Source organism: Podarcis melisellensis (assembly GCF_964234715.1).
Source record: "Podarcis melisellensis genome assembly, chromosome: 6".
Lineage (NCBI taxonomy): Eukaryota > Metazoa > Chordata > Lepidosauria > Squamata > Lacertidae > Podarcis > Podarcis melisellensis.
In genome coordinates, this window is record NC_138538.1 from 37761319 (window position 1) to 38913545 (window position 1152227).

The 1152227-nt window shown below is 42.0% G+C and overlaps 17 protein-coding genes and 8 long non-coding RNA genes across 108 annotated transcripts; 10 read left to right on the top strand and 15 right to left on the bottom strand.

The window, feature by feature from the left end:
* The first annotated feature begins 20125 nt into the window (after positions 1-20125).
* Positions 20126-109583, top strand: LOC309372690. The gene is made up of 4 exons (XR_014169619.1): positions 20126-20195; positions 21173-21286; positions 23301-23381; positions 109497-109583. It is a non-coding gene; the product is annotated as an uncharacterized lncRNA (long non-coding RNA).
* A 15587-nt stretch (positions 109584-125170) lies between these two features.
* On the top strand, positions 125171-517420 carry PLXNA2 (plexin A2). Of its 2 annotated transcripts, none has more exons than XM_081916268.1 (32): positions 125171-125757; positions 168530-169806; positions 172715-172897; positions 282003-282137; positions 350858-350958; positions 361055-361178; positions 362452-362605; positions 364267-364363; positions 367791-367905; positions 386293-386493; positions 391057-391153; positions 396832-397031; positions 414171-414322; positions 421800-421917; positions 432524-432660; positions 437670-437837; positions 441878-441971; positions 451643-451882; positions 452527-452670; positions 455441-455675; positions 462617-462759; positions 465398-465666; positions 478858-478924; positions 482299-482445; positions 484019-484178; positions 484374-484477; positions 497274-497373; positions 500574-500785; positions 501689-501858; positions 509623-509835; positions 510433-510583; positions 513063-517420. In XM_081916268.1, the coding sequence occupies exons 2-32, from the start codon at positions 168619-168621 to the stop codon at positions 513156-513158; spliced, it is 5715 nt and encodes a 1904-aa protein (XP_081772394.1). In that variant the 5' UTR covers positions 125171-125757; positions 168530-168618; the 3' UTR covers positions 513159-517420. The 2 variants fall into 2 exon arrangements, with proteins under 2 accessions (XP_081772394.1, XP_081772395.1); XM_081916269.1 differs by having other exon boundaries at positions 125172-125757; positions 500595-500785.
* Positions 234025-246657, bottom strand: LOC309372698. 2 transcript variants are annotated; one of them, XR_014169628.1, is made up of 3 exons: positions 246580-246657; positions 235555-235639; positions 234025-234165 (listed from the first exon to the last, which is right to left on the bottom strand). It is a non-coding gene; the product is annotated as an uncharacterized lncRNA (long non-coding RNA). The 2 variants fall into 2 exon arrangements; XR_014169629.1 differs by lacking the exon at positions 246580-246657 and adding an exon at positions 237694-237790.
* Positions 517421-526892: 9472 nt separating the features above from the next.
* LOC309372688 lies at positions 526893-577133 on the top strand. 2 transcript variants are annotated; one of them, XR_014169616.1, is made up of 3 exons: positions 526893-527049; positions 534750-534909; positions 576776-577133. It is a non-coding gene; the product is annotated as an uncharacterized lncRNA (long non-coding RNA). The 2 variants fall into 2 exon arrangements; XR_014169617.1 differs by lacking the exon at positions 576776-577133 and adding an exon at positions 537246-537298 and having other exon boundaries at positions 526929-527049.
* Positions 577134-580092: 2959 nt separating this feature from the next.
* Positions 580093-693139, bottom strand: LOC309372669 (uncharacterized protein; the record flags this gene model as incomplete). 6 transcript variants are annotated; one of them, XR_014169580.1, is made up of 5 exons in its annotated part: positions 580093-580791; positions 582922-583059; positions 588459-588591; positions 615056-615122; positions 693040-693139. XR_014169580.1 is itself a non-coding variant. In XM_081916492.1 (5 exons), the coding sequence occupies 4 exons, from the start codon at positions 619732-619734 to the stop codon at positions 580699-580701; spliced, it is 357 nt and encodes a 118-aa protein (XP_081772618.1). In that variant the 3' UTR covers positions 580093-580698. The 6 variants fall into 6 exon arrangements, 2 of the variants coding, with proteins under 2 accessions (XP_081772618.1, XP_081772617.1); XM_081916492.1 differs by lacking the exon at positions 582922-583059 and adding an exon at positions 619671-619796 and having other exon boundaries at positions 693040-693096; XM_081916491.1 differs by lacking the exon at positions 582922-583059.
* Positions 609466-649385, top strand: CD34 (CD34 molecule). The gene is made up of 8 exons (XM_081916442.1): positions 609466-609644; positions 628008-628154; positions 629442-629686; positions 630415-630495; positions 640872-641007; positions 643156-643208; positions 646367-646531; positions 647277-649385. Exons 1-8 carry the CDS (start codon positions 609569-609571, stop codon positions 647466-647468), a joined length of 1095 nt encoding a protein of 364 aa, XP_081772568.1. The 5' UTR covers positions 609466-609568; the 3' UTR covers positions 647469-649385.
* LOC309372677 lies at positions 691040-721289 on the top strand. 2 transcript variants are annotated; one of them, XR_014169597.1, is made up of 5 exons: positions 691040-692506; positions 694625-694845; positions 701507-701646; positions 715447-719098; positions 720206-721289. It is a non-coding gene; the product is annotated as an uncharacterized lncRNA (long non-coding RNA). The 2 variants fall into 2 exon arrangements; XR_014169598.1 differs by lacking the exon at positions 691040-692506 and adding an exon at positions 693115-693794.
* Positions 706269-711540, bottom strand: LOC309372697. The gene is made up of 2 exons (XR_014169627.1): positions 710028-711540; positions 706269-709644 (listed from the first exon to the last, which is right to left on the bottom strand). It is a non-coding gene; the product is annotated as an uncharacterized lncRNA (long non-coding RNA).
* On the bottom strand, positions 713559-731705 carry LOC309372676. 7 transcript variants are annotated; one of them, XR_014169590.1, is made up of 5 exons: positions 731525-731705; positions 730354-730432; positions 723345-723510; positions 721289-721373; positions 713559-717743 (listed from the first exon to the last, which is right to left on the bottom strand). It is a non-coding gene; the product is annotated as an uncharacterized lncRNA (long non-coding RNA). The 7 variants fall into 7 exon arrangements; XR_014169591.1 differs by lacking the exon at positions 730354-730432 and having other exon boundaries at positions 713559-715340; positions 717510-717743; positions 731525-731700; XR_014169592.1 differs by lacking the exon at positions 730354-730432 and adding an exon at positions 718941-718992 and having other exon boundaries at positions 731525-731697.
* A 4259-nt stretch (positions 731706-735964) lies between these two features.
* Positions 735965-757735, bottom strand: LOC309372642 (zona pellucida sperm-binding protein 3 receptor-like). Of its 2 annotated transcripts, XM_081916443.1 has the most exons (8): positions 756708-757735; positions 753692-753886; positions 751504-751686; positions 750898-751089; positions 744909-745100; positions 742572-742598; positions 740223-740289; positions 735965-736794 (listed from the first exon to the last, which is right to left on the bottom strand). In XM_081916443.1, the coding sequence occupies exons 1-7, from the start codon at positions 756946-756948 to the stop codon at positions 740225-740227; spliced, it is 1095 nt and encodes a 364-aa protein (XP_081772569.1). In that variant the 5' UTR covers positions 756949-757735; the 3' UTR covers positions 735965-736794; positions 740223-740224. The 2 variants fall into 2 exon arrangements, with proteins under 2 accessions (XP_081772569.1, XP_081772570.1); XM_081916444.1 differs by lacking the exon at positions 742572-742598.
* Positions 757736-758435: 700 nt separating this feature from the next.
* LOC309372635 (membrane cofactor protein-like) lies at positions 758436-805976 on the bottom strand. 19 transcript variants are annotated; one of them, XM_081916419.1, is made up of 10 exons: positions 782891-783059; positions 780011-780193; positions 776917-777099; positions 769852-770043; positions 768144-768335; positions 766098-766124; positions 764922-764988; positions 763817-764108; positions 763595-763657; positions 758468-758486 (listed from the first exon to the last, which is right to left on the bottom strand). In XM_081916419.1, the coding sequence occupies exons 1-9, from the start codon at positions 782973-782975 to the stop codon at positions 763643-763645; spliced, it is 1236 nt and encodes a 411-aa protein (XP_081772545.1). In that variant the 5' UTR covers positions 782976-783059; the 3' UTR covers positions 758468-758486; positions 763595-763642. The 19 variants fall into 19 exon arrangements, 17 of the variants coding, with proteins under 17 accessions (XP_081772550.1, XP_081772545.1, XP_081772546.1 ...); XM_081916420.1 differs by lacking the exon at positions 758468-758486 and adding an exon at positions 758841-758988; XM_081916418.1 differs by lacking the exon at positions 758468-758486 and adding an exon at positions 761832-762458.
* On the bottom strand, positions 785731-807137 carry LOC309372646 (zona pellucida sperm-binding protein 3 receptor-like). The gene is made up of 8 exons (XM_081916448.1): positions 806169-807137; positions 803245-803418; positions 800582-800761; positions 797799-797990; positions 796132-796323; positions 788004-788030; positions 787017-787080; positions 785731-786106 (listed from the first exon to the last, which is right to left on the bottom strand). The coding sequence occupies exons 1-8, from the start codon at positions 806251-806253 to the stop codon at positions 786076-786078; spliced, it is 945 nt and encodes a 314-aa protein (XP_081772574.1). The 5' UTR covers positions 806254-807137; the 3' UTR covers positions 785731-786075.
* A 3553-nt stretch (positions 807138-810690) lies between these two features.
* LOC309372617 (membrane cofactor protein-like) lies at positions 810691-852627 on the bottom strand. Of its 10 annotated transcripts, none has more exons than XM_081916361.1 (14): positions 852268-852622; positions 848941-849120; positions 845313-845504; positions 843780-843882; positions 843092-843177; positions 839882-840073; positions 837907-838092; positions 835174-835396; positions 831333-831520; positions 820873-820899; positions 819661-819724; positions 817777-817972; positions 815815-815920; positions 810691-810841 (listed from the first exon to the last, which is right to left on the bottom strand). In XM_081916361.1, the coding sequence occupies exons 1-12, from the start codon at positions 852398-852400 to the stop codon at positions 817777-817779; spliced, it is 1770 nt and encodes a 589-aa protein (XP_081772487.1). In that variant the 5' UTR covers positions 852401-852622; the 3' UTR covers positions 810691-810841; positions 815815-815920. The 10 variants fall into 10 exon arrangements, with proteins under 10 accessions (XP_081772487.1, XP_081772485.1, XP_081772488.1 ...); XM_081916359.1 differs by having other exon boundaries at positions 815815-816350; XM_081916362.1 differs by having other exon boundaries at positions 815815-816350; positions 831333-831524; positions 835205-835396; positions 852268-852621.
* Positions 852628-855195: 2568 nt separating this feature from the next.
* On the bottom strand, positions 855196-864253 carry LOC309372655 (complement receptor type 2-like). 3 transcript variants are annotated; one of them, XM_081916470.1, is made up of 7 exons: positions 864053-864253; positions 862014-862196; positions 860123-860299; positions 859380-859409; positions 857616-857697; positions 856694-856788; positions 855196-855490 (listed from the first exon to the last, which is right to left on the bottom strand). In XM_081916470.1, exons 1-6 carry the CDS (start codon positions 864156-864158, stop codon positions 856731-856733), a joined length of 636 nt encoding a protein of 211 aa, XP_081772596.1. In that variant the 5' UTR covers positions 864159-864253; the 3' UTR covers positions 855196-855490; positions 856694-856730. The 3 variants fall into 3 exon arrangements, with proteins under 3 accessions (XP_081772596.1, XP_081772595.1, XP_081772597.1); XM_081916469.1 differs by having other exon boundaries at positions 860123-860302; XM_081916471.1 differs by lacking the exons at positions 855196-855490; positions 856694-856788; positions 857616-857697 and adding an exon at positions 858430-858986 and having other exon boundaries at positions 860123-860302.
* A 192-nt stretch (positions 864254-864445) lies between these two features.
* Positions 864446-904434, bottom strand: LOC309372178 (complement receptor type 1-like; the record flags this gene model as incomplete). The annotated part of the gene is made up of 42 exons (XM_081915479.1): positions 904023-904434; positions 902552-903972; positions 896752-896934; positions 896450-896549; positions 894621-894709; positions 892333-892524; positions 891874-892056; positions 889992-890171; positions 888833-889012; positions 886857-887051; positions 886609-886708; positions 885665-885750; positions 882228-882413; positions 880180-880362; positions 878980-879162; positions 877965-878144; positions 876504-876686; positions 875865-876044; positions 874774-874956; positions 874031-874213; positions 873737-873919; positions 873369-873554; positions 872691-872897; positions 872338-872520; positions 871803-871985; positions 871509-871691; positions 871141-871326; positions 870463-870669; positions 870110-870292; positions 869575-869757; positions 869281-869463; positions 868913-869098; positions 868235-868441; positions 867882-868064; positions 867347-867529; positions 867053-867235; positions 866685-866870; positions 866007-866213; positions 865654-865836; positions 865119-865301; positions 864825-865007; positions 864446-864642 (listed from the first exon to the last, which is right to left on the bottom strand). The coding sequence occupies exons 2-42, from the start codon at positions 902622-902624 to the stop codon at positions 864446-864448; spliced, it is 7170 nt and encodes a 2389-aa protein (XP_081771605.1). The 5' UTR covers positions 902625-903972; positions 904023-904434.
* A 2436-nt stretch (positions 904435-906870) lies between these two features.
* On the bottom strand, positions 906871-966392 carry LOC309372097 (membrane cofactor protein-like). Of its 10 annotated transcripts, XM_081915338.1 has the most exons (19): positions 965976-966187; positions 959510-959698; positions 958109-958297; positions 955218-955317; positions 953870-953955; positions 953421-953462; positions 953181-953225; positions 936082-936270; positions 924258-924354; positions 923044-923129; positions 920946-921143; positions 918485-918667; positions 918335-918385; positions 915715-915780; positions 915033-915068; positions 914724-914768; positions 911546-911575; positions 910353-910428; positions 906871-907253 (listed from the first exon to the last, which is right to left on the bottom strand). In XM_081915338.1, exons 1-19 carry the CDS (start codon positions 966040-966042, stop codon positions 907166-907168), a joined length of 1863 nt encoding a protein of 620 aa, XP_081771464.1. In that variant the 5' UTR covers positions 966043-966187; the 3' UTR covers positions 906871-907165. The 10 variants fall into 10 exon arrangements, with proteins under 10 accessions (XP_081771464.1, XP_081771468.1, XP_081771467.1 ...); XM_081915342.1 differs by lacking the exon at positions 910353-910428 and having other exon boundaries at positions 965976-966392; XM_081915341.1 differs by lacking the exon at positions 953421-953462 and having other exon boundaries at positions 965976-966186.
* Positions 966393-973503: 7111 nt separating this feature from the next.
* LOC309372100 (membrane cofactor protein-like) lies at positions 973504-997402 on the bottom strand. 4 transcript variants are annotated; one of them, XM_081915361.1, is made up of 12 exons: positions 997080-997385; positions 996071-996291; positions 994976-995072; positions 993283-993368; positions 992622-992819; positions 990613-990795; positions 987027-987083; positions 977607-977645; positions 977287-977328; positions 976569-976598; positions 975588-975663; positions 973504-974331 (listed from the first exon to the last, which is right to left on the bottom strand). In XM_081915361.1, the coding sequence occupies exons 3-12, from the start codon at positions 995014-995016 to the stop codon at positions 974223-974225; spliced, it is 861 nt and encodes a 286-aa protein (XP_081771487.1). In that variant the 5' UTR covers positions 995017-995072; positions 996071-996291; positions 997080-997385; the 3' UTR covers positions 973504-974222. The 4 variants fall into 4 exon arrangements, with proteins under 4 accessions (XP_081771487.1, XP_081771485.1, XP_081771484.1 ...); XM_081915359.1 differs by lacking the exon at positions 996071-996291 and having other exon boundaries at positions 987027-987080; positions 997080-997402; XM_081915358.1 differs by lacking the exon at positions 996071-996291 and having other exon boundaries at positions 997080-997397.
* A 406-nt stretch (positions 997403-997808) lies between these two features.
* LOC309372103 lies at positions 997809-1001319 on the top strand. The gene is made up of 2 exons (XR_014169407.1): positions 997809-998449; positions 1000508-1001319. It is a non-coding gene; the product is annotated as an uncharacterized lncRNA (long non-coding RNA).
* A 64-nt stretch (positions 1001320-1001383) lies between these two features.
* On the bottom strand, positions 1001384-1014848 carry LOC309372102 (uncharacterized protein). 2 transcript variants are annotated; one of them, XM_081915363.1, is made up of 7 exons: positions 1014404-1014845; positions 1010714-1010779; positions 1009784-1009843; positions 1008600-1008638; positions 1005000-1005026; positions 1004048-1004123; positions 1001384-1001999 (listed from the first exon to the last, which is right to left on the bottom strand). In XM_081915363.1, exons 1-7 carry the CDS (start codon positions 1014495-1014497, stop codon positions 1001924-1001926), a joined length of 438 nt encoding a protein of 145 aa, XP_081771489.1. In that variant the 5' UTR covers positions 1014498-1014845; the 3' UTR covers positions 1001384-1001923. The 2 variants fall into 2 exon arrangements, with proteins under 2 accessions (XP_081771489.1, XP_081771490.1); XM_081915364.1 differs by lacking the exon at positions 1004048-1004123 and having other exon boundaries at positions 1014404-1014848.
* Positions 1014849-1016607: 1759 nt separating this feature from the next.
* On the bottom strand, positions 1016608-1034610 carry LOC309372099 (C4b-binding protein alpha chain-like). 11 transcript variants are annotated; one of them, XM_081915353.1, is made up of 12 exons: positions 1034200-1034610; positions 1032679-1032867; positions 1031099-1031195; positions 1029535-1029620; positions 1027498-1027695; positions 1024670-1024852; positions 1023864-1023929; positions 1022824-1022967; positions 1021830-1021868; positions 1020344-1020373; positions 1019124-1019199; positions 1016608-1017639 (listed from the first exon to the last, which is right to left on the bottom strand). In XM_081915353.1, exons 1-12 carry the CDS (start codon positions 1034285-1034287, stop codon positions 1017531-1017533), a joined length of 1305 nt encoding a protein of 434 aa, XP_081771479.1. In that variant the 5' UTR covers positions 1034288-1034610; the 3' UTR covers positions 1016608-1017530. The 11 variants fall into 11 exon arrangements, 9 of the variants coding, with proteins under 9 accessions (XP_081771479.1, XP_081771478.1, XP_081771475.1 ...); XM_081915352.1 differs by lacking the exon at positions 1034200-1034610 and adding an exon at positions 1033635-1034161 and having other exon boundaries at positions 1021830-1021862; XM_081915349.1 differs by lacking the exon at positions 1034200-1034610 and adding an exon at positions 1033635-1034161.
* Positions 1034611-1035890: 1280 nt separating this feature from the next.
* Positions 1035891-1074703, bottom strand: PFKFB2 (6-phosphofructo-2-kinase/fructose-2,6-biphosphatase 2). Of its 9 annotated transcripts, none has more exons than XM_081916386.1 (17): positions 1074213-1074703; positions 1073305-1073449; positions 1069790-1069915; positions 1069020-1069116; positions 1068273-1068339; positions 1065843-1065917; positions 1065181-1065237; positions 1063217-1063341; positions 1062016-1062223; positions 1060435-1060581; positions 1059763-1059867; positions 1058110-1058239; positions 1057350-1057412; positions 1056357-1056427; positions 1052612-1052803; positions 1050898-1050920; positions 1035891-1041531 (listed from the first exon to the last, which is right to left on the bottom strand). In XM_081916386.1, the coding sequence occupies exons 2-17, from the start codon at positions 1073402-1073404 to the stop codon at positions 1041516-1041518; spliced, it is 1602 nt and encodes a 533-aa protein (XP_081772512.1). In that variant the 5' UTR covers positions 1073405-1073449; positions 1074213-1074703; the 3' UTR covers positions 1035891-1041515. The 9 variants fall into 9 exon arrangements, with proteins under 9 accessions (XP_081772512.1, XP_081772514.1, XP_081772516.1 ...); XM_081916383.1 differs by lacking the exon at positions 1035891-1041531 and adding an exon at positions 1043236-1048846; XM_081916384.1 differs by lacking the exons at positions 1035891-1041531; positions 1074213-1074703 and adding exons at positions 1043236-1048846; positions 1074009-1074206.
* Positions 1072547-1073875, top strand: LOC309372703. The gene is made up of 3 exons (XR_014169634.1): positions 1072547-1072612; positions 1073061-1073097; positions 1073791-1073875. It is a non-coding gene; the product is annotated as an uncharacterized lncRNA (long non-coding RNA).
* Positions 1074704-1074803: 100 nt separating the features above from the next.
* Positions 1074804-1081683, top strand: YOD1 (YOD1 deubiquitinase). Its single transcript, XM_081916450.1, has 2 exons — positions 1074804-1075235; positions 1077183-1081683. The coding sequence occupies exons 1-2, from the start codon at positions 1075028-1075030 to the stop codon at positions 1077887-1077889; spliced, it is 915 nt and encodes a 304-aa protein (XP_081772576.1). The 5' UTR covers positions 1074804-1075027; the 3' UTR covers positions 1077890-1081683.
* An 11809-nt stretch (positions 1081684-1093492) lies between these two features.
* Positions 1093493-1110600, top strand: LOC309372619 (specifically androgen-regulated gene protein). Of its 6 annotated transcripts, none has more exons than XR_014169573.1 (5): positions 1104483-1104614; positions 1104753-1104909; positions 1107455-1107629; positions 1108305-1110005; positions 1110036-1110600. XR_014169573.1 is itself a non-coding variant. In XM_081916376.1 (4 exons), the coding sequence occupies exons 2-4, from the start codon at positions 1104796-1104798 to the stop codon at positions 1109717-1109719; spliced, it is 1704 nt and encodes a 567-aa protein (XP_081772502.1). In that variant the 5' UTR covers positions 1093493-1093546; positions 1104753-1104795; the 3' UTR covers positions 1109720-1110600. The 6 variants fall into 6 exon arrangements, 4 of the variants coding, with proteins under 4 accessions (XP_081772502.1, XP_081772500.1, XP_081772501.1 ...); XR_014169574.1 differs by having other exon boundaries at positions 1108305-1110001; XM_081916376.1 differs by lacking the exon at positions 1104483-1104614 and adding an exon at positions 1093493-1093546 and having other exon boundaries at positions 1108305-1110600.
* Positions 1110601-1130101: 19501 nt separating this feature from the next.
* Positions 1130102-1148040, top strand: LOC309372637 (polymeric immunoglobulin receptor-like). 3 transcript variants are annotated; one of them, XM_081916436.1, is made up of 10 exons: positions 1130102-1130247; positions 1130674-1130742; positions 1132437-1132560; positions 1134973-1135314; positions 1136339-1136668; positions 1138451-1138603; positions 1139787-1139898; positions 1141926-1142044; positions 1143530-1143664; positions 1147394-1148040. In XM_081916436.1, exons 3-10 carry the CDS (start codon positions 1132521-1132523, stop codon positions 1147468-1147470), a joined length of 1308 nt encoding a protein of 435 aa, XP_081772562.1. In that variant the 5' UTR covers positions 1130102-1130247; positions 1130674-1130742; positions 1132437-1132520; the 3' UTR covers positions 1147471-1148040. The 3 variants fall into 3 exon arrangements, with proteins under 3 accessions (XP_081772562.1, XP_081772564.1, XP_081772563.1); XM_081916438.1 differs by lacking the exon at positions 1138451-1138603; XM_081916437.1 differs by lacking the exon at positions 1130102-1130247 and having other exon boundaries at positions 1130617-1130742.
* The last annotated feature ends 4187 nt before the right edge of the window (positions 1148041-1152227 follow it).

Genomic DNA, 1152227 nt, shown 5'->3' on the forward strand with positions numbered 1-1152227 from the left:
AAGATATTAGAAATGGTATCTCATGAATTCCACAAAATTATGCCTTATCACTACTGTAATTTATATCAGGCAGAAAACATTTATTTGAGCTCTAAATCCATGACAGTTTGCATACTTTTCGCTATAACATCAAGTTGGTGAAATATAGGTTTCTAAAAACAATGCTAGCAGGCGGGGGTGGGTGGGTCCCATTTACCACTTGAGGCAAAACAGGAAGTGCTGCCCTGTCCTGCCACTGCCGCCACCACCCCACCACTACTACCACCAGTGCTATCATAACTGAGACCACTGAGACCGCGTTCACCACCCACACTGCCATGTCCACTGTCTGCCTCTTTATTTATCTGGGTAAAGAGGATACCTTTAGTTCCTAAAGACATGCAATGATGGCACCAGGTGAGCCTTGTGCTGACAAGATGGAAGCAGGGGGGAAGCAGTGTTCTTGCACTTCTCCATCCCATTCCCAAATATAAATTAACAGGAAAACACATTTATTTGTAATGTCAATGGGAATGTTGTTTTGTCTTTGTGGGGGAAGGAGAAAAGTCTGCTTGAAGATGAGTCATCTCTGCATGCAAGGAAGGCAACTGTTTTGGGGGTGGGAAGCCCTTTATGGATTTTCCTGTCCCTAGCCTGGTCTTCTAAGTTTAGAATCTGAATCGAGATATCTTGTTTTTAATAATAGTAAGCACAATTAATTACAAGTAATTTAGCAAATGTCTTCATGGCCACAAATGCATTAAACGGAACAGATTAAATGTGATTCTGGGAAATTATACATTTTAACTCCATCTTTGATGAGTATGTAATACATAAACTCCCACAGCACCACGCAGTATTTTGAATTGGGGGTCTTTTGAACAGGGAATTGCCATGCAGAGTTGCACTGTAACTGAGCTGGTTTATGAAGCCAAAAGGAATGAAGCACAGAAACATGTATTAAAGGGGGGGGGGGGGAGAGACTCAATTATTTGATGAAATTAAATGTATGACTGTCAAGTAAGAAAAAGCAGAAGTCAGCCATTCTCTGTCTTTAATAAATGGAGGCACATAATGGAACAGTGTTGGTGAGTTCGGAAAGAGCATTGCTTTGTACACACACACAAAGGGGGAGCATAAAATACACTGGCATCTAATTCAGCTAACATCAATCTACTCAACTGAATGTATTCCATTTCCCTGTTGGAAGAATGTTTCATTGCTGAAATGTCTGTTCCTATTGTTATTTTAGTCATAAATTCCTTAAAGTTTATTGAAATGTGATTGTTCTCAAATCAATTAGACAATTTGGCTAGCTGCTGTTGAATCAATACACAAAGCAAGCAAGGTACCCACAAAATGGTGGCAAGGGGCCTATTGCTGAGTAGACGGGCAAGACCTACCACTTCTCTCCTACTCCCAATGACTTTTGACACACCCTCCTTTTCTTTGGCCCCTGCTTCTTTCAGTCCTCTGCCCCTCCCTTTCTCAACCTTGGGTTCCCAGGTATTGCTGGACTACAACTCCCATCATCCAGTAAAGAATGATGGGAGTGGTAGTCCACCAACATCTGGGAGCCCAAGGTTGGAAAAGGCTGGGCTAGAGAATGCACTGGGACCCAGAGATTCAAAGCCACCTGCACATTCTTCCCTATCTGCCTTACTCTCATGGAAGCTCATGAGTTTTGTCTGGACTGCGAAGGGGAGAGCAACACCAGTTGTGACTTATTGACACCTTCTTTTTCTTTTGCGCTTGTGTTTTGCTTTGTTGCTACTATAGACAAAGGGGGGAAGGTTCTTGCTGTGGATGCTTGTGGACAATGACTCAGGCGTTAGAGCCTGGATTGGCAGGAGAACAGGGGTGAAAGGTGTTAAGTTGCACAAAAATCACACAGCCAGAATCTATTGGCCAAGAGTGACCTCCTCCTTTGTGTAAGAGACCAAAGGCAAGTGAATGGGTTGTCATGAGTGAAAAATGGGGTAGGAATAGTTGCTAAAACCATTGTTGGTTAATCTGTTTGAATGTCCCATTATTATTATTTTTCTAGGCATTTGGTTAAATGGAAAAATTTAGTTTTTATCTTCATTGTGATTTTGTTTGTTTTCCTTAAAGAATCGTTAATTTGCTGTTTATTGGACCTGCTGATATGATTTTGTAATTTTTGTATGCTGCTTTTCTCTATCTCTCTATCGCTCCCTCCCTCCCTCTCTCTTCATCTTTATTACTTTGCTCCCTGCCTCTGGGCCTGAAAATATGCAGTGGAGAGTTGGCAATAAATACTGTAAATAAATAAATAAATAAATAAATAAATAAATAAATAAGCACCAGTGTGATGGCTTGTGAATGCTCTTCGCAAGAAATGCCTCTGCTCCCTCAGAGATACATATATACAGTCTTTATTTTACATATGTACAAGCAGAGCATTACAATCATGCATCTGAATCCTCCCGCTCAGATTCTGGGAGTGACTTATGCCAGCCTTTTCTCCAACAGAAAAGGCGGGGAAGTTTTATGTGATACCTCTGCCCCCTCCTCTTTAACACTCTCCTTTCTTTGGCAGACGGAATAGGCATTGTTTCACTGTCTGTGCCAGAACTTCCTGTGTGGTGTTGAGGCTCTGGTTCAACATCTGTGAGCCATTCTGCCTCCTGGCTTTCCCCTCTTTCCTCAGTTGCCACTTCCTGCCCCCCTTCCTCTGCCTGTCTCTGCTCCTCCTCTTCATTCTCTGGCAATACCATGACAACCAGTGATGTCCCCTCAGTCATAAGTGATTAAGTGGACATTTACTGGAAAGCTGAATGGTACCTCAGAAAGGAGAAGAAGAAAAACCCAGCTTATCATATATAGCAGCACTAATAGCAAAGTGAAAATGATGCCTAAGAAGCCAAAACAGCACTATCCAGGCTCAAGAGGGTGTTGTCTATATGCATGGGGTAACTCCAAAGTTTGCAGAAGTATAAAAACATCTACAAAAAAACCTTTTTTCAAAACCTACCAAAGAAACTTGGCCAACAATGAAAACTAACGAGCTGGATCTGTAAATAAACTTTTTCACTGAATCATCTGTGATTCATAGGGGGGAATAAAACTTTCCAAATGGTGCTACGAGAGAGAGAGAGAGAGAGAGAGAGAGAGAGAGAGAGAGAGAGAGAGAGAGAGAGAGAGAGAGTTTACATCAGCCCCACAGGATAGAATGAATGGGCTGAATTTCTTTGATTTGTTTGATTCACTAAGAGGATATAAAAGAGAAGAAGCAAACACCTGGCCAGATTATCTCTGGCCAAGATACTAATGGAAAGAAAAATATCAGAACAGATGAAAATTAGGTTGTTTCTCGCTCAGGGAAGTTGGCAGAGGAGATCAAAGTGCTTCTGTCAATGGTGTCTGGCCTTTCATTAGTGGCAAAAGAATGCTCTGATTAATGGGTATGGGGCAAGGCTGCCATTGGCCTTGATGAACTGGGATACACTCAACAGAATTCAGAGAGGGGAATCAAACTCCAAAGAGTTTTCAGCAATCACAGCCAAGATGCTGACAAAACCTGTAACTTATCATTGTCTGAGTTCAGTCTCAAAGGGGGAAAAATGTCAGAGTCATTTCCAGATTACTCACAAAGAATCAATAACCAAACAGGAAGACCCTGATCCAACTGCATGCCCAAGGAGCCTTCTTCAAAAGGGAGAGATTGGACTGATCAGGTGTTCAGCTAGAGAGCGGTCTGAAATTCAGGCATTCCTTACTCCCACCCAGACAGATTTCTGAAAAGGAATCCATACACAATCCTAGCAGTTTCATCAGAAACAGGAACCCTTCTAGCAGCAGCATTTGTGCATGTCTTTCCTCTTTCAGCTTGGAATGCCTACTGGAAACCCACTTCTGTGGGTGGATGGTCCTTTGGTAAACAAGGGAATGTGCCATCAATCTGATGTATACTTTCACTTTCTCCACAGACAACAGGTGTGATGCTTATCTTATTCAACAAAAATCACGGATAACAGATTTTTATTAATTTATTTATGCTGTACTTTGCAGATCTGTACCCAAAGCGGCTAGCAAAACAAAACAAAAGTGCACAAAGCAAGGAACTAATAACAACAAAAGCTGTCATCATCATGTAAGTGAGTAACAAGGATCCCAGTGCCCATGGGTAACCTTTGTTGGCCTGTCAGAGTCCCAGGCACAGGAAGAGAAGCTGAACTAGAATACAGATACTTAGAAAGGTATGTGACACACTGGTTCCCTAAAAAGCCGAGAGAAAGGTTTTTAAACATTTCTACTGCCAAAGGATTCAGGATATATCTGCAAACATTAACTCGTATCATTCTACCATGAGACAGCTTGAGATTGGAAAATGTGCTGGTCGCTGATTCGAAACTGACCAGATGGAGCAATAACTTGAGTGGGTGGATTAGCAATTCATGGGACTCATCATCTATGTTTGGGGGATGAAAATTATTGTAGCAGCTGTTATTAATAATGAGATATTTTTGTGCTGCATATGGCACTTCTCTTACTTTTATGACACCTGACACATAGTACATGTGTTGGTCAACAAAACATTATTGAAGGAGTCATTCATCATTTGCACTGTGTGCAAAATTCCAATTAACATTGAGCACAACTTGAAATTGTAAAATATATTCCTCCGTGAGCAATCAAGGGTGCCAAGTTGCAGAAGATCACCTTTGAAGCATTTCTGATAGAGGAGGAGATGGAAGCAAACAGGATATTCTATAAACTCAGAGTTGCAGTGAAAATAGGAACAAAGGACTCTCGGAATTTTTCAATTATTGCTTAATTTCATGAATTCAAAATGAGTCAACCTTTTTTGGCAGGGGGTCAGTAGCTAATGATGATGATAATGATATGCAAGATCACACTCTTGTATATGATTCATGTTAATTAATTGGGACCACTTCTTGGCCTCACACAATTGCTAACCCAGAATCCAATTTTCCACTTCTATATTTTTGTTATCATATTTTATATACCTAGATTGTAAGAGCATCAGTTATTGGACCATTGTGATAATTAAATTGCCCCTAAGGTACAATTAAGGTTAGCAAGATGCCCACCATATGGTATACTGTAAATGTCTATGAAAATGTTGTCCTAAAGGTGACTATAATTGAATAGTCTCTGTCTTCTCTATTTGAGCTTCCATCAGGCTTTGCCCTACCTTCCTCTCATTTAGACCCTGCTTCCTCCTCTCATCAGTCTCCTGGTTTCCTTGCCCCAGAAGCTGAGTACAGCATCACACTCTTCACATGTGATTCCTAAAGGTAAAGGTAAAGGGACCCCTGACCGTTAGGTCCAGTCGCGAACGACTCTGGGATTCCTAGCAACTGGCATTCAGAGGCATCATGCCTCCAACAATGGAGGTAGAATATAGCCATCATGGCTAGTATCCTCCATGAATGCCACAGATAGTGCCAGAGGAGCAACTTGCTTTGAAAAACTGAGATTGTACTCTGAGATTGTACTCTGTCTCCAGTCTACCCTTACTCAAAGAATGTAGACTTTTAGAAAGCTAAATGCCTGGTCTGGAGATGGACACTTCTTCTGTATTCTTTGACACACACACCCCGGAATGTTCCCTACACCATTGAGCAGGTGTGAGAGTGCAAGAGGCTCTTGTTTCCTCAGGCTCAGTGGAAGGTTCATGTGAGGTTCCTAACTCTGGTTCAACACTTGGGTGAGCTCTGGCCGGATGGGCTCAGGCTCAGTGTCAGAAGCCTGGTCCTGAGAATGTAGAGAACATAGGAGAACATAGGAGGCTGCCCTTTATCAAGACATGCCACTGGTTCATCAGACATGGTCCATCAGCCTCAGTATCGTCTACACTGACTGACTCCAAGCTTGAGGCTGGGACCATAACCCTGGCTCCTTCTTATTCCTCTGCCACCACAGATCCTCTGGATCCTTCATGCTTTCTTGCCATCTTCCTTTTCCTACTCAGCTAATGCTGAACCAGGGGCTTTGTCAACCTGTAAATATGTGCTGGGGGTGGAGGGAGACGATTGCTCCAGTGGCTGTAACTGTCACAAATGCCAGCCGTGTTGTACCTTTTTATTTATTTATTTATATAATACATCACCTCCTGGCACATAAAAAGAGGAAGAAATGGAGGCAGTGAGAGATTTTACTTTCTTGGGCTCCATGACAACTGCAGGTGGTGACAGCAGTCATAAAATTAAAAGACACCTGCTTTTGGGGAGAAAAGTGATGACAAACCTAGACAGCATCTTACAAAGCAGACAGATCACCTTGCCAACAAAGGTCCATATAGTTAAAGCTATGGTTTTCCCAGTAGTGATGTATGGAAATGAGAGCTGGACCATAAAGAAGGCTGATCGCTAAAGAATTGATGCTTTTGAATTATGGTGCTGGAGGAGACTCTTGAGAGTCCCATGGACTGCAAGAAGATCAAACCGATCCATTCTTACGGAAATCAGCCCTGAGTGCTCACTGAAAGGACAGATCCTGAAGCTGAGGCTCCAATACTTTGGCCACCTCATGAGAAGAGAAGACTCCCTGGAAAAGACCCTAATGTTGGGAAAGATTGAGGGCACAAGGAGAAGGGGACGACAGAGGATGAGATGGTTTGAAAGTGTCCTCGAAGCTACCAGCATGAATTTGACCAAACTGCGGGAGGCAGTGGAAGACAGGAGTGCCTGGCATGCTCTGATCCATAGAGTCACAAAGTGTCGGACACGACTAAACAACAACAACAATCCAAGGTAAGTGTGGTTCCTGTTGGCAAACAACTAATGCGAAATAGGTTTTTAGGCTCTGAGCTTCATCTTCTCAGATGCAACTGTTGAAACACCACTATGATCAAAGCTGTGTGCCTGGCATACTCTGGTCCATGGGGTCACAAAGAGTCGGACACGACTAAATGAGAGCAACATAATACATTGTTCCTAGCAGGAAGAAGTATGTGGTGACTAAGCTTGTTAGCTCCTCCCTTTCAAATTTCAGACCTCTGCACACTCATATTGGCAAAAGTGCATAGATGCACGAACAAATTGGGTTTCGTGTAGGCAACTGGAAGGTCAAGTGCTCTCAGGTACCTGAGAATACTCAGGACAACCCAAGCACACCTGACACCCCTGTTCTAAAGTTACATGGAAGTAGACTGATATGAAGTGTCACTGGCATTTATAAGCATTAGCAGTTCAGGATTATTTTCAGGCAGGTGCTTGTCAGATTAAAATGTTTCTTGGGGATGGTGGCTTATTTCCTTTCTCAAATCAAATAGACTCTGCTGCCATCAGGGAGCAGAAGGGGAATCAATAGATTCTCTTTCTTTCCTCTCCATTCCCTTTAGAAAAAGGTCTCTGTATTTGCACAGTGATAAAGTGCATTTTGCACATTTTTCCCCCTGCAAGGTTCAGTCTTTGAATCTCTAACTAAAGAATATCAGGTAAACAGGCCCGGAGGTTTATAGATGATTGATTGATTGATTGATTGATTGATTGCATTTATATTCCACCTTTCCTTCAAGTAGCTTAAGGTGATGTTGTACATCGTTTTTCCTTTTGCCACCACCCCCATTTTATTTTCACAACTATTCCGTGAGGCATTTTAGACATAAAGTGTGACTGCCCTAAAGTCACCTAGTAAGCTCAGTGGTGATTTGAACCCTGGTTTTCTAGGTCCTAGTCTAACACTCTATCCACTACATCACTACCATATCTTGGAATACAGTTCTGGACTTGGTGGACCAATGGTCTGAGTCAGTCAAATGACGCTTCCTTGTGTAAATAGGGTCTCAGATTATTCTACCGTTATCATGCAGTGGACAGAAAATATGGGAGAGCAATGGCCAAAGCAGGACTTGAAGTTCCATGTGGAAATCTGAAAGGAAGTGCACTTCATTTAGGCTTCAGGTTCTAATTTATGACCAGTCCTAAGACATCCAATGTTGGCTGAGATATATGTGCTGCCAAGTGCTATGAACTGAGCTAGTTTTATTTTCCTGCGGGTTCGTGATATACAATGGCATTAGTAGATAAAATGCCCCTGATGATTCTAATAGTTCATGGGTGCTATACTGTTAACAAAAAGGACACTCCAGTGAAGTACTTCTGAATAAACTTCTCTGCTATAACCATCAAGAGCTGTTCCATCGAAAATGGTCATAAAATGGTATTAGATGCTCGCAGGCATTTTAGGCACGAAATGGGCATTTATGTTTCATTTGCCACTGGCATGCTTTTTATAGCAGCACTCCTTAGGCTGCTTTGATGTCTGGATGTGTGAGTTTTTCTTTGCACACACAGATGCATCTGAATTATTATAGCACAGCTACAAGGCAAGGACTCTTGAACATCCGGTTCTTTAAACAGCTCCTGGGAATTGCCTGCATCTAACAAAGGAATCCAGCAAGATTACCTCCTGTTTAGATAATATTCTGCTAATTGTGCTGTTTTATTTTCATTGTCATTTCTATTATCCCATGTCTGGTTCCCTGTCAAGCAAAGCATTTGGCTGTGTTTTATTTTACTACTTTGGCTATAAGGCTGCAAGATTGCTGACTCTTTTATTCCTAAAGATGGTCATTTTCCAGAGCAAGATTGCCAGCTTCATCCTATCACAATGCTGCAACGGGAAGAGAAGCTGGCCTTGCTGAAGTCCCTTTTCTAAGCCCTTGTCTAATATCTTGGGGCTGGGGATTTACAGCTTAGAGGTTCAGTCCCCAACACCTCCATATGAAGGCTCTTGGAAAGCAGCTGAGAAAATCTCCACCTGAAATTCTAGACAGCCTCTGCCAAACAAAGCAGTCAGTGTCAAGCCTGACTATAGATGGCCTCATTACTATAAGAGAACTTCATACAGGGTGGACTTGTGGCTGGATTGCCAGGCTGCAAACTCGAGAATGCTCCTATTTCTTTAGAAGCAGAGTGACAAGATGCAAAGGATGGCAAGACCACAGCACCTGGAATTGTGGTGATGAAGAGGGAATTTCAGCAGGTGTCATGCAAGCTACACCTTCTTCTGCAAAGCCTTTAAAAGGCCTTACGCCTTTTCCATCTGACCACCCTATGCAATGTTGGTATCCCCTGCCATATTTCGTGGCACCCACATAGATCCCTGTGTAGGACTTCTGCAAAGAATGCATGCAGCCCTTTGGGGACAAGGGTTCAATATCCACCCTGTACAAGGGAATTTCGTACATCAGCAAAGGCTCTGACTAGATGCCCTTTGGAAATTCCTTTCAGACATCAGCCAACATCCCCTCTGATTTCTTGAACACAGAGTGTGCCCACAGGAATGGAAGTGACTAAAATAAGGTGCTTTGATCAGATACTTTGGGGTCCTCATCTAGGAAGAGTGCACATCCTGTCTTAATCCACCTTCTCTGTCAATCTCCCCTGTGCCTGGAGAGAGCAAGAGGAAAGGCAAATTACAGACTATTCTGGGTCTGGGTCTTAGCTTGGTGGACCATCAAACATACATGAGCCTATGACAGCTGACTGACCTTGCTGGATGTTTATATTCGTCTAAATCCCAGCGAAAAATTGGTCTCCTGGGAACCTGGTGTTGCTTTGCATAGGCATTATATAAAACCTGATGCAATTGCTCAGCCCCTCTGTGCCTTGAGTACCTTTTAAACAAAATTTAGGGTCATTAAAGATGGTATTTCTCCTATTGGGATGCAAATATACAATAGCTGAAGGAGGGGTACAGAGATCATACACATAAGTGCCTAGGCAGCTTGAAACTTAAGGCTTGGTGCTTCTGATCACCAGTAGAGGGGGATAAAACAGCAGCAGCTGAACCTGGCTTTGTTTCTTTCTTCCTACATCTGGAGAGAGGAAGAGATCAAAATCCTCTTCCCCTGTTTGTTTTGGTTTTTTAAAAAGATTCTGGCCTTTGTTTTGTTGCCATATATAGTAAAAGACCTTCTCTCTCTCTCCTGGACATTCTCACTGCCTGTGGGCAGTGAGGAAATACAGTGAAAGGAAAAAGGAAAGTGTTGGAAGAATTAGCAATGAAATGAATGGGATTTTATGACCGCAGGGAGGGGGGGAAGCGTTACTGGTTAGCCATGCTCCTTTTCCAGAATCCTTCCAAGTAAATATGGAACTCGAGCACTGATGTTAATGGAAGACATTCCACATTTAATCCTGCATTTCATCTAACCACAAGGTTGCGTGACTTCTCATTTATATGAACAGATGAAGTAAACTCTGTTATGTATGTATTCCTTATAAGTATATTTTGTAATGCGTTCGTATGGTTCTAACCTCAATGTATACACGATTTTACGGTTTTGTCCATAAAAATGTCCACACTAGCTCCATTAAGCCTAGTGTAAAAATAACCAACAAATGTCAATGTAGCTGTAGCAGCTTTATTCTCTCTCTCCCTCTCTGTGTGTGTTATCTCCCCCCACCCCTCTTTCCAGGAAGAGCTGATGAAAACCAATATGTTATTCTAGGCTCTTTTAAGGATAGTCCCCACTTTAATACATTTATGTGAATCCACATTGCTTTTGGAGAACAGGCATTGGTATCTTTAGACAAGACTGGGATACCCTTGGTTTTTATAAACACTGCTATGCTGTTTTAGGGACGCGGGTGGCGCTGTGGGTTAAACCACAGAGCCTAGGACTTGCCGATCAGAAGGTCGACGGTTCGAATCCCCACGACGGGGTGAGCTCCCGTTGCTCGGTCCCTGCTCCTGCCAACCTAGCAGTTCGAAAGCACGTCAAAGTGCAAGTAGATAAATAGGTACCGCTCCGGTGGGAAAGTAAACAGCGTCTCCCTGCGCTGCTCTGGTTTGCCAGAAGCGGCTTAGTCATGCTGGCCACATGACCCAGAAGCTGTACGCCGGCTCCCTCGGCCAATAAAGCGAGATGAGCGCCGCAACCCCAGAGTCGGCCACAACTGGACCTAATGGTCAGGGGTCCCTTTACCTTTTTATGCTGTTTTCCTCAAGGCTCCCTCCCCCAATAAACGACTGCTCCCTCCTTTTGGCATTCATCTCCACCTACCATTAGAATTAAATCACTAACAACAAACTGCTGAGCTCACAACCATCATATATTACTATCACTTCTCTTCAGCTAGTTTGATAATACTGGTTAACTAGCTGGAAACCAGTAGAATCTCCACAGGGATGCAATGGTTATTTTTTCAGTCACAATTTGAGCTGATGTTTTAGTTCTCCTGAAACATGCACAAAGAAGCAAATTTCCAACACGAATTAACTCTGTTTAGAAAATGAAACAGTTGCTGCTGCATCCAATTTTTGCATAAGTACCTAAGTACACATCACAGCAAGATCACCTGCACTCTGAAAAAAGTGTGAAAAATCATACTAAACTTGCCGTCAATGCAACATTCACAGATGTTAGTTTAACAGAGCAGCTCTTTCCGACAGAGGAATTCAGAAGTTTGGCCGTGAATATGGCACAAACAACAGATGTTGCTGTAATGGACAATATTTTGCAGCTCAACATATTTTGTGCTAAGCATTCTTATGCTACAGTGAAATAGATTCGAAAGTAACTTTGCCCTAAACTCCACCTGTGAAGCCTTTGAGTAAGGATAGTTTATAAGGAACTCAAGTGCATGACAAAGAAGAAGGAGTTTAGTGGATTCATTGCTAAGGTATGTCTTTGTCAAGGCTTTGCCAGGCCTCAGATATACTAATCTGAGACACATGATGCTACTGAGCTGGCCCAGATCTGATCCCCTACCAGCAGAATTGCAGGCAGTGTGGGTGGCAGAGTTCACTAAGAGACAGAGAGATCATCAAAACCCTGCAAACCTTGTATTTATAAAAAATCATTAATTTATCTAAGGTGCTTATTTTGACTTGCTTGTATCTGAAGTTGCACTGAGTTTCTATTTTTTATTACTGCTGCTGCTGAACTCTTTTTAATTCCACAATAGTTAGCTGATCTCTGCTTTTAATATATATATATACTGTATATAATTTTTGTTGTATGGCTTTATAGTCTTAACTGTTGTAAACTCCTCTGATTCTGTTTCTATGAATAGCAATATATAAATATTTTATAAATGACTTTGTTTATATGAGTACTGTGCTCTACAATGATTGCCTCCAGACTCTCAGTATTTTGCAGGATGGATTGAGCCACAGACTTTCTGTACATTAGCATAGCTGAACACTACAAGGCCCGGTCAAGAACAAATAAATTTCTACTTGACACTGAAAAGAAAACAGAAACAAGACAGTGCAACTTCTCTAAAGAAGGCATTTCAAAGCTAAGGTGCCACAACTGAAAAGGCCTTGTCGCTAGTCAGTACTCATCCCATTTCACAAGGTGGAGGAATCCAAACCTGAGCCTAATCTTAATCCCTGGGCTTTATATGTAAAAATCTGAACTTTAAATTGTGTTCTGAAATGAACTAGAAGCCACTGTTTATCTTTCTGTGTTGCATCTTATATCCTGCTATGGCACTAATTCAAGAAAAAAGGAAGGTTAGACATGCTTTTGGGGTAATACACATCAACACCACAATGGTATTTGGGGGGAAACAGGAAATGTTTTGTGGGATTCCATAACAGAAGTCTTGTCAATAAAAAATGGTTGTTTATCTCTATTTGCCAGTGGCCAAGCTTGGATGGAAATATTTAGGAAAGATGGAGCCAAAGCTGGAATCGATTTGAAGTATGGAGAAAAGTATTCATGTGAAGTCAGTAATAGCATTTTGACATTTATCAAGAGTGACTGATAGAATTTAGCAAGTCCAGTCTTCAAAAACGGAGTGGAGAAGGGGCATGAAAGCAATTCAGATATATAGAATGAGTTGTACTAAACAAGTTCAAGGTTGAGCTTATTAATATTTCAGGAGGAAAGCATTGGGCATTGGAAGGAGGGAATCTAAGGAAAATTGTGGGACTTGCACCAACAAAATGTTTTTAAAAGACTCTGGCTGCAATCAATGCTGAATACCTGAATTCAATGGGACATACTTGTGGGCAGGGGGCAGGGGAGATAAATTAAATTCAGTTCACATTTAAAGGCAAACACCTAATTCACACTTTATGAAAGAAGACAGAGAAACGTAGCCTTCCTTTGCAACGTGTACATTTCTGAATTTTGAAATGCAGTTCTGCAACTCAGTAATGTTTACAAAAAATATATATAGATGAAACCGTGAAAACAATATAGAAAATACATTGTATTATGGGAAACTGCTTTGCAAAGATGTGTGTTTTAAGCAAAACTGCATAGAAAATGTGTATGTCAGGAGATTATTTGCTGGAGGATGAATTTTCATGAGGAGGTGATAGATATAGATAGATATAGATATAGATATAGATATAAAAATGCAAACTGATGCAGAAATATTGAGAACTGAATTTATGACTGGAAAAATTAGAAACTCAGAGAAATCAAAATTGACATATTTGCCCATCCCCTAAGTAAAGGTAAAGTAAATGAGGATAGAATCAAACTGCATGGCTACAATCCTTGGCACAGTTGCATACATTTTATTCCATTCGGTAGGATTTATGAGTGAGTAAAATAGATAGACTCACATTACACATAATTGTCTAGAAGCAGACACAATTAACCAAGAAAGTTTACTGATTCTAAATTTGTTTTTCAGTTATAAAATGAAATACTAGTATTCTCGTCTCTCAAAAACTCAAAGAAATTTGTAAGGATTCTACCATGATGTAGGCATCATTATTGTTCAGCACCAGCATATTGTAAATAGAACTAAATCAGGTCAGTTGTGTCCGTGAAAGAGCCTTGGCTCAAGCTGGGCCCTGCCAAATGAAATACAGGATTTGGTTGAGGTCCTCAAAGCTTCACATCTATTTCTTTCAGTGGCATTTCTTCACAAAGTCACAAGCTCTGATTTGTTGTTTTTTTTAAAGGGACTGTGTAAGCACTTAGGTTTCTAGAATTTAGCAATAAGCTTTTTAAAAGTCTTGCCTAATTACAACCTACCCAAAATTCTGGTGCACAATATTTAAAGCTGGAACTTATTGCTTTATATCCACCTTTAACTTAAAATGATAGTCTAGGTTACTGGACAAAAAGTCTAAATTGTAAAATGCAGCCTGCTGAGTTAATTTTTTCCAGTTTATAAAGCATAGTTTTTATATTGAATGTAATGAGATGGTTACATTATGGAAAGCATTTACTTATTAAAACTGAACTGCAGTAGATGTGGGAATATTTTTGGTTGTTTTTGAAAAGTATGCCGACATCCCAATGAATAGTTGCAAGTTATCATTGAGTGGTGCTATTTTCTTCCTTTCAGCAGGGTTGCCCAATCTTCCAAGTACAGTAGGTTAAGTGATTTCTCAACCTTCTACTTAGTACAATAAACTTTGTCAGATGTTGTTATTATTATTATTTGCTCTGAGCACTACCCAGAGTGTAACAATTTGCATAAAATTCCCCTCTGACTTGGTGAGAATTTTAAATAGGATAGAAACAAAGCAGAGTTTTAAAAAGGGAATCTGGCAAGGTGGCTTTTATTTAATTTAGGTAGAACAGCATGTAATAATAGATGTTTAAAATGTCAGTAAAATTCAGCAGGAAATTGTTATTTGCATTGACAGTGTAAACCAAGTGCAATGACGGTCAATTGCCCCCACCACTTCCATCCTTGTACTGCAGCTGAAGGTTTTAGAGATGGATCAAACTGTTTTGATTCAGAACCTGGTAACATTTTTACTCAGAGGTACAGATTTCACTTTTCAACAAGGTTAAAGGAATATCCAACAAAAGCACATTATCTGCAGCACGTTATGGATTATCACAGTTAGGCTGTAGCAAATTGATGCAAATGTCTGAGAAACCTATGGGGGGAAAATAACATAATGCACTCATGCTGCTTTTGAAATCATACAAACAGCAAAACAATCCTGCCCAGCAGATATTCTAAAAGGTAAACCACATAGAAAACATCAAAATATTGTAACCCCCCTAGGGGATTAATAGATGTCACTATAGTCCTTTGGAAGAGCAGAGTGGCGATGAGAACTCAGTATAGATACTTCTGTTCAGGATGCCCTCTCAGACCCAATTCATTGGGGGGGGGGAAGAAGAGTGAATCTCGTGGTTCCAATTCAAATAAGCCAGAACTACCAGATTTCTTCTGGATTGGTTTCCCTTGCTGACATGGATCAATGACACAATCCATTGTGACAATGAAGGCTTCCCACCCAATAAAAAAACAATACCCGCCTCAGAGGCCTGATTTGTGCCAGGACCATGACAAGGGAAAAGGTTTAAACTTTCCTTTCCCATCCCCTGTGATCCAATATTGGTCAACAACACACACAGCAGCTGATATAGATAGAGGGGACATACACACAAGAGAGAGAGAGAGTCAAAGTTTCACCCTACTATCCAGTTGTCTCCTTACTGTCTCCCACACTGTCAAAGTGCATTATTACCTATGACGCTGAAGCAAAGGGCAATATGAAGCCTTTAACCAGAACTAATGCTGCTGCCACTTTTGTCCTCGCAGCCTATTGGCTTCATTATATGCTGGCTGAGGAAGCATAGGCACCACCGGTCCCACCCATCATCACCCAACTCCACCTCTGATCCAGGTGTATTTACTTTCAACTGGAGAAGGGGTGTAGCAGCACAACAAATCCACTTGTTACTAGTCCTTGACACATGGTACTACCAGTCATAAAGAACCTTTGATAAGATAATGTATATGTGATGCATAATGACCATGAAGCCAATACAAGCTTAGGGAAGAAGAACAATAATACTGAAGAATAGTTGCCAATCTCCCTTGCTCATTTTGAAAAAGCCACTATAGCATACTGCCCTCTCTTTAAAGCAGAATAACAAATGAAAAGGCTCCTAACTACATTGAGTGTGATGGACTCCCAAGTGTTCAGGTATAGGGGTGGATGGGTGTTTTAATGGTTCTTTTCCCATTACTCACTGACAAGGACACCATGCCATGTGAGCAAGGGCTGAGGAGAAGACATGTGCTTTATACTTGAACTGAGGAAAGGCTTCCATTAGAATGCTGTTAACATGCAGGCCCTGTCCTGTTTTGACTGATAGCTCCACACAAGAGCAGCTGCTTTTGACTTTATGTACAGTAGACAATGGATGAAATGCCGCCTGCAGTGTTCAGCTGCTACTCTTGAACAAAGAATAAGCCATAGTTGCCCCTGAAATAATGGCAGTTGGTAAAGCACAATGGGTCTAGGTAGGCACTACAAAGTGAAGGCTCTTGTTTTTATTGTGTTTTATGTACACTGCCATGTTATATCGTATGAAGTGGTGGTGTATTTTTAAAATAAGACTTTAATTTCTAAAACGATTTCACTCCAGATAGCAAAGACAATTTACATCCAACACCAATGTGCTATACCTTTTTAAATTTCCAGTTCTATTTTTTCCTGCCCTTCCTCCTGAAGCAAGGAAGGAATAAAACATATCCAATAAAACAAACTAATAAAATACTAATTCAAGGTGCTAAAAACTGGCATTTACAGTTTGGGCAAATAGATAAGCACCCCCTAGTTAGAACTTGCTTCATCTCCAGCGAGGTCATTCCGTAATATAGGTGCCACCACAGTGAAGACTCTTTTCCATACCATCATAAGGCAAACCTCTGTAGGCTGTGTATTGTGGTTAACAGAGGCTCCTCTGCATATCTTAGTGCCCTGGCAGAGTTATATGGGCATTAACTTACATATCTTGGTCCCCTTTTCTTTATGGCTTTATAAACAAACAAAATAACCTTAAGATTGGCTTGGTAGTACATTGGCAGCCAGTGCAGTTTTTTAGCATAGTTGTTATGTGTGTTGTAGGAAGCCCCAGTAAGCAACTGAGTCATTGCATTCTGCACAAACTGCAGCTTCCAGACGTACTTTAAAGTCAGTCTCACAAAGAGCACATTGCAATGGTACATGCAGTGTTTTGATTTTTTTCAGGGGGTACTCAAGGGTACACAGTACTGGCACCTCTTTCTGTTGTTGTTAAAAAGTGTGGCACTTACTATAACAACTTCATGGTGAGTACCAGCACCTAGGGTGGGGGGGAATAGTGAGTACATGTTACCAGTGTATGGATCACAGTGGCCAACCTATCCCGGAATGGTCATTACTGGAGCACCAGCCAGAAATGGTAAGTGGCAACATCGACAACCAATTTTTACCTATCAGGCCAGAGTCAGGGACATGGAATATGAAGCTTCCCCCACTGAAAAGCAACCAAGGTGAAGCCACCTCCCACAATGCCTCTGCTTTAAAGGTGAATGAGGCAGTAACCAAGACAGAAAGACTCTGTTTGCATTGCACAGGAGCTAGTGAATGCAGTGCCTATGTGGGCGCAGGGTGATGACATCATGAGGATATGAAGAGCATTGCTAGGCATTTAATAGCCATATGCAGACACAGTGCTGACAACTTGCTGCCAGTTGGGTTGCCAGCATATGCCTCTTTCCACTAAGGGCATGTTATCCCTCTCCCTTGAACAGTACTCAGTGGTGGTAACTGAAGACTACTGCCCACTCCATGGCTCAGCATCCTTACTCTAAAGTTAAAGACAAAACATTTCACTAGGTTGACAGTCCAGCAGCAATACTTGCACAAGGTCATATAGTGAATCCCAAACGCTTGCCTCCCAAGTTCACTAGACCTTTATAGTTTGCATCACTTCTTAGCTTACATCTCTTTACATTCAGGACATGCAGACACTCTCATTCTTCCGTGAGTTTTCATCTTTTAAAATGAAGCCTTCTTCAGCCACTGTTATGCAGCAATGGGCTGTAATAAGCTCAGGCAGTGGGGGAGGCAGAGCTCCCACACTATCCAAAGGAAACTAGAAGGCCAATTGCTTAGGAATGAGAAAACGAATTAGTTACATGGTAGTTGGGAGAAATTTGCTGGTGGGCTTTAATTGGGGTTAAGGTTGGCACACAGGTCAATTGAATGGTCAAATGTTGTCAATCGACTGGCTTATTGAACACCTATTATTTGACTACAGTGACATATTGTTGAATATCCCACAAAGCCACAGTGCTGACTAGGTGGCCTGCTACCTAATTCATCACACCTGACTTTTCAAAATGACATATTACATATTAAATAAATAAATAAATAAATAAATATGTAGGCTGAACTTAATGTTCCAGGATAAACGCCAATGCGGGGGACTTGTCTAGTGAATCATTCACATGTATAGAAACACTTGCCAAATATTGCTAAAAGATATAATAAAAACTCATTATAATTTTTAAAAAGTTACTTCCAATGTTGTACAATAAGTTAGCTAATTTGTTGCTGTAATTAACGTAAATATCAAACACGATGATTAAATTGTCTTTTTAATTGTCCTGCTTTGAATCCTGCCACCCCCGCCATGCACCTGCTGTTTATCAAAATGTAAGGAGAACACTGGCTCACCACAGAATCATCTATTTTTGGCTGAATGTGAGGATATTCAACAAATGAAGGAGTGAACAGGAACCTGAGAGTGATCCATTGCCCTGTGTGGAACCTTTGTGTGAACAAGCTGTACACTTAGGTTTCCCCCCTAAGTTCTGTTTCCTGCATATATTTTTTTCAGGGTAGAGAACACATGTACAGTGCCAATGCATTTACAGCTTACATACAGCTTGTATGAAAGTAGACCATAAACAGAACAGCAATACATGCTTAAGAGATCAGGGCTTGAAGAGCTGGCCCTACCATTAGACAGAATGATGCACCTGCCTGACACAGCTGATACTGGGTGTCATGAAATGGCTACAAATTACTAAACCATTTAGGCTGCAGTCCTGTGTCTGGGATATAATCTAACTCAGTGTTCTGCAGAAAAAATATGTAAGAGATTGCACTGTTAACATTTCCCCCCGACATGGAGTGGGGAGCACCTCAGGCAGCAAAATGTTTTGGCCTTTGTCAGAGGTAGAAACAACAGGCTCAGTTCTGTGTGTATCACCACCACCACCCTATGTCTAGTTGACCAGTGTATATGTCCTCAAAGTTTAGTATGATACCTACCATTCCAAACAATGTTGTGGCTGCCTCATGTTAGGGACTAGCTTTAATTAGGAGAATTTACTGTGAAGTTACTGGGTGGTAGCGAGCTAAGTCAACTCAGAGCAGATCCTTTGAAGACCCTTTAAGTATGACTAATATTGGATATCTCCCACAGTATTGTTACGTTACTATGTGTATGGCAGGGTAATTAAAATTTAAAAGCACATAATTGTTAAAATATAACATAATTTGAGGGAGGGGGACGTCCATGTATTCTATTTTCAAAAGAGTAGTTGTAAGCATCCACTTGTTTTATTAAATTCTGTAGCTATCACAATTATTCCTCTGTGGGCTGACAGCTGGGCAACTTGAAGTTTCAGCTTGATTTGAAATGGCTGAGACATAGATTCCAAGGCAAAAGAACCCCAGCTGCGTAATGGACATGCTGACAGAGCCTTTAACTAGGATGTTGTTCTCCACCTTAGCAAGCAGCAATTAGGTCAGGAAGGAGAGCTGTATTTCATGTGATTAGAACCTGTTTGCATTTCTCCTGGTTAGAAAACACACACACACACAGAGAGAGAGAGAGAGAGAGAGAGAGAGAGAGAGAGAGAGAGAGAGAGAGAGAGAGTGTACAGGGCACATGGGAGTTTAAATGTCTATTCTATGTTGGGGGGGTTTCAATTCTGTGAGAAAACAATCTTGTGAGAATGAAGTTTTGCCGTTTTTGGAAATGTATATGAGGTGTGCGTGTGGATACTAGAAGAGTGGTGGTGGTGACTTGTAGCGCTAGCAGTACACTTAGAAAAATCACAGGTATTTATTAAAGTTTTCAGGCACAAGAGTGGGGGAGGGGCAGGCAAACCTGAGGGTTGCATTCTCTTCAGAGCAACCCTTGGGATGGGGTGTGGGGGTTACATGCTTGTGCTGTTTCGGGTCAGAGGCAAAAAATGGCAGAGCAACTGTAATTTTGCCCTTGTATAGTAGGCAAGTTTCTACACATGCCCCACACCTCTTTGTCCTTCATCCAGGCAAGCAAGAAGCATTATTCTTCTTCCAGGACACATTACAGCCTTGTGAAAGCATTCAGGACCAGTCAGGGTGTAGCTGAGGAGCAAGCATGACCGGGGGGGGGGGGGGGTGTACTGGGTGCCAGACATGGGGCATCTGTGAAGACTATAGAATGCAGACCAGAGATTATTTGTGAAATGAAAGAGCAGTCACAAAAAAGCCATCAACCAACTTGAAAGGTAAGCTAAGACCAACACAAAGCCCTGCATCTGACATGTGATAATTTCTCTTAATTTTTCTCTCCTCTTTAATAATTTTTGATTTCAGATTATTTTCTTATTAATTGATAGGGAATGGTTTGCGGGGGAAATGTGGAATTTTTTTATCTTATTTTTTGCACACTACAAGGTTTGCTGCTCAGCCCTCATCAGAACACCAGGAAAGGTGAGGTGAAACACAGCTACAGTAGCAGTGCTGGGTTGAAGGCAGCTGCCAAACATGCCATTGATGATGCCAGGCCTGGTTATTCAGGGTTTTTTTGCGGGGGGGGGGGGAGGGAGAAAACTGATTGGAATATGATAGGGAAATGAAGTAGTTGCAGAAATAGCACAGGCTCCATTTTGACTTTTACTGTTACTGATTCAAACTTGAATTATGCAAAAAATCCAAAACCATCCTGCTTTAAAACTGTGTTGTTTTAAACAAACAAATGTTTAAAGTAAGAGGTCAGCATACTTCTCCACAAAAATTCAATATAGATCTCCACAGCTGCCCACTAAACACCACAAGATAAATAAGGAATTGGATTGTGCCACTTAGGCCTTTGTTTATTTTTCAAACACTAATGCACAAAAGAACACTAAATGTGGGCCCCTTGAGGTCTTGGACCCATAGGCCTTACTTTCTGAGGTAAACATTATTCTTGAGTGTATCGAGGTACATGGCAAAAGATTACACAAGCAACAAATAGGGTGAAAACAGCCATTGTGTGCCAGCATTTGCTTGCATTCTGGTCAAAGGAGTACCACAACACGAACCTTTATTCCTGCTCTAAGCAACAGTCAAAAGTTAACAGCCATTCCTGAATTAGATGTCTCTTTGGGTTGAGAGGAATTGCTTCCTGCAGCAGAAATATGAGTATTACTTCTAAGCACTTGGGTTGTGCAGTACTTTATAAAGCCACATCTTCTTCCTTATATGGTTTGACTCACAACAGGCTCGTCTGACTTACTCCACAGAAAATTGAAAGAGGCATCGGTGGCCATACACATCTGAACAAGGGACTGAGTTCATTATTATTTTATTCCACCTTTCCTCCAACAAGCTCAAGGTGATTTAATGTGTGTTCTATGGCATTTAATTTACTTCCTGTTGTAGTAGGGAGAATTTTGCTACCCACCCTGTACCTCTCAGGTATGGCACAGTTCCCCCTAGCTTAAACAAATAATTAAGAAACGTGAATAAGAACCTGACAGGACTAGCCAGACTGTTAGGCCAAGTAAGGTGGTCACCTCAGGCAGCCAACGTTGTAGCGCTTTTTTGGTAAAATCGCAAATTCCCATTTTTGAACTATTTTTATGGGCTACCATAAACTAACACACCCAGGCCACTAAGCCAGCCTGCTGACATCTCCTGAATATACATGTGGGCAGAAGGGCCACTAGTGGTATCCCTGCTTGCAGAAAGCCCAGGATTCCTTGGATCCCAGACTGCTCTCACACCTGAGGCTGGCCTGCATTGGGCTCAATCTGCCTGCCCCCCCCCATCCATTATGAACGTCTGGGCTGCCAATGTGGGTGGGTCTGGCACACCCTTGAGTGCCAGCAGCAGTACAGTGTTAGGATTGCTCTTGCTGGAGATGCCTGTCTATTCTGGGGGTGAGTAAACTGTAGATGCATGCAGATCAGCATAGCTTATCAAAGAACACCCCCCTCAGTCCATGGTGGTGCTTGTTTTAAAAAAGCAACAACCATCAATTCTGTTGTTTATGAATAGGAAAAAAGGAAAGGGAAACATTCATTTTTATTTGCCTCAAAAAAAAGGAGGTGGTAAGAGGCGCAATAGAGAAAACTGTGGATGAAAAAAGGAATCTTGCGCAGTTACGTGAGATACACTAGCGAGTAGCTTTATATGTCTTTATATTGTTATTTCTAATATTAGTTTGCTGTTTCTCCATGAAAGCTGATTTATTTGAAATGTTATTACTTGAGAAACACCCTAATCTTTTTGTAATAATTCATATACTGGAGATTACAGTTTTGGAAGGCAGCCCAGCTCTGGCTCCAATCCTATTTATGGATTAAAGGATTTGAACAGCCTTGCAAGCTAGATCTCCAATAGCAAGGATAATGTAAACCTGGTTCCATATAAAATGCTTTTCCTCTGCTATCGTAACCCCATTAAAGGCAGATTGTTGGAGAGCGCTGGACAAGAGGCCTTTTTCATTACAACAGAAAAGGGATATCTTCAGCCTGCAAAGAGCAGGGTTTTTCAGAGCCCTTATTAGGATCCCTCTCAGCCTTCTTTTGTGGTTAACCATGGACCTGGAAGGCCATCAAGACAACTAATTACAGAAGCTTTGTGGCAAATTCTGAAAAATCTTTTGTGTGTCTTACCCCCATTAAAAACAAAACAAAATGCCAATTGTTCCTTTGGGGAATCCCTAATAAGGAAAAATACCTCCTCAAACTGCATTTATTTTGAGCACTTGCCAGGAGATTGCAAAGGTGCAATATATTGTTGAAGATTTAGATGCTTCTAGTTAACTTCTGCACCAGGATTGTTTTCTCCTAAGATCAGTTCAAGATGCTGGTTTTATAATATGAAACCAGGTCAGTGGTAGCGCATCTGCTTTGCATTCAGAAGGTCCCAGGTTCAATCCTTGGCATCTACAAGCCGGTTTGGGAAAAATTTCCTGCCTGGAACTCTGGAAATCTCCTGCCAGTCAGTGCAGACATACTGAGCTATATTGACCAGTAGTCTGACTCAGTATAAGGCAGCTTCCTATGTTCATATGAATCGTGTTTCTGATGCCAAGTGCAACTTTTGAGAGCCAGTGTGCTGTACTGGTTAGAGTACTGGAGAAGGACCAGGGAAACCAGGGTTCAAATCCTCATTCATCCATGAAGTATACTGAGTAACCTTGAGTCAGTCACTATTTCTCAGCATAACTTACTTCACAGGACTGTTGTGAGGCAGAAATGGGGGAGAGGTGTTCATATCACCTTGATCTCCTTGGAGAAAAAGGGGGGTATAAATGCAACAAATGTAATGGTAAAAGCTTTGGTCCTGCATATGTTGGAGCCCATCTCCTTGACTCTTTTGCTGTCTTCCATTATAATTAGGCCAAGAAAATCTTCATAATGATGATTTCATCTTCGTGTCAAGCCTGCATAATGAGATTACCCAGGAAGGTCCTGTTGCAGGTAATTGAGGGATTCTCTTTCTCTGAATACTCACCAAGTGCAATTGTTTTCTGGAAAATCTGTATTTTCTTGTTTGGGTTGAGGCTGAGTCATGTGTGAACAGAGGACAAAATAAAACCAAGTTGCCATACTGTTACAGTTATGGAGGCTATACCAGCAAATTGATATGTTATACGAAATGCCACCTTCCCCGCTGCTCAAATGGGGCACTGTGCCTTTTACATTTCAAGAATGCAGTAGGTAGAAGCAAAAAGACAGTACGTACAATATTCTCTGGCACTGTGATACAGTGATAGAGAATGCTGCATCTGTAAAATTTCTGCCTGCTGTGAAGGCACAGAGTTTCTGCCAGGAAAAAAGATGCTAGAATGACCGAGACTGATGCTATACATTTCAAACATTTGACCATCTGTTGATGACATCCAGTTTGGTTTCTTGTTATGGCAGAATAGTGTGCCTGTGTGAGTGCAATCATGTGAGCGATAAACATGCATGTGTTCTCAAACACAAATGTTCCTTTGTCCCCCTATCCTGAGTGGCTACATGCACAAGGATTAATGTTTCCATCGAATAAATTAATGTTGGCGATCGTTCTTAGAAATCTCTTCAGCTAATAAAAAAAAATAATTGGCAGTAGGTGAGTGCATGGAGAGGGGGAAGGAATTAAGAACTGCAGCATCTGCTTTTGGTCCTGAACTTCATGTATTAATGTGCAAGCTCCATACAGACAATCAGATGACTGTGCAGGCATCAAGACTCTGGGAGAACAGAGACAATCCCTGTCCCTCCCCATTCACGAGCTCACTAACTATCCCAGTGTTGTGCTACACCTGTTAACCACATGTATAGTGGGAGGAGGGAGCAAGACCATGCCAACTGGCCCTGCTTCTGATATCACATTCCCTGCTGGACACTAGCACTGTGATATCTCTGTTTCAGAGAACATATGTAAAGAACCTATGTGCATATAGGTGCACATGTCACATTTCTTTTTATAATATTCCATAAAATGTGTGGATGTTGGCAGGTAGGACCAGCAAGTGTGGTCTCATTTTCTCCTCTGCACAGCGTAAAGATACGGAAGGGGCACCAACTGAATAGGATTGAAAGGCAACAGCAACTCTAGCAATTTGTTGGCCCATAAAATGTGTCCAGGATTAGAAGGGTCTAAGGTACATATGCTCCTCGCAACAAATACAAGGCTGTGGGATAGACTTTGACAGAGGGAATGCTTTATTCAGGCAAAACTAGAAAAGAAATTACAGAAAGTCAAGAATAATTATGGGTCCTCCAGCAGCCAAGAAATGTTGGCATATTTTATTAAGCTCCCATATGGTGTAAAAATCTGTCTGTAAATAGAAGGTTGTGGGTTACTGTTTAAATAAAGAGGAGGGATGCTAAGACACGAGTTAAAGTTTTAAATTTCAGCTTTGTAATTTCAGCTTCTGCAAGTAGGCTACAATCTATACCTCTGTAGAGAGGATATGACAGGGCCCTGTTATTTGAATTGTGATCATTCAAACATTATGATGGAAAGAATCACTGACTAGGTTCCAAAACACCATGTATTTTGCATGCAGAAGCTTTTCCGTTCTCTGCTGCAGTGGCAGATCCTGCACTTTTTCCAACCAAGCCCCTAAAAGGTTGGGGGCACCATGGGGCAAAAGTCGCTTTCACTGGACAGCACAAATAAGCTTACCACCATTACTCAGTATCTGCACTGAAACACTTTGGATTCCACCCGTCTTTGCTACCTATGTAATTCTGATCAGGCTGTCATGATGATGAGTTCATAGACTGATTTAAAGTATCCTGAATGGGCCATTCAGTGAAGAATATACTGCCCAGAGGCTTGTGGTTGGAGCCCGTCTCTTGATTGGAGCCTATCCTCCCATGCTGTTTTTAAAAGATATATTATACAGAAGAACATATGAGATATACAGTGATAAATGAGTTTGCCTCCATTGCCAGAACTGGACATAGACTACCACTTTGTGCCAAATGGTCTCTTGCAAATGTGAGAGAGCTTGCTCTGCCGTTAATACATCACCATGACTTACAAGCAGAAAATTCTTCATTTTATTCCTCCTTTGTATTTCAAATGCACCCAAACACTACGGCAGACAAAATGATTCTGTTAATGCTCCCTAAATGCGTCTGTAATCATTCATGCCGTCTTTTGATGCAGCCATGTTCTGGCTGACAGCCCAAATGTTTAATGGAGTCTCAGATGGAGCTTTGATGGGCATTTGCATGACTTAGGATGTTTCTGAATGTAAACAGAACCAGCATGGTATCCCTACTTGCACATGCACATGACCCCAGGAAAGAAATCCTAATTTCACTTCTTCTCTGAGTAAGGGGGCTCTTAAACTTAGGCAGGGGGTGGGCTCTTAAACTTAGCCAGATGGATTCTGTTTCCAAGCATTTTTTCTGTCTGTCTATCCAGGGGGAAGGTGGGTGGAAGCAACCTTTCCAAGACTTAGTGAACACTTACACACACGGCAGGGGGTTCTCTAATCACCGCGCTGTGCAATACAGCAAAAGGCAATTGATCTAGCTTGCAATTAGATGCTTTTCAAAATATCTTGTATGCTTATTAGAATGACGATGAAGGACAAAAAGGGTGAAAGTTATTCCTGTGCAAAAGACAAAACTGATGCTCTATTGATCTTTCCAGTTCACCATGCAAAACTTCATTCTGGGTGTTCCTTGTTCATGCCAGCAAGTCAAACAAATGTTGTGTTTGTTCAGTTTGGAAGAACATGGGTTCCATTTACCTCAGCAATGTATAGTTCCCCAATGAGTGCTGAGAAAAAAAATTCATTCCCACCCTGTCTCCAAAATCAGATTTATTTTAATATGTTTTGAATATTTAGATCCTACCCTTCAACAGGGTATCTGATAGTGTCCTGTTTGAAATACAAAATGCAGCATGCCAATAATATAACATAGAAAATACAAGATAAAAATATAGCTGGTAAAAATGCAGCTGCTGCCTAAAACTCCACCTTGCAGTTAAAAATGCTTTAAGCTGAACAAACAAATAAATGAAGAGGCCTGAGAAAATCTGGAGCAGCTTTTGGGGTGGTGCAGGGCACACATTGAGCAGAGGAGAAGGGGGGGGCGTTCCTGTCGCGCCAGGGAAAGTTGTTCTACAGAACATCATGGAAGAATGGATGGGATGTCACAAGGGGAGTTCAATGTAATGTCTATAGAAAAATGTGTAAAAAAATGAAAATTCAGTAAATCAAATAATTAAGAAAGGGGGGAGTTGTTCTAGTTGTGCAATTATTTAGTTATTGCCCCTTAAATTTGGCTGAGTAGCATACTGGCAGCCAGTGCAGGTCTTTCAGCAGAAGTGTTATATGCAATCTGTGGCCCATGCCAGACAACAATCGCGCTGCTGCATTCTGCACTAGCTGCCCATTGACCAAGATGCTGACTATATATAACAAACAAAGGGATACAGTGTATAGCAAGCAGAGAAGAGCCTTCTGTATAAGAATGAAGAGGGCACAAGTGCAGCAGTCCTGTGTGTGAGAGGAGGGATGTAATAATGGCACATATGTGCCCACTCTTATCTGTGAAATGTTGAAGGGATATGTAACCTGAAAGAATCACACTATATTTTCACTGGCTTCTTTTTGTCCCCAAATTAAAATTCCTCTATTTAATTAAGCTGCAACAGAATTACACACTACATGTGGTTCTGTGGCGCTTTCCCCATCCCCACTCGCTCTGGGAGGCTGAAACCTTAAGCAGAGGACAGGATAGGGGATCTCCAGAAAGGGAGAAAGTGTGCTGCACAATCCACTTCAGGAAATGACTATAGCTGAGTGCTAGAGCACATGCTTTGAATTATTTTATTTTATTTTACTTATTCATTTAGTACATTTATGAGATGCCTCATAAAATCAATTCTCTAGGCATTGTACAAATAAAAGGAGAACAAAAACAATAAAATCACAATAAACCTAAGTGAATGTCATCAGAAAACCCAAAAACCAAATGTAAAACTAAAACAGCTACCAAAAACATAAATAATAAATTCACCAATGGATACCACAGGGACTTAAAAGGCCTGGTAAAACATAAAAGTCTTAACCTGGTGTTGCAAAGACAGCAATGTGGGCACCATACAGGCCTCCCAAAAAAGAGCATTTCATAGCCAGGGGGCCACCACTGAAAAGGCCCTTTTCTCTCATGAAAGCAAACTGGCCATGTTAGACTTGGTATAAGAAAGTTGCCTGTATTCCTCTACCCTTTCCTTGCCAGCCACTTAAAACTCATCCACTCAAAATCATAGCTCAGCTAATTTCCTATCCATGGGCAAGAGATGAAAATATGGATTATTAATCTTTTCCTATGTATGAAGAAAAGCTGCCTCAAGGTGGTATGATGTTGAGTAGACCTTGTCCGGTAGGAAAATTATTAAGTAGCTTTTCTGCCAGCCCTACCTCACCCACTCTGTCTCTCCTCCTCTTCTTCCTTCTAGCACATTACCACATGACTAGCCTCTCCTTTGCCCCTAATTGGAGACAATTTTTTTGGAATTAAATAATTCTCATCTTCAAAAACAGCATTATATGTTCAGTATCAATGGCAATCCTATTGCGTATATTCTGTTTCCGATATCTATGACCACAGAATCATCTGTAATGGATTCAGAAATAGATCAGAATACCAAATTTGTATTAATGTTAATGGACTATTTTTCAAATTAGTTTTATATCATACAAACCCTATTATTGTGGGCTGTTCACCCGTTCTTGCCCGGCACTACATAGCTGTAACAATGAAACATGATGCCTTGGACAAAGCTCATACAAAGGGAGGCTTTCAATTGAGAAACGTTTGATCTGTGCATGCCATTCTTGCAACAACCCCCCACTAAACTCCAATCTCTAAAATGAATACATTTGGTGGAATCATTTGCTTGAATTTGCAGGGAACCTGAGGGTCGAACTGGACAGGAAAGATCCATCCACGTGTATTGTAGGGCTTCCCCCATGTATAAAGCAAGATGGGTGGGGTGAGGATGAAAAAGGCTTCACAAGTGAGCCTTCCCAGAATAATTGTTCCATGTTCTGTTGCTTCAAGTATTTTGCTGCAGAGCTTTGCTTCCTTTTGGTATCTCAGCTGGGTTAAGAATAATAGGTGATAGGCAGCTAACCTGTCCTGTTTCCCAAGGATTTCCACTTATGCAATGGGATTTCCTCCCTCTCCTCCACCCCACTGTGCCTTCCCAGCATCCTCCCCAAATCTGCTCCAGTGCACTGATCCCAGAACAGGTTTAAGTAGTCCTATTGTGCAAGCAGAAATCCTTCCACTGATATGAGGATTACGTAGTAATACTTTGGATACAGCCCTGGTTGCCTGGAGCAATGAAGCAAAAGTAGGAGTAGTCTCTCCCTTTGCCTGTGGGTCAATTTTCATGTTAAAATAAAGCCCTCTCCTTGCTTTATACAGAAGGTACATGAGCAATAAACATGGCTGTATTGCCACATTGACTTTGGTCCTGAAATAATAACCATTGATAGTGGTAAACTATATCACTGTTTCCTCAAAAGCCACCTAATGTCTCATTAGGACCAAATGAACTGTGTATTGCAGCCTCAAGTGGCTAATTGAGCCCTTTAAATGTCAAGAAAGGAAAATACCAACTTATAAAGATCTATCCAATCTTTTTGCTTATGTGGCTTAAAATAATGCATGACAAAACCAAAGCAGATACCATTACAAACTGTCCTGCACAAGTTGCTCTCCTCTAAACTCAATTCACACGTTCAGAAGCTTTCCCCCTTGTGCTTTATGGTACAGTGGTACCTCGGGATGCAAACAGGATCCGTTCCGGAGCCCTGTTCGCATCCTGAACGCAACGTAAGCTGCGATGGCACATCTGCGCGTGTGCGGGTCGTGTTTTGCCGCTTCCGTGCATGCGCACATCATTTTGAGCATCTGTGCATGCGCGAGCGGCGAAACCCAGAAGTAACGTGCTCTGTTACTTCTGGGTTGCCACGGAGAGCAACTCGAACGCACTCAACCCAAAGCACATTCAACCCGAGCTATGGCTGTATTTAATCTAGGATAGGGGTCTCTAGCATGGCAACAACCATTACCTCCTATGGTGCTTGTGAAAGGTCTCATTAAATATCCCCTTAAAAATCTACAATGACCATCTTCTGGTATTCCTGTCTGCATAGGGGAGGAGCCAGGGGTGACTCTATTGTGAGACAAAATGAGGTAATTGCCTTGGGTGGTGGGGGTGGCATATTTGCATGCCCAGACACCCTCCTCCCACTTCCTTGCAGCACCAGCCCAAGCAGTTATCCAAGTGCCAGCAATCCAAATGGTATATGACTCCCTTGAGCCTTCTACTCTCTGCCACTGCCATAGCCTCTGTTTTCTCACCTCCCATCCCTTGTTTGTTGCTTTGCTGATGAGTGCTGACCACATCTTGAACTCCAGCTCTTGCTCTGAGGAGAGGCTGAAGGTATTCCAGGGGAAGGCATTCTGGGCAAAGTGGCCTACGAGATTGCCTGCCCTACCATATCTAAAAATTCTCTTTTGAATTTAATAATAATAATAATAATAATAATAATAATAATAATAATAATAATAATAAATTTTATTTATATCCCGCCCTCCCCAGCCGAAGCCGGGCTCAGGGTGGCTAACAACAGTACAAAAGTACAACACAAACAACACTCTAAAATCATTCATTATAAAATTAATTCAAATCCAGCCACTGGCAACCATTGGGCCAGAGCTCCGTGAAGATTGCCGAGGGAGGGAGTCAGGCTGTGCCCTGGCCAAAGGCCTGGTCGAACAGCTCTGTCTTGCAGGCCCTGTGGAAAGATGTCAAGTCCCGCAGGGCCCTAGTTTCTTGTGACAGAGTGTCCCACCAGATCGGAGCCACAGCCGAAAAAGCCCTGGCTCTAGTTGAGGCCAGCCTAACCTCTCTGTGGCCTGGGACCTTCAAGATATTTTTATTTGAAGACCGTAAGTTTTCTGTGGGACATACCAGGAGAGGCGGTCCCGTAGGTACGAGGGTCCTAAGCCGTATAGGGCTTTGAAGGTTAAAACCAGCACCTTAAACCTGATCCTGTACTCCACCGGGAGCCAGTGCAGCTTGTATAGCACCGGGTGAATGTGATCTCGCAGGGAAGACCCCATAAGGAGTCTCGCTGCAGCATTCTGCACCTGCTGGAGTTTCTGGGTCAGTCTCAAGGGCAGCCCCACGTAGAGCGAGTTACAATAATCCAGTCTGGAGGTGACCGTCACATGGATCACAGTGGTCAGGTCGGGGCGAGAGAGGTAAGGAGCCAACTGCTTAGCTTGGCGGAGATGGGAAAATGCCGCCTTTGTTATAGCTGCAATCTGCGCCTCCATGGAAAGGGAGGTGTCGAAGATTACACCCAAACTCTTAACGGATGGTCTGGCACTAATTGCGCCCCCACAAGACATGGGAGTTGCCCCCCAATCCCATATCATCCCGTCCCAGCCACAGGACCTCTGTCTTCAAAGGATTTAGCTTCAACCGGCTCCCACATAGCCATCCAGCCACAGCTTCCAAACATCTGGTCAGTGTGTCTGGGGCCGAGTCAGGATGGCCATCCATCAACAGATAGAGTTGGGTGTCATCAGCATACTGATGGCAACCCAGCCCAAAACTCCAGACAAGCTGGGTGAGGGGGCGCATAAAGATGTTGAAAAGCATCGGGGAGAGTATCGCACCCTGAGGTACTCCACACACCAAGGAGTGGCGCAATGACAATCCCCCCCCAAGGGCCACCCTCTGTCCCCGACCAGAGAGAAATGAGCGCAGCCATTGAAGGACTGTGCCCTGGATCCCCACGTCAGCAAGGCAGTGGTCCAGGAGTTCGTGATCGACCATGTTGAAAGCTGCTGACAGATCTAGAAGAATCAGCAGGCCTGACCCGCCTCGATCCAGCTGTCTACGAAGATCATCTGTTAGGGCAACCAGAGCCGTCTCGGTCCCATGACCAGCGCGGAAGCCAGACTGGAATGGATCTAGAGCCGATGTTTCATCCAGAAACCCACCAAGCTGTTCAGCAACCGCTTTCTCAATCACTTTACCCAGGAACGGAAGATTTGAAACCGGGCGGTAATTGGACAGATCTAAAGGATCTAATGATGTTTTCTTTAAGAGCGGGCGCACCACTGCCTCCTTCAGTTCCCCTGGGAATGTCCCTGTGCCAAGGGACAAATTGATGATATCCCCCAGGGGGGCCCGCACCTCATCTGGACACACTCTAATCAGCCAAGACAGGCACGGGTCGAGAGGACAGGTGATGGGCTTTCCAGCTCGGAGGAGTCTGTCCACATCGGCTGGGGCTATCCGGTCGAAGTGGTCCAATACTGGACCTGAGGACAGTCGAGGGGCCTCCAGTTCCTTTATTGTATCCAAATTGGCAGGGATACAACAAATATTTAAAGCTACTAAAGTAACTTTAAACTTAGGATTGGGTTGCAAAGTGTATTTAAAAGCATCATGGATCACATTTAGTGGCAAACTGCAGGGAACTGCTAGATCCAAAAGTTGTGACCTTCAATCATTGTTGCCTAAGTGTACTTAAACTGTTCTGGGACCTTGTGGTGGGTAAGAAACATCCTCATCATCATATTGTGTATTCTTTAAAGAAAATTCAATGGTTATATATTTTGTAAGTATAGTGGATAGGCCTGTGGTAATTTCGCTAGTGGAGGTGTGGAATCAGTCCACTTTCAGCAGCTTATTTTGCCTGGTTTTTTAAAGTACAAAACAAAACAGAAAGTTGGTATGTTCTGTCTCTTGAATAAGTGTGGAGAGTAGTGTTCTACAGAGATTCTGTCTTGGCAGATTGGAAATCATAAAGTCATTCTTTGCAGTGTCTACAGAGGAATCACAGGCCGATCTTGATAAATAAAATGTGACATTCATAACACACCAAAAGAAAAGAAAGATAAAGGATAAGAGCCTTAACATCATTGCTTTAAAAAGCATGGTGATAAATAAGGGATATTATAATTCAGAGTCACTTGTTGGGGAGGGGGATATAATATTGTCTGAGAAGAAAGATGGATCATCCAAGTTGTTTGCCTGACAGTAAAATAATGGCTATTGGATGAGATGTTCAGTAGCATAGCAGAAAATCAGTGTTAAAAGAGAAGACAACATCCAGATAGGCACAGTACTGTACAGTTAGTATCCTGTTCGTGTATTGAAAAGAAGTGGGTGCACAAAGAAGGAGGAGATAAATGGGCAGAATGATATGCTGAGCCTGGGTACAAATGTGTTTTCCCCTTCACCTCCAAGATAGGCATGCAGTGTAGAAGGTTATGGGTTGTGGTATGCCTGTGTAAAGTTTTTTTAAAAATACATTTATGTATACATATCACATGTGTTAATTCCTCTTTTTAAAAAATGATTTTTTTACAAGCAGCTGTAAAACTGATGTAGACCTGGTTTGTGTGTGTTCATTCCTTGGTTCCAAATGATGACATGGACACTAACCAATAGGTGTCACCAACAGCCATACACTCTATTGTTGAGTTATGCCACTCTTCAGCTCTCATTTGAGAAGATGGATTGGATCTCCCCAGGTTCAGCCTGAAGAATAACAGAAACCAGCAAAACTGGTTTTAGCAGAAACCGTCATGCAATGTGGGGCGGGGGGGGGGACTATTGTGTTGAGGATAACGAGGGCACTGGCACACAGATTTCTACATTATTTAGAATCATAGAACCATAGAGCTGGAGGGACCTTGCAGTTCACATAATCCAACCCCCCTGCTCAGTGCAGGGTCTGCATTTCAAGTTGCAACCACAACATCCCTGACAGGTGGACATAAATCCTAGGGAAAACGTAATGAAGTGGCAAGACTGCATAGGAGATAATGGCAATTCCCCCCAACCCCAACCCCCAAATACTACAAAACATTATTTCATCTCCCCAGATTTCATATCCAAGGAGCAGTCCATGGCAGGATTTATTGGTCCAACGACATGTGTATAGTTTGATGACAATATCAAACAACACTTGCCTTACTCTTCTATAGAGGAAAAATGCTTATATTTGACATCTACTTGTAATGGCTTGCAGTTTGCACTCATTTCAGAGACTGGAGAGCTGGGTGGGTGTGAAGGTCAGAAGGTGGTGCTACAAGAACAGAGGAGTCCATCTGGCAGTGAGAGTGGGACAATGTGATGTGTGAAGCTGCTCAATGATTTGATTGGCAGGGAGGGCTGTGGCTCCACCTGGTCCGGCTGTCTAGCAGCAAAGCCATCCCAGGAATGCCATTGCCTCTTCCATTCTGAGCACTGGGAGTCACGGAAATTTCTCTCTGTAAAGCTTCTGTGAAACTGCTAATGGCTGTAGACAAAGCCAGCTTCTGACGACTTGGACTTCACTTACCAGTTGGTCCCTTTCATTATCAAACAAAAACCCGCTCAACCATCAAAGTTATGCCAGCTGGGCAGTAGGGATTGTGGGGGAAGGGGGGGGAGAGAAAGCTTCTTCCAACAAACTCTAAACAAATCCCTTTATTGGGGTGGGGGTGGGATTCTCAGCTGCCCACACAGTTGGCCCAACAAAAAATCAGTTTCTCACCAGCCTGAGGATAGCTACTGCATGTGTTGGTAATACCTCTTTATAGTAAAGGGAAGAAAGCTGAAACTACTACAGTACAGTAGTTATTTGGTCTAGGATAGTCAATATTTCAGCATGCTGCCATTAGCAGTTTTGCAAGCATTTTAACACACATCCAAACAGCAGAAACAGGGTTGTTACTATTAAAAAATGAAGACTATATTAAATATAGGCCTTTTGCCCTTTATACGTTCTTAGGTTTTCCAGTCCTATCTAGTCCTACCACATGCCCATAGGAAGCCCATAACAGGATATGAAGGTGACTAAGGACTTCCTTTAGTTATCAGGTTGGATACTGTGAGAACATGATTTTGGTTCTGATCCAGCCTGGTCTTATTATGTTGTTATGAGGGCATAGCTCCCTCCTGTTCTTTTATCCATAGCAACTGGTATTCACAAGCATCCTGACACTGATCCTACAGCTAACATAAAGTCATCACTATTAGCCATTGATAGCAATATTGTTCATTAATGTTTCTAATTCTGTTTAAAAAGCCATCTGACCTAGTGGCTATCATCACATCTTGTGGCAGGAATTCCACAAGTTAACTATGCATTATGTGAAGGAGTGATTGCTTTTTCCTGTCCTGAGCCTCCCACAATTCAGCTTCAAATGATGAATTGTTCTAGAGCTACGGTATATTATTATTTCATTGTGAATTTAAATGGTTTTTAACTGGCCTGAGTGGTATACGGGCACCAGAAGGGTCTGCAGATTGCAGATCATGGGGGAGATGGTTTGGAGAATGGAAGGAATGAGAAACCCCTCAACCATCTCAAAAGTAAGATACGTGCAACCCCACCCATGAGAATTTCATCAGCATTTTCTTTTCCCTTTGATAATTTCAAATGCAATTTCTTTTTTCACTTATTGATTGGGAATGGTCAAAATAATGTGGGAGAAATTTTCAACACAGCAGTACTTCCAATTTGATGTCTCAAATTGACAATGACATTCTGGAAACATCAAGTACAAGCATGTTCTAAGTCTGATGGTTCATATAATAGCTATTGCTGACTCCAAGAATAGCTAAAATGATGTGATATTTTGCAGTGTGATCAAGAAGACACTGACAGCGTGGCCTTCTTGTCATCTCTAAATTGGACAGTAGTGAAAACTGTGCCTCTGGGTATCCTACTGAGTTCAGGGGTGGGAACCAAAGACAGAAACAATGTCCTTTTGCAGAGTCACCCCCACCCCACAAATAATAGAGTTATAGAATCAAAGCGTTGGAAGAGCCTATTTAGTCCAACTGTGCCAATACAGGAAATCAACTGTCTTAGTTCAGTGGTAGAGCATCTACTTTGCATGTGGAAGGTCCCAGGTTCAATCTCCAAGAACTCCAGGTAGGACTGAGAGAGAATCCTGTCTGAAATTCTGGAGAGACCCTGCCAGTCAGTGTAGAAGATGACACTGAGCTAGATGGACCAATGGTCTGACTAAGTTTAAGATGGTTTCCTATGTTTCTATCCAACTTCTTCTTAAAAACCTTTAATTAAGGTGGGGTCACCACCATGTGAAGGAATCTGTTCCACTACTGAGCAGCTCATGCCATCAGGAAGACCATCCTGATGCTTAGTCTAACTGGTTTTTCATGTCATTCAGGCTCAACCCTCTGGAGCAACAGGAAATAAATTTGCTCCATCATATTTGTGGCAACCCTTCAGATATAACCTCTTAAACACCATCTTCACCCCCACGAACTTCAGTTTTTCCTCATTGGATTAGGGATCTGTGGACTCAATTCTGAAATTCAACTGTGATTCACTTGGGTTGCCCCCTCATATCAGAACATGCATGGAGAAGCTAGAAGAAAAGTAGGCTAGCTTAGAGCCCATCTTCATGCTGATCATAGAAAGAGTAGGAAGAGGATGAATGTGCTCTGCTGTTCTCAGTACATATCAGAACAGCTAGATCAGGCCAATGGCCCATCTAGTCCAACATCTCACAGTGGCAAACCAGATGTCTGTGGGAAACCCACAAACAAGAGCCCTGCGCAAGAGCATTTTCTCCTCCTGCAGTTTCCAGCAACTGGTGGAGGCAGAGCATAGCCATCATGACTAGTAAGCCGTTGATAGCTTTAACCACTATGAATTTGTCTAATGCTCTTTTAAAGTCATTCAAGTTGGTGGCCACTTCTGCCTTCTGTGGGACCAAGTTCCATAGTTTAACTATGCTCTGTGTGATAAGGTACTTTTTATCAGGGTAGGGAACACTTTTCCAGGGCCACTTTCCTCCATGGACAATATTTTATGCTGCTTCTAATGTTTTCATATTGCTGCACACCACCCTGATATTTCATGAGCTGGTGTTAAATAAATACTTTTATGAGTAGATAGATATAGATAGAACAGACAAACAGACTTTGCAGGGACTGCATGCCAGTGGTGGGTCAGGTAATGAATGTGGCTCTCATCTTAGTACAGCAGACCGCAGTCCAGCCACCCAAAAGTCATCTAAAAGTTATTTTCTCCAACCAGGCATGCTAGAGATGCTATTACAGTTCATTGACACATTCCAATTAGGCAAAAAAGCAAAACAAAACTGGATGAAGAGGATAAAACAGGTCCACATATGGGTGTGGCCTGGGGAGTGAGGGTGTGACTTGGGGTAGAGACATGCCATGGGGAGAGTCCTGAGGGCCAGAGAGATAGAGTTAGAGGGCCTAATTTGGCCCTTAGGTCTGAGGTTCTTGAGTGACACCAATGCTATTTTTCTAGAAAAAGAGGTGCCAGAACTCACCATGAATGCCTCCCTTGTTCTCTTATAATTGCAATGGCACCCACATGAGAGGTGTTGGAACTGAGTTCTGGCAAGTTCTGGCTGAGAAAAAGCACTGAGCGACACCATCAGTTACATCACAGTTTTTAAAGGAAAACATCAGAGACTCAGCACCTGCCACTTGCATTGCACAGCAGGATTTGCAGCAGGAGTGTGGAAGAGTTTATGAATGGATTTGCTGCCTAATGCATTCTCACATGAAATGACAATCTAAAAAAAACACCAAAGCTTTTAAAATCCCACAGTGCAATCCAGTCTTCAGTTGGCTGGGGGACTTACAACAAATTCAAACACCTGTGTAGCAGAGGAATGCACCTGCTTACTTCATTGCCGCTGATAAGTCTGAAGGTTAGGACACTGTTTCCATTAAAATAAATAGGGTTGTTGTTGTTTTTAACCATGAAAGGATTTTAGTTCTGTTGGAACAACAGAACTGGATTTGTACATTTTCTGTATGAGTATTCAGCAAAGCAAGGCCACTCAAATGTTATATTATATAAATCCACTTAATGACAGGCTGCAATCCTAATTACATTTACCGAGGAGTGTTCCATTGAATTCAGGGTGGCTGATTTCTGAGTAGACGTATATAAGATTGCACTGCATTACTCTGCATTACTCTGATCTGTCCTCTGGGAAAGGAGATGATGATGATTATGCCTTATTACCTGCTCTTCACCATCTAACTCCCCAGGTTACAACAATTAAAACACACCATCAATATTAAAGCACAATATTACACAATATTTTAAACAATATAAAATAACTGTGTAATGTATAACACTGGATAACAACTGGATAATGAATATGTAGGAGGGCAGCATCTTGACAATAGGCTTCAGTCTCATCCCTGCTTCTTCATCCTGATGTATGCATGTACTTCTGAAGAGAGTCTTGAGCATCAGATGATTTTTCATGCAGCCTTCCCCAACCTAGTAACCTCCATGTGTGTTGATACTACAAAACGCCAAGAATCTACAACTGTTAAGGGACACATTATTCAGGCAACATAGGTATGAAATGGCATCATATGTTGTGAGTAGTTCCAGCTGCATCACTGCCTTAGAGTTAGATGGCAGATGGGTGAACCTAAGTCTCAGATATGTCTGTTCACTGGAATAGACACATGGAGTCTATGATACTGAAGTTATAGAATCATAGAACTGTAGAGTTGAAAGGGACTCCTAGGGTCGTCTAATCCAGTGTTTCCCAACCTTGTGCCTCCAGCTGTTTTTGGACTACAATTCCCATCATCCCTTGCCACTGGTCTTGCTAGTCAGGGATGATGGGAGCTGTAGTTCAAAAACAGCTGGAGGCACAAGGTTGGGAAACACTGGTCTAATCCAAACCCCTGCAATGCAAGAATCACAGCTACATAACCCCTGACAGATGGTCATCCAACCTCTGTTTAAAAACTTCCAATGAAGGAGAGACGATCAGTTTTTGTGGTAATGCATTCCATAGTCCAACAACTCTTACCACCAGAAAGTTGTTCCTATGTTTAATTGGAATCTCCTTTCTTTTAACACATTGGTTTGGGTTCTACCTCTGGAGCAGCAGAAAACAAGCTTGCCCAATCTTCCATGTGACAGCCCTTTACAAATTTGGAGACGGCTATCATTTCACTTCAAGTCTTCTTTTCTCCAGGCTAAGCATATTTAACTCCCTCATCTGTTCCACATTACAAGTGCCCAGCTGACAACAAATGTCATCTACCTCCCAGGTTTCTTCTTATAATGGCAGAATACAAGTCAGATAACTCAGCCTTAGCTAAGTCCCCAGAGGGAAACAAGGGGCCCATTGCCTCCATCCCCAGGATGAACCATAATTTCCATCTTTCCCAGATTTTTTAAGAGAGGGAGAAGGTTCCTCGCATTTGTAGAACATGAGATAGGAAAAGTGTACAGCCACTATTCTTAGCTTTTTTTGGTGAGAAACTAGCCTGTTCTTTCTCTGTGTTTTTACTTTGCCACCCCTGCTGGAAGAAATCCTGCAGACACCCATGCCTATAAGAAGAGCTCTGCCGGCATCCAGCATCCAGCAGTCCAGCATCCCATCACCCAAAGTGGCCAATCAAATATCTCTGCAGCCCAGTAAGGCTGGTTGGGTTGAGAAATGCTAACTTGCCCAAGGCTTATATAAGATGAAAAAACTATAAAGGTGCTGGATTTTTAACAGTGAAGTGCAACACTCTAACCAATATATATCACATTTGCTATTATATTATATTATATTATATTATATTATATTATATTATATTATATTATTAATTTATTTATTTAAAAAAACTGTTGTGAAATGTGCAAAAAAAGTGTTTATGTTGCTCCGATGCTTCAAGTAAGAGCAGTAAGACTAATGTGTATCCACTAAAACAGTAAAGAACTTTGTACCTTTAGGAAAAAATATGTCTTCTCTGCTTCATATATTTTTAATTTCAAATTAATTGAAAGAACATTTATCAAGGCCTTAGTAGGAAGGAAATTAAATATTTTATATTAATGGAAGTATTCCTATGATACAAAGTTTGGAAAGCTTTAAATAATAATTTCTGTTTAATAAATAATAAAACTACACTGGTCATTTAGGTGTACAATTAAATCCTCATTAAAAAGGTATACATTTATCATATTCTAGCAATAAATTAAATAGACAATTCTCCACTATAATTTTATGAAAGCTAAACAAATCTGTATTTAATGGCTGGAAGATGTGTAATCAGCATAATTGTCTTCTTAGCTCTAAGTGCAGTCTTTATTGGTTTCATGTAATTTAGAAGTATGACCTTTATTATGTCTTCCAAACTCAGCAAAACCTTCCTGTTTGTTTTTTAGCTGCAGGCATTTCTTTCCATTGCATTAATAAAATATTGAGTCCCAGGGATGGTTGTACACAAGAGAGCAGTCACAGTATATGGCAGCAAGAATTCCCCCCCCCCCCAGATGTCTCTCAGATACTTAGGTCCCTGCCATACCCTAACCCTCCACATACTGTATTCAGTATTGTATCATGGGATTCAATAAGTGGTATTCCAAGGTAAATATACTTATTTATTTGTTCCTTTTGTACTCAACTCTTCTCAAACAGGCATCATGTTTGGCTTACATAACAACCCTGTGAGGTAGGTTAAGCTGAAAGACTGATTTGCCCTAAGCTACTCTGCAAGCTTAATAGTTGCAGACCAAAGCACATGAGTCAATGGCAGGTCAGGATCCAATTTTAGGAGCAAAAGAGGTTCATTGTGTGGATATTAAAATTAGACTCAAAGAAAAGTGACATCAAGGGAAAAAGTGATACAGGGAACGAAATGAAATTACTGACAAGGTGAAGGGATGGCTCTTAAAATTATATTTTCCCATTTGTTGCTTGAGGCAGATCCACATTTAAAAAGACAAAACTACTGCCACATTTAGTTTGGGCGTGAGCGGCAACCTGGGGTTCCCACAGCCATCCCCAGCGATCTAGCTCCTATCCCACATTGCCTTAAGCTTACAAAACTGAAAACACATATGGCTGTGAGATCTAACCTTATATGCTTGAGTTAAGATCTACATTCCAAGTAGGATATGTCTTCTTCAGTGTTGGACAGCCCCATCAAAATGGTGTCAAATAGAACAAGGTGTCTGGCTATGTCAAGAGGCAGAAAGATTAGAAGAGGGTATAACTTCATAAGAGTGGAGAAACAGACTCACATGAGAAATTGTTCATCTGAATGGAAATGTGGAGAAAATGGCTAAATGTTTATCTCCCCCTGTAGGCCACATTTGGTGCCACAATGTCAGATGACGTATTTTTGCCTTCATGGTTTGAAATCAAACTATGTGGGCAAAGTCAATGTGCTGATTGTCAGGCCTATGCAACTTGCTCCACACTTGAAATCATATATGACATTAGGTGTAGGGCAGTTGGGTATGGGCTTCTCCAAAATGGCGTCGTAGGACAAATACAGAAGCCAATGGGCCAGAGTTTCCCCACTGCTTGACTAGAAAGAAATTATTTTCCCCACTCTCTCACAACACCAGAACCAATTGAACTTATTGATAGTGGTTTCAGAACTAACCAACCATCAAAATTCTCACATGGAACAAAATATCTTACAGAATTCATTGCTTTGTTATGAGGTGGCTTTTTAAAAAGTCATTGGGTTAAAAACTCTAGTCATTAGATCAAAAATGCAACCTCTACTTCACAGATCTTCTGGGAACTTGCCTTTGATTGCCATGTGACGGGGACAATCAACAGGGTATGGTTGTCATTGTCATGGCCTGCAGCTGAGAAGTGTCTGCCTAGCCACAATTACAAGACAATGTTGCACTAGATGTGGAATGATGAATCTGTGGCCCTCCAGATGTTGTTGGACTACAACTCCCATCAGCCCTGACCATTGACTATGCTGTCTTGGATTGAGGAATCCCAACATCTGGAGGGCCGCAAGTACTACACCTCTTCACCAGAGGGACCTGTGGTCTTACCCAGTGTACCAATTCTTACAATACATTAAATGTCAATGCAGATAGCTCCTTATACATCTCAAAATATGCCAATTCACCTACTCATTCCTTTGTAACATTTAATTATAAGAAGGATACCACCTGCAAACAGTTTATGACAGATAATATAACATAACATTCTTCTCCTTGTGTTTGACTATTATTCAACAAGAATGTCAGCAAGCTCTAGTTTTATTTTTGGTTCACCCATTCTGAAACTGTGATATTATCAATCCATGGAGTCACAGAGTCCCATAGTACGTAACAGATAAATCTTTGTGGAGGAAAAACATGTCAGCTATCAAATAGACTACATTTCCCAATATACCTTTCAACTTACATACATGCTCATTTTCCACTGCATTGAATGGCTGCCGCTCCAGTCAAGACCTGGGATTCAGCTACATTAGTCAAGAAACAGTGTTTTGAATGGGTTATAAACATGCAACACCAGGTGGCACCAGAGAGCAAAAGAAATTCTAAGCAATTTTCCTTAGTGTTTGTTTTTCTTTTGTTATAACAATTTGATTTCAGACTCACAGGGTTTTTTTCCCTGTATATAGATCCACCCCTGGTTTTCTGCAGTCAAGAATATTGTGTGAGACATACAGCATGGAGGAAGCACAAAAATATAAGGGAGTGTGGTGGGGTCAGTCTTGCCATTTTCTGGTTCCCAAAACAATTTGAATGTCCCCAACACTACCCTGGCACAGCTAGGAACCTTTAGAGGAAAGCTCCCAGTGGCATCAATGGCAACATTTCCCCTTAGGCTCTGAGCCACATGGGAGAGAGGCTTCATTCTGGTCAGCTGTGTGTTGCATATCTAATTTTGCCCTGCTGCTTAGATAGATGCATTTCACTTCATAATGCAACATACTTTCCAACCAGCCACGTCCAATCTCTAAATGTATTGATTCTGCTATCATTTCACTTGGTCGTCCCCCCTCCACACACCTTTTTCATTTGTCACTGATCTCTCTGTAAGAACACATTCAACTTCAGTAGCAGATTCTTTTTTATTCTGTGCAAATGTGATTTGTAACTGAATGGGTAACTGAAAATCCTTTTGGCACAGCATCATAAAACAATAGAGCATGTGTTGCTAATACCATTTCCCTCTTACAAAGAAAACTTCTTCAAGCCAGCCAATTGCTGAAATGTCAAGAATTTGATCCAAAAGCCTCTTGGGGGCCAAGAGCACTCCTCCACGGGGTGCAACACACACGTTGCAACCTGGCATTTAAGCAGCTGCTCCTATAGATCATGTTCTTAAATATTCACTAGCATTTGTCAAAGAACCTGAGAAGTATGTTTCAGTCTTGTAAAACAGACTATAGAAAAATACCTCTCTCCTTAGTGCATTCACAAAACATAATGAATTTAGGAAAAAGAGAACCGCGATGCATAGTATTCTTTATCTGAAAAATCAGTTCCAACTTCCCACAGTTTTCAAAAAAAAGCATGGGTAGTTCTAGGAGGAAGGATAGTTAAAGGATAGATCAGTGGCCATCTTGAGACTAAAATGTTTGGATGGTAAATATAATTTGAAACTAGATAAATTGCCAAGCCCAAATAGCTGTAAGGCACAAAATAAAATGAGACCAGTTGAAGTATAAGGGCAGAGGGCTGTCTCACGAGTGGCACCTGACCTGTGGAATGCCCTTCCATCAGATGTCAAGGAAATAAATCGAAAAGATGACTTTTAGAAGACATCTGAAGGCAGTCCTGTTTAGGGAAGTTCTTAATTTTGATGTTTTATTTTATTTTTAACATTTTGTTGGAAGCCACCCAGAGTGGTTGGGGAAACCCAACTAGATGGGAGGGGGTATAAATAAATAAATAAATAATAATAATAATAATAATAATAATAATAATAAATAATAATAATAATAATAATAAATGTGGTTTCCCGGCTGTGCTGCCCACCTGGCTAAGAGGGTATGGCATCCCTGCCCTTTCCCCACCCCATACCACTACTAACAACGGCTCCACTGCTGCTGGGGAGCAGAGCAGCAGCAGAAGCCCACTTCATCTGCCGCCATTGAATGAGATCGTACAGGAATGACCACCAGATGATCCTGGTGAAAGACAAAATGCAGTCTCCTGAAGACAGGAGCTGCATCCTCGTGCCCCGATGACTTGCCACATATTTGTCTTCCATTATGCTCAAAATGACAAATAATCTCAGCCTACCACAGACAGTAGGGATGTATACAACTCCAGTGTCTGTATACTATATTCATAATGTTTGACCTCAAAAGGCAGGTGTTTTTCCCATGCTGCTTTCCTTTCCTAGAAAAACAGCTTTTAATGTAATGTATTAAATAGGTGATCACAGATTCACTTTTGCAAGATTATGTTTGTATTAAATCCAGGTTTCATTTAAAACCAGGTAATTTAAATTTACCACAATTATTATGTATATTTTTAAGCGGGTTGATTTTTTTTTAAAAAAAGAATCCAATCTGAATTCCCTCCCCCTATCACTTATCTATTCTGCCTTTCCTCATTATAGATAAAGGAAGAGATTTCAAACAGCTCTAAAATGGTCAAAAGCACCAGTGCATGTTTACTTAGAAAATCCCACTGGATCCCATGATACTTATTCCCAAGAAAGCATACATGGACTTGGAGCTTTAAGCCCAAAGTAACATGTATATGTGATTGAGCTATGCAAGTGTGCGTCTCCTTGAGTTCTAAGGCTCCTTTACTTAGTCCACACTGTCTTGCTTTCGAGGCTGACACTATCAAGGTAGCATTTTGCAATATATTGAAGAAATCCGAAATAGTGTTTAAACAAATCCTTTGTCTACATTATCTTTTCATCTAAGATGTTTGCAGTGCTTTGAATGAACTAAAGCAGGAGCTGGTTTTACATGAAAGCAACCAGCACACTTTTTTATCAGCTATGTTATATATGAGTCTAATTTATACACTGCTATTGCTGGAAAGTAAAGAATCCTCTTAAAAGAAAAAGGCAAATAAAGGGCTGCAATGGCAAATTATGGAAGCTGGAATCACACAAAGACCAAAAGTAAAAAACAAAGGGAGGGAAATCACAAGATTGTGTATGTTTCTTTATACTCCTCAAGTAGGATTATTGTTGGTTTTATGGAAAGTTCATCCTGAAGGCACATGGCAGTTGCATTAGTTTAGCAAGATTGAGCTGTTTAAAATTTCAGGGTTGTCCGCCAAAAAAATAATAATAGGAAGTTGTATGGAGAGGAATGTGCTGACAGCAGTAATGTTTCGGTAATAATTCATGTGTTGTAGATGATGCTCTGGAAAGCAGCCCAGCTGGCTAATGCAGATTGGTGATGCTCTCCTGCTGATGGCTATACAATTGATTGGCATTTCTGCTCCATCATGAAATCAGCTTGCAAATTAAATGGAGATAGTTTGGAAAGGGGGGAGCGAGAACAGAAGAAGGGTCTCACTGCCTGAATGTGTTGCGTTGGATGAGGTTCAGAGGGTTGGGTTCTTCTCAAAAGAAAAAAGCTGGGTTTGTCAGCTCAGTTTGATTTCAACTAGTGCTCAGTCATCCAGCAAAAGAAGCACCCTTGCCTTCTGCCTGATTCAGTCCCTCCTTCCTTTCCTCTCTTCCTCTCTCAATAATACACTGCTGATATTATATAGATATGCACCTGCTGGTGTTCATGAAGTCCTATGCTCATCTGACTTTTCAGACAGCGCTCAAGTAGGTACTGAAGCATGGAGGTGAAGGCTAAAGATAACACATCATCTTGAAACTTGTCTTAGGACAAGAGCACTTGACTATGGCCAAGTATATTGAATATGTGGATCTCCCTCAAGTTCTCATGCAGTGGTTCACAGCACCACTCAGGCGACTCTCCCACTATGACAGACTCTTCCTTCTTGCCATTTCCCATTTGTAGCAGCATGAAGAAAACAGTCCTATTTGTGTGGTGGGCACCACAGAGATAGATTGCCCAAACACAAAGGATTGACACATGGTGACAGTTGTCATGTCAAACAATTTAAAGCAGCTTTCATGTGGCAGCCACAACAGATGCATTGTATGGCAGCTGGAAGACATGCACTTTTTGTTTAGGCTATCATGGGACAGCAAGAAAATATGGAGAGGGTGGTACCTTGAAACATTTTTTAAAAAAAGTTATTCACCATGAAATCATCAGACTCTTGGCCCAACCTTCTTCTCAGAGTAGTTTGTGGATAGTACGGGACAACATGTGTGTCACTTTGATCGGCTTGGAAGATGGATGAGATATAGAACATAATGTACGGTAAATAAGACTTCCTTATTAAAGATCTGGGCACATTTGCAGATGCATCCATTACTGGATGCTATGAGTATGAAACAGTTAAGTCGAGTGTAAATTATACAAGTTCAGCAGAGGTGAGACTCTTCCTTGGTGTGCGGTAAAAATATCACATGTTCACACTTTTTTCAGTACCCAGAAATACAACAAAGTAATGTTGCTTCCCACAATTCACTAGAATGAAAGTGTATCCAGCTGTAGCTCAGATATCATCGCTTTTATATAAAATACAGCAGGACATTTACCAACATTCTACCAAGCATTACTGTAAATAATTAAAACAGAACACTTAATCAAAATTACTAAATGCATTTGCTGCTGTAACATACTTGCTATAAAAAGAAACTTGTTTTCTATCTCTGTCTTGCACAGTAATATCTTCATTTATTTAGACTGCAATCTTACATGCATATACAGTACAGTGGTACCTTGGGTTAAGAACTTAATTCGTTCTGGAGGTCTATTCTTAACCTGAAACTGTTCTTAACCTGAAGACCACTTTAGCTAATGGGGCCTCCTGCTGCTGCCGCGCCGCTACTGCACGATTTCTGTTCTCATCCTGAAGCAAAGTTCTTAACCCGAGGTACTATTTCTGGGCTAGCAGAGTCTGTAACCTGAAGCGTCTGTAACTTGAGGTACCACTGGAAATAAGCTCCATTGTATTCAATGCGGCTTGCTTCAAAGTTGAGTATAGGATTGTACTGCTTTTACTGTACTTACATTAACATTAACTTTATCTTAAAGGTTCAAAGCACGTAAGGTTTAAAATTTATATTATGCTTATCTCAAATGCCTCAAAGCAGTTAAAGTGATCTCCAACTGAGTATGATGAAATGAAAAAGACTCACAAGCTCCCAGCTGCTGGGCACAAATAAATGTAGCTTGAGGTCCACTTAAAATGGATTCCGCATCCCTTTGGTTAAGATCTTAAAGCAAAAAGTGGGGGCAAAGGTAGTTTGTCTGCCCTATCCAAACCCTATCCAAAAGATCCATAGAATTGCTGTGTCCATTTTTCTCTTATAATCACAAAGTAGCTGAAAGAGTGTTGAAGAACTGATAAGATTTCCAGCTTTTTAGTGTGTGATTAAAGAAAATGCAGGTTCTAACCCACATGATAAGCACTAAGTGAAAAAGCAATGCTCATGAATTCTGTTTTAATGAACACTAAGTAGAAGAACATAATCTCATGTATGTGTCATTATACTACTTCTATATAATGTGATTAGCAAAACTCCAGGGAAGGAGGGATCCATAGCTGTGTAGTTTTAGCTGCCAAAACTGCAAAAGGGCCAGTTATTACTAGATTTTTTTATTTTTTGATTCCTTATTTACAAAACACACATGATCTCATAAGTAGGTTGTGGGGTGGGTGGAAGCTGCAATGCTATTTTCACAGCAGACAGGGCATTGTTGCCTCCTGTGAGGAAGAGGGTGAAGGCATCAAGGAGGTCAGCATGGAGGTCACTGGTGTACACATTTCCTCCAGAATGTATCCCAAAGAAGTTTATCAATCCATCCATCTTTCCTGGGAACGCTGTGAATTGAAGCTATGTGAGGGGAATAGGGGTCTCCTGACAACTCTCAGCAGCCTTAAACTACAGTTCCCAGGATTCTTTGGGGAAAAGCTATACTGTTTACAGTGATATAATATTGCTTAAAATGTATAGTACAGATGGGGTCCATTGGTATTTTGGAGAATGGGGAATTCCCAGCAACCTTGCACTAAACAACTATCTGACTTTTAGAAGACATCTGAAGGCAGCCCTGCAGAGGGAAGTTTTTAATGTTTGATGTTTTAGTGTTATTTTATAATCGTTGGAAGCTGCACAGAGTGGTTGGGGCAATCCAGTCAGATGGACGGAATAATAATAATAATAATAATAAGCTGGTCATTTAGTGGTTTGAATACGGAACAGTGATAAGAAATATCCAGGTACTGTATTCAATTGTTAGCCAAACCAAGAGAAGTTTCAATTAGGTATAATTCTTTAAAAAATAGCCTGATACAAATATATGAGTGAAGAAGAGTTTGGATTTGATATCCTGCTTTATCACTACCCTAAGGAGTCTCAAAGTGGCTAACCATCTCCTTTCCCTTCCTCCCCCACAACAAACACTCTGTGAGGTGAGTGAGGCTGAGAGATTTCAGAGAAGTGTGACTAGCCCAAGGTCACCCAGCGGCAGCATGTGGAGGAGCAGGGAATCAAACCCAGTTCACCTGATTACAAGTCTACCACTCTTAACCACTACACAACACTGGCTCAGTGTGAATGGATGTGTCTGTGCAATATTAAAACAAAAAAACAAGCAATATATTTAAGACAAGTGAGTGAGTCTTTTATAGAAAGCATTATACAGTAATGCTAGGATGAAAAATAAATGTGCTAAATAATTCAGAAAAACCTCTCCATGTTAAGAGTATATATTTACTATTTGCTATTGCAGATAACACTGAAACAGTACATTTTAATTATATTAATGCAAATAGAAAATAAAAGTATAACACATATTCAATGAGATAAAGTAAATAAAATGGGAAGGTGCTGTGTTATACATAACAAGTGGATTGTTAATATGCACATAAATTATCCCACATTTGATATCATACCTAAATTAGCAATAAATGTGCAACAGCAAAATATAAATCCCAATAAAGACTACATACCATGCCAGTCTTAAAAATATCATATTACTCCAAGCAAGACATATATGTACAATTTTTGTATAAAATATAGCTGTTGTTGAATTATAACAAAATAAAGCACCTTACGCTAATTAAATCTAAACAATTTATCTTATACTTCTAACCTCCTAATTCCACTTATATTTTCCCAGTGCATCAAAAGAGAGGAACCAATACATGATGCTAAGGGAGCCATATTTCTCTTCCTTCCTCTGACCCTAACCCTAACACTAACCATGAACCATATCTTTTCATAGGATATGCTACCCACTCAGTCTGTATATTCTCTGCCCAAAGGTGATTAGGCTGGGCAGTGTGAGGACCTTGCAATGGTATTATTTGGTCAGTCTATTCGGGACTAGGGAGGAATATTTCTTGCAAACAAATTGGCTGGCCTGATGGTTTTTTTCTATCTCATAGCAAATGTCACAACTTTGGGCAGATAAGGTATTGAGTTGGGTCTTTAGTTGATCAGGTACCCCATTAAAGAGGGGTCAGGAAGGGATGTCTTTGTCCGGGAGTCCACACAACAGGAGGGCAATAAGCACCTTTCCCAGTTGTGACCCTGGCAGGATCATGCCACCTGGTGCATGTCAGGGGATGACCCCCCCCCCACACACACACAGTTAGGGTGAACCTCATCCTATTTATCAACCAACAGACAGGCTGCTTTATAACAGACACATATCAAATGCCTTGGCCAAAACCTACTTGTTGTGGCCTATTTCAACCCAGTACCAATGCCCTGCATCTTATTTCTGTGGTTGGCCCCTCACCAGGCTGTGGGCATCATGTGCCTCAGTATGCAAGCACATCAGAACTAATGCCCACAAAGACCAGCTACAACCTGACCTCCATATAAGATTTATGCAAAAAAAATGGATGAATGCTCAGTAAAATGGTTGTCTGGAGGAGCCCTCTGTTCTGCCTATAGGCAGAAAGGCAGGAAATAAAGAAAATAAATTAATAAACAACAAAACACAGGATGCATTATTTCCACCAGGGACTGGCTAGAAAATAGTTTTCCTAGGTTGTGAGTGTTTTGGTTGGTTGTATTCATGGAATTAGAAAATGTTCAGGATTTCAGAATTTACCAGAAAAAAATACTTCCCTGCTGTCCTCTTTGAACTGAAATAGGGAAGAAATGCACTTGATATTTTTTTTCATCTCTCTCATCACATTGGAACATTTCTAAAGAAGAATAAAGCAGTTCTGCTACACCAGCCACTACTTCGTGCTTCTCTTCTGCATTAGTAATTTAATCTGGCATTCAATTTATGCATCTACAGACATCTGTAACAAAACCCAAGGTTTCTTCCTACACAGCTTCTTTTGTTGTTATAATAATCTGCTTATTGAATTTTCTTCAATAGTCATAAAATAGAAAGGTCTTGGTAAGAAAACAGGCTATGCTACGTTAGCACAATTCACTTGATATTTAGAAAGAATATTGTTGGGTTGCACAATGTACCTTCATGTCTAACTTGCCTAGAAACAGGTGGGAGCAAGAACTCAACTTGTCTGTGCAGAGTCTTTAGCAATAAATGAATGTTCAGGAAGCCACCATGCAATAAAACAACTGAATGTGGCATATAGACAAAGCAAGAGAGAATGAGGGGAAGAGGGTGTGTGTGTGTGTGTGTGTGTGTATTCATTTTTTGGAATACTTTATATTCATACACACACACACACACACACACACACATCTGTATATATTCCAGTAAAAAGGGCATTGGACAAAATCCACACCTCAGCTCAGGTCAAGGAGCACATAACCACCAGCTCCTGAAAGGACCATCAACAGAGAACAGTCCTACCACGACCTTTCCTAGGGCTATTTAACACATGTGTGTCCTGAGGGAAAGCAGAAGAGGAAAAGTCCAGCCCTGGGAGCTAGTACCATCAGTTCCTAAAATCAGCATGAGAATATTTTGTTGTTTAGGTTAATATTTAAAATACAAAGAAATGTTTGAAATATAAATGCACAGTATCTAAGTATCTGGAATACCACCTCCTTTTCTACAGATCCTTTCAGGTGTTGAGATCAGCAGAGGAGGCCTTCTTGGTAGTTCTGGCATCCTCAGAATTGGCCGGGGAGAGGGCATTCTCTGTGGTAGCCCCTAAGCTGTGGAATTCCCTCCCCACAAAGGGGCATCTGGCACCTTCATTGTACAGTGGTACCTCGGGTTACATACGCTTCAGGTTTCATACGCTTCAGGTTACAGACTCCGCTAACCCAGAAATAGTGCTTCAGGTTAAGAACTTTGCTTCAGGATGAGAACAGAAATCGTGCTCCGGCGGTGCAGCAGCAGCAGGAGGCCCCATTAGCTAAAGTGGTGCTTCAGGTTAAGAACATTTTCAGGTTAAGAACGGACCTCTGGAACGAAATAAGTACTTAACCTGAGGTACCACTCTATAGCCTTCATTATATGCTGAAGATGCTGGATATAAACAGAAACCCTGTGCAATGACTTCTGTTTGTACGATGGGGATTTCTGCCCTTTTCTTCCTCCTGTGCACCCCTCAAAATTGGCTTTTTTTTCTGCAGCTAGTTAAGATGGCCCCTCCCCACCCAACCTACATGATCCTGAAACTGGATTATCCCAGAGAAAAACCTCAGCAGAATTGACAGGCATTTGCAAATACTCTCTCTATATTTTTCAAAATGCTTTTGGCTTGAGATCTATGAATTATTAGTGCATTGAGATTTTGCACACTTATACTACATGGTTTGGGATTATGTTCAACTCTGTTGATGAGTGAGGATCAAGTATCACAGAATACTGTAAGGGAGAAATGCTTTGAAGACTTTTGAATTACTTCTTTCACCATTAATTCCATGACATACTGTTAGGGACTTTTTCAGACAGGTCTGCTTCCATAAGAGATGGCAAGGAATCTTAAGAGATCAGTTTGTGGTACAAGGAAATAGCATGGAGGTAGAAAGGAAATGGCTATAAAGGGGGAGTTATCACAACTGAGAAAACTCGCATGAAGCACACACACACACACACACACACACACACACACACACACACCAAAAAGTCTTCAGGTTCTACCTAGATACATAAAATAATTTTCCAATCTTTGGACAGCAGAGATGGAGTTCTTTTTTAAAAAAGCATTTTGCACATGCTCATGGACACTTTAACCATTCAACTTACTAGTCTTATCAACACAAGGATTTTTACTTGTACAATGAGACTTTCACCTTTTCCTCCTTCCATGCATATCCTGCACCCTCCTCAGATTCTATGGGAGATTCCATGCGTACCCTGCGCCGCCCTCGGATATGTTCTAGAGGCTTGAGAGAATCCACAGATTCCAAAGGGAAGATCATTCCATTGCACAAACAGAAATCCTTACACTGACAGAAAATTAATGGGGTGGTATGTTCGATATAACTAATATTCTTTTTAAAAGACTTCTTTCACCTTGGAAAGGAATTCTGCATATGTTCAATGGCACTCAGCTGTAAGTGCCAATTTGCTGGAAACAAAATATGAGAGTGTTGCTCAAGATCAGAATTGCTCAGGCATAAGCCCGTTGCATTTGCTATGGAGAGATTTGGCTTCCATGAGATCTGGTGTGATCCAGACAGGAAGCTGCCTTTTACTGAATCAGACCCTTTGTCTATCTAGTTCAGTGTTGGTTACACTGACTGGCAGAGGCTCCCAGAGTTTCAATCAGGAACATTTCCTACCCTTACCCTGGGATTGAATCTGGGACTTTTGCATGTTCTCTGCCACTGAGTTTCAACTTACTTCCCCAAGAATCTTACTTCAAAAGGGCTTCGAGCTGTTTTACAAATACTGTAAACACATAACATCTGTAAGGCTACAACAAATGTTACCAACCTGCACATACCAGCATGTTACTAGGAATGCAAGTGTGACACGACAAGCTATTTTCCAGAAGAAAACTGTTACTCTGTGCATAAGGGAAAGTGTCGGTCTAAAGATAGATGCCGCGCTGTCTGGAAACAATTGTGCAGATCAGCATCCTTACTTTTTAGTACATGCATGCACAATATTCTAATTCTGTTAGCAAAAAAATAAACATAACATTACGACCACCAATTCCTTCTCCCTTTGAGACTTCTCAAGTGAAGAAAAGTCGAGTATCAGATTCTAGTCTCAGATAAATGAATCCTGTTGTTCCATGTGGCTTCACTATATTGTGTGCTGGGAAGGAGCATAGTGGTCCCTAGACAAGGAAGTTTTTAAAAGGCAGCTGGTTTTTGAAATGTTTTACAGGCTGCAGCTGCCTTTGTAATTGCTTACAGAACAAAATAAGCACCAAAGCAAACAGACACACACACACACACACACACACAGAAAAAAAATCCAAAACTGGTTTCTCTTCCAAGAAACTGAATACAAGATCAACAAGCTGTGAGAGCCAAGGAGTCTAATTCCCTTCCATTCATTGCAGCCCATTATCATACTGACCCATTTGACGGTGATGCTTGTAATGAGTAATAACTTCTGAATCGAAGAGGGTGACTGTCAGTTTGAGGGAAGCCTGACGGGAAATAGCGCTGAAGCATTACTGTCAACAGGTCTAATTGAGTCTTGATAATTTCCCCATCTAAAGATATTAGCTAGGGCTACTTTGCCATGTGGTTTTGCAAACCTCTCAGCTGAAGAGCGGAAATATTAGTATGTGAGCTGCTTTGGGAGGCATTAATTGTCTGAAAAGTGGGATAAAATATAGTAAATAAATAGAAACAGTAGATCCACTGCTTTGAAAGGGTGTCTGCTGTTTCTTAGTAAAGCAAAAAGTACAAAGATGACAGAGGTTTCCAGCCTTTTCCCATCCAAAGAAAGCCTAATGTGGAACCCCTAGACTTCCAACTGTGCAGAGATTTGTTAAGCATCTAACAATATTATTGAAACAGACTGCTCCACTTAGATCTACTAGTAGACATGTGTCATGCCAGACAAGGCGTTATGGTGACTGAGGCAGAAAATCCAAATAGCACAAACTGGAGATTCCTCTGACAACAGCTTCACTGAACTGAGCAGGGTAAGGACACTAATATGAGAACACTACTGAGTTCTTGCACTGCTCTGCTCCTGTTGTTTTCAATGCTGGATTTATGTGGGAGAGATTCTTCATGGACTCTGATCAATGTATCAGATCTGTGTGATACCCTGGTGATGGCCACACCTATCCCAAGAGACCTGCCTCACCTTACCTCAAGTAACTTATGTTGCCTATGGGTTCCTTTCTTTATTAAGATGTGTCAAGGGAAGGTTCAAATTCTCAGCTGAAGCTATTTTTCTCAGTATCATTTCTTATTCCAGTCCCAGATTTCTGCTGCTCATCCTCAGTAAAATTAGATTAACCTGGTGTGTGAATGTTCAACTGTACAACAGATACAGCGAATTCCTGGGGAAAGTGAAAGCTCAGGGTTTGTCTCACCATGAAACATCTCACTGAAGAGGCTTTTAAAAAAATATTCATCCAATAAAGGAATAGAAAAAAAAACATTAGATGATTATTTTCTTCCCACTCTAAATTGAATCAAACACTCAAAAAAGATTACACTTCTTTGCCAACCAGACTAAATATCCTTAGCGTACATGTGAAATTCGAATCATTTTAAATTCTATATGGAGTTGTTGTTTTACTCAGGCCTGTTAAACCATGCAACACTTCAGAGTGACTTGCTTATGATCTTTTAATATTTTGGTCTCTCCAATGTGTTGTTATTATAATTATTATTTATTCATTTAATGAATTGCTTCTTGTGCAGTATCTTGAAATGATTTCACAATAAAATCACACACACACACACACAATTGCATATATAAAACCAGTAGTTTTTGCTTTTTTAATCATTTCAGTCCAATATAGATACCTACTGGGAAAAAGTCTCCAATTAAAAGGCTTGTTGAAAAAGAAAAGACAACAGAGGCAGCAGCTCTCAGGCTCCTCCTCTGTCTATCACATACCAGGGTTGTTGGGATCAACTCCTATCATCCTTCACCATTAGCTACATTGGGAATGGGGGATAGAAGCTGGAGTCCAGCAACTACATTGTCTGTCCCTGGAGTTTATAATATAGAGCTTCAGTACTTTTTAACTGGACCTCTAATATGGGGCTACTAGAGTCAGGGTTCATAGTTGGCACAGGTATACAATATAATAAACACCTATATGGCACTTTCAGTGCTAAAAAACATCTCATACATTTTATTCTCAGTTCACCTTGCAACACCCTTCTAAGGTAGTCCAATATATTGGTGATGTGGAGGTTGAGTTTGAAAAATTGTCTTGCCAGAGAATGGCAACAGTGATGTAAAATGGGAAATTCCAGCTGATAACTCATACACTTAACAGGTACCGTAAGTGTCACCAGATCCCACCTCTGTATATTAACTCACATCACACTGAAATCAAGAATAGAACATCCTAATTTTGCCAAATTATGTTGCTTCCTTTTTACAGTGCAAGCCTAACCATGACTACTCAGGAGTAAGTCTCCCTGTATTCAGTGGGCCTACTCAAAGCAAGTGGGGTTAGGATTGCTGCCCTAGCCTTACAACTTTCATAGGATCAGTCACAAGTAGCCCATACTGACAAAGTCTGAGAAGTTGTTTGCCCAGTTAGCTGGCACATCCCACTTATACTGACATCACATTTAAGTAATCACGCTGCAGCCATTTGATCTTTCGCATCCCTGAGTGTTTATTCCTAGCTATCATTCTTCACAGTAATACAGTCCATGTTAACCTATTTGGCAACTCTGTATGATTCAGCTATTTGTCCTGATAAATACACCCACATACATAACCTCCCCTGTAACAAGTGCCAGCAGTGAAAGCATCGATTTTATGCTTTTTTGCTTTGCTACCTAGAATGCTTTCTGCAGAAAGAAGACTCCCAACCCAGAAGGTCATGTTTGAAACAAGGATGACGGTAGAGACTAGCACACCAGGAGAATGGCCGTGAACTCCCACCAAAAAAAAGCTGCCATTTACAAAAGCTTATACCAGTCCTGCTTTATCTATTTAACCTTTTCCTCTTTCAAAACGCAGTTGTTATTTTAGACAGGCTAAATTGATTTCACCACGCATTTCGCCATGACATTTGCTTCTTTTATTTTGGTGTGTGGGACTGAGTTCTCACCGTGTTTCCAGCGCTTTGACCTCTGTGCTTTTAAGCTTTTTCACCTTGAAAGAGGGAAGCTCTTCCACACTTAACCAATTAAATATACATACCACAGTGTTCTCAAAAAGATCAGTAAAAGTGTGTACACCGTGAAGGGAAAGCATTTTAGGATGAATTATTGATCAGAATTTCAATTAAAACAACAACAACTGTCACTGTGTCCTGTTGGGCCAGAGAATTGTACCATCATGTAGCATTCATAGGGTTAAAGAGGATGGTGTCTCTGGCAACTTCCACATTTAAAGCATTATGAAGCATTTAAAGCATCTTGGGAACTGTAGTTTGTTGTTTGGTGCCGAGAGTTGTTAGGAGTCATACACCCCATTCCCCTCATAGAGCTACAATTATCAGAGTCCCTCTTCCCAAGAAACAATGGGATTCGGAGCTCTGCGAGGGGAATAGGAGTCTCCTAACAAGTCTCAGCAAATTATACTTCTCTGGGGAAACCATGATTGTTTAGAGCAGAATTTTAGTTCTTTTGATGTACAGTGTGAATGTGGCCTCTGCCTCAAGGTCTGTTCATTAGCTGGGCAGTAGTGGTTCATTCACTAACCTCCTTAAGATGTATGGTGGTGAGGAACAGGAGCAATAGCTTACTCATCAGCTGTCTGCCTGGATAGCAAGTAGATGGTAGCAATGGTTGGGAAAAGGATCAGTGGCAGTAGTTACTGATTGAGGAGCTAGGTTCAGTGAGGCAGGGACCAAGGAACTCACAGAGGGTGTTTTGCTGAAGGGTCCTCCAAACACTGCAAGGCCTTGAATTCTTCTCAGAGAGATGGGGGGGGGGAGAGAGAGAGAGACTCTTAACTGGCCGATGCAGCAGCAGCCGTGGTTTGGGGGACCACAGGAATATATGATTGCTCCTTCCCTTTCTGGCACATTGGTAACATGTCAGGAAGAAAAAGTAGCAGAGGAAATGTAGAAGAGGATTGGAAGAAGGCATGGACCTGAAGAATCCATAGCCTTCCTAGTCCCCCAGCATTTCCCAAGTCATGCTGAGACTGCAGCAGTTTTGGTTTTGGAGCTGGTGTTCTCATCATCCCTGACCAAAGTCCAAGCTGTCTAGTGCTGATGGGAGTAGCAGTCCAGCAATACCTGGAGAGCACCATGCTGGTTACCTTTGATGCGCCCTTCTATTCTGCTGGAAGAAGCCTGCCAGGGCACTGGATATGGTGGTTCAATAATCCTCAATTCTCCCTCCACTATTTAGGATTGCAACCTGAATCTCCAGAAGCTAGCACTATGTCCAGACTAAAAGCCTTCACATTACAATGCACATTTGCAAATTCTGACTGCAAAATATGTTGGGGGCAAATGACAATTCATTATCTGGGTAGAGAACAGGAAGACAAACTGAACAGCATTTTGAACATGGATTAGCAGCAGAGAAGACTATAACATCTCCATTAGCAGTACTGTTGTTTTTCTTTAGATGAGTCATATTCATTTGCAATACAGAGATTCAATGTCCCTTACCTCCATACATCCTTTTTGGCTTTGTGGACCATTAAATAAAATTAATAATTAACCATGTTGTCAAGGACTTAGATTAATTTCTGCAGTAATGGCCAGGTTGAAAACTTTCCTGATCAAGCTGAACTGGAGTAGGTTTCAGCTGAAGTCCCTGAACTGAAAAGATAATAGATTAATCTAACTCATTACATGAGTGAGAAATGTATTCTCTCGCTCACTTCCTCTTTCACCACTTTATGATAAAGTATCTTGTTATCGGCTAGAAATGTGAGTTACAAAAATAGTGATGCATGATACACCACTGAATGTCTGCTTGAGATTAACGGGGAAGGCAAATGGCTTCCATAATTATAGTTTGTCAAGATGACCATGATCGGCCTCTTTACTCATAAATTTGGTCTGATCAAATGGAGATTCTAGTCATATATTTGCATCTGTGCATATAAAACTAATGCCTTCCCCAGAACGTTTTTCTTGCACACTTGTTGGCTGTGACCTTGTAATAGGGCATATCCAGTCAAGATCATTAATATCTAGCAAGTTTCACTGATCTGTGCTGCAACATTCTTAACAAAGGCAGGTGCCAGCCAGTACTGCCCCATTGCCAAACCCTAACACTGTGTGGTCTGGTAGCTGCTCACCCAATATGTTGTGCTGTGCACCAGCTCCTACCCCCCCCCCCCGATGATAGAGCAGTTGCACCATTCTGCAATGTATACAAAACACAGAGCATGCTGTGGGGTGGGAGAAGCATCTAGGAGGGCCAGAGAAGAAGGTGGGGAGAAGGTGGGATTTCTGGTCAGCTGGGCTAAAAGTTCCTTCCTCTTCAAGGCCAAAGAAAGACAGGAGGGAAAGGGCAGCAGGGGCAGAATGGCACCTTGCACCAGAGTTTTGAAAGCAACCTGCCTAGGGCAGCACTGTTGGCTGCCTGTAGTCTGAGGTTTGTACTCATGAGCCAAAAAAAAAATCGCAAAACTTAACAACAGCCAGCAACAGGGATCTGAGAAAGCATGCTTAATTCCCTTATATAAAATAAGCACATCATTAAAAGTACACCATTTTATTTGAACATACTGCATAAACATCTCACATTTTTCCCAATTGTCAAAAGTAGTTGAACTGAAATATTTGAGGGGGGGGGGGGAATCAATAAATCTCACTTAATCTTGTTTAATTTGTGCAATCACAGGAATATTGATTTTGTTTTTTACCTACAAATATATCAGTTTGAATAAAACATGATTGAGCTTCAGTTTTGATGTAACTTGCAGCCAGTCTGGATAAATTTTAACTTCATTTTTGGTTTGTTTTATGTCTACTTTTTGTTTTAATTTACTCCTCTCCTCTTTACAAATAAATGGAGCCTGTATGTGTTTGAGAGAGGTGATTATATTATAACCTCCCATGGATAGGTATTTGGAAAACAATACAACTTTGAAACTGCCAGATTTAACTAATGTTATAACCATTCATTTATGTTACTAATAAATTCAAGAAAAAATGGACTTTTATAAGTAGAATATGTTGTGTGGAAAAATATAGCAGCAGAAATCTTTTCTACCCCACATCATCCGTGAGAAGGATTCTGAAGTACAGAAGCTTGTGGGATGTAAAAATGGGATGCTTTTAATGTTGGGCATAGGCAGAATTAAAGGTAAAGGCACCCGTGACCATTAAGTCCAGTCGTGGATGACTCTGGGGTTGCGGCGCTCATCTCGCTTTACTGGCCGAGGGAGCCGGTGTTTGTCTGCAGACAGCTTTCGGATCATGTGGCCAGCATGACTAAGCTGCTTCTGGAGAACCAGAGCAGCGCACAGAAACGCCATTTACCTTCCCGCCAGAGTGGTACCCATTTATCTACTTGCACTTTATGTGCTTTCGAACTGCTAGGTGGGCAGGAGCGGGGACTGAACAATGGGAGCTCACCCTGTCGCGGGGATTCGAACCGCCAACCTTCCGATCGGCAAGCCCTAGGCTCAGTTGTTTAGACCACAGTGCAGCCCGCATCCCATAGGCAGAATTAGCAAGGGCTAAAGGGAGGAACTTGGCCGAATACAGAAGTTTATCTCTGCACCTGCTCACTGACAGGGCAGCCCTGCCATTAGGCAAAGGGCAGCAACTGCCTCAGTTAGCTAATGCTGGGAAAGGAATGGCAACAGTGTTGGAGGACAGAACTGTGTGTGCCATGTGACCTGCCCTGAGCCGACTCTGCTAGCTGGTCTCCTTAGGTACAGTGGAGGACACTGTTCCATAACTGGTGCTGAAGTTTGATTTACCTGTTTTTAGGTGGTTGCTTTTACTGGGTTTTTTGAAGTTCTAATTGTATTTTAGTATTGACATTTTCTCCACCCTGGGCTCCTTTGGAGTTTGTGAGATGTTCCCATTAAGAAATGCTATCATTTAAGCTATAGCTGAAAGATTGGCTCACCCCTTACATGCTTATAAAATCAAATGATCATCTCACTTGGAACATCATCTCACCTCTTATATATGCAATCAGTCTTGGTGCTTTTTAGGTGAGCACCTCCTGCAGACACCATCTTATCAGGAGGTTTGTTCTACACAATGTAGGAATCAGGCTTTTGGTGTTGTGGAACCTGCCCTTTTGAAGTTCCTCCCCTTTGAATATATCTGTTATCCTCTCAGAACCTACAGCAAGCAGTTTAAGCTGAGATCTTTCCCAGATTGCATCAGTACTGGAAATATTTTAAAAACATTTAAGATATATTTTTATTGTTTTATCTCTTGTTGTTTGCTGCCCAGGGTTCTTCTGTGATAAATAAATAAGTTCCTTCCCTTCAAATTGCATTGAGAGCTTCTTCTCACCAAGAGCCCACTGAGGTCAAGTCAGCAGATCAAAGCTCAATGAGCAAAATAAAAAATATGCAAATTAGGTAACTTTCAGATAACTTTTGAAGCACCAAAATGAGCAATCCAAAGGGAAAATATATTGAAATCAAACAGAGAAGACTCGGAGTGCAAGAAAATTAAATGTATTTTTTGTGATGGCACTTACATTTTTTTACATTAAAAATAAATAATATTGTTTAATAAAACATTTAAAATGAGATTTTTAGGATATCCCATTGGTAGTTGACATCAGTAGAAATTCCTTGCTGGTCATCAGATGGACCAGAATTGCCAGATTCATAATATCAAAAAAAGAAGATGCAGTTTATGTAAATATTCAGGATTTTATCTATATTCATTTACCTTGGAGCAATAATTACAGGATTTTCCAGGCATATAGTCAACTGGTTTCCTTTTGAAATCCTATTTTTATTAGAAATATATAAAAATGCATAGAAGCATCCTGTGGTAGATATATAATATTTCTACATCAGTGCTCAAATTTTTTCAGCACACCACCACACAGGAGGCATGGTTATGTTGTTTTACTCATGCCCAGTTGGCTTCACAGCCTGTGTTTTGCCACTTGTGCTCTCGCTGTCTGGCCTGTTTCATTGTGCTTAGTGGACTGGTGTAACAAGGTGCAGAACAGATTTCACAATACCAGAGATGATGCTCAGGGACAACCACCTCAACAAGTGTGATAAGCACTTCAACCTGTTCACCAGTTCTATCTACTGGAAACCCCCTCATGGCATTCAGGATTCCATTACTCTCCAGGGACAGACCATCTTAATCTGCCCACCACAGATCCTGCAGGGGAGGATTAGAACTATAAATCCAAACTTCTGCCACGAAGTGACCTGACTGTGACAACGACGTAACATCCACCCCCACTTCCATCTCCAGATCACCCCTTCCTCAATCTGGAGCAAACACTAAATCAGATACCGACTATTATGTAAAGATAGTTTCTTAATTGCTAACATAAGCCTGGTAGCATATATAGATTTTCTGCAGATATTTAAAGGTTGAAACACAAGGTACCTGCTGATTCTGCATTGGAAGAGCATTTCACAGGACTGAGCCAATCACACTAAAGCAGGCATGGCCAAACTTGGCCCTCCAGCTGTTTTGGGACTACTACAACTCCCATCATCCCTAGCTAACAGGACCAGTGGTCAGGGATGATGGGAATTGTAGTCCCAAAACAGCTGGAGGGCTAAATTTGGCCATGCCTGTATACAAAAGGCTCTGTTTTGTGTTGATGTCAGATGAGCCTCACCTACTCAGGAAACTACCAACGGCACTCCTGCAAATTATTACAGTGATCAAGTTAGGATATAAGGGTTTATCCTGAACCTGGGTTGTTCAGGGTCTTGTAAATTATTGCAATACCTTGAACCTGGCTCAGTAGTTCATTGGCAGCCTGTGCTTATGCTTTAACAGTGGTGTCACACTTGATCTTAGCCAATTGATGTAAACCTCCAGAATGTATTTTGTATAGTTAAGTTTTTACCCCTATCTTCAGTACATTTTATTTTATTTTATTGCTATGGCTAGTGGCAGATGCAAATAAAGATTCTTCTGTTTCTGAAATGGTGCCACATGTTGTCAGCCAGATGTCCCCTTCAGTCAGTGTATATAATACTGACCTAGATGGACCAATGGTTCGAGGGCTGCCTGTCATGAAACAGTACTCAGGCTTTCTTCCACCTTAGATACTTTTCTTCTATCTACCATGACAGGATAAGGCATGATGCCTTTGTGGGAAACTTCAGTCAAATATAACAAGCATGTTTATGGACCAGTTAATGCATGGAGAGATTGAGACCACAGAACTGCAGAGTTTGTAAATACAGTAGTACCTCGGGTTAAGTAGTTAATTTGTTCCGGAGGTCCGTTCTTAACCTGAAACTATTCTTAACCTGAAGCACCACTTTAGCTAATGGGGCCTCCTGCTGCCGCCGTGCCGCCAGAGCACGATTTCTGTTCTTATCCTGAAGCAAAGTTCTTAACCTGAAGCACTATTTCTGGATTAGCAGAGTATGTTACCTGAAGCGTATGTAACCCGAGGTACCACTGTAAAGCATTTAAACTTACTAAATAGAAGAGTAGAGGAGGGCAGCACTGTAAGTGGCTAGAACAAGTTATTTATAGCCTATAGGGTAAAGGTAAAGAGACCCCTGACCATTAGGTCCAGTCATGACTGACTCTGGGGTTGCGGCACTCATCTCGCTTTATTGGCCGAGGGAGCCAGCGTACAGCTTCCAGGTCATGTGGCCAGCATGACAAAGCCGCTTCTGGCGAACCAGAGCAGAGCATGGAAATGCCGTTTACCTTCCCGCCAGAGCGGTACCTATTTATCTACTTGCACTTTGACGTGCTTTCAAACTGCTAGGTTGGCAGGAGCAGGGACTGAGCAACGGGAGCTCACCCCGTCGCGGGGATTCGAACCTTCTGATCGGCAAGTCCTAGGCTCTGTGGTTTAACCTACAGCGCCACCCGCGTCCCTTATTTATAGCCTATAGAACAAGTCTAATAGCCTTTTATTCCCACGCTTCACCATGCTGCATGATTCTGTTATTTTAATACTCTGCTGGGGGCTCTCTCTTCCAGGAGAGCGTGTTTAGACCCACGCTTTGGATCCAGGGATCCAGTCAAGTCTCTTACTAATTACCCCACATGGGTGATCTACGGTATATCTATCCCACCCCAATCCACCCTCCACAGCCATTGTCCTCTGGTGCTTGAAAAAATAGCACTGCAGAAGTCAATGAGCAAATGACTGCCATTTTGTAAAACAGCATGAGGAACAGACTCCTTTATATGCCATCTTCAAGACTTACCAAGATTGTGGAGCTGCAGATATCAATATGGCATGCCTTGCTCTTTCCAAACATGCCATTGACACTTGTCAAGCCGTGCAAAAGTCGGGGTGTATGTGTTCTGTTTAAGGTTCCAACCCAAATTTCAGGAGAATTCAAAAGAGAACTCAGTTGCCATGAAAGTCAAACACAGCAATGAGCTTCAATCTGCACAGAAAGGAGTGCAGATGGACTGCTGGGATGGCAGGCCCAAAACTCCCCTCCTGCCTGCTCCTCTCAATCAAGCTGGTCCCTAAATCTGTGACTTTAACCAGACTTCATGCCCAGGAGCTCAGTCTGGGTGTGGCGAATAGCCAAATAGGCAAGCCAAGAATAGCATGCCTGTTTATATAAGCCATTCCAATGGGCCAGAGTAACTAGCATCTGTCCCAGCATTAAGAATTTGACAGTTATCCTCTTGTCTGAGCCAAATAGCCTCTGGAGCATGTTGTTTTTAAACATCTAATTCTAATTTCTTTTCTCTTTCATTTCATTTATCATCTATGTAGCTGCTGTAATGTTGAAAGTGCTTTACAATCTGTGTCTTCCCCTCTCATGAAAGTACTTTGAGGGGGTGTCTAGGCCAGTGCTTGTGGCATATTTCATTTTATTTCGCTTTTGGCCTTAGTTATATTGGCATTCAACTTTGTGCAATCCCCATTAGGAAGCTCTTCCTTCTCCTAGAATTTCTATAGAGTTTGGTTTTTATTTTTATTTAACAAATGCCAAAATGCAGGCATAAATCTAAACAATCTGATACAGCTTGAATAGTAACTGAATAGATATGTGCTGTTGAAGGAAAAGAATGAACAGCTGTGGTATATCAAAAGAACCACACCTTAGACAACATGCAAACTGAAACACAGCTATAATTTGAAATTCACACTGTTCTGAAATTTTGCAATGCAGTTCTAGCCAAGTAATGTTTACAAAAAATGCATACACTGTGATAAATTGTACATAAACTGCAAACAATAGTGAATTTAACCAACAAAAATGTATCATATATGGGGAAACTGGTTTGCAAAAATGTGTGTATTAGGTAAAACAGCATACAGATATATGTACATTTGCAGAAATTTGCACTAACACTAATGTTTAATTTTTACAAGAACGTTGTGGGTTTTTTTAAGCAGACTGGTGTGGAAATGTGGAAAAATGGGGAAATGAAATAAATAAAAAACGACAGATTCACCGGTCCCTACCTACAGAATATACAAATGCACACACTCAGAGCAGCAGAGCATGGCATAACACCCAGTTTAGGGCTCATTCACATTTCTGCTTGTCCTGTGCCTGGAAACAGTGTTAGAAACTAAGATATGAAAGCTAGGAGCCAAATGGCACCTTAAACTTAGGTTATGGGTACCGCAACAGAGTGTCTAGGCGCGCTTTATTATAACAATACAAAGCTGAACAAGAACTGCTTTTAAAATCTTATGTTCATTTTCCGCATGGTCTAGTCCTCATCTGAAGACTCCAAAAAACAAAGTCATACTTCCCCTTCCCACCCACCCCTAATATTCTTCTGAAGGTCCCTTCCCCAGTCTTCAGAGAGTGCCTGGAAGTGAGGAAGCAATGACAGTTTTAATCTGAAATCTTAGCTGCAGTACTGTGCCCAGAGCTCAGAAACTGCTCGCATTAATGAAATTCTCTGTTGCAAAACATGCCTAGCACAATGGGAGTTTCCAACACTGCATAGAAAGCATGGGTCCACATGGTTTTCCACTTTGCGGCTCTACCCACACTTCCTAAGCATGAGGGGTTTTCCCTTTGCCCCACTTCTTTCCCAGGGAAAACCTGCTCTTTAGCTCTAAATCAGAACAATTGGCAATCCATTGAAAACCAAAATTGCCATTTGCTCCGATTGCTCACTAAACAGTGGTTTTCCCTAGGAGAAAAGAGCAGGACAAGGAGAAGTGTGGATAAGCCCTTAGTCAGCTGGTGGTCACAGAATGTGACTTCCTTTCTGCTAATATGTCACAAACAATATTATGTTCCATCAGTTACCCTGGCATCTTGGCATCCTGGCAGTCTTATTCTGAAAAATGTCCCAGAGCTAGAATACACCACTGCATGTACAGCATGATAGTATGCATGTTTACTCACAAGCTTACTCCCAAGAAAGTGAGACTAGAATTGCAGTCTTATTTTTTTTAAATCCACTTTTCTCTGCACTATGTACACCATCCTCAACCAGCACTAGAATGACCATCTAAAGACTCCTGAAACAGACCTGATTTAGTACTAGTTCCTCTATAGTTGCTCCTTTTTTGTTGCACAGAAATAATAATATCTACCTTAAAGGCCACTTCCAATCAACCTTTTGTTTCCCACTTGTAAACATCCGTCTGGAGATTTCCCTGCCCTAAATGCAAACATATTTGCAGAACAATCATATCAGGTTTTGCCCATGCAGATCCTGCAAAACAGATATCTCCGTAGCCTGTGTTGGCATCAGGCTGAAATAGAGACTATGGTGACCAACACCCCAGCTGCAAAAATTGACTCTAGAATTGGATATACATAAATATGTGAAATCAATCCTGTTATCAAAAGAAAACTTAGCCAGATTTTGAATACTACTTGTGTTTACTTAGCTTCCACAGTGGTGACTCTAACAAGGAGCCTTTTCAAAACTTACATGAGATTAGCTCACGTTTAAAACTTACAAAATCATGCATGTGGTCCTAGGTGGAGGAATTTAGCCACTACAAGTTGCTGAAGTCACAGGCACTCTCCTATGTTGTGTATGGGTTAGAAAGTTGGGAGAAGGACCAGGGAGATCCAGGTTCAAATCCCACGCAGTCATGAATCTCACCTTGGGACAATTACTAGTTTTCATCCTAATGTACCTCAAACACTTGTTTGAGTTTATTTAAGGAAAGGTGGGGAAACAATTTTTTAAAATGCAAGCAATCACCTTCTACAGCAGTCACAATGGGCAGGCTAATGGGGCGATCACACTTTCCACAGCACCGAAATATCACAGTTTGCTTTTGTAAAAAACTAATGTAATATGCCCTCAACTGAAATACTACCTTCAGAAAAGTGTCTGTCAGGATCTTTACAACTTTGCGGGGGGGGGGCAGGGTGGAATCATGTGAGAAAGTCCATAATAAAAAAGTTCCCTAGGGAACCTCGGGGGCTTGCTGCACTTTGATGCTCATTAATGAGCTGCCAGTTTTTGTACAGAGGCCAGGACTTGCATGTACAGAGATGACACTGAACAGCTAGAGGAGGCGGCAGGGTCCTGTCCACCCTCAACACCACAGCACAATCAAACTCTGACATGATCTGCACAGTGCTTGAAAGAAGCAGCCACTCATCAGCTCGTGTGTCAGAAATCAAAAAGAATTAGCGTTAGAACAATGGCATTTACCGGTGCTGTTGTCACTGGTGCAGCAATGCCCAAGATATTATCAGGAAGAGGAAAGGAGCTTTGCATTTAACTTAATCTCAGAGATTCTCTGCAACAGTTCAACTGATTGTTCAGTGCAACTTTCAAACCTTTCCTAGAATGCATATCAAGTTGATTCCCCACGTCTTCTGAGCCTGCAACCCATTCATCAGTGTTTTCTCATCAGTGCCAGTGCTACCATGTCCAGCTTATCCAAATGAGAAGCTAAACAAATCCTCAGAAACACATTCAGGGTAGGAATACCTGGGCTACTACAGAGGCAAACCAAATGCATATTTTTAAATTGAAGCCTCTTATTTTGGCAAGGCTGGAATGTAGCCCACTCCAGAATGGTAGGAGTTACATCCATTTCTCCATCCACTTTTCTCTTTGACCCAAACCATTACTAGTTCCCCACAACAGGAATGTGGCCCTCATGCTGAACAAAGATACCCACCTCAGAATCAAAGCCAGCAGGCAGAGGAAGATTCCCTGGCTCAGGATTGTTTTCATCTGGCCTTAAACACTCACAAAATGCTTCTATGCATAGGCGCCAACTCTGTGGAGCTGAGGTCACTTCAGCTGCCCCCCCCAAATATGTGGAGATGGGGCTGAGCACCCACAACCTTGAGGGGCCGAACCTCACTGTGGCAGCAGCAGGCCCCTATGGGCCTCCCCACATCAATGGAGAACCTCGTGGCCTCCTCCCATAGCATGTGATGTCACACATGTGTGACCCCACACGTACGTAATGAGCAACCCCCCCTCCCAATATCGGACGGCACTTGGCCCCTCTGGTCCTATACATCAGCTTATCTTACGGCTGAGTAATGTGGGGGTCATTTAAATTGGTGACCATGTGACTGTCACATGATGCTCCACTAAGCCAGCATCCCACAAAAATGCATCACAAATGGAAAGCGATCAAAGCTTTGATATATGTATTTAATATATTAAGCAGTATAGAAATTATGTAATCTATCAAAGCTTTGATGACTTTCCATTTGTGGTACAAAAAAAATGAAGCAACAACATTCAACTTAAACAAAATATTACAAAAATGCACAGCTACGTATAAAAATGCTACATTAATACAAAGTTTTACACACACACACACACACACACACACACACATATAATTTTCAATTCATTTTCCTTCTGACATACCTTCCCTCCCAGCCTCTGGATTCTCACCCAGGGTTCAAACAAACTCTCAGCTTACCCACAAAAGACTCACCCTGAGAAGAGTTCCTGGGAACAGTGGACATCTCGCTAGTCTCTTACTCTAGACTTACTGTACTTTTTATGGGCAGGCTCAAGGTCGACGGTAGTTCCTCAGGCTGCCCACAGCTGTGTCCCGTTCAGCTGCACTCTCCGCACCCAGTTCCAGGTGCAACAGGTTTGTTGAGTTTCCTAGGGACAATTCCATTTTAAGTATATCCCTCCACAAAAGTGGTTTTTAAATAAAGACTCCTATTTTCTCTCTCTGCAGGACTAATAGCACCAGGAGTGAAAGGGATATAGATTAGGAAGTTGTCACAGGAGGGTTAACCCCTTCAGATGCCAAAGTCCCAAACACCACTTCTCTAATCAGATTCGGACCCTACACACTGCAGCTCATTTTAAGTAAAGTATATCATGGTGGGAACAACCTGGACTCTGCTTCCATGTATAATTGCTGCTATGGAACCATTTCTTTTAATGACCTATGCATTGTTCTAAAGAATTTTTTTTCATCCAGTAATGGGACATTTTTTAGATTTTCTTAAGCCCTAAACAGCATCTGAATGTCATTTAATGAAAGCTTATTAGGAAGTGCTACAGACTGAGCATTTTGGATCCTATTAGCCCAGTGGAAAATATGAAAGAAAAACAATATGCATTTCTTGTGTGGGCCTCACCTGCTAAATCTTTTATTTGATGCTGTAGCATGCCTTGTGTATGGGATATCATATGTTTTATGAGCATTCTGACCAGATTCTCACATCTTTGACATGAAAAGACTAGAGAAATGAGCAGTTTTCAACTTGCAACATGATCTCTCCCTGATGATACGCACCACACTGAGGTCCTTCTAATAATTTTTACACTTTTCAAAGGTTTGACATTTCCCACACAAAGTCTCTGGAGGTGAGGGATGCTTAAAAAGGAAACAGGAAAAAAAGTTCAACACTGAAAGTCAGGAAAGAACTCTCCATCAAATTCGTATTTTCTCCACTTGGATCTGTAAAACCAAATTATATCAAAGAACAGAGGTCAGCATCAAGACACCTTAATAAAAGGCACACTTTCAAAAGCTTTCAGTATGCAGCAGATATAAGACTGGATTTTCCAAACAAGATTACTTGTACTATGAATTTTCACTGTCTAGCTCCAGAGGACCACTTCTGCAAATCTTATTTCAGGTTACAGTGGCATTAAACTGTGGCATAAATTTGAAATCTGTTAGTGAATTTTATAAACTGAACACATTTTCAGTTATGAATTTATGTTGCAAATTCAACATTTGCAGTGCATCTGCCCCTCAGTAACAAGTAATATATGTTATCAGAATATCTGGTATTTCACACAATAGAGAGATGCAGGGCAAACCTAAGCTTATTTACTCAAAAGTAAGTCAGATTGAGCTCAGTGGGGCTTAACGCTTAGTATGTGTGCTTAACTTTATAGTCTTGCAATACAACCCTATACACATACCTGGCAGTCTATTTGAACTCAATGGAGTTGAATAGACAAGTGTAGGATTGCACTAATTGCGTCCAGGTTTCATAAACCACCAGTCTGGGCTAAAAACAATTTCATTGGGGATGTGTATACACTTTTTGTATTCCCTCACTGTACATTTTAAGAATGATATGTGATTTTTGCAAAATGAAACATTATTGCATGGCACATACATATTAGTGAGGGCTGGACCTTTTAGTTGATAAATTGGTTCAATTAATTGATTAAAAACATTATGATTTTGATTAAAGAGCTGTCCATAATTAATTTATATCGCTCAGGAGGGACTGTGTCTTCTAAGATTATGTCTGCTGAGACATACATCATCTAAAACAAGCCTATGCTTGCTCTCCTTTTAAAAAAAAAACACACCATAAATTGTATAGCATTTTTTCATAACAAAAAGCATATTTAACAGAAAACTCAAGTATAAGTCATTGTGTTCATGTTGCATGCACCTATTCCTTTTTAGGATTTTGTAGTGCTAGCGTCATGGTGAAAAAAAAACCTCCAGAACTATGTAACCCACTCTATCAATTGCATAAGCTTAAAAGGGGGACCAAATTTGCCATATTATGGGAATCTAGCAAGTGCCATTTCCAGTGTTTGGCTATTTTCATACAAACTCCCTGTCAGCATCATAAATAAGAAACTCTTGTGAAGGATTTTTATCTGCAGATCAGATATAGAAAAAAGTTGAGTGATTGGGTGCATCTCAATCAAGTTCTTCATTATATCTGTGACCAGTATCCAATATGTCTGAACTGAGGGACACTTGTACCATCAGTTTCCACATCCCCTCCACTCCACAGATGATAAGATGTTATAGGTATACACGTGTGCAATGTACAATGTGCACTGGTTCACTGAGGTCAAGTGACAGCAATGTACAAAAGGTCAGCACAGATTTCTATATCCCTGCTTATGGAATTCACTTGGCTCACTTGGTTCACGTTCCATCGCATCTCTCCTGTGGGATCTCAGTACCACTTTCAGATCTGTTTTCATATAATTCAGGTTGTATGCCCTCTTCCTTAAAAAAAAACTATTAGCATATGCAAATTTGTGCAAACGTACTTGATTGATTAAGTCTCAGTATTAATCAAGTATTAGCATCCGGAGCAGGCTCAGTTGTTCTCATATCAACATTTTTACTTATGCAGCACCCTTCAACACCTTCCACTGAATTTGCAGAGGTCATGGGCAAGGTCATCCAATGGATACACTTTCAGAATGAGTGAATGGTGCTTCACTAGTCAGTGTACATGTTAGCATTTTTATTGCAGAGTCTCTACAAGGAACGAAGCATGTCGATGCAAGCTACTTCAGGAGCCAGCATTTCCCTTCCCCATCTGCTTTTCCGTGGTGTGCCCATATTTGCACAACTGTCACTTCTATCTCCCCTGCATGTTTTCTCCATCTTCAAGCTTGTTCCTGTCATGTTTTGGGGGCTCTAAAAGTGGGCAGAGAGACATTTCATTCACTTCAAAGAGCGAATGACAATTTCCTCTGTTTCGAAGGAATTGCTTTTCTGCTAATGATCAGACAAAAAGACAAATGGCACTACTTTGCAACTTTATGGTTTGCAAGACAACTTCATCCTAGATTTGTTCATATTCTCCTACACGTGTGCTTTGGATATGAACATGATCATTTCTACAATCACTTATACATATGCATGTACACGCACATTCACCCATACAATGATCATGGACCAATATCCGCACATCTGGTATAGGCTGTAAATAACAGCAATCCAAATCACCCTTATGCCAGGCTGTCAGGGGAGGGGGCCAGATTGGGCAACACCTCCATTCAGCACTGTTGGCTGAGCCCTCCTGCTGACACGTGCATGCCTCCATTGTCACCAACTTCCCCCTTCCACTAGCTGAACATGCAGGTAGAATGCTGTCAGGTTCTTTGTGGCCAGATGCACCTCTAAAGGGGCCATCATTCCAGATTCGGGGCCCTACCATGGAAAAGGCCCTTCTTTGTGTCTCCACACCTGACTCCTGATGTTAAACAAGGCTTGAGCAGTTCAGTTGTAAACCTGATTCCATGCTCTTCTCCCCAGGTATGATGAAAATCTTTGCAGACTTGCTATTTGTTATCCATAGCAATGAATATGTGGGATTTATAACAGGAGTGAAATATCATGCCTATTAATGGTTCTTCAGTGCCATCAAATTCCTAACATTGATATATTACAATTTAACCTTCTTTATTATGCTTTGGCTGTCTTTACCTTTGTTTAAAGTTCTCCTGCTAGGATTACTCACATTTTCTGCTTCATAGAAGCTACCAAACCTTTCCTCAGTTATCTCCATAGGCTATCCTTGACCTTTCACATCCAGAAAAAATTCTTGTCTTTACATTCAAGTCTTTCTGTGATCCTGCCCGGTCCTGTCCTTTTGGTTTTTGTTTCTCACTAAATCCATGTCTGAGACATTTGCTCTTGCCAACCCCCATCATCATTTGTGAAACCTCCTCCTCACTTGCTAAGAGAACATTTAGCTGCACGATACATGGATCTGTCTCCTCCTTCCTGCTCCACTTGTTCTATTTCCATATAACTGTTTCTTGCCTTAGATTTATATACAACTACATATAAACACTTGGAACATAGGAAGCTGCCTTATACAAAGTTAAGCCATTGGTCCATCTAGTTCAGCTTTGACACTAGGGGTGGGGACCCTCTGGTCCAGGGGCCATATGTGGTCCTTCAGAACTCTCTTTCTGGTTTTTGTGACTGTCCTCAAGCAACACACACCGTCTAACATGCTGCATCCCTCACCAGCCCAACTTTGAACCCTCCCCAAGTGTTTTTACATCATCACATTCAGACCTTTGCCACAGAACATGAAGCCTTCCAAAAGTTTTAGGACAAAGGTGTGCAGCTTCTGAAGTTTGGGGAAAATGGGAACTCCCTCTCATTCACAATGGAAAATAAAGGGAGATTTCACCCATGTTAATTTCTAGGTATGCTTTAAAGGTAAGGTGTAGATCTTTTCTGTGATACTGGTTCTGTCTCTGAACATAGGGAAAGGAGACCTCCCTGAGTCTGCAGCTTAATTTGGTCTGCTGTTGTTTGCATTTTTAATATGTAACAACACACAAATCCCTGCATAGGATCAGCCTGCAAGGCTACATAAAGTCCTAAGCATAATGACTTGGAAGTAAGCCTCCTTGAAATCAATGAGTAAACAAAGTTAGCATTGGGCTGAAAGCTAGCTACTGAGCTCTGAGCTTGTTCCACTAATGAGATTGGCTGTTGTCCTCTCTCTACGAAAATAATCATCCGGTTGCTTTCTCAGTCCTCTGCAAGCAGTTTGCATTCATTTAAGACAAGGAACTTGCCAAACCTTGAAACATGAGCAATAAAAGGGAAGGGTGAGGCACAAATTCCCTTGATAATCAATTTGCAGAAATTGAAAGCAGAGAATTAACTGCCATTTCCAAACCCAGACGTCTCTTCTTGTTTACAATCACCCACCTCTATAGACCTTAAGGTTTCCTTTTCTTTAACTGCCAGCCAGTCAGTGTCCCTCAGTCTCACTTACTATAAAGTAAAAGGGCTCTGAGATCTTTTGGAGAGACCCTAGTTTTGCTGCCAATATCCTTTTATTTAGAATATTGCAGTCTAAGGAATAGAGGAGCACAGGTCCTTTCCAAACTATAACTGGATTAAAGTGCTGTGGCACAACAAGACTATTTGTAAAAAAAAAAAAATGGACATTTTGCCGTAAGGAAAGTGATGGGGAAATGTAGTAGAAAGTGTACCATAAAACTCAATCAATAAGAAGTTTTATAACTTCTGTGCAAACAGATAAGGGTGAATACTCAAGAAACAGTAGGTATTGTATAACCTCCGTATGAGCTTTGCGCAAACAAATCAAGATTGATGCTAAACAGGCCTGCCCCACAAATATAGACTGCCCCCAATACAGCAACCCCTTCTCAGATATTCTAGACACTTTCCCAAGAAAGAAGCGTCAGCTCTTGCCTCCGTTTGTTAATGTAACTTGGCTACAAACATCTTTTTAATAACAGCCCCATTAACCTCTTTCTTGTCATGCAACTTGGAATGCTTTCAGCGCCACAAGTAGAATAAAGAAATCTGACACTCATTCTTTAAGCAATTAGACTTTGTAAGATCAACAGTGTGCATTTCATTAAGGAAATGGATCCATCAGCCTTGGGAGTGTCAGATGAATATTTCTTCATAGTGGAAAATGCACATGTTTACAAACTGAGCCACTTGAAATAGTTTTACAAACAGCTGTTTAACTGTGTTAGCAAAATTACTAGCTGCATTCCTTATTCATTTTTTTAATGTAGCATTTAGTGTAAGTTGATATTTTTCCCCAATTAACTTTCACAAAAGAGAAGCAAGTTACTTCTACCCATAAAGGATGCACTCAGGTCTCTCTCAGGGATCCTATCCCAAACGCTACCACAGAGGTGAGTAAGAAAGAAAGCTTTATTCAAGGCTCGCAACAGTATAGGTATAGATATGGTATAGATACAGATCACCTCAGACACAATGAGTTTGAAACGAGACATCATGGGTCCAAGGCCAGACAAAAGCTGTGAAGATGTCTCAAGAAATGGTCATGCCCCTCCTGCCAGCTTTTAAAGATGAGAAGTGGTGTGTTCATGAGTGAGACCCCCTCTCTCTCTAAGAGACATTTGCACTTGGAGACATACTCTTACTTAATGGACGTTCGACCGAGGAGGTGGCATAAAGTTGTTGTTGACGGGATACAGCTCTGCCCCTCTGACTGTCCATTCCACCGTGATGGGATGGAGGTCAGCCCCTCCAGCTGTCCAGCCTCCCCTCTTGGATGGTCAACACCCTAACCCATTGCCAGGGAGTCTATCTATTCCATGGATGGGGCAGTACAGAGAACCACTGAAACTGCTTCCCCTTCCCCCAACCTCTAAAGGTGAAATAGTTGGGGGCATCCTTTATTTTGGGTTGCTTCCCACAGAAAGCATCCTCAACATCTTCCTCCTCTGCTTCCTCATCTGACAGCAACTGCCATGACAGCCCCAAGCCAACTCAGATCATGGGGCTCACTCCAGTCTCAGATAAAAGAATATAAACTTCAGGCACTGTTTGGTCCTCACCCTGGGGTAGATATGTTAAATAGTGGGTAGACATAGCAGATGACGCAGTGATTTCTCCAAAGCAGCTATTTATCTGTAAGCTGGAACAGAACTGAACTGCAAACAGCTCAGCCGGCCTGCTTTTATAGGCAGCTGGCTGTCAACATTGTAGCAACAACAACCCAGGGTTCCCGCCTAAAGTAACTGACATGAACCTGAGTGAAAACTATATACACGATACGCCTGGTGGCCAGGGTGAGAACTTCAATACATTACAAGATATATATTGCATTTTGTCACTTAAATGGTGCTTTGAACAAAGTACTCAAACACTATCCTTATGGAGGGCAACATTTGATTCTTGGAACTACAACGTTGCACTGATAGCTTTAGATACTCATGGGTTCATAACCCCATCTTCTCATCCTTCCATTGAAACACAATGGTTCATATTTCTCCTATGATGCCCAGCCTTTGGAAACTTTCCCCCTCCTCGCTCTCACCCCAGGTAGGACAGTGCAGTCTTTGGCATCTTTTAAAGATTCATTTGTTCAATCAAGCTGACTTTGCTGACTTTTAATACCAGGCTTTTAGTGCTGATCATTTTTATTGATTTGTTTTCTGCGGTGGATTGTTGTTCTTGTAATTTTGTATTTTAATGAATTGTAATTCTGGATCTTAATGTGTTGTCTTGATACCATTGGTACACCATCTAGAGATTGTGATGATGAATGACAGTACATAAATATTTGTAGTAGTAGTAATAATAATAATAATAATAATAATAATAATAATAATAATAATAATATATGTAGCATGAAATTAACTTCCAGATTGGCTGTGACTCAAATCTGTGGTATAGTGCTGTTCCTAGAACTTCTAGAGAATTTGCTTACTGCCACAGAATTGATTTGGAAAGTCCAGCAGCCACACTGGAGGTTTTTGGTTAAATAAGTGCATTTGAAATTCCTGTGTTTCAAATGCTTAGGGCAACCTATGTCCACATATTACCTTCTAGATCTTGCTGAACTACAATTCCCCTCAGCCCTGACTATTGACCATGCTTGCTGTGACTGATGGGAGTTTACCTCAAAACATCAGGAGGGCACCAGGTTGCTGAAGACTAATTTAAAGCATCTTCTTTCCTGTTGGTCCATTCACAACAGATTGTACAAACTTAACATGCAATGGACACAGTTGTGTGACATCTTGCACTCCTGTTTCAAGTTGTAACATCTGAAGATTGCACATGCATCCCATGTGCATGATTCTTACCCTGAAACAGTAACATATATGCATGACAGGAATCATTTCAAGGGATTTTTTTGGTGTTCATCACATTTAGACAATTTGCATCAAAGGTGGGGAAATGGGAATGGTCCAGATTGGGACAGATGAGCACATAGTCCAATGGCTAAATATTGTTTAGTTTACACAGGTGTAGGCCTTCATTCTCAACCTGCTTCCCAAGTGTAGATGGTTCATTTTTCTTGAGGATGATGATTGGCAATGACATCTTTCACATTAACATGATAAGTATCATGAATGCAGAAGCCAGAGCTTCTCAACCTACTGTAGCTGAAAAACTCGTTTGTAAATGTACCTGACCTACTGGGACCAGAAAAACAATCACAGTGCTGTAGAAGGCAGTTGAATTTGCAATATATTCACAGCATCCAGGGGAAGAGAGGAATTGGTGGAGAAAGGACAGGCATTCATGGCCCTTCCAGACTGTTGCTATTTCGGGGTGGGATTCAATCATATACTAGCAAATTCAAGTAGGACAATTAAGGCTGTTTTAGAACTCTTGCACAGACTTTTATGACCAGAGAAGTGATGGGAAAATGCAGTGGAAAGCCTGTGACAATGCCTGATGCAATGTCATCTAGCCTTCCTGCAAACAAATCAGGATGAATGTTCAGAAAATCGGCTGTCTGGATCTGACTTTAGTGTACAGAATTTATCTGGGGAATTATTTCATCACAGAGGAGCTATGTGCTTCAGGATCCTGGGCTGAAAGTTACTACAGCAGACTTGAGCGCTGCTGATACAGCTCTCTCCAAAGATTTCTCCATCCTCCCTTTGGTTCAACTGGTTTTTCTCTAGCCGACTGACTCATTTTTCTCTTTGGCTAGACACCATGTGGAAAGTTCCCTGGGTTATTTCCACTTGACTACACAACAGCAGCTGGCAATAATGACAAAACTGCAGCAAGTTAGTTGTGGAAGGGCAGTTTTAATCTGTTCATTGCCCTCTTGATGAGCTCAGCCATTTGGTGTTTTGGGACATGTCCTTTAGGCTAAGAAGCATATTCCAAAAAAAATCACTTTTCCCCATCCCTCAATGAATTTCTGTTTCTCCTGATTACTGACTAGATCCTACAAGAACTGAACATTTATGCAGTTATAGAATTAGGAAGGGGTAGAAAGTTCAAAACAACTTTGCAGGATACTGTTCCTGTGGTAAACTGAAATATTTCATTGTTCTTAAAAAAAAAAAAATTCACCACGCTCAGTTGTACTGTGAATGGAGCTCCCTTCCCCCGAAAGTTTTACTTCATTCATAATTAAAAATCAGTCTATATTTCAATTTTGTACCTGTATGATCAGCATTCATCCAAACGCTGTTGCTCATTGCTGGTGCATGCTCTGAAGTTGATGCTCTAATGGAAACTGTCTTTTATTTGCTGAACTTGACATTACACTTTAATATGGAAATATATTTACAGAATAATGTCTTGTCTTCTGGGCAATCAGCCGGCTTGAGGGTGTCGCATACTATATTTCACCAGGGATTTTGAGGGCAGCAAGGTGGAGTATGGATCAATTCTGCCTCATACTCATTGCTGATTTCTGCCTCTAGGAAGGTTCCTTGGATTTTATAGGGAAGATTCTTGTGTATTTCATGGCTGCATGAAATTGTTTGTGCAAAGAGCAGGAAGAAAGATGCTTAAATCCTTCTAGATCACCCATAGTATGAAGATTTGGTATAGGAAATGTGCTATCTTGCCAAATCCCTGCACTACAGTGTCTAGGCAGCATTGTAATAATGTGCAAAACAATGTAAGCCAACTCTTGAGGAAAGTGACCTTAAATTATTATTATTATTGACTGATATACTGACACTGTCATAACAGATACACATGTTTACATGAATACAGACAGAAGGATACAGATAACTCTCTTATGAGGATTTCTCTTTCACTTTGCACTCTTGTTCCTTCTCACTCAGCTGTTGCACCCCCTCCTTCTCATCCCCCATTATACTGTTGTGATGTCTCCTCTCAGACAGAAGTAATTATCAAATTGATGAATTTTATGTGTTTTTGTTAATCTGTGTATTTTAATTTTTTTTTAAAGTACACGACTTTTGGCTGCACGATATCTATGAATAAAGACAGGTAATTGTGTGATATTTTTAGAATAGATGGAAAATGTCAGAAAACACTCTTGCCTAGATTTCTGCAAGCATTTAGTGAATATTTAACCTTAAAATTTGAACAGAACAATTCCATTAAATAGGATGGAACTACATGGAAGCTTTCCATAGTGCCTTGCATAGAACATACTGAAGTGTCCATTCAAATGGAACTGAATAGCCCAGAAGGAAATAATCACTTTCTCTAATCCCTTTGTTCTTCTTTTTTCCACTCCCTGCCTCTCACTTATATCATAAATAGTGAAATTGCTTTAAAAATGTTCAGGATGTTTTATGACCTGGTCACTAGTGGTGCTTACACTGATGTGTTAAGTTGTACCTTGGATACTGTTGCTAGGTGGAAATGAAGCAGATAGCAATATGTCACCATGTTCCTTTGGCAGCACAATGACAGAGCATGTGTGGGAGAAACCAACTGTCTTGCTCTCACTGTGTGTGGGTTGCAAAAACAAAAACTTTACACAAACTCTTCTTTTCCATTTTAATCTTTCACAGCTTTGCAAGTGCCACCTCCTCCAATTTTTTCCTGTTGAGTTGTTGTTGTTGTTGTTGTTGAGTTCCCCTAGACTTCATTTTTGGAGATGGAGAAAAATACTATGGAATACGAACAGTGCTTCAGCCTGGGCACGGATGAACTGCACTGTCTTTATAAGAATGCTTTAATCCATGGAGAGAATTTGCAGTTCTCAAACCTTCCATAAATTATGCTATGGGAATAGGCAGCAGAGTTCTTCCAAAGGAGGGGAGCTCAGTGGTAAAGCAGCTACTCTGCATGCAGAAAACCCCCAGGTTTGATTCCAAGTAGATCCAGATAGGACTAGAGAAGACTCCTACCTGAAACCCCAGAAAGCCACTGTACTCAGTGTAAGCAGTACTAAATGAACCAGCGGTAAGGTTTCTATGAACATGTGAAGGATTAGTTAAATGGGTGCGAAGTGTGACTAAGGGACAGCTTGCCAAAGGCTTAAACAAGTATGATATACTTTATGGATTCACGTTGTAATATTTGAGAAAGTAAGTTGTACTTACAGAGTACAACTACACAGGATGTACTCTAATATGATCTAATGTTTAACACAGAGTAGACAACTGGAGAAGAATACTGGTTGCTAGAAGGCACAAGATAGGAGAGTACTGTTAAGCTTAGACCCTGCTGGTGGGCTTTCAGAGGCACCTGGTTGGCCACTGTGAGAACAGGGTGTTGGACAAGATAGGTGACTGGCCTGCTGCAGCAGGTTCTTGCTTTGTTCTTATGAAGGTGCAAATGAAGACAGGGATAAACAGATCCCTTTCAAGATGGTATCTTTACTGAGCACAGCACTGTCTAGTTCCCTGTTATGAAAGTTATTATTCATGACAAGGGTACAGTTTCTTGGGATGTCATATATTCCATTTCCTATGCAGCTGACATTCAGTACACAGTACATACAACACCAGATACTCAGAAAAAAATCATAAGAACAAAGTACAGTGGTACCTCGGGTTAAAGACCCTCAGGTTACAGATGCTTCAGGTTACAGACTCCGCTAACTCAGAAATAGTATCGCACAGTGGCGGTGTGGCAGCAGCAGGAGGCCCCATTAGCTAAAGTGGTGCTTCAGGTTAAGAACAGTTTCAGGTTAAGAACGGACCTCTGGAACAAATTAAGTACTTAACCCGAGGTACTACTGTATGGGATTTCAAGGGCAGCTGACAACATTTAAGCCCAGTTTGTGACACATAGACACACACAGCTTCCTTTCTTGATACTATGTTGTGCAACTCAGTCCATTTCAGGGCTTCTTTTCCTTGGTCCCCAACCCTGCTGCTATCCAGCTTCCAGATATGTTGGAAGGAAACAAATCTAGCAAATAGTCTGGGTCTGAAAGAGAAAACAGGGAACAAATAGGGAGATTCTGATCCAGGGATGGGAACCTGTGGCCCTTCTGATGTTGTTGGACTTCAAGTCCCATTATTCTTCACCGTTGGCAGTGCTGTCTGGGGATTATGGGAGTGGTAATCCAACAACATCCAGAAACCCACAGGTTCCCAATATTAACAACCCACCAAACAAGAGTGGCCAAATACAGGTCTTTCAGGACCCTGGACAGGTCATGAGGACAACTTCCAGCACCTGCTTTGTTTAAACTGAATTCTTACACTCTCAGATCACTCTCAGACTTTGCCCTGAACAGAAAGAAGACAATCCTTAAATGGAGAGTCCTTTGACCCACCATCACCACCACCCACCTCCCCATACCCTCTGCTGACCATGCATTAGGAAGAACATATTTAAAGGGCAGAATTTTCTGCACACATAGACTGTCCCTATGATTGAGAACCATGGTTGCACAAGGAATGCCTGAATATGGAGCAAACACCCAAATAAAGTTGTGAATTCTCAACATTTTACTAGGTGATGTCTGAAAACACTCCTCTTACGTGTTCATTTATCTAAGTTGTAATGGGGCATTAAAAAAAAATTAAAGTTGTAGTGACTGCCAGGTTTCTCAAGATGATAATAATAGCTGCTATAGTTGTTATTTAAAAACATGTATTCTTCTTTATGCCTCTCATAGGGAATAAAAAAGTTTTTTAAAAAAACTATGAGGCCAAACAAGACACGTTAATTAAATTCTAAGCAGTATACTCTCATAGAAACATGGTACAGTGACTTTATCATATGAGGAAGAGACACTCATCTCATGCTGAGATTTTAGTGACAGCACTGGGAAATCTACAGATTGAGACAGAAAACTCCTAGCATTTCATATATATATAGTGTTCTACAAAAATCCCAGCAATTAAAGACACAGATGGCACTTTCCCCAAAAGGTTCAAGAGAACATTGTTCAATTAAAACAAAATCTGGTATGTAGAAAGCATACATTAATCCATCTCCTGATAATATTGAATGTATATATTTTTAAAAAGAATTGCAGCAAATGTCTCTCTCTCTCATTGATCATATAGCTCTGCTAGTATCACCCTTGAAATGGCCTGAATCTGAAACTTTGATAGACAATTTGAAATCAGGAAAAGCTCCAGGGCTAAATGGATTTTCATCCGAGTGGTACAAAGTACTGAAAAATAAATTTGGATCTTGCTACTTAAAGTTAAGAGCAAAGCTGAAAAAAGTAATCAATTGCTTGATTCTATGCAGGAGGCACATATTTCTATTTGGTTTTAAAAGGATAAAAATCCTATAAACTGCTCAGGCTATAGACATATCTCTGTTGATAGTAAGATTCATGAGGCTGCTGTCTGAATACTTTTTGTGATTATCACTATGGGGTTGTGTGATGGGCAGGTCCCAGCCACCCTCTGGGTCCTGTGCCTTCTGGGGAAGAGAGACTGGCCACAGAACACTGTGTCCCTCTGCTGTTTCCCCTCAGCTGTGTCCCCCATTTGAGGTACTTGTTGCCACCAGATAAGAGATTGTTTGCCAGGTTGTTCCTTAAGCCTCCTTAGGTAGCTGCAGGTTAGGGCATTGAGGCGTGAGAGTGCTTACGTTAAGCTAAGACCATACTGTTTTATGAAACAATAAATTAGTTTACAGAGATGGAAATAAAATGGAATGTAAGACATGCAACTACTAGAAAGAATGAAAAATGAAATGCCCCAAAATATTTCCTTTGGAGCAAAACAAACCAAAATTGGGCAAACATAATCCTCTATCCTTGGTCTATACAGACCCTAACTTACCTAACTTCCTTACCTGCAAGTAAATCCTTTGTACCTTGAAGTCCTCCTCACCATCTTCAAAATTTCGGTTGTCACTCTTGTTGAAATTATTGATCTAATAATTTCCAGAATGACAACTGGTAGTATAGATTCCCCCTGTCAATTATAGACCCCTCCTTTGGGTTTCAGGAAATCTGATGCTTTTAAATCTCCCACCTTCAAATGAGAGATGTGCAGTTCTGTATATCAGCAATGTACACGCCTTTGTCTTGATGTTTAGAGCCTCAGGGCACTTGCAATGACTTTCAAGTTATCTCTATATTCCCCCTACAGGTTGTGACAAGACATGCAAGCAAGACAAACATTCCCATATAATACACAGTTCAGGGTAGTAATGTCCCATACATCTGCAGTTTGTCTGAAAGTAATGCTGAATCATGGCATGCAATTGGGGAAAAATGAGAACGGCCAAAATAATTGGTAGATGTTACTTTAATGGGAGCTAATGATTAAGAAATAGCCTCTCCCAATTAAAATGCTTCAGAGGTATCTCCAGCTATCAGAACTTGAAGATGACACACCCATCGCTCAAGCTAACTGGAGATGGATGATGTAAACTCTGTTGATTGGCATCTGTTTGTCTTGGGAGACAATGGAGGAGTGTGCCTTTGGGGGTGAAGTCAAAACTGTTGGAAGGTTACAGCGCATTCTGTGGCTGTAGAAACCAATACAGGAGAGACATGTTTTGTTGCAGCTGGGGCAGATGAAGACATCCAGTTGTGCTGCTGCAGATGCACCATGGTATTTCTTCCCTCTGCAGTCATTTCTCCTCTGAACTCTGCTAGGCATGCATAATCTGTCTCCAAGCACAGTGGTTTTCTGCAAGGGATTCCAACACAGCAGAGTTAATGTTGCCAGCCTTTGTGTCAAATTTGCAGACAACTTTGTAACACAGTGTTCGGCTGTGAATGGGCCTAGTGCCAGAAGCCAGCTCCCCATAGAGCATGTCCTTGGGGATTTGGCCATTATCCATTATGCAGACATGACCAAACCAGTGTAGATGTCGCTGAGACAGGAATGTGAACATGCTGGGAATATGATCTTGGAGAGCATATATTTGTTTGAGACTGTCCTGCCATGTGATAGAAACACTGCATATATAAAGGAAATACCATTTTGGGTCAGAGAAACACAGAAGGAAGAGAGAGCTGTAATTTAAAGGCATAGCACCTGAAGATTGCACATCTTTCTCTCTGGGGATATGGTGGGAAGTAGCATTAAGGCTGTTTGGTAGGTCTTTGGAATGGAGAAGAATTTTGTTCTTTCCACATTTTTAAGCGAACCAACCTAATCTGCACCTTCTGGATTAATGCACAGACCAGAATGTAATTCTCCTTTGGATTTTGCGCTTCTCTGAGTTTTGCAATACAGTTCTCAGCTCAGAAAACACACCAAAATTTATTCAAAATGTATATTTTAGGAGAAAATACATTTAGAAATTCCTACATTGAGGAAAAGAAATAAACAATGAAGTACATATTTTGTGTTTACACACACACACACACACACACACACACACCTAAATATAAAATGTCATACAGATTTTTAAAAAGAAAATAACAAAAATTAATGCAGAAACAGGATGAAACTGGCATAACCATGTATACATTCAAAACTGACAGCGACTAGAAATAGCATGCTGCTTGCCTTCTATTTATTTTTAAATAAATCAAATATTACAAAAGTACCACAAGTCTCCAGTACTCCCACCTCCAAAAAAAACTTCAGAGCTCTGGAACATGCACACACCCAGGAAAGCAGACAGCCTTTTTTTAAGGGGGGGGGGTTATCAGAAGACTGGGTTGTAGTCAGGGTTCTGTCATCTCGGGAATTTAGCTGGGATACTGTCTACAGCTGAAATACAGAGAATACCTGCTTTTAGCTATATGTTCAGAAGACATGGGAAGGTTTTATATAGTGCCTTGGCAAAATATGTTTTCTCAGGGCAAATTGTTAAACCAGCAATTGTATTATGTAAAAACATATTGGATAGCTTAAGTGACTGTATTGAGAGCAGCTAGAGTTCAGTGGAATAGATCCAGGAGTCTTGGCTATTACACATTCATAAAGAAAAGTTGCAATTAAATCTATTACATCTACTTCAATAGATTTATATCCACAACTCATTCAAGAAAGTACTATTTTGTAAGTATGGCAAGTTCTAATTAATTTTTGAAATTGGATTAGTAACACAAAATAATTTTTAGAACTGTGAGAGGTCACCAGCAACTTTAGTACACATTATATAATGGGTCACTGCTTGTGGGAAGATGTAGATCAGGCATAGGCAAACTCGGCCCTCCAAATGTTTTTGACCTACAACTCCCATCACCCCTGACCACTGGTCCTGTTAGCTAGGGATGATGGGGGTTGTAGGCCAAAAACATCTGGTGGGCCGAGTTTGCCTGTGCCTGATGTAGATATTAACATGATCCTATTTTATGTTTCTCATTTCTTATTCTAGATTATTTTCCTAATGCTCAATAGTAACTATGGTTACTATTGATAGCTGTTCTGGTAGCCGAAGGTAGAAAATCTTTCTACTTTCCTTATGTGGATCAATAACCTAAAGACCTACTAGATTCGGTCAATTAAGCAAAAGTTGCTTGCAACAGAGAAAATTATCCAAAGAAGTTTGATCTAATTTGGAAACCATTTTCAGAGCTTTATAGAGATTGAAATATCTGAATGGCTTTGGAGGCATCAGATACCTGTGACTTTACTCTCCATTACTTTATTTAAATACGTTCACATCTAAAAATGGAGAAAGACAAACTATTGCAGGATGCTTTTAATAGGGCAAAACTAAGACTGCAATCTTATTTACACTTCCCTGGGAGTAAGTTCCACTGAACTCACCGGAACTTACTTCTGGGTAGATTGTTCTGTAAGTTATTTATGGTTTGTGGGTGTGTGGGTGTAATGAAGCAACAGAATACTCATTAAAAGCCTGTGTGGCCATATCTGTCTGCCAGAGGCAAATTGTAAATGTGGTGTAAGTTGTCCAGTGGCTGTTGTTGTTTTTATACCCTATCCATCTGACTAGGCTTTCCCAGCCACTCTGGGCAGGTTCCAACAGAATATAAAAACACAGTGAGACATCAAACATTAAAAACGTCCCTATACAGGGCTGCCTTCAGATGTCTTCTGAAAGTTGTATAGTTGTTAATCTGTTTGACGTCTGATGGGAGGGCATTCCACAGGGAGGGTGCCACCACCAAGAAAGCCCTCTGCCTGGTTCCCTGTAACTTCACTTCCCGCAGTGAGGGAACTGCCAGAAGGTCCTCAGAGCCGGACCTCAGTGCCTGGGTTGAATGATGTTGGTGGAGACGCTCCTTCAGGTATACTGGGCCGAGACTCAAGTTTGAGAACCTCCAGGTGTCACAGGAATACAATGCCCATCATCACTGTTGCTGGACTGCAACTACCATCATCCCTGAATACATGTTTGAGTACAACAACATCTGGAGGGCTGAGGGTTCTCTACCTCTGTACTAAGCAGCAGATAACTCAGACGCAAGGAGCAATTTGCTGTGCTGTAGAATGTCACTGTTCAGAATTGCACACTATTCAGATACCAGCATCTTTACAGCCAAGTATTTTGATGCTTTGAGAAAATTCTGGCCACTGTTCTTTTACAAATCTGAAACATAGTTAATCAGGAGTAAAGGAATATGGTCCTGGGCTTCAGTTTTAACACATAGACCCCTATCTACTATAGCATCAGATGGTCAGGTGGGGAGAGAGATTTCTGAATGTGCAAGCTTACTCTCCAGGGTGCTTCAGCTGATGAGAAGTCTGTAAAGAAAATCAACTTTGGAAATCATTGAGAGAGAGAAATCCTATTTCCCCCCTGTGCTGCCTGCCAGGTGATTGATCTGGACCATTTGGAGCATCAGATCATAGCATTCTGTAATATAATTTTGCTTATGTGATCTGTCTTTGTATGTGATCGATATGATAAATACTATTTAAAATATATATATTGCAAGGCAAAGTGTGTTATTTCTCACTAAAGCAGGCAGCCAAAGGGGCATGCTTTGCCCCCGTGCTATGTGTCTCATGAAGCAGAAAAGCAATTCAGTCAGACTAAAGGGCTACAGACAAAGTGGTATATTCTTGGCAATAAATGCAAATGATTTGAATTCATTTCCCTGCTAAGAGAGAGAGAGAAATTAAAGCTAAAGATATTGCAGATCAAGGATTTCAACTTTAAGCTGGCACAAAATTATCATAAAAGAAAACAAGTGACTAAAGAGGGGGGGAGAGGGGGAGATGCCTCTGAAATAATCTGTGCTAATGAACAGACCCCTGCTCTGGGTTTGAAGTACCTCTCTGCTCTGCAGCTCCCCTCCCCCCACCCCCCACCATGCACAATAGCATCAGGCCTTTGCTGCAATCAGTCGGCTAAGAACAGCTTGTAAATATTTGGATGCTCATTGGCCCATGAGGATAAATCGTCCTCCCTTAACATCAAAGAGTTCCTTTGCTAGTGCCTTTGTTAGGTAACAAATGGTTGCAGTTTCTGAAGCACATTCAGATTTCTTTTAATGAGTTGTGACATTTTTCTTAGCCTTTTTTCCCCCAGAAGGAAAGTGAAGTGGTCCATGCTTGATTATTAATCATGATGAAACAAAGAATAATAATGCTGATTTCTTTCATTCTGCTTGCAAAGACCAGAAATAGACAGAAGTTCGCCAGTGCAAAGATAAATGGATTCTCTTATATAACAATTACCGGAGTGTTCTTCTGTATACCAAGAAAGAACACAAGAGCCACTTTGCCACAGCATCCAAACACTTCATTTATCTACAGTGCAGTTGAGCAGAGTCACTACCCTTGTTGAACTGAAATGTTGCGCAACTGTTGTCACAATTACTTTGTTTTCCCTTTTTCCTGGTTGGATGTCACCCAGCAATGAGTACACTGGGATTTTTGAGGAGGTCCAGCCCCACTGTGAAGGAACTGTAGAGCACTCGACAGAGTTTTGACCATGCTCAAAATTGGAATCCATAATTGAGCTGTGTCCTTCAAATTTCAGCTGTTCAGTTGTGGCATCCTTGGGTAGTCATGCGTGGTAATGGAGTGTACCAAAGGGACAGTGCAAGCCAGGATCAAAGAAGGTGAATTGGGGGTGGGAAATGAACCGGGGATCCTGTTGAAGGCATATAGCCCATTTCCCCAGTTCAGGAAAGCTTTGAACTAGAGTCTGGCACTCTTAAAGCAGTGATTTCAGCAATGGAACAGCTTAGATTATTCTGAGAAGCACATGCCAGTTAATATCTGTTGGTGCCTGCTTGCCCCCCCCCAAACCTGGCCCCTTCCATTGCCCCCTCACTCTGAGCAGTGAAGCCTCAGTGGGGTGCCATGGCCCTGCTGAGCGTGGAAGACCGTGGGACAACCAGAGGGCATCAAATTGGAACAAGAAGTGGACCGTCCTTTTGTGCACTGGAGCACCATTCCTACCAAGCACTTCCAGTCCAGCCTGCCCAGATTGCGTATTCCAAAACTGGAAGATACTATCAATAGATATTTAGCTGCTTAGAAGCCACTATTGAATGAAGAAGAGGACAGAAATAGTGAAAAAACTTGCTAGAAAGCTTGAAACAGTAGAAGGGAAGTTCATACATCCTGCTCTTCTGGAACATGATTAAATGAATAAACATGCAAGTTATTTATCAGGCCAAGGATTTGATCACCACTGACTTGAATTACCCTGAATTACCTTGTCCAGCGCAGAGGTTGATGTATTCCTGATCAAGCCTACAAGAATGATCAAGCCTACAAGAACATAAACCATATTATAGTAGTACATTAGGCAGCAGTTATTCATGGTGGGTTTGAACGAGTGGTGCTAGATGGTTTTGGAGTTGGATACAATGTGATGATGGGATGGGAAGTACAGTGGTACCTCAGGTTAAGAACTTAATTCGTTCTGGAGGTCTGTTCTTAACTTGAAACTGTTCTTAACCTGAAGCACCACTTTAGCTAATGAGGCCTCACGCTGCTGCTGCACGATTTCTGTTCTCATCCTGAAGCAAAGTTCTTAACCCGAGGTACTATTTCTGGGTTAGTGGGGTCTGTAACCTGAAGCGTCTGTAACCTGAAGCGTATGTAACCCAAGATACCACTGTAATATAACTAGCTCTTTAGAAAAAGACTTAGAAGAATTTATAAAATGCCTTGAGTATACCTTAAATGATATCTCTGACATCTTAGAATGATGAAATCTTAAATTAATAGTATCAGACTTCCCATTATTTTGAGCTAGCAAAATAATGACACAAAATAAACATTTTAATATTGTGTGGACTACCAGGAAATGCAACAGTTAGAAAAGGAACTTTTATTGGACCATAGCTGTCAACTTTCCCCTTTTTTAAAGGGAAATTCTCTTATTCAAAATAGGATTCCTTGCAAGAAAAGGGAAAAGTTGACAGCTATGTCTTGGACACTGTAGAAAGTCCAACAATTCAGACAGCTATGTCTTGGACACTGTAGAAAGCCCAACAATTCAGACAAAAAGTTAAAGCACTTCTTGGTGAATGACAATATACTAATACTCTATTTTTTTGTTACTGTAGATTATTGCTGTATATATATTCCTGTATATTATTGCTATTATTGATTGTATAATATATAAAATCAACAATAATATAATATTTTTCCTAGTTTTTTATCTCTTCTATTTCTGTGGCTGTGTGTGTGTAGGCCAAGAACTGGAGATTGAGCTTCAACCCACTAAGCTACGACTCCCACAAAGTAAGGGAAACTTAAATTAAGGGGGAATTAATGGAGGTTAGCTTACACCAATACACTGCACTTGCTTTTCTTCTTATGAAGCAATTTTAGCCACAACATAGCATTATTTATACACCTTGGAATTTGAGGAGCTGGTAACCCAAGAATTTCCTGCGCTAAAACTGTTCAGAGATTTGAAAGTATTGGCAGGCAACTCTTTGGTTTCCCCTGTTGCCAGTCCAAATTTGTTCTTCCCGGTCCAGATAACATCAAAAGGCATGCAACAACAACAACAGAAAATCTCCAAATATTTGTAATTAAAAGCAGTCCTCTCTCTTCATCGGGGCCAGTGTTGCTAGCTCATTGGGTGCCAGAGCCAGCTAATATTTGCCAAGGAAAATATTCTTGCTAAAACCTTATTCCTTATCTAAATACTGAGATGGTCTGGAAATGGAACTTGGCAGAAACCCACAAATTTTACTCATAGGATTTAATCATGTGTGCAGGGGGGGGAGGTAAATGCCCAACTTTGATCCAGTTGGTTTTTTATAAAAAAAATATATGATTGAAATAGGTGGGTAGGCTGCTTAGCAAAATGCCCTACAGGTCACACAGCTTGTGGAGCACGTAGAATGTTGCACAGTGCCAGTCACTGTAACACAGTAAACACACTTTTCTCTTCCTTTTTTTTTAAAGCTGTGTGCTCTTTTACCAATCTGTACACTGGGCACCAAATTACTGACAGGTGACTCTACCTAATTCATGTTTCCTTGTCCAACTTTTCTGAATTTCCACTACAGTTCTCCAACTGAGCAATGTGGGCAAAAATCAACATATTAGTAAAGAAATAGCATAAAACTGCATTATTTTAGGTAAAATTGCTTGCAAAAATATGTATTTGGGGGCTAATAAATTTTTGCAAGGGTTTCTTTAAATAAAATAAAATAAACTGTAACCTCATGTGGATAGGTGAAGAACTGAACTTCAAATTGGAAAAACGAGAGGAACTGAAACTGACAGATTCACCTATCCCTACCGACAGGTTTGATTAGTGTTTATTATATCAAGCATCACTTTGCACCAAGAATTGCCCCACTGTCATGAAGATCATGATCATTACAGAATGGAAAGAGCAAGGCAGCAGTGATCAGCTATGGCCTGGAAAGCCTGAAGCTAAAAATCTCAGCTATAGCCCTGAGCGGCCATAACTGAGGCTGTGGGAAAATACATACTCAGCCAGAGGCCTTTTGAAACTTTTTAATGCTGCCAGTCATCTGACTGTAAATGGAAGAGGTGCAATAAAAACTTTCAGTACTGTCTAATATTTCACACTCAGTCTAAACATTTCAACCAGCAAAGATAAAAGATCTACATATTTCTTTTAATTAATGTAACTGACTTTGCTGCCATGTGAGTTTCTCACAGCATTTAATGCAATTATTGCACAAGCTTTTAATGTAAGAATAATTCTCTTTCTATGGGGGAAAGTATATGTGGTTTGTTTTAGCTCAGACAAGCTAATTTTGTTGGAGCAAAGACAAAATTAATGGGTTTCAGCCAGTGGTGGCTTTGCACTAGTGGAAATCATTCTGCTCATACACAGCAGGTCACACAGTTTTTGCCAATCCTTAGTATTGCACGCATGCATGCGCACACACACACACACACACACAATATCTGCTTCTGAGACTCTGAAGGAATATAGGATATGGTCAAATGGGGTGTAAGAGTGTCAGGGGGTTGCTCGAGAGCAATCAGGCAAATGCCTCCCTGGTCTGTTGTAAAGCCTTGTTATTGGTGCCAAAAAAAACCCTTCACCATGCAGAGCGCCACTATTCCGTGGCTCGCTCATTCACTGGCAGAATCTGAGAGTGGGCGGTCCTTAAACCTTCCCCAGCAGAGTAGTTTCTTGATGCCCAGTCTGCACTTCCTCTCTCTGAGCGGAAGCCTACTGCGCAAGGAGGGCATGGGTAACGGAGGACCTCTCTCCTCGCCTCTTTGCTCAGGCAAGGTGTCCTGGCACCGCCTCGCCTCCTCCGACCCCTGACATGGTAAATAACCAGTGCAGATAAGCACAAAGTCATTTGTTTTCAGTAGTTTCTATGACAGAGATTGCAGTTGCACACCCTGTTTTCTAATATAGCTAAACAGAAAGCTGCAGAACGTGGTCAGTCAGTTTCCTTAGATGACATCAAGTCTAAAGACGGTTGATTATCCCCAGATAGCATCACCAAAATGATTTGTTAAGTGTTCTCTAAACTTTAGAGAATTGATTTATTTATGAAAATGTTTGGCTAAAAGAATTGTGTTGTGTCTGTTTTTTTGCTTGGAAACATTTGAAAGCCAAGACATTTATTGTGATTTGTTTTTGTTACCAAATGCCAAAATGTTTGACTCTTCAGAAACAAGTATATTAGGTCTTAGGGCAGAAGAGGAGACTGTAAATTACACGGCAAACAGCAGTCCCATTCCTTCTGCAATATGACACTATGTGACATGATGGCATCTGTTTCCAGAGGAATAACTAATGTGTATCTGAAGAAGTGTGCATGCACACGAAAGCTCATACCAAGAACTAATGAAGTATTAGTCTTTTGCAACAAAAACTAAACAAGACGCTTGTGACATTTAAAAAGATTTGCTTGTAGGCTATTGTTCTCCTTAGTCTTTTCTTACTTACCTAATTTTTGTATAAGTGATATAGCTCATTGGGGAGAGATGGATAGATCTTGGTTATCTTCTTGTAGATATTTTGTCTGTTTGCTACCTTGGCTGTTTTTTATGGAAAGGCAATGTATAAATGTACAAATAAATAAACATGAATAAATAGAAGGAAAGGTGTTTCAGTCAGATTCTTAGAGTGATGTCAAGTTTAAAGTCTTTTGACCATCTTAGGTGATCAAGTAGAGCAGGGCAACCATATCTTGCCCTCCAGGTCTTTTGGACTGCAACTCCAACTATCCCTTACCATTAAGCATGGTGGCTAGGGCAGATGGGAGATGTAGTCCACAGCATCTGTAGGGCACCATGTTGGCTATTCCTAAAGTATTCCACATGTGGTGTGGCTGTGGGCTTGTGGACAGACATATAGATTTCCAGCTGTGGATAACACCTCATGCATTTAATGAAGTGAATTCCAACTTAAGAAAATCTTTGCTACCATTTAATTATTAACCTTTAGAATCTCACAAGACTCTCTCCTTTTCATAACATCATCACACTCCATGTTTCTCTGTACCTTCTCCACCAGGCAACTAGAAAGGTCAGGGACAGCCCAAGTCCATTGTGCTGTTATAGGCATGGTTACTGGTGGGTTGCTGCTGAACCCCTCCTTCACCTCCAGTCTTGGAGCTGACCCTGTTAGCAGAAGTAGCTGCTGTCCTCTTTCATGAGTACTGTCTATTTCACAGCTGGAGTGGAATATTAATGTGAACAATTATTTGTACATATGACCCCACTCTAAGAATGTATGACTCCAAATAAACACCATCTCTGTTCAGGAGCTGATTCAGAGTCTTTTGAAACAAAAGGGATAGAAGCTGCAAATTCACCACTTCTACCTCAAGGTCTGCAGTGGCAATGAGCAAAGAGGAAGCATTACTTTTGGAAAGAGCATTTTGAATCAGAAAGGAAGACCAAGAAGAGAAATGCTCAGATCCCTGCTTTTAAAATGCCCTTTTATTTCATTATAATTTTTCTTGGTGCTTTGCAAGGTAAAAAAAGTGAAAAGACCAGCTGTATGGCCAGAGCTCCATAGGGACCATTTCCCCCGCACAACATTGCTATTACTTTTTTCCTCTAGACCCCCAGAAAGAGCGATGTTTAATTGGTGTCCTGGTGAAATAAAATATTTCAAATGGCTGAGTTTTCCATCCTTTGCTGCAGAACTAATCCCCCCAATATCCAGGGGCCCCTCACTGAGTATTCAACTAAAGAAAGGAATCGGCAGTGAGCTCTCCCTAATACATCTGGCCACAATGCTCAAACTCCCTAGGTACCTTTATCGTACAATAACCCAATACATCAATTAAACCCAACAGACCTTTCTTCAATAATCACCACCTCGCACAATAAATCTCTTTCAGTGATCATTTCTTTTCTACTCACAGCAGCCCTTTTGCATATGGGATGTCTTAGTGGACGTCTCTCTCCCTTTTTTAATGTTAGCTTGGTGGCAGGGGTAAAGTGAGAAATAATAATTCAATCGCATAAGCTGGAATGTGGTATCTGTTTTTGATGTTTTTTGCTTCAGCTGCCCACTACCACATATGCACACCAAATCAAAGGGCAGCTCTTAGAAAGCAGGTGCCTAGTAGAAATGATGGTTTCAGGTTATATTATAATTTGAAATAATGTGCTTTCCAGCAGAAATCCATACCCTTAAGCTTCTGGACACAACCAACCTGCACATTTTCCTAATATTCTGCTGTGTCCTTATGCAGCTCCTGTTCATTTAAATCAGAAAGAAAACTCAGGTGGATTGTGCCTTTTATTAGAATTTGTGCAGCAAAAGTTAAAAACAGAGAGATTCTCCTTCAGGTTTTTAAAGAATGTATTTATGGCTATTAAATATCCACACAATAGGCTGTAGAATGTTAAGCCAACCGGAGATATACCTAGTATTTGAGAACTGAATTTTTCTTTTCTTTTTTAAATATTTTTTAATCTTAACAACAAAATCTAACAATATGCCAAAACACAAAAGAAACAATTCCAAATCTTACAGATTAAGACACAAAACTAAGAATGAAAGAAAATAAAAAGAGACAAAGAAAAGAGACAAAGAAGAAAGACAAAGAAGAAAGAAGAAAAACAGACATTTTGCCAACACCATATTCATCATTTCATAACCAAAGTTGATAAAACAAAGACTTCCACCGATCTCACAACACTTCATTTCAGTCTCGTTATATCTTTCTGTATTTCCTTATTATCTCAATTTGTGTGTGTGTATCAATATTCCTTCCTCTTTCTATTCACGAGAAGTGAATTTTTCTGGAGAATGAGTCTTGCTACCTTAGTTTTATTTTCATTCGCGCCCCATGCTTCTCTCTTCCCCCACATTTTCTCTCTAGTCAACATCATTCCCTTCCCACTGTCTGCCAAGAAATACCTTTTACTAGAGGGGTGAGCAATGCCTTCTGGCTGGCAGGACATATCTCCCTACCCCAATGGTCAAATTTGACAGGTGAGCAGGGTCTCCATCTTGTCCATCACCTGATGTCAGGTGGCAGAGTGCTTTGAAGCCCGAAATGTTGATACTTCAAAGCACAGCATGGGACTGTTTGAAAGCCAGTTTGAAAACACACAGAAAACACCCTGCCACCCCAGAGGTTTAAACAGCAGCAAAGTTCAGAAAACCAAGATAAATGATACCACTCAGTGTAGACAATACTGAGCTAGATGGATCTTTTTTATATGTTTGGATGTAGGATCAGTGGTGGGCCAAAGCTTACTGTGGGGTTCACACCCCAAATTCCTTATTTGTTATGGGCATCATGCTTTCATGAGCACTGTGAAAACATGAAAATTATGAATGAAGAAAACAGTTGCCTGGTCATTAAGATATATTATATTACGGGGTATTCCAAAGCTTACTTCGGAGTTTGGCACTAGGCCTGTTAGCAGACCAGCTCTGTGTTACAAAGAGGTCTGCAAGAGTGACATGAAAGCTGGCAACATTAACCCCACAGTGTGGGAATCCCTTGTGAATGACCACCATGCTTGGAGACAGACAGACAAGTTGTGTATCCACAGCAGTGACCACAGAAGGAATGACCACTTGGAGGAGCACAGAGAGAAGAAACTCTGTAGTGCACCTGTAGTAACAAAACCAGATACCTTCACCTCCCCAACATGCAGTAAAACGTGTCTCTCCTGTATTGGTCTCTACAGCCACAGCAGGTACTGTTACTCTTCAGTGGATTGACTTTATCCCCAAAGGTATACTCTTCCATTGTCTCTGAAGACAGACGGATGCCAACAACTTTGGGGTTTAGGGACCTACTATATGCTTTAGTTCTATTTTAAGTTTTCTGATTGAGCTGCATTTTCAACTTTCAAATAAAAGATTGAGAACTTCTAACCAGCTTCAACACCATAAAAGGGGAACATGATCATTGCAAGCAATGGAACTGTATGCACTACAAGAGCTTTTATCCCTGCCCCTTCAGAATAAAGCTGTCTGAAACTCCTGACTGAGAGCTCCTAGCTCAGGCATAGGCAAACTCAGCCCTGCAGATGTTTTGGGACTACAACTCCCATCATCCCTAGCTAACAGGACCAGTGGTCAGGGATGATGGAAGTTGTAGTCCCAAAACATCTGGAGGGCCAAGTTTGCCTATGCATGTACTAGCTGATATATCTTCACAGCTTTGTGGGGAGAAAGTATGCAACCATTTATCTCTTGTTCTTGAGTTTGCTTCAAAATCTCTCTTTTGGCCATCCTTCCCCAACCTGGTGCCCTCCAGATGTTTGGGACTTTAGCTCCCATCAGCATGCTAACTGGGGATGATGGGGTAGCAGTCCAAAAGATCTGGAGTATTCCAGCTTGGGAAAGCTATTTAGAACTTAGGAGCTGGGTTTTATGAAGATGCTGCGTTGCACAGAGATCTTTTTCATGAAGTGTTCAAAATATCTCCGCATATAGGCGTCTAAGAACAGTAGCTAAGTGAGCCATGACAAAGCCTGAACACTGCTTCCTTATAGGAAAAAGCATATTCAATATGCTGTCACGTATGAATTATGGACAAGGGTCTTTTCCCCCTTTTCCTTTTTTTTTTTTTGTATGTTTGCATGCATTGAGAAAACGCAGATGTCCCTGCCTAATATGCTCCAATAAGGGTTATAAGAGCTATAGTGCTTTTAAAGGAGGGACATCCATTATTCTCAATGAAGCTGTCACTTTCTGAAATAAGGGGTGTTGCTTTAAAATAAAGGACATCTGGCAACTCTGACACTAGCACCCCAGCCCACGCACACATACATATTCTGACAGCTGTACAAGTTCAAAGCCGAATGCCTGATCTGACTATTAGAAGATGATGAAGCCTTAAAAGAACTAGAATAGCTCTGCTTGTCTGTTTCTCCTCAAGGACTATGTGGAAACGTCTTAGTTAGTTAATCAATAATTGACTTAATAGCCCATAATGGCTCATTCTGATCAGATACAGTCCATTGGACAAATGTTCAGCAAATTACAGTCCTTTATATTCTCCAGTCATGTACGGCTGTACAACTTTCATTCAGTTGCTTTATTTTAGACAAGATTCCATAGAGAAGCCCGAAAAATTAAGATTTATGCATATGTGCATTGTCTAGACCTGACATATCTCAAGAATCACCCTTCTTTTATATATACCCACTCAAGCCCTGAGATCAGTTTCAGAATCCCTGCTTTGTCAGAGATTCAACCGCCAGGTTAAAAGCAGAGGCCCTTTTCAGTGATGGTCCCAAAGTCTGAAATGGCCTCACTACTGAGAGGGTTTGGCAGAGCGCCAATGAATGGGTACAAGGAGGAAGGCCTTTTAAGTGATAGCACCAAAGGTTTGGAATGATTTTCCTAGTGAGCTTCATTGATCCTTGAAATTTCACCATTTTAATGCATAATACTTGCTTATTAAAGATTGTTTTAGTTCGCTTTGTCAATTTTATAAGTATGGTTTTGATGTTTGCATTGGGCTGTGCAATTAAATTCAACTCACAGAAGACCAATTTAAATGAACCTGTTGGTAATGCCCATTAATTTCAATTGGTCTACTCTAGGTATGATTAATGTTGGAAACAATCTATTGTTCTAAGCAGTTCTTGTTTTATAGTTTGTGTGCATTTTATAGAAAAGATGGGTACAAAAAAAGAATAAATATGCCCAAATTAGCAGAGAGGAAGAAGCAAAACAGTATTGCAGCTACCTGGAATAGACTTCTGGTGGTATTTTATTTTATTTTTTAAGCATCTAGCAATTTCACAGCAGCAACATCTCAAAGGGAGTGACTGGTTGCTGGGGAAAAACAGGAAAGTCTTTTGCTGATAATGAAGGTGTGTGCTTTTTCCTGGGTTTGTTACCTGGCCCAGTAGAACTGGGTGGTTGTTTTGCAGCCTGCGCAGTATTTGTTTTAGCCTAACTTCCACGATAAGCAATGTACAAATATAATGTGTGTATATTTACATTAAAATACAGGGCTTGTTAAAACTACAGAGTTGTTAACAGGCCCTAAGAAGTGTCTACATATGAAACACACAGAGGGACTTCACTCATTCACCTGCCAAACAGCAGTAGGGGTAGAAGGAACTGTTGCTCACCATAAACATGTGGCAGACTACAAGACTTTGACTGTAGCTATGAAACAGCAAATGGCTTTCTCCATCACTTCTCACTCCATGAGGAGGTGGTAGTACCAGAATTCCTATTTCATCTCACTCACCAGAAAATTATTTTATTTCCTATGATGTGGGGAGGGATCCCAGCTGGTGGTTTCACTCAATCCTGTTTGCTAGCACATGGTATTATTGATCCACATTCCAGCACATATAGCACATCCTTGCTACAGTCAGTAATCACAACGCTGACTTCAGACTGGGCATGGTCTTCTTCACTGTCACTACTGCCTATTCACTTTCCCTTCCCCTCCAGGCTCAGTTTATGCAATGGTACAGAGGGATTGCAGAAAGGAAATGGAGGCTGTTGTTCCATCTGCTTATTGTTGCAGCAGTTTGGGTGCTCAGGAAGACTTGATCAACAAGCGGTATGGCCAGAAAGCTCCAGTGCTTGGCTGTGGGGTCCCTTTTTGGTGGAAGGAGTGGAGACAGAGAGAGACATTTGGCAGGTTCCCAACAAGTCTGATCCCTGATGTCAGCCCCAGATGTTCTACTTCCACTGTCAGAGGCCGCATCCCTGTGAATGCCAGTTCCTGAGAATCATAGTGGACAGAGTGCTGTTGTGCCCATGTCTTGCTTGTAGGCGTCCCACAGGCATCTGGTTGGCCACTGTGAGAATAGGATGCTGGACTAGATGGGCCATTGACATCACCCAACATGTTCTTCTTATGTCCATAACAATAATCACAGTCGACCTAGAAAAGACACAAATATTTTGAATGAGCTACTGGTGTAAAACTCTCAATATTCTATGGAGAAATGAGACTCTAGAGTCTAGGTCAAAGCTAAAATGCATTATGAAGCTTTTGTGCCACTGTGACTTGCATGATGTGTAGTGCAGACTGCCCATCTAGCAGCACCTTAGCAGAGAAAACATGTCAAAGCACAATAAAGTATTCACTCACGCTATGTGTGTATGTATTTATGTGAGCATATGCATTTAAATTACTACCTTCCTTCCCAAACAGGGATTTCCACAAGGAAACAGAGTAGATGCAAAGCCCTGACCTGCCTTTAAGAACAGCAAATGGCAATGGGGAAATATAGGGCACTGTAGTGTTGGCATTGTCCTCTCAGGATTGTTTGCAAGGCCCAGGAGTGTAACTAGCAAGGATGCAGAAGGGTATTAATGAAAAGAGTTATGAGGGCCTGTGACACATAATGGTCACATTACTAGACTATTTTCCAGGCTGGGAATGAAGTGGACGTCTGTGTAACTGCAGTGAAACCTGGCATGCAGCTTCCTTGCTGTGTTAAGTTCAGTACCTAGCCAAGCTGGAAGCTGCACTGATTGGACTTACTGGCATTAACAATATGATGATGGTCAATGAGTATTACTGAACTAAAGCAGCAATAATGATCCTGATCATGATGACGATCATGAGGCTTAATGTGCTTCAGGCATCAACAAATAGTGGTTGTCAACTGGCTCTTGGAGGCTTGTTACTAGGAATGGCTGATGGAGGAGAAATGTAGCTACGAACTCCAGCATCAAGAAGAGAAGCTTGGCAAGGGAGAAGAGAGAGGCATGGATGAATCAGTAGCCCCAGTCCATTGGGATCTGGCAGCCTGGAGCTCCGAGGGGATGGGGCATGACTTTGGAAATGGACAAGATCTGTCTTTGGTCTTTGGGTCTGTATGGAAAGTGGGAAAGATAGTATTTAAATTTATTAGAATAACTGCATAATACATAAATCTTGTTCAGACCACAATCAATCATGAATGCATGGATGAAGTGGGGTTATACCCACTGTCCCTGCCCACTGGCATCCATGGGTTTGGTGGAAAGGCTGAACACAGCGACACTCATATCGCTTTATTGGCCGAAGGAGCCGGCGTACAGCTTCCGGGTCATGTGGCCAGCATGACTAAGCCACTTCTGGCGAACCAGAGCAGCGCACAGAAATGCAGTTTACCTTCCCCCCAGAGTGGTACCTATTTATCTACTTGAACTTTGACGTTCTTTCGAACTGCTAGGTTGGCAGGAGCAGGGACCGAGCAACGGGAGCTCACCCCGTCGTGGGGATTCAAACCACTGACGTTCTAAGCAGCAAGCCCTAGGCTCTGAGGTTTAACCCACAGCACCACCCGCGTCCCCATGGAGTTCATAGCCATGGATAAAAGGCAGAATCCTGCTTCCCCCTTCTGCACATTTGGTGAATATGTGAACGTGGAAGGGGGTACAAGGTGCTGCTGTTCTGTGACAAAATGGTAACAAAATGCAATAAATAATTTGTTTCACTTATAGCTCAAATCTTAGCATCTAAGACCGAAGCCAGCTCAATACATATTGGCACCTTCTCCCCCATTCACATATAGATTAGCAGACTGGTGATGGGATGGTGTCCTCCATTGCATTGCACCTAAGACATCAGGCCAGGCCAGGTGGCATACATTGGCCTGTCCTCCCACAGAAGAGAGTAGTCGGGGGCTTTGGTGGAGCAACCAAGTGGCTGCCTCCATTGATATTCCCTCTGCAGCAAAGTGTGACAGTTGCCTTAACTTGCCCAAAGCTAGCCCTGTCCAACACCCCAGAGCTGATATGCTCTTCCTCAATATTATTATTATTTTTACTACTATATCACTCTTTATCTGAGGATCACAGGGAAGTTTAAAATACAAAAACACAAAAATGCATAATGTTGTAACAAACAAAAGCAATACCCCACCTGGTTTTATCCATCCCAAAACTCAAGATTTGGCAGGCTAGAAATCTTTTCATATGTGATTTCACATTCATAGCTGGTATCCTTTTTGCCCCCCTCAGGTGACATTGATCTTTGAACTCTGATAAAGAGAGAACCTGAAAAGAGAGAGAGAGATCTGCCTTAGCATGATGATGTATAGGAGATCTGACCATTTGTCCTGTAATATGACTGCATATTCTCTTTTGTATAATGTTTTAGTTTTCTCTGACATGTATCTTTAATACCTTTCTGCACAATGGAAACCCATGCATTAAAAGATACAAACAAATGTCTTGGTATGAGTTACTGGCACAGCAAGGAGAACATGCCAAATGAAAATGTTCCATCTGCTAAACCGTTACCTCACTTTTAACTGTGGAGAACAAATAATGCAAATTAGAGTTCACATTTGCAAAAAAATATCTGGCATAACATTCATCCTATTCTTTCAGTGTCTCAGAAAACACTATTTAGGATATTGCAGAATTCTAGGGTAATTCTATCCTTTTCCAATGTATCCCGCCTTAGTCCTTTGGAGCCATTCTTAAGTAGCTTATGAAAGCAGGTTCAAAACAGCATATTATCTGAGCCTTCAATTTTTGGTATCTGAGCAGAAACTGTTGGCAATTGTGTTTTTGACAGTAACAAGACATCCTGTAACTCAAGAGTCTCAGGCATTCTGTTCTTCTGTCACTGAACTGAATGAAAACATATTTAAATGGGGGTGGGTGGGATCCCTGTTAATTTTTTCCTTCATTCAAATGGCAGGGTGCGGGGGAAGAGAAGAAAATCTCACATTTGCCAGGATCTTAGAGGGGAATGACAACAAACTGGTGAGGCAAAGAAAGATCATCTTCCATCTTCCAAGGATTAATCTAGAAAGAGCAAAATGAATGTGAAATAGCTCAATGCCATTTTTGCAAAAGAAGGGGCAGAAGAATTATAAAGTAAAGGCTCCCCTCGATTTTTTTCTCTGTTTTGCATGCACAGATTTTCCTGTTTGATGTTTCCATTCACCATTGAAGGTAATAACTGAGTAGAACTAATAATTTTGATATAATTGCCTGTGATTCTCCTATAGCAGTGATTAAGGTTAAATTATTATTCGCTCCCTTGAATGTTGCTTCAAAGTGACGCAATGCTTGTCAGCACAGTTTCCCATTGTAGGCTTGCCTGGTACACCAAGGAAGCTATAGATGGTGCTGTTTTCTTTTCCTGTGATTTCCAGCGAAGCATTCAAGAAATCCTAACCAGGCACCCAGCTGGTTTCTTGGACAATATCCAAAATGGCTTTGTGTAAGAGAGAAGGGTCACTTGATTCACTGGAAAATATAAAAAAGAAAGGGAAATATTAAATGTTTTCCCTTGTGAAGTACAGTACAAACATTTGCCTTATTGCCTAACTATTGTGGTGATAATGGTGACACCACTGAACTCTGTCACAGCCTAGATGTGCATGCAGGTTGTGATGTGCATGCAGGTTACGAAGTAGAAAAATGTTCAAAGTGAGAGGTGATCCAGAGAGTTGTGAGCTTTGATTTTGACATGTTCTTCTCCTCCTTCTCCTTCTCCTTCTCCTTCTCCTTCTCCTTCTCCTTCTCCTTCTCCTTCTCCTTCTCCTTCTCCTTCTTCTTCTCCTTCTTCTTCTTTGGCCATCACTTGTAGCTGAGTAAGATTGTCTTCCATGAAAATGGTCTTAACAGTGAGTCTTGTAAGTGACTGTGGAGGCCAACTTTGAATCCACCCATCCTTCCACAGTGGGGACATAGGTTTCTGGGAGGGAGTTGATCACAATGAGGGTTTTCCAAACATGCCTTCCTCTTAGCTTGTTTTGTGCTTCTTCAAAGTCCATGACACCTTTGGTAAAGGCTGTTCTCCAGCTGGAGCACTCTCAAGCCAGTGTTTCCCAGTTATCAGTGCTTATACTACATTTTTTCAGATTTGCTTTGAGAGCGTCTTTAAACCTCTTTTGTTGTCCAACGGTATTTTGCTTTCCATTCTTGAGCTGGGAGTAGAGTAGTTGCTTTGGGAGACAATAATAAGGCATCCAAACAACATGACCAGTTCAATGAAGTTGATGTTGAAGATCATGCACAAAGTTCCCACATTGCTGGCTGTCGCATCTCAGCAACTGTCAAGCTCCAGACAGTGAAACAGTGTTCCAAAAAATGACAGGGGCTGAGCTCTGGAACAGCAAATATAATCAGAGGGAGTACTTACCACTCAACATTCTCGATTTGAGTGGGACATCCTGGAATTACAGAAACCATCATGACCTCAGAGTGGTTCCTGGAATGTCCATTTTTTGCTCCAGCGCTCTGGCAAGTCACCTGGATGATGCCAGACCAAAAGACACTCAGTTTTTGGGTCTCACACAAGTCACCTAACTTCAGCAAGGACTCGGGACCAAAAATGAGCATCCTGATTTTGATCAGCGGGATGTTGGTGGGTATAGGAATAGGTGCACTACAAGAGATGCTTATAAGAGTTCGTGGAGAGAGACAACAATGATGCAATTTATGCTCTGCTCAGTGGCCACCATCTCCTCTGCCACCATGTTGGCCAAGATGCAGCTGAAAAAACTGGAGCAGCTGCTGGCGGGTAAACTGCAGTGTAGCAAGAGCACCCTGCTGGGCTTCTGGTCAACCTCTACACCAAGTGTAGCCACAAGTCGCCACTCCAGAGGGACAGGCTCATATTGGACTTCCTTAAATGGAATAGACCTCCTGATTATTGAGAGTGATGTAGGCAAGTTCCTCATCAGTGGCACCTGGGCAGGCTACCCAGAGTAATCATCTGCCATCGCCCACTACCCAAGGACCCCAGTCATCTGGCTGAGCTGCCTTAAGAACAGGCATTGTGTGTATTTTATATACACATGTATCAGCATGGTCAAGCAGTCAGAAATTCTCAGATATTTACCTACACATAAAAATGTGTGCACATAGAGGCATAGTTACACAGGGAGAAGTATTGGAACTAAGGAGACACCCATGCTTAATAAAAATCAGATACAAACACAGATGGGCATGATGTCTGTAAGGGATTCTCACACAGCTTTTCTCCTGATTCAGCTCACAAAATGAGCTCAATGACAAAGAGAGGAATGGGTGCACTGGCAAACAGAGCCATAGCTAGGTGATCTTGCGCCCCTGGCAGAACCTCCAGATTGCGCCCCCTAGCCATGGACAAATTAGCTGTTCTTTCCACCTCTCCTCCAACACCCCCCATTCAATTCACCCTCTATTTAAAACCATATCTTATGAAACAATAATTGATATTTATATTTATGGACATATTTTTAGCCAATTTTGCAGGGGGGGCATCGCCTGTGCTTCTGGTGGGGGCCTACCTACAGCCCTGCTGGCAAATCAGAATGTCCAGCTGCTAAGACTTCATTGTTTAATTTACACAGACACACACACACACACACACACACCACTTTTGAGATCATGAAAGCTTCTTAGAAGATCTCTGGAGATTGCCAATTCACATATGACACTATCATCTTATCACGCTCTTTCATAAGCTGAAAGAAGTGGGGGAGAGATGTAATTGGATATAGCAGGTGAATTGACTCATACGTTTGCCATAGTTTAATTAGCTTGTGAATGGCCACCATGGCTTGCAGGACTTCTCTCCAATCTTCAATGTCCTTTTTATGTCATGGAATTAATCTGGGAACATTATTGTCTAGAGCACGAATAATTTTTTTGGTTATACTCTTAATATGTCATGCTATCATCAGAACTTTTAATGCGACTCACTGGCCAGATAGAGTTTCCTTTATTCTGCAGTTTGATCACTTCACCTTGCACTCCTGTGGCTAGATTGCTTTATCATGTACAGACCATGGAGTTGGGAGTCAGAGGAGAAGGAGAGGTGGTTCTTTCCCATTCTGGCCTGTGTGCTTGTGAACTCTTTCTTTGATCAACAATGCCGCTTAAGAACACAGAGAATATGCATCTTGTTTAGCCATCTGCCTCTCCAGGCCTTCAGATCCTTCTGATGTACAATTTCCTCTTCTTAAAAAAAACACACAAAACCCCCCACAAAACCTGTGATAACATGATTTATCGCTCCCACCCTGCCACCTTGTGCTATCCTAGCTATGTACAGGCAAGCTTTTGACAGAGCAAAACGTATTTGCATTTACACCTGAGGCTGCTTCACAAAGGATGCCCACCCCAAAATATGGATATACATTTTTATAGAGAGAAAATGTGTGTTTGTTCTTACTTGTGAAGTGCAACTTGAACATTTGCTTTGCTTTACCTCAATAAGTTATGTATTTTGGCTTCCCAATCTGTTTCCCTTTGTGTGAAAATAAATCTCTATACCAGGGATAGCCAATGGGGTGCCCTACAGAGGCTACTTGGAGCCGATGGGAGTTGGATTCCAAAGGGCCACAGGATTCCCATCCCTGCCCTAGGAGAACCTTGCTTTCTTGGCCATTGCCATACATAGCAGACTAGAAATCTTGTGAGAAATTATATTCTGGGACATTTCCAATGAACACCTGGGCATAATGACACTAGAGGAAATGAAGTGGTTGGTAAAGCTTCAGGAAAGGACCTGCTGTGATTCCACTCCACAGCTTCTCTTCTATGCCCAGAGTTAAGCTGTGGCAGGAGCATTAGCAGCAGCAGATGGTGCTGTGGTGGTGTTCACCTGACCTCCCAACAGCAAAGTCACTGCAGCTTACCAAAGAGACGAAGGGGTGAATGGGGGGACCTTGGCACAGTGTAAACGCACCAGCAGAGTCAAACTGGCACTTCTGCTAGTGCATTTGCACCACACCAACCTCCCCACTTCCACAACACTCCCCCTCTCCCTCTCAGTAAACAGCAGCAGCTCAGTTATCAGGAGGTCAGGTGGACACTGTTATCCCACCACATTGTCCACTACTCAGTATTAGTCAAAAATATGGCATCTGTCCCTTTGAATCTTGCAATTCTTATCACAAAGATCACAGGGAAAATTATATGTCCAGATGCCCAAGTGTTCCTTTTTAACATTTGCTTTTACAAGCAGAACCAACGTGTAAGGTTGCCTCATACCCTGCAGCATTTTCCCTCTTATTTGCTCCTTACTGTTCTTGTGAGTTGCATTTATTTTTTTTACGGAGCCAGTAGAGCCTTGGACACATAATTACAATGGTTCCATTTCAGGATGATGGAACTGGATTCACCTGCTTTTTATTTGTTTGAATCGACTGGACGGCTTGACAAAATTTGAGCATTGAAACAAGAGAGATCTGTTTGAGGATGTACTTCCCTGGTTCTTTTCAGTAAATGCTTTTACCGATTCTGTGTATACCACAATACAGATGTAACCCCAAACCTCCAAACTACTTGGTGATAAAGCGGTATCCACGTGTGTGAGAGAAAGAGAACTGGGAATATAAGGAAAGACAACAGGTGCAAAGTTTAGATCTTACAGACACAATTTGGAGATTGCATTAAATTGCTCCATATAGCTGGCAACAGTGCACCATGCGAATTACGCAATTTGTCTGTGCTGCTGCCATTTTTTAAAAAGCTGTCTATGGGGTGTAGAGAAAATAGCTTTGGGCCATTAGGCTTGTTTGACCCCAGATGTCACTGCAAAGTGTTCAGATCTGGGATTTTGACTATCTCATGCATATGTATTTGACTGGATATGCAACAGAGATACTTCTTTTTCTGTCACTGGTGATGGGATGAGGAGGGGGATTGCAACCCAGGATCAGGCCTCTCAATAAACAAATGTTTAACCTTATTCTCTCCTGAGATGAGAAATCGCCTCAGGCAAGCTAACAATCGCCCCTTCCAGTACACAGCAGGCAGAGGAGTGTGTGAAAGAGAGCCAAAAGTATTTTGCTTTTCTTCCTCACTCATTTGCGTCCTGTTTTATTTATTTTAAACATTTGCATCCTGCCTTTCCACTATTGAGCCCTCAAGGTGGCTCACACAACATCAAAAGCTATGTTAGAAGAAACCAAAAGCTCTCCTGGAGATTTCAAAAATCCAATCAATATCAGCTAAAATAAAAAAGCACTCTATAACACCCTCCCACACCTCCTTCCCACCAAACAGCTGATCGGCACAATTGCTCATACTTGACAGAGCTATACACAGAGAGACCTGCATGCACATTTGTATCAGAACTGCAGAAGCCTAACCACTCTCCCTCTTTATTTCCCAACCCTACGTGCATGAACAACAAGCAATAAATATTGGCACCGAATGAGTGCCAATTTGTACCGAAAAGTGTTTTGAGTACTAATGCTTTCTCTGGGGGTGGGTGATGGTCACCTCAAATTATATAAGTCTTCTCTGTTTGGGGTAAATGCATGTTCATGTTCAGATTGAAGACGAGTGCCAAATAGCCTTGAAACCTGATTAGGCAAGCTGCAGTATTCATTGCTTTGCATATAAGCAATCCCGGTTTAATATTGCAGCCCACCCGAGCTGTTTTCTTCCTGCCTGCATTCTAGCCCATAACATCCAGCAGGCTGTGAAATAGGCTGCCAAGCTGCCTTCTCAGAAGCCCAGGCTAGATCAACCACATTTCTGTGAGTCCAGGGAAGAGGTGGGAGGAACCATTTGCAATCAATATATAACAGACAGGATGTAGGATGCAGACAGTCATGCAAAAAGGGAAATATTGGAGATGCTCTAACTATCTTACTGCAGAAGGAAAGCATGCATTAGTGTTATATAGATATAGATCGTACTTAACTATAGAAGGTTTTTCAGTGGAGGTCTAGAATAGAGTACTTGTCAGTATAAGATGGAGATGTTCTTTCGCTGCAGGGAGCATTTTGGAGACACCTTTATCCTGCTTGGCTCAGAGCTCTTTTTCTTGGGTTCTGGTTTTGGTAGGGCCAGATTTAGGTTTGATGAGGCCTTAAGCTACTGAAGGTAATGGGGCCCTTTATATGTCCAGCTGTCCTTTGTCAACAACAAATTGTCACTGTTTTTTGTGTTGAATATATGCTATATGGTATCTAATAGGTATCTAAAGCCATTTACACATAACAAAATATGTATTTTATCAAAGTAATTGTTGAAAAACTTTCCTTTATTTTGGGGGGGGGCCAGGAGAATGGGGCCCTAAGCTATAGCTTGTTTAGCTTATACATAAATCTGACACTGGGTTTTGGTCCTTCAGACCTTCTTAGTTTTGCTGCACCTCAAACGTGCTCCTCATAAATGGTCCTCAGTCCAGTTTTGGTTTATAGGTGATGGGAATAAAACTGCCTGAGGCCCTTTGGCTATTCTAAACAACACCTCATTGTGTTACAGTGTGTTTGGAATGGCAGGCTGTGTGCCTTAGTGTTCATGTGCATACATTTACATGCAAGTGTAATGCCTTATTGTTCACATGTGTGCCTTTTGCTTTCCACACACATGCCTCAGAACCATGTAAAAATTTCATTAGCGCTTAAAATGAAAAAGGTTAAAAGCAACATCAGATAAACGTATTTGCATACATGTGCAGTACCACCTGGTGGCTTCTGCTTCTGTCTAGGTCTTTACAGAACTCTTAGCTACAAGGGACAGGTGGGCACATGTGCCCTGTCTCTCATAACATGGAGCCAGAACATATGTCAGAGGATTTCTTCAGTTCTTTTGCATCTCTTTTGCATGGTCTTTGTTGATGACATTTCTATAGCCCTTGACTTTGGCCCTAAAAACATAGCAATGGAGACTTCATATCTACATGTTAAAGAATAGTTGGTCTGCATGGCTTTCCAAAGGAATCATAATTATTTCATGCTATTTCCCCACATTTTTAGCACCAAGAGAGAGCAGATATTTATACACTTCTTCTGCCGTTTTATGCACTTCCTGCTATTTCATTGAAGTCACTTCAATTTGCATCCTGAACATATAGGCAACAGAACAGCAAAGCAAACAGAGACAAACAAGACAAATATTAAACACAATTTAGACTTAATAGCACAGTTTTTACATTTAGGGTAATGTTTATGAGCTATACAACAAATACAGTGAAAGGATGGGAAATTTGTGCACCATTCAAATAAGCATGGGGGCTTTGTATAGCATAAAGGATTCAATTTGCAAATAAAAGGACTGCATTTGCATCTATATACTTAAGCTCTTCTGAGGAGCAAAATTAGAAAAAAGAGACTGGCTGTTTTACTTCATTTTTCACCCTCTTGTCTTCCAAGCAACCTTTCATGGCCAGGAAATGAGGCTGGAAATTAATGAATGGGATCCACGCAATAGCTGCTTAAAAGTTTAGCTTAACGTGTGGAAAGCTCAATGTTACCACGATCACCAAGCTACCACCAGTCCTGGGTGTGTTCAGAAGTGGTGGGGTGGGTAGTTTGCTAGCAAGATGACCAGATGCTCAAATGTTACAGATAACTGCCACACACACATACCAGTAGTAAGCTTTCAAGTGGCTAACAGGCAATTTGACCACCCTGCAATTGTGAGCCTTACAGGAAGAAGCGGAAACCTGCTCCTTTACAAAATGGGACAAGTATGAAGATGTTGATCATGGGTAGGCAAACTAAAGCCCAGGGGCCGGATCCGGCCCAATCGCCTTCTAAATCCAGCCCACAGACGGTCCGGGAATCAGCGTGTTTGTACATGAGTAAAATGTGTTCTTTTATTTAAAATGCATCTCTGAGTTATTTGTGGGGCATAGTAATTTGTTCATTTCTCCCCCCAAAAAAATAGTCCGGCCCCCCACAAGCTCTGAGGGACAGTGGACCGGCCCCCTGCTGAAAAGGTTTGCTGAACCCTGATGTTGATGATGGATCCAGGCTGTCTCTTCTGTTATAAGAAGAGACAGGGGCTTACTTGGGAGAGTGAGACTCTTAACACCAGTTTAGATCCCATTCAGTGTATGGATAGTGCTCATTTTTATTGCTGCAGGCATGCAACCTACCACTAGAGGGAGTCTAATGCACCTTTACAGCAGAACTCGCATCTTCCCCAAGACTGTGTCAAGAAAACTAGAGGCTCTGTGTTCATTGTCATGGCAAAAATAAAAGCAGCTTCTTTATTCATGTTTATGCTATGGCTTATTCCATATCCACCAAAATAACAGAATGGCTCTGAGTAGCGCAGAATCACCTGGGCAGGGCACTTCCCACGTAGTTAGCGGCAAGAGTTGACCTGAATGTCAAAACTGCAGCCGTTGGCACCTGCTCTCTGCTACAAGCATATTCAAGAATTGTGGGCTGTTAGGAGGAGGCCATCAAAGAGAGAACTGCCTATTGCGCTTTCCCTCGGGCTTGGCTGGCTAAAAACCTCAGCTGCTCCTGCACATATGGCTTGCCTTTTGTCATAATTTGTGTTCTTTGTGCTTTCCGAGATGAGAGATTTATTTACATCAGTCAAATCTCTCGAGTTCTGGGAGGCATTTTTTGTTTGCTTCCTCGGCTCGGCGATGCATCTGGAATCAGGTTCCTGCAAAGTTAGCTGGCCTTTGTTTAGTGCCGTATTAATATCACTTTTGACATTTGCAATGAGGCAGCACCGTCTACTCCCAATCACTTGAAATTACTATGATCATTACAAGGACAGACATTCACAAGTGCTCAGCTCTCCTCTGGCACTTAAGTGCCCCACAAGGTCACTGGCGGCTTCAGAAACCCTTCCTGTTGCACAGGGTCTCTCTGTCAATGCTGCTACGTTCCATTTGGTCTGGCTGGAAGGGATGCAGGTCGGCTCCATCAGCAGAGATTGCATGGGATTATTTCAGTCTGACCTGCTGCCTTGCCACCTACAGTAAGTGTGAATGCACCCTATAACTCTGCCTGGAAACAATAAGCAGGTTGCAAGTGTGGAGAATGTAGCACGCTGTCAGAGAGACATGCTGCTTACTCAGCAAGCTGCTGAATGCCCCACCAGCTTTAACTTCTTCAGGGCCTATACTAGTAACCCCTGTACAAGCACATTACATTAACCTAATCTCATTTAGAAAAGGCCACTCCACGGGGCACAGGCTGGCTCTAGAGTGGTCATCTGACCCACTTTGGAGGGGGAGGAGGCTTGCTGCATTTTCAAAATGTACGTCTGCTGTCTGAACCTGTTGTCTCTCACCTTACATTAAGACTTTAAGCTTAATGGAACAAAGCAATCTTTTTATTTTTATTGTCTTCTTTGGTTGTGATTTGGCTGTGATTTGACACGTAGAGGAAAAAACTCTGCCCCCCCAAAAAGAAAACCCAGATTTTGGAATGCAACTGTATAGAGTCCCAGGGTTTTAGATTAAAAGCAGGAGTGTGACATGAGTATGTAAGGAAAGCCCAAAGTGTTGACTCCACAAGGACAATTGCTTAAACCCCCTTAAAACGGCTTCTTCCCAGGACTGGGCTCCAGGACTTTGGGATTCCTTGGGCAATAGACCAATCCTTGGGCAAGATGTCAATCATTAATTTCCCTTAAGGGAAGCTCAGAGTGATCTGGGTGGGTTCCTCCATCGTTGTCCTCCCCCAGAGGAATCTGGGGAAACCGAGTCCTTCAATTTGCTCTGGGTGTCTGATGAAGCCAGAAGCAGGACCCAGCACTTGCCTGACCCTGTTGAACTCTAGTGCTGTCCATGTCTCATTCCATTAGCCTATATGCATGCATGCATGTGTACATAATTTGCCCTGCCTTCCTTCCTCCTCACAGACACTGTTTTCTATCCGGTGAAGATCTCCTTTGTTCCTTGCTGCCGCTGCACCTTATCTCATCCCACTCTTCCCTTTAGAAGAGTACAGAGCAAGTTGCATACAGGTAAGAGGACTTCATCACCAAATAACATCTATATAAGAAAGTATTGCCCTTATACATTTCTGAATAGAACATAAATTCATTTTCCACTTCAGGCGACTGACTAACATTTGCTGCTTTAGCTATCACCTGAAGGCCGGCTAACATTTGACATGATGTAGCCAGTGGCGTAGCGTGGGTTGTCAGCACCCGGGGCAAGGCAAGTAATTTGCGCCCCCTAACCTGTGGATTTGCGCCCCTAACCCTAACCCCCAGATGTTGCGCCCAGTGCGGCCGGCTCCCCCTGCACCCCCAACGCTACGCCACTGGATGTAGCCAGTGTACACCAGTGTTTACAGCACTGGAGTACCATATTGCTTAAGTTACAAACTCATTGGATAGCCGTAGGCAAGTCACTAATTCTGACAGACTGCATATGGGGATAATGATAGTGGCCTGACATATAGCCTTTGTTAGAATTACTGCAGTAATGTATAGCAGAGTTGGGGACCCTCAGGCTTGCAGATCAAGTGCAGCCCTCCTTCCAGGCCTCTCCACCTGGCCCTTGGGATTCTCCACAGACCACACAACCTCCCAAGCCACACTCCTTACCAGCTCTGCCTGAACTGTTTTTTGCCTGGTTGGAATATGTCCTTGAACTCTGATAATGTTTCTTGCTTGCCTAGGCAGATGATAGGGAAGGGTGTGGTTGTGAAGGAACTACAGTCATACCTCGGGTTACAAATGCTGCGGGTTGTGCGTTTTCAGGTTGCGGACCACACCAGACCAGGAAGTACCAGAATGGGTTACTTCCGGGTTTCGGTGCTTGCGCATGCGCAGAAGTGCAAAATGGCATCACGTGCATGTGCAGAAGTGCCAGATCGCATCACACGTGTGCACAGACATGGCACTTCAGACTGCGAACGCTGCAGGTTGCAAACATGCCTCCCGCACGGATCACGTTCACAACCCGAGGTATGACTGTACTGAAAAAAAAGTAAAATTTATATCCCTTGCTCCAGCCACTTCTGCCTCTGGCCCCGCCCACCACTGGCCTGTGGCTCCTGAGCAGCTTCACAGAATAGAATGTGGGCCTCAAACTTCAACATTATCCCCCCCCCCCAATATATAGGAAGGAAAGTTCTTAGCACATTCCAAATATGCTGTATAAATAGGTGGTGGTGGTGATGATAAAATAATATCATCAGGAGGGAGACTGCTTGAAGAAATAAATTCAATAAAATTGTGATGGGGAAATTCAAGTCTCCAAGCAGTCGTGGGATCAGTTATAGGCGTGCACCAAGTAGCCACAGTAGCATATTGGTATTCGAGGGAATGCCTTAAAAATCACTTTGCTTATCACTGCCAAACCTTTGATAATGATATCAGCACTGTCCTATCTGATTCACATTGCCTTTCTTCACAAGGGAGACATCTCCTTTAGTGCCTCATAGCTAGTCATGCTGAGGAATTTTCCACACTTGGCCTAGTTTTAGAAATATAGTGGAGTTCATGGTGGATGGGAAACCAATATTGCACTTAAGGCAGAGGGCATCTGTTCAGAGGCGATACCAAAAGCTCATGAAGGTTGAAATGGGAATGTAACTTGATGTAGGGTAGCGTGACTGGTTCCACCACACTGGGCACCAAGCCAGGGGATGCTGCTGGGCATTGCCAACCAAAACATAGTGAACTGAGCAGAACAGAAGGAAAGAGGAGGGAAGACACCGAATTTTGGGCTCACACAGGATGCCACTGAAATTTGAAAGACTGAAGTCCATCCCTGAACCTTCACACACTCTGAAAACTTGTGCATGGGTTGCAAAGCTTCACAAATGTGTACACAAACTGCATAAGAAAGCCTAAAAGGTGCTTTGACTGTCACTTGTGAAAATGTCCTGAATGGTGACTGTCTTGGCCCAGGGAAGCAGCAGATTCATAGACTTGAAAGGCCTACTATTGGCACTATTGGGCGTACAGACTGTCAGAATGTCTGCACAGCCTAACTCTCCTGTGAGTGGTGAGTCTTGGATGTCCAATGGAGAGGAGAAGGAAGACCTTTCCCAATTTCGTGGTACAGTCATACTTCGAGTTACAGACGCTTCAGGTTGCGTTTTTCTGGATTATGGACCGCCGAAACCCGGAAGTACCGGAACGGGTTACTTCTAGGTTTCGGCAGTTGCACATGCGCAGAAGCACTAAATCACACTTTGCGCATGTGCAGAAGTGCTGAATCGCAACCCGCGCATGTGCAGACGCACAGCTGCAGGTTGCGAACACTGCAAGTTGCAAACGTTCATCCTGCACAGATCATGTTCGCAACCTAAGCATCCACTGTATTGCAATGCTTCTGCACTACCACACTGAACAACTTCCAGAGGGGTAACTGTTAGTCTGTTGTAGCAAAAAGGTAAGAAATGGTGACAGTCTCAAGGTCACCAGTGGGCTTCATGGCTGAGTAGAGATTAGAACCTGGTCTCTCCCAGACACAGTACAACATTATTGCCTCTATAGTATGCTGGGTACATACACAGCTATAGAGGAAAATGTAAAAGTGAAACCAAGTGTATTTGCTGTATTTGCATTTCATAGTCATTTGACACCACTGTTAAGTGTGTACGTGTGTGGATAAAACTCAATCCTAGTCCGTGAAATCTTATGCCATAATAAATCTGATGATGTTTAAGGTGTCACTAGAGTGCTTAAACCGAACAGTCATACCTTTGTACGCCATACCTGATAGCACCACTTAAGAACCTTGAGAAATGCCTTGTTGGAGCAGGCCCAAAATTCATCCAGACTTATCCTCCATTGATAGACTTATCCTCCATTAATTTGTCTAATCTCTCTAAAAAGCCAACTAAACTAATGACTAGGACCGTGTTGTGGTAATGAATTCTGTAAGTTAATTATGTGTTGAGAGGGAAGAGATACTTCCTTTTGTTTGTGGTTAACCTATTGGAAATCAGTTTCGGTGGATGACCCTGTAGAAAAGGGATATACAAACTGGGAGAAAATTTGGCTAGGATTTTTTAAAAAAGAAAGAAAGAAAAGAAAATACAGTTGTGCTGCACAATGTCCTCACTGAAATGCAATTGGAAGGGAGGTCTTCTAATAATGAAGTGCCTCTTTTTTGTCAAAATTGTCTTTAACTTTTTCAAGGATAAGAGATTTTTTTTTAAGGTGAGTCACTTAAAAGGTTTTATTTTGGAGGGAGCAGAATGCAGCCTTTCCTCAAAATAAAAATGTCAAGGAATCATGTTTCATAGGAAATAAAGGAGGCAACCCTACACTCACATACAAGTGAGGGCTATTGAACTGAATGGGGCTTATTTCTGATGTATAGGATAGCAACTCAGCAAGGAGTATAGCTCACCAGATCATAAGTGGTTTTAGAACCATTAACTTGTAATCACCTGCTCAAATGCAGCTTACGTTGGTAGCAACTAAAAGTTTTTACTGTGGACTGATAATTTAGTGGTTGTGTGTGATAGCTTGAGGACATCATTTTAAAGCTTTATTGAAGCAAGTCCTGTCTTGACTGCATCTCATAACTGATCCATGCATCCCATGTTTTTCAACCAGGTTGGTTTTTTAAAAAGAAACATTTGAAAGTGCTGGCTGTAAGAGTGACAGATGAGTGGGTTCACCACATAGCCAAATCATTGTCATGCCTTGGGGAAATAGGGCAAGAGCCACAGAGATGTTGGGCTAAGCATACAAAGCACTTATTTGAGAGGTTGCATATGCTCCTGCTGGGTGTGTACATCTGCATGCGGCAGAGGCTTACTCCTTGATCCCATAGCTCAGCAATGGGGAACCTCCATCCCACTGACCTAATTAGGCCCACCAGACTAATTGGCCCATAAGATCGTTTTGGCCAAGGCATGTCCACCTGCCCCACAATTTACATTAGATGTGAGGCACTGATGTTTCCTGGGCTGAAAGGAGATTTCTAGGCACTGTTGATCAGTAGCTTGCAAAAATCCATGCACAGTGCTTTGCAACTAAGTAGCCCACACTACTGGTTTTCTGTTGTTGGCATGGGTAGGCTGCGAGAAAATGGTGCCTGTCTTCTCCAGGAACAACTTCCATTCTTCAGACTGCACACTTCAGTGCTCTGCCAGGAACATTTACAGCTGCTTCATATGGGGGTGGGGGACAAATGCAGTGTGGCCCACTGCAATGTTCCTTGCCACAAATGATGAGCTAAGCACTGGTGGCACTTCTCCCATGCTTATGCTGCCAATCTCAAGCAGTAGGAGATTGTAGAGTACTGTAGATGTTTTCTGTGGGGAAAGAGCTCCACATAAGGCAGCAACGGAGAATCGGTGGTCCTCCAGATGGCATTGGATGCCAATCAGCTCCAGCCAACATAGAGCTCTTTATGGTTTTGGATGGGGCCTGCCCGGATGGCAGACTGAGGCAGCTGCCTCAGGCAGCAGAATCCAAGGGGTGCCACCATGGGTGTCCCTGCCACCACCAGAGAAGCGGCTGCAGCAATGGTTTCCAGGTTCCACAGTGATATTGTGAGAGCCCCATGAAATCTCATGAGATCCTTGGGGAGTCCAGAAGTCGCTGCCACAGCCTCATGACCCTGGTAAATGAGGCACATCTCCATTTTGCATCATGAGCCAAAATGGGATGGCCTACCCCTGGTTTGGGACCAAAGTATCCTTTCTCCCATGCAAATGTCATCTTTCTGACACTGCTCTAGGTGCCACTGGCCTCAGAGGTGAAACAGGTGGTAACCTGAAAAAGGGCCTATCTCTTTTTGCTGTGGCACTGTTTACAGAACTCACTCCCCAAGGAGATTTGCTTGGCATCTTCTTTGCTGCCTTTAAGGCACCAGATAAAAACATCCTTGCTCTCCCAGACCTTTTAGGTGTTCTTTGACATTTTTTATTTTTATTTTAGGCTGCAATACCATTCACACCTACTTGTGAAGGAGTAAAGTCTCATTGAACTTGGTGGGCAGAGAAGTATACTGTTAAAACACTTTCTGCTTTCTCTCAACTCTGTTGTCTTAAGTCTTTTTTACAGTGTATTTCTTAGTTAGAACCCTCTAGGTGGGATTCATCCAACCGTTCCCATCAGCAAAAGCCCTGTGCTAGGACTTCCACCTGCCCTGGCATCATCTGATGAAGGATGGTTTAAAAAAGCACAAAACTTTACACTGTACTATTTTGCCACTGAGAAAATGCAATGTTTTCCCCAGCTTAAATATCATGTGGTACTGTTTGGAATATCAGCACCTACTGGACAGTACTTGTAACATCTCCTCAAGCATGTTCAGCTTTATGAAAGCATTAAAAATATTTGGTTTTTAAATTATTTAAAGGGTGAATATTACACACACACACACACACTGCTTAAGCATGTGGGGAGGGTTTGTGCTCATGTAGCCCATTTTAAATAAAAGCAGTGCTCCCCTGTCTTCTGACATGGAAAGGCCCTTTGAGTGACACAGTAGAACTATTCTGAGTAAAAAAAAAAAAGTGTGTCAACCAATACTAATGAAAGCTACTCTACCAATGTGTAGCATAGACCTGGGTGCAAGCAGCATTGGAGCAAGGAGACATTATTCTCTTGTTCTGGCATGGCGGCTGCTGTGACAGACCCTGTGCTGCAGCCTTTTTATAACTATAATAAATAACAGGACTGTTGGGATTCATACTGAATGTTTGCTGGACTTGCTCTAGTCTTTAAATCTCCCTCTAATTGAGCCCAAAGCTTCTGGCTAAGCAGATAATTTGTGATGACTCAATGCCAGGAATTTTGAGAGAGCCAGTGTGATGTAGTGGATAGAATGCTATGTTTGAACCAGAAGTACCCGAGTTTACTTCCCTGGTCACTCATAAAGCTGAGTCAATCCACCATCTCAGTCTATTCTACCTCACAAGGTTGTTGTGAGGATCAGCAGAATAACCCCCAGGGATGCTTCTCCGAGCTGCTTGGCAGAAGGCTGAGATAAAAATTATTATGATCATTAACAAAGCATACTTCACCATTCATTATTTTATTTCTAATTCAATTTCTAAACTGCCCTTCATCAATTATGATCCCAGAGCAATTTACAGCACAGGCATCAATTCATTGAAACAATGAATTCTTAACTAACAATTTTTAAACAGCTTAAAACAAACCATATGATCAGTACAGAGGACAACCCTCATCAATTTACTGCTGGACTTGTAAAAGAAATTTTCACCAAAGGCCTGGGTGAAGAGTAGGAAGAGAGGAGAAATTGGATTCAGTATGCACTTACAGTTGGATCTATCAAATTCACATTTTCCAAAACAGTATGTGAACTGAAAAAGTGTTCTTGAAAATTTGCAGTTATCCAGATTTTGTGATGCAGTCCTCCTAACAAGGGATGTGTACAAAAATGCATACCACATATTAGGGGAAAGACTGCATTAACAATGAAGATATTGGTGAAAATAACATACAAAAAAGCATATGGGGAAACTGCATGAAAAATGTGTTTATTAGGGGGAAATTTACACTAAAACGCTGATAGATTGTCTGGAGGATTTGCTGTTTAAAAAACTGCAAATTGCTGCAAAATGTGGATAACTGAATTTAAGACCAGGGAAAATGAGAAACCGAGAGAACTGAAATTGACAGAATATTCCATCCCTAATGTGGAGCTCCATCTTTAACTGGCACCAAAAATGTCAAGGGAAGCCTTACATTAAAGCAATCAGATGAGGGAGTTAGCAGTGTGGGATGTAAAACACAGGAGCAGTCAATGACAACATTCCTAGAGTGTACATGTTAGAACATGGGGAGGGATGTCTGTCCAGCAAGCAGGTAAACTTCCTGGGGACGGACTTCCTCCGCATGTGACCAGAGGTGGGTGTGGCCTCACCTGTGCAGGTAATGATAAAAGCACAGGGCAGGCAGCCATCTCTCTCTCTTGCCTCTTGCCTCTCTCTCTCTTGCCTCTCGCTGCCATCTTCCTTCCATGAGGAACATCTAAGGATGCTCTCTTGGCTCCCAGCCAAGAGAGGAGATAAGGACTATCTTGCTACAAGATAGATTCTAAATGTATTTTACCTTTTTAAGTCTGTGTGCCTTCTGGGATCATATTGTGAACAGAACGTGAGTAAACTCTTTTATACTTTTATACAGACTGTGTCGTGTCTTGTATTTTAAGAGGGATCAAAGGGGAAATTACCAGAGTAATTATTATAGAGGTTCTAGCGAACCTGTGCACACGTTACCGTTGCAAACTAAAAAGGGAATGTTTATAAACTCTGCTGATATTTTGGGAACTTGTTAGCACAAGTTGGATTAGGATATAATCTTACAATATATCCTCTCCTGCACCCCTGAACATTCCCACAAAGGGTTATGGGGCCCAGTATTGCATATTTCTGCGTATTTTTGAAGGATTGCTTTGGATTGTGATTTTGAGTTGAGTAGTATTTTTCTGAGTTAACTTCCTGGTAAGCACATGGTCCTTTGTTCCATTGTGCAGTGGGGATTAAGCAACCCCCCCCCTTCCCTCAGAGTTCACAGTGACCCAAGGCAGTGAAGAATTATTTTGAGATTTTTGAGATTTTGATTTTAAAATTTTGAGAAATTTTGAAATTTTGAAGAATTTTCAAATTTTTGGATTTTAAGATGGCTAGAGCAGCTTTTGATAGTGATGCAAAGCTAGGAATGCCTGTGCTGAATGAACACAATTTCATACACTGGAAGCAGCGCTTGATAGCATGTTTAGATTATAAGCACATTTTGGAAGCTTTAAAGCCTCAGCCTACAGGATCGTCTGAGGAGGATTTAGCCAAGATAAGTGCTTGGAAACGCATGAACAGCGAAGCTAGACACATAATTTTGAGTGGACTTCGCGATGAGCAGCTATCATTAATAAATAGTACAGATGATGCATCTCAAATCTTAAGAGATATTGAGCGCGTGTATGGAGAATCTAGCATAAACTGCTTCAGAAACTTGGTGTGTAAATTAACCAGATTGAGGATGAATTCAAAAGAGGAATTCACAGAGCACATCAACAAGTTTACTGAGATTATTCAAAGAATTGATTTGACTCCCAAAGCTTTTGATGAAGATACAAAGATGGCATTTTTGTTATCATCACTTGGACCACGCTTTAGCGCATTTGTAAGTTTGATGGATCATAGACAAGGTCTGACTTTTAAAGACTTGATTGGTTATTTAAAAGAAGAATGCAGAGATAGAGCTGAATCTCCAGTGAGAAATGCTAGAAGCAAAGACAGTAGTTATGCATCTAGGCAATTTACAAAGTCGAAAGAGATGCCTAAGAAAGTGATTTGTTTCAATTGTAACAAAGAAGGACACATTGCAAAGAATTGCAGGGCTCCTAAAGCAAAGAAACCCCACCCCTTTCAGCCAAAAGGAGAAAAGAAGGGGAAATGTGAATGCACATGGCTACTGCAAGAAAGGAATTTAACAGTCCAGAATCGTGAGAATAGACGTAATAAATGGATTTTAGATTCAGGTGCCAGTTCACATTTTTCATATAAAAAGGACTATTTTAATGAGATAAATGATGAAGAAGGATCTGAAATTGAGATTGCAGATGGCAACATTGTTAAAGCAAAAGGTGCAGGTTCCATGAGTCTGAAATGCAATATAAACAATGAATGCATTGAGAACACAATCTCTAGAGTTTTGTATGTTCCAGAGCTGAGCTGCAATTTAATTAGCGTGTCCACTTTGGACAAGAAAGGTTTCCAGATCACATTTGGAAATGGAGAATGTAAAGTGACTAGAAATGGCAAAGTGTTTGCTCAAGCAAAGCTAATCAATGGTGTATATGAGCTTGATCTTTCAGAGAATCAGTCTGCAAAAGTGGCACATTCCAGCCAGAAGGATGAAGCAGATCTGGACCTATGGCACAGAAGGCTTGGACATAGAGACACCAACGTCATTCTGGATCTACAGAAAAGAGGTCTTGTAAGAGGTTTGCAGGTAAAGCAGAGCAACAAAGCTCCAGCAAAATGCATAAGCTGTATTACTGAGAAGGCTGTAAAACCTTCATTTCCACGTTGTGCAGAACAAAGAGGCAACAAAGTGCTTGACATAGTGCACACTGACATATGTGGACCCATGAATGTTCCCTCACTGGGAAAGAATAGATATATTTTAATATTTCTGGATGATTTTTCAAGATTTTGTGTTGTATATTTCCTCAAAGAGAAGAGTGAGACAGTGGACAAGCTCCAGGAATACATTGCCATGGTCAAGAATAAATTCCAAAGAGCTCCAGCTGTGCTAATGAGTGACAATGGAGGTGAGTACTGCTCAAATGAAACGCAGGCTCTCCTGGCCAAGGAAGGAATTGCACACGTAACCACAATTCCTTACACACCACAGCAGAATGCCATAGCTGAGAGAAAGTTTAGGTCCATTATGGACATGACAAGGTGCATGCTAAAGGATGCATGTTTGCCACAGAAGCTGTGGGCCGAAGGAGTGTACACGTCGGTCTATTTGCAGAATAGACTGCCAACTAAAGGTGCAGAGCGCACACCATTTGAACTTTGGCATGGGAAAGCTCCCAATCTTTCGCACATACGTGTGTTTGGAAGTCCGTGTTACTTCCACGTGCCCAAAGAACACAGACACAAGCTTGACTCCAGGGCAAAAGCAGGTATCCTTGTGGGATATGCCTCTGGAGGCAAAGGATACAGAATTATGGACTTACAAACTGGTAAGACAAATGCATACCATGCGGTTTATTTTGATGAATATGGAAAAGTAGACACTAAGAACACTGTTGTGGATTCTTCAGATGAGTCAGAAAGGACTCAAGAGTTTGTATATTTCCCTTTTGAGACCCCACAAAGTAATAATCTGCCTTCGAGTGTTACAGCGCCCCCTACAGGCAACACACTAGAAGACGCAGAGGACCAGAACCCTGGCGGCACCAGAGACGAAGATGAGGACTCAGATGGGGACATGCCTGCGTTGGAGGAGGATGAGGAAGCTGATGCGGTTGCAGAACCAGAGGTCAGACGCTCGTCCAGAACCAACAAAGGTGTCCCACCATTACGGTTGTCCTACTTTGCAGGGTCGGCGTTTCCACAGGAACCTTCCACTTGGGAAGAGATACAGGAGATGCCAGCTGCAGAAGCCAGTCTCTGGAGGAAGGCCGCGCAGGAGGAGATGGATGCACTGCATCAGAACAAGACCTGGACACTCACTGAGCTGCCTCCCGGTAAGAAGGCCATTGGCAGTAAATGGGTTTTCAAGGTTAAGAAGGGGTCAGAAGGAGAAGTGCAGCGCTACAAAGCTAGACTTGTAGCACAGGGATTTTCACAGCGTTTTGGTGAAGACTATGATGAAGTTTTTGCACCAACCGTGAGGTACAGCAGTGTAAGAATGCTTTTAAGCATTGCAGCCTCCAAGAAAATGAGAGTGAAACACATAGACATTGCTACCGCTTTTCTACATGGGCAGATTTCAGAAGAAATTTATATGAAACAGCCCAAAGGTTTTGTGAAACCACATGAGGCGCATTTAGTGTGCAAACTCCAGAAAGGACTTTATGGACTTAAACAGGCTGCTAGAGCCTGGAACCAGAAGTTGCATAAAATGCTGACGCAACTTGGGTACAAGCAAGGCGACGCTGACAAGTGCTTGTACAGTAAGTCAAATAATGGACAATTCTCATATATTCTAGCATTTGTTGATGACCTGATTATTGCCACAGCAAGTGAGAAAGACTATACACAGATAGTAAAACACCTTAGCAAAGAGGTGGAGGTCAAGGAGCTAGGAGATGTCCAGTACTACCTCGGGATCCAGGTGGAAAGAGAAGAGGACGGTTCATTTCTTCTCAGCCAAAGACAGAAGATCCACGAGCTAATTGAGCACATGCAGATGCAAGACGCACATCCAGTTGCTACACCGATGGCTACTGACTTCCTGAAGAATCAGCAGGATTCGAAGCAGTTGCCAGACAACAATGACTACAGGTCGGCGATTGGTAAACTTTTGTATTTAGTTACCACATGTAGACCTGACTTAGCTAATGCTGTGGGGATTCTTAGCAGAAAAGTGAATTCTCCCACTGAGCATGATTGGGCAGGTGTAAAGAGGGTGGTGCGATATTTGAAGGGTACCATGAATTGTAAATTAAGGTTACCAGCCGTCAGAGACCCTAAGTTGGTTGGGTATACTGATGCGGATTGGGCTGGGGATAATGCTGATTATAAATCAACAAGTGGTCATGTTTTCATGTTTGGTGATGGACCTGTTGCATGGGGCAGTTATAAACAGAGCTGTGTAGCATTATCTTCCACAGAATCAGAATACGTTGCAGCAACAGAAGCCTGCAGAGAGATCGCCTGGCTTGATCAACTCATAAAGGACTTTGGGTTGGTGAGAAAAGGGCCTGTCAGCTTGCTGGAGGACAATCAAAGTTGCCTGAAGCTGACACAGAGTGAGAAGTTCCTGGCCAGAACAAAACACATTGGGGTTAAATACCACTACATACGCCAGATGATCCAGGATGGACTTGTGGAGCTATCCTACTGCAGCACCCAAGAGATGACTGCTGACATCCTGACGAAACCCCTACCAAGAGAGAGTTTCCAGAATCTACGTGTCAAGCTGGGACTCTGGGTGGTTGAATAAAGTTGTTTATATTTTGTGTATGTTGTATTGCCTGAGAAGGGGTATGTGGGATGTAAAACACAGGAGCAGTCAATGACAACATTCCTAGAGTGTACATGTTAGAACATGGGGAGGGATGTCTGTCCAGCAAGCAGGTAAACTTCCTGGGGACGGACTTCCTCCGCATGTGACCAGAGGTGGGTGTGGCCTCACCTGTGCAGGTAATGATAAAAGCACAGGGCAGGCAGCCATCTCTCTCTCTTGCCTCTTGCCTCTCTCTCTCTTGCCTCTCGCTGCCATCTTCCTTCCATGAGGAACATCTAAGGATGCTCTCTTGGCTCCCAGCCAAGAGAGGAGATAAGGACTATCTTGCTACAAGATAGATTCTAAATGTATTTTACCTTTTTAAGTCTGTGTGCCTTCTGGGATCATATTGTGAACAGAACGTGAGTAAACTCTTTTATACTTTTATACAGACTGTGTCGTGTCTTGTATTTTAAGAGGGATCAAAGGGGAAATTACCAGAGTAATTATTATAGAGGTTCTAGCGAACCTGTGCACACGTTACCGTTGCAAACTAAAAAGGGAATGTTTATAAACTCTGCTGATATTTTGGGAACTTGTTAGCACAAGTTGGATTAGGATATAATCTTACAATATATCCTCTCCTGCACCCCTGAACATTCCCACAAGCAGAGCATGGATTACAGAGTCTTGGTAGTCCAGGTCCCAAAGCAACCATAGCTGACATAGCTGGAAATAGCTACTTGGGTCTGCAGAAACATGCTGGATCCATGAGCCCCATCCACTGCAGGCTATCTACCGAATTCCTCAACACAAGAACCACCAACCCATAACCCCTCCATCTTGTTGAGTTTCAACTTTAGTTTATCATCCAGCCCCATGAACATAGCCATTATTGTATCAGAACTTAGTGTCAGCTTTAAGATTTGACACAAAAGCCAAAATGATGAAGGCGCTCCTCTTCAGCCCAAATCCTGGGACATACATATATATGGAACTATGTCAGACAAAGGCTGGAGACAAGGAAATAGAACCCACTTCATAGCTTGGCTTGGACAAGAAGAACACAGTAGGCAGGATCTGAACACCAAGGATATGATTCAGCCCCTTTGGGCAAACATTGTTCAGACAGCATGACATCTGGTACTGAATTCTTCTTCAGTAATAATAATAATAATAATAATAATAATAATAATAATAATATACAGCCCTATACCCGGAGGTCTCAGGGCAGTTCACAGAATGCATGAATGCATAGAAGAGGAAGCAGGATCTTAACTTCTGGCTCCTCCTCTCAGCCTTCATGTGATCTTATGCACAAAATCTACACAAGTGCAAGTGATATACACACAAAGCATCTCTCTGCACACTGTGTGCATGTGTCATTTGATTACGCTGTGTACAAAAGGACCACTGAATACATGGAGGTCCCTTCAGTAGAAGCGCCAGGCAGCAGATGCTGCGAAGTGGGGGACAGCAGTAAAGTCTTAAGAGAGGATGGAGCTTTGTATGCCACACAACTTGACCTGCATCCCCTAAGCCAGCCTACTATCCTCAGGTACACTGTCCTATCACCAGAGGCGAGGTAAGACACAGCTGCTAGCCTGTTGGCTTCTGTACATGGAAGGAGTGGGTAGCTACAGTGGTACCACAGCAATATGTGTAATTTGGGTGTGCTTTTCATTGGGGAAATGGTGCAAGACTGGGGGCTGACCTCTCTTGCACACTCTTTCACATGCACAGTCCTACACAGATTCAAGGCATTCCTGCAGCTGTTCTGTTCCAACCGATTGCTCACTCAGTGAAGGAAAAGATACAGCACAAATTTCCTAGGCAGGTACAGTGGTACCTCGGGTTAGAGGTGCTTCAGATTACAGATGCTTCAGGTTACAGACTCCGCTACCCCAGAAATAGTACCTCGGGTTAGGACTTTGCTTCAGGATAAGAACAGAAATCTCGCAGTGGCGGTGCGGTGGCAGCGGGAGGCCCCATTAGCTAAAGTGGTACCTCAGGTTAAAAACAGTTTCAGGTTAAGAACGGACCTCCAGAACGAATTAAGTTCTTAACCCAAGGTGCCACTGTAGTTCCAGTGATGATTTGCCTTGCGTATGTTACATTTGTTCCCATTTCCAACCAAAAAGATCACTGAAGAGTCATCTGCAATCAAAAGGTCTTTTGGGGTATACCAGCAGATTCCTCACTGCCCACTCCTAATTCCCATGTTCAGAAATTGTTAGTGAATATATTTAGATCCTGCCTTTCTTTTGAAAGAATAAGAATCCCCCCTTCCTAGATAATTACTTATTTACTTACTTAGATTATTTATAACCTGCCTGCTGTACAAGCCACTGGGCCCTTTAAGACAAAGTCAACTAAGATAAGAACAATACATAAAACTCCATAAAATAACACAGCCCTTAAAATATTCCATACAGCAACTCAACAATAATTCGCTACATTGCGATTTATTAATAGCAGCAGTAACAACTAATTGATTTGTCTCCTCCTCCAAACGTCCTCTGAAAATGGTGGGTCTTAACCATCCTAAAGCTATGAACTTTACAGTTAAGAAACGGGGCCTCAGGAGGGTGGCAGTTCTTGGTGGGAGAGGGGCCACCACTGAAAAGGCTTGCAGCACTTGTCATAGTACTAGACTAATCACTACCTACATTTTCTGTATAGAAAGATAGATATCTAGCAATATTTTGAAGGAAACGGACAAACGTCTGTAGTTAAAATATGTTAGCTTTCTTCTGCGGCACTCCTGTGCCCACTTTATTAGGGAGGAAGGCTTACTTCTGAGTAAGCATGCATCACCTTGCCGTGTTCATTTCTCTGCTTCCCCTGCCTAGAAATCTGGTGGGAAAATACTATTTCCCCGTGTTATATTGCACCTACCCGCCGCACCTTTGCACTCCCAGGTGTGTCTGTGTTTCCTGATTTCCGCACAGGAATTTCCTGAATTGATACACTTAGCTTGGCACTCGCCTATATGGAAACCCTGAACCCTACATTCCATAATCGCAAAACTTTCTCCCGAGAGACTTTCAGCATAATGTGCAACAGGCCCGAAGGAAGAGCTAGGACCACATTTTTTCCCCCATTTTATTTGAAGGCTGCGATCCTGCGGTCACTTACTTAGGAGCCTGCCTCCCGGGGGCACTTGCCGCAAACCTTTTGGTGGTATGGGGGGGGGGACAAGGAGAAGAGTGAAGGAGAGAGGGAGGTTCCCCCTCCCCTCCCTCCATCCCCAGGATGATGTCCCACCTGTGGCAACGCACCTGTGCGCCTGTTTTTACCTGGCCCAGGTCGCACGGCTCTGGGATTGAGTCCCCTGAGCCCACTTCCCCTTCTTCAGGCTGCCTTTCCGTCCCCTCTTTCGCCCGCCAGCCTCGGACGCAGGAGCCGGTGCCAGCCACCCCGATTCTTCCTCTGGAGCTCTGAATTCTGTTGCTTTTCCGCTGGAGTTTGGCTTTCTGCTCCCTCCCACCCACCCCCCCCCTGCCTCTCCACTCCCTTCCCTTAGGAGCCAGCGAGGACCCCCCACCCACCCCCTTGACAGGTAGCATCCTTGCTGTGGATGAATGCGGATCTATTCCAAAACGTATACCTGCTTCCACACACGCCCACCCCCCAAAAAAAATCATCCCCGTTCCTTCCCGATCCAGCCAAAATCTCCCCCCCCCCCTCCGACGGATTCCTTGATTTTGCTTTGCTCTGACGTTGCCGAGGAGAGAGGAAGAGGGAGAGAGAAGCGGGCGTGGGGGGAGTTCCAAAGACTGCAGCAAATTGGGGCAGGCCTGGGATCTGTGGGCGCTGGCTGGGGAAGGGTTAATCCCCGGTGCCTGTATGTTAATGAGCTCCATGGTAATGCAAGGAGGCCGGCTTTCGCGGGCAGGCTGCTGGTGATGGAGAGAGGAGGGAGGGAGGGAGGGAGAAGGAGCGCCGTGCCAGTCTAGCTCCTGTGGTACTGGCAGAAAGCGAGCGAGAGCGAAGCGCGCGGAGTGAGCGAGCGTGAGGGAGAGAGAGAGAGAGGGTGGGCGGGAGCGAGAGGGAAACGCCGAGCCACATCCATGAAGGAAATGACAGCGTGAGGCAGGCGAGGCAAGGCAGCCCTAGCCAGCCAGCCGCCGCCAAGGGGAAGCCTGCCGGGGCTCGCCGATGCCAGCCCGGAGTCCGAACGGATCCCTGAGGTGGCCAAGCCCCGCCAGCCAGACGAGCGGGAAGCAGCCTCGGGCACCGCATCTCGGGCACAACAAGCGGGCGAGGCGCGCGCCGGGCTGCTGCCGCGGAATGACTGACTGACTGACTGACTGACGCGCGGACTGAGTGCCGGAGGGGCGGCAGGCAGGCAGGCAGCGGCTCCGTCAGGCAGGAGGAGCAGCCGCCGCGCGACTTTCGGAATACAGATCCATGCCAGGCTCGCCGGGGGTTTCATGAAGCCGGGCTGTGTGTGGATTACCTCGCCGTAATTTCGAGGAGGGAGAGGGCGACGGGGAGCGCCCGGGGAGCGGCGAGGCGAAAGAGTCCTTCTGGAGCCTGGGTAAGTCCGCGAAGGCTGCCCACCGCGGAGCCCGCGCCTTGCCCGCCAGCACCTGGTTGCCGCCCCGCCCGCCCCGCTTTGGAGCGCAGCAGGGCAGTCTGCTTTCCTTATCGATTCTCGCCGGGTTTGTGTTCAATATGATGGTGATGGTTCACCAGCCACTTTCCCGCCGTCTCGGGGGGGGGTAGGGGGGAGGTGTCGCCTCTCTTGACAGCCGTTCCCGCTCCCCCTGGACTTCCGCGGGACTCGCTCCCAGGTTGGAAGGGGGGTGTTGCTGCATGTAGAGGATTGCAAGCCGTCCAGGCGCTTCTCCCTCGGCGGGAACGGCGGCTCGGGGGTTTGCAAGACAGGTGCGTCTCTGGAGCCCGCTCCCCTCGAGCCGTCGATGGCGGGAGGAGATCGCTCCCCAGATTTCTGGGGTCGCTGCTTCCAAACCGATCTCTTCGGGATTCTGCTGCTCCTTCCGGAAGCCCGCTCCCCGTTTGGCGGAGGCAAGTGCGCTGGAAGAAGCAAACAGGTTCACCCTCCCGAAGAAAAGTTCCCACCGAGAGAGACTTGGAAGTGGTTTCGATTTCCCTTTGGAAACGTCTCTCCCAGTGTCCCAGTAGCTTCTCAGGGGTGGGGGGTGACTTTGTATCCATGGTTCAAACCCTGCAGAGATGGTGATCCCCCCTCCCAACCTAAAGTTGCTTGCTTAATAGAATATCCCACCGCTGAAGCTTTTCTGTCTGTTACACTGGTTTGCATTCCTCCTTATAATGCGGGTACCAGCCTCTCTGGGACCCTCTTTTGCAATGTGGCTCGCTGCAAAACTTCGTGTTTCTAGAGACTGTGGGTTGTTAAGTGCTGCCACAATAACTCCCACTTAGATGATGAAGTCCACGGAACCACACTGAACAGAGGAGGAGTTTGCATGGTAAGGAAAGTGATAGGATCTGCTTTGGTTTGGGAATTCTGCAGGTGAGAAGGGAATAATAAGGGATACATCCAATTAGTAGACCATTGAAACCAATGGACTAAAGTTATGCCCAATCATTTCAACAGGTCTACTCTGAGTATGGTCAGCATTGAAACTTACCCTGTGAATGCCCCCCCTTGTGTTTACAAGCATTCTCCCAGGATTTGTATAACTTGTCAGTAAAATGGGTCACTTTAGCAGCTCTGACTGATTGTGGGTTATGAGCTCTCATTGACTGGGCTGCCTCATTGATGACATCGTTTCACCAAGTTAAGTCAATGACCTACTTTTTTCTATGGTCAGGAGACTGATATAACTATTCAGCAAAGACCAAATGCCATTCAAAGCCTGCAACGTCAATACCTCCAACACTTAATTTCCTTGGTATCCCCCATGGCCAGCTCCTCCCTGCCTCCATGAACCTGCAGACTTTTTATAACACAGTGTTTTGGTATCATTCTGTTAAAACTGAATGAAAACAACCAGTGTAGACTTTGGAAGTAATATACAGTTGAAAGTTCCGTGCAGTGTGGGTCTTGAAATGGAACATAATAGCAAAAAAGTGATTCCTTGCTCCGATGGACCCACTGCAAGAAGATGAAGGTAACCCCTATTTATTCGCCATTCCCTGAATCACTATTTCAGTGTATTTATTCGTTGAGTCACCCCATCCCAGAACAACTTAAAAGAGGTTTGTGCTGTGGAAAGAGGTAACAGATTCTGTTTCAGAATCTGAACAAATTCCAAAAATGTAATAGACACTTCCTTTCTCTCTTGACACCCCCCCATCCCTGATCTAACTCTGCCTGATACTTCTCTTTAACCCTGTAATCATCTGAACTCCTCAGCTGAAGAATATGAATTTCCTAGAATACAAAATTCAAACAAAGAAACAAATCCAGCAGTCCCAATCACTCTGATGGTAGAGAATAAATGTTTCCCTGCCTTTGGCTCTCTCTGTTTGGCAAAAATGGAAATGGCATTTGGAATGGGTTTTGTGGTGGAGACACAGGGACCACAGGGTTTTTCAAAGGTGTCTCCTGTAATCTGAAACCCCCTGTGCTGAAAGGAGCAATGAAGAACTTTCTGCTTGGTTGCAAGGTTTCTTGAAGGCTTCGAAAGTTTTTTTGCTACTTTCAGGCTATAGGCATCCCTCATGTTCCATTGCAGTGTTTTGGGACTTGCACTGAGAAAGTTGCAAACAACTCTAGGGAAGTCATTTGGATGCCAACATGCAAAACTCCACAAAGCCATGGTGCAAGTAATTTGCATGTTTAGCCAAAATACCCTGTAGTATTCTGGTGCACCAAGAAAAGTTATTCATGTGAGTGATTTCCCCCCCACACACACACACAACCCAGAACTTCATAAGTGCAGGTACACATGACTGTCTGTTTCTGCCCACTTTCACAACTGTTCCCAAAGAGAACTATCTCCTCAGTAGCGTCCAAAAGGCTGTCATCCTCCACTGGCAACAATAAAGTATTACTCAGTTGTTTCCACTCACACTTTAACTCTTGCCCTGGATCAATGTGTGCTAAAAGTTCACATCCTCTACTCTTTTTGCAAACACCATTTGGGCAGTCTACCTGCCCATCTAATTCTAAGCAACTGCACTGGTGGGGATGTGTCCTCCTGCTTTCTCTCTTCTGATATTTCCATTCAGTCCCTGGAACATTTTACTCCTTTGCCTGTCAGGCATCCATAAAAGAATAATGGCAGCAGCAGCAGTAGCAGCAGCAGCAGCAGCAATAATAATAATAATAATAATAATAATAATAATAATAATAATAATAATAGCTCCCCGCCTCTCACCCAACCTGAGCCAGTGGGTGCTCTTGAGACAGGCCCTTTCCCCCATTTCCAAACACTCTTGATTATTCAGCTAATCTTTATTTCATGGGCACGTTACAAGAAACACACAAACAGAGGGAGAGAGAGTAGAAGGCGGTGACATGTTTAAAATACACAAGAAAGGCGCTGGCAGGAATATAATCGTCCTTATTCTGCTGATATGAAATATTTATGGCTCTAAGTTGCGGCGAGGTTCTCTCCCCCTTCCCCCTTCCTCTTTGCAAACCTTTCAGCACCACCCCTCCCCTTTCTGCCTCGGTAAAAATCATATTTAAACAATTCAGCACGGGGCCCTTCATTCTTATGCTTTACCCCCTCACCCAGCTGTCTCTTCGTGTAGCTGTGCACAGCTGTCTACACGCGTAGCCGGGGGGTACAATGTACTTCTGTCCATCACTACAAATGGGAAAACCAGGAATTGCTAGCCAAGCTACTAACCAAATCATAAAGAGACCCACGCATTGTGTTACAGTCTGTTAACTAGAAATAATTCACAACCATCCATTTAGCCAGGCCTGGGAAGGAGGGGGAAGCCTACAAAAGAAGCCCCCCCCCACCCTCATTTCCCTCTCCTTCCTTCATCCAAGGTGCCTGTATTTGATAGCCAAAGCCTGCTTACCCCCTTGGGCATTCTGTTATTAATTCATTAGATCTGATCTTATTTTATTTTGTTTTATTTTGCTCCCTCCTGGTATTCTCCCTCCCCACCCCCCACCCCTCTCACAATTCAAACAGTGGTGAATGGACAAAACTCCCTCAAGGGAAACATTTTTTCACTTAGTTACAAAGATTTCATGGCTAATTAGAGTAAATGTGGTTTTAAGAGTGTTAATCTCTTAACCAGCTTGGCTGGCAGGCCAGGGCGCTTACAAAAGGAAGAGAAGGATGAATAGAGGAAGAGGGGGCTGCTTCTCAGGGTTCCACCATTATTGATGACAGTGTCCATCCTATCCAATAAGAGCCCTGTAGATGGTCAAGTTAGGCCCACCGCTCCTCTCAGTGAGGGATCCCTTCATAGAACTGGCCTCTGTCGTGATGTGGTTTGTATTCCCAGCCCTCCCCTACATGACCCCAAATTAGTGCCTGTGAAACTTAAAGCCGCAGAGGCTGAGGCAAAGGAAAGAAAGTTCTTTGTCCTTAGAAAAGAGATTTCTGGAAAGCTTAGATGATAATAACATCAGAGCAGAAAGAGGATCAAGGCAGTGTATTCTACTTGGCAGGTACAGGCTGCTGCCCAGCGTGTTTTATGGGCAAGTTCATCCAATGCAGCTAAAAAAATAAACTCTGTAAGATGTTTCCCCAAGCTCCACCAGCCCCAACTGGTCCATGGTTAGGGATGATGGGAACTGGAGTCTGGCAATGTCTGGAAGGGACCACAGGTTACACACCCCTGTGCTATATATAGCCTATGAATTGTGATGAGAGGGAGGGTGCTGACATATGAGCCAAAAACTTCTTCTCTGCCAAACATTTTGCGGGGAAGTTTTCTGAAACAGTTGAACCCTCCCCAGTCTCTTCGGTGGAGGTCCTTCACCCTCTTGTCTCCCAGAGATGGATCTGAGGACACATAGACAAATAAGGAAAGTTGTTTGTGTGCAGAATCATTCCGTCTCTGCCCAGCGTATCAGTTTTGCTCCAAGGTCAAATGTATGTTAATGATGGGGAGGTGAGGCAAGTGCTTCCAATTTTTCTTCTTTCTGACATCGTTTTCAGATCCAGAAGTGTTAAGGAGGGAAGGGGGGGGAGGAAAGAAGGAAGAAAAAGAAAAAAGAAATCTCCCTGTCAAACCACTATGGCATGAGCAGGAGTTAGTTGTGGGGTGGGATTTGTTTATTTATTTATTTATTTAAAATAAGGTTCCTTCTCTGAAGCAGATGGCTCCTGCCAGACCTGCAATCCATCTTCTCCTTGATACCATTTTGACATAAGACCCAACGCTGCACTAAATAAACTCCAGGGCGCTGCAAGCCAAGGACTTCTGAGCTTGGCAAAAAAAAAAAAAACCAGAGCCACTGATTAAGAATGCTCTGGATATTCTGTTGAGCTTCTTGTTTATTTAAATGCACCTGCCTTTTCCTTTTCTCTATGCTCAAGACATCCCAAAGTTTTCTCCAGTGACTTTCATCTTTTCGATTTTTACATGAATGGGTTGTGAAACCTGCAGTGCCACTTTTCCCCACTAGAGGGGGGCTCCTGCAGATAAAGGTTGATATAGTGGAAAGTAGCTTTTGTATAGAGCAGTGGGTGGGTGGTAGTGGTGCCGGGAGCGGGACATTCTGCTATGATCATGCCACTGTTCAGAATCTGCTAAAAACCACCCAGTCCTTTCCTTCTGTATATCATATGGTGAAGCAAGGCATGCCTGTGCAGTTGTGTGCTTAAAATGTGATATACATCTGGCCTGCTCTTTTCACGAAGTCCTAGCTGTGAATGGCAGTAGCAGTATGCGGGGGAGGAGCAAGAGCAGTTGAGTACTTGAAAAGCATTCCTGGTTATGAACCAGGTTGATGTTTTCTCCCCTCATTTTATCAGGGAGAGAGACCTGCTTTCAGAATCTTCTCAGCATGGTTCCCTCTTTCCATCGCCCCTGCTGTGGCTGGAATGTAGCTCTGAGAACAGCCACAGATGTTAGTAAAGCAGCATTAGGAGGACTCTCAGAAATATAAAAATGCAGCAACGCAGAAAACCGATGTCAATTGTGAGGTCTCTCTCTTGCGTTCCCTTTCTCTTTCTAATCCAATATACCTTGCACCATGTCCGCTCCGCTGCTTGCTGTTTTGCCTGAATTAGGTCCCATCCTTGTGCTTCATTGGCTGGGAGAATATAGTGCGGCCTGACTCTGTTGGCAAACGGGGATACTGCTGGCATCTCTGTGGGATGGTGCATGCCAGCAGAGGGGTTCTGGGAAAGCGTTGGCCTCCCTCATTCCAATCTGATCGAGCCCAGCTCGTGTTTCTGAGTTTAATCTACGCTTCTCTTTGGGCTGAAATTGAACTGGGGGGTGGAGGTGGCAGAAGGGGGGTGGCAGGTGGAGGCTGGAAATATGAAAAGAGAGATAAATGTATCGTGTTATGAAAGTTTAATCCTGCTTTGCTGTGGCTAAAATTACATTCAGGGCTGGAGATAAAAGGCATCGGAGTAACATTATAAAAAGGCCAGATCATCTTAAAAGGCAGAGCGATAGCGAGCCCAAGTCAGACAAGCCATCAATCCAATGCTCACACACAGAGGCAGTTCTCCAAGGGAGCGGAGAAGCAAATGAGGTGTGCTGCCGGTTCCCTCCTGCCTAATACTGCTGACTTGCTGCAGTGGGAAAAGAAAAGGCACTTGGCTCAGAATGTCCATATCTGAGAAACGGCTGACCGGCTGCCTGGTGTGTTGCTTGTCGGCCACTTTCTTCGTGGGCTGGAATGGGCTGGCTGGGGGAACCTTGAACAGCGGGATCTCAGGGACCCCAACAGTGCACTCTGGAGACGATTAGCCGCACTTGGAGGATCACAGAATGTTGAGGGGTCTGTGAAGTTTTGGCACATGCACGATGCTGCTCAATAAGGCACACTGGAGTGAATGTGAACTATGGTGGAAGTGAAACAGTAGAATGCTGTCAGCAGCTTGTGTGTTTCAATAGATGGGTTGCGTAGGGGACCTGAGTTCAAATGCTGCTCTCCTTAGATCCTGTGTATATTTCATATTATTAAATAGCAGTCCCTATTTGTTAGACATTTGGAAAAAGCAAAGGCCAAACCAGTTCTTTATCTTTCTTGAAGCACATGCATTCATCAGCCCTCTCTCCAACTGCCACCAATGATTTAATGTTGTTTGGGTGCTTCATGTGTTCAGTACCTCTGAAGTCCTCAGTGACTCCTTTACATGTGAACTTTCTGGGTTAAGGCCAGGAAAGAAAGCGAATTCAACCCAATATTCTTCATAATGTTGCAGAAATGGTTAATGACCAATGAGAATGAGAACTCTGGGAGAAGAGGAGCCAAATAGCAGTTTGTATAGGCCTTGCTGCATTACTTCTTTTTGTTGAGGTAGAGTGTCAGCCAAGAGAAGAGTTAATAGGCACACTCTTTTCCTGGAAAACAAAATTCAAAAATAAACACTTGAGATATAACTTATAACTGGTTCTCACCTCCATATTAGTTGGAGTTTCTGTTTATCGGTGGGGAAGGAGCAAGACTAGTCAAAACAATTTACTGCCTGAGGCAATGAAAAGACAGTGCTGCCCCTTTTCTCCCCAATTCCACAAGCTGAATGAATCCCATTGGACTGGAAGTTGAAGGGACTGGAGAAGACAGAAAGAAGCTTTAGGAATTGTCACCATTCAGCTCCCATAGTGGCCTCTCCCTCCACACACCCCAACTGCCACCACAGGAGCATCTTGCCCTGAGGAGAGGGGAGAAGAAGCAGTAACAGCTTTTTCTAAACAAACAAGTTGTCTTGTCCATTCTATTGTAACTTTATATCTACAGTGGAACCTCGGTTTTCTAACATAATCCATTCCAGAAGTCTGTTCGATTTCCAAAATGTTTGAAAACCAGGGATCAAAGGGCTGTCAGCAAGTTCAATGGGGAAAATTGAGAAACACGCCTTGGAAGCCGTTCAACTTCCAAGGCATGTTTGAAAATGGAAGCATTCACTTCTGGGTTTTTGGCAGCCAAGATGTTCGAAAACCGAGGTTTGACTGTGTGTGTGTGTGTACACACTTTGCTTGTAATCATCTTACAAGTGGACAGCAATTGTATGCAGCAATCCCCACCACATCCTTTGCCTGATTTTGGCTATCCATTTTTTCCTAATGGTAGCTCTGGGCTGGAAACCTGAAAAGAGAACAGATTATGATTGTTCTGTCTGCTGACAGACTTGTTTTTTTCTGACCTCACAGTGACCACCTGCCCCAAAGACTGAACTACAGTATAGGCGCTCACTCTATCACTGCGTCTAGGTATGGTTTCTCTTTCTAGTGTCTTCTGACCAGTATCTCTTAGTTCTTTCATGACACCTAACACTCTTTTTGCCCAATCCATAGGTATATAGAATTATCCACACTCCCCTCCTCTGGCAGAAAAGCCCACATACATTTGTTGTGTCCAGTTTTAGACTGTAGTTTTCCTCAGCCCACCCTGAGGTAGCATTTTCTGTGCATCTGCTCTTCTTGTCCTGATGCTGAGTTTCCAACAAGTCATTTCTGCCAGTTTTCCTAGCATTTGCACCACTGACTTGAACCCATAGACCCGTGTTTCTCAAACTTGGGTCCCTAGCTTTTGTTGGAATACAACTCCCATCAACCTGACAATTGATCCTACTAGCTAGGGATGATGAGAGTTGTAGTCCAACAACAGCTGGGGACCCAAATTTGAGCAACATAGCTATAGACAGAAAGTGTGAGGGAGAGCATCATTGTAGTAACAAGTGTGGTTTTCCCCTCACAAGCAGGCAGGCAAGCAGGCCTTCTTCTCCTTTGAAGTAAACTTCAAGAAAGTGAAAGGTGACATCTGGATAAATATTACGGTGACCTCTCACCTCCCATTCCTCCTCCAGCTTCGCCTTTCTTATCACTCCCTAATGAATCCATCAATGTGGCAGCAGGAGGGAGAACAGCTCCTCCAGGCCAAAGCAAATTTTATTCCCCCAGCACCAATTTCCTCAGGGGTGGGTAAAGGGAAGAAGTGTTCCAAATTTTGAGGAATACTTCAGTTATTTTGAAGCTAACATCCAAACAGGAAAGGAAAGTCTCCTTCCTAGTTGCCTGGAGTGACCGGGAGGCTGGGCGAGTGTGAGATAAACATTTATTTTATTTTTGCAACATCAAAGCACTACTGGAGTGAGGCAGTCTGTACTCCCCAAGCTTGTTGAAGGCAGCTGAGGTCTGAGGTTATCAAATACTCAAAGTTGGCTCTTGGGAAAATCACTGTAATTTTGTGATAGTGTTGTTTTCTCACCCCGTCTCTCTGCTCTTTGCAATAAATATTTGAAAGCTAGAGTAGATGGGGCTTTTAAAATATCAGCTATGTTCACATTGGGGTGCCTTGGTCCTGAGCTTCTGGGGGATTCCTGTGTCATTCACAGGTATGCAGGAGGGCTTTGTTCTTTGCAAGTTTTGATAAGAATTTACCTGATCTGCACCTGCTGGACTAATGCGCAGATTGGAATGCAATTTACCCTAAAGATTTTATATTTCTCCAAATTTTGAGATGCAGCTCTTGACTTAAAAAAATAATAATACCAAACTGTAGATTAAAATGCACATTTTGGGGGCAAATACATTTAGAAATGTGTACTTTAAGAGAAAATATGTTTAGAAATGTGTATTTTGTGAGAAAATATGCATTTATTGTTTTTGTATAGATTTAAAAAACACCCCTGACTAATGCAGAAATGGAATGAATTTATGAATGAACACATGTGAAAATGACTGTTCCAGCCACCATATTCATGGGGTAAAAATGCATCTAGTGATAGTGTAAGGCATAGTTCTTCCAACAGTGTAAGGCAATGCTCTTCAACTTTGTACCCCGTGATGTGTGGGCTAAATTGATTGGGGATGATGGGAGTTGAAGTCCAGCAACATTCGGCGACCCAAAGTTAAAGAATGGTGATGTAAAGGGCTTTGTGGTGTGGAATCAGGGCTGACGATAACGGGACTAAGATGAGACTATAAGAAAAAGAAACAAAGGATTCAGGCAAGACTATTGAATGTGTTAATACCTGCAGCAAGAGTTAAAATGGTCCACTCATGAAGGGCAGCAGGTGGGTGATTGGATAGAAAAGGTAGATTAGGATGGAGAACAAGTACTATGCAGGAGCAAGGCTGAAATGTGGGAGCTGATGGTGGGTCACAAGGGAGAGCAGATGAAGGAACCATCCAAAACAGAGAGAAAAACATGACAATGATAGTGGAAATATAGGGAGCTTTTATAGCAAGATCAGGGATTCACAAGGTCCTAGCTGAGACTTCCTTTACTGCTTGCACCCCTGAGCTGCTTCCACGAAATTTGCTTGGATCCTACTCCACGCTTACCCAGGCCCATTCCTCCTGTGATTGTGACTGTTCTATCCCTCATAAACCCTGACTTGGATATAAACAGGTTCTGTTATGATCACAGTAAAACCCTCAACAATCATGTAAAGTAGATATTATGATACCCCCTACAGATTGGTGGGTGCTGAGTCTACAAGAGAGAGTGCTTGCCTAAAACCACTGAGTACGTTCATAGCTGAGATGAGAGTTAAACCAATGGCTTCCCCACTCACACACTTAGCTGCAACATTGCACCAGTTCTTATCAGCTGCTGGGAAGCCAATTTTTATGTTTCTCCCTTAAAGCACCAAGCAGCATAAGGCAGCCAAACTCCCACTGCTCTTTACCAGTTTTCAGGAAGCTGAGAAAAACAGGAAACTTCTAGGGAGCAGTGCTTAGTCACAAACTGTTCTACATATGGAGGCTTTCAAGGAAGCTGACCACTGTTATGTACAGGCCTTAGCAAGACGCTGCTGACTCACCTTGGAAAAAATCATTCGGGTTATTTCCAGAGGTGATCTCTTTAGGAACAAATGCCTCTGGGAGAGGTTTGCATGCTTGCTTGAGACTCTCTATATTTCATTACTGGTCAGTTACCTTATTTGTAATCAGGGAATCCTATAAAATCCAGTAGAGGTTTGCCTTGCCTCTTCAGTAAGTAACACCTGAACTGATCTTCCTCTCCTACCTTTCTCCCTAAGTCCCCTTTCCTTATCTGCCTTTGTCTTTCTAAGCCTGATGGCAGCTCCCCCCTCTTTTTAAATTGGTATTAACTGCTTTGCGGGATATTGTTTGAAAAGTGAAATATAAACGTTGAAAATAAACTGGAAAATGGGGGTCCCTCTAAAGTTGGAAATCCTTCTTTCTCACCTAAAGTTGTTCAGTGCTATGTAAATGGATAGTCTGTGTGGCATTCAGGTGGGGGGAAGGGAGACACATTAAGAGAGTGAAGGAAAAGATCCATACCTGTCAATTCTACCACTTTCCAAATGAACCCAGAGCTTTGCCCATGGGAAGTGGAAACACATTCAGTAGATCTCATTGATCTTATCTGTTACGGTTAGATGAACTTGACCTGAAAGTGACATTGGGTCAATGAGATTTACCAAACAAAGTCTTCCGCTTCTCATAGGTCAGCCCTGTGGTTAACCAAAAGGCAGTCAGGTTAGCACCTCAACATTTATTCCTACCACTCTACTTTGATTTTTGCCCTAAAAGTGGAAGGCTCAGAAAGACATGGTCGCACAGGGTTTAGGCATGCAGCAACAGATTTACTATTTTGTTCCAAACCTCACCGTGCTAAGCATGGGATGTATCTACATCCAGAATAATTAGCCTCTGAAGCCCTGTGTGAGTGTCTCTGGGAATTAATGGCATCTGGTCCCCATAGCAGACTTCTTTAAAATGCTGTTGAATCCCAGAGCAGTAGCTACTATTCTCAGAGGAGAGTAAATTGAAGGGAAGTTTATTTAGCCAGCATCAGGAGCAAAAATACTGCCACCTCTATACAGTTCGTGAATGGAATGGACTGTAGCAGTTTAGAGGACCTAAGATTGCTATATATGTCCTTGAGTGGTGGTCTTTTGCATGTTCCCCAAGGACAGATGTATGGAAAGAAAGTCTGTCATTCAGCCTCAGTGTGATTATCACGAAGGTTGCAATCTTATGCACACTTAACTGTGAGTAAACCTCAATAAACACAGTGAGGATGTACTTCTGAGTAAACAGCATTGAATTATGATGAACAGCTCACACTCTTCAATCCATTCCTCCCTGCTCCTGTTCAGCTGTAATGTTTTCTTTTAACAGTGTGAACATCCCCATCTTTTCTTTAATGCATTTTAGTGCTGTTCAGATAACCTACCGCACTTAGACATAGAGTGCCGGAGAAATGCAGGGCATGTTTTAATGGCTCTAGTGCAGGTGTACCAGGTTGCTAATGAGACCTTAATGTCGGTGGCATCATCATTGCCATGGAGAGGCAAGGGGACAGCAGCCAAACCACGCTCCCTTTAACTGACATAAATGATCCATTAAATATTGCTGTGTTGTAGGCCTGCACAACTTGTGACCCACCAAGCCAAATGCCCTGTTTTTTGAAGTCTCAACTGAAAAGCAAAACCAGGAGATTTATCAAAGCCCATAGTGGACTGTAATGTGTAGACAGGGAGCTGAACTTGACTTAGTGCATCACACAGTGCTAATCACTGCAAAAGGGAAGAATGCCATGTTACCCTAGGATAACCCTCTTGTTACCCTCTTGAACCTTGAGTCCCCAGGTGTTGTTTAACTACAACTCCCATAATCCCTGGCCATTAGCTAAGCTGGTTGAAGATGATAGGATTTGTAGTGCAACAACAAGTTTGTATTCCAAGGACCCAAGAACACTGCTCCAGGAAGTCAGTGCCATAATTATATTTGTTTTGAGCCTTGCCCCTGATACAGCCTGGATCATATTTATGGCCTTCATGCAACACACAGGGTGAAGTGTCCAAATGGACAACATTGTGCTGTCCTAGACACATTCACCAGCACATTCCTCATCACACAAAAGTCCAGCTGCATCCCTGAGGATATCCTTCAAGGCAAACTTTTGGAAAGTGCTAAATGTGGTTTATGGTAATCACCACTAGAGGACTCACAATTATTCCATAAATCCCCCCACCCCAGTACTCACAACTTTCATCCTCATTACCAAATGTTTCAGTGGAAAGAGCCTGAGCTAGGGAATCTTGTACATACTTTGGCTGCACCTTTGATATCATTGCAATGGTAGACCTAATATTGCGGAAGGCCTTTTTTCCAGCCATTACCCTCGATCTAGAATCAACCTGGGAGCCTCTGGAAACATGAAGCTTGCAAAGTTCAGTGTGCTGCTACAATCTGCCTGGGCTGATAGATGCCAAGACTGGTCCATGTCAGCTTTAAAGCTGTGTAGCAATGGCAGAGAGCCTGCGAACCCAGTTAAAGAGCAAGCCTAGGAGTTCTTATTTGCTTGGTTGCTCTCTGTGTAATAATGTTCTGATAGAAGGGCTTGTGCAATGCAGCCTTTCAAAGCATAGAAATCACACGGCATGGGCAATTCTAGTGCATCAGTTCCACCAAATAAATTCTCTGACTTGGAGGTGGTCACACATTATGGCAGCCCAGGCTGCAAAGCACCAGAACAAATTTTTGGGAAGATGCAAAGACAGCTGCTGTTTAAGGACTCCAAAGCCTGTTTCAGTATTTGTTCAAAAATGGATAAATAAGTAGAATATGCCATAGGGATAGTGGACCAGTGTGAAGTTTCTTTCTTTTCTTTTTAAGTTTAGAAACCCCGATTGATTTTTATTTTATTTTTTGGCCTAAATTTTACCACTCTTCATCTAGTTTTCAAGAGGCAATAGTTGGTATTTTTGTCTTCCCAACACCCAGCCCACCTCTGAAAAGGAATCTAGGCTTTAGTTGGTTTTAAAAAGATTATAGTACTCTGGTTTTCAGATTTAAGGGGCCCTTATAATTGACATTTAGTAGCCACATCTTCAAAAAGCTCTGCCAAGTACTTTGGGAATTTTGTCTCCATTAGGAGAAATTGACCTGTGCAGCCCACAGAAGCTAGAAACCACCACATCTGTGTGCAGCAGAGAATAGACATAAAGGACTCCTAGGGATTGATTTGAGGGTGTATTATGCTGCTGTGTTGTTGAAGTTTAAGTGGGTCTTTGACTGGTTCTTGCCAGGGGTGGGAGGCTGCCTGCCTGTGTGAGCCACAACTGAGATTTCTGAAGGAAGAGCAGAATAAAAGTGCCATAAATTACAGCCCCATAAGAGATGTGGACATCAGTCGTTACACATTTGTTACACATTTTTGTTCCCTGCATTTTCTCAGCACTGAAAACCTAGTATTTTGTTACTAAGGAACATCAATTCTTCTATTGCACAGAATCACGTTGTGCAAGTGAGGTTGAGCTGGGCTGCAGAACATATATATAAGTGCTGAAGACAGCTTCTGCATAGTGACTATGACATCAGTAGTGATAAGCAGAAAACTCTCCTCTTCCCACCAGTTTTCAGAACTTTAATTGTTCAAGTCTTCCATAACTTTTCAATCATCCAGCGCTACCACTTTTTTTTAGAACTTGAGCCCAAACAACAGCAGATATTTTAATTTAAGCAAGGGCTAAGGTCTTGAATTGGTTTCGAAAGCCAGGGAACATGTAAGGTCATGATTAAAAATAAACAAACAAACGTGCACCCTACTTTTAGATGGACACATCTTAGGTGGGATGTGGAGTGCTTTGCTGTCAAAAACATGACCAGGTCCACACTTGTTTAGTTTCAGCAATGCTACACCATAAAGTGTTCTCAGGCTACTCATAGCTCCCACATAGCATCTAATAATAAAGGAAGTTATCTCTGGGCACATGCAGAGTGAACTTTCATCATCATTGAGTAACCATAGCTCAGGAATTAGAGCTTTCTCAGATCAGAATGTATAGCTTCTAGGCAGGTTTTTGTGCCAGACGTTTTCTCTGTAACAATTAACTACTGCATAGTAGAATGTTTTTGCATCGGCATTAATTTAGCCAGTAAATGACTGTATGTTTGAAAACAAACATCCTCTAACACATCTGACACTAGTTCCTTCCTCTGTTTGTTTAAATTTGTTTTTAATGATGAAAAATTGAAATGAGAAAACTCACAAAATACTGACTCATAGATGCGGTCATCCCCAAACGATTCCTTCTCAGTTCTGTGATAAGCACCAACTGTAGATAACAACATGCTAAATTGTCTCATTATTAAACTACCTTTCTTCTTGTGGATCAGTTTTTCCTATCTAAACTTTATTATGATGGTTATTATTTTTGTCTGTGCAACACTGGGGATTTTAGAACTCTTCAAAAATACTAAACGCCTGGGTAGGCTTGCATTAAAAATAGAATTCTCTAGATAAATATGCCAAACACTGACACAGGACCATCACTACTGTCGTTTGGGCTGTGGTAGTGGAGGCAGCACAGACACACACACACACACACACACACACACACACATTCTTCATGTACTGGCAAAGTTCAGCAAAATTACATAATGTGGACTGTTGGCTCTAAAAGCAAGTGAGTTTTGACTAAGCAACAGGATGGGAGAAGTGTTCTAGGCATTTTGGAATGAGGCAGGTTTTCCTGTGTTCCTGTGAAGAACAGTCCCATGAACAAATATGCAGGTTCAGAAAGATTTATCAGCATCCCAGGCTATCCTGGATTCAGTTTCTAGGGCTAGATGTAGGAAGGAAATGACTCAGTGGCTCTACAGGCCAAAGCGGCTTAGAAACTGACAAAAGACTGAAATGGAGCTAACATTCCCACACTTGCTTTCTTTGAGACAAATGTAGGAAATAGTGGTCCCACTTAGCAGATCCCAGACCATCCAATGTCAGAATCTGAACTGTGAGACAAGAACAATGTTTAACTTTAGCCTGTAGGACTAAATGGCAGCTCTGTCGTCTTCAGGCACAGGGAATAAAGTGTATGCTGTCCCTTTAATTACAATCCAACCTCTGGATTCTTTCCCCACTCTACCCCCATTTCCCTTTGACTAGGTAGGAGAAACCTTGTTGCAGGCCTGTATTTTGAGCCCTTTCAGAGAGCTGCTCCACCTGTGTGGGGCCTGAATTGGTAGACATTGCGCACCAGAAAACACGTGGGAGCTGTTCTCTGAGAATGTAAGGATGCACATCAAGAGGCACTGGCCCAGTTCAGATGTCATATTAAACTACAGTTTATTTAGAATGGAGCCCAAATTTAAGAAACACTGGCATGGTCCCCATCCATTTCTTGGTCACACTAAAATGTGACAAAGAGATCATGGAACCAAGGAAAGGCATTCAATATTTATTATCACCCCTTTTTTCCATAATGGCTCTCTGGACAACATGTGTGGGGTTGCATCCAGACATTGACAGATCTGGTCTTGCTTAGTTTCACAGGCTTGTTGCATCATGCACCTTTGGACCATATCCTGCTCCAGCAAAGGCCCTTACAGGGTTAACCATAAGTTAGGGCTTTCGTTTTCATTGCTTTGCATAAAATGTATTTTGAGTTATTTACTGGTATTCCACCTACAAAAATGCTGGTTGTAATATGAAAATCAGGAAGGTTTTGTATTTAATTGAGCAAGACTGTCAAATTTTGTCACAGTAGATCTCCCTAAGTCCCTCATGTGTAATTGCATTTCCTTTTTCTGTACTGGAACCAGAAACAGTCTATTGCTGCCAGGTAGAAATGAAGTGCTTGGCTTGTGTCAAGGGACAAACACCAGAGAAGAAGGATTGCAAAAATAAAAGGTCACAGACCCTTGCATTACACTGAGAGGGAGGAAAAGCTGGTCCCAGATCGGTATCCTGCCATTTGAATGCTGGAACAGCACTTGTTCATTTTTACATTGTGTGCACATTGCGGGGAATGCATTTTACTTGGTTCGCCACAGTGTCAGATACCATGGGGTGTGTGTCTGTTTTTTACTCACTATTGCAATTAAAAAGTTCCTTAAGATCTCATTCTATGAGCCACTGCACAGCAAAAGTGAACATACAAGGAGCTGCTGGCGTAACACCATGGGACAAGGTTGCCACGTTTCACAAAGTGAAAAACCAGTGATTTCTGCTCGGACAGCTGAATCGTGTCTATTTCCGGGAAATTCCTGACCTATGGCAACCCTGCCATAGGAGGAATTCAACATCACCCTCTTCTGGTGATTCCATCAGACTGCCAGGTGGAATGAGCACCCTCATCTCCTTTCATGTACTCTTCTGGGGGTTCTTGTGACTCTCCAGAGTGGATTTGAGGCAAACATGGGGTGTGTGGGAGAAGAGCAGAGGAAGCCTCATTGCATTAGCAGGAGCCCATGCACTGGCTTAGTGCACACCAGGTTAGTTGAACCCTGAGCCATGTCCTGTTTGCTTTGCACCAGTGTCACAAGCAAAGCCAAGTTCTTGCTGTGGCACACCAAGGGAAATATGTGGCTGAATTTAAGGAGGAATGGTGTTCTGGGAATAGTAGCATGCTCTTTAGACCTAAAGCTGAGCCTACACTGAGCTTGAACTTTTGACCTTGGTCAATATATATATTAAGTTTAGTCCAGGTATCTGGCTGAAGATGTAACTAGGCTTCTAACTTGGACAGCTATAAATAGATGAGACAAATTCATGGAGGATAAAGCTATCCTAGGGTAGTCATGATACCTGTACAATGTCAGTATGCCTCTGAATGCCAGTTGCTGGGAAAGATGTGCAAGAAAGCTTGTTGTGCTCATGTCCTGCTTGTGGGCTTCTCATAGGCACCTACTTGGCCACTGTGGGAACAGACTGCTTGACAAAATGGGCTTTTGGCCTGTTCCCACAGGGTTCTCATGTTCTTATGATACCCAGCATCACAGCAAGTTGTATTTATACTGCTATGGGGTTAGAGAGTAAAGCACAGTGTTAGGCAAGCATGGCAATGGCCATCTTTATATAGAACCTTCTACACCAAAGTCTTGCAAGATAAGTGAGATCTGGCAAGAGGGAAGAAAATGAGACTTCATTCCAGGCTGCCAATCCTCTCAGAGCTGAATGATGCTTAAGGGCCTCATTATATCATCACACTGGCTGGTCCTCCCTGTCTACATCCAGCCCATTTCTCATGGCAATCACTATCATGTGGAACTCTCATCAGCTGCATCCTCCACCCTGTTAGCATGGCTGGGGAAGAGAAAATGGTTTTGTGTTTTTTTTAATGACAGGAACATCCTTAGCAAAGAAGCAAGAGTCAGTGTTAAGAATAAGAGAAAACAAGACAGCTTGTTTCATCCAAACAGAGAGGTTATTAAAGAAGCTTGAATTAATCAGTGATCTGCCACTGCTCTGAAATGGAAAAGCAGGGCTGAGAACTGAGTGGGAAGAAAGTCACTTTCCCAGGTACACATTTACATTAAATTATTATTGAAGAGGTCATACTGTGCTCTGTTGTGGATGCAGATACTGTATGCTCATCAGCCCTCTGCTTCTTGGGAAACAGATGCATAGAAAACACTTCAGTCGGGGGTGTTGCTATTACCAATGATCTGAGTACAAGACACCCATATTGCCAAGCATGGAAGCATTCCCACCTGCCTCCACTTCAGCTCCCAGTAGAATGGGTGCAGATTCAAATCTCAAAGTGTTCAGAATAGCATGATTATGTCTGCCTGATGGATCATGTGACTCTACACAGTGCCTGGTAACAGATCCTTGGCATTTATCCTTCATCAGAGTATCCATCCCAATGCCAGACCTCGGAAATCAAGGCAAAGGACTATGCCTCATGCAGTGTATGGGCTCTATACCAGGGAAGGTGGCTCCAGAAGTTGTTGTCCCTTGCAAGGTCAGATGCTGGGGCTGCTGGTAGTCCAGGAAGATCTGGAGGTCCACATGTTCCCTTCCCTGTTGCTTACTTACCATGTCAATTAATTATCATATTATTACTGACCAAAAGGAAACTATGTAATTGAGTAACTTGTTCATAGTTTATTCACAGATGAGCAAGTACAAATCTTAAAAGGTATATAGGTTTCCGTTCCTGTGCTTGCAAGCATGTTTTCCATAGTATGTGTGTATATATAGATGATAGATAGATAGATAGATAGATAGATAGATAGATAGATAGATGATAGATAGTTTTTACAAGCTTATTTTGATGTGTGTACTGCCTGGACCAGTGTTGTCACATTTATTTCCCTTCTAAGCTAAGCTACTAATTCTTCTAATTGTTATTATTATACAAATCTATGTATTCAACACTCTGAACAGTTTGTACAAATTGCCTCCTTTTAAGTGGAAGATAACCCCACCCAGAGTCTCATCATACTTTTTTTGCATGTATGTAAATCAGTATAGAACTGACATGAATTGAGCAGTTATAAAATGCAGAAGGCATCATAGCTCAGTAGCAGAGCACAAGTTTCGCATGTGGGATGCCCAGGTTCAATCCCAGCATCCTCAGCTAAAAGGCCTTAAATAGCAGAGCTGTGAGTCTCAGCCTAAGATGCTGTCATTCAGAGTAGCATAAAAGGTAAAGGTACCCCTGCCCGTACAAGCCAGTCTTGCCAGACTCTAGGGTTGTGTGCTCATCTCACTGTAGAGGCCAGGAGCCAGCGCTGTCCGAAGACACTTCCGGGTCACGTGGCCAGCGTGACAAGCTGCATCTGGCGAGCCAGCGCAGCACACGGAAATGCCATTTACCTTCCCGCTAGGAAGCGGTCCCTATTTATCTACTTGCACCTGGGGGTGCTTTCAAACTGCTAGATTGGCAGGCGCTGGGACCGAGCAGTGGGAGCGCACCCCGCCGCGGGAATTCGAACCGTCGACCTGACGGTCAGCAAGTCCTAGGCGCTGAGGTTTTACCCACAGCGCCACCTGCATCCCTTCAGAGTAGCATACACTGGGCTAAATGGACAGTCAGCTTCATGGGAAGTATAGGAAGTTGCCTCAAACAGTGCCATACTATTTGTCTATCTAATCTGGTAGTTTAGTTAGTATAGTGCACCAATTCTTTTGGGTTTCAGGCAGAGTTCTTTCTTTCCACCATGTCCTTTCTTTCCACCATGTCCTCTTGAGAGACCAAGGATCGAACCTGGGACCTTCTGTATACAAAGCATTTGCTCTACATTCCCCCTCCCTATACTCAAACAGAGCACAGAGAGCAGAGTGACGTGACTTAGTTTAGCCACAAAGTCAGATCATGCATGTACCCAGAAGTATACAACGCCATATGATAGCTTCATCTGTTTATGGGAGATGTTTCCATTTTCTGTCTCTGATCTAGCACACCAATACGAACCCATCAAGATGAGATAAAAGCTACATAAATGGAAATTAACATTTCCTATTTTTAAAAAATCATGTTAGTACAAAATTACTAAATGGTTAGCATTGGCCCAAATAAAACTCAGGTCTAGCCATACTAATTGGTTTCTACACTGCTGCATACAAAGCCCTTCCAAATGGTTTTCAACATTACATTTTATTCACATATCACTAGAATAAACAAGAGGTCTGTTTAGCTGCTCTAGTTCATTGTAAGCATACTTATGAACCTCTGCTGTTTGAATGCATGTGATACTCTAGGATGGGGGAGGGTTTCTATTTTCTTCTTACCTTCCTTGTTGATATGTTGGGGTACTGTCTTTGTTTCTCTGAGAATAGTAAGAACCAGAATGTTGACAGCAAGGGTTTACATTCCTGTTGATTTTGCTTGGCGCTTACTGCTCACAAGCTCTGAAGATAATCCCACACCTGGAATAGAATTATTTATCCTGTAACTAGAGAGAATATTTCAGGGCTTGTGTATGTGCGGGCTTTTGCTGCTGCTTGTTCCTAATAATATCAATGCCGGCAGCAGAGTGAAATCTATAGCTGCACAGTCGGGGATTCGGAATTTCAGAACCTAATTTAAACAAATATACAATTTCCGGGTTTACTTATGTAACAGCACTGTGGCTTCTGTGAAGCCACCATGGGGAGCATTGAGGATTATGAACGCCACTCTCTTTTAAAGGGCTGGCACGGCCAAGGGCTTGTGTTGTTTTAATGGGGTGCCTGGGGAGTCATTTAATTTGGTGCTGGGTGGGTTTATCTGCTGCAAGGAATTTTTCCAGCATACAGACGGGGGGAAACAAAGATCCTCTTGCACTTGCTTCCGTGCTGTGCTTTGTGGCACGCAGGCAGCTAGTGTGCTGAACTTTGACACTGAAGTCTTAAATTCAATTCATTTGAAGTCAATTTTTGATACAGAGCTTCTCCATAACCTTGGACAAGGTTATTCTACCTCATGCGCCTGTTCCTTTCCTATGCACTTTTTCTACCTACCCCATCAGATCAGCCAAAGGGCTTCATGTCTGAAGCACTGAGGGTCTTCACAAAGGTGTTGCATTCATTGTGGATGCAGTACTGTTGTCATATGGGCTCTGCAATGTCTGTTACATTGTAAGTGACATTAGGATTGTGCTACATTCAGCAACAGTATGAACTGTCCCATTAGCACAAAGCAGCAGCCCATTATCCAGATTCTACCCCTTCGTTGGCCTAGAGAAACCTTGCAGCTGGTTTCAGCCCTATCAAGGAGTTGTATAAACCTAATGCACATGCCGTGTTACCAACACCAGTGAAGAGTCTGACATCAGTCATTCTGATCCACCAGCAAATATGACACACAACTCCAATAACGGGTGGGGAAGAAACCCACAACCTTAACAGGATATGAGATTTAAATTTCAAAAATTCGGTTTGTGGTGAAGCATGAAAATTCACTATATAAAAACTGTTTTGCCTAAGCCTATGCTTCAGTTGCAACCATTTTAACTCTCCTGCATTGCTTTGGTTTTAGTAAGGATGAGAAGTGGGGCCGAGTTACATTGAATTAGGTCAATGTTCCATCTAGCTGAGTAATGTTTAATATGACTGGCAGTGGCCTCCCATGGATAAAACAGAGGGTTGTGTTTCTCCCAGCCCAGATCTGTTATGCAGGATTCTGCTCTTTAAAATTAAAAGGAAGTTAAACCTGAGACATTTTCTTATCTGTTTATTTAAATGTTTTCAGGCATAACCCCAAAAGGTGGCTTACAGATAATCATAAAATATAGAATCAAACAAAATATGATTCAAAGTTAAGACAAAGCCCAACAGGTTTAAAAACAGGATCTTGAAATTTCAATTCATGGGCCAAAACTATCCAATCTAAATTTCATATAGTTCATGCCATCCAAAGGTGGAATGGAACACTGAAAAGATTTCAAGGTACCCTTTTAAACACAAATGTTGTTTTAATGGCCATTAACAGGCCAGTACTGCAGGTTACATCCATTAGATGCATTCATCTGTTACACAAGCACTGAGTACTGTTCCTCCCCAGTCTAGAGTTGGGAGTTGTCTCTAACTATTCAGAACAAGGGATTGCCATTTCACTCAGGAATAACTGTAGCAGAAACATGGGAGGTAGCATACAGGGAATAAAGAGGTGCTCCAGTGGATTAGTTTCAGTCAGAGCTCAGATCTAGAAACCTTGGACACAGAACCACTTTTAGTATGGGTTAAATTCCTCTTCCTAACACCATCCAGCCAATACACATATGGGAGAGACACAGATAAGAGAACAAGTCTTATTTTGATTGCAGTAATAACAAATGTGTGCTTGCCAAATTCAGGATATAGGTATTTTCTTGGATTTTATAGCTTACAGGGAAATGTAGCAAATTCACTCTTGCTCTCTCTCTCTGGGTTTGGTTCCACATGATCCTCACACATGAAGATTGTTGGCTTAGTGTTTCTGGAAACCAATTGGCTATCCAGCTGCACAGTATTTGCAAATAAGTGATTGAGAAAAAGAGAACATACCTGATTTTCCCAGCATGAATGTTCCACTCTTCTGAGATTTGTCCCAGCACAAGCTTGACTCCAAAATTATGTGATGCTCTTTCCAGGTGAGTCTGAATAGAGCTTATCTATTTATCCATCGAGGGCTGATAATTTTGAGATGAAAGCCATGCCTGGGAATCAAGGCTGAAATTTCAGTCTGGTTTCTCAGATGAAGCTCAAAGGATCTCAACGGGCATGAAGCAGCATATATAATTACTATTGGGCTAGAGTTCATGGAGCTGGTTGTGCCTTTCTTCAAATTATTGTTTACGTAAATTCCCCACTGTGCTAAATATTGTATATATCCAGATCACTAGACTGAGATTATAACCTTAAGTCCCAAGTCACACTAATGTGTTTGGATGGGAACCTGTGGCTCAGAAAGATACAGTAGTCATTCTGAGTCATGGAGCTCTTTCCAGCGATGAGTTCTGTGATTTAATGAAATCTGTGGTAGTGAGTCCTCTCACTTTCACGATAGGGCTCCTTGGTGCCAGATGGCACATCATCCCAGCCCTGGAAGAAAATAATGCCTATGTGTGTGGGTGCCTCTCTGTCCTAGACAATGCTCTTGGCAATTCCTTTTGGATAGCAGGAAGGGATGTAGCTCAGCAGATGCTCTGCAAACAGAAGGTCCCAAGTTCAATCCCCAGCATCTCCAGGCCAAGATAGGAGAAGACCCCTGACTGAAACCCTGGAAAGCTTCTGCCAATCAGTGCTGACAGTACTGGGTAATGGTTTGACTTATACCCAGTTGGGCTTTTGGTTCATCTGGCTCAATACTGGGTTTCAGGCAGATCCCACACGGGATCAGGTGGTGAAGATCTCTGGTGTAGCCCAAGGCACACATACCACTTCTTGTCTGCACCTCAAAGCATTTTCATTCTTTTCCATATCAAGGAAGCTGAATCACAGAGAAGGGAAGTAACTTACTCACAGAGTCATTTAGTTAGTCAGTGGCAAAACTGGAGATAGATTCCACCCCCCACCCTCCACTTTGGCTGAAAATCACTATTCTTCCAAGCCACTGTCTGCAGCTAAATGCTGTCATAACTTGCAATTTGCCCACAGTTATGCTTCCTCTTTTTCCCCAGACAATCTGACGTGTGTGAGGCAGAGATATGGGGTAGCGGGTGGGGGAGGAAAGAGAGAAGGCTCATCCGGTACACTTGTTGGATAAACAATATCTGAAACTGGGACAATAAGCGAGAATTAAGTCCATAATTCATGTGATTATGTTTGTTATCAGGGAAATGCCTTTTCACAGCTGGGTTTTATTCTTTCCCTCCAGCTCTCCTCCTCTTGAACCCCCCCTCCTCCCTCCAAATTTGGCAGGAAGCAATTATCGGAATACTGTACTTGGCCCTCCTAGCTATTTCTCAGATTTGTGAATACAATATTGCAGAAATATTATCCCTGTGCGTACATAAAGGGCAGGAGGAAGATGGGTGGGCCAACAGGTCCTGGACACTGACATGTTTTAGATGTGCAACATTTCCATTCCCACTACTGGTACTGTGTATACAACATACATTTAAAACATAGCACCTGGCACCCCCAAGGAATCATGGGGACTGTAGTTAAGGGTGCTGGGAATTATAACCCTGTAGACTGCAGTTCCCAGTATGGTGCGCACACAGCCACTGGATATGGTCATACCAGTAGTTTTATTGTCCACCCACAACACAGCTAGTTCTAATCCCCTTGAACTTTGGCAAGAAGGTAGGATTGTCCATTGCTGGCTCCAAAACTTGAGGAGCTTTGAACAAGATTCCCTTAGTGGGGAGGGGGTCTCCGTGACACCGTGTCCTCCTTGCCACTTTCACCACGGCCCCTTTTGCCCTCTTCTTGTGAGTCCAATCTGCAGCATTGCCCAGAAGGAGAAACCAAGACAAGTGAAGACTAACAGTCCTTCTTGCTCTTGATACTATTTGGACACTTAGAGAGGACAGTTGAGCAGGCAGCAATTTCAAGGAGGAGGAGCTGGGTAAGAGGGCACTGGGGTCAACAGTACATCTCCCCCCCCCCCCGGTAGGATATGTAGGTACCTAAGCAGGTACCGGGTGATGACAACCACTGGTGCCAACTGTGTATTTCCCTCACCCTTCTCTTTTTCCTATTAGTTTTACTTATATTTATTGCTCACATTCAATGCTAACTAAGGGAAACATTTAAGCATGCATACATTTCAATGAACAGTCATATGAAAAATCAGCAAACAGGGCCCAATCCAACCTAACAGAAGCACTTTGTTATATCATTAGTTTCAATTGGAGTAGTAAACAAGTCTTTGCTGAATGGTAATTGAAATCAGTGGGAACCCCTACATGGTTACATGGGACTGGATTATGCCCACTGTTTCTCTTTGTATGTGGATAAAGCATTAGCATAGCCTGGATGAACTGCACCCTTTCTCTCAAGCCTTATAAAAAGAGGCCGACAAGTAACAAGCAAGGCCGTGGGTATATTTCATTTGCCTTATGGCTTGGGAAGAAAGCTTCTACCTATCTTGGCTGCTGCAGCAGCCATGTCTGGATTCTATTATCATGGCTGCCTTAACAGATGGGAGCAAATGACCATGCCATACTGTGGCAGACAAGATGTATGTTCTCCTATGTATCCTAAGCTACACCTCCCTCTCCCCACCTCAATCGACTAGCAATAGCTTTATGTGCTCATTTCTCCCTCGTTCACTTGACTTACTCTGCATTTAGCTGTGTTAGGAATCACTTCTCAATTCTGTTCTGCTGGCTTTGCAGTGCAACTCACCTGGGACTAATTCATCTGCTCTGATTTCATTGGTTCTAGCCTACCAGCTGCTTTTGTAAAACCAAGTAGGGTTAAGTTGTGTGACATCCCCAAGGTCCAAAGTTTAGAGAGGTTGGCTTCAGATTTTTCTGTTTTTGTGGGTGGAATTTAATTGTATACCAGCAATTAAAGTTGATTTGGCACATTTGTGAAACAAACCAGCTTCACAATACACCCCGCCAAAAAGATGGCTTTCTGAAGTAAGACGAGTAATGGGAAAATGCCCTGGAAAGTGCAGGATAACAATTGCTTGATGCAATGTTATATAACTTCCCTGCAAACAAATCAGAATGAATGCTCTTTAAACAGGTTGTCTGCAAGTCTTTACTCTGCTTCCTATGCTGGCACCCCAGGGCGTTACTGGTAAAATATATTTGATAGTGATCTAGTTAATCCAGCTTTATCACTGGAACTAAATGTACTTCATACCATAAACTAGAGATTCTGCCACCACCTATAGCAGAGATTAAAACAATTAATGTGGGGAGCAGTTACTTTGGTTTAGAGATCTAGCTAGTAACTTTTCCAGCTTTCAGCCTCTAACTTGCCAACTCTCCCAAAGTGTTATCGGTGGTAGTAACTTGGTCAAAAAGACTACAGCATTAAATGTGGGTGAGATAATAAATACCATTGGATCATAGCACACAATTATACCTGCCCAAGAAGTTAGGTTGATTATACAGCATAAACACAGAAATTGCAGTCAAGGAAATAAATGTGTGTTTGGCAGAGCAATCAAAACCCGAGCTGGGAGGTAGTGAGCTATGACAAGGAGGCATAGCCACCACCCAGTCTGCAGGCCCCATTGCTATGCCAGCTCTCAGCTGGCAGAATAGTCTGGTGCCAGTTTTCATGTCCCTTCTGCCTTCTGCTGTGGGATTGTTATAGGTGCATTGCATATGGGAACCTGTAATTTAATACATGAAAATAATTGGGGAGGAATAGGGCGGAAAGGATGAGGTTGGAGTTTTTGGAGCAGGGCAGAGTTTATGTTTAGTTTCAGGTTTGAGTGAGTTCCTGGAACAAAGAAACTTCAAGCATTTGCCTCTGGCATTTTGGATTTCTTATAATGCAGCTCTCTAGCAAAGTTTAGCAGTTCTAGAGGCAGTGTCTTGTGCCCCAATGCAGAGCACAGGTCAAAGCAAATTCACACTTGTTCTAGCAGGACAATGCACATTTTGCTAATTTGCTTGTGTCTGGAAATACCAACCAAAGGTGCTACATGGTATCTGAAATCTTTGCATTGGAGGCAATGTAACCAGTGTGGGCATAGAGTTACATGCAATATTATGCACTGTATTCCTAACTTTGCATGATAGCCTGTTGGTCAACATCCAGCATCTAACGTTCCTTGGCTGTGCCTGTACCTTTAATCCCATTGTGTTATTTTATTTCTTGGCCTGCATTGCCCCTTCTATTATCCCTTTCCCCTTACATGCTGTTGCCTTTGGATCTTGCCCAATCCTAAATATATATACCTACCTTACACTGAGTCTACAAATTGCCAGTAGCTCTCCATGGTTTCACCAGCACTTGTTGCCTGACCCTTTCACTCAGGCTGGTCCAATGTACAGCCCAAGGCATGACTCAGGGCCTTTTGGCAACATCTGACACATGCACACACCTCACACTGCCTTCCCAAAGTCAGGTAAGCAAGGCGCTGGGTTTTGGGGAGGGAGGGCTCTGGGACCCTGCCTGAGTGTTGTGCCTGCTGGCTAAGGGAAAGCAGTGTGAGGGTTATGGGGTGTCATATTTTGACCTTGCACCCCACCCCCATGCAAGGCAATGTGTGGCCCACAGGTTCCATGTTCAAGTACTCTTTCAGCCCAATTGGTATGAAAAGTTGGATCACCAGACCAGACTTTAACTGAAGATGTCAGGGATTGAACCTAGACCTGCTACATGGAAAGCATATGCTCTACCATTGAGCTATAGCCCCTTCTGCCTATCTCCCTCGCCACCCATCAGCTAAGCCCTTTCTATCCATTTGAGCCACTAGCAAGCCAGAGTGCACAGGAACAGATAGTGTGGTTTGATAAATAGGGGGATGGGTTGAGGCTGGTTCAATAGGATTGCTCATAGATATAATTTTTTTTAGCCGAAGTCATTGAAGCTTGTAAGATCTGCCCTTTTGGTGACCCTTGTTACAATATATGGAATTCTAGGGAATTTGTGACAGGCTGGTGACATATAACTGTGGTCAGTAGGGTGAAACAGTGCCTCCCCCTGTTCTTTGCAAGCCCATAATGAATCTTGCTTTGACATTGCAAAGTTGGTGAGGCAGAAGTATCATCTGCACTCAGAGAAACCAACCCCACCACCTCTACCTTGATACAGATATGTGATCTATCTATCTTGAGACCCTCGATGTTACTTCTTCTCAACCTCCTGGCGGTTTGCTTTCCTTCGGTTTACTTTTTACATTGATATTACCACATGTTTCCTTCCCTGCTGACATTTTCCAAAATCTTGGCTTTTAACTAAGGCAAGACTGCAGAGCTTCCAGGGAAAACGTAAGAGCTCCTCTATGCATTAATTAACTTCAGTAACAAAACAGCAGGTGGCGCTGTGGTAACAGCGGGTTGGGACGCGGGTGGCGCTGTGGGTAAAACCTCAGCGCCTAGGACTTGGTCGGCGGTTCGAATCCCCGTGGCGGGGTGAGCTCCCGTCGTTCAGTCCCAGCTCCTGCCCACCTAAGCAGTTCGAAAGCACCCTTAAGTGCAAGTAGATAAATAGGTACCGCTTTATAGCGGGAAGGTAAACGGTGTTTCCGTGTGCTGCGCTGGTTCAGGCTCGCGAGAGCAGCTTCATCACGCTGGCCACGTGACCCGGAAGTGTCTTCGGACAGCGCTGGCCCCCGGCCTCTTAAGCGAGATGGGCGCACAACCCCAGAGTCGGTCACGACTGGCCCGTATGGGCAGGGGTACCTTTACCTTTAACAAAACAGCAAGCCCCTTTGGGTGGCAATTACTTCTGGCCAGACATGGATAGGACTACACTGTAGATTTCTAGGCATTCCAGCTGAAATTCCAAGTTTAGATTAGAACAACAATGCAAGGAAACTTGTTTCTTCATATATGCGAATGTAAAATAGCTTGGAGTTCTTGAGACTTTTATGTCATTTTCAGGAAGCTTGAACACCAGCAATCCCTTTAGGGGCAATATTTGGCTGCAGGTCCTGTTTGTAGATTTGAGGTGCCATTTTCAATCAATGCAAATATGAAAATACCCTTTTTAAAACAGGTTTTATTTTCAACATGGATAAGATGGTGGGGACTTTGAATGTGATAGCGATTGGGGGACTTTTGGAATAAGAATGGCTATATGTAGGCTTTGGGAAATGACCCTATGTCTTAAATTCTCCTTTTGGATTTGCTCCTGAACAAACTCGCTGAGGGTTGCCCTGCACATGTGCTTTCTCTCTCTGATGAATCCTTACACATTTGTTTTCCAAGCATAGGTGATATGTGAAGGACAATCTAAAAAGCACCCAATTATCAAATATGATGGGATTAGCCTTAGAATGCCAGTTCTCAATTAGGTCATCGTCACACTGTGTCTGTGTTGATCACGGTTTATAACATGGGAGGCAAATCTGCGGCCAGCCCTCCAGATGTTTGGACTCCCAGCTGCCATCAGCCCCAGTCATCATGGCCAAGAACATCTGGAGAGCTACAGGTTCCTCCCATCTGAGTCACAACAGGTTCCATACTGCTGCCTTACAAACTTCAAATTCACCTTCATGATTCCTTATTTTGCTGCTGTGTTTTGAAAATTTTAACTCAAAGTGAAGTGATGGCTGCTATGACAAAGTCACCATAACGTCATTATTGGGTCCCTGTGATTGATTGTTTTAAACAGGTCATGTTTGTGTGATGAATGGAAAGCCCATCACTCCTAACTCAACCCAAATTCTCAAGGGTATAATGAGCTGTGACTAAAAAAGGGGGCGGGGGCAATTAAGCCTGCTTGTAAATGGTTTAGAACATGTAGAACAATTCAGTGTCATACAGTCATAAGGTTTGGAAATGTGCTCAAAGGTCATCTGATCCAACCTTTTGCTAATGTAGGAAAAAGGCTACAAAGGCTTTCCTGATAGATGGCCTTACAGCCTCGGCTTAAAAATATTTAATGAAGGAAAGTCCACCAGCTTCCTAGCATTCTGTTCCACTGCCAAACAGTTTATACCATACCACCTGGACCTTATATGGAGCACCAGTTTGGAGAAGGCTGATATAAGAGGTTCAGGGGTTGGAGTCACAAGGGGACTAGGAAGAAACCCAGCAGTAGAAGCTTCCAAAGGAATAAAAGGGATTTACCGATAAATTACACCCTAGAAAGTGAAATGTATCCTATTTTCCCAAAGAAAGCAAACTCTAGTTTAATGAAGCGTGCACAGCTAAAGCACATCTAAATGTTTCTCTTGTTCCCGTTGTTATTTTTGCAGGAGATTTTCTAATTGTCTGCATACAAGACTGATGGTAGTCCATAGCATCTGTCCACTACTAACAGCAAAAATGAGAGAAAAGACTAATCATGCCTCCTGCCATCACATGGAGATTAAATGACACTTCTACAACTCCCTCCCCCCCTTTCAAACACCCGCTCCCGCTTTTCCTTCAATGAGAATCACAGGCATTTGAATAATAATACTATGGTCTCCATTAAGATGACAGTGGCGAAAAAATCAGCTCAAACCCTGTGATTATGCCTTCAATCTAATAATTATTTAAATACCAGATAACGCCTTTCAGACTAATTGAGGCCTTTCAGCTGCCTGCATTCGATTGCACTGCTGCATTTACTCCCTCTCAACTTCCTTTACCAAATGGGTCCAAATTGCTTTTAAAATTGCATTTATAGGCTACATAAATTACGCTGCTCTCTTCTTCCCCCATAAGCCACCCCACAGAGTGGACAGGCAGTATAAATGATTTGAGTTAACTTGCTTGTCTTATCCTTGTTTACACAATAAGACAAACTGAGAGTGAGGGCATGTTAGGGTGCTGTAGTGTAGGAAATATGCAGTGGGCTAAGACATGTGGAAGCTGAATTCAAGCTTAGGAGGAAGATACAGTAATCTAATCCTGCACATGGCTGTTCAGTAGTACCTCCCATTGAGTTTCAGTGGGGCTTATTTCAGGATAAGTAGGTGTAGGGGTGCAGATCAAGAACAAAAACTCTTCTGGATCTAAAGCTTTTATGCACCTACTGCCTTTGTATCAGAATATGGAAATAGCTATTTGCTTTTATGATGGAATATCTATTTATTTGTTTTTGGCAACCTTGCATATTTATAGTTAAAGAAAGATGAGGTATAAATTTTGCTAATACAGTATATCAGTAAGTGAAAATTAAAGAGAATAGGTTTGTTTCCCAAAAAAAGAATTTGGGGGATCCTCTATGATCAAATGGGCACAAGATGTGGGTCATAATATTGATTTGAATCTGTGGGAACGAGTGTGGAAAATAAACTTCAAATTCACTGCTGGTTTTGAAGGAGAACTCCTTAAAAATGATCTGCAGGCGGTACTTGACACCAAGCAAGCTAGCCAAAAAGTCTAGATCCAAAAGTGACTTATGTTGGAAGTGCAAACAAACAACCAGCACATTTTACCATTCATGGTGGTCTTGTAGAATAATAAAAGAATTTTGGGAGATGGTGTATAATGAACTTAAAACATTTAGAAGAACATTTTCCCCAAACCCAGAAGCTTTCCTTCTAGGAATAATGACAACGGAAGACTCGTTGCAGCTTTCCCTAATCTGGTTCCTCCCAGATGCTTGGACTACAAATCTCACCATTCCTGAACATTGATCAATGATAGGAGTTAAGAGTCCAACAGCATCTAGAGGGCCACAGCCTCTCCATCCCTGGAATACAGTCATATTTTTTTAGTACACCCTAGAAGAGCAGAGTAAGAGCAAATGTCCTACCATGTATTTTTCCTATAGTGTCTACGTGTCTGTCTGTCTGTCTGTCTGTCTCTCTGTCTCTCTCTCTCTCTCTCTCTCTCTCACTCACACACACACACACACACACACACTCCTTGGTATCTGCTTTCACACTGTGCTGTCATTTTGCCATTTTATCAGAGAACAAAGCTACTTAGATACTTTGGTTCTCTGTTCCAGTCAGTGGTGTTTATTACAGGTTATCATGCTCCTTTTGTACACTTGAAAAGCAGTTAGCAGCCTCAAGTGTCTTCCTTAGAGCAGGAGCACCTGAGCCACTTGATTTTGCCCTTTGGAAATGATCTTACTCCTGTAAGAAGGAGGGAGAGTTTTATTTTGTAAAACTTCACTTGGGAAATTAATGAGAGGAAATATGTGAGTGAGGTTGAGCTGAAAGGTGAGCTGGTAACCTTGCGTTCCAGTCCCATTCTGTTTCCACTCTTTAATTCATGTTCGCCTCACGGTAACTCTCCAGCTCCACTACTGCAATCTTCCTCCTCATAATAGGAGCTGTTATTTGCCTTTCATTAACACTGAGACAGATACAATGGCTGCAAATGAAAAGGCCTCCAAGAAGAGAAGGAGTCATCACTTAACTGAACTGGCTGCCTGTTATAATTGCCCTTTCCCTCACCTCCCCCCTCCTCCATCGTGTCACTGTACCCCAGGAGCACCTTAGTTACTTTTGAAAAACACTTGTATCTTCAGCTTCCCTGTTTGGAAGAAATGTTAGCAAACTTAAAGTGAAACTGTTCTATGGTGCTTGCCTATCCACCCTGATCAGCTCCTGATTTTGATGTGGCTTGCTTGCAGCATCTTAAATTATTTTTAAAATGGGAAACAAGAACAGAAAGACTGGACAGCTTGTACACTTTTTCTTTGACCCATTAGGGAACCCTTTTCTAAGATCCTAAGTGTTAGCAACTACACACACAGACACAGACACCCTTGGGTAGATGGCTAACATTGAATTAACCGTTCAGTTGCACACTGAATGACATTTGCTGCTGCTCTTCCAAGAATGTAAGGGAAGCTTGCTGAATCAAACCAGTGGCCCACCTAGCCCAGCATCCTGATCTCACCATGGCCATCCAGAGCCCTATGGGAAGCCCATAAACAGGACTTGAATACAACACCATTCTCCCCTCCTGTGATTTCCAGCAGCTGGTATTTAGAAGCATGCTATCTTTGACCGGGACGCGGGTGGCGATCAGAAGGTCGGCAGTTCAAATCCCTGTGACAGGGTGAGCTCCCGTTGCTCAGTCCCTGCTCCTGCCAACCTAGCAGTTCGAAAGCACGTCAAAGTGCAAGTAGATAAATAGGTACCGCTCCAGCGGGAAGGTAAACAGCGTTTCCATGCGTTGCTCTGGTTCGCCAGAAGCGGCTTAGTCATGCTGGCCACATGACCTGGAAGCTGTACGCCGGCTCCCTCGGCCAATAAAGCGAGATAAGCACTGCAACCCCAGAGTCGGTCACGACTGGACCTAATGGTCAGGGGTCCCTTTACCTATCTTTGACACTGGAAGTAGGACATGGCCAGCCAGCCAGCCATACCTTACCTTACCAGCCCTATTGCAATGATATTAACAATCCAGTAGAACTGGCTCAGCAAATTAGTACCTTAGCCAAACCACAGTGAACTACCTTCTATAATTTTGGACCTATAATCCTGATAGTAGTGCATCACCATAGGCTTCTCAGTAGAAGAAACAGAGCCCAGACTTTCTTTTTACGAAGAAAAGCGTGTTTTGTTAGAAGAATAGCAAAAGAAGCATCAATTTATGAGTTGGAGCAAATGGAGAAGGGGGCAGGTTGTAAGGGAGGGGAAGAAGATGAGCTGAAGTAGCAGAGAGAGAAACAGGGCTTGTTTCTTATCCTTAGTCCTCTGAGGAAAATGGAGGAAAAGGAGTTTTCAATGGTAGATTAAATTCAAAGAGTGGGAACATCAGATGTTCCCAAGCCACAGTGGGGTTTCTATTGGCCAGAAGTTTGGGGTAATAGGGCACAAAGGCAGGCACCCAACTGTGAGTTTCAAGAGTCAGTGAGACAGAGTGTCTGCCAGCAAGACTGCTCTCAAAGGCACACAAAATGCAGAGGCTCAAAGGCAGTTGTACTTTAAAGAAAACAAAAGACCAGGGTGTCAACTGAAAAGGGGCCAGAGATTCCAAGACAGTGATTCCAAGACTACTTTTTCAAAAGGAGGCTGTAGATGGGTGAACTCGTACTAGGCAGAAAAATCCAGCCGTGCATGGGACTCAGTGTTGTCAGAGAGTGGCAGAGTATTTCCCTAATCCCAAGCCTGATGCTTACTGCTGATCATGCACATGCATGATTTAGTGTTATGTCTGAATATGGTGATTGTTGCTTGCCAAGGCCACTCAATGAAATCATGCTTGAGCTGAAATTAGAGCAAGGGATGTCTAGTATATAACTTGTGTTCTTAACCACAGGTTGCTCCAACTGTTTGCATATTTATTCAGCAATTCCTCTTGTGTAAAATAAAATTCTACCCTCCTACACTGTTCACTTGCATTAAGCCTCAAAGGATTTCTTTGTCTACTGGGGTCTTAGTGTCAGACAGAGGTTCAACTTTAGTGGTTGCAGTAAGGTTTCAGCAATGGAAGAAAATCTGTAGGCTCTTTCATTGTCAGAGATATCTATAAAGGTGTTGAATGAACCTCTGCAGATTAATCTCAACATCACTAAACATTAACTTCATGAGCCCTTTACATCTGGCATCGTTTTATGACATACAGTATTTAATAAAAGAAGCAGAATTAATTCTAGTGCAGGAGAGAATCTCTTTGCTGGACTACACAGCTTATATATGTTTGTGAAAGCTGACAAGAACATCTGCTTAAAAAAATACAACTCAACAAAATGCAAAGGAATGATAATATGTATATTATTGTGAAACCTAGAGCTCAGATGCAGGTTCCTTAAGGTAGTGTTTTCAGATAGCATGCTAGAAGAATGTGATGTCTTTAGGAATTCTGCAAATTGTGGTATTTATATTTTCAGCAGCAGTTGAGTTGATCATACTCACTTGTGGATTTCAGCCTTGTAGGTTCAGAAAGTGGTATATCTGATTTAAAAGTGAGTAAACTGAAAGGGAAAAGGCTTGATTAAATTATATAGCCAAGCAATCCAGAAGAAGTTTCTGAAATCTACTAAATCTCTACAGAAACAGTATATGACAATATTACTCAGCTATCCATCTAGAACTTTAAAGTATTTAAAGCATTTCAAAAGGCAATTTTAGGCACACTTACCACAAAGGTGGGTCACTTATTATTCACATATTGAAGAGGAAAATGAGACTGAGTGAATGGTGGGTTGCCTGATTTAATTTGTGGGTGGTTTTTTTGAATCAACGATTTATTCATTCCCAGCACTACAACGTTACACCAGTTCTCTATTCTTCAAGTCTTGTTAGAAAGGACAGGAGAGACCAAGTGGAACAAGTGGGGGGGGGGAGTATTAATATTCCATTTCCATGCAAACATCTAATACTGTAGTACAGAGTTTGCCCTGGTCTGGTGTCAGCTGCCAAGGCCCATGCTGATGTCTGCACTAGACTTCCTGAACTGGGCAGCTGGGTTTGGGAAGCCACCATTTTAAATCTTTAAGGTCTTGTTGTCAGAGTGGGCAGCTCAGTTCCTCCATACACACTGCCCAGACTTGCACTCCAGGGAAGTCATTTTGATGCTGCTAACACAGCAGTTTGACTTCACCCCTGGAGGCATACTCCATTGTCTCTCAAGACAGATGGCTGCCAACAATCCCAAAGTGCATGACATAGCATCACTGCAAGGCGTTGTGGGAAATTTAAAATAATGGCCTCCCAGCCATCTGTCACTGCCGCCAGGTAAGCCTGCAGTAGGGGTGACACAAAAACTTTCCCAAGAACCTCCTTGTCCCTGGTTTTGCCCATGCGTCCAGAATCCCTATGGCTAGTTCTCACTGAGATGGCACGATATTCTTGCCTAGCTTTCTTCCTGAAATGTTATTTTTGTTTGTGCTTTAAGTCATATAGGCCTATACCTACAACCTGAAATTATACAACCCAAACAGGTTTATTTACCTCAGTGTGGACTAGGCCTCTGTGACAGCCGTTTGAAGAGTTGGACAAATCCGTGATACCATCCTTCCAACTTTATTTGTTCTCAGACTAATAGGAAACACACATCTTCACTACCACTTCCTTAAATGACCTAATTTACTTGCTGCTTCCCCAAAGTTGACTGTCTCTCCCTTACGCTGCTTCTTAACCTACTTTGCATCAGAACTGCTAAGTCATGAAAATCAGGTTATTACAGAAGGCAATTTTTATCTTGAAGCACTAAAACCTGTATTGTGGCTTCCTGTATTGTACCTTCAGTTCATCTCTGCTGTGTTTTTAGCCTGAGGGGCAGCTTAAAGCTACAGGTTTGAATGAGGCTTAGTTGGTTCTGCAGGGAGCAATCAGATTCCGGTTGGGTTGACTCACTCCATCTTTCTAAGGAGGCTAAATAAAGTAACTAGTGCTCTTCTAAAGGGGCCCATCTGTATCAGGCATTCTGTTGTGCTTAATATCTAAACTGAAGGGTCAAAAGGCTCAAATCCCACATTATTAAAAACCATAACTTACAGCTAGAACATATACAGTGTATTTCTTAGAAAGAAGGATAAAGCCTTTATGGCTTTTAATCTAGAAAACAAGGTAACTGAATGTAAAAGAGGGTTATCAGTGTAGAGACAATGAATATACACTCCCCCCTTCTTCTATATAACATTAGAATTTGGGAGCCCTTTGCCTGAATATGTGAGGACTTAAAACATAGGTGGGGTCTTCTCAAAGTCTTTTCACGTTTTAATGTCATATCAGTATGCCTAATTAATTTATGGGATTCACAGCTACAGTGATGTGATGGTCACTAACGTAAATTCTTTTTTTAAAAAAAAAAAAGAAATTAGACAACTCGTGGCAGATTGGCTTTCTCATAATACTAGAACCCAAGATCATTCAGTGAAGCTGATAACAAGTAATTCACACAGCACACAGGTAAACTACAGCATTTGTTTCCACAAGATGTACTGGAAGTAATGAAGGGATAAGTCTATCAATAGCTATTAGTAATAATAGTTATTTTCTCCAGTATCAGAGGCTTCTTAATATCAGTTGCTCGAGACAGAGCTATTGTCCTCATGTCCTCCTTATAGGCTTCCCAGAGGCATCTGGTTGGCCATTGTAGGAAACTGGATGCTGGGCTAGATAGGCCTTTGGCCTGATCCATCAAGGCTCATCTTATGTTCCTATGTAAGGACTATTGAGGATGACAGCTAAATGGAACATCCATATACAGCCCCAGTATACTAAGTACCAGATAATGGACACAAATGATAGGGATTGGTCATCATTTCCATGTCTTGATTTTGTGGTTCCAAAGATATCTGCTTGTCCCCTGTTGGATATAGAAAGCTGGATGAGCAGAGCTCTCTGGTGAGATTTAACTATGATTCCTGCATTTCAGGGGGTTAGACTAAATGACTATAGATCTATAAGTCTATGATTCTATGATTCTTAGAATAATGTTTCATTTTAGTGAATAGTTAGAGATTTTCTGCAAGAGGAGAATGGCCTGTTGTATTTTTGAACTGGCACCAAACTTCCTCTCCCTTTGTACCACCACATGCCTATTGACTGCCTCTCCCACCTTCAGAAAAGAAGAACCAGGGCTGCCTGAGTTACAGCAGCAAAAATTGTGCTCCTCCTTTGAAGTTTAAATGTTATTTTTGGCTCCTGAAACAGAAAAGCACATTTTATGGAACCCAACAGTTTGACATGCAGCAAAATATGACAGAATGGGATGTTCCTGTCCAGGGTTCCAGTGCAGCCAGGCATGCCCTCTATATTCTGTTCATTCCCCATGTCTACTGCATACCCTCCAACATTTCTCCAATGAAATTAGGGATGTCCCATTCCAGAATGATAATTTTACTATTTATACCCCACACCTCTTACTGGGTTGTCCAAGCCACTCTGGGCAGCTTCTAACATATATAAAAACATAATAAAACATTAAACATTTTTTTAAAAAAAAACCTTCCCTATACAGGGTTGCCTTCAGACAGCTTAGGGGTTGGATAACTCCATACCCTCCAACATTTCTCCATTGAAAATAGGGACATCCTAAGGAAAAGCGGGAAGGTAAACGGCGTTCCGTGTGCTGCGCTGGCTTGCCAGATGCAGCTTGTCACGCTGGCCATGTGACCCGGACGTTTCTGCGGACAGCGCTGGCTCCCGGCCTATAGAGTGAGATGAGCGCACAACCCTAGAGTCTGTCAAGACTGGCCCATACGGGCAGGGGAACCTTTACCTTTTTAAGGAAAAGCGGGACAGTCCGGGATCAAATCAGAAACTAGGATGGCTTCTCTAAATCAGGCACATCCCTGGAAAACTGGGATACTTGGAGGGTCTGCTACTGGTTTTCAATTTCTCTAGAGCAATCAGTAAGCATGTCAGGGCCACTGAGCACACTCAGTCGTAATTAGGCTGTTCTGGAGTTATTGTACCTTAGGATTCCCCTCCCCCTTCCATTTTATGTACTTCTGCAATCCTGGAGGTACCTCCAAACATAGCGATACCTTCCTGTTGTGTGTGGATTTAAATTCAAGAAAAACAGAGATATTTATATACTGTAACTGATGGCACTAAGAGAACTTTTAGTATGTATATGTATATATTCTTAGCAAGTATTTCCTCACCTGCAAAATACAATGCACATAGGATTTAGAATCTGAGGAGAGATAATTCTGGGTAATATACTAAAAAGGGGGGGGACAATGGGGGAGGAAAAAAAAGAAGTGCTTTGTTTGGATGAAATATTACATATATTGAGGACTCCTGGGTTTATGGTGCCAATAATTATAGAACAAAAGCTTCTCATTTCTTATGCTCTCTGTCCATGCAATTCAGTGTAGCCAGAACTTACTTTATCCCATTAAAAAAGGAGCCCTCAGATTGTATTGGAACTGGCACTTGGATAACAAGCTTTTTGGAGCAGTTTGGTTAAAGCGTTTTCACAGGATTAAGTTAAAAGAAGTTCTGGTTCTCACTTAGCAGAAATCATCCTGTAAATAGCATTGTGTAGCTGTATTCCAGTGTTTCAGGTAAGTAGGGAGTTCTTAGGTGAAAAGGGGATTATGAAGCATAAAGCATTTTGTCTCTCTCTTTTTTCATCCTCATGGTGTAGCTTGAGGAAGGAGGTGGTTATTTCAGAGAAGGAAAACACACAGAGACAGCTGGCTTGTAATAACTTCATATCCCGGAAGGGTGGATAAAAGGCTCTCTGATGTAAGCCTGCATCACATAACCAGTGCTTTTCTAAGGCAAGCCTCCTATTTCCTAAGGAAATCCCAACCTTATGACTCCTAATTCTACTTGACAGTTGCCTGTGTTTGAAAGGGAAGGAGAGGCAGGTGGGCAGCAGAAAGGATCTCTTAAAGGTCCTAATCCAGCCCTTTGCCAAACGGCTTGCTTATTTCAGTCCACACAGTGTTAGTTCTATTAACTCATACAACCATCTAGGCACATCATTGCTGATTGAAAAGTGTATTACTATTAGAAGAGTTTGGATTTGATATCCCGCCTTTCACTCCCTTTAAGGAGTCTCAAAATGGCTAACATTCTCCTTTCCCTTCCTCCCCCACAACAAACACTCTGTGAGGTGAGTGGGGCTGAGAGATTTCAAAGAAGTGTGACTGGCCCAAGGTCACCCAGCAGCTGCATGTGGAGGAGCGGAGACGCGAACCCGGTTCCCCAGATTATGAGACTACCGCTCTTAACCACTGCACCACACTGGCTCTACCGTATTACTACCGTATTATTATTTTCTTACCCACATATCACCATATGTTTCTGGGACAGGTTGCAACAATATAAAAATCTGATATTACTTATTTATTAATTAAATTTATGCCCTGCTTTCCCTCCCAAAGGATAATTTTAAAAATCAGTTACAAAGGCACCCTGTTAAAGAGGCCCATCTTCAGCATATGATGAAAGCTCTACAATGAAGGTAGCAGACATAGTGTATCCCCACCTGCAGCCTGTTTCAAACAAGCCAATGATTTGCAGCATCTGGATTTAAGCATTACTTGGCAAACACTGGCAAAAAGCTTGTTACCAGGCTGAAACCATCCTAAAAATGATTTGATGGGAGTAGATGTGTGGGCATGCAGCAGAGGCAGAAGGACTTGCATAGGCAGCATTTTCAAAGCAAGCGCCACTAGCAGAGCTCACAAAATACACAAAGCATACAAGAACAATGGAATAAATTACTTCAACATCTTTTCTTCCAAAGCACTGTGTTTGGGCAGCTCTGATGAAATCAGTCCCTCTGATTAGGAGCTAGACCTGTAGTCACAAAAGACCTCCTACACTCCCTATTCTGATGTTTCTTTGTATGGCAAGCTTGCAGAGAAATGCCCCCAGATTAGTATAAAGCTCCTCCCTTCAGTTTGGGCATTTTGAAGAGATTGTTCTTCAGCTCAGACAAGTGCTGAATCTGTCCTCCCCAAAATCCCCTACTTTGGGCTCACCCACACTTCCATTTGCTCTGCCGCTTTCTTGCAGGAAACCCCACTCTTTACCACTGAATCGGAACAAATGATGATTGGCTTTCCATAGATTGCCATTTGTTCCAATTCAGCAGTAAAGAGCATGTTTTCCAGGAAAAAGCTGCAGGGCAAATGCAAAACCATTCAGACCCATGCCTAGAAAGTGCAGGAAAACCAGAAAACCACTCAGACCCGTGCTTTCTAGGCACTGGACAAAGAGAAGTGTGGACGAACCCTTTGGGGATTTGTCCAAATCCAAAACACATCCCTATTAATGAAGAATCTTGATTCAGAGCAGGAGATGGCCAAAAGAAAGAGAGAAGGGAGGGCTCACCAAACATCATCTCCAGCCCTAGGTTGAATTTCCCTGTGGATCCACAATAGAAAAAAAGGTGCCACATCCTTGGTGCATATGCATCTTTAAATGCACATGCTCCAAAAGTCTGATTAGCCCCCCTTTCCAATATGCATCAATATGTGTGTTAAAAGATGAACGTATTACTTCCATCCATCACATATCTGCTGCACAAACACTGGCATAATACTGATGCTTCCAATCACAGCATATAGCATGGCTCCTCCTTTAGGTTACCTGAAATAGATGCTTTGAGCAGTGTGTACACCAAAATCCAAGGGCTTCAGTGTGGTAAGTGGATGTCCAAAACTACTTGAATGAGAGCCACAGCAATTGCAGACTTTGTGTAAACAGCACTTTGCCTTGTCTGAGTCCATTGAGTGCTTTTGTTGGAAAGGAGAATTGCAGCTGCTGAACTCGACCCCCTTGCAATGAATGTTCTTTCAGACAGGTACTATGCACAGCTGATGGGCAGCGTACAGATCAAAAAAGGGACAGAAGCCGGTATTGAAAAGAGCGTACAGCTGCTGCCTGCCAGAACCAATCAAAGGCTGCCCTGCTGTGATAACAAAGAGCAGGGGTTGAGCTGCTCCTAGTCAGGGTGAGTGTCAGCTAGCTGAAAAGAGAGGAGGTGGCAGAATTGGGAGATTCCACAAGGCTTCAGCGCAGTGTTCAATGCTACACAGGTTGTCACTGACAGAAACCCTAGGATCCTGTTTACAAGAGGAGCAAATAGCTTTCAAACAAAGCACTTCACTCATATCTGACTAGCGGCAGGAAAACCTTTCTTTTTACAGAGGCTCCTTCAGTATCTCTCAGAAGTTCATCCCCAACATTTGATTTAAGCTCCCTGACTTGCCTGGTTCAGTGTTATTCAGTCTTATGTTTCTGAAGCATTAAAGACAGAAAAAGCAAGTAAGAACAGGGGAGTATATTAAGGAGCTTAAGACACACACACACCAGTGGTGTCAGCTCAACTATTGGACTGGATTTGATTGATTATATTTCTATGCCGCTTTTCATTCAAATGAATCCCAAAGCGGCTTACAAACAATAAATAACAATAACGTGATTGGACATAATAGAACATCACAAATGCAGCATATATCATATGGAATAATTGAATGAAGCCCTGAAAGGGGTGCCCCAGTGATGCATAGTGACAAAATACTTTATCCTTGTTCTAGATGGACAATTCACCTGGCCTAGGGAGTGAATGCGATGGTCAGGGAATGTCAGATAGCAACAAGACACAGTCTGCAACTGCTTTCAGTTTAAGCACAGCAAAGGTGGGGCAGTAAAGTGGGAGAGAGGCAAAAAAAGAATGAGCATGGTAAGAGGGGAAAGGTTTTGGTTTTGTTGAGAGGCAACTTCAGTGCTTCTTTCCACATGGCCCATTTATGGGAAAGGAGTGGAATGTGAAAGGTCCCATATTCAGTTCCAAGCATCTCCAACTGAAAGACCCCAGACAGGATGGCAAGGAAAGATGCCCACCTGATAACCTGAAAAGCTAGTTCCAGGAAGAGTAGATGGTACCAAGCTGTGTCAACCAATGCTGCGTCTTGAAAGAAGCAGCTTCATTACATAATGTCTGTATGATTGTGCCTTTGTGGGAGAAGGCCAAAGAAAATATGTAGCAGTAGCCATGGGGAGAGTAAAGGTTACATGGTTATCTTCTAGGTAACTGCTTCAACTGAACCTAGTATCTAAATAAATATGGTGCTCAGATGCATGGCTTGTTCAATCCATGCTCTTACTAACTAGACATGTTCAACAGATGTGCAAACTTTGCACTTCTTCTTCTGCAGAAAATGACATGCCAAAAAATAATTTTGCACCAATCTCCTTGATCAACACAGTTCTCTCCTCACTTCTTGACAATGAACAGTCATGAAAATGCTCTGGTATCGCTTTCTAATAGCCCAAGGCTCTGTCTGCACTTTCCCCTGCTGCCCCTCCATGCAAGAGGAGAGACATGGCAACACATTGTACCTTACAAAGCAGATATTCCCCACGAACATCACTTTTCACCTCAGAGCAGACCCCAGTGGTATCTATGAAGTGAACCATCAGGCATTCACTAAGGTTATAAATGATAGCTCACACTGCAGTAAGTTGAATTTCAGTCTCCTGGGACTCTTTGTCTTCAGCCAGGGGTCAAAATTCCCAGCATGGTTGCATATTGGTGAGTGGCTGAGGCCACTTGATGCAGATTATGCAAGCAGGCATGGAGCCAGCCCTCTGTGGGCTTGCCAATTACAGAAGGTGCAGACACAGCCTAAGGCACCACAATGCCTGTGCATGTGAGGAATGTAGAAACAAACAGAAGGTGCTGCAGACATGTAAGCCATCTTTTCCTGATATTTCTTTCTCTTTAATTACATTGTAACCCTCATGGATTTCACAGAGAGGAAACCCTTCTTATTCACCTGTCAATTCAACACCTTGTCATAAGCCCCCCTCCCAGCCAAGGTTCTTAGATATGATGCCTGGGTAGGTGAACTGTCTGCAAAATACTTGTCTTTGGGCTGAGATTGATTATTCCCTCCTGCAGCTGAATGAACTCATGACTCAGAGCATATTATGAGCAGTTAAACTGCGTAACAATTAATGCACAGAGGCGGAACAGAGTGCTAAAGCCTGCAGTGTTTACCCAAATGGGAACACTGTTCATGGGTTTAGAGATGTCCTCTTTTGATCTCAAGGAGTTTTAGTGAGTGGGTAGAGGAGTGTTTAAATTCTTTCTACATGATATTTTAGGTCTAATCTCCCCCCCTCTGTTTTTTTCTTTTCTTTTTTCTGTAGAATCATGTGAGAAACACTGCTGTGGCAAGAGAGAGACACAGGGAGTTTTGAGGTTCGCACTCCCTTTCCTCCTCACTCTCCACCACAGGATGGAACAGAGAAAGATCTGGCCTCGGATATGGGACTCCGAAGACTCATTGGTGGCCTTGGTGTTTCTTTGCCTGGTTTTATTTTCATGGAATGCCACTAGCACTCCCGTCTATAATACCTTCCACTCTGAGAACCGTGATTGGACTTTCAACCATCTGACTGTCCATCAGGCCACTGGAGCAGTCTATGTGGGAGCCATCAACCGGGTTTACAAGCTGTCTGGAAACTTGACCATCTTGGTTGCTCACAAGACAGGACCAGAGGAGGACAACAAATCCTGCTACCCACCACTCATAGTGCAGCCCTGCACTGAGATCTTAACACTGACTAACAATGTGAACAAGCTGCTGATAATTGATTACACAGAAAATAGGCTATTGGCCTGTGGGAGCCTCTACCAAGGAGTCTGCAAGCTGCTGCGATTGGATGATCTCTTCATCCTGGTGGAACCATCTCACAAGAAGGAGCACTATCTTTCCAGTGTTAACAAAACTGGCACTATGTATGGAGTTATAGTTCGCTCTGAGGGTGAGGATGGGAAGCTTTTCATTGGTACAGCAGTAGATGGCAAGCAGGATTACTTCCCCACTCTCTCCAGCCGGAAGCTGCCACGTGACCCAGAGTCATCAGCTATGTTGGATTATGAACTTCACAGTGACTTTGTTTCATCACTCATAAAAATCCCTTCAGACACACTAGCCTTGGTCTCACATTTTGACATCTTTTATATCTATGGATTTTCCAGCGGCAACTTTGTCTATTTTCTGACTGTCCAGCCAGAGACTCCTGAGGGTGTCTCCATCAACTCAGCTAGCGATCTCTTCTACACATCTCGAATTGTGCGTCTCTGCAAGGATGACCCCAAGTTCCACTCCTATGTTTCTCTGCCATTTGGTTGTGTCAAAGGTGATGTGGAATATCGCCTCCTACAGGCAGCCTACCTTTCCAAGCCCGGGGAGGTGCTGGCCAGGTCCCTCAATATCACTGCCCAGGATGATGTCCTTTTTGCCATTTTCTCCAAGGGACAAAAGCAGTATCACCAGCCCCCTGATGACTCAGCTCTTTGCATCTTTCCCATCCGTGCTATCAATGCCCAAATTAAGGAGCGCTTACAGTCTTGCTACCAAGGGGAAGGCAACTTGGAACTCAACTGGCTGCTTGGGAAAGATGTTCAGTGTACCAAGGCGGTAAGAATGTTCACAGTATTTCACCTAGATTTCCTGCAGAAGAAGATATAGAAAATATTGTAGTGAGCAATATTGAGTAGCAATAGAAATTCTAGGGTGTAAAAACTGGTTTCTGATATCCTTCATAGGAACTTGGAGAACATCTCTTGAAAAATTGTTGTCTTCTAATTAATATAATAATAATAATAATAATAATAATAATAATAATAATAATAATAATAATAATAATAAAATTTTTATACCCCAGCCAAGGCCGGGCTCAGGGCGGCTAACAAGTAAAAATAATAACAAGTTGAATGAATACAACTTAAAAACAAGATTAAAATACAACATAATATATATATATAATGATTATTTTGGTTCAAGTAGGTTCAAATCATAGGTTTCCTCTACGATCCTTAGCAAGTTCTGTTTTCTCATACTCGTATGGAAAATAAGAACACCGGTAATGATGTATCAGCCTCAGCAGGCCATTGGGAGGGATAACTAGTTATGGAAAATCTTTTTAAAAAAACATTTGCCATTTATCAGCATTCATGCATAAAGCAGAGGTATTATCGAGTTATTTCTGCCATTGCTCCACTAGTATCAAACTGAGAAATAGAATCCATTCATTAATCACAATGGAAAGGCAAATTCTTTTATGGCCAAGAGTTGTTCTTCTGTTATAGTAATGGAGGGCAAGACTAAGATGCAGCTGATTTGGTAGATTCCATTTCTTCTTGAAATCTGGTCTGAAGCCAAACCTGAAAGTGCAGCAAAGAAGTACCCTTCCTCCCTGAGCAGGAAGGTTTCATGCAAACAAGCCTGAAAGATTAATGGCCAATTTCAGTTGCACATTTTGGTCTTCTTGGATATTGATTAATGTAGCTGGCCCACTTGGATAAGTGCAGAAGATCCAAGACAGAGAAAAATCCATTTATTCTGTAGCTTATTGTGGCAAATAAAAGAAACTGGGGTGTTAAGAGACATTCTATTTAATGTGTACATTCATGCAGCTAGTTGTGCCAGGGTAATTAAATCATTTTAAAGATAAGGTTCCTTAATTTCACTGCAGCTGGATAGCCACCCTGTTTGGTCACACTCATCATAGACAGAAGATGCTATGTAGCATTCACTTGTTATTCAGGATCTTCGTTTTCAAAAATGCTCAAAGTTTTTATAGAGGGGGTCTCTTAACATTTATTGCAGAGGTGAGGAACCTCAAACCTGGAGGGCAAGTTGCAGCCCTCCAAGCTGCTCTGTCTGGTCCTTAGGACCCTCCCCAGGCCATTGCTCTCACCACCACTGTTTTGAACCACCGCTTTAGCATTTTTGCCTGGCTGGAAAGTGTCCTTGAATTCTCATAATGCTTCTTGCTTGCCTGGATAGGGAATTGCTTGGCTGGATAGGGAGCCAGATGCAGCAGCTGCACTGTTCACTGACTGGTGGCTCCTCCTGGCACCACCACTGGTGGGAGGCTGTTTCGACTCTCCTTCCCCTCCATGGCAGGAGGAAGAAAAGGTGCCTCTGTGGTTTTTAGGCATGGGGAGCCCTGGCCCCAATCCCAAAAATGTAAGGGTTCCCAAAAGTGCTTGGCTTCCTGGAGCTGATTGCAGTTCACCAGGTACTTTGTGGGAAAGCTCTCTTAAAAGCAAACTGTTAATTCTTGTCATTAAAGCTGGATTGTGTGGAGATGACTGCATGAGAGAAGGAACCAAACACATAGAGAAAATCAGTTTCTTTTCTCCCTTCAGAGTAAAGAGACCTGTACTTTCTCTGGCTGTTTTTGATCCTATACTACTAACAGCCGAATCTTTTTCTTTCTTTTGACAAGTGGGGAAAATGATATAGCCAATTTCAGCCATCACCCCTCTGCCATGTCATTTGCAGAGGAAGAGCAGAATGAAGAGCTCTGTGTCTGAATGAGGAAAGTCCAGTGTACTAAGAATGGTACTAAATTCAATTCAGGGCTGATAAAATGGCTTAGGAGTTAGCTCTCTGCTTGGTTGGCTTCCTGGGTCTGCTGAACTGTGGAAGCAAAAATGCTAACAGATGATGGAATAGGGGAATGAGGATGGGGTGCATTTCAGGAAGCAATGCATCCTAAGGACTTTGAATGGCATTTTGCTTAGGTCTATGTACACTAGCAGCTAGTGAAAAGACAACAAAGCTTTGAGGGTCAGTTTAGAGCTAGGGTGGGGAACCTGTGGGGAACTTCCAGGTGTTGTTGGATTATATCTCCCATCAGCTCCTGTCAACATAGCCAATGTTCAGGGAACATGGGAGTTGTGGTCTTTCAACATCTCGAGAACCACAGTTTCTCACCCCTGTGCTTATGATGTTTCAAGGTGTGTGCAAGGCCTCCTCTTCTCAATGAAGGTAGGGAAATTATGAAACACAGAGGAATGTGAGTGATCAATCCTTTTCTTGGGGAAAAGCTATAGCTCAGAGGTAGAGCATCTGCATTGGTTTAGGGCTGGGGATATTCCCTCTCTGAAATTCTGGAGAGCTATGCCAGAGACTGTAGACAATGCTTAGCTAAACAGGCCAATGGTCTGACTCAGTATAAGGAATCTTTGTTCCTTAGGTCCAAAATCTGCAAAATGTAATTGAGACACCAATGGAAATGATATATGCAGTTGTATGCATATGCACATGTACACGAGTGCACTTCTGCAAAGGGTTTTGTAAAACATGTTCTGAGGATGCCACCATGAACTGAATCTTCCGGGCAAGTCTTATAAGAGATCTAAAAAGGATCTGGTCTCAGATTTTGCAATGCTGCCTTGGGCCCAGCTGAACAAAGATTTGTTATACGCTAGATGTTGTCAGGTGTTGCTTAGGGAGGCTTAGCCTTTTGAAGGTTGCTTTGTCTCCACTTTCTTGCCTGTCATCCACACTCACCAAAATGCCTTCTCCCTTTCAGCCAGTCCCAATAGATGACAACTTCTGTGGGTTGGACATTAACCAGCCACTGGGAGGTTCCATACCAGTAGAAGGGTTGACTCTTTACACATCCAGCCGCGATCGGATGACTTCTGTCACTTCATATGTCTACAATGGCTACAGTGTGGTGTTTGTGGGCACCAAGAGTGGCAAGCTGAAGAAAGTAAGTTTGTTCTTTTGGCTCTGGGGAGCCCAGACCATATCTCTTCTTTTCTCTGTCTTTTGCTGGAGAGTATAGCTGGCTTCCAATAGTTGTAGCGGCCAGTTTACTGATAAGTATAAATGTAATTTGAAAATAAAAAGGGTACACTTGAAACCATCAGACAGGTAAGTGTAATTTGTATTTGCTGTCAGTTATGCTCTAAAGTCAAAGCCCAGCCATTAAAAGCACTACAGAGATACAAAAGCCACTAGAAATGTAAAGACTCTCACACATGCACAGATACTTGTGGGGTTCTCGTTGCTTTACAAAGGGAAAAAAGTAGATTTTATCATTCGCCTGGGAAGGGAGGGGATGCAATTCAATATACCTGAGACTGCATGGTCTGCTTAATAACCACTTTCTCCCACAGTTCCATGTAGCTGTAAGAGGCACATCTGGATGTTTAGATGTTCAGTTCATAAGGATTGCCTTAGACAATATGCAAGGCATCCCAAATTTTTTGCACTTGTTTCTTGAAGAAATGTGTTCTTTCACATAGAAATGTGATTCTTTACTTAGGAAGCAAGAAACTGTCCAAAACTGTCTTCAGTTAGAGCGAGTGAAAGGGCATCCAGAGTGTCTGTTTAGTGATGGTAGGGCAGAGCAGTGAACATGGATTTTAACAGTAGTAGATGGTGCCCATCATTTACGTTCTCTTGCTGGCTTTTTTCTCACTGTCAACATAGACTTCTGGAATATAAATGTTCGTGGGATTGGATTCTGTTCTTCTCAAGTCACCCTGAAGGTTATTGTGATCAAAGATCTTAGTGGGACAGGATTCATGTGTCATGTTTGCTCAGTTCATTGTGGCAGCTCCTCCTCCCTGTACCTTCTCTAGTTGTCTCCTTGCTGACTGTATTCATTGAAGAGTGCTTATTGACCCATCACAGCACTGATAAGTGTCATGTCCTATCAAGCTGGTTCTACCTTCAGAAGTTGTCAGGAACACAGTGTCATGCTTCTCATCTCCCATAGCCTAAGCATGTGTGGTGCTTCAGACAGCAGTGGAAGGAATTGTATAATACTAAGGTGGGCTGTGCAGTGTGGCTGGCTGGCTGACTTCCTCAATGAGTGTGGTTGGATGTCCTGGAAGAAAAGGGGGATATTTGCTACAGTAGGAAGCTCCAGTAGTAAATGGAGGAGGGAAATAGTGCAAACCTGTGCATTGACATCAGTTAGCTGGCTTTTAAGTCTGAAAGAATTTGGCACAGTGTGCAAAACACCTGGTGTTTTAAGGTATTCAATATTAAAATCACACTTGGGTAGTTTCACAGTTATGCCACTACCAAGAATTAATGTGTTGCACTGTATTTGAGGTTCATGCATTTATTCATGGCCACAGATTTTCACTGAGAACTGATCTTTAATCTCTTTTGGAATACTATCTGTATGTTTACCAAAGCCTGGTGAGCAGGCACTCTTGATAGCACTCCTACTGTTTGCTAGTAAAAGTCCTGCTTGGACTGGACAATATCTCTTCTCTCTGGTGAGAAGGGAGTGGGTTAACTGGCAGTGGTAGCCTCTTGAGCAGCCCATAGCCTGAGGTAAGCTTTGCTTTTCTGAATGTAGTCTTGCCTCTCACCTTCCACCCTTCTTACTGACCTTTGTGTGATAGATTGACTTCATTAGATAACATTCCTTCCTGTTTGCATCACAGAGGAAAGGCTACTTGCCTGAGGCAAAGAAATATTCCAAATTCCTTTTGCCCTTAAAGAAAAGCCTTGTTTTGTGGAACTTAGGAGTCAGTGATTAAGTTGGACTTTCCATTCCATATATCCATGTCAAAGCTCATTGCTAAATTAGTGTCAGCAGTCTCCAAATACATTGATCCATTCCTTTCCATTGAATGATAACAAAGCTGGTGATTTTGACCTGTCCTGGGCAGGTACCAGTTTTCATTTTGAATGGACAGAAAGCAGCCTGGTACCTGTGCATAAAAATGCAACATAGTACAATATATCAGTGGGGCAACATTTTTATTATATTATATGAACAAAATAGCCCACCATTCTGCCGAAGAGCTCAGGGTGGCACGCATGATTCTCTCCCTTCCCCATTTTATTCTCACAGCAACCAGTAGGTTAGGCTGAGGTATGGCCACTGCTTCAAGCTCACCCAGCATGGCTTTATGGCTGGATGGGCATTTGAACTGTGGTCACCTAGGTTCTCATCCAAGGGTGGAATTTAACAAAGCATGCCAGACAAGTGGTACATGGGAGCAATCTCATACTGACAAATGATAAAATGATAAACTGGCCATTCAGGGCAGGGCAATCCCATGCACGTTTACTCCGAACCTGGGAGGCCACTGGATAACCTTGGGCTGGTCACCATTTCTCAGCCTAACTTACTTCATAGGATTGTTTATTGAGAGGATAAAACTGGGATAGAAGAACCATTTGCACCACCTTGAGCAACTTGGAGGAAAGGCAAGATAAAAATATATTAATTAATAAATAAGGAGTAAATTCTACCATGATCAATGGGTCTTGTTCCCATTTAATTATGTATTCATGTTTACTCATAAGTAAGTGTTAATTAGGCCGCAATCCTATGCACATTTATCTGTGAATAAGCCTCGTTGAAGACACTTCTCAGTATTCATGTGTAGTACCTAGCTGCTTGAAATCCAGGGCAGGAAATGGTTTATCACTCTATAATTGCTTCCTTTGCTTCCAGTACTGCACTTAGAACAGACTCCAATAGACTACTAGCAGCATTGTACTCTGTGAGCTATTGGCCTAACCCACTATATAAACGACCCCCCCCCCATTCATCTGTAGCTTTGAACCCCGCATTCCAGGATAACATATTGCAAAGATACCCTAGATGAGTAGACAGTGGGTGGTGAGTGTGTTGTACTGCATTAGTGGCTGGGGAAGGCCTAGCTTTAAAGGCACTTAAAGCAAGCAGCTTGTGCTTGCATGTTAGCTGTTTAATATACCAAGTAGAATTGTGTCCCATTAATTATGTAGGATTACTAAAGGAATGCTCTTTCCGGGTTGGTTTAATCCCCGATGGCATTTATGTAGTGGAGGCCTTTTAAACATCTACGATTCTGATGCAGAGTAGATCTATATATGGTGTTTGGCTTTACTGCAGTCAGAGAGTAGAAAAAAGAGAGGGAATGGGTTTTTGTGTTTATGCCTCCTGTGTTCCAGAGGTCTGCAAACATTTGCTGGGAATTTAGATTAAATCTCTGGTTAATTTATCCCAAACATATACTGAAACTAATCCTTCATGGCGTTTAAAAGATGATATTATTTGTAGTGCTGTTTAATACTATTATTATGTAACAGAAGTCTCCATCAGGCGTGCCTGATCTGAAGTTGCTTCGTTTTACTATTCCACTAAAATTGCCAGCCATCCAACAAGAGGGATTGGGTTGACAAAGAGTCATCACAGAGGATTAGTTAATGCGTCCTAGAACCTGGATATTCTTACTCCGTAATGGTTTTAGCTTTACTGGTGCATCGTGCTTTACATACCTTCCAGTTTTTGATACTGTGCAGTAGATAAGACAGCAGAACTTTCAACATTCTGTAGGGTGGGAAGTGGTGCACTAAGGGCATCCTTAGTCACATTCATACATAGTGGGCAATCTATCCCAGAGTGAGTGGACTCACCTCAGAGAAGTTGGGTCAGCTGCATTGGTTCATTGCAAACTTGCCAGCCTTGCTGGTACACTTACAGATAGACCTGCCTTACTCTTTTCTCCAACCAATCCATCACATGGATTCTCCAACCAATCCATCACATGGAAGCGAATTGAACATCCGAGTGTTAAGTGGGACAGCAGCAGCTCCGTTGTTGGGCTGAAAGTCTGTGTGCTTTTAGTAATGGCAGCTGGTGAGGCAAGGGTAGTAAGACAACAAAGCCAGTAAATACCACCAAGGGGGAGGATTCATAGTTCAGGAGCATGGTATGTGTTGTTCTTTAAGTGATCAGGTAGAAAGACCTTTCTGCCTGACACCTTGGAGAACTGTTGCCGGCCAGAGTGGGCAGTACTGGGCGAGCCAGGCAAACACTCTGACCTTGTAAAGGACAAGATTCCTCTATTCTGTGAAGTGGGCCCTGGTCACCTTGGTTGCTGCTTAGTGGTGGCTAATCTCCACTCCAGAACACCAGATACAACTACCATTTAGGTCAGGGGTCAGCAAACCTTTTCATCAGGGGGACGGTTCACCGTCCTTCAGACCTTGTGGGGAACCGGACTATATTTTGAAAAAAGAAGAAGAATGAATTCATTCCACTCGTATAAAAACATGCTGATTCCCAGACCATCCGCGGGCCGGATTGAAAAGGCAATTGGGCCAGATCCAGCCCCTGGGCCTTAGTTTGCCTACCCATGATTTAGGTTTTAGGTATTTCCTTCCTCTCTCTTTATGCAAGGGAGAATTTCAAATTTAATATATCAGTCACCATGATAGGAGCTTAAAAAAAGGTGAATTACCAGCCTGTAATGTTTCTACTTTGGATTATTACTTTGTTCATTGGGAGGGGGGGACACTCTCTGTATATCAATCTGATTTTACAGGGCAGTTGACAATCATGTAAAAAAAAAAGTTGAAAGGGGGGGGGGAGAGGCATCTCTTATCACCTTTCTAAATGAAATCACATACTCTGTTGTGGGTAATCCGTCTGAAAACTGTGGGCAGAGGGAGGTGCCCCAGGTAAGTTAGAAAACTAGATCTCAGGGCTATTGTGCTAGTTGATTTTATCTTTGTTATAGAAAAACTGGAAAGGTTATCATCTTGGACTAGGACTAGTCAACCAGCCTACCTTACCAGGTTGTTATAAGAAGAACCATGAAGACCACCTTGAGCTCCTTGGAGGAAAGGAAGGAGATAAATGTAATAAATTAAATAATTAATCAGATGAAGAGGGAGCTAGTTGGGAAGAATTGCAAAGGGCATCCTAGAAAAATCAGATAGTGTTGGTAAAGTTTGTTTTGGTTGAGCATATCTTATTACAACTTTGTGTTTTGTTGATATTAATGACCTTCATGTGTCTCTGATCTTAGGGTTGTGACCGCTTTATTCATTGCCCTTCATAAGACATTGGCTACTCTGCGGGCAGGGGGGAGGGGCATTTCCTCCAGGGTTGCTAGCAGCAATTTTGGAAACTCTAGAAGGCTTTCAGGAAATTGTGTTTACACAGGGGGGAAAAGACAGGCTGTTAACAATGGATGGGACACTAACCTGCTATTGAAAGCAATAACACTTTGCCATAGCATTCAGGGGATGGAATGCTCCCTACCTCAGTTTCCTGCCAGTAACACAATTGTCTGCCTGCCTTAAAGCATTGTGGAGGAGAAGTGCATTGTAAAATCTAAACACAATTTACAGGGTCACCACTTTGATTACCAGTCTGAGCCAATGGGGGTGAAAAGCCAGGAATCCTGATTGTATAGCAAGCCACCTCATAGCTATTACTCGAAGTCTCCAGATGAATGATTTCCCCTCCCTTTCTTTTTGCCCTGTGGGGATTTCCCTGCTAAAAAAAAGTCAGGATGCTGAATGTATCATTTTTCTAAATTTATCTGCATGTCCTCTGAGGATTCATTATTGGAAACATTGCATTCCTTTGCTGGTGTGCTATTTCCTATTAGCTAATTAGCCCATTCCTGTGAAACTCTTTGGACTAGTCTGTCTCTTTTTTCTCTGAGGATTTCAGTGTTGCAAGGACCCCAGTACTGCAGAGGAGCTGGAGAGATTCCTTATTTCTGGCTATATCACAAACATGCTGGGTCTCTATATTGCTTTTGCAAATACTGAGTGAATACTCTTAACCTCAAGTACAACATATTACAGCTTAACAGTCAGGAATATATGATTAGACTGTTAGACCGGGAGACCAGGGTTCAAATCCTCACTCACCCAAGAAGCTCACTGGGTAATATTGAGCCAATCACTGTCTTTCAGCTAACCTACCTCAAAGGGTTGTTGTGAGAATAAAATAAGGAGTGGGAAGAGCCATGCATACTTCATTTAGGTAAAGGTGGGACCTAAGGTGCGAAATTGTGTGTGTGTGTGTGTGTGTATACAGAGAGAGAGAGAGAGAGAGAGAGAGAGAGAGAGAGAGAGATTGACAACAGCACAGGCTGTGCATATTGTAACCAAATACTGTATGCATTTGAGTGTAATCCATAAATGTGCTGGTTATGGCAATCTTAGAATGTCCCAGGAGCAGATAATACTGTTACATAGCCTATAATCGATATAGTCTCTAGCTCCCCAGCTATGCTTAAGGTTGGGGACTGGAGAGGAGTGCTGCATCCATGCCAAGACTCCACAAATAAATTCATTTGCTGTTATCACTATGGGGAATCCTTACGCTGAGCATGGGTAACATAACCCCCTTGCCTCAGCTCAGAGCAACTGCCCAAGGTGATCATGATACGGATGAGCCCTCGTTCCCTTACACATCAGCTTGGCGTACAGAGAAGTGCAGGGCCTTGCCCCTGCAGTCATGCTGGGCTTTCGCAGCACCTGGAGCATTTCCCAAACTCAGTGTGCCATCACAGACAGGATGCTGGCCCTTCATTCAAGAAGAAGAGGCAGGATTGATGACAAATCACACATCTGGGCTCTGCGACAAAGCCAACCAAAATTTGTAAAGCCTTGATGAGTGCAATGGACCATTTTCTGGAAGGCATCTTATGGTAGCCAAAAAAAAAAAAAAGGCACAGAAATTCTTTGCTCATTTTCCCTCTGTGAATCATTCTGTGTGGTTGCAAACCTTTATTTCCAGCAGCTACTTTGCTGTGTAAAATCAAACTGAACATATTTATTAACTTCCTGGCATTGGAGCACCTCTTGCTTTTCCATAAAGCTAAGGAGAGCTCTGTTTAAGATTGAAAAGCTAGCAGTGGGTTATGGTCAACCCAGACTCCTTTTGCAAATTGAAATTCTGTCATGGTGATTCAAGCCTGACCGTTCTGGACACTTGGAAATACTTCATTTCTGCTGCAAATTGCAAATCTCTGTACACATACACTTAGAGACCTGCCATTGGGTGCTGTCCCCTCTTTGTCTACAAAGCCCCCTCTCCCTGCCCCCCCATTCCCCACACTACTTTATTCCAGCCAGTCACAGCTATAACTGACTTTTGGAAAGGAGGGGGGTTTGTCTGCTTTAAAAGAGCGAGAGCTTAATGCTGCTTCCCCTATAATGAGATTGGCTCGCTTCCCAGACTCCTGCTAGTGAGCTTGCTGTTTGTTTTGTTGTTTTATGAGCCCCAGAGGGCCCGGCGAGCTGGGCTTTTGGAAGCTGGGCAAGGCCAGTGTCGGCAGTTTATTTACAGTTTACAACCAGCCTATGGGGGAGCTTTATTTTTGTGACAAGTCTAGAGAATGCTGGACCCTCCAGGGACCAGGCCAAATTTTATCCATGTCAAATGCCAGGAGGATATTTGGCTATCCTGAAGCAAGGAATGAGGTGGACAAAAGCTAAGTATCTGGCAAGGGGATAGAGGTTTTGTTGTGATGTTTGGAACAGGACAATATGACACTATTGGTGTATTACTTTTTCAGGATCTGTACTATGGGCTGTAGTAGTTCTCTGGCATGTCTCCACATGCACACTTAAATAAGACAGTTTCAGCTGAATTTTACACATGGCATAAATGCAAAAGTGGCCAACTCTTAGGTTCAAAAGTGATGGGAAGCACTTATTTAAGTCCCAGGGGCTTTTTACTAAGATTTAGAACCCTTAAACCACTTATGCACTCTAGAAAATGGTACCCATGGTGAATTTAAAACAAAACAAATCCTTTGCAGCCTGATAGATTTGCATTAGTTTCTAAGCAGGTGAAACAATAATGGACTTCTGAGAAAATTCTGCCACTAGAAAACTTTGGCAATTTTGGACAAGTCAAAGAAGGCTTGGAGTTTTTTGCTCAGTGATTCAAAATCTGAGATTACTCTCTAGAGGAGAAAAAAATCGTGAGAAAGTTGTTTCAGTAGATAAGGGCAAAATAAATTAGGCTCCAGCAGAAATTTTTGTGATGTTGATTTAAAAGAAAGAAAGAAAGAAAGAAACACACGGGACATTTTATCTCTTAAAAAAAAAAATCTGTTTGTGTACCAGCCAGCTCGAAGCTTTCCTCTCTTTTTACTTCTTTCAACTCTGTACTAAGCTATTTCCTCTTGGTTTCCACCCTGCAAGTCCAACATTTCTCTGATGAAAATAGGGACATCCCATTCCATAACGATAATTTTACTATTTATAACCCGCACATCTTACTGGGTTGCCCCAGCTACTCTGAGCAGCTTCCAACATATATAAAAACACAGTAATTGCCTTCAGATAGCCTTCAGACAGCTCAGGGGTCAGATAACTTCTTACGCTGCAAAATCTATCCAATGCAAATAGGGACACCTTACCATATCCTCCAACATTTCTCCAAAGAAAATAGGGACAGCCTAAGGAAAAGTGGGACATTCCAGGATCAATTCAGAAACATTCTATGTCCTTTTAAAGGTGTTTGTGGAGGGGGAGGTGTTATTGGTTTGGTTTGGTTAGGTTTAGTTTAGTTTAGTTTTAGTTTTTATTATGTATCTTGTGTTATCATTTTGTATTTTTATGTTGTGAAATGCCCTGTGATTTTCAGATGAAGGGTAGTACACAATTTTTAATAATAATAATAACAATAATAATAATAATAATACATTGAAGGCACTTCTCATTGTAGCAGAAAATAAAAGCTGTCCGTTTAACCACCGCTTTTTGCAGCTTTTGCAGGGAGTCTAGATTGATAATGCACATTTAGTGCTGGTTTTTCCAAGAGCAGTAGCTGGATGCACAAAGGAAGCAGAGAAGTGCGGGGAAACAGCTTGGGGGGGTAGGTGGGGGGAATTATATGCACAAATTTACAGAAGGTATTCCATGGATAACAGAGACAGCCTGCAGAGATTTTCCATAGATATTGGATGAATCTTGGATGGAACAGTGTGTTGGGGGGGGGGAGCTTTGGGGAAATAAAGGGACAAGTTATTGTCCTGTTGTTAGACATGTAACAAGCCACTGTGGAGATCTTGCATGGTTCCTATTAATTCCATGTGAACAGTCTGTAGTGATCTTACAAACAGTCTTATAGCTGCACAGCTGCCATCTGATGAAGTTTTGTGAAGGAGAAAATATTTGATGCCAAAATCTGAATTCCAATGTGCTGGTTGCTTTAATGGCATGATGCCAAGATATATTCTTTTAAAAATAAGAAAATGTGTTGCTGCTTATGCATTTAGAGGTATAATGTCCCTCTGTCTGGAGAATAATGCTTTGCTTTACTAAAAGCACCGAATGCCTGAGTTGATTCTATCCCATCAGTAAAGGTCAGCTTTAAAAGTTGCACTTTTGCTAGCATGAGTCATGGGAACAAATATTTAAGGGACTGGGCACAATCTGAGCCTAACTAATTTAATCCTGCTGTATCTGGGTTTCAAATGACATTTAGTTAGCTCTAATGCTTTCTAACCATATCCTCTTGTTTGATATATCCTTGCCTAAAGTGCAATGTGATGGCCTTCATTAGAATAAAGAATCCTATTGTTGGAGTAGTATAGCATGTAGATATTCTTCTGGGAAATGCTTTCTTCTGGCTGCAGCTGAAGGTAATGAAGGGAAACCTGTACTTAAACTGATGCGCTCCTTGGTGCTCATCTGAGACTAGCAGCAAATGCATCTGGGTTACTAGGTCTTTTCCTTCCATCCCAACCTGTTAGAAAGAATTTATTGAATGAAAAGCGTATTACCGGTTTACAGGTGGTAGGTGAACTAATGCTCGTTTCAGCTTTGCAGATTATGTTTCAGTTAACCTTCCATTAAGACGTAGTTTTTACATCCATCCCAGCCTGAACCACCACCACACCGATCCACACATGTTTTGCATTCCTGACATTGGGGTCGTGTCCCCTGTCGTGTCACAGCAGGGCAGATGGAATGACTAGGGTAGATTGCCTGGTTCATGGGTGAAAAATCAATCTTGTCTTTCATGCCAAGAAGTGGTGTGTCATATTATAGCTAATAAATCAGTGAAGTGCCCTTCATCCAGCTTGTCAGTGGAGGACAGTGTTTGTGTGATTGAGAATAAATGAAGGCCAGAGTGCTGTCAGGCATGGAGAAGTGTGTGTATAATTTTGCCATCATGCCGTTTATACCTGCTACTATAAGAAAAATGAGTTTGCTAGGATAACTTAGAGCCACACACTGCAATAGCATGTGGTCAGGGGCCACAGAAACAACCTAGAAAGAAAAAACAAACCGAAGACTTAGCTTTGCCAATGGGTCCCCCCCCCTTCTTGTTAGCAAATAATTCATACCATGGCACAATTCTAGTTGTTTTTGTATCAGTAGGAATGGACAGGTATTGTGTATTAGATAAGTCTAAATGTTCTGTCAGTTATTCCATATGAACAGTCTTGTCCTCTTGATTCAAAAGGTCTTAAGCTTTCAGATTTTCAAATCCTTTGATTAAAAAATAACAGGTCAGATATGAACAAATTTATTAAGATGTAAGCTTTTGTGGACTACAGTCCATCAGATGCAAGTCCATGAAAGCAGTTGTCCATTTTAGAGGTGGTAGGTGAACTAATGTTGTTTCATTTACCTTGCATCTACAACACAGTAAAACTGTATTCTTTACGGGTAAGAACCAGAACTTTGCATTCTGCTCAAAGACAGACCAGGTGCCACTGGATCTTTTTAAAGAGCTGTGAGCTTTTATCCCAGCTGGAGTCATGAAGTTCATTGGGTGATCTTGGGTCAATCACTGCCTATCTGCCTAACCTACCTCTCAACATTGTGAAAATAAAATGTTTTGCCACCTTGAGCTTCTTGGAAGAAAGGTAGAATTAAAATGAATAATGAAACAAATAATTATGTGCATGCACACTGATGATTGTATAAATAATAGTTATAGTTATTATTATACTTAAGACATTTAACTGTTCACAGCATTTGATGCTGATTATATCAATGATCATTTCAACAGTATATTGCCACTTTTCACAGTCCTTCAAATTGCACATCGCAAATCTTGCATGCCAACCCTAGTTCTTCCCTAGTCACAGACAGAACAACATAATTTTGCTATAACCAATACGTTGCAAATGCTAAATCATGCAAAGCTGACTAATTTGCATGCTTCTTTTTTAAAAAAAACAAAAACAAAACAAATCTGGATTTATTTTTCATTCACAGTATTTAGAATCCAGTGAAATCCTAGACAGCCATAGTTCACTAAAATCGATTCAGTCAGGCTCTTTTCCAGACACTAGTAAATATTTTGTTTAACTGAGAAGTTACCTCATTCTTGGACATTGTCCCATGAAATATGCATTGTGGGCAGTGAAATAATCAATTATATGTTGTATGAAATATGGCCAGTTTGCCAAGAGAATTAGCAGAACTATGGTTTTTTTGTGTGTTGGTAAAATCGTGTATTTCTCCTGTGAGAAACTAGCAATTTGGTCAGCCACAGTATTGTTTATTTCCTATTGTAAATCTTTGTTTTCTTTCTCCTCCCCTTTTATTTTGCTTTATGTTGCATAGTTGTTGTCCTTTCACCCATTTGTGATAATAATCCTAGCAAGTCCTGCACGTGATTTATTTTTTATTTCATTTTTATTTCCGTTTCTCCATGGAGTTTCCTGGCTTAGTGGCAAATTTAAATCTGTTCATACTCTGACACTCTGTTACCACTGTACCACACTAGTGCCCTCTCTTATATAATGGGCTATGGATAGAGGTTTTCCCGTTTCTCTGTAAATTCACATATTATTTGGAGTCTTGGAATATTTCAACCACAAGGGGCTCAAGCCAAAGACTCATGAAGCCCTGGCTCAGCAGTTCTCAAACAAATATCTGGAGAGTGAGAAAGACCAAACAAATTCAGGACCTCTCCAAATGACCTGCTTTTTGAGCATTCATCCTGATTTACTAATACAGAGTTAGAGTGTTTCCAGGCTTTATTGGGCATGTATTATATGTTCATTCTCTTAAACAGCAGTGAGCATTCATCCCGACTTTATGCTCATTTGCTTGTTGGACACTTATACATCTTACTGGTAGTCATCCATCCATCCCACACATCTCACTGCATTTTCCTATCATTTTCCAAACCACAGAAATTCTTCTTTTTGAAAGTGGATTTGTTGTTCTAGGAAGATTTTGCACTTTAATCTACAGTACTTTCATTGCACAAACCTTATATTCCACTATGCACTTGAATCACTCCTGCAAAATCATGACAGTTTAAAATCCTCACCTGTTTCAAGTGCTACTGGTCGCTCCATTCTAGCTCCTCACCAGCATGTGTCCCAGCAGGTAGTACCTGGAACACCCTCCTTGAGGGGAAGAAGGCAAACTTTGTTCTCCCCATGTCCCAGGTTGATTGTTTTCCTCTACTAGCCACAGATTAGTACTGGACAGATTTGATCAGATAGGATTGCTATGAGGAACCCATGAATTCTCTTTCTCCACCTTCTTTGCAACACTAAGTGGCTGAACAAAGTTGTGCTGCAACTCTGGAAATGGAGGAAATAATGCTAAGAGTGCAATCCTAACCATAACTACCCAGACTAAGGAATTCAATGAGGCTTAGTCCCAGATAAGTGGTGTTAGGATTGCAAGTTTAAGACAATGGGGAGTTGAACAAAAGGGATTAGGTGTGTGAGTCATTGCTAAGAAAGAGAGACTCTGTTCCTCACTGGATAGGGAAGCTTTTTAAGCTCTTGTTTTTGATTACCTTTCCTTGTTGTTTGCTTGAGGTAATTCTTCCATACGTCCAGCCTTTAAAATGTGATTCTGTTGAGACATTTGTATTATTACAACTCCAAGATTCTGTGCAGTTAGCTTTATGTACCTATTGAATATTTCAATGCACTGTGCATAATGCTATCTATATTCATAAGCCAAGCAGGCAATGGACAATGGCTTTATACTCCACACAGTTAAATAATAGTAGTGAGGGATCACATTTGCCTGGCTCTCCTGACTGGCTAGCTTCAAATGTCATGACTTTCACTTGAATGTGTTGATTTTTTATGCAGCTTACCTGGGTGTGATTTATTCTGTTGTTGATGATTCTATTGGCCTGAGGGGAGATGAGAAAGTCTGGATGCTGGTCAGGAACCCAGGCAGCTGCTGTGGGAGACCTCCAGTCCTAGAGCAGGGATGTCCAGATCAAAGGTTTCATGGCCACTGGAATATAGAAATCTGCTAGAGGGTTCTACTTCCCACAGTAATCTTCAGGTTCAGCAACGAGGTGGGGGTGAACTGTGACAGGCCAGCATCCTTGTCCCCACTGATCACATGCTCTGTCACAAGCAAAATGCCCTGTGAGACATAACAGAGAGCTGACAGAGTGCTAGGCTTCAAACAGGAGGACTTTCCCTTTAGAAAGCTGCATTCCTCAATAATGCAGCAGGACCTGAGAGAAATAGGCAAGAAATATGGAGTACTCATCTTAACAAGTTGTGTGCTTCTAATCTAGGGAACTGTCCGAGGTACTGAAAGACCTCTCTCCCTCCCTCCATCCTTATTTCCTGGTTCTGATTCTCAGTCTTGATGAGATACAGAGTGAATAGACGTCAAGTCCCCCGTCCTTGTTATTTGTTCCAGATTGCTTTCTCCAAACATCATTTTAGGCTCACCCGCAGCAAGACTGAGCAGAATATTCCCCATAGTTGGGAATGGTTAAAGGAATTGGCGCTTTTGCTACACCAAAATATTTGTGCCCACCATCTAAAACTACAGAAATACAATCTAAGCCCTATAGTCACATTGATTGCAGCAGCTGAGATTTAAGCATGTGCTTAACTCTCCCATTGAAATCAATTGGAATGGAAAGTGCTTAACTTTGGCTGACATATGCTTTAAATCATTTTAAATATAGAATTACTGTTGAGGATTGTGAACTCTCCTATGGTACGGGCAAATCCAATAGCAGTTACCATGAAAAATGTGCAATAAACTGCCACATGAATGCCAATACATTTTACAGAATTTACTTGGAAAATATACATTGCCCATGGCTTGGGCTATTCTGCCCGGCGTTGTCTGTGCTAACTGTATTTTATACCAATCCTGTTCTGTTAGTTGGGGGGGGGAGAGAGGTTGAACTAGACAATCAGAAATCGCCAGCATGTGTTCCAAAATCACAAAATGGATTTAACAAGTGAACTGTGATTCTTTTTCAACTGATTTTCTGGTTTCTGGTATTCTTGAGGCTAGACACGATATAGGCCACATTTTCAAGTATTTCCTCATGATAATGTAAGCTGAAAATGAGTTTGTTTGTTTTTAACTCATTGACTCAAAAAATTATGGGCTTAATTCACATCCCATTGAATTTAATAGCAATGGTGTCATAGTTTTTAATGGAACTTGATTGTGCCCATTAAAACTTGGAACAGAAACATTTAAAAATAAAATAAATATAACAAGACTTATTCAAAAATGTTTGAGTTGGCAAAGGAATTCAAGCATAAAGATGAATCACTGTATTTTAATCGTAACACACAATAGTGATAACTAAAATAGAATGAGAAAGATGTGCAAAAAACGGATTAATTTAGCAAAATATGGAAAACAGAAACCTCCCAGTACTTTTAACACCTTTGCAGATAACCAAAAGCAGCACTATCCTTTAACCCCAATGATAGTTTTATATGCTGCACCCATATAAAAGATGGCCTTGCTGCAAAAGCAGTATCAGTGCTGCACATTTGTCATTTTTAAAAACCAATAGGATTATTGTACACTCTGCACTGGAGCACACAAGCTCAGAACCCTAGTAGGTAATGTAAGGGAAATGCATCCAGAAGACAAAATTGTATCGAGAAGTTAGTGATCTAACACGGAGCCCTTCCTGCCTCTGTTCCTCCCCCCTCCCTCACTCTTGTTAAGTTTTCTGATAGTGTGAGAACAGTCTTTAATGCCATGAGAATGTTGGGAGGAGGTGAAGCCCTACACACAGCTGCCTTAATCAGTTGTGGAGGATAATGCTGGGTACCTTCTTTGATGTTGGACATTGTTTTGAGAAAGTGAGGCATTGGGAGGGGGTTGGCTAATGGATGATCTGCACGTAGCCAGTCTAGGAAGCCACACAGGCTATCTATAAAATTGGACAGTTTGGGCAGAGTTTCTTTGAAGCTTGTGCACAGACTGATTGGTTGCAGGGCCGTTCAAACTGAGGCTACCTGGGGGAGTTGCTTTGCCACTTCTTGAGGGCTTCCAAGTGGCAGGTTGAAGTGCTTGCTTGGTATGTATACATTGCTTGCTGTTTTAGAATAAAATCTTTAATCTTCTCACTCACTTGTGTATTTTGTATTGCTTCTGAATCTCATTTTAAAAGAACCACCTTGCCTTTGGCAAGACAGGGAACCAGTGGGGAAGACTGGTTCACACAGCTTCACAGGACTGTTGCTTGGTGATGTTTGCCAGGACTCTTCTTAAAGTTTTTATAGCCTATGGGCACTTTAAAAAGCAATATATTTATTGAAAATCTAGGGAAATGTTCTTGTAGATATTTCAGTAATGTGATCTTTACCTAAACTGACTCTGGAATTTCCCATGTGCAAAGTAACTGAGGACCAGTAGCTGTTGGCATACGGATTCTGCTATGATTTTGTCAGTGGATAAGTGACCACCTTTTTACTGGTTGTGTAAGTTTTGATATCATGGATGTTTGAAAAGCATGGATTAAACTAGACAGCTTCTACTAGTTCTTCACTATTTCTGCTACTTTCTTCTCTTGCATGGTCATAACTGGACAACATAACTATAAATTTACTTAAAAGCTCATTCTGAAGTAGAACATGTTTTCTCAGGTTCCTTTTTGCTGCCCCTCTAAACTTGTGCCATGTTACACCTGTTCATGTATCTCACACAATTCTCCTGAATCAAGCACATTGTGTGATGAAACAAAGCTAGTGTTTCCACATCTTTTAGCTAGCAGCTCATTTTGCCAACGTGCAGGCATCCCATCACAATGAAAATTGATTAGCACTAATGTAATTAAAGGAATGGTTGCCAAGGTGTTCTTCATAATGTTTAAATTATCCTCCTTCCCGCCCCCCTGGTGCCTCTCCACATATTCACTCTGCTTTTGCTGAAGACAAATTTCCTTTTCTTCCATATGTTCTTATTGGAAGAGAGTTTTATTTTTGCCTGTGAAAGTTCACAATACGCACCAGATAGACAGCATTTGGAGCAAAGCCTACAGAAGTGCAAAGCGTGTTGAACATTTCCCTAGACCTTAGGAAATTGATTGCCAGATTGAATGAGTTCCATCCCTTCTTTTAAAAAAATTGTTACACATGCCTGCATGCAAAATGCACCTCTGATGGATGTGTTAGTGTAGAATTAGCTGTGTGTGTGTCTTTTAAAAATCTAAGAAGTGGAGACTGAGAAAGGATCAGTATGTAATTTTTTAAAAAGAGAGAAAATTTATGCTTTAGTCTAACACCATGTCTTCAATTATAGGCAATACTGAACATTTCATAGGCAAACATAAAACATTTGTTCTACACAGGTAAATAAAACTATTATCTCAAGCTCAGCTATCCTTAAAGGTTCTCATTAGAGAATGCCTTTTGAATCACTCATGGGGTCTTGCTTCCTTTAAATGATATAATTGTACTAATTGGGTGGGGGTGGCGGGGAGTAGCACAGCTACAGTATTTCTTTATTCCGAATATTATTCCTGAGGTTTAGAGGGAGGTTTGCAACATCAGCATGTTGCAAATATCAACATAACATTTCCCAACATAATACAAATGTAAAACATCATTTCTCCCTCTGCCTGCTTCTCCCAAGCCACATCAGCACTGTGGTTTTGATGTGGGACAGGTGTACATTGACTAAGCATCTAGATTGCTTATGACTTTATCTCATTATGATCCACTGCCTGTCCTGGCTCATCCACAGTGCGTGTGGCAGCAAATGCAAGACCACCACAGACTGTGTAACCTGTGCAATACTTTGAAACTGTAGAAAAAGGTGTCTGCTGTATCAAAGTACCTGCTTCCCGTATTTCCGGGTTAGTATGAAGTCAATAAGAAAGAAGGCAAACCTGTGGTCCTAAAGAAGTTGTTGTGACTACAACACCCATTATTCCTCACCCAACAACCTCTGAAAGGTCTAAGGATGCCCACTCCAGTTCTAGAGGGCATGTAACAAGGCACATATAATTTTATTTGCACTTCTTTTGTGAAGTTAGGGCGCAGCTGTTATGCTGCTATGCTCAAGAAAGATTTACAAAGAAATCATGGAGGAACAGAGAGAGAAGAAAGCAGTCTCTTCTCTATATCAGTTTCTACTACAAATGTTTAAGGTTTGATTGGTAAGCACGAGTTTCTGCTCTGTCTGTTTCTACCAACCAGCAAATCCATCACGGATTCAAGGATGAAAGCCTGGTGTTCAATTCAAGATCCATATTTTCTTTTTTTGTCAAAGGGTAATGAAAAACTCTCAGGCAAACCGTGCTGAAGTAAGACTGCTGAATTCCCATTGGGACTTGAAAAAGTAGAGGGTGGCCCTCACCCTTTGCATCATTCTTAGTAGTGACCGTGCCCACTTACATCATATTTGGAGATGAACTGTGTGTGTCTGGGTAGGTAAACTAAAAATTGTACAAGCCTGTTGTTTCAAAGTCCTTGCCCAGGGTAGCCAATGTGTGCCCTTTAGATGCTGGCCACACTTATTGGGGCTGCTGGGACTTGCATCCAATAGTACCTGGAAGATCTACCATGTTGGCTTCCTCTGATCTTATCTGTCAGTTCAGAGAGGCAGGCTTGTGCAGGTCCAAAGTGGAAGGTTTGGTTTTTAAAAATTATTCTTGACCTTGCCATCCTATTCTCATTGTTGGAGAAGTGGAGCATGATGAATTTGCAAAGATCCTGATAAAATGCTGCAGTGCTTCCCCACCAACAAACCTGATTATCAACTTAATGGTTTGTGTGTGCTTCTGTGTGTGTGTGTGTGTGTGTGTGTGTGCGTGTGCGTGTGCGTGCGCACACACACACACACACAGACTATGATAGTGACAGAGGTGTAAAAGCTGAGCACAATCCCTGCAAACATAAGACAGAAGTAGCTGTGGGCAGATCTCCGTTTCAAAGCTATTCTGGAACACAGCATGCCTCCCTAAATTGCTGTTTTGGTTTCTGATCAAGTGTGCTGTGGATTATTGTTATCGTTCCTGAATGCTGCCAGCTAGTGCTGCTCCAGCAGCATGTAGGAAAATATAAAACGCCATAGTCAAAGTTATTACGTGTATTGAGCATGCAAATTCATCATATAAGCCTCTGCCGGGTATTTATGGCCATATTAAATGGGCACAAGCTGGATGCAGCCAAACTTTATTTTATGGCAAGTCTATTGCAACTCTCATGATGCATAGTTCCTTACCCCCTTTTTGATGACTGCCCTTTGCATTTCTGGAAATAGATGCCTAGAAAGGCAGATGCCATCTTTCTCAGGCCTGAGTTAGGTAATAAGCCAAGAGTGATAAAACATGGTTTGTGATACAAACTATCCTAGAGGCAGGAAGATGTATGCATATAGACATTGTGCTATAGACATTACTGCTTCTATGTTAGAGAATCAATGGAACAGCATAAATATAGGATCTGCTGTCAAAAAAAGGATGCAGGAGATCCTCATCCTGGATTAATTACTGTCTTAATCTGGTACATCCTGGCTGGCCCAAACCCTGGAATGCCTATGCTGAAGCTTTTAAAACATAGCCATTGCTCTATGATTTTAGTACCAGTAGAGCTGCCTGCCAGCCATTAGGGTTGGTCAAATGCCAGGCTGGTACTTTGGCTTTTCTGCATAGCACCTTCCAGAGTACATTGTGGCCTTCATTGAGATTATGTGTTGCAATCTGCCCATAATTTTTCGTTGTTCCTACATTTTCTCCCTGCTAAGGAAATGTTCCAGACCCTTGAATTGTTGGATTGCTTCAGAATTATACTCCATAGTTCTATTATACACTAAAATTGGAAGCTCAAAAGACAGCTAGGTAGAATCTACACATATACAAAAATCCTTCTGAAAATGCTTTTTTAAAAGCGTTCTAAAAATACACTGAATTTTCCATAAGGCTCATCATCGCCGTCTAGTGTCACATTGTATATTGCACTTAAAACACACTTAAAACATTTTATTTGCAGCTGTATAGTGTGGTGTCTTTGTCCTCCTCTTCCTCCTCCTCTTCTTCTTAATTTCTAAGTGGTTTAAGTATTTTTAAAATTATGTGTAATTAAAATGCACAATATAATGTATATGATCTGCTATTTTAATTTTGGAGACTAAAAATGTTTTTTTTTTAAATATTGTGAATAATAAATTAATTGGTGATGATGTAAACTTACTCTTTTCTGTTCCTGGGGTCCAAACTATGCTTGGTTTAGACTATAAATAGGAGCCACCAGATCTGGGATGCGGTGGGGGAGCACAGGTGAAGTTTGTTTTTTTAACCCCTTGGGCACTTTTTCTTAATTGGGAGCACAGTGCTCTCTCCAGAGCTGCTATTTGTGTGGTGTGGAAAGCTATTGCCATGGCTGGCAAAATGAAGATGCTGATCATCCATTCTGCCTGCCTTTTTCCACTCTAGATAATAGCATGCTTTGTTCAGAGCCTGTCTTTAACTGTAACACCTCTCACAAATGGGGGCCTGACCCCATTTAAGGCCTCTAGATAGTGGTGTTCTATAAATAAATAATATCAGATGCAAAGTGTTCATGATAATAAATGAACGAGGCACTTTCTTACAAAATCCAGCAGGCCTAAAGTTAGACTTAAAAGCTCACTTAGCATTCAGCTGGTTAATCTTGTAGTCAATGAGCAAAGGGTGATTGAAGCCCACTAGTTTCATTCCATAAACATAGATGGTTTAAAGGGAAAAAACAGTCTGAATGAATAATTTGCTAAATGAGGAAGTAAGATTCTTCCAACATGCAGATCAGCAAACAAAATGCTGAGAAACAGCAGCCCAGAATAACAACACGAAATGACAGCAAGTTCAGAATAATTAGTGTATGAGTCAAATGTATCCTATGCAATTATCACAATGCCTGCTTCTTATCCCTGTTGCCATTCTAGTTCATTATTGTTATCATTAATTTAAGAAAAGAAGAAGAAAAAAGGTGGCATACATGGTCCTCCCTGTCCCCATTTTATCTTCACAACAACTCCATGAGGTAGGTTAGGCTGAGAGGCAGTGACTGGCTCAAGGTCATCCAGTGAGCTTTGTGGCTGAGTGGGGATTTGAACCCTGGTCTGCCAGGTCTTAGTCCAACACTCTAACCACTACACCACACTGGCTCGGTTATTTGTTCAGTTATGAGTGTTTGCATCAAAAAGGCACATGGATGAAAGTGGAGTGCGTTTAAAATATATGTAGACATCCTATTGCTTGAGAGAGACACTACCTTAATTATTGTATATTGGACTTCATTAACATGCTGCCTACAGGCTGAATAAGTCTGGCCCAACCCATAGCCGCTGACATGCCTTGGACCTGGTGTTTACCTCTAGGGGTGTTGTTGATCTGACACTAAGTAAAAGCAAAACGAAAGAAGTGTCATGGTCAGATCACCTCCTGATGCATCTGGACTTCTCTGCGACCCATCCCCTCTGCAGGGAGGTGGGACCAATTCAGATGGTCCGCCCCTGCCACTTAATGGATCCAAATGGTTTCCAGAGAGTGGTAGGGGATGCTTTATCCCATGTTGATGGCCTTTCAGCTGATTCCCTGGTGGCCCGCTGGAATGTGGAGTTAACCAGGGCTATTGACTGTTTGGCTCCGAAGCGCCCTCTCCGATTGCATGGAGCCCGGACAGCCCCGTGGTTTTCCACGGATCTGAGGGCAATGAAACAATCGTTGAGACGGCTGGAGCGGCGGTGGTGCATAACTCATTCCGAATCTGACCGGACACAGGTTAGAGCTCAACGTCAAGCCTACCAAGTGGCAATAGTGACGGCGAAGAATAATTTCTTCACTGCCTCTATTGCATCTGCAGAAAACAGCAGCAGGAGACTTTTTCAGGTGGTTCACAATTTAGCGGAACCACCTGCAACATTGGGGCCCAGTACGGGCCATATGTTCTCCTGCAATGATTTTGCAAAGTTTTTTGCAGATAAAATGGCTCAGATTTGGGAAGAAGTAGACTCCACCGTGGGAGCAGGGCTGGGGCGGGAGAGTGCTAGAGTTTTGTCTAGTCAAGTTGAGTGGGATCAATTCCAATCTGTTACCTCCGAGGATGTGGACAGGCTGCTTGGACGAGTGAAACCAACCACCTGTCTCCTGGATCCTTGCCCATCCTGGCTTATAAAAGCTAGCCGGGAAGGCCTGGGCGATGGGCTTCGTGGGGTGGTGAATGCTTCCCTCCGTGAGGGAGCCTTCCCATACCTGCTGAAAGAGGCAGTTATTAAACCGCTTCTTAAAAAAACCATCTTTAGATGCGGCCATGATGGCCAACTATCGCCCTGTCTCAAATCTTCCATTCTTGGGCAAGGTGATTGAGCGAGCGGTTGCTGAACAACTCCAGGCACGCCTGGAAGAAGCGGACCATTTGGATCCCTTCCAGTCGGGATTCAGGCCTCATCATGGGACTGAAACTGCCTTGGTCGCACTGGTTGATGATCTCCGGCGGGCTAGGGACAAAGGTGAGAGCTGTTTCCTAGTTCTGCTGGATCTCTCAGCGGCGTTTGATACCATCGACCATAACATCCTTCTGGACCGTCTTGAGGGGCTGGGAGCTGGGGGCACTGTCATACTGTGGTTCCGCTCCTTCCTCCGGGGCCGTGTTCAGAAAGTGGTGGGGGGGGATGAGTGTTCAGACCCCTGGGCTCTCACTTGTGGGGTGCCTCAGGGTTCTGTCCTCTCCCCCATGCTTTTCAACATTTACATGCAGCCGCTGGGAGAGATCATCAGGAGGTTTGGGCTGGGTGTTCATCAGTATGCGGATGATACCCAGCTCTACCTCTCTTTTAAATCAGAACCAGTGAAGGCGGTGAAGGTCCTGTGTGAGTGTCTGGAGGCGGTTGGAGGATGGATGGCGGCTAACAGATTGAGGTTGAATCCTGACAAGACAGAAGTACTGTTTTGGGGGGACAGGAGGCGGGCAGGTGTGGAGGATTCCCTGGTCCTGAATGGGGTAACTGTGCCCCTGAAGGACCAGGTGTGCAGCCTGGGAGTCATTTTGGACTCACAGCTGTCCATGGAGGCACAGGTCAAATCTGTGTCAAGGGAAGCTGTTTACCAGCTCCATCTAGTATGTAGGATGAGACCCTATCTGCCTGCGGACTGTCTCGCCAGAGTGGTGCATGCTCTGGTTATCTCCCGCTTGGACTACTGCAATGCACTCTACGTGGGGCTACCTTTGGGAACTACAACTAATCCAGAATGCGGCAGCTAGACTGGTGACTGGGGACGGCCGCCGAGACCATATAACACCGGTCTTGAAAGACCTACATTGGCTCCCTGTACGTTTCCAAGCACAATTCAAAGTGTTGGTGCTGACCTTTAAAGCCCTAAACGGCCTCGGTCCAGTATACCTGAAGGAGCGTCTCCACCCCCATCGTTCTGCCCGGACGCTGAGGTCCAGCGCCGAGGGCCTTCTGGCAGTTCCCTCATTGCGAGAAGCAAAGCTACAGGGAACCAGGCAGAGGGCCTTCTCGGTAGTGGTGCCCGCCCTGTGGAACGCCCTTCCAGCAGATGTCAAAGTGATAAACAACTACCTGACATTCAGAAGACATCTTAAGGCAGCCCTGTTTAGGGAAGTTTTTAACGTGTGATTTTACTGTATTTTTGGTTTTTATGGAAGCCGCCCAGAATGGCTGGGGAGGCCCAGCCAGATGGGCAGGGTATAAATAAAATAATAATAATAATAATAATAATAATAATAATAATAATAATAATAAATTTATGCCACCCTCAGCATACTATAAGGCATGTGCATGGTAACAACATAACATTTTGACTGGTTATAGTTAATAATTGTTCATCTTAGCATGGACTTGGTTCACCCAAACCTATCAGCTTATTGAAAACAGTTGTGTATGTTAACTTATGAGCTGATTTGCACCTTCGGTTCGAATAAGTGATAGTTTTGAGACTTAACTGGCTATAAAGAAGGATGTCTATCTTGATCCACTACCCTAGTAGAGGGTCCCATTCCTTTCCAGCTTGTAGACAGCTTTGCAGCACTCACCATCATGGCTATGGGGACAGGGAAGCATTATATCAGTGCAGAGGTCCTGATCAGCAGGCGTTTCTTTTGTTTAACAGACTGCTGGCTGGAATTCAGAGCCCCTGGGGAGAGCAATTCCCCATCATTGTCAACACTACTGTCCTAATTATGCTCATAAGAAATAAAGTGAGCACAAGGAGATTTACACTCTTTAAACTCTGTTCCTGTTATGTCTGAACAGGAGGGGACAGATGGAGTCTATTTCAACATGAAAAGACCAAAAGGCAGAAGGGAGGAGGGAAAATTCCTTTCCACCCCTACAGCTGATACCAAAGTGTGTTGGGTCTGCCCAGCTCATAGAAGACGGAAGGCTTTCTGCACCTTTTTAATTCTTGGAAAGCTGACATCCTAATCTTCCAATTGAACATCTCTGGGGAAGATCATGCCATTACCAGATGTAACTTCAGAGGAAGCAGCTGCTTGTCTATCCAAGAGAAATTTTGACACGACTTGTTCACATGTAGCATTATAGCTTGGGATATTCCTGGTGAATTTTGAATGCTCACAGAAGATGCACATAGTTACCCTGGCATTACAGACTCCTATCCTGTAATCACTTTGCCATGAACAGTTTTCTCCTCTTCTGTGACACTGTTTGACAGGTAAAGAGTGGGAAGCATCTGCAATACAATTATAAGGGGCTTGGAATCATGTATGATTTCTAAAGATGTCACATTTGCAGAAACCAGAGGGTACTACAATCTATTTGCATCCTGAAGTAGGAAAGAAAGCAATGTATAGGTTTGGAATACCTATCCTGTTCACGTTGTTTTCTAGCCTTCTGCCATGAATTTATCAAAATACAATCAGTCAGGTAGCTAAACTGGTGCAGTTAAATAATTGAAATCAGGGCCACTCAATAAACTTTTGGTCTGCATGCAGGTGCCCTTTATAGTGAACCACTTGAGACTGTAGAGCAGAGAGGAAAAGGACAGTATCATCTTCTCCAAACTCTAGAGTTGTTCCAGCCTTAAACAATCCATTGATTCTCCCTGATCTGGAATGACATATATATACTTTAAGGGCAAGCCTGGGTCTTTGCCTTGGCCAAAACAACTAGTCTTGACAGGCAATCTTCCTACCTTTGCCTTCAATCTACCTCCTTGCCACCTTACCCCTTAGTTTTGTGGCCTCAGCCAGTGAATTACTCTATTTGGGACTATTTATGGCTTTAAATTATGTCTAGTGGTCTCTGGGCTTCATTGGCCCCTTGCTCTACAGAATTTGCTTTGGCTGCTGTGGCATTAAGCGTATGATATGCAATTAAGATCTTCCTTCCTCCAAAAATCTATTTTAAAATCTTGGTTTTTAAATAAACTAGCCTGGCTTTTTATTTTATTTTACTGTAACAATAGTAAAGCAAAGCATGAACAAAACACAGCGGGAAATACCTCTGTTTTCATTAGAATGCAAAAAAAGGAATTCAGCAAGTGAGAAATAGTCTTCCGGATGGGTAGCTGCTTGAGTTCTCTTTTCTTTTCCACTCTCTTTATTTTAAATCATAACTGATAAAAGGCTCCCATTAATCCAAAGGGTAGGTTAAAAATAGAGAGCAGCTTTGATTTGGGCAGCTGATAAGGGCACAGAGGGGACCTGAAGGCGGGAGAGACCCGGATAAAATTGCATCTGTTAAGATCCCCGGACTGGATTAGGGCTTGCTTAGCTTTCCAAGGGGGTCCGGATTTGCAATGCGTGATGGGAATATAATTACCGTGAAAGCGGATAAAGCTTTTCTTTTACTTTTGCAAGATTTTTGTCACTGTCCCAGCAATAAAGGAATTAGCAGTTCTTTCTGCCACCAGATCTTTCATCTCTCTACTAACCCCACCTCTTCCCCCACCTTCAAATCAAGCCTGGCCATTCTTTGTAACAAGAAGTTTAGCTCAGCTTTAAGAAGCCATTCAGAATGGAAGAATTAAGCTGATGGATGCTGCTACTTGGGAATGAAGTGTGATAATGGATCAGAAGTTCTGTTCTTATCCCCTTTCCACGTCCTTGGAGCACTGGGGTTACCTTTCACATATGAGAGTTATCACAGATTTGGAGACTGCTGATACCAACAAGGATCTAAAGATCTAGCCACATTTGTTCCAAATTTCCCAAAATTCACCTAGTTGGCTAGGAGCCAATTTACAATTCGTCAGACGTATGTCCTTAGGAATATAGCTGTGTTTTGTGTGCCCATTTTTAAATGTACACTTTAGCATGCTGTCATCTTGTGTGGACCAACAGTGAAGCTAAGATGTCTTGGCAGATGCTTCACATGAACTAAGAATATAATATAGAAAGTGCCTGGAAATTCTTTCCAACCTGTGGTTGTTTCATCCATGCCAAGCATACTGGAGTTCCCCAACAGGCAAAACAATTGGATCAGATGCCTGAAATCTGCTTAGCTAAGCTTTTCGGATGTAGGGTTGGTTAAGAAGAAGTGGTCTTCCTCCTAGGCTCCAACTGATTCAAGTTTTCCTTTCAGTATTCGAAATCATTGCCTCCAACAGCAGAGTGTATAAGCTTGTTATTTTTTGCAGCACTTTATCTTTCCTTGACATGCTGTTTTCTTGAACACACTCATCATCATTGTGTGGGGAAAGTAGGGGTGTGAAACAGAGGTCCCTGGAACACTTTAGCAGTGATTTCTTTTATCATGGTTAGATATATTGGTGATAATATGATGGCAGAAATCAAAGTTTGTCTGTGTAGTTCGATTTCACAGTGTTATATGCAGTTGTGTATCTGTGGTGCGGGAAGCAGATTAGTGCCCCAAGGGTAAAAAAAAAAAAGGAGGGGGTCGTCACGGACTTCTAAGTAACCATGTTCAAGACAATAGTGCTGGCAGAGTTATAGATGAAGGATGAGCTCCAGGAGCTCCCATGGAAAGGTCAACAGCAAGCTTTAGCTAAAAGTGATGTGTTGCTTGCATCTTTCTGTGTTCCAATGTCAGGGGGGAAAGATGATGCTTTCCATTTACTCAGCTAGGAAAAGACCTGCCAAGTTTTCTTATTAAAGAGAGAGTAAGAAACAGCAAGCAGAGTATAGCCTTCAATCACTATTTCAACTTGCAGACAGGTAGGCCGTTGACAATCTATATGCTGACCTGGCATTCTGAGCTCTCCTCCTTGGAATACCAAGAGCTCAGGAGACTTGATATGAATTTTCATCCTAGCATCAGACAGCAGCTTTAGCTAAGCCTGAGGCTGGGATCCATGGCCCTTATGCTGAATATTCCACAGATCAGAACCCCGTACACAGACCCTCCAAGTGTCCCTATTTTCCAGGGACATCCCTAATTTAGGGATGCTGCCCCAGTTTCTGATTTGATCCCAGAATGTCCCACTTTTCTTTAGGATGTCCTCATTTTCATTGGAGAAATGTTGGAGGGTATGGAGTTATCCAACCCCTCAGCCGTCTGAAGGCAATCCTGTATAGGGAAGTTTTTTAAAAAATGTTATATATATGTTTTATATGTGTTGGAAGCTTCTCAGAGTGGCTGGGGTAAAAATAGTAAGATTGTCATTATGAAATGGGATATCCCTGTTTTCATTGGAGAAATGTTGGAGGGTATGTGTTCAGGCATCCTCCCTCCCTCTGTTAACAATGGCATAACAAAAGAGCAAAGTCACTCTATTTGGCTCCAACCCCACTGTTGTGTCTCCACCCTCAGTGCCCACAAGTTGCAGGAATGTCTGCAGTGAGGAAGTCAAATGCATATAGCTGCCTCCTATCCCATGATCTGGGCTCTGATCACACAGGAGGCAATGAAGGCTTCTAGATCATGTGCATCCAATATCCTTCCCCATTGTAGGCATTTCCCCCCACCATATGATTGCTAGGGAATGGGTGGAAGGGATGCAATGATCAAAACGAGGTGACATAACTGTTTTGTAGCATTCCACTTCACTGTGGAGCCACACAGCAAAGGCACAATTCATTGGATGCTTATAAATCATTTTGCCCTTAAGATGTTGTTTGCTCACTCCGAGGATGTATAGAGAAATCATGCAGGAGGTTTGTGGCAGAGAGAAAAGGGCACAGTTCCTTTAAGTCCCTAGTTGTGCATCTTCCCCTCTGGTTGAATTGCCCAGTGAGATGAGGTAGGGCATTGTATTTTTTAAACTGTGTTGCAGAAAGAGCAGGAAGAAGCTGCAACACAGCTAATAGGTTGATTTAGAGAGATGCAAGCAGTGGCTATTTATGAATCCCAGCAAGCAGGTGTAACTATAAAAACCCTTTGTCTCACATAGCAGCTGGGATCGTTAAGAAGCTGTGATCAGGGCTGCTGCAAAACAGGTTTCATGATATCTGTGTGTGTTATTTCTCTAGGAACATTAAAGAGCAGCTGACACATGCTAGAAAATGTTGATAAATAGTATTCTTTTCTTAAACTTTTCTGCCTCCACAGCACAAATGCGTTTTAAGTTGGGTTCGCATTCCTTTTCCTATTTATCTGAGATATTTGTGTAAATGGTGTAGAGAGATGGAAGCCCCAATCACAAGTTGGCCAAATCAGGAGGAGGAGAAAGGATTACAGGGAAAGGTCTAGTTACAGGGCAAGAGACTGTGAGAAATTCCATAAGAGGGAGAGGGAGGAAGAAGAGGGTAGTGTTTCATGAAGAAGAGGCTGTAAATCTTGCTGAAGAAAGGAGAGTGAACCCCTTACTGTTGATTCAGGGCCAAGTTGGTGGCTAATTTGGCCTTAAGGGGTTTGAATCTTCCTAGACCTTCAGATTATCCCAAGCAAATACTTTCTGGCTGCTTCTAGAGAGGTAGGAACATTTTTCAGCCCAAATTTCCTCTTGAGTAACCTTCTGGGGGCTACTTAGCAGTGGTTGGTGTGTGACAAAAGTGGCTGTGACCAGACACACACCTTTCTCCATCCTGGAAAGGAACAGGCATCATTCCAACCAGGTGAAGCAGAGTCAGTAAGGCCTGTGGCCTGGTGGGTGTATGTCTATGGCCCAGGGCTAATTACAGAGGCCTGGCTATTATAGCCCATTTTGCCCTCCCAGCTGGGTTCAGAGACCAGATCATCCTTGAGGCCATTTACAGGAGAGAGGCAAAGGAAGGGTCATTGGACCTGCAGCCAGAGGCGTAGCAAGGTCAGGTGGTACACGGTGTGGATTTTTTTGTCACCCCCCCCACACACACACACATCAACGATTTGGGGTAGGCTTAGGAGTCGTGGGTGGGTGGCATGCCGAATGTCACCCCCCTCAGCAATGACACCCGGGGTGGTCCGCACCTGCCACACACCCCTTCCTACACTTCTGCCTGCAGCTCTTGCAGCAGTCATGTTACCTTGGCAAACAAGGACTTGTTAACAAGGTTTTGCTGAAGATGTTTTCTCCAAAGACACAGTGTCTAGGAACATTTTAGCTTGTAGGGTCACTATTGTGGATTATTAACGAAAAATAAAATGTACTGCCATTTTGGCTGCACCTGGAAAGTTCACGCTACGGGGAAGATAGGAGGAGTGCATTCTCTAATACAAGGCACATTTTTATTACCATATTCATTTCTAGACCCCTCAGAATCAGTGAGATGTTCCTAAGTTGGAGAGGATTCAAGCAAGCAGTAAAAATGTTGAAAGGGCTGGAATTAGCTACTGAAGATGAAATATGGCTTGCTTAGCCAAGTGATGAGTAAGCAGGACTTGACAAGCATCTGCTGTGAACGTGTTTGAAATGTGCTACATCCAGACTTTCTGAGCTCACTGCAAGAAATACATGGAAAAGTTTGTGTCTTGTTACTTAGTTGATCCTACTAGATGGTCATCAAGATGCTTCAGACTTTAAAATATGGAAAGGCGTTTACCAACAAGCACACACATATTCTCTCTCTGTCTCTCTCTGTCTCTCTCTCTCTCTCTCTCTCTCTCTCTCTCTCTCTCTCTCTCTCTCTCTCTCTGCTACTCACAGACAAGAAAGGAATAATTTAATAAGATGTGAAGAAATGTAATAAACCAAGGTGGTTACTGTTACACTGCAATCAGTGTATGGAGTAGTCCATCACAGAATAATGTAACATCATATGGGAATTTATAAGATCAAGTTTGTGCTAGTCCTATTCCTAAATGAATAGGTTCAATGAGAAGGGGATTGGTGCACAGTCTGAGCTAGGGGACCCCCTCACCATGCTATGCAATCCATTCCTCATGGGACCTCAGAAGTAAGCCCAGTTGACTTCCATGAGATTTATTCCTAGGTAAGTGTGTAAAGGATTGCAGCCAGTTAAAATCTTTAATGTCTATGTAGCTTTCGGCAAGCCACTATTTGCTCAGCTTCAACACTCCCTGCCTCTCAATAATATTGACTTACCTTTTCAATTTGTTGTAAGGATTCCTGAGATAAATGTACGCAGTGCTAACAACAGAAAAGCAATATTATTATCTACTAATTTGCTGTGAAACTTGGGGCAGCTCTTTTATTGGTTTCTTGAAGCCAGAGTAGGTGTGGCAGCTGAGTAGGAGTATGAAGATCACAGGTCATTCCCTCATTGCTTGTTGTCAACCAAATGGCTACAGAAAAATCTCATTAGATGGAAAGCCTATGGAGCTGCCCCCCACCAACCTCCACAAAATACTGCAAATTTTCATGTGTTTATAACACCACACCACAGCAGGAGCTGTGATTTCCATAACAGGACTTCTCGGTGGTGACACCCCACTTACGTTACAATTAAGATGCATCATGCACCGATATTGTTTTCATTCCTCCATCTTGTGAAGATGCTCCGCTTTTTCTAGGCCGTTATAAGGCCTGGAAGGTGTGGTGTGTTGAGGCCTGGGAGTACTTCTACTTTGCTTCTGCTGTCATGTGAACACAGATGTTTAGTTCTAAGTATTATGTTGATAATGTGTGTGTGCACCGGGGTCTGGGACCCTCAGATGAGAGGTGGATTATAAATAACTGAAATGAAGACGTAAACAAAAGATAGCACAGACCAGGGAATCGTTTTTCAGCCCAAAGGCCACTTTCCTTCATACAAAAACTCCAGGGGCTGCATGCCAGTGGTAGGTGGAATGAGGAGCAAAAGTGGGTGGGAAAATGGATGTGACTCTTACCTGTGTACTATAAACTACATTCCAGCAAAAGCCAGAGATTTCTCACACACACATCCACCTGCCATGTATCACTTCAAGGCAACTGGGGGATTATCAGAGGTTAAGGAATATCCCAGCTAGGCAGATACATTCAAGGAAGGTGCAAGGCACAGCTAGCGAGGGGTATGGCCTGAGGAGATGGAGTCTGGCCAGAGGAGAGTCCCAAGGAGCTTGGAGGGCCTGAGGTTCCCCACCTCTGTTATAGACACAAGCTAAGTAGAAAAAGGGACTGTTTCTTTTTAGTGAATAGAGCAATGTGTGACCAAGCAGATGCAAATTCTCATTTCTTGCTGCCCTCTGGCATATGATGCTGAGAATTTTTTTATGAGTTGGGTTAGAGAGCTACCCCAGCTGTTGCTTCTTCCTTAACTGGATTCAGTGACTGCTGACCCCCCCCCCCCCAAAAAAAAAAAATATTGCTGCTCAGATGAACTGAGCCTCGCAGGGAATTTTAGCTGGGGCCAGGCCAGCCGAGCTGTTAGTCTATTAAACAGTGATAGATAAACAGCATGCTGGGTTTCTGCTCATTCCCTTGTGCTTGGGGTCAAAGCCGACTGGGGCTTTGATGGCGCCAGACACAGAGAGAGAAGGAGGAGAGCACCCGTGTGGCCCATGCAAAGCACAGAATTCTAATGTTCACCCTGCCTGTGGAGAAACTTAATAAATCTGACAGTTGTAGCTGTCATAAACATCAGCCGCAGAAGCAAGTTGTGGAAGGCAGAGGAAGATAGCTCGGCTTTCACTATGCACTAGTTGCTTTATGCCTATTTGAATGATCCTTCTGGGATGTTGATGCTACTGGGATGCTACTTAGCGGCTAGAGGGTGGGCAGTTTTAAAGCTCCCTCAAGTTCACTATCTTAAGAACTAAAATAACTCTGAAATACTAAAATAATGCTTAAGTAGCAATTATTTTAGTGGTCTTATGAGTGGTCACTGTACTTACTTTGCATACATTTAATCTTTATTTGAAGTATTTATTTATTTTAACAGTACACACACAGACCTGCCAATCCTGCCAACTCAATTTAATGTGAGTTGCATAGTTTCAATAGCAGCCATAGTGCTTGAATTATTTGAGGCGGGAGTCCCTCCGTATACTCCCACCTTAACCCCAGCTCTAGCCTGATCCTGTCCCCACTTTAGCATTTGTAAAATATCAACTTGAAAGAACCATTTTTAAAGTGTAAAGGATCTTCTGCCCACCCACCTCAATGTAATCCAAGCCCTGGTGGAGAGTCCTTGCATCTCTCTTGCCAGGTGGGATCTGTACTGTTCCCACAGACACTTGGAGCTGGGATTAAATTCTTCCCCTCTGACTCTACTACGTTTGTCCCGGGTGACCTCAAAATTTCAGAGATGACCTTTCCATGATAGGGGCATTGGGGTGGTGCGAGGTCAAGCTGAAGAGCTATTTGAAAACACCACCAGTATGGAACAAAGGGCTGAGTTTGCAAGCTAAACTACATGCGTGCTGTGGAACCAGTGGGCAATTCTCCAGCAGACAGTGTATACACACACACACACACACACACACACACACACACACTGGTACATTTAATGTCCTGAAATGTAAAACATACAGCTGAGTTCTTGCTTCAAATCAACACTACCCAAAGTTTCCACTTTCTTTCTACTGTGTTGTTGCTTCCATATAATTCCTAGCTTTCTTTGGCATATGCAAAGACGGAGATCTAAACCCCCAAGAAAAACACAGTGTTTTTTCTTCCTGTTTGCTATATTGCTGAATTTCACCTAACAATCCCCCCCCCCCCCGAACATACACAATGTTTTATATTATCACTTATTTCAAGATAGCAACTCCATAGGCTGCACAATCAATAGCTTTATCAAAGTTCAAGCAGGTTGGGGCATGAAAAAAAGAGCCCTGAAATAATCCGAATTTGCAACGGACTTGTCATTTCAGAGATAGGTGACCATGTAAGTGTTAATATCATCCCAAAGCAGCAAGCAGGCAAGGAAGAGAGAATAGCATGCACTCTCTGCTGGAAGCACATTTGCAGATGTTACCATTTATAGCGCAATCCTAATCATGTCTCCCCAGAAGTAAGAACTATTGAATTCAATTGAGCTCACTCCCAGGCAAGTAGGGCTAGGAGTGCAACCTTATCCAGTATGCAAGGGTCTTTTTGTGGCAGGGTGTTTGTGAGAAAGAGAAATGCATGTTGTGTACACGGGCTCCTTCACAGATTACAAGAAGCTGGCAGGAACGATGAAGACATACTGTGTACCTCTCTACATGGTATAGAAAAATGTGCTCTGCTGTTGCCGAATCTAACCTGAAACAGAGACTCTCACCCTGTTGACATCATCTCCCTGCCCCAGCCCTAACGGGAGAACAGTTTCACAGATGCCAGAAAGCTCATTGTTTATCTAGATATGTCACCAGAACCTTGGGTCAGAGAGGGGCCACAAATCTATCACTTTCCCTCCATGGGTCTGGATGAGTTCCTCTGCTGACAGCTCATGGGCAGAGCTATTCCCCCATCCTTCTTTCATCTCAACTCTCTCTCTACAGTCTTAATGGCTTTAACACGTGGGAGAGCTACTGCTAACAATGCTAATGCCTTCCACCCTGCAGAGAGAAACACCCGTCATGTGTTCCCTGAGTGATATGAGAGCATTGCTCTTGCTTCTTGCAGTATGTTTGCAATAGCTACGGTTAAAACATTGCTGCTGTTGACCAGTAGAACTTTGAGAAATCTGCTCTTAGCTTATTAACAGAGGGCACAATTCACCCAGAGCTCTCCAGCAAAAGTCCCATTTATACGAAAGGGAGCTACTTAACAGAATCACTGATGGTCATCTAATTCAACCCCCTGCAATGCAGGAAACTCAAGTATCCATGACAGTTGGCCATCCAATAGTGGTGGACTGTGGGCTTTCAGATTGCTGCAGCACCCCGTGCAACACCAGAATTCAGCGTGCGCGTGCGCGCACACACACACACGCCTCTCACCTTCCGTTCTAAGTCACTGTTGTGGCCCTTCCTGTGGCACCCTCTTGGCTCACCACCCAGTGTGGGCAAAACTACCACACTCTCCTAAATCCAACCTCTGCTTAAAAACCTCCAAGAAAGGAGAGTCTACCACCTGGAATAGCATTCAGTATAAGAATAGATTGCATTGCAGCAGGGAATTTCATGGTGGCAGCAGCTTTTGGAATTTGCCTCTTGTATTTATTCATACCCCAGCACACAGATGTCATGCTGCTTACATATGCTTTAAATTAATAATAATAATATGAAGGTTACCATAGTGCCTGAATATGTCACAATCTGTATTTATCCTTATAACACCCTTCTAAGGTTGGGCATATGTGTCCTTATCCATATTGGACAGATGGGGACACATTCAAAGTAATTCTTCATAGCAGGATTTATTTCAGTTAATGTCATGTAGCTGTGATTTACAGCATATTTATCTTTTTCATGTGCTCCTGATCTCATGCACATTTTCTTTTATTCTTTCTTTAGTATGTTTATATCCCACCTTTTTTCCATTGTAGGGCTCAAGGTGGTGTACAAGTGGTCTCCAATCCATACACCAACCTAACACAGACCTGTTTAGCTTCAGCAAGGTGACTGCATCATTTCCTCTTAGGGTCAGACCATGCCCTGATTTTGTTTTATTATCTGCACTGTTGAATAGTTCTGGAGTTAACTCAGCATCACTTGGTGTAAAGTAGGGGTGGGCAGAATGTAGATCAGACTCTACCGTTAGATAATTTTGCGTGTTGCTACACATGCAGAGAGACCTCTTACTGCCTTTAGTAGTAAAAAAACAAAAACAAGAAGTCTCCACACCTGCAGGAAAAGTTTGCTCATTTTATTGCCCTTCCACCTTTGAGAATTGCACAGTTCCCTATTCCCACAGGTAGGAGTAGATGTAGGGAAGCGCAACTGGTTCAGACGCATTGCGTGCAGAGCCTCAGAGGCGCTGCTGGGATGGTGCAATTATTATTTACAGTGGAGCACGAGAGGCAGAGTGGCACTGGATTTGGGCACTGCCCTGGGCACCGCTGAAATTTGAGACCCCAAGATCTGCCACTGCCACAGGCTGATTGTGAGCATGGCATAGGAAAACTGTAAATGAGCAAGAGAATCAAAATTCTGTGCAAATCCAGTTCAAAAGAAGCTTACCTATGTAGATTATCACCATTCGTAGTGCAGCAGACTACAAAATGCAGCAGGCTGCTATAATATCAGGGATGGGGGGTAGTGTTACAGTCCCTGGTTAATCTCTTATGCACAAAATCATGAGAAGTTATTTCTATGACCTAGATCCAAATTTGGGTCTGGACATACTTTGTAGTGCTGTAAAATGCATAGTGCAGCTTGTAATCACTCTTCACTCAATTCACTATGCTGTATTCCAGCTGCGCACAGTGCAGAAATCACAGGCATTAAATAAATATGCATAATAGGGGTAGGGTGCTAGTTTAGCTGTGCCTCTGTAGGTTACTTGAAGATGCACAATATCTGTGGGGAAAGGCATAGCTCTCCCAGTGCTGGCCATATCCTGCTTCCCAAGCTCAGTTCCTTCTTAAAAGCATGGAGATCAGATTTGATTTGAGCGGTTGTTCAATGTGTTGACATACTTTGACACAGCAAGCAGTAGGCTCCTCTTTGCAAACACCCATCCCTCAGTCATCTCAGGTGCAATCAGCTCATCTCAATTCTGGGAACCTTGCCCAGGGAGAGAGCAGCAGGACCCCAAGCACTCTGGGCCTCTGCAGATTTGAGTTGGCACCAAGCTGTCTGTGTATGTCTTTAGTACTGTGAAAACAAGTGTCTCTGTGCCATCCTGCTGCCACAAGAAGGCTTCTTTCTGACAGGTGCTATCCTGATTGAGGCGATGCTCCTGGAATGCACACTGTCGTGGGGAGCATTCAATTTCCTCCCTGACAGGTAGGCTCTTCCTTTAATAGAATCTTGCAGTATTCATTATACTGGCAAAGCAGGGTTTAGTATCGCACAAAGCTTCGCCTCCCCCTCTTCACCCCATGTACACAAAAGCCCTGTGTGAATAAGAATGCAGTAAATGTCTCCCTCTCCCAGATTTATTCCTTCATTAGTAATTTAAATAAATTCCACTGTATAGGAGAGACTTCTATAAAACTGCTGCATTTTCTTTCTCCCTGCAGAATAAATACTGGGGCTGCATCCCTGATAGCACACATCTCCTTGGGATTTTCTCCTGGCACAAAGTAACAAGGAGAAAAGGAGATGTGTTTTTGGAAACTAGGCAGGCTCTTCGGATTCAGTACAGAACAAGAGATCTGCATGTCTTCCTGGCTGCTGAAAAGGGAGAATTTTTGCACGTACACTATAGTGGTTCAGTAGTAGAAAAAGCCGCACCTGTTAAAATGCTCTCATCTATGCGTGCCTTATATAATTTGACAGTCCTGTTCTTTTGCCAACCTATACATACTGTTTCAAAGGATGCATTTCCTTTGCTGGGCACATTGCAGTTATCCCAGAATGGGTGGCAAATGGGAGCTGATGGCTAGGAGATACTTGGGAATCTCTGAGCCTGGCAGTGACTAGCCAAGAAAGATATCTTTGAGTGACAGCTTAGGGGGAACCTCAACTCAGTATACAGTTCTGGAAAAGGCAAATGTCGGAGATCATTAGGAAAGGGACTGAAGAGAAAACAGTGTCATAATGACACAACTGGAAAGCTGTGCACAGAGTTTAAACATACCATAGTGCTGGAAAGCATACCAAATAGAGCAACAGAAAAGACCAAAGGAATGGAGTAAATTTCATATGCAGGAAGACACTTTTTAGTTTAGAAAACATATATCTAAGGGGAGATGATAGAGGTTGCTTTTGAGGGATAAAAAGAAATGATGAGTGATGTAGAGAAAGTGGGCCTTCTTCTCCCTCTCTGGGCACCTAGTGAAACTGACTCAGTAGATTCTGGACATCAAAACAAGCAGCTCTTAATGAACTGCATGATGACTAAATGATGTAGTTTGCTGATTCAGGATACGGAGATAGCCACTGAAATGCATGACTTTAAAAGGGGAGTAAACAAATTAATGAGGGATGGACCTTTCAACATGCTTTCTAGGCACAGGCTGGCATTTTAAAGCTCCGTCTCCAGGCATTTTTGTTTTTGCCCTGCCAATTTCCCCAGGAAAACCTGCTCTTTAACACTGATGGGGAACAAACAGCAATCCAAGCTTTCCACAGATTGCCATTTGCTCTGGTTCAGCAGTAAAGAGTGGGGTTTTGTGGGGAAAGCACTAGGACAAAAAGAAGAGTGCCTAGCTTTAAAAAATATACCTCTTCCTCTACACTTCCTCTACCAGCCGGATTGGGCAAGCTTCCAATCTCCACGGAAGCTTCTCTGCCCACCTACATAGGGAGATCTCAACAAAAACAAGATTTTCCACCATCCATATCTTCCATCATCACAATATCATTTCTTTTATTTACAACATTTTGGTATATTGTATGCTTTAGGCCACCCCACATGAGCTTCTGGGTTGCAGTAAAGCCATCAGCAGCTAAAAGGCATGAGCAGTCAACGAACCAAACAGAACAGGAGTCAACAGGGAAACTAAAATGATTCAAAGCTGCCTTAAGCACTCTCTGGCTGGGGGAATCTGCTGATTTATTTATTTATTTATTCCAACTTGCATCATCTCTATAATTTATAGGTAATTGATTCCCCCCCCCTTCTCCTTTCTCCTTTCTCTATGTGACAATTATTATTAGCACTCAATGGAGCAGCTTGCATTGCACCCTAGGTGAAGAGATAGCAACCACCACCCAGCACCTATCCCTCAACATATGCTGCTATCTCTGTTTTCTCACTATGTGTACAAGTTACTGGTGGTGAATGGAATTTATACTTAACACCAGAGGCTAAGAGCTCTGCAGGTATACAAGAGCTTTGACTTGTTGAAAGTGATTACAGAGCTGATATGCATGACTCGGTATGGAAAACAGATATTTATTTTCTAAATATGTATTTAGATGTGATTGTAGAGAACAAGAAAATAGTCCTTTCTGAAATTTAAGAGTGAAACTGACAATCCAGTGTAGCACACTCATGCCCCTTATTATCTACTGCTGTCCATTTGTGCTATTGCTCCTCAATCCTGCTATATTATTGCATGCCACAAACTTATTCAGTATGTCGTCTTTCTTCCAAGAAGGTCGTCGTGTCAAATATTGCTGCCTCTCACACTTAAAATATTACACCCCTTACTATTTTTGGTGTAAGCTCTGTTTTAGCTGAAGAACCCTTCTACTCAAAGACTTTTATTTCCATTTAAATTACATTTCTTCTGTGTTGTAATGTGTACTTTCCAAACTGAGGTTCTGTAGTGATACTTGGACTGTCCACATGCTGCAGAGACTATGATGTGTACAAACAGTGTATGTGAGAGAGAGCCCTGCTTTTTGCAGAACTCTTTATCATGCAAACAGAGTCTACACCAGGAATGAGTAGCTGGATCCAGCAAGTCGGCCAGATCCTTATCTCACCCACTCCCAACCTGTGAGCCAAGTTTAACAAGTGGTTGGACCACACACATATCAGTCACCTGATGCCACATGACCCTATTTTTTCATAGTGCACTGCACAGCCCTTTGCAAGCCCTGGTGATGAGTTGCTCATTAATGCTTGCAAAGCTCTATGCACAATCCCGTGCATGTCCCAACAACCAGTTGATTGCTTGTTAGATCTCAGTTTCCTACTAAGCATAATGGCTAGCTTCTACCTCCACTGTTGGAGTTTGGCTTTGAATACTACCGGTAGTTGCTGAGAATCTCAGGTGAGGAAACTGTTGTTGTGTTCATTTTCTGCTTGCCGGCTTTGCAGAGGCATCTGGTTGGCCACTGTGAGAATGGGATGCTGGCACTTTGAGAATAGGATGCTGTACTAAATGGGCCATTGGTCTGATTCAGCAGGCTCTTATTATGTTCCTTTGTAATTTGGTGTTATCCATACAAGGGGTCCACAGCAGTAAAAAACCTCAATGGGTCCAAGCCCTCCACCATTTAACATTTTATAGAATACCATGTCTTTGTCATAGTATCACTCTAGAGCACTGGAGAACATTTTAAATGCTGGGTGGCTTCCAGCCAATTATCATGCAATGTAGAATTAAATTGTAGGAAAAAGGGGAGGGCAGGTAGGTCAAAGAAGAGCAGGCAACAACCCTTGGGCCTTGGCAGCTGTCTAAAGATACTGGGTGCTAATGCCAAGCCTGAAGAAAGCTATCATATCTCTCTTATGATTCATAAAGCTGCAGTGGTCTTAGTGCCACAGATATTTTCAAGAGTCAAGTGGGGAAAGGATTATTAAATGCTCAATGAATATCAGATAAGGAGTTATGATAATCCTGCTTGATTATAAAAAAAAACCTTTAGAAACTGGTCACAATGAGCTCCAATTAGATTCAGTGAGTTTTCAACTGAAGGATTCTTTTTCTTTTCGGCTTCATAGACCAGAGTTTTTAGTCCAGCTTGAGGGCTCTATATCCTGAAGCTTAGAACTAGAGTAAACAACTTCACAGGAGCCGGTAAGAGCCTTCTTCACAAGACCTGCCCCCTAGATCCATTGTGGAAACTTTTTCTTAGAACCACATAGGTTAAAAGTTTAAAAGCTTAAGGTTTCATTCATAATTCACGTATCAATAAGGCTTTGATTCCTCCCAAGGAAAAAGGAGCCTTTATCTGGAGTGCATGCTGATAAGGTTACTACCAAGCTGCAGTTCAGGACCTGTTTAGGGTTTCTTTGTAGGGTTGTCTTTTAAGAAGCAAAGGCAAATTGTGCGCAGCTCCTGGGGGCTGGTGAAAGGCTAGAGAAACTACTCTGTTTTGGGTCACTGGTTTGACCCTTGCCCAGGTCAGTAGCTGTCAAAAGTCATTACTGTCAGCTTGATGTTCACTGGGCTGTGAAGAATGAGCCCCTGGGTCTCAGTTGAGTCCCTAGTATGGGCAGATGTCCATGTGATGGTTTCCATTTTAGCTGACCAGGCAGCTACTCAACTGTTGCCCTCTAGAACTTCAGCCCAAGACCTGCATTCAGGGGATGGGGCTTGTAACAGATTCACGTTCTCTTTTGTGATAACATTGTCGGGATGTCACAACACTGGGAAGTATTAATTAATGCTATTAGATATACTCGTGGCATCTACCTGCATGCTTACTCTTTTTCAATTACTTGTGTAGCATGATAAGGAGGCATGACTGGGGAAAAGCAAAAAAGATGGCACAAATGCCATAATAACAATATGAATATGCAATAATAGAATAAGGACCATGGGTGAAAAGCAATCAAATTCTCCCTCTCTCCCCAGGTCAATACTATTTTATGGACTTCTACAACTGTGTTTCCTACCTTTCTATCCAATAATTCACAAAGTAACTTATGAGCAACTGGAAATAACACAAAACAAAAACAAAAGACAGCACATACACATGTTTACCAATGGCCTGTAGGCCTCTGGATGAAGGAAGGGGCTAGTGCTAGGCCAGCTGGCAGCTGGAGCAGAGTGTACTTTCTGGCAGGGAGGGGGAAAGCAAACTCCCAGAAGCTGTGCCTTCTGTGGATGACAGATGGGGCCAAGGTGCCGCTCTCCTGGGAAGCAGAGGGTGAAACCTACCAGAGGTCTTTGTTCACCTGGTTGGTGGTACTGTTAACTTTTCTCTCCTCCCCCAATGCAGTTTTGGTACCCAAAAGTAATGGGAGGACTACCAGATAGCATAACTGATAATGCCTGGAAGAGTGACCTAGAGCTCCAGATTAGTTCAAATATAGCTAGAGTACTACAGTAATGAAGCTGAGTTACTCATTCTGGCTGTGGAAACTTTACCCCGTGTCCTGGGGTTACTTGTGTGGATCACTGTGGTAAGATTTTCATTGTCCTGCAACACCTGTAGCTGTCAAAGCAGCTAGAGTCATGCGCCCTTACTGTGGCGGCTGTTTGGGTATCTAATGATAATGATGGCTCTAGGAGCACCCTCAGACTTTGCACCCCTTGTTTCAAATGCAATGCAACCCCATTCAGAATAGGCAAGCTTCCCAATTCTTAGATGCAGTAACTGCCTACCCATAGAACTCCTGTCTTGTCAGGATTCATCTTCAACTGGTTAGTCTTCATCCAGCCGACGACTACATCCATGCATTGCTTTGAGACCTGCATATGCTTCACCTGATTCAGTTGGTTCAGGAAAACAGAAATGAGCTTCACATTGTTGCCACTTGATTGGGACTAACAGGAGAGTGCATTGAAATATTTCTTTCCTCCATCTTTGAAACCGTTTGCTGTGTCTTTCTGCGAAGCAAATTGCCTGCCTCTCAATTTCCCACCCACCTGGAACTACTCCTGATCACATGATTCCAGTGCATGGGTTGCTGTGTCTTATGAATGAATGTTTTCTGGCAGTTTCTAGTCTGTGGCCCCAGCTGGAATGGTGAAGATTACAGCTGAACTGGCTTGGACTAGCAGATGCTGCTGTTAGTTGATCCCCTTGGCTTTACTTCATGACAGTGAACCTTCATGCCCATTCCTTCCATTTTTAAAGGGTCAGGCTGATACTGAAAGGATTAATCTAATCCTCCCTTTACCCACACCTTCTCATGCAGCTGGTCCATGCTGTTCAGCTGTTAGTGTTTTTATTGGCACGCATACACACACACACACACACTTAACCAAATGTTCTGAAGCTTGCAGTACCATGAAACCTCTCATTTGCCATAATAATTCTGTGATAATTCTTGCTGAATGTAGCCTTCAGAGAGACTGGTATAAGCATTTTCAGACACTGTGTGATGGGGATTTTTAGAGAAACCTGACTATCACTGTGTGTTTTGGAAGAATTGAACCGTAAGCAAGCAATGAAAAGAACAATGAAATTTGTTGAATGACACATAAGACTAAAATCCCAACTGCTTCCCGAAGATTCCACAGCGCACCTGGTAGGTTCTGTTGCCATCACACTTCCCCTCCCCTCCAGATTTGTAAACCTCATTATAGATTTCTCTGATGACTAAAGGAAACATAATCCTTTTCATAGAAGTTCTGTGTTCAACACTGGCCAACAAGGACTGTCAAAACAGCCACTTGGACATGTTTTTTAAAAAAAGATTTGTCATGACGTAATTTGAAAACTGTGTTGTGTGCTAAAAAATAAAGATATTTGAAGTTCCAACATATACTTGACAGAGTAAACCTACCTGCTAAAATGTCTATTATTATTATCAAGTCCCTGTAAGACATGGATCAAACTACCGGTATTTTGGACCCTTTGTGGGTCTATCCATAAGTCCGCTCCACTCATTTGCAATTAATCTACTTTTTATTTTTTAAAAATGCAAATCTGCTTCTAAACATATTTTAAAAGCATTTAAAAATGTATCTCAAAATGTATTTTGATAGGTTATCTGAGTGGATCACTGAAACAGATAACTATGTTCTGATCTGCACATTAATTCAGGAGGTGCAGATCAGATGAGTTTATATTAAAATTCACAGAGATCAAATTCCTCAAGAATCCTCATTGCCTGCGATTTTGGGTTCTGCATATGTGTGTGTATACAGTTCTCTTTCTCAGAGAAGATCTGTGCTTTTTGAGATGTTGCTTATGAGAGATCTAATTCAACTTTGCCTTGAGGATTCTCTGACATACCGAAAGGGAAATCATGACCTTTCCCCGCCCCCTGGACTTTACTGCACAAAGCACATAATGGGAAACATTTTGCCACCTTTTCCCAAGCCCGGTAGTTTTATTAGTAGAGCAGTTAATGCCATCCCTTCAATGAATACTTTAAACTTTGCATTGCAACAAGAATATGCTGTGTACTTAAGACTCTGTTCCAATTAATGTTGTGGATATGTCAATTATCTATTCTTGTGCAAAGAAAGAGGCCTCTGAAATTCACAAGTGATACTGGGACATTCCTTTTATGGCACCATTTGTTAGCCACAATGATGTTGTCTTTCCCACCCACTTTTCAAGGGCCTTAAGAGAAATTCTGACATGTAGGGCATTGCATAAGTCACATTTGAGCAAATCCACATATCCCCAGCAACATACTGTGCTATCCTATGAATGTTTAATCAGAACTAAGTCTGAAGATGCTGAAAACATAGGAAGCTGCCTTCTACCAGGTCAGACTATTTGTTCATCAAACCCAATATTGTCTACTCTAACTGCAGTGTCTCTCTAGTCTCAGGCAAAGGTCTTTCACATCACCTGCTAACAAACCTCTCTTTTTTTGCAAAATGGAATGTGTTTATCACAGCAGAAGCCTCTTATGTCTGTGGTAGGGCCCCTTACCTCCCTGCAGGCATAGAAAACGACAACTTTAAGACTTTTGGACAGCAACACATTTCTAAAGTAGACATATGGCTTGTGCCACATTTCTGCAATAAAACAACATGATCAGAACTGAGTAACACAGTGGCTGGAATTGGCAACTCCCATGCCTATAATTTAGTCTACATATGTGGGCACTGTGTTCTCCCATTTCCACTTTTCTCTGTCTCTATCTGACTTGCACAAAGAGCAAAAGAGGACAGTGAGTCTTTTGAGGGGTATTTGGAAGTAAGGTCCAGATGGCAATGGGCTTAAGGTTGCTCAAGAAGCACTGATTCCATAAGAAGAACATGGACCTAGAAACAGATAAACAGCAGGTGTGCATTTTGTAGGCTTTTGCTTCTCCAGATCTCATATTAAATGCTCTAGGCATCTCTGGAACACCACACAGCCAGAAAATTGTGCTGCTTGTTTCACTAATTCTTCTGTGGTCAGGTCTCCTAATTCTAATAATCTATACAGAACTTGGCAGGGCACAGTTTAATTTCATTTGCATGAGAAATAGCACATTGCAAAATTGGCTTCACACAAAAGGCTCATGCTGGGATTCTGATCTTTGCTATAGTTGTACCCAAGACTGCTATGCTGTCTTCTGGATGGGAATATAAAGGTTTGGGGATCCAATTTGAGGGTAGGAGGAAAAGGAATCAATAACGTTCCATTAATAGTCAGGAAACAAATACTGGCAAAGTCAAACAACCATCTTACATCAAGACATTATCAGATGCCAGTTTTTTCTCAACCACAACAGGCACTTTCTTTGCATGAAACAAAGACTTTATTCATGAAGACTGGCGTGCTAACTCATTTTACATAATTTGTCTACTGTATTACAGTTGGAATTACTGCATGAGAAACCAGAAAATATGGTTATGTAAATTGCCTTCAGTTAAACCAAAACAAAAGTCTTGTTGATCGATGCAGTGTTAACCTCCAAGTTATACTACTTTAATACAGTCTACATAGCTCTGCCTTTGATGACTATCTGGAAACTGCAGTTAGTTCAGAATGTGGTGACTGGGGCTGCAATCTTAACATCACTTACCTGGGTGTAAGCCGCAGCAAATTCAATAGGACTTACTTCTGTGTGGACATGGTTAGAATTATGTTGTAGATTACTAACTTTGACAGAACATTATGGTCATATTACACTAGTGCTATGCCAATTGCTGTCTCTCAGTCCCTTTTCAGGTCCAATTTAAAGTGACAGGGTTTTTTACCTTTAAGGCTTACAATTTAGGACTGGAATACTTGTAGGATCACCTTTCTTTGTATATGCCTGCTGTTATGTCTGAAGCAAGGGGAAAAGAGGGTCTTTTCAATTATGGTGCCCCAATTACGGAATGCTGTCTCCAGAGGACCACTGGGCACCTACCTACCTTGCTGTCCTTTCAGCACATGGCAAATATATTTATTAGTCTTAATTTAGTCTTAATTTTAAGCCTGCTGCCACATGTCTGGCATCTGGTCACCCTAGTGGGTGGGAATTCCCTAAATAGTATATGCAGGTAAAAACAGCTACCATAGATTTTATTGTTACCACTGGTAACCCATCCTAATCCGAGATTATTTCAAATATCAGATGGAGGAAAATTCACAGTCATTTGTGTGTTTTAGTCCCAAGCGGAGGTAGAGGAGAAATTCATTTGGCCTGCATTTTAAAGCGAACCAAACTTTAAGCAGGTGATGAGCACAAATATTTTTCATTAGTATGGTGTTTTGCTTTGTTCTGTTTCTTGTTTCTCTTGTTGGAAAATAGGAAGCTTCCTTATACAAAATCAGGTCATTGGTCCATCCACTTCAGTATTGTCTACCTTAACTGGCAGAAGCTTTCCCAAGGTTCCAGTCTCTACCAGTCCTACCTAGAGATGCCATGGATTGGATGTTCTGCATGCAAAGCACTGTTGAGTTTGAATGGTTTAGTGCTCTTCTTTGTTGCAGTATTGCATGTTGGTTTTAGAAGTTTGTAAGTCACCTTGCATTCTTTCTTTTAAATTGAAAGACGACCTACAGATGCATAATCAAATTGATTTTAGTCTTGCATTGTGTCTCCTAAGAGCCTACTTCTTCAGTGAATGCTGTGTGTTGTGGGTGACAGAGGTTTTATCATCCATCTTGAACTTCTTTCAGATTAGAATAAACACTGAAACACATCAGCTGCTCTCTGCTGTTTTCTAAACTAATCTGCCCACCTCATTGCCACATCTCTCAGGATACTAATAATTGCTCCAAGACACTTCAACTCTCATTAAAGTTCCTTTCCTGAATTTGACCAAGAAGCAAGACAGAGCTGTAAGTGGAATTTTGGAGGGTAGGGAGAGAGATATGGAAAACAGAATAGAGTGGGGGAGGAGGGTGGGAGGGAGAGAAAGAGAGAACCTCCATGTTATTAGGAGAAGGAAAATCATTTGACAATCAGCCTCTGGCAATCTGGTGGTGCTGTCTGAGAGAACAATTTACCTGTCAGCACCCATCAGAATGGGGGAAGCTAGGAAAAGAATGGCAGCTGTATGGAAGAAGGTGGGGAGGGGAGAGGTTTGTGAGGAGGTAGAAGAGGAAAAGGTGAATCACTGATGAGCACTGTACTGTATTCCCAAGAGGCTTTGGTATGTCTGGGAGGGAGACCTTCTGTGGTTGCTTACCAGTCTTTGCATGATTCACTAGCATTTTTCCTCTAGAGGCAGGTGATGTAAGTTTCAAATATGAAGATTCAAGTTATTCTGCACAGCAGTGGGAGTTCCCATTTTCATTGTGTTTGCTGCAGCCCAGTCCTGCGCCCGCCCCCCAAAGCTCATCTTGCATGAAGAAATAGAATATGAACCCTGTAGGGAAACTTTTGACATGCTTAGCTCAAACCTCACTCAATATTTCCCAACCTAGTGCCCTCCAGATGTTGTGAGCTACAACTCCCATCGTCCCTGACCATTGGGTATGATAGCTGTGGCTGATGGGAGTAGCAGTCCAAAACTTCTGGAAGGCACTGCCAGGTTAAGAAAGGTCAGGGCGGGTCAAGGTCACACACAAAGGATCTGTGATATGGCTGAACCTGGGTGCTTGTGCCCAAATTACTGGACTCCTACCTCCTTCTCTGCAGACTGTTTCTTCCCAGGTCTCTTGCTTCTTTGCTTTATCAGTTTCCCCTCTTTCTCAGACTGCAATCCATCCCTATCTTCCCTTTGCAGACTGCTGACGTGTAGCAAGTCTATCTAATAATCCATCTCCATGTTCCCTCCAGCACTTATGTGACTGGCTGACTGGAAACTGCCAGCATTAGGGGGGTTAATGCACCCAAAATAGCATACTGACTCTCTTTAGGGTGGAAAATTAAAACTGCCACAAATAAAGCCCAAGAAAGAAAGAGAGAAAGAGAGAAAGAGAGAAAGAGAGAAAGAGAGAGAGAAAGAGAGAGAGAGAGAGAGAGAGAGAAAGAAAGAAAGAAAGAAAGAAAGAAAGAAAGAAAGAAAGAAAGAAAGAAAGAAAGAAAGAAAGAAAGAAAGAAGCCTTCGTAAGTCAGTGGTGTGTCTCCTCTGAGTTATGGAGGCTTCCTCCTTTATAAAAGGCATGCCCTCCTCACAGGTGAGAAATTATAGCAACCCATAGATGCCAGCATTTATTCCACTTCTTTCCCACCCACCCCTCAGTGCAGACAACAGGTGTCTTATGATAATTGATGCCAGGCTTTTTTGGCACATCTAACTAAGGAGCAGACTGTACAAGGAATGCAAGTGATGTGACTTATTACTCCTTGGGCCCCAGAGAGGAGTTCCTGACTCCAACCCAATCAAATAACAAAGAAGAGAGGCAGTAAAAATCCATGAACAAGTCTAGGCTTGATTAACCACTTGGGCTAAAAATATCTCAGTGCCGCCTCCCACCCAATGTTCAAAACAGAACCAAATCCGGTGTCCCTGTAGCATTAGAAAGGGCAAGTGGTCGGTAATGTGCTAGGAGAATGACTTGCATCATTATGTTATGATTGTTCCCAAGTACTTTCTTATTTTCTGTATACTCTTCGCTGATATGTACTGCATTTATATCTAACGTTGGAGCTGCAATTTAAACATACGGAGCTGGCTTCCCTAAGAAATTGACAATGCCCTCATGTTTCAGAACATTCCCAGAACATAGGAACATACAACAAGCCTTGCTGGATCAGGCCAAAGGCCCATCTAGGGAAATCTGCAAGCAGGACATGAGCAAAACAGCACTCTTGTCAACCAGCAATTCCTGGCAACTGCCATTCAGAGGCATACTGCCATCAGTGGATGTAGAAAATAGCCATTATGGCTAATAGCCATTGGTACCCTTACTTTCCATGAGCCCTCTTTGCCCTGGTGGTACCTTTCCTGATCTCCTGTATACATTCCACCTGAGCTTCTAATATGGTGGGTTTAAACAACTCCCAAGCATTTATTTATTTTTTGGAGAGAATTGACCCATCATTTTACCATTGCCCTCATTTTGGGGAAATTTGCTCTTTTGAAATCAAATGTGACTGCGTTCAATTTTCTTTACGATTGTCCATTTACATATATATATAGTACTGGATAGCACCATGGTCACTGTTCCCAACCACTTTGACAACAGTTACATTTCAAACCCCGTCCTTACTAATAAACTCTATGAACTGCTATTAAATCCACAGAGAGGGTTTCATAATATGTATGCAGACAGCATGACAGGGTGCAATACAGGAGAGCGTTCATGTACCTTTAATAATTGTGGAATCCAGATTCCTCATGGGCCACGTGGTTGCCACCTCAGCAGAAATGTGGCTTCATGGTAAAGTCCGACTGGGTGATTATGATTGCTGGTGCAATGCAAATAGCAGCAAATGTATCCCACTGGAATTAATTACCACCATCTAAATAAACCACTGTAAATCACACTGCTGCATTCAAGCCATTTTTGGAACCCATCCATGGATGCCTGTGAGTTAGCAGAGACGAACATTTGACAGAAATGTGACTGCATCCGAACTCTTGATATGAAATCACAGATTTGGTAACTAAGCAGCTGCCATTTCAAGAGAATGCTGAGGCTCCATTCCATCTCAGCTGAGAGATTTGTGTCTGTTGTCACTGGAGCCTTCTTGTCTGGTGCTGCTTGTAAACTTTCCAAATGAATTACCCTGTGTAAGTCACACACTCCTCCTCCTCTGGACAGCCTGCACTCTGATCTGTCCTTGCCCAACCTTTGGGCACTGCAGTCCCTTTTTGCTATTTCTAAGGAGCATGTGAGTTGAGGCAAGGTGATGTCTGAGTAAATTGACCTTGACAGAAATCTATAACTACTGGTGCCCCAGAGGTACAAATGTCTGAAGACAGAAACAAACTGGTTGCATTCTGGAATCTATTTCCATCCTTGCATTTGCACAGTTTTAATAATATTTTTTTAAAATGTTATCGGAGTCATCTTTCTACATAATTATTCCACTACATAGATTCAAGAGTTCTAACAATGTGTCCAGCTGTATTTACTCCTGAATTGGTTCCCTGGTTCCCATTATCAATTGTGTGGGTGGACAGGGAACACCATGAAGCGTAGTCCCTGGCGGGTTGACTCTTAAGTGACTGAATGCATCTGAATGCATCCCTCTTCAAGTCAGACACTACAGACTTAAATTGGCTTCATGGTTGTTCCCTCTTTCTAGAGAATCATGGGGACTGTTCTGCGTTATGGGGAACGGGCTAGAAACCTCTTAGCATAAAATTCTCAACACCTCACCATTGGGTATTTGGAGAAAGCTATGGCAGCAGAAGTGATATAAAGCCAATATAAGTTTGTAGCATAGATAGGCTTAGAGGACAATCTATGACAGCACAATGCTTTTGAAGAAAGATATGGTATAACTTGCTTCATTCTGCCTAAATTTTTGCCATATTCTCTGAACTAGGAAGATTTGGGTTGAAGTTCCACCTTTCTTTAGGCAAGTTACTCCCTCTCCCCCTCAGACTAGCTTGTTAAAATGAGAATAATAGCTGGTTGTCTGCATGAGGATCTGTTAAAGTGTGGATCACTAAGAATATTGGCCCAATTCTTCCAGATTCCATTTTGAACTCCTTACTCCATCTTGAAGGACCTAAGCAGGTGGCTTATCCAGTAGCTTTTCCTCACAATATTTCCCATTTTCATTTAGCTATCTTTCACAACTATCAGTTCTCTTTCCAACAACAGTTGTATAGCACATGTTTGATAAGATCAAACATTCAAAAGCATTTGCTTTTATGGACACAAGCCCTTTTCATCAGCTAGATGAACTGAGATTTTTTTTTCCATCTATATAAAGGAGAAAAATGTACAGCATGGTGGGAGATTAATGGCAATGAGTAAAAAAAAATTACAGCCAGTGATAATTACAGTAATTATTACATTTATATCCCAGTCCCACCTTTCAAAGTGAAACATGTGGTTCTCCCCTTCATTTCTTCCTCACAACAACCGTGTGAGGTACCGGTATGTTAGGATGAGAGACAGTGACTGGCCCAAGGTCACCCAGTGAGCATCATCATTGAGTGGGGATTTGAACCCTGGTCTCCCAGGTCCTCGTTCAAGATAAGCACTACACTGCAGTGGCTTAATTAGAGTACAGTATGTTAAATGAGCACACCTTTAAGAGTAGCAGATTGGTGTTAATTTACTTAGGACTGGGGAAATGATTGTAATAACATTTGTAAGCGGGGCAGGAACCCAATCAGAAGAAACAGCCATCAGTAGTCCAAAGGTCTATGAAAGCTTGTTTCATAGTTCCTAGTCTTAAAGCTGCAACAAGACTCTTTGCTGTTTTTGCTGCAAGAGACTAACATGGTTACCTCTCTAGAAATTCATAAAGGAAAAGTAATAGTGGAAGGAATTGATTAATTGATCTCACGCATGAAGCATTTTTGTCCAAAATTTGATGGCATGGTCTATTATGGTTCAAGATAATCCTCAATCAAGTGAACAGGAACAAAAGAAGACACTTTGTACTGAATCAGACCATTGGTCCATATGCCTCCATATTGTCTGCCTTAACTGGAAGTGGTTCTCTAGTGTTTCAGTCAGGAAATGTTCCCAAACCTACCAAAAGATGTTGGAATATTCTGCATGCAAAGCAAATCCCTCCCCCAAAGTGGATCAGCAGTCCCTTGCTGAAATTTATTTGACTTGGTTGCATCTGTGGCAATAAGTTCCAGGATTCAGTGCCCAAGTTGACAACCACAGAACTCTGCTTCATGTCTTGCCACTCTCATGTGACTGGGGGATATGTAGATGTTGTGGTTTTGCCTTCCCAGCTGTTCCCCAGCTGTGCTGCAGCCTGAGGCAGATGGATATTCAACCAGAGTGTTCTTTTTTTCAGACAAGTTCTCTCTTTTCTTCTGGCTTTTGTTAAGGCTCAGCAGTGAGGAGAATTACAATCCACAAACATTCCATCTAATTTTAAACGGTGTAAATTATTTTTAAAAAATAAGCAATGAGTTATTTTAGGAACGGGTAGCATGTTAATTTAACCAGGATGGATGGTTTTGCCTTCCCCGACTTAACGGCTTTTGTATTGTGCTTGATTATTTTCCTTTTAAATTGATGGTCCTACCCTGGCTGCCCCATCACCCACATCTGCACAACTATTCTTTCCTATTTTGAACACAGACATAGACTGCCAGCACAGCTGTGCTTCTGGTGACTTATTTTCTCTCTTTGTAAACAGAATCACATAACTATCTCCCTTACATGTACAATATATGTGCTGTTATTGTTGCTCCCTTTTAGCTGACTAGGAAGCTGCTGCAGTTTAGCCAATGCAATAATTACTGGGGTTCTCTTATTGCTCATAATACTGAAAATTGACCATATGTGTAGTGGGAGGATGTGTCATGAAGGTGCAGCTGTAGCCCAAGGCATCCTTAACTCATCAGTCTATAAATAAACTCAGAAAGCTACAGCAGTTGCACAGAGTTTACAGATCCTTCTTCTGTTTTAGTGTATGGGTCATTGCTTACTTACATAGTACTATAGTGATCTACCCCCAATTGTACTCTTGCTGCATTTTGTGGAAAATATTCTGAATGTTGCTTGCTCTGAATTAAAAGCTAAGCAAATTTCCTCAGACGAAAATGCTGGTGAGGTCATAAATGTCTGTTTATAATTTCCCACTCTCTTTCCACATTTTGTTTTCATTCTCTTCAGTCTGTTCTATTTTTTTATTTTTCCATTTGTTGAAGTGGTAAGAAAGAGATGTAAAGCAGTAGGCAATCAGAGCTGCTTCAGAAGTTCCAGTTTGTTCTTCCCAAGATTGGTCCTGCAAGTAAATGATCCCTGTACAATGACACATGTCTTATGAAGGGGTAAGACACATGTGTATATGAGGATCAGATGTAGGGCACACTGACAATTATGGAATGGTTTAGCGCATATCCAGGTATGACTTGTGCATGGCTGTGGGTATAAAGCTTTGTCCCACTATTATTATCGTCACTTGCTACAGTGCTCTTGTTAGCAAGATCCTTTTAGAAAAGATCCATATAATTATGGAAAGTTTGCTGGCATGTCACATGTACCTCCTGGCTTATGTGCAATATGATGTGTTATAGGAATAATATAATAGCTCTTGGGTTTTTAACTTGATTGGGTTTCAGCTGCTGCAATGTGAATGGCCATCTTTGTGGCAGTTTCCAGCTGCTCTATCCATCCCGAGCTGTCCATCTCCTGCACCGTGGCATTATTCTATCCTTTATTATTACAGAGCAGTGGTTCAGCAATGGTTCCTGCATGTGGATGGCTAGATAGATAGATAGATCTCACCCTGATATTTTATGAGAGGGTGATATATAATTTTGGCTCATTGCTTGCACCTGATACTGTCACCAAAATGCTGTTGAGGTTGCTCATAGGACTGGTCCATAATCCTTAGGAGTGGGATGAGGTATTATTGAGCTGCTCTTGGCTGGAAAATGTCATTTGGGTAGTTTTGATGCCAGTTTGTGTTAAGTGACAAACATGGCCATTCAACCCCTATTCTCTATTGCTTTAATCTAGGTGGAAAAATAATTTAGTGCTTTGGAGAGCAGCAAGCCTACGTTTTGATTTCTTCATTGTAATACATCTAGCCTCCAAGGATTCTGTTGAGGACTGTCCAAAATAAATAGATTAAGATGAGGAGGGTAGACAAGGGACTCCGTGCTATACTATGTAATTCAGTGCTGATTGCACTGAGCAGGAGAAGACCCTCCCTTGGTGCCATGGTGCAGCTCATTCACTGATTATTCATATTCTATGTGAATTGTGCAGTTTGCATAGTGATTTATTCATTTTCTTCAAAGTATCAAAGATGGGATGCCAATTATTATTTATTTTCATTTACAATCTGCCTAAAAATATACCAATCCTAATGGGCCAATCATCTGGTCTAGTAGTGAGAAGCCAAGGTTCATGTGTTGAATTTAATTAGCTCCCAGGTGTTCAAAATGAAAAGCAATCCATACGTTTCTGCTAAGAAATGCAAAGGAGAATCCATGCTTGGCATATTACATTAAACTATATATGTGTACACTTCAGCATGGCAAAGAAAGTAAAATAGACAGTTTAGCTTTTCTAAACTGGGTATCCTAAATGTTTTGGAGACACATTAAGGGAATGCAATTTTTTAAAAAATAGGTGCTTTATGAAACTTAACAGGTAATTTATCATTTCCTTTGGGAGATGCTCAGTTCAGTGTCACAGTTATCAGGGCCTGACTGTATACAGAATTAGGTGCTGAATCGGTGGACTTACATATGCCTAATTCCACATTAGACTGCAGATTTTGCTTTATGTAATAAATTATTTATGTGTGGGTGTTTGGAGTAATGACTCTGTGCGGAGACATCTAGGACTATTTCCTAATGAGGTTTGGACTGGGCAGCTGACCTACTTCCTTAGCTGGGGGATCCAGAAGATGGTGTGCTCCTGGAGACTGGTAAAATATGACCCTCAAGACTGAACTATTTCAGTGTGCTCTATGAGTACTTCCTTTGAGGTTGGTCTGGAAGCTACAGGCAGCAGAAAATGCAGAGGCAATTGGATGGCGTCTTGTATGCCTCCTTCCAGCAGCTCCTGCAGCCAAGCTGATGCCATATTGCTTTGCTTTCCTTTGGACCATATCACTGAGGCCAAGAGTGGGGTCTTGTTCTTTGGGCAGCCCAGGACCTCCATACACACTGGCTAGGCTTGCACACTAGAGAGGTCACTTCGATGCTGCTAATGCAGTGGTTTGACTTCACCCCCAGAAGTGCACTCAGTTATCTCTCAAGATTGGTGGGTGCCAACAACAAACAGGCTACTAGGTACATGTTCCCCAGTTCTAAAAGTGTTTTTTTGGCTATCTATATGCTACCAGGCCAAGTTCAAGGTACTTCTGCTAACATGCCAAGCTCTATATAGCTCAGGACCTGTGTCTGATGAAACACATTCTCCCATAAGTACCTGTGCCCAGACATTGAATCCATCATTCTCTTGATGCTGCTGCATTTGCCCTGAATGAAACTCCTTTCCCTTCCCTTCCCTTCCCGATAAGACCTGTTGCAACCCCTATGAGGCTTTGCCGCCATTTAAAATTATATATTTTTGCTCAGGCTATTGGTTGATTTCCCCCCCCCCCTCCTCTGCCATTTGTCTTTCATATTTTTATTTTCAGTAGGTGCAGTGGTTTCTTTGAAGTGCCGTGGATTGCTTCAACCTTGCAGTGTGGTTTTAAGTTGTTCAGATTGTTGTTGTAAACTGCTTTGGTGGGAACATGACCTCAAAAGTGGTCTATAAACCTCATATAAAAGTATGACTAGCTCTACCACTTGAATGCTGCCTGGGGCATGATGAAGCACTGTATGGGAACTCAGGAAGTTACATTATGCTGAGTCAGATTATCTGGCTCAGTGTTGTATACATCTGCTTTCCATATGTTTTGGACCACAGCACCCATTAGCCCCAGCCAGTCCTGATGTGAGTTGTAGTCCAACACATCTTGAGAGTACCAGGTAGGCAAAGGCTGGCATACACAGTCTAGCAACAACTCTACAGGAGTTCAGACAGGGTTCTCCCTGTCCCCAACTTGGAGATGCCAGAGATTGAACCTGAGACTTTATGCATGCTATAGCCCTTTCCCTGAAGATTATTGGTGATAAATAGCAGTAGTAGCAGTGGCGTTTCTGTTCTATTACAAGCAATACATTCCCAGTATTTGGGGGTTGGTTTGCATGTGGATAATGGGTTTTATTTTAATGAAGTGATTGATATTTTTTTGTTAGCGTAATGCCATGTCAAAAATCCATCTGTGCCAGTACTTGGTCCAAAGGGCGGGATGGAGCTCTTGTGGAGTGAGCTATATAGACACACACCTAAGAAACAGGGGTATGTGTGAGAAGTGTACATATTGGAGAATCTCCTTGCATATTAAAGAAGGTGGCTGCAGTAGAAGATGCTAGGGGACCTGAGATTTTGCTATCCAAACCAATGTTTAAAAAGAAGAAGCCTGGAAGCATGTTTAAAATGCTATTGGGAGATTCTTAGGTTCACATCCTAATTAACAGAAGCAAATACAGAAATGGTGCTAAGCAAAGGCTACATGTATTAGCATTTAATTATATAACAAAACCCAAGTCTATTATAGTCACTCCTGGGAACAAAGATAGCAGGCAATGTAAGGTGGACTGGAGTTACATTTTTTAAATAAAAAAAATCTGTAATGAATTAATTTAAATATATGCTATATTGCCTGTCTCCATAGGGGACATCTGAAACTGTAGATGGACTACAGAGCTGAGTTATGGTCAGGTTAGTTAGTTGCCTGCTCCTTCCCTGACCTCTGTTCCACACCCAATGATAAATTTGTCACTATTTTCACATAGGGCCAGTAGCTGTGCTTCTCTAAGGATAGAATGAGTAGTTTTAAGAAACAGATTCAGTGGCACTTTTTCATCTTGTCAAGAGGAGCACATTGAGCTCTTTGGTGTGAATTGCATTCATTGTGATTAACCCTGCAGGTCCTTGTGTTAATATCAACACACGGATAGTTTTCATAGGGTTTAGATGGCTAGCAAATGACCTACAAGCTACAGTCCTAAACACACTAGGAAGCAAGCCCTATTGAACAGAGCTTGATTGATTGAGCAATCTATTTAATTAATTAATCATCCTTATCACCTGCCCTTCACTGATAGGTTACAAAAATATCGTAATTAAAACAAGTACAAATGATACTAAAATCAAAAATTGAAGCCACAAAACTAACCAATGTGTCATAATGATGGTAAGAATCTCTTTCCTCCTGCCTCTTCTAGATAGGAAGGGATTAAAAAAAAGTTGTGGATATGGTTAAGTGGGTGTAACAGGAGAAACAACTATTTTTGCTTAGAATGCTGATACCTGGATATGTGACTATGTAATTCCAATGATCTGGCGGGAATGTATTTTCATGCTCCTCTGAATAGATACATTCTTTAAAATGTGCATTATCAATTACTGATTGCTATTTTTGCCTCAAGCGAAACAGCATAAAGACAATCCTTCTTGGGGCATGACCTCTTTACACTAGAGAATGATTGTGGTGGCATTTCTGAAAGTATGAAATGTTAACTTTTGAGCATTCATAAATTATGCATTCTGGTGTAAAATTACGCAAGCGTGCTGGTGTGTATAAAGGGGGACTCATAAGTGTCCCTTTGCGAAAGGAACCTTTATTACCATAGCTTCCATTGTGAGTTGTGAGCTCTTTGAAACCAAACAAATATGGTGCTCTAAACCTGAATGGGTATAACCCAAGTCAACTTTGATCCTGAACCTCTGGGGAAGCATTCATACATTGTTTCCAAAACTGTACAGATCTGGTTCAGGGAGATGTGGTTATTGATCATTTCATTACATTACTGATCATACTGCATTGCACTTCTGTCCAACGAAGGTCTATATTGATCCATCAAACTGAATCGAAAAGCATATGCCCAGGAGAGCTCTGAAACATCACAGCATGGAACGTCCATACTTTTGGATCTCCTTTCCCCATCATCTACATGTGCTTACCTGTCTTGTGCGATATCTCTGCACTCTGAGACGGGTTTTGGCAGATAGACTTATCTAGGTGAGAATGCTCTGGGGCTTTATGATGTAGGATGTAGTTAAGGACCAGTTAGGTAGTACTTTGGCTTGAGGTTGTACAGTCTGATCACTTGAAACCTTCAAGCTCCATGCAGGTCTAAATGTGGAATTATCTTTGTGTTTTATTTACCCCCCAAAATTAGTAAACATAAAAAAATAATGGATTGGGGAAGAGATCCTTATATGAGCAGAATATTCCAAGTCTTGCTGACACACAGAGTCCATGGCATATGATTTTGCCAGCACAAGAGACTTACCATAATATGAGGCATGATACTAAGCTAAGATGACGGAGGGTCTGATCAAGCCTTGAATCTCCTATAATGTTCCTATGTCAATAAACCCTTGCAGAAACAAATGGTGCACTGAGCTAAATGCTCTTCTTCTCTTCTCTGGGCAATCAATATCCCTGAAGAACAGAATGCAATCCCTCGCTGTTTGAGAGATAATTGAAAAAGTCCAGGAATGTAAATAATTAACACTATTTGTAGGATATGGTGAGCTCTTTCCCTAGTGCCTTGTCAGAGTAAGTTTATACCATCTGATTGATCACAATTTTGATTGATGTCTTAGTAATTCTCAAAACCTCCCATTCAGGTGACAGTACATTGGCCATAGAGTGGTTGTCTGGACCCAACTGATGGCTTGCTTACAGAAAATCAACTCATGGCTCTGCTTTTGGGGCACTATATGTGTGAGGGACAGAGAGAGGGAGAAGTATTAAAATGGAAAGTGTTCTAATGATACAGATCTTCTAAAGGATATGTTGCTGCTTTTCCTGTTTTCTTGTACGACAACGCTACTGTGGTGCACAAAATTGCTGAATTATAGGACTGGAATGTCCTCAAAGTCATGCGCTTGACAGAGTGAGGGGAGTTGGGGATGTATAAGCAAGAGCATACCATAGATCATTTCAACAGCATGTCAGGATACAGCCCCAGGAGTATACACAAGCCCAAGCCCCAGACTGTTTACCTGTGTAGAATCTGCGCAGCCTTCACACACGCATAAGCAGAAACGTCCAGGGTGTGAAAGGTGACACAAAAATGCAAGTGGTTCTAAAACTGTGGCTCGAATGACAGGTTTGTTCTTTACAGCATTTCTCACTGAAATAACATCCTTTCCCCTTGGCACATAGCACATAGTTCTAGGAGCCAACTGACCACAGTCTTGAAGGTTATCTTTCTCTGGCATGTTGCTTTTGTAAAGAACAGGTGATCAAAAAAAGCGACCTAACATATTTACTGTGCTTAAGAGTAATTAAGTTCAATGGGACTTCAGATATTAGGGTTAAACTGTTAAATTAGACATATAATCCGTAATAGGGAAAGGCCACTGGTTTTAGGGTAGCCGTGTGTCTTGCTTTACAGAGGACAGCCCTCTATTTGAAGACATCCTCTTGATATCCAGTTTAAAGATAACTACAAGAAAGGAGTGTGGACTCTTGAAGTTGGCTGTCAGCAGTTAGCAACTGGACAGCAGATTGAGCAGACAATCAAGTTACTTCTAAGTGGCTACAAGCCTCTGTATACCAGTTGCTGAGAATCATTTGGGGAGAGTGCTTTCTGGTTGTGAGCTTCCTATAGGTGGCTGGTCTACATGGGGCTTTGTTCTGATCCAACAGACTTCCTCTGTTCTTATGAAGTGTCATTCCCAGAGGCATTTAGAAGGGCAGGGGACTGATGCTCACCAGCCAGGGTGGCACTGTGGTCTAAACCACTGAGCCTCTTGGACTTGCTGTTAGGAAGGTTGGCGGTTCGAATCCCTGCGACGGGGTGAGCTCTAGTTGCTCTGCCCCAGCTTCTGCCAACCTAGCAGTTCAAAAGCATGCCAGTGCAAGTAGATAAATAGGTACTGCTGCAGCAGGAAGGTAAACAGCATTTCCGTGCACTCTGGCACTTGTCACAGTGTACCGTTGCACCAGAAGCGGTTTAGTTATTCTGGCCGGAAAGCTGTCTGTGGACAAATGCCAGCTCCCTTGGCCTGAAAAGTGAGATGAGTGCCGCACCCCATAGTCACCTTTGTTTGAACTTAACCGTCCTTTACTTACCGTCCTTTACTTACTATTAAGTGTCATTCCCAGAGACATTTAGGAGGGTGGGGGACTGATGCTCACCAGCCAGTGGTGTCACATGGTGTGTTGCTGCCACTGATAAGATCTGCCTGAACTCTCTGTCATATACACACATCACTAAAATGAATTGTAGCATTATTCCCAAGGGCATTTGGGAGAGGTGAAAGGTGGCTACTATTTCATAATTTCTGGAAGACTGCCACTGTAATGGTGGTGGGGGGAAAAGAAGCTTAAGTTTTGCTTAAACCCCACCCCCACCCAACTCCCTCAAAATTTAAGCAGGCTTCCAAGCTGGCTGCTGCCAAAACAAAGGCTAAATTTTGCTTTGAAATGAAGATGGGAGTTTCCAGAATTTGGGGAGCTCAGATTCTCAGAATAAATAAGTGATTAAGATAAATGCAAAAGTTGGCACTTGCACATTTCCCCTAGCCTTCTATGCTCATTGATCCTTCAGATTTGGCCCCAGTAGGGAACAGGCACCTTAACCCCTGCATCAAAAGCTTTGTCAGCCTGAGAAAGAAGAAGATGATGATGCAGCAGCTATTGATAAAGAAAATGCCTAACCCACTGCAGTGCAATGAAAAGATTAAGTGTGGGGACTTGGCTGAGATCAATTGTAATGGCTTTGACCCTGCCATGTGTAAAGCATCTAGGGCAAATGCAGAGTGACAGGTTAGGGGTCACTGATTTGGAGCATCAAGGAATCAGAAGAGATAATAAGCAGACCCTCTCCCTTCCAGGTGAGTGCCTTGCAGGATCAGCCACAAAGCCAAATTTACCAAGGCAGAAAGACCCATGGCTGAGCTTAATGGGGCATGCCAGCTACTTGCGTCATCTGTTTTCAAATAAGGGCTCTGTGCTTCAGAATTGGGGGTGGGATAGGAAGGAGATTTTTTTTATTATTTAAATCACTGGAACTAGTTTATCTAGAACTTTCAGTCATTCTCAGATACAGTGATTTGGCGTTACTGGGTTGAGTTCTTATATGTTAGATGGGAGATGAATGAAACTGCAATCACTATGAAGTTGTATTCCTTTGAAATGTTTCGGGGCAAAAGGACAAGGCCTTATCTGTGCTGGAATAAGTGATCACGTAGCTACACTAATGCAAACTGATGAGGTGCAGGCCAAGGGTACATAAGAACTCCATGTATGACCTCGAACATTTAGACCTATTATTCAGCATAGGATTGCCTACATTTTTTCAGAGACTTAAATTGCCTTAGCAACCATCAGAAGACTGCACAGTATTTATCTTTCCGAGAGGCAGACTGCAATCAGATCCTTAAGGAATTAGAATTACCTGTGCAAGCTCATCAGGCATTTGAGGAGGGGATAGGCTGGCAGAATTGCAACAGAGGGCAGTCCACCCCTAGTATTTTGGTGCAGGTGAATGCTTTTTAATCTATCTCTGCTTGCATGGTGGCACTTTTTTGATATTTTATGCTAATTTCCCACCCATCCCCCACCAAGGGTACATAGGGTATGTTTATGGCATCAAGTGCTTTTCCAGCTCCATAGGATGACACTTTGAAGTCCCTTCCCAGCGTCTGCTCTGTGCAGCTTGTTTGCTTAAACAGCTGCCACTTATTGCCCTTGGGGTAGCAGCACATTATGGGCTAACTGATTTCGGTCCTTTAAATCTATAAAGAATAGGAAGTGCTATGTCAATATAAGTCAGTCTTGTATTATTAACAATAAACAGTGTAGTATGTACTGTGGTATATAGACTCATAAAAATAAAGTAGCTACACTCCATAAGGAAGAGGAATAACCGACTAGATATAACTATAAGGTGTCTACTTACATACTCATCTCACTAAGAAATATATTGATGGTTTTCTGCTGTCTGGTTAAAAATCATCTTCCGCGAGTAAGACTCTACTGGTGATATCATCATGTGAAAGACTCCCTGCGGGGGATATTTTGACAGAAAGTGTGATAAAGTATAATACTATGGATATCTCCCCCATTTGCTATTTATGAGGGATTCTGTTACCTAGAGGGATTAATCCTCTATCGTTTTACAGTACAATATAGATTTTCCCCACTGTTTCTCTGCATATATAATAAGCTAACATTCTTAAGCATTGCACACTATGTGACATGTTTTGTGGCAGGGGATTTTTTTTTCTTTCTGCAAACTAGCAGAGTATTTCCCTTCTCTGTCCTGTCCCAAATCATCACTAACCTGAAAACACAAATTTCAGCGTTTTTAAAAAAGGAGAATTGTTTCTATGTGGGTTCTTTTGGTTTTTTAAATCAGCATAGAAGCACAACTGTCGAGATAAAGAAAATGTGCAGCGGTTCCCTTTTCCTGTGTCAGAAATATGAATCTTGTCCTTCATACACTGCTTTCCCTGATCCAGTGATCATCCACAGACAAAAGATAGAACCATGAGAACAGCTGTTTTTTTAAAAAGGAAAAGAACCCTATAAACTTCACTAAAATCACCACCAACTAAATGCCTTACAGAAATGGAAGGTTTTTTTACACTAGAGTTTCTGTCATATGTTGGGCATTTATTTGATTACCATGCTTTATTCTCTGTTGGCTGCCCAGTGGACCTTCCTCTCCCTGTGCACCATCTAAATCTGTTCTGGGTTTCTCCTTGCTCCAGGGTTTCCTCTGGAGCAGATTTGGGGAGGGTGCAGGTGGCTCATGGAGAGAGTAGAGGCAGGAGTTCTGCCATGGAGGTGGGCAGTATCCAATGAAGTGCTTTCATCATTGCTGTTTATGGTATTCGCATGCCACCAATTTACAAAATGTTCTCTGGGTAGTTCACCAGAGGAAGGGAAGCATGAATAAGAAAAGAAAAAGTAGCAGGAAAAAAAGAACGTGTAGCAAAGGAATAACAGCAAAGTGGATACAGTGGTACCTCGGGTTATAGATGCTTCAGGTTGCAGACTCCGCTAACCCAGAAATAGTACCTCGGGTTAAGAACTTTGCTTCAGGATGAGAATAGAAACCGTGCAGCGATGGCAGTGGGAAGCCCCATTAGCTAAAGTGGTACCTCAGGTTAAAAACAGTTTCAGGTTAAGAACGGACCTCCAGAACAAATTAAGTTCTTAACCCGAGGTACCACTGTACTAAAAAGCACTAAAAAGCAAGGAGGCTGAGGTAAGAAAATGGGAGACCAAAGAGAAGAAGACTGCAGTAGTCAGAGTGAGAAATCACCAGGGCATGAACCATATATTTGCAAAGAAGATAGAGAAGAAGGTTTGTACTATATATTTGTACTGTTGTAAACAGAGGTGGAACATTATCTTCTTTCTTCCCAGCTCCTTTCAGATGTTTGCCTTTTAGAAGGTGGTTTTCACAAAATCTGCAAAATAGAATTAGGATATGAAATATTTGGAGTGCAAAATGAGTGGCTTTCCTTTTCCCATTTTACTGTATACAAGACAGGTAGCACCTTGTCCTTGTTAACGCCTTTGCTGGTCACTAATGTTCTTTTAGTATGAACTCAGAAAATATGGTTTGAATTAACACTAGTGAGTTTGACTCTTTTTTTCAAACCTACAATGAATAAATCTGGGCAAGCTGTAGCAGTACAACAGCCTTCCTTATGAGAATGTTGGCAAATTCTGTTTTCACCTGGGCCAGAAACACTCTTGAAACAGCTTTTCTTGGAGCTCCTTATGGCTTCTAACCCAACAGAGGCCAGGCCACACAGAAGGATGCTGTAACCGGTACAAGTCATATGTACAGGTGGACAATTATTTTTCCCCATTCCATTTTGTAATTCCTCCACTGGTTGGCTCTCCCCCACATTTCACTTGGCCTGTGTTTCCATTTTACATGGAAAAATCATGTAATTTCAGAGGTGACACATGCATAGCTTCCACTTGAACAGATTTCCATTTATTGTGTTTGTTTGTGAATCATTTTCTATGTGATTGTGTGCATTAGAACACCCAGCTACATATCCATATGTGATCATATACACAGTCTCATCCTTTTCGTGCAATCTTGACTTGCTAGTGTGGATCCTAACATGAATATAGATTTCTCCCCCACACCTCATTCTCTTAAAGGCACAAAGATGGTTTGTCCAGTTTGACAGTACTGTACTGATTCTAAGTTCTGCATCTAGAAACCTTCTCTAGTAAGAGGAGAAAGAGGCACTGTCCATTTCTTTCTTTCTAACCCAGTACCATTGAGACAGAACACCTACTAACAGTAGGTAAAAGCCACTATAACTGTAGCTGTGGCTTAATGGTATATAGTGATGTTTGTCTCTGAGCAAAAACTCCACACAAAGCAATGCAGAACTCTGCAGCTGTTCGCTTTCCATCCTCAGATTTGTCTAAGGCTCTCCTAAGAAAGGAAGGTGCTGTGGTCAGAGGTTCCATTTTTACCTCTGCTCTCAACTCTTTCAAAGTTCCCAAGGACCACCATGACCCCCCCAAGAGGCTGTTCTTACCCACCACAAGGATCACATTATACGAGACACGGGCATTTATTTGAGCATTCCTGCTCCTGGTGCCAGGACTAGCTAAAACCAGATTGTCTAGCATCTAGTATTTTTGAGATATTTTTACACTTAAAAGGTGTGCACAGATGTCTCAGTTCCTCCATCAGAAAAAAAAGATATGTTACTCAAGAAGATTTCAACTTCCAAATTAACGTAAGCCCGTTATTAGATCAATCAAAATGGCACAACATAGAGTGCATGCTTTTGAGTTCTCAAGTAGATTCAATTCTCACTCACCAGGGATTCCTCTTAAGGCCTAATTCAGCCGACTATGATGGGGGTCCTCAAAGTCTACTTTCTGCAAGTTGACAGACCTGTCGCTCTAATGTGTGAAAATAATTAAGCATTAGGAAAGAAAATTCAATCACAAGGGGAGACAATTTCATTTCTAGCCTCATCTTTCTGGATTGGTTTCCTGGCACTCTACTGGAAGCCTCAAACACATTTTCTTTATACCTTACGCCATTTATCACTTTAGATTTTCGGCAAATACCGGCAATCACAAATCAGCACATTTTTAATTTGCTGGCATGTTTCAGGCACATAATCATACTACATAATGAAGCAGCCTAGGCTAACACCTAAGACTTAACCAGGAATTCTTAAGATTCAAATAACTAAGGACTGGGGTGTTAGCTGAAAGAATGTCTTCTCCTACATGTGCCTACCTGAGCCTTGATATCTCTTCCCTGTTCTGGATTCCCCTGATAAATGAAGTGAGGCTTCTTTAGTAGTGGCACTCCAGCTATGGAATCATATTTCCAGAGGTGCACCTGGTGCCATCTGTGTGGTCTTTTCAGCACTAGGTGAACACCTTTCTATTCGCCAGTAGTGGGACATGTGGGATGGAGCCAGAAAGCCACTCTCCCGACATACATATCACTGCTGCTTACCTGGACAGGACTGGGGCGGGATGATAGCAAAGTCACACCACCATACATCTGAGCTGGCACAATCGTCTGGTTAACCACAGTGTTTTGATGATGGAACTACATGCCCCAGGCCCCACCCATCCAGGTAAGCAGCAGTCACACTGGTAGGACTACAATACCATGCGCACCACTGCCGCTATTCATCCAAGCCTTTTAAACAACTTAAGCTTCACATTCTGGACCTCTCAATTTTAAATTGTTATAAATTGTGCCTTAAAGTTTAAGTAATTTTAATAGTTTTATTGGTTTATACTGTATTTTAATGTTGCATTTATTATTTATTGCTTTGTAAGCTGCCATGAGAACCTCTGTTATAAGGTGAATATATAAATGTAGATGATCAAGATGAAGATAATGTCATTCCTAGTTTAAGATTGATATCAAGAGGTTCAGAGGGTGGCAACATGAGAACAGGCCTTCTCTGCAGTGGCTCCCCATCTATGGAATGCTCTCCCCAAGGTAGTTTGCCTGGTGCCTTCATTATATACCTTTAGGCACCAGGCAAACATGTTCCTTTTTAAACCAGGCCTTTGGTTGATCTTACTGACATCCAATGCCCTTTTAGAATGTGGCTCTTTTTTGGTTTTTTTATTAGGTTATTGCTTTTTGTTTGGTTTTACATGTTGTGGTCTTGTTTGTGAACCGCCCTGAGACCCCTGGGTATACGACAGTGTAAAAATTGAATAATAATAATAAATTACATTGAGAGCTGGAGAGTCGCAGTTAGCCAGATTTGACTCTGTTGGGCCAAGTGAGCCAAATACTCTGCGATATAAGATACAGTAAGTTCCTTTACATTTCTGGAGCTGCAGTACAATTTTGAACTACAGCTTCCATCACCCTGATCATTGGCCATGCTGGCTGGGGCTGATGAGATTTTGGAGTTCCAAATGTCTAGACTGTGTCAGGCCAGAGAAGAAGGTTCAACTACATGGGTGAAGTACGGTAGATGGTTATTAAAGAGGATTACACAAATTCACGGTAGATGGTTATTAAAGAGGATTACACAAATTCACGGGGCTATGTTCTATTTCTACTGATGGAGGCAGTATGCTTCTGAATTCCAGTTGCTGGAAACCACAAGAGAGTGCTGTCGTACTCAGGTCCTGCTTGCATATTTCCCATAGACATCTGGCTGGCCACTGTGAGAACAGGATGCTGGACTAGATGGGCCACTGGCCTGATCCAGCAGTTTTCAGCTTATGTTCTTAAGTCTTTCCTATTCAGCTAACTGCTTGCATACATGGCCTGGTTTGCCACACATAAATAGCTAACCATATGGAGAGGTAGGCTTGCAGATATAGTCCCTGGCACCAACTATGTATCTGGGGTAATGTTTGAATTGAACCTAATCAAAATGAATGTAGAGACCCTTGTGTAGAGTGTGTCACAGCACATGTCTCCATTTGAACTACAGCAGCATGAAGCACACAAAAGCCCTCACTTGTCCCCAGTTCCTTCAGTTACTGTCCCTTTGTTCTCCTCATACTTCCCTTGCGTAGTACATTTCCAGCAGGACCACTGACATTGGGTGGACTCTGGGCTGGAAGGCTACTAGAATTAGCTTTCACATTGTGTTTGTTCTGGAAAGATAAGAGGGAAAAGAGTGAGCGGGGAGGGAGGGAGGGAGGGGAGCAGTGCGGAAGTTATGCATGAATCCATACTGTGAAATTAATACCAAGAGATATGCTCTAGGCTAGCAATATTTCTACGGGATTTATTTTGGAAATGGAATATTTTTACCTCAGGCGATAGACCTGTCTCCCTCACCCCACTGGCTTCCAATCCCGGTGCTGAGGAAGCCAATGGATACATTTTCTGTCGGCTCTGTGGAACAACTCTAGCTTGCAATGTGATACTGAGGAGGAATTTTAATTTCATGCTGTGTACGGCAGGCGCATGCACCAGCAGCAGTTGTATAATTTCAGATATGAATAGATGTACAGTATTCATAAGATGAACGAATGTGTTGCCTGCCATGCAGCTTTCATTTCTTCCAGCCTCTTTGCCATGTGCACATCACCCTTGTTGTCCACTCGTCATTGCTCTTGCTAAAATCGAAAGTATGTCTTTGCCAGATGGACACGTACAGCAGCGAGAGGAGTGTGTCTCTTGGTTACACTACGAGCAAGTTCACGGCCCTTTTGTTGCTTTAATTTCTCTGAGAAGATCCAAACATGATGCTGTTTTGCTTGGAAGGTGATATTTTTAACCTCCTGCCTCTCTTGCTTAGCTTTACAAGCTTTAAACGAGAGCAGCGGTAAGACAGCAGAACCCATTAGTGCTGCTAGGATTACAGGGAGGTTGTTAAATAATTAGCTACTTTATTTTCTTAAGTGAATCACCCACTGGTGGAAATGGTTGGGCTGATGGCCCTGGAGATGTAGGATACTTATTTCCCTGCTTGACAAATCCGATGGTAAAAGCAATTCTGTTGGTGTTGTATAATCTATGTGCACAAGTTTAGGACAAGGGAGTTTCATTCTCTGCATCACTATAAAAGTGTTGCACACAAGAAGAGCCCTGGGTTGATGGCTGTTCTGGCTGAAATCTCAGCTGTAAAACAAATATGCCAAAGCCAAGAAAAGCTTTAAATGTCTTCTAACACCATCTCTGAGATGAACAACTTTGCCTGTTCTCATTCTAAACTGTTTGTAAACACAACCACGCATTTCACCATGTCCATCAAAATCAACAGACTTTGTTGCTTCACAGATGAATAAATCTTCAGCTGTATGGAAGTAGATCTTGCTAATTTGTCTATGTGGTTGGGAAAAGATGAATACCCAAAATCATATGCTGCAGTTGCCAGAGAAGTGAATACAGAGGCAGAAAGCCTAAGATTTGAGGGATTTATCAATAAAACTAGCAGAATTGGCTGGGATAGGTGGGTTTGTAAATGAGACTAGAAGCATTTGCAACAATACAAATGATCCTTGCTCCTTTTCTCATCTTATCTACTTGACAGCCACTGGCAATGCACTAAGTTGAAACCCAGCAGTGATAGAGCTAGCTATTTGCATTTCCTGCCAACCTGCTTGAAGGATGGAGGAACCCGGCAGAGTCACCAGATGGACCTTGCTTTGTAGAAATTAACAATCCTGATGGGTTTGTCAGGCCACCACATCCTCTCTTGACTCTTAATTCCCATCCTGTAATTCGTTTTCAATCCACCAGGTGGAGAATGACTATTGTCATTGTCTAAAAGCACTGTTGGTCTTGGTTTGAGGGCTATGTATCCACCTAAGAAAGAGATGCACAGCTGAAAGTGTAAGGTGGTTCATAGATAGGATGTTCTCCAATCATCAGCTGCAGGATGTGATTGATTTATTTAGGACAAGCATCACTCATGCTTGATTTAGAGGCTTTCTAGTCAGAAATAGGAATGTTGGAGGAATTCAATTTCTACACGTTCTTCTGCAAACTGCACCCACTAGATGAATGTGTGGATCGGAACGGAGTTGTCCTTTGCATTTCTCTAAGTTTTAAGATACAGTTTGCAACTCAAGAAACATTCTGAAATGCTTTGAAATGTATATTTTAGGATGAAATATGTTTAGAAATGCATGCATGGGATTGAGTGGGGAAATACAAATTCAAATATGAATTTACATACAAAATTCAAAATTGCAGATTGGTGCAGAAATGGGAGGGAACAAACCTATGAATGAACACATGTGATACTGGCATGGATTGAAAATAGACGGATCCAGCCATCCCTAGTCAGAACCAGAAATGCTATTTTTAGTGTAAGAAATGCACATTTCCAAGCTAAGCATGAATTTGGCAATGGCTTATCTCCTAATGCTATGTTAATCTTTGTCTTTTCTTAAATTAGTTATCCTGCAATGTTCCAACAGGAGATACAGCAGATTAAGATGACCACTCTATCCTTTGAAGGGTCTTTCAAAGGACAGCTTGTGGTAACCATGCTTTCTCCCAGTAGAAAATGGGGGATTAGCCTTACCCATTCACCCTTCTTACTTCTATGTCATATTCAGACCAGTTATACAACTGGCACAAAGCTGAACTCTCCCCCCACCCACCCAGTCCTTAGAATGTGCATGCCCTTCCTCTACACACAAGCCCCGCCTCATAATGATACCAGTTTTTCTGCTTTAAAATAAGGCACTGTGTCTTCCTCCAACTTAGCCTGCAGCACAAGCATTGTAGTTAACATTCTCAAACCTTTCCTTGACAACCGTGTGGGTCCTAAGCTTTTCTTATTCTACAAAAATGAAAGTTTAAATCCTCACAAATGTTATCACAAGGCAAAAATGGCTTCATGTGCAGCTGATGAGCTGTGCATTCTTGTAAACCTACATGCTTAATTTCTGGGTGATGAATGCATTTTAGCCTAACTGTTATCCGTGCACGCACACAAGCTATTTAGACTTAATGGCTATGGATTGATACAGCTGGGGAACTCATTAAAGAGTTCAGCAGCAAAGCAGACTCATAATTAATAAAATACAGACTTTCATTTGAAATCATTGCCCAGAGTAGCTTGCTAATAGCGGCAGAGCCGTCTGCTTGGTTCAGTCAAGCGCTCAGTTTGTCACCATCCCTTTGGAAACCCACACGGCCTTGAGTTGGTATTCTCCCCCTAGATGTTAATCTGAGGTGCACATCAAGTTCAACAAAATTCCCATCAGTGCCGCTTCATTGATTGAGGTGTTTTCTCTGGGGTTTTGTAGTGGTTGTGGTAATTTAAAAGAAAGGTAGCAACCCCTTGCTCCTCAGACACCTGGGATGAACTCAAAAGAACCTAAGCAGCCAGCAGTTTTGCCTTTCTGGAAGAAAAAAAGAAATTGGGCATAGACTGCAAGTTTACACTTGACCTTCTAGTTGTTCGTATTTGTGGGCCAAGAAAACCAAGTTCAACTTCCCCTCTGCATGAAGCTTCTTCATACATTTATGATGTAGAGTTTTGTATTGTGTGGCTCTGTAATGCATGAGACCACCTGCTTCCCCACAGTGAGTGAACTCAAAAGGTCCTGGCAGGTGTACCCTCTGCCGCCACTGCTACTAATACTACAAGTAGCCATGCAAGCAGTGTCCTTGGCAATAGAGATGCCCAATGTGATGCCCTCCAGAGGTTGCTGGGCTACAGCCCAGATCACCTCTCACCATTGGTCATGCTGGCTGGGGCTGATGGAAGTTGTAATCCAACAACATCTGAAAGATACTACACTGGCTACCTCTCCAGATATCAAATCTAGTGTGTCTTGCTTTAGTTTTCAGCACTAGTGCTTTATGGCAGGAGCTTCAGGAAAGCACTATTGAGTTTGAGAATTCAAATAGTATATATACTGCTTTCAGACAATAGTTGGTTAAAGCAGTGTCATTAGGTAACAGTAGACTGGCTCTCTTTTAATGGTCCTGTGAATTACCTTGCTTGCTTCAAAATATCATAGCTTCATCCTCGTTCTGCTGAGTCCCTGGACTTCTTCCCCAAAGTACTGCCCTGATGGCACTATTGGTAGTTGTGACATTGTCATCTAAAGTACACACTGGGTAAGCTAGGCTGAAATATAAACTAAGTGCTTGATTATTCCAACTGTACCTGTTGACGATTTTGAATCTTTCAATAATTTTTGTCACAATAAATGGTTCCTAGCAAAACACTGCAGTGGCTCATATTGTTTCTGCTGTTCCACAAACACAATAAAAATGGATTTTCTTTTCTAATTTGAAGTATAATGCACAGCTGTTTTTTAGTAGAATCAACATGATAAACACTCATAATGGCTTGTGCACACTATGGGATAGCAAAAGATTTGCTACCCCATGCTTTGTCTGCATTCAAAACCACAAGACACTGAACCCCACAACGTAATTTGTCTACAAGTCCTTTGTAGGCCTCAGTTCTTTCCCTTAGAGACTTCTGCAGTACACCAGAGGAGCTGGAATCCTGCAGTTTTGCTCACCAACCGCATTCTCAGAAGCTGAATGCAAACCACAACATGCCTAATGAAATGTGGCATTGCAGCAAAGCATTGTTGTTATGAATCTGTGTGGGCTTTTAAAAACAAAACATGGAGAAGCTAAAGGATAAGTCTTATGAAAAACAGCAATAACCAATCTGGATGTCCTGACAAGAAGTATTAATAGGGCCTTCAAACTGGAAAAGAGGTTGTCTGGGGTGGCACAGATTCCTTCAGTTAATATTGCAGGCCAACCCTATCAAAATTACAAATATGCTGAAGGGGAATGGCTTATGGGATGGATTTTTATTTTTTAAAAAACAAGCATAAAACTTCAGTAACTTGTATGGGGGAAATCAGATTAACATGTTGGTGCGCACCTAAACATAGTGCCACTCTTACTTCCATGCATTCACCAAACACACAGATGTCTAATGCTATGTATAACCATTGACCATGCTGGATGAGGTCAACAGGAGTGGGGAGTCCAAATCTGGAGCGTCACATGTTCCCCACCACTGATTTATTGGTGAGTGATGAATTAGCGGGGACAAAGTATTACTGGAAGTGCTAGTTAAGTGAGGCTAGGGTAGTGTGGGAATTTACTGATGGCAAAGGTCTATGTCAGGGTGATCCAACATGCAGCCCAACATGCGGTCCCTTTTTTGGCAGCCCTCAGCAACATTTGACACCCCCCCCCCCAGCTCTCACACTGCCTTACCAAAGCTTGAGGGCTCTGACAGGGTACTAGAGACCTTCCGCCTCCTTCCCAAAACTTAATTAACACTTTCCCAGCTTTGGGGAGGTGGTGGGAGGGCTCTTGGACTCTACCAGAGTCTTGTACCTCCTTTCCAAAGCCCAGCCTTTCCCCCCCACCCCCATACAACAATTTTTGGCCTTTCTTCCCACACCCACGCATGACAAGTCAGTATAGACAAAGATGGAAGGAGACACATACTGCAGAGTAGTTTAAGGGAGTGCTATTCCATGTATAAAGGAGCAACATGGCAGGAAATACAGAGATGTGAGTGGGAAAAGAAAGCAATGGATTCAGTAGCAAATGACCTTGTGTGCAATGCAGAGTAAAAGAAGGGAGCATAAGATAGGGCTAAAATTAATTTCCCAGTATCCAGCCACAGTCCTAGTGTGGGCAACAATTATGTTTTGCTTTTTCCAACAACTCTCCCCTTTGGGAAGTTTCTATAAATGTATTTCATTTGTGAATAAAACTTCTCCCATCTATTTTAGCTTCTGAGCTCCGTATGGATGACAGCAAAAAACTGGAGAAGGTGCAGTTCCATGATCCTCCAGTTCAAATTTCCTTGGAGCTACCATATCTCACTATTGATCATTTTTTAAATCAATCCATATAATAGTGATTTGCTTCGTTAATTTGATTTATTGCTATTAGATAGCACACAGAGAAAAAAGGTTAATAGCTAGTTAGCAAATAACTGATAAATGGCAGTGAACAGCTATGTCTTAAAATGGGCTTGCCAAACATGCACAACCCTATTTAGCTTGTGCATATAGCAAAGCCTGGTCTCCTGCCTACAATTCTTCTTTAGTGAAGAAGTCACACCTCTTCTCAAATCAACAGTTTACTAATCAGCTCCAGCAGAGAAAGAAATCCAGTAGCCATTTTCACCAGTGCTAGCAATCTTTTCCAGCTCCTCAGCTGGCAAACTTTAGAGGACTTGTGCTTGGCAGGAAACAGCAGGCAGTCAAAACCAATATGGGTGCCAAGCCCTTAAAAATGGGCTGTGACCATATAGCTTTGTCCCTCACTGACCATCAGAAAACCTGCAACTGACTGTAGCTCACTGGTGGGGCATCTGCCTTGCAAGCTGAAGGTTCCCAGGTTCAATCCCTGGCATCTCAGTGTAGACGCTGAACTAGATGGACCAATGGTCTGACTCGGTGTAAGGCAGCTTCATATATTCCTATCTAACCTGTTTTGCTCATTAGGAGACCAGAAGCCTGTTGGCAATAGTGAATATTAGGACAGTTAGGCTTGAACTAAAAAGGTTCTTGTACATTATTTTTTGACACAGCATTTTGCTTTGTTCCAGTTGTCCTCTTCTTCCTTTATTATTATTAATAAAAATAAACTTCACATAATTTGGCTGTTGGAGTCTTGGGTATGTTATTGTAATCTCCCATGTGCCAAGTTGCCGGGCACATACTACTTGAGTTGGGACTGAGCAGGCTGCAGGTGGGATAGGCAGCTGGATGCTGGTTCTGCGTTCCTGTTAAGTGCAGTGATGCATTTATGGGAGGGAAAACGGGAGGCAATTCTCCAGGGTGGTGAATTTGAGGAGGCAGCATTTGCCAGACCAGCAGAGGGCCTTGACTCTTATTTTTTTAAAAAAGTAAAAAAAAAAAGTTTGCATGTGCTCTAGGAGAAATGTGAGCCCCTCTCCCTCACAATTTCTGTGAAATGTGCTAATGTAGCTTGGTTGCTATAAATCACCCTAATGAATGAAGTCAGAGCTGTCGGCTAAGGGTGCAGGAGCCCTTTCCAGGGACCCCACACGTGTCTCCACCAGACAGAGCCAGCAACAGTTCCTTCCTTGGGGGCCCAGGACTTATTTCTCCCCACTACTCCCTGGCAGGTCAGACAGGATCTTTTCCTCTTCCCCTTTCTGGCAACAGGGGTGATGGTAGAAGAAACAGGTAAAAATGGAGCAGGATGAGATGGACTGTCTTGACTTGAGCAACATTGGGCAACAACAGGTTCTGTTGTTTATGGGGCAATTCTCTTCCTCCTCCTCCGTGCCTCTACCCACTGAAAGGGGATTCTGGTTTATGATTCAGAATCTGTAGGAATCCGTGTCCCACTTATACTCCTGCCCCACTGCTCTTGAAACTTCCCTATCACTTGCTGCCCATTCCTATACAAGTTTACTCAGCAGTAAGTCCCGCTGTATCCAATTAGGAATATTCTCAGGTAGTGCATACAGGATTGCAGTCTCAATGTTTGGGAGAGAAGGGGAGCTTCAGCAGTTAAGTTTCAGTAACCCTAACACACCTTGCTTCCCTGGGTAAGGGAGGGCAAAGTGGTGTCCCGAAGAGCATTGGGGTGGTGGTGGAGGTGCCTTTCTAGGAACGTGTGCCCCTGAGCTGCAGTAGCACTGTCTTCCTCATGTCTGAATGTGAGTTAATAGTGTTAAATACCGGTAGTTTCTCTTTGGAGCAAGTGGGTGGGGGTGCAGACACTATAAATACATCTCTGGATAAGTGCAAGAAGTGTAGGGTCTGCTGGTTCCCTGGAAGCGACTCTCACCTAGGGTGGGAGTTGCTCAGGGGCATATGGTGGCAACTTATGAGATCACTTTGAGAGACCAAGAAGTGTAGGGTCTGCTGGTTCCCTGGAAGCGACTCTCACCTAGGGTGGGAGTTGCTCAGGGGCATATGGTGGCAACTTATGAGATCACTTTGAGAGACCTTGACTGGCTGTTGTGAACAGAAGGGAGGCAGAGAGTAAAACCAGGATCTTTGCCACCACCCCTTCCCTTCTGTTACACTCTATAATATATAATTTAAGCAAGTCTAGTTGTGTTGCATATAGAATTTATATGATACAAATGTTTCTGGCTTAAACTGACTTGTCTCCCAACTGTGGCTGATATGGTTCCTCACTCACATTCTAGAGATAATTAGTTCAATAAAAATCATAGCCTTATCTATTCTCCTCACATGGTATCAACCCTATGAAAAAAAATGTAATTGACAGCTTTAAGTTAATGTAAATTAACTTAACGTAAATTAATGTAAATTAATGCATTAACTTAATGTAAATTGAGTTATTAGTATAAATCAGTTTCAAAGAGGCTTGTGGGTGTATTTTGCCATTTAAGAGGAATCATAGCTGGGGACAAGGCATAACTCGCTCAGTTGTAAAGCACGTTCTTTGCTTTCAGAATGCCCCAGGTTATATCTTTGGCATTTAAACTCCAAAGGCAGTGCTGGAGTTTTGTAAAAGTTTGCAAAGGATAGTCGGGTGTTTCTATTTTCTTCTTTTAATTGAAAAGGGAAAATTACAAACTAAACATCCCTCCTCCTTCTTCTCCCCCTTTTCCCCTACCTAAAAGGATAGCTCACATCTAAACAATAATAGTAAAATGCCCATAAGCACTGTGGAAAGAGGTCAAAAGTTGCTGAGGTCAATACAAAGGAAGATATTAACACAACCATATATTACACAATGTGACAAGTACAATTCATCTTGTAGGGTTTTTGTTCATGTGCTGGATAGAGAGGCATTTCTAATGCAAATACGAGAACTTGTGCTCCTTTCCCACTCCCCTCCTTTAAAATGCTTCCTTCAGATCCTAGCACAGAACTTCACTTGCTTTCTGATACAATGTCTATAATTAAGGGGGCTTATTGCCCTTGCTAACCTTTTAAAGAGAGAGAAACCCAGTAGACTCATCACCTTCCACCACCGGGTATATCTCAACAGATCAAGTGAATGCTTGTCCCTGGAATCCAGAGACAGTTCTCAGCAACTGCTAGCTATTTAATGTTTAAATAGTCACATGTCAAGATAGTTGTGTGGCAGCCGCTAACCTTATGGCTTTTGAAGTGTGATTTGAAAAGCAGCCACAATCTGTTGTTTTGTCGTCCCCAGGACTTGACTTTAGATACAGCTCCACTTGGCTCATAAATCAAGCACAAGTCAACTCCCGGTTGTGCGTTTGAGACATCTCCACCATCCTCTAGATGTTGTAAAAAAGGCTGTTGAAAAATTATTGAACTGATTTGATTGTGCTTGCTGCTTTATCACCTGCCAAGTGGCAGCACAATACGCGGGAGAGAGAAAGGTCATAGCCAGTTACCCAAGCTTTATCCACTCTACCTCAGCCTCCAGCCATCTGGCTAGTGGTCTGGCTTTCTCTGACTAATCTGCAGCCCCAGACCTTTATGATTCAGAGGCAACAAAGGGAATCTCCCACCACCGAGTACCACCACCACCGCCCCCGGCAAACTAGTAGAAAAGTTGTGGTCGTGGATGGAAGCCGCCTTCTACAAGCTTTACAACTGTGTCATTTTCTGCCAGACGTGTGAGATAAGGAGTGGGGAGGCAACTTTGCAAGGATGGCTCTGAGGCTGAGAGACCACAAACCAGCCAAGGGGCAGACTCATGTTACATTGGCATTCCATGGTGGTTTTGGGGGGCAGGAATGATTTCCCAGCAGCTGAATAAAAGGTGGAATAATGGCAAAGGAACAAAAAAAACAACCCTCAAAAACCTCACCCTTCTGAAACAACCCACCCTTGCAGCAACCACAATGTGTAAACTTGATATCCCAGCTGGAGTTCATTAGCAATTCAATTCCTCCATAGTGTGTTTAGCTTAGCATGGCACTTGTGGCTAGAGAAGAAAGAGGTGAAATTTATCAAGTTTTCGTTTGGGCTGTGGAGAGAATGACTCGCTTGTAAGCTTCCTCTACTGTCTGCTCCTGAAATACCCCAGTCTGCTGGGAAGCAGCTTGCTCTGGACCATTTTGCATTTGTTCTCTCCTTGCGTTTTCCCTTTTTCTTTTGGCAAGTGCAGGCAAAGGCAAAGTCTGTCCTCTATACATTCGTCAAATTACACTAAACTACGAAGGTTTACAATTCCAAGGAAATGTAAATGGTTGTGCATCAAAGGTGTCCTGTATCCTCAGACAGAGGGGGATCTCTTGGTGGCTACCTATACAGTTACAAAATCCCACTACCCTACTTGGAAACTCTTTGACTGAGTATCTTTCAGAAGTTATTTAAGAACCAGCTGCTTGGGCTGGCTTTTAGAAATTAGGAATAAGCCAGTTGGGGGGGGGCTTAATGTTTTATTGTATATTTAGGAGAGTTTATATGATTTTTTTTGTTGTTCTAGGAATAGGATCCTATCTTGTCATGTCATAAATTTCACTGAATACATTTCCAGCCTGAAAAAATCTGCAGTAAGATTTAATGAAAACCATGCAATTTGTTTGGATAGAGCTTTTAATGCCTTCTGTCGCTGTTTGGTATGAACCCAGCTGATTGAGGGCTCATCCACATTTCCACTTGTCCCATGCCTAAAATGCACAGGTCCAAGCAGTTTTCCACTTGCCCCTCTCCTTTTCCAGGGAAAATCTACTCTTTAGCTCTAAATCATAGCAAACATCAATCCATAGAAAACCCAAATTGCTGTTTGCTTCAATTGAGCACTAAAGAGCAGTTTTCTGGGTTGGAAAGCAGTGGGATAAGGGATAAGGGGAAGCATGGATAATCCCACACTTCCACATGTCCTATGCCTAGAAAGCATGAGTTTTCCACTTGTCCTGAGCTTTCTATGTGAATGTGCAATAAAGGCAGGGCTTTTTTTCAGCCAGAACTCAGTTCTGGCACCTCTTAGGTGGGCGCCATTGCCATTCTAAGTGAATGAGGAAGGTGTTCCATGGTGAGTTCTAGCACCTCTTTTTCTAAAAAAATGTTTAGTGTGTACACAACCTATGTTAACATTGTTCGTGTTTCAGGGAGCCTCCAGACGGGCAAATGGTTCGTTCAGCTAGCTAGTTTGCAACAGTATTCTTCTTCTTAGTTATTGGAGTTTGTATTTCCGGATTAAAATGGGGGAAGAACACGGGCTGGCATTTTGATGCAGCTAACATGTAGATGCTGTGAAATACTTGCATGCATGAGGAGCCCTGATCTCACCATTTATACGCATCTGGCAACATTTGCAGAAAAAAACTACAACCCCCCTTCCCTCCTGCCTCCATGGCTCTTTCTGCTCTCCCATCTAGGAACATAGGCAGCTGGGGCCTGGATATATTGTGTCACTCATGAAAAGTTCAAACTGTTCTGGCATTATAGACCAGGGGAGTTATGTACTTGGGACTGGTTGCCCTTAACCAGCCATGTTTTCAGATATATGACAGTTTATAACTTCATTCCACCCCCTGCCCCACCATCATTCTAGCATATACGAGGAGCCATTGTTAATGAGGTTTGATCCACTCTGTTGTATTTTTATACTGAGTTTTGATGTGCTGCTTTTTTGTTTCATGGTTTTTATATTGACTTTTGATTCTGTATGCTGTCCTTGCAGAGGGTTTTGTGTATATTCGCCCTTCTCTTTGTTGTCTTCTCCACTGTCTGTTTTCAATTGCAGACTCCTCTCTAAAGCAAAATGTACACTGATAGAATATTAGTAATGGTAAACATTAGCCAGTTGCATTAAATATGGACCTTGCTCTGACACTATCAGCTGATGCTGACAACAGCAGCAGGATAAACTAAACAGATGAACCCAGGCTCAGGCTACCCTTTTGTGTCTTGCAGGCATGCACAGCTTAGTTTTTGCCTGAAGCCTGCAGATCAGGGAAACTGACACACTCCAATGTTATCCAAGCTTCAACATCTTACACCTGGGACAGCTTGCCTTACAAGCTGATCTGTCCAAACTCCTCTGGGAAGGCATGTTTGAGTTTATTTCTGATGCATTGATGGCATGGGAGGAGTTGTTACATATTTGTTGTTGCAGGCTAATGCCCTATTATTGAAGTTCTGTCATCAAGCCAGAAAGCTCCAGTTGCAATCAATGCCTTGTTCCTGATGCCTCCCTTGTGTGGGAAAACTGAACTTTGAGGCAGGGGATTGGTTTACCTTGTTCAGTGCAATGATGGGTGTCAGCTGGTACATCACATAGGATTTCACTGTAAGAGGAACTTTTGTGTAAAAAAAAGGAGTGCATTCTTTTCCTATAACTGATTGTTACAGGGTTTAGTACAATGAATGTTTCTGGCTGCAGTTTCTGCAGACTTCAATATGGTAAGGAGGAAGTAAATGTTTGTCAATGAGAATTTTAGGCCCATAAGCTCACACATGTACCTATCAAAGCAAGAAGATTTATTTTCCTCTACTTGTATGATTAACCTAACAGCCTGCTTTTCAGAAGGGGTCATCCATCAGAATTAAGAGACAGTACTTTGAAAATGAATCTGGTTAGGGTCTTTTGTATTTGAAAGAATACACCACTGGGGTTAACTTGCACAAACTTAGAGCGACACAATTTGGCTGTTAATGAAAGGGATGGGGTTCCTACATCAGAAGAACCTTTATCTTTTGTAGGAAATCCAATATAGCCATGACTTGAAGATGGCCTACTGCACTATGGGGAATTGTGCTAAAGAGCTATGAAAAGTTTGTCTTGTGGGAAGACTTGGAAGCTAATTGAATGCCATAGGGTTAAGAAAATGCATTTCCCCCCAGGCACCCAAGGGATGAGCCATGAGGAGAGAACATTTATTTCCGTGTGCATTTTGCATGACTCACTTATTAACACCTTCATGTAATATTCCTTCTGGAAGATGGATACTCCAGTCCAAGAGACTCCAGTCCATTTTCTCCCAGGCTCATTTCAGATCTTCAGATTCAGACATCTGAAATGGGTCTCAAAAGAATAAAAATTGGTTGATCTTTTCCAGGATCTGAGCCCTTTGACAAGTCTGATGACTGCATCATTGGACACACAAAGGGACCCAGTGGCCACCTCATCTACTACACCCCTTCCAACCTGCATATTAGGTTCAATGTCCTTCTACTGCCCCAACAGTTTAATTGGTAGAGATGGTGGTCCACAGGAAGGTGCCTTCAGTCTTTTGGGTTATTATCTGCATTGACAGATGGTGGCTTTCCAGGGTTTCGGACAGGAGTTTCTCCCAGTCACACTTGGAGATGCTGATGATTGAACCTCAGACCTTTTCCCATTCAAAACAGATGCTCTGTCACTAAGCTATGGCCCTTTCCCTAACCAAGATCATGAAGCCTTGGATCAGGCTGTGAGCAGAGTTCTCTAGCTCCCATCCCATGTTCAACAAATAGTCACAAATAGTGTGAAATAGAAGAGGTAGAAGGGAAAGCCTGATCTTCAGGGCCAAGGGGCCAGGGGATCTACACTTGGACTGCTCAAAAAGACTGATCCTTAGCCTTTTTTTAAAAAAAATTGAATGTTTGGACATTCAGCAGATGTCATCTTCATTATAACATAGCTAAGGATCATATCTTTCTTTCTTTCTTTCTTTCTTTCTTTCTTCACTAAGGACCCATCTATCAAGGAGATCCTCAAACTTATATTTGTGGCATCTTCTAATCTACACAATGCAAAAAGAGTTGCTTAAGAATGTTGTGAATGGATAACCCTGCTCAGAACAGGGTTTGGCAAAATGACATAAAGTCCATGCCAGTTCAATAATTCTATGATTGTGTGAATTATGGATTCCCAAGAATCAATTATGGCAGATGGAGCTGATTATAGTATTTTGTTTTCTTCTGTCCCTGCAGAAGTTTGAATTAATGCATGTTTAAATAGAATGCTCCCAGATGCATTTTTTCTCTACCAGTTCCCCAAGTATATTGAGTGTTAAGCTGATGAAACAAATGGTTAGAAGCAGGGCCAGCTCTACCATTAGCTGGAGTGAGACGACTGCCTCAGGCAATAGATGCTGGGTTGAGGGTAATAGTGGCAATTCATCTTCATTACCCCCCCCCAGCCATTCCCCTTTGTTGGTGTGGCAGAACTGTGCCACATGACTGGTCATGTCCCCATAACTAGTTTATGGCCTTTTCCATGTTAAGAGGCTACAATCCCATTGCCAGTGTTAAAATAAGATACAACTGCCAGTTGAAAGGGCTTTTATACATGAAAGAGGGAAGGAGTGTCTCCCTGCCCTTAGGTATTCAAGAAATGTAACCAATTCAAGTACTACTCAGAATAAACTCACTGAAATTAATGAACATAACTAACACCAAATCTTAAAAGGTAAAGGTAAAGGGACCCCTGACCACTAGGTCCAGTCATGACCAACTCTGGGGTTGCGGCGCTCATCTCACTTTATTGGCCGAGGGAGCCGGCGTACAGCTTCCGGGTCATGTGGCCAGCATGACTAAGCCACTTCTGGTGAACCAAAGCAGGACACAGGTACCGCTCCGGCGGGAAGGTAAATGGCGTTTCCATTTATCTACTTGCACTTTGTGCTTTCGAACTGCTAGGTTGGCAGGAGCAGGGACTGAGAAATGGGAGCTCACCCCGTCGCTGGGATTCGAACCGCTGACCTTCTGATCAGCAAGTCCTAGGCTCTGTGGTTTAACCCACAGTGCCACCTGCGTCCCTTACATCAAATCTTAGCTGGATACAATTCCAAATGTTCTGGGTCTGGCCCTCTTTAGAAGACTCATAACTTTTTTTCTGAAGTAGCCAATGTGTATGTGATTTTGACCTTTAAAATGTGTCCCATCTACATCTTCATTTGCACCCTTTTCAACTTGGAAGAACACACAAGAATTTTTGAATGCCAATATGATGTTGTGATTGCATTTTCTCTTTTCTCAGCTGACACTCCCCCCCCCCCCAACCAAGCCTGCCTGTTTTAAAAACCAGGGTTCCAAAATTCACAGCTGGGCTTCCAATTAAAGTGGCTAAATTCTCCAAAGTGTGGAGCATCTGTCACTCCTACCATCTGAAATCAGTCAGAGCTGCCTCAGCTTTGAAGCTCTGGGAAGCCAGCCACTTTTATTCACAGGCCTAAATGTAGATTCTGGAGCCCAGCTTTAGGCAGACATGTTTGCAGGGTGGGGAGGGAATTGGCCTGAGAAAACTGATGTTGTTCTCTCCTGATGTGTGTGTGTGTTGGTTTGCAAAGTTAGAAGTGCAGATGGGGGGAAAGTTGCCCAAACTGGCAACTGCTACTACCGGTACTTGGTCTGCCAGTTTTCTTGCTACCCCAACAGGGATGCGGTAGCAGCCTTTTTGTCTGGATGAGACGAGCCATGCAGTATTTTGAGAGATGTCAGGCCTATTACACTCAGGAAATCATTTGGTGTTGTCTAGCAAAACAAATCTACAAGGATAGTAGGGAGGGGAGGGGAAGAGAATTGGTGGTGGGCTGTTTCTTTGTGAAAACCACTGAACCACACACTTGTATTTTCCTAGCCAAATAGACCTGAAAGACTATTAAAACAGTGTTTTTCTGCTTGACGTTGGCAATGAGGGAGCTAATTACGCTGGATTAGAGTTTTCTGTTTAATTACATGAAAAATGTAGTGCAGTTAATAGTCTAGAGGCTGTAAGGAGGCTAAAGGAACATCCTTGTGTTTATCCACTGGTGGGTCAGGTAAGATTATGAAATGTGAAGAATAGAATTTTTGCCTGTTTAAGAGTCATGTAAAAGAGAGGGTTTTTTTATAGCCCTCTTCTGAAGGCACACGAGGCTGGCAGCTTGCTGAAGCTAAGCAGGTCTGGGTCTGGCCAGTGCCTGGATGAGGGGCCGCCCTGAGAAACAAGCATACACCATCTTGAGTTCCATGGTGGAAGAAATGCAGGATATAAATGTAAGAAAGCAAATAAACAAACCTGATACTTGTTATTTAAGGGTGAGAGAAACTGCACCTTCAGCTATTGCTATTAATAGTACAGGAGCATTGCCCTCCTCTGCATCTGGTCATTTCAAAAAGATGTGAGGGGGGAGCCTTCTGCAGGATCAGAACCACAACTACTAAGGACAGGCAAAAAGAATGAAGGACACGTCTGGCTTGATATATACTATTATTATCATTTCATTATTATTTATTAAATTTCCATACCACCCTTCATCCAAAGATCCACAGGGTGGTTCACAAAATATGCTAGGGAAGTTCAAGAGAGAGAGGGAAAAGTTAGAAGAAACAACAGCTGAAGAGAGGGGTTCAGAAATGCCAGGTACAATGAATTTGATTTCTGGGACAGGTGATTTTTCAGTTGAGTCTTCGGCAATCTTTCCCAACTAGGTGCCCTCTAAATGTTTTGGACTACAACCCACATCAGCCCCAGGCAGTATAGCCAGAGTAGGCTTGCCTATGGCATATTTTAATATCCATACAATTTGGGATGGTCAGAATGGCATTTACCAAAGCAGGCATCTGCCTCCGTTTTCTCACAGAGAAGATCCTGCGGAGTTTTTACTGTTTCCTTCATGGAACTGTGAGGAACTCCCAAAAGCTTGCTGTAATTCCTAGTGCTGATGACTGCACCATCTAAAGCTTGGCACTCCGGGTCACTGCCCTGGAGGTCATGAGCAGAAAAGCCATCAGGTTTAATCATATTATCCTGCCTGAGCAGGCTTTGAACCTGACCTCCTGACACTGGACATCTGAAACCTGGACCACAGGAGCCCAACCTAATTGCTTTTCTCCTCTAGCCTCCTGTGTTAGTACTGCTTGCCTATTGTTATCCTGACCCAGTTCTGTCCTTTGGCTGCATTACTTACACTGGCTTCCTTCAAGGAAGAATATAAGGGATGCAAGCTGTATAAGCTCAGCCCAGCAGCTCCTGAGAACTGCATATTCAGAAAATCCTGCGCAGGATTCTCTCTAGCAATGTACTGCATCATTAGAACCAACTGCTCATTTTGTTTTCATGGATGAGAGAAGACTTGGCCCTGTTTCCACTTAAGGACAGTCTCAATGTGATGGTGAAGACAAGTAGAAGATGAGAGCTGTCCAGCCTCACCCCCAAGTGTGTTGTGCTCTTCTCTGCACAGAACTCTGTGCCCAGTTTCTTGTTAATTTGCTACAGTCGCATGATTCTCAACAAGGGAGACAGATTACCTTAAGAGGCACAAACAATTGTTTGGGAATTCAAAGATTCTAGCAGTTCTTAAGTTTGCCTCAGGATTCTAAGTGTTGAATCACTACCTCATCTCCTTCCTAACAATACACATGAAGCATCTGTGGTCTAAACAACTGAGCCTCTTGAGCTTGCCAATCAGAAGGTCCGCAGTTCGAATCTGCATGACAGTGGTGAGCTTCAATTGCTCTGTCCCGGCTTCCTGGCTTTCTGTTATTTTCCACTGAACTGCTTTATGTCATTCTCCAGGAGCAGGCATCTACTAGGCTAAAAATCCAGCCCAGCTGCTTATTGCCATTTTGCACTTTGGAACTTAATCTGGAACCCATAAGGCTTCCATCTGGGGATACACATCTCCTCTCCCTATGATCTAGGAACCTAGGACTCCATCCAGAGATGGGAGCAGTGGGCAGAGACGGCAGGCAGCTGGATTAGTTTCCTTAATTCACATATGTTGCCAAATCCTCTGCAATGCTGAATTGCAACACTCTTATGGGAATCTGTTTCTGCTTCCTTGGGGTCCCAGATCCTTCTGGATGAACAAACTTTCTGATAAGTTCTACCCTTCAATGAATATGCTTCAGAGACATATACTTGTGTGGCAGAAAGATGAAAGTGTCTGTACTTGTACAGAGGTACCTCGGGTTAATAACTTATTTCATTCTGGAGGTACGTACTTAACCTGAAACTGTTCTTTTTTTTTTTTTAATATAATTTTTATTAAGTTTATAATATACAAAATTCAAATTCCAAATACATGTTTCCATAAATCTAGTGGACTCCCCCCCTCTTCCGGACTCTGCATTCTCTGTAAAACCAAAACCTCAGCAATTTGTTGACTTATTTTAAACATAATAATATATCTTCCATTTTATCGTGATATCTGGTCTCTAGACATTTCAATCCGAACCCATTAGTTTTTAGTTTCAACACAATAAAATTATTTCATTACACCACTTCTGTCTTGTTGTGCCTTATTTACCAATTCAAAGATTTACCGATACTGAAGCTATAATTTCCTAGAGAGAAGCATTTTTTAACATTCATACAATTTATAATGCTTTTTCAAATAGTCCTTAAATTTTTCCCAAACTTCCTCCGTTTCTTCTTCTCCCGAGTCTCGAATTCTGCCAGTCATTTCAGCCAGTTCCATATAATCCATCAGCTGCGTCTGCCATTCTTCCAGTGTGGGTAGATTTTGTGTCTTCCAGTGCTTTGCCATCAAGATCCTTGCTGCTGTAGTAGCGTACATAAAAAAAGTTCTATCTTTCTTAGCCACCCTCTGGTCTACCATGCCCAGGAGGAAGGCCTCCGGTTTCTTGGGTAAGGTAAGTCTAAGCACCTTTTTTAGTTCATTATGTATCATCTCCCAGAAGGCCTTCACCTTCGGGCAGGTCCACCAGAGGTGTAGAAATGTCCCTTCCTCCTCTTTACATTTCCAACATTTATTATCAGACAGGTGATATATCTTTGCAAGCTTGACTGGGGTCATGTACCACCGGTATGTCATTTTCATAATATTTTCCTTCAAGGCACTACATGCCGTGAATTTCATTCCGGTGTTCCATAACCTTTCCCAGTCTTCAAACATAATGTTGTGCCCCAAGTCCTGCGCCCACTTTATCATGGAGGATTTAACAATCTCATCCTGTGTATTCCATTTAAGCAGCAAGTTGTACATTCTCGAAATTAACTTAGATTTTGGCTCAAGCAACTCTGTCTCTAGTTTCGATTTTTCCTCCTGGAAACCCACTTTTTTGTCCGCTTTAAAAACTTCCTGGATTTGAGCATAATGCAACCAATCTCGCACCTTGTTTTTTAACTTTTCCATACTCTGCAACCTCCATTTATCTCCAATTTTTTCAATTATTTCCCAATATTTAGGCCAGTGGGCCTCCATATTGAGTCTTTTACGTGCTTTGGCCTCCATCGGTGAGAGCCACCTCGGAGTTTTACTCTCCAATAAGTCTTTATATTTTGACCAGACCATAAAAATTGCCCTTCTGACAATATGGTTTTTAAACGATTTATGAACTTTAACCTTGTCGTACCACAAATATGCATGCCACCCAAAAGCATTATCAAATCCCTCCAGGTCGAGGACATCGGTGTTCTCCAACAAAATCCAATCCTTCAACCAGCAGAGGGCTGCAGATTCATAATATAACTTCAAGTCCGGCAGGGCAAACCCCCCTCTTTCTTTCGCATCTGTTAGTATTTTAAACTTTATTCGGGGCTTTTTGCCCTGCCAGACAAATTTAGACATATCCCTCTGCCATTTTCCAGAACATTCCACCTTATCCACGATCTGGAGGGCCTGAAACAAAAATAGCATTTTCGGCAATACATTCATCTTTATAGCAGCTATTCTACCCAACAAGGAAAGTTTCAGTCTTGACCATGTTTCCAAGTCTCTTTTGATCTCTGACCAACATTTCTCATAATTGTCCTTAAACAAATTCAAATTTTTGGAGGTCAGGTACACCCCTAAGTACTTTACTTTTTTAACCACATTTAGTTCTGTTTCTTTTCTGAACTCCTCTATTTCAGTAGTTGTCAAGTTTTTTGCTAAAACTTTAGTTTTTTGTTTATTCAACTTGAATCCCGCCACCCGACCAAAGTCAGAAATTAATTCTAACGCTCTTTTAGTACTAGAGGCTGGCTCCTGTAATGTTAATACCAAGTCATCTGCAAATGCTTTCAGTTTATATTGTTTCTCTCCGACCACAATTCCCTGTGCCAACCGATCATTTCTAATCATATTCAATAGCACCTCCAGGACTGAAATAAACAACAGAGGAGATAGAGGGCACCCCTGTCGTGTCCCTTTTTCAATTTTGAACTCCTCTGTCACCACGTTGTTTACTATCAATTTAGCTTTTTGTTCTGAATAAATTGCTTCTATTCCGTTTTCAAACCCCCGCCCTACTCCCATCCTTTCCAAATTTTTCTTCATAAACATCCAAGAAATGTTGTCAAAGGCTTTCTCCGCATCAATAAAGATCAACACCGCTCTTGTATTTGAGTTAATCTGTAAAAATTCCAAAATGTCAATGATGTTTCTTGTGTTATCAAATAAATGTCTGCCAGGGAGAAAGCCTGCTTGGTCCTTATGAATCACTTCATTTAATACTTTCTTAAACCTACTTGCCAAAATGTCAGCAAAAATTTTGTAATCCACATTTAGGAGTGAGATAGGACGGTAGTTTTTAAGTTGAGTTTTTTCAGTTTCTGATTTTGGTATCAACGTGATGAAAGCTTCTTTCCACGTTTCCGGTGCCTTCCTCCCCTCCATAATCTGGTTACAAACTTCCAACAATGGTTGTATCAATGAATCCTTCAATGCCTTGTAATATTTGGAAGTAAGTCCATCAGGTCCCGGAGACTTGCCCAGTTGGAGGTTCTGAATGGCGCATTCAATTTCTTGGATTGTAATATTACAGTTCAGGGTTGCTCTCATTTCCTGGGGTATTTTTTGTAATCCATTAGTTATGACAAATTGGTCCACCTCCGAGCCTTTTTGTGGCCTTTGTGAATAAAGTTCTTTGAAATATCTCTGGAAACACTTTCTAATTTCCTCGGGTTTCTGAACCATTCTCCCTTCAATCTCTAGATTTGTAACTGTGTTAAGCTTTTGTCTCTTTTTCAACTGCCAAGCCAACAACTTCCCGCACTTGTTAGCAGATTCAAAGGATCTTTGTTTCATTTGTTTAATTTTCCATTCCACCTCTTGATTTATCAGTTTCGAATATTGTGCCTGGAAAAACTTCACTTCTCTCAATACTTCCTTTGATTTAGGCCTGGATCTCAGTTTTTTCTCTCCTTCTCTTATTTTCTCCAAAATCTTCTCCTTCTTTTCATTCCAGAGCCTTTTTTTAATCGTGTTCTGCTGTATTAGAAACCCTCTCATAACTGCTTTACTTGCGTCCCAGATTGTTCTTTTTTCCACATTTGTCTTTAAGTTTATTTCAAAATAATCCTTTAAAACTTTTTGGGCCTTCTTAACAATCTCCTGATCTCTTAACAAAGCGTCATTCATTCTCCATCTGAAAGATCCGGTTGTATTTAATCTCAATTCCATTCTCAAAGCGTTGTGGTCGGAGCATAACCTGAAACTGTTCTTAACCTGACGTACCACTTTAGCTAATGGGGCCTCCCGCTGCCACTGCGCCGCTGCCGCATGATTTCTGTTCTCATCCTGAAGCAAAGTTCTTAACCCAAGGTACTATTTCTGGATTAACAGAGTCTGTAACCTGAAGCATCCGTAACCTGAAGCATCTGTAACCTGAGGTACCACTGTATATTAATATTGTAAACCAGAATGGATGCAATACATTTGAGCTTTCCAGACCCTCCTGCACTTTGCTCCTGAATATGTGTAGAAGCAACTTTCACCTCTTCTCTCCCTTCCTTTTGCATCAAATATAAGCTTTCCTGTTGCCAATTCTGAATCAATATCTCAATAGCTGCACTGCCTAAGTATACTAGTGGGACTTGTAACATGCAGCCTTCTTTCCCTGTGTAGGTTTTCTACTAATTGCCAATTGTTATATGCAAACTTCAAAAGATAGTTCCTTACCCACATGGGTTTGCGACATCATCTACTTCAAAGAGTTCATTTCTTTGATAAGGGAGGGATTTTCTGTGACTTGGGTTTCAGCTCATAGCCTGACTGACCAATTTCCAAAGAGGCATACTGCTGACAGCCTCCACCCAGCTGAGACACAGGCAGAAAACATTATTCGTTGGAAGAATGATCTAAGTAAATAATTATGTTTGGCTTTTTACACATAAGCTAAATGTATGCAATTAACAAAATGCTATTTTATGTGATTATAAACCAAAAAATGGCCAAATGTCTGAATTTGTTCTTTTTTTCAAGGTTCTTGCCAGCTACAACATCTCAGTCACAGCAAGTTTGAATCCCTTTATGTGTTGCTATAAAATATAGGGTAGGGGAGACACATGATCTTCTAGAAAACCATGTGCATGAAGACGGAAACCTGTGTATTCTGTGTATTCTCTCTGTGGATCCCACAGGGTACAAAGTAACTGGAAGTTTCCAGAGTTAGGCTTCAGTGTGAAAGCTGCTTGGCATAATATCATTTGCAAGATGATGGCATACATTCCAACTGGTACCTGTCCCAATAAATCACTCTCCCTGTTTGGCCCCTACTTTGCTTTGGGGAGATGCCTAATTAAAATGTTCTTTACGTTTCTAACTGCCTGTCCAGAGGATACATGTTGCAGCTTGTTTATAACAAGATTAAACATTCCAGAAAATGTTCTTAAGTGCTTAAGGAAAGCAATGAGCATTTTACCAACACAAAATCAGGTTCAGTTTGCCAAAGCATCCTGAGCTAACAAACAGATATCAAACAGGCAAGGCTTGGAGAGACTATTGCCTTCACCCCTGGAGAGCCATTGTCCATTCAAGCAGACTTCAACTAATAGCTGGCTCTTGTATAAGCCAGCTTCATATGTGAATGTTAAAAGTCACCCTGGCATGAAGCAACAAGCATATGGGACTGCCTAGAGCAGTGTTGAGACCTGTGGCAGATTTCATTATTTATCCAAAATGACTGCAGGTTCAAACAATTGAGTCCCACCAGTTCCCCTTGCCAGCCTCTGGGGCACAAATGCTTTCATCCATTGAACCTGTTATAAAGATTGGTACTCAGCTACTACTTCTACATCCCAGGTTTGTTCATGATGCTCAGTTTCACAGCACATCACTAATCCATGCAGTTACAAACTTGCTGGATTGCTATCTCTTTGCTCCTCTTCCAGTTCTGCTGCTGTGAATTATGTCATGGCTTGGCTTAGTGTGTCATCTGAACCCGAGCTTGTGGTAAACCAAGAAGATACTCTTTTTTACATACCATAGTTTGTCTGAAATGAGACAAACCACAAGCCCAGGTACAGCGTACATAGCTCACAGCAAGGAAGCAGCATTAGAACCAGAGAAGGAGTAAAACAGCCATGATCTCCTTGCTGCCAACCTGCATGTTCGTGTGTTTTTTTTCTAAGCCATGGTTTGGCTTAGTGGTAGTGAATCAACTCACTGACTCACACTTCTACTGCTACGACCTATCTCCAGTTGAGACCTGAGGTATGCCATGACACCTAAGCCAATGTATTTACAGGCCATTTTAAAAAAAAGGTATCCAGAATGGCATTTCTGACAACGAGCCTCAGTTACAATATGATAAATAACAAAGAGTCCTGAGGCACCTTAAAGACTAACACGTTTATGATAGCATAAGCTTTTGTGGACTGGAGATTTCTTCAGCAGTTGCATCTCAGAATGAAAGCTTTTGCTATAATACATTTATCAATGATTAAGATGCTAGAAGACTTTGTTGGGTTTGTTGCAGCAGACCAGCATGGCTACGCCTCTGGAAATTGAAAGGGGCAGGTCCAGTCTTTGCAAATTGTAGGCAAAAACACACACACATGCACACATACTTATTTTAAAAGATAGAACATATTCCTAACATGGAACAGCCAGTAATCTTCTGCACTGTAAATGGCAGGTTTCCATCAACAGCTAGTGTATTATTATTAGATTATTTTTATTAATACCCTGTCCATCTGGCTGGGTTTCCCCAGCCACTCTGGGCAACTTAGAGCATATCTAAAAACAAAATAGAAACATCAAGCATTAAAAACCTCTGAATACAGTCCCTTAGGGCTGCCTTCAGATGTCTTCTAAAAGTTGTGTAATTCTTTATCTTCTTGACATCTAAAGGGAGGGCGTTCCACAGGGAGGGTGCCACTACTGGAGGGGGAAGAGTAGGTGTGAAGACTTCCATCCTGCTACCACACCAAGAGATTTCCCAGGAAGTTATGGGTATTCAAGATTGGATAATTATCAATTAGGAAAAACTTCTGAGCAACTATTAATTATAATAATATTAGTAAGATTTCCAGCTATTACGTTTAATTTAGATCCTTAACCACAGGGAGTCTGGCTGCATCAGCAGTTTCCACTTGGATGCCTCTGCAACACTTTTACAAAAAAAACTCCAAACAAACAAGAAAACAAATTTAGCATTTCAAAGGAACCGTATAATGGCTTGCAGTCCAGCAGGAACCATTTAAAAATGCATTGTGTTCATAGGTTCACAACAATCATTCGATGGTATTTCATAGATCTCTGACGATATTATGGAATGTATTCATTCCAATGCTGTGCTAAGAACAGAAAGAGAAATCTTTATCCCATGAAAGTCAACAGTAAAGATACTATTGAGATCAGCCATAGTGCATGCTTGTGCATTGTAGTCTTGTATGCGGTTGCATCAAGATTCTCTTGCTGCAATTTACCAGTTATGATACAGGGGGAAACATAGCTCTCCAGAACAATCTCTGAACTTCTGAGCTAGCTTCATCTGGCATGGGAAGGATCCCCCAATTTACGTTTTTATCCTTGATGATAACTTGTCTTACAATTTCCTATGGAGATGAATTGCCCCGAGCAAATGATTCACACTTGAGCTATTGTCAAACAGTGCTGTGAATGGCTATTTATTCCATGTTTCCTGGTCATTCAACCAAACTCAGCTAGTATAGGCTGTGTGCTGTCCTGTCAGCTGTGAAACCTGTTACTGTGAAACAGTTATCTTCTGGGAGAAAAATCGGCACTGAAGGTCAGGGGATTAGTCATGTCGATGGGCATGGAGAGGCATGAATGGACAATACTAACAGGGCTTTCTGTAGAACTTCCTAGCAAAAAAAGGGAAAGCCAAACACCAATCTAGATGTGATAAAAGAGCTTTCTTGTGGTTCTGCTGTTATCAATAACAATACATTTCACCGAATCACTCCCATGCTTCTTTATAAAGGCAGGACTATCCCAAGAAACACTGCTGCCTGAAGCAAAAGACAGGTGGTGTCGCCCATCCTTTATATAGGACTTGTTCAAATTGGCAATCTTATTTCAACTTTAGTGATAGGACAGTGTCCTCCCCATAGCAGAAGTCTAGCTTAGGGGCTCATGTGGCCCACACAACTCTATCCTCCAACACATTTCTGCTGTTACACACTCCCCTCTCCCTCAGCATTTGCTGTCTGAGGCAGCTGTGTCCCTCTATGCATTGCTAATGGTACTGGCAACATAAGGATTGGTGTCAACAGGTTTTAAAAGTTCCTGCTTTAAAGGTACAAATTTCCCTGCTATTGGTCCTTCCACAGAAGCTAACACCAGTTGTAGAGAGTTATGCAAAACTGCAAGCAATATTCTATTACATTTTGGGGTTTTGCACAGCACTACTCAGAATTTGTCATTGGATATGTTATTCTGTGCATGCACTATGAGCCTTGAATGTCTGGGCTGCTTTTAGTTGTTACTGTACAATGGAAGGAAGAAGAGTGTTGCTCTTGCTGTTGTGCAAGGCAGCGTAAGGCTGCAATCCTGTACACACTTACGTTCAAAGTAATTGGCCCACAGTTAAGGCAAAGGGACTGAATTATGAGTTTGGCTCCACCTACTGTACTTTGTCTTAAAAGAAGGGAGGTCATGCCATTTCGATCAGTTGAATCTCTAGTGTCCAGACTCGTGGGGAAAATAAAATACCAGATCATGATAAAAGAAAAACCAACCTTGTCTGCCCAGCTCCCCAAATTTGATTCTAATGAATCTATCCCCAGAAGAATAGTACTTAATTAATTAGTAGCTCATTTGCATGGAGGTGGCACATTATTAAAGTTCCTCTCCTGCGAGCAGGGATATGACAAGGTGCAGGATGACAGCTTTTCAAATAAAAAACCTTTCAAACGAAATGATCTTCCTGAACTGCTGGTTTTGTTCTCAACAAGCATTCTCGGGCAGAAATAAATTAAAGATGCTATGGCAGCTGATTACTCTTGGTGTAGAGCACGTCCTTACCTTTCCCCTTTGTGTGTGTGACTCCTGCTGCAAGTCTTATCTGGAGGCACCTTTTTCAGGACTAGCTAGTCCAGCCCACCCAAATTGGTGGCCAGGAATACCACTCTCTGCTTACTCCTAACACCTTTTGAACATTTCATTGGCTCCAAAAATGGCAGGTAACCCTCCCAGTCACTCTTGTCCCCCAAACCCATGGGACCTTGGGTGGCCCTGGCTGCAGGAGCCTGCTTAAGGGCTACACCCAATATTGGGAAGGGTCCTCACCCCACAAGACCATATCGGGGCACTCAAGGAACAAAACCATTGGAGGGTTTTATCTCACCCAATTCAGCAGGAGCCAGCCGATTTTCCGGCAGGCACATGCAAGCCTCAAGCTTTTCCTGTGTGTCCTCACATACCTCCAATGCCTCCTGCTGCATCCTTTTCTGACACCCCCACGGGCACCTGTTCAGCAGGCATCAGCTGCTCTTCTTGCATGCTCTCACACACCTCAAATTCCTCCTGCTCCCCCATTTTCCACAGCTGACCCCAGGGACTAAAGAAATCAGCTAACGGTGGCTCCCCATTTGCCAGATACTGGTTCATTTTTATCAAACTGCTGGTTCTGCTGCTCCATCCATCACTGCTGCTATTGAGGATCTGCCCAAACCACTGGCTCTGCCATTGCTCCATTCTCCCAAGCTGCTCAATGAGAATTTGTCATGAACTGGCAGGATGACAGGGAGGAGAGAGAGGAGGAGGAGGAGGAGGATCCCGGCAATGAGTGTAGCTGGGACCGGGATACACCCGGGGATGGGGAAGGAAGTGCTCACAGGGTGGTGAAGGGTGGTGAGGGGACTGGGGTCAGTGCACTGGAACCAGAGCAGCAGGACCCATTAGCAGAGCCAGAGGGGCCCCTGTCTCCATGAACACGGTGGGTTCTGAGGCACAGGGAGCAGAGGGAGGGGTACTATAGGAGGCTGAGGCAGGCAAAGGCCCACAGCCCAGCTCCCTAGCTGGCTAGGTGGGGCTCACTAGTTCTGGGAGGAGGGGTGTGATTCCGCAGCTGGAGTAGGCTTGGAGCAGGTGTGGCTCACCTGCCTCATCAAGCCCAGATGCTGCAATCAGCATGCAAAGTACACAAAGCAAGCAGAGCCGAGGTCCTGGGCCTGCTCAACAGCCCCTGCTGGCTTGGCTTGGATTCTCCTGGACCTCCACAGGACTGTATTCTGACTGCTGGACTTCAGACTTGGGTTACTTAGATTGGCCCTAGACTCATTTCCTTTGGATTTTGGACTTTGCTTGTGTGGATCGACCCCTGGACTTTAAACTTTGGACTGCCTTGCTGCCAGGTAGGCCAGAGCTTCAGGACAGTGTTGTTTCCCACCCCCCTCCATTTTGACTCAGGCACACCTCACTCACAGGCCCTCCTTCTGGAAACATAGATCCGACTTATGACCCCATTCTCACATGTGACCCCAATCTCCAGGGCAGTGTAAGATCTCAGGGTTTCCTGGTGCTTACCCAGGGACTGTGTTTCCTTTTAGAAATGAGTCACAGCAGAAACTGTAGCGTCTTTATGATATATGGTTTATTTACACATATATACAACCTCAGTCTACTATGAAGTGATTCACAACATCGGCACCCAGAGATGGTATTGTTTCTCCCATAGCTACGGATTCAAACAGAAACCAGCTGTGACTCTGTCTTTCCTGCCTGCAGCTTTTCTTCAGCTTCTGGCTAGCATTGCATTCTTCCCCCTACTTCTCTAACCCTTGGCTTTATCTGTAGAGTGAAAGGGAACCCACCTCTTTGCCATCTCACATAGTTCCTTTGATCTTCTCTTGCTCTTAATGATTGCTCTGTTGCTCTTAATAATTCCCCTGGCTATCACCTCACACAGGAGGCTAGTCTGGTTTAATTAGCTTTTAACAGATGCTGATTCCAGAGCATTTACAAGTGTCTAGTACACAGCCTAATACACGGGGTCTAGCTGTCACCTCACACAGGAGACTAGCCTAACTTAGTTAGCTTTTGACACTCAACACCTTCATTAAATTATAGCACCTACTGGATCCAGGGCTTTAAGTTGTCTAGCACCCACAAACTCATAAAATAATAATAATAATTAAAAAAAATAATGGCATATATAAAAAACAAAGCATATATAAAAGCAGTCCATTTAAGTTAACAATAAAAGTATCATGAATTGAGGGTGAGGGTGAGCCCTTGCAGGGATAACGCAAGGCAAAGTATAAGATCCAGAGGGTGGGCCAGCATGTCAGATCTAAGCCTTGTTTGCCTGGATGGAGGAAAGGGAGGGGTGTCTGAGTGTGTGTAGAAACAAATGTAGTGTACAAAAGGTTGGTTCAGTCCATTTGTGCCTCTGGCTTTGCCCACCCCTGGCACGCGACCCTGGAAAGCTGCCTAGAGGAAAATGCAGCGCTCGGGCTGAAAACGGTTCCTTACCCCCTTCCTTATAAATTGCATTGGGCTACACATTTAATGGTGGCGAGGAATCCTCTTTCTTTCTGAAGTTCTTATTTCTGCCACAAGGCAGAAACCATGGGAATGGCACCAGTCAGTAAAGCATTCGTAAAATATTTAACGAGACAAATTCTTCCCTTTTTCGTTGCTTCAATTATGTAGAGCTTGAAGCGAATAGCTTGAATATTACATTTTGCTCCAGAAATATTGACTGAAAGGCAAAGTTAGTTCCACAGCTGGTTGTATATTTGCAGCTGTGAGAGGATACATTCATTGCTTCCTTTTGTGCTCAAAATCTCTCTGATGTGGACTTTACCTCTAACTTCCTTACTGAGCCTGCACTGCTTTTGCAGCCATGCACAGCAGCCTTATGACCTACCATGCATAAATTTTCCATTTCCACTGCAGTGCATGAGACAGATCTAGATTAATTTCTTGCTCTAGGATCAACTGTTTTGCATTGATATATTTATTTATTACAGTTGTGCCCTCTCCTCCACAGAGCTCAGAGAGGTATGTTATCCTATTTTATCCCTGTATTGATAGCATGGTGCAGGTTAGGCAGAGGCACTAAGCTTCATGGCAGAGTTGAAATTTAGCACTTTAATCACCGTGCCATATTATTACTATTATAATACTGACAGTGATAATACTTTATATGCCACTTAATTGCCAAGATGGCGCCTAAGCAGTTTACAAGTGTAAAGACAGTGACATAAAACACCTGTAATTAAAATAACAGAAAAACAATTTCATCAAACCATTCAACATCTACAATTACTGTAGAATGTACATTGCCACAATCCCATTAAAACAGCACAGCAGTTAAAACAGCAATGGAAACAGGAAGTTTAAGTTGAGATCAGGAGAAGGGTTGGGCTCATCCACACCTCCTCTTATCCCAGGGGTTGTCAACCTGGTCCCTACCGCCCACTAGTGGGCATTTCAGGATTCCAGGCGGGTGGTAGGGGGCTTTACAGAACAAGCTGAATCCTCCTTCCATCGAGCAACGGTGGGCAGTAAGGAAATTTTACCATCAAGGAAGATGCATTAGTGGGCGGTAGGTATAAAAAGGTTGACTACCCCTGACTTATCCCATGCTATATAGGCATGGGTCTGAATGGTTTTTTGTTTACCCCACCAACGATCAGAACAAATTTCAATCCACAGAAAACCCAATTGACATTTGTTCTGATTCAGAAGCAAACAGCGGGCTTCCCCAGAGGAAACCAGTGGGAGAAGCAGAAGTGTAGGCAAGCCCTTGACCACACAGGTATGTCTTCAAGCACCAGTGGAACGCCAGTAACAATGGGGCCTCACCTGTTTCAGCAGGAAGAGCATTCCACAACACTGGTGCCACCAGTGAAAAACCCAGCTCTGGTGTACCACAAGCTGGTAATCATTAGGCACATTAGTATTTTTCTTTTTCTTTTTTTTTGAAGAGAACCTTATTCATTATGAAAGGACACTATCTGGGATGCAGAGGTTGGTAGGGATAAGCATTCTGTTTTGCTTGTCTCTTCGAGTCCCTTTAGACAGCACTTTTGTAGGGACACTGATGTGCAGCATATGCACATCTGATCCCTCACACAGCTGTGACTACATTCCATACTGGGGCTCTGTGTACTGCGATCACAAGGCAGTTTACAATATAAAAACACAAAAATACATCTCATAGTAACAAAAAAAAACAAAAAAATAGATTAAAAGGCCATAGATTGTTTAATCCACCGCTTTTCAGCTAGGATACTTTCAAAGGAATTCACAATAAAAAAGTTATGTAAAACACACACAAAAGACCATAAAAGACTATTTTTAAAGTGCCAACTTTGTTTTGTTCCTATACTTGTGGGTTATTTCACTGACATGCCAAATTAAGAATATTGGAAGCTGTCCCACTGTGTTGGATATGTATTCATCTCATTTTGTAACTAGATTATTAACTCTGAAAAATTGCCAGCAATCTCAGCATCTTTACAGTAAGGAGAGAGAGAAAAAGGGAAAATCTAATCTAAAACCTCCTTACTCACTGAGGAGTCTAGAGCTGGTGATCAGTAGACCCTATGGTAATCCACTTGCATATGCAGTTCTGTTGATTTTGCAGCAGTCCTGGATTAAGAAATCTGCCCACTGAGCTTCAGCAATTCATAAGCAGCTCCACCACAGCAAACATGCAAACCCCATCCCTTTGGGGCAGCAAGCTGTTTGTTATGCAAAGTATTGTGTGCTCTGACAATTTCCTGTAACAAACGGTACATAATAATTTTCTCTAATGAACCGCAGAGTAACAGCCTAGCAGCATATGAAGCAAAATGTACATTTGTGTGTACAGGCACTTGCATGCATGTGTTTATTGGGTGGAATGAAAAGACATTTTTTGGATTGACTCAGTTTCAGTTTCCAGCTTCTGTTTAGTGAAAATGTTTTCATACCCAAAGTAAGGAGCACTGCATATGCTGGATCCGTCTCCAAGTTTTAGTCCCTTCCCAGAGCTGCAACTGTTCAGGCTCTCTGGTGCCAAAAGGGAACCATGGGCTCTTGCTAGAATAAAAGCTGTATGTGGCATCTGCCTGTCTGTGTGCCCATGTCTGGACTCAGGAGGGGTCACTTTGTCTCAATCTTTGCCCACACCAAAGTGCCCTTGAAAGGATTTGGCCAGAGCAATGGGAAGAGGCTTAAAGCAATCCATGCCCTTTCAGTTTTTATGGAACATGGTGCACTGATCTATTTTCCTAAGACAGAACAAAAGGAATGTTGTGTCCTTGTTTTACAAAAGGAGAGAAATGAGAGAATTATTGGACTGCCACCATTTTTGTGCCACAAATTCTCAGCACACAAAGTTTAGGATACTTAGAATTTCAAGTATTCAGTCATTGTGTTTCTTACACACACACACACACACACACACACACACACAACACACACACGTTCTATGCCAACAGGTTTCTTGTGTCTGAAAATGCACACATGTAATCATGGTTCTGCCAGTAACATATAAGTTTCCACAACCTCGTTCCCTCCAGATGTTTGAACTACAATTTTGATTGGCCCAGTGAAAATGGCCAGTAGTCAAGGATGGTGGGATTTATAGTCCCAAATACCAAAAATACTTTTTTTAAGAACAGCCCCAAATCACAAAAGTATTATTAGGAAGACTCCAAAGGTATAATTTTACCAGCCCTGTTTAGAGTTTTTCTAACAGTCCAGCATCTCTGCCAGTGCTCTTTATCTAGTTAGAAGCAAATTGGTTATATCGGATTTTGTATACCATGTTGATACTCTGAAATCTTAAGGAGACTGACCTGCAATACAGGCAACAGTGAAATCCGGATTATCACTTTAATTTGTAATTTGCCAAACAAAACTCACACTAATTTCACCGGCATTTATATGGGAAGTAAGAACATCACGCAGTAAATTGAACCTCAGAGCCAATTTAAATTTCACACATTCACAGCCTCTGTGAAGAGACTGTTCTACCCCCCAGTATAAATATTATTATTTATACAGGTTTCTGTCCTAATGGACTTGCAGTCTAAAATCCGATACAGGGCCTCAATACATGGGTTTGCAGCCATTGTACCAAGAACGTCTGCAGTGCCTCTGAATGTTTCTGGAGGAGGCAACATGGAGGTGTGTGTGTGTTTATTTATTTAAATATGTATCAGCAGATAAGACTCAAAGTACAGCAACATGAAAAAAACCTACATCTCATGCAAATTCACAAAGCACCAATAAAACGAACATACACATACACAGAGTAACAATCACTGCAGGAAGCCATGACAGCTCTAGCATGGAGCATCACATATAGCCACAGTTTAGCCCAGGTTACACTAGGCTCATGTATTCTCACCATGCCACTTTTGTCTTGCAAATTGGTCCTGGTTTACCTACTCTTGTAACAAAGCATGCCTATGTTTGAGCAAAGAGCTGAGTCAAGATTTTCTCAGGACAAGCTAGCAAATGATCATCATAATACTTTATTTAAAAGTGTGTGTTTGTGTGTGCACTGTTTTTTTTCCTGGCAGAACACTCCAGAATAGGGTACTGGCACCTTTGTTCAGGATGCCACTTCTGCCTGCTAGCCAGAGGTGGGTACCTATTTTGCCCAATGCTAGGGGCACACACACACACACACACACACACACACACACACACACACAGTGTGTGTGTATCTTGGAGAGGGAAGGCAGGAGTGGCAGGGTTATCCCTGCACACTCAGGCCATCAGTGGTAGGCGACATCTTCATCTCATACTGGAACTAGATGAAGGGTGGGGACAGTGGGCGGGAGGGGTGGCAGGGTTATCCCCACATGCTCAGGCCTGGTGGGTGCCTCCTTTGCCCTATGATTGGGCTTCTCTCTGTGTGTGATTGAGAGAGCTGTGCTTTGTGTGAGAGCAGAAGAGATATATTTGTGGTGTGTGTGTGTGTGTGTGATGGAAGTGGGGAGAGAGCTCTAGATGCATGTAATTGTCTATGTGCATGTAAGAGAACAAGAGGCATGTATGTGAGGTCTGTGGTGGGGAGGTGAAGTTGGACAAAGGAGATATCTGTGTGCAATGTGGGGCGGGGGAGTTGCATGTGCATCTGTAGTCTATGTGTACGATGAGTACATGTATGCATTGGTGTGTGTGTGTGTGTGTGTGTGTGTGTGCAAGTGAGAGTGTGGCTAGCCAACTTGTATATTTACCCTGGCACCAGGGAATGCTCCCTGTTTTTAGGCAGCAACAGCATCATTGTACGTGCAGAGCAAATCAATACTGTGTGATTGCCACAACCAGGACCAACAGGATACAGCAGTGACTTCCTATGGTACACATGGGAGATGAGGCAGGGGCAAACATCAATGACTCTCCTCTTTCTGATTTTGTGCAATGCCACACATCCTATAGTAGCCATTTTGTGACTGGTGCCCTTGGCATCAGTCTTAATTTTTAGTTCTTGATAAATCAAACTAGTAAAATCTATTAAAAATAAAACATTTGGCTTTGTGCATGTTTTATTTTTATTATCGACTCTTAAAAGCTCACCACAAGTTCAGCAGAAAAGTGGGGAGGGACACAGGAGGAGGGGAGAGGTGGGAGAGGCATTTTACAATTTATCAAGACATAAAAACTAGCACCTTGTTTATTTATTTTTAACAATAACAACAAGCACTGTACATACAGCATAAGAAAGCTGTCCCCAACCATTTCCAGTACAGTACAGCATTAGCAGGCAAGGCAGCTGCATGGAGAGATAGTTTAAAGTTTTCTGCCCTCCCTTACAATTATCTTGGCATTTAGGGTCAGACTATGAGCCTTCCTCTAGGGAGCTTCAGGCTGCTGAGTCGAGACTTTGAACATTTAGTTAACATTTCCATCAATAGGGCTTGGGAAGCCTGGGTGTGAGTGCGTGTGTGCCAGAGAGAGAAAAAGAAATACACAGCCAAACATTTTGACACGAGTGTTGAACTTACAAAAGACTTGAATCTATAAATAATTTGGGTCATAAAGCCTTATGAAAATAAACCCTGTGGCTCTTTTTCTTTTTCTTCTCAGCATTGAATGTGGTGCTGCACTCCCAATTCTGTCTCATTAGTTCACTCTCCAGCTTCTCAGATCTAAGTCCCAGCTCTCCTCCTTTCACATTCTCTATGGCTTGAAGCTCCTCTAGTGATTCACAGAACATGCATGTGTGTGTTTTTCACACAGACATGAACACAGAAGCCATCTCTTCGCCCCTCCAATAAAACATTTGCGGGGGACGGGTCCACCAAAGTGGAGGGCATTGCTATTCAAATGGTGCGCATGCACCATGTCATGTGATCAGTAATGCAGGGTGGGGCTTACATGCCCCTCCCCCACAGGGAGGGTGGTCAGATGATGAAGCTAAAGATGTGGCATCAGTGTGAGATGCGCAGCAGAAGCAGCAGGGCAGGACAGTTGCTGGGGGCCCGCCTTGGCCTGTCCCGGCTGTTCCTCTGCAACTCGCCTGGTCCACCTGCCACCATACTGCTTTGCAATTCACTTGCCTTCCTGCTGGGACACCTGGGTGCTGCTCTGTTGTCGTATTGCAGGAGGCATGGCTGCCAATTGGCAGCCGTGCAAACTGCAGTTTGATGATCATTATAGAATATAGACTATACTAAACAGTTAAGGCAAGCTTCCTCACTTTGTAGGCCAGAGCCTGCCAAGACATTTTGGCACCTGACATGAACCACAGCATGGTGGCGGTGTCCCTGTTATGTACTGAAGTTCTCACCCTGGGCCAGCAGGGGGATACTGTAGATAGTTATGCAAATGAAGGATCAAAAGTGACATTCAGTGATTGGATAGTTTGTATGCAAATGAAGGATCGGAAGTGACGTTCAGTGATTGGATAGTTTTAGAAAGTTGCAACAGTTACACTGTTCTGGAGTTCTATATAAGCAGGCTGACTGAGCTCTTCAGTTCAGTTCTATTCTGGCCTCTGAATAAACAAGAGCTGTTGAAGAATCGCTGTGTCGTCTGATATGTTCGCCCACAACTTAACAGTCCCCCTGCCTGTCTGATATGTTCGCCCACAACTTAACAGTCCCCCTGCCACAACTTAACAGTCCCAGTCCAAGGAGGAAGGGTGAGTGAAGATCTACATCTGGAACAAGGAGGGTAGGAGACCAGGAGCACCTTCTATTCACCAAAAGGTTGCTGTAGAGGAGGCAGAGGGAGGCCTGCTAATCCAACCTCCAAGGCGTGTGCCGCAGCTGTTACTGCCACCATGGCCACTGCCATAGCAATGGGGGATGCATTTCTTGGAGGCTGGATCTGCTGCCCCTGTGCATCCTGCCACCTGAGGCAGTTGCTTCACCTTGCCTCATGGGTAGGCCAGCCTTGTTGTAGACCCAGGACAAGAGGCTGTTTATTGATGAACAGAGTATCACAGACAACTACATAGGAAAATGAAAAGTAAATGAAAGTGAGCACAAGAATAAGTTAAAGGGGTGGGGTCTTAGCCCCAACCCATAATAACAGAGGCAATATTTAACTCCTTAATTACCACTTACTGCAGCTGGGAAGGGGGGGTGGGAAGTGGTGGAATCATTGGATATGTATATTTGCAAAGAGCATGTGCCTTAAACAATAAACAGGAAAAAATGGGAGTAAGAAGGAAGGCATATGTCAAAGAATGGTTAGGCCTGAAAATCAAAGCAGACAGGCTTGCCTGGCCTCATGCTGTGTTGCTGCTTTGTTTATCTTATGCCCAGGAGTGTGAGAAAAAGCCTGGGATGTCAAGCTGGATTTGCAGTCCCAGCTCAATTGTCTGTCCTTAGTTGCAGCCCCAAATCACATGTTAATGTTCCTGATTGTTGTGGCTTCAAAAAGCTATTTCAGTGCTAGGGTCACCACACCAGTGCCTTATATTTTATACATGGAGGTCTGCCAGGATTCATACATCTGTTTGTTTCTTGTCTTCTGCTAATATTACAACCACATCTGCTTGTGTTTTAATAAAACAGAGCTTTTGCTGCTCAAAACATTGTATTTCCCACCAGTTAGGTGAAGCTTAATTCTAAAACAGGAAGGAGAAGCAAGACAACTGCACGCCCTGACTTGCAAGGCTAGATTTATGGTGTAGTTACTTGGTAGTAAATGGAAGGCATTCTGAGTATGAATAGGGGTTTGCTTTTTCACAGCTCCTAGATGAGAGGGAGCCAGCACTGGAAACTGGATCTGGTGAAGTGTGTCAAAGTTTCTCCCGAATTGTGTTCTTATGGAAGACATTAGCAGGTAGGAGAGAAAGGGTGAGATGGTGATGTAAGCATGGCAGTTGCATTTCCTTTGGAACCTGAGACCCTCCAAATATTGTTTGACTTCAGCTCATATCAGCCTCTGCTAGGGTGCCCAGTGGTCGGGGATGATAGAAGCTGTTAGTCCAGCAACATCTTAAGGCCGACAGGCTAGTCATTGTGATGCCTTTTATTGTACCAACGAGTACAGCTGCCAGTATGTCTCTACACCCCACCTCCCAAAGCAGGGCTCTTGTACCTGTAATACATGTGTCGTAGAAATCCAGCAAGTAAAGCTTTGTTGCATCCACATGGTAGGAATTGTTTTGCCATCAACTAAGCTTCTTAGCTTTCACTGCCCATTTGCAGTCTAAAATGGATGATGGTGTTTATTACTACCATGTCTACGTAGCAGCCCATCACAATTTAGTCGATACAAGCCTTTATTATAAGGCTGGTTTATTTTCTATCCTATTTGGAACACTGGGAAAGAGGTAACCTGACTAGTGTGTTTAATTTCTAATGAGGTGAAATGGCTTCTTGGCTTTGTGTTTATGGCTTTCCTTTTGCTTTGGAAGGAGCTGTGCCTCGTGTCATACTCTCTCACATACAGCAGATTCTCACAGAGCCTTTAGGAAATGAACCCATTTACTGATGCCCTCACAACAACAAATGGAGATGATGTCCACTACGAATTACTCTATTCCACAATAATTTAGGGCTAAATAGAGGAAGTGTGACAGAGATGCTGAGATGAGGGGGCCTGCAGGTAACACGGTTAATTGGATACGCTGATTTGAATTGAATATGCGTGTAAAGAGTCATCATTAATTTCCTCATGGACATATCTATGATTTAAGGGGAAGATTTTTAATAGGATTAGTATTTCACTTTAATTTCAAAGGGGAAGCTTCCCACCCAGAAGACAGGGCACTAAATCACACCAGTATTGCTCCTTAATGTATCAGAACACAGGATGAGGTGTGGAAGCTGAACAGCAGCCTTTTGAGAGGCTGGGTGTTTCTGCTGTATTTTGTGATAGTGAAGCTATTTATATAGAAGCCTTAGCAGATGCCAAAGTTAGCAGCAAAAAGAAATGTTAAATTAAGTGACTGCCACCACGTAGATGCCGAAGAGCCCAGGATCCAGCGATCCTTGCAGCTTCACAGTAGGGGAGTAAATTTATGAAATATGCCTTGTGACTCTCTTTTCTCATTTTGTTATCATGGCATTCTGTAGTCATAAGGTTTCTCTCTCTCTCTCTCTCCCCTGCCCCAGTTATGGGATCTAGGGATCCCTTCACTTTCTTCAGCTATATCAGAAATCATTACAGCTAAAAACATGCAGGTGTTTCAGCACCATAACATTTCTGGGGGCACGTACCCAAAGGATCTGACTAATGAGGTTGGGGATTTTATTGTATATCGTACTGGACTGCAACTTCTGGAAGAGGGTGTGTTTATAGCTTGGCTCATTTGTTTGCACCATCTACACACTGATGCCTGAATTGTGTAGCCTGCAAAGAACTCTGGTGTGTGGGTGAGGCAGGAGATAACACCCTCGAAAAGGTCTCAATTAAGTAGGGGTGTCACCTGCCCAGATAAATAGCAGCTTGACAGAAGCAGCTTGCCAGGTGGGACAGAGCTGCTAAGCTAGCTTCACAGCAGCTGCATTTCCCTTCCTTCTTGGGAGGAAGAGGTGGCTTAAGAATCCCTGTATATTAGGGAGCAACAAGCCATGACCCCAGGTTCACATTTCATGAAAAGCCAAACTGAACTGCAAATTCCTGCTTGGTTTCTCCTGCGTACACCAAATGAGCAGCAAAGTTAGAGCAATGTGGTCATGTCCATGAGCATGTTGCTGATGCACAATAAACCATGATAAGCCAGCAACGTAGGCCAGGTGGAACCAATGTTGCTGGCCTTTCAGCCCTTGCTCATTTTGAAATATAGTCCCCATTTTTCATTATCAGTTTTCAGGTTGGGCTAAGACAGTTAGTGGGGCAGGGGTCTCCTGGAGGGAGGGGCACAGAAGGTACTGGATGCAGTTCTTCAAAATGCCAGATTGGATATTCCCTTTCTGTATGTCTGAAGACATGGGAAATGTAGCCATGGTTCTCTGGGAATTAAGAGGAATAAACCTTGCTGCCTTCGTGATATGAAGCTCGGTGTGCAGGCACTTATACAGCTATTTTTCCAGCACCTAACAGTTTGTCATTAAATTCTGTCTCTCTGAAGAATTCATAATGAAAAAAGACAGGTAATTTAATCATGGAAAGTTCCCACAAAGAGTTTTTAACGCCCTTTAATGAGAGCCTGCGGAGAGGAACTGGAAGGAGATGCCGACCCATCATAGCTTAGTTACAATGACAGTTGTGATGGTGAGTAAAATACTGAGAAGAAGCTGTACAATAGGCGAGTGGGGGCCTCTGTGTTGTGTCAGAGACTTGAATGGATCAGACACTATCACCAGGGGTGCTATGCTGCAACATATACATGGCACAATATGGTATTTTACTAATCTCTTAAGATAATGCAGAGCTTATGCCTGCAGTCTACATTGTAGGAGCATTAGCGAGACAAATCTCCACCTTGCCTTTAAAGAACTGAAATTTCCAAATTGGAATGCATTCTGCTTGGTCACATGCAAATGTTTTGCTGGCCTTGAATGCTCTGAGCTGGTGCTAATATTTGGATTTGCAGATTATGCTGTTAGGCTCCTTTCAACCAGTATTTGCAAACACACATCAGCATTGATTGAGAAAACAAGCTTCTTCCATCCCAGGAGACTCCTCAGCATCACAGCTGAGTCCTAGTGTAGGCTTCTTCTCCATCCTCTGTTTCATGAACTGTTCTGTGAGTTTCTACCTGCAGATATGCCTTTTTCCGTGGAATTTCTGAGATTCAACTGGTCACTTATTAATTAGCTCTAGCTCTTTCAGAATCTGCATGGCCCCAATAAATGATTAATGGAGACCTTTGGGGGAAAGGTTTTAAAACTGTAGTGCTATGAAAGTGAGTTAATGTAGACAAAAAGAGAAGGTACCTGTCCCAAGATGCCACTGTGCAACAGTTGTCCATCTGAAGCCGAAGTGGTCACACTGTGGCCCTCCAGATGTTTTTGGACTCCATGCCATCAGCTCCTGAAATAATGTCTAGTGGGCAGGGATTATCAGAGTTGGTTTATGGCTCTAGAAAACCTAAATAATGCATAGCTTCCACACTGGCATTTTAAAAACTGCACATTCTAGTTTGGATCAATGGAAACCATGTAAATGCTTGCAATTACTTCAGGAAGCATGCTTTGTTAACAAACATGTGAGGGGGACAGCAGGAATGAGCATGCTGGTTCTGCTGCCTCTATTGCTGTTACAAGGTGTCACTCTAAAGCCATGGATGTACCAGGTACATTTTAGAACCTTAATAATGCAAGGTTCTAAAATGCACGGGGAGCCTTCAAAGCTCTCTTCAGATTGTCACCTTCTGTGAGTTAGATGGTGACCAATACAATGACAAAGGAGGGTGAAACTAGCATATTAACCCTCTTTCTCTTCCTCATTTGTAACACCTAAGTTTTTTTATTTGATAGTCATAAGAAAATGCACAGGAATGTGCTTATTTTTTCCTCTAGCATTTATTATGTACCTAGTGTTAAAGACAAGTGCCTTAATCCAACAGCAAGACTAGCTGACACAGCCAAAGTCATACAGAGAATTTGTGGCATAGGAGGGCATTGAACTGCCTCCCTAGCACCATACTCCACTCAGGGCATTTCTTCTGACCTGAATGAGATGAGGATATCCCATTTTATGAAGGATTTGTTGATTATCTGCTCATGGAAAGAAAAGGCAATGCGTCCTTGCCAAAAACTCCAACTCAGTCATGTCTCAGTGATCAAGAAATGCCACCATGCCAGGCCTAGAAACACATTGCCTACTGGCCTGCGAGGATTAATTAAATTACAATCAGACATTTTAATGGAAGGACTTTGGAGGCTGTTGTCTTGGCAACTGTTTTAAACAGCTGGTTTAATGATGGGTGGAGAAGGAGGTTGCTGGGAGAGCTGGGCTTGGGGACAGAGCAGCAATCTGCTTTCTTAAATGTGGCAGAGCTGTTGAGCAGAGATGGGGCTTTTGGAATTAGTTTTGTCTTGTCTTACCCATCGTGCAACATGGCACACTTATTTTCCTTTTGGAGCTAAACCAACATTATAAATTATTATGATTGACATTTGGGGGGGGAAAGGAAAGTGTTCTGTAAATGTTCTGATTCTCTCCTCGGCCCTTCTCAACTTCTCTCCTACCTTTCCCAGAAGCTCAGCCATCGCTAACATTTTCTTTTCATGCTTCAAACATAGCTTGACAATTAGAAATTGAGTCACTGAACAGCAAGATGGGACAATGAGCGACAGCCAGGCAGGAGGCTGCAGCAGATGGCTCCTTTGTGACAAGCTCTCCCCCCTCGCAAGAGCTCAGTCTCTGTCCCCATCCTCCTAGCATGGAATCTCATGCAAGTGCTTTGAAGCGCCCCTTCGCACACAGCGGTTTTCTGGCCAGCAAGTAACAGAATCTCTGTCAGTGAGTGCCACTGGCCCATCAGGCGGCTTCATGGAGCCCTTGGTTCACATGGCTGGTCTAATCTCCCAGCCTGATGGTTGCCAATGTTTGCAGCTTGGTGTTATGTAGACACCATGTTGTAATCAAATGGCTACTCAAATATGCAAATCCTGGTAGGGAAAAGACAATGTAATTTGTTTGTTTATCCCTCCCCTCCTCTCTCCCCAAAGGCCATAAATGATTAACATTGGAAAAGAGACCCGGGTGTACTCAAAACAGTTCTGTTCCTGCTGTGTGCATAGGGGTCTGTTATAATCCAAGCAGAGTTTTCTTGCAGCAGGAGGGATTTGTATAATGAAGCCTAAAATATCACCCACACCAACAGGCCAGGAGGCCTTCGTACAGAACAAGCCAAATACCCTTCTGCTTCATTTGTTTATCAGCCAAGGACTATATTTTCATTTATTGGAGTCGGCAAACATCAGGAGGTGACCCGTATTGGATAAAAATTTCAAACTTGTTTTTAGGTATTTCATTCTAGTGCTCAAAGTTGACAAATCCAAATGGCACTCCTCACAATGGTTTTAAAAAAGACATAATAAATGAAATAGCTCACAATTTGCTGCTTGTAACAACACCTCAAAATCTTCTGCACAAGCTGGGCAGCCTCACAGGGCTGATCTAAATCACATTTTCATTACTGATTTTAGGTAAATGCCTAGGTGTTGCTGGCTGGTAAACCCATGTCAGGGTTGTACTGTTTCATACTTTATGTGGGGCTCACATGATTGAATACTCCTTCATTTAACAATCCCCCCCAAAAAAACCCTTTAAGTGTTAGAGGGGAGACCTATGCTAGAATATTTTTCCCTGATGTTCTGTTTTTGTGTGGATGAACATTCAATACTGTGATTCAGCTTAGTCCTACCTACTGGATAACTCAGTTAGTTAGAGCATAGTGCTGATCCCGCCACGGTTGCAGGTTTGGTCCCCATAAGGGACAGCTGCCTATTCCTGCATTGCAGGGGGCTGGATTAGATGATCCTCAACTTCCTTTCCAACTCTATTATTCTATGGTCTGCCAACTAAAATAAAATATTGGGGGTGAGGGTGGCTTGTAAGCCCTGGCCCGAATAATTGCTCACAAGACACAGTGCACACACATGCCCATCAACTTGGGGAGGGGAGCAGCCCCCTCAAATATTCTATGGGGGGGACGACAAAGGAACTTAGGCCCCTAGGAGTTGGCTGCTATGCTGCCGCAACCTATAGCCCAAGGTGGTGATAGACTAGACACCGGTTTACCTCTTCAATGAGAATCATTAAAACAATGGGATGTAGGCTTCTGCTAACTAAATTTGAAAAGTCATTGTTCAAGTTTCTAACTATTACCAGCCCAAGCTGCAATTATATATGTAATTGCTAACTCAGACTGTGGGCTGCTATGCCACTCAGTGTACACCATGTATAACTGATGGAAGGTTTTTGCTCTTATGTAATAAAAATATTGTTTTATTTACTTTTATGTTTTGATACTAGAATTTGGGGCTTTTGAAACACTTTATTGCTTTGGAAGATGTTGCCTGTCACCTTGGAATGCGATAGGCACAGACATGCATGGGTGGCAGTTAGGGTCCTCTTTCCAATGCTTATAAGTGAAAAATTAATAGTTGGGGTTTTTCAGAAAAAAAGGGGGATAGGTAAAGGTGCACTAAAGTGTTGTTTTCAAATTTGGAGCAAAGGTACAAAGGAATAATGGAAAATTACCTGGCAATTGGTGATTAGAGCCCCTACCTACATTGTCTACTTTCCCATCCTCTCACAGTGAAGGTACATTAAGGGTAGAAAGCCCTAGGCCTTGGCCCCAAATACAGTCCTCCAGGCCCCTCTATCCTCCCTGACAGCTATAGCTTCCAATCCAGGCCAGAATCTTGCCCAATACTCTCCAATAACGGTAACTGGAAAAAGCAATACTTTAACTGTGGCTAACAAAGAGTTATTCCCCTCATAAGTGACTATCGTGACTTCAAATTGCATTCACTTATGTGGGGGGGAATGCAAGAAGGTTATGGCTGTTTTGGTTTCCCAGTGCAAGTGAATGGGAGAAACACAATTTGAATTCAGGTCTGAATCGATCTGGATCAGATTGGTGTCCATTCTGAACTACTGAATCAGGTCCTGCATCAGATGAGAGGGGGTATTTGCAGAGGGAATAAAATACAAATAAAGTACTGGTGGTAACAGTTGCCATTCTCTCTCACACAAAGTTGTATAAGTAATACAAACATTCTGGCATTGTTAAGCCAATTAACACACATAGCGTGATAAAATTAAATTGTGCTGATTCAGTCCACAAGTGAGAACCTCTTGATGAATTGTAATTCAGCAGTTTCACATTGTAGTTTTACTTTGAAATTCCTTTGTTCCAGTGTGGAACTATTTGTTCCAGAGCGTTCTGAAAGGTTGAAATGTTCTCCCACTGTTTTTATTAATATTGCTTTTGCTGATATTAGATTTGTTTCTGTTTGTTATTTAGTGTAGCAACTGGTATATTTCTCCTATGTTGAACACAGGAGGGCATTGTTGACAGGTATATAGAGTTATATAGAGATACATATATACATATTTCACATTGGAAGATGAGCTGGTGTTGTGTATGACATTATTCAGACCTGTAATAGTGTTGTCAGTGTAGAGAAAGGGACAGAGTTGGCATCTGGGTATGCTGCAGGGTCCGGTTCCTGTATTCGTACTTCTGTTATGTGGCCTGTTGCTCACAAATTAAATGAAGAACTGTGTTTGAATGTCTATATTCTGTTTCAAAGGAATGCATGATCAAACAATGCAGTCAGGTCAAGCCTGTGTTCTGCTGACATTTAGAAGTGACACACTTGCTTTTTTCACTTGGTGAAATTGTATGAAGAATCAACACATTAGTGGGGTGGGAATGAGCAAAATCATTCAGCTTCCATATATTCATTTATTATGTACACATAAAGCTGGGACAGGAAATCTGTGGCCCGCCAGATGCTTCTAAACTACAGCTCCCATCATCCCTGACCATTGGCCATGCTGGCTGGGACTAGCTGAATTCCAATACCTGCAGAGCCAAAGGTTTCCCATCCCTGACAAAGGGCTTGCATGCATTCAAGTTGTCTCTGCATAGACACAACTGGAACCTGAATAGTGGGGGACCCAGTCATGAAGAAAGCCTATAAGCATCCAAGTATTCATTTATACTCTGTGCACACAAGGTCAATGGACTTGTGGAGATTGGAGCAGGGACTCTCCTCTGTTTTCCTTTCCATTCTGTGTGCAATTTAACCACTGAATACCTAAAATGCATTCCAAATGTCGTTTGTGAATTCTTCACAGCACTCTTATAATATACTTCCATTTGGATGTGCTGGGTATCAAACCAGCCATGTATTTACTTTCCATCGTATAGCCACTTGGTTAGGATCTGCCTGTATTTCTCCCTCACATTTAATGACAGTGATTTAACCTGCAGTATGTCTTTATTCCAGATCCGAGCAGATGGGCCTCCTCATGGTGGCATTCAATATGAAATGGTGCCAGTTTTCAAGGACGGGAGTCATATCCTTCGTGACATGGCCTTCTCCACAGATCATAATTACCTCTATGTCATGTCAGAAAGACAGGTAAGCCTTGCTCTTTAAAACCACAGTAGGCTTTAAGCTTAGCCCCTCTGCAATGGGAAAGCCTTGCATATTCCAAAGGGCTCTTAACATTTGCTTCAGGTATGGGTAGTGCCAAAGGTAGCTTTATTTTTATCTGAGTCTGGCCAGAGACAACTGTCAGTGCACCAGGGGAGGAGGAGTTTTCCTTCTCATCAGCACACTATTGTCTCTAAGAAATGGAAATTGGACAGTGCCACTATGAATGAAATATGGTTCGGGGATTTGGACTTCATTCTGCTATCAAATCCTATCCCTAGCAGAAGCCACTTCCATTCATTCCTCTCCTTGTGTTTGGCAGTAGGCTACTTTTACATAGAATTGCCCTTTGTTGTTTTATTCTTCTAGATTTCAAGGTTGTGTTTGTGTGTGCAAGAGGCTATGAAATCACAATATTGTGATTGGAGATAAAATGTGTGGCAGGTGGATAGTGTTCAAGTATGTGCAGGATACAGTTTTGTTATATGTATCTTCTGTCCAGCCATATCCTGACCTTCCCTTCTTTAGTGTTAGAAAATATAGCAGTGGCAAGGATTCTGGATGGCACTTCTGGATGTTGTTAGTGTAACATACAAAGCATGTTTAGACTGAAAGTATTTTGAGACTTTGGTACTTTTTCTTTAGAAATGTAGGAAATTCAGATACAGTCCCATGACCAAATGATCAGCTTAATAAGTTTGAATGATTCTCTGATCCACCTCTAAACCTTTAAGAACTCATTGGCCCTGGCCTTTAAAATGTCTAGATATAACCAATACATTCAATCTTTTGCTTTAAATTTCACCCACACAATGCAGTTATACACCTGGTCTTAAAGGGACATGAGTGGCACTGTGGTCTAACCTACTGAGCCTCTTGGGCTTGCCGGTCGTAAGGTCAGCAGTTCGAAACTGAATGACAGGGTGAGCTCCCGTTGCTTTGTCCCAGCTCCTGCCAACCTAGCAGCTTGAAAGCATACCTGCATGAGTAGATAAATAGGTACTGCTATGGGGCAAAGGTAAACAATGTTTCTGTGCACTTTGGCATTTGTCAAGGTGTTCTGTGCACCAGAAGCAGTTTATTCATGCTGGCCACATGACCCGGAAAAAGCTGTCTGTGGACAAATACCGGCTCCCTTGGCCTGAAAGCGGAGATAAGCACTGCACCCCATAGTTGAATTTGACTGGACTTAACCATCCAGGGGTCCTTTACCTTTAACTTACCTATACCTGGTATTAGAGCAATCCATACCCCAATTCCCCACTGATATGGCTTTGTGGGGCATCCAACAGCGATCCAGCCAAATGTGCCTTCTACCCAGCAGCATGGTAGGCAGGTAGATGGGGGAGGTTGGCACAAGGAGAGCTGGATGGAAGGACACCTCTGCTCATTTCAAACCCACCTTCAGCCCAATGTAAGGAGGGTTTGGATTGCTCATTTAGTGCTACATCTGTGCTATCTTGGAATGGACTGATGCGGGGAAAGAAAGTGTCTCTGAGTAGTTGCAAACAGGTTCTGTGATGGGGCTCAGACTTTATCCATTCACTACTCACTAGGTTGTTCAATAATTTTTCAATTCAGTCTGAAAGGTTCAGTCTAAGACTTTACCCAAACTGGAAATAGTCACCATTTGATTGAAGACCGTGGCAACATGTGCATGAATTCTACTGGAACTAGACTGTATCAATAGATGCAATCTAGATAGGAGGTTTCTATTAGTGTGATACCACTGTTATCTTCACGGGTTTTCTTCTTTCTTATGAACAAGCACAATTTATCTGTGTTGTCCTCCATGAGTGTCACTTATAATTTTCTCTACTTCATAGTGATCCCTCTGCAGTGAATTCACAATGTACATATCTCAGTTGCCCCAGGCTGTTTTGTCAGTACTTCTCATTTATCACATTTACCCTATAGCCATTGGGAATAGATGTGGGTGGTGATCCACACAACACTTCAGCTGGTGAGCATGCACTAAAGACAGCACAATTCCACTTGGATGGTATTTAATGTGAGCATGCAATTGTATGAAATTGATGGTTTGCTCTGAACTTTCTTGATGTTCAAAATTCATTTCACTAGAGAGGAAACAGGAGAGTGACAAACTCCCTCTAAACCAAATTTTAAACGGTGAGCCGGTAGCTGAGTCACTGCTTCCCAGGTTGTGTCAGCTGTTCGATTCCCTGATATTTACTGTCTTCATGGTCCTTGCTCTGAACCTGTTTATGAGTGTGATAAACTGTGCTTCTGAAAAAAGGAACCAGATTGTACCCGGCAACACCAAAATGATTATGATGGAAATTTATTGCCTTTGCAGTCCACTAGAGTCTGTTGCTTAAAGGAGCCAACACCATGTAAATAATCCAGAACCTCGACTGTAACAGATCAACTGCATTCCACTCCTGTCGGGGATGAGAAAATGCAAGAGGTCCCAGCCATGAAGCCCTGCTCTTGGGTTCATTGATTCAGTTAAGCATTCTGGTGGCTATCATTCATGGCTCTGTAATGATGAATAATTTGTCTAGTGCTGTGTGTATGGCAGTAGATGAGGGTATCATCTCAAGGAGTCTGGTTTGTACTACATTTTTATTTGTAAAATTTAACTCTTTGGAAATGGATTTTCAGAAGGCAGTATAATGGACTTGATTTTCTAATTTTTGAATTTTCTACATTAGCGCATATTGAACAAAAAAAAAGACTCATAGGGTTGTACAGTGGTACCTCGCAAGACGAATCCCTTGTAAGACGAAAAACTCACAAGACGAAAGTGTTTTTCGTTTTTTGAGTTGCTTCGCAAGACGAATTTCCCTATGGGCTTGCTTCGCAAGACATCTTGCAAGTTTGTTTCATGCTTTTTCTTTTTTTTTTTTTTTTTGAATCCGTGCTTTGCAAGACGAAAAATTTGCAAGACGAAAAAACTCACAGAACGAATTAATTTCGTCTTGCGAGGTACCACTGCATTCAATGTAGTTCTACTCAAAGTAGACCCCTGGGCCATATTCAAATGACCGATAGTCCATAGCTAGCAGTAGGTTGGCATTTATGCATCATCAAAAGGCACAGAAGAACAGACATGGACTGGCAGGGCTCCAAAAAGTGTGGGGTGGAGGCAGGGGGTCAGGAGTGTGACCCAGGAGTGGGAGCTAATGATTTATGGCACTCAGTGCTGCCAGCATGGCAGGAGCCAAGTCAGGGCAGTTTGAGATGGAAGAAGGTGTGCAGGATGTCACGGAGGAAGAAGAAACTATTCAGACAAGGGAAGGGCCAGTCCACTCTTTACTTTCTCCAACCCCACTGTCTTCTAGGACCAGGAGGGGCTTGAAAAGGGAAGAGCAGCAACAACTTCCATGTAGGCAAAGTCTCAGGTTGCAGTCATGCAACCCCTCAGAAGAGGGTATATAAGTGGAGGAGGGGAGGGGCCCCACTGTTGCTGTAACCTGTGGACAGCTGCCTAGAGGTTAGAAAATGTGTGTGTGTGTGTGAGAGAGAGAGAGAGAGTATCCGGAGCACCGTGGGAGCTGCTTCTCTTGTCAATAAAGAGTTAACTATCAACTTCTTTAGCAGGGGCAGTGGTCTGTGACAGGAACACAGAACTGCTTTAGATTTGCATGGGTTAATGTGTACAGATGTAAATTTGGAAATTATTATTTAAATAGAAACACGTTGCGTCTCTGCATTGTGGGGAAGACTGTGGCCAGGTGATCTGCACTGCCCAGGTGCTGACTCTTGATGTGCAACATGCCCTCTCACCTTATGGTTCTTTATCTGTAAACAAAACATGGACTGAACAACTCTTCAAATGAGGTGACTGTCCTCTGACAGGCCTACAAACAGAAGATTGTCCTCTGAAAAGTCGGACACATGGCCATCAGAGATGATAATCCTGCTGTGTGATTATTAAGTGAAAAGAGTTAGCCACCCCTGCCTTGGAGCTATAAACACAGAGTACCGTGTACCCCAGACAGCTTCGTGAATCATCATCTTCTTACAACTCATATTACAGATGGTTGTGCTCTAAGCCCTTTACCAACATCTTTCTTGCTTCTTCCCCCTTCTTGTTTGTTTAACATCCAGCTGTAGGAAGAGTTCAGTGAATCACAAAAGCTAGCTCAGCACTTCATGACCTTCAGTTGCTCCTAATAAATGTATTATGATACTGCATCTTAGATTTTTTCCCTCCTTCTTCTAATGGATCAACATGACTTCTTCTATTCTATTTTTTGTCAAAGCAGCAAATGGAGGTGGGCCCAGCTGTGAGGTGCAAGAGTTGTGCTTCCTCAACTATAATGTCCCATTGTAAATTTAAACTGGCTGATCGTTTTTGCAAGGATGCCTTATCTCTAGCTTGGCAGGAAGAATTCAAAGAAACTGAACCACACACAAAGTTTCCCAATAGAGATGGAGCAGGGATGTCTTCAACTCATCTGTTATGGGGCGAGAGGGCCTAAATATTCATCAGAGCTGCTAATTCTCTTAATTGTGAATTGGGGGGAGTTACTAAATAATGAAAAATACCTAAAGTGCAATTCCATTAAGAACTGTGTTTTACTCAATGGTGAAGTGTTTTACATGTCTCCTTTGTTGTTAACCTGTTCGTGATTGTTTCTGTACCACTGTTCCCAGTTAAGAGAAGAGACTCTTCTCACAGAGATCTTAAGAAAGTCAAACATTTTTTTGTGCAGAGTGCTTTTTAATGACTAGCAGGGAAAAAAGCATAGATTATTTCATTGGGGACAAAAATAGAGGAAAGTAAAAAAAAAAAAGACCACCAAATTCAATCTGCAAAAGCAGCTGGAATCAAATATGAAATTTTGAAGAGACTTTGAAACTTCACTAGAGTCTGCAAAAAGAGAAGCAAAGAAAGCTGAATAAAGTTCTTCTGCCTTCACAACTTTTGTCAGGGAGATATCCTAGTACTTCACTGGCTTTGAAATTCTGTCCATGCAGTGATGTAAGGGAGAAAAGTGTGGTCCATGTCTTTCTTTCCTATGATTTCTATTCTGCCATTTGCAATGAAAGACCCTCCCTCTGTTTTTGGCCTATTCACCATATTAAGTTATTTTTTAGCAGATTATATTCCTTGACTTTCTTTGGTGGTATGCGTGTGTGTATCCGCAAAACTAGTAGAGCAGACTAGGAATCAGTTATTTTCTTAGGAGTAACTTTTCCTAAGAAACAAGATGCTTTTGTCTTAGGTATTAAAGGTCCATAGATCCTGAAGGACCAGATTAAACTATTTATGTATGCGACCACGGCTGCACAGATTCTGTTAGCCAGAAATGGAAAGATGCTACAACTCTGACCAAGGAAGAGTGGCAGATAAAATTGATGAACTATGCTGAGATGGCAAAACTTACAGGAAGAGTTAGAAACCAGGAAGAGGTGGACTTTAATAACGAATGGGGAAAGTTTACAATCTATTTGAAAAACTATTGTAAACAATTACATACATTGGTAGGATTGACAGAAAACTTGTAGCAAAAAATTGAACCATGGAATGATAAATGATTTATGAGAATAGAGTTATGAAAGAGATGCAGAGGGGGAAATAATTATATTAAGATCCACAATGGTGGGGGGGAGTGAAGTCAAAGGGGATTTTATGTTTATGTTTTCATTTTGCTTGTATATGTAAAATAGAAAATTCAAAAAAAGGAATCAGCTGGTGAAATTGATGGTTTGACCTTTATTCTCTGGAAAACTGCCCTTAAGCAGTTATCATAGGTTGCTGATGTCACCATATAACTTTTTATCTCTATTATTTTCCTTTTGTACAGCATTTGAAACTGAATCTGTAATGTTTTCAGCTTTGGTCTATTGAACGTAATATCTGTCTGTCAATAATTTGTCACATCTGTTTAACAGATATCCTATTTCTAGGCTATTTGTCCTGAATAAGAGAAAATGCTCTTGTTGCTTTTAACTCACAAGCTTAACACAACTGCTCTGTACTATTGTGATCTGATCTTTTGAGCTACTTTGCATGCTATGAGACAGAAATGCTCTTTTCCTCATTGAGCATTGCAATATGTGGAGGACAGAGGAGTGTCTAAAAATACCTGGGAGATTCAGTTGGCCCAAGTTCCTGAGCTCTCAGTGTATTTTCAAACAAATGCATCTTTCCTTGCAGATCTTTCTCACTTGGTGCCATTGTCTTTGCTTGACGTGAGCTGTGAGCAAGCCTCTCCAACTGTTAAGAGATAATACTAAATCAATCATATGAAGAGAAACAATTTTAGCTTGAAATGTGTCAGGATAAGCCATGTGCTCTATCTGTCAACCAAGCACAGTTCCCAAAATTTTGTCAAGCGCTGGAATTACAATGATTGGCGCCTAGGATAAGACAATGTAGTTGCAGCAAGGTGCAGCGAGGCAAATAGGACAGGGTTGATTCTCAGAGGCTGGGGTCACAGGCTAAACTTCTACTGCACCCTTTTATTTTCTCCCACATGAGTGTATCTCATTGCATTCTACAGGGACAAGGAGTACAGCATGACTCTCGTCACATTATGGCAATTGTGTGAGGGGCAACGCCTGAAGTGTGCTACGGAACAGTATTTTCTGCACATGTGGTCACTATATATATCCCTAGGAATCCTGCGCAGGTTTGGAGGGCTACATGAAAAAATGGAGTACCATTTTATATCTGTGCTATTTTGAAAGTTGTTTCACAGCATCCATATTTAAAATAATGTGCTATAAATTGTCTCTGACAGAGAAGCAAAGCCGTTTGTGCTTCTGCATGTGTGGAATAGCAGCAGGTGATTCTGCAACTCAGGATGAAGATCGCTGACACAGGGTGATATGCTGTGTCAGAGAAGCTAGAAATTGCAGCGACTGTTGCAGGCAAAAGTGAGGCCCACTGGCACATCTGCACTGAGAGAATTTGTGAGGAGCCATTTTTAGCTCGCTTCCCAGCATGAGCTGCCTTGCGTTTCTCAAAAACATCCAAATTCAATTAGCATGTTTTTATGCGTGTGCTTTCTAAAGAAAATACAGCGCTGAATCCTGGGTCCTTGCTGCTATTTCTGCTAGTGATTTATTTTTATTTTTATTTTTTGCTTGCTTCTGCAGAAATTAATGAGCCCTGAGGATACACAATTGGGCATGTTGCACCTGGAGTCGCGCTCAGTGATTACACAACAGTTTGAGGGGTCAAAGAGAAAACAACAGCAGAACACTTGTAAATGTCCAGGGATTGCCACCAGCCCACATAGTGGAGGCAGATTCATCCTGCTGTTGTCCCCAACCTCCATACTGGGAAGCAAATCCCACTGATATTAAGTGGACTTCCTTCTGAGTATACTAGTGCTGTACCAAAATTTGCCTCTGGTTTTTTGGAGGTTTTTGTCCACTGTGAAAGAGGCTTAAACTTTTCTGCCTCATTCTTAGGACACTTGAGGATTTCTCTGGCGACTGTGGGAAACCATGTATTAATACTAGTTCTGCTGTGGTTTAATGCCTCACCACCACCCCCTTTAGAGTTTTTGTGATGGATCACTGATCTGTCATTTGAACAACTACTTTCTATGCACACAGTTCCTCTTCTGTATACCTTACCCTTAACCATCCCTTCCACATAAAGCTTCTTTACATCACTTCATCCTTTGAGCATGGCTTGTTCACACTGCACGATAGCTCTTTTCCATTGCTTGAGTAGCTCAAAGAGGCTGTGCTGTAAACTTGGGACCTTACTGTTCCCAAATCTTGCCTAATGCTTTATTTAGGAAACATAGGTTGTTCTCATTCCTTGGCTTCACCTGTGGAAATAATTCTTGAAAGAGAGAGAGAGAATAAGTGAACAATAGAGCACCTGAAATGATTTCTCATGGCTTATGTGACATTTTTACACTGGCTTGATGTAGTTCAGAGACCCTTATGCAGAATATTATGAACAGAGCTGCACTCACGCCTGTCACTCGGCGGGAGGTGGGAGAAGATTAATGCCATGCCCTAAAGATTCTCCTCACGTTGCAGGGAGAAGGGCAAGACAGTCAAAGCAGAGGGAAGGCTGGGCCCCTGCCTGTATAAATGATAGGCCTTCTTACACCAAGCCTAGGGGAGGCAGGTGAACTCTGTATGGAAGAGGTGGGAACATTGACTCTTGAAGGTTATTTGAATTAAAAGGGTGGAGGGGCGTTCTTCTTTTAACTGCAGCCAGAGAAGAGCCACAGAAAGGTTACATACATAGTTCAGTTCAAGGAAACCTTATTGCCATGAAAAAACTTTACATAAATTGCCAAGGTTTGTGAAAGCGATAGATCCCCTCAGGCCAATCCCAGGAAGTTTTCATTGGACCAGGTAATTAGCATTTGCTATGGGGGAGTCATTCCAAGAAGTTGTGAAAGGGAAGACATGAGGGAATAGATGGGTTTTCTGCTCATTACCCAATACCAAAGTTTGGTGTGCAATTTATTCCAGTACAGCTGGAGGGTATCTCTTTACCCTCCTGAGTGAAACTAGGCATACTAATCAACATCTACATAGGATTGCCACTTCGTCCACGGCGGAGCTACCTCCTCACCAAGCCTGCTGTTGTGTCTGAATTTGCACATGTGAATTCATTTAAATTTAAGCAAATTTAAAATCGGCGATTGCCGAACACTGCTGCTCAACTAAGATCACCCAAACACTGCAAGATGACAGAGCCAAAATAATGAGGCTATTTTAAGGTTGACCTGATCAGAGTTAAGAAAATGGGGTGGGGGGGGTCACTCAAGCTAGCAAGGAGAAAATATATTGCCCTGGTAATGCATAATAGTACTAAGGAGAATTGTAAGCATTGTATCCGTTTCTATCCGTTTAAAGTTTCATAATTGCAGGCAATTATGAGATGTGTCATTAATTGTTTTAATTGCTATAAGGGCTGAAGATTAAGAGTGCAAGGTGATATTTCCCACTATCAACAGAGCAGTGCTTTTTCACAAACTTCCATTCATTTCAGTTAGAGATATAATTTTCTGGAAATTTTGAAGCCATTGTGAATTCCCCAGACACCCTTTTTTAAAGGACATGTTGAGAAAATTTTAATATATGCAGTACATTATTTCTTATTAAACCTGGACTTATTTCACTCCATTTACAACATAAAGGGGACTCATTTGCAACTTAATAAGAATATGAAATTTGGCTTTATGGTTGGAACAGGGAACAGGATATGGCTGTGGGCAATTAGAGAAATTGTCTGGAAGTTTGCTTAGAAATAATACCCTCTTCGTGTAGTGGCTCTTACTTCCCAACAAACACAAATACGATGGCATCCTTGAAAGTATAAATGTTCTTGGCTGCAGTCCTAGGGGCCTTTTTCAGCCTGAGGACCAGAACTTCTTATGAGCTACACACTGGTGGCAAAAAGTGGGTGAAGTAGTGGATGCAATTCATACCTATGTATAGTGGGCTACATTCCAGTAGTTACACGCATCAGAGGTTTCTACATGCCTACAACCATCTCTATCCAGGCAAGCAAGATGCATTATCACAGTGCAAGGAGACATTCCAGCTGGTTGAGGAGGACATGGAACAGGACCAAGAAGAGATTTGGGCTGGGGGAAGACAGAAGAGGCTTAGAGGGCTACATGTGGACCCTAGCCTGAGGTTCCCCACCCCTCTTATGTGCAGTTACCTGGGGGTCCCATTGAACCCAAAGCAGACATGCATTGGATTGTACCTTTGTACCAAGATGCCTGTGTCATAGCCACTGGAAGTGAGAGGTGTGAAGATTAACCCCAAGGGAGCGGCCAGGTCAATAAGGCATCAGACTCAGGATACTTGCTTCTAGAATCTCCAAAATCACCGGAAGAGGCCAAGCAGCAATTTACAAAAAATGAAGGCCCTGTATGCTCATCTCATGAAGATGGCAGCCTCTTGTATCTTGATTCAAGTGTGGCATAAATCTACAGTATAGATGGGAGCTATAATTTTCTGTAGTTTTTTCATTTTGTTTTGGGGCAGAACACACCTAAGTGGGGCTGAGGGGTTGCAGACCCACTGCTGCATCCCAAGCCTGGCTGGCTTACGCCAGGCAGAGTGGAAGACAGGGAGGTGGTAGTTTTGTATTCAATTTAGATTGGAGGGGTGTGTGGAGGATCAGGGTCCTTGGGGGATTTCTGAGGATTTGGTTCTTGTGGATCCAAAACTACTGGCATATTGCCCTGCATCAGACCTTTCAGAGCTTTCTGCCCACCTGGGCATAGACCATGGCATAGCAGATCACCATCACAAACTCCTCTCTTTCTGCAGAGGCTAATGGAGACGTACCTACAGACCATGCATAACTAAATATATTGCTGGCCCAGTTAGCTTTTAGTGCCGGGATACTTGTAGAAATAAATTTGTATTTTTATTTCGTATTACTGTTGTACCGTGGATGTTTTTCATCATTAAAGCTGTGTTGTATGTACTTTGCTCAGGAAGCCAGCCAATAAATATTTTGAATAATAAAAGCATGTGTATTATAAAGCTTTGTATTAAAACAGATTCTAGTGAGTCCTCCCACCATGTCCCCCCCATTCCAATATTTTTCATCAGAAAAGATGAAATCAAGACACACTTGTGTGTGTAGCAAAGATGGTAGATGGGTTTTAAAAGCAATCCAAATCCCCAGAAATCCTCCAAAAACAATCTAAACTTTTCTTGCTAGTTTTTCTGTTTTGGGAACGCTTGCGAATATGTTTGTGTAGCATTCATCATTTTGTCTATCAGTAAATTTCAATTGTTATCAAGGGATCTGTTTCAGTGATGTGTGCAGGAATGTGGGAATTGACATTTACTAATAAGAATAAAATCCTGCCAACTCTATACAGAAAAGCTCCATAGGAATGCGAGTTCCAAGAGCCTGTAATTAGAACTTGCACCTGGTGCCCTGTCACAAAGTCTCACAGCAACTTACATTGATGTTGACTTCATAGTCTTGTTGCTGTTTTGAAAAGTAAGAAAGAAAAGTTCTGGGAAAGACAAAGGAGTTTTTGGACTCTGTTACATTAATGCTGGGAAGGTTAGTTTCTTCTTGAATGATGTGAATACCTACAATTCTGGCTGTTTGTCAGCAAGACCATTCCAATAATTGGCAGGGCTGCAAAGAGATTAAAAGTGTGTTCCCAAAATTTGGAAATATTTAAAGATACAGGGGAAACACTATACATTTGCATAGGAGTGCTTCAGTCTCAATCTGAAAATATAGCAAATAAATATTTTTCTTTACCAGGGCTGTAAATAAATCTTGGTTCATTTCAAATGAGTTTTAGACAATTAACTGGTGGATTATCTGATTGAATATGTTTATGAATAAAAAGAATTATAAAGATAAATTAAAAGTGTGATAAAATAAACTTTCCGGCTCACTATATCATCTGCAGAGTCCAAGATATTATTTTACCCTTACATTCTTTGCAGTCTTGCTGCTAGTATTCAGAGATACACTCCCTCTGCTTATGGAAGTTCCATTTAGCTGTTGTTGCTAATAGCCATTTATACTTCCTCCTGTTTACTCCAGCAGATTCAAGTAGGCTGAACTAATGTCAAGAAGGTGGCTTGGTGGCTCTGTCCCATCAGACTTGCCACTACTGTAAATGTTGGTTGGTTATTGTATCTTATTTACTGCATGGTGCAAAATCATCCTGATACTAAACGGCAAACCAACAACTGAATTTCAGTGCCTCTCTGGGCCCAGATTTTCTCCCACAACACACACACACACACACAATCCTTTTTCTTTTCCTTCAAGGCAAATAATGCTGTTCCTTGGAGCTTATTTCTTGCAACACTTTTATTAAACACAACACAAAATGCTTAATCAATTAATCGGTTCAGTTAATTGACTAATGTTGCTGCTCCACTCTTCAGGGGTTTCTGAAAATACAGTATGTGTTGTACATTTTCAAGATTTAGTGCTAGTCTGAGGATGAATGTACAGTACTCAGGGCAAGTTGTCGTCAGTATCTCCCAGAACACTAGTTGTTAAATTTATTTTCTTGAGCACTACTGCTCCAGTTTGCTTGTTCTTGGCAGACCACATTTCTTCCTTTATGGCCTCCATGTGAGAAGCCACTTGAAAGACCTGAATTAAAATCCAACTTCCCCTGCCCTCCAGTGGAAGTCTGCTGGACACCTGGGCTAAAGGGAGAGGAGAATCATTGCTATCTTGCAAGTAGATGCTATTAGATTTATACAAGAGCCATTGAGCTGCAATTGCCTTGTGTGTGCATCTTGTAGATTTGTCCATGAGTGCTCATATGACCAGAGGTGGAGCCTATTGCTTTCTGCTGTCTGTGTGGAGTTAGAGCCCTACTGTGTGACTTGGCCTTGACTCTGCATGATGTACCGTACCACCTGCCTCCAATTTCTAAACTGCTCTAAATCATCTTTTTCTGAAATTTGGACAGTTTGTACCTCTTACCTGGGAAATGCTCCAGACCATATTTCCTAGGACAAATGTTCTTAATTTTATTATTGGCCCACTGCTACACTACTGTTCCACACCACACTATCAGAATTTATTGTAAAGAAAGCTGTTGTCATGTGTGTATCTATTTTTTGGTCACCTCTCAGAGCACCCTTTGCTGGTTGTGAAGTAATTGCCTAGCAAATGTTTTAGTGTCAGGAGCCACAGAGGCACAGGAGCCTCTGGAAGTAAATTGTAAGGAAACTCTGTGCCCTATAATCCTAAAATGTGTAAGTCCCATGAAAACAGCTTTGTGTTTCAGCTGGATTTTCTGGCTGGTGAGTCCGGCATGGGGGTGGGGTGGGGGGGTTGGACAAGGAGTAAATGCTAGATGCCCAGATGATTTACAAGCATTTAGGATTGGGTTGAGGGCTAAGAAAAGTAAAGAAGGGCCATCAATTGATCAGGAAGGCCATAAATGTTCCTAGTGTCCTGAAAAGAAGTGAGATGAACCGGCAGAAATGCATAAGGATGGAAAGAGCTGGGAAATAAAATGAGGAGGGTAAAACGCAAACCATTTTAAATTTGAAGTTAAACTGCTTTTCCAGATGGTTTTCTATACATGATCCTGAATATAGTTGCTGCACTGAAACCAGGGAGCTCTGTTGTTGTTAAGTTAATCAAATATATTTTGCTCAATGTTTACACCCATTCCGGTGAGATATCTCTTCTGATAATGATTATGCTGGATGGGTGGAATACATAAGGCTGAGATTGATTGCAGTTGGAACAGGCTTTAAAAAAGTAACGGTTTGGCTTATGTATTGAGAGCTGAAGCTATAGGCTCTCTCATCTTAATGGAATTCAAGGCATACTTTAAAAAAATGAAATACCTATATATACCTTTTCCAATCTTGCCAAGTTCTGTGTTAAGGCAAGATGTTAAGGCACTTACTGGTCATGTACACACAGTTCAGAATTTAAATAAATCTGCACTTTGTGTAGCTGTGCAAAAGAAAAAAAAAGAATTGTAATTGGGTCAGAAACCTGCATTTACAAATGTTTCCCCTTGAGTGGAAATTAAAATGAACATTTTCAGATTCTGAGCATACCCACCTGCAGCGTTGAAATAGTTTTGAGTAGAATTAATGGATCCCTTAAAAGCAGCAGTCCATCTCACCCCTGCCTAACCCTGCCCATCCACCCCCACCCCAGTAAGCAGCGGCGTCAGCAATGTTGGGAGTCTAGTGCCATGGCACTACTCCACTCCACTACTGTTCACACAAATGTAGAAGAGGCCAAAGCAGATATCCAGAAAGATATCATGGAGTCTTCTGACTGATACCAGCTGGACTACAACTCCTATAATTCCTGACCACTGGCTATTCTGGCTGCAATTGATGAGAGCTGGTGTCCAACAACATCTGGAGGGCCACAGGTTCCCCATAACACTAGTTTAGAAGAAACTAAACTACAGGAAATTAATCTTATGACAGGGGTGGCTTGAGAACTGCATTATCCCGATAAAAAAACTTTGGGGCAGTAGTGGACCTGGTTTCCCAGTGTGATGAGGATGCCGTGCAGTCACTCCTGCTCTTTAGAAGGGACCCAGTCCTCTAAGAAGGTATTTCCAGCTTCACAGAAGACACTGGGTTCATTTAAAAAAGAAAAAAAGCTGTACACAGTGTGCATAGTAGGCCAAAGTGTGAACAAGATGGATCCCCCTAGGAAGCGCAGAGGACAGATCTTACTGTGTGAGCGGATCCACTCAAGAGCAGTCAGTCCTAACTCCTGTCAAGTCCTACTTTCATGTCACCTCATGATCAAGTGTATCGAAGAGGACTAAAAAATCGAATAGGCTTAGCAGGATATAATTTCCACTGTCAGTTTCAAGATACAGATCAGTGACTACAAGGATGTTGCTGCTGCCTTATAGGGATGAAAACTGGGCTGGTATGGCTTCTTGTTGAGGAAGTCCTTGGTTAGAGAGGGATTGGCAAAGAAGGATGCTCCTGTTGGCTCATTACTGCCCTTTCCCCTCTCATTATGGCATTCGACTTTTAGATTAAACTTCCAGGTTCTCTTTTTCCTGTAATCACTTACACGTAATAGAGAAATCTGGCTAAAATTAGTCTGAGGTCATTTAAGAGAAGCTACCTGACAAGCAAGACGTTTTAATTACTTTTAATTGATCTAAAAAAAGAGCATAAGCAGGTGGGATAACATACTGCTCCATTTTTCTCTGCTAGCAGATAATTTGTCTGATTTTAAGAGCTCTAGCACTTGTCCTTGCCTAAGTCAATCTTAGGACATTTCTGAATTGTCACTCAATTTGCACACGTGTGCACACAATCACAATATCCCATGGACATTATTGTCTATTCAACAGGGGCCATTCAGCAAAGTATTACTGTAAGCTCTGCGTCTGTCTTTCAAACCGCATGGCTGTGTGTTTGTCTGTGTTTAATATTATCACATACTTTGCAAACTACACGTGATTGAGGGGATGAGAGGTTAAAGCTGGTTTTCTCCTTTTGAATGAGGAAAATCCAACATGAATTTATTCTAGCAGAAATTAATGTCTTTGCTCTGAGTGCACTGGCTTTTCAGAAAGTGCAATGCTTTATGCAGCATTTCGGTCTCTCTTTTTAATGTTGTTTAGAATTACTCACTTTTAATTCCCCGCTTAATCCTTTCCCACCTGCCTATCTGAGCCCCAAGGTTCCCAGCATGAACTTGCCTTGATGTTCATTTCCTTTTCCATTTTTAACACATTCCTGTTGTTTAATTGTCCGATCAGCAGTCACCACGCTGAAATGATTCTAGCTTTCTCATAAGGGAAGCATAGTTTCTACCAATGCCAATGCAGAAGTAATGGTGAAATGGCTTTGGCTTTTCACAATGGAGAATACTTAAAATCCATGTTTTTTCCCTACAACCACCTGAGTCACATCCACACCATACATTTAAAGCACATAGCTTTCCCCAAAGAATCATGGGAACAGTAGTTTGATATGAGTGCTGGGAATTGTAGCTCTCTGCTGGGTAAACTGCAGTTCCCTTGATTCTTTGGCAAAAACCATGTGCTTTAAATGTATAGGATGGATGCATGTCTGGGATTTGGTATACAGTCATACCTCATGTTACGTCCGCTTCATGTTACGTTCTTTCAGGTTACGTCCCGCGGCAACCCGGAAGTACTGGAAAGCGTTACTTCTGGGTTTTGGCGCTTGCGCATGCACAGAAGCGCAAAATGACATCACGTGTGTGCGCAGAAGTGGCAAATCGCAACCCGCACATGCGCAGACGCACCGCTGCAGGTTGCATTCTTTTCGCAACCAGAGGTACCACTGTACTGTGACTGCTTTGATTTACTTATTTCTCCCCTTTTCTCTGGCAAAATGAGAACAAGGCACTTTAATGCAACCTCATACATTTAACTTACAGCTGCTATTGTCATTCTTCTAAAAACCAAGTCAAACCCTAACAGCAGCAGTTCCACATGTTTAAACACAAAACTACTTTGAAAAGACAGTTGGGTGCCCACTTTTATTTGTTTATAATTTGAAGTATTTTTACGCTGCTGCTTGGCTGCAAAGGGCTCTCAGAGCAGTTTACAAGATAAATAAGAAGACAGTTTCATGCCCTCAGGTAGACAAAATACACAAAACAAAAGGAAAAGCCGTTTGAAAGGGAGGTGCAAACTCAGGACCACAGATCCCCTTACAAAGTTTACTTAACAACTAGCTGGAAAGGAAATGTTCAAGGAGAGGAGCCAAAGATGTCTGGTCTCTCAGCAGATCCAATGGAGAAGCGCTTCTTCCCCTCTGCTATAGGCTGGTGAAATGGCGAATGTCAGGTGACAGTTGATGTGGGAAGCAGATGGTGCTGACCAGCAACTGAGAAGATGGCAACACTGCTTCCCTTCCCTCCCTGTGCTGTAACCTGACAGAACTGACTGCTGCCTGGTAACAGCTGATGGAGGAAAAAGCTTGATGGAGTTGGCAAAGTGGGTGGGTGAATAATTTGTAACTCTTTACACTTCTGTGGCTTACACCCCCTCTCCCTAGATGCATTTCTTTCAGCCAGGACCATGCCTATTGTCTGTTCTGGCTCAGGGAAAAAGAAATTAGGATGAGAGGTTGTGGAGTGCTAATAGCAGCAAGTAGGGTGAGGGTTCTTTATTTCTCTTCACCTGGGCACATTTTTTGCTTTCAAAATCAACCCACCCACTTCCCTATTTCCTAGAGGATGGGGCAGTTCTTTGTTTAAATCAGCAACCTTTTTCAGCCGTGGGCCAGTCCACCATCCCTCAGACAATGTGGTGGGCCAGACTATATTTTTTTTGGGGGGGGGGGGAGAATGAATTCCTATGCCCCACAAATAACCCAGAGATGCATTTTAAATAAAAGGACACATTCTACTCATGTAAAAACACGCTGATTCCCGGACTGTCCACGGGCCGGATTTAGAAGGCAATTGGGCTGCATCCAGCCCCTGGGCCTTAGGTTGCCTACCCCTGGTTTAAATGCAAGGGAAAGTTTCCATCTCAAGTTGTGGGACCTGGAAACAGTAGTAAGCAGGAAGTCCCTTTCATTGAAGACTTCATAAATACTGAATTTGCAACACCCTATTGATTTCTGCATATGAATATAATTTCTTAGGAGCAGAAGTGGGAAGCAAACTGAAAATATTAGCATACAGAACTTACATTTTTTAAAGGAAGGGTTTTTTCCCCTTAACAGCTTTCTTCTTCTATTTGAATTTAATTTATTTACCTATTTAATGTGTTTATATTCCACCTTTCCTGCAAGATAAGTGTAGGGCTCAACTCCTTTTCCTGTGATCCTCACAACAATTCTGTGAGGTAGGTTAGGCTGAGAGCCGGTGACAAGTTCAAAGTCACCCAGTAAGCTTCATGGCTGAGTGGGGATGTGAACCCTTATGTCCCAGGCCCTAGTCCAACACTCGGACCATGACACCACTTAAATGGTGCTGTGCTTGTGATGTATGGGAGGGGGGCAGGAAACAACTGTAGTATTGCTCTGTTTATTCTTATTTTTGAAATTGAACATTTTAAAACTTTAGTTACACATTCCATGGTAACCTGAATAAATAGCAGCCTTGTTAAGGGTGTGGCTTGACCAAAATGACCTGGTGGGCCAAATGTGGAGGCCTAGAGGACATAGTTCCCCACTGGGATATATGAAAACACACATTGACTAGCAGCTGCTGGTTTAGAAAGTGATAAACAGATCCATTTTTACTGTCACTCTCCCTCCCTTTTCATAAGAATAAGAATAACAAGGTAGGAAACTATATTCTCAAGTCAGGTAATTACTTAAAGGACAAAGCTGAAATGTCCCATTGCCCAATTCAAAAAGTGCTCAACTATGAAATTTAAAAGCAAACCCCAGACTCCTTGTTCTCTCTCTATCAGGACTTCCTTTCCTATTCCTTTTCAGTACTGTACTGTTAGAGGCTTTTCAGTAAATGAGTTTGGCGGCTAGTCAGCCGGTGAGGAAGGGGAATTGTTCACGCTGGGCGCTAACAGAAAAGAAACATAACTCACAATATGGAGAAGGGAGCTTTGAAATTGCACAAATTATTCCATTTTATATTTTAATTAGTTTGAATTAGCAATGGGAATAGATGCATAAAATGATCCAGTGAAGGGTGAAATGGGAAAAGGGATACGGTATAGTGTATCACTTTATTATTATGAAGTTTGCAGGGAGTGAATGTAAGAGGCACACAGACCTCTCCTGGTTGCTGAGACTCATCAAGCTGATCCATGAAGACTCAGCAGGGATGCATGGAAAGTTGTCATATGCAGAACCACCTACAAGTTCATGGAAACCAAAGGATCACCTCTGGCCTGGACGTTCTTTCCTTCACTACTGAGAGGAGGGCATTTCCTTTACATACTGCTAATACATGTTGCTATTACTGGCTTTCCCCCAAAATGCCATTCTAGATGCTGTGAAAGTCCCAAATGCCATGTAAAACACTAGCATTCGGTGTAGAAATAGTGAGATGAGATCAAGCAGATGGAGAAAAAAACATATATTTTTTTAAAAAGCAGTCACTTTGCTCTCTGTATATCTGTTAATGATTTCAATTCCAAAGGACAAAGGACATGTAAAGATTTAGTGGCTACTAGAAAAGGCACTTCAAATTGCATCCTTGAGAAGATTTTGAAATACTTTCAGAATTCATGTTTTAGGTAAAAACGTCTTCTTGAAGTAGATTGAGGTCGGTCATCACATCTTATCTGAGATTAATTTTACATCATTACTGTAATTGTCATATGTATGCATACATTTTTGAAAGACAGTGTGGTCTTACTATCTCTATCTTTCAAAGGGAGAGAAGAGTACGATAGTACCTTGGGTTACAGACGCTTCAAGTTACAGATGCTTCAGGTTACAGACTCTGCTAACCCTGAAGTAGTACCTCGGGTTAGGGAACTTTACTTCAGGATGAGAACAGAAATCATGCAGCAACAGAGTGGCGGCAGCGGGAGGCCCTATTAGCTAAAGTGGTATCTCAGGTTAAGAACAGTTTCAGGTGAAGAATGGACCTCCGGAACGAATTAAGTTCTTATCCCAAGGTACCACTGTAAATGACTGTTTGTGCATAATGATGAGCCATACTTTTTGGTTTATTGTAACTGATGCTGGCTGATCACTCTCACTTTGCTCCTCATATGGCATAATAAACAAACCTGTAAACCTTGGCTTCCCATTACAACCAAACCAGGGATCATAGTTTGATGCTGCCTAAAAAGATAACTAGCCAACCTTCAAATGCAATCTAACCCCCTGGACAACCACAATCGGGTTTAATAGAGTGGCATATCCACTGACACATTCACATCCCCACTGCTACCAGGCCAGTACGGCAAAGAGTCCTAGATTGAACTCTATGCCACCATGTGATGGCAACAAGGTTGGCTCAGCATCCTGCTGCCCCTTACCCACCCCAAAACAGCCTGTTTCAGTAGTTTCTTTTGACTCCTTTCAGCAGGGATACTGCTGACAATTGCACTCACCACTTAGGCAAATGCATTGGGGGCACTGCTTTCCAGTGGGGCTCTGCTGCTGGTGAAGGCCAGGGGATTAGATTGCTCTGCCTGCTGTAGTCTATTTTTTAAGAAGCCACATACCACAATCCCTGTTCATAACAGAAAGTCAAGTTGTTTATCCCACAGAAGAGCAAACTGGGACCTACAGTGTATGGGGCAGCATGCAGCAGCACACTTCTCATCCCTAAAACCACGATCAGTCAAAAGCTTTGGGCTTATCGTTACATTTGAATGCAGCCACTGAGTGACTTGACCAAAACTATTTGGGGAGTTGGTGGCAGAGAAAAGCTCAGTCTTATTTCTTTTACACCAAGCCAGCTATTTTTTGGGAAGTCTTCTGAATTGAGGCTACAAAACTTCTGCAGCTAAAACCTGGGTTAGCAGTTGAGATCTATGTTCCCTCCAAAGTGGGGGGGGGAGAGTTTGCTTATATAAAGAGTCACTCTGGACCGTACCCCACAGAGCTCCCGACATTCTTCAGGAGGCACTTGATAACTTTGGCATCTCCTGGCGACGTTGCTGAGGAAAAGCAGCTCCATTAATAATCTTCTATTTATTTTAGCAATCCAGGAATGTGCCAGGCAGACTAAACATTCTGGCTTCCCCTCTACCTCAAAGCTCATAGGAGTAAGGAAGTGAGGAGGGCAGGATGCCAGCATCAACAGTGCCCACTGCTAAGTAAGCCTGCAACTTTAAATCTGCCAAGTTGCTAGTGTCCCTGCTGAGAGTGGAATGTAGTGTTCATCAGAAGGTGTCTGATAGGACAAGAATAGTAGCATCGTGAGAATCTTGCTGGGCCTTAGGCACACAATTTTAGATTTCAGATTCAGTTGGGAATGGAGGAGGGAGGGAGGGAGGATGAAGTAGTAGTACACAATTTGCCACTAATAGGCTTTGAAAGTCATTTTCCCCTTTTATAGTAAGAATAGCAGCCAACTATTTCACAAATATATAAGGATACCATCAGCCGTCACCAGTCTGGTGCCCTGCATATGTTGTTGGACTACAACTCCCATCAGTCCTAGCCAGCATTCCATTCTGGGTAGGGCTGGTGGGAGTTGTAGTCCAACAACATTTAGAGGGCCCCCACGTTGACAAAGTGAAGTGATACCTCGCTGTGAACACATAACTAGTCTATGGCGTGCTTTAGAATTTTGACTTATAAGTTATGTGTTGGAAGGACTGTCAGAGGATGTGCCCAGATGTTGAGAGAGTAGTAGTCATTGTCTAAAACGAACAATGTCATTCTAGCATACTGCATTTTCTACAGACAACAGGAGCTCTGCTCAGAGAGTTGGGCATAATGTTTCTGTGTTTAGCATGACAAATGATGGATTATGATACTTTTGCAGCATGCTACGATTGCTTTCTGATTGGAACCATGGCTGGCTGTTGTTGTTTTTAAATGCACGCACAATTTATATATGAAGAAGTCCAACACAGAAGTAATTTTGAGAACCATTTGCTGTCATTGTGTAAATCCCAGACTGAATGTTGTAGATGGAAAGGGTTTCTGGAAATCCTCTTTCAGTCCCCAGGGGCAAACCTCTGAGAAAATTCTCACTGAGCAGATGATTTAAGCCTTTTTGGATAAAATTCAAATTCCTAATCTTCCTTCTCCCAATTTAAGAGATTTATTAGCTCAGACAAACACAGCATCAGTTGGAGTGTTCTATGCTAATACTGTTGCTTTGAAAGGAAAATGCTCTTCTGGTGGTGAGTGAGGCAGTAGTGAATATGTAATCATTGCAAGACAGTTTAGAAATTGTATAAATTCCCTCTATCTGTGATACATTTAGGATTAGCAACCTGTCTATGGATATCTGTAGCATTGCCTGGAGATTTCAATGACAATTTAATACATTGTAGAACATTCTGATTTCTTCCAGCCTGATATGAGACTGGCAAAAGACACACAAATCACTGGAAAAAAACAACTAAGCACAATTCTGTGGGTATTTAGTCAAAAGTAAGCCCTGTTTTATTAATTGCCATAAGAACTGCATTGCCATAAGAACTGCAATAAGATGTGTTAGCAATAAGATTGGCCCCACCAGCAGTTTAGCTGCAGCATTTTGCACCAGCTGAAGCCTCCAGATGAGGACTCAGAGAAGCCACACATAGAGTACATTAGAAGAATGTTGGGATGTAGGCTGATGGAACATAGTTGTTAATGTCTAAGAGTACAGTCCTATCTACTGAAAATCAAGTTCTGTTGAGTTCAGTGGAGTTTACTTCCAGGAAAATGGGGTTTTTATGAGCTATATACCTGTGTTGGCCTGGTAGGACATGGGAGAGTGTAAATAAAGTGGGGAATAGTAAGAAACTGAGGTTAAATTATTAAGCAGATTTCCTAACAAGAGGATTGGAAATGGAGGGGGGGTTATCCCATTTTTCAGGTATAATGAGGTTAGACTTTCAAATGAAATATTGTCTGGTGAAACCTTCATTGCTCTCTTCTTCCACCCATCCCTCTCCCTACCTCAAGCTTCTGCTGTGTTGTCTGAATTGCTCAGAAAGCACTCCCTCTCTCCATCACTTCAATGTCATGTCTTTATCAAAGCTCCTCCTCAAGATATAGAGATAGTCTTGCACAGCTCATATTTTGCAAAGATGTATGCAATGATCTATATTCTTGGCAACACATTCATTCTCAGGATAAATCTGGCAGTGCTGTCCTCACTTAGTAGTAACCCCCACACAGCATGAACCATTTCGTACCAGCAAATTTGATTCTGCTGTGCTCATGAAAGGTTATGCAATTGGGCAAGGCTACCATCTAAAATCCAATCTTCCTGCCGTGATTGCTCGTCTCTCCTTGTTGGACAAAATTGGGCTATTTTTGTACATCCAGAAGACAGCAGGAAAGAGATTATGCATCAGATTATGGTTATCTTCCAACTCTGAGGATTGCCAGCCCAAAAGGGAATTTGTCAGGGCACTCAAGTGCGGAGGAGTCACTACCAGCATTTCAGAGTAAGCTGGGAGCTGGAGCATAAAGGCTGCTTTACATGGTCTTCTTCAGAAAGAAAATATTATTTCTTATGTATGTTACTGACACCAAGGCAATGGTGTGTGTCATAAAAGAGGGGGTGGAAGATTGGCAGGCATAAGAGGAAGTCAAAATACATTATTTCATGTTAAGTCACACAGGCTTTGAAATTGGGCTGGTTTATGTACATTCTGAGAGGTGATAATAAGGCCCTACTGATAACGTCGCCATCAAAGGTATGGGTGAATATATTTTGGACAGAGTTTGCCAATCCAATCTTTTTAGCTGTTTATATTTTTCTTGCTCTGTGGTCTTCTGTTTCTTTATTCAGTATAAATGTTTCCTTTTAATGAAAATCAAGCCAAGTACAAGCGTGTGGTTTCTCAGCTCTTTCAGTATAAATACATATGATCTGATACAGTTCTGGAAACTATGCTGATGCTATAATTTAAAAGGAATAAAGAGGATTATTTTTAGGATTTGGAAAAGGTCGGGCTGTAATTTCAGAACCTACCCAAATACAAAGCAATGAATGAAAAATGTGTGATGATGATAGTGCTGATAACACTATCATTGATACACTATTGAGAAGGCACTTTTCTCATACTGTATAAGCTTCCTTGGACAAGCTGGGCACTTATCAAAATGCCTTCATTATTGGAATAGGATTGGTGTTCATTACGTGGGGGAGCTCCATATTTTGTATGCCAAAGGTCCCAAATACATCTCTAGGTTGGGTGGGGAGGACTTTTGTATTAAACTCTTGAAAGCCACTGCCAGTCAGTGCAAGCAGTACTGAGCTAGATGGACCAGAAGCCTAACTCAGTGTAAGGCACTTATTTTATTGATCTGGGATGTGGGTGGCTCTGTGAGTTAAACCACGATCGAAAGGTCAGCGGTTAGAATCCCTGCGAAGGGGTGAGTTCCTGTTGTTCGGTCCCTGCTCCTGCTAGCCTAGCAGTTCGAAAGCACGTCAAAGTGCAAGTAGATAAATAGGAACCGCTCCCGTGGAAGGTAAATGGTGTTTCCGTGTGCTGCTCTGGTTTGACAGAAGTAGCTTAGTCATGCTGGCCACATGACCCGGAAGCTGTACACCGGATCCCTTGGCCAATAAAGCAAGATGAGAACCACAACCCCAGAGTTGGTCACGACTGGACCTAATGGTCAGGGGTCCCTTTACCTTTACCTATTTTATTGATTAGTTTTATCTGCTCTAACTATTCATTCTATTGATAATGTATTTAAATTATTCCTTGTACCCTGCCCTGAGATCACTTGCAGTGAATGGTGGCTTAGAGCTATTTTAAATAAATAAATTTACTGTGGTTGTTTTAGGAAGCAACCATAGAATCGCTGTTGCTGCCTTTGGATTATACTAGCATTTAGTAATGGGGCAGAGCTGAAGTTGGGAGTGGGTGAGTTTCAAATGGATTTCTGTGGTGCATTCCTAGGTCCATTTCAGGTAGGATACACAAAACTAGGCACATACTACATGCATGCCCACTTGGAAATAAAGGAGTCCAAGTTCCCTTCGAAATGCTTTGTTTTGCCCTGCTAGCCCCTAGAAGTTTGTGGAGAGAGGCAAGGAAGGATCTTGGCAGCTGTATGACAGGGGAGGGTGCCAGGAGTAGGTCAGCAATAACTCACATGGTTTCAGTGAAGTTAACTCTTTATTCAAAGAAACAATGCAGTCCAGAACCAGGCCTAGTCAGCACAGTAACTCTTCCCAGTAGAACTTGCCCCTATGAGGGAGTTGTGATGCCTGAAGGCCCCTGTCTTCCTACAGCTCCCTAAGGATTCATTTCCCCCAGTTCTTTCGTAAGCAATCTGAGGCTCTGTCGTCTTGCCTGTCTTTGCTTCTCCCTCATCATACCTCTTTGGGTTCTGGGAGACCAGCAGGGAGTGGAGCTGGTCACAAGAGGATCAGGAGACAGCTTGGCTTCCTTACCAGCCTAACTCATTTCTGCCTCTTGGCCCCCAGCTTCCCTAACCTCCTCTTCTGCCTCTGGTTCTGGACTGCTCTCTCCCACAGCCTTCTTTTGCTCACATAATCCTATTACTTTTTCAGCTTCCAACACCTCTTCCTCCCAGTCTGCTCCCTGTTCTCCCTCTGATCACTAATTGTCGTCCCACCTCCAATCCCCTGACTCGGAGCCTTCTTCCCTTGGGGGTTGCCTTGAGGGTTCCCCAACAGGTACCTCCCACCGCTCCTCTGCATCCGGCCAGTTCATGACACTCTAGGTCTCAGGTTTCAAGCAGCAAGCATCCAGATATGCTTGGAACTATGGGAAATATATTCTGTTGGACAGCGGCCCTTATGCACAATGAATATTAGAAAATGTGCAGACTCCTTATCTGCCTTTAATCCTGTATGTATCAGATCAATTAACTTCCACCTAATCCTGTTCTCTTTTCAGTCTTGTGTGCACTGTCCTATTAACATTGACTGGAATAATTAGTACCCTTTTCCTGGTGTGGGGGCCTGGAGTTATGGGCTACAGAGTAGATTGGCTGTTGCCATTGAATCAGTACACTATTACGCCCATGCTTGGCCTTGACTTTGGCCCTGTCCAAAGGGTTGTTTGCAGGCTGCTGTTTTCTATGTTTGGGGTGAAAGCAGAATTGAATACCTTCCCAGGGGAGACCTGAAGCTGTTGCCCACTGGCATCAATTGCTGTCTCCCCTGTTCTCCCCATGCACTGCAATCTCAATCAGTATGAGCAGTCCCACACCTAGGAAGGATTATTTAAAAAAATAAACACAGTCATGGTTGCTAACCACGTAATAAAAGTAGTCTCTAGGTTGGCCCTGAGATGCTTTTCATGTGTGAGTCATGCAATTTCTTACATGGAACTGACTTCCAAGTGGGGAATTGGTCTTGTGTGAAATGACTATTAAGCGCAGGCTGCGTGTATGAACAATACATCTCAACTATGCTCAGACTGTGTATAACACAAGGAGAATGGCAAATGTCATTTAGCCTCCCCAAAGTTGATTTGTGATTTTACACTCTTCTGTAACGGCCTGGCTTTGAGATGGAGTGGCTTCCTGTAACTCAGAGGGTCAGCTGAAATCAAGCTGTAATTCTATAGAAGGCCGGGCTTTATTTCATTGTGCAGTCTGTGTGTAATCACATTGATGGCAGTGGCATAATGCATTTGAATTATTGGTGTCTCCAGAAAAAAAGGCAGCATCTCCTTTTGCTCTCTATTGTTACTGTCTCAGGATATAAGGAGTGAGAACTGTAGGCTCCAGGCAAGAATGTATAAATCTAGATAGAAAACCATTCCTGGATAATGAAACCCTGGGAGAGAGGGATTCAGCTTCCCACCCTTAAGTCTTATATAACAGAGGTTGAGGTGAATCCATCACAGTTACTTGCAATCTTATGGTTTTGCCTCTACACATGATTGTATTAGCTGGAGTAGATGAGATGGTGCCATTGTTCTTGAATATGAGCCTCAGGGCAGAAATTTTTTCATGTATGCTTCTGTGAAAATTACAGTTTGTTTGTCTGCAAAAATAAAAATAAAAAAATAAATCCACAACATACCAAGCAGAATGTGAAAATGGCTAACAAAATAAGTCAATTAAGCTCTGTAGTGCTTGCCTTTTTTTGTTGGTCAGCTTTTTTCTGTGTGTAAATTGAAGGAATGAGCCCCTAAAGCAAATCATCGAAGCACCGTCTCCCAGATCTATGTGTTTAATTTTACATTTTCTCTGTTGGCTGGGACTGTCCATGCAGTGGAATTGGCTCCCGTCCAGAGTTGTGTTTGCTTAGACCCTCACTTTGCTGCTAAGTACTGACGTGGCAGCTCTTATTGTGTGAAACAGGATTATCTTGATTCTTTCTTGTTCAGAGTCCATTATGTGTGCTGAAGTTTATGTGTGCATCTGTTGCATTGTTTGACTTATTAGAATAAATCCCAATAAACAGTTGTGAGCACAAAGGCTCATTTTCAGATCCAGACCACACACAGGCACCAGTGCCTTTCTCTGGAGATTTCCGCTTTGATAGAGTTGGGAAACCCCAGGCCACCATTTCTAGCCACTATTTGGAGTGGCTTTGGAGTTCCTGTGATTGTGAGTTGTATCCTTACTTACTGATGCAACACCAGGCTCTAAATAATGGTCATCATATCATCCTGTCTGATTGCTGTAAAAAGGCAGGACACAGCAATAAGAGGCAATAAATAACCTTACTACATTCTGAGTATATGGAGTTACTCTGTGTCTTTAGTTGTTTCATTAGTTCTAAGGACTGCAATACAAGAGTTGAAACTAGTACTAGAGGCTTAAATAATAATAAAAAAACAGGTATCTGTAATCCTAGAAGGAAATCTGTCAAAAATCAGACAGGCAGGGGGACTTGAATAATGATTGCTGTGTTTTCTGCTTATGCCAGTGAAGTACTGTACCCCCAGTGGCTGAAGGAGCTGTGGTGTCTGATAAGCCAAATCAGCACTTCCTCCTTCAACTACCAGCTGAGGAGGTGTGGGAATCTGACCCATGCTAAGCAATCAAAGAACAATTCCTCACTGTTCCTGTTTTGTGAATTAGCTTCCCACATTCTGCCATGCTTTGTCTTATCCACTGGCTATTTAAACTTGACCTTTGTCTGACTATGAATATTGATCTCTAGATCAGGCACACTTTCAGAATGACATCCTGCCCAGTTCATTCCGCACCCACCATGATTGCATTCTCTGCCATTCCAAAATAGATTTAGGCAGTTGATTTAGACAATCAGTGTAATAACCTGTTCTCTTTATTATTACTTTGTCACATATCATGGATACCATTTTTAGAATGCAACTTCTTTTTTAAAAAAACAACCACTGTGTGATGAGCTAAGTATCATACGCTAACGGCATATAACAATAGTTATTTATAAAAATATTAATATATCACCTTTAAACCCAGGTGGTTTACAACCATAAACATATATTCTAATACAAGAAAAATTGAAAGCAGTAATTTTTTGAAGCGTATTTGTTTGTTTGATTTCCTGCCTGTCATTCACAGTAAGGTCCCAGGGTGGCTTATAGCAGTACAATAATACAATGAAAAGCAAATAAAAGAAGTTAAACAGTATGGCTACATGTATTAAAACAAGCATTTAAGGAATAACCAGAACTTTTTCAATTCAGTTCGTGGAATAGATAGGTAGATATTATGCTAGATATTATGGAACAGAATAGTACCCACACTGACCAAATTCATTTTTAGAAGAGCTATTGGAGGAGCCCGTATGGAAGTGACTATGTGGTGGGACATAAGGTGATGTACTATGCTTTCTGCTTCAGGAAGCCAATCATATAATGTTTCCATGATTGCAGCAGCTGAGTCTTGCAGAAGACATGTCCACTCCATTGGCCTGGGAACCTTGGGGTTAATATCACACCTTTACTACCATCTTGCAGAAATGGTTTTCAGCATTATCTATGTGGTTCCTTAAAATACAAAGGGGGGTGGGGTTAGCAAGTAACAGAATAGTTGTCTGAATCTACCCTGGCATAAACTTAATAGCATGTATGATTTTAATAACAAGAATCGATCCTAGAAATCATACTCTTAATACTTTTTGCTCCTGTGCATTTCTTCCAAAGCACCTGGAACTCGGGTGCTTGCCGCTTGTCGAGAAGTGGGCAGTAGGCATCTCCAGTGAATGAAAACGCCACCCTTTCAATCCTCCCAACTGTCTCTGGCATTGGGGAGCGATTAAAATGTTCAGTGGGTGCAGCTGGCCCGTGCACCTTTCAGTGCTGTGAAGCAAGGAGCAAAAATATTCCCATTAGGCTTGTACTGCTGAGAGGCACACCGACCACTGCATGGACTGGTGAAAGAGTAATCTTTTTACCCACTTCCCAGTGCCCTGTTGTAGGATGGCTAATCTTCTGCCACTGCTGCTCCCCACACCCCTTTGCCCAGAAAGGCAGGCAGTGCTCATACGTATATAGGGGTGGCCAATGGTACTGTGCCCTCAAACCTGGAGCCAACACTGCTGGAAGTAGATTGTGCCAGAGACCATGTACTTAAGCCAGATGGATCTTATCCAAATGGGTGTTTCCAGTTTATTAAATATTGCAGCCATTTCTAAATATATCCCCTTCACTTTTTCAGTTCAGTAAATTCTATACGTTTCTGGAACACCTTTACGGTATTATTATACAAAGCTGCCATGTTTAAAAAATAAAGGCGATTGTTTGTGGCTAATTAAAAGTAAATAAAGGAGATAAAACTGGTGACACCTGACTGTAATGTACGGGCAAAAGATTATGATTTATAAACTCCATGTGTAACCAATCAAAAATGCATGTGGTGGACAAGATACAGATGCAATATAGAAAGAGCTTTCCATTTTGCTTATAGGACGTGGAGTTTGCATTGTTTTGCATTCTCTTCATCTCCTGCCTGGCCCAATGAGAGTTCGTTGTCCTTTGCGTATAATGAAGGCTTTGAACATTTAATACATTTTTTAAAACGCTAACTAATCTTTCTTAATGTTCCACAGTTGCATGTTCTGTAATTGAATGTGTTTTATTTAGAAAATAACATTTAGTGCCACTTTGGATTCCAATTATTTTTCAATTGGACTTTGAGGGTCTGATTGCTTTGTCGTTTCAATATGCACAAAAGAGGGAAACATCAGAGAAGGCAAACAACAAATTATTTCCGGAGCTGATTACTGGGGGAGCTGATAAAATGGGATGACACAGAGCCAAACAGACTTCATGGGACAAACACATTGAAGCAAGTAGAATTTGAAGTCAGGGATGAGCTTTGGTTCAGCATCCAAAAACCATCAGGAAGAAATTGCAGCCCTGGAAGAAGAAAAGGCAAGGTTGACATAAGTGTGACCTACTGACAAAATGAAAGCTAGTTTTCCTATCAGTGTTTCAGAATACTATTGCAGGTAGCTTATGTTATACTTAGCTGGTGTAACAGAAACCTGCCATGCTGAGTCCAAGTGGACCTGAAATGTCAGACTACAGCTCAAAATTTGTGAGTTTCAAAGCAAATAATCAGGAAACAAGATGAAAGAGTTTTATAATTTCTCCAACTGATAGTTGCTTGCAGGAGTGCCTACAGGGAGAAATATTAGATTAAGAGTGATATTGGACTAAATCATTCTCTGAATAGACCCACTGAAATAGGTGGATTTATCATAGCCAATAGGTCTACTCAGAGTATCCTGGTCAGATACCAGCCTTAGAAAATAAATAAGGGATTAGTAGGGAGGGGTCAGTGTTTTATGAAATTGCTAAAGAAAGATGGATTACTGAGTGAATCTGTCAAAACAAAAAAAAATCCTTCCAGTAGCACCTTAAAGACCAACTAAGTTAGTTCTTGGTATGAGCTTTCGTGTGCATGCACACTTCTTCAGATACACTGTGTATCTGAAGAGGTGTGCATGCACACGAAAGCTCATACCAAGAACTAACTTAGTTGGTCTTTAAGGTGCTACTGGAAGGAATTTTTTTTGTTTTGACTATGGCAGACCAACACGGCTACCTATCTGTGAGTGAATCTGAACTGTCAATTTTAACTTGTGTCATGTTTATTAAAGGTGCCTGATAAGAGCTTCTCTTCTTATTTTTCAGCTTCTTAAAAGTGAAACTGTGTTTAGCAATTAACAACAAAAAACTTTTCAAGTACCATAAATTACTGGCAGAATATGAATAAGGCTAGAGGAAAATCAGTTGCCCCTTACCCTCTTCCTGGACCTTCAGGGAATGCAGCTTAAGCCTGGGCTCTTTAGTGGACATAGCCCTTCAGAGTATGGTAATTGTTCTAGACATCAGCCAGATATTCTGAAAGGCTTCTCTCTGTCACTGTTAGATTCCTGATATAATTTCTTTTTCTTCAACTGCAATAAATCATGTAGGGAGCCTTGCTTGAAATAAAGGTCTGGCGGGAATAGAATGAGTAGTTTAATTTTATTTCATGTTGGGAAGACCTCAGGGAGCTTCTGAGTGGTTTGAAACTTTCTGCAGAAATAGGTGTAAAGTTTTTCCTTGACTTACAGCTCATTGCATTGTGGGTAAAGGGAAGACTTCATTTCAGATCTGTAAGGAACGGTTTCGGTTTAAGAACGGACCTCTGAAACGGATTAAGTTTGTAAACCGAGGTACCACTCTAGAGGGGTTTTTAAAAGTAAACTTTTTATAGAAACATACAGAAATGCAAAAACATTCAGAAATACAAACAGAAGGTGAACTGCTTTTTAAAAAATAAACCACAATTAGTAGGGTGGAAATCCAGTTGTTTCAGTTCAATTTTTAGTACTGATATTTCACTATAAATCTTTGGTCTAAAACAGAGCCAACCAGCTTTCCATTGTCCATATACCCCCAACAGCTCAGCAAAACACAAGCATGGCTTGTTCTAAAACTCAACGCTATTTGTTTCTGGCTTTAGTTTCAGTCACTTTCTAGAACAAAATCATATTAATTGTAAAAGGAAACTAATTAGTTGTGTGTCCTGCGCTGCATGGGGGGTCTGCAGTGCACAGCTGGTTTCATGAAGCCTGAATAACCTTGGAGATGCTGCAGGGGTGAAAACTGTATTGTGTGCTGCCCTTTGCCAGAATAACAAATTGGCAAATCAACATTTCTATTATTAATGTGAGTATTTTCTGCCAATCTGAAAAGTTAAAAACACAATGTTTTCATGGGACAATATCGTCAAAGAAGAGCCCATACAGTTGACCGAAGTATCCCAGAGTGATCTACCTCCTACACCTCTGTATAATCCTGCTAAGTGTTAAAGTAAATGAACCACCCCAGGTTCACCTCAAAACAATCAAACCTAGCTGTGAATGCTTATATGTTGGGCAGAGAGGAAAGGTTGTCACATGGCACTTCCAAGTCCTCTATCAGTGAGCATGTGTTGATAGGTATAAGTGCTGTGTTAATAGCTGTTGCTTCTGCCACATTCATTCCAACCATACTCAGTGAAGCTTCTTTAATTCTCTCTGGAAAGAGCAGCAAGCCAAGTGATTGCTTTTGGTAAATCATTCCTGAAGATGGTTACCAATGAATTGTTCTTAATGGGTTTATTATTTGGATCCATCCATAAGGCAATTAAATTGGCACAGCTTTTTTCTTCCAGTGAAGTCACCTGTCGATCCCTGTGTCTTTTGCTCATAGACAGTGTGGAGATGCCCTTAGCTATCTAGCTACAAACAAGCTAGTTCTTGGGTTCTCCAACATTTGAGAGAAACCAAGGGCAAAGATCTTACAGAACCTGTGGCAATTCCCCAGTTATTTTAATTTTATTTCATTCATGGCACTAATATACCACTCTTCTTTATAATTACACAGGGCAGTTTTTCTCAAAGGCCTAAATCATAGAGAGGCTTGGGATTAGATTACAAATTATTCTCACATTGATGCAAGAAGGATAACACAATTTGCTGCCAAACCCTGATTACCAACCCTTTTAAAAGAAAGGGCCTTTCAACCACAAGGGTATTGCAGCAGCATCTAGGACAGAAAAGTAGATGCAGTCCCCCTGTGTTTGCTTCAGAAACTTGTATAGGTGTTGAAAAAGGCACCTAGGTTTGTTCACAAACACTTCTCTTTGGTGTAACACAGTCCCACAGCTGAGATTTCACTTTTTCCGAGATCTGTTTGGGGCATTTTCAGCAACATTCATCTCCCGTGGAATGTAATCAAACATCCAGCACTCTTCCTTCCCAAGCAGCTTCTGTGCAGTAACCAGCTACTGCAATGCTACAGCTTTCTGCATGGATATCTGACAAAGGTTCATTTTTCACAATGGCGGTCAGGTTCCTAAATTGCTTTTGACAGCTAGACAAGCTGATATATAGAACTGGGCGGAACAACAGACAAAAAAAAGCGTGAGTGCTCAAACAGTAAGGGTGATAGAAGGTAGTTAGAAAATGACACCAAACAGTTCTCTACAATAGAAGTATGTCAGGCGTGCAATCAACCCAAAGGATGGATGGCCAAGTTCTAAATTCTCTAGCAGTGTAAACTGGGAAATGGCAATGGAAATTTTATTCAGTGCTATAATTATCATGTGCATGCATGCCTTGGGCATTTCTGTAGGATGCATACCGGTATGTATTGGGGTGGGCAGTTTTTCCTTTTGAGGGCTACAGAAGGCCTTTGTAAACACACACCACTGGTAGGCAAAGCCAGAGAGCCACTAAGAGGTGAAACCAGAAACAAAAGTTTTCTGGATTAAATAATCTTGAATAAAGACCACGCTACTTCATTTTTTACAATTATCACCAGATTAGAATTCCCAATTCTATGCAGGTCTATTCAGAAGTAAACCTTCAGGGTTTGATGCAGTTATTCCTGATAAGAAGGAGTGGGGCCCGGGGAGATTACAGCAGATACTGATTTGGAAAGCAAGTGAAAGTAATTCATTTCTGATGTCCGTGTGCTACAGATCTTAGGGATTGCTTTCTTCCTCTCCCTATCTCCATCCTGTGCTTCTCAGTGTTGTGTGTGCATGTGTGAGACACAGACAGAGAGACCAAGCCTTTAGCCAGACTACATTTTCTTTTAGATACGGTACATTTTCTTAACCTTTTCCTACTTGTACACGTTACCACCTTTCGGATTATGAAATGTAGTTTTGTGCCTTCAATGCTACATATGTCTTATGGGCCAGAAGGGATGGTAATTACCAGATGGAGTTAATGAACAATGTGACCTTTTTTGATAGCCCAGTAAAATTATCAGCCATATTGACCATTGGTAATGGGTAGCTTTCAGCAAAACAAAATGAGAACAAAAATCCCACATCCTAATTATGTATTTTTAAAAAGTAATATACAATTTGGGGCTATACGTTTTATACCCTTTTGCCCAAATTAGGCTCAAGTGGGCTCAAATTGATTGGAGAAAACCCATGATATAGTGAATTAATTTTTGGAAGCATCACTGAAAAGATGGTGAACCGAAGGCAAATAACGTGAAGGGGACCTTATTTTTCAGGTTTCATTTACAGGTGAAATTGTTCATAGGTATGGTCTCTGTAACAAGGCAGGTAAATAACCGACTTGATACCAATTTCTGGACATGCGAAGAGAATGTGAGAAAAGCTGCCAGGTTCCCTTAGTGCACAACAAACCCCTGCTCCCTTTTGTCTTGGATACATATGCTTCTCATTTTTCATACCCTGCTTTCCTGCTGCCTGCATTTTTCTCGTGAGAAAAGAAACAGATAAGTATGGAGGTTCATTTGCCAATTCCTGATTTACTCCATTTCTTCTTAACCATTTTTTCCTCCCCTCCCATTAGCAGTGTTATTTATTTATGCCCTGTACGAGCTACTGAGGACACTTGCTGCTTTGCTCCTGCTTTCAAGCGCCAGCTTGGCCTTGATTAGTTGCCCAGTAAGAGATGAAAAGCAGGATTCGTGGTCTCCCTTTGCTGTACCTGAAGGGAAATTCCTTCCTTCAATCCAGCAGGTGGCTGCCAATCGATCAGTGAGAGAAGAGCTCGACTTGGCAGGGTGGGTCCACTCCATAGGATTTCCTTTCTTCCCTTGGCTGGTAATTAGAGGTTTCGGAGTGAGAAAGGGGAGGTCACACATGGGGCAGGCCTATTAACCTCATCCCTGGCTGATTGTCCTATGGAGAAACCTCTCTGCAGCACTGAGTTTTCATCCAGCTTTGAAGGGGAGGTTAAGGGAGGGAAGTCGGTGCTTCACTGCTTCCTGTGCCCCTGCTGTCTACAGAAGAGAAGAAAACCAGCAAAAGAGAACTGGGATGAGCTTAGGTTGGATACTGGCTGAGTTAGGCAGTTATTACAGAAGGAGTTTTTCTTTACATTTTACCTATTGCCTCTTTTCAAACTCTTGAGCCTTAGCTACATACCTGACTTATTTATAGGGCTATAGGACATTTTCTCACACTCCCAGTTGTGCCGCATCTTTTAGTGGCTATTTTTATCATGATAGTTTTATTTGTCATTATTTCGTTTGGCAGATAGTTTATCGTATTTATAAAAATGTATATAATATATAGTTATAAAAGCATCAAACAGCACTTCATGCAAGCTGGCTCTGGATCCCAGCTAGAATTAAGTTATTCATTAAAATAATATATACATTATTGTGATGAACAAAGCATAATATTTTATTTATGTGGTAAAACTTTTTGGCTTCCCCTTTCATCAGCTGCTGTGATAAAAATGAAATTATACTGTTTCCTACTCTGATTTCCACCATCATTTGATTTTTATCAGAGAAGCCAAAAAGGTTTTGCAACATAAATTTAAAAACCCTGTTTTTGTTAATCCCAGTAACATATAATATATATAGAGGGGGGGGATTAATACTCCAATAAAGAGCCATCAAGATTGTTTAATCAAATTCAAATAATCATAATTCACATTAGCAATGTGTATTTTGTTGCAATATCACTTGCCACAAAGCTGCAAATATCTCCCACATTTTAATGTTCTCTTGATCTTTGGTATGCCTGACCAGTGTAAACAAGCCCCATAGCGTCCTGAGAAATGCAGCTTTTTTGCCTGGTATAACTATATTTTTATTCATTTAGAAAGATTTCTAGACAGCTTAATCTTAAAGGTCATACATGGTACACACAATAAAAATATTGGTAAAGCACAGCTAAAACCCACAAAACTTTTTTTTAAACCCAAATGTCCAAAGATAATAAAACACAAAAATAAGTCAGTAAAACTTTGAAAGCAGATGTAGATTGTATGTCTGGATAGGCTTTCTAAAAAGTGTTCAGGAGACAACTAAAACCATATAGTGAAGGCTCATGCCCAATGTCAACAGTTGCATACAATGTTGTGAAAGTTGAAGGGAGCTAACAAAACTGCTATTTCCTTTCCCTCCTCATTCCCTGCATACTTCCCCAAAATCACTATCAAAAGGGTAGCAGAACTTGCTTGAACATTATGGACTCTGCTATGAGAGGGAGAAATTAACTGGAATTGGACAGAGGAATCTTGCGCTACACACACAAGATTCCCTGTTTTAGACCGTTTCCTCCTTCCACTGCAATGCTAAAAGTTACAGCCCATGAGATTTGGTAGGTTTCCCCTGACCCTTTGATAAAATTTCAGGAAGCTAGGGGAAATGTAAGGTGCCATCACAGAGCCATTTTAAAGTAGTTATCTTGTACATTCAACTGAGAAGAACAATTTCTTTAAGAGTAAGGTGGGTGCATCAGGAATATCACCGGGCAATCTTTACTCCATCTGGCACATTACGATGCTTCCTAATATTCATAAGAGTTAAGTAAGATGCTGTATGTTTTTTATAACAGTTTTTAATAAACGCTCCATTGCATTCCCATAGAGGACCTCCTGCCCACCTGCCTAGCAGGCAGAAGGGGAAGGTTGGTGCTGAGTCAAGTTCCCATCACTCCATCAGCAGTGGGAGGCTAACAGCCAGCATTGCTGAATGAAGGGCCACCCTATGTGCTCTTTTCTTCCCATGGTCAGATTTAGTAGTTTTAACTATTTTATTGAACGGTTATTAAGTAATGATGATTTTACTATTAATACATGGGATTTTTCTTATTCTTTATGAACCTATTTATTTCTGCCACTTAGAGAACATATTTTCTTCACATCAAACTAACTAGAATATTTTGAAATAAAACTGTTTGGTAATATAGTACATTCAGTTTTATAGTATTGATATTACGTAATGCTTAAATATTAAACATGATTAGATATTGTGTAATAGTTTTTAAAACATGCAAAATTATTTCACACACACACATATAATGACTATTGCAAACAAAATTACAGAGAATGAATATATCTTTATCATACCCTGGTTTAATTTGGATTCGGAAACAGAGCTGTTTATCAAAGCTGAAGCATTAAGTAGATAATCCATTTTTGAAAGGATTCACCAAAAAATAAAAGCTCTCTAGCCTATCAAAGGCTTTTTCAGCCTCTAGAAATAAGAATGCAATTTAACTTATACTTTTTAACATATTTCATTATGTTACATGTTTTACAGCATTTACAATGTACTAAACATTTTGCTTGTGCGTATTGCCAACAGCTAATTATTATGCTTATTCTTGGCCAGTTCTGTCCCATGGAAAGGAAATCCCTAGTTAGCAGTTATAGCAAAATAATAATATTATTTTATAAAAAATAAAGTATTGTTTCTATTCATAGAGCCTATTCAATAGAGCCTTTTCAGGATCAATGTTTATTCCTGAACTTTAAACATTTATTATTTGATATCCTACATTCCTTATGGCAGAATTAGTTCATACAGTTTTCCTTGGTACATGCAAAATATTGCAGTTTCTCTTGATTGGGGTTCAAGGTTGAAAGTTGAACAAGTAACACAAGACAGAGATACATGGATTTTTTTCTGTTGGAGAAGCTTTCAGGAATTGGATTTCTCAAAAGTTTTTATAGTTTTAGTTTTTCTCTAGTTGTTTTATCAAATATAAGAGAAGGCAAAACCTATTTATCTAGAATCCTTTAAACTTGCAAAAAGTATTGTTGTATTAGTATCTCTTCTAAGTAGAAAAACATTTGCTCAGAATAAAACCCTAATAAACTATTAATAAGAGAAAATAATGAGTGGTCTAAACAATAACACTGTGTGCTGTGTGAAACCAATACACTAACCTTATTTGACTGGCTCACGGCTGAACTCCTTGACCAAACCTCCTGTGGCTCAGACAGCTGTTTCTATTTTTAAGTAGGCTAATGGGAGCTTCTTGTATGTTCTTTCCCCTAGTTCCCTGGGGCACTTCTAAACCACAAACACTAGTACTTGCTCTGCTGTGTGCAGCAGAATAAAGGAGAATCCAAGAACTTAAATGTACTTGACGAGCTAGCTTGTGCGGATGAGAGCTGTCCAGACTCAAGAGGAGAATGGGATTTCTGAAGAGTCAAGTCTTGATGGGATGCTGCTAATGTCGTTGTTGCCATAACAACATGATATTTTCCCACTCCTGGCTAAATGTCCCTGAGTTAGGTTAACAGCCTGGAATGGTGAATTGATGTCTCTTGTTGAAAGATGGTCTCCTGAAACCTTGGTGACCCTCCTGTCCCCCAAAGAAATGTGCAAATCAATTTCAAATGGATGGGGGCAAAGTGAGAACAGAGTGTTGGCTGAACTGAGAAGCACCTTGGGGTGCAGAATATCTCTTTCGGGATCTGTGGAGCACAGTGGTAGGTCTGCTGCCTTGTAGAAGCTGTTTGTGTCTACTTATGCTGCATTTGTAAACCAAGCAGACACTGCAAAGACAAAAATGGTTTCATCCAAAAGAAACCAAAGCTTAGGTAACAATGTTGCCCTAGACACCTCTCACTGCTTGGGAACATACCATATTAAAGTGTGTTCTTACTGTTAAGGCTGAGTTAATCATGTCATAATAATGAAGGGTGGGGGAGGACAGATACAGCTTAACTTCTTTGACCCACCCACCCCCTTGATTTGGCAAACTAGTTGCTGTTTCCAGGGCTCCTGTCATTCAACCATTGGTTTAAGAGTTACTGTAGTTTTAAGAAAAAGAATGTGGAAGGTCTATTATATGATCCACCCTTCTGTCTGCATGCTCCAAGCGCTGAGCATAAATCTCTTGCGGAAAATTATTTAACCTGAGCTTACTCATTTCTTTTGTAAGAAGTTTCATTACTTAAGATTTATAAAGGTACTGAATTGGAAAGGTCATCTGTCCCCTCAGCTGCAGGAATGATAGTTCATGTGACTCTTCTGCCTTCCTGAACATTTGGCTAGAGTGGGAAAATCAGAGACAGTGGGAAGTTAATATATATTTTCCATGAACATGCATCCCACTTCCCCAGTTTCACTCATGGTGCCTCTGTTCCTTCAGTGGCATTCTATAGAGATGCCTGCTTTTGGACTTTTCTGAAGGAAGTATGATGTCAGGAATACTGGAGCGTGTAACTAGGAGTCTCAAAGCCTGCAGTGTGTCTCCATGCTTGACCCCGGTTTGGTGAGCTACATAGGAGGACACTGTGTACACAGGCAGGTCTAAGAACTCTCTCTAATCATGGTAGGAAATAGAGACATGCAGCATCGGCCCTTCTGGTTGGCAGATAATATGGACTAGCCGGGTCTGATATAAATGCTAGGAGTGAGATCCAACGTAGAACGAGCAGCTATCCACTCACACAACTGGAGAAAACTGAAAGCAGCTGAGCGGGTGGAGAAGAGAAACAAGAAGTCCCATTGAAGAATAATTTAATAATAATAATTTTATTATTAATACCCCACACATCTGGCTGGGTTTCCCCAGCCACTCTGGGCAGCTTACAACATATCTAAAAACATAATAAAACATCAGTCCTTAAAAACTTCCTTAAACAGAGCTGCCTTCTGATGTCTTGTAAAAGTCAGAGAGTTGTTTATTTCTTTGACATCTGAAGGGAAGCGAGGGCATTCCACAGGAAGGGTGCCACTACGGAGAACCAGGTTCTCTGCCTGGTCACTTCACACAGTGAGGAAACTAGCAGAAGACCCTCGGAGGAGGGCCTCAGTGTCCAGGTTCAACGATGGGGGAGGAGACGTTCCTTCAGGTATACAGGGCCGAGGCTAGAAGTGAATTTCCATTGTGCAAGGAGGGATAACCAGTAAAGCTAACACAATAAACTGCATATCTGACTGCAGCCTCTATCTTCAACTCCCTTAGAGAAACAAATATTGTATTTCTCCAGCTTTATAATGCTATCAGAAATAGGATAGGAGAAACCAAGCAGCTGCAAGAATATGCTTTAAAATATACAGTGCTAATACATGTTTGTCATATTCTGCAGCATTTCTCAACATCTCTGTGTGTGCCTCTTTCTCACTTTTCATGAGATTAAAAAACTCCACATCTCTTTTAATGGCTCCAAACAGCAGCAGAGAAGAATTTGCTTCTACATGGAATATGGCCTTGTTATTTATCGATGAAGAGTAATTGAAATAATTTTATAGAGTCTGCTAATGCAGTATCCAGGGATCTAATCTATCTGTTGGATATTTATGGGTAATATTCCAGTGCTTCTTTCATTCATTACTGCTTTCATTAAGGCTCTAATCCCATTTAGAGGCTTGTTTGTCATTTTAAACTCCCCGGTTTAATCATGGCCTGTCCTAATCCTTTTTTAACAGCACAACTGAACTTAGGGGTTTCTGGCAGCAGCAGGCAGGGGGGAGGGATTCCCTGCTTCCTAACATATGGTACTTTAGAAACAGCGGGTCTCTTGTGAATGGATCGGCCTTTGTAATTAAAGGCAATGGGCCAGAGGAGCTCAGCTCCCTTTAACTGAGCTTCTGGAAAGTTCAGTGATATGGAACACAGTCGTGATGATCTATCATGGTGAAAAACCGGTCAGCATAGTCTTGTAATGGCTGCATGGTGAAGGTGGCCCTCTAAAAGCCTGTTGACAAGGTCAGACCATTTTCTGGTAAGGGCTGGAGTGGTGGCAGCTTTGCCTTCCTGTAAGGGTGGAAGACGTAGAGCTGGGGATTCTTTTGAGATTCTGGTCTCACTGTGGAATGGTGGGAAGAGAAGGGTCATTGATAGAATCCCTCCCAGGTGCCTTCTCTGACATTGTCAAGTACAAAATGCCCTCTGGATTTCCAGGAAGCATTGGATGATGAAGTAAATTGGACAATGGCATGAATGGTTGGAGAGCAAATGGCATGAAACTCACCATGAAGATGACTTAACATGGGCTAGAGCACATATTCCTGTGCCTATCGTGTGGAAGTGAAGAGGTATTATTACTTTTCCATTTTTAAATGAGGGGTGTATGTGACCACTACTCAAACGCCTCCACTGGATCTAGAGGTCTGCAACAATTAATGTCCAGTTGCAAATGCCATTTCCTTAGGAAAGGAAATGCGTTTCCTCCAAGCACACTTTGAGGAAACACATTACAGTCTTGATTCAGGCCTGATTTTGGTACAGAATCAGCCTTGGTCACCTTGATGAATGACTTTTATTGGGAAAGCCAGAAAAGAAGTGAAACTCTGTTGGTTTCCTGGATCTGTTGGCTGATTTTCATAACATTAACCATGATATCCTTCTCATGTGGCTCTCTGGGTTAGTAGCTGGGAGTTTGCTAGTTCCCCATACTCGCCTACATCCTCTGTGCGAGTGTATGCCAGAACAGTCACACTTATTTGATGACTATTAACAAATCATTGGGGACTTCAGCTGATCTCTTGCCACAGTAATTTTGAATCTGTTTTGTCTTCTGAAACAATCCATGTGTTTTCAAGCAGAACACTTTCTAAATCTGTTAATGTTGATGAGAAGAATTCTTGTAGGTAGCCTGGGCCTTAGTGGAACTATGGTGGCCAAAAATACTCTCTCCTTCCAGCATTCTTACTTGAGACACAAAGTACCATACAGATTCTTCCTACACTTCTGTTGTATTTTTGGTTTCTTTTTGAGCTGCAGTTAGTCTTCACTGACTTATTGCACATCTCTTTTACAAAATCACTCCCTTTATTTATTATGTGAACATAAATGCATATGTAATGCTGGGTACTAAGTACAAATACTCAGTGCTTTTTTCCCTCAAAAAATGTTTAGGGGCACTCTCATTTTGACTCAAGAAAATTATAGTTCACATTGGGGAAAATAAATACAGTAAATGGACAAAAGTACAAATATTCACAAAATGTTTAGGGGTATGCGTACCCTTGCATCCCCCCCAGAAAAAAGCACTGCAAATACTGAATGATTAGATAGACTTCCTTTTATTGTTGGTGTTTCCAGAAGGTATGCTTCATATAGAATGTTAGACATTGAAAATGCTCTAACCCCCCAACCCACCGTTTTGAATATTTTCACCCTTGTTTATAAAATGCCTAAAGATCCCCGTAGGTGGGTGGTATGCAAATGTGGAGCCTATTTGCTTGGAGATGCAGATGACCTAAAAGCAGAAGTTGTATGCAAATCTCAGAACCAGAAGACATGTGCATTATAAATGGGCAAGACAAAAGAAAGTAGGCCACGGTGCATAGATGTGCTATCACAATGATTTCCATGGGTTCCAAATGAAAGTAAACTGAAGCCCAATCCAAAAATATCTGGGGTGATTTTTCCATCATTAAGCTCTGAAGCCCAGATAAATTATGAACACATTGATATTGGGCTGTGTCCAGCGCTGCCATTCTGCTTGTGCAACAGACTTCTACACGCACAACAGAATATCCCCCTCCCCTGCAGTCCCTGTGCACCCCCAGGAGCAGATGCGAGCAGGGGCAGAATGAATAAAAGGTAGTTCCTTTGTGCAAGTGGAACTCTGCATGTACAGTGTTGGAATCAACCTCAAGGACTCAGTTCCTCAAGGACTTCTCCTGGGCATGGGCCATCCAAGAATGCTCCTACCTTGATTGCTCCCCTACAAATATTGGGGAGTGAGACTATGCCTACTGACCTTATAGCTCAGTTGGCAGAGCATGAGGGATGCGGGTTCGAACCTCATGTTGGCCAAAAGATTCCTGCACTGCAAGGGGTTGGACTTGATGATCCTTGTAGTCTCTTCCAAAGCTACAGTTCTATTAGTCTATGAGCTGGTAATTACATCTAGTGCAGCTCTCTCACGAAATCTTCCTGTGTGGGCATTAATGCTTGAAGAAGGATATACATCCAGTGTGGGTAGACCCAGATCATGTTGGCAGTTTCCTTTCCAGTAACCTTCATGTGGCTTACTGTGTGCAGACATGGCGATGAAGAAGATGTTGCAAAACGTTTTGAGAGCAGTTGTTAATAGACAAGTGCAATAAAACCCATGTAAAGCACAACTGCACACAAAATTTAATTGGCATATATATTTTGGGAATACAGACGCTAACCTAACTGCTTTGCAGAGGGTGGATATTAATGTGCTAGAATCGTGTGTGTGTGTGTGTTCTAAATGTGTTACTGAAAATAATACCATGCATATGAATAACTGCGCAGTTTAGCATGTTAAGTGCATGTTCAAATGCGCTCTCAGCCACAGGTGTATGATCTTGGTGCCCTTCTGCTTAAAGTGAGGTGCTGAATTCTGGCTTGAAACAGCAGCTATTAGTGGCACAAGGCCAAAATGCTAGAAGATGGAATTAAGAAAAGTACAGACTTCCCTGCCTAGAGCTATACGAAGCACAGAGGAGAAGCATTAAAGGAGTTAGTACAAAGCAGCCAGAGATTCTCCCTAGTTACATCAGGAGACAACGGCATTACAGAATCGCTTGTCTTGGGGTGACCTTTGCAGTCTGACCAAAGAAACCAATTCTTCAAACTAAAGTAAACACCTGATCTTTGATTCCTTCCCACTCCTGGAGGCAATAGAGTGAGATTCTTTAATATTTCAGAACAGCCTTTCCCAACATTCCTTTTTTGTTTTTTTCAGATTTTTCTGCAGCCACCACTCACTACCTTTAGCTGTGGTCTGCAAAGGAATGTTTGGTGAGGTCATGACAAAGCAGCATCAATCCTTTTGTCCCACAGGGATTGGTTGGGGGGGATAATAATTCATTACCTATAGCACCAAGGCAGGATTACATTCCCCAGGTGGTGAGGAGTCTGGGCCTAATTAGAGTTCCAGGGAATCAAACCATTGTGCTATTAAAGATTCTCTGGCAACATTCTGATTAAAACAGTAATTTTAATAAGCATAGCTTGATTGTTAAGTGCTCACTGAACACCTAATTACGTCGGTTATAACTCCAAAATTATTTAAAATCCTATTTTTGCCACTTATACCTAGAGTGGGAGGGACACCTGCCCAATAATTATTCCCCTTAATTAAGTTTCTGTCTTTAAATGACTGTAAGGCATTGTTTTGCAGGTTACATGGTAGGAGGAATAACAGCCATGGGTAATGCTGTTATCCAATGTGAAATCTAATTCCAGTTGCATTGGATAGTTCTTTACCTGGGCTGAGAATTTTCTTCACACAGTTCCCCCTTTCCCGTAATAAATATTTCCCTTTGAGGTCTGATGGATAAGATTGGCGGGTACCTGATGGTATATGGATGCAGTGCATGACTCTGAATCTATTACCAGGTTTTAAGAGAACAACTTATTTGCAAAGGTTAAGGCACTGCATGCTTTGAAAAAGACAGTTCAGGTGGGACATTAGAATAGGTCAGATTGGATATTCTGCCCTCTGCCCCCCTTTTTTGTTTTTGATTCTGTCTGAAACTCAAAGCATCAATGTTTCTCTCTTCTCAACAAAATGTCAATGATACCTTAATAAGTTGAAAAAAGAAATTAAAATGAACATTTGGGTATTTCAGAACAAACTGAAATGTTTTCAACTTTTAAGAGGGGCCATTTTGTTTCAATATAAATACTTGGCATTTTCTCTTTTGGCTTTTGACCCAGAAAAGTTTAAGAAACAATCTGACATTTTACTCATAATGGAACTGTAGTTATCAGGCCTCATGACAGTAAATCATCAGAGTTCCTTGAGGACCTCCATCCTCATTGTCCCTCGTTCCCCCTTGCATTGAACTTCCGTCTCTCTTGCCTACCGTTATTAGCCTTTTGACATCCAGACTATGGTTCGCATTTGACTTCCAAACCAAAATCAGAAACTCACTTCAAACCTTGGTTTCTGATTCTGGCTTGAAGGGCAGATACGCACCAGACCAATTCAGATGTCAAGGCAAACCATGGTTAGCAGTAACAAGCAGTGCTTTTTTAAGGAAAAGGGGTGCTAGTACTCACCATGAAGTTATTACAGTAAGTGCCACACTTTTAACATTTGAAAAAAGTTGTCAGTAAGGCATACCCTTGAGTAGCCCCAGAAAAAAGCCACACACAAGAGGAGGAAAGTGTGCAAGCCACTGACTTATTACTGAATATGATTGAGCCATGGCTTGTTTGAGCATGAGTCTTTCCTTCTTCAGCAAAGTTTCTTCTCTGTTATGGTTTATAATTTTAGAGACTTGCACTTTTTATTTTATTTTTTATTATTTGTATTTGTCTGCTGTATAACATTGCCCATTGTGATGCAAGCACTTTGCAATCTGTAATCAGCGATCTCCTTTTACTCAAATTATATATCTCCACAAGATTCTCACAGGAGCGTGGGCTGAGTCAGACAGGGTGTTTTCCTAAACAAAGAAAGGTCACTACTATGATTTGGGGGGGGTGGGATATGCAGGGGGGGCATTGGAAAATGAAAATAAGCTTTGCGGTTCCTGCGGTTCCAATAGTAGGTGATTTGCAAGGAAAGGATTTATTTTGAAATAGTTTACTAAAGTCTTGCTTTAGTCTCTGGTCCTAGCTATTACAGCCTTTTTAAAAGAGGAGAAACTCCATTTTTCAGGAAAGTGAAAAGGTTTCTTACTGCATGCATAGATTCGACAGCCTAGTGTTCATGTTGAAGAGATTGTGCAGAATTGGCCACTGTGGACGATGTGCCATTACTCTGTCCTGACCCGATTCAAAATCAACAGAGGCTTTATGACCTTGAACTGCGCAGTCCTAAATCACTGCATCTGGGGCTCAGGCTCTCTCATTTCTTCACCCTAGCACAGCTGTTAGTTCTGCACTGGCTTTATCTGTGACATGTACATGCGCAGGATAGCTTAAATAGCAACGCCTGTGGCAGAGCCAGGATACTATAAAGATTTCAGCAGCTTATTCAGGTTGTCTGAGTGATGTGTCTGGAAGGAGCCATGTGTTTATATAAGGCCAGAGTTTGTTCAGTTTATGGAGCTTTTCTGAAAATGAGGCCATGGGTGGCACATTGGGAATTGCTGAGGAAATGTTGACTCTTATTTGATATTTATATGAAATTTTAGCCAGCTAGAGTATATATGAGCCATGCACCAAGTTTTCAGCCAGGGTGGAAATAATAATGATAAACTGCAGCCAACTATTTGACCTGTATGTTCCAAATGAGCAATGTGAAATTCTCCCCCTGCCTCACAGACTCCTGTCCACTTCTCCATGCCCCTCATCACTTCCCAAATTTCCTTTTTCTTTTCATTCCATTTACCATCACAGAATTATTCTGGGTGACTTTTTCTTTCAGCTTCTCTTTCCCACTGAACCATCACCAGCCTACTGTCATTTGTCTCTCTGTCCTTCCTGTGCTTTTTCAGAAGTAAACAATGTATAGGGTAAAGGTAAAGGTACCCCTGCCCGTACAGGCCAGTCTTGACAGACTCTGGGGTTGTGCACCCATCTCACTCAAGAGGCCAGGGGCCAGCGCTGTCCGGAGACACTTCCGGGTCACGTGGCCAGCGTGACATTGCTGCTCTGGCGAGCCAGAGCCGCACACGGAAACCCCGTTTACCTTCCCGCTAGTAAGCGGTCCCTATTTATCTACTTGCACCCGGGGGTGCTTTCGAACTGCTAGGTTGGCAGGCGCTGGGACCGAGCAGCGGGAGCGCACCCCGCCGCAGGGATTCGAACCGCCGACCTTTCGATCGGCAAGTCCTAGGCACTGAGGCTTTAACCCACAGCACCACCTGCGTCCCTAAACAATGTATATGTGTGTGTTATTGAAGTATCATGTCTTGCTGTTAGTAAATGACTAAGAATCCTGTATTGGGCAACAGACTACTACTATTTTTTTTTTAGGCATTCCCCTTCTTCTTATAAGGCACTCCAAGCAGCATACATGTCCCTGCCCACATATAGTACATGCTTCCTGTGTGGATCCTCCACATGCTCATGCTGCTGGCCCTGCCAGCTTATGTTGCCCCCGTGCCCCCACTCCATCCACCCACTTGGGAGTTTGAAGAGCAGAACACCCTGAGCTTCCAAACAGTCCTGCTATCCCTAACCATCCCTAGAATCCAGCACTGTTTTCAGGTTTTGCAGTGATCACTTTGGTAGTTCTAACCTACTGCAGGACTATCATTTTCCTTCCTGAGTTTAGCCCAAAGTTGTTGGCAAGGAGGGGAATAAATGCTCGCTTGAAGCACAAAGTTATTTGCCAGCAACCCTCTCTGCAAAACCCTCTTTTGCAGGTTTGGCATCTTTATCTAATATCACAAATATATTCTTTGAACAATGAAGGTGGGAGGATAGTTTCTTATTTTCTGGTGGACTCTTGACATATCTTATGCTGACCACTGCCTCCAAACATACAGAATCTGCTCATGTAACTTCTGTAGATGACATCTTGCAGTCCACATAGATGCTGTACCTGGAGATCTGCAACATATGCAGTGTTAGCTAGTCACACCTGGAAATTTCATTAAGATGCTGGAATATTTTTTGTTTTGCTGTACATTTCAGATAGATGAGAATCCATTTTTAGCAGATTCATACACCGAATTTGGTAGTTCCTACTCAATAAAGCTATGATCACATCAGACCACCTCTTGCTTGAATACCTGGTTATGATTGTGCCGCTGGTCCATTGTCATAAAATTCTAAACTAATCATATGCAGCCTTATACACAAAAATACATATACTGTTTGCACAATACATACAGTGGTACCTCTGGTTACGAACTTAATTCGTTCCAGAGGTCCATTTGTAACCAGAAACCGTTCCTAACATGAGGCGTGCTTTTGCTAATGGCGCCTCCTGCTGCTCCTGCACCGCCGGAGTGCGACTTCCGCTTGCATCCCGGGACAAAGTTCACAATCAAGAGCATCTACTTCCAGCTTAGCAGAGCTCATAACCCGAAGCATTCATAAGGGGGACGATACGTAACATGAGGTTCCACTGTATATGAAAGTCAAGCCTCATGTGGTACTTACTATATACAGTAACTGCAGCCTAATTTTTAAGTATTAATACAAAAAAGTATTTGTATAGATTTATATGCATTGTTGTGTGTACCTGTTTATGCACTAGTTACTTAGGAAACCTGAAGTGCATATGTGCATATAATATTATATTTATAAGAATGTGTATAATGCAGAAGCATTGTTCACATTTTTAGAGGAACTAGCAAAAAATAACCTCACTTATTAATAAAAGGAGCGAGATGGGAATTTGAAAAAAAAAATTATCTGTGCGGATAACCTCAACATTAAAATTTTCAGAGAATTCCACCCACTAATTCCTTCCCTAAAGAGAAAATTCCATCCACCAATTCTATCCCTAAAGCACAGGATACTTTTGGTGACATGAATAAATGAAGAGGCTCTCTCCAGTTTCCCTCAGCTCAGATTCAAATGCAGCAAAACAGAAATGAATTCAAGTGATCCTCAGGGTTCAACACTCTGCCTTGTCAAACACATGCTGGATAATGAAACAGACTTTTGCAGTATCCTCTGAAAGCTTCATTGTAATTGTAAATTATGGACAGAAGTGATTGGGCAAAGGTGGGGACAATCATCCGGGAGCTGCATTGGTAAAAGTGTCGTGGATAAAGCCAATCTCCATACACGAAAAAGGCAGGTATCAGACTGGACCTAGGCCTGTTGGGAAAGAGAAATGGACAATGGCTGATTCCACACCTCTGAAAATACAAAAAGAAAAGCTGTTACCCAGATGTGTTTCCATCCTTAGGTGAACACAAACAGGCTCCTTTGTAGGGGAAAACCAGAATGCTTGGTAGGTACATTAGGTACATTGGTAGGTACATTATTAACAAACTGCAGATTAATTACAGGGGGTGTGCTATATATATATAAAAAGGAATAGAAATAGAAATCTTGGAGGATGCAAAAGTTCCATACTATTTTGTGACATTGTGGTTGGCCTAATAAAGCCATTTCTCTAATATGGATTTGAATGGTTCTTGTTTGCATAGAAAACTCACATTTTCCCCTCATTTCATCTGAGAAAAGAAAAGATAGCCTTCCCCAAGTTCACTGTTATTTCAGCATGTTTCACTGGAGCTCTTCAAGGAACTCTGATGATTCACTGGAGTTGTGGCAAGCCACAGGCAGTCTTTGGTTTCCCTTCAGCATTCATTTGCTCCAACCAGAATGCTTACTTGGTGTTCTGAATCTTTCCTTAAGCATTCTGTTCTGTTTCATATTTTCCCTTCGGGGAACAGCCTGGGCAGAGTTGCCCTAAGATGAAAGAACTAAGATACGGGAGTTGAATTAATTTATGGCATTCACTGCCACAAGATCTGATGATGGCCACAAGTTTTAAATCCTATTTATTAAAATGGGATCAGACAAATTTATGAACGGTAAGTCTTTTATTGGCCGTGATAGCTAGATGAGACTCACATATTTATAGGCAACATTTCTCTGAATACTGAATGCTGTAGGGTGAGAACAGTTAGGGCCTTGCCCTTATTTGGTTTTTCCAGAAACATGTTGTCCACTCTTGGAAAAAAAGATGCTGGACTAGATGCATCCTTGGTCTAATCCAGCAGATCTCTTTTCATGTTCTTAAGTTGCTCTTTGAGCAAAGTAGAACTAGTTTCATCAGACAAATTGAATGTGTGTGCTAGGGAGGCCATTTTTTCCTGAATTTGGTTTTAGTAATCCATTTTTAGTTGCGCCCCAAGGCCCCCAAGCCCTTCCCCTGAAATAGCTTCACACTGACAAGTAATTTTAGTTTAAGTTATTGGGCAGAATTTAGGCCACAACTTTATTGGTTACAGCAAAGTGAGCGGTGTTGGCTTAGGCATTGGCAACCGACTATAACTGACTCCTGCCTCTCTGTCTGGAAGTCTGGAAGGGTAAACACCAAACGAGGGAGCAGTGGCGTAGCGTGGGGGGTGCCAGGGGTGCCGGCCGCACCGGGCGCAACATGGGCGGGGGGCGCACTCGCACTAGCAGCTCTCTGCCCTACTAAAATCCACGCGTTAGGGAGCCCGCGCTCGCTCGGCTTGGCGAGGAGGTCGCGGAAGGGGGAGAGCGAAGCCTTCTGTTGCAGGCAAAAAAAGGAGAGGAAGCCGGGCGGGCGGGCGGGCGGGCGGGCTGGCTGGCGGGGCTCTGGCTGCGCCTGCTGCTGCCGTTGCTGCTGCTGCCGGGCTTTGACAGCTTGGCGAAGCGGAGGGAGAGGAGCTTTATGGTAATTTGAGCCGAGCCGAGCAGGGAGTCTGGCGAGGGGGCGGGAAGAGACTTTTCCCCCTTTTTCCCACCTCGCCTGGTCAAAAAGGAGAGCGGAGTCTCCTCAGGGCGCCCTCAGGCAGGGCAGGGCAAGGCAAGCAGAGCGAGGAGGAGAGAGAGGGGAAGGGGGGGGGAAGCAGCCAGGAAACGCCGCGGTGTGGAGGGGGAATCAATTAAGGAGAGAAAGCAAAAAGCCTTGGAGAAAGGGAAAAAAGGAAAGAAAAGAGGCAGCTCCGGCAGAGCGCAGGGGAAAGAGAAGCCTCGCTGCTGCTGCTTGGGAGAGTAAATTACTGTACTTGCCTTGCCCCGGGTTAGGGGGCGCAAATTACTTGCCTTGCCCCGGGTGCTGATAACCCACGCTACGCCGCTGCGAGGGAACAACATCAATGAAGACCAACGAAGCTCACCCCGGGGTTCCTGTGGTCCTGGCATGGCCCTAGCCCCTCAAGCGGACTTTGGATGAGATCCAGAACTCCCAGATTCCTTTACCGGAATACCCTTCTTCATGGAGGGGCAGGTGATGGCCGCACCTCCCTTCCCACACACTTCAATAAGCCAATGCCTAACTGCCAAACCTTACAAAGTTGTGACGATTGCTAAAGGGGTAGGCGAAAACCAAGTGGCTATATCCAGTCTGCCAAATGGAAAGATTCCTACCCAGCCCCTGCTCCAAAGCAGGCGACCCAATCCAAAGCAAGGCCAAAGCAGCAGCACCTAAAATTAGGGAGGGAGGGCGGGTGTTCGTCAGCGTGATGCAAGTTCCCTCAGTTACGCCGCGCTGCTGCTTTTATTGGCCCCAAGAATCACGCCAACTGCCCCGATTGGCCCAAACAGCCCGGCACGATCCCGGGGCCCAACGGTTAAGGCTTGGGCCACGCCTGGCAACAACTCCCCCATGGGGGTGGCTTAGGGGCCCGCGCGCAACCAGGACCCTCATTAAGGAGGATCCCATTTGCGCCCCGAGGCCCCCAAGCCTTTCCCCTGAAATAGCATCACACTGACAAGTAATTTTAGTATAAGTTATTGGGCAAAATTTAGGCCATTTCGTTTTAGTAATCCTTTTTTAGTTATGTCTGAAGGAGTACCTCCCTTCACACTGACCTGCCTGGGTGTTTAGATCAGCAGGAAAGGCCCTGTTGGCAGTGTTGCCGATCTCTGTGGTTCAAGTTGTGGCAAAGCGTGAGAGGGATTTATCTGTGGTGGTTCCAAGGCTGGGGAATGCCCTCCCCTCTGAGGTGTGTCCTGTGCCATCATTGCATGCTTTTTGACAATTGGTCAAGATGTACCTCTTTAGACATGGGTATTTAGCCGAGTGGATGTCTTCCTTGCTCCTGCATTGCTGTTCTTTGCTTTTGCTTTGTAGTCTTACATTATGGTTTTAATGTAAGTTGTGCCTGTTTTAATTGTGGTAACTTTGTTTCCCTCCCTGAAACCACTAGGTAAAGAGCAGGTGTAGGTACAAATGATAAACGAATGTAGGAATTTTTTTACTTCAGATTTGGTATTTACCCTTTGATGACGCTGCAGCTTATAAGGGTCATCTGTAGATTTGATTTCAGAAAATTGCCCAGGCCACTGGGACCAGTTGACTTAAAATACGAGATCCAGCTTTGACTCAGCCTCTTGTCCTGCTGTGTAACCTTAGGTCATTTATTTCATGGTTGGGGGTAGTGTTTTGATCTCCAATTGTACAAATTAAAAACAATACATTGAATTATTTTCAGATTATGTTTGTGTTGTCCTAAAGCCAAATGCTCACCATCAAACTTCACACTATCTGTCCACATGCAAATTTTGAAATGAGTCAATATAGCAATGAACCAGCTAGATATAAAGAAAGTCAACAGATGCTCTGAAATGTACCTGCAGGTGTTAGTACATGGTGGGGAATCTATTTGAAAGGCAGATTGTGTTTGAGGCCATAAAACGTCATACTTTGTGAAAGAATGGGTCCAGATGCCTTTGATTCTTTGACCCAGTGGAGTTAGCTATGCATCTGCCTCTTTGCCTTCTGGAAACTCAAATCAACATCCTTCATGATGTGGAATGCTTTAAAAGTTCATGTATTATTTTCCAGGGGTGATCGGAGATGTGGTTGATGTTTCACATAGTTTCATAGGACCACTACCATCTGCACTCTATCCCCAATATACAGACACGTTAAGCCACACAACTGGTTTCATGTTGCAACATAGTCAGATACTGTGTATTGCATAAAAAATACAGCACGGTATATAATTCCAAATAGTCTATATACCAATTTATTTATTTTGCAAATATATTAACCTTTGCCAAAGGTGAGGTTAATGAACCTGTGTACAATAAGATAAAATTAGGTGAAATACAAAAGTTACAAACTCTACAAACAAATAAAATCACTGCTCTAATTATACAATTATCATTCCATAAAAAGACAGGGTCACGCTTCCGGGAAAGCCTTCTTAAACAAAAATGCCCGGTAGCCACCTAAATATCAGGATGCTAGGCACCTGTCTAATTTCAGCTGGCAGATGATTGCAGAAGACTGGAGCTAAAACACTAAAAGCCCTGTTTCTAGTACAAACTAGAAACACCATCTGGTATTGTGTTTACTGTGCAGCTTGCATGATCCATATATTGGGAAGGAATCCGAAATACTCCAACAATTCTATCAGGGAACTGAAGTTTGTTCGTTTTCCGCAAACCTCTCCTAACAACCCCATTCATGGATTTCAGCTATGGTAATCAGATATGGTCTAAAAATGAAGATAACTCATTCCCAAGGAAATCTGGAAGGTATAACGCCACACCACGAATATTCTGTTTCTATTGCACTCCTTGATGGCCTAGGGGAAAAAATGGAATACCTTTTTAATTCTAATGAGCCACAGTGGAATTGTCAAAACAAGAATCATGTGTTATATTTTAAAATTAATCCACCTTTGGTTTGAACCAAGTGAGGTTAGCATAAATATGCATATCTAGCAACTGCCATAATGTCAATGTAGGCAATCATACAATTACTGTCAGCTATGTGGAAACGTTGACCTTTAAGGACCAGTCAAAAGAGTGTTGGATGCAAAACTAAAATAACTGCCATTTGGGGCCCAGCAGCCTTAATTCCATGAAGACCCATCAAAGCAAGACAGATGAACCCCTGTAGCTTGATGCCATCTTTTTTTTTGTGGGTCAAATACTGATCCAGAAACAAACACAACATAGTCTACGTTGCATACGCTCTTCTGTTACAATGGCCTATGTAAATGAACAGATTTTTTTTTCAAAGTGAGAGTGTTATCCAGAGGCACCTAGTATGTGCCCAAACGAATGATCCAGCGTTAAGTTATCTGCACTCTAAATTACAGCAGTAGTCACTTGCAATTTGACAGTCATCACTGCTAGTCTAGATGGACGGCAGGATCAGTAAAGTGGGATCAACCATTGTGTTGTTCAGTTCAGCACTGACAAAGACATATTCAAATCTGTTGAGACCCCTAGTGAGTTTGATACCCATCAGGCTACAGACAGACAGAGGCTCACCCTGGCATAGCACTGGACCTAGCACAAATGGACCAGCCTCTCTTCTTCAGCTATTTCTCAGATTAGAGTTGAGGAGCAGCAGAGTGACTCGCACCCACTCCCCAGCTCTAGAAGAAATGCAGGACTTGTCCTCCGCAGGTCTTGAGGGTGGTCCGGGCACTTCCAAACTCAGGGGATGAGTCTCCCCCCCTCCTTTCCAGCTGGAAATTGGAAGTGGAGGGGTAAGGCTATGTTCCTGCAGTTGTACTAAGCCTCAAAGGGCAAGTTCCCTGAGGATACCAAGGCTACTCAAAATGTGTAGACCCCTGGCTATAAAAATCTACAAAACTCTTCTTTGAGATGCTTCCTTTTGCAATTCTTGGTTGATGATACTGTCATTGCAGGGAATAACTTTCTAAAAGTGTTCCTAGAAATGAGGAACTAAAGTTGAGTGAGGGATAATGGCTTGAAGTCAGGCCTCCCAGTTTCTTTCTGTTGAACCACACTACCTCCTATATTTAATTATAGGTATAAATCTTAAATGTCGTGAAATGTCTTTTAGCTCAATGCTTAGAAACAGGCTGCACTCTCTTTGTCTGGTTTAGCTGAACTTTTATAAGGCTGAAAAGAAGACATGGTGCTCTTACGTTTATTTTCTCTAAGCTCATGCTTTATAACTGCTACAAACTGATAAGTTGTATATACAGATACAGGTATATCCCAATTTTATGACTCCTAACAGAGCACATAGTTGTGTGTGTTTAATGAATGAAAGAAAATATCACTGAAAAGTTCATCAACTTTCAGCTCCTGCTCACTGAGTGATAGATAGCTTTAATTACATTGAATTACTCAGCATCTCCCCAGAACTCCCCAAAGTCATTAAAAATAGATTTTCTGTTTGAACTCCTCTCACCACGACGGGTCTCCAAGGCAGTGTGCCGCTGACGGGATGCCCCATGGGTTGGCTCCTAGTCAGAGAGGTCAGCAGCTTGTTTTGGTAGCAATCACAAAGGCGGGAATGGAGGCATAAGGAGGGGAGAAAGGTATTCAGGATTGCACCAATCATCCCTGCTCACACAAGGAGCAATTTTTTATTATTTAATTAATTATTTCTAGGACCATATTGCTTGGCGTATTTGTTTTATGGCTCTGATGGCTAGTCAAGGAAAGAAGTAGATCTAAACATAAGGGGTTGCGGAATGTCCCTATAGGTTTTGTAAAACAGAGCCAATCAGGCAATCAAGGAAAACAGTAATGAGTCTTTATCATTTAATTACTGGGTAGGAAGTTCTGTAATTAGGGAAGTGAAAAGTGAGCCCCAGAGCAACTATGTCAAACAAACAAACAAAAAGCTTGGTGTGTCTTGAGGTTTCTGTAAAAAAAAGTGGAAGTAGTACCAGGTAAATGCTGGTATCCTGGTACTTGTGAGAAATAATATTTAGAATTTATTTTGAAATGACTTAAAATGAAAACTGTGTAAATGGTATACATTATTTGACCATCATTTTTTGTACTCATTCCTTTCACATATACTTATTCATCGGCTTTAAAAAAGAATTATGAAATACAGTATGTAGAATATATTATACTAATAATTTAATATATAGTCATGCTGAGATGACATGTTTCATTAAGGTTGCTGCAGATACAAGTTACTGTTCACCCAGCTGACTTCAAGCTATTCTGTCATTGGTTCAGACAGTCATGTGGCAGCTGGGCTGCCATGAGCTCAGCACAGCAAGTCATATGACTGCTGACCCTGTCTGCTGAAATTGGCATGGATTGGCTTTTTAGCAGTTGATCATAACCTCTCAGAAGCTGCAGATGAGGACCTAAAGCTAAGCCATGCTCGAGTTACATGACACTGTTAGCCCACAAGAGACAGTATGGTGGATTGTGTCTCACATATGACCTGGGAAAACAAGAATTCTCCTTTTACCCATGAAGCTCACCAGTTGACAATGGCTCAGAAAATACCACACAGCCTACTGCAGGGCTACCCTGATTCCCCAAGTCTGGAGGAGTTGTGAGGCTGACTCCTGTGTCCATTGTGTTCGAGTGAGAGCAGCCTGGGGCATATGTTTGTGTGATGCATGTGATTTTATGTAATTAAAAAGGATAGCAGAAGGGCAAGGAGATATGGAATGGGAAGGTGGAAGTGCAGCTGGTTTAGCAATTTAGAACATTTCAAACTGTACACAGATGGGAATGCTGTGTCTTTCCTCATCCTCTCGTCTTTCTTTCTCTGGGACCCACTGTAGACAGCTGCAAGTCAGTCCCCTTCCCTGCTACTTTGCAAAGACAGCCCTGCACACATATCCCATTACAGGCAAAGAGACCTGCTTTTCACCTTGAATTTACCACTCGTGGTATAAATGTGGAGGTGGGTGGAGGAGATATGTGGAAATATTCTCACCCCTCGCCACACACACACACTCATGCTTCTGTGCTGTCTGCCCCTAGGTTTTTGCTGTATGATCTTCGCCCCACAAATCCTGTCAATCTGTTGTCCATTTCTGTTAGAGAGCTTTGGAACCTTAGGCAGGAGCAGGTAGATATGGGCACACTAATGAGAGGAGTCCATCAAAGCATAGCAGAGAGATCTTGAGACTTCTTGCTCTACTTGTCAGGAACCTTTCCCTGTGCCAAAAGTATTTCTGATTGCCAGGGACTCAGACAGTTATGCACTAGGAAAATACGTTGTTAATGGGGGTATTGTGTTTTATTAATAGCTTTAATGTTTGATGTGATGCTTCTCCCCATTTCCTTCTCTTTTGTTGCTTTGCGGCATTCTTTAACTCTTACCTTTTTAAATTTTCTTTCCTCTTGGAAAAGTTGTGCAGGGTTCGTAGGAGAGAATGGGGATAAGAAGGGGTGGGATGTCAGGTTGTTCGTGGATGTTCAGTTGGTCATAAGAATCAGTCTGTGCACATTCACAACTTTCACACCTTGTTTGTTCACATGTACTGGAAACCTACTTAATCCAAGAAAGGTGTGGGTATGGCAGGCCCCTCTGCATCTGCAACACATTACTACCATATTGTAGTAATGGTTTTTGAAAAGAAGATTGATCTAGTACTAAGTGCTGATTCTCACATGTGTGTACCGGTCACATTTATTCTTGCAGACTTCTTTCAGTGAGGTCAAAGTGTCATTTTAGCCTCACGAAAGCTATTCAAGATAAGCTAGGCTGAGAGAGAATGAGCTTCACATATGAGAGAGGCTTTCTCACATCTCCAGTCCAACAGTCAAACCACTAGATTTGATACCTTGCAGCTGAATGTGTGAACTGCCATTATGTAAAAAATATTGACAGTAAAGTGAATTCTGCAGTAGGATCCTTGCGAAGTGTTGCTATATAGGCAGAGCCTGCTGTTAAAAGTGTAAATACTTGTAATGTGTTACCTCTTGTACATATTATATAAAATACTTGTAATTTCATTTGAACGCACACCAAAAAGTGCAAGTAGATAAATAGGTACCACTCCGGCGGGAAGGTAAACGGCATTTCCATGTGCTGCTCTGGTTTCGCCATAAGCAGCTTAGTCTTGCTGGCCAGTCTTGATGACCTGGAAAAACTGTCTGTGGACAGACATCGGCTCCCTTGGCCTGCAAAGTGAGATGAGCTCCACAACCCCCACATCGTCTGTGACTGGACTTAACTGTCAGGGGCCCTTTACTTTTACCTTTTTAAAACATATTCATTAAAACTTGCAAACAAAACTTCTACAATTATAAGTATTTCTTTTTTCAAAAAAGTTTATTTTGATGTTGCTCACTCCCAGATGACCTGCTTCTTGGCCATTCATGTTGATTTCTTTGCATAATTTTGGGGGGGATGTTAGATGCCACTGGCTATTTATCGAGCATTTATTCTGATATGTTTGTTTGTTGCATCAAGTAATTTTAAGCCCACACTTTCCAGTTCATTTCCCCTTCATTTTCCTTACTACAAAATAATTTAATTTGGGGGAGAAGTGGGCTTTTTGCAGAAGAGCACCTAATTAATTTTAAATGGTGCAATCTGAATTTACTGGTATTTAATTGAATCCTAACCAAAAAGAGCAATGCCTTGGAAGCACCTCTTGTGGCAATGAAATAAATTCAAGATGTTTATTTGAGATTTTAAAAAAGGTTGAAACATTCTGCCCAACCCCCAATACTTGCATCTCCTGTTGCAGGTGGAAGGATGTTGCAGATAATTTTCATGGCGGCTCTTTCAAGTTACTTTGGGTTTCTGCTATTATTCTGTTTTCCACATTTTCCATTTTGCACTGGTTTGAGATTCTTCTTAAACTTCCTGATTTCATTGCCTTAAGTCAACAATGATACATATCATTCATCCTACAGTCTTGTAGGCTACACATTTCAGTCACACTTTTCTTTTTTGTTTGTTTCTGCCTCATGTGGCATCCCACATGCAAAAGCACTTTGATCTCAGAACGATAATTACAACGGCAGCAAACAGTATAAAAAACAATTAAGACACAAACAAGTGTGCTTTCATTTTCTGCCTTTGTAAAGAGCAAGAACACACACACTCTTTTTCTGCCTTTAGTGCTGTTAAAAGTTTCAGAGCCCAGAGTGGTGAGATAGAACTACATGATAATATGCTAATTCAGTGGCAGTTCTGTCCTCAATCAACTAAATTGTGTGTGAGAGGCAGAATGGAAATAGGAGGACATATTTAAATTGTGGATTACAAGAGCAAACACAGACAAACAAAATCAAGAAGGGAACATTTCTTGGTTGTTAAAATGAATCCACTTCACTATTCTTTGATGGAGATCTTCAACAGTAACTCACCTTCTCCCTGACAAAGATGTAGCTATTAGAAAATGGCGGAGCTAAACATATGTCTGGCAGAAAACAAAAGAGAAGCACCTGCCATGCTTGTTTGTGGCATAGGTGTGGAGTCTAAAAGAACCATATTTCTTAATATCACAGAGTGTTCAGGAGGCAGAATGTGTACATACTGAGAACAGTACCGCATTAGGTTTTAATCTAGATTTTTTTTCTTACTCTCAATCTATTCAAAACACTTTAGTTATAATATAAAGAGACATGTGCTTGCACTGTATGCACCACTAGGACTGCCATGCGGGTGGCGCGGTGGTCTAAACCACTGAGCCTCTTGGGCTTGCCGATTGGAAGTTTGGCGGTTCGAATCCGTGTGACGGGGTGAGTTCCCATTGCTCTGTCCCAGCTTTTGCCAACCTAGCAGTTTGAATGCATAACAGTGCAAGTAGATAAATAGGTACCGCTGTGGCGGGAGGGTAAACAGCATTTACATGCGCTCTGGCTCTCGTCATGGTGTTCCATGCACCAGAAGCGGTTTACTCATGCTGACCACATGACCCAGAAAGCTGCAGACAAACGCTGACTCCCTCAGCCTGAAAGCGAGATGAGCGCTGCATCCCATAGTTGCCTTTGACTGGACTCAACTGTCCAGGGGTCCTGTATCTTTCTACCTTTTTTTTTTTAACAAAAAGCCAAAAGTTGCTGAGCTTTTTTTAGACAAACCCGAGAGTGCCACTTTTCTGAAATTCCGCCTTTGAAATCCTGGTAATGTCTGGAAAAATCCAGACATATGGCAGCCTTATACACCACCATTAACCTTTGATGGTCTTTCTTAAAAGGCAGAACAGGCAATCTTTCTCAGGCTACACATTCAAAAGTATCACACTTGCACACAGCTGGTTTCAGCATAGCTCTGTTAATGTGCACAGGACATGGCACTGAGTGGGTGACATGTCCTATAAAGGCAAAGGAATCAATATGGATTGCTGAGAGTATTATCATCATCATCAGTGCTTTTTTTTTAAGGTGCTGGTACTTACCTTGAAGTTGTTACAGTAAGTGCCACATTTTTAACATTTTGGAACAAGGGGGAGTGCTGGTACTGTGTACCTCTGAGTGCCCCCAGAAAACACTGGTTGTTGTTGTTTCTATACCACCCTTCATCCAAGGACCACAGGGCTGTTTACAATATAAAAACATGAAAATACATACCATTCTAACAAACAAAATCAGTTGCACACCCCCCCCCCAGTTTAAAAGGCCATAGATTGTTTCATTAACCAAGGGCCTGAGAGAACAGCAATGTTTTTGTCCGGTGCCTAAAGCTATGTAACGAGGGGCACCAGGTGAACCTCCCTAGGGAGAGCTTTCCACAAGTGGAGAACCACTGCAGAAAAGGCCCGTTCTCATGTTACTACCCTCCAGAGCTATCTTGGAAGGGGCACACAAAGAAGAGCCTCAGATAATGGATGCAGCCACTTATGCATGTATGCCCTGGGGCACATTAAAGGTTCTGTTGATTGTGTATGTGTGTGTGCACATTAACAAGGCACATAGTCACTACATGTGCATTCTACTTGCTGGAGCCATGTATGAAACATCCTGAGGAGCTATAATGAAGCCTAACATCTTGGAGAGGAAATGCATATAGGACAAAATTCTAGAAACAGATCTGGACACAGGAAATGACGTACATATTAATTCCACTGTTAAGATAATGGATCTTTAGCTCTAATGTGTGACACTAATGACATGCCTGTCTTTTAAATGCAACATGTGAGAGGATCCTCAAGTTCTACAGCACTGAAGAAACACATGTTCATGAAGCCTGTGAACCTCAAAGACACTGCAAGAAGGGAACTGGGCAGTGCTTTGTTAGCTGATTAATTCAGTTCCAGTGCTATGCTCCTTCCCAGGATAGCTTGTCCAACCCCATCCTAGTTATAACCTCTCTGTCAACTGGCTTTGTCCACAAACACTGCATGCCTAACATTCTCCCAGCAAGGTTTGCAAGATCTAATTTATTGTGCTTTGAGATCCTTGATGAAAGGCGTGACAGGACTGCAAAGTGTTCCGTCATGTCAAAAAGCCTGGGTTATAAAGCCCCCAGTGGCCTTTGGCAGGCGTTTCATGTGACGGGCTCAGAGACTTGCTTTCCTGCTCTCTGAAGAAAGAAAAATCCACCTCTTGCGTAGTGTCCCATGACAATCGCCTTAATTAAAACACTGTAGGATGTCGGTGAGCATGATGTTGCCGAGTGAGAAGAATTCCGACGCTGAGATTCAGCAGCCGTTGGGGTGACAACTTCAGAGAGAAGGGAGGGTGATTTGAATCATGGCGCTGCTCTTCTTTCTGCTTTCAGAACAATTTCCGAGAATGGGGGCTGCAGATTTTGTGTAGGGCTCACTCTGTGTTCCACAAACAGTCCTCTTGTGTGTCCAGTTTCTGTTTTCTTTGCAGACTGTCTGCTCATTTTCAGAGATGATGTTTGCAAAAACAGGTGTCCATTTCGAGTGTTCTTGCTGAGGAGGCACAGGGAGGGAGGCAGATTCCAGATTGGAGATGGGATTAAGTTCTTTATTTCTGGTTGTTTTTCATTCCTTTGGAAACCTCAGAGAACTTAATCCCACCTCTTTCACCACCCCACCTGATTTCGTAAGTCCTTGTGCCAATGCAACATTCCTTTCAAGCATGACAATCAAATTTCCCAAAGAAAAGAAGTTGGGAAGAGAGAAATTCTAAGAAATTGTAAAGTCGGTAATAAACACATTCAGGAGTGGAAATGAAGCACACTACATAGAACAGCATAGTTTAAATGGGATTGGAAATGTACACAAACATCTGTGTGTGTGTGTTTGGGCAAAATGTGCAAGTTAATAATGATAGCAGTCACATCAGTTTTTGGTGTGTGTACCTGGTTAGAAGGGCTGTCCATTGCATGAATACAAATGTTACCTGAACACACCATTTGAGAGTGGGACCTTTTACTTCCTGTAAGAAAGACTTCACTGCAGGTTCACAAATAATTTCCCAAGAGTCCAGCTTCTGTAGTGATTCATTGCCTGAATTGTATTTAATGTGTGCGTTTAGATGGAAACCCACTGGTACCCTGAATTCTTTAGCTCTGCAAAATCAGTGGTTTCATGCAGTTCTTCCAATAAATTATAACAGAGCAGTGCATTTTAAAACTGACAAAGAGGCAGAAACTAGTGCAATGGGTGGTAGCTGAGTATGTCATACTCACAGGGGATCCATGGAAATAAATGGTATTTAGTTAATTATGACTGACATTGCTGGTTCTAATGGATGTACTCCAAGCATGATGTAGCTGCGATTCTAACTCTACTTACCTGGGTGTAAGCCTCGTTGAATTCAATGGGACTTACATCTGAGTAGACATGGTTGGGTTGCTATCCAATGTCTTAGATGTTGTTTAATGTCTTAGATGCTGTCCAATGTCTTAGTTGGATACTATCTAATGTCTTAGAAAAAAATATGAAGCATACAAGCTCAGCCACTTAAACATTCAAATATCAGTTTAGATATTTGATATCTGGGGAAAGACTGCAAGCATTTGGTGCAACCCTATAACAAGGGTGGGGAAAATGGGAGCACAGTAAAAAATCGATTCACAGGTAGCACTTGACATTCAAGCACCTCAGAAGATTCCAATCATACGAAGACATAAAATTCAAAATAAAAGTAATTATATGGGGAAACTAAGGCAGAAGATCCTACAAAGTGGGTCACTCCAACAGTGATCTGTGGGCAAGTCTGGCAAAAAAAGATAAGAATATATATGGACTTGAGATAAGAGCAAAGCTATTCTAAAAGAAACCGTTCTGTTGCCTACTGTACAAGAAATCACCAGTCAGTTAGCAGAACTATTTATAGTCTTTGATGCCAGTAGTGGATATTGGCAAATTCAGCTGGATGACACAAAAGTTCCAGACTATACATTCAATTTATTTTTTGGCAGTTACAGGTTTTTTGGAGGGGGGTGGGGCAGGGTTGTACTTCTGCGAATCTTTGAGTTACACACACACACTGTTTCCCTTTCCTCTTGTATGTGGGTGATGGTATTTTTAGTGCCATGTGGGAATTTGCCCTCCAATTTCTTGAAAGTTTTATTCCCCTGTGAAAGAGGCATGCATTTTTTATGCTTCATTCTCAAGGCACTTTACAATTTCTTTTAGATTTCTGCAATTGTGTGGTTTTAAGCTTACCTTAATATTGCAAAGTGGTCAGGGATAGTGTGTGTGTTTTATTCCAGTAAATGTTTTTACTCTGCAACCTCTCCAGCAACCCACACTTCCTTATGTGGGAAGAACTACTCAATTATGTCTGCCCCTGGGCATTAACAGAAACATAGGCACTGGGGAAGGCTGCAGAGTATAGACCAGGGGTCAGCAACCTTTTTCAGCCGTGGGTTGGTCCACCATCCCTCAGACCATGTGGTGGGCCAGACTATATTTTGGGGGAGGGAAATTTACAAATTCCTATGCCCCACAAATAACCCAGAGATGCATTTTAAATAAAAGGATACATTCTACTCATGTAAAAACACATTGATTCCCAGACCGTCTGTGGGCTAGATTTAGAAGGTGATTGGGTCGCATCCGACCCCTGGGCCTTATGTTGCCTACCCCTGGTACAGACTATTGACAAGATGTTTTGTTGAATGAAGGGACACTCACAAACATGCATCCATCACCTCATAATTAAGGTAAGCACTACAGAAACCCTGTGTCCCACTCATGAGAATTTCACCAGATTTTTCTCTCCACTTTGATAATTTTTTAATGTGATTTCTGTTCTTACTGAGAAATTTTCAGCACAGGGCCGGCTGTTTCTGCTACATAAGGATTGACACACAGATAATGAGTTTGCTATTAGTAGCTGATGGTGCTATTTTTAGAGATTGGGTATGGTAGCCATCTCATGTAATACTGTATCTGCTTTGTAAAAAGATGCCACAGGAGACTGAGGTGTGAAACAAATAAACTCTACTTAACACTTCTGCATTTCTTATGTAAGAAAACCCCTGCTGGATCAACTCTAGGCCAACATTGTTTTCAGAAGATACTCTTGCTTATTGAAATTTATTTTGAGTAATTGTATATATGATGGAATCACTTTTATAGAATAAGAGAATGGCCTCAAGAGTTAATATAATGAGTACTGAATATCATACATGAGAACCATCTGCAAACAGGGGTATATAAAAGAAGGATACATATAGCTGTTGATTAGCCAGGCCTAGGTTCTCGTATAGGAGAAATGGAACAGACAGGTATCAGATGTCAAACCTGCAAGAAAAACCAGAAACTACTTTGCATCATGAAATTCCAAAAGGACCCAGTTACTGTCTGTCAGAATGGTGTGTAGAAACCTGCAAAAGTGACTGAGTAACATATGACCCCAAGATAATATTTGGTTCAGACTGATGGTTCAGCTGTCTACAAGAGCAACAGAAGAGATCTGCAGAGCATTACAAGTCATGAGCTGGTGATGGATGAAACAACTGAGAATGCAGGCATACCTATATCAAATATAGACAAGCGAGAGTCTCAAGACAGAACAAATGGAATTCTTGTAACTGAAAAGTGCCAGAGAGACTTCAGAGAAACTTTTTGACAGTGAGATGCCTGTGAGTACACAAAGTGGCAGAAAGATAAGAAAAAATTACAGATCATAACTACTTCCTTTAAAAAGAGGAGAGGAGTTACTGTGTTACTCTATGCTACTCTATATTACTATGGTATGTATTCTTGTGTTTGTATATTGTAAACTGCCCTGTGATCCTTGGATGGAGGGTGGTATAGAAATTGATTTAATTAATTAATTAATAATAGGACAGCAGCAAGGTTCTTCACCTGACAGAAGGTCGCATAAAATAAAGTAATTTATGCTGTTTCAAACTCAGGTCTTACTTCATATAAAAGGTGATTTCTTTTTTAACTTTAAAAAAATTGTTCCCCACCACCACCACCCTTAATATTACATATGTGTGTGCTTGTGACTGAGAAAGAGTCGTTTATAACAGCCCTGCAATTCAGTCCAGTTAATAATACAGATTAGAAGTGGGTTGAGGTGGTGTGGATTTTCGGCGAAAAATCTCGTATATAGAACATTGCTCAAATTGCTGCAGGGGTAAAACTAGCTCAGTAGCCCACCTCCAAGCTCTTCCCACTCCAATCCTCCACTCAGTTGCATGCAGACATCTTATTTACTTGCATGGTGATGTGCTGCATGTTTAGATACTTAAAACAAAATAATTTCATTAAAATTAAGTGTAAAGTTTGCAGAATTAGTAAATTACTTCCACAATATGCAGATTAAAGGTAAAGGTAAAGGTACCCCTGCCCGTACGGGCCAGTCTTGCCAGACTCTGGGGTTGTGCGCCCATCTCACTTAAGAGGCCAGGGGCCAGCGCTGTCCGGAGACACTTCCAGGTCACGTGGCCAGCGTGACATCGCTGCTCTGGCGAGCCAGAGCTGCACACGGAAACGCCGTTTACCTTCCCGCTGGTAAGCGGTCCCTATTTATCTACTTGCACCCGGAGGTGCTTTCGAACTGCTAGGTTGGCAGGCGCTGGGACCGAGCAGCGGGAGCGCACCCCGCCGCAGGGATTCGAACCGCCAACCTTTCGATCGGCAAGCCCTAGGCACTGAGGCTTTAACCCACAGCGCCACCTGTGTCCCATGCAGATTAGGCTTTCCAAATATGGAGAACTTTACTGTGGCAATCCTACCATAGTAAGCTTCTTTTCCTTGCCTCCTGCAAGATACCGCCTACGTTTTAGTCACTACTCACCTCTATCTACTTTATCAGTGCATATATTTTTGCCCGACTGCCAAATATCGAACAAGAGCATTGTTTCACCTAGCAAGTGACTTAATGTCACCTTTCATTTAACTTGAGAATAGGGTCAGACTATGAAATAAGATCCAAGAATCTTATGATAGCTACACCTGCTTGCTTGTTCCAAGGGGACTTGAGCTGCATCTGACTTCATACCCTTTTCGTTTTACTCACTTACACACATCCATTTTTTTCCTCTGGAGAAATCTGTTAAGTAGGGCCCAGGAAACAAGAAAAATAGGGGCCTTATTGATTTCAAATGTAGAGAGGAACTGAGTTCCCACTGTATCAACAGTATTTGGCGTGAAAGTGGCCTTTGTTCCAAGGCACACTGATTCCTTTCAGCTTCTGACTCTCCAGCTGCTGGGAGCTGGGCAGTGTTTTGACGAACGGAGCAAATGCAACGCAGACAGTTGTTTTAATTCTTAGCCAGTTGCCGACATCACTCACAAGGGCCAGAAAAATTAAGAGGGGGAAAAGAGTCTGGATTCTTTCCTTTAGTTAACTCGGCACAAGAACTATATTTGGATAGCAAGGCAGAATGAGAGCCCATTGGTGAGTGTAACAGATACAGCAGGCTCTGCTTATGCATGGAAGAGGGGAACTGAAGCAGGAATTTTAAAAAAATAAATCTCCTCAAACCTACTGGAGCACTAAGCTTTTTGAGAGTGGGAGGGGCATAAAACTTTAATTTTCTCTTCATTTCCAGTCAAAACCCCAGAAGCTCATTTTCTTTTACATTCTTCCTAGCTCCTTGCCTGTTTCTTTCTCTTTATTATTAGCATTATGTATATGGTGCCAGAAATATACAAAAAGTACCTGTAACTTACTCATCTTCCTTTGCAGAACTTCATTTTCCCTATATCAAGTCCAAGTAGTTCAACAAACATACCATTCAAGGAGAAATGTGTCTTCCACATATATACATAATATTTGAGTCCCCAGTCAAATTAACTAGTCTATGAACTGCAAATCAGTTGATAGGTAAACAGAAAAAGATCTGGTTAAGTCAGGACATGAAGGAAAAAGGCATCTTGATCTTTGGTTAAAGGGTGGTATATAAATTCAAATCATCATCATCATCTATGTGCTTCCCCAGTAGTATGTCCAGAAGCATGTTGCTGGATGTAGGATATATGTATGATGACTAGTAGCCATTGATAACTTACCTTCCATGAGTTTGTTCAATACCCTTTTAAAACCATCCAGGTTGGCAGCCATTGCCACATATTGGGCAAGCAAATTCTGTAGTTTTAACTATGTGAAGAGTTAAACAAAAGTTTAACTACTTTTGTCTGTCTTGACTCTTCCACCATTCAGCATCATTGGGTGGCCAGGGTTCCAGTATTATGAGAGAGGAAGAGAACATTTAAAGATCCCTTTCTTAACACCTTGTAATATTTTACAAACTTCTATCATGCCACCCTCCCCCCCCCCCAATTCACCTACAGACATTGCAATCTTCCCTTGTAAGGGAGTTGCTGAATCCCTTGATCCTTTAATCTTCCTCTTCCAGCATCTTTCCCAACACTACATTATCAATGAGTGCATGGCTCTTTTAATCCACATCTTGCTATGACCCTTCCCTGGAGGAAGTCTTGCCTGAAAACAAGGCAGAGTGCATTTTCTCAGATCCATGTGGAATACACAGCCATCTCCTGGTCACACCCATGTCTGCTGTAATTCATGTGGTTCGACATTTGTGGGAACAGCTTTTTGATCCGGAGCTGTGCCAGGAGAAGTGTTGCTTGAGGCATTAGCAGACAGGTTTCTCTTGCTCAAGCCAGGAATCGATCCTTGATGTGTTCAGCTTGGACTGCTGGGCCATCTGTCAGCACAGGCTGTACCCTGCTCTCTGGCCCTGCTAGGCTTCTCCGCAGTTACACAAAGTACCAGCAGGCAGCGAGGAGGTTGTTGGTTGATGTACAGCTATCCTTGTGCCGATGCAGTTGAAAGCAGTAATCATGATGATTGTTATTTTGTTCAGAGAAATGTTTACAGGCCCCATAAAGACACAAATGCAGCAGCCCTCATCTATAAAATGGGTATTTGATTTATTCCAGCTTGTGGCACTGACTGGCCGGACTTGGTTGCCAGCTTTCCATCCTGTTCTGCCACCTCTTCCTTTGAATTTACCCTTCTATCATAATTACATTTTCAAACACAAAAGCTGTAGCAGTTCTTGCTGCATGGGCTACCCTGTTGCTAGGCTGCATGGCTCTTCTGGTGCTTCATGTGCTGCCTGAAATGTCCGTGGAAATCTCTGGAACATGTGCTCCAATGCAGCATTCTGTCTCCAACATTCTCCTAGTTTGGACCCAGCAGAGAATCCCTTCACCTCTACAGATTTGTGATCAAGGACGCTGCTTGTAAACATATAAAGTAACACATATCTCTGCATGGTCCCTTTGTCATCTGAATAGACATCTGTGCCACTCTACGGAACTGTACTGCTGCTAATGTGCCCGCCCCACTAATGAATTATTTCCCCAGGCTTTTGATTCTTCTTCAGTTAGGAAGATGAAAATTCAGCACCACTCAACACCTTGTTACATTTCTTCCATGGGAATGGCTGTATATGAACAAAGGCGGATTTAAGGGCGTGCAATGAGTTTGGTTGCACTGGGCACAGAGCCTCAGGGGTGCTGCAGGGAACACCACAACTATTATTTGGAATTGAGCTCAAGAGGTGGAGGGGCACCAAATTTTGGTGTCACACAGGGCGCCACTGAAATTTGAGACCCCACAGTCTGCCACGGATATGAATGTCCAGGAGTTAATGTGATCTTTTGAGGGGGAAATCTGATGTGGGTTGAGGAAACCAGGAATTCTCCTTAGACACGAATTCGTTACTTGGTCTTTGGCAAATCACTTTCTGTCAGCCTGTCTGTACATTGTACATGGAAAAGATATTGAATAAAAGGAAGAAAATCAGCCCTGAGTGCTCACTGGAAGGACAGATCCTGAAGCTGAGGCTCCAATACTTTGGCCACCTCATGAGAAGAGAAGACTCCCTGGAAAAGACCCTGATGTTGGGAAAGATGGAGGGCACAAGGAGAAGGGGACGACAGAGGACGAGATGGTTGGACAGTGTTCTCGAAGTTACCAGCATGAGTTTGACCAAACTGCGGGAGGCAGTGGAAGACAGGAGTGCCTGGCGTGCTCTAGTCCATGGGGTCATGAAGAGTCGGACACGAATAAATGACTAAACAACAACAATAATTAATATTCAATATTTTGAATCCTATTGCTTTCCTCTGCTTGTCAAGATTGAGGGTTTCCATTTTATTCTTTTGACTTTTCTCTGCATTGCTTCAGTCTGATAAACTGTTCAGATAGAAAGCTCTGCTGATGGACTCTGGGGAAACTCTAAGCCCCTGTTGATTGACATCAGTGGGTAAAATAAGCTTGAAAATGGTGAAACAGAGGTGGCCTTGCCATTTGGCAGACTGAAGTGGCTGCCTCAAGCAACTGATTTTGGGTGTCATGAAAGGGTAGCAAAATGTTAGTTATTTAACATATTATTGTTGTATTTTTACTATCTCCTGTGAAAAAAATAACTTGGCCAGGCTTGGATACTGCGCACATTGACTTGTGGGGTATGGCATTTACTGTTCCATCGCATGCAGAAAAATGTCGTGGGCCAGCTCTGAAGTCTATTCTAAACTGTTGCAACCTGCAATACTTTGAGAAGAAATCAAAATCAGTTGACTAGTGGTGCTCTGAGGACTTCATTCAGCCAGGGCCTGTGTATCAGTTCAGAAGTACTTTGCTATCAGTAGGCATATTGGCACAAGGATACTAGTATCTTAAACAGAGGTGTAGCTAAGGGTCCCTTGCACCCTTGGCTCAGGGTGCCACTCCCCCCTTTTTTTCAGGAGCAGGCACACTTGCTTTCTTAAGGGCTGCAGCTAATCATCACCCACAGAGATGCATCCATCACATATTGGGCCCACATTAGAATGAAAGCAGTGTTGGGAAGCGGCAATCTATTTACTTACATTTCTAAGAACGTTATGTGCTTTAATTTTAAAATTTATGTGTTCACTCACTGCAGAAAGTTCAGCAGTGCATAGCTTGTTTTCTTGATTTATTGTGCAAACAATATGAGTGAATGTTTGCTTTATTCCCTTTCTTCCTAGGTGTCTCAGGTTCCTGTTGAATCATGTGAACAGTACACAACCTGTGGAGAATGTCTGAGTTCAGGAGACCCTCACTGTGGTTGGTGTGCTCTGCACCATACGTAAGTTCAGCATTAACTGGTGATTATTATCTTAAGATCAACTCAAATACCTCTTAATTCCTTCCATATGTGATGCCATTATTACTTAATTAATGCAGTTCTAAAAGCCACCATCACTATACCAGTTAGGGATTGTTGTTTTCTTTCTTTCTTAATTCATATGATAAAAATCTTTCAGCTTTTAGAGAATACTGCATTTTGTAAGAGAGAAATTAATGCAAAGGAGTAGGGCAACATGGAATGTTCCTTCAGGACACTAAATCTTGTATACACACATATTTTAGGCATCTGAGTGATCCCTAAATCTTGCACTGTTTTCAAAAACACTATGAGCAGAATCATTTGCATTTTCACAGGCAGTCACATCAGCACAATAATCCCATTTTCATTTACATCGGTATTGTGATGTGGCTGTAAAATCTGCCCAAATAAATGAGATAGAAAAGAAATGATATGAAACTTATGATGCTTTCAAATAATAATAGTAATCATTTTCAGCTTCCAAGTTACATAGACATGTGTTTTTTACCATTAATGTGATGCATTCATTAGACATTTTCTTATATCAAACTCCAGAAACAGCCACAATCTCCTCTAAAACCTGCTTATTTTAGCCCAAGATTGTCAGTTCAATCTTATTGCAATGTCTCTCCTGTACTTTGTTTTCTCCTTGCTTCTATTTCTTTTCTACAAAACAAGCTACCGCACACCTGCCAACAGCCTTTCCTGGCATCAATCACTTCCCTTACATTGTAACCTAACAGAATCACTGTTTAAATACCACTTAGAAATTTCAGAAAGGCTGTACACTTCAGTCTCTGGCTTAAACCCTGCAAAGTAATGAAATTGTCCAGGCTTCCTAGCCTAGCTATTCTCCACTGAGCTTGTCGGTGTCTGCTGGGACAAAGGATAAAGGTTTTCTAGGCAACATCCTGGGGAAAGCTTAGGAAGCTGTGCCTCTGAATTATTGAGGTGTTTGGCATCTTTTTCTCTCCCACAATGGCAATGCTGCCTCAAGCGGAAGGGGTGCCCAAAGACTGAAGGAGGGAGAGGCCTGGAGTTCACTTACAGAAAGGAGTCCAAAAAACCCCTTGGGCCTGTTGCCAGCACTCCCATTAAATGTTTAGCAGTTGGGGTGGAGGCAAAGGGTACCCACACAATAGCAGCTGGCAAAATGCCCATGCAGCAGGTGTTGAGAGAGTGACAGGGAGAGAGCAGAGGAAGGCTCTGATGAAATATCCTGATTGGATCAGAGACCTGCATATAGCAGGCTAATTTCTATGCCACTTTGTCAGAAGGCATTTAACTTCCAAGGCTCGTTGCGACATTAAAAATTGACAACAAACAGTTTTGTCTTTAACCTGCTCCTCGTGCCATTTTGAAGTCAAAGTAAAGCAAATGCAGATGGGTTTTCCATAAAGTGCAGCTTCTGTTTGGGCATAAAAATAAGCACTGGGTTTTCTAAAATACTAAGCATCCAGTTTCATGCAGCCTCTCAACAAAAGCTTTCTACATCACAGTTCTACCGGAACTGGGGAAGCTGCGGACAGAAAGGGTGGTTCTCCCTCCCTCTCTCCCTCCATCTCTCTGCAACATTTAAAGGTGTAAAAGTTGATTAAGAGCCTAGATTTGGCAAGTGAAAGCACTATATATAAGTACATAGGTGCTCAGAAGGCTCTCTGAAGGAAGAAACCTACATTGTTTTAAACTGAAGCATCTTGGGATCACATTCTGCAACATTCCTTTCCCCCTCCCATTAATAATTTTTTAATTATTTTCAATTAATTCACATTATATGTTAATTGCCATACACCTTCAACACTGTACATCACATGAATATATTATTTCTGCAAATTCCCCACATCTAACTCTGCAACATTCCTGTTGGCCTGATTCTCAAGTCTGAGGCTAAAGTCACTAGGGTTGTTGTTACGGCAGTGGCAGGGGCTGCTGTTAGGGCTTAAGCCATTTTAGAGCAATGTTTTGTGCATTATGATCAGCTCTGGGTGCATATTGATTGAGAGCCAGTATGGTGTAGTGGTTAAGAGCGGTAGACTCGTAATCTGGTGAACCGGGTTTGATTCCCCGCTCCTCCACATGCAGCTGCTGTGTGACCTTGGGCCAGTCACACTTCTCTGAAGTCTCTCAGCCCCACTCACCTCACAGAGTGTTTGTTGTGGGGGAGGAAGGGAAAGGAGAATGTTAGCCGCTTTGAGACTCCTGAAGGGGAGTGATAAAGTGGGATATCAAATCCAAACTCTCTTATTTTCTGTCCTCCCTCCTTTCTTTTCTACTGGTGCAATCTACTGGGAACTACCTCTTTGTGTAAGCCCTTTCTTCTCCAGAGTTTTGTGTAGTGGGTGGGTACCTTAAAACAATGTTAGCCAGGGTGGTGACTTCCATATGTTGTTGGATTGCAATTCCCATTATCCCTTACCATTGACCATTCTGGCTAGGGCTGATGAGAAGCTGAAGTCCAACAGTATCTAAAAGGCACCATGTTGGCTACCTCTCTTAAAACATGCCATAGGTCCATCCTACCACTACATAGGCTAGGGTAAGCTTAGTGACTAGCTTTGCTACATTTGCAGAGGTTCAGCCTATAATCCTAAACACATTTGCCAGGAAGTAAACTTTATGAAGGCAGAGAGACTTACTTCTGAGTAGACATGCATAGGATTGTGCTGTCAGCTGTTCTTTTTTTCTTGACCTGCATAGGCACAGTATGAAAAGGTTTGAGACTGTGTGGTTCAGACTCTTATGTTCCAAGACCAGAACGAAAGATTAATAGATTAGTTAGCCTGACCTCCTGCATTATACCTTGCACAGACCACAGATGTTGAACCAGTAACTCCTGCAAAATCCTTCTAATCACTGCAAAACATGTTTTGCTGAGAGTTGAACCTTAGACCCTTTGCTCCTCCAGATGGATTCTTGTTCTTTGACCAGAAAGTGTGGCAGGTTCACTGCTTTGTGTTGTTCAGACAAACAGGGAATACCTAGCTAATTGCAGTCTCTTTTGATTAAGCTGTTCAAGCCATGGCATAAGGTCTTTTCTAGCATAATATTGCCTATATTTCTCCCCCCCCCCCATGTGTCCACAATAGAGAGGTCAGGAGTCATTTGGGAGATGAGGGAGGCCAGCAACGGAAAATAGACCAGTGCCTGTTCTGAAAGAGATCTCAGAGAGCTGTCTGACAGTGCCTTCTTGAGGATTAATGGGCAGACAGTCAGCAATGTATGGAAAGTAGCTTCCAACATTTGGCCAAAGAAGAAAAGGGGATATGCAAGACTGATTCATACATCTATTTTTCATGCATCTGGTGTAACATTCAAAGGGAAACGAGACACCTTCACTGCAATGCCCCTATATCTGGAACCTGCACATTTGCCACAAGGAAATGTTCCCCGCCCCTCACTTGAAGCATGAAAAGCAAGTGTGAGAGTCAGTGGCATATCGGCTTTTCCCACTTTGGCATGACATCTGCAGCTGCTGTCAAGTTCACACCTACACAGATACAAAACCACTTGTGATTCATGAAGACAGAACAGAAACTGCAAGCAAGAATACTCATCTCCAGAGAAAGTACAGTATGGTGGTACCTCGGGTTACGAACTTAATTCATTCCAGAGGTCCGTTCTTAACCAGAAACCATTCTTAATCTGAGGCACACTTTCGCTAATGGGGCCTCCCACTGCTACCACGCCATTGGTGTGTGATTTCCATTCCCATCCTGGGGCAAAGTTCTTAACCTGAGGTACTACTTCCAGGTTAGCGGAGTTTGTATCCCGAAGTGTTTGTAACCTGAAGTGTTTGTAACCCGAGGTACCACTGTACTTAATTTGAGTCAGGCAGAGCCCCATTACTGAGCAAGAAAACCTGTTTTTAAAGCTAGCATTCATCCCTAAGTTGTGTGAAGTAATCTTCTGAAAGAATCTCCCTCTGAGTAAATGCAGAGTGGCCACAGCTTCTCCCATTAAAGGGCAGTGTTTTTAGACAGACTCGGGTCTTACTTGTTTTGAAAGAAACCACTGGATAACATCCCGCTTGCTCCTACTTTCTCAATAGACTTGACATCAATCAGCTTTGTCAGAGGTGATCCTTAGTTGTCACCATTAGAACAGTGTTTCTCAGCCAGCTGTGGTGTACTTGTAGCAAACAGGAGTCTCAAGAAAGGATCAGGATCCTTTAGTCACTGATACTTCTAAGGTTGCTTCCAGATGACCTGTTTATTGAGCATTCATCGTGATTTATTTGCACAAAGTTAGTGGGAAGGTTATAGAATGTTAGTTGTTTCCTGGGCATTCATTTTGATTTGGTTGCAATAAGTTTTTATGATGCAATAAGTTTTTGCAGGCATCTATCACCAGAAACAGAACACAGCTGGGACAAGAATTGATGAAGCGCCATTGCAATAATTGTGATGACTTATTAACACCACAGAGCCAGTCAGTGGCAAAGGAACATTTCAGCCTCTGGGACCCTTATTCCCAGTTCTGACATGCAGCTATTCTTAATATAACCCCAAAATCCCTTCTTAGGTAACAATTGAAATGCAAGGCAAGATGTGACACTTTGTAGGTTTACAGATCAGAATAAAAATCTACTGGTCCCAAGGCAGCCAAATGCAGCATGGAGTTGCAAGTTTATACAGAACATGCTACAGTGGCTCTGTTCAGTCTAATCATATTTTATCAGCCTCTCCTTAGAATTTTCCTGCCTCAAAAATGTCTTCTTTGAGCACTGATTATATTTTAAGCCCTAGTCTGAACCTTATGAATAACTGTGTTAATCTTACTGTTCCCAGAGCTGCTCTCCTATTGGCTTGGAGGCTTTTAGCACATGAATGTTTGTATTTTAGTTGTCAGCTCTTGCTTCTAATTGTTATGTTCCCTCTGTCAGATGGGTCAGTTGCCTCAATGATCTGCACAGAAGAGGTTGGAGGTCAAGGCGGTGTTGTTCACATTGTATTTTTTAGGCGGCTGATAAGAATATGGACATTAGGGATGGTGATATCATTTTATGGCCAACTTTTAAATGCTTGAGGCTCCTTGCCATGATCCCTTGGATGACGAAGTAAGGCAGATTTATAGGTCACTCACTATTCCCAATCTGTGAATTACGGGCCGCCACCTCTTCAGCTGGGGCTCTCAAAGTTCACATCTGATTCAGCAGTGCATGCATGAGTGTACTTTGCTTCTTCCAAGCTCTGGACACATGCACAGTGTTCATTTCCATTTTTGTACAAATGCAAAATAGCTCATTTTTAGGATTTGGAGAAGAACTCGTAATTCCACACACTTATAGACAAGTTGGTGGTGGATGATGATAGTGGGAAGCTGGTGAAAAGAGAGCATGTTGGAATATGGAACAACCTTCACACTGTCCCCAGGGGCCTGCTTGCTGCTGTTAGAAACGAGGGGTGCTAAAGCCAGGAAGCTGAGTGAGGAAAGGAGCCTAAAAACAGCTTAACTAAAATAAGAGGGCAGAGTTTGGAGTCAGTTCTGAAGCAGGAACCAGAAGATAGTGTGGCACAGGAGTTCTGCTACAAAGAAGATGGTTCATAGAATCATAGAATTGGAAGGTCCCTTGAAGATAATCTAGTTCAACTTCTGCAGATGCAGAAAATGCACAGCTACTCCTACAGCATATCTGATAAGTGACAATTCAGCTGAGTCCACCTTAAAGAAGATTGGTTCCCAAATATTTTATAGAACCTGTGTGCAAGTCCTATTCAAGATTGCTATTTTTCTTCCTTTTATGGACATTGAAGTGATGCTGAAAACTGCTTTGTTGAGTCCCCACCTGTCGCACAGCTTTTTAATGCACAAAACCTCTGTCAGGAAAACTACTATGGGTGCTTTCAGTTAGAAATGAATGGTGATCTTGATTTTATCTTCCCGTAACATTTCACCACGGCAAGATCCACCAGCATCAAATCAAAGGTGAAAGTTGGTGGCAACAAAGATGTTCCGAGCCCTGTGAGAAGCACTGTTCACCTCATCTCAACCTTTCTACCTTTTGCTTTGAGCAGTATTCAGCAGCATCTCTCCATGCCATACTTCAGAAAGCCTTGGTTTCTCCATAAAATCTAATTTTAAAAAAAAATCGATGTTAAAATGGAAGGAAAGACTGTTGTCTTGTGTGCAAAGTATCCAGCAGCTGGTGTGCCTACTAAATGACAGTGTCTCCGTGTTAAACTGAAAAGAACGGAAGATCTTATTCCTCCTCCTCTTCCTCCTTCTTCATTAGCCACCCTGTTGTTCTGGTGGCAGGTAGAGCCCACAAGGAGACTGCTAAAGAGTTCTCCTTGGTCCAGTAGGATCTATAACCTGCAGGGCTCCTCCATATGTTGCTGTTTGCTACTATGTTATTGTCTCCAGACCTATTTATCTCTGTTAGGTCTGTTGCCATAAATAGTATGATAAAAAAGAGCCATTCCAGCAAGTCAATGAGATAAAGGCTCCAGTCAAGAGCTCACTTTAGAGCAATCTTGCCGATTCACTTAAAACACAATAATTCTTTTCTTTGGCAGCATTCATATTTTGGTCCATTATATTCAAGTAAAGGAGAAGGGTACAGGGAGAAAATAGCGGTATCAATTGCCAGGTATCACTGTGGCTGTTTGCAAAGGGAAAATGGTTAGTACTCCCCCACCCCACTGCAGGGGGGAGGGCTATTGAGAAGTAAATGGTTTTTCAGTGAAGATTCCTGGTTTTGTGAGCTGTTCTTGTCACCTCATCTGGAGGAAGTTTGTCACAGAAAGCTTAAGACTCTTTGTTAAGCAGTCAGCATGTCTGCTTATGTAGACATTTTACGCTAGCTTGAATCCAGCCATCACAAAAGGAAAACATTGAAACTGGTTCTTTTGCAATGTGCATTGAAACTGGTTTTTTGCTATGTGCTTGCTTTTCATTACATCTGGTCTCAATAGAAAGAGAAAAACTAAATCCTCTTGCTCTACTTACAACGATAGCCAACATGGAGGCCTCCAGAGGTAGGACTACAACTTCCATTATCCCCAGCCAGCATGACCAATAGTGAGCATAAGTTCAGTAACATATGGAGAGCACTACATTGGCTACTCCTGGGTTACAGTAACAAAATGCTTCTAACAGTAGTTTGAAGAAGGAGTCTATAGAAGGGCATAAAGTTCTGGTATGGAGCTCCAGAGTCTTTCAGCATTTATTCATAATTATGCCATATGTCCAGAGTGGCTAATGTGGTGCTTTCCAGATGTTTGGAATTATAGTTGCCATTGGTCACATCTGGATGGCACTATACTGGCCACCCCTGCCATACTGATTTATACTATAACATTGTACCTGGTGGAATTCATATGTAGTACTAGTTCCCATGTGTTTGTCTAACACACAATGCAAAATATTTAATCAAAATGGCTAGAAGATAGACACACATCTACCTTCTTAAAGAACTGTTGTATGAAAACTGTCTCCCTAGCAGAAGGGGCAAACTGGCAACTCTCAGGCAGAATGTGTGTGTTTAAAAAAATAAAAATCATATTGTTGCAGGGTGTGTGTGTCTGAACATCATCTTATTCGTCTTCCTTGAAAACTAGTAGCAGAGCAGTCTGTAGCTCTGAAAATGTAGAAGTGTCTTGCAACAGCCGAGAACAGGCACCATCAAGGGATTGGAATGTACCAGATAATTCAAATAAGCCAAGTAAAAGAAAATAAAAGAAAAGTGCATGGTTACCTTACACCCCAATTTCCTAGAAAAATTCTTTTTTCTTCCTCTTTTCCTTCAAAAGAAACTGGGCAATGAGCATGAAAACAGACCCCATTCCCCTCCAGATAAATTTGTTTTACTTTCCTCTTCCAGACAAGGCCGTGAACCATGAATGCCACCTTTTGTTCTGGGCCTCCTGCCCCATCCTCATCATGTGCCTTGTTATTTACCCTGCTGCACTGAATAGCACTGCAGGCAGAACTACAGCATCCGTGGTGCTTCTTTAGTAGCACTCCTTCTTCTTCTCACTTTCTCAAAGTTGTTTCTTAGTGTGCTCAATGACCTCTTAGCCTCTCGTGATGAAGAAAATGGAAAGATGGAGGGACGATTAGCCTTTTCTCTCCATTTTTCTTCATTTTGATAGGAGCTCAAGAGTTTCAGCCCGCTCTGGGGGCCTTCTCAGATGAAATGGCTTTGGTGATGAGCCAGGTGTCCAACACATGCCAGCTGCAGTGCTCATAACTCAGCTTGTGACACGTAATGGCTTCTGTTCAAAGAGGAGCGTTGGGGGGAGGAGAGAGCCTGGGAGACTCAGGCATGATAACAGGCCTTAACTCTAGTGTCTCCAGTGTGAGGGAGAGGAATTCAAGCTTCAAGCCCCTTCACCTCTCTGGGAAGGAGATTAATTAGCCACAGGTTTTGTTTTTAACTAAAGCATAGGTGTCACGCTGCTCTTGCCTTCCTCCGGCATTCGGTTCTTTAAGTCTGAGTGGCTGCATTTTCTAATGTTTAGAAAAAAAGAGAAAAGGGCCACAAGCAGACACAGAGTGTTAGCTATTCACTCTCCATAACTGAGGCTCCGTTTCCAACTGCTTAGCATGCAAAATCCTTCAGTTTTAGACTTTAACCAAGAGAATCTTTTTGTTTGTTTGGTTCTTGTTTTGTTTAAAGATTGTATGCTCAGAGGTTTCCATTGCTGGCATCCGGCTGTCTCAGGAGACAGTGGAGGAGTGCGCCTTTGGGGGTGAGGTCAAGCTGTTGGACAGTTGCAGCTCTTGGTTTGGCTGTAGAAATTGATGAAGGAGAGACATGTTTTGTTGCAGCTGAGGTAGATGAAGGTGTTCAGTTGTGCTGCTGCAGATGCAACATGGTGTTTCTTCTCTCTGTGCTCCTCCCAGCGGTCATTTATCCTCCGGTCACTGCTATGGATACATGCCTGAACTATCATCTGTTAACTGACTTTTTGAAGAATTTTAAAATGGGAACTTTATCTAAAAAAAATAATAATATCTGCTTTCAGCTGAAGGTTCTAAGGCCTATCTGGTGCTGATGGGAGTTGTAGTTCAACAACATCTGGAGGGCACAGTGTTGGCTAGTACTGCCCTTTGCTCACCATCACCTGAGCCTCTTTCAGACATTTATCATGACATTGATATTCATGGGCAAGATAGTGTTTTTAATTGTGTATGAAAAATTAGCAAAAAATAGCAAGTGTTCTTTAGCCCACACTCAGCCCCAGGCAACAAAGCCCAAATAAATTAGAATATGGGGTTTTTCTAAAACAGGGCTGGGCAGTTTCTATATTCAGGTGGCTCTTTTTTCCATAGAATGGTCCAGCAACACACACAGGCCAGTCTACTAATGATCAGACTCTATAGTAAAATCAGCACCCTGTAGCAGTAAAAGCTTCATGATGATGAAGCACAAGCATTCCGGCATTCCTAGGACATTATATATACAATGCAAATGCAGCTATAACACGAACTGTTGCATATCTTTTATCTCTCATTTTGAAAACAATTTTGGTTATAAGCACAACCTTGATTAAAATCTGTTAGGGTCAATGGGAGCCAAATAAAATTGCTTTATTGACCAGATGGCCCACAAGGCCCTTTACTGGCCAACCCTGCTCTTTATTCAACAGATTATTCTGGTTTCAGCTGATTTTCACTCCCTGATATTCCAGATTTGGATTCCCCGTAGCTGAGGTATCTGTGCCTTGACTGATAATGCTTTTTCTAGCTATTGGAAAGACTAACACAGGATACGATGGGTTTAAATCGTGAGTGAATTGGAGAAAGTGAACGTTACGTGGGCTTTCAGAACCAGTGATGAAGTCCGTTAATTAATACGAAGGTGGTGCATTAAACTAAAAAACAAAAAACTATTTTCCTCCCACAGTAGACCGGTGAAAGGCATTTCAATAAGACTAGGCCTCCTACACACAGACATTCAAATTATGCAAATTTCTATCAGAAATGTAGGTGTATGGCCAGTGTATGCAAAATGTTTTTCAATATCTTATTGCTGTGTGGATGGGAATGGCTGGAACTGGCCGAATACAAGGCTATATGGCCAAATTTTGAGAGTCTTCCTTATCTGCTTCCCCTGTACTTTTCATATCAGGTGTTCCCGGAGGGACAAGTGTGAGAGGGCAGATGAACCATATCGATTTGCAGCCAGCATCAAGCAATGCATGAGCATCATTGTGCAACCTAGCAGCATTCCGGTTTCTGAGCACAGCCTTCCGGTAGGTAGCCATGGTGGGTGGTTGCTTGCTTGTTTAAAGAGCATTTCCTTTGTTTATTCTCTGAAGTACTACTAGAGTATTATTGATTAATTAACTATTAAATTTCCATACTGCTCTTCACCTGAAGTTCACAGGGTGGTTTAGAATATAAAACCTCAAAAATACATACATACAACAACAACAACTCTCCAAATACAGCATCATTATATGCAGCATGATGTGTCATCAAAGAAAATGGCATAAGAATGATTTTGCTTTATACTTCCTACTAGAGCATCCTTCGCTAACCTAGTCCACCCCCACCAGATGTTTTAGATTAGAACTCCCATCAACCCCCAGCCACCACACATTGGCAAAGGCTGCATAGTAGCCAAAAAGAAGAAGCCATTTTGCAATCCCCACCCTCAAAGCAGTGGGGTGGGCAGTGCAAAGCTCTAATATCTTTTCAACTTAGAATTGTGAGAAGATGGACACTGTAAGGTTACTTACTCTGTATGGCAAAAAAGAAAAAGAAACCCTACATCAGCTATGACATTGATTTTAAAATCATGCTTAGTATTGCCAGTTACAGAGTTATAAAGGCTACTCCATAACTCTCTCAGAGGGTGGAAGCTGCAGTTCAAATCATTCTCTGTTCACGTTCAGCTGCTGGTGCTATAGCTCTGAGGCAGCAGCATGCAACTCAGTGATAATTGTCTTTTTACAGGCCACTGTGAGTTTGGCTTCTGGAGTGTTCCCACTGGTGGATAAAGAACCAATCCTTGCTGTGTTCTGCATGTAGCATTGGCATCTGTTCTATAACCTTGCTGTGTGTTACCAGTGGTTGGCCAACAAAAATGTGCTTGTTGTACACTGGGACCTGAGCGGTTAATGGGAATAGGCCCTAAGCAGAGATGATTGGCTGAACAATCACTCATTTTGAATGGAAAATATAACCTCATTATATTTTCAAATGGCAAGTGCACAAAAGTTCCCCTGGTTGAAACCTGAGGTGCTTGCGGTTTTATTAAAAGATTTGAACTGCGAGGTTGTGAGAAAATAGTCAATTTCACCTCTACCTGCTGGTATTATGGCTCTTCAGGTCTGTGGAGCAACTAGATGCTAACTAGTGATTTTGGAAACAGTTGAAGAGCAGCCTGCATCTTTACTTCTCATCTCTTTGAGAAAGAAAGAGAACAAATGCCCCACTTTCCCTTTCCCTTCTCTCTTATGCAATGACAGGTGGTGATCTCTTTCCCTTTCTGCTTTTTGGTTTTGTTTTGTTTTGTTGTAGCTCAGCTTGCTGGTGAGAGACGCACCTGACCTGTCGACTGGTATCACTTGCGTATTTGGAAACCTCACTGAAGTTGAAGGCCAAGTTTTGGGCAACCAAATTGTATGCATTTCACCAGCATCAAAAGATGTTCCTGCCATACCTGTGGACCAAGGTGAGCTGGCTTATGATTTGAGGTACAATATAGGCAGTCAAACCATCGTACACACTGCAGGAATTTGTGGCACAAAAGGACAGCAGCTGGATGGCTGGTGGGCTTGACTAGATTTAGATTTAGGCCTGCACTCCTGCCTTCCCCTGCAGTGATGTGTAAATAAAGTTATTTTTCCCAAGAGCAGGCAAGAAAGGGATATCATCCACAAACCTGGCATCCCAGTAATTCTACCCAAATTTATGTACCACACAAATTTAAAAGTCAGTCTCCAAGCCATCTGCTTTCTGGGCTCTGCATCACTAGGGGTCTCAGTCTTTTGTTATCTGAGGCGGGCCAGAAAGGAGGTAGTGTGGGTGTTACTCACACTCTGAAGCATGACTCAGTCACCATGAGTGGGTGGAGAAGTCTTCTAATTTTTGGGCTGTTGCTTTGCTAATGCCATGGCTGTCAAACTCTCTCTGACATACACAGTTACCAAACAGCTCATTGTTTCAAACTTGTTTTCTCATTGGCTGATTTCCAAATATCCATACTTTCTTATCTGTTTTATATGCAGAAAACACTTAATGAATATGCACATAAATCCAGGCAGCCCTGAAAGTTCTGAACAGGGCTCAGCACAAACTCCTGTTGCAGTTCAACTAGCATATTCATTTTTCTGATGATTTCATCTCCTCCCCCTTTAATGCTGACTTTGGAGCCATCAGAGGAATACATTTCCATAAAGTATTGGAAGCATTATGCACATCTTTGTTCATATCCTTCTAATAAGTACCTGGAACGTATGTGAAATAATCAGGAAAGCATGACCTGTCAGTCTTAGGCACGGTATTTGTGTTATCCCAATGTTGTGGGAGTTTCAGCATCAATGGCACTTCTTATAGCATTGGGATAACATGAGAAGCCCCTGGACCATGCAGCAGTGCAACCTGTCTTGTCAGCATTATCCTGGGGAAACTGAGTTATCATGTAGAAAAGGTGCAGCCTGCTATTCTTCTGCATGGCCCTCTGCTTCTCACATAGCCCTAGTGGATAGCAAGGCTGCCTTATACCAAGTCAGATCATTGGTCCATCTAGTTCAGTATTGCCCCCACTGACTATTGGTGGCACTCCAGGGTTTCAGACAAAAAAACACACATCCCCAGACCTTTCTGGAAATGCCAGGGACCCACTGCATGCAACACAGATGCTCTACGACTGAGCCACAGCCCTTCCCCATGTGAGTATCAGGCCTTGAGAGATGGTGACAGGACACAAGAGAAGAAGTGGTTTCTTAGGTATGCACAGTTCAGTCGTTTTAAGGTTTTATTGTTCAGAAGAGTGCCATTTACCAGTATCTGGAAGGCATTAGGGATCCAGTGCTAAAGCACCAGTGGGATGTGACCCAGTATCCTCTTAGAGCAGGAGGCAGGTCACTGCACACTGTCACAGCTGAAGATAAAAGCCTTCTGTTTGGCTTTGAAGCTCTGAATTATGTTTGCCACATCCAAGTTAGAAAGAAAAAGTTGCAAAGATCTCACTGGAGTTGTGGGGAAGCAAACTTGCTTGCAACTCAAGTACAGGAAAATGGAGGAAAGATGCCCCAAAGATACTGAATGATATATGAGGAATCTGAAATATTATATCATTATGTTTCAATTATCTACTCTTTCTTTCTCCAGATTGGTTTGGGATAGAGCTGCTTCTGAAATCCAGAGAGACAGGCAAGATGTTTGTCAGCACAGAGTTCAAGTTCTACAACTGCAGTGCCCACCAGCTGTAAGACACCCTTTCTTGTTCTTCCTTATCTATCTGAACCTGAAGGCTTTAGCAATAATGCTAGATCTGTACTATAAAGGTTTCCCAGCACAGGAAAAGTCTCTGTGTGTGCAGATCTATATCTGTATCTATTCAGAAACAAGCCCCATTGGGTTCTGTGGGGCTTACTCCTAGGTAGGTGAGTATAAGATTGCAGCCTGTGTCAAACATTAGACTTGAAGACCAAGATAAGATGGGTAAAGGTGCCCTGGCAACAATATCCACCACCATCTACACTAGGCAGAACAATTACTTCTCGAGTGTGTCAGGAAAACTATTTATTTATTTTTAGTTGCACCCATATATTATAAGCACAACTTGATTATCTTGTCACTAATGGAAGTATAGAAATGATTAGATACTAATGACAGGCCAATATAACATTCTCATAGCATGATGGTGTAAATCATTATAAGCTGCCTCAAGCATTTTTGTGAGGGAGGCGGTTCTGTAAACAGACAAAATAAATAAAACCAATAAATCAAATTTTGTGGTATTCTGCTTGTGCAACTATTGATACGTCTCATGTTAAGCCCTTATATACTAGCTGTTGGTTTTGAAGATCCTGAACCCAAGACTTGCTTTCCTTAATTACTGTAACCCACAAGCTTGATGTTAATCCATCTCTCCCCAAAAGAGGTGAGCGGTTCATCAGAATGACTGCTCACCCGTGATATTAGAGCAAGCTAGGCTTGTCATCCAGGCGTCCAAAGTGATGCCATAAACTTAGCATAACTAATTGTTGGGAAAGTGGTCAAGCTGGCAGGGAAGCAGGAATTCTATGAAACAAAAGCTGTCCTAAACTGGGAGAGAGGTGGGAGTCATGAGGGGGAAAATCCAAACTGAAATTCCAGACTGCTCCAGCGGAAGGCAAAGAGGCCAACAGCAGGTAGAGAAAGAGCCAATGGCAAGCAGAGATTTGCCCCCATTCTCCTAGGGCACCTGAGACTAAGGAAAAGGAAGCTGACAGCCAGTGGTTGTAAGTGAGAAGGCAGGCAGGTAAGGGATGGCTGACATCACAGTGAAGTTAGTGAGGCAGAGCCCCATTTGCCCTAATGGAGCTGCTGGCACTGGAAACAGGCATGTTCATGTTTGACAATGGGAATAGCCAACGCTTCATCTTAGAACTGATATGCTAAGTGAAGAAAGCTGCATTTCGATCCTGGAAATGGGAGCTGAAAAGCAGGCGCCACACAGATCCCTGCCAATCTGAGAAAGGGGGAGAGAAATGGGTCAAATAAATGAGTAATTAAATATGCTCATACTGCTTAATATTCCTACCCCACTCAGATTTGCATTTGTATGATTAGAATAAGCTTCCTTAGCTATTAAGGTCATTACAGAGGAATCAAAAGGCAATTACAATTGAGAATATAAGATGGAAGAAGATGGTTAATGTGTGTTTTAGCACAGTAAGGGGTGGGGTGGAGGAAGCTGCCCACACTCTCTAGCTTGGCATTGAAGTATCTTCTGTTTGTGAGGTGGTGAAATTCCTCATAACTCATATTAGCTTTTTAGATTAGATTAGTTTTCTCAGTGGTAACAGAGAGACTAATAGATCATGCTGGCATTAAAAATATCTGCCTGTCCATACTGGCCTAAAAGAAACAACCTCCGATTGTCTGTTCCATTGCCATTGCTTGCTATGGGAAAACAGAACCAAAGGTTTCAGTGCCATGAAATGGGGAAATTAGCATGAGGAATTGAACTCTTACACCACACAGATGCTGTTGGCCTCTGAAAATATAAACTTCTCCCTTTTCTCCCACGTTGTTTATTATTAGAAATAGAAGAAATGGCTCTTCTGTGTGCTAGAAGCAGAAATGCTCATGATTCAAATGCTGTTTAGAAGTTTGTCCCTTTGGGAGCAGCTGCTCTCAAAATATCCCAAGGCAAAAATTGGATAAAAACACCATCTCAGTGACAGGCAAAGAAAAATTGCATGCATTGCAGAGGCTAACCAAAGCCCTGGGCAGATTCTGAAGCAATCATAGCTGTCTTTGCTTGAGCTCTAGCTGACCCACTAGATGGCATTAAACTATTGCTCGTGCTGTCACATACCAGTTATAGACGGAAACTTTCCAGGTAAGTGGCTTGCCAGCACAATGCCCATCTGGAGCTACATGAAACCTGTAACTCTCAAGACAGAAGGCAAATTTATACCAATCTGCCACCAGCAGAGACCTGGGACAGAATTACTTTTTCCCTCTGTGTGAATACTTAATTGTATTCCAAACCATTTGGCCACATTGTAAACTTTCAGCTCTGATACTACAACCGTAGAGAAAAACCCTCAATACACAAACAGTGAAATTGACCACTCTTAATTTTGCATTGACCAGTTGAGTTATGCAAACCTAAGCTCTGCAAAGTTAAGGGAAGGGAAGATAGACATTGCGGGCCAAAAATAATTTGACTCAAATTATTTTGGCATGGTTTTCCTTTTTCTATGTGCAGCGGTAGCTATCACATGAAGGCTAGCCTTGAAATTGCAATTTACTAGACAAAACCAGTAGTCATGGATCAGAGGTTGAACACACTAGGATGCCTTAGGCAAGTCGCTATTCCCTCTGACTCAGTCCTGCACTGCAGTATGGAGATAATAATACTAACCTACCTTACTGTGTTGTTGTAATGTTTATTGAGATTCTGTATGTGAAGCACTTAGAACACTTAGAAAGTGCAATATAAATGCTAAGAACAGTGGTTCTGCGGTTTGCGAACTTAATCTGTTCCAGAAGTCCGTTGTTAAACCGAAACCGTTCTTAAACCGAGGCTCACTTTCCCTAATGAGGCCTCCCGCTGCCAGTGCCCTTCCACTGTTCATATTCCGTTCTTAGACCGAGGTAAAGTTCGCAAGCCAGGACATTACTTCTGGTTTTACAGAGTTCGTAAACCTAATTGTTCGTAAACAGGGCTGTTTTTAAACTGAGCTACCACTGTATTACTATTGCTTCCTATCATTGGCGTAGGCCTATCAGCATAGGCCTGCAGTGCAGAAACATTATTTTTTCTTAATTCTTAAGTTTTATTTAGATAATTTCACATTATTCTGCAATCCCACTGCCCATCTGTTGATTTTAAATTTTGACACTTGCTAGAAGCAAGGAAGAAAGACATTTGGCAGTCAAGGCTGACATTAAAAATGAAAAAGGCACAAAACTGGCAATATCATGGACACAAGAATGTAATAAATATTCACCTAGTAAATCATATTTAAGGGTTAATTATGTTAACCAAATGTGTAAATGTTTTCTATCATCCATAAATTTTGTTGATATGTCAATAGTATCATTAACTGGTTCTTCGGTAATAATTATACATTTGTCAATAATAAACACATTTGCCCAGACTGAAACCTAGAGGTCCTTTATTCCTTTCTTGGCAGGTGCCTGTCTTGTGTGAACAGTGCTTTTCGTTGCCACTGGTGTAAATATCGAAACCTCTGCACTCATGATCCCACAACGTGTTCGTTTCAAGAGGGGAGGATCAATGTCTCTGAGGTATGAATACTGGGTTTAAAGAGCAGCACCTTTGAGTGCTGTTCTTAGATGTTATCTTCATGATGGTGCCTGACTCTTTCCCCCCTCCTTCCATCCCCACCCCTGAAAAAAAAGTCTCAAGATTTCCCAAGGTGAAAAGTAAAGGTGAGTAGTTTGTTTGATGAGCTCATTTCAGCACCAGGGGTAGGCGGGCTAAAAGTAAATGGAAGGTGCGGGACTACTCAGGTGCATAGCATGACTCAAGTCAAAGATGGATGTATATTTATAAGCAGAAGGCTTGTGAAAAATTCTCTCTATTGGAAGCATGGTAAATAGCACCTATTTGATTGATGCAAAAGATAATGATCCCTATCATCTTCTATTCTAGCAAAAATTGGGTTCTGTAACTTTAGGCAGCAATGTACCATCTGCTTATTCAAGCATAAATCACAGAGAAATAAATGGGGTTTATCCATTCATAGCTGGCAGGATTCCACCACTTTACATGAATTGTCACAACCATGCAGTGCATATATGTTTACAATGTGTACTTCTGACATGATAGCTCAGTCACAGAACTGGCAATAACAGGCTTTACAGAGTAATTGGTGCAGAGTAGTTTAGAGAGAAGATAAAACTGTTGTATGCTTCATCTTCTGTGAGCGATGGAGAGAAATTTTAGATGCATTGTTTCTTATCAATGTTTTTACTTGAATTGTGATTGATGTTAACCCAAATGTACTAACCTATCTGTAAATATAAACATACTTGTGGATACAGTTGTACCTTGGAAGTCGAGCAGAATCCGTTCCAGAAGTCCATTCGACTTCCAAAACATTTGGAAACTAAAGCGCGGCTTCTGATTTGCTTCAGAAAGCTCCTGCAGCCAACTGGAAGCCACAGAAGCCCCATCAGATGTTAGGGTTCCAAAGAACGTTCACAACCCAGAACACTCACTTCTGGGTTTGCGGCGTTTGGGAGCCAAAATGTCTGAGTGCCAAGGCATTCAGGACCCATGGTACGACTGTAGTGGTGTGGATTCATGTTATGGATATCTGCTGTTTGTCTCTAGGCTGAAACTAGGTAATCGCAAACATGAACACCCTGAAGCACAGGTTTGAAGGTCTGCTCCTACATTTATAGGGAAGGGCCATAGCTGAGTGGCTGAGCCTCTGCTTTGCATGCAGAAGGTCCCTGGTTCCATCTCTGGCATTTCCAGGTAGGACTGGGTCCTTGAAGAGCCCCTGCTAGTCAATATTAATGGCCTGACCCCATATAAGGCAGCATCCTTTGCCCCTAAGAAGGGGCTGAGTAAAGGGCAAGAGAAAGAGTGCAGCCAGGTGGCTATCCTTGCTGCAGGGAATAGCATACCCAGGCACACCAGCTCAACCAAGCATGTCCTCCTCTAAGAGGAAGCTCCCCTCTCATCTGTTTGCTAGCAATATGGCGGGAACACACTCTACCTATCATCTGTCTATCTGTACCAGCTTTTTGCCTAACAGGCTTCTGAGGCTGCTGAGAAAGAGTGAAAATTAAAGCATGATAAATATAAGATTCTTTTTAAAGGCAGTTATGACTTATGATTGCTAACAGTTTTAAGAGCTACCATGCTTAACCTTTGGGTCTCTGTGCAGCTGCCCCACATGGCAGGCTACTGAACTTCACATTGCAGCATCTGCCTAAGGTAGTTTAGTATACTCTGCCCCAAGACTGATCCCTCCAAAGCTGCCTAGTGGAACCTCCTGGACAGGAAGCACCTGAGGCACCTTCTTATTCCCAATAGTTTTTCCCAAGCAACAAGATCTTCCTGAGCATTTGATTTTTCCTTTATTATTTAGTTGCTCTTCAGTCCTGACTTCTGGCTTACTCTTCAGTTCTACTTCCTAGTTTATCCCTTAATCCCGACATACTGAAAGGGTCTAAGCATTAGTGTTGGGTTTTGCTAGAGATCTGAGGCCCTATCAGCTGCCAAAGGATGTCAGGTCCTGATGCTGGACCTGAGATTCACAGGTTGTTCTATTTATTAGGGAAAGTGTCTCATTGAAATTTGGCAGCTGCATGACCTTTTGAGTTGTTGGTCATTCTCTGGCCGAAAGCAGTTGAACCTGAAAGGGCCCGTTTTGTAGGTCTTGTTATTAGAGTAATGATGTTCAGGTCTTGTTATGGATGGAGATTATTTGAGGGCTGTGCTGAAGAAGTGCTATACCCTTCTAGCTGAGAAGAGTGAGTATTTGAGGGAGGAATGAGGGACAGGATACTATCCATGAGATCAAGGGAACACTTTCATTTTCCTTCTGACATTAAGAACATTAAGCCATCAGCATTTTAAAAAAATTGGAGGTGGAAAGCGTCTACATTTTGGTTGAAAACCTCACATATATTTGACATTGCAAACAGGAATAAGTGGTTGTCATTCAGCCTCATAAAGATGGAGCCTGACCAGCAAGGAAATGAGATTGAAGAGGGGGGAAATGTTCAGCAATAAAAGGGACCATCAAGTTTCCTTTCTTCTTATCAAGTAATGATGCTCCATGCTGCATCAACAAAAAAAGCATCAAGCTGAAACAACATGTGTGCCTTCCAGGTTAGAGAAGATGCCAGGAAATAGGTAATATAAAACTAGACATAATATATGTATATACATGAGCAGGGCTTGGCAACAGACAGGCATACATGATTGGAAGCCGCCACTGCCTCGCTTCTGCCTTTAACCAAAAGTGACACCAGGTGGCTTATACTGTTTGAACTTTTAAGTGTTTCATCAGAAGTGAGAGAAGACACTCGAGGGGTTCTCAACTCTGGAGACAAAGCAAAAGCTTTAAATAGCTTGATACAAAAGGAAGAAGCATCTTTCCAAACTTGGCAAGAGGGAGCGGTTATCTTTTATTTTTCCTGTGCTCTAGTGAGGATGGATTTTCCTTCCTATCTGGTGAGGTTGCCTGCATTCCCTTTGCTCAACTTTGGAATTCGGTTTCTGCACTTTGAAGGCAGTGATGTCGAAGTTCCCCTCTTTTGGAGGTTGCTCTTACTACCCCCAGTGGGAGGGAGGGAGGGAGAGAAACAGGATTCGTCTAGACCAGGAAAAGGAAGCGAATGAGTGGCACAGCTGGAAATCTAAAATCCAGAGGGAATTCTGACTCTCTGTCTTTTCTAATTGCTATTGCAAAACCTCTTCATGGTTTTGAGCAAGACATTCCAAAGGGCCATTTTCACATTGTGCTAAAGTATCCTAAAAGTCTGTCAATGTGGAAAGTCCTGAGGGCGGCAAGAAACATGCTAATTTTTGTTACCTATTAAAAATACATTTCTAGGACCTAGTTTGGGGAAACCAAGGTGCTTGGAAATTCTGCCTGTCACTTCCTGCCTGTCCTTTATAGCTAGCAGAACTTCTGTTAAGCACTCTTTAGTTAGCTTATGTTGTGCAAACTATGCTGTTATTCTGTTCCTCTTTGCTCAGCATAGCCATGTTGACACAAATGAAACACTGTTCCTCTTTGCTCCACATGCTTATGCGCTTACACTGACCCAACTAGCTCAGCAGTCTAATTTGCTTAGTCTCTCTGAAGAAAATAAAATGCTGTTTGTCAGAACAAAGGTGTAATCCAGTTATTCTGTTGCAAAAGCCACTTTGTATATAGTAATATGGAGGGGGAGTCTCTGTAAGGTTTCTATTTTCAGCACCATCCTGTTAGCAAAGCTGTTCTTACATCTGCCTTAATATATTAGCAGAATATTCACACACAAATAGACGTTGTTAACAGAAGATGCATTGCCCTTTGGAAGCAAAGCAAAAATGATAATATTTCAATCAAACTACTTTCTGTCAAAGAAAGAAGTATATGCACAGTCTCCCACATGGATACTTGCCGATTGCAGCTCAGTATCAGGATGTAAGTGCAGCATCCTGCCTCCACAACCATTTTAATGCATTAGTTAACACATCTGTTCTGAAAGGTTAAAATCATACCCTTTGTCAGATGTTAACCAATGGTAAGAACCATGACATGTTGCTAGCAATTGCTTGTTTGTGCCAGTGTGAAGGCAACCTGAAGCCTTTAAAGTAAGGTTATACTTTGCAAAATGACTGAAAAAGTGGCACTTTCATGTTTCTCCACTTTGTTCCCTGTTAATGCTCGGAGGCAGAACTATAGTTTACAATCACTCAAGTAAATTTGCACTGCTTGGCTTCTTTTACTGTTTGCACTTTGGCAGAATTAATCTTTAGCACAGTTAAACAACAGTGCACTTATGCCTGTGCAAACCAACCCACCATGGCATCAAGGAAGTGAAATACATAATTTGTCTGAGGGATTCACTGACAACAGTATAATTCATCTTGTGTGAATCAGTTGTCACAATATTTGTTGACAGAAACATTTCTAGCCTACCTTTCCATCAAGCATCCGCAAGGCAGCTTACAATATAAAGTTGAAGAATTTAAGAACAAATGGCAATATAAAATAGCCACAAGAGAAAATTTAACACCCCCTATTTTCTTCTCAGTGTTGCTGCACCCTTACTTTACTCAAATTTCTGCCATTGTTTGAAGAGGCCAGTTTTTTTCTTTTTCAGTGTCCTTCTCTATTTGCTGTACTCAAATCTCTCTCTTCCATTCCAGCTACTTCATGTAAAGATAAAGGATGCAGAGCCATCAAAATTTCCATAGTATTTTACTCAAACCTCTGACTTTGTTTAAATCCACCATTTCCCTCTCAGCTCCCTCTTTTACTGACTTTTTAACTTCTGCCATTGTTTTAAACCACTTCCCCCTCTCATTGTCCATCCCTTCTTGCTCCTAAGCCATGGCCACTGCTGTTGTGCAAGCTGCCTTGTCTTTTGCCTTCTCTCCAACCCTGATTTCACGCAAATCCAGGATTGTGTTGAGGCACTCCAAAACCTCCAATGGCGGCTTGTGTGATGACATTAACATTTTTATTATATAGAGACATTAGGATAAATATTAGTGCATAATTGAACTAACTAAACAGCTCCCTACAAAAGCCTTGGTGAAAATATATTTTTAGGCAGCGCCCCAAAATAAGCAATGTCAGTAGCAGCTATATCTTGGAGAAGAAATTTCCCAGCCAATGTACCACCACAGAAAAAGTTCTATCTTATGTGGTGGAACTATAAGGTAAGGTAAAGTAAAGGACCCCTGGACTGTTAAGTCCAGTCAAAGGCAACAATGGGGTGCAATGTTCATCTCACTTTTCAAACCGAGGGAGCTGGCGTTTGTCCACAGACAGCTTTCCAAGTCATGTAGCCAGCATGACTAAACTGCTACTGGCGCATGGAGGACCATGATGAGCGCCAGAGTGCACAGAAATGTTGTTTACCTTCCCGTTGCAACGGTACCTATTTATCTACTTGCACTGGTGTGCTTTCAAACTGCTAGGTTGGCAGAAGCTGGGACAGAGCAACGGGAGCTTACCCTGTCACATGAATTCAAACTGCGAACCTTCCGACTGACAAACCCAAGAGGCTCAGTGGTTTTGGTTACAGCGCCACCCATGTCCCTGGTGGAACTATAAGACATCAGAGTGATATAAGGAAAGGCATTCCTTCAAATAATGGATCCAAGTCTTTTATGACCCAACATAGGATAGCAATGATATCATGCATGTCTTAATGTTTCATCCAATTTCTGGGTTGTTATTTAATTCCTGCACATGGGCAGCAACCCAATTATATTTTTTTGCCTATGAATGTCTTCTGTTCAGGTGATTCTCCCACAACTCAAAAGAAACACCAGAGAAATAAAAATAAAAATGTAGGGAAGGTGGACTACTGTGAATATACAAACACTGGCTTGGAAAGTGGAAATAGAAGCAGTGTATTCTCACCATGAATTCAAAGTTAACATGAAGCTCAGCATCAAGAGAAGACGCAGTTTGAGATTGGAGTGTGGCCTAGAGACTTGCCATCTCTGTTGATAAATAAAACAGCAGTGAACCCAGCTTGAATCTAAGATCCCCACATTGTTTTCAGTGATAGCACTTAGGGAGGGAAATAATTTTATTGTAACAGAGTCATTGGAAACCCTTGATGCTAACAGATCTACATTTAAGCAGAGAGCAGACATGCCATTTAATGGAGACTGGAAGAAATGAACTTGGGCCACTGTCATAGTAATCCATAGGTGGTCAAACAAGACTTCTAGGATGTAGTTTCCATTTGCTTTTCTTCAGGGATTGAAAAAAATGCACTACAACATTAAATACTTGTATACTAGTGTAAACTAGTGTATACTTGTTCTTATTAATATTTTGAGAAATGGAGTTAACTAAGATTAAAAGAAAAGGAACATGGAACATATCTGCACCCATAAAAGCAAGGGATTTGTCTGATGAAAAGGGCTTATAAGAAAGGACCTTCACCTTGGATGTCACTTTCAAATGAGCCCTATAACATGAACAATTTATGTAAGAAAAAGAAAGTTGTCATAAAGCTGTGCTTGGGTGAGATTTATGGTAATAAAATAGTTTAAATGGGGGAAATCTTCAGATGGCAGAGAATATATTTATATATTTCCCATAGTCTCATCCCAGTGGGAAGATAGAAGAAAATAAATTCAATTCTCCCAAATTTGAACATCACCATTCTGCTTTGGTGTTCAGTTTGTACAGATAATGTTGCTTCCACAGGGGTGGCACTGAATCAGGCAAGTGGAACATTCACAGGCTCTGGAAGGTTAAACTGGACGTGTGTTCTGTTTCCTTTTAGTGGAAATGTTTAGGTAATATTATCACCTGGCTAATCCCCATTTCTGATCGTGTTTTCAGCCTGTTTTGAAGTTTCTTGTAATTATAGTCATTGTCAGCAGCAGCAACAAAAACTGAAGCATCTGCCTGATCTTTAAATGCCTAGATTTATTTACTAGAGGTTGGAGTCCAAAGTCTTGTAAAGAGTTAACTGACTTATTCATGAGTTTTTGCTGATAGATTTTGCATATGAACAAAACATTAACATGGGCACATGTTTATGTTAAACAACACAGAAAAACAACACAAAAATCGCAAATGCATCCACGAGGCTTTTCATGTGCATGTTTCCCTCTATTTATTAGGCAGTACATGGAACCATGTACATGAAAAGACCTGTGCATGCATTTGCGATTTTTGTTTGGTTTTTCTGTTCAGCATTCCTTTTTCCTTCCTGGGTAGAACTGAACCACCAAAACATGTTTTACATTTCTTCAAGATTGAAAGGCAGATTGCAGCTCTGTGGCTGAAATGGAAAGACTTCAAAATCCAGCTAGGTGCATTATGGGTTTCGATGGTTTGTAGCTTCATACTCTGCTGAAACAATAAATCCCCTACTTCTCAACTCAAGTCATGTCTAAGTTCTTTCTTGTGAATGTGGGTTCATTGCCCACCAAGTCCATGAAATCCCTTTTGCTCCCATAGAAAGGGAGCAAGTGTACACATTGTAGGGTGGGATGGCAGAGAGACAGAAGAGAGAGTTTGTTGAGGTGGCAAGGAGGAGGCAGAGATCCTGTCCCTACCTTGGCTGCAGAACCTTTGCAATGTGGGGCTGGGATTGAGGTTGAATTCATATCACCCAGTACTGATCCTTCAAAGGAGCCCATGAGGCAAAGCAGCATGGCAAGTAAGTTGTCAAAGGCAGATCTAGGGGAGCATGACCAGTTTGTTCACACTGGGCATAGAGCTTCTGGAATACCGCAGCTTGCACTGCAACTATTCTATCCGATGGAAAGTTAGAGATGGGGGCCACCAGATTCTGGTGTTGCACAGGGCACCACTGCAATTTGAGATGCCAAGGGCCCCCACTGCCTGGTGCACTTGCAGCTGTTCGACTGGTAGGATCCTGTAGGAGGCACTCAGTTCCCTTCCCCCAGGGGAAAGTGTCTGTGAGGGTCTTGGCTCCAGTTCTGTGTTATGACAGCCCTGATGCTATGACATCTGCTTCACTAGTACCTGCCTGCCATTCCCAGGTTCAGTGCTTTCCCCATCACCAGCATTAGACTCAGAGCCATGGATCCAGTCTGGTTCCTTAGCTGGTAGAATCGCAGCCTTTCCTTAGTGTCATCTTCACTGCTGGGCTTTGGGGTCATAACTTCTCTATAACTATTGTCCAGATATTGTGGGATTTTTCTGGAGCTAATCAGACATTGTGTTACAACAAAAAGAGTCTAGAACAAGGGAAGTGTGTATGTACAATTAAACTAGGTAGGATTTATAGTTTTACAGCAGCCATTTTGTGGCAGTGCAAATGATACTTTCTTAAATTTCCTGTTGTAGTCACAAACGCAAATAGGTTGGAGACCTAGGATGTACAGCACAAAACCTAAACGTCCTGAATATCTGTCTCATTTAACAGAGCTAATTAACATTTCACTTCATAACACATGCAATTTGTAATCTAATTCATGAATGTGCCGTTAGCATGAAATATACGGCATGTTTTGTTGAATTGCAATTCTTGAAGAGACCATATTTCTGGAAATGCAAAAATCTCTTCTTTTAACACATTTCCTATCATGTAAATTGGGTTTATACTACCTTTTTCATGTTAGGGCAAAATTAAATAATGTAATACATGAAACCAAAACATTGATTTAGTTCTCATCTGCACATCCCTCTTGGGAAATGTCTTATGTAGTTTCACACAGTGCAATTGAAGTGCGATTTTCTTTTGTGGCCTACCAAAACATTGTTTGGGTTTGGGGGCGGGGGACTCATGTCCTCGGAGAGAAAGCGATATCAATTCAGAATGCATTCCTGGAGGTATCCTGAAAACAAAATCCTTATGCTCCATGTCTGTCAGTCTTTAAGGTTCAAATGTAGCTTTAAGCGCTTGTTGTTTTGCCTTGGTAGAAATGCTGACCTCATCGTTTTTTAGCAAGCTCCGTTCAAAAGACTTCAGAAATACCTAGCAGCTCAAATTTAGCAAACCACCTAATCTAGAAGTTCCTGCTCTACAAGGCAGCAGCAGAAGAGGCCGCTCAGGTGCCTGGGGCAGCACGAAATGCCCATAGGGGCTGGGTGCACCATGGGGCCTCCAGAGGCTGCCTGCCTCCTCCTGCTCAGCCACCTTATAGCTGGGGGGGGGGAGGCAGTAGGCAAACCATTTGGGCAGCGCGGAGCTTGCGTGCACCCAAGCCACCGCGTCTCTCCCAGGAGAGACATGTGGCTTGGGCACGCTGCAGGCCCTGCGGTGAGTGCCACCCAACATTTTGTCACCCCCCTCAGTGGTGACACCCTAGGCGGCCCACACACCCCTTCCTCCACCCCTGCTACAAGGTTTATTTATATATCATTTCAAGAGCTGAGTTTGCTGATACATAGGGCAGTGTTTTTGCAACATAGCTCAGTTCCTAATTAATCATTCAAAGAAAGATTGGATGGAGACATATAAAATAAAGCAGCTTGTCAAAGAGCTAATCTGTGGTGCCAAATGCTTTGCAATTTCAGCTATTGGACTACTTACCATAATTGCCACTAATGCCATTTAGGAAACCTCAGAGAAAAGTGTAAAACATACCAGAGCAGTTTCAGAAGACTAGATATCAAGATAGGAGGGAAGGAGATCAGACGTAAAACCAGATATCACTTGCTCAATGTAGAGTCAGTGTTTATTGCCAGCTTCCTAGATCAATTGGGGGGGGGAGGGCTGTTCATTAAGGTCCAAGATTAGTAAAAATACATCAACAGTTTCTTTAAAGAAAACAGTTATTTCTGGAATATTATGTAGATGGCATCCAGAGAAATACGGGAAAAGCTGTCCATAGATCTGACGCCATGGAGATGATATGTACCACTACAAAATATGCATTCCAAATTGTAGCTTTGTAGTCTGATTGACTGCTCATCTATTTTTTTTCCTGCCAAGATCTTAGATATATTTTGTAGAAATTATTTTGCTGAACTTTTCCTCTGCGTATGAAATTTATTCATTTCCCCAGATGGAAACCTGCTTCAGGTGGGGATTAAAATAAGAACTTTGTGTTCCCTGAACTTTCATTATCTGATTTTCATTATCCTAGGCTGGCTGTTAACTTAAGCCAGTAGCAGTCAACAAATTACATTGTTAGCTATCATCAAGAGGTGACAAAAAGAATGTCATACTCTTTGTTTCCATAATGAATTTTTCCTCTCTTTTTTTCCCTATAAAGAAGGATAAAGAAGCCAGTATCAACTTTTCCCAGTTCTCCTGAGCTTGTCAGGGAAATGATTTATTGTTGATTAGATTTGTGCTGCATATTGCCTAGAGTTCTGTTGTGTGTGTGGTATTTTTTATTTTTTGAGGGAGAGGGATTTCAACCTCAAGGGGGGGAAATAGATTTTAAAATTTACTGGCAGTGGAAAATTCCCTCTCTCTCCTCTCCCTGCCCACCCCTTCACAACACTTCCAATCTATCCTGGAGGGCTGGGGGGAAACCCCAAGCAGATATTTTTTGCAGGAGGAGGCGGAGTACACTGGGAGCAGATTAGGAGGGAAAGTTCATTTGCTTGTGTAACAGCTTTGTTGGATATCAGCCAGAATGGCCTTGGTTTGCTTGCACTGGAAAGAAGATGCTGCTTTATACCAAGTCAGACTTGAGCCATCGAACCTACTACTATGTGTTTGACTGAGCTCCTGTGATCTCCTAATGATCACTACAGTGGTACCTTGGTTCCCAAATGGCTTAGTTGTCAAAAAATTGACTCCTGAATGCCACAAACCCAAAAGTAAGTGTTCTGGTTTATGAACGTTTTTCAGAAGCTGAACTTCCGACACTGCTTCTGCGGCTTCTGCTTGAGTGCAGGAAGTTCCTGCAGCCATTCGGAAGCTGCACCTTGGTTTTCAAACGGTTTCAGGAGTCAAACGGACTCCTGGAATGGATTAAGTTCGAGAACCAAGGTACCACTGTATACAGTTTCACTTGTACACACATACACCTTCATTATACTGGGATCCTTCCCTTTTACAAATTGGGCTTTTCTATACACTTTCCATGATTTTGTCCTTTCTCCTGCAGCTCTGTAGTGTAAGAGTTTTCATTTTGTTTTGTGTTTGTTTGTTTGTTTATTTTAAAAAAACCTGCTGTGAATCTGATTGATTTAAAAAAAAAAAATGTAGGCTGTCAAGTTTCAGTAACTTGGCAATGGAGAGATTTGCAACAAGATAAGAGAAGTTACCAACACTGTGTTTGGGAAAGGAACACAAGAGGGTGACTCACATTTTAGGGCAAAATATTGACAAGAATCAAAGGCATAAATGAGATAAAGCTGAGGTTGCAGGTGCAAAGGGACATATTTACTCAAAAGAAATTGGCTGACATGAACTGCATTTTAAATTATTTGTTATGTTTAATCATCATGGTAAAACTGAGCTTGTCTGTTTGCAAAGCAAAGGCCAGAAAACAACATGCAATAAGCAGTTGGATTTCTTAAAGGAATATGAGATTACAGCAGCTAAATTCTTTGGCTTCTATTGGGTTTTGGCTTTTTAATGCCAAGTTTCCAAAGGATCACATTATTCTTTGGATTCAACCAGTTAAATTAGCAATTATGTTAGCAAAATCAATGAAGCCATCCACACTGTACGGTGAGAGCAGAGTTTTAGATCACATGCCAATTCTGTTAGTGTTTATCAATGTGCATAATTAGCTAATGCTTCCAAAGATGCTTGAGAGAAGGCAGCCTGTAAATAAGGAGCTTGTTCCTGTCCCTTGGGTTCCAAATCTTCTTTGCTTAGAAAGTCATTCTCAAACATTAGTGACTGTGATAAAATATGTTTTCAAATACCCCATGATGATCTTCTTGATACGTTCTTTAGAAAACTTGCAACATATTGGCTCAGCTGGCATGTACTTCTAATTCAAATCATGGTTTAATGTCAGTGTCCAAGGGTATGAGATCCAGAGAGGAGATTGTGGCTGCGGAACTGCAGTGAGCTAAGCCATGGTTTGTCTTAGCATTTCAGTCAAAGTCAGGCTCATGGTTTGCCGGAGTCTGGACAACATGCTAAGCCAAACTGTGTCAAAGGATTGCACCCTTCAGAACAAGGAAGTTGCAGTGGAAAGAGGGAATTGATGAAGATTGCTTCAGTCCCTCCTCCACTGGTGGTAGGCTGCTCTGAATCAATAAAACTTTTATCAGCAGAGGGACACCAATTTCAAAGAATCATAGAATTGTAGAGTTCTATGTAGAGTCATTTAGTTCAATCCCCCTACAATGCAGGAAGCTTTTGCCCAACATGGGGCTCAAACCCACACCCCTGAGATTAAGAGTCTGATGTTCTACCGACTGAGCTATCCCAGGACTTGATACAACTCTACTTATTTTCTAACTGGATAATATGCTAGTATCCTTTTGGAACAGATACCCAACTTTCATACAAAGTCCAGTGATGTATGTTATTCGTTTGCATCCCCCTTCAGACAGCACAGCACATCACATCAACTTTTAAAGTATTATTGTCTGTTGCCAATGAAAAGGATAATGATTCATGTGGCCAAGCAGTTTATTTTAACTGGAAAGTCAAAAAGGGGAATAGTGCAGATGGTCTCTCATGGCATGCAGAATTCTTTCTTTCTTTCTTTCTTTCTTTCTTTCTTTCTTTCTTTCTTTCTTTCTTTTTTGTATTAACACCCTGGCACATCAGTTCTGTTTACCTAAGACCTTGCATGTGTGAATTCGGCAACCTTAAAACAAATCGCCATAAAGCAAAAAAAGAACCCAATATGCAGCAAGCCACCGCAGAGCACTATAGAAACACTCAACAGTGCTCTCTGTAATATATGTCTCTCCTAAGCAAACCCAGTGCTATGCACAAGCCCCTACAGGTTCTGTGACTTCATTCACTCATCTGACAAATTCAGTAAAAATGGCCAGTAGCAATGCAGTACTCACAAGTGCCCTGTGCAGTTGGTGATGTTGCATCCTGTAGCATATCCTTCCACATCTTGGATGCCTTTATTAATGCAATCACTGAAGCTGTCAAACAGGAGAAAGGTCCTACAGTTACTCTCTTCTCCCTGGAGTGGAGCATACATGCTGTCTGAATCTTTACTTTCACTATAGTTCCGATGTGACATTTTTCGCCCAATGAAACCTTTGCTACGAGAAAAACTCCATTATAGCCTCCTTGTATGTAACAATAATAGAAATCCTTTTTGCCAGCAGCATTTCTAACCCTGCAGTCAACAGATTTGGTTTTAGGGTGAAAAGGAAAGGGAACTGTCACACACTTTGCCATAGGAAAAAGCTGTTTTCCCGGCACGCTTCAGATCTATTAAAAGACTAATCCTGGAGAATAGTGGGCCATATAACAGTTCTTTTTCAAGACGTAAACTCTGAGGCTATACAATGACTTGCCTACAGGGTTTTTATATTACAATCGTTGTTATATTTCAACAAAACAGCAGATCATCTTAAATATCATGTTTTGAATCTTGAAAAGATCATAATTATACACCTGTAATTTTGGTGCCTATCTCATCTCATGATGTTTTGAGGACCGCAGTCTTAAAAACAAAATGAATGAAATAAAATCAATGCTGGCAGTAGACTAACACCACCAACAAAAGTGCATGATAGCCGATTAGTACTGAAGTCTGTTTCTATCTTTCCTTTGTCTTCATCTGCAGTCTTTCGGATAGCATTTTTTTAATTTATTTTGAAATGTGTCAATTTCAAGAATCCCTCACGGTTCCACTTTTCTGGTATATAGGTCCTGCTTTTGTAGTACAATTATAATTTGAACTCTTATCAACAAAGCAGAAAAGACAACAGTGTCACCGGAAACTAGAGAATACAGCAACATTGACAGCCACACCACAGTGTCTTTGGTAACCGTGTCACAATATCACATTGTCATGATACTTAAAATGCTTCCACTGACTACTGTGAAGATGACTGTGGAGCAGTCACCAACCAATGGAGACAAAATTGCAATCTGGGCCCAGGAGGTGGAGAATTTGGATGTGGTCATCATCAGGCATGTAATACAAGGAGAGCCTGGGCCTACCTTCAAAAGTAATGGTTGGTTATGAGGCTCATACAGACATTACCACCAAGAGTGACTCCGTCATTAAGAACCAGTTTTTAGTATGTGCAGCTAGGATGGAACTTTACAGTTGACAGGACATCTGGGGAAGTAAGATGGATAGTTAGGATGTGAATTTAGTCACAAGTAGTGGACAGCAGGGTCAGGTGTTGCTGCTCATCTGAACTCCAGTCAGTTAGGATAGGGTAGGATAGTCAGCATGGTGCAAATGCACCACAGGAGCTAATCTGGTGCTCCTGCTGGTGTGTTTGCACCATGACTTCATCACCCTCTCCATATGCCTCCCAGTAAACGGCAGTAACGTAACCAACCAGGGGTCAGAAGAGCAGTGCTCCTCCACCATGCCATCCACTAATGTAAATCACATAGCTTCTGTCTGCTTTCAACATTATTAAATTGTTGCAACCGAAATAAATTTTTAAAAAGCAAATGGATGTATATTTGTTACTGTCATCAGTATCACATGTGAGGTTTGATCACGTATATTGAAAATTGCTTTGCATATGTTCCCTACCATGGTTACTGATTTGTATAAAATGGGTACCAAGAAGCCCCATGAAACTATTTTCCTTAAGATATAAAATAAGGGCTATATTTACAGAGCGTCTCTTAGTCTGCTGCATGAGTTAATGTTTACTTACTTACTAGATGCTGCTTTGGTTCTGTTAGCTGTGCAAACAACATTATAGTGACACCTCATGACAAAGTAGAGGCACTGAATATTTGTGAAATGAGGAGAAAGCCTCCAAGAGAGGCTTTAATAAAAATTTAACAAAAAACACTAATAAAAATCCACAAATAACTTGATTGTGTCAACTGATCCTTAGTTTACATGTGTCTAAAATTATTTTAATCCTTTGACTTCCTTAAGAATATCTCTATTTGTAATGGTGAGCAGTGAGCATGATTTCAGCAGTACCCAAGGAAAGGTAAATGGTAGATCCGGGCCTGTTGTACTTACTCCACCTGTGTAAGATGAGCTTCTTCAGAAGCATGGCTGAGGGAACTCAGCATAGATGCTTTGAGCCATAAACATTTTCTTTCAGTTCATAAAGTCACTGCCTTGAAAGTAAGGTCATTTCCCCCCTGGCAACAATGTGGTTCCCCCCCCCCAACTGGATTTGAAAATTATTTCTTACTACTAATCTGCCCAAAATCCCTTTTGAAAAAACAAAATAAAATATATACCAGAGGTCCTATAAAAAGTTTATGAAGCAGCAGGACAAAGCTTCTGGCTTTCCCAAAGAGGAAAGCATCTGTTTCCCGTTTATCCACACCTGAGCTAGTCAAAAAGTTGGAATCTTTAGTAAACGAGGTCACGAGAACACAGACACATGCTTTATACTGAATCAGCCACTGCTCCATATAGTTGAATATTATCTGCACTGACCTGCCCTCAGCTTCCTGGGATTTCAGACAGCAGATGTATCCAGCCCTACCTGGAGATGCTGGGAATTGAGCCTGCAAAAGATATATGAAGAAGCATCTCCACCCCCATCGTTCAGCCCAGACACTGAGGTCCAGCTCCAAGGGCCTTCTGGCGGTTCCCTCACTGCGAGAAGTGATGGTACAGGGAACCAGGCAGAGGGCCTTATCAGCGGTGGCGCCTGTGGAACGCCCTCTCATCAGATGTCAAGGAAATAAACAATTATTAGACTTTTAGAAGACATCTGAAGGCAGTCCTGTTTAGGGAAGATTTTAATGTTTGATATTTTATCACTTTAAAGTATGGAGCTAGTGTGAAAACACAATGGCACTAGTGAAAATTGATGTGGAATGGCCAAAAGAGGACAGAGTCAAGGGGGAGACATGGACAGCACAGGAAGAAGAAACACACTTATGCTGTTTCCTGTGTCTTGTGACCCCTTTTTTTACAAGCCATGCAAAATGTGAGTGGAGAGATTTCTCTCCTTCTCCGTGGTTGAGCTCAAACTCCTTAATGTTTAATTTTTTTAAAAAAAAAAGTTTCTTAATGGAAAAAGATTGTGACACCAGGAAACAGAGTATTACATAAATGGTTATGTTGGAAGCCCGAATTTTCCATTTCATAATTAGCAAATATAAGTGTTGTCATTTGCTGTTAACAAATCATGCTTCAGGGCACAGTATGTAACTGGATGAGTGATTTATTTTGAAAGTTGTGAGTGCTATGAATTATATATTTTAGCTTTCTTGTTTGTGAAGCCAGACAAATGAAACAAATTATTACAAATCAGAAAGGAAGTTCTCAAAGCAGATTAATATGCTAAGCCAACATATTTGTCAAAAGTTTATATTTGTCAGTTTGAAAAGCCCTACTTGTTTAAGCCCTAAATAGAAAAAAAATCCTTATTTGAAAAAGACCCTTTGAAACTGTTTTCCTGATTTCTTTTCTAGGGGCAGTCATTTTTAGAGCAGCTCCAATTTGGTTGAGAAAGCAAATGGGGAGTTTTGACTTGTCTGTTGCTCATAATTTTTATTCACTAAATCATCTTCCAGGAGCTGTATTTCTTCCTAGCTATCTGATTGATAAGTTGTCTGTCTAAATCAGAGATGTTTTCTTTGTTGACAGGCTGGTTTGTTTATTCCCGTGCTTAATAAGAAGTTGTTCTAGGGCATCAAGAGAGATTGCCCCAGAAGAGTGTGAGCTTAAATTCACAAGACCATTAAAAAAAGGATAGATGTGGGTGGTTGCTATAGACAAATTTGTTCTTCACAAGGAAAAAAGTGATATTTCTTAATATGAGTTGTATGAGGGGACAGAGCTTGTTACCTTGTTACAGGTTTCTCAAAAGCATCTAGCTGACCTCTGTTAAAACAGGGTGCTGTACTAAATGCCTTCAGGAATCTCCTAAGACCTTCACCAGCCCTCATCCATGCCCTACTCGAGCGCTCTTAACTTAGTTGGAATGTGTCTTTGAACACCTCTTGCTTTTCTGGAAGAAAGATGCATACATGGTTGTCTGTTTGCGTGTATAACCTTTGTTTTTTTCATAGCTAGACTGTGGCTGACTATACAAAGTAGGAGACACACCCATTGCTGTGTCTGCTTTTTGCCCCTGGCCTTGTCCACTACTGGGATGAGAGCACCAGAAGGTTACCTATGAGGGATTGTGGCCTTTCGGCTGATCAAAGATTCCCTGCTGCTGTCATATAGGTAAAAATGTAAGAGCCCTTCTGGATCAGGTCAAAGATTCGTCTCAGCTAGAAGAACCCTGTTCCCAGCAAGATTTAGTTATTTCCTTTTTGTGCATTTCAAAATGAATACCCTTCGTTCTAAGTGCCTGAGAAACTGTGGCTATTAACTTTATTTATATATTTGATTTTACCGAACAAAAGAACCCTGGGTTTCCTTTACATTTCAGTTGCTAGAAAGCAAAGGCTGGCAAAAATATTACAAAGGAAAAGTATGAAAATAATCCAAAGTTTTTAGCTGAAATGGATGTTTTCATTTTTAAAAATGCCTTCTATCTCTCTTGGGTTTTTTGTTTTTTTAAGGTAATTCTTCCACCTGCTCCAGTTACAATTACAGCTGAGCCAAAATACCTCTCCCGATGCCTTTGTATGCTACACTATTGGGAGCAGGAATTTGGCCATTGTGTGGCTGGGAGAGTGGCATGAAAGAGGGTGAAGTGAATTTATCACTGGCTGCAGTGGTGACACCAAGAGTCCCAATACTGCCATTTTATCCCTGCAGGCCCTGAAAAGACTAGATGACTAGCAAAATGACTAGATGAAGATACTTTGGGATCAGAATAAAGTCCATGCTTCCTGCTCTCACTTTCTCTGTGGTCTACTGGACAGGCCTTTCCCTGTACTGCTAAGCCCACAAAAGACATGGCAGTGAAAAACATTTTTGTGAACTGTCTTCCCTCCCACCACCTCCCCTCAGGAATCCTTGAATTTAAAGTCAAAGTTTTAAGCTCAACCCTTGTTGCAACCATTTTTCAGCTCAAAGGCTGCATTTCTTTCTGGGAAACCTTTCAGGGTTCAATGCCCATGGTGAATGGGGCTGGAGGTGAAAATAGGCAGAACAACAAAAGTGAATTCTACCATTGTATAGTAGGCTGGTTTCTTCAAACTCACATATCTCCCTCTATCACCCATCTAGGCCAGCAAGACATTCAAGCTATGTTCCAACCAGGCAAAAAAAGAAGGGTGTAAAGCAAGGCTGGTGACGGGGTGGCCTAGAGAAAGCCACATTTGTCCCCTCCACCTGAGGTTCCTCATCCCTTATTTATGTTTTGTATCTACAACAGATTTCTGCAAAATAGCCGAACCATAATTGTATCTGCATTTACATTATTGATATGCAATTCCCCAGAGTCCATGTGTGTCCTCAAGAAACAACTGTATTCAGAGTACCTTGTGCCCGCAGTTGCCTAATACATTGCTGTTTTCAAATATGTTTTCCAGGATTGCCCACAACTGTTCCGTACAGAAGAGATTTTGATCCCTGTTGGTGAAGTGAAGCCCATCACCCTGAAGGCTAGAAATTTACCTCAGCCTCAGTCCGGCCAGCGTGGCTATGAGTGTGTCCTCAACATCCAAGGGGTAGTCTATCGGGTGCCTGCTCTGCGCTTCAACAGTTCAAGTGTCCAGTGCCAGAATAGTTCTGTAAGTTGATGGGGGATGAGGAATAATTAAAAAAGGAATAGCTGGAATAGAAAAGGTTGTGCATAAAAGGAGTTGGGGATTTGTTTATTTGCAATATTTCTAGACTCCCTTTCCAAAAAAAAACAGTACTTAGTGGCTTTACAGAATTTTTGTTAAGATAGGAAGTAGAATATAAAATCAAAAGAGTAGAAGGTAGTAGTTTAAAACTACATAAAAGCGACAGCAAAAATGTCCAACTAATTCCCAATAATTGCCTGGGAGAACTAAAAAGTCTCCCTCTGCTAGGGGAGCACTGAAAACAAGGTTTCTACAGGCTTCCTACCCTAGCGTTTAGCTCCTGAGTTATATGGTATTACAGGATTTGGCTTCTAGCACACAGTGACCCTTCAGTGATCTTATTAGTCTGAGTTGCTTTAATTGAATAAATGAGTGATACTTACCATCCCATCACTTGGCTGTTTAACTCATGATCCCTGTAGCTTGCTGAGCGGCTTCCGCACACTAGGCATCGGTGCCAACTCCCTGGGGCTCTGGGTGCCCGAGCACCCACAAAATTCCCCATGAACGGCCCAGGCACCCACAAATTTTGGTGCCAGGGACATGCACACTGGATGGCACCCACGGCCCCGGGCACCCATGGTCGTGGGGCCAAGCTGGCACTCCTTTCACTAGGTTATTCTGAATTTATATGTTGATAAATCTGACATAAAACACATATGCATATACTGAGGCTGTATCCTCAGTTTCAACATTACAGTATTTCAACAATCAGTAAACTATATGAAGAAACTTCATAGATTACCTCAGAATAGTGCTGTTAATGTTTAATGCATTACTGTATTTTAATATTTTGTTGGAAGCTGCCCAGAGTGACTGGGGAAGCCCAGCCAGATGGGTGGGGTATAAGTAATAAATTATTATTATTATATTATTATTATTCATTCACTAGGAAAACTCACCCCCAAGACTTTTGCATCCTTGCCACTGCCCTCTTGAAAGGGTCTGGGGTACAGATATACTTCAGGTTTTGTATCTAGGTCTGCTGTAATAGTAAAAACCTGTTATTTTGAAGGAATTCTCTTTTCTTTCTTTTTTTGCCTGACAATTAGACAAATATTTAGAAACTAAGAGATCTCCCAGGAGTGCTTATACAAAGCACCATGCGTGGAGCATTTACCGCTTGCATCCATTCATCATGACTGCCCATTCCTTAATGCCACAGCAGGCTGTTACACAGCACAATGCTAGCCTTTCTGTCCAATCCCTTTGAATAGAGCACACTCAGAATCTCTTTTGGAAATGAGAAATTTCTTTTATGGTGCTTGATAACCGCAGAAATATCTTGCTCACGTATGTTTACTCATGTTCAAGGTACTGAAGAGGCTGCCACCCTAGAAGGCAAAGCTACAAATGAGGCAAAGCTACAAATGAGGAAAATGTAGATTGTAGAATAAAAGGCATTGGGAAGCATTATTGTGGGAGATGAAACAAAAGAACCAGGGGTTAAGCTAATCCTGAATTCCAGACGGGAATGTGCTACAGGCAAGTGAGGTGTTTAATTAGAATCCTGGCCCCAGAGAAGATCTTTTATCTGTCAGCTTCCCGTCTGTGACTGTGGGGGGTCAGGAAAGGGGGAGCTGGGGCGGGGATGTGACAAAGGTGTTAAGGCAAAGCTAATTCACACAGGAGAGATAAAGAGAATTGCAGGCCTCTTATCAGGGAGCTGTCAAATTCCAAGCTGCAGTAGCTTGATAGAATGTGTAATACTGGAAAGCTGCCTGTTGCTGGGAGAAGAGAAAGAAGGAACTGGGATGAGGAGAGGGAAGGAAGATAAAACAGCCTCCCTTAAATAAGCATAGTCAAGGAGGTGGCTGCAATGCTTCTTGCTGCGAAACGGGAGTTCTTTGTCCCACAGGAGTGTCCAAGCTGACAAGAATAATGTTGGAATCAATCACACCAGTCAGGGCAATTAGCCTTTATTGCATTCCCAAGCCCCGTAAAAACTGCCGTCACTGTGGCACAGAAAAACAACTTTGCAGCCTTCAAAAGCAAACAAACAGACAAACAAACGTGGGACTAATCCAGCTGGTTTCTTTATATTGTGCTCAAATCCCACTCACATATACGATTTCTACAAGTGCTATGTATTTCCTATATTCCTTTCAGCTAAGGAAAATGAAAGCTTATAGAACATTACATGGGATGAGCAGGCTCACGTCTTTTTCACTGCAGGCAGTAGTAGGTACCTGTGCTATGAAATTGTACAAAACTACTATTCCCTCAAGTTAAAAGGGAGTAGGCTTTGTGGCACCTACAGTAGCAAGCTGGATGGCTGTGTCTCACTTGCCTGCTTAGAATGCCACTTTAATTGCAGAGGCAGTCAGATCTGTGTGCTAAGACTGGACTCTTGTAGTGCTCTCTGGGAGTCACAAAGAACAGGAGAGGGGAGGAAAGGTCTACTTACACACTTACTGTTCATACTTTTTGACTTCTGCCATGGATGGTACTGCTGCTTTTTCCCGACCTGGGGCTCCTTTTCCCTGTGGCATTTTTGGCCCTAACTGTGCAGTTCAAAAGTACCGTGTCTGTAAAATCAAAGAGACACTTGCTTCATTGTGCACATCTTACAAAATGCACAGCTTTTTCTAGATAATGAGCCTAACCTTCTCATTGAAAAATGTAATTTGAGGCATAGACTTTTTTTGAAAGGGGAAGGGAAGGACAGGCTAGCTGAATTATAGATTTTGTTCTTCCACACAGGCAACCTGTAGAGGCATTGGACAGCCCCAATCTTAGTCCTCTATCGGTTAGGCATGAGAATTCCAGCTCTTGAAAGCCAATACTTTTCTTGAAAAATGGGGCCCACAACATTATAGGGTTGCCATATGTCTGGAGTTTCCCAGACATACACAAAGACTGCAGTCAAAAGCATTGTCTGGGCGGAAATTGGGGAAATATCCGGGAAAATCCTGATGTCTGCCAACCCATGTCAGCAGTGTCATTTTTCCTTTAAAAATAGCTCAAAAATTAAAAAAAATAAAGCTCAACAACTTTTGTGTTCAGATTTTCACTTTTTGAAATATGGCAACCCTACACAACAAATTTTGCAGCATGGAATGCTCTTGGCCAGAGCTCCAGCCAGCTAGCCATCCCGTCTTTTATGATGCTCCATTGCAATCCTCCTCGCATCAGGTTTCCTTCCTACCTCCTCCAACAGGCACTCAGCATTTTATGGATTCTGAGCATGGTTGGTTTTCATTGGGCTGTTTTCTTTTGTTTTTGTGACACCTTAAGGTTTCCCCCCCCCCAAAGTTTTTTCATTCTTTTCTTCTGCAAACCTCAGGATTTTCCTGAGCCTGTTGATAACCTTCCTCTACTTCATGGATAAAGGTAAAGGTACCCCTGCCCGTACAGGCCAGTCTTGACAGACTCTGGGGTTGTGCGCCCATCTCACTTAAGAGGCCAGGGGCCAGCGCTGTCCGAAGACACTTCCGGGTCACGTGGCCAGCGTGACATCGCTGCTCTGGCGAGCCAGAGCCGCACACGGAAACGCCGTTTACCTTCCCGCTGGTAAGCGGTCCCTATTTATCTACTTGCACCCGGAGGTGCTTTCAAACTGCTAGGTTGGCAGGCGCTGGGACTGAGCAGCGGGAGCGCACCCCGCCGCAGGGATTCGAACCGCCGACCTTTCAATCGGCAAGTCCTAGGCGCTGAGGCTTTAACCCACAGCGCCACCTGCGTCCCGGTACTTCATGGATAGTGCCACTTAAATACATAAGGATCAGCATTCAGAAAATGAGTTTGCTATTAGTATTGTTGTAAACTGTGGTGATGGGTTGAAATTCAGCCCAGTTTTGCTTTTTGGTACAGAAAGATGGAAAGATTGGTTTTCAGAAATTAGAATAGAGAGTTTTTAAGGGTGAAAGGTGAAAGCGGCGATGTTTTGAAGCAGAGCTGGTGATAACAAGCATTTGAGTGATTATCTAACAGTATATACGGTGGTGGTAGTTGAAGTTAAGAGAAGACTGCAGTTCATATCAACCCAGAAAGCTTTGAGCCACTGACCTTTGGATGAAAACTTTTCCTAAAACTATGGTCATATGTATTTTCCTTTGTACTGCCTAAAGCATCACTATGCCAATGCCAATTAGAATATATTTTCCAAGTAAGTTCCATAAAATACTCTGCCATGTTTGCATATAGTAGAGCCTAATGTGGCCTCCTATAGGAGTGTAGGATTCTCTTTTTCATTTCATTAATTCTTGGTGATGGGGCTTTATTGGCAAACCAAGGGCTGAGTGGTGAGAACAGTCTGCATGAATTGGATAATTAATCTATTACCTCTCTCCGGGCCCATCAGCTGATTTAATTATGCCTCTATGGCAAGCAGAAGTGTCTCTCCATGCAGATAATGGAAATATATGTTGCAATTCAACTCCTGCCACCCATTCCTAAGTCATGTATTGTCAAAAATCTCTAAACAATATTTGTCCATTCTAATGGCTCTTCCTTTTATTTTCACACAAAGCCTTCATATATGTATTTCATTTCTTTGTTCCTTAGTATCTCTATGATGGAATGGACATAAGTAACTTAGCAGTAGATTTTGCTGTGGTTTGGAATGGAAACTTCATTATTGACAACCCAGAGGATTTGAAAGGTAAATAATATATTCTTAGTTTATTTTGATATATTTTCATTTTCATTAATATGTATTGTGGGAATTTTTGAAATTTTATTTTCATCCAATTCAGATCATTTGATGCTTTAAAATAAATCCTGTTTCACTAGAGCAATATGGTTATATTTGCCATTTCTTAAACTCTGGAAGACCAGATTCTTGACAAAGGGGGTGGGTGTGCAAGATCATATATATATGTGTGTGTGTGTGTGTGCGCGCGCGCGTGCGCGAGCGCGCAGCATTATAATTCTCTTATCCTTAGACCTCTCCAAGGATGACTGTAAATTTGCTGCAGGAAATTTTTATGTCATTGCTTGAAACAATCCAAATGGGATGAGTGTGTGCCACATTTCAGTGGTGAGAGGGAAAATGGATTAAGAACTACACAGACTTTATGTAAATATATATTTCAGATAATTTATAGGAAACAATTTTCTGCTGTTCAAAGCTGTATACGATATTACACCCTAAACTACAAATATTAAAAAAACACCAAAAATACATAAAGCCGCCAAGACCCATACTGCAAATGTTATCCATACTGTTAGAATTCCATTCCAAAAAACAAAAAGGCTTTTGTTACTGCCCCAGTGACCATAGGCAAGTCATCCTATGAATTCCCCATGTTCCACAGGGTCGCTATTTTCAGGTGGGAGTCAATCACATACCTGCTGTTGGAGGTTGCCCAATTAAAGATGATTTGATGCTCTTGCAGAACAAATTGACCTCCCCACACACCAGAAAAAATGGAAAGTGCACTGGAAAGTATGGAATAACCCTTGCTTGTTGCAATGTTGTCTAGCCTCCCTGCAAACTGTGCAAATCAGGATGAATTCTCAATAAGCAGGTTGTCTGAGAGTAACCAAGGAAAATCTATTCCATGTCCTAAGTGCAAGGCAGGGCCTCTCCGGCTGCTTTCAGGGAACAAGGAGGAACTTGATTATGAAGGGTATCAGGATTATCATTTAAACCCAAAGTGGCATAAACATAACTGAGATGGAAATGTGCAGCTGCCTTAAGATTCATTTTACATTATTTCTTCTTAAAGGCTTGGAGGGGGGGAGGCGTGAATCTGGCATTAACAGTCTGAAAAAAATGAATCTCTCAGCCTGCCATAGAACATAAGTTGAGCTCTAAGCTCAATCCTCGAGACATCTGGATGTAAGCGGGTTATAAGGCTTTACAATCAGTGTTGGAGAGGTCTGAGGGTAATAGGCTTACAAGGTTGTATGCTTGTTTTTTGCAATACTATGTTGCCATCTATTGCCTATATGCACTATTTATGACCTACCTGATGGGTTAAATGAGATTTGCCAGCCTCTATGACTCACTTGAGGTGCGACATCCTTAACCTCCTATGGCTCTGATTCTAACTCTCACAGAATCCCTTCTGCTTAATGTTGACGTTATAAAGGTGTTAGGCTGGAGACAAATAGTTGCTGTTTTCTGAAGCGTTGAGGGTTGTTAGAAGAAGGTATCACTGCTCATGATGTCCACGTTTTGCAGGAATCTATTCATAGGAGATTTGGTTTATAATGCCTTCAGAATTTATCAACTGGAAGGCATTGGGAACTACAACTCCTGTGTACTCTGGAGGGAAAGAGTGTCCTAGTCCAGGGTTTCCAAAACTTGGGTCTCCAGCTGTTTTTGGACTACAATTCCCATCATCCCTGACAACAAGTCCTGCTAGCTTGGGATGATGGGAGTTGTAGTCCAAAAACAGTTGGCGAACCAACTGGCAGAAAATCTATTATAAGCCAAGCCCGGACTTTGCAGAACATTTGGGCTCAGTTGATAGTCAAGCCAGGATTTCTGACATGGGGAAGTTTACTGCTTCAGTTATGAAGCCCTGCTTCAGATGGCAGGCTAAACCAAACCAAACATTGCTTAGCACAGTGCAGCAGCAAAAAGATCCAGGGAAGATCAAAGGAGCAACATGCTAACTCCAAGGTATGAATCAAACTAGTGATTCACAGCACTTTCTAGTGACAGATGAACTCACAAGAAAAGTACTCCCCCCCCCTTTAAAATTGACATAAGTTTCTATTAGGACATGGGTTTTTTTATTATGGTACAGTCGTACCTTGGTTTTTGAACAGTTTCGTTCACAAACAACTTGGAACTCAAACATCGCAAACCCGGAAGTAGCTGTTCCAGTTTGTGAACTTTGCCTTGGAAGTCGAATGTCCAGGGCGACTTCCAATTGGCTGCAGGATGCTCCTGCAGCCAATCGGAAGCCGCGCCTTAGTTTCTGAATGTTTCGGAAGTCGAACGAACATCCGGAATGCATTCTGTTCAAAAACCAAGGTACAACTACACACACACACACACACACACAATATTTCAGGCATGAGATCCCCATTGTGGAAAGAAGAAGACTTGATATAATTGACCCATCACATCTTCAGATCCTGAACCAATCCATATTTGAAAGACTTTAAGACTTCTAAGCATGGGTTAGCAATTGGATTGACCCATTCAGTACATAATTATATGTGACTCAAGATGATTGAAAGGAGTCAGCTAAATTGGTCTAGGATGGCAGCCTTAGTTGGTTGACTCTGCACATTAAAGAAGGAAGGATGCTTAATGGTAACTGCTGCTACAGGTGACGTGTCTAGAAAAATACACATGATGCCAGGGTCAGTTATTATATGATCCAAACAAGCCCTGTGAAAACAGCAGGCTTGGTCCATGAAATGAATACCTATTAAAGAATCTGGTTTTTACAGCAGCAAGGACATCCATTAAATGGGTTCCCATTTGTTCCCCTCTGAGCTATATTTTGCTTTCAAACGCTTTTGAAGTTTACTGTGGAACCTGATATATTGTGAGTCTTGCCAGGCTCCCTGGGAATGGAGACATTGTTTTCAATGAAGTCTTTCTTGGTTGAAATCAGTGGAGGAAACTAAACAAAGAGGTTTTGAAGGCTGTCGTCCAAATCAAGCATGGAAGAAATAGTATCTAAGAACATCTGCAGAAAGGTTCAACAGGAAGGAGAAGGGTTTATATGTCCCCATTGTCCAAACTCTTGTATGCAAGTACAAATCTTGCTTGACCTTGCCCAAAGTACTTCTGTTATGCTTTCGGTTTCATGCTGGCTAGTACTATTTACTAATATATGGAGATATTAGTATCTGCAGCCACTAAATCAAAAAAGGAGGAGGAATTTACTCAGCAATCTTTTCAAAAGTGATCTTGATCCACAGTTTGTATGTCCTTAGTCTAGCAAACCTTAACAATCTGAGATATAAGATATTGCTCTGAACATTTGGGGGAGAGGGGGCCAAATACTCTTCAGATGTGTCAGAATATTGTATATGGAGCATGGATATCCAAATTAAAATGTTTTGTAAAAGGTTGGGAGATAGAGAGTAAAATCAGTAATATGAATGCCCATCTTTAAACAGAGGTTTAGTATCGTAACTAAAACCTACTAATCCTGAAAATCAGAGTCATGAGTAAAGTTTGACTGATCCCTCAATTCAGTTGCAAGTATCAAAGCTGCATTCATGTTAGTGGTTTGCCTCTAACTATATCTGAACACACTATCACTATTAGGTTTACACTTTACCAGTAGTTGGTTTGGTATTAAATTACTGCTAGAATATCCAAGTATCAGGGGAACCAACAGTAAAGGATCAGCGTAAACTATTCTTAAGCATAGAACAATATGCTTGTCTACCTAGGCAAACATAGTTGCACTGGTGATCATTTTCAAAGTCAGGATGCTTCATTCTCCCTTTCTCAAACAAGAGAATATGAGGCCAAAGCAGCAAATAGAAACAACTGTGACTTCACACACACACACACACACACACACACACACATACAAACACACAGAAGTTGTAGTTTGGACAGTGTGAAAGTGATTAAGATATTTGGAGAAGTAGGTGATAATGGACCTGCTCCTTTTACAAAGCAAATTTACCTAATAGCTTTAATTTTATTATCAAAACATTCTCTCATTTCTGCCATATGACTTCTGTGCTATGAATTCTTTCCTTTTAAGGATTATGTATGCATACATTTAAAAAAATCCCAAGTATTCTGGCATATTAACTACTAATATATTCATAGTCCAAAATATAGGACCAATATAGGACCAATATAGGACTAATATATTCATAGTCCAAAATAATATAGTCCAAAAAAGTTTATAAATTTATGCTATAACGAATTGTTCGTCTTTAAGTTGCCACGTCTCTTAGCTGTTTTTGCTGCGACAGGCTAAAATATCTACCCCTCTGAAAATTGTTTTATGTTTAAAGTAGAGGTGGGTAGCCTGTGGTGCTGAGCAGATGGCAAGCAGAAAGAAAATGGGAGGGGCACAAAGATAAAGTGAAGAGTATGCCCTGTCCTCTTCTGGTCTCACTGCCATCCACCACTCGTCCTGGCCCTTTCCACCACTGAAAAAATGTGGTACTTGACACACACACAAAAAGGTTCACCCCTCCTGCCCTTGTTTAAAGAGTAGGAATTGTGGTGGAGGGTTTTTTTGTTATTATGAGAACCCAGAGATATGTTGAGATATGGAGAGGGACTAAAGCAGCTGGTTGTAAGCTCTTACCTTCACTTTGACCAGGGTTCAGTGCCTACCCAGCCAAATAAGCTCCTGGCAGAGATGGCTTCAGTTTCATAGCTTGGTTGCATTTTGCCAGCCCTGAGTACTTTAGTACCCAGAAAAGACATTTACATTTTGTAGTACAGGGATGGAAAAACTCTACTACTAAGCCTCAAAATGTTGATGAACGCACCTTACATTCAGGCTGTACTGTTCCGAAAGTCTCCATTGGTCTGAACTACACATTCAAGCCATGCAATTCCACTTCAGGTATTCAGTCTGCATGCACGAGAGCAAAAAGTGTGTTGGGGGCTGGGTAGCCCCTCCTCAGGGTCTGAACGTGATTAGAAGACTCCTCACAATTGGGAATCCAGAAAATGTAGGTTTCCAGATCACAGAAAGGCTTCTAAGCACATTCAGCTAAACACACTTACAAGCCCTTTTCCAATCTTTTGTCTAAAGTTAGCAGTGAAGGGAGTTTGGAATGATACATAACTCTCTGCCCTCTCATGCTCAGACCAGATACCTGAAGATAGCTGAAGAATTCAATCTGGACAAGTCTTTATTCATTCATTTATTCCAGTTTTCTTCCATCATTGGCATTCATGCTAGTTTAAGAAAATCTCATAAAAACTTCCATATAATAAAAACATAAAACATATAAAATCAGAGAGCATGCCATTATGCATAAATGGCAACAATAAAAGGACCAGTTTAATCATTAACAGTTGACAGAGTAACCCAACACACATCCACAAAAAAGCAGTGTGAGTAAACAGGACAGGCTTTGCTTGATGCCTTTATGATTCCTGCAAAAGGGCCAGGCAGGTTTCCTTTGGAAAGGGGTTGCAAAGTCAGGGCACAACCACAGAAAATGCCCTGTTTTCAGTAGTCACCCATCTAACATTGGCAGATGAGGGTACCCAGTAAAAGCCTAAGATGGCCATTTCACTTGGTGGGCAGATTTGTATCTGGTTCAGTACAAGCATCAGTTCACACCTTCCAGCAATGTGAGCAGGTGTATCTCCTTTGATCTGTCAGGTGTGGGCTGTATCCCACTCTCTGCTCATGCTCCCAATCTCTGTCTCCACAGTTCACCTGTACAAATGTGCAGCCCAGCGGGAAAGTTGTGGGTTGTGCCTGAAAGCAGATCAGAAATTTGAGTGTGGCTGGTGCACTGGAGAAGGGAGGTGTACTCTGCGTCAGCACTGCCCCTCTCCTATTGGTGGATGGGGAAGGTGGCTCGACTGGTCAAGCAGGAATGTCAAATGCTCCAACCCACGAATCACTGAGGTAAAGATATTTAAATCAGTTGGATTTTCTTCCTATTCCATTCACTTCTTTGCTTGTTTACTTGATTTATCTTTCTATTTTTAAGCCAACCCCTCCCCCTTTTTTTGTATATTACAACTACCTTAATATGCATGTTTCAATAATGTATAATGATCAGGAAGAGGCTTTTTCAGTGGTGACACCCTGGCTCTGAAATGCCCTTTCCAGAGACACTTACCTGATGCCTTGTTTGATATCCTTTCAGCACAGGGCAAAGACCTTTTAATTCTGTCAGGTCTTTCCATCTATTTTATTGCCAGTTTAAACCTGTTTTATCTCTACCATGGAATTTTTGGCTGATGTTACATTTTCATGGATTTTTAAAAATCCATTTCCTGTATTTGATGATTAGCCATGCGGAGATACTTTTAAAGTAAGGGAAGTAAACACCCAAAATAAATAAATGAATATGCTCTACAGAAAAGAGACCCATTTGTCTGCTTTTTCTCCACCTGCCTGATCAGTGTGTCTCCTCCTCCCACCACCACTTAGCAAGTGATGATCTGGGGACTCCACAGAGGGCATATTGATCCCACCCCTCCTCCATCCCCCCCCCAAAAAAACTTGGCAGAACCACCACTTAATTCCACTGTTTCACTTCCATACACTTAGGAATTACCTGTTCCTGGTTCCACCTGGTTTGTCCCGATATAACATGTTCTCCTTGTTACATAAAAGTGGAAAATAAAGTGGTATGTGATTTCCTATTAAATTAATTGTGCAGCATCTGTGCTTCACGGCCAACATGCACTTTTACTGGCCTTGATCACCTACTCTCGGTTGTCAGGCTCAGACATCAGTATGAGGGTGTCCTCCCTGCCCTTCGGCAGGCACACTAATTAAAACAAGGAAGTAATTAGTCCATAATTGATTTCTCTGGATTGCAGGCCAGTGCAGGGGGCAATAGTCTTATGAAAACTTCGTTCTCTCTGATGCTGTCATTGGTAGAAACTGACAATGTTTAGCAGTAGCTTTCAGTAGTGAAACTACAGACTGAGATAATCACTGGTCCTCTGCTTGTTGATTCCAGACACTGAGCTTCCTTTATTCATTACCTTGATATTTATACCAATGCTACTTCAAAATTTCAGAATTGTGTAACTTACCAGAGAAAGCCTTAGAGCAGTGCCAGAACTTGTAGCAATAAAAGCATCACCCAGTTAAAGACCATAGTAAAAATAATAATAATAAATTAATTAAAATGCCCTGTCAAATAAGTATTCTTAATGTTCTAGTTAATTCAAATTTGGTGTATAACAGAGGCAGAACAATCTCTACTTAACTTCTGACCAGAGATTATATAGAATTAGTTCAGCCTTGTAAACAGGGCCATAAAAATTACTAGCCTGCAAACAACTTTACTAGCCTGTGGGGGGGCTGATGAAGCAGGCACCGAGAGCTCTGACCCTCGCAGATCACTGCATGTTCAGCCTCCTCTTCAAGCCTGCTCACTTGCCTGCATAGAATTACATGTGCTAGCCTGTATTCAGTACCTTGTTTGTGGCTACTAGGCAGATGCTTATGTAGAAGGCTGAGTTTGTTACAGGAAAAGATTTTGGCAGGGACTGTCTTACTGTTGATCTTTGTAAGTCACTCTGGGAGCCTTTTTAGCTAAAGAGCTCTGTAAAAATGCTATAAATAGAGAGCCAGATTCAGTATCAGCCTCATTGCAGAACTGCAGGAGTAGTAACTTGGTTCTTTAGTGTTAATGTTATAACGTCCGGAAGTTTGCCATAGAGAATTTACTTCACCAGGGATTAAGCTCGGCCAAATTTCAGGGAGAAAATATAATGAAGACTGGCTTGTTGGTGGCAGTTTTAGAATTTTGCATTGCACTCTAAGGGTGACGTTAGTCCCCCTCCCCTTTCCAAAACATGCTTTAGATTTTTCTCAGATCATAAAACATACTTGGGCAGTTTAGATTTTATTAAATATTCATGCATTTTGGAAGAGGTTTGTTTTTCATTAGTTTGGTGAAATCCATTGTGTCTTTTACAGGGTCCTCATTTTAATCAACAGGAAATTATTTAAGGGCAAGTTACGCATATTGTATAGTGCTTTATGGTGGTTCATCTTGCCACAAATGGCAAATGCATCAGGAATGAAGTAGCTTGATGAAGCAGAGGCAGAAGGCCAAAACAGATGTGATGTGGGAAATCCTTGTTTATAAAATGCTATGTGTGTTTTAATTCATATATTGATTAACTATGATTCTTACTATTAATACCATTTAATACTTATATAGTATTAATAAAATTAAATATATTAATTGATGTGGAGTGGATCCACCATGAGGAAGGGGGTTAACTGGTAACCCCTAGGTTAGATTTGCTGAAGGCAGTTCAGAAACTTCAGCTGGTTCAGCAGCTAGGTTGCTTATGGGGACAAGATGGTGAGAATATAACACCAATCCTGTCCTGACTTCACCGGCTGCCAGTTAGTTTCCAGGCCCAATTCAATTTGCTGGCTTTGACATATAAAGCCTTAAATGGCTCAGGATTGCAATTCCTCAAGGATTGCCTGTCCCCATGTGAACTGACCCAGACCCTGCAATCATCATCCGAGGTCCGTTTTTGTGCGCCTCCTCCATGAGAAGTCCAGAGGGCAACACAAGAATAGGCCTTATCTGCAGTGGCTCCATGTGGAATGTTCTCCCCAGAGAGGCATTGCCTGGGGATTACATATCTTTAGGCGCCAGGCAAATGTATTCCTCTTTTCCTAGGCCTTTGGCTAATTAAACAATCTATGGCCTTTTGATTGCCTGGATGGAGGATATGTGTATAAAAATCTCTGATTTAACACAACTGGGTTTAGTCTGCTACACAAACATATGAGTCACATCCATGGCTCCACACATGTTTTGTCCTTTGTCCCATCTGCCTTGTGACCCCCCAGAGAGTTGTCCACAAGAGAAGGCCATTCCAGGGGTAAAAAGGTTCCCCATTCCTGACATAGATAATGATGTCTCCTTGTTTCAAGCATAGAATCATAGACTTGTAGAGCTGGAAGAGACCACAAGGCTCATCTAGTTCAATGCCCTGCCATGCAGGAATCTTTTGCCCAATGTGGAGCTCAAACCCACGACCCTGAAATTAAGAATCTACTGACTGAGCTATCCCAGCATCTATGTAATTATCTTTGTAATTATCAACATGGTTATTATGGTAGCCCTTCCTTGTGGCAACACAGTGGCCACATAGTGTGCAGGAACAGATTAGAAGGCAAGCTCTTTCGTGCCAATCTCTTAAAAGCCAATGAAGCGAAAGAGATAGACTTCAGAGCTGAGGAACTGAGAGTTTATGCAAACCAACAAGACTACAGTAATTAAGACGGGGGCTTGCAGCACCATTATGTTATAAGAAAGATACTGCTCCCTTTCCTATATGGGGTATCCAAGAGCCCATATAGAGTCCTTAAGTAGGTTCTCTATCGGTAGGAAAAAATAACAGAGGCCAAACAGAGAATCCTGAGAAGCAAAGCAGCTAGTAAGCATGATCTTTATTAAACTGTTGCAACAAGGTCCCCCACTCCCCCCATGCAGGGTGGAAGGAGAGGAACCCAGAACAATGGTGTGCAAGGTCTTACATAGACTTTTTGAAATTCCCTTCCCTGTAGCTGAAGACCACCCCCCAAAACATACATACATACATACATACATACATACATACATACATACATGGGGGGGGCAGTCTACAGCAGAAAACCTGTCTGTCAGGATACCTGATAATGGTCAACCATTGCTCAACCTGGGCAGTCTGGCCATTCTTTTGTGATGGTAAATACTTTAGTTCCCAAATCTCTTACATAAATTGATAGTTTGCTCAGCTTAACAGATACTTGGCAGACTGTATTTGCAAAGGGAGGTGAAATGCCCCTACAAAAACAACTGGAAAGCTTTTCCCATTTCCTTCTTCCTTGCAGAGGAATATTTGAGGTCAGTTTGGGAGAGTCAAAATGGCTTCAGGATTGCTCTCCTGTACTGTTTCAGGCACTATACTTATGCACATGTGTTTGCCTTGTACATTTATGAACATTTGTTATATATATATATATAGGATTCCTGACCTTAGGATTCCTAGAACAATTGCAAAGAACTCAGGCTGTGGAGTGCTGAGTAAGTAGTGCAAGATGTTTCCTTTTCGCTCATTCTGCAGAGCAGTGGCTGAACAAATGGCTGGAATGGCTACTTGAACAGACTATTCTTTTCACCACTTTCCCCACATTCCTCATTAAGCTCCCTTGAATCACTCCTCGCCCTCTTTATGGGTTGTTAGTTAAAAAAAACAACTCCTAGTGCTTCAGTTTATTACTTTTTGACAAGAAATGGTACCTATTTATTCTAAGTAAATGAGTCTCAATTAACTTCACTCAATCATCCCCAAATCCCAACTTGAGTGCTCTTGTGAAAGCACATACTGTTTATATGTCACACAGAGACACCAGTCAACACTAAAAAGCCCAATCAGCTCACTTGTTGAATGAGATCCTGCAACATCTGCAGCAGCCTTGTTTTGGACTACAGCTGCCATCACTCTTAGCCAACATGGCCAAAGGTCAGGGATGATGGGAGTTGTAGTCCAAAACAGCTGAAGGGCCCCAGGGTAGGGAAGTTGATCTATAGTACATCTTTTGCCATTGCTTGAGGTGGAGACTGAAGAGGGAATGGTTGCAAAAACTCAAATGTGTACATGGAACTGAGACACACATGCCAAGGATACTAAAATGGCAGGAAGAATAATCTAGGATAATTGAAATAACGGATTTTAAATGAAAATGATACTTTATGGAGAAAATGAGTATTAGATAGACCAAAATGGGTGTTGGATATAGATCAAATGCATTTCCAGAGAAATACCACACTAAGTCCTGGTATCAATTTTGTTGCTGTTAAGCTTTCTCGGGAGCTCTGGGAGGGGGAGGGAGTGTCAAGTAGCAACTGATGACTTAGGACTTCCTGGCTCCTAGTGTTTACTTCAGATGGTTGTTAGTTTCATAAGCAAAGTGGTTCACTCTTTGTTTCTCTATGTTCTTGTTTGTTTGTTTGTTTGTTTGGCAAATGTATAGCTTTTCAACAGTTGTTCTCAAAGAAGGTTATAATTAAAGAAAAATAAAGTATCAATACAATTATAGCAATAATAAATAGAGTATTAACAGAGGCACAGAGTAGGATAGAAATGTTATATATAAATTGCAATTATGCAAAAACCCAGGCAATTATGTTAATTTACTTTTATGGCTGACTAATACAAGAAGCGTAACCAGTGGGTTTTTTTAATCCATGGCAAAACAAATGGGAAACATTCACACCATTATGAAGCTCACCCCACTATTAAAATGAATATTGTGTTTGTAAGTGATTATTGAAAAATAGTACTGCAGATCTTCCCCTCTACATAATCAGGGACTAAATAAAGCTCCCTGCCCCACCCCCATTGTTGCTCTGAAAGTACAACATGCAAGCATGTGTGAAAATGTATTTAGCTAACTTTGGTATCCCATATTCACTAGGTTTTTGGTGCTTTGTTAGCCATAGCCTTTCATTTTCAATAGTATTTAAGCAAAGCGCAGACATTATGCTGGCTCTTTGCCCAAGACTGAACTTTTCATCTCCTTTCTACAGCCATTAGAAACCAAGCAATGTTCCTCTCTTTCAGCTTGATTCTGTGTGACACTAAGACCCGCCCTTTCTGCCAACCTGATGGGCTTAGTGCATTTTATTTTCATCCCAAGGGGTTTAGTTTCCATTTTTTATTTTTAATCAAAACCTTGAGCCCTTCTATAAATAAACAAACTTGCCTTCTCAGCATTTTACAATTATTCTTCTCACAAAAATCTCTGTGCTGTGTGCAAGGACCTGGGGGATTGCAAGTCACCAGGAGCAAGAAAAGGGATCGGAGAACAATTTCCCCTTCCAAATGAAACATTGAGACAGATGTAACATTTTCAGAAATCAGAGATTTCACTTCACTTCCTTTCCTCAAGCGAACCAGAAGGCAAAAGCAATATCTTGACTCAACAAAGAAACATCTCACAGCACATGCTGGCCAAGTTGTTTCTCCAATATCATCCTTGAGTTAAATTTCAAAATCTACAATATCTTTACTGGGACTTTAATTAATTCTCTGGAATTCTTAATCAGACAGGATGTTAATCCAAACAGAGAAAGTGAGGATAGAAAAATCTGGTTTGATGTTGACTATTCTCAGTTTAGTCATGGTCATAAGACAGAATGTGCAGGCTAATAGTGCAGGCTGTATGTGTCTACTGAGAAACATACTTCATCAACACTTACCTGAGAGTAAGGCCCGTAGAGTTGCATCCAGCAAAGCCATTCCACAAGTCAAACACCTTCTGTACTTACACCAGAACTTCCACTTCTTCTGCATATCCCTCACACCACAAACCTTCCCTGATAGTTCCCACAAACCTCCAGACCAGATCTGTTGGGTGGGTGTGCTTGTGTACATGATTGTGGGGTTTACAATGAGTAGAGGTGGGATGCAAAGTTCTGTTGCACATGTGGAAATTGTTCAGTTCTCACAATAACTTGGTTTCAACCTACTGATAGCAATATAACTTGCTACCAAGCAGACATGTATAAGATTGTTTTGTGAATTGTACTGGATTGTACTAGGGCTAAACCATTATGCTTTTCTCTTCCACAACAGTCCTATAGGCAATCTGAAATCATTGTGATTTCAGATTGCCTATAGGACTGTTGTGGAAGAGAAAAGCATAATGGTTTAGCCCTTGTTTGGGGGGGAGCATAAGACCCATTAGTTATGAAAGAATGGTATAATTGGTTTGATTGTCTAGGAGGAAATGAACACAACTCATCTTTGTTAACAGGAATTCAAATTAGAGTTAGGAAAATCTTAGGCCACTCCTCTTCATCAACTCTCAATGTCCATGGTAGATAGTAATATGTATCAATGATTTCATGAGTGAAAAACAGTGAGGCTACTTAAGTTTGAATCAGCCAGTTTATGCAGGCTATCTATGTGCAGGCATAGATACTTGATGAGTTCATACCACTGAACTAAGAACATACTCCTGAGCACCAGTACGCTTGTAGCATTTCATTTCTTAACCATAGGATTGCAAAATCTCTCCCCACCCTCTGCATTCTGGAGCACTAATTTGAACTCCTAGTCTAATGTCAGTTAAGCATTACTCCAGCAGTATCATTAGATATGGTTAGAGCTACCCAGGATTCCCTTTTAACCCAGGTTCTGAAACCATGCTTTGAAAACTATTTTGCCCAACCTGGGGCTTGAACCCACAACTCTGAGATGAAGAGTTCCATGCTCTACTGACTGAGCTATCCAGGAGTGTTGTACCAGCCCTCAAAAATGTATAGGACTGCAAGTGAACTTTCTGGGAAATAGAGGAAGAGGGTGAAATTTCATCAAAGGAAGATTACTATTATTTCCATGAAGTGCTTCTCAAATGTGGGTCTCCAGCGAATGTTGGACTACAACTCCCATCATCCCTGACCACTGGTGCTGCTAGCCAAGAATGATGGGAGTTTTAGTCCAACAACATACTTGGAGGTCCAAGTTTGAGAAACACTGGAAACAGATCAAGGAGATGTAAGCTTTTTAAAACGGTAATGAGCCAATTGGGAGTGGAGATTAGGGGGATATTTACTTGTTGACATAAAAGAAAAAATCAATAATAGTGTACATGTTAGCATAAAATCTTTTCCACCCACACAGTGCATCGTTGGGATCTATCCCATGTCCCCCCTGACAGCATAAATCTTCCCCTGCTGCCCGCAGCATCAGTGATTAAATAAATAAAAAATCAGCTTCCTTATGAACAAGCAGTGCTCTGATCTCCTATTCATTTATTTGCAGGCCTCATTAATATAACATCACTGCAACAAACAGCTAACGGGGGTTGTGCGGGGAGGAGTGTCAGGCTGAATAATGGAGTTGCTCTGCTGAGATAACAATTAGGTTTGGAATGTACTATCAGCTAAGACAGAGACAAGGAGTGATCATGCCAGGCTGATGAACTAGCTCTGTGGATGTGCTGAGCCCCTGCTGGGCTCATCTACTGGGATGGAGCCAGCTACAAATATAACCATGCAACAAAAAGCGTATGTTATTCGTATAGCTTTGAAAGGCCACAACTTTGCTACTCTCCCCTCCCCTCTTTTGTCAGATACGGTGCTATTATGTTCAAGATGGCTTTTATTACAGGACTTGATGGGCTCATTTTTCCCCACCTGTGATTAATTGATTTTATTTATCCTCTCTTTCCTCTCTTGCTTGCTGTTGCGAGACCTTGGAATATATTATAATATGCTCAAAACAAAATTCTAAAAATATCACACACACACACACACAACACCTGTTCTCATCCTTTTGCAGAGTATGGACTTGTGAATGTCAGTAGGATGGTGTCTGTGTTAATGTGGTACATGCAATGGCAGCTGTGTGTCAGTTATGTTTGTTTTGCTGAAGAGGTGCTGCTTGTTTATGTGGTCCTGGTACCCACATGTTGGAATATTACCCCTTTTGTTTTTGCAGTCTAATTGTGCTGCAGAAATTGAGTTTCTGCTTAGTTGCTGTTTCTTGTATTGTATCAGTGCACAGCAGACCACAGGATTGAGCTAAATTAATGATGATGCGAGGTAACTAGGAGGTAAAGGTAAAGGGACCCCTGACCATTAGGTCCAGTCGTGACCGACTCTGGGGTTGCGGCGCTCATCTCGCTTTATTGGCCAAGGGAGCCGGTGTACAGCTTCCGGGTCATGTGGCCAGCAGGACTAAGCTGCTTCTGGCGAACCAGAGCAGCGCACAGAAACGCTGTTTACCTTCCCGCTGGACCTATTTATTTACTTGCACTTTGACGTGCTTTTGAACTGTTAGGTGGGGAGGAGCAGGGACCAAGCAACGGGAGTTCACCCCGTCGCGGGGATTCGAACCGCCGACCTTTTGATCGGCAAGTCCTAGGCTCTGTGGTTTAACCCAGAGCACCACCCGCGTCCCAGCACCACCCGCGTCCCAGCACTACCCGCGTCCCAACTAAGAGGTACAGGAGCATCATGGAGTCATGGGCAAAGGCTGCATATAGAAGGTTTCAGGTTCAATCCCTAGAATATTGAGCCAGAGCTGGGGGTGTCTCCTGTCTGAAACCCTGAATAGCTTGCTGCCCATTAGAGTGGAGAATGGTCTGACTTATAACACATGTGTGCCTATGTAGTCTTGCTTTTCAGTTCCTCTTCTGCACCTGTCCTATAGGAGAAATGTTTTTAACAGAACTCCTGCTTCAGTTTCTGGGCAGGCAAATAAGGTTGTTCCTATTATCAGCGAAGCCTTGTGATGGGTAATTAATATTTTGGAGCTTGGATGACAGGATTTGAGGAGAACCATTGGAGGACGTTTCCTAATATATGTTCGTCCCCATAGATACTGCTCCTGACTGACACCTTCATAATGATAATATAATACTTTGCCTTGCGTGGCTTCTTTTATCCAGTGATTGTAAAGGGCTTTAAATATCAGAAGCAGCTGGAGCATTGTGACATGCTGGCAGAGTTGGGATTAGAACTCACAAGTAGCAAATTCCAGGAGTTGGAGGTTTGTCCTAGAAACACCCTCCTTCCTTTCCTCTTTGTTGCAACGATGAATGCAGTAAGGATTACTAAGCATCTTGTGTATTAACACACCAGCTAACTAGGGACTATGCATTAATAGAAAAAGGCTCTGCATATATATCCCTATCTGGATAGGGCATTGTATATGCAGCAGGGTGCTATTCATGTGATTTCCCAGCTCAATCTAGTATTCATAGCTACTGCATACAATCTTTTTTTCTTTTTCTTTTTTAAGCTAGGATCCCAGTGATCTGCTGCCTGGGGACTGGATTCAATTCCGTTCTCTCCCCCTTACCCACCGATCATCAGTACAGCTGCAGCTTTTTAAAAGGGCTCTGTGTGCACATCTCTGACTGCTGCGCACATGCTTTGCTGGATCAGAGCTGAAAAGTGAAATATAGATGATAATTACAATGATCTGGCTGTAATTTGGTTGCTGATGCTAATAACACCCCTCCCATCACCCAAAGCAAGCATTTCTATGACATATTTAATTAACATCTTCTGACACCACTGATCTTGTGCCTTTAGCAGCCTGACACACAGAATTTTAGTTTTTTCCATCATTTATCTCTGTTCTAGGAAAAGCATCGCCTGCTAAATTTCTGTGTGATAGGCTGCTGCTATACCAACTTCTGATGTGTGGGAAGAATTCCAGGAGCCAGAGGGAGCCAGTAAAGGCTTTCTCCTCAGAGCCAGTTCCAGCTAGACATTCCCTTCTTCACCCTCTCAGGCCTGTCCTGTTGGAAGGATTCCAGGAGGGAGAGGGAAAGAGGCAAAGGTTGTAAAGGGAAGGCTGTACTCTTCCTCTTCTGTTACGACTGCCAATCTGCGTAAGCCAGCTGTGAAGGGGGGGGGCTTAGGTAGGCCTTCCACCATACTCCCCTTATGTTTGTTCTGAACCCCAAGGGAACAAAGCAAATACTTTTGTGGGGAGGCTAAGAGAATATCCCATTGTCATGCAACTCCAAGATCGGTTGGTTTTCTCTGTCAAATCCCACTGATGCACACATGAATCCAAATGGATTAGCCACATGAAGGGGCAGAAAGGTGCTTTAAGAAAATATAAATGTAGTCTATGAAAGGTATGCCTACACAAATTTAGGTTTCTCCTCAAAAGCAGTGCAGCATTTTGGAGGGCAAGGGGCAAAGAAATGTTGGCAACATTTAATTCTTAAGGGCTCTTGACTCAAGTTGGGTTCTGATGGATTGGCTGGACAGAGCCACCTGTCAGATGGAAATGTGCTGTTCTCGCCTTTTAGAAGTTGGTAGGTGCAACTGTCAGGGTGTTAACTACTGCAGGAGTTGCTCAATTTCCCAGAAAACCAGCTTGTATATTGGGACTTAGAAGGAGCTACAATGGTCTTTTTGCCTCTAGGGAATGGAAGCTGAGCAAACTGTCAGTTTTTGAAGAGAGAAGCTGTGAGTAGGCCATAACCATGTCACAAAGATCACCTCGGAGCCTGCTGCTCTCCCACCCCATTTTACCAGTTGTCCTGTGGGAAGGATTTCAGAGAGAAAGAAGAGGCAAAGACTACCTCAGAGCCTGCTTCAATTGGACTTTCCCCTTCCCAAACCACAGAGGCATTCTACAACCATCTGCCCAGTGAGAAGGATCCTGATGAATTTTTATATGTTGATCTTACTTATTGTGGCTTTTAGAGCTGTAGTTTGGTGTTCCTTGGAAGAATTTGTATCCTGAAAGGTAAAATATAAATAAATGAAATAAATTAATTAATATTATAGGTAGAGGATTCTAGTAAAAGGATAGCAACTGTGTGGCTGGTTTTATGTCAACATGGTAATGCCAAAAGAAACCTGAAGTTGGCCCCAACTCATATAATTTACCTTGAATCTACATACAAATAGGGTCTAAAAGCTACTCTTTTTCTTTATAAAAAAATGCTTCTAGTGTGGATACCAGAGACATGGCAGCTGGCTGGACTTTGGCCTGGTCTTGTTATGTCTAGAGAGGTCTATATAACTGGACCCTTTAAGTATTTCTGCCTTCTGTGATTATTACTGAATTTCCCCAGCTGTAATTAATTGAATGCATCTGTTCTAACCCCGCGGCTGCATTGTGACACAGTTCCTTCAAAACTGTTCAATTAGCGGCCACTAAAATCTAGGTCGAATGGGAAGTCTGGTTCGGGTATTTTCCAGGTCAAAACATTTGGAAAACAGAAAAGCCACACTGCGTTGTTTGACATTGTAGTAAGGTTTTGTTGACTCAAGTCAGATAAGAAACGTTCCCAGTATCTAAATAAGTGTGTGTGTGTGTGTGTGTGTGTGTGTGTGTGTGTGTAAGCTTTTGATTTTTATGGGAGGGGCAAAGCACCTCAGTTTGTGATGCAAATGCTGCAGCAAATGCATTTTTAAAATAACATACGGATGTAAGGGAAATAACTGTCAAGAATCGTGAACCATAGTGTACGGGTGACTTGTAAACATTAGCAGCAGCAGGCCTTCAACGGTGCTTAGTATAATATAATGCAATTTGATTTTTGTATCGTGTCCTTTGTAGACACATGATGCTTTGCAAAGGAAAATGATACAAGACACACTGCAGAGTGCTAGTTACAGAAAGCGGGAGTGTAACAGACGCTACACAGTGAAGAGATTAAAGCTTTTAGTCCCAGGGCTGAATGCAGAGGGGAGGATGGGAACTAAAGCAGAGGCAAGAGAAAGAAGGGAGTGTTTTTTAGAACACAATGCAGCCCTATACATAATGGTACCTGCACAGTCAACTATATCTTGGGATGTGTTTTGCATTAAAATAATATGATTTTAGACTTGCGGAATAAAGGAGCAGAAGTGAAGTGAGAAAAATTAAGAAACGTAAGTGAGAGAGGAAAGAATCGGGTTTGGCTGTGATTTGATTGAGGGCAAGAAATGAGTGAGGAAGGCTTGCATTCAGAGAAGTCATTGGGAGTGTCTAGATCCCCTCAGAACACTCCTCAGTTATTCCCAGCACCAATCAGGTGGTCAGCAAGAGGGAGAAAGCACATGGTGTGATAGGAACAGCTGATGAGTGTTACCATAGGAGCACCTCTCCACTGCTCCTAGAGCTAAGCAGTGGGAAGAGGTCCTGCATACCTCACAGAAGTTGGCCAAAGGCTGCATGTAGCCCATGGCACTCATATGTGAGCTAGAAGACCAACTTGTAGTAGGAGTGGAGAGTGAGTACACAGTGGTACTCAGGTTATAATTTGAGCACAGGGCACTGAAGTTTAGGCAATGGTGTATTGGAGATGGTTGGTGGTTGTAGATCAGTGGTGGGCAGAAGGGAGATCAGGATCTACTGGTAAATCTCTGGGTGCTTTGCAGATCAGGGTTCCTGACTCCCAATTGCTTTATCAACAGGAACAACAAATTGACTTTCCCCACCTAAATTAGGCGTCTGCAGGCATACTTTTGTGTGAAAGGCTGGGACCTCTGTTCGGTTCTTGAACCAAAAGCAATTTCTTCAGCTCAAAATGTGCTTAGAGACAACCTGATGTTTAATTCTGACTATATATCCTTTACATCTGGCTCTGCTGGGTAGATCTTACGGTCCTAGTGAATCTGACATGGCTGTGGTTCGCCCACCCCTGTTGTAGAGGGTGCCTTTTCCTAGACTAGGAACTGAAGTGCTTGTGGCAGAGGTGTACTATAAATAGACAGGTCATGAAGTAAACTCCCCCTTTTAGTATTTCAAAAAGACATTTAAGGAGGTGTGAATGCTTTGCTCCCTAATAAAATGTGGTATTTAACATTCAGTGCCTGTCCAAAGCGGAGCTTAATGAAGTTCTCCAAAGTAACTGTCAAGTCTTTTAAGGTTAGTAGCTTTTATAAAAGTCTATAAAAAGCCAGTCCTAAACCTCCCAGCAGACATTTCTGCCACTAACAACCAGCTGTAGCCTCCCACCAGCTTTCTTGTGTTCTACCATAGTAGGTACGGAGGTTGCCTCCCACGCCTGTAGGTTGTCAGGGCATGATTCAGAAGCTGAGATGTAGATGCTGGGCTAGGAGTGATTACGGTAAACGACACAGCCTTCTTAGCCGGACAGAATTAGTGGGTTTGCAGTGTTTAGAGCGCATGTGAAAATTGCAAGAGGAAATGCAACAACAAAGGCTAAAAGGAATGATTGGATTGCTAGTGACACTTTCTAAGGATATGTTGTGAATATCTCACATTGGTATGAATTTAACTTTAACATCTGGCCTCCCACAGCTGTGCAAGAAACAGGTGGCAATTGGCACAGCTGTTGAATTATTATATTTAAACTTATACTGGAGTTACGGTCCATTGGTGCGGGGTCATATTATATATTACATAGCCATATAAAGTACAACAGAGTAAAATAATACCTTAATTCTTAAGTTTCTACCTTCACGGTTGCTGCATGAGATCATATGGAAAGCTCTTGCTTTCTCATTTCCTCCTTTCCTTTCCCTCTTTGTTATCTCCCCTGCTGTTAAAATTTAGTGTGGTGTAGTGGTTAAGAGTGGTAGTCTCATAATCTGGGGAACCGGGTTCGCTTCTCCGCTCCTCCACATGCAGCTGCTGGGTGACCTTGGGCCAGTCACACTTCTTTCAAGTCTCTCAGCCCCACTCACCTCACAGAGTGTTTGTTGTGGGGGAGGAAGGGAAAGGAGAATGTTAGCCGCTTTGAGAGTCCTGAAGGGGAGTGAAAGGCGGGATATCAAATTCAAACTCTTACTTTTCTTCTTCTAACCTCCTTAGGGCAGAGATCCTACTACCCATTTTTATTTTTATTTTGCCTATGCTGCTCTATACAGCACCATGCAGATAGATGGCATTAGAGAGACAGAGAGAAGTAATAATCTTATATTCACTGGGTCTTCTCTTCCTCATATCACATGTGTGTTTACTGTTTCTTGATTATACAGTTGTGCTGCAGTGGACAAATACATGATGGTCTGGAAGGAATAAAGATTCTCTCTCTCTCTCTCTCTCTCTCTCTCTCTCTCACACACACACACACACACACACCACTTAACCAGACAGGAACACGAGTGCTGCAGATGTATCCTAAGATGATACCAAATACTGTGCTGGAGGGGGTTAGCTATAGTCTGTTTTATGGTCCATTTGTAAAACAAATAAACACCGCACATGCATCCCAGTGAAACATGCTCAACTTTTGGGGTGATTTTTCACACCCCTTTGCCAAAGGAAGCACAACTATTTGCAGAAAGTGCCTCAAACTCTGGCCTATTCCTAGTTCATAAGATGACAGCCACAAAATTTGCCAAGCAGTAGAGGCAATGGGAAATTATAGAAATTTCTGGGAATCTGTTCAGTTCTTCAGTTGTTGTTTTTTTAATACTACATGCTGAAAATGTGAGAATCTCAGTTTTCCCTTCTTAATAAAATAACTTTATCACCTCTACAAATGTGGGAGAAAATTCAAATGTGGAACTATATCACAAGAATTAGAGGCACTATAAAAGTATAATATACTAGGAACTAGATGTCAATAAAGGGCTGTAAGATGTTAGTCTTTTGCTTTGTGAGTTAGCATCATATATATTTGGAGTTTGGGAATGACACCTCAATTTTTATTGGTCTTATTATCTCTTATTGGGTGAATATGTTATTATCAGGGAATAATAGTTTAACATACATAGAATTTATTTTCCATTGATGAACTTACTGGAGATCTACTAACTTTTACAGAAATAAATTGGCCTAAATAATCAGTTTTAGGATCCTACTTTTGACCAATGCAATTCAGGATTCTCCAAGATACACGCAAAGTAGAGAGATTCAAACTGGTCTTTTGCGGGGAGGGGAATCTACTTCTACAATCAGGAAATACCTTTTAGGACCAACAAAAATGTCGCATTAACATTTCAGGGTTCTATACCCCCAAACCACTAGTTAATGCCACCTAATTTGACTTTCATGGACTTTGTATCTAGTACACAAGCTAAAATTGTAAGATGAACATTTCCCCCTTTATTTACCTTCACAAGGAATCTGTGTGTTTTGCTTAGAACTGGAGACAAATTTGGATAACTGCTAGATTTTACATTTTCAAAATGGGGAATCAACCATTATTTGCTTCTTTGACCCAACAGCCCTTAGTAATGCCTGCCTGGATCCTAGCAGCATATAATCCAATTAACAGAGCAAGCCTAGCTATAGAAAGCCAACGTTAAGCTGTTAGGTCATGTGAGGAAGCTGCCAAGGGGTTTCGAAGAGGTGTCTCTCCTTGCCCTATCCCACCCCCCACCCCTTTCCTCTTTTGGGGGAACAACCCTGGCTCAGCCAACTGAACCCCTGCTGAGCTGGGTTGAGGGGCTTACACTAGTTGAGACCCAGTTGGAAGAGCCCAAGATCCACCAAATCCAAACTCTCTCAATCCCAAGGTTTAGATTGTGCAGTCAGTCTGCAGCGTCCTCTTACAAGCTGCCTTAAGGCTAAATGTAGGCTAGGCTTCATGCTTCAACACCAAGCCAGCTCTCCTCCCCGTTCCCTCTATTTTGCTTAATGTTAGCCCGATGAAGAGCTCTGGGGAACTTGAGTGTTTGCTCACCATTTTGTGGCATTTACATTGGTCCTCATAAAAGTATAACTCAGCTGTGTATTTAGACTTTTCACAGTCACAGGCCATTAAGTTGTTTCTGCTACTGCAATGTTCACTGAGTATATTCAGATGGGCAGATTTCCTCATTACTCATACCTGGAAACACTGCAGATGTCTTGAACAACTTACACTTCACTGAATACTGTATTCTGTTCCAGTTAATGCTTCATTTCCAGGTATCTTTGCTTAGTAACTCATTAAATAGGCACTAATCTCCCTGCAGTGATCCTCCTTTACATTTGGACAAAAGCAGCTCTGTCCAAATCTTAAAAGGCAATTTCATGCATCTTTTTAACAGTGATTTTGCACATATCTATACCAAACAGGGGGTGCATTCTTCTGGGTGGGGGTGACAGGAGGGAGAATTGTTTTTACCTGCATAATGATACCTAGTCCATAACCTTTTTCTTCCCCTCACTAAGCTTTCTGGTATACCACACCAAAGTTATTGTGGTGGGGAGATAATTTTTGAATATTTAGCATCATTAAAAAAACAAAAACAGATTTCATAATCCTAAGAAGATGGTGGTTTGTGTACCACAAACTAACAACAGTATATTGACAAGGATAATTAATGACAAATTGATTTCCCCAGCCCCTGCTCTCTGGTTTCATACATTACTTTAGCCACCTTATGCTCTTAAACTGTATGCTCATTTTCTAGATGGGTCACTGGGGTCTAGAAGTACTGTAGTGTGCTCAAAGTTGTTGAAACAGTATTCACAATAGATGGTGGGGGGTTGGGGTTGTTTTTGTTTTGTTTTTAAAGCTAGGCTTTCTACACAAACATATGCAGCTCCAATCCCTTTTTGTGTGGCCATACAGCTTTTGGCTTTCTGTGAGATATACCAGTAGTTTGTTTTTATTGTTGACCCTGTGCTCTGCTTCCCTCACCAGATCCTAACAGTGTCAGGCCCACCAGAGGGAGGAACACGAGTTACAATTCGTGGTGTTAACCTGGGCCTGGATTTCTCTGAGATCGCCCACAACGTACAAGTGGCTGGTGTGGAATGTACACCATTGGAGGAGCAGTACATTATTGCTGAACAGTGAGTTGACGTGGCGCCACCTGATCCTTTATGCGAGCTAAAAATCATTTACAGCATTTAGAATAAATGCTGTTACCCTTTGCAACAAAGGGGGAAAGTACAACTGAGTATACTTATGCTAGGAGGAACAACATGGCAGGTGATTATATTTTAAAGTTGGAATCCTAATTGGTTATCTGAAGAGGATAAACCTGTAAGCCTGGGTGAGGCATTAGCGGGAAAAGTGTATAAGCTGTGACATTTGCTGCTTTAGGATTGTAATAAATGTAATAGTAATGTAATGTGCAGGACCCAATGTAACCCTCTTACATGTGTAAAAAGCACTTTACTTCTCATATATTGGGATCAAATAGACCCCAATTAAATCACAAGTTGTGGGTTGGTGGGGGTTTTCAAAGATGTATTTGGCAATTACTCCAGTGTAATGTAAAATATGAAATTGTATTAAGGATTATTGTTTATAACACAGGAGAAAGTACCAACCTGCGCTCTTCATAGAAATAGTATCTGGTGTCTTTAATGACTTCGCCATTTGAATTCATATGGAGTCTAATTCACCCCAGTAGCACTTGTGTACTTTTCCCTTGTGACCATGTGGGGGCGAGGGGGTGGTGAATGTGAACATCTCATTATGTTAAGTGCATCACCAATAAGACATGGCTATTGTGAAGTTAAGTGACAGTTTTCACCTGGTTGAAATTATTAGACTCTCTCCACCACACCTCATTCCAAGTCCATCTTCTGTGAACAAAGGGGCAAGCATGGCTTCTCCAACTATATAGGACAACATAATTCCTATCAGGAATGTGCTTCCTTTAATAAGCTTTCATATTTTATACAAAGTCTCAGTGTGAATACCTTTCAACTAAAGTTGTGCTCCAAGTATAAATTATCTTAACAAAAGTTAACTTCTGTTTCTGCATATAAAACTCTGCATGTCAACAGCATGCGGATGAAGGAATCATGGTTGTATTTTAATATTTGGTTGGGAGCCGCACAGAGTGGCTGAGGAAATTATTATTATGGTTAGAAAGGGGTCCTGTTTCAAAACCTTCATGCACGTGCATCTTGAGGTTGTATGGTCCCACGGGTTTTTTCTCAGGGTGCAAATAGATTCTTCCTAGACATTCTGATGCAAAACCATACTGCTTTTCTTAAGGCCATCATGACCTAAACAGCATATTGTGTGTGGCAGTGAGGAGGGCAACAACTCCAGTTAATAGTTTATGCTTAATTAACCCTGCCTCGGCACTGAGATGATTTCTGGGGTCACCTTCCCGCATAACACCTCACACAGTTCTATATTCCTGTCATTTCCTCCTTTCGCGTTCCACAGCACTGCACAAAGGAAAGCCCCATACCTGTCAGGCGAGATTCTCGGTGAGTATAAATCAGCAGCGCTCCAAAGATCTAGGGCTGCCTTGCACCAACTAAGAACCGAGAGGCTGGATTTTCTTTCTTTCTATCTTGCGGATTAAACAACCCTTTAAAACTTTTATTAAGCATTTTGGTTCCTTCCAAGCCTGGGCTCCTGCTTTGCTAAGCAACTTTCCTGATGAGCACCTTGCAGTTTGCACTCAGCCTCCTCCCGGTTCCAATTGGAATGCGTCCTGCCGTGCTGCCGGATGCAGGCAGCCATTTGTTAAGCGTGTGAGGCAGTGACAGCAGTTTAATCCGAATAGGCCTCTGCTGGAGTCAATTCATTTATTTCACTAAGAAAAATGTCAGCTGAAAATTAGAAAATAGGCATGTAACAAAGGATGGGCAAACAACCCTTTCCCAGTGACACATGTCCTCGTGTTAGCTGCTTATTTGTTTGTTTTTGTGGAGTTTCCTTTGGGTGGGGGGGAGTCAGTATACTGAAAGGAGGAGCATGTCAGTAAGTGCTCATCCATGCAGCATAAGGTAAGAAAGAAAACATTAAGCATTGTTTTCACCCACTGACTAGAAACTTTAAGAATTTCCAGAGGGACAGTCTGTGGCAGCAAAGAACAACAAGGAAGAATACTGTGGCACCTTTTAAATGGACACATTTATTATGGCATAACCTTCATTGACACAGCCTGCTTCATCAGATATGTGACGTAATACCCTAAATTACAGAAATATGTACACATAGTTGGGCATTTGTATGTAAACACTGAGGTCAGAAGGAAACAAAATGCAGAAAAATTCAGATAATGCTAATTGTTTACAGTGGCCATTCACACGAAAACAGTTGTTGATAGCAGGCATTGGCAATCCAATTGACACATGTAGTGTAATTTTAAAAACAACAGCCTACCTTTGTCCCGATTCAGTCCGCAGGTGATAGTATTGAACATCTTGATGCATTGTAATTTGGCAGTTTCATATGACAAGTCTCCGTTTGATGTTCCATTGTTCAGGAGTGTAACTTTAAGGTCAGTTACAGAAAGCCCTCTTTGTGTGAATAGCCATTGTTAATAACATAGTTGTCATCATCTGTACTTTCTGCATTTAATTTTGTTCTAATCTCACTGTTTACAATCCCACTCCTGTCCCTAAACGTTTATATTTTCCTGTAACTCAGGATAACATTCCATGTCTCAAGTGGAATGTAGTCCATGAAAGTTTGTTTGTTATTTGTTAGTCTTTGCCACTGGCTTTTTGTTGTTTTTTCCTGCAACAGACTAACATGGTTATCCCTATGGAAATTAATAATAGTAGAGAACTACTAAGCAAGATAAAGCTCTTCTTGGTAAAGGCATAGACCAAAGCACAGGGTAATATTCTCAGCTTGACTTCTCCTTTGAGTAATCAAGTTCAATGAGGTTTAGGAAGATTCTTCAGACAATCTTGCTCCCTATAGGTTACTGCTATCAGTGTTCATACTTTGGAATAAACTCCTGTTAAGATTTAACACCTGGCCTATATACAAAGCAGGATGAGGTAGTAGAGTAGAGCACTACATTCGACTGCAGGTAGGAGATGCCTTTTTATTGTTTCTCCACATAAAGGTAAAGGGGCCCCTGGCCATTAGGTCCAGTCATGACCGACTCTGGGGTTGCAGCGCTCATCTCGCTTTATTGGCCGAGGGAGCTGGTGTACAGTTTCCAGGTCATATGGCCAGCATGACTAAGCCGCTTCTGGCGAACCAGAGCAGCGCACAGAAACGCCGTTTACCTTACCTATTTATCTACTTGCACTTGATGTGCTTTTGAACTGCTACGTTGGCAGGAGCTGGGACCGAGCAACGGGAGCTCACCCCGTCGCGGGGATTCGAACCGCCAACCTTCTGATCGGCAAATCCTAGGCTCTGCGGTTTAACCTGCAGTGCCACCCATGTCCCTTATCCTTATCCTTATTCTCCGCATATCCTGCTGCAAATAGAAAAGTAGCATTTCTGGGAAGGAAGTTTAGCTCTCACTCTGCTCTGCAAGATTTCTGTTTGCTGGGAGCTGCTGCCTTTTGAAAAATACATGGAAGCATTTAAATGTAATTTCCCACTGACAAAGCTGCAGCTTAAGAGAAGAAACTTTATGCTGCAACAATTCTGTATTAAAGTAGATGCTAATGATTGTAGGATATATGAAGGGGGTGGGCAGAGGAGACCTTCTTAGTCTTGTTCTCTGATGGCCTGATCCCTGAAGATTAAAGTGATGTGGGTGGAAGCAATGCATTTGACAGTGCTAGCAAATGTTGTACTGTGCAGGACAAAAAAAAAAATCATTCCTGCTTTGGTGAAGGCAGTGCATTCAAATGGTTGCACCAGGAGATTCTGCTCCTAGCTCTAACTCACCTTGGGCAAATCACTAAATTACTAAGTGCCTTAGTTGTCTCCTCTCGAAAATCAGCATAGCTATATTTATCTATTGTTCTTGCCTGTGGTGGCGTGGGTGGCCTAGTGCTTGAAAAGTACCTTTAGATCCTGGGATAAAAGATTCTATAGAAGAGCAAAGTAACATTATTATTACAGTAATAGCTTGAGGCCGTGTACTAATGCCATCATAAGCTGTAGTAGGAATGGGTTTGCACAGCCATTACACGTTATAAACTGTAATATTCTGTTTTATTTTTAGGAGAAGGGATGGAGGATTATTGAAATTATCCTCTTTTGATGGTGGCATGAAACCCTGATTTTATAATCGTAATTCTAATTAGAGCTCTCAAGCTTTCAAAGATTGTTAACATCATTAAAACATTTATCCTGGGCAGATAACAGCAAGTGTTGGCTGCCTTTTCAATAGGAATCCAGATAAAAGGGCGCTCTTAAGGGTTCTGTGGGCAGAATGAATCCTGAGACTGTAATGATTTGCCATGTTCTAGGCATGCTATCTATCAGCCGGCAATTAGGTTAATATTGGTTAAAGGGCCACTTAACCTAGTAATCTGCTCCCTATAGCTCTTCTAAGAGTGTCGGTTTTTTTAACATGATACCTGTAGTTTTGGCCTGAATTAGGATTTCTATTTTGGATTAGGTTGACCATAGCAATTAATATCCCATCTTTAATTTCTTACTTGTCTGTGGGTGTCATAACTGTGCATTATTATTCAAAGGTATAAATTCTGCCTCTGAAATGGAAGAATGAAAAGGTAGCTTTAACTAAAGGCTGCTAAAAGGAATGGAATCTCAGTCCATGGAAAACACAAGTTGTGTTTTGTCAGAGACACAAAAGGTTGCAAAATTTACAGCCGTGCTTTCTTATGTGGTTTTGAGACCAGTGGAATGTTTGAAGTACCGTTACTTCAGAGTAAATTTGGATAGGGTTTTGAAAAACTGTGAGAAACTACATGGTTTGTATATTATCATCAAGAGCATTATATAATGCACTTTCCCAGGAAGTACCTGTCTTGTCTATGGGTACTTAGAAATCATAGAATTGTAGAGTTGGAAGGGACCTTGAGGATCATCTAGTCCAACCCCCTGCAATGCACAAATATGCAGCTGTCCTATACAGGGATCAAACCTGCATCCTTGGATGGATGTGATGTTTGCATAGGGGTTATGTTTGAAAAATCTAATATGTGTAGGCCCAAACCACATGATGGTTAACCTATATTAAATACAGAAAACAACCATGCAAAATTTGCAAACTAAATCTAGGCAGCTATAAATTTGGAGGAGGGACAGACATACCAGGGGCGGGTGCAATCCTGCTAAACCATCGCAAAGTTTTTGTCAATTCATCTAAATCAGCTCATTTACCGGATGCATGCTCAACTAGATTTCAGAAGCTCTGTAGCGTGTGGCATGGTGAATTTAAGATAGGTTGCAAGGTAAGTGGAGGTTAAACAATCACAGAAGTGTCCTTAATATATCTAATTCACACAAAAATGATGCTGATAACACAGCTTTAAAACACATCATTATTTATTGAAGTCAAATTAAATCAGCATTCAAATATACTTGAGAAGAAGGGGAATTTGTGGGAGATTCTTTAACTTCAGTAGGTTTTTATTCTGTTTATATACTGTGACCAAAATGAATCCCACTGAGTTTAGTGCGTAAGCTTGGAGAAGGAAGAAGCTCTATTTTGATCAGAGTGAAAGAGAGAGGCACGCACATAATCCATGATTAAGATGATGATAGAGAAGACCATACAAAGGATTTAGGAATACAGGACAACTGCTATGATTCTCCAAGGGCAACAACTCTTTGAAGAGCTTGTGTTGCTGTGATGTGCAGCGATAGCGGATCTCACATTTGGTAGCATTTACGTGTTTAATGTTAAGCCTCTTTCAAAGATGATGTCTAAAGTGTTTCTTTGTGGTTTATTTAAGTTTCTTTGTGGAAGGAGATTTGACTAAGGCTGCAGAAAGTGGTAGGATGGTATAGGGTGCTGTTGTTATTGTGCTTTCACAGAATGAGCTGCCATCAGTACAGCAAGCAGGGGTGTTGCAAGAAATCAAGTGGGTCTCTCTCTCTCTCTCTCTCTCTCTCTCACACACACACACACACACACACGCACACACACAAAAAAACCACATTTTATATATATATGGCACAGTTGCACCATGAAGTACGGACAGTTTGCTAAAGAGATCTGGACTGTATCTGGTAGTATAATCACCCCCACTTTAGCTGTAGATCCACCCACTCAGTTGTATGGCACAACATGTGATACATTCTTCACTGTGAGTTACAGTACTACCCTTTTTCATTACTTTGAATCCCAACTCACCCTCATTTCCAATACGAGCTCAGATTTTGTCAGCAGCCCTATTTAAAGGAGCATCTCATCCTGTTTCAGCCTGATAATGGCAATGAAAATATAAAGGAGACAGAAAGAGACGTACATGTACTAGTTGTCTGTTATGCTCCCCCTCAATCAGGGCCGGATTTAGGTTTGATTTAGGTTTGATGAGGCCCTAAGCCAGGCATAGGCAAACTCAGCCCTCCAGATGTTTTGGGACTACAACTCCCATCATCTCTGACCACTGGTCCTGTTAGCTAGGAATGATGGGAGTTTTAGTACCAAAACATCTGGAGGGCTGAGTTTGCCTATGCCTGCTCTAAGCTCCTGAAGGTAAGGGGGCGCTTTATATGTCCTGCTGTCTTTTGTCAACAACAAATTGTCGCTGTTTTTTGTGTTGAATATATGCTATGTGGTAATTTATGGACCTAATAGGTATCTAAAGCCCATTTGCACATAACAAAATATGTATTTTATCAAAGTAATTGTTGAACTGAAATACAATTAAGAAGAAATATAGCAATAGTGAATTTTGGGGGGAGGGAGGAGCCAAGAGAGTGGGGCCTTAAGCTATAGCTTGTTTAGCGTATACGTAAATCTGGCACTGCTTTCAATGCATTCAATCCATTTAGTCAGTCATTGTGGCTGGTCCCACACCACATCCCTGCATATATTCTAGCCCCCATCCCACCCCAATCTCTGGTTTTTTGGAGGGGGGCATAAGAATGGTTCTTGATCACATGTACAGTTGTGCACAGGGTCCATTTGTGCATAATGCCTGTTGTATGAAAAGTGGGACCAGCAGTCACAATGATCTCCTTCGTGCATTGATTGAACATGTGGAGAGAGAGAACAGTAGCTGTTTTATCTGTGAATATTATATCATTGTGCCAATGTTATGTTCCACTTGCCTCATGCTCTCATCACTATCGGAGCATTCTCTTGTGATCAACTTGCAGAGTTTATCGTACCCCATTGGTGTATGTGTGCCTGTTGTTCATTAAACTGTGACCTGCAATGAGAGCCATTCCGTTAATGAACTCATCTTTTAATTCAAGGACTTCACACTTTCTCTTCTATAGGCTAATATATTTGCCATTTGTGCTTTGCTTAGCACTCAAGTTTACAGCTTGCAATAATTGTAACTAGTTTTGACTTTCTCCCCTTTGAATTACTGCATGGCAAAAGGAAAAAAGAAAGACTCTATCATGAGCTCATTCAGAAGATGAGAGGATCAAGGTTGAAAATGATGGGGCTGGGAACACAGCTAGGTACAACTTCCTTTCTTTTTGTAAGACTCACTATGGATTTTACATTTTCAGAATTGTGTGTGAGATGGGACAGGCTGAGCCTGACATCAGTTCCGGCCCTGCACTTCTCTGCATCGGAGAGTGCAAGTCAGAATTTGTGGCCAAGTCTGCACAGCATTACACATTTGTGGTAAGTACCGTACCAGTGCAGTCAAATTCTTACCAAATAGGAAAAAGAGTCTTTCCACCTCTTACAAATTAATATTTACTGGGGATACAGAATTTTTCCAAAGGTATATAAATGGTTTATTATCCATGCTTTGATGATGATCCAGCAAATGTTTAGTTGAGAAACTGTAATCATGTTTAGCATACCAGCTATCACATACCCTCCAAAATTTCTCCAATAAAAACAGGGATGTCCCATTTCATAATTATAATTTTACTATTTATAGCCCACACATTTTACTGGGTTGCCCCAGCCACTCTAGGCAGCTTCCAACATATATAAAAACATAATAAAACATTAAACTTTCCTATACAGGATTGCCTTCAGGCAGCTCTGGGGTCAGATAACTCCATACCCTCCAACATTTCTCCAATGAAAATAGGGACGCCCTTAGGAAAAGTGGGACATTCCGGGATCAAATCAGAAACCAGGATGGCTTCTCTAAATCAGGGATGTCCCTGGAAAATAGGGACACTTGGAGGGCCTGCTATCAGGATATGATCGATCATTTGCTTTTGCATTACTGTCATTAACTTGGATATGTCTTCCTCGACTTCTTCTCAGCTTGGTCGCAGTTTAGTAAAGTAGTATTTGAAAGCATATCACAATAAATTAAATGTGGCTCCATTGCAGTGCCAGTGACTGTCCCCAAATTGCAGCTTCATGTGATATCTTGATCTATGTGATAAGTTGTTAAGAAATGTAAAGTCTGTTGTGTGAGAGGGCTGTGGAGAAGTGTTTTCTAGTGACCAGCAAATGGAGGGGGGGGGACATCATATTTGCGCTCGCCATTAAGATTTAACGCGTAACAACTCCTTTTGTATTTTGATAGAATAGTTTTATATATTAATTTTATTACTTTTCTACTTTTCCCCCTTTATTACTCAGGCACATAATGATACCTGGGCTTTGTTTCTTTAGACCAGTGTTTCCCAACCTTTTTTGGGCAAAGGCACACTTGTTTCATGAAAAAAATCTCGAGGCACACCACCATGCCAGATGGGGAAAGGTCACTTTTTACTTATGTAAAAAAAAATAAAAAAAATAGTAACAGCATAGAAGGTAATGGTTAGGCTAGCATCCCTCTTCCAAATATGCTAGGTTTTTATTTGCAGGGACTGTTCTACATGGGAAAGCATTCAGTTGCTCCGAAGTTTGGGGGGCCGCGGGGGTGGGCGCGCGTCCCAGGAGGCGGAGGCCAGCCCGGGCTGGGAGCCGCGCCGCAGCCCGGGGGCGGTAGGCGGACCGCGGCTCCTAGGATGTGGAAAGGGGACGGCGGCGCAGGGGGAGGAGACCCGCACGGCTAGGGCAGCGCGCAGGGGGAGGGGAGCGGGCCGGAGGCGGGCGAGGGGGGCCGCGATCCCGCGCGCCGCGAACATGGCCCCCTTCCCCGCGGGCCCCGCCGAGCCCCCCGGCTGCCCCCAACAGACAACCAGGCCTGCAAGCTTCCTCTTCTGACATCGCCCAGGCCCCCACGCAGCCCCCCACCAGCAAAACGCCCAGGAGTTTGAAGGGACCCGAGGGCCACGCAGCCAAGGGGTCTAACTCTGCAGGGAAAAGCTTCCTGTCTTTCCTCTGCCCCCTCCCCACTGGAAAGGGATGGTGGCTGCAGGCTCTGCCCCCCCCCTTAACATCTGCAAAATGATTAAGGCTGATACATTGTGTTACAGGATTTTATCTAGGTAACTTCCCTGAGCTGTCAAGTTGAAAGGGTACATTCAGGCATAATATTTGCAACATTTAACAACTTTAAATATGTGCCCCCCCTGTAATTTCCATAACAGTTGGAAGGTCAAAAATATAACCTCCTATGACAACTCCTGCAACCCATGAGCTTTCAGACAAAGATCATGCATGGACAAATGTAAAGATCTTTGGAAAGTATTGATCGAAACCACAGTAACAAACGAATCAATGTATCTTCAAGGGAAAGAATAAGTAGATCCATTTGCATATATAGCTCTGTAGGCTTAATTATATTCCATTGCTATTTTGTTATTGCTCGTTTACTCTGCTTCTATTTATTTTTAGTGCGTGTAACCTTTTTATTCCCCCTCCCCCCCCCCGCCAATTTAACTCCTTGTAATACTCTCAATAAAATATAAGGAAACAAGAAAGGAGATTCCCACAAAACATTAGGAAGGCCTTTCTGGTGGTGAGAGCAGTCAGACAGGGGAAGGGGCTTTTAGGGAGAGGTCGGGGGGGGGCATCTGCCAGGGATGCTTTAGCTGTGAGTCCTGAATTGCTGGGGGTTGGACTGGATGACCTTTGGGTTCCTTCCACCTCTATGATTCCATGACCTTTAAGTGAAGTCACCTCCATCTTCCTCTCAGAGCAGATGCCCACAAGCCCTGGGCGGGAAGAGCCAGAGAGAGAGAGAGAGAGAGAGAGAGAGAGAGAGAGGAGGACATTCCTAAGAACCGGCAGCTCAGCTCTCGCCTCCCTCCAGGAACCAGAAAAGCCAGTTTAGGGCTCAGATCTTTCCCACAGGCCTTTCTGAGTTCTTCTCCGGGGACACCCCAGGATGGCCAGAGCGTCACAAGAACCGCACCAGACATTCACCAGACCCCAAATCTTTCCCCCTTCCTGGCCTGAGAGGCTGCAAATTCTACCTGCCTTCCCCCCTCCAGTTGATCAACACACAGAGATGCAGGTGGCCAGGGACCCACCTGTGCACACCTGAGCCTGCAAGGGGCAGCCAAGCCCCCTTCACCGCCTGCCCCCCCCCCCGCCAGCCCCCTCTCCCCTCCTCCCTAGGCGGCAGCTCCGCCATGACCACAAACGGCGGCGGCAGCAGCAGCCGCGCGCGGCCCAGGCTCCCCTCGCCGCCCGCGGGAGCCAAGGCGCGCGACGAGGGAGCCAAGGCGCGCGATAATTTTCTTAAATTATGTCAGCGGCGCCCGGCAGAGCAGCCCTCTCGGCCACGGCAGCCCGGCTCTCCCAGCCCCCGGGGGCCGCCCTCCTCCCTCGCGCACCCGCAGCGTTCCCGCCCGGGGAGGCGGCGCCCCCAGGAGAGGCGGCGGCGGCGGCAGCTGCTGCGCGCAGCCCGGGCTCCCCTCGCCGGCCGCGGGAGCCAAGGCGCGCGACGAGGGAGCCAAGGCGCGCGCTAATTTTTTTAATTATTGGGGGGCAGAGCCCCCCCAATAAAATTTTTGAGGGGGCTCAGGCCCCCTCAGGCCCCATGGTGTCGGCGCCTATGCGCCCGCCCCGTCGCCGCAGGCTCCTCCCGGCCGAGAGCCAGAGGACGGCGGCGGAGCAGGAGGAGGAGGATCGGGTTTGGCGACAGCTGCTGCGTCCTCTCCAAGCGCGGGGCTGGCCTCCGCCGCGCCCGATCCTCCGCAGTCGCCGCGCTTCTCGGCGGAGCAGGTCTCGTGCGTGTGCGAGGCGCTGCTGCAGGCGGGCGACCCCGGCCGGCTGGGCCGCTTCCTGGGCTCGCTGCCGCCTGATGCCGAGGCGCCGTGCCTGGAGGCGCAGGCAGGCGAGAGCCTGGCCAAGGCGCGCGCGCTGCTGGCCTTCCAGCGTGGCGACTTCGCCGAGCTCTACCGCCTGGTGCAGAGCCGGCGATGGGATGTGGGAGGGAGCTCGCTCGCCGCCCCGCGTGTGCCGCCCGACTCGCCCGCCTCCCTCCCACGGCACACCAGGCAACCTCTCGCGGCACACTAGTGTGCCGCGGAACACCGGTTGGGAAACACTGCTTTAGACAGCCATGTACTCTCCACCTGCTTGAATGATAAAAAAAGAGCAGTCATGAATTTATACATTCCTACTTACTACCGAAGGCCTTAAAATTCTCTATGTATTTGTCCATTGTATTATAGGAGAAGCAATTTTCCTCCCACTGGTCATGCAAGGCTTTGCATTTCTAGAGCAGTGTTTCGCAAACTGGGGTATCCAGCTGTTTTTGGACTACAGTTCCCATCACCCCAGACCAGGGGTCTGCAACCCGTGGCTCCGGAGCTGCATGTGGCTCTTTTACACCTTTGCCGCGGCTCCGGGGCAGATACTAGCGAGGGGAGGAGGCGCATTGTGCACCCCGACACTCTCCACTGTGGCGGGCGCTGTACTGGCTGTGACGTCGCATGGGGCAGTGCATGCATTAGTCACGCACCGTCCCGACGTCACCTTCCTGTCCGCCCGCCCGCTACACTGTAAGGGACATGTACGCTGGTCACTGCATTGAAAGGGGGCATGTACGCTGGTCACTGTTTTGAAGGGGAGTGAAGAACACACACACACAAAAAGGTAACTTGTTAATTTAACGTTTATTTCTATGAGGAGGAGTAATTATGAGGGGTCAAACAAAGAAATAGTAAAAAGGTGACAAAAAAGTTATTTTTATAATGACGAGTTTTGCGGCTCCCAGTTGTTGTTTTTCTTCGGAAACGGGTCCAAGTGGCTCTTTTTGTCTTAAAGGTTGCAGACCCCTGCCCCAGACCATTGGTCCTGCTATCTAAGGATGATGGGAGTTGTAGTCCAGCAACAGTTGGAGAGCCAAGTTTGGGAAACTCTGTTCTAGAGGTTGTGTAACTCACGGGGAAATGAAGAAGAATTAAACGAAGACTTATTTAGGGGTGAGAGAAGCAGTGGATAAAAATAGTAGAAAGAAATATAATTTCAGCATATAAAAAAGAATCATGGAACAACTTTCTCCCTTATGACTACACTATTCTATGCAATAAAAAGACATTAACTAAAATTGGGATTTAGTACTTAAACATTACAGTCCACATTGTATAAAGGAAACTCGGTTCTGATCCAGACTAATAGTGTGTCCATGAAGCCCTCTGTTAAGCCTGACTTAAGCCTGCTTAAAGTGGTTTACAAATAAAAAGGAAAATTAATAATCCAACCATTAAAACACAAATTAACAAACTAAAGGTAATGTGGGGCCCTAACATCAACCATAACTTTGGTTCGATCTAGTGATTAATTTGTGGGCCAAATGTTTTGTCAAACTTAAATCTCTCATTGCCCCTAGACTGCTTATTATCAGTTTATGTGTTATGCTTATATTGTTACATACATAACAGTGTATGTATTATGCTTACACTAGTGCCTTGTAAAATCATGTTATATCCTCACCCAAAAGTAAGGCTGACTTTTACCGCTTACAGGTATCTTCTGTGCCAAAGTGTGTCTTTGCAATGTGAGTTTGCAATACTTTTGATATCTCCCTCCCTCTTTGTCATCCTGCCGAGGATGCATAATTCTTTCTCTCCCCACGCCCTACTTTCACAATGGAAAGAATAATGAGAACACTTATTACTCTGGAATTTAATTAATAGAATTAATCTATGGAGTTGCCTCTTTCTATTATGTTACACATGCATTCAGAACACTATGGAATAGTTTTGTGTAGCTGCTAAAAACAAGGTTTTCTTGTACTGCTTACGCTGAAAAGTAAAGATTTCTTTCTCTTCTATCTCTCTCCTCAATCCTCCCCCACTTTCTTTTGCATCTTTGCTTGATTTACAGTGGTATTTCTCCATTTAGGTAGCAAATGGATGCTAATTCAATAGAGGTTCCATTTATCTGCTTAATCCAGAGTTCCTCATTGCAGCCTTCCATTCCTGAAGTGATCATTGCACTCTTCTGTTATTTAATTATCAACCATTTTGTTCATATGATTGCAAGTCGCACCTGGGGCTTTTCTGCATTCCCTCTTTTGCCTAAACAAGGCATTTTATCCAGCCTCATTGATTTTGTGTTGACTGCATGCTAGTGCTTACCAATTGTCCACAATTTGTATAGTAATTGATAGATGAGTCAGTTAGCACCTGCCTTCCCATCACTGTTATGAGCAACATGCTAGAATGGAAACTTAATTTAGTGGTGGCACAATATTACTTTAATGGTGGCACGTGAACAGCTTGCAGAAGACAAGGAGTCAAGAGATCAGAGTTCACAGAATCACAGAACTGTAGAGTTGGAAGGGACCCTAAGGATCATCTTAGCAGAAAACATTTTATTATTTTTATTTACTTATTATATTTTATTTTATTTTATTATGCCTTCTAATTTTATTACTAAAACACCAAGGCAATGGTGGAATTGCTTTGGTGACATCTTGGTGCATTTGGTGCTGCATCAAGAAAGCTATATGTAATGTGATGGGGGGACCCCTTCATTGAAGAAGCACACAGTCTTCCTTAAGCCTAAAGAAATCCTGCTAAAGCCTAAAGAAATATGCACCCATGGGTGCTAGAGATGAATCAAGCCATAACTTTAAAGGCTGCCTCAGATGCTAAGGACAAAATTGTTTAAAGAGCTTAAGGCCTGCTTTTGAAGATACTTACAGGCATATTTTTGAACTGAGAGGCCTTGCTTGTTGATAAACATAGAAGTTTTGCTCAGAGTAGACCTGTTTAATGGACCTAACTTAGTCATGTAACTTAATTTTAATGGGTCTCTTCTTAGTAAGCCTTAGTTGAAAACCATCCATAGCAGGGGTCAGCAACCTTTTTCAGCCGTGGGCTGGTCCACTGTCCCTCAGACCATGTGGTGGGCCAGACTATATTTGGGGGGGAGAATATGAATGAATTCCTATGCCCCACAAATAACCCAGAGATGCATTTTAAATAAAAGCACACATTCTACTCATGTAAAAACATGCTGATTCCCAGACCGTCCGCGGGCCAGATAGAGAAGGTGATTGGGCTGCATCTGGCCCCCGGGCCTTAGGTTGCCTATCCCTGATCCATAGTGATAATTTTATCCAGAGTAACCATATAGGGCTTGCATGAAGCTGCTTTTTTTATATAGAGTAAGTGCTTCCAAACATCCCAAAATGAATCCAGAGCGGTGCCCAAAATGGCCACTGTGGTCTCACAGGAAAAAACAGGATGTCCCGGTTTTTCTAGGACAGTTGCAGGGGATAGACTAGTAATCTGATTTTTTAAGCCTATGTAACCTAGGCTACATGCACTCACACACTCCTCTGAATCCTCCAAGTAATCAAAAAGCATTATCAGAATTCGTGGACTCATCCCAGTCAAGCAAAACACTTCAGGTGTGAAGCAAGGTCAGTGAGGAGTGTGGTCTGGGGAGAGTTCTGAGGGCCAGATAGAAAGGCCCAGAGGCCCCTGGCCTGAGGCCTGCCCCCTTCCCACTCTAGGAGAAGCAGGCAATATATGTGAGCAAGAGGAGTGTAGGGTAGCTGTGCTTCTTGAAAGGAATGAGAAGGAAAAAAAGGAAAGGAAAAGGATGTTGCATCATAGTCAACTTTTCCCTTTTCTTGCGAGGAATCCTATTCAGAATAAGGAAATTTCCCTTTAAAAAAGGGAAATGTTGACAGCTATGTAAATAGTGCCTGCAGTGGGGGCAGGTTTCACCTGCAACAATTTATTAGAAAGTCTAATAGAAGTCATTATATTCTGTAACATAGTCTGCCGAGTTCGATCTGGCAAACCGAACATAGGACTTCCTCGCCCAGCTTAGAACTGCCTTTTGTATTCAAACCCTTCAGCATCAGAAGAAGTCACGCTGCTAGTGCCAGAGGTACAGAGCATTCATTGTATTGGTCCATGTCAAACTGCTTGTTGTTGAAGAACAATTCTTTTACTGTACAGAAGGCCAGCAGTCTAAGGCCATGTAATGTAATAGCCAGTGCATGAGTGAAGGCAGTTGTGAAGATGAAGCTCCATGTAACACCTTGCAGCAACTTGTTCAACATATGTTGTAAGTTATCATCCTTTGCATTGCAAGGCCTTTTTATGAATGGAAGAAGCCTTCTCCTGTTGCCTGGATATATATTTTTTGCTTCTCTGTTGGCACAGGTTTCATAAAGGCAAGTCAGTGGTACTTAAATATTGTAATGAGATGGAGAGATGGCAGAAGGTGGGGCTCAGCTTCAACACTCTCTTCCTATACTTGACACTAAACAGATTTTGCTTGTATGTTTTACAGCCAAACTAGATATGATGGCAGCTGCCCCGTTTGCTTGTTCACATGTCTTTCCCATTCATGTATAAAGCAGAGAATGTCTAATTTGAACATTAAAGGCAATGTGTAGGTAAGGGGAGCAGAATTACGACCACTGTCTTCTCCTTGCACAGTCTTGATTCTGTGTAGTTAGTCCAGCATTTGTGTTCTTTTTTCTAAGTCTTCCTCATCTCTGGTATTAAATCTGGCAGGAGAAAAAGGAGCTTGATCAAAGGGCCAGAGGAGAAAAGGTTTAGCTCTCCACACCAGTGCTCCTTTTTGATATGACAGTTAGACACCCTTCCCACTTTATACATGTATGTGTGAGCAGGTTAGACGTGAAGTAGCAAATGTAAAATGGCCACATTTTATTTGGCCATAAGACATCAGTTATATTGGGTTGACAGTCTTCTGAGGCTGATTCAAGAGGTGAGTAATCAACTGAAGCAAAATAGGAGTCAATCACCCCATGCAAGGTAAATTCTGTCATCCCCCTTTCATCCTTGGACAAACCGTTACGTAAGCAGCAGCAGGGTTGTGACTCTAGGTGAGATGTTCACAATTCATAGAGGAAAACAGTGATTTAAGAGAATCAGTAAGGGTGTCTGACTGAAACACCCTGAAATTCCTTGTTTATGTAGACAAAGCTTGTTATCCCAGTATAATAATTGGTAAGTGTATCAGAAAATACATGGGGAATCACAGTGAAAAAATTGGCTGCTAGCCAAAACATGGGGGACTGTTGGCCCAAGGAAAGGCGACTTTGTTTAGCACTAGAGGATACTGCGAGAGTCATAACTAATTTGAATACTTCATTATGCGGGATTAATCTAATTTGCACATTAGCTTCAAGAATGGAGAACTGCAGCATGTTAGGTCTCTTACATTTAATTTACAGTATTTATATTCTGGGGAGATACCCTCAAAAACCTTGCTCTGTCTTTGAAATCATAACAAGCAAAAATAATTTGAGCTTCTTATTATTGTTCCTCATAATTTTGAGCCTTTTCCTTATTTTGGCTTGATATATCATGAGGGCCAGAATCTTCAAAACTGAAACAAAATAGCCTAACAAACTAAGACACCTTGGAGACCATGTGAGACCTAAAGTCTGCCAGTTTCTGCAATAGCCATCCTGTCCATTGTTATCTAAAATTGCATAGAATTGTGCATTTTACATTACTTAGGAGTTCAGGGCTGTAACCACCCTGTGTTAAGTGCTATTTAATATTAACGATGCTGTGCTTTTCATTGATAGATTTCAGAGCATTTTGCTCTAGAAGTCAGCATCATTATCTACATTGTATAGAGGAGAGAAATCATGACACAGAAGAGCCATTCAGTAGGCTAGGCAGGAACTGGGATAAGCACTTATTTATACTGAGTTCAATCACCTACCTAGACTACAATGCTGTCATTAGAGCATCATTATGTAGCATAAAACTCAGGCCCAGATGTAAGTCTCATATCTGGATAAAACCTATCCCTCTGATTGTTCCTTATATAGCCTCTTTGAATGCCTTCCAATCCCCTAAAGCTGGGGAAAGCATATCTGAAACATTCAGTGTAGGTCACTTTTCAGAGCCAGGGCACTGGATTAGTTTGACCACTGAGTTAATTTTATATGGCAGTTTGGATGCTGCCTTCTGGGAAATACCATGATCTGAGAGTGTCATACTATATGTAGTATGAAGTGTGTCATATTCACTGTACTGTCTGTTATTGAACAAAGATGGTACTGTTCAGGGAATTCAGAAGGGATGTTGCCCAACAGTGGATATGAGTCATTGTGGGGAAAGGACTAGCTAAACAATTTGGTTATATCCATGCACTAAAAACAAAGCTGTACCTGATTTATTCAGATTTATTTAGTAAGAATAAGCAGCAGTCACTAATTATGAGCACGTTGATTGACACGTTAATTCTTTTAGTTCTGCATGGGGAGAAATGCAATCTCTAAAATAGTTTCATTTCAAATCCTAACAGTTCATAAAACTTTTATGTTTATGTATATTTTTGTGATCTGTGACATTGATGGTTTTATTTTATTGTTACTATGTCTTCCATTGCTTTTGTCCAAGGAGTCCAAAGCAGTGTTTTTTCCTCACGAAAATCCTGTGACATGGCTAGGCTTCACAATAGTGCCTAGGCCCAAGCTAAGCAACTTTTATTGTTTTGTGATGTTTTGAGCCTCAGGGTTTATCTACACTTCCTTTTGTCCCACTGCTTTCCCCCAGGGAAAACCCTTCTTTCGCGCTCAGTCAGAGCAAACAGCAATTTCGGTGTTCTCTGGATTGATGTTTGCTCCAATTTAGCACTAAAGAGTGGGGAAAGGATTAGAGCAAAGGGGAAACCACTCAGATCTGTGCTTTTGAGGCACAGGACAAGCAGAAGTATGGATAGCAGTTTCCCACATCCAAGCACCAAATTGGGGGAGTTATTTACATTAAAGAAACTTGAGGGGAGGGGCAGAAAGAAAGAAATACAACTGGATACAAACTCTTCCTGCTAGCTGTATTTGGTCATGTATTTCATGTCTTCAACCAAAGGACCTACCTTCACATAGAAATGCAACTTAGTGCTGTAGTCTTATTTGCAACAGCATCACACCATAGCAGATTATCTTGTTCTTTTCTTTCTTTCCAAGAACCCTGCAGTGAGCACCTTGAGTCCTAGCCGTGGACCAGAGTCAGGAGGGACTATGGTGACCATCGCTGGCCATTTTCTGGGGGCTGGCAGCAGTGTATCGGTGTTGCTGGGTAACCAGACCTGCGAGTTTTATGGGTAAGGGGGCTGGTCCATGGATATCAGTGTGTGTTATTGTAATTGTGCTTCCATGGGCAGCGTTTCAGCTGCTCCAGCTATAATATGCCCAATATCTTCTTAATCACCTTAAGCTACCCTGTCACTGACAATAATGAGCATTGCATAGCAATGAGCCAGTTTAATGTTTATTCATTTTATCCATTGCTTTATTTTCATATAGTAAAATCCTGCCCCTTCTGCAGATCCCAAGCATGTTCTGCTGTTGTAAAAATCCCTTTAAAGTATCTCCACCCCCCTCGTCTCATGAGTAAATGCAATCCTGAAAGAACTATAGGCATCTCTTTCCACTTTGGTATCCTGATTGTAGATGTAGCAGAAGATTGGCAGTTGCCAGAATGGTGGGGAAAGTTCTAATTGACAGAGACTAAGGATAAAGTGTTACTCTTTTCTTATTGAAACTTGAGCTGTCACCAACAAATACCTGTTTTTATTTCTGGGATGAATTCCATATTTCACCACTTTTACTCTTTATGGAAAAATGCATACTATATTATTTGTCATTTTAAAAATATACAGTACATTGATAGATACACCCTGATTTATGCACCATTCATATGAGCTACAGTGATCATTAATAAGCATCTGTTGACATATGCCTTTCTACATTGTAGTACTAGTGTAGCTTTTTATCAACTGTTCCAAATATTTCATAATACGAAAAACATTCTTTCCAGGCTTCATGATGAGCTATGGAATTTGGGAGGCTCTTATGCTCCATGGCACTCCATCCCCACCTCAAATGTCCTAGGATGGGGGACATGTCATATGTTCACAGTAAAAGTGCTCTCGGGGCCTAGTCTGAAGTCATATGGTGCTGCAGCTCAGTGGAGCAGCATGTGTGTGGCACACAAATGGCCCCAGATTCAGTCCCTGGTATCTCCAGGCAGGGCTGGCAAAACACTAGACAGGGACTGCCAGTCAGTACTTGTGCACAGTGCCTTGAGTTCCGTGATGGAAGAAATGTAGGATATAAATGTAACTGCAGTAAAAGTGATAAAATAGTTGCTCAGAGGAGTAGGAAATGTATGTGCATTGTTCAAGAAGGGATGTGGAAAGCTAGGTTCCACCTTTTGGTCTATTTTCCCCACTTGGATCTGTTGATTGTTTGTAAGATAGAAGGAACTTGGTGAGATGAGGAAGTACAATGTCACTTGCCTGTTCTGCTTTCTCCTTTCACCTGCTATAAAACCAGCTTTTCCCAAGCTGTGTTATGGAGGCATAATATATGGGAATTGCTGCTTTCTGCAGCCTCTGAAGAGATAAAACAGCTGAGCACCCATTTTATGCCTGGACTGGGAAGCAGTAGATTAGGGACAGCATGTTAATGAGTGAGTAGGATTTAATGGACTTAGTATTTCCTCATCTCATTCAATAAAGGGTTCATTTATACCTTTGGAACAGATAAAAAGGAAAACAGAATATGCTTAGTTAAACTTTACCACCTATTTCATATCTGTAGATGAGATTTCTTCTTCACAGCTTTTGGTTCTCCGATGTCTTTTTAAGTCTTGACTTGCGTAGAAGCTTTCTTGGAAACTAGTGCTGGGACGTAGCCAATGCTTTTTCCCTAGAAAAATAGGTGCCAGTACTCACCATGAAGTTGTTGCAGTAAGTGCCACACTTTTTAACAACAACAAAAAGAGGTGCCAGTACCTCATGCCCTTGAGTACCCCTTGGGGGCTCCACTTTTGTAACAAGAAGTAGAAGGGATACGTTCTTTTAATTTTCTGGCCATCCAGGACTCTGGAATGCTGAATGTCCCATTCAAACAGCTTAAGGTTTCAAGGGCATAGCTACCAGTAAGCCTTTACAACTCTGCTAGAGGGAATAGTTTTCCTGGTAATCAAAATTATTATTTTATAATGGTCTGTAGGTAGAATTTTTGTAGAATATTTTATTTCAGTGTGCTGTTCAAGTCTGGCTTCCAAGGCCAGACTTGGTCCAGCATAATAATCCATATAAATAAATGATTATATTTAGGCATTGCTCCTAATTCACTGATCTAATTACTCCATATAACCTGTAAACTAACACTGCTGAGAATCCAGCAGTATGCTGTTTACTCCAGCCTTTCCATACAAGGTCATAACATGGCCTGTTTCTTCCCACCCCCTTCTCTCTTTTTTATTGCACGGTTTGTAGGTGATGAACTTGGCATGTACTCATGATGTGCAGGGAGACTGATTAGATGAAGCAGTTTCTAATGAGATTCACTATAATTACAGCTTCCCTCTATTCTCCTGCCTCTGATCGGAGGAGTGGGGAGATTCACCATGACGACATGGTAATAGCGCAGAAAGCTAATTAACTGATCACAGGGAGCTTGCAGTAATTCTTTGCCAGCAGTGATGTGTCGCTTTGGATCTCACACAAGGGCTAAGCAGGCTTCTCTGAAGTCTGGTCTCTAGCATGCTAAAATGCCTGTACTCACATGAGGCCACTGGTGGCAGGGAATAGCTAGGACATGACAGAGAATAGCTAGGAATCATTCAGCTCTAAGCAGAGTTGACTTTTTCTGAAGCCCAAGATAAATAATTGTAGCTGTTTCTGTAACTCTACTTAGTCTTCCTTTTTTACTTTGCATCTTCCATTCCTTCTCTCTCTTTTGTTACCCTTTCTTCCTCCTTCCTCTTCTATTGTCTTCTCTCTCTCTCTCTCTCTCTCTCACACACACACACACACACACAGAGAGAGAGAGAGAGAGAGAGAGAGAGAGAGAGAGAGAGAGAGAGAGAGAGAATGTACTGACTTTTGCCAACACATCACCAGAGGCTCTTAACTGCACATTAGAGATCTTTACTCAATAGCAGTAGGATTCAATAATTCAGAAGCCAGGCTAGAAACTTAGAACTGAGCAGAAACAACAAAGATGTCCCAACAAGTCCTCACACCCCTCCTGTCAAGTTTTTATAGACGAGGTGTGGCAAGGTTACTCATAAGACTCTTTTGCCTTGCAAGAATGCATTCTGTCTGGGTGAGTGAATCTGTTCCCATCAGTTGAAGTAGTGCACAGTGCTTGGCAAGAGAAATGCACTCATTCTTCTGACTCCTATTCAGTCCCTGCCACCTCTGGCTCAACCATCCCTAATGGGTTGTTCCTCATGAGGCTCTACACTCAGCAGAAGAGGTGGAAATGGGAGAATCTGCATCCTCTATACCCGGTCCCCATAATTCCCCCAATTCTGTCGCTTCCTCCTCAGTCTGAGACTGCCAAGCCATGGCCTGTCGCAACAGGGATGTGGGGCTTATGATACACACATACAAATTTGAGTTGTATGATCTTTAAAACAGAATGCTTACTGGCTGTTGGAAGAGGAGGCATGAGAAAACTTTGGACATTTTTGCATTGGGAGGGGAGAGTTTGGCTTACTTAACTTAAAAATGAGGTGGTGATATTTCTTCCTCTTGCTTTTTTTAAGTCTGAAAAGTCTTATGTAGCTGCTCCTGTCTCATTTCCTGGCTTGAGGCTGACCAGAATGCCCCATGGTAGGATAAGGAAGTCCTGTCACATCACACACTTGCTGCTGTCACCACCTCACTTTTAAGTAAAGTAAGCCAAGCTCCGCCTCATGAGATTTCTCCTATCCATCCCAGTTTTTGAGGGCAGGTTCTTTTCAACCTCCCTCTTTCCAAATCCCCCCCCCCCCAAGTTGGGCTGAAACTATTGATCCAGCTCCAACATGACCTATGTTTTTATCACTGCAGTCTAACTTGAATCTCATACCTTGTACTGAATCTTCCTGCTGTTTTTGTGTGCCAACATCACACTTGACCCAAGCAGTATTACTATTAATATATTATGGTTAATCATGTCTATTACAGCTTTTCTTAAGAAGGCCAAGAACCTTCAGAATTCTAATTGTATGATTGCACATTTACATGTCAGCATTGTATTTCTGGGGCAAATACTCACTGTGGCATGCAATTCTTCTGATTTAACTATCTCTTTTCCTGACATTTGCTAGCTCAGAATCACTCCTCTCTCCTAGCTGCTTTCCCATCCTTAGGGGAAATGTATAGGTTCTCTATATCTTTTGCTGGGGCTGAATTTGAGCAGACTAAGAGCAGAAAGTGGTCACTTCTAGACAACCTGTTTAATGAGTTTTTCGCCTGATTTGTTCATGGAAAGATTAGGCAACATAGGCTATTTAATTCATCTTGATTTGTTTGCAGGCAGATTAGATGATGTGGCATCAAGCAAGTGCTATCCCACACTTGCCTGTTCATTGTCCCATCACTTTCCTTATCATTAAAAGTTCAATCTTTTTGAGGAAGCAGGTTTGTTTTGCAACAGCTCGAAATCAGCTTTAATTGCGCAGCCTGGAATTTGTCAGGATGTGATTGACTCCCACCTAAATATAGTGACAATCTGGAAGCGTCCTTAATTAACCCTTCCCTGCCCATTTCTTTTCTCAAACCTACACCCATCGAAGGCTGTTTCCGTTGAGAAACAAACTGTCAGGAGTACAGAGGCATGCAAACCTTCCATCCCCAGCTTCTTTCACACACATAAACATTAGTCAGCCTTTTGCCTGACCTCCATGAAAAAAGGTTTTCACACAAACGTGTTTTTAATCCAGCAAGGACCCACATGCTACCTGATGCTGAATAGATAGGACTCTACCACATGCTTGGAACACTTGAAACACCACAGCAAATTTAAAACTCTGAGCAAGTTCCAGTCTTAATATTACAACGAGTTGTGTCAGTTGAATGCAAAAAGTTGTAATGCCTTCAGTTGGATAGGCCTTGTACTGTGGCATTATTTGTCTTGTGCCTTTGGGTAGCTACCATATCTGTTAGGTAGGCACTACATCTCTCTACAAAGGTTGTCACCCATTTGTTTTTGGTAGAGTGAGCCCAATGAATTCATTTTATCTGTGGGTTATCCTGAGTGCTTGTTGTTAGCTGCTCCTTGATTGCCTTCCTATTTGTTAAAGGTTCCACTTCTCTCTTCTCTTTTACAGGAGGTCCATAAACGAAATTGTGTGTGTGTCGGCACCTTCCACTCATGGTCTTGGCTCTGTCCATGTCTCAGTCAGTGTGGACCGGGCCCAGTTAGAGAGCATGTTGCAGTTTGAGTACATTGATGACCCCAGAGTTCAACGTATTGATCCAGAGTGGAGCATTGCCAGGTAACTGGAGTCTTTTAACAGCAGGAGCACCAGGAGAGCAAATGGTTAGAATTAGGACATGGCTAATCCCCCAGCTTCCCAACAGTGGTGAAAGTTATCAAAGCTGGTTGTAGTTTTGGAAGGATTGCTTCAAAGCAGAGCCGTCTTTCCTATTGGGCTTACTGGCGCATTGCGCCAGGGCGCTGGCCTCTCAGGGGTGCCCCAGTGAGTGGGGGAGCTGTGCAGCTTTGCTGGCAGCCTCCCCCTTTCCCTGCACACCCGGCAGCTGTGCCCCATGAACCATATGGCTGGTGGGCGTGCAGCTTCCTTCCCAAGCCACCGCGGGAGGAGAGCAATCCCTGCAGAGGCTTGGGAAAAGTTCGACAACTCTGGGAAATGGAGGGGGGAGGGCACCGGAGGGATCTTTGCACCACGGTGCCGGATATGCTTAAGATGGCCCTGGTCCAAAGCCACAGTTTTTGCAAGGACTGCAATGTTTTGGGATTCAGTGGGGCTTCAAGTGAGTGAAAATGTATTGAAATGTCTCCTTTTGGATCATGCTTCAGTTCTATGAGAATTCAACCATTCTGTGCGGAAGGTGCTCAGTTGTCCAACCTCATGTAGCAGTTAAAAAACAGAGATGATTGTGCGGTAAAATGAATCAGATTATGTTTCATGTGACAATACCATTTTGATACTTTGCTTTAGGTGTGTAATTGGGACGTGAAATAGGTTGAAATTGCAGATTCACTCTGGTATCCTGGGGTATCATAGTTCAAAGTAGCATACTTGGCTACACAGCTGATAACAGGCATAGTATGGGTGATGAGCAGTGATCTTCTCAGTCTTGGTGCTGGCGTTTTCATCAGATTGTGCCTCTGGCTAGGCTATTGCCTGTTCCAAGCCCAAAAAGAACAAATAAAACAAATATTAGGTGTGGAGGAGTGGGAAAGAATTGCCATTATATTGGCTTCTTCTCTAGAGCAGATATAAAAGGCACACATAATACTTGTCTCCACAAATGTCTTTAATAAAAGGGATAGATATTAGTAATCTTAAAATAATTTTTTTGCAAAACCCATTAAGCATCTTTAGTATCTGCTGAAAGTGTTTCATCGTTTGAAAACAATTGAAACAGTTGCTCATAATTGCTATACTGAAATAATAATGGGGGGGATGGTTGTTTTGTTTTTAATTCATTCCAAGTTCCTCTCTAAATGCCTCTTTCTATAAACTAAGAAGGGGAAAATCTGATTGAATTAGTTTCTTGTTGAAGATACCTCTTTGCAGATGCAAATTCTATAAATATATTTTATAGACATGACAGTGCAAGAGTCCATTCAACTTGTATTGTGTTTTTTTTAAGTACAGCAAAAGTTTTAAGGAATTATGAAAGCCTGAACTGTGTGTCACTTTCTGCAGATTCTCCCGCTTCCTATCCCTCTCAGCCCTTGGAAACTTATTAGTAATGACTCTAGAATCAACACTAACTTTAAAAACACTAATTTAAAAACACACAGAGCAAAGAAAACATGGTCTATGACTCAGTTCAGCAAAGCCAAATCCCTTATGTGAAGAAAAAGGACTATTATCTATAATTCCCTTCCATTGCTTTGCTCGCTATTGTCAACACCCAGCTTCTCAGGCTCCTTGGGGATTTATTCCACCTGTGTAAATACTGCAGATTTATGGATGAGGTCTGATCTTCCAAGAAGCTTGGGACATCCATTCTTGTGGATTTTCTGGACTCAAATGACCTGGCCATATTGATGAATTAGGCCCCTCAGAGCAGTGCACTATGATTGCTGGGCCTCTGAACAGTAGTTCTGTATAAATTAGCTTCCTATGTTCCTACGTAGTTGCAGAAGCTCAGAAGTCTCTCTGGTGGTGGGGGGTGGGGGATCCCACTTCATTCCTGTTCAACATAATGCAAAAGTACAAACTATCTGGAATAGTATGTTTCCCATCCACAGACCTGCATTCATCATTGCTAGGCAGTTAGAACATCCCTGTTCCCTGAGTTGGAAAATAAGAGTTATTAACTCAATTGTAATTACTGAGGCAATTACAACCATGGCAATCTGTGACGAGATTCTGGGAGAGCAAATGGAGCCCCGTGATTGCTCCCATCTGCTGGAGGAAGTGCACAATTACTCATTAAGGCCTCCTTCTTAAGAGCACCAGAGAGTCAGGATTTTTTTTAAAAAGCTGATCAAAACATACCAGTTGCCTAAAGATTCACAGCTACACATTCCAGGAGCACTCTAAAGTGCAGGATCTGATAGACCACTGTCTAAAATGCTGGGTCAGTTTCTTCACTGCTGTAACTTTTTTTAGCTTTTGTAGAGTTGCACGCAAAGGATGAAATGTTTATACACTAGTTTCACACTGAAAACAAAACTGGACATCTGGGGAGATGGAAATGTTCCCTACATAAATGAGCAGAAGTGAAATCTTAAGAGGAGATTCTGCCTTGACTCCAGACATCACTGGGGGGGGGGATCAGTATGAAAACTTTTTAAAACTTCTAGCACCTTAGGGAAACTAGTTCTGTGCACTCAGTGGCACAGGGACTGTGCTTGAAGATATGTGGTCTTACTTACACATATACACAGCCTGAGCATTGGATGGAGGGGCTTAGAGCATTTCACCCCATAATATATTGCTTCTCTATTAGTCACAGCTTTCAATCCAGCACAGAGCAAGACATGTCTCTATCATCAGCTCTTGTGACATCTCCCCTCCAGCTTCCAACTCACTCAACACAGCAACTTTCCAGCCCAGCCCCATTTTTTTGCCCTTTTGGTTGTTTCTCCCCTAGATGCAGCTGTTGCAACCCAGCTCATTGCTTTGAAAAGCTCATCAGGGCAGGGTACTAAAGTGGCCAACTGGTCTTCATCTTCAAAGAAACTTGCCTGACCAGTTCCCCAACCTCCTCTAACCTCATAAGAATACTTTAATGAACCTCCCTAGATCATGTCAAACTTTGGCTTTTTGCATGTAGGGAAGACAAAATAAAGACTTGGCTAGTAGTGGCCAACCTTCTCATCAGCCTAAGGCCAGAAATAGAGTGAAGGGAGGGAGAAGAATTTGAGTGACTGGCGCTGAGCAGATCTCTGGTACACTATAAATTCATTGCAGGAGAAACTGAAGATAACATTTATTGCACAGAAGTGATTCAGTAGACTGCCAAGTCATAGACTCAGACTGGGCTAAGTGTGATTGTGAAGGCACTCATAAGTTGCGTAGGAATTTTGAGGGGCTGGTTTTCTCAAATACAGCAGGGCTGTTGTCAAAGAAGCTCTGCATAAGGTCAGTGTTTATAGCAGGCTGGATTGGCTGTGGGTCTTTTTTTAACTTCTAATGTGGAACAACCATAATTCCCCACTCCTCCCTGACATCTCTGCTACGGCGGAGGTTAAAAAGAAATTTACTGGTTGATTTTCAAATGATCTGAGCTGTGCTAAGCTGTGCTGAGTGTTTCAGCTGAGGAAATGGTCTCAAGTTCCTTGATGAGCAGCTTTGCTGTCACTTGCTTTGGCCATCATAGTCCTCTTTTCACTTATTTGACAACCGTTTCTTCCATGTAAATTCTTGCCCTGTGTGTAATAATTTTGCTGGGAATTACAGAGGAAGGAAGGCTAGCAAAACAGCAACTTGTTCACTGCAAGAGCTATATAACATGACACTTCTCTTTCTTCGGAGCATGCATCACTGTATAAAGCATTAAGCACTCTAACAAATTCATTGTTGTTATTTATTTAGTCCTGGATCTTTATATTTTTCCTCCTGCCAACCCTAAGAAATGTTACGGGGAGAGGTGACTGCCCACTAGGGGGACAGATGATACTAGAAAATCCAATTAACTTGTAAGACAGCTCTAGCCAGAGTCAGGGTGATGGTATATTAATCCGGTTTGTCACCTAGTTCCTATACAGCCTGGAGAAAACATATTGCTGAGTTCAACAAGCATTTGTATTTGCCAGAAACATGGCCAATGGGCTCTGCCCCAGTCCCCCTTGCCAAACCTTATTAACCCAATGTCATCTGCTTCCCCACAGCGGCCACACACCTCTGACTGTCACAGGGTCCAACCTGGATGTCATACAAGAGCCCAGGATCCGAGTGAAGTACAATGGCAAAGAGTCTGTCAATGTAAGTAGTTGCTCTTGCCAATGGTTTCATCTTGCCTTAATCCACTCATTGCATGGTTCTTTGTGGACATGGCCATGTCATCATAAATTGTATTTCTACAGAGGTTTTTTTTTACTAGCTTGCTTGCAAAAAGTTTCAAATTTACACTTACAGTCCAAGACATAGAGACATGAATCACAAGCGGTCATGTGCATAGAAGTCCTTTGAACAGGAAAACTAACAACCTGATCCTGTAGAGTTCAGTGGCAGTTATTCTCAAGCAACTTGCGCAGGATTTCAGCCTCAGTTGTCTACATCCAGTGGGAGAATTTCAAGTATATTTCACTCATATGAACATCACTTCTCTACATGAGAAGAAAAGTATTGTGAAGTGAAATAAAGATGATGCACCATCTTAAACTCCCTTTGGGACATACCTTATCTTAATGTAAGTCATTTGACTATAAGGTAAAATGTAACATAAATACTTAGTCATAATCAGGGAAGCCATTACTAACTTGTCCGTTGATTTCAGCAGATCTGATCTGAACATGACTTGATTGGATACAGCCCATAGCTTCTGCAGATCTTTTTCCAAACATACATAAGCAAATCTTTTTCAAACATACAATCAACAAAACAATTATTTCCCATGAGCGCCAAAAGTACAAGGGAAACCTTCCAATTACTGTCTCATTTTACATTTACCCTGAAACTAACACCACTTTAAATCTTTAAAGCCATTTAAATAAAAGCATCTCTGTATCAAAAGGTTTCAACTGCCGTTGTTTATCATTCAGATGATTTATTTGTTAAAACTGGATTTTAAAAATAACACTTCAACACTCAGGTGTAAGTAACATTTCTCAGGTGTAAGTAACAAGATTCCAAAGAGTCCAGACAGTTGATGCATTCACACAGCTTTCTGTTTTAATAAAAGGAATCAATAGGATAGGCTATTAACTGTGATAACCTTTGACATTTTATTAGGAGATGGATAATCAAATGAAGTCTATTTCATTTGGTGGGTTTTTTTACCCATTAGCAACTAGTACTGACTTAACTTGTCCATTGGCCTTGCAGATTCATGCATCTAAACCCTACAAATTTACAAATTCCATTTGTGAACATTAATGGTTCAGTCTCACAGCAGTCTGTCATAGTGGCTATAATATTTGATTTCACTACGAGAGAGGGAAATTCAGATTGATACTCAGTAATAATAATAATAATTTATTATTTGTACCCCGCCCATCTGGTTGGGTTTCCCCAGCCACTCTGGGCGGCTTCCAACAAAGATAAAAGATACACTGAAATGTCACATATTAAAAACTTCCCTGAACAGGGCTGCCTTCAGATGTCTTCTGTTTTTTTTTTTTTAAATAATATTTTTATTGGCATTTTTAAAATACAATACACAAAAATAAACAATATCACATATGTTTTAGCATAGTTTCATAGCTTCTTTGGACTCCCTCACGTCTCCCGCTCCCACTTTCATCCCAATAATATTTCCCAGCAATTTATTGCCTTATTTCCAATCTTCATATCTAACTTTCTCTTATTACTTCTCTATTTTCAAATGCCCTATTTTCAAATCCCTAAAGTTTTAAATATAGTCCAATAATTATCCAAGGCAGTATTGGACTATATTGCCTTCAGATGTCTTCTGAATGTCAGGTAGATGTTTATCGCTTTGACATCTGATGGGAGGGCGTTCAGCAGGGCGGGCGCCACTACCGAGAAGGCCCTCTGCCTGGTTCCCTGTAACCTGGCCTCTCGCAGTGAGGGAACCACCAGAAGGCCCTCAGCTGTTAAATTCCCTGATTAGATTTGAGCAAGTCACAATTGCTCAGCTTTCCCTACCTCACAGGGTAGTTGGGAGGTAACTTAAGAGCTCAGTGGGATAGAAATGGGGAAAAAACAACTTTGTACCATGGAAGGAAATACTATAATTCACTATCATGAGATTCATATTTGTATGTGGCTACTTTTTCACTGGTTTCACAGAGGCACTAGAGGTTTTGTATAGACAACTACCTGGAAGGCACATGCCTGTTCATAATGACTTTTTCCAGGATAAGATCCACTCACTTGGCCATGCAGTGCCTAAGCTAAATGCTGGATTCTCCTTCATCTGGAATTGTGAGGTCTGTGTGGGCAGTGCAGTGCATCCAGAAAAGAATTGTGTTTGTGCAGAATAGCTCACTCTACATAGTACCTTTTTATAATATCTGAAGAGTATACCCTACATCACCATTGTGGAGTTAAACTGCATGAGTGACCCCCTTGTGCAGTCACATCTTAGGGGACATCAGGTGAACATCTTAAGGCAGCCCTGTTCAGGGAAGTTTTTAATCTGTGATATTTTAGTGTATTTCTGGTTTTTGTGGAAGCCGCCCAGAGTGGCTGGGGAAACCCAGCCAGATGGGCGGGGTACAAATAATAAATTATTATTATTATTATTATAACCTACTTTTTTAGGGCAGGGAGTCATTATCACAGAGGGCTCATTCCTACTTTGCTCCACAAAGCCCTGTCATTTGGAAAAACTGCATTAAGCAGAGGACAATGGAGACATATGGGCTGGTGTCATTAGTGAGGCCCCACTATATATCATCCAACACACACACAGAACCCTCAGCAGAAGGGAGAGGTGCGCTAAGTAAACATGCAGAGAGGGTTTGAAAGAGACACAATGGAAGTGGTGTTTCCGCTGAATCCACCCCTCCTGAGCACCTGCTTTATGAAAAGAGGCTACCCTGGGGGCCATTGTGAAACTATCAGAGCCTCATAAAAACAAGAGATGAAGAGCCTTTTTAAGCACACACATTTGCCCTGCCCCAGGTCAGTGTGAAAGATAGCCCATGGGCCTTGCAAATGTAGTTCATGTTTGCATTTCCCCATTTTTTTCTTGCTCTTAGGATGCCCTCTGTGAGTTCAGTAACTAAGGGTCCACACCTAGAGGTCCGCTTTCAGTCACACCTCTAAAATGATAACAATTGTACCACTGCAAGTTCTTGTGAGTTCCTTCCCTTTCATAGCATCCAAAGAAGTTGCCGCCCTAGCTCAGTTCCACCCCCCCTAACAAGGTACTCTTGAGGTGCTTTTGTTCAAAGCAGGTTTAATTTTTAAACATGGTTTGTGTTGCTGTTCCATTGCCAAAAAATGTGCACCTATGAGCCAAGACAAAATGCAGTAAATGTTTCTGCAGCTGCTGGTCCAGATGTTTCTCTGCATCTTATGAGAAAATTAAGAAATTACATATGCAGCTGTGCATGGTACTTACACAACACAATTGAAGGAAGAAGACCCACAGAGAAGGAAGGAGTGCAAGAAATTGGTTTATGCACAATGCTGTTGTGAGTACAGCATTCCAACCCAAATGGCCTTCATGCTTCCCAGATGGTACTCTTGGTTAGTCTTCGTTGCCACATTGAGATTCTGTGCTTGTGCAGAATACCCGGATATACATGTTTGTAGTGGAGGAGAGGAGCAATTTGCCTCCTGTACCTTACTGACTATGGAACTTTAGGAACTTGAAACCTTAAGTAAATATTACAGATAGGTAGCCGTGTTGGTCTGCCATAGTCAAAACAAAAAAAAATCCTTCCAGTAGCACCTTAAAGACCAACTAAGTTAGTTCTTGGTATGAGCTTTCGTGTGCATGCACACTTCTTCAGATAAGGTATCTGAAGAAGTGTGCATGCACACGAAAGCTCATACCAAGAACTAACTTGGTTGGTCTTTAAGGTGCTACTGGAAGGAATTTTTTTTGTTTTGACTTAAGTAAATATGACATTCTTTCCTTTCCTTTCCTTTCCTTTCCTTTCCTTTCCTTTCCTTTCCTTTCCTTTCCTTTCCTTCTCTCTCTTTTTATTAGCTCTATATGGCCTTTCAAACCATTTGTCCCTCACTTTATAAACCACCATGAATAGTTAAAGCCAATAAATAGGGTTGTAATCCATTTTATCTTTGGGTATAGAATGTAAATTGTGATCTCCCTTGACTCTGTAATTCAGATATTGCAACAGCTGCCAGGGTAATCAGAATTCACAGAAGAAAGGGGCAGAGCTCACTCAGTAGCAGACATGCTTGGCATACACGCAGCTCCGTTTCAATCCCTGACATCTCCAGGAGGGGCTGGGAAAAACTCAAGCCAGAAGAGCCAATAACAGTGTGAATTTACGGTAGCCAACATGGTGCCCTTTGGATGTTGGATTACAGTGCCCATCAGCCCTGACTGTTGGCCGTTCTGGCTGGGGCTGATGGGAGTTGGAGTCCCAACAACATCTGAAGAGCCACAGGCTACCCCCTGCTTCCCCCTGCCTTGGCATAGACAATTCTGAAGCAGATTGATCAATGGCCGGAGTTAATATAAGGAACGTTCCTGTGTATTTATGGTCAGGTGACATGTTTCCATATCAGGGAACTTTTAAATATATATTCTTCCTTTTCTTCAGTTGATAATGAACTTTTCCCTGCCCTGCTTCTGTTCTGTGCCAGTGTCTATAGGCCATGTCACTAATGCATTTTTACCATATTTATTTATTTATAAAATTTGTATACCCCCCTTCATCCGAAGATCACAACATAAAAATACAAAATGACAACAAAAGATCACAAGAGATGTGGGTCATTATGTTTTCATCTAGATTCACCTTTCTCTTAGACTTACTCTAGTACTCAGAGAGAGAAAAAAGCACTATCAGTGTTGCCTTGAGTACTGATAAACCTAAACCATTGTTCCCAGCAACCCTACCTGGACTGCAATAGTCTGGCCTCAGTCTGGCCTCAACCATGTTAATTGTTTTTAATCTGGCTTTAAGATTTTGTTCCCTTTCAATCCTTGTGATTTATGACTGTTTGGATTTTTTTATTGAAGACTGGTACAAGTTGGTGTGAAACTTGGAACAGTGAACACACTTGGGTTTAGATGCACAGCCATTCAATTTTCACAATTAAATACTTGTTTGGGTCCCTCAGATGTTCCCCTCTCAAGACTAATATTTGATTCCAGTTGTAGAGTTGCAAAGACTGTGTACAACTGTTCCAGCATTGGCCAGCACCAGAAATTCATTAATGATATGTCAAATGCACACACCTTATACCTCAATGAATTGTGGTGCTGCGGGATGTTTTATGTTTTTGAATATTGTTGTTTTGCAAGGAGCTTAGAACACCATAAAGAAAGCAAATTTACTGATGCCTTTAAGTGACTTTCAGGAGCTGTTCTTCAATAAAACAGCTGAATTTTACTACACGGCAACATGACTTTGTCTGTGTGCATGTTACCGGCAGTACTCAGAGTTCACAGCCGATAAAAAGATCCTCATACAGGATTGGATATTGACTATGGAGGTCATGAGGAAGTCTAAGCAAGATGTCACATTGATGAAGGGCATGTAGATACGTATTGGTGGGATACTGTGCTGATGAGCTGTGTGCTTTTATGATGCCTGCCATTTTTCAGGAAGGAAAACCACATAAATCTGTGAAAATGTAGCTTTTGATTACTTACGTTTTAAAACGCACTGCTGAGGCAGTTCCCCACAAATGTCAAGACTTGAAATGGTAAAACTGATGACTGCAGTTGTGCTTACAGTTATTTGCTCTCAAATCCATTAATATAAATGAAATTTAAGTGCACTTAAGTGAGCGCAGTGTTGCTGCTGAGATTCGTACGATTCTAAATGGTAGCTATAGAGCAATACTCTGAAATGGTCTGATGTTTGCTGGCAGAGCTTTCTTCTTCCTTCTCATTTGTTCTCATTAGGGATGTTTTCAAGGGTCAGAAAAAGTGCTCAATAGGGATACTTCTGAAGCTGAACAGGAAAGTGGAATGGGCATGTTCCTTGGTCGAACTACCTTTCCTTCTCCCCCTGCCTTTCCCCATTGTTGTATAATTTCAGCAAAATGATATACAAATATTTATTTAATTGATTGTTATATATATATATCAGATGGCCTAAACTTCCAGACACTTACCTAGGGTTCAGTTTCTGTGGAATGAAGAACATTAGAGACTGTGGTGTCTTTATGATATATGGTTTGTTTACACACATATACAACCCAAGCCTATGATGGAGGGGCTTAAAGCACTGACACCCCAAGGGGTTTTTGTTTCTCCTATGGCCATAGCCTTGGATTCCAGTAGAAATCAGACATGGTTCTGTCTCCAAGCTGCCTAATCTGCAACCTTGCTTGTAGCTTCTACCTTACACACACACACACACACACACACACACACACACACACACACACTCAACTCTGGCCTTTGTCTTTCTAACTACCAGTGAGTTGAGGGAGGCCCATCCATTTGGTATCTGACACAGAGCTACTTCCTTTGTTACCTTAATGACCCATACTTAGAGGGCCATTACCTCACCAGGAAGCTAGCCTGGCTATTCAAGGAATTGAATCTGTTCTGGATTCAGGAATTGGAAGGGGGCTCAGGTATACAACCTACCCCTGCCCTGCAACTCATAACACTAGGTGCTAAGGAGTGACTTGGAATACTCTTGTCTTTTCAGCATTCCAGCTGCATACAATACATGCAGGTGGGTTCCAAGTATTACTGCCACACACTTTCTCACTGCTCTGGAGCTCTTCAGGCAGATTGACATAACGGCTTCAGTGGAAGCCAGCACTGAAAAAGTTTGCATCCCAGACAAAGATGTGGCTGTTATGGATTGCTTATGGCAAAGCTCTCATTTGTAGACCTGGCTCTGCCATTACTGTTGGATTCTCACTCGCTGGATCATCACCTTGTCGTGGTGAGTGGGTTTGCACATTCCTATGACCCTTAAGAGTGAAGCCGTCGGAAATCTCGTACTCCCAGCAGGGTCACCCAAGGTGGTAAGGTCAAAGGGAAGGAGCTAGACAAAGAATGACCCAAGAAGTCCTCAATGGCAGAACAGGCGGATGATAACAAACGGTATGTTACAATGGCTGTGAAGGTGGATGAAGGCTGCAACAGATAGGAATCTACTGGTTCGTCGTGACTACTCATGCTATCAGAACAGTGCCCTACTGCGAAGACTGTGCATTGGTCAGCGTTCTACACACATAAAGCAAAGTCACACACAGGTGTCTTCCAAAAAGCCATCCCAAACCCAAACCCCCAAAGTCCCGTGGCGATCGGCAAATGGTAACAGGGGCAGGATCGTCAAATTTCGAAGCCCCTAGTCAAGAACTGGCACATGGGTGGTGGATAGATTCAGTCGTTCTGACTCAAGGAATGAGGCAGTTGAGCAGCTCGGCAGCTGTATCCATGACTGAGCAGCCCTTTTTAGGATCCACTCTGCTCACCCTGAAAAGGAGGATGGAGGGGCTAGAAAAGGTGCCCTAAACATAGTCTGCCTCCCTTTTCCCCTGTCTGGATTAAAACCATGTTTATGTAAGACAATCTTACTCGGCTACGAGTGATCAAGAAAGAAAGAAAGAAAGAAAGAAAGAAAGAAAGAAAGAAGGAAGGAAGACTATTGGATTAGATGAGTCTACAGGTCTGAGGCACGTGTGCTTTAAAGCACCATTAGTTAAAAAAAAACAAAGATGTAAGCCTACCTTGAATCATGCTTAGAAGGGTATAAGCACCTTTCAGTTGCTTATAGACTCCAGGAGTAGTAGCCATGCTCTGCTTCCTAATGAACTCTTCTCCCAGGGGAAGAAGGGAACTTTTTACCAGTGGGACATAACCTTCATTTTACCTCAAATCCCTTGTGACCCACTGATTGTTCTATACAGCTGGCCTGGGGAAATTGCTTAGATTTGTCACCAGAACCAGACATTAATTACAAGTTTAGCTGAAAGGCATATGTGGCAGACAATAGCACAGCATGGAAGTAGTGTGTGTATATGGAGCAGGGGGTAGAGGTCTGGTTCAGAACTTACGTTCTGCTACTGTTTTCAGTTTCAAGTGCTGTCTGCTGGCCTAGTGATTGGCTGAGGACAAAGGGAGAGTACAACATGCAGATCTGAGCTCATGATACATTTGCTACATTCCATGTTAGAGAACCTAAGGAGAAATACCGGTACCATTTGCCTTACATCCACCAGTAACAGGTCTTTCGGTGTTGTGGCCCCTTTAATGTGCAATTCATTACTATTGTGATAAGGCTGCTCCAACAATTGAGGGTACAACCCAAACCTCCTTTTCACCAGGTTAGAAGGGGGTATTGGGCAAATGTGCCCATCAGTCCACCTCTGGTGGCCTCCACCCACACTCCGTTGACACAAACGTGGTTCAGCTACCAAGATTAGTGAAAAGACCTGAAATGAGGCAGTCAGAGGCTGGGCTGACTTGCCCCAGGGTCCACTGGATCTCAAGCTGGCCCAATGACAGTGGGCCTGATAAGGGCTGGACTGCTGCACCAGCTTCAGGCTGCCTAGCTTCCTTCTGCCCAGTTGGTATATGTGGCAGGACTCCTGCTTTAAGAATGCCTGGCAACAGCCAGGTTTTGGCTTCCACCTTTCCTCTTTTTGATTCTACTCTTTTCTTTTACATGCATACTCAGTACTTTTTTATTTACCCAAGACTATACTGAATGAAATTCTTAATGATTTTCCACTGCTCATCTTCTAGTGTTATTTGTTATTTTAACTCTATTACTTTTGCTGCAAGTTTTATACTTATCTTTAGTTTTCTGTACACCGCTATGATATTATAATGTGAGCAGGTGATGAATAAATAATATTCCAAACAGGTTTGATTCAACGACTCAAGAGTTCTTCACATTTCTTTCTGGTATTCTTCTGTAACCATCTGTTAAAATGAAGCTGAACCTGAATAGATGCCCAGTTTTTGATTAACAAATTGTTAGGGAGGGGGACAATGAGTTTTAGAATCTGGAGTTTTCCCATAAATACCAATAATTTAAAGAATTTTGGTTTATTTTTGTTTTCCTTTTGTTTGTTTCTCTTTCTTGAGAATTAATCAGCATGTGAAATAGAAAAGAGTCCCACACTTTTACAAACCTTCACTGCAATCAGTTGACTTTATTACACAAATTTTAATTTTGAAACTGTTGGGACAGGGGATTATAACTTTGTGCAATGAGAACTAAATTGATATAGTGCTATATCGTTAAATCTTTCTGCATAGTAAAATAGGGAAGAGAGAGATGTGAACCAGATATGTGTTGTGGAAACCACTTTTCTACTCAATGCCTGTGGTTACACATGCTTGTAAAAGTGAAATCTGTAGTCAGATTAGTGTGATGTTAAAACATGGAAGAGAGCTTGTGAGCTGTTTCTTGTAGTCTGCAAATACAACAAGAAAACATCTTCATGAGTCCCTGTATTTATTTTAGTACTTAGGTAGCATATCCCATTATTTCCAGCACACTACAGCTATGCCAAATCTCCCAGTGTCATATATCTCTATTAGTTATCTGTGACTTGCAAGGACATTTTTTAAAATCTCCTGGTGAACAAATGCAGAAGAGAAAATGCTCCTCTTTCATGTACAGAGTCAGACACACACCAAATTGAGTCTTGTCTGTAGACTCAAGTTGCACAAGTTGGTGCAAGTAGCACATGGATTGGAACAAGTTCTGATGTTTTGTTTGTGTCCAACTCCAGTTTGTGTCCAACTCCAGTGACATCAATAGAGATACATGAAATATTTGGGCACTTCCCAAAGACAAAAAGATTTTATTCAAAGCATAAAATCCTTGGTTATCTGCTTCCAGGTATGCAAAGTTGTGAATTCAACCACCCTAACTTGCCTGGCTCCCTCCCTCACTCTGGAGTACCGACCCGGTTTGGATGCTGTTGAGCGACCTGATGAGTTTGGATTCATCTTCAACAATGTTCAGTCCTTGCTGATTTACAATGACACCAAGTTTATCTACTACCCAAACCCTACCTTTGAACTTCTGAGTGCCACTGGGGTGCTGGATCAGAAGCCAGGCTCACCCATAATCTTGAAGGTAAGATGATGAACATATCCCTGATAAGAGCACAAACCCAAACTCATTGGAACACCACATTTCAAATCTTGCCCTCATTTGACAAATCTCCCTATGTATTTATTGCATTAGGACCACTTAACACTTTACATTTTTAGGTGCACACATTGGATTTGTTAATTGTGCATCTAAAATTGTAATGTCCAACAGAGGTCTCCACTAACGGAAGAGGAAAGCAGACAGCATTTGATGATTCCCCCTGCACCACCCAACAACACTTTGATGTTGGCCTCCACTAGATCAAAGACTTCGGCAAGCAGAAGAACTATTTAGTTTGCACAAGAATGCTGTTGGATGCCACCCTGAATTTTGGGAGGTGGAGGAAGGTTCAAGCTTAAATGCAGCAGACACACACTTTCATCATGTACCTTTCCATGCTAGGAGTTAGCTCTCATTAAACTGTGCAGTTGATTATCAAAACATATACCATTATCACTAATAGCTATTGGAAAATAATTATACACGGAATTTGTTACAGCATATCCTTAAAAGTACACAGCACACAATATGTCATAATTGTTGATTTTGTGCTGAAAAGCTGATCAAGAAGAAGCCAGGCATTTACTAGGATCTTCATAGAACCCTCTCTCACTTATTTCCCACAGGGTAAAAATCTGTGTCCCCCTGCCACTGGTGGAGCAAAGCTGAATTACACTGTTCTGATTGGAGAGACTCCTTGTGCTGTCACCGTCTCTGAGACCCAGCTGCTGTGTGAACCGCCAAATCTCACAGGGCAACACAAAGTTATGGTGAGGTCCAAGAAGAATACTTTTGTCTACCCATCTTCTGATTTTGATTTCCCCCTCTTAGTGATGATTTGGAAGTAGTATCCCTTTCTGCTTCATCTACTGTTCTGGCTTTTGACATGGAGCTGAGATAGGGCGCAATCCTTTGATGTGAATGTCCCAGATTTTTCAGAGATACAGGAAATCCATGTCTTTGAATACTCCTATGAATTTTATTGAAGGATGACATGGATATTTTTCTAAATAAATGAATGAATTTGATAACACACGGCAATAAAACATTTTAACTTTTACATGTAAATATATAACACCTTGTAGAAGTTATTACTGCAGGGAATAGACTGTGGAGGAAAGGGATATCAATGACTAATCACCATGATGGCTGTGTTGTATTGAACTGCTGGGGACAGTGTGACTGCATACTGGGAATGACCAGTGGGAAGAGTCCTGTTGCACTCTGGTCCTGCCATTATAGCCTTCTGGTTGGCCATTGTGGGAATAGGATGGTGGACTAGATGGATCTGTTGATTGATCCAGTAGGGTTCTTCCTATGTAGACAGGAGGTTCTGTATTTGTAGAACCTTTTTTTTTTTTTAGCCACACCCACATTACACAAGCACACTCTGGATCAGTGTGAATTTTGCATGGTAATATATAGCAGCAATGGATAAATCAGATTTAGCTCTGACCTTCTACCTGATAAGTCTGAAACCCCATAGCTGTTGAAAAATAAAAAGTGCCATTACGCTTTTGAGCCTAGCTAGCTTTATTGCAGCAAGAGGTTTTGCAGACAGCAAAACATGTAAGTGGGTGTGTTGGGCTCCCAACACAGTGGGAAGCAAACCCCTCATCTTAGCTCATGCTAGCATAAGCTATAGCTGAAGACAGGATTAGCTTGTCTGTCAGGTTTATTGATGAAAACCATTTATTCAGCTTTATGCTCTAAGGGCACGTCTGCGCCAGATACATCCCATAACAAATAAGGCACAATGATGGCAGACAAATAACCATTTTAAAAATGGTACAAGGACAATAGTGTGGACACAAACTAATTGTTGTTTGTAATTTTGCTCCACTCAGATGAAAAAGTGATGCATAATTCTATGAGAATTTTTACACACTTGTTTTAGTAACTGGTTTCTTGAAACAAGGTGATAGGATTAGAAGTAGATTTTCTTCCAGCTACTCTCAACTTTAATAGATATGGTAGCAAAGTGCTAGTGTGTTACCTCATTTTTAAGCTACGGTAATCTTTTCACCTAAAATGAATGAGCCAGGGAGCACAAGGGAAATTACAGTTGTATGATAATGCCTCATTCAAAATACTGCCATTGGTGTATAATATAATACAGTTAATGATCAAACAGGCAACCTCTGAAGAGTTTTGGCAGTGCTTGCATGATGCTTTGGTTCCAGATAATTTTCTCAGGTTTACCCACTGAAAAGGATTGAACTGAAATGCAGGGGAAAGGTGTGTTTATTGAATAAGGCAAGCTTCTCTTGGGACTCTTATTTATCGTATTTGGAGGACAAACCAGTGAAGCTGGTATGCTTACATTTCAAATCCCCAAAAGAAGTTGGTCCTTTAATCAAACCTGCCTAACGATCTTCCAAGTTTATTTTGCTGGGATCTAGTAAAACCTTATCTGCTTTGTGTCTTATACTCTCTGGTGCCAAGTCATAACAGCTCCCTGTTGAAATAGCACTGTAACATAGCCCATTCCCATTAGTATCTGCAGTTATCAGAGGCCATGGCCCGTTCTGCAAAACTTAGTCCATCCTTAACTGTCTATCTGTTTATTCTGCCACAATCCCATGGTTTACCCTAGGCCCCCGCCATTCCATCTCTTTTGTTTTTCCTCTCTTCTTTCCTACTTCCTCTTTAAACTTCTTGGTCAATGAAATTGTCATTCTGTCTCTAATGTCCATGGTTTACAAAAGGAAGCTGAAAGCTTGTGAAATGAAAGTCAAATGGAGCCATCAGATAATCAGAACAAAGCCAGAGATAGTGCCGGGATGACGCATTTATCGCAACTTGAAGCCTTTTCTGTGTTTCAAGTAGGCTGTGCCCTTTCTCTGTGTAGATAGACAAGACCATGCAAGCGGTGTCTGTGATTTGGCAGACCAAACTTTAGACTGTGTGCCCTCTGAAGGCATAGTTGGATCTTTGGGAATTATTCCCAGAGCAGGTCTGACATGAGCAGGGGACCACTGTCAGGTACTAGTCCTTGATGACACACATTTCTAAAGAAAAATCCTGCGAAGCTGACTACTGGAGCAAAAATAGAAGTTTCTTTCCGTAGATCAGCTCCTATGCAGATAAGCAGAGAGACACATTTAGAGCCTGTAATAGAAATTCTCAGGGTCTTTCTGGGGGTGGCCCACCCTGTTTTGCTGTTCAATGTGAAATGGGAGGTGCCGTCCTGCCACTGCTGCTGCTACCTGAACCACCAGCAGAGAAGTTGTGCTGGCATCACCACTGATTTCAAGTAAGATGTTGCATGGTCCACAAGTTCCTATGTGATTTTGGTGAGCTCTCTCCTGAAATTGGCACCAATGCAGGCACTGCTTCTCTGCCAGGAGTGGAGGTGGTGGGACAGGCAAGGTCAGCCCTGAGGTCTTCCTCAGAAGCAGGCTGTTGAAGCTGTTTGATGCTTTGCACAACAGTTGGCATGGCCTCCTTCCTAAGTAGGTATCTTCACCTTAGACCACTCTACTTGAGAGCACTGTAATAAAGTTTGATGACTATGTCCAATGTCTTTTGCTTGACTAGGTGCATGTAGGTGGCATCGTCTTCTCCCCTGGCTCAGTGAATGTGATCTCGGACAGCCTCCTGACCTTGCCAGCTATTGTCAGCATTGCAGCAGGAGGCAGCCTTCTTCTCATCATCGTCATTATTGTCCTCATTGCCTACAAGCGCAAATCTCGTGAAAACGACCTTACCCTCAAGAGGCTACAGATGCAGATGGACAACCTAGAGTCTCGGGTGGCCCTCGAATGCAAAGAAGGTCAGTAGTACTACCCCAGGTATTCTCCTCCACTAATCTGGTAATGTCTAATGACACATGAGAAAAGGTCTACTTAAGCAAGGGGTTGTGCATGTGTCTTTCACAAAAAGTATATTCGCAGCACTGCCTAGCACAATTTGACAGAAGCATCAGAGGGATCCAGAGAAGTTCCTTATCAGTGAAAATGAGTTTCCCTTGTTGCACTGACAGTGGCATAATTTGTGAATGAAGGAAAGTGCATCATGGAGATCAGTTCCAGAAGACGGTGGAAAGCTGTATATTCTTGATCTAGATTCCTTCTCCTCAGGTTATTGCTAATATGTGAAGTCCATTAACAAATGACTAAGGCATCTGTTTCATGGTCTCAAACTGATGGTATCAACTTGCCTGGCCAGCAGCAGCTTGAGCCTGTCTTGGCTGGACAGAAAACCAGGTAGAACATAGGAACCAAGAACTGAGACATGTTACCACAAGCCGATAATCACCAGCCTATGGCAAAACTACTGTAACTGGGTTCCATTTGCTAATCTTAATTGTCCTTACTGAGCAATGAAGGGGAAAACAATTTCCCAGGTAACCTGGTTCAGAATGATTTCTGGCTTTGTATGTGCAGAGTCTTAAAACTTGCTTTATTAACATGTCATGGGGCCAAATAACTGAAATCCAAAAATGGCTCAGTTGATGCACCAGCTGTGGCTGTGGATGGGCATTCTTTGCCACAGAGGACACCTGGGAGTCCATGGACAAATGTGGTTCCAAGAGAACCCCTAAACTGTGTATCTGTTCTTTCAGAAGGAGTGCAGTCCCATCTAGAACAGCCAGACTCCCCAGTCCTCAGACCTGGGAACAACTTACCCACAATGCTCCTTCTTAGCATGTTCCATCTTCAGTCTACTTTTCCTTATCCATTCCTCTAGTACTTGCAGGTGCTAGTTCAGCTTATGCATGGTTTCTCCTGACTCATATTTAATAGAAAAGTAGAGCTGAGTTTCATAGTGCCCCATATATCCTCCCAATGACTTCATATAGATGTTAAATAGCATTGGGGGGAAAGCAGTGCACAATATGTAGTCCATCAATGCTAGTTTCTGCATTGATAGGAGCAGAACTATACAGATAGGAGCAGAACCACTGTAAATGGTGCCTCTGGCTCTCTACCCCCAGAGATGGTCCATGAAGATACCATGGGCTGATGGTATCAAAAGCTAGTGAGATCCAATGGTAGCAGTAGGGTTGCACTCCTCTACCTGTCCCTTGAAGGAGGTCATCTGTTACAACCACCAGGATGATTCTGTGCTAGACCCAGGCCTGAACCCAGACTAGAATGGGTCCAGACAATTTGCTTCCTCCATAAGTGCCTGCAGCTGAACTGCCAGTCAGCACCCCACAAACTTGTATGAACAAGCCAGGATGGGCAAGGGTCAAAAGGGCAAGCAGTGGGATGGACAACCAGAAGCATCTTATCTGTATCTTCAGATCTCAATCACTGGAACTGATCCCACAGAATCGGATGAAACCATGCACAGTATGGCTTACTGGACACAATATTAGTAGCTTTTTGTCAATGACATATGTAGCTGATAATGGGAAATAAGTTAAGGTCTGACACTTGCAGCAACTCTGAGTGGAGAGTCGCTGCAAGTGTCAGACCTTAACTTATTTCCCATTATCAGCTACATATGTCATTGACAAAAAGCCATGGACATTAATTTTATATTATCTTTTGTCCTCTTGGTAAGAGTTATTGCCATAGCATACTTCCTGCCTTGGTGTTACTGACTCCCAAGGCTAATTTAACCTTTCTCTTGTGTAAACTGTATAAATCTTTGGGGAAAGGGTATCATTTTGCCAATACACATGACATTCAAGCTTCAATTGAAGGGATACAAATGCAGCAAAGCACCAGTGTCTGAAATGGCCAGGGCAGAGAAAAGACCTATCCCCATAATGCCACAGTGCTAAAAATTCCACTAGCCCACAACATAACTTTGTTTAAATTGAGCTTTCCTGGAACAAGGACTGCTCAACTGATGAACATAGAAAGAGAGACAAGACCACAAGGAAACACAAAACAATGTACTCATAATCTTATCAATCCACTATGTGTTAGGATTAGACACAGACAAAAGAATCATTAACTTTTTCCTACCCTTGCACTATATACAGACTTTACTCCAAAGTAAGTGTCTGAGGATCATAATCATGGCTGTAACAACATTGTTATAGAAGATGATAGACTGCCATAATCACGCATTAGGTCTGCATTCTCTGCACACTTACCTTGGATCAAAGTGCACTGAACACTGCGGGGCTTATTTCCAAATAAAGATTCATCAAATCAGGATGGAAGAACCCTGCAGACACTAGGATGAGCCATTTCACACAAAACATTGTCATTTTCATATATGCACACATATTTCTTAGCACATCTGTTTTGCCTAACATAACTTTTCCCTGTTGACTGAATACATCTCCAGTACTGAACAGTACCAAGTCTTGTTTCCGTGGTAACTGCCTCCTGCTTACCCTGTTGCCTTTGATCTGGTGTGAATTTAACAGGGCCTAAGCTCACGTACAGCTGTCAAGTAAACATTTGGTCAATCTCTCTTAAACACACCCACTCATAAAATGCCCTCTTTTGCAGACGGGAGAGGCTCAGAGCTCTCCCGTGAAGTCTGTATGCAAGGGAAGACAGTAACGAGTGTATTGGATGCAGAGACATCCATTGCCTGACTAATGTGTGGAGAACAGGATTAGCCCTTGATCCTATTTAAGCAACATGTACAGAGTTTGTTGCTGCCAGGTCATTAGGCCTTGCTGTCTGCTGACCCTTTCCTGAAGGCATTTTATGTGGATGTTAGGAAAGCCAGAAACCTTGCAATGAACAAGTGTTACATGGAGTGAGTTAGAACCAGGCAGAAAAATAATTTACAGCCCTCGGTGAGTGACTGACAGAGTTAGCGAGTGAATTCACACATTTTTACACTTCAGAACACTGAATAGGAGCGCAGGCCACCCAGTGGAGGGGGAAAGGCCAAAGTCTGGAAGTAGATGTGCAGTTTCTTGCCTGTATTTTACACAATAAAAAAAAATCATTTCCTATCTAGTATTCCTGCTTCACCCCAAAGCAAACATTGAAAGGGATTTTTTTAAAGAAGACGAAGAAGAAGAAGACAACTTTCTCACTCTTGACTGCTTTTTAAATACTGTTTAAATATTTTTCATTGGGAAATAGAGATGAACACATTCCATGTTGTAACGTTCTGAATGGCAAGAGAGATGGGTCCTCTTCTCAAGCCAATACAGCCAGGATTAGAGTGTGGTGCAGGTTCAATCTCTGTATGGGGCAGCTGCCTATTCCTGCATTGCATGAGATTGGACTAGATGATCCCAGGGTCCCTTCCAACTCTAAAATTTTATGATTCTTTGATTCTATTATAGGCTCCACGATGCTTCCATAGTGGTGCCATCTTGGGATTTGTAGTCCTTTTAAGGGACACTGAGATTACATTTGGAAAGTTGGGAAGGTTGCTTTGCAGACAGGGCAGGGGGCCTTCTATGATCTGGTTATTGGTCTGAGCCAGAAAAGGATTTGAACGCTTTTGGGGGTACTAAAAGCCCATTTATCCTTTGAAGTGAGCTTTTGAGAGCCCAGGAGTTCATTTCTGAGCCATGGTTGTGAACAGTTCAAAGGCAAGCTAGTGAGTGCCATCACTTCCCTGTTCTTCTGCCACCCTGTCTTGGGCAAAGCAGGCGAGACATTGGTGGAAGGTGCTTGTGGGGGGGACCAAACTTTTTTCAAACATTCACTGTAGAGACTTTAAATAAAAAAGTTTGAGCCATTACAAGTGTTCATTATGACTCTTTCAGGTGAGCAGCAGATTCATGTATGCATGAAGAGACTTATTGTGGTTACTCAGCAGGGTACATAAAACTCTGGGAATGTAGCACTCAGAGGTGACTGTTTGAGATGTGCAATTTGTTGGTTTGGGATGTTTTCTTTTGATCTGCTGTTACAGATCAAAAACTAACTCTTCTCAACAGTAGTCATGGGTGAGCAATAGAATGATTTTTACAGAGTTACCATATAAATGTCAGTCCTATAAAAGGAAGCACCAGTAAATTTTCTCAGATAAGTCAATAGGGTTGAAATCCTATACCCACTTACCTGGGAATAAGTCCCATTGAACTCAATGGGGCATGTTTCTGAGGGAAATGGTTTAGGATTGCATAGGACCTAAAGGTCCTCTAAAACATTTCTGAGATCTTGGAGATTTGAAAACTCATTACAGTGGTACCCCGCAAGACGAACGCCTCGGAAGACGAAAAACTCGCTAAACGAAGGAGTTTTTCGTTCTCTTAGCCGCTTCGCAAGACGCATTTCCCTATGGGCTTGCTTTGCAAAACGAAGCTTGCCCCGCAAGCTCCGGGGATAGTGGGGAAGCGCAGCGCGTCTTCCCCGCTGTCCCCGGACCTCTTTTGAAGCAAGGGGCGGCGGGGAGAAGGGGCGGCAGGGGAAAAAAATCAATGCGTTCCTATGGAGACCGTCCGGGGACAGAGGGGAAGCGCCGCGCGCCTTCCCCGCTGTCCCTGGACCCCTTTTGAACCAAGGGGCGGCAACGGGGAAAAGTGATCTTCTCCCCTCCGCCCCTTGCTTCAAAAGAGGGGACAGAGGGGAAGGCGTGCGCGCCTTCCCCTCTGTCCCCGGAGATTGCGGGGCAGGCAACGGGGAGAAGCATTCTTCTCCCCGCTGCCCCTTGCTTTAAAACAGGTCCAGGGACAGAGGGGAAGGCGCGCGGCGCTTCCCCTCTGTCCCCGGACGGTCTCCATAGGAACGCATTGATTGATTTTCAATTCATTCCTATGGGAAACTGTGCTTCGCAAGACAAAAAACTCGCAAGAAGAAAAAACTTGCGGAACGAATTAATTTCGTCTTGCGAGGCACCACTGTAATGCAATCACCCCACATCTTCATATTTTACTGTGTCATCTAGCTTCTCATTCAGGTTTCCACAAGCAAGACAACCCCAGTGTGATCTCCCAAGCACGGTTATAGAAACTAATTTGAATGTAAGCTTATCTCATCGAGCAAGAGCCATTCTGCACTGACCAAAGTGCAGTGGAAGACAATAGCCTAGTGTGGTTGGGCAAGTTCTGGGTATCAAGACATCTCAGGGTTTTAGTTACAGTAGGTCCCATCCTGAATGTGGAACTTTTATGGGGCAGGGCGGTGGTGGTGGAGTTAGTCTTTACTTCTGGTGATATAATGAACAGAATGCAGGCAGTATTTTATCCGATTGATCACTGGGAAACAGTGTTACTCCTGCCTTCCAGTGTTGTGGCAAGTGAGCACAAACAATGACAAGCATCAGGCCCTTATCTATTATTATTTTTAAAATATTTTATCTCACTAATTCTTTAATACAGCTAAAAATATTAATATATTAGACTACCTGGCGTGGTTATTCTGCAACAATTGCTTGTTCCCTTAAACCCCCTCCTAACAAAATTCCACCTACAGGGTATATTGTAGTGTTTTCCTATTGTATATTCTTGTCTCACTGCAAATTGGAACTGAATGCTCAAGAAATTATTCACTAAAGGTTAATATGCAATTTTCACAAGGTAGGATTCTCTCCCCCGCCCCCAGCAAAAGAACCCTGCAGTTCTGAAAGTTATGCTATCCCTTTGTCACATGACAGGGAAACACTAGTAGGGTGATCAATTTTGCATTGCTAAAAAGGAGAACAAGACTGCTAATTTATATATTTAGATGCAGATTTAGGGTGAAAATTACTATAATTTATATAGAAATAAGGTATATCTCACCATAGTCAAGACTGTGACTCTCTGGTGAGGAACTTCAAGGTCCCTGCTCATTCTCCTTATAGATCTTCTTCTTTTACACCTTCAAATACAGAACTATCCCTTATAGAGGAGGACACATGACACCCAACACACCAACAAAGTTCTCATTTGTGAAGAAATGTAAATAACATTAACTTGTTCAGCAGGGAAGTCTGCTATCTTTTACCATAGCAGATTTTAATGAGGACAAAGAAACACCCCCTAATCAGCACTGGTATTTTTTACAAATAAGTATGCAATTATGTTTGCATCTTAGGGCCAGTTTACATTCACCAGAACAAGCCTCTCCAGTGTGTGTGTGTCTTAGGAGAGCATCCGCGTTTGCGCAGTGCCGCTTTGCCAACACTTAACATGTTGGAGGCATGACAGGTGATGCTGCCATATGTGCAGAATGTTTCTGCAGTCCTTCCTCCTTGAAAATGGGGGGGGGGGAGGAAGGACTGGATATATTGTACATGCACACTGCCATGAAACATGTTGCACTGCCGCCAGCATTTAGAGTTTTCGTGCTCTTTCCCTATGCACATCAAAAGCCCATTGCATGAAGCCTGTTGCAGTCCTTTACACCTGCAGTTCTCTACCCCCACTTGAAACCATTGTTTTCTTCCTGGGCACTGGCTAATGCCATTTAAGCTGCAGAGCATGGGGAAGGAATCCATGTGCTAGCCACAGCAAAAAAACCCAAAACATTTAGGGTGAGGTGTGGATAGAGTGAGTGAGTGACTGTGAAAGAGAAGCTGCACAGTACAGTGATTTAAAAATAGGATCTTTATTTTTATCTAGTGCCTTTCAAGGCATTTTCAGTGCTTACATACAAGGTGTGAACAGCATACAAATTAGCAAGTCTGTTTTGTTCTCAGCATCTGTTCTTTGCATTGTGCTTCTCTTCCTCTCTCTCATGCTGGGGAAGTGGCTCCCAGCTTGAGGGCATGTCTGAGTGACACAGAGAGGTCTAGAGTAAACGAGCTTCCCTGAGCTGGCTCATTTGCAGTCCTTGATTGCTTGTACTGCAGCCTGCATTTCCAGTGTTCACTTCTGATTGTCTTGTCTTTCTCCCTCCCTTTCTCTAATAGCTTTTGCAGAGCTGCAGACAGACATCAACGAGTTAACCAGCGACCTGGACCGCTCAGGGATCCCGTACCTTGACTATCGCACATATGCCATGAGGGTCCTCTTCCCTGGCATAGAGGACCACCCTGTCCTGCGTGAACTAGAGGTAATGGAATAGCAGCACATTCCCCCTGTCTCTCTGTTTCATTAGGTAGCAAGCATTGTTGCTTCCCAGGTTCCCACTAGGAAGCTAGATTGAAACCTACACAGCTGTGAAACCACCTTTCTGCCTCCCACACTGAATCTTATTAGAAGTGCTGGGCTAAGCACACTGAACACTCAAGTTCGCTGTAACAAAAGGCTTGCGTTTTGTGTAGTTTACACGCAGTTTGCTTCCTCTTGATTTCTTCTGTGTGGCTTCAGTCCTACTATTCCCCACACCCCCAGTTGCTAAAGCCCCATGACCAGCAGCTGTTTAAAGGTTTCTTGAATTCTCTGTTTGTTGAAAGAAAACCAGAGAGTGGGGATGTCTGGGGAAAATTACACTCTGCTTGTGCCCCAAGGAAAACAACTCTCCTGTTTTGCAAAGAACAAAACCCAACAACTTCTCAAATTTTCTACATCTCTTCCTCCGCTTGGCAGAGCTCTTGGACCTTGGGCCGCTGAAAAATTGTGTTGCCAGCCATCCCAATTTTGAGTTACTTTTTATATAGATGAAGCAAGTGCAGGAGCAGATGGAACCCATTATTCAGTATGAAAATGCTGCTGCTGGCATTTGACCATGGAAAAATAAAAGAAGGAGCATTGCCATCAGTTGCATTTCTGTGCATTAGTCGCATATGCTGCCTTTGTGAGAGTAATAACATGGAAATGCCCATGCCTCAATAGTCCTGTGAAGCTGTTTGCATTTCATTTTTCCTGCTGCTGGATCCTGTACAAACATTTCCATGTCCCCTTTGCCTTGTCAGTCAAGATTCTGCTGTAGAATGTAAGGAGCTCTGCAGCCTGCCTCTTCCTACCCCCAGTTTGCAAAAAGGTTACACATGATGGCAGAGAAAATTCAATGTCTGCATATAGGGTAGATTAACAGCTTTGCTGTCCTACTATACTTCTGCAGTACCCTGCCGATAGCTGTTTAACTTATTGATCAATATACGAAGTCCTTCTCTGGGGCTCTAATTAAAGCAAGCCTGGTAGCTACTGTTCGTAGCTCAAGTGGTAGTATTTTGAAGACCTGGGCTTGGAGGATCAGACCTAAGTTAAGTGAAAGAAATATACACTAGGTTTTATTTTTCAAGTGTGTTTTTACAATAAAAAGAAAATTGACCAAGCCCAATGGCAAAAATGTGCTGTAGTACAAGTCTCGTGGGTTCTGACAGGCTTGCACAACACTTCTTATTTTACTACTAAGCCTAAACAGCTTGTATGCAAATCTCTTTGTCCCTAGTAAGAGAGCAGTTATAGACTAGTATGAAAAGGTCATGAACAAAGCTAAATTTGATTGATTGCAAATTAAGCCTAACTAAAGCTTAACCCATTTATGCACTTTTTAATTATTTATTGCTCTAAAACATTGGTCTACATATGGGAGGGTTATATGACGTGAATGGCAGGACCTCTTTCAACCTATATGATTTTATTTTTTTCAAGATGTTTAATTTATATTATAAATTGAAATAACTTGCAGTCAGATAAAGACAAGTTTTACCCCCCAACTTTCCTGTCTCACAGACTTTGGGGCAATTAGCCGAGCCACTGGTATTGCACCTGTGGAAATGGGTGTTTAAGTAATCAGTTGTGCCTTGCTTTCTCTATTTATATCACAAAATAGCAAGCAAATATTGATGCTAGCTACTTCTTTTATTTACCATTTCCCAAAAAAGCTATAGTAGTGATGAATGTTCTGCCAATTACACAGCTGCTTAGTTACATAACGTGAGCAACTTGAACACATAAGTCACTGAAAACTTTGGAGAAGAATTATGCTCAGTGCTTTATCATTTTGACTCATAATGAATTACTTACAAACAGGACTAGTGGGGAAGCCTGAATGTTTTTTGTTGTTTTACTGTCATTTCACAATAAAGCAGTTGCCTAAATTAGTAATTAATTTACCAGTGGGAGTGTCACTTTTGTGCAACCGATGCACAATTCACGTGCCACTTAGTGGGCTTTTAACCTCAGTGCATAGACAATATAATGTACTTCTTAGCAATAAGGTCCCATACACAAACCAGCTTTGTGGTCAACCTTAGGTGGGAGACATCACACTTTATCTGCTAGCTTGCCCCATATATAGAGAGACAAGAGATCACTTTCTGAAACCTTTGCTCACACAAGCAAGCAGGTACACACCAGCAGAAATAGTTCAGTTTCTTCTGAGTGACAATAATATATTTGTAACATATTTGTATGCATTGGCTACCCCCCCCCCAAAAAAAAAGCAGGAAAAAGGAGTTAGATAAAATCACTGTAAATTGTTGTGCTGATTCAGAAGTTTAATTTAAAATCAAGCTGGATTTAAGTTTGTTGGTTTCTCTGGTAACCTTTCATGGATGGTGGCTCATATTATTCATGTATGGTCTGCATTGGTACTGTTGCTGCAGGTTTGTCATGGCCTTTGGCTAGAACAATAAACTTATATTGATTGATTGATTGATTGATTGATTGATTGATTGATTGATTGATGTACTGATGTACTTTGTAGGGCTACACTCTGAGCTTTTGGAAAATTGAAGCCAGGCTAGAAATAGGAGGCATTACTCTTTAAACTGATCCCTGAAGACACACTTCCCATTTTACAGGTGCAAGGGAATGGACAGCAGAATGTTGAAAAGGCCTTGAAGCTATTTGCCCACTTGATCAATAACAAGGTCTTTTTGCTGACATTTATCCGTACCCTGGAGATGCAGCGAAGTTTCTCCATGCGTGACCGTGGCAATGTGGCTTCCCTCATCATGACAGGACTTCAGGGAAAGCTAGAATATGCCACTGATGTCCTGAAGCAGTTGCTCTCTGATCTGATTGAGAAGAACCTGGAGAACAAGAATCATCCCAAGCTTCTTCTGCGCAGGTAAAAGTGAAGAGAGAAGGTGGTTTGTAGATGTTGTTACCTTTTTTGGAAAGGCTGTGGTTCAAGAATGCAATGGCCCAGGTGTGCTAATGTGAAGGGCATGGGGGCTGGAAAAGTGAATGCTCCCAAGTTCACCCACCAGACTTAACCTTTGAACAGTCTTCTTCTTTAGCGTTAACTTGTAGCCAAGTAAGATTTGTCTTCCATAAACACGGTTTTAACAATGAGTCTGTAAGTGACTATGGAGGCCAATTCTGGATCCACACGTCCTTCCACAGTGGGGACATTGGTTTCCGGGTGGGAGTTGATCACGGTGTGGATTTGCTAAGCGTGCCTTCCTCTTAGCACGTTTCTCCCTTGTGTCCTAAGTTTGATTGTCTTCAAAGCCATGACGCCTTTGGTAAAGGCTGTTCTCCAATTGGTACGCTCGCAGGCAAGTGTTTCCCAATTGTTGGTATTTATACAATACCATACAGGGTGGAGCTGTGGGTTAAACCACAGAGCCTAGGACTTGCCAATCAGAAGGTCGGTGGTTTGAATCCCCATGACGGGGTGAACTCCCGTTGCTCGGTCCCTGCTCCTGCCAACTTAGCAGTTCAAAAGCACGTCAGAGTGCAAGTAGATAAATAGGTACCGCTCCAGCGGGAAAGTAAACGGCGTTTCCGTGCGCTGCTCTGGTTCGCCAGAAGTGGCTCAGTCATGCTAGCCACATGACCCAGAAGCTGTATGCCGGCTCCCTCGGCCAATAAAGCGAGATGCGCCCCGCAACCCCAGAGTCAGTCATGGTATTATACAATACCATGTGCTTAAAGACCTCTTGCAAAAACCTTTGCTGTACCATTCTGGTTTTGCCTTGGAAAATCTGGTGTCTCCATTAGAATGTTTGATATCCCAGCTTCCTGCTGTTGTTCCTCTTTCCCAATGACTGCTGGGAAAACTAACATGTTATATGGATGACTCTATTTGCTTTTGTATCAACCAAGCACAAGCAAGGAGGGCGGAACCTCTGCCATAAGTGTAAGATTTTAAAGTGGGCAAGTCTGGAGCAAAGTGTCAGTAGCTACAAGAGTAGCAAAGGATAACACAACTGGCTAGAGGAAGCCATGGAGGAGGAGCATCATTCAGTCATAGTTATGGTAGCAAAACTGAAATGTTAGCCTCCTGGCTACAACTGATGCTATGGGCCAGTTTCCTGCTTAGGGGCACCAGGAAGGCAAGTAACAGAGGGCAAAAAACATGTCAGTTGTATCTGACTATTCTATCTTCTATTAAAGTTATCTGCTGATTTATCTTCTGTAGCACCTCAGTTCCTATGTAATGTCAAGTTTAGTGTTGCTGCACTAGCACAAAACTTGTGCTTAGAAATTTGCTGTACGTTCAGAGAGACTTCTGTAAAGAGTCTTTGTTCTGAAAAATCTGAGGACAGTGTTTCAGGCAGTAAAGAGCAGGGAATTCTCATTGTGGTAAGACACACCAAGACCCCATGTGACTTTCTCATTTTTTTATTAATTACTTTTTCATGTTGCCTTTAATGTCTCAGAAACTGAGCCAGGGATCCTTGCCTAAGCTTTTCACCTGACCTGCACCAGGAGTGCCTGGAGGTCTCAGTGTTGTCAAGGAGCAACTCCACATGGGGTGACCCTAGGTGACAGTAATAAGTAAGAATATGCAGCAGAGGTTTTGACAACTTGACAGTTTAAATGCATTACTCAGCTTCAGCAGCCTGACCCTGACCTAAAGGGACATTAGCCATGTTACTCTACACTTTCCAGATGTCAGGTTTTTATTCCCAGGCACACCATTTTTAGCCTACCTGGTATGTTGGTAGAGATTCTCTCACCCCTCCTCTAAGCTAGCTATTGTGAATAGACAGGAAATCAGATCCACCAATTAAGTCGTGTCCATACAGAGTAATTGCCGGGTCTGAGAGGCATCATTTTCAATATGTCTTCAAGCCACTGGGCAACTGTTCCAAACCATGCATATCTGTTTTAATCCAAATAAGGTCATTGTAGGTGGAGCATAGGACACCAAATAATGTTGCACAAATTCTGCATAATACTACCTACCTTTTGTAACAATATCTTCTATTTTATTCCTGCGTGGACACACTTTGACTGACACAGAGAGCATCAGAGCCTGGAGACCAATGCTAGCTTCTCATTTTGCCATCACTCTTGGTAGTGATGGCTTTCTCTAAAGTCTGAACATTCCATCCCTCTGCTTATAACCAGTTCCGTTTTACTTGCTAGGAAGGCAGTATCTAGGGTACAAACCCTACAAAGTTCATTGGATAGCTGCATACAGTTAGGCCTCATCTATGCTAATGAAAGGAAGGGAAGAAAGGAGCAGAAAGTATGTCAAAGAAAAGCACTGGAGGCAATCATTCTCTTATATCCAGTTTAAGACCTTGCGCAGCCACCCGTGAAATCATACGATAGAGTTAACCTCATGTTACTGGAGACAGGAAAGGGAAATGAATTGGCTGCTCATGGCCCCTGGTAGAGAATAGCATTTTTCTTCATGCCACCAGCCCTGTATAGCACAACTGGGACTTTGTGGTGAACTGGCTGCTGACTCTTAAAGGGGTTCACTTTGATAGATGGATGAGGATAGAATTCCCGAGTCTACCAGATGGGATCTGTGCTTTCCAAAATTCTGACCTCTTTCCACAGAGGAGGGGTTAAAAACACCAAAGAACCATCATTCTCACCACTGTCATGAGGTTACACAGGTCCTTAGGTATCAGACACACTCCCTGCCTTTCCAACCTCCACCTCAATTGCAACCTCCACCTTTCTCCAACCTATTTCATCTTCTATTTGGTCGAGCAAGAGAGTAGCTGTCAAAAGGAGAGAAACAAGATGAAGGGCAAGTATACAGGAAAACATGTTCCCTCAGGAGTTAGGTATGGACAGGAGATTAATCTGAGGGGAGATTCAGGTCAAGGATTCAATACACCTAATTTATCTGAATCTTTGAAGTGACATAGTCCTTATGACAAAGCCACTTGGTGTTATGTTTCTTTGGCCTGTTTCTCACAGAACAGTAGTACATGGGCTAATTTTCGCAGTCAGCAGTAATCTTACAGCCTTCTGTCTGAATGATGTTCCACATAACAGCCCCCCAAAATAAGAATTGTTATGTTCAAATACGTTATTAGGTACAGGTTATGCCAGGGAAAGTTAACTCATAGGTTGAAAAGGAGGAAAAGGCATTTACCAAGGCATTTCCCCATGATTTTGTGCAGATGCATGCCCATTTTCTGGATGGCAGCTATTCCACGAGGGCAAGACTTAATGAATGTCATGTTGCATTGCATTTTTACATCAGATATGTATCCTAGCCTCTTTGAGTTCTATTTACTCAGTGTTATGACAGAAACAAAAAGAGCACTATGAAGAGTGAGAGCTCAGTTCCTGCCTTTTTTAAAACTTGGCCTGGTTCTTTCTTTGCAGAAGATATTTTGGACTAAAGGTTGCAGTTAAAAGTTTAACAAACTAGAGTTTGGGTAACACAAGAGAGTATTTGCAGCAGAATATATCTACGGTAATTCTCTCCTTCCATTTCTATGCAGAGTGAGAAGGCCCTATGGTTCATATATGTTTGCATTTTAAATGCCATCCAGTGTTCAGCAAAGTGGTAGTTTTGGAACAATGCCAGGGGCAGAATTTCCTTTCTCTTGTGTCTCTGAATTGTCTAACTATATTGCATGTTACCTAACTTCTTGTTTGGCTCCTTACTCTGGCCCTGCAGTCATTACAGAAATTGAAAAGGCATAAATAACCAGACAGACAGGGGTAATTTTAGCTCATAGACTGCAATGCTGGACTCCCTTGGTGCTTGGAATAGGTATGTTACAACACTGCTCCAACACAATCCTGTTCTTGTTCCTATCTAGGAATAAGAAAGAGGTGTGATCTTCAGAGTCATGAATGGGACTGCCAACAAAAGATATTCTAGCGATTGGTGTAGTGTAACTACTGTAGTAGTAACAGTAGTATGAATTCAGCAACCTGAGAATCTTTGCTTGCATGGAGGGAAACCCTATTTCTGATAGTGGAGTGGAACATGGTCATAGAAGGAGTAACTCAGCTCAGAAATTGAAGTGCTCTGTCATTCCCCAGCCCCCAATAATTTTTGTAGCTGCAGAAAAGGACAGAAGACTGAATTCTTCTGGCAGAGCTGTTAGTAATGACTTTTCACTGTTCTCTAAAAATATAAGGCTGATGATCTCAGCATTTCCTTGCATCCTGCCACCGCCACCAGCAGGTTTTCTCCGTAATCCAGTGCACCACATCAGAGCCAGCCTGGCCGCTTCATAGCTTCATTCCCAGAGAGACAGAGCACAAGGCAAGAACAACAAGCCCACAGAGGCTGTGTGTGGCAAGCTGTCCTACTGCTCTTGTCTTCTCTTGCCTGCCTAAAGTGTACATGACATGTTTTATTTGACTTTTTCCATGCCAAACCCAGAGTCTTCAGTGCATCCAGTTATGAGCTGTGAAGGCGTCTTGGAGCTGAAAAGGGAAAAGAATTAAGTCAGAAGCAGATGTTTCTCTGCCTGAAGAAGGCTTAGAAAGAAATCCCTGACAGCCTTTCTTGTGGCAGAGTCAGATGCTGGGAAAGTCAACCCTCAGATAACACTAATGCTACTCAAAGTAAAATAAGAACTACTAAACTGGGACAGAGCAGTAGTCCACAGCCCAGCACAGGATCCTGTTGAGCAGTATAGAGCTAGCACAGAAAGCTTTTTGCAGCCTGAGATACACTTTCTTTTCTGGGCAATCTTATAGGGGCCACATGCCAGTGATGGGCAGGGCTTGAGGCAAAAGTGGCTGGAGCAATGAATGTAAATATTACTTTTGTACAGTGAACTAGTTTCTACACATACTCACACACCCCTTTCTAGCCTTCATCCATGTAAACAAGGCGTGTTCAGGTTTCCTATATTACTGCTCGCTCTGTGTCTGCCTGGACAGTGTGAGCAGTTAGGCTCCAGATGCAGTACACTGCTTCATTTGGTTTGCTCTGCTCATATGAAGATTCTGTGTGTCTTGTACTAGGAATGTTCATGAGGCCCCAAGGAGAAAAATTGATCTCTTTGTTGGAGTTCAAGCAGATTATTATTTATTTATTTATACCCTGCCCATGTGGCTGGGTTTCCCCAGCCACTCTGGGCGGCTCCCAATCAAATATTAAAAACACAATACAGCATTAAACATTAAAAACTTCCCTAAACAGGGCTGCTTTCAGATGTCTTTTAAGAGTACGATAGTTGCTTATTTCCTTGACATCTGCTGGGAGGGCGTTCCACAGGGCAGGTGCCACTACCAAGAAGCCCCTCTGCCTTGTTCCCTGTAACCTCACTTCTCACAATGAGGGAAGTGCCAGAAAGCCCTCAGTGGATCTCAGTATCCAGGCTGAACGATGGGGTGGAGATGCTCTTTCAAGTATACAGGACCGAGGCCATTTAGGGCTTTAAAAGACATCACCAACACTTTGAATTGTGCTCAGAAACATACTGGGAGCCAATTCAGGTCTCTCAGGACTAGTGTTATATGGTCCCGGCGGTGACTCCCAGTCACGAGTCTAGCTGCTGCATTCTGGATTAATTGCAGTTTCCAAGTCACCTTCAAAGGTAGCCCCATGTAGAGCGCATTGCAGTAGTCCAAGTGGGAGATAACTAGAGCATGCACCACTCTGGCGAGACAGTCTGCGGGCAGATAGGGTCTCAGCCTGCGTACCAGATGGAGCTGGTAGACAGCTGTCCTGGACACAGAATTGACCTGCGCCTCCATGGATAGCTGTGAGTCCAAAATGACTCCCAGGCTGCGCACCTGGTCCCTCAGGGGCACAGTTACCCTATTCAGGACCCACCTGCCCCCAAATAACAGTACTTCTGTCTTGTCAGGATTCAACCTCAATCTGTTAGCTGCCATCCATCCTCCAACTGCCTCCAGGCACTCACACAGGACCTTCACTGGTTCTGATTTGAAAGAGAGGCAGAGCTGGGTATCATCTGCATACTGATGAACACCCAGCCCAAACCCCCTGATGATCTCTACCAGCAGCTTCATATAGATATTAAAAAGCATGGGGGAGAGGACAGAACCCTGAGGCACCCCACAAGTGAGAGCCCAGGGGTCTGAACACTCATCCCCCGACACCACTTTCTGGACACGGCCTGTGCAAAAGTGAACATTCCACCTTCTACTGCTTCACATGCAATCTACAAGTTTCAGGCTTTCAAATTTAAGAAAACGGTGTGAATATTAGAGTTCAGGGTTAGATCTAGCATATAAAGAACCTCAGATATTCACATGCCACCTTTTTCTTTTGCAAAGAATTCTGGTCTTTAGTGGGGAAAAAATCAATGGAGTGTAGTTATGAAAGTTAGAGTAGTTTTCTAAACATAAAGTCCATGTGGAGGGCAGGTGAGACCTGAATATTGCAACCCCAAGTGATCCCCGAAGGTCTCACTATGCAGAATGCTTTCCAGCTGTGCATTTAAGACAGTCACCTTCTCCTGCACTTCAGCGCACAGTGTGTTGCATTTCACCTCTTCTGTCCCAGAAATGCAATGCCGGGAGTGCTATACCACTCTTCCCCTTGCTCCTGCTCTGTTGTTTACTTTGATAGATGACACGCTGCTGAGGTTGAGAGGAGGAACCATGAGGTCTGATGAAACCGCAGCAGCAGCTTCAGAAGGGTTAATGAGAAGTAGCAGTTATTCATAAGGCAAGGGAAAGATGCAAGGAGGGAACCAGAGGGAACAGCAAAACAACTTAAAAGCCTACTCCACTGTGTGAAGATCAAACATTTCAGACAGAAAGCTACAAATAAAGGCCTGTTCCAGCCCTGTGGATCGGCAGACTCCTTGAGTTTTATTTAGTATGCAAAATATTGTGAGATGGAACATTTTGTTCTAAGTTAATAATGAATGAGCAGCCACAAAGTGGGAAATTATTTTATTTTATTTTATTTTTGAGATCTGGGATGGAAGCACTTTCTAGCTGGCGTTTGTTTCCCCCCTTCCCCACCCCCTTCCCCCTCTGTCTCTCATTACACTTTCCTTTTCAGGAATCTAGGGAAAGTTGATACTAAATGAAATTGCTATGCTTGTACTTAGAACAAGAATCAGACAGGCAGTTCAGAGTCCCAGACAAACCCAAGAAAAATTAATAAAATACACATTGATTTTTCAGGGAATCTCCTAAACCTCTTTGATTGGCTTAGTTTTATTCCCCTTGCTTCTAGACAGCCAAAGGGCTTTGGTTTCTGGCGTCAGGCTTCCTCCCCCCCCCCAACTTTTTTTTAAGCTGGCTCATCTCTGGAGTGTGATTTGCTGTCGTTATGTGGTCAATATGAAAAGGATTTTCTTTGAGTCTGGGGATGGTCCCATGCTGCTTTAATCTTTGAGAGCTTATTTAATATTTTTAGAGGCAGATCTATAGCAGTATTTTCCGAGTCTGTGGAGCAAAAAGCATACCTGCTGTGTGGGTCAATGCAGTACTTCCAGATCAGAAGGTCCTCTTTAGCAGATGAGAGAATAGCAGAGGTCCCTCCAAAACATGGAAAGAAAGCATTAAGGGAGTGCTTGTGGGACCTCCAGCACAGGCCAGATTTCAGAGATTGCTGAACACAGTAAGATGTGGGTGGCAAAATGATATGCAGAAGATTAGAAACTTACTGTGGGAGCTCAGTGTAATGGGTGAAGAATGTGTATATATTTCTTGCTGGAACTCAGGAAATTAGCACAGATTTGGGTGTTCCTTTTCCAGTGATGACATTCAAAATCATTACAGTGGCAACAAAACTATAGTAATGATTTTATTTTTGTTTTTTTAACAGTCAGTATCCAAAGATCCTTCTCTGTCTAGCCCAGTCAAACTTATGGTCTTTCCCCCCCCTTTGAACAGCTGACTCGCATGCAGTTTCACAAATTGCTTTATGAGATGCCCTTCAGCTGGAAAAGCAAATTACCATGCATCATGGTCAGGGAGTGGGGCTGTGAGAAAAGCCCCCTTGGGTTCACACAGTTAGTTTCATAGTTATTTAGATCATACCTGATATTTATTGTTTGTTATAGTGACTTTCAGTCTAAGGCTGCAGTCCTCTGAACACTTACTTGTAAGCAAACCCCATTGAACACAGTGGGATTTACTTTTAGTGCTGATTCAACACATACACAGAATCAGGCTGCACACCTGGTCCGATAAAGGTTTCTATAAAGGCGGGCTCTGGATCCAGACATTGTTATGCTTAGAGCAGACTTGTTGAAATCACCCACTGAAGTCACAATTATCTCAAGTCCCTTTGATTGCAGCAGTTCTGTTCTGAGCCAGTCTGAATTCAGTCCAAGGGTGAAACGTGGTTAAGATAAACAATAGGATGAGAAACATCATACCTAACAAGAAGGATGAAGAAAGAATATTAGGAGCAATCATAAAGAAGTAACAGGGGAAATATGTTAAGTGCCAAAACAAGTTTAAACTGAATTCTGTACAGAAAAACAAAAACAGTGTAAAGTCACAAGATGAGATGTGGTATGATCAAATTGGAGAAAACATAAAACTTCCCCTCCCCCTGGGCCTCTGTTCAAACTCAAAATTGTTGAACAACAGCTGGGATAAAAATGCAGATTATTTGCTTGTTTGGGACCTAATGGTTCGAACTGTTGCATGTCTAGCCACAGAGCTCCCATTCTGGTGTGCCCAATCAGTAAAGAGGGTTAATAGGTGGACATGACAACTGTCTGGGATTTGAAATGGCCACATCTTTATTGATTTCAGATGTAGGAAGCCTTGGCATAGGCATTAAACGTATATCCCTCTCAGGCCCACCCTGCTGGGAGGACTGATGCATGAGGGATTTGGGGGTGGATCCATCGCAAAACACAGGTTTACATGGATGGCTCCCAAATGCTGAGGGGAGCTCTATGGCCCACTAGCCCACACAACTGACTCTTTGGACAGAGACTTCCCTCCAGACTCCTCTAATAGGGTACGCTGTTAGCGCCGCCCCAGGGAGAAAAAGAGGGGGATGAGTCACCACTTCACCCCCACCCACCCCCGCTTGGATGAAATGCTATAGGATTCCTCCCAAGACCTAAACCTAAACTGCCAAAGTTGTGCCTAGTGCTATGGGGAAGGCAAAACCTGCCATGCAGGGAATATTCCTTCCTGGCCCCAAACATGGCAACCATCAACAGACCACAGCAAAGCCCATCTAGCTGAAAGGGATGAGTTAGCAGAAAGCAGCTACTAATGAAAGGAGGGGGCAGGGTGGGTGATGCTCCAGGGCAGCTGGACTGCCGCGTGCAGGGTTGGCCGGGCTAATTAGATGGTGGGTGGATCTGAAGGAAGCCTGCCTCCCTTAGGTCCGCTCACCAGGCCACACACCCCGGACACCACAGATTGGCTCATTTGACTCCAGCTTTTGACAGGAACCTGAGAGTCTCTGTGGTGGCCAGGGAGGCTGCAAGACTAAGCGAGGCAAGGTGAGAGAACCGCACCGGGTCGCAGCTGCCACTCACTGCGGATAGGACGGTAAGCGGCCATTATCAGGATTGTTACAACTTTCTCTGTGTATGGCTTTTTTAGATCATTTGCCTAATGATCTGGATACATACCGGTATTTTTTATTTTTTTCAATGGACTGGTATATTTGTTTACTGTTGACTGCTTGTTTATTCAAGGTGTTTCATAGAAGTTAACTATTATTTTTTCTCATTGTCAGAATCATTTTTTTAAAAAACAGAAGGCATTAGCAAGGTACTTTCCTCTCATCAAATCACTATTTGTGATGTGGAAATCCTTTGTCTTCACAGTTCCCTACACATTTTATACATGCATCTGTTTATGGAGTAAAAAAGCAAACATACAAAAATAGATGGAGCTGCAAAGCTATAGTTAATATTTGTTCTGAGGGTCTGTGAATTGTTGGCAAAGAGAAACAATAACATATTCCATATCAACACTATTCCTGGAATGAGGGGCAGACAGGATACATAAAAACATATTGACCTACAATTTCATATAGTATATGACAATATGGTCTTTACATGGAATCTGACACAGAATGTGGACTCTGATTCTTGGTTTTCATTTTTTTCAAAAGCAAGTTTGTACCATAATCATGATTGCTTTAGATGAATTTCTGTTCCTAGTTCTATACTGTCTTCTGCCACTCTATCCGCAGCATACTTCCTTTCCTAAAATAGTTGGTATTCTATGAAAACCCAATTCTAGCTCTCTCTCTCTCTCTCTCTCTCTCTCTCTCTGTGTGTGTGTGTGTGTGTGTGTGTGTGTGTGTGTGTTTGGAGTGGGAGACAGATAGAATTTGAGCAATCTGCTCTGCTTTTAGGAATAAGTTTCCATACCCCAGAATTTGTTGTCTTGTATAAGTACAGTAGAACCAGATATTATTTAAACTTTGATCCGTACAACATGGGAGATTCCCTAACATTAGTAAATTAGGAAGATTAACCACACTGTCAAGAAAAATATTTGAAGTGACCTTTGTCACATATTTTCCAAGCCCTCGTACCTGAAATTGTCTAAACAGAGATGTCAACAGGAATGCAGCATTCAACACTGCTGAGCAATAGCCCCTCCTTTTTCTATATAAAGAAAAATCTCTAGAATCTCACCTTCACTCATCAAGTAGCAAAGAGTCATGCCTGAAACTATTTGAAAAATGTCTGTACCAGTTGTAAGGTAGGAAAAAGTGTTTACTGGATCTCTGGTGACCAGTTACTCTGCCAAAAGCGGATTCTTACTAAAGCACTGTATACTTCATTGTCATTTGAGAAAGATGCACCCTAGCATATAATTTTAGGACAACGTGCAGCTGAATGATGCATTGCAGCGCTGTTCGTTGCTGGTGGGAAAGTCAGATGGTTAAACATCGCCACTGATCAGTGTCCTATGGAAGAAAGTCTATAGACGTTCCACTTATAAAGGATATCATCCTGCCTTGAAAAAGATTCATTTGCAGCATGTTTTCAGCTGGCACAGCTGGTAATAAATTAAGTAGCTCATCTACAGCTGCTCTATGAACACCCTGGCTCAGCACGTAGTGAGAACAGGAACTCTACTCCTTTCATTGATGCATCTTTCAAAATCTTCCCCATTTCCCAGGAACAGAGGCTGTATCACTTTTAAAGAGGAATCAGCAATCCTGCCGTGCCAGCATTAAAAACTATCATTAAGAACCATTGTATTTAAATTAGAGATAATCTTGGACACAATGTGAGGAGCTAGTGCTGGGTGTGGCCCTTGAGAAAAGCTGCAATTTCCCCTGCCATTGTCACTCTGCTGTCCTTGATTGCCACCAGCCACAAATTCCAGTGATTTACTGAGCTACAGGGTATAATTTGCACCAAGTGTGAGGAGTTACAGCTCCACCAGGCACCCCCTTCAGAGGGGCTGCTGTGATGGGCTGTCAGCTGGGCTTTGTTACTTTCAGTTCATGAGCAATCTGCATTTACTTCTTGCTGAAAATGTGGGAGGGGCAGAGGAAGGGACAAAAGCTTCAGATTGACTTTCCAATTCCAATTGATCAAAAATCAAGAGTGGGACCTTCCAGCATTCATAAACGATGGCATTAAAGTCAATTTTTCTTGTTCCTTCAACCCCCCTCCCCCACTTTCTGCTGGAATGCATTGCAATCACATTTTCAGACACCCTGAAGGTGGGAAACTGACATTTCCTAACAATTACTATTATTATAGGTATTCCATTGGCTCCCACCCTTCCACCAAGGAGCTCCCTGTGGCATTTCAGTTCAGCCTTCCCCAGCCTATTGACCACAAGATGCTTTGGGTTATACAACAGCTATCAGTTGTGCTGGCTTGAGCCAATAGTTGTCGTAGTGTGGAATATCTAGGACGCAACAGGTTGGGGAAGGCTGTTTTAGCCCCACAGCAAGTCTTGTCAGGTAAGATAGGTTGGGAGAGTATGTCTTACCCAAAGGCCACCCAATGACAGAACTTTGAATTCCACAGGGATTAGGACACACGTTCTCTGTATCGTGAGCCCCAAGAACATCATCTGCTGCTTGGACAAATGAATGCATACTTGTTGTTTCTAAGATTAGCCTTGAAAAATGCACCATTTCTGATGCAGTCAGGAGAGGTGTGGTGGCCTTAAAAAGCTCAGCGTACCATTTTCCTACTTCCAAACTTAAAAGGGCTATTTAACTCTTTGGGTGCTGTTGCTCACATAGCAGGTACAGTATTAGGAAAACAGAGTGTCCCTCGCCCAGCAATTGTTAGTTGTGACCAAGGCAGTAGCCCTTCTCACAATAAATTGGGGTTCCAACTTGCTTTGTAGTAAGATAAGGCTGCATGTTCCACTGAAAGGAACACTGAAACATTGTAGTTCACAGCTTGATAGATATTAGCACATAGCATATGCAGCAATGAGTATTGCAATAGATCCCTACTGTAGTTCACGTTTAGTTTTGCCCTCAGAGTACATTGTGGAGTTTATGTTTATCTTTGTTTGAACTATTTTTCTTGCAGCAGATGGCTTTCTGTTACTTAGCGTATTGTCTGCTGCTGTGCCTTTTGTCCATTATTTCATCAAAAAGCAGAAAAATCTAAAAATAAAAAAATACAGACAGATACACAATTATATTGTGTGATGAAATGCCACATTTTTCTATTGCATTGGTGCCCTGGCACTAATCCCCTGGTTCTGCGAAGAAAAAGATTGTAAATGGAGGAGTCTTTGCAATCCTATATTTTTGATTGATTGATTGATTGAATTTATATACTTCCCTATACCCGGAGGTTTCAGGACTGTTCACATAAAAAGCTACTGTGCTTAATTTAGGAGGGAGGGAGAAGTTAAACTAGTCCTTACTTTTGGGTTGAGGTATTGTTTAGGTGGTTTGGTTGTTGCAGCTGTTATTGATATTAATATTTTGTATCTTAATTTTTTGATCTTAGAATGATTTCTGTGGGACTTGTTGGAATTTTTCAATTATGGTTGTGTGCTTTTTGGTGTATTTTATTTATGACTACTTTTGTTATGTTTGCAATTGTGTAAATCTTTTCATGTTTCAAGCAGCCTTCAGCATGGCTCTAGCCATCTAAAGGCAACATACAAATTAAATTATGATGATCTATTCATTTATTTTTATTTTGATGTGGGCTTAATAAAACTCCTTCTAATCTCTTCCCAGGACTGAGTCAGTGGCTGAGAAGATGTTGACTAATTGGTTTGCTTTCCTCCTCCACAAATTCCTAAAGGTAAAGAGTCAGCTGCTTCTACCCTGAATCCATTTCCTTTGTTATGTTCTTTGCAAGTTCTTGTTTTCTGTGGTCACCTCCAGAGCATCAGCATTTTGCAGTAAGGATGCAAGCTTAAGCCAGAAATGTAGGTTTCCATAATTAAAGTGGATTAAAGTGCTTTGTAACCCTAGCACACACAAAAACCAGACTTTATGAAGTTAGGAAAGTAATGGGGAAATGCGCTAGAAGTGTGGGATGGACAAATAATTAATAGGAAGGTGTAAAATCACCACATAAGCAAATCAGGATGAATTCTCATTGTTGTATCACAAATCAGATCAAAAGTTCAATAAAGACCAGACATTGTCTAATCTGCATGTAAGCTTTGTATTAACTCTTCAAGTGGCTGGAGGAAGTTAAACCCAGAGACAGGGAGTAATAGGAGAAAAGTGTAGAGACTGCCCAGTCCTGTGTACAAATGCAGCTTTGGTTCTCTAATCTGTGAATGGGTTTTTGCCCACACTACCCTCTGCTATGCATTCTGGGAACTGTTACTATTTGAAAAGGCCATAATTCTGCAAAATAATTCCCAGCACTTTCCCTAGATTCACATGGGGGAAGTCAGGATGATTTAGGATTGTAGTACAGGTGTGTTCTATACTGGTTCCCTTAGCACATGACTTTCTAGATTACATTACAAATCTGAAATGTCACACATGTGTACTCAGCAGAGGGAAATCAAGGCACAGATACAACAGATTAAAAGAGAAAAGAGTAGGAAGACGAAATACTCTACTGGTCTCAAGCCAATGCAGTTCAGTTCCCCATTCTCCTATACTGTATCTAATGCATTACAGTGGTGCCTCGCAAGACGAAATTAATTCGTTCCGCAAGTTTTTTCGTCTTGCGAGTTTTTCGTCTTGCGAAGCACGGTTTCCCATAGGAATGCATTAAAAATCAATTAATGCGTTCCTATGGAGACCGCTTGCCAGGCTGGCGGTGCGGAGAAGGGCTTTGCTCCCCACCGCAAGCCTTCAGCACAGGTACGGGAACAGAGGGGAAGGCGCGCAGCGCTTCTCCTCTGTTCCCGGGGCTTGCGGTGGGAGGAGGGTTTTTCCTCACCACCGCCAACATTCAGAACAGCATTCTGAATTTTGGCGGTGGGAAGGAAAACCCTCCTCCCACCGCAAGTCTTCAGGACAGCCTTCCGTAGACTGCCGTGGGGGGGAGAGACCTCCTCCCGCCGCCAGCCTTTGGAGCAGCCTTCCGAAGGCTGCCGGTGGGGCGGAGAGACCTCCCGCCGCCAGCCTTCGGAGGAGCCTTCTGAAGCCTGGCGGGGGGAGGAGGTCTCTCCACCCCACCGCCAGCCTCGGACAGATACGGGAACAGAGGGGAAGGCACACAGCGCTTCTCCTCTGTTCCTGGGGCTTGCGGTGGGAGGAGGGTTTTTCCTCCCCACCGCCAACATTCAGAACAGCCCTCCGAAGCCTGGCGGGGGGAGGAGGGCTCTCCGCCCCATCGCCAGGCTTCGGAAAAGCCCTCCGAAGCCTGGCGGGGGGAGGAGGGCTCTCCGCCCCATCGCCAGCCTTCGGAAAAGCCCTCCGAAGCCTGGCGGGGGGAGGAGGGCTCTCCGCCCCATCGCCAGCCTTCGGAGAAGCCCTCCGAAGCCTGGCGGGGGGAGGAGGGCTCTCCGCCCCACCGCCAGCCTTCGGAGGAGGTCCGAGGACAGTGGGGAAGACGCGCTGCACTTCCCCGCTGTCCCTGGAGATTTCCCTATGGGCTTTCGTCTTGCAAAGGAAGCCCATAGGGAAATTCGTTTTGCGAAGCGCCTCCAAAACGGAAAACCCTTTCGTCTAGCGGGTTTTCCGTCTTGCGAGGCGTTCGTCTTGCGGGGCACCACTGTATCAAGAGCTGGATATTCATATTTTATTTTAGACATTGAATACAGTTTATGGCTACTTCAGATGGCTACAGATGTTGGCGCCTGTTTGATCTTGTGGTGTTTTATAATGCAGTCCAATAGACAGTTATTCCCCATTTTATACATTTGATGATTGGGATCAGGGCTTTTTTCCCAGCCGAAGCTCACTGGAGCTCAGTTCTGGCACCTCTCAGATGGGCGCCATTGCCATTCTAAGAGAACAAGGGAGAAGTTCTTGGTGAGCTCCAACAGCTCTTTTACTAGAAAAATAGCACTGATCGTAATTATTGTTTACACAACACCATCTATATACTTGATGACTTCTAGAGTCCTATAGGTAAAATTAACGATGTACCTGCTCTTCAGGAGCTTGCAATCAAAAATAAAGTGGGGTGGGGGGAGGCAATAATACATATGGGCAAATGCAGTTGCACATCTAGTGGATGGATTTGAAGAGTGGTGTCATGGAATTGTAGAATTATAGAGTTGGAAGGGACCAGGAGGGTCATCTAGTCCAACCCCCTGCAATGCAGGAATCTTTTGCCCAACATGGGGCTTGAACCAACGACCTTGATATTAAGAGTCTCATGCTTTACTGACTGAGCTTTCCTGAGCTTCTGCATCATGTGGGTTGAGGCAGAATAATAATTTTGGTAGCAGAGTTTTGGAGCAATGTGAGAAAACTTAGATATAAAAGGAGGAAGCTAAAGATGAGAATGTTGCAGTAGTCAAGGCTGGAGATTACCACAGAATGAATCAGAGTTTTAGCCAAGGGATCAGAGAGGAGTGGGTGAATTTTTGTAATAACATAAAAAGAAAAGTGTCTTTGTAGTTGATTAAATGTAACAAGGGAGATATTATGTGACTTCTTTTTCTTGAATTTCTGGTTTATTTAGATACTTTAGTTGTGAATGTTTCATATTTAATGCTTTATTTTATTGCTTAACTATTAATACTGACCAAACTGAAAGCACACATGTTTTGAACACTATTTAGTGAGGTACATCCCCAGTAAATTGAGCAGTATTATGAACTTATCTCTAGGGCAGGGAATTGGATCTAGCCGGAGTCTTGGCTGCAAATGCGGCCAACCCTCCATGGGTCATTTTGGCAGATGGGCAGGATCACCCCATTGTCAGTCACTTGACATCACATAACACCTATAATGAAACTGATCAGTATACATGTTAGGTGTAAAAGCCAATGTTTGTGTTTTCCTTACTAAATGGTGCATAAAACAAGGACACATCCTTTCTGGTTACATATTTTTGCAGCGCATCCTGTAATCTTTAGAAACCAAAACCATGCAAACTCAAATCAGCCAACATTGCTTGTGAAGCTCAATGAATTTAAAAAATCAGGAGGGTTGTGTAGCTGCTTTTAAATTATACTTGTTTGCCATGGTTTCTCTGCCTTTGACAAGTTCTATCTTTATCAGTGTGCAAGTTCTCTTGTGTTCTGTGTCAAACAGGAATGTGCTGGAGAGCCACTCTTCATGTTGTACTGTGCCATCAAGCAACAGATGGAGAAAGGCCCAATTGATGCCATTACGGGGGAGGCACGTTATTCCCTGAGTGAGGACAAGCTGATCCGGCAGCAGATTGAGTACAAAACTCTAGTGAGTGGGTGCCTTCTCTGAACAATTTTTGGTTGCACCAGCCATCAGCCATTATGGGGAACATAATCCCCAGGGCTGGACATAGATTGAATGGGGAAGTTAGGTGGCAATTTTTTCCTGTCCCAGGTGCTTTATATAATAGTAGAATGTTTTCATGGTGATTCTTATTGTGGAAACTCTAGGTCCATATCCAAGCAGAGAAGCTTCCTGAGAAAAGATGTGAAGCCCAGGCACCTTAGTGAATAGTAATACAAACCTAATACTTTTACTTTTAAGCCAGGCCATTGTTTTTAATGATAGGGAAAATGCTTAAAGATTCCACATAGGGTGGAAATAGGCAGTTAGCCATCTCAGCTAGTTCCAACCCTCATTTTCAGAATTGTGGCTGATGTTCCATGATACAGGTGAGTTTTTTAAAAGAGGCCCCGTGGAATATGTGTACTCTGTATCCACGGGGCCTCTTTTAAAGGACTCAAACCGTAGTATAGTATAGTATAATATAATATAGTATAGTATATGTACAGTTGAATTACAAATGGGGAAGGAATATTGGAGGGGGGAATCACATCCCAGTGTGGACTCACCTGTACAAAACTCTTGGTCCAATGTATACATTGTCCCTGGGAAGGACATTAGACAAATGTATTGGGGGGGGGACATAGTGAATACCATGGGTTCAAAGTGACAATCACATTTTTCCTCAGACAATATCCCTAGGCAGAGCATCATATCCCAACACCAATATTGCCAGGAGGCATTTGCCACCTTGTTTGCTACCTGTGTGGAGCCAGTCACACTTCTTAGCAGTTCCAGGTGGCTAGGTCCTGTTGGAGAAAAGAGGGAAAAGATTGTAAAGCCCCTAGACCAGGCATGTCCAAAGTCTGTTTTGGGGGCCTAAAATGGCCCACCAGTCGATTTAATCCGGGCCCCATGTCCTGGGGTAAAATCCTTTAAAAAGCTCAGCAACTTCAGTCGGCCCTCATGCATGTTCACTTCATCAAAACTGGCCCTCTTTGAAAAACGTTTGGGCACCCCTGCACTAGACCACCTCATTAGTTCCTGTTTTTAACTACATTGGTGTAGATTTGTGTTAAAAAACCCCCCAAAAAACCTGCACATTAAACTGCAAAAACAGGACAGAGTTAATCTGTTAGTGTCTAAAAATAAAATACGCTTAAACCGGACAAAGAGCAAGCCATCCATCCGTAATCTGAAGGGATGAACCAGGCTTTCCAAAGCATTATGTACATCACCCGTGGGCATCATCCATGCACAAATTTTATCCACCTTCCCAAGGGACAGAGAGAGCTACAGTAATTGTATGTACGCAATTGTATTTGTAATTATGTAGACTACATCTCTGCATACTTACAGATCTAGGTCTCCACATGCTTTCTATGAAATGGAAAATCATTTTTTTTATCAGTTTAGCTTCCCTGTCTAAATAGGACTTAATTGTGAACAGGCATTTTTATACCTCCAACTTGGGTTGAGAATTCCTGTAATATGCAGATGATTTCTTCTTAGCTTTTCTGAGTTCATCTTAATATTCCCATTCTTTTCTCTTCTCTAGATCTTGAACTGTGTGAATCCAGACAATGAGAACAGTCCTGAGATTCCTGTGAAAGTGTTGAACTGTGACACCATCACTCAGGTCAAAGAGAAGATTCTGGATGCAGTGTATAAAAATGTCCCATACTCACAAAGGCCACGAGCTGTTGACATGGACTTGGGTAGGAACATACTTGGTTTGGGAAAGAGCTACTTATGGAAATGGGGTGGGAACAGCAGTTACACGGGAATCAATAGAAGAATAATTTAACCATTCTTCCTTTCTTGGAGGTTCAGCATTTCAGAGAACCATCCTACCAATGAGATGACTGTGCCTCTGTTCTTGATTGTCTAACATTGTCTTCCTTCTCCTGCAGAGTGGCGGCAAGGCCGAATAGCACGTGTGGTCCTTCAGGATGAAGATATCACCACCAAGATTGAGGGTGACTGGAAGCGGCTAAACACCTTGATTCATTATCAGGTAAGCAAGTAAAGCCTAGAATTCAGTCCACAGAAATCAGCTGAGCGGAAGACAAAGCAAAAAAAAAAAAAACCACCACAGAAATTTAATTCCTCTGTATCTCCTCTAACAAGACAGGCAGAGAGAGTCACATTCTTATGATAAATCAGAACGGCTCAATGTGTTCACGTATTAAAAGGGAAAACAGCCCTGACACACATCTCACAGGAACAAGCAGAGCTGAAAATTGACTAAATTAAAAATGCCAGCCGTGTTCACAAGACAGACAGCATATGCAGAGGAGCTGAGCTCCCAGCGCTAAGGATACCGAGGCCAGTGTAGTAGCTGCCCTGTCAGAAGCGGAGGGCTGGAATGTGACAGAGGAGTGTGGGGGTGAAATCTGCCACGGGCTGCAGATCATGCAGCTGGGTAGAGCGATAGTCAGAACAAATGTCCCGAGATATCAGGCTGCATGGGCAATTGGTTTTCCACCAATTCACACATACAAAGCTCTGCTACAGCTCAATTTAGGGAGACTGGCCCATTTCATATGTCACTGTCTCCATACTGTGAAGATCTGGGCTCAGTTCCCTGCTCTGCCACAGAGCCAATCTGTGACTTTTGAGCAAATACTTGAGGAAATAATTTGTCATGCCATGCAAATTCAGTGTTGATGAAACTTGCAAAGGCTGCATAAGCCAGAAACTGGTTAATTATGTTGCATTGCAGATCACCAAGTATGAATACTCAACCAAGCCCATCCGCTTATCTGAGTCTGGAGTGATACACAAGAAATGTGTGTATTGGAATGGAACTGTATTAGCCCTAGGTGGTGGAACAGCATTCCTAAGGGCAGATGCACTGTCTTAGTAATCCTATCTGCTTTGTCATTTGTTTCAATTGACACTTCCATTCCTTTACAATGAAACCTCCTACTTAGTAACTTTTCTAATTATTTATCAAAAAGGGTGGGAGATTGACTCTTGCTTAGCCAGATGCTTGGCATTTAAAGTAAGAAGGTCATGTGATTTTTATCAGGTCTACAATTTTCAGATCATTTCAAAGGATATTGTTAATCCCTCGTGGCCATGAATTCTATGAATTGTTTGATTTTTCTGTGTGCAGTACAGTTGTACCTTGTTTTGCGGCCAGGATCTGTTCTGAAGCCCCGGCCACTAGCCAAAAAGAACGCAGGGCAAAGCGCCGTGTCTGCATGCACATGCGGAGCGGTTTGCGCTTCTGCACATGCGCAATTTAATGCTTCTGCGCATGTGCGAGCTGCAAACCCAGAAGTAACCCATTCCGGTACTTCGAGGTTTGCCATGGATGTTCACTGGAATGGACGCTAGACTAGGCGGATGTTCGCGGAGGTATTACTGCATATCCTAAAACAGAACAGATTTCCTCAGCACTTGCTCCTTCAGAAGTCCTTTTCAGTTTGTCTTAAATTTAGTCCATTACACAGGCATGTGTGGCTTTCCTTTGCAGTAAGACTGGTGGTGGGTACAGTAATCTGCTCCTGTCCATGTCACAAATGCCATCATCTCCATTGGCTTCTCAGGAGGGAGGGGTACTCAGGACAATTCAGCTCTTATCCTGTGGTTATGTCCACATGCCCATAAGCATAGAAATATAAGAGAGAAAAAGTAAAGCTGTGTTGTTCTTCCCAATGAAAACATAATACTTCTTGAAACTGAATATCAGAAATGCTGTTTATGACTGCATGTATATCCTCAACATAAAGCCCCTCCACAAGTTAGATGTATGAAGGGTCTCCTGTAATTACCAGGGAGTGAAGCTGTATCACTTGCTTGTTCTGCCTAGCTCCAGCCATCCATCCATGATTTCATAGATTCATAGAATTGTACAGTTGGAAGGGACTACAAGGGAATCCTTTTGCCCAGTGTGGGGCTTGAGCCTATGACCTTGAGATTAAGAGTATCATGCTCTACCGACTGAGCTGTTGTCTACACTGATTTGACTGGACATCTGCAGGAGGAAAACCTATACATGGAGACCTCCTTTTGTATAGATTTCCTCAGAAGTAGAGCCTTAACCGCACAAGGTTCACATTGAAGCCTATGCACACTGTTGTCTATGCACATAAACATTCCCTGTTGCAGATGTCCATGCTCAGTACGGAGACAGAGAGAGAAAGTTATGTGATTTGGGGGGTAGGGTCAGCTCCATAATAATCACACAAACACCCCTTAAATTGCAAAGCATTTCCATTTTAGTCACAAAGGTACACCCCTGAACTGACACGTTGCTTTTCCTTTTACTAGTTCTCAATATTATTAGATTGTATCCCTCATAATGCTCTGTACTGCACTAGCCTCTTAGAAACAAGACAAGTGAACACACAGCAGGCACGTGGATTTTTTCCCCAGAAATTAGGTTCCCAACACCCTTCTTTTACTGTAAATATTATCATTCATTTGTGTATATCAGTTAAGTTAAGCAAATGCTACACTGGTTAATTGAAAAGGCATGAAAAGTGTACAGTGGTACCTCGGGTTACATACACTTTAGGTTACATACGCTTCAGGTTACAGACTCCGCTAACCCAGAAAAATTACCTCGGGTTAAGAACTTTGCTTTAGGATGAGAACAGAAATCGTGCTCCGGCAGTGTGGCAGCAGCAGGAGGCCCTGCTAAAGTGGTGATTAAGGTTAAGAACAGTTTCAGGTTAAGAACGGACCTCCGGAACGAATTAAGTACTTAACCTGAGGTACCACTGTATACCACTTTACTATATTTAGCAAACTTAAAAAATAGTTTTTCTAAATCTGTATGCCCAGGAATGTATGTTGAATCCTTTGCATGATATGGGTCTGCGTGGATTTCAATATGAGCCAAGTGAATAAATTACTGTCTCTTTGTGATGGTCAAAAAGCACCCAGGTGAATCCTGTGCAATCTTAAGCATGTTTATTCAGAGGTAACCCCAACTTTGTTAAATTAAACATTCCTTTGTAAGTGTAGTTTGCATTGCAACCTAAGTTGCCTATTTTAGGAATGGTAACATATTCTTGCCTGCTGTTTGAGCAGGAGGGTTTGTGTCTACTACAGGGATTTTGGGGGCCACATATACTGTTGGTGTCACATGCATAAACCATTTATTTATCTTCAGTCAGCAAATAAACGAGCCAGTCTCCTAGATGCAGCTTCTGGCAACCTCTGCAACCCTTGCAATTCACTGCTTGATAACCCCATTTCCCCAAAGGATTCAGCCTTGTAATGTGTGCAAATGACATTGTCCAGACAAGGATTGCATGGCAGAGGAATTCAATGAATTTTCAATTGCAGGTGCTGATTAGGGTGAAATAGAGAGTGCACTAGACTAAGAGCAGATTTAACCCTTGCTGAGATAGGGTTACCTCCCCACCAGTGAGCCAGTGGTTAGGAATATTTGACAGGTGAGGGAAGGATTGGAAGAAGGGGCTGACTGATCATGTTGCAGCTGCTTTACATTTTCCTGTGGGAAAGGAAAGGAACTTGCTAACAGGTGGCTGTCCTCTGGCTTTATGCAGTTTCCGATTAGGTTTTTTTTAAAATATCCAGATGTTTATGGAGTGAAAATTCTCTAAAGGTTCCTGATAAAGTTCTGTTTCTGAGGCCAAACCAATATCTGGATAAAAGATATACAACCCCGTGTACTGTCCTTATTAGTTACTGTATTGGTCACCAATGTCATAAGTTCTTGGGCAGCTTATAAGAAATAAGAGTCACACTGATTAATAAAAATGAAAGAGCAAAACAAATAAATAGCATCATAAAAACTTTAACCCACAGAGAAAGAAATAAGACCAATTATATATCAGTCTCTGAGCCCAAATTTTAAAATCACAAATTATTTTAAAGACTTGGGCAATTAAAGAAATTACATCTGTTGCTAAAAAGACCATAAAGAAATTGTCAAGCAAGCCACTCTAAGGAGGCTATTCTACAGTCAGGTTGCCACCACCAAGAATGTCCTGTCCATAGTAGCCGCTCATCTTGCGTCATTTGAGCAGGACCTTTGAAGAGGATCTTAAATTCTCAGTAGATATACACAGATGGAAAAGCTAATCTTTTAAGTGACTTGGCCCCAATCTATTTAGATACTGTATAAAGGACAACACTCTGAACTGGTCCAGAAACAAACCAAGAGTCACTACACCTGATAAGGCACTGACATAATATGATAAAAGATATCTTGTGACCATATTATAAATATTGTGGCTCTGTTTTAAACTGAACACACACATCTGTGCACACAGTTCCCCCTACTGTGCTAATTATTAGCTCCTCCAGCCTTCCAAGAGGAAAAATGGACTTAAAATGAAAAACCTGCTTCCCTCCCTGCCCCCAACTGAGATTCAAGAGTAGCAGAGAGTTGGAGCAGCTGTACTATCAGTGGTCTATCATAAAGATTCATACCGTATATGTAAATTGGAAGATTTCAGGATTCCAGAATGGAAAAACAACTAAAGAGAGGTTGCTCCATAGAAGGAGAAAGCACTAGGTGAAAGGGGGGAGGATGCAGAGTTGGGAAGGATGGAGGGGGAAGTAGTAAGGAATTCTGGACAACGATGAAAAGTGAAGCTTCAGTAGTTAGACAAACCAGAGTTTTGCTTGGGAAGAAAATATTATCTGATTGAGGGGAATGCAGTAGGCCTATGCACCCATTACAATCCTTCCGTTTCCCTCCAACCCTACAGTACTTGGATGTAAGATTGCTGATTAAACTATTTCAGCCTGTCTGTTTCTCTTGAACTTTCAGCTCAGAATAAATATTGCTTCTTGAAGCTTTTCAAAGGATTCCCCTTGCGCACTGTAACCCCTTCTCTATATGCTGTACAAAGAAGAAAACATTTCACTTTAGAAATCTAGCCTCCTTCAATTGCTTTCATTGTTATTGTTATAGGCTTGAATGAGGCCCTCTTGACAACCTATCTGCTCACAAAACCAAGCTTTAAAGCCAGCAGCACTTAACTGGCCCAGGACTGCCACGGTTCTCAGTAAAATAAAGAGCAGATGGGGGGGGACTCTCCCTGTAGATCTTGAGAAGTGGGCAGGTCCATATGGCATAGCATCAGTCGTACTATGTCCAGTTCTCATAAGGTAGCTGTTGAGGTGTTCATAAAAACTTTCCAGTTGGTGCCCATATAGCAATCACAGAGCTACAGTCATGTATCACTCACCATAGAGGTGCTTGCAGGGGGACAACCACGGGGATAAAACAATGGCAATTATTGTCACAAAAATGTTATTTCCTTGCAATAACATTTAGGGAGGCTGGCAAGAGAGAAGACGTTTGGATCCCCTAAAACAATTGCAGAGTGCATGTTTTTCTGCAACAAACTAGTAACTTAGAAAGGCCTTTAAACAGGGTGGTGCCCCTTGTTCCAGTTATAATACAGATTGTTAACCCAGGCCAGTATCCTTGACTGCAGTGCAGTATGTGAGGAATTAATATACCTCATAGGCTACTGTGGGATTACCAAGAAAGTCACCCTGGACAGTAATGCATCTGTAATGCCCTCTGCTTCTGTTTTGTCACGTTCCATTTTGGCAGGAGAAGGAAGAATCCATTGTAAATTTTGGCTGGAGCAGAAGGGCACGGCAACTCCTGTGACAGTGCAGGTGCATCATCATGAGCCAACAGCATGATGGCAATTGTGGCAAATTGCACAGAAAATCCTCTTGCCTATTTGTGTTACTGTGGAAGTGTGGTCAAAGAGTTCTTGCCAATGGTACAGGGTCTCTACACACACACTCACAAGCACAGGAGTGTATTCCCACATGTAATTTGTGAAAATAAAAACATGAGAAGCAATTGTATCCATGACAATTATATAAATCAGATGCAGGTGTGCTGGGCTACTTCCAGGATTCTTCATACAGACAAACCCTTCCTTGTTTGAAGCTTTTTCATGAATTAAATTCATACTGTTGGAAGGAGTTATGTCAGCAGCATTTTTCAAGGTGCAGAGTGCTTTACAGCTCTTTCCTGTTTTATCCTCATGGCTGCTCTGCAGAGCAGGTAAAGCTGAGAGATCATGACTTGCCCACAGCCACCCATGGAGCTTCATAGCTAAGCAGGGCTTGAGCTGCTTTCTGCCCTGTCTAAACCAACATTTTGCCTGCAGATCAAAATGCAGTCTTCTGGTCGTAGGTTTGCAGACTGGTATAATATAGTACAAATGCAGGCTAAGATTTCTGCAAAGCCACCTCAGCTGTTATTAAAGGGAATGGAGAAGTGGGGATTTTCACAAGCAGCTAAATAAGTAAAAAGCACAAATTCCCTTCACTTTGAAAATCCCGGCCCAGCCTCCATTTAAAATGATTGGGAATCAACTAGTATCCAAATCCCTTTGGTAATGTGGAAAGTCTCAGCATTAATAAATAGCTGGGGCTATCACCCGCTCTGCCAGGATCATGTAAGGGTTTAAATGCCCTGTTCTTTTGTTCTTTCGCTGTGCTAAATCAACCTCTGTTGTGGGGGCATGTGTGCTGTCGTATGCATGTATTCAGTAGCAGTTGCCTAAGGCATGCATTTCAGGGATGCTAGCATTTTGCTGTGCTCCTGGTTTGTCCTTTACATTAATCAGCCCATTGCCCCAACTGACAGTAATAGCTGTTTCTATTTCATGAGTATGAAAAAGCAATAATTTGCTGCCAAATGTGCACAATCCTTTTTTAGCGTATACCAGATCATTTAGCAACCCAACTAGAGATTGCTTAAGCTGCATAGAGCAGCTGGCCTTTCTGCGACAGAAGTCTTATCAAAGTGACACTCTACAAATGCTAGTCACAATTCTGAGTTCATTCCTAACAAATTTTCTTTTCACTTTCAGTAATAATGTTCCTTTTAGTTATCAAAATTACAGAAGCTTCAGGACTGGACAATGCAATGAATGCAGGTGTGTTCTAAACAGGGCAGTCAGAAGGTGTCCACAGTTTATTATTCAGTCCTGAACTGAGGACAATTCATTTTCCTGCAATAACTGAGTGCCCCATACCATTTAAAAGTGACACACATTTGTAGCAAATTGATGCTATTCTTTTGAAGGACCAGGTGCACAGTCTGAGGGTGCTGCCGGACCAAGTATTGCTTCTGGAATCTCAGGTGACAGCTGTGACCAGAAGTGCCTTTTATCATTTTAAGTTGATTTGCCAGCTGTGGCCACTAGGAAAAGATCGCCATGATGCATAGCTTGGTAACCTTCACATTAGAGTGCAGTAGCACACTCTATGTGGGTCAGCCTTTGAAAACTATTCAGAAACTTCAGTCTACCTTGCTGGTGACTGGGAGACAGTGAAAGCACATTACATGTCTACTGGAAGTCTGTGGTGGCTCCCAATCGGAGTACAATTAGAATAGTTACTTTTAACCTTAAAAGCCCACAACCTTGATAACACACATGAACATAAGAGCAACTTTGCTGGATCAGGCATCCAAAAATATACAACATTAAGGTCTTAAGATGAGGGTTTTGCTCTGAGCTCTTTCCTTATCAGAAGAGACATAGAGCAGACCCTTCTCAGTTGTAGCACCTGTATTATAGAATTTCCTCCCCAGGGGAACTTGGACACTCTAGATCTGTTCTTACCTTCAGGCACCTGGCCAAAACTTCTTTTCAGCATGCATTTTGGAGGTGCTTTTAAAAGCCTGATTTACCTTGGGGGGGGGGGAGGTTACATGCGTTGATTTTAATAGTTAAATTGGTATTTCCTTCTGTTGGGATTTATTGTTTGTTCTCATCCTGAGCATAGGTGAAATGACAAGATATAATCTGAAAACAGGAATTCATACATATATTTTGTAGTCTTCCCTTTTCTTCCTGCTATAGCAATATATTTGGTTACTGTGAGGCTTGGGGTCACCACCCAGCATCTCTGAGCCTAACCTTGAAAAACATAACGGTGGATTTACAGTAAACCCTGTGGCCTCAGATATGAGAGCGAGAATTTAAAATCTTGCCCATAACCTCCTGTTTGCAGACACTTAAGAGGAATGTCTGTCCTAGTTGCTCCCTGTTCCTCTTGGAAGTAGGCATGGCTACCCTGCTTAATACTGTGCTCCCTAGATATGGTCTGCCTCATACAGAACAAGCCCAGGAAGAATGGCTGCAGCATCCCCATTAACAGGACAATCAGGCTGTCTAAGCTCTTCATATGGCCTAGGCTGGTTCCCACAGTAGGTGATAAGCCAGGCTCCTTGCTACAGTCCTTCTGTAGAAGCAAAGTTCAGCTCACAGATCATTCCTTTCACATATGCAAATGCTAGGTGCAGGTCATGATAGTGATGCTGAAATACAATATCAGATTGAATTTTGAGAGCTCTAACTTAAGGAGTTACTTCAGAGATGCCCTATCCAATTTTCCAATTTGAATTATATTGTCAAATATGTCTGGGTCTTCCTAAAAAAGAAAAGAAAAGAAAAGCTTAACAACTTTTTGATGGGCGGGTGGGAGTTTAACCAGAGGGCAACATAGGTTATCTTTGCTTTTGTGGATTTTTAATGCAGCCACAGAACCTCCAAAGGTGTTGAAGAACATAAGTGTCCACACAATTGCATCCCTAGATATTTGCATGTGTTGTATAAGTGACTCACACAGCTGCACGGGACTCCTCTAGTGCAGCAGCTCTCCAAATAGAGATGCAGCCGAAACACAAATCAAATACAGTTCAGGCACTGTAGAACTGTACAGTTCAGGTCAGTGGAAAGCTACAAAATCTCCATTTACTGTTTCTAAGAGCCAGCATATTGCAGCATGTCGTTAACTTCAGATTAGCAGTCCCTTGAAATGTACACCATTTATTACCAATTGCAATAAATAAAACTGAAAATGTAAGTGCTCTGAAAACAGATTGAAAGATTCAAGAAGATTGAAAGGGGGAAATATAGCTTTCACAAATGCGTCCTATTACAAGAAAAATGGCTTGCCCTCAATTTAACATTGAACAATGTATAATTGCATATGTAAGGTTAATTCCAAGGCAGCAAACCAAGTCAATGGAAAGCTGAAAGCACTAAGGAAAGAGAGATTAGAGACTATTTCCAATTAAATATTAAGGATAGGGAAGAATAAGCAAAACAGAAAACAAAACCCAGTTGCCTTATTCAGTAGCTCACTCTCATAATTTCATGCACGTGAATGGAAAATGTATTCCCCAGTTGTATTTATTGTTTCTCAACCTAGTAGGTTTTTTAAAAGGACTAGGAAAATACTTCTCCACTGAATAACTAGTGCCTTTTGCATGCATTGTTTGGACAGTTCTGAAACTAAATGAGCTAATGAGCTTGGAAGAATCATAGAATTGTAGAGTTGGAGGCGGCTACAAGGATAATCTAGTCCAACCCCCTACAATGCAGAAATCTTTCACCCAACATGGGTCTCAAACCCACATTCCTAAGATTAAGAGTCTCACGCTCTACCAACCAAGTTATCCTAGAGCCTTCGCTACGTAAGGTACATGTATAGAACTGGCAGGTAGGGCCCATGCATGAGTCAATTCACATGGCAATATGAATCAGATATCATCTGTTAAAGAGGTACTGTTAGGAATGGTTTGGGATACATCGTTTTACCCATTCCTGTCATAGCATTCTGATGGCATGGCTCAGGTGGAAAGCGCAACACGCTGTTGTAAAATATGTACACCAGCTGCCACTGAAGTCATCGCACTGAATTAAGTATACAGGTTCTACAAAGATACGGATGAAAACTGAAAGACATCCATCAGTTTCTCCTTCTTCACCAGATTTTATGTTTGGATGGATATGTGTGAAGTGGGCTGGAGCATGTGCATCAGATATTACTTTAGCTGACAAGAACAAGCATTCCACCGAAGCCTTGGATGGACTCAGAGCTGCTAAACCACTAGGTGTTTGGTTACCCAGGAATTTAGTACTTTGACACTGGTGGCTAAGAATTTGAAGTATTTGTCAAACCCTGTTTGAAGTGAGAGTATGTGTGCGCATGTGTGTTGTATCTGGATTTTTTCTTTTTCTTTTGTTAACTACAGCTCTGAAGAAACTCTGCAAACCCAGAAGCCTGGAAGTGATTTCTTTTGTGTGTGTGAACTGCCTTTTGTATTTCAGCTGCTGGAATTAAACCTAAGTGGCAGCTAATAACATCATAAGAAAATAATATGATTGTTGATCGTTCCTTCTAGAGACTTATAAATTGGGTGAAAGGATGTGGAGGAGGAGAAATAACAGAGGCACAAAGTGTTGTGCTTGCCAAATATAAATACATTATTCTTGCTGCATATCATGCTAGGCCCTATTATTAATAGAAGGAAAAAATAACATTTATAATAACTTCTGTAATGAAGGGCTTCATGGGCCTCCATACATTAGTAATCGTTTGCCTTTTGCTGGGAACTCTAATGCTTATCACTGATGTAGTGCTTTGACTACACAATCCTATGTGTGCCTACTCAAAAGTAAGCTCTGTTGAGTTCAGTGGAGCTTTCTCTCAGGTAGTATGTATAAGATTACAGCCTAAACTCACAATCGTATGAATTCTCACAACATCCCTGTGAATGAAGCAAGATGTTGGGTTTAGACCGAAGGTTGTTAAATTCAGATCAAAATATTTAGTTGTTGTTGAGACAAATAAGCTAAAATAATGTAAGGCACCCTTACATGCTGTATTCTAGATACAGAAATAATAATTAAAAGAGGGCTGTGACATCCTTGAGTCTGCTTTATTTCTTTATTATAAGTATTTTTCTACCACCTCAGGGCAGTTTACAAAGGAATAACGCAATAAAAATGTAAATAGATTTTTAAAAACCATGCACAAAATTATAAAAGATTCATAAAACAGAATGATTATAATTGCATCTAAAAATAAATATAATAGGACTGAGACTCTTGTAGGTAAGAGCAAGGCTGGTGTCAAGACCAATATGCAGCATTTCAAAATGTGAGTCTGCCTAGTCTTACTGTTTAAACAAAGATATATCATTGACATCATGTCTGCACTTCAGCACTCTATTGGCTGAATTGTAGAGTTGGAAGGGAACCCAAGGGTCATCTAGTTTGACCCCAGCAATTCAGGAATCTCAACTAAAGCATCCATGACAGATGGCCATCCAACCTCTGCTTTAAAACTTCCAATGAAGGAGAGTCCACCACCTCCCGAGGAAGTCTGTTCACTGTCGAACAGCTCTCATTGTCAGAAAGTTCTTTCTGATGTTTAGTCAGAATCACTTTCTTGTAACTTTAAGCTATTGGTTCAGGTCATACCCTCCTGAGGGGGAGAAAACAAGGTTGCTCCGTCTTCCATTTGATAGCCCTTTAGATATTTAAAGATGACTATCATAGCTCCACTCAGTTTCCTCTTTACCAGGCTACACATGCCCAACTCCCTCAGCTGTTCCTCATAAGCATGGGTAAGCAAACTAAAGCCCAACTGCCTTCTAAATCCAGCCCGCGGACGGTCCGGGAATCGGCATGCTTTTACATTAGAATGTGTCCTTTTATTTAAAATGCATCTCTGGGCTATTTGTGGGGCCTGCCTGGTGTTTTTACATGAGTAGAATGTGTCCTTTTATTTAAAATGCATCTCTGAGTTATTTGTGGGGCATAGGAATTCGTTCATTCTTTTTTTTCAAAATATAGTTCAGCCCCCTACAATGACTGAGGGACAGTGGACCAGCACCCTGCTGATAAAGTTTGCTGACCACTGATAAGCCTTGGTTTCCAAACCATCTTGGTTGCCCTCCCCTACACACATTCCAGCTTGTCAATATCCATCTTAAATTGTGGTGCCCCAAACTGGACACACCACTCCAGGTGGGGTCTGACCAAGGCAGGATAGAGTGATACTATTACTTCCTTTGATCTGGAGACCATACTTCTATTGATGCAACCTAGAGCATTAGCTTTTTTTGCTGCTTGATCACACTGTTGAGTCATATTAAGCTTGTGGTCTACTAAGACCCCCTAGATCCTTTTCACATGTGCTGGCAAGCCCGGTTGAGCACCTTCAAAATGAACAGCTTTTTAATGATTTAACACCAGCAGTGGGATGATTTGAAAGGGTATAGGCCCATCCAAACTCATATAAGACAGGCACAAGTCAAGAGAGCATTCCCAGTTTGAATAGCTTACCATTTAAATTCCCACAACTGTTCCACACTAGGAGGCTGTTAATACAAATCTCAGAGATGTAAAGGTCTGTTAATGAAGATAAGTTAAAAACTGTATGACTCTCAGATTTATAGGGAGGGTAAAATTAAATGCTACCACTAAAACCTGCTATAACAAAATCTCGTTAGTGTTAATGTTCATTTATGGTTTGACTTCCCCAAATTTAATTCACCCCTCCTTTTTGGTGCATTTGTGGGACTGACAATTTAAGATCTTGAAAGATGGTTTTATGACTTGTTCTGCTGTAAATCAAACTTTTAAAGTTCATAAAAATGGTTAAAATAAAAAATGGTTTAATATGAATGTTTTATGGTCCATAACATTATTATAGCTGTTTTATTCCCAGTGCGTTATTGCTTTAATTAGGTTGCTACAATTCTTGGGAATCTCAATTTTTATTGGAGTAAATGTAATCCTAAATCAAATGACCAAGAATGCCCTCAATATGTTTCCCCAGCTCCATTCTCAGTCATTTTCTTCAGGGATAGAACAAACCAACAAGGGAAATATCTCCTTTGTTTTCTCATTGGTCCTCTGGCACCATGTGCCGTTCCTTATGTTTCTGCCAAACTTTCAGTGTTCTTAGCTAGTTGGACTCTGTGAACAGCTTTCTTTACAATATTCCATTGCTTGCTTATCTTTTGTGCTCCTTTCTCCCAACAGGTGTCTGATCGCTCTGTAGTAGCCCTTGTTCCCAAGCAGACCTCATCCTACAACATTCCCGCCTCTGCCAGCATATCACGGACCTCAATTAGCAGATATGGTAAGAAGCAAAGTGATGTGATGTAAACTTTTCTTGAATTTCCAGATTAGTGGTCTAATCAGCTAATTGTGCCAGCAAGCTTATTAGAGTTCTTACCCCTGGCTCTGAGGCATGGGACATGCTATCTTTTTATTTTTTGTACACCAAAAAATCACTGGGCAATCACTGGGCGCAGTCCAAAGCTGTACAGTAGCTTTGATGCACACATAGATCACATCACATACCAGGACTGCCCCTTTCTGTCTTTGAGGGCTTGTCCACACCTTTGTTTGCCTTGCCACTGTCTCCCAGGAAAACCAGAGTTTACTGCTGAATCAGACCAAATGTCAATCGGATTTTCTATGGATTGCTGTTTGTTCTGATTCAGCTGTAAATAGCGTGTTTTGCAGGGGAAAGCTGCAGAGCAAATGCAAAACTGCTGGGACCTGTGCTTTCTAGGCACGGGACAATGGAAGTGTGGGAGAGCCCTGAGTTATGAGTTGCTGTGCCTATGAAATGGGACTATCTGTGTGTATACCAGAACTAGAAGCATTCTCTTAAAGCAGTTACTCCTACAGAGCTGCTGTTTCTTCAATTCTCTATTTGAAGTTTGTTGGAATGGGTGCTAATTTCAAATATCCAGGGTTCTCAGATGTCCCCACTGAAATTATCACAAAATTAACCAATTTGGTAAGAAATTAGGCCGGCCGGCAAAGGACCTATTCAGATGTTATCCTTTTGATGTGTGCATCAAAACTTGTGCAATTCAGCATTCCCGACCCTGCTGTCCTCTGGATGTTCTGAGCATCAACCCTGGCCATTTGCCATGGCCATGGGTTGGGCTGCTGGGAGATGTGGTCAAAAACATCTAGAGGGCACCAGGGTGGTACTGTACACCTAAAATGTAATTTGTGACTAGACCGTGGCTGTTTGGAAAATGGCTGTGTCTATTATTCTCACGTTTTGGTTTGGGGAAGAAATCAGTGGGTAATTTTGACTCAGCCCTAAAGTGGAAACTTGTGTATCCTCAAAGAGCCGTATTGATTATAGTTTGCTCTCAAGTGTGCACTTAGTCATTAATCAAGATATGCTGCTGTTTTGTTTGCAAGATACCAAAGAACTACATATTGCAGTAAAATGAGCTGCATGCCTGTCCATTTTTAGAAAAGTTGAATAAATTATAATTGGTTATTGGTTATCTTTTTCTTGCAAGATAATTAATTGTAATTTGGGCTGTATTATATTGCTTTGTTATTTGCTATCATTTATTCTCCTAATTTCCTTATGGCAATTATAAAAGGAATGTTGGGAGGTGATCAAGTCCTGATTGTGGAGGGCACAACTGTTTTATCAAAGAATGTAACTGGGATTGAAATTAAATAACAAATTTGAGAATTTGGACATATTTATTTTTGCCATCTGTTTCTGGCAAAAGTTTGTGTTGAATGAAATAATTGCTGTACATTTTTTCTGTAACAAAAATGTTGAGATGTTTTGCTGAAGTTACAAGTGAAATGGATTTTCAGCTCTTTCATTCTGCTGGCTAGTTTGTGAGGAAAAGGTCTAAGTACCACCGATCTCTATTCATAAACATTTCAAAATATTTATTTCAAAACACCAAATCAAAACTATGAAGGGAATACTTTGTAGAGACAGCACCATTACAACTATCTGCAACAACTTATCTCTGCTTGCAATTAACTGGGTTTGCATCCACACTATACCTGTAAGGCACATTCTTTCCCTCAAAGAATTCTGGGCCCTGTAGTTTACCCTCCACAGAGTTACAATTCCTAGCAACCCTTAACAGTGCCCAGAGTTCTTTGAGGGGGGAATGCTTTGAATATGCTTTAAAGTTATGGTGTGTAAAGGTAAAAGGTAGATAAAGGACCCCTGGATGGTTAAGTCCAGTCAAAGGCAACTATGGGGTTGCAGCGCTCATCTCGCTTTCAGGCCGAGGGAGCCGGCATTTGTCCACAGACAGCTTTCTGGGTCATGTGGCCAGCATGACTAAATCGCTTCTGGCGCAACGGAACACTGTGATGGAAACCAGAGCGCACGGAAATGCCGTTTACCTTCCTGCCACAGCGGTACCTATTTATCTACTTGCACTGGCGTGCTTTCAAACTGCTAGGTTGGCAGGAGCTGGGACAGAGCAACAGGAGCTCACTCGGTTGTGGAGATTCGAACCGCCGACCTTCCAATCGGCAATCCCAAGAGGCTCAGTGGTTTAGACCACAGTATAAAGCCCTTTTGAGAGTTCTTCTGGGCAAGGACCCCTGATTTGGAGGATAGAACTCAAGCTGTATTCAAGCAATATCAATATTGAACTATTCAGAGTCAGAAGTTGCCATTAGAGCATTTGCACACTAAGTCTCCACAGTTGTTGCTAATATTGATATTGATATCTCTGATTGCGCAGATGGCATGCAAATGAAGCCCTATTTACTCTCTCTGCATTTGCATTATGTATTGGTGCAAAGCTAGATCTAAAAATAGAATGATTCAGTGCTCTCACCCCTTAATTACATCCACAGGAATATTCATATTTATCTTAGCATTAATCAAGAGTGAAGCTTCAGAAAATTTTGTAATGATTCACTCACTCGCCTCCTAATTTATGGGGGTCCCTTTAATCCTACTGTCACCCAGAAGGGAAGAACAGCAAATTAAGAAACTAGCCTGAGCTGGTCATAGCAAAACAAGGATTTGCTTAAAAACAAGGCATAAGAAATATCAAACAGACGGACAGTGGCTAGTCTAGCTTTCATCTACTGCCAAAACAAAACAAAACCCTGTTCCAATCCCCTGGTGAATAATAGTAGACTCCTCACATGGCATGGGCAGATACTGCACAATTTGTCATCTTACATTAAGCTGCTACTGTATGTAGTAGCTATAGTAGCCAAGATTACTTAGGTTTAGAAGGTTTTGTTTTCAATTCTAACTGGATGGTGACTGTGTTTCACCTAATCAGTTCTTTTATCCAAGGTTGTGTGGTTGCACATAATGGTGCCCATATCCATCATAAAGTACAAAAAATATCTGGCGTATTTTGCAATAGAATGGCAGACTGTTTGTGAAAGACTGTGGTTTGATAGTGTGTTCACATTTTCACTGCTCCTTAAATAAGCCACTAAACTTGCCTTCACTGTTAGAAAATTGTGGACGAAGTAAGACAGAGATATAACCAAGCCTGTTTTCCTTTTGTGCATCACCAGCTTCTTTTTCCTCCTGCCCAGATTCCACATTTCGGTACACAGGTAGCCCAGACAGTCTCCGTTCCAGGGCTCCCATGATTACCCCAGACCTAGAGAGTGGGGTGAAAGTCTGGCACTTAGTCAAGAATCATGACCACGGTGACCAGAAGGAAGGTGATCGGGGCAGTAAGATGGTGTCAGAGATCTACCTGACAAGGCTGCTTGCTACAAAGGTAATATTAATTTCTGTTGCAAAGCTCCCAAAGCACCATCCATGCAAAACTGTGGTATATTAACCAGTAATGCTAACAAAGAAACATCAAAATCTGTTTGGGAAGCAGCATATTAACTGGCCACCTGTAGAGCTTTGTGAAAATGAGACCATTGTTCTCATTATGCCTTTGGGTTGCTGATGAACAGGTGAAAAAGCAACCCTCTTGCACCTTAAAGCTTCTTGCACCTTAAATGTCACCCCAGGGACCCATATTTTATTAATACTTGACTGGCTGGTCCAGCACCAGAGCTTTGATCCTCTATCTCTTTTTCATCAGTGCATGAAGCAATGGTAAGACACAAGTGAGTTAATATTATTATTCTTCTGGGGCAGTCGCACGTGATCTCACTTCCAATACTTTTTGCAAAAGTTTTGGAATGATCACACTGCTTCATTTCCAATCAGTGTCTATCCTGTAACTTCATGCTGAAAACCTGTAACTTTTTATATTGCATATATTCTGGTATGCTTTTATCCTGCTTTTGTTGCAGACAGCAATGGGGAAGCACCTAAAATGCCAAACCACATATATTGCACTATTATTGTATCAATAACATGCTGTAGAATACACCTGCAATTAAACACCAGTTTGGATAATATATATAAAATTTTGTGCTTTCTTTTAATGTTTTTATTTGCCGCATTCTGGGATTGTTTGTGACAATGAAGACTGAGTGGCACATATATTTAAAATAACTATCAGTTAATAATAACCGGGGCAGCTTTACAGTCTGTAAATGAGTCTGTGAAGTTACTGAGGCTGGTTCAGCTCAGCCCTGCCTATCCTAATACTGTCCTGCAACTGCCTCTGCTGATGATTTGTGGCCAAATACCCTCACACTCTCGTCTCTGCTCCCATCAGGGTACGCTGCAAAAGTTTGTGGATGACTTGTTCGAGACCTTGTTCAGCACTGTGCACCGAGGCAGCGCTCTCCCACTGGCCATCAAATATATGTTTGATTTCTTGGACGAGCAAGCGGATAAGCACGGCATCCACGACACTGACGTGAGGCACACATGGAAAAGCAACTGGTGAGAGGGGTCAAAGTTTATGAGTGTGGACAAAAATTGCTGAGATACGGGAATGTGTAAGCCCTTGTGGTCAGAGCAGGGTTTGTCTCATTCAGTTGGAGCCTATTACAGAACTCTCTAGATCATGTCCAGCTTGCTTTCTGAAGGCAAACACAGTTTCGGATTCTCCATATTGCTCTAAAAGCAGACGGAGCCATTTTTTTACTTGTGAACTAGCATGTTTTGTTGCATTTCGTGGGGCCTTAGGCATACATTTTTCACAAGGAGAAATCCTTCTGCCAGCAGATCTATTTAGTTGGATACCGACCATTGATTTGAGATGCCTGAAACACCCATGTAGGTTTAACAGTGTAGCTCTGCTCCTGACTCAGCCATTTCATGCTGCTTTGCTACCCTCCCTCAGACCTATCTATTCATTCCATTCAATCCATCATGCATATGTGTAAGCTCAGTCCTGATTTGAGTCACCGATGCTCTAGCCCAGCCATTTGAGTTCCAATGACCCAACAAAAGCTATGCCCGCACAGCCCCACGGTGCCTTGCAGAAGCTTACATGGTGCCGCAGAAGAAGTCTATATAGCAGAGTCTTCCACAAAGCAGTCCCCTTCCTCCTTAATTTAAAATCATAATCTCTTACTTTTTAAAATGGGAAACATCAGTAGGGCTGCCATACGTCTGGGTTTTCCTGGACACGTCCAGGAATTCGGCTGGAAAATGGCGTCCAGGCAGATTTTCAGCAAACCGGAAACCCAGATATATGGCAAGATGGGATAATTTTTAAAAAATATATATATAATCCTTTAATCCAGGTGTGAAGCAGGGCCAGTGAGGGGTGTGGTCTGGGGACAGTTCTGAGGACCAGATAGAAAGGCCCAGAGACCCCAGGCCTGAGGTCTGCCCCCTCCCCCACTCTAGGAGAAGCAGGTAATATATGTGAGCAAGAGGAGTGTAGCTGTGCTTCTTGAAAGGAATGAGAAGGGGGGAAAGGAAAGGGAAAGGACTTTGTATCACAGGAAATAGCCACCAGGGAAGCTGCAAACCACCTCTGGTATGAGTTGGAGACAATAAAAAGATAAAACCAAGGCAGAATATGCTCTCCTTGATATAGCTGGGCATTTCTGGGCAAACCTGAACTGTATTGAATTGCCTTGTTCAAATTCATAGAGCAGTAGAGCACGGGCAGCCAAGGGAAGGCAAATTCAGAGACTCAGATTAAAGTCTGTTCATTGTCTAAAAGCCTTTCAAGCTTGAAACAAACAAAAGAAATAGTTCTCCTGAAAATTCTTATTTGGTTACTCCTGAAAAAGAACGTGGATTTCATTGTTCTCAGATCCATTTCTAACTAGGTACTTATTCTTACTGGAAGTATTTAAGTAGAGTTGCTGATTCTTTTCCTGTTCAGCTCTTTTTTTCTAATATTTTATGCAGCTTTATAGTTGTAGCACCATCTGCTTCCCTCGGACAACAATACAAATTACGTCCTTGGTGTCTTGTGCAGAATTTACTGTGTTTAAAACTATTTCTCTAGCACAGAATGATCAGATTTGCTTAAAGAGCAGTCACATAAAAACCTGCCAACCTCCCTATCAGATCAGCACCAAAGCTACCAAAAAGAAATACAATTTCAATTTGTGGTCTGCTGGCCTGTCAATACTCACATAGCCACAACCCATATTCTGGTTGATGGCCACACTGGCAGAAACCTAAGCTGATAGTAGCCTAGTTCATCTGAAGCTGTAGTGACCATTTGCTCAACAACCAATATGGAGAAGTAGCTGAATCAGGAATGATTTTCAATGTTTGAAGTAATGAAAATAGACTTCTGAGGCTTTCAGGACTAAAGGTACAATAAAGGACACACTTATTTCTACTCCATCCAGCAGAGGGCCCTGCTTCACCAGATTCACTATTTTGTTCTTGACAATGATAAAACCCTAACACTTCAAAGAAAGCACAAGATTTGTATTAGGAAAGTGTGGAATAATTTGACCTCAACGTCGCTCAGTATATAGCCATTTATTTTCAGGACAGAGGCTTGGGATTGATTCCTACCTGTCTCTCTTTAATTATTCCAGCCTTATTAATTATTCCATTACTTGATAGTGTTATCACATCTAGAGCTGATTGAGTGATGCTCTCTCAGTCAGCAGAGCCAGAAACACAATCCATGTTTGCTGAATTTGCAGAGAGGCGCCTAAAAGGCAAAGGCAGCATTCTCCACTTTATCACTGAGAAGAGGTGACAGGTTTTGGAAAAGGCTGGACAGGAGCTGAGGAGGGGAAGCCAACATAAAGTCACCCTAAAAGTGCAGTTGTAGCTAAGACCAGGGAAGGAACGGAGCTCAGTGGAAGAGCATCTGCTTTGCATGCAGGAGGTCTCAGGTTCAATCTCCAGGTAGGGTTAGGGGAGATCTGTATCTGAGATCGCAGAGAGCCACTGCCAGTCAGTGTAGAGTAGACTATAGACAGAACTCAACTATATGGACCAAGGGTCTGAATCCATATAAGGCAGCTTCTTACGTTCCTAAGACTCTGCCAAATGTTCATGAATTTCATGTCTCATTTTAAACCCTTATCACACCCCTGTACTTGTGGTAGGGTGGGGCAGGCTGTAACTATTTTGTAAATAATTTTTTATTGGTTTCCATAGATGCATTGCAAACTAAACATTAGCATAACAATTACTTGGTTGCTGGGGGATCCCAAGGGGGAAGATTGTTATTATTAACATGCATGTTTGAGAGCTTCCCCACTCTGCAGTTTGTCTGTCCAAACCCCCAAAACCTTAAAAATGAACTTTTAGGAGATGAAAGAAAAGTCTCAAAGGGGCTATTGGAAGTAGAACAAAAACAACCTGAAAGGATAGTTGTTACTTACCTTAGTTGTAACAACTACTTAGTTCAGTGGTTTCCAAACCCTTTTATTGCACACGAACCACTTGAAAATTGCTGAGGGTCTTGGAGGGCCACTTAATAATTTTTTCTGCCTTTTGTAGCAATTGTAATGTGCAATCGTATTTTTCCAGACGCACTACAGATCACCTGAATGTGGTCCATGGACCAGTTAGGGAACTCCCGACTTAGTTTGAGCATCTAACAGATGTGACTGGTCAAGTACCCACTTCCCAAGTGTGTTTGATGAGTTTCACCCAAAATCTTGCTTACGAGATAGGGTGTCTGAGAGGAGGTCATGCTTCAATCAAGTACAACTGATTCAAACAGCAGTTTATTCCACACTTTCAGAACAATTGCTGCTTTTACATCTTTCTCTTGGCTTTTATTTTAGGATTAAGAATTCCCTGTGTTAGAAATTTACCATTGGAAGGAGAATAAAAGCTCATACGTATACCAAGCATGAACCCCCAGACAATGTGTGTGTTGTGTGTGTGTTCTTCAATCCCTTGTGGTTTGAAAAGCCTCTAATCATCCTGTCTGCCAAAGCCAGATTCCCTGCTAAGGCAGTAGGGAGCTAAAAACAATTTAACAGAAGCTTTAGAGGAATGAGTTATTAGGATAAAATGTTGGAATCTGGAATAAAATGACACATCTTAATGCTACCAAGTGGTGCTGATGAGTAGAGATTTCCACCCCCTGTGGCTGCCAGACCCCATGAGCCTTTAGTACGGAGAGATCCTCAACCGTAGCTGATCTCTGCATACAGCAGCTGGGGGGGGGATCTTGAAAGGAGAGACAGACACTCCTGTGTCCAAATTCCAACCGGCATCCAAATCTTCCCCTTTCAACTGTGATCATGCAAACACACAAAGCTGCCTTACACTAAGTCAGATCATTGGTCCATTTAGCTCAGCAAAAGTGTCCACTCCCTCCCTGCCATCTGAGATATTTTAACTGGAAATACCAAGGATCGAACCTAGGGATAGATTAATCTCTTTCCAGCTCATGTCATTTTTGCATCTTTTTTAACCATACAGTAGTCCCATTCCATCTCTGCATTAATCTGTGAATACATGTCTTAATTGTCTCAAAATGCATCTTGAAATACATATTTCAATATCTATTTAATTGTGCAATTTCTCTCAAAACACATTGTTTTGATTTATCTCAAAATTTTATTTTGGTTTTAAAAAAACAAAAAAACTTATTTTGGTATGCTCAAACTGCTAAGAACTGTCGCACAACATTTGGAGAAGTGTACAGTGTATTGCATAGCTAGGTTCCAATCCACACATTAGTCCAAGAGGTCATTTGGTCAGGGCAATTTGGCACAGCAATTTGTGAAGACAGAATTCTTCAAATCATCTTAGTTGGGCCTTGGATTTTCTACATGCAAAGTTGGTATCCTGCGATTGACCTGTTGCCCTTTCCCGAGCACTCAGATCCTGCCACAGCTGGACTCAGGAAAAGGAAAGCAAGAACTTAATATTTATTTCATGGTTTTAATTTGTATGCCTGCCAGATTGCAGAGACTTGCAGGAAGCATTTCTGGAGTGGGCAAGTTCCCCTTTTTGACCTGCTTTTTGGCAGCTGCTGAATGATAAATTGAGGGTGTTTTTTTTCCAATCCTCGCTGCCACCACACTGCCAGCAGCAACTTGCTTATGTTATTTCCAAATCTATCTAGTCCTTCCTATTATCACCCCCCCCCCAGTACATCTGCTACATTTGGAGCTGGCTAGTAATTACTGAAATCAAATAAATGTGCAGATTGAATTTAATGCAGAGGGTACCATAAGTGATCTAGAAAGAAAAGCATGTTGTCCCAGGCCTTCCAAGAAAAAAAACTTAAGATGCCTTGCACCTTTTCTATGGGATTCTCTTATGCCTCTTTTGGATTCATTCATTCCCACAGCACATATACAGCCTGGCAAATAGTGCTATCAGCCAGGGAGAAGCAGTGCTGTTTTTACAAATGGGGAATCAAACTCACTGAGATTTAGGACCATGCCCGCCATTAGCAGCAGATTTTGGCAGTTGACCCAAGCTGCCCAGACTATTTAGTGCTAGAGCAACATCTTTTTTCTTTCCTGGGTGTTGGCGCTCCACTGAAGGAGGGGTTACTCTTATCCCCTGATTTTCCCGAAGAAAGAAAGATTTAAGCATTATAGTGTTTTGTAGATTGAGGTGTTTTACTGGTGCTGTGAAGGTCAGTCAGGAGAAGTGTTGAGTGAAGTAACTGAAAGTTACTGAAAGAACAAGGTTGGCAATTTGTTGGGAATTACACTCTTTTGCAGACTGGGAAATGCTTATTGGACAGAATCCAAGTTGGAACAGCAGAGAAACAATCTAGCTTAGCATTGGGTGCACACAGTAGTTCATCTTTATTAAAGCAGGATTCCCTGTCACATGCTCAAAAGCTAGCAGGAAGTGGCAGCTTTGTTTTGATCCTGCCACAGAGGAAAGTGAATCATATATTGCAGATGCCTAGGATTTAGAAGGAAAGCCTCTAACTCGCTGTCCAAGAGGACAGGGCAACAGGCAGTCATCCTCTGCATTTTGTGGCAGGCATCTGGCAAAGCAGTAAGAAAATGGCTAAAAGTGCCCTATGACTTTGTAGTGTGAAACTGACGCTGCAACTCTTGAGCTGCATGAACAATTGGGAGAAAGGGTTCTAGAGATTTGTCAGAAACATGTCTCGGTGTTGCACCTCATCATGAACACAGTCAAAAGAAACTTGCCTGTGGTCATGTTCCACTGCTGACACAATTTAAGGAAAGATGTAAGGAATTAGCCCCTGTGTATTAGTAAAATGCAATGTGCAGGAGTTTAGCAGCCAGTCAAGTTTCCTCAAGAACAGCAGTGCTGTTTGTGACTTATTCCTGGTTCAGCTCATGTATTTATTTCTTTAACACAACTGATCTATTCACTATAGAACAGAAGCCCAGAGGCAAAATCTCCCTGGATAGGTATTCAGGAGGGAATCAAGCCCACAGTGGGCAGTAATTTCCCCTGGAGATTCATGATCCCTCTAGTACATTTTATGATTGTGTTTGTCAAACCGAACTCTTTTTAAAAACTGTAAAATAACACATTTTCAAGCCCAACTATGACCCAAAATTGGGCATATGCTCTTAAGTCTGCATTGATATTATCAGAAGCATGGCAGAATCTAGCCTGTCCCTAAACCTCTCATAGATACTCAGGATCACTACACTTCCCCCCCCCCGCCCAACCTTACCTTACCTGCTGACAGGTTTAGGCTTATTCAATTTATACTTCATTTCCCACTTTAAAAAATCTTGAAGTGATTTACAACCCAAGTAAAAAAAATAAAAATTGCATAAACATTATTAAAAACAGATTTCACAGCATAATAGCATATAATTGCAGCCTAAATCTCCAGGAAAACATAAACATCTCTGCCTGACATCTGAAATGATGACAAGTTTTGCACCAGGGGAATTCCCTGGGGAAAGCATTTCTTGTGGTCTGCTAGAGGGAAAGAAGCAACTCAGTTTTCCCTCCTGGCATAGAAACATAGGAAATAGCCCAATCTATTCTGACTTGAAGTGGCTCTTCAGGATCTGAGGCCATGCCTCACTTAAGATTGAATCTGAGAGACTGAATACTGAGCTAAATTAAAAACCCATTCCCTAGAAATACTCAGTGGTTAAGCAGTAGTGGGCAGCATGGTGAAATGAAGGTGCTTACCTGACCTCTCAGCGGGTGAGTCACTGCTGCTTACCAAGAGGGGCAAGACAGCAGAGAGGGTAGCATAGTGCAAACACACTGGCAGGAGCACAGGGTTGACTCAGCCAGTGCATTTGCACTTCCCCACCACCTCACCTCTCCTGGTAAGCAGCAGCGACTCATCTGCCAGGAGATTGGTTGAGCACCTCTGCCCTACCACACCACCTGCAGCTGTATTTAAGGCAAGAATTATAAGTCACCAAGTTTACTTTCTAAACCAAGGAATTATCATGTATGGCAATATCACTAATTTTCTCCAGCAATGGATGAAAATAACTGTTGACATGCCTAGGACCAGCCATTATTCACAAACTTCTGTAAAGAACATTTAGGCAATCAAAATGTATAGTTCTCTTTCTGAGGATGGTTACCTGGAGTTTGAAACAGATACTCATTTTTAAAAAAAAATAGGAACACAGAGTTTTTGTTTTTTCTCAGAGAATAATGTTGGCCTTTATGAGCAAAAGAGACAAGCAAGTAAATGAACACAACACTGGCTCTCTTCTCTTCAGATTAATTAAAAAATTAAAGAGAAGGGCTGACACTCTCTTAAAAAAAACTTATTGTGAGTTGGCTCTAGGTACATAGCACGAGCCTATTGGCACAATATATGCAACAGGAACCTATTAACATATTAAATACAAACACATACCCATTTGGAGAGTAGCCATAGAACAGGATTTGCACAGAACTGGCTAGACATAATCACTCTAGTGAGTGTTCAGCACAAAAAAAAAACAAAAACAGAGTTCAACAAGAAAATCGCTCAAATTTGATTTTGTGTACTTTTCCCAACATCTTACAGGAAAAAGATTTTGAATTTGGCTGCAGTTTAGTTCCCATCTGGTTCTGATTCTTTTTCTGTACTGCTTGGAGCTTTTCTTGCTAAACGTATACTCTTAATATTTTGTGGGCATCGCATGCTATTTTGTGAGGAAGGAAGGAAGGAAGGAAGGAAGGAAGGAAGGAAGGAAGGAAGGAAGGAAGGAAGGAAGGAGAAAGAAAGAAAGAAAGAAAGAAAGAAAGAAAGAAAGAAAGAAAGAAAGAAAGAATATTTTGGTGAGAGAAGATAAGTTATTCTCTTCCTTGAACTTGCAATGTGTGCTTATGTTTCTACAGCCTTCCCCTCCGTTTCTGGGTGAATGTAATTAAAAATCCACAGTTCGTCTTCGACATCCATAAGGGAAGTATCACAGATGCCTGCCTCTCAGTCGTGGCCCAGACCTTTATGGATTCTTGTTCCACCTCAGAGCACCGTCTGGGCAAAGACTCCCCCTCCAACAAGCTGCTCTATGCTAAGGACATACCCAGCTATAAAAGCTGGGTAGAGAGGTAAGTGGGGATCAATGAATGCCTACTATGTCGTGAGCTGCTTCCTCCAAATTTCTCCCAAGTATGCAGTTACTGTGGTACTGTCACTGAGAACTGCTGCATTGGGTTAGCACAGACAGAAAAGTGTTGTCTTCTTGTGTCATCAAATATCTATTTGCACATACTGGAAGTGTTGTAGTATTAACCACAGTGTCCTCTCCCATTCATGTTCTTGTTTTGCTTCCTAATGTACTTTCCTCTTTTTCTTTCAATTCATTCTAGTGTTGTTTTAATTTTTGACTGAGCTTTCACTCTTTGATTATCAGTTGTTCTTCTCCCTTCTCAAGCTCCAAAAGTATTTCTACAAGTGGAGTTGCTTGTTTCCTTTTCCATTACTAAGTAATACAGGGTTGCTGTTTTTTCAGAAATAAGCAGTTGCTAGTTTTTATGTAATGCTGTTAACATGGCATGTGGCAACATATCCATTATTTGAAAAAATGCAACTTACTTTAAGCTTCTTTATATACCCTACAAGACCTATCTGTCTAGCAATATACACATTCCTTTCTGTTTCCAGAGTACATCATTCTCATGTATTCCTTTCCATTTCTTTTGCAGGTATTATGCAGACATTGCAAAACTCCCAGCCATCAGTGACCAAGATATGAATGCCTACCTCGCAGAACAGTCACGCCTGCACTCTATTGATTTCAACATGCTGAGTGCACTCAATGAAATCTATTCCTATGTCAGCAAATACAGTGAGGAGGTGAGGAAACATTTCTTCCCTGGAGGGGCCCAAGGAACTATTTGTCTCATGAGGCACCTGAGTGTTGTTGCCATAACATGATGGATAAGACACACAAGGCCTATTCCGTTACTGTTCAGTGGGGGGGGGGGGCATAGTGGATTCATGTAGGGGGCACAAAGACATAAATGCTGTCCCTTCAACACACCCACTACAACCCCACCAGCATCATTCCTGGTCTTTCCATGCTGAGCAGAAAGGGCTTGAGGAAGGATATAAATACATTTGACTGAAGCTCTAAGGAGCCTGTTCACACTTCTATGCTGCAGCACATAGGACTAAGCAGTTGAACCACCTTTGGATTTCACACACACACCAACACTGAAAAGAAAATATTTTGGATTGCAGCCTTAACAAATTACAATATTAAATATTAGTAGTAACATTTCATAAACAGTGCATCACAGCTAAGAAGGCCCTCTCCCTAGTTGCTTTCAACTCAACTCAGCTGGTGAAGTCTATGTGCACAGTCAGGCTTGTACCTTGTCCCAAGCCATGAAGGGCTTTAAAGGTTAGCACAAGCATATTGAATGATGCTCAGAAATGAGTCAGGGATCAGTGAAGATAGGGTTGCGCTACGTCCAGAATTTCCCGGACATACTTGGAATACTGCAGTTGGAAGCAGTGTCCAGGTGGAAATCGTAAAAATGTCCAGGAAAATCTGTCAATCTATGTCGGCAGTGTCATTTTTGCCGAGTTTCCTCAACAGTAGCTCCAAAAGTACTTTTTGAAATATGGGAACTCTAGTGAAGATACTTAAGAAAAGAAATTGGTCCCGGTCAAAAGCCCTTCAGCTGTATTTGAACAGCAGACACACACACCCTGTTATCCCATATCAAAAGATATGTTTGAAACACCCGAGTTTTAAAAACAGCTTGACATTGTGGCATTTTGTCTGTGAAGGTACATGTCCAGTTCTTGAGATTCTGGTCCCATATATCATAAACATATTCTTAGTGTAACTTGGAACCAAAAGAACCCAAACCATGAATGCTCCTAGTTTTTATGTATTGCATCCTAATGGTTTAAAAACTAAACCGTTAAAAGCCTGGGGAAATAAAATGAATGGTGTCAAAAAGAGAGAAAAGTAAAGGTCTCTTCCTGAATTCCATAAGCAGAATGCCACAGCCAAGAAGTCCCTAATATAACATGGGCTAGTTTTTAATCTTGAAATCTAAAAGCAGTCATCTCTAAATTTCTATAAATGAGTTTATAAATCCCTGTAGTATTGTAGATTTAAAATATGTGTTGTAAAATAGCTTTATTGTGAAATGTGGAGTAAAAACCCCCAAAACACCCTCTGAAGTGTTATTTGAGGCCTGTGATAATTTCTAGTTATCTTTGTCAGGTTGCCTCATTTGTGATTCTATCCACTATCTACCATTATCGAAATTTATTTCAAAAAGAATTGAATTAGTGACTACTCTTCATCATTATGTAATTACATCACAGTCGTCAGAGAAAGCAGAGTTGTGGTTTAAATGTTCATTTTAAAAAAGCTGCTTGAAAAGCCGAACTGCTCTCCAAATGCTTTCAAAAACGCATTCTGACCTACGGTGCTGTCCCACCATCCCTTTCCCCCCAGAAATGAATAGTATGGCACAACTCAAACACAATCTATTTTGCAAAGTGTTGCTGGCAGCATGGGCTCTTCTGATGGATGCATCACTTGAAACCAAGTTCCCACCATCTGTTCAACCCTTTAATTTGCAGTGCAAGAAAAGCCTATTTTGCAATTACAACCATTAAAAGCAAGGCTTTTGTCATTTAATTGCATGTATAAGCGCGTGGTACTGTGCAGCAGCCATTTGCCGATTAGGGATGAGAACCTCATTACTTTCTTGTTAAATGATACAGGAAATGTAGCATCCAGAATATGATTGTGTTTTTTGCTGGTAATGTGCACCACTGTGATAACACAAAAATGCGTATGGGCTGGTGAAGGCAGTGGCACTCTGCTTTGCAGTCATTTTACCCTTAACCTTTTTCTTGGGGGAAAATACAGCTAAAGGCTAGGATTCGGTTGGTCATCTACCCTCATGCATCTTCCAAGCTCTCTAAAAAAAGTAACAGGTGTGTGTGTGTGTGTGTGTGTGTGTGTGTGTGTATCTCGTAACTACTAACAAAGCTAGACTGAAATGTCAGAACATCACACCTGTGGATGTATCTGGTTGGCCACTGTGAAAACAAGGTGCTGGACTTCTGGTCAAGCAGAACTCCACTTTTGGTTTTATGTGTAATTCACAGAATGGAATCAACGCAGTTTTCTTAGCAGAATATATATAGATACCAAAATCACCTAGATTTTCTAAAACCATTTCTTTGTTTCTATCTTTCCTTTTTCCCATCCCTCTCTCCATTTAATCTGACTCACTATATTGGCTGTTTTTTATTATTAGTTCTGCTCTTTCTAACGCGCTGGCATTTATCTTGGTTCTAGATCATCGGGGCTCTGGAGCAGGATGAGCAGGCGCGCCGGCAGCGCTTGGCATACAAAGTAGAACAGCTTATTGGTGCCATGTCTATGGAGAGCTGAAGAAAGGAGCAGGAACTCCTGGAACAAAGAGATGGAAGTAGTTGCCTCAAAAACTTCTGGGAACTGAGTAAAACCAGCAAGGAGGCTGCTGGGAACACACCTAAAGTACTGTGACAACCTCCACCGAGGAAGAGATGTTAGCCCAGATACGTAGCTCAAAATTCGATCATCAGATTTCAGTCAAAAGGACAGGAGAAAACCAGTAACAATGGCGCATCTTAAAAAGAAACCAGTTGGGTTTGCCAAGAAGTTCAGTTCCTCAAGTTGTACACCTAGAAAGGTTCTGGGAAGCCTAGATTCCTCCATGACTGCTGCTTTGCATGAAAGTTGTTTGATGTATATTAGGAGATAAAAAAAATGCTATTTAAAGTTTTGTTTTGTTTTTTAAAGAAAAAGGAAAGAGAGAAGAAAAAAATGAAATGTAACAAAAACCACAGTGGCCACATCAAATATCCCATTGAAAAAATTCCGCTGCATACACTGCCCCTCCCATCTCATGAAATCCCTGTTGTCTGTGGCTCAGATGGATGGTTCGCAAGTGGATTTTCACGCCTTTGGGAATGTTTGAAAAACTCCATTTATGCCTCTGCCTGGGAACTTACAGAAAGCCCCACAAGCACAAATTTGCACCAAACCTTTCAAATAGTGCAGCTGGGGAAAGAAAGTCCAGCAGTCTGTATCTGCAAGAGGCACTTAGCAGAAATGTACCTGAGTGGAAAAGCCATCCAGTCCTTCAGCCCATCTGTCTTGAAATTCATCTTCAGCTGTGTATTTATAGAGTACAGATATTTTTTTAATACTCCTTATTTACCGTTGGAGGGGCATATGATTTTATGAAAGTCCTTCATTCCTCTTCTGCGTTGATACAAACCTTCTCCCTCTTGAAGAGATTCCTCCCTGTCTCTGTGTATTTGACAACTGTGTTCCTAAGGAATGTCCTGTCCGTTTTGAAGCTAAGGAAATTGTGAGTGGTTTAAACTGAAACTGGTGCATTGTGGGCTTCTGCAGGTGCAATTTGTGTAAAAACTAATTGGCTTTCTTAGTTGCTTGGGGTGTGGGTTGGTTAGCTTTTGGGTCGTTGTTTTCCTAGTCACTATGTGATTTCTTGCAGTAAAGGAAAAAATGTTTACAGCAAGTAATACTTGAACAGCATAGACCTAGTGAGGCAACATATTTATTGCTTTCCCACATTGGATTCACTGATGCTTATGCAATCAGGACAAATGGCATTTGCATTTTTTTTCCTCACACCATATGCAAGGTCATGCAAAGGTCGAGCATAAGATTTCTATGTCTAGTGGGAGGGGAGACAAAAGGAAATGGCACACTCTACATGCCTGTTAATGGCTGTTGTCTTTGTCTTTGTCCATGTGTCCTGTCTTGGGTTAGGTTTCTTAGCTGACCCTAACAGCCCATTTCTTAGTGATCAGTTGAAGGCTGGTGTCTGTGAGTTGTTGTTGTTGTTCCTTTTTTTAAAAAAGAAAAAGACCAAAGCTTTCTTGTCCCTTTCGAGAGTGCCAAGTAGCAGGTGGGATGCTGTAAATATTTCTCTCTGTAATAAATATTGATATTTGTGCAGGCTGCAGCTAAGAAGGGTGACTGGGGCAAGACAATTAGGCCTAATGGAAGGCAGGATTATCGACCACACTGTTTCAGATCCCGTGACTGGAATCTGAGTCGGATTTGAGAGAAGTAGAATGGTTCCCTCAAGCAAGGTCTAGGAAGAAGCTGGTTGTGACACCAGCTTGTATGACCATTCTGACTGGGCCACCACTTCCCAAACTGTATAGCATTTTCAGCATAAGACGATTAAATGTCTAGGTTTTAAAACAGCTGTTCTTGATGGATACAGTGGATACTATCGCCTGTCTGTTATAGGTTGCCAAGGCACCAGTACTGTACTGGAAAACCTAAAGGTGTTTGGGGAGGAGTTGTCATGAAGTAACCATTTAGTAACTTTGTATAGCTGTTTGATGAAGGGAATTCTCAGAATCAGGAAAAACAAGGGAGAAATTCAACATTGTGCTAAGGTGAAAATTTGCTCTCTTCCCCCTGCGCACTGTTCTGGGACACACACACACACACGAGTAAATCAATTTTGGGGAGGATAGTGGCAAGCATGGGGAGGAGAGGGTTAAAGCCATGTTGCACAAGTGGAAGTCATTGTGCAGTGCTTCCACTGACAGGAGGAGTCATTAGGTGAATCCCACCCCCACCCCAAAGGCTTTTGCTCCTAACTCACTTCTATAGCACCTATATATCTCAGCTATCTCCTGGGCCTATCCTTGCCACATCAGTCCAAAGCAGGATTTAGACTTCAGAAGCACTAGAAGGTAATATTATATGCATGAAGGGGGCTCCATGCAATTAGGAAGTGGGGTGGTGCTGGTGGCCCTACCCATGACATTGTGCACCTCTCTGCCCCCATGTTGAGCATGAACATCTAAATAGGGGGAGCCTATGTTTCTAGAGCTCAATGTGCATCGGCTTCCACAATATATGGAATTCTGCATGAATGGGTTTCCAAATTGCATGGAAGTGCACAGGCGTAGAGCTGTCTGTTTGTAGGCTTCCTCTCTTCAGTTGTCCATACTCACTGGGTCAGGGAGGCTTGCAGTATCAGGGGAGGGACCACCTCAGCCCTCTTTCCTGTTTATTGAGTGGAGTCCTTTCATGAGCAGGCTCATACATTATTAAGATCCTCTTAATATGAGGAAGGAACAACTTCTCTGGTAGAGCAGACACTTCTTGCCACTAAATGGCTTGGGCAGCCATGTCACTACCCCTATCTCCTATAGTGAGAGATGGAGCTGCTTCCACAGAAGGCTGAGGGTGAGTGGGTTGCACGTTAAATTCCTTACTCTGTGAGAATCCCCAGTTTTTACTTTCTAATCATTATCCTGAATGCTGCCAGCAAAAGGATAAAGGAAAGGAGCAACTTGCTGCTTTAATTATAATTCATTAAAAGCTGTGCCAAGCCCACTTTCCCCCTGATAATTCACTTTCATAAGTTTCCCTGGGCCCTATTAATAGCCTGAAAGAAATACTAATGACTGACCTTGTGCAATAAGCCAAAGCCTTTGACATTCACAGCAGCCAAGGCTTTGCAGCCAGAAAGCTCTGATTTACATTGACTTGGCAGGAACAGGGACCAGGAGCCAAATGAATGGAGGCATCTCAGAAGAAGGGCAGCTTGGTTTCCAGAGCGTTACCTCTGTACTGTCTGGTAGTGTGAGTTTGACTGCAAGAGCAGATTTGTCTCCTCTGTTCCTGAACTTAATTGTTAATGTTTAACAGCCAATTTTTGTTAAAAGAATTTCTACTTCACCCAATTACAGGTACTTCACAATTAGATCATGTTAGGTCTCCTTCAGTGCACTTTCATTTTTATTGGTTTTCACTTTTTACAGATGTTCTGTATGGGTGTACCTTCATCTTTCCAAACTGAGGCTGCAGTTTCTTGAGTATTTAGTCAAAAGTAGAGGAAGAGGTAACTCACCCAGAGGTACTATCTAGAAGGGGTGGGTAACACTAGAGTTGTTGGTTTAGGTTGTGTAGCCATCTAGTGGCAAAATGCACATCAATTGGCTGGATCCTTTTGTTGTTAGCAGGTGTCAGGCATGCTGATTGAGACACAGTCTGCAAGTGCCCCCTAACTATAAGCATTGCTTCCTACAGTTACACTTTTCCATTGTATACTGATGATCACCACACACAGTTTTTAAGGCTGGAAGGGATCTCCTGTGTGGTATCATTTCTTCTAGTATTTTCTGCCCTCTGGCTGGATGAAATTTATCTAAAGCTGAACTGGGAATACAAGTCGTTCTCGAATTTCTGCTCCACAATTAAATAAATATGGGAACCAAACGGCTACCAAACAGTCCAGTTGTGGCTGCTTCATAGCCTGATTCATGGATGGTTTAAGTATGGTGGGGTAAGATTCAAATAGTGTTTTCTTTGGGCAGCAGGGTTTGAGCATTTAAAAGCCGTTGCATTTGCCTTAGGTGACATTCCCTATCTGTGTCAGTGACTCCTTCCCCTGATGTTTGAGTCCCAGCCTGCTCTGTTTCAGGTGTTTTCACATCAAAGCCAGAGACGTCATTTCTGGAATTTCTGTGCCTAGCACGGCCGTTTGAATAATTCCATTTAATCTTCCATTGATGAGTGCTATCCAGAGCCATCAAAGAGCCCACTGCAAGGGGTAGTGATGTGCTAATCAAATGCTTCTTTCCTTTGAAGGCCTTCATTTTTAAAAAATAAAATTCCATCTAGTTAGCACACTTGCCTGCCCCTGCTGTAGTGGGGTTCCCCCCCCTCCCAGCACTAAAATTCTGCATCCGCTTCACTTGCCAAAGCAATGGACCCTTCTGTCAGTAATAGGTTCCATGATCATTTAGAGTGTGGTAGAAGGGGTAAACAGCTAAAGAGCTACAGCTGTTCTTAGAAGAGCCTCTGGATAAATTAACAATTTGTGTTGCAAAAATGTTTATAATCTTTAAAACAGGTTTAGGTCACCTTAAAAGATGGAAACCCTCTCAAAGTGATAAAAACAAGGTAAAATCAAATACAAGGTAAAATCAAATACAGTACAGTCACAGTCTGAAAATACATAATAAAGGCCAGCAGTAGTTTAAAAACAACAACAATACCCATCTGACCCAAAATTACACATATTGAACCAGCTACTGAACCATGAAACAGCCAAAGGAAATATCTCATGTAAAAGCCAGGTCTTTAATGTGCTCCAAAAAGCCTGTAACAATTAAGTCTTCCCAGTGGCGATGTATACCAGCAGTGCGGGGCCACTGCAGAAGAGGCTCTCTCCTAAGAAGGGTGGTTGGTGATCATAACATGTATACTGTTATGAATGAAGGTGGTCCTTTGGTTGACTCAGCCCCAAACTTTTTTTAACGCTTTAAAAATTAAAAACAGCACTTTAAATTGGGATCAGAAATGCACAGGCAGCCAGTTCAGCTGTTGCCATGTGTCACCTGAATTGACCACCTGGCTTCCACCAGAACTTGAGTAGTTACATTTTGCAGTAGCTGAAGTTTCTGAACTCTCTGCAAATGCAATCCTACAAACAACACAGATGCAACTACTACACATATCTAGATGGGCTGCTGTGCCAACAGCTACCCTAAGCTGGCAAAGAGCATACCTACCCACTTCAGCCATCTAAGCTTCCCTATTTAGTGCCTATTTAGTGTGGACTTTGCTCTTAAAAGGGAGTGCAGCCCCATCTCCTTCCAAAATCTGTCGTACCTCCATGTTTTCTAGACTCAGTATCATTGTCATGGGCTGACATCATAAAGTAGGACTTTTTATCAAAGTGTTCTCCCATTCCTTGCTGTTAACAATATTTTGGATCACAAGAATGCCTGCCAGGGCAGCTCATTTCTGCCCTCTGCCAAAGTGGTAGAAGGGCTCCCAGACCCCTTTAGCAGCAGATACTTTGCTAGAATGGTCCCACTTACTCATTTGAGTTTACTTCAGTTTAAGTGAAATCATTTGTCATCATAGTCTAGATGAACTGCCCCAAAATTTCATCAGCCCAACAAAGGGGCCAAAGTTTTGATATATCATTTGTGCATCTCAGTGCAATGTCTCTTCTCTTAAACTTTTCCTCCCATCCAAACACAAGAGCTGCTGGTACTGTGCTTCAGTTCTTCTCCAAGTAGCCCTGTTTGTTCACCTAAGCTGTGTAGTGTGGGGATGAATGGAACTCATCTGCAACCATTCCAGTTAGAGGTAGACAACGTCATAGGATGCCTCCAGTGTGCAAATGTTGCAGTAATGGAAAGGCATAGTGGCATGTGTTTTGTTGCTCTTGCTTGCCATGCTCTGCACCTGGATGAAGGATTGAGAACATCCCCAGAAGGCTCCAGTTTGAGAGAACTCTTATTTCAACTTGCGCAAGAATGAGAGCAGTTCCCATTAGCATCGCCAGGTGCTGTGACTTCCCCTTCAGCCCTCCTTTTAGGCTCCAGTATTACCTACAGTCACCTGTCAATGGGAGTCAGTTCAACAGGCAAAATGAAACAAAAATAGCCTGACCTGATTAAGCTTTGGGGGAGGAGAGAGAGGCTGAGTGGAGACTCAACCCTGGTGAAAAAGGACACAGCAGCAGGAGCAGTTGGAGAAGAATAAATACCCAACATGAAAGAGCCATTTAAACTCCAGCAGAGCTAGAGTTTATCAGATTTCAGCATTCCATTTGTACTATAAACCACAAGCCAGTAACAATACACAGAGATGCTAACTGTATATGTTTACTTGCTAGTCAGCAGTCTGATCTTCTAAATAATAAATGTGTTTCCAGAGATAACTTCTCTCTCTTCCCCCAGTTAGTTCTGGTTCCCATTAACTGTTACCCATCTGTCCAAGATCCCATCCAGTGAGCACAGCAGTGGGAGCTAAGTGAAAAATATTCAAGAGACATGCATCATTTTTCAAGATACTAACTGAATTTTCCAAAACTATCAACAATAAACAGATCTCCCTCCTTTTGTATCTGTGTGTGATGACTACCAATCAACCTCATACCTTGCCAGTGTAATGCAGATAAGGCACCTTACCTTTGTAGACAGGGATATGTATCAAGGGATGTTAATTTGAGTTCGATGCATTAGCCTACTCTTAGAGGAGCTTCTGAAAGAAATCATAGCCCATAAACCAATGTGCTGAGGAAAGGCCACAATCTAAATGCAGGTCATTCAGTTTTAGAAGATTTTTTTTTTAAAAAAATGGTTTAAAATTGAAACACCTTCTGAATGTATTTCCTTTTGAAAGACTTCATCGGAATTTAAAAAGTGGTTCTGTGGAATTCCAGTAAAATATGTCTCTGAAGGATTTTGTAGTGTTTTGAAATATTCTTGAGATCTTCTGTGAATTTCCTCCCCCCCCCTCCAAATGTACATCTTCACTTAGTATATATAACTAGCAGTGTCTCACAATACTAGGAAATGAGAAGAAGCATGAGTCAGCCGTTCTTTCTCTTTTTGGACTTCTTATGTCACTTGCAAATGGGGACCTTTTCCCTCAGTTCTCTCAGAGTGAGAAGAATGAGCTGGGAATCAGGTATCTCACCAGAAGAGATTGCAAATTTTCTCTTGATACATTACATCAGAAGTGCAAAAAAAAGTGCACTCATTCTTCCTCCTAAAGCATGGGTAGGCAAACTAAGGCCCAGGGGCTGGATCCGGCCCAATTGCCTTCTAAATCCGGCCCACAGATGGTCTGGGAATCAACGTGTTTTTACATGAGTAGAATGTGTTGTTTTATTTAAAATGCATCTCTGAGTTATGTGTGGGGCCTGCCTGGTGTTTTTACATGAGTAGAATGTGTGTTTTTATTTAAAATGCATCTCTGGGTTATTTATGGGGCATAGGAATACATTCATTCCCCCCCACCAAAAAATACACTCTGGCCCCCCACAAGGTCTGATGGACAGTGGACCGGCCCCCTGCTGAAAAAAGTTTTCTGACCCCTGTCCTAAAGCCATCCTGGGAACCAAAAGCAGTGTTTCCAGACAAATTGAGGATACAAATGAACTCCAGAACCCTGTGTAATCATTTACGCATCTGTAAGCCAGGGATGGTGAACAAGTGACCTCCTAGCAATTGTTGAACTTCAGCCACAGCCAGCATGGCTGATGGTCAGAGATGACGGGAGAGGTAGTTCAACAACCTCTGGAGGGCCACAGCTTCCACAGCCCTGCTGTAAACAATTTTCAGATCTGGTGACCATCTTGAAGGGATTTCATAAGGAATCAATGTAGAGAGCTCCCCCCATAACATTTCAAGGCTCTGTGGTACATCTGTATCCTTACCTCAGATGCAGGCAGGGAGATAATCTGCTTAGATGCTGTGTTCAGCTCCTCTTAGCAACAAACACAGCATCAGGAAAATTTGAAGAACATAACGTAATTCATCTCATCTAGTCATTTGAGACTGCCATTGTTTTTCAACATATGGAATCAATCAGGTCACATAACTGAAACACAGTTTGTTTTCAATGTGGTTAATGCTTAGGTGTCTGTGTTTGTCTATTGTTTTTGACCAGAATTTCTCTTTTATGTTGTCTGTGTTTTGCCTTCTTGTCTGTGTATTTCCCCCCTTCACAGATGAAACCTGATGAGGGTCTGAGTCTGAAAAATACATTTATACCAATAAACAAGCAGAAGTGTGGACACTTTAAACCTTCCATATCTTTTGTTTTGACTTGTTACAAGGCATGTGGTGCTTCAGAGAAGTCAGTAACGTTTTTAAACCAACTTTTCATATGGTTGTTTTTTTAAAACCATGTTGTTGGCCAAAAATGGACGCTTTTTTAATAGGATACTATAAAATTGGGGAGGGGAAGATACCAAAATACACTTGACAACTTGTTCATAAGTAAAAAGGGAACTTTGGTACCTGACAGTTTTAATTCTCCAAAATTTAGTACCATTTCTGAAAAGTAAAAATAGTTGGCATTTCAAAATTTGCTGTCAACATTCTGCTTAGATAATGTCCCAGTGATCTTGGAACAAGATATTGGAAGGTTTACAGGGACCATACTTTGCACAAACAGTTTCTGAAATGGTGCTTTTGTTTTGAAATGTTCAAAACACTTTCTAGATTTATTGTGAGCATGATAAAGGTCTTGTCCATAAGATTTCATTGTGCCTGACAGGAGGATGGGGGTTATTTACAACCAAGTATGTTCAGACAGCACTGGCGGCCGAATCCACCGAGCGGCTCCTACCAAGCCTTGTTAAAATGGATGGGGGCCCTGACGATGCCATGCTCGGTGGATTCCTTTCCAGTGTTGTGCTACAAGGAATCTATATTCTCATTTGATGTTTCGTTCTGTAACTGCACTAATATCAAAAATAATAATAGAGAGGACCCAAATCTTGTGGAATTAATCTGGTGGGATTTCTAATAATGATCCAGTTGAGTACTGTAAGGAAGATTTGAGGTGGCATGAGAAAGGGCTTCTATTTAATTTGTCCCATTCCTGGAACTGAATTGCTGCAGCAGTCTGGTAAGGCTGTTGGACTGCATAGCCTACATGTACCCACTTTACACTACCCTAAACATTTTCTCATCCTCTTCCTCCTCCTTTATACTTGACACACTGGAGTTCTGTATTATATTTTTTTTTAAGATGGTTGTCTGGTTTTTGTTGTTTTTACAAGTGTTGTGGGGGGGAATGTAAGAAAGCTGAAGTATTTAAAAAAATGTTCCAAGGGGAAAAAAGGTTTTTGTTATTCTAATATATTATTGTGTACCTATTGTAAATATGAAACACTCCTATTTTGCAATCCAAGGACTCACTTTGTACTGTTGTTATATATAAATAAAGTTTACTGGATAAAAATATCTGTATCTTGTTCCTGAGCGAGCTTGGCTTGGGATAGGTAGGATTTACTACTGCTTGCACTTGCTAAACCAGTGAGGGATATTTACTTGCTGTGTTGCACCAGTAATAAATCAGTAACGGGAGATGCGAAACGAAATATTTAATCTCCAATTTATTTTTGCAACATGCCAAGCTCTTAAAACTCAAGAGGCTGAAGAAGAAGAAGGTTAAACACTGCCATCTAGCTACATGTACTGATTTTTTTTCCTTAACAAAGAAACATTTCCCCCAGCAATAACTGTTTTCTAAAAAAAAAAGTCATACTATTGAGAAATACTTGTGACTGTCAAATAATTAAGCGTGAGGAAATACTTGTTTAGGTTGTGGAATGATAATGGGGGAGATTTTGTTTTCTATGCTGACTCTCCATTTAGGATATGGGAATATTCATTTGTACCTGGCCTGCGGTATGATCCTGAGGACATTTCCACGATATCTCTCCTCCTATAGCCAAAGAATATGCACCTTCACATTTAGCCTTTTAATTCACAGCCTGATCAGATTCCCAATTCTCTAAGGTATATATACACATCCTTCTCTAAATGAGGAGCTGCATTCACAAATGGGTGTTGCATAGAAGGTTTATAGGCCTATGTAGGTGCAGAGCAGGTCAGAAAATCAGCAATAACCTGAACAGCTGGATAACATCACCAGTTATCTGGTGCAACATGTGAGCATCTGCAAGTATGCTCATATGATGCTGGGTGGTGTTGCTAGTGTGTTTGGTGATTTTCTTGGAAGCTATCCCCGTCCCCCTTACCGGTTCATCCAGAGAAATCTGATCCTGCATATAACTTGGCATCATGCATAATTGTCAAAGGCATAATCTTCAAGACAAGACATTGAATGAGCTGCTTGATTTTAAGCTGAGTACTTTAGATCAGGTTTCCAAGAGAAATTAGTATTCATTTGACCATTTGTTGACCATTCCGTCAATCCTGTGCTTGTTCTAAACAAGATATGGGACTTCCAATTAGCATGGAAAATCCTCTTCATGTTGAAACAGTGAGTAATGCCACCTCAGTAACATATTACTTCTCTCCATGTGATACCAGTGCCTCTCATGGAGAGTACCCACAACCAAGCTCTCCAAGTCTACACAATAAGTCAGGATTGTACAGAGAGTGGTGTTACATGATGCATGTTATGGAAAAGACACCAAGCAGAGGCTGTTTCAAGTGACCTCTGAACAATAGTCATAACATGTACACAGATCCTTTAATTATAAATTCTGGCGTGTAAGATCGCCACCAAGACAGTTGTGAGCTTCCATTCTTCACTGAGCTGTTTCCCCCTGCTCACATTGTGTATTAGATTCCATATATTTACTTTCTCTAAATTATTAAGCAGGAAGCAGTAATCAGAAGGAACTATTGATGGATGCTGGGGAGAGATTTTTTGTTTTCGTTTCTAGAAAATTGATAACATATCCATGTGTCTTGCCTGTTTTCTGTTGTACTCTGCTGCAATAGCCCTTTATTTGGACACCAGAGAAATCAAGCTTGTGTCCACCAACAGCATAAAGTAATCTTAGATGAAGCTAGCAAACACAGTCAAATTACAACAAAAAGAAGAGTACCACACTCAGCAATGATGGGTCTTACCACAAAGTATGCCACAATTTTTAATGCTTTAAAAAACTTGTCACATGGATGCTTTAGTAGAAGTTGGACTGCATGACCCTAGGGGTCCCTTCTAACTGTACAATTCTATCATTCTATTGTTTTCCTCTCCTCACTTAACAAATACTGTGGCCCATTAGATATTCTCATTCATTTTGTCGTTGATCTACCAAGCAAGAAATGCTGGCTACAGCCCTGCTCTTGAATCACAGAGGACCTGGTACTCACCATGAAGTTGTTACTGTAAGTGTCACACTTTTTAACAACCAAAAAAAGAGGGGCTGGTACTCTGTACCCTTGAGTACCCCATGGGGAAAAAGCTGTGTGTGTGTGTGTGCGTGCGCACGCGCGCGCGTGTGTGTGTGTACACACACACACACACACACACAATTTTCTCATGAAAATTGAAAGGGTGGAGGGAGGAACTGTCAACCATAAGAGTTCGGGGGTGCCTTTAAATTAAGGTGGCCAAGTGCAAAAAAGGAGAGGGTTCCTGCACCTGTAATAGTTGTTTGGAAGAGGTAATTGCAGCAGGTGTTGCTTATTAATGATGCAAGCTACACCTGCTGAAAGTCCCTTCAACTCAGCTATTCTAGGTATAGGAGCCTCCTCCCCCCTCTTGTATCTGGCCACACTTTTGAAAATACAATTGGAACTGAGCTGGTACAGCAACATTATTCTGCTCCCCTGTGAAAGAGGTGCCCGGTCCAAATCCTGTAGTGACAATTCAGTTAGATTTCCCCAGTTTTATAACTTTTAAAGACAGTGAACAAATACTTAGATCAGGAAACTTCCTGTGGTTGCTGAAACCCCTTTCAAAAAAAACCCGGCTTCCAGTGTGGATATTTAACTGTACAATCTCAGGCATGCCTGTTCAGAAGCCAGCCCTACTTACTCAACGGGAATTGCTGCCAGGTGAATGTGCATGGGGTTGCAACGCCTAACCTAAAGCTTCAGATTAAAGGTGAGCAAACATTCATCTCAGTCTAGTCCTTGTGAGCTATTTTTGTGGTGGTGTGAACTGGTATATATTCCCATGATGTTGCAAAACAGGTTCATTCCTGAGCTGCAGGTTTCAAATCTGTGTCACTGCAAACAAGTGGAGGGGGGGGCTCAGCCTATCCATTTTCATATTATTAAATGGACAGAAGGAGCTAGGGAAAACAATCTCAACCAGGAACTGAGAACCTATGCACAGTGTATGGTATTCCTGTTTTCCTAAAGATCCTGGGAGGTAAGCTGTTCTCTCAGCTGCAAGGATAAAGCATAATCTTTCAAAAATGCATTACCAACTTTGTACCATAAGAGAGAGCTCCAGGGGAATCTTTCGTTTGCTGACTAGTCTGGCTTGATTTAGCAAAGCTGCATGTGAACCTTGTTTACATATGAAGGCATGAGTTCTGAGCACGTTCTCCCCCCAGAAACTATTGTTCCTTGAGGTAGAAAGAATGCACTGCCTTTCCCAGCTTGTCCTTTGAGCAGGCACTGGGAGCTGCTTCTGAGTGGCAGGAATCAATGAGCGACTTTCCCAGCAGCTGTCTGTCAACTTTAATGACCAATCTGGTTGCAATTACAGCAATGAACTTTCTCTAACAGCCCCAAATTACTCTGGGTGATGAGAAGAGACAGAGAAATGGAGACCCTTTGGGGAGGGCAGAAAGGAAATATGCTAATCCAGGACAAAGGTGGAGGGGGGGGAGTTGTTCACTCATCTCAAAATGAAGCTCAGATTTTTTAATATATTTTGAGAGACTCTGCCAATAAAAGCTCCTCATCAAGTTCCAGTGTGGCGAACAGCAGAGAGTTAATGGATCAGAACATTGCTTTATTAGGGGATACTGTCCAATTTTCAGAATGTAGAAATGACTTCATTTAGAAAATAAACTTACAGCCTCACAGCAGTCCAGCATAGTGATGGGTAAATTCTCCCAGACTGATTTGGATTGGAAGCAGTGATTTACAATTGAAAGTGCACCAAAAAAAAATTCTTTCTTTCTTTTGCTACAATTTGTAATTGTTAAACCCTTCAACACCCACTCACCCTGGCCTACTGCAGTGGCAACTGCCCCCCTCTGCCAGTGTAACAAGGAGAAGGGCTGGTGGGTGCCCAGAACCACCAGCATTGTTGCAATGTGCTTGGGGGGACAGTGGTGAAGTGATGAATTCTAAAGCGCTCTTTAGCTGCGGCCCTTTTAACACTCAACATAAAATGTTTTTTTGACTAATGGATTCACCATGTCTTAAAAACACCAAGCTAGCCTTTTCCTCACTCCTCTTTATTAGCAGTCAGCCTGAAGAAGCGCTCCGATGGATTTTGGAATTTTTAAAAAAGAAAATTGTACCTTAAACCCTAGCTATGTATGCTACTGCACCTTACCTATTCTTTAGCTTAGCTTATTTGTTGCTGCTATGAAATAAGTGGCAGTGTGTCAGCCCTTGCGCATCCCTGCTCCAACACACTGCCACTGGAGGGGATCTACCTGCTGTAACAGAAGGGTGGGAGACCTGATATTCCTTTCCTTCCATAACTACTAGACTGGGTAGGTCAGTCTGTACCAACTTGCCACCACACCCATTGTGCTTCCTCTAACCCCGGATGGAAGTGCTTCCCAAAGATCCGAGACAGTATCCACCCTCCCTTCCCCACATGTGGACGGGGTTTGCGGCACCGAGTGGGGCTCACCTGGGCAGGTGCCACTCACCTGCTTGGGCCGGCTTTTGACCCGCCCTCAGCCAGGGAGGACAATGGACGGCCGGCCAGGGGAAAAGAAAAGAGGCTATCTCAGTTGCCCAAGCCTTTTTTGCTGTTCTTCCTTCCAAGACCAGGATCATCAGGAGCGTGTCCAGGCAGCCGGACTGAGGTGAGTAACTGGCCTCTTTGTGTTTTGCCTGGATGGGGGGGGGGGCTTGTCCCCTCCACCAGGCTAGGCTGCATTTTTGCGGCCTTCTTTCAGTAGGCCGCATTTTTGTGGCCTTTTCAGCTTTTGCCGGCTAGGCCGCAGGGGTGGCCTGCTTGTTTTTGCAGCAGGGGGGCATGGCTCCCCTGCCTCTGCCAGCCCGAGCGGGTGGCACAGCCCCTGACTAGGCCGCAAGGGCGGCCTGCTGGGTCCCTGGCTAGGCCGCAGGGGTAGCCTGCTTATTTTTGCGGCAGCGGATACAAGGAGAATACAAAGGGAAATACAAGGGGAATCAAGATGGCATCCAGCTTAATGTGTCCCTCCCCAGAGATCAAAGTAGCTTGCTTTTCTCTGTCAAGCGCCACTCATACATATGTACCATGAAACAATTGCCTAAGTATATGGAATAAGTGTATTAATAAGTATATGGAATAAGTGTATTAAGAATTTAAAAACAAAACAGGAGGACAAAGGTTAAAACAGAATGGTACATGAAAAAGAAACAACATGTTTCATTTTAAGGTCATACTGAATATTCTGTTACAGCTTCTTACAAACAGGCTTCTGGTCTCCTTACAAGGAGCCGTGTTGACAGTCATTTAAGGGACAAAGGACTATGTTGAAACAGTCAATTTTTAAGAGTGTGTTGACCCAGATGGATCTTGACTGACAGCTGGCATTGTCCTGCCAATCACAAGGCAGTCAGTAGCCAGGAGAATGCTCAGTGTAGAAAAGTGGCAATAGGCTGGAGATGGGCTACAAACAGAGGCAGATTTAGGGGAGCATGATTGGTTTGGTTGTACTGGGTGTCAAGTCTCAGGGGTACCACAGAGAATGTCACAACTATTATTTAGAATGGAGCACAAGAAGTTGGAGAGAGGTGAATTTTGGAATCACACAAGGTGTTGCTGAAATTTGAGATCCCAAGGTCTGCCACTGCTCTGAAGGCACAAAATACCAGGCTTTCCTGAGCTCTTGGTGGTTTCTCCTCCATTGATAGAGAATTAATGACAGGGAAGACTGAGCAATCTTAAATGGGTTGGGGAGAGCAGAACTGCACCACACCTGCTAGAGTCATTGAAGCAAGCTGCACAGCTGAGCAATTCATAAGGTGGAGAGGGAGGGATGGGCTTAAAATCCAAAGTGGATAAATTAGTCACAAAGGTTCATTCAAATGATGTGAAGAAGGAACCTAGGTGAATTAGCACCTTGTACTGTATGAAGAAGGAACTTGATTCACATTAAGCATGTCTGGAAGGTTTGTCAATCTCTAATTTGCAACCATACCATGTTTTCAGGAACCAGAAGCCTTTGCATTTAAACACTAGCATTTTCGGCAATTTCTGGGCTCTGTTATTGCCAAGGGGAACAATCGTACAGAGAATGCTCATGTGATACTTAATATACAGTATCTTTTAGTCTTCCATTCATTACTTCTGAATGTTGTTAATGGTGAACTGTGGAAAGCTGAATATATATTTTTATCAAGGTAGTCTTTTCATTCTTCTTATGAACATATACCGTTCTAAGTACCTCTTTAGTGTGGTCGTTCCAATGACATTTCAGATGTGGAACAAAAAGTCATCTGGTGATGACAAATTAATTTTCTGAGAACTTTGTCAGATTTTACATTCATGCAGGATGCTTTTGGCCTGCCTCCACAGACACCACAGCAGGTGTGTACAATATATTGTTACACAAGGGGTATACTCTGTGCTGCTCGCTGTACCACGGCCAAAACAAATCAGGATATGAAGTGTCAAATAAGTGATGAGAAGGGAACAGAACAGAAGCTCCTGCAATTCAGTGCTCTGGAGAAACTAAGATATGGCTGTGAGTTTCAGGGGCATCTCAGTAGTGCAGGCAATCAGATACCAGAAGATGAAGAATTCCTTCTCCAAATCCTTCCTCAGGGAGGCCATTGTCTCTTTTGGCCTTGTGGGTTACAAAAGAAATTTTAATGGGAATAAGGAGGATTCCGTGGTGGCAGGGTCATTTGTATTCCATGCCACCTTGGCCGGATATAACTATACTTAATTAAAATTACATTTTGTCTAGTGTGCACTTCACAGGGCTTTATCTGCACTGACAAGGTCAAATGATGCTTAGGAAAGTTAATATAAAATGCAGATAGTGTGCTCTTCTCAAAGCCCTCACCCTATCAACCTCTCCTGTCGAACATGGCGAGCCCAGGACCTGCATCCAGAAGAGCTTCTGAAAGAACTTCAAAATGCAACATGTGGAAACTAGCCCTTTCCTCATATTTAAGGAGCATGTTTAATCCTGCCTGAACAGGACCACGATGCTTGCTTTAATGTTTCACAGTTATCATATAGCTAGAAAGACAAGCTCACACAAGAACTCTGAGGAATCCAGCATTTAGAAAAGATGGTTTTAATTGTCAGCTTTGCTTTTTCTTTCCCATCTTCTTCCTTCACTTTGTTTCTGATGAACCACCTAGATGAAAATCTAGGTGAGGATGGCATTTCAGAATTTGATTTTGTAAACCTTTCATGAGAAACAGTCATCCAAAGAACAACTCCTTTGATTGCTGCCCTACCCCCTCTCCAAGCTCCCTCATCCCCAGTGCTGTCTGTCTCCCTCCTGGATTTTGTTTAGGTAAAGAAAGCACGGACTAACTGCCACCAACTAATATGTAGCAGACCAACCACACAGTACGCCAATTAAACAAATTTCTACAATTTACCATAGACTATCTTGGGAGGGGGGTGTTCTTGTGCAAGGGAAACTTTGATTCAGGGAGTCTCTAGCAGGAGTTGAGCAAACAAGAAAAGTTTTATTTACCAAAGGGGTTCATGAAACAAAGTTGGGTCAGAAGATGCGTTCTTTTAGGTAGAAGTTATTATTTTAAATATAAAGTTGTCACATGCTTAAACACAATAGTATATGCTCAGCTTTTCATAAACTTCCCTTGCTAAAAATGAGTTGTTACACTTCAAGAAGATGTTCAGGTTTCTAGAATAGGTGGTAAAATGCTCGGCTCAGTTTCTGTTACTTCACTCTCATTGCTTTACTTAGTTCAACTCAAATCAGAACCAATTCTCCCTCGGACAAACCCTATCCTAATGATTATCTCCCATCTCAAATCAAGCCCTATCTCTCCAACTAAACCCTATTTCACTGCAGCTCTTTCACTTCTCTATTCCCTTCTCCAAACTCCCTCAGAAATTGTTCATTTTATTCTCCCTCCCAAAGTGCTGCTCCACACACGAACCCTTCTAGCTAGCTGTCTTGGTAGCCAATCAGAGAGAGGCTCCAGCGCTCTGGTGGGATTCTGTGGGACTGCGTCAACAGACTCTGGTCTGGCTTTGCTGTTCATCACAAGTGGAAAATCCACAATGCTGCTATGCTTACCACATCACAATTCCCAAAGGCCTATTCTGGCAAACAGAAACCAAAATTTCTCCCCACCTCCTCTCTTCTCCTTGCAAATCAGCCGAAAGAGAAGGTGACAACTGTAATGATCTTGCGGAAGAGGGAAAGAAAGCCCATACAGGGCAAATGGCAGCATTCTCTGGAGAGGAAGGTTCTGGAAATCTTCTCCACCACTTCTCATGAGCTCTGTCAACCATTATCAATCTTAGGCTACAGTGAAAGTGGTTGCAAGGTTTGTAATCTACATGTAACTATTTTTCTCTCCTATGCCTTTGAGCTCTTTCAAAAATATAGGTTCATGCATGCCTGGTAAAATATGAGTGTTTATAAGCATTAAAATGTCTGGTTGGCCATTTGGACACAGTGTTGACATGACAGCTCCACTGAAAGTCAATTGTTTGTTTTGGTGCAATGATCAGTGTGTGCATGGTGAGTACTGAGACCAAGACTCAGGATATCCTAGAACTGCCATCAGAAAGCCAGGAGCAGGGATGCTCAAATTAATTGTTCTCCCTTTTACTTCATGTTATTGTAGAATTGTAGGATCCAGTGAAGAAAGCTCATGCCACAAAAACATGTTCTTCTTTAAGATGACACACAACTCTGCTGTTTTCGCTACATTCGGTTTCACATGGCTACTCTTCTGGAATTTTCCCATAGGTATCTCCATTCTTCATTGCCAGTCACAGCTTTTGTTTAGCCTTTTCTCTGTCCTTTTAAGCTGCATCGTATCAGGAACATTTCTCAGTTTCTTCCTGCCTGCCTTTCAAGATAAGCTAATAGATGTGGCATTTTTAATCATCAAACATAATCACTACATTAATTTTGACCTGCAGTTGTTGAAATCCCAACATCTTTCCATCTCTACAACACTTTGCTGGAGGGTGTCACGTAATTGGTTTTAATCACAGATGGTTGTTTTAAATTGACAATAATAAACCCCCAAAACCCAGCGCCTTTTATTCCAATAAGTATTCCTTTGAGTTAACACGTATAGATGGATCATTTGAAATTTAAATTTACCAGTGGCATTTCTAGTGGCAGGCAGATCAATGTAGTCCATAGTACTCTGTACCACATAGATCTTCAGAGCTTTCTTTCTTCTGCTTGGAGAAAGATTCACAAGTTGAATATTTTATTCTCCTAATAATGAGTTTAGCTTTTGGGCCGGCATATAAGCCCCTCCTGAGGCCTAATGAGTGAACTCCCCAACCCAACCCAAAATGGCTTATTTATGGAATCTGATTATTTGCATTCCCTTGTGGGAAATTCCAGACTCATTCAGCAGCTAGGATGCACCGAGGACATCATTAGCAAGAGAGTAAGGTGATGGGAATGTGCTTTTGCTTATCCCACAGTGGTTCTAAAAGGAAAAAACCAGCTCTATTGTCATCATCTGAGTGCAGTATTCCACTAATTATGCACATCTTGCCAGTGGTGTACTAGGACCCAATGGTGAATTTAAGTATCAATAAGGTCAGCAAAAAATTGCTGCTCCCCATTTCCAAATTGGGCCTTTATGACCTCCCATTTCCCACTGGAGGATGGGCCATTTGGAGCATTAAGTATTTCTGGCATGCTGACTTTCCCATGTGTTGACCTTTAATTCTGCCCTTGTAGGATGCTCCTACTGATAGAGGCTCCACTTCTCATCACCCTGATGAAATTCTAATTGCCTGTAACTAATTTTAAAGAATTTGCAATTGTATAATCTTTAGCCATCTCTGTAATCACACACGTAATTTTAGGGAAATTCAGATCACATATCTCATAGGCAGCAACTCTCATATAACGCATAGAGAAAGCTGGCTTTGAATATGGGAGACTTAAATTTAAGTCAGGGCCAGATCTCAGAAGCAGAGCAGATGCTTTGCCTGCAGAACTCCCTGGTTCAGTCTCTAGTTAAGAAGATCAGGTGGCAGAAAAGTTTTTTGCCTGAGATCTGCCTCAGTCGGAATAGACAATATTGGTCAAGATGAACAAATAGTGTGACTTTGTGTGTGGCATGCTAATAAGTAAGGTGCTAATGCAAGTAAGGTGATCAGGTATTCTCTCCCTGAAAAGTCAAATCAGAGTCCAGTTACCAGCACCAACCCAGAATACTTCAGCTTATATTGGACCTACTCTTGCTAGATAAGGACTACCACAATGAATCTCTCTAAATGTCCTTTTCTGGTCCCATAGAGGAGCACATGGAGAGAGGCGAGTGTTGCAGCACTAATAGAGAGCTGCTAATAATAATTTAATAATAATTTATTTCTACCCCACCCCTCTGACTGGGTTGCCCCAGCCACTCTGGGCAGCTTCCCCATACAGGGCTGCCTTCAGATGTTTCCTAAATGTTATATGAGATAATAAAAATAATTTATTATTTGAGCCACTTGCTCCAACAAGAGATAAAAGTGAACTTTTGAGCCTCTGCCTCCAGTCAACCTCTTATGCTGCACCCTCTTTGTTGGACAGTCCTTAAAGGGTCAGCCCTCTAGCTTGAAGGTGGTGACTTTTGCTGTGCTTCAGGGCCTTCCACTATGCCGTTGGACTGGCATAGTAGTATGGTAGGCCATTGCCCTTGAGAGTCCCTGGTGTGGTTCTGTGGGTTGTCACATCTGATTCACTGGGCTCCTACCAGCCAGCCTCAGGCTCACATGACCCCTGATCACCGGCTGAAGAGGCAATGTGGCCCAGCTCATCAGATAATGGCACTCTGATTCTGTGTCCTGATCATTGCCAAACTCCATGATCATAGCACTCATTAAACTCAGCTCCTACACTTTGAGTAGATTCTCAGACAGGCCTATTCTTCATCAGTTTAAGGTTATGATCTTAAGTGAAATCAATTTCATTGAAATCAGCAAATACTACATAAATATGTTATGGCTGTGGTGAAAGGGTTAAAGACTACACAATCTTCAGTACCCAGAAGCAACTTTGAGGGCATGTATACCAGGAGCTTCTTTGAGAATTGCACATTGGTGTGCCACAAATTTTCAGTGTGGTATCAGAAATATGAATGATACTCATATAAATGGAACAAGCACTTTCATTCACCTATAAAAGTTAACTCCTCTTCAGTGACCATTGATATGTATTTCAGGTGCCAAACTGTGAAATTCAGCACATTCTTCTCATTGATAAAGTTTTCATTTGGATCTAAGAAGGACCTATTGTAATCTTTTTGTCTCAGGGTCCTGCTCATGTATCAGGCATGGTGTGGATGGTGTGGATGTTCCCACTTTCCTGGGCACCATCAAGGGGCCTTGCATTGACAGAACTTTAGTGGCAGAAGATTATGGTGTTTGGTTGCTTAATGTGAAATCTGTCACCCAGGAAACACTGTGCTCTAAGACAATATCAATAGAAATACTTCCTCAGAATTTGAAGGGATTATTTTGCAATAAAAGAGGAAAAGCCTACTTACTCTGCATGAATTCCCTTTCACTCTTGCTAGTCTCTTTTCAGGAGTTAGGGAAGGGGAGGTAGTGTGCATATGCAGGTCTGCCTAGCAGGAAGACCAGAATGATTATTTTCTGAATAATGTGTTTGCATGGTCGGGGCCAGTGTAATGGAGGAGTGTTCCTCTCCAGTGCTGGGAGTAGTAAAGTTCCAGCTGTGTTCTAAGTGAAGGTTGCTTCTCTCTTTATTTTATTCATTAGAAATATGAAGGGGGGTTATTCTTTACAGCACTCCCCTGTGTCAGTCAGGGTGATGTCCTGACGCATTAACCAGACATTGAAAACGAATGCTACAGACATGGAATTAAAATTGCAGAGGAGGTGTTACAAATTTGTAATATCTTGAGTGTAATGCATTCAGTGATCTCTGGTAACTCTGAACAGAAAATGTGTGAGTGAAAATTGGTGGCTATGTTTGAAATGAGTGGTTAATAGAATGTTGCTTAATGTATTGCTCTTTTGTATTTGAAAAAGTATTCAAATAAAGTGGTTTCACCCCCCAAAAAAATGCAGAGTTGTAAATCTGGACAGAATTCAGTGTAGTACATTGATGTGAAACTTAAACGGGAAACAGTGTGTTTAAGAGAGCTGCCTGCAAGTGGATTCACATCTCATGGTGCATGCACACATTTCTTTTGTTCCACTGTCACATCTGATCAAAAAGATTGGGAATTTGTTTTGAAGCAATACAAGACCTGCCAAACTTGTTATCAGAGGCATAAGGGAGATGACTGTACTTACCACGAGCAGCAATCCCTCTTTCAAATTGCCTCCAGCTCTCTGAAAAAACCCACTATTATTTGACTTTCCTTTCAGGACTGGTTCGTGACATTTTGCTGCCTAAGGTTAAAGACAGGAGAGCACCTTCTCCCCAACCAGGCTGGCAGCTAAACCTTACTTCAACACTGATGACACTGCATTACACTGAACCTGAGCCCTTGCTGCCTCAACATGGCCTTCACCCTGCACCATTCAGGTAAGTGGCAGGGATGCTTGTGTCAGGAGGGTATCTCTGTGGCACCACCACATGCACTGATTATTTCTGCAGCAAACTTGTTTAAGTGACTCAGGTCAAGCTGTGTGGCATACATAGCTCTGTCCTCCAATACAGAGGAATGGTTGGGGATGATCAGAAGGAACAGCCAGGGATATGTCATCTGCTGCCTGAGGCAGCTGTCTCATTCTGATCCTGTCTCTTTGGGAACAGCAATGGAATTGCTGCCTAATATGCCCCTAGAGTTGTGAGAAGGCATTGATTTCTATTTCAACTCATGTTCAGCACATGCAGTGCTGTTTCTTTTCCACTGCAATTTGACTTCTGACAAAATTTCATTCATCAGCTTGTGCTATGCAATCAATTACATTGTAATTATGTTATTCCACACCGTTCATTTCAGTGCAAAGGAAACACAATGCAAATGGGTAGGACCATCAATTATGTGTCAGTTGTATGAATTGTATTCACTGGATTGATTTCCATTTCTGGCATAGGACAAATAAGCAAATTTCAGCAAATTCTGCCGGAAATCACTGACATCCCTAAATATTACCTAACAGTTCTGTCATTAAAATATCTTGATATGTTTATTTGTTTCTCCAAATGATGCAGTGCACAGGTTGTGTGCCAAATCATTCACCTCTCTCTCCTTTCCCCCCTTGTGCATATTCCTGTACTTTATTCTTTACACTTACGGGTTGAAATGCACAGTTGTCAGTGGAGGGGGAGTTGCAATACCTTCTCCATAGCCATTCTCCTCCCCAGATCCACAAACCAAAACCCCCTCACAGCTCTATTCAGCCCACGCACACTACTAAGTCCTCCATCATCACTCATACACAGGCTACAATGAGCAATTTCTTCCCTTTTCCTTTTCTTTCCATCATTACTTCTCTTGAAATGACATTTCAGATAAGATATATGAGCTTATATTTGAGCTGCAGCAGACAGCATTAAGGAGAGGTTAAGCGCAACATCCTTTGTTAGCGCCTGGCTCCCTAGTCTAGTTCCTTGCTTCTGCAGCAGCTCTTGCAGCCTTTTTTTCTGAAGCAGCTTAACCTCTTGCCTGTTTCATCCTTAGGTCTGTCCAACCCTGGCTGACTATATCCCTGGAACAGTCCTCCTCTATCCAACAGAACCACATTTTTATAGGTCTCCCCATTTGCATTGTGGGTTCTCCTTCTGAGCAGAGCCAAGCATCATTTTTTAGTGTGGCTAGGTGGAACTGATGACAAAATGCACCACTCTACATGTGGCTCTTTCATGTACTTCTATGGATCTGGGGCTTAATATACTTCCGGCAACAAATACTAGGTCAGTCTAGGGCCAGAATGCTTATTTGAAGTCATGCACCTAGTGTTTCGGAGCTGAGAATTGCACATTGGGTTCTCGCTTTGGGAAGCAGAGCTGAAGGTCGTTCATTAAGTAACGAAGCTAGATCCTTAATGAATGGAAGAGTAGGCTGAATAAGCCAGAGTAGCTACCATGATTTGTTGTCGTGTTGGACTCCTGAATCATGAAAGGTTAGGAAGAGCCACTTTTTTCCAAACTACTCTTCTCAAGAGCACTGCAGCCTACTATAATTGAATTGTGGCAAGAGATAGCTCTCCTACAGTGAAGCAGAAAACACATACCTGGGAGTAAGTCCCATTGAAGGGAGTGGGACTTCCTTCCAAGTACTGTAAATATGTAATGGGTTGCTGTAAGTGTGCCCTCTTTGTACAAGCATATATGAAAACTGGGAACATTCACAAAGGTGATGTGGTTTTGTTTTGTTTTTTAAAAGTTCCTTATCCCTTTTCATGCAGTAATGAAAATTATTATTATCTAATAAAACAGAAGTCCATCAACATTTGCTGTGCCCTTATACTTATTTCCAGTGGTGGAATCTAGTCTTAGTTGTTCACCAAGTCAATTTGAAGCAAAATATCTGTAACTAAGAAGGGATGGGACACCTACCCAAGCTTGAACAATTACATTAGAATTAAATTCATGGCTCCATTTGATAATTAAGACAGACATCTCCTTTAGTTTGTCATTGTATTGATGAATTGAGCTATTGCTTTTACATTTGATTACTGAAGTCTTATGGCTACCATTTCACCCTTACTGCTCTTGAAAATTGTCTTCCCTAACTACATGGGCAAGCCCAGAGGGTTAATGTTGGGGGAGATCATAATTGTTATTTTTGTAAGCTTCTTATACAACATTTGCTATTTTGGTCAACCATATGTATTAAATGAGTCTGTTCAGAATCATGTAATTATATACACATGGTAAGCAGGGCCTTTTGTTTTGTTTGTTTTGAATTTCAGTGTTTCCTGAATTACAGCATATCATTTCTGTTTTAATGGGAATAAAGTCAAATGTAAGTTCCACTATCTGGATGTGAAACATGGATTTTAAAAAAATCAATGGCAGGTTTTTCTTGGTATTTTCATGGTTGCGTCAGCTGATTTTAATTCATAGATTAATTGGGTAAAGTTTTAATTGCTCTTGTCTGCTCTTATTGAAGTCAATGAGGCCTCTGCTTGCTTGTTTGCTTGTTTAGAGCTCTTTTATCCTCTCAGTTTGCTAACATTCCTAAAGCAGCAGTATCATTCATACCACATAGAATTCATGCACGAAATAAAACAATAAATAGCAGAAGACAGCACAAGAGATATAGAGCAGCAATATAATTTAAAAGCCACCAAAAGTCACCACCCCCTTTAACTGGGCATTGAAAGATTAATAAGGCTGTATTCCAGATTCTCAAGTCTATGGGGGAAAACATTGCCATGAGCTTTTCCTTTACATTTTTAAGGTATCTTACATAAGGAACGAGTCCTTCCCTTCACTATCCTCAAAAGGGTCCCTTGCAACTCTACAGTTCTATGATCAGTGAACCCTGTTCTGCCATCACAGGCAGCTGCCTCCGAATACTTGTTGCTGAGAATAACAAGTGGGGGTGATGCTGTTTCACTCATGTCCTGCTTGTGGGCTTCCCAAGGCAGCTGGTTGGCCCCTATGAAAATAGGGTGCTGGACAAGAAGACTTTTTAAGCTTTTTGTGAAACAAGTGTCTGACTGGGTGCTGCACTGTAAAATAGGAGACTTAAACCACTTTGAAAAATAGTAATTTTGGTCCAGTTTTGTAGTAGAGGGGTTACATGTAGATATGGGAACATATTTTTTTCAGAGCAGTATGCCAGAGTGCCAGAGTAATTGACAAACTCTTCCTGCTCTGGCAAGTGAATGAGGTGATAATGAGGCTTTCATGGTTGTTTCGAATCTGTGAGCTCTGTTGCTCTGCTCCAGCTTCTGCCAACCTAGCAGTTCAAAAGCATGCCAGTGCAAGTAGATAAATAGGTACGGCTGAGGCGGGAAGGTAAACAGTGTTTCCATGTACTCTGGCTTCCATCACGGTGCCCCGTTGCACCAGAAGCAGTTTAGTCATGCTGGCCACATGGCCCGGAAAGCTGTCTGTGGACAAACACCGGCTCCCTTGGCCTGAAAGTGAGATGAGCGCCACACCCCATAGTCGCCTTTGACTGGACTTAACTGACTAGGGGTCCTTTTCTCTTTTTTTACCTTTTAAGGCAGCTTAGCATACAGAAAATCAAACAAGCAGGAAAATGTTCAAGCACAGGCTAGATACAACTATCCTTTTCTTTGATGGGGTTCCTACATCATGCTAGCAGTTTGCATAGTAACACTTATTTGCAAGATTGTTTTTTTAATTCAAATCTAAAGTTGCATTTCAGCTGGTTGATGTTACCGTATTTCCTTAAAGCCCAATGTGTTTTACAAGCTAAACCTCTGCAATCAGAAGTAAGTGTCATTGAGTTAAATTCAGCTTACTTCCAGGAAACTATGCAGAGCATTTCAGTCATGCTGATCCTAATAAATTGAGTATTGAGCTATATACTGCTGCTGGGGGGGTGTTGCACGCACAGCTATATGGCTATGGACATCCCTTTAGGGGTGTGGCTGTAGGGACTACCACTATGACCCCTTGCACTTCAAAATTTATCAAAATTGCTCCATGTATTAGAATTACAAAGGTCTCTATTAGGCATTCACATTAAAAAAAAATCCACACACCTCAAAGGCTATTTAAGCTGCCTGTAAGAAACCACCTTCCCTTTTTCAGGTGAGGCTGTTGCTTAATGCTCTCCAAATTGCAATTCCAGTCCAGCTCCTGGTTTCTGAAAGAAAGAGGAAAGCATTTTCTCCCTTTTTAGATCTCAATTAGATTTGGCTTTGAAGGGAACATATAAAATGCTTAGGTTCACTTTTTTCTTTTTTAAGCCATGTTCAGCTTCTCCAAAGGGATGTTTGGGGAGGGGGCACTGAGTGGGGAGTGCTCCTGAATGAGGTTTTTAAACATCCCTTTGACAGAGTCATTTGATTTTTACAGCAAGAACCCACAGTCGGCCTGAGCTCACCACAGAGGCATTGCCTCAGGCAGTACAGGAGTTTATAGCCTAGGTCAGGGATCCCAATGCATATTTTACAAGTACTCTCAAATGGCACTTTAGCCTTTGGCAGGCAGGTGTAAGTCGGAAAAGGCTGCTGCACACAGAAGAGAAAGAGCATCATCCCTGTTATCTGCAAGGGCAAATGAGCAGCAGATAGAAACCCAGGAAGGAAATGTGAGAGGACTTTAGGCTGGGGGTGTGGAAACACAGCACTCCTCACGGCTAAAGAAAGTGCACAAAATATTGCTGTCAAAGAATTTGTTCAGCAGTCTTCCCTTTCATATGAATAATCTCTTTCATATGAATATTAGCTAAAATAGTGTACTGCCTAAAATAATATCGTTTGTATCCAGTTGGTGTTGATATCAGTTTTGGTTGGTTTGACTTAGTTCCCCAAATGCTTTCCTAAGGATAAGGAGCCAAAACTGCATTCCTTTCTCATTCCTGCTCCTTGTTTTAATACCAGCAAGGATCTTTCCACACCACACATTTTCCACAGTTGCACTATGCTCACTCAATTTTAAGAGGTCTTCGTGATACTGTCATAGGTGCCCTCCTGTTCTTCCATCTTTTGTCGAACCACAGAAAATCCAACTTTTTAATTAAAAGTGTGTAAATAACTGATGATGTGCTTTTGACTTGTAGAGTGATGTAAAAGGTGGATGAGCCTATCACCTGCATCCATGTTTTCAGGCACCTTCTGGTTACCTTTTCAGTTAAAAATACAGGTTTTTTTATTCAATCTTGTGGTTTGGGGGGGCAATTTTATATTTAGAAACTATTAAAAAGTTCACAGAATAATGTAAGATGAAGATATGTTAGTGCCATTTTATTCAAATTTATAACATTATTGAAGTAATCACATCATTCATGCTGTGCTTTTAAGAAATGTTTTAGCACACTTCTTTTCTTAATGATTTAAAATTTTGATGGGGGGGCAGAAAAATTATTAAAATGAGGTGCTCAGGTGAATTCTCTTTCCCCGTCTATAGAGCCATGCCATGCCCTGTATAAGAAACACAGGAGGATGAATTCCACACAAAATGCAGTATTTTTCAATTTGTACAACTACAATTCTGCATGTAAGTTACAGTGGGAGAGAAGGACTTGGATAGCATTAGGAGCCATCAGGATGGAAGCACCCTATAATTCTGAAGTAAGGAAGAAGAATAATTACTGGGCAGGCTGGTGATGGATCCCAAGTACAAACAGCACTGAACTAGCTGTGTTAGCTCCAAGTTGCTGGATAGATCTAGGATCCAGTGGATCCTTGGCTGGCCCATCTCTGCCCTGCCCTCATATAGGGGCCTTAGTCTTCCAGTCTGAAAACTGCTGGCAATAGTCTGGCAACAGCCCATTTTGTTGGCAGGCAATGCAGGGCACTCTGTGATAGCTGAGCCTTGCTCCTCACTAGCAGGTATGGGGAAAACGTCCAACACACAGCAGCACCAGCTGGGGGGGGGGGGTGTCAGTATTGCTCTGCCCGTTGTCAAAAGTCATACAACTTTCTGTTACTAAGTTTTCTACCTGTAAAACTGAATAACAGCATAAAGGAATGATATTAAAGCAGTGAGTACATCTACTACTAGATTTATAGCTACCTATACAGAAAGCTGTACTAAAATGATTTCATGTTCTAAAGACTTATTAATCACCCAGTTAATAAGTAAGGAGAAGCACCCTGATGGAACTGTCTCCATCCACTCTCTGTTGGTTATGCTACAACGTTATTCTGTTTAGAAATGGAGGAATCCAGGCAGAACCTGCCAGGTAACAGTTGAGATCTCCCCAACCTGGTGATGGTAGGTGGCCATTGTTGCCCAAGACCCAGAAACCATGAAGTTATGTCAGTAAAAGCAGTTGGCATATCTTCACTCAAAGCAGAAGAAAACTCATGGCCGAACAAGGGCTGCTTCAAGGGGATAAGCCCCAGGTAAATCTTGTCCTGCTTTGGTCTGGCTCATGCCAAGAGGCTGAGAAACCAAGTTTAAATCACAGGAAATCCTCACAAAGCCGCCTTCAGTAAGCTGTGTGCGCTCCCAGAGTTTCATGTTCCGACACACCTCCTCTCCCTGTTTGTAAAACAATCTTTTTAATTTTCTGGTTGGCTTGGCAAATCACAGCTGCTCGTTCCCCAGAGCTGCCGAGTGCATTTGCTCAGGTTCCTATTTACATACAGTTGGGCTTTTAATTTCCTTCTCACCACACATTTTATAAAGAAACCATCTGAAATGCTGCAGATGGCTGAGAGGGGGGAACCATCTACAGGTCTCAGATCTGAAAGCCCAGCGTGAAAAAGGCGAATTTCACTTAACAACAGAGCCCCTGGTTTGTTGTGGATGCCCCATGGCGAGGGTTGGCTTTCCACTCATTATTTCTTTAACTCAATAGCTTTTACAGTTACCCAGTCTGAGCCAAGGTACTTGAGTAATAATTGATACATGCCACTGAGAGAGGCTTATTAAACACTAGCTTTTGAAGGGTGAAAGTGGCTGTCCTCACAGGTGGTAACAAGCAGAGAGAAACCCGGGACTGGAGGGAAAATTAGCTCTCCTTCAGCATCTGTTATCACAATTACAATACGAAAAGGGCTGCCACAAGAAGACTCCTCCTGCAAACGCCCCCATTCTAGAAAATGATAGGGATTTTCTCAGCTTGCTGCATAATGCAGCTGAGTTAATTACTGCCATTTTGCAGAGCACTGCCCAATCCCACTACCAAACAAATCCTGAATAGAAACAGAGGGTAGCGAACAGGAATTGCTAATTCACTAGCAATGGGGTTGATTGGCAATAGGGATTCTCCTTTGCAGGTTGGAGGGGGGAACTAATTGGCGCACTGTAGTGATTAATACACTACAATTTGTACACATGGTGATTATGGAGATAATTTATGCATTCCACCAATGATTATTTCTGCACTATTAAAATCAGTAGCACTATTAAAAGCAGTTTGAATATATATATATATATATATATATATATATATATATATATATATGCTTTCGTAGATTTTCACGGGTACAGGAATGCAGGTTTTGGTGTCCTCGGGTGTCTTCCCGTGTAAAAGTTGGGGTGTCTAGGCGACGTTTCGACGAGGAAACCTCGTCGAGTGAGACCTCGTCGAAACGTCGCCTAGACACCCCAACTTTTACACGGGAAGACACCCGAGGACACCAAAACCTGCATATATATATATATATATATATATATATATATATATATATATATTCAGAGTTCATCTCCTTAATACGGATATTTGAATTTCACACACCACATTAGAAGTGCCGTATAGATGATCATTGCCTGAAACAGGGGGGGAAAAGTATCTTGGCTATTCTGTTTTATGAAAGCGTTCTTGAACCTTTTTAACACTGTTAATTAACAGCAATAGAGCTCAAACTCTCAAGAACTGAAGCCATACTAGGCTTAGGACAAGTCAAAGAAGAGGCAAAAATCTGGTAAGCAAAGCTCTTAAAATATTCACCTGTTGCCTCTCAAGTCATATACAGGCATAAAGCATTTCTCAGCGTGTTTATAAAATCATTATTTGTTTTGCCTCCATGTACCCCTGCTTTATATTTAAGAGCAAAGTAGGTTAGAGATCCATAGTGGCATCTGTTTGTGTGTAATTTCATTTTGGCTTAAGAGCTTCGACAAGTCCCACTGGAAGTGGTTGGAATTTAGCACACATGGATAAGATTGAGCTACACAAGTATGTGCTCTCAAAATGTGTTTGGACAGAACATCTGTTTTTAAAAGGATATCTTAAGTAGTTCACAAGGCAGAATTAGCCTATTGAAAAGATAAGGTGGATGCCTGGAAAAGCACAGGTTGCTTATCACATGCTTGATTCAGACCTGATCCACACATACTCAGTCAGAAGTAAATTCCATTGAATTCAGTGAGATTTACTGCCAAGTAAGTGTGTGTAGGATTCAGACGTTAACAACAACAACAACAATAATAAATAAGTTTATTATTTATATGCTGCCCATCTAACTAGGTTGCCCCAGACACTCTGGGCGGCTTTAGAAGTGTGGTTGTTGTGCAAACTGATTCTATGTATTTTCGGTTGGAAGTAAGTCCTCCTACCTAAGTTTGAAATCCTGTGCACACTTACTTGTGATGGGAATAAGCCCTATAGACACAGTGGGACTCACCTTTGAGTAAACATGCAGTTGACTGAGCTATTAATAAAGGTGTGAGCCTAAGCTGTTCAATGGTATTTACTCACTGGTAAGTCATAGGTTTGGGAGAGAACTAAATAAACAGTTTGGATCTAAACTTACCTATTTAAAAATATATTATTGACTCAGCATGCACAGTTTAGTTATACTCAGATGCACCGTATTCTTTTGTCAGTTTCCTCATTTAAACAGGACCTGTGTTAAGCGTTGTGATAATTGGTTCATTAAAAACAGACACCCATTAATGAGAAAGGGATAATAGCTTTAATACACAGGGGGAGTGATAGTGTAAGGCACATGTCTTTATTCTGAAACCTTAACAGCTTATTCCTTTTACTAATAAGATTGGTTTATTGTGACTCTGCATGTTTACAAATCCCATGCATAAGTTATTGACAGGCTCTGAAATGCCATTAGGAAGGCACACTGCTCTCAAAACATTGGAGCCTGGCCTTATATTTGCCCAGATACTCTGGGCACAACCAAATGTCATTCTGCTGTGGTATCAATATTTGAGCAGATCTGCTTGTAAATGGCCAGTTCTAGGCATAAATGTTTCACAATTGTGACAGATAAACTCAGCCCTGCACCCAGTGAAAGCTTCTCTGGATGTTAGCCATGACTTTACAAGAAGCCTCTGCTGAGACAGCAGGAGGAGGAATAAATGTTCATTTTGGCAAAGTTAGCAACTACTTCTGTGGTGCTGGGGCAACCCACAAGACCTCCTCTCCCTTGGAAATTGTAGCCATCCTTCCTCATAATGCAAGCTAAGCAAGCTTGATCCAAGTTCAGAATTTGGACAAAAGATTGACAACGACTCAGGTTTGTTGGTTTGTTTGAGAAAAACTGTGTGACTTGTTTTTTAACATCGCCTGAGATGAATGTAGGATTGATTTTGGTAAAAAATAGAAACTGGAAAACCACACAGGTGCAGAACAAAAAATAGCTGAACAAATAAGGAATGAAATGTGATAAACTTGACACGTGTTTTGAGTATCATTCTTCATCATTCCTTATTTGTTCAGCTACTGTATTTTATGCTCGGGAACCTGAGTCAGGCCATTAGTGCATGTAGCTCAGTATTATCTACACTGGCTAGCAGCAGCTTATCTGAATTTCAGATGGCGTCTCTCCCAGCCCTACATGGAGATGCCATGTTTTTACATTTTTTGTTGCAAATGGACTTGTAATGGAAAATTTCTGTGGTGCCTCACTTCCCTTGATGCCCTAAGCACATGCTTATTTTGCTTAATCCAAGCCTGGGTAGATACCCTAAAGGTAGATTATCTGATGTTGATCCATGGCCCTGAATTAGGGCAGGGTGGGGAACCTGTGGCCGTCCAGATCTTGTTGGACTCCAACTCTCACCAGCCGCAACCAGCATGGCCAATGGTCAGATAGGATGGGAGCTGTATTCCAGCAAGTGTACCAGCTCAAAGTGTACCAGCTCAAAGGGACTGAGCCCTTTTGGCCCTCCCTATATTTTTGGGGTTGGGGCTGCCCTCGCTCCATGTTCCAGAGGTGAAGCATGGAGCCAACTGTGGTGCGGCTCCAATGGCTGGTTCCTTCTCCTTTTCCTACTATGGAGGGGAAGGAGGGTTGAAGCAGTCTCCTGCTGGAGGGGGCATCAGGAGGAAGTGAAGAAGGAGCCACCAGCCAATGAAGGCACACAGCCACCAATGAAGGCACACAGCCACCATGCGTGTGACATTGGGATGTCACAACATGACGTGCATGGCATTCCCCCCTCCCCCTGACAAATTGCCTTCATAAGCTGGCACCTCTGATCTGGAAAACCATGTTCCCCTCTCCTGGCCTAAATTGTTGTAGAGTAATACTGTTTGTTTCTGTATTTATTACATTGTGTAAGGGGCTTTGCAGTTTTTTGACAGGATGAACCAAATATAAGAACCTTGCACTCATAATAGGGCAATATTGCAGCATGAAGTATGCAAGAAAGAAGGTGTATGTCTTAAGCAGAGGTAGGAAGGCAAAAAGCATTAAGGTGAAAAACATTCCAATGATGTTAGGAAGAACCTGCAATAATATTTCACACAGAATGGGAAAGTATCTAATGGATGGATATCACTTTTAAAAGAGTGAACAATGGGAAAGGCTTACAATAATATTTCACAAATTGGAAAGAAAAGGTCTCTTAAAAGTGGTAACATTTGAGATGAGTGGCACAGTCATTTATGAAGCACTTAGAGCTTAAATTTCCCCCAGACAAAAGTTCTGTCATTCTTGCAAAGTGCCTCATGATGACATATAATGTGGGCAAAGTGGCATGCACACATACCCAAAGGAGAGCAGGAACAGCATCATAAAAAGGTTTTCTATTGACACAAGATAATAAGGGATGATAACTCTAACTCTGCTTGCAAATCTATTGTCCTCTAAGAGGCTTGCTCCTTTCCCATCATTAAAAAAGAAACCTGCAAAAAGGTGCAACATTTGTGATTCATGCTATTATTCCTAAAGTTTGATATAATATCATCTTAGCTAGATTAATGATATATTCCTGTGAAAAGCATAGTTAGGTTTATGACTCTTGTTAACCTCATCTGGTGTAGTTGGATCCTGTTCACTGTAAATAAAGAAATTGCAACACTGGAGTTTACTAATGGTGTGGGTGTGGGTGTATACACACACACACACACACACACACACACACACACACACGAAATCAACCAAAGCCCTCTTGAAGTATTCTTCATCCATGTTAAATACATGCACAGGGAGCCCCCAAGAGCAAACATGCTAACTCCACTCCAGCGCCCTGCACAAGTTGGAGGGTGGCCTTCTGAAATGGAGAGCTTCCTATAATTGTATAGACTCCCCGTGCATTTTAGAACCTTGGTTTTTCCACAAGTACAGGAGGCGCCACCAGCACAATAAGTTTGCCCTCCCATTTGTGGAGGGCAACTGGAATGGTGCCAGTAAGTGGAGACACTAAACTTTTCCCCACATCCCCTCTCAGATGTTTACTTCTATCAGAAAATGAACATGTGGAAAGGGCTTGGGAACCATAGTGGATAGCACATCTGCGGCTTCTATTTATATGTAACCTGGGAATGGTCACCAGGTCACACCTTCCCATTTCCCATCTGCAAAATATGAACAATATTTCATTGATCTTTCTTTATAGGTTGCTTTTCTTATATATGACCCAGTTCTCTATTCATGTTGATCACTCACTCATACAATGAACAATCAATGCTGTATCTTCATTATGTGCTAAACAATTTTCAGGCACAGGAATATATAATATGTGTTGCAATAATTTAAGTTTCAAGGCTTAAACAGCACAGATAGATGACTTTTGGTCCCTATTAGACAAAAGATTCCCCTCAAAACTATTAATTAGATTGGTCATTAGATAATCTAATTGCTAGATAATATTCCTTCTTATCAAAAGGCAAGCTATGATACACTATGCCTTATAACCACAGTGACTTTAGAATAGCTTTGTCAAGTGTGGACAAAAAGGATGCTGGTATTTGGGTATGGTGTGCGGACCAGGCCAGCGGGAGTGTAGGGTTAGAGCCAATGGCCCAGCCTGAAGCAGGTTCAGTTGCAGCTCAAATGTTTCAGGTATAAGGGCGGTATGTGGAGTCAGGGGCAGAGAGCAGCAGTCAAGAGATTAGTGTAAGCGTTTGAGGGAATAAACTATCTGAGTAGTAATGATTACACAGAGTTTTTCACCTGGGTAAAACCCGAATTAAAAGGGCATAGCCCCCACAAAAGGTTTGTGCAATATGTGCTTACAGGAAGTCCCTGGTTACCCCTGCCACCAAGCAGCACATCTGTACATGATAGAAGTCCAACACAGTTCTGCTTAACACAATCCAGATTCCAATTGTGCCATATGCACAAAGCAAATAGTTGAAAGTCTGTAACTCAGACAAGTTTATTTGGATCATTTGGCAAAAGGAGTTTTGTCTGTTGGCTGGATGTTAATTGTATGTTTTCAGTGTGTACTTCTGTGAATATATCATCTTACTTGTAAAAAGGTAGGCGAGTGTTCAACCAGCACAGGTTTGATGTTGTTGGGGTTTGTTGCTTTTACAGAGCGTTGGAAGTATTTTATTTTCTCTGTGATGGCTTTCATATTCAACAACAGAGTCAAGTGTTTTTAATCAATATTAAAGGAAGATTTTAGCAATTCCCTCCAGAAACTATTTGGAACCAACGTTAGGTAACTGTGTTGCCAGACCCAACTTCTGTTACAGCATGGAAATAGGCTCAGTTGGGGAAAGAACAAAAACAAGTCTTCATACTTGCAACAAAGATTTATTACTTTGTAATACAAGAGGGGAAGAACCATCAAAAACCTGGGTGGCTATCAAAGTGCTTAACTTTATGGTACCCGATCAAGATAAAATAATTGTTCTACCTAACACCATTACACTGACATTTTTCTACACTCATGCCACTTAATGAAAATAAAGGGTCACTTCTCCCTTTATAATGAACTACATCTTCAATATTTCAGAAAGATTTTTATGTCTCATCGCCACCTCTGGGTTGTAAAATTCATGCCACTCCTCTGAGAGTCGCTGGGCAGTGGGCAGAAAGACAGAAACGGCAGGCAATATTTGGACTGCAGTATGTGTTCTGTTGCTTGACTGGTGGTCCTCATGCAGAACGAGAACTGGTGAAAGGACCTTTTTGGTGGTAACTCCACATCTGTTGAACACTGTGCCCAATGAAGTGTACCTAGCCACACCATTGTTTTCATCTAGAAAGTAAGTAAAATGCACTGCTTCTGGTAGATAGGCACTGTGATGGCAGGGACTGTGACTATAACAATTTATTAGTAGTTTGATTTTGATACTTGTATTATGAGATTCATTGAGATAATTGTTTTTAAGTTCTTATGTTGTAAACTGCCCCATGGCCTTTGGGTGAAGCCCAGTTCATTTCTTAATGAATAAATTGCAACTTGATCATGTATGCAAAGCATTTTGATTGAGCATTTCAAAACAAAATGAAAGTAGGCAAACACCAAGCAGGAGGAGGAGGATGGGTGCTCTGGTACATTTGAAAGAAATGCAAATGGTAGCTTCAAATGGTCCCAACACTCCCAACATGGGAGGCATGAGCCTCAGGTTCCACCTGAGGGCACAATGCCAAGCACCCCCTCAAACCTAGAGCCAGTCCTGAATATAAGGCAGCATACTATGTTCCTATGCTACATCAACTGTCAGTACCCCACTGGAAGCAGCTGGTAATTGTCTGGGGCTTTTTTTCAGCTAGAACTCACCGGGATTCAGTTAGGACATCTCTCAGGTGGGTGCCATTACCATTCTAATGGAATGAAGGAGGTGTTCATGATGAGTTCCGAACCTCTTTTTCCACTGCTAAAAAATGTTAAGACAACAGTAGCCTGTAAATAATAATGTTTTCTCTAATAACTGTATTGATGAGGGGATGCTATTGGGACGCTCTTGTTTTTTACTGCACAGCATAGAGAACATGGGAAAGAGTGTTTCGAAACCCTGAAACACTCTATCTTCCCAGGTTGTGAACATCTGCACTAGAGTATCCTCGGGCTAAAAGTGGCATTAACATTTGTGTTTCACCCAAAGAATGGGACTATTTAAATTCATGGGTTTGGGGGGGCTGGCGGCTTGTTTTTGACTCAGACACCTCAAGCTAATACACCCAGTCTGAACTGTGAGTCTTAAACAGATGACAGAAAATGAATTATTTCTTTGGACCCTGGGGGACCGTCTGTAATAGAACAAGGTTTGCACAATTTATTCCTGGATAAAGAAATACCTCCTTTTATCTTCCTTTCTATTTTTCCGGATCGCTGCCAAAATTGCCTCTATAATATATAATTTTTTTTAATTTAAAAATTCATTTTCATTTTTCAAGACATAGGGAGCTCACCACCAGATAAGGAGCTCCATCTGTCTTGAAGAAAAAGGATACAGGATTTTTGTGTCACTAATCCGGTAACGTCTTAAATGATTGTGCCACTTAGAAATGCTTTCTTCATATTTATGAAATGATTATTTGACAGAGAGAGACATTTAATATTGTTAAAATAATTACTGTGCCTGTTTAATACATCAGTTTGAATTGTTATCAGGCAAACTATGAAATGTGGGATAATTTCATAAATAATTATAAAGCCTTTTACGAAATGGCACCTTAATGCAAAGCATTGTTGCTAATCCTTTTTTTTTATTCACAAACACAGAAATAACAATTAGATTTATGAAATGAAGAAGGGCTGTATGTGGCACAAGAGAGAGTAGGCAAGAGTACAAGGCTGGAGTCCATCTTCTACTGCATGTAAATCTCACCACTGGGAGAAAGGAAGCATCAGACCTTAAACTAATGTCCGTCACCTTGTTTTTCAATACATAGATTTTTATATCACAGTTTGCCTGCAGCTTTACTGAGATCCAGCTGAGGTTCTGTTTCTCTAGAAGTTAAAAACAAAACAAAAAGCCATTCTCAAGTTTTTTATGGATGGCTGCTCTGACTTCAACAGATATGTGACATTATCCAGTGCACTCTCATTCATAGTGACCTTTTACTAGCTATTTTTAGGGGAAACTACACAACACTTTATAGTAGCTCGAAGGGAGTGGTTAGAATGCTGCCTTGATATGAAACCATATACAAATATTTTATAATGAAATGTTGACCACTCCAAGTAGTTTGTCCATATATTTAAACACCATATATTGTAAAACAATAAAACCCATATAACTGATATTGTCAGAGCTGCCCAAGGTCCCAGCTCACAGAGGACCAACGCCAGTTCTTGTTATATACAAAAGTCTTTATTAAGGTTCAGTTTCGATTCCAAAGCCGCGGCGCGCAGCTCTACGTCGCAACCCTAGACCGCTGAAGCTCCGTCTGAATCTCCTCCCCCCAGACACCAGTTCAAGACCCTAGCCTTGCTCCACCTCCTCCTTTGCTCCTTTCTCCTCTGGGTCCTTCTGCCCGCTGGGGTGTTACCCTTTCTGGACTCTTCTGATGCTGATGCTGACGAGTCCCCGGATTCTTCCCCCTGCCTCCGGCGTGCTTTAGGACCTGGCTCCCAGTCTGTGCTCCCGGCTGTCCCGCGCGCCTGTGCATTTGAACTTGGCGCGCGCGCCCAGCCAGTAACCTTCCTCCTGACCGTTACACTGCTCCTTTCACTGCTTCCTCCTTCGGGGGGGGGGGCTAACTGGATCTGACTTCCCCTCTATTCCCTCACTCAGCGACAGGGGCGTGGTCAGCCCTGACTCATCTTCTCTTTCCCCTGGAGTGGAAACCGGTCCTGACACCTGGGACTCTTCCCCCCCGCTACGCTCTGGTGGGGGTCACCGCTGGTTCCTTGCTTCTGGTGCCTCCCTCCCGGGAACCCCCTTGCTATGGCTATCGGTGCCCCCTTCTGGGAATCTTCCGAATCACTGGACAGACTCGTGGAATCTCTTGCCCCACTGTCATCCTCACCTACGCTGCCCTCGGATTGTTCCCCTTCGCTCTCCGCTTCCTCTTTCCCCTGTGCCTCTGCTCCTGAACCCCTGACAGATATAAACAGACTTACAACATAACAAAATAAATGAAGATGGCTCAGCACATGCAAATGTAATACCAATAAGAACTATCCTAAATAAAAGGGTTTTCAAAGCATGCTTTAAATGCATAGCCTGCATCCTAAGCACACTTAACTGAAGTTCAAGGAAGTAGAGTTTGCTATCCATTTCTCCACTCTATAACTATCTGCAACCTTGGGGGGGGGGTCAGAGGGAATGTATGGGAAGGAAGGAACAGGAAACAGGAGTGCCAAGTTGGCTCCACAACCATGAATTGTGTCCAGAATTGTGGGTGCCCTGGCACCAAAAATTTATAGACACTTCATGGGGAATTGTGTGGGTGCTTGGGCACCCAGGGCCCCAGGGAGTTGGTGCCTATGACAGGGAATGTTCCTTCTGTAAATGCCCTTATCTTGGGATCCTAGACATAGAGAACAATGAAGCCTTCAGAACCAAGCAGCACCCTAACTTGAAACTAATCAAATTGATATTGTAACTGGCAAAGGATAACTATTTTATCTTACCAACTTTTACCATCCTGGCAGATGCATTTTGAACCAATTGAAACTTCTGAGTTGTCTTTAAGAGTAGCCTCAAGTAGAGATCATTGCTGTCCAATCTGGATGTCACCAGAACATGCAAAACTGAAGCCAGGTCTCCTTTCTCCAGATAGGGAGAAAATCAGCCAAAGTGAATAGAAGGCACTACTGGTCACCAGTGCCCATTGAGCATATAAAGTTATCACTGGGTTCTGCAGAGTCCCCAAACCACAAACCTGGTCCTTTAAGGAGTGACTGTATCTTCTTCCAGAATGGCTTGTATATCCCCATCTTGTTTTGCATAATTTCCCACTAACCATATTTCCATCGTGGCTGGATTAGGTTTAAGCTTTCTTTGCCCTCACCACACATTCAGTACTGTCTTCGGACAATGGTTCAAGCTTTCCACCCCTCCCTGGGATGGTATTGGAGGTGGGAGATGAGTGATTTCAGCATATTGGGTGGCCCTTCGGACCAATGGCTTCATGTAGATTACAAAAAGCATGGGTGACAAAATGGAACCCTGCAGTACCCCATAGGCAAAAGGTCATAGGGGCAGAGTACCATTCTCTCAGTATAAACTTCATGGGTCAATGCTTCAGGAAGTGCCAGAGACACCAGAGCTGATTTCATTTGCTGCCCGGAAGTAAGAGCAGAGAAGCTCTCTTGACCTCCTTTCTCCATTTTTACTTTTGTTTTTCAAAAACTATTTCTCTCCCATTGGAAACAGTAGGAGGGAAATGAATGGGATTTATTTATGAGAGCACCTGGGATGATGTACTTTTTTTCTGGGTTTGGGGGCATGTTGGAGGACCAGGAAGGTATTGGATCCTTCAGATCAAGCCTTCCTCTAGTTCTCTGCCTACATGCGCCCAAACCTCCTCTGACAGGCCCCCTTTCTGGTGCTACTGACATCAGTGCTACAGTGTCAGTAGGGCCAGGGGCATGAAAGTTTCCACAATGGAGGAGAGGGGAAAGTTGACATTAAATCTTCCTCTCCTACATCAGAGCTCTCTCTCCTGTCTGTCTTGTCTGTCTGTCTGTCTAGCTAGCTAGCTACTTTACTAATATTTTGACATAGCCTGTGATTATTATACTTGCGTTTTGATGCTCTTATAAATTCCTTATGTGTCCCAGACTGCTGTCCTATCCATTTTGTTTATTGCCAGAGCCTGAAACTGCTAGTAAGGACTGATTCAGTACTTATTTGGGAGAAAATGTACCACGAAAGGGTTAGATTTCTTGTCTAGTGTAAATCTCCTTGTTGATTATATACAAGCTTCTACTAGTCTGAAAATAACTCAGCAGGTTCTGATGATGTTAACTTGTAATTTGGTGTCTGTCTTCAAAGTAACATTTAGTGACTGCTTTCACAGTTAGTTCTTCTGTTCTATACGTTGTGAATGTGAATTTTATTATTTCAGTCACAGACCGTTCCAGCCCTCATACAATATCAAGAAAGTCATAAAACACAATAGGGATACATTTGAATTTGCAATTAGGTATAACAGGGACAATACAGATATAGCAACAGTTAAAAAATATATAAATTATAACTTAGCATTCTATACGTTTTAAAGTTGATACTTGCTTAATATGACACCAAGTAGTTAGGACAGGTGAGACAACCCTGGGAACTGAGGTGCCAACTTGAATAAAATATTGGGGGGTAGCAGGTGAGCATCACCCTGCATGCTGTGATGCATGCACACAATTTGAATGGCAATACCCATCAACTTTGGGGAGGCCTGGCCCCCTGAAATATTTTATTGTGAGGGGCCAAAGACCCCTTGACCCCTAGGAGTTGGCTTCTATGCTGGGAATATGGCTGCAGGGTTTTCAAAAAAAATCCCTCATAAATGGAAATCATTAGTGCCCCACAAACAGTCCTCACTCCAAGATTGCCTGACACTTCCCATAAGTCTCATATCTGGCCCAAAAGTTCTAATGCTTCCTTACCGCCTACACTACTGCTGCTGCTGCTACTAACCACCCCACTGTGGACAAAGGCTGTGAGTGAGCAAGTAACCCTATGAATCAGCCAAGTTCCTTCCTCTCCTTGCTTTTAGGAAATGGAATCCTAGCCATAAGGTGACTAGTTTAAATTGTGTACACACTGGGAAATCAATGCAGAAGATAATCCAGTGAACCTTGTCTGGCAATCAACCCAGAAGTTCAAAACTGGCCAGGCCAGCCACAAACCAGTAAGCTGGTGATCCTAGTGCCTTCCAAGTGGTGTTGTCCAACTACCATCAGCCTCAGCCATCATAGTAATCAGAAGTGTATTGCAGGGTGCTGTAGAATTTGCATTAGTAGGACTATTTTCTTTCACACTAAATACCAAAGGAGGGAATGATGAGGGCTAGAAACATTTGGTTTTTTAAGACTGCTGAGATTCTCAGGTTGCCAAACTTCTGCAGCAGACACCATTTTTCTCCCCCAATAATGGTCACAGGTTCTGTAAATGAAACCCAGGAGGAATTGCATATTTTGAAAGAAATTTAGATGCTGTGCTTAACATTATTCATGGGTTTTTCATGGAGGAAGCAAATGTTAATTCTTGTGTTAAAGAAATGTGTAAGTTTTTTTTTAGTTTTATTATTTTAGTAATGGTTTTCTCCTGATTTGCAAGAGAGCATCTGGAACTGTCAGCTGAGCAGTACATCACATCTTGGTGACGCTGTCACTGAGAGACATGGTGGAACGAAAACAAAAGAGGTGACAAATTGTGCCCCCCCTTCTCATAATTAGCCAAAATATCTCAGTATGAAGCAAAGCATGGCTCTTAATTAAGAGGCAGGCGGGAAGTTATTTTTCAAAAAATTGCCGTTCTCTCCCCCCAACCCTCAAATAATTATATTTGCAAGGGAGAATTATATTTCAGTTAGATGCACAGACTGAACGCCCAGTCCCCAGTGTAGCAATTAATATTTCACACCTGCTAAGCAGAGCGGTGGCAGAAGGAGAGAGGGGAATAGCATTGAAAAGGGAAGGTTGAAATGTGAGGGTCCAAGGTTTTTTAAGTGTGAAGTAGCAAAAAACTAAATGCCTTTTGTCACACAGCGAACTGTGAGGTGATACCATTGTTACTGAAGCCTGGACAGTGGGAAGAGGCTTTGTAAAAAAGAATGTCTGTGAAATAACGATTTGGGAGGAAATAGCCTCTGAGCTGGAGCATCTATAAGGATCAGATGGAACATCAGCTCTGAAATGAAAGGAAAAGCTTTCTGAAGATAGGTTTTATGATCAGCAAAAAGTACTGTGTGTGGTATCCTGAAGCCCTCATAGTCACTTGCTTCATTTTACCACATTGTTTGAGTGCTTTGAGATTTAAATACCACTTTCTTCCCAGACAACCCCCTCCATGCACATGCTTCATCACCCCATGATATAGGATGTGCTGTAAGCCTCATTAAATGGCAATTTGCACAAGCAATAGGGGAGCTTGTATTCCAAGCAGAGTGATAGTGGGGGAAGGCCCCACATGGCCCATGTTAACAGTCCCACAGACAGCCGTCAAACTCAATGTCTGCACCTCAGACATGTTACCTCGCAAGTATCTTGTGTACTTCTGGTTCACGTTTCTTGTTTCTCCCATAACCGCAGCCTTGGACTCAAACAGAAACCATACATTGCTCTCAAACATTGCTCTGTCTCTCTCTGTCTGTCTCCTATGCTGCTTTACCTCTAGGTCACATCACTGCCACTTTCAACTCTAAACTCAAGCTTTGTCCTAACTATCTCTGAGTTTTGGGAGGGATCTCACACTGAACCCATTTCCTTTGTTTCCCAACAGCCAGGCTATCACCTCAACACAGGAAACTAGCCTGGCTTATCTTTTAACACTTGCTGGATCCAGGGGCTTGAACGATCTCGCCTACAGCCTACTTCCCAACACAGCACCCCAACTCATAACAATATAGACCTTTTGCAGCTTCCACTTCTAATTTGGCACATGCCATTTTCTTTTGGATTTCTCTGTAGAGAAGTCTTCAAGGTTCCTCTAGACTTCGGTCCAACAAAAATGTATTGAATCTCAGTTAACAGGGGAAGAGTGAATGCCTTTATACTGTAATCTGTATATAATGCCCAGAGCATGCAGATACCTAGACAAATAGATAGTGTGTGTGTATACAGTATGTGTGTGTGTGTGTGTGTACGCGCGCACTCAACAGGCATATATTGTGGACATAATTTAAGGAACTTCTAAATTTCACTATGAGATATTGTAAATTTTACCTTCTGGTAGCATTTGCTAATGTGAAAATCACCAGAATTATATTTAACCACTTTCTAATATATTTCCATCTTACTGATGCAGACACTGATTTACACCTTAGTTAATGTTTATCACTGTGCTAAGCTCAAATGCATCAGAGATGTTACACATTTTGTGGACTGGTTAAGTCAATAAGATTAAGCTAGTTTAGACACAGAAGTGGGAATGTGTTTATTTGCTCGGTTTATTTTTCTGTCAAGTGCCTACATTGCATCACTCTGAAAACTTGATATTATCATTTTCACAGATACCACATGTCCTTAGCACTATTCAAGTATTATTGCTTCCTTGTAGAGCAAGGGTGGGTGGCAAGAGTGCCAACTTGGCCCCTTGAGCATGCATGGCCTTGGCATCAAAATTTGTGGGTGCCTGGCCCCTTCGTGGGGAATTTTGTGGGTGCGGGTCCCAGGGAGTTGGCACCGATGGTGGGAAGCCTCTGATCCATGGGCCACATCTGGCACAGCACAGGCCCGAATTTGGTTGGTTAGACCACTTTATTCCAACATGTATTTATTTCAACAATTTGTATTCCACTTAATCATAGTCATCTCTAAATATGTGATGTCGGTTGTAGGACAGGGAGAGATATGGCTAGATCAGCTGTGCAACCAGTTCCCCATGGGGACAGGATTACAAAGTTGATCCCTGCAGAAAGCAGATTGGCCAGTTCAATGCTTGGTGCCGGCAACCATAGTTTTGGCAAAGCCCCTTGCGCTGTGGTTCTCAAGTGCCCAACAACCAGCTGGTTATCAGATACTTAGGAATCACTTCACAAAAGACTTTGATAGAAGCAGAAAAGCAACTAGAGAGGCAGCTGGACTGCAGAATGACAAGGGAGTTGAAAATGTGCTAAATAAGGATGGGGAGATGACAGAAAAACTGAATGACTTCTTTGCGCCTGCTTTCACTGTGGAAGATGTAAGACAGAAGACAGAGATACCTGTGCCTGAACAGATTTTTTTCCTCGGAAGGCAGTCTGAAGCCTCTGAAGTAATAAGACAAGTAGCAGTGACAAGAGATGATTATTTAACTTTATTAACAATTTCAAAAACAAGAAATCACCAGATCCAAATGGCACTGACCTAAAGTTTTTGGGGGGAGGCACAAAAGAGATTCAGGATTACAAAGTGCAAAGTCCAGCACATACACTGCCCCGTCTCCTAAAATGTGCAGCTTTAAAACGTGGGATGAGGATGGGGAAATACCCCCCCCCAAAAAAACCCTTTCTTTTCTGGCAACTGACCTAAAAGTGAATCAAAAGCAACTAGACAAACTCAATGTGCGTTGTTTTTCCTGATCAGTTGGTATCTCCAGCACAGAGGGGAAAACCAGGATTCCTGACTGCAATAGTTCTACTAATAACTCATAAAGCCTCTGAGTTCAAAAAAACACAGTGGGATAGATATGTCCTGTGTGTAGCCTTATGACTTATAAAAATACAATTCCTTCACAACTCCCGTGGTTACCAAGGCAACCATTCTCTCCCCCACTTCCCAAGATAATGTTGGGATACTGAATATTTCACATCTCTAAATAATAAAAACCCTATGAGAGACAATCTCCTCACTCTTTCACTGGTCTCTCCAGCAACAAAGACTGCCAGAAGGAGGGGTTACTAGTTGCCTAGCACAAGGAAATTATCTTCCAACAAAAACATCTGGATGGCATGCATCACAAAAGAGCTAGAATGTCCATGGAGACCCATCTCATGTTGGGGAATCTCCCCATTCCTAGAGGCTCTCCACCATTTTTGTTGCACTGAAATCTGCTCATTTCTTTTTCCTTGCTGAAGCTAAAAATGTTCAGAGATGTGTGTATTAAACCACCCTCAGGATATATTTTCTTCATTCCTCATAGCAGCATAGAACTGTGAAAAATCTCGTTTCTTATGCATTTTTTATGTTCCCCGTTTTACAGAGTTCCATTATAGAGTTCCTACGCCAAATTTCAGTCTTTCTTGTGCCACAGAGCAAGACAGGGGAGGAACAAGATATCTTATTGAATTAGTGTTCAGATCTCTGATATTATATCTGTAAAATGGGTTGTTAAAGTATGGGAAAGTTGGTCTCAAGCTGTGGTAGGGGTGTGTGGAGATTAAGCAGATCCTGATTTCTATGTTTGTCTGTGTAAACGTAACCTCATTCAACCTAAGATACTTCCCAAACAGCACATTTTTGGCTCTAAACATTTCTGATCCTGATAGTCTTCTGATTAGCAGATTTTTTTTTGTAACAGAAATGTTCAATTTCTTGGGTAAGGGTTCTTCACAGGAAGTGAGCTTTCACTAGTTGCTAACTGGATCTGAGGTGGGGGTTTTTCCTTTATTGTGGATGATGTTAAAAAAAAAAATTCCCCCCAAAATCAAAACCTTTGCCTGGGCAATAAAAATCTGCCACAATACCTTCCAAGAGCACCACTGATACTGCTAATTGCTTGATTAGCATCCCCATAACACACTTCAGCCATCATTTTGGAATGCAGCCATAGTATTTAAAGAATTATAAAATATGAAAGATAAAATGTAAAAAGTGTTTATTTTTGCTATTATTGCAGTGCATGCTTCTGGAGGATTCAGATCAGCATCAGTGGTTGTGAATGTGGAAAGTGCGGTTGGTGATTATTTTGGATGAATTAATCCAAACTTGTGGTCTAGTGCATCCCCTCTTGCATTGGGAAATGAATAGTTTTCTTATTCTCGGGCATTGCTGATCCCAGGGGCATTTCTGCATTTTTGAGACACACTTTAGGTCAGAGATGGAGAATCTGTGATGTTCCAGATGTTGCTGTGCTATGGTTCCTATCACCCTGTTTGTTAACCATTCTGCCTGGAGCTTTTGGGAGACACGTGTGAGCTGGTTTTCTGTGGGTTCATCTCATAATGTTACCATAATGTTTAAAGGCCTATGTAATCAACCAAGTCATTATTGCCTGATTGTTGCCCCCATGCCACCCACAAACTGGACAGTTATTCTGTGGGAGGAATTGGAGCAACTGGTTGCACCCTTGTGGTAGTGAGGCTTTAAAAGTTACCCAAACTATCCTTTGATTAAAAAATAATAATCAGGAAGTGGCTGGGCTCTTGACAAAGCAGGAGTCCATCATCTCTACATGTGATTACAGTGGTACCTCGGGTTACATACACTTCAGGTTACACACTCCGCTAACCCAGAAATAGTGCTTCAGGTTAAGAACTTTGCTTCAGGATAAGAACAGAAATCGGGCTCTGGCGATGCGGCAGCAGCAGGAGGCCCCATTAGCTAAAGTGGTGCTTCAGGTTAAGAACAGTTTCAGGTTAAGAACAGACCTCCGGAACGAATTAAGTACTTAACCTGAGGTACCACTGTATAAGGAAAGCATCATGCAAGAAAACAGTGCCTCCCTATAAAATTGTGACAAAATGAGCTTTTGTGCTGTGCTTCATGTGAGAAGGTAATACTTTTTCCTGTATGAAGGTTATCTTAGCATAGGGGAAATGTCACATATGAAAAGGCTCTGAAAAACAAACAAGCTCTCTGATTGTCATCTGGTTCTAAATAAGACCTAAAAGAATCAAGCAACTCTGTCAATGCAGATTTAGGTTTTAATTATCCTTGAAAGCAGGTGAGACTAAGAAGACTCATGTGGCATAAATATGCTCCAGGCTCATGATCAAATAACAGAAGGGATTATAGCAGATGCACACACTTCTGCAGAACTGCACGTTGCTAATGTTCATTACCAGTGAGGGATAAAACCCTAAAGATTTGCAAAAGGAAGAGTATTTGGCTAATATCTGGGGCATTCGGCTCTCTCTAGGTATTTGTGTAGTTCTCATTGCTGCAGTGCTACAAAATCTGAACATCACATTATGCTTAACTTACTTTACTCACATAACCTCAATGTTGTGGTGGTGCCCAGTTTGCTATTTACAAATGGAGGAAGAGGGAGAACGAGTGCAACCAAGAGAAATAGGGACTTTTGGTAAATACGATCGATCTCACACCAAAGCATACATCGATTCTCTCTGCTTGGGAAGCTTCTTACACTATGACCAGTTCATTCAAGGCTATTATCAGTTTTGTCCTTGAGCCGCTAATTCAGAGGTGCCTAACTTGTTGCCCTCCAGATGTTGCTGGTCTACAACCTCCATTGTCCATTGACCATGTTAGCTAGGGCAGATGGAACCAACAACATCTGGATGGCCAGATGTTCTCTACCCCTGCTCCAGAGGCTGATGTAGTGCCCGATAGGTAGGCAAGTTCTAATTTCGCATAGTGAATTTGATAACTGAAAATGGGAAGACCTGATAACTGCTCTGGGAAGCAGAAAGAGGGAGTCATCAAACAGCAATCATCTCTCTCTGACCTGACAGGATTCTGTCAGACTTTGTAGTCAACTGACCTCCTCAGAATCCTTATCAACTGCTTCCTTATTTTCCTCTCACACACGTTCAGCTAATGCTCTGTGTCAGAGGTTGGCATGCTGTTTACTTTCCTAAACATATATTAACCACTTTTGAGGGTCACACTATGCAACTGAACCATGTTTTCCCAGTTCAAGCAGAGCCTAAAAAAGAAAACCCTGCCCCCAAAATTGTCATAAAATTCTTTTCCAATGATTTTCACCTCACTAGATGTTGTTGGATAAAGGAAGCTGTAGACTAAGAGTTGAATGTTGGAAGGATTTGGACCAAGTCCGCTGCATCCTTTAAAAGTATTAAATTAACAATAATTCAATACAAAATTCAGAGAAGGCAAAATTGGGATTTATTTATTTATTTATTTATTTATTTATACTGCCCTAAACCTGTAGAACTCAGGGTGGTTCACAACATAAATTTTACAATATAAAACACACAAAATTAATAGCAAAAACAACCACCACCACCCAATTACCCCCCCATTCACAACGTATTTAAAATAAGCCATTGGTGACTTGTTTTCCTTCAACTGAGCTAGAGATTTCTGCAGCCCTGCCATTTGAGGACCATTTGTGACAACCCCCCAGCAAAGGCACACAGTTATCTTCCATTCTGCATGTTCCAATGAAGTATTCAGGGCTATTGTTCCCTAACTCCATGGGAGAAAATCCTTTCCACTTGAACTCCAGAGGAATAATATTCAGCATGTCTGCAGCATTCACCTCGCCATAGTGTGGAAGACACCGGGCGGCTTGTTGGCTTGTTCAGTCTGCTGAACAGGTGCTGCTGGCTGTTGATGGACATATTCAAGGCTCCTGCTCTCCTTTATATTTAAACCAGACTTAGGTTGAAGAGTCCACAAATGGAGGACACTTTCAAACAGAGAACTGTTTTTTGACAGCCCTTCAAAATAGAGGACTGTCATCTGTAAGATAGGACAGGTGGCCACCCTAGTTCTACATCATGAAGGGTGCCTGCATGGATAGAAAAAGCTCCCTGATTCAAAAGTGAACCCGCACCACAGGAGGGGCTAGGAGAAGCCACATGACCACAGAGACAGGATGAAACATGCAGCACTTCAACCCCTTTGTTATTCGTTTACCCAAGTAATGTGTGAAGAGGGTGAATATTAAAAGGTTTGGGCTTAACTACATCCCACATAGGTCTGAAAGCGCAAAGGGAGAGTTGCAGTCCATAGGGGTTTCATGAGCTATGCCATTCTGCCTTGGTGCTTTCCCCCAGATGACACATCTCTGACATACCAATGTCATTTGGCATCACAACAAGGTTAGGTTGGATCAGCAAGCTGTTCCCATCACTCTTGACTTTGCCCAGAAAGATCTCATTGGCATCCCTTGTACCTGGTTCTTGACAATCTCTGTAACAGTCAGGGCTCATCAGCCGTCATTGTAATGCTAGGCTGTGCTTGCAGCAAGGTGGCTGGAGAGAGCACAAACAGAATAAATAGGACCCTTTGCTCCCTGATAGGTGACTGGAAGGGGAAGCCTTCTGGGGCTGCTTCCTACCACATCATCGGAATTGGCACTATATAGCTTTTTGATGAGAGCCCTGATTGAATGCCCCCTCTCGATCATGTGTTTTTCCCAGATCAGGTTCAGCTGCAGAAGGACATGAAGGGAGAATTGAAGGTTCTCTAAACAAACAAAGCCACATTTCTCCCCTGATGCAAAAGGTGATCTCAGCATTGTGTTTTGAAATGGCTTTGCTCCCAGTGAATGCCAGCTTGATGTTTTCTGACAGCTATGACAGGCCTCAAACGAGACAATTAATATTTCACAGCTGCCAGGTTTAGACGGTGACAAGAGAAAAAGGAAAGGGGGAGGGCATTGAGTAGGAGAGCTTGCTTAAAACATGCAAACAAAAACAAAGGCAAAAGTAGTGAGTACTGAACTCATGAACAGGCAACTTGATTAATTGTTTTAAAGGAATTCTTGCTAACTTTAAAGGGGGGGGGTTATACTTGTCCTCATGTAACATGTTGCAGCTCTCATCTCTGTACTGAGAACTAGTGTGGTGAAGAGTGTGGGTGATAAATTGAAAAATGCCCGATTCCAGCGTGTTGTCATGGTTAGAGTGTTGCACTAGGACCTGGGAGGTTGAGATGCAGATCCCCACTCAGACATGAAACTCAGTGGGTGGCCTTAATCAACTCACTGCTTTAATGATAGTCACAAAATGTCTCATGTCCAATGGACAGAACTAAAGGTGGGGATCAACATGCATACAGCTTAGTCTGAGCTCATTAAAAAAAACTGCGCCATCTGATAACTCGTAAATCAGAGTAAGAATTGACTGAGGTATAAAATATATATTTTGAGGTAGAGAAACTCAAGTCAATATCAGGGCCCATGACATTGAAAAGAGAAAATAATTTATGTTTGCTTACAGTAAGGAAAGATTGCAGACATGACATCATGGCACCCTCCATCAAGAATGGACAGGTATGATGAATGTCATAAGAGACAAGAGTTTCACAAAATTGAATTGGTAGATGGAAGGGGAAAGAAGAGTGTGTGGGCTGGGGAAGTGAGGAAGGGAAAAGAAAACAAGGTATAGGAGACAATCAGACAAACTCATTTTTAGTAATGCTAGTAGAATCATCAGTTTTAGAAACAAACCACATGCCATGAATTACCATTTCATCTCTGGGCTAGTTTTGTTACACATGAAGGTACAGGTTCTGGTCTTTTCATATTACAAATCTCTGATGACTGCTAAATAGGGAATCCCATCAAGATAGATTGAAGGAAATATCTCTATTCATGCCTTGATTATGTTCCTCACTACACTGGCATGTCCTCTCCCATCCCTACTTTTTGGTTGGGAGTGAGGAGTTAAGCCAAAGGCCTCGAGGGAAGAATTCTTTTGGGAAGCTTTCATCTTTTGCTAGCTGTAATCTCTGAAGTCACCCCTAATTTCTATATTGTGGAACTCCTGCAATAATTTCCTTTCCATTCTTCTGCGCTATGTACAGATTTCAATATTTTTCCTCCCATCCCCCTGTGGTATTGAAACTCTTTCCCCATGGTGTCGTTTGGCATTATTCATATTTGGAATTTTCAGGAGAACAGTGAATTCCTAAAAACCTGCTGAACAACGAAAGCGTCAGGTTTACACATTGTTCCAATAAAGCATAAGATCTTAGCAGCCTTGTAAATCTCCAGGGTTTCCATTGTATTGAAATGCTGACAGACTTTGTGGGCAGATTAATCCTGATCACAGTTAACACTGGCACATACCACTCATCTACATAACTGATCAGAGATTATTATTATTTTAAAACTAAACACTGATTGTATGAATATATATACATATATATGACAGCGGGCAGTGAATTATTAATGCTTTAGCTCTGATTTCCTAAATGTTAACCCTGCAATTTCAGTAGGTTTCGCACCCAAGAAAAGATCTTGCTGTCTTCTGTAATTTGCAAGCAATAACCTGAAAGGGGGACAAAAAGGTCAGAGACAATAGATTCACAAGAAGGGTATTTTTAAAGGTCATACAGAGTCCTTGCCTTGAACATGACGTTCTTGAATCCCAGCAATAGCAAAGGCTCCACTTTTGCCTTTCCCAAGACTGGAGTGGAACCTCCTTCTTCAGGCAAAGGCTACCATTCCCCAATAGCAGAAATTCTGGGTGCCTTGTAACTAACCGTCTTTCCCCCTTTCCAGAAACACATCCAAGTTTCTTCAGCCTTTCCTGATCTTCATAGTTTTCAAAGTAATTCAACAAGGCGCCACAAAACCATTATTTTAAAAGCCTGTTCTTTCCTAAGGAATTTAGAAGAATGTAAATAATGTTTTAGCCCAGAAATAAGGAACTGGATCCAGATGGTGCACCAGATCCTTATCCCATCATGCAAGGGGTTTAATGGGCTTCACTCCTAGGTAAATGTGCAAAAGACTGCAGCAGCATTAATGGTAAAATTAGAGGGCCATATGACTAAGGCTGAAATCCTAATCTCATTTACCTGGGAGTAAACACCTTTGAGTTCAATAGGACTTATTCCTCAGTAGGCATGGTAAGCATTGCACTATTAGTTGAATATCAACCTTTGTTCTGTTACTTTGTTATGACTTTTGCTTAAACAGCGGCTGACTATGGTTGCTCAGTGGTGAGATCAGAAGATGTATTTGAGACTGTTTAGTTTAAAAGTGAACTTTATCACACTGCACAAAAATGAACTGCTGCCAGTTCTGTTTTTACCATAGAAATCCCACTGATCAAATTTTAAAAGTTAGAGCATATATATCTGCCAGTATTTGAAAATCCAAGATAATTTTTGGCTCCTGCTGAAGCTGATTTTCCCCAATCTCCGTCTTGCATATCAGTCTTCTTTGCCAGAGAGAGAGAGAGAGAGAGGAATACGTAAGTCTCCTAATAGTGTTTTCATTTTTGAGTTGGACTAAATTGGTTTTTTGGGGTCCTCTCCAAGCTTGTGATTTTATAGCTATATGATTGCATTCTACAGAAGAATAACTCTAAGGAGGTAACCTGGATGGACAGGCTTGGCCTGGTAGATACACCTGAATTGAAATAATGGACCTTTGCCTTACAGAAGACTTGGTGAAATATAGGTGGTTAGTTGTCACAGAAACTAATAGTTGGAAAACCTCCTTGAAGGGGACATATCTTCTAAATCTTCTGGCTGTAGGTAATGTCATCAAGGTGTGTCCATATGAAAGAGAACAATAGATTGGTAGTCTTGGGAGTGGAGCTGGAAAGAGACAGATTTGCTTTATGTGCAAAACCGACAGCTATGGCTGTGCTATGCTCCTGTAGAAACTTAATGGAGAAGAAGTATCTGTTGGAATGTTAATGCTGTGAGCCTTCTGTCTTGATATATGTGTGAAGAAACCTTGTAACAGAGAAATGTCACCAAACTCTAGTGACTTCTGTTCCAAGGAAACCAAACCCCAAGGTACATGCAGGGACCTCTAAAACCCCTCATTGCTCAGAGGTCACAGAACATGTAACAATAGCCATGGTCAAATTAATTATTTTCCACCTTGAAAGGGTTGAGTCCATTGTTCTGTTTACCAGCCTTTCTTTTATTTGGCATTCTTGTTATATGATCAGCCTATTAGAAAAGGACAGAAGATAAAAGGCTGTATTCAGCCAAACTTTACCCAGAATAAACCTATTGGCATCAATAGCCATTAGTAACTTAGGTCCATTGGTTTTAATGGGTTTAATGTGCATAAAAATTATTGAATATAACAGTGCTTTTTTCTGTGGGGAAGCAGAGGTACGCATCCCCCTAAACATTTTGTGAATCTAAGTTTGGCTTCATTGAGGGGCAGTATTTCAATATGAGTAGGAAAATGAGAGTACCCCTAAACATGTTTAGGGGGGGAGCACTGAATATAACCCAGTTTTGCAGCACAGCTAACTGAAAGGGCCCTTGCTAGGGCAGAGGTTTTCAACCTTTTTGAGTCCACGGCTCCCTTGACCAGCTACATTCTTTCTGTGGCACCCCTATGGGACTCAGGAGCCCAGTTATGTCACCCCTTGCCTGCAGAGCTGGCAGCCTCTTACCCTTTTCAAACACCACCCCCTTGTGAAGTGTTCCCTCAGCCTCCTCTCCTCTCTGCTCTCCTTGGGAGTCCTCCAGGTAGCTGCTGCTGCCATCCCTGGTCTCTGAGCTGCCCTCCCCCCCTGCCCCACAGGGCCCTAGGACTTGTCTGTCCATTCCCAACAGCAAGGACTGGTGGACTAGCTGGCTTGGCTGCCTCACCCCCTTGCTTGCTTACTCTGAGGCCCCCTCAGCTCTTGGCGACCAGCACCCCCTGACCAGCCCCAGGGGCATCATTCGCCTGTGGAGCTTGTAGCCAGGGCCTCTGCAACAAACAGCGGTGTGCAAGCCTTTGAGAGGCAGAGATGCAAGAGGGCATCAGAGAAGGGAGGGAAGGAAAGAGGGACAGAGGCCATTGTTGCCTGTGTGATCCCTGACCATCCTTCAAGGAACCCCAGGGTGCCGTGACACACTGGTTGAAAACCACTACACTAGGTAGCTCCCTGACATGAAACTGGTCCTGCAGCCAAGGGGGTGGAGGAAAGGGCTTTGATTCATAGTGCTTTGCATTCAAGCTCCTTCCTCAGGCAAGAGAGAGAAAATGCTCTATTTGAATGCCATAATCCTATGGATACTCACCTGGGAATAAAATCCATTGAAAATTGTGGACATTATTTCTGAGTAAACATGCATAGTAGGACTGCACTGTAAAAGTGATCTAGTTTTAACCATTAATTTTTTTTTGTTTGCATCTATGCAAGAAAGAAGAGGAATATTTTGATGGGTTGGATTACTGGCTTTTAATGGACTGAGTTGAACCGGGAATTTATTATTCTAATGTGTGCTATTTGGCTGAATAACAGCAATGATAATTTTCTTTACACCTTATTCATCTATTCATTTCAAAAGCTATTGACAATGTTGTTGCAAGCTGTTCAAAATGTTTCTTGTGGCTTCCAGTTTTAAAATGAACTATTTGACAAGAGTGGAGTTGTCCAAGTTTGTATCCTAGCATGCCATGTTCAATTTAAAACAGCAAACCTATTATACCTTCTTCAGTTTGGAACAGAACATTTAATTGCCCTCTTGATTTTGTTTTTATCTGATTTGGGAAGTTTGATTTTATTTCCCAAGCTTGCAAGACTGTGCAGTCTTAATTTAATTTGCTTTCACTTTTTACTAAGGAGAGATCTCAGCATTCCCCCCTGACCCCAGATTCAACTGCAAAGTAGTTGATCCATTGTGTGCTTCAGCCAGTGGGGAAGAGAGAAGTAAGGAGATGAATGGAAGTAGCCAGGGCAGTGTGTGCACAAGCAGCTGCTGCAGAGAGTTCTGCCACAGTCTTCTTATTCCTTGCTTGCTATTAACATTTCTTATTGAATTTACTGGAAGCCAGAATCACATGCCGGATATAGGGATGGCTTCCTTCCTTCTGTTCTTTCTTTCTCTAAATATGGAAGCATATAACTTTAGTACCCTTTGTTTCTTCTGGTATTAAAATTTGCTGCCCTTCTAGGCTACCTTTTGACATTTCACTCTTCTGTATCTTTTGAAGGTGAGAGAGCCCTTTTCTCCTTCTGCTTCCAAGAGTTTGTGATGTGCAAAACAGAAAATCCCCTGACATCTAGGATAGTCCTAGTTGTCAATATGCTGCACACCCTGCTCCATCTTAAGTTCTCATCCCCAGTAGCAATAGTACTCTGATCTTTGTGCAACAAATAAACAGCCTAATAGCAGCAATAGGGACGTGGGTGGCGCTGTGGGTAAAATCTCAGTGCCTAGGACTTGCCGATTGCATGGTCGGTGGTTCGAATCCCCGCGGTGGGGTGAGCTCCCGTCGTTCGGTCCCAGCTCCTGCCCACCTAGCAGTTCGAAAGCACCCTTAAGTGCAAGTAGATAAATAGGTAACGCTTTATAGCGGGAAGGTAAACGGCGTTTCCGTGTGCTGTTCTGGTGCCGGTTCGCCGGAGCAGCCTCGTCACGCTGGCCACGTGACCCGGAAGTGTCTGCGGACAGCGCTGGCTCCCGGCCTCTAGAGTGAGATGAGCGCACAACCCTAGAGTCTGTCAAGACTGGCCCGTATGGGCAGGGGTACCTTTACCTTTACCTTTAATAGCAGCAAAGCATATTAATCATTTTTTCTGATTCAGTGTACGAATCATAGAATCATAGAGTTAGAAGGGTGCCTAAGGGTCATAGATGCCAACCGAGGTCCCTTGGGAGCACCCAATAAAATATTTTAGGGGGCTGTCATTTGATATTTCCCCATGCGCTTTGAATTCCTTGGAGCAGGGGTGGATTAACCATTAAGCAAAACAAGCATGTGCTTAGAGCAGAGGCTTTTGACCTTTTTGAGTCCACAGCTCCCTTGACCAACTACATTCTTTCTGCAGCACCCCTGTGGGGCTCAGGGGCACAGTTATGCCACCCGTTGCCTACAGAGCTGGCAGCATCACCCTTTTTCGAATACCCTCCCTTGTGGGGTGTTCCCTCAGCCTCCTCTCCCCTCCCCTTCTCTTCGGAATCCTCTGGGCAGCAGCCACCACTGCCCCGGCCTCTGAGCTGTGCCACCTGCCCCAAAGAGAGGTGCCTGCTCACACTGCCCCACAGGGGTCTGGGAAGAGAATGCCCCCGCCCTTTGTGGCCCAACGGAGACTGGCCAAAGTTGAACATGATGCCAGCACCTTATTGTGGGAGGCAGCAGTGGCAGGAACAGGTGCTGGGATTGCATGGTGGAGAGGCTCCCCTTCAGCACTGGGCTGTCAGCTCCCAGGCAGGCCTGGCATACAGCAGGCACAAGAAATGCCAGTGTAGTGCCTGTTGTTGGTATGCAGAGGGTCACAAGGCCAGCTGGCTAGTCCCAGCTGGGTCGTCTCCTTCCAGTCGCCCCTCTGCGAAGACCCATTGGCCTCTGCTCCGATGTAAATCAGTGACCCAGGCTTCAAAGCTAGGGCACACTATAACAGCCGAGCGAACTGTGCACACAGAATAGGCATGAGGCTTGTGGGAGCATACTACAACTACAGATTTATTAATCATAAATCAGGACAAAGAAACATGTCGTCTCTCTCTTTGTCTTCTCAGAGAGACAGAGAGAAGCAAAAGCTATACGCACAACAGAAGTTCCCAGCAGACTGTGCTGGTATGTAAACAGACATGTGACATGCAACAGTTCCATGACTGCAACTAAAGGTGGAATGGATTTTTCCAACAGTGCCTGCCTGCCTGCCTGTCCTCACACTTGTCTGCCCATTCCCACCACCGGGGGTGTGCAGTTGGTGTGCCTGGGATTTGTGATGCATAGTGATGCTTGGCTGCCACTGTAGTGAGCATCGCTGTGGACATGGTGGACACTCCATCTCCTTTTTGCTTCCATTCCTTTGCTGTGCCACTTCCCATGAGTTATCTATAGCCAGCCTCACAGTTTGTACACACCTGATATGGGTGCCTGCAGCCAGCCTCCCCTTCTTGAGCCTCCTGAGCGAGCTCTAGATCTGGTGTACTTTATGCTGGCTTTACTTACACCAGCATAATTTACTCCAGCTTCCTATGCTTCCGTTTGCCCTGTAAGCTTCGGTAAATTGTGCACCTATAGCCACTGTTTTCCTGCTTTGCACAGAAGCAACTGGCTTCAGAAGTATTTCAGCAGAAGTAATTTTAATTGATCAGCATGCGACCCTAACAGGGCATGTGTAGTTGTTGCTGAAGAGAAGCAATGTACCTGAAAGAAGCTGGTGGGGGGAGAGGAGGAGGAGGAAGCCAAAGCAACTGAATGGATGGTGCTTTCTATTTAGAGTGGCATAGGGGCAAGCCATCCGTAAGTCCCCTTGGAAGAATAAACATGCTTTGTGGGTTTCCCCCTCCCCATTCTCTCTGTAGCAACAGCGTGTAGCAGAGGCAAGTCTCACTGGAGGTTGATGGCTTACAACAGGTCAAGGTTAGTGGAAATGGGCTCCGGGTCTCTGTGCAGCAGAGCGTACCACATCCATGCTTGTACTCATTGTAACACCAGGTCGTACAAGAAAATGAACAGGCTAACATGGTCAGGTGGGTGTTTGGGGGCAAATGGAGCAAGCAAGGGGAGAAGCTGCCAGAGTTGTTGTCCATCCCCCCCAGCTTATTTGTTTCTTTTCTTATTATTTTCATCTTTTGCAGTTTCCTGGAAAATCAAAGTATTATTTTTTTTCATGTGAACAACCAGGATGTCTTGACCTTTTCCCCTCCTTTTGCAATAAAAACAGAAAGCAAGAAAGCATTTAAGCCAGTGACTTAAATAAAGCGGCACCTGATTCATAGTTGGTTTCTTTGTTTTGTTTTATGAATTGCAGCCGTAGAAGCTGCAAAGAGCAGTGGAAACCCAGCACAACCCTTTCCCTGGTGCTATTTTTCTGCTGAATTCTCCCTAGCTGCTTTTTGCTGGGGTATGTATCTCTACCTATGTAATGCAAAAAGCAGTTTTGATTTTGACTGGGGAAACAGCACATTTCACCCCATGCTGTTCTTCTCCTTTGGTTTGTAGAGTCCATAGCTGCATTTTAAAAGCAAAAAAGAACAAGGGGGAAAGGCTTCCCCAGGGATACGCTACATGCTACTGAGCCTGTCATGTCATATGGCCCTCAAGGACAGAAGGGATATATGTTGAAAAGAGAAGAGTTCCTGTTTACCCAGCATGCTGACTACTTAAAAAAAAACCACTGATATAATAAAGGGCACAATAAGACTGCAGTACTTTTAATTTGCAATGGTTGCTTCCACAGAGCAGTGTTTTGTGGATGTAGTGATGCTCATGCATGGATGTTTTCTACAGTGTCCACACATTGAAATGCTCATTGAAATGCTGTCCGATATTATTTTTCCATTTAACCCACATTTACTGTTTCTGCAAAAGAAAATTAAAAAACAACATGGAAATAGTGCATCTGCATTAAAGAGGGGGGGAAAGTGGATTGTTGTTGGGGTTTTTTGTTTTTTGATTACCTGTCCTTCATCCTAATGTCCTAGGGTAGATTATAACATTAAAAAATAATAATAATATTAAAATCAATTTAAAACAATTTGCACTCATACAAATAAGGTGGGTCCTGAAAACATACACCTCAGATGTCAAAAGCCAGGGTAAAGGAGTACATCTTCAGCATTCTCCTGAAGCTTTATAATGAAGGTGCCAGATGCCCCTCTGTGGGGAAGGAGTCCCGCAGCTTAGGGGGCACCACAGAGAATGCCCTCTCCTGGGCTGCCATCTCTCGATCCTCTGAGAGCAGAGGAACTACCAAGATGGCCCCCTTTTAGCACTCAAGAGGGTCAGTAGGGAAGGAGTCTGCCTTGTGGGTATTTGGGGCCTGAGTGGTTATAGGTTTTAAACACTAACATTAGCACCTTGAATTGGGCCCAGAAACAATCTGGCAACCAGTGCAGCTATTTTTAGTTCATTTAGAAAAGTACTTACATATCACCATTTTGCAAAGCATCAGGGTGGAGATAAATAAATGAATAAATGTGAATGGTCTCAACCAGTCTATATCATCATATCCAGGATACTAAGATGGTGAGTACACTATTTCAAAAATAAGAGAATTTAGAAATATTTGACGCTGACTCCACTAGAGCTGCAGTGTTCTTACAGGAAGGTCATTTGTTTAAGGAGCTGCAGGGATCTAGAATAAGGGTCAGTCCTATCAAATAAGATGCATCTGGCTTCTCTTCTGTTGCATCATGAGAGGTGGCTTTTCCAGCAGAGTGAAAGATTCCCTGGAGTTAGATTATGTAGCAAAACAATTAACCTTTTCTCTGTTGGAAACTATTCCTTGCCGATACCTATTAATTGTCATAACCTGTACGGAAGGCAGAACTGCAATGTCAATAAAATATACCCTGTATTACTGCGAGTGTTTGGTACAAGTATGACTTTAATGTTTAGCTGCTGAAAAGATGCCAACCATGAGCAAAGAAAGGACAAACTTGTTTCACCCAGTAAGCATCCATCAGATCTGACATCCATCCTGTATCTCTAGACAAATTAGGAATCATTAATTCTTCATTATGCTGGGGAGTCTTATCCTACCTCGAGTATTCGTAATGTGTCTATTATTCTCACCCACTGCAAATACAGTTAACCTCAAGGCCATGGGACATCAAGATAGATGGCAGTCAGATGAAAGGGACAAGTTAATGGTTCTTCATATGTCTCATTATAGTACACAAGCCCTGAACATTTTGTTTTATTGCAAAATTATTCCGGCATTTGTGAATTCCATATCCTGTTACAATAAAATATTTGACCTCCTGTGGTGGCCTCACTGAACCTGGAAGATAGTAGCCTGGAGACTGATTCAAAAGATTCCAAGGAAGACGATTTTATGTATAAAATGACTACGCAAATGACTATATAAGATGCGGCTGACACGGTCTTTTTGCACCGGGGTTTCATGATAATTTTTACACCAAAAAAGGCTAAATTCATTCCACTACTTTTCACCTTTTAACAGTTAGCTGCCATTGATTTTTGCACTTTGCTTACTGACGACAATTCAGTGTAGTCCATTTTGTCTCTAGCTAAGCAGTTTTCATTTATCCTGATGTGTAAACAAGGGGAAAGTGTTTTGTGTATTTTGTGTATCTCATCATGCAACCAGTTTTTTAGTAAGTATTTGCACTTGTTAGTTAGAAAAATACTTTTTCTAGTTCAATGAAGCAAAATGTGTGAAGTTGGAAGGCAAGCATGTTGGGAAGACTGGTGATAAAATCAGGATTGCATACCACAGAAAAAAATGGCAGAGAAAAAAATGACAAATGCTTGGTTTACGTGCTTTGAACACTGTACCAAGGCAGGGGTTGCCAATCTTTTTAGAGCAGTGGGCACATTTTGAATACTGAGAAAATATCATTGGTACCAGTTACAAAATGGCTGCCATGGGAACATGGCATAATACAACATGGTTGGTGTGCCGACATGGTGCAACACAGAATGAAGGAGAATATAGTCATTGCTGTCACCACATAAACAACCTTGTGCTTGGGAAGCAAGGGAAGAAAAGAGAGCAGCAAATAACTGAGTACCAGTATCGATGGAACTGTCTAGAAATTTTGTCTGACTGGGCTAATAACAAAGGAAAGAAATGTTAAGTGGGGCAGGTTGAAAGAGAGCATGCCTTGGTCAAAGGGAGACAGAGGAATATGAGAGAGTTCACAACCAGAATAAGAAAAAAGGGAACAATAACCAACAAATTGTACCTAGAGAACTATTGTTATTGCCTGACTTATAAACTGAATTATTATTTTTTAATGCATTAAAACTTTAAAATCTTCTCTCTCTCTCTCTGAAGTTTTGTTTAAACCCTCTTGCAACACCCCCTTCCTATCTTTTGCCCTTCTAATGAGATATTTAACTACTTTGTTTATTTTTTTGTGCACTTTGATTTGTGGAGTTGCTAGGAGCTTTTTGTTCTATTATTCACCACAGGCCTCTGTGAGTATGTGTGTGCGCATACACATGCAAGCCTCCCCCCACACCTGTGCTTATTATGTGTCATCAGAAGGTGCTTGGCAGTCCACAGCCTTGCCAACTGCCACTAATATATAAACACATCAGTAAAATATATAGGGTCATCTGATGGTTTGGAAGGTCTTTTATTTCTCACTTCTGTAATCGAAGTAGAAGGGACAGATTGATTTTTTCCCCCTTCTGCTTCTAGAGAAGAAAGATAGTTCAAATGAGTTGACTGTACTTCAGGTGACAGACATTACTAGGGATAAACAACACCAGTGAGTCAAGAATGTTATAATCAATGGGAGAGCAGCTGTTATTCTGTTCAAGTGGTTTTCTTGTGCTGTCTATGGACTGCTCTCCATCCCTTGTGTTTGGAAGTCCAATTTCCTGTACGTGATACATATTCTGTGTGGATGTCTAAGTGGTAGAAGGGGGGCAGTATACAAGCTGCTAATTTGTTGGAAGAACAAATGATGTGGCGTCTATATAAGGCTTTGTGCATAGTGTATTGCACAGCTGCTGTTTGTTGTGGTATTTGGGTGCATAGCATTAACATATGTAATGTGTTGCTATGGGGCTATGCATTGACTGTAAAGGTAAAGGGACCCCTGACCATTAGGTCCAGTTGTGGCCGACTCTGGGGTTGCAGCGCTCATCTTGCTTTATTGGCCAAGGGAGCCAGCGTACAGCTTCCGGGTCATGTGGCCAGCATGACTAAGCCGCTTCTGGCGAACCAGAGCAGCACACAGAAACGCCGTTTACCTTCCCGCTAGAGCGATACCTATTTATCTACTTGCACTTTGACGTGCTTTCGAACTGCTAGGTGGGCAGGAGCAGGGACTGAGCAACGAGAGCTCACCCCGCCGTGGGGATTCGAACCACCGACCTTCTGATTGGCAAGTCCTAGGCTCTGTGGTTTAACCCACAGCGCCACCCACGTCCCAATGCATTGCATTGACTGTACTGTACTATAAATGGTATACATTTTGGGGTTTGGACTCAAGAGAGCTAGCTGTGCCTTAAAGCTGATTAAACCTGCTGGTCACGTCTGGTCATACCTGAGGCTGCTGGCTTATGGCTTGAAATAGTGAGGAACAATTTGAATCTTCCTTAACTTTAAGGAAAAACAACAGACTGCAGTTGTCAAGTTTGAGCCAGAGATTGAGAAAAACCTGGAGACAGAGAGATTAGTTTGGTCCCTATACTAACAGCATTTGGGCTGGCTGGGACAGTGAGTTTACTTTGGCTGTTTGTTGGAGTGCTCTAGGTTTTGCATCCACCTATGCCTAGCTGTAGATTTGTAAATAAATTCAAATATTCCAGTGACGTCCTTCCAAAGGAAATTAAACCCATGTACACATTAAACCCCTGCAACTGCTCACTGCTCAGAAAAGTAAAGTAAGAGTAGCAATACTGTTTAAGGTAATATTTTGGGAATGTCATAAATTTTAGTATTTGTGTTGTGCCAAGGAGAGGTCCTGGTTCTAGTGTCCCAGAAAAGATGTCAGATAACATTGCCAATCCTGTTCCCTACAAATGTCATGTCGTGCACCCTTTTATATACTGTGCAAAGGCTTAAACCACACAGGTGCACCTAGGCAGCTTATGCCCCTTGTGCAATACAAGTTGCAGCAATAGACAGCTGTAGCTGCACTCATAAATGGTGTCAACTAACAACACTTCATTTGCCAATGTCAGAGATTAGATTCAGGCTATAAAGTAGTCAGTTATGAAAGCAGTGTCATACCAAACTCTGCAAGAAATATACAAGCTTTCATGCTGCACAAATCAGGCATGATTAAAGCATTCTCCAGACTTGCTAACCCATGAGGAAAGATCGTGGGGATGAATGCATCAGCGCCATGCTCCCCTCACCCTCCACAAACTTCTGAAGTGGAGACCACCTATGGTGTTTCCCGGTGTATTTTAAAACCTTCCAAAACGTGTGGGGATCCTCCATGAATATAGGGGCTCCCCACTTCAGAATTTCAGCCTTCAATTCATGTAGGCTGATGTATGGCTACAGCCAGCATGCTCATTCATTCCCACAGCCTCCATTGTGTGTTAGCACCTAATCCAAATACCTGATGAGGCCTTCTGTCTATGAGTCTACAAAAACAAACTTGTAGATGAGTTGTTATGTAGAAGCTTGATTCATCACATGTGGCCTGAATCGAGATAATGGATTTAATTGTCTTAGCAATATAGTTATTTGTCTTATCAGTGCCAGTACCAGGAAGCTTATGTTATTATCAACACTGCTTTGTAAATCATCACTACAGTATTTATTTTCATACATTTAGCATTTTATCCCTAACTTCTGGCCTCACTATTAAAATTTTATATCTTTTACATCAATGCCCATTTATATATCTGCCAATTTGTCATAACCTTCCATACATCCAATGAAGTGGACTCTAGTCCTTTAATGCTTATGCCATAATAAACCAGTTAGTATTTAAGATTGCATAAGAACTTTTGCATTTGTTGCAACTAAACTATCAACAACTACCCCTCTGAAACTTGTACGTTGCTATTCCAGCAGGAATCGGTCCAATGAAATAGATATATAATACCTTGTCATCCCTATTCTCTTGACAGCAAAAGCCATGTATACTGAGAAGGATTTGCAGAATGGAAGATAGTCCCGTAATTGTAATGGCTGTGTATCTTTTTACGACAGTTGTTGACATATTGGTTAGGAAGTCACAATATGTACATTTTATATGTTTTATTTGAATAATATTTGTAAGAGTTCATAGGCTTTTGAAACACCAAGCCAACACAAACATTGGCCAACAGAATCTATGCACAGAAGGAAAAGATGCCACCTATTTTGTATGCCTCTGGGCTGAGCCTGGCACTGACATACAATACGGTGGGCCTCCTATTGAGCTGCCGGTGCCAGTAACTCTACATTTCTCTCCTTTCAAGTACTGTCAGCCTCTACTAAGTTTTGCTTGCAAGGTTCATAAAGACTGTCATTCATTGTGGTGTAGCTACATAAACACCGATTTGTTGTGCTCTAAATGTTAGTGACTTCACAGCGAAGCTGTTCTAAACAGTAAATCTCTTGTAGAAGAGCCACACTCTCTTTCCTGTTGAATGATATTGCCACTGCTTTAGACTGTGCTTACTTTAAATAAACTACAGCTGGAGGGGATCTTCCCCTTTTGAATGATGGATTCTGAGGGGTGTTTTTCTCCCCCTAATCCTAGTTAATGTTACTTTTCTGACTATGTCAGACTATCCAATTAGGCCTAACGATCAGTTACAAGCACCAGCACACTCAAGTGTTCAGTTTTTCAGCCTCTTTCTTTCTTAATGCACACACCATATTAAATTAAACTCTCTTCCAGTCTGCAGCTTTTACAAGCTAAATGAAGAGACTGTACTCTTTCTTTGCAGCTCTTCATCAGATGCAAGAGAATCGTGTGCCCCTTGACTTTCACAAGGTTATTCAAGAAAATGTTTTTTATTCAGTGACTGGGCCTGAGAGACCTGCAAGCAAAGGACAGTGTATAGGTGAGCTATTGAGCAAGTGATATAAATTCTTAGGGGTACTTTTGGCCCCATAATAAAATGGTGGCAAATGTAATCATGCAATATTGCTCAGGTTATTGCTCAGGTTGTGGTTATATCACAGTTTGTATTGTGTTGCAGTTAATGTTCATGTGTCCTTTTTATCTGAATAAGGGCACTCCAGCATGCAGGTTTTTTGTGTTTTTTAAGAGAGCTGGGATGCAAATTTACTGCTCCTCTATTCACATTAGTGTTCCACTCTTCCCGACAATCCATGTTCAGGAAGGCATTCAGAAAAGTAAGAGGAAGGGAAGGACTTCATAGCTCTAGCTTTGCAAATGTGAAAGGGAAGGGAAATGAATTGTCTTTTTGGAAGAGTCCCTTTTGCACACTTGCATCTTGATTTGGAAAGGGTGATGTGGGGGCAGCGACAGATTTCGATACAATCCTATATCTAGAATGGAATTGGAATTGGAAGGAAGCTGCTTTACACCAATTGTCCTTTATTCTGGGGTAGGAAACCCAAAGATTTGCCTCTGAACTGTGGTCCTGCCCCACAGCTTGAGATGCCACAATTATGATCCATAGGGTAGGCACCACATGCACATTACTACTACTACTACTACTACTACTACTACTACTACTCTTATGGCTTGTACCCCATTGCCATGATATATATTTGGTAAGGGTTAGCACTCACTACTCCGGCTGAAGTATTCTGCACAAGCTGCAACCTCAGGACCAGCCAGAAGAGAAACCTCATACAGGGCACATTACAGAGCCAGCGTGGTGTAGGAGAGCCAGCGTGGTGTAGTAGTTAAGAGCGGTAGACTCGTAATCTGGTGAACCGGGTTCGCGTCTCCGCTCCTCCACATGCAGCTGCTGGGTGACCTTGGGCTAGTCACACTTCTTTGAAGTCTCTCAGCCCCACTCACCTCACAGAGTGTTTGTTGTGGGGGAGGAAGGGAAAGGAGAATGTTAGCCGCTTTGAGACTCCTTTGGGTAGTGATAAAGCGGGATATCAAATCCAAACTCCTCCTCCTCCTCTTCTTCTTCTTCTTCTTCTTCTTCTTCTTCTTCTTCTTCTTCTTCTTCCAGTAGTCTATGATTACCAGCATCTGAACCTGTGAATGTATCACAGCAGGCCTGGGGTTCCAACATCCCATTCACTGATTATTTGAGGGTGCAACAGAGACAGCAATTTAGGCCTTTTTTCTGCCTTTGTCACTATATCTTAGGCATGGTGGCATGCTTTAAACACTGTTCCATTGGTTTCACACTTGATCTTGCACCACTTCTAGTCCAGCCATCCTCCAGCCTACATCATTGTTTGTAGCTCTGAGGAAAACCAAGGAGCACAACAAGCTCCATAGTGTTGAAGTGGGCACCCCCAAGCTGAACCTCATCTCATTGCTCTACAATAAGGTAAGTGCATCAACAAGAACGACAGGAGTTTTATATCAAGACCACAGTGCCCCTGGTTTGCCACCACAGTGCTAAATCAAATGTGCAGAACGCTTCTGTACAACAGAAAATGAGAATTTGCTGTCAAAAACACTTCCAGCTAGACATAAATTTTTGGATAGTGTCCCAGAATGCTCTGGGTGGTCTTTTAAGACTACAGAGCACAGACCACAGTGGGCTATACATTTTGGCAGGGCTATCAGCTTTTTTCATGTCTCCTGCCAGTGATAGGATGGAAAACATAACTAAAGATTTGTGAGACTTTTCTTGAAAACATGCCATGAAGTAAATAAATGAGATGAAGAAGGAAACATTTTGTACTAATGCTGTACAGATGCCAATCTACTTCTTAGTGAGCACCAATACCCCAAGGTAAAATTGGATCTTAAAGCATTCCTCCCCTTGACTATGTAATCTGTGTGGAGTAACACTGTGCATGTGTGTTTTGTTATATCATATGGAGTTATTTGGTTACATATTTATGTTGTTCTTGCTGGAAATGTAATGTAAGCTGTTTGTCCCAAACCAGCTGAAGTTAATTGACTTTAAGTTCCAATGAGGAGGAGCTCTAAGTACTTACAAAGTACTTCAAAGGGCCTCTGGATAGCTCAGTTGATTAGAGTGTGTTGCTGGTTACACCAAGGTTGCAGGTTTGATCCCCATATGGGATAGCTGCATATTCCTGCATTGCAGGGGGTTGGAATAGATGATCCTTAGGATCCTTTCTAGCTCTACAGTTCTATGATTCTATGAGACTTGTCCTGAAATATGCCATGGAGCAGCTGGAACAAACTGAACATGTTGGACAACATGATCCCCTCAGAAGGATTGTGTTTTCTGATGGGTTACCTGGGACAAAATGTGACCCATTTGGAGATCATAGTTGGCTAAGGAAGGGCTTTCCAAAACAATCGGTTGGCATGCTAAGCAGCCAGTTCTGGGCACCACAATATAATAAGGATATTGACAAGCTGGAGCGTGTGCAGAGGAGGGAAACCAAGATGATCAAGGGTTTGGAGACCAAGCCTTATGAGGAACGGTTAAAGGAATTAGGTATGTTTAGCCTGGAAAAACCTGAAAAAGAGGAAATGTATGATAGCCACCTTCAAATATCTAAAGGGCTGTCACATGGAAGATGGAGCAAGCTTGTTTTCTCCTGCTCTGGAGGGTAGGACCCAAACGAATGGATTCAAGTTACAAGAAAAGAGATTCCGACTAAACATCAAGAAGAATTTTCTGACAGTAAGAGCTGTTCAACAGTGGAACAGACACTCTTAGGAGGTTGTGGACTTTCCTTCATTGGAGGTTTTATGCAGAGGTTGGATGGTCGTCTGTCTTGGATGCTTCAATTAAGATTTTCTGCATTGCAAGGGCTTGACCTAGATGGCCCTCAGGGTCCCTACCAACTCTACATTTCTATGATTCTTTGTACAGCCACCTATGGAGGAAAACAGAAGTGTCAAGGGGTTAAGAGGCATGCTCAGAGTGCCAACAAGACTGGGCACCTGGAAAACACCTTGACATCTCCTGTTAAAACAGGGATGGGGAACTTGTGGCCCTCCAGATATTGTTGGATTCTTAATGGCCAGTGGTCAGGTATGATGGAATCTGTAATTCAACAACCTCTGGAGGCCACAGATTCCCCACCCTAAGTTGGAAGGATCAAACAGCATAGGAATTGATGCGAAAAGACCTCTGCCCAAGGCCTCAGAGAGCTCCTGCCACCTGTCAGAGTCAACTATATAACAACTACTACTACTACTATATTGGGCTAGTTAGACAAACAGTCTAACCTGGTATAAGTCAACTACCTATGATCTGGGAATTCATTCTTGCCCTCCTTGTGCCTGTCACACAGCAATGCCATTCGTGGCAGACAAATTAAGAAAAGAGAGCGCCATTTCACTTTCTCAGCACAGAGCAGGCTCTAAATCCTCCAGATCTCTATTACCAAGGAGATTGCCATGACTAACATATGCTTTCACAAATAGCTTTGATAATCATCACATCACTAACAATGGAATGCGCCTAGGCTATCTTAGCTGGGATTCTAGCACCCCCTACAGTTTGTCCCTTAATTAGCAGTTTATCACTTTTGTTCTCTTGTGTTACGGTAATTTTAAAATGCAATATTAAAAACAGTTTGAAGCAAATTGTTGTTGTTTTTTAATGTTGCAGAGATGTTCCTTAGATACTGTACACCATGATGTGCTTCTTTGGATAGACATGGTATTTTTTCAGTTAAAGTTGTGAGGTTTTTCCATAGACATGGCTCTGAAGCCTTAATGTGCTTCGGATTTCCTTTAAGGCATTTGCCCTTTTTAACAGATCCCTGTCCCTTGTCCTTAAATTTTGAAGATTTCTCTCCCCAGACAATGCATGATGCTGATGTTGTCCTCTCTCCGGTCGCATGCAGGCCTGCAGCACCAATCTACACCCTGGAAAAGAGAGAACAAACCAGTACAGCACTATAATAACAGAGGACTGTGAGACTTATTTCTTCCAACTTTTCTTATTCTGACTCTGGTAAACCTAGAGTTCTAACACCTCTTTAAAAGCTCTCATGTTGGCAGTCATTGAAGGCTGCTCAGTGGTGTGGGTGGCTTTCCTACTTTTCAATGTATTACTACTCTCTTCTTAATCATCCCTCTTTCCCCTTGTCTGCTACTGTCTGCCATACTGTTCTGTGGCTATTCTGTGGTTTAATAATAAGCTGTTCACTGATTTAAAAATGCTAAGTGTGTTCAATAGATCCTAGTTAACCCACTGATCAGTGGCCTACCCTCTGAGACAGTCAGTTGATGGATGACAAGAATTCTTCAATTAGTGTGTTCTTAATAAGCAAACTAGCCCTGCTGCAAAGGCCAATCAAGTTAGGAATTATACAAAGTAGACTTCAGGAACTGTCTTACCAGGAGCATCAGGCAAAAAAAAGCCTGAAGCCCAATGATGAAGCACATTCTAGTGGCCATTAACATTTAAGTTACAGAATTCACTATGTTCCGCTTATTGGCTAGACTATCAGAATCTTAAATTTGCCTACAACTGGAAAACAGGCTATTCTTCTTTAATGTTTGCTCATGTAGAAGGGCATGTAGCTGAAATTTTGTTTTCTAGTCTCTCCCTCACAAAAAGCACCTGAAGGCAGGAAGAAAAGATTGGGTATTTAAAATTAATAATTAATTTCATTTGTTTAATTAAGTGAATGCATTTGTTTAAAATTAATATTTGTTTTATTATTCTGTGCATGGATATAGAACACTTGCAGGCACACCAGGGATTGGCCCATAGCACTGTATGTTTCCAACAGTGGGAGGAAAAATGCAAATTCTTCCTTTGCCACTCCTGATTACTTCCCTGCTTTGGAGCTTCCCATGGGCCACATGGCAGAGTAGTGGTGGTGGTGAGAGCAAAGTCTGGTGAATGCCTTAGTACTCTCTTCTTCACTGCTCAGGGCAGCTGCAGTGGCACCAGCAGAATAATGACAATGATGCCACCTGCCATCATTGCAGGGTCAGATTGGACCTGAGTCAAAGATGGTGGGACAAGGAGATGACATGCTGGATGGACTAGCTCTTCCTGTTTATTGCTCTATTTTCTATTGGTCCAAATTGTCTCTGTTGCCAAAGTGCTCTCCAACCATCAGACCCATGTTAGCCAGAACCAACCATAGCTGCCAACCTTCCTTTTTTTTTGCAGGAAATTCCCTTATTCCAGCGCCGTTCCCCGCTGCTTCCCACTGCTATCCCAGATTGTTAGATATCCCATAGACTGTCCCTGGGACAGGTGAGGCTGCTGATCCCTTATTTTCAAATCTGAAAGTTGACAGCTATGGAACCAACACAGTACAGAACTGGCGCAGCAGCCACAATTTCAGGTCCCAGGAAGAAGTCTGGTATGTGTGTGTGTGTGTATACGTGCATGTGTGCGTGCATGTACATACATACATATGTACATATATACAAAAGAGTACAGTGGTACCTCTGGTTACAAACTTAATTCATTTCGGAGGTCCATTCTTATCCCGAAACAATTCTTAACCTGAGGTGTGCTTTCGCTAATGGGGCCTCCTGCTGCCACTGCACTGCCTGCGCACAATTTCTGTTCTCATCCTGGGGCAAAGTTTTCAACCAGAGGTACTATTTCCGGGTTAGCGAAGTTTGTAACCCGAAATGTTTGTAACCCAAAGCGTTTGTAACCCGAGGTATCACTGTATGCTGTTCATACTTCCATGTCCCTGATTGTTGGTCATGCTGGCAGGACCTGATGGGAGTCGAAATCCACAACATCTGGAGGACACCAGGTTGCAGATGGTTAGCCTAGACTATTCTTCAACCTTGAGTCCCCAGATGTTGCTGCTATACAATTTCCATCATCTTTGTCCATTAGATAAACTAGAAGAGAATAATGAGAGCTGTAGTCCAAAACTCCTGCTGTGTTTTGAGTTGTGGCCATGCTAATATTGGGCTTTCCTGTGGCATCTACAACTAACTTTTATAGGAATGGAACACAGACAATGGGCACCCTACTCAAGCCTTCTCATTGTCTAATTGGGTCTGTCTGCTTACCCAAATGTCAGCCTTTGCCCTGACTTCATTCATTGGCTAAAAGCATACCGTCCAAACTTATGGAAACTCAGAACTGTGATGCACATCTTCCATGATGCACTCCCGGGAGAATCACATGACCCGCACCTTGATGTCACCCTGAAAAGAAGCATTTTTTTTTTCAAAGTGAGAGTGCAGTGCAAGAGTGTGGCATCCAAAATGGCTTCCGCAATCTCATGGGGAAAGAACAGGGCACAGGTATGGAGTAGGCGGTTTTTCTTCAGAGAACAAATGAGGAGCATTGTGGCTGCACATTTTGCCTCAATTCTCTGTTTCCACCTGTGTTGGAAACTTACACTGATTAAAAAGAAAGCTGGGAATTTGGTGGCTTATGACTCAGCCCAGGAGTAATGTACACAGTCCCCCTCCCCATGCACACTCACCACAGATTGAAGATCTGAAAGGGGCTATATTGTGATCTAAACGGCTGACTGACAATCACTTCAAAACAAACTATTTTTTGAGCCCAGGATGGAATCAAGGAAGCTCACCACCACCATCAAAACACAACAGTCTGAATCAATTCAAGCTTTAAAATGAGCTTATTTACCATTGTGAATTTTTGCTCTGTTCCTCTCAGCAATTTTCACCATTATGGCTGCCGTCCCAATGAAAGTAGCCCAGACTGCATAGTATTGCTGTCACAGCAACTGCTCTCAAAGAGCTCTGCACAGAATTCAGCACATTGCTGCTGCTCCAGAAGACAAGTGCTAAATAACAGTAGCAACAGGCATGAGGGCACATGATACAGCTGTCTTGCTGATAGTAAACAGGCTTCTGCCTGGTCAGTACTTGGATGGGAAGCTATCTGGGAACCCCATGTATGCTGCCTTGACCTCCAGGATGGAAGGAAGGAAGGCATGATATAAATCTACTAAATAAATAATAGAGGTAATATTGCTGACCAGATATAAATCAGGAAAAGGACAAAGTACCTGTTTTACTCTCAGTATAACCAGGAGCTAAATATATAATTTTCCTCTCCTTTCTTCCTCTCACTTCATTATGTAAAATAGGATTTCCCCATTATCTATTAAGGAAAGCCTATGTGATAATCTCATTCATTAATCACAAAAGACTTCAAGGAAAGAGCATGAGACTAAAGAAGACCAGCACAAAATTAACCTCATCGATGAACTGGTTGTTACTGCTGTGTTTGTATTGTGGTGATGCCAATAGTGTGTCTTCTAGTGGCATCTATAATTTTCATAGGAAAGGAGGGAAGTAAAATTTAATAAATGATGCACTTTTATATTATTGTGAAAACTGAAGCAATAGCAACACCTACCACAAGGGGGAAACATTGTGCCATGTAATCCATATTCTAAAACTATGGATATAAATTGAGACACTTGCAGAATTATAATGCAAAATAACTTGATTCTCGCCTCCTGCCCTAATGTGTGGATCAGAACATAATTGTCCTTTGGATTTCACACCATTCCCAATGTTATGATATAGTTCTTGGCAAGAAACAAAACAAAAAACAAAACAACACCAAAATGCATTAAAATACATATTTTATGATAAAATACACTTAGAAGTGCATTCAGTGAGATAAAGTACATATTTAAAATAGTATTTGTGATAAAATGCATAATTAAATAGATGTTTAGGAATTCTCATGCCATTTTTTTTTTTTTAATCAGATACATTCAGAAATAGGACCTAAATGACTTTTGAAGGAATATAAGTGAAATTCACTGGAAAATATGTGGACTAGAAATATATAGATTCATTCATCCCTAAGTATAAAAGGCTGAAATAACTTGTGTTCTGAAAATGAAGCCTGGGTGAATAGTAAAATGTTCCCTTTTTCAATTTAGTGAGTTCAAGTTCACTATTCTCTTGGTAGCACTAAGAAGATCATTCTGTCTGCATAAGCATTTGTGTTTGCCCAACAAGCTACCACCTCCTCCCCTCTCCCCACGCTATTTTCAGGGTTCAGCTGCCACTCCCAAGAGGACTTGGGGAGGGAAAGGAGAAGCCCACCACACTCGTAGGAATAATTGCACTGGCTTCTGCTAATGCAACGATTTAGCTGAATGCAGCCCATGGAAATTCATTGGTCAAAATACATTTCTATAGGCCTCTGTTTTGTTGGTATATAAATGATAGCCACCAGTTTCAGTAACGTCACACAATTACCGGTATATTTATGGATACTAAAAATAGGTAGGAGATTTTGGCACTGGGGCAGACAACCATATGTGGAGAGCTTATAAAAGGGGAAATAGGTAAGGCAGTGGGTTTGTATTTACAGCAGCACATCTTTAGGGGATATGTATTGATCCCCAGTTCCTGCACCATTCATTTAAAAAAGTCAATAGATAAAAAGATATTATGGGAGGGAATAAAGCATTTCAGCAAGGAGTAAAATAATGACAAAGTGGTATGAAGAAGGGGAAAGGGAATCTAACTACCTATCAAACCACCTGAACCACTTAATACAGTTCATTGTGACAGCTGTAACTGTGTGTTTACACAGATAGGTCTGTTCAGCCAAGGGACAAAAATGCCTGGTGGAAATAATGATCATTTATTTTTGAATGTAATGGATCCTTTTGCCTGATGGGAATTGAACAATCATGAAAATAAGGCACAAGCCATCTTGATACTGTTAACAATCACCCCTCCCAAACCATCACCCAAGGCATGTCCTAATTTATGGCCATGTTTTTACTATTTTATGGTTTTACCAAGGCTTCACATGCTCTGGTTCACTTTTTGTTATCCTAGTCCTGGACCCGTCATAGCTCCACCACACCCAAGACTGAGGCATCATTTCCTCTTATTCTAATCCAGAGCTGCCCTTCCCTGTGCTGCGGCTTGTGGCATTTAGAGCTTTATCTAATAGTTGCATGTTATCAATAACATTTGCATCAAAATCTGATGCTTGTAACTGCAAGATACTTGTCAATATGCTGTGGTTTAAATCTTGATGAACATTGCCAATTTTTAAAATAATCTTTAAAATATATGGAGTGGCAAACAAGCCATTTATTGAAAATTAAGGTTAAATTAAGCACCCAACATCTATCTCTGGTAATAACTGCCCATTTTTGCCAGTCAAACTGTTGATGGATGAAATATCGCCGTAATAAATCTAGTGCACGCCTTCATGTGACATCCATAAATGGGTGGAATAAATCGCAATCAGCAATCTGCACATCAAGTATGGAGAGGCTAAACTGTATGCTAAATTATGAAGCTTATGCTTTAATGATTTTTATTGGTGTTTTGTTGTGATGCTGTTTATTATAGTTAAGTACTTTGGACAGTGAGGCATTGGAGAGCAGTCAGTGAAACCAGCCAAGTTAATGGGACTCCCTGACACCTTCCAAATGTACTGATAAATTATTAGGGAACCTGACCAGTTAATCTCTGTCTTCCTGTTTCTTGTTCTTTTTTGTCACTGTACCTTCAGAAAAAAGAGCACACCTCTTTGTTCCTTTAGCACTGACCTTTGTGGGCGGACTTTGACTAAATCTGACTTCTCTGCTCTTCCTGCCTTGTCCTTGTCCTTTTTTATTTGCCAGTGTCCCAGGAAGTAGTATATTTGACATATAAACAAGGGGGCTCCTCAACAAACTGTTGCATTGTATCCCTGGGTGTGAGCCTGGGGTTGGGAAAAAACAAAAATTAGCATCAAAGGCTAATCCTTGATCTAACTTGAGTCCATGTGCAAAGCTTGCTTGCTTGTTTAGAACATTTAAAAATGCAGACCAGTCACCATGCAAGTCAATGGAGCACAAGGCTTCTGCATGCAAATGAGTGCTTGATTTGCCTGGCAGGAGGCAATATTAATAGGTTTCCCTTTACTGCAGCCTGAAAGGTATAGGGAACTTTTGCCTGCGAATCAGCTAGCCAGAGTTTCGCCTCTGAACTGTAATGTTAGCAATGGATTACTTGGCAAGATCTCTGTATGCTATTCTCTCTCATCACAGCTCTCCAACACTGCAACATGAGTGCAACAGTGCTCAGCGCTGGTGGATGCAACTTTCTCAATCTATCCTGCCACGGGGCAGTTAAAAGCAACAGATGATTCTACAAGGTTGTTGTACCTTCTCAGCTTCAGCCCATGCTCCAGCCTACAACAGAAGCCTTAATACTTCTGGACAGTATTGTAGCCTGAACCGCAATATTCAGTGTGAACTACAGTGCATAGTTCCATGGGTTTGTCTTGATGCATTCCCTCCCCCACACCCACATCAGTTTAAAAGCAAATACTGCTTCTGACTCTACTTGTTGCATGAATCAGCTGGAAGGGTGTGTGGGATGGGGTGAAGTACAAAGCAGCACAGTCAGGTGGTTTTGAACAGAGGCATCTAAAATAACTGGATGCTCTGAAGCCTTTTCTGTATCTTCTTTCCTTCCACCCACTAAAAACAGGTGGCTGGCATCCCTTACCCTGTAAATGTCAGGACTGGTTAGATGGTTTGAAATGCTCACAGGGAAGTCAAGCAATTAATTCTCCCCCTTCACACATTCTCAGGGGTCTGTCTTGTCAGACAATTCAGCTGTATCCTTAAAGAATTTCACTCCCCTTGCTGTATTTACCCCCAGGGAATAGCTAGTCTCTCAAGCGAGATTAGGATCACTGTAGGCTTCTTCCTCTTGTATAAAGCCTAAGCAAGCAGGGCTGGGGGAAGGAATCAACCTAGAGATGTGAAGGCCCAGGAAGGGGACGGACAGATGGGGGAGGGTGTTTCCAGGCCTTCACATCTTTACACTGAGTTTCCTGAAATTTAGAATGTCTCTGAGGGAGACTGCAAGTACTTAAATGAACACTACCTGCTACATACCGGATGAACAAGTTTCCTAACATTTCTGGTATGGCATCTGAAGGTAACTTCACACATACACATTCATCACTGACTGAAACATCATGATGACTTGCATGTGCGAAAATGCCAAATGGCACAAATAGATCTTTCATTTTACCTGTCATGACCTCAAACAGTATTTTTCAATTGAGGTACTTCACACATTCAGCTGTCAGTCTCTGAGTGATGAGATTTGCTTCAGCAAACGTCCTATGTCAAGTGAAATAGGGTATACTTGTTTTCATACATTTGTATATCCAGGGATTTATTAAATTTTTATTTTCAGCTTTCAGTCCAGTGGAAATTAAATGTGAATGATGTAAACAGATTACAATACATGTCTTGATTTTGCTAGCAGGGAATAAATAATTGTGGAAATCTTCAAAACTTTTCATTTCCCTTACAGCAAGAAAACATATTTGTAGATTTGGTTTTTGTTTGCTGTTATTTTGTTTGCTTTTATTTTTGCCAAATATTATAAATTTTAGAATTACAAATCTTAAGACCTAAAGCAAGAAATCCTCTGCCAGTCTGATCTATTATGACCCCCTACCCACTAAATTATGCTGCTGAAATAAAGGAAGTGGAAAGAAGGGTTCAATCAGTAGTAGTTTGGTTTTGGTACTCAAAACAAATTCCTGGGCTCAGAATTCTTTAATTCTATGTGCATACCTTTGGCACCTGATTCTCCTTGATGGATCTTGGTGTTCTTGGTTGTTGTTGTTTTAAAAAAAGATCCTGCATGCCTGAAATCTGCTCACCCCATAACAATGATGACTTCAAAGTTGCAGCTGGGTTATAGTTCCTGTGGAAAGAGGGGACAGCCATTGTTCCTTCAATTACAGTTTCCTACTCGTGAGACAGTCATATAATGCTTGTTTGTGGTTATGCACTAAATATCGATTCAGTGAATCAACACAGGGCAGGAATGGTGACACACAAATACAGCCTGCAATTTCCCATATTATTTAAGTAAATGCCCCTGAAAGGTTTACTTATATTTTCTCCCTTTCACAATACTGTTTTTAAAACTAAGGAGTAGCGGAGGGGTAAGACTCCAGACAATAAAATACACTCCCTTTGTGCATTTGCACACAAAGGCAATTGCTTCAAGATGCCTTTATATATGGCCAAAACTGGCCTTTAGTTCTCAGAAGCAACAGGAAGTGAACCTCTGAACAATAGCTAATCACCGGAGGTTCCCTGCCTCCCAAACAGATGCTTATCTCTTTCTCCCAGGCTACCAACTGGGGCTTCCGGAGTCAGCAGAACTCTGAGACAGATTAGTTTCTTACACACACACCAGCCACATCATGTGAGAAGTGTTCAACGGGTCTATCTTTAGAACTATTTTCCTCAAATATTTAAGATGATTTTAAAATGCAAACCTAGATACACATGCAAAGGAAAAAGTTTTGTTGATCTCAGGGGAACCTACTTCTGAGTAAACATGTTTAGAATTGTGTTGCATAGCCTTGAAATCCATCTGATTAAATGGAGCATTTAAGTTCTGGTTAAACTTAAGATGCTTCAGATTAAGCCAGTGCAGCAGCCTTCTTTCGAAACCCTTGGTAATGGGGAATATTTAGGGTTCTTCTCCCCCCCAGTTCAGTTTTTAACATATCAACAGGAATGTAACACTTTGCACCTTAATGGAACTGTAGCAGCTGAGGTCTTAATTTGTGAATTGTTGGGACAAGTAACCTCCTTCATTATTACCCCCATTCTGATGATGTTTCCATATCAACCTCCCTGGAGATAAGATTGTTAGCACACCTCTGATGAATGAACACAAACCATAATTCATCCAGTAGTGAGTCCTGTGCCTCCTGTAATACCTACAATTAATATTATTAATTTATTTATTCAATAGCTTCCATATACACCATTTATTTGGTTTTGTTTGTTTGTTCATTTCTATACAGTAAACCTGTGTGTGTGTGTGGTGTCAAGAATATCAAATAATACCAAAATAACAAGCCACAGAGAACACAACAAATACAAGGTGCTTTACAAAGAACAAGAAGCATAGTATAAAGGTAAAGGGACCCCTGATCATTAGGTCCAGTTGTGACCGATTCTGGGGTTGTGGCGCTCATCTCGCTTTATTGGCAGAGAGAGACGGCGTACAGCTTCCAGGTCATGTGGCCAGTATGACTAAGCCGCTTCTGGCAAACCAGAGCAGCGCACGGAAACGCCGTTTACCTTCCCACTGGAGCGGTTCCTATTTATCTACTTGCACTTTGACATGCTTTCGAACTGCTAGGTTGGCAGGAGCAGGGACCGAACAACGGGAGCTCACCCCGTTGCGGGGATTCGAACTGCTGACCTTCTGATTGGCAAGTCCTAGGCTCTGTGGTTTAACCCACAGCACCACCTGCATAGTATAGGAACTGCCTAACTATTTGGAAGGTGTCTACGTCTACTGTGCTAATTGAAAAGCAGACATGGTTTCTCTGACTCCTGATAATTGGGTTATCTCAGGCAAATTGAGCACAACATTCCAGTTTTCTAGCTAGTACGGGAGCTGCTTAACTGTTTGGGGGATGTCCATGTCCTCTGTTTTGGGAACCTGTTTTCAGGGCCTTCTAGTAATCAGTTTGTCCTGAACAAGATTTCAGCTTCCTAGTGGGTGTGCAAGTACCGTAATCATTTGCGGAGCTGAGTGGTAGAGCACCTGCTTTGTGTGCAGAAGGACCCAAGTTCAATCCCCAGCATCTCCAGGTAGGGCTGATGTAGATCCCAGCCTGGAGAGCGGCTGCCAGTCAGTGCAGAGGTATAGTGTGGGGTTGCCGTTGCCCTTGGAACATTTTCTGGAGGGGGAAAACGACCAGTCACCCCCATAACATACTCCCATCAGATCCTGGCTTTGGCATGCAAGGGAGCTGTCAAGGCAGCTTTTTCGCATCCAGCCGCAGCTCCACTTCAGCACCACTCTGCTTTAGCTCCACTTCTGACCCAGGGGCAGAGTGAAGAGAGCTCCACAGCAGCGGAGAGAGGCTGCCGGCCGTGGCAGCTCCATCCCTGTGTCAAGCCTGACCCGTGCGTGGAGTGATGCCGCAGAGTGTGACGGACCTGCTGCTTCCTCGCACCCAGCCCAGTGGCCCCAGCAGAGAGAGGAGAGTGGGTGCTGCGTTTCCTTACGGTCCACCACTGAGTCAGTGTAACCAATACTGAGATAGATACATACATATCAACAGCCTGATATGTACCCATATCCCTGCCTTTGGGTATTATATATGCTGTGTTTTTATGTCTATAGCGTTTGGAGTTACATTTATACCAACTTTCTGCATTCTAGGCAGCGTGGAAATACTGTACTGTAACCATTTGAGAGAGGGGGTAACGTTCTTGCTCCTTAGTTCCAGATGTCATAGCTAATAGTTATGTTTGTATGTATACGTACTTAACTTTCTTATGGAGTGAATCGAAAGGAAGTGTCACGTTTGTGTGGTAAGCAAGGACTGTTGTTGCTGCCTAAGATTTTTATGGATAATGTTGCAAGGGATTTAGCTTGAATTCAGATACAGCTTCCTTTGTTCCAGCGCAAGTGGGAAGTCACCACCAGCAATCCTTTCCTTCTACAACCCTTTTTCTTCCCACACTGCTGGGAGCATTTTGTGTGTTTGAAAGAACATTACTGCAAAGTTGAGCAATTCACACCTCCTTTCTCAGTTTCTTTCAGGCAGTTCTTGCTGGCTGGTCATCCCTCTCCTTCAAGTCTTGCTGTAGTCAGTTTTAGTCTTAAAACAAATCTTTAGAAAACTATATTCATTGAAATGTAAGGAGCAGTGTACCAAGCTTTTACCGACCTTCTCTGATTCATTTTTGTGCAATAAGCTGCTTTTACCTAATTCACATAAGAATTACATGAGAAATATTTTGGAAAATGGTCTTTCTAATATCTTTTTCACTGTTCTTTACAATATCCATTTGAAAGCTACTAACTTTTGAAACCTTGGGAGTATAATAAGGAATGTCTCCAAAGAAATGACCCTTTCTTCGTGTGGGGAAAAGATTGGGCCAAAACTATTATGCACCATCTGTCTTGCAGTATTTAGCAAAGGAACTTATAGAAAACATGTTTTTTGGCAGATAAATTCCTAACCATATGTCCATTGCATCATTTAGTGTGAAACTAAATAGACTTTTAAATATTTGGACAAAATCCTAGTCTATTTGAATTAGTATTCAACACAAAAGCATGGGAAATCAGTTAAGCCGCCTGTAAGCTCTTAGCACCCTATTACCTACCAACCATTGCTTAGTGTTTATAGAATCAAATTACTTTCTTCAAAGATTTGAGCATCTCCAAAGCCAGATTAAGGTGATTGGGGGCGGGGGCCTGGTGCTGTTTCCAAAACAGGACCACTCCCCTTTCCAAAAAAGGGAACACATGAAATAAGTTACCACAATAAACGTTTTATGGTATCTTGAAGACTAACATGTTTAAAATGACATAATCTTTCATGTACTACAGAAAAGAAATGAAAAACAAGGAGCAGATTATGAAGCAAGAGGAAAATCACTATGCTGCATCTTTTTCCTTTCTCCTCTGCTTCTTGGCAAAGCAGTGAAATCTGCCTCTCAACACAACCAACACATAGGCAGGCAAGAACGAAAAAGATGGAAAGGAGCCTACCAAGTCACTGCTTCCCTCCCCTTCCAAGGGGCTAGATTAGAAATTTACTTTAAAAAGAAAAAAGAAAGCTCAGACTCTGGGCCCCCTTACAGGTATTGGTCCAGGCAACTGTAGCATGAGTATTCAGCCTTGATTATCTCTTGTCCATGTTTGTACTGAAAACGGCAAAATAGATCTGGCCTACACTGGAGCGTCTAACATAAAACATACTAGATTTTTTTAATAAAAAAATTATGAGTGGTGCTGAAATTGTCTGGCAGTAGATTATGGAAAAACGGAACAAGCTGTTTTTACACAAACAAATGCACAATTAAGGATGCAATCCTGTGCCCAGGGCCGTCTTAAGCATATCTGGCGCCGAGGTGCAAAGCTCCCTCTGGCGCCCACCCCCTGTTTCCCAGAATTTTTTAGGGAGGACGGCACTGCTGCAGGGCTGGAGGAGGCAGGCAGCAGCTGGAGGGCAGCTCCTCCAGCGGGGAAGAGACGGAGGCTGGACGCGGCACCTCCCGGCTCAGCTGGCCACTTCGTGCCACGGTGGCCATGGCAGACGGGGGCTCTGGGCGCGGCGCTGCTTTGGCACGGCATGGCGGAGGGCGGCGAGGTGCTGTGTGCAGCCTCCACCTCTTCCCTGGCACCCTCCAGAACTTGGCGCCCTTGTTCCCCACGCCACTAGCTTCTATAGGTAAGACGCCCCTACCTATGCCTGAAGCCCCAATGAATTCAGCTTATCTTCTGTGTAAACATGTATAGGATTGTACTGTAAGTTAAGATTCGGTTACTTTGTAAAGCACATGGAGCTGAAGAACAAAGTTGGAATAGTGAAACAGTTTCCTACTTCCGTTTTCAGCTCTATGTGCTTTTCAAGACTCCACTCGGATTCCCACATCCCTAGGAAAAGTCCAGTATGTGTACATGTGCTTGTTCTCTTTCTGTCTTTTGAGTGGAGGCAGATCTCATAGGAGGAGGATAGAAGTGACCAGAACTGGTGATATGCATGGCACTCACTCAAAACTGCAAATGTCATGCTTTTCATTATTGTTGTTATTATTATTTGTCTATCTGCTGCCTCCAGTAAAAGAGGTTGTTGAACCTTGCAAAAAGTATTTACCAGAGGCAAACAGGAATGAATATACCACCAAGAGGAGCAATCACTCCTTCACCAGCCTTCAGTTGTGGGCAATATCAGACCATAATAGTTAAGAATTGAATCCTCTGCTTCAGAGGGAATTTCTCTGTCTGCTGGAAGCAAGAGAGCTCAGGTCACCATACTGGGAACAATGGGGTCACTATACAAATACCCAATTACTTTAATGCCATTGATTTCAACAGATGCTAATTACAAAAGGAAGAGCCATGTTGTGTATTGAAGTTTCTGCAATACGCAACTGCCCACTGCATGTTTGTATATCTTAATATTGCTACTGGGGGTGAGTTTGCCCCCCCCCCAAATTAGGGGTAGAATAAGCATGTGAGAAGGAAGCATGCTGTGTCTACATCCTGGATGTGACTATAGGGGTAGAGTCTTTACCTTTACACAGCAGCTCTATGCCATCTCCCCCACTTTCAGGTACTCACCCATCCTTTGGTTGATAGTGGGGGCTATGGTTGATTGCTTTTCGTGGGGGCTGCATATACAAATTCTCTTGGTGGGACCTTAATTGGCCATTGGGCAATATTATTATTTTTTGCCTACTTCGTATGCCTTTCGGGTGGTGCTGTTTTGGCTCATAGGTCCAACCCCTCCCCCCCGGTCATGTTAGGGCATTCAGTGGAGGCACCTGTTGGATGAGTGGTGAACACATTGAGGCCCCTGGAGGGTTAAACAAAACCAAGGCATCCCACCTCTTAGTGCCTGCTGGCTGAAACAGAAATCGTAAGGCTAGGGTGACTTTGGCTAGGGTGGCTTACTTCTTCTTGAGTGGAAGAAACTCTCACTATAGCATGTTAAGCAGATGTCTACTAAAGAAATAACACTTATTACGTTGTTGTTGTTTAGTCGTTTAGTCGTGTCCGACTCTTCGTGACCCCATGGACCAGAGCACGCCAGGCACTCCTGTCTTCCACTGCCTCCTGCAGTTTGGTCAGACTCATGTTTATAGCTTCGAAAACACTGTCCAACCATCTCGTCCTCTGTCGTCCCCTTTTCCTTCTGCCCTCCATCTTTCCCAGCATCAGGGTCTTTTCCAGGGAGTCTTCTCTTCTCATGAGGTGGCCAAAGTATTGGAGCCTCAGCTTCACGATCTGTCCTTCCAGTGAGCACTCAGGGCTGATTTCCTTAAGAATGGATACGTTTGATCTTCTTGCAATCCATGGGACTCTCAAGAGTCTCCTCCAGCACCATAATTCAAAAGCATCAATTCTTCGGCAATCAGCCTTCTTTATGGTCCAGCTCTCATTTACTTATTACTTATTACTTATTACTTATTAATAAGTAAATTAAAGTTAGCGAGAAGGTTACATTTGAATTACAGTATCTCCACTCACACTAGTGAAGAATAAACTTTCAAGTTTCTGTATCCTAAAGGCCTATAGGTTGCTTTCTTACCCTATTTTTGGTAGAATGCACTATTTTTAATACCTTTTTTAAAAAAGGAAAGGCGAGTCAAGGTCAGTAGCTATAGTCCGGATGGGCCTGCTATTTTATTCCATTCAAGCCCACACTTCAATGAAATGAGAGAGAATGCCAGGAAACTGGGCAGCATGAACAGGAGTGACTGAGAGGGGCAGCCAGGAAGAGAAAAGATGTGGGTGACGTGGTCATTATTCTCGGTGCTCCAGACAGGAACTGACATCTGGTTTGTGGAATTCACCTTTGCATTTAAATGGCTTTTGCCTTAGCTTTGATTGACACTTCTGTTACAACTGTGCCTCACTTTCCAGGGAGCAGATGTTGCTTTAGTTGTTCGTTGCAGCACAGCGACAAAGATGACAGCAAATTAGGCTGCTTGTTGTAAATGAAACCAGTGAGCATTGGGTGTTTCCTGGAAAAGAATGCTAGTTATATAAAAACAGGGGTGGCCAGTTTCTGAATACTCCAGAACAAGATGGTTAGAGTGTGCTGCTGCTAATGCCAATGTTGCAGGTTTGATCCCCGTATGGGACAGCTTTGCAGGGAAAGCTTTGCAGCTTTCCAACACTACAATTCTATGATTCTATGAACTCTTATTTGGCAATTATCCAGAGTCCAGATTACACAAATTCTTAAAGAATTACACTAGGTGGTGATTTGCTTCTGGGCCCAATTCAAGGTGCTGATGCTTAACTTTCAAGTTTGTAAGCAAATTACCTAAAGAATGTGATCCTTGTACAATACAGTCTTCAAATGAGGCAAGTGCTACCATTGGTAAAGTGTCTTAAACAAGCACAAAGGAGCCTTTTCTGTGGTGGTACTGTGACTTTGGCTCGACAGGCAGTGGCATGAGAAGTTGCCTCTCCCCACATCCCACCCAGACACTTAGATCTGTAAATTAAAGGTTTGTTGATGGCACCACATAATCCCACAGTAAAGCTTGTTGTGATTCAAGCACATGCTTTTAGCACACATTATGAAGATCTTTATTATGTTTTTATATTCATTTTCTGTACACCACTTGGCTATTCTCAGATATTCTCTGTACAGCAGTTCATAAATTCTGAAACAGAATAAATAAGAATATATTTTTGGCAGCAGGTTAAGAGTTTCTTGTTTACCCACACATTTTAGAGTGATTACTTTTGTCTTCAGTTTGCTTTTTTGGCTTACAGCTGCTGTCTGTGAATTTTTATTGTTTTGCAGTGGTTATGTTTTCTATTTATTGTTGTTGTTTTTTATTGCATACCACCCTGGAATCCATTTGGGTGAAAAGTGGTTTAGCATGGTTTGAAAATAAAAAGAAAGAAAGAAAGAAAGAAAGAAAGATTACTGTACAAACTGGGAACCCCCTGATTGGTCTATAATAAAGTTGCCGCCATCTGGAAAGATTTCACTGCTATGGAACACATGTGCTCAGGAAACCAATACGCTCAGATATCTGGATGTAGATATATTACATAGTTGTTAGATAGAGAATCCAGAAAAGAGACGTAACATTAAAGTTGTGTGGAATAGCTCCAGTCCTTACAATGTGAAAACATTTCCCTTTAACTCTGAGTGAATCGGAGGACAAACATTTGAGAAAGACCACAAAAAAACAAAAGGCCCAGACAAAATATCTGATGATCCTACAGCAATCTCTCAAACAGGCAGTTAAGGAAAGGAAAGAGAAAGTGTGTGACATGATTTGATAAGGGTTGGTTTCAAACAGGCTCAAACAACATACATCCGGTGGGCAGATTGTGGTCCTTGGGGGAATTTCAACTTTGGTCTACCATCTCTTTAAAACTGGAAGCTGCTGAGAGCACAGATGCAAATTGCATCTCTCTCTGCATTTCTCTCAGCGTTTCAAACACATATGGAAACAGGTGCAGCAGTAGAGCAAACTTTTACCCTGACTGCAGCTGTGCAAAACAAACACAACTTGGTTATAGAGGGCCAATTGGTTTACTCCTGTTTGCTCTCCTTTGTGGAAGAGAGTTCCTTCTTGCTGCGGCCTTGGGGAGTAAAGAAGGCAATAAGACTTTGGGCTGAGACAGGCTTGACATTTCTTTTTTCTTTTCTTTTTCTTCTTTTAAAGGAAGATCAGTATTACTTTGATCACTGGAAAGGGATGCAGGGCAAATGTTCTGGTTTTCTTTCTTTTTTCTTTTTCTGCCTCTAGGGTAAAGAAGCTAAGTGAAAGTAAAATAAGGTTCTAAAGCTGTTTATTTAACAAGACTGATCAAGCAGTTACCCTTTGGCTGAGATTGCTTCCACACAACTCGTTTTCTCTAGAACTGACATAATTTGGTCACTACCAGTGCTTCCAGACAGCAATTTATTGTGGAATCAGCACGTGTAAGTTTTGTTGTTGTTGTTGTTTGCAATGACCACACATCATTGTCTTCAAAATACCAGCCTCTATTCTATCCCCACCAGAAATCCATATTTACATAGGTGGCTACGAGCCACCTCTATAGAAGCAATATCCTCTAGGAGCTGGTAGGAAAGTTGCTAGAAAATTAGAAAGTGCACAGAGAGCTCATTGACTGCATGTAAGTGTGATTTCTATCACCTTCATCTTTCTCTGCTTATTGATGATGAATCCTTCCATATTCTCAACAAGCAGAGGTCTCATGTGGTGAGTGTAACATGTAGCCAGGCTCTCTAAGGCGTTAACTTCTGGCTGTTCATAAGATGGTTTCATTTCTGGGTGATCCATGTTTGTTACATGTGTACAAACTTAAACACATGGAACATGAATACTGTACTAGCTGCTGATATTCTAAGTGAATATTCAGTGCATTTAAACTAAAACACTCAGAAGAAACATTCAGACATTATTCCCCATTGCATGGATTGCCCCAAAGATGAAGAGCTTTCTGACAGCAACTGCAGTAAGTGAATAATGTATAACAGATGTATGTGTGGTGTGAATCCCGACTGTACAATAAGAAAATTTTCCTCAAATGTTCCTTCATAGCCTCAGAAAGGAGTGACTGAGCAACTACAAGTTTTCTAACCTTGTGAAACATGGGAAGCTGCCTTATACTGAATTGAGACAATTGGTCCACACTGAGAAAGGTTCCCCACACCTGGTCTTCTCTGGTGAGCCCTGGCTATGCAATGTTTCAGACTGGAGTCTTTCCCAGCCCTACCTGGAGATTCCAGGATTAGACCTGGGGCCTTCTGCATGCAGAGCAGATGCTTTACCACTGAATGCAGCAGGGAAGGGCCCAGCCATAAATAAAGTTATCAAGAACTCTTTGCAGGGGAGATATGTGGGAACCTGAGAGGTCATCATGAGAAGCTGAGAGCTGGAAGAAATTGTGTATGAGTGTTGTGAGTGCAGGGAGCTGGCAAGTGATTTGTGGTTGATGAGGGGAAATGTCAGAATTTGGATCCTTTCAGTTATAAAAATCTTCTGTTCCCATACAGTTCCTTTCCTCCACCCACCCCACCATACAAAGAATCTAAAGCCGATTCCAACATAATATTTTGTTCTCACATATTTTGTTTTGAAGTGATCCCAGGAGCTCCTACACATGGAGAGTATTGCCTGGGAATTATAGCTTTCGCTTGATGTACTGTGAAAGGTTTCTTAGGCTCCTGCCCAGTGCTGTAAAAAACAACAAAAAACAACCGAGAATATAAAACAGTATGTGGGAAAAGACCTCTAGCATATTTGGATGAAAATGAAAACTTATAAAACTGTGTTTCAAAAACTTAAATTTAAAGCGTAGGTCTATAGGAATGAAAACAATAATCACCTGACAAACAATTTCCACTTAAAAGTAAGTAACTCATCCAATGAATTATTCTATTTGACAAAGAGAGATAATCAAATCCATACCAAAGTGACATATGGATCTTTTTATCCTTTCAAGCAGAGGTAGCCAATGTGGTGCTGAATTCCAGCACCAGATATTGTTGAACTTCAACTCCCATCAGCCCTAGCCATAGTAGCTGATGAGCAAGAATGGTGAGAATTGTAGTCCAACAAAAATCTAGAGGGCATCTTGTTGCCTATCTAATGCAATTTTAAAGAAAATCAAACTTTAACCTTCAGGTAGGTAGCCGCGTTGGTCTGACGCAGTCAAAATAAATTTAAAAAATTAAAAATTGTCCAGAAGCACCTTAGAGACCAACTAAGTTTGTTATGGATATAAGCTTTCTTGTGCATCCACATTTCTTCAAATACCTCCTTCAGATACTTTAACCTTGTTCTCATACAATCTTTTCTTTAATAATTGGTCCATCAAAAATGGGCAGAAACTAATTTTTTTTTAAATGATCATTTATAGGGCAAAATTAAAACAAAATGAATGTTTTCAGATCCAGAGTTCCTAACATTTAGTGGTGCCTTTATTTAGCTGCTTTGTAGCATTACACGAAAGAAATGTTTTTGAAATGGGGTGGAGCGAATTTGGACAGGAAGCTAGTGGGCTCCTGGTCTAGCTTCCTATCTTTCCTGCTGTCATACCCATGAGGATAAGATGCTGGTGCCACTTTTCTCTGTGTGCTGTGCATATGCATAAGCAACCAACATGGACTCACCTCAGGGCATGTGTTGCTTAGCATTATTTACTCCTGTGATGAATTGATATCATGAGAAAAATCTTCTAAACCTAAGCTAGGAGACTTGTTTTTGCTGTATTACTGCAATGCTTCATTTTAATTTAAACTGCCTTTAAAGCCCAAGCTGAAAGGTGCTTAAATACAACAACTCCTAAATAAAACCTACAGAAATGCTACTGTTTTTGGTTCTACACAAAAATCCCAGTTTCCTTACTGTGAAGCACATGAATAGCTTTGAAGTTTTAGTGAATAACTGGAAAGGTTCTACTTATTTGAAATGTTTTCCTTCAGTAAAAGAATAATTTACAACCAAACTATGAAAGATAAAAAATTATCAGTTGCATGTTTGGCAACTGATAAAAGCATCACGTGCCACATTGCTCTTGTTTAATGGCTTGTACTCTGTCCTTTTGCATATACATTTTCTGTGGCCTCTTCACCTGTGTCTGGTTTGGGAAGATGCAGATACACAGCAAAAAATGCTAAAGACTTCAGCCCATATTATTATTGGCTATACACTAAAGAGGTTATTTAATTCTTGAATTTGTAATGCTTATTTACACATTTATGTTTGAGAAATTATTAGCCTTCGGGGTGGTTCCCAGTGGATTTTCTGCTCACCTCATTGACCAAGTATATGTTATATCTTTTGACAATATCAGGAGAGATGTGATTCCTCAGGTTTATGTCCTTCATCCTTCCCAGTGTAAAGAACAAGGTAGGAAATGGACTGCTTTTAATGAAAGGGCTGGTGCAATGATGTTTTTATCGTAAAGCTATTTGTATGTTTTAAACATATTTTATATACATATAATTTCAATTCTATTAATGTTTAATTGGTTTTTAATTATAGTTTTTTCTATGTTTTAGCGATTCTTGTTTTTATCTGTAAACCGCCTTGAGTCCCATCAGGAGAAAAGGCAGAGAATGAATGAATGAATGAATGAATGAATGAATGAATGAATGCCACTAGTCAGAGCTACACCATGAGAAACAAACCAAATGATTCCTTTGGAAAGACAACAGGAGTCCTTTTCAAACAACTGTTAATGATAGTCTTTGTACAGTTCTGATAACATTTATTTTATGCTGTCTCCTGTTGGTTTTATCTGTTCTATTACTACCGCATTGTGGGTGATATAATTTTGTTGATATAATTGTTTTAACTTTCATTAAACACTGCTCTGGAAACTGCCGGGTTTAAAAAGCTGCCTATAAATTGAAATAAACAAAGACAATGGATTTGGGTGGGAGGCAGAGTTGTGAACAAAGTAGGCAATTTTATTTATTTAATTTTTCACCCCATCCTTTCTACAAAGAGCTCATAAGGCTCTTTGTATATATATTCCTCCATTTTGTTTTCACAACTGTGGTGAGGTGGATTAGGCTGAGAGAGTGGTTTGGTCAACATCATCCAGAAAACTTCACGGCTGAGTAAGGATTTGAACTCTGCCCTAAGTCCTAACCTCTGCTCATTGCATCATACTAGCTCATACTAGCATCATACTAATGAGAGCCAGTGTGGTGTGGTGGTTAAGAGCGGTAGTCTCATAATCTGGGGAACCGGGTTCGCATCTCCGCTCCTCCACATGCAGCTGCTGGGTGACCTTGGGCCAGTCACACTTCTCTGAAGTCTCTCAGCCCCACTCACCTCACAGAGTTTGTTGTGGAGGAGGAAGGGAAAGGAGAATGTTAGCCGCTTTGAGACTCCTTAAAGGGAGTGAAAGGCGGGATATCAAATCCAAACTCTTCATCTTCTTCTCTAAATTATACCTTACAGCAGTGTTGTAATTAGCTAGTAGTGACAGCATTTTTACCTGTCACTTGAAAACATTTTTCTGTTAATATTTTGCTTTAAAAAAGAGAGGATATATTGAGCATTCATCCTTTGCTCAATTTCATGTCTCTCTTTAAAAAAAAAAAGACTTTCCCATTGTGGAGAGCATGTCCTCAGGCAAAGTTCACCAGTTCCTTTTCTATAATATGGGACAGAACTGTCATAAATGGAAAGGCCCATTGAAACAGCCCAGAATTCAATGAACTGCACTCATTATGGGCGAAAAACACCTGATGTGACGTTTTGGAGAAATACTACAAATCTGTGAAGAAACTCAGGGGAATGTTCTCAAACATTCTTGATCTTTTTTACTGGCAGATTTGGCTATTTCATCTTTATCCCATCTCAGAGCTAGAATCATTATGAACATGAAAACTTTGTGACAGCAGCAACAGCCTGGGGATCAATACCAGTGGCAGCTTATTTCTTCCAGAGATGGCCTGCATTTATGAGGAACAAACATTCCTCTCCAATCAATGAAGTCTGAAAACCTTTCTCAGTAAACAGTGGGTAGCAATTAAATGTGAAAGGTCAATTATCATCCTTCCCTAAAACTTGCCTGTGCAAACGCCTTTCCTAAAATCTACTTGTTTTCCTGAAAACAGATTGATTTTTCCCTCAGCAAAAACATGTAATAATTTCTCAAGGAGAATTTACAATAACCCTGAGTTGCAACTCTACAAACACGACAGCAATTACAAGATAATTCCCTGGCTTTTCCACACTACCTGTGGGTTGATAACAGCAGCCAGACAGCTGGATCTTTTAAAATAAACTAGTATGGGTAAGAATCTTAGCAAGAGCTGAGGTTTCCAAGCAGATATTGACCTAAGATTCCATAGAAATGAAATATCTACCTGGGCTCATTGCCTGACTGATGTGTCCATGGGAATAAATGGCCATTCATTGAAGGGGAGAGGTAGGTAATGCAATTCTAACTGATTTAAGCAGGATTAGTCAAAGTTGTGCCCTCCAGCCAACATGGTGTCAGCATCAGCCAGCATTGACTAAGGGTCAGGGGTGATAGGGCCAAATGGGTGATAGGGGCAAATGAAGCACTTAATGCCTCTCTATCTGGCCCTTGAGACTCTCCTAGGCTATGCTCCCTCCACAGGCCACGCCTCTTCCTGCTCTCTGCCCTCCTTGAATAGAATGTGTTCTTGAATGGTGAGAATACCTTGTGCTTGTCTTGACAGAAGATGGCAAGAGATGTGTGTGCACTGTGTAGAAAACCAGTTCCATACACTTGCCATGCCACTTATTGTACCTGCCCCCGTTGTTGTTTTTAACAATCTGACATTTTCCTAGGTAGTCTAGAAGCTTTCATAGTTATATTTCAAAACTGTATTAGAGTATAATAAAATTTATGTTTGAAAATACCTAAAAACCACCAATCACAGGGTGAAGTTTTTATTGTCCTAAGCGCTCTGCAGAGCCAAACAGGAAGGGCATATGGATTAACACCAAAATGGCTTTCAGTGATTCACAGATATGGTCCTCTTGGCTGACCCCTATAACTATAGTGTTTTGCTACTAGACGAGTCTTAAATTAATGGGCCATAGCTGGCTTTGTGTTTTATTTGGGAAACCTGATGTGAGTGGGTGACAATTAATTCTGTGGAGGGCTAACCTACAATTAGCATGTACCAGAGATCATTAACATGTTAGTTGTGTAAGTTAAGAAGCTGTGGGAATGAGGGATCTTATGCTCTTACTCATGCCCCGCTCCCTGCTTTTAAGTACAAAAACAGGAAGACTATTAAATTCTTAGGGCAGAAACAGTGCCTTGAATTTATGATGTGGGTGGTATACACCATGGGGTGTTTTTATAATATTGGCTATGTAATGTCAACATGTTCCATGCAAATATCAATGAATGAATATGTGGGGCAGCTCCAGGAGCAGTTTGGTGTGAGTACCAAAGCAGAGGGTGTGTTAGCTGCAGGAAACTGCACTTGACATTTACCAAATCAATGGGATTAATGATGTGGCTGTCAAGGAGATACGTTATGCGATGATGATATCATATTTTTATTTTGCTGGTATGTATGAACTTAAAAGTCAACATGACTTCATGTATTTGCACAATCTGGGTTTTGTGTGTGTGAAAACTTCCTTGTAGAAGAACTGTGGTCCCATCTCAGACTTCTGACCTTACGTATAATTTGTTTGAAGTGCTGAATTTCTGAAAAGTAAGATGCCCAAGCCCTTCTGGTTTGAACACTCTGTTCCTTAATCCTGAATGTGTGGAGATAGACTGTGATTATCCAGCAGTCAGAGAAAGGCACTCTGTGCATGCTCAGATTGTTTTTTATCTTTAGTATTACTTTGTGTGTTCCAGGACACAGCCTTTATACTGAAACTAAAACCTGATTCTGAACCTTTGCATTAATAAACTCTTGCTTGTATAATACACTGGGATATTTATTAAAACAGGTGGGGAGGGGGGAGTAGCATAAAAATGTCATACAGGCTCCGCTTCCTGAAGTTTACCCTGCACGACATTCCTCTCAGAAATGGACTTGTATGTTATAGAATCATAGCATTCTTACTAAGAGAAAAAAATACATTCTAATTGTCTCATCATATGGGCAAAAATTGGGGGGGGGGGGAGTTGCCACAATTTGTCACGTGAATAATTAATGTATACTATATTGAATTATTTAAAAATGATCCATTTGCTGTTATTGAAAATAAGCTAACATTGTTGAGCCATAGAGAAACCAGAAAGCAAGGTTGTGAGTAAACTCTGCTTTCCAAATATCAGCCAATGCGGGGATCTGGTTTCTTGCATTGGCAGAGATTTGGAATAGATTATGTTTTAAGGTCCTTTCCATGATTCTAAGCAAACAAGCAAAACCAAAACTGTTAAGGGGGCTTTAAAATTGCTTAGTAAGAAACTGTCCAAAATAATGAGAGAGAAAAATGGAAATATACTGCCTGCCTGCAGTATATTGAGCCATCTGGGTCAGAGACAAGGAGTGCAAATTATGTGGCAGCTGTCTAACTTTCACTGTCACCGCAAACTAGTGCCAGGACTAATGGTTTTAGGAAATGCATTGAGGATGAAGGTTTAACTATCACCACAGATAGTCAGTGAATTAGTGTGGTGTTAACCTAAATTGAAGGTGTGAGTCATAGGACAAGGAGCTGACTAACATGGCTTTCATATATTTCAGTCCAGTGATTTTGTGATTGTAATCCTATGTCACCTACTTGAAAAGTACACTCAATAGTAATGAGAATTTAACTGGTTAGGTAAAACCCTGTTCAGTTGTTCTCCATGCATACAAAATATGTGTGAAGAAGAGAGCAATAGGACCATGGTGCAGGTTCTGTCTGTGACATTATGCAAGGAACTAGTCCCAACCCCTGGACATTTGCACCCAAGTGCAGATAGTCCTATGGGATCCTTTATGCATAGCTTCTACGCAGTGCTATTTTTATCGAAAAAGAGGTGCCAGAACTCACCATGAACTGATTGTTCTCTTATAATGTGGCAACCTAAAAGTAACACGACAGGCTAATAATTTGATTACAACACTTTACATAGCTACTAAATCGTACCTTCATTCAGAGTCAAGTGGCATACAATATATACAAGGTAACACCAACTAATGTGACTTCAGAGAATTTCCCAAAGTAGGGAATTTTTTCAATGGTGTATCAAACAGAGAACGATTCAAGCTTGAGACAACATGCCTTCCAAAATAGGTATAAAGTCCCAACCACAACACTGATGCACCTGGTTATATTCACAACTTATTCATATATTTAGCAGTGAACACACTGAAAGAAGTTGGTGCTCCACAGGTTGGGAATTTATACTTATTTTGGTGTTACCTTGTATATGTTGTATGCCATTTGACTCTGAATGAAGATACAATTTAGTAGCTATAATAAAGTGTTGCAATCAAATTATTAGCCTGTCGTGTTGCTTTTAGATTGACAGATTTTTCTGTTTGCAACATGGGGGATCTTTGCTGTTCTCTTATAATGGCAGTGGCACCCACCTGAGAGGTGTTGGAACTGAGTTCCAGCAAGTTCCAGCTGAAAAAAGTCCTGCTTCTATGCATGGAATACAACTGAACAACTTAAATATATGTTAGATCAGGGGTTGGCGACATTTTTTGAGGCCGGGCCGATCCACTCCCCGTAGACCTCTTGGTGGGCCGGAGCATACATGCCTGTGCACACCTGCGCATGCACACATGCTATTTCTGGCACTCTTCCGACCCAGAGGTTGGTCCCTGCAATGAGAAAAGAAATGGCGCCACTGAGGGGGGGAGCACAAAATCCCCACACCAATCCACGGAACGGCTGTGGGCCGGTTCCAGGAAGCTCATGGGCCGGAACTGGCCCATGGGCCTTAGGTTGCCGACCTCTGTGTTAGATCTCTCCCTCCTGCAACTCTCTTTTAGTGAATGGCTAAAATAGGGGTAAGGAAAGTAGATGAAGTAATGCAGTGGAGTACTTATGTATGTTTAGGGATGAGACAGGGGCTTATTTATTTAGGCACAAGCCCCCAGTGGAAGATCAGCTCAATGTCCCAGTAATCAAACATGCTGAACATTTCAAGAATATTTTGCTTCTGATCCACACTAATTTTCTTCATTATACAGTGACCTAGAGACATCATTGTCATATCTGATGAGCTTGAGGTTTAATTGTAGCAATTTTGCCTCTTCTCTTACCTTAATAAAATAATGAAGCATGATTCTTCTTTCAAAAACTGGGATAAGACCTGGCATTTTTTAAACACACTTGACAAGGATTTGAAATGTGTGTGCACCTTAAACCCATCTTGAAGACACTAGCTTCACTTGTTATTTTTTAATTATCTTTCACTCTGTCTTCCTTAATTTGGGATATTTATACCTGTCACTGAGCTGTGCCAGTTAAAAGAAAAAAGGAGTATAAATAATTCTCTCTCTCTCTCTCTCTCTCTATATATATATATATAAACTGAAACAAAATATTATAACAACAGATGTTTCCCCTGCAGTAATAGTTTCCGGTCCTAAGCTAAAAATAAAAGCTATTATGCCAGTAAATGAATATAAATTAAAAAATAATCTACTAAGGAATTTCCTTGCTTATCATGTTTCCATAAAATAAGTGAGTTTATCTTCATGGTTATAACCGTATATCCATGATAATGATGTTTTCTCAGTTGCAGGAAAGTGTATTCTAATTTTCATTAGGGAGTCTCTATGAAAATTAATTTCTAGGTTGAAAAATATAGGATGGCCTACTAAGTATGGGAAATTCTGCTCATACTTTTCAGGTTCATGTAATTATTATTACTATGGTTTATTGTAAAAAATAATAATTACAGTGCCCCCCCATGTAATTTTAAATCACATAAATTAAACTTGTGTACCCCACCTCACCCCCAAGTTCAAATATAAACCTCCCAGAGATTGGGAACGGTATTCACATTAATCTACAGCAGTAGAAAATAGTAGATAACCACAGTAGGTACCACTGCAGTGGGAAGGTAAACAGCATTTCCGTACACTGTGGTTTTTCTCGCGGTGTCCTGTTGCACCAGAAGTGGTTTAGTCATGTTGGCCACATGACCTGGAAATCTATCTGCAGACAAATGCCGGCTCCCTCAGCCTGAAAGCAGAGTTGAGCGCCACACCCCATAGTTGAATTCGACTGGACTTAGCCAGCCGGGGTCCTTTACCCTTAACAGCAGTAGAAAGATGGTCTTTCAATAAAATATTTGTTTTTGCATTTGGCCAGAAATGCTAAAATCAGAATCTCTGTGGTAACATAGAAATTGTTGAGACTTGTAGGTGTATTTTCAATTTACTGGGCATTATACTAGGGACGGAGAGCAGGCAGGGGCGTGGCTGGTCGCATCCCGGGGGTGTGGCACGCCGTCCGTGGGGGCATGGCACCTAGCACGGTGGGGGGGCGCACAGCGTGTGTCCGGGGGGGGCAGTCACGATGGTACCCCGCTCCCTGATAGTGCTGGGGGCGGTGCGCTCCCCGCACGCACCCCCATTCCTCCGCCAATGGGCAGCAGTGATGTATCTTTAGCAAAGATTAGAACTACCTCATACCTGTCAACTGCTCCAGAAAAAACGGGACATCTCATTTTTTTTCCTCACAAAAGGACAGTGGTCAAAGTGGCTGCCATGATTTTGCACGATTTTGGGCTGCACTTTTTTCAGGCATGGCACCCAAAAGCACACATTTTGGGGTGCTGCCCAAGATTGCTGCCCTGAAAAAAGCATTTTGGGGGAGCAGTGATTTTGTGTAGCACCCCAAAACATTCATTTTTGGGTGCTGTGCCAGGAAAAATTTGCTGTGATTTGTGCAGGAGGGTTGATCTGGAAGATAGTGTCCTGGATATGGGGGTGCATTGTATTGGAAAAGCCAAACTAGAAGTTACACAGGTCAGAAACTTTGGCCTTCCAGATGTCACTGAACTACAACTCCCATCATCTCTGATAATTGACTGTGCCAGCTGGGGCTGATGGGAATTGGGAGTCCAATAATATCAGAAGTTCCCCACCTGTCTTACACTTAACATGCGGTTGCTACCAAAAATGGCTGCTTGTCTAGATTCCCCCTCCCTGTCCCTGTCTAACAGAACCCATCTGTGCCTAGATGGTTACAATGCTGTAGTTTGCTCTGATGCTGCTCTCCAACATTGACTGCTACTTATACTTATTGGGTAGGGGGAGTGCCACACTGAATGTCAATGTAAACTATGAAGCCTGCTAACATAAAACAATGGCGTGGGAGAATAAAGTGTGGAACAGAAGATGGACCACAGAGGAAAGACATATGCAATATAAGCTCTTCTGGTTCTACCTCTGATTTCTGTGCATTCAGCAGAACCTCTGCATAATGCCTATGTGCACATAGCCCATATACATGCAAGATGAATGCATGTAGTTTCACATCAGAGGTTCTGCTGCATTGATAGAGGTCAGAGCATAGGGCCGAAGCTTAGTGGTCCAGCATATACTCTAGTAGGTAGCCTTGTTGGTCTGTCGTAGTTGAAACAAATAAAAAAATTCCTTCCAGTAGCACCTTAGAGACCAAATAAGTTTGTTATGAAGACAGAAGTGCCTGGCGTGCTCTGGTCCATGGGGTCACGAAGAGTCGGACACGACTAAATGACGAAACAACAACAACAAGTTTGTTATTGGTATGAGCTTTGTGTGCATGCACACTTCTTCAGCATATACTCTGCATGCAGAAAGTTCCTGGTTGAACTCCTAGCATCTCGGGTGAAAATAAAGATTTAGCAGGAGATATCAAAGACCTCTCTGTGAGGCAGACTTTGGGCAGCTACTGCTAGTAATAGGAGGCAATACTGGGCTAATTGTGCCAATGTATAAGGCAGCTTCATATGTAAATCCACTTCCTCTCTAGTTTAGGTGGAATTGTGGCTTTGTTGTATGGTAGAATCCTGTGGAACTTAAAACAAGTATGAGTTAACGTTAACACTTGTATGTGTGAAGTAATTAAAAGAAGGGCAAGCAAAATGTTTTTAGTGTGATTTATCTCATTTAATTTAGAGAAATCCAGTGACAATGAAGCTTCTTGTTACTTGCAGTGACACCCAAATAAAACAAGGACTAATTTCATTGGTTTTGAAAATCATGCTTGCTTACATTTCAGAATGTTTCCAGTTACAGGCAGTGTCCCCTCCTGGGTTAACTTGATGTTAATTCACATTAAGTTATTCATTTTTTTCCCCTCACTCTACCATTGCTTATTTTGTACTAGGAGCCAGAACTGGATTCTTGTAAGGTTTTTCCCCAAGTTCCCTCCAACGATTTGTGATCTGTTTGCAGTTTTTAAAATTCTGACATGCACCATGTTGCTGTTATAACACATGAAATGTGCATTTATATTCTCTACTTATGTAGTGTTCATATTAGATTACCTTCAAAAAGCTTTCTGTGACATTTTTACACAGTTTTAAATTCTGGGAATGTCCTGTCCACAGTGATAGAAAGCAGTTTCCAGGAAAGAGTTAAACTGATGTAATATTGTAGGGCGGAAGTTTAACAAATGTGAGAACTATATAAAGCTATGAGATCAGAGGTTTGGAAACATCTTTTAGAAGGGAATCCTATCGAACTCAGTACTGACCTCACTTTTACTCATAGGCACTGCTTAACAGTTCACCGTTGGAAATAATGTTACAGTGGAGTTTTAAAGTACTGAAGGAAAGGCATTTATTCTGGACAGTGTTCTGTGCTTTGAGCCTGCTGGGTGAGTATTCGGTATGGGGGGGTGGACCCAACCTTACAACTGCTGTGTTACTTGCAGACAGAAAATGAAGAATGAATCTTGTTCTGCCTGTGCCATAGTTATTGAATACTGACGAAAGTTTATCTCTTGTAATATCTGTTAGATAGCTAGATGCTAATAACATTAGAAGCAAACTGGTAAACAGAATGCACAGCATGTAAAGGAATAGTGCACACAACTGAAATACTCTAATTAGTGGCATATAGAATTTTTGCAGGTTTTATAGTTGTATAGTTGCCAATGTGCAGAAGTGGCATACAGAAGGATATCAGATGCACACATTTTATTCATGGTTTTGCAATTCTCCATACCAGACATCTCCAGTGATTGTTAGCAAGGCTTCAGTATCCCAGAGACTAACATACATTATTTTTATTAAACATAAAATCCTAGACTGTGTAGCTGAGCGCGTCTGTTTGTAGTCTGCTAGCCTATAGTGGTTGGCACAACTGACTACTTTTGGTAATTACTGTTGCTATTTTTGAATGCTTATGCATTTTATTTGTACAACTTAAAAAAGTAATGATTAGGGAATGTTATGTTACTATTTTCTAAGTTGAAGGTACTGCATAGTGTATGTATAGCACAACTGAGTATTTTGCACACTTTTGCAGCCAGACTACTTTAATTTCTCTTTATCCACTAGACCATAAGACCCTCCTTAGACAAGTCACTGGGCTGTATTCCTGTCTTTTTAATGTTTATTGCACTTTTTAGTACTCCCCAAAGGATCGTGCTTATCCTGCTCTGAAGCTGGCACGGACTGTTTATTTATGTTGCGGGGTTTTGTTTTTCCTTCTTACATCTACTGGCCAAGTCACAGTTCATATGGCAGTTGTATTTGCTGCCCGTGTACATCAAGTGAGCAGGAGAGATGTGTGTCTGCAGCTGGTCACAGCATGTTTCAGGGACATCATTTTGGTGGCTATGCAATTAATTGCCCTCATGTTTTAAACCATTCAGGTTCAAAATTTCAAAGATTTTGAAAGGAAAAAGCAAAGTAAGGCCTAATTTGTGTGGCTGCAATTAACTTTGTAAACAAATAAATACAATATAGTCTGCTTTTTCAGTGTCATGTGTGAAAATTGTCCTGAGGCTGGCTTTCTAACATCCAGATATAGGGTTTTTTTAAAAAAAAAATACATGTGGAATTGCTACTGCTGCAGTATCTGCAAGTTCAGTGTTGAACTTTATTAAACCCTTTTGAAATTTTATCTAATTTTATCTAGTAATTGAAAAAGCAATATGATGCTCTATTCCCTTTAAAAAGTAGGTTTCACTCCACACAATTACAGTACTTGATCCAGCTAGGGAGAAAATCATGTAAGCACATTTACCAATGAAATCCAATGTTGAATAAAGATAGGAATCGGCATGCATCTGTCTATTATGACTCTCATTCATACTACATTGAAAGGCTACTAATGTGAATGAGAAGGTGCATCCAGGTCCATTAGTTATGTACAAATAGAGCTGGATTTCCATCGCAATTAGAGATGCTTTCCAACACATGAATTTGCATTTTGAAGATGCACATAGGGTTCTGTTTTTGGCTCCTGTCTACACTTGGCAAATATTTTCAAGGTAATTTTACGCCTGTGTGTCTTGGCTTCGTCTTCTGCAATAATACTTTATCTTCTTGGGCATATTGCCTAGAAATGTATGCATGAAAAGCATTATGTCATAGTTAAAGCAGTGGTGGAATGCAGGCATACAAAGCTTGCTTAGCTGCCTAGATATATCCTCATCAGTGAGTTTGCATTTTCTATTAGGGAAACATGGTTTTTGTTTTGGTAAGTAAAGCACATCTTGGGCTGTGAACGTGCTGGATTTCCCTCTCTAAAACATGAAAAACAAATGGGTTTAATTTGTGTTCTATCATGGCATGCAAGTAAATCCCATGCCAAAACCTCCATCACCTTAGAACGTACAGTACACTATTACTAACTTTCAGAAATATACTAATCAAACTGAATAGGCTTCAGAAGACTATCAGCTAAAACCATGCATTTCTCTGAATATGTAATTGTTTTTATTTTGTATTTTTATGCTGTGAACCGCCCTGAGATCTTCAGACTTAGGGTGGTACAGTGGTACCTCAGGTTAAGTACTTAATTCATTCCGGAGATCCGTACTTAACCTGAAACTGTTCTTAACCTGAAGCACCACTTTAGCTAATGGGACCTCCTGCTGCCGCCGCGCCACCGGAGCCCAATTTCTGTTCTTATCCTGAAGCAAAGTTCTTAACCTGAAGCACTATTTCTGGGTTAGCGGAGTGTGTAACCTAAAGCGTATGTAACCTGAAGCGTATGTAACCCGAGGTACCACTGTATACAGATTGATTGATTGATTGATTGATTGATTGAATAAATAAATAAAGTTAGTTAAACACATTAAGAACAAGAGTAATTTACAGATACATTCTTACGGTGACAGTATTGTGAGGTGGCACTTGGTAGTTGAGGAAATGTCCCGTCCCCCCTTGGTCCACTGGCTGTGTACACAACATACATTTAAAGCACCCCACCCCCACAAGAATCCTGGTAGCTGCAATTTGTTAAGGGTGCTGGGAATTGTAGTACTGTGGGAGGAGGTAAACAACACTTTGTTTGCATGTGGATAGTATGTCATTTTCTTGGCACAAAGGTCAACCACTTTTATGTCTATTTCCTGTTCCTAATTTTCAGCATCAGTTGTGTTTTCCCAGGCTACCTTGAGGTATGTATGGGTAAAAATATTAAGTGCAAAAATGAATTATACACATCCAAACACACTGTAGACTTGAACTGGTAAACCTAAACCAGTCACATTTTTCCAGCACATGTTCTCTGCATGCCCGCAGCTCTTAGGTCATACACAACTCCCTTTCACACATTACATGTTTACCACAGCAAACAGAAATGTAACCATAGCCTACATGATTGTGAAGCAGCTTTTAGGGGTTTTGTTCTGCATAGATAGTAGTACACTTGATGACATTCAGAGGCATCAAGTGATACATTGATCTGATCCTGCAAGGTTCTGCAAGACATCTATTGTGAGATGCTAGTTTCTCAACTCCCACTGATGTATATGAAAATAAGGTCAGTTTTCCCAATTACCAAAAAGATGGCTTATGTTCTGAGAGCATCTTATTGTAACTTTATTTGTTTCTTTATTTAACTTGATTTTCACTGTGACTTCATAGTTCACACACACTTTTAACAAAGTTACACTGTTTTATGTGCACATGTTAAAATGTAATGTATGAATGCAACAAACATACAGTGGTGCCTCACAAGACAAAAATAATTTGTTCCACGAGTCTTTTCGTCTTGCGATGTTTTTCGTCTTGCGATGTTTTTCGTCTTGCGAAGCACGGTCCGTCGCAACTGCGCCTCTTCAAGCGGCTTTAGGAAAAAAGCGAACAAACTCGCAAGACGTTTTCGTCTTGCGAAGCAAGCCCATAGGGAAATTCGTCTTGCGAAGCGACGCAAAAACCGAAAAACCCTTTCGTCTTGCGGGTTTTTCGTTTTGCGAGGCATTCGTCTTGCGGGGTACCACTGTATTCCTATAAACATGCCTATTATATGCTACTAGGGAGCTAGGATTTTCCATAGCGCCCCCCCCCATGTGTGTGCTAAGAAACAAATATATGTTTGCCACTACATAATGTCTGAAGCAAGAGAAAACTCCTACATGGAAACAACTTAAATATTGCAAAAAGCATGTAACAACAACAACAATTTATTATTTATACCCTGCTCATCTGCCTGGGTTTTCCCAGCCACTCTGGGCGGCTTCTAACAAAATATTAAAAATACAATAAAACATCCCTAAACAGGGCTGCCTTCAGATGTCTTCTAAAAGTCAGGTAGTTGTTTATTTCCTTGACATCTGATCGGATGGTGTTCCACAGGGCGGGCTCCACTACTGAGAAAACTACTACCATGTCATATGTGGCAATCTCAACCATGTCTAAATATAGTTCGCAAGTGTGATTTATATATACAGGAGTAGTAACATAGTGCCCTCCTTATATTATTGAACTCCAACTCCCATCATCCCTGACTATTAGCCATCCTGCAGGGTATCTAACAACATCTGGAGGGTGCCATGTTGTCTGTCCGTGTTGTCTGTCCATGCTATGTAGGAAGCTTTACCCCTTGAAGTGAATCTGACATTCCAGATTTCAGTCCTGATGACCACCATGTTTGTGGTCAATCTGTTTTAAATAAGAATGTTGCAATCACAGCTGATTGTTAATTATGTTATTTAGAAAACTATATCAATATACAAGCCAGCTTCTGCTTTTCATGTCAAGATAATGTTTTTGATGTTGCTTTTGGCCTCATAAAAGATGCCTAAATATTAAATTAACTGTTCAAGAAAAGTTACCTTTGGCATGAGTAATTGAATATTCAAGAAGCCTGAACCTGACATTCCCTACAAATTAATAATTATACAGTTTGGATGCTAAATTTCATTTTGACATTTACAAATTAATTTTATTTGAAATGTGTACCTATCAGATAGTGTGTTCATTCAGTTAGACTTAAGTGCAGTCTAGAACAGAAAATTCATAATGTGATTAATCATTACAGATTTAAATTCAAATAGTTAATAAACAACTAAAGACAAATTACCTGAGCTGAAATGAAATATTCAAGCAATTACATTCAAATTATTTCAGTCAGGCTTCAAAGTTTACAAAGATTATAGAACCCAGATATTCATATAATTTAATCCATTGTCTGAATAATTAGCTATTGAAATAGCAGGCTAGCAGCCAAGCAAAAATCTCTTTTATCAGTTTTGTCTGAGTGTTGATTAGGTGAGCATGCTTGCAATGATGTAATGGCTTAAGCTGTCATCCTCTCTCCTTCCCACATTCTCTTCGCCCTTTTTTGGCATTGTTCGTGACTGCAAAAGCCCACACCCAAATCCTGTCTGGGCCATATGGAATAGGAAAAAGGGTTCAGGAGGGGGAGAGAATAGAATTTTATCGGATATTTCCAGAGGGAAAGGGACTCCACCCTTTGAATTCCTGCCACATGGCAGGAGAGGAGCAAAGCTAGAGATTCATGAGTAATGTAGCTCAGAGTCCCCAAATGTGGTGCTCATTATAACTGCTGGAAGAATAAAATATAAATACTGATGGAATTCGTAATCCTGGCCTCTCGGTTTCAGTTATTTCCCATTTCATCCAAGATATGAAATTCTGGATCTGAGCATTATCACTGCTAGCATGCTATGGGATCAATATGATATTCTTTTGCATTCTGAGTACTAATAAAGGTGCTTACCACTACCTCCCATTTTCATTTTTAATCTCATTCAATCTATCATTATAATATCCAGTTATAATTGGGCAATCAAACAAGTGGACATACCAGTTAAGAGGGCTGCGGCTGCTTTTCATGTTACTTTTTAAAGTTGCAAGTTCACCATCTGGAAGATCTAAGAAGACACATAAAATCATTAAGTGAGACTTAACTGAGCAAAGTGTTACTGAGCAAAGACTTGTGTTCAGCATGTCTCAGAAATTGATTCAAATGTCTATGGAATCTCTCCCAGAGACATACATGTTTATAATATTACTCATATTTCCCCATGTATCCTCAGATACAAGTGTAATTCCCAAAAGTATATCCATGCAGTAGAGACTGTGAGACAGTAAACCATATTTATTCCCCCCTTTGTGCATGTATGTAATTTTTTTAAAGCAGCTTTAAATTTATTTATTTATCATGCAGCTTATTTGCCTATTTTTGGTGCCATTACAAAACAGTGTACATTTTGAACTTTATGGCATGAAACCTGAAAGTTCATATGAATGCCTTATATCTTCACCGTGGACTTAGCACGACAGTATGCCTTTATTGGTGAATACATTTACACAGATCACATGCTGTTCCATGGGCTCTGGGCAGCAGGGGTGGCCCTACCATTAGCCAGAGCATGACAGTTGCCTCGAACAGCAGATTTTGGATGTCATGAAAACACAGCAAGTGGTTAGTTATTTAAATTATTGTTATTGTATTTTTACTACCAGGGAGGAAGAAGATGTGCTTGTGGTACTTTTTACCTCAGATGCTAAGACAACTTGAATGGCCTTGGGTACTGTGTATCTTAATTCAGTGGGAAGGGTGCCATTTACTGCTCCACAACAGGCACCCAGTCTTGGGAGCTGGCCCTGCTGGGCAGCTTACACCAATTTCATCACCCATCTTATTTCTCACTACCCCAAAGTAACTCATATTATAGATACTGGGTTTGGCAGTTTTGAGCGGACCAAAGAGGTCATAATTAAACAACAACAACAAATGTCATTTCTCTCCATGAGCACTTGTCCCTGCCTTTCCCTTCAAATTCTGCTCTTTGACAAATGTACGTTATTCAAATTCTCTTAACCTTACTTAGACTCCTTCCTGCCATCTACAGCAGAAACAAAAGTCAGGTGTGAGAGGAGGCAGACAACTTTCACTGAAGAAAGAGAGAGAGAGAGAGAGAGAGAGAGAGAGAGAGAGAGAGAGAGAGAGAGAGAGAGAGAGAGCATGAGGAACCCCATTCCAGCTGCTGGAGCAACAGCAGGTGGAGACATTGCTACTTCTTTTCCTCTTCTTCCTGACAGGGCAGTTTCCTAAATGGCTGCCATGTAAGGAGAGCTGTTGCCTATATATGTGCCCGGGCTATAATTTTTCTATAACCACAAACAGTGGTGATGGGAACACCTAAGATGTGGTAGCCAATTAATAAAGCAATATTTACTTAACAATTATTAACAGGTTTCTGTGCTTGAATCAGAATAACACATGTGGAAAGCCAACAGAGGGGTGTGTGTGTGTGTGTGTGTGTGTGTGTGTGTGTGTGTGATATGGAGAGAGAGATTCAGCAACCAGCCTGTACATCTTATACTGGTGCGCTGAGTGGGGGAGCAATATCCAAAATACACTGGCCCTGTCTGAACAGTGTGGTAGCAATATGAAGAGGATGAATGACGTTATGAAAAGCTCATTAAGCAGTATTATTCCTTATTTTAAAAACCAACATTGCTAGGCAGAGTGCGTAGTTTAAAGAACAGGATGGTTAACAACAGTAGTAATGAAATTTATCATTTCTATAGTGGGGTTATTTTTTTGGTGTTCAGTGTTATAATTATCTCAACAATCCTAACAGCCCAGTAAGGTAGCCTTTGCCAACTTGGTGCCCTCTGGATATTTGGGGCTACACTCCCATCATCCTCAGCCAGCATGGCCAACAACTGATGGGAATTGTAGTCCAAAAACATCTGGAGGGCACCAGGTTTGTGAAGGCTGTTGTAATGTATATCAGTATTATTCAGAAGGCCCATGGTGTACTTGCCGTGAACATTGTGATGGAAGAGTATATTTATGGGTGCATTATAGTCTTTTGGTAAAGTTTGCTCTTTTTATTTAAATTACAACATCAATTAAAGCTGCAATCCTACACCTACTTACCTGGGAATAAGACCTGCAGCACTCAGTGGATCTTACATCTGAGCAGGCATGTCTAGAATTACCTGTTACATTACACTCTCAGGGAGTATGAAAAATAGTGTGCTCACGATTGATTATACAGAGGAAGCTAAATATACAAACTCCCTTTGTTAGCCTCACAGCTTACACAGTTTCACCCAATAAAGGTTAAGGTCTTTCCATTTGTTTCTGTGGAGACAGATATTTGAGTAGCGTAGGTAATGATGTAGAACTTCCGTTTGACTGTGTGAGGACAAATCATTTTAAAGATGTGTTTATGTTGCTTGGGGACTATTTGATTTGATTTGGGACAAATAGTTCTCAGTTAATTGTCTTTGGAAAGCCAAAGGGGACCAATACTTGGAGCAAATAATATTTTGCTAAAGTTTGCAGAATGCAAATAATATTAAACTTGGCAAAATGTCATTCCTCTCCAACAACTAGTTGATATAAACAAAGGGGTGTGTGTTTTTTTAATGCAAACTGTAACATGTAGCGGCTTCAAACACCAGTGGTTTTATGTTTCTTGTGTCCACTTGGCTTCAGCAATGCAGTGCAAACTCTCAGTGCTAATAAATTCATACAGAGTTTCCAAAACTAATGAAAACAAGCTGTGCATAAAATTGTGACAATTGAGGCAAATTCCATGCCCATGTGCGCTGTTAAGGATCCTTTGGGCTCTAACGATACAGAACAATTTGAAGTTTCATAGTGTGAAGTATCTACATGAAGTGTAAAAGTAGGAAAATTTGGGTGTGGCTGTGGCAGGGAAGGAATAAATAAATAAGAAATAATTAGGACCTTGTTTTACAGTATTTGAGGTGGAGAATATATTTGCCAAAATGTTAAGGTGATTTCTAAAACATCTGGAAAAATTCAGAAGTTTTTGTTTGGGTGGTTGTGGCACTTGGGGAGGCCAAGTGTTAGGAACTATGCCATTGTAATGAAGTAAGACTTTCTGCTAATGTCCATGTAAACAATGGCACACACTCATGAAGGCTTATGAAAGCGGTATATGACGCTGATTACTCTATTTATCCTTTGCCACAAAAATCTTGTCTCCTGTTCTTGATTTGATCTAACTTGTTCTTGGGGAAACAAAATGTAGCAACTATTTTTTATTTTATTTTTTTGTAATCAGGCTGCAGAATGCATTGTAAGTCCTTTTCGTGTACAAATCAGGTCTAAAGAATTATATCGGTGGAGCAATTTGGATTGCCAGCTAATCAGCTTTGCAAGTTGATTCAAACATCCCTTTTCTACTGTCCTCAAAGTGTGGTGCATAATTAAGGAGTTACTAGTAGAATACAGAAGTTTACAAATCTTTCCTGTGCAGCATGTTGAACATTGTCTTGAAATCTGAATATGTACATCTAATGATAGCCAACATATTTTGCAAATGAAGATAATCCAGTCCCTCCTTACAATGAAACATGGGTGAGAAGTACTGCTTGGTTGGCTGTTTAGTTCACCCTATCCCCTTATACTGTATTTAGATAGATCTGCCTGCTCTGTTTATAAGGAGACAAAATATTACGATTAGAGTTTATTTAAAATGCTACCCATTTAAATCTTATCTCTTTTCCTGTAATTCAATTTCCTTCCAGGCACCTTCATCTCATGGAACTAAGTAATCTTTTTTATTCTTCATTGAGGTTTTAATGCTCATTACTAACGGGATGGCTTTTAATGGATAAACAATTCTTTTTTCATGAACTTGGGCAATCAGGATAAGCAACTTAAGGATTTCTAAAAGGTGGCTGCGTATAGGTTTTACAAACTGTACAGATATAACTATATATCTGTAGCTAAAATTTCAGAGCTTTTAGCAGTGAAGACCCCCTTCCGGGGTTTTTTTTATTTCTATTATCCAAAATAGAGGATGAGGCAAGTGCATGAAAGAGATAATGATCAGGTTGGAAAGCAGTTTGTGAACCTTGAGTATTTGGATGGGTTTTATTTATTTATTTATTTATATCCTGCCCAGTGGAACAAGTTGGTCTTAACTGCCCATCTGAATGAATGGAAAGAAGAAGCCTGGTGGATCTACCCAGAAAGGATGTTGCACAATAAAGATGCCACCACATAAAAGGTCCTGTCTCTCACGCCTAACTTCCAAGCAATAAAACAGAGAGAATGGCTTCTGATGTTGATCTCAGTCCTTGAGCAGACTGGGAACGAATGGTTTCATCTCAGTGAGTTTAGCTGTATTAAGAGACATTTATCTGATTTATGCTGCAACCCTGAGACCATTTATCTGTGGGTACATCCCACTGAACTCAATGGGACTCTTTTCTGAATAGACAGGTCTACGTTTAGTGCTGTCAACCCTACTATTAACTTAATATCGGTTGGTAGAGCATGAGACTCTTAATCTCAGGGTCGTGGGTTCGATTCAATTTAAATTAATTTATTCAGTTGACTCTGTGTAATTTTCCAAGTTGTTTTGGTTTTTTTACATCAGCTTTGGCTTCTGTTAAGTAATAAACGAGGAACTCCCTTTACTCACATGGAGTTATGGCTGCTGTGTGCACAGCTGTTCCAGTATTGTTCTTAATGTTGTATGCTGTCATCCTCCTTTGGGATTCAGAGTGGAAGAAAGACTATCCTCCTTGTTTGTTGCTGTTAAAGTGTTCTACAATAGCAATGCAAAGGAAACGCCAAAACAGGGTGGTTTACTTGTGGTTTTCTGGATGGTGTTGAACTCCAAAACCCATCAGCCTCAGCCGGCAGGGCCAGTGGTCGGGGAGAATGGGAGTTTATCTATTTATGCCATCATTCTTATATCCTGCTCTTCCTTCCTTAGGAAACACAGGGCAAATTACAATAAAGGCAATTAAATATTTTTGAAACAGTAATAAAAAAGAAGCCTTTAACATAAAAATCATTAGAAACAGCAGTAGAGTCTACAGAATCGGCATTTACATTCAAAATGCCTGGATGAAGTTTTTAAATGCACCTAAACATGTTTACTGTGAGGGTCAGCTATATCTTACAGGGGAGGAAGTTCCGTAAATGGGACAGCGCCGCTGAGAAGGATCTGTCCTATGGCACCAACCAGCAATCAACTCCTGATTATTATTATTATTATTATTATTATTATTATTATTATTATTTAGTAAATTTCTGTGATACCCTTCATCTGAAGATCATAGAGCAGTTTACAATATTAAAACACAAAAATACATGCCATAACAACGAACATAAACATGATAACAAACACCCCACAGTTTAAAAGGACATTGATTGTTTAAATAGCCGAGGGCCTGGAAGAAGAGGAATGTTTTTGCCTGGCACCTAAAGACATGCAATGAAGGCACCAGGCAAGGCTTCCTGGGGAGAGCATTCCACAAGTGGGGAGCCAGCAAAGAAAAGGCGCATTCCCATATTGCCACCCTCCAGGGCTCTCATGGAGGAGACAACTATCAGGGCTGATGGTATTGGAAACACTCCTTCAAGTACTAGGATTCTAATTTGTTCAGAGCTTTATACACAACTTACCAGGGCCTTGAATTGGATCTGGTAGTTCACTGGCAACCAGTCCAAAGTTTTAAAGATCTGCATGATAAGAAGATCCCCCATTGCTGCCCAGTGTGACAGTGGTGTGTGGTGCTACCTGCAGCTTCTGGGGTGCCTTCAAGTGGGGATGTCAGAAAATTCCAACAGAAACTGGTGTGTCAATTGCCATCGTTCTCTTATCTATCCCATGTTTGGAAAGGAAAGCAACCCAGCTAATAAGATAAATATCCACTGTTGTTTTCAGGCCACAAATGGTACATAACACTATGTAATTGATTATTCCCTCCCCCCCCCCACACACATTTGTATTGTGTTTCCTTTGCATTCTTTATCTTCAGTCCATGGTGAATGACAGCTAATTGACCCCTACATGTTTCCACCACTTCGAGAAGGAAGCATGCAAGCATCCATAGAAGGCTCATCCTCCTCTCTTAGCAAAGTCAGGAATAGAATGCACAGATCCTTCTTTAGTCACTACATCACAGGCCTCCCTTGTCCTTCACACAAAATAAACTGTGCTTGTGCCATTGGCAAGAGCTATTTTAAATAGTTCCTTTCCCTCAATATGCTTTTTTGTTTGAGGCTTTCTTATACTCTGTTATTTAAGACAGGATATAGTTCTCTTGCTACTATTTAAAGTGTAAAACTAAACATAGTCAGAGGTGGGTGCCAGGTCTCAGCATGGCATTAGTATAACATGCTTGGCATGTTTTTCTCGTCTTGAGGACACTGCAGAACATGGCCTTCTTCTCTTCTACGTCTCCTATAGAAGGCCTAAGTCCAATTACTGCTCTCAGAGGCTGATGGACCCAATGCGTTTCCTAATAACTCTGGAGGATTTCCCATCTATGATGGGCACTCCTGTTGAAGCCCTGGACGAATTCTAAAACATCCAAATGATTTGGGCCATTGACACAAGCGCCTCTAAGTGCCCTTTCCTGCTTCCTGGAGCCCACTTGGCTCCCTGGTATATTCCAGAACTTAAGGCAAGAAAACAAGTTAGGAGGTGGTTTGAATGTGAGTGGAGGAAAACTCTGTGCGAATGCAATCAAATACTGGTGAGGGCTCGTCATCGAGCCCACCTTGTGGCATACTTTGCTGCCTCCATTGCATCCTCATTGTGCCATCTGGCAGAACTTTTTTAGGTTGTGTGGGGCCTCTTACAGTCTGACCCGAAGGAGGTGACAGAACTGATGGTAGCTTGCTGCAACTTGTTTGCAAAGCATTTTGAGGATAAAATCGCTTGCATCCACAGGATCTTGACTGTTACAGCAGATGAATCTGAAGGAGAGTCCAGAGCACTTTCTAGTCTTGCTGTTTTGGATGAGTTTCAGTTGGTAAGGCTTGCCTGAGGATGCGGACAAGGTGCTTCAATCAGTCAAGGTGACCACTTGCTCTGGACCCTTGCCTCTCGTGGCTGATCAAAACTAGCAGGGAGGGGGCAGCTGGCTGGGCCAAGGAAGTGATCAGTGCCTCCTTGCAAGAGGAGTGGTCCCTGCCTGCTTGAAGGAGGCAGCTGCCAAACCACTCTTAAGAAACCCTCTCTAGCTAACTACTGACCAGTTGGCAGTCTCCCCTTCTTGGACAAGATTATTGAGCGGGTAGACATGGATCAGATTCAGGTGCTCTCGGAGGAAACAGATTTTCTAGATCAATTTCAAATGTGGTGTAGGTCTGGTTTTGGTGCAGAAACTGCTTTGGTCACCCTGCATGATGATCATTGTTGGGAGAGAGATGGGAAAATGTGTCCCTGTTAATTATCCTCAGCCTCTCGGCAGCTTTCGATACCATTGACCATGGTATCCTTCTGGAGTGGCTGTCCGAATTGAGTGTGAGTGGCCCCAATTTGTGGTGAGTCTAGTCCTATTTGGACATTTCTAGACAGTGATGCTTGGGGAGTGCTCTTCGGCCCTGTGGAGCCTTCAATTTGGGGTTCCTTGGGGTTCAATTTTATCCCCTGTGCTGTTTACATCTACATGAAATTGCTGAGTGGGGTTATCTGGAAATTTGGAATGTTTTAGTCAGCAATATGCTGATTACACCCAGCTATATTCAGTGCTATTTTTCTAGGGAAAGAGGTGCCAAAACTCAACATGAACACTTTTCTTATTCTGTTATATGGCAATGGTGCCCACCTGAGAGGTGCTGGAACTGAGTTCCAGTGAGTTCCATCTGAAAATAAAGCCCTGGCTCTACTTTTCCTTTACATCTGCAGGTGTGGCAGTAGATGTGCTGAACTATTGTCTTGTCTTGGTAATGGACTAGATGAGAGCCAACAGACTGAAGCTCAATTCAGATAAGACTGAGGGACTATCGGTGGGTGGTGCCGTAGAGCAGATGGATGGGATGTTGCCTGCTCTGGATGGGGTTACACTTGTAGTTTGGGGGTACTTCTGAATCCATTGCTGTCACTTGAGGCTCAGGTGGCCTTGGTAGCATGGAGTGCCTTCCGTCAGCTTCAGGTGGTGGCCCAGCTGTGCCCCCATCTGGGCTGGGAAAGCCTAGCTTCTGTCATCTATGCTGTGGTAATCTCTAGATTAGATTACTGCAATGCATTATACATAGGGTTGCCTCTGAAGATGGTTAGGAAATTTTAGCTGGTGCAGAATTTGGCAGCCAGGTTGCTCACTGAGGTAAGATGGTTTGATCCTGACCCAGCTGCACTGGTTGCCAATTAGTTTCTAGTCCCAATTCAAAGTACTAGTTTTGACCTATAACGTTTTAAACAGCTCAGGACTGCAGTACCTTAAGGACCACATCTCCCCATAGGAACCGACCTGGACCCTATGATCTGAGGCACTTCTTCTTCCACAATAGATCTGGAGGGTGGCAACACAAGAAAGGGCCTTTTCTGTGATGGCTCCCCATGTGCAATGTTCTCCCCAGGGAGGCTCGCCTGGCACCTTCATTATATTTCTTTAAGCGTCAGGTGAAAATGTTTCTCTATAATCAGGCCTTTGGCTAATTAACACTCTATTGCCTTTTTGATGTGTTTGTGGGAGTGGGGTTATTGGCTTGCTTTTGTTTTATTTTGTATTTTGTGTTCTCATTTTGTATTTGTATGTTGTGAACTGCCCTGGAAACTTCGGATGAAGGGTAGTATACAAATTTAATAAAGATTAATAATAATTACTGCAGCTGCCGCTTCTGCTACTCTCCTGGTTTGGCAGCTGGGGGAGCCAGTTTTCATCAAAAGTAGATCATTTCTGCATCCCTCACACAATGTGCAAATAAGTCCTGATGGCAATAAAGGACACTAGTCCTGTATTTGTACTTACTGATGGATACTTGTGCTGATTTATGGCTATACCTATGCTAGTTTTGACCAAACTCAGGCTGAAACAAATTGCCCATTCTCAGAGTCTTATGGTCTCATGATAGACAAGTCATTGATGCCCAAAGAAAATACAGCAGCTGTCCTTGGAGAAAATCCTCCTATTAGCTACGCATATCATTTTTGCTGGAGGAAAGCCCTGAGGGAAAGGATAGTTGTTACTTTGTGCAAGTCTATTTGTCCTTGAACATGTAGCACATAATAATATTGTTTTACAGGGCGCAGTTAGATGAGATGGCAAGAGATTTGTGATTGGATCTCCAACTGCAGGTGGGCCTGATTCATATTAGGAGTTACATAGCTGGGAGACGAGACTTTAAGCTTTTCTCCTTCAGCCAAGGTGAAACATCTGGATTGGATTATTGCAGTGTGCTCTACATGAGACTCCATTTGAAGAGTCTTCAGAAATTGCAATTGGTCCAGTATGAAGCAGGGAGAATAAAGGTGGGTGCTTGCTTATGGGAGGCCTGCAGGTGGTGATTCCAAGCACAATCCAAAGTGCTGATGATTATCTTTAAAGCCCTAAATGGCTTAGGTTCAGGATACTTATGCAAGCACACGATTAAAGGTGGCCAACCTTTAATATAGCTGATATAAACAAGGCCAGAGATTCTGGCGGTGCACTCGCTGCTTTGCCTGTTGACCTCTGATTTGTTGTCAGATGTGTTCAATCTTTACACAGTTCTGGAGTCAATGGTGACTGCCCCATGGCCCTAGCCACATCCTGGTCAATCTCTTTGGCATGCTGTTCTTCTTCCACTCAACAATTGCTCCTTTGCCCTCCTCTGCCAGGTGCTGCCACAGTTCTTTGCTTCTTGGGTGTTGGGGTTCTTATAGGGCTGTTTTTAGTGCCAAAAGCCCTGTGTGTAGTTGTCTAGCCTTGAAGATAGGTTTCAGAAGGACTGTCTGGGGTTTAACAGTCATGTTTGGTCAACTGTGTCAGTGTTTGCACACATCTGCTTCCTCAGATCCCAACATCCCTTTTTGTCTTGTTTCTATTTGTCTAGCTGAACCCCTTAGCCTTGTTTTCAGCCTCTGATAAGTAACATCAAGAATACACATACATACACACATGCATCCTTAACAACTGCAGAAGATGTGCTCATGGACCTTCTGCTGTCAAATCTAGTTTGGCCCACAGAATGTACTCTGAAATGGTGTAGGATGCTCAGCAAAGGGTATGATTCCATTTGTTCAATAGCTGAAGAATGGTAGCACTAAACAGCATAGAGGTGCCAACTTTGTTCTACTAGAAATAAGTCTCAGGTAGATTATTTTTGGTGTCTCAAAAGGGCAGCAAAGCAGTAATTATTTAATTTATCATAATTGTATTTTTAGTGTCCAATGAGAGGAGCTTGTGGAATTTTCTGCCTTAGATGCCAAAATAACTTGATAGCCCTTGGGTACTATGCTCCTTGATGTGAGGTGGGGGTATGTGCCCACTAAGGCACTGAAGGGTCTTGGACCAACTCAGGTATGGTGAGCCTGCAACCATATGAAATACACACATCCTGGGTAGTGTCATCTACCGTATTTTTCGCCCCATAGGACGCACTTTTTCCCCTCCAAAAATGAAGGGGAAATGTGTGTGCGTCCTATGGGGCGAATGCAGGCTTTCACTGAAGCCTGGAGAGCGAGAGGCATTGGTGCGCACCGACCCCTCTCGCTCTCCAGGCTTCAGGAAGCTATCCGCAAGCCTTGCAAGCCCGGCAGGAGTTCCCGCGGGCTCACAAGGCTTGCAGGCAGCCGCCTGCAGCCCCGGCGAGTGTCCGCAAGCCTTGCGCGCCCGGTGGGAGGTCCCGCCGAGCGCGCAAGGCTTGGGGCAGCAGCCTGTCATCCAAAGCACGGGGAGCCCTCCGGAGGGCTCCCCGTGCTTCGGGCGAGTGTCTGCAAGGCTTGGGGCGGCAGCTGCGGCTGGGGGAAAAATAATTTTTTTTTATTCATTTCCCCCCCCCAAAAAAACGAAGTGCGTCCTATGGGCTGGTGCGCCCTATAGGACGAAAAATACGGTAATACATCAGTCATGCTGTTTCAGGCGCTTGGCTCTGAATATTTGTTCTAGATTAATTTTAAGATAATCCAGAATTCTTGGCAGAGAGAGTGTATCCTCTTGCACAACAGACTGTTCTTTTAATAAGGCTGGTGGGTATAAATAAACAACTTACTGAAACACTGGGAAATAATTGATTTATTGTTCTTGTTCTAACCTTTTGACCTGAAGAGAGAACAGGGTGGTATGGAGAGACAGAATTAAAATTCCCCTCAAAACTACTGCCCATATTCAAACTAAAATGCATGTAACTGTTTTCTCTTATCTACTGCTATATTAAATGAAATAATAAATATCGAAGGCCTTTGCTTATAGCCTTTTAAACTCTGTTTGGGTGGTGGGGTTATTCTTTTTGCTTGTTATTATGGTATGTATTTTTATATCTTTGGATGAAGGGCAGTATAGAAATTTAATGAATAGAACAATAATAATAATAAAATAATTACTGAGGAATTTATAAAAGCAATGTATAGTACAGGAAGTCTTGAAACATATCAGAATCACCATTCACTAGTTGGAACGTGGAATTGTCATATTTTAAAAGAAACAAAAATGCAGCTTTTGCAAAATACAAGGAGGAGAAGGAAGGAGATTTTAAACTTATTTTCTTGCTGCCTGTGTTCCAAGATCTGGGGGTCCCTGCCTCTGAGACAAACCTGTCCTCATGTTGAAAGAAAAGGTAGTTCAAAAAGGCTTACTTAAGGAAGAAAACAGGATTTGTCTCCATCAAACATGCCAAGTTTGAATGGCCTCTGCTAGTAGTGTTTGTAATTAGTTACACTATTAATAAATTGCCTAAAAGAAAAACAAGGCAGCCCTTTTTTATCTAAGATGTTGACAGATTATGACAAAGTCCTGGCCTTGTCATCTCTCGCCTGCCTTGACTACTGCTTGTCTCTCATCTTCCCTTGATCCACTTGGCTGGCGGAATTATTCAGCTCTCATCACTTGGACAGTATGACATGGACACTTCTCCTTCCATCTCTACATTGGGTTCCTGTCTTCTTACAGATACTGCATAAGTTGCTTGTCCTTAACTTCATAACCCCCCATAGTTTTGCCTCTCTTATCTATTCAATCTTATATTCCATCACATCCCTTCCTGCAACCTTTGTCCTCCCAGCTTCACCATTTTCAACTATCCAGAGTTCCCTCACACCCTGAAGTGATTATGCCCTTTCTCTCTTCCTGGTTCTTATAAAAGGAACTGCCTTCCAGAATACCACCAAATGACTACCTATCTTTCTGCCTTCAAGCTCTACTTTTAAACTCTACTTTTTACAGGGAGCCTTTGGAACAGTCAATAACCTATTGTAACTAAGCCACAGTATGAGTAATTTAAACAATAGTATGTTTTTACCTGTGCCTCCATTCTCCCCACCTCCACGCCCTGTATTTCCCTTTGTTTATTTTAGATTGTAAATCCCTAGGGTTGGAACCTATCAATCCTGTTCTTTGTAAAGTTTGATGTGCATGGACATCAGGGTGACTCAGTTTGTAGAGCATGAGACTCTTAATATCAGGGTTGTGGGTTCGTGCCCCATGTTGGGCAAAATATTGCTGCATTGCAGAGAGTTGGACTTGATGGCCCTTGTGGTCCCTTCCAACGCTACAATTCTATGATTCTATATATATAATAAATTAGAATAACAATAGTCTGTTTCTGTTTCACGTGGTGCCAAACTATAAAAGGAGCACAGGAAACTTTGATTTTTGTTGGGAACAATGCTAACTCTCTCCATTTTGGTGACAAGAAACCTCTTTCTGTGGTGTCTGGAGTGTGATGGCGCTTCCACACCTGCAGTGCTTTAAATAATGAACATGCAGCTAGGAACAAGGCTGCCTGCTTTGCAGCACTTCTATTCTGAGCCCCACCAGAGACTCAATGACCTACAGTGCTGTTGAGCTATAAATCCTTTTCCTTACTTTTCCATATGATTAAGCTGCTGGTAATGAAGCCATATCAACTGTTGCACCAACTTCAGAGAGTCCTGCAGTAATACCCAGCAATACAACACAGCCATTGACAAGCAGCAACACAACAGAATTGCCATCTGGGAACTTCTCCATCTCAACTACTAAATCAACAGGTAAAAAGGCACTGGTATTGGTTTGATACTTAGGATGATTCTATACTAGGCATTTAGTATGGAATCTCCCTGCATCATTTATTCCCTTTCTTATGGGAATAAATTGCACCATCAAATTATTGTCCTCCTGTGTTTTCCCATTGCTTCTCTCATATTTTCTCGGACCAGAGAAAGTCCAATGTATTGGAGGGTGGGGATGGGATGGGACAGGACAGGACAGTAAAGTGGCCAAGTAGGGCAGCACGGGTGGGGCTCTCTCAACTTCCCAACACTGCACGTCATGGCTGTTTACCAAGAAAAGGAAGGGAAAGGTGTGGTGCAGCATATGGTGGCAGGAGTATGGCTGATTCTCAGCACTGTTCTTCCATCTAAGAGGCATACTTTCCACATTTGCCTTTATGAATCAGCCACTCAGCACACTTTCAGTGCATCTTTTAGTGAGTGTGAAATTTTATGTCCTTGTGTGTTTTTTTATTTTGTTTTTATAATCAATATATTAATTAGTGTGAAAGCACTTTCCTGGCTATATATATTTTTAAAAATAAAAAATAGTGCACTTCTGCTTAAATAAATGAGCCAACTTTATACTGTTATAATACTACTAAAAATGGCTTTTCTAGCCACCTTTATTTTGGCCAATCTGTATGTCTGATCCAGAACAAGCAGTAAACACTTTGGGTTGTGACATTTCATTGGCAGTAATTGGGCATCACTCTTGAAGTGTTTTAGCACTAATTAAGTTAACTGGGTTAAGTTAAGTTAAGTGCTTTAGCACTAATTAAGTTAACTGGGGTGTTGTTGTTTTTAAGGATGTGCCTGGGGAAACCCTCCCAGATGGGCGGGATATAAATATTATTATTATTATTATTATTATTATTATTATTATTATTATTATTAAGGATCAGCCAGGCACTTGGGTGAATTGGTCCCTCCCCACCTACTGTACCCAAGTTGACAACAGGACCAAACTAGATAAAATAAAGGGAGAGCCATGGCATTATATCCCATGTTTTGTTTGGGGGATTGTTTTTGCTTTTAGTTTCAAGCAGCAGGGTGGGGTTGGATTGGCAAAGTTCTCCCAGGGGTTAGGATGGGAAGTGTTTTGATGCTTTCCTCTTGCGCTATTTCCCATATTTATGTCATCCGGAAGTAAATCTGCTGTGCTTCTGGAGACATGACACAATCCTGATGCCATTTATCAAGAAAGATTCCAGTAAATGCAGAGACATGGTTTGGTTTTAGAACTTTTCAGGCATTCCAAGTGTGTCTGTGTGTTCTTTCTTGTAGATCAAATATTTTCAACTGAGGCAACAAATGGTACAAATGTCACCACCCCTGAAACACTCACTGCAAAACCCACTTCAAATACAACAGTGCAAGCATCTACAACACAGGGCAGTTCCAGAAATGAGACAACTCAAAACACAACTTCAACACCACTTCTGACATCTACTTCTACAGAGCTGCCAAAACATACGTTTTCAAATACCGGTACACCTACTGCAACTGAAGCTGGTGACCATAGTGCGATGGTAAGAAGCATGAAGGATTTAGATTGCTGCTTTGGGTGCAATGAAATAGTAGGACAATCTGATTTCTATATTCAAAGCTAATCCCACTAACTAACCAATTCATTGCTTCAGTCCTATTGGAAAGCGTCTGCAAATTGCAACTCTATATTCTGTTTCTCTGTCAACTCCAAGTAAACCCATTGGAATGGGGATGGTTCCACTGGGATGACAGTTTCAAAAAGAGGGGGTTGATGGGATGGTTTGTCCATCTGGAAGACCTCTAGTGGAATGCAAACATTGCCTAATACTAAACCCAAGGATGGGCAGCTTCCAGCTACTTAGGTCATGTTAGCCCACCAGAAGGTACATATTTGGCCCACAAGGCCTTTCCCCCAAAACCATGCCCACCTGCCAGTGGGTAGGGCAGCTGCATTCAATCCTGTGGGGTGCTGCTTCATCAGTGCATTTTCTGTGGGAACACCCTGGCAAAGCAGACCCCTGGAGAGAGCAGGACTGAACTGTCCATCCATCAGCTGGTGAGCAAAGAGTCCAATCCCACTGGGTGCTCCCACCATTCTGCAGATCAACTTCTCCCTCCAAGCTATCAAAGTTGCCCCACAAGGTGGGGGGGGGGGAGATAAGGCTCTGGTCCTCCGGGCAAAAAAGATTCTCTACCCCTGCGCTGAGCATGATTATGTACCCACTCCTCCTGCCACAATGACAGTGCTTCTTCTCTTTCTTTTTGTCAGATTAACATCACTTGCCTCAATATCAAGAACGTTAAGACCACTGAAGTGATATGCTTGGAAATCAATGAGGAATACTCTTGTGTAAGTAACAACCAGACCATAAAGAATTGGCAGGGTGGAAAAAGGCTTTTGGGAAGAGCCTGATGCCTGTTCCAACTTGGAAAAAGGAAAAAGTGGTGCCCATTCTCCATTGTTTTATGTTTTGAATGAATATTTGTGCAGTTTAGTTTTTCATAGGTGATCTGAGTTCCTTCTCTTACCATCACTACTACTACTACCATTCTTATTATTTGTTAGTCACTTTATGAAAAAGCAACTTAACTTTACATCTGTGACTTAACAGAATACAATATAAACGAATTAACTGTGACTTAACAGGATACAATATAAACAGATAAAATCCAGTTAAAGGGTTTTTTGTGTGTGTGTTTTAAGACAATCCAATGTCGTCTTCTTCCCTTTAATTCACCTGGCTTAATCCATCTTCTATCTCCCAGGCCACTGTATTTAGCCTCTCTTTTTTTAAGTACTTACTTCTTATTAAATTTTACTTTACCGTTGGTGCTTCTCATAAACATGAGGGTTTGACAGTGGGAGAAATGTGTTCCCCTGTTACTTAGCAATAATAATAATAATAATAATAATAATAATAATAATAATAATAATAATAATAATTTTATTATTTTTATTTATATTTATTATATTTATTATTTTATTATTTTTATATACTCTGGGTGGCTTCCAACACATATAAAAATATAATTAAACTAGAAGTTGTTGCCAGTGTTTTCTTTTGGTCGGACAGAGGATACTTTCTGCCAAAAAAAATATATCTCAGTTGGGACTGCTGTATGGTGCAAGGTCGAGGCTGGGATGTGCAGAGAAGGGGCTGGGTTACAACATAATCCTATACATGTTTACTTTGAAATACATGCCACTATGCAAAGAATGCAAAGAATTGCAGTCTTGTGAAATCCTATGCATATTTACTCAGTACTAAGTGCCACCATGTTAAATGAGATGTCCTCCAACTAAGCCTGCTTAGGTTGGAAGCTTCATTCACATGTCCAGAGAAGGAGAAATAAATCAAATAATGTTTTGGAGAAGGATTAAGGAGTGCAGAAAAGCAATTGCAGAAAAACAGACAGGTGAACGTTATTCTTAATTAAAATTTATACCCCACATTCTATACTCAAGTGAGCTAACAAATAATAAATTGGGGGGGTCATTTAAATAATAATAATAATAATCTCAACATCTTCTTCTGAAATAAATAGCCCTACATCTAATTCTTATCCATGTGTATTCAGAACTAAATCCCACTGAGTTAAGTGGGATTTATTCCCCATTCCAAAGCAGTGTGTTAGGAATGCTGCCTTAATCAAGTCTTAAAAGGAACAATTTCAATTATATTTGTTAAGGTGCTGGTGAGTCTTACTAGATAAATTATCCCAGAGTATGGTGAACACAACAAAAAGGGGTCTTCTATATTCCCAAGCATTCTGACCCTTCAAGATTAAGGGAAATCTAAGCAAGAGCTTCCCAGCATATTTTAGTGGGCAAGGAGGCTCAGATGGCTTCTAAGATCAAGGAAGACAGAACTAATGCAGAGGTTCCTCGGTGTCCGCTTGAAGCCTGACACCACTTTCACTCTCTGAGTGTGCTTGCAGTAATGAATGAAGAGATGGAACAGCACCCTCCCCTTGCCTTTCAGTCCTTCTCTGCTTCTGCGTCTTCTTCTTCTTTGGCAATCACTCATAGTCCTTCTCTGAATAGTTATGCTGACTGGATCCAGAATAAAAGGGCAAGAAAATGAGGAGTGACTGGCTAGGACAAGGTGGGTGTCCTCAAAGAGGGTGGATCAGTGAAGGCACCTTATCCCAGGGCCCCCAAAACTAGAGTTTGGTGTTGCAGTCAAAGTAAAATAATTGCTTTGGAGTTTTAACAACATCTGTAGGGCCACAGCTTATCCACCCTTCTTTAGAAGAACCAGCTGCTATGGAATAAACTCCTGCTGCTCCGTAGCAATGGAAAGTGGCATTGAGATGGGATTCTTAATCTTACTGTGTTATTGGCTTCTGTCCTGTAAAGCACACACACACACAAACTTGAATTTATGCCTGTTTACATATACTGGAAGCATATCAAGGAGAACTATGCTGAACATCTGTTGAAACAAACTTCTCAGGGACTTTACAGTTTAATACTGGAGCCACCTAGTGGATGAAATATCAGCAGGAAAACGAATAGCGTGCATATGTGTAGATGTAATACGGTACATTTTGTTTCATGATCTGAAAATTCAGGCTAGCTATACTCTAATTCTATTTATCTGTTTGCTGTACCGCTTTGGTGTTCATTGGTGTGTAAATTTTCAGGGCTGATTATCATCATGCAAAACTTTGTCCTAAATATCTGTGTTACCTTTTCAGCCAGTCAGGCAGCATTGCAGCCCTGTAATACTGCCATAATTTATATATTGAAATTAATGGCACTGCCGTTAGATCTGGCTGCTAAGCTTTGATTCTTTGTATTGAAGTTGCACTTTGAGTAAAGATTCCAATTCTGCCCCAAATGATTTATCTCATCTTTTTATATAGTTGTGCACATTCCCTTAACCTTTAAATCACTAGTGATACAGATACCGGTTATGGCTTCTAAGTGCTTTTAATAACATAATTAATAGGTCTGAATGTGCTCAGGCTAATGTTTCAGAACAGAGAGTTCATATAATGATCAAAGTGATGGTTAATTGATAATTAATAATGAAATACATGTCAACGAGGAGCTTTATGATTTGCACAATTAACAAGGTGCAGATGGGTATCAACAAATCATAGAATTGTAGAGTTGGAATGAATCCCAAGGGTCATCTAGTCCAACCCCCTGCAATGCAGGAATCTAACTCGATTATACTGTACATGACAGATGGCCATAGAACCTCTGCTTAGAAACCTCCAGGGAGGGAGAATACACTGTCTCTTGTGGGAGTCTGTTCCACTGTCAAACAGCTCTTACTGCCAGAAAGTTCTTCCTGATGTTTAGTTGGAATTTCTTTTCTTGTAACTTTAACATTAACATCCACCTAACTTTATTGGATTATCCAGCTGGAAATGGAAAAGTTTAAGAGTAAACTTTGTATTCAAAAGTCAGAGACAGGCATATGAAACTATACCATTCATGCAATAGCAACAGCTCTCTGACCTGAGGGATGCCCTGTTAGGGGTGCTCCTAACAAGTACTCAACACAAACATGAATACATGTTCTGAAGCTACTGTGAAGACTAGAGTAGGCCCTGTTAACTATACTATGGCCTGCAGATGTCCACTTCAGAGTAGACTTTCACTGTGGTGGCACCTGAGATTAGGCAGGCACCAACTGCTAGTTGATTTTGTCAGCAACTGGAAACATACCCCCACATCCCTAGGTTATCCCCGATAGTCAATACAGGCTCTTGCCATCTCTGGTTATTGTGGCATAACAATGATTTTAATCAATAACAATGAATATTATGCAGAATCAATGTCATTAGGAAAAGTTCCAGATTTAATGTATTCATAAAAATTGACATTGCTCTCAGCCATTCTTTGAAATTCCCACTCTGAATTTTGTAATGAAATTTTCCAACCAAGTCATTTGTGCAAAAATGCATTTACTAGGGTAAAATGCATGCATTAGTGGTAATAGCATAAGCAAATACATTTTATTATGGGAAACTGTTTCACAAAACTGTGCATATTAGGCAAAGCTACATACAAAAATGTGCATGTAGGGGGGAAATTGTCCTAAAATTCTAATGGATTCATGAGGACTTCTAAAAATATTTTTCACAAAGTGATGTTGTAATGTGGAGAACTGACCTTAAGTATGGAAAAATGGGAATTCAGATAAACCAAAAGTGACAGATTTGCCCATCGCTAGTCTGAGCTGCTATTTCTGAGAAAACTGATAACTGCATCTGAGTTGTGCGTAGATAGAATAGACTGAGGTACTTCTCTGTTTTCCTGTTGCCCTTTCCCAGCAAACTGCTTTATATCTCTGTTCTGTACAGAGGAAACTCTGACATTCTTTCAAGAGTTCTTTCCACAGCAAAGGAAAAACACTACAGAGGAGTGTTTTTCCTCAAACCTATCAAACTAATGTTTATGGGAACAGTTTGACTAGATTTTATTTTAACTTCCATTTTCCCAGGCATAAAGTATTCTGTGACAAATAATGTCCTCCCCCCCAAAAAAGCCATTTGTAGTGATAGTGAAGTTTGCTGCATATATATTTTAACTGGTCTGATACTTGGGCTTGGAACCTGCCTATCTAAAAAGATCCTTTCAAATAGAAATCTAGCAAGTGGGAGACAGCTGGGCTAGAGTCTTTTTTCCTGATGTGCTGGAGTTTTTGTTTAAAGAAGATGTTTGTTTGTTTGCTTGTTTGTTTGCTGTTTTGTTCCTTTGTAACATGGTGAAGCATTAAAAAATGACACACACATACACCAATCCCCTGTAACTTAAAGTAGAAAAATGCTACTCTGTCACTTAATTCAGCTGCATATAGACCAGGCTTGAACTAGTGGCCATCGCTATGCCTTGTGATATTGAGTTGCACAAGTTAATTACATAATTTGCAGTTTCACCAAAATTTAGGTAGGTCACAACTACATTTGTTTTCTTTAATGAAATTTGCAAATACAAAAAACAAACAAACATCAAGTTAAAAACAACAGTGGCAGCGATGATTCTAATAATTTGTATTTTTACTCCTCTTGCTCTTGTCGCAACTACATTTTAAGGAGAAGTTGGAAAGAGAGTGCAAAGCAGAAAGCTGGAGGCATGAAGACAGATCATGGTGGAGAGGGAAGATGGAGATATGTAGTGACGAGAGAGAGAGAGAGAGAGAGAGAGAGAGAGAGAGAGAGAGAGAGAGAGAAATGGGTCTCAAGGTGTAAGTTGGGGTTAAATATGGGTGATGACTACTAAATTATATGTTGGGTGAACCTTTTCCAGTCAGCACCATTGGGGTGACCCTGAGTTCTAGTCCTATAAACGAATATCAGCAGGAGTCTGATTCCAGAGAAAGATCAGGACCACCATGTTGTTGGGGGGGGAGTATTTTGCTGTACTGGGCCCATGCCCAAGCTAGACTTTGACCTTTCAATTTTAAGCAAAGACTATAGCAGGCATCCCCAAACTCGGCCCTCCAGATGTTTTGGGACTACAATTCCCATCATCCCTGACCACTGGTCCTGTTAGCTAGGGGTGGTGGGAGTTGTGGTCCCAAAACATCTGGAGGGCTGAGTTTGGGGATCTGTAGTCTTGTAGCATGACAGTTACAGAGCCAAACATACCATTCTCTCCAACTGCTTTCTGAGAAACAAGCCTGCTCCCAGTTTGGGGGATTTTTTTAGCCAATGAGTTAAGCCATAGCTATGATTGATCTGCACATGCTATAGAACAATTCAGAGCTGAGTGCCTCAGGGCAGATGGAATGAATCAGGAAACATCTTCTCCAGACAATGGAGAAGGAACTTCCTAGTTCATTTTGAAGTCATTTTGAGTTTTTCCTTGAGGTGAGTGTGTGCGTGACTCTAGTTTTTCTTGAAGTTCATACAGAAGAATGGCTGCCTGGGTCATTCTGAAGGAGCTTTCTGGTTCATTTTGAAGCTGCTGTTCATATTCCCTGGTAGAGGAGTGATTGCTACCCTGAAGGGGCAGGATTCATCTAACAAGCCCTGTCAGAGAAAGCCCCATGCAAGGCCTTGTACTCAAGAAATGAAGTCCCCCCCCACCCTGTCTTCCCCCTTCTAAAAGGAAATGCAGTTGAGGGTGGGGGGCTATAACAGCAACAAGTGGATTTGCAGGCAGACATTCATTATATTCTAAAATGGAGATACAGTTGTGGAAAAGATTTAAATGTCGATCAGATTGGATCAGTTGGTCAGATATCTTATTACTTGTATGTGGCCTCCAAATTATTTGGAGGACCCACCACCCTCACCTGCAAAAGAGAATACAAATTTGCATAAATATGCAGAAGAAACAAATCATACAAAACAATGTGTTGATCTCTTGTGAGATGGAAAACCTAATCCACAGCATACTGAGCCCAGAAAATCTTGTGCACCCCTGGGGATTATGATGTCCTATAGAGGACTAGGCACTTTAAACCTTCATAGGACTGGAAAATTCAAGATCAAATTTGTAATGATCACAGCCTGATAAAGTGTGATTTGCCAGGCAGGTTGTTTATTTCAGCTGTATCATTTCTGTTGTTTGAGGGAGGAATCAGTTGACTGTCTGGCTGCCAGTTGGGAATGTGTCGAGGTTCTCTTGGGTAAAGTTTGTGTGATACAGATTACTCCAAGTCAGATGGTCTTGACACAAAAAAACTACATTACTTGTGCAAACAAAGCAATATTATTCATGTGAGTGATAGTGTTTGAACCATGCATCAACAGAAAATACCACTAGGCATTGTGATTGCAGCTGCTACCAATTCTATTCAGCTCAGTGTAAACCGTTGATAGAACAGAATAAAACAGCCAGCGGCAAGAGTGTGCAACTCGAATTAATTTGATAGGCCAAGTTCTAATAAAAATTTCCCATGAATCCAACCTTATCTCAAGAAAATGCTGTAATCTTTTGTTGTGGATTCCAGTTCTCTCTAGAATGGGCAAATATTAACAATCTCATGTTTTGGTTGGAGATTGAAATCTGGATCTTGAATATAACCGGAAAAATGGGCAAAGAGCATTTGCCAAATGACATAATCCCTTCAAAAACAGATGTTTTCCCTGATGTACACTTGGGAGCATTAAGTTTGTTGTTCTCTTAGGAATCATTTGCCCCAAACCATGCTGTGAAGGCATGATGGGAATAAAGTTACATATATAAAAAATGACAGGAGAATAATGAAAACCACAAAGGCTATTATATCATAATAGGTAAAAGACTGAGCCAGCTGAGCCAGGAAGTCTTGAATTAAAATTTTGCATCTATCACTAGTTCATTCAGTGGCCTCCGGCAAGCCAATCTTACTCAACTTCAGCTCCCCACCTGCAATATGGGCATAACAACAACAACAAAGGGTTGTATCCAGCCAAGTCTTACTTGGAGTAGACCTATTGAAATTAATCAACCTAAGCTAGCAATGCTCGTTAAAATTGTTACAGATCTGGGGCTACAGAGTTTGAGGGTGCAAGGGCACCCATAACTGCTAGAGTTTGTGAATGTTAGAAAGTAATAAAGGGGTAGGATTTAACTGATTTTTTGAGTACAGTCATACCTCATGTTACGGCCGCTTCAGGTTATGTGTTTTCGGGTTGCGGACCGTGGGAAACCTGGAAGTACTGGAATGGGTTACTTCCGGGTTTCGCCCTTCGCACATGTGCAGAAGCGCCAAATCGCACTGGCGTCTGCGCACACACGGCGCTTCAGGATGCGAATGCTGCAGGTTGTGGACGTGCCTCTATCACGGATTACGTCCACAACCCAAGATTCCACTGTATTGAAGGGAAGATGCCAATCCAGTGAAAAATTAACAGGCGGAACTCCATTTCCATGCCAAGGCATCACCTGGGATAGATGGCAAAAGGTGCTGATGGCCCATCATAGAGAAATCCTTGGGTCTCTGCCAATGGAGGTTGCCAAGTTTACAGTGAGCGATGACATAGGTTGCAGGAAAATTGTGACCCTTCAAAGGCTTGGAATAGCAGAGGGAGGGGGGAGCAGAGAGAAGGGGAAGAGTTACTTGGCATGGGACTTCTGGGAAGGAGAAGCAGGAAGCGGTGAGAACTCCATGTGGGAGGCTGAGGTGTGACACTCAGAAAGCCTCTGAATGCAATGCTGAGCTCCTGTGAAAGACCATCCGCTCCTGAGATGCGAATGCTGTAAACTCTGTACTCTCTACACAAGTTGTGATTATGTGTTAATAAACCATATTTCTTAAAGACCCGACAGTCTCATCCACATCTTAATTCCCAGTGGGAACACAACCCTGGAGTCCCTGGAATCTTACTACAGTGGTACCTCTGGTTAAGAACTTAATTTGTTCCGGAGGTCCGTTCTTAACCTGAAACTGTTCTTAACCTGAGGTACCATGTTAGCTAATGGGGCCTCCTGCTACCACCGTGCCACCGCACGATTTATGTTCTCATCCTGAAGTAAAGTTCTTAACCCGAGGTACTACTTCCAGGTTAGCAGCGTCTGTAACCTGAAGCATTTATAACCCAAAGCATTTGTAACCTGAGGTACCACTGTACCTCTCAACAAAGATTGAGGGTGGCGCATAACCTTTGTAACAATACGAGTAACTCTGCTCTGAGTAGGACTACCATTTGATACAACCATAAAGATCACTTAGAAAACATACGCAAAGAATTTTCAACATTCTCTCATTATTATTACTACTGTTATTTATTAGACTTGTTAGCTGCTTGGTACCAAATGACTTGTCTTCAAGTGACTTGCAGCAGTTAGAGAAACACAAACATATTACAGGCAGTGACTATTTTACATGTATCTGATTGACAAGCAATCACGCACATGCTCATCTCTGCCAACCCAAAGTGGCCTGAAAACAGGGCGGAACAGGACACCCCCCCCACACACACACAAAAAAAATGGTTGCTGCCTGTATACCATTATATATATATATATATATATATATATACACACACACACACACACACGCGCGCGCGCACATACACACACACACACACACATACACATACACGGGAGCCTAGGACTTGCTGATCAGAAGGTTGGCGGTTCAGATCCCCGCGACAAGGTGAGCTCCTATTGCTCGGTCCCTGCTCCTGCCAACCTAGCAGTTCGAAAGCACATCAAAGTGCAAGTAGATAAATAGGTACTGCTCCGGCGGAAAGATAAACGGCGTTTCCATGCGCTGCTCTGGTTCACCAGAAGCGGCTTAGTCATGCTGGCCACATGACCCGGAAGCTGTACGCCAGCTCCCTCGGCCAATAAAGCAAGATGAGCGCCGCAACCCCAGAGTCGGCCACGACTGGACCTAATGGTCAGGGGTCCCTTTCCCTTTCCCTTTAATGTACTCTAGCCATATATAAATTAAATAAAAGCTTCTGGTGGAACATTTACTGACTCATTTCTAACTTTCTGCCTACACATGGAGCTATCATCTGAGAATTGCAGAGTTTCATAAATGGATCCATGGTTGGAACTCTATATTTCTGACCACTGATAGCTTGTTACTGCTTACCTTGGCTGAATTTACATAAAACAGAAAACATAACACTTGACTGAAATACTTAACACCCACTCTCAGGCTTCTGATCCACCAAACCTGCCTATTCTAGAACTTCGTGTGACTTCAGAATATTTATTTTTAGCTCTGTTTCACCAGAGTCTGGCCCTGACCCATGACCCACATGACATGTATATACTGAATTCCAGAAGCTCCATCCTGTTTGACGCACAAATTGACCAAAAGGAGGAAAAAGCTGCAAGGCCCTAACTTTCTCCTCAGTCTCCTCCCTCTCAAGCGCCACAATTGTTTGGAAGAGGGATCACCTTATTTCAATCTCTGTGTGGGAAGATTTTATCCATTGTGAAACCCGCAGTGAAAGAGCCATCTGAAATACAGCATTTCCAAAACAGGAAGGCCAAGTGTTTCTTTGTTATTTCCCTCTTCTCCTGCCTGGTGACAATGAAAAAGGAGGTAGCACTTATGATTTCAAAACAATAAGAGCTGCCTTGGCTTCTTTCCCTTTAAAACCTTACATAAAATAATCCTAAGTAGGATCCACTTGGTCACTATGTAATATTAAAATGTTTTTGATTATAATGGCATATATTGATTATAAAAGTCATCAACTTTAAAATTGCTTTTATGGAAAATTATTATTATTTATTTGCCATCAATGCGTACAATGTGAAATTGTTGACAAATATTTTGGTTCATGTTCCCTTTTTTTGTTAGTTTATCTTTTATTGTTTAACAACTGTGCTCCTGATTCTGTTTATCCAGTGTAGCTATCACAGGGCAAAGTACGACTTTCATTGGCACAGCTAAAGCAAAGCTTAGTCCAGAGCTTAGTTTTCCTAAGCCCTGTAGCTCTGTTCTCCATTAATAATGTCATGATGAAACATCCACACCCCAGTACTAATGCACCATCATATAACATTCCAATGGCCACTTTGGGGAAATTATACCAATTAACTAGACGAGGGAATCTGTATCTATGTGGGTTATAGCAAGGAACTTGACCTTTGTGGGACTGGTTCACCCACCCCATGGAGTCCTTTGCTCATGAGGTCCACAAGCAACTGCCACTGACATTGTATTCTGTTTCTTTGGAAAGCTTTTCAGTTCTACAGAAGCCAGTGGCAGCCTACTTGGCTAATTGATATTGGTATAGTATAAACTAATGCTGAAGAGAACATTTGTTTAACATCTGTTTGTTTGACTTTTCTTTTCTGGCTTTTTGCAGCACCAGTTCAAAAAACAAAAAGGAATGGACCTAAAAAATGTAGTTTGTGAAGAAAACCCATCTCAATGCAATATCAAACTGTCAGAATCAGAAGTGAAGCGCAACTGCATACTGCTGGTTGAGGCAGCAAATAAAGGTCAGTTGAGTAAATTGGTGTAAAACTTGTGTATAGAGCAAGATATGGTTTTACCGAGATTGTGTATATATGTCAGGGAGTGAGCGGCTTGTTGTAGTTAGATAACTTATGTTTCAATGAGTTCTTTTGTCTGTTTTCATTACTTCACACTTGGGAGGGTGGTGGGGTACGGAAAGCAAAATTGCATCTTAGCTTTCATCAGTAATCACTGTTCGTTCTCAATGCATCATCTGTTCCTTAAAAGGTAAGATCCTCCAAATCAAGGTATGGAATTCCACAGTCCCAAGAATATCCCATCCAATATCTCATGCTTGAAAAACATAAAACAAACACTATAGTACTAATCTACAGCTGTGTGTGATGGGCATCTGGCTGTGAATTTTATGTTGTTTCTTCCCTTCCAGTTGTTATTTATTGAAAGTTTGTTATGAATTGTACCCACGCCCAAAAAGATGGTGGGCATTTTTACTCCTGAGATTTAAAGCAGTTCTTGCTGCAGTTGCTATAATACAGGAATGGGGAACCTTTTTCAGCCCGAGGGCCACATTTCATCATGGGCAACCTTGAAGAGAGCACATGACAGTGGTGGGTGAGGCCAGAGCCAAAAGAGTGCAGAGCTGTAGGCTGTACTGTAGGCTACATTCTGTACTGTAGGGTACATTCCACTCACAAGGTCTGGCCCAAGACATTTTGCTGTCTGAGACAAATGACAAGATGGAGGTACAAAAGCCAACCAAAGTGGCAGTTGAAATTTACTTCAAAACTGGCGCAGGATACATACCCTCCAAGTGTCCTGATTTTTCTGGGATGAGCCCAGAATTCCTAAAGCCATCACAGCTTCTGACTGGATCCTGGGGCACCCCAAGCTCCCCCAGCCACTGGACAGGGGCCACAGAAGCACCTCCTGGGGCAGCTGCAGCATTGGGAAGGAAGCATGAGGGCTCCTTCCCAAGGTCTACTTAGCACTTACTAGACTTTGGCAAGAAGGTGGGTGGACTCTTGGACCCTGGCAGAGCCCTCATGCCTTCTTCCCAAAGCCATAAAAGCCTCTCCTCTTGCTGCTTTCTTCGGGTGAAGGAGAATAGGCTTTCCCAGCCAATGCACCGCTCCCGTGCCTCTGATTCCAGACTGTCCAACTATAGTAAAGTTTTCTCTGGCAGGTTCAGTGTTTTGTTTGCTTGTTTCTAGTTACCCCCCCCAACTTCATTGCTAGATGATAACCAATTCATAACCTGCAAAATGTAAGCCAACTAACAACACCAAGAAAAAGAAAAACAATGTTTCCCCCTGCTTGCATTCATCCTTTGAGTATGACCTATCACTTTCCTGGCTGCATTTGTGGCACTGCAATAAAGTGGTATGTTCTCCTTGATCCATAACCCAGAGCTTTCCAAAGGTGCTACTGGAAGGAATTTTTAAAATTTCTTTATTTTGTTTCAACTATGGCAGACCAACACGGCTACCTACCTGTAACTGCTCCATACCTGTTAGTGTCTTCCACCTGAGCTGGCTGTGTCCCTCTGCCCCAAGGCAGGGCCAGTTGTACCAGCCATGCAAAAGCCAGAGGATTCTATACAAACACACCTCTCTCTCCAATCTTCACCCAGATAAACAAAAGACATTAGCACAGTTCAAGTTTTTAATGTGTGATATTTTAGTGTATTTTTGGTTTCTATGGAAGCCGCCCAGAGTGGCTGGGGAAACCCAGCCAGATGGACGGGGTACAAATAATAAATTATTATTATATTATTATTAAGGATATATTGTGGCCAGGCAAAGGCACCCATGGACAATGCAAAGCCAATGAGGGGTGTGGCCTGGGGGAAGTCCTGAGAGCCAGGCAGATAAGGCTGGAGGTTCAGCCTATGGACCAGACCCTGTTTTTATAATATATTTTATAATATAAAATATTTAGTGTTGCCCAGAAAGCTCATCCACAATTCAAACATGTTTCCTTGGCATTAGCAATCAGGTGCTCTTATAAAAAGCACAAGCGATGTTTTGGTGATATAAGCATGTGTGCGAAAATGCTTGTTGTCCTCATAGTCTCTTCCAGTTTTACAACAATGAATACCAAAGAAAGGTAACAGATGGACACAAATTTTATTGTGTGATGGATCTAACTTTTGTTTGTTTTGAAATCAACAGGTCCAAGTGCATTAGAAACGGTTCTTCACCAGAAGGCAGCATTTTTGGAACAGGTAATAAATGAGGGATAGGTAATTAATTAAGAATGTGGGGGAGCTGAGTTAGGTACAATAAGAAACCGCAACATCTAAAATATGTTAAAATCTGGACAAAATATGTGAGTGCTAGTAACTCTCTGTCGTAGAAATCATATGAATGTCCAACTGTCTCATTAAGATGTTAGGAGAGCCCCTTTCCCTCTACAGAGCTACAATTTCCAGACTTCCATGGAAAGATGGATTGACTGTTAAACCACTCTGGTAATTTGTGGCTCAGTGAGGGGAATAGGGGTCTCCGAGCCACTTTCAACATGCTTAACAAACTACAGTTCCCAGGATTCTTGGAGGGAAGCAATGACTGTTTAAAGTGGTTATGATACTGCTTTAAATCCTTTTACTTTGAACTAACATGTGGGTCACTGCTGCCACTTTTTAAGCACTGCCCCCATCAAGTCTAGCCACAGCACGTTGCCACTAGCTCAGCATTCAAAGTATCTTAACCAACATCCATCTATCTATCCATCTCTCCAGTGCTTTTTTCTGGGGGGACGGGCGACGCTGGGGGCATGCATACTCCTAAACATTTTGTGAGTCTTTGTACTTTTGTCCATTTACTGTATTTACCTTTCCTGATTTGAACTATAAAATGGTGATTTTCTTGAGTACCTCTAAACATTGTTTTAGAAAAAAGCACTCTACCTATCTATTTCTCACTCTTTCACACACACACATAAACACAAAAACACAATATGTCTGCATATGATTTGCTTATATAAATTCTGTGGAAGGACGTGTGGATCCAGAATTGGCCTCCACAGTCAGTTATGGACTCACAAACCATGTTTATAGAAGACAATCTTACTCAGCTACGAGTGATCGCCAAAGAAGAAGAGCAACATTGTTCTGTCTAAACAGAGCATATAACAACATATTGAGAGAGATATGCCACAAGTGGTTTCTTCTTCTTTATTATTATTTATATTCAGCCTTTCCCCCAAAACCAGGCCTTAAGGCAGAGCACAAAAATTAAAACAAACATGAAAAGCTAAAAGCATAAAGGATAACAGTTAAAAAGTAATTAAACTATAATAGAATTAACACAACATGAAAACAGATCTATAAAATCCAGTAAACAAAAGTGTTTTCCTTAAAAACAGTCAGCTCCCAAAAGCCCACTGGAATAAAACAGTCTTCACTTTGCTGGCAGAAATATAAGGAGGAAGCCTATTTAGCTTCTCTGGGAAGGGAGTTCCAAAGTTTGGGATCAGCCACTGAGAAGGCTTTATAAAGTCATCACCTTTGTGCAGTCCTCACTTCTGAGCCCAGTCAAGTTTTTATGCTGCAGGGGTTTGGCCAATTATATTGCTAGACCTACAGTCCTATTATAGTTTTAATAAAGGTCTCCAGTAGTAATTCATTGCACATTTTGGCACTTTACATCTTCAAAGTGTAATAATACATTAATTAATTAATCCTCACTATTCTCTAGTGAGGCAGGTCTCTGCTTGTAAAGCTGGACTCCAGGCACCTATAAAAATAGCACTGAAAAGCTAAATGTGCACATTGCTGCCACAGCTGTCATGCAGTAAATCTCAGGGAAAAACCACAGGTGAAAAATTAATTTTGGAGATAGCTGAAAATTAGATGTGATGCAGGAAGCAGTAAAATGTGAGACGTAAGGGTCTTATGCACTTCAGGGTCCCACCCAGAGTGGCTGGGGAAGCTAGGCCAGATGGGTGGGGTATAAATATTATTATTATTATTATTATTATTAATAATAATAATAATAATAATAATAATAATAAAATAAATAAATAAATAAATAATACATACATACATACATACATACATACATACATACTTGATTGTGGATACAATTCATAGCACTGAAAAGGGGAATCAATCATTTCCCATATGCTAATATACAGGATGCTAAACTGAGCATCAGGGCAGTGTGATATGGGATTTCCATGCTGGTTGATAGGGGAGAAATTCTATTTGGTCTGTATTTAAAGGCAAACTTACCCAATTTGCACTTTTCCAAAACAAAATGTGAACCAAAACACAACCATCCTTCAAAATGCACACTTCTCTGAGTTTTGCAGTGCAGTTCTTGATCACGTAATGTGCACAAAAATACACATACTAGCTGTGCTTTTCTTCTGGAGAAAAGGTGCCGGTACTCACCATGAAGTTGTTACAGTAAGTGCCACACATTTAACCAGTGCTTTTCTTCTAAGGAAAAAAAATATGTGCTGGTACTGTGTAACCTTGAGTACTCCCAGAAAAAAGCACTGCATACTAATGTAAAACATATATTAGTGAAAACAACATACAAAAATGTATAGTGTTAGGGAAAATGTAATGCAAACATCTGTATATCAGGTAAAATTGCATTAAAAAATGTGTATTTTAGGAGAAATCTCCACAAGCTAGGACTCGTTTTCAAAGCTCGACTGACGTTTTAAGTACTGTGCATGTGTATTCACAGGGCAGTCCAGGTATTAGGCAGGGTGAGGCCGCTGCTGCTGCAGGTGGTGGAAGCCCCTTTAAGGGCATCCCCATGAGTGCCCCACCTGCCCCACTGCCTCCACCATTGGCAGAGAAGTAGCGCTGATTTCTGGTGAGGGCTCAATGGAATCATCTCACCCCAAATTGGCACCAGTACCAGCACCACTGATGTGCTGGTGGTGGAGGCAGCAGGGTGGACAGTGCAGGGAAGCACTTCCTGTTTCTCCTCAAGTGGTGAAATGGCACCCACCACCCCTGTGTAGTCAGTTGAACAAATTTCCTTCAAGAAGAAAATAAACCCAAGGGTGGATAATATTATATTAAAAGTTGTAGCAATTTAAGATGCCCCATAGAACTGTTCCACTGGTTTTCACTAGGGGCTGCATCAATACTTCCCTTTTTTCAGGGAAGAATTTTCAAAAACGGTACCTAGGCTATGGTTTAATCTTATATGTGAAAGTAAGTTCTACTGTAAGTACCTTGCAGTGAGACTGAGATAGTAAATGTGTCTGTAAATTTTATGTTTCACCTTTCCCCTCCCAACCCTACTTGAAATTGAAAAAAGAAACCGAACTGAGAATTTTGGGTGTAAATGGGAGAGCCTCTGAATGTAATATGCTTCCTGTTTATGTTATTTTTGGCTCTGTTCTGTATTTTTTCAGCTAGGGATAAAGCCCCACAAACAGGAGGACATTTCGAGTCACAAGGACTATTCCCGGAAGACACTTATTGCCTTGGTCACCTCTGGTTTGCTGCTGGCATTTCTGGGATTGGCTGCATACTTCCTTATGAAACGACAGAGCTGGAGCCCCATGGGAGAGAGGCTGGTTAGTGCTTGCAAAACAAGTAGAGAGATCTCTAAGTTCAGCAGGAGTGTGAAAGGAAGAATGGTGGAAGCTTTTGTAGAGACCACTTGCTGGCTAAGAATTTCAAGTACAGTAGTTAGCTGTCGATTTCAGGAGTTTAAAGAGAGGCGAGTGATGGTGAAAAAGATCTAGTGAGCTAGCTTTTCTACAAGTTAGCTATTTTCTATCAGTGAACACATCTTGTTAGACCGGGGGGGGGGGGAGTGTGGTTGTTCCAAAAAAGTTGTCCCCTACCATTCAACCAAAAAAGTTTAAAGACAATAAAGGACATGAGAAATAATGTTATTCTTTGATACATGGGTTGCCTTCCTGTTTATGGTTCCCTCTTTATAGCTTGCATTGTGCTGCCAACATCCAACTCCTAACCCTAACCAGTTATATTCAATTGTAATTACAGCTGTGTTTACAGTTTAATATTTTGAGATGTTCGTATATTGGTACAGAAACTCAGCAGGCCAAGAGCTGAAATTTGTATTATACTTGTTTGCATGTATAAACAAGCCTAAAGACCCCCCCCCCTTTTTAAGGCAAATGAACTGTAGAAGGAGGCAATGCAAGAGGGAGCAATATTTTTCCCAATAGCAGAAATGCCTGAGTTAAAGATCAAATGCTTCTTTTCGGTGTGAAATCTAAACCAATTTGTTGTCCACTTGATTCACTTATCTAACACTGCATTTTGTTATTATTTATTGCCTCCTCCATTTAGGGAGAAGATCCATATTACACAGAAAATGGTAGCCATGGCAACACTGTGGTTTCTGTGGCCTCTCATGAACAGTCTGACCTGCAGGATAAACCAAACTTCAATGGAGGGGCTCGGGAAAATGGGACTGGTCAACCAACCTCAAAAAATGGACATTCAACCAAGCCCCATGTTGTGGCTGATACTGAACTGTGAAAAGGATATGGCCAAAAGTCTTATTAACATGGCTTGAAAGACCAGAGTGGAAATATAGAGGAGCTGAAGTGCAAGGGTGCCATAAATGGAATCATTATCCTTTTATTTTTAGAAAGAATTCAAAAATCCCATTCCAAAGCATACATTTTTAATGAGCTGCCACAGGACTTAGGGGTGTGTGCAAGCTTTCGTTTGTACACACTTTCGTTTGTACAAGCTTTCGTTTGTACATGAAGTTAGCAAGCTGCTTCAATGGGCTTGTTCATAGTATCTTTTTTTGCTCTCTCTCAGACCAAAATGAGATGTGACTGTCCCTTACAACCATCTATCTAGGGAAATGATAGGGGTGCTTCTCTAGAAATTTAGAGTAGATTTATCATTGTTAGGAATTTGATTTTCAGCTCCAGTGCTGATTAGGGGGAGGAATGATCTCTTCACAGTGAGAATAAATAAAAATAATGAACAATAAGGCATTTAACCACCTAGGATAACTATTCTGAGTACTGATGCACATGATGACCCTTTTCTTATGACCCTTTTCATCACAAGAGAACCGGTGAATGCTCAAACACATGGCTGTATTTTGCCTCAACCTAGCTCAACCCACATTTAATTTTTTTCAAGATACAAAAAATTGCGATTTGGATGCATGTAAGGTGTATTTATTGGTCCAAGTCACTATACTAAATCACTGAAAAGGCAACCTGAGAGTTAAACAAATTGTGTGCATCAAACCTCAGGAAACCCACCAACATTCTTACTTCTTTGGTAGGTACCATTTGTCATTCCCACATCCAGATCCAGCTCAGACATCTCACTCCAGCCTTTCTACTATGTGATGCAATGCCCTTAACACATACTGACAGGAACTCAGCAGCCGACCCTGCAAGCCTTCTGAAGTACCATTTGGCAATCACCAAACAACATTAAACACTTCAATAGACTTGCTTTCAGCAGAAAACTAGATGGTTTTTCAGGTGAAAAACATTCTAAAATATTGAAGGGCAGTTCCATATTCAGCTAGGAACTGGCATAGGCAACTGGCCCAAAACTACAAATGTTGCTCATGTCAGCGAAATATTTCAGCTAGGAGATTCTGTCTCCATTATTCCTAGAATAACATGTAAACAGAAGCAATGACATAAAGCAAATGATGTCGGCTAGGAATCAGGGGTCGCTAATCAGTGTTCCCCAAGATACTGTTGGGCTCCAGCCCCCATCAGCTCCAGTCGGCATGGCTGATAGCCAGGGATTGTGGATTTTAATAGAATCATAGAATTGTAAGGGATCCCAAGGGTTAACCCCCTGCAATGCAGGAATCTCAACACCCATCTAATTTAAAACCATACAAGACCCTGTGTGGCTTTGCAAATGTGTTAGCAGTTTTATTGTTGCACCATTGTAGTCCAACAACACTTGAGGGCCACAGGTTCCCCTGCTATAAAGAACAGAACAAGTCTTAAAAACATTGTCCTCAATCCTAATGAAGCTGTTGAAATTAATGGGACAAATCAGTTACAGTTAAATTGATTGTACTGTCAGTTCTCTTAAGCCTGCAGTCTTACGTGGAAATAAGCTGTATTGAACTTAATGGGGCTTAATTCTAAGAAAACTTGTATATGACTTGTGTTGTAAATGAAGTAAACTGACTGTTTGGATGCTTTGAACCCTGTTTCCAAACAAACAAATGAGAATATGTTTGCAAATGTAAATCTTTGCCTTAATCACATCTGGTGTCTCTCTTTCTAAAAAAAAGAATACTAGGAAGCTGTTTCCTTATGTTGTGCTTTATTATTCCTATCCCCCATGTTAAATGCCATTCTGGGTTTTCTTGACTCTGTATTATTATTTTTGTATGTTGTACAATACAGTACAAAATATGAATAGGCTTTGAAATGAATTGCCTTTTCTTCCCCCAACCCAGTCAGTATGATCATTATTATTTTACATTTAAACTTACAGATTATCAATAGGGATAATACAGGAAATTCTAATATGAATGATGCTTGGATCTTGGACCATATAGTTAAGGGATAATGTGTCCACCATCCAGTGACTTAGGCCCCATCTTCACAACACATTTTAAGCAGTACTGTAGCACTTTAAACAGTCACGGCTTCCCACAAAGAATGCAGCTTATTTAGGGCACTAATAGTTGTTAGAAGACCACTATTTACCACATTGAGCTACGATTCTCAGAGTGGCTTAACATCCTGTCCCTCATTCGGGAGAATGCTACAGTAAGCTAAAGGAGCAACAACCAGGTAGGCTACTGCTACTGCCACCCCCCATTATCTGTCACCAGAGGTGGTTGCCTTGCTCTGCCTAATGGTAGAGCCAGCCCAGGTAATAATTAACTGATATTTTACATTTATTATATTAAGGCAGGTGTGTTGTAAAACAAAGAACTTTATTTAAACAAGCTTTCTTTGACTCCTAACTCTCTCTGACACACCTGCTCTCTATACCGAATCACCTCCTGGTAGCTGTTCCCTTAACCTGTGCCTTCCCTCTGTTTTATTAAGTTTCTCCTGCTGACATCAGTCCTTAACCCTCTTACTTAGTTCCACATACATTGATACAGTGGGTGGGTGTATATTAAGACTGCAATCACCTGGGGCATGTGGATAATGACCTAATCTATGGGAGGGCTTTCAGATGTGTATCAATTAACCACACCCACTTTTGTGGCCAGCTGAATCTATAACCAATCTGAATTGAAAGCAGCATGTTGAAGAGGAGCAGGAACAATTCCGGATTGAGAAAAGGTACATTTTTGTGTTGCAAATGGGTTTATTGTGTATGTGGCCTGAGGCAGCTTTGTGACTGCAGACCAGCACACTCTCAAGTCTCTCAACTGAGAAAAGGATTAACAGTGATATCATTTGAAATACTTAACATTTAGCCGCTTAGATTATGTTTTATAATGAATCATGAGATAGAAGGTGTCATGAGTAAACTGAGTTTGTGTAATACTTTTGAGTATTCAAAACAAATGCATTGTCTGTAAAATAGGGGTGGGGAACTTCAGGCCTGAGGCCTAACTGCAGCCTTCCAGGCCTTTCTATAGGGCCCTCAGAACTCTCCCCAGACCAGAAGAGAACACAGGCCCTTGAGCTGAAAAAGGGTTTCCCCACCTGTGCTGTAAAGGAAGGATTTTCATTCTCACTTTACAGATTAAAGCAAATACGAATGCTGAGGCCAATTCATAGTTCAGTCACTAATGCAGAGATTTTGCACAGATACAATGAAAGCTTTCTGTTAGTAGGGATAGATTGAGTGCCAGAGCCAGATGGTAGTCACTTGATTTTAGCCTTAACTTATGGCATTATGACTAAAAATCAGTATAGCACTGTCTGGGCTGAGGCAATCATGGGAATGGACCCTGAGTTGTGTCAGGCTCCCTTTCTCACATTACATTAGTGGTGCAGGAGCTATTACAGTACAGCTTCTTTCTATGGCACTCAGGTGAAAGGAGACAGTCTGAGCCAAATGGAAGGTATTTTTTTGCTGTGACTCCTCCCACTATCTCTGCTAAAGCCAGAAAGCACCCAGGTTCTAGGTGAAGAAGAAAGGAGGACACCCTTGTCCCAGGTTTTCTGCACATAAACCTACACACACACACACACGATTCTTTAAATGCCGAGAAGCATTTCTCTTCAGAACCTTTGACCTTCCAGATGTTACTGAATTCCAATTCCCATCAACCTTGGCCATCAGCCATGCTTGCTGGGCCTTGTGAGGGTTGGAATTCAGCAACATCTGGCGCTCAGTAGGTTCCACACACTGGGTTTAAAGGATCCTGAGGAGAGCAGTGCAGTGACTGACAGGGAACTCCCATCCCAGCCAAGAACCTGTGCCTGGTCTCAACTTTTGGGAGCAGCATGAGGGCAGCCCTTTCCTTTTCCCTCTGCAGTTTTAAGTGGAGTAGAGGTGAGGAGATTCTTCTGCTGGTGTAGCTCCCCTCTTCCACCACCAGTTTTCGCTGCTGGAAGCATCTGCCTGCTAGCTACCCACATTACTAATGTGGGTAGTTTTATATAAGATGATATTCTTCTTGGAGGCCTTTAGGAGTTGCAATTGAACAAACTATCACATGTCATAAATTAAGACTGTGCCTACAACTAAAGTAAGAATCAGGAAATAAATTCATTTCCTAGAACTTAATTTTGCTGTTCATTTTAGTGAATCTTTTGACATACCTCTGCTCTGCCTCAGGCAAATTTCTCAGCTCAGAAAAAAATAAATGTAGCCTGATCTGTGGTGACATAAGAAAACAAATGCTGTTCCCAAACAGTCTGAACCCAAAGGAAATACAGTGCATTTTTCCAGCAGAGGTGCAGAACATGAGAGAATTCCAGTCCGGAAAGGCAGTGCTCAGAGCTACAGGAAGTTTCCCCCAAGTGTGTAAACACAGTCAGGCTTGGCTTGAACAAAACTGAAGGTGCTATTACTCCTTCCTTATCAATCTACATGCATTTCTTCCTTGCAGAAATTCCTCCTTAATCTTTTGCTTTGAAAGTTCAGAAGGTGATAAGAGTTTCTCCCTCCCTAATTTCTTAACAGTTTCTCTGCTATAAGAAAGTAATGGAAGTAATCTAATACTTCATCTTATTTGGATCTATAGGTGGCTTCTTACTATTAGAAGTGCAAGAGCCTAGTACCTCATGGAAACAATAATATGCCACCTATTGCAGGGAGAATTGTTTCATTGAACTACACTATCCTGTGCTGTGCAATTATTTAAGTGGCAGAGGTAAAAAAATGCAGGGTAATAGGTTCTATGATTGCCAGATGCAAAAGAGGACAGGGGATTCCTCCTCTGTGCATGTTGAAATTCCTCCTCTGTACTACTACTGGTGATGCAGAAGTCCTTCTTCTTTTGTATCCGGCTACTCTGTGAGATTCATCCCATCTCCAGTTTGAGGATTATAAGCAGCATGGGCTGGGAGAAAGATAGAGTCCTTGATAAGTCTCTTGCCAACCATAGCTAAATAGGCCAGTGTTCATAAGTTACCGGTACATTTTATGTCTGATGCATTGTGAGAAATATTGCGAGGCTAATAATGGCTTTCTTGAAGGACTGTTTCTTACAACACATGGTGAAAACGTGTGCAGTCATGTTCCCTAGGCTGATGGTTCCAAAATCAAAGGGATTTTGCTCATTTTCTGGACCAGCTAGTCAGCTCCAAATTGAGTTACTGTCTCCTCTGTTGTCAAGTTGCTGTGAGCTACAGGTTGGTCAAGAGCCCACCTTGCAAAGAATGGATAAACCACCCATTATTTCAAAGATAACTTTTTCTTTAAATAATGCCTTTGTTTTTATGGGGAAATGTGATACATGGCAGTTCAGTGCGCATTTTCATTCAATTACAATTGGAATTGTCTGAAGAATTTAAGTTAGCCCATTAGATTTCTACACGAGTCAGTGAACACATTGACCTGCTCTAGAACTTCAAAGAGAAACCGGGAATGGTCACATTCACAACTCCTCTGGACTGGGCCAAAGTTCGGAATAAATGACCAACACCTGCATAGGGCTTTAGACTTTAAACCAATTACAAGTGTCTAACTCAAATTCTACTCCTAACACCAATGGTTTTTTTTTTATTACTTCTTTGGAAACTCTTAATAATCCTTCCTCTTGGTGGGATTGAAGGCTATTAGGATTTTCCCAGCTGGGTGTAACTGAATAACTGTGTCTGTGAGATCTTGTTAATAACGCAGTTTAAGGGACCATTTCCAGTGTAAAACATTAAGAAGCTGTGGTTTCTGGCAGGCCACAAACACTCCATCCTGCTGGTGTGAACAGACACATTGGGAGTCTCATAAGAAAGCATAAACACGTTGCTAGTGTTTCCATAAAATCAACTCATTATACTGCAAATGTCATTCTATCTTTATCTTACTTCCCACCCCCCTGAAAGCAGAAGTGCATTCCAGTCCTATTGATGTTTACTCAGAAGCCACACTAGAATTCAGTGGGACTTAGCCCTAGTAAGTTTGGCTACGAATGCAGCTCAAATTCCTTAAAGGACTTTATAAATGTATGGGTTACTGATAGCAAAAAGATAAGTTTTTAATTTCACCATGTCCGTCTCTCCTACAAATACTTATTTGCTGTAAGAATTTCTCTTCACTAGTATTCTGGCAGTTCACAAATGCTGGTAAGTGGCAGCATTCTGCCAAGCTGGTCTAGCAGTAGTATCCACAGAGTCAGAGCCCTCCTTGCCAAGTACAAACCCAAAGATCTCAATAGAGAGTCACCTCCACCTGATCCTAACCCCCACCCCGGCAACATAGATCAGGGGTTAGGATTTCACTGTAAGCATGTTTATGATTGCAGCCTTATTTTCAGTTTCCCTCAATACAGTATTTATACAGAGCTGCAAGTTCTTTCCCCCCCTTTGGTGAGGCTCCTTTGCCTTTGAATAGCTGCCTGTTTGCTAGTTTAACTGCTACTTTACTGCATATCTGGAAGTTGTGAGGACACAGCAGCCCTAAAAGTTAACAAAACATACATCTATATTCAAGGGTCATGGCAGTGAATATTATTTGTTATAATGTGGTGCACAATTGGCCTGGGGGGGGAGGCTAATTACAATATTAGAGCCAGAAATGATGAATACCAAAGTCCTTATGTTCAGTTTGAGGAAAAGAGGTACTAAAGCTGCAATCCTAATCCCACTAAACGATATTGAATTCAATAGGACTTCTGAGTAGACATGGTGAAGGCTGTGTGCAAACTATACTTTTAAAGTATACATTTGAAGCACATCCTCAAATAATTCTGGGCACTGTAGCTTACTCCTCACAGAGTTACAGTTCCCAGTAACACGTAACAAACAACAGCGCTCAGAATACTTTGAGGGAAAGAATGTGTTTTGAATGTTCTTTAAAGGTACAGTATAGATTGTACAGTAAGTTGCTGCCTGCCTCCCTTCATTCTTTACATATTGAAATAAAGAAAGCTAGACAGGGTGGGGGGACCTTTTTTTTTTAAGCATGTGATTTTGTTTTTCTTTGCACAGCTTGGCTCAGCTATAAAGAGAGCTGTATCTTTAGAACCACATCTGTGGTATGATAAAGTGCATGGTTGAATTCAAGATGTTTTCCTGGCATATACAGACAAGAAAAATTATTATTAGACTTGGATCAGTTGAACTAAAGTATTTGTACAAGTCAAGGAAACCACATATAAATGTTGGGGGGCAGATTCAACTCGAAAGCTGTGCTGGCTCCTGCAAGTACAATGGGGCCCCGCTAGCACGTTGAGGTTTCCCCTCCTTGTCCCATGTGTCCTTGCCCCCCCCCCATTGGCTTGGGAGTTCAAGAGAACCCTGGAAACAGCACACAGGAAGAAGAGAGGAGAGATCAATCCACCTGGCAAGCAGAAATGCTTGTGCTCATAGTACGATACTGAATTCCATCCTAAGACAATGGCAAACTCGTAAACTTTATTCAGTTACTGACAACCAAGAGGAAATGGGGGCAGCTTCAAACTTCCGCTCACCACCTTATAAATTGTAAATTTCTGTATCTGTGATGTGTTGACAACTTCATGTTAGCTTAGCAATAAGGTTTTTATTGGGGGCCAAAATTATATCAATAGCTCACTATGATTTTTCCAGGCATAGTAGCCAACTCCTTGAGGCCAATGTCTCTTCAACCTCCCCCCATAAAATATTTAAGGGGGGCAGGCCCCCCAAAAGTTGATAGGCATTGCCATTCAAATGGTATGTGCACGCTATGTCTTGAGACAGATTATGTGGGGTGGGGCTTACCTCCCCCCCCCCAATATTTTATTCAACTGAGTACCACTTCACAAAAGCAGCCAACTACAGAGAGAGTCACCTAGGCAGTTGGGATTCCTGGGGAAGATACGACAGAGTCCTAAGTTTTGACCTCTGGATCTGAGTTGGCAAACATGGTAGACTAGTCTTCTTACTGCTTTACATTGAACCAACAAGTTCATAAGATTGTGGTGGTCTGTTCCTTCTTTTTCTTGCTGAAGTGATGCATTTCAGCCTGAACACAGAACTTAAAGGCAGTTGCCTTGGGCCTACCCTGAACTTTCCTTTTCACCCAAGTACTTCAGAAGAACTAACTCCTGCAGGGCAGTGAATTATCTAATCCTCACAGCTCACTCTGTTCACAGACCAAAGGGACTGTGTCTACCTCACAGAAGCTGTGTACATCAAAGGGTACGTTGTGCTGACAGTAATGCTGTGGGTGAATCCTGTGATCTCTCTGCAGCCATAAGGCTCTAACAGTAGAACAACAAAGAACGATCTTGGGTGAACACTGTGGCTTTCAGTATTTCTTGGTGTCTTGCAAAATGTGTTTCTCTGTCTTGGGATTTTGAGTAGACATGTAGTTGTACTGTCAGTATTGCAGCTTTTTATTTCACAGCTGACTCATGTATTTTGCACACTTGGGGGGAAGGTTTCTTCTGTGTTTTTAACTGCAGTTTGCAGATATTATCCGGGGATAATGTGTAGTTCCAGGACTATGAAAACATAAGCTTCTGATTTCTACTGATCAGGCTGCTTTAAAAAGCTTTGGAGCAGCCCAGAATATTGTTTTCTCATCATTTGGCAACCCTAATTTAGAATCTCTCTGTTTTTCTATTTTTTTAAAAACCGAAGCAATGTTTCTGTTTCTCTTCTCTTCAATATACTTTTGTAAATCGAAGGCCCCTTATACACCTTGTAAGAAGTATCCCATTTAATCTAGCACAGGAGTTTTAATTAAATTGCATTCCTTATTCTTCTAGCAGAAATTGCTCTGCCCGTAGCCTGAAAAATTGGAAGAGCACACTTCATTTTGATCTTGGAGTAAAAGTCAGGATCAAGAGCAGCATGTCAGGAAAATAATATTTCTTTTGCTTTAAAATTTAGGTCGTTTTTGAAAATTAAATTAAGACTAGAAAAATAAGTGAGAAAAACAGGAAGCACTGCCCTAAAGACAGAAAGCAGCTTGTTGTTTATTAGACAGGTTTGAGAAACATTACCATAAAATGTGTTACATGCAGCATTACCAACTTCTAAACAGGCCCTTGTTGATGTCACTTCATGAGCAATTTGATCTGCAGCCATTGACAGATAGTGTTTATCTCCATGCCATGGGATGCTTCACTTGCTTATTTCTGCAGATCAAATTACTTGCGAGAGGCACAGGAATAGGCTAAGCAGCCATTACCTTTTCTTGCCCAGTTCACAACCACCCTAGCCATCTTGAACAGTTCTTGTGATCTTATTCAGTGCTTTGACCTTACTCAGCTCATGACACCCTCTCATTCTTACACTTTCTCTGAAAATAAGCTACTATTATAATGCCATCTTCTCAGCCTTGGAAGAAACATCCACCTAGAAGAGTAATAATCTAACATAGCTTTAGTGTCCAAAATGTTATCGAGAGTCCCTGGTGCAAAATTTATTTTTTTTATTAGATATAGCCCATGTTTTCCCCAAGGAGCAAAAAGGTGGCATACATCATTCTTTACTCATCTTCATCTTACCCCATAACAGCCATGTGTGGTGGGTTAGACTGTGAGAAGGTGACTGGACCAAAGTCACAGTGAGTTTAATGGCTGAAAGGAAATTTGAATGCAGAGTTGCAGTCTGACCACAATGCCATAGAATTGCCATATTGCTCAATATTAATCCCTGATCTAATTTTGGAATAGTCATATTTGCTTAAAGATTAAGGTATCAATTGATCTTTATTACATTCTCTCCATGGGTTTTCTTTTCCATACTATACTGGCACACAAAAGCACCCTCCTCATAATAACTTGTTCGCTGGAGACAAGGAAAATGGATTGATATGTTTTCACTAACAAATAGATATTTAGTAGAATATCAGACTTTAGTCACTCATAGTCAGTATCATTCTTTCTAGAGGTATGCTTGTCTGGTAAAGCAAAACCAGTAGGATTTGAAGCTGCTATGTGGTACAATGCCGCCATCTGCTGCACACATTGATATTTTAACATTTGAAAGATGATGGAATATGCTAAATTACTTACATGAATGTTCATTTGCTAAATCACTTACATGAATGTTCATTTGCTAAATCACTTACATGAATGTTCATTTGTTAAATCAGTTTTTAAAAGAATTATGATGGAAGATACAACTGTAAAAACTAAGGACAGCAAAGGAACAGTTTTTTTAAAGAGTATATCAAATTTTCAAAAACAATAAGAAAAACAATTGTGTGGAGCATATTATTTCAGTGAGAATAAAATAAACAAAAGGTTAAGTAAACTTTTGCAGACATTACAATAAAATAGATTCTTCAAATGAACATTTTGTAAGAGTTACATATCACTATATGTATTGCCACATAGAGAGATGTGTTGTTGGGGGCCTATGCAGTACATTATTTTTTTTACTACGAATTATATGAACAGAGATCGTATGACATCAAAAAGGCTTGCTTCTTAACTCCTCTTAGAACCCTCCTATGGTGGGTTAAATGCTCAGACAAGGCAGTGTCCCACACCCTTTCAAATAGGGGACAATGCACCTGTTTCACCACTTGAAGGGAAACAGAAAGTGCTGTCATTCTGCACCACACCACCCTTGCCTAGGTTGGGTGGTGGCGGTGGCAAGTTCTGGTGAGATCTCACTGGAAATCAGTGCCAGTGCCATTTCTCCACCAGTGGTGGAGGTGCTATGGCAGGCAGAGTGCCTGTGGGGGCACCACCTTGGGGGCTTCCATTGCCCAAGATGGCTGCTTCACCCAACCTTATGTGTGGGCCAGCCTTGCTCTCAAACTATCTGTCTCTAGAAGGACCCATTGCAGACTTCCAAGGTTTGGCAATTTAGAGTCTGCAGCCAGCAACAGAGCTAGCAGCTCCTTGGGAGCAAGAGTGGAAACAATGTATTACATAGTTTAGCCTTATAAACTACACCTTATTTTATTTTACAGATGTTATCCTCACACAAAGGAGATCCAATATTTCACTTAGACAGTGATTGACTAAGGAGTGAATAAAAAGAAATGTATCAATCTGAAATAATCTTTTAGACTGTTTCAAAGCTTTTGCCAGTCAATTTATATTGTCTTGATGTTTGTCTTCCTATATTTGGTTTATTTGTATAAGCTATGAAATCGCACTAGGTAGGTTTTTTGATTTAAAAAAATCCTTTCTGGATTTACCTCTCAGTACTCTTAGATAGTGAATTTTAAATCCCATAGATGCCACAAAACATAATTTTGAACACCATTTATCCAAAGTTAAACCTTTGGCGGCAGTTTTCTTTTGTTTACTCTTCACTCAGTTGTTTGTCCTCAGGAATTTCAGAAGGAGCAAAACCATAACTTAAATTCTACGCAGACTGCATTAACACGAATAAATTTGTTGATGCATCAGCTGTCTCTGATAGCTAACACATTATGCTCAGGGTGTCAAACTCTGACAGCTTGGAGGATCAGCTAAGTTACATACACATATTATATCACCAGTTTATGATACCGTAGGGCTGTTAGGATCGCATGACCATTTAGGCAGTAAGCAGGGGAGGCCCTACTCCAAGTACCCCTTCCTCCTGAAGTGAAGTAGGTTGTGACAGAGGAGCACACCCACTCTGGTATGTCCTCACCCAGGCCATGCACTCAGTGCAAAAATATTATTTACCCAGGCCTTTTAATGTTGCATGTATTACGCGGTTGTATAGGCTCATATGCTTTAAGCACTTATTTTAGTTTTTCTCCTTTTGTTGTTGTTTTAGCCCCTCTTTCCCCCCCAAATATAATTGTGTTTTGTTTCAATTGTTTTGCACTGTTTTACATTGCAATCCTACATATGTCTATTCAGAAGTAAGCCCCACCAAGTCCTAGGTAAGTAAGTGTAGCCTTCAAGTTAATTTTGTGAGCTACTAAGAAACAGGGCAGAAATAATTAATCTAAGTAAATAACAGAGAACTCTCTTAGGCCCTAGGTCAAAATAAATCCAAACTCAACATGACTTAGATCCCAATTGAAGATGTATACCATGACAGTATTGGTGGTGAAAACGGTTTACTTCCCAATCAACCTTGTATCTGTTCAATGCCATTCAAATGAGCTGTTAAAAGGGTTGTATGGCCACCCAGTTGGTGAACCCATGGAACCCTCAGTTGTAGCCCATTGTGACTTGGTCAAACTTGGATGCCGAGTCGGTGTCAGGAACTAAACTGAAAGTCTTCATGGGCTGTACTAGTCATGACTGGCTGTATAATCTACAGTTGATTTCGCCTGACAAATTGCTTGGAAAAATTTGCCTCATGATGTGCTTCCTCAGCCTTTTCCCTTTTTGACTGCCAATAGCATACATACAACAAGACACTGACAACCCTGTTCATCATCATCATCAATAAAAATTATATATGGTAGTGATTGTTACTTAAATTTGTGGAATCCTCTCTCTAGGGAGGCTCGCCTGGCACTATCATTATATATCTTTAGGCACCAGGCAAAAACTTTACTCCATAGCCACGCCCTTGACCTTTAAATATATGTGACCTTTTGCAGTGGCTAGGGGACGTGGGTGGCGCTGTGGGTTAAACCACAGAGCCTAGGGCTTGCCGATCAGAAGGTCGGCGGTTAAAATCCCCATGACGGGGTGAGCTTCCGTTGGTCCCAGCTCCTGCCAACCTAGCAGTTCGAAAGCACGTCAAGTGCAAGTAGATAAATAGGTACCGCTCTGGCGGGAAGGTAAACGGCGTTTCCGTGCGCTGCTCTAGTTCTCTAGAAGCGGCTTAGTCATGCTGGCCACATGACCCGGAAGCTGTACACAGGCTCCCTCAGCCAATAAAGCAAGATGAGTGCCGCAACCCCAGAGTTGTCAGCGACTGGACCTAATGGTCAGGGGTCCCTTTACCTTTACCTTTAGCAGTGGGTAGGATGTTTGTAATGTATTTCTTTCCCCCCTTGGTTTTAATGTGTCGGAGAGTCTTTTTTTGTCTGGTTGGTTGGTTATAAGTTGCTTTGTGTTGCCTACCCCATTGACGGAGTGGGTAGCAAGATTTTTAATTATGAAACCATCTTTGAATCCTACTGACCTTGGCAATTAGCAGTTAACTACATGGAATTAGCAGCTAACTCACCTGGAATAGTTAGAATGGAGGCTGATAAGAACACCCATATTCTTCTAGAAGAGGTAACCTTACTGAGTATTTATCACTGTCTGTTTGGCGTTTCAACCCAGAAGTATATGGGATATACTTTAGGGAAGCTTTTAATGTTTGATGGACTATTGTATTTTAATATTTTCTTGGAAGCTGCCCAGAATGGCTGGGGAAACCCAGCCAGATGGGCGGGGAATGAATGAATGAATGAATGAATGAATGAATGAATAAATAAATAAATAAATAAATAAATAGGAGTTGGTGAGAGCACACTAGTTTCAGAAGGCTTTTCTTAAACTCCCCCATGTTGTGATTTATTTGTTTTATTTAACTAATATATAAAGCTTAATTGTAACAAAACCTATAAGTGGTTTACAAGCAGTGATTTTGCTGTTTTGCTTCCTGACTCATTTGTGGCGTTTTATTGTGCTATGTAATATTGTTTTAATATGCTGCTCTGGGAGCATACATATATTGTAGTAGTAGTAATAGTAATAGTGATAGTGCATTTTCCCTGGTATGTGCATACACATTTTCTTGCTTAGAGTCACATTCCAAGGTATTTAGAAGCCTACACAGAGTGGGAGAAAATACCTAGAACTGGGAATTTGTAGCACTCTAGCTGAAAAGTGTTATAGTCAAGCTTCACACAAAAGACATCATAAACTGTCTGGGGCCAGTTTACTTGCTGGATTGCCTTATTCTTTTTTTTAAAAAAAAAAATATTTTTTACTGAATTTTCAAATTATAACAACAAATTTTCCACAAATCTTAATTGAACAATTTATATATCCATATTTCTCCCCTCCCCCCTCTTTGGCTTCCCCCGTATTTCCGTATTGATTTATTAAACAAATTCTATACCCTGCTGGTTTTACCTCTTGTATAGTTGTGAAAGTTTAGTCAAAACCTGCCAATGGGTCCAAATCTTTATACTGTCTTTTTATATAGTTTATAAATGGTTCCCACTCCTTTTTGAAATCGATGTTGTCTCTCTCATGTATCCTCTCTGTCAGCTTAGCCAGTTCCGCGTAGTCCATAAGCTTGGCTTGCCATTCTTCCTTTGTTGGCGTTTTCTCTGTTTTCCATACTAGTGCTAATAAAATTCTTGCAGCTGTTGTCACATACATAAACAATCTCCAATTTCCCTCTCTTATATCATGATCTAAAATTCCAAGCAGGAAAGATTCTGGTTTTTTTAACAAAGGTTTTTTTCAACATTTTTTTCAATTCATTATATATCATTTCCCAATATTCTTTAACATTCTTGCATTTCCACCATACATGAAAAAAACACCATCTTTCTCTTTGCATCTCCAACATATCTTAAGATCCTGTTTTATACATTTTTGCAATTTTTTCTGGTGTGATATACCATCTATATATCGTTTTCAATTAAATTTCTCTTAATAATATACAATCTGTAAACTTTAAATTTGTTTTCCATAATCTTTCCCATTCCTCCAACTGTATATTATGCCCAACATCCTGAGCCCATTTTATTTGTGCCGATTTTACCATCTCATCTAAAGTCTCTCCATATAACAAAATGTTATATGCTTTCTTCAATAATTTGGTGTTTCCCACCACAATTTCCTTTTGGAATTTTGAGATAGTATAACTGAACCCCCTTTTGCTATCTTCTTTAAACAACCTAAGGACTGCGTTCCTTCATAGGAGCTGCATGCCAGTGTTAAGTGGGCCAACAGATGTCCCTTTTATATTTGTATTGTAAGCCACAACCCAACCACGCAAATCCCAGCGGTTTCCACATGTGCATCTCTCTAGCCTGGCAAGCAAGAGGCATTGTTACAGTTCAAAGACACATTGCAACCAGGCAAAAGAACTGGACGGCTATGTGGCGCAGGGCAAAGGAGGAGTGTGGCCTGTGGGAAGGGATGTGGCCTTGGGGGAAGGGCGTCCTGCGCTGGTCCCTAGGGTCGGCTAGACCTGGAGGTCACATTTGGCCTTCAGGCCTAAGAGATATGGAAGGGAGAAAGTTTGCAGAAAGAGAATGTCAAAGGGAAAGTATTTCCCTAGATCATAGAATGTAGAGTTGGAAGGGACCATGAGGGTCATCTAGTCCAACCCCATGAAATGCAGGAATCTTTTCCCCAACATGGGTATGATTATTAATTGCATCACAGTGTATATTTTTATTAAAGTAATAGCAAAATACTGGATAATGGAAAGTGTTATAGCACTGTAACGATAATCTAAAAACACCACCTGGAAGCAGCCTTAACTATTGAAAACTAGCATCTTATTTCCAAACAAAATTTAAAAATTCCTTCCAGTAGCACCTTAGAGACCAACTAAGTTAGTTATTGGTATGAGCTTTCGTGTGCATGCACACTTCTTCAGATACCTTTTTTCAACCCTCCATTATTGAGATGAGCAGAGAAGGTGGGAATTGGACTTGCATCAGACACTTGGGTTTAGAGGAGCTTTGGAAAGCAGCAGCCACGTTGAGGAGAGACAGTAGAGCACATGCTTTGCATGCAGAACGTGTCAGTTTCAGTCTCTGGCATCTCCAGTTAAAAAGGATCAGGAGTAGGTATTTGTAAAATTTCTTGCCTAGGACCCTGGAGAGAATAAGACCAAATAACGCAGGACAAATGCTCTGGCATAAGTTTCCTAGGTTCTTTAAAGGGAAAAACTATCCTTCCGTTGTGGAGATTAGGCTGCTCATAAGAGAACTGGGAAGAAACGTAGGAGATGCTAGCTTTATTCTGACTTCCTGATCAATGCTCTCCATGCTATAGTTAGTTCTGTTTTTAAGGCAGCATATGGATAAAGTTAATAAATAAATACTTTCTTTGTTTACAAGGATCATAAAATTGAGAGTATTACTTTACTTCTCCCTCTCCCCCACCCATTTCCTTTCCTTGCATTTCTCTTTTAAAATTCCAACATTTCCTTTTTCTTTGTATCTTCTTTCCTTTCCTAGTCTCTTTTTGGCCCAGAGACAGTTTTTTATTTGGCAACATGCTATCATGTGAAAGGATGATAAGGTGTCTAATTAATAGATTAATTAGTCGTACAATGTTCTTAATGGCCTATTACAGGAAAAATCATTCAGACATTTTCCCCTTGTTGTGTGATATAATTTATGGCTGGGTCATAACATGGTTTATCAGCTCTTCTGCATGCTAAAGGGATGTTGCCAATTTAGGGTGGTTGTTGTTTCTGTTAATCATATGAATAATTATTTTAGCAAGCAAATAACCTTTAGATTTTTTATTTTTTTTTGCAATGGTAGGAACATAGCTGGGTGTGCTGGCTGGGGCTGATGGGAATTGTACTTTCTCATTATTGCATGAGACCCATAATGGGAGACCTATAATACAGAGGTATTTGCATGATGGGAAATGAACCCGATAATCTTGTGTACCTGAAGTTTTTGCAGTGGAGTGATGTTATATAGCAGGCATGTCCCAACAGGTCGATCGTGGTATTAAGTTAGTGATTGCCTTAGTGTTCCTTTTGTCAAATCTCCCCTAAAAAAAGCTCAACAACCCCTGGCAATGACAATGGGTAGATCACAGCCAGTCTTTTTATACTGTGAATAGATCGCAGTCTCTTGGGAGTTGGACGTGCCTGACCTACAGAGTAATGGAGAATTACTGAAGTATATGAACTACACAATAAATTGCTTAATGTTGATATAACAGTGATATTATCACTGTTGGATATTGTTAATTGCCATGTTTTATGCTTAGATGTGCTAGTAATTGTCAAACTGCCTATATGTTATAATGTAACAATATTGTAATTGTTACGTATGGTGTCCATGGATATTGTGCTCATATTGTATTTATGGCTGCAATCCTAAAACTTGGGGTGGGAGGGGGAAACAGAGGCTATTAATTCAGCTTTTCCAATTACCTGTTGGGTGGAAGTGAGGACAGTAGAGTTCTGCAGGTTTTTCTCCACCCCATTTCCTTTCCATTATTCCCATTTCCTCCAATGGGAGCTAAATAAATGGCAAAAAACCAGTGCCATCTTTTCTTTCCAAAGTTTCAAGACAGCTCACAATTGAATAATATATCAAAACATAAAAATTAATTTTTAAAATTAATGAACAGAATGAGCTACTACTGGAGAATCTTAATTATTTCAATCATGTTAATTGTATTTTTGTCAGCTTTATTATGGCTAATAGTTTTCTTACTAAAACTCAAAAGTGGTATGGTGGGACTTTATATCTAGATACATAACTGATTAAAATTTAAGATTGTCTTGAATGTTAGTTCTACTCAGAGAAGACACAATAAAAGTAATTAATATGACTAAGATAGATCTTTTAATTTTAACAGGTCTGCTTTGAGTAGAACCATCATTAGAGGCAACTCTTAGTAATTATTTTATTCATTGGATTGACAACCAGATTTTAATTATTAGGTTTTGTTGTATTTCATACCACATTTATTTCTCATAGCCTGTCTATCTCCCCCTCCTTCATATTGTAATGACCTATGGTTATAAGCAACACATATTAACTAAACTGAATAAAACAAAAACCTGAATAAAAAAACTGCATACAATCAGACATGTATAAATTATAAAAATTGAACCAGTAAAAAAGAAAAAAATCACAGATATCTTAAAAAGAGCAACTCAAATAGCATTAAAAGCCTGAGAACAAAATGGATTTTGTCCAGCACCCAGATATGACATAGGTGCTAAGTGCACCTGCTTAGGACATAAATGTCATAATTTGGGCACCATTAAAATATCATAATCTCTGGGCAGGTTTATACATACTGTACTTAGAAAAAAACACAGAAAAAATAGAAAAAAGAAAACACAGAAAAAAACACTTGTGAAAAAAGAGGCTGGGGGATCATTCTGCTACCTTTTGTTGTTTTTTAATTGTGAAAGTTTATTTTATAATGAAGTTGAAAATACTAGGAACAAGGAACACCATGCACACTACTTAAAATATCAGCAAAATGAATCCATCTGACAGCATCAGGCATACAAATTATATATATATATATATATATATATATGCAGGTTTTGGTGTCCTCGGGTGTCTTCCCGTGTAAAAGTTGGGGTGTCTAGGCGACGTTTCGACGAGGTCTCACTCGTCATCTTCAGGCTGGTGCTTTCGGCTTCTTGTTACTGGAACAGAGCAGGATCTCAGTTCAGTTCTGCTCTGTTCCAGTAACAAGAAGCCGAAAGCACCAGCCTGAAGATGACGAGTGAGACCTCGTCGAAACGTCGCCTAGACACCCCAACTTTTACACGGGAAGACACCCGAGGACACCAAAACCTGCATTCCTGTACCCGTGAAAATCTACGAAAGCATATATATATATATATATATATATGCAGGTTTTGGTGTCCTCGGGTGTCTTCCCGTGTAAAAGTTGGGGTGTCTAGGCGACGTTTCGACGAGGTCTCACTCGTCATCTTCAGGCTGGTGCTTTCGGCTTCTTGTTACTGGAACAGAGCAGGATCTCAGTGTTTGAGTTCCTATAAATACTGTTGAGGGGGTGTGGTGTATAGCCTCCAATGTTCTGGGCAGAGAGGAAGTTCCCAGGCTAGTGTGCCTTTTCTTCTTTTGTTCCTTAATTACTTGAGGGATATCTTGAGTGATTTCTTGAGTGATATCCTGAGTACCACTTAGGTGGGTCATTAGGTGTGGATTAGTTGCTAAAGTCTTTGTGTCTTGACCTCTTGAACTTTGTGAAGAGTTTTTCTGAGAAGATGGCTGTACTGCACTTAGTTGTGCTCTGGCTTGGCTTCGTGTATAGGGGCGAGCTGTGGTTTTGTGGCCTGTGTCAGCCAGATCTGTGTAGGGATTGCAGGGGGGTGCAGCATCCGGAGGTGCCACCATGGTTTGGCTACTGGATGGTGTCTGTAATTTATCTGTGGAGAGGGTCTGGGTTTGGGTCTGGTGTGGTTGATTGGTGATGGCGTTCTGTGTGCCTCTGGATCTGGTGTCAGTTTTTGTGGGGAGGGCTAATTTCCAGATGTCTGGCAAGCGGGATGTGTCGTCACGCTTGTTCATGTTGTGAGGGTGTTTCTCTATCTCGATGGCTTCCATGATTATTCTCTTGTGGTGATGTTCCATGTTAAAGAGCAATTTGGAATCTGCAAAATTAATTTCGTGTCCTGTTTCTTTCATGTGTTGGAAAAGAGAGGAAGAGTGGAAAAGAGAGGACACACTATCTACCGGAAAAAAACACACACCAACCGCTACTTACATGCACAATCACACCACCACCCTGCACAAATAAACTCCGTAGCCAAGACTCTCATCTCCAGAACCAAACGCCTGGCTGACAAAGACCACTTGACAACTGAGTTACAGAATCTCTCAAATGTGTTAATTGCCAATGGATACCAGCAAAACAGGGTTACGAAGCTAATCCAAAAAGAAACACCCCCCAAAAACCAAGACACAGAAGAAAACAATGGCATGGCCCTCCTTCCTTATATCAAGGGCACTACAGATAAAATTAGCAAAATCCTCCATAAACACAATATCAAAACAGCCTTTTGCACCAACCAAAAAATAGCCAATATCCTCAGAAACCCCAAGGATAAAATCCAGTTGGAAAACCAAGGGGTCTATGAAATACCCTGCAAAGTCTGCCCAGCCACGTACATTGGACAAACAAACAGACGAATAAATGCACGTATCGCAGAACACAAGAATGCCGTCAAAAAAGAAGAAAAAACTTCCTCTCTTTTCCAACACATGAAAGAAACAGGACACGAAATTAATTTTGCAGATTCCAAATTGCTCTTTAACATGGAACATCACCACAAGAGAATAATCATGGAAGCCATCGAGATAGAGAAACACCCTCACAACATGAACAAGCGTGACGACACATCCCGCTTGCCAGACATCTGGAAATTAGCCCTCCCCACAAAAACTGACACCAGATCCAGAGGCACACAGAACGCCATCACCAATCAACCACACCAGACCCAAACCCAGACCCTCTCCACAGATAAATTACAGACACCATCCAGTAGCCAAACCATGGTGGCACCTCCGGATGCTGCACCCCCCTGCAATCCCTACACAGATCTGGCTGACACAGGCCACAAAACCACAGCTCGCCCCTATACACGAAGCCAAGCCAGAGCACAACTAAGTGCAGTACAGCCATCTTCTCAGAAAAACTCTTCACAAAGTTCAAGAGGTCAAGACACAAAGACTTTAGCAACTAATCCACACCTAATGACCCACCTAAGTGGTACTCAGGATATCACTCAAGAAATCACTCAAGATATCCCTCAAGTAATTAAGGAACAAAAGAAGAAAAGGCACACTAGCCTGGGAACTTCCTCTCTGCCCAGAACATTGGAGGCTATACACCACACCCCCTCAACAGTATTTATAGGAACTCAAACACTGAGATCCTGCTCTGTTCCAGTAACAAGAAGCCGAAAGCACCAGCCTGAAGATGACGAGTGAGACCTCGTCGAAACGTCGCCTAGACACCCCAACTTTTACACGGGAAGACACCCGAGGACACCAAAACCTGCATTCCTGTACCCGTGAAAATCTACGAAAGCAAATATATATATATATATATATATATATGTGAAGATTTCTGCTCAAGCACAAAATGTTCCTTATGTAGAATTCTGAGAACAGCATAATATTCACAGGGATTGAGAAAATTGTATGTATGTATGTATTTAATAGATTTGTATGCTTACTGAGGTTGATGGGAGCTATAGATCAGAAACATCTGGACACCCAAAGGTTCCCTACACCTGCTTTAATATGGTATCCTGTTACTAACACTCTGCTCTTAAAGTTAAAGGTCCCCAACTTCAAAATGCTGAAGTCAGAGTCTACCTCGATCATCACTGCTTTTCTTTCAACTTTTTTTGTTCATTCTTCATAGAATAAATAAAACCCCTCTCCACAGAGGAAAGATGGAGCTCCTATTTTGAGTGTGGTTAAGCTTAAAAATGAAATCCTATTCATTTTTCTGGGAGTAGGCCCCACTGAATACAAACAGATTTACTGTGAAGTAAACCTGTCTCAAGGCTGCACCAGTTTGAACCACCAGGTGGGACTGAATGCTATTTCATTAAAAAAAAAATCCTCATAAGACAATGCTTGAGAGAAGTTTTATCCACCTGCTCTATATCTTGCTAGTTTTCTTTCTGCAGGAATATATCATTTTTAGTTTTATGGCTGGTGCAGAGTACAGTGGTGCCTCGCAAGACGAAATTAATTCGTTCTGCGAGTTTCTTCGTCTTGCGGCTTTTTTCGTCTTGCGAAGCACGGATGCACCCTGGTATTAACGGTTTTAAGAAAACGGAAACAAACTTGCAAGACGTTTTGTCTTGCGAAGCAAGCCCATAGGGAAAATCGTCTTGTGAAGCAACTCAAAAAACGAAAAACCCTTTCGTCTTGCGCGTTTTTCGTCTTGCGAGGCATTTGTCTTGCGAGGTACCACTGTATTCAGTTTCCCACATTCAGTTATGACCCTCACCTACAGTGAGAACTAGGCATTACTGTGCAGCTGCAATCCTGACCCCATTTCCCTGACAGCAAGCCCCACTGAATTAAATAGGTTTACCACTGACATGGTTAGAATTGCAAAGAATTGTGCAGTGCAAAAGTTGCAGAGTCATGATTCTGAAATGCATAATCTTTGGAACTGGGTGAGGAAAATCAGCTATTTCATTGGATTAATTTTTTCCATCTGCTCTTTAAATCTTTCTGACTCCAACTGCTTTCATCTCCCCCACCCCTTTCATTTTTACTTTTGTATTGTGTATATTAAATTGTGTTTTTGTGGGCAGAGACTAATATTCAATATCTGAGAAGCACTTGGAAAATTCTGCGTGGTATGTAACAATAATAATATAATACTATATAATGCAATCTGATTATAACTTGATTTAATTCTGATTCCTGTGCGACTATTACAATATCTGAGTTTGTTTAGTTTCTAAGCCCACTTAGAACTGATCGCTTTCTCCGTTCAGCCAATAAGTATACGGAGGTGTACCGTGCTGAGCCAATAGCAGAGCTGGGTTGCTTTTGCAGCACTTTTTCATTCCTGAAACAAGCACACTCAGAATGGTGGGAGGCAGGAAGTTCTTGTGCTTAGCGGGGTCGGAGTGTACTTGCCGAAGAGCGGTACATCTTCGCCTCCACGCATGGACATGCTTAAAAAAGACAAGACAGAAATGAATACAGCAAGTAGGCGGCATAGAAAAAGGAGACCTTGATCGTCATCTGACGCAGTTTGCATTGCGGAACAGTGGAGGGAGCCAGCGAAGAAGCCAGGAGAGGCGCGTAAACAAAACATATGCCTGCGCCTCGTTTGGATGGAGTCGCCGGGTACGGTTTGTGCAAAATCTCATTACCGGAGGCTTGCGATGAACTGGCACGCAAGGAAGTAGATTTGATAATTACAAGGGGAACATGTAACTTAAAACTGCATGTAGGCGGAGGAAAGGAGAGGTCTACTGGAATGACGCTCCAGGAATCTGCAGTATGTTGGAAGAGGCGACGTGGTTGACCTTGCGAAATATGCCCTGAACAGTTCAAGATGAAAAACAAATGAACGCCACGCAAGGAGGTAAGGTCGTCGATCCAGTGCGTTGTTAGGAGCCTTTTAAGAACGTTAGAAGAACAGCTGCTGGTAGTTTTGACTCGCCCCGTGATGATTTTGAAGATCTTCGCCTTAATTTTGCTTGCAGCCTTCCTGGTTGACGAGGAAAACCTTCCACGTGATGTGACTTGAAGGGTTTCAAGCTGCTGTGCCAGCACAAGGACATTCTGTGCGAAGGCCTTTTTTAAATTATTGTTTAGCCGCTTCCAGGTCTCGCTTTTGGAATATATCTGTAGCCTTTTTTGATGCGTGCAAAGTGGGGGGCGGGGGGAGGGTCTGTTTTGTTCTTTTGTTTTTCCGAAACTAGCGTGAGCGGCAAGTGACCCACTTAAGAAGGGCGGCCGCGTGGTGGAGCCGCTCTGAAAAGCAGGGAAGCGCTCCTGCTGCCCTCCTGTTGCGGGAGAAAGGGAAGAGCGCTCTGCAACTCGGAGGGAAACGTTCTGTTCCGTCCGCTGCCGCCGTTGCCGAGGCAATGACAGCGCCGACGGTGATGCAAATGGTGTAACCGGTTCAAGAGGCGCACAAGCTCCGCCCACCTCGCCAGGAACCTCCATGCTAGGCTCTCAGGCGCACTTTCGACGCTTGCCCAGCTGGGTTGCCGGATAAAAGTCGCACTTCTGTATTGCTGTGGGGAGAGAGAGAAGGGCGGGCAGTCTTGCTGCGGAACTGCGGCGGCTGCAGTTCCAAAGTTCTGTTTCTACAGCAATGGTCCCTTTCCTTAGTACCCTGAATTTCTGGGGGTGCTTTAAAAAGCATTTTGACAGCCATGCAGCGGAGGATCTTAAGAGTTGCATGGCCTGGGCATGTTTGGTAGGAGTAGTAAATTCAGTGGGGCATACTCCTAAGTCAGCGTCTAGGCAAAACATTTCCTGCCCTAAAGATTTTAGGATCAAATTTCCGGGGGACAGCAAAGAAACGTGCAATTGTTCTGCTTGTTGATAACATGAGGCATAAGCAAGCTTTCCAGTAAAACAGAATTCTTTAGGAGGTGTAAGGAGTCTGGTGTGTGTTTGTTTTTTCCATTCTTCTTTCTTGTTAGAGATTTAGAGGGTGCTTTCCGTGGACATGAGCTTTTAACCAAGGCCACATTGCTTTGAGCTTTCTAGAGCTGCTTGTAGGCCAGCTGAAACTGGCATTGGCAAAAGCAAGCTGCTTTCAAAACGTTGCTTTCCCCCCTCACTACAGAAATTGTGAGTTTGAGGGAAATTATTGAAGAAGATGAAAACTTGCATTTATCTGAAGATGCACCCCCCCCCCCAGCGTCAGAAGAGCTGACATGTTGGCATTACCAGGGAATAAATACTTTTATAAAGCATCTTGGCAAAGTATTAGGGGTGTTTTTTGTTCAGTGCCTAGCAGACCACTCAGAATCCACCCACCAACGCGTTCTTTAACTTGCACAAGATTAGGAAAATGCAGTGTAGCAGTATGGTATCATGTATATAGAAAATATAAATATTTGGTCCTGGTGGCTGCAGTTGATTATAGCACAGAATCTAATACGGGAAGTTAGTTTGGTTACCGTGTCTTTCAGTTTATTTTGATGACTTTAGGGTGGGGGCATTTTCAACAGAAACCCAAAGTCATCTGGGTCACTTATATCTCCATAAATGCTGCTGACAAGTGCCAGAGTCAGTCTTGCGGAATGGAGACAAATTCTAGAAGAAAGGTGATTTTAGTCAGCAGTATTAAGAGCAGAAGACCTTTAGTGCTACTAAGGAAACCATGTTGTTGGTTGTGATATGAGCTCTTACTGTATGAAGGCTTCATTTAATGACGATTAGACTTGTTAATTAAGGCACCTTGTTTTTATAGACAACAGACTTCAGGTGCCTCTGAAAGCTTTATTTTCTTAATATTTTGTTTTTTTCTGTGGGGGAACTGAATAGATGGTTCCGTCACTAAGCCATATTTTGAGTTACTATTTGTATAAACAGGATCTATCTTGTATTCTAAATCTAGTTTCTGTCATTTTGACAGTGGTTTATTCCTATTTGCCGTTATGTCACATAGTTGAAACTTCCTGATTAAAGGAAAGGGTACATTATATACAATTTCATTGTTATAATTTTTAGTAATAAAACCTCATCAAACTAATAAAATAGTAGAAGTCTTATAAAATATTTAATATTGCAGATATTTAGGATACAATCTACCCATATTTTATCACTGATAAACCTCACTGATTTTGGGAGAGGCAGCATTAAGCCAGTTAGCAAGTTCCAAATTAAAAAAAATAAGCCACATTATAAGAGTATGAAACATTGCAAACAAAAAAACCTAAAGGTAATAGTGACTTAGTTAAGGGACATGTTTTCATTCTATGAATGTTTCTGACTTGCTATTTTTGAGAGTGATTGTTTCCTATTCACACTACTTTTAATAAGAGAGTAGGCTAGTTGTCTGCAAGGAACCCTAATTTTAAAAACAGGACCTCTTTAATCGTTTATAAAGCTAGTAAACCTCTATATATCACTGTGTGTGCAAGATTTTCAGAATGATTTCCTAACAGTACTGTTGGTAGCATTGAAGAGCTATATTTCTGAAGTACTGTAGGTGGTTCTAAAAATCACCATATCAGTATTGTGCCAATGTACAGAACGATGCTGCTGCTGTCTAATAACAACAGCGAGCGTTCCTCAGGACCAGGAAAAATATACAAGGTAGCTACACCACCCTTATTTCACTGAAATTGCTTAAAAGGTACTTGCAAATTTTGCCCTGTAATTTTCTTTCTAGGAGCGCTAGAGGCTTACTTTTTTAAAATGAAAGCTAAGGGTCTGAGGCACTTGCCTGGGGCACCACTGGAAGCCCTCGTGGGCACACTGGGTTGGTGACTGCTGCCTTATAAGAACCAGAAGCAAATGATAGTCAGTGCAGTTAGCGTTCACTTTTCTTTATACTGTACAGTCGTACCTTAGTTGTCAAACTTAATCCATTCTGGGAGTCCGTTTGACTCCAGAAACGGTTTGAAAACCAAGGTGCAGCTTACAATTGGCTGCAGGAACTTCCTGCACTCAATCGGAAGCCGCGGAAACTGTGTCGGACGTTCAGCTTCTGAAAAACGTATGCAAATTGAAACATACAATTCCGGGTTTACAGTGTTCGGGAGTCAAATTGTCCTGAGTACCAAGGCATTTGAGAACCAAGGTATGACTGTACTTTATTTATCAAAGAGTTCTTTTCAGTATGGTCAGCTTTTCAGTGTTTAACGGAAGTAGAGGCTGGCAATAAGGCTGACCAGGATTTTAATATTTTGGGTCCTACACCTTTAAACTGTTGTCTTGCATGGCACCTGCCCAAATCTCCAACTTTGTGCACAGCGGTTCCAGAAGCCTTGATATAATTTTGCTTGGTTTTATCTAGTTTTTAGGAAATTTTATTGAATATTATTGTTGTATAGTACTGTATGTTTATTGCTTTTGTGGAAACGAGCTAGATATTTGTTATTATAAATAAATAAGATTATGTGGATAGCTTGGCTACCTCAGGTTTGGATTATTACATTTCCTCAAATCAGAAACAGTAAATTTTGCCGTAGGCCCCATCACCATAACTTTTTGGTATAAAAATGTATGCATTCAGGTTGGCAGTAGGATACACTGACATTTAATAAAGAGAGAAGTGGTCTTGCGTGAAACCAGCTGCTCAAGACAAAGCAAACACTTGCTTAGTTGATTTCTATCTCCTGTCCCACGGCTACCAGCACTTCAGCCTTGGCCGTTTTGTTCCAGGACAAATAACAAAGCCAGAGGAATCAAAAACAAATCATGTGAAAAGCACTTGGGGGGAGGGGGAAGGATGTTACCATGGCAATAAGAAAGTCAAGTATTATTTTTCCCATGAGATATTGGAAGGTTGTAGTTTCAGTTCATTTCTTTCTCCCCCTGCCCAATAGTGTTTAACTGTATTATTATCATTATTTATTTTATTTACTAAATTTGTATACCACCTTTCATTCTAGGATCCAAGGGCAGTTCACAACAGAAAAATACAAAATGAGAACACAAATTGCATAATAAAACAAAAACCAATAACCCTCCCCCCACAAACATATTTAAAATGCCATATAAGCTTAATCATTCAAAGGCCTGGTTAATAGAGAAATGTTTTCGCTTGATGCCTAAAGGTATGTAATGAAGGTGCCAGGTGAGCCTCCCTGGGGAAAACATTCCACAAACCACCGCTAAATGCCCATTCTTGTGTTGGTACCCTGCAGACCTCTCGTGGAGGAGGCACACGACAAGGAGCCTCAGATGATGATTGCAGGGTCTGGGTCATTTCATATGGGGAGAGGCAGTCCTTGAAGTACCATAGATTCTGGCGTAATAGGTGATTGGGCGTATAAGCCTACTGGTTTTGGGAGACTTCAACGTCCATGCTGATGCCGCTCCCTCCTCACAGGCTCTGGACCTAGTGACTTCCATGGCAACACTAGGGCTCTCCCAGTTTGTTTTGGGCCCCACTCATCAAGCAGGCCACACGCTGGATCTGATCTTTGGGGCTGGCATAGATGTGATCATGCTCCCCCCTGTGGAAGTGCCATGGTCTGATCACTATGCTCTGAAAGCCAAGATTGACTTCCCGCTCTTCCCCTGCTCAGTTGGCGAACCTATTTGGGCTCGTCCGTGAAAACTGATGGATCTTGATAGATTCCAACAAGCCTTGCAGGACCCTGCTCCTCCTGGCAACTCAATAGATGACCTTGTTGAGAACTGGAATAACCGGCTCTTGGCAGCCATTGATGAGATCGCACCTAAGTGCCCTCTGCGACCCTGTCGAAACCGGGCCCCTTGGTTTACTGAGGAGCTCCAGAAAATGAAGCAGGATCTCAGACGGCTAGAGCGAGTATGGCGACGGACTCGTGACGGAGCCTCAAGAACATCTTATAGGAGGCTTATGAAAGCCTATGAGATGGCTATGAAAGCTGCTAAGAAATCTTACTTTGCAGCTTCCATTGCATCCTCTAGCTCTCGTCTGGCACAGCTTTTTAGAATATTTACGTCAATAACATCCTTAGGAGGACAACCAAATTTAAGCACAAATTTGACCTACAGCTGTGAGACATTCGTGAGCTTTTTTGTTGAGAAAGTCCTGTTGGTCCGCCGTGACCTTCCTGCCAATTTAGATACAGTGACTGAACTTGAGGCCCCTCGACTGACTTCAGGTCCAGTGTTGGACCATTTCGATCGGATACTCCCTGCTGATGTGGATAGATTCCTCCAAGTTGGTAGGCCCACCACCTGCCTCCTTGATCCGTGCCCATCTTGGCTGATTAGGGAGTGTCCAGATGTTGCACGGACCCCCCTGGTTGAAATTATCAATTTGTCCCTTGACACGGGGACATTCCCAGGAGAAATGAAGGAAGCAGTGGTGTGTCCACTCTTAAAGAAAACTTCATTAGATCCCTTAGACCTATCCAATTACCGCCCAGTTTCAAATCTTCCATCTCTGGGTAAGGTAATTGAGAGAGCAGTTGCTGAACAGCTTGGTAGGTTTCTGGAGGAAACATCGGCTTTAGATCCATTTCAGTCTGGTTTCCGTCCTGGTTTTGGGACCGAGACGGCTCTGGTTACCCTAACAGATGATCTCCGTAGACAACTGGATCGAGGCGGGTCAGGACTGCTGATCCTTTTAGATTTGTCAGCAGCCTTTGACATGGTCGATCATGATCTTCTGGACCATCGCCTTGCATAGCCCGTAACTGGCTGTGCTCTTTTATCTCTGGTCGGGGACAGAGGGTGGCACTAGGGAGGGAATTGTCGTCACGCCACTCCTTGGTGTGTGGAGTGCCACAGGGCACAATTCTCTCCCTGATGCATTTTAACATCTTTATGTGCCCCCTTGCCCAGATTACCCGGAACTTTGGGCTGGGCTGTCACCAATATGCTGATGACACTCAGCTCTATCTGCTGATGGATGGCCACACCAACTCGGCCCCGAACACACTGACCAGATGCTTGGAAGCTGTGGCTGGGTGGTTTTGTGGGAGCCGATTGAAACTAAATCCTTGGAAGACAGAGGTCCTATGGCTGGGTCGGGATGGCATGGGGATGAGGGACCAACTCCCTTCTCTTGCGGGGGCCCAATTAGTGTCATTGCCTTCCGTTAAGAGTATGGGTGTAATCCTTGACACCTCCCTTTCCATGGAGGTGCAAGTTACAGCAACAGCCAAGGCGACATTTTTCCACCTTCACCGCATCAAGCAGTTGGTCCCTTACCTTTCCTGCCCCGATCTGGCAGTGATGCATGCGACGGTCATCTCCAGGCTTGACTACTGTAATTCGCTCTACGTGGGGCTGCCCTTGAAGCTGTCCCAGAAACTCCAGCGGGTGCAGAATGCTGCAGCGAGGCTCCTCACGGGGTCTCTGCAATGGGAGCATATTCACCCAGTGCTTTTCAAGCTGCATTGGCTCCTGGTGGAGTACAGGGTCAGATTTAAGGTGCTGCTTTTGACCTTTAAAGCCCTTCACGGCCTAGGACCCTCGTACCTACGGGACCGCCTCTCCCGGTATGCCCCACGGAGAGCCTCAAGGTCCATAAACAGCAACACCCTAGTGGTCCCGGGCCCTAAGAAAGTTAGATTAGCTTCAACAAGAGCCAGGGCCTTTTCAACTCTGGCTCTGGCCTGATGGAACGCTCTGCCTCATGAGACCAGGGCCCTGCAGGATCTGATTTCTTTCCGCAGGGCCTGTAAGACAGAGTTGTTCCATCTGGCCTTTGGCTTGGAGCCAATTTGATTCCCTCCCTCTCTTTTTTCTTTTCCTTCTCCTGCGATGAGGCTACCTTTTAATATTTTAATGTTGTATTTTAATTTTTTTAAAAGTTGTAATAATTCAACTTGTTTTTATTATTGCTTGTAAGCCGCTCTGAGCCCGGCCTTGGCTGGGGAGGGCGGGGTATAAATAAATTATTATTATTATTATTATATGACCCCCCCCAAAAAAATTGGCAGCTGCCAATTTGGGGGGTTGCCTTATACACTTTGGCAGCTTCGCTGGGCAGTGGACGGCGGGCTCCGCGCCGGGAGGAAGCTGCCCAGCGAAGCTAAGCCGGCTTCACTGGCCGGCTTCCTCCTGGTGCAGAGCGGAGCCCGCTGCCCACTGCTGCTGCCCAGCAAAGCTGCCACCGCCGCAGCAGTGAGCAGTGGGCTCCACGAAGCCAGCTTAGCATCGCTGGGTAGCTTTCTACCGGCACGGAGCAGAGCCTGCCACCCACTGCAGCCATACCTGGCGTATAAGACGACCCCTGACTTTTTAACCTCTTTTCCGGGGTTAAAAACTCGTCTTATACGCCAGAATCTATGGTATTGTGTTCCTGAGCCATTTGAGGCTTTATAGGTCAAGACCAACAGTTTGAATTGGGCCTGAAAACTAATTGACAGCCCATGCAGTATCCCTAATCTGTCCCAATTGCCCAGTGCCAGGAACACACACTCTAGATCGCTCCATCCTCCCAATTGGACAGAGAGCTTGGAGAGAGAGATGGAATCTTTCTAGACTACAGTGGTACCTTGGGTTACATACGCTTCAGGTTACCGACTCTGCTAACCCAGAAATATTACCTCAGGTTAAGAACTTTGCTTCAGGATAAGAACAGAAATCGTGCAGTGGCAGCGCAGCAGCAGCAGGAGGCCCCATTAGCTAATGTGGTGCTTCAGGTTAAGAACAGTTTCAGGTTAAGAACAGACCTCCAGAACGAATTAAGTTCTTAATCCAAGGTACCACTGTACAACAATTTCCCCTCCCCGACCCTCAGGTCTGCCCTGCTGCTTCACCAAATACCCAGCCAGGTGAGCACAGTTGGGTGAGACCAACATCACCCTGTCCGCCCACCCAGATCTCTCTGATACAGACCAGATCAGCCTCATTCACAGTCAGATCCTGGATGATGGAGGCCTTACTCAGAACCAATCTGGCATTCAGCAACAGCAGTGGCAGACCTGAGAGCTGGTTGATAGAACGTTTGCAATTCCCCAGGTTGGAGGAGGGGCTGGTGCATGGCACAGTCACTCACTACCTGTACCATGAGCTCTTACCTGGCCTGCCCCAGCCCCATTCCTACCCCATGCCTTCCCTTGCCCAGAACCACTGCAATTGGGGTGTTTAAGCTTATTAATTCTGTTGCTTCCAAAACTGAGCTCGGGGGGGGAATTATTTGGTCTTGATGCTCATGTCGAAGGATGTGTAGCATGTGCACCTGCATTGCCAGTCTTTATGTGGTGAGTGGGGAGAAAGAAACATGTCATGTATCCGTAGCCTTACTATGACTTCAGCAGAACATTCCTTTTGCCTCATCACATGCAGTGTTTCTCAGAAGGAAACTTAGTGCCCTATGTCTGAAGGATTATTTATTAGGTCTCTGTGCTTGTGCTTCAGTTGAAACTGCCTGTCTTTCAGGAGTAAAATCGTAAATTCGGAGTATGATCTAGTGCCAGGCTTATGGTAGGAAGAGTTTCCATGCTACATTAGGCCCATTTCTTTCTAATACTTTTCACCATGTGGAGAGTTGTAAAGGCCCTGGAGGGGTTAACTGTGTGCCTTATTCTCGTGCTATACTCAAAAGGTATCACACATTAGCAGAAATATTGATAGAGCTGCTTTCTGCATGCATGATTGTGTGTGTATTCCCAAAAATAAGTGCAGTTAACTTTTCAAGGCATGCATCTGTTTATGTGGTGAGCAGCATCCTAGCAAAATGCATCTGCAGCACTACAAAAAGTTGAGGAGTTTTTGTATGTAGTACATTTATTCCCCTCCCCAAGTGCTTAATCTACATCTTACATTGAAAAGGCACACCGAATCCAAACAATGCTGATGTTCTACATCATACAGGGGTATATCGCAGAAATGTACCATGTGACGTCTTAGGTTATAATCCTATGTACACATGCCTGAGAGTGATCCCTATAGAACTGGATGTAGCTTATTTTTAATATGCATGGATAGAAGTGCACTGTTAATGAGTTAAACATATTTATTTGTCCTGACCGCAGCAATATTGTACCGATGCCCTGCGTATCGATGCCTTAGTAAGACCAAAACTAATGATAAAAAGTGAAAAACTAATTAAAACTGACATGTCTGGCCTTGAAGGGTGTTCTATTGTTTTGCTACCTGAGTGGTGGAAAAAAAAGAAGCAATTGCAGGTTCTTTTTTTAACACTGATAATGCAGTCATATAACATCATTTGGAATGGCAAGCAGGCAGTCTATATCAGTTTTTTTACTCAGCAGTATTTTTACTGCTGATAGTCACTGCTGTTCCTAGTGACTAAATCAAATACTCTTCTTAAAGCTCTACTTTCAAGCCTATTCTGTGAGCTTCCAGAACTGTTTCTTGTATAATTGTAACCAATTTTCTTGACACACCTCTTTCTGGTTGCCAAGTAACCAGTCATATTGCTAGGAATCCATATTGCTATGGTATCCTCATTTCTGTTTCTCCCCCCCACCCCACCTCTATTTAATTTTCTGCTTTAATTAATCAATTTTATAAAGCAGAAACATCTAGGTTTGCCCTTATGAACACAAGACACTGATATAATATATGTAAGAACGACAGCTGATGATTAAGGATATGATTTTAGGTGACGTGTGTGTTGCAATCAGCTAAACAGGCCCCTTGCTATGAGAATTCAGGTTGCTACGGTTACCTATAGAAACTAGGACTTTGGGTTAACTCAGGACATCGATGCACAAAGCTCAGTATCTCACGTCCCTCTACACCAGCACAGATAACGTGTCATTGCCTCTGTATCTGACTCCATATCCAGTACATCATTTATAGGTTAGCTTTCTGAAAATTACTATATAGAATTAATCATATAACAGTTTGCAACAGAACAGAACTGGGGTCAGCTTTAAACAAAAACAAAAAGGGTCTGGACTGACCAACTGAAGTACTTAAATTCTTAAAGCAAAGCCTCTGCTGCTTTAGTGTTCAGCTGTGTACACCTTACCATTTACTCCAGTGCAATTCCACTGCTAGTTTTTGAAGCCACATGACATTGGCCACAATCCATCTATATGCCATAGTTTCCTGAGAAGTAGTGCTGATTGATAATGTTTTCTCCCAAACTAGCTTCCAGCTGATTTGAAAACGTAAACCCTGGTTAAGGTGTGTACATTTTTGTGTGCCTCCTCCACGAGAGGTCCGGAAGGTGGCAACACAAGAACAAACCTTTTCTGCAGTTTCTCCCTATTTGTGGAATGCTCTCTCCAGGCAAAAACTTTCCTCTATAACCAAGCCTTTGGCCTTTAACTATTTGTGGCCTTTTGGAAGAGCACAGGTTACCATGCATGTGCAAAGGACAACTTCACTGAAAAGGGGTTCTGGGACAGAGGGTTATAGCTGTAGGGAAACAAATCAAGTAATCAGTAATGGTGTGTACAGCAATGTAAACAGTGGGGGGAAACAACCTCACTGTGTTTCAAGCTTCTAATATGTACATGGCCTCAGACTTTGAGATCTGTATCCCAGTATAACAAGCTCTCCCTGGAGGGAGTTCAGGTATCTTATGGGTGGTCTTGATAATGTGATTCACCACAAAACAAGATCACAAAAGAATTTTAAACACGTATAAATAAAAACTAATTGAGGCAGTGAGAAATCAAGCAAGGATTAGATTATTTACGTGCTACACATTTCTTAATAACTACTCATTGGACTTCAACATCTTTCCGATTAATTAGTTAATCTAAAATCAGTATGTCAAAAATGAGTTTAGCTTTGCAGTAATAAAAGTAAAATAGAACACATTTTAAAGTAACCATTAATATAACAATAACAGTTGCATTTTTATCATTGGTTAATTATGTTTATTTGTTTCAGCCACGGGCCATAACAAAATTACAAACAAATTCAGACATTAAATCAGAGGCAGAGGTACAGCAGCAGATAATAAACCAAAAGGGGGAAAATATTATTAGCACTACAGGAATAACTTAAGGTTACCAGACGTCCCTGTTTTCCGGGGACAGTCCCCGGATTTACAAATCAGTCCCCATACAAAATCCATTGAAGTTGAAAAGTGTCCCCGGATTCATTGGAAAAAATCAGGTAACCTTAGAATAACTGTCCTTGGGGAAATCCAGGTTATATGAAATTACATAATCATCTGGATCAGTGGTTGCCAACCTTTTTGAACTGGTGGACAAATTCTGAATTTTGAAAGAGTGTAGTGGGCACCAATCCCAAACTAGCTGCAATGGAGGCGTGGTGTAACACAAAATAGCTGTGATGGGGACAGAGCATTACATAGCATGGCTACCACGGGGGGAATGTTTGAAGAGGAAAAGGTATACTACAGGGGAAGCATAGCCTTGGAAAGAATTACCATTCCATCATAAATATTTAGTGCTGTTAACTGAGGTTTGTGTAATAGTGTTTGTTTACAACCATTGCTCTTCTTGGTAGTCTTGCTAGTCTTTATTAGCCGATGGTTGCTTGACCTATAAGGCACTGACTCTGGCTGGGACCCAAAAGTGGGCCATGGGTTATTTTGAGATGAGCCTCAATGCCACATCCAGACCAGTATCTCCTTATTTGCTTGTCCCACCCTCTAACATGCCATAGCCTTTTGGCTGAACCAATGCCAGCACCAGCAACTCATTGTATGCACAACAAAGGTGGCTAGGAGACAGAGAAATGCCCTTGGGATGAGGAAAGGAGTGTGTCCCTCCTTTGAGGGGTAAATATGCTAGAGGAAGTTTTGAAGGAAACTAGAATAAGATGACGATGATTGTAATACATAAACGGGGAAAAGAGAAGAGTATAAGAGAGGAAAGTTGTTATGAGGAGAAATAAGTGAATGTCCCTCAGGGAGGAGAGATAAAGGGAGCTGGCAGTTTGGGCGGGGTGGTGGTGGTATGAGAATAAAGTATAAATTGAGTATGAAGGGGAGATGGAAGAAGAAATTACCTGAGGGAGCTAATGATTTGCAAGACATGGGGGATGGGAAGGGAAAAGTGTAAAAGAAAAAGCCTTCTCCATGTAGAGCCTCTGGATCTGCAAATTCTTCCTAAAATAGAAAGGCTGTCACAGTACCCCCTAACCCAGAGCTCAGTAATTTCCAACTGATCATGTCAAACTCTGCCTCAGTCTGTCATGATTTTGTGACAGGACCTGCTCCTACACCACCATTTTGTGATTGGTGGGGCTCATTAATTTCTGACTGTCTTAGTTGGGCGCTAGGGGTACAAAATTTGAGAATCCCTGTTACAAGGTTCAAAATTCAAATAATTGCCAGATGGGTGCAATCAAACACACATTTAATCAAGAACTCACACACCATAGTGTGAAATAAAACTTTTTCATAATATTTTTTTATTTATACCCTCCCATCTGACTGGGTTGCCTCAGCTACTCTGAGCAGCTAAGTTATCCTTCCCATTTAACTGTTCATAGCCTGATCCAGCATTTCTCAACCTTGGGTCTCCAGATGTTGTTGGACTACAACTCCCATCATCCTTGACCACTGGTCCTGCTAGCTAAGGATGATGGGAATTGTAGTTCAACAACATCTGGGGACTCAGCTTCAGAAAGGCTGGTCCAATCGCTAAGTGAATCCCAACAGATTTTATTTTTCTACCCTACAAATTATTTCACCATCAGAGGGCGATAAGAGGAATAACAAATAAAGATGGGTTTGGCTCCAGGGTATTGATTTATATCATTTATTAATAATAGTGCAGCAATCTCTTCTGTCTCAGTCACAGCAGCTTTATATTGGGGTATACCCTGTGAATGTGAGCTAAATCTACGATGTTAAAGATTTTCCAAGTTGGTTTTGCCGCCATGTGGATGACTTCATACAAGACTTAACAACTGTATATGTATTTGTCTTGGAAGGCAGCACTTTATGTTTGGTAATTATTTCCAAATTTTTCAATAACATTTGTAAAAACAAAATGTGGGGGAGAAAATTATACGTTGTAATCTTTTAAATCCCAGTAGAAATGCTAATTACTCCTCTGCTTTTCCAACATAAGCATTAAAGCCCCTTTCCAATAAAGTTACTGAATTTAAATAACTATTCTTCATTAGTTAAGTTGCTGAATACTTAAGTCCTTCCATATAACAATAACATCACTTGGGATAATATAGACGCTTAACATTATATAATTAACATTATACAATTAAATTATTTCATTTAACCTTTTATAATTACGGTAAATTATTTTTTGATGTGTAACTTCATGATCAGAATTTATTAACCATAATTAATTGTTCACAATCTGTTTTCAGGTCATCAACACACACTCACACGTCATCAACATAAACACACACACAATCTGGGCCCTCCATACCCACTTGCAGAAAAAAACAATCCAGTGAGTTAGGATCTTATCCATTAATAATTGTATAATCTCAGTTTCCTAAAGACGAACAGCCAAACACAGTATCATATTTCATTAATAAAGAAAATCATACCCTCCCTCCCAACACATATTGTTGGTGTTCCATTTCTCCAGAACAAAAGCATAACTTTTGCTTATCCACAGAGTTTGGGGGAGTAGAGGGCCAAGTGTAATTCTGAGTTGTTTGGAAAACTATATTTATTTTCTGCTTACAATTGTTTGACTACCAAACAGAAGATCATCATCTGAGTCCTTCATTTCCTAGTATGCGGCATTTTGTGCCCTTATTGTGCTATTTGAGAGGACTGAATTTGAAAGTTTTTCATCTGATCTGCTTAGATCCAGAATCTCATAGCCGAGAAGGGTGACTTTGGAAAGAGACAATATGTTATTCCATTGTATAGCTCTGTCAGAAACTTGTGTTCCTTCAGTTAAAATACAAAATCAAGTGAGCTCTAGGGACACACACTTTTATCTTCCTACCCTGTCCATTCATGAGCTTGCTGTAGGCGCATGAAACAGGAAACCTTGAAAAAGTAGAAGTGTGGCTGTAATTGGGATTATTCTATTTTTAGCCCGTGAAGCAAGCAGTCTGCTGTCCTGTCCGTGTCCCAGCAGAGGTGTTACATAACTCTGACTTAATTCTCTGTATCTGCTGCTACATCAACTTCCCCTTTCCTTTGAACTTTGCTTTTAAAACAAAACAAAACACCAGGCCTTTAATTCTTTAAACTCTTTACTTAACAGGAATATTAAGCACTACGTTTACAGCAGCTCCTTAAGGGCATTGGGAAGTTCTGAACAGAAATTAACCAAATGATTTAAGAAACAAAACTCACATAACCTTGATTATCTAGCAATAACTTCAAATATGTTGGACACTCTACTACTTTCAAATTAAGAGATTTCTGTAATTTGCTAATTCTAGAGTTGTCACCTGTGTTTATTTAGGGTAAAAGCATAACAGACAAGTACATGATCATGATTGTTCTCTGATATTCTTTTTAAGGGTCATTGTGTTTCCTGCTTAGTTAATCTGTGAATCTGGATGCTTGTGCTCAAGTTATGGCCTTTGTAGCCTGGCCATTTTCCAGATTCCAAGAATGGATAGTGCATCTGGTTGGTGAGATAAACCCAGGATGTACTCTTTAACCTACTCTGGATTAACCAGGAGAAAGGGAAAGCAAGGTGTGTAAGGAACAGATGCTGAGCAGCAGAGGAGAAATTTAGAAAAGATGTGTAGTGTTATCAAGGCATCATAATGTCTAGGTCAAGCCCATTTTAGGCTGAGTATATACTGTATACTGTGGGGGTTGGGGGTTTGTTTTGTTTTTTTACTTAAATACATTGTGGCAGATTAGTTCATTATACTAGGCTTGTTGTATATGTACAAAGCTGATTTGAGACGAGTGGAGAGCTAGGAACATAAGATGAACCTGCTGAATCAGGCCAATGGCCCATCTGGTCCAACAACCTGTTCTCACAGTGGCCAACCAGATAAGTCTGCAAGCTGGACATGAATGCAACAGCATTCAGCCTGCCTGCAATTCCCAAGAACTGGTGTTTAGAGGCACAAATCCTCTTGACAGTGGAGGTAGAACATAGCCATTCTGGCTAACAGCTTTTTATAGCTTTATCCTCCTTGAAAATGTCTAATCCTCTCCAAAAGCCATCCAAACTAGTGGCCATCGCATTGTGGGAGAAAATTCCATAGTTTCAACTATGTGCTACATGAATAAGTACTTTCTTTTGTTCATTCTGAATCTTCCAACAATAGGTAGTCACAGGCCCTACTTTTTGCAAGAATTGATAATCTAGAAAAAGAATGTTCCTTTTATATATGTATGGCTCCTAGGCATCCTTGTGAGGCACGTTGCTTTACTTTTTTTCTTTTTTAAAAAACGACAACCCATTTATTGTTTTATTACAACTATATGTAACAGTATATTCAGCATAAATATATATAGTACATGTTAAAAGAGTTCTCAATCAAGTAAATTCGATAGCAAATACTCCAGGATAATCTATATATAAATGTTAAGCATGGAAAGACGTCCTGTTTTGTTTGCTTATCTAAATTCTCCATGAAGTAAAGTAAAATAGCCACTAAAGTGCAAAAAAAGGTAAAGAAAGAAATAAGAGGTTAAGGTCTCCCCTTGCCTTGCCCCCAGGTGCTTAGATTGTTCCTAAGACAATGTATGATTGGACCGCATCTTGTACTTCTTCATTTTACTTATTCATTATTGAACACCAGTTATTTATGAATGAATTATATTGTTGCCTTTTAATTTTTATAAAGCTCTAGTTAGTAAGTTAGTATTTATTATAAAGTTAGTTTGACCATGTAAGCCAAGTACCAGACTCTTAGTTAGCCAGTCCCCAATAAAGGGTGGATTAATCTTATAACTGATAGTTACCAGGGTTGCTGTTGGCAAATAAGTAATCATTGATTTGCCACCAGGGGACAAGGCGGCTTTTACATAACCCAAAAGCATAATTAATGGTCCATGGGCAGTTCATAAGCAGTCATTATTTTTCGTTTACTTACTATCTGGACTTTGATTTTAGGGCATGCCCAAAATATGAGACATATTGACAGTGCTCTTGTGATTTCTCAAACAGCTATTTGTAAATATTTGGGTTAATTGTTATGATATGAGGTACCATCTAAAAATCAGCTTGTATTTTTTTTATTTAAGATCCGTAGAAACCATAAAGGTACTCTTCATTCTATGGCAAAAAGTGCTTAATATTCCCACTGCATCTTTGTCCTTGCAGTAGTTTAGCCTCATTTAGGGATGGGCCAATCTGTCAGTTTGGGTTTCTTTCAGTTGCTCATTGCTCCAATTTTTCTGTTCTTCACATTTCCACATTAGACTGCATTTTTTTCAGTGTACAAAAAATCCTCATGAATTCATAAGCATTTTCATATTTACAATATTGGATGTAATTTTCCATAATACAAACATTTTTTCAAGGCAGTTTACCACAATATAACACATTTTGTTACATTATTTCCACTATTATTTTTATGCACATTTTGCATTATGCATTTCTGTGCACATTACTTGGTCGGAGAACTATAATACAAAATTCAGAGAAGTTGAATTTTGAAGGATGGCTAGGATTTGGTTTGCATATTCTCTTTGGAAAGTGTGGATTGGGTAATTCACCTTTAAATTGAGTCAAATTTCTCCCCTAACCCCACCATGTCAGATCACCTCGTGTTGTTAAATCCCACAGTAAGATTCACTGAACATTCAGTCCCCTTTGAGGCTATATGTCTTGCCATGCAACTGCAAGGAATGTGTGCATGTTGAGAATTGGGGGGGGGGGTACTTGAAGCAATGGTTTTAAGAGGAAATAAACAGAATTCTATAATGTACTAGAAAATGGATTTCAAAACATAATTTATCCTGCGGGTTTCAGAAATATGGTAAAAAAATGGTAAAAACTGTACAAATAATTCTCTTGTCTCTCCGTCCCCCCAATTTGCATTGCTTCCCCCACCTTTTTATGTGGACAATATAAGGAATTGCATCCTGCCTACACAAGGATTAAGTGAAGTAGGGCCAAAGAACCCTACTGCATATTGTACCTTCTTTTCTGAATTATTTCTTCTTGGACATGCAGCTTATGCTAAGGCCATGATCCTGTGCACTGTACACACTGGGACTTCTATCTGAATAAACATGAATTGGACATGAAGAGGTTATATGCATCCCTTGGATTTATCACATTACTATACATAACACTATTACCCTGCGTCTCCCGAGCTTCCCTGGGAACATGCCTCATAGCATGTGCTTGTGTCTTGATCTTGTATTTTTATTTTTCTTGTGCTTTTCTCTTGTATTTATTCCATGACTAATGAAGCACAGAATGTCAAGCGTAGAGAAAGGCTATTTATGGGCTACCAGTGCAATCCCTGCAACTTCCAGTTATGTTGTCAAGTGTACCTTCATGTTACGAGGCATCCCTGTGGTCTCTATTCTTAGCAGCTAATCATGGAAATAATTCTCTTCAGCATTACTGGCTTCTTGGCTTCAGAGGTTCACCAGCTCTCCTGCTTACAGAGGCGATCAGCTTCCTGTCATTTGCCCCACCTGCAGAGAGTAACGGTACTAGATATCGTATCACTGCCCACCCCAGTATCTTTAAAGAGGCCCCCATTTCTGATGCTGTCACACCCATCATACTAATACTAAAGGTGATTACAGATGGTGTATGTTTTATGGTTAAAATGAAATGTAGAACAGTAATATCCTATAATGCCACAGAACACGATTGAAACCCTCAATTAATTCCTTGCGTGTGATTGCATAATTGTCTCTTTAAAATGGAGGCATAGGGTGCTGCATTGTCTCATCAATGCTAGGACTTTGTGTTCCCTATATTAATGCCTGCTGTTTAGTTCCACTCCTCAGTTTTATCGCTGTTTGTTCCTCTGTGTGCAGTTACTTGTACTTGCTAAAATAAGTGTGCAAGCATTTTTACAGCAATCCAATATGCATGCTTTGTAAAACTCACTGTCAACATACTGAAAATGAATTCAATACTGCCAGAGAACCTGAGGGAATAATAGGGAATAATTGAATAATAGGGACCAGGCCTTAGAAAAATGCTTAATGTGAAAGGTAGATCAAAGTACTTTGGAGTTTGTATCTCATTAAGTCAGCATTTGTCTGACTGTCTTAAAGTGTCACTTTTAGTGGTGTGGACTGAAGACAACATTCAGTCTGAAATCCCTTTAGTGCTCTAACTGCTTTAGAGGTGAGCGCCTTCACTTCAGCCTGAAGCAGAACCTGGTCTTGGAAGTACCAGAGCTTTGTATCTCCCTATTTAGTATCACGAGGAAATGGCTGGTGGGTGGGAGAGATGACTCCTCACCAAGGACCTTTAGGAAAGTGGGGGAGCCTTAACTCCCCGTTAGATTTCTTTGAGCCTGTAGAAAGCTAGCAGGGCAAGGTCAAGTGGACCTCCCAAATTCCAAAAAATTGTTGCTGCTGTAGAAAACGCTCTGTTCAATGTGTCTCACATCCCAGCAGACTTGGGAATGGAATGGTGTGCAAAAGAGCCTCTGAAGATGATTTCAGTGCCAGGGTAAGCTCATACCCTGGGCCAGGTTCAAGGTGCTGTTATTCGTATGCAAAGCCCTTAATAACTTAGGACCAGTTTACCTACAAGCTTGCCTGACCCTGCATGTGCCCACTTGATTGCGTCGATCACTGGAATTGGCACTACTACAGGTGCCACATAATACCCATTCCAGCAGCTGGATCTTGGTGACATAAGTTCCTTCTTCACCTGATTTGCTGCTTGGTGAGCTAGCTGCATATGAACCAGTTCTGCTTTGTAGTCAATGAGGAAGACGCCTGTTCCATACCTGATTTCAAAGTGGATCATGCAGCAAAGAGCATCTGTTTTAGCATGTGGTTTCCTTGTTGTGGTTTGGTCTATCTGCTAGTAATGCTAGTTTCACTATTTGTACAGGGTCAAAACGTAATGCATTTATTCTGTCTTTCCTCATAACTAATGGCTCTTTCTATCGTGTGCCCTCTATCCCTTCCAACGCTACTAATTCTTGTGGCTGCACACAAAATAAGACTCGTAATTTTAGTAGTGTTGAAGATAAAGTTTTTAACAATTTGAGGGATACAACTTTCGTGCTCCCCCCCCCCCGCCCCCAATATTCAGTAAGAGATTTTATGGCTTTAACAAGGACCTGACCAATCCCCCATTGCCATCTTGAAAGCTGGAGCTTGTTTTCTTCATTTAACTCCAGCAGTAAAGTACTTTTTAAATGCTTCCAGTGTTGGCATTAGACTACTGCTGTTCCTCTTGGCTTTGCCCCCATGCTGGGAAGAAAAGTAGGCCTTTTTCTTTTAAGGGTTGTACAGAAGAGATTGCCATTTAAAACACCACCCTACTATTTTTGCTCAGTAGAACAAAAGCAGCCATACCCCACAACTGTCTGCAATGTCTCTTTTTTGAGGCTTCTCGACGGAAACAGTGATAAACTATTTCTAGCTCTTTGAGCAGTAATTTAATACCAAACTACTGTTGGTCAAATGTGAACTTTAGTCACAGGGACACATCCAGTTGTAGGTTTAGCAGTAAACTGATGTATACTTCCAGCATGAACCTGCCCTCACTTGGATGCTCAAAATAATCTGGGTGAGTGATAGACATTGCATGTCTGCTTAAACATCTTTTTTTGTAAATATCGTTCACCAATGCTGTTGCTGGCATTCTCCCATGTTACAGCTCAAGGGAACACTGTAGTGCCTTTTACCCTGTAATTTGTACATTACAGGTTGCATTCTAGTTATAAATAAAGAAATATGTGGGCATGGTTCAATTTTGGGAACAGTTTGTACTCGTAACACATGTGAAGGCAGGCAGTCGTATTGTGAAGCATCCTCTGATGTGCTGTAGCCTTCCTCAAATGGAGTGTCCAGGAAGTTCTTGCTGCTCCAATCCCTGGGGAAAGCTGCTAACTGTGAAATGAGCTTCAAATGGGTCCACACCAGTTTTCAGGTTACGGGATTCAAATCTTGTGTACGGTTCTGGCTATTCCAGGCAAAGAAAGCTAAGCACAGTCTCTTCATAGCAGGAACAATGTTGCCTTTCTTACTGCTGTTGTACTGTCTTAAAATGGTAAAGGACCCCTGACAGTTAAGTCCAGTCGCAAACGACTCTGGGGTTGCAGCACTCATCTCACTTTACTGGCCGAGAGAGCTGACATTTGTCCGCAGACAGTTTTTCCGGGTCATGTGGCCAGCATGACTAAGCCGCTTCTGGCGAAACCAGAGCAGCGCATGGAAACGCCGTTTACCTTCCCACTGCAGCAGTACCTATTTATGTACTTGCACTGGTGTGCTTTCGAACTGCTAGGTTGGAAGCAGCTGGGTCTGAACAACGGGAGCTCACCCAGTCACAGGGATTCAAACTGCCGACTTTCTGATCAGCAAGCCCAAGAGGCTCAGTGGTTTAGACCACAGCGCCACCTGCGTCCCTCTTACTGCCTTACTAGTACTTAAAAATAGTCATTATTTTTATTTTGGTAACGTTTCCTAGCCAAATACCTCCCAAATACCTAAACAGAAACCCCCTCTCCCTTGCCCAAACCCATTTAGTCACCATTTAGCATCCTATTTAACTCATCTGAATATGAATCAAATAATTCTGCATATCAAAACAACAAGACAAAAGCTTCGAAGGGAAAGAGTTGAAAGAAATGCGGCTGTATCAAAGACATCCAGGAAGTTCACTCAGAACTCTTGGGAGTCTTGGAAGTGCCTTGTACTTTATCGTTGTCCATCACTACTCCTTTGCCTTGCCTCCGCATACATTTTGAGCTCTGCATCTCTGTGTGGACTGTTTTAGCATTTGGAAGTTTTGCGATTGTTCTTGCATGCATCTGTGCACAACAGATGTCACTTTCAGGCAGTGAATAACTCTAAAATAATTCTGTAAAGAAGAGGGAGGGGGAGAATCACTGGATTCTTCAGCTCTGCTAGAACATCGAAATTGTGCAGTCAGCCTTCCAGTACAAATTTAAGGCTGGCATGTTTCTGTTTTGAGGTGCTCACCAGAGCCTTTCTTTTATCTAGTCTTTCAGAATTACCCCAACAAAGCAAAATATTCCGTCTTTCATATTCTGATTTTCAAGAATCGCTCCCCAAATGGTCCTTTTGTCATGCCTTGGTGCTCCTAATGGTTTCCTCTCACAGCTGAGACAGGCCATTTGAACTCCAGTAAACTTATCTGTGGGGCCGAAAGGGTTAACACACAGCTTGCTGCCAGGGGAACACACACCCCTGGAACATTTTGGAGGGAAAACCATTTGCTCCTCTCACCATGCTGAAGTGATTAGCTGTTGTAAGAAAAACCCTCTCCTGAGGCTAACACTGCTGGTGACCTAGGCTTACAGAGTTTCATGCATCCACAGAAACAGGTTGTTTTTTTACCCCCCCCCCCCAATTTAACAAATTTCCAAAATGTATTTGAGTGGAGTGTGGAAGGCTTGAAGTTTTCAGACATTTGCAGAAATGAAACGGTTAAAAGCATGTGCTCGGGTGTATGCCTAAAAGCAACTGTCTTTTCCAAACTGCAGTGCCTTTGCTGCCCTTTGAGTTAAATCAAAAATTATATTGCATGTGTCACTGGGATGTGCACTAGCTTTTCTCAAGGATTGAAAAACATCTGCTTTGTGTTGCTTTATAAACGGGAATGAGCTAGTGAGGGTTAATGACACGAAACTTTGCTCTGTTTTTAAGCTGTGCCTCTTCAGGAGATGCTTGCCAACCCTAAAAAGAGTTAAGCTAGCAAGTGTAACTGTGGGAGAGCCACATGAAGCTGACGATGCGAACATGAGAAAGGGGAAGCTTGGAAATGAAGCAAAGAAACCAAGATGAGGAGGGAGCGCAGAGATATGGGTGCTGAGCCTGGGAGTGACTTTCTTTTGGTTTGTCCGGCCCTGGTACTGCTGGCATCGGCTCTCTGGGGAAAGCTGCAGTTCTGCTGTTAAAACACAAGGAGCAGCCTGGAGAATTTTGAGCTGCGTCACACAGCTCAGAGGGGGAGAGAGAGAGAGAGGGAAAGCAAGCTCTGTCGATAGGTCTACTAGCAACAGCCCTGCTGCAGCAAGAGAGAGAGAGCTCATGAAAGAGAAGTGATAACAACATTGGGAAGCATGCTTCCTTTACCCATACAGCATATTTTTTTAAAAAAGAACCGCTATTTTGAAGCTTGTTTGGTACCAGCAGATTTTGTCCACTGATGATACCGGAAAGATGCAACGCAGTTAATCCCGCAAGGGGGGGCATACATAGGAAGGGTTAATGGGAGGAAAATTCTGGAATGTTCTATCCTGCGGCGGCGCAAACAGAGGGTTGAGGACTGCACAGGTGTAGAGGAACAGAATTCGTGGTTCCTCTTTTTCCTTACGTACGTATCGGATTGGGATGTGGGGTGGGGGAGTTGAACCGACTGTCTCATTTATGTTGTGTATGTGTGTGTATGTGGGTATTTGTTGGGGTTTCTTTCTGTCCCCAAACTCTCCACCCCCAGAACTCTTACACCCCATGTTATTTTTCTGTGGCTAGATACTGTTGGCTGTGTCCTGCGTCACACCAATGGAATGAAGGCACAGGTTGTAAAATGTCACTGCGTAGCTGTAATGCAGATTTGGGGAAGGAAGAGAGAACAGTAGTTTTTCAGAGGTTAACATCAAGGAGTTGGCAGAGGGGTTAAAAAGACAGTCTCTGGATTTTTAAATCTGAGGGACTGTATCTGCATAGTTCAGAAAGTGGCGAATGATGACGCAGTGATCTTTGCCTAGCATGTTACTGGGTTTAAAAAGCATCAGGGGGAACAGGTACACTGTGAATCTCCAGGCCAGCTGAAAGGGACTGAGTTAAGAAGGGAAGATAGCGTTTAGGAATTAAATGTCATCATTTTGGCGTTGGAAAGTTGTTTACCTTGCTCTCTCCGTGTCTCCATGTTGGCAGTCTTCCAGCTCACATGTGATAGTCTTCCCTGTACTGCTGCATCATTAACTGAGTGCCTGAGCCTACACATGATTGGCCGGGGAGGGCTCTTATTCTAAACACACATTTCCATTGGAGGGAGAGGCAGTGGCAGGTGAAAAGCTGCCTCAGATTGGCTGGGGCCAGGATATCAAATCTAAATGTTCCATTCCTCTTGCTTTAAAAGGGGGTCTGAACAATTTGTGACTTAAAATGTTGGCTGTTCTCTCCACCCCTCCTTTTCCTTAAATCAGGCATTTTGGAATGTGTTTGTGTTCTCAAGGCTGGTCATTTAAAGAGAAAAGCAAAAAAGCAGGAACTTGAGTATTGTGGATTAGTTTAGTTTATTACTGGTTCAAGTGACGCAGAAGGAAAAACAAATATTCTGTGACTCGAGTTGCATCAGTAACAGGCGTGTTTCCGGCTGCTGTGAGACAAGCCACGATGACGTGACATTATTATAGGCTTCAGAAGAGACAACAAAAAAGAGACTATGGTGGGTGGCTATCTCTGTCTGTGAGTGGAAAAATTCTAACTAGGCAGAGCTATTTACATGTATTGTAAACTATTTGGGGTAGTGAGAGTGCCTGCCACTGGTATATATGTAAAAACCTAGACTGAACCAAAACTGAAATGTGTCCTAGGTTACGTCAGTGTAACCTCAAAGTCAGTGCTGTGATGGGATTGAATGGCAACAGAACATAGTGGTAAGATCTATGAGGCTTGCTTTCTGTCATTTTGTTTTGTTTTAAAAGGAGGGGATGGAGAGTTCTAAGATGGCTGGAGAACGATAGGTGGACAGTCAAGAAGAATAAACCACCAGATCGAGCCGGGGAGCGGAGTGGGGGGATGAGGATCCGGCATGTAGGTAGACGTAGTGCTTGCTTTAACCATTTCATGAATCAGATTTTCCATTCTGGACTATCCCATAGCCAATCCCAGTCAACCATTTATTCTGTTCTGGAGGATGGGGTCTATCTTCTCTTCTTCTCTTTGGAACCTGCCATGAAATCCAGAGTAACTAGCATTATCACATAACATGAGAGGGTGAGTTTCTTGTGGCGTTTTCTCATAAAATGCTCCAATGAATTGAAGGGTTTACGATGGTAAAAGGATTTGTGTTGGTGACTCACCGGCATAGAGAGAGTCAAGTACAGACAGTCGTTCAGCAGCAGTTTGCTGGCTTTGGAACCAGATCAGATGCATTTTGATTCTTCATCTTAATTTCTTTTAAAGTACTCTGTCTTCTCAAGTGTTGTTACAAGATGTATTCTCACCAGTAGGCTTTAAAAGCCCCAAGAAAGGTGAATATGCATAGTCTTCTATTCACATTTGCTAGCTCAAAGGAGCAAGAGGCGGAGGGGAAGGAGAGAAATAATCAGGAAGCCATTTCTGGAGGCAGACATGATGCGTGGAAGGAGGAAAGCAAGGAGACACAGCAAATACACCCCTCCTATATTATCCCCTCATGCACACCTTCATTTTTCCTTTCTGATTTGCCATGTGTTATGCCTAATTTGAAATTCTTTCATTGTAGGTGCACCACTTCTCTCTCTCTTTCCCTCCCCCTCGCCCCCGGTGTGAGCCCTTGCTCTGCAGAGCTGTCTCCTCCAGAGGCAGTCTTGCATCCTGCAGTGCTAGTTCCGCAGAGGAGGGCAACAGGAGGCACAACTGCGATGGCTGCTCCTGGGAAGAGACCGACTCGGTGCTGAGATCATGCTTGTTCCTGGCAGGACTTGGAGACTATAATGCAGCTGGGTAGGTTGGGAGAGTGCTGGGTTAAATTCATTTTGACCGACGCCATCTAAACAAACACCTCTTGTGTCTTCTAGACATAACCACTAGGGGTTACATATCCATAATGGCGTTCCTTAGTATTTTGGGGAGTGAACTGGATTCATAAATGAGGAATACGGATGGAACAAACTCCTCTCTTTTCTTTATTCCCTAAAACACTTTTCTGAATGTTTAGGACTGAGCATGGAGATAGATTTGCTATTTTTCTTACCACGCTCAGATATGTTGGTGTTTGTTGTTTTTTTGTGAATCTGGATTAGGGGGCTTGTTTTTTTAAACCACTTTCTTTGGTGATCGGTGGCTGCTCCTGCAAGGGAATCTATGGAACCTGAAAGCTACAAGGAGTGAGAGAGGCGTAATATTTCTGTAGGTTGATGAGGAAAGCAAGACTGTCCATGTCGTGTGTCCGGAGTTATATTCATACAGGGACACTGGAGGCAGGTGAGCCTTGGCTGAAAGTAGTTTGGAAGCTTATGTGGTTTACTTCGAAGTCTGAAAATTTGCTCTTCTCGGCTGAGCTTTGTGACCTTGGGCTAATTTGTTTCTTTCTGCTTGCTTCCGTTTTCTTTTCTGCAAAGTGGGCATGGCAAGAACTGATTCTGATCAATGTTTCAAACTGTATTTCTTTAACAAGGAATACCTCCAAGTCTTTACCGAGACCATAATTCTCCCTCATAGGCCTGGGATTGTTCCATTGCAATAAGACTCCACAGTTTTTGTGAAGTACACTGAGGCATGATAGAACATATCAGGGCAGTGTAACAACTCCTATGCATTTTTTAATTGGTGCTATCTAAGCAAGCAGCTGGACATGATTCTGAATGGTGTTATTTTTGGTAGTGGTCCATTGTGATGCATCTGTATTTTGCTGTTCTTTGAGAAGGCAGAAGATGCAAACAAAAGTGGGTGTGAGGAAGAAACACATTTTTAAAACCTCTGTATTAAAACTACACGTCATTACTCAAAACTGTTTGTGGTGTCTGCATGTGTTGCTTTCACCGCAGCTAACAGCAGAAGAATATAGATGGCGGCAACTGCACTCCTGGCCATTTTGTTGCTGGCAGAGTAGATTCAGTGCTTGCAGCACTGCTGCTGTTAATTTCCACGTCATATCAAAACAGTATTGGGTTTTGTGTCGGGAGCTTTGCTGATGCTATGAGGAGAATAAAGTCTTCTTGAAAATTTCGTTTATTCTATCGCTTTTCTCTCTCTCGGATTCTTAAGAGAGCACGTTAAAAAAACAAAACCCTACCCTTGTGCTTATAGAACTTGCTTTCCCCCGACCCTTTGAGCCCCTCCCTTGCAAAAATAAAAAACAACACAGTTCCACTTTGCAATTTTTTAATCCAGCGCTCGGGAGTGTTTTGCAGTAGTTTGGGTGTGGCCTTTGTCGACTATTTCCACCTCCCTCCCCAACCTTGTCAAGGGTAAGAAAAAGAAGGTTGGGTTTCTGTTGTGGTTGTGGTGATAATGGAAAAGAATGAACCTGAAACTGTTTATTAAGAGGGCCACATATAAAGTACAAGTGTCCCTGTATTAACGATGGCAATGGAGAATTGTGTTTCTGAATAGGTTAGGTTTGTTGCCATTTTTTTAAAAAAAATAAAAGTAGCTTGATTTTTTAAAAGAAATTTCTCTTAGCACGACTGCTTCCCCTCACCGAATTGCTTGCCTGAGCAGGGGCAATGCCATGCAGCTGCTTGGGTGGCCATTTTGCTGCATCACCATCTACCACTAGCGTATTCCAGATCCCCAGATTATGTTTTACTTGTGGTTCTGAGACATACGCCCAGAACCAACATCTTTATTTTGTTACCAGCCATTCCTTCTGCAACAGTCTGAACTCAAATATGAATTCAAAAGCAATGTGAAACCCTAAATTATGGTCAGAATCAGATACATGTTTTACCAAAAAAAAAAACGCCCTATAATTGTTTGAAACTAAGTTAATTGGGAGTATTCTAATGATTCACTCCATTGTGTTGCATAGCTGCATCCTGCAGTCTCTTGAACTTTCTTTTGCATCATTGTATGTTTACTTGCCAGAGAGATGGGATACTAAATTTAGAAGGGGCATGAATTCCACTTCAGGTGTAATCATATGCAATGATCTATCCCAAATTATTTACTTGAGTCACATTGGAACACCCCACTTGGTATGACTTGTACAACAATGAAGCCCAGGTGGTGGGATGAGACCCACTAGGGGATAATAGGAACTCTCTGGGTAGTTCATTAGCCTGCTTGTGGTTTGAACTGACAATAATATAGCACAGGGAATAGCAATAATGTAGCACACGGAATAGTAAATAAGGAAGGATTTCTCGGCTTACATTTGGATGGAAACTATCACATTAAAAAAAAACACCAAGCTAATACTTAGAAACCATATAGAAAACATTGTTGTGGGATAAATGGATGTTTTGATGTCAGGTCCCCAAAATATTGAGCAATTACCTCCAGGTAGAAAAACTCTTCACTCTTTCACAAATGTATGCGGGTGTGGAAGTATTTGCATTTATACCTGTTTTCTTGTCAAGACGGCAGTGCATCTTAAGTTGTGCTTTTCTCTGTGGCTGCCATTATCATAGCATTATTGGTAGTTTCTGCCATAGTAGCAGCAGTATATATGTATACAGATAACACACAGAGAGAGGGGGGGGGGAGAAAATGCACTAGCCCTCACTTTTGTTTTGGTACTTTCCTTGCCCTTCCAAAGAAGCAGACAGACTCTCTGGTCTGGCAGACTTTATCTTCCCATGTACTTGCTGCTACTATTTTTCACAGTTTTTGCAAATCTAAGGACCTGATATATTGCTTCTGCTGCCTTTTTATGGTTGTTGGTGGTAAGATGTCCTCTGTAGTCTGTGGCCTGCATGTTAAAATCGGACCCTGTAGAGAACTAGTAGTTGAACATGTCTAATCTAAATGTGTCACAACATCTCCTGAGTGGCAATCTTGTCAGGCTACCCATGGCCACTTATTTGGCTCCAGATAATTTCAGATCTACTGCTAAATTGAATAGCAAGCAGGAAGTGTAATGGTTGGTTGGTGTGGCCTTTGACTAATATAACTGGAATAATATTGCTTGTTCTCTTAATGCATTTCTTATTTGTTTAGGGAGTTAGATTAAACACTTCTAGTATTTATTCACAAGTGGAATGAAAGTCTGTTCATGTCTCAAGAACAGGTAAAAATAATACATGTGCTTCATAGGTGGCCCTGTGATGTAGACTGCTGTCTTAACTCAGTTAGGGCGTATCCATATGTGGCTGTGGCTCTGGTCCAGACATTTATGACTGTAGCAGAGGATTGCGTGGTCAGGGCTTAGTTCATGAAGCCATTCATTTCTCCCTTGTGTTGAAGTGTGTTTGAACTTGGGACAGATATGCCCTTATCCCGTCTTGCAGAAGATGCATTTGACAGAGTCAGAGGCCCTGTTGGTGTTGCAGATCATGGATTGAGGCTGAAATAATTCATTGATCATGGTGTCAGTGTGAGACAAAAAACGAAGGGGATTTTTTGTGACCCAAATGTTTAGCTTTCGATTGATTAATAAGTAAATAAATCAGACTTCTTTTATAATTTTGAAAAATAAAAATAACAGCAGGGCTCCAAAGAACCAATTCTGTGTGCGTGAGAGATAACTACAGCCTTCTGGTTCATGTAAAGAAGAACTTGTTTTTCACATGGAGGACAGTTCTTGAAACGGTGTAACGGGGTTGCTAGAAGAAGAAGAAGAAGAAGAAGAAGAAGAAGAAGAAGAAGAAGAAGAAGAAGAAGACGACGACCTCACAAGGCACGTCCAAGTCCTAGTGTGTACCTAAAGTAGCTCTTTAGATCCAGTTAACCAGCTAACCAGTTTCGACCTTTTTCTCACAGTTGGCTTCCTTCATATGTTGCATGTACATATTTTTAAACAGTGTTGTGGGGTTGTGTAAGGAAGTACATCTGTGCTACAGAGTAGAAGGGGAGTGGAAACCACATGGTATCATTGCCCTCTTTACACTGGTAATGGTAACTCCCCAAATGGACTGTACCACTCTAGGCCGTTCTACCTCCTTTTGTGCTTGTGCCCTGTGGTATGGGGTAAAGAAGAGTAACTTTCTTTAACTCCCACTGCTTTGATACAGTGAGGATTTCAGTGCGACAGTCAGAGGCAGATCTGATTGCTGTGGCGTGTAGCGTTGGATCACCAGGGCTTCTCCCACTTCACCCTCATTCACCCTGCAGCCAAAGTTTCAAAAATGTGTTCCATGGATGTTTCAAAATCTGTGACAAATTTCTAAAAGGGATAGGTTTCTGTGCACTGGACCGGGAGGGTGGGGAGTTGCATGCTGTGTGCACCACAGGGCTAGCAAGGTCATTGGGCATCTGATGAGGGCCACATCCCAGCAAGGCCCACTGTTGGCTCGCAGTGCCTCCCTATTCTTCCTCTTCCTACTTGCTGTTTCTGTGCATTTCCCAAGCATGCAAGGCCTGGTAAGAGCAAAGTGAGGAAGCAGCTGCCTCCACCCAGTGCAGATCAGGCACAGTGCCTCGCCACTGCCAAAAAAAGCTGAAACCAACACTGTGCACCAGCAGTAGCCATAATTAATGCTAACCAGGATGTTCATCTTCACCAGGATTTGAAACTAGGATTTAAAGTGGATTTGCAAGCTTCGGTTGTGAGAGAAGCTGGCTAGCATGAGGTAAAGAGCCAGCTTTGTGTTAACTTTCATAGGTGATTTAATGAGATCTTTGAAGAGGGAAACTGCATCTGTTGTAGAACATGGTTCAGTTGGAACATTGTCCTAGTCCGTGTTTTTAAAATTCCTGTTAGGGATGGAAGAAGGTACCTCTTTCTGTTCTGCCCTGTTTTCATCGCATGCGTCACTATTTCCGTTGTGCTGCTATTTGTCTTCTGCCAAAGACTACACTATTTGTTTTGCTGTTTGCTGTGGCAAAGTTACGTAACCTGCCTAATGTACGTAATTAACTATGTAATCTACGTAAATCACGTCATTACGTTCTTCCATCCCATTTGTTTCAATGCAAAGGAAACACAATACAAATGGGATTGGGGGGCGGAACATATCATTGGTGGCCAGAAAGCAACAGCAAATACTGACCTTATTTGCTGGATTGATTTCCATTCTAGACATGATAAATAAATGGGCAATTTCTGCTACAGTCATACCTTGGGATAAATATTTTTGGGTTGCGCTCTGAGGCGACCTGGAAGTAACGGAGCACGTTACTTCCGGGTTTCGCCACGCGCACATGCACAGACGGTCAAAATGATGTCGCACGCATGCACGGAAGGAGTGAAACGCGGCACGCGCAGACGCGGGTTGCGTTTGCTTCAGGATGCGAACGGGGCTCCAGAACAGATCCCATTCGCATCCTGCGGTACCACTGTATTTCCATTTTCACCAGAATTTTCCTAGTTGGTATCATAATAAGAGAAATGGGGATCCAAATGCAAAATGTGGTGGGGCACTGCCAACACCTCGCAGTTCCTGGGGGTGGGGGGGAGTCTTGTGACATTGTTCAAAGCCCAAAAAGGACAGTGAGTGAGAAAAAGGATGCCATCCTTCTTTCTCACCTTTTGAAATCTTCCCTACCTATTATTATTTTATTTTGCAGCATGCGTTCCTGCCAACCTAATTCTCACCTTCAGAACAATATAAGATGTTAGAGCATCAAGCAGGCCCATTTCCCACCTTCCTAATTCCTCCTCACCCACCTACTCAATATAACCAACGTTTGTGATGTTCTGCAGCTGCTGGATGCTAACTGATTATGCTCAGCCTTCTTCTGGCCTGGGGAGGGGATGTTCGTAATTTTTCAAACGCATTACTGCGCATCTGGGAAGTCCCCTTTTCACCACCAAACTGAAAGACATAGTGCCATCAAGTTCAGCATTATCAGAATGAGATAAAGCATAACTTCTTTCTCTCTAAGGAATGTTTTGGTTTTTTAACATTGTCAGTCATGTTGTCTGTCACCACACATTTTAATTTGGGGTGTTTAGCTTTTCCATTTTGGCTTGCTCCAACTGGATTGTCTATTGGGGTATAAATTCTTTTGTACTGGACCTTTTTCTAAATGCTACCATAGTTCATGGTGGCTTTAGCAAGGCAGGAGAGGCCCTGCAAAGGACGTCCTTTCTTTTGCTTCTGAAAATGAGGCACTGGGCTGCAGTAGAGCCCTTTTTCCAGCACCACTCTCTGCAATGCAGCAGGTATTCATGACTGCCACCCCTATGGTCCCTTAATTGGTGCAGTGGGAGTAAATAAAACACTTAAGGATGTGCTACATTTTCTCCCCCCACCCCCGCCCATCATTAGAAGCAGCTGAGCAACATGGCTTAACTTTTGTAAAAAGCCCAACCCTTTCTTATCAGAAGTTGTTTGACAACATTGTTCTCATTGACTTCAACTGACGGTAACTTCTATTACTTCGCGGAAATATGGCCCTTTGATGAAAGAGGGGGAGTTTTAAAATCACGAGTCAGACGTTCAAGAATGTGATAAACACTACAGTCTTAAATAAGGAAACATAAATGTGGGGAGTTGGTTTTTTACTTGTGTGCTGTTTCTTCTGTTGATGCCAACTTCCTTTTGCTTTATTTTCCCAGAATTCTTACCTCATGAACAATCTCATATCAGATGCGCAACAGACCACAAAGTTTGGAGAGAATGATGCCTAATAGCAGGAATTCTGTCTCGTCTGGTAGATGATGCTTGCCATTCCTTCGTCCCATCAAAACCTGATGTGGTAAGGCACAGGGGTGCACATAAGCTTCTGGTTTTCTGCTGTTTTAAGATCTTGCTTTTTCAGAGTATGATGCAAATTCTTATGGACCCAAATAGCATCGTTGAAGAAAAGAATTCAACATAGAAAGTATGAACAAATGAGATGGCATTATCGGCTGTAACTCTTTTAATTTGTTTACAGTTATTAGCTCCCTTCTTTATTGATACCCATATTATTCCTTGCAACTATCATCTCTGGGCACATACTTGATAGTCATTACCCAGTGAAAACTTACTTGATTTTTTTCCTAATAAAAGTGGGATATAATTTTTAAAATAAAAATATAAAATGGGGACATAGGACACTCTGTTATACTAAGACACACCATTGGTCCATCTAGCTCAGTACTATCTTCACTGCCTGACTGCAGCTGTCCAGGGAGCCCACCACGGGTGTCGTGTGAACAGAAGGAAAGGAATCTCGGGACCACTTCTTGGATTGAACTAGGCCACTGATAATGCGGAAAAGAAAATACTTGGCTCCTGGTTCATAGCAGGTCCCTTCGAGTTTCCTCCCTTCCCAAATTTATGTCTGTGTATCCACTTGGAATAATTCCTATAAAAGCTCCAGTTCCCATCCAGTGGCCTTTACATAGCTGGGAACGTAACTTTTGGAACCAATGGGTGTACTTCTGGTTGGAAAAGTTCAACTGCAGTAAAGGATAAGGAGGCGAGCCTAATTTATGTCTGGGAATAGGACCAGAACCCTGCAGGAGTCTAGATCCACCCCCCATTCTGCCAGCCTCCTGAGCCTGCCCGTAATTGGTCAGTTTCACAGGCAGGCTAAATTCAAATTTCTACCCCACACCCTCAGCCAGCTCGGAGAGGTCATGTCATCTCCCACCAGCTGCTGGAAGCAGAGAAAGGAGCCTGGCGGTGGCAGCGAGCCACGCCACAGCTGCCGCCCACAATCCAGGTGCGCAGAATTTCTGGCAGGAGGTTTTCCCATCCCTATGTGGAGATACCAATAGTTGCACCTAGGACCTTTTGAATGGAAAGCATGTGCTCTGCGACTGATCTAGGCCCTTCCCCACATAAAATTAGCTTTCCTGTGAAGTCATTCTTCATTGACCTCTCTATCTTGGTGAAGTTGCCAGAGTTTCTTAGGCTCAGTATATAAATGATTAATCTTTAGATCAAATTGAACAATTATCCTTACTCTTGCAGATGAAGAAGAGCAGTTTGATTTTCAAATTGTTGTGTTGGCTAAAGCTCCAGAAAAGTAAAGAGACTGCGGAGTGCTTTGAGAAAGAACGTTTTGAGTTACTTGCCTTTGGGCCAAACAACACATTACGTGTGGTGTCCTTCAGATGTTGGACATCAACTCCCAACATCCCTTACCCTTGGCCATGCTGACTGGGACTCATGGGAGTTGGAATCAAGCAATAACTGTAGGGCACCATGTTGGCTTTTCCTGTGTTACATTATTCATATGGTTTGCTCTTGAGTGCAACGTTTTCCTAGCACTGAAGAGCAATATATAGTGTATCCCCTGAGCTGGATCAGTACCAGGGAGGGTGTTAACCCTTCCCCCCCCCCGCAGTCCCAATAGAAACTGGGCCTAGTGTTTGCATGGGTGGAGCTCCATTCACTCCACTGGGAGCCTTTACTCCCATGTAAATAGCTACAAGGGAAGCAACATGGCTCAGAACTGTAGCAGGAGAAATGGTTAAAGCCACCTACACATTGTGATCCCAGTCAAGCTCTCTCCCCTTTCCCTAAGCACTGGCTCTTTGTAAAAGACAAATTGTGAACACAAGGCTTGTTTTTTGGTTTATACCCATGGATCTCATTTTTAACAATTTTGTAACATACACAAATTTTAATAATAATAATAATAATAATTTTGGATAGTGCTGAATGCTGATGACTGAAACAACCGGCAAACAGCCAATCTCTCTCTCTCTCTCTCTCTCTCTCTCTCTCTCTCTCTCTCACACACACACACACACACACACACACACACACACCTCCTGTTCTTGGAGAATCTGTAACTCAACTTGTGTCCCATAAATGACTAAAGAACTTCACATTCTTATTTTCTGTATGATTGTGCACCTGCGTGCTTCTGCCTAAGTAAAAGTCTGGACTTATTTACAGCATAACCCTATGCATACTTACTCAAAAGGAAGACCCATTGTACTTAACAGGGCTTATTCCCATGAAAGTGTGCACAGGACTGTAACTTTGTTGTAGTAATAGTCTCATCAGCAAGTCTTTTAAGTGTGTGATGGTGAAAAGGGGCAGAAGGAAGCAGAAGACTCTCCTTCTCTTCCTTTGCCTGCCCCACCCATGTGTACTTCCATAGTTTGACTAGTCTGTAATGTCAGTGGTGGCTGTTCCATATGCCTTCCTAGTCCGTTGAGAATAAAATGATGCCACAGAGGCTCCAGTACACATGAAGCAGTGAGACAGAATTGATACAGAGACTGTGTGGACTGCTGGTATTGGCTTGGGAGAAGTGTGTTGGCTGCACTGAAGACAGCAAGCTCCAAACATATTGCAGAGGCTTGGGTTGCACTGGTAAAGTGAACAAAACCAGTCTTCCCTGCTCTGGTCCTCAAGCAATCTTGGTTATGGAGACTGGCATGAATGTGCTAGAATGAAGGCACATATATGAGTTATAGAATAATAAAAATTTATTATTTATACCCCTCCCATCTTGCTGGGTTTGTCTGGTGAGGCTGATAGGCTGAAACAAACCCCTTTACCTCGTTGATCATTCACATAGTTGTTTAAGGTTGTTATTACTATTCCGTTTGGGGGTTTTGTAGCCTGTGATGATAGGTGGGAAAACGCATTCCTCGTGAATAAAGCCTCCTGAGTAAAACAAAAATCCATAGCCAAAGCACATGAAAACTAATTTCTGTCTTTCAGGAAATCCCTGGGATTTCTCCTTGCGTAGGAAGTGGGGGGGCGCGCGCCAGGTTCTATCATGGAGGGTGGGGTAACAAATTATCAAGGAACAATTACTGCCCTAGTAGGGCAGCTCATAAAAAACCTTTTTAAAAAAATGCCTGCTCCAAAGGTCTTATCTTACTACATTAGGGATGATATAGCTATATATGAAATTTCATGCATATCAGTTAATATCTTGACCCTCCTCCATGAAAATAGCTGTTTACTTGGCTGTTTTCCTATGTCGTGAAGGCTGAAATTTCAATTCAGTGGAGCACTTACTGTTCCCAACCCTAACCCTGCGGAAAGCCATCTAATTAGACTTTAATTTGATTTTGACATGTTTTTAGGAGTTAATTTAATTATTGTTTGATTTTATACCAATGTTATGTATCTGACATTAGCCACCCTGAGCCCGACTTCGGCCAGGGAGGGCAGGATATAAATAAAAGTTTATTATTATTATTATTATTATTATTATTATTATTATTATTATTATTATTATTATTTCCTTTGTAAGAAAATATGAAATAACGTAAAACAATTTTTGCAGGCAAAAAAAATAAAATAAAAATGAATGGGGGAGGGTGACAAGAAATTTTCCACACCGGGTGCCACCTGACCTTCCTACGCCTCTGCCCCCACCCCCACTGCAACAAAACTTTCTTTAAAGGATTTCCCCTTTAAAAATTGCACACAAATGACATTGAGCCATTTATGTGTATACATGAAAACAGTACGGGACAGAAATAGGTTGACCTATTCATCCCTATGTGCAGTATACAGGATGGTGAAGACTCTGGTCCTACTTTTGTTTGAATTGTTTGGGGATGCTAGTAGTTTAGGTTCTGTTTCTGATGGCAAAATAATCAGATAACGTTTAGAACTAGCAGGAGGTAATTTTATTGGTTACCGTGGAAAGTTGGAATGTTCTTTGTTACACTGCTACAACCTCTGTTCCTCTCCCTTTTCCCCATCTCTAGTTTAATTATGCTGTTTTTATGAATAATTCACTGGGTTTACTACCTTGTTTCTGTTTTAGAATGTTGCTGCTTCTAGCACAGAGTTGGCTTGTGTTTTAGGTAAGACTGGCTTGTGCCGTATCAGTCTGGTGGTACATGTTTTAAAAGGTACATGGCAAATTTTTAAGAGGGCTTGCCACTTAAAAAATACAAACATATGTGATAAAGCTAACCATCAGTCAGAATTGGCCCTGAAAGAAATGTGCAGCCTAGCATAGTTAACTAGTTGATGTAGAGAAAATGGTTGCTGGGTACAGTAGAACTGTATGTAGATGGAAAAGAGAACAGAAACGATTGGCAAGTAGTTTGAAACCAGTGGATTGGTCAGACTTTGGTGTGGTTGCCTATTTGTTTTGCAGTGCCTGTTGAATCCCAGGGTACATCTTCACCCCACAGAGTCATCCTTTCTGCATTGGGTCAGCAAAGTATTTACAAAATCCCCAGCTACAGAAGTGTGGTTTATGAACTTAAGCTGTAGAAGCACAAGTCCCTTCATTATGGATGTCTGCAAAAATCTCTTAAAACCCCCAACTGCATATGTCTTCAGTATTACCTGCTGGGACAGTTCTTCCACCTTACCTACCCACCAGCAGACTGGAAGTTGTTCCCTGTCTCATTTGTTTCCTGGTTCTCTGCATTTAGAGTGATAGTCAAAAATGTGAGATCCCCTTTGCTGTTTCCAACCATTGGCCTAACTTTTCAAGGAGGTACTGGTTGTTTCTGGAGAGCCTCTACAATTTTCAACCCTTCTCATCTTAAGAAGGTATTGAATTACAGACGAACTTGAATTACAGAGAGTGACAAGTCAGCCTCCAGGGGAGGAAACAAAAACATTGCTCCAAGGTTTGTGGAGCTGAGATACTGAAAATGGGGGCAGTGATTAATGGCTGATAATTTTAAACCAGGGTCCTTATATAACAGCTGTCAAGTTCTCAAGAACTGGGTCTTACAGACAAGTAACCTTACCTAACATATTTGCCGGTCTCCTGTGGCACATTCAACAACAGGATACAATTGAAGCATTCCTCCGTTAGGCATTGGGAAAAGAGAACATTGGCATAGATACCACTGATTTAAGGAACGGAAGTGCTTCATGGTTAAATACTTTATTAGGACATGAAACTCTGAAGTTCAGTTCCTTGCTTTGCTACAGAACCCTTTTGTAGTTCTAGAAATATTAAGCCTCTGTAAAATTGGGATAGTAGTGCTTCTCTGCAGTATTTTATAGTGGTGACTTGTGTGAACGAAAGATGCTGGTCAAGCAGTCCTTACATTTCCACATATACTTAGAGAGTATTAAACTAATTTCAGAGCTGAATGGATTTCAGATAGCTTTGTAAAACCAACTGGTGGAAAGGGAAAGTCTTATCACCTTCTGCTTTAGTTGACAATATTACATTTAATACCTTTTTTTCCATACCTGGAAAAGTACCATGTGCCCTGTAAAATAAATTTTAACATTTGCTATCCCTATCTTGACATAAAGCAAACTTGGGCAACTAATTTTCCACTTGGAAAGAACAAGCAATCGTTTAAGCCGAGTATAACCAAGGCATGTGGTATGAAACCTCAATTTACTTAGAACATGTATGCTTTGGATACAACACATAAGATTAATTATTTGCATAGCCTTTTTACTGCTGATTATCTGAATCTGGCCAATATATAAATATGCCTTTTATGTAAGGAGGGAGGCAAGTAATAATTTATTATTTAAAAGAGTGAGATTCCTGGAACCAAGAGTTTGTGGAATAGAGCTCCTTATAGTATCAATGGCCCAAATTTAGTTTTAACTTCAGCAAAGTTTTTGTGGTAGAGTTTTATGAAGTATTTAGCTGGATAAACTTTATGCAGTGTAAGTGCGCACACATACATCAGTAGCCACCACTGGCATATTTATCACTAGTTCTCCACGCTGTAAGGGACATTTTATTAACATTTTACAGAAGGATAGTGAAGGCTCAGAGAGACAGTGTAACTTACCTCACTGTATATAGGAAATCCCTTGCATGCAGGCTAGATTGTCAGTTGAGAATGTTTTGTTCTCAAATAGGCTTTGATTTAATTTTTCCAGCTTGCTGAGTTGTTCTAAACATCAAGTGGGGGTGGGGCATATTTGAACATTTAGAATATGCTCTTCTTTTTTAGTGTCCTGTAGTTACCACCTACCCCACCTGGTATACAAGGTCAGCTGAGTCTACGCTTAGCAGTTCATTCTTAAACAAAATGAGTTGACTTATCTTTGTGTCTTTTAGCATATTTAACTGGGGATAAATCTTACTATATTAAGTATAAATTGCTTCTAAGTAGGCCTGTCTAGGATTGTGCTGCATGCAACAGTTCTTACCCTTATTTTGCTATGATGTAAGAGACATTTAATACAATTGATAGATGACTAAACTTCTTTGAAGGGTTGTGTGTGTTAATGCTACTATACAGTGTACACTTATTTGGGATGTAATTCCCATAGAACCTGGTGAGACTTCTGCATATGATTGTGCTGCTAAAAAACATTGTTACAGCTTAAAAAATGTCAAACTTAAATTTCAAACTAAAATGGGGGCAATGGGAAGTCTTTTATGTCTCAGTTGCTCTTCCGTTCGGCATATTGCATCGCTTTTCAGCCTACATTTCAGCTTGGCCTTATTTAGCTTGTGCACTGAACTGATCCAGTGAACCTGGAGATCAGGAGAGGACTTGGGTCTTTGAAATTTCAGTGGTGCCTTGTGCAAAGCCAAAATTCAGTACATGCCCCCCCTGGTCACCTCCTGTTCTGCTCAATTCACTGCATCATAGTTGTGACAACCTGCAGTGCCCCCTAGGCTCTGTGCTCAGTGCAACAGAACCAAAATCCGCCTCTGTGGAGATGTTATTGAGTCAGCCTGCTGTATGCAGTTTCAGAGATGGAATAGTGGGAGTTTGTTTAGTGCAAGAAGGTTAAGCATATGAACCGAATGGGTTTCTTGGGCTTTGATTCTGAAAAGGGCTAAAACAGGTTCATCTATGAGAAGTGCAGGAGCCCATTTCTAATCTTACCATTTCCTAGAGTTATACCTGTTTGATATCAGACTTTGTGCCTTACAAGGTTGAAATGTAAGTGGGAAATTTTACAGTAAAAGAAGGGAAAGCAGGAGAGGCGTTTCAATGCCAACTCCAACGGCAACTCTGAGGGAAAGTTTCTTTACTTTGTGAGCTTCTTTGGCAGCATTCACATAGGTATTTATTTTCTGTTGTGTGAAAGCTCAAATATAATGTGGAAATTAACAATTACGGAAATGTCAGGAAAACAGAATAGAACTACCATGTGAATACAGCCTTTGTCTGCATCAGTAGCTGATTTGAACAATAACAGTGCAGTATTCATTCGAGCCCATAAGTGTTGCAAAAACAAAGATGTATGAAGTTTATAAAGAGCTCTCTGATTAGGAGCTGAGTATCATAAGAGACATTGATTTTGGGTAAAAATTACTTACCAGCAAACTGTTGAATAAATAGTTGTGACCTCCTTTTAAATAGTGCAAGCAGCTTGTCTCTGAGCAGAAGTGGAAGCAGACTTGTACATTGTGTTACAGGTCAAGACTTCCATTCTCATTCACTGCGAATCTCGTTCCATTGGTTCTAATTTGCTTCCATTTACTTTGAGAGCTTTATGTTCTGGATGTTGCCGTTAATTATTTTACATTGCTTCATCTTATAAAAATACACTTTAAATTAAAGTAGTACCATATTAGCCCAAATATAAGCCGCACCTTTAAAACTGGAGGAGGGAAAAGAAAAAATACCTGAATATAAGCCGCTCCCTTCCTGGCTGCATACTGGGGGGGGGGGGGAGCCACGCTGCATTTCTGGCAGCCTTTCCCCTTCCTCGCTCTCTCCCTTCCCGGCCTTGGGGGAGATGAAAGGGGACTACGCGTGGGGCAGGCGCTGCTTTGATGTGCTCCTGGCGCTGTTTGCCCCGTGCCCCTGGCTGCATACTGTAAGGTCGCGAATATGAGCCGCACTTTAACTTTTCATGGTCAGAATTTGGGGGAAAAGTGAGGCTTACCGTATTTTTCACCCTACAAGACACACTTTTTCCCCTCCAAAAATGAAGGGGAAATGTGTGTGCGTCTTATAGGGCGAATGCAGGCTCCTTGGCTTCAGCGATAGCAACGCGAAGCCAGGAGAGTCTGCTCTTTGAGGCTGGCGGTGGGGAAAGCAGCGCTTCCCCCATCGCCCGCCCCAGAGGATGGGGGGCAGCAGGAAGGCACGCCACCTCCCACAAAAGCAGGGAGAAGGTCTTGGAGTAGCGCACAGGCTGCGTGCAGCCTGTCCACTGCTCCCAGAACTGCGGGGGGGGGGGATAATATTTTTTTACTTGATTTCCCCCCCTGAAAACTAGGTGCGTCCTATGGGCCGGTGCGTCCTATAGGGCGAAAAATACGGTATATTCAGGCCAATACGGTATTTTTGGAAGACTAGTGAGAAGGCTGCAAAAATCTACTGTATGAATAAATTATACAAGTACAGTACGAATGCATCTTATGTTCAGTTCCAAGCGTTCTGTGTATACACAAAAATTGCATATACTGAAGCTCTTGGAGCCACCCCACAGCTAGTAAGTGTTTTGGAGAAAGAGAGATTCCTTCATACTCTCAGAGCCTGAACATCAAGCAGGCCTTGCCCACTCAAGCAAGGCAGAGAGCTTAAAAGCTCTTTTCATTCCAGGTAACCATAGCAGACCTAGCACGAAAAGAGCTTATTTAGGCTATCTGCTTTGCTTGAGGCCTGCTCAGTATGCTGGTTCTGGGATGCTCGCACGAGATTTTGAAGCAGCTTGCACGGCCCTGCATGATAGATGTTTATAGACAAAAGAAGAAGAAAAACTAGAGAAACTGCTAAAAGACAGAGGGCTCTTTTAATCTTTGAAAGATGGAAGCTCTGGCCAGTTAAACTTTCCATAATAATATTTGCATTTTAAATATCTAAACAGAAAGCAAATTATCACTTAGTAGTTGGTAAGTTCAATGTGAAAATTGTATTATAATTACAGCTGCAACATTTAATTGCTTGATTAATGGGTTACTCAATTTTTAAAATTTATTATAAATGAAACGGCTAGAAATATATGGAATGTCCATATTAAAATTACTGACTTTAGATTGCTCTGCTGAATGCACTTGGTTAAATACCATATCTTAAATATATTTGTAGTCCTGATTCATATCCATAAGAATATAATCACAATCCACTCATTCACTAGCCTGTTGTTCATAACTTGTGTTCAAATCTTAGCTTTAAAAAAAATAAGTATAATTAGCAGCTACATTGGGGGTGGAGAGTCAGATCCCGTAAACAATATTAGAAAGCCAGACTGTAGTAATCTGGGTGGAAATGTTTATAGATACTGTTGTCTATATGGGATGTACAGGTCACATCAGTATGATTTCTCTGCCCAGAGTAAGACGAGAAACTGTCATCTCTTACTTTCATATCTGACTATTATAGGAATTAATGGGATGGGAGCAGAGAGTGAACCCTATAGAATGTACTTTAGCCAGAATGGTTACATAGCTGGATGCATATTACCTGCCCAGCAGGCCATAGGAAGCTTCTGATGGAGCCAAGACTTGAATCGGGAGTTGCTAAATCTTGGCCTATTTATATATGGCCTGTGACATTTCCCGTAATAATCCTGGATTCTCATCATACATAATGCAACCAAAATGCCTTCTCTGCCAATTCTCTTTGAGCAATAAAGGCTGGTGGGGGAATCTGGCACTGGGCCATCATGTCCCTAAAATATATCACTGAGGTACTAGGAATGACACACACATCATTAAAAATATTATTTGTCTTGTCATTGATACTACATAGGAATAATTCAATCATCACTGCCCCATAAAGAGACTATAACTTTTTAATCAGCCCAAGCAGTCTATCAAGGTGGCGAATAGGACTTACATGGATGACAATGTTTTTTGCCTTTGTTCATGGCCTGTGGATCAAGGGAAGACGGGGGTGAAGCTTGTTGATACATTTATTTATTTATTTATTTATTTATTTATTTATTTATTTATTTATTTAAAGAAATATATAGTCTGCTCACATTATAATATTATCAGATCAGTGTACGGAAAAACAGAATGTAAGGTATGCATCGAAACTAATATTTAAAATGTTCAACGCTACAGGATGTATCACTGAACAATAATTTAAAATTTCATTCTGAAAGGGAGTAGGTAAATCTAAGTGTCTTAAGGCTTGTTTCTATATTGTGCTAAATGGCTGCCCCAGCATATACCCCTCGCCCTCCCACGTTTGCTCCAGAATGGATTTGTGGAACATGCTGGGAGAGTGGGCAAGTCCTGTTGCACAAGCAGAAATGTTTGTGTTGATGGGATGGTTACTTAGCACTACATTGGCTGCAAGCCTGAAGCATGCATCTGAAAGACTGGATTGCTGGAGCATTCCTTATCTCTTAATTGTATATATTCCACATTAAAGGGACCACAGCACTGAAAACTGTACTGCAGGTGGACATGTTAATTGCAGGAACTCTTGGGACTACCAGGCCATCTTTTGCAGGGAAGGTAGTGGCTGGGCTGGAGCAGAAGAGAGGTGGTATTTTAAGAAGCCTGGTTCCAAGTTGTTTAGAGTTTTGTAAACTAGAAACAACACCTTGAACCCAGCCCAGTAGTATATAGGTAGCTAGTACCGTTGCTTCAACTAATCTATTGTAGAAGCTTTGAAGAAACCCAGCAGATGTTTTGCTGAGGATGTTTGGGGAATTGTTGAGTTTTCCCTTGCACTAATAGTAGCCAGTTTTCCAAAGAGTCACCACAGGGAAGCAATCCTTTAGACTGCCTGGGCAGTCTAATAATGTTGTGGTAAAGTAGCCAGAATTGGCTGTCGTTTCTTGCATAGAACTAATGTGGTTTCTGAAGTTAGGCTGTCATGTGTGTTTATTAGTACATCTATTTCAAACAATATATGTAGCTGTGCCGCAGAATGGGTATCTTGAATCGTAGACAAATGGATGGATGGGCTGAATAGCAAGATAGTATGAATGAGTGGGAGAATCCTAGAGCTCTTCAGTGAGAAATTTCAGGCATGCCTGAAAGCTAGAAGGAGGAGCTGGAAGAGCTGATACCTCAGTCCCATACTGTATTTCTATAGCACATTGTTGGAGTGACTGCTTATTTCAGCTCCTATTGTACATTCTTGCTAATGATTAGAAGACAGGGATGTAGCCTGACAGCTGTGCCACAGGAAAGATGAAAGAGCAAAGGAGAGAGTGAGGGTAGGAAGTGTGGTAGAAGTTGTGACCTAAAGCTCAGGTAAACAGAGCATGGATTAGACAATGACCAGTCAGAACAATAGAAAATTGGGCTTAGGTGCTTAATTACAGACAGAGCTTAATGGAATCAGAACAGAGAATTAGGATGTGTTCACATTACTGCCTTAGAGCACAGAAATGTTATTTTTCACTGTGTTTCACAGCACTTCCCCCCCACCCCCACCCCGTTCATATCACCTTAAGGGCTCACATGGTTGTGAAGCTAGTTTGAGAAACAAAGCATCAAACATTAGCATCCTACAACAAAGTACAGGATATATATGTTATGGATAATGTGGTGTGAATATGTGTTAAAAACCCAGCACTAGAAATGCAGTGAGTGCTCAGTGAGTGTTCAGCCTCAATTTCAAAAGATGACAAGTGGTACCAGCAAGAAAACATTGGATTGTAACCTCACTTTCTAGCGCAGCTGCCCCTGTAGAGGGTTTCACCAACCAGCCATGCCATCTCCCAGGATTCTGTAAGCTAACGCAGCTGGTACCACACCCATTTCATACTTTCCAACTCTCGCTCTACACTTCATGGCTAGTGAGCATATTCAGTCCTTATTGACGGGGGTGGTGGGAGCTCGCCCGGTTACATTTTTCAACAGGGTTGGTTTACTGGTTTTGGGGGTGATTGTTTGTTTGTGGAATTCTGCAAAGCTCAGGGTATTCCCAAGTATGAGGATACCTTCATCTTGTTTTTTAGTGGCTATGTTTCTATCAGCATTTGCCACTTGAATTGTTAGGCAGAATGATGTCACATCCAGGAACACCCATTTCACATGTTATCATGGTCTGTGTCCTTGCACTTCAAGAATAACTGAAGAGAAAGAGTACATCGAAACAGCTGGGTGATATCTTTTTCTTTAACACAGTGTGTACATGACTGTCTCCAACACAACTGAGATTATGGTTTTCTGGACCTCACCAGAACTAATATTGCCAACATGTTACTTTGCTCAAATGGCTGCATGTGGAGTAGCATCATGTAACCATTTGTTTGTTCTCACAGCACAGAGTAGAATCTTACTGTGATGCCTCATTGGCTTGTGTAGAATGCTCATCTTGCCTTTCCGGCATGCTTGACTACCTCTTGTTTGATTTAGGAGGAATATCTAGTGAAAAAGTAGAATATCTCTTCTCAGCACTGGCTGATCAGAATTTGGCAGGCTTTCCTGAAGGAAACAAAATGGATTCGTGTTGATTCAGGTTCCTTTCAATAATACATCTAGCAATCCAAAAATGTATGAATCATCTCACTTCTTAATAGCCGATGTATCTTTTTGTCAGAACTGAGTGAACTTTTAAAAAAGAATCTCCATATGCAGCCATTTCAGCAAAGTAACATTTTACTCTTTATAGAAGGGTGGTCCAATGCCCTGCCGGCCTGCAAGGCATTTTTCGGCAGCCCCTGGCAAGGCAGGGAACAGGAAGCGACTCCTTGGGCAGGAGCTGCTCTAGGAAGGAGGTATGACGGCTCTGACAGGGTCTTTGAGTCCTTGTGTCTCCTTCCCAAAACCTAGTTAGTGCTTTCCCAGCTGTAGAAAGGAGGTGGGAGGGCGCTAAGATCCTGTCAGAGCACTCATGTCACCTCCTCAAAGCTGGGCAAGTGCTTACTGGGCTTTGAAAAGGCTGTCATTCAGCTTGATGCCCAGTGCAAGCAAACCGGTCACACTGCCTTAAATCCAGTGCTGCCCTCGCCCCTCAGTGCCAGGAAGGAGGAAATGAAGGATAGGTGAGAGCTGTCCCTGAAGCAGCAGAGACCTGGAAATTGTGCTGCTACTGGTGGTGAGTTGGGGGAACTCCTCATTGTCTCTGGAGCTCATGGGTCAAGGGCCTGGCTAGGGAAGAAGGGATCAGTGGGGTGGGGTGGGGAGGAGCAGTGGAAGTTTGGGGCAATCGGGGTGGGTAGATCTCTGCTGTGTGGAGTGTGAACAATTAATAGTAAGGCTTCCACAATCCTTCTATAGGTACAGTAATACCTCCGCAAACATCCGCCTTGTCTAGCATCCATTCTGGCAAATGTCGGCGGCAAACCCGGAAGTACCAGAACGGGTTACTTCCGGGTTTGCTGCTCACACATACGCAGAAGCGGTAAATCGCGCTATGCACAGAAGTGCAAACCACTCTGCGCACGTACGCAGATGTGGCGCTTTGCCCTGCATCCTTTTTGGCTAGTGGCCGGGGCTCTGGAACGGATCCCAGCCACAAAACGAGGTACGACTGTATATTTTCTTTGCCCTTTATTGTCAATTCGTGCTGCCTGCCTCTAGCTGGAATCACTGTTGGAGAGTGTAAGAGAGAAAACAGATGATGGGGGTAAATAATACTAGGGCAAAGAGGAAAAAAATATGCGTGCTTCTCTGTTGTTGTTGTTTAGGTCTCTGCAATGCGAACAATAGTAGTGCAGCCTCTGCAGCAAGAAAATGATAAAAGATAACGCCACTCTTCTTCATTCATTTCTGTGCCCTTGAATAAGGTGATTTTTGTGGCTCCCCACCCCCTACCCTTTCATTTAGACTGAGATTAGGAAGACCAACTATGCATATGTCCCAGGGTATGGTCTGAAGGCACTGCTACTGGTGCTGAAACAGCTACTTTGCTGAAACAGAGCAGATCTGGGTGCATCTGGTACCTGGATGGGAAAGCTCCTGGGAACTGTATGCATGCCACTTTGGGATCCATGATGTAAAAACGGTGGGATTTAAAATTTAAGAAAATGCAAGTGAGTGCATTTCATTCTAGTTCTGCTAGTTTCCATTTACCGGTATGTTGTATTAAAAAGATCTCTAACAAGTTTTCCCATTGAATTAGATGGAACTGAAAACATAGATTTGGATATATACAATAGTTATGACTGTGGTACACAAGAAGTATCTCTCTAGCAAATATCACCCATCAATAAAATCAAAAGGGTCCTACTGTGGGATTCCCAGGCTTCAGAGACACACAGTTTTGCCCTTAAGCTGCATTGCTCCCTGTTGTCATATTAGCAAATCCTCTGTAATCTGCTCCTGGACCACCATTTCAGGAATGCTAGGTTAACTCTGAAACATCTAACACATTTTAGCCAATCATTATGAAATGTTTTGTTGAGAAAGAAAAAGGGTTTCAGTTGTTGAGTCACCAGTAAACTATGTACCTGTTGAGTATGAAATATTATTTAGCTCTAGGCAAAGGTAAAATAGCCCAGTTCTAATTATCTTGCTGTGAACAGGAAAGAATGTGAGCTGACCTACAGGTAGAAGCCTGTGAATAACGTCCTATGGCATGTTTAGTATATTATAGCTGGAAGAACAGCAGTGAAGGGGTTGAATAAGCCTATTCTCTTGGATGTAGCAAACAAGTCTCCTCCTGTCCATAAATGAAGTTATTAAGAGCCATCTTGGTCAACTGACTGATGCAATTATTAGACAAAAAATATATAGATCACTTATTGCTAGCTATTGGGTGCTTCTTTTCCTCAGTGGAATGATGCCTGAGGATATGCTTATTTCAGTCTTGTTCTTTTTTTTTTAATCCTAGAATCCCTATGGTCCACCAACACATTTTAAATCTATGAAGCAAGAGTGTATCTTCAGTAGTCCTTAACAGTCAACGCATAACTAATGTGTATTAAGAGATCTTTAATGGGCATTCTTGCGTGTCTTGCTGAATCAGCTTAAGCAGCACCTGGTCCAGGAAACAGGCTGGTATCACAGCCCTCAGCAGCTGCTAAGTGATCCACTGGAGAAGAAAAAGCAGTGTCTCTAGATTGTATTCATTCATGCCTATTTCCTAGTTGGTCTACAAATATTTATATTTTGGTTAACGATGTTATATTATAAACAGTGTGTAGTTTTTTTTAATATAAACAACTTGCGTGAGGGTTAGGTTCCAGGGGCTGTGCAAAATTGCTTATTGCCGGAACAACCCCACAACTGAACATGTGCGACCATCAGTGTTTTCCTCCTAGAAAAAAGATGCCGGTATGGCGGACCCTTGATTACCCCCAGCAAAAAGCACTGGTGACCATTCCTACCTTTCTGGAGCTGGCACACTGAGCGGATCTTGTCCACCATGAAGGCAGAGAGCTTTTAAGCCCAGAGGCCTGGTGAGACTTTTCCAGAGCCTGGGAATCAAGGCAGAGAGCTTAAAGTTTTCTGCAATGGGAGCTTTCAAGCTCTCTGCCTTGCATGGGAGTGTTTAATTTGTGCGATTGCATGCTGCCAAGCTGCCAAACATGTAAAGCTATAATTGCACAAGTTAAATGTGCGCAGGTTGCAAGTCAACTGTACTTTCTGTCAGGTGTTTGTACACAACTTAGGGTGAAATTTGTAGAAACAGAGTATAAAATTAAAAGCAAAATATCCATTTGTGGGGGAGGGACATATGGCATGCTTATCTCCCTACACTACAGCAGCCAGACTCAGGAGAGGTAAAGGGAAGAGCACAGGAAGTAACTGCATCATTCACCCCTCCCATGTGGTTTTCCTGTGACTGGTCTTCCCAGAACTGTATGGAAAGCAGCCAAAGGAAAGCTGTAACCATTCTAGATAACTTAAGAACCAACCAGCCACTTGATGGGTTTGGGTGCTCTTACCAGTACTATGTTAATTATAAACAACCTCTTCATTTATTATTCTGTGTTTTCCACACTTGCCAGAGAGTAGTTTCCTCTAGGAGTGCTGCACTGGAAGTCCTCAGGAGGAAAATGTGAATGCTTATGATAAGCTTTCGCTTCATTTCTTTTTCCAATGCTTTATTACGGCATTTCAGCCACAAACACAAGAATAGAGCACAGAGTCCTTGTGTTTCATAATCTCTCCAGCTGGTCCTATTTCAATTAAAGAGGAAAAATGAGGTACTACATAGCTGTTACAAAACATCTTACGTGGCAGCATGATAATTTGCATATGTGGTAGGAGTCCAGGAAGGAACCATCGCCTGGTTCATGTTGACATTTTACTTGTCCTTAAAAGGACTTGGTGGAGGGCGGGGGAGAGAGTGAAAGAGCTGGCAGCTTGCTATGAGTATTAAAAAGAACGAACGAACGCTATTTGCTAATAACTGTAGTTTGCAAGGTGAAATTAAAACATTGCTTCATGGAAATTGTTTGGTTCTTTAAAAATGCCATCTGTCTGAAGATTGGTGGTTTTAAATATAGCCTCCAAGCACCTTTTATACAACCTCCAGTGCTGATAAGGAGCTTGATAAAAGCTTTTATCTATGCCAAAGGGAGATGTTTCATGCTAACAAGTTTAAAGCCATGTAATCTCTACTGTCCTTAACACCCTAGTAGGAAAAGGGCACTTGTCTTGAGATTTGTATAATATCCAATAATTTGCCTTCCTCCTCCTGTTTTTACTTTGAAAACCTGCCATATAGAGTATTTCATCTTTTGTCATGCTATTAAAAGAGAAGTTGGCTCTTTTTAGTTTGTCTGAGTTTACTAATCACCAGAGCATCCAGATTATTGTTCACTCAGCTTGGCTTCTTTATATTTTAAAGTAACCTCTATACCAGGCTTCCTCAGCCTCGGCCCTCCAGATGTTTTTGGCCTACAACTCCCATGATCCCTGGCTAGCAGGACCAGTGGTCAGAGATGATGGGAACTGTAGTCTCAAAACAGCTGGAGGGCCGAGGTTGAGGAAGCCTGCTCTATACTGTCTCTCATGAACGTTTAGTCTGAGATATCCCATATTATCTCTAGGTAGTTAAAATACTGTTTTTAAGTTCCATATATGACTGCTGCAGGAAAAAAATGTTGTTGCACTAATGTTTCCTGCAGTAGCAACAAGTAATGTAGACGTCATACACTTGTGTACACACATCCTTAAATTTTCATGTACATGATCTGGGAAATCTGATAGGATAGGGTTCTCAAATGCTGTTTAAAGATTTGTCTCTGTGGCAGAGAATTCTTTGTTTGGATTATGTCGATCTGAAAAGTGCAATTTATAATTTATACTGACAGTGTTATCAAAAAATCATAATAGGCATTATTCTTCCTTACTCCATAGGTTGGCTATACCTTGCTGTTACAGCTCGAGTGGAAAGCTGTCACGTATCTTTGCTGAATAAATCTAAGGACGAGAAATGTTTCAGATTCCATTAGTTTTGCTCCTCAAGTTTCAAGTAGCTGAAATACCAGTGCTTGTACTGATACAAGGATGGCTACCTTCATTGTCAGTAAGTATAAAACTGCAGATCACACACAATGCCATCCACAAACAATTGAAACAGGGTGGCTCAGCCCTACTCCTGGAATTGCCCATTTTAGGGCCATTTGCAGGACTCTCTTGGCAGAGATAATGCTAATGAGCCTTCTGCTTACATGTGGCAGTGGTAGAGTGACATAGAAGCAAGCGTAGAAATGCCTCTGCTCAATCCAGCCCCGCCCCCCAGCTTGGAATAAGTGAGGGTTGGACTGCAGCCTAACTTGTGGCCTCCTGATATTGCTACACTGCAACTCCCATCATCCCTAGCCTGCAAGGCCAATGGTCATGTATGATGGGAGTTGTAGTCCAACATCTAGGAAATCAGTTCCCCCAATTCCAAATTCACAATAGTATGTTTGCAGCCATGCGAGGATAAGCAACTTGTAGACTGCAGCCTAAATAAATTTAACTAAAATGAGAGGGAAGATAACAGAAATACCGTATTTTTCGCTCCATAAGACACACCTGACCATAAGATGCACCTAGTTTTTAGAGGGGGAATGCAAGAAAAAAAATATTTAAAGGGAGCGCTGAGCAGAGCCTGTATGCATCCCAGGCTCTGCTCAGCTCTCCCTTTCACGAGCTGCGAGGAGCGTGTGTGTGGCGCTTGCAGGCTTTTCCCCAAGGAGGGAGAAGGGAAAGCCCCCAAGAGCCACACACATGCTCCATGCGGCTCTTTAAAGGGAGCGCAGCTCTTGGGGGCTTTTCTGGGAGGTGGGGGAAGGGACAGAGCTTTGCACTCTGTCCCTTCCCCCGCCTCCTGCAAAAGCCAGGGATAGCCCTGCGGAGGCTTCACGCAGCTAAGCCAGAAGCTAGAACAGCTGTGCAGCGCTCCCTCTAACTGTTCTGGCTTTGGGATAGCTGCGCAGCCTGCATTCGCTCCATAAGACGCACACATATTTCCCCTTACTTTTTAGGAGGGAAAAAATGTGTCTTATAGAGCGAAAAATACGGTACTCCATTAGAGTGTGGAGAGGGGAAGGTGCTTCATCAGATGAAAAAGTAGAAGGAGCTGGTTACAAAACATTTAAAATATTCACAACTTTTTAAGTTTTACTGTGTGTATTACTGTCACTAGGTGCCCTACAAAAATTGACGTATGAGCCTATGGTCAATTTATAAGAGACCATCAAGAAACTGATACATCAAGAACAATGATGGGATCAACAGAAAGTTAACACTGGTAACAATGCCAAAACCTCTTTTTCAAATCGCCACATTACAGCTGGTTCAGAAGGGTCCCTTCATAATACTGCATTGATGGAATGAAGTTAGCAACTTAAGTGATTTATCTGATACTCTCCTAAAACCTAAAATACTCCATGTGAATAAGCTGTAACCTGACATTCAAAGGGGAAATCTAAATATGTCTGTGTGCACAAAAGATATGGAAGAATGGCTATGCCTGACTTGTATGCAAAAAGCAAAAAGATGAGCTACATGCAGTGGCTGTGGCACCAGTCCAGGCAGCTCAGCTAGCCAAAACTTTATTGCACCATGCCACTGCTTCTGCTAACAAGCCAGGCAGAACCACCCCTGGCTACCCACTGGATTCTTCTACTCAGCCACAGGAAAGCATACCAAGTTGATTGCATGAGAAATAAATCACATGTCAGCTCTCCATTTGATAGTCAGGACCTTCACTGTGTTGCTGGTCCTCAAACCTGACATAACTATCTATAAGCAAAATGCATTTAGCCAACCAAACTACTCCATGCCAAGGCTAGGTGAACTCAGACAGACTAGCAAAGGGAAGGCAATATCGCCACCATTTTCTAATGGTGTACTTTCCTGAGAAATACTGTTTGATGTGTTTACCCTCAAACCAGCTTCAGTCCAAAAGGAGAAGTTATGCCACGTTTGCTTTGTAGTTAAGGTGAGGTGTGTATATTGGAGACAGCCATTGGGGCAGTTGGAGGAGTGGCAAAACAAATAGGTAACACAACTTGAAATGCAGTGAGGAAATGACCTTGCTGTGTTTTAAGCTGCTAATGTGTAAGTAGCCCAAGTATCCTGCAGCCAAGCATAGTGAATGTTTGATGATGATCCAGAACTAGCTACACCTAATTTTAATGCATCCATCATGGTAAAAACAGCTGTCTGTACTACACAAGCTGGATCCAATGGGGTGGTGCAGATGCTGGACAAAATAAGCCCATACCTGTAGGGTAGGAAGGTCAGGCCACTTCCCTCTGTGCTGATTGCACCTCAGCAAAAACTTCTATATAAAGCTGCTGACGTGGCACCTGCAAGAAAAAAGTGTCAACATAAAAATTAATGACTTGCTCTTTAAATGCAGATGCTTTGCAGCCCAATAAGGAAGTATTATAGTTAAGTATTGAACCGGTCTGTTTTCCAAAGGAAAAGAGGTTGCTAGGGACTCACTTAGCTCAAAGGAGTAACTTTAAAAGGAGTTAAGATTTAAAAGGTAAAGGGACCCCTGACCATTAGGTCCAGTCATGACCGACTCTGGGGTTGTGGCGCTCATCTCGCTTTATTGGCCGAGGGAGCCGACATTTGTCCGCAGACAGCTTCCAGGTCATGTGGCCAGCATGACTAAGCAGCTTCTGGCGAACCAGAGCAGCACACGGAAACGCCCACCTAGCAGTTCGAAAGCACGTCAAAGTGCAAGTAGATAAATAGGTACCACTCCGGTAGGAAGGTAAGCGGTTTTAGATTTGGATTGCAGCTAAATAGCTACTCACTGCCTGGACTTCTACACTGGATGTCTTAGTCCCCTTATCTGGAAGAGATTTTATTGCAGCAATACTGATTTTTGCTAGCTTTCCATCAAAACACAATGCACAAAGAAAAAGCAACTGTAAATATAACTCTGTTATTCAATAATTACTATCATTTTTTACTAACTTCTAATGCAGGAACAGAACAAGCAAATTGTGGATGGTGAATGAACATTCCTGGCATTTGCAGCAGAGAGATTAAAATAAATAGTGCATGAGAAATGAAATTAAAGAAGAAAAGTAGTATTTCAATAGACTGAGAAGGAATACACAGATGAGAGGTGTCTAAGATTATGGAGACACTTAAACATAAATAAAGGAAATGTAATTTTGTAAAGAAGAGAGAGACTATGCATGCAAAGGAGAAAGAAAGTCCAAATGAGAGGAAAGAAGAAGCAACCTGAAGAACTCAAGATTGGGAAACCAAATAAAATCCCAGTAATCATAAATAAACTAAATACATTTTTAGGGATTCAGCATAGTTGTAATATTGTTAAGGAAGTATTGTTTCATTTTTACTATTATTATGCAGTGCAGTCAGTATACATAGCACTTTAAAGAGTAACAACAAGAACGGATCCTGGCTCAGGGACTTACAACGTCAAATTAAACAGTAGGAGCAACAGGAAAAATAGTGAAGTCAAGAAAGAACAGAAATGATAAAAGTGAATGAGTGAAGAGATTACTAAAGCAAGGCATGACCTACAGGATCAAATCCACAAGAGGGGGGATAGTGTAAGATGCTGTGGATTTACATGCAGGGCAGTTACTGTAAAATGAGGACAGAAAGCAAACTAAAAATGATCATGTTAGATTTTACATTAGAATAAACAACCTCAGGCAGCTTTGAAAGGAATTTAAGAGAAATAGAAAGATGGGATCCAAACACTAATTTTTTGAAACAGAAGAAATGATAGCTACTTAAGGACCAATCCAAAAGATTAAAAAGATGGCTTAAGAGGAATAAACAGGAAGAGATATATTTATTTTATGTATTTATAGGCTGCCTTTCAGAATTGCCTCTTGAGGCACCCCAACATGTTAAAAACAATCTATGATGTTGAGTAAGAAACCAAGGCAGGAGAGGGTGAAGAGGATGGGTTGTGAATACAGGAGAACTGAGAACACAAAGTAGGTTGAAAATAAGTAGAAGAGACAAAAGAAGAAATAAAGTGGTGGCAAAACACAACAGAAATGAAGAATGAATCCTTGAAGTTTCATCAACAAACTATATATTAATGTGTGGTTGGGTGCTGGTGGCTCACTCCAGGAGAGAGCAAGAGGACCATAGGACTGCTGCCAGACACGCTGGTGTAAAACAAAAATATTGGGGGTCCACAAACCTTTATGGCAGATGCCAAGAAGGTTCAGGATTTAAACCTCGGTATTAACTGGCGCATACAATGAAGATTACAAAAACTGCGGGAGAACAGTCAGTAAGAGGGTTAGCAAGAAATAAAGACAAACGGTGGATACCTGTTCCCTCATTGGTTTCTCTGTGTGCCCTGGTTTCTATCTGTCCTTCACAAGCTGTTCTTTCCCAGGGTCAAAGGATAAAGGTAGAGCCTCAAGGGACAGCATGTTCTCAGGCCCTCGATGCTCTCTGCAAGTCTTGTATTTGGTTCTCTCAAGTCTCCTGACCCTGTAAAATGAGAACAGAGTATGATAGGGCAGTTAATGGGGGAAGAAAGCATCAACCCTTTCTGCTAGAAGCGGCATAATTTCTTGCCTCTTGGGCTTCAGTGGCTAGCACTATGTTATAAGAGGAGGCGGCAGGCCTGTCACACCCAACAAAACTGGCTTTTCTGCCCTGACCGGCAGAGTACCGTATTTTTTGCTCTATAAGACTCACTTTTTCCCTCCTAAAAAGTAAGGGGAAATGTGTGTGCGTCTTATGGAGCCAATGCAGGCTGCGCAGCTATCCCAGAAGCCAGAACAGCAAGAGGGATTGCTGCTTTCACTGCGCAGCGATCCCTCTTGCTGTTCTGGCTTCTGAGATTCAGAATATTTTTTTCCTTATTTTCCTCCTCCAAAAACTAGGTGCATCTTATCGTCTGGTGCGTCTTATAGAGCGAAAAATACGGTAATTTGCCACTTTTGGAGTAATTAAGAACATTTATATCAAGAAGATACAGAGAATGGTGAAGAGAAAAATAAGCAAAATAATCAATATAAGAATTAAAAGGTCCAAGAATAAGAGAGGGGAAGGAATTAGCTATGAGCCAAAGAACAAGAGTAATGCAGAGAATAGAATATGGAAAGATATGAGTACCACAAAGAAATGAGAGGCGGGGGGAGTAGGGAGAGAATATGAAACTGGTAATAAGGGGGGGGGGAGTAACTACAAGCACGACCATGCTCTGTAACATGAAATGAGTGGGAAAAGGGCAAGCAGATTAACTAAAAAGTGGTAGAAGTAACTCAAATGAAGAGTTACCTGCCTCGGTAAGAGCAAACAATGACAGAAATGGATTAAAACTGTGTAAAATAATTCTTTCATTTACTGCTGAATGGCAGTTAAAGCCAAAATATGCCAGTGAGTGTCATTGGACAGCAATAGTATTAGGAAATGAGATTGAGCAGGGACTAAGATTAGGTAAAATATCACCAGCAATAAAAAGTAAGAACACCACCCCTCATAGAAAAACTGCAAAAAATAAGTATCAGTAGATATGGCAAAGGGTAAAACCAGTGAAAGGATCACAAGGCATTTGGTACAGTAGGGGAAGAGGGTGGAGGAAATCAAGTGTTCCAGAAATGAGGCAATTACTTGGGACTTTCCTTGCCTCTCCTCAAAAGGGGTAGTAATGAGGACTTAATTGTGATGTAGCTTGCTTGCTCCATTGACTTCAGTGGTTGTACGTGATTAGCGAAAATGGCCAGACTGTTAAGTTAATAAGATAAGGTTTAATGCAAGTAAGAAACATAGCCATCCATTAACATTAAACTATGTAAAATAACAGATCTTCTTTTCTTACTATATAAATAGGTAAAGAAGAAAATGAAAACTTTAATGGATAAAATGTTTTGGGGTATCTTTTTCTTGCTTTCAAATGCTAGCATATTTACCTTATAAAATATTCTGGATTCTTCAGGTTTATGCATAATAGAATGTTGGCATACATTTATGTTCATATTTTCAGCATTTGTTTTATTACAATGAAAGTAGAGCACATGCTAAACCAAAAAATAGGCATTTCCTTCTAGGAAACTTGAAGAGCAACTTTCTTTACAGTGCCTTGGATTCTGAAGATGGTACCAGCACAAGAGTGTGTCTTCCTCTGGAAGCTGGTTTCACATGGTGGCTTAGATTTTCCCATCTTTGTATCTAGCACCATTTGAAATCAGTGTTCTAGGAGCAAGAATTACAGCACTGGATCCAGAGAAGAACAGGAAGCATTTGGTAACATTCACATGTCTTTCTCTGTGTCTCAGTAAGAGATCATGTTTCAAGATGTAGCTTAAGTTATGCCTAGAGTACAAGAAGATGCATTGTAGTACTGAATGGATGCCATTCTACTCCTTGCATGCAGCAGTGAAAGCTGCAAATGGAGAGCCCACTGCACTTAGTGAGACATGCAAAGAAATTGGGCTTGGGGGAAGCAGTCTATGGTGGAACTTCCTATGAAGGGGTTGGGATCCAGAGACACCTGGTCAACCCTTTCCCACCCCATCAAAAGCAGTACATCTATGCAGAGCTTTCCACAGGTGTACTGGGGACTCTTGCACACTCTGAAGAACCCTCGGCCAACTTCTGGCTAGCTGTCAGATTGCAGCATTACAGTTATACTCCATAAAATATGGCTAACTTTTGCCATTTCTCTGTTCAATCTACATTGGTCCGTGCTATTCAGGACCACTGCCACTTTTCTAATCTAGAAAGGATTCTGTTAATTTAAAATTATTTTATTTGCATTAATTTCACCACCTTTCATTTTCCTGCCATAGTTATTTGAATTCCATCAGCTTTCACACTAAAAACACTGTTGCATGCAACTTCAATGGTTATTCCATAAAAATATAAAAGTGAGGAAATTTTGAATATAACATCCTTCTTTTTGCTTCAAATTAATGCATGCTTAAGTACCAATAGTAATGTGGGAAATTCATATTTTACTTTTGGCTATTTGAATGTTGATGGTGATAAGTCATATAATTAGGAACATAACATTTATTGAGCAGTAGTACTATAACTATATTTTTTAGGCCAGCTTCTTCCAAACTCTTTCAAAGTAAATACCTAGTATTGCATTGACTAATAAGATGCATTGACTAATACGACCATTGTTCAAAGTTTCATAGGCTATGATCTGAACAACTTGCAAGTACTCTTAACAGCCAATATGGAACTGGAAAAAACATCTCTTACACAGGCTGACCGATTTCTCTTGGTGTTCAGAGTCTTAGTTTTTGTCTAGCACCATTTGAAATCGGTTATGATGTAGGGGGAAAAGCAACTGCAATGCATATGCAGAGTGTGGTTTAAAGATGCTCTCAGCTGAAAAAGCTCTATGAAGAGATGCCTTTGAAACAATGATATGACTATTGGTTTTGTGTCTCTTGTGTGGGCAGATATTGCAGTAACTATCTGTAAGTTCCACTGCAATAGATATCTGTGGGCTTCACTGTCTAAATCCTCTAGCTGGAGTAGTTGGAGATGATAGCACTGTTATTCTGGCTGTAGACTTCAAAGTGTTCTGCTAATCCAGCCCTATTACTAGAACTGTAAAAAATGTTAATACGCAAACATTGGGGCTAGATTATTCCTTGAGGCTTATTATTATCTCCACCTTGTTTTGACTACCTTGTTTCATGCACCCCCTCCCTTCAATATCATTTCCATTATTATATGCATAATAAATATATATTTAATGCTGGACAAGCCAGTTTCACTCGCAGATTGGATAGACTTTGAAGAAAATGGCTTGAGGCAGATAATACCATATTGGCCCGCATATATGCCGCACGCTCCCTAGCTGGTTGGCCTGACACGCTCCCCCCCCCCCAGCTGGGAGGCGGGCACACCACTCCTCCCCCCCCCCAGCAGCTAGGGAGCGTGTGCCACCAACCAACTGGGAGGTGAGCACGCTGCTCCCCCCACTGCCAAACATCTAGGGAGTGTGCGCTGTCAGCTACCTGGGAGGTGGGCGTGCCACTCCCCCCACCCCCACCGCCAAGCAACTAGGCAGCGTATGGTAAAAAGTTGCGAATGTAAGCCGCACTTTTAACTGCTCAGGGTCTGAAATTGGAAAAACGTGTGGCTTATATTCAGGCCAATACGGTACATGATAGTGGACTAGACATGTCACTGACCATTCCTCTGCATCAAATGAGAGAAGCACTGTAGTCTGTTTGTACCAGAAACAACTATGCTGAAACTGCAAGAGAATTTTTTTAAAAAAAACCATGACAAATAAATACTTGGGGGGGGGGAGAGACAACATGGGAATACAAAAGTTTTGAATGAATGCTGTCCAAATTCTTAGCAGTAAAAAATAGTATGGAAATGTACTGTGTAAAACCAAAATAGCACCAGTATTTTGAATCATGCACTACTGCTGACAGGCAGCAGACACAAAGTTAAGGCTGCTCACTCAGCCAAATCATTTTTTATATTCCATTTGGTAATATTTATAAGGAATAGAATTGAAAATAAAACAACTATAATGCCCTAAAGAGGCCCATCAAACCTCCACTTTGTGGAATGTCAGTTAACCTTTTTATTTACCCAGGCTTTTCCTGTTTAACTTTACTGCTGTATTTTTAACTCTTCTTTTTGTTACACTTTCGTTGAGTTGTTGGTTTTTACTGAAAATTGCCCTATGTTATAATAGAAAACATTTACAAACATAAAGTATTTGTTTGCTTACTTTAATCTGCTGCAGACAGAGGCTTAATGTCACCTCAATGTTCCCATTGCTCAAAGTTCCCACAGCACTCCCCCCACCCACCCAGCTACGTCATAGAAAAAAATAAGTTTGTGTTGTCCTGTCCAGAGCTGGACTTGTGGTTGGTTTGTCTCTAAACAAATCATGAGCAATAAGCTAAGAACAAACCCTGGTAATTGTTTGGAGCTAAACAAACACAATGCAGACCCTGGCTCATCTGCTGTACGACAGGAGCACGGGGATTTTGGAGTAGCATATAACAGCACTCTGCAGCTTTACATTAAACCATACTCTTTTTAACTATGGCTTAAAATGTAATGTGCAGATTGAGCCAGAGAGACCTTTGTACAAGAAAGACATTTGGTCTGATGTAATATGGTAATTTTTGAGGTGTTTTAAAATGGAAAAAAACTTCCTCTCTCTTTTCACAACAATGAAGCAGTATATAAATTTTGTTAAGCAAATAAAAAATTTAATTTGTAAATTCTGCTATGTGCAGAAAATGCAAGATGAAATCAGCAGAAATGTTTAAACCTGTGATATAAACTAACACTATATGGCACTGCTGTTTTACTTTTGTAAAAATGTGGGCTTTGTATGTAGTTTACAAATCATTCAGTTTTGCAACACCATCCATTCCCCAAACTCCATTTTATTTTTCTTTATATTTTCTGGAATGTAAAATCACATTGAGAATGATGGTGCCTATTAAAGTAAATGAATTCTATTGCAAAATAATACAAAACTGAATTTGTTGTTTCATTCCAATCTTTGTGCACATTTCCTGAGTTTCCTAGGCTATGCAAACCAAAATACACTTCCTTTTTTTCTTTTTTGCAATAGCTGCTGGGGGGAGGGATACAATTTTAATCTGAAAAACAGATTAGTGCTATCGGAACTGAATCCAAGGCCCACTTTCCCAAAAATGCTATTTGTGTTTTCAGAAGCTTTCACATTCAAGTGTTGACAATTTATTGCAGCCTTCTTTGGTATCATCCTCAGTTCATTATTAAATAGGATGAGAAACCTGATAACAGCACCTCTCCAGTCAGAACTGTTAACCTGAAATGTAGTCCTTGGGGAAATGAATTCTAGAATTTTGTTGGAATCTGCAATATTTTCACTAAAATTTGTTTTAAACTAGCCATGACAACAGGCAAACAGCTTTTCCAGCTTTTTTTCTAGTTATAATAATAATAATATTTTTTTATTTATACCCTGCCCTCCCCAGCCAAGGCTCAGAGCGGCATGATGTACTTTAAAAAATGGTTCTCAGTCTCAGCAAGTATCTCTTGAATTGCAATGGCAGGTGTTCTACTAGGTGGAAGTTGGGAACCAGACAAAAAAAGGGGGGTTGGTCTTACCAGTGATGAGTTCCTTTTCTACAGTGGTAAGGGTTGTCTGGGTTTCTCTTCCCACTTCATAAAACAGGACTTACGCAAATCAGGTATCTGCCATGCCCTGACTGGGAGAGAGCACCCTCCCTCAGTGCTGGGACATGGTCACGGGTCTACAGAGTATAGGTCCCTTGCTGTGTAACTTACTTAGAAAAGTGTCCAACAGAAAAACACACGGAAAGTAGAGAACAACATAACAGCCTCCAGAACAGAAGAAACAGACAAACCTACCCAAGTCCATTTTCAATCCATTCTTACCTGCCAGGTAAGCTACCCTCCTACCACTGACTATGCCCTGTCTGGGGGAAAAGAGCAGCATTTCCTTGACTCCTGATAGTTTAGGGTCCAAGCTGTTCTTCCTACTCTACCTAACAAAAGCCAGTCAGGCAAATTTGAAGGTATGGTTAGTGGATTATTTCCACGACTTCAGAATGGTGTTAAACTGCTATTGTCTATTTCTGATCTATGGATCTCAACACTCTTGGGGTGTCTAAGAAAATCTAAGAAGCTCATGATCACAAGAACTCGCATCTCATACAAGAAAAATAAGATGCTTAGAATCCACCCCCCTTTTTTAAAAAAAGGCTAAACACATACAGTCTTGGGGAAAAGAAAGCACCCCCTCTTTGGATTCTGTGGTTTTACATAATGGTATAATAACAATCAACTCCTTAGCAGGTTCTTAAAATTAGGTAAATACAACCTCAGATGAACAACTTGACATATTACACCATGTCATGATTTATTTAACAGAAATAAAGCTGTTCCCATGACTGTACACTCCCCTTGCAACAGAGAAACCCCCCCAGTAAATTTCCCCCCTAAAAAAGGAGCTTACTCCCTTCATCTAAACAACAAAAACATGTATATTAGTAACTTCATTTTATTTTTAAATTTAATTGGATGCTGGGGGCATGGGGAGTTGCTTTGACAGGTGTTACACTGGGATCCCAGCTATCATTTGAAGAGCAAGATATGGTCTTGAAGCCAAAAAATATCTGGATGGTGACTGCTGTTCCTTGCTGCTGAATGGCTCTTTTGGTTGGTATCTGCATGGCTCCACCTGACTTGTTTTTAGGCCTGAAATCCAAGCCCTCTTTGCCCAATTCAAGGCTGCTATTAATTATTATTATTATTATTATTATTATTATTATTATTATTATTATTATTACCACCACCACCACCAGATGTACTACCCACCATTCATCAGAAGGTCTGAGCAGGTTACAACAAATTTAAAACAGCTGAAACAGATTATAATCACAAGAATAGGAAGGGCCTGAAAACACACAATGTCAGTTGTTGAAGGCCAGGAATCTAGTGAGCCAGACCCACCAGGGGTGTGGAATTCCACAACTTGGAGGCTGCCACAAAGAATGCCTTCTCCCAGGCCACCACCCCTGAACTTTTGAGAGTGATCTGTGTTCTCTCAAATCTCATATTCAGAGCACTCTGGCTAGATTTTTTTTAAGGAGGAGCCTAGATTAGTACAGTACAGCCAACAGCTGTTGACACAATTCAGCTTCATTTAAATTTGCACAGCAATTCTGCTTCACACTATTTAACGCAAAATGGTAAATGGAAGCAACAGCTGCAAGGAGGTGGGATGAAAACATACCAAAATGCATGAGATATTGCATATTACTCCACTTGGCATACTACATACTTGTGTTTACCCTGCAAACAGATGTGCAGAGGAAACTTTGGATTTTCTTCTTGGGGTTGTTGTTTCTTAGGTGTTTTAATAGAACTCTTGCTATTAGAAGGTAAGAGTTGGAATACTGATAGCTGCTGAAAAGCAGAAACTAAGAAACCCAGGACTATTTTCTTGCAGTGATTTAGCAGAGGCATTTTCTACCCTCTCTTCAAGCAAAGACAGATCATACTGAAAGGTCTTAATGTGAGAAAAATCTGTGCTGCAAATGCTTCCTTCAGTAGATTTTGTGGATGAGTCTTGAGTGTGTTTCACAACAACCCTGCCACCCTGTAGGTGGCAAGTATTGTTATTCCTAACTTGCAAAAGGGGGTCAGAGAGACCAGTTCTATTCAAAGGGAGACCCACTCAAATTAATTTAGAAGGTGACCCACAATAATCTTATTGTTTAAAATTCCTACTGCAGGAATATATGCTTTCAGCTGTTTCGTATTTTAGTTGCAAGGCACTTTGAGTCCCACCAGGGAAAAAGGCGGAAAATTAATAACTAAATAAATAAATCTACTACTACTACTACTACTAATAATAATAATGGCAGCCATGTAATGCAATCTAGCATTATTGTCCTTACAATGTAGAGAGATCCGTGATGCAATCCAGTGTTTCACAACCAGCATGGGGCGGGGAGAGGGTGAGAGAAAATAGCTTGCAACAGACCTGTAAACGGCAGAACGCAGGAACCCTTCAGTCCAGCCACTCGAAGCTCTCATCCCAAGGAAAGGCGAGAAGAACCTGACGACGCCCCGCCGCTCCTCCTGGCGGCAGCTGAGGGACGCAGAGACGGGAAACGTCAGCGCGGTCCGCCACAGAGATAATAAATACAAGAGTGGACTTCACTGCCTTGAGAAGGCATTTCCGGGTTCACGCGGAGCCGTGATTTTTTAACTTCAGAATCCAAGATTCTACTGTGACAGTGGCAGGGCAATAAAATAGACCCAACAGATAGAGGAGGAGAGGAACAGGACAGAGATTTAATTTTCTTCCATTTGCATTCCAGATTGAGTTTACTGCACTTCATAGAAAAGCAATAGTGTTATTTAAAAAAAAAAATTAAACAGATTTTCCATATCAGCATTGGTTTACTAATGAGCTCAGACATGAACATAAGGTAGACATCAAAATAATCACAGTTCAACTCTCAACCCGACCCAACCCTTCTTACTGCACCTCCGCAAACAAAGCAATTTTGTGTTTTCTGCTTCTTTTACTATTGTTCTTTCCTCCAAATTTCTTCCTCCAATAACTTTTGAAAGAGTGATCAAGGCTTGGATTAGCAGAGAGCCCCCCCCCCACCCCACCCAGAATAAAAGAATACCTAAAACCTAAAAGCGAGAAACATGCACGCATAGTTTTTCCTCTGTGTTTTCAGCAATTCACCAATGGGGTAGGGGATGAAGGCCACAGTGGTTCTACTTACTAGAGTTGTCGATCTGCCAAAACCATGTTTAAAGATGTGAGATGCATTTTCATGATGAGAATCTAATACACACTGACCAGGCTTTCAAAATGCTTTTGATAAAGTTCCTTATCGAAGACAAGAGTACACCAAAAAACAGAAATAAAACTAAAAGGGTATTCATGCATAGAGATCTGTCTGTTCACTGGAAAGGCTCCAAAGCCCAACTGGACCTACAAAGGCAGGCCACCTGTTGCCCATATCCCCCAAACATCACTGACAGATGTAAATCGTTAGAATTAGCCAACATATTCAAATTCAGATCGTAGCAATAGACCCTGCTTCACTATTATACATGCCATATGCATGTTGCTGTTTCACTTTGGAAGCCTTTTTAGCTGAAGAGCAGGTAAAAATGCTTACTACTAATACTAATAATTAAAATTTGCAGTCAAATATTGATATAGCTGGAAAGGCACAACTTTTGTAGAAATAGATGAAAGTGGGATAGATCAATTTGTAGAACATGAGACTCTTAATCTCAGGGTCTGGGTTGGAGCTTCACAATGGGCAAAAAGATTCCTGCATCGCAGGGGGTTGGACTAGATGACCCTTGAGGAACCAACTTTCCAATTCTAAGATTCTATGATTCATCTAAGCTTCATCTCTATGGGTTGGAGATTAAAATGATGTGTTATGGATAGTAGCTTTCACTGCATGTAGCTGACCACTAGGTAAAGGTAAAGGTACCCCTGCCCGTACGGGCCAGTCTTGACAGACTCTGGGGTTGTGCACCCATCTCACTCAAGAGGCCAGGGGCCAGCGCTGTCCGGAGACACTTCCGGGTCACGTGGCCAGCGTGACAAAGCTGCATCTGGCGAGCCAGAGCCGCACACGGAAACGCCGTTTACCTTCCCGCTGGTAAGCGGTCCCTATTTATCTACTTGCACCCGGAGGTGCTTTCGAACTGCTAGGTTGGCAGGCGCTGGGACCGAGCAGCGGGAGCGCACCCCACCGCAGGGATTCGAACCGCCGACCTTTCGATCGGCAAGTCCTAGGCGCTGAGGCTTTAACCCACAGCGCCACCTGCATCCCTTAGCTGACCACTAGATAGCAGCAAATAATTATCCAGAAGCCTTTATTTTGGCTTCTGGGGAGTCTTTTGAATGCAATCTTTCTTTCGTTTATTTTTCCAACTCTACTGGGTGTTCAGTAGACAGTTTTATCCTTCATTGCCTTCCGATTCCAATAATTACCCTTCCTTCTGATAAGTAGCTACCCTGATCTAATAATTCTTCCTTCCCACATATCTACAAGTTTATTTTCCTTATAGCTTCAAATCCTTGTCCACCAACATGTTTGTACATATGCTATTACTCTCCAAAATTTAAATTGACTACACATGGTAATCTCTGGGTATAATGGGTCCCTGCCATGTGTAGGGTTGTGTAAAGAAAGTTTTGATTTTAGCCTTGTGACATTGTTTCGGTGGACAGTTTTTTATATGACTGCACCTTATAGAGACCAAATTGCAAACATGCGCTGGATTATGGAGAAAGCTAGAGAGTTCCAGAAAGACATCTACTTCTGCTTCATTGACTATGCAAAAGCCTTTGGCTGTGTCAACCACAGCAAACTATGGCAAGTTCTTAAAGAAATGGGAGTGCCTGATCACCTTATCTGTCTCCTAAGAAATCTCTATGTGGGACAAGAAGCTACAGTTAGAACTGGATATGGAACAACTGATAGGTTCAAAATTGGGAAAGGAGTACGACAAGGCTGTATATTGTCTCCCTGCTTATTTAACTTATATGCAGAATTCATCATGCGAAAGGCTGGACTCGATGAATCCCTAGCCGGAATTAAGATTGCCGGAAGAAATATCAACAACCTCAGATATGCAGATGACACAACCTTGATGGCAGAAAGTGAGGAGGAATTAAAGAACCTTTTAATGAGGGTGAAAGAGGAGAGTGCAAAATATGGTCTGAAGCTCAACATCAAAAAAACGAAGATCATGGCCACTGGTCCCATCACCTCCTGGCAAATAGAAGGGGAAGAAATGGAGGCAGTGAGAGATTTTACTTTCTTGGGCTCCATGATCACTGCAGATGGTGACAGCAGCCACGAAATTAAAAGACGCCTGCTTCTTGGAAGAAAAGCAATGACAAACCTAGACAGCATCTTAAAAAGTAGAGACATCACCTTGCCAACAAAGATCAGTATAGTAAAAGCTATGGTTTTCCCAGTAGTAATGTATGGAAGTGAAAGCTGGACCATAAAGAAGGCTGTTCGCCGAAGAATTGATGCTTTTGAATTATGGTGCTGGAGGAGACTCTTGAGAGTCCCATGGACTGCAAGAAGATCAAACCTCTCCATTCTTAAGGAAATCAACCCTGAGCGCTCACTGGAAGGACAGATTGTGAAACTGAGGCTCCAATACTTTGGCCACCTCATGAGAAGAGAAGACTCCCTGGAAAAGACCCTGATGTTGGGAAAGATGGAGGGCACAAGGAGAAGGGGACGGCAGAGGACGAGATGGTTGGATAGTGTTCTCGAGGCTACCAGCATGAATTTGACCAAACTGCGGGAGGCAGTGGAAGACAGAAGTGCCTGGCATGCTCTGGTCCATGGGGTCATGAAGAGTCGGACACGACTAAACAACGAAACAACACCACCACCTTATAGAATCATAGAATTGTAGAATAAGTTGCAGCTTATTTGCAGGGACAGGGGGGTGGGCCTTTTGCTCCTCTGCAAATCAGCTATAAAATTAAACGAAAAATCTAGTAACTAGCAAAGACCAAAGGACAGTACTGTAATATGAAAATGTGATCTTTAATATATATTTTATTTATTAAATTTATTAGTCACTTGTTACCCAAAAGTCTCCAAGTGACTTAAAGTAAAGAGCTCAATTAGGTTGTGGTGAAAGAAAGCAAAAATGAAAACATTTAAAAGGAACAGGAGCAAATCAACATATGCCCTTGAGGTTTTTAGCAATTTATACTTTCTCAACGAGAAGCATATTATATGTCAGACAGTTATTCCTAATGGTTTAAATAACAGTATTTCTGCAAGAAGATTAGTTTTACAGAGTCTGTTTCTACTTAGGATTTTTTAAAATACAGGTATTCATGTTATTTAAAAATCATATGGCACAAATGTGGCACTGTTCCTTTAAGGGAGCAGGTGAAGGCTGCCCCAGTTAATATACAGATGAGATCTGGGGGGAATGTATCATATCTTTGGGCCAGTGGGGTTATAATAGCATTCCAGACATTTTGTGTGTAAATGTTTTGAAATTTTAATGTATTATAATATGCCTCAGCATAATTCAGCAGAGAATTATGTAGTAGGGAGTAATTTCCTTTAAAGGAAAATGGGTTAAGTTGGAAGAATTAATGCAGGCAACTATCCTGGAAAGAGTAGTGCATTTTGTTCTAGGTGGAATCCGATGAAGTTTTTTTCTAAAGGAATTAGAATTAACTTTCATCTGTAGGAGATTGAAAATGACATCGTTGAAGCTGAGGATTTACTGGTGATCTGTGGTATGTATTGTTGTTTTTTTGTATATGGCCGAAAACTTACGTTAGTATATTAGGATTTCATTTGTGGTGCAGACTACTCTTGCAAGATTCTCACACAGTATCATTTTAGTCAAGGACTAGTAACTGCCTAAGAAGGTACAGGGACACACACTATCTACACACCATTTATAAAGCAGAGATTTAACATATCACATTGATACATATGCATGATATTTCCTACAATATAAAATCTTTGATTCACAAAAGTACAAAATTATCTTCATCAATTTATACAATTCAGATTTAAAGCAGTGGTCAGTATAAACCAAGTGCATCTCAAACATGAAGTCTTACCCCAGAATGGCATTTGTGAACTTCTAAAATCCAAAGAGATTTTGAAAAAAGCAGCCGAGTGTTGCTCTGGAAAACCATCATGGATAGTAATGACATTCTGTTTACAACAGAAGGACTACTACTGTATTTTGATATATTGGATTGAAAGAGGTTTTTAATTAATTCAGGGTAACCCCTTTTCATGACAACGGAGACTGACAGTGAAGCAGTCTCAAAGTGGATACAGCCCTGGTTTGGGTTTCTTCTGCTCTACAGAATTTAATGATGTGTTCAACATCTTTATGCTATACATTTCTCTAACAGCAGAAGACAGTGACAGTGCAGTTGAGCATATACACGGTGTAATGACATGATTGCATGGGGTAAGTTGCAATGACTAGACATTAAGGAGAAGAAAGAATAAAAGTCAGAACAGATGTGGCATTTTCAGAGATAACCTGGATTTCTTTTAACATTTAGTTCCATCCTTAGAGACTGTTGGGGAATGCAGCAGTTTGTTCATATAGAATTCACCAAGGTGCTGCCACAGCAGCATTTGTCATTACACAAGTCACTTTTCCAAAGAGGTATGAAGATTCAGGAGAGCTTAAGCATCTTTGGTATTCTAGTATACTTGGTGTATCATCTTAGCAGTTGTTTTAGAATAGCTAGAGTAAATGAAAAAAGAAAGTAAGATTTTAAGCTTCGTATAGCTCCTACAATTAACTGCAAGTCCTATACTTTAGCTTGAGGAAAGTAACAACAAAACAGTACACTTTTAAGGGCGAGTAAAATAATTTTGCCAAAAGTTCTACTTTTGGGTTTTTTCCAGAGCAACTGAGTTAGTAACTTAGAGCATGATTCAACCTTCAAGCCCTGCTAGAACAAGGATAGTTCAGTTGGTTAGAGCACCGTGCTGATAACACCATGGTTGTAGGATGAAGGGGCTGAACTAGATTATCCTCAGGGTCCTTTACAACCTTACAGTTCTATGATAATGACACTGGGCAAGCTCCTGACTCTTAGGTATCCTATTTCTCAGGGATGTTATGGTACTGTTAATTTATATGCCGCCTTTCAGCCAAAAGACATACCCAGGGTAACTGTTGCAAGGCTAACACTCTCTCAGATTCCTGGAGTAACTTCAAAACTTCTAACTCTGAGAACTCGAGTAAGGACACAGAATACAGTCGTACCTCTGTTTATGTATCCCTCCGGATACGTAAACTTCGGGTTGTGAACACGGCAAACCCGGAAGTGTATATTTCTAGGTTTCGCTGCACGAGCATGCACACAAGCACTGAATCGCGCTGCATGTATGTACAGAAGGGCGCCTCTGGTTACGGACTTTTCGGGATATGGCCAGGCCTCCAGAATGGATCCTGTCTGTAACCAGAGGTACCACTGTATAACTTTGTACTGTGAAAGATTCTATAGAAACAGTAGAATAGATATTCCAGTATCTAATTGTGGGATGTAATCCATTGGTACAGTTAAGTGCAACATTCCTTATTTCCCTAGAGTGGGCACAGGCAGGGGGACATCCAGTCAGTGTAACTTCCTGTTCCACTGATCTGGAGCATCCTCCCCCTGCATGTGACCTGGAAGATGGACATGGCTCTGGCTGAGTCATGCAGCCATTTCCTCAGTCCTTTCTTGCTCTCTTGCTTGCTGATCTTTTGCTGCCATGCTGCTCTCCGGCAGCTATTTTGTTATCTTAATGTAATTTTGCACTTGAGTTCAATCTCCATATGAGACAAACTCAGACTTTATTGTGTGACTATTAAGTAAAGCCTGCCTTTCAGGGATCAAATCATGAACTGAAATGTGAGTAAACTTTTTGTTACTTTACTCAGAAAGACTCTTGTGTCTTTATTCTTGTAAGAGGGATTAAAGGGGACACCAGGAAATAATCTTAACTAAGGGATTCAAACAAATCTGGAAACTAGCTTCCAGCTATATTGAGGGGAAATTGCTCTGCTACATCACTCACTAGTGTGAATGAAGAAGGATAATACTTATTCAATATATCCTTTCCTACTATCCTTAACATTCCCACACTAATTACCATATTTTTCACTCTATAAGATGCACCAGACCATAAGACGCACCTAGTTTTTGGAGGAGGAAAACAAGGAAAAAATATTCTGAACCCCAGAAGCCAGAACAGCAAGAGGGATTGCTGCGCAGTGAAAGCAGCGATCCCTCTTGCTGTTCTGGCTTCTGGGATAGCTGAGCAACCTGCATTCGCTCCATAAGACGCACACACATTTTGCCTTTTTAGGAGGGAAAAAGTGAGTCGTATAGAGCAAAAAATACGGTACCTCATAGGGCTGTTGAAAGGATAAAATGGAGAGAGGGGAAACCATGTACTGCACCATGAACTACTTGAATGAAAGGTGGAATATAAATGAAATAAATAAATGAATAAAGCTAACCAACAACATAAACTGTGATAGTTCTACTAGCAGGTGCATGTAATTAAACCATGGTTATAGTGTCCAGTTTTTAAGAAAAAAGCTTGGGATGGAACAATTTAGAGCAGACATGGGAAGAGGTGCTTAACTCTTACCAGTTCTGCTGCTTTCCTACCTCAAATCCCTGCCTCTACCCCATAGAGAGTTCAGATTCCAGTTTTTATTTAGGGCAGAGAAGTAGTAGGAAGGGTTCAGCATCTCCTTTTTTTCTTTATACTGCCCCATTCCAAAATATTTTATTTTAAAACAGCTGTTAGATTTAATTACATGCTTCACATGCAAATGCTTAGTTCAGCCCAGAGTCTTCCATTTAAGTATTAGTATTGTAGGAATTTAATTTTAAATGTATTTATTTAATTTTATTTATATATGATAATGATTTTCACATTCATAACTATACATACATTTTAAGGTGAAATAAACACTCTGAAATAGAGGCTTGCAGAACTCTCAAAATAATGCTTACTATATTATAAATGTAACCCAACTAGGTGGGCTGGAGGGAGGCTATAGGCTTGTCTGATAACATTTTTATCATGCAATTAGATCTACTGCATGTGTTTATGCTGAATAACTAGAATAAAGCCTTGTTTTAACAAACAATGGGTTAAATGTTAAAGATTAAAAACACTTGTTTCAGCATTAGTATTATTATTTTTTGTTTGTTTCTTGAATCTGTAGCTTTCCCTGGCATTTAATATTGTGGGGGCTAAAATATCAAGGGCCCACAAGCTTAATACAGTGGTACCTTGGGTTACAAACACCTCGAGTTACAAACACTTCGTGTTACAGATTCCACTAACCCGGAAGCAGTACCTATGGGTTAAGAACTTTGCCCCAGGATGAGAACAGAAACCATGTGCTGGCGGCATGGTGGCAGCAGGAGGCACCATTAGCTAAAGTGGTACTTCAGGTTAAGAATGGTTTCAGATTAAAAACGGACCTCCGGAATGAATTAAGTTCGTAACCACTGTACAGTGGTACCTCAGGTTACATACTCTTCAGGTTACATATGCTTCGGGTTACAGACTCCACTAACCCAGAAATAGTGCTTCAGGTTAAGAACTTTGCTTCAGGCGGCGCGGCGGCAGCAGGAAGGCCCCATTAGCTAAAGTGGTGCTTCAGGTTAAGAACAGTTTCAGGTTAAGAACAGACCTCCAGAACGAATTTAGTACTTAACCCGAGGTACCACTGTATAGGAAAATTAAAAAGACCCTGGAAAAGTAAGCATGTATGCTCCTCAGATTTCATCAGTTAAATCCCCTAAAGGATTATTCAGTCATAAACTAACTGAAGTGATTGAATCACCAAGCTCTTACATGCACAGGAGTGGGCTGCCTTACTTTTTTAAAGCACCACTTTAGCTAATTTTTTTCATTAGCAGCGCCTTTCATTAGCAGTGCTACTTTGGAGGACCTGCACCACATTTAGGTGTGGGCTTTCTGGGAGCTATAAGGCTTTATCCCCAAAAGTAAGTGCTTAAAAGCCCCTGAATGCATACACACTTTCTCGGATAAGAGATCTGGTCCCCCAGGCCCCCTTTTCTGTGTACATAATGTGTGTGGTGGTCCTTAGAGGTGCAAAGAAGAAAGGAGAGTAAGAGGTTGGTAAAGTCTTACCTTTATCCGGAACACAAGGCCGTGTAAACCGATTGGGCTGGCAGCCATAAGAAAATAAGCAAACATGCTTTAAAACAAAACAAAAAAACAGGAAAAAGTCACCTTAAGAACCCATTAACTGGTTTACTTTGAGATAGTAAAGAACAGAATGCACATGGTGATTTCACCACATTTATTTTCAAATATGCGGAACCATTTGAAATAGCTGCTTTGCCATGATTTCCAGAGATACTACTTCATAGACAATATTGTGTGAATTCCCCATAATTTTGTAACCATATGGTAAAAACCATAAAACTTCCTTGTATCGTTTCTTCTGGATGGAAAAAATACAGCAAAGGAATTAAAAACAAGAATGAATATTCTGTACAACAATAAAGCTCCTGAACAAACATTGAATAATATTGTAGTTTGCTTCAAGAAATGATTGGAAAACCATCCATGAGGCAATACAACTGAGACTATTATTCAAATTTTGGAAAGAGGCAATGTTGATTCTAATAATTGAATCAGGGAAACATTGCCCACACCCTGAGTTTTACAAACAAGTTCTGCTTCTTAAAGAAGAATTTATTATAACACAGTTTCATGTGTTAACTCAGATTAGGCAGAATTTATTCAAAATAGGAAAATATCAGCCAATATATAGTGACATAATGTCATCAATCCAGCAAATACAATCTAGTCAATAGTGTACATCTATTTCATTTTGTAGAAAAGGCAATCAATCCCAGGGTGGTCCTTAATAAGAGTTTTACTACATTTCTGTTCTGAAGGCCAGTTCAAAGGGATGCTCATGAAATATCCATCATGCCAAGTGAGTGTTTCACATATGCCTTCCAAATTGCCTTTTCTTGTCACAGTGGATTAGAAAAGAGTGCCCTATTCATTGCCTCACTTCTATATTGGAGTCTGGAACTTGAGACCCCAGGGCCAAGCGTGACCCTTGAGGCCTTATCTGCCAGGCCACAGCCCCACATTCTAGTGCCATTGCCTGCTTGAAATGATACCTCTGTCTTTGCTGGATGGTGAGATATACTTGTAAGAAATCACTGTTTTTTTGCATGATTGGATTGTGGAACATTTGAACAGGTATCTGAAAGCAGTTTTGGGGGGGGAGCACAGCAGATAAACTGAAGATTAAGACAGGATTGAGATTCTGTGAGTGTCTATTGTTTTGAAAAGAGGTATTCAACTGGATCTGGAGATATTTAAACTCATTCTGAAAGTCCAAATTTGTAACTTGGGGGTCCTCCTAGACTTAGTGTTATTTATGGAAGCACAGGGAACAGAAGTGCCTAAGAGTATGTTTCATCAATTTTGACTGATGTGCCAGCAACATTTGAACCCAACCCATTGGACCTATTTGCTTCTGAGCCCAAATAAAGTGTGGGTTTTGACTTTTACAACACTAAATGTTTTGTGGTCGAGTCACTTATCGGACTGCCTATGCCAGGCATGGGAAACCTCCAGCATGTGGACCAATCTTGGTCTATCAGGTCTGATTTGGTTTGTGAGGCCATTTCCCCCAAACCACACCCACTTGTTAATCAACTGTTTGTTGCAGTGGTAGGATTCAGTCCTACTGGGCACTATTTTGCAAGTTCTTTCCCTGTGGGGAAAATACTAGTAATGCATACTCATCCCCTCCCCACCAGTCTGCAGGTCAACTTTGACAGGTAATTGGAAGCAGCCACCTGTCAAAGTTAGCCCACAGAGTGGGAGGAAATGAAGATCTTTCCCACTGAGCCACAAGCTTTCTCCACCTTGAACATCTTATTGACAGTTACAGAAGCCCTATTTGAATGCTCACCAGCGGAGTCAGGTAGGTTGGTGGGCAGAACACAGAGAATTTATGACAGTGGACCCAAGGATACAAAACTCTCTACCATGGGAGATGCAGGCTTTGAAAATATTTCTGATGCAGACCATTTTTTAAGTAAGAGGTTATGGTTTTATTGCGTTATTCTAATGGCCATGGTTTGGATTTTATGCTGAATTGACAGATTAAATTAAACCAATTCTATGGCAGAACTTTACTGGAATGATGGAACCTCCATCACACCTTCACCTCAAGTTCATTTCTACTACACCCCATATTGCTGCCTTAGCAACCATTTGCTCTTTTCCTCATCAGGAAAAAAATGCCAGTGCCTGTTTGCATTTGTTCCTCTAGACAAAGTAAACAGTAGTTGAAATGTGACAGTTAAAAATGCATAACATCTGTTGAATAGTGCTCAGCTTTCCTATTGTAAAAGTGTGTAGACTCTGCAAAACTCTGGTCCTTGTTTAAGAAATTTGAAAATGCATTTTCAGGTATTTCTTATTCAGTTTCAATAAATTACATACCAGCTATAAGCAGTACGAAGACAAAACCTAGAAGAGAGGGGAAATGATTCTGATAAGTGAGCTTCTCACAAAACTTTAATACTAATTAAAAGAAATGCTCATTCGCACTGGCAGTCACATCAGAAATAAATTTTAGCTGAAGCACTGCCAATGACTATTAATTTCAAACTACAGCTGGTGGACGTATTTCAGGGCCAGAGTAGATGTGATGCTAAATGTGTCACGTTATTGGGTATTGTTCTTAAAAAGGAGGCATGGGGGTATTTTTTTGTCCACTTGTGTGGGGTGTAATCCTTTCCCCCTCTGGTACTGTCCTGATGAAAATTACTAGCTCAGTTATTAGCCCCACAAGGAAAGCACCAAGTGGCACCAATTACATGGTTTCAAAGGTATCTATTCCACCTTTTAAAGCATTGTAAAAATATTTCTGTAAGTCAAAACAATGTACAATCACTATAAGAACATTTCAATAGTATTAACAGCAAAGGATAAAAGCAGAACCAGGAGATTACAACTATCTTAGTTACCACTGAAGGCCAGGAGAATTAAATGTGTTTAATTCACACTTGAAGTCTATCAGGGATGCCACTCATATTTCAGGAGGGAATTTCAGAGATGGGGTGTTGCCACAGAGAAACTCTAAGTGGTGGGGCAAGAGGACTCCAAAGATGTAACCTATATTCAGGTTTGTATTGGAGGAGGCTGTCTTTCAGATATTTTAGTCTCAAAACACTTTAGATCTATAAAGGTAAAACCAGCACCATAAGTTGAGTATGGAAACAAATCTGAAATCATTGCAACTGATGTAAAACCAGCATACTATGGTCTAAAAGCACATACCTGCCAACTATGTTTTGCAGCAGCTGCAGTTTCCAAAAACTTTTCAAGGGCAGCCCTACACCTGTAAGTGACCAAGGTATGTGTCACCATGGCCAGAGCTATCTTTTCCAGGAAGGTAAGTAACTAGTACACCAGGCAAAACTATGTCACAACCCTGGAGCTGGATTCCTTGTCTTCAATGGATGAGGGCAAGAACTCTGAAGCAGAAGGGGAAAGACCTGCGGGACCAATCCTAGAAACACTTCCATCAGATACGTCTGTTATGCCAGTGCCGCTCCAATTTGAGGATACAGTGTTGCCATCTTCAGACTCTAAGGACTCCATCACAGAGGCCCCGGTTGAGAGCAGGGTCTCCCCTGCTCCACTGGAGTAGAAGACTGATGGAACAGGCTGGGGGCCTTTAATTGAAAAGGCATCTTCCAGTGAGACAGGGCTAGCAATGGGGCTGCTGCTGCTATATATGTCTTAGTCTCTGTTTGATGCTTGCTGAAATAACACTTTCTCCTCCTTGAGCAAGGTGGGTGGTGAGACCACATCTTACTCAAGTAAAGGAACAACTGGGAACTGACTTTAAGTACCTGCCTCAAAACTGACATCACATACAATGTAAAGTGTGAGATGGGTGGACATATTTTCTTATTGCGGGGGGGGGGGGGTAATGCTGCTGCAGACCAAATTTGGAACCCTGGTGGACCAAGTTTGGCCAGCAAGCTAAAGGCTCTCCACCTTGGTCCAATTTATTACTCCAAAGATCTACACGGTCACCTTAGTCCTTAATATCCAAAAAGAACCTAGGATCCAGTGAACAGGTGGTAAGTCTCAAGCCTCCAAGAAGCTTCTCTACATCTTAAGGTTGGAATACATGACTAGATATCATTGCAAATCCATCCATCCTTCTTATCAAACTCTGACATCCAAGTACAATAGCAATTTTATCCACAAAATGAAACACAAACTAGGTTTATGACAGTGTATGCTCATGAATGTAGTAGTTCCTTCCCCATCTGGCCATTCATTTCTGTTTATAATAGTCTAGTTTCTTTTTCAATGTGGCTTATAAAATGAAAGGTAAGAGAATACTATTTGCTTCTAATTGGTTTTAAATATTACACTTCTTAAAGAGTTGGTAGAATGGAAATTTACTTTACTTCAGATCAGGAATGAGGAACCTATGGACCTTCAAAGTTTGTTAGGATTTGTAACGAGTTGTAGTAGTCCAGTAACACGTGGAAGCCCTATTCCTGATTTAGATTATCCACTGGTGTCAGGAACAGGTTCCCTAGCCACCTATCCTCTTTCCTAGCTCACTCACAGGGACTCTTAATTATTACAGAGGGTGCTCCCAGTGGCCTACTGCCAGGTGAACTGCTCATATGCATCAAACTCAAGCTAGTAATAGAAAGAAAATCTCCTGTATGAGGAAAAGCAAGAGTGACACCTGAAAAGTGACAGCAGTGTCAGATAAGTGTTGCTATATATCTACAACTTCATACGTACTCAGGTAACAAGATGGAAGTTTAGGTGACCATTGCTTCCCACCAATGTAGCGAATCTCAGATGGCCCTGCTAATGTATAGCCAGCAGAACATCGAATAGTAACTGTATCTCCAGGCTCATAGCTGGTTTTCTTCCCCCGGATTATTTTTGCATTACGGATAGACAGGTAATAAATGTCTGGTGAAGTTCTAACTGAAAACACAAACTATTGTAAACAAAACAAAGCAACACTAAAGCACACATTATTTTCCAAATATTTCATATTTTAGCTTAACAAAGTGTTGTTGTGGTTGGAAGGGCTGTAGCTCAGTGGTAGCACACTTACTTTGTATGCAAAAGATCCCATGTTTAATCTATGCTATCTAGGGCTGGGAATGCCCCCTGCCCAAAATACTGGAGAGCTGCTGCATGTCAGTATGGGTAATACTGACTTAAATGGCCCTATAGTCTGACTTCGTAAAAAAGGCACAATTTAATTTGCAACATGAAAAGCATTTGTCACCAAAACATTAAGAAAACATTGCAATGTACAGGTGAAACTAAAAAATTAGAATATCGTGGAAAAGTTCGTTTATTTCAGCAATTCAACTTAAAAGGTGAAACTAATATATGAGATAGACTCATGGCATGCAAAGAGAGATATGCATGCTTCTACTTCTCAGTGGTCCAATATTGCTCTATTTGCAATACTTGTTTTGCTTATTTCATTTAATATTCTAATTTTCTGAGATTGTTAATTTGGGGTTTTCATCAGCTGTACGCCATAATGATCACAATTATAGCAAATAAAGGCTTTACATATTTCTCTTTGCATGTCATGAGTCTATCTCATATATTAGTTTCACCTTTTAAGCTGAATTACTGAAATAAATGAACTTTTCCACAATATTCTAATTTTTCGAGTTTCACCTATTAAGCTGAATTACTGAAATAAATGAACTTTTCCACGACATTCTAATTTTTCGAGTTTCATCTGTATAGTGTTGTAAATTCTTAATTCTTGGTTTGTATACAAAAATCCTTTATATATATATATTTATATATATGCAGGTTTTGGTGTCCTCGGGTGTCTTCCCGTGTAAAAGTTGGGGTGTCTAGGCGACGTTTCGACGAGGTCTCACTCGTCATCTTCAGGCTGGTGCTTTCGGCTTCTTGTTACTGGACCAGAGCAGGATCTCAGTGTTTGAGTTCCTATAAATACTGTTGAGGGGGTGTGGTGTATAGCCTCCAATGTTCTGGGCAGAGAGGAAGTTCCCAGGCTAGTGTGCCTTTTCTTCTTTTGTTCCTTAATTACTTGAGGGATATCTTGAGTGATTTCTTGAGTGATATCCTGAGTACCACTTAGGTGGGTCATTAGGTGTGGATTAGTTGCTAAAGTCTTTGTGTCTTGACCTCTTGAACTTTGTGAAGAGTTTTTCTGAGAAGATGGCTGTACTGCACTTAGTTGTGCTCTGGCTTGGCTTCGTGTATAGGGGCGAGCTGTGGTTTTGTGGCCTGTGTCAGCCAGATCTGTGTAGGGATTGCAGGGGGGTGCAGCATCCGGAGGTGCCACCATGGTTTGGCTACTGGATGGTGTCTGTAATTTGTCTGTGGAGAGGGTCTGGGTTTGGGTCTGGTGTGTGTTGGTGTGGCCAACAACCAACTTCCCTTCCTTGACGTCCTAATCTACAAAAAACCTGATGGCTCCCTAGGACACACTATCTACCGGAAAAAAACACACACCAACCGCTACTTACATGCACAATCACACCACCACCCTGCACAAATAAACTCCGTAGCCAAGACTCTCATCTCCAGAACCAAACGCCTGGCTGACAAAGACCACTTGACAACTGAGTTACAGAATCTCTCAAATGTGTTAATTGCCAATGGATACCAGCAAAACAGGGTTACGAAGCTAATCCAAAAAGAAACACCCCCCAAAAACCAAGACACAGAAGAAAACAATGGCATGGCCCTCCTTCCTTATATCAAGGGCACTACAGATAAAATTAGCAAAATCCTCCATAAACACAATATCAAAACAGCCTTTTGCACCAACCAAAAAATAGCCAATATCCTCAGAAACCCCAAGGATAAAATCCAGTTGGAAAACCAAGGGGTCTATGAAATACCCTGCAAAGTCTGCCCAGCCACGTACATTGGACAAACAAACAGACGAATAAATGCACGTATCGCAGAACACAAGAATGCCGTCAAAAAAGAAGAAAAAACTTCCTCTCTTTTCCAACACATGAAAGAAACAGGACACGAAATTAATTTTGCAGATTCCAAATTGCTCTTTAACATGGAACATCACCACAAGAGAATAATCATGGAAGCCATCGAGATAGAGAAACACCCTCACAACATGAACAAGCGTGACGACACATCCCGCTTGCCAGACATCTGGAAATTAGCCCTCCCCACAAAAACTGACACCAGATCCAGAGGCACACAGAACGCTATCACCAATCAACCACACCAGACCCAAACCCAGACCCTCTCCACAGACAAATTACAGACACCATCCAGTAGCCAAACCATGGTGGCACCTCCGGATGCTGCACCCCCCTGCAATCCCTACACAGATCTGGCTGACACAGGCCACAAAACCACAGCTCGCCCCTATACACGAAGCCAAGCCAGAGCACAACTAAGTGCAGTACAGCCATCTTCTCAGAAAAACTCTTCACAAAGTTCAAGAGGTCAAGACACAAAGACTTTAGCAACTAATCCACACCTAATGACCCACCTAAGTGGTACTCAGGATATCACTCAAGAAATCACTCAAGATATCCCTCAAGTAATTAAGGAACAAAAGAAGAAAAGGCACACTAGCCTGGGAACTTCCTCTCTGCCCAGAACATTGGAGGCTATACACCACACCCCCTCAACAGTATTTATAGGAACTCAAACACTGAGATCCTGCTCTGTTCCAGTAACAAGAAGCCGAAAGCACCAGCCTGAAGATGACGAGTGAGACCTCGTCGAAACGTCGCCTAGACACCCCAACTTTTACACGGGAAGACACCCGAGGACACCAAAACCTGCATTCCTGTACCCGTGAAAATCTACGAAAGCATATATATATATATATATATATATATATATATATATATATATATATATATATATATATATCAGGGCCAGGGCGGGAGAGTGCTAGAGTTCTGTCTAGTCAAGTTGAGTGGGATCAATTCCAATCTGTTACCTCCGAGGATGTGGACAGGCTGCTTGGACGAGTGAAACCAACCACCTGTCTCCTGGATCCTTGCCCATCCTCGCTTATAAAAGCTAGCCGGGAAGGACTGGGCGATGGGCTTCGTGGGGTGGTGAATGCTTCCCTCCGTGAGGGAGCCTTCCCAGACCCGCTGAAAGAGGCGGTTATTAAACCGCTTCTTAAAAAACCATCTTTAGATGCGGCCACAATGGCCAACTATCGCCCAGTCTCAAATCTTCCATTCTTGGGCAAGGTGATTGAGCGAGCGGTTGCCGAACAACTCCAGGCACGCCTGGAAGAAGTGGACCATTTGGATCCCTTCCAGTCGGGATTCAGGCCTCATCATGGGACTGAAACTGCCTTGGTCGCACTGGTTGATGATCTCCGGCGGGCTAGGGACAAAGGTGAGAGCTGTTTCCTAGTTCTGCTGGATCTCTCAGTGGCGTTTGATACCATCGACCATAACATCCTTCTGGACCGTTTTGAGGGGCTGGGAGCTGGGGGCACTGTCATACAGTGGTTCCGCTCCTTCCTCCTGGGCCGTGTTCAGAAAGTGGTGGGGGGGATGAGTGTTCAGACCCCTGGGCTCTCACTTGTGGAGTGCCTCAGGGTTCTGTCCTCTCCCCCATGCTTTTCAACATTTACATGCAGCCGCTGGGAGAGATCATCAGGAGGTTTGGGCTGGGTGTTCATCAGTATGCGGATGATACCCAGCTCTACCTCTCTTTTAAATCAGAACCAGTGAGGGCAGTGAAGGTCCTGTGTGAGTGTCTGGAGGCGGTTGGAGGATGGATGGCGGCTAACAGATTGAGGTTGAATCCTGACAAGACAGAAGTACTGTTTCTGGGGGACAGGAGGCGGGCAGGTGTGGAGGATTCCCTGGTCCTGAATGGAGTAACTGTGCCCCTGAAGGACCAGGTGCGCAGCCTGGGAGTCATTTTGGACTCACAGCTGTCCATGGAGGCACAGGTCAAATCTGTGTCCAGGGCAGCTGTTTACCAGCTCCATCTGGTACGTAGTCTGAGACCCTATCTGCCTGCGGACTGTCTCGCCAGAGTGGTGCATGTTCTGGTTATCTCCCGCTTGGACTACTGCAATGAACTCTACGTGGGGCTACCTTTGAAGGTGACTCGGAAACTACAACTAATCCAGAATGCAGCAGCTAGACTGGTGACTGGGAGCGGCCGCCGAGACTATATAACACCAGTCTTGAAAGACCTACATTGGCTCCCAGTATGTTTCCGAGCACAATTCAAAGTGTTGGTGCTGACCTTTAAAGCCCTAAACGCAATGAACTCTACGTGGGGCTACCTTTGAAGGTGACTCGGAAACTACAACTAATCCAGAATGCAGCAGCTAGACTGGTGACTGGGAGCGGCCGCCGAGACTATATAACACCAGTCTTGAAATACCTACATTGGCTCCCAGTATGTTTCCGAGCACAATTCAAAGTGTTGGTGCTGACCTTTAAAGCCCTAAATGGCCTCGGTCCGGTATACCTGAAGGAGCGTCTCCACCCCCATCATTCTGCCCGGACGCTGAGGTCCAGCGCTGAGGGCCTTCTGGTGGTTCCCTCATTGCGAGAAGCAAAGCTACATGGAACCAGGCAGAGGGCCTTCTCGGTAGTGGCGCCCACCCTGTGGAACGCCCTTCCAGCAGATGTCAAAGCGATAAACAACTACCTGACACTCAGAAGACATCTTAAGGCAGCCCTGTTCAGGGAAGTTTTTAACGTGTGATAGTTTACTGTATTTTTGGTTTTTATGGAAGCCGCCCAGAGTGGCTGGGGAGGCCCAGCCAGATGGGCAGGGTATAAATAATAAATTATTATTATTATAAATTATTATTATTATATATTATTTGGCACTTTCCACAATGTCTCAAAGCAGATTCAAGATTCACATTTAAAAACAAATACAGCAAGAAAATACAAAAAGCCAGATTTGATCTAAAAAGTGATAAAAAATATTGTAAAAATGATAAAACCTACCACAGCCAACTAAAAATTACAACTACAATCAGGCCAAATATGGTCTTGATCCCTGCAGCATGATTCCATTTAACTAACAGCCTGGATAAACATTAGTGCCACAATTCCACAAAGGAGGAGTGACCACTTAAAATGTCCGTTCTTGTGTTGCCACCTCCCCCAGAGGTGGGTACACTGAGGAGGTCTCTGATTATAACTACAGAGTCCATGAAAGTTCATATGAGGTGACGAAAGCACCTAAGGTATTGAGGTTCTGAGCAATGTAAGGTTTTATGGCTCAAAATTAGCCATCATCCTTCCTCTGCCATCAAGTTGTCAGTAACAAAGTTCATTGAGTTCTATTTCTTTTTATATACTGATCCGATTTGATGTCTCTCCCATTCTTTCAGTTTCTGGAATTGTAGCACATACAATAATGAGCAAAATAACAATCCCAGCTGACTGTTTTTGAGCAATATTGTGCTGCGTATACTCCCAGATTAGTTAATTCAAAAGGAAAGGATGCAACTCTCTGCTTTAATCCCATGCAATACATTTCCTTGAAAGTAGGCAGACACCATACCACTTTAAACAATTGTTCTGATTAGTTCTACTTTTCCCCTAGACTATCCTTTGAACGTAAGGCAAAGCAATGCCTTTTGAATCCAGCTAGCAATTAATCAGTGTAGCTCCTCTTGCATTATATGTGAGCACAAACATAGGGAGGTATTAAAGTAGTAGCCCTATGATGAGGTATTAATTTTGTGGTAAATAAACACAGAAATCACTGAATACCCCAAAGCTATATTTATACCTACAGAAACATGCTTGCACAGGAGGATACCAGGAATTGTAGCCTTGGCATGCTACATTCATCTCCATGGTTTCATCAGGAAAAGAATACTGCTTATTACAGGTTACAACAACACTTGTTCCAATCTTATACTGATGTTGCAATGGACGCACAGTCCCACTAGGAATTAATGGGGCACCGCATAAACCTGGATCAACTGCAACAAAAAAGTCCCCACAAAAATTGTAAAAATAAACATTGTGTTCCATGAGGGAAGATGAAATATAAATGTAAACAAACAAACTTGTTCTAGCTAATTAAAGATGAGAACTTACAAGAGGGAAACTGAAAGAAGAACTGGCCCTTTATAAACACACATTCCTCAAAGTGCATTCTGCCAGGATGTCAAATATTCTTTTAACCATTCAACAGTCACACATACATACTTTGTTAATGCTATTCAACAGGATAAAAGTAGGAGAGAATTTGGGAGATGTCCCTTCTGATGTTGAATTTATAAAGTGAATTTATATAAAGTGATGTTGAATTTATAAAGTCCACATTTAGTAAACCATCTTTTATCACTGACTGAGGAAGCATAATTGCTATTTGAATGCTTTGATATTCTTACTTTCTTTACATGAAGGCAGCGCAGGATACCAGCTACTGTTCGCTCCGCATTTAATTAAATAATTTCCCATCAGAAAATATCCAGTTTTGCATTCAAATATAATAGTGTTGCCATATGTATACGAATGTCCAAATCCGCTTAATATTAATCCATGTTCAACTACTGGATCTTTACATTTCACCACTATAAGCAGACAGGAATATTAAAAAACAAAAACTAAGAAATAGAACATTGCATATAGTTTATTTACATTTTCTCAAATGTCATTATATTCTGCTGAAGCCTTATTAAAAAGTTAGTTTTCCAAAAAAAACCAACAAAAAACCTGATACTCACTGTCTGGCTATATGTTACTCTGTGCCCTATGTCACAAGTTCTCTACAAAAGCTGTTACTACCGTAACTGCCCTGCATATTTAAAATAAATAAAACTAAAACGTGGTGTCACTTGTATTAGAATTGCTGATCTGTATCTAATGTTTAAATTGGTATTCCAAACAATTACAGTACATATATATATATAGGAACATGTGCACGAAAGCTTATACCCAGAACAAACTTAGTTGGTCTCTAAGGTGCTAATGGACAATTTAAAAAGAAATTATTTTGACTGCGTCAGAGACCAACATGGCTACCTACCTGAATATATATAGGAAATAATCCATTAAGGAGATCACAGGTGGGATCTTCTAGAAACCTCTCCAAGGTTAACAATTTATTAGCTCCAAGTGCTAATACACATATGGTGACAGATCCAGTACAGAAATGCTAAACAGATACTATGGAAGGCCAATCCATCCACTGACCATTAGACCACAAAGCATGATGAATGGATCTCTCAAATGTTTAGATTTTGCAGAGAAATGGCTTTATTCACAGTTTTAGTCATGATTTTTAAAAAATGAACTTCTCTCCCAATGCAAATAGAAGCCATATAAGGAAACAAAGTGTGAACCCCACTCCCCATGCCATGATCGTGCATCCAATCTATCTCCAGCCCCCTTTGTGTGTATAACCTGATAAGTGAGTCAGTGAAGGGTTGTGATTTGAGCAAACTCATAAATTCATTAATTTAGCCAAAGCTAGGAAATAATGCTGGCTAGCTTCCTCATGAGACCAGCCTGGCAATGGCTTGCTGGGAGTGCCTCTTGAAGAAACAAAAGGCTGATAGTGGTCTGGTTTGTGCGCCCATGCAGGCTGGCAGGACCAGGTTTTTACAGAGACACATGGGGATGGCACTGAATCCAATGCTGTGCGGCTGGGAAGGACAAGCCCCTCTTGAGATTTAAATGTTGTGAACTCTCTCTCCATCAAAACCCAGGTGGTAAATATGTGTAAAATAAAGTCTCTGCTGTACCTCATTCTGAAGGAACACAAACTGTGGTCAAGTGCCCCAGACCCTAGAATCTTGTACGCATTCAGCAGAGGTTAGGGCGACATGTATAACTGTCACTGTGGGTACCCTGACTCCACAAAATTTCTGTGTGCCCTGACCCCCTCTAGATTCCTGAGTGGTGGGGTTTAGTCAGTGTTTTGATTAACATGGTGAGCTAAGTGGCATTGGATTTAACAGTGCAAAAGGGAAGCTAAATTTATTTTCCAGTCCAGGGCATCACCTTGGTGGAGGGGGTAATGCTGGAAGTGGAAAGGGATGGGTTGGTTTGAAATTGGAACCTAGAAACAAAACATCATTCTCTCTGAAAAGTAGCAGAGAAGGAACGGCCTGTAGAGCTAATAATCTGCTAATGCACGTTAACCAAAATCAGGACCACTAAGATAAACTGCTCCCCATAATAAATAAAAATCAATGAAAATACTTAGAAAACTGATGTTCTCTCCCTCCCCGCCAACAAAAATCCTGGCTACATCCATGAACTCGGAGCGTGGTATATAGCCTCACTGCCTGTAAACATTAGGGCTTCCCCATTCGCTTCTGTATAGTACAAAAGTGAAATGCAATGTTTACTGAGATAGAGCACAAACATAAAAGGAGAACAAAAGTACCTCTGTCAATCACTCCACACATAAAATATCATTAAACAACTTAGGGATTCTGAACATGAACAATGAAGCTTAATATCAATTCAAAGCCAAATAAAGGGAGGGATACAGCTATCTAGAATAAAGTTCCCTTTTAATATATTATGAATCATAATATATCATGAATGAAGAGTAAAAGAAAATGCAACCTTTGCATTTTGGGGGCTTTCCCTTCCACACTCCTTTAGTATCACCATCCACGCCACAGGAAATAGAGTGTGCTCCAATAAGAGAGAAATTATCACGGCAAGTGTATGTTATAACTGTTCCAAGAACATAAAAAGCGGCTCCAGTCCCATTGTGAGATCCATTAGAAATGTTTGGAGGAGCTGTACAGAAGAAACCTAGAAACATATCAGAAAAAGTTCATATTCATAATGCTATAATAGTATTATATTTTGGTTATTCAATTCTTGATGCTTTAAAATATTAAAATTTATTTAAGCATGTTGTTGGTTGACATCCATCTATCTTGAGAGACAATGGAGTGTGCCTCCAAGGGCAAAGTCAAACTAGTGTGTTAACAACACTGAAGTGACCTCCCCAGGGCAGTGTGTATACAGGTCCTGCGCTGCCCAGATGACAAGTAAATTTCTATTTTATTTTGTATAATGGCGGCAAAATTGTAATATTAGACCAAAATTGGGGGAAACCAATAATTATTTCTCTTTAAATAGTTATTTGCAGAGTCATACATATGGGAATTTACCCACAGAGATAGAATCTTCTGGAAAGCTCTAAAATGATGCTTTTAGGGCTGAGCAAAACTAGTTCAGGGAACAGTAGTTCAGTCCCCAAATGGAAACAACTATCCCTGTTTCAGGGAGGGGTTTTTTACCTTTTAATGCCTCCATCCCATTTTAAAAGCACTCTTGCCTCTCTGTAAAGGCACTCTTTCTTGGAGAGGCTTTCTACTGGCCATTACAGTATTCTCCTCCAAAAAAGATGCAAGATGATGCAAGTTGTAGCACTGTGTAACATTGTCACAGTGCCTTCTAGGAGGAGAATGACTGCCTGGAAGAATGTTCTCCAATTCCTGTGCAGCTACAGAGAACATTAATTATTTCCCTTCAAAAATCTTCCCCAGCTTCAGTGCCATTTTTAAACCTCATTTTTATATAGAAAGAAATGGTGCTTGCTGAAGCATTTGGAGGGTAGTTGGGATACAGCAGACAGAACTCTGTTCTGGTTGCTCCCTCACAACAGGCAGCATTTTTAAATGGTTAACAAAAAAATGCCACAACAGGTGACATTTCATAAGTGTTAAAGTCAAAAGGGATAAAAAAAGAGAGAAGGAAGCCTCTACTACTGCCATGGTAAGTACATCTCATCCAAAACGCTTTGTTCCCAACCCCAACCGGCCCCCCCAACCCCCCCATAAATAACTGAAATCTGGTCCTGGCTACCTATGAACTGGATGGTCATTTTGTCTCAGCTCTGGAAATTCACAATACAGTCAATGGGTTGAATGTGCTTCAGGTTGAGCGCATTCGAGTTGCGCCCTGCGGCAACCCGGAAGTAACAGAGCACATTACTTACAGGTTTCGCCACTCACGCATCTGCAGACACTCAAAATGACGTCATGTGCATGCACGGAAGTGGCAAAACGCGACTTGCGCACTTGCAGACACGTCTTAGGTTGAGTTCAGGATGTGAATGGGGCTCCGAAACAGATCCCATTCGCATCCCGAGGTACCACCGTACCCTGATTTTATTACCTTTGCAGAGTCTCCCATGTGGAGACTAGAGCTAATTCATCAGGAAGCAGGTATAAAAGTGCGCCAGGCATACAAGCTCCTATGCCATAGGGTTGTCATACGTCTGGGAAATCCTGGACATATTCTCTTTTGAGGGGCCAACATGCCCACCTGAGGGGATTTTTATATTTTAAAGGAAATGTCCATTTGGGGGGGGGTATTTATTTATTTATTTATTTATTTATTTGTTGTTTTGGCTCAGGCAGCTCAAGCACATTTGGCTTTGCACGCCACAGCTGCTGCAGCATAAACTGGGGAAAGAGGCTCGTGGGTGCAGGTACTTTGCATGTTATCAGGGAAAGGGAATTGCAATCTGGAAAAGGAAACTTGAGAGGAAAGAGTAGGAAGTATTTGAGCCATAAGATCCCTGCCTTTGTAACATATCCTAATAATATCCACGGGCATGGAAGGCAGATTGAGTATATGGATAAATAATAATAATCAGGGACCTTACTGTGAGTGTCTGCTATAAATTGCCAAGCCAGACTGAAGACTTGGAATGATGCCTTCCTAGAGCAGATTACAAAATATTCAAAAAGGAGATACACAGTAGTCATGGGAGACTTCAACTGTCTTGATATCTGTTGAAACTCAAATTCTGCCAAGAATTAAGGTTCAGCAAATTTATCAATTTCCTCACTGACAAGAGGCATGTGAATTGGGTGATTTGCCAGACATTGTCTCTGATAACTTATTGCATTCATTGTTTGTGGCAATATGCCAGTGACAAACTGGTATGAAAATATGGAATAATTGAGCATGAACACAAAATGAGCCAAGGTTAAGTATCTATTTCAAAGCGCATATTCTAGGTTCTTTGGGGATTGTTGTAGTTGCTAAAACACAGAGAAACCTGTTTAAGTAAATAATATGATGAAATACCTACCCTCTAGTCCACAATACTTTATATTTCCACAACAGTCTAACTACACGTTTTGTAAATTGCACAGCTGGCAGCTATTAGTGGGTACCAAACACTGCATTAAAAAAACAACACCCCACCAATGCAGTCTTTTTACATGCCAAAACACTCTCCCCGCCCCAGGCAACCAAACTATTCCTCAATATCTTCCCCATGCGCGCTTACTCCGGAGTAAATGCAGCTGGCTGGGCAGAATGGCAGCCTGGCAGAGCCAGTCGCCTGAGGATGTGGAGCCCAATTTGTTCCGCTTTTAGCGGAATGGGGGGCGGGGCCTCGCAGCTGAGCAAGGAAGGACACCTCGGCGCCACCTGGCGGTAGGCGGGGAGAGAGACACCCGCGGTTACCTCAGGCGCCTGGAAAGACCCGCCCATCGCGCCGCGCTTCGTGAAGCCTCAGGCAGCACGAGGGGAGACGGCGGGAAGGCGAGCGAAAGGGGCAAAGGGAGGCTCAGCGGCCCCTAGAGGCTCTGTCCTCCCTTGTACTCACGCACGCTATCCTGAGGCAGGGACCACTGAGGGAGCAGTAGTATCGATATCCCCGTTAACCAGAGAGCCCGCAGAATCCCCCACGACGGCCGTTGCATAGCGCTGGCCTTAGAAGACGGCGACGAGCCAACTGCGCATGCGAGGGTTGGGGGAGAACGTTCGGAAGGAGCTGTGCGGTGGTGGCGAGACGCGCGCGCACGCTCTACGTTTCTACGGGTCGCATCCACCCCGCGCGTTAACATCACCTGAAAGAGACTAACAGGTGGCTCCCATACGACCTATTTAATAGCTCCTTTGGAGCTGGCACATCCTTGTTACGTCCCCTGCCTCTCCAGGCCCGCGACAGCTGCAGTAGCTATTGCGGACAAAGTAGCTGATCATTCACGGTTGTTCATGTCCCTGTGTAAAGGACCACCTTCCTTGTAGAAATCTGCTACTTTGTACCTTCTAGCTGACACATTGAAACTTTCATCTGTTCTACTTTTAGTTCTATCCATCCTTGAAGAGTGAAGTTTTACTGATTTTCAGTAAAACAGAGATTGTTTTCTAAGTATTTTTAACCAATTATTAAATGCTATGTCTATAAAGGGAAAAGGATACTAGAAATATTGTGAGAGGCTTATGAATAATTTAGAACAATCCTTCAGTGTAGCTTTATTTATTTAAAGCATTTTTATACTAGTTTATTTTGTAATCCAGAGTGTTACATATTATATAACATGAACATACTACACCACAGCCACCCATGCACAACTATTAGGATTGTCCCACCACTCCATGCCTGTGAACTGTTGGCCGTATGGTATTTCTAGTGTAAGAATTTCTACAAGTAAATAAACACAAATTGCTTCTGTCACCTCCCCCTCTGAAGCCTTTCCTCAACTGAATGCAAACACTATTACTTTTATTCATCTAACATGTAAAATGGAGGTGCCAAATAAAAGCAAAAGGCAGAGAGCATGTGCTACCAGCATATGGGATGTTTTAAGATCCCATAAGAACTGTAAAGGAAGCAACATAGAAGACAATTGTATTAATGGGCTTGACAGTGGTTTCTTTACTTCATTGCAGCTGTTCTCTAAGGAACAGCAGAAGTAACAAAGACAGTCTGAAAGGAACATACACAGTTGTACTATTCTGCTACAGAGGAGCAAGTACCTATAGAGAGAGAGGTGTGGTTCTTTACAGAATCCATGACAATATTGTGAACATCTCATGTAGAATGAATACTGCCTGCACATATCTTTGATGCAATGGCCATTAATTGGTTGTAGTCTGTTGCAATCTACTTTCAACCTAGTATGCTTCTGTTTCCTAGTTTAGATGTAACAGGAAACGGGCTTTAACAAAACATGGTCTTAGCACAAAAAACAGCATACAATAAAAGAAAATTGAAGTGAGTAGGGAGTGTGCAAGTATAATCCTTGTTCTAAAACTGCCAAATTGTACTTTATTTAGCTGGGATAGTTGCATTTAAATTTGCCCGCCTAAGTCAGAACTATCTTTAAAAAACTACTGTATTTAAAAAAACCAAACATTTTTTATTACTTTACCGTAATTTATCATGATTAAGTTAGAGTTGAAATATATCCTGAAATACAAACTAATCATTACTCATAAACCTCACACTCATCTACTTGCCAACACACAGCACATTACTCACACTCATCCGTTTTTACCTTTTGTTGTCTTCATCATTATCAAATTTTGCAAGTTCTCGGGGGTAGGGAACCAGCCATTTGTTGCTACTGCTGCTTATATTATTCAGGAAAGTCCACACCTGAAGCAGATTAGTCAGCTGCAGTTTCTCCTGCTCAGTTTTTTCCCCTGGTCTTGTTCTCTGCCTAGCAGCTATATTACATATCCACACAGCGCACAGTTTAACTATAAAACTCACTTCTATAAAAGGCAATGATGGCCAATACAGCAAGGCAAATACTTTGTTCTTATGTATAAAATGGGTTGAAACTGAACACAATTTCATTTCACTATAGATTACAGTCTATCTAGTTTACCCACTATATTTTACATATTGAAGAATTCTGATAAACCTTTTGATATTTGCACCCATTGAATGTAAGCAAAAAAGCCTCAAAGTGGCACAGTGTCTAATAAGCATTTTAAAATGTTGAGATTTGTATTCATGTATATGCTTTATTTCTTGCAAAATAATATATACAACACAAATTCAACCTTAAAGTATTTGATTCACATAAGTACAAAATACTCTTCAGAATTTACAGTTTATCCCTTGTAGCTTTAAGGAAGTGGTCAATGTAAGCCTAAAAAGAAAATAAACCAATACAAAATATTATACAACAACACTGGTAAGTTTCTAAAACGAAAAGTGACTTTAAAAGAAACAGCTGTGTGTAGCACAGCTACATCATAATGAGCTGTGCTGATGTGCTTATGTTTACAACAGCAGAACTAAAATGTATGGGCATATGGGAATAAAACTATTTGTAAAATCAGGAAATTCTTCCAAATGTTTAGTCAAAATTTCCTTGCACCTTGAACTTGTTGATAATGAGCAAAGTATTGGAAGACACAAGATCTACCCACCTTGGAAGAATGGCAGATGAAGGTGATAGACTATATGGGACTGGTAGAAATGACTGGCAGAATCCGAGACCAGGGAAGAGAGACGGCGGAAGAAGATTGGAAGAAATTTAAGGACTATCTTAGGAAACATTGCAAAATTAATGAATGTTAGAATGATATTGGTTTAGAAATTAAGTGGTTTTCAGCTGTAATGATTAAGTAAAAGAAAAGAAAAGTTGAAAATTAAATGAAAATTAAGGGAGAGGATTTGTTGAATTAATAATTAGAAATTGGAATACAGAAAGGGGAGGTATGAGGAGGTCGGGGAAGTAAGTTATAAGAAAATAAGGGAATGAAACTTTAGTTGTTTTTAAATGGTTTTTAGTTTTGTATTTTGTTTTTTATATTTGTTATTGTTTGTGTTTTGTTTTTATTACTGTTTTTTTTGTGTATAACTTTTGAAACTTCAATAAATATCTTTTTTAAAAAAAGAACTTGTTGATAATGCATCATCTATGTAACAGGGTTTTACCATGTCACCTGTTACCATGTCTCTTCTCTAGCCTAAGCACACCCAACAGTTATTTGGGACGGACAGTTAAAGCAATGGGGTCTGAGCTCGCCAGAGGGCAAAGAGGTGAAACTAGCTATGAAACATAAGTGAGCACCTATAAACTTCAAGTGACACATTGGCATCAAGTGAAGCTCTGGCATGTGGAACTTGATTTCTGAGGACTTCACAGGGAAATGCAGTATATGCTGATGGCTGGTGCTATGCTGGAAATGCCTTGTTGACCAAGATGTGCAGCAATTATTGTGTTGCATTTTGTGAAAATTCTGTGAGCTGTGTGGCTAAGAGCCAAACACCAAAACTCTCAACTGAAAGCAATGGTCTGGAAGGAAACACAAATGCTTTGGTTGAATTGAGATATGAAAGCAGACATCTTTTTGGTCTGTTGAAATAAAGCCTGACTTGATACTGAGAAATGGGAGGATGCTGGAAAAAACAGCAATCTAGAACATTTGGGGGTTTATGAAGGAAGAGAAAACCCAAAGTGTCATGCATCTGCTAGAGGTATCTTTCTTGGCAATGGGAAAATTATTTGAAGGGTACAAGCCTTTGTACCCTGAACTCTGTTTCTACTGCCCCATTGCAGAAGAGTTTTTAAATCCTCCTCTAAAGCCAAGTACGAAAATGGAGAATGACAGAGCCTTACATGGCTCTGGAGTCACAGTCCATCATATGATTAAAGGTGTAGATTTCTTGCTTTGCCAGGCAATGCTGCTTGTGTGAGCCATCCCCTGTCATCTAGGATATGCTTGAAGAAGAGAGAGGATTTCTCCCAGAGATAATGTTGATGCTGAGGTACACAGGCATGCACTGCAGAGTAAGAATGTGGCATTAGGTTAAAACTTTCAAACCATTACATCCACCTTACATCCCTTCTCATTTGTCTGAGCCAAAAGGGATTGTACATCAAGGGGAGCAATAGTTAAACCACATGCATGGAAACTAGCTGACAAGCTCTCTCTCATATGTTGCTCCAATGTGCAAATAGTTGCTGCAGGGACAGCCATATTGGCTGAGCGGGACAGTAGCCCAGGCAGCAGAAGAATAATAATGAACAGAGGTTTTTATTATGTATAAATCCAGCAGAACCCAAGTCATTGGTCTGTTTCCCTGATACTTTTTTCCCTTGCTTGCATTCTGAAAATATGGCAGTCAAGTTAGTCTAAGTAGGTGCACTGCCTCATGGTCAAAGGAGCTGTCTCCCTGGCATGGTCTGGAACTGAAACTAGTATTAATATGAAGGTAGTAAGACCAGACTCAAGGGATGTAGCAGTTGTCAATGGCCTGGGTCCCAAAGTGGATAGTAAGGCTCAAGGGGACTGTTACAGTGCTTGCAACTGTATTATATTGGAGAGCCCTGTGAAGGTGAACTTGATTCAACAGAAATGAAAACTCCAGAGTTTAATTGCATAACCAGTTTTTGTGGGTGTGGGGATTGGGCGACTCCAGCAGAGTGAGTTTGCTCTTACAAAGTAAGCCAAAGGCAGTGAGTGTATTTTGGTATGCTGGTCTCGTAAAATTTACACAATGGGGCAAGTGTCCAACACCTGCCCCTTTTCAAAGCAGAGAAGCAAACAATCATGACTATCTGTTGGTACTAAAGGGTTAAGAGATAACAAGTCGCTCTAATCACTGAGCAGCTGGAAGTCATTAAGCATCCAGGAATGTGAGTTAGTTTGTATAAATAGTCAGTTCACCCGTGTGTTTTTCCCCTCCCCCCTTGACCTGACTCGCAGGCTCAGTTTGTGGCCATGGGCGTGTTTGCTGATATGAGTTAAGTTTAGAGTATAGTTTTCTTTATGCCGGAGATAAAAGCACGTGTGCTTTATCGCCAGGGTTTTTCTTTTGTAAATAAAGTTTTTTCCTGAGTTCCAAAGTGCTTGCTCCAGGATTCTTCATTGAAAGGTACTGACTCTCCTGCCTTCTTCAACCGCTGCACGAAATTCTCTGCTGAGATAAGATTTATGGAGTTGGAAGCGCACTGGACGTTTACTTAACATTAAACTGAATGATAAAGTTTGCTGCCTCGGCTTAGGTACTTTGAGAACCAGCACTGAGGTGTGCTAAGAAAGCATGGAGAGAACACTGAGGTAAAATGAAATGCAACATTTGAAAGGAAAAGAACTGCATAGAGATAAAATAAAACAGGGGGAAAAGATGGGACCAATGCAGTGGTCAATAATGAACCAAGTAGGAAGACAAGGGCATACCACTTGAGGATATATATTAAGGGCTAGAAGCAGACCTGCCACCAAAATGTTTTAAGTGCCTTCTGCAAGAACACCCCTGCACATTAGTGTCCTCTAGATGCTTTCTACTGCAACTCACATCAGTCTAGCTGACTTGACCAATGCTCAGGGATTATGGGACTTGCTGTCCAAAGCATCTAGAGGGCACTAAGTTAGGGAAACCTGCTCTAGAAAGTTGCAGACGCTGCTCTGTGCAGGCACAGAACCCATATGAAGGACTGTACAGAGACCATAGAATAATCCTGAGTACAGATGCTGGGGACAAGCAATAGGGGAAAGCTATCATCCTTATACTGTGCTTATGAGCCAGTTGCTCCTAGAGAAAAGGGCCAGACTTCAAGGATCTCAGTTTCACATAGGAATGCACTTCTTATGTTCTTATCTGAGACTAAACAAAGAATGCAAATTATTCAGTTTTATGAAATGTTTGTATAATTCACCAATTTAAGAAACAGATGAGTGTAATAATAATAGTAATAGTAATAGTAATAGTATTAGTAATAATAGTAGTTAGAGGTCTGTCAAGACTTAGTAGGTTTTCCAGAATCTAGTAATATTTTTTTGCTTACCAATGAAGATCACATGGCACCCTTGACCAGGCACCCTACTCTACTTCACAAAATGCCTCAATGGATTCCTTGGAGCACCTTCAGAAAATTGTAGTCAAAGAACAGCCAGAGGACACTATGTTTGCCATCCCAGTTTTAGATTTTCAGGTGTGGAGAAGCTTAACATAAGCTTTCATTTATTGTCTAAGCCAATACAATATTTATAACCTTGTGAGAAAACAAAAGGGAGAGGGACGGTGTCCACATACAGCTGTGTGTCATTAAATTTCAGTGGTAATTCCAGTTTTGCAATTGTTTTTAAATCAAAAGCAGCTTGCAGAGTGAGGGATCTAGAGCAGAGAAGAGCTTAACTCTTCGAAAGCCTGCTGCTTCTCTGCTCCATATCTCTGCTCCCATCCCACTTGTGTTCAACTCTGAAGACTGATTTAGAGCAGAACAGTGGTGGGCAAAGCAACCATCTTTGTTCTAAATTTCCCCCTTCTGAGGTGGCTTTTTTCTTCCAAAAAGTAACTGTTGGGATTGCAATATATGCATCTGCATCTAAGTTTAAATTGGCCCACAGACCTCTACTCAAGCTGATGCCTACTCTTTTGTTTTTATATTACTACACTTACAGAATTTCCATATTCATTACTTAAACATTGAAAAGTGGAATATGAAAGAGATACCTACCTGTAACTGTGTAAATTACAGGTGTAGGTTTGAGGAACATTGTAATTAGTGAATTGTCATACTTCCATATGGGCTTATTTACTGAATGACAATAAAAATATATAACATTAGAAAAAAATGAACAAAAACGATTCTGGTGTTAAAGAAACCAAGTCAGACATTTCACTGATACAATTATAGTTTTATTTTTTAGAATGATTATGGCTATAGAGTCAAAATCTTGCCATTTCAAAATGAGCTACTGCATGATATGCGCCATAAAAATACCCATAGAAACACTTACCTGTAGTGTCAAGGGTCTTATGCTCAGTCCACAAGAGAAAAAGGAGACTCACACAGAGGGTTCCTGTGGGATACAGCACTATGAAATTCCACTTGTACATTTGGTGCAGTGGCCTTTGCTGAGCATCTCAGCAGAGGACTGCCTCTGTCTTTTTACATGTATAGGGGTATTCAGGGTAAAAAGAACAAGAAGAAAAAGAAAGAGAAAATAAGCAGAATCTACCCAGTTGCCTTCACTGATTGGTCCCTCCTCATGCAGAGATGATGTTGGGTTTGCTTCATCTGTTGTTTCCTTGGCTGTATTAATGGGAAGCTTACTAAAACTTACTAGCTTCTCCTGCTGCCTTCCATTTTCTTTCTGGTGTTCTAGCTCAAAGTTTGCCACTGACTCTTCCAAGGTCTCGGGCAACAAAATACCTTCTTTGGTTGCTGCTCTCTTTTGCTCTCTCTCTTGCTCTCTCTTTACCATTAGGCTGCTGGGGAATGGAGACGTCAGGGTAAATCTGATTAAAAATCTTTGGAAAATTAAAAATAAAATAAAATCACATGGTACTGAAATTCTATCACTGCATGTGCCAGCTGAGCTTTCATTCCAGAGAAGGCTCTTTCCTCATTATGCACATTTCAGCTGATTCAGAAATGAAAAGTGCCTGTACATAATATATTAGGTATAGACAGACACATATATAGACAGGATAATCCTTCAGGTACCTTGTCCCATGAAGAACAAGCCTAGAAACAGGCTTGGAGGCACAGGCACTGCAGTTGTTGAAACACTGGTATAATACATAATCCCAGTTAGCAATCCAGCAGGCACATTTTAAATTATCTGAGGTTCTGAATTGCCACCATTTTGCATATCGGGAAGCTACTTTATACAACAGTTTCCCTAAATGTATGCTCTCAGCAAGCTAAATATATGGTTTCACATTTGACAGTGTATGCTGATACAGTATATCAGTAAGATGCTATGTGTTATATGTGGCCCTTAAGAGTTACTATTTAAAAAAAATACATTTTCTTGATTTTCAAATATAGTGAAACAAACCATAATAGAAATAGAAATAATAGAAATAGAAATATATATATCCCCATGTACAAAAAATAGTAGCATTTTACTATTTGAACACCCATATACCCATATCTCAGATCAGCAACCCAGTCAGGTCATTCATAGGAAAAACAAAATTTGCACTGCAGTTCAGATGATACAGCATGGAGTGTTTCCTCTACATGGAGATAATTTCTGTGTAGTTAATGTATAAGGTAGACCTTAGAAATGTAACAGAAACAGGAAAAGGGGAGTTTGATATTAAGAAAAAAATTACCTTTCTTGTGAACAACATTTCCTATGAACCATTTTACTTGCCACGAGTACTACAGGCATTATGCATGCTAAAAAATAAAAAGAACACAAGAAAAACGGCTCATGAAAGTCCAAGAAAACTGATGTACAATTAAAAACAGCCATTTTGGAAATTTTATTCAGTGTTACCTGAGGCATAAAGAACAGTACTACATTATTGAATACTGTTAACAACAATGTGACATTTGGTGATCACTAGACTATTAGTGGCAAAGATTGGTGAGAGGCAGGACTTTTATGTGAATCATCCTACCAATGTTAACTCTAAGAAAAATTAATGGGTCGTTAATTCATCACTCAGCAGATATGCTTGCAGAATACTTACAAATCCAGTCTTCATTGAGCAATTGTTCTAATTTGTTTTTGGAGAAGTTTTGCAAGAATGATCATTTATCCTGATTTGCTTGTGGGGTGATTAAATGTCTTCCCACTAGTCATCCATTCATCACACAGCTACCTTTCAATGCATTTCCCAGTTACTTTTCAAATAATAAAAAGTCTGATTGTTTTTTAAAGTGTATTTGTTGAGCCTTTTAATCCATGTTAACTGCACAAACATACAGTTCCAGTGTGCAGCTGCAGTATTCTGCAAAATCTAGAGTCTAAAGGCACACAACCAGTGATATTTCTCTAGGAAGAGAAGTGCCAGAACTCACCATGAGCACCTTCCTTGTTCTCTTAGAGTGGCCATGGTGCCCACCTGAGAGGTGCCAGGACTGAGTTCTGGTGAGTTCTGGCTGGGAAAAAAGCCCTCCACACAACTTTATTTGTTCCTGGGGTGTGTGTGTAAAATACTAATTTTCTCTCTAAGCAGTTTAAAACTGTAACTCAAAAAGAAACAAAACAAAACCTACAAGTTACCTGCAGGTCTGTGTTTAGATAATGATGACCAAAGATTTGAGCACTGGTGAAAAACTTCTGAAATGTGGAGGACTGTGAACACAGCTGGTGATAGTTAAGCATAGGCTTATATCTCTCTTATAAAATAAACTTTAAAATGCGTATTTCTGGCTGGAGAGTGCCACACTTTCTATTTTGCTATTGTGAAAAAATCTATGAACTGGTATAAAACCTTGGCATGAAAACATTTATAATGAATCTTTTTATTTTCCCCATTCATATTCAATAAATTACATACCAGCTATAAGCAATCTGAGGAAAACACCTAGAAAAGAGGAGAGGAAAGACTAATTATTGACAGGTTACTTATTTAGACTTAGCCACATCAGAAACGAATTATAAAATGAAGTACTGGAGCTCAATATAGATCTCATATCACAAGAGGTGGATTTGAGCACAAGAGCACTCACCCCTCCTGTGGTTTCCAGCATCTGATATTCATTTTTAAAAAATAAATTTCATTAGAGTTTATAAAGAGAAATACAAAACCTGATCTCAAATATCTTTTTTGTCCAACATTAAGATAAAAACATGACAAAAAAGTAAAAAGATAGAGAAATAAGAAAAAATAAATAGAAAATAGTTTTCAATAGGAAATAGAAAAGATAAAGTTCAGAGATTAAAGAACTTCCCATTCTTCATCTGTCCGCTATATATAAACAATAATCACTTCATCTATTCCAATATAACACCAAACAAAACCGCTTTCTATCAACAAACCTTATCTTCAAACCCCCCCCATCCATTATTTATTTTTATTTTTCATGCAAAAAGTCTATGAGAGCTTTCCAGTAATTAGTAAATGTCAACAATGACTTTTATCTGATTAAACATGTCAATTTTGCCATCTCAGCTGGGTCCATTAATTTAGGGTTGCCATATTTCAGAAAGTGACCCAAAAGTTGTTTCTGACGGCCAAATCCCGGCAATCTAGGAAATTCTGGATATATGGCACCCCTAGTTAAATTTTAAAAACCATTCTTCCATTGTTGATAATGATTAATCTTTCCATCTTTGTGCATATAATAGTCTCGCCACCGTAATCATATATTGAAACAAAGTTCCATAGTCCTTTTCTAATTGTGTATCTGTGTCAAAGCAGGAAGAGTTTCAGCCAGCAACTGATGCTCAGAAGTATTGCTGCCGCCAACTGTCGAGGGCAGAGCATAGCCACTGTGGCAACTAGCCATCGGTAGACTTCTCCTCCATGAATTTGTCTAATCCACTTTTAAAGCTATTCAAGTTGGTGGCCATCACTGCCTAGGGGAGTGAATTTCATAGTTTAACTGAACACTGTGTAAAGAAGTATTTTCTATTATCTGTCCTGAATCCTCAAGCATTCAGCCTATGAGTTCTAGGGTTATGAGAGAAATGAGAAAAAACTTCTCTCTATCCAATTTCTCCATGTCAATTTTTATAAAATTCTACCATGTTGTCTCTTACTTGCCTTCACTCTAAATTAAAAAGTCCCAAAATGTTGCAACCTTACTTCATAAGGGAGTCGCTCCTTCCACATGATCATTTTGGTTGCCTTCTTCTGAACCTTTTCCAATTCTACAATATTTTTTGAAGTAAGGTGACTGGAACTGTACACAGTATGCCAAATGTGGTTGCACCAAATATTTCTATGTTGCCATTATGATCCTGGTAGTTTTATTTTCAATTCCTTTCCTAATGCTTCCTAGAATGGAATTAGCATTTTTTCATGGCTGCCACATACTAGGTCCACATCTTCACTGAGCTATCTACTATGACCCCAAGGTCTTGCTCCTAGTCTGTGACCTCCAGTTCAGACCCCATGAGCATATAGGTGAGATTTTTTTTTTGTCCCAGCAGGCATGACTTTATACTTGTTTACATTGAATTGCATTTGCCATTTTACCACCCAGTCGCTCAATTTGAAGAGGTCCTGTTGAAGCTCTTCGCAATCTCTCTTTGTTTTAACAACCCTGAACAAATTAGTATCACCAGCAAACCTGGTCACCTCACTGCTCCGTTGTAATGCTAGACCGTTTATGAAGAAGTTTAAAAGCACTGGTTCCAATACTGGTCCTTGGGAGACTCCGGGTTCTACCTCTCTCACATTATGGTTCCCTCTCTAGAAACCTAATGGATAACCAGTATTGGTTAGCGTGCTGGTGTTGTGAGCCTTATTTCCTTATGCTCAGTTAGTATATATGCATAATTAAAAGTCTTCAGTGACTTTCATTCTAATGAAACCAAACCTGACGTAAGCACTGGCACCCCCAACATCTCTTGGCATTTTCACAAATATTATACTTACTCAGTTTACAAGCTGGAATATTAGGTGACCATTTACTCCCACCAATGTAAGTAATTGTAGATGGCCCGAACAAAGTATACCCAGCATTACATTGAATAGAAATTTCATCTCCAGGGGTATAGTATTGTTTCACCCCTTGGGTTATTCTTCCATTATGGATATAGAATTTAGAAGTGTCTGGTGATGTTTTTGCTGAAAACACAAATAACTATTATAAATGATAAAGCAATGCTTTGTTTCTTTGTACAGTGGTACCTTGGTTCTCAAACTTAATCCATTCTGGAAGTCTGTTCCAAAACCAAAGCGTTCCAAAACAAAAAAAAACATACTTGTGCAACTTGTGCAAGATACATAATGTTCTACACCAAAAGGTTAAAAAAAACCTCTTTGATGTATATAGATTTGGAATATACCAAGGGTTTAAGCATAAGAGTGTATACAAATATCTTCACATTTAATAGGAGAGCTGACCTTAGCCTGTCTTGTTCATGACGTAAAATGATTCAAACAGGATCCACTCTAGCTGGCACCCTCCTCTACGCTCTCTCCCTTCTCACAGATGTATTCAGACTGTTTTCCCAAAATGGTAGCTTTTAGCAGGGGAAGGAAGAAGCTTAATTGTTTCCAAGATGACACCAGCCATAATGGCATGTAGACTTTTGGAGCAGCTACTCCAGAAAACATGCTCATAATACATGGATTTTGCAGATTTTCTCACTACTGCATGAGGCAAAAGTTGCAAGGGTAGCTTTGGATGGTCCCAACATTTTCACCCCTCTAAATTAAAGGTAAAGGACCCCTGTCAGTTAAGTCCAGTCGTGAACGACTCTGGGGTTGCAGCGCTCATCTCGCTTTACTGGCTGAGGGAGCAGACGTTTGTCCACAGACAGTTTTTCACAATTGTGTGGCCAGCATAACTAATCCACTTCTGGCAAAACCAGAGCAGTACACAGAAACATCGTTTACCTTCCCGCCGGAGTGGTACCTATTTATCTACTTGCACTTTGATGTGCTTTCAAACTGCTAGGTTGGCAGGAGCTGGGACCAAGCAACGGGAGCTCACCCCGCCATGGGGATTCGATCTGCCGATCTTCCGATCGGCAAGCCCTAGACTCAGTGCATCCCAAATTTGCTGTCTGAGGCAAGGGACTGAATCTGTTTCATCATCAGAGTGGCCCTCTTGCCTCTTCCTCCTGGGAGGAAGGCCATGTTTGAAAAGCTGAGTGTGACGTGTCTTATTAGAAACTTGGGATAGCCAACTTTAAAGCAATATGATTGCACCTTCTCTTAACTTCACCCAAAAACCTCAACAAGGTAGTTATCTAACAATATACACAGCACTCTGCTTTCCAACATGACCTAAAAAGCCATTGTTCTAGTCCCATTCCAGTCCTGCATTATGAGGAATGAGAGGATTCAGAGACTATAGATATTTGCCCCAATAGGATTATACAAGGGGAAGGGATGTAGCTCACTGCTCAAATCCAAAACGAAATGTTTACTTGATAGCAGACTAGGTACTGCATCACTTAAAATAATTATGCTCGTTTTATCTACTTTTTTTTTTTAAGAACAGCCTCACAAGGCTGTAGATGGGGGTGAAGATTGACCCTCTGTGATTTACAATAATGGGCAACATCTGTCATGGGTATGGAGCAACTGAGGAAGGAACATATTTGTGTGCTTCTCAAACTGGTTCTATACATACCCAAACATAGTGGTATAGAAGGATCCCACTGATTGTAGCCTTGGCATTGCACACTCATCTTTGTGGTTTCATCAATGAAAGAGTAGTTTTGATTGCAGTACACATCAATGACATCTCCAACATTGTATTCAGATAGCAATGGATATACATGTCCTTTGGGCACTACTGGGGCACCACAAATATGTGGAGTAACTGTAACAAGAACAATAAAGCTGCAGAAGATAAAAATTATTGTCTGTATAATATTAGCCTTGCTTTTATAAGTTTGCGGTAAGAGTCAAGTTGTAATCATAATATCATGTATCTGGATTTTTGAGCGTGGTAAGAAGACAAGGCACAAAACACAGTTTACTACTGATTCCTTCATGGCCAAACCAAGTAACCTTGTTCCACATTACACAAGAGAAAACAGATTTGATTTTTCTGAAAATTCTCTTAAGTTTTTTGAGCAGTCACACAGAGCAGACTTATAAAATAACCACTTGATCAGTTGTGGTGATGAGTAAGAAAAGCTCACAGGCAATCAGGTGAAGAAGCGTGATCTTTTCAGACACAAATGAATAACCTACATCTATGTGACCACTGAGGCTACATATACTCTCTTTTAAGGTAGACATTTTAATAGATTCATTTGCAAGGCTGATTTCAGAATGTGCACATACTAGGCATGCACATGGGAAGGTTCCAGAACTTTGAAAGAAGGAAACATTCTCATGTCATCCTCCTTGGCTGTCTAATTCATATTGGCTGGAATTCAAACTGGTGCTAAGGAGTTCACTCTGTCAGCACATTTCTGCTTGCCTGATGAAATTATCTCCCCTCTCCCCACCCCCGTTGCCCCCTGTCCAGGACTCCAACCACTACACACAAAGCCCCAACATTGCCCAGCTTGAACAGCGTCCAGGTAATCAGCAGTGACACCAGCATCAGGAGGGCAGTTCCACTCAGTCGCATTAACTGCTACTGTCTGTAACCTCACTGACTGAACTTGCAGCTTTGTTCAGTGACCTTATCTGGAGTTCAAAGGAGATAACGTAAAAACAATGCAAATATGAAGATTAAAGGTAAATACTGGCTAACAACAGAGAAGATGTAAGGAAAATAGATAGAAGGATAAGAGCTGCTGGCTGAAAGTAGATGTAATGTGGGAGTGAAGATAGCTGACTGCTTCACTACAAGGCAGGAGTGAAAAACTGGTGCTAGGAGCATCCCACTTCCCTGAAACCTTTTCGCTCCTGCCTTGTCCTGGACAAGGGTTATCGCCCAACCCAGTGCCTGAATGATACCAGAAATAAATGTGTTGAATAAATATTTTTGATTTTGGGCTGCCTCTCCTTCTGCATTAGTGCACCATTTTTACAATAGTGTTCTCTGAACTCGGCCAAGATCCCTACATGAGACATGTCAGGGAACTGCCATCTAAAGCGCCGGGGGCGCAAAGGCTCACTGAGGTTGAGAGAGGAGTAGCAGCGGAAGAGGGAACCAGTAGAGGGCGAGCAAGAACTCCAAGGGAAAGTGAGTCGGAGGGATGGCTCAGAGACACTTCCAGCGAAAACAGTGGGGAGGTCTCAGGACCTCCTATAGGGACACCCACACCTCGCCGGAAACTGTCACGCCGAGAGGCCAGACGACGTGTTTCCGTTAAAGAGCTTTTATGTTGGAAAAGATTCCGAAAGCAGCCACTTTCGGATTCTACTAGTGATTGACGCAGCCATGCTGGAGGGGCTCCGTCACAGGCAGAGGTTTGAAAACCTGATCAAACTCTGAGGGACTTGCATTTTACGCACAAGCAGCTCATCGTCCCATCACAGCAATCCGAAAGTCACCGAAAGCCAGCTTGTGCAGGGAGAAGCATCATGAGCAACCCAGCCGGAACCGGAGGAGCAGGAGCAGCTGGAGGGGGTCCAAGCCTGGAAGAAAGGTACAGGGCGTTGGAGATCCAGTTGGCGCTGCAAACGGCGAGGCTTGAGGAGAGGAGGGCTCAGGATGCAGAAAAGGGAAAGGAGAAAACCACCCCGCTCGCCAGAAAGGTACCAGGATTGGTGCAGAAATTCGGGGGGGATCCCAGGAACTATCATGCCTTTAGAACAGAGATGCAATACGCTCTAAACTTGCAGTTTGATGACTTCCCCGACGAGGAATCGCGAGTGGCTTTTGTGATTGGCCATCTCGAATCCGGGGCGAAAGATTGGGTTAGACCCCTGATGGCAGCGAATAATGAGATCCTAAAGGACACGAGGAAGTTTTTTCGTGCCATGGACCTGATGTTTTCCAGCGATATTGAGCAGGGGGTGGTGCGAAGGCAGTTAATGGCTTGCCAGCAAGGAAGCAGATCTGTCCGTGAGTACTGGACTGAATTTACTATGCTGATTCATAAATTGGGGTGGGACCTATCGGCGGAGCCCATCCAAATGCTTTTCGAAGAGGGGCTTTCTTCAACCGTCAAAGATGAGCTTTCCCGGGGGCCAAGGGCGGAGTCTATGGATCAGTTAACCAAATCTGCGCTGTCCATAGGAGCGCGCCAGGAGGCGAGGGCTTTGGAAAAGCGGGAAGGGAAAGGAGACCGTTGGAGGGAGTTCCGCATTCCAGACATTCCAGAGCCACCTTTCCCGCCGGCAGAGCCGATGGAAGTTGGAACAGCGCGGGCGCGCGCAGTTTCAAATCCCAGTGAAGGGCGGAAGAAGGAGGGAAAGAGCGCCAAGAGATGTTATCTCTGCCAACAGCCAGGGCACTTTGCCAGAGTCTGCCCACAAAGAAAGGAATGGCAAGGGATGGCAGGAGCTGTTGGGGGAAAGGAAGAGGAAGTCAAGGAGCAAGTAAAAGCCAACGCCTGGCTGCCACCGTCGGGGCACAGCAGCCAGGCCAAAGAGCAGTGAAAGTGCCCACGCCGGAACCTCCCAGACCCGCTTTAGTGATAGAGGTGTTACTAGAACTGCCAAACGGACACCCACTAAAGATCAAGGCGCTTTTGGATTCAGGCAGCTCCTGTAATTTCATGAGTAAGGAGTTTGCAGCTGAGCATCAGATACAGACCATCCCTTTAAGTAACCCCTTGCAGGTGACTACGATTGACGGCAGAGAGCTGTTGGGGGGAGAAGTTAGCCAACAGACTGTCCCGATGATAATGAGGGTGGCAAGGCACACCGAACAGATAGCGTTTAATGTGGCCATCCTGGGAGGAGCGCCCATCATTTTGGGGATGAGCTGGCTGGCGCTACACGATCCGCTAGTGGGCTGGCATCAGAGGGTGGTCTCCTTTGGGTCAGCGCATTGCCTAGAACACTGCAAGGAGGGGAAGGTTTCGGGAGGAGACAGAGTCACCCTAGCCGGGATGGAAGTAATGGACAAAGGGAAGGTGCCCCCGCAATACGCAGATCTGAGCAACGTATTCAGCGAAAGGGAAGCAGACAAACTGCCACCGCATAGACCCTTTGACTGTCAAATCAACCTACTCCCTGGGGCCCAACTCCCAGTAGGCAAGCTGTACGCCATGTCAGACAGGGAGATGCAGGAGCTGAGGGAGTTCATTGACAAAAACCTGAAGCGAGGTTTCATCAGAGAGTCCCGAGCGGTGGGGGGCAGCCCAGTGTTTTTTGTGGACAAAAAGAACACAGACAAACCGAGACTGGTGTGTGACTTTAGGGCCCTCAATGCAGTGTCGGAGCCCCTGGCTTTCCCTATGCCCCGAATTGATGACATTTTGACCAGAGTAAGGAAGGGAAAGATTTTTACAAAGCTGGACCTGCGGGGGGCGTACAATCTGATACGCATAAGGAAGGGAGATGAATGGAAGACCACCATGTTTACCCCTTTGGGAGCCTTTGAATACCTCGTTATGCCCTTCGGTCTACAAGGGGGCTCCGCGTGTTTTCAAGCTTTTATAAACCACGTTCTGGGACCTTTGCTCTACAAGAATTGTGTGGCCTTTTTAGACGACGTGTTGGTGTATTCGGAAGATGAGGAACAGCATGTGAGGGACGTTCGAGAAGTGTTGGGCAGGCTGCAAGCCAACCAGCTGTGGGTGAAACTGGAGAAGTGCCAGTTTCATACCAAGGAGGTGGAATTCCTGGGGTACCGCTTGTCAGACAAGGGATTGGCCATGGATCCAGGCAAGGTCCAAGCAGTACTGGAATGGAAGACACCGAAGACCAAGAAGGACGTGCAAAGATTCTTGGGGTTTGGGAACTTTTATCGGAAGTTCATCAAGAACTTTGCCCACTTGACGGCGCCCATCACCGACTGCCTCAGCAGCAAGAAGAAATTTGTTTGGACGGTAGAGGCGGATCGAGCCTTTGAAGAACTGAAAAGGGCTTTCGCCTCGGAAGAACAACTTCTGCATGTGGATTTACGAAAACCCATGAGAGTGGAAACCGATGCATCCGACCGGGCGGTAGGGGCGGTCCTTCTTCAACCGGGGAGGAGTGCGTCGGAGTGGAGACCGTGTGCCTTCTTCTCGCGGAAGCTGAATAAATCCGAGAGGAATTACACGGTGTATGACAGGGAACTACTTGCCATTCACGAAGCATTCCGGAGGTGGAGACATTTATTAATTGGGGCACAACACAAGGTGCAAGTGTGCACCGACCACAAGAATTTAGAGTATTGGAGAACAGCTCGAGTGCTCAACCAACGACAAGTGAGATGGGCACAGGAATTCTCCAAATTCAACTTTGAAATTTGTTATGTGCCAGGCCCAGAAAACGTCAGGGCGGACGCGCTCTCACGCAAACCAGAGTATTGGGAAGGGGAGGGGGTGATCGAAGAGAGACATGTCATCCCTGAGGACCGCTGGGTGTGTGGGGCGGCGCTGGTGGGGCAACGAGAACTGGTAGAGGAAACGGAAAATGATGAATATGCCCAGGATAAGCTCAGAGGTCTCAGGGGGGAGGGCGAGAGTCCCGGAGGTTTTGAGGAAAGAAATGGGGCATTGTATTACAAAGGGGCACTGTATATACCCGAAGGTGAATTGAGGGGGAGAGTACTCAAGCAGTTGCATGATAGCCCCACGGCGGGACATTTTGGACAACACAAGACCATGTGGTTGGTTACCAGGGAATTTTGGTGGCCTAAGGTGAGGGAAGATGTAAGGGAGTATGTAAGAGGGTGTGACCAATGTCAGCGAGCCAAAGGGGAAAGAAGGGCGCCGGCAGGGTTATTAGAACCATTACCCACACCAGAACGGCCTTGGGAAGCGATATCAATAGATTTTATGACGGATCTGCCAAAGTCCAAGGGGAAAACAGCCATCATGGTAGTAGTAGACCTGTTAACTAAGATGTGCCACTTTGTAGCATGCTCACATGCAGTCACAGCGGAAGAAACAGCGAAGTTGTTTGTAGAACACATCTTTAGGTTGCACGGGGCTCCCTTGAGGGTGATCTCAGATCGCGGCAAACAATTTACTTCCAGGTTCTGGAGGAAGCTCATGAGCTTGCTGCACGTGGAAGTCAATTTTTCAACTGCCCGGCACCCTGAAACCAACGGGCAGGCGGAAAGAGCAAATGGCATTCTTCAACAATATCTGAGGTGTTATGTCAATGACAGAGAGAACGATTGGGTCGAAAAGTTGGCGTTGGCAGAATTTGCCTACAATAATGCGGAGAATGTGTCCACAGGGATGAGTCCCTTTTTGGCTAATTACGGGTGTCACCCCAGGGCATTTCCAGGGGAAGGAGGGGAGAGATGGAGCGTCCCAGCGGCTGAACATTTTGTAGAAGAGATGGAAGCGATCCATCATCAGCTCCAGCTCAACTTAGAAAGGGCTAAGGCACAATATAAGAAGCAGGCAGACAAGAACAGAAGGGAAGGTGAAACCATAAGGGTGGGGGATCAAGTGTGGTTGTCAACCCAAGGGTTGCCGTTCAAAGGGGGTTGTAAGAAATTGAGGCCCAGAAGATTGGGACCCTTTGAGGTCATTCAGCAGGTCAACCCGGTAGCTTTCAAACTCCGATTACCCAACCACATGAAATTGCACCCAGTGTTCCACAGGTCGTTACTGTCACCATACAGGGGGGGACGTGAAGGGGAGTACGTCAGGGGACCAGCCTTGGAAGAGAGGGAACGCCGCAACCATGTAGCGGAAATCCTCGATTCCAGGTGGAAGGGAAATCAGGTGGAGTATTTGGTGGCGTGGGAAGGGGAACCGGAGTCAGAAAACACCTGGGTAAGTGCAGAGGAAGTCAATGACGAGGTTTTAACAGAAACGTTCCACCAAAGGTTCCCGAGGAAACCTCAGCCGATAGCAAGGTTTAGGAGGGAGTATTTCGGCACCACCGATGAGGAAGAGGAAATGGAAGGGTTCGCGGAGTCGGAGTTGGAAGAGGGAGTGGACTCCGATGACGAAGATTACCGAGAGAGTAGGAACAGCAACAAGTGGAGGGAAGTGTTCGCGACGTCGGAAGATGAGGGAGGTTCTTTCAGGGGTTTTACCTCCTCACCGCCAGTAGGGGAGGAGACGGGAGGGGGTGAAGGGGGCCCTGGAGGGGAGGTGGATGTCAGGGAACTGCCATCTAAAGCGCCGGGGGCGCAAAGGCTCACTGAGGTTGAGAGAGGAGTAGCAGCGGAAGAGGGAACCAGTAGAGGGCGAGCAAGAACTCCAAGGGAAAGTGAGTCGGAGGGATGGCTCAGAGACACTTCCAGCGAAAACAGTGGGGAGGTCTCAGGACCTCCTATAGGGACACCCACACCTCGCCGGAAACTGTCACGCCGAGAGGCCAGACGACGTGTTTCCGTTAAAGAGCTTTTATGTTGGAAAAGATTCCGAAAGCAGCCACTTTCGGATTCTACTAGTGATTGACGCAGCCATGCTGGAGGGGCTCCGTCACAGGCAGAGGTTTGAAAACCTGATCAAACTCTGAGGGACTTGCATTTTACACACAAGCAGCTCATCGTCCCATCACAAGACATAATAGAGAAGAATGTAAATATATACACTTCAGCTTAAAACTCTACATGATACATTATTTACTCTTTTATAACACAGCATTTCTCCCAAGTTTAAACAGCTTCTAATTGTTGAATCATAAAATATAAATGTAAATCTTGTGATTTTTTTCAAAGTCTTACTTTTTTTGCAGGATGGCACTTTAGGGACCCAAGTACCATTCTTCTCACAGAAAATGTAATGATTTCCAATCAAGAAGTATCCAGTTTTACATTCAAATGTAACACTGTTGCCATAAGTATAGGAATCTCTTAATCCACTTAATTCTATTCCATTTTGAACTCGTGGATTTTCACATATAACCACTGAAAGTAAGATTAAAAAGCAAAACTCCTTAAAAAATAGAATCTGTGCATTTCTATTTCCTTAAAGATGGGATATTTTCTGATGAAGCTTATTTTTAAAAATACTCTCCTGTTTTCCTGTTTGAAGAATACTTTTGTAGTGTCTGTGCAGGATTAGTGGTTGTGAAAATTAGTCCATCTCCTGCCAGGGATCCAGATTATTTCCCCCTGTAATTAGCACTTGCACAGCTAAAAAAGTACATATTCCCAGCAATCAAACAGTTATTGATCCTTGCCCATCCTGGCTAATAAAAGCAAGCAGGGAAGGGCTGGGCGATGGGCTCTGTGGGGTGGTGAATGCTTCCCTCTGTGAGAGAACATTCCCAAATCTGCTGAAAGAGGCGGTCATTAAACCGCTTCTTAAAAAACCATCTTTAGACCTGGCCAGTATGGCCAACTATCACCCACTCTCAAATCTTCCATTCTTGGGCAAGGTGATTGAGCGCGTGGTTGCTGAACAACTCCAGGCACACCTGGAGGATGCGGACCATTTGAATCCCTTCCAATCGGGATTCAGGCCTCATCATAGGACTGAAACTGCCTTGGTCGCGCTGGTTGATGATCTCCGGCGAGCTAGGGACAAAGGTGAGAGTTGTTTCCTAGTTCTGCTGGATCTCTCAGTGGCCTTTGATACAATCAACCATAACATCCTTCTGGACCGTCTAGAGGGGCTGGGAGCTGGGGGCACTGTTATACAGTGGTTTCGCTCCTTCCTCCTGGGCCGTGTTCAGAAAGTGGTGGGGGGGGATGAGTGTTCAGACCCCTGGCCCTCACTTGTGGGGTGCCTCAGGGTTCCTTCCTCTACCCCATGCTTTTTAACATCTACAGTATATGAAGCCGCTGGGAGAGATCATCAGGGGGTTTGGACTGGGTGTCCACCAATACGCAGATGATACCGAGCTCTACCTCTCTTTCAAATCAGAACCAGTGAAGGCAGTGAAGGTCCTGTGTGAGTGCCTGGAGGCGGTTGGAGGATGGATGGCGGCTAATGGATTGAAGTTGAATCCTGACAAGACAGAAGTACTGTTTTTGGGGGACAGGGGGCGGGCTGGTGTGGAGGACTCCATGGTCCTGAATAGGGTAACTGTGCCGCTGAAGGACCAGGTGCGCAGCCTGGGAGTCATTCTGGACTCACAGCTGTCCATGGAGGCGCCGGTCAATTCTGTATCCAGGGCAGCTGTCTACCAACTCCACCTGGTATGCAGGCTGAGATTCTACCTGCCTGCGGACTGTCTCGCCAGAGTGGTGCATGCTCTACGTGGGGCTAGAGTGGGGGCTAGACATCTTAAGGCAGCCCTGTTCAGGGAAGTTTTTAATCTGTGATATTTTAGTGTATATTTGGTTTCTATGGAAGCCGCCCAGAGTGGCTGGGGAAACCCAGCCAGATGGGCAGGGTACAAATAATAAATTATTATTATTATTATTATTATTATTATTATTATTATTATTATTATTATTATTAAAACGAGAAATGTCATGTAATTCTGCTTATGTGGTTGTCATTGACACCTAATTAGCTAGCATCTCTTTGAATCAGGAGTAATGAGGGAGATACATTGGTGGGCAGCAGGTGAACAGCAATTCCAATGCCCTATTAAGAATGTGCCTTCTGTTTCCCCCCCACCTCTGGTCTACTTGTATATTTGACAATAAACAAATCATCAATGAAAGAAAAACTGCTATAAAAATGACCTGTGCATTTTGGGGGGGGGTTCCCTCTCCACAGTGCTTTACCATTATTAGCAACAATATCACAAAAAAGAAAGTATCATTGCAATGGTATTGTATCACTATTCCAGTCCTGTTGTGAGATCCACCAAGAATGTCTGGAGGGACTGCACAGGAAATTCATTTTTAAAAATGAACAAGTTAGCAAATAAGTGAAACTATTACCAGACAACATAGAAAAATCCAAAATATATCATGCAACTATTGTTGCTTTAAACACATTAACATTTCTTTCTAAATCATACAAACAATAAAAAACAACACAGCCCCAGACCTTTTATTAAAAGCAGTCAGTTCCCAAAAAGTATTCACCTGCCAAGACAACAAGGAGGGAGCCAGTCTAGTTTCCCTAGAGAAGCAGTTCCGAAGCCTGGGAGCAGCCACCAAGAAGCCCCTCGCCTGCATCCCTACCAAGCATGCCTGTGAGGGTGGCAGGACTGAGAAAGGGCCTCCCCATAAGATCTCAAAACCAAGCATATTTGTATGAGGAAAAATGGTCTTTCAGATAGCTTGGACTTAAGCTGTATAGGGCTTTATATGTCATAATCAGCACTATTAATTCTTCCTGGAAACAGAGCAGTAGCCATGCAGCTGTTGTGACAGGGAGTTGAATGCTCTCTATAACCAACCCTGATCAACAATCTGGCTGCAGCTCTTTGAGCCAGTTGGAAGTTTCTGAGCACTTTTCAAAGACAGCCCCACGTGGAACATGTTTCGGTAATCCAAATGGGATATAACTAAGGTATGTGTCACTGTAGACAAAACAGGCATCTCAAGGAATGGGAGCAACTTACTAGATTCCACAAATAAATTGTGAAATGTTGTGTTCCACACCAAATGGGAACAACCATAATAAAACAGACTCAAAATTGGCAGGGTTGGGTAATGACCAGAAATTGTGATTCTTTAATAGGTTACATGTGGAGTCACGGATTTGGGAACACAGACTACAGAGCTTCAAGAATGAGGCAGTAAACTTCACTCCATATTCTCATTTATTTTCCTAGAATGAATTTCCTGGTTCAGATGTTAATAGGGAATTCTGGCTCATACCAGCCAGGATTGTCACACAGAAGCCTGAAAAATTAGAGTAAGCTTTTTGAAATAACCAGTTTTTAAAAAATAATAATTAAGCAGCACATACATTTACATGGCTCTTCCAACTTTGTCCAGGAACCATCACGACAGTAAGTGACGGTGCTTTTACCAGGCAATCTTACAGCACCATCTTTGCATTGGTATATTACAGCAAAGCCAATAAGTTCTTCATACACCTCAGAAAATGTAAACTTTGGTAAGTCATCCATGTTGCAGGCCTCTCCACACACTTTAAAAAGACAATAGTTAAAAATGTTACAGAAAACCTTGGAACTGATAATGTTATTTACAACTTTGCTATATTTAATATTAAGATTTTTGTCATGTCAACCAACAGAACAAATATGGGCGGGGGGTTATAACTAACAGAAATGAACATGTAACACTTCATAATACCCATATGAAAGTGTTTCAAGATGAGTGCATGAACTACTGTGTATTAGCAGACACCTTCAGTTTAAACCTCAGTCTCCTTGGACCTCTTCCTGTGTGAACTCCAGCAAAACTAGCACTGATGCTCCCTTATACAATACACGTTTTCTTCATTTCAAATGAAGAGTTCCTGCTGGAATGTCCCCCAAAGGAGAAGGGCAAAGCAGTCCTAATAGCGGGGAGGAGGAGACATGTGCTGGTGCTACCAGGTATGTATATCTGCAATGTGGTAAAACAAACAGCAAAGATTTGGCCATGGACAAGTGAGGCACAGCAAACAAGAGAGAGAAAAAGAGAACGTCAAATATTTAAATAAATGAATAGATCATAAATGAAAGCAAAAATAAAACCAAAGTCCGAACACAATAAAACTTTCACAAAGTTTTGAACTGAAATGTATCCCACCAACCTATTACAAATATAAAACATTTCTGTTTCAACCCATATATGTATGCTGGGAAGTCATGACTAATTACTATTTCCAGCCTCAGTGAAACAATGCTAAATAGATGAGCATGCACTTCTCACATATGTTGCTATACACATTTGATGTAGAAACATCACCATTTGTAATGCAGGTCCAAGGCTATAATATCAAAGCAGGGTTCTGTGACCAACAACACAATCCATGTTTACTTTAAAAATAAGCCTCACTCTGTTTCACTGAAACTTAGTCTAATGTTGCTATGCATAGAATTGTAGTCCAAGGGAATGTATGGAATATTAGACTGAAAACTAGAAGCCAGTTACAGCTACATTACATATATCATCCAATCTGAAATTGGATTACTGGACTACTATTGCAAGTATTGGTATTGAGAGGCAATTCATATCATTTCCACAGAACTTATTTTTTGAATGCACTGATAATCAAACAGACGCCAATCAGATTTAAATAAATAATGAAGACATGGATTATTATTTAGTAATATTATTATATGTGGATTGTAGCAATGCTTCACTGACGAACTGGCATTCCAACATCAAAATAAATAAACAGGATACTGTAGCTGTGAATGGATACAAAATGAGCAAGGTTAACAAGTACCTTGACCTTAACAAGGCTAGTAATGGGTATAACACGTCCACTATCTGAAGCGTATGGCTTACAATAACACCTGCTGGATATCACCAGCAAAGAGTATTACTTCACTGTTTTTGAGCTCCCAAAGCTATTTAGATGGCCACTGAGAAACCAGAATTGGAAGGGGACTTTTTGTTGTTGTTGTTGCTTTTCTTACACAAGTTTTGCAATCATGTAAAAGATGGTCAGCTCCATGTTAAAAGCTACAGGGGCGCCTTGCATACTCGTGACCATTGATGTTCATCACATTTCAACACTGCTTGAGCCTGCAAAGTTTTCAGCCAGTCATACTCTTTCTCTTCCAACCAATATGCATACCTGTAACTTCCTGCTGAAACCCCCTGCCACATAGAATCATAGATTGTAGAGTTGGAAGGACCGTGAGGGTCATCTAGTCCAACCCCCTGCACTGCAGGAACCCAACTAGATCATACATGGCAGACAGTTGTCCAACCTCTGCTTAAAAGCCTCCAGTGAAAGAAGGACTCCCTTCCACTGTTGAACAGAAACTTACTCCTGATGTTTAGTCGGAATCTCCTTTCTTGTAACTGGAACCCACTGGGTCGGGTTCTACCCTCTGGATTAGAATAAAACAAGCTTGCTCCATCTTCCATTTGACAGCCCTTTAGATAGTTGGGAGATGGCCAGCAAATTGGCGCGCATCAAAGAAATACTTCTTCGGATTGATCTCTTTGATCTCAGACTCTCCTTGAGCCTCTGCAACACTGTTTGTTATCTCACTCGAGAATTTGGATTAGGTCATCCAAATTGTTGTTTTTTAATATATATATTAATTATATATATGCTTTCGTAGATTTTCACGGGTACAGGAATGCAGGTTTTGGTGTCCTCGGGTGTCTTCCCGTGTAAAAGTTGGGGTGTCTAGGCGACGTTTCGACGAGGTCTCACTCGTCATCTTCAGGCTGGTGCTTTCGGCTTCATATATAATGAGTTAGTGAAGCACCACAGAATAAAGTAGAACAACACCGCTAATGCACTATTATTGTGTCAATCACCCTAAAAGACCCCTCTGAGAGGCACCAAGGTCTTCCCCATGCGTGCTTCCTCGGGAGTAAGAAAGGCCGCCTGTCAGAGAATTGGGCAGCCCAATTGGCTCTGCCGACGGAGGCCGTAGCCTGGGACGCGGCGGGCAACCGCCTCGCGGCTGAGGAGGACGGACACCTCGGCGCCACCTGGCGGGCTGCGGGGGGACATCCGCGTTTACCTCAGGCGCCTGGAAAGACCCGCCCACTCGCGCGCCGCGTTTTGCGAAGCCTCTCTAAGCTGGAGGAGAGAGGGCGGGAAGGCGAGCGGGCGGGAGGGGAAGGGGCAGGTGGCGGGGAGAAAGGAGGCTCAGAGGCCGCTAGAGGCTCCGTCGTCACTCGCCTGGCTTCCTCGTACAGTACTCACCCACCATTCCCTGAGGCAGCAGCAACAGCATCGACATCCCCAAGAGCCGGCGAGTCCGCAGAAGCCCCCACAACAGCCGCAGCATAACGCCCAGCTGAGAAAGCGGCGGCGAAAGCCGAGTACCTCAGCTGCGCATGCGAGGTGGGGGGCGGGGAAGGACGTTGGGAGGGAGGCGCGCGCCGAACGCTGCTCCGCTCGTGCTACCGGCATTTCTGCTTGGCCTTAGAGAGGAACCAGGCTTCCAATTATTGGGTTTTGCCTGGCTCTGGATAAAAATGGAAACAAAGATTCTCACATTGAAGCATCGTTGCGTGTGGGAAACGTGGTTGTCTTGGGGGGGTTGTTGTTTTTTACAGAGTTTTGAAACATTTTAAATAATTCCTTACCAGTGCAAACATAATGCATAATTTTATCGCGTTGTTTGTGGGGCAGGAGGCAAACCTCTCTGGCTAAAAGGCAGCAGGTTATGACAGGACATCCGAAGTAATCCAGTGTTGTTATGCCAATGTTGCTTCTCCCTCGTGTTGTCTTCTTATCCCCGAATAGTAAAATATAATAATTGGACACATTTGCCAGGCTCCATTCATTTTGGTATAGAGGCACTTAGAAACCTTAAGCATTTCAAAATTGAAATTCTATCTCAATTCTGAGATATAATTGAATATCTGTTTTATGAGTGTCTTAAACTAGATTGTTAGGCAGACTGACTATAACTAGAAAAGCAGGCTATACATATTGTGGGAGAGAGGCTGAGGAAGAATAACGTTTACAACCAGCGTAGGTTTATTATGTATATACTAGTTTGTTTTTACAACCATAGCTACACATGTACAACAGGGATTGTTAAAAGTGGTGCCATTTCCCCTACCTATTCTCCTGTGAACTCTTGGGTGTATGCTATGAAATTTGGTTCATTACAGTTGTTTTCTGTGTAACAGTAGAAGCAACAAGAAATAACAGATGAATGAAGCATATGAATGTAGTTCAATAGATGATTCAGCCATGCAGGAGCAAGTTACTATAAAGATAGCCAACATAACCAACCCCTAGGTATGCCCTTGCTGGTACCCCAGAGAGGTTACTTTGGTGCTGCTAACGCAGCAAAAACAATGAGGGAGACATACAGCCACAGCAGGCACTGTAATTCCAATGGTTTGACCTCATCCCTGAAGGCACACTCTTCCATTTTCTCCCAAGACAGACAGATGCCAACCACATGGCCATATTTATCACCATATAGTTGCACCAGGGCCCAAGCCTGCAATGGGACCCAAACTCTGAGCTTTCGCTTAAAAAGAATAAGTAAGTCTCTAGCCCTAACAGGAGGAAAGCTATAAGGCAAAATGTGCAGCAACCCTTCTAAGCCATTTCTTTGAGGTAAACCAGTCTGCACCTGCCTTCCTGCAATGAGTAAAATCACAATGAGCGCTAAGCTAAGTCTGAAATGTGATTGTTGAGTGAGTTATTGGACACTAGGCCGGGGTCATAACAAGCTGCTGTTTTCTCCCCTTTAGTGCTCTTTTCAGCTTCCGCCAGATTTTCTAATAATCCTTAGAATCTCCAAAATACCTACTAGATTCTCCCTTTGCCCTTCATTTCTTCCTAACAACCAAGGTGTATCTTTCCTCTTGTTTCAAATATGGGGCCACTGCGGTGGTTAAGAAGGAGCTGAGGGAAAACAGGGCATACTGTTTGATAAGGTGAGCTGAAGGGAAATCTCAACTGCAATCAGATCTAGCGAGCATGACCAATCCTCAGGGATTATGGGATTTGCAGTCCCAAAGTATTTGGGGGGCATGAAGTTAGGGAAACCTATCCTAGAAGGTTCCAAAGGCTACCTTATGCAGACACAGAACCCATATGAAGGACTGCACAGAGATCACAAAGAATTCTTGAGTACAGATACTGTGGACAAAAATGGGAATGGATAAGATCATCATACTATGTTTCTGAGCCAGCTGCTCCTAGAGATAAAATGAGCCAGCTGCTCCTAGAGATAAAATGCTGGACTTCAGGGATCTCAGGAATGCAGTTTTTATGTCCTTATCAGAGACAGTAAGTGAAGAATGCAAATTATTCAGCTTTATGATATATTTGCATGAAGGAATTCCTAAATTTAAGAAAGAGGTGAATATAAAAAAATTTAGACAATATGTAAACCAAGGGCACTATGTCAGCAACCTCAGCTTTAGATTTTCATAAAAAAGAGTTAAAGGGTGCTTAACTTTCCCCAAAGCCTGCTGCTTCCCAGCTTCATATCTGTTCCTATTTCACACGTGTTCACTTTTTAGGCCTGTTTTAAAGAATTAGTGCGCAAGGGAATCCACTTCTTTCCTTCCTTCTCCTAAAATACCCCTTCTGAAGTAGTCTTTTTCTTTTAAATAATGTTGGTGAGGATTTAACTATGTGCAACTGCATCTAGGTTTCCATAAAATCTGAACCAGGCACTTACCTTTACCTGAGTAAATTAGGTTTAAAAGATACTGTAATTTGTAAACTGTCATACTTCCTTGCATGTGTGTTTTTACTAAATGACAAGAATAAGGCACTATTAGCAAAAGATGAAAAAAGTAGGTTTTAAAGAAACAAAAGGTGGACACATTTTAAAGGAAGAAAAGTAGATCAAACTGAACACTGTTTCACTGATACTTATTTTATTTTTAAGGTGATTATTGCCCTAGATTCAAAATCTTGCAATTTCAGAAGGGACTATTGCATAGTATGTGCCTTTGTTGCTTTCTTCATAAAACTACATGTTGTAGCATATACCTGTCAGGAATATTATGCTCAATCAGCAGGAGAAAGGGGCAGTTCACAGAAAGATTTACTGTGGGATGCAGCACTTTTTGCTGAGTTCCTCAACAGAGTTCTGACTGTCCTGTAACATGTAAGTAAAGGGCCAAAGAAGGGGAAGGAAAGAAGGGTCAAAAGAAGGGGAAGGAAAAGAAAGAGAATAATAAGATGAGTCTACCCACTGATTGGCTCTTCATGTTGTGAAGATTATGTCAAATCTGCCTCATACACTGTCCCCTTGGCTCTGTTACTGAAAACTACTCATTGGAGAAGACTGGTTTGGTTTTCCTCCAGACGTCTGCTTTCTATCTGGTATTCTTGCTCTGTTTCTGCCTCTCTTTTATTTCCTGCTACTGCCCAAGTGACAACATTAGTGACTTCTGTGACTTCATTCATATGCCACATTGTTCTTCCTTTGGTAGCCTGTCGGAGAACAGAAGTGGCACAGTAAATTTGATTAAGTCTTGGGATTATTATTTTTTAAATCACCTGGCATCAAAATTATATCAATGAACACGTCAGCTAAGCCTTCATTCTGGAGAAAATCCTTTCTCCAGTATCCATGAGACCTCAGATAGTGATGAAACTCAGAAAAAGGCCTCCACTTCAGAAATTTGTGTATGGACGGGACCATGTACAGACAGGATCATCCTTTGTACCTGGTCCCAAGATGTGAACAAGCTTAAAACAATTTGGAATTGTGTGTAGAAATGGGCTTGGAGGCATTGCAGTTTCTGAAGCACTGTGGGGTGAGAAACTGCTAGCTATTCTGGCTGGGCCTGATAGGACTTGAATTCTATAAACATTTGGAGGACCAAAGTTTCCACACTCCAAAGGAACAACCAGTGACAATGCTGAAACAAGGGGCAACCCCGGCCTGCAACCAGGAGCCATGTGTCCCATTTCGCCACTTGAGGTGCAATAAGAAGTGCTGCCTGACCTCCTGCCGGTGGAAAAACAGCACCAGCATTGGCACCAATTGGCTTCACCCTGCCTCACCCTGTGTGGGCTGGGCAACCCCATTCAGAACAGAGTGAACACCAATGCCTAGGTAGATGAAGCATTCAGATACTGTAACTTGACCTTGTTTGGATATTCAGCAAAAAAAGGGGAAATTAATACATTTTTTGTTAACAATATTTGGTAGCTCTGGTTTAATATAAAAAGTATATTGCATTTCCTTTAAAATTTCAAAACAGCCCCCATAGCAAGGTTGTGAGAATATCAATTTATTATCTACAAGGAGAGTATATTTATTTAGATAAAATGTTGTGGACCTTAGAAATGCAAAACAGAAAGGAAAATAGGAGTTTGGTGATAAGAAAACTTTTACCTTGATTGTGAACATTTCTTATAAGCCCATTTAAGTGTCAGCATCAATATAGGTAATATGCTTGCTAAAAAAGAAAAAGAAACACACACCACCATTCTAGTAAAAAACCCCCACAAAAGGTCAATAAAACTGATGCATAATTAAAAACAGCATAGAAAATGCTCTGCAAATATTACTAATAAACATTTCACACTTGAATGTACTTAACAATAAAATACGTTAAACTGTCATTTGGTGGTCACAAGTCATTCTAAGACCAAACCACTTATTATTAGGGTGTTAAGACGGGTGATTTGTTGTCTTTGCTGTTTTGTTATGGGAACCTATCTGAAATAACTATGATGCCAAAATTCTAAAATTACAGTTTCACAGACAGGATTATTATGAAAATGATTATACCTCTTGGAATGTTAAGGTAAAACTTGCCAGCAAATTTATTTGGATTGCTTCCATAGGGGGGAAATACAAACTGTACTTGGAAGTAAACTCCACTGAGTTTAAAGGTGTATCTCAACCCACAGAGGAGATTAGACAAATGATGAGCAAAGATTTGAGCATTGATGCCAAGCTTTGGAAATATGAAAAATTGTGCACACTATTGGTGCTTTGTAAATGTTTGGAATAAAGTGTGTGTGTGTTTATATGTAAACACACACAAACAGTCCTTGAATAATCCAGAGTCAGTGCAACAAAAAGAAACTCCTATTTAGGAAAAAAAAATAGGAAAACATCTAGAATCATCAACTGACTGTAAGCAATTTTAAGGCCCAATTTCTTAAATCTCTACAATGAAACTTCAAAATACTTATCTCTGGCTGCATACTGCCCAGCTTTCTATGACCCCATAATATTATTGCCATTTTTCACATAGCAATGTTTTATACCATTTCATATTTTTTTGCATATTAAATTGTATAAAATATTGGTATGTAATAAACTATAATGCATCACCATGTTTCCCCCATTCATTTTCAAGAAATTACATACCAGCTATAAGTAGTCTCAGGAAAACACCTAGAAAAGAGGGGGAAATGGTTCTAATAAGCAAACGTCTCAAAATAAAACCTTGTAAGACTAATTATAGAAAGGCTACTCATTCGGACTGGCAGCCACATCTGAAATGGCTTATAAACTGAAGTACTGCAGCTCAAGGTGGATTTTGTATCAGAGCTGGTGGATATGTTTACTTAAATCATTTTCACACACACACCATATACCGTATTTTTCGCCCTATAGGACGTACTTTTTCCCCTCCAAAAATGAAGGGGAAATGTGTTAAGTTGTGGGTTGACATAGCAGCCGGCACAGCGATTTCTTCAAGTAGCTCTTTATTTTGTAAGCTGGAATAGAACTGACTGCAAACAGCTCAGCCGGCCTGCTTTTATAGGCAGCCGGCTGTCAACATTGTAACAACAACAGCCCAGAGTTCCCGCCTAAAATAACTGCCGCGGACCTGAGTGAAAACTATCTACAGACCTGAGTGAAAACTATATACAGTATCCCCCTGTTGGCCCAGGGTGAAACTACACTACATAACACCCCTCCCCACTGAGATAAGGCGTTAGTTACAATCGTAATGATTTCCTTATATACAGCACTACGCGTAATGGTTCAATTAGGCACAAAAGCATATCGGTTACATTTCCCATACTTAGACCAACAGTGATACATGTCCAACAACATAGTCCTTTAAATAAGTTGGGCGCTTGGAAACTGCCAGACCGCCGGGGACTGGTAGCCAAGTCCGGAGGGCCACACAGTTCTCGCTGAGGCTGTGGTGCGACCCTAGGTGGCGTTGGAACCAACTCCCCTGGATCCGCTGCTGTGGGTGGAGCCTCCGCAAGTGGAGTGGTCTGAGTCTGTTCTGAAGCGGCTTGGTTTGGCTCCACGCTGGCAGTTTGCGAGGGAGGTGTAGGTGGGGCCTCGCCATCTGTACGTGTCTCTTCTGGAGCCGCAAGCGCAGTTGGGGGCACCCCGGTAGTGTCCAAGTCCCCAACCCTGCGCCTAAGCTGGTCTATGTGCCGTCGCCACAAGCGTCCGTCTTCGAGTACCACCTGGTACGAGCGAGGTCCAGTGACTCCCACTACTGTGGCTGGCACCCAAGGAATGTCCCCCACATAGTTCCGGGCAAAGACCTGGTTTCCTGGGACAAATGACCGTGGCGCATTGGCACAGCCTGGGGGTTCAGCCACGGCAAAGTCCAGGTGAAGCCGGTCGAGCGGTGACCTGAGGCGGCGGCCCATAAGCAGTTCAGCAGGACTCCTCCCTGTGGCCGCATGAGGGGTGATGTGTTGCACGAACAAGTATTCGGTGACCCGCTCATGCCAGTCTCCCCGGTCCAGGCGCGCCAGTGCCTCTTTTGCCGAGCGCACCATTCTTTCCGCTTGCCTGTTGCTGGATGGATGAAAGGGTGCCGTTAGGGCATGGCGGATGCCCAGTCCCAAAAGATACCGCTCAAACGTGCCTGACGTGAACTGCGGTCCGTTGTCAGAGACAAGGACATCAGGACACCCATGCGTTGCAAACAGGCCTCGCAGCACCCGGATGACAGCTTCGGTAGTGGTGGAGGGCATCAGGGCGACCTCCAGCCATTTGGAATAGGCGTCCACCACTACCATAAAGGTCCGGCCGTGAAAGGGGCCAGCCAGATCGATGTGCACCCTCGACCAGGGTGTCTTTGGCGTCTCCCAGGTGTGTCCCTTAGCTGCCGGTGGTGCAGGCCTCGACTCTTGGCACGCTTGACAGGCGGACACCCAGGCAGTGATGGCATCGTCCATATTAGGCCACCAGACGTAACACCGAGCCAACGCCTTCATTTTGACAATTCCCGGGTGGCCAACGTGCAGAGCCTCCAGGACGCGCTGACGGAGTCCCTGGGGAATCACGACGCGGTCTCCCCACAGCAGACAGCCGCGATGAGCTGAGAGTTCATGTTGTCTGGTTGCGAAGGGCTGGAACTCCGATGCAAAAGGCCCTTGTGGCCACCCCCTCCACACCCAGTTGAGCACCCGGCTGATGGTGCGATCCTGGGCAGACGCGGAGGCCACAGTGGCAGCCGATACAGGCGCTGCCGGAAGATCCTCAATCAGAAGGAGCGATGAAGCTGGAGCCGGGTCTTCCACAAATGCTGGAAGAGGGCAACGGCTGAGGGCGTCGGCATGGCCCATCGATTTCCCTGGGCGATGGATGAGCCGGTAGTGGTAGGCAGCCAGGAAAACAGTCCATCACAGCATGTGTGGCGAGAGGACCGGTGGAGTTGGACGATCACCGGCGAGGAGGCCCAGGAGTGGCTTGTGGTCAGTGATGAGGTCAAAAGTCCTGCCATAGAGGTATTCATGGAACCTCTTCACTCCAGCCACAAGTGCTAATGCCTCCTTGTCGAGCTGGCTGTAATTCCGTTCCGTCGGAGATAGTGTCCTGGAAAAGTAGGCGAGCGGTGCTTCTCTTCCATCTGGAAAACGGTGACTAAGGACAGCACCGATGCCAAAAGGTGAGGCGTCGCAGGCAAGGACCAGCGGCCTGGATTCACTGTACTGTACCAGCACACTGTCTGAAGAAAGGAGAGCCTTGACCGCGTTGAAGGCCGCCGTCTCCCGATGACCCCAGGCCCAAGGCATCTTAGCGCTAAGGAGTCGGTGAAGAGGCTCAGCCACTGTGGCTTTGTGGGGCAGGAACATGTTATAAAAGTTCAGCAGCCCCAGGAATGCCTGCAACTCCGTTTTGTTCTTTGGGGTGGGGGCCTGCTGGATAGCGCGGATCTTGGATGTGGTTGGGTGAAGGCCGGAGGCATCGATAAGATAGCCCAGGAACTCTACCTGTGGAACTGCGATCTGGCACTTCTCCCTCTTTACCTTGAGCCCGGCCTCTTGGAACCTGGTCAGCACGGCACGGAGGCGCTCGAACAGCTGCTGGTGTGAGTCTGCAGACACCAAAACGTCATCAAAATATGGTACCACGCCCGGAAGCCCTTGCAGGAGACGCTCCATAAGGCTTTGGAAGATGCCAGGAGCCACACTCACCCCGAACTGCAACCGGCGGCAACGGAATGCCCCCCGGTGGGTGACAATCGTCTGGGCTTCAGCAGTGGCATCATCGACTGGCAGTTGTTGATAGGCTTGGGCAAGGTCCAGCTTAGCGAAGATCTTACCCTCACCCAGGGAATGCAGCAGGTGTTGGACAACAGGAACTGGATAAGCGTGCTGCTGAAGTGCCTTGTTGATCGTGCACTTGTAGTCAGCGCAGATTCTCACCGACCCATCTGGCTTGACAGGCGTGACGATGGGGGTTTCCCACTTGGCGTGGTCAACCGGCTCCAAAACTCCTTGGGCGATCAGTTTGTCCAGTTGTTCGTCCACCTTAGCCTTGAGAGCAAAGGGAACCCGGCGTGGCTTTAGCTTGATGGGGGCGACTTGTGGATCAAGGCTAAAGGAGATGGGCGTACCTGTATATTGCCCCAAGGTGCCGTCAAAAACCTCGGCAAAGTCTTTGACCAGACCCTCAGTCTCTGCGTTAGAGATGCAGTTGATGCCGGTGACTTCCAGGCCGAGGGCATCAAACCAGTCTAGCCCTAGGAGGCTTGGCCGCTGACCTTCGACCACCACCAACCGGAGCAGGCCCGAAAAATCCTTGAAGGCGATCCGGAACCGGCCAACGCCTACCACGGGAATGTCGTTTCCCTGGTAGTCTCTCAGGTGTACGCGGTGAGAGTCGAGTTGCCTTTTGGACACTCTGGGTACCAGTCTTTTGATGGTGCTCCATGACACGATGGTGCTCCATGACACGATGGACAGGGCAGACCCGGTGTCGATCTCCATGTCACATGGAGCTCCTTCAATGAGCACCGTGACGTTCAGCTTGCGTCGCGTAGGCGAGTCGGTTTGGCCAATCGTGGTTCCAGATGGGCAGCGGCAGTTGGTGAGAGCGAAACAACTTTCCTTGGCAGACTGGAGTGAAGACTTGGACTTGCGAGTCGATGAAGGGGGGTGTGTCAGACGGAGCCGATCGGCAGACCTTAGCGATGTGGCCCCTTTTGGAACACTTCCTACAGATGGCGTCTCTGAATCGACACTTGGCACGGGAATGGTTGCCTCCGCAGCCGGCACATTCCGGTTAGCCCTTGGACTTCTGTTGGAACTTCCTGCGCTCCCGCTTTGTCTGGTGCACGTCATCGTCTTCACTGGAGGATGCCTCATCACTGCTGGCCTCTTCATGATGCACCGGAACTGGCTCCCTAGCAAGACGCGGGCTGCTGGACTTGCGGATCTCCTGGGCGGAGCGTTCAGCAGCTTCTGAGGCCACAGCCTCCTCAATGGCTTTCTGTAGCGTGAGGTCTGGCTTGGCTAGGAGACGCCGTTGCAGATGGATGTCCCGGACCCCGCAGACGATTCGATCCATCAGGGCATCGTCTAAGTCTCGGAACTCACAGTGCATTGCAGCCTGTCGCAGGGCGGTGGTGTAGTTGTTGATTGACTCCCCCTCTGCCTGGTTCCGGTGGTAGAACGCATGGCGGGCAGCAATCTTGGACGGCTTTGGTGCATAGTGGTTGCGGAGCTTCTCTTGGATCATGTCCCATGGTGTTGCCTGGACTGCTTCAGGCGCAACCAATGCTCGGGCCGTCTCAAACACCTCAGGCCCACAGAGGCTGAGGAATAGGCCCCGCTTCCGATCCATTGATACTGCTGTCAGCTCGTTGGCTTGGAGGTAGCAGTCGAACCGAGCGAGGTAGGAGTCCCATGATTCAGAGGCTGGTGCAAACGGCAGTAGAGGCACAAGTGAAGCCATGATTCCGATGCCGGCGTGAAGGGCGATGGATGGAACACAGTGCTCTAGCCAGAACAGTCAGCTCTGAATTGGTTCTGCCCAGAGATTTCGCTCAGTGATTCAGCTCAGTGATTCAGCTCAGTTCAGAGGCTGGCCGCATCTGGCTGTGCTCTGATGTCCATCCATCCCACCTTCGTCGCCAGTGTTAAGTTGTGGGTTGACATAGCAGCCGGCACAGCGATTTCTTCAAGTAGCTCTTTATTTTGTAAGCTGGAATAGAACTGACTGCAAACAGCTCAGCCGGCCTGCTTTTATAGGCAGCCGGCTGTCAACATTGTAACAACAACAGCCCAGAGTTCCCGCCTAAAATAACTGCCGCGGACCTGAGTGAAAACTATCTACAGACCTGAGTGAAAACTATATACAGTATCCCCCTGTTGGCCCAGGGTGAAACTACACTACATAACAAAATGTGTGTGCGTCCTATGGGGCGGATGCAGGCTTTCGCTGAAGCCTGGAGAGTGAGAGGAGTTGGTGCGCACCGACCCCTCTCGCTCTTCAGGCTTCAGGAAGCTATCTGCAAGCCTAGGCTTGCGAATAGCAGCCTGCATCCCGAAGTCTGGGGCGCACTGAGCCAGTGTGCCGTATAGGGCGAAAAATACGGTATACTCGACGGGCACTTCAAAAATTAATACTATATTAAGAAACCACATGGGTTTAAAAGAATAGATGTTGACTTTACATGACTCAATCTCAAATCATAATTGTTTTTTGCTGTGGTAAGAACTTCCTTTTAAAATACTAAAGTTGCAAATATCATTTTAAAATGAAATACTTGAGGATTATGCAAACCATTTAGATTCTCATAAACCGGAAACTTAATTTGTTTTATTGCCTGTCGGCTATATCAGACAACTACTTCAGAAGCTTTTGAGAATGTGTGTTGGGGTGGGAGAGGAAATGCAGAAACTGTTGTTTGCTTTGCTGTCTGCCAATCACATGGAGCAGTTGCCAGGCAGCTACTTGAGGGACTTCTTGAATATGTGTGCACGGTAGCAGGTTTTTGCCTTCTTAGTAGTGGCACCCATCCTGTGGAATGCCCTCCCTTCAGATGTCAAGTAGATGAGTAACTATATAACCTTTAGAAGACATCTGAATGCAGGCCTGTATAAGGAAGCCTTTTAACGTCTAATGTTTTATTATGTTTTAATATATGTTGGAAGGCGCCCACAGTAGCAGGGGCAACCCAGTCAGATGGGCGGGGTACAAATATCGAAATTGAAATGTGGGAGTGGGGTAAGAAGCAGCTGCTTGACATGGGCCTCAGGTGAATTTCTTGCTCTGAAACTGAAGAAAGCAAGGAAGCAGGTTTTGATTGTTGAATGAGGTTGGTTAATTTGTATTTGTATGTTGAGTCATCATTTTTAGATTTTAATTGTGGGTAGGGGCCTCAAAAGCTGGGAGACCCTGGTTAAGAGACAAATGCCCAGTTCCATTTTCTTAAAAGAGCCTTCATGAAGGTGTGCTGTGAAGTATAAAGCATTTCTTCAAATATCTGTAAATAGTTGCACCTCAACCGTTTCCACTCTGAATGTGTTTTAGTCTGTAAATACCATTTCTGATAATTTTATTGGGTCTTGGGGTTTGTGAGTGGACAATTCAGCCACTAACAAGACCCAATTCCACATACAACTGGATATTAAATTTTCATTTAAACTAAATATCCATGCATACAAATATACATGTGTCAATACCCTAAAAGCATTAGTTTTAACTGAGTGCAAAATGTGTCACCATGGCTGCTGCATCATTAATGAGTAACCATCTGAACACAGAATTTAGCCCAATGCAGTAGACATTCCTGATCTGGCTATCCATGCTGGATGGTAACGGTTGGGACTGTTAGGATATTTCCGTTCCACCTTAAAAGGGGACAGGCTGTTGTGAGTCACAGCCTGCGTATTTCCTGTTCACAGGAAGTTTCTGTTTTGTATATAGCTGTTGTTTCTCTCTGTGTGCCTTGACACGCAGGCAGGCAGTCATGTTTTTCTTTGTTCTGACCAACGCTGAATAAAGTTGTAAATAATGCTCTCCTGAGTACATCTTTCGTTGTGCGAACTCTGCGAAAGGGCATGCACCAGTCCTTGGAATGTGGACAGATGTTTCTGAGGCTTGTGTCACTAATTGACTGATACTGCGTTTCTACGGGAGGTTGATGGAACGTCCGGAGTCAACGTGGGGGCAACGTGGGAGCATGATGGCCTTTGTCTCCCTGGCAGTATCCCAACAACAGGGACAACACTAGTTTCTATGTCATGTTTCAAATGACCACGTCAAAATTCTACATTCTGACTAAGGAGATTACACCTTGTGATCCAGCACCAGGAAACTGGGATGCAAAGAGCAGTGCCTAGTGCTGACAATTTACAATATAGCCTTCAGAGAAGGTTGGTTGCCCCTGAATATCACCTTTGGGGTGGGTAAATTCAGCTTGCAAGATCTTCAGAGAGACTGACTAGGTACTAAACAAATATTACCTGAAAGATGTTATAAAAGTAAGAGGCAGAATAAAAATTCTCAAAGACTTCTGGAAGCTTGACTTCCCATGGACTAGTGGTGCCCAGGATTCATTCCATATCCACATTTTGTTCTAGAGGGTTGCAGTCCAGAGTTCTACAACCAAAAGTACTTCTACAGCATGGTTCTTCAAGAGGTTGTGAACACCAAGGGCCACTTTATGGATGTCAATGTCTGTGTTGTTGGGAGAAAACATGGTATAGATATCTTCTGGATGTCCCACCCTTGTTGACAAGCCAGAGGCTGGTCCAGTCTTCCCTGGCCTAGTGGTGCTTGTCAGTGATTTTTCCATGTGCCCCCTCAACTTCACCATTCAGGCATTCACCTTCAAACCGTAGCTGATGTCTTCCTACAGGTCTACATGGATAGGCATGGACTGTACCTTCAGCTACTACCACAGTTCAGCTTGGCTGCCTGTGAAAAGGCTTTGGCCATTTAAAGTTAAGACGGAGGTCCCTCTATACCTTGCTAGATATGGATATCATTGTTGTCTCCTGTATCCTGCTCAAAAGCTGCAAGACGGGGGCCGGTTTCCTTCTTGAGAAGCACCCTGATATGTCTAAGCTTGGAGATGAGATGGATGCTGTACCCATGGGCAGAGACCAGAATGTTAACACGGTTCCAGTTAACCGATGACAAGTATGTATGCATGTGTAAATAAAACCATATATGCTTTTGCAGGTACCACCATCTTAGAGGTATGCATTTGCACCCCCAAATCTCTCACTGGTCAGAGATTTAGCATTTATAACAGTATTTTCAGAAATATAATGCTTACTCAGAGCACAAGTTGGAATATTAGGCAACCATTGCTTCCCACCAATGTAATTAATCCTAGGTGATCCGATCAAAATATAGCCAATATTACATTGAATAGTAACTTCATCTCCAATGTTGTAGTATTCTTTCTCCCCATAGATTATTCTTCCATTACGGATATAGAGTTCAGTAGTGTCTGGTGATGTTCTAGCTGAAAACACAAAAAAACTATTAAAAATAATATAAAGCAGTACTAAACAGCACACAAAATAGGGGAAAAAATCATACTTGTGCAACTTGATTTTGCAAAATGCAGAATGTTCTATACAAAAAAGTTAAGAAAATTTCCTGATATTATGTATAATATTGTGCTATTTTACATCTGTCAGAAGTGTCTGGGAGCTGCCATTAGGAGATCTGGAGTGAAGTGTCAACAATAAGCAGATGACACCCAGCTCTGTCTCTCTGTTCTAAGTGAAAATACATTCATCATCCAGGTGGCATTGTTACTTCTTTCTCCTAGGATGGGGCTAAAAGGAAGATTTTTAGGTCATGTTTGCAAAGCTTGGTGTGATGCATCCTATTAGATATTGATAGCTAGTTTGTAGATCCCTGGAAAAGGTTAAGAGAGGGTACAATCCAGTTCACAGCCACAGTATTGTACCTTCTCTTTTACTTCTTCCACTGGTCAACTCTGCAGCCCTGGCCTATTTGTCATGGTTCTAACCCCATCCCATTCTTGCATTGTGCAAAATGAAAGGATTCCAAAGTTGCAGCTTTTGCTCTATCACTCCCATGGATTTTTTCACTAATGATTTGTTTTTATATTAAAAACATTGTACAAGAACTGAGTGGTTTAGAATACTTCAATTTCAGACCTTCTGCATGCTGATGCTATTGCAGTTATCTCCACCACATTAATTGGAATATGGAAGTTACTGAGCAACTAAGTTTTGTATGAAACAGCACCTATTATTACTGCAAAGACTAAAATTCTAGGTATTGGCAAGAAGAAAGTTCATATATGGAAGTTGGGCAATCCCATGGCCAGCCACATTCATGTAAGCCACATTCAGTACTATCTTTCATGTAAAGGGACCCAGAACTGAATCTCTAATCAGGGACAGGATATGATGAGGTGCACACAGCAGCTAGCATACCACTAAAATAAAAATATCAACTGTAATTGGGATTAAAATATATCATTTTTAGTCCAATAGACCAATGCAACCAATGTTATGGAAAGCAAATGAAAGCATTCATGTAAATACACATGACAGAAGTCTGTCAAATTGTACTTAAGATACCTTTGCGGGGGGTGGGGATTAGACAAGGACCAGGTTCAAATCCACAGTAAGCCATGAAGCTACCTAGGTGACATTGGGCCATTTACTGTCTCTTGGCCCGAACAGCATTCCACTGCTGATGTACAGATAAAATTGGGAGACATAGACCTATGTACGCTACCCTGATCTCTATGGAAGAAAGGTGGAATATAAATGTAATAATGAACAAAAAAGTAAACAAAAAACTGCTAGAAGAATGAAGCAGCTTCAGAAGATGTCAAGACCACATATAATGTTGTGGGTGTGTCTGCCCATCTGTGATTTACCTGTAGATAATGGGAAATATCTGTCTTGAGTATGGCTTTAAAAGGAACATTTATATATGGATTTATATACATACAGAAACATGGTTGTATAGAAGGATCCCACTGATTGTAGCCTTTGCATTTTACAGTCATCTTTGTGGTTTCATCAAAAAAAGAATGGTTTGGATGGCAGTAAACTGTGATGGTATCTCCAATTTTGTATTCAGATTTCAATGGATACACACTCCCTTTGGGCATTACTGGAGCACCACAATTTTCTGGATAAACTATAACAAGAAAAATAAAACTGGAAGATATAAATGCAAGACTAGTAGTATACAATCTGTCACAAGATTCAAGATGCCGCCATTGTGTCAGGTACCTGGATTTTTGAGCAGGCCGTCCTAACCATTGGCGCTAGGGGTGCATGGCACCCGGGCGCCAGGCTCTCAGGGGTGCCAGACCAAGAGTCTGGGGCCGAGTGTTGGAGTCCGGGGAAGAGCCACCAACAGCCGGACTCCAACGCTTGCCCCCGAACTTGCACTGAGCAGCCTGCAGCGGTCCGACAGGTTCTGCTCCGCTCAGCTGTCAACTCTTCCCCCAGCTGCATGGCCGCTGTTTCAGTGCCGCGCCCGGAGCGCCATGTAACGTGGGCGTGGCGCGGTGCATCCTGTTGCATGTGCCAAGCTGCGGGTTCCTTTGCTGGCTTTTCCACTGTTGGCGCACATTCCCAGCACCACCCAACGTGGGGTGCCAGTGCAGAACAATGGGGAATGCAAGCGGTATCTCCAGACGGGATCTGCCACGCGCCGACGGCAACAACAAATCCTGACTAACAGGAGCATGCGGACCCTGTCCGGAGATGTTTCCTCTGCTGCTGCTTGCATTCCCCGTCATTCTGCACTGGAACCCTATATTGGGAGGCACTGGGAACATGCACCGACAGCAGAAAAGCCAGCAAAGGAACTCGCAGCTTGGCACATGCAACAGGATGCGCCACACAGTGCCCACAACGTTTCATGGTGCTCCAGGTGCTGCATGCGCAGCCAAAACAGTTAGCCGCCATGCAGCAGGGGTGTGTGAAGGCAGCGGGCGGACAGCCCAGTGACTGTGCCACCCAACATGTTGTCATCGTCCCCAGCATGGAACCCCACCCACCTTTGTACACCCCTGTGCGTGGGGCGCTGGCACCCCCGTTGGTTGGTGCTTTGAGCCCCTGCATCCCACAACTGTTCTAAAGGTAAACAACTATTTCCTTAACAACTTTGGGGTCCCTCCCTTAAAAAAGGTTGACAACTCTGGGCAACCTAGGAGCGCCAGGCGGATCTTTGCACCCCGGCACTGTATATGCTTAAGATGGCCCTGTTTTTGAGCTCTGTAAGAAGGCACAAAACAGTTTAACAGCAATTACGTCATGGCAAGTTATGCAAACCCTATTCTTTTGAACACAACAGGAGAAAAGTCAAATGTATTCTTAAACTTTTGTTCTTGAAATGTTTTCTGTGCAGTCACACATTGGGCATGCTTGTAAAACAAATGCTATTAGACAAACGAGATAAGAGTTACCCTTTCAGAAACAAATGACTAACATCTATGTGATGAGTGAAGCTACAAAATCTCTGTGTAAGCTAGATTTCAATGGACTTCTTTAAAATACTGCACTTGGGAAGGTGTAGGTCCTAGACCATTTGGCAAGGTGTAGGTCCTAGGCCAGGAGTAGGGAATCATCCACCCTCCCTTTCTCTAAGGAATGTGTATACATGCTGTGGTGGGTATAAAGCCAAGGTTGGATTCACCAGCACTGGGTGAATGTGAGGTACTTCCAAGTTATCAGCAGTCAAGCTGAAGGTAACATGCTATATGGCGATAACATAGCATGAGCTAGCATGGTAAAGTGCTAGTGGATCTCTATATACTTGGGTCTTTACAAGATTTCTTTCTACAACCACAAGAACTGAAATATAGTAGATGAGTTCATGATGCAGCAGCATCTCTTAGATTTTATGTAGCTAGTGTGTTTATTTTTGTTTTGTGTCGTGAGACATTGAACAGTTTATATAATTTGAACTGAACTGTCTGAGCAAAGAGTTTTCTGAACTGGGAACTCTGGAAAAGGCTGACTACTGGAAAGCAGGAAGAACCTGACATTCTGCTGGATGACTCTGCTAGAGCTGTGCAGACTCTGCTGATCACACTGCTTGAAGTTTGGTATAGTATCAACAAACGGATGGTGGGCCCAGTATAACAGGTTATTGGCCAACTGACTTCTATAAGTCTAGCAGCGGTTCATGTGATGGGGCGGATGCTGAACACCAGCATCATTCTTGCTTACCTGGCTAGCACTAGGGCAGCAGCAAACTCGGAGCTGCACAGGTGCACCAGTGAGGCTGTCGCTGCCACTCTAGCAGTCCTGCGATTACACACACACAGCCCCAACCTTGCCTTTGCTGCTTGTAACTTAGCTGAGCTGAACTTGCAGCTCCATACAGCAGCCTCTTTGGATTCCACCTTTTGATTACCTTCTGCCTTGGATTCCTTAATTTTCTCCTCCTCGCATTGGTGAACTCCAGACACTACTTCCTACTATGATTTTACTTTCTGCCCTCCCCACTGGAGTAAACACATGCAAAACTAACAAATGTGTTTTCAAATTTGGGCTGCCCCTTCTTCTGCATTAGTGTACCATTATTATACTAATGTTTAAGCAATTAAAGCTCAATTGGTTCTCTGAACTTTGTGAGATATAACACAAAAATACACCTTGGTGGCCAACATTCTTTACTCCTTTTTAAACATGTCAGTTCCCTATGTTTAAATGGCTTTTTATTGTGGAAAGAGAAAAATATTTTCTAATCCAGTGCTTTTTTCAAAGCCTTACTCTTTTTGCAGGATGGCACTTCAGGGACCCAAGAACCGTTCGTCTCACAGCGAATAAAATAACTGCCGATTAAGAAGTATCCAATTTTACATTCAAATGTAATACTGCTGCCATAGGTATAGGAATCTCTAAATCCACTTAATTTTATTCCATCCGGAACTACTGGATTGGCACACATAACTGAAAGTGAAAAGTAAAATTAAAAAGCAGAACTCCTTAAAAACTAGAATATTTACATTTCTGCTCTCTTGAGAATGGGATATTTTCTGATGAAACTTATTAAAAATTCTCTCCTAAGTCATTAATCTAGATCAGGAGTGGCCAACCCCTTTTTGGTCCAAGGACCATGTTTACCATTGGCCAACCCAATAGCTGAAGTAACATATATTATGATTTAAAAAGAAATGTTTAGACTCACTTTATGTATTGGGTTGCTATAATTTTTTCACCATTTATAATTGTGCAACGTTAGTATAATCACCTAAAAGAACAGCCACTAAGGGTCAAATGCATGTTATGACAAGCACACTTTTCTTTTAAGTGGTCTTAGAACCGGCCACTTTCTGCAGGTAAAGCAGTCTCACTAAGCTTCAATTCAGATTAGGATTGCAATGTGGATGGGAGAGTGGAGGTTTAATCCCACACCATTTCCCCAGGCCCACCAGCAGCTTGTCTTTGCCCCCTGAATACATTGTTTACTGCAGGAGGCACATTTCTGAAGAGGAACAGTTTTTCAGACGAGTGCTTTCCTGTTTGAGGAATACTTTTGTAATGGTTGTGCAAGATTATTGGTTGATAAAATAAATCCATCTCCTGTGAGGGTTCAACATTATCTTTCCGTAAATTAGCTTTTGCACTATTGGGAAATCAGATTCCTAGCAATCAAACAGTTAATAGGAAAACATAAAGAGTCAAATAATTCTGCTTATGTGATTGTCATTGACAACTAGCTAGCTAGCATCTTTATGAATCAGGAGTGCTGAGAGATATGATGGCAGGGGCAGCAATTCCAGTGGCCTGCTATAAGTGCATATTCTGTTTTCCTCCAGCATTATTCTATTTGTTCTTTTAATGTTTGGCTTATTTTCAAATATACACCTGTCTCCAGTGATTTCTCCTTCAAAAGGAAGACAAATTGGCAAAACACTGGAGCAGTCAGGGAAGTAGGAAACATACACAACACATGTATTTGTAAAATCCTATCACTGATCTGGACATAGCAGCACACAGCTTCCTAGCAAGTCAGTAGGCTTTTTTAAGAGCATCACTGCAGATATAATTGTTATGAAAAGAAAATCAACCTCCACATGTGGGTAGAGGGAATTCCCCTCACCACTGTGCTTTACTGTTATTAGCAACAATATCACAAGAAATGGAAGGTGCTGCAATGACCAATATAGTCTCATTGCAATGGTATTTTATCACTATTTCTTAAGGATAAGTCCCAGTCCCATTGTGAGAGCCATCAAGACTACTTGGAGGAACTGCACAAGAAATTCCTAGAAAAATATTGAACAATTTAGCAAATAGGCAAAACTTGTATAGAAATGTTGGGAGTCTGGTAAATACGCTGCACTGATGTGCAGAGAGAAATAGTCTGGAGTGCATGTTGAGAGCACAAGAAAACAAAGCCATCTTGAGTACAAATATTCCCCACAAAAAAGGGCTCCTGCAGGCCCCAGGCATGAGTTGGCCACCATTTCTGTCACCTGCTGTCTTTGTTGTTGTTGTCGTTTAGTCGTTTAGACTCTTCGTGACCCCATGAACCAGAGCATGCGAGGCACTCCTATCTTCCACTGCCTCCCACAGTTTGGTCAAACTCATATTGGTAGTTTCAAGAACACTGTCCAACCATCTTGTCCTCTGTCGTCCCCTTCTCCTTGTGCCCTCAATCTTTCCCAACATCAGGGTCTTTTCCAGGGAGTCTTCGCTTCTCATGAGGTGGCCAAAGTATTGGAGCCTCAGCTTCAGGATCTGTACTTCCAGTGAGCACTCAGGGCTGATTTCCTTAAGAATGGATAGGTTTGATCTTCTTGCAGTCCATGGGACTCTCAAGAGCACCATAATTCAAAAGTATCAATTCTTCGGCGATCTTTATGGTCCAGCTCTCATTTCCATACATCACTACTGGGAAAACCATAGCTTTAACTATACGGACCTTTGTTGGCAAGGTGATGTCTCTGCTTTTTAAGATGCTATCTAGGTTTGTCATTTCTTTTCTCCCAAGAAGCAGGTGTCTATTAATTTTGTGACTGCTGTCACCATCTGCAGTGATAATGGAACCCAAGAAAGTAAAATCTCTCACTGCCTCCATTTCTTCCCCTTCTGTTTGCCAGGAGGTGATGGGACCAGTGGCCATGATCTTAATTTTTTTGATGTTGAGCTTCAGACCTTATTTTGTGCTCTCCTCTTTCACCCTCAAAGGGTTCTTTAATTCCTCCTCACTTTCTGCCATCAAGGTTGTGACATCTGCATATCTGAGGTTGTTGATATTTCTTCCAGCAATCTACTTCTTCTTATTTCATTAGAGTTTATTTCTAAGTAAGTGTGGGTACGATCACAACCACAAATTAAGAGAAGCTTGATATTTCTTATGTTTAAAGCATTAGAGTAACTTTTTAGAAATCACCAAAATAAACGAACACGTTTAGAGCAATACATACCATGACAGGGGTCTGACAACGGTGTCCAGGAACCGTTAATACATGTAGTTGTGTTAGTTTTATCATGCACTCTTACAGCACCTTCTTTGCATTCATATACTGCGAAGTGGTCATATATAAAGATATCAACCGCAGAAAAGGGAAATATTGGTAAATCGTCAAGATCACAGGTCTCTGGGTTCACATAAAAAGACAAAGATTAATATGACACATAAGCCTTTGGAAGTAAAAATCCTGTTTACAGTTTCACTATATTTGTTCTAAAAAACTAAATATGGGATAATTATAACAAACAATAATGAAAGAAAAACACTGACAATGCAGTGAAAGTGTTTTAAGTTGAGTTCATTAAACAGTGTGTATTAGCAGACACCTTTCACACTGAGGACTCAATATCCTTAATCTTCTCTTCTGCAAGCTCCAGTGAAACTAGCTCTGATGTTCTTACACAGTTCTTGTTAATTTCAAACTTACCACACTTACACTGTCATGTCACAAACATCCCAGGCCTCCCAGCCCATGACAAGCTCTGCAAGGTTCATGGTGGTGGTCCTAAGCCTTGTTGGTTTGTGCCATCCTTAGCAACTAGTTTTTCTGAGGTGGGATGGCTTTCTCCAGTGAGAAGAAATTACAGTGGTACCTCGCAAGACAAATGCCTCGTAAGACGAAAAACTCGCAACACGAAAGAGTTTTTCATTTTTTGAGTTGCTTCGCAAGACGAATTTCCCTATGGGCTTGCTTCGCAAGACGAAAACGTCTTGCAAGTTGATTTCCTTTTGATTTTCAATGCATTCCTATGGGAATCCGTGCTTCACAAGACGAAAAAACTCGCAGAACGAATTAATTTCGTCTTGCGAGGTACCACTGTAATTACCAGCTCTCAGTCTAGCACAGTTTCAGGTCTCTTTGGCAGCTTGTCAGTGGAATGGAGGAACCCAGGATCCTCATCCTTCCCAATGAGTCGTCAATCCACCTTTGACACAGATTTTTTTTTTTTACATCTGCCGCAGGTCTAGGACAAAACCATCTTAATCTGATCCCTTAAAAAAAATCCTCCAGCTAACGCTTTTCAACTGGAGTTTTTCCACAGAAAATAAAGAACATGTCTCTTTACTCTCTGTAACACTTCTCAAGCTAAAACCTCTGTAGCAGTTGACAAGCAGTAAAATACATACATACAGATCTTGGGCCCTCCTAATAGTAAAATGCAATAACAGGTAGGCATGAAGCACATACATACACTATCATAAAATAATGAACCCATAAATTAGCCAGGAATGAATCCAACATTCTGCCAGGACATGGGCACGCGCCTTGCATTTACCCAGATTAGTGAATGAGGTGTGATACTCTTGACAGGGGTCTGAGAGACCTCCTCCCCCCCCCAAAGGTGGTGGTACTACTTACCATTGTGTACCACCAGAAAAAGCACTCTTTTTTCAGAGATGACCAGGAAAGGCTCACACACCATTAATCTGAGATTATCTGATTCACTTACACAAATAACAAAGGCTGTAGCCAGATGCACTTTGGTATCTGTGCCATGTCAAGAATAGAAAGTCTTATTTTAGATGTGATGTAATGGAAACATGAATCTCATTTTTTGTTGGGGTAGTTTTATTTCTCATGTTGCTAAATATCCTGTGTAGAATTTATAGGCTTAGCAATTTATGGGCTGCAATCCACAATCACCCTATGCCAGGTTGGTGTGTGTGTGTGTAGATTTGAGTGAAGACATTTCTGGTGGCTCCTTTTGCTGACAGTGTGCCACTTGTGTCACTCTGCCAGCAAGGTCTCCCCCTTTGTCCACTGAATTGTACTGGCAGGTGGAATGCTACTGGTGGTATTCCCTCCAACGGAAAGCCCTGAAATCCTGAATTCTGGTGGATCACCAGGTGCTCTCAAAGCGCTTTGCTAGATAAGGAACTAGGTATAAAGACCCTGCACAGTTTGTTTTGTCTTGTCTTGTCCATATGATTTTATGTATTGATATTAACCTTAGGTTCTTCATTCTACAGCTTCCCCCCATCAAGTAAGTAAATAAATAAATAAAAATAGTTAACTAACTGACCTTTGCGTTGCAGCTAGCTCGGTTGTGTGTGTGTGTGTGTGTGTGTGTGTGTGTGTGTGTGTGTGTATATACATGTATATATGTGTGTGTGTGTGTGTGTGTGTGTGTATATATATATATATATATATATATATATGCTTTCGTAGATTTTCACGGGTACAGGAATGCAGGTTTTGGTGTCCTCGGGTGTCTTCCCGTGTAAAAGTTGGGGTGTCTAGGCGACGTTTCGACGAGGTCTCACTCGTCATCTTCCGAAAGCACCAGCCTGAAGATGACGAGTGAGACCTCGTCGAAACGTCGCCTAGACACCCCAACTTTTACACGGGAAGACACCCGAGGACACCAAAACCTGCATATATATATATATATATATATATATACACACACACATGTATATATGTATATATACATAGCTCTATCTCTATCTATTTAATGAGTTAGTGAAGCACCACAGAATAAAGTAGCACAACCCCACCGCTAATGCACTATTATTGTGTCAATCGCCCTAAAAGACCCCTCTGGGAGGCACCAAGGTCTTCCCCATGCGTGCTTCCTCGGGAGTAAGAAAGGCCGCCTGTCAGAGAATTGGGCAGCCCAATTGGCTCTGCCGACGGAGGCCGTAGCCTGGGACGCGGCGGGCAACCGCCTCGCGGCTGAGGAGGACGGACACCTCGGCGCCACCTGGCGGGCTGCGGGGGGACATCCTCGTTTACCTCAGGCGCCTGGAAAGACCCGCCCACTCGCGCGCCGCGAGCGGGCGGGAGGGGAAGGGGCAGGTGGCGGGGAGAAAGGAGGCTCAGAGGCCGCTAGAGGCTCCGTCGTCACTCGCCTGGCTTCCTCGTACAGTACTCACCCACCATTCCCTGAGGCAGCAGCAACAGCATCGACATCCCCAAGAGCCGGCGAGTCAGCAGAAGCCCCCAGGACGGCCGTTGCATAACGCTGAGCGGCGACAGCGAAGAGAAGAGAAGGCAGGCTCACGACTGCGCGGGCGAGTGGCGTAAAAGCGTTCGGTGCAGGGCCGCGTTGCGGGGAGCGACGCGCGATGGTCGCTGTTCAGCTCGCTTTCCCTGTTTTCCCCCTGTAGCATTTCCCACCTAGAGTGCCGGATGGATCCTTTGCAGACTGTACTTTTTCGCTACGTTGTATTCCTCCCCACCTCAGTGGAAGACGACAGCTTGCTTGCGAAAGACAGCGGGGGAAATCCAGGATTGTATCGCATCTGTGATATGTTGGTGGACTGTGCCGTCACTTTGAAAAAAGTGTAGAAATCATGCTCTCTCACATCGAAGTATTATTGAGTGGGGAAAATATGGTTCCTGCTGCTTTTTGAGGTTTTAAAAATCATTTTTTTAAAAAAAAAATGCTAGACAGTGCAATGCAGTTTTACTACGTCATGTGACAGGCTGAAGAGAGGGTCTAGACGTGGCTGAGAAAATGTGGTTTATGACAGCTATATAATGCAGTCCAGTATTATTATTCCAGTATTGTGGGGTGCTGCTTGTGGCTTATGACTAGTCAAATATGTAACTGACGGCTGTATACCTTCATATCTGTTGCAGAAATCTGCCAGGACCCATCTTTTGGGGGTGTTTAGGGGGAGACACTTGGGCTACTGGAGAGCCATCTCTATTTGAACAAGTACAGTATTTGTCTTTTGGTTATTGCTGTTTCGGCTCTTCTATTTGATATATTGAAGCTGACATTGTCTTTTGTTTTATCAGTCTTTCAAGGTTGACATTTTACTGATTTTCAATACAAACTAATGTTTTAACCAGATTATTAGGCACTTGGAATATAAATAGGGTGCAGCTTTGAGAGAGTGGCTGGGGAGGAATAATTTAGAAGAACCATCCATTGATGATTTATTAATTTAAAGCATTTGTTAATAATAATAAATAATAATAATAATAATACCCCACCCATCTGGCTGGGTTTCCCCAGCTACTATGGGCAGCTTCCAACAAAATATTAAAATGCAATAGTCCGTCAAACATTAAAGGCTTTCCTAAACAGGGCTGCCTTCAGAGGTCTTCTGAAAGTCTCGTACTGTAGTTGTTTTTCTCTTTGACATCTGGTGGGAGGGTGTTCCACAGGGTGGGTGCCACTACCAAGAAGGCCCAGAAATGTACAGTGGTGCCTCGCAAGACGAAATTAATTCGTTCCGCAAGTCTTTTCGTCTTGCGAGTTTTTTGTCTTGCGAAGCACGGTTTCCCATAGGAATGCATTCAAAATCAATTAATGCGTTCCTATGGAAACCGCCTTCAGACCAGGTCCGGGGACAGTCTGTCCCCCGACCTCTTCTGAAGGCTGGCGGGGGGCAAAAGTCTTTGCTCCCCCCTGCCTGCCTAACCGGGAGCTTCCCGGGAGAGCGGAAAACGCAGCGCTGCCTTCCCGCTCTCCCGGAAAGGCAGGCAGGGGGGAGCAAAGACTTTTGCCCCCCGCCAGCCTTCAGAAGAGGTCCAGGTCCTCTTCCGAAGGCGGACGGGGAGCAAAAGTCTTTGTCCCCACAGCCTGCCTAACCGGGAGCTTTTAAATCGCCCCGGGACTGTCCGGGGCGATTTAAAAGCGCCCGGACGGCTTTTGAAGGCAGGCGGGGGGAGCAAAGACTTTTGCCCCCCGCCAGCCTTCAGAAGAGGGACCTCTTCCAAAGGCGGGCGGGGGGCAAAAGTCTTTGTCCCCCCTGCCTGCCTAACCGGGGGCTTTTAAATCGCCCTGGGACTGTCCGGGGCGATTTAAAAGCGCCCGGACGGCTTTTGAAGGCAGGCGGGGGGGAGCAAAGACTTAAATTTAAAAGCCCCCGGTTAGGCAGGCAGGGGGGACAAAGACTTTTGCCCCCCGCCAGCCTTCAGAAGAGGTCCCTCTTCTGAAGGCTGGCGGGGGGCAAAAGTCTTTGCTCCCCCCCGCCTGCCTTCAAAAGCCGTCCGGGGGCTTTTAAATCGCCCCGGACAGTCCCGGGGCGATTTAAAAGCCCCCGGTTAGGCAGGCAGGGGGGACAAAGACTTTTGCCCCCCGCCCGCCTTCGGAAGAGGTCCTGGACCTCTTCTGAAGGCTGGCGGGGGGCAAAAGTCTTTGCTCCCCCCCGCCTGCCTTCAAAAGCCGTCCGGGCGCTTTTAAATCGCCCCGGACAGTCCCGGGACGGTTTAAAAGCCCCCAGTTAGGCAGGCAGGGGGGACAAAGACTTTTGCCCCCCGCCTGCCTTCAAAAGCCGTCCGGGATAGCGGGAAGCGCTTCCCTGCTATCCCGGACCGCTTTTAAAATGCTGGCGGTGGGGAGCAAAGCCTTTCGCCCCCGCCGGTCTTCCTGGACCTCTTCTGAAGTCTGGAGGGGGGTGGAAAGGCTTTGCTCCCCACCGCCAGCATTTAAAAGAGGTCCCTGGAGATTTCCCTATGGGCTTTCGTCTTGCGAAGCAAGCCCATAGGGGAAATCGTCTAGCGAAGTGTCGCAAAAACCGAAAAACCCTTTCGTCTTGCGGGTTTTTCGTCTTGCGAGGCATTCGTCTTGCGGGGCACCACTGTACTGGGAGCCAATGTAGGTCTTTCAAGACCGGTGTTATGTGGTCTCGGCGGCTGCTCCCAGTCACCAGTCTAGCTGCCGCATTCTGGATTAGTTGTAGTTTCCGGGTCATCTTCAAAGGTAGCCCCACATAGAACACATTGCAGTAGTCCAAGCGGGAGATAACCAGAGCATGCACCACTCTGGCAAGACAGTCCGCAGGCAGATAGGGTCTCAGCCTGCGTACCAGATTAGTTAATTTTTTAAATCCAGAATTGTTATGTATTGCAACAGAAATCTATTACACCATAGCCATATACAACAACCAGGATTGTCAAAGTGCTGCATTTCCCCCATATCCCGCAGAAAGAATTTCTCAGATAAATCAACACAAACTGCTTTCCTCTCTCCCAGCTAAGCCTTTCCTCATTTGAATGTAAGCACAGTTGGAATAAAAAAAGAGATAGTGTGCTGTTAGCCTATGGGATGTTTATGTAGTAGAAGCAACATAGAGAGAAGGGGTAGACAGAGATGGGTGGACTTGACTCAAGCTTGTTCTCTAGAAAACAGTAGAAGCAACAGGAAGTACAGAGTCTGCAGGAAATACAGTTGTACTAGGAGCAGCTGTAAACAGGACTATGTATCAACAGCTTCTTTAAAGAGAAGCTTCTTTAAAGAAAGTCCTTAAATCCATAACAATTATTACTGCCTACATAAATATTTGATGCAATGATGAATAATTAGTGGCTGGCTGACTGACTGTTGCTATCCACTTTTAATTGCTACCTCTCCCAGATGTAATGGGAAATTGTGGCTTTAACAAAGCATGATTTGACAACCAAAGTCAGTGTGCAACAAAGCGAAGATGAAGTAGGGAAGTGTGCAGATATGATGCACATTCTAAATCTAACAAACTGTGACTTATTTAGCTGGGATAGTTACATCTGAATTTGTCTGAATTTCCCTATATCTGAACCTTTGTTTTCTTCAGCACGCTCAGATTTTGTAGGCTTCGAGGACCTGTCCTTTTTTACTTGTTACTCAGTAGAGTATCATAAACATTGATGGTGTTACTTAAATAATAATTTTAAAGTTTCAATATGAGGATTAAGTTTACTATCCAGCCAGATGGCAACACATGACTTTTAAGCACATAGCATGGAAGTGTACCTAAGCAACTGCAATCAGGTCTTGATATCCGAACACTATGTTTTCTCATGAAATTGTTTGTTAGACAAGCATTTACATGAGTTGACGATTTCCATTGATTGCTATGAGGAAATTGTTAGTGTGTTCCCAACCATGGAAATATGACCCCAAAATGATGAAAAAACCTGGGAGAACCCTCTGAAACATCGAAAAAGGCAAACAAGGAAGGCAAAAATGCTATTACAGTGGTACCTCTGTTTAAGAACAGCCCTATTTACGAACAATTCGATTTATGAACTCCGCAAAACCAGAAGTAGTGTCCTGGTTTGCGAACTTTACCTCGGTCTAAGAACGGAATCCGAACGGTGGAAGGGCACCGGCGGTGGGAGGCCTCATTAGGGAAAGCTCACCTCGGTTTAAGAACGGTTTCAGTTTAAGAACGGGCTTCCGGAACAGATTAAGTTCATAAACTGAGGTACCACTTTATCTAATCTCTCCACACACAACCGCCCCAATGGTTTCTTGAGAAACAGCTGCCATAGATCTGCCACATGCAAAAACCCAAAAGCTTATTTAAGACTGCTTATTTGTTTAAAGTAGCACACACAGGTTTGGCTGTTTATATACTGTATCTGAATATGTCTGAATATGTTGATTTCCCTGCCTACTGTTCCATGAGTACCAGTCGCCACTAGGTACAGAATCTATTTTTAAAAATGAGATTCATGATCTTATATTCATGTATATGCTTTATTTCTTGTAAATTAATATATAATACAAATTCAACTTTAAAGTCTTTGATTCATGTAAGTGTATAATTATCTTCAGAAATTTACAATTTATCCCTTGTAGCTTTTAGGAAGTGCTCGTTTAATCAAGTGCCTGAAAAGAAAAGAAAACCCATCTCAAATACGAAATATCATTATACAGTGACGTTTGTAACTTTCTAAAATGCAAAGTCTTTGAAAGAAGCAGCTGAACATCAACAAAACCCATTATGATTTACCTGTCATTTAAAACAGCCAGACAACTAAAACATCTGTCTGGGCATACACAGTAAGCCAGCAACTTGTGGGCATTCAGCTTTACGTGCATGGCAAAAAAATATTTACAAAATTTAAAGGGGGCAGGTTCTGGAGGAGCACTAAGATGTCTCAAATAGTCTAGAGCAGGGGTTTTTATAGCCAGAACTCAACAGAACTCAGTTCTGGAACCTCTCACGTGGGTGCCATTGCCATTCTAAGAGAACGAGGGAGGTGGTGAATTCCAGCACCGTTTTTTCTAGAAAAATAGTACTGGTCTAGAGAGATCCTAGAGATGAAATAAAATACAAAATTTGAAAGGGGAAGTACTGTATAGAGAGAAGAGAAAATAAAACAGAATAAAGTTTGGTTTTTTTATAAAGAGGAATGGGGGAAGGGTGATAAAGTTTCAAAGATGCAACCACTGCAGTGGCCAAGAAGGAACTGAGGGGGATGAGAGCATACTGCTTGAGAATACATCATGTGGAATGGAAGCAGACCTACCAAAATGTTTTTAAGAGCCCAACTTTCCCCCAAACTGGTCTCCTCCTGACTCTTTGATGCCAACTCTGATCAGCCCTAGCCAGCACAACCAAGGGTCATGGAATAGGGACTTGCAGTCCAAAGCATCTGAAAGGTACCTGCTCTAGAAGGTTCTTAATACTGCTCTGGGCACAGAACCCACACAATGGACTGTATAGAAACTACGAAGAACTCTTAAGTACAGATGCTGAGGACAAGCTATAAGGGATGCCTACCATTCTAAAACTGTGGTTGTGAGCTGGCTGCTTCTAATAACAAAATGCCACACTTAATGGATCTCAGTTTGAACCACAAATGAAGTCCTTCTGTCCCTATCTAGGACTGTAAGCAAAGAACATAAATTTTTCAATTTTATGAAATATTTTTGTGAAGTAGTTCCTCATTTTAAGTATCAGGTGAATTAAAGTATCAAAAAATATTTAATTGAGGTTGGAAGTTTGCCAAGAATTGGTAGATTTTCCAGTATCTAGAAATATTTTCTTGCTTACCACTGCTGCTGCTGTACTGTGAGTTAGGGAAGGCCGCTCCCTCCTCAGGCTGATTCCACCTGGCCCAGGGGGCGGGGCCCAGACTGACTCGCCACCGCCACAGCTTAAGAGGCCTCATTGAGGCACTGGGACACCACTGCTGCTGCTGCACTGTGAGTTGGGGAAGACCGCTCCCTCCTCAGGCTGATTCCACCTGGCCCAGGGGGCGGGGCCCACACTCGCCACCGCTATAGTTTTAAGGACACTGGTGTTGTTGCAGCTAATGTTAAAAATGTTTTTATATATTTTAAAGTGTTTTAAAGGGGTTTTTACTTTTTACTTTGTTGTACCACCGTGAACGGTGGTCTGTATACATGTATTTCTACTTTGTTCCGTTTTATGTTGGTTTGGGGTTGGATAGTGAGTGGGGTGGGGATTTGTTTTGTTGGTACAATTGTTTTTGGTTTGATTTGTTTTTCTATTTTGTAAATGTAGGTTGGTTTGAGGCTTGGGATTGCTACCGTAGTGGGGCGAGGGAGGTATGGCGGTGGGGGCAGATGTCATAGGCGAAGGGGATCGAGATACGGATATGCTCGTACCCCTTCCAATCTGCGCCCCATCCCAAGGGACGAAGGTAGGGTGAGCAAGGATTACTCACCTCCGTCACTGGTGTTGTGCAATGCCAGGTCTATAGGCAACAAAACCGCCACCCTGCGAGACTTCTTCACCTCGCAGTGGGTTGACCTGGCTTGTGTGACGGAGACCTGGGTGCGCGAAGGGGAAACTGTTACCTTACGAGAGATGGCGCCCCCGGGTTTCTCCGTCCTCCACCAGTTGCGGACTGTGGGCCGGGGGGAGGGGTGGCATTATTAATCCGAGAAGATTGTTCTTTCAGGGCTCTACCATCGCCATCGATTCCCAGCATTGAATGTGTTGGCCTAGTGTGGGGCTCCGAGGTGAGCTTGGCTGTCTGGCTGGTGTACCGGCCACCTAGTGCACCAGCAGCCACCCTGTCAGGCCTGCTGGAGGCGGTGGCCGGCTGGGCCTTGGAGTTCCCTAACCTATTGGTATTGGGGGACTTCAACATGCATGCTGATGCCATTCCCTCCTCACAGGCTCTGGACCTGGTGTCTTCCATGGCGACACTAGGGCTCTTCCAGTTTGTTTCGGGGCCCACACATCAAGCAGGCCACACGCTGGATTTGATGTTTGGCGCCGGTATAGATGTGATCATGTCTCCTTCGATGAAGGTGCCATGGTCTGATCACTACGCTCTGAAAGCCAGGATTGATTTTCCACCCCCACCCTGCTTAGGTGGCGAGCCAATTTGGGCTCGCCCGCAGAGGCTGATGGACCCTGATAGATTCTGTCAGGCCTTGCGGAACCTTGCTCCCCCTGGCCACTCACTGACTCAGCTTGTTGAGAGCTGGAATATCCAGCTCCTAGCAGCCATCGATGAGATCGCACCTAGGCACCCTCTGCGACCCCGCAGAAACCGGGCTCCCTGGTTTACCGAGGAGCTTCGGATAATGAAGCAGGACCTCAGACGGCTAGAGCGAGTATGGCGGGGTGCCCGTGACGGAGCCTCAAGAACATCTTATAGGGTTTTTATGAAAACCTACGAGATGGCAGTGAAGGCCACTAAGAAGTCCTACTTCTCGGCCTCCATTGCCTCCGCTAACTCTCGCCCGGCGCAATTATTTAATATAATTAGGTCTTTAAAGTCCCTTGAAGGACAGCCAAATTTAAATAACAATTTGACACACAGCTGTGAGGCATTTGCGAGCTTTTTTGCAGAGAAGGTCCTGTTGCTCCATGACCTCCCTGCCAATTTGGATACAATAAAGGAACTGGAGGCCCCTCGACTGTCCTCGGGTCCAGTATTGGACCACTTTGACCGGATATCCCCAGCCAATGTGGACAGACTCCTCCAAGCTGGAAAGCCCACCACCTGTCCTCTTGACCCGTGCCCGCCTTGGCTGATTAGAGCATGTCCAGGCGAGGTGCGGGCCCCCCTGGGTGATATCATCAATTTGTCCCTTGGCACCGGGATATTCCCAGGGGAACTGAAGGAGGCAGTGGTGCGTCCACTCTTAAAGAAAACATAATTAGATTCCTTAGATCTATCCAATTACTGCCCGGTTTCGAATCTTCCATTCCTGGGTAAGGTGATTGAGAGAGCGGTTGCTGAACAGCTTGGTAGGTTTCTGGATGAAACATGGGCTCTTGATCCATTCCAGTCCGGCTTCCGCGCTGGTCATGGGACCGAGACGGCTCTGGTCGCCCTAACAGATGATCTCCGCAGGCAGCTGGATCGAGGCGGGTCGGGGCTGCTGATTCTTCTAGACCTGTCAGCAGCCTTCGACATGGTCGATCACGAACTCCTGGACCACCGCCTTGCCGACGTGGGGATCCAGGGCACAGTCCTTCAATGGCTGCGCTCGTTTCTTTCTGGTCGGGGACAGAGGGTGGCGCTTGGGGGGGAATTGTCATTGCACCACTCCTTGGTGTGTGGAGTGTGTCTCCTTCTTTGGAGGTCTTTAAGCAGAGGCTTTACAACCATATGTCAGGAGTACTCAGATGGTGCTCTGATGGTGTTTCCTGCTTGGCAGGGGGTTGGACTCGATGGCCCTTGTGGTCTCTTCCAACTCTATGATTCTACGATTCTATGAGTACCTCAGGGTGCGATTCTCTCCCCGATGCTATTTAACATCTTTATGCGCCCCCTCGCCCAGCTTGTCCGGAGTTTTGGGCTGGGTTGCCATCAGTATGCCGATGACACCCAACTCTATCTGTTGATGGACGGCCATCCTGACTTGGCCCCAGACACACTGACCAGATGTCTGGAAGCTGTGGCTGGATGGTTACGTGGGAGCCGGTTGAAGTTAAATCCTTCGAAGACAGAGGTCCTCTGGCTGGGATGGAGCGATATGGGATTGAGGGGGCAACTCCCATCTCTTGCGGGGGTGCAATTAATGCCAGCACCGTCCGTTAAGAGTTTGGGTGTAATCTTCGATACCTCCCTCTCTATGGAGGCGCAGATTACAGCTATAACAAAGGCGGCATTTTTTTCATCTCCGCCAAGCTAAGCAGTTGGCTCCTTATCTCTCTCGCCCTGACCTAGCCACTGTGATCCACGTGACGGTCACGTCCAGACTGGATTATTGTAACTCGCTCTACGTGGGGCTGCCCTTGAGACTGACCCAGAAACTCCAGCGGGTGCAGAATGCCGCGGCAAGACTCCTTATGGGGTCTTCGCTGCGAGATCATATTCATCCGGTACTATACCAGCTGCACTGGCTCCCGGTGGAGTACAGGATCAGGTTTAAGGTGCTGGTTTTAACCTTTAAAGCCCTATACAGCCTAGGACCCACATACCTACGGGACCGCTTCTCCTGGTATGTCCCACAGAGAAATTTGCGGTCTGCAAATAAAAACATCCTGAAGATCCCAGGCCACAGAGAGGTTAGGCTGGCCTCAACTAGAGCCAGGGCTTTCTCAGCCGTGGCTCCAATCTGGTGACCAAAGGCCTGGTGGAACGCTCTGTCACAAGAGACTAGGGCCCTGTGGGACCTGACATTTTTCCGCAGGGCCTGCAAGACAGAGCTGTTCCACCAGGCCTTTGGTCACGGCACAGCCTGGCCCCCTCCTCTGGCAATCTGCACAGAATTTTGCTTAATGGTTGCCATCAATTTGATTTTAATTAATTTTATAATGAATGTTTTTAGAATGTTGGATTATTTTGATTGTTGTTAGCCGCCCTGAGCCCAGCTTCGGCTGGGGAGGGCGGGATATAAATAAAATTTATTATTATTATTATTACCAATGAAGATCATTTGGCAGATTTGGGCAAGCATCTATTTTTCAGCTATCTCCCAGGGCTGTTGCGAGGCCAAGATGGCGAAGTGAGTTCTTTGGAGCAACTTCAGCTTCAAAATATGAATACAGTAAGCACATATGATGTCATTCATAGTAATTTATAGGAGAACTGAAACATAATTTACAGTGAAATCTTATTGTTTTAGATCAGGAGAATCCAACACAGTGCCCTCCTGATGTTGTTGGACTAGAGCTTCCATAAGTCCCAGGCAGCACAGGCAGTAGTTATAAACAGAGCTGGCCTGCCCATGAGGCAGGGTGAAGTGGCTGTGTCAGGTGGAAGAAGCACAAGAGGTGGTGTCCCAACACTGAAAGAGCCCTTGTCGGGAGCACTCCAGCATGCTGCATTGCAGCTTCTCTCCCCAGTCCCTGGGACAGAGAAGACAAGCATCAAGCCCTTGCAGACTTGCTCCCACTTTTGCTGAGTTTGGTGAGAGAGGAGGGCATTCTGGTGTGTCGCTTCACTTTTCTTCCTCACCCCTGGAGAAGAAAAGCGACAAAGCCTTGTGGAATGAGTTCAGCATGACTGGGGTGAGAGCATTACAGTGTGCAGCAGAAGTGGGGAGGGTGTGGCAGGGGGCACAGAAAAGCACATTCTGTTTTTGTCCCATGTGGTGAAATGGGATAGGCCATCCCTGGTCATAAATGACAGTGGTTGTAGTCCAACAATCTGAAGGGCACCATGTTAGCAACCCATTTCAGCTTTTCAGAGAGGACTGCTTAAGCCTTCTGCTTCCCTGCAATGTATCTCTGGCCCCAGCGCATACTTTGGGGGCCATTTTAAATCAGAACAGTGGTGAGCAAAGGAGCACTTTTCTTGCTTCTCAATAATTCCCTTCTGAAGTAGCCGTTGGGACTGTGCTAATAAGCACCTGCATATAGCTTTTAGTCTGGCCCATATTCTTCTACTTGAAGCAAATATCTACTCTTTAACTTATAGTTGTGTTTATAGAATTTTCACATTCATTACTAAAATGTTGAAAAGTGGAATCTGAAATAGGCACTTTCCTGTAACTGTGTGTATTATAGGCACAAGTTTGCGGGACATTGCAGTTTACTGTGTGAACTGTCATACCACACAAGCATCACCCCATTTATGCACATTTCACTCATGCCCAACCACGTATACATGCAATGCCAGGAAATAATTAAATAAAAAGATTTAAACCACAAAAAGGGCAGAAACAGCCAGAAAAGAGTGGGAAAAGTGGGGGAAATGGTGCAAGAAAGAGTGGGGAGATGTCTAGCAATCCCAGGTGCCTTTGCACCAACCTTTGAGGCCTGTAGAGAGCTGGAGTTTGAGAAAGGAGGTTAGGAAGGAGCGATTGTGGTGGAGTCTAAAGGGTGTTTGCAGGCTTTTTATATGGTGTTCCCCACTATACGTCATTTCATATATACATGTGGTACTCAGGAATGTAACCGGCGAGGTACCTGTATTTCTTTGCACGTTTATTTACTGAATGTGAGTGTGGAAATGCAGCATTAGCTAAAGATTAGCAAAAAGAATTTTGGCTTTAACACAATTTAAATTCAGACACATGTTAAAAGATGGTAAGTAGATCAGATCACAGATACAATTATTATTTGATTTTTAAGATAAATATGGCCCTAAATTGGGTATCATTTTGAATGTGCTGCTGCATCGTATGTCCCTTTATTGCTTTTTCTCATTAAAAATATATATGTAGGAGCACATATCTTCCAGTTGCTGAGTTCATAGAGATGAGGGAGCCATACACAGTTATTATGGGATGCAGCACTATGGAAGCCTACTAATACTGATGATGCGGTGGCCTTTGCTGACCACCCTAAACAGAATACTGCCTCTCTCATTTAACACATAAGTAAAGGGTGATAGGTAAAAGAAAGGGAAGGAAAAGAAAGGGCAGAAATAAGCTGAGTCTACCTAGTACACTGATTTGCTTCTGAAGCTGCGGGGATGGTCCAATTTTCCTTGTACTGCTATCCTCTTGGATGTTTCACTTGAAAGGTCATTGCTGAGTAGGTTAGGACTGGCCACTGCTACTTTACTCTTTGGCTGCAAACTAAGTTCTTTGGTAGCTGTTGTGCTCTGCTGCATCTCTCTGCTCTCTGTTCTTGCCCTGTCAGAGAATGGAAGTATGGTCAACCCACTCTTTCAGCTAACCAATCTAGGCCTCTCCACCTCTCTAGGGTCAATGGAGAGCTCCACCTATATACTTGTTCCATGTCTCAGGGGGGTCATCTGTATAGAAGTATATCACTGTTGTGAGGCGACCAAAACTGCAGCAAGGTACCAAACAAGGTGCAAAACCTATATAATTCTATATAAATTGGTGGGAATGGATTGGAACCAAAACCAACCCAACCCACCACACCGTAATATAAAAATCACAATATCATTGCAGACAGAATACTATATTTACTGTAATTTTAAAAGATGCTGCATTTATCTTTGGAAAGTAATTACAGAAAATGGGCTTCCTTCTCCCTCATGGAAGTGCTTTGTGGATGCATAAGGCCTTCTTTTCACTGTAACCCCCTGCCCATTTATCTAAGAGCAGGTCACATTGGACTCAATGGGATTTACTTCTGAGTAGACATGTACAGGATTGCACAGTTAATCACAATAGCCAAAGGAGTGGCTCAAGAAGAAGCACATTAAGGTCCTGGAGTGGCCTAACCTGTCTCCAGATCTTAATCCCATCAAAAATCTGTGGAGGGAGCTGAAGGTTCAAGTAGCTACACATCAGCCTTGAAATCTTACTGACTTGGAGAGGATCTGCAAAGAGGAGTGGGACAAAATACCTCCTGAGATGTGTGCAAACCTGGTGGCCACCTACCAGAAACGTCTGACCTCTGTAATTGCCAACAAGGGTTTTGCCACCAAGTCATCTTTTGCAAAGGGATCAAATACTTATTTCACTCATTATACTGCACATCAATCTCTGACTTTTGTCTTCTGGGTTTCTGGGGGTTTTCATGTTGTTATTCTGTCTCTCACAGGCACAATAAACCTACCATTAAAATTATGGACTGGTCATTTCTTTGTCAGAGGGCAAATGGGAAAATTTAGCAGGGGATAAAATACTTTTCCCCCCTCACTGTAACTCCGAACAGCTTGGTGAAGATGTATAGAGCAGAATCAGATATGTGCTGGAAATGTAAAGAAATGGAAGGAACATTTTTTCATATGTGGTGGACATGTAAAAAGGTAAAATAATATTGGGAGATGATCTACGGTGAGTTGAAAAAATGTTTAAAATAACTTTCCCCAAAAGATTGGAGTCCTTCCTGTTTGGAATAGTTCAGACAGAAATTCCTAGGTGCCAGAAAAAATTATTAATGTATGCAACAATGGCGGTTTAAGTTTTGTTAGCCCCAAAATGGAAAGCGACCGAGGTCCCAGGCAAGGAGGATTGGCAACTTAAGATGTTAGAATACACAGAACTAGCAGGTTTATCACATAGAATAAGAGAGCAAGAACATGTATTCAAAGAAGAGTGGAAAATATTTATTGAATATATGGAAGTAATTTTATTCAGCTGAAAACACTGGTAACATTAAGATAAATTCAACAGTGTAATGAATATTTGAGTGATGTAAGAGTGGAGAACTGATTAAAATGGTTAAAGTAAAATGTGCAGGAATGATAGACAAGCAAAATGAACCATGGAAGCAGGAGGGAAGTCATTGGAGATAAAATAGTATGAAAATTTTTGTTTTGAGATGTATAATGGAAAATTCAATAAAAATTTAGAAACAGAAAACAGAAAATAAAAGAGGAGTTTAGTAATAAGAGATGTTTTACCTTGTTAAGTAAAAATTCTGATAAACCATTTTGGTTCCAACAATCAATATAGGTAATAGGCACCCTAAAAGAAAAAGAAAAAACACACACAAGAAAAATACACCATACTATCCTATTAAAAAAAGCTCACAAGAGGCCAAGAAAACTCATGCATAATTCAAAAACAGTTTTGAAAATGTCCTTCAAATGTTACTCAAAGCATAATAACACCTCTTGAATGTTAACAATAAAATGCAATGATTTGTCATTAGGTGATCATGTTACTCCAAGACAAAAAAACACCAACTATGATGATGGAGTAAAGGTAAATTTCTGGTACTAATTAGCCTACACTGCTATTTAGTACCAGAAATCATTTTAAATTATTACCAGTAAATACCGTATGTTTGTGTGTGTGTGTGTGTTACAATGTACATATAGATTTTGGATCCAAGAATGAGATTCATCAATTGATGAGCAAATATCTGAGCACCAGTGCTAAACTGATAAAATGTGGAAGATTTACAAAGCACCAATGGTGTGCACAATGTTCAGAGTCAATTCAACAAAACGTAAATCCTGTCTAGCAAAGAAAATATGGGAGAAACTTCTAGGGGCATGAGCTGATTTTTAATCCATGCTTAATTTTCCCTTTTGAAAACCAGGGGACTTAATTTAATAAGGAGAATTAAGCATGGACTTAAATCTCTCCAAAAAGTGAAACTTCAAAATGCTTATCTCTGACCCCAGTATTTTTTGCTATTGGTAAAAAGCACCTGAAATTGTACAAAACACTGGTATTTAAATATGTTTAATATATCTTCCTGTTTCTCCCATTCATTTTCAATAAATTACCGTATTTTTTGCTCCATAAGACACACTTTTTTCCTCCTAAAAAGTAAGGGGAAATGTGAGTGCGTCTTATGGAGCGAATGGCGCTGAATAGAGAGGGAGAGCTGCACAGCGCCCCTTCAGCGAAGCACCTCAACAGTGAAGCAGGAGGAGGAACGGAGCCCCGCTTGCTGTCCTGGCTTCTGCCTTAGCAGTGCGCAGCCTTAGCAGTGCGCAGGGGGAGCCTTCATCCTGCTACCCTGAAGAGGCTTCGCGCGGCGATCCCTCTTGCTGTTCTGGCTTCTGGGATTCAGAATATTTTTTTTCTTGTTTTCCTCCTCCAAAAATTAGGTGCGCCTTATGGTCTGGTGCGTCTTATAGCACAAAAAATATGGTACATACCAGCTATAAGTAATCTCAGGAAAATACCTAGAAAAGAAGGGGAAATGGTTCTAATAAGCAAACTTCTCAGAAAAGAACATTGTAAGACTATTTCTCGAAAGTCTACTTATTCAGACTGGCAGTCTCATAAGAAAGTACTGCAGCTCAAGGTGGATTTCATATCACAACTGGTTTATATGTTTTGCTTACTGCATGTACTCTCATATATAACTTGGCCATTTTAAACTTTTTCCTATACTAATCAAGAAATCTTTTTTTTAAATAATATTTATTAACAGTTTAAACACTACAAAAGAAAAAAAGTTAAAAGAATACAATACAATACAAAAGCAAAGACACTACATAACACTTACACTAAGACATTAAACTAACAAAACAAAACAAAAACAATTTAAAACACATCGAATAATTTCAATATCTTATCTTTCATTCACTTGTTTCAACAACCTCCTCACACCTCCCTTTTTGTATTCCACTTCAGTTAACTGTTTCAGCAATTCCTTTTCTTCTTCCTCTGTTTTCTGTCCTATAATTTATCTTAACATATTCTAACCTTATTTTTTCCCTTTAATACATTAGTAATCTATTTGTACTTAGTTCCTTATAACATTTCTACTAAAGCCATATAACTTCATTCCAACATTTTTCTAACATTCATTGATTTTACAGTATTTCTATAAATAATCTTTAAACTCTTTCCAGTCTTCTTTCACCGACTCTTCTCCCTGGTCTCGGATTCTGCCAGTCATTTCCGCCAGTTCCATATAGTCCATCAACCTGGGGGATCCAATCCAAAAGATAATACTGATATATCCGCTATTCCTCTATTTGGTGATCTTCTATCCGATGCTCTTTGCTCTAGTCCTCTATCTGGTGATCTTCTATCCGATGCTCTTGGCTCTTTTCCAAGTTCCTTCTGCAGATCTTCGTAATTATACAAAAACTTTGCTTTATCTTCTACTGATCTTATTTTTATTTTCCTTCCTTTAAAACTGAAGGATAGACCTTGGGGAAACTCCCACCTAAAGATGATTTTATTCCTTCTCAGCAGGGCAACCAAATCTCCGTAGTTAGGCCTAAGATCCAAAAGATATTTCGGGACGTCTTAAAAAATTTCCACTCTTGACTATTGTACTTCTAAAGTCTTCTGGTAATGCCAACCCAAAATTCTGTCTCTCTCTTCTTTGGTTCAAAGGGTGATCAAACAGTCTCTTATTCTATTCTTCTCTTTTTTCCCTCCTCTTCGAAGTCTGAAGGCCCTCACAATTCTAAACTCTTCTCGACCCAAGTCCAGTCCTAAAAGTTAGCAAATTCCTGCGTGAGAAAGTCTATCAAACTTTCCTTCTCCAGTTCAGGTAAAGCTCTGATCCTCAGATTGGTCTGTTTTTCTTTAAGTTTAATCATAGAAAGCGTCAGCTTATGGTTATCAAGTTGCCTCTGTAGGGCTGGGACTCTCTCTCTCTCTCTCCAGTTGTGTTACTTTACATTCCACAGCAACAACTTTTTCCCTAGCTTCCTCCGCGGTCTGCCGTATCAAAGTAGATTCCTGTATCAATTTCTGAATGGTTTCTGTGTTGGTATTCACCTTTTGTCCCAGATTATTTATACTTTCTGTATTTAGATCGATTTTAGTAGTTGCCACATCCACTTTCTTGTTAAGCTGTTCCAATGAATCATTTATCTTACTTAATGCAACCGCTAAGGCCTCTTCTGTTAACATTCCTCTTGATTTGGAATATGCTGGTGCAGCCGCAGAAGAGGCAGGGGGTTCCTGATGTTGAAGCTCTCCTAAATTGCTGCCAAGTCTTCCCAGACCTTAGTGTTTTTTCAGAAATTGACTGATCTATTTTTTCCTTTCCATCTGCCATAACACTTAAAGGATTCAAGGTCAGTCCCACAGTCACACAGTTTTTATCTTACAGCTGGAAATTCCCCTAGCCCAGCTCTTGTAACAGTTTCCAAAGCTTCCTCTAGGGGGAAACAGTTTCTATTTGTATTAATCTGTAATGTCCCCTTTTAAACACAGTTTAAACAATAAAGTTAGTTTCAGTTTTCAGTTACTTTTACTCTTTTTTAAGCGCAGACGGAGACAGTGGAAACAATGTATTTCTCTTATTTAGCTAGCTGTCAGTGAACGTTCTAATCACTGTCAATGAACATTCCAAAACACGTCAGTCCTGCTAGCAGCCTGTTTCCAGGATCGGAGCGGTGGTATTTTAACTCTCTTCACTCTCTCTTGCAGGCATACTCAGTCCAAAACTTTCCCCCCTCTTCTCCTGCTTCCAAGGGGGGTTAAATATTTTTTACCGATGGAAATTTAGTCCTTTACAATAGTCTTTCCAAGACTTCAGCTTGCAGCCTCATTGCTTCAGTCTATTTAAGAAAGGGGAAGGCGGACTTCCTGTATTTAACCTTCCCATTTCGATGCCAAATTAAGACGTTTAAAAATCCAATTCTCCTGGGACTTCTGGGTCAGCGCCATCGATTAATGGCGGATTCCCTCTGAGTCTCGGAGGGACCAGCTCCGCGGGATCGGGTCTTACCGCTGCGGCAAAGCGGGGGCCCTTTAAAAATCACAGGCGGGGGAAGCCTGTGAACGTGGGGACTCGGCGGGCACCATTTGCGCCCCCCCAATTCGCAAAGGGACCCCTTTTAAGGGCTCCGGAGCGGGACGGGGTGAGCGGCGCGGTGCTGAGAGTCGACTGCCTCTTTCGCGGAGTGAAGCCTCACAGCCGTTATCGGAGAGCGCTGACTTTTTCCTGGGACAATTGGACTTTGAAAGCAACTACCCGTGAGTAGAATTAAATTGGATTTAAAAGGACTAAGAACAAGTTAATTTGACACCGAAGCGGGAAGGTATAAACAGGAAGTCTGCCTTCCCTTCTTGTAAACAGATCAAAGCAAAGAGACTGTAAAGCGGAAACTTGAAAAGACGTTTGGAAAAAGACTTAAATCCTAACATCAGGAAAGCGGTCTCCCCTCCAGATTGCAGGAGAGGAGGGGGAAGATTTGAGTTGTATTTACCTGCAAAAAAGGGGGGGAAAGGAAGCTAAAATCCACTGCCTAAAACCTGGGAACAGACTGCCCCTAGACAAAGAAGGCCGCTCAGTGGAAAGCCTACCGGTAAGCAGAGGACTTTTGACTTAGCTCTGCAAAAGAGATACAGTGTTTCTGGACTTCTCCTGGTTTTAACGTAACTGTCTAAGTGCACTGAAACTGTTGTTTTTAAGTGAATTGGGGGACTCATAAGGACTATCTTTGTTTCTAAAAAGTTGCAAGCTTCGGCTGTTACTGTGTCCCCCTAGAGGAGGATTGACGTTGCTACAATAACAACTGGGTTATAGGAAAATTCCTTTTCAAAACAACTTTCAACCGTGGGATTGACCTTGGATTCTCATGAGAGTGTTATGGCAGATGGGAGAGGAAAGTTAGAGCTGGCGCAGGAAAAAACTACTAGGTCTGGCGGCAGACACTATCGGGCTGACACTGTGCAGCAGCGAAGGGCTTCAACATCTAGAGCATCTGGAACATCAGGGGCTGCTCCTCCACAGGTCAAACCAAAAGTTATGTCATCCGAAGACGTTTTGGCACATGCACTTGGAAAAATTAATGAATCCTAGGAAAATTTAGCTAAGCAGGTAGCTGAGACAAATAAACAAGTAGCTGAAGCATCAGTTAAAATTGATTTGAATACTACAAGCATTAATAACTTGGGACAGAAGGTGAATACCAATACACAGTCTATTGAAAAATTATTACAGGAATCTGCTTCGACCCGAAAGATAGCTGAAGAAGCAAAAGATATTGCAACTGCTACTCAAGAGAAGATACCACCAGTATACAAGCAATTGGAGGACCACGGTTTGATATTGTCTATGATTGAACTGAAAGAGAAACAAAGAAATTTAAGAATCAGGGCTGTACCAGAACGTGAGAAAGATAATCTGGTTGACCTTCTTACACAGGGATTTACAGATTTTTGGCAACAGGACTTGGGGAAGGAAGAATTTAAGATAGTGAATGCATTTAGACTTGGAAGAGGACAAAGGAGGAACAAGGTGAGGGACTGCTTGATTACTCTTCGAACAAAAGAGGAGAGAGACAAAATTTTGAACCTGCACTATCAAAGGAATTTGGAAATTGACGACTCAAGTATGGAGATATTTAAGGACATTCCAAAACATCTTTTGGACTTAAGGTTTAACTATGGAGACCTAGTTGCCCTGTTAAGAAGAAATAGAATTCTCTTTAGGTGGGAATTTCCCCAAGGCCTATCCTTTAAATATAAAGGAAGAAAGATAAAAATAAGATCAGTTAACGACAAAGACAGGTTTCTGAAAGACCACGAAGAAGATCTACAGAAAGAAGCGGAATCCGGAAGAGCCAAGAGCACTGGAAAAAGGAATACTAGACATAGCAAACCTATCTTTTGGACTGCACGGACCAGAGAAAGAGACACCATTGACAGAACAAGAACAGACACTTGGTGCAGTCGGAGGCAAAGCGAAGTAACCCCATCATGGCTCTGCAACTTTTAAGTTGGAATTGCAACGGTCTTAACTCTCCTCGGAAGAGAAAAAGTGTTTTTCACTTACTAAAAAAGGAATAATTGGACTTGATTTGTCTACAAGAAACACATGTAACAAGATTACACAGGAAATTACTTATTAATAAGAGATTGGGACAGGAGTTTATCTCATCTGACAAAGTTAAAAAAAGAGGAGTTGTGATATATGCAAAGGAGAGATTATTACCAAAATTAATTTTCAAAGATGAACAAGGAAGATTCTTGACAGTTGAAATTCAAGTTCAAGGAGAGAAATTTCTGATTGTAGGGATTTATGCACCGAATGAGGAGAAATCTGAATTTTTTTAAAAGTTGCTTGAGACCTTATTGGACTATTTGGATTACAATCTGATTCTGATGGGGGACATGAATGGAGTAGTATCTACAAACATGGACAAGGCACAAAGACAGGTAGACTACCAAAAACCTTTTTTGAGATGACAGACAATATGGACTTAGTGGACATTTGGAGAATAAAGAACCCCTTGGGAAGAGAGGGAACCTTGTTTTCTGAAGCCAAGATGACATGGACTAGAATTGACCAAATATGGGTAACTAGAGGAATGGCACCAAAGATAATGAAAGTGGAAATCTGCCCAAAAACTTGCTCCGACCATAACGCTGTAAGGATGGAGATGAAGCAAATATCAACTGGCTCCTTCAGATGGAGGATGAATGACACCTTATTTAGAGATGAAGAAGTGTATAAAAAGGCCCAAAAAACTTTGAGAGATTATTTTGAAATAAATATGAACACTAATGTAGAAAAAAGAGTAATCTGGGACACAAGCAAAGCTGTTATGAGAGGGTTTTTGATACAACAGAATGCAATAAAGAAGAGAAGTCAAAATGAGAAGAAAGATAAAATTTTGGAGAAAATAAAAGAAAGTGAGAAGAAATTGAGAGCAAAACCAAAGTCGCAGGAGATCTTGAGAGAAATAAAATTATATCAAGTACAATATATGGAAATGATGAATCAGGAAATAGAATGGAAAATTAAACAAATGAGACAAAAAACATTTGAATCAGCTAATAAATGTGGGAAATTGCTGGCTTGGCAAATGAAAAAAAGACAAAAATTAAATACTATTACAAATTTAGAAGTGGAACGAAAGAACATATATAACCCAATTGAGATTAGAAATTGTTTCCAGAGGTATTTTAAACAATTATATTCACAAGGGCCACAGAAAGAAATGGACATAGACCGATTTTTGAAGACAAATGGATTACAAAAAATTTCCCAAGAAAGTAAATTAATGTTGAACTATAAAATGTGTGAACAGGAAGTAGAAGGTGCCATTCAAAATATGCAATTGGGGAAATCTCCAGGACCGGATGGGCTGACTTCTAGATATTATAGATCTTTGAAAAAGTGGTTATTACAACCTTTGAAGGAAGTCTGCAATGAAATTCTGGAAGGGAAAAGGGCACCAAAGTCGTGGAAAGAGGCGTATATTACACTTATACGGAAAACAGAGACTGAAAAGACTCAGCTTAAGAACTACTGCCCTATATTGTTACTTAACGTGGATTACAAAATTTTTGCTGACATTTTGGCCAAGAGATTGAAAAAAGTATTGATGGAAGAGATTCATAAAGTTCAAGCGGGCTTTCTCCCGGGAAGACATCTGTCTGATAATTTGAAGAACATAAATGATATCCTGGAAAAATTAGAAGTGAATATAAACACCAAAGCAGTTCTGATATTTGTGGATGCGGAGAAAGCTTTTGACAACATCTCTTGGAGTTTTATGAAAAAGAACCTACAGGGGATGGGGGTAGGCCAAGGTTTTGAAAATGGTATAGGTGCAATATACTCTGAACAAAAGGCTAAATTAATTGTAAATAATGTGGTGACGGAAGAATTTAAGATAGAAAAAGGGACACGACAGGGGTGCCCAATTTCCCCATTGCTTTTTATATCGGTCCTGGAGGTTCTGCTGAATATGATTAGAAGGGACCGGTTGGTTAAAGGTATACAGGTCGGAGCCAAACAGTACAAACTGAGAGCATTTGCAAATGACTTAGTATTGACGTTACAGGAGCCAGAATCTAGTACTAAAAGGGTTTTAGAACTAATTCAAGAATTTGGTCAAGTGGCAGGATTTAAACTGAACAAGTTAAAAACTAAGGTTTTAGAGAAAAATTTAACACTGATTGAAAGAGAGAGGTTTCAGAATGAGACAGGTCTGACTGTGGTTAAGAAAGTGAAATACCTGGGGATTAACATGACAGCTAAAAATGGGAACTTATTTAAAGATAATTATGAAAAATGTTGGACGGAAGTGAAAAACGACTTAGAAATTTGGTCAAATTTGAAGCTTTCCTTGTTGGGTCGAATTGCAGCTATAAAGATGAATGTATTGCCTAGAATGTTGTTTTTGTTTCAAACACTGCAAATTGTGGACAAGATGGACTGTTTCAAGAAGTGGCAGAAAGATATTACTAGATTTGTCTGGCAGGGCAAGAAACCCAGAATAAAATTTAAGATATTAACTGATGCAAAGGAAAGGGGTGGATTTGCCCTGCCAGACTTTAAACTTTACTATGAATCAGCAGCATTCTGCTGGCTGAAAGACTGGCTGCTTCTTGAGAACACAGACATTTTGGATTTAGAAGGTTTTAACAATGTTTTTGGGTGGCATGCATATTTGTGGTATGACAAGGTTAAAGCACATAAAGCATTTAAAAACCATATTGTCAGGAAAGCATTGTTCAATGTTTGGATAAGATATAAGGATTTATTGGAAAATAAAACCCCAAGGTGGCTGTCACCAATGGAAGCAAAAGCCCAGAAAAAGCTCAATATGGAGGCCAAATGGCTGAAATATTGGGAAATTTTGGAACAAGAGGGAGATAGACTGAAACTGCAGAGTTTTGAGAAACTAAAAAACAAAGTGCGAGATTGGCTTCATTACTATCAGATAATGGAGGCATATAATTTGGACAAGAAAATTGGCTTCCAGGTGGAAAAATCAAAATTAGAAACAGAACTGTTAGAACCCAAAACTAAGATTTTGTCAAAGATGTATAACTTGCTGTTGAAATGGAACACTCAGGATGAAACGGTGAAATCTGCTATGATTAAATGGGCACAAGATGTTGGACATAACATTATGTTTGCTGACTGGGAACAGTTGTGGACCACAGGTATGAAATTTACGGCATGTAATGCCTTAAGAGAGAATATTATGAAAATGATATACAGGTGGTACATGACCCCAGTCAAGCTTGCAAAAATCTATCATTTGCCCGATAATAAATGTTGGAAATGTAAAGAAACTGAAGGTACATTCTTTCACCTTTGGTGGACGTGCCCAAGGATTAAGGCTTTCTGGGAAATGATCTATAATGAAATGAAAAAGGTATTTAAATACACCTTTCTGAAGAAACCAGAGGCCTTCCTTCTGGGCATTGTCGGCCAATTGGTGTCAAAGAAGGACAGAACTTTTTTTATGTACGCCACAACAGCAGCAAGAATACTTATTGCAAAGTATTGGAAGACACAATATCTACCCACTTTGGAAGAATGGCAGACGAAGGTGATGGACTATATGGGATTGGCAGAAATGACTGGCAGAATCCGAGACCAGGGAAAAGAGTCGGTGGAAGAAGATTGGAAGAAATTTAAAGACTATCTACAGAAATATTGTAAAATTAATGAATGTTAGAATGATGTTGGATAGAAATTAAGGGGTTTCCAGCTGTAATGCTTTAAGAGAATATGAAAAAAGGGTTATAAACAGGTAAAAATCTAATGGTAAGGATTTGCTGAACCAACAATTTGAAGTGGAATACAAAAAAGGGAGGTATGAGGAGGTCCGGGAAATAAGCTAAAGGAAAATTAGCAATGGAAAATCTGTGTGTTTTTAACTATTTTTATTTTGTATTTTTGTTTTGTTTTTTTCATTTTTATTGTAATACTTTAAAAAATCTTAATAAATATCCTATATATAAAAAAATCCAATTCTCCTACTTCGCTCTACTCACGGGTAGTTGCTTTAAAGTCAAATTGTCCACAGGAAAAAGTCAGCGCTCTCCGGCAACAGCTATGCGGCTTCACTCCATGGAAGAAGCAGTCGATTCGAAGCACCGCACCGCTCACCCCACGTCGCTCCGGATCCCCGAAACCGGGTTTCCCTGCGAGTAGGGGAGGCGCAAAAGGTGCCCACCGAATCCCACGTTCACAGGCTTCACCTGCCTGTGATTTTTAATGGGTCTCCGCCTTCGCCGTAGCGGCCAGACCCGGATTCCCACAAAGCAAATTCCTCCCGATCAGAGGAATTCCGCCATTGCCAGAGGCGCCAACCCGGAAGTCCTACTAATCAAGAAATCATACAGGTTTAAAAGAATAATCATTGACTTTATTTCACTCATTAATTCCAAATCTTTTTTTCTCTCTCCCCCCCCCCCTTTAGCTAGGGTTAGAATTTGCTTTTACAATACTAAAGCTGCAAGTCTCATTTTTAAAATAAGTACTTAATAATTCTCACATATCATGAAAACACAGCTATACTCATCCTCGAGCTGTTTAGATGAAAGGTAGGAAATAAATGTAATAAAACAATGGTTTTAAATTCATGATGCACCAAAATACCTTAGTCTGTTTTAAGAAGCTATGTGAAATTGGTTCTAGAAATGTGAAGGGGATAGCAACAGATACATATAAAATACTTGATTTTTCAGTTTAAACTTGGTAGATAAATCACTCTAGGAATCAGATCTCAATGTGAGTATCACAGAGGGTGAATGGGCACACACCTCCTTTTAAAACTATTTCCACTAAAATTAAAAAATCAACACTGAAACTTATTCATAGATGGCACTGGACTCCAGTATGCCTACATTACATTGACAACTCCATTCCACCTGTATATTGGAGAGGTTACCAAATATTGGAGACCTTAATTCAACTTTGGTGTGAGTGCTCAAAGGTACAAGTTTTTGGTGATCTGTGTTCATGACCATATCTGAACTGCTACACTAGAAGGTTGAAATGAAAGTGGTCTTAGACTTGGAAGGGGCCACAAGGGTCATCTAGTCCAACCCTCTGCAATGCAGGACTCTTTTTGTCCAATGTGGGGCTCAAACCCGCAATCCTGAGAGTAAGAGTCTTACAGTATGTTCTACCAAATGAGCTATCTCACAGGCATAGCTTTGCTTTCTCTTTTTCAAAGGCGAAACAAATATCTGTTATCTAAGTCACTTGTTTGTAATCTTCTGACTACTGTGCATGTGTAGAAGGACACAGAAGGCTGTTCATTTTGTAAATGGTGTGACAGAGTGTGGCATCTGGCACTAAAGGACAAGATCATACAAAAGTGTTAGCTAGCTAGAAGGGAAACTACAAATGACATGCTTGAGACAGTTTGGTTTCAGTTTATTTCTTTTATTAGCTCCCAAACAGAAGTGCTCAAACCTACGGTAACTCACAGCTCCTTCTGGAGAGGTTCATTGGCCATATTCTTCAATACATGTTTATATGATGAAAATATACTTGTATGTAACTGGCCATAAGGATTAAAACCAATGACTCGTTTTGTTTGTGTTTGTTTGCTTTTCAATAAAAACAATATTACAAAAAAGTAAAAAAGCTAGTAGGGCAGGGACGTGATGGGGTAGGTTCACCTATGAGGGAATGGTGAAAGAAATGGATTTTCCAGCCTCTCAGAATAAACAACCTTCTTCCTAGATCATTATATCAAGTAGTAGAGGAGACTCTGAAGTGACTACATAGAGGGCCAGCTAATCCTTTAAATTTTGATGCACTACTGTGAGATAAAATGTCTAGATTCTGTACCACTATGAAAGAATATATTTAAAAGAAAGCAGTCTCATATCAATGGAAAAGTATTTGGCATGTTACATTTTCACAAGGATTAATACTTACTCAGATAACAACGTGGAATATTAGGCAACCATTTTTTTCCACCAATGTATTTAATCTTAGATGATCCTTCCAAAAAATAGCCAGCATAGCACTCAATAATAACTTCATCTCCAGGGTAATAGTATTCTTTTTTCCCTTTTTTTATTATTCCTTTAGGGATATGGAGTTTAGCAGTGTCTGGGGATAATCTAACTGAAAGCAAATAATGATCATAAACAATAAAGTAACACAAAAGTCCACATAGAAATAAGATTATAAAATTGTAGGAGAGCTGACCCCCTACTCCTTTTTGTTGCTTAGATAAAAAGCTGCCAAGCAGGCTCCACTCGAATTGACCCTCTCCTCCACAATTTCTCCCTTCTCTAAGAGCAGGTCTGTCTGTTTCCCCAAAACTAGTATCTGTGAAAAGGGGCAGGAAGGGGCATAATTGTTTCCAGGATGGCAACAGAGGTAATTCCATGCAGAGTTCTTAGGGGAGCTACTCCAGAAAAAAATGAACACAATAGACACCTTGTATAAATCTTACAAATTTTCTTTCACGACTGCATGAGGCAAAAGTTACAAGGGTGGCTTTTTTTACTCCTTTGTTATGCATCAATATGCTATCTAGTGCTATTTTTCTAGAAAAAGAGGTGCCAGAACACACCACAAGCACCTTCTTCATTCTCTTTGAAAGGCAATGGTGCCCACCTGAGAGGTGCTGGAACTGAGTTCTGGTGAGTTCCGGCTGGGGAAAAAAGCCCTGATGCTATCTGAGCCAGGGTGTTGAGATTTTTGATTCATCACCAGATTAGCTTTGTTGCTGCTTCCTCCAGTAGTGTGGCTAGACTCTTAGGCCATGATTGCAAAGCTGTGTGTGTGTGATGCATCAAAATATTGAGTACAGTGGTACCTCTACTTATGTTCACCTCGGGTTACGTATCCTTCAGGATACATATGCAACGAACCTGGAAGTATTTTTCCGGGTTTCGCCACACGTGCATGCGCAGAAGCGCTCTACCATGCTGCATGCATGTGCAGAAGCAGTCGCTCTGGTTGCAGAAACCTCGGGATCTGACCGGAGTTCTGGAACGGATCCCATCCGCAACCGGAGGTACCACTGTACTAGTTTGTGGATCCTTAGGAGAGGTAAATGGTGGGGGGGGGGAGAGAGAGACCCAGCATCACCCTCTCTTTACTTGTCCCAACAATTCACAAGCTAGCTATTGAGTAAGACATACAGCATTCAGCTTTGCAGCCATGGCCTAAACACCAACATTTTAGCTTAATCCCAATCCTGCATTACAAGGAATGAGAGAATTCAACAGTTGCAGTTCATAGTTGACGCTACACTGGGCATTTTGTTACTTGAAATAACTATTATTTTTACTTTGTCCCATTGTTTCTAGTCTTTGCTTTGCAAATAAAGTAAAACAATGTACATTTAAATCCATCAATTAGTGCAGTAATGCATTGCCTCTTCCATAAACATTTAGCACAATACTGTCAAATGAAGCAGCACTATGTTAATATTAGTACAGTAGCACTATCATTTATTATTTATTTATCAAATTTATAACCCTCCTTTTCTCCTGAAAGGAGCCCAGTAGTAGCTTCCCTGCAAAGAAACCCAGAAGTGAATGAGATGAGATGCACTCTATATTAGAGGAAAAGCCTGTGGATTAAAATATTTCATTCACTATTTCATTTTATTAAGGAGATAATGTTTTAATATTAGAACATTAGCAGGGGAAAGCAAACTATTAAATCATTCACTATAATGGGTTGTAGTCAATACAGCACTAAGATGAATGTTCCATCAGTGCAAGGATTTATCCTTGTGCAATTGACAGTTCTCCTGTTCCTCCAAAATCTCTTCAGTGGGTTTCACTATCCCTTTGGAGATATAGGAATGGTGCAAGCCATACATGGGAGGAGGAGATGGGTGAAATCTCCTTCCAGTAGTATAAAAACTAGTTGACTACCACCCATTATATTTTCACTGCCCAAAGAATGCTAAATTGGGTGGTATATAAATATTATGAAAAAATGCATGCATGCATAAACATGTATATATACATAGAATGTAACTGTATACCTAGTAGTGGTTTTTCTCCCTTTTTGATAACACTAGAACTTATAACACTTAGAAGCTGTTCCAGTGAAGCTGAATGCTGGAGTATTCAGAACCTTATTCATGTAACATATAAACTATGGAACTCGTCCGCCGTCCGCCCCCCGAGGCAGTGATGACCACCAACTTGGATGGGTTTAAAAGAGATTTAGACAAATTAATGTAAGGTAAAATTATCAGCAGCTATTAGCCATGATGGATATGATCTGTCTCCACGGTCAGAGACTGTATACTTCTGAATACTTGTTGTTGGAAAGCACACAAGAGGAGGGTGCTCTTGTGCTTGGGTGTCCTGGCTTGCATGCTTCCCATAGGCATCTGGTTGGTCACTGTAAGAATATGTTGGGGGGGGGTCTTTCACCTGCTCTAGCAGGATGTTCTTATATTTAAGTTTTTTAAAATTCAGCAGAACTGATTGTTTTGTAAAACCAGTGAAAATAAACCCTTTCTTCCTTTAGTATGCTATACACACACAAAGCAGAAGCCTGCCAATTTGTTCTCTGACAGCTGGATGTGGGACATCTTTTTCTCAAGCAATATAAACAGGAAAAGGATTTTATTCTTCATCAAATAAAATATACTCCTTCTAGTTGTTCTGAAACTAATTATTAAGGGGAAGGGATTTAAACCCAGGAAAAAAGAAAGAATGGTGGGATGTAAGAAATGAATAGCTTCAGGAGGTGTTCAGATAAGGTTTGGGTCCAGGTTGCCTATCTCTGATTTAGACAATTGGGAAATAGTATCTGTCTTGAGCATGGTATTAGAAGCAGAGTACCATCTAACCTACAGTTGCTGTGAAAAGGCAAACTCTGTGATGAGGATTAGAAAAAAGGATGAAAAATGAAACTGCCAATTGCATGCCTTTATATAAATCTATGGTGCAACAACACTTTGAATATTGTGTACAGCTCTGCTTACTGCAATGCAAAAAGCAGTATTGTAGAACTGGAAATGATGCAGAAAAGGAAAAGGAAATTTCTGAATGGACTGGAGCAACTCTTTGTGGAAAGGGTATAATATTTAGGGTATTTTAATTAGGGAAAAAAGATAAGGGGGGTCATTATAGAGGTATCTAAAGTGATGCATGTTGTGAAGAAAAATGGATAGGGGAATATTTTTCTCCCCTTCTCATAGTATACTAGAGTCCAAGGTCATCAAATCAATCTGAATAGGAGATTCAGGACTGACAAAACAAAGCTCTTCATGCAACACAGTTAAACTATGTAATTCATTACTACAAAATGTAGCTATGGAAGCCAACTTGGACAGTTTTGAAAAGGGATTGGATAATCTGATGGAGAATAAGGCTATCAAGGTCTATATGATATAGTCATAATTGTTATATACTGTATCAGCGGCAACATGCCTCTCAGTACCAATTGCTGGGGGTCATGAATAGGAGAGTGCAATTGCAGCATGTGCTGGGTGAGGGCTTCCTATAGGCCACTGTGTGAACAGAATGCTGGGCTAGATGGGCCTTTGCCGGGCTTATCTAAATTTATTCCCCGGGGGCAGACCCAAGCAAAGCCCATTGGTTGGTTGCCCCCATCCCTGGGAATCCCCGGGTTCGGGCCTGCCAGCCAAAGGCCAATCTGCAGGCAGGCCCGCAGTCCTCTCCAGCTGACTGCTGAATCTCTGACCAGGCTGCAATGCCGTCTGACCGTCTAAGGTAAGTAGACTTGTCTACCTAGTAGGGTTTTTAAGTTTTTGTCTTCTTTATCAACAGACGTCAATACCACAGAGCTGGATTTGTACATACAGAAACAAAGTTGTACAGGGGGGTCCCACTGATTGTAGCCTTTGCACTGTGCTTTCATCTCCATGGTTTCATCAGGAAAAGAATACTTTTTATCACACTGTACAGAAATGATACTTCCAAGGTGATAATAAGGTTGTGCTGGATACACACTTCCTTTTAGAATTACTGGAGCACCACAAATATCTTGAGAAACTATAACAAGAAAAATAAAACCACAAAATATATAAAATAATGTCTACATAATTTTAGCCTTGCTTTTATAAATTTGTGGTAAGATTCAAAGTATTACCATAATATCACCTACCTGAATTTTGAGTAATCTATGAAAGTAAATCACAAAATGCAGTTTACTACTACTGTATTTTTCGCTCTATAGGACACACTTTTCCCCCTCCAAAAATGAAGGGGAAATGTGTGTGTGTCCTATGGAGTGAATGCAGGCTTTCGCTGAAGTCTGGAGAGTGAGAGGGGTCGGTGCGCACTGACCCCTCTCGCTCTCCAGGCTTCAGGCAGCTATCCGCAAGCCTTCGGAGCATGGCAGGAGTTCCTGCCAGGCTCCGAAGGCTTGCGGATAGCAGCCTGCAGCCCAGGGAGCGCAGCGCCAACTCCCGCTGCGCTACCCGGGCTTCAGGCAGCTATCTGCAAGCCTTCGGAGCCCAGTGGGAGTTCCCGCTGGGCTCCAAAGGCTTGCAGATAGCAGCCTGAAGCCCGGGGAGCGTAGCACCATCTCCCGCTGCACTCCCTGGGCTTCAGGCAGCTATCCGCAAGCCTTCGGAACGCGCCCCCAGCCCCTCAAGCTCCAGGAGCGGCAGCAAGGTTGCACGCAATCTTGCCGCCGCTCCCAGACCTGTTCTGGGGGCTGGGGTCGGGGGAAGCTTGGGCTTCCCCGCCCCAGCCCCACGGCCGAAAACGAAGCCAAGAAAGCAAGCGGGGTCCATCCCACTCGCTATCTTGGCTTCTGCCAAAGCCGCGCGCAGCCTCTCCCAGCTGGAGAGGTTGCGTGTGGCTAAAGAGGAAGCCAAGACAGCCAGCGGGATGGATCCCGCTGGCTGTCTTGGCTTCTTTGCTCTTTGGGCCTGGGGGGGAAAATAATTTCCCCCCTTTATTTCCCCCCTTAAAAACTAGGTCGCCCTATGGTCCGGTGCGCCCTATGGAGTGAAAAATATGGTAATTGCTTCATGGCCAAGTCATGCAAATCCCATTCTTGTGACATCTGTTCTCTGAGCATTTTCTGAGCAGTCACACATTGGGCAAGCTTGTAAAATAGCCACTTGACTGCTTGTGGTAAGCACAGCTCACAGGCAACCAGGCAGCTTCTTTCTTTTTGGGCATAAATGACTAACAAAAATCAAAGGAGAGGGTGCCCAAATATATGTAAGAAAAGACAAAGTAACAGATGGGGAACTACCTTCATAGATGACAGCCATAGATCCCCTTTAGTACCTCAGTTTTTTTCTATCTTACTTTCATAGAAACACTGTGCAAAATGTTAACATTTGTTTAATAATATTGTTATAGGTTGGTAGGTGCTATAATTTAAATAAGGCTTGCATGTTAAAACTGTGTATCAGACCTCCAAGTGTTAGAATGTAATCAAGAATGTAATCTTAGAACAAGTCTAAGATGTATGTTAGAACCCTCTCAAATTAGCATTTATGAAAAGCTAATTATGTCAGGCAAACTTCCTAGATTGTATATTAGACATTTCTAAAGCCTTGGAGATCAACACATGTCAAGAGCTAATTAAGTCATTTAATTTCTTTTTGAGGTGTTAGCCTGGGGCACCCTTATATCGTAGACTCAGGTTGTATATTTGTGTAAATAAACCAAATATCATAAAGACACCCTAGGCTCCACTGTGCTTCATTTTCCAAAAGGAAACACAGACCCTAAATAAGTGTCTGGTACTCCCTGGACTCTGGCACTGCTGTGGTGTTTAACAATGTTATAATATGTACATATATAAAGTCACAATAATATGACATCTCCTTTGTTTCTTCTGTAAGCTCTAAACCATTTGGATTCAACCAAATGGTTGAATATTACAAAGGACTGTAATAAAAATGGGATTCCAATATAAAAAAATGAATTCTGAAAAACTTCCTAAGATAATGGAATCTGAACATTCAAATTCAAAACTGCAATCCAAGAGGGAAGAATTTAGACTCCTGAGCAAGGAGTAAGTATACCAGTATGTTGCTGCTGGTCAAAATTTGGCTGAGGTCTTACAAAACAGAGGACCATCTATGACTGACTCTCCATTCTGATTTTTATGAAATATGAAATGAGATTTAATCCTGGAAATCTTGTCAGTTTATAATCTGTATTGTTTGCAGAATTTATTTGTTTTATAAATAGTGGCCACAGCTTTGAAAATCTATTTGTATTTTGTAATTTTGTATGCTTTGTACACATATATACACATGTTCTCATATGTTCAAGTTCTAATAATTATTATTTCTGATATCTTTCATTTGAGTTCGTATGACTTTGGCTTTTGTTACAAGTAACTAACATCATCTGTGGGACTAGTGAGGCTAAATAAGCTCTCTTTAAGCTATCTGTTTCAACATACAGTACTTCTTTGTATGCCTGCATTTGGGAATGTGCACGCCCTAGGCATAAATGTCATTTTAAATGGCTTCTTCTTGTTGAATGCAGAAACATAAATGCTAATATTTTTCTTTTTAAAGAGTTCTTACCCTTTTTGCAAGATGGCACTTTAGGGATCCAAGTATTGTTCGCCTCACATCGAATGAAATAATTTCCGATCATGAAGTATCCAATTTTACATTCAAATGTAATATTGCCGCCAAAGGTATAGGAATCTTTAAACTCACTTATCTTCTTTATTCCATCTTGAACTACTGGATCTGCACATGTAATCACTGAAAGCAGAAAGTAATATTAAAAATCAAAATCCCTTAAAAACAGAATCCGTACATTTCTACGTTATTACATGTTATTTTTTCTGCTGAACTTTACTAAAAAATAATATATTCCGCCATCAATCTGGATCTTTGAAAATGAGACTATAAATGCTTTCCTGGGAGACTGCATAGAACACATGATGAAAAAAGGCTCCCGCTATCTTAAGGCCTCTTCCAACAGGTGTTTTTCTGTTTGAGGAATATACATTATTTTAGTAATGGCTGCTGCAAATCAAAGGTCTCCAAAATTAGTCCCATCTGCTGAACTAATTTCAGAAGGATCCAAATATATTTCCTCCAATTAGTACTTACACATACAGTATTCCTAGCAATCAAACAGTTCATGGGAAAATTATCTTTCCAACAAGCACTGCCGTGTAGCTGTGGCTATACCGCAGCATGTGTGTGAATCAAGAGAGATGAAAGACATTATTACACAATCCACGCAACATTTTCAAACTTTCTTTAAGAAGGAAAATAAAGCCCTCTCTGAAGCACAGCAAAATCCTCTGTGCCATACCAGTAGAAGTACATATCGGTGGAAATTATTCACTTTGTTAATGGGCAAGAGTTATCTTTCCTGCTTTTAGACTAACAGGGACTAAACCATAACCCAATATTAAACAGATAATTAAAAATGAAACATTGTTATGTTTTTAATATGAAGTAGTGCTTTACTGTACTTCTCACTAGTCTATAACCCGACTAAAAGATTCTATCTCAGAAAGTGAGGAGAAAAAACAGACTTATGAAAAGTGGTATAACATCCTACCTCCATCCAGAGAAGAAAAATCCATGTTAATTTGACCAGTTTACTTTTCTCTAGTGGGAATGTAGCCAGCCACTAAATGTACAATGATAATTGGGTAGGCTTTAACAAATGGGGATGATGTCACCCATTCTGTATGAAAAAACACCTGACTTTGTTTTACTGCAAGGGGTATGTGGAATAGACACACTCCTGTACACTAAAATCCTGGGTAAAATCCTTGTTTTCTGTGATTCAGCAATCACTTTTCTAACAATTAATGAACCAGGAAGTTAATGCTTTAGCCTTTTCCTAAATATCAATAATTGCTATGATGTCATTCATTGGTTAAAACTGTATACCGTATTTTTCGCCCTATAGGATGCACTTTTTCCGCACCGACCCCTCTCGCTCTCCAGGCTTCAGGAAGCTACCCGCAAGTCGCGCAGCTCTCCCACGGCTTTTGGAGAGCTGCCTGCACCCCAAAGCCTGGGGGCGTGCTGAGCTCAGCGCCCCCAGGCTTCGGGCTTCACGCAGCTCTCCAAAAGCCGTGGAAGGGCTGCATGAAGTCACGCAGCTCTCCCACGGCTTGTGGAGAGCTGCCTGCACCCCAATGCCTGGGGGCGCGCTGAGCTCAGCGCCCCCCAAGCTTCGGGCTTCGCGCAGCTCTCCCAAGGCTTGTGGAGTGCTGTCTGTTCTGGGGGCTGGGGTCGGGGGAAGCTTGGGCTTCCCCCGCCCCTGGGGGGAAAATAATTTTTTTTCTTTGTTTCCCCCCCAAAAAAAACTAGGTGCGCCCTATGGGCCAGTGCGTACTATGGGCCGAAAAATACGGTAAGTCGTGCCAGAAGGCTTTTTACACACAAAAAGGTAGACAAAATGAAGTCTGGACATTTTTACTTTTATCTCAAATTCTTAAAAAATGTAAGGTGGGAAAGGTCAACAGGTTTTGTTTTTAATAATCATCATGAAGGAAAAACTGGTATATATTAAAAAAATAACCTTGGCATCTCGGGGGTTTACTGCTCCACAGTGGTCTATTAGTTTTATCAACATCACAGTATATAATAGGTTCTCCAATGAGTGAGAAAGTCTCATTGCAGCTGTATTTGATCACTGTTCCATAAGGATAAATAGATGCAGTTCCGTTGTGGGATCCACCAGGAATGTCTGGAAGGTCTTTACATACAGCTCCTAAAAGAAAACTGAATAATTCAGCAAAATGATAGAACTGTCAACAGTATACTGCTGAAAAGTCCAAAACATACCGTGTAACAACTACTATTTTAAATATATTTATTTAGAAGTGATATATTTTAAATGCCTATTGGATTTCTCAGTTTAATTTATTTTTTATTTTACCAAAAATGAACAAAATCATAAGAAGAGAGGCCCACATTTTGGCAGCAGGGAATTACCATTGGTTGTGATTCTCTGAGTCATTCTCTGGGGAGCTGCACATACAGGAACACATCTGCAGTTCTGTGCAGACAGGAAGACTTTTTGGAAGTACTGAAATACACTCAATATCCTGGCTTATTTTCCTGTTAGATTAATAGAAAGTAAATCAGAAGTTCCTGCTTCTTATGTTAACAGAGAACTCTGCCTTAATAAAGCCAGGATCTTCATACTGAAATTGATGCACAACCAGGGGAGGAGGAGAAGAGGGAGAGGGGAAGATGCTTGGGCCCAGCGCTCATTCCCAGCTTCATAGAATAATGGTCAGAACTGCCCCATTAATTTTCTGCAGCTGATGTTCCTTATTGCACAACCCGATGCATAGCCACTTGAAAAGTAAGCTCAAGATAAATGTGCACATTTAAGTGTATTTAAACGTAACCTTTGTTATTACACCAGATTTTAAGTTACACTGATATCTGCCTTTTATCATCATGGAACTCAAGGTAGCACGAATAGGGTAAGTACATATACCATACAAGCACTGAGCAGATTCCAGACCAGTTGAGTTTTCTATATTCAAATACCTGCACGTGCAAACATTCTGTTTTATACTTTTTCATGAATGAAGAATGCTATTACTGTTGAGGAATATCTATTTAGATCTCTATATGTAACCCTACTAACAACGTATACTAACCTTTACATGCAATATGAATCTTATTCCTTATGGAAACATAGGGAAGATACGACGATAACTCATGACACCAGAACCCTGATGGACTGGTGCCTGATGTAAGCCATGATGCATTCTGGAACATAGCCTCCTTTGTGTTCCCTACCCACCAGGCTCCAATCTAATTCTCGTCTCAACCGAATGCTACATGGCATGTTGTACATACTCTCAACAAAGTTTTAAGATAACAACGCTAAGTGTGTCCTTTTTCCTTACACTAGCAACAATAATGGAGCAGGGCCCTTTGTCTTATCAATCAATCGATCCTATACAGGGGGGTGCCTGTATAGGCCCATAAATGTGGACTAAAGAAGAAAGTAATTTGTGGGGTGCTGGAACGTAACCCTTGTGTAGGTGGGGAGTCGTCTGTACAGCCAGCAGCACTTACCTTCTTCAAATGCCTTCTGTATGCCTTTGGGTGTATCTGTATATATATTCTCACAAAGTTCTCCCTGCTTTTTACCTCTTATCTGATTTAACCTATTCTTAGAAGTTTTTAGCAAATTCTTTTGTGAAATTTTCTAGACTGGGATCTGCCATAGCCACTTTGAGAGTTTTTTGTTTTACAATCAAGCTGTGTAAATTTTATGAAATAAAAAAATCCTTACCATAGTCTCTATCAGTTAAACGCTTGTAATGAAAAAAGCCATTTACAATTGACAAGACACTGTTTATTTACTCCTGGCTGAATTAACATTACCTAAACCTAATCTGGGAGGTCCGTGTTGTTTAAAATAGCTTAAGAAAGTGCAAACCAGAAAATAATCAACAAGAAGCAGGGCGGGATTCAATTACCTCTGGGTGCTCAACGTTCCGTGTAATTTAGATATAAGTTGATTAGTCTAAACTTAGAAATCTCATTTAGACATCTACAATAGCATTTTAAATAACAAAACTGTAAACCCTATAACTAACATTTTTTATTTTCTTTATTTGTATTGTATGTGTCAGGGAACTGCCATCCAAAGAACCGGAGGTGCAAAGGCTCATTGAGGTTGAGAGAGAAGTAGCAGCGGAAGAGGGAACCAGTAGAGGGCGAGCAAGAACTCCAAGGGAAAGTGAGTCGGAGGGATGGCTCAGAGACGCTTCCAGCGAAAACAGTGGGGAGGTCTCAGGACCTCCTATAGGGACACCCACTCCTCGCCGGAAACTGTCACGCCGAGAGTCCAGAAGACGTGTTTCCGTTAAAGAGCTTTTATGTTGGAAACGATTCCGAAAGCAACCACTTTCGGATTCTACTAGCGATTGACGCAGCCATGCTGGAGGGGCTCCGTCACAGGCAGAGGTTTGAAAACCTGATCAAACTCTGAGGGACTTGCATTTTACGCACAAGCAGCTCATCATCCCATCACAGTATGCATAACGTACTACATTTTGAAAATGCTTGAGGAATTCATTCTTTGCAAATTCCAGTACCTAACTTGCTGGATTCACAACTTGCAGGCTAATGCAAGGAATCAGAATAAAGTTGTCCTTCAGATTTTGCACTCCAAAATTTCAGATGTGATTTTTGATTAAAAAACACACACCATGAAAACACAACTTTAGGATAAAATATGTTTAGAAGCGTATGATTCATCCCTGTACTTCTCTTCTTTTGACTGAATTATCTGTTTAATATGAGCTTTTTATGGATAATCTATGTTGTAATTTTATTTATTAAAATTTACAAAAATATACAAAAACAGAAAAAAGTGATGTATCTTTTTGTGAGACTATACATGCTTCAATATGTATTTCCATGTGGCTATTTTTAATTAGCAGGTTACTATAGAAATGAGACAGAACAGACTTATGAATAGCTGTGAAACAAACACAGAATAGGAACTAACTAATTCGCTTATTTTAATGACCATGCTTAATAAATTTTAAGGCAAATTCATAGCCCAATTGTCCCACTGAGTTCAATATAGGGCTTTCTCCTAAGTAAGTGTTCATAGGAATGCAGCCTTCAGGTGCAATCCTCTATATTCCTACCTGGGTACAAACCTCCACTGAAGCAGATTTCCAAGAAAACAACTGTGCTGTTAATCACAAAAAATATCACTCCAAATTTGTAAATAATTTACACTACTTACGCACACAAAGTGGAGGTGGATTAGTCCAGTGAACATCACTTCCCTTTGCCTGACATGTGTTCCAACGTCTCCCAATCATTGTGTATCTGAATGTACAGGATAAAAAATCCAACCAAGTGATGCTCAATACATATAAATCAGAAGTACAGTTGGTAGGCAGTTCATAGAGCGGTGCTGTTCAGGTCTACTCCAATCTAGACAAGGTCTTACTGCCCTTAAAATATCAAGATTACAGCTGGGAGGTACTGCTCGATCTAGCCCTGATTCTTCATGTCTTCTATGCTTATGGTAATTTTTTTAATCTCTTGCTTATTATGCTGTTTTAAAAGTGTATTTTATATTGAACTTCTTTTTACTAATGTTTTCTTCTAAAATGTTTAAGATAAAATATTGTTAACTTTGCTGTGTTAAATGTGCATTCTGTAGTCAACCTCTTTCATAATGTATTATTTTGAATTTTTTGGGATTATATTTAAGTTTCCTTGTCCCTTCCCAGGGTAAAAGGCATGGTATACATATATAATAATGAAATTTATGATGATTTTAATAATATATATAGATTCTCCTCCTAAACTTAACTGACTGCATCTTTTCAAAGTACTGCCAATTTTACTAGTTTCTGCAAAAACAATTAAGAGCAAAAGTATATTGGAAATGTTATTGGTGGCCTTTAATGGTGTTTCCTTACCCTTGAATACACATATATAAAATTCTTGCTCCAAAGGTGTATTCTGAATTAAATGAGAGAATACTTCCATCTTTTATTAGTGTTGGTGTCTCACATGCTTTTCCTGAAAAGAAACATTCTGGAATTAAACATACAAAACCAGAAAAAGAAACAAACAATATTTTTGACAGGTCTGGCATTAATAAAAGGAGAACAGTTTTGACAAATTGCATTAAAAACATGAAGGAAAGCAAACTATATATAAGATAATGCATAAAACAACGTAGTAACATACAAGATCTCTTATGTCTGAAATTCACAATCCTAGCAAATATCCTTTTTAAAACCAAGCATTATTCTGAATATATTTGCCAGGATCATTAACTACACATAAAAGATACTGTAATGTCCATGATCACCATGCGAGAGATCTTCAAAGTGCCATACTTTGTTATTTTCCCATTTTCCTTCACATATTTTAACAAAACTGTTCAAACAGCCCCTCACTGCTCTTTGAACCATCAACTGAACTTCAACTGTTGACGTACACCATCTTAAAATCTCATGAAAGCACAGATCAGCAAATGCAATGAGTAAACAAACCAATCTCTTGCACATCTTGAATAAGAATTTTGTTTCTGGATGCCTTTCCAGTGGAAGTGGGCATCACTCATATTTATTTAATCTTCCACAGAAGATTAGTACAAATAAAAAAAAAGTGATCGTACTGCACTATCACCTGGGTGGAGGAGGTGCTGCATGTTGTGAAGAGGATGCTCTGTGTGAAATATCCTGCCATGAGTTACAGCATAGTCGTAACACATGCCACAAAATTACTTAGCATTAGGTATTTTAAAAACTTTGCATAAAATCTGGGATGTTTGCTTCTTTCATCTCTACAAGATTACAACTTGCTATTCTTGACAAATTCAAAATCAATATATTTATTCTTCTCTTGCCTGGCAGCCTCATCATGCAAAACTCAGGATAGATTAAGGTGGTTATGTAGTTAGTTTTTTGTCAGAAATAGCACTCGCCTTGTTACTGTAAAAACAGTTATTTGTATAGCCAGTGTGTTGTAGGGGTTAGAGTGCTGAGCTAGGATTAGGCAGGTCAAAGTTCAAATCTCCTTTCAGACATGAAGCTCACTGGGTGACTTAAGGACAGTCACTGTCTCTCAGCCTAACCTAAATCTACAGGATTTGTAGGATAAAAGAAAAGATGAAGAAAACCATGTCTGAAGAAAAATACATATATGATATTCTGAGCTCTTTGAAGGAAGGGTTAAATGTAAATGTATCAAGTAAAACAGCTGCAGTATTTACATTCCCTAGCTCAAAGATGTTTCAAACTGAGTCATAAGGCTACTTTTTATTTCCCTGTTTACCAAACCACCAATACGTCTTTAGGGCCAAAACCAAAAAACCTTTCATCTTAATAATGTCCAAGGACGTGCATGTTCTGGGGACTTTATCTTTTTAAAAACAAAGTCTGGTTTTTGTTCATAAATACCTGCAAATCATTACAATAAATCAAAAGCAAAAGATGATTTACCTCTACAGAACCTTGCAAGTGGTGACCACTTCATATTTTTACCACAGATAATAGTATTCAAGATACCAGGAACTTGTTCAAATCCTGCCTTACATACATAGTGTACTACCATCCCAACAGGAAACAATACTGAAGTTCCAAACTCATCTTTTAGTTTAGCTCTAGTTTGCTTTGGTGGAAAGGGGCAGACTTCTGCAAACAAAAAGCAATATAACAACTTATGACACCATGTTAGAAACTAGAATAATACAAACGTCAGAATGTTAGAAGATTCACCACTGTTAACAGACTGCCTACATCCTGCCTGCTTTCCTGTTTTATCACATGTATATACAGTGGTACCTCGGGATGTGAACGGGATCCGTTCCGGAGCCCCGTTCGCATTCTGAACAGAACGTAAGACACGACTGCGGGTTGCCACTTCTGCGCATGACGTCATTTTGACTGTCTGCGCATGCGCAAGTGGCAAACCCCAGAAGTAACGTGCTCTGTTACTTCCGGGTTGCTGCGGAGTGCAACCTGAAAATACTTATCCTGAAGCGTATTTATCCTGAGGTATGACTGTGCACACACAAAAACCAAGCAGACACAGCAATCTATGAAGTTCAATGAACTGAAAGATTAAGACCACAATCTATGCATGTTTACCAGTCACAATAGTGGGGTCAGCATGGTGAAAACACCACTACAAGCACCAGATTGGTTGTCAGTGCATTTGTAGTGCACCAGCCTACTCCCACTCCTGGTTTAGTGCAGCAATGCTGGTGATGGAAGGTCAGGTAACTGCTGTCACTCTGCCAACTGGTGCTGATATTTAGTCAGAAATAAACAGCCAGGTAAGTGCATACAGGAATACAGCTTAAATGTGCAATTTTCTGCTTGAAACTGGGAAAATCTAGATGACAGAACTGGCATAAGGAAAGTATATTCCATTTATCTTAATGGGGGGGGGGAATAGGCTGCAGTTGTTGATCTGACTGCCGTGGGAAAAAAATAGAATGACCATCAGCCAAGTGGCAAGCAATAGGATAGCTCCAATACCTTCATCACTTAGCTCCCTTGCCATGCCATCCCCTCAAGCCCAAAGCCTTCATCTTGTTTGTTTGTTTTTGATTTTGACTGTCTGAATATACTGCCTTTCTGTCAAGGAATCCAATGCTCTGGCCATTTGTGGAATTTGCCAAGAACAATAAACCCATGATCCAGACCACATTCAGCCACCCCTGCTTCGTCTTCAGTGCCTACTGCTGGAGGCTTCCTGCCACACCTTTAAGAGGTCCAGAAGAAACTTATTCAACACTTGAACTGTGCTAACAAAGCCTACAAATGCAGAACAAAATGGCATCAGCAGAACATATCCTGCTGTTTGAGATGAAGTATGAAATTCCACATAACATGTTTGATCCAATTTTTGCTATGCTAGATCATCAATAACAGAAGCTTTCCCAGATGTCTGGGGAAGGAAATGGTGAACTCAGTCAATGGTGAACACCTCCAGTCAACAGCTCATTGTGATTGTTGATAGCCAAGCTGTAAATCTTGGCAGTCAAATTCGCTCTGGGAAAAGAGAATGAACAAGGGATTAACCTCAGGTGCTCTGAAAAGGCAGCTTTCCATGCCGGGACCAAGCAGCTTAAATTACGGCTGAGATGTTATCAGTCTGCCATTTGAAATTTACATCTGGATTGTGAGCTAACTGCTGGTTGAAGAAGAGATGATTACCAAAAGACAGAAAGCAAAACGAAAAGCATGTTTTAATTATTTGCAACTAAGAAAATTTTAGATAGCCAAATGGTATCCCAACTGCTAGAAATCTTTATTTTATTTTACTTTTTTATTTTAAACTCTCTGATCAATGGTGCTGACTTCAAACTGAAAAGTATTTTTTCTATGTCACTGTGGGAAAAGAATATGGCCCAATAAGGAATCCTGTGAAGACATTAAGGTGAAGACGGGACACTGACGCTCTTAAGGTAGAGACTGTGGAGATCTTAAGGTAGAGACTGAGCTGTTAATACAACTAAGACTATTCTGTATGGCAAATGGACACCCCACTGACTGTTGGCATATTACAGTAATTAGTGGATGAGCAATTAAAATAGATCAGAGTTGAGATCCATGAAATGATGAATGGAAATGGACCACAGGAGGATGAAATGGAAAATGGAATTAAAGACACAGAAGCTTTGGAGAACAATACCAATAAAATGTTGCCAGAACAGGAGAGTGAAATGAAAGTTGGAGGCAGCAGATGATGAAATGGAGAAATCCTTCACAAAAGCGTCTAGAGGGATAAAAGAGCCAAAAGGCAGAAGTATGATGTTGGAGGAGTGGAATGAAGTCATGGATGGAGAGACTAAGAGACATCCTGAGCTGGCAGGGATAGAGTTGAAGAGAAAGGATCATGATTTGGAGTGAATTTACAGGGGAAAGCTACCAACTCATGGAGAAAGAATGGAAGAAGTGGAAATTGAAGTGTGTTTTTTTTAAAAGGATGGAAAATCATAGCTTGGTGAAGGACCCTGCGAGAGAGAGAGAGGGAAGGGAATGTCTCCCAGGCTGAGACTGGGGGAAGAAAGGTAAACTCCCAGCTCTCACCTTTTTCTGTGAGAAAAGGGTTAAGATCTAACTTTGAGAGCTGACTCTGTATTTTCTTTTCTCTTCTTTATCTACATTAATTTGCTTTTCATTGTATTGTATTATTAAAAAGTCTTAACAAAATTTTAATAGAAAAAAACAGGGGCCTTTCTTTATTCTGGAACAGATCCAAGCACTTACAAGGTCCACCCAGATTTCATGAAATTCGACCTAGTCTTCCTTGTATCCCAGATAAATCATAACTTGCTATTTTTTTTGGTTGCATGCATCAGTCACCACCAACAGTACCTGTGCAGGGTCATGAGGCTTACTGGATTATAGTAAACATTCTAAAACATCTTCCATGTGACAGCCCTTTAGATATTTGAAGATGTCTGTCCTATCACCTTCCAGTCTCTTTTCCATACTAAGCATAACTAACTCCCTCAACCATTCCTCATAAGACTGTGTTTCCAGACCCTTGGTCATCTTGGTTGCCTTCAACTGCACATGTTCCAGCTTTTAAATATCCTTCTTCAACTGTGGTGCCCATGACTGAACAAAGTTCTGCAGGTGCGGTCTGACCAAGGCAAAATAGAGTGATACTATGACTTCCCTGATCTCGACACTATACTTCTGCAGCCAAGATCAGCATTAGCTTTTTTGCTGATGCATCGCACTGTTGACTCATTAAGCCTATGATCTATTACTACCCCTAGATCCTTTTCACATGTACTGTTGGCAAGCCAAGTATTCCTCATATTATATTTGAGCATCTGATTATTCCTGTAGAACCTTACATATGTCTCTACTGAAACTCATTTTGTTAGTTTTGGCCCAGATCCCTAATCTGTTAAGGTATTATGGAATTGTGATTCTATCTTGTGTGGTATTAGCTATCTCTCCCAGTTTGATGTCATCTCCATTTTAGTAGAGCTCACTTCTAGGTAACTATAGTTATAATCACAACCACAAAATAGAAGATGCTCAACTTTTCTTGAGTCTATAACATTACAGCAACTTTATATGAACAACAATAAGAACAACACACCACCACAGGGGTCTTCCAATGGCGTCCAGTTTCCATCAATGCAATAAGTCATATTTGGTTTTGAAGGTAATCTTGTAAAACCTTTTTTGCATTCATATACAGCATTACCAGGTAGTTCATGGATGATCTCAGAAAAGGAAAACACTGGTAACTCCTCAATTTTACACCATTTCCGGTCCCCTTTAAAAACACAATAGTTAAAGATGTTAAGTCTTTTGAACTAAAAACATTGTTCACTATTTCACCATATTTGTTCTGATAGTTAATGTAATAAAACATAAATAATAAAAGTATCTTTTAAAAAAGCAAATTATTATAACTAAGATATGAAAGAACAATTGAAAATACTCATGTACTCTTTGAAATTTAAAACTCAGCCTTCCTGAATCTTCTCTTGTGCAAACTCATGATACTAGCACTGATGCTATCTTATAAATTCTTATACATTTCCAAGCTCAAAATCCTGGCCAGAATGCCCCTTAAGGGCAGGGGTAGGGAACCGTATTTAGCTTTAGGGCCACATTCCCTTTTGAAAAACCTTTCAAGAACACATTCTAGTAGCAGGCAGGGCCAGAGGCAAAACTGGGTGGAGTGACAAATACCAATAAAATCAGATTTCTCCGCTATTGCCCTTGTGCTATGAAATGTTCTTCCTCATGTCATATGAGAAGTAGCAACCATCAGATGCTTCAAACATCTTTTAAAGATGTATTTTGCCCAGGCTTTCCCTTACACGAAAGACCAGAGGTTTTTGCCAAGTTAACTAAGGAGAAGATCTGTATTGTGGTAAATCGATGAAGAATATGACTTGACACCAAACTGTATATGTGGAGGGGCAGCAAAGGAAAGAGAAAAGGGAGGATCAAATAAATCACACAGGAAAACACAAACATAAATAACAGAAGGGAGTGTTCAACGCATATACTGTATGCACGCTAGAAAATTAGGTCTAATGGTGGCGCGGTGGGTAAAACCTCAGTGCCTAGGACTTGCTGATCGTAAGGTCGGCGGTTCGAATCCCCACGGCGGGGTGAGCTCCCGTCGTTCGGTCGCAGCTCCTGTCAACCTAGCAGTTCGAAAGCACCCCTAACTGCAAGTAGATAAATAGGGACCGCTTTATAGCGGGAAGGTAAACGGCGTTTCCGTGTGCGGTGCTGGTGCTGGCTCGCCAGATGCAGCTTCGTCACGCTGGCCATGTGACGCGGAAGTGTCTTCGGACAGTGCCGGCTCCTGGCCTCTTGAGTGAGATGAGCGCGCAACCCTAGAGTTGGTCACGACTGGCCCTGACGGGCAGAGGTACCTTTACCTTACCTCATCAAAACAGATTTTTGTGCATTTTTCACACATTTATTTGGTTTTTTAAAAACTGCATTTCCTCCCAAAGCAGCCCAGGGTAGTAAGCATCTAATGCTACAATAGTATGATTTAAAATTAAATTAAAACATTTCTAAAACATTTTAAACCATCTATACACATTTAAAGGGAATCGCATACCATCAGTTAAAATTTCAGTTGCCATGGCCAGCATTGGTGTTATATGCTCAAACCGTATTTCCCTGCCGAGCAAGCTGGAAGCTGATTCTGCACCAAATGAAGTTTCTGAACGGTCTTCAGAGTTAAACCCCATATACTGTATAATGCAATGCAATAATCTAACCCAGAGGTTACCAGAGCAGGCTATCCCTGTCGAGATAGGGATACAGCTGGGCCACCAGACAAAGCTGATCGAAGGCACTCCATGCCACCACCACCTGAGCCTCAAGCAACTGACAAGTATAACAAAAATTGGCCTTTGTGAAAAGACTCATCTTCTCTTCACATACTATACTGGTCTAAAAAAGGACATCACACAAGGGAAAAGGGCCAGGAAAGGAAGAGGAAAATCAAAACCAAAACTCAGGGAGAGATGTTCCTATAATCTTTTTAAAATTAGTTTTTAGTAAAGATTTTATTGTGAAAGAAAGAAAAGTACATACAGTGGTACCTCGGGTTAAGTACTTAATTCGTTTCGGAGGTCCGTTCTTAACCTGAAACTGTTCTTAACCTAAAGCACCACTTTAGTTAATGGGGCCTCCTGCTGCTGCCGGAGCACAATTTCTGTTCTTATCCCGAAGCAAAGTTCTTAACCCGAGGTAATATTTCTGGGTTAGCAGAGTCTGTAACCTGAAGCGTATGTAACCCAAGGTACCACTGTATAGTGTCTCCACTTTCAATTCATAGAATCTTTTTCATAATTCATTTACCTTTGGTATGAGACACTGTTGTGGCATGCATTATGCGGTGGGGGGAGAGGGGAAGAGAGGAGACACAGGGGAGATAGATAGGGGTATAATGATCTTTCGTTCTATTGCATAGTGTTTGTGTAGGTTTTTGTATCAGTGTCACGTGGGTAGGTCCGTATAACCGACCAGCGAAAACAGTTCTGGGGCAGGTGGTGCCCGATGGAGCTGGGCTTCCAGGTAAAGCAGCCCTGCTTCCTATCTTGATGGAATAACGGCCTCCAGATGACAGTGAGGAGAGAGGAGGCCTGGTGGAGCTGGCTGGTCACAGAAGAGCGCATGGAGCGAGTTCTGCCTCTCAGCTGGAATGGCTGCCCCAGAGGACATCGATCTGAATCAAATCAAATCAATCAAACAACCAGCACCAACGAAACAAAATAGAAAGCACATAAAACACATTAGTCAAATGTGTAAGGTAAAGGTAAAGGGACCCCTGACCATTAGGTCCAGTCGCGGACGACTCTGGGGTTGCGGCGCTCATCTCGCTTTATTGGCTGAGGGAGTCAGCTTCCGGGTCATGTAGCCAGCATGACTATGCCGCTTCTGGCAAACCAGAGCAGCGCATGGAAACGCCGTTTACCTTCCCGCCGGAGCGGTACCTATTTATCTACTTGAACTTTGAAGTGCTTTCAAACTGCCAGGTTGGCAGGAGAGTCAAATGCGTACAATAGGGTAAAAGGGAATAAAATAAAACAGATGCAGGCTCATTCCAACTTTAAATCGGTAGTTGTCACACGGAATAGTGTTTAATAAGTTATTTTATATGTGCCTGAACAGCGCCTATGCCTTCGTGCCGCCGCAAGCGAGGTCCCTGCGGCGGCCTCGTATCTCACCTGCCGCCCGCTGCGAATCCTGGGCGGGAGAGGAGCGCAACTGCCGCGCGGCTGAGGAGCCAGGACTCGACGCCTCCTCGCCGGCGGCCTCTAACCCACGTCATGCCCCGCTTTGCGAAGCCTCTCGAAGCACGAGCGGGCGTGAGGGGAGGCAACGCGAAGGGAGAGAGGCCGCTAGAGGCTCCGCCGCCGCCGCCTACCTGCCTCGTACTCACCCACCAGTTCCTGAGGCAGCAGCAACAACAGCATCGACATCGCCAAGAGCCGGCAAGTCCGTAGAAGCCCCCACAATAGCCGCAGCATAACCCTGAGCTGAGGCGGCGGCGCGGAGAGCCCCTCATTGCGCATGCGGGGAGGAGGCGGCGGGAAATAACGTTGGGCAGGAGCCGCGAGGCGCGTGCCGAACGCTGCCCTCAGCTCGCGCTACCGGCCTTCCCACTTATAGCCACTTATAGAGGAAGTAGGTTTCCTGGTCCCTTGTTACATATTTTACAAGTGGCCGTCGAATGCCGAGCATCAGGACTGCGCATGCAGGCAGGCGGGAGGGAGGCGAGGTCCAGCGTGTGCAAAACAGTTGAGCTCGTGCTGGGTGTTGGGCGCGGCAGGAGGCGCCGCCCCCGCCTGAGAGCGCGCTACGATTGGATGGGATAGGAGAGGTGGGCGGCTTGGCTAAGGGCTGCGCCCCCTTTGCTCCGCCCACCTGCTTCCCAGGCTACAGTGAAGGCGAGAAAATCCGGACACAAAGGTGATTGAGCTTCTTTTTGTTTTGGCCAAGTTGTTGAGGTTTTTTTTAGTTTTGCCCAAAATTGTTTAGCTTTTTTTTGCGATTTTTTGTGTGTGTGAAAATCGCCCAGATCTACACTACCGATATGGGCTGCATTATCCCCGGATTTTCATGGACATTTCAGCGATTTCCGCCCGTAGGCCATTTACAAGGACAGAATACTGGCTATTTCCGGGGGATTCTGGACATATGGCAACCCTAAGTATTAGACAGGTTGAGGAAGGAAAGGCAGCACGTAGCGGCAGCAAGGAAAATAAGGTGACACTGGAAAGGAAGCCTTGGCCTTCCTGATGGTGTGGGGTGAGACCTCCCATCAGCCGCGACCAGCATTGCCATTAATCAGGAATCATGGGAGTTGTAGTTCAATAACATGGTCTGGTTTGACCAAACTGCGGGAGGCAGTGGAAGACAGGAGTGACTGGCGTGCTCTGGTCCATGGGGTCACGAAGAGTCAGACACGACTAAACAACTAAACGACAATATTGTCTGGGGGACAGAGTGGGGCACAACCTTTATGTTCTTGGAGCAGCAAAGGGAGCTGGATGTGTTTTGGTGTGATGGGAAACCGCAGGCTTTTTTTTAAAAAAAATAACTTTTTATAATAATTTTTATTGTGCTAGCCACAGGCCGTATCAAGCTATTTTAATCAATGAGTATAGCAGTTCATCTTTTGTTGCAAGTTTATTTACAAAATACACCTAAGGAATCTTGTGGCATTTTTAAGAGTAACACATATTTTGTGGCATAAGCTTTGGTGGGCCACACATACCCTAGTACACTACAAAGAGAAGAGAGTGGTGGGGAGAGAACCAGTTAGGCCAAAAGCTGACAGAAACAATAAAGTTAATGCACCACATAGAGCACATAAGAATATTACATCCAAATAGGTGAGAGTTAGTGTGACTGGAAATGTAGCCTTATGAGGCTTTGCCCTTGGGTGGGAAAAATATTGCGCCTGGGAAAGGGAAGTGGGAGTCAACAGACACTCAAGGAATAGTTTTGGAGAAAAAGGTTTTATTTCTACCATCCATGAACTGGTAGAAGGAGCAAGTGTGATAGTCCACAAAAGCATGCACGAAGTTCACAGTCATGTGCACAAACATATATACCTCTTTCCAGTTCCCTCCTCCTTTCTCCTCCTTCCAGAGTCCTGCCCCATGAGTTCCTCTGAGCATGAACAGAAAGCTGTCTTGGGACTATTGTGGACTCTTGGCACCCTTCCCAGGAAAGGGGTTTCAGAGTGTTCAGATATGTTTCAATCTCTTGTTCTTGCATGGTTCCCGGACAGAAAATAAGTTGCAATGTGGTTCTTTAGCAAGGCCAGAAGGCCTGAGAAACAATGGACTGTTCTCTAACTTTTGTTACAGCAGAGCGGAATGTTTTTGATGCTTAGCTGCTGAGAAAATGATTTTGAAAAGCTTTGAGAAGCTTTGAGCCTGCTTTGGTGGGGGGGGGTGTGCCTTCGGGCCTAGATGAGGTCACCTGTCCTCACCTTCCTTCAGTATGACCTACCCCCAACTAATGGCAAATAGGCAGAGGGCAGTAAGTAGTTGAAAACTAAAGAATCTTTTTATAGAGAGCTATGAATTTCTAGGATCTGATGACCAGGTTTCTAATATTATTCAGCATGGTAGCTTTATTTAGAGTCTCCTTTTTTTTTTGCTGGTGTATGATAGTTTTTCTGGTTTGCTACAGAATGCATTGGGAAACTGAAATGCTACTCCACTAGTTTCTGAGTCTAAATCTGCTTACCCAGAAGCAAAACCCACTCAATTCAATGCATAGCAATATCAAGTAAGATAACATAAGACTGCAATATTTGTTTCATTCATGAAACTTGTTTTCAATGCCAGGGTTAAAGCTGTGGATGATAAGAAGGTATACATATAGAATGCTGTGCTTCTAGGCATGTGCAGTGCTATTTTTCCCGCAGATTGCAGCCACTTGCATATATCTTAGATTAGGATACTGGGTTGCCAAATGATGCGTGTGTGCCTTTAAGGCAGCAACAAACCCTCACACAAATTTATATATCTGTACAAAGTAGTTTTATATGTCTAGAGTTTAGTAAGATAAAGATGTTGATCAAGACTATCACTTCATAAAGGGAAGACTGCATCATTCCAAGTCAAACATCTTTCCTTCTACTGTTCACATCTGTAGAGTGATTTCATTGAGTAGACCGGTGATGTCTCTGAAACTTGCAAGCCAAGCTTCTCTTGCAGGCGGCAGCTCCATTTATGATACACACAGCTGTTTAATGAAAACAGCCACAACCGTCAAAGAATTTCAGTACCTGCTGCAATAAGTCAATTATGTCAAATGCAAGTTGGCTGTGAATTAAGAACAAAATACATAATTTTAAATTTAATTTTATTTATAACATTTATTTCTGACCTTTCAGAATATTAATCCTACAAGGTAGCTTACAAGTAATATTATATTATGTATTTTGAAAATACAAAAAAAGTTAACATATCAAAACCACAGTGATTATTTCTACCTGAAGGGGACAGTACAAAAACTAAAACATGAATGCGTTCCTCTTTTGCATGTGGCAAAATATTTGTTTTCACTTTCCAAGCAGTGATTGTGTCAAGTGGTCCAAAGAAGCAGGTATATTTGTTGGCATCTGTTCATCCAGTTAGTTTCACCTGTAATTTAGGTGGGAATAACAGTAGCAGTATTCAGTAAATGTTCCTTTTATTTACAGTGAATTTGCACTACAGTATTTCATCCAGGCACATGTTCACCTTGTTGATTCTAACTACTAATGTATTCATGAAGCTAAATCTGGTTGGTTCAGAATTCCTTCTCAAGGAGAGACCTCCTAAATGCTGGAGTGCCACATGAACAGTAGCAAGGAATGATGATGGGGAATCCAAACAAAGAGTCCCAGGTCTGAAGGGACATGGGGCCACTATTTAGTAGGTCTGAGTATCAGGGGCGTCTTGCTCATAGAGGCAAGTGGCGCAGGGCGCCAAGTTCTGGAGGGCACCAGGGAAGAGGCAGAGGCTGGATGCAGCGCCTTCCGGCATCAGCTCGCTGCCCTCACCTGCCTCCGCCATGCCGCCCCGAAGCAGTGCCACACCTGGAGCCTCCGCCTACTGTGGCCACAGCGGCACGGGCGCCAGAGAAGAGGCGGAGGATGGGTGTGGCCCTCCCGGCATCAGCTCGCTGCCCTCTCCCACCTCGCTGAAGCAGCGCCACACCCGGAGCCTCCGCCTCTTGCCCGCCGGAGTCGCCCTCCAGCCGCTGGCCACAAAAAAGTCGGCAACTCTGGGAAACCGAGGGGGGGGCGCCAGAGGGATCTTTGCACCACGGCGCCGGATATACTTAAGATGGCCCTGCTGAGTATTGTCAATGCCTCAACAGGTGACCATCTTGGAACCATGTGTATGAACCCTTAGGATTCCATGACAGATGAAAGAAAGGATATGAATGCAAGAAAATAAAACATATAAATAAATAAATACATTTTATCTTGCTGCATACAGTTATCTTTAGAACGGGGGCAATATCAGAAGATTCAGATATTGGTACATACTGTAATCCATAGCTAGTTATCTATTACTGCATGCATTACATGCATATATAAGAAATAAAGGCATATTATTGGGGGCTGGGGGAGAGAAGGGATTCAGCTATTGTGAGGAACCTGTGGCCTTCCAGAGGATGTTGAACTCCATCAGCCCCAATTGTCTTAGTCAATGGTCAGGGATGATGGAAGTGTAATACAGCTAGAGGATCATAGTTTTCCCACCCACTTTTTTTTAGCATCGGACTCAAGGTCTCCTTTTTAACATTCAACTGGGACATTTTGAATGTGGACAAAATTATCTAAATCAAAGTATTACCTATTACTGCAAAAACGAAGCCTTTTTCAGAGTTGGATCATGCTACTTGAAGGTCTGGACTTTCATATATTCTGTTGCTTGCAGGAGTATATTTACTTAAGAAATAGGAAAAAAACAGTATTAAAGAATGAAGTAGAAGAGTTCGGGATTCAAATAAATAAACTAAAATGTGTTTTTTTAAAATGCCTGGGATCCAGAGTTCCTGTGAGTGGAACTCTGTTCACAGGACAATCCAGCTTGAGATGGGGCAGGAGGGAGGTGATTTTTGCCGCACAGATGATCCTTTCCTCAGATTCTTCTAACCCCATTATCTTTCTCAACATGGAGATGTGGCCGTTTGCCAAGATAACAACTAATTCTTCAAACTACTGAAAGATCAGTGTAAATTTACAGAAGTGTGAAATCTTGGCATGCCCTGTTAATGGGGGTTCTATTTAAAAACATATCTTACAGGAGGGGGGAAATTAAAGATATAGCCAATGTTCCTTTAATTACAGTGCAAAAGAATCTGATGAAGTAGCTGGGTTGATGCAAGTTATAGCCCAAAACCCATGGAGGGTACAGCAGGCACCCCCAACCTGTGGCCCTCCAGATGTTTTGGCCTACAACTCCCATGATCCCTAGCTAACAGGACCAGTGGTCAGGAATGATGGGAATTGTAGTCCAAAACATCTGGAGGGCTGAAGGTTGGGGATGCCTAAGGTAGAGGATGGCTGATATCACCCCATGGCCATTTTCCCAAAACAGACGGCAAATGATACATTTGCATTTGGGTAAGAGGCTATGGCTTTTGTCCAGGTAGAGCTGAAAGACACCACTTGTACTTTTGTACAGGGGTTGGGACACGGATCGGTCTGCAAATGTGTGTAACTTAGTACCTAGTAATACAAATAAGTCATAAAAATAAAGTAATGTGCCTTACGCTTTGTTCCGCTTCAAAACAATTACAATTACATAGAAAACACCAGCAATAACCAAAAGAAGCAAGGCGCCAACCAGAGAGCCTGTTGAAACCAAAGAATGAATAATGTTTGTATCCCGTAGTTGCTAATAGCAACATTATAAAACCATAATATTTTGGAATCAAACAAAAAGTTATTTAATAAAAATACTACAATAATTCACCAGAAATCATTTACACTACAGAATCCAAAAGAAACATTCTAAAAATTAACCCATTAATTGGCATGGTTTTCATTTTTATATCCGTGACAAAACATCTTTCTAATTTCATAGTCAATAATTCTGCAACCCTTATTTGAAGACAGTTATGAGCTAATTACAGTTTCTTGAATCCTGAGCTATATATGAGATTTATGAATATGAATGAGTGTGCTCTCATAAATTTTGACATTTACAAAAATGTTTTTGGGTTTTGATAAATGTTCATTTAAATTCTAGATTAAATTACATATTTTTAAACAAGTTGAAATCCTAGTTTACCTAGAATTCTGAATATAACCGTTTAGGATTAGGTTGAAAGGGAAATAAAGCAATCCAATGCAACATTTCTGCTCTTGAGTTATGGCATGTTTTGACTCTGTTCCTGACAAAATAGCTGTATAATAAAAGTGGCCATCTGAGCTTCCTCCAGGTTGGTTTTTTTAATGGAAACCTAGAACAGCTCTTATAACTGTACTCAAATGTGTAAGACATGGTGGTGATCTTTGCATATCTTCTGTATTTCTTATCTGAGAGCCAGCATAGTAGAAGGTGGGGTGTTAGGTTTGAGTAACTTTAGTCAAATGACTGCCATGTTAAACTACCACACTGAGTTATTGTGAGGATAAAATACTTCTCTGAGCCTGTTGCTAGAGTAGAATAGAATACATTTAAAATACTTAATACATTTGTTTTTGAAGTAATATGTAACAATGAGAGGGAATAGAGACACAACATTCCTGTGATAGTGAAAGTGGAGTTGTCCCCTTCCAAATACTACTTCAGATGCCAGTCCATCATCATTGCTGCTGTTGTTAAAATTGTATACCACCCTTTATCTGTAGATCTCAGGGTGGTTCACAACATAAAATTACAATATTAAAAACACAAATTGCATAATGAAAATAAGAACAAAAACAAACCAATAATCCCCCGTACCATATCTCTCAAATGTAAGTAATAGTGCACCCCATATTAGTGTACTCTCCTAAATGTTTATTTTCTACCTGCTATCTTGGTGTTTTGCCAGCCAAGCATGCTGCTACCACCTCTTCTCGTTTCTCAGTAATCCTGCCTTGCCTCCATTGCTGTCACAATGCAGCACCAGAGTTTGTTATTAGTATAGATGATTCTGGAAAATATGTGCTAAACTATGAGACAGAAAATTAGCAAAGGCTGGACCATTAAGGAAAATGGGGTATTGCCCCACCAACCTCGGTCTACCCTTAGCTGGCCCTGTGTGCCTGCGTTCTTACAGGAGGTGGCAGCAGCTATCAGCTTCCTCCTCCATTTTCATAGAATTCAGTAGTGAGGAGGATGAGGACAAAACGGATCAGTAGGTTCAGCCTCTCATTGGCTCTGACTCCACCTACTATTGGCCTCTCTGCCTTTCACCCTACCAGTCCCAATGAGCCATCAGCCACCACTGGCACTAATAGGCTTAAGCCATTCTATGCATGTATTGTGGAGTTGTAGCATCCTACATTTATAAAGAATCAGATGGAATTCTCTGGAAGTTACTTACCAATGCCTGTGGCTACAGAGATATAAAAACCTAAAGTGCAAAATGAAACATAAGGAATGAGCTGTATTACTATAGATCAAGAAACATTGAGTGAAAGCTTTCTAAGCACATAGTTTTATAATTAAGAAACTGATTTAACTATCAAATAAAACTTACAAGTAAATATGTTGAGGGATGTAACAATGGCATTAGTAATTGTCAAGCAGTGCATGTTTTTTTTATTACTGAGGAAATATATTCACCTTAGGAAATGTAAATAAATGTCCATATGCCAGTCAATTGATCAATGGCCTCTTAATATGCCATTTCACTATTATTATGTCACTAATGATCAAATCAAGCATGATCAGACTTGGGCAAGTATAACAAGTCTACCAAATCAGTAAGAAATACTATAGGAAATATACTATCCTTCTGCCCCTCCCCGGCAGCTTGGTATCATTTTGCCTCTAGCCTTTTTTTAGCTGTGGACTGTGCAGTAGCTCAGTAAAGGAGAACAGACGGGATTCAGGCCTACCGGCCCTCCCATTCTCTCCAGACATGAAGTATATTCTTGACGTATGTGCCACTTGTGGTGCCCAGAGGAAATAAAGACAGGGCTTTATTGTGGAATAAAGCCATTAGCTTTTGATGGTATTTTCTAAATTCACTTGCTGGATGGCAATACAAATCTTTCCATCAATACAAACTTCAATGAAATTCAAATTCATCATCTACAGAAACCCTTCCATTCTGTTGCTCACCTTGGTTACAAACTGGCACATGAGGATCCCATGTGAAATCAGGCTGACACTGAACACGAGAACTGCCTTTCAAGACATAACCATCCTCGCATTCCAGAGTCACATTAGCTCCAATCTGAATCACAATTTCTGAGTTTTCCTTCTTGCCACCAGAAATCTGTGGGAGGATGCAGCCTACTGCTGAAAATCAAAGATAATCAAAATGGCATATCAGGAAAAAGAGGTGATGATGGGAATTATCTAAAATTTACAAATACTTTTTGATAATTTACTTTTGCTCCTGTGACTGATAAACTTAATTCAGTGCTACCTCGGTTTAAGAACAGTCCGGTTTAAGAACGATTCAGTTTACGAACTCCGCAAAACTGGAAATAGTGTCCCTGTTTGAGAACTTTACCTCGGTCTAAGAACGGAAGCCAAACGGTGGAAGGGCACCGGCGGCCGGAGGCCTCATTAGGGAAAGCGCGCCTCAGTTTAAGAATGGTTTTGGTTTAAGAATGGACTTCCGGAATGGATTAAGTTTGTAAACCGAGGTACCACTGTACTATATCGTGAGTTTAGAAAAACTGTAGAAAACCCTTTTTTCCTCTTCCACTAGAGTGCATGGCTTGGCTCACTTGTCCAAGTCATCTATAGCCATTTTCTTTTAAAGCATATTGGAGTACAAAACACTGATCATGCGTCTTATAGTACAGTGGTGCCCCGCAAGACGAACGCCTCACAAGACGAAAAACCCACTAGACGAAAGGGTTTTCCGTTATGGAGGCGCTTCGCAAAACGAATTTCCCTATGGGCTTGCTTCGCAAGAAGAAAGCCCATAGGGAAATCTCCGGGGACCTCTTTTAAATGCTAGCGGTGGGGAGCAAAGCCTTCCCCCCCCCTCCAGCCTTCAGAAGAGGTCCAGGAAGGCCGGCGGGGGCCGAAAGGCTTTGCTCCCCACCGCCAGCATTTTAAAAGCAGTCCGGGATAGCAGGGAAGCGCTTCCCACTATCCCGGATGGCTTTTGAAGGCAGGCGGGGGGGGGGGAGGCAAAGACTTTTGCCCCCCGCCCGCCTTCAGAAGAGGTCCTGGACCTCTTCTGAAGGCGGGCGGGGGGCAAAAGTCTTTGCTCCCCCCTGCCTGCCTTCCTGGGAGAGCGGAGAAACGCAGCGCGTTTCTCCGCTGTCCCGGAGGGCTTTTGAAGGCAGGCGGGGGGAGCAAAGACTTTTCTCCGCTGTCCTGGGGCGATTTAAAAGCCCCCGGACGGCTTTTGAAGGCAGGCGGGGGGGAGCAAAGACTTTTGCCCCCTGCCGGCCTTCAGAAGAGGTCCAGGACCTCTTCTGAAGGCGGGCGGGGGGCAAAAGTCTTTGTCCCCCCTGCCTGCCTTCCCGGGGGCTTTTAAATCGCCCCGGACAGCGGAGAAGTCTCCGCTGTCCCAGGAAGGCAGGTGGGGGGGAAGCAAAGACTTTCGCCCCCCGCTGGCCTTCAGAAGAGGTCGGGGGACAGACTGTCCCCGGACCTGGTCTGAAGGCGGTTTCCATAGGAACGCATTAATTGATTTTTAATGCATTCCTATGGGAAACCGTGCTTCGCAAGACGAAAAACTCGCAAGATGAAAAGACTTGTGGAACGAATTAATTTCGTCTTGCGAGGCACCACTGTATTGGGGCCTGCAAATTTCAAACCCTCCTTATTCTGGCAGTAGGAACTTAATCTGGAAATAATTTGGGATTTGGAGAAGTAGCTACCTGGAATGCTCATCAGGCTTGTTCTTGTAATTAGAATTGTAATAGCAGCTTTTCTGAGGGGACCTCAGAAAAAGAAGACAGTTTGATAAACTGGATAAATACTGCTGGCCAGCAGTGGCAGCCAGGGTCCTTTATGGCTGTGGAGGAATTATATACACACTTACCTTCACAGTGTGGGACAGGAAGACTCCATACACCAGATGCTGTGCAATTCAGCATTGCCTCCCCTATTAGTACATAACCAGGTTGACAGCTGTAATTTACAGATTTTCCATTGGTATATTGTATTGATTCTGGTGCACTGTAATTTCCATGCTGGACATTTGGAGGCGAGGGGCACTGTATCACTGAAAAGAGAAATAGAAATAGAAAGTCATGTTCCTCTGCACTAGTCAGTGAGTGAGGGAGAAAATATCTCCAACACTATTATACATAACCTTCTGGACATAATCCATTTAATCAAGAATTCCAAAAGTTAAGTTGTGGGTGAACATATCAGACGACACAGCGATTCTTCAAACAGCTCTTGTTTCTTCACAGGCCAGAGCAGAACTGAACTGAAGGGTTCAGACAGCCTGCTTATACAGAGCTCCACTACAACGCAACTGTAACAGCTTTCTGTAACTATCCAATCACTGAACGTCACTTTCAATCCCTTATTTGCATATGTGGACCTGAGTGAAAAATAACTACAGCCCCCTGCTGGCCCAGGGTGATAACTTCAGTATATAACACCAAATTCTTGCCATGGTTCTCATTTTGGAAAATAAATGGAACATTTCAGAGCATGTTATTTGCCCAAACGCATGCCTGCTGCCTTAAAAAATAGAGCTCAAGTTCCAGGTGATGCCCATGGTGGTCTTGGGGGGGGGGCACTACAACAGCGTTCCATATGACGACAGTCTGTGGCCAAGCACAGGTGGAAGGCATCACACATTACTTATTAATCTGCCTTTTGTACAGGGATCCAAGAGACCAATTACTGAAACTCTTGCTGGAATTCCTGGAAGCAGGTTTACTATGGCAAAAATGGTTCACTTTCTTTTGTGTGATGCTAACAGATTTGTGACACATAAAGTGATACCTTACGCTCTGGGTTCCAGAAAGATTTAGAGAGCAAGAGCTAGACAATATTGCAATACGTTGCACTGGGGATTCAGAGGTCTAACAGAAGTTAAGCTAGGTATGAACTCCTACTACCTTCCTTGAAATCCTTGATGCCCTGCATTATGTAATTGTTGTATGCTGTATGTTATGGTTTGTTGTTTGGCAAATTGCAATGGCCTTTGGTTAATACAATAAACTCTTTGGTTGGTAATATACATAATAAAATAACTTTCACAATATGGTATCTAAGTAAGGAGTCCAGTCTTTAAATTGTGCAGTAGTTCGGTTTGAGCCCTTTAAAAGTTTTCCTTTTTTTGTGTATTCAATAGCTGTACTAGTAATTATTTTTATACTTTTAATAAATAATTAAGTGGAGAAGCCTAACATAATAGGCCTGAAAAATCAGAAGGATAGCTGTTGCTTTAATTTAATTAAATTATGCTTAAATTAAACATGCTTTAATTTAGTACCAGCATCCACTGCAGTACAGTCAATAATATGTTCTGAGTATTGACGTTAGTAATTTAGGGTTTCGGTCACAGGCACCCCTGCCATTGCATAAATTGTTCCAGGACCCATAAACATTTTCAGAAGGGCATTAAATCATACAGCAGCCTCCCAAGATGTAACCTTTGCTAATCTGGCTGAACTCTTGTAGAGGCATTGTCCAACACACTGGTCTTGGCGAGACTTCCACTGATAAAGCAAGCACTTGCTTTCACCACTTGCCAATCTGGCTTTGTCTTTCCTACTGGACAGCTCTCACCCTCTATTATCCTATGCAAAACAAAACTCTGTGTGATACAGTTCCAAAATATGTCCTTCCAGTTTCAAGAAGCATTAATGTAAGAATGTGTCTGAATAAAAATTTTCCAATGAAGAGAGGAACGATAATGGGTAAAGAGCGAAACAAAATTTAGATGCTTGCACTCTTTGAACCATTCTGAAAGATCCTGAAATCCAGAAACCTGCTTTTGCAGTGAGGAGCAGGGGCAGACATGTTTTCTACATGTATACAGTTTGGATCTCTTCTCCATCAGCTTGTACAGAATACTGTGCCACCCTATGTCTCGTGTATTACAATCCAGAAACCTACTTTTGCAGTGAGGAGCAGGGGCAGACCATTTGCCAGATGGGGTGCAATAAATTGTTGCCTCTCCATGTAGAGAGTAGCCAGGCTCACATGTGTAATTCACAGACATTCCACTGGTAAACACTGACAATTCCTGGTGGCTGTGATCCCCATTTTGGATTTTTGTGGGTTGCTGGCACTGAATCTCTGACAGAGGAATAGAAGTGGAATTTAGCAGAAAATAAATAAGAAAGATTCTTCAACTCAAAGAATCATAATAGTTTCCTATATGCAGATAGTATCAAATGGTTTTACTTGTTTTATCATTTTAAGTGCTATATCTCTTTTTATAGTCATTTTATTATTTTATTATATTGTAATAGTAGCACTGTTATTCATCTGGAAAAGCTAAATTTATTACCACCTACGTTGTCTGCTTTTACAATGTGGAACAGATTGATCCCATGTTCCAGAAGTCAGACAGTGTATTGTCGCAGCTCCAGTAAGAAAGTAGTCAGGGTCACAACGATACGTCACAGAGGAGCCATAAGGAAAATCTTCCAGACTTTCAGTGTCACGTTCCCCATTGGCAATCGCTTGAGGTGCAGGGCAACCTGTGGAGAAATGTTTCAATGCAGAACTATCATCAGAGCTTTTACTTAGATCTGCAAGACCTAAGTCAGAACAACTGCACTTTAGGCAGACGTGCATTAACTACAAGGGCTACAAAATTGTACAGAGTCATGTGCACATCTATGGACCAGGGACAGTGATTGTACAAGTGAATGAAAATAACCTTTGCATTTTGGAAGTTTAGTCCAGTTCACAGAGTTTGAGCCTTCTAAAATACAGGTAACCAGATACTCTCCTTCGAGGGAATAACCGCCATCACAAATGTATATTACAGAACTCCCATAGGTGAGGTCTTCTCCTATATTCTTTCCATGCGCAATGCTTGGTGGTGGTGGACAACGCATTACTGCAAAAAGAAAAGAAAACCAGAAGTTGATATAATGATGCTAACTGAGAATTCCCAAGTATCACTTGCTCTGTGTTTTTAGCCAGCAAGGATAGGCAGGGAAATACCAACCTTCACACTGGGGTAAAGGTTGACTCCAAGCTCCAGAGGCTGTACACTGAATGGAAGCCTTGCCACGTAACAGGTAGCCACGGTCACAGGTGTAATTGACGTATCTTCCTGTAGCAAAATGAGCTTCTCCATGGCCATTGTGATCACCATTTGGAATAGGCAGAGGAGGGGGACACTGCAATTCTAAAGCAAAACTATATGAGCACCAAGCCTATCTCAAAGCAAATAGAAACCGTCCCAATTCTTGATCCGAGGATTACAACTCCTTCACTATAGTAGATTCTAGTTTTTGTAGCTAGCATAAGCTACCTTCACCCCCACTAATCATGGTTTGAGATCACAGGAGTACCAGCCCTCTTCTCCTACTATTATGGACTATTGTTCCAACCCATGTCTGCCATGTAGATCCAGGTTCAGAACGAGTATTTCTGGTCCAGAGGTTCTTTGTAAGGGCACCATTGTGTGCTACGCTCTGGGTAGCATGTTATGTCCCTGCTGGAAAAAAGCCACTAGGGCCTATGATCAAGACACACACCTTCACAGTGAGGGGCAGGAGCACTCCATGTTCCAGAGGTTGTGCAATAAATAGTTCCCTCTCCAGTAAGTGAGTAGCCAGGCTCACAGCTGTATTTCACAAACATTCCATTGGTGAACACTGATGATCCCTCATTGCTGTGAATCCCATTTTGGATACTTAGGGGTGGCTGGCATTGAATTTCTGAAAGGAAAAGAGTGTACTTACAATGTCAAGACCATTCAAAGTTATTCTTCCATCATCTTTGTGTACTTCTTGTTTTCTACATGTATACAGTTTGAATCTCTTCTCCATCGGCTTGTACAGAATACTGTGCCACCCTATGTCTCGTGTATTGCAATCCAGAAACCTACTTTTGCAGTGAGGAGCAGGAGCAGACCATTTGCCAGATGGGGTGCAATAAATTGTTGCCTCTCCATGTAGAGAGTAGCCAGGCTCACATGTGTAATTCACAGACATTCCACTGGTAAACACTGACAATTCCTGGTGGCTGTGATTCCCATTTTGGATTTTTGTGGGTTGCTGGCACTGAATCTCTGACAGAGGAATAGAAGTGGAATCTAGCAGAAAATAAATAAGAAAGATTCTTCAACTCAAGGAACCATAATAGTTTCCTGTATGCAGATAGTATCTCAAATGACCTAATTCAGTACACTTGTTTTCTCATTTCCAGTACAAATAGATGTGGGGGCAAGTAATTGTGACAATATTGGGAGGAGGTGTTTGAGCATGGATAGAGAGAAACTGTGGCACCCTCTCCCCACAAATGTTTGCTTAATATCTTTAAGGTATAGCTTTTGCCACATGCTGAAAATGCAATTCTTTCCCCTTTGACATTTAAAAATATTGTATTTTATGGGTCCCATAACACTTTTTTACTGAATTAGAGCTGTTCTGCTCCGTATCAAATGGTTTTACTTGTTTTATCATTTTAAGTGTTTTATCTCTTTTTATAATCATTTTATTATTTTATTATATTTTGATAGTAGCACTGTTATTCATCTGGAAAAGCTAAATTTATTGCCACCTACGTTGTCTGCTTTTACAATGCGGAACAGATTGATCCCATGTTCCAGAAGTCAGACAGTGTATTGTCGCAGCTCCAGTAAGAAAGTAGTCAGGGTCACAACGATACGTCACAGAGGAGCCATAAGGAAAATCTTCCAGACTTTCAGTGTCACGTTCCCCATTGGCAATCGCTTGAGGTGCAGGGCAACCTGTGGAGAAATGTTTCAATGCAGAACTATCATCAGAGCTTTTACTTAGATCTGCAAGACCTAAGTCAGAACAACTGCACTTTAGGCAGACGTGCATTAACTACATGGGCTACAAAATTGTACAGAGTCATGTGCACATCTATGGACCAGGGACAGTGATTGTACAAGTGAATGAAAATAACCTTTGCATTTTGGAAGTTTAGTCCAGTTCACAGAGTTTGAGCCTTCTAAAATACAGGTAACCAGATACTCTCCTTCGAGGGAATAACCGCCATCACAAATGTATATTACAGAACTCCCATAGGTGAGGTCTTCTCCTATATTCTTTCCATGCGCAATGCTTGGTGGTGGTGGACAACGCATTACTGCAAAAAGAAAAGAAAACCAGAAGTTGATATAATGATGCTAACTGAGAATTCCCAAGTATCACTTGCTCTGTGTTTTTAGCCAGCAAGGATAGGCAGGGAAATACCAACCTTCACACTGGGGTAAAGGTTGACTCCAAGCTCCAGAGGCTGTACACTGAATGGAAGCCTTGCCACGTAACAGGTAGCCACGGTCACAGGTGTAATTGACGTATCTTCCTGTAGCAAAATGAGCTTCTCCATGGCCATTGTGATCACCATTTGGAATAGGCAGAGGAGGGGGACACTGCAATTCTAAAGCAAAACTATATGAGCACCAAGCCTATCTCAAAGCAAATAGAAACCGTCCCAATTCTTGATCCGAGGATTACAACTCCTTCACTATAGTAGATTCTAGTTTTTGTAGCTAGCATAAGCTACCTTCACCCCCACTAATCATGGTTTGAGATCACAGGAGTACCAGCCCTCTTCTCCTACTATTATGGACTATTGTTCCAACCCATGTCTGCCATGTAGATCCAGGTTCAGAACGAGTATTTCTGGTCCAGAGGTTCTTTGTAAGGGCACCATTGTGTGCTACGCTCTGGGTAGCATGTTATGTCCCTGCTGGAAAAAAGCCACTAGGGCCTATGATCAAGACACACACCTTCACAGTGAGGGGCAGGAGCACTCCATGTTCCAGAGGTTGTGCAATAAATAGTTCCCTCTCCAGTAAGTGAGTAGCCAGGCTCACAGCTGTATTTCACAAACATTCCATTGGTGAACACTGATGATCCCTCATTGCTGTGAATCCCATTTTGGATACTTGGGGGTGGCTGGCATTGAATTTCTGAAAGGAAAAGAGTGTACTTACAATGTCAAGACCATTCAAAGTTATTCTTCCATCATCTTTGTGTACTTCTTGTTTTCTACATGTATACAGTTTGAATCTCTTCTCCATCGGCTTGTACAGAATACTGTGCCACCCTATGTCTCGTGTATTGCAATCCAGAAACCTACTTTTGCAGTGAGGAGCAGGAGCAGACCATTTGCCAGATGGGGTGCAATAAATTGTTGCCTCTCCATGTAGAGAGTAGCCAGGCTCACATGTGTAATTCACAGACATTCCACTGGTAAACACTGACAATTCCTGGTGGCTGTGATTCCCATTTTGGATTTTTGTGGGTTGCTGGCACTGAATCTCTGACAGAGGAATAGAAGTGGAATCTAGCAGAAAATAAATAAGAAAGATTCTTCAACTCAAGGAACCATAATAGTTTCCTGTATGCAGATAGTATCTCAAATGACCTAATTCAGTACACTTGTTTTCTCATTTCCAGTACAAATAGATGTGGGGGCAAGTAATTGTGACAATATTGGGAGGAGGTGTTTGAGCATGGATAGAGAGAAACTGTGGCACCCTCTCCCCACAAATGTTTGCTTAATATCTTTAAGGTATAGCTTTTGCCACATGCTGAAAATGCAATTCTTTCCCCTTTGACATTTAAAAATATTGTATTTTATGGGTCCCATAACACTTTTTTACTGAATTAGAGCTGTTCTGCTCCGTATCAAATGGTTTTACTTGTTTTATCATTTTAAGTGTTTTATCTCTTTTTATAATCATTTTATTATTTTATTATATTTTGATAGTAGCACTGTTATTCATCTGGAAAAGCTAAATTTATTGCCACCTACGTTGTCTGCTTTTACAATGCGGAACAGATTGATCCCATGTTCCAGAAGTCAGACAGTGTATTGTCGCAGCTCCAGTAAGAAAGTAGTCAGGGTCACAACGATACGTCACAGAGGAGCCATAAGGAAAATCTTCCAGACTTTCAGTGTCACGTTCCCCATTGGCAATCGCTTGAGGTGCAGGGCAACCTGTGGAGAAATGTTTCAATGCAGAACTATCATCAGAGCTTTTACTTAGATCTGCAAGACCTAAGTCAGAACAACTGCACTTTAGGCAGACGTGCATTAACTACATGGGCTACAAAATTGTACAGAGTCATGTGCACATCTATGGACCAGGGACAGTGATTGTACAAGTGAATGAAAATAACCTTTGCATTTTGGAAGTTTAGTCCAGTTCACAGAGTTTGAGCCTTCTAAAATACAGGTAACCAGATACTCTCCTTCGAGGGAATAACCGCCATCACAAATGTATATTACAGAACTCCCATAGGTGAGGTCTTCTCCTATATTCTTTCCATGCGCAATGCTTGGTGGTGGTGGACAACGCATTACTGCAAAAAGAAAAGAAAACCAGAAGTTGATATAATGATGCTAACTGAGAATTCCCAAGTATCACTTGCTCTGTGTTTTTAGCCAGCAAGGATAGGCAGGGAAATACCAACCTTCACACTGGGGTAAAGGTTGACTCCAAGCTCCAGAGGCTGTACACTGAATGGAAGCCTTGCCACGTAACAGGTAGCCACGGTCACAGGTGTAATTGACGTATCTTCCTGTAGCAAAATGAGCTTCTCCATGGCCATTGTGATCACCATTTGGAATAGGCAGAGGAGGGGGACACTGCAATTCTAAAGCAAAACTATATGAGCACCAAGCCTATCTCAAAGCAAATAGAAACCGTCCCAATTCTTGATCCGAGGATTACAACTCCTTCACTATAGTAGATTCTAGTTTTTGTAGCTAGCATAAGCTACCTTCACCCCCACTAATCATGGTTTGAGATCACAGGAGTACCAGCCCTCTTCTCCTACTATTATGGACTATTGTTCCAACCCATGTCTGCCATGTAGATCCAGGTTCAGAACGAGTATTTCTGGTCCAGAGGTTCTTTGTAAGGGCACCATTGTGTGCTACGCTCTGGGTAGCATGTTATGTCCCTGCTGGAAAAAAGCCACTAGGGCCTATGATCAAGACACACACCTTCACAGTGAGGGGCAGGAGCACTCCATGTTCCAGAGGTTGTGCAATAAATAGTTCCCTCTCCAGTAAGTGAGTAGCCAGGCTCACAGCTGTATTTCACAAACATTCCATTGGTGAACACTGATGATCCCTCATTGCTGTGAATCCCATTTTGGATACTTGGGGGTGGCTGGCATTGAATTTCTGAAAGGAAAAGAGTGTACTTACAATGTCAAGACCATTCAAAGTTATTCTTCCATCATCTTTGTGTACTTCTTGTTTTCTACATGTATACAGTTTGAATCTCTTCTCCATCGGCTTGTACAGAATACTGTGCCACCCTATGTCTCGTGTATTGCAATCCAGAAACCTACTTTTGCAGTGAGGAGCAGGAGCAGACCATTTGCCAGATGGGGTGCAATAAATTGTTGCCTCTCCATGTAGAGAGTAGCCAGGCTCACATGTGTAATTCACAGACATTCCACTGGTAAACACTGACAATTCCTGGTGGCTGTGATTCCCATTTTGGATTTTTGTGGGTTGCTGGCACTGAATCTCTGACAGAGGAATAGAAGTGGAATCTAGCAGAAAATAAATAAGAAAGATTCTTCAACTCAAGGAACCATAATAGTTTCCTGTATGCAGATAGTATCTCAAATGACCTAATTCAGTACACTTGTTTTCTCATTTCCAGTACAAATAGATGTGGGGGCAAGTAATTGTGACAATATTGGGAGGAGGTGTTTGAGCATGGATAGAGAGAAACTGTGGCACCCTCTCCCCACAAATGTTTGCTTAATATCTTTAAGGTATAGCTTTTGCCACATGCTGAAAATGCAATTCTTTCCCCTTTGACATTTAAAAATATTGTATTTTATGGGTCCCATAACACTTTTTTACTGAATTAGAGCTGTTCTGCTCCGTATCAAATGGTTTTACTTGTTTTATCATTTTAAGTGTTTTATCTCTTTTTATAATCATTTTATTATTTTATTATATTTTGATAGTAGCACTGTTATTCATCTGGAAAAGCTAAATTTATTGCCACCTACGTTGTCTGCTTTTACAATGCGGAACAGATTGATCCCATGTTCCAGAAGTCAGACAGTGTATTGTCGCAGCTCCAGTAAGAAAGTAGTCAGGGTCACAACGATACGTCACAGAGGAGCCATAAGGAAAATCTTCCAGACTTTCAGTGTCACGTTCCCCATTGGCAATCGCTTGAGGTGCAGGGCAACCTGTGGAGAAATGTTTCAATGCAGAACTATCATCAGAGCTTTTACTTAGATCTGCAAGACCTAAGTCAGAACAACTGCACTTTAGGCAGACGTGCATTAACTACAAGGGCTACAAAATTGTACAGAGTCATGTGCACATCTATGGACCAGGGACAGTGATTGTACAAGTGAATGAAAATAACCTTTGCATTTTGGAAGTTTAGTCCAGTTCACAGAGTTTGAGCCTTCTAAAATACAGGTAACCAGATACTCTCCTTCGAGGGAATAACCGCCATCACAAATGTATATTACAGAACTCCCATAGGTGAGGTCTTCTCCTATATTCTTTCCATGCGCAATGCTTGGTGGTGGTGGACAACGCATTACTGCAAAAAGAAAAGAAAACCAGAAGTTGATATAATGATGCTAACTGAGAATTCCCAAGTATCACTTGCTCTGTGTTTTTAGCCAGCAAGGATAGGCAGGGAAATACCAACCTTCACACTGGGGTAAAGGTTGACTCCAAGCTCCAGAGGCTGTACACTGAATGGAAGCCTTGCCACGTAACAGGTAGCCACGGTCACAGGTGTAATTGACGTATCTTCCTGTAGCAAAATGAGCTTCTCCATGGCCATTGTGATCACCATTTGGAATAGGCAGAGGAGGGGGACACTGCAATTCTAAAGCAAAACTATATGAGCACCAAGCCTATCTCAAAGCAAATAGAAACCGTCCCAATTCTTGATCCGAGGATTACAACTCCTTCACTATAGTAGATTCTAGTTTTTGTAGCTAGCATAAGCTACCTTCACCCCCACTAATCATGGTTTGAGATCACAGGAGTACCAGCCCTCTTCTCCTACTATTATGGACTATTGTTCCAACCCATGTCTGCCATGTAGATCCAGGTTCAGAACGAGTATTTCTGGTCCAGAGGTTCTTTGTAAGGGCACCATTGTGTGCTACGCTCTGGGTAGCATGTTATGTCCCTGCTGGAAAAAAGCCACTAGGGCCTATGATCAAGACACACACCTTCACAGTGAGGGGCAGGAGCACTCCATGTTCCAGAGGTTGTGCAATAAATAGTTCCCTCTCCAGTAAGTGAGTAGCCAGGCTCACAGCTGTATTTCACAAACATTCCATTGGTGAACACTGATGATCCCTCATTGCTGTGAATCCCATTTTGGATACTTAGGGGTGGCTGGCATTGAATTTCTGAAAGGAAAAGAGTGTACTTACAATGTCAAGACCATTCAAAGTTATTCTTCCATCATCTTTGTGTACTTCTTGTTTTCTACATGTATACAGTTTGAATCTCTTCTCCATCGGCTTGTACAGAATACTGTGCCACCCTATGTCTCGTGTATTGCAATCCAGAAACCTACTTTTGCAGTGAGGAGCAGGAGCAGACCATTTGCCAGATGGGGTGCAATAAATTGTTGCCTCTCCATGTAGAGAGTAGCCAGGCTCACATGTGTAATTCACAGACATTCCACTGGTAAACACTGACAATTCCTGGTGGCTGTGATTCCCATTTTGGATTTTTGTGGGTTGCTGGCACTGAATCTCTGACAGAGGAATAGAAGTGGAATCTAGCAGAAAATAAATAAGAAAGATTCTTCAACTCAAGGAACCATAATAGTTTCCTGTATGCAGATAGTATCTCAAATGACCTAATTCAGTACACTTGTTTTCTCATTTCCAGTACAAATAGATGTGGGGGCAAGTAATTGTGACAATATTGGGAGGAGGTGTTTGAGCATGGATAGAGAGAAACTGTGGCACCCTCTCCCCACAAATGTTTGCTTAATATCTTTAAGGTATAGCTTTTGCCACATGCTGAAAATGCAATTCTTTCCCCTTTGACATTTAAAAATATTGTATTTTATGGGTCCCATAACACTTTTTTACTGAATTAGAGCTGTTCTGCTCCGTATCAAATGGTTTTACTTGTTTTATCATTTTAAGTGTTTTATCTCTTTTTATAATCATTTTATTATTTTATTATATTTTGATAGTAGCACTGTTATTCATCTGGAAAAGCTAAATTTATTGCCACCTACGTTGTCTGCTTTTACAATGCGGAACAGATTGATCCCATGTTCCAGAAGTCAGACAGTGTATTGTCGCAGCTCCAGTAAGAAAGTAGTCAGGGTCACAACGATACGTCACAGAGGAGCCATAAGGAAAATCTTCCAGACTTTCAGTGTCACGTTCCCCATTGGCAATCGCTTGAGGTGCAGGGCAACCTGTGGAGAAATGTTTCAATGCAGAACTATCATCAGAGCTTTTACTTAGATCTGCAAGACCTAAGTCAGAACAACTGCACTTTAGGCAGACGTGCATTAACTACAAGGGCTACAAAATTGTACAGAGTCATGTGCACATCTATGGACCAGGGACAGTGATTGTACAAGTGAATGAAAATAACCTTTGCATTTTGGAAGTTTAGTCCAGTTCACAGAGTTTGAGCCTTCTAAAATACAGGTAACCAGATACTCTCCTTCGAGGGAATAACCGCCATCACAAATGTATATTACAGAACTCCCATAGGTGAGGTCTTCTCCTATATTCTTTCCATGCGCAATGCTTGGTGGTGGTGGACAACGCATTACTGCAAAAAGAAAAGAAAACCAGAAGTTGATATAATGATGCTAACTGAGAATTCCCAAGTATCACTTGCTCTGTGTTTTTAGCCAGCAAGGATAGGCAGGGAAATACCAACCTTCACACTGGGGTAAAGGTTGACTCCAAGCTCCAGAGGCTGTACACTGAATGGAAGCCTTGCCACGTAACAGGTAGCCACGGTCACAGGTGTAATTGACGTATCTTCCTGTAGCAAAATGAGCTTCTCCATGGCCATTGTGATCACCATTTGGAATAGGCAGAGGAGGGGGACACTGCAATTCTAAAGCAAAACTATATGAGCACCAAGCCTATCTCAAAGCAAATAGAAACCGTCCCAATTCTTGATCCGAGGATTACAACTCCTTCACTATAGTAGATTCTAGTTTTTGTAGCTAGCATAAGCTACCTTTACCCCCACTAATCATGGTTTGAGATCACAGGAGTACCAGCCCTCTTCTCCTACTATTATGGACTATTGTTCCAACCCATGTCTGCCATGTAGATCCAGGTTCAGAATGAGTATTTCTGGTCCAGAGGTTCTTTATAAGGGCACCATTGTGTGCTACGCTCTGGGTAGCATGTTACGTCACCACTTCCCAATCTGGCTTTGACTTTCCTAACAGACAGCTCACACTCTCCGTTATCCTATGCAAAACAAAACTCTGTGTGATAAAGTTCCAAAATATGTGCTTCCAGTTTGAGGCAGCATTACTATAAGAATGTGTCTGAATCAATGGTTTTCAATGTAGAAAGGAAGAATCATGAGTGAACACCAGTTCTAAATTTTGTAGCCTTCACTCCTAGAACTATCCCAATAAAACTTATGACCAAGAATCTTACTTTTGCAGTGAGGAGCAGAGGAAGACCATGTACCAGATGCTGTACAGTGAACAGTTGCATTTCCAGTAAGAAAGTAGCCAGGCTCACATGTGTAATTCACAGACATTCCACTGGTAAACACTGATAATTCATGGTGGCTGTGATTCCCATTTTCAATCTTTGCAGGTGGCTGGCACAGAGTTTCTGACAAGAGAGCAAAAGCGGTAGATAGAAAAAAGTAAAAATAAATAAATAAAACATTTACCACAAGGAATCATAATTGCTTCCTATGTGCAGATAGGAATGAGCTAAGCTGGTACTCTAGATTCTTCCAAGTCCCATGATACAGAAGCTCTTCCTGTCAGCCATTAAAGGTCCACAGAGATCCAGGTTCAGAGAGAGTATTCCTGGTTCAGAGGTGCTGACATTGTTTTAAAAGGGCACCATTGTGTGAACTCGGGTGAACTATTGCCTTTAAGGCAGCATGTACTGTGCCCTGTGAAAAAGGCCACCAGTGCCAGCGAACAGGAATATGGGGATTAAAACACGGAAAGTTGGTTCCGAACTTGTGGGTCAGGTAAAGCCTGGGCAAAGACAAGACATCTGAAGCAACTAGTGGTTGTTCCCACATCTAGGCACCACAGTCTCTGTCCAACCAAGGTTGAGTGCATCTTCCTTCCTTTACTAGTGATATTGCCTATCATTATTGGTTGGATTTCTATTTCAAAATTCAGTTCAATCAATTAAAAACAGAACTTGCTGAGTTTTCCCCTCTTGTGTTTAGGGGAAGGGAGCTGTACTGTAGAACATTTGTTTCATGAAGAAGATCCCTGGCTTCTCCAGGTAAGGCTGGAAATGCCCCCCCCCCGAAACACAGTTGTGTGACTCCATATAAGGCAGCTTCCCATATTCCTAATTTGGGAGGGAAGTAAGTGGGTGGTGTTTTTTTTGTGTGTGCGGGAGTGTGTCAAGTTAGATAAGTTTGTTAGATACGTTTGTATGTTTTGTGGCTCGTATCTGGAAACTCCCAAGGAGGACTTCAACAGATTTAACTAACTTTTTTGCTTATCACGGAAAAATGAAATCCAGTCAAAGCTGTGCTTAGTACCTACCCCTTACACAGATGGGTGTGGGAGAATCCCATGTGCTGTCAAACTGGCACTGAATTGTATGGTTGCCTTTCAGGATATAGCCAGGGTCACATTCAAATGTAATTGTCTCTGTGGGCTTAACTTGCCCTTTAGATCTTGTTATTCTTCCATTCTGAATTTTTGGACTTACACAGCCAGTGACTGCAAAGGAAAATATAAAGTAGCTAGTAGACTACATAGTGTATGTCAGCTGCAGTAAGGAGTATATTGTAGAGCCGTTTTCTTAATACATTTAATGTAAAGCTCAAACTTTAAATTGTTATATAAGGCTCTTTATGGATCAATAGCAAGATAGTGCAACATACATTTTGGAATTAGAAAGTCTCAGCTTAGACTGCCTAGGAATAGCAAGGAAATGAGACCCAAAAAAAGAAAAGAATGGTCACTCCATTGGTCAGGCCTTGTTCCATTAACAGAGCTGTATATATGTGGCTCACACATAATATTTGAGGTGCCCTTCCCTTAAGGACTTAACTGGGGCTATAATTTTCAATGCAGAAATAAGGTACTTGTATGAACATTCACTTGCATTTTAAATCTGTTTTGACTGGTTAGCCTATACAAAGCCAAAATGAAAATCCAGTGTAGCAGAATACTTGCATTCACAGCGTGGGACAGGGAGACTCCACACACCGGATGCTGTGCAATATATAGTTGCCCTTCCTATTAGCACATAACCAGGGTCACAGCTGTATTTTACAATTTTTCCACTAGTATATTGTTCTGATCCCAGAGCCCTGTACTTTCCATGCTGGACTTTGGGAGGTGAGGGGCAATGTATCTCTGGAAAACAACAACAACAAGGGAAGAATATCTTGTTCTTCAGCAAGACAGACAGGTGATACATCCAACATACATAAGAAGTCAGCTTCCTACTTTAGATCATAGTATAGTGTGATTAAATTTGGTTTAAAATGCCTTCACTTCAGTTTTCAAACATTGCTGTATTAAACAACTTTAGTTGTGTGCTTGTTATTTCCCTTTGTGTTTTTGATCTTTGTTGTGCATACAACAGTAGTTGTTGCATGCATCCATAGCTGTCCACTTAAACTTCAGCCATCCCTATGGAAATCAGAAGTGGAGAATTTGAAATGTTTTAGGTACTGCCCTTCTGACAGCCACAGGGATGGTAAGAGAGCAACAAGAATAGTGGATTTGCAAAAGGACAACAGCAATGCATACTCACAAAAGCACCCACCCCAACAAACAGTGACTTAATGGACCAATACCAACAAAGCAACAATAAAACATGTCAGTGGGGGGGGGGGGGAGAGAAATATATACAGTTTTGATATGAAATATGGAAGATATTTTCTGATGGGAAAAAGCATGCAACACACCATAAGAGGGTTAATGACGTGGCTACACTTCAGTCATTCAACAAGAATACACAAAGCTCATAAAACCCTGACCCATTATTTGTAAACATTATTAGCTACAGTGGACAGAAAACAAGGCTGCCCTCCCCCATTTTCTGCATACAGATTTCTGAATTATTCTCAGTCCTGTCGGAACAACTGGAACTTCTCTGTACAGAGGAAGTCTATGCTTAGGGGTTCATATTCCATACTTACAAACAATGCTGCTTACCTTTATATACTAAAATACCATGGACCTGCACCTCAGCATAAATGCAAATTCTGATCTCTCTGGTAAAGCAAGGCCCTTCCCTTCACCACCCAGATCTTGAGTAGCTTACACAGTGGAAAGTGAGTCTTCTACGAGGTAGACTTCATTTCCCCAGCATGCTAGGAGAACTTTGAGCAGTCTGAGACTTCTCAAGAGATGTAGGAGCAAGGAAAATACATCTATTTCATTGAATTTTGTAATCAATTAGCCAATTGATGAAGCTGCTCCCCCAAGAGATAAATGTTTATTATAGAAAGCAAAACACTACTTGTAGACATATAAAGTCATACATTAGCTAAACTTTCTTATTTCCTTCCACCGCGAGCCTTTTTTTTTAACATATAGTGTGTCATGTATGAAATATCTTTCCTACCAATGTTTTCAGACTCGAATGATTTGCATATGCTGCTTGAAATAAAAAGGGTGACTCACCTTTGCAGTTAGGCGCTGAGGAGTTCCAAGACCCAGATGCTGTACAAAAAATTCTGGCATCTCCTACAATGCTGTATCCAGGATCGCAAGTGTATTCTACAAACCCCCCATTAGTAAAACCTTTTGCTTCCTGACTGCTGTATTTTCCATGAGCGACCACTTGAGGTGGGGGGCACTGCACTGTTGAAAGAGAGGGTAAAGTATATCAAGGAGTTAAAAAATGAAAACTGTCACAACATCTGGGATAGTGTATCAGATTACATCTCCCAAATGCAGACTATCTTATACTAGAGGCTGGAGGTGATGCTGCTCTGTATATCACAGAGGACATAAAGTTGAACCCAGTGCCAGATTTAGGGCGGTGCAGACGGTTCTGTTTTTGTACTAATGTGAAGTTTCAGTGAGCCTGACATACTAGAAATCCCAAGAGGGGTGGACTTCTTCTCTGAATTGCTCTGGGTGGTGAGCTGCAGGCCGCAAGAGTAATTTAGTACTGGAGATAATACAAGCTAGAAGTTCCTAAAAGGGCAAACTCTGATCCAATCCCTGTGAGTGGCGATACTGTCTATGTAAGCAAGCAATTGCCAAGCAAGTCCAACACAATTAAAGTCTACTGTACTTCAGATGAGGAACTCAACCAAAGAAATGAGGAGATTAAGAAAAGGAAGTTGAATGGAAAAGTTGCAATATTCCCAGAATGCTGGGGAGGGGAAAGTTATTCAAAAACCACAGTAATAAAAACTCACAAGAATCTAAACAGCAGATCAGGAAAAGTACCACCTAGGAAAGAGGATGCCAGCATGGTTAAACAGCAGAGTCAAGGAAACTATTAGAGGCAAGGCGGCTTCCTTCAGAAAGTAGAAATCTTGTTCAAATGAAAACAAAAAGGAGCACCAATTTTAGCAGAAGTGCAGGTGACAGTAAGGAACAAAGACCAGTGTTAACACCAGTACAGATGATAAAAAGCAATTATATCCTCTATTGCTGAGATTGTACAAAATGTCATCTTAAATACTTTCACAATGTGGCAGAGGACTGCTCCACTCTCCAGAAGCTGTGCAGGAAATAGATGCCTTTCCAACAAGCGAGTAACCAGGATCACAGGAATAAGTTACAGACTTCTGAGAAGTAAACACTTCCCCAGGAAAACCATTGTGATTTCCATTGGGTATATCCAGAGGCAAGGGGCACTGTGATACTAAAAGAAAAATGAAATAGGAGAGAACATTCACAATAGCATATTAATGGCACATTTAACGGAAAATGTATTAAAATTTAAAAAAAATATTTTTATGTATTTATTTATTAAATTTCTATACCACCTTTCATCTGAGGATCACAGGGCAGTTTACAATATAGAAACTCAAAAATACATAACAAAGGGGGGGACCACGAACAGCTTTAAAGAACATAGATTGCTGAATTAGCCAAAGGCCTAGGAGAACAGCAATGTTTTTGCCAGGCACCTAAAGATCTGTAACAAAGGTGCCATGTGAGCCTCCCTGGGGAGGGCATTCCACCTGTCATCCAAGGAACACAAGGCATCTTATGGACAAACAGATTTATATCCAATGCTAGTCCTATTCTGAGTAGACCCTTTGAAATTAATGGACACTACTAACTTGTGTGTATTGCAGTACTATCCATTTACTTGGATTAGGACTACCACTGGACACAACCTACAATAAATTGCCTTAACCATGGTTATTGAAAATAAGCCAGCTTCAGTCTATGGAGCTGCCCTGTTTGAATTTACCATAGTTCAGGTTAACCACAGTTTAGAATTTGGATGGAATGCTAAACTGCAGATGCTCTAAAACTGACATCTCCAATTTCATTTGCATAGCTTGTGCTAGAGATTTGGGGGTGCATAAGCCTGAGGGGAGACTAGTCCCTGTTAAACCATGATTTTGTGTTAAGTCCAATTATAGTCAGTGACTGGCCCAAGGACAACTAGTGAAGTTGATAGGATTGAAGATTTGAACCCATGTCTTTTGTGCATGTCCCGCTGTCTATGCCATACGCATGAGATCTGGCAATCTGTTTGCAAGTATAGCAATATCACTACTTGTGTGAACATTTACTGCAGATATTCCTGCTTCCTTCTATAACTAAAGAATTACAAATGCTCCCTGAATATTGAAGTTACGAGCATGTATGTATCTGGCTCATATTCATGCTTGCATATATATGGATGCTTCTTATTTATACTTGCCCAGTTCACAGTGAGGTAGAGCAGGGTCCCATGTACCATCTACTTGGCAATGAATCTCTCTTGTTCCAGATATTTTGTAGCCAGCACTGCAGTCTAAAGTCACCCTTTGGTTATACATGTAGGTGTCTGAATAACCAGTTACTATCCTTCCATTCCTTACTTGAGGGGGTGGACACTGAGTCACTGAAAAGACAAAGTTTCAACAAGCATATAGTACTGAAGGTAAAAAGGAATATACCTGTTCTCTGCATATCTGTGTGTTTAGCTGGCAGTATTATAGACATGTGGATTAAGGGCTGATAGAATAGGGTGAGGAACCTCAGGCTCAAGGCCCAAATGTAGCCCACCCTGCTTCTCTATTTGACCCTCAAGTCTCTCCCCACGCTCAGGGCTGGATTAAACTTTAAGCAAAATAAGCATGTACTTAGGGCATCAAGGGAAGGGGGGTGCCACAAAAAATTTCCATTGCTGGATTTAACATGGACCATATGGTGCAGCTGAACCAGGTTCCACAAAAAAGTTTCCCAAAATAAGTGAAAAATGAATACACACGGACACACACAAATAATAATAATAAATTAGTAACAATGAATTAGTAACAATAGAGTAATGACCGCTCCCCACATTAAATGGGGGGTGCCCTTTGCATGGTCGCGCACAGCCCCCTGGACCCTATGTGGCACCATTAGCACAGGATTGGCTTCACCTTCCCCAGGTGGGATACCTGGAGGTCTCCGCCTACCTCAGCCAGTTGCCCAATCCTGCCTGGGGAGGCGTTGCCAAGGTGATCAGGCCAGGTAGCGGGATGGACCACCCTGCCCACACGATCATTATTCTTGGGAAAACCACAAAATTAGAATCTGGTAATTGGTAAACTGCCACTCAGTTCACTGAGGCTCATGTAATCATTCTTATCTTGGTCATCTCAGCTGTCCTGTTCAGTCATCCACTGAGAGTGAGTGGAGCAGTGTTCAGTACAGTGTTGCCAGATTTTTTTGGGGGGGGAGGTTTCCTTCAAATTTGGAGATTTTTAAAGGCCTTGGTGAAAATTGTTGTTATCTCCACAGCTTTTCTGGGTGTGTGTGTTGGGGCAGCAAAATAATAACCACACAGATTTGGGAGACAATTGAAGTGTCAATTTATGATGAAATTATATGTCCATCACTATGAACTCATCAATTTATTAATTTCTCAGCTGAGCTTCAGCAGCTTCACACGTATGTGCATCGTAAGTTCAGTGCAACCAAAAATGTAAAAACAAGATTCAGTCATGCTGAACTTTATAAAACAATTGTAGAAGACAATGTTGAGTCTGCCTTTCCAAATGCAGACATTTGCTTTCATATATTTTAATATTAATAGTCACAAATTGTCACAGACTGCTCAGCTGAGTGTTTATTTTCTCAGTTGAAGTATATTAAAAATCCTAACAGAACAGCTATGCAACAAGGCGGGCTGGATGCCTTATCTCTACAAAGTATAGAAGCATGTGTGTTATGGAAGATTAGTTTTGAGGATCTGATAAAAGACTTTTCAATTAGAAAAAGCAAGAGAAAAGTAGGAGAAATAGTGGGTGAAAGGTGAGTGGTGTCAATGGAGACAGTGATGGAGTGAGGATTCCTGCTTTCTCTTTCCAGACATTAAGCAGGAGTTTCTTCTCCACTTCCCTATTCTACCCAACCAAAGAACTGCATGTTTCACCTAAGGAGGAATGCAGATCTGATTAACAACTGGATTTTGTATTTTCAGAAATGGGGTTGTTATGTTGGAATCAACCATTGTATGTCTTTTCATCCCAGCAGTCCTAATTATAGTTACAGGTAGGCATTGCAGCTTGTACAATACTTGGGGACATTTTGCTTTGCCCCAATATGAATCCCCCACCCTTGCCTTTGCATTTTTTTCAAGGAATGCATATAGCTAATGATTCTTCTTGTTGGGAAGTAATAGAGTAATGACTGCTGTGATTTTGCCAAATGTTCATGCTTATTGATTAACACAACTTCCTGCAATTAACAAAATGGGATGGAGGATATTTAAAAACACACCTCCACAATATGCACGTCCACTCCAAACACCATTTACTCCATCCTTGGTAGTACAGTAAATAGTGGCATTTCCGACAAGGGGGTGGCTTTTTTCACAGATGTATGATACAGCTGTCCCATAGAAGTAGTCATCTATGCCACTGTGCTTGCCATGAGGAACATCTGGTGGTGGAGAACACGAAATAGCTAGAGAAAGATACAAGACAAACATATAGCATAAATGATGTATTCTGTTTTCTATTTCTGATGGCTACTACTGGAGCCAACAGATGAAGTTAACAGCATATGTAATATTAATGATTGCTAAACTGTGATTATCCCTTGAATACAACCAGGAGTTAAAAGGAAGAAAATAATACAAGACATCCAGAGTACCATAATCTGCCATGGAGATTACATGAAACGCAAGAACTACAATGGCTACTTATAAATACCAAAATAGATGAACTATTCTGTAAGACACATAAATTAGATAATAACAATAACAGGACAGAGACTGACCACTTTCTTTAGGCTGAAAGATTATTCACCTTAGGAGAAATACAACCGAGGAGCATACAATAAAGAAAGTATTTTTGTTGTTGCTGCAGATACACATCAGAAGAGAGAGGATTAATGCTCCTCAGCTGGAAAATTGGAAGGGACGTCAGTCAACAATGAGATTGTTAACTACAATTCTGTGCTAAGGGCAAAGAAAGCAGCAATATTACAAACATTGTTTTAATAGTGTAAGACTAGGGACATGGGTGGTGCTGTGGTCTAAAACCACTGAGCCTCTTGGGCTTGCCTATTAGAAGGTTGGCAGCCGATTGGAAGGTTGGCAGTTCAAATCCAATGAGGTGAGCTCCCGTTGCTCTGTCCCAGCTTCTGCCAACCTAGCAGTTAGAAAGCATGCCAAAAAGTGCAAGTAGATAAATAGGTACTGCTCCGGCGGGAAGGCAAATGGCGTTTCCATGCGCTCTGGCACTTGTCAGTGTCCTGTTGTGTCAGAAGTGGTTTAGTCATGCTGGCCACATGACCTGGAAAGCTGTCTGTGGACAAATGCTGGCTCCCTTGGCCTGAAAAACGAAATGGCTGCCACACCCCACAGTCGTCTTTGACTGGACTTAACTGCCCAGGGGTCATTTACCTTTACTTTACCTTACCTAGTGTAAGGTGCAAGATATTCCATAATGGTATTCCATTATTCTCATGATTTCATTGATAACCTGATACTATATTCTGATACTCTTGCCACAGGATTCCTGTGCTTTATAACTTTGCCATGTGATTGTGATACTGATGATGTATGTAGGTTACACCAGTTTCTGTTAGTCTGGCATCTATCTTGGAACCACTCCCAAGAGCGCAAGCCTTGAACCTGTTCAGTTCCAACTTTTTCTCAAGAAATACTTTTGCCTTTTGGCCACTAGGTGGCAACCATATATCTTACAATCCCCCAACCCCTTCATTTATACTTTCAACATGATAAATATCCCTTGCCAGACTTCCTGTGCTATGTAATTTTGCTATGTGACTGACACTGAATAGGTTAGATATAGAAAAATGTGAATATGTTACCTTAACTAGATCATTCTGAATTCAGGCCTCTTGAACCATATGATTTCATTGATTGGGGACAACTGGTCTTTCAGTGCCAACTAGCACAAAAGTCAAAAGCACACTATTATATGTGTGCGAATCGTTATGTCCTTTTAAATTAAGTGTTACTTGTAAAAATTAAAATTTAATTTATCTGGAATCTGGTGAAATAGTAAAAGCACAAAGATATGTAGGCTGCTTAAAATCCTATAAAAATAGGGGCAAACAAAATTATTTTCACATTATTTGAATGAAATAATATATAATATATTATTTGATTATAAGACTCTCTTTAATTTTCCAACAACCGTATGGTTTATGAAGGGTTGCTGCAATGGTTCTCAAGAGTTGGGCTGACTGGCATTGACTCAAATATCCAAAGGCTATTTGCAATATTGCAAATATCAGATGCTGCCCAAGGCACAAAAGACTGGAAGAGCTGTAGAAGTGAACCACACCTACTAGTTATTCACTAATTGTCAATATTTTTGTGTCAATGATGCTATTTTTACATAGCTAATAGTCAACCCTTGTGGTGGACGGGCCTTGAATCAGCCTCCTGGGGACCCAGAAGCCATTCAGAGCTGGGTGGTGTGTCATCCAATCAGGAGGAAGGGAGTGGAGATTTAAATGTAGGCCTGGCCCACTAATGAGGACAAACAGATTTGTATCTAATGCTGCACCCGCCTCACTTCTTCCACCCACCCCAGCAGCAGTGGCAGTGGCACTGGTCTGGGGCAAGATCTTGCCAAAATCTCACGAGATCCTAAGATCCAATGAGACTTTGACAAGATCTCACAAGATCTCACCAGACATTGGTGCCACTGCTTCGCGGGCATCGCCATGGCGCTGGCAGCAGAGTACAGCAGGTGAATGAATCTGTGATATTGCAGTTACAGATAGGTAGCTGTGTTGGTCTGCCATAGTCAAAACAAAAAATATTCCTTCCAGTAGCACCTTAAAGACCAACTAAGTTAGTTCTTGGTATGAGCTTTCATGTGCATGCACACTTCTTCAGATATTTGTGATATTGCAAATAGCCATATTAGGTACTGCAAGCAAGGACAGTGGCACACAGTTGACAAATGGATCTGTCATAAGATCTGGTCCCTGTGTCAGTGTCTTTGTTATGTGGCCTGTCATTTAGGTTTGGGGGCTGTCTGTAAGCAGATATGAGCCCAAGGCTGTGAGATATGTAAGCCTATGAGGGGGAAGTGTTATTGTTCAGGACAGGTTGTAGGTAATTGATTATACATTTCAGTATCTTTAGCTGGATGTTGCATGTGACAGGTGATGTTCTCTTCTAGGCCTATCCTATAGTAGATTTTCCCTCGGTGCCAGCCTTACCTTGTCAATCTGTTTTCTCCCCCATTTCACTGGGTAGGTTTTATACCCTGATACATGTCTGATGCCACTGTTTAAGTTGTGGAGTGATATGGGTAGAAGCTGGAAGCATATGACTATGTGCAGTGGCCAATAGCTTTCCATTATGTCCATTATGTAACTGCACAGCAGTGTCCAGAAAGTGAACTTGCATTGACTGATTTAGGCTCAGGTGAAGTAAAAGTTATTAAGTCCTGGTGGAACTTCTCAGTTGCCCTCTGGAAAAATGATATACAGTGGTACCTCCGGTTAAGAACTTAATTCGTTCTGGAGGTCCGTTCTTAACCTGAAACTGTTCTTAACCTGAGGTACCACTTTAGCTAATGGGGCCTCCTGCTGCCGCCGCGTGATTTCTGTTCTCATCCTGAAGCAAAGTTCCTAACCCGAGGTACTATTTCTGGGTTAGTGGAGTCTGTAACCCGAAGCGTTTGTAACCCGAGGTACCACTGTATGTTAACATATGTTCTACTTACGCTGACAAATAGCAGTTTCACCAGTCCATACTGCTTTTAGGCCAGATATCACACACTGTCTGGAAGATAGACCAACTAGCCTGTACCTGAATTGAGATAGAAGCAATTATGGATTGTCAAATTCTTTATCCCAGGATGCACAGAATTAAATGCATATTACGAAATGTATGCACTGTGTTATTAGAAGTCACAGCCCACACACTTCTACTGCACTTGCTGCTAGTGTAGTGGCTCCTCAATAAAATCGCTTTAAACAGCTAGTAGCAGAGTTTCTTCCTGGCGGCAGATGACAAGAGGCTACGAGACTTGTGCAAAATACTCAGTCAAGAGTTACCTTTATTTCTTGGCTGGTTCACAAGCATTTTAGTTCAAACTATATACAAAACTATTTACATACATCTTTCCACCATGGTATAAACTCACAGCCTGTGGGTACTCTTTCCTCGTGCAGGATGTTGCAACCTGCAACTTCCTCTTTTTATTTTCATCCCCAGCTGTAACCAATCAGCCTAGAATGTCACTCCTAACTATTAAAGAAAATTTCTTTAACGCTACAACAACCTTTTTTTGTTTCTTTGAAGAATGACTTCCTAACATGTGTACCCATTCACAACCAATACCAAAGCTGTATACTGAGCGATTATCACAGCAAAATATATTCTATTCAGACCAGAATTCTCTCTTCTACAAACCCTGTAATTTGCACAAGCATGATTAGTATTAGGCTGCAAGACAAGTTAGTGCCTGGGACTGGCTAAATCTGTTGTCACAGGGGTCCTGTTTCTTCAAAAGCTGCATTACAATAAGAAATTGATTTATGAACCTTTTCCTGCATAGGAGGTTAGGTGAGGGGGGAAAGTTAACACCAATGACTTGTTCTTAAATTGTTAAAGGAAGAGGAGCCCTACCAGAAAAAGTAACCTTGTTGATTTCCGAATGCTTACCCTTCCTCGCAGGTGTAATTTATAGTAGAACCAAATAAAAGATCTTTTGTTACAATCAGCCTCCCATTATCTGGTTCTCCTGGATATCCACATGATTTTCCTGTCAGAAAAAAAGCAAACCATACAGAATTTCTCTCTGTAATTTGTTTTAAAACAAATTTAATTAAAGCACAAAGGAAGAATGGCGCAACTTAATCAAACCACTTATATTAATATAACAATCAATACAAGGATGGTAAGAGACTCACTTTTGCAGAACTCCTGAACTCCTGACCATTCCTGATTTCTAATGCACATAAGAGAGGCCTTCAATCCGGGATGCTTAGCATAGCCTGGACGGCACATGTATTTCACAACTGAGCCAACGGGAAAGGAATTATTTTCTTTATACTCATTGAGAAGTTCAGCAAATTGTAAACTGGATGGGGGTGCACAGCTACCTCCTGATGAGATGGAGGGAGGAAGTGGGGAGGAAGAGAGGGGAAAATGAGGCCAGTAGTTATTGTGAAGGTCTACAAAGTGTAATATTGTGCTTCTAACTTTAAACTAATCTCCAGTTCCTCCCAGTGGCGTAGCGTGGGTTGTCAGCACCCGGGACAAGGCAAGTAATTTGTGCCCACTAACCCGTGGATTTGCGCCCCCTAACCCTAACCCGGTGCGCCCGGTGCGGCCGGCCCCCCTGCACCCCCCACGCTACGCCACTGGTTCCTCCAACTATAATATAGCAGTGATCCTCACCACTCTTTTCTCACCTGTACTGTATTTACTTATTCATTTGAATCTTATTTAAAAATATGCATATATTGCTATTCAGGGGAAAAAATCAATGCAGTTTACAACAATTATACATACATAAAACCATATAAAAAGTTAAAAATTATATATTTTATGCATTTATATGTATGTGAAACATAGGTAAAGGTAAAGGTAAAGGTACCCCTGCCCGTACGGGCCAGTCTTGACAGACTCTGGGGTTGTGCGCCCATCTCACTTAAGAGGCCAGGGGCCAGCGCTGTCCGGAGACACTTCCGGGTCACGTGGCCAGTGTGACATCGCTGCTCTGGCGAGCCAGAGCCGCACACGGAAATGCCGTTTACCTTCCCGCTGGTAAGCGGTCCCTATTTATCTACTTGCACCTGGAGGTGCTTTCGAACTGCTAGGTTGGCAGGCGCTGGGACCGAGCAGCGGGAGCGCACCCCGCAGCAGGGATTCGAACCGCCAACCTTTCGATCGGCAAGTCCTAGGCGCTGACATAAAATAGGATAATTGCATCAAGCAGGAAATAATATGCACAAGACAAAAATGAGAGAAGCAATTTCATCAGTGGGAACAAGATGTGATGTGCAGTTCCTTACTCAAGCAGATTAAAGAACATTCAAGCTGTTTTATTTCTTCTGTTTCTTGGAAGGTGGTAGCGCCTTCACTATTATAAGAAGGGCCTTCCTTCAACAGTTGCCAGTTTGACTTTGGGCAGCAGCCAGCAAAGTAATTGCATTCTGCTTGTGCAATGAAACTTCCCACCCCTCTCTTTTCCCTGTGCCTTCTCCAAATCTGCTATGGAAGGGATGAGGGAACCCTAGAACAGGTTTAGGGTATGCACAGGGGGAGGGGGAGAAGGGGCAGTTCTACCGCACAACCAAAAGTCCTTGCACTAATAGAACTACAGTATCTTGCAGTATTAAACCACAGAGCCTAGGGCTTGCCAATCAGAAGGTCGGCGGTTTGAATCCCCGTTGCTCGGTCCCTGCTCTTGCCCACCTAGCAGATCGAAAGCACGTCAAAGTGCAAGTAGATAAATAGGTACCGCTCTGGGGGGAAGGTAAACGGCGTTTCCGTGGGCTGCTCTGGTTCACCAGAAGTGGCTTATTCATGCTGGCCACATGACATGTACGCCGGCTCCCTCGGCCAATAAAGCGAGATGAGTGCCGCAACCCCAGAGTCGGTCACAACTGGACCTAATGGTCAGGGGTCCCTTTACCTTTACCTTGCGGTATCACTCTTTGTCTCTTCTAAGGAACCCTTCAGAAGTTCCATTAACTTGCACAGAACTGAATTCTGTGTTACAGTTCTCTAAGTGTGTGCTTTCATTATAGGAAGCAGCACTACTTTAAATATTTGCCTGGAACCAAATCTCCAAGGCTGAATGGAAGAAATGGTGTAAACATTGCTTTGTAGCTTGCCCTGCTAGAGCCAATATGGACAATCTTATGGTCAAAAGATGTACCTTCACAGCGAGGGGCAGGGGAAGACCATGTACCAGATGCTGTGCAGTAAATAGTCTCCTCTCCAATTAGACCATAGCCAGGCTCACATGTGTATTTCACAGACATTCCATTAGTAAACACTGTTGCTTCCTGGTTGTACATCCCATTTTGAACATGTGGGGGTGGCTGGCATTGAATCACTGAAAGGGAAAAAAGGTGGTTACAATGGAAAAACACATTACAAACATCCTTGACTGTAAATTCCACATTTGTAAGAAGTCAATCATTTAGTGTGGCAGCACCTATACTTGGGAACTCCCTGCCTATTGATATCAAGCAGGTGCCTTCACTTTATTCTTTTTGGCATTTGCTAAAAGCATTCTTGTTTTTGGCAAGCCTACCCTGATGCTTAGAAAGTTGAAATAATTTTAATCTGTTTTACTATTTTAACTTTTGTTTTTTCTTAAAGTTGTAAAATTTCCTCGGTTTTATTTTGGTAAACTACTTTGAAATTATTGCTTTTTACAATCAAGCAGTGTATAAATTTTATGAAGCAAACAAATAATAAATACTGTTAATAAGTGTGTGTCAATCTGAACTTTATCTTTGGGTCATGGCATGAGTACAGGTTGACCAAACTTAACATGAAAGGAGCCCCCCCCCTTAACTTTTATTGGCTCTGGTATCATTATTATAGTTATGCTTTTTACAAAGCATATGCTAATTCAAACGAAACATGATACATATCTATTGCATTTGCAATGGTCTGTCATTAATTGTTATGATTCCTGTTTCAGGTTTCAGTCCAATCAATAAACCCCCAAAGGCTTATTTCCTCAATCACACTCTATTGCAGGTGTAGCCAACTTGGTGCACTTCAGTTGTTGTGGACTATAACTCCCATAATCTTTTACTATTGGCCATGCTGACTGGGGCTGATGAGAACTGTAGTCCAGCAACACATGAAGGGCACCATTTTGGCTATCTTTATTCAGTGGAATGATTTAAGTACTTACACACCCCTGTATGGTATTGATTTGTAGAGAGTCTTTAATGAGCACAAGCTCAGATGAGACTTTCATTCTTTTTGGTTCATATCTGAAACTGTCAAAGGAGATCCAAACAAAAGGAAAGTATTTCTGACTATTAGAAGCAAATGAAAGATATACTAATACCTACCCCTAACACAAATGGGCACAAGAGAATCCCATGTGCTGTCAAATTGGCACTGAATTGTATGTTTGCCTTTCAGGATATAGCCAGGGTCACATTCAATTGTAATTGTCTCTTTGGGTTTAACTTGCCCTCTAGATCCTGTTATTCTTCCATTCTGGATTTCTGGATTTTCACAACCAGTGACTGCGAAGGAAAAAGGATAAAGCCATTATTAAATTCTATAATATGTGAGATGATGGTTTTCCCAGTAGTGATGTATGGAAATGAGAGCTGGACCATAAAGAAGGCTGATCGTCAAAGAATTGATGCTTTTGAATTATGGTGCTGGAGGAGACTCTTGAGAGTCCCATGGACTGCAAGAAGATCAAACCTATCAATTCTTAATGAAATCAGCCCTGAGTGCTCACTGGAAGGACAGATCGTGAAGCTGAGGCTCCAATACTTTGGCCACCTCATGAGAAGAGAAGACTCCCTGGAAAAGACCCTGATGTTGGGAAAGATTGAGGGCACAAGGAGAAGGGGACGACAGAGGACGAGATGGTTGGACAGTGTTCTCGAAGCTACAAACATGAGTCTGATCAAACTGCGGGAGGCAGTGGAAGACAGAAGTGCCTGGCGTGCTCTAGTCCATGGGGTCACGAAGAGTCAGACACGACTAAATGTGTCTAACAACAATATGTGAGACCTGAGAGAAGGGTGTATTGCAGAATATATAAAACCTTGATGTAAAATTCAACATTTTAACTTTCTAGGATCATAGACAACCTTTTAACACTTTCCTGATAATTAGGAAGTGTATTGGTTTGTACATGTCCACAGAATGGAAGATGGCAAGATCCTCAAGAACGTGCTCTACGGGGAGCTAGCTTCAAGCACCAGGCCTGTTGACAGGCCAGCTCTGTGTTACAAAGCTGTCTGCAACCGTGACATGAAGGCTAGCAATATCAACCTCGCTGTGTAGGAGTTCCTTGCATCCAACCACAGTGCCTGGAGACAGGCAGTCAGGTCATGTATCCATAGTAGTTGCCAGAGGAAAAATGACCACTGGGAGGAGTGCAGAGAGCAGAATTGCCATGGTGCACCTGCAGCAGCACAACTGGACACCTTTATCCCACTGCTGCAAGTTATTTAATGTGGGCCTGGATAGCTCAGTTGGTTAGAGCATGGTACCGAAAACACCAAGGTTGCAGGTTCAATCTCCATATGGGACAGCTGCATATTCCTGCATTGCAGTGGGTTGAATTAGATGATCCTTAGGTTCCCTTCCAACGCTACAATTCTATGATCTGCCCCAGCTGCAGCAAAACATGTATCTCCCATATTGGTCTCTACAGCCACAGCAGGTGCTGTAACTCTCCAAATGTTTGACTTTACTCACAAAGACAGATGGGTGCCAACAGAACAATCTATTCAACATGAAGGCTGCAATCTTATCACACTTACGTAGTAGTAAATTTAACAGAACTCAATGGCCCTTACTTCTGAGTAAGCATATGTAAGATTCCACTGCAAGGTATTAACTATGTTTCCTACATATTAATGATTGAAAAATGAATTTATGGAACATTACATTAAAGCACTAGATGGTTTTCTCAAACAATTATTAGTGGAAACAGTCAAACATTTTACAGCAAGTGATTTGTGGGTTGCTTCTAGTGATTTGTATGTTGCTTCTTTGATTACTAGGAACATAAACTTTAGGAGGAACAGAAACCAGAAAGAGTCATGGGAAATTTCTGCTTATTATAGTTCAAAAAGGCATTGCCTTCTATTGTGGCTCAGGTTAAAAGCCCTCATATTAGAAACACAGTCAGAAGCAGCCTGAAAGAGAAGTCTGTTTGCGGGTGAGGAGTCTCATATGAAAGAGCTTCAAAGTGATACTTGCCCTGTTCACAGTGAGGTAGTGGAGGGTCCCATGTGCCATCCACTTGGCAATGGATCTCTCTCGAGCCAGCTATTTTGTGGCCAGCATTGCAGTCTAATGTCACCCTTTGGTTATATGTGTAGGTGGCGGAATAACCAGTTACTATTCTTCCATTTTCAATTTGAGGAGCTGGACAGTGAGCCACTGAAAAGAAGATGTGTTTAATAAACATACAGCTACAAAGGACAAAGTAAAAGCATAGACCCTCACTCAGTGCATCTGTGCCTTTATCTGCTGCATCATGGACAGGTGGGTTGGTTTTGAAAATTTAGAAGTATTGATACCTAATAGTTATTCTGTTAGAGCTATTAGAAGAAAATGCTTGCCACATTACCAAATCATCATGTTTACGAATTACCACAAATTGGACCTTTCCATATAAACAATAGAAGAACAAAGAGTAACACTGGAAAACCACACCTCCACAATATGCACGGCCACTCCAAATTCCATTTAATCCATCCTTAGTAGTACAGTAAATAGTGGCATTTCCCACAAGGGGGTGGCCTTTTTCACAGGTGTATGTTACAGCTGTCCCATAGGAGAAGTCATTCAAGAACCTGCCACTGTGCTTGCCATGGGGAACATCTGGTGGTGGAAAGCATGGAATACCTAGAAACATAAGCAGAAGATACATGCCAAAGACAAATATTTTAGTGGGTTTTTAAAAATATTTATTGTGTCTTAGTTCATTTTGCATCTAAACATCTCCCTACCTAAGGATACACTAGTGCTTTCATTTAATTTGAGGAAATGCAGTGCTGTTCAGTTATTATCTTTGTAAGTTAGAAATCTGAAAGTTTTTTAATGCCCTACAGCAATTGTATTTTTGAACACTTATTTTTGTATTTGTGAATTGTTATATTGAATTTCTTTTGTAAGAATGTCCGATGGTTTTGTAAGTGTAAGAATAATAATAAAAATGTGAACCATGCGTTTTGATTGATAATATTGTGAAAATTAAGTCTGCTAGTGCCTACTAGCCACAAAGACAAGAAATAACAAGAAGAGACAATAAGACAGAGGGTGGCACATTGGGAATTATTTTCTGGATACTAGATACTAAGCAGGAATAGAAGGCTTGTGTGACACTGCAGAAATAGTACATCAGACCTGACAGTTACATCTGGCAATCATTAATTTCATCTTTTGTTTGAAAATTATATTAATTTCATGTACGTAAGGCAGCCTACTTCTTCCTGTCACATCTTTGCAAAGTTCTTTCATTCACAGTATTTTAACCTTTCCCCTATAATGAAAATCTAAAAAGTACATTTACAGAAATTTATCTGTATTATATTTGCATAACTGTACTCGTGTCAGTCTAATTTACTTCATGGGACCTCTTCTATAGAAGTTAGTGGTAGTGAATCAGGACCCATTTTTTTAGTTAATTATTATATAACAAAGAAACATTTATCTGGACAGCATCCATGTGACAAGAGATGGGCAAAATTGCAGGTAAGTAACAATTGTTACAGGCACAGGAGCAAATTCAGGGCTGAGGACCCTTTGCCCACCCCCATAAAATATTTGAGGGGGCTGCTCGTCCCCCAAAGTTGATGAGAATTGCCATTCAAATGGTGTGTGTGGGCCGCACCATGTGAACAATTATGCAAGGTGGGGCTTACTTGTGTCCCCCCCCCATTTTATTCAAGTTGGCAGCCCTGGTTACAGGTAAGTCCCTTCCTCACATCAGTAGGTTTGCAAAATAACTTGAAGATACAGGAGTCTGCTTCACTTTTTCTTATACTGAATGTGACCAATATTGAACCATTGTCTATTCCTATGTTTATTTGCTTATTTCAGCAGAGTCTCAGAGGTTATCCCAAAGAGTGAGTTATACCAGGCTTTGTAAAACAAAGCTTCCATGCCATAATTTCTTTTAGGTAAAGGTAAAGGGACCCCTGACCGTTGTTAGGTCCAGTCGCGGACAACTCTGGGGTTGCGGCACTCATCTCGCTTTATTGGCTGAGGGAGCTGGTGTAAAGCTTCTAGGTCATGTGGCCAGCATGACTAAGCCACTTCTGGCGAACCAGAGCAGCGCACGGAAACGCCATTTACCTTCCCACCAGAGCGGTACCTATTTGTCTACTTGCACTTTGATGTGCTTTCAATATGCTAGGTTGGCAGGAAAAGGGACCGAGCAATGGGAGCTCACCCTGTCACAGGGATTCGAACCACCGACTTTCCGATCGGCAAGCCCTAGGCTCAGTAGTTTAGACCACAGCGCCACCAGTGTTGTATTTTCAGTTGCTGTAACCTGCCTTGGAACCTTAAGGTGCAGTACAGGTAATAAAGTACAGTCATACCTCGGGTTATGGCCGCTTCAGGTTGCATTTTTTCGGGTTGCAGACCGCCAAATCCCAGAAGTACTGGAACGGGTTACTTCTGAGTTTTGGCAGTCGCGCATGTGCAGAAGCACTAAATCGTGCTTTGTGCATGCGCAGAAGCACCATATCACAACCTGTGCATGCGCAGACACGGGTTGCGAATGTGCATTCCGCAAGGATAACGTTTGCAACCCGAGCGTCCACTGTAACAACAAGAACAACATTTTGACACTGATTTACCTCTAATACTGCTAGACGAGAGCATGCAAATGTATTAACCCTTTACCATCCATATTAAATTGATTTTGAGGTGTTCCTGGTGCCATATAAGAATACTATTTACAAACATAGCAGTAAAAAATATGTTTTACTTACGTTGACAAAGAGGAATATCATTAGTCCACCCTACTTTCCGGCCAAATACGACACACTTTCTGCTGGAAGTACTACCAATTAACCTGTGCCTGTATCAAGAAAAAAGTAGCTGTGGGTTGTCTTGTTCTGCCTCGTGAGATGCATAGAACTGATGTGCTTATAATGTGAACGTTCTTCTTACTGACTTTCCACAAACAAATGAAATGCTTTTTGAAAGACAGGGAAGCACATTTCTTGTCAGCCAGGATTGTGCAGCTATCTCAACATATCTTACAATATTCATTTAATTAATATGTTCACCCCTCTTTCAATTGTTCTTGGTGTCGAGTGTCCCAGTTAACTAATATCCATTGAGCAAGCAATCCAGGACACTTCCTGGGGCAATATGGATTTATAACGCAACTTACCTAATTTATTTTACTTGTATGTTAAGAAATATGATACATTGTCCACTGAAAGGAATGAGTGAAAATGGTTACATGCCAACACTGATAAAAGCTAGTGGGACTGGGCCAGGGAGGTGATCAATGCCTGGTAACAAGAGGGGGTGGTTCCTGCCTGGAGGAGGCAGTGGTAAAACCACTCATTAAGAAACCCTCCCTGGACTCAGGAATCTTTGACTACCGGCCAGTTGCTAATCTCCCCTTCATGAGTAAGGTTCTGGTGGTTGTGGACCAGACCCAGGTGCTCTTGGAGGAAACTGATTTTCTAGATCCATTTCAGTTGGGGTTTCGGCCTAGTTTTGGCACAGAAACTGTTTTGGTTGCCCTGCATGATGACCTCTGTTGGGAGAGAGACAGGGGAAATGTTTCCCTGTTAATTCTCCTCGACCTCTCAGCAGCTTTTGATACCATTGACCATAGATTCCTTCTGGAGCAGTTGTCTGAGTTGGGGATAGGTGGCACTGCTTTGTGGCGGTCCTGGACATTGCATCCATCATCTGAGGCCCTCTTTCGTGTACCTCCTTCACGTGAAGATGGCAACAGGAGAATGGGCCTTTTCTGTGGTGGCTCCCCATTTGTGGAATGCTCTCCCTAGGGAGATTCACCTGGCACCTTCATTATATAGGTGTCAGGTGAAAACGTTCCTCTTCAACAAGGCCTTTGGCTGATAAGGAGGGCTATTGTTTTGGCTTAATGATTTTATCTTGTATTTTATTCTGTGAATCACCCTGACATCTTTTGATGAAGGGCGGTATGAAAAATTAATAAGTAATTTTTTGCACATGGAAGCATGTGCAAAGACTTCTGCTTGTACAATGCGACTTTCTCTCCCTTCCTGTGTGTCTCCTGAAATTGCCCCCAGAACAGTGGGGGAGGAGCATGGGGGGGGGGACTGATCTGCCTGGCAAACTGAAATGCTTCACAGTAGGAACGTTCCTCATAGGGTGGCATTGAATTCCACCCTGTGTGCTCAGATCCTTAAAAACAAAAATATTGCCACACCCAGTACATAAGAGCTCTGCTGGACCAAACCAAAGAGCCATCATTCACCTATTACAGTGGCCAACCATATGCCTAAGTAGTACATGAATGCAAGGCACTTCATTCCTTTCTGAACAAACAGGCCTAGGGTTAAGTGTAGAAAATCGTTAGTCTCTAGGGTTACAAGCTCTCTCCTTTTCTATGTGTTCGGTGCCTTTAAAAACTGCATAGTGAACCAACAGAAATAAGTCAAATGAGATTTTCCTGATGGGAGAGAAAAGTGAGAGGAAAAGCTTTACCAGATTCTTTCTGCTTATGCAACTAGGGGAGATAGAGCAGCCCTAGTGGGAAGTCAGGCCAGAGGCAGCAGAGGAATTCTCCCTTCTTGGCTTTTCTGATGCTTACCCTTCATTGCAGGTGTAATTTACAGTGGAACCGAATAAAATATCTTGGGGCACAATCAACTTCCCATTATCTGGTTCCCCTGGATTTCCACAAGATTGTCCTAGCAGGAAGAAAGAGACAAAGTGTGCCTTAAAGTACAATGCTGATCTAAAGTTTCCATCTGCTTTTCGTTTTAAATTATTAAATTATCAAGGGCAGAACTGCACACCTCAATACATCTCTTGTATTCAAACCATTGAAATGATTCAGATTGGTACACAGCATATTCTCACAAGTATTTCAAAGAATGTTATGACACTCACGTTTACAGAGCTCCAGAACTTTGGACCACTCCTGGCTTTGAAGGCACTTAATAGAGTACCTCAGTCCGGTATAGCCTGGACGGCACATATATTTCACAATCGAGCCAACAGGAAATAAATTCTTTTGCTTATACTCGTCGGTTAGCTCAGCAAAGTTTAACCTAGGTGGAGGGCCACAGCCACCTAATGATAAAAAAAGATGGGGAAATCAAGGAAATGTGAAGCTCTGCCCAGTGCAATTTTGTGTTTTGAACCACCATATCATTTCCTCCACCTCTAACATGGAAATGACCATTCCTTATCATCAAAAGTAACCACTGGGGCAGTAGCTGTACAGAACTGGTGGGAGCCTGATTCCTTGTGGGATATGCCACAAGTTAAATGTATCAGAATGTTAATGCATTAGGCTTTCTGTATTTATCTTCTAGCTGTTCTGGAATAATTAATTGCCATGGGCCTTTTTCAGGTGGCAGTTGCCCCAGGCCTCACACATGGTGGGACCATGTCAGCATTGGTATTGCTGTGGTGCTGACAACTTTTAGAAACGACAGACAGCAAGGGAACTGCCATCTCCACTCACTGCCTCTCTCACCATTTGGGCTGGACTCCCCCTCCCCCCACCAGAGGCCACTGGTGAGGAACTGTGAGGGAGAGCAATAGGATAACCTCTGGCATTGATGTTATCAACAGGATACCTGTGGGCCTACCTAACATGATGGGAAAGACAACAACCCAGCAAATTACAACTAGGCAAAGACAAAGGCCTTACACCCTGAAAAGTCAACAACTTTGCACTGCATTCCAGTCTCTTCTGGGCAGGTTGGGCCACCAGGCTATTTTTCAGGCCTGTTTTACCTGTAGGCAGCTCATTTCCAGGAAACTCAAAGGAGAGGAGATAGGGAATTACTCTAATTGGATGCTGCCAGCAAAGATCAAAGAGAGACCAATTAGGACTCTTCCTCCTCTTCTCTCTGGGGATAGTTCTAGCTGGAAAAAGCCTGTAGAGAGAAAAGATCTAAACGGATTGCTGCTAGTATGTAGAGAGACTAGGAGACAACAAATTAGCATCAATGTCTACACCATCACCAAGGAAGAAATGTATGTAATGTGGCTGGGGGAAAGGACAATAGAGGATTCAGGCCTGTGCCTAGCAGAGGAAGAAAGAAGTAGAGCAGTCAGGGCCTGGGACATATTGGCATAAATATGTACATGTGTGTGCACTTTAATTTTATTTAGAGATGATCTGAGGAAATTAATTGGATGTTCTACTTAAGATGGGACATGGGAGCAACAATTGAAGTGAATTCTGTGTGTGTGTGTGTGTGTACGTGCGTATGAATTTTAGAAACGAAATCTTCATACACTGCTTCTGGTGTCATTCATTCATTCTCTCTCTCTCTCTCTCTCTCTCTCACACACACACACACACACACACAGAGAGAGAGAGAGAGAGAGAGAGAGAGAGAGAGAGAGAGAGAGAAATAATGTTAATACATTTTTAAAATATCATGGTTGCTAAGGGAATGGGGACAAATGCTACATTAAGAAAGGCCCCTCAAATGAATTTTCTGCCTCCGGGCTTTTCATAATCACATCAGAAATGGTTACCTTTGTTTCATGCTTCAAAAGTTTTGGATCCATATGGAGGTTTCAAAGAGCATGTGGCAACAGTTCAGTGGGAGACCAAAATGCCCCATGGACCTAGCATGGGGACTTTCCAAACGATCAAACTGATCCACACAATAGATGGTTTCCATAAGTTGCAATTGACAATTAGGGATTATCAAAAACCACACGATTCTGGAAATTTCAACTCCCCTGTGGATGTGCTGCCAGGCAAATGTAGTTTTTGACAATCACTACATTGGAACTCAGTAAATTCATTTAACCAAATGTTGAAAAGAGTTCTTACTAATCTGTATAGTACCAAAGATTGTACTAATTATTATTTATATTAATGGACGCATCGCTTGCATCTTCAGCCTTAGTGGCCAATGGCTATCATACTACACACACTTACCTGGGATTAAGTCTCATTGAATATCGTGGAGCCTGCTTTTGAGTAAAGTAAACTTGCATATGAATCTAAAGTAAGCATTGTGGAAAGTTGGAATGACAGCAAAGAGGCAAAATGTTGATCAAAAAGACTGCTAATAGAAAGATCAATAATTATTTCCCCTAATTGTAGATAAAAAAAAAACAGCTACAACAAACTATTCAACAGACTGTTATACAAATTTTAAGGTGCATACACAGAACAGGTACACGCTCCACAGAAAACCAATCCTTTGCCCTTCAAAAATTAGGGAAGATTTCCTGAAAAAATAGACATTTTATTTGAGTTCACTGAGCAATCTCAAAGCCATCTTTACTCTCTTAATGACCCCAAATATCATTATTTTTTGCTGCAGAAGGAAGCATGTTGGAAACACCTTTCCCAATAGATTGCCTGAGTTATTTTCACTTGCAAGTCCTTCAAATCCTATAGAGGTTTTCAACCTTTTTGGGTCCACGGCTCCCTTGACCAACTACATTCTTTCTGCAGCACCCCTGTGGTGCTCAGGAGCCAAGTTATGTCACCCCTTGCCTGCAGAGCTGGCAGCCCCTTACTGCTTTTTGAACACCCTCCCTTGTGGAGCGTTCCCTCAGCCTCCTCTCCTCCTCCCAAGAGTCCTCCCGGCAGCCACTGCTGCCACCACTGAGCTGCCCACCCTGCCCCAAAGAGAGGTGCCTCCTCACACTGCCCCACAGGGGCCTGGGAAGCACCCCCTGCCCAGCCCCAGAGGCACCATTCAGAGGAGGAAGGGAAGGTAAGAGGGACAGAGGCCAGTGTTGTCCACAGCACCCCTGAACATCATTCAAGGCACCCCAGGGTGCCATGGCACACTGGTTGAAAACCACTGCTGTAAATAGATAAACATATTTGTATGACTGGACCACTGCTCTACAAAACCAGTCTGGCAAGTATCTGTTAAAAACAGAGCAGACCTGTCAAAAGAGCATATACCTACAAATAGGTGAAAATTCCTATTGGGGCCAGGAGAGACAAATAGGTATTGTCAGGTACCTTGACCAACAGGAGACAAGTCATACTCTCAAATTTCTATTGTAGACCTTTTTGTGTAAAGCATGTATGATGATTTTGGGTGGTCTTTGGCTAAGGGGTTGGGCAATTTCTGTAGTGTCGTTGTTGTTGATGATGATGATAGACTTAAAGGATACTGGGTCTCTTGATTGGGAGCTGAGCTGCAAAACACCCCATTTTTTTTGGTATAATAACAAGAATTCTCTCCCAGGAAAGATCAGACAGTTCCCTTCCCTGGTCATGTTCAGGAAGAATTTAAATACATTTTATTGTTCAGGCCTTTGGAAGCTGACAAAAACATTTAGGCATTGTAGATTTTAAAACTGTCTTTAGAAATCTTTTTGTTATTGTTGGATATGTTGTTTGTTAGTTGTCCTTGCATCTTTGGGAGGGAGGGAGATAAATAAACTTAACAGATAAATATTGAGACTTTACATCAGACAGCATATATATTGTAATTTTATATCAGATAGCACAATAAAGAAATCCACTTATTTCTTAATAATAGTATAATAATGTATAATAATATTTATACATAATCCATTGATGAATGAGGAACATCCTAAATAAGATTGCCATATATTAGGTGCATTGTTTTATTAGACAGCTCTCCCGCTCCGCCCACTTTCTAATACAAAAGTTGGTAATCAAATGGGACTTTTAAAAATTGTTTATTTACAAGAAGCCACTGAGGAAGTTTAATATTTTGCAGTTTCTTCCTTCAGAAACTTCCTCTTGCTATTTTATGTAATGGATTTATAGGAGTATTCAGCTGACTCTCTTCATTCATTCACTGAAGAAGCACAATTGTAAAAAGAAGAATAAAAGAAGCATAATTGTACCAACCTGGCCACACCCTAAAATACCAGTGTTACTATAGACTACATGCTGTGGTGGCTGTGTGTTTGGCATTAATGTTAAATGTAAGCACGTACATCTCTTCAATGTAACCAGAAACCTTGACTGTCCCAAGTTTCTTGATTGTGCAGAAGAACCCTATGGACAGACACACAGTACCATGCACATACAACCAGAAGGGTCTGACCACTGACAGCATTAGATCTGGGATGTGTCAGTAGCAGGCATCATCCCACTCTCCTCATGTACTTGGTGAACATGTGAGGGGGATCATCCAAACATTAGACTCTCTCACTATTTTTTAAAGCCATAGAATGTCAGCTCTTGCTCTTAAACCTGACTAATCTAACTAGACTAATCTAACTCCCTTTTATATAAACAAAACCCTTTCCTTCAACCATGAGCCAACTGGTTTTAGCATCCTACTCATATTATTGCAGCTGTTTACATGAAAGTAAACTTTAAATATGTAGTGATTTCATTTCTAAAAATTGCTTTCACTTGCTGTGTTTCCCTTGTGTGTCCCTCATTTTTGCTTCTAACACTGTGGGCTTGGGTTTGCCTAGAAAGATTTATACCTTGTTCTAACCTGAGGTCTTAAGGCACTTAAAATACACTTTTAAAAGGATATAAAGCGGGGGGGGGGGGGGACTCAGTTTCTTTTTCTAGAAAAATAGCACTGATATATAGTAATCCATGTCCCCACAATTCTCATAGTTTAAACATACTGTACCATTGCCATCCTCAGACCCCTGGAAAAGTTAGATAAGCCACACTCCTGCCTGATATCTGCATAGCCACTACCAGTCAGTGTAAACAATACTGAGCAAGAGGGTCCATTGGTCTGACTATATAGTATAAAGCGTCTTCCTATGCTCCTACAAGCAGAATTATACCAATCTGGGGTTGAGTTTCCCAGGTTTTACTTTGAGGTCACAATGGACTAGAAAGGCTGGAAGAAGCATAAAGTGAATCAAAAGTTTTCATTTGAATGAGGCCAAGAGGAGATGCTGGACATGCTAATTAGTAGACCCAAGAAATCTGAGTCTACCTCCCAAACAGACTGAACTTTTGCACTAGGCATAAGCATCACATTGCACGACAGAGTCTCAAGATGTGCTTTTCCAAGCCCACAGACACAGTATGTTCACACTGCTCTCTCAGCGACATCTATGCTGGCTTAGTCATGAACACGGAATGGAAGATGGCAGGAAATCTGAAGGACATGCTCTACAGGGAGCTGACTTCAGGTACCAGGCCTGTTGGCAGACCAGCTCTGCGTTACAAATATGACATGAAGGCAGGCAACATCAGCCCCTTGCAGATGACCACAGTGCTGGAGACACAGTCAGGTTGTGCATCCATAGCAGTGACCAGTGGAAGAATGACCGCTGGGAGGAGTGCGGAGAGAAGAAATGCCATGGTGTAGCTGCAGCAGCACAACTGGACACCTTCATCTACCCCAGCTGCAATACAACATGTCTCTCCTGTATCAGCCTCTATAACTACAACAGGCACTGTAGCCTTCCAATGGTTTGACTTCATTCCCAAAGGCACACTCCTCCATTGTCTTCTGAGACAGATGGATGCCAACCAACAACAAACAATATAAAGCAAGGATTAGGAACCACCCTCCCCTCCCCATTAGCTACCCTCTTGAAATCCCCTTTTAACTGCTGATGACCCTTCCTTAAGGTCCTTTCTCCCAACAGAAGCGGAACAAAAATGTATTGCCAACTCAGGCAGCACCAACTTTTGCCACATTCCCTGGGGAAGGGAGCCTCTCCCCGCAAAAAAGGATGGGAAAGGAGAAGTACAGAAGCTAGACATAAAGAGTCCCAATTCCCAACTTCTCACCTTGATCTTCCAAAGTAACGGCCAGAAGTTCCATCAAGCCCCATAATAAGGGAAGCATGCATGCAAGCATCATAGCTCTCACTCAGGTCACAGCAATGAATGAGAAGTTGCTGAACCTAAAAGGGATATATAAATAAATGCAGAAGAGGAAGCAGCAGCAGCAGGCAAATAAATGGGGCTTTCACAGAAAAAAACCCAAAGGAAGCTTGACAGAGAACTATATAAAAGGCTTCCCAGTCTTTCTCAGCACTTAAAAGCATTGTGTAAGCTCCAGGCAGACATTAGCCCAGAGTCTGCTTTCAGTTTGAACATAGCAAATAGAAAGGGTTAAGTTGTTGAGATTCTCTTTTGAGAAATTATGCACTGGTTCTGGCCATCCTACCTCCAAACCTATCTTACAGTTACTATAGTGCCACTGCTGAAAACTGTCCTCAGCTCAGCCTCCATTTCTTCCAAGAAGATACAAAAAACTGTATTACATTAAGGCTGAGCTGCTGCCTTTGGACAGCAAAAAGGTTGGCATAGTCACTGGCTTTTAGAATTAGCACCCCTATTGTCCTAGGAAATACTGAAATTGGAAGATTAGGATGAGTTATGCTAGGATGAAGTTTTACTATTTGGCACCTTAAAATGCATCTCTTACCAACAGTGATGTGATTCCAGGGGCTGGGGTTTTTGCCTACTTTCCAAGCTGATTAGTAAGCACTGCATTTTACTGCTTACCATACATCTACGGTCTGAATTCAGTTGTTTGCTTTGCACTGCAAATTCTACTCATGGGATTTGCTTGGCAAGTGAGGCACTGAGCTTACTCAAAACAGAAGTACACCAGCAGTCAGAAACTGTTCTTAAATAATGGTACATGCCATTTACAATTAAATAATTAAAGGGAAATTAATAGTGGATTCAGACACGAGTTTTCCTTTTCTTTATCCCATTCCTGTGTCCACATTCCAGTTTGGAAAGCTTTAGTCAGTTGTGGCTTCCCAGCATATGTTCACACACTCGGATATGTGAGCAAGCAGTTCCCTTCTACAACCTTTTACAGCATTTCCTGCACTGAAGTGTTCTCAGTGTATGAAATACATAATACAGAAAGGGATTTGCAGTACCAATGCATATGCAACTGCAGAACACACATATAATTGCATCCCCTGCTAATCACCCACTGCAGAAGACAGAACCCAGTATGGTACGCAACACTTCAGTGACTGCAGGGGATAACAGAACTATTATTCCTGCTTTTATTGTAGTAGCAGAGCTAACTAGAGGCTCAGAGGCACATGGACTTACTATGCATGAAGGACTGGGTGGCCACAGGCAAGCTCAAAGTTAAACATTCATGTTTGCGAGGCTGATGGGAGTTGTGGTCCAAAATTATCTGGAAAGCTTTAGCTACTTTGAGTTCTAATTAATCTGGTCTGTGACTGTTTAATAAAATTTGATTGATTTGAGTTCTAACGGTTTTTACATAAAAAACCCGCCAACTTAAAATAAATTTCTACAGTCAGCTGCCAATTACATTTCAATTAATGCACATATTAACAAAGCCGCTATACAGATGCCTTTTTCCACAGCAGGGAATATGGAGAAATTAGTTACAAACCATGCAAGTCTCACTATTACAAGGAAAGGCCATGTTTAGTATTGCTCATTGTAGCTACCATAACCAAATGACCTTTAAACAAAGGTATGTACTTTTATCTCAGCCAGTTAACACGTGTCCATCACATTCAACACTCAAAATTAAAGGAGCAACACCAGGGGCGCCGACTTATAAAAAATATTGGGGGGGCCCATACCGGGGTCCTGCCCCGGGAAGTTTTCTAAATTTTAGATGAAAATTAGTGAGTTTTAAAGTTTTTTAAAAGTATTTTAGAGTCATATGATCAACATTAGAACCCCGAAAACTCGACTCTCTATAACTCCACACTCCGGGAAACTCAACAAGCCTGAAACACTTTTTGGCTTTGAAAAAAGAAACAAAACATAAACACGCACGGTATTTTCGTAAAAAGCTAATTTAATTTACAGTAACAATTATGCTTATAGACTATTACAGAGCAGTGAATATATAGCTCTGAAAAGACTGAAATGATATTTAAATAAATCCTAAACTATCATTAAAAGAATAAAACATAAAATATTGCTGTCGCACGGTAATAGCACTTTGATTAATAAGTGAAATAGCTAATTTAAGCTTACTTTGAATAAGACTGAGGGTTCATTAAATAAAAATAATCTCAAAGTTAATGCTTTAATACAGTTAATAAAGTTAATACAGTATGCCTAATACTGTATGTAAATACTGTAATACTGTATGTAAATAACAGGCTTTAATTGGGTCTTACACCCTAAAAGTATTTAAGTATTTGAAAATAACTAATACAGTACTATTGTAATATAGAAATACAGTACTAAACTAGTACAAATATTTCGAAACTGAAAATTTAACATTCTGTATGTATTTAATTCTCTATTTTATAAAGATTTTTAATATCTGACAGTGAGTTTGGAGTAGCCCAATGCAAAAATCCTGAGGATCCATGTGGATCCGTGCTTTGTAACCACGTTTTTGCACCACTGTGACCCTAGGCAACAGTGGGTGCGTGATTTTTTTGGTGCAAGATGTAGCCATGAACATGCTATGTGATCTGATGGTGCAAAAATCCTGAGGATCCATGTGGATCCGTGCTTTGTAACCACGTTTTTGCACCACTGTGACCCTAGGCAACAGTGGGTGCGTGATTTTTTTGGTGCAAGCTGTAGCCATGGACATGCTATGTTATCTGATGGTGAATTTGGGGTGACCCAGTGCAAAGATCCTGTGGATCCATGCTTTGTAACCACGTTTTTGCACCATTGCAGCCCCAGGCAACAGTGGGTGCGTGATTTTTTTGGTACAGACTGTAGCCATGGACATGTAATGTGATCTGATGGTGAATTTGGGGTGACCCGATGCAAAAATCCTGAGGATCCATGTGGATCCGTGCTTTGTCACCACGTTTTAAATTGGGAGGGAAGGAAAAACACAGAAGGGACAAGAAGCACAAGAGGGGTGTGCGGAGAAGCAGCTGGCTAAGAATGCAGGCGAGGAGTTTAACGGGGTGGGGGGAGGAAAGGAAGGCAAAAGTCCCCCCCCCCAAGCCAGCCCTCTCTCTCTCTCTCTCCCACCTGGAGCCTGCACGCAGTGTGACTAGGAAAGAATTAGAAGGAAGGACTCGATCCTTTCCTTAACCCTCTGCTTGCCAGGAGGGCAGGGGATTCCCTGCTCTTTGTTGAGTTTGAGCAAACGCAGCAACAGAAGCGGGTGGGCAGTAAGACCCTGAGGCAGAATGCAGGAAAGCCCCTGCGCTCCGGCGAGTCAGCTCCAGGGACCACACATTCGCTCAATAACACGCACAGAGCGAAATTTACGGTAATAATTTTCTTAAATTATTGGGGGGGGCGGAGCCCCCCCAAACGAATTTTTGAGGGGGCTCGGGCCCCCTCAGGCCCCATGGAGTCGGCGCCTATGAGCAACACTGAACAGCACGTGGCCCACTTTGAGATGCTAAGAACACATACTTATAGCCAAGGCACCATCTCATGATACTTTGCACAAAGTTAAAATGTGTGCAGAATGCTTGTCTGGGTGCTGTAAAGGAAGTTACCAGGAAGTTTTTGCCACAAACATCTATTTTCACTGCATTGTGCATCTCTGCATGGTGAGAAACAGATTCGAAACAGCTATGTGCTATTAGCCACATCAACACAAGCTGCACTGCATCACCAGTTTCCTCTTATCTCTTGGGAGTAGAAAGCTACCAATGATAGTGCCTTTTATTCAATATTTTAGTTTATTTGCACACATTCTAAGAGAAACAATTTTTCTCTCTGTATACATACTACATAGTTAATCAATTTAAACAAAAGAAGTGCACAATTCAACAAAAAAATTTAAAACAGCATATAACAAACAAGTTACCTTCATGACTGTAACAAGCTATAGTTCAAACCATCACATTGATCTTAACAGGAGAATCATTTGACCTGTTTCCACTGAAATTAAGCTGTTGTAAACGTGACCCTTGATTTTTTGGTTAAGTACACAGAGTTTTTGTTTGCCTATGAAAATATATCAAAAAGAAAACGAGTATTTTCAATTAGGCACATGTTACTTTTGTTCACACTTTTTAAGATCATGTAAGGAAATCAAGGCAACTTTTACAATTCTTCATGAGAAAGGCTTGTGGAAGTCAAATGTTTGGTAAATATTAACAGCTTTACTTGTCCCTCCCCTTCAAGCGATGAACAAGATTCTAGGAAACAAACTGTAATAAGTTCTTCTTGGTTCTGTATTTGATTGAGGCACTTTAAAACACATCCTGCAAAGGATGTTGTAACCCAGTTCTATGCAAAAACAATAAGTGCAAATGATCAGAGTTTTCTTGGGGCCCAATACTGCTTCATGCTTCAAGTAGCTGAATAACCTGGATGCCCAGTTTTTAATGAAAATTGCTTTGGCTTTTTCCATGCAGATCTTCATTCAATTCTCATTTCCAGTTCTCAAAATAAGAACTGCTGGGAATTAATTATCAACTGGAAGCTTACTGGAGCACAGCTCTACTGCAATCAGGAGGCTTTGGGTTCCAATCCTATTTCTGTGTGAGTGGCAACTGCACGGTAAGACTCAGCATTGCAAGAAGAAGGGTCAGCTTTTCTGTAAAAAAAAGTTACAAATATTTTTGATTGATTTTGATATGTTTGAATCATTATATCATTCTGTTTAGTCTTCCTGTCAGGAAGGAAAAAGCAACACACAAATACATCAGCATTCCACTGCATACTATTGACATTTTGAAAGCAATGTAAGTAACTTTTACATTGAAGAAGCGGCCATACTGTTACTTCTTAGGAAAGAAAATTAGTTCTGGAAGCTATAGAAGCAGAAGTAATACACGGATTGTTAACAACTATAGGATATTAGAAGTAAAACAGATAAAGAGAATTAGGATTATATAAACACAACAGATATAAGAGAGAGAGACAGCCTAAGTACAGTATAGAAAAATGGTCCCTTCTAACATTCCTTGTAGAATCTGCCCTTGAATCAACATTCCACAGGCACCACTGTCCATGTGGGAAACTTGGACAAGTGTCAGCAATGGAGCTTCAGTAAGCAAGGAGTACTGCCTTTTGTTTACCAACAAGAATGAATTTACTTTTGTCTACTTCTCTGCATAAAGCGATTACAAGATGATGGGAATAACTGTGTGGATGTCATGTGACCTACAAAATAAAATTTCTCACTGAAATGCTACCACTAGGAGTGGTTGGTGATGAGGAACAGCACTATACCCCTGGCCGCCAGGAGGCCAGGTGCACGCACCATCCTTCTCACTTACCACTTTATTTCCACTAGTAAAAGAGTATTGGTAGTTCTCTCACACACCTATAACACTCAAGTATTTAAATGTGACTATAGTTATAATTCACGGCTGGAGTAGTTATTGCTAAATGACGTTTAAGAAGTGTCTGTTCCCAGGCAGGGTGCATTATTTGCTACACACTGTGGAAGAAGAGTCCTTTGCTGTCATATAACACCACGATTAACTATTTTAAAATACAGGTTACTGCCTACATAAAAACATTCTTGACTTCAGGACAAAACATGCTAGCAGCTGAAAATATTTGAATGGTTGATCAGTTGAGACAGAAAAGAAAGAGAGTGAGTTGGGGAAAAGGGAACCCATGAGCCAGAATAGTGTCCCTGACCCATGCAGGTGATTCCAATGTCCTTCCCATTTCTGTGCTTTAATCAATGCCTGCTCAATCACGAGAAAGAAATGTAAAATGCTTTCCCACAAACTCACCAGATCGCTCTAAAAAGAGAATCTTCAAACACAAAACATGTTATTCAAAGAATAATCTCTAGGTTGTTTGACTAAGATTGAGAAGCTTATTCAGCACATACAGTAGGATGACTATATTTAGCACTGGAAAGGCTTGATAATATTGTACTTTACAATACATTTAAAATGAGGCAGAGATGCTCAATATTCAATAGAAAACTATAAACATGAACAGCTTCAAGCAGATAAGATGCCATTAATGGGTTTAAACATTCTCAAAGTAAATATAACCCTATAGTTGTTCAAAAATCAAACTAAGACCCATTGCAAAACAACACTATGCCCCCCCAATTCCTTAACAAGTATTTGTGCAGAACTACACACCTAGGCCTTCTACAGGTATGCACATTAAGGTGCAATTAGTTGGCAGTCCCAACAATAGATTATATTTATATTTCCCATAATCATGAGTATGAGGTTATATCAGTGTTGAGGAAACCCACACTGGAAGATGTATTTTGAGGAGGTAGGTTGGTTGGTACAATCATTCCTCCATGCCTGCATTGTTTGCTTTATTGCTTTGACTATTCCAAGATTAGGTGTCTGCAGAATGGGGCAGGAGTCACTGTCTGAAGGTCAAGCGCCTGCCAGAAGTATTATAGCTACAGCAGGACCCCAAGGTTAATTATGCTGGCTTTGTCCATTTGCTTATTGTATCCCTCACGCCTTCTAAATAACAACTTCCAAAGCAGGTTTGAGGGCTTTGGACATTATGCCAACAAGTACACAGCTACGAAGAATTTAGAGTGCATAAATCTCCCAGATGCAAACATAAGTTTTGAGATTTGACATAGGCCCAGACCAGCTGGGTCCTGCATGTTGGCCAGAAAGGGTCTCTCCCTGGGGCTCCCGACAAATGAATGGGGAAATATCTGGTCTTGCTTATGTTATATTACTCTGCTGAAAGTCTTTTTCACTGATTAGTATTTTGTATTTAGCCTGTCACTTAATAAAATCACTGAACTTCTCTCCACTGGTATTGTTACTGCCTCTGAATCCAAAAGATCTCTTGCCTTTGACAAAAAAATCAGTATTCTCTAGTATCAAAACTGAATCTCAGAATATCTTAAAGACTTAAAAGACATGTGAACAATCTGTTACAGAAATTATTGCAATGAATATTCAAAACTAATAATTATTGTATTAATCTACAGAAATACATTAATTAGTGCTCACAAATTAAGCGAACCTGTCTGCATACACACATGCATCCTATTAAAATAGTTAAACTATGCATACAATGCTACAACAAAAATGGACAGTCCTGGACACAAAAATAGAAAGGTCATGCAAGACAAATGTTCAGAATAAGTTATTGCTGCAAATTGTTGGCTTAGATTACAGGACTGGCCTAGATTCTTCCAGAAAAAATCTACTGGCTTCAGGAGGGGTTTTTCAACCAATTCATTTTCTTACTGTGTCTGAAAGTAAAAATCACAAACAGCAAGTACCCTTGACAGTTCCAACATCTGTAGATTAGAGCAGAGGGTTTGATGACTTAATTTAATAGTAGATTGCAGGATTTTTAGTGCCAGAATATTCATTGTCATTGTCATTGTCAAGTCTGCATTAGGATGGACAGTTTAGGTAAATTGAGACAGAGCATTTCTGTCACTTCAGAACACCAATGGTGGAAATGGGATAAAATACTGACTAGCCATTCTAGAAAAATTATTGTGTTTTAGTTGTTAATGTTTATTCTGTGCTGCCATATTAGTGCAACTGTTCACCAAATAAATAAATAAATAAATAAATAAAAACTAAAGCCCTTTCTGAACACCAAGCACATTTATACGGAAAGTGTAAGTGAATAGAAGGCAAAGTGAAGCCAAGAAGCATATATTAGCTCACACCGCCACAAACGAAGCTACAAAGAATTACATATGGCTTCTCCTGAGCTGACTCACCCCTTTATAAAGCAAGATCTGTATTTCCAACCTGCAGCAATAAGACAAATCCCCAATATAACAGCCACCACAGATCCTTGAAGGGAAGAAGAAGAAATCCAGTGATATACTGTAGTAATGATTAACAAGGCAAAGTAATAGTTTTTTTCTGTTGAAGAAAAAACTGGCCCAGTTCTAAATAAAGGCTGAAATGTAATCACATCAGTAACTTCAAAATAGGTTTGAGACAACAACCCCCAACAGGATCCAAATCCTACTGCAGACTTAACAAAAGATAGACAAACTATTAAAATCAATGAGAAAAACCTGTCAGTTTGTTTAGCACATGAAGAACTAACATAAAAAGCTGTGCTTTCAGTGTTTGACCACTTCCATTTGTTTCCACTATTTGTACTCTGAATCCAATATCAGACTTCGTAGTGAAGCCAGGAATCAAGGAAATATGTGGCTTATCAAACTATGTAAGATTTAAACAACTTTAATTAGTCCATGAAATAGTATGAACAAGTCACCAGACAAGTTGCTACCTTGTAATGTTCAATGGACATTGAAGCCACTCATGTGGATGAGTTCAAGTGTTACAGGACACAGCAAGTCTCTAGATGCATACATACCTTGAGCAGCAAGTCCACTGTACATCTGCACTCACCCCTTTTTGGGCGGATATGCAGTCTTCCTCAGAGATTGGTTTTACAAACAAGTTCTTCCTATTCCTAGCAGATGTTAGCTGTGCAAACTGAATGGCCCTAATGGCAATCAGAGAGCAACTCCTCAACCCAAGCAATGCGTCCAGCTCAAAACACCTTTTCTCTTGAAAAATCTTTAAAGCACCAACCACACCCAGAAGCTGGAACATTAAAAACCACAACTGGGAGGAAATCTGTGCTGGATTTGGAGTCAGCTATGTTCATTACAGAAGCAAAGGTAGTGGAGGAAATAAATAAATAAAATAAAAATACACTAGAACCTGGAAGAAAGTATATTTGTCTGCACCCTAAGAATTCTCGCAAAAGAATCAAATTTTTTATTCAAGTAGGAGTCTTCAACATTTAAACCACAAACTGGAGAAAAAAAGGAAGGAACACACACATTTCCACCAGGCAATAATGTACAATGGGTGCTGAACTCCAGGCTTTGGAGAATGAACAGCGGCAAATCAATGAGGGATTGTACCTCATTCTGTAATTACTTACCAATAATAATTCCTGGGGAGTGGTTAGGTGCTAAAATGGAAGAAAAAGAAAGTTAGGTGTTATGTGAGGGTGACAGATTCTAGCTCTCTCTCACCGCATTTGCATCTGTCGCACACTCTGAATAAAATATAGTACATTAAAGTATTATTAAAGGTTCAACTAATAACTGAAGATAATCTGCTCCAGTAGACAATGGAAGGCTAAATGTTCTAATTATTAATTAGAAGCATTTATCTAGCTGATGAATAATTATAATTAATAATTAATCCAATTGATCCAGCTGAAAACCAAGAAATGGGGTTCTCACTTAAAAGTCCTGGGTGGCAGACCAGTGCAGGGGAGGAGACTACCAGTTTAGGTCACAAGACAGTTATGTAGTTATATACATAAATTTATATACAACATATATATACTATTATATATACTATTTTGGTGGTAATAAAACCTTTAAGTGGTTTACCAAAAAACAACAACATTAAAATTATCAATAAAAGGCAGTTAAAAATAGGTAACATGCCAAATTAATCTTGCCTAAACAAAAGTGTTTTAAGCAGATCCCAAAAGGTGTATAGCGACTGATGTCCTTAGGCAGGGAGTTCCAAAGTATAGGTGTTGTCATGTTAACATATTTCTTACAGGTGTGGAATGAATATTATGTGGCACCTGTAACAGTGCCAGTTCTGCAGATTAAAGAGGTTGAGTAGGCATATAAGGGTTTGGTTAGGGCAGCAAATAGGATTTCTGAGCAGAGATGAGAGTCTCACTTCTGTCAGCAACCATGCTGCAGCACTTTGAACTAAATGTAGTTCCCGTATCAAGCAGAAGGGAAGACCCATATAGAGTGCATTGCAGTAATCCAATTTCAACTCACCACTGCCTGAATTACTGTGGTCAAGCTCACCAGGGCCACAAATAGTCATAATTGCCATACCGAGTACAGCTGATAAAAAGCACTTCTAGCCACTGAAGCTACCTGGCCCTCAGTGACAAAGCTGGATCCAGAAGCACCTGCAGATTACATACCTGCTCCTTCAGGGGGAATGCTACCCCATCAAGGGCAGGCAACTGATCAGTTTCTCAGACAAAGGAACAACTCACTCACAGTACTGAATCTTGCCAGGTTTCAACATGTTTATTATTCTCCACCCATCCCACTACTGCATAAAGGTACTGATTCAGATGTTATAGAGAAACAGAGGTGGGCGTCATGATTATAGTGCTGGCACCTTGCCTGCTCCAACCCCTAATGACCACTCCCAGCAGCTTCATATAGATACTGAATAGCATTATGGATGACATAGGTTCCTGTGGCAACCTATACCACACGTGCCAGGAAGCCCAAAAACACACTTCCAATGCTTCTCTCTGGACTCTGTGACTGCAACCATTAAGCAGTGTTTGGTTAGCTCTGGAGCAAGAATTCCACCACTTGTGCTCTAGTCTTCATCAACCTTGTTCCACAGCCCAAAGTTCCCCAGACTACCAAGGAGCCACCCTGGTTCCACAATGAGGAAATTTGGGGGTGAGCATGTTCACCACCCGTTTCATCTCACCATTCTATTGGGAGACCATGGCTTTGGTGGAACTGTCAGCTTTCTCACCCTCATAAAGGTAAAGGTACCCCTGCCCATACGGGCCAGTCTTGACAGACTCTGGGGTTGTGCGCCCATCTCACTTAAGAGGCCAGGGGCCAGCGCTGTCCGGAGACACTTCCGGGTCACGTGGCCAGCATGACATCGCTGCTCTGGCGAGCCAGAGCTGCACACGGAAACGCCGTTTACCTTCCCGCTGGTAAGCGGTCCCTATTTATCTACTTGCACCCGGAGGTGCTTTCGAACTGCTAGGTTGGCAGGCGCTGGGACCGAGCAGCGGGAGCGCACCCCGCCGCAGGGATTCGAACTGCCGACCTTTCGATCAGCAAGTCCTAGGCGCTGAGGCTTTAACCCACAGCGCCACCTGAGGCAAAAACTAAACTGAAGGTATGCCCTGCCCATTGACCTAATGACCATTTTAGAAAGCCTTATGGCTGGGCATATATTGGATGGCATAAATCCCCAGTCAGAGGGCCTTAGCGTAGGTATTTAAGTCCCTGGGCTTGTCCAAAACCACATTTGAGACTGTCTCTGCTTTAACAAGCACAGGGCTTGTTGAAACACCTTTGTTATTGTTTGTCAACATTTGTCTAAAAGACAACATTCTCTTATTTCAGGTTTTTTTTTAATATGCTCTTCTTGATAATGAGAAGAAGCCCACTGGCACAGCCCATGAATCACTTGTACTAGGACAGCACACAAAACCTAGGAAACACATTGCTTGGGCTTTTGGAGTGCAGCCATCATCATGCCTAGCTACAGTGAGTTACAGAACTGAAGAGAACAATTAATGGATTTAATCAAAGTCAAACTTAATTCCAGAACTGCACTGGGAATTCATGGGACAACAAGCCAACCATGGTGATATATTCAGTTGAGGATTATATGCAAGTTGAACTTTATGGTATGCAAGCCTCAAGAGAAATACTCAGTTTCAGAAAACAAACTATTTTTACCAGCTTAATCCTTTCCACATTATACTAAGGAGAGAAATCTAAAGGTCAAGGGCCAAAGTTAAATGGTAGTACACCTGTCCTGCATGCAGAAGGTTCTAGGTTCGATGCCCAGCATCTCTAGGCAGAGCTCAGAATGTCCTGTGTCTGAAAAACTGGAGAACTACCAGGCAGTGTTGACATTACTGAGCTAGATGGACCAACTGTCTGTGTAGAAGGCAACTTCCTATGTTCTTATGGGTACTTGTTTGCCAAACAGTGTCTCCAGATACTAAGCAGCAAATATGAGCTTTCCCCTCACCTTCAGAACTACAAGGAAGAGACACCAAGGCCACAGAGATTATACAGAGATGTGTCACTGGAGTCTAACACACAGAATCCTTCCTTCCTCATTCTGCCACCGCCTAACAAGCTGATTAGTAAGGACTGAGTAAGAAACATTCCTGGAATAATTCACAAGACTAGAAATCCTCCCCTATGTCACCTTGCCTTCTCAAATGGAATGTTCCCATTCTCAGCTCAGAATTTCTTGTATTAGAAAAGCTGCCACACCCTGCAATAGAAGCGCAATAGCTAATCTAAAAAAAAGCTGATTAATTTGCTGTCACTACCACCACCACCTTTCAGTTTTACCTGTGTCATCTTTGGGCGGCTTTGTCTCTGGACTGTGTGTAGATCCTATGCAAAAGAGGGAGTTTATAAAACACTGGCTTTGGAATTCATGAAAAGCAGTATAGAAAATTTTAAAGAAAAGCAAAGAAAACTGGAAAGCTTTGCCAGAATTTCTTACACAATAAAAGAAATGCCTTGATGCACAGAAAAAACATTCCATAAATTACACAATTCACATAAAGCCAGGCATTCCTAAGGGACCTTCTAGCATGCAAACCAGCAAAAGGCCCCACAAAGAACTAAACGGAAGAAAAAACTCAAAGCATTTACCCCCAAAAAATCCTGAGTGATTGTCTGCTGTTGAAGCTGTCCAAAGGAAAATTCAGCATTTTTAAGAAGTAGTGAACTTGGGAGTTGGATTACATTTGACTAAGCAGTCAGAAGGCATCTGAGCTCCTAAGAAGCATTAAACGCCTAAGGAACAATTGTTCTCTTTATAACATTTACATTTAATGATAAAATAGAACAAATGTTTCCACTTCTTCCACAAGACATATTCTCACAATTTCCTGTACATTAGCTTTCCCAATGACATTTTTTCATTTCAGTTTTGCCTAGCACTATCACTGAACTTCTACCACCCTGTTTGCCTTAATCACTCTTAAAAGCAAACTCAGATTATTGAGTGTGGACTGTAACTGCAATCAGAACATCCACTGAGAAACAACAGAGATATTGGCATGCTTGGAGAAACAAAACCTAAAGAGGAAACCCTTCAAAATAGACTAATGAGAACTAAGGGAGCCAAGTAGATGTTGAATAGAGTGACTGCTGGAAAAGAAAAACATAACATGGGACAGGACAAGGGAAGTGGAATGAACTGAATAAGGGAAATAGCTTGCTAAATTCTGAACATGCAGTCTTTTCAGAAGAATGCCACAAACCACAATTCTTGCTCACTCCCCACTTTTTAAAATGTACCCACCAATAACAGTGAAAAGCAAACGTTTACCAATTCCAGGGTCCAGGGTGTTACCTCCTCCTTCTGCTCCTCCTCCTCCCCCCGTTCCTGGACCAGCTGTGTAAAGAGACTGATATCAACATTCAAGTACTGACAGCTCTCCATTTATGCCCTTTCAAAATCAGAAGTCAGAAAAATCCATATGGGGTGCCATATGGTCTCAGAACACCAGCTCCTCATTGGTCTCAGTCTTTGGAATCAGCTTTAGGAAGTTAAAATATATATATATTTTAAAACTGCTGATGCTACTTCATAATTTGATTTTTTTTTTTAAAGCTGGCTTGTTTTTAACATCAGATTTTAAGTAAGCAAAGGAAGCAACTGTTGCTGCTGCAACCACTACTAGCAGTGTGTGGGTGGGGGTGAAAGAATGAAGGAGAGAAACATTTGAGCAGTCCAGCGGAGTAAGAGGAGTGGAGCAAGCAAGCATCCCAGGCAGCAGCCACTGACATGAAGAAGGAGGAGTGGAATGAAAGGGAGAAATTTCCAGACTGCTACCACCACCAATGAAGCCAGCACAGTTCACAAGGATTCGTTTACATCAGATGTGGGAAACTGGATCCAATCAGTGGGCCAGATCCTTATCCCCTTCAAAGGCCAAGTGTGAAAGGTAGTCAAACTTGCTAATCATTGGGGCTTTAAAGCAATGCACGCTGCTCTCTGCAAGGACCGCTGATCAACTGATTCTCAGGGCTTGCAAAAAGCCACAAGCGATGCTATGCAGGTGCCCAACAGCGGAAGCTTGTCCTGAAGCATGTTAACCTCCAAAGCTGCAAACCCTTTTTTGGCCCAGCTGCATCTTTACTTGCCCCACCCTTCACATCATATATGATGCGAAGTGTAGGGCAGGAGAGTGTGGCTTGGCCAACAGCGTCTTGTAACCCAATGGAGAGGCCTAGCAGGCCTAATTAGGCCCCTGGGCTGGAGGTTTTACACTGCTAGTTTACAGCAAGAATGTAGAAAATGCGGCCCTTCAACTTCTATCAGCAGTAACATGATAAAAGATATGACTTATGAGTCCAACATCATCTGGAGACCAACAACTTGATATTGTAGAGGACCTGCCATATACTCGTTCTCAATTTTATTATTTTAAAATCAAATTTTTGCCTGCAAGCTTTTAACTTTAATGTCTACTAGGCAACCTACATATTACTGAGAACCTACAGCATCAAAGCCTTCAGTTTTGTCTGTTTTTAAGGCCCATCATAGCCTCCTAACTAAAGGACACTGTGTATCAGGACTGAGAAAAGTATTTACTCCAAAAAAGCCTTTGAAAAGCTGTTGGAGCAATGATTTAAATTGTACAGGCATTTCTATCTCCCTCTGCATCTATGTACTTTGAGCTCAAAACACTATGACCAAACACACGAACAGACCTATAAATTTCTCTTGAGGAGCAGTACATAATTTCTATAATAAATATAATTCCATGAGAGTAAAAAGAAATTGTTTACCAGTTTCAAGTTTTCACTTTCACTCTCAGGTGCTGATTACTAATGCATTTATGCCTTCTTTCAAAATTAATAGTCAGAAAATTCTGTATGGGGTGCCATTAATGAGATTCACTCAAATAGGGTTTTCTCGTGATATTTTCTGTGGAATAAGCTTTAGAAAGTTAACATGCATATTTTTTAAACTGCTGATCTTATTTGTATTTTGAATTTTTCATAGGCCAATTTGTTTTTAACATCTGATTTTATCTGTACCTTCTCTATACTGTAACACTTTATTTTTACTTGTACATTGTTGGGCTGGTGACGAAGCGCACATGAGCAGTCAAGTTTAAACAGGATGAGGAAAGCCTCAAGCGAGCGGAGCATGTGACCATTACTACTCTCATCACTAGCAGTGGGCGGAAAGAAATGTCTGAACAGGCTGGTGGAGTGAGCAAAGCAAGCAAGCTGCCCAGGAAGTTGCCGCTGCTAGGTCCACATTGCTGCCACTCTGGAGAGAAGGAAACCTGTATTTCAAAACTACAGGCTTTCTTCTGTGGGCTAAGGTGGGGAGGGTGAAGGAGAGAAAATGCTTCAGGCTTTTGACCTTCTGCCCATTGGTGGCAGGCAGCCCAAGCTAGCACAGTGAGTGAGTTGGTCACCCAAGCATGTGGAGTGGGTAGTGAAAGGGGAAAGCCACTTCTCAATACCACGGACTGGTTGCTGCTTACTGGAGAAACAAGCTCCAAAGAGGTCCACCAGACACCTGTGCCTCACTCTACCCGATCTTGACAAGTGGCAGTGACCTGAGAAGTCAGGAAAGCAACAAAGCCCCACTCATGCTGCCTCACCAGATGCCACTGCAGAATGTAAGGAGCTGGGAGCATGCGGGAGATAGGGAGTGTCTGAAAGGCAGGCACACGGGGCTGGCGAGCTACACAAATAAGGGCACAGCCCCAGTTAATGTATATTTTTGGTAAACCACTTACAAAGATTTTAATAATTAAATATTGTTCAATTAAAACATAAAATATAAATGCTTTGGAAATTTTTGAACTCCTGATTTGATCATGCGGGATGGCTTACTTCACTTTGCAGCTGAAGCAGTTGACCCAAGATAAAAAAACAAACAAACTGAAAATTGAGAGACTGAAGTCCCATTTTTTCTAATTCACCTGTGTTAGAAGTTGTATTTCCATGACCTGGAACAACAGTGGTGAAAATACCTGCAAGAAAATAGAGGAGGCAAAGAAATATGGATGTTCTGCATTAAAGTGCAACACAATACCCCGCTTTTCCACCCAAGGAGCCCTTGCAATACTTACCCTTGAGACATTTTGGAGGAGGAGGATGCCATATGTTGTCAGCCCCACATTTACTACTGTCGCTGCCCACCAGAGTGTATCCACGTTCACAAACATACATTATAATATTATTATATTCATATGTAGGTCGAAATGTAGTTGTCAATCCTCCATTCTTAATAGAGGGTCTACGGCAGCTGACAACTGAAAAGAGATGAGCAGCATTTTAAAAGATACTTGTTAATTAACCTATGGGTTATTAAACCATGCACAATGATTTAACTATGGTTCATTTACTGCCAGCAAACCACAGTCTGAAGTTGTTTGTGTTTAAACTCCAGTTTGTTTTAACTGTGGATTGGCATTACATGTGGGTGCAGCACCCTTTTCTTAACTGTGGTTTGTTTGGCCACCCCATCTCAGACACTCACCAAACTGCAAAGACACAATGGAAGAGAGACTGGAAAAGAAAGCAAACTGGAAAAGTAAGCAATGGTTTGCATTATTATCTGTGAGATAATTCACACTTTACTTATGACTTGTTAAACAGTGGCTTCTATGCAAACCAGGCCAATGTCTCCACCAAAGAAGCAGCAGGGACTTTATACTTGCAAACCACCAAGAACCACCCAAATTTGGCAAAATGTTTTTTTTTAACAGAATCTGCATATTCCAAATTGAAAGTGGACACAAAAGAGGAGTCCACTTATTGTGGATTTAAACAACTACAGTAGAACCTTGACTTGCATACCTTTCGTCTCATAGACGTTCCAAGTTGCATCCGCGGCAAACCCGGAAGTACACACCGGATTTGCCGCAATTTGCGCATGCACGGAAGTGGCTTCTGCCACCTGCGTGTGCACAGAAGTGGCTGCTGCCGTCTGCGCATGCGCAGAAGCGTGCTACCGCCAAATGCGCATGCGCACAATACGCTTCTTCTAGCGTACCGTTTCGACCAGTGGACAGACCTCCGGAACGGATTATGCCCGTAAGTAGAGGTTCCACTGTAACTGATTGAATAAAAATATATAATCTTCATTATATTACATTATTTATTTGACAGGTCTATAAACTGCTTCAAAGACAGAAACTATTAAAGTGATAAAATCAGATTAGACTCAAAAGACTAACCTCTAAAAACAGTAGCACTGTCCCTGAAATTATACTATTACAATCCCATAAAATAGTCTGGGTCACACTTCAAGGACGGCTTTCTAGAAATTGCTTAGAACTATTTAAAGCCCTCTGTAACTTTGGACCAGGTTACACAGTGCCTCAGATTTGGATGTTAAAAGGTGTGTTTATTTGTTTAGTACATTTATAACCTGCCTTCCTTCCATCTGGGCACTGAACTGACCAGATCTGACCCAAATCTGCTTAGTTTCAGCAATGTGACTACATCATTGATTGGCTCACAGACCATCTGCTGAAGTGATTTCACCAAGGTATACTTGACAATTTCTACCTACTGAGTATTGTTCTTAAAAACGCAACTCACATGTGCAAGTCATTTTCTATGAAGCTGAAATGCAGCATATAGTGTTATGCCTCTATACTAAGAGGTAACATTAGGTTATTACGTATTTTAGTGATTACTGATTTCTTCTCAAAGCTTAGTATAGATAACGCACAAAAAGCCCATGGAATGTGGACAGCCAAAAAAAAGAAAGGAAGAAAACCCAGCAAAGAATAGCAATTACTACTTAATACTCTTCCCTCCATGTATTGTAGGAAATTTATATTATTTTGATTATTCATTGTACTCTGAGCACAACAACCCATTCCTGCTAAAGGTAGTAATGCTTAAGTCCAAATGAAACTAATGGAATAAATTAGGTAAAGGTAAAGGGACCCCTGACCATTAGGTCCAGTGTTGACCGACTCTGGGGTTGCGGCGCTCATCTCGCTTTATTGCCCGAGGGAACCGGCGTACAGCTTCCGGGTCATATGGCCAGCAAGACTAAGCCACTTCTGGCGAACCAGAGCAGCGCACAGAAACGCCGTTTACCTTCCCGCTGGAGCGGTACCTATTTATCTACTTGCACTTTGATGTGCTTTCAAACTGCTAGGTGGGCAGGAGCAGGGACTGAGCAACGGGAGCTCACCCCGTCGCGGGGATTCGAACCGCCGACCTTCTGATTGGCAAGCCCTAGACTCTGTGGTTTAACCCACAGAGCCACCCGCGTCCCTCAATGGAATAAATTACTCACATCTAAATCTAAGTTTCTTTGTTTTCAATGTGACTTAAAAGTGGCTATCCTTGACGGGATCAGGCCATAAGCTTCCCTCAAAATAACTCAGGTTAAAACAAGCTATTCATTGAGGGGGCAATGCTATTGCACATCTCATACTGCATCTCAATCCCACTGAAAACCTCAGAGGCTGAATAGCAGCAGCAGCTTACAAATATAGTTCATTCTAGCAAGAACTTTATTTACATTAACATATCACAAGGAAGCTACTAAGCATAAATTTCCATCACCTTTACATTCAGGTGCAGCTGGACGCCACTCTCCATTTCTACCATCTGCAGCAGTTGAACACGTAATGGTTGGGCTTCCAATAAGGGAGAAAGTAGGGTTACAGGTATACGTTATTGCTGTGCCATGGTCAAACTCATGGAAACCTTTGCCAGTGTGTACGCCATTGGCAATGTCAGGAGGGGGAAAACAGGGGATTCCTGGGAAGCAGAAGCAACATTAACAGTTCAGTTAGACTACAATTGCAAGAGCATCCCTGTTAAGGGGGTATTTGGACTAATTTATTTTCACTGAAAAGATGTTTCATTTAAAAAAAGTAATCATTTGATACTTATTATAGGCATATGCATCCATTTTGGATGACACCCAAACATTGAAACAGTGGGCTGTTGTGAAGATATTTCCACCTCCTCCAAAGCAAACTGGGTCTTCTGTGAAGCAGGTTGCCCCTAAATATAAACAGGGGAAGCTACCAAAGCCCCCATGCCAACTTCAGAGCAGGGACTGCTATAGAAAAAAGAGTTATAAAGAAAGCTGTTTGGGGAGGGGGGATAAATAGTACACACACACAAAAAAAACCCCAACCCACAACCAAGAACTCTGTTGCCCCAAGGTTCCTTGATGGAGAAAACTTCCTCCCAGCTTTTATTTTTACAGTGGGCTTTATTTTCTTCATGGAAATTTATGGAGGCAGTAAAACCAGGGAATAAAAGCTGTCCTCTGAAAACAGTTGAGCGGGAACCCCCGCTCCCCAGGATGGTCCTTGTGGCCCCTTGTGTAGGGATTCCACTATCCTCAGCTTCCTCACTATTACCAGGGGTACAGCCTTTATTTCTCCCCATGTATGTCAATGGAGACAAGGCTGCCTTCACAGCTGAACACAGAGAAATAACAAAGCCTGAACCCCTGAAAACCACTGGAAGGAGGAGGGAACATTCCTACCCAGCAAAGCCACTTGAAAGCTATGCAAAGTTGCCAAGAAGGAACTGTTTCAGCTGAAAAGTTAAATGATGTTTCAGGAGGCTTCCAGTAATCAAGGTACATAATCCGGCCAATTCCTCCTCAATCCACACACATGTGGAATACTAACTCCAGAAGAAGATAGGCCCCCAAAAATGATATGGGGCAACCAGTGAATGAGGCAAATTCAGATTCCTCACAGGCCATTGTTAAATTTTAAACACCCAAGCAAAAAGGTGAGCCCAAGACAAATAGGTAAAAAAAGTGGAATATGTTGAAGTCTAATAATTTTTTACTTCTTTAATCTGCTTATTATTATATTTGTATCCCACTTTTCCTCCAGGAATGGTTCTCTACCTCCCTATACAAGATCACCACAGAGAAGAGGATCTTCTGGAGGTCCTCAAACTAACCCCTTTCACCAATGTGTGGATGTTCTATATACACTGCTTTATTCCCTCAGATCCTCTCTGAATAATGATAATGAAGCAAAGTTGCTTCCATTACTTCCACTAAAACTTAAATACTAGATTGAGAGGGACAAATCCTTTCTGTTTCTAGGAACGTTGAAAAGTTGTTTAATGAACAGACTGTGTAGGGTTCTTGATGAAACATACCCATTTGCAAGGAATGGCAGAGGTTCCCTGCTCTAATATCTTATGCAGTGGCGTAGCGTGGGTTATCAGCACCCAGGGCAAGGCAAGTAATTTGCGCCCCCTAACCCATGGATTTGCGCCCCCTAACCCGTGGATTTGCGCCCCCTAACCTGTGGATTTCCCTAACCCCCAGATGTTGCACCCGATGCGGCTGGCCCCCCCCCCCGCACCTCCCACACTACGCCACTGATCTTATGTGTCTAACTCCTCTCTCCTCTAATACCAATTTCATGAATTCCCAGTAACATGTGATTTTGTCAACTAACATATGTTAATTCATTGCACAAATTTCCTGCTCTGGGGAAAGCTACAAATACAGCCAGCTGGTTGGAAACAACAATTATGGTGAGTATCTGGAACAAGATCAGAAAGTATCCTGAGTTTACATATTGGTTGAGGACACTTACACACTTGCAATAAACAGAGCCACACTATAACACATTGAGATTAACCTTAATAAGCTAGAATTAACAAATCATCTTACGTTGGCAAAGTGGAAGATCTCTATTCCAAACAACTTTGCTGTCTATAAGGGAACATCGAAGAGTCTTTTGGCCTATTATTCTGTACCTAAAGGGAAAGAGAAACCTTATATTTTAGTGCAAAGGGTGTAGGTGTGCAGATAGAGGATATATCTTAGCCAGTACATATACCTTATTTAGACTATACTCTCCCCTACAGTGTCACAATTTTGCTAGTTGACACAAAAAGAAAATAATGGAACCAACCACCACGAGTACAAAAGCAGAAAGAAACAACACAGCAGTACGAATATTAACAGCAGTAGTATTAAAATCTGTTCAAGTAATAAGTTCAAGTAAAAAGTCTCTGTTGTTGCTGAAATGTTACAAAAATATGGTCAGGAGAAGTTTCCTGAAGAGAGGATTCCATAGATGGGGTACTGCAACTGAAAAGTCTTCTCTTTGGTTGCTGTCAGTCTAAGTTGAAACAACCTAGCAATTCACTTCACTTTACAATACAGAATTACAGTGGTGCCTCGCAAGACGAAATTAATTCGTTCCGCAAGTCTTTTCGTCTTGCGAGTTTTTCGTCTTGCGAAGCACGGTTTCCCATAGGAATGCATTAAAAATCAATTAATGCGTTCCTATGGAAACCGCCTTCAGACCAGGTCTGGGGACAGTCTGTCCCCCGACCTCTTCTGAAGGCTGGCGGGGGGCAAAAGTCTTTGCTCCCCCCTGCCTGCCTTCCCGGGAGAGCGGAAAACGCAACGCTCTCCCAGTCCAGGACCTCTTCCGAAGGCGGGCGGGGGGCAAAAGTCTTTGTCCCCCCTGCCTGCCTTCCCGGGAGCTTTTAAATCAGTGACATCTTTATGATGTTTTTGGAGGTCACTTCCAGGTTCGGCGCAATGTGTATATACACAGTTGCTCCCATATTGAATGTGCATAAACAGAGGGCTGCCTGGAAACAAAATGAAAAATCTGAATACAAATTGCCATTGCTTAGGTAGTAAAATCAACCAGAAACAGTAGATCTGTTCCCTCTTTATTAATTTATTTGGAGCATTTACTCCCCTCCATACCCTCTCTGTGGACACCCATGATTATAATTATAAGATAGAGCAGATTTTTAAGAGTACAGTAATGTTTAATAAGGTAGCAGTTAATATGTGTCTGTCACCAACCCCTCCCAGGAGTTTGAAACAAAGCAAGGTGTTACAAACGTTGACATAAAACTCACCCCTCATTACAGCCTAGAGTTATTTCATCACCTAATCGCAAGTCTGTTGCTTTTATTATTCTGCCATTCTCAAGAGTTATAGCAGGACATAGCCTTCCTAAAAGAAAAATCAGAACAGGCATCAGCACATGCAACCTTGATTCATTCATTCATTTTTTTAAAAAGGGTATCCTATAGACAGATTAGGGACAGATGGGGCTCCTCAACCTTGGAAGGTAGCCCACCTAGGAGAAGGAAAGCTCTGATCCTAAACCTCCGCTGCACTGCAGGCTATCTTCAGGATAAGAAAAGGCTAAGGAGTAAACCCTATATAGAGCAGAGTCCCTAAGACGGTTGGGTGGCGCCTCGTAAGCCTCCTGCAGCCAAGCTGGTGCCAAACAAATTGCTCCGCTTTCCTTTGGACCACATTAACGAGGCCAAAAGTGGGCCAATAGAAATAATAATAGTAAAAAAAAATTAATAGAGGAAAATGTCTGGCCTACATATAGAGAGTTGTTAGAGAAGAAAGAAGGAAAATTGAAACTTAAAGACTTTGATGAAATAAGAGAACATGTTCAAGACTGGTTGCAATATCAAAAATTAAATGAGATATTTAAAGCAGATAACAAGAAAGGTTTTTGTTATACAGTATCTAGATTCCAGAAAGAAATTGTAGATGAAAATTTTAAACTATTAAAAAAAGATGTATAGTATTTTATTAGAATGGGAGACCAAAGATTAGGAGGTGAAATCCACAATGATTAAGTGGGCACAAGATACAATTAGAGGACTGGGAGAAATTATGGAGAGTAAATTTGAAATTTACTGACTGTATATTATTAAAAGAGAATTATATGAAAATGATTTACCGTTGGTATATTACTCCAATGAAAATGGCAAAAATGTATAGATCAAGCTCCAATAAGTGTTGGAAGTATAAAGAGAAGGAAGGCACTTTTTATCATTTATGGTGGAACTGTAAAATAGTTAAAAATTATTGGGAAATGATATACAGTGGTACCTTGGGTTACATACGCTTCAGGTTACATACACTTCAGGTTACAGACTCCGCTAACCCAGAAATAGTACCTCAGGTTAAGAACTTTGCTTCAGGATGAGAACAGAAATTGTGCTCCGGCGGTGCGGCAGCAACGGGAGGCCCCATTAGCTAAAGTGGTGCTTCAGGTTAAGAACAGTTTCAGGTTAAGAACGGACCTCCAGAATGAATTAAGTACTTAACCCGAGGTACCACTGTATAATGAAATGAAAAAAATGTTTAAGGTAACTTTTGTTAAAACCCCAGAAGCCTTTTTGCTAGGAATTTTAGGTCAAGATTTGCTAAAGGGGAAACACAGACTTTTTATGTATGCTACAACTGCGGCAAGGATGTTATTGGCATAAAGATGGAAAAGCAATAAAATACCAACGAAAGAAGAATGGAAAGAAAGACTTACAGAATATGCCGAAATGGCAAAACTGACAGACTAAGAAATAAGGGGAAAAATCCTTTAAAGAAGATTGGGAACCATTTTCGGTTTATCTACAGAAACAATGCAAAGAATTGGACTCATTAGCAGGTTTTAAGTAAACATTTACAAATAACAAAATTTGTATAAATTATAAGATTAAATATAAAAAATGAATGGAAAGGAAATAAGCAGGATTTGATATTGAAAATAACCTAGAAAAAGGAGGTTGAGAGAAGTTGGGGGAGGGGAGGGATAATTTGGGATTGGTGAATTATGATGTATGTTATTGTCACGGCCACCCAGGACTGGTCCCAGCTCACAAGAGACCTCACTCCGTTGCAGCTTATTTACAGGAAAAGTTTATTAAAGATTTCTGCTTCTCATACAGTTCAGCATTGTGGCCGTACGTCTGCCACGTTAGACCGCTGAAGTCCCCTCTGACTCCTCCCCTCTTCCGCACCAACTTAATAGCCTGGCTCTAGACCACCTCTTCCTCTCCTTTCTTTTCCGCAGGGTCTTCCTGCCCCCCTGGGTTCCCTCTCTCCGTGACTCGCCTGAGGCTGAATCCTCTGCCGCCTCTTCCCCCCTCTTTCTGGCTTTAGGGCCGGGCTCCTCCCCTGAGCTCTCTCCACTTCCGCGCGCCTCTACGTTTGAACTTGGCGCGCGTACGTTGCTGCTGACCTTTCTTTCGACCGCTACACCACCCCCTGCTCTGCTCTCCACCCTTTCCGGCTGAACACCCTGCTCCAACCCCCTCTCTCTGTTCTCTCCTAATCCTGCTCCCTCCGAGAGACTGACAACTCCACCCCCTTTACTCCGTTCCGGCTGAGACGTCTCTTGCTTCCTCTGTCTTCCACTGGGCTCCTCTCCGCTTCTCCCTTCTCCTCCCCTTTGCTTGATTAAGGTAACCCCCTTTTGAGAATCCTCTGACTCGCTGCTCAGACTCGTGGATTCCCTCAGAATTCCATCATCTTCTTCCTCATCCTTCTGCCCCTCCTCCCACTCGCTCTCCGTCTCCTCTGTCATCTCCTCCTCTCTCCCAGAAACCCTGACATCCATCCCCCCCTCGAAGCCCCCCCTTCCCCCCTCCCGCTCGCCGGGGACCGGTTGTGGAAACTGCGGCTCTTCGGGGGTAGGCTCAGGATACAGGTCGTCTACGTCAATGTTCTCTGCTGGCAGTTCTGTGTAAGTGTATTCGAAGTCGGGTTCTTCCCCCAAATGCTTCTCAGTCTCTGCTTCCATCGCTACTTCCTCCGGTGCTGCCCGCCAAGGACCTATCAGCCACCTCTTACGCCATTCCTCCTCTGGCTGCTCCTCCCACCAATAAGGGGTTTCCGTGTCCACCCCCGAGCACGATCCCCTGGGCGGGCTTGATTCTGGTGTTCTTTCCTCGGGGGAAGAGAAACCCCTGAACGTGCTATCTGACAATGTGGGTGTGAAAAGCCAGTCATCAAAGTACTCAGCTGGCATGGGTCTATGTGGGAAAAGTGCATGGAACTCTTCTTTCAAAAGGGGTTCGTCTAACTCGTAGCCTGGCACCCAACTATTAGCAGCGGCTGGTGTGCCCTCCCTGGCGAGAAAATATTCAACTCCCTCCTCCCCCCATCTCGAGTCCAGTATCTCTGTGACCTCGTTAAGAGGTCCTGGTCTTGGCGATTCCCCCCTCTCAGGCGCCCTCCTACGTGGCTCTGGGGGTGCTCCTGACTCTTGAAACCTGTGTGGGGTTTTGTAGGGAGTGAGCACCGACCTATGAAAGACCGGGTGCACCCTGGAACCTTCCGGAAGGGCTAGACGAAAAGCCACCGGATTGATTTTAGCCTCAACTTGATATGGCCCTAGCTGCCTGTGTCCTAACTTCTTCTTGGCCAATGACCTGGCCGGCATCGCGTGGGCTGCTAACCACACCCAGTCCCCAACCTGGATGTCCTCTCCCGCCCTCCTGTGCTTATCGGCCTGCACCTTATACGCCTGTTTTGCCAGCTCCAAATGTCTCCGCAGCTCCTCGTGCACCTCTTGCAACTCCGCTGCAAACTGGTCGGCATCTTGAGGCCCCCCCCCTCCTGGTGCCGCAAATCTCGGGAAGGTTCTGGGATGACGGCCATTGTTCGCGAAGAAAGGCGTCACCCCGGTGGAAGCGTGTTTCGTGTTGTTGTAGGCGAATTCAGCCATCGGCAGATAGTCCACCCACGCCGCAGGTCGCTGGTTGGCGTAGCACCGCAGGTACTGCTGCATGATCGCGTTGACCCTCTCCGCTTGACCGTTGGTTTGTGGATGCCTCGCCGATGTCAGGTTGATTTTGACGTGCAAGATGCCCAGAAGCTTTCGCCAAAAAGTGGAAACAAACTGGCGCCCCCTGTCGGACAAGACGGACTGCGGAAGTCCATGCACTCTGAAGACGTGATCGATGAAGAGCTTTGCGGTCTGTTCTGCCGTCGCCACCTTGGCACAAGGGATGAAGTGCGCCATCTTGGTGAACAAGTCCACCACCACTAACACCGCCGTCTTACCTCTGGAGCTGGGCAGGTCTGTAACAAAGTCCAACGCTACCCTCTCCCATGGTTGCTGCGGTGTCTCCAGCGGTTCTAGCAATCCCGCCTGCTTCTGGTGCACTGGTTTGGACCTCTGGCAGATATCACACCTGGCGACGTAGTCCGCCACCTCTCCTCTCATCTGGGGCCACCAAAAGTCTCTAGCCACCAACTCCATCGTCTTCTCTTTGCCGAAATGGCCTGCACTAGGGGCGTCATGCAACTGTTGCAGAACCTTGGCTCGAAGATCGTCGGTGGGCACGTAAAGGGCACCCTTACGAGTCAAAAGTCCATCTTGTAATTGAAACTCATCGTTGTGTCGCGACCCTCCGCGTAGCTCCTCCATCTTAGACTGTGCAAACTGATCCCTTTGCAACGCGCGTCGCACCGCGTCCAGGTCGACTGCGATGGTAGCGCACGTCCACGCCTGCGGTGCGAAAATGTGCTTTGCTGCGATTGGAGCTGCTTCCTCCAAGTATTGCGGCTTTCGGGACAGCGCGTCTGCAATAACATTGGAGTCTCCTGGGATGTATTCTATTTTGAAGTCGAAGTCCGCAAAGAACTCCGCCCAGCGCATGTGTCGCTGGGTCTGCAACTTAGCCGTCCGCCAATACTCTAAGGTCTTGTGATCCGTGCGGACCTGCACCGTGTGCTTGGCTCCTATTAAGAAGTGTCGCCACGCTTTGAAAGCTGCATGAATGGCCAACAACTCCCTGTCCCATATGGTATAATTGCGCTCCGCCTTGCTGAGCTTCCGGGAGTAGAACGCACCCGGTCGCCAGTTGCCTTGTGAATCCTCTTGCAAAAGAACGGCCCCAACCGCTCTATCTGACGCATCGGTCTCTACCCGCATGGGTCTGCCGGGATTCACGTGGAGCAGCTGCTCTTCGGAGGCGAAAAGACCTTTAAGCGTCCGGAAGGACCGCTCCGCTTGTTCGGTCCAGACGAACTTCTTTTTCTTGGAACTGAGGGTGTCAGTGATCGCCGCCGTCGCGTTCGCAAAACCTTTAATAAACTTGCGGTAAAAATTGGCAAAGCCGATGAACCTCTGGACCTCTTTCCGATTTCGAGGGCTTTTCCAGTCCAACAGCGCTTGAACCTTAACCCTGTCCATGGCCAGTCCCTCGTCGGACAACTTGTAGCCAAGGAAATCAACCTCTCTGACATCAAACTGGCACTTTTCCAACTTGGCGTACAGCCTGTGTTCCTTCAGCCTCTGCAGGACCTCCCTCACGTCCTTATCGTGATCCTCCGGCGATTCCGAGAAAATCAGGATATCGTCGAGAAAGCAGACACACTTTTTGTAGAGGAGACCTGCTAGCACGTGGTGCATAAATGCTTGAAAAACGTGGCTGCCATTTTGGAGGCCGAAAGGCATGACTCTGTATTCGTATGTGCCCAGAGGGGTGAACATGGCGGTCTTCCACTCATCTCCTTTCCGGATGCGGATGAGATTGTAAGCTCCACGTAGGTCCAGCTTGGTGAAAATCTTGCCCCTCCTGACGGTCGCTAAAAGGTCGTCAATCTTGGGCATGGGGAAAGCTTTGGGCTTAGTCAAGCTGTTGATGAACCTGTAATCCACTATAAGCCTTTTTTGGGGCGTGTCCTTCTTCTTCACAAAGAAAACAGGGCTGCCTCCCGCTGCTTTAGATTCCTGGATGAAACCTCGCTTGAGGTTATGGTCTATGAACTCCCGAAGCTCTTGCATTTCGTCCTCCGACATGGAGTACAGCTTGGCAGCAGGCAATTGCGCCCCTGGCACTAAATCAATCGCGCAGTCGTAAGGTCTATGAGGCGGCAACTTGTCAGCTTCCTTCTCACAGAAAACCTCCAAGAATTCCTGGTACTTGTGAGGCACTGTTTGCACCATACCCAGATGCAATGGCTGCTCAGCTTCTCCTCCCTGATCGGTCTGAAAGCAATGCTGAGCACAATACGATGAACAAAAGTTGATCTGCCTCTGGTACCACGCAACCGCGGGACTGTGCCTCTCCAGCCAACTCATGCCTAACACGATGGGTGTGTCCGATAAGTGGGTGACATTGAAACTAATAAGCTCTCGATGGTTGCCAATCTGCATCATCATGGGAGGGGTTTGCTGCACCACTTGCCCCCCCAGCAACTTCCTGCCGTCCACCGTGACCACGTTCAGAGGCGTCGTTGCAGGCAGGAGCGCCATGTTGTGCTGCTTAACGAACTGCAATCCCATGAAGTCGGCGTTGCTTCCCGAATCGATCGTTATTGGAACCTCGAGGAGTCTCCCATCAGGCAACTGGAGTGTTGCTGTGAGCAGAACTGCCGGTTTGGGAGGCAAAGGGTCCACGCTCTGCAGTGATGCTGGGGGCTTGTCTACAGATCCGCCTGGCTGAGCCCCAGTAGCTCTGCTTCCAGCCAGGCACTGTCGTTTCCCTGAAGCTGCTCCCCTGGTTGCACCTCTGCTGTTACAGTTGCCAGCGCTGCAGTGTGCTTCTGGAGCCTCTGGGGGCACTCTTTCGCCATATGGTGCGCACTGTCACAGATGTAACACTTCCTGGTTCCTCTAGGAGGCTTCGCTTTGGCTGCACCAGGGACAGGGCTCTGGGATGGCTTCTGAGCCCTAGCACCACCAATCTCCATTGGCTCCTCTCTGTCCTTCCCCATTGGCGAGGGGTGCGCACGGCTGAAGTCCCTGTGCACAAAAGGGAGAGTCCTTGCTTGCGCACGCGCTTGGGGCCCGTCCTCCTCGTGCCACGGACGCCCCTCATGTCGAATTCCAAGAGCTAAAGCCCGTTGCACCACGTCTTCTAGGGTCTGGGGTCTGTCCCCCCTAGCGATCTCATCCTTGATGGGGGGGCTCAATCCCTCCCAAAAAAGATCTCTGACCGGTTTACTGTCCTTTGGCCAATCTAAGGCGGTGAGCAATGCAAAAAATTTAGAGTGGTATTGGCGCACAGTCGCTTTCCCCTGCCTCAGCCCGTGCATTTGACGGCGCGCAATGTCCACATCCACAGAGGATTGAAAACAAGAATCCATCGCTTTGATGAACGCAGTTGAATCGCGACGGGCCGGTCCATCTTCGCGCCACAAATTGCGTAGCCAAGCCCTGGCCTCCCCATGCAGGTGCGAAACAATGAACCCCACTCTCTCCTCCTCATCTTTAAAATCGTGACGGAGTAAGTGCAGTGCATATACAACGTCCGCTCTGAAATTGGGATAGTCTTGCAAGTTGCCATTAAAATGCGGAACTAGGGCACCCCCCCTCCGTCCAAGCGCAATGCCCTCCGCTCTGGATCCTGGGGCCCCCGCCTTGTCCGCGCGCTCCCACCTTGCCTGCAAATCCTGGCACGTCTTCTCCAAGTCGTCATTCTTCTTCTGCGAAGCAATGACTGCCGATGTGAGAGCGGTAACCTGATTCCGCAATGCAACCAGCTGCTCCTCAGCGCTCATGGCTGCTCCCGTTCGTGAGCTTCGCAAAAAAAAAATTTTTGCTTTCGGAGAGGGGACTTACTGTCACGGCCACCCAGGACTGGTCCCAGCTCACAAGAGACCTCACTCCGTTGCAGCTTATTTACAGGAAAAGTTTATTAAAGATTTCTGCTTCTCATACAGTTCAGCATTGTGGCCGTACGTCTGCCACGTTAGACCGCTGAAGTCCCCTCTGACTCCTCCCCTCTTCCGCACCAACTTAATAGCCTGGCTCTAGACCACCTCTTCCTCTCCTTTCTTTTCCGCAGGGTCTTCCTGCCCCCCTGGGTTCCCTCTCTCCGTGACTCGCCTGAGGCTGAATCCTCTGCCGCCTCTTCCCCCCTCTTTCTGGCTTTAGGGCCGGGCTCCTCCCCTGAGCTCTCTCCACTTCCGCGCGCCTCTACGTTTGAACTTGGCGCGCGTACGTTGCTGCTGACCTTTCTTTCGACCGCTACACCACCCCCTGCTCTGCTCTCCACCCTTTCCGGCTGAACACCCTGCTCCAACCCCCTCTCTCTGTTCTCTCCTAATCCTGCTCCCTCCGAGAGACTGACAACTCCACCCCCTTTACTCCGTTCCGGCTGAGACGTCTCTTGCTTCCTCTGTCTTCCACTGGGCTCCTCTCCGCTTCTCCCTTCTCCTCCCCTTTGCTTGATTAAGGTAACCCCCTTTTGAGAATCCTCTGACTCGCTGCTCAGACTCGTGGATTCCCTCAGAATTCCATCATCTTCTTCCTCATCCTTCTGCCCCTCCTCCCACTCGCTCTCCGTCTCCTCTGTCATCTCCTCCTCTCTCCCAGAAACCCTGACAGTTATAATGTAATTTGGGGGTGTGTGGAAAATTTATTTATTTATTTTTACAAAAAAAGACACCAAAAGTGGGAGTCTTGTGGTCTGGGCTGCCCAACACATCCTTACACACCACCCAGGCTTGCATCCCTAGGAGGTCATTTGGGTGCTGCTCACATCTCGAGACAGATGCCAACAACACTACAGGAACACTACAGAATCATTTCCAGATGACCTGTTAGAGCATTCATGCTTTTTTTGTGTGTAGAGAGGTTATACAACATTGTGTCAAAAAACTGTTATACCATAATCTTCAGTACATTTTCCTGTCACACACTTTACTGCAAGAAGCCTATTTTTTAAAAGCAGCAAGTTTGCTGCACAAAGGCACCAAATACATTGTGCTGTCTGAATTTGTGGGTATTAGATTGGATCCCACCTGCAAAATAGAGACAGTCCTGAGATGCTCTTGAAAATACTATCTTCTCTAACAGGTATCCAGATTTATTGGTTTTTCATAATAAGGTCATCTGTTGGCTGCATCCAGCCTTTAGGGTGGTTTCTTTTCTCCGTCATGAGTTGAAAGCAGCTGAAAGATCTTTTCTCCCCTTATTGTATGCTTATCCTTTTTCACCTCTGGCAAATAGATGTTCTAAGTTTTGTTAGTGCTGACACTGTCTAGTATCAAAAAAGAAGACAGCCGAGATAATTAAAAATTCTCTTTTGTTGACTACAAAGTTGTAATACTGCTTCCATACCCTTGTGTTTATCTCAACTGGTTAAAACTAAGGCATTTTGTTCAAATAAATTTAACAGTTATACTTTAATTAATTAATTAAATTGATCTACCAGCCTTCATATGAATATGACAGGGCAATTAAGTACAGTACTTTTAAGTACAGTAGTTTTGTGTGCCTGCTAGGCTATTGTGCACTTATGTGCATATTTCCAGTCGGGCCACCTCATGCCGCTAAATACACAAGATCCTTCCCACCCACTTCAGGAAAACAGCGGTCACTGCTGACACCTCTCACCATCATGATATTGTAAGAATCACAGAATTGTAGAGTTGGAAGGGACTCCAAGGGTCATCTAGTCAAACCTCCTATAATGCAGGAATCTCAGCTAAAGCATCCAGTTAAAGAAGCTAGTTCAACCTTCAGGTCCAGTTTAAATGTCTTAGGAAAGAGGTTGCTATAGCAGCTGCCTAATACAATTTCTATTCACTATTTATTTACAGCTAATTATTGTCCAAGGAAGCTTACTATATATTTAATATGAAAATACAATAAAACAGAGAAGACTCACTAGGACAGGGCCAAGAGCTATATAGGTTTAACCCCCATTCTCACATCTGACAACCACTCTGCTGCTGAATCTCCTGGCCTGCAAATGGGTGCTAAAGCAGCCAGATATAAGTCCCTCATAGGCCAGGAATTCCCACAGGTCTGGCGTTGCTGCCGATGTCTCTCACAGCTTTGGGCTGTGAAATTGTGGTGAACCAACTATTAACTACTGGTTAATTTTTTGCTTTTATGAGGAAAACTCTGGTACTTGGAGACTTGGAGAAATTAAATAGGAAAAAAAGGTTTTATTTTACAGAACAAAACTGGTAAAACAAAGGATGTGTAAGGAGATAGAAATCTTTCAAGAAACAGACTATTTATATTATATTAAATTTAGTGGATGTTATAGGCTTCCAAACACACAGCTTCTTTTCAGTTATTTCACTTCAGTTCCTTAAACTTAATTGTATAGATGTTACAGCTTAGGTCTTAATACTTGGGTTATTCGACATGGTTTCCCAACCTTTTATAAATCATATTCCTGAGGCTTCTTACTGAATGGAGACCCAAGTAGAGTGTTCCCTAAAAACTCTTTCTCCTGTCCCCTATTCAATTTCCCAGTTTTTCTGTTGTCTGTATACTCCTAAAAAAGGCACTTATCACTATCTTTCAAACTAAGCTCAGAGACTTCCTTCTCTGGCTACAGATATGATCCTCAGAACAGATCCCTCTCACACAGCTCAGGAGTTATGCTCCTATCCAGCAAAACACAAAGAACATCAACTCTCAACTGCCTTTCCTTTTCCCTCCCAAAGTGCTGACTCCCCCTCCCTCAGGCAAGCTGCACCTGCAGCCAGCGCCCTACAAGCTACACCACCCTGGTGGAATTTTGCAGCACTGCATCACCACACTGGTCTTTCTGAGCTTTACGTCACAGTTGTATACTATAAATACATGACACAGCCTCCTCAAAAATCCAATTAAGGTGTGTTAGGTGGGCAAGATAGGGACTTAAGATCAGATAGAGAAGGAAATGAACAACGGATATGAGGTACTGGAGAGTAAGAGGTTGTTCAGAACATAACAAAGAGCAATAAATTCCTACTGGTTAATTGTATGTTAATTGAGCAACCTTATAAATTTGAACAGAATTAGTCACATGAACAAAGCTTTGGAAAATAAGATGTTATAGCTAGTAAAAGTTATTTAATATGGCTTAACAATCAGAACAGTATATGAAACATGTTGACATCTCAAGGCCAGTTTTAAGCCTTTTTTGGGTCAATCTCATCTTTTATATATTTGGATTGCTGGAAGCAGAACCCTCATCTATGTGTAATCATTGTTAAATTTAAAAGGGAATACTTCAGAGATATGCAAGAAAAATGCATTTGAATGCAGAATGTGGCAGTGAATAGAGAACACGAGCCTAACATTACATCTAATTCTAGAACTAGGAAGGACACATCATGCTTAATGTATCACAGGTTCAGTTTAAACACAAGGAAATACTTTTCTGTGTATGGAACTTTGGAATCAAAATAAATAATGGCCAACAGTGCAAAGGACTAGAAAGAAACAGCATTAGAAAGAACAAATAGGACCAGCTACAACAAAATGCTGTGATATTCCGTCACCTTCCAATAAAAGGTAGGTAGACAGCCAGTTAGGACCTTTCTCCACCAAACAAATTCATCCTCTCCATTCAGTTCCCGCCCCCGGCTGTTAGCCAACCACCTGATAACCACCTTATCAGCTACTTTAAAATGAGGCTATAATTTAAAATTGCATTTTAACCTGTATTTTAAATTGGGTTTTTTCTTTTTCTCTCCCCGCCCCCTCTTTTCCCCTATTATGTTTTTACTGTGATTTTATTGGTGCTAGCTGCTCTGAGCTCGGCTCTGGCTGGGGAGGGCAGGGTATAAATAAAATTTATTATTATTATTATTATTATTATTATTATTATTATTATTATTCATGTTCCATCTTCATCAGGCTATTTTTGCCTATTTGGTTTCTTAAAAGTTGTTATTTGGTACTTCTGCAAACTTTGGGGTTCCTCCCAGGATGCTATTTCTCTGTTCTTGTTTCTTAGAAGCACCGCTGTGACTACAGTCCCAAGGGCATCCACCACCTAAGTCCACCACTGGGAGGAGTAATACTTAGAATATTCTAGTTTCCCAATTTAAGCCCTCAACATACTACAATAGAAAACCCTTCTGTATTATTTCCTAACTTTTTGAAGTGTCTGGATCTCCTCTAATCCACTGCTCTGATCTAAGGTGGCTGTTCGATAGTTTTACATATTCTGCAAAGTAAGTGAAACTCACCTTGACAAAACTTTGGATTTTCTGTTGACCATCTTGAAGTGGCAAGACACGTAAGAGAAAGAGTCACTCCAGGAATAGGCTCATAACCTGGAATGCATCGGTACTGCAAAACAGTCCCAACAGGATAACTGTCTTTTGTATCCCCACTCCTTAGGCTAGCATTAGGTACATTTACATGGGTGCAATCACCTGGAAATAAAAATTGATAGGAAGCTTAGAAGCTATGGGAGCGAAGTGAAGGTTCATTGTAGCATTGAACACTGGATGATTCATAAAGAAATGTCTACGAGATTTTCCTCTAATGGGATCTAATGAGAGCCATGTCCTAATAGATTCCTGGATTTCATTTACAGAGCATTGTTGGAACAAGACTGGCAACAGAAAGACTTACAGAGCAATCATAACCATAGCTACCTGGAAGTAAGCTCTACTGACTTCAGTGAGGCTTGCTTGAAGGTAAGTGAGGATAGGACTGCAGCCTTACTGTACTGGGCCAAAATCCTGAAAGATGAAGGGGACTATCCACTGAAGCATGTTTAATATCCCATTGCACACACTGCTTGTGAGTCTAGTGTCAGGTTGCCAAAGAATTACATGCTTTTCAAAACGGCAGTAGCTAGCTGAAACGCTTTAAGAAAGAAAGAAATGTATTTCATCATACATTAAGAACTATTTTCTTCACAACAAATTTACTAGAGCTGTAAGCAATTAACTATTGCAGCATTGGGGGTTTTTTAAGGATCTTGAGTAGATGAAAACATTAATTAATTTTGCAAATTCTTACATCTATGTTTTCTTCCTCCAATCCTGTGATGCAATCATGACAAATCCCCAACAAAATCCTAGTTCATTTGAAACCTTGCCTGTGACCTTTTGGTTGACCCTAAAATACATATATTATTGCCAAAGTATGGCCTTCAGCTTTTCAAGAATTAATACACAATCCTCTTATTGGAAGTGAGGCAATGTACAAAAAACATATTTACCCTCAGTGCTTCATACTTGGCTATTCCTGCTTAGGAAGTTTTGGAAGCAACAAGATAATGACACCCTTAAATTTTAGTAACATATAATGCACCAAATAAATTTACATGTTTTCTAGTAACTGCAAATGCCATTTGGAATGTTAGGTAGCTGTCTCACAACTACTTCAAGTCCATGCAATAAAAATTGTATTCAAAGAGACAGCAAAAGGAAACAAACACACAGTATTCAAATGCCAGGCCTGTCCAGCACATGTCCAATGTGCTTATAGAGCATGCTGCAGTGTTCAAATCAAGGTATGTTGTGAATACCATGGATGCTCATTTATGACACAAGCTCTTGCATCAGGTAGGCAGGCTGTCGCTTCTTTATTAAGAGCCCTCCCCTGAATGCAGTGCTCTTATGTGGCTCTGTGTCTAGCACTGCCTGGCTGCCTGGCTTAGTACTGACATCATTAGTCAAGGAGGCTCCCTGTTATTTGCTTTTGACTCTTGAAAACAGTACAAGACAAAGGAAGAGGAAAGCAAAAAGGACCCACAGCAAGGTCAGGGAAGCTCTGGGCTTGTCCAGAATTGCAACACATTATTCATATGCCCCAGCAGCATGTCAAGAGTAAGGCATCCAGTATAGTTAAAGGTCTTATGAAGTAAGGCCTGGAAAAACGGAAGATTTAAGGGGAGACGTGGTGGCTGTTTCCAAATATCTGAAGTGCTGTCACAGCAGAAGGCGGAGCAGATCTTTGTTGCTCCGGAAGGCAGAATATGAACAAACACGTGGGAATACTTAAAGAGCAAAGTTCAGGTAAACATAGACAGGTTCCTAGTTCCCTCCTGCCCTGGACGCGGGAATTGCCTTCGCCATCCCCGAGAAAGCCTTGCTTCGCCCGCGGACATGATTCGGCTCTGGAGGGAGACGGCATCCCGAAGCCCCCCCGCCTCACCTTGAACTCTGGACAGCGAGGAAAACAGCAGCAGCAGCAGCGCTAACGGAAACCGCCCCCTGCCTGGGAAGCCGGGAAGAGGCGCCATCGTACAAGAGAGAGAGCCCGGAGTCAGAGAAAGAGAAAGCGCCGCTGCAGCTCCCTCCGCAGCTGAAAAGCAAAGCGACGGAGCAGGCCCAGGAAACGACTCGACTGCAAGAGAGAGGCGGCGCTTTTCCGGCCAAGGGGCGTGAGCAGCGGCCTCGCTCAAAGGCTCCGCTGAGAGGAAGGGGGGGGGGAGCCGCACGAGGAACCAACTCCGCCGTTATCGGTTCCCGGTATTAGCTAACGCTCCAAGGCCGCCGCGCGCGTGCTGGTTGGAGGTTGAGGGCAAGAGCGCGCTCGGGATTGGCGGGTGGAAAATGTGGGCAAACCATAACTGAGGGGAAACCAACTTTCGGGTAACAGCCGCATCATGAGTCTGCTCTCTGACCCCTGACGGGAAGAGATAACGGGCTCCGTGCATGGCAGCCCAAGCTGGGGCGTGTCCAGCTGCTCCTGGTGTTGGGACTGGGGGACCTCGAGGGACCCGAATTCATTCCCACATAAGCTGTAATTCTCAGAGTGGTTTAACAATCAATCCCACTTCCCAAGAAACCCTGGAAATTAGCACTAGGAGGGGAATAAGAGCCCCCTAAGTCTCAACGCCGTACCCAACTACATATCCCATGACTGTTTAAAGTGTTATTTGTTGGCATCCATCTGCCTCAGGTGACAATGGAGGAGTGTGCCCTTAGGGGTGAAGTCAAAGTGCTGGAAGGCTGCAGCGCCTGCCTGTGCTGTAGTAGAGTATGATGCAGTAGAGACATGTTTTCTTGCATCTGGGGCAGATGAAGGCATACCACTTTAAATGTATAGTGCAAATAGGACCTAAGTGAACCCCACAGCATTGCACCTCTGGTATCATTTCCAAACAGAGTTGCCCTACAGGGCCCGCCCAGGCCCGGCTACTGCTATGGTTTCAATGAAGCAAGTATATCAAGTTTTTGTAAATCTCCTGTTCTTTTCATTAGTTTGGCTTAGAAGAGGATTGGGCAATTCAGACTGCCACTATCCACCCACAAGCACTACCCCTGCAAACATATGCACACAATCTGGCATCCATCTGTCTCAACAGGCAATGGTGTGTGCCTCCAGGAGTGAAGCCGTCTGCTGCATTAGCAGCACCAAAGTTACCCCCAGGATGCAAGCTTGGGCAGTGTATATGGAGGTCCTGTGCTGCCTAGACGATAAGACCCCCATCTTGGTCACGTTGATAATGGTCTAAAGGAAAGCAGAGCAGTGTTTTGTATCAACTTGGCTGCAGGAGTTGTCAGAAGGCGGCGTACAAGGTACCCTCCAACTGTCTTAGGAATTGTACTACCTATTTCTGTAGTGCTTACTCCTTAACAGTTGAAGAGTAAACAGTTGGTCCCTTACCTTTCCCGCTCCGACCTGGCCACAGTGATCCATGTGACAGTCACCTCCACGCTTGACTACTGTAATTTGCTCTACACGGGGCTGCCCTTGAAGCTGTCTCAGAAACTTCAGCGGGTGCAGAATGCTGCAGCGAGGCTCCTCACGGGGTCTCTGCCATGGGAGCATATTCACCCAGTGCTTTTCCAGCTGCACTGGTTGCCGGTGGAGTACAGGGTCATATTGAAGGTGCTGGTTTTGACCTTTAAAGCCCTTCACGGTCTAGGACCCTCATACCTACGGGACCGCCTCTCCCGGTATGCCACATGGAGAGCCTCAAGGTCCATAAATAGCAACACCCTAGTGATCCCGGGCCCTAAGGAAGTTAGATTAGCTTCAACCAGAGCCAGGGCCTTTTCAACTCTGGCTCCGGCCTGGTGGAACGCTCTGCCTCATGAGACCAGGGCCCTGCAGGATTTGATTTCTTTACGCAGGGCCTGTAAGACAGAGTTGTTCCATCTGGCCTTTGGCTTGGAGCCAATTTGATTCCCTCCCCCTTTCTTTTTTCTTTTCCTTTCTCCTGCGATGAGGCTACATTTTACTATTTTAATGTTTCAATAATTTAATGTTGTATTTTAATTTTGTTTTTAAGTTGTATTAATTCAACTTGTTTTTATTATTGCTTGTTAGCTGCCCTGAGCCCAACCTTGGCTGGGGAGGGTGGGGTATAAATAATAATAATTATATTATTATTATTAACCTTTTCTTCTCCCAAATATATTCCACAAGGCAGTAGAGGTTTAGGAACAGAGTTTTCCTTCTAGATGGTTGATGAGGTTGATGTGTCACATCTGCCCCCCACTTCCCTCTGAAGCACATGCAGAAACCACCTTCTTGACTGTTGGACCCACCATTGGTGTCATCTTCTCAATCTGCCAGAGCCTGTGTACTTCTGTTTGTCTATCTCAAGTTTCTTGCCAATCCCTGTATGTATAACAGAAGATTCATTATTCCCTCTTTCCACACTCTGTATACCGCTTTTAGTACCCTTCTTAGCCTTTTGTTGTAAGCTTTCATTTTCTAGTACATAGCTTCTCATTAGTGATGTCTCTGAAACTGGTCAGAATTTTGCTATGGCAGTGGGAGAAAAGCAGGAAGTACAAATGCAACATTGTTCTTCTCATGTGTTTATCTTTCTTATGCATTTACCGTATTTTTTGCTCTATAAGACTCACTTTTTCCCTCCTAAAAAGTAAGGGGAAATGTGTGTGCGTCTTATGGAGCGAATGCAGGTTGCGCAGCTATCCCAGAAGCCAGAACAGCAAGAGGGATTGCTGCTTTCACTGCGCAGTGATCCCTCTTGCTGTTCTGGCTTCTGAGATTCAGAATATTTTTTTTCTTGTTTTCCTCCTCCAAAAACTAGGTGCGTCTTGTGGTCTGGTGCGTCTTATAGAGCGAAAAATACGGTATGTTAGCTAAGAGATAAGGAGTAATCTGATTAGTTGGATTTGCCTACTTAGGATAGAAAGTAGTATAAGTGATGAGGTCAAATTCAATTCCTTGACATAGGGACTGGCATGACAACCACATTCTTGGCAATCCTGCCAAAATAATTGTTGTTACTCCCTTTCTGAAGAACTGTTGCATCATCCAAAGCAAGGCAAGGTATGAAAGCAGCGTATTTTTTTTATTTGTCTTACAGCCTCACCCACTCTCTGCTTTGCATATATTCATGTCTTTCACAATATGAGGAAATGGGGGATAAGTTTTATAAAGCAACATGAGGAAATAATAAAGAGTATAAATATCTCTAGAAAAAAATTACCAGTCTACCTTTATGTCGTGGGTGCTGCTTAAACTGTTCTACCCATTCATTTTTCTAAGGCTGATACCTTCAGCTGCTTACCAAACCTTTGACACTCTCTCTCTCTCTCTCTCTCTCTCTCTCTCTCTCTCTCTCTCTCTCTATATATATATATATATATATACAATGCGCAGTTCTTGTTCGCTCTGTGGCATGAAACAGTAAATATAAGTATTGTCATTGGGTTGTATTTAATACTAGTCCTACTCCAAAAATGATGAACATGATTAACTTAGTTAAATGGGTCTGAGTAAAACTTAGTTATCTTTTAACCCTGAGATCAAAAGCACTTAATGAAATAAAACTTATTATCAGTTTACATTGAGTAGCAAGTAATACTTCTTTGTTGTGTAGCCTAATGGACCAATGTTAAGACTTCCTTTGGGATACCAGGCTTCAAACCTCCATTCGGCATGAAGCTCATTCAGTTCCTTTGGGTAAGGCAATGTAACATTACACCAGGTCCAAATCTCATTTAGAAGTGAGGCTGCTGCTGCTTTGCCTTGTAGATGGAAAACAAGCTTTTAAAATAGTGTCTATGCCAAGTTGCCAGGTCAGATGACTGAGCTGAACAAGGTAAACAGCCTAAGTCCTCACTCTCTGGTCCTGCCTCAGAATACCCCTTTTGGGGGGACTTACACTGGCTTCAGCGCAGCCAGCTGAACAAGATACACCAGTGAATGATCTGCTGAACCAACATAGGGGCCTCAATGCTGGTTGAGCCAGGTATCTGTAGCATCCTAAGGTGCTTTTCCCGGCAGACCTTGCAATAGCACTGCCCACTTAGGTCACTCTTTCGCAGCCTAACCTACAGATAATGTGAGATAACCATATATTAGCATCTTGGAAGAAGGATCTTGATTTAATATGCTGTAAACCACTTTGAGGTTTTTCTTAAAAATATAAAGCAGTATAGAAATTAAATAAATAAACTAAAATAAAAAGGGTGGGATAAAGTAATGAGCAATAAATGAATTATCATCCTGAAGGTCTGTTGGGACATCCAGATTTTGGATAATCAAGAGAATTCTTCAGATATTTTGCTCTTTCCTGGAGCATAACATTTTAGTTCCTCAAAGCAGAACCATTTCATTGTGTTGTTGTGGTAATTGCTACAAAAGTATTTTAAATAAGGTGAGAGCAGCTTTTCATCTTTCTAAATCCTTCACCTTTTTTAGAATGCCGAAATCTCATGGTGAAATGAATTGTTCTGTTCATTATGAAATTAAGTCTAGCATCTTATGGGATTAATGAGTAATTTGTTGACACTATTATAAACTCAGGGAGTTTCCCCATGCTCCCAAATCAAATCCTGTATATAATGTTTTTAAAGGAAAAACGGAATAAAAATGTAAAAAGCTTTAAAAAATGGACAGATATGCTCCCCCCACTCAGTTTACTATATATTTTCTCCTCCAGCACACGCACGCACGCACGCGCGCACACACACACACACCCTGCATAAACACAGGAAGGCTGAAATTAGGGTGAAGGGAGGCTGCTTTATTGTTACTGAATAGTGCAGCGAGCAGACCAGATACACACATTATTTTTGGAGAATAATACTTAGGGAGATTTTTGCCTAAGGAAAATCACTATTGTCAGCTGCCCATAGGCACAAATGAGTAATTAAACCCTCCCATGGTTAATCTATTTCCACATAAACTAGCCCATAATGATTTTTAAAGTAAATATAGTTTATGACTTAAGTGCTGACTTCAGAGAGACTACCTCGTGGCACTGTAGAGGATGTGATTTCCTTTTATAAAACAAACAGTCTGATTCTTTTTATTGGACAGACTATTTAAAAAAAATGATGTTATCTTTCTGAAATGTTCAGTACGGATGGGCACAGTACTGATGTCATGAAAATACTCAGTTCCCACACCCTTTCCGCTTTCTGACTTCTTCCTGCGGTTGCTGAACAGAGTATAGCTAATAATATATTAGCAATTGAAGGACACAAATGGATGTGTTCACACCTGCCTTTTCAAGCAGCTTACTCCTGCATTAAGTTCAGCAGTAAAGTGCTTCACTTCTATAATATTTGTTTGGCTTTCAGTGGAAATCAATAACTTCCTTTTTACTGTAATGCTGTCCCCATGCCAACAATAACAGTGACTTTACTTCCTGGTTAGAAGCCTTATAACTTGATACAAAAATGCAAAGCAATGGAGAGAAGACACTCAAGTGAGGATAAAACACCCCTTTATATCTTGCTTGCGTGAATGGGCAATAAAGAACTAAAAAACATGCTGTGGTGCTGTGCATTTGACCCCACCCCTTATGATATGCGGTTCCTCCTGGCCCCACTCCAACCTGAAGCCGGGAAGTCCTTATGCCTTTTCTATTCTAAAGAATCAGCCCAGGCCATCCCCTCTCCAAAGCTAATGCTTCCTCCCCAGCTCTGCTCTGCGCAATCTGATAGTGCTTTTGCCTGGCTGGAACGTGTTCTTGAACTGTGATAATGCCTCTTGTTTGCCTGGATGGAGGGCAAAGAGATGTCCTCTAACTTTTGCGTGGCCGGAAAGTACCCTATTGTAAAATGTTAGAGATACATCAGTTGCTCCATCTCCTTTCCCTCTTGTCCCACCCACCATTGGCATGTAGCAATTTGTCAGGGCTGAGGCCAATGGTTATTACATTTACCTTTTTACGTTGTTGCCTCCTGAATTGGGAAAAGGAAACCTAAAATATCTTGGAGGTATGAAAAAAAGGGGAGGGTTCAGGTTATTCCACCGAGTGGGTTATTCCACTATGACAAGGCCTTCCATAAGAGGGCCTCCAGCAATCCCCATGCCAGGTGGAATCTACGTAACAGTGTTTTCTGGTTCAAGCTGGTGGACCCCATATCAGGGAGAGGTCAGAGGGCCTTTAAACAAAGAAGCCCTGCTTCCAAGCGGGACCCCTTATGCCATGTTTGCTGAAAGTTTAATCAGGAGGCCTGCCAAAGACCTCAATGTAAGGTCATGCACACGTGTGAACTTTGCCTCGCTCTCCACCCTCAACCCACTTGCACCTGTACTCTTGCCCCCCACAGCTTCTTTTGAGGACCCTGGGGCTACGGTCCTGGGGGGACTAAGGAAGGATATTTGCACCCTGCCCCTTCCACTGGTGTGGGAGAGAGGGAGTAATCACCCACCCAAACCTCAGGTCCTATGCTCCCTTGCCCTCTCTCCAGTACACCCTGCTGCCTTCCACTTGCTTCTGTTTTTGTTCCCAGACTGCCAAGTGGTGGGTTATCTTTGGGAGGGCTTTACGAGGGTCTTCACATACCAGCCATAGGTGAGTGCAGGTATTGGAAGTGTCAAGCCAGAAAGTGGTTCAAGAGCTACCCAAAATTGCCACAGCAAAAATAAACAAGCAACCAATGGCCAACTGGATTGTGGGCACCTTCTCTCAACCAGACTTCAGGTGTCTCCCTAGCTACGGTGCCCAAGAAGGTACCAGGGGAATTCAGGTTAATACACCACCAGGTTCTGGCAAAAGAAGTGGATTATAGGATAAATGGACCACAAAAGAAGCCCATTGAACAAGAATCATTCAGAACAAGTGATATGTTAAGCCTAGATCCCTTTAAAAGCTTCTTAGGCCAACAGGGATACCTGGATGCATGTTCCAGATGTACATCATTCCCAGGCTCTGGCTATGCCTATTTGGCCAGAACCAAGTCAGATGCCTAGCAACTTCATTGTAAACAAAACTGTGACCAGCAGGTTTGCCAATTCTTGCGTTAAGACAATGGCTGAGCTTTTATATGCTCTGATGCACAGAGGAAATCTGTAACCTCTGTGCCTCCACCCTGTTCTTCTCCAACCAACCTTGGTGAGGACAACTAATTTTGCACCACAGCTGGGGTATGTGGAAGAAGACTGGTGGAGGTACAGCAGCTTCAGCATTACCCAAAGTCCAGTGTATTTAAAAAGTTTCTCATCTTGGCAAACACTTAGCAACTCTAGCCATTTAATATACCCATAAAATTGATCCAACATTTAAGTTAAATATAAGTCAAATATAGATAAGCTAGATATAGATTCAAAGTGCAAAACTATACACATGCACTCAAAAGTAAGTACAGTGGGCTTTACTTCCAGGTAAAATGGGTATAAGATTGCAGCCTAATGGGTTTTCATTACAACACCATTAAATAGGATGCAGTTTATACTGAATCATTTTCATTGCGTAATCCTGGCACCACAGGGGCAGCAACCACCACCTTGTATATATAATTTGATTTGTTGAGAACTAGTGTCAACGTATATCAAAGACTATCCCAATAAAAATTCTCATTGGAAGAAAATTGCTTATAAACTCTATCAATGAGATATAATGTTCAATTGTTTCCTTTCTTAAGGCAGCAGAAAACAGAGCCAAACATTATTAGCACTTTTCCAGGAACACAATTTTAAAATACATTTAAGTAATCAGGGGTATGATCAGAGGAGATATAGATATTTAGGTGGTCTTGGTTTGCTTCTCTTCCCAAAAAATCCACTGTAAGCATTATGTTGGATACCTACTGTTAGTTCTTAAATTACTGCAATAATGTAATGAGCGAGCTTTTGAATTACTCAGAACTCTTCTTCAAGGTGGATATTCAGGAAGGTCAACCAGCCAAAGATTGAGAAGAGAAGAGAAAAAATATGTTTCATGACATATGCCCATGACACACATTTTCCCTTTTCTTGTCTTTAATGAACATTTAAGCCTGAAGACAGAGTTCTAGTGAACCCAAATGCTTACTCCCTAATTTGTGATGCTTTAGCTGTTCCTTATGGTAATGTGCAAAAAAATAGAAATAAATCTTAGATGCCAAAAAATAGGATGGGTTCTTTATTTATACAGTACATCCAATTAGATTCTGTCCAAGACAATAAAAGACTTGACTCTCTATGCAAATCTAAGTCAAAGTTATGTAACATTTAATACTGTAAGTAGGCCTTATCAAACATGCCTTCAAAGTTCAGGGAAATGTTTTTCTAGCTAAGGAATATCTACATTTGCATGCAAAACCAGCTGATACAGGGGTAATCTGTTGCTTTTCTCATTTCTCCTCAACTCAACAGCTCCCTACTGTAGTGCAGTCTAAGAAGAGAAAACATAATATGATCCACAAATTGTATGCAGAAAAAGGAAAAATGAAGATTAATCTTAAGTTTTTACTTCCAGTGTTATGCTTGCTAGTTTATTAGCGGTGCACAGATGCAGGATGCAAGATATAGAATCAATCTAGAGTGAAAACATTATGAGGACAAGTATGAATGATTTCGGATTGAAAAAAACATATATTTTTTTGCTACAAACAGGAGATTGTGTATGCAGCCTTGGTCTTTTAAAGCATTCTGTAAATAAATGTATAACCTGCAACTATAGAAATTTTTTATATCACCAAAGAAACAGGTTTAATGTAAACAGGCTCGTGTGAAAAATGTGTTATTTATGTGGCAACAAGTTTTCTTTTCTTTTCGCTGAAACAGGCTGCACCAACGGAAACATTAAGTTCCTCATATTTAAAAAGCAGTACAATTAGAGAACATAAAAGATAGCATGTGCCCTCTATAGGAGGAAACCGGGATTTATTCATTCAACAATGGTCATATCTAACACACTTAGGTAACTCTGTGCTTCTAGTGGTTGGCAAAAAAAAAAGCTAGCTAGAACACATTTCCCTCCATTTAGCCTGGTTTCCCCTTCCAGGAAAAAAAGGATTACTTTTTTTAGTACAGTAACCCATTTGTGCTATCTCACGACCAGTTTTACAATATTAGGTAAGGTAAAAGGTAAAGGACCCCTGGATGGTTAAGTTCAGTCAAAGGTGACTATAGGGTTGTGGCGCTCATCTCACTTTCAGGCCAAGGGAGCTGCCTTTGTCCACAGACAGCTTTCTGGGTCATGTGACCAGCATGACTAAACTGCTTCTGGCACAACGGAACACCGTGATGGAAACCAGAGTACATGGAAACGCCATTTACCTTCCTGCCACAGTGGTACCTATTTATCTACTTGCACTGGCATGCTTTCGAATTGCTAGGTTGGCAGGAGCTGGGACAGAACAATGGGAGCTCATTCCGTTGCGGGGATTTGAACTGCCGACCTTCCAATCGGCAAGCCCTATCCGGAAGCACCCTAAATCAGTTGTGAAGTCTGTATATCAAGTTATAAATATCTGGAAACAACTTTTTACATAACTATTAAGAGGCACTGGTTTCAATTTTGTCCCAATCTTTTAAAAATATACTTTTATTGTGCTTTCTTATATATTTTTTAGTTTCTCTTAAATGAAATAAACTCAGCTGAATGAAATCAAATATTTGTTCTTTTAAGATATGTGGACTATTAATGAACTTGACTTGATTTATTCTATGAATGTCTTCTCCAGGAGGCTTGAAATGTTATCAAACGAAAACTCGCCATGCAAGAAAATGTGTGTAAAAAATTTATGCTCTTCAAGCTTCTTTGCTCAGCCACCCGTCCCTCCTATGTTAAGCAATCATATCTGTTTGTGAAAATCTGCATGAGAATCAGCCAGCTTGCCCAGTATAAAGGCAGCATAGATATACGGTACTGTAATCCCCATAACTATTTTGGGAAGGGTAGAGGTACAGGAGCATGTATGATTCCAGTCAGGAGAACAAAGAGAATCCCTTCTCCCTCCCAAAGTCACAACTGCTACTTAATTTAATTTTCAACATTAAAATGACTTTAAAAATAATACCTTTTGATGCTAAAGTCAGCTGTGCTGTTTCCTATTTCTGCAGACCATATTTCATAAGACTGCATGGTTTAAAGTTCCTTGATTCAAGTGGCTGAACAAGCAAAAGAAAGAGGCAGGCATATAAAGAAGAAGAATGACTAAGAGCACAGAGCTATACATGCTTACTCAGAAGAAAGTTTCACAATCGGCAGTGGTCCTTACTCCCTAAATAAGGTGTTTATATTTCAGCCTAACCTTTTATTTGCCAGGTTTCAAATACGTACCTCTCTGCTGTGTTGTGCAAACACTATTTTTTGCAGAGGATGAGTTATTCTCATCTCTAGGTCAGGGAATGTATTCCAATGTATCCCGTACAGTATGTTGGATTTAAGAATACTATTACAATGAGTGGCTACAAACTGTTCTCCACCCCCTGCTTTCTACATGCTTGTAAGAAGAAGAAGAAACCCTAAAGCGTCTACAAATGCATAAGAACAGATTAAAAAAAAGTACGATTGCAACTCCCAGGCATTTGACGTGTGATTTCAGCTTTACGTGGTTGAAGGACGGCCAGTTGAAATAAAACAAATCAAATGCATGAAAGGCAGAGCTTAAAAACTCCTTTTGTGCATAGTTTTCCTGGTGTGGAAAAAGCTTTTAAGCTCTCAGACTTGCTTACTGGGCTCCGGGAGAGTCTTGTGAGTTCTTGTGAAAACTCAGATGGCCCCACAAGATTTCACAAAGCATCCCAGAGCCTGGTAAGCAAGGCAAAGAGCTTGGACCACTTGCTGCATCAGGTCTAGAAACAGTAAGGATGCTCAGAAGAAGGGGGGAGTCAAGTTTTGTTTTGTTGTACACACCATCCCTCCCCAGATGTGACCCTGACACAAGCCATGACTGAACAAAGGTGCTACAGAGAAGAAACTGGCAATGGGTTGGATATGAATATTGTGCTAAACAAGAATTTATGACCAGCTTACCTTCTTCTCTTTTCAAAAACTTTCTTTAGGAAAAAAATACCAACAGTAAGAAGAAATGCCACAACCAGAAGTGCTGAGAGATGGGGGAGAAAAGAAGGTGATGGAAACTATAAATAAAGTATTACCACAATGCAAGTGCTATATAGCACTAATTTAATTAGCAGCACTAATCTCAGGCAACAAATTGGGGAGGAGGAGCATGCAAGCCTGGGCTCACTGAAGCTTGTCCTTGTAATGCTAAACCATGGTTTAATAGTACATACAAAATTAAAGGTAAAGGTAAAGGGGCCCCTGACAATTAGGTCCAGTTGCAGACGACTCTGGGGTTGCGGTGCTCATCTTGCTTTACTGGCTGAGGAAGCCAGCGTACAGCTTCCGGGCCATGAACCAGAGCAGTGCACGGAAATGCCATTTACCTTCCCGCCAGAGCAGTACCTATTTATCTACTTGCACTTTGATGTGCTTTCAAACTGCTAGGTTGGCAGGAGCAGGGACCAAGCAACAGGAGCTCACCCCGTTGTGGGGATTCGAACTGCCAACCTTTTGATCAGCAAGCCCTAGGTTCTGTGGTTTAACCCACAGCGCCACCCACGTCCCATACAAACTTGGGTGGGGACAAACCTAGAATGCCCAGTCCCTAATCTAAATAGAAAACAATAATATTGAAAAGGAAAATAACCAGAATATTATCATTACTAAGTGGCAAAGTTTACACTTTGCTTTCAATTCAAGCCCCTACAGAGATGAAAGCATTTGTGTGTATGCATTCACTATATAGATCCACAGATTTTCGCTACAAATGTAAATTGTTCACTGTGATATTATGAAAAGTCTGAGATTCTATATTGGGATAGTCAAGGTGATGCCCTCCAGATCTTATTGGACTCTGGCTTCCATCAACCCCAGCCACCATTGCCATCCCTTGCCAATGGTAAGGGATGACTGAAGCTGCAGCTCATCAACATTTTGAGGGAACCATTTGAATGGGAATTGACATCAACTTTGCAGGGGCCTGGCCCCATCAAATATTTTATTGTGGGGGCTGAAACTCCTAGCAGTTGACTTCTATGCTGCCTTGGTCTTACTCTACATTCTTGAGTGACTACATTTAGATGCCAGTTCACTATGGTGCAATAGCCACATAATTTGGGAGAAGGAGGGAGTATCCACATAATTTATTGGCAGTGGCTACCATATGACTCCTTGTTATGGATTTTCCTCTTATGAAACAGTGTGTTCATACTGCACTATTCAGTAATGTTCCACTTTCTCACACTAGTGGGAAAAGAAAATCAGAGGAACACATAATAACTTACAGTACTATTTGCAAAGTATTTCAATCATAGTTAAAGAAATGCCTGAATAGAGTCAAACAAATGCATAATAAGATAACTTACAAATATAAAGTAGAGTTCGAAGTTGTGGTCCTTAAAATAAAATAAAATAAAAAAGAAATGTTTTTCAAAGGCCATGGGTAATGCAGGGACATGTTACTTAAGGAGATATCATTCATTATAGGACCAAATCTGCTATAAGCTGATCCTGACTTACTGATTCAAAGCAGTAGACATGGGCAGTGTCGCTTTAGAGAGAATACACACACATTTAATATAGATCTTATATACAAGATCTTATATACAGTACATATACACACATACATGCTCGCTCTCTCTCTCTCTCTCTCTCTCTCTCTCTCTCTCTCTCTCTCTCTCGGTTGCCACCTCTGCTCACTCAAACCCTTTGCCAACCCCACTTCCCCCACACCTGACCAACCCCCTTGCTTATACCCTCATAGTGTGCCCGTCCCTCACTCTAAGCCCCACCCCCTTTTAAAGGAGGCGCTTCAGAGAACCATTTGGCAAACCAGTATCTGACATGCCTCCCTTCTCCATTAAACCTCACTGCAGGCGGGTTTAATTGGGGAGGACACTCCAGAGAGAGAAAACAAAACAAAACAAAAATTCCTTCCAGTAGCACCTTAAAGACCAACTAAGTTAGTTCTTGGTATGAGCTTTCGTGTGCATGCACACTTCTTCAGATACACTGATGGACTCCAGAGAGAGGTTTGTCTAACCTTCTCCTTCTCCTTTTGGCGTAAGCCACACCATGATGACAGTGTTCCATTTTTATGTATATAGTAATACACACACACACACAGAGAGAGAGAGAGAGAGAGAGAGAGAGAGAGAGAGAGAGAGAGAGATTGTTACCGGGAAGAACAAGGATTGCAGGAGTTTGTCAGAGGATCTGGTGTCTGCACATGGAGAAGCCCAATTTAATCTCCATTCCAGACTAAGGAGCATCTATCACCATTGATCTCTCTTTAAAACCACTCTCTGTAGTGCCTCAATAGATTGTTCTTCCAAAAACATTTTAATATATTTAATGATGTGCCAGTTGCGTTCTCCGTACACACACACAAACACAGAAAACAAGTGTATCAAAGTGCTTGGTAACACAGCCTTACTACAAAGTACGATAAGCTGGAAATGAAATTAGTATGCAGCTCCAGCCTCTGAACAATACGATCACAGGTATAAAGCTTGTATTTGAAACCACTTTCACTGATATGTCAATGTAAAGGAAACAATGTAAAATAAACCCCAAAATCAATGCACATTATTGCTTCTATCATTGGAACACAGTGCAAGGGCAGCCAACCAACCACATTGGAACCAAATAACATGTAGACAAAACCTCAGATTTTGAAATCTTATGAGGCATTGAGCATGGATATTCATCCAAACACCAGGTGCAGTTCCCCAATCATTATACATAGCACTACACATTGAATACACCAGTGAATTACACATCAAAACCTTAATCTATGTTCAGTAGTCTAGTTAATTCATCTCAAGAACTTCACTCTAGTAGATTCAAAGATGTGTGGAAGAATTTAAGCAAAGAGGGTAGCAAATGGGAAACATGAATAAATACTCCTAATAATATACGATACAAGTCACAAAAGCAACTAAAATACTATGATTTCAAATTATTTCCCTAGCACCTTGACTCCAAAGCCTTCATTTGCTCCAGAAGGTATACTAAGCAGAGGGCTAGTCACCAAGACAAAGTTGTGGTGTACACTTGGCCTTCATTAATCTACGCTGGAAGAGTAGCTCCACACTTTATTCAGCAGACCTGGGATCTTGAGAATATGCACATGCACTACTTTCCACTTGGTTCCTAATATTGTCAAATCACCCAAAGCCCTATTATTTTGCAATGCTGAACCATGAGGAGAAAAAGCACCATGCATGAAGCCATATGCCACCTACTGGTAAATGCATTAGCACCCAAATGAAATCTCTCTTGCACCCTACATACCTTTACATTCATCACCAACGGTGGGAAAAGGTAATCTCACTAGCTGTGTAAATACTCTTCCACTCCTTCTAAAAAAATTAAAAAAGGAAAAGAAAAGCCCTCATGGCATAATCAAGCTCTTAAGAGGAATCCAAAAGTAAAACTCAGCCTTCTACTTTATTTAATTTATATTCCACCATTCACCCAAGGGTCCCAGGGCTGCACGCAATAGACATTAAATAGACAGGTTAATAAAAACAGAAAACAGAATAAATCAAACAATATCACATGATTATTAACAACTAGCAGCCTCATGCCCAGCATCGCACAGAAATTCTAAGAGACCTAGACACCGCTGTTGCAGCAAGATCAAATGCAGAAGAAGCTTCCCATCCTTCTCACACTGCAGCACAAAGGCATGAGATTTTTTTCACCCTTCTCCCCTCACTCTGGATGCTTTGAGTACTTGGGTTGTGTAAAATGTAGTAGTTTCTAATGTGGTTATAGCTGTAAAGTGTTTTTGTTGGGGATGGACGCCAATGCTGCAAAGGACCCTAGGTACACCTCTGTATAAAGGCTTAGCCTATGCTTGAACCCTCATTACAGCTTCTTTTTTGTTTCTGAGCAACAAGCCACATATTGAGCTGGTTTGTAGGGCGCACTATGCTAAATCTGATAGATAGATAGATAGACAGACAGATCAGATACCAACACTACGGACACGGTAAAAATCAAAGTTCTCCAAGGAGTTAACAGGTATTCAAATAATTACACTGCAGGACAAGACAGAAAGAACAGAACATTCTGAAATCCTAATAAAAGCTCTGAATTAACCATTAGTACCACAAGCGATTACAATGCTAGCTACTGAAATGAAAAAAAAAATAAATTTCCAACCTGTATTATTTGTAGCACCGCCTCCTGATGGTGGCACAGCTTGCCCTGTATAAGAGGCACATGCAGATGGATTTAAAGTTTTTGCTTTAAATGGTAATAATCAAAACTCTCAAATGAATTAACAGCTTTTAGAACAAACTGCAGAAAAAGCAAAAATAACAACATAATCCCAATAAAACCTAATTTAAAAATTCTGTGTTGACCACACAAGCTATTGCAATTAAATAATTTGTTTCTAACCTGTTGTGTTTGTACCATCTTCTGTGGGTTTCTCAATTAGCCCTGTATAAGAGGCACATACAGGCATATTTAGTTCTCGCTCTTATAAAACATTACAATTTAAAGCTTTTGCTACTCCTTAATCTAGTGTAACGGAGGGCTATGGCCTATGACATGAGTGATGCAATTAAAACTCTGTGGTTATCAAGCATATACAGATGCATGCCATATACATAAACAACAACTCTGTACCAGAGAAGATGAGTATGCCAGCTAGAAGGGTTTCCCTCTGCAATACTTCCTGGCATCCTCATATTCTTACTGCAGATATGAGAGTCTATTGGCATTTTTTTCTATGAAGAATAATGGCTTTTCCTTGGCTCCCCTTGGAGACTTTAGTTGCTGTTAGGTGGCACAATATAAGGTGGTTAGTCCTAATTAATCTGGTATCTGTCACAAGAGAATCTTACGTTGACATTCTGGAGGCTTCTGGCTCCATTCAACATGATCTTTCTTCCACTGACACTGAATAGTAGGTGATCCATTTAATGTGTACCTAAATAAAAGGAAAAGTACAAGGTGCACCTTTATAATAATAATAATAATAATTTATTTGTACCCCGCCCATCTGGCTGGGTTTCCCCAGCCACTCCCCAGCCTTTATACATAATTCTTCAGCAATTCCTTTAATAACTCATAATTTTGAAGCATGCACTTTACCGATATCAAAGAAGTTAGCTGTGCATCCTAACAGAGAGATTTTTATTGTCTCTGCATTGCAGTTTCAATGTTTTTTCCCCTATTATTCCCCATAAATGAAGGTTCTACCATCTTTGTTTATAAACGTTATTGTGAGCTATAGTTCCCAGAGTTCCCTAAGGAAGAGGAATTGATTCTTAAACCACTCTGAGAATTGTAGCTCTTTGAAAGGGGTCTCCTAACAATGCTCAGAATCCTTAACAAACCATGGTTTCCAGGATTTACACTGCTTTAGATGGACAGTGCAAATGGGCCAATGTATGGTTCATCATAGAATTCCTTATCACAGAGCAAGTGCTTCTGATATCCTGCTTCCCTCTGCTACCCTCTGTATCATCAGGCAATGCTCTGCCACTCCTGGACAGTTATGAGACCTATTAAAGTTGGCTGAAGGTCTCCCAAAACCTGAAGCTGTCTCTGTCAAGTAATGATATGTAAAAAAATACCATACAGTAAATCTTATACAATTTAGCATCAATCATCTGATAATAAAGTTGCAAAATAAACCCAACACAAGAATAAGGCAGGGCCAAGAACCCTTAACTCTGTTAGATTAACAAAAAGTTTCTCTTTGGTCTATCTCAAATGCTAGATGCCTAAATTCTTCAGAATAGCAACTTTTTTAAAAAGTGGGTAGAGGAGAGCATTACTTTCCACTTGAAGAATGTAGCATATTCAACACCTGTGGAATGTATTTTATTGCATTCTTCCTGCAAGGTCCTTTGTGAAATAGTTGACAAGGAAGTTCAGAGCTGGTTTATTTTGCAATGCACCACATTTGGTTTGCTTATTTCAGTTTACTGAGGAAAATCTTCATCCTCTCAGAATAAATAGGAACGTATCATACTTACTACCATAACATTTATGGGAGAGAGCTGTGCTTAGCTTCTCTGAAGTTTATTTTAAGAAACTACTATTGGCATGATTGCCTCAACTCTTAGGTTATTGGTTGTTGGTTTTTTTTAAAAAAAGGTAAACTATAGATTTGTTCTCCAGAATTCACCTATTAAATTTTATGTATTAATTAAGACTTGCTAACAGAGCCAAGTCAAAACGCACCCATCTTCACATGTGAAATTTACTTTTGCCAAATACAGGAGATTAGTTAGAATAACAGCATCACCATGTTCTGGTTTTCCTGGATCACCACATGATTTTCCTACAGAAAGATGAGAATTAGCATATTAGGATTATATGGATATGGCATTCATTGACAATTTGATTCATCAAATATTCTGCCCCAGGGTCAAAGGGTAACTAAGAAAGCTTATGATCTGCCTATGTTTTCAAGAAGCAGCCCCTTGCAGTGTTAGAAAAGTTGCCTTTTAAGTGAGAAGAAATTAAGAAGAACGCTGATGCAGGGTTTGGAGGTGGGTGACAGAAAATACACAAGGCTTTTAGATATAAAAAGTCCATTGAAATTAATGGCTTTAAGCACACTCAATTGCTTGACAGATCATGGAATTGCTATTGTTAAAAGGCTGTTGTTGTTCCAACCAAATCAAAAGCAAATTAAATGTATTTCAAGTCTGTGGCTATATCCATACATCACATTAAGAGTTTGGATTTGATATCCCGCCTTTCACTCCCTTTAAGGAGTCTCAAAGCGGCTAACATTCTCCTTTCCCTTCCTCCCCCACAACAAACACTCTGTGAGGTGAGTGGGGCTGAGAGACTTCAGAGAAGTGTGACTGCCCCAAGGTCACCCAGCAGCTGCATGTGGAGGAGCGGAGACGCGAACCCGGTTCCCCAGATTACGAGACTACTGCTCTTAACCCCTACACCACACTGGCTCTCCATTAAGACAGTAAACAATGCTTTAGTGGTGCATGAATATGCTGAAGCAAACAGGCTCACACACTCCACCACCACAACAGCTGGCCTGCAGTTTGCAGTGTCTTGTACCAACTATAGGTTATCCTACCTTGCTGAAAGGTAGGATAGTCAAGGTTACATGATGGGTCTTTGTTACATAGCATACTGTGGTTAATTGAAAATTACATGTGAAAAAGATCTAGGATCTAGTATACCACAAGCTTAACATGAGTCAGCAAGCAATGTGATGCAGCAGCAAAAAAAAAGCTAATGGTATTCTTGGCTACATCAACAGAAGTAACAGTCTGACCACACCTGGTGTACTGTGTCTGGTTTGGGGCACCAACATTTAAGTAAGACACTGACAAGATGCAATGTTTGCAGAGGAGGGTAGCCAAGATTATCAAGGGTCAGGAAACCAAGCCTTATGAGGAACAGTTCAGGGAGTTGGGTATGTTTAGCCTGGAAAAGAGAGACTGAGAGGAGATATGATAGCTGTATTCAAATACAGTGGTGCCCCGCAAGACGAACGCCTCGCAAGACGAAAAACCCGCTAGACGAAAGGGTTTTCCGTTTTGGAGGCGCTTCGCAAGACAAATTTCCCTATGGGCTTGCTTCGCAAGAAGAAAGCCCATAGGGAAATCTCCGGGGACCTCTTTTAAATGCTAGCGGTGGGGAGCAAAGCCTTCCCCCTCCTCCGGCCTTCAGAAGAGGTCCAGGAAGGCCGGCGGGGGCCGAAAGGCTTTCCTCCCCACCGCCAGCATTTTAAAAGCAGTCCGGGATAGCAGGGAAGCGCTTCCCGCTATCCCGGATGGCTTTTGAAGGCAGGCGGGGGGGGAGCAAAGACTTTTGCCCCCCGCCCGCCTTCAGAAGAGGTCCTGGACCTCTTCTGAAGGCAGGCGGGGGGCAAAAGTCTTTGTCCCCCCTGCCTGCCTTCCCGGGGGCTTTTAAATCGCCCTGGGGCTGTCCCGGGGCGATTTAAAAGCCCCCGGACGGCTTTTGAAGGCAGGCGGGGGGGAGCAAAGACTTTTGCCCCCCGCCAGCCTTCAGAAGAGGTCCAGGACCTCTTCTGAAGGCTGGCGGGGGGCAAAAGTCTTTGCTCCCCCCTGCCTGCCTTCCCGGGAGAGCGGAGAACGCAGCGCTGCCTTCCTGCTCTCCCGGAAAGGCAGGCAGGGGGGACAAAGACTTTTGTCCCCCGCCCGTCTTCGGAAGAGGTCCAGGACCCCTTCCGAAGGCGGGCGGGGGGCAAAAGTTTTTGTCCCCCCTGCCTGCCTAACCGGGGGCTTTTAAATCGCCCCGGGACTGTCCGGGGCGATTTAAAAGCGCCCGGACGGCTTTTGAAGGCAGGCGGGGGGGAGCAAAGACTTTTACCCCCCGCCAGCCTTCAGAAGAGGTCCTGGACCTCTTCTGAAGGCGGGCGGGCGGCAAAAGTCTTTGCTCCCCCCCACCTGCCTTCCCGGGGGCTTTTAAATCGCCCCAGGACAGTGGAGAAGTCCTCCGCTGTCCCGGGGCGATTTTAAAATTCTGGCGGGCGGCAGCGCTGCCGCCCGCCAGCATTTTAAAAACCCCGGGACAGCGGAGGACTTCTTCGCTGCTGCCCGCCAGCATTTTAAGATCGCCCCGGGACAGCGGAGAAGTCTCCGCTGTCCCGGGAAGGCAGGGGGGGGGAAGCAAAGACTTTCGCCCCCCGCCAGCCTTCAGAAGAGGTCGGGGGACAGACTGTCCCCGGACCTGGTCTGAAGGCGGTTTCCATAGGAACACATTAATTGATTTTTAATGCATTTCTATGGGAAACCGTGCTTCGCAAGACGAAAAACCCGCAAGACGAAAAGACTTGCGGAACGAATTAATTTCGTCTTGCGAGGCACCACTGTATCTAAAGGGCTGTCATGCCACACAGAGGATGAAGCAAGCTTATTTTCTCCTGCTCTGAGGGCTAGGAGCTCTCAGAGCTCTTCCAATCAGAAGCTTCACTTTGGAAGTCGAACGTTTCAGAAGTTGAACGGACTTCCAGAATGGATTCTGTTCAAATTCTGAGGTAGGGCAGTACAGTATCATACTCTTCTAAACATATTACAGATGAAAACAAGATTTCAACTGTGGTATCTTGAAGTTAATTGCAACAAGATACTGACCTTTACAAAAAGCTGGGATTTCTGTCCAAGTGTAATTCTCACGACAAGTAATAACAGGAGTTATTTCAGGGATAGTGTCGTAACCTTGGCGGCAGATATAGGCCACAGTGGTGTTGGCAATATAGTAATCCTTCCTTTGCCCTTTCTTTACTTGAGCAAATGCGGACCTTGGTGGGCTCATGCAACTGCCTGGCAACAAAAGCAGACAAAAGAATGGGGAAATGTGCTGGGAAGGATTTGACAGAGAAAGAGACTTTTCCTTTTGATTTTTGAACCTTTTGATTGCAATACTGTATTACGTGACAAATGCAGGGAACTGGCACTGTCGGCATTTTGCTGCCAGATAAATACCTTCCTGATTGCTGAGCCATTTGTGGGCTGCTGGTATTACTCTGTCATTTCAATGAGGAGCTGAGAGTCACTCCAAGGAGTTTTAGCTGAATTTTAGGAAAATGTGGTTTTACCTGCCAGTTTTTTTAAAAAATATATTTTTGTTTATTTATTTTTTACATAAAATATAATAATATTCAGCTACAGTCATTTAAGGCAGTCAGGTCTCAATCTGAAAGCCGAACCCCACTCTCTGATTAGGAGGAAGTCAGAGAACAAAGTTCAGATGTTCTGAAGAAACCTCCATCCATCATTATCGGGGAAAGCAAACCTCCGGGAAAGCAGAGATCAGCTTGGACACTGCTTAACTGCTTTTTAAGGAGTCCAGGACTGCATATCACATTCCGTTTAATTGTTTCATAATGTTAGGCATATTTGCTCCAGCAAAACCTCATGGGGAATATTTTGGAGGGCATACACAATAAGGGGTTGTATCCAACTAACTTAAGTCCAGGAAATAACCTTAACTTCCTCCCTCTCTGAAAGTGAGGGAGGGTGACAAGAGGAGTCACTTTGGGCCCAATATTGGAGGGGCTCAGTGCTGTGCCACACACCTGTGACATCACAAGCATGGGGCACGCCTGTGACATCACTTGCACGGGATATAATGAGCACCTGTGACATCGCAGATGTGCACAACTGGGAGACGCCCAAGCGCCTAGCCCAGCTCACCAAGCTTGGTGGTGGACCAAGCAAATCTCCTGCCAGCCAGGCTGCGGCATGGCTGAGGCTGGCACGGCCAAAGTGGGAGCCACTACTGTGTCTGCCACAGCAGCAGCGATCGGTGGCAGAGGCAGGGAAAACGGCAGCAGCAATGCAATTGTAAGACACCCTGAGAACCTGTAGAACGGGATATAAAACATTTGCTTAAAATCCATCAATATATGAATTAAACAAGATGTCACCCTTGATTCTAAAACGAATAGTCATTTAAAAAGCCACAAACAACCCCCTCTCCCCCCCCCATAACAATATGTCAAGGATAGGTACATTAAAAAAATAAACACTTACCCACACAAAACTGTTCTATGTGTGACCACTTTGAATCTGGAAGACATGTTACAACATCTACTTTTCCATAGACATTAAAAAAGTTGCCCAGACACTTGTAAATTACCGTTGAGCCTGGAGAGAAAGATGCGCCCTCAATATTCTTATGAGGGACTCCATTGCGAATGACTGGTGGAGGGCCACAATCACCTATGATAGGCAGAAAATATTGCTTTTAAATCAATGCATTGCTGGCATTGTATTCAAAAAATATTACTATGAATTTAGCTTGAGAACTGGCAGAAACACACATCATTACCTTGTTCAGTTTCATTCAGCTTTCATGCAGAATACTGTATTTCGTTTTAGATGTATATTGCAAGGATGACCAAGCACTTATAAAACACCTTCAATGCACAAACCTTTTAACAACCAGTATCTCATCCATCCATCTTCCCAAACCTGAGACAGTCCCTATTTAGCAAAGGGGAAATGAACTAACATTTATCCCAAGACTCTCAGCCAATCTAATTCTCTATTTTAGCCTGCAATAGCTGTAAAAATAAAAAACCAAACAGATCAGGCAAAGCTGACCTTACTATTAGGCAAGGTGAGGCAGCTGCTTCCTGTGGTTTTTATTGGTTCCCACCCTCAATACCTACATGTATTTAGCTTTTTCCAATCTCCTGAACTGGCAATGGAACTTGCTTGTTTCTGAGTTGGGCAGGATTAGCCTGTTTTCTCATTTGGTCACCTCCCAATATGTCATAGGCAGTAGTGCTGGGAAAGTCCTCTGTTTGAGTGAGCAGGCAGAATGGCAGCCAGCCCAGGACATGCACTTTAGCAAGCATTACATTTGTGCACATGTTATTCTGCTGCCATACCGACCTACCATAGTTTCCAGATCTGTCAGGGAAACCTTGCTGGCGGTTCCCATGCCTAATAAGCACTGTGGTGCAGGGGCCCATGGTGGGGCGTTCTCTGCTTTACCCTCTCTTCTGAGGTGTGTCTCACCACCACATTGCTTTCATTTTGATGGCAACACAGCTCTTCGCCTATGTCCTTGTGGAGGGGGAAAGTGTGCAAGGGATTTGTGTATTTTGGTTGGTGCTGCTGCTTTTCAGTCTTTGTTTTGGATTTTGTATTGGGTTGTTTTATGCCTTTTTTAGATTTATGGTGAAGTCAAATTTTGAAGTTTTTGTTTTTGAAGAGGCCTTTAGGTGAAGGGTGGATTATAAATACTTTTGATAAATAAATAAAATTGCTGCTGTGTTGTATACAGGTGACCATTCTGTGCGCACTTTTAGCCCTGGGGATGGAATGGGCTTACAGTCTTAAAAGTGTTGGAGGAAAGAACTGCCTATGTATGCCTCTGCCCCTCTAAGGCTACCAACTTCCCTCGGCGCTGTGATGGAACCTGTTGAATATCAGCTGCTAGTTCAGTGAGCTTTTGGGCATGGAATAATGTAGGAAGCTAGCCAGATCTTTGCCTCAGACAGCAAAATGCCACATCAGCTTGTGGTGAGACAAGAATGACAAACCACCAGCGTGCCCAGGAACCAGCTGTTGGCACAATGCCACACTTAACCCACATTTAAGATGCTTGCAAACTGAACTTTAAAAAAGCTGGCAGGGGGAGGAGAAGAAAATAAAACAGGAGTTAGCAAAATCGTGTTTCCTGTACTCACAATATTTACAGAAAAGCCACGGAGCTTTTTAATAAGTAATTTTGTTATTGCAGCTGGGAGAAACGTGGAGACAAGAACATTACACTAACATATATGATTGCAGCGTTACCAGCCAAGCATCACAGGGCTCACCACAAACCTTATTTATCCAACAGTGCTGCTCTGCCTACACAACAGGCTTCCATGTGCCACATCAAAATTAACTCTATTTTCCTGTCACTTCCAGCCCCCTGCATGCCCTCAAAATCAGGCCTGTAGGGATAGGGGACCCTCCAGAGCATACTGGGGCATGCCAAAGGCCAGGGATCAGCATTTGGCAAAAGCTGTAAGAACCTAAAAATAGTCTTGCTGGATCAGCTCAGTGAGACATCTAGTGCAGCATCCTATTATCACAGTGGAAATAGCCACTCCTAACCACCAAGTGTTTACGAGTGTTGTCAGCTTTGCAGATGCACAAGAGGCCATTGCCAAGGTTACTCATATTGGCCAAACATTTGTATCCAACCAGAACGCTGTCTCAGTGCCACTTCTTCCCTACTCTCTCTCACACACAGTATCCAAGTATTAGGCATCTTGGCCAAATTTCAATACACCAAATTAGGCATATCAGAACTTTGTTCTCACAGCTTTTGAAGGAGTATTCTTTAAGGATATAAATCACATGATGATGTCACTAGCGGGCTGTGCTTGAGTATGCATAATTACATATACTCTTTCCCCTCAACAGTTATAAAAGTTCTTCTTCAGCTTGCAATGCTGAATCATTGGAAGGATGTGACTAAACATACAGCAGTAACAAAAATATCTCTAAGTCAATGGGCAGTATCCAATTAAGTCGCTCAAGTAGCGGAAGGACTTCTGGTTCCGCAATATAACTTCCCCTTTCTCTCTCTCTGCACGCCTCCTAAACTAGTTTGGGGTTCTTCCTTTCTGGAGCATATTGAGGGAGCATACAGGGAGAGGAAAAGGAGAGGATGTTCCACTACACCGTGCAAACAGAAATCCTTGGACTAATGGAACCATTTTGTTGGATACTGCCCATAATTTTAACTCACCACCAGTACACAGCACTGGTACTTGAAAAGTCCCTGCAAGTTCTTTGTGGCAGCTGTTGTAGATGCAACTGTTTTTTAAATTTATTTTTATTTATTTCTAATTTTAACAAAGTAATAATAATAAACAAATAAAAATGTGATGGTCTGACCCCTTTCCTTTTTAACAGTGCAAATTCTACAAATACCTCCTATATCTCATCAAAACCATTTCTCCTGTATATTCCCCACCTTACCTTGATAGCACATGTTAATTTATCATTAATAACTACAGTATATCCCACACCTCTTTATACCATTCTTCCATTTTATATTCACATAGCACTGGTACTTGAAAAGTCCCTGCAAGTTCTTTGTGGCAGCTGCTGTAGAGGCAACTGCTTTTTCAGCAATTAACTTATCACTGCTTTCTGATAAAAAGCTGATTTCCGGCTGAGCAGTCTCATGCCCATGCTTAGCAAAGCTCAATCCAGATAAGATGGAGTTTGTGGGTGGTTCCCTAGACTGGATGGATGGGGCGAAGCCTCCTCTTGATGGCATTACATTCCTTCCAAACAAGCAGGTAGTAGTTTGGGAGTACTTCTGGATCCATCACTGTCGTGGCCCTGGTGGTGCAGAGTGCCCTCCATCAGCTTCAGATGGCGGACCAGGCCCAACTATACTCTTATTTGGGCAGGGACAGCCTATCTTCTGTTGTCTACATTAGATCACTGCACAGAGGACTGCAATGGAGGGTGATTCAGAAATCATTGTTGGTGCAGAATTCACTGGTCAGATTGCTCAATAGGGCAAGATGGCTTGAGCACATAACACCAATCCTGGCCTGACTACACTGGTTACCAGTTAAGTTTCCAAGCCTAATTCAAAGTGCTGCTTTTGACCTATAAAGCCTTATGCAGTTCAGGACCCCAATACCTCAAAGACCACCTCTCCCTGGCACTCTGGACCTGGCTTTCGTCACCTGGAAGATCTGGAAGGTAGCAATGTGAGAATGGACCTGTTCAGTGGTGACTCCCTGTTTGTGGAATGTTGTGGCACCCACATTATATAAAATCATTTTTAACCAGACTTTTGCCTTTTAATTATCTTTGGCCTTGAGTGGGTGGAATGTTTTAATCCTGCCTTTTAAAAAATAGGATTTTCCTTTAGGGTCTTTATTTTTTCTTTTCTTTTATGCTGGTTTCAATGTATGTGTTTGTATGTACATATATTGAAAGCTTTGAATTACCTTGGTAAAAAAAGATGAATAATTTTTAATAATAATAATAATTCACTGTCTTTTTGAACAGAATGGTACAGAGCACACTTAAATACTGTGCTAAGCTAACTGCCCCAGAACCATGTACTCCCTCAAACTGGATTGTATTAAAATAACCTCTGAACATCACCTCATATAGGGCCCTGTTCCAAAAGAGCTGCATTGACTACCAGTTCATTTCTGGGTTCAATTTACAGTGGTACCTCAGGTTAAGTACTTAATTCGTTCCGGAGGTCCATACTTAACCTGAAACTGTTCTTAACCTGAAGCACCACTTTAGCTAATGGGGCCTCCTGCTGCTGCCGTGCCACCGGAGCCCGATTTCTGTTCTCATCCTGAAGCAAAGTTCTTAACCTGAAGCACTATTTCTGGGTTAGCGGAGTGTTTAACCTGAAGCGTATGTAACCTGAAGTACCACTGTACAGTACTCACTTTAGAGTTTTAAGCCCTAAATAACTTAGGCCCCACATGGCCTGAAAGACCTTCCCTGCAGAACCTCACAGGTGTTAAGATCAGCAGAGGGGAAGCTCTTGGGAGTTTCACAGTCCTCAGAATTCAGGGGGGAGGGGTCGGCCCAGAAGATTGTATTCTCTGTGGAATCCCCTAAATTGTGGAATTCCCTCCTCACAGATATGTGTCTGGCTTCTTCACTATTCAGCTTTCGGCAAAAGCTGAAGATGAACCTCTCCACCTTTGAGATGTGTGTTTCCGGGGCCCACTCTATTCCTTTGACTGTTAACTGTTTTAACTGTTTTAAATTTTGAATTTTAAATTGTAACCCAACCTGGGACCTGTTGGTAAAGGGTGTGTAATTAATGATGATGAAAACAACAACAACAGCGTGAAATTGTAGAAATTGCTTTAGGAATGTGCCTTCTTTTTTGGTCACTAACACTAGTAATCAAGAGGAAAGGAGAGCAAAATTGTCAAGTTCAGATGTTATAATGATTTCCAGCACTTATTTCAGCCCTGATACATATGGTTGAGGTTGGGGTTTTTTTTGGGGGGGGGTGGGGAGGTAGTTTATTCCCATCAAATTAGATGTGCTTCAAGAATTAAACAACAAACTACTGACAGGTTTTCCCCCCCATTTCCACCATTCTTTTCTGCCAAACAGGCTCTCAAAGCAGTTTACAACGCAAATGCAATCCATACAAACAGCGGATTATTTTGATTAAGCTGATTATTTGGATATTGTGTTTTTAGAACCAATTACTTGGTGAAAATGTAATACGTCATCTTTAAATATCACATTCTAAGAAGGCCCAGTCCTGCCTTACTCCCCCAAGAATCAATGGGACGTCACCTATTCCTGAGTTGCACCATATACAAAACAACTTAAGAAAAGCCTGTTGCACCAGGCCAGTGATCCACCTAGTCCAGAATCCTGTTCTCACAGTGGCCAAGCTCCCCTCCTGCAATTTCCAGCAGCTGACCTTCAGAAGCATACTACCAAGAAGTACCACTCCAGTTAGGGTGACTTTAAGTTGTATGAGTATATAAGTTCTATGAAACGATTTTCTTTCTTTCTTTCAAAAGCGCTCTTTGGGTGAGGCAAATTACATCAAATAAAAACAAAGGAACGAAATATCAGGGGAGTTAAAAGGTAGAAACAGGCTTGACATCCACTTGGCTGGGAAGTTGTTTTGGTCTCTTTCTCCCTACCCCACCCCTCCATCCATACTATTAGTGACTGGATTAACTATGAAGTATTCCATTTTAGATTAAAAATATGCTTGTTCATTCAAACATCATTCAGAATAATACTTGTTAGTTTCCGCTTGGCATTCCTACTTATGCTGCTGAGTAAGATTTACTCAAATCCAGTTAACAATTATATAGATAAAACAACAGGCATCTATGACGAAATACTACCTTTTCTCTCCCGCCCCCCCCCCCATACCCACATTGCAGAAGGCTGGACTGGATGACCCTCAGGATTCCTCCCAACTCTACCATTCTATGATTCTAGAAGATGAAATACTATACTACATATGTGTGTGTTTATTTATTCTATAAACTTTATACACTGCTTGATTGTAAAAATCCCCAAAGTGGTTTACAAAGGACAGTAAAAGCAAGAAAATAAATTACAACCCTACTGTAAAATGTACAAAAGTTAAAATACTAAAACAAATTAACATTACCTCAACTTTCTGAGCAGCCGGGTAGGTCTGTCTAAAAAGGAATGTTTTTAAACAGGTGCAGAAAAGTGTGTGTGTGTGTGTGCAGATATGTGCCTTTCTCAAACTCGAATCCCCAGATGTTGCACTACAACTCCCATCCTCCCTAGTTACTAGGACCAGTGGTCAGGGATGATGGGAGTTGCAGCTCATCAACACCTAAAGGCGGAAGTGTGGGTCTGGTGTTTATGTTTGAAGTCGGGCAGGATGGTGGGCGCTCCTAGCTGGCTCCCAGTGGCTCCAAGGGGCAGGGGGTGGGATCCCCTCTGTCGAGTCGCGGCTCCCGCTTTCCCTCCAGCTACTCACTCAGGACGCCGGCAAGTAGTGCAGAAAGCGCGAGGAGCCTCGGGCCAAGGCTGGGCGGCGAGAGCATCGCAGCGCGCAGCGTCCGCGCCCTCCAAGAAGAGCCTCTTCCAGGGAGCGATTAAGGCTTCCAAGAACGCCGCCGCGAGAGTCCGCGGGGCGGGGCCTGGAGGGGAGGAATCCGTCGAGGCGGGGAGAGAGCGGGAGGTTCAGGGAGTTGCGGCGACGCGCGAGGGGAACCTCTGCCCGCCTCCTCCTCTTCGCGCTGGGAAGTGCAAAAGCTGCAAGGAAATCGTTCGGTCCTCTTACACAGTTTTTGTTCCCCCCGCTATGACGTGAAGCCTGGGAAGTTCGGCGGTTCGTTGTCAGACTTGCCAAGGATGTTGCTACCACGGAATGAAAATAGTTACTCGTTTGGGGAATTTGAAAGTTTAAATACCCTTAAGGCTCAGCCCAGAATTATAGCCTCGCTCGGTTTTCTAGTTACGCCCCAAAGCGGAATGTTAAGGTGTGGTGGTGGTGGTGGTTTTTTGGCAAGGCGTGTGTGGGAATGCCGTCATGTGTCTTTCTCTCAAATATATAAATACATAGACTCGTAGAACTCGCTCCAGAGTTGGAAGGGACACTAGGGTCATCTAGTCCACCCCCTGCAGTCCAGGAGTCTCATATTCACTCGTGCCTGAACAATGTTGTATTTCAGATTAGTGTCAGGCCCTGGGGAATGTACAGAAGGCTTACTACACATAGGGAACCTCGAGCCCAGGGCCAAATATGGCCCTCCAGGCCTGGCTGGCTGCTGGCCCTCAGAATTGTCGCTGGGCCATTGGCCCGATACAGCAGTCTTTTCTTGTGTTCTTAACATTACAATTATGTTAAACCGTGGAGTTCCTCTTTTTCACAAATAAATGAAATTTCTCCGGTTACATCCTGTTCTTCTGCCACATCCTGGGTGCTGTGAGCAGTTACAGCTGGTTGCCATGCTGGCAAATGTTGTTGATACCTGCAAAATAAACATTAATGCAGCAAGTCTGTGAGGTAGGGTAAGCTGAGACTTAAGTCACCCATGGAGGTTTGCGGATGTGTGATTTGATGATTTGAGCCTAGGTCTTCCAAAATAACTACTGCCCCACACTAACTAGAATCTGGCAGCCATGAATGGAGCCAGGACAGAATGGAATATGTTGACTTTTCGGAACTCAGCACTAAGGTACCAAACATAATACGATTCTGTTAGCATAGTAAAATACTCCCTGACTGTCAGATTTAGCAGCAGTGCTGGGCCATTTCAACTTTGCACAGAAAAGTCAAAACTATGGTAGCAACGTAATGCCAGTGCTTAGTTTTAATAAACAAATACGTTTTTCATTATTAACATTTTAAACAAGATTAGGAAAAAAATGAAATAACCAATACTGTACTCTTTATCAATTCCTATCAAGTCCTATCTAGAGAGTGAATTGATTTCCTGAAGTACCAAATCCCAAAAATCTGCCAGTAGATGGCACACAAACCAAAGGGGACAAATACAGGAATGAGCGTTTAATTTGTTTACAACACCATCACTGTGGCGAAAAGTGGAGGTTTATATAAGAGAGAGTTGGACTGGAGTATAGCATCATCTCTATATTGTTTTTAGTGCAGGTTTTTGATTCATGCTGAGACCCTCTTCATAGATGCATTAATCAACTCTCTGCTTGCTTGTTGCTTAATGAAAGCTTTTATAATAAAAGAGCTAACTTGTCACGCACTTGTTCTTCTAAAAGTTCACATCCTTATTTTTATTGTAAAAAAAATAAAGCCTACATAGCGATTTATCACAAAATACTTTGGGATTGATTTTTACCATAAAATGTGAATGGTAGAAAAGAGAAGTAAGTGGAGATGGGGGGGGGGACTAAATGTTTGACCTTTGATTAAATTTCCAAAATTCTGGTTTTTAATAGGGGCTACAAACTCAGTTTAGGTTCCATGCCCCAAGTTTTTAATGAGAAAAAAGCTGCTGTTACCGGTATTCCATCTAGACCATTGTTTTTCAGTACCAACCAGGGTTTTTCCTCATCTTTATTACCCAAAAGCCAAATTTGCCTCCCACTGGTTTGCCTCACAATAAGTATGTATATGGCCCATCCTCCCTCTCCCTTTAAGAAATAGCACTTTCTGATTCAAGCCCCGCTCTCAATATAAATCCTATCATTTTCTGTCAGGTTTTTAGTATTTTTAATTCTTTTTATAGCTTAGTTTATTTGTATCCTAGCCACTTTTTTGTACTATTTGCGCTATATACTACATGGGAACCACCAAGGGACCAGATAACATTACAACCATATTGTCAGCAAATAAAATTATTAAATGTTCCTTTCCCTTTATTATGGTCCTTTATTATTGAAGTTGGCTCTTAATGCCACCACCAGTGGCTTCGAAGCTAGAACAAATAACAGAGGGAAGGGGGAGCAATCTTGTTTCATTCCTCTGTATATTATAATGGATCAAGAGGCATGCCCATTCATTCTTATTGCTGCCTTTGACAATTGGTAAATCAGTTTGATGGCATGAATTATTTCATGCCCCAGAAATAAATTAGAAATTACCTGAAGGAGGAGCTTTCTGTGCCACCAAAGGCTAGGCTGACACTGAGCATAGTTTTTGTTCTTCACAATGGTGAATTAACATTTAGAAAGCTCCTAACTGGATTAACTGTGTATCTGCAGTCTTTCTGTAAAGATCTCTTGGATCCATTTCTGTAAACGATTGGGTCAGAAACTATTTCATCTATGGGTGGATCTAGACACATGTTAAAAATGCTATAAATAAGTCAGAAATTAAATCGTTACAACAAAAGATAAAAAGGCCTATGTAAAAATCCATATAAATTCCTTTTTGCTCTTTGGTGCCATCTAGTGTTGCATGTTTATAATGCATTCAAAAAGTATTATTGTGACGAATGTAGCAGAGTCCTACGTGTTGACAATATTGCTATCAGTTTTTTGATGTAAACGACGCAATGCCACATGCCCTTAAAAGATACTGTGAGAAATTCAGTGTTGCTCTACAATGCTCATTGTGTCTGGGCAAGCATTTTAGCTTGCCAGACAGCAAAATCCCCCTCTCCCTGCTGCATTGTTCTGGAGGCTCTCGTGACACCCCCAAGCCCATTTTGATGGACACAGGAGAAGAGAGGGCAGAAAGCACCACTGCCCAAACCAAAGTCCTTGCACGGGGCTTCTGCTGATGGGATTCATTTGTTGAACCCCACACTATTTTTTTGTCCTTTTGCTATGTTTATTCAATAGGTAAAGTGGACCTGATGGTGGCCTCTGCATCTGTTTTTCAAATGTCTGCTCTGTTCATGTGTACAGCAGGGTGGAGTAGAGGGTGGCTGCAGTTCAATGTCAACATCAAAAACAACATTAATCCTCTTCCTTCTCTGCTCTTCCTCTTTGCATTCCATTGCTTTAGATATTTTTCTCCCCGAGCAGCTCACTTTCACTATTGGGAGTCAGGCTGGGAGAAAAATACATAAGACTCTTGCCAGGAATTAAGAAGGCAGGGGTGAAGATATATGAATAAACAACCCCTGACAGTTCTGTTTTAGCTCAATTATCAGGCTTGAAAACTCACTGCAAAACTTCAGCCTTCCCAATAAAGTTATTCCCTTCCCAGTGGAATTTGAACCTGACGTAAGTTTGAAATATCTGATTTACCATTGTACAGAAACTCCCTCCATCTGAGGCATTACTCTTGCCACTGCAAAAACTGTGGTCAGTCTGCTGGAAATCTCATGCCTTGTGTTTTAAAATATGCATAATGTGCATGTTTACGGATCAAGAATGAGATGTTATGGCCCATCCAGACTAGTGCTTTAACACATTGTCTTCTATGTATCTTTGCTCTTGACTTGTGGGAAAGTGCATTAGTGGTGTATTTATCCTGCATTAGATTCTTCTGCGATGTTATCCCAATGCTATCCCACTGTTGCTGTCCAGAAGGGCTACAGCACAACAAAAGCAGGATGAAAATAAACCAGTACATTTGTGGTATAAATATTTATAGGATTTCAGCAGGGAGCTATGGGAGATGCACTGATTGGGAATGAAACAGTGTGACCACCTCAAAGCTTTGGCAGGATAAAACAGTATTGTTATCTGATGAATGTGAGCACATATACTGTATTAGTCTATCAAATTGCATTGTTTGCAGCTGCAGCGAATAAAATCTAAGCAAGAATTTTGAGCCAAGCATCAATGGTTTGTAAAGGAAGCTTGTTAATTTGAGAAAGTTAAAATTAAGAACTACCTTCAAAAAAAGTTTATAATTGATTTTAATTTTGATTCTAGTTTTATTTTCACTGGAGAGTATATTTATGTATCCTTTATTATTGTGTATTTTATTGTATTTGCTACAGGCAATAAATATTTATTGTATTGAAAGCAGAATAAGCACAAAGCATCAGGAAAGTGTAATGAAAAGGACGTCTGGAGGGGCCATTAGCTCAGCTAGTCACATGCATGCAATCTATATTCTAGACTCAAATATGCCTGGAGTCATCTGATAGTAGCAAAGTTGGCTTATCTCACATTAAAACTCTCTTGCCAAGTACATAATTTCTTCATGATTGGGTAGCTTAGCAGAAAAGAAGTATGCCAAACAGATGGCAAATGAAAGCAAATGCAACTAGAAGAAAAATGTGTGTAAAAAGGGCATGCATGATCAAAGCAGCCATTGATTTAAGAGGTTGTTGCAGCTTTTATCTTTTGCATGCTTGTGCACGTGTATTTGTTACTACTGAATATTCATAGTAACATTGCCATAGTGTCATGGTGGATGAGGTGGCAGATAGCTTATTCTGTACATGAATATATATATGAATATGAAATTATTATTTACTGGTATGATTCACTTTATATGCTATATTTTTTCTTTACCTATACTATAGCAATTAATAAAAAATAGTCCAGTAGCACCTTAGAGACCAACTAAGTTTGTTCTTGGTATAAGCTCTCGTATGCATGCACATTTCTTCAGATACCAATTTCGTGCATACAGAGCCCGGAAGACAGATATAAAACAATGATATTGATCTATTGCAAGATCATCAACCTCACATCCTTGGTTGGGCTGAGTTAGGTGAACTCAGGGTGTGTTCACATTGCTGCATTAGAACACACTCTGTCCCCTGCTTCCCAGTGTGTTTCTCTGCTCTTTCCCCTCTAGCTGTTCAGATCAGCACAGCTTCATCAGTGTCAGATTCATTTCTCTGTGTGTATACACAAGAGGACATTGACAAGGCCCCATGTGGAGCACATTACAGTAATCCAAACAGGATGTAACTAAGGTGTGCCAAATCAACATCTCAAGGAACAGGCACAGCTGGCACACTAGCTTTAACTGTGCAAATACACTTCTGGGCACTGAAGAACATGAGCACCCATCAGGGCTGGGTGCAAGAGAACACCCAAATTGTGGACCTGTGTATTCAGGGAGAGTTTTACATTCCATCCAGCACAGGCTGAATCCCTATTCCCTGTTCTGCCTTGCAACTGACCAAGAGCACGTCTGTCTTGTCTGGATTAAGTTTCCATTTCTTCAACATCATGCAATCTGTAACTTGTGACAGACATCAATTTAGAACTGAGGCAACTTCTTTCGATTTAGGTAGAAAGGATTTAAAGCTGGATGTCATCAGCATACTTGTAACAATGAACCCTAAAACTCTAGACAAGCCCTCCTAGTGGTTTCCTGTAAATGATAAATCGCATGGGAGAGAGAACAGAATCCCTAGGAGCCCTGCAGGCCAAACATGAGTTCTCCACCACCACTTTCTGGGTTTGTCCCTCCAGGAAGGAACAGAGTCAGTGAAAAATAGTGTCTCCTTGTCCCATCTCAGTGAGGCAGCCCAGAAGGATACCATGGTTGATGGTATCAAAAGCTGCCAAGAGGTCCAGCAGAACCAATAGAGCCACACTACCCCTGTCCAGTTCCTGACATAAGGAATTCATCAAAGCTACCAAAGCCATCTTTGTCTCATAACTAGGTCTGTAACCAGATTAAAATGGATCTAAATACTCTATCCGCTCCAGAAATTCCTGGAGCTGAGATGCCATTATACCCTGGGATATTAGAAACTGGCCAATAATTATTCAATACGGTGGGATTCAAGGAAGGCCTTTTCAATAGAGGTCTTTTAACTGTCTCCTTAGGCTTGCAGGATCCTTGCCTTGTTGTAAGGTGGCACTGACCACTCTCTTCATACATCCAGGCAGTTCCCCACTGGCTTTTTTGATGAGGCAGGAAGAGCAAGGATTTAGTACACCTGTGGTAGCTCTCACATTTCCAAGGATCCTGCCCACATTCTCGGGCTGTACAAATTGAAAAGTATTCATTAACACTGGACAAGCAGAGGCCAAAGTTCCATCCACCTGACACATCAACTACAGTGTCCAAGTCAGAACGGATCTGAGTGATTTTGTCAGTGAGGTGCTGGGCAGGCTGTTGAGTACTCTAAATTCTCCTATGGGTCAGAGTGTAAAAGATATCTGACCACTCAAAACAGCTCAACTGGATGGCTCCTTAATGAAGCAATGCAGGCAGAGAGAAAAAGAAATTGTTGCTGTGCTCACTGCTACAGAATAGTTCTTCAAATAGGCTCTAGCCTGTGTTTGGTTGGACTCATTCTGTGTTTTCTGCCAACATCACTAGTTGCTATCTCATGTGTTTCATCATCACGTGTTTCTAGAAAACCAGGGGGCGGGTTTTGCTCCACTCAGTAAGATACTCATGAGTGATCGTGTCCACCACCTTGGTTATTTCTCTGTTCCTGAAGTCCACCAGTGCTTCAATAGAATCACCTTCCAAGGCAACAGGAAACTCCCCAAGAGTCATCAGCCACCTGGGGTGGACCATCTTAGTAGGTGCCCCACCTCTGCAGAAGTTTCAGTAATTCTAAACTCTATCAAGAAGTGGTCTGACCATTAAAATGGAACTATAGAAAGTTTATCCACTCTAAGATCACCGTCATCCAATCCAGCACAGAAAACCTAGCCCAGAATGTGCCCAGATACATGAGTAGGACCAGAAACAAGGAACAGACTCAGGCTTCTGACAGGGGAGCTTCAAAGTCCCTGAGAACAAGCACCAACCCCAAGACCACCATGGCTAGCTGAGGAAGAAAAACTGTAAAAACCTGTTTTACAGTTACTGTAATGCCACATTTGGCTTCCAAATATATTTCAATAAAAGCATCCCATGAGGCTTTGTATAAGATAGAATAGTGCACAGAATGCTTGGCCAGGTGCTGTAAAGGAGAACTTTGAAACTGCTATGTGGTGATAGCTGTATCAACCCAAGCTACACTGCACAAGCAGTTTGGGAGTAGAAAAGCTAGTGATAATACTTAGTGTCTTGTATTCAACATTTCAATTTATTTGCACACATTCTAAAATAAACAACTTTTCTTTCCTATAAATATTTAATCGTTTGAATAAATAAAGATGCACAATTTAGATTCTAAAAGCACTGTAAAAAAATACCTTCATGAATGTAACAAGTTTAATTCAGTACACTTGAAGCACTGCAGTTTTCACTCTAATTGATTTTAATGGGAGAGTTATTTTATTTAACTTTTTCCTACGGAAATTAAGGTGTCTCAAAAGTGTTCCTTGCTTTTTCGGCTAAGCATACAGAACTTTTGTTTGCCTATGATGATTTTTTAAAAAGAATATTTTCTATTAGGCACATATTACTGTTGTTTACACTTTTGAAAATCCTGTAAGGAAATAAAGGCAGCTTTTAAAATTCTGCATGAGAAAGCCTTGAGGAAGTCAAAAGGTTGGTAATTTTTAATAGCTACACTTGCCCCCTCCGTTTCATGAGATGAACAAGATTCTAGGAAACAAATGGCAACATTTCACATTTCCTACACAGAACCCATTACATCTTTACAAGGTTTGAAGAAATAGTAAAACACCTTGCCAGTGTAGATACACAGTCAGTTCTGCTTGGCTCTGTATTTGATTAAGGCACTTAAAGAGACATTCTTCAAGAGAAGCTGAAACCCAGTTCTACGAAAAAGGTAAGAGCAAATGATGAGAGTTTTGTTGGGGCCCAGTACTGCTTCATGCTTCAAATAGCTGAATAACCTGGATGGCCAGTTCTTAATGAAAATTGCTTTGACTTTTCACATAGTCCTTCCCTCAATTCTCATTTCCAGTTATAAAAATTGGAACTGTTAGGATCAACTGGAAGGGTGCTGGATTACAGGTTTACTGAAGAAACCTTGTTCAATTGAGAACCTTTGGCTTCCAATCCAGATTTTGATACCGACTTGTCAAATTGAGCAGGACTAGAAGGAGCTTCGGGTATTCTGTGAAAAATTTTAAAATATTTAAAATTAATACCTATGTTCCAAACATTACACCATTTTGTTTTGTTTTCCAGTCAGGAAGGAAAAAAGCAACACACAAATACATCTGCATTCCATTTCATGTTATTCAAATTTTAAAAGTATTGTAAGTAACTTTCACACTGAAGCAGTAGCCATGCTGTTGCTTCTTGGGCAGGAAAATCAATTTCAGAAGTTGCAGAAGTAATGCACTGATTGTTGGCAACTGCAGGATATTAGAAGTGATGCAGATAAAGTGAATTAGGATTACATAAGCACAATAGATATAAGGGTAGGAGACACATAGCCTAAGTATAGAAAAAATAGTGATTCCTAATAGATTCCTCTTAGAGAGCTTGCCCTTCTCTCCACTGGGGTTGTTATTGCCTCTGAATCAAACAAAACTCTTGCCTTTGACAAAACAATCAGCATGCTTTGGTATCAAATCTAAATTCCACAAAAGACTTAAAAGACATGTAACCTACCTGGGACAGAAATTATTGCACTGGATATTTATAATGAGTAAATAATTACTGAATTAATCCATGGAAACAGCTTAATTTGTGCTCACAAACTATGGGAAAATATATGCACGGTATCAAAACAGTAAAATCATGCATACAAAGCTACAACAAAAATGGACAGCCCTGGATAAAAAAATAGAAAGAAAAGCCATGCAAGAGAAATGTGGAGAATAAGTTGCAAATTGTTGGTTTAGATTACAGCACTGGCTTAGTTTATTCTGGGGGGGGGGGGGGACAAAACAAAACATCACTGCCTTTAGAAAGAACTGTTCAACAAATCTATTTTCTTACTGTGTCTGAAAGCAAAAACCACAGACTGTGATACACATTTGTAAAAGAGAGAATAATGTTTTATAACTTTATTTAATAGTAGATTTCAAGATTTTCAGGGCCAGAATAGTCATTGTGAAGTCAGCATTGGCATAGACAGCTGATGTAAACTGAGAAATACCATTTCTGTCACATCAGAACACCAATGCTGGAAATGGGATAAAATACTGACTAGCCGTTCTAGAATAATTACTGTGCTTTAGTTAGCTTTTATCTGTGCTAGGAGATTAGTGCAACTGTTCAACAAAAAATGTGCAAGCCCTTTCTGAACACTAAGCACATGCTTAGTGTGAGCAAAGTAGAAGTCAAGAAGCGTATGGAAGCTCACTCAGCAACCAAGAAGGCTACAGAGAATCAGGGACAGCTTCTCTTGGGCTGACTCACCCAGTTTTCTTGTAAGATCTGTATTTCCAAAGTCCAGCAACTAGAGCAAGCACAACTACAAGAGCCACGAGACATCCTTGAAGGGAAAAAAGAGAATGATATACCGTAGTACCAATTAATAAGACAAAGTAATTATTTTTCTGTTGAGGAAAAGCAATAGTATCAATAGAAGTCACAAGACAAGTTGTTACCTTGCAATACTCAACGGACATTAAAGCCACTCAGGTGTTACTGGGCAAAGTCTCTAGACAAATACCTTGAGCAGTGAGTCCACTGTACATCTACAGTTACCCCCTTTTGGGGCAGATGTGCCGTTGTCCTCAGAGATTGATTGCAGCTACGAGTCATTTTGCCCCTAACAGATGTCAACTCTGCAGACTGAGAGGCCCTAATGACAATCAAAGAGCAACTCTCCAACCCAAGCAGTGTGTGAAGCTGAAGCAGAGTCACCAGGTTGCCCCCAAGACTGAGGGGGCCCAGCATGCGTGTGATGTCACACGTATCGCGTGTCATGCACGTGCAGCGGAGGAGACCAAGCACTCTGAAGGAGCTGGCCATTAGCCCTGTGATGTGTCTCACATACACAGCCACCTCAACACTAGGCCCCCTGGAGTTGGCATGCTTGAGCTCAAGACACCCTTACTCCTGAGGATTTTTTTCAAAGCCCCAGTCACACCCAGGTGCAAGAACATTAAAAGTCACAGCATGGGGGAAGTCTGTGCTGAATTTAGAGACAGCTATGTACATTACAGGAGCAAAGATAGGGGAGGAAGCAGAGCTGGCCTCACCAAATAAACAAACAGACAAAGTATATCCGTCTGTACCCTAAGAATATTTGATAAAGAATCATTTTCCCCCTCCAAGTAGGAGTCTTTAACATTTAAACCACAAATTTGAGAAAAAAGTTAGTGAAATGCACAAGGCATTAAAATACAATAGCAGCATTTGTACACTGAAGTAACTTGCTCTGTAATTACTTACCAATAACAATTGCTGTGATGTTTTTAGATTCTAGAATAGAAGAAAATTAAAAGTGTGAGCTAAAATATGAAGCAATTTAATTCTGACAGGTTGTGGCTCTCTCTCTGCTGTATGTATTAATATTTTATTGAAGGAATTCCAGTTATAAAGAAATAAAGTAATACAGACAAAAAAAAGGAAAGGTGAGATAAGAAAAAAAAGAATAAATATGTGTCAAAAGAATCAATATACAAAGTTGCAATGTAATGTACTCCCATGCATACTTATATAAATAAGTTATATTATAATCCTAATAAATATGTGGATATTAATGCTACATTCTGTATAAACTCAGTTCAAATGTTGTCATTTTTTTCCAAACAAAGTCTATTTCTATAAGCAGTCCATTCATAAGTCACGAGTGTTGTCATATTGTCAATCCATTGATTTAAAGGAATCTTATCTTTATTCTTCCAATTCATCAGTCTCTTGGCCACTATTCGGGCAAATAGAATCCACTTTCATTGTCTGGTTGTTAATTTCCATATAGGTATATAGTTCAAAAGAATAGGTATATAGTTCAAAAGAATATTCTTTGCTAAAAGCTTTAGCTTTTTCTGCATAGTCATAGTTATACAGTCCAGCACTTCCTCCCAAAGCATAGTGCGTATACAACACTGTACAAACTTATGTTTCAAGTAGGCATTGTCCTTGCCGTATCTCCAGCATAGAGCTTTACCTGTGTCATCTCCAGGAGGCGTCTCTGGATTGTGTGTTGGTCCTATATAAAAGAGGGGGTTGTTATTATTATATTTATTTATATCCCACCTTTTTTCCAGACAGGGAATCAAGACAGCTTACAGATAAAATGTAAACAGCTTTTAAAAATCATGTAAAAACAATTAAACACCAATATTGTGTGTGTGACCTATTAAAAATACAGATAATTACAATAAAAAGCCTCACTAGTTCATAAAAGTAGTATAGGAAATTCTAAATTAAAGCAAAGAAAACTGTAAAGCTTATAAATTTGCTGTCACTACAACTTTTCAGCTGTACCTGTATTGTCTCCAGGAGGCACTGTCTCTGGATCTGCTCCTATAAAAAAAGAAGGGGTTGTTATTTTTATATTTATTTATATCATGCCTTTTCCCAGACAGGGAGTAAAGGCAGCTTACAGATAAAATGGAAATGACTAAAAAAGTCATGTAAAAACAATTAAACACTGGGGGGGGGGTGAGAGAGAGAGAGAGAGACCGACTTATTAAAATACAGATTGTGATGGGATAATGAGCTGCTTGTGCGTAAAAGCTTGATCCCTCTGGTGTTTGGCTGGTCAACCAAACCGAGGCACTAACGGAGCCTCCCAAGGCGTGACTCCGTTAGTCGCTGGTAGAATCTGACAGTGGGCGTCTACGAAATTTACGCCAACATAAAAGTTGTTTCACGGACATGCGCCTTCGTGACTCTCTGCGTGACAGCTTCCGGCGAAGGGTGGGAGTTGCCAACGGGGGTCTTGTTACCTCTGCACTATTCTCACTAGAAGTATCCCAGAGCCCTCCCTCCTCCGACTCCCCTTCTGCCGGAGCTTCTGCTCTCCCCCTGCTGGTTCCCTCCTCCGCTGCAGAATCTCTCCGAGTCTGCTGGAGCCTCTGCACCATCTCTCTTTCCGATGGCAGTTCCCTGACATCCACCTCCCCCTCAGGGCCCCCTTCACACCCCGCTTCCTCTCCCACTGGCGGTGAGGGCGGAAAGCCCCTAAAGGAACTCTCCTCGTCGTCCGAGGATTCAAACACTTCTAACCATGGCGTACCGTCTCTCTCCCCGTCTTCCTCTTCTTCGTCGGAGTCGGCTTCCTCACCCACCCCTGACTCTGGGAACCCTCCAAACTCTCCTTCCTCATCGGTGGTCCCAAAGTGTTCCCTTCTAAATCGTGCCACGGGTTGCGGTTTTTTTGGGAAATGCCGATGAAATGTTTCTATTAAAACCTCGTCATTGACTACCTCAGCGGGTACCCAAGTGTTTTCCGACTCTACTTCCCCCTCCCATTCTACCAGATATTCCACCTGATCCCCCTTCCACCTGGAATCAATGATTCCTGCCACGTTCATGTCGCGTTCTCTCTCTTCTATCACGGGCGTTCGGGAGACCTCTCTCTCACGCTCCCCCCCCATTCACGTCCCTCTCGGTACGGCGACAGTAATGACCTGTGAAATACTGGGTGCAATTTCATGTGACTGGGCAGTCTGAGTTTGAATGCTACTGGGTTCACCTGCTGTATGACCTCAAAGGGTCCCAATCTTTTGGGTTTCAGTTTCTTACAACCCCCCTTGAAAGGTAGTCCCTGGGTGGATAGCCACACCCGGTCTCCCACCCTTATAGTTTCACCTTCCCTCCTATTTTTGTCTGCTTGCTTTTTATATTCTTCCTTGGCTCTCTCTAAGTTAAGTTGTAGCTGACGGTGGATGGCTTCCATCTCTTCAACAAAATGTTCCGCCGCCGGCACACTCCACCTCTCCCCTCCTTCTCCTGGAAATGCCCTGGGATGACACCCATAATTTGCCAGAAAGGGACTCAGCCCTGTGGACACGTTCTCAGCGTTGTTGTAGGCAAATTCTGCCAGAGGTAACTTATCTACCCAATCATTTTCTCGGTCCTTTACATAACACCTCAGGTATTGTTGTAAAATCCCGTTTGCCCTTTCCGCTTGCCCATTTGTTTCCGGGTGCCGGGCAGTGGAGAAATTGATTTCCACGTGCAGTAAGCTCATAAGTTTCCTCCAGAACCTGGAAGTAAACTGTTTCCCTCTGTCGCTGACCACCCTCAAGGGGGCGCCATGCAACCGGAAAATATGCTCTACGAACAACTTGGCGGTTTCCTCCGCTGTGACCGCATGTGAACAGGCTATAAAATGACACATCTTAGTTAATAGATCTACCACTACCATGACCGCCGTTTTGCCCTTGGATTTTGGCAGGTCCGTCATAAAATCTATGGAGACTGCCTCCCATGGCCTTTCTGGTGTGGGTAAGGGTTGTAAGAGCCCCGCTGGCGCCACCCTCTCCCCTTTCGCTCGCTGGCACCTGTCGCAACCCCTGACATATTCCCGTACATCCTCCCTCACCTTGGGCCACCAAAACTCCCTGGTAACCAACCACATGGTTTTGTGCTGTCCAAAATGCCCCGCTGTGGGGCTATCATGCAACTGCTTGAGTACTCTGCCCCTCAGTTCCCCATCGGGTATGTACAGTGCCCCTTTGTAATACAACGCCCCACTCTTTTCTTCAAACCCCCCTGTGTTCTCCTCTGTCCTCCTGAGTTCTCTGAGTTTCTCTTGGGCGTATTCGTCGTTCTCCGTACCCTCTAACAGTTCTTTCTGCCCCACCAAAGCCGCCCCACACACCCAGCGGTCTTCAGGGATTACGTGCCTTGCTTCCGGCGCGCCCTCCCCCTCTAAGTACTCAGGCTTTCTGGAAAGAGCGTCCGCCCTTACGTTCTCGGACCCTGGCACGTAACGAATCTCAAAATTGAATTTGGAGAACTCCTGGGCCCATCTCACTTGTCTCTGGTTCAGCACTCGGGCTGTTCTCCAGTACTCCAGATTTTTGTGGTCAGTCCGGACTTGAACCTTGTGCTGCGCCCCAATCAGCAAGTGTTGCCATCTCCGGAATGCTTCATGAATGGCGAGCAGTTCTCGGTCGTATACTGTGTAGTTCCTCTCGGATTTGTTCAACTTCCGCGAGAAGAATGCACACGGTCTCCATTCAGACGCATCTTTCCCCGGCTGGAGAAGCACGGCCCCTACCGCTCGGTCTGACGCGTCAGTCTCCACTCGCATTGGTTGCCGTAGATCCACGTGCAAAAGTTGCTCCGCCGACGCAAACGCTGCCTTTAAGCGTTCGAATGCCCCTTGCGCTTCTTCCGTCCAAGCAAATTTTTTCTTGCTGCTAAGACAATCCGTGATGGGCGCTGTTAAATGGGCAAAGTTCTTGATGAACTTCCTATAGAAGTTTCCGAAGCCCAGGAACCTTTGCACGTCCTTCTTGGTCTTTGGTGTTTTCCATTCCAGTACCGCTTGAACCTTGCTGGGATCCATAGCCAACCCCTTGTCAGACAACCGGTACCCCAGGAATTCCACCTCCCTGCTATGAAACTGGCATTTCTCCAGTTTCACCCACAGCCGATTTTCTCGCAGTTTGCTCAGTACTTCTCTAACATCTCGCACATGCTGCTCCTCATTCTCTGAGTACACCAGGACGTCATCTAAGAACGCCACGCAGTTCTTGTAAAGCAATGGCCCCAGGACGTGATTCATGAATGATTGAAAGCAGGCGGAGCCCCCTTGTAATCCAAAAGGCATAACTAGGTACTCAAACGCCCCCAAGGGGGTGAACATAGTGGTCTTCCACTCATCCCCCTTCCTCACACGTATCAAGTTATATGCCCCCCTAAGGTCCAGCTTGGTAAAAATCTTCCCTTTTCTCACCCGTGTCAGAATGTCATCAATTCTGGGCATAGGGAAAGTCACTGGTTCTGACACAGCATTTAGGGCCCTGAAATCACACACAAGCCTGGGTTTGCCCGTGTTTTTTTTGTCCACAAAGAACACTGGGCTGCCCCCCACCGCTCGTGACTCTCTGATGAAACCTCGCTTGAGGTTCTTGTCAATGAACTCCCTTAACTCCTGCATCTCACGGTCTGACATGGCATACAGCTTGCCCACTGGCAATTGTGCTCCTGGGAGTAAGGTGATTTGACAGTCAAAGGGTCTGTGCGGGGGCAGTTTATCTGCTTCCTTTTCACTGAAGACGTCAATCAAATCAGCGTATTGTGGTGGCACCTTCCCCTTGTCAGTCACTTCCATCCCTGCTAGAGTGGCTCTGGCCCCTGCCTGACCCTCTCCCTCCTTGCAGTGTTCTAGGCAATGTGCTGAACCAAAGGAAACAACCCTCTGATGCCAGCCTACTAGCGGATCATGTAGTGCCAGCCAGCTCATTCCCAGAATGATGGGAGCTCCTCCCAAGGTGGCTACATTAAACGCTATCAGTTCTGTGTGTCTTGCCACCCTCATAATCATTGGTATAGTCTGTTGGCTCACTTCTCCCCCCAACAGTTCCCTCCCATCAATCGTGGTTACTTGCAAAGGCTTACTTAATGGGAGAGTTTGTATCTGGTGTTCAGCAGCAAACTCCTTACTCATGAAATTACAGGAGCTGCCTGAATCCAATAGCGCTTTTATCTTTAGTGGGTGTCCGTTTGACAGTTCCAGCAACACCTCTATCACAAGCGCTGGTCTTGGAGGTTCCGGCGTGGGCACATTAACTACTCCCTGGCCTGGCTGCTGTGCCCTGATGTTGGCAACCAGGCGTTGGCTTTTACTTGCTCCTCTATTTCTCCTTCCTCCTTTCCCCCAACAGTTCCCGCCATGCCCTGCCATTCCTTCCTTTGCGGACAAACTCTGGCAAAGTGCCCTGGCTGTTGGCAGAGATAACATCTCTTGGCACTCTTTCCCTCCTTCTTCCGCCCTTCACTGGTGTTTGAAACTGCGCGCGCGCGCGCTGTTCCCAGTTCCATCGGCTCTGCGGGCGGGAAAGACTGCTCCGGAATCTCTGGAATGCGGAAGTCCTTCCAACGTTCCCCCTTTCCTTCCCGCTTTTCCAAAGCTCTTGCTTCTTGGCGCGCTCCTATGGACAGTGCAGATTTAGTCAGCTGATCCATAGACTCCGCCCTGGGCGCCCGGGAAAGTTCATCTTTCACTGTCGGAGAGAGCCCTTCTTCAAATAACATTTGAATAGGTTCACTTGCTAGATCCCACCCCAGTCTATGAATAAGCATAGTGAACTCAGTCCAGTACTCACGTACAGATCGGCTCCCCTGTTTGCACCCCATCAACTGCCTCCGCACCACCCCCTGCTCAATCTCGCTGGAAAACATCAAGTCCATGGCACGAAAAAACTTCCTCGTGTCCTTTAAGATATCATTATTGGCTGCCATCAGGGGTCGAACCCAGTCCCTCGCCCCTCCCTCTAGATGGCTAATTACGTACGCCACTCTAGAGTTCTCATCGGTGAAGTCATCAAACAGTAGATTGAGAGCATATTGCATCTCCGTTCTAAAGGCTTGATAGTTCCTGGGATCCCCCCCAAATCTCTGCACCAATCCAGGCACCTTTCTGGCAAGTGGGGCGGTTTTCCCCTTATCCGCATCTTGAGCCCTCCTCTCCTCAAGCCTCGCCGTTTGCAGCGCGAGCTGGACCTCCATCGCCCTGTACCTTTCCTCCAGGCTTGGACCTGCTCCAGCTCCAGCTCCTGCGGTTCCGGCTGGTTCGCTCATGATGCCCTCTGCTTGCACAAACTGCTTTCAAAGACTGTCAGATTGCTGTGATGGGATAATGAGCTGCTTGTGCGTAAAGGCTTGATCCCTCTGGTGTTTGGCTGGTCAACCAAACCGAGGCACTAACGGAGCCTCCCAAGGCGTGACTCCGTTAGTCGCTGGTAGAATCTGACAGTGGGCGTCTACGAAATTTACGCCAACATAAAAGTTGTTTCACGGACATGCGCCTTCGTGACTCTCTGCGTGACAGCTTCCGGCGAAGGGTGGGAGTTGCCAACGGGGGTCTTGTTACCTCTGCACTATTCTCACTAGAAGTATCCCAGAGCCCTCCCTCCTCCGACTCCCCTTCTGCCGGAGCTTCTGCTCTCCCCCTGCTGGTTCCCTCCTCCGCTGCAGAATCTCTCCGAGTCTGCTGGAGCCTCTGCACCATCTCTCTTTCCGATGGCAGTTCCCTGACACAGATAATTACAATAAAAAACATCACAGCACCAGCCCAACCAGTTCTGCTTTGGAATTTATGAAAACCAGTTTAGAAAATTTTAAAATAAAGCAAATTAAACTGGAAAGCTTTGACTGGATTTTCTATACAATAAAAGAGATGTCTTTGTACAAAGAAAAACATTCCATAAGTTATACAATTTGCAGAAAGCCAGACAGAGCTAAAGGACTCTCTAGCATCTAAAAAGCCCCACAAAGAACTAAAGTGGAAAGGGAAAAACCCTCAGAGCAGTGACTCCTCAAAACTTCTGAGTGATTTTTCCATGGGAAAATTCAGCATTAAAAAAAGTACCGTATTTTTCGTCCCATAGGACGCTCCGTCCCATAGGACGCACCTACTTTTTTGGGGGGGAAATAAAGGGAAAAAAATTCCTTTATTCCCCCCCCCAAAACCAGGTCGGGGAACAGTGGGATGGCGGTGCTGCGCCTCCCCGCTGTCCCCCGAGCTTGTGGGGCTGGCTGATGTCTGCCTGGCGCGAGGGGCGCTCTGCTTCAGGGCGCCCCGCGCGTCGGGCAGCAGGCTACTGTCCGCAGCATGGGGAGCCCTCTGTTTCAGGGCGCCCCACGCGCCCCCCGTGCGCAAGGCTTGTCGACACCAGCGCGGAGAACGGGGCAGCCTCCGAAGGGCGCCCTGTGCTCCGCGCTGCCGGCTGCCACCCGCAAGCCATGCGCGCCCGGGGGGAGATCCCCCGGGTGCGCAAGGCTTGCCGACACCAGCGCGGAGAACGGGGCGGCCTCCGAAGGGCGCCCTGTGCTCCGCGCTGCCGGCTGCTGCCCGCAAGCCTTCAGCTCCCGGGGGGAGATCCCCCGGGTGCGCAAGGCTTGCCGACACCAGCGCGGAGCACGGAGCGGCCTCCGAAGGGCGCCCCGTGCTCCGCGCTGGTGTTGGCAAGCCTTGCGCACCTGGGGGATCTCCCCCTGGGCGCGCATGGCTTGCGGGCGGCAGGCAGCAGTGCGGAGCACGGGGCGCCCTTCGGAGGCCGCTCCGTGCTCCGCGCTGGTGTCGGCAAGCCATGCGCGCCCGGGGGGGAGATCCCCCGGGTGCGCAAGGCTTGCCGACACCAGCACGGAGTACGGGGCGGCCTCCGAAGGGCGCCCCGTGCTCCGCGCTGCCAGCTGCCGCCCGCAAGCCTTCGGCTCCCGGGGGGAGATCCCCCGGGTGCGCAAGGCTTGCCGACACCAGCGCGGAGCACGGGGCGGCCTCCGAAGGGTGCCCCGTGCTCCACGCTGCTGGCTGCCGCCCGCAAGCCTTGCGCTCCCGGGGGGAGATCCCCCAGGTGCGCAAGGCTTGCCAACACCAGCGCTTCTGGGTGCCGGCAAGGTCTCCGCTAGCCGCCTCTCCCAAGGCTAGCGGAGCGCTGCGCTAATCCCGAAGCTTGGGGCGTGCGGAGCTTAGCGCGCCCCAAGCTTCTGGGTGCCGGCAAGGTCTCCGCTAGCCTTGGGAGAGCTGGGTCTCCCACGGCTAGTGGATAGCTTCCTGAAGCCTGGAGAGCGAGAGGGGTCGGTCCGCACCGACCCCCCTCGCTCTCCAGGCTTCAGGGAAAGCCTGCATTCGCCCCATAGGACGCACACACATTTCCCCTTCATTTTTGGAGGGGAAAAAGTGCGTCTTATAGGGCGAAAAATACTGTATTTCAGACACTAGTGGATTTGGGAGTTGACCAAACTGACCAAGCAGTCAGAAGGTATCTGAGATACCCAAGAAGCATTAGATAATAGGATAATATTTAAGATACAGTGGTGAGAAAGGATGGTGTAGTTCACTTGCTCTTTTCTTCCTTTTTAGTTTCTTTTATGTTATTTCTTGTAGATTAGTTTCTCTCAATAAAACTTTGTACCAAAACAAAAACATTTTCTCATTTCAGTTTCCCCTGCTATCAGCTATCAACATAAAATACAATAAAAGCTGAACTAATCTAAAGAAGATAAATAGGAGAGAAGCAAGAATAACCAAAATAAGAAGATAATGAATAATAAAGAAAAGTAGCAGAATGCAGTTACAGCAGCAAGAATTTTATTGGCCCAGAAATGGAAACAAGAGGAAGTACCGACGATACAAGAATGGAGATTGAAATTAACGGACTATGCGGAACTGGACAGATTGACCAGGAAAATAAGATATGTTCGAAACCAAAAGTTCATCGAGGATTGGGGAAAGTTTGTAGATTATCTGAAAAATGTATGTCATGTGCAAACAACGTTAGTGGGGTTTCAAGAAGCACTGTAAAAGTTTGAGATGTATTGTCAAAAAGAAATAGAAAGGGGAGGGAAGACAAATGGCAATGCAATGAAGGGAATGCGTATTGAATAAGTAAACATGGATGATTACCAGAGAAGCTGAAGTAAGTCAAAAAAGATTAATTTGTTAAAACATAGAGGATAATGTATAACTGTTTTGGAAAATTAATAAAAATATTTTTTTTTTTAAAAAAAAAAGGAGCAGAAGAAAACAAATACCAGGTCCTCTATCACAATTATACCTTAACCTTTATTCCACACACAGAAGTGAACCCTCCCAGCTCTCACATGGGTGGGACTTTTTTCCTCTTCCCGTAGCCTCCCACCCTGGGAGATCCTCTCCTCTGCCCCTTAAGCAGGGCCCTTCATCTTCCATCCATCACCTTCCTGTGTGTATCTTCATTAATCCAAGATAGGAAACTTCAAAAAGCATATAGATAGATAAACATAGCAGAGAGAAAACAAGAATTAAAGATAATAGAAAAGCGAGCTAAGAAGAGAAATAAAGAAAAAGATAGTCTTCCAATTCCTTTCATTTGATTCCGATTCCTTTCTCACACAGACAGAATTCAGTTTTGTTTTCGCAGCAAACACAACATGTGCAAGATGGAGATTTACAGGCAGTATAAACTGAAGGTTCAGAGTTTATCTTATCAGTTGTATTCTTTCGAAGTCAAGTAATTCCTTTAAGCTAGCTAGCTTGCATTTATTTATTTATTTATTTATTTATTTATTTATTTATTTATTTATTTATTTATTTATTCTAGCCTGTTAACCAGTGCTTTTTTGGTCCCCAGCAACCTGCCAGCTCTCTGGGTACTAATTAGCTGGCAGATCCTGCTATCTTTGAACTTTAACCACCTAGTTTGCCTTAACCTAAATGCAAACTCGGATGGTTGAGTGCCTATTGAACTGCAGCCAGAATATCAACTGTGAAACAATGAGATTTGCATGCTTGGGAAATGAAAACCTAAAGAGGCAACCCCTTCAAAAGATAGACTAATGAAGAAAGAGCAGACCAAACAGCTGTTGAACAGAGTGACAGCTGGAAAAGAAAAACAGAACATGGGACAGGACAAGGGAAATGGAATGCACTGACTGGAGTAAATAGCTTGCTAAATTCTGAATAGGCACAGTTCAGATGGAAGGCCACACACCACAACATTCTGTTGCAGGTTCTTCTTATGGCGTGTAATTCCAGTATCTCAAAACGAGTACTGCACTACCATGTACCCAAGTCTCCTCATGATATTCTTCTAATAAAATTAATCCTCTCTCTGCTAACTTATCTCTGCAAATATTGACAAGAGTCCATTTCCTCCGCTCTGGTTCTATCCATAAACTCAATTCTTGCTCACGCCCCACTTCTTAAAATGCATCCACCAATAACAGCGAAAAGCAAATGCTTACCATTTCCAGGGCCTGGGTTGTCATCTCCTCCTCCTCCTCCTCCTCCAGGCGTTCCTGCTGTGGCATAAAGAGACTGATATCAACTTTCAAGTGCTGACTGCTCTGCATTAATGCCTTCTTTCAAAATTAGCCCATATAGGGTGCCATATGGTCTCAGGACACCAAGTCCTCTTTGGAATCAGCTTTAGGAAATTAAAATAATTTTAAATAAATAAATAAATAAATCAGATGTTATTATATTTTAATTTCTTAATAAGCCAACTTTCTTTTTCAGTGTCTGATATTATCTGCATTTTTCTCTAACACTATATTGTACTTGTCCATCACGAGGCTGGCAACTGAGAGCACATAGCTAGTCAAGGATGACCTCCTTCTTCTTTGGTGATCACTCATAGCCGAGTAAGATTGTCTTCCATAAACACAGTCTTAACAATGAGTTTGTAGTGACTGTGGAGGCCAATTCTGGATCCACACATCTTTCCACAGTGGGGACATAGGTTTCTGGATGGGAGTTGATCATGGTGAAGGTTTGCTAAACGTGCCTTCCTCTTAGCACATTTCTCTCTTTCGTCCTGAGTTCAAGTGTCTTCAAAGTCTTTTTCCAACAGCCATAGGCTGTTCTCCAATTTCAGCGCTCGCAGGCCAGTGTTTCCCAGTTGTCAGTGTTTATACTACATTTTTTTAGATTTGTCTTGAGTCTTTACACCTTGTTTGTTGACCACTGGCATTACGCATTCAATTTTTAAGTTCTGAATAGAATAGTTGCTTTAAAAGACGATAGTCAGGCATCCACACAACATGACCAGTCCAACAAAGTTGATGCTGAAGAATCATTACTTTGACACTGGTGATCTTTGCTTCCAGTACACTGACATTTGTTTGCCTGTCTTCCCAAGTGATGTGTAAAATTTTCTGGAAACACAGTGGATGGAATCTTTTGAGGAGTTGGAGATGGCGTTTATAAGTGGTCCATGTTTCACAAGCATGCAGTAAAGTTGGTAGTACAATAATTTTTAAACAAGAATTTTGGTTTCCCTCAGAATGTCCCAGTCCTCAAACACTGTACACTTGAATCAGGAGAAAGCTGCACTCGCAGAGATCAGGCGATGCTAGATTTCAGCATCAATGTTGGCCCTTGTGGAAAGATAACTGCCCAGGTAGGAGAAGTGATCGACACTTTCCAACGTTACACCATTGAGTTGGATTTGTGGTGCTGCAGAGGGGTTGTTTTGTGCTTGTTGGTGCAGCACTTTGGTTTTTTTGGATGTTGAGCAACAGGCCAAGCTTTTCATAAGCTCCTGTGAAGACATTTAGGATGGTTTGGAGGTCATCCTCTGAGTGTGCACACACTACGTTGTCATCAGCATGCTGAAGCCCTATGACGGAAGTTACGGTAATCTAACATTTGCTTTCAGCCTACTCAGATTAAAAAGCTTTCCATCTATTTGATATAAGATTTCTACTTTGCTGGGGAGTTTCCCTTCAAGGATGACCATTACTGCTGCCGCCACTAGCAGGGAGGGTGCAGGAGATGGGACAGAATGAAAGAGAGAAATGTCTGAGTAGGCTGAGCAAAGCCAGCAAGTGGCTCAAAGAAGAAATCACTGCCATGCCCATATTGCTGCCACCAACAAAAGAAGGAAGACTGCACTTCAAAACTGCAGGCTTTCTTTTGTGGGTCAAGATGGCAGGGGGTGGGGATGAAGGAGAAAACTCCTTCTGCCCCTTGGTCTTCCTGCCCCCTGGTGGCAGGTGGCCCCAGGAGGAACAATGAGTGAGTCGCTGGCCAGGCAGGTGGAGCAAGTGGTGAAAGGGCAAAATCACTAACCAATTCCATGAGCTGTTACTGGAGGAGGAGGAGTGAGGTCCACCAGACACAGTGATCCCCTCTCCTCACTCCTCCCCCTTCTTGGTAAGTGGCTGTGACCCAAGAAGTCAGGAAAACAACAGAGCCCCATCCATGCTGCCACCTAGAGGTTTAATTATGAAATCTTATATATCCTATTAGTGTATATGGGGTAAAATAATCCTGACTTCAATTTGAGATATTAAAGTCATTTGTTTTCCAGGGTGGATAAAAATCAATGATTTTTCTTTAAAAAATTGATTTTAAAAAAAAACTAATTGGATTTTAAAAAATGAAATATTTTGGAGGATTAATCTTTCTAAAGATAGTTTTCTATTTAAGTAACATTATAGTCCAAAGGCTATTCATCAGGAAATAAGGATTTGTTTTTAATTATGTAGCATGAGGCTTTATATGCAATGTTTAAATTTTTTGGTAAATGAATTCCATTAATCCATTCACAATGTCATGCTCTTCCAGAGGTTTCTGTAAGACTATTTGGGGCAGTTTTTCTAATGAGAAAATATTATCACAGATGCTTGTTTCTGCAGTTCTCAAAAGTGTGAATTTGTGTCTGCAGAGATAACATGCCTTTTCTTCATAGGAAAAATGTTATAAAATGAACATACAGAGTTGAGTAAAAACCTTGTTCTTTTGCACATTTATATACACACAATCAACCTGTTACCTCTTAAATGCTAAGTTCCAAGAGGTTCAATGAGTACATTGTTTGGAATGGAATAGATCTGCACAAGTAGCTAAGTATGAAACAGTACAAATGAAAGTGCAACCTTGTGAGCAGAATACTCCACAAGTCCTGAGGTGTAATAATTGTGCAAGTCAGTTGCATGTCTGTGCAACTCAGACTTCAGGCAAGTGCTGAAGGCACTTTAGGGCTGGCAACCTCTTCTCAATTCCACTGGGTTCCAACAACTGCACTAACACTTAACTGTACAGAATAGGCATCTGAATGTAGAAGCAAATCCAAAGGGGTGGTGGGTGGTGGAAATAGTAACTGGATCTGTAAGTCCTTGGAGAGACCTTGAAGTGCTTGCCAGTCAACTAATAAAGAGTTCACTGGTTCCCAGCCCTTCTTCCCAGGGCTCGCCTGACATTGTCCAAACGATAAAGTCTCTAACCACATCAGTTAACAAACATTGGTACATACGCCATAATGTTATTGTTTTAGTTAAAATGTTTAAATTGCTATTAAGGAAATGTTATTTTTTATTTTTCTCCTTCCAATGAAGTACAGCAGAAAAGCTGTCCAAATAGAAACAGCTAACTTATTAAACCTCACAATAATTTTATAATTATCTGTCTATGTATTTCTAATAGTATAACCAAATCAGTAATTTTTGATATAATGGTAAAAACTACTCTGAAAATTTATTATTCCAAAAATGAAACCTTCATTTGGTTGTAAATATTAAGATTATACCAGCAAGAATGAGTCTTTCTGTAAAAAAGAAGAAGAAGAAGATTTAAATCAAGTCTTACTGACTGGTGATTTAAATCAAATCCACCCTGCTTTTTATTAACTCATCTGTGCTAGAAGTTGTTTTTTTGGGACCTCCATCTGGATGGATGGTGGCAACATTGGTGGCAGAAAACAGAGGGGGCAAAGAAATAAGTATGTTCTGCAGTAAAGTGCAACACAATACCTCTGACATTTATTTATTGAATTTATACTCTATGCTTCCTCCCAAGGAACCCAATTAGGTGTAGTAAGATACTTACCCTTAAAGCATTTTGGAAAAAGAGGAATCCATGCATGGTCAGGCCCGCATGTACAAGTGCTACTCCCCACCATAACATATCCTGGATTACATTCAAAATCAGCACGATCTCCATATGTGTAAAAACGTTGAGGCTTTGTTGTCACTCTTCCATTTTCTATTTCAGGTTCACGGCAACGGACCACTGAAAAGAGAAGAGCAATATTTAGAAATCTACCTGATAATTAAACCATGGCTGATTAAACTCTGCACAAGGACTTAACTATGGTTTATCTACTGCAAATAAACTACAGTCTGATGTTATTAGCATATAAACTTCAGTTTGCTGCAATTGTAGATTGGCATTAGAGGTGCGGCCAGCACCTTTTTATTTAACTGTGGCTTGTTTGTCCATCCCACCTCAGACACTCACCAAGTTGCAAAGGCAAGAAAGAAGAGCAGCGGGAAAACTAAGTAAACTTCAGAAAAACAAGCAAAGGTTTGCTTATTTGTCTGTGGGAGAATTTAAACTTTACTTGTGGTTTGTTAGGAGAAGCTGCCACTGGTTTGGAGAGGCTGCCTTACTGCAGTAGCTCCTCTAACAAACTGGGTCTCTACCAGATGCTGTCTGGTCTCTTGGTTGCATTTTCTTTAAGGTGTTATTCCCACATGTGGGCATGAACCATTAAGAGGTGGTTTGGAAGTAAATTCTTACCACACCGTTTTGGGGGTTTGGGGGAATAAGCTGCTTAGGAGAAATTGGAGGTGGGCACACAAAAACTGATTCAATTCCTGCTGGCTTAAATTAATTAACTGAACCATTTAAGCATACAATCTCAATTAAATTGAATTATTTATTCTACAAGTCTGCAAACCACTTCAGAGATAGGAACTATCAAAGTTATGTACAAGGAGATAAAATCAGATAAGATACAAAACACTAACCTCTAGAAACAATAACATCATTCCAGCAAGTATAAAATTAAAATAGGCTGAGTCGGACTTCAGGGGAAGCTTTCTGGAAATTGCTAAGAACTATTTAAAACCCTATACAATTTTTGGATCAGGTTTCCCAATGCCTCAGATTTTGATGTTAAATGGTGTGGATCTACTTAGTACATTCAGAACCTGCCTTCCTAGATCTGCTTAGTTACAGAAAGATGACTGCATCATCTGCCCTCAGACAGTCTGCTGAAGTTATTTCACTAAAGTATTCGTGACCCACTGAATATTTTTCTTAAACAACCACCACATCTATGCAGGCTATTCCTAATGAGGCTGATATATGGCATATAGTATTATGCCAGTATACTATTGGTAAAGTTAGGTCATTATACACTGATTACTTCATCTGAATGCAAGATTTGTTTAGTATAGATACTGCACAGAGAGCCCTTGGCATGTAGAAAGCCAAACCAAGTCCAAATGAAATTAATCAAATAAATTTCTCACAACTAAATCTAATTTCCTTTGTTCTCAATGAGACAAAATAGTGGTTATTTTGATTGGATTAGAGGCCAGGGATGTCCAACCAGTAGATCCCCAGCTGATCCTGGTAGATCACAGGATCCTTATGTACAAAAAGTTATGGGGGGGGAGCTACAAAAAACTATGTGCAATCCTCCTCAAAATAGCTCAGCAACTCTGGGCACTTCCCTCCTAAAAAATGCTCAACAATTCTGGGCAATCCACCCACCCCATGCACGCTCCTCCCTCCCTCCTCCTCCCTCCAACTGCCAGTTTTTTTATACTGAGAGTAGATCACAGTCTCTTGGGAGTTGAATATGCCTGGATAGACTTTCAAACTGACTCAGATTACAACAAGCAACTCATTGAGGGGGCAATACTATTGCATCTCCTACACTGAATAATTTGCAGTCCCACTGAATATCTCACAGGTTGAACAGCAGCAATACAGTGCTTAGCAGACTGCAAAGTTAGCTCCTTCTAACAATAATTCCATTCACCAGCCATTGCACACAAATTACATTAACATAGTACATCAAAAGTACTAAACATAATCTCCATCACCTTTACATTTAGGCGGAGATGGGCTCCACTCTCCACGAGTACCATCTGCAGAAGTTGAACATGTACTAATCGGGCTTCCAATAAGGGAGAAACCTTGTCTACAAGTGTATGTCACTGATGAGCCATAATAAAACTCTTCAAAAGGTTGACCACTGTGTGAGCCAAAGGGAATGTTTTCAGGGGGGTAACATCGGATTTCTGGGAATCAAAAGAAACATTAACAGTTCAGCAGGACTACAATTGCAAAAGCATCTCTGTTAGGAGTGTATTTGGACTAAAGTTATTTTCACTTAAATGATGTTCCACTTTATGAAGTAATCTTATGATAATTCAAGGCCTGATCATCCATTTTAACTTTCACCCAAACACTGAACCCAAGTGGACTGCTGTGTAGGTATTGCAACCTCCTCAAAAGCAAACTGGATCTTCTGTGAAGCAAGCTGGACTTGAAACTTCACAGAGGGAGCTGTCAAAGCCCCAGTGCCGTCTTCAGAGCAAGGAATGCTCGGCGGGGGTGGGTTTGAGTATATTGAGCATGATCAGAAAGCATCCTAAACTCTGAATATTGGTTGAGGACACTTACACTTCTGCAATAAATAGAGTCACACAATAGCACATTGAGTTTATATTAAATTAAATTCAAATTAACAATTCATCTTACGATGGCAAAATGGAGGTCCCGTATGCCACTCCAATTTGTCGCCTACAAGCACACATCGAAGAGTCTTTTCGCCTATCAATCTGTACCTAAAGGGAAAGAGAAATCTTTTATTTTAGTGAATTGGGCATTAAAAAGTATGTGAAAAGAGCATATTTTTAAATACAGTATACTTGGTTTATTTAGATTATTTATATCCCATCTTACAGAGTCACCACTCTGCTAGCTGACAGAAACGGAAAAAAATAAAACCAACCACCACCAGTTCAAAAGCAGTTAGAAACAACACAGCAGCAAAAATATAATAAAAGCAGGATTGAAGCCAGTTCAAACAACACTGAATGACACCTGGCAACGCGGTCTTCACTTGCTGCTAAAACAATGTGAAAATGAGACCAGGGGAAACTTCCTGGGGAGAGGATTCTATAGGTGGGGCAGCGCAACTGAAAAAGCCCTTTCTCTGGGTGCTGTCAGTCTAGGTTGAGACAAGCTACCTATTTAATTTAATTCCAGATACAGTGGTACCTCAGGTTACAAACTTAATTCATTCTGGAGGTCCGTTCTGAACCCGAAACCGTTCTTAACCATTTTGCTAATGGGGTCTCCCGCTGCCGCACAATTTTTGTTCTCATCCTGAGGCAAAGTTTATAACCCGAGGTACTACTTCTGGGTTAGTGGAGTTTGTAACCCGAAGAGTTTGTAACCCGAGGTACCACTGTACAGGAATTATCTCTTTGTTAAAGAGTGCCCATAAAAAGTCACACCAACATAAAAACGCCAGTAGCTTGGACATAGTGGCTTTGTAAGCAGCAACCTAGGCTTTCAAATTTCATCATAGTGGACTTCCTCAATTCAAGGTGAAGTACTTGAAATACAATTCAGGTATCTAATCCAGGACTGACATTCAGCTATGATGGGGTGTGTCACCTCAAAAAGAAAGGGGAGCAGTAAAGGCAGGAATTCATGATCTTCCCAACAGATCTTATTTCATTAAAAATGTCATAACACCCCACTTGAGTTTATAATGATTTAGAAAATTGTTTTGCCAAAGCGATTGTAGATAAAATCCATGATTATCACACCATATCATAGGGGGCAGAGCTGTGGTTGAGAAAGTATGGAGCACATGAACTCTGCAAAATATTATTATGTTTATTTTGCTGGAGAGAAGTTAGGGGGGCATCTGAAAAACTTCAAGTGTGGTCTAATATCATTATTCTGTCATATTTATTTTATTTTTAGAGAAATGCACAGAGAACCGTGGACTTGCTTGAAGCAGCAGGGCTGCAAGGAGGAAAAGGAGCCAGGGAAAGAACAGCGGATTTCATCAGTGAGTGGAAACACATCCAGATGCCAGCATTGAAAGACAGTTCTACACACTGAGAAATAACCAAATGAAAGACCTGAATACACATTTCTCAAAAGCCAGAGCTTGCCACTGTCCAGTTACTAAACCAACCAGAAATGGTAGACCTGTTCTCTGGTGCTGCTAAGTTGTTTATTAATTTATTTGGAGTATTTACTCCCCCCACCTCACCCTTTCCCTGGACACCCATAATTATAATTATAACACAGACTAAACAAGAATGTCAAAAATCTAGCCTAATATTTTAACAATTAATATGTATCTGTCACGAGCCCCTCCCAGGAGTTCTAAACAAAGCCAAGTAGGTACAAAAGGCAACCTACAACTCACCCCTCATTACAGCCTAGAGTTATTTCATCACCTAGCCGCATATCGCTTGATTTTACTATTCTGCCATTCTCTAAATTTATAGTAGGACATCGACTTCCTAACAGGAAAATCAAAACAAGCATTAGCACATGTAGCCTTGATTTCTTTAAAAAGAAAATAAAAAGGGTACACTACAAACACCAAGGCCACTTCCAGGTGATCTGTTTGTTTGGGGAGAGGTTATACGGCATTGTGTCCAAAAAAATTATCTTAGTATCTCCAGTGCAATTCCCCATCACATTCTTTACTGCAAGATGTCCATTTTTTAAAAAAAATCAGATTTGGTGCACAAGAGAACCAAATACATGTCAACTGTGCTACCTGAATTTGTTGGTATTTAATTGAATCCCTCCTACAATATAGAGACAGTCTGAAAGTGTCCTTGGAAATACTATATTCATTAAAGGATAATTCAATATCCAGTTTTACTGGTGGTTCACAATAATGTGATCTTTAGGGATGGTTGCAGACGTTAAGTGTTCTTTCTTTATTCCTTCATGAGTTGAAAGCAGTTGAGAGACCATTTCTTGCTTTATGTACACTTATTTCTTTGTTGCCTCTGGCATATAGATGTTCAAAGTTTTTGGACTGTTGCAGCTGACACTATCCAGTATTAAAAAGTTGACATCTGAGATCATTAAAAACTCTATTTTGTTTACTATAAAGTTGTAATAGTACTCCTGTATTCATGACAATAGGTAAAACAAAGGTATATTTGTTCAAATAATTTTAAAAGACAACAGCTGAGATAATGAAAAACTCTATTTTGTTTACTACAATGTTGTAATATTTCCTCCAAACATGCTATTGTTCTCTTCTTGTTTCTTAAAAGCACCGTGTGTCTACAGACCCAAGGGAATTCACCACTTGAGTCCATCATTAGGAGGAGTGATGTTCAGAATATTACATCTCAATTTAAGTCTCCAATGTTCTATAAAAGAAAATCCTCCTTTATTATTATTAGTCTCTGGGTCTCTTCCAGTCCTCAAACAAGATATCTGATCTAAGATGGAAGTTAAACAGTTTTAGATATTCAGCTAATTAAGTGAAACTTACCTTGACAAAACCTAGGATTTTCTATTGACCATTTTGAAGTGTCAAGACATGTAAGAAAAAGAGTGTCTCCAGGAATAGACTCATAACCTGCAATGCAACCGTAGGGCAAAACAGTCCCAGCAGGATAACTGTCTTTCGGATCCCCGCTCCTTCGGGTAGCATTGGCTACATGTGGATGGGTGCAATCACTTGGAAATAAAAATTCAGAGGAAGTTCTGAAGCTATAGGAGAGAAGGCAAGGTTCATTGGAGTGTAGTAGATAATTCGTAAATCTCTATGACACTTTCCTCTACTGGGATCTATAGGACCATGTTCCAATAGACTCTGGGAGTTCATTTGCAGAGCACAGCTGGAACAAGATGGGCAGCAGTAAGACTTATAGAGTAATCATAACCATGTCTCTTCAGATGTAAGCTGAATTTTAAGGGGCTTGTTCACAGATAATTGAGGCTCAGATGGGAGCCTTATCTACCACCTGCTACACACATGGAAAATAAGTGGTTGCCTTTTCATCTAAACAAACTTGTGAGAACCACATGGGTGGCACACCTGCTACCCCCATCTAATGACTAACAGGAGACAGAGGGAGAAAGATACAAACAACACCAGCAACTGAAGGATTGTCTCCTTCCCCATGATGGAGCCATTACTTTGAGAAAGAATCTGTGTGGGAGAAACTATGGTTAAAGGTCTTATGAAGCGCAATAGAAAGAGGATGCTTTGGAAGATGGAAGATTGAAGAGGAGACGTTAAGGCTGTTTTTTTATATCTGAAGTGCTGTCACAGCCGAAGGCGGAGCAGAATAAGAACGAACACGTGGGAAGGGGCAGAGAGCTAACTTCAGGTAAACACAGACAGGCTCCTAGTTCCCTCCTGCCCTGGACGCGGGAACTGCCTTCGCCATCCCCGAGAAAGCCTTGCTTCGCCCGTCACTGGAGCGAGGCGGGGCGCCTCCCATTTGAGAGAAGAACCGACGGGCATCCCGAAGCCCACCCCCCCCCCGCCTCACCTTGAACTCTGGACAGCGAGGAAAACAGCGGCAGCAGCGCTAACGGAAACCGCCCCCCGCCAGGGAAGTCAGGAAGAGGCGCCATCGCACGAAAGAGAGAGCCCGGAGTCAGAGAAAGAGAAAGCGCGGCCGCAGCTGAAAAGCAAAGCGACGGAGCGGGCCCAGGAAACGACTCGACGGGAAGTGAGAGGCGGCGGCGCGCTTTTCCGGCCAAGGGGCGTGAGCAGCAGCGTCGCCTCAGAGGCTCCGCTGAGAGGAAGGCGGGGGGGGGGGGAGCGAGCCACAGGAGGAACCACATCCGCCGTTATCGGTTCCCGGTATTAGCTAACGCTCCAAGGACGGCGCGCGCGTGCTGGTTGGAGGTTGCGGGGAAGAGCGCGCTCGGGATTGGCGGGTGGAAAATGTGGGCGAAACCATAACTGAGGGGGAAAGGCGCCCTGTTGTTTAGGATAAAAGCCGTGTGGTGGGTCTGGACCCCTGACGGGAAGAGATAACGGGCTCCGCGCATGGCAGCCCAAGCTGGGGCGTGTCCAGCTGCTCCTGGTGTTGGGACTGGGAGACCTCGAGGGACCCGAATTCATTCCCACAGAAAAAGACCCTTTATTCTGCTCTCAGAACGGTTTAACAACCCATCCCACTTCCTAACCCCTACTATTTTCATCACCATGACCCTACACACTGTAAAAGAGAAACTCCCCACCGGTGTAGAAATCATATATCAAACAGATGGAAAGCTCAAAGCAAAGTAGGCTCAAAGCATGTAGTGTGTGCACACTCAGAAGATGACCTCCAAACCATCCTAAATATCTTAACAGAAGCTTATGGAAAGCCTGGCCTATTGCTCAACATCCAAAAAAAACAAAGTGCTGTGCCAACAAGCAAGCACAAAACAACCCCCCCCCCCCACACACAGCACCACAAATCCAACTTTATGATGTTGGCAAATATCAATAATTTTTCCTACCAAGGCAGTTATCTTTCAACAACAGCCAACAGTGATACCGAAACCCAGCATTGCCTGAGGTCTGTGAGTGCAGCTTTCTCTCGATTAAGGACTCAGACATTCACAGCAAGCAAAGTGCTTGCTTACAAAACTATTGTACTACCAACTTTACTTCATGCTTGTGAAACATGGACCACTTATAAATGACATCTCCACCTCCTTGAAAGATTCCATCCACGGTGTTTCCAGAAAAATTTACATATCACTTGGGAAGACAGGCGAACAAATGTCAGTATACAGGAAGAAGCAAAGATCACCAGTGTCAAAGTAATGATTCTTCAACATCAGCTTCGTTGGACTGGTCATGTCGTTCAGAGATGCTTGATTATCGTTTTCCAAAGCAACTACTGTTCCCAAATTAAGAATGGTAAGATAATGTCAGTGGACAACAAAAGTGGTTTAAAGACACTCTCAGTGCAAATTAGCACTGGGAGGGAAATAAGAGTCCCTGAAGTCTCAACACCCTTACCAACTACATATCCCATGACTGTTTGACATATTATTTGTTGGCATCCATCTGCCTTAGTGGTGAAGTCAAACTGTTGGAAGGTTGCAGCGCCTGCCTAGACTGTAGAGTATGATGCAGTAGAGACATGTTTTGTTGTAGCTGGGGCAGATGAAGGTGATAGGATATTGCTTTAAGTGTACAGTACAGATAGGAATTGAGTGAACAACGCAACATTGGGCATCTGGTATCAATACCAAATAGGCCAAGAATTACTGCCGTTTCAATGCAGCAGGTATGCCAAGGTTTTGCAGTTCTCCTGTACTCTTCATTAGTTTAGCTTAGAAGAGGATTGGGCAGTGCTGACTGCCACCATCCATCCACCAGCACTATCTCTGCAAACACACACACACAAGTTCTGCTGTTGACTGCACCCATCTGTTTCGAGAGACAATGGCATGTGTCTCCAGGGGTGAAGTCAAACAGCAGTGTTAGCAGCACCGGTGACCTCTGCGGCCTAGACAGCAAGACCCCTTTCTGAGCCTCACTGATGTGGCTCAAAGGAAGGCAGGGCACCAATTGGGCTGCAGCAGCTGCTGAAAGAAGCCATCCAACTATCTTAGGGACTACACTCCAGATTTGTGTAGTTACAAATGGCCTTTTCTTCCTAAAGACATTCTACAATGCAGGGGAGGTTTAGGATCAGAGACTTCCTTCTCCCAGATGGGCTACCTTCCCTTCTACAGCAGGTGCAGAAACTGCCTCATTGATCACTGGACCCATTGTCCATTTAATCTGCCAGAGCCTGTCTTTGCATGCAGGACAAATCCCTAACACACTGAGGGTTTGAGACTCATTAGCTACTCTCACCTGGTATAGCCATCCAGCTAAATCCATTTTCTGGATTGTGGATGTTGTCACATGCTGATACCTTCTAGGAGCCACAGGTGAGAGCTAAATGCAGAGTGGGGAACAAAGGTGGACAAATACCTCAGAAGGTTCACAACATGTCCCCCACCACAGGTATCAACACTCCCATAACACCCCATACACCCCACAAAAGTATGTACAAATTACCCCAATCCTCTACCGCCCTGCCTTGACCCCTACAGTAATTACAGTACAGCCTCTCCCTCACAATATTAATCTTGAAGAGGGTCACGCTCCACGGTCCACTTCCTGGTGTAAGTAATCCACACCAAGGCAATCAAAGCTGTCTCTCTCCTATGACCAGGCCTGTAACCTGATTGAAATAGATCTGGGTAACTCTTCCAGAAGCTCCTGGAGACAAGATGCCACCACACCTGCAATATTAGAAACTGGCCAATAATTATCCAATACAAGGACGGCCTTTCCAATAGAGGTCTTTTAACTGTCTCCCTTAGGCATGTTAGAACTTTGTTGTAAGGTGGCACTGACCATTCCCTTCACCCACCCAGCAAGTTCGCCCATTGGACTTTTTGATGGGCCAGAAAGAGCAAGGATCTAGTACACATGTGGTGGCTCTCACATTTCCAGGGATTCTGTCCACATCTTTGGGCTGTACAAATTGAAATGTATCCAGTTTCAGCAAGTCTGAACTCCACCAAGTAGTGATCTGACCATGACAATGCAGCTATAGAAAATCCCTCCACTCTGATCACCACCATCCAATCCTTCACAGAAAACCAAATCCAGAGTGTGCCCAGATGCATGAATAAAGCCAGAAATTATTTGGGACAGACTCATGTATCTGACAGTGCAGCCTCAGTATGTTAAAAGTCCACCAGTACAAGCTGGGAGGAGACCAGCACAAACCCCAAGACCTCTTTGGGGCTACAGCAACAGAATCCCTATTTTGTCCCAGTCACCCATCTTCAGATACACAAATTCAAACCCAACAAACTGGGAGAAAGGGCACCTGGTCAGGGGAGATGCAATCATGATAGACCACTGCAGCTCTGCCTCCTCACCACACTGATCTTGCCTCCTGCTGTACAGATAATTCCAGTGGCCAAAGCTGAGAGGTTACTCACCCGCCAGTTCATCCAACCAAGTCTCTGTAATACAACCCAGGTCAGTATGCTCATCCCAGATCGTCTGGGATGGCTGTTGTTTTGCCATTCATGGACCTGGCATTGATCAGCAGCAATACTTGAGCTATTGGGCCCTCTTGAGATACTGAGAACACACACTTCTGTTCAAGGCACCATCTCGTGAGGCTTTGCATAAGATAAAAGAGTACACAGAATGCCTGGCTAGGTGCTCTAATGGAGAAGTTAAGTACCTGCCCACAAACATCTATCTTCACTGCATCATGCTTCTATGCATCATGCATAGCCAGAAAGCGATTGGAAACAGCTATGTGGCATTAGCTGTATCAACCCAAACTGCAGTGTATAATCAGCTGCTTTGATCATTTGGGAGAAGAAAAACTAGTGATAATACTTAGTGGCTTTTATTCAACATTTCAATTTATTTGCACACATTCTAAGATAAACAACATTTCTTCTCTATACATATTTAATCAATTTAAATAAATAAATATGAACAATTTAGATTCTAAAAACAGTGTATAACAAACAGAATGCCTTCATAAATATAGCAAGCTTTAATTCAAACCATATGAAGCACTGCACTTTTCACTCTAATTGATTTTAATGGGAGAGTTATTTTACTTAACTTGTTCCCACTGAAATTAAGGTGTTGAAAAAGTGTTCTTGATTTTTTGGTTAAGGATGTAGAGCTTTTGTTTGCCTATGACTCTCATAATCATTCATATATATATATATATATATATATATATATATATATATATATATATATATATATATATATAATCACATATATAATTAGGCATATATTACTGTTTTTTACACTTTTGAAAATCCTGTAAGTAAATCAAGGGAGCTTTTAGAATTCTGCATTAGAAAGGCTTGAGGAAGTCAAAAGGTTGGTAAATTTTAACAGCTACACTTGCTCCTTCCGTTTCGTGAGATGGACAAGATTCTAGGAAACAAATTGTAATATTTCACATTTCCTACACAGAACCCATTACATCTTTCCATGGTTTGAAGGAAGAATAATGCACCTTGCCAGGGTAAATATACAATCAGTTCTGCTTGGCTCTGTATTTGATTGCGTCACTTAAGAGACATTCTTCAAGGGAAGTTGGAACCCAGTTCTATGCAAAAGAAAGAACAAATGGAGAGAGTTTTGTTGGGGCCCAGTACTGCTTCATGCTTCAAGTAGCTGGATAGCCTGGATGGCCAGTTTTTAATGAAAATTGCTTTGGCTTTCCACATAGTTCTTCCTTCAATTCTCATTTCCAGTTGTAGAGTAACAGTTCCAAATGAGAACTGTTAGGAAATAACAATCAGCTGGAAGGGTGCTGGAGCACAGCTTTACTGCAGAAGGCTACTCCAAGTTGGAACCTTTGGGTTCCAATTCTGATGCGTCAAATTCAGCAGGGCCAGCAGTAGCTTCAGGTTCTCTGTAAAAATATAAAATATTTAAAATTAACACCTATATTTTGACCATTACATCATTTTGTTTACTTTTCCTGTCAGGAAGGAGAAAAGCAACACACAAATACATCTGCATTCCACTTCATGTTATTCATTTTTTAAAAGTAATGCAAGGAACTGTCACACTGAAGCTGTAGCAATGCTGTTGCTTCTTGAGCAGGAAAATCAATTCCAGAAGCTACAGAAAAAGATGTAGTGCACTGATTGTTAGCAACTGCAGGATATTAGAAGTGAAGCAGATTATATAAACACAACAGATATAAGAGTGGGAGACTAGGGCTGGCTGATGTTAAGTTTTCAGCATCTCACTATATCACCAGCCAAACATCACAGTTTGGTAATACACTGCGATGCTGAAACAAGCTGCACTGCCCCAGCCGGCGAGACGTATGGTGAAACTGAGGCAGTTCTCACTGCAGGAGCTGAGGCCCTTTCACCCTAGCGCCTTACAGGCTGGGGTCAATGCAGCTGGCCTCCGCTCCCTGCTTAGTTGGGGGCAGAAAGGCTCCCACCCCCCAACTGAGCAACCACCGATCCCTCAGCAGCATCGGGCTTTGCTCAGTTGCGGGATGGAAGAAGCCTCTCTTCCACCTCCCCTCAGCCAAGGGGAGGCAACCATGCGTCCCACAGCCGAGCAGTTAAAGGATCCCCCACCACGTCGCTGGCTTGCAAGAGCCAATACTGGGCTGGGGGATCCTTTAACTGCTCAGCTGAGAGGAGCGTCAACTGCGCTCCACAGCCAAGCAGTTTCACGGAGCCCTCACCCCCACTGGATAATGTGAGCCAATGGTGGGATCAGATGCTCCATCAAACTGCTCAACTGAGGCAAGGGCAGCCACACACTCCTCAGCCGAGCAGTTTAAAGATGCAGAGGGAGGAACTATGCAGCTTGTTTCTCCCTTTGTACCATATGAGGGCAGAGTGGGATGGTGGTTTCACTCAGCGAGCGCTGCTAGCAGAGGGACTCAAGAGCGGTGGCAGTCTCACAAGCGATATACTGCTGAGTGAAGGTGACATTATGGTTCACTCCTGAGATCAATATATCACCCAGGCCTATGGGAGACACACAGTCTAACTATAGAAAAATAGTGACTCCTAACAGATTCCTCTTAGAGAGCCTGCCCTTCTCTCCACTGGGGTTGTTATTGCCTCTGAATCAAACGAAACTCTTGCCTCTGACAAAACAATAAGTATGATTTGGGTATCCAATCTTAATCCCACATAAGTGTAAAAGACATGTAACCAAACTGTGACAAATCATTGCACTGAATATTCATAACGAGTAAATAATTACTGAATTAATTCATGGAAACAGCTTAATTAGTGTTCACAAACTATGGGAAAATATATGCATCATATCAAAACAGTAAAATCATGCATACAAAGCTACAACAAAAATGGACAGCTCTGGATAAAAAAATAGAAAGAAAAGCCATGCAAGAGAAATGTGCAGAATAAGTTATTGTTGCAAATTATTGGTTTAGATTACAGCACTGGCCTAGATTCTTCTAGGGGAAAAACCAAAACAAAACATTATTGCCTTTAGACAGAACTGTTTAACAAATCAATTTTCTTACTATGTCTGAAAGCAAAAATCACAGACCACAAGTACACATTTGTAAAAGAGAGAATAATGTTTTATAACTTTATTTAATAGTAGATTTCAAGATTTTCAGGGAAGGAATAGTCATTGTGAAGTCAGCATTGGCATAGACAGCTGATGTAAACTGAGAAATACCATTTCTGTCACATCAGAACACCAATGCTGGAAATGGGATAAAATACCGGTACTGATTAGCCATTCTAGAATAATTACTTTGCTTTAGTTAGCTTTTATTCTGTTCTAGCAGATTAGTGCAACTGTTCAACAAAAAATGTGCAAGCCCTTTCTGAACACTAAGCACATGTATGAGGAAAGTGTGAGCAAAGTAGAAGTCAAGAAGCGTATGGAAGCTCACTCAGCAACCAAGAAGGCTACAGAGAATCAGGGACAGCTTCTCTTGGGCTGACTCACCCAGTTTTCGCAGAATATCGGTATTTCCAAAATACAGCAACTAGAGCAAGCACAACTAAAACAGCCAGGATACATCCTTGAAGGGGAAAAAGAGAATGATATACCGTAGTACTAATTAATAAGACAAAGTACTGTAATTATTTTTCTGTTGAGGAAAAGCAATAGTATCAATAGAAGTCACAAGACAGGTTGTTACCTTGCAATGCTCTATTGACATTAAAGTCACTCAGGTGGATAGGTTCATGTGCTACTGGGTACTGCAAGTCTCTAGACACATATGTACCTCAAGCAGCAAATCCACTGTACATCTGTAGTCACCCCTTTTGGGGCAGATGTGCCGTTGTCCTCAGAGACTGATTGCAGCAAAGAGTTCTTCCTGCCCTTAACAGATGTCAACTCTGCAAACTGAGTGGCCCTAATGACAGTCAAAGAGCAACTCTCCAACCCAAGCAGTGTGTGAAGCTGAAGCAGAGTCACCAGGTTGCCCCCAAGACTGAGGGGGCCCAGCATGCGTGTGATGTCACACGTATCGCGTGTCATGCACGTGCAGCAGAGGAGACCAAGCACTCTGAAGGAGCTGGCCATTAGCCCTGTGATGTGTCTCTCACACACAGCCACCTCAACACTAGGCCCCCTGGAGTTGGCATGCTTGAGCTCAAGACACCCTTACGCCTGAGGATTTTTTTAAAGCACCAGTAACACCCAGGTGCAAGAACATTAGAAGTCACAGCATGGGGGAAGTCTGGGCTGAATTTGGAGACAGCTATGTACATTACAGTAGCAAAGATAGTGGAGGAAGCAGAGTTGGCCTCACCAAATAAATAAATAAACAGCAGATCTTGGAGAAAAGTTTGCACCCTAAGCATATTTGAAAAAGAATCAACATCACAAGGCATGAAAAGTACAATAACAGCGATTGTACACTGAAGTAACTTGCTCTGTAATTACTTACCAATAATAATTGCGGTGTTGTCAGATTCTAGAAAAGAAGTAAAAAGTGAGCTAAAATTTGAAGCGATGTACCGTAATTGTTACAGATCGTAGCGTGCTCTCTCTCTTTCTATGCATATATGCATTTGTGTGTGTCACACACTGAATAAAATATAGTACAACTAATAACTGGAGTTAATCTACTCCAGTACACAACAGAAGACTGAATTTCACTGGAACCAAGAAATGGGTTTCCCACTTTTAAAAATTTCACATATAGTTTTGAGTCTGCCTCGTCGAGTGTCCGTTTCGTCAAACGTCCGCGGCAAACCCGGAAGTACCGGAATGGGTTACTTCCGGGTTTGCCACTCGCACATGCACAGAAGTACTAAATTGTGCATGCACAGAAGTGCAAACGCTCCGTGTGTGTGTGCAGAGTGGCGCTTTGTCGTGCGTACTTTTTGTCTAGCATCCGGGACTCCGGAACAGATCCCGGTCATAAAATAAGGTACAACTGTACATTCCAAATTTGTTCCTCTAAATCACTTACTTTAGTGATTCAAATCATCTCAAAGCAGTTTATGGAAATGTTAGAAACATATCAAGTAATGTAAGTATTAAAATATACATTTATAAAATCAACAGCAAACAATAAACAATGTCAGAGATATACACAGAATCTGAAATAGAGTAATATCTAGTCAGGAAAGCCTTTACAGTACATACAAATGTATCTTTAAGTGTCTTACAGCCATAAAACAATTGTAAAATATATTCAAAATCAGTAGATAAAGTTAATATAGCAACACAGCTGAATCACCTCCCAAGCAAAGGTCAAGTGACTAGGCAAGCTTTAAGCAAGTGCCTAAATGACAAGAAAGCTGGAGCCTGCCTGATGTTCACTTGAAGCAGAATCCAAAGGGCAGGCGCTGCCACACTAAAGTCCCTGGTCTTATTGGACGTAAGATGAACCTCAGGAGGACATGGCACTACTGAGAGTGCATCTCCTGAGGGTCAAAATGTCCAGGCAGTAGTATACAAGGTAAGGGGTTTCCTGGTTCCACATTGTTCAGGGCTGTACTCGCCAATAACAAGACTTTAAACCTGACTCAGCAGCATATTGGCAGTCAGTGCAGCTTTCAGCACAGATGTTAGGTACTGTCCATGGGCACCTCCTTCAGCAGCTTTATAGCAGCATTCTTTACTAGCTACAGCTTCTAAACCCAATATTAAAGAGACATTGCGCATACCTTTGTAAACCAAGAAAACTTTATTAAAAATATTAAAAAAGGAAACACCATACAGAGCATGTTGCCTGTACTACCATACTAAATTACCCAAGAACTGTATCTATCACACCAGCTGAAGTCAAGAGAAGGGCACTCCTAGCCACTGAACCCATTTGGCCCCCTGGTTACACAAATAGCACCCCTATAGCACCCCAAGCTCCATACCTGCTTCTTTAGAGGGAGTCCAACCCCATTCAGAACAAGCAACTGAACTGTTTCCCAGTCTCAGGATCTGTTCACCTGCAGACATGCCATCTTACCAGGTTTCATGCTCAGTTTATTAGCCATCATTGAGTCCACCACTGTGCCAGGCACTGGGGATAAAATCATGCCCCATAAAACTCCACAGGTGCCAGGGGGCTGAAGGGTACTTCCCCAGTGCTACTCTTTGGAACAGGCCTGGGAGATAGGATTGGAGCCACTGTAAAACTGTGCCCCATACCCATCCTATGGAACCAATCCAGGAGGATATCAAGTTTGATGGTATCAAACACAATCGTATTTCTTTCCTTTTTTTTAAGTTTTCAGTTACATCATTTCAATTACATCATTTTCTATTTTTATACAGTAGTCCTGTTACCAGCACTCCAAGACAGTTCTTTTTACTTCTTGCTTAACTGCATATACATAAATTCCTTTACCTCATTATCCACACTCTCCTATCTTTTATGTTGTCAACCGTTGGTCACAAAGTATCCTCTACCTGAAGAGTTCTGTTGGTTGGTGGCTTGAGTTTGCAGTACATGCAGAAAGTAGGCACAATTATGTGTGGTTACCTGTGTTCAGGAGGACTTGGAGTGAAATTTATCTCTAGTTATTTGCGGTCCTGTTTCCTAGTCCACAAGTCCCCACAGCACCAGGGAGCGCCATAGCATCGTTTGGAACACTCCGAAGAGATTGTGTCTACAGACCCTTGCCACTTGCCACCCAAGGAGTTGCTCACACAGGTATAATGTTTGCACAACAGGCTACTTCACTCAGTGCTCTTGCTGTTGTGTTCCGCACTAGTTGCCACTTCCAGAGCAATCCCAAGGGCAAGCCCACACAAAGCATACGACAGCACTCCAGATGTGAGGTTGCCAATGTGCGCTCCACAGAGGTAAGATCCTGTCCATGTAAGAGCATAGTTGGGGCACTAGCCAAAACTAGTGAAAGGTGCTTGCTAGCAACCAAAGGGTTTTTCTTCTAATGATAATGATAATGCCAAAAGGAGTACTCATTGTCTGGAGGCAGTGATAGGTTGGATGAGGGCAAACTACCTGAAGTTGAATCCAGGAATGACTGAGATGTGATACCAGGTCCAGGATTTTCTTAATGGGGTTGCATTACCAGCTTACGCAGAGATGGATTCACCAGGCCCTGAACATACTCTATTGTACCCCTCAGCTAGCTCAAATAAACCATAATGAGCAAGAGTTGATAAATCAGGTTGTGAGTTGGACAGCTACAAGTATCTGGTCCATGTCCTCAGGCCACAAAAATAAAACTGGTCCCATAAAACTGGGTTAAGACTGGGCACTGATCACCTCATTTGGTACTTCAGTAATAGTAGCATTCAAGGCAGCAAAAATACAGATGGCTTTCTTCTCAAAATGCTTTGCAAATTTGTCTCAGCCGTTCTCCAACTGCAATATATGACAGTTATTCCTACAACACTCCAAAAAGCTCTGAACAATTATTAAAGGATGCCATGAAAACAGCAAAAAAAGCCTTTGTAGCTTTCACTGCCATACACTCCAACATGTGTCTGGATAACTTCATATGGAGCCTTACATCTCTTGCACTCCAGCCTGCTTCAGTGCTGCAAGTACTGCAGAAAACCAGGGAGCAAAGTGGGCTCAACAGTGCCAGAGAAGGCATACAGGGGCAATTATGTTGAAAGCCCGCTGTATCTCCCTATTCCAATGTGAGATTAAGGTCTCAGGAGGACTGTTGGCTGCCTACTACAAAATGCCCCAGAGGAATCCATCAAATTCCATTAAATCTCAGGGGGGCGGATCAGATTAATGAGTCCTCCGCAATGCAGAGGAAGGGTACTCACAAGACAGATAAATACATAAGAATGAATATTTATATATGGAAGGTCCCAGGTTCACTGCCCAGCATCTCCAGGTAGCGCCCAGGATGTCCGCTGCTGAAAACCTGGAGACTTGCTACCAGTCTGAGTTGACAATACTTAGCAAGCTACCAACTGTTTGGGTGGAAGGCAACTTCCCATTCTCAGCTCAAAACCATTTCCTGTTTTTAAAAAGCTGCCATATTCATTGGAAGTGCAATACCAAATCTAAAAACAAGCTTATAAATTTGCTGTCACTACCACTTTTCAACTGTACCTATATCGTCTGGAGGAAGCGTTGTCTGTGAATCTGGTCCTATAAAAAAAGAGGGGGTTGCTATTTTTATATTTATTTATGTCATGTGTTTCCCCCCAGACAGGGAGTCTAGGCAACTTACAGATAAAATAGTAGCAGCTAAAAAAAAGTCATGTAAAAACAATTAACACTAATATAACTCTGTGTGTGTGTGTGTGTGTGTGTGTGTGAGAGAGAGAGAGAGAGAGAGAGAGAGAGAGAGAGAGAGAGAGAGAGCGCTATTGAAATAGAGATAATAATAAAAAAATCACAGCACCAGCCCCACCAATTCATAAAACATTGCACTGGAATTTATGAAAAGCAGTTTAGAAAATTTTAAAAGAAAGCAAAGAAAACTAGAAAGCTTGCTTGAATTTCTTATACAGTAAAAGACATGTCTTAGTACAAAGAGTAGAATTCCATAAGTTACACAATTCACAGAAAGCCAGGCAGAACTAAAGGATTCTCTAGCATCTAAAACAGCAAAAAGCCCCACAAATAGGAAAGTAGTAAGAATAAGCAAATGAAGAAAATTAAGAAAAAGAAGAAGAAAAAGAAAAGAGAATAAAGACCAGACCCTCTATCACAATTATATTTTAAGGGTCATTTCATATCAAGTGATCCAACTTTTTTACCTCATGTCATCCAATTTGCTTCATATTTTGTACACTTATTGAATGATCAAAACTAAGTTTAAATCTTTTTAAAAATCTCATCTTCTTTTTGAGTTATGAGGGTTTGAAATTTCAATAAATAGACAATTTTGGCCTTGCTGAATAGCTGAACAGCGTGACAGTTCGAAAACAAAAACAGAATGTGGGATCGGGCAAAGGAAATGGAATGCACTGACTGGGGGAAATAGCTTGCTAAATTCTGAATAGGCACAGTTCAGAAGGAAGGCCACACACCACAACATTCTGTTACAGGTTGCTCTTATGGTGTATAATTCCATTGTCTCAAAACTACTACAGCACTACCATGTACCCAAGTATCCTCATGATATTCTTCTAATAAAATCAATCCTCTCTCTGCCGACGTATCTCTATAAATATTGACAAGAGTCCATTTCCTCCACTGGTTCTATCCATAAACTCAATTCTTGCTCCCCCCCCCCCGCCCACTTCTTGAAATGCACCCACCAATAACAGTGAAAAGCAATTGTTTACCTGGTCCGGGGTCTACGGCGCCCTCTCCTCCGTCTTCAGTAGTTGGTGGTTTTGGACCACCTGTGTAAAGAGATTTTGAAGTGCTGACTACAACTGTCCTTACTCCTTCTCTCAAAATTAAGAACCAGGAAAGTCCATATAAGGTGCCACATGGTCTCAGGACACTGTCTTTGGACTCAGCTTTAGGAAGTTAAAATAGTTTTTAAAATGAAAAATAAATTGCTGTTGTTATTTATATTTTGAATTTTTTGATAGTCCAACTTTATTTCAACATCTGATTTTATCTGTATTTTCTCTCTAATACTATATTGGATTTGTCCATCATCCAGCTGGTGACTGAGTGCACGTGGGCAGTCAAGGATGACCATTACTGCTGCCGCCACTAGCAGTGTGGATGCAGGAGACGGGACAGAATGAAGGAGAGAAAACTCTGAGTAGGCTGGTGGAGTGAGCAAAGCCAGCAAGTGGCCCAAAGAAGAAATCACTGCCATGCCCACATTGCTGCCACCACCAAAAGAAGGAAGACTTCAAAACTGCAGGCTTTCTTTTGTGGGTCAATATGGCAGCGGGTGGGGATGAAGGAGAAAATTCCTTCTGCCCCTTGGTCTTCCTGCCCCAGCAGGAACAATGAGTGAGTCACTGGCCCAGGCAGGTGGAGCAGGTGGTGAAAGGGCGAAATCACTAACCAATATCATGGGTTGCTACTGGAGGAGGAGGAGTGAGGTCCACCAGATGCAGTGATCCCCTCTCCTCACTCCTCCCCCTTCTTGGTAAGTGGCTGTGACCCAAGAAGTCAGGAAAACAACAGAGCCCCATCCATGCTGCCACCAAGAGGTTTCATTATGAAATCTTATATATCCTATTAGCATACAAGGAGTAAGATTATCCTGACTTAAATCTGAGATATTAAAGTCACATTTTCTCACTCACCTGGGGTAAGAGTTGTGTTTCCGGGTTTGATGGTGGGGGCAGCTGGTGGGGCAGTTGGTGTGGTAGCTGGCAGAAAAGAGAGCAAAGAAATAAGGATTCTGCAACACAATAGCTCTGACATTTATTTATGAATTTATACCTTGTGCTTCCTCCCAAGGAACCCATTTAAGTGTAGTAAGATACTTACCCATAACACATTCTGGAGCAGGAGGTTGCCAGGCATTGTCAGCCCCACATTTACTACTGCTACTCCCCACCAGAGTGTATGCAGGATCACATACAAACTTTACACAACTGTTATACTGTATGTGTTCACGGGCTGGACCACAGTCACTCTTCCATTTTTTATTTCAGTTCTAAACAAAGCCAAGGGATGCGGGTGGCGCTTTGGTCTAAACCACTGAGCCTCTTGAGCTTGCTGATCAGAAGTTTGGCAGTTCGAATCCCCGCAACGGGGTGAGCTCCCGTTGCTCGGTCCTTGCTCCTGCCAACCTAACAGTTTGAAAGCACGCCAAAAGGTGCAAGTAGATAAATAGGTACCACTCCGGCGGGAAGGTAAATTGTGTTTCCATGCGCTGCTCTGGTTTCGGTGTTCCGTTGCACCAGAAGCGGCTTAGTCATGCTAGCCACATGACCCGGAAAAACTGTCTGCGGACAAACACCAGCTCGCTCAGCCTGTAAAGCAAGATGAGCGCCGCAACCCCAGAGTCATCTGCAACTGGACTTAACTGTCAGGGGTCCTTTACCTTTATAAACAAAGACAAGTAGGTACAAAAGGTGACCTACAACTCACCCCTTCTTACAGCCTAGAGTTATTTCATCACCTAGCTGCAAGTCTTTTGATTTTATGATTCTGCCATTCTCTAAACTTATTGTAGGACATCGCCTTCCTAACAGGAAAATCAGAACAAGCATTAGCACATGCAGCCTTCATACTTTAAAAGGAAAAGAATCGGACACCAAGGCCATTTCTGGCCTTGTTTGAGCATTCATCCTGATTTGTTTGGGGAGAGGCTATACAACACGGTATCAAAGATAATTTCCTATCACGTTCTTTACTGCAAAATGTCCAGGTTGTTTTGTTTTAATTATATTTGGTGTAAAATATATAATATTTACATACATATATAAAAATTTTTACTTTGGAGAGATTTAGCCAAGGCAGTACAAAACATAAGGGGGGAAACTATAAGATAAAAGAGTGCATAGGAAACAGCTGCCTACCATTACATGTAATTCTATTTTTAAAAAATAATATTTATTAAATTTTCCATTTTAACAATCCAATAAAAACCACATTAAAACATTCCAAATTATAATACAATAAAAAAACCAAATATTCAATGCCAAATTATATCTTTTGGGTGGCTTCCCATGCTCTGAAGTTCAGGGAGTGATGATCTAATCTCATACTGCATTTCTTAATTAGTCCAAATAGTCCAAATAAAACATTTCCAATGTTGATCCTTTTTTTTTTAACAGCCTCCAAATTAGTTTAGCAAGTGGATTAGTCTATTGTAGTTCTGTGTGAATTCTTTATTTTCCTGTTGTAATCCAAAGTCCTCAGCTACTCACTTTCGGTTTCTTCACACAACAGCAAATCTCAGCGCATCACATCCAAGACAAAGGGAGGTCTAGCCTTCCACCATTAACACCGGTCAGATATCCGAAATTCCCTTCTGTGATCTCGTTCCAGCTGCTAACAAGCTGATGCATCAGAGAAACCCCATAACTCCCATCAAGAATTCTTTTTAGCATTCCATTGAGGATTGTTGCCAGAATCAAAATCAAAATTTCACACAGTCAATTTTGTAGTTAAACCGTAACAATGGCAATAACAAGATATTCTTTCAATCCCGCTTGCATTTCAAACATCAGTCTTTCAGGGGAGATTTGCAGAATAAACAGCAAATGTAAAGTATATAAAAAGAAAGTAATGGAGGCTCATCACCCCCAGTATCTGAATTAGTTTAGCAAGTGGGTTAGTCCATTGTGCTTCTGTGTGAAATATTTTTAAGTTTCTTCTCTTTATTTTCCTGTTGTAATCCAAAATCCTCAACGAAGCAACTTTCAATTTCTGCACACAAAGGCAAATCTCAGTGCGTCACATCCAAGACAAAGGGAGATCTAGCCTTCCACCATTAGCGCGGAAAAGATAAAAAATAATAATAATGACATTTTGTTTGAGAATAGTATGCTTCATAGGACATTACTCTTCTTTGAGCTGTGTTAGAAACCCAGAAGTGATGAAGAACAAAACTGCATCTCTATCCTTGATTATCATTTTTTTAATCACACTTTGCAAAAAACAAAAACAAAACAGCAGCTTTTCTTTAAGGTATAATTGGTGGAGAAGTACCTACTGAACAGGAAAAAAAACTATTTATGTATGCTACCACAGCTGCCCAAAATATCTATGCCCAAAAATGGAAGGAAGGAACATATGGATGGAACTATCACACAATATTATTATTTGTGATATAACCAGTTCAAAACTGTCTGAATAACTGTATAAATTTTGAATAAATGTGAGCTCTGTGCAAAGGGTGCAAGGAGGGAACAGGTCCAATTAATGGTGGCTATCTTAAATAAACGGGACTTAAAATAGCAGAGTAAGTTAGATAGCATTCCCAGAAAGATGACATTGCAGAACAGCTTTCCTTGGAAGAATACCATTTTTAAGGACAGTTGTACCCATTTGCTTAAATGCACCAGAGTAAGGCTGGAAGGTGATCCAGCATCCCATGTTATCAAGAGGCAGACCCAAAGTACAAAAATCATAGGAACAGGCAATTTTGGGGCAAAAACCTTGGAAAACGAAGGAGCACTGGTCAGTTCTATTCATTCCTCTGTGTAAGCAGACTGGCCATCTAGTTAGAGCAACTACTTTTTATAACTATATCCCCGCAGAGCCTGTTTTGAATGTGTTGTATTCTTGAGGGATCTTGAGTAGATGAAACTACGTAATGTATAATTTTGCAGATTCATATGAAGTCCATGTTTTCTTCCTCCAATCTTGGGTTGCATTCATGACAAATCCCTAACCAATATCCTAGCTCATTTGAAACCTTGCTGGTGACCTTTTGGTGGGCCCTAACAAATGTATATTTTGCCATATTACGGCCTTCAGCTTTTCAAGAATTAAAGTATAATCCTCATATCTGAAGATAGGTGGTATATACAACAACCACATTTACCCTCAGTGCTGCACACTTTACTCTTTTAGGAAGTTTTGAAGGCAACAAGAAAAGGACACCCTTAACTTTTAGTGAATTTTGATGCCCTAAATTTACACGTTTTGAAGTAACTGGCCTCTCAGTCCATACACAGAAAGTGGCTTTCTTGCGCTTAAGCTCTCCAAAACAACACAAGAGGCCGGCAGCTCATCTGATACATAATGCTAGCAGCCGCCGAATTTGACCCGCCAGCTGTTTTGGGACTACCATTCCCATTATCCCTGACCAATGGTCCAGTTGGCTAGGATTGATGGGAGTTGTAGTCCCAAAAGAGTTGGAGGGCCAAGTTTGGCCATCACTGCCCTACACTGAGTGGTGGGAGGAGTTGGACTTCTCCCCATCCCTGAGAAAGCCTTGCTTAGCCCTCAGACAACATTTAAGGTGCCAGATTTTCCATCTTTTAGGCAAGGCAAGGCATGACCGAAAGGAATTCCTACTTCACACCCCGCCTCACCTCGAACTCTGGACAACGAGAGAAACAGCAGCAGGAGCAGCAGCGGCGACGGCGACGAAGAAGGCCCGCCAAAGGAGCAGGTGAGAGGGGCCATCGCAGCAGCACAAAAAGGAGAACCCTTTGGGGCAAGTCAGAAAAAACAGAAAGCACCACAACGGAAAGGCAACGCGACGGGGCGGGCCCGGGAAGCAACACGAGGGGAAGGGAGCGGCGACGCTTTTTTCAGACAAGGGGCGTGAGCACTAGTGGTTTGAGCTCAGGAGCTCCAGGAGGAGGGCGAAGAGAGGGAGCCGTCTCCGCCGTTATCGGTGCCCGGCCTTAACGTCCCAGAGCCGCGCGCATGCCGGTTGGAGGTGGCGGCAAGGGCGCGCGCTCAGGATTGGCGGGTGGGAAACGTGGGGAGAAGAGCCACGTGCTGCCGGGTCTGCTCTCTGCACCGCCCGAGGGGAGAGATCGCGGGATCTACGCATGGCAAGACCCCTTTCGGCCGCTTTGATGTGGAAAGTAGAGCAATACGTTTGGCTCCAGCTGAGCTGCAGCAGCTGCCGAAAGGAGCCATCCAACCATCTTTGGGACTGTATTCTGAATTTGTGTAGGGTTACAAAAGGCCTTTTCTTCTCCCAAAGAAATAATAATAATAATAATAATAATAATAATAATAATAATAATAATAATAATATTTTTTTATTTATATCCCGCCCTCCCCAGCCGAAGCCGGGCTCAGATCTTACATGGCAGCAGGAGAGTTAGAATCAGAGAATTAATCATCCTAGATGGGCTACCTACCCAGGTTCCTTCTACAACACGTGGAGAAACTGCTTTATTGATCACTGGACCACTATTAGTCTTGTCCACTCAATCTGCCAGAGCCTGTCTTTGGATGCAGGGCAAGTCCCTAACCACCTGGTTTCCCCAGCTAGCTGAAGCCATTTCCTAGTGTGTAGATGTCATATGCTGATGGCTTCTAGGAACCACAGATGAAAGCCGAGTGCAGAGTGGGAACCAAAGGTAGACAAATATCCCAGAAGGTGCACAACATGTTCCCCACCACAGGTACACGTGGTAGCTCTCACATTTCCAAGGATCCTGTGTACGTCTCTAGGCTGTACAAATTGAAATGTAACCAGTTTCAGCGAGTCTGAACTCCGTAAAGTAGTGATCCAACCATGACAATGGAGCTATAGAATGTTCCCACCATCATCCAATTCTGCACAGAATACCAAGTCCAGAGTGCGCCCAGATGCATGAGTAGGGCCAGAAATTACTTGGGACAGAGTCGGGCTTCTGACAGAGGTATCTACGCATGAATGAAAGTTCCCTAGCACAACCTTGGGGGACTCCAGCACCAACCCCAAGACTTCCTTGGCTAGCTGAGGGAGACTGTGAGCCCCAGGGTACAGCAGCAGAATCCCTATTTTGTCCCAGCCACCCATCTTCAGATGCATACAATTAAACCCAACAAACTGGGCGAAAGGGCACCTGGTCAGGGGAGATGCAATCATGACAGACGGTTGCAGCTCTGCTTCCCCACCGCACTGATTTTGCCTCCTGCTGTACAGATAATTCTAGTGGCCAAAGCTGAGAGGTTACTTACCTGCCAGTTCATCCAACCAGGTCTCTGTAACACAAGGCAGGCCAGTATGCTCATCCCAGATCAACTCCTCGATGGCTGTTTTGCCATTCACCGACCTAGCATTGATCAGCAGCAACACTTGAGATACTAGGGCCCACCTGAGATACTGAGAACACTCACTTCTGTTCAAGGCACCATCGCATGAGGCTTTGCATAAGAAAAAAGAGTTCACAAAATGCTTGGCTAGGTGCTGTAAAGGAGAAGTTAAATACCCGCCCACAAACATCTACAGTGGTACCTTGGGTTAAGAACTTAATTCGTTCTGGAGGTCCATTTTTAACCTGAAACTGTTCTTAACCTGAGTTACCATTTTAGCTAATGGGGCCTCCTGCTGCCACCGCCGCACAATTTCTGTTCGCATCCTGAAGCAAAGTTCTTAACCTGAGGTACGAATTATGGGCTAGCAGAGTCTGTAACCTGAAGTGTCTGTAACCTGAGGTACCACTGTATCTTCACTGCATTGTGTATCTATGCATAGCCAGAAAGCGATTTGAAACAGCTATGTAGCATTAGCTATATCAACCCAAGCTGTACTGCATAATCACATTGGGAGTAGAAAATCTAGTGATAATACTTAATGTCTTTTATTCAACATTTCAATTTATTTGCACGCATTCTAAGATAAACAACTTTTCTTCTCTATACATATTAATTCAATTTAAATAAATAAAGATGCACAATTAGATTTAAAAAAACAGTGCATAACAAACAAAATACCTTCATGAATATAGCAAGCTTTAATTCAGCTATTTGAAGCACTGCACTTTTCACTCTAATTGATTTTAATGGGAGAGTTATTTTACTTAACTTGTTCCCACTGAAATTAAAGTGTTGTAAAAGTGTTCCTGGATTTTTCGGTTAAGGATGCAGAGCTTTTGTTTGCCTATGACCATATATGTGTGTGTGTGTGTGTATAGGCGCGCACACACGCGCGCGCACACACACACACACACACACACACAAAGGCACATATCATATTAGGCACATATTACTGTTGTTTACACTTTTGAAAATCCTGTAAGAAAATCAAGGCAGCTTTTAGAATTATGCATGAGAAAGTCTTGAAGAAGTCAAAAGTTTGGTAAATTTTAACAACTGCACTTGCCCCCTCCGTTTCATGAGATGAACAAGATTCTAGGAAACAAATGGTAACATTTCACATTTCCTACACAGAACCCATTACATCTTTACAAGGTTTGAAGAAATAATAATGCACCTTGCCAGGGTAGATACACAATCAGTTCTGCTTGGCTCTGTATTTGATTAAGGCACTTAAAGAGACATTCTTCAAGGGAAGCTGAAACCCAGTTCTATGAAAAAGGTAAGAGCAAATGATGAGAGTTGTGTTGGGGCCCAGTACTGCTTCATGCTTCAAGTAGCTGGATGGCCAGTTCTTAATGAAAAAGGCTTTGACTTTTCACATAGTCCTTCCCTTAATTCTCATTTCCTGTTATAAAAATTAGAACTGTTAGGATCAACTGGAAGGGTGCTGGATTACATGTTTACTGAAGAAACCTTGTTCAATTGAGAACCTTTGGCTTCCAATCCAGATTTTGATACCGACTTGTCAAATTGAGCAGGACTAGAAGGAGCTTCGGGTACTCTGTAAAAATAAAATAAAATATTTGAAATTAATACCTATGTTCCAAACATTATATCATTTTGTTTTGTTTTCCTGCCAGGAAGGAAAAAAGCAACACACAAATACATCAGCATTCCACTTCATGTTATTCAAATTTTAAAAGTATTGTAAGTAACTTTCACACTGAAACAGTAGCCATGCTGTTGCTTCTTGGGCAGGAAAATAAATTTCAGAAGTTTCAGAAGTAATGCACTGATTGTTGGCAACTGCAGGATATTAGAAGTAAAGCAGATGACGTGAATTAGGATTATATAAGCAAAACAGATATAAGAGTGGGAGACTAACACATTAACTATAGAAAATAGTAACTACTAACAGATTCCTCTTAGATGAGCCTGCCCTTTTCTCTACTGGGGTTGTTATTGCCTCTGCATAAAACAGAACTCTTGCCTTTGACAAAACAATCAGCATGCTTTGGTATCAAATCTGAATCCCACAGAAGACTTAAAAGACAGGTAACCTACATGGGTCAGAAATTATTGCACTGGATATTCATAATGAGTAAATAATTTCTGTATTAATCTATGGAAACAGCTTAATTAGCACTCACAAAGCGATGGGAAGATATATGCATCATATCTAAACAGTAAAATCATGCATACAATGCTACAACAAAAATGGAAAGCCCTGGATACAAATAAAGAAAGAAAAGCCATGCGAGAGAAATGTGCAAAATAAGTTATTGCTGCAAATTGTTGGTTTGGAATGATTATAGCATTGGCCCAGATTCTTCTAGGGGGAAAATCAAAACAAAACATTACTGCCTTTAGACAGAACTATTCAACAAATCCATTTTCCTACTATCAGTAGCGGAGAAAGGTGGGTACAGCCCACCCCTGGTGTCATCCCTGAGGGGGGTGACATCGCCATGGGTGGCACCCCCATGGGACGTGCACTGCTGCCAGCGTACACCCCCCTTGGGACACTCCCTGCTGCAGGCGCACCTCCACGGGTGGCTAGCCCCACCCCTGCGGGCCACTCCGGGTCCTGGAGCAGCTAGCTCCGCCTCTGCTTACTATTTCTGAAAGTAATAACCACAAACTGCAAGTACCCTTGGTGGCCCCAGTATAATACAGAATGTTTTATAACTTTATTTAATAGCAGATTTCAAGATTTTCAGGGCCAGAATAGTCATTGTGAAGTTAGCATTAGGATGGACAGCTGATGTAAATGGAGACAGACCATTTCTGTCACATCAGAACACCAAATTGGATAAAATACTGACTACCCATTCTAGAAAATTTACTGTGCTTTTATTCTGTGGTAGCAGATTAGTGCAACTGTTCAACAAAAAATGTGCAAGCCCTTTCTGAACACTAAGCACATGTATGCGGAAAGTGTGAGCAAAGTAGAAGGCAAAGTGAAGTCAAGAAGCATATGGTAGCTCACTCAGCAACCAAGAAGGCAACAGAGAATCAGGGACAGCTGCTCTTGGGCTGGCTCACCTAGTTTTCATGGACGATCTGTATTTCCAAAATGCAACAATTAGACAAGGCACAACTAAAATAGCCAGGACCAATCCTTGAAGGGAAAAAAGAAATAAATCCAGTGATATGCCGTAGTACCAATTAATAAGACAAAGTAATGATTTTTGTGTTGAGGAAAAGCAATAGTATCAATAGAAGTCACAAGACAAGTTGTTTAGAGCCAGTGTGGTGTAGTGGTTAAGAGCGATAGACACGTAATCTGGGGAACCGGGTTCACGTCTCCACTCATCCACATGCAACTGCTGGGTGACCTTGGGCTAGTCACACTTCTTTGAAGTCTCTCAGTCCCGCTCACCTCACAGAGTGTTTGTTGTGGGGGAGGAAGGGAAAGGAGATGGTTAGCCACTTTGAGACTCCTTAAAGGGAGTGAAAGGCGGGATATCAAATCCAAACTCTTCTTCTTCTTCTTACCTTGTAATGCTCAATGGACATTAAAGCACTCGGGTGGATGAGTTACTTGGCACATATATACCTTGAGCAGCGAGTCCACTGTACATCTGCAGTTACCCCCTTTTGGGGCAGATGTGCAGTTGTCCTCAGAGATTGATTGCAGCAACGAGTTCTTCCTGCCCCTAACAGATGTCTGCAGACTTAGTGGCCCTAATGACAATCAAAGAGCAACTCTCCAACCCAAGCAGTGTGTGAAGCTGAAGCAGAGTCACCAGGTTGCCCCCAAGATTGAGGGGGCCCAGCATGCGTGTGATGTCACACGTATCGCGTGTCATGCACGTGCAGCGGAGGAGACCAAGCACTCTGAAGGAGCTGGCCATTAGCCCTGCGATGTGTCTCACACACACAGCCACCTCAACACTAGGCCCCCTGGAGTTGGCATGCCTGAGCTCAAGACACCCTTACTCCTGAGGATTTTTTTAAAAGCCCCCGTCACACCCAGGTGCAAGAACATTAGAAGTCACAGCATGGGGGAAGTCTGTGCTGAATTTGGAGACAGCTATGTACATTACAGGAGCAAAGATAGGGGAGGAAGCAGAGCTGGCCTCACCAAAGAAATAAATAAACAGCAGATCTTGGAGAAAAGTTTGCACCCTAAGCATATTTGAAAAAGAATCAACATCTTAAACATTTAAACCAAAACTGGAGTAAAAGGTAAAGGAAACACACATTACTACAAGGCATGAAAGTACAATAGCAGCGAAGTAACTTGCTCTGTAATTGCTTACCGATAATAATTGTTGCGGTGTTGTCAGATTCTAGAAAAGAAGTAAATAAAAAGTGTGAGCTAAAATTTGAAGCAATGTAATTGTGGCAGATCGTAGTGTGCTCTTTCTTTTTCTATGCCTGTATGCATTTGTGTGTGTCACATACTGAATAAAATATAGTACAACTAATAACTGGAAATAATCTACTACAGTACACAATGGAAGACTGAATATAGAGGTATTTCACTGGAACCAAGAAATGGGTTTCCCACTTTTAAATAATTCACACACATTCTAATTACTTATTTAAGCCTCTTCCCTTCCAAACATCCCAAAGCAGTTTATAGAATAAAATCCAATACTAAAATGTTAAACATGTTAAACATTTTAGTAGGTATTAAAATATAAACAAACTAAAATAAAATCAGCAGCAAACAATAAACTATGTCAGAGATATATATAGAATTTAAGCAGAATAATATTTAGTCAGAAAAGTCTGAGCATACAAATGTATTTTTAAGTGTCTTACACCCTTAAAACAAATACAAAATGTATCACAAATCTGTAGACAAAGTTAATATAGCAACACAGCTGAATCACCTTCCAAGGAAAGGCTGAGTGAATAGGCAAGCTTTAAGCAGTTGCCTAAATGACAAGATGGCTGCCTGATGTTCACTTGAAGCGGAATCCAAAGGGAAGATGCTGCCACACTAAAGCCCCTGGTCTTATTAGACATAAGATGAACCTCAGCAGAACATGGCACTACTGAGAGTGTATCTCCTGAGGGTCAAAGTGTCCAGGCAGCAGTATACAAGGTAAGGTGTTCCCTGGTTCCAGGTTGTTCAGGGCTGTACATGCCAATAACAAGACAGGAAAATAAGCCTTTGTAGCTTTCACTGCCATACACTCCAACATGTGAATGGTTAACTTCATATGGAGCCTTACATCTCCTGCATTCTAGTTGTCATCCAGCCTGCTTCACTGCTGCAAGTACCGCAGAAAGCCAGGCAGCAAAGTGGGCTCAACAGTGCCAGAGAAGGCATACTGTACAGGGGCAATTATGTGGCTCCCTATTCCAATGTGAGATTAAGGTCTCAGGAGGACTGTTGGCTGCCTACTACAAAATACTCCAGAAGAACCCATCAAATTCCATTAAGTCTCAGGGGGGCGGATCAGATTAATGAGTCCTCCGCAATGCAGAGGAAGGGTACTCACAAGACAGATAAATACATAAGAATGAATATTTATATATGGAAGGTCCCAGGTTCACTGCCCAGCATCTCCAGGTAGCGCCCAGGATGTCCGCTGCTGAAAACCTGGAGACTTGCTACCAGTCTGAGTTGACAATATTTAGCAAGCTACCAACTGTCTGGGTGGAAGGCAACTTCCCATTCTCAGCTCAAAACCATTTCCTGATTTTAAAAAGCTACCACACTCATTAGAAGTGTTATACCGAATCTAAAAACAAGCTTATAAATTTGCTGTCACTACCACCTTTCCGCTGTACCTATATCGTCTGGAGGAAGCGTTGTCTGTGGACCTGGTCCTATAAAAAAAGAGGGGAGTTGTCAGTGGTTTGTTTGTAGGTCCTATACAAAAGAGGGGTGTGTGTTATTTTTATATTTATTTATATCATGCGTTTTTCCCAGACAGGGAGTCAAGGCAACTTATAGATAAAATGGTAACAGCTTTTTTTTTTAAAAAAAAGTAATATTTATTAAAGTTTTAAGGGTTACAAAAAGCAAAAATAAAAACACCATATTAAACAAAAACAAAACAACACATCACAATAAGTAAAAATGAAAGAAAAAAGAGAAAAACAGAAAAATACAAACAATTAAAAAACACAGCAAATCTTCCCATAACTTATCTTTCATTTACTTGTTTCCTTGACCTCCTCACACCTCCCTTTTTTGTATTCTAGTTCGGTTAACTAATTCAGCAAATCCTTTCCATCTTTCCCAATTTTTGTCCTGTAATTTATCTTAATATTAGTGTAACTATACTTTCCCTCCTTTCACCAATTAACAGACTGATTTTTCCTAAACCTTTATAACATTTCTACTAAAACCACATAACTTCATTCCAACATCCTTCTAACATTCATTAATTTTACAATGTTTCTGTAAATAGTCTTTAAATTTCTTCCAATCTTCCTCCACCGACTCTTCTCCCTGGTCTCGGATTCTGCCAATGGTAACAGCTTTAAAAAGTCATGTAAAAACAATTAAATTCTCTCTCTCTCTCTCTCTCTCTCTCTCTCTCTCTCTCTCTCTCTCTCTCTGTGTGTGTGTGTGTGTGTGAGAGAGAGAGAGAGAGAGAGAGAGAGAGAGAGACCTATTAAAAATACAGATAATTACAATAACAAACACCACAGCACCCCCCCAGTTCTTGACAAGGGTCCATTTCCTCCACTCTGGTTCTATCCATAAGCTTACTCCTTGGTCACTCTCCATTTATTGAAATACATCAACTCATAACAGTGAAAAGCAATTGTTTACCGTTTTCTGGGTTTAGGCCATCGTCTCCTCCTCCTCCATCATCTACTCCTCCTCCTCCATCTCCTCCTTCATCTCCTCCTCCTCCTTCATCTCCTCCTCCTCCTCCACCACCACCACCACCACCACCTCCAGTGGTTGGACGAGCTGTGTAAAGAGATTTATATCAACTTTCAAGTGCTGATTGCTCTGCATTCATGTGTTCTTTCAAAATTAGGAGTCAGAATGGTCCGTATAGGGTGCCATATCGTCTCAGGACACCAGGTCCTCTATGGTCTCAGTCTCTGGAATCAGCTTTAGAAAGTTAAAATAGTTTTTTAAAATAATAATAATAATAATAATAATAATAATCTGATATTACTTATATTTTGATTTTTTTATAGGCCAACTTTTCTTCAACATCTCATTTTATCTGCATTTTTCCTCTGGTACTTGTCCATCATTGGGCAGGTAACAGAGTGCACGTGGGCAGTCAAGGATTACCATTACTGATGCTACCACTGATGCGGAAGACAGGACAGAACAAAAGACAGAAATGTCTGAGTAGGCTGGTGAAGTGAGCAAAGCAAGCAAGTGGCCCAGGAAGAAGTCACTGCCATGCCCACATTGCTGCCACCAACAAAAGAAGGAAGACTGCACTTCAAAAGTTGGGCTTTCTTTTGTGGGTCAATATGGCAGGGGGTGGGGATGAAGGAGAAAATTCCTTCTGCCCCTTGGTCTTCCTGCCCCAGCAGGAACAACGAGTGAGTCACTGGCCCAGACAGGTGGAGCAGGTGGTGAAAGGGCGAAATCACTAACCAATATCATGGATTGTTACTGGATGAGGAGGTGTGAGGTCCACCAGATGCAGTAATCCCCTCTCCTCACTCCTCCCCCATCTTGGTAAGTGGCTGTGACCCAAGAAGTCAGGAAAACAAAAGAGCCCCATCCATGCTGCCACCAAGAGGTTTAATTATGAAATCTTATATATCCTATTAGCATACATGGAGTAAGATAATCCTGACTTTAATATCTCATATTTAAGTCACATTTTTCTAACTCACGTCTGCTAGAAGTTGTTTTTTTGGTACTTCCATTTGGACGGATGGTGGCAACAGTGGTGGTGGATTCTAGCAGAAAAGAGAGGGGGCAAAGAAATAAGGATGATCTGCTTTAAAGTGCAACACAATAGCTCTGACATTTATTTATTGGATTAGATTTTATTACAGTCAAAGACCAGCTCCCGTAACATAACACAATAAAAACAGCGTTCATAAAGATAAAATATACAATCGGAGCAGATTGCAGCAATAACTCATGAGTTAAAATTGAGATATATACATACACCCATACAACTGAGATTTGGGCTACCATAAAAAAATTGACCCAAAGGGCAACTTCAGCATTTCCCTAGTGAGCTATTTTATTCTAGAGGATGATCTGGGCACAGAATCTGGCTACCAGCCAGGTTGTCTTGTGATCTTTGCCTAAGAGGAGAGAATTAAGTTTAGACTTGTCTGAATGATCGGCGAGCCTCTTCAGCAATGGATCAATAGTGTCTCTACATATCTCAACATAAAAAGGACATCTAAAAAAATGTATATGTTCAGGGCTTCTTATTTCCCCTAATGGGCAGGCGCAAAGTCTCTGTGCGTACAGGATTCTTCTATAGAAGCCTTCCAGAACTGGTGAGGGCAAGACCGAGCTTCTAGCAAGAGTAAAAGCCCTTCTTGCGTTTCTGGATGTGAGGAAATAGAGATATGTTGCTGGAGTGGCTACGTATCTCCCGTTTTCTATGGACATTTATTTATTGAATTTATACCCTGTGATTCCTCCCAAGGAACCCATTTAAGTGTAGGAAGATACTTACGCCTAACACATGTTGGAATAGGAGGTTGCCAGGCATTGTTAGCCCCACATATACTACTGTCATTCCCCACCATAGTATATCCTCGATTACATGCAGATATTATACGATCTCTATAGGTGTACGCAGGCTTATACGCTGTTGTTATTCTTCCATTTTTTATGTCAGGTCTACGGCATACGACCACTGAAAAGAACGGCATTTAGAAATATACTTGTTATTTAAACTATGGCTTGCTAAAGCTTGCACAAGGACTTAACTATTGCCAATAAACTACAGTCTGATGTTAGCATATAAAATTTAAATTGTGGTTTTGCATTACAGGTGCACCCAGCACCCTTTTCTTAACCGTGGCTTGTTTAGCCATCCCACCTCAGACAGTCGCCAAACTGCAATGATAGGAAGGAAGAGTGCCCGGAAAACAAAACAAAGGTTTGCTTATTTGTCTGTGGAAAAATTCGAATTTTACTTGTGGTTTGTTGTATCATGGGCTAGTGTTCTATGCAAACCAGACCAATGTTCTACCAAAGAAGCAGCAGGGACTTTAAACTTGTAAACCTCCCAACTCTGGCAAAAAGGGAATATAATTAGCCATGCCGGTGATAGATTTTTTTTTCTTTAGCCACTTGTTATAATTGCAGTGGTACCTTGGTTCTCAAACACCTTGGTACGCAAACGCCTTGGTTCTCAAATGCCGAAAACCCGGAAGTGTTCTGGTCGTCGAACGTTTTTTGGAAGCCAAACGTCCGATGTGGCTGTCAGCTATTGTTTCCAGGGCCCCTGTACTAATCAGAAGCTGCGCCTTGGTTTTCGAACATTTTGGAAGTCAAATGGACTTCCAAAACGGATTAAATTAGGCGGTTTTGTTTTTGCTATTTATTTTGTGTTTTTGTTGTGGCTTTTTCAGTTAATTTGTTTTTGTGATTGTGTGGAACCCAGTTTAGCTACTGATTGATTGTGTGACTATGGAAATGGATAACCCCTCCACCACATACAAACAATGACTATCATCAGTGCAGGTAAGAATTTTTTTAAAAAAACATTTTTTTATCATCTACAATACAGTGGTACCTCAGGTTAAGTACTTAATTCGTTCCGGAGGTCCGTACTTAACTTGAAACTGTTCTTAACCTGAAGCACCACTTTAGCTAATGGGGCCTCCCGCTTCCGCCGGAGCATGATTTCTGTTCTCATCCTGAAGCAAAGGTCTTAACCTGAAGCACTATTTCTGGGTTAGCGGAGTCTGTAACCTGAAGCGTATATAACCTGAAGCGTATGTAACCCAAGGTTCCACTGTACTGCCTTATTTATTTTATAGTACAGTATGTTGAATATTGCTTTCATTTTATGGATCAATGGTTTCGTTAGATAGCAAAATTCATGTTAAATTGCTGTTTTAAGGGTTGTTTTTAAAAGTCTGGAACAGATTAATCCATTTTGCATTACTTTCTATGGGAAAGCGTGCCTTGGTTTTGGAACAGACTTCCAGAACGGATTAAGTTTGAGAACCAAGGTACCACTGTATGTTTATTTTGCATTTATTCTCTATGTAAAAGCTATGTATCAATGAATGGTTCAATTCCTGTATTCTTGATACCTTAATGTGAACCTCTGAACTACAAATTTCCTATATATTTCTCTCTCAAAAATTGTTTGCATAGTTTATCAGCACAAATGTTTAGGATGTTTAGAATATAGGCTGCTCTTACCTTGAGTCTTCCAAAACATGGGAAGCTACAGGAATGGTATGTTAAGGACATTTTAATGGTCTGGTTGTCATGGAAGATGGACGATAAGTGGATGAAATATGATTCCTGAGGCTCCAGAGTATGGGGGTACTCAAGATAATGAATGAAAGAAGATAATATAGAGGAGCAAGACCTGTGACCTCTCTTTACGTATGAGTGTTATTGGCTAATAATGTATTGTGTTTGGAAAATCTTGTAAAAGCTTTGGTAGAATGTGCCTTTGAAGCAGTTCTCCTAACTGGTGGTTTTGGTTTAGAGAGGCTTCCCTACTGCAATGGTTCCTCTAATAAACTGGGTCCCTACCAGATGCTGAGCTTGTATAGCTCTCTTGGTTGCATTTTGCTTTAAGGTGTTATTTCTTCACCTAGGCATGAACCATTAAGGGGTGGTTTGGAAGTAAATTCTTAGCACACCTGTTTGGGGTTTATTTTATTTTATTTTATTTTATGGATAGGTTGACACACTTCTGGTGACTTCAGATAACTAATTAAGCTGATTAAAATATATAATTTCAATCCAACTAAATTTCTACAGGTCTATAAACTACTTCAGAGACAGGCATTCTCAAAGTTCCTGCACAGATAGCTCTTAGAATGTAGAAAGCCAAACAAATCTAAATCTATAAAGGATAACAATTACTACTTAATACTCCTCCATTTATTGCAGGAAACATTATATTTATATTGTTTTTATTCTTCCTAGCACCCTGAGCAAAACAACCTAAAGGCAATGATTAAGTCCAAATGAATTTAATCAAATACATAGCTCACAACCAAATCTAGGTTCCTTTGTTCTCAGTGGGACATAATAGTGATTATTTTAATTGGACCAGACCATAAGCTCCTCTGAAAATGACTCAGGTTAAAACAAGCAACTCATTGAGGGGGCAGTGCAGTGTGGGCATCTCCCACACTGAATCACTTGCAGTCCCACTGAAAACCTCACAGGCTGAACAGCAGCAGCATAGTGCTTAGCAGACTGCAAAGTTAGCAAATTCCAAGAAGGATTTACTTTTTTCCTGCCACTGTTCACAAAGGACATTAACATAGTACAGGAAAGGTACCAAACATTAGTTTCCATCACCTTTACATTCAGGTGCAGCTGGACGCCACTCTCCGTTCACACCATCTGCAGCCACTAAACATGTAATAGTAGGGCTTCCAATAAGTGAGTAATAAGCATTACAAGTGTACGTCACTGTTGTGCCATAGTCATAATGTTTATCGATTGACTCACTGTGTTGACCATTGGCAATCTTAGGAGGGGGGAAACAGGGGATTCCTGGGGATCAAAAGCAACATTAAGCGTTCAGTAGGACGACAACTGTAAAAGCATCTCTGTTAGCATTGTATTTGGACTAAAGTTATTTTCATGGAAAAGATGTTCTACTTTATGAAGTAATCTTCTCATAATTCAAGGCCTGAGCATCCATTTTAGCTGTCACCCAAACACTGAACTAAAGTGGACTTTAGGTATTAGGTGTGTAGGTATTACAACCTCCTCAAAAGCAAACTAGATCTTCTGTGAAGCAAGCTAGCCTTGAAGCTTCACAGAGGGAGCTGTCAAAGCGCCAGTGCCACCTTCAGAGCAAGGAATGCTCGGGGGCGGCGGCTGTGGCCTCAGCTTCCTTACTATTAGCCTTTATTTCCCCTCATGCATGCCTATGGAGACAGGGCTGCCTTCACAGCTGTGCACAGAAAAATAATAAAGGCTGAACCCAAAATGCAGGGTATCAAATGGAATTTAATGACAATATACATAGTCCATATACAATTTCATATCGCTGTCGAACAAATTCATACATGACATAAAACCAAAATAGATAAACCACAGGTATGTGAATGCATGAAAGGAAGTGACTAAAACTGTATATACCATAGACAGAATGGTCAGACAAGGAAAGGTTACAAAAACAAGGACCCTATTATACCAAGGGAAAGCAATGAGAGTATATGAATGCCCTAAGTCACTTTATCAACCATATTTGCTTGTAGGTCAAATAAATTTGCTGAATTCCATAGTTTTTTAATTAATAAAAAGTATTTTTAAATGATGTAATAAAGGATGAACCACTGAAAACCACTGGGAGCAGGGAGAGAACCTCCGCATGCAGAAAACCACTTGAAAGGTATGTAAAGAGGCCCAGAAGAGACTGCTTTAGATGAAAAGGCAAATGATGTTCCAGGAGGTTTCCAGTAATTCAGGGGGATCTGACCCAATTGCTCCCCAATCCCTCCACAGGTGAAACTCGTAATTCCAAGAGTATGTAAGTCCCCACAAGTTATATAGGGCAACCAATGGATGATTCAAATTCAGGCTCCTCAGAGGCCATTGTTAAGTATTAAGCACTCAGGCCAAAAGGTGAGCCCAAAAAATAGGTAAAAAAATGTTGAAGCATTATGGAATCTGCTGTAGCCAAATTAATTAATTCGTTTCATTTCATATTATATTTTTATCTCACCTTTCCTCCAATGAGTTCAAGGTGGTATACATGATTCTCTCCCCTGCTCCCATATGAAAAACCACAGAGATGATGACCTTCTGGTGCTCCCCAAACTAACCCCTTTCACCAGTGGCTCAGTGAGCACAATGTGGGATTAGTGCAATGCACATGTTCTATTTGCACTGCTTTACTCCCTTAGATTCTCTTGTCTTAATAAGAACAATGAAGCAAAGATGCTTCCACTAAAACTTAAATGCTAAATTAAACGGAAGAAATCGTTTCTGTTCCAAGAAACGTTGAAAAGTGGCTTAATGGACAGGCTCTGTAGGGTTCCTGATTAACAATATATCCATTTGTAGGGAATGGCAACGGTTTGAATGACTTCAGCAATTCCTTATGCACACGACTTCTCCTTGATCTAATACCAATTCCATCAGCTCCCAACTACAGTATGTGTCATTTTGCAAACAAATGGGTTATTTCAGAACACCAATTTCCTGCTCTGGGGAAAGCTGTAGGTGAAGTCAGCTAGTTGGCAACAACCATGACGGTGTGTATATGGTACATGATCAGAAAATATCTTGAACTCTGTATATTGGTTACACTTTTGCAATAAACAAAGTAACACAGTAACACATTGAGCTCACACTTAATAAATTCAAACTAGCTCATCTTACGTTGGCAAAGTGGAAGGTCTCTATTCCAATTAACGTTGTTGTTTATAAGCCTACATCGAAGAGTATTTATGCCTACTATTCTGTACCTAAAGAGAAAGACAAATCTTGTATTTTAATGCACGGGACATAAAGTGTGCAGATAGAGCATATTTCTTATCTAGTACACTTGCTTTATTTAGACTATATCCCATTCTACAGAGTCACCACTGTGCTAAGTTGACATAAACAGAAAAAAATAAAATCAACCACCACCAGTTCAAAAGCAGTTACAAACAACACAGCAGCAAGAATATAATAACAGTAGGATTGAAGCCAGTTCAAACAACACTGAATGAGACCGGGTAAAGCGGTCTTCACTTGCTGCTAAAACAATGTGAAAATGAGACCAGGGGAAACTTCCTGGGGAGAGGATTCTAAAGGTGGGGCAACTGAAAAAGCCCATTCTCTGGGTGCTCTCAGTCGAGGTTGAGACAAGCTAGCAATTTAATTTAATTCCAGATACAGGAATTATCTCTTTGTTAAAGAGTGCCCAGAAAAAGTGATACCAACATAAAAACGCCAGTAGCTTGGACATAGTGCCTTTGTAAGCAGCAACCTAGGCTTTCAAATTTCATCATAGTGGACTTCCTCAATTCAAGGTGAAGTACTTGAAACACAATTCAAGTATCTAATCCAGGATTGACATTCAGCTATGATGGGGAGTAGTGTGTGACCTCAAAAACAAAGGTGAGCAGTAAAGGCAGGAATTCATGATCTTCCCAACAGACCTTATGTCATTAAAAATGCCATCCCACCCCACTTGAGTTTATTGCCGTTAAGGAAATTACTTTCCCAAAGCGATTATAAACAAAATCCACTATTATTACACCATATTGCTGGGTGTAGTGTGGATTACACAAAATATTATTGTGTCTACTTTGCTGGAGAGAAGGGATTGTAGAACACAATTGTAGATAAAATCCATGATTATCACACCATATCATAGGGGGCAGAGCTGTGGTTGAGAAAGTGTGGATCACATGAACTCTGCAAAATATTATTATGTCTATTTTGCTGGAGAGAACGGAAAGTTAGAGGGGCATATGAAAACCCTCTAATATAGTTATTCTAGCATATTTATTTTATTTTATTTTTAGAGAAATGAACAGAGAACCGTGGACTTGCTTGAAGCAGCAGTGCACTTAATTAAGGGCTGCAAGGAGTAAAAGGAGCCAGGGAAAGAACTGGGGATTTCATCAGTGAGTGGAAATACATCCAGATGCCAGCATTGAAAGACAGTTCTACACACTGAGAAATAACCAAATGAAAGACCTGAATACACATTTCTCAGAAGCCAGAGCTTGCCGTTGCTCAGTTACCAAATCAACCAGAAATGGTAGACCTATTCTTAGGTGCTGCTTATTTGTGTTTATTAATTTATTTGGAGTATAATAACAACACAACTAGATAAGAATTAATGTCAAAAATCTAGCCTAATATTTTAACAATTAATATATGTCTGTCATGAGCCCCTCCCAGGAGTTCTAAACAAAGCAAAGTAGGTACAAGGCAACCTACAACTCACCCCTCATTACAGCCTAGAGTTATTTCATCACCTAGCCGCAAGTCTCTTGATTTTATTATTCTGCCATTCTCTAAATTTATAGTAGGACATCGCCTTCCTAACAGGAAAATCAAAACAAGCATTAGCACATGAAGCCTTGATTTCTTTAAAAATAAAATAAAAAGGGTACACTACAGACACCAAGGCCACTTCCAGATGATCTGTTTGAGCAGTCATCCTGATTTGTTTGGGGAGAGGTTATACGACATTGTATCAAAAAAATTATCTCAGTATCTCCAGTGCAATTCCCTGTCGCATTCTTTACTGCAAAATGTCCAATTTTTTTTTTAAATCAGATTTGGTGCACAAGAGAACCAAATACATGTCAACTGTGCTACCTGAATTTGTTGGTATTTAATTGAATCCCTCCTACAATATAGAGACAGTCTGAAAGTGTCCTTGGAAATACTATATTCATTAAAGGATAATTCAATAACCAGTTTTACTGGTAGTTTTTGGACTGTTGCTGCTGACACTATCCAGTATCAAAACGTTGACATCTGAGATCATTAAAAACTCTATTTTGTTTACTATAAAGTTGTAATAGTACTCCCACACCCCTGTATTTATGACAATAGGTAAAACAAAGGTATATTTGTTCAAATAATTTTAAGAGTTATACTTTTAAGTACAGTAGTTTTGTAAGCATACTATTCATCTGCCATGGTGGAGAAAAATCAGGCCGGGGCAGCTTCTAGTCATTATTTAAGGTGAGAACCTCCAATACATCCTCCTCACCTACTTTTGGAGAAGAGGTGACAGTGTTGGTACCTCTCACCTTCACAATATTATAGTGTATAGTGTGACTTAAGGGTCATCAAGTCCAACACCCTAAAATGCAGGAATCTCAACTATATCATACATGACAGATGGCCATCCAACCTCTGCTTAAAAGCCTCCCAGGAAGGACAGTCCATCAGGTATGTTCTGTGAGGAGAATCAGAACTTACAGGGTTAAACAGTTCTGTGTATTGTCTAGCGTACTAAGGTGTGGCTTGGCTGATGAACCGGGAGGATGGCTGCTATGCTGTTCATTAAAGCCTCTTAAGATTAGAAAGAAGCTTGCGTATGTACTGCAATTTATTGCACCTACACAAGGCACACACTGCTGCGATACTCTGCTTGGAGCCAGGAAGAAGTCTGAAGGCTCAGAGGCACAGGGAAGTGTGCTAGACACCACTCTTGCCCAAGAGGTTATGGGAGCTGCCACGTCATGCCTGTGTGTGGGGGTGCAGCAAGACCAGCTGGAGCTCCTGCCTAAGGTTTAAGGCAGCGAAGCTTCACTGGGCTGTTTTGCCCCCTTTGTTCCCTTTTAAACATCTGGTACTTCTGCAAACTTTGGGGTTCATTCAAACATGCTATTTCATTTCCCTGATTTAAGTCTCCAATGTTCTACAAAAGAAAAGCCTCCTTTATTATTTCCTAACTTTCTGCACTGTTTGGACCTCCTCCAGTTCATAAGCAAGTTACTGACATAACTGGTCTGATCTAAGGTGGCTGTTCAACAGTTTTAGATATTCAGAAAATTAAGTGAAACTTACCTCGACAAAACCTAGGATTTTCTACTGACCATTTTGAATCAGCAAGACATGTAATAGAAAGATTCTGTCCAGGAATAGGCTCATAACCTGGGATACAACGGTACTGCAAAACAGTCCCAGTAGGATAGCTGTCTCTTGGACTCCCAGTCCTTAGGCTAGCATTGGTTACATACAGATAGGAGCAATCACCTGGAAATAAAAATTCAGAGGAAGTTCTGAAGCTATGGGAGAGAAAACAAGGTTCATTGTAGTGCAGAACTCTGGATAATTCATAAATCTTTATGACATTTTCCTCTACTGGGATCTATAGGACCATGTTCCAATCGATTCTGGGAGTTCATGTGCAGAGGACAGCTGGAAGAAGACTGGCACCATTAAGACTTATAGAGTAATCATAACTATGTCTCTTCAGATGTAAGCTCTCTCGAATTTTAAGGGGCTTGCTTGTAGGTAAGTGAGGTTCAGATGGAAGCCTTATTTACCACCTGCTACTCACATGGCAAATACCGCAAGTGGTTGCCTTTTCATCTAAACAGACTTGTGAGAACCATATGGGTGGCACACCTGCTACCACCATCTAATGACTAACAGGAGTCAGAGGGAGCTCTGTGCAAAGGATGCAAAGAGGGAACAGGTCCAATTAATGGTGGCTATTTTAAATAAACAGGACTTCAAATAGCAGATTAAGGAGCATTCCCAGAAAGATGACACTGCCGAACTTTCCTTGGAATAATACCATATTTTAGGACAGTTATGTCTATTTACTTAAAGTAGGGCTGGAAGATGAACCAATATGGCATGTTACCAAGAGGCAATATTCTTAAAGTATAAAAATCGTAGGGCCATTTGGGGGCAAAAAGCTCAGAAGGCCAAGGAGCAATGTGAATCTTCCATCACTGGCCAGCTCTATCCATTCCTTTGTGTGAGCAGACTGGCCATCTAGTTAGAGCAACTACCTTTTATAATTATATCCCTGCAGAGCCTGTGTGAATGTGTTGTATTCTTGAGGGATCTTGAGTAGATGAAGCTAATAAATAATTTTGTAGATTCATACAAAGTCCATGTTGTCTTCCTCCAATCTGGGTTGCATTCATGGCACATCCCCAACAAATATCCTAGCTCATTTGAAACCTTGCCGGTAACCTTTTGATTGGCCCCAACAACTATTTATTATTGCCATACCATGACCTTCAGTTTTTCAAGAATTAAAGTATAATCCTTTTATCTGAAGATAAGTTGTATGCAGCAACATTTACCCTCAGCGTTTGACAGTTTGCTGTTTTATGAAGTTTTGAAGGCAACAAGAAAAGGACACCCTTAACTTTTAATGCCCTAAATTTACAGGTTTTGAAGTAACTGGCCTCTCAGTCCATACACAGAAAGTGGCCTTCTTGCGCTTAGCTTTCCAAAACAACACAAGAGGCCGGCAGCTCGTCTGGCAGATATGCCAACAGTCTGAACGAGGCGGGGTACTACCGAAATGCATTGAACCCCCTCACCCTACCTCACACCCCACCCCACCTCGAACTCTGGAAAACGAGAGAAACAGCAGCAGCGGCGGCGACGCCAACAACAAAGGCCCGCTGGAGTAACTTGTAAGAGGCGCCATCGCAGCAGCACAGCAAGGAGAACCCAGAGTCAGAAAAACAGAAAGCACCCCAACGGAAAAGCAAGGCGACGTGGCGGGCCCGGGGAACAACTCGAGGGGAAGGGAGCGGCGGCGCTTTTTTCAGCCAAGGGGCGTGAGCACTAGCGTGGTTTCAGGTAAGGTACTCCAGGAGGAGGGCGAAGAGAGCGAGCCGGCTCCGCCGTTATCGGTTCCCGGCCTTACAGCCCCAGAGCCGCGCGCATGCCGGTTGGAGGCGGCGGGAAAGGCGCGCGTTCGGGATTGGCGGGTGGGAAACGTAGGTAGAAGAGCCGCGTAGTGCGCTCGGTATCGCGCGGGGGAAGAGAGCGCGAGCCCCCGCTGGGACGCGGTCACCCGCGGGTGGTGTGAGGAGGAGCAGCGCTGACCGACGCTTCTCCACTTAAAATTCTAGCCCTCATCCGAGCAAGTTGCTCACAGGAGCTCTCCTAGCAGTTGCAACAACCAACTTGCCTTGCGCTCTGGCGTCCTGGATGTGCTCAGGGCATGCGATGGATCGCTGAATTCGCTCCACAGTAGGCGAACATGAAATGGCAGCCTTAGTTGCAGGAGTGCCAACATGGCCCGGCAACCTGGGTGCCAGGGCCGTGGGTGCCATGCAGGTGAATGGCCCTGGCGCCAAAATTCGTGGGTGCCTGGCCCCTTCATGGGGAAGTTTGTGGATGCTCAGGCACCCAGGACCTATGCTTAGTTCCATACACAATACTAGGGCTTGGCAGTGCCTGATTTACGTACAAGCTAAGCAAGCTATAGCTTAGGGCCCCACTCTCTTGGGGCCCCACCAAAAAATTTAAGGGAATGGATGTACATTTTCCAAAATATGAGATAAAAACAATACTGTAAAATAACATATACAGCAACAGTGTTTTGTGTTGTATAGGCTCCTATTTGTTATGCGCAAATAAAAAATGGTTTTAGATTACCGGTAGATCCATAAATTACCATATAGCATATATTCAACACACACAAAAAAGTGACAAAAGACAGCTGGACATATAAAGGGCCCCATTACCTTCAGTAGCTTAGGGCCTCATCAGACCTAAATCCGGCCCTGGGGCTTGGACATTCCCCCCCCCCCATAACAAGACCCCTTTTCTGTCCTGTGTAGTTACGTACTACTTAGACCCGTCATAATGCCTTAGTGCCATAATGCCGGTAGTGTAGTTCCTTTCACCCACCTACGCTATCCTATAATGCCTCTTTCTGGCTCACCCACAGGGTTTAACAATCCAGAATTGCTCTTCCCTCTAGTTCTACTTGCAGCCAATCCAGTTTTTCTCCTACCTTCACTTTCATTTTTCTGTTAAATTTTTCTTCTTTTGATTCCTTCATCCTCTGTTCCCTTTCACTTATTAGTTCCCTGCTACTTTCCCTTCAGCATCCTGCTTTTCATGGAGCTGCTGTCAGCATTTAAGCAGTGCTTCACAGCTCCTGCCACTACCTGTGTTTCCATTTGAGCAAGTTTGGAGAGGCGTGGCATGGAAGGCAAACAAAGCAGCAGCTCTTGAATCCTTCTAACAGATCAGTTTGAGAAACAATTGCAGGAAAGTAACAGGGAGAAACAAGGTTACATTACTGGAATGCTTTTATTATTTTTCACAAATCAAAAAACATTGTGCAAATACCTTGGAACATGAGATTCCAGCATTGTACTATTTAACCTGGACAGCAACATGAAAGAAATTCTAGGCATTTCCCCCTCAAATATAGAATTTGAAGGCAAATGTGTTGTTTACAAGTTCTTCACTTACACCTACCAGTTTAGCCTATTTCACACACTCATGCATGTCCTTTTTCAGGGTCTGAACTAATCCTGACCTGGTTAACTGAAGATGTATTTAAAAAACAAAACATATCTATGTTCTACTAATAGGAACATGCAAAGACAAGGCATGCTTCTATTTACTTACTAAAGTGCATAATAGTGCAGTAATTACTCTTTCATAAAGCATATAGTTCAATCATATTTCATTTTTAAAATTATTGCTATGTGCAGAGCTTTGGGTAATAAAAAGAGAAGATAAGTCACATTTAGCTACTAATCTAATATGGACAAAACTGGTATGTATAACCAACTCCTCACTTACTTTGGGCCATTGACAATTACAGTATTTTTTGCTCTGTAAGACTCACTTTTTCCCTCCTAAAAAGTAAGGGGAAATGTGTGTGCGTCTTATGGCGTGAATGCAGGCTGCGCAGCTATCCCAGAAGCCACAACAGCAGGAGGGATCGCTGCTTTCGCTGCGCAGTGATCCCTCTTGCTGTTCTGGCTTCTGGGATTCAGAATATTTTTTTCTTGTTTTCCTCCTCCAAAAACTAGGTGCGTCTTATGGTCCGGTGCATCTTATAGAGACTTTTTATTCTTTATCATTCCCATATACTACAGCTCCAACATCTGTGCTTTCATGTCTGTTTGGAACTAGTATATTGTATAATATTTGGTGTGCAATCTATGGAATGCTGTGTGGCAAACTCCTAACACTCAAACTGTTACATTCATTCCAGTGTGTATTTGTGTGATCGAATGCTTTATATTCTGTTGTAGCCAATGGTGATCTGTCTGAAGATGACACTGAATATTTCAGTTACAAACCTGAATTTGGATTGCATTGCCTACTCAGTGGCATTAAAAGAGTCCAAGCTGAAGGCAGTAAGCCCCATTGCATTGAATTCTCACATATAAAGCTAAGGTATATTGTTACATCTGCTACAGGCTGCTGTGAAACAAAACCCCTGCTCTGTGTCAGGGCACACTGCTCTGACATTGGCGCCCAGTACGTTTCAAAGCACAATTCAAAGCGGTGGTGCTGATCTTTAAAGTCCTAAACGGCCTCAGCTCAGTATACCTGAAGGAGCGTCTCCACCCCCATCGTTCAGCCCAGACACTGAGGTCCAGTGCCAAGGGCCTTCTGGCGGTTCCCTCACTGCAAAAAGTGAGGTTACAGGGAACCAGGCAGAGGGCCTTCTTGGTAGTGGCGCCTGTCCTGTGGAAAGCCCTCCCCCCCCATCAGAAGGAAATAAACAACTATCTGACATTTAGAAGACATCTGAAGGCAGTTCGGTTTAGGGAAGTTTTTAATGTTTGATGTTTTATCAGTTTTTTAATATTCTGTTGGGAGATGCCCAGAGTGGCCAGGGAAACCCAGCCAGATAGATGGGGTATAAATAATAAATTTATTATTATTATAAATAGTAGTAGTATTATAGTAGCAGTAGTAGGCCCACTTTAAAGCTGGCCGGAGGTGCTAGATAACCAGAGACTCTACTAGATGAAAACTGGGCTCCTCCCTGAAAAGAAGGATTATTCCTGCACTGGAAGAGTTAAGCTTTCCATGTGCTCAATCAACTGGTCTTTTCTGACAGAAAAGAACCTTCTCTATCTGGAAAAGTGAATCAATCAAGAAGCCTGGGGTGGTGCCAAGTTCTCTGACTGAGACATGCTCATTATCCAACCTATTTTAGAAGCTACTGTTTAACTAAGATAAAATGCTTTTGTGAGCATGTGTACTAGACTAGAGCCTAGTTGTACAGTTAAGGGCACAAAGACAACAACAGCTTTGGTAAGCCATGCAATGGGGTGACAGTATCATACCCTCCAATAATTATCTGATGAAAATAGGGACACCCTATTCAATGATAATAATAATTTTATTGTTTATACCCCCCTCATCTGACCAGGTTGCCCCAGCCATGCTGGGTGGCTTCCAACATATATAAAAACATCATAAAACATTAACAAACCTCCCTATACAGGGCTGTCTTCAGATGTCTTTTAAAGCTTGCATAGTTACTTATCTGCTTGTCTCGGGGGGAGGGGTGGTAGTCACATAACTCCATGCCCTCCAACATTTCTCCGATGAAAATAGGGATGTTCTAAGGAAAAGCGGGACATTCCGGGATCAAATAGAAACCGGGACGGCCTCTGTAAATCTGGAACTGCCCCTGGAAAATAAGGACACTTGGAGGGTCTGCAGTATGTATCTACTGAATGATTATCAGATGTCATAATGATTTGTTTTATTGTTGAGGCACTGAGCATGGGTACCATTATAATGAACCAAAATCAGCATAGGATTGCACTTGAATGATTACCTACTAATGGCTGTGCTTTTAAAACACATATTTGCATTCTGAATCTAAGACAACAGCACATTACTCACAACACTAGTTTTAGATATACAAAAGGAAATTTCAGACATCCCTGACCAGAAAGCATCTTGGTCAACGCAGGCTGTTTGTGGCAGAAACAACCCCCAGCATTAAGAAGATTATTATATTACAGCAGTGATTTTAGTCAATTAGGATCAAACTGCTCATTAATAAGCAGTCACATTCATATGTCCTGGCATTTAAAACATATTTATTATTTACCTCTTGATGCAAGCAGGGAGTCATTATCAAAAACATTCCCTCATAAAACTGTGCAAAAGATACAGCAGTATATTGTGCGTAGAGGCAATAGGTAGTATATTAATTCTATGGCAACATATTTATCCTAATTGTAAGCAGGATTGTGTACTTCGGTAGCATCACATTGGAATGTGGTTATGGTATGCTTAAATATATTCTATGGAAATTGCTTAATTTTGTGGAACTGTCCCCTATATGTTTTCTTTATAAACATCAAGAGTAACGGTAAGTCTGCAATCCTATGCATACCTACCTGGGAATAACTCCTATTGAATAGGGTACTTCTGAGTAAACAAGGATAAGAGTAGGAAAGCAATTCTTATTTTTATCTGTAAGCCATCTTGAGACCCGCCAGGAAAAAGGCAAAGCATAAATAAATTAATAATATTAATAATAGGAATGATTACACTAAACCCTTTTTAGTGGGCTCAATCAGCAGAAATAAAAAATATGCTATTAATCCATTATGTAACACAGAGCTTTCCAAACTTTTCATGTTGGTGACACACTTTTTAGACATGCATCATTTTGAGACACAGTAATTTGCTGGCAAACCGGAGATTAAACTAACCCCTTTCCAGCCCCAAGAGAAGCGCGACACACTGGCACACTAATGTGTCGCGACACACAGTTTGGAAAGCTCAAACTCACTGCATATAGATTTCTCTCCATTCTGTTCAGGATTCAGAAAAAGACACACAATAATGCCTGAATGAACTTCTGAACCTACAATGCCCTGCCCTGCAAATTACGCTATGCCAAACTATGCCTGGGTATGAATGTGTGGGCTCTGAGAGACATGGTGGGCATTGACTTTGCTCCTCCCTGGCCATTCTGTATCTATGCCATGGCTTGCCTTAAGAACTTAAGAAAAGCCTGCTGCATCAGGCCACTAGCCCATCTACTCCAGTGTCCTGTTCTCACAGTGGCCAAGAGATGCCTGAAGGCAGGCAGAACACAAGCAGAACGGCAATCTGCTCACTTGCCATTTCCAGCAGCTGACATTTAGAGGCATATTTCATCTGACAGTGCAGATGGAAAATGCCATAGTGCCTAGTAGTCGTTGATCTCCCCATGAATTTGCCCAATCCTCTTTTAAAGCCATCCAAGTTGGTAGGCATCCCTGCCTCCTGTGGGAGTAAGTTCCAGTTCAACAGTGAGTTGCATTAAGTATTTTATCTGACCCTCAAAATCTGCTCCAGAAGGTTGGGGGACTCTTTGGAATAGCGTTGGAACTGCAGGAGAGAAGGAGAATCGGCAAAAAAAATCACCTTCCTCCCCATTCTCTTGATGGAAACCTCCATTAGATCAAAGAACATTTCATCAACATTGATGGACACCATTGGATATAACTAATATTTCCCATAGGTAAACCTGAAACACTGTGAAATTAGTGTACCCATAGCATATATTCAAATGGTTATACATTAAAATAAATTATTAGTATTTAATAAGAATTGCCTGACTTTCTCAAGCCAATGGCCCATCTTTAGTAGTATGTCTACCAACAGTGAAAGACAGATGTTTCAGGATGGTTAGCAAGAAAGTGTCATTCTAGAGTCTGTTATCTCTCGTTATTTCTATTAATCCAAGCCATGAAAATGGATCTTCCACAGCCAAATGAATCTTGCCTGTGCTCTTGGAAACCTTAATGCTAGCAATTTCATTAAGCTGTGTCTATTTTTAGAATGGGCACTGAAAAGCTAAGATATCATATCTCCCCATGATTGAATGTCTATGAAAAAAAGCTCCAGAAACATTTCAGAGTTCCCACAGAACCAAATGAGAAAAACAACTATAGATTTTGCTTGGACTTTGTGGCAGTACTGTCAGTGTTTCACTGTCACATATTTAAGAAAATTCATCATGTCTTCATGCCTGATATGTAGGCAGAAGACTCCTCTCAGGATCTCTTCTACAAGGAATAATCTTCCTAAGTATTAACAATGCAATTTAGGTTGGGCAGACAAAACACGGGTTGTGGTTGTGATGATAGCAGACAAGAAACATAACACATAAGAACAGCTTCCTGGATCAGGCCAAAGGCCCATCTTGTCCAACATCCTGTGCTCATAGTGACCATCATGAACTACATTTCTCAGAGCTTACCTTGTCAGGAACTGGGTGATTTAAATAGATTTGAAAGTGATTTAAATTTGAATGGCAAATATGTCTTAAAGATACATGATTTCTCGAAGATCTAAAAGTGCATCACCAGAGCTTGAGAGGTTCAAAATGAGTTTGCTCTAGAGCAGGTATGGTGAATATCTGGCTCTCCAGACATTCCTGAACTACAACTCCCCTTAGCCCCTGGTAAGCATGGCCAATGATCAGGATAATGGGAGTTCAACAACATCTGGAAAGCCAAAGGTTCCCCACACCTGCTCTAGTATTTAGATCAGGCACAACCAAACTCGGCCCTCCAGATGTTTTGGGACTACAATTCCCACCATCCCTGGCCACTGGTCCTGTTAGCTAGGGATGATGGGAGTTGTAGTCCCAAAACATCTGGAGGGCCGAGTTTGCCTATGCCTGATTTAGATGTTGAGTAGCGTATTTTTCACAAAGCAGATTTTCAGCACTACCATTTTTAGAGATGTTAAGAGAACTTGTCATTGGTCCAGAAAACTAGCTAGTCCACCACGCTTTAGTCTCCTGAGACAACAACTACATTTAGCACTCAGGATGTTGATCAAGTGCAAGGGGTTGCAGTCCCAGGTGGCTTATTTTCTGAGGCCTCCGTGACGATTTCCCATCACACAAGCGGAATGCTTCTACAGTGCTATGCCAGCTGTTCTCTGGAAAGGAGAAACCAAATGCAAAAGTGAAAACTATGAACATTTAGATCCTAAAGGAATTCCACATTGCCATTCTCAATATTTCTTTTCACTTTTTACAAAATTGTGCTCTACTTCTAGAATGATTAAGTCTTCATGGCATCTCCACCTTCAAAACCTCATTCAATATACTCATCTAGCTGCCAAGTTCATTGGACCACCCCTTCTCTCAGCATCTGTAGGCATGTTTGTTATGCTACTCTAGCCTAACTCAGCCCTTGGCCATCTTTAACTTGTAACACATGCCTTTATTTCCTCCCCAAAATGGCTAATTGGTATTGTACATTAAAAAAAACTTTAACTTGTCATTTTCCAAACTATGATTAAAACAAAAACAAAAACAGATCTATTATTTAAAAAGGCACACAAATCCATTTGCAATCATCAATCTGGCTTGAAACACACTGATCTGCAGAAATATTGCAAATGAATTCTACAGAGTTTTCTTCTCTTTGACTACTACAGAGTCAGGGAAGTCCACTGTCTGTCCTTGTCACACCTATATCCTGTGTTATTATCTTTCCATATAATAATTTTAATCAGGGTTCATATGGAATTCAAGTGAGTATAACAAATCTGACTGCAATGAATTCCACACATGCTCAAAAAATAATTTTGCATTGCTCATCACATTTGTTAATTTTGCATTTTGAAGTGCATTCAAACCAATTAAAGCTGCAGTGCTACATTTATGAGAGATCCCCACTCAACTCAGATGGATTTACTTTTGAGTAAAACTTGCTCAAAGACAACTTTTGTGGAGGTGTCCAATAACTTCATCTGCAAAATCGTTCTTTATAATATGTATTTCATGCATTCATGCCAGCTGTTCATCATTTAATGATTATTAAATGTGAATGTAATAATGTAAATATTAAATGTAAATACTTGCAAATACTCACAAAGTTGAGCTTAAGCGACCTGTCACTGGCACTTTTTTTTTTTAATGGACATTGATGAAATGAACACAGGAATAAAAACAAACAATGCTTGATTCAAGAGTTCTTTAAACCTTATTTTGTATTTCAGGCCTTGACACCAAAAAGCACTTTTATTTCTAGGGCAGCCTTCTCCAACCCTGTGTTGGGACTAGTGGGAATTGTGGTGCAAAACATCTGGAAGACACTAAGCTAGGGGAAGGCTGCTTTAGGGTATGGTTCACATCAGAATATATATTTTTGTCTTTCATACACCTCTTTTAAATGCTCAAAGACCTGTCCAGGGTTAAGAGATGCTAGGTTTCAGTCTGAAAACTGAAAGTGGCTGTGGCCAGTCATAGCTCTCTGATGATTGTGCAATGTCTGCAAACATATCTGTCACATTTATACAGGTATGTATAAGATGTAGAGTGGGACCCAAAGTTCAACCTTCCATAAAGCATGGTGATTTCAAGTTCTCCCTTACAATGCTCTCCCAAGAAGCTCTTCTAAAGTCTGGAGCCCTACCACTGGCTGGTCCTTCCCCATACAAGTGCTTTCCACCTGCACATGGATGTGAGTGTTTGGATTCCAGCCACGATGTGCAAAGCAACCACTTACCCTTTACATCTGCCTGAGCTCCACACAATTGAGAAAGTGCATTTTTGCCTCCAGCTTTACAAATTGTTACTGATTTTGAAAAGAGTGCCAGCACAAAGTAATGAGAAAGAAAAGCATTGCAGCATGGTGGTTTGCAGTGGGTGAAATTTTATTTACCTGGTCCACAAGAAAGTTCACAATGCTAATACAATTATTTAAGATGACTCATTACAATATTGATATTCAGGCTTCCAGGCTAAAACTGCCAACCTTTATGGAAAAAAACCTGCTGGTTTTATGACTTCTACTTATTTCTGCACAGAAAGTCAACAACTGGCAGTTTGATGCTTTTTAGAAGTATACATTCACACAGCATAATTGCACATATACACACCCGCAAATTAAATGAAATAAACCAAGAATATATGCATACAGAGCAGACATGATTGAGATGTAAGATCTAATAAATCTCTCGTAGGTAATTGGGCAGCAAATTTTTGCTTAAATGAAACTATTATGTAGAAATATGAAACAATGTGCAGTATTCTAACTTACAATTATATAGGATGAAAAATATCATTATCTACCTGAGTGCTTTCATTCACACGACAGCAACATGAACATAAATATGGCTATAGTTACAAATGCACCACCACATAAAGCCATGGTGCATCTCTAAATTTGAGTTGTTTCCTGGGCAATGCAACTTAATAGTGGTTCTAGGCCTTGGTCTTAATTTAAGCCACAATTAACATCATTAGTATTTGGATTCCCATGGAGTGTAATAATGGTCTCATTTGTATGTATGTCCCTGCTTAGTCAATAATCTGGAATGATGGGGCAATACAGTAATAATGGAGCCCTCCTGCATTTGAGCCAGCATAAGCAATGCATCCTTGAGTATCCAGTTGCTCCCGCCTATGGAAGGTAGCATACATGTGTCAAAACCATAAATTGCACAGCAAAACAGTTCTATGTGCATTAGCCTTCAATTATACAATTAAAAAAAATTCCACTGATTGCATAACAAAGTTGTTGCAGCAAAAAGTCATCTTCTATATGATAACATCCTTGTTCTGGCACTTGGAAATTTTTGAGGTTTATAAAAGAAACAGATGGGCAAAATGAATTACACGTGTGTGTGGGTGTGCGTGTGCGCGTGCACACGTGCTGAGAGAGACCTCCACAGTGCTCTGATGCCATCTTTATAAAGTTACCTTTGACCATATGCAAAACATTCATATTTACACATACAGGAGATCATTATTTAAGCTTGTGCATTATTGCAGCTTTGGTAAAAGTCAAATTGCTTACAGTGTACATATAAATAAACACATAATATTTATTATGATTTCACTATTATTTCAAGTTCACCATTAGAGAGCCAAGGAAAACAAGGCACATTGCCCTCTAACTTGAAACACATTCATTTGTTCTAAGAAACACAGGACGGTGATTCATCTCTGAAAATGCTGACCACAAATTATCAAATGAAGAATAAATCAATCAAACTTACTCCTAATTCCATACTTCCAATAAAGGTTTAAAGAACCATCAGAGATCTCTGAGCAAGAGACTACAGGAAAAAAAGAGATGTTCCAACATGCTAGGAAATGAATTTGCTGAAATGAACTAATTGAAGTCTAATGTGTTTTGGCTTGGGTGTGCAGACTGATGGAGAACCCAGCTTAACCAGCCTAGTCATAAAATTGTCTCTACTATCTTCTACAGCCCTGATTTTCTAGTGGTTAAGCTCTCATCCCACTAACCATGTGCTTTAGCCACGAGCCGCATTCAAAAGACTGGGGAAGAGCAAAGTGGCTGTGAGTGTTTCTCCGGTTGCTTGCACATTTATGAGTCCTTACCACAGCAAAGTATCACATAGGATTTTTAAAAGAATTAATCTTGGGTCATATGTTGCAGACTAAAACTGCTGAAGTCTAGCATATGAACTTCTAGATTAAGGGAGCAATTCTAACCCCTGATCCATAGAACTAGAGGCGATTAGGATGCCAGAGGTGTCCCTCCATCAGGCTCTGGTGTTGGTGGGGAGGCTCCGCCACCACATAAGACCTCACTGTGCCTGCCAAAGGTACTGGCTTGTGCTGGTGGTGCTCCTTTTTAAAAAAGTTGGTCTCTCCCCTTTCCTGACTGGTAGGAGCTGATGTTGCTTTGAATTCCGGAGTGGCTCTGACACTCTGAATGCCCCCAGTCCTGGATGACCCAGGGTTGGGGTTGCTCTGTAAGGGTAATACAGAATAAAGTCCTAGATAAGAAGCTAAACTACATGATCACTTTTTGAGGTCATCTCTCAAAGTTGGGAGTTAGTTGAAACAGTAGTCTGGGTATCTTTTGTGTGTCTGTGCACAAACTACTTCTATGCCTGCTCAGCTTGCATTAGTGTTGAGATAACTGCTCAGGAAAAACCAGAAAAATCACAATGCACGCTTATATTGGTTTTGCTACAGCTTTGTCTTACATGATGATAGAATGCCACTCACAAACCCCTACCAGTCCATTCTGAACATGGTGTTTCAGTATTAGCAACTAGTTACCTTTCCATTTGTAACGTCTACATGAAAACTGACTTTGTATGATGAGCTACCAGTAAAAAGAATAATTTAAGGCCACTCAGCTACAGACAACAGCAATTGAATGTATAGCACTAGGGGTAAAAAATTGTGCAAGTGTGGGTGTCTTGGCTCAGATTCCCAAAGAGTATGTGCTCCCCACTCTCTTTTACTTCCTTTATGTGTTCATTAGCCTAAGATGAGCAGGCTAATGCACTTTTGCCTCTGAAAGCAAAACCTAGATATGTTATACAGGGCTTAATTAATTTGGAATTAAGCATGCTGTGATGACAGCATTACATCCAGCTACCCAATTCAAAGTGCTAGTTTGGACTTAAAGGTAAAGGGACTCCTCACCATTAGGTCCAGTCGTGGCCGACTCTGGGGTTGCGGCGCTCATCTCGCTTTATTGGCCGAGGGAGCCGGCGTACAGCTTCTAGGTCATGTGGCCAGCATGACTAAGCTGCTTCAGGTGAACCAGAGCAGTGCAAAGAAATGCTGTTTACCTTCCCGCCGGAGCGGTACCTATTTATCTACTTGCACTTTGACGTGCTTTCAAACTGCTAGGTTGGCAGGAGCAGGGACCGAGCAACGGGAGCTCACCCGGTCGAGGGGATTCGAACCGCTAACCTTCTGATCGGCAAGTCCTAGGCTCTGTGGTTTAACCCACAGCGTCACCCGCGTCCCAGTTTGGACTTATAAAGCCTTAAATGACTCAGGACAGCAATACCTCAAGGACCACATTTCCCCATATGAACTGGCCTGAACCCTGCACTCATTACCTGAGCTCTTCCTTCATGTACCCCCTCCACAAGTGGCCCAGAGGGTGGCAACATGAGAACGAGCCTTTTCTGCAGTGGCTCCCCTTTGTGGAATGCTCTCCTCAGGGAGGCTTGCCTGGTGCCATCATTATTTAACTTTTGGTGAGAAGCAAAAATGTTTCTCTATAACTAGGAAATTGGCCTTTTACCATCTGTGGCCTTTTACAAATGCTTTTAATGTATTCCCATCACTCTTTGTATTAATGTATCTATGTGGTGTTTATTGTCTGTTTGTTTATAAGTTGCTTTGGGTTGCCTTGGGCAAGATAAAGCAACTAACAAATTTAATAAAAACAACTAATAATAAGTATGGTAATGGGTTCCATACTAAGCATGTATAAACTGTAAGGTGGCAGTTCGTGGAGATTTCCCTGCAAAAACCATCAAGATACAGTCTAGTACCTTTACTGGGGAATTCCTTAAAGGGTGGTGGTTTAAAAGTTAACAGTATACATCAAAATGTAAGATATCAAACTCCTCACCTATGCCTGCGGTTGCCATATGTCCGGAATTTCCCTTACACAGCCATGATTTGGCTGTTTGAAACTGTGTTTGGACAGAAAATGCAGAAATGGCTTGGAAAATCTGTATGCATATTGGAAGTTTAGTTTTTAAAGAAAATTTTAACTTTTTTTTGTTATGAGATTTCAACAATGTTGTGCCACTTTTTGAAATATGGCAATCGTACCTTTGCCTCTTAGGGCTGTCCCAAGGCTCTAAAGGGCTTTGTGTAGATCTACCATAACAGGAATTGTATGTTTTAGATGTCTACTATGTAATTATAGGCTTGTGTATTTGGAGAATATAATTTATTCTGAGGGTTTACTCTGAAAGTGACCATCATTCAAGTATGCAGTCCACTAATTCTTTTGTTCTAGGAGAGTTTCATCACTCTCTTAGTGGTTCTGTCTTTTTCCAAGTGCTTAAAACTGTAAAAAGCAGGTACAGTGGATGAAAGCACGTCTACGCATCTTGAATGTGTATCAGGAAGCAGAAACCAGGATACATCCACTGTCATTATTCTAACCACAGAAAGTCTGTGGTTTTTAAGTAGATTTGTTGCACCAGGGCAACTTTAATCCACTTTAATTGTGCAGACCTAACTTTAGTATGAACTTGAAGCCCTCCTGCAAAATACTGACAGTCTGGAGGCAAACAAAACCTGTGGGTTTCCCCCCCCCACTCCAACTCCCATCAGTCTCAGAGCCAGCAGGACCAGGGGTTATAGGAGCTGAAATCCAGTAACATCTGATGGACTACAGCTTGCCCATCCTTACTTTATGTGGCTGGTCTGGGCAGAAATCTTATGCTCTCATTTTTCCTCATCACTGCCCCACCTTCTTATTCCTTTACTAATCAAGCCGTTTAAAAATAATGAAACTAATTTCCAATTTAAAATATTCAGTCATTCATCAAAACCTGGCTGCATTTCACAATCCTTGAACCAAGGAGACCCACCCTGTTGCCTTCTCTTTCCCTCCAGCAAAGTGAATCAAGTTTATCAGGGGGTGGATTATTGAAAGTTCACAAATGTAGCATTTACCAAGATTATTATTACTATTATCATTTTACAAAACATACACCAACAAGATTGCAATTATGGGAAAATGCAAGCACTAGGGTATGGGAACCTATGAAAAGGTTTCCAGGACAGCCAGGGACAAAACTGAAACATTTTCAGCAAACAATAAAGCACATTGTGCAGGCAAATAATCTTTCTTTGGGAGTGTTCCCATTAAGGCAAAGTACGGGAACAGTGCCAAGTATCGAAAGTGCATTCCAGACCCTGAATCACATATCCCTGCATCTATTTCCTAATATGCAGCAAATATTTAACAAAACAAAAAAATCTCTATTATTAAATCACTCCCATAAAGCAGCTAGGGACCACAAATGGATTGTGGTTTCTAGGAAAAAATGCATTCCATAAATGGCAAGGAAAAGCGACTCCCACATGTGTTGCAAGGCAGCTGTCACAATCACCATTACATGCAGGGCAGAAATCTAACTCCACAAAGCAAAAATACCACAAACAGAAATTCACAACCTCCCTCTCTCTCTTCCACACACACAATTGTACAGGACGATCACAGCTATTGGGGAATGTTACAAAAATAACCACAGATTTACAAATATTAATACAGGTGAGGTCCACACACAAAATGGAAAAAGCTAATATATCAAAGAGAGACTTGCCACAGTTACATTTAGTAATGCTGCAAAGGGGAATGCAGAGCAATAGAAGGGGAAGGAAATTTAAGAGACTGGCCATTCTGTGCAGGTTTGCAGCAAATGCCTCCTTCATGGGACAATCTCACTTGGTGGTAGCGAGACCAGGGGCTCACAGATGATTGCGTCTGATTTCTCCCTGTAGAGAGGGAAATAACATGCCATTGACATATCCTCTCACATTATAATGTGAGAATAGTATTTTCCAACTCTTTGTATTCTGCTTCTCAGGGACAACTGACAATGTCTAGGTGTGCTAGACACATCTAGCTGGCACTGTTAAGGCATGACATTTCAGGAGGACTGCAGCACACAAGCACTGCAAGAGCAGAATCAGATCTGATCTGACTACCTTCCTTACCAAGAAAAGACAGAGGATTCTTTTACAAAGTGTATGTGTGTATGTGTGTGTGTGTGAGTGAGAGAGCGAGCAAATATGCAATAACCAATTCACAATTGCTAGATGATTTGTTAAGCATGTCCGATAGCAATTGGCTGCAGCAATGTGATGTCACAGAATGTTCACAAACTGTTAACAGATGAATTCTTTCATGCAACATTCTATGACAGAAAGTCTGTCTCCTCATATGGCTTATGACTCACATTTACAACACAGTCCTATGCATGTCTGCTCACAAATAAGTCTCATTGAGTGTGACAGAGCTTATACATGGGTATAAGTCAGATACAGGGGTATAGGAGCCTCTGTGACTTCCTATCTCTGAACTTCTCCTGTGTTCTTAATTTCCTTTCTTATTTCTTCCACTTATATTTATTTACTCTTCTGTTATCTCTCATTCTCTCATTAATTCATGGTCATAACCTACACCTCCTCATTATATTTACTCCTGCGTGAAGGGCTGTAACTTGGTGGTGGAGCAGCTGGATGAAGGTCCCTGGTCCAGGTAGGGCTTGGAGAGTCTCCCATCTGAAACCTGGACAGCTGCTGCCAGTCAGTGTGGAAAACTGGTCTATCAGCTTGATGGACCAATGGTCTGATGTTCCTGCATTCATTCCTGTACTCACTCCTGGTAGGATTATATTAGTTCATATAGCCAGAGAATGTGTGTGTCATATTACTTAACAGATACTCTCTCTTCAAAATAGTGCACAGGTTCTAAGAATCTACAGGTACCAAGTCACACTTGGCAATTTCTGCAACGTGGTAGCTTGCTTCCACTATTCTGAACTTCTTCCCACTATTCCTGGTACTGGAATGTGACCAGCAGCTCTCAGCCTTACCCTCTCAACAGTAATCTCCGACTTTTTGTGAGATGCAGATGTGTCATTTTACAGGGCTATTGGGAAGCAAATATATGATTTACAAAATTCCTGTAAACTGAGCCTTGAGAGGAGATTGCGTATCAAGGGATTAGAAGATGCCTTTGTCAAAATGCTTTGTCATTAATTTGCTTTTATCCTGTCTCCATGGCAATGCAAGGCATGCCTAGAATACACTGCTGTGAATTTAGCCCAGAATTCATCCCATTAGAGAAACTTACAAATAACTGTAGACTCAATAGGTAACTGCAAACTAGTGCAGCTTCCCCATGAGTGCAACAGCACGGAGTCTTGTAGGGACCACAGTTCAATGGCAGAGCTCATGCTTTGTATTCATAATATTTTATTCTGTGTTCAGTGTCTGGCATCTCTAGTTGAAATAGGATCATAAGTAGCAGGACTTGGATGGAACACAGCCTGAGATCAGTGCACACCATAGCAGACAAAACTAAGCTAGCTAAACCTGTGGTCTGACTCAGTACATGGCAAACTTTTATATTCATGTTTTAAACTCATTTGCAAACCCCTGCAGTCATGCTTTTCATTTTTGGCTTAAAACGTAGCACATCTTCGGAGTATGAAAAAGATAAATTGTAGTAGTCCTAATAAGATAATGCTTGTACAGCTTCAGCAAGCTTACTTAAAGAAAGGTTTTATACTTGATTCTTTGTTGTGCTTCATCCATCTTGCTCATTTTGAAAGAAAAGTCACTTTTCTATAAATGGATATTGATCTTTGAGCTATAAAATATCACACCCAACTTAAAGGGGCTTTAATTTGTACGAGAATTATTTGGTACTTTCTCTCCATGTACATTCCTTTGAAACAGAATTCTAATCATCTCTTGGTAAATGTTTATTTCTCAAAAACATACAATTACACATGCAAGCTGTTCACAACGATACTCACAGGCAAGCACTTCCCACTTGAAGCTGCAAAGAAAGAAAAAACAGTATAGGAAAGCTCAAGCTGCAGTTCAATGAAGATATAAAAAGCAAGAAAGCAGAACAGCACATAGAAAGCAGTCTTCATGAGCAAGACGACCAATGTTAACTTGCATCCAAAATTATTGAAAAAATGCAAGTCAGTGACTGTTAAATGGCTACCGGCCTAGCATAATTACATATAGCTCTTTCCTTCCGCAAGCAAAGCAAGTGAGCAGAAGCTACAAGAACAAATGATCATCTGCATTATTTTTTTTTATCACCATGCCCAAGAAACACATTTCAGTTTTAGCATGAACTACTTATTAGTTGGAGGTGAGGCCTACTATCAATTACTGTTTTTTATACTGAAGTCATTGCCGAAAGGCTCTGCAAGCACCAGTTTTTCCTGTTCTTCCATCAATCTGCTTCTCATATATTACAGTGACAAACCTGGGTATTTTTATTTTTTTAAAAAGATCCTGGACTTCCATATCAAATAAAGAGATTGCAAATAGTCTGAAATCCTGTTTAATCTACAGCCTCACTCCAGGAACTTGCTCTGGCAGAGACTACTGTCTGACATACACCCTGGAAACTGGGTCTTTGTTTTATTAAGCAACAGAGCACTATGTTGTAGCCTGAGAAATAAGCAGCTGATGTAAAAGCAAAAAAGCAAAATGCAAATCAGCAAGCAAAATTGCAGTGATATTGGAAATGCTGCTGAAAACTATTTATCCAATCTGAGGGATATACATGGGTCAAAGAAAACTGCAGCAAATTACTGCATATATAGTACAGTGGTACCTTGGTTATCGAACTTAATCCATTCTGGGAGTCTGTTCGACTCCCAGAACTGTTCGAAAACCAAGGTGCGGCTTCCGATTGGCTGCAGGAGCTTCCTGCACTCAATCGGAAGCCGTGTCAGATGTTTGGCTTCCAAAAAACGTTTGCAAATTGGAACCTGGAATTCCAGGTTCGTGGTGTTTGGGAGCTGATTTGTTCGGGAGTGAAGCCGTTTGACAACCAAGGTACCACTGTATAGCAAATATGACTGTCCACTGTAAGAAATTATGTATATGTTGGGTATATTGTGTAGAGCCCATGCACTCAGCTACAAACTACTATGGATCTGACAAATCTGTCTTAAAATGCTCACTTTAGACAACAGCCTTATTCAAAGGGCTTTTGCTTAGCATTAGAAACATATTTTCCTCATAAAAAGGAAAATTTTGCAGCAACAGAAATCATTATTACTTTTAAGTGTCCACCCATAATTTTCAAACCAGAATACTTCAAAGTACATAGCTATTTGGAGTGGCCTGACATGAACCCTTTGGCCAAAATCTAAAAGGCCACACAGAGTTCTTTGCATCAAGGCCTCCTGAGCTACTCCACTTTTGTGAAAGTCATACCCTAAAGGTTAACAAATGTGGTGCAAAAGGCTGCAGCTGGAAGGGAAATTATCCCCCCCTCCCCGCAATGCACGCACAGAAGCATCTTAATCATGCACAGTAGGTTCTTTTAATCCTGACTTTTGATGGGAGGTTCTGTTTAATAATCTCACGTAAAGCATCACCAGCTTTCAATTGGCTTGAAAAGGTCAATTTCTGAAGTAAGGAGTGACAGGTGACATAATACTGCACAATTTTTGCCGTGCTTGAAATTGGAATAGAAGATTAGGATAGAGATATTACCACCTGAACACTGTCTTGCAGCTTTTGTTGATCAGCCCCGTCTTGAGTCTCCCGGAACAGAAGAGACCCTGCCGGATTGAGAGGCTGGCTCCCAACACTGTAATTGCGAGGACGTTTTAATGTGTCCGGACTGGCTAGTGGTGTAAAGCTGTTCCTTCTCATCCTTACAGGGGTTTGGCTCTTGGGAAGGTTGTTCTGATTGAAAATGGAGGATATTATAAGGGGTGAGAAATCGAATCACAGAATTTTAAACCACAGTTAAAACACCACTGAATATTGTTGATGCCAGGCATATATATATATATATATATACTGATATTCGCTTTCGTAGATTTTCACGGGTACAGGAATGCAGGTTTTGGTGTCCTCGGGTGTCTTCCCGTGTAAAAGTTGGGGTGTCTAGGCGACGTTTCGACGAGGTCTCACTCGTCATCTTCAGGCTGGTGCTTTCGGCTTCTTGTTACTTAGTAACAAGAAGCCGAAAGCACCAGCCTGAAGATGACGAGTGAGACCTCGTCGAAACGTCGCCTAGACACCCCAACTTTTACACGGGAAGACACCCGAGGACACCAAAACCTGCATACTGATATTCATATCTTTGCTTCATATGGTGTGCTCTCCTGCGGTGAAGGAGTACGGGCACATTTCTCTCTTCCTCCAAGTGCTTCTCATAAGGGCAGGGAGGAGGCAGCTGTGTTATTGTGAACTGTTGTTTTATTTTATATACATCTAGTTTTTTTGTACCCTGCCTTGTTATTGCCTATGAAAACAGTATAAATATTGTAAGTAAAACATCAGCAAAATAAACCTAAATAAGGTTCATTTCTGTCCAGCTGTATTTTCTTAGAGAAGAAAAGGGAAATACAAATGAATGAGTAGAGTATTACCAGGTAGGGAATCCTTCAGTACCGCTCAGGCAGGTTAAATATTAAATGCTGCATGCTCAAGGTCTCTGCATGCAGGATATAATTCTTGCTCACCGATCAGATGACTTCAGCTATTTTTCTTACATAAGCTGTTTGGAAGTGTGACACTAGGGCAGCCTGATTTTCAGGGTCTACTTTTGGCTACAGCATTTCGAGTGAATATTTTGTTGCTGCAGCTAAAGCAGCACTGTGATGCTCAATTTAAATAGAGCTCCTTCAGAGCTCCTTAGCAAACAAATTCCTGGTTGCAGGGCTGGGCCAACACAAGCCTTCTTGGGCTAGTCTAAGAGCTCTCAGGAAGTCACAGAAATAAGTCTTTACGAACCCTTCCTCTGCTTTAAGCCCTTGGTCTCTTTTATAGCACAGCAATGTCACGGAAGAACTGGCAAGAAGCAAAAGTTCAGCACTGTCCCTTGCACTTGAACTATAACACCTGTTCCCTTTGGGTGAATCTGTCAACATAGTGACAATGCCAAGCTGTTCAGTTTCATTCATTTATTTTCTATTTTTCATGAAGTTTCCTTGATTAGTCCTGAAATCAAGGGGAAACTCATGTGAATACAGTAATACTTGTTCCAAATGTTATTGAGCATACTGGCCAGGGAATTGCCTGAAGGCCCATGAAGCCACCAAAGGAAGTCTGGGTCTGGTCAGGGCTTGGATGGGTAACCACCCAAAAACCACATAAATACTGCCTTCTATTCTATGGATTTAGTGCCTACTAGCGACACAGTATTGCACACCACTTTCCTGGCTTTCGACACTGGCTTAGAATGGGACCAAAAAAGAAAGAAAGAAAGAAAAGCCCGAAAACAAAACAAAGATGATTTAAACAAAGTCATAAAAATTTTTGGTTGAATCCTGTAGTTCATGCTTACTTTCACCCTACTGTGGCTACACATTGAAATGTATTTTTCTGCCCTTCAGCGTTTTCATCATTGTTTTGCTTTCTGTGAGTCCCAGAAAAAACAGCAAATCTAATCATTTGAAATCTAGATGGAGTAAGAGAGGTGAGGATGGAGGGTAGGGGGTAGAAGGCCTTCCTGCAGAGCAGAGGGCATCTTGTTTCAGAGAAACAGAAGAAAAAATACCTTTGTAATTCAAAAGAACATTCCGGTCATTTATTTTATTCAAAGTAAAAACTGAGGGAAGCTAGGTTAAAATATCCCAAAAGTGCAGTGGTTCCCAGTATATTGAAACCACCTAGTATTTTTTTGGTCATAACAATGCCCTGGGACTTATTTTCCTTGTAAAATAAAAACTTCAAACCAGCAAATTCATAGGATATATATGTCATGCTGTAATGTAGTACCAGTTTCATGCGGATTTTGCATATTCAAAGCACTTAATGCTTTTGAACTGAATGAACCATTGCTATAAGATTGCTAAGCAGTATCTATTGCATACTAGCTATTACAGAGCTGAGGGCAAAAGGCCTAACTGAATGCTTAAAAATAAATAAATCTTGAATTGTGACTAAACCATTTTTAGCAACCTGCATTAGATCTGTTGGTACAATGGCACTAAGCTCACAGCAATCACATTCTTACAGTAAATTAAGCAACCAAAAAAAGGCAAAGTTGGGTTTCAAGCTGTAATAATGTAATCTTATTCCCCCCAAATAACTACTGTATATCAAATATACTCGCTGCTATTTTGGCACTTCAGTGAAATAATGTACAAGATTTCCCTCCACTTATGACAAACTGATATGCAAAGGTTACATTTCAGCCTTTTAGTACAGTACAAGAACATACAATGTGTGTACAAGAATTTGGACTCATCCTGTACTTTGGCAACCTCTTAAAGAGGCAATAGAGCACCTGTTACATGATGACTGCTGCATGGGTGAGGTGAGATTTTACTTCTTTTCCTGCTTCCTCAGATTTCCAATCAGGTTAGACAGACAGGGGAGGTAAAGGTTTTCAAGTGATTATGTCCACAGGGAGTACATAGTGACCTGGTAAATACTTGCCTGGATTCATCTTATAGTTCACGTATCTAGATATGCAGTTCACGTATCTTGCATGCCAAGAGTAACAATACAAAGCCTAGATGTGCCTACTCAGAATGAAACACCAGCGAGTTCAGTGGAACTTACTCCCAGGCAAGTGAGTACAGGGTTGCAGCCTGAGCTACTAAGTCTAAGGATGCATCTTTATATTTTACAACTCAACAAAATGGACCATATCTGGAACGCAACTGTGCTGTTGTTGTTTTACTTCCCAAACCATTAACAGTATACTTTAAAGCTCTAAAGCATTCAAACTGAAGATCAGACATTTATGTCTGAGGTTTTTAAAGAAATACTATCATGATAGCCCTTTATGCATTTTTTAAATAATAGCCTAAGAAATACATTATTCATCCCTAAACAGTATTTTCAAAGCATTCAAAAAATGAGAATAGGCACACATGCACACATATATGAGAATTCTCCCACTGTAAATTTGATCCCTCAGTTCTAATCTGATAATATATTCCATGGCTTATTTTGGAGAGAAAAAACTACAAGAAGGGAACAATATTTTCTCAGAACCGAGGGTGGGGGGAGCTGAGTGTGCTAGAAAAAGATTACCCTCCTCATGAGTAAAGCACAATAGGCCCCATCTGAAGTGGACTAGGAGCTTCCCATTGATTTCCAAGTGTTTTGTACCCATAGCCCAATGAAACCAAAGTACTTGGGCCTAAGTTGTAAAAAGTTAATGAGACTTGACAGCTCAAATCTAGGTACATCAAGTTAACAGTCGTGGGTCAAACTTTCAGTTCAGCAACAAACAAAACAGAATACACAGAAAAGGGCTGGTATATATTATACATACTGTTGTGGGTGGCTTGTCCCGGTGTGTGTCCACAGCTTCCACATTCAGGGAAATCATTTCCAATTTACAGCCTTCATAAATGTGAAAATGGAATACACTTAAAATCATGCATTACTACATTATTAGACAATAAACACAGAGAAAAAAAATCTTGAAGCGTTAATTTTAACTCCAAAACTGAAATACAAAGATGCTTCTGAGGAAGAGATGGGGGCTCTACTGTATGCACCCAAGTTTTCTCAACATTCAGTCTGGATTGTTTCTTATTTGGGCAAAGAATTCAACAACACAGGACAGGTTATAGGTGCAATCCAATTGGTGCTTCTTGTTTTTTTGCTAGAAGAAGGGGCGTTTTTTGACCATTCTTGCTTCTTTCTCTCTGCAGCTCCTTCTATGCTACCTTCCGTCTGCTCCAGATGGTCCTCCAACACTCTGGAGCTGGTTTGGGGGGCTGCTGGGAGCTGTGGGGGGAACTTCCTCTTCTGTTAGTACAGTCATACCTTGGTTGTCGAACGGAATCTGTTCCGGGAGTCCGTTCGATTTTTGAAAACGTTCAACAACCAAGGCATGGCTTCCGATTGGCCGCAGGCGCTTCCTGCACTCAATCGGAAGCCACGGAAGCCATGTTGGATGTTTGGGTTCCAAAAGAATGTTCGCAAACTGGAACACTCACTTCCGGGTTTACAACGTTCGGGAGCCAAAATGTTTGACTCACAAGGCGTTCGGGATCCAAGGTATGACTGTATGTGTGTCTGCTATGGCAAAGGCACTTCTGCAGATAAAAGAGCACAAACTGAACACAACCCTATCAGTCCCTCAATTTATAGGAGGTGGGAGAAAAGATGATTCAGGGTGGTGAAATGACTTTCTGCTAGCTCTGTGAAACAGGTGCAATCTGAACCTTGTCTCAAGTTAACATTCTAAGCACTAGTAAGCACTGGAATCATTGCTTCCTCTCTCCCTGACTACGTTAATAAACAAACAAATACTTACCATAAGCAACTGGTGTGAGTTTAAGGATGGTATGAAGAGGGCATCTCAGGTAGGGCAGCTCATCTATAAGAATAGAAGTGGAATCATAGAGTTGGGATCATCTAGTCAAACCCCCTTCAATGCAGGAATCTCAAATAAAATAAGAATTAAAAACTACCAAGCATGGTCCAAAATGTACTTTATGCAACTCTCCTTGTTGCCTCAACTCAGAAGGAACTTTGTGGTAAACGTGTGAATGTACCTTGACTATAATGCTTGGAGGATGTAGATGTGCAAAAGCCAATTAGCAAGAGATAATTTCTATCAGTCTGTGCAATTATATCCAGTATAAATCACTCGCAAAGCGGTTTACAAGAAGTAAGATCCTACACTTGTCTACACAGTAATAAGTCCCTTCTGGATAACTCCTAGGTGAAGTGTGTGTATGGAACTGTAGCCAAAGCATTTTTTTAAATAAAAGTGTACAGTCATAATGAGAATGAAAATTAAGAACAATGAAATAGGATAATAGGCACAGAGGAGTTGTTAATGTTGGAACTGCAGTGAGGGGAATGAGCTTCGGGTGTCATGATAAATCTGGTTCCCATAAACTGATGCACTGAAGAAAATATTGCATTTGGGTGATTTGCATCAGTATGTTTTTAATAGTGATGTGGTTCCTAATAATGTATTTAGGTCATGTGCAGTTTGGGCCCGCATTGTTCCAGATAACAACGTGCTTCATAATAGCAGAAGTACAAAAAACAGCTCTGCGCCTTACCTGCACTCTTATCAAGGAAATAGGCCAGTAAGCATCTCATAACTGCCTGATGAGAAATAACTAGAACATTGCCCTGACGCTCTAGCTCCATAATCACAGGTTCCAAGCGTTGGACCAAATCTTGGTAAGACTAGGAAACAAAAACAAATATTTACCAGAAACAAAAGGCACTCACCTGATTTTACAACCTCACAAGTTTCAAAGCGATCAGAAATATATATATTAAAAAAACCAGCAGTGGAATTCAATGTGGTACTAAGGAGAAATGCTTGCACTAATGGAACAATCTCACCTCTGCTCCCCTATATACTGTTTTTGGGGTTCTTTTTACCCCCCAGTGCAGATCTGGGGGAAGTGAAGGGGCACTATGGGCGGACAGAGAGAGGGAGGAAGCCCTGTTACACTAGCAGAAGTCCTTGTTCTGGCTTTCGCTACTGGAACTGGGTAGTTGAATCTGCCCCCTAGCTGAGTTTGTTACAATTAGTTAGTTAGTTAATTAATTAATTAATCAATCAATCACCATAATCTATTAAGACTTATTTTCTGACTCTTCCTTTAGAAACAACAAATGCCTTAAGTGGACCCTTGTGACAATTCTAAGTTATGGCAGAATCACCCACAGTTAGAAGTAATTACTAGTTTAAAGATCAGCAGGTTTTCTTCCAAGTTATGAGAATAATCATAATGCCTGAAATCTATCCGACCATACTTAAGTATAGCTTAAGAATATGCCTTATTTTTTTTTTTAAAAAAAACACTACTTAAATTTCACCAAAAAAAGTCACAATTTTGATGATGTGGAAGGAGGCTACCTAGGGAAGTCACAATGAATTCAGATATTCACAATACAAAATTGAGACCTAATAATGGGTCAGTTCAGACAATATGATAAACTATTATGGAAACAAGCTGCAGTGACCATCAGGCTCCCAGGCTCCCCTCTCTCTCTTCATCAGCACAGCTGCAAGGAGGGTTGGGGCAACTGGCTAAAATGTTTTAAACGGTTCTAATTTTGGTTCCTCTGTTTCATTTTTGTTGGGTTGGGGTTGGTTGTTACTTTAATTAGGGTATAATTGTAAACTGTTTATTATTACTGTATTGATATTATTATTATTATTGGTTTCGATTTATTGGTTTCTTTGTTGCATGTATAGGATATCTTTTCTTTTTTTAATGTTTGGTGTTTTGTTGTGTTTTATATGCTGTAAACTGCCCAGAGGAGCTAGGGAAACCCAGCCAGATGGGCGGGATATAAATTATTATTATTAGTAGTAGTAGTAGTATCCCTACTGTAACCACAGTTTGAATTTGGCTTGGTTCAAAGAATGTACAGTAAAGATTACCCACATTTTGCTACAGTGGACAAAACAACAAGAAGCAGTTAATCAAAAACAAAAGCAAGCTTCTGATCTCCTCTTTACTACTGTTCTGGAAGAGAGGTGAGGAGGAGCTCACTTTGACTTGTCCCCATTATGAGATATAATGGTTTGTCTTAGCTTCTGAATCAGCTCAGTAAGAGTCCCTGCTGTAGTTTCCTGTTTTACTGTATTTTGCAGTTGTATTAGCTGTTTTACCATTGATCACCGCCTATCCCTTCAAAACTATAAAGTCAAAGCAGTAATATTTTATTAATTGACGATAAAAGCTCCATACCTCTCCTCCAGGGTAGCGATAAAGGTATTTATCTTGATCTCGAAGTGCAAATTCTTCTGGATACTTCCTCTGAATTCCTTCATAGGTCATTTCTTCACATACTCCCTAGCAAAATAGGAATTAATTCCAGAAGATAAAAAGAAAAGCTATCTGCATTCAGAAATTCCCCTTTTTAACATATGTGACACCAGTTTGCATTCACTTACAAAAGAGTGAAAATAATTTCAGTGGATTATAGAAGGTTTTATCTCAAAACATGGAGGTTCCATAATTTTGATGACATTGAGATTGTAATCTCATGCCCACTAATTTAGGAGTAAACACTACTGAGTATGCCAGAACTTCCTTTGATTTAAATGTTTGTCTGTTACGTTTTAACTGCACCCTTCCTCCTATCAGAGCTCAGGACATCATGCACCAAAATGAGTAACATCCAAAAATGCAGAACATTTCATGAATTTGTGTGTTAACCTTTCACAAGACTGAGCTTCAAACTTCTGAAATTTAGACTAATTACGGTATACTTTTTGAAAAATTTGGCTTACTTGTAATTTCTTGAAGGAAGGAAGTAAAGTTTTATTTAGATTATTATCATTACATCAAAACAAATCACTTGCAACACCCACCACCGTCTTCGCCACCAGTGCGTGGCCTTTCTGTAATTTTACTCACAGCATCAATCTCGTTCAATATCTTCCACTGCTCATATGGGACTCCCAGGGCCTCTGCTGTCTGGATAGTTCTTTTCAATTGGCTAGTCCAAACCTTCAGATCCACAATCTCCTGCTCCTTGATGAACTTTTTCAATGCTTGTGCAAACTAGGATACAATACAATACAATTGAGATGCCTAAGCAGTTTTTAGCTTGTTGTCCTGGGGAAAGATTCCTCTTCTTTTATTAAGAATATGAGAATACCAATCGAAGTCTGATGCTGCTCACAATGCTAGGGCAGGTAGCTACAAGGGCATGCAGAATCAAGACAGATGATGGGAGTCCTTGGAAAAGCACACTTTCCCAAAAGTATGTAAAAACACAGTTTGGTACAGAATTTGCCATATTTTTTTTATATAGGAGTAGAGCCAACCTTAATTTCATGCAGCCCACAAGAATGGGGTTCCACAAAAACAAAGAGAGATTTGCAGTGCAGCAAACTCCACCAGCTTTGGTTGTGGTTTTTGTCTACCACTGGCTGTGACAAGCAACTGACTTTTCCTATGGGCTATTGACTTTTCATACGAAAACATTTCCTCACTCCTGTTCTAGAAAGAATGTATCTGTGAAGACAAGTAAAAGTATACTTTTGACTTAAGTTTAGGAACCTATCCAATATGAACGATCACACACAACTCTATAAAATTAACTGAAGAACGAGGCTTTTGACTTACAAAAAAAAAATGATTAAATCGATACACAAGCAATACAGTTGTAACTTGGATCCCGAATGCCCTGGAACTTGGACGTTTTGGCTCCCAAGTGCCGCAAATCCAGAAATGATTGTTCTGGTTTGCAAACATTCTTTTGGAACCTGAACAGTCGACAGGGCTTCCAAGGCTCCTGATTGGCTGCAGGAGCTTCCTGCAGCCAATCAGAAGCTGTGATTTGTAAGTCGAATGGACTTCCAGAATGAATTCCATTCAACTTCCAAGGTACGACTGTAGTTGTGTAACTTTCAGATATGTATAAGCTACTGTTGATTTTAACCATCTTCTGCATGTTTTTAAATAATGAAGAAAACTGCTTTGAGGTTTCAAATAAATGAATGAAACATCTGTAGGTGTTTTCTCAGAAAGCCATTTAATAAACGGAACAATTTTACCATCAGAAACCCTAGCAGGGTGATGAATTTAGGATTATGATTCTTTTCTTTGCAATTATTGGCTGCATTGGCACATCATGGTGCACCGTAAACCATGGCTTAACATGCACGAGCAAACTGCACCTTGTCCCCACTCACAGTAGGAGGAAACAAATCAAAATCCCTGGGCTAAGAGTTATGCCCAAAATGAAGGATTGATATTTGTCTCACTCCCAAACTACAACCCTTGGTTTGAATGAACTGAATGAAGGGATCCTTGTTTGATTCCTCCTGGTGCAAGGAAGGAGCATTCATGTTGAACCATTAAGTATGGCTTGCTGTGACTTGTGACTATGCTTAGCACAAATGAAGGTGAATTTTGGCAGAAAATCTGACCCTCAACTTAGCTCTTAAAATGCCAATACAGAGTGCAACAAAACTTATGCGTAGACCATACCTGCTTCCCCCGCGCTGACAGGCCTGAATCCCCACCAATCTTGCTAACCAGGTTGCACTCACTCTCACCATGTCTACAGAGATAGATGGTGCGTGGCTGAACATGGATATTCATAAGGTAATAGACAATTTTACTTTGGATGTAATCTTGGACTCTGTTGACAAGGAAGCGCTGCCCTACGTTGATCACTTTAATGAAAGAACGGTCTCTGGAATTCAGAAAACACCAGAAACATTATCAATATAATAATTCAATACGTATTTTCTTCTATATGTACATGTTTCACAACCCATAAGTGAATGTGTACATATTAAGAGCTGCATGTAAAGTTGGATCACTGAACTCATTCACAACAGCATATCCACTGGGATCACAAACTGCTGCATAAATACAGGATACAGTGTGGCATGAATTCCCATCAGCTGGATTTGGAATTGGCTCAGAATTTATAAGCTTCATCAGAGATCTGCCAGGGCCCTAAAAATAATTTTTGGGAGGCTTTTGTATAACATAGCCCAGCCTGAACCAAGAAATAGGGCTGGCGATGAAAAATACATAAATATGCATAGGGCAGTTGAAAACTCACTGCTCAGCTCAGAAATGATTTTCTTCATATGTGCAGAGAAATACCTACAGGAAATGATGTTGATTATGAGCTGGATAAATTCATTTTCCAAACCAGGTAATTATGAACTTTGGCAACACTGACACTTACAGTAGCGACAGTGCAACTCTGTGAGCCAAACCAGACATGTTTGTGCTAAGGTGATGAATGCTTAGTCTCTTAAGAGTACAGAACAACAAGGAAAAAAACACCTTTCTTTTCTTTACAAAGTGTTTCCAGTTATCAGTGATGGAGAACTTCAAACATGCAAGGATAGTGCTTAAAATTCTAAGCAGAGAGGAATATTAGAACATTCCCAGGACGCAAGAATGGATATTTGTATAAGAGATTGCTGTTTCTGCTACTATGAAGAGTGTTTTCGCATGTTCTAAACAAGTGTGGGGGGAAAGGAAGTCAACTCATTTGAACTTCCTCTCCCCTTGTTGGTTTAGAACATATGAATTTCTGATATCTCATACAATATCCTTGTGGAAATGCTGAATTGTCACCACATATAGTTCTCTTCTTGGCTTCATTTCCACCCCAAACACATACAACAACTTGAAAATCTCCCGACTCCTTTGTCCTGCCTCTTACTTGTCATAATTAACTGGATCAAGAGGCTGATAGGTGACTTTATAGCATTCTATTCGCTTTAGGAAATCATCCATCACATTCTCTCGGTTTCTCTCTGGGTAGTCAGGGCTGGAAACCTTCACTTCCTGATCAACAAAGAAAGTTGTTTCAAAAGTTAAGCAAACTTTATACATAAAAAGAAAAGAAAAAACACTAGTGAAATAAGTGTCTGACTGGCTGCTCCTGAAGCAGCGTGTCTCCAACACACATCCCTAAGCTTCCAAACAAAAAGATACTGTTTAAATGTCTGTCTCACCCTGGCACAGAAACAAAGGACAATACTAAATGAATAGTGCATTATTTGCTTTGGGAATAGATAGACTGGGCTGCCCTTTCTATTACCTTTCAATGCATGCTGTTTGCAAGCTTGTGCCAAAAATATGTTCCAAGGTCAATAATTTGATGACTTAATTTTAGCTTCCAAAGTCTTACATAACTTATGTAAATACATCCATTAGCCTTAAGTTACCATACTTAAACCAACACTATTTTCTTCAAGCTCTGCATATAAGGAAGTAGCCATTGCCAAAAGCTATTACTTACACCCCCCACTCACCCACCCCATTGGAGTAAAATTATGGAGGGGGGAAGTATATGATACATATAAACTTGATAAAATTACTTTTGAAATAGAAATAAGCAAACCCAATGATCACTAAGATGTTCTGGATTTATTTACTCACAAAGCCCGGAAATTATTTAAAAAGTGTCTTTTATGGGGTCAAACCACCGTTCCACTGATCTCTAAGGCCAGGCCAAAAATCCCTCCTCTACATTTGCAGGGCCATTTCTCCCAGCTGGGTTTACTTCAGATATTGCAGCCTGGCTGGTGGAAAAATAACCTCATGTGGGGAAATAACCTCAAGTGTTGAACCCCCTTTTCCAGGTGAGGGAAAGGGGTTTCAACATTCTACAACTGCAGATAGCTTTTGTCATTAAAATCACATGCCATTTGAAAATTGGACTGATGAATCTGTAAATACACACATTACCTTGTGTAACCTGGCATCTAAGCATGACACTAAAATGCAGGTGTGCTGCTAGCAGGAAGTCTAACTGCAGTGCTGATAGCCAATTTACATGGTTACTCTGGCAAAGACCAGGGTCACCCCATTGTAACAAGGGTACTACATAACACGTGAAGGGCAATATGTGACCATAAACATATGCAGACACATACCAGGGAACACCAGCCACAGTATAGAGTGGCCCTTTGAGAACTTGAAACAAGAGTCTTGGAACAGATAGTGTTGGCAACAGCACTGTCTAATACTGCAATATAAAAAACAAAACCACTGAATGACCTTGGACAGCTCTCATCAGGGCTGGCTCAAGACACTTTGGCACCTGAGGTGAACCACAAAATGGCATCCCCCTCCCCACCAGGGAAGAACAAGGGAGAAAATGTAAAGATCTACATCGAGATCTACTGCCCCTATGGATTCTGCCATCTGAGATGATAGCCTCGCTTCACCTCATGGATGAGCCAGCCCCAGCTCTCATCAAGAACTAAGAACTAAGCTCTTCAGTATGTGCCATTATTTTGTTTGATCTTTTTCAAGTGGTGTTCAAACTGGACTGAATCCAGATTCAACCCTCAAGACTAGATTTCCAGGGAGATGCAGGGGGAAGGAGGAACCCATGAAAATTGCTGCCTACACCCTTTTCCCTGGCAGAAGCATTCCCCTGAACAGAGTTCCTCTCACAGGAAGTCTACATCCAATCTGTAGTATGCATTTTCTTTGATGAATATCCACACACTGGCAAACCAGCAGGAAGAACAAATGATGCATGAAATGTGGAGCTGGTCTAAAACATCACAAAATGGTGGTCTTTCTCTAGCAACACCGAACTAATGCCAGTTAAGTATTCTGTAACAAAGAAAATCTAAGTAGGCCAACCTCTGGAATATGTCAAATACTCACCAATATATTGGCAGCAATGACCTCTGGATCATCACAGACAGACTCCACAAAAAACACCTGCAAAAGGGTTGGGGGTTGGAGGAGGAAAGATGCTTATTAAATTGCAGGTCCTCTACAGGCTGCAGCCCCCTCAGCCTAATTTCAAAAGGCCTTGGTATGCAATCAGTTCATACCGCCCCCTGGAATTCTCTGCCACCAGCAGGCAGATCACTGGGTAGAGAGGAAGGTTGGGGAGAGAAAAGGGAGGGTCAGAAAGAGAGGCAGAAAAGAAGGTAGCAGAAGAGGAGAGGCAGAGGGAGGAAGTGAAATAAACAATGAAACAGAGGAGGAGAGAGAAATGGGGTGGGCCAGCCACTTTTGCTCTGGCTTTGCCTGATATGGGCCCACCACCTGAATGGGTTTTTACTTTCATTTAGATTTTGTATCTATAGCTGTCATCAGGCCCCTAAAATTTCTACTTCAGTAATAATAATTTAATAACCAGTAAGTCCTAATTTAGAAATTTAGATAATTCCTTCCCAATTAAAAAGAATCCAAAATGAGAGGTAACCTGCTCTGAGAACTTATTATACACCCCCCACCCGCACCCACCCCTGCTCTAGCACACAGACAAGCTCATTTTTGACTTTGAACTGGGAACAAGCTTGTAATGAAGTCATCACCTTAAAAGAATTTTCTTTAGCAAAGGTCAAAATCATGTCCCGCCTCTCCCGAGTTGTGTTAGTTGCATCAAAGACCTTAAAGAGATAGACAAATGTGCCCATCAAACTTAGGTGTCCACGGAACATTAGAAGAATAGGCAGCTAACGTACAAATACACACATGCCTAAACAGCTTTAAATCTCAGCTAAACATTTAATAATGGATTGAATTCAAGTCCACCTCATAACAAAATCTCAAAGAACTCTACTGGACTCCACACCTTATTATTTTTAAATAGATAAGCTGGCAGAATCTCACCACATATGAAGCAGAACTTCCAGGTCTTAATTACAACTCAAACCACATACTAAAATCTTTATTACATTTTAATCTGCTGCCTCTCCGAGAGCCTAGAGTGACACAACAAATACAGTGGTGCCCCGCAAGACGAATGCCTCGCAAGACGAAAAACCCGCAAGACGAAAGGGTTTTTCGGGTTTTGCGACGCTTCGCTAGACGATTTTCCCTATGGGCTTGCATCGCAAGACGAAAGCCCATAGGGAAATCTCGGGGACCTTTTTTTAAATGCTGGCGGTGGGGAGCAAAGCCTTTTTCCCCCCTCCGGACTTCAGAAGAGGTCCAGGAAGGCCGGCGGGGGCGAAAGGCTTTGCTCCCCACCGCCAGCATTTTAAAAGCGGTCCGGGATAGCAGGGAAGCGCTTCCCGCTATCCCGGACGGCTTTTGAAGGCAGGCAGGGGGGGCAAAGACTTTTGCCCCCCCGCCCGCCATGGGAAGAGGTCCTGGACCTCTTCCCAAGGCGGGCGGGGGGCAAAGGTCTTTGCCCCCCCTGCCTGCCTAACCGGGGGCTTTTTAAAAGCCCCCGGACGGCTTTTGAAGCCTCCCCCCGCCGCCCGGCATCGGGGCATCGTCCCGAAGCCCGGCAGCGGGGCGGGAAAGCCTGGGCGCGCTTGCAACTCTCCGCAAGGAGCGCGCTGCTTGCGGAGAGGTCCGCGCCTGTCCTGGACCTTTTCTGAAGGCGGGGGGGGGGCAAAAGTCTTTGTCCCCCCTGCCTGCCTTCCCAGGGGCTTTTAAATCGCCCCGGACAGCGGAGAAGTCCTCCGCTGTCCCGGGCGATTTTAAAATGCCACCCGCCAGAAGAGGTCGGGGGAAGGCGGTTTCCATAGGAACGCATTAATTGATTTTCAATGCATTCCTATGGAAAACCGTGCATCGCAAGACGAAAAACTCGCAAGACGAAGAGACTTGCGGAACGAATTAATTTCGTCTTGCGAGGCACCACTGTATAAACAGAGATAAAAACTCAAACTTAGGATAGATTGACATGGGGTAGTGACCCTGCTACCCAAGTAAATGAGATTGGCGGGGACAAACGAGGAAGTTTTTTTCCGGCTGTGGCTCCAATCTTTGGAACTTCTCACCTCTTGACACCTACAAGTCCAACACATGCCAATCTTTTCAGAAAGCAGTACTTGGAGACAGCCTTAATTATGTATTCAAACATTTGTTTACTGCCCTTCATTAAATTTGATGCTACGATGATTCACAACAATAAAGCAATGAACATGTTGACACTGACCACAAATAAAGGCAGCAGATAAAATATCAGAAACTGTGCTTAAAAGGCCTGGGGGAGTAAAAACATTTTGCCTGGTACCTAAAAGATTATGTTGGGGTTGCCTGCATGGAGAGGGAAGTTCCATAACTAGGGCAGTCTAGCCAAGAAAAGTCCTCTCTGTAGTTGATACCAACTTCACTTCAATTTATCAGTTTCTGATGGGAGAGGTACTCAGAGAAGGGCATTAGCAGATGATCTTGGAGTCCAAGCAAGAACATCAGGAAGAACTTTCTGACAGTAAGAGCTGTTCGACAGTGGAATGGACTCCCATGAGAGGTGGCGGATTTTCTTTCCTTGCAGGTTTTTAAGCAGAGGTTGGATGGCAATCCCTCATGTATGATCTAGCTGAGATTCCTGCATTGCAGGGGATTAGACTAAATGACCCCTGGGATCCCTTCCAACTCTACAGTTCTATGAGTCTATGTGTCTAAGAGCTTTTTCTTTCTTCTTCTTTTGCCCCGACACTTTCCCCATGAAAACCCACTCTTTACTGCTGAAAACAGTTCCACAGAAAAACTGAATTGCTGTTTGTTCCAATTCACTGCTAAAGAGCAGGTTTTCCTGGAGAGAAAGCCATGAGAAATTACATCCTGTTATTAGATACGAGTAGATGTATTCTGGGCTTGTGCCATAAATTCTAATTCATTTAGGGCCCACCTTGAGATCTTGGACACGCCAGACATACATTGTGAGGCCAATTCTTAATTTCCCCTGTATGTATTTATGTGATGGGAGTGGTGCTCTTGTGTCTCGGTCCCGCCTGTAGTGGGTCCCAAACCACCAGCTGAAGGACAATAATCTTGTGTGCACTTACAGCTATCTGGCCAGACTCCTCCATGAGATAAACTTTCACATCTTCAAGAGCCACCAAGGCACATTGTCTGCAAGATAATCAACATCATCATCATCGAGTAGGATGGTTTAAACCAAAGACGACATCAAACCAAACTACAGTGGTACCTCTAGTTACGAACTTAATTCGTTCTGGAGGTCCGTTCTTAACCTGAAACTGTTCTTAACTACAGGTGTGCTTTCACTAATGGGGCCTCTTGCTGCTGCTGTGCTGCCAGCACATAATTTCCTTTCTCATCCTGGGGCAAAGTTCTCAACTCAAAGTAACTCTTCCAGGTTAGTGGAGTTTGTAACCTGAGGTGTTTGTAACTCGAGGTACTACTGTACTGGATGCAGTGAGTCAGTGGAATATGTTATACAGCAATAGCCTTCTCCCTGTTTATTTTATAGTGCAACCCACTGAATCAGATATGGGGGTGGCGAAATGGGATGGGCTGCCCCTGGTACAGTAGGATAGTTTCTTCACATGCCCCCTTCTACCCTACTATTCTGCCCTTCCTTTTATTTATTTCTATCCCATGGGGATAACTTACTAAAAGTTGAATGATATCTTGGCTTTTCTATCTTCAAAGGTTTAAAAATAACATCTCCCTGTGTTTTGAGGCTAATTTTAGTGAATTCCAAAACTAGCAACATAAATACTGAATTATGATTATCTGTTATTATTTAACAGTCACCAATATTTTGAGAGATGCTGGCATTAACTTACTTTCGAATCCTCATGGCTTCTTCATTATCATGCCTGAAGAAATCATATGACTTGTATGATTGTACTGCTTCACGGCGGTAGACTCCTAAGTTAAATACTTCACAAAACGGAAATTCAGTTGTCAGCATTCCATAATAAATAGTGTTACAGTACTAATAGCAGATGGAAATCTGGTATCTAAATGCCAGTCATCGAAATACCACTATTCATTCAGATTTTACGTTCACTCCCCTCCTCATGGGCCTCACTTAAAAAAGGAGATTAAGAAATTAAAAACATGGCATCAATGCATCTGTTTGTGATCTAAGTACAAATATTTCTGTACTACATGAATACCTATAAATGGTTATTTCCATTTTCCAAATGGGAAAACTGAATCACAAACACTATGCTTATAGAGGCCCACCAACTTGTTTGGGATTCTCAACCACCTAAAGACTCTGGGGATCGCAATAAGAAACTTTTTTTCAAAAAATAGAGCTGAAATTAGACTTCTAAAGTACCACTGAAACTTATTTCTTTGCCTTCTACTGACACTGCCAAAAAGTAGAATACTGTGATACCATTGTTATTTAGCACTTGTTCAGAACAACTTTTCACTTATAGGAAGAAATAAAAAGATAACCACATCTAGGCATAATCATTCAACCAGGACTGGATTAATGCAAGCTTCTAACTACCAGCTTTCCCAGCCACTCGCAGCTGATCAGAAACTATTATTTTAGCTGCATAATAACTATTATATCTCATGCATAGAAATATAGAAAAACCTTTTGTAGGCACTCCAATCCAGTTGAGGTAGCGAGTTAATTTCTTGGACACGTAGGTCTTGCCTCTTGCAGGGAGACCAATCATTACAATCAGAGTAGGGGAATTGGTCATATAAGAGGCCCATGCTGCAAAGAAAGCAAAGACAGAATAGGTGACTTCTACAAGACTGAAAAAGAAAAATGCTGGCAATAAGCCAAAATAATGAAGGCTTCCCACAACTCCTTCTGCCCATACATCTGCCATAGACAAGGACACCGTGTTCTGCTCCCAATCAATCAGCGGACTATGGCATGGTTGTATCAGGTGTTTGCTAATGAAGAAGGCTAACCAAGCAAAAAATAGCCACTGACTATGTGCCTCAAACTGAGCGTGTCACTCAGTTAAAAATATTTCCCAATTAAGCTGTGGGCTTTTCAAGGTTAACAGAAAAATGTCACGATCCCTCTTGAGAACACCAATGGAGCCAGCTTCCTTTCTGAACATGATGAATATAGATCTGAAATAAATTAAACTGGTCTTTTATTTGCTTTTTGTCTAAGACGCTGAATTTTCTAACATTCATGCTGCCCTCAAATGAATAGGAGCTGCGTATGATGCTTATCAAGAAATATATTATTTTTCTTCAGTGAAAGAATAGTCTGCAGTTCATGTACATGATTTGTATTCGGTACAGCAATGATCAAAAGCTTTAAAAAAAGATGTCTGTGGAACCTGCAGACAAACCTTCCCAACACGATACTGTCTAGATGTCATTATTTTTAAAAGCAAACTAAATAGAATTTCTCCCCATTTATAGCCCCAGCATATGGAAGGACTAGTTTGGGGGTGGCTGCTGTAGCTACTACTCCAAGAAATCCTGGCTCCATTTCAGTCAGTACCAGCATTCTCAATTATTATAGTGGATCCAGGATTAAATTGCATAACTGAACATTTTACCAATGTGTGGCCATATCCATCTCTGACAGATATCATATGAGAGAAACCTGAAGCTACTTCATTACTGGCTTGTCTGGATCTCTTGAAATAAGATGGAACCCCCAAGCCTACCAATTTTACTAATGAGATAAATTTCCCTCTCAAATGTAATCTGGCAATAACCTAAACAAAATTTCTTTTTTATCCCAAGGCTAAAGGAAGTAGATTGTAACATAAAAATGGGTACAACCCATTCTGCAAGCTGGGCTGAAATAGATGGAAGTTGCAGATGAAGAAATCTCTATTTGTTTTCAGCGGGGCATCAGCAAAAGAAGTTCACTGGGATTAGTGTCAAAAATAAGGAGACATGTAAAGATGAGCTAGGTCTGTCTGAGAGAAAGAACAATTTTAATAGCTTATTTCTACAAGAGTTAAATCACATTTTAGCTTCGGTGTGTCAGTCCTGAAAGTACAAAACCACAGACAACAGCAATTTTCCAGATCAAAATTTTGTGTTGAAGGAATTGGGCAACTTATGCTGAAAAAGCAGCCAGGCTTCCTCAAGCTGCTTTTTCAGCTCCAGATGTTTTTGGCCTACAACACCCATGATCCCTAGCTAGCAGGACCAGTGGTCAGGGATGATGGGAATTGTAGTCTCAAAACATCAGGAGGACTGAGTTTGAGGAAGCCTGCTCTACACGGATTGTCTGCTCAAACTGTCAGTCTACCATGACTAAACCCTACTAAGGGTCTGTCTGGCCTTAATTTTCAAAGAATAGCGTTGTGAGTTGGGTGTCTGTGTGTCAGTCTGGATTATATCCTTGGATTCCTTCCAGACCTGTGAGCCTGTACCCAGTGAGGGTTACAATCTAGGAGAGGCTGCTGAACAGGTCAGACAAAATTTCTATGTAAGATAATGGCTTTAGCTGGCCACTTAAGTACTCTCATTGGCATGTCAAAGAGAATGAACTAGACTGCAATAGCTACAACTAAGTGATAGTGCTGTCCAGGGATGGAGGGTTGACATTCTCTCCACTCCCCTCATCTGACTGGATGCCACTGTCATTTTAGGATGAAGAACAATAGTATGGTATGAGTGCTGTGTGTGTGTGTGTGTGTGTGTGTGTTTAGCTGGTGCTGGAAGCTAAACATATCTCTTCTGTCCTGGATCTGAAGCTGAATTTTGGGCTTCCCTGGAAGCCTAATGGAGAAGCAAGATATGGTGTGGTGTTAATGCTATATGAGCCCCTCCATCCTATACTCATATTGTATATAAGTGTAAATAAAACCATGTATCCTAAAGGCACCACAGTCTGCTGACCTTCATTCCAAGGAAATGAAGCCTTGAGTAAAGTGCAGGCACTCCCACAGTCTCTTGCTACTCAGAGATTAGGCTGGTGCACTACAGTAGTATAGGATTCAACCAATAAAGTAAGTCAGTGCCATTACAAAAATTGGAGGGATAGGGTTCAAGACAGAGTCAAAAAATTAAAATTTAAAAAAATTGTCATGTCAGCAAAAACAAATTGTATGCAGGCCACTGTACTAGAACAATGCAACAAACCTAGCTATTCCAGGCAGTGCTTTTTTCCTTTAAATATGTTTAGGAGCACTCTCAATTTTGACTCAAGAAAATCACCATTTTATAGTTCAAATAGGGAAAAATAAAAACAGTAAATGAACAAAAGTACAAAGATTCACAAAATGTTTAGGGTATACGTCCCCCCAGAAAAAAGCACTGATTGCAGGAATACTGCAGGGACTACAGTCATACAGCCACAGAGAAATATTTGGAATGGGGTGTAGACCAGCATTTTCCTGGTGGTAGAGAGAGACTGGCAGTTGCATGTATATTTTCTGTAATCACAAGACTGCAAGAAGCCCTACCAGCGTAGAAGAAACTGAATGTAAGTTACCCTACTGACCTACTGGACTTCACATTCATTTACTTATTCACCCTCTTCCCAGAGGATCTAAAACAAATAATGAGTTCTAAGAATATAGGTTAAAGGATCCTGGTACTGAGGTTGTTTATTCTTCATTAGCAAACTATCTCATGACTCTGTGACAGTTGTAGGAAGTCTCCTAGAAACTAAGGTCCTACAGCATACAACTAACCCTTTGGCTGACATTCTAAAAGTATACAGCTATTCAAAGTGGGGGAAGCGGTAGTAGTTTAGTCATTTTAACAGAAATGACACAAGTAGCTGTGGGCCAGGCTGACAGTAATTTATATAAGATTAATCCCATTATCAATTCCTTTAAAGTATTTCTATTCCAATTTTATTTTTATTCTGCCTTTCACAGAACTTCACATATCAAAGTAACATGGTTCTCCCTCTTCTCTTTCCAGAGTTTTCTTTTTCTCCTCAAAACAACCCCTGTGAAACAGGTGAGGCTAAAAGAAAGCTTGTCGCTATATATAATTTAGCTTGGTCTCATAACATCAAGGTTTGTGCCCCGGGGAATAATTCATCCCTATATTTAGCACTGTGCTAAATTTGAAAGTTGGAGCACACCCACCCACACCCACACGCCACTTTTCTTTCAGTATTTATATATGTGCTGCCCAGCAAAGCAAAGCATCACAAATACTCACAGCACTTTTTCTCCGAGAATCGCTGATTTGAAGGTTTGTTTTCTTGGTTGCAACCGTTGCTTTTTACCTGCTCTGGTACTGGAGCTGCATCCCCTGACATTGCTGCAAGGCACACACTTCCTCACTTTTGATCGCCAGCCTTCTCCTGGAAAACCAAAGGAGGAGTATTATGAAATGCTCAGCTCTCTGGCAGTAAAAGAATAACACGCACAAACAGCAATCTGTCCCTGATGTTCCTTCCAAGAGGGACTAAAGTGGGGCAGGGAAAAGCGGAAGCTACATTGAAGTTGCTAATCAAGGTCAAGAGATACTCATGGTACTATTTTCAAAGATGACACAAACCCCACAAAGAAGGAAAGTAGGAAAAGGAGTCATTCTCGCTGAAGAAACCTTTACAACCAGGAAATAGGTATTTGGACCCTATATAATCCTTAGCATCCTTCATTTGACAATTACATCATCTTTCTCTTTCTCTCTTTTTTGCAGAATTCCAATTGCTAAAGACTTTTCTAGGCTAGAGGGCATTACAGTGATCAGCCCAAAGCCAGCAGCAACACACACCGGTGATCCCAGACATGTAGCCACGAATAACTGTTGACAAGGATTTATATCTGGAGTTAGAGCTCTCCTGTCAGTTCGGCAGCTGGAGCCTCAAAATCTCTTGCTCAAGCTCAGAGGCTTTCCTCCCGCCGGGCCCAACACACCTGCAGAATTTAGCACGCCGTCGCTGGGGACAGCAAGTCCAGCGTCTTGAGCACAGAACGGGAGCCGGTCCGGCAGCTCCAAAGCAGAAATGCAGATTGAGAAAGAGCCCGCCCCCCCTGCCTGCCCCCAAAGGCCAGTGAAGCCAGGGCACTGCAGTGCATCCGAAACCTCAGCAGCAGGTATCCAGGTGCATCCTATTTTACCTTCCAGACGCCGAGAGGGAAAAGGAGGCCGGCTCTGCGAAGATGCGGAAATGAAAACGGCCAACCGGCAGCGCCGGCTACGAGGTGCGAATTCAGTAAGTGACGCAAAGAAACGCAGAAAGAGGGAAACGGAAAAAAACAGTGGCAAAAGGAGGGTTATCGTACACTTGCGTATGATCACAAGGGTATTGCTCAAGGGTGGTGGTGTATTTAACGATGTGCATGGAATTACATAAGCCCTGTACATCCATCATATTTCTTGGGTGTTGCATCACACTCAATGCGTGCACACGTTCGCGGACTGAGTTTGAAAAGCAAGCCGTCTACAGGGGGACGACAGGTAACCGCGGGCAGGAAACTTATCCAGAGGGCTGGTGGCACTTATCATGGGCAAAATGTAATGCAGCTAACGGTTCGGGACCCACGCCGCAAACGCATGTGCAAAGAGGCTCCGCGTAGCAGCGGCTCCTGTTACAAAACAATGTGGGGGAAAGGGAGCGCAGAAAGCCGCCGCCGCGACGAGGCATCTTAAGCCTCCAGGCTCAGAGCCTCCTCTACCGCGCATGCGCGTGGAAGGAATGGCGTGGGAGTCGCCTAAGCCGGATGTTTTCAAGCGATCTTTGGCTGGGAGCTCTCTCCCGAATCTGATTGGTTGCCCCGGTGCCGTGCACGTTGGTTCGATGGGAGAAAGGGACCAATAGGAAGTCTGAGGAAGGAGGCGCGAGGGCTGCCGGTAGCCGCCGCCATTTTGCTGTTGGGGGGCTCTGAAACCCGGCAGCCGCCGCCGGGACAACTCTGGAACATCAGGCGGCGAGATGTTGCGGCTGCGCTGTAAAGCCCGGAGCGGCTCCTATCCGCTGCCCGGACTCACGGCGCACTCCCGCCTGCGCGAGCTCCAGGCCGCGATCGCTACCCTCACCGGGGTCCCCGTCAAGGCCCAGCGCCTGCTGCTCGGTTTCCCCCCGCTCGGCCTCGACCTCAGCGACGAGGAGCGGCGCCTCGGGGAGCTCGGCATCCACTCTGGTAGGCCTCTTCAGATGAGAAATTTTTGGGGGGTGTCTTAGCTTCCTCCTGAGAAGCCGGGGGGTGTCCCTCGAAACTCTTCCTAGCCCTGTACGATGTGTGGTAGTGTAGCCTTCTGTTGTGTAGCTGGACAAAGGGTCAGTTCACGAGTAGCCTTGGGATATGCGTCCTCGCAAAGTGGCATTCAGAGGCATCTTACACCGGAACTGGGAACACAGGGTACCGTAGGTAGGCATCGCAACCAAGTGTTACTGGTCTTATTCTGCTTCGCGAATTTGTCTGTTCCCCTTTTTAAAAGCTTCCAAGTTGGTTGCCATCACCACAATTTTCAAAGGTAAGATCCAAGGTGGTGAGCGGATCCAGTTATGTCCAACACTGATTAAAAACAGCCTGTAATAGTAACATAGATTGGGATTTTCGTTCAGTTTTTTGGCCAGTTAGAATGGATGTATCTATCCTTCCTCCCCAACCTGGCGCCCTCTTGGGTGTTTCAAGCAGTTCCCTCCAGCCCAGCCACATGACCAATGGTAAGAGATGATGGAGACATAGTCCAGTAACATCTGGAGGGCACCACTCATTTCCTTTTCTGCCAGCTGGTACGGAAGGGACAAGCCTGATTTCAGTTGGTGCAGCTGAATGAGTGTTTTCACAAATGGTTTTAGAATGCAATCCTGTGTTCCTTGGAAGTGTGTCCCAGAGGCTATAGGATAGAATGGATCTACTCCTTTAGTGTTGGGAAAGGAGACCTGATGTCAGAGTCTCCTTTTTTGTTTCAGGTGTCTTGGCCCAAACAGTGTTGGAGCTCCAACATGTGGGGCAAAAAGGGGGTGTTCTAGGAAGCTGCAAGGATCCAAAGCTATCTATGTCCCCAAGTCCACATACAGGGAGGAGGAAGTTTAGACACACTCCAAAAATTGCCAAAATACATTGCTTCCCTTTCTTTACTTTTGCTTCTGATTATTACAACAGGAAACGGATAGGAATGCAGGAGTGCCCTTTCTTCCCCTCTGCTGGGTTTACATCCTATATATCTTAGAATAAAGCAGTTCAATTGTCTTCCATGTTCTCCTCTTACCTGCCCTCTTTAGTATTGGCAGCTTAAGAGGAATAGTTCTGTCCAGCAGTAATATTAGGCTGTCTTCTTAACAAATTGTAGTTATCAAAAGATGAGTGGTGCAACATTTCTTTGGAGGGAAACTACACATTGCAAAATATTTCTGAAGCACAGCATGTATTCAATCACATAACAGGAAATATTGAAACAATGACACAGGTGTTTTGACATCCTATAATTGTCTAAAATTGGCTGGGTGTTGGTTGTTACTACCCACTAATTAAATTTCAGATTTTTGCTGTTAGTATTAGTATTGAATATTCTCAGCCTACCCTGATGCACAAGAGGATTAGTGTAGCTTCCCATCTATTTAAAATGGGGAATATGCTCTCTCTCTCTCTCTCTCTTTCTCTTTTTGTGTGTATAAATCTTGTTCAGGAATAGGTTGTAATTCCAAAAACACACTTAATGTGTCATAAAACTCAGGGAGCTGTAGTTCTATATGCACAATAATCCTGTTGACATCTGAAGAAAACATTCAGAAATTGTTGACTGTTAAATTTTAAAGCTATTTCTAGAAGCCCTACAATGAAATTTTGAGTTTTCTGATTTCTGCATTTGGCCACCAGGAAATCATGCTGGCAGTAAAATCTAAATCTTACCTACATATTCATGACCAGTTTTTATAATGCTTTACCTGAGTATCAGAGTACTTAATATATTTTCTCATTTCAGCCTACAGAATATTATTACCCTATTAGATAATGTCGGGGGGGGATCTGAAATATTAATTCATGGTCGACTGAGACTCGGTAGGGAGGGACTTGTAGTCCATGCTCTTAATTGCTGCAGTAGACTATACCTTTATTTCTTTGTTCTGTTTTTCTTGACAGGTGATACACTAATAGTTGAAGAAGATGCAGCCAAGCCCAAGACTGAGTCACCCATAGTTACAAAACGGACTGTTCCTAATTCAGTCAGGGAAGCACTCCCTGTGCTTGCTCGGAAGGTTGTTCCAGCAGATAACTCATGTCTCTTTACCAGTATATACTATGTGGTAGAAGGTGGGGTTTATGACCCAGGATGTGCCCCAGAGATGAGAAATCTTATAGCTCAGATAGTAGCAAGTGATCCAGAATCCTATAGTGAGGCAGTACTAGGAAAAACTAACCAGGAATACTGTGAATGGATCAGAAGAGAAGATACATGGGGAGGTGCAATTGAGGTTTCCATTTTGTCTAAATTCTATCAATGTGAAATTTGTGTAGTGGACACTCAGACGGTTAGAATTGATCGTTTTGGGGAAGATGCTGGCTATGCCAAACGGGTTCTTTTAATTTATGATGGTATTCACTATGATCCACTTGAGCGTAAAATTCCCAACTCAGATATTCCACCCCAGACAATTTTTTCAGCATCTGATGACATTGTCCTTGCACAGGCTTTGGAGTTAGCAGATGAAGCCAGAAGAAAAAGACAGTTTACTGACGTAAACCGGTTTACATTGAGATGTATGGTGTGTCAGAAAGGATTAACAGGGCAAGTGGAAGCCAGAGAACATGCCAAGGAGACTGGGCACACCAACTTTGGAGAAGTGTGAATTTTCTGTGGGGTTGGTTATATCTACTACCTCACGGAACAAGAACAAGCCTCCAGGTTTTTAAATAAGCTGTATGTAATCAAATGAATCCATTATAAGCTTGAAAGACCTAAATTTAATTATGGCTGATGCGCACAGGTTTGCTGTGGTTAGTTTGAGAAGTTTACAAGCGTGTATGTGTGTCATTTTCCAACTGGCTTGGAGTGTTCTTTTGCATGTCTAAGAGAACTAGAGACAACTATTGATACCAACTGCTCTTGAAAGAATCTGAACAGCTGATGCAGGAATTCCTCTGTGACACAACTGGTTATGCACTCACTACTGTAGCTAGCTAGGCTTGCATATAAGATTTTAGAATCACTGATGGAATAAAAATGTCAGCTTGGTTACAGAGTTTTTGATTATACAATCTACTGAAGAGTTTAAGTTAGTTTCCATTCAAATTTGGTAAGATTACTTGTGTCTCTCAGCTTTGTTCATGCAAAATGTGTGTATTTGTTTAACTAAAGGCAGATAAGCTACACAGTTGCCTCTTCAATATAGGAATCCCAAAGTTGGTTTATTTCAAATCACTGAACAAGCATACCATGTTTGCGTAAGTGAAGCTGTCGTGATAAAGGGCTTCAGCTTGGAGGTTTAGTCTTCAGCTGTCTTAGATAGTGAAAAGCTACCAATAAGACCATATTTCCTTAGTACTTAATATATTGGTGCCCATTAATTACATTTTAAACTGTTGTTGCCTGCTTGGAGGCTTACGTGCATGGCACGTTCTTCAAAATTAATGAAATTCCAACATTCCAAGCAATACAAATAAAAGCTTTTTAAAACAACAGATAAATCATATACTCAAGGTGCATGGGGGGGATTTCATGCCCCCTCCCAAATTGCCACATGTTTATTTGCTTAAAGTGGAACTTTTGGGGCCAAATTCCAAGTAACTCTGCCTCTTTTCTAGTTTCTAAATATGGCAGTGCTGGATTTCGCTAACTGCTGATTGTCTCCTCTTGAAACATGTCCAAGAAAGATGAACCTCAAACATGTACCTGCTTTATGATGTGAACTGAGGGGTTAGCATGTTTATGTAATCTGTCAATTGGGATTGGTGCTTCTCACCAATAGTGGTAGTTCTTGATCTATATCCAGTACCACAATTTGGTGACTTGCTAGTTATACATTTGTGGTTGCCATTATTAATATGACAGCAAGTGCTCCTATACTGTGATCCAACTCTTATTATATCGCATGGTTAAGTGCCACAGTCTTCTTGCTGCTGAGGCCTTTAAGTGGGTGACGTATCACTGGTTAGTGTAAGCTATTTTGTACGTGGGCTCTTGGCGTTGGGTCTTGAAACTGCTTCAGTATTTGGGTTGTACCTGGTATCTAAATAACTTTGATCACTTGAATGCTTCTGTCTTCTTTAATTATGAATAATTAATAGTTTGGTTTACATGTACATTTTTTATTTTTTAGTAGAAACCAGGTCATTAATAGATTGCAGAACACCCACATTTACCCCGGGGCTATTTTAATTTCAGTTTAAGTTACAACATTTTTTTTAAGGCAAGGATCTTTTTAAAGGCATTTTTTTAAAGATCCAGTAGGTACACTTGTTAGGACTAAGAATCTTATTTTCCTATAATTAAAGGCCTGCATATTTATAAAAGTCCCCCAACTCTTCCATAGTTAAGTGGGAAAATAAATGGTTGGAATGTGGATAGAATCAGTAGACAAGAGTGTAGCATGAGCCTTGGAATTGCAAGGAGCCAGTGCTAGCAGCCTACTATGGGTTTACATTATGCTGGGATCAGCCATAAATGCCAATTTCAGCACAGCATAAAGTTGTCCAACATAAACTGGTTGAGGCTTATTCCATGACAGAGTCAGTGGCATCAGTCCCGCCCAGAGTCTAATATTTGATTGGTATTGGAATGAGATTGCAGCTGACATGCACTACTGGCGTGTTGCACTACGATGTTGACATGGCTGTTTGTGCTTTCAGCTGTCTGTGCTGTTGGTTTGGGGTGCTAGACCTTAACATTATGCTTTTACCTTTTGAAGGGTTCTTTACATTCACTACACATGTTTTTTAGCCATTTTGCTATACTTCTACATTATTTCTGTTTGGAAACATTGAAACGTTTGTGTTCATCCAGTTATAGGTGCTCAGAATGGTTGATGAAAACAGATTTGTTCTGGCCAGGTGATGTTAGTTTTAAGTTCCATTTATAGCAAAGGGAAAAGTTAGAATGAAATATTTCCATTGCTTTCAACAAAGCTTGCACTACAATTCTGTGCATGGCTACTCAGAACGAAGTCTGACTGTGTCTAGTGGTGCTTTACTCCCAGAAAAATGCATAGGATTGCACCCTAGCTCATAACTAACTAGCTGGGTCAGGCTAGTGCAGATACTACATAGAATTGTCCTCTGATATTTTGACAGAAGCCTTAATTGGACAAGCCAAGTACAGTAGGGCTATGCTTCAGGAAGACACTTCCAATTTTTCCTTGGCTGAAGGAAGCAAAGGTGTAAATACAGTCGTACCTCGGAATTTGAACATAATCCATTCTGGAAGTCAGTTTGACTTTCGAAACATTCGTCTTCCAAAGCGCAGCTTCTGAGAGGAAGCTCCTGCAGCCAATCGGAAGCCATGGAAGCCCTGTCGGACATTCGGCTTCCAAAAGAACGTTCGAAAACTGGAACACTCACTTCTGGTTTTCAATCGTTTGGGAGCCGGAACGTTCGACTCCCAAGGCATTTGGGAGCCGAGGTACAACTGTAATTCCAATTAATGTGTTTTAGGCTTTGCTTGATTGTGTCTTAAGTAGTGCATATGAAGAGTGAAGCCAATGAAACAGATGGATTTTAAATAAGTAATATTGGCACTGATGTTGACTTTCAAGTCAGACTGACTAAGAGTGCAGCACACACATACCTAGGAGTGGGTCTAATTGAACTCATGGGTTTTACTTCTGAGTAGATATGCCTAGCGTTGCACTGTGAAACTAATTTAATTTTTTAAAATAGTTCTGTTTTAAGTCTCTTCCAGTAACTTTTTACAAGCCTGTGCATATAGGTCTAAAATGTGTGGAAGAATAGAGGAAATAAATATGTGACACATTTTACACAAAATACTTGAGCTGGCCTAACACCAGGCCTAAAGCCATGTACTTTGAAGAAGTTTGCATTAAAATCAGTAGGACCTCCAACTGAGTGCAGCATATTTTTAGCTCTATAAGACGCACCAGACCATAAGACGCACCTAGTTTTTGAGGAGGAAAACAATATTCTGAATCTCAGAAAACAATATTCTGAATCTCAGAAGCCAGAACAGCAAGAGGGATCGCTGCGCAGCGATCCCTCTTGCTGTTCTGGCTTCTGGGATAGCTGTGCACCCTGTATTCGCTCCATAAGATGCACACACATTTCCCCTTACTTTTTGGGAGGGAAAAAGTGAGTCTTATAGAGCAAAAATACGGTATTTGAAATAAGATACAAAAGCTGTGATCTGAAAGTACTGATTTGAGTGAAATTCACTTGAATCCCTGTGGTCCTTTAGCTCAGAGTAAATTTATATTCCTGTATTCGTTCACTTAAGGCTCATCCACACTTCTGATTGCCCCAGGAAAACCTGCTGTTTACTGCTGAATTGAAGCAAACATCAGTCAGGTTTTCTGTGGATTAACGTTTGCTTCAACTTAGCACTAAAGAGCGGATTTTCTGGGGGAAAGGGGGGTCGGGCAAAGGCAGAACCTCTTGAGGTGAGCCTTGACTGTCTCAGACTGTTGGTAGGCTATTACTTTGTCCTCAGTTTGGCTGGTTGAGAAATTAGTAACGTTCACAACAGTGGTGTGAAGGTGAATTATTGTTTGCATGGACAAAGATTCCCTAGGTCATTAGTTTTGTATATCTTTTCCTAGTAAATGTTAATTTTGGAAGTATATCTCAAGCTACAGTTCTATGGTTTTGCTGTGGTTTTTCAGGAGGCAACGCTTGATAATGGTTAATATTGAACTAGTAGACTTTAACCCCCCTGCAGCCTATCTTTAAAAAAGTGAAAACAAGTGCAAAAGTGTTATTTTTGTCTTCCTGAATTTGACCATCAGTATTATGTATGCACATGACGTTTTAATTCTTTTTGATAAAATATTTTCAAATGTAGATCAGGTTGATTTTGCTGAAACCAGGAGCCGTGTACCTTCAAAGGACCATGAAAGATGGATGCATTTGAGGAGCAAAATGTTTGAAATTATACAAACCGCCTTGAAACAGACTTTTAAAACTGAAAACCTGTTAAATCTCGCTGGCTGTTTTAATCTGAAAGCTCTCAAGCTCGGCACAAAGATGATGGTTATCTCCCGTTTCTCTGGTTATCAAAGTCAGGCTGCCTCTGAACATGGAGGCGCCATTTGACTTTTGCCAAATAGCCATTGATAGACCAAGCCATTTAAGCTAGCAGCCCTTACCGTATGCTTTAGTAGTAAATTCCAGTGGTTGTCTGTTAAGGTTTTTTGTACTGAATCATCACAAATCACCAAAGGGTGACCCTGAGTGCTATTATTATGAAATGAGTGGGGGGGGGGGGGAAATACCCTCCCAGCTTCCCCCATGCTTTGTAATCTCATAAATCGCTCATGTTTCCCTTTGCCTCTTCTAGACTAGTCCTAAACACTTAAGATTTTCCTTGTAGGGATGATACCCCCATTCCTCCAAGCACCAATCAAATAGGACATAAACCTTCCTGCAGGAAATACTGTTCTTCTGTCAGGATGTCCCATTGCCTACAGAACTACTTTGCACAGAAAACTCAAGTATGCTGGTAAATCCGAGGCCTACCTAGAACACATTTTTAAAAATAAAAACTGTATTTATCAAATAGTCAGTGTTCCCTGTTCCTTTGTGATGTTTTTTGATTATTATTTTTTTTAAAAAAAATTACAACTGCATTGTCTTTAGAAGCTACTGTCTGCATTCCTCTTATAGATACAGAAATATCAATTAATTCATAGGACTTCCATGTCCTGTGGAAGGAGTTGATATGAAATATTATTCTGAAAGTTATTGGTTGAAAGCATCATTACTGAACACATTCAATCTCTGGTGGAAAAGAATACATGATAGGAATTTCTCAAAATGACTATGTTGACATAGGACAATAGAAAGACAAGTCTCTTCCAGTAGCTTTCTTATTTAATGTTACAATATAATATATCCTTTTATAATAGGGGAAAATGTTTTTCCTACTGTCGTCTTCAGTCTGGAATGATGAACAGATGCATCTATTCCTAGTCTCTGTTCAGTGCCAGCTTCTATGTACTGCTACATACAACTGCCATATTAATGTTCTGAGTGCTATCATTAACCTTGAACACTTCAGTAAATGTTGAGAACTGGGTGTGGTATAAATATTGAATGTCTAAATGTTAATGAAACGCAAACCTGTAATGTTACTTGACTGGATTATATGTTGAAGCTCTGTTCTGAGACTTGCAGATCTGGCAGCTATCACCAGCACTAACTTCCATAAAGATGAAGAAAATTCACTTACTCTTAAGCATGTGGCCTTTCGCACACTCTTATATGAGATGACTGTCTCAACTAACAGCACTTTAAAAGCTTGTCAATCAAAGTTTACAAGTTTAGTGTTTTTGCCTGGGAGTTAAGTGGTGCAGAAAGTGCATTATTAATTATTTTTCTGATATACAACATGTTAAAACTCCTGGTAACTATTGCCCAATGGCACTGCATCTTGCTGTTTCATACCATTAAAGTATGTTCTGTTGAACATGTGCCCTTGAGTTTAAAGTCGTTATAGCAGCAATAAACTGTAATATTTATGCATGCATATTCAACATTGTGATCACTTGTACTTCTTTCTGCTTTTTATCTTGAATAAACATTGGTATTTGAACATGTGCATAGAGTACAAGGACTGCTGCAAACTCTACTGAAAATGTGACTCTTGCCTCTTCTACCAAAAAATACTATTATTTAAATTTGTATACCACCCTTCATCTGTAGATCTCCGGGCAGTTCACAGCATAAAAAGACAAAATAAAAACACAGAATACATAATAAAAACCAAACCGAACCAATAAATGTCAGTTTATTTCTTGTAGTGAAATTGATGAACTACAAATGTGTTTAGATTGCCAAAGTACTTAAGTCAGTTAAATGAATGTATAAAGCTGCATTTTATTGAGTTTGACTGATGAACCATCTAATATTGTCTATTCATACTTTTAGCAGCTCTCCAGGGTGTCGAGCGGACGTCGTGCCTATCATCTATCTCATCCCTTCCTTCTTCAGTTAAATTAATTGAACTTGGCTCTCCTATGTGCAATACGTGTGCTCCATTTGAGCTTTGGCCATCAATGCATTTAATGCCATATGGCTTACTTGTACGGTAGGCATTGATGAGCAACTATGAAGCACTCCTAGAATATTATAAAACATAAGCAACTTATGGGAGGTAATGGTGCTTTATAAAAGGGATGCTTTTCCTTCATTTGAAAAACAGCAACAGAATTGTTCAGTTTCTTTAATCTCATGCTCTGGAAATGACCATGATTTGGGTCAGAAAACAAAATACATCAATGTCTTTTAAACAATACATCTCACTTGCATGGCGTATTGCATGTCTATGAGGGAAGGAGAGCTTGTAAAAATCGATTGGAACTAATCTCTAGTGTAAAATTAGCAATAATCTGTATTGTTGCTGCAAGGAGCACAAACTCCTGGGTCACAGAGTACAGTGTGAAGAAGGTGTGCCTATGCAATCTTTGGCTTGCCATTCTTTCCCTCGCCCACACATTTATTCCCTTAAGATTGGCTGGTGGGAGAATGAATAATGTTTCATTCTAATGCTTCTTTAGCTGGTCTTGTTGCAATTGCACATCAGAAATACAGGATCATTTTTTTTCTTCCCTAGAAGAATTACAAAATTGTAAATCTACAATATGGCAATGAATGTCCCTTAACTTTTCAAAAAAAATTGAAACATTAATTTGGTGTGTAAAACTTGTAATCACTCGGCTAGTTATCAAGCCTTCTATCCAGGTTATTAACTACTGATGCTTGGTCTTTACAAATGTAATCATTACTAGACGCTTGGTTAACTGGAAATGTTTACGTTTTAAGCAAGATTAATTGGGATGTTACTATTCTGCTCATTTAAAGCTAGTCACAAGCTTTTGAATGCTAAGTCTTGTTTCTAGAGACCAAAAGAAATGCTTAATGGTGCTTAACATGCAGGAGACTTCCAACAGCAGAGGGCGTCTCCATTTTCATACTACGTATAGTATTTCTGACACCAGAAGAAAGGCAATAAAAGTCTCAAGTTTTCTTTGGAGTGCATTGTTCTAAAACTTGTATACTGCCATGTGGCTCACTACTAGAGCCATCAGGGTAGCTCTCAGCACTCCAAACAGAAATGACAGCTGATTGAAAACAATAAAAAGAGCAAAGCAACTCATTGCATGAATTGATTAAATGCAGATCGTTGAATGCAGAACAAACAGCCCTTGGTCGTTTCCTTAAGACTAGAGGGGCTTTGGGCATAGGCCATTCTACAGCTTATGCTCACCTGTGCATGGAAGTGTATTAACTCAGCTGGAAGAAGGTGTTCACTTGTGCAAAGGGTCTTCTGCTACTGTAGTTCTTTGCTTTAGCTCAGGGGCCGGTTCACTCCAGTGGAGATACCTCCGTGAGCTGGATTGCGCGCGCCTGTGAGCACGCACATCTGTGATTTCCAGTGTCTGCATTTGCACAGACACAATTTTTGGCATTGTGCATGCGCAGACATGATTAGAAATGCTTAGTGGTGCTTAACATGCAGGAGACTTCCAACAGCAGATGGCGCCGCGGAAGTGAGTCCCTGCACCGTGCTGGTTTAGCGCAGCATGTGGGGACTCGCCAAGCAGGCGGCTTGGTTGGGGGGCGGCTTGTGGGCCGGTTAAACAACCCCCATGTGGCCCATGGGCCTTAGGTTGCCTACGCCTGCTTTAGCTGCTGGCTGGATAAAATCTGTGGGAAGCTAACAGTGAATGTCTGACTGCTGCCATTCTAGTGGGGTTCAGCGCTCTGCTCATTATTAACAAAGCCTTTTAATTTAAAATGTTTTTCCACAAAAGCAGTGTAACTTGTTTTCAAAGCTCTAGCTGCTCCCTGTGGGTTAATGTTTGATGCTCGTACTTCAAATGGTGTTAGTCCTATTTTCAGACCATAGCACATTTTAGCAGCCTGGGGTTGTATACCTTTGAATCATGAATAATGGAACTTTCCTTCCCCCCTCCACTTTTCATGTTACTAAAAATGATACATTATGATAAGGAGTACCAATATATGTACAAAATCAGTTGTGGATTTTTTTTCCAGTAACCACAATCTGCGCTTCGCTTCTTTAAATGAAGTTTGCTGCTGGAATTAAAGTTAAAACATGGATGAAATCCAGAGTAAAGGCCACAACAAAATTTACCTGCATACTGGTTTGACCAGCAGCTGAAGTGATAAATCTTAACCATTATGTATCATTGCAGGGCTGAGTCCTAAAACTTCTTTTTCTTGTATGTCTGTTTATTTTCTCTATTTCAAATCTCTAGAGGCATATGGTATTTAATATTATACAGTGGTACCTCAAGTTACAAATGCCTCAGGTTACAAACTCCGCTAACCTGGAAAAGTTACCTCGAGTTGAGAACTTTGCCCCATGATGAGAACGGAAATCGTGTGCCGGTGGCACAGCGGCAGCAAGAGGCCACATAAGCGAAAGCACGCCTCTAGTTAAGAACAGTTTCAGGTTAAGTACAGATCTCCAGAACAAATTAAGTTTGTAACTAGAGGTACCACTGCACTGTACATGCTAATTATATTAAGATGACTCATCCATTATGACAGGACCCTGTGAAAAGCAGACACTGGGCTACTGGTCTCTTTCCAGTGGACTATGGGAATTCTGGCTGTGGGGTTCTTGCAAACAATGCTGAGCAGGGAGACCTTAGTCAGATCCAACAAGGTACTTCATATGTTGTTAAACAAGGCTTCATACCTGGAGAATCACTTAACTCAGATAAAACTCATAGGAGATCCTGCATATGCAGTCTTGTTTCATAAACCATCATTTGACCACAGGAATCTCTAGTTAAAAGCCCTGTTCCAAGAACTAAACTATGACTTTTAGAAGACATCTGAAGGCAGGTCTGTTTAGGGAAGTTTTTATTGTTTGATGTTTTGTGTTTTTAATATTCTTTCGGGAGCCGCCCAGAGTGGCTGGGGAAAGCGAGCCAGATGGGCGAGGTATAAATAAATTAGTAGTAGTAGTAGTAGTAGTACATAAAGTAAATTTGTTAAGGCACTTTTGTGATTGTGGCACTCGACTTACAGAATTTTCCTGAGATGACCTGCCAAATCTCTTCTCTCTCGTTCAGAAACCTTTGGGCAAAACGGCATTTGTGGCATGTGATGTTTTCTGTTGCATTTTTTGATATTTTATGGCTTTTGTTAGTTTTCTCGGCATTTATTTTGAAAAGAAAGGTGGAATGATAATTTTAGAGGTAAAGTGGAATTGTGAGTTGCATTGCTGAGAATATAAGGACCAAGTATTTTGAATCAATTAATGCAAAATTAGAACACACTCTAGAAAGTGGCCTGTGCCATTGGAGTTGTGCTGCAGCATTTCAGATCAAACATACTGCTTCTTTTCTGCTGTCTTGAGGAGTTCACCATAGTCTGTTTTATAGAAGGAAAGGAACCAAGTGACACAAAGAGATATCTCCAGACTCATGGAAATACTTATTGTTAGTGTTAAGCTTAATTTCATAAACTTTTCCTTAGACACATTACGTTTTTAAAAATTCTTAACAACCAATCTGTAAGGCCTACCACTATGAGCTCCATATTTCCAAAGGACGAGCAAGACAGCTGTAGGCAGAACTTATACAAAAAACAGCAGGCCAGTCCAATGGCCTATGCACTGGTGTTAATCATAACGTAGTGACTCATGAGCGACAGCATTTGGAGCATCCTGAAAGTTATCTATCTAGTCCTTTGACCTCATCAAACTGTTGATGCCAAAATTGGTACCTCTCAAATACTGAGCTTCTTCAGGACAAATATTGCCCGTTAAGTGGTGGCTTAAAGTAGTTCATTTTGCAGTGCAGTATACCCCCTGGTCACAGCACTCTAGGGACCATCTCGTCAGGAAGTCCATTCCATACTATTGCAATGTGGGTACTAATTCAAATGTTATCTTGCTGGACTAACGGGAAGCAAATTGCTGTTTGATTTTTGTTCACTTTCACCACCTACTTCAGGGAGTGTTGTACTGGTTGAGCTGGAATAAATGTTGAGTTTTTCCTCTCCCCTTCCATCAAGTACTTTTTAGTTAATAATTAAGAAAATGGAATGCTAAGCATATGCAGAGGTGACATTTGTGTGCCAACTTAGAATAATACTTCAGTGATGTCAAAAGAAAGATTCGACAGTGTTGGGCAGAGGAGGGGGGCCCTGTTTGTCCTAACTTCCACATGGTAACATTTATTAAAATTTGTGTTCATCTTTAACACTAATAATACAGCTCCTCATCTCCTCTCCAGCATTTGCATTTGGACTAGTTTCCATTACTTTTTTTAAAAAATGAAAACCTAACATCCAGCATGGTGTCCTTTAAAAAGGTAAGGAACCCCTGACAGTTAAGTCCAGTCGCAGACGACTTGGGTTGCAGCGCTCATCTCGCTTTACAGGCCGAGGGAGCCGGCGTTTGTCTGCATACAGTTTTTCCGGGTCATGTGGCCAGCATGACTAAACCACTTCTGACACAACAGGACACTGATGAGTGCCAGAGTGCATGGAAACGCCATTTACCTTCCTGCCGGAGTGGTACCTATCTATTTACTTGCACTTTTTGGCGTGCTTTCGAACTGCTAGGTTGGCAGGAGCTGGGACCGACCAACGGGAGCTCACCCAGTCATGGGGATTCGAACCACTGTCCTTCTGATTGTCAAGCCCAAGCGGCACAGTGGTTTAGACCACAGCACCACCCGCGTCCCTATGGTGTCTTTTAGCTGTTCCTAATTCTGAATGAAGCTGGCTTGATGCGAACAGCTAGGTGGCAAAGTGCCATGAAACTCACTAAAAAGCCCATTGTGCTGTAAAGCACTAATGTGAACGCACCCGGAATTCAACAAATAAAGACCATATAAAGTTCAGCAATTAATAGACAGCACATTAAATTTAATTCTGAGAACAAATCTTAGAAGTTGAAGCCCCACGCGAGGAGTGAAGCTGTGTAGCTGTGTAACCATGAAGATGCTCGTGAGCAGGGGTGGAGTCTGGTATTTTGAATTTCAGCATTGTGCTGTGCAAGGCCAAAATTCAGTGCCCGCTGCCCCTCGCCTTCCATTCTGCTCAGTTGACCATGTTGTAGTTGCAATACCCCTGCAGTGTTGCATGCAACGCCCATGCCCAGTGCAGTGGAACCAACTGAGCTTCCCTAAATCTGTCTCTGTCATGAGAGGGTCTGAGAAACTGCTGTTACGAGAGTTATTTGCTATGTAGTCTCTTGCTTTTAGGCTTCATTTAACAAATTTGGAAAATACATTCTATACCCATAGTTGAAAATTGGTATATACAAGGGCTGCTATATGTTCTGGATTAAAATGGCGTCCTGGATTAAAATTCTTGTAGCTTTTACTATGAAGTTCAACAATTTCGGTGGGTTTTCTAAAAGCTCAGCAAACTTTACTTTTTGAAATACGGCATCCCTAGTGTAGACTATATTTTATACCTGTCTGTTAAATAATGAGTTATATATAATTCAATGAGACTTGGCTGCCTTTTTCCTAGAATTTTTCAAAATGGGACCTTAGTCTTCTATTGGGATCTTACCAACATTTCTTTGTTCAAATATCCATTCCCCTTTGCTCTGTTTTATGTTTTAAAGTCTCTTGCCCTTTTCTGAAAAATGTGGAATTGAGAAGAGTAAATGTGGAATTGATAAGTAGCTTATCTATTCTTCACTCTACTATTCAAATCTTTGTTAATCTGTAAAATTAAATAAATCATAGCTGCTGGGCAATTTGTTCTCATTATCGGACTACAGTAGGCTCCCAGTATTTGTATAGTGGTGATTTGCTACATTTTAGCTGTGTTTTATCTACAATTTTTATTATGTACACCACTGAGAGAGTTCTGTGTTTAAGCAGTCCATAAATCTTTATAAACAGCCAATGGAAGGATGACAATAATTTTTGGATTCTAAATCTCTCATGCTCAGGTTGAATTCTTGTATATGCCTTGTGCTGGGGAAATGTTTGTAAAGCACAGCCCAAGCTTGATTCATGAGCAATTTGTGAAAGAACCAGCCTCTTCAGCTTTTCCTGTTGCCGATTTGTAAAGCACGCCATGTTAAATCACCTAGGACAATAAATCTGATGAACTAATATATTTTAAGCCACATCCTAGAAGGAACTAATTAATAGGTAGGAGCATATTAGAGTCAAAGCTATGAGTTTCTCTTTTGAAGGTGTCACTAGCAAACTATGCAGAAGAGCGACATGCCAAATGAAGGTGGTGCCTCCCAGTGAAATGTATGAGGCAAAAGAAAGGCACTTGTGCATCTGAAAATATAGGCAGCTTATTGCCATCTCTGAAGTAGCCCAGCAGCCTTGAGAGCATGACAAAGAAAGGTTGTGTTCCATTCATTAATTGGTTGGTGGGATGGGAGGTTGCAAAGTTGATATTGCCACCATTCTTACTCTCTTCGATGTGTTCTGAAGTGGGTGGGGTGGAGGAGGGACAGCAAACGACAGAAAGAGAAACAGAAATAACCTGTAAACACTCTCTCTCTCTCTCTCTCTCTCTCTTTCTCTCTCTCTCTCTCTCTCTCTCTATATATATATATATATGAACTAATCATAGGACTGCTAAACTGGACTTCATTGAGACTTCATGTGGTTTGTATTTTGGGTTGGAAATACTTGGTTTCCTAATATTTGCAATACCAGGACTGTTTATGCAGAGGTAAATCCCACATAGTTCAGTGGGTTACTGGGTTTGCTCTCAGCAAAGTGCATATAGGAATGCAAGTCTGGTCACTTTACTCCAGTTCTGAAGGCCCACTGGTGCCACTATTTTCTTAAGCCACAAGAATTCTGCCACTGTTGCTGCAATTGGGTTTCCTGCTTCTGCTCCACATATTCATATGTATAAACGGCTATCACACCAGCCAAGGGCATAGCAGCAGGCACTTTTGCTCACTTAGGATATGCATTCAAGTGGACATAAAGGTAAAGGGACCCCTGACCATTAGGTCCAGTCACGGACAACTCTGGGGTTGCGGCGCTTATCTTGCTTTATTGGCCGAGGGAGCCGGCATACAGCTTCCGGGTCATGTGGTCAGCATGACTAAGCCACTTCTGGCAAACCAGAGCAACGCACAGAAACACTATTTACCTTCCCGCTGGAGCGGTACCTATTTATCTACTTGCACTTTGTGCTTTTGAACTGCTAGGTTGGCAGGAGCAGGGAGCAAGCAACGGGAGTTCACCCATCGTGGGGATTTGAACCTGCCAACCTTCTGATCAGCAAGCCCTAGGCTCTGTGGTTTAACCCACAGCGCCACCCGCGTCCCTAAGTGTACATAGGGTGTACATAGGATATGTGTACATAGGGTGTACATAGGATAAATGTACAGAGGTAAAGGTAAAGGTACCCCTGCCTGTACGGGCCAGTCTTGCCAGACTCTGGGGTTGTGCGCCCATCTCACTCAAGAGGCCAGGGGCCAGCGCTGTCCGTAGACACCTCTGGGTCACGTGGCCAGCGTGACAAGCTGCATCTGGCGAGCCGGAGCTGCACACGGAAACGCCGTTTACCTTCCCACTAGAAAGCGGTCCCTATTTATCTACTTGCACCCGGAGGTGCTTTCGAACTGCTAGGTTGGCAGGTGCTGGGACCGAGCAACGGGAGCGCACTCCGCCGCGGGGATTCGAACCGCCGACCTTTCGATCGGCAAGCCCTAGGCGCTGAGGCTTTTACCCACAGCGCCACCCGCGTCCCCAAGTGTACATAGGGTGTACTTATTCCCATGCTAGGAGCCTATGAACACTTTCTTCCTTGGGAGTAAGACTCCAGTGATGGCTATGTATTTTAGAATGCATACTGGAACTACTGGTATGTCCTTGAATTTTCTGTACTATACAAGGGGTATTCTGGAGATGGATTGATGTAGAAAGTGTTTCCTGAGGGTAGGAAGTTTAAATTCCACTAATCTAGAGCAAGCCTACAATTTCCCAATTACTATTATTATTTCCCATTTATACGATGCCAGCCTTTTATGGGTTAGGTGCAGGAACAGCCAGGTGTCGCTGCATATAATAGCAACCCATTTATCTGAACAAGTTCTAGCATCAGCCAAGAAACTTCTGATGGATCAGAAATGAAAATAAGACTTCATATCCATGCATATTTACATGGTGATAAGCCTGAGTCTGTTTTGGGCAATGACTATCCACTATAAGGCCTGCAGATGCACTTCTGTATCCTTCGTTTTTCCCTGCCTCATTCTAGCAGCTGGTACCTGTGGATCACAGATTTAGTTCCCACATCTGCAGTCTGTTCACAGAGGGAGGTCCATTTCTCTTTTCATTAGTTTTCATGGTTGTAAAGGGGTAGCGATGATGCTAACATATAGGTGTAAAGGTCATGCTCTATGGAAAGCTGGCTTCAAGCACTTGGCCCATTGGCACATTAACTCTGCATTACAAAAATGTCTGTGAGACATGAAGGCTGACAACAACTCCACTGTGTTGGAATTCCTTACAGACAACCATAGTGCTCGGAGACTGATAGGTTGTGAGTGTGTAGCACACACCAGAGGAGAAATGAGTACAGAGAGAAGAAATGCCATGGTGCATCTGCAGCAGCACAACCGGATGCCTTCATCTGCCCCAGCTGCAACAAAACATGTCTCGCCTGCATTGGTCTCTACAGCCGCAGCAGGTGCTGTAACTCTCCCAACGGTTTGACTTCACCCCCAAAGGCACACTCCTCCATTGTCTCCCGAGACAGACGGATGCCAACAATGAGATAGGGGAAGCTTGGCTACACTGAGAACGTTAGAAGAAATACAATGAATAACACACACTGCTGGATCTAAGCCAGATAGCTGATGGAAGGTGACCCATGTCTACAACTCCATTCTCCAGAGTTATTGACTGCCCTCTGCCTGCATTTTTGAGCAATTGGTAGGGGAAGAAAAGCAGTAGGAATACAGCCTTAACAAAGACGGGAAAGCCAAGGGGCTTCAAAGAATGAAGCAATGCATCCCACGCCAAGCGTGGGCTTCTGGTTTTTTTCTGAGGAAGAGAAAACTCATATCCTACAGTTCCCCCTGAATGGGAAATATAACCTGTGACATTTTAGCTGCAAAACGATTCATCTCCAGAAAATGCAGATTAAAAATAAACATTTACCTGTTTTGCTTCATTCCTGGCTGCCAAAGTTTAGAACTGGAAAAAAAAGTGGTTGGCAGAGAGTTCTATAATCCCGCCTTCCCCTCCTTCTGGTAACAGCTGGAATGAGGAGTTTGAAGGAAGATGCATGATTGGTTGAGAGTCAGAAGCAGGGTGGAGTGAGGAAGACAGAGGAGGAATTTACCTGTCTAGGTAAGTCAGTAGGAGGTCAAGAAGAGAACAGAGAAGGTGGTATAGCCTGTTTGGTCGTGTCATTTCATAGCAGAGTAGCTGGAATTGTTTTTATTTCCTAGTAAAGGTGAGTTAAACTCTAACTAAACTATGTTTGCTTAGGCGGAAAAGGAGTGTTCCTGGATTTAGATACAAATAGCCGACCAGATAGCTGGCTTGTCCAGTCTTGCTTATACGCTTCCCCTATTTCGTGCTATCTTTCTTGCCGTTGTTCCTACTGAAATCTTTGGGCTCGTAAAGGATTATGGAAGGTCTCGAGTTTCCTAGTGAAGGTAATCCATGCATGTTGCAAACCTTTCCTGACAGATTTTAGGGGAAATTCTATTGGTAGCTTAGTTGCTTTTAAAATGACTTTTAATCTGTAAATCTGTGAATGACAAATGTTTGTCTCTTTCATGGCTTCTGTTCAGGCTTATTAACAATGAAAATATATAGTAAGAAAAGCAGCTTCCTTTCAAAAAATCTGGAAGATGCAACCAAGCATAAATGTGCTCTCTCTATAATATATAATATATTATATATATTATATATTTTATACATTATACTATCTATATATATATATAATTATCACACTTATGGGAAAATAAGCTTACTTTAAGTTTTGCAATCATTTAAATTATTTTAATAAATCTTCAGAGACTTGGATGGAAATTGTTTTTAACATGAGATGGGGGTGGAAATGTGCTCCTTATCAGTTAAATGTAGGTAAACATGCAGAACTATGCCTGCTTGTAATTTGAAACTGGAAAACTAGGATTGTGCAGCTCTGGTACTGTAAGGGTAATGATTAAAGAGTCTTTTGTGTAGGTAGAAGTGGATGGGTCTCCAGGGTCAAGGTGCTTGTGCATGTATGTTTGACACGTTCTGTCTCTTATTCTGATGTGGTTTGGCCATTGGGATGCAGAATAGCATTAGTTCATGCAGATGCATTCAAAGTAGGATTTTTTTTTTAGTGAACTGGCAACTTTCTTTAATTCTGTTGGTTTTTAATACATAAGAATACATGTCACCAAAGCTTATTTAAAAACAAAATCTAAATTCTTCAATGGAGTCACTGAGTTTCATTTGCAGGGTATTCTTGGGCAATGTGTCAGTCAGTCAGCTAAGCTCTGTGTGCTAGATTAAAAACTGGAGTAAGCCTATACCCCCCAAGAAAATACTATAAAAGAAATTAAAGTAACCTCTATTTGAGGGGACCATGAAATGATCTAACAGGGAAAAGAGATAGTAATTGACTCTTGGTATTTGTCCAGATGCATGCTAAATTCCAACAATGTGCACTGCTTCCAGCGGCATAGCGTGGGTTGTCAGCAGCCGGGGCAAGGCAAGTAATTTGCGCCCCCTAACCCATGGATTTGCGCCCCCTAACCCTAACCCCCAGATGTTGCGGCTGGCCCCCCCTGCACCCCCCACACTACGCTACTGACTGCTTCATCTGACTGATTAATTGATTGTTGTATCCACTTATATGCCAAAATCTAAGCAGCTTACTACTATACTTAAAATACACAATAACATTAATTAAAATATACATTAAACAAAATGTAACAGTGCACATATAATAAATAGGTTGGTTGTTGAAAGGAGGGATTTGGATGAGACTTTCATTTTACACTATTAAAATCCACTTGCAGCTATGCATCAAATGAAGGATCTGAGCTGGCGTTTAACATCACTTGTGACATTAAACCATATTTATAATGCCCCTGGGTGGAAGGACTTTACCTTCCAGATTGTAGGACCTAGTACTTAATCTTCTTATAGTTTAAAAAGCAACTAGTTATAGAGGAGACCATCTGATCTTGTAGACCCAAGTATTTTGCCTCTGTCTAAAAAGTAATCAGCAGTACTACATGTACCGAGGGCTGTTTGTTTCTAATACCTATGATATAAAATAGCAGTGGGGAACATCTGCTCCCTGACATAATTTGGCCCATGAGAGTCCCAGTTTAGCCAGTGAGACCTTCCCCACAAACGATGTCATAGGTGATGTCAGTGCGGGACAGATACAGCTGCAGCTACAAAGGCACAATTGAGAACGTGAAGGGATAGATGCTGACAGGGAGTCCCGCTAGGATCAGATCCAGCAGGTAGCTCCTCATTGGGAACTCCAATGGGGCTTGTCTTCTCAGTTTGCAAGAAGCAATTTGGATTCAAATCCATATTCCTACTCCCTTTAAATTGAGGTGGTAGTGGGTATACAGCTGCCTCACTCATTGCTTCCCTTCTGAGAGCTGGCTGTTGTCCATTCCCTCTGCTCCCTCCACAGTGTTGGTACCCGTTTCACTACATGATGGTAAACATATGTTTTGTGGGCCCAGAGCCTACAGGGACTCCACTGTAGCTGAAGGCCAAGAATCGAAAATGCCTGCCTCCTTCAGTTGGCTCATATATGATATGTGTTGTTGATATTATTTCACACCACCCTAATCTCCGAGTGGGGCAAGATTACAGGGATTCTAGGTGCTTACCCAGGGGTTATGTTTCCTTTTGGGAATGAGGCATAGCGGAGACTGTGGTGCCTTTATGATATATGGTTTATTTGCACATGTATACAACCTGAGCCTATCATAGCATCAACACCCAAAAGGATCTTGTTTCTCCCATATCCACAGCCTTGGATTCAAACATACACCAAACATTGCTCTCTCTCTCTCTCCTCCCAGCTTGCTGCTTGAAATCTGGCCCACATCACTGCAACTCAACTCTAAACTCAATTGCCCCTTTCCTTTGTTTTCCCCTTAATGGCCCATCACCCAGGCTATCACCTCATCTAGATGGCCTGGCTTATGTTTTAACACTTGCTGGATCAAGGGGTTACAAGGGGTTACAAAGATCTCACCTACAGCCTATTTCCTCTCCCTCAAATTCATAACAATATCAGGTATTGGGCACACCCTGGTTTCATTTCCTTAAGAATAAGTGGCAATGCAGCAAGAAAACATTTTACTGCTGTGTCCTATGTTCATAATCACTATCAGTGAACTGTGGCTTCAGGTTGTGAGTTAATATTTAATATCTCAGATTTTAGAGCTTTAACTACACCTTTGTTAGCTTCTAAAGCCTTTTGAATATCTAGGCTCTGGATTACTCAACTGTCCTTCCAGGTTCAGCTGCTTAATTGTGATGCTAGGGATCAAAATTTTAAGTAGTAATATACAGTCTTGGGCAAGTTAGGTTGTAATTTTCTTGGCTGCTTATTCAGTGCACCAAACCCTTTAATATCATATTGGACACATGTTTGTTCCTCTTAGTAACAGAAGTCAGAAGACTGCTTTTTACACATCTTCTTTTGTGATCATTGTTGATCCAATGTGATGAGAGTCTCTCCCCCCCCCCACATTTTCTTACTATGAGGCATCCTCCTAATGAAATAACTCTGCAGGACTGGCCCACTCAGGAGGCAAGGTGAGGCAATTGTCTTAGGCGACAGGATCCACAGGGGCAGCAGATCCAGATGTAGATGTTTATTTCCCCCCTTGTTCCTGATGTAGACTTTCACTCACCCATTCTTCCCTGGGGGAAGGGGTGGTGGTGCCATTTTGTAGTTCACCTCAGGTGCTATAATGCATTGGGCCAGCCCTGTAACTCTCTTGTCATGCTTGCCTCCTTATACACTTGAAAGTAAATGGTATAATTGATGGCTAAGAAAAAGTGTTTCACAAAACAACAGTGTTCATCCTGTTAAAGCAAAGGTAAGATGTATGTGTATCTGTGTCTGAGCAACTTTCCTTTTGTCCATACTGAACATTCTGCACTGATGATGGTGGTGTTGCTAAATACCTGTTAGTCACTCTCTTATCCAACTTCGTCACAAATACTGTGTACTGGAACACAAGAGTACTGTATTTTTCCATCTATAAGATTCCCCCATGTATAAGACACCCCCTATTTTGGGGGACTCAGATTTAAGAAAATTGGGGGGGGGCAGATGTATCCGTGTATAAGATGCCCCCTAATTTTTGACATTATTTTTAAGGGGGGGAAATCTAGTCTTATACACGGAAAAATATGGTAACTCGAGTGGAGAGCTTGCTGTCTTTGATAGGAGGCTGTGGGATTTTGTCTTGATTTAATCTCTGTGTACAGTGCCGTGATGTGAATGAACCCTGTTGCTGGATTTTGTAGAACACAAGATAGCTTATTTCCCCCAAGCAGAGTTCATAAAGGTCCTTCCTAACCTAAGGAAGATGAGATGGGAAGTGAGGCAGGGACTGCCCCCTTTCTAGATTGTTGCTTATGTATGTGGCATCAAGGGCATGGCCAAGGCTGAGGAATAATGGAAGGCATTCAGTCTCCCATGTGAAAACTGTAAATATTATGATTGGCACACATGCACCGCAATCTTTGAGAGTTTCCTTTTTATTATATAAGATGATTCGCTGACGTGATAGCACCCTTGGTCACGCTGATTTTTGCAATTTGAATGAACACACCCTGTGATGCTCTAGCGCCTTCTTACGAATGGAACTGACATGCCTGCATTTTGAAAAGAAGCTTTTCAGTGCTGCTGAGCTTTAAATACTAGTTATCCATGTTAAGAGGGAGTAGTCTTCCCATCTCTTGCTGGATGACTTTACAGAATGTGACAGGCAGAGGGGTGGAGCTGGAAACACGTCTTTCTGGTTAGAAAGCTTGTGACCACATCCTCACAAGGCAGAATGGCTTCATGTACTGAACGAAGCATGGGGAGGGAGTGGTGGGAAAAGATGGGTGACACTCTTGGCTTCTGCCACTGATTTTGTTGCATAGTCTTAGGCAAGTCCAGTAGCTGCTTCAACAGAAGCTGTAGGGTGCCTCTCACATAGCTTGGCTGTTGGATCATGGCTTGGATCTGTAGCTTGAAGATTCAAATCTGACCTTGCGGATCAGCCTGGAGGTTCACACACAAAGAGACTCAGTGTCTATGGACTAGGGCTTATGTCTATTTATTTTGGAAGGACAGAAGGCAGAGGGGATTGGGTGCGAGTCAAGCATCAGGGTGAAACATGAATGGCTTCAGTGTGTAGAGTTGCCTTAGTATGTAACTCTAAACTTTTTGAGGGGGAAGCTGGGGAACATGAGGGCTGTGGCCAGGGCTGTTTGACATAAAACAATATGGGGCAGAGGGCTTCAAGGTTAACCAGAGGCGTGCTTTTCCCTTTCTGTAGGATTTGCATTAGGACCAAACTAGGATTAAAAGGCTTTAAATGTGTTTGGTGAAGGTTTGTAAATTATAACTTTGAAGCAATTCTGATTAGGTATAATCACAGTTGGCTCTGTCGCAGCAAACTGTGAAGGAGGAGACAATATATGAGAAGAGGGAGCATACCAGCACGTGGTGAATTCGAGTCTCAAGACTGTGGGAAAAATAAGACAGTATGTGACATAGAGGATGATACCATGAGGCTGTATTGAGGTTGATGTGAATATAGCCATTGTATTTCTATGGTTGTATTATTTCCTGTCCAATCAGGTCTTTGTTAGTATAAGTTAAGCTAAATGACTAGGACTGGAAAGGCATTCACTTAGCTATGAAGCACACTTGGTGGGTGATCTTATCACAGGCTAACGTCACAGGGTTGTTGTGAGGATAAAGTATAGCCAAACCAGATACTCAAGCTCCCTGGAGGAAAAGCAGTATATAAGGAAGTGTTTATACACACCATAAAAGAAAAAGTCTATTTAAAAAATGAGGACGTGCACTCGGAAGTGTGGGACAACAATAACTCAAAGTGAAGTTTTATGAACTGCGCAAACAAATTGGAATGAAGGCTCAATAAACAGCGGATGTTGTATCACCTTGAGGCAAACTTTGCACCAATTTCACATGAACCGATGAATGTTCTGATTTGTAAATGCCACCTGTCCATCATACCCCTACCCCCTCAGTTGCCCTTTAATGTGATTTTGAAGCTTTAATACGATTTTGAAGCTTAGCTGGGGTGTAGTCAACATTGCCTTTTGTAACCGGTGTAGAATTTCCGGACATGACCTGCAGTCAGCTTAATCCCCCACTAGTCCCCTATGTATCAACCTCTGTTTTAAAACAGCTGCAGTTTTCATCTGGGCCTCACATTGGTAGTTCCACCACCCTCAGAAATTTGTGCGTGGTGGCCTGGGAGAGGGCACTTTTGGTGGCCACCACAAAGTTTTGGAATTCCCTCCCCACAGAGGTGTATCTGACACATTCCTTGTGTAGTCTCCATTGTACCTTGGCCTCTGGTACGTGACCTGAGATATATATGAGATATATATTATTAGGATCCACCCTATTATTGTGACTATAATTTGTTTTTAATATTGTATTTTTAAATTGCTGTAATCCTCCCTGGAAGCTTATGGTGACAGGTGGGTAAGGAATCAGACATATGTTGTTGCTGTTAATTTTATATCAGTGGCACCAGAGCAGCTGGCCTCTTTCAGTGGTATATGTGTGTAGGGATGAGGGATGGGGAAGAAAGTCATTTCAGTGTACGCTTAAATGTGAATCTAGTTGGTTAGAGTGTGATGCTGATTACATCAAGGTTTCAGCTTTGATCCCCATATGGGACAAGCTGCATGTTCCTGCATTGCTGGGGGTTGGACTAAATGATCCTTGGGGTCCCTTCCAACTCTACAATTCCATCATTGTACCTAATTTATATTTCACCAAAACAAAATGTGAACCAAAAGTCAACTTTCTTTCAAAAGATTCAGAATTTTGCATATATTATGGGGAAATGTACACAGAAACGCTCACAATAGTGAAAGTAACATACAAAAATACATTCCGTTAGGTAAAACTGCTTACAAAAGTGTGCACATTGGGCAAAATGTGGAATAAAATGCTAATGAATACTTCTAAGATTATTATTATTTTTAAATCACAGTCAGGTGTGAAAATGTGATGGACTGAACTTAACACTGGAAAAATGCAAATCTTAAACTGGCAGATTTCTCCATCCCTAGTAGGGGTGAAAGACACCTGCTTAGATTTCCTCCAACTCATCCCACACCACTCATTGTGCACTATAGCTTTAAAGCGGGAACGTGGGAAGGGGCTGTCTGGATGGGCCTTTTCTAAAAGACCCCTTTCCTACTATATGTGTGTGGCCTGTCCCTTTAAGGCATTCTCCTTCACATAAGGAATGTGAGGTATGTGCCAGGTAGGGAAATGCACACCCTGGCCTCTGCCCTAAGTAAATAGGCAGGTTGCCCATAGAGCCTGTGACAACCTTGCATTATTTAAAGTTAATCTGTGACTTTGCAGCGTTGCTGGTTCATAGGCATAGTCAGCATTAGTAGTAATAATAAAGGGGTATGATATTGTGAAATGTCATCCTTTGCTCTCCTTGTCATCCCGAAGGAATGTGCTCCTGTGCAAAGAAAGCTGGTGCTTTAATGTAGTGCATTTCATGCATGCAGGTCTTCTGTTGTCCTGAGGCTGAACTTCTATAAGCTTGGAGAAACATAGAGCCTTTCTTTCATTACAAGAGCCAGTGTGGTGTAGTGGTTTAGAGCGATACACTCGTAATCTAGGGAACTGGGTTTGTGTCTCCGCTCCTCCACATGCAGCTGCTGGGTGACCTTGGGCCAGTCACACTTCTCTGAGGTCTCTCAGCCCCACTCACCTCACAGAGTGTTTGTTGTGGGGGAGGAAGGGAAAGGAGAATGTTAGCCACTTTGAGACTCCTTAGGGTAGTGATAAAGCGGGATATCAAATCCAAACTCTTCTACAAGGGTTACATCCGGTCATAGGGATAGATTCAACGAAATAGCTGCGCTAGTGGGAGCAATGAGCTGCACTGGTGCAACAGGGATTTCTTCCTCTCCTCCCTCCACTCGCACCCCCAACCCAGTCAGCCTGGGGGTGGGGGTGGGGCGTGGCATTGAGAAAACACCTAGAACAGCATGCGGTGATGGATGAAGATAGGAGGAGTTTATTCTGTCTGGCAAGCAAAATGTCTACAGTTTGGTGAAGCATTGGTCTCGGCTAATGCCTTCTCTCTTGACTGAGAGAGGTAACTCGAAATGGTCTCTTCTACCATTTAAGGCACACAAGCTAGAAATTGTGTACAGGAGGAAGTGGTCTTAAACTCCAAGATGAGAACTCATTTCAGAGGTAGCTACTGTGGGGACTTCAGCAGGGTCTTCAACAATCCAGAGTAAGATTCCATCTCTATAGCCAGATATATGTGGGCATGGGCCATTTCTGCAGTGCTTGTTGGGGTTTGAGAATGTGCAGCAAGCCTTAACCAGCAGAGAACAGGAGGGGGATGTGCTGGAAGGGGCAGGACTTGCTAGTCTCTCTGCCCCCCTCCTCTTATTACATAAAGAAAGAGAACCCCTTAAAAAGGCTTGGGATTGATCCAATTCTGAACTGAAACAGCAACAGGAATGTATAAAAATCTGCTAAAAAGCAGAAAGAGAAACTGATTTTGTCAACATGGCATTTCCAAATGATGTTGGGATTTGTGACAGCAATGGATGTGCAAGAAGTGCTATAAGAAAAACCTTATGAAAGAGCAAATTGCTTTTAATAGCTATTCTTGCTGTATGACTTGTTTTGTTCCAGCTAGTCTTGTTTTTATACTTTGTTTACTTGCTAGTTTTTTAACATTGTGAGTCACTTTTTGTGAAATATGTGACATGACTTAAAAATACTTACTATGTAGTTTGGAAAAATGTTTGTTCACTGTATATTTGGACACCTCCTTAAGATATTGTAACCACATTTTGCATAATGATTCCTGAGATCAAAGAGCAGGTTTTCGTCTGTGTTCAAGTACATTTAGATAGCATTTTGAATCAAGATGGTGGACTGAACTGATTTTTTAACCACTGATTTCAAAACCTTTCTGATATGCTAGTTTTATGTTGGTGATCACTTTAGGGGTTAATGTCGACATGGGCCAACTTCTGCATGTGCATGCTTGTTTGTTGTCATCCACACGAGTGCTTTCAAAACCTCTTACTATTTTCTGTCTGCACTAGTAGGTGGTGTTTGATTGGATGTATTCACAATATTGTGTTGGTGTTCCCTGCTCTCAGTTAGTACTTCATAACTCATCATAGGTTCTGGAAACTTGAGGTCCATTGTGGGCATGTATGCAGGTATTTACTTACCCATGCACACACTTCATAAATTTCTGAAATACAAGTTTTCCAGTGTGCCAAATTTGTACAAAAGCCACTATTTTTAAAATGTATGTGTTGCTCCAAGCCAGGAAACCTGAAGTCTGTTGTGGATATTTGCACAGATATTTGTTACCTGTACATGTGCACGTTTTAATTTTTTATATACAGGTTTTCTGATGTACCAGATGTGCACAAAACAGTGAATGCTGCCGCCGCCTTCAGTAATGTGTGTGGCTCCAAGTCAAGCAAGGATTTGGAGACAGTGGCATGAAAGATGGTCACTTCCTTGCCTTTATTTCCTTTCCCACCTCTTGTATCTGAAAGGACAAGTTTTATTTTTATTTTTAATACAGCTGTTTCAAGCAAAAGCACTTCTGGCCAAAATAACTGGGTTTTTTAATAAAAAAAATACTGTTAAAATGTGAATGTGCCTTCAGCAGCTTTTCTTTGGGCAGATGGAAACAAAATGGAAGTAGGAAGTGTTGCAGGCAGCACCCACTGAAATGTCACCAGTCATGTAAAACAACCTGCCCACACAATGCACTTCATTGGATCCACAGTCTGGTCACATACTATTTTAACTTGTATTTTCTTTCTTTACTGGATTATCCATTGATTAGGAAAATTCAAATTTAGTGGGAAAAGGTGTGGGCTGCCATTTGGATAAGGAGGCATCATATAGACAATGCAAAAATAATAATAATTAGAGACAAAATGAGCTGCAAATACACATTAAACACTGGTGTGAACCGATCCTTAACATTCCCAAGCAATGCTGGGCACAAGGTTGCTAGTAATAAATAGTAATTCTGCCCAGAGTATTTATTTTTATTTATTCCTGAAAGGTAGGGTGTGTGAGTGAGAGCTATGCATAGACAGAAGTGGGTTTAAAATGGCTGCAACTTTTATCAGTTATGCGCAAAACATTTTGCCTTGATTTTTTTTAAAAAAACTATTATGTTAAAAGTACAGTGTATAGGAATTTTAACTCGCTGCAGTTGTAAGATGTTTAATTTTGTTTGTTTGCTTTATTTGCTGATTCTTTTTGTATTTTTGTATTAGTATTGTTTATTTTGATTGGCTGCCCTTCAGCAACAGGTCCCAGAACAGGTTACAACAATTTAAAAGTTGATGTTAAAAAAGTTAACATAGATCACTGTCACAGCAATAGGGTAGCTCTTAAAAACACACCTCAGATGTCAAAAGCCAAGGCAAAGATTATTACTGTATATTAATAAAGAACAGCCCAGCGACGACAAGCAGACCAGTAGTGATTGTTTGTGGGGTGTGGAAAAGCAGAGCAGGGTAACAACTGCAATATCACATATGTTTTTCCTCAGTTAGGAAGGAAGCCTCATTTATTTCAAGGGAATTACTTCTAAGTAACATATACTGAACCAAGCCCAATTTGTTTTATTCTATAAAGGCAGCACACTGAATGAATGAAATAATGTGGACATGAGGAAAGTGCTTTAACAAACACACCCCAGTATCCTCTTCTTCTTAGCTTCTGATTTTTCCTGCTACTCTAGGAGGAGCCCCTCTTGAGTCCCAGGCTTGGGCATCAATATTTCTTCCTCCAGTTGCTTAGCAACAGTGATGAAGTGTCCTTAGCAACAGTGCTGCCTGCTGAGTCACATTTTCTGCTCTAATTTTCTTCATAAATGTCTGATTGACATACTTATGCTACTAAAAAAGGATGAAAGCTGGGGTGGGGTGGAGGGGTTGGCCACCCACAAACTCCTACCCCTTCTACCTGTTTGTTGGTGGCCCTGAGGACACTGCTTCCAAGAATTGATTAGCAATGTATCATGGTGAAGGGAAAGTACTACTAAGTCAAGTGTACTGACTTTATTGGATCCCAAGGCTTGTGAATTTGGGCTTTGCTTTATATCTTGTTGTAAGCTGCCATGTGTGTAAAAGCAGCAAGGTATAAATGAGTTGAAATCCTTGAAAAATGATATTCATATGCAGCAACCGGCAGGATTTCTGCAGCAGTAATCTGTTTTTGAGTATGTTCTGAAGTTGTGATACATGTTTATGGCTTCTTCTTATGTTTCCTCTCCAGAGTTCCTCAGTCATACTTACTGCTCCCTTGCCTGACTAGTGATATGCCTAAAAAGGATTTGTGGATAAGGACAGCTGACCCAGAACCCAGAGCAAGTGTTCACAGTGCAGGCAGTTGTGACAGTATGATCAGCAACGACTCCAACTTGTCCGGAAAGGTATATTAATTTAATTCAATTTATTTTTCTGTTCCACATAATTTCAGAACGTTCAGACAGGTCTATAGCCCTAAATAAAATATCCAACTGCTAAAACATTTAAGAAATATAAAAGATAAAGCACCATCTTAACCTTGGGCTAAAGTTTCCAACTAAAATTTTTTAAAAATCAGAATTACTTGCAAGCTAGGGCTTTGTATTGTAGGGATGGGGAACCTGTAGTTGCACTACAACTACCATAATCTCTGATACGCTGAATTAGGCTGATGGGATACACAGGGATAAGCATATTGTTTGGGGCAACTAATTTTTGAGGCAAGCATTTGACTTGATTGTCACTTAGGTCACTTCCTTGTGTGCTGTTTCTAGGCAGGGGTCTGTGCTTTCATGCTCAGTGACTGAGTCCTTTTCTATTTCCCCCAGCACTTTCTCTGTGAAAACCTGTTCTTTACCGCTGAATTGAAGCAAATGGAAATCCACAGAAAACCCAAATTGCCACTTGTTTCAATGCAGCATAAATAGCAGGTTTTCCTTGAGAAAGCAACGGGGGGGGGGGGCGGAAATCAAAGCGCTCAGACACAGAGCTTGCAAGCATGAACATGCACCTAGAAAGCACTGTGTGGATGAGCCCTTGGTGTTAAATTATTTGAGTGATGGTCATGAATGTATGAACTTGCCCTTAGGATGTGAGGCTTCTCCAAGCACCTATGTGAAGGAGTTTCCCTCAGTCAACCTGCTGAGAATATTAAAATTCGAATGACAACTGAATGGCGGTACTTCCACTAGAAATGTTTTGGAGCTGCTGTAGTTGCAGTTTCCCAATGCCTAGTCCATTGAAGAATAATAATAATGCCATATTGAAGAGATGGTGATGGAGAGTGCACTGTGGTGAGCCTTAGCCAAGTTTGTGTAAATGCAAACTTCTGTGATATGTTTCACTAAAGTTTAACACAGCTTCACTCCAAGTTTAGCACTGTCATTCTGTAACCTGTGGGGTGGAGTGGATTTCTGTCCAGTGAGTGATGAGACCAGGTAAACTATTTCCTGTCTGACTTGAAGCTTACTAGATATTTGCTAACTGTAGTTTGTAGAGATTTACTAACCACAAATTACCATAGCTGTCAACATTTCCTTTTTTTTAAGGGAAATTCCCTTATTCCGAATAGGATTCCTTGCAAGAAAAGGGAAAAGTTGACAGCTATGCAAATTACAGTTCTGAATTGAACTTCCATTCCTTCTGTTGCACACTAGAAGTGAACTTGTGCATTTAATTAATAACGATGAGCAGGGTAGTTCAATTATTGTGGGGCCTCTACCTTGTCATCGTAATAAACCTGTACCTTGCAAAAACTCCCACATGGCCTCATCCTAGAAAAAGCAAGGGAATCCAACTCTTCCTATGTCAGATTTTTATCTTATTACCATTTGGGTATATCAGCTGGGACATTGACATTAAATAATTGACAGTTGGAACTCAACTTGTAATATCTATGCTTGAAAATTACTGAAAGCAGACAAATCCTGTGAATCTTGGAATCTGGTAGATGTAATTTATGCATTCATTTTGGCCATTGGACCATTGACCCAAATATCTTGTGGCCACATTCAGTCTTTCTGTCTGAAGTCTTTGAGAATGGGAGTGGTGGTTGCAGAAAATTCATGGTCTATTTTGATCAGAAGGTTGGTGGTTCGAATCCCCGCGATGGGGTGAGCTCCCATTGTTCAGTCCCTGCTCCTGCCCACCTCGCAGTTCGAAAGCACGTCAAAGTGCAAGTAGATAAATAGGTACCACTACGGTGGGAAGGTAAACGGCGTTTCCGTGCGCTGCTCTGGTTCGCCAGAAGCGGCTTAGTCATGCTGGCCACATGACCCGGAAGCTGTACGCCGGCTCCCTCGGCCAGTAAAGCGAGATGAGCGCCGCAACCCCAGATCGTCCGCGACTGGACCTAATGGTCAGGGGTCCCTTTACCTTTACCTTAAACAGGGCTGCCTTCAGATGTCTCCTAAAAGTCTGGTAGTTGTTTTTTCCTTTGACGTCTGGTGGGTGGGTGTTCCACAGGGTGGGTACCACTACCGAGAAGACCCTCTGCCTGGTTCCCTGTAACCTCACTTATCGCACTGAGGAAACTGCCAGATGGCCCTCAGCGCTGGATCTCAGTGTCCGGGCTGAACGATGGGAGTGGGGACGCTTCTTCAGGTATACTGGACTGAGGCCATTTAGGGTTTTAAAGGTCAGCACCAACACTTTGAATTGTGCCTAGAAACATACTGGGAACCAATGTGGGTCTTTCAAGACCGGTGTTATGTGGTCTCAGCGGGAGAACAAAAAAGGGAGAACAATAATGGTGGTGTTGACCTTGGTTATAAAGATTAGGTAGTGCTCCTTTGTAGGCTTACTGACAGACCAAATTCTTGCAAATTCACTGCAGTAATTAAGTCTTTATGGAAGGTAATAAATTTGAGATAAGGATAATTCTTTTTGAGCTTTTATGTCTCCTTGTTCATGTTGCTCAGGGGTTTTTTTGTGTTTTTTTTTGTCTTGAAGAGTGACAGTGGCTATGACTATCTATCAGTGGCGGAGAAAGAATGTCTTATGTTCCTTGAAGAAACACTAGATTCTCTGGATACTGAAGGAGACAGCGGAGTTTCTACTGATGAGGCAGAGACAGCTGAGTCTTCTAAGCATCCACGAACGTGGCCTATGAGAGATGTTCCTAAAGGTAAGCTGAGTTCTCTTGTGATTCTTTAACAGGAATGTTTCAGCTGAAGCATCATTCCTGGCTCAGTCAAGGTGGTGGTGAGGAAACAAAGCACAGAACTAGTTTCAGAACTGTAGAGTTCCGTGTGGAAAAAGTGTTTCACATGCATGTTCTATTAAGAGCACAAAATTTAGGGGTAGATCTAGTAGCTTGGATGCTAAAAAGCACACATTCATTTTAGCTCCTTTGAACAACTAAAAGTAGCCATAATGAGCTTGAGTTATCGCTTTAGGTTGGTAACTTAAAGTACTATGGTTCAAGGCAATGCACTTATGCTGTGGAAAAACCAAAGACATTTCCTAACCTCTAAATCCAGTTCCAGTTTGGTTACAAGCACACATCCCCACCATAGAAACAAACAGACAGACAGACAAACAGACAGACAGACATATTCTCTGTTACTCCTTGAGCTTTTAATCTAATAAGTACCATGTGTGGGATTTGTTAAAATATCACTTTGATACAGTTAGTATTTTGTTTTTAATTCATCCTTTTGTGGTAAGGCAAATAATTTAAGGACTTGGGTTTGCTCTTCTCCTCTTTCTCTTTGTTGAGGTTTTGTGATAGTAAGATTGTAAGAACAATACTTACTTCTCCTTCTTTTGTTTCTTTCTATCCCCACCCCCAACATTGTAGAGCTGGATCATGAAAATCTAGGAAAGCGCAACAAAATTGAACCAAAGAGCAAAAAATGTCTTTCTGGCTCTGTTCCTGTTGTCACCCCAAATCCAGGTCACCATATCTTTCCAAGGAACATCGGTGTAAAAAGCGCTCCCAAGGTTTCCCTTGCTGAAGCAACAGGGTCTAATGTTGCTGATTCTCTGAAATGCCAGACTTCATGGGGGTCTCCTAAGCATGAGCCAGTGGACATACCAAATGACAAGCCTAAAATGAGCTCCCAGTTAAGGCCATCTAACTTGGAATCTATAGTCATCCCACCCCCTGAACCTTTCCAGGACCAGCGGAGGAGTCATCCTAGAAGTGGGCAAGAGCCAAGTGGGACACCTCACTATGAAAATAAGAGGAATGTTGATGTAGTGGAGGGATATGGGGCTGCAGCTACCCAGACGGAACTTTCACTAGATAAGATGGGGGTAGCAATTGGGAAAGAAGCCATTCTGAAACCTCTCTCTCCTAAAAGTAGCAAGAAGATTTCTGAACAAATTACTTTTGCTCAAGAAAATTATCAAAAACCTACACTGGAAGAACCTGCCCTAGATCCCAACTTCAAGCAAGGTCCTCCCACTGCCCCCAAACCCAGGAAACTGCCTCCCAATATTATCCTTAAAACCAGCAAAGGTAATGCTGTGTCACTCAATGTGGATCCCAGTCACAAGATAAAGGTTCTGGCTCCATCAAACGGCAGGCCCAGAGCTGCAACTGGTGATTTTTCCATGGAAAAAGTTCATTCAATCCAAAATGAACAGGGGAGAGCCAGGAGAGAAGCTCTTAAGAAACTGGGTCTCCCACTAGATCAAGAAAAAGATCCCGATGATCATGTGATCAAAACCACACCTTACTCAATTCCAAGAGAAACTCCCAGGACAAGCAGCAGGGAGAATGTAAATATGGATAATGTCACCTCTGATAAGAAATCTGATGAACAGCACAACCAGGTTGGTGGGAAAGAAATCTACCCAATGGATATCAACCTTGCAGCTGTCAAACAAGTCAATGTCAAATCCAAAACATTGGAGCGTTCAGGTGTTGGTTTGAGCAGTTGCATCTCTTCTGGGAGCGAGGACCAGAATATTAAGAACAGTGGTTCACATGGCAAAATGTCATTTTTTGACAAGATCACTCCAAACTTTCTTCGCAGTAGCCGGCCACGCCCAGCTTCCCTTGGCACGGGGAAAGACTTTGTTGATCTGAAGGAAAACAAAATGCATAATGCTGAGTTGGAAAAAAGCGACAAACGACGATCTTATCCACTTCAGCCCCCCTCTAAGCTGCCCAGGCAACCATGTGTCAGTGTAAAGATCACCCCTAAGGGGGCCACAGAGGAGCATAGAAAGGAGGCTTTGAAAAAACTTGGTCTATTGAAGGAGTAAGCCAAATCATTTGATTAGTACAAAAACTGTGTGTTCAGTTGTGGATAATGAGTATACTTGCTTGCTCCCTCCGCTTCTTCAGCTAAAATGGGAGGAATTGCAGCATAGGATGAAGGTCTTGTCTAGTCTGTAGACATTCTTGATGGATTAACCAGCACTGGCTTCAGCTGTCTGCACGAGAACTAGCACTTCTGTAGAGGAGGATTAATTCTGCCATTTACATCTGCCACCACCTTTATAGGATCTTAGGGTGTTGTATATAGTGTATAAAAGTATGATTATGTATGTATGTATGTATGTATGTATGTATGTACAGGTATGTATGAATGAATGCATGACTATGTAATAAGTATGTGGTTAACTGGAAGGGGGAACTCTCAAAGATCTAAGTTGTAATTACTATGCCAAACTATGAACTCATAGGTCTTGTAACATGACGACAGCCATATGGCTAGAAATCTTTAGTTAAGATTGAGTTGCAATAATGTTTTTTGGTTCCTTTTTAAAACTCTGGGCCTGATAATTTGCTGCACACAGTGTAGCTGGTGGAATCAGGAGGCCTGTTTATATCCACTGAGATGACGCATGCGCTAGATATTTAATAAACTGGCAAGAATGCATCGGATATGAATCTTAAGTGTCAAGTTCATGAATGATAAGAAGTACTTGCCAATTCACCTCCAACATATCTTCAAAATGGCTGGCTAGAATTTGATTAAAAGCAAATGAATACTAGAACTAAAATTGATCTGGTAGATGGTAGTTTGTTGTACCTGCTTATGTGAACAAATTACTATTGTATGCTCATTGAAAATCATGCAGTATTCTAGAATGAAAATTGCATTAAAAATTGAAAAATAAACTATTTTATATGGAGGAAACTTTGGATTTTATTTGGTTAGTAAAACGTGTTAAAATAGTAAAGTGGAGTAGGGAGAACTGGTCTGTGGGAAACACAAAATTTAACTATAACCTTGAAAGTAAGCATAGTTGCATAAAATCACTGCTATCTCTGGAAAGGTTTGTGGCTCAAACATTACAGGTTCTTTAATGATAATGAGCTGAAGCTAAACCTACTGTATTTAGCATCACAGTATTAGAGCAAGTGACTCTTTCCCACCATCTCATCTGTTGAGGAACCCCAGCATACAGTGGTACCTCAGTTTAAGAACAGCCCTGTTTACAAACTATTCGGTTTATGAACTCCCCAAAGCCGGAGGTTGTGTCCTGGTTTGCAAACTTTACCTCAGTCTAAGAATGGAATCTGAATGGTGGAAGGGCACTGGCAGTGGGAGGCCTCATTAGGGAAAGCGCGCCTCGGTTTAAGAATGGTTTTGGTTTAAGAACGGACTTCCAGAACAGATTACGTTCGTAAACCGAGGTGCCACTGTATTTGGCAGCTCAGCAGGTCTCCAATCTATAAGGGAAGGATGGATTTTTGGCTTTGAACTAGCTGAACTGTAGTATTTATGTGGTGGTGGGGAACACATCAAAAGAGCTTGGGAGCCAATCATCCACTATGATTAAAAAAGTGTTCTTTTGTAAAATCCAAGTGCTCTTGTGCAACAGTTCTGTTTACATTTTCTTTCCCTCTCTCATGCTTTCCCATCTCAGGAGTTGAATACCATAAGAAATTAGAGAGAAAATGAAAATGTACTGTATCTTAGTTCAACACTAAACATTGTAACACAATTCTTTTTTAATTATTAGAAACTCATCCAGATATTACTAGGTGCACACAAAACACCTAACCCATTCATTTTGTTGGTATGTTGTTGTTCTATATCAGGGGTTGTCAACCTGGTCCTTACCACCCACTAGTGAGCATTTCAGGTTTCTAGGTGGGTGGTAGGGGGTTCTACGGCACAAGCTCAATCCTCCTTCCATCGATCAATGTTGGGCGGTAAGGAAATTTTACCATCAAGAAAGATGCATTAGTGGGCAGTAGGTATAAAAAGGTTTACTATCCCTGTTCTAGATGAAGTTGCATGAAGAGACTAACAGCATACTTGTACTCTAAAAGTTATTCTGTGGCTAACTGATTTAAAGTCTGATCTGTAGCTTGGCTTTATTTTACTAGTTGTTCTCTCCCTGCCAACTGCTACCAGCTCTGCCCCAGGATTTTGAACTGTAGAACCAGAGACTGCATGAACAGATTTCTACTCTACTACATTTGTTAAATTGGTGATGCTACAAGACTATAGGCATCACTTTGCAGCAGGGAGCCAAATTTATGTCCAGCTCAATATATCTCTGAACTGCAAGTTGGCAGGACCTCACTCCACCAACTGTGAATAAATACAAAGACATGTGAAGAAAGTAAAATGACTAGTCTGAACATATGACAAAGTCAACTTGTTAAAATCACTTCAAAAATATGGGTGAAATGTTTTTATAACTGACTCATGGGGAATGGGGTTAGAGGCAATTCCTGACAGGAACTTGCCAGGGGCATTCTCCTATCTACCCTAAATATGCTTCAAATCTACATTTTAGCACTCAGTCCTAATAGTATCCCAAATGTCAACTCAAAATTGCTTGTGTTCCCAGGATACTAATTTAACTTATGTCAATTTTAATGGTTGGGTGAACTTTTGTATTGGACTTTGATGCCTTCCTGTTGTTGTTTTTAAAGTTCAAATTTTCTCATGCCAATTTGTTTCTGACATTAAAGGAAGTAAAAATCCATTTTAGAGTGGAACTTTGGGTGTGGCTCCTGTTAAATAACTGACACCAAAATCCTTAACTAAACATGTAGAAAGAAGTCTTGTTGATTTTGAAAATGCAACTAATTCCTGCTTACATAACTTTTTTTTTTTGGCTTGGAGGGTAAGCTGGAACTTTTGTTTCACTTGGCCTTCTATAAATTTTGCAGTTGACTATTATACTTAACCAGAACTGATATTTGCTATTATATTGGCAAAACAATTCAAACACTCCCAACCTGCCCCCACCCCATTTTATGGCAGGCTGGAAGGGTTTTTGAATTGAATAGATGTATCCCTCTGCTCAGCTGAGCTGGCCTCTTGCCATCTGCTATAGATGGAGTGGTCCAGAAAGCACTCCCTGACCTTAGGTCAACTGAATGTGCAAGTGGGTGGGAGGCTCACAAGCAGAAAGCCCCGAAATGGGGTTCTGAGGGCAGGGAGAGGCAGGACCAAGACACCTTTGGATCTCTTACAATCCTGAGTAGTCTCACTGCCATCACCCAGTGGCATTGGGCCTGCTCCAGACCTGATCTCTGCACCACCCGGCAGCTGGCACAGGGATCAAATCCAATTGCCCTCTCCCCTTCCTCAGCTCCTGCAATGGCCAATTTGAGCAGCTGGGTTTAAGATGTGGCAGTGGCTCCCCACAGCCATGCCAGCAGTGGGTGAAGTTTTTGATTGTGCCCTGACTTTGGAAGTTTGTTCATCACATTTGTGTGCTAATAAAAGAACTATGTTTATAATGGCCTAATTCAAAATCATGTATGCAAGTTGCTACATATCCTTTGTACAAAGACTGGTAGTGGCTTGCTGGTGTTTACAATGCTAATTTAAACCAATTATTCTTGTGCTTCCATTAAAGTATATTCAAGCTCTTACATATGCATGTAGTTCTGCCATTAAACTGCCTTAAGTAACTTTAAAAGTACTACGACACTAGAGCTGATTAGGAATTGCAGAACATCTTTAATAATCATATTGGAAATGTCATAGTTGGAAATAAATAGCAGGTGAACTTGCAAAGGTAAATGAATGTTAATCGTAATCAGACAATTAATCAGTGGCATACAGACACGTATGCAACTGGACCATAAGAAGCTGCCTTGTTTGCAGTCAACCCTTAGGGTCTTCTGGCTCAGTATGGCCTACAGGAATTCCCCAGGTTTTCGGGTGGGGATCTTTCATAGCCCTAACAGGAAATGTGCACTGGTCCCTGCCAAAGTGGAAGTGTCTCCAAAATGAATCAGTTATGCCTGCTCCACACACATATTTCCCTGCTATAGTAGCCTCTTAAGCTGTGAGCGGTGCTGCCCCTAGTTTAAGAGATTGCAGGGGAGGCGAGACAAGTAATGTGTGGGTAGATGGCTGATTCTATTCACAGACATGCAAATCTCTAAAATGAATCTGGTGAAGTTTGGGAAAGTTATTTGTGTGTAGTTTCTTTCTCTTCCACATGAATGCCATACTTTCGTATTTAGTGGTGGAAAAGGCAGGTGGAGAATGATGGATCAGCTTTGCAAGCAGCGACAGCTCCTTAATCCTGGAGTTTGTATCCTGACAGGCCCATGCATGTGGCCTTCTACTACAAGGGATCTATTTAATGTGGCAGGCTTTGTTCTTGGCACAGCTGTGATGTTATGCAACACATGCCTAGTACAAGGCCACTGGAAAGTATGTACCATGCTCAGGGTTCAGGCTGTGCCGAAAAGTTCTGAACCCAATATTTAACAGCCCGTAGAGGCTTGAGTCTCATTCATTTTAAATACTGTATGCAAATCAAATCAAAATTTCAACAAGCCTGGAACTGGTGAGGTTTTAAAGGCAGGTTCTTTAGGTTTTATGCAGTCTTGCATTTTAGTATGTTGATTGACCTTATTTGCTTTGATTACTATAACGCTTTAAATGTTTGTTTATGATAAACCCATTCCGACATTGCCATTTCACACAATGCAGTCAGTACTGGTTCAAAGTTCAAGTTCACAAATTGCAACAACGTAGGATGTGCAATATGTTTTTCAATTTTTTTTGTCTTTAACCTTTATGGTTTTATATTGCAAACCACCGTGGCATATTTTTATGATACAGCGGTATATAAATATTTTTTGTAAATAAATAACTTATTCTAACTACCCTGGGTTGGATTAAGCTTTTAGAGGCCCTGTGCGCTGCAAAGATTATGGTGCCACTCATATGTTATTAAAAATAAAACAATACTAAACAGTAGGGAAGTCAAACAAAATTCTGGCCATTCCCATGATGTGCTTTTTTTTTGGGGGGGGGGATATCAAATGTCAAATTCTTTAGAATTCCTCCACCTTTTTTGTGGTGCTAAGCATGTTCTTAGTCTGCCTATTGGATGAGCCAGCGCTGCAACCATCCTTAGAGTGTATTTTAATCATCACCCTCCTACCGCCACCCACGAATCTTCAGTCTATGAGGAGATGGGGGATTGTTAGGACTGTGGGGAATAAACATTTTTAAACTTAAGCAGCAAGTAACAATGACAAAATGAAAAGGAACTGCAGAGGGAGAAAAACTGTTTATATGTGCACTTTTGTTCCCATGTAGTATGCACACTTGCCCAGTTTGCAGATCTTCCTTCAGGTCTATAATTCTCTTGGAAGAATATTACAAAATATTTTGACTTCTGAGAAAATGGGGAAATGCAATTCTTCACCCATTTAGTTTATTTGTTGATACTGATGTGAGGGGTTCAGCCTGATAATTGTGAACAAGTAGTCAGTAAGATTACAAAAGAATATTTATGTCTAGTGTATTAATATCTGGATTTGTTGTTACTTTGTTTCATGAATGGACAATTTGCCTGCAGGGATTTGATCTCAGGCAGGTGCTCTGCAGGTGGCAGGTGTGAGAAATAGCCAGTATTTGGAGTTGGAACTTCGACCGAAAAACTGACAAAAGCAAGTTTCCAACTGGAATTAGTTGGAAAATACAGTTCCTGTGTGGAGTTCTTACCAAACTATACTTATTCCTCCCTCTACCCCAAGACGTAGTGAAGACACACAAACCTATCCACCTTATCAAAAGCAATTCTGTACCATTTTCTGACCATGTGTATATACAGTTAGGAATAAAATAAAATAAAATATTGTATTTTATATACTCTCTGTTGAAGTTGCTTTTGGGAATTATGCGATATTCAACAGCATATTTTGAAAACAAGGGGTCCCACAGAGCTTTGCCTTATTATTCCTAGTTTCAAATAGATTTAGGTGCACCTTGGGGCCATCCTTATTTTTAGGCAGAGTGAGGCAATCTCCTCAGGTTACAGGTACTGGGGAGGGGGCAGCAGCCTCCCAGGCCTTTCCTCCTGAGCTCTTTGGATTCCCCCTTTCTGTTGGGAATCACAGCTGTGTGTGTCACACAGCCTGGCATGCACACCTTAAATTAGCAGGGGCAACTCGTGTAGTGGAGGGTGCTATTCCACTGCCAGTGTTGAAGTAAGATTCAGCCACCGAACCAGTGAGGAGCTGTACATGGAGTGGGGAATGGCAAGGGATTTCGTAATTTGCTTCAGGCAGCAAAATATCTTGGATCAGCCCTGGTGTAACAGATTTTCTGTGAATTGTGGTCTCTCTCTCTCTCTCTCTCTCTCTCTCTCTCTCTCTCTCTCTCTCTCTCTCTGTGTGTGTGTGTGTGTGTGTGTGTTATCCTTAAAGCTTGCCATAAACTTTTTTGCTTAATATATTTTACTTTGTTTTCACAAACAGATTTATGCCAGCACATTTATCTGACATCCTCAGGATATCATTCCTGGGGTTTTCCATTTGTTTGTTCTGTATTTCTCTCCAACATATCAAATCTGTTTGGAAGATATTCACTATCTATGTTCTGCCTTTCCAGTGGATGCTCAAGGAAGCTAACAAGGATTAAATACTTTGTTTATTTTAAGGATGCATTCTCTATTTCATATCACAGCTCAGCTGAACACAATGGATGCCTTGTGCTTCACAGAGCGCTGCAGCTGCATAGAGCTCATATAATTGGACACCCTTAATTCGCTTGCCAGACAGAGCAGAGGTGATCATTATTTTGGGAAGATGGCTGGAGAACAAAATCAGGAAGCCACCAATAATAAGAGAAAGGAATGAGTATTTTTTGAGCCCAATGCATGTTAGAATTCTTCTTCAGGGACGCTCCTAAACAATCAATTTCAACTGGTATATGCACAATTTGTAAAATGCTTTCCAATCTCTGTTTTGTTCCCCCTTTGATTATGCGCATTTAGGTTCTGGATGTAAGCTACATCTGGGGGTGCATTTTTCAAAGTTCTTTTTCTCCCCCCAAAATAGCTTCCGTACTTAGATTTTAAAGGGGTTTGTTTGAATAAAATTTGAGAACACCACCATACATCAAAGGGTTAGGCCTTGTAAGAACATATTTATATTGGGAATAAGGTGTGTAGGCAGGTTGGCTCTGGGGGAAGTTACTCCCATTTGCTGGAGTAATATTTTTGAAATGAGCTGGCTTGATTTACAATTTGAAGTCTCCTCCCTTGTAAAGAGGAATTCATCCACCAACACACTTTATGGGCAGGGCTGGGCTAGGCTGAGCTCAGCTTTAACCTGGTGCACATGTCTTATTTTACCTCACAACACTGGCCTGCACAACCTTGTCATGTGGGTGGACAGAATTCCTGAACATTCATGTACCTACTGATTCTTCAGTCTGAACCCTTGAAATTGTTCACATAGGTGCTGTCAGGTTGTTAGGCTGGACTGCAGATACCGAAAACAAACACACCTTTGCCCACACACAAACTTGTTTAGACACCTCTTTGTGTTTTGGAACTTGCATTGTTGTGACAAAAGCCAGCATCATAGTTGGTTCTAGGCAGCTATAATTAATAGTGAGGGTTTATTATCTCAGTAAGTTTGCATATTGTTACTCCCACTTCTTCCCGCTTTTCAAATTACAAAAGAATGTAAAGGAATGTGGCATTTATTTAAATTCCACCTTTCTTTTGTGGAACTCAGACTGTGTTTTAGTCTCACAACAGCTTTATGAAGGCCAGGCTAAGAGAATGTGACTTAATGGATGCACAGGTATTAGAATGTGAATTTTCATTTTAAAATGAAACTGTGCATGTGTGTGCACACGCACGCACGCACACACACTTCTATTTCTATGCTGCCTTTCCATAGTTCAAAACATGCTCAAGGGGATTCTGCTGCCTGAGGCAGTTGCCTCACCTGGCCTGGGTGGGCCAGCTCTGACAACATCATGCAAATAAGCTGCTAATGTGTACATAGTCTTAGACTTGTACAAAGTAGCCACTTCTTTGTCTGTCAAGCTTCTATGTCTTTCACAGTGCATGGCAAAAAATGTTTTTTTCCCTTCACTTCACCTCCATACTTGAACAGCTGTCAAAGGCGCAGGAACTATTGCCAGGGGGGAAATAGCAACCCTAAGGTATATGTGGGGGAGAGATCAGAGAAGACATGTCATGACTAGCCTCTCCCTTTATTTCAAGATTGGAGGTGATGGCTAGATTTTCTGCTGGTTTACATAGCTATTTATACACCACACACATCTATATGTCCATTTCCTGGAATAATAAAATTCAGTCTTCAAGGAACTCCATAAAGAAAAAGTGTAACGACGTATGCATGAATGCACGGAACTAAAAACATATACACACCTTGGTTTAAAGTCCAAATATTTATTATTTGTAATCAGTCTGAAAAGAAGTGTTGATGGCGGAGTTAGCTAATACATACTCCTTTTTTGGAAGATTGACTATGTTTAGTATACAGAACAAATATGACAGGAACTGTGAACTAGAAATGTCAATTATTTTTGGGCAACCCCAAGGCCCCTGTCTCCCTTTTTATGGTTCTTTGTCTTCAGACCTCTACTTTTCCTGCACTTTTCCCTGAAGAAACCTGCTCTTTACCACTTAATTGGAGCAATCATCAATCAGGGTTTCAGAGGAGTGATGTTTGCTCCAATTCAGTGGCCTTTCCTGGGGGAAATGCCGGATAAACAGAAAACTGCTCAGACTTGTGCCTGGAAAGCATGGGACAGTTGAAAAAAACAAACTGGTCCATTCAAATATCAATAAAAGACTTTTCTGGCTCATCCATCAACTACATCAAGGGAACCTCATGCAAGTGAGATTGGGCCTTCAAGGCACCCTCTCACAGGTAATTCCAGTTAACAGAGGTGTCAAACAAGGATGTATACTGGCACCCTTCCTATTTAATTGCTATATAAATAATCTCATCCTTGATATGGCATCCCCACCCCTTCTCGCCCCCACCCTTGGGAAGAATAAAGTGCCAATTCTGTTCTATGCCGATGATTTAGTTTTGTTATCTCAGAATAAAAAAGGACTTAGAAGAATGCTGGTCAAATTTGTACAGCTGTGTTAAAAGGAGCATCTAAAAATTAACTACGATAAAACCAAGGTCACTCAGACCTGTGCTTCCTAAGCAAGGGACAAGTAGTGAATGAGCCCTTGGACTGTTCTTCAGACAGAGAATGCCTTCCAATAGAGGGCTGCCATCTGATAGCCCTTCAAATGCAGGACTCATCTGTGAAGTTGGACAGTGGAGCAGGCTATATGGTGAAACATAGTGAAACCGTTGAATCATACTTACATATAGCTTTTGAGGGAAAGCAAAATCAGGAATGTATCCTACCCATTTTTTAAAAAATAGACTTTACTAGTTTTAAAATATGTAAAAGAATAAAAAGAGTGAATGGAGAAAATTCTCACCCCCATATAAAAAAATCACCTTAACCATCACATATAGGATTTTCCATACTGTTTGAATTACATAAACTAGTTTCAAAACTTCATGTGTAAGGATTGTTAAAAATTGTTCCCTTTCTTTCCCTTCTCAGGATCAGAAATAGTTTCCACTAATTGTTCTTTCGTGGGACCTGCCAATGCTCTCGGAAACCATGTGAGCTTCGTTGAATGTTAAACATCACTGCTTCAGTTTCTCCTTTCATTTTCTCTGAATAAGTGTTTACCTTTGCTTTGGAATATTCTTGAGTATTGCAAGTTTTAAAAGCTGTCCTAAGGTGACATGTACATTTACAACTTGATTCTCTTACTACCTAGAAAGGAAGTATTTGTTAGAAGGGTGGAGTGCTTCTTTATAAGAGAAAGGACTACAGAGATTGCACAGTCGTTCCAGGTGCTTTTGCTTGTATTAACTAGGTCTTCTGCACTTGCATAAGAATAAATATGGAGCAAAGTGGAGGGTGATATTCTTAGGCACCGGTGCCCTCATACCAGGGTTGCTTTCATATGACATCTATATATTGAGTACTCATCCTGATTTGTTGGTGCAAATTTTGTAGGGTGGTTAGACAATATTGGTTATTTATTGAACATTCATTCTGATTTGTTTGTGTGGAGGTTCCTGGAGAGAGCATTTTCTTATCATTTTCTTATCACTTAAAAACTTTTGAGGGGCAGGGTAGCACCAAATCCATTCTAAGAAAGCCAGTGTGGCGTAGAGGTTAAGAGTGGTAGTCTCGTAATCTGGGGAACCGGGTTCACGTCCCCACTCCTCCGCATGCAGCTGCTAAGTCACCTTGGGCTAGTCACACTTCTTTGAAGTCTCTTAGGCCCACTCAACTCACAGAGTGTTTGTTGTGGGGGGAGGGAGGGAAAGGAGAATGTTAGCTGCTTTGAGATTCCTTAGGGTAGTGATAAAGTGGGATATCAAATCCAAACTCTCCTCCTCCTCCTCCTCCTCCTCCTCCTCCTCCTCCTCCTCCTCTTCTCCTAATTGCAGAACCTGAATTTGCTGCGATGCGACTGGATCCCACCTGACAATAGCAACGGTCTGCAAATGCCCTAAGAACTGGCTCAGTAAGACTGTTCCATAGTCTGTATCGGTGTTCATGGGTCAAATACAATTTGAAGTTTCAACTATATCTCCAGATCAAGCAGATCAACAACCCAGGCCTGGTGGTACCATTCAGCATGGTCAGCAATCAAAAATCCTCTGCCATGCCTTTGCTGCTACTGCTGACCTTCATCCTTCATCCGTGGTACCATTTCTGGTTCCTCTGTCCATGGTGTTACACCATGCTCCTCACTCTCCTTGCTCTTTGCAGGGTGGTTCCTCCCATTTGTCCACTTTTAGAGTGTGGAGGAGCAGAGAAATAAGACAGAGATCTGGTGTCACCTGTCATGCTTTGCACGGTAAGAGGTGTGTGTTTGCAAACTTGAAGACAGCCCTGTATTTGCTCTTATCTTTCATGTCACTGCATTTCAGTAATCCTGGATCTGCCATCGGCAATGGAATGTTGTGTGTGTATTTAGCAGGGTGATAAATCTTACCAAAGTCACCCATATATAGAAATCACAAGTCTGAACCAGTTTATTTCTGATGGTGCAGCAGTTACTCCCCACAGGGCACAGAGATCAAACTGACTGTTCACAGTCATACCTTATTCCCCAAAACAGCAACCTGAGATTTCAGGATTACTTTTCTTGTTTCTATGCACAACATATAAAACAGGTACTGAAGATGTTCTGATTATACTTTATTTACAATGCACTCCCTTGTTACATTGATATCAGCATCTTGGTTTCCTTTGGATCGGTTTCTACACATTGAGGAAGGTAAAAGGAGAACTGCCTGGTTGCTAAGAAGTGAGTAGATCATAGGATCATAGGGTTTCTGCTAAGAACAGTAGACCAAGATCACCTGGCCCATTTAGCTCAATATTTGTTAACTTTGACTGACAGTGGCTCTCCAACATTTTGAATAGTGCTGCCTTTTCCTCAGTGTTGCCTACAGATGCCAGGGACTGAGCCCTAACTAGTACAGTGTAGACATGGGAAATCAAAAATAATGCCACAGATCCCTGATCTCTAGTCATATTTTGAATTTAGCAATGTTCACATAAATTTGCCTTCACATAAATATGATGGCTGTCAAATGCCACATTAAATGATTTTAATTTGGAGAGACTATAGAGATTTATTTGACTCCTTGCTGCTGCTGGAAAATACTGTTCTTGTATCTGTTAAATGTTTCTGTTTATTTCAACCATGTATGTTATCTTGAAAGGGAGCTTTAAAATGTTTTCAATCAATAAAGATATAGGAAGTTCCTGATTTTGGCTATTGTTTCTTTTAATAACCAATCTGCGGATTTTGATCACCATTTTGTTTGTCAAGGTGCCTTTATCTGAGTTCCAAACAGTGCATGTCAAACTTTTTTTAAAAAAATAAATAAGCAAAGGCGGACACAGACGTAAGCAACCAGTTGGATTGCAACAGCCCAATCCTTAAAGGGCATTGCTGACATAAGCTCCATTATCTTCCACCTAAGGATTCTGAGTTACACAAGAGAAGTGTTTGAATAAAATTAAAAAACAAAACCCTGCCTAGAGCCTACCTCTGTGAGCAGGGCTAAACAGAGTTAGGGAACAATGACATTGATGACTGCATATCGTGTCTGACTTTGCATTCCCTTTCCTCCAGTAGACTCTGTTTTGGGGCTTTGATTGGTTTGTTGAGTTGGCAAGTTAAAACTAGTGTGAGGAATGAGCAGCTGCAGGAAAGGTACTCACCCAGCCACAAACTCTTCAAGCTGCAAATGAAATGAGCAAACACTGTCGTCAGTGTAAGGGGAAGTAATATAAATGAGAGGTCAAAGACCTGGTGAATGTGTGCTAATCTTACATATGAATTCATATCAGCTGTAAATCAGAACTATCCAGATGCACTCTCATTCCTTTGCCTTCATTCTCAGCTCAGTTCCACATTCCCTCCCATGTCTCTAGTTTCTGAATTTTAGCCAAATGATTGTTTCTTCCCCAGTTGTGCTTCAGGACTCCCTGTTAAATTGTCTGATGATCCAGATAACTACCTGCCAGCTCATTCTACCACCAGTGGCAATCAAGGTCAGAATTTTAGCAACAGCTTTGTTGATAGAAAACACAAGGCAGAGAACAACACAGCTCTGCCTCCAGTTACCACATCTGCCTTGCAATGTACTGTTTACAGGTGTGATGGGAAACACCTTAGCTACAGCCTTCAAGTTTAAAAAAAACAAACTATCAGGCTTTGCATGTAATCTGATAACCTGCTGGGCACCATCCAAAGTGAAGCATTTGGGTCCCACTAATTATTATTTGAGAGTGCTAAGCGCATGTGCATCCTCAGCAGTTCTGTTGAGATACACGGGACTTAAATGTTCCTAATGATGGTTGGATCATGACCCTTGTCTTTGTCTTCTGGACCATGAATGGAGTGCTGCACCCCATTCTGGGTGCCACCAGGTTTTGAGGAGGGGATTTACAAACTACAGTGTGTGTTGAAAGGGGAGCAACCAGCATTATAAGATGTCTGGAAGAAATCTTAATGGGGAAGGGTTTGTTCTGTTTAGCCTGGAGAGGGGAAGGTCAAGAGGAGACATGATAGCTATTTTCAAATATCTGAAGGGGTCTCATGCAAAAGATGGAGCAGGCTTGTTTTCTTTCCCCCCAGGTAGCAGGACAAGAACTAATGGGTGGAAATGGCAAAGAAGAAGTTCTCATTAGGAGAAATTGTGGGACAAGCTGCCTTGGGAAGTGGTGGACTCTTCCTTGCTGGGCATTATGTCGGCAGAGGATTGATGGCCATTCAATGATGTTGTAATTTGTAAGATTCCTGCATCAAACAGGGGGTTGGAGTAGATTACCTCCAATGTCCCTTCTAACTCCTAAATTATGTGAAGAAGAACATTGTGATGTAGCCTTGAATTATCTAAAAGAGCTAGAATGCGGTTTCATCGCCTGTGACTCTGTTGGTTACTCTGACCAGGAGCCTACAATGCCTTACATATTTTGGGGCACTGTATTCCTATCCACAGGAACTGTTTACTAGTTTCCAGGCTCTGTTGTTTTTTTTAAAATCCCATCAACGTAGTTATGTAACTAACTGTTAGGTAATGGTGATTTCCAAGGAAACAACTTTGTGTCTAATGAATACATTTTGCATCATCATTCACAGGATGCTTCTGGCAAAGTTGGCACTTCGTACAATGGCGCAGAAAAATTCAAGTAGCAACAGTCCTTATGGAAAACACCATGGCACTGTGGCTACTTCACTGCAATTCTGAGACAACATGCCAGAAAGAATTTCCACATGTTGTTGCTTAGCTGAGCAGCAATTAACAGAAATTTCATAAAGCTATATCACTCTCTGCAGTGTTACTGTTCACCTCCATATACACCAACCAGGCTTGCACCCTTGGAAGCTCACCTGGTACTGCTAACACAGCGGCTTGACTTTACCCCCAGAGGCACACTCCATTGTCTTTCAAGACAGACAGATGCCAACAACTAAGTGTTACTGCAGAGAAGTCAATGCATTTTAGGACTTCAAACAGCATGACAGTGAAGAATTGTTAGGGAAAGAGATGACAAGAGGTATAGCAATGGAAATTACAGAATCGAAGAAGAAGAAGAAGAGAAGGAGGAGTTTGGATTTGATATCCCACTTTATAACTACCCTAAGGAGTCTCAAAGCTGCTAACATTCTCCTTTCCCTTCCTCCCCCACAACAAACACTCTGCTAAGTGAGTGAGGCTGAGACACTTCAGAGAAGTGTGACTAGCCCAAGGTCACCCAGCAGCTGCATGTGGAGGAGCGGGGATGCGAACCAGGTTCCCCCGATTACGAGTCCACCGCTCTTACCCACTAAACCACACTGGCACACTAACTTTGAAGGGGAGCTTGTAGACTAACTTTTACAAAACTGACACCCTCCAGATGCTGCTGGACTACAGTTCCCACCCGGGGAGTTGTAGTCCAACAACATCTGGGCGGCGTCAGGTTGGTGAAGGCTGCTGTTGTTGATCATCTCCTGCTCAGTGCAAAAAATTCAGGATCACAGCATCCACAGCAGAAAACGGTCTCATTTCTTCCTGAAAAAGTTATAATGAGGAAGAGCCCAGCCACGTCACTAGGTAATTAGTTCTATCAGTAAGCATTTTTCTTAATGTTCAATTAGAGTCCTTTTGGCGTTTGCCTCCAAGGATGGGTCATAGGAAAGGGTTAAATGAGTGTGATGTGATTGGCCATTGGGAATGCAAGGGGTGGAGTAAAAGTTAGAGTGGGAGGTTTTCAAAGTTAGTTGAGGTTTGGGAATTGGAGAAGGAAGAGGGAGGAATAGGCAGTGGGTTGGTCAAGTTGTATTGTGAGTGAGTGAGAGGAATTGTTAGGTGGAGTCAGATAGATAGTTGGTGATAATCAGTTTGAACTTGTTAGGAACTAAGATTAAGAAACTGTCAAGAAAAACTAACTGAAACCATAAGCTTGTTCCTGCGTGTAAAAATAAACTTGATAATTTGTTTATGTTAACAACTGTCTGGACTCCGTGTGTCCCCGTGAGAAACGGGGTGGTGGCAGTGAAGAAAGCAATCACAGTGGTGGCACAGGGTCAATAGACCGTCAAACGTCTGGGGGCCCTGTGTGATCGCCACAGTCCTGTATCTTAAGCCCATTAGATCCTGTTCTCTGTGGTAGCAGAAAACAAGTCTTTGTCGTCTTCTACAGGTATGTGGTATCATCTTTCCCTGTCAAGGTTCTCTTTCCCAGGCAAACTGTACCCATAGGAATCCCATAGGATTCTTTTCCTGTGATGCTGATAATCTTTGTTGCTCTTCTCAGAATCTATTGCAATTTGTCTTAAGACACAGTACTTCAGATGAGGTCTGACTAGCACAGAATGAAATGGAACTATTACTTATTGTGATTGAGAAACTATGCTCCTATTAATGCAGTCTAAAGTGGCATTCACCTTTTCTGTAGCTGTAGGACACAGCTGACTCGTGTTTAGTTTAGGAAGATAAAAAGCATCACAAGACTTTAAGCGGAGGCATTTTAAACTGGCTTCGGTCAGTTTAATCACCAACTATCTATCTGACTCCACCTAACAATTCCTCTCACTGATGCCTATTAAAGTGCCTATTCAGGCCAGTCTCACAATTCCTTGATTTTAGCTTGCCTTCATCTGTGCTGCCTTCCAGGTAGATACCACAGTCAGAAAGTCCCTTTATGTTCCTTCTGGTGTCATTTGATTGCAATATGTCTTCTGACAGTTACTGCATCAAGGAAAATCAGGCCCTGTCCAAGTGATCTTTGTCACTTCATTGCATATGCATTTTTCTTTGGGTACATCACAGTCCAGATTCAGGAGACAGAGATTTGGGAGATATTAGAGTTAATATTTTCCCTAGGAAAAAGTGGGACATTATGGGATCAAATCAGAAACTGGGACAGCCTCTGTAAATCTGGGATTGTCCCTGGGGCACTTATGTTTATCTATGACCAGCTCTTGGACACCTGGGAGATCAGCTAATCAACACAGTTGTGCACTCAGTGGCCAATTGCACGGGTCTTTTTTACAGAATCAGCACTCACTCACAATGGTGGCAGGTCAGGAGTAAGATACATGCAATCAGGCTCAGACCATGTGGATAAGCAGCTACTGTTTGGCTGGAAGAAAGTAAGCAGCACAGTCAGAGGTCCATCTAGTGGAGATATTTTAGAAACAGGTAAAGTAAAATCCTTGAGTCAGGATTTTGCTAAAGTAACTCTGTGGAATTCTGAAGAGCAACAGTGTAAATGGACAGGAGAAGACAGGTGCAGAATTCTAGAAAAAACTTTCACTCACATCCATTGTTGCTGGGGAGATATTTTGTTAAACTGTTTAGAAGAGTAATTAAATGTTTCAGTTCTGCCTCCAGACTGTTGCTTTTCTGTGAGTGGGATTAGATCATATACTAGCAAATTTAGCTTACGGAATTACAGTGGATTTGGTGCTCTTGTGCAATAAACCTGCTTCCACAAAACAGAAATAAAAATTGGGCTATTTCTGGTAAGGAAAGTGACAGGGAAACATGGAGTAACAATTGCTTGACACAATGTTGTTGTTGTTGTTGTTTAGTTGTTTAGTTGTGTCCGACTCTTCGTGACCCCATGGACCACAGCACGCCAGGCACTCCTGTCTTCTACTGCCTCCTGCAATGTTACATAACCTCATAGAATTACAGAGTTGAAAGGGACCTCAAGGGCCATCTAGTCCAACCATCTGCAATAACCTCCAAAGGGTGTGCCTTCCACTGTTGAACAGCAAACCAACTGTCATTGCAAATGAATAAGAATGAATGCTCTATAAATAGGTTGCCTGGATGTGCTTTTAGTTAACGCTCACTGATGGTTTTTTAATTTCTGAAATAATCTCACCAGTGATATCTGCACTGGTGGGCCAAATCTGGACCATGGGCTGGAGTCCCCCTCCCTGCTCAGCTTAGCCAAGACCTTGTGAGTATGTGGGCTCCCAGAAAAGACCTAATCATTTTGCTCCTCTTTGCTCCTTTTTACTGCTGTGCTGAGCTAAGCAAAGGTTTGGCATAGCATGTTGTCTGAACCAGGACACATGGTTAAACTAATCAAGAGCTGAAATCACATCACGGTGTAAATTCATGTCACTCATATTAATGATGATGATAATACATTTACTTTAAACAACAGCAAAAGCTATTTAATCACTTGGGAATGCTACAAAATCTTGAAACTCTTCTCTGTGTCAATAGGAAAAACTAGGGAAAGAAGTGTACACGCAAACAAACCAGACTTTTTAAATAAAAAAATCAGATGAAAGTTACACACAAAACCTCCTTCATGCTTTTCACATAAAAGCCCACAACAAAACCATTGATTGGAGCACAGGCCATCATAATACCCTTAAGGAAGACCATAGAAAGGCCAGTCAATCAATATATCAATGCAAAATAATGTTTGGTGTCAATGCCTTTGTCTTATGCTCAGTGAGGAAGAAAAAAGAATATTACCTGCAAGTGTGATAATAAATTTTTGCTTATATCATTTCATCATTATTATTCTACTTTGAATGCTGTAGGTTCAGTTTCAAGACGGTGATTGATGGAGACTGAGAACTTACTTAGGCTTGTAACCCAGATCCGTTCTGTCAGAGCTTTATACCCTTCTAAATAGTTTGCTTCTAAGGATATTAAATTTGTTCAGTTGGGCAAGCTGGCAAGATACACTGAAGAATAGCTTTATGTAATATGTAAAACAGACAATAAATATCAAAATATGATTTAAAAAATGCAGATCACAGGGAAACAAATCCCATAATGTAGTGGTAACATATGAATTGGACCTAAGGCTATGTGTATTTGGAATAATGTTTACCTTGCAGTGTTAAATTTACACACACTCCCCGTAAAAACAAGACAAAAAAGCTATGGGTGCATCTTTTCAAATGGGCTCTGTTATTCATGGCAGTGTTTTTCCAGAGCCACTTGATGGCAGCATTGTTCTGCACTTGCTGTGTAATAAGAGAAGCAAAATAGTAGACAATTACCACAAATTATGAGGTGCTGAAGTGTCTTGCTGCAAGGTGTTGTCTGATGCCAATCTGATTAAAGCACATTGTGTGTGGGGAAAACACCAGGATTGGGTTGAGAAGGCTGGGTAGTAGTAGTAGTACCTAGTACTATTACTACTACTAGTACCTACTAGTAGTTCAGAATGCCCTTCTTCTGGGAGCTACAGGTACAATATCCATAAAGGCACACTTGATAAAAATGGGTCTACATATCACATTAGTTTTATAGTTACCAATATTGCCAAGATGGAAGCAGAAAAATAAAATAAAGAATAAGATAAATACCTTGTTTGCACCGCCTTCTGACGCAGGAAGTTCTTGCATGGTGATGGAAGGGGAGGTACAAAGACTGAGAGTGAGATCGCTATTATTTTTCTTGGCAGCCTTATATCAACCAATCATTAACATTACCAGAGAAACAATTAGGCTTGGTCCTATCAAATCGCACGATATGGTTATTATTTATCTACCAACCTTTGAGCTAGCAAACACACTTTCCAAAGTAGGACAAAATGAAGAAAAACAAAACAAAACCACAAGAGGAGTCTAAAGGGATTAAGTGATTCAGCCCCATTGATAAAGCATCAAGGCAAACAGTTAAGCATATAGGCCAGTTGTATAAATTTAGCAACTAGAACAACTGATTACCAGTAAATCATTTAAAACTAACAAACCACAGTTGCTTTTTATAGATACTTATTATCAATTTGATATGTGGATGTTAAGAAATGAAAAGAAATATGTAGATGTTAACATATGAAGCCCAATAAACAACAATGACCAAAACGAAAGAAAGAACGAAAGAACGAAAGAAAGAAAGATGGTTTTGAAGGTAGAAAACGGATGTACCGTGGTACCTTGGGTTACAGACTCTTCAGGTTACAGACTCCACTAACCCAGAAATAGTACCTTGGGCTAAGAACTTTGCTTCAGGATGAGAACAGAAATAGTGCAGCGGTGGCACTGTGGCAGAGGGAGGCCCCATTAGCTAAAGCGGTACCTCAGGTTAAGAACAGTTTCAGGTTAAGAATGGACCTCCAGAACTAATTAAGTTCTTAACCTGAGGTACCACTGTATGGGCTATCTAATGTCACATGCATGACTATTTGACTGCAGGACAGAACCTATGAGCATGTGTTCGGTGCAGTTAGCTCCTGACACAAATACATTCTCCTGAGGCCTAGGGGTACTGAAGTAACTTGTGCATGTAATCTCAGAGCCTCTGTCTACAATCTTTGAGATTTTTTGGAGAACAGGTAAGGTCCCTGTGGACTGGAGGCGGGCAAATAACCCTCAGGGTCCCTTCCAGCTGTACAATTCTTTGAAAGTGAGCAGGGCGAGAAGCAAAAGTGGGTTAGCAAGAGACAGGACTTTTACCTTTTTACAGCAGCCGCGCAAAACCCTGATAGTTCCATACCCCCCCCCCCCACTATCTCCCCATCCTCCATCCAAGCAAGCAAGCAAGCAAGCAAGCAAGCGGCATGGTCACAGTCCAAGGACATGCACATTCCTGCCAGGTCAAAGTGTTCAAGATTATTATGGAGCAGGGTTGATAAGATGTGTGGCAAGGGGAAAGGGGTCCTGAGGGCCAGAAAGAGAAGTCTGGAGAGATGCATTAGGAACATTGTTTTATCAGGGCTCCTGTAGGTGCAGAAGGTTCTAATTGTGTTTGAGAGAACATGAGTAAAAGCCCTCTGCAGATCTTGTCCACTCAACATGGGAAGGTTGGGTACTGAGCAGATCATGCCAAAGCATACAGGGGACATTGAAGGTGAGGCCTGTATGCATGTCTTGTCTCTCCTCCCATTCAAACATCCCATGTTCAGGTGAATGTCTAAGCACTCTCTTGACTCCTATAGGGTTTGAACAAAGAGAGGCCTTTTCTTATCACCCACAAAGTAATTACCGTACATGAACTTCAAATTATTATGCCACCTATTTTGAACTGCCTCCTTTTTGCGGTTTAGGGGTTCACTTCAAGTTCAAGGTAATGAACCGTTTCTAATTTACTGAATCAAACTCTCCCTGGACCGGCTTATGTGAATCAGCCACAGTTCTGTTCTCTGGTATTCTAAGTGCCCAGAAAGCAGGGGAAATTTTTTGTTTCGTAGTCTGACCATAGATCCTTCCTCTTCTTTTAAATCAAGAACTTCATTATATTACTGACTGCGGTGACCTGAGATGCATTAGACTAGACTTGAGGCTTCCTCTTTTTAACACACAGTTTGTTTCATTTATACTCTACTTATTGAAGACAGCAGAGTGTGAAACAGAAATTTTTAAAAGGTAGGACTGAAATCAACTTGCAGCTTCATGTGTCTTATTTAAATATTTATTCAAAAACCCCAAAATTTTCAGGTAGGTGATGCTATTATCAAACCTGCAGTTTGGAAAACCAATGTGCTTTTAATATTCATCATAAGGTAAGGAAAAGTCATTTTGTGAATGATAAATTAGCAATGTAAAAAGACATTTTTTCAAACCTGTCAAGGTAGCCATTGCTTTTATTGGATCCAATGTGTTTTGTTCTCTAATGCTAAATGCTGACTTTGCGATTACAGCTTTTATAACTTGCTAGGTTTGACCAGTTCTCCCAATATAGCATACTGTACAATGAGAAGTTTTAATTGCCAGGATATTTTTGTCTCCACTGAAGGTTACAGGCTGGTTGAAATGGTAAAAATAGGAAAAGTGACATTTAATGAATGAATGGAGGATACTATATAAGGATCTTTTTGAGAATAAGTAGGACTTTGAAATGCTACTATTTGGAATATGCTAAAAACCTGCTGAGAATGCATATCACTTTAAAATAATGATAACAGCTTTTTCCAAAACTGCATTCCTAGGCACACTTACCGTGTTGTCAGCCTGTTGAATGGTGAGACTGATTTCTGAGTAAACGGGCACATCTTCCTGTGAGTATTTCTCCTCCAACTTTTGTGGGCAACGAAAGGTCCCATGAAAGTATGGGTGGATATACGGCCCCAGCTTTACTCTGATCCAGCAAGACAGAGCTTTGGGCACAAGCAGGGTTCTGTTCACTTGTTGCATTAAAGTGCTCAGATCTGTGCGGTCAGAAGTTTGTCTTGGCTGGAAGCCGGCAGTCAAGAATTGGGACTGAACATGAAGTCCTCAGTGTTGGATTAGGAACCATGCACACAATTGTGCACAACTGTTCCTCTCCCATTTCAAGGGAGTGGGGAGCCTTACTTGGGGAAAAGGAAGAGGGTAGCAAATGGCAGGAACTGAAGCTCCATCACAAATTCCAGAGTTTCTGAAAGGAAATAACACATTTGTGTTGGAAAAGCAGTTCCTGCAGATAGGAGTGCCCTGCCCTGCTGCCATCACCTGTGCACACTAACCTGGGAGTAAGCTGAACTGAAAAGTGGGATTGTGATTTATGCATCTAAAATACGCAACAATCAGGCCTGAGTAAGATTCGTTGAAGGTTTGGAGCTATACTAATTTGCAGCCACCCCCAAACCCCACCCATGGTTCTTTACAGTACAATGATGCATCACTCTAGTTAAAGGAAGAAAAAAATGGTGCCTGTGGTACAGTCAGTTTATTCTTCCTTCTGTATCTTCACAACAGTTATGTGAGGGAGACTGAGCTGAGAGTTGGTGACTAGCCAAGGCAAGAACTAAGCAAATGTTCAAGAGTATTTTCTTTTTAATCTATCAAAGCTGATAAAATGGGTTTTTTTATTTGTGTTTTGCTGAGTGTTATAAGACCCCATAGGCTCAGAATATTTTTTGTAGTCCATAAAAGCTAATGCCATGATGAAATTGATAGTCTTTAAAATACCACAAAACTTATTTTGTGGTACCATATGTTATGTATACATTCGTGGGGCAAAAATGTGAACAAACAAGTTTAGTTTGGGCCCCAGAAAGGAAGCTGCGCAAGGAGCTGTGTGACTCCATTTGGTTTTGAAGTCATACTTAACCATTGAATTTTGGGGTAACACAGTGCTGATCTGGTTAAATTCTCTGACCCTAGCTTGGGGGACACAATGCACTGTTAGAACTAAATGCTTATTTCCTTTTTGGTCCTATTTTATCCCCCACGTCCTTTGCAGAAGCAAGAAAGCTGACAACCTCATCTATCTTCTTCATCATGGGCATGGATGTGAGTGCTTGTGAAATGTACAAATTCTATTGTCTTCAAGTGAAGACACTTGAAGCAGCAACTTCTTAAAATGAAACACACAAACAAACTAAAAAGGGGATTTTAACATGCATGAGGAAGTTCTCCAACTGTCCAGAGCTTGCAGCCACACACATGAACATTATCTTTATTCAGAGTCACTGCTGCTGACAAATTTACCCAGAAATTCCAGAAATTCCAGAAAGAAGCAAAATAGGGAAAGGGAGTTGTCAGCAGGCTTTGGGGGAGAAAACACTTTAGGGGGGCTGCTTTATTCTGCAGAAAACATTTCATTTTTTTCACCTGTAACAGCAATTATGAATGCTAGATATATTTCACAGATCATCGGCCTTCGTGGACTATATAATTGTGTGTGTGTGTGTGTGTGTGTGTATACACACTTCAATATCTTTAATAAATGTAATGATTTTTTTAAAAAAAACCTTCATATTTCTGCCAGGTTTTGTAGGGGTATTCAGAGCCTGTCCTACTCCTTGCATCCAGTTTAGATGTTTGATTTTGAATAAATCTGAAATCAAGCACAATGATGAATACCTTTATTTTTTTCCTCGTTCTCATACATGGTGAGTAGACAAAAGTTGTGTCATCTTCAATAAGTTTGATAAGTTTGTGTCAGGGTTGTGAAAGAATTGGGGTTCATAACAACTATCCTCCTTCTGGTCTATCTTTGGCACTTCTGTGTTTTCTGCTTGCTCCTTCATGAACAAATCTTTAGTCCAATATAGCTAGTAAATTGTCATTTCTCCCCTCTTTCACTCTCTTTGCAGCCAGTTTCATATATGCTTAAGATATACTTTGGCTTTAAATTTATAAAATCAAAAAATGCAAACACAACAACAAAAATAACAACAACCAGAATTACTCTACTGGTAACTTGGAAACTTTCTGTACACTTAATAATATTAAAGTTCATATTTAAGTCTCTTTTCCATAGTCTGAGGAAAGGATTAAATAAATTTGCTGCAGGTGCCCCTGATTTACATAGGAGGTTTCCCCAGCCACTCTGGGGGGCTTACAACATATCTAAAAACATAATAAAAACATTAAAAACTTCCCTAAATAGGGACATCTTCAGATGTCTTCTAAGAGTCAGAAAGCTGTTTATTTCCTTGACATCTGAAGGGAGGGCATTCCACAGGGAGGGTGCCACTACCAAGAAGACCCTCTGCTTGGTTCCCTGTAACTTTGCTTCTTGTAGTGAGGGTACTAGCAGAAGATGTTCAGAGGAGGACCTCAGTGTCCTGGCTGAGAAATAAGAGTGGAGATGCTCCTTCAGGTATACTATGAAATATTTGAGCTTTACTTTGACTTTCACAGATAAATCTGTTAGACTTCTTCTAGGAAACTATTTTTACATTAGAGAAGATCCAGACAAAGCAGGTTCTTTCAAAATATATTGGAATGGGATTAGGATTTGAGCTAGAAAGCCTCAAGGTCATCTCTGGTTCATTGATTCTACAGTAATACAGTTCAGTTCTGGTCTGTAGAAGGACTGCTTCAGTGCTCAAGGCTGCCAAACAGGTCTAGCTTTGTTCAGTAGTTGGTTAAGTATAAGCAATTTGTCAACATAGGAATATATATATATATATATATATATATATATATATATAGTCCAGTAGCACCTTAGAGACCAACTAAGTTTGTTCTTGGTATAAACTTTCATGTGCATGCACACTTCTTCTGAAAAAATAATATTTTGTTCCATAGCCGCTTGAAGGTAACAGGACACAGGTAGTGTCTAGTACAGTCAAATCAAGGCTAGCCAAGGTAGAGAAAGTCAAATCACAGCTGGCAAATCAGATTAAGGTTATTCTATACAGAGAGCAGAGAAAAACAGGACCTTGGATAGCTCCAAATGAACTGATGCTACAAAACCCTGCTGAAGCTTTATGTAGAATGGAAAGGTTTGTAGGGTGGTTGGCTCTACTTTCTTGGAGGAACTGGCTAAGTTATTGATGGACTTTGACCTGATTTTACAGTATTTGACTCCTACATGCTGGGGAAACCTCCAAGGGTGAGTCCAAGCATGGTTGTCGGGCTGTATCCCTAACCCTCTGACTGGGAGGTTCCCTAATATACTACCAACAGTTATCCACCTGAATCTCATCCTTATTGGTGTCCTCTGTTGTGCACTGCAAGGGTCAGGGGCCATTTGGTAAACAGGGCTTAGCTTTCTCCCCCACCCCTTCTCTGGGGATGATGTCGTCCAACTGTGTCTGTGTGGCCTGAACCTGAAGTTGGGGTCGTACTAAGACTGTCTGAGGAAAAGTTTGGAGTTGGAGGATGTCTTGGGAGCTGTGCAGTACCTGGGTTTCCTCAAAACCAAATACGGAACTAGTATCTATTAGTGTGTGAAAGCTGTGAATCTCCACCCATGCGCAACCTGTATATACATGTAAATAAACCATGTGTCACAAAACATAGTAAGTCTCCAGTAACCCAACTGCAACTTGGATACATGCTATACCCTTGGATTTATCACTGTTCAGAGGATTGTGTAAGAGTATGTTCCTTACTGGGAACCATCAATGCTTCAAATGATTAACCAATTAGCAAAATATAAACATTACCAAAGCTTTGCTGGAATAATAATTCTTTGTTCAGATAGTGAATGAAGTGTGAATTAAATTACACTTTAATAAGCAATCATACCATTCATTGCAGTCCTGAGCTCTTCCCCATTGTGTCCCACCCATTCTAAAAATATACCTGGTAGCAGTGGCAAATTTGACCCTCAGGACTGTAGCAGCATACTGCTTGCAATGATACATGCGAGATACAATTCCCATCGATCCTTAATAGGGTCAGCAGGATCAATGGGAACTGCTTCTCACATGGAGCGACATCTCTTCCCAATCCATTCAAATCACTCCCAGCCTGGTTCAAAGGGGGCTTGAATCGCTCCATGACCCTATATAAATTGTCTTATTGCTTGAATAATGTGTTGATAGCTTTTGTACCCTTATTTAAAACAGTTTCAGGAACATTATACGCTCCAAGGCTGCTGATAAGCCATGCTGGAAGATCAGTGACAATCAAGTGCTACTATGAAACCACATCAGCCAATAGACATGGCAGAAAATACTGGTGCAGGGAGTCAACCAACCGTCACTCTTGCCAGACTATCATTTCAACTAACGATTTCATTCACAAAGACTATGAAGGAAGAGTGTCAATGCATGATAGCCCTCAAAGTGGGATTTTGCAAGTGACAATGACACAGCTGGTGAAGACAGACTCCAGTAATTACAGATGTGGCATTGGCAACAAAAATGCTCATGGTTTTTATGCTGGAGTGAATCTAACCATTTGGGAAGGTAAGCAAGCTGTTGGAATCCAAACAACTTTTTTCAAAAACTGAAGGGCTATTTTAACAATTTGTTTTGTTTCTGGGGTCTGCTTTTTCAGTTGCCTTGATGGGATAATTTTGCCTGCTTTTTCTTTTTTTTTGGCTGTGTAGGGTGTGTGTTTTGTCTCTGTTGGTCTGTGTTTTAGTCTGTGTGTATTGGTGCTGTGCATGGGGTTTTGGGGGGTAGGGGGAGGAGAAGGGTCTGAGTATTGCTTCTTTGTTTTTCTTTTAAATGGGTATTTTGTGTATCCACAACAGGTGTTTCCAAAACTCTTTGGAAGGCAGTTGCTTTGCCACCTATTCTCTAAACAAACCAAATCCAAAAGTGCTATTAGGGATATCCTGGTTTAGAGAAAGCAAAACAAATATATATTTGGGTAAAATTCTATGCTAAGAAGTTAGTTCAAAAGACTTCTTGGCAGAAATCTGGGATTCAGATCAATCACTTTCCAGTTCTGCTTTTGCCTCACTTTTCTCTATTAACCTTCAATAATCATGGCTCTTTAAGCTCTCTCATATCTGTACTCTAATGTGGAGCCATTATCTATAGATACAGTTTTCCATTTACAGTTGTTCAAAGGGCTAATAACCCTTTGAAAAATGTAGAGGCAAACAAGGCTTTCAATAAATTGCTAGGTGGATGAGGACAAGCCCAGCTTTTGCATGTATTTGGGTTGCTTAAATGTTTTAAATGAGAAAGTCTGTTTACATTTTGTGCCTGCTTGATTGTTGTTTTATAATTAATAATTTAATTCCTGTCCTGTCCTTTCTTACAAAGGAGTCCAGGGTGGCAAACAACAAACTAGCAAAACAATACAATTACATTAAAAAAATTAAACATTTTAAAACAGGCACATATCCTCCAAGCTTAAGGAACATATACATGCACTATTGGCTGTAGTAGGTAGTAATGATTCTTTGAAAAATTGTTTAAGACTGGCGGGGGGGGGGGGAGATAGTAATAAATGCTTTGATTTATTTTCTCCAAACAGGTCCAAATATGCCAAAATCACCTGAAATACTTTGGGGTAAAGTGAGAGGGTCAGTGATGATCCAATGCCCAGTGGAAACTGCCAAGTCAAGCATGAGGAGATCCTTTTGTAAGATGAGGAGATCTGGCTGTTCTCTCATAGCAGATACTAGCATGAATAAGGGAAAACAGCAAGAAGGAAGAATTATTTTTACTGCTGGAAATAGCTCAGAAACTTTCAAAGTCTTCATAAACAAACTGAGAAAAGAAGATTCAGGAATGTATAAATGTGGAACAGGAACGTCTGATGACAATACAAGCTCAAGCATCATACAACTGGAGGTCACAGAAGGTAAGCAGAGAAGTAAAATGACAAAATCACAAATGTCATAATGGCCCTATGAGCTGGTGGGTATGCATATACTCCCTCTGCAAATATGGGAGATAATCCTCTTCAGAGCTTCAATGATCCTTGGGCATGGGATTGGTTTTGGGGGATGCAGAATGCCTTGCTCCTCTCCTTGCTAGCCCCATCCCAAGGCAGTAGGAAGTTCATTTTTCAAATTTGCTTTCCTTCCACCTCCACTTTTAAGCCAGGCTGGCTGAGGGCTTGTTTCTGCTGTCACTTTTCTGGTCCAATTAGTGACACTAAAAGTCTTCTATAAAACCAAACTGCCCATGAAAGAGTGTGCTGGCAGAACTAGACACACAGTTTTGCAAAAATGTTTCCTCAAGTATTATTACTTCTAAAAGCATTTCTTTAAAAGCAATTACTAAATTACAGTGCTTCTGGAAACCACCTGCCTAAAGGGGTTGTAAAATGCAAAAGAACATTCCTTGCCAAAACATTTAGCTTTTCCTTATCTTAGCAGCTCATCTGATAAACTCGTCAAGTCTAGACACTTCCACTGTATAGGGAATCACATATTAATCACAGCTTATTAAGTGAAGTCTAGCTTCAATTGACGTATTCTACATGACCTTATATGGAGACATCCCTTTCTGCTGGTACCCAATACATTTTTGGAAATTGCTAAATTCTTTTTCACAACCTTCTCTCATGGTAAGAAGTCCCACAGCATCTGTGCAACCGAAAAGCTAGGGGGTGGGGCAGGCAAGCAAGGAGGCACTGAGCAGGTTGCAGCACTGAAAGTGGTCCAAGACCTACTGTTTAAGACTGCTCTAATCCTATAGGTTTGAAACCACTTCCATGTGTCTGACTGTTGGTAATGTTCCTGCCCTGAGCAGTGTGGATATACCCAGAGGAAGTTGAGGAGTCACAGACCTTGCCTGAGCATATACTCTTTTCATGTAAACCCACCACGGGGGGGCTCTCAGTTGAAAGAGGCTGCTACTGAATAAAATCCCTTGCCTTTCTGTGTGTGGCTAAATCTGTTAGAACAGGCAGGGCCCTTTCTAAGAGAAGTTGTTCCAAATCCCTCCGGTGAGCTGTTGCCATGATACCTGTGCTCTGCTTTCTCAATCAGGGTTCTATGGGAACATGAGGCATGTATGATAGTACGTGGTTCCTGGCAGGTGTGCAGAGGTGCACTTGAATATAATATGGGAGGAGGGGAGGGCAAGTAAGCCCCACCCATATAATAGATCACAAGATGCAGTGCTTGCACACCACTTTATCACCTTTTATCCTGGGCTGCTCTACTTTGAATGGTGAATATTTTATTGGGGAGGAGGGGCGAAGGGAACTTGGCCCCTAGGAGTTATTATTATTTATTGAATTTATATACCGCCCTATATCTGGAGGTCTCAGAGCGGTTCACAGAATAAAATCAAAATATGAAACCAAACCACAAAATACATAACTGAAATAAAAACAATAGCCCAATAACACCCCTCCCCCCAAACCCCCACATTTTAAAAGGGCATAGGATGTCAATCAAATCAGCAAAGTTAAAAAGGAACATTTTTGCCTGGCGCCTAAAGGTGTATAATGAAGGTGCCAGGCAAAGAGTTGGCTCTTAGGTAGGGTGCATGTGTGTTGGGCGGGGGAGAGTGGGGAGGTGGTGCATTTTAAAAATGAATGTACAAATGATTCCCTGTGCATGGGCGACTAGATTTTAGGAAGGAAGGAAGGCTATAACTTTCTCCATGACCTCCCTTTTTAATGTGGAAGGCTGGGCTGTCCCACCCATGTGGCAGACTGAGGAAACTGTCTTGGGTGGTGGAACTCTAAGTGGCGGCACCCCCATGGCCACCCGGCCACCTCATGAGATCTTTCTGGAACCCGCTGCCACCGCCACTTCACAGGCGATGCCACGCAACCCAGGTAAGAGAGGATTTGGTGGTTGCAGGTGCCTTTGGTGGCAGGGCAGCGGCGGGATTGGGTGGCAAAATGGGAAAGGAGATTATAGATAGATAGGCAGATAGATACACAGTGTGTGATCAGATGAGATTCCCCACATTCCCTGTAGTCTGAAGTGGTATAGCTCAAACATATATTACTATCTTAATAAGGCACCATTACTTCACCCTAGGGGTACTTTTTGTAGCATTGCTCTTTATGCCTGCACAGTGAATCACAGGCAGACATCCAATCTGGGGTCCCACAATAGCATAAAGCTCAATTCTAAGTGGATTCCAGGTGGTGAGATAGCTTGCTATGTGCAGGTCTGGCCCAATATATTTTGCCGCATGGAACAAAAGACAAGATGGTTCCTTCGCTTTTTGATGCACAGAAGGCAACTTGGCCTGCAGTTGGATGTTATTTCAATTCTGTCAACAGCAGAACATCACTCAGTGCTTCTGAGAGGATTAGGGTGATCATGGGGGTGCAGGATAGGACACACACAACCAGAAGGGTACAGCCAATAGGGTTCAGGAGAAACAGCTAGTGGGTTGCTGCTGTCCCCTAGCACCTGCTGCCTGAGGCAGCTGTCTCACTCTGCCTAATAAAGCTGGCCCTGATGAAGTGAAACCACTGGCAGCTGTTGCATCATGATAAAGGTGGTGGATATCCCTCTTTCTGGTCAATGCTAGGTGGAATAGGACAGTGCTGCTGCCTCATACAACTGTATAGTTGCTGAGTTGATAGCATCTCTGGAACTGATGCTGCTGGCATCAGAAGGGCCAACTAGCCATGTACCAACTGTGCAGCATCTTCCATGGTACTGGCTGCAGAGCCTCCACTTACTTGACTGCCTCCTGGAGTCAAAAGGTAAAGGTGAGAAGGACCCAGTTCCTACATTGCCATGCTGCAGCCTCTTTCAGCTTCATCCAGCAAAGCCTTGGCCATTGTTCTTCTGACAACTCCTTCTGAATTCCAGTTAATAGCACTGAAATACAGTTCCCATAATCCCCACTCAACATGACCAATGATCGGGGCCAGTGGATGGGAGTTGTGGTTCAGCAACATCTGTGGGGCTACAAGCTGGCCACCCCTGGTGTAGGAACATTCAAGAGCATCTTGATTTTCAGTGATCCTCAATTAAAGAATCTTTTCCTCCTAACAGAATTGGTTTTGTTCAATATCGTAAATGATACGGCAACCACATATGAGCCACAAACAATCTGGACATCCCCCCACAGTTATGTGACAGCTACAAATGAAGTTTACAAGCAAAGGTAAAGTTGGAAGATCCCTTGTCTAGTTTAAGCACATTCTCATGCTCAGTGGCATCCAGCCATTTCCCTAAAATTTAAGTTTAAAAAAAGTCATCCAACCAGTCTGAAAAATAGGCGCCAGCACTTCCAGAGGGTAGTTTAGCAGCTGATGCCAAGGAAAGAATGAGAAACTGATCCAAACTAACGTGCTGAATCTTCCAGTTAAAATACTAGCATGTGTAAATGGGGGAGAGCTGCTAGTGTTCTGCACACTTAATATATGAACTGCAGTTTCCCAGAATAGCCAGTCGAATGCTTAGAAAGGAAACGTTGAAAAAGAATTATGCGTTGCAAGAAATAAGGATGAGCCAGTAGATGGCACTCCTTTCACTGGTGTTAAGACTTATTACACTGCTGCAAATGTTACTTCAAACAAAAAACAAACAAAATGCAAGTCTATAGAAAAATTAGAGACAATTGATGAACTGATGGGTGGGGAGGGTGCGATTTTGTAGACTGGGCAGAAATCAGAGCAATCATCAAAAGGGTGGGGAGGGAGTGGTAAATGTTTGTGTGTCCTGTGCGTCTCTCTCTCTCTCTCTCTCTCTCTCTCTCTCTCTCTCTCTCTCTCTCTCTCTCTCTCTCTCTCTCTCTCTGTGTGTGTGTGTGATTGGTGGTTACACTGACTTTTTGCCACACCTTCTCTTAGATTGAAGTCTCTGAAGGGTTAGCTAAGGGTGACTGTGGCTCTATTGTAAAAAGGCAAAACATGCCAATTCCCACCACAACACAAGGGTAATTTTGAACTCTTTGGCCCCAAGTCCTAAAGGTAACAAGGATCTTTAGCACACCAGACTATCTCTTATCTCCAGTGCTTTTTTCCTGGGGGTACGCAGGGGTACACATACCCCTAAACATTTTGTGAATCTAAATTTGGTCTCATTGAGGGGCAGTATTTCAATATGAGCAGGAAAATGAGATAACCCCTAAATATTTTTTAAAAGTAAAAAAGCACTCCTCTCCAGAAATAACCTGGTGAGCCCCACACTCATGCTATGTTTGGGACTCTTGTTATCATGAGATGCCCTCAGAATGCTTTTAACCAAGTATTTTAACTAGCTAGTAATGCTTAAGGCATCTGTAGTGTAGGGGCCCTGTCTGTGGACCCCACCACCTTTCTCTCACCAAGGTGAACTCCTGAACTCCTTTTGATTCCACTGGGTGATGCTCCTTTGAGGCATTGCTTGCCAGCTTCTATCCCTTCTGATCTGCCTTTATTTCCTCTCTCCTCTACTTATCCAATCTCCCCCATCTTCTTGTCTCCTTTTTATCCTGGGTTGCTCAACTTCTCCTCCTCTGCCTCTTGTCCTTACTATTTCCTGCTTTTTCTTCACAATTTCCCTTACCTTGGGACCTGCTATTGATATGCTACCATTTACCAATTTATCATCTGGCTTGGGGGGTTTCCATCTTCACCAGAGTGTTGCCCCACCCAGTCCTTTACAGTCTGCCTGACTTACCTTCCAGGCGGGCAGCAGAACCATTGGAGTGATGAAGAAACTGGCACTCCTAGCACCAAGGTTTCACCCCAATCAACTCTGCACTTTTTATAAATGATATTGATATCTTTTTCACTGTGATGCTTATAATAAAATAATTTTGCTTGGACCATATGGAGAAAAAGTAAAATAAATATCCACCCTACCCTGTACAAAAGATGAATGCCATTGCTATTTAGGCCCTCTACTTCTCTCTCACAATTGCTTCCTGAGCCATTCCTGTTTCCCTGTTGACATCCTCTTGGTCTGTTACTTGAGATTTTGGTTCCTGTCTTCCATCTGACTCATGATGGCATCTTTGTGGTCTAATGTTTGGGCTGCTAACTTGTATGAGCTGCTCCTGATCCCTGCATTGGCACCAAAAGAGACAGATGTGTAACAGACATTCACCAGCCACTGGGGAAGTAAAAGTTTACACATTATGACAAGCAAAAAAAAAGCAAAGACGGAAAGAAAAAAAGCTCTTTTTTGTACTATGTTTATTTTTAGGTTGTCTGAAACTGAACTAAATCTACTTCCAATTGTGATACCGATTTTGCTTGGATTTCTTGTTCTGGCTGCAGCTGTTATCATTGTATTTCTGAAGATAAGGAAGCGAAAGAAGGATGGTAAGCAAAGCCGTCTATTCTCTTGGTGCTTTTGTGCATTTGGTTCTTGTTGGGGCAGCAAAATATGGCACAAAACAGCCCTTGCTGGCGTCATGTTCAGTTTTCATTCACAATGGATGCAGGCTGGCTAGATCTTGCTGGTCCAAAGTGTGTCTGATTTAAGCTGGAGCATTTGTCTATGTATCCATTATATCAATTCACTTGAATCACAACTTTTACAAGAACACTGGCTATAAATCATAAAATGCATACACCATTGTAGTTGTGCAATACCAACAGTACTGTACGAGCCTATTCTTTCCTACTGAGCCCTACTGAGCTCAGTGAGGTTTAATCCCAGGTAAGCAGGTATAAGATTGCAACCTAAGTGCTAAAAACATAATTCCTACAAGGTATATAAGGAAACAGCAGAAGGGCAAGAACATGTTTCTTGAAGGCCAGGCAGCATAAGACTTTAACCTTAGAAAAATGAGGCAAAAGAGCTACAGTAGCAACACGGGCCTTATAAGTGACATTGTTTTAAAGCTGGGTTGCCACTACCAAAAAGGTCACACTTTTTCTCTCAGCCAGGACAAGCACCTGGAGGAAGCTCTCAGCAAAATGTCCTCAGTTCCTGAGGACACTGGCACGGCAGAATTCATTCTCTAAGGTATCCTGGTCCCAAGCTATGTGGAACTTTATCAACAGTACCTTGACTTTAGCTCAGAAACAAATGGGCAGGCAGTTTTCTCAATACTGGCACAATATGGCCTGTAAAACTACCCCCAATCAGTGATTGTGCAGCTGTATATTGGACCTGCTGAATTTTCCAAACCTGCTATGCAGTAGTCTAATCTAGAAGTTACCACCATGGCATCTATGAGAGGTGCAAACTCTCCCTTTTCCAGAAGAGGGTGCAGCTGACAAATCAATAGAAACTGGGGAAAAAGGAATATCTAGTTATCAAGGAGCAGTACTGGCTTCAGGAATGCTCCTCTGCCCCAAATCTTGTGTACCTGGTTCTTACAGGGAATGTGACCTATTCAGAAAAGGCAGAGCACCCACCACTCCTGGTTTCTTAGGTCTCCTATCTTCAGTAAGTGGTGTGACTTACCTGGTGAGGGCCTAAGTTGTCCATGATTTTTGCCTCAATAGAGAGGTAGAGAGCCAATCTGAGTTTGTTTTATTGTTAAATGTCAGAAGCAGTAGTGGTATGTGATGGACCCAGAGCACCATCAGTGGTGGTGGTGTGACATTTGCCAGGACAGGATGGGTGGGGGCAAAGCATTGCTTTGAAGATGTTCAAAGCACAAGCTATTTGCACATGAATATTATTTTGCTCACTGGCTTCTCTGGGACAACTCTCACAGCCAAATCTAGTAAACCTGCATAACATATTGAAACATCAATTTCTTTTGAGACTAGTGGTATGTCTTCTTAGCCACAAAAGTTACCCCAGTAGTTAATGGATGAAAATGTAATTATCTGTTGGGTTTTTACCAAAAGCTTCAAATGACATTCCTGCAAGAAACCTCGAAGGAGCAATAGAATTGGCTGGCCAACATTGTTCAGGAGAACGACCCATAGAAGAACAAATAGGCTCAGCGGACGAACAAGAATCTGCCCTAGACACTGACAAAGGTATGTGTTCTTTCTGCTTCTGTGACTTAAATTTCCTTTGTTAGATGAATATCAATAATATTAACCTCCTTCCCAAAATGTTGGCCACAATCCATTGCACAATTGTGTGCAATGGGCTTCTCTCTCTCTCTCTCTCTCTCTCTCTCTCTCTCTCTCTCTCTCTCTCTCTCTCTCTCTCTCATTGTTTCTGCATGCAAAGAAATATGTGAAGGGCAGTGATGGAACACCCCATTCAGCACATCTCTTTTATTGTGTTTTATTTATTGAGTCTGAGGGTGAAGGTTTGAAGCAGAGAGTCCTCCCTCCTCTATGCATGGAGATTCCCTGTAGGATTTAGAACCTTGCAAAATCACAGTTTCATAGTTCTGGTGCATGGCTCCCATCTCTTTAAACCTTTTTGCCCTCATTTTCAATATCTTTTGTAATAAGGAGGTTCTGATATAATTACTGGATGACTAAATTTTTTAAAAAGAAGAAGCTATGAACAGCAAGCTTTATTATGTTGAACCGACTGATATAGTACAGTTCTTTGGTGTCCTACATTAATTTAAAGCTACTGCTTTGCAAGAGATATTGTCAAAGGCCTTCTCCGCGTCTATGAAGATCAAAACTGCTTTAGTGTTTATATTTGTTTGCAAAAGTTCCAAAATGTCTATAATGTTCCTTGTGTTTGCAAACATGTGTCTTCCTGGGAGAAAGCCAGCCTGATCCTTATGAATTACTTCATTCAAAGCTCTTTTAAGTCTGCTTGCTAAAACATCAGCAAATATTTTGTAATCCACATTTAAAAGGGAGATGGGGCGGTAGTTCTTCAGTTGTGTCTTTTCAGTTTCTGATTTTGGTATCAACGTGATAAAAGCTTCCTTCCACGATTCCGGCGCCTTCTTTCCCTCCAAAATTTCGTTGCTGACCTCCATCAAAGGTTGAATCAGGTAGTCACTCATTGTCTTGTAATACTTGGAGGTCAGACCATCTGGTCCTGGAGATTTGCCCGGCTTCATGTTCTGAATGGCATGTTCAATTTCTTGTCGTGTTATTTGACTATTCAGGAGTAGTCTATTTTCTTGTGTAAATTTTTTAAGACTATGTTTTTTCAGAAATTGTTCAATCTCAACTTCATTTTGCGGCCCTTGGGTATATAGTTTCTTGAAATATTTCTGGAAGGATTTTCTAATTTCCACAGGGTTCTGAATATTTCTTGGAAATTTATGAAGGGAAATTTAAAAGAAATGGGAGCGGGGCGGGGTTTTCAAAATGGGATTGACGCAATATATTCAGAACAAAAAGCCAAATTGATAGTTAACAATGTGGTAACGGAAGAATTTAAAATTGAAAAAGGAACACGACAAGGCTGCCCGATTTCCCCTCTGTTATTTATTTCAGTCCTGGAGGTGCTCCTGAACTTGATTAGAGGTGACCGGCTGGTGCAGGGGATTGAGGTCGGAGCGAAACAATATAAACTTAAAGCTTTTGCAGATGACCTAGTTTTGACATTGCAGGAGCCAGAATCTAGTACGAAAAGAGTTTTACAACTGATACATGATTTTGGACAGGTTGCAGGATTTAAGCTAAATAAACAAAAAACGAAGGTGTTAGGGAAAAATATGACAGATACAGAGTCAGAACGGTTTCAGAGAGAAACAGAATTATCATTGGTGAAAAAGGTAAAGTACCTAGGGGTTAATATAACAGCCAAGAATCTGAGTCTATTTAAGGATAATTATGAAAAATGTTGGTCTGAAATTAAGAGAGACTTGGAAAGTTGGGCAAAATTGAAACTTTCTTTGTTAGGCCGAATTGCTGCCATTAAGATGAATGTGTTGCCAAAGATGTTGTTTTTGTTTCAAACATTGCAAATTGTGGACAAAACGGAGTGTTTTCGGAGGTGGCAGAGAGATATTTCTAAATTTGTCTGGCAGGGCAAAAAGCCCCGAATCAAGTTTAAGATATTAACAGATGCAAAGGAAAGAGGGGGCTTTGCCCTGCCAGACTTAAGGCTGTACTATGAAGCCGCAGCTTTCTGTTGGCTAAAAGATTGGCTACTTCTCGAAGACACTGACGTGCTAGATCTGGAAGGTTATAACAATGCTTTTGGTTGGCACGCATATTTGTGGTATGACAAAGCTAAGATAAACAAGGCCTTTAAGAACCATATTGTCAGAAAAGCAGTGTTTAATGTCTGGACAAAATATAAAGACTTATTGGAAAATAAAACTCCGAGGTGGCTTTCACCCTTGGAAGCTAAGGCTTGGAAAAGACCCAATATGGAAGCCTACTGGCCAAAATATTGGGAACTGTTAGAAAAAGATGGGGATAATTGGAAATTGCAGAGTATGGAGAAAATGAAGGATAAAGTGCGAGACTGGCTACATTACGCTCAGATTAAGGAAATTTTTAAAAGTGACAAAAAGTTAGGATTCCAGGTGGAGAAATCGAAGTTGGAAACAGAACTGTTAGAACCTAAGACTAAGGTACTTTCAAGAATGTATAATTTGCTGCTGAAATGGAATACGCAAGACGAAATGGTCAAGTCGGCTATGATAAAATGGGCACAAGACATTGGGCATAACATTATGTTTGAGGATTGGGAAAGGTTGTGGACCACTGGGTTGAATTTTACTGCATGTAATGCTTTGAAAGAAAATGTAATGAAAATGATATACAGATGGTACATGACCCCAGTTAAACTTGCCAAAATATACCATTTGTCTGATAATAAATGTTGGAAATGTAAAGAAAATGAAGGAACATTCTTTCACCTCTGGTGGACTTGCCCCAAAGTGAAGGCCTTCTGGGAAATGATATATAATGAGTTGAAAAAGGTGTTTAAGTATACCTTTACCAAGAAACCAGAGGCCTTTCTTCTGGGCATTGTCGACCAGAAGGTGTTAAAGAAAGATAGAACATTTTTCATGTACGCAACAATAGCAGCAAGGATACTACTCGCTAAGAACTGGAAAACTCAAGATCTACCCACACTGGAAGAATGGCAGATGCAACTGATGGACTATATGCAACTGGCGGAGATGACTGGCAGAATCCGAGACCTGGGAGAAGAAATGATTGAAGAAGATTGGAAGAAATTCAAGACCTACCTGCAGAAATATTGTGACTTAGTGGAATGTTAAGAAGGATGCTTGGTTATAAATAATTGGCCATCATTAAAATAGATTAAGAATTGATGATAAGAGAGATTAAGAAAAACAAATAGTAGGAGAATTATCTTATGGTATTTAAGCAAGTGGTTATAGATTTGGAAATAAGATGATAATTTGCTTGACAAAAATTTATTAAAGATGTAAATGGGAGCGGGAGACGTGAGGAAGTTCAAGAATATTATGAAACCTTGTTAAAACAAAGCAATAATGTTTATTATTATTGTATTTTTTTTCTAAAAACCTTAATAAATATTTATAAAAAAAAAATAAAGCTACTGCTTTGCATGGGGTTGTTATGATAGGATACTATTAATGGTATTAAAGTTTCTCGTGGCTGTAGAATGTTAAATCTGGAGTCAGGGTATATTGATCACATGGAAACTACTGAATAAAATAGCAAAAATGAGGCTGAGGTGGGTTTTTTAAAAAAATCTTTGCAGAGTTGGTGGTTGTCAAGCCATCCTGTTTTGGACCATGTTCAAGTACTTTAGAGGCAAGGACATAAAAGTAGTTCCAAATAATTTAGTTTCTATGATATAACCTGATTTCTCTCTCTCTCTCTTTCTTTTAGTTGAGGTCCCAGTTGGAAATGAATATTCCTTGCTCAGCCATGGGGCAAATCCCGACGACTTGAGAGAAACTGATTGACTGCCATTTCAAATGAGGTTGCATATAGTTAACAGAGAATTTTCAAAGCTTGCATTATGTAATCTATTCTATGTCTAAGCAGCAGTCATTCTGCATTATATTGTCCCCTTCTGATATTGACATAAAATTATATCAGAAATACAATGTGAGGTACACCTCTTATTAGTTTTAAAGTAGTCACCAGGACCTAGACACCTATAAGGCTTCTAATTCTGTGTTCACCCAATGAGTCTTTGCATTATGTGTGTGCCTTTGGAAATTAAGGGAATTTTCAAAAGCAGTTTGTGCTATGAGCTTCTGAGATGCTGCTCAGAATTGGGGTTAGTATTAAAATATATACTGGTTATGTGCTAGATCTTGGGTGCATCTCAGATCACTCTCTGGATCCTTGCTCTTGTGATCATCTTAGCCATGATTCATATACAGTGGTACCTCGGGTTACATACGCTTCAGGTTACAGACTCTGCTAACCCAGAAATATTACCTCAGGTTAAGAACTTTGCTTCAGGATGAGAACAGAAATTGTGCAGTGGCGGTGCAGCAGCAGGAGGAGGCCCCATTAGCTAAAGTGGTGCTTCAGGTTAAGAACAGACTTCCGGAACGAATTAAGTACAGTGGTACCTCGGGTTAATTCATTCCGAAGGTCTGTTCTTAACCTGAAGCACCACTTTAGCTAATGGGGCCTCCTGCTGCTGCCACGTCACCAGAGCATGATTTCTGTTCTCATCCTGAAGCAAAGTTCTTAACCCGAGGTACTATTTCTGGGTTAGTGGCGTCTGTAACCTGAAGCGTATGTAACCTGAGGTACCACTGTACTTAACCCGAGGTACCACTGTATGAGTTTTCTATTGAGAGAGGTGATGTCAGAAGCCAGAGTCAAACATAGGTCAGCATTAAAAAATATGGTGTCAGTGTTTCTTTGTTCAAAGAAACCAAAACAGTGCAGGCCTAGTGACCCCAGCAACTCTTCCCAGTAGGTCTTGCTCCAATGAGGCAGTTGCGAGGATTGAAGGTCCCCGCCTTCCCACTGCTCTCAAAGACACCTCCTTTCCAGGGTGTTTCCTAAGCAGTCACAAATGGCACCTGCACACAATCAATCTCTGCTCTTTTCATTTCTCTGTGTGTTCTAGGAGACCAGGGCAGAGGAAAGCTGGTTCCAGCAGGAAAGGGAGACTCCCTGGATTCTTCAGCAGCCTGTCTCAACTCTGCCTCTTTGGCCAATCTCCTCTCCAGCTTCTGCTTCAGCCTTGGAGTCTGAACTGCTCTCTGCCACAGATTCTTCCTGCTCATTAAACCCAGTTACCTCTTCTGCTTCTGACACTTCCTCCTCCGATTCTGCTCTTTCTTCTGCCTCCGGCACCCATTGCCATCCCACCCCCACTCCCCTAGCTCTGAGCCTTCTTCCCCTGAGGGTTTCCTTTGGCTTTTCCCCAGCTGGTGCCCCCCCTTTTGTATCCAGTCAGTCCGTCACAAGTGACCACAAAATTATTTGGTTAACTGAGTTTCATGTGGTGACTTTGTTGCTCAAATGCAAATAGTGAGAGCTGGTGTAGAAGAGCTGTGGTTCAGTGGCAGAGCGCATGCTTTGCATGAAACAGATTTCAAGCCATTTCCCTGGCATTTCCAGATATGATTGGGAGAGACTCCCTGTCTAAAACCGCTTTGAGGTTTTGTTTTTATAATAATATAAAATATGATTTTATAGATAAGTATATAATTTTTATGAAATAAATAAATAAAACTCCTGGGAGCCAGTGCTTTCCAGTGGACAATAATGAGTTAGATGATTTTACTCCAGTGATCTTACTCCAGCAGAGGTCAGCAAACTTTTTCAGCAGAGGGCCGGTCCACCGTCCCTCAGACCTTGTGGGGGGCCGGACTATATTTTTTGGGGGGAGGGGGAAATGAACGAATTCCTATGCCCCACAAATAACCCAGAGATGCATGTTAAATAAAAGGACACATTCTACTCATGTAAAAACACACTGATTCCTGGACTGCCCATGGGCCAGATTTAGAAGGCGATTGGGCTGGCTTCAGCTCCCGGGCCTTAGTTTCCCTACCCATGCTCCAGAGGATAAGGCAGCTTCCTATGTTCTTATATGGATAAAAGCAATGGAGCTGGATTAGCTCCAGGATGGCAACTAAATACTAGCAGGCAGCATATGAAAGGAATGTGGTGAAATCACCTTCTGACAACTTCAATATATCTAAAAGTAAGATATGACTAGGGCCTTAAGTGGAATGGACCAGCGTGTTTTTCTAGAATGTCACAATTTTCCAAAGTTTGCTGATTTTAAAACATTTGACCATCTAAAGTGCATATTTCAGAATTAAACAGACCACAAACAGGCCAGCATCCCCTCCCTTCCAGCAAGTGCTCTCTGAAATTGCTAAAAATATTGCAATTGTTTGATAGGTTGCAACAATTTCACATGTACTTATTCCTAGAATAAATAAGGCAGTGACCCAGAATAATATCGTGGCAAACTGTTTTTACACTGTTCCTGTTGTTATAATGTGGATTTGTTTTTGTTTTAAAAAACTTGTGCTGGATTTTGATGCTACTGGTTTTTTTGATGCTATGTGCTTTTTTTTCTTTCAAAGAAATGTTTTAATTTTTGTTTTTAAAAAATCTTCCAGTGTTTAAAACACAAAAATTGTTGTTCGCCAGTTTATGTGTGAGGGGGTAAGTAATAATGTAAATAAATAACCAGTATTGGATTGGAGTCACTCCTTCTGTTGGATGAAGGGAACATTTAGATCAAACCCATGTTGTGTTGATTTCATTGTAATCAGAGTGTGCTGGGGAGAAAAATAATATTCATTGCACATATATTTTTCAGATATTTTTTTTGCCCCCCCCTTTCTGTACAAATAATAAAATCTGAGTTATTTACAAAACTTTGGCTATGATTGTCAATAAATGCAGTCAGCAATTGAGCTTCATTCATGATGATTAAGCAATTAGCAGCATGTATAAATCATTGTAATGGTTCAAACTCATTACATAGATAATAGCCGGTGCCTTTGAGTGCATTTCCTTGTTTCTGTGATGTTGAAGTTTTGTACAGCAATAACCATGATGGAACCGCAGATGAGAAGCAATAGTTAGATAAGCTGTATGCAAACAAGGGAGAGTAAAGTAACTTTGGACCTGATTCTGTATACAGCGGTACCTCGGGTTACAGACGCCTCAGGTTACAGACGCTTCAGGTTACAGATTCCACTAACCCAGAAATAGTACCCCGGGTTAAGAACTTTGCTTCAGGATGAGAACAAAAATCGCACGGCGGCAGCGGGAGGCCCTATTAGCTAAAGTGGTGCTTTAGGTTAAGAACAGTTTCAGGTTAAGAACAGACCTCCAGAACAAATTAAGTTTTTAACCCGAGGTACCACAGTATTTTTCATTCAACACTGGATGGATGATGCAAATATTTTGGATCCTTAAGAATGACAAGATCTAATTAATAGGAAGTGACTCTTAACAATCAAAAAGGAACCTACATATTCCCTGTGTTGGCACCTCTTCCATCTTCAGAAAAGAGAAGATTGTGTTTATTGTAAGCTGAAACATTGTTTTATTTATTCTGGGGATGAGTACAAACTGAAAATCCTTGTCCATCAGGTTTTGTGCTTTTGTATGTAAAATCAAACAATGAGAGAGGCTGAAGTTCAGGCTTCAAGTTTCCAGAGCCACCTTAGTCAGATGGCTGTAAATCTGGCAGTAGGGATATTTCAGGCTTCTAGGATCTGCTTCGCTTTTGTTAGAACTCCAACAACCATCAAACAGAGCCTGGAGTAAATGACATAATCTTCAAAGTTAAGGATTATGAGCCCAGGAATTTCTTTTGAGCTCACAATTCTTCCAAACTAGCACTCCCCCTACTCACAGTTCTGGTCCCCCCTATCCCTCCTTCCTTCAACTGGGATAAAAAAATTCTTTCTAATCTACTTAATAATACTAAGATCTACTGCTAAATTCTACCTTCTGCCCAGTCCTGCTGTAAATGGCAAATTTTTTTATTTTGAATCCACCCATTGTAATGCATAACCCTGAAGAATAGGTCCACCACTTCTAGTGTAGGGGAACAAAGTTGAATTATTTCACATTTAAATATGAATTTACCTAATTCACACTTTCTAAAACAATATGTGACTTGAAATACAACCATCCTTCACACTGTCCCAATTTTTTCAGTGCAGTTCTCCAGCCATGGAATATGTACAAAAATACACATACTATTGTAAACTGTGCATTTAAATGCATATATTAGAGAAAATAAGCTATGAAATGCATTATAGTAGGGAAAATTTAGCTTTTCAAATTTACATACTTTAGGCAAAATTGCATAAACGTGTGTATAATAAGAGAAATGTGTACTAAAATGCTGATTAATTTTCATGACATTTTCATGTATTGTCAAGAATCATAGAATTATAGAATTCTAGAGTTGGAAGGACCCTGAGGGTCATCTAGTCCAACCCCCTGCAATGCAGAAAGCTCAAGTGAAGCATCCATGGCAGATTGCCATCCAACATCTACTTAAGGAGGATCCATCAACTTCAGAGTGAGTACTTCCCATGAATTTTCTTTAAAAAATAACAACTACAAACCAATGTGGAATATGGAGAACTAACCTTCAGACTAGGATGTGGGTAGCACTGTGGACTAAATAACAGAGCCTAGGGCTTGCCAATCAGAAGGTTGGTGGTTCGAATCCCTGTGACGGGGTGAGCTCCTGTTGTTCAGTCCC

Excerpts from the sequence above, each read along its gene's own strand:
- LOC309372642 (XM_081916443.1), bottom strand. The coding sequence starts at position 756,948 with ATGTTAACGCGCGGGGTGGATGCGACCCGTAGAAACGTAGAGCGTGCG. Across the intron at positions 742,599-744,908 it reads ACTTCCATCTTGTTACCTGA|GTTTTGTCTTCGTACTGCTT; the intron begins GTACGTATGAAG and ends CCTCTCTTCTAG. Across the intron at positions 740,290-742,571 it reads CTTCGTACTGCTTATAGCTG|CATGTTTGCTTATTTTCTTA; the intron begins GTATGTAATTTA and ends TTTGTTTTAAAG.
- LOC309372646 (XM_081916448.1), bottom strand. The coding sequence starts at position 806,253 with ATGCAACGGCCGTCCTGGGGGCTTCTGCTGACTCGCCGGCTCTTGGGG. Across the intron at positions 797,991-800,581 it reads AGTGCCATCCTGCAAAAAGA|TTTATCCAGAAAATTGTGGT; the intron begins GTAAGGCTTTGA and ends TTCTTGTTATAG. Across the intron at positions 787,081-788,003 it reads CCTGAGACTACTTATAGCTG|CAAGCATATTACCTATATTG; the intron begins GTATGTAATTTC and ends TTTCTTTTTTAG.
- YOD1 (XM_081916450.1), top strand. The coding sequence starts at position 1,075,028 with ATGTTGCGGCTGCGCTGTAAAGCCCGGAGCGGCTCCTATCCGCTGCCC. Across the intron at positions 1,075,236-1,077,182 it reads GGAGCTCGGCATCCACTCTG|GTGATACACTAATAGTTGAA; the intron begins GTAGGCCTCTTC and ends TTTTCTTGACAG.
- LOC309372097 (XM_081915338.1), bottom strand. The coding sequence starts at position 966,042 with ATGCTCTCGCCGCCCAGCCTTGGCCCGAGGCTCCTCGCGCTTTCTGCA. Across the intron at positions 953,956-955,217 it reads AATTTCACATGTGAAGATGG|GTACACATTAAATGGATCAC; the intron begins GTGCGTTTTGAC and ends CCTTTTATTTAG. Across the intron at positions 907,254-910,352 it reads AGATCTTGCTTTATAAAGGG|AAAAGCTGACCCTTCTTCTT; the intron begins GTGAGTCAGCTC and ends TTTTTTTTACAG.
- LOC309372100 (XM_081915358.1), bottom strand. The coding sequence starts at position 997,377 with ATGTGGTTCCTCCTGTGGCTCGCTCCCCCCCCCCCCGCCTTCCTCTCA. Across the intron at positions 992,820-993,282 it reads GGGACCTCCATTTTGCCATC|AAATCCGATGTTACCCCCCT; the intron begins GTAAGATGAATT and ends TTTGATTCCCAG. Across the intron at positions 990,796-992,621 it reads ATCTCCGCCTAAATGTAAAG|TGGTCCGTTGCCGTGAACCT; the intron begins GTGATGGAGATT and ends TTCTCTTTTCAG.
- PFKFB2 (XM_081916383.1), bottom strand. The coding sequence starts at position 1,073,404 with ATGTCAGGGGATGCAGCTCCAGTACCAGAGCAGGTAAAAAGCAACGGT. Across the intron at positions 1,058,240-1,059,762 it reads ATCGCTACCCTGGAGGAGAG|TCTTACCAAGATTTGGTCCA; the intron begins GTATGGAGCTTT and ends TTTGTTTCCTAG. Across the intron at positions 1,057,413-1,058,109 it reads TTTCCTTGATAAGAGTGCAG|ATGAGCTGCCCTACCTGAGA; the intron begins GTAAGGCGCAGA and ends CTATTCTTATAG.
- CD34 (XM_081916442.1), top strand. The coding sequence starts at position 609,569 with ATGTTACAGTGGAGTTTTAAAGTACTGAAGGAAAGGCATTTATTCTGG. Across the intron at positions 628,155-629,441 it reads CTCAACTACTAAATCAACAG|ATCAAATATTTTCAACTGAG; the intron begins GTAAAAAGGCAC and ends TCTTTCTTGTAG. Across the intron at positions 641,008-643,155 it reads GGTTGAGGCAGCAAATAAAG|GTCCAAGTGCATTAGAAACG; the intron begins GTCAGTTGAGTA and ends TGAAATCAACAG.
- LOC309372635 (XM_081916428.1), bottom strand. The coding sequence starts at position 782,975 with ATGCTGCGGCTGTTGTGGGGGCTTCTGCGGACTCGCCGGCTCTTGGGG. Across the intron at positions 766,125-768,143 it reads TATTCCAGCTTGTAAACTGA|GTGTTTTCCTCAGATTGCTT; the intron begins GTAAGTATAATA and ends CCTCTTTTCTAG. Across the intron at positions 764,070-764,921 it reads AAATGTTGTTCACAAGAAAG|CAGCCTAATGGTAAAGAGAG; the intron begins GTAATTTTTTTC and ends TCCATTCCCCAG.
- LOC309372099 (XM_081915349.1), bottom strand. The coding sequence starts at position 1,033,779 with ATGTGCCATGAATGCAACCCAGATTGGAGGAAGACAACATGGACTTTG. Across the intron at positions 1,032,868-1,033,634 it reads CAGGGATATAATTATAAAAG|GTGATTGCTCCTATCTGTAT; the intron begins GTAGTTGCTCTA and ends TTTTATTTCCAG. Across the intron at positions 1,029,621-1,031,098 it reads ACTCTAGGCTGTAATGAGGG|GTACAGAATAGTAGGCATAA; the intron begins GTGAGTTGTAGG and ends CTTTCTCTTTAG.
- LOC309372637 (XM_081916436.1), top strand. The coding sequence starts at position 1,132,521 with ATGATGAATACCTTTATTTTTTTCCTCGTTCTCATACATG. Across the intron at positions 1,135,315-1,136,338 it reads GAATCTAACCATTTGGGAAG|GTCCAAATATGCCAAAATCA; the intron begins GTAAGCAAGCTG and ends TTCTCCAAACAG. Across the intron at positions 1,143,665-1,147,393 it reads TGCCCTAGACACTGACAAAG|TTGAGGTCCCAGTTGGAAAT; the intron begins GTATGTGTTCTT and ends TCTTTCTTTTAG.
- PLXNA2 (XM_081916268.1), top strand. The coding sequence starts at position 168,619 with ATGGAACAGAGAAAGATCTGGCCTCGGATATGGGACTCCGAAGACTCA. Across the intron at positions 362,606-364,266 it reads TGCCATACCTGTGGACCAAG|ATTGGTTTGGGATAGAGCTG; the intron begins GTGAGCTGGCTT and ends TTCTTTCTCCAG. Across the intron at positions 484,179-484,373 it reads AGCTGTTGACATGGACTTGG|AGTGGCGGCAAGGCCGAATA; the intron begins GTAGGAACATAC and ends CTTCTCCTGCAG.
- LOC309372619 (XM_081916373.1), top strand. The coding sequence starts at position 1,104,595 with ATGTGTGTAAAAGCAGCAAG. Across the intron at positions 1,104,615-1,104,752 it reads ATGTGTGTAAAAGCAGCAAG|AGTTCCTCAGTCATACTTAC; the intron begins GTATAAATGAGT and ends TTTCCTCTCCAG. Across the intron at positions 1,107,630-1,108,304 it reads TATGAGAGATGTTCCTAAAG|AGCTGGATCATGAAAATCTA; the intron begins GTAAGCTGAGTT and ends CCAACATTGTAG.
- LOC309372617 (XM_081916361.1), bottom strand. The coding sequence starts at position 852,400 with ATGCGCAATGAGGGGCTCTCCGCGCCGCCGCCTCAGCTCAGGGTTATG. Across the intron at positions 845,505-848,940 it reads ATTGGAAGACCCCTGTGGTG|AAGTCTGCCCCTTTCCACCA; the intron begins GTGTGTTGTTCT and ends TTTTGTTTGCAG. Across the intron at positions 820,900-831,332 it reads TATTCCACGTTGTTATCTGA|GTATTTTCCTGAGATTACTT; the intron begins GTAAGTATTAAT and ends CTTCTTTTCTAG.
- LOC309372102 (XM_081915363.1), bottom strand. The coding sequence starts at position 1,014,497 with ATGGCCCCTCTCACCTGCTCCTTTGGCGGGCCTTCTTCGTCGCCGTCG. Across the intron at positions 1,010,780-1,014,403 it reads CTCGTTGTCCAGAGTTCGAG|CTACCACACCAACTGCCCCA; the intron begins GTGAGGCGGGGT and ends CTTTTCTGCCAG. Across the intron at positions 1,004,124-1,004,999 it reads CAACACCGCAATTATTATTG|GATGTATCCTGGCTGTTTTA; the intron begins GTAAGTAATTAC and ends TTCCCCTTCAAG.
- LOC309372655 (XM_081916469.1), bottom strand. The coding sequence starts at position 864,158 with ATGTCTGTGAATTACACATGTGAGCCTGGCTACTCTCTACATGGAGAG. Across the intron at positions 859,410-860,122 it reads TGTGCCAGTTTGTAACCAAG|GTTTTTATATCTCTGTAGCC; the intron begins GTGAGCAACAGA and ends TTTGCACTTTAG. Across the intron at positions 857,698-859,379 it reads CTCTGTAGCCACAGGCATTG|GCTCTCTGGTTGGCGCCTTG; the intron begins GTAAGTAACTTC and ends TGGTTTCAACAG.